The 1,012,857-nt window shown below is 39.3% G+C and overlaps 1 protein-coding gene and 1 non-coding gene across 2 annotated transcripts; one reads left to right on the top strand and one right to left on the bottom strand.

The window, feature by feature from the left end:
* Positions 1 to 153,803: 153,803 nt before the first annotated feature.
* On the top strand, positions 153,804 to 1,010,980 carry GPC6 (glypican 6). The gene is made up of 10 exons (XM_068425473.1): positions 153,804 to 154,140; positions 423,416 to 423,574; positions 618,560 to 618,951; positions 777,474 to 777,639; positions 938,919 to 939,049; positions 946,883 to 947,026; positions 951,581 to 951,610; positions 1,000,608 to 1,000,744; positions 1,010,159 to 1,010,334; positions 1,010,778 to 1,010,980. Exons 1-10 carry the CDS (start codon positions 153,804 to 153,806, stop codon positions 1,010,978 to 1,010,980), a joined length of 1,875 nt encoding a protein of 624 aa, XP_068281574.1.
* On the bottom strand, positions 758,786 to 758,929 carry LOC137660704 (U2 spliceosomal RNA). Its single transcript, XR_011047768.1, has one exon. It is a non-coding gene; the product is annotated as a U2 spliceosomal RNA (small nuclear RNA).
* Positions 1,010,981 to 1,012,857: the final 1,877 nt, after the last annotated feature.

Below are 1,012,857 nucleotides of genomic sequence, written 5' to 3'. Positions count from 1 at the left end.
CTGTACCTAGAACTCTTCCTAGACTGTAAAAAAGTTAATTTTATATGAGACTAATACAAAGAAACATATGTAAATATTTTTATTCCTAAATGCATGTGTTTTAGTCATTAGTACACACACTGTAACATACAGGTAAAGAGGTATAAAATTTAGAAAAGCAAGTGAACATTCCTAATAGCAATTCCATGCCCAGATAAACATCTTTAATAGGCATGTGCGCCAGTGTGTATATTTTACTTGACTTCGTTTTTCTTTTGCAGGTTTTGTAAACCAGTCTTTCAAATTCACTTGTCTTGTTGTCTCAGCATACACTGAAATTATGATTTGGGAATTCAGGGAAAGAAAATCTGATTTCATTCTTTTCCTTTTTCATGACAGTTCAAAACAGTAATCAATCTAGTCTGGCAACATTTTTTTTGAACAAGGACGGGTATCAATCACTTAAAGGAAAACAGAATAAAGCTTTAAATAGGAGATTCAGAAATGAAGAACAAATTCTACCAATACTCATTACTTAGAATTTTATTTATATCCTGAAGAACTTTGTTTCCACTCCTCACTTTCTTGTGTTGTTCAAGACCTCACTGATGGCACCAGGTAGTCAAGGAGATAATAGTTTATTCTATAACACCTTGGAAACAAAGGCCCCATTTTCAAATAATGATAGTAATTAGGTTCTAATTAGGTCCTCTTCAGGTATATGTTAATTACTAATCTGTGTTACTCCTCATTTTTTTCTTGGCCTGTTCCCCTTATCTTCTGCACTGCACCTACACAAAATCATTTCTAAAATTCCTTCTAGAGTGAAAAATTAGGTCTTTCCTTCCCAGACACACATGACCAAACTAGTGGCAATATGAATACAACAGTGGCAGGTCTGGAGATCCCTCACTGGCCGCTTGGCCATGAGACCTCATTCACTCTCCTGTCCCACCTATCTCTAGGCATCACCACACACTCCACATCATTGCATAGACTTATACATCTGCCTGGCTGAGTCACAATTACTTCATCTTTTCTACCATGCTATAAAGAAATATTCTTGTTTCTTAAAGAACTATAAAACATCATTAAAATGGTTCAGAGCAAGGAGAAAAAAGCCAAAGCTCTTTGGCAACCAGTCTCAAGGTTATCCTGCAAGAGAGGTACCCTTGCAAGAAACTGTGGGAACATGGCAGGATGTTGAAATGCAGCTCCAAGTTTAGCAACTGTAAAAAAAAAAAAAAAAAGAAATGTTGCCTGTGTTAAAGCCAACAACAAAATGAGGAATAGCACTGAGCAGAAAAATGTAGAGTATGTTAGAGAAGCCAGGAGGAGAAAAAGAAAAGAAGGCTAAACCAGAGGTCATGACAATACAGTGTAAAAACCTCTGTATTCACATAAAATGCTGGACCATATGCAGTACGTATGTGAGCCAATCTGGGTCAATTGCCTTGGTGTGCAGAAGCTTTTTGCAACAGCAGGTTAAATAGGCAACACAGGGCGGCCACCGAGCTCTCCAGATGACCTGAGAAATGGCACCTAGGTCTAGATTGCTCTGAGTACTTTCATTTGGTTTTATTCAGACATTTTTAATAGTCTAAAACTTTTCCGTATTTCAAAAAACCTTTGTTGAATGATATTTTTGTTTTGTTTTCCTTTATTTTAAATAAATAAGCTTTTTATGTATTACAGCCAATATGGTTTAAAGTAGGAATGCTTTACTCAACGTGTACCATTTTTCAAACAGACAGACATTGAAATGCTGTTTATACTAAAATTGTAACAGGTATCACTATTAAAGTTGTGTAACTGGTCTCAGTACAATTTAAAAAAGCAGTAAGCATAAGGTGAGAGAGATTTGTAGGGACTAGTTTATTAGAGGAAAGTATAGTTACTCGTAAATATTTTAGAAAAATAATAATTCTAAAAATACAACATTTCAAAAATCTATGATATTTTTATTTGGTAAGCTCAAGCTATTCTTCTTGAATGTCCATTTTAATTTTCTTTAGATGTACCTATATGTTCAAATGTACCTTGTACCTCCTAGGAAAAATGCATTGAAGTACTTTTTCTCATAACTGATGTCCTAGCACTTTAAATAAATATTTTAACATGACAACTTTCCTGAGTGTAGGTGGTGAAAGAGAACAAAACACATTTCTTTCCTTTGGAAGCAAATATTACTGTTCCTTTCATGACTAATAAGAGATGAAGCATAACTATAGCCATGTAACAAGTTATCTTTGTCGTTCTCTCTTACTATAGATAGGTAGACGGACATATACAGCATTTATTTCTCTATATCTGTATTTTTATATGTTTACTAAAATAATATTCTTGTTCAGATTATAACAAGGTTTAGATTAACCTACAGAGGATGTCAGATTAACCTTAATATTTCCATAGCATCTTCTCAGGAGAATGAATTAAAAGAAGCGGTTGAAGCTATATCTGCATAGGTGTTTATTAAGTTCAGTTCTACTCTGAAATAATTGTGTAAACATGTATCTTACTCAGCAAATGATGCCTTTTTCTGTGTTCTCTGAGTCACAACTGGTTATAACAGGAATAAAAAAAAAGTTTTTTCTAACTATGTTAGAATAAAAAGTTAATGTAGCTCCAGTGAAACACAGATTCTACTCTTGCAAATCTCAGCAAGTTATTAATAAAGTTCTAACTCCTAATTCTTTCTTCCTGGTGATGCATGAACAAAAAAATGTCTTGACAGATTTTGCCAGACAAAATTTGCATGTCTGGAAGCTGGAAACTTTATCTTTTATTTTATTTTGGAATTATAAATGTGAAATGCTAGAAAATATACCTGATAACCCATGAAGCTCTTTTACCAGCTCACATTTAACAGGAATAACATGCTGAACTTCTGTGGTTGGGAAGACTTGGTCTATGAATCTCAGCACCCCTTACAGTGCAGAGGGCTGTGCTAAGATCACCTGCTGTGCATGCCTAATTTAGGTGTCACAACTATGTCTCTCGAGGTTTGTCAGGCAGTATAAATCAATTGTTAGTCTCTTGAATTTAAGTCACATGGAGAGTTTTCTCAGTGGCAGTTTCTGATTTTCCTGCTTCTCTCAATGTCAATGTCTCTCTCATTTTTGCTGGTACAAGAGTTTACAGGATCATGCAGTGAAACTGGTCAGGATATTTCTGACCCAAAGGATCTCCTTGATCCAGTTCACCTTGTATCTCCACAGACAACGGCACTGGTGCAAAGGACAGGGTGGCCATAGTGCTCGTAGTCACACATTTATAGCAAATGGACATAATGTTAGGTACAACAAAACATTTTAATAGCATAAACACATAAGGCAAAAAATTATTTTCACAGATGCACCTTGTGCAAGGATTCATACTCCAGTATGTAAGGCAGGATATGACCATTAAAAAGATCATAGCAAAGTCTGATTTTATTCATACACATGCCACACATGAGAGACTATAACAGATCTCTTTTGCCAATGGGAAAAAACATACTGCCCAATATATACGTCAGTATACCTTACCCTGAGCCATTTCCCTTTCTTTGTCCCCTGTAGCTGTGTCTGTAGGGGAGATTGGTATTGTATAGTAGGAGAATGTGCTTTCCTATTTACTTGTAGTTTATTTATATATATAGCTAACACCTTTGTGCTGGCTGTTAAAAATATTTTTCATGTCTGTTCATATTCCTGCTTTTTGGCAGACAGAAGTGTTTGTGAAATCATTGTCTTCCACCTTTTTATGTTTAAAAAGATCAGAAGTTTATCCAAGTAAAACAAAATATGGGATATCAGGCCTTCAAAAAGTTAAAAAGCAACACGATACTGATGAATAAACGTTGCTTGTCATGTATATCTTTTGTAAGGTATAAAAAAATACTGTATTTGTAATTTCAGAGCATTGGTAGGACTGGTAACTAGTGCATGGGCCAGGTTCTTCTTTTAAACATTTGTGATACTACTGAGTTCCATGGATATGACTGCAAGCATAGCTTGGCTTTGTATTATTTACATGCAAAACTGAACTGATACATTAATGTAAGAAGATTGTTTTTAGAAAGGCATCACAACATTATAGGTAATAGCAATTTGTATTTCTCTGCTCTATACTAGTTATATGTATACCATGACAAACAAAAATTTAATTTAGCAAATAAAAATTTATATTGTGAACTCTTACCTATATGACTTTAAGGAAAAAATCATGTATTTTCCTATGAAATATGTAACTTGATGTTAAAATTTTCAGCATTTTAGTGATCGAAACAGCAAGGGTAAGAGGAAACTACATGTGTTCAAATATGTAAGTAGACTTGCACACTAATAGCTAGTTAAACGACTATTTTGAAATACTGTCTTAATTTCTTTGATTTCAATCTCTTGCCCTGAAAATCCTGTTTCTCTATAACACTTGAGAAAACCACTAAGACCGAGGACAGCTGTTAACAATGGAATTTCTATGAGAAATGTTGAGGTATACTCTTGATAAGCAAAAAGGTTTCTAAACTGTATCATATTAGTTATGGTGTTCTATGAATAAAAAACACAAAAGATCAGCTTTATGGAAGACTGTAAGTATCCATGCAATTTCAAATCCTAGGAAACACTGCAAACACACTGATTGAAATAAACAACATAAAGCAAAATTTCTTTAGACTGATCTGTTTCGTTAGGCTACTTTTCTTCTCTGCCTAAACTTATGCATCTAGAACTTAAACTCTCACTGACTTACCCTTTTCTGCACCCTGGACTAGTCCAGTTGCTGGAACATAGGTGGCTAGTTTTACACGTGAAGTTTTGTTTACGGACAAAGAGGAAATGTACCATACGTATAAAGACAAGAATGTACTGTTAGTATAACTAAAATCTAAACAATCTAATTCCAGAATCATTGTTAGTCTAGAACTAATCATTACAGAAAAGGAAAGAAAGCATAGTTACCTGGTTAGACTATTTCTACGCAGAAAAATTCTCAATAAAAGTAATAATTCAAATTAATTGTAATACATAAACTACTTAGAATCATAGAAGCATAGAAACATGTTGGTTGGAAAAGACCTTTAAGATCATTGAGTCGAACCGTTAACCTAGAACTGCCAAGTCCGCCACTAAACCGTGTCCCTAACCACTACATCTACACGTCTTTTAAATACCTCCAGGATGGTGACTCAACCACTTCCCTGGGCAGCCTGTGCCAATGCCTGATAACCCTTCTGATGAAGAAATTTTTCCTAATATCCAATCTAAACCTCCCCTGGCACAACTTGAGACCATTTCGTCTTGTCCTATCACTCATTACTTGGGAGAAGAGACCGACACCCACCTCGCTACAACCTCCTTTCAGGTCACTCAATAAAATCAAAGCCAAAAAAAAAAGGAAGATTGAAAAAAAAAGTGAGAAAAAAGAGAGAGAACATGACATTAGTCCAATAGGTAGAAATTTGTGATGGAAGTCCTGAGAAATTTAATTCCTGTTCCCTATGTGGTTTATGTATTTTAAATGTAATTGTGCTCAGATAAAATACTACACAGTCCTGAGAGAAGATGGTAAGATTTCAGACTGTTTGGGAGAAAACCTCAATGTCTGTGAGTTCTGATGATAGAACAGCTTTTTTGTTATGTGCCTCTAAAAGATGTTGTTGTCCTTCTAGAAGGTGTTGTGTCTGTTCCTGAGTTGCTGCAGCTTACAGCCTAGCAATTTGCAGAAACACATTAGGGTCTAAATTGCTGTGGCAAGGACAGACACTCATATCACTGCTGAAAAGGCAGCAATCTCCAGGAGAGAAGAGCCAAGACCAGTAACAGTTTCCCTGGTCCTAATGGAAACTCTCCACTAATGGGAATCAAAATTCTGAGTGCTGCAACTATTCAAGCACCGCTTTCAGCGGAAATGAGAAAAGGGAAATTGTGTGCTAACTTACATTAATACGTATAAACATACATCTGTACATAAACAGGCATGTACTAATATATCAACTAAGGATCACCAGCACTATATTTTCTTTTTTAAAAGAAAGAATTTCTTTTTTTTTTTTTTAACAAATGTGGTTTCTTTTCCTTTAAGTCATAAATCTTTCTGTATTAAAAACAAAGGCAACATACAACTGACTGAACACTCAGGAAAGGCAGACAACATAAATATTCACTTTCACATTTTGATCTCTAAAGAAATAAGCATATTTCACAGCTATCTCTATCAGGTGTCCATGTACCAGTCTTCAGTGAGAAATATTGTTTATCTTTGCACTAAAACATCTGGTTTCAAAGACCATAACTTGACTCTGAAAAGGATCCAATGTTATCAGTACCCATTGTTCTTATTTTTCCTAGTTAAATTTAAACCACACTAGGACAAAGTAGTAATTAACATGCATAACAATGTTACCCTAAATGTTTTCTAAATCCCTGCATAACTATAAACTCTGTCTAATTCTCCGGCTATATAGGTAAAAGCACAGATGTATAACCACTGTCTAGTATGGATATAGTTTATCCCCACAACTGCATAATCATTTTGTTGTCTCTCCCACATTATACCCTATAGCTCCATTTGCATGCTAATTTTTTTTAGTATTTTGTATATTTGTCAATTTTAGCATTTTTTTTTCCTATTCTGACTGTTGATTTGCAGGGCAGATCTGTTTCTTTAGAGGTTTATTCATAGCCTATTGAAGGGGAATGCCAATGTTATTCAGGTCTGTAGAGCCTACTTCAAAAATTTATGCTTAAAAATTATTAATATGATGGATAGTGTCTTTGTTTAGCTCACACCCAGTGCTAAACAATAACAGTTTTTCTCTCACCCCATGTCCCTTCCCCAACTAAGGAAGAAATTGGGAAAAAAAGGGATACTCGTGGGTTAAAATTTAACAGATTTAATAAAACCAAGAAACCGATATCAACAATAACATAAAACACACAAAAGTATACTTAGCTACAGAGTTGCAGCAGGTTGTTCCAGGAATACTAACCACTGGGAACAAGAAAAAAAAGAGGCCAGAGGAGAGCAAAAACAGCCTCACCTCTCAGCACCAAGCCCTCCCTTTTATAGTGAACTTGATTGTTAATGACATAGAATACACCTGTGGGCCAGCCTGGGTCAGCTGCCCTGGATTTAACCGCTAAAGGCCCTGATCACCATGGCTGGCCACAAAATGAAACAAAATCCCAATGAAACCAGGACAGAAAGCCAATCAAGACATCAGGTACAGGATGTCATTGCTGGTATGTAAATTCAGCCTTTGCTTCTAGACACATACTTTTCATCTGGCATCTGTTGGCAATTTTAACAGACTTCAGACCAGAAATTAGAAGAATCCACTAAATTCATAAAACTCTGAATTTCTTGATCAGATTTCCTGATGAAGCAAGTGGAAAAAACAACAAAACCCAAATGCCAAACTTCTTGCTCTTCAGATAGGCCTGGCTATGTTTAGAGAAGTAATTATGTGATTTGTACTGCTTGAGATAGTGGGTAACTGTATTTCATGAATCAAGACGTCCCTCCCAGTCCTGTGTTCACAATTGCTTTTCATTCCATGATGCAGCATCCACTTTGCGATTTCTGATTCTCCTGCAATGACTGCCATAAGATATTTTATTACTCATAAGTGCTAAAAAAACCACAATTAAATAGGTATTGAACTCTTAGGGAAGATCAAGTAATGCTGAGGAATTTCAATGAGTTCAGACACTTTTCAGACTCTGAAAGAAAATAACATTTATTCATCCACTGCTAAGTGGTTAGATAGGTTACACTATCTATCCATCACACATATCTTTATAGACAGTAATGTTTGGCATTTCTGTTTATATACAGTATCTTCTTCATCACAGTCATCTTTTCCACTTTCCCTCTACTTTCACTTATTGGGGTGATAAGACATATCTTATCAGAGACCCTACCATCCAGAAGGACAAATTTGCTTCTATGATATCCCAGCCTTTTCCAGGGAATTTAGCCCAATTATCACAGGAGCTAGATAAGCCAAGGAACTGATAAGGTGCTTATGAGATGTTTCAGGTTTAGACTAGTTGTACAATTTTAGGCAAATTAGCAGCAACACCATTTGCTTTATTTGCTAGCTTTTTGCTGGACTATATTGACGAATACTGCAGTTTTAGGCATGTTGTGAGTAGTACATTTGATTGGAAGTTTCTGCAAAGTGGCTGAGGTTTGAACAAGCAGAAGCTGAACTGCACCAACCTCTATCGCTGATTCTTCCAAAATGGAGCTGAAGACGGTGCTTTGACAGGGCAATGTCAGGAAGCCTGCAGTGCTGCTGCGGGTGTTGTTTGTTCAGTGTCTAGATAAAAGATGTTCGATTCTTGCACTGTCACTCTGACATATTTCAGAAACACAAAAACAGCTTGTAGAAAAGACCCATAAAGCTATCAAATGTTACGGCAAAATTAAATTTACATTTCATGAAGGTTAGTAATTATCATTTCTCAAACATTGCTAGCTGGTTTAAATAAAATGTTCTTGAGGATTTGTGCTCTATGGCGCATTGTATTGAAATAGGTTTACATCAAAGCCTGACACTGGCTTTTCACCAAATTATATCTTTGCTACATGACGTATGTGCACGGAGAGCCTCTCAAATTGTGAGGTTAAAAAACAAAACTCTTGGTTGCAGACCTAGCTCTGCCCTTTATTTCTCTACCCTTGAGGCTGTCTCTCATTTATCCAAAAAGCTTCAAAACAGTGAGTCTCTGAATGTAATTGAATTTACCAAATTCAAATATCCAATCTAAATGTTGCCCTACCCTTTATGACACAATAAGTACACCGCGAGATCTTACATTCTCTCTTTCATAGCAAGAATCAAACAACTTGAAATAGAAAATCCATAGCACAGTATAAGCAATGGCCAGTTTCTTGTGCAGAGAACCTCTAGTAGATAAAAATTCCTAAGAGACGCCATCTTATCCCCTCCAAGAGAAGAAACTACCAGAGGTTCACTCCTTGATGCCATACAGGTTCGTGGCCCAAGTTTAGATGATGAAAAGACTTATTTAGGAAATTACTCCAATCAAGCATCCAGGAGGCCACACAGAATGTTATAGCAGATTTTTTTCCACAGATTGAAAATGGTTGTACCAATAAATTGCAATGTCTTGTATAAGGACCTATTAATTTCAGGAAGTATGTAGTTACTAAAATATTACATGTGGGATCTGGAATTTTACTTAACTGATTAAGTCTTTAGATGTAAATGTGTAATACTTGGTGGTTCCTCCCATGGAAAGATTGAAAATATGTTATTTGTGCCTCTGTGGTGGAGATCATATTTAATCCTTAACACTGCATGCATGTAGTCAGTACTCAGGATATGTACCATACCTCCTGATCTGTTTTATGTTTCACGTTTTAATTAAAACTTTGAAAGTATGCTAAGGCTTCTGTCTACCTTTGCATGTTAATTTACATTTATGTTAGGACATTCTGAGTGAGTGCCCAGTTTAGAATATCAGAATATTCCCATATAAAAAAGAATTTTTTAAAAAACTTTTATCCACTACTTGCTTTGAAAATAGCTTTATAAATAACTTACAGTAACAGGATCAATGTAAGAAGCTTCTGGCTTCCAGGCCTATGTGCAGTAGCTTATACTACTATAAATTTTTCTAGATATTATTAAATCCAGACTTCCTCCAATGCACGAGGTGCAGCTCAGCTCACTCTGAACCTTCTGTCTGTTCTATCAGCAGCGTATACAAACTGTCATAGGTAGTTTCCTTTACGCCCAAAGTTTCCACCGGCACACCTGAAAAATTAATCAGTGAAAAGATCCGTAGTCACAAATAAGAAATGTCAGCTTGAATTATAGCTTTTTTCCAACTTCTCTTCTTTTTCTCAAAGAAGGAGTAATACCTTAGCTAACAGTGAAGATAAGACAACTGTTAATTTTGTGTTCCAAGGGAAAAAAAGAATACCTCAGCCTCTAGGATTGAAGAAATGCCTCATTCTGTGATAACAGGCTCAAAAAATATGGGGCAGGGGGAATTAGGTAAGGGGTTTTAATTCTTCTGGCTAATCTTCATAGTAAAAAGAAAATGGAAAAGGTCTTGAATGAAAGTAAGTCTATGTACCTCCAACTCCATGCAGTAGGAGAATTCTATGAACTGGAGCATGTCACATTGACAAGCAAATCCCTAAGACTATACCAGAAGTGGTGAGGATAGATCTAGGCATTCTACTAGAGAGTTTCTCCAGTTGTTAATCTTAATTTAAAAGATGCAGTCATAATACAGAAGGAATTATCGAATAAAAGACACAAACCAGACAGATACTGATATTCTACTGTAACCTTAAAGACTCACCTACTGCACTTCTGCAAGTGCTGACACCTGTAAGTTCCCACATAAATGATACAGTGATTTATTCTGAATAACACTTCTTCCTCAAGACTATACAGGAAAAGTAGCATCATTTGAGACCAAATCACATATTTTGTCATTGATTCTACAAGTAACAGCAGTCTCTGCTTCTCTTGCAGGGAACTTCTGTTGCAGAGATTCAAGCCTTTGTCATCTGTTCTGTCAAAAAACATCAGCAAGAAAACAAACCTGACTAAATTCTATGAGGTTCTCATCAAAAGACTAAGTAGTATATTGAAATCTATTAGTATCTTGGAAGACAAGTGCCATTCACTGGACAAAAACTTCAAGCTATTGAACAAATTTTTGAGAAATAAATTATAAAAGGAAAAGTCATAATTCTTTTCCACTAAATATCAAAAAAAGGTGGTTTGGACTTTTTTTAGGGTACATGCATGCTCAAAGAAAGCATACAGTTCACAGAAAACTACCACAATAAACTTTGTATTTTGAAATCTTTGAAAGAATACTTATTCAAAAACCTTGCTGAGAATGTAAAATAAATTGGGCTTGTAGGCAGAAGAGATAGAAGTCATCTCACATAGGTTCAGTCTTCTAAAAGAGGTATTTGGTCCAAGCCTGTCCAGACACTCCCTTAGTAATCTGTGAGACATTTGCAGTACATCTTATTTTAATACTAGCTTCTATGACAGGAAGAATGAATTGCCCTCTGGAGATGCATGTCTTCCTCAACTCTATGTAAAAAGAGCTTAGATGACTAAATTACATAAAGTACCTAAGCTTTTAGATAGAAAATAACAAGACTCATACCCATCTCAGGTGTCCAGCAGGAGTGAGAAAAGTCACATTGACTTAATCAACTCTTCCCTTCAACTAAAGGAATTCTAAATACAGTTATAATTACAAAAATCTTTATTAGAAGGAAATTAAATTGATGCTACATACAGATTAAAAATTTCAATGTCTTTTCAAGGTCTGGAGACTAAATAAAAAGCATAGGCTTGACTGCATCTGTTAATACAGTTATTTTTCCAATGTGTTGATTCCAACCAACCAACACTGCAGCTATATCAGCCCCGTGGCAGGAATGAACTGGCAATATGACTTCGGATTTGTTGCATTCATAGGGCCATGATTAGACTAAATTTCTTAGAGAGAATAAAGTATCATAACCTGGCCTTCCATCTAACAATTAGTATTGCTACAAACTCAATTTGGCAGCAGCACACGTAAATTCAGCTTTCTGCTACTAGCTGTAAACTTCAAAAACAACAGTCATTTCCAAGAGATATTAATGGGCAAGATATGGACCTAAAAGGAAAGGTTGGTGCAGTTTAGGTCTTTGCTAATGAAATTAATGAACAAAGCCATAACATCTAATGGATTAAATATTACATTAGCAGTCCATTTCCAAAGGACTGATGAGTTCCTTGCTGTTTCAGATGATATTTAAAACTGACAAGTAAGACTGGCTAGCAATATGAAGATTTGAGCACCTACAATTTTGTTTACCAAAATGCAAATATAAAAAGCACCGAATCCACCACAACCAACAACAACACAACACCAATAATAAAAGGCTTTTGTTGGTAAAACTCTGCTTGAAGACAAGACTACAGAGTAATGCTGCCTCAGGATATGACTCAGTATCACAGATGCCTTATACAAAGGCTAATGAGCCTGTTACGGGTACTAAAAACACTATTTGCCAGTGGCAAAACTAACAGTAAGTCTGTATTTCCACTAATTTGCTGGCTATTTTTCTTCATTCACTAGCTCATAAATTCCAACAGTGTTGCTTCTAGGGAAATATCAATTGCTATGAAAAAGGAATGTAAATATGTCATAACTCTGAGTGGTTTGTGACAGTATTATTAATATTTGCAATCCACATAGATCATTGAAGCTATGAAAGTTAAACTTTTCTGAAATATTGAGTCAACGAAATCTGTTTGCTTGGATTTAGAAATGAACAGTAAAGAGGCCCTAATGACAATAAACAATCCAAGATTGTTGTAATATCTTCAAGTGATTTCTAGTTTAGTTGCTTGAGAGGAAGAAGAGCTAATGGCTTGCCACTTGTAAACATAACAATTTTCCTGAAAATACTGCTATACAAATATCCTCTAATAATGCTCAAAGAGTAAATAAAATATTTATTTCTGTGGTATGTATTTTTGTCAACTATTATTATCTTTATTGATGGAGAAGCCCTCTGAAAAATGAATATAAAAATTAATGGCAGGAAGTTTTGACTATATCGAACAATTGTTGTTTTACTATGACAGACTAGAAATGAGCAAAGGGAGCCTTGTAGCTATTTGCATTAACTTGTGTTTTGTGTTCAAAAAGTTTTCTCTTTGTCCTGGTTTGGCCTAAACCAGGCCAATTTTCCTTTCAGTGATTTTTATATTCAGCTAAGTCTCCTCTAAGTAACTGCACTTTCTGAAACTAACTGCATGTTTTGCAGACAGTGTCTGCTTCCAGGACTGATAACGCTCGAAGTTTGTAGTTATCACTGAGGCACCGGTAGGGATGTTGTGCAGAAAGGCTCTTGCTGTACTTGTTCTTAGAGAAACCAAGGTCACTGCTAAATTCCTCACTGCTTACGAGTGAAGAGTCAAAGGAGGGTCACAGCTGCAGGGGGGAGCGGACAGGACAGGTGACCCAAAACTGACCCACGAGGGTATTCCATCCCATACACGTCATTCTCAGTATAAAGCAGGGGGATCACGAGGGTCTCGCTCTCTTTCTGCTATGGCCGGTGTCCAAGGAGGACTCCGTCTGTTTTCCTACTGCCCCCGATCCCGATCCGTGAATTCCTGAATCCAGCTCTCGACCGTCGCTAGGCCCAGGCTGGGCCTTCCCGGAGCCTGCCCTGCAGTGCCGGTGGTGACGTGGCTGACTTCAGGGGAGCTCAGTCTTGGTTTTGTATATATATATTTGTATATATTTGATTATTTCTATTATTGTTATTATACTCTTTTTCATTATTATAGTTTATTAAAACTGTTTTAACTTTCCAACCCGGAAGTCTCTCTCCCTTTTCCCTTTCCCTTTCCCTTTGGGGGGACGGGGGGGATAACAGAGAGCATCTGCCACAGGTTTAATAGCTGGCCCAGCTTTAAACCGTGACACTCTTAAAACAGTCAAGATCAGCTTAGATAACAAACATGATGTGAATTTAATGATACCTAGTCAGGTATAGATTTTTTTATCAAAACATCTTGTTTTAAGTTTAAATTTAGAGAAGCATCTCTGCTAAAATGTACACTTGACAATTGTCCTGGTTTGGCCTAAACCAGGCCGATTTTCCTTTCAGTGATTTTTCCTTTCAGCTAAGTCTCCTCTAAGTAACTGCACTTTCTGAAACTAACTGCATGTTTTTGCAGACAGTGTCTGTTTCCAGGACTGATAACGCTCGAAGTTTGTAGTTATCGCTGAGGCACCGGTAGGGATGTTGTGCAGTAAGGCTCTTGCTGTACTTAGTCTTAGAGAAACCAAGGTCACTGCGGAATTCCTCACTGCTTATGAGTAAAGAGCCGAAGGGGGGGTCGCAGCTGCAGGGGGGAGCAGACAGGGCAGGTGACCCAAAAATTGACCAACGAGGGTATTCCATCCCATACACGTCATTCTCGGTATAAAGCGGGGGGATCACGAGCGTCTGGCTCTCTTTTTTGCTTCTTGCTCTTTCTGCTATGGCCGGTGTCCAAGGAGGACTCCAACTGTTTTCCTGCTGCCCCCGATCCTGATCTGTGCATCCCTGAATCCAGCTCTCGACTGTCGCTAGGCCCAGCCTGGGCCTTCCCGGAGCCTGCCCTGCAGTGCCGGTGGTGACGTTGCCGACATCGGGGGAGCTCGATCTTGGTTTTGTATATATATTTGTATATATTTGATTATTCCAATATTATTATTATACTCTTTTTCATTATTATAGGTTTATTAAAACTGTTTTAACTTTCCAACCCGTAAGTCTCTCTCCCTTTTCCCTTTCCCTTTCCCTTCGGGTGGGGGGGGGAGGGTTAACAGAGAGAGTCTGCTGCAGGTTTAATAGCCAGCCCAGCTTTAAACCGTGACAGATTTATTGGCGCCCAACGTGGGGCTCGAGAGAAGCTCCAACAGGTTCCTCTGATAAGTCGAATCCCAGCTCCGGCGGGAGGAGACCCGGAGAACTCAGCTGAGAGAGTATCAGATTTCTTCCTTTGAGATTTACGAGGGGTTGGAAATTAAAACAGATAGTGAAGATGCTGATGTCATTTTTGAGTACTGTGTTATCTCGTCTTTTTATAGAGTTTCTTTCACAGTTGAGTATTGCAATGATGCCTTACCTGCCGTGGGCACTGTGTTATTGTTTGCTTCTTATGAATGTTTACATGCAGTTTAGCAGTGGGCGCTGGTCGAAATGTATTGTTTTGGTATGGGGTTTGATATTGATTTATGCTGTGATAAACTGGGCAGTTACTATTCCAATCTCTTATCTCTATGACACAATGATGGGCAGTTTTAATCGCGAATCAGTAGCAGCGACTTCATCTGCACGCTCCAGGCGTCCTTTAGCTGATTCTGTTAATGATTACACTTCCAGTTTTACTGCAGGAAATAGTACCTTCTCCTTTTCTGCCAAGCTGATTCCTCTAGTTTTTGTGAAATTAGGATGGTGCTGTCTAGGTGGCATGTTTTTATTTTCAGTTGTCCTGAATGTGTTTCTGATGTGGGATAAGATTAAATATCAGTGCAGGGACAGTTGTAGGTGTTATGCAGCCACCTCAGATCCTACAGCGTGTGCTGCCGCTACAGCTCGCACCGCAGCTGCTACACCCCCCAAGATGGCCACTGCAGCTACTCAGACTCTAACGAGTCTCAGCACTCCCACGACAGCCACTGCATCTACTCAGACCCCAGCATCTAACGAATCTGTACCAATTGCTCCTGTAACCAGGAAGAAATACCAAAAGAAATCAGCTCGTGAAGAGGAGGATGATGACTCAGAGCCTTCTAAGGCAGAGCCATCACGTGACCCAGGTGAGGGCCCTTCTCAGGCAGAGTCAGGGCCCGACACAGATGGGGGTTCCCTTGATCGTCATTTTAAAGCAGACCCATCACAGAAGAAAGGTCCTTCTAAAGCAGAACTATCACAGGAGGAGGACTCGGATGTAGAGATAACCTACCACTCCTTATCCCTGAAGGACCTGAGAAATATAAGGAAAGATTTCAGCCGTTATGATGGTGAGCCAATTATTACCTGGCTGCTCCGATGCTGGGATAATGGGGCAGATAGCATGCAATTAGACGGTAGAGAAGCCAGACAGTTGGGATCCCTGTCCAGAGATGGTGGTATTGATAAGGTGCTCACAAGAAAGTCAAACACTATCAGTCTCTGGAGGCGACTCTTGTCAGCTGTAAAGAGCAGGTATCCCTATAAAGATGATGTTATGAGCCACCTAAGCAAATGGACCACTATAGAAAAAGGTATTAACTACCTTAGACAACTAGCTGTGCAAGAGATCATTTATAGACACCCACGGGAAATTGTAGATCCTGTAGATCCTGATGAAGTGGAATGCAACCGATCCATGTTCCGGAAGGTTGTGAAGAATGCTCCACCGACATATACCCATACATTGTCAATATTAGTCTGGGGAGAAGATGCTATGGCACGACCTAGTGTGGATGAAATGGCTAACTATATGCGACAGTATGAAGATAGTATTTCTTCCCCACTGCAGACCCTCATCTCAGCTGTGGAAAAAATGACTAAGGAAAACAAGGATTCACTGAAACAACTGTCAGACAAACTGTCCAGGATCGAGAATAAACTTGACTCTCTACCTACACAGGCCCGCGTTGCAGCTGTTAGGAGAAAACGGCCTCCTACAGGACCAGCTCAAAGGAAACGGAACACATCACGAGGTATCCTGTGGTTTGCCCTGCGTGGTTATGGGGAGGACACGAACAGATGGCATGGACAACCTACCAGTACCCTACAGGCACGAGTACGTGAGTTGCAAGCTAAAAGAAATACCAGAGAGAATTTTTCTAGGAGGATGGCTGCTCCAGTTACCAGTGAGCAGGACCCCAGTCAGGGTAGATGGGCCTCAAATTCTTTTTTCCCAAGTGTGAATAGGAGAAATGAAGGTCCAGTCCCCGTGAGCAGCACGAATCCATTTCTTGATTAGGGGGGCCCTGCCTCCAGCCAGGTGGAGGAAAGGGACAACCGAGTTTATTGGACTGTGTGGATTCGATGGCCTGGCACATCAAAACCACAAAGGTATCGAGCCTTGGTAGACACTGGTGCACAGTGCACCCTAATGCCATCGGATCATAAAGGGGCAGAATCTATCAGTATTTCAGGAGTAACAGGAGGATCTCAAGTGTTATCTGTATTGGAGGCCGAAGTGAGCCTAACTAAACACTAAAAGTGTTTTCTTCCTTACCATAAAAGTTACCGTGTCTCCAGGGAAATTTTCTTTGTAGCATGTATTAACAGTTGTTGACAAATGAAAGAGAGGTGGAGGTGGACAGGAGTAGGGGTAGGAAGGAGAGAAAGGAAGATTGAGAGAAAGGATGTGGGGCAGAGGAGAGAGGGAAAGGGAGGTGTCTCCATTTAGCCTGCACCCAGGGCTAAACAATAAGCAGTTCTTCTCTCATCCAATGTCTCTTCCCCGACCAAGGAAGAGAATTGAGAAAAGGAGGGACAGTCATAGGTTAAAATTAAATAGATTTAACAAAATAAAGAAACCAACATCAATGCTAATACAAAACACACAAAATTATACTTAGCCCACAGAGTTGCAGCAAGTCCCTCCAAGGATATCAACCGTTGAGAACAAGAAAAAGGGAAAGGAGGAGAGCAAAAAGAGCCCCCACCCATACCCAGCAAGCTTTCCCATTTACAGTGAACCTGACATTAATCACAGAATCAATCAAGTTGGAAGAGACCTCTGGGATCATCGAGTCCAACCGTTGACCTGACACCACCATGTCAACTAGACCATGGCACTAAGTGCCATGTCCAGCCTTTTTTTAAACACATCCAGAGATGGTGACTCCACCACCTCCCTGGGCAGCCCATTCCAATATCTAATGACCCTTTCTGAGAAGAAATGCTTCCTAATGTCCAACATGAACCTCCCCTGGCAAAGCTTGAGGCTATGTCCTCTTGTCCTATTGCTAGTTGCCTGGGAGAAGAGGCCGACTCCCACTCCGCTACAGCCTCCCTTCAGATAGTTGTAGACTGCAATAAAGTCACCTCTGAGCCTCCTCTTCTCCAGGCTAAACAACCCCAGCTCCCTCAGTCGTTCCTCGTAGGTCAATGTTATAGAATACATCTGTGGGTCAGCCTGGGTCAGCTGTCCTGGATTTAACTGCTAATGGCCTTGATCACCATACCACAGCTGGCCACAAACTGAAACAAAATCTAACAGAAACTTGATTCTATAAATTTTATCCCCATGAAACCAGGACAGGAGGAATGAACAGAAGGAAAGGAGGAGTGAAGGAAGGAAAAAAAAAGGAGAAAAGAAGAGAAGAAACAGAGAGAGAAAAAAGAAAGAAAGAGAAAGAAAAAAGAAAGAAGGGAGGGAAGGAAAAAGATATTTCTCTTGACCATCTATTTCAGAACTCTGAATATTGTTATTCATATAAATGTCTGACTCTGGATTTTGCTAAGATTTTGCCTTGGTGGTATTATGGACAATAAATTCCATTGGTTGATAGTGCATTTGATTAAAATAATTATTTCCTTCACTTTAAAGCTAATGAAATTTTATAGGCAACAGTAACTTCCCTTTTCTTTACATTTTTATACTGCCAGAGAAGGGAGTTAAACCTATTTTCCTTTTTCTACTGCCTTCACAGGCAGGATAAGCCTCTTAATGAACATGTGCTGGCATCTTTTAAGTATTTCCCTTTTGTATCTTCACTGACTGGCTAATGTTGCAAGATGTCAAGTAACGCGGCATTGAGAGAAAATGTCGTAATAAAAAAGGCACTTAAATAATACGAAATAAAGTCTAGCAGTTTGTAAAGAGAGGTTAAGACTATATTTCATATTTTTGAGGGTTAATTTAGCATGTGTATTACAGTTCATATTCCAAACTCCTGTAAAAAGCAACTATAAAATACCACAATTCCCTAATGAAAAGGCAGCACAAAACTGCCAGAAATCACTGCAATAAAAGCATTTATCCCTGGATGATAGGCAAAAAACAACTATATTCACATATTTTCAGGTAAAAGAAAAAATTCTGTTGAGTTGCCCAACACTTTAAACAACTTGTGCTTTGCCTGTTTTCCATTTACTTGAATAATGGTTTTTAAAACCTTTGTAAATTCTTTTGTTTGGATTTCGTGCACGGAATATTCTGACACAAGCAAGCTGTGTTAGATAACATGATGAATCTTATAAGTACCCTCCGTTTCTTGTAACCAAGATGTCTAGAGATTCCTCTAAACAGCAGGCTAAATGAAGATCACTGGTTTGATTGAAAGCATATTGGGGCAAAATGGGCTACCTGGAAATGCATCACAAGTGACACTAGTGAAAAATACTGCTGAAAGCACTTATTTCTCCTGGGTGGCATCAATTTTTCCACTAGTGCTGGTCAGCACACTTCACTACATTCATCCACAGATCTGTGCTTCTTGGAAGAGCCAAGCCGCCATATGGCATATTAAAGATCTTGCTTAATAAATCTAGCTAAGAAGACTTTTCCTTCAAGCTGTATGTTTGTTTTATAATACAGTTTCCTGGTTTTGGAAACATCTGGGTCTGACAATGAGGACAGTGTACATTTTGCAAAGAGATTCTGAATCTCGATTATCTGCATCATTGACTTTCAGTGTTACGAACTATATTTTTCTGCTGATACATATCTGTCTCTATGAGATCCTGAAAAAATGAAATGTAAACCAAAATGTGGTACTGGCAAGTAATTAATGTGTGTAGTGTTTGTTTGCTTTTCTTCCTTTTTTGTTTTAATTTTTTTTTTCAAGTGTCATTCAGAAAGAAAATTCGCATTCTGATTAGAAATCCAGAAGTCAAAAGCAAGCGTCAAATTAAAAGTAAAAGGATTATTAGACAGGATATATACTAAATCTTCCATCAAAACTAAACAGATATACTCAGGATTTACAGGACAGCTGTCCTCTCATATAACATCTGAAAAATCATTTTTTTTATATGACCTCCAATTTGTCATATATCTAAATGATGTCCATGCACCTGTTTCATAAAAACTAAATGGCCTCTAGGCAGTCATATAATGTCCATCTCATGTGGAAAAATTATAGCTCAACACCTTTGTTGCTACAAGTAAACGTTTATTTCTTTGGGATTTAAAAAATAAGTACTATCAATACAATATGCAAAATGAACACTATGTGATTTTATTCTTTAATAGAAGACACAAATCAAGTACAGTAAATAAAATAAAATTTATTTTCAAATAATAATGAAACACAAGGGTCTCAGGTAGTAAGAGTTCATTGCTCTGGTACAAATACTGCCATATACTTGCGTATCTTCATATTCATAGATTTTCCTACACTCTGGTTCTGAATGTCTCTGTTACACTGTAAAAGGAAATCTCTATTCTCTGCCTTTTCTTTTATTGCCCTATCAGAATACAGCAAGGTATATATGTCTGCAGATATTTCTCAGTTTCTGATGCACAAACATGAAAACCTCTAGATTTTTTTTTGTTCCTTTTTTTCTGTAAGGCTTACCTTACTGAATGAGTTCAAGCTGTGTGACACCATCTTTTGTGCTTATCTCTATTTGCAGCCATACCAGTTGTTCCTGGTAACTATCCACCCATCCCACATATACTTCCTCATGTAGTTCTATTACTCTCCAATAAAGCATAACACAAAATATTTTTGTTAAACATGTCGTTCAAAATACATGAACTTCTCGCATTTGCTTTGTTGTTTTAGATCTGTTTTGCTTTTCACCCCATTTGTTGTTTTCTCTTTTCCTTGCCTTACTTGTTCAACGTGATAAAACGTGATCTGCTCTCTCCCTGTCCCTACTGGCAGTGAGGCTTCCCGAGTGCCTCAAGTCCATGTGGGACAGTGCTATACTGAGAGTGCCAACCTGCCCCCATGTCTGTAGCTGCACATTCCCCCTGCATTTCAGCTAACTATGCAATGAGGCAGATCAATCTGTCGATTCTGCTGGAAATTTATCCAGCAAAAGATCAACATTCGTTTTTAGTCTCTATGCCACTTGATCTAGCAGCAACTGCTTGCAGAAGCACCACTTCAGATCAAGAAATGCACAGTATCCCCATCTTAGAAGTGGCTGTAGCTTGAAAATTAGGGTGAAGAGGACACTCTCCCAGATCTTAAAAGATGTGAAATTTAACACTCTTGACCTGCAGAGGTAGGGATCCTTCATTAATCAATCGTTCTAACCACTTCACTATCACGTAAGAGTGAACAAGCCTGCCATTACCACAGGCTGTTTAGTCAGGTGGTGCCCAAAATGCACCTATCATCTGTAGCTCATGAAGAGATAAAAGTGCGCACACACACAAACACGTACACCTACAGTCCTACAGGGTACTGGGATTTCTGATATACCTCTAAGCTCATCATTCCAACCAGGCAGTTCCCTGCACAGTGTGTGGGACCTGAGATCTTCATGTATATTGCATGGGGAAATTAGCTGCTCAAAAAAACCTGCAGTCTTAAATGTCAGGCCTTATAGAGAACTTTTAAATACTTAATTGAATATTTTACTCTCAGATTTAAGAACTTGGTGTTATCTTTGACTTGTTTCATTTATTATTTTTCGTATCAGTTCCTTACTAGAATGTGATACAATTTTCTTTCAGAGTTCCTTCAAAACCTGAGGGAGGAAAACACATCACAGCTAAAGCTCTTGATGATGCTGTAGCTATTTTCTGTCTTAAGAATGGTGATCTTTTCATCAGGATCTATCTTGTGAGGTCTGACATGCTGCCACTAAAATTATCTCCTCTTTTATAATTGGAAACTTGTTTTCTATCTTTCTACAACCTAGTCAATGACTCTCCTAATTTAATATCACATTCACCCTCTTTAAAGCACTCTATTGCTCCACCTTCTCTGCTATCTCTCATTTTGTTTCTTTCTATTAACAGCAGAGAATCTTTCCTCCTGACACAATCTGCCATGCATTTTCTATTAAACAACCCTCTGTGCTTGCAAGAGCAAGCTGATAATCATGTCCTATATGACCTTCTTGTTTGTCAAATTGCTTCCTCAACCCCACTTACACTGTGAGAACTGTTCTCGCCATTAAGTACACTGTTATGGATTTCCATTGTCCATTACCTGCATTCATTGCAAGGAAAGTACCTTAATGGTGTATACAGCAGTACTGTAATGAACATATTTTTTGCATTTCTTGGCTTTCTTCATGGTCACTGAAATCACTATTTTCTCTTTTTTTATTTTTTCCCTCTGGGGATTTCAGTACTTCAACGGGCTTTGAAGTAGGACCCTACATTGAGTTTTCATGAACGGCGACTTTGTCTTTTGGCTATGACATTTGTACTCAATGTGCTTTTAAACACTGGGCATGTCACCAATGTAGTAGGGGTAGATCATCTCAATAAGAGAGAAGGAAAGGGAATTATTCTCTCCACATTTTGAATGAAATCCTGTTAAAGAAATGGCTGAACTTGCAGGAGGTTTGTAAAGGTCTTAGAATATGAAAAAGTGCTGCATGTTAGTAAGAATGATGATAAAATTTAATATCAGGCAAGTTAAAAGCAGCCACTTCAGAAGAGAATAGTTTCTGTAAAAGTTAAGCATCTTCTTGATACACCAGCCTGGTACCACTGGGTCTTTTCAGCTGCTTATTGAAGTGATGCTATTATTTTAAGTGTTGATACTGATGGTATTACTGTAAACGCTACCGTTTGTAACATTACACTATGAAAAAGAGAGGTGTTCATCAGGAGAAGACTGAAAGGAGAAAAAAACAGGAAGGGGAAAAAATAGTTATTTAGTGAAAATGTTAATAAATATTCAATAACTAAATAATTACTTAAATGAGTGATTTAATCATCAACATGATTTTAGCTATAACAATTTCTGCTTACGTCTTCTAGAATTGTCTACAAAATACAGAGGAGTTGTGCCTAGTATCTATTCCTAGCATATGCCCATCAATTTTTAATATTTATAAATTCTTTTAAGTGCATTTTTGGGAAAGGCTTATTCTATATTATGGTTTTGCTTGTTCTCATACACACATTTTAACAAGTCTTGGACTGGCATCTGATAAACCTTCCTTCCTTGAAACCTTTCTTACTAGAATGAGTGCTTATTGGATGTTTTGTCGGAATACAATTTAAAGTAAGCCCCAAAGTAAACTGTACTTAACTTCAGAACAATTTAAGATTAAGCTTAAGCAGTAGGTCAATACTGCAAGACGGTTTCTTCCTCATTTACAACAGCAATCATTTATTTAATTTGAGTCTAAGGTAAAATTTCTTGTAACATGTGTGCCTACAAGCAATCTCTAGTGCATATGATTGTTTATCTAAATCATTGTGTTTTTCTTGCCCATTTTATTTACCATTCCTCTGGAACATTATAGTGGGACAGTTTTCCTGGAGAAAGATCTAGTTAACATTTTATGAGACAGGCAACTTTCAGAATTCCTTTTGAGCTTTGCCACATTGAACGTGTGAAAATAAAGTTGATAGGTGTCAAGAGCAGTGAAGCATTTTGCTAGTCTGGTTTGGAGGATGAAATCACATGGTGCTGTTCTGGGAACACAGATTTTGGTCACTGTGAAGTGCATCATTATTATTCAGTCGGATTGATCATGGGAAGTATTCACTTCATTTAGATCTAGCAAATTCACAACCAAATGTCACCGCTTGATTATTCTGTGTACAGTCATGTGCATGCTGCCTATCTCAAATAAACCAATCTAATACACTTTTCCATTTTGTTACAAAAATAGACTGGTTCCAGCAACTGAGAAGTAGTAAGTAGATGGTAAATAACTTGATGATTGTCAAGCTATATGAGAAGAAGAGAATGAAATAATAAAAAGGAAAGACAACTTTTAAATCTTACAAGTTACATGGAAGGAAGGACATATTTCGGATTATTTTATTTGAAATAGTGTTAGTATCAGATAAATTACAGAATCACAGAATCACAGAATGTTAGGGATTGGAAGGGACCTCGAAAGATCATCTAGTCCAATCCCCCTGCTGGAGCAGGATTGCCTAGACCATATCACACAGGAACGCGTCCAGGCGGGTTTTGAATGTCTCCAGAGAAGGAGACTCCACAACCTCTCTGGGCAGCCTGTTCCAGTGTTCGGTCACCCTCACCGTAAAGAAGTTTTTCCTCATATTTATGTGGAACCTCCTGTGTTCCAGCTTGCACCCATTGCCCCTTGTCCTGTCAAGGGATGTCACTGAGAAGAGCCTGGCTCCATCCTCATGACACTTGCCCTTTCCATATTTATAAACACTAATGAGGTCACCCCTCAGTCTCCTCTTCTCTAAGATAAAGAGACCCAGCTCCCTCAGCCTCTCCTCATAAGGGAGATGTTCCACTCGCTTAATCATCTTCGTGGCTCTGCGCTGGACTCTCTCTAGCAGTTCCCTGTCCTTCCTGAACTGAGGGGCCCAGAACTGGACACAATACTCCAGATGCGGCCTCACCAGGGCAGAGTAGAGGGGGAGGAGAACCTCTCTCGACCTGCTGACCACACCCCTTCTAATACACCCCAGGATGCCATTGGCCTTCTTGGCCACAAGGGCACACTGCTGGCTCATGGTCATCCTGTTGTCCACTAGGACCCCCAGGTCCCTTTCCCCTACGCTGCTCTCCAACAGGTCTGTCCCCAACTTGTACTGGTACATGGGGTTGTTCTTGCCCAGATGCAGGACTCTACACTTCCCTTGTTATATTTCATTAAATTTCTCCCCGCCCAACTCTCCAGACTGTCTAGGTCCCTCTGAATGGCTGCGCAGCCTTCCGGTGTGTCAGCCACTCCTCCCAGTTTTGTGTCATCAGCGAACTTGCTGACAGTGCACTCTATTCCCTCATCCAAGTCATTAATGAATATATTGAATAGAACTGGTCCCAGTACCGACCCTTGAGGGACTCTGCTAGACACAGGCCTCCAACTGGACTCTGTCCCGCTGACCACCACTCTCTGGCTTCTTTCCTTCAGCCAGTTCACAATCCACCTCACTACCCGATCATCCAGACCACACTTCCTCAGTTTAGCTGTGAGGATGCTGTGGGAGACCATGTCAAACGCTTTACTGAAATCGAGATAGACCGCATCCACAGCTTTACCATCATCTATCCACCGGGTTACGTCCTCATAAAAGGCTATCAAGTTGGTTAAGCATGACTTCCCCTTGGTGAAGCCATGCTGAGTGCCCCTAATGATCCCCCTATCCTGATCCGGTGGCCTGTAATAGACACCCACAACAGTATCACCCCTGCCAGCCTGCCCCTTAATTCGCACCCACAAACTCTCAACTCGCTCCTGATCCGCCCCTGGACAGAACTCAATACATTCTAGCTGCTCACTCACATAAAGAGCAACTCCACCACCTCTCCTTAGTGGCCTGTCTTTCCTGAACAGGACATAGCCATCCATGACCACATTCCAGTCATGCGAGGTGTCCCACCAAGTCTCTGTAATTGCCACTAGATCATAGCCCCCCGACCGAACACGGATTTCTAACTCCTCCTGTTTATTCCCCATACTGCGTGCATTGGTGTACAGGCATTTCAAGGAGCGAGCTGAGCACACCGATTTCACCCCAGGGGGATGGGAGGCCTCCTGGTCTACCTCAACACTAGAGCACTGCCCCAGTGGTGCAAGCCCAGCTACTACCCCATCCCCCTTCAAATCTAGTTTAAAGCTCTCCGAATGAGCCCTGATAATTCCTGTCCCAGAACCCTTTTGCCCTTACGACATAAACCTTTCCCATGTATTACCATCACGCCTGGTGTCTTATAAAACCAGCCATTATCAAAGAACCCAAAGCCCTGCCTGTAGCACCAGTCTCGTAGCCAGGCGTTAATAGAGAGAATCCTACTATTCCATCCCACGTCATCACCTGAAAATGGAAGGAGGGAGGAGAAAACAACTTGTGCCCCAGACTCTTTACCAACCGTCCTAGGGCCTTGTAGTCTTTCTTCATCCCCCTCAGACTATGGGATGCAGCTTCTTCCCCACCTGTCTGGAAGATCAGCAGGGGGTAGTAGTCTGTGGTCTTCACCAGGTTGGGGAGTTTCCTGGTGATATCCCTGATTCGGGCTCCAGGCAGACTGCAGACCTCCCTGTGATGGGGGTCAGCTCTGCATATTGGGCCCTCAGATCCCTTTAGGAAGGAGTCTCCAACCACTAAAACTCTTCTCTTCTTCCTTGTGGAGGAGGTAGCTATACGCCTGTCAGGTTTTTCTGACTGTGGTGGGACCTCTGATATAGGTTGCCTCTCCACCACATCCCCATTGGACCGGCTGTATTCCAGTAGGGCTTCATATCTATTGCTCAGAGGCACCTGTGGAGGCAAGGTAGGCAAGGAGGACACTTGCCTTTTGCCACGGCCATAGACTTGCCTCCACTCACTCCTTTCCTCTAGGTTATTGTTTTCTACCTGAGAGGGGCAGAGTACAGGGGTCCCTCGATCCTGGGAGCTCTCCGGCAGGTGCTCCCATTTTTGTTGCAGGGAGGGCAGAGCCTGGCTCCACCAGTCTATCTCCATTTCAGCCTCCCGAATGCTCCTAAGCCTTTCTACTTCTGCTTGAAGCCTTTCAACCTGGCTTTGCAGCTGTGCCGCTCGGCCGAGCAGATCATCTACCTGTTCACAGCGCACACAGCCCCCTGTCACCACAGAGACGCTGTAGCATTCCCTGCAGCCTGCGACCTGCACCATCGCCTCCTTCCGTGGGAGCTCTCTCTGGGTTCCCACATCCATTTTGATCTTCTTCCGCCGGGTAGATACCATTGTTCTTTCACTGAGCTGGGAAATACCTGTTGGTGACACCCCTGGTTCACAGCTCCTTGGCTCCTTCCTCACCTTGTGCACTGGGAGAGAGTCAGCGCCCTGCCCAACGAGCTGCAAACGGCTGTGGCCTCCCCCGCCCTGGGACACACCCAGTTACTGCTGACTCCCCCTGTACCCTCTGGGCAGGGACTAGTCCCTGTCCTCCCAGAGGTTCTTTATCACCCAGTCGACAGGGGGTGGTGCTACCCCCCCTCTTCTCCTGATTCGTTGCCAGGGAACTTCCGGGTCCGGGGTGGGGGGGGAAGAAGCTCGGGGCTGCTGCTCGGGGGACCCAGAGTATGAAAACCGCCCGGTTACAGCCCAATGTCGCCCTCGCCCCCGCACTCACCTCAGTCGCTGCCTCTGCTGCCGCCGCTGTCAGCTGTCATTAGATATACCTTCTGCCAAACTGTTCACTCAGTTTTGGAAGCAGAGGGAATATTTTTATATTTTCAGACCAACTAGGTGATAAATAGGCCATTTGAGCTATTTGTAAACAATTCTAGTTCATTCCATTATTTTATTAGACAACTGTTATGAGACTTAACATGTCGTGTGATTTGGTTTTGGATGTGAAGAGGAAATTTCTGAGCTCCTGGAATGCTGAAACTAGAGACAGTTGAACTTACAAATGTGCTTTTACAAAATTTTTTTCATATATTCTTTAAATTCATTGGCAAGAAAAACACACGTATTCTGAGATCTATAATGCTCTCTCTTTCATGCTTCACAACAAAGTCTAATTTTCATTTACATTATTTAAAACAAGGTTAAAATGTGATGATGCCAGTAAGAAAACTTCACCTGTGTGGTACCAGCACATGCATTTTCTGAACTCTGTTTAAAAATCTAGTTTTGAGCAAAAAGGTTAGAACATAAGTAACACATTATCATTTGTTAAATATTGATGCTATCAATAGTTATGTGTGAAAGAAAACATGATTTATGCTCTAAGAAGTTTACAATCAATGAACTAAACAAGATGATGACCAGAGCCAGTTTCTGAAGAAAGAGAGCACCTCTATAGATCAATGTGAGATTTGATCCCAGACTTTCAACCACCTCTGGTAAGAACAGTATTTGAACTATTCTATCGGATTATGCAGCTTAACATAATGCATTAAATTTCTCTGAAAGTACAGCCAATAAAGAAGGATTAAGGTATACTGGTGAACTTTATAAGATTGGAGAGGTCATTCAAGAACTTTGAGGAGATTACTTTTTCTCCCAAACTTCAGTTTTACTCCACATCATCTAACATCTCTACTATTGAAGTCAAGCAATGGTGGAATTAGGAGTGCAAGATTTATGAGTACAGAATAAAATCCAAATCCAGAAAACAACCGATTCTCACTCAGTATCTTGGTCCTACTCCCAAGGTTGCTACATATTTTACAGTAGACAGTCACTGAAAACTATACAGTTATACCTCAGAAACAAAGAATAAACCTCTGCCTGCCATGTGTGTTCAAGCACATAGGCCCATTTCTCAAAATAATTTCAAGATCCACTACCTGAACATGAAGATTTGGGGATTTTTAGTGGGATTTTGGATTGGAATTTAGTCATTCCAGTGCTGCTGGATCTTATCCTCACTAACAAGGAGGGTCTGGTTGAAGAGGTGAAGGTTGAGGGCAGCCTTGGTTGTAGCGACCATGAGATGGTAGAGTTCAGGATCTCATGTGGCAGGAACAGAATAGCTAGCAGAATCACAACCATGAACTTCAGGAGGGCCAACTTTGGCCTTTTCAAGCAATTGCTAGGGGAAATCCCATGGGACAGGGTACTAGAAGGTAAGGGGGCTCAAGATAGTTGGTTAGCGTTCAAGGACTGCTTCTTCCGAGCTCAAGATCAGAGCATCCCAACAGGTAGGAAGTCAAGGAAGGGTACCAGGAGACCTGCATGGTTGAACAGGGAACTGCTGGGCAAACTCAAGTGGAAGAAGAAGGTGTACAGATCATGGAAGGAGGGGCTGGCCACTTGGGAGGAATATAAGTCTGTTGTCAGAGGATGTAGGGAGGCAACTAGGAAAGCTAAGGCCTCCTTGGAATTAAACCTTGCAAGAGAGGTCAAGGACAACAGAAAGGGCTTCTTCAAATACATTGCAGGTAAAGCCAACACTAGAGGCAATGTAGGCCCACTGATGAATGAGGTGGGGGTCCTGGAGACAGAGGATAAAAAGAAGGCGGAGTTACTGAATGCCTTCTTTGCCTCTGTCTATACTGTTGGAGGCTGTCCTGAGGAGCCCTGGACCCCTGCGGCCTCAGAAGAAGTCAGGATAGAGGAGGAATCTGTCTTGGTAGATGAGGGCTGGGTCAGGGACCAATTAAGCAACCTGGACGTCCATAAATCCATGGGCCCTGATGGGATGCACCCGTGGGTGCTGAGGGAGCTGGCGGAAGTCATTGCTAGGCCACTCTCCATCATCTTTGCTAAGTCGTGGGCAACGGGAGAGGTGCCTGAGGACTGGAGGAAAGCGAATGTCACTCCAGTCTTCAAAAAAGGCAGGAAGGAGGACCCGGGTAACTATAGACCAGTCAGCCTCACCTCCATCCCTGGAAAGGTGATGGAGCAACTTGTTCTTGGTGCTGTCTCTAGGCACATCAAGGAGAGGGGGATCATTAGGGGCACTCAGCATGGCTTCACCAACGGGAAGTCTTGCTCAACCAACTTGATAGCCTTTTATGAGGATGTTACCCGGTGGATAGATGATGGTAAAGCTGTGGATGTGGTCTATGTCGATTTCAGTAAAGCGTTTGACATGGTCTCCCACAGCATCCTCGCAGCTAAACTGAGGAAGTGTGGTCTGGATGATCGGGTAGTGAGGTGGATTGTGAACTGGCTGAAGGAAAGAAGCCAGAGAGTAGAGGTCAGCGGGACAGAGTCCAGTTGGAGGTCTGTGTCTAGCGGAGTCCCTCAAGGGTCGGTTCTGGGACCAGTTCTATTCAATATATTCATTAATGACTTGGATGAGGGATTAGAGTGCGCTGTCAGCAAGTTCGCTGATGACACAAAACTGGGAGGAGTGGCTGACACACCGGAAGGCTGCGCAGCCATTCAGAGAGACCTGGACAGGCTGGAGAGTTGGGCGGGGAGAAACTGAATGAAATATAACAAGGGCAAGTGTAGAGTCCTGCATCTGGGCAAGAACAACCCCATGTACCAGTACAAGTTGGGGACAGACCTGTTGGAGAGCAGCGTAGGGGAAAGGGACCTGGGGGTCCTAGTGGACAGCAGGATGACCATGAGCCAGCAGTGTGCCCTTGTGGCCAAGAAGGCCAATGGCATCCTGGGGTGTATTAGAAGGGGTGTGGTCAGCAGGTCGAGAGAGGTTCTCCTCCCCCTCTACTCTGCCCTGGTGAGGCCGCATCTGGAGTATTGTGTCCAGTTCTGGGCCCCTCAGTTCAGGAAGGACAGGGAACTGCTAGAGAGAGTCCAGCGCAGAGCCACGAAGATGATTAAGGGAGTGGAACATCTCCCTTATGAGGAGAGGCTGAGGGAGCTGGGTCTCTTTAGCTTAGAGAAGAGGAGACTGAGGGGTGACCTCATTAATGTTTATAAATATGGAAAGGGCAAGTGTCAAGAGGATGGAGCCAGGCTCTTCTCAGTGACATCCCTTGACAGGACAAGGGGCAATGGGTGCAAGCTGGAACACAGGAGGTTCCACTTAAATTTGAGGAAAAACTTCTTTACGGTGAGGATGACTGAACACTGGAACAGGCTGCCCAGAGAGGTTGTGGAGTCTCCTTCTCTGGAGACATTCAAAACCCGCCTGGACGCGTTCCTGTGTGATATGGTCTATGGAATCCTGCTCCGGCAGGGGGATTGGACTAGATGATCTTTCGAGGTCCCTTCCAATCCCTAACATTCTGTGATTCTGTGATTCTGTGATTCTGTGATTAAATTTTTAAATTCCTGTATTTCGTTTTAAGCATCTTTGTGAGTGGTAAATTTTCTAAATAATAAAAGACTTCCTGTATGATCCAGCAGTTAAAGTATATACTTCAATGTAGAGGATGAAATGATAATACACAGGCAGCTTTCATTCTAACCATTTGTATCTTCTTGAGTTCTCGGGTTTGTAACTTCCGCATTCTTTTAACACAAACATTAAATATTTGAAGTATGTTTTTGAATGGAAAATAACATTACTAGAATTAAAAAAAAAAAGTAAAATTATTACAGGAAGGGAATCCGAGGGAATACAGGAATCCAAGAGGGATTTATTTGATAAACCCATTTTATAAATAAAGGATGGGTCTCTTTTATCTGTCTATCATATTATCAATTCTCTCATTAGATAGGAATATTAGACAGGGATATTCCAGTCCCCTGCTATTTCTAGCATGGTGGTTCAAAAGAAAACTTCCTAAATAGGTTATTTCTACACAAAGATTAAGGAAAGTGTACTCAATGAAGCAGAGAGATACAGCGAACAATGAGGGCGGCGAAAAGAAGGAAATGATCTAGACCTTATAAGAGGCCTTAAAGGAAAAATTCCTGGGAGATTTCTGATGGCGTTTATGCTTATAGGTGAAATCAGTAACATAACTTACATTTATGAAGGCATATAGGAAGAAACATACACTTTCTTGTGGACATTTAAGGAAAGGAGGGTTTATTTATGCTTCTCTGCTTGGTCTGGAATATCAAGAAAAGAATTCTTACGTTTCCACTGTGAGGAAGATGATGTAGGTTTCACGGGGAATGGATTGGAAGGGGCCAGGAACCAACCTTATAAATACCAGAAGGTGTAGCTGGTTCAAAGTTAACTAGTCCAGGAAAGGACAACCTCATTTATTCCTCCATAAAATGTGGGAAAACTGGGAAGAACAATGCACAGTACTTTATTCCAGTCAGACAGTAAAGCAAAAATCTATAAACAAATGTCCTACTTGAACAATTAGTTCGTGATTAGTCAAGATTAGTCAAGAATAACTGGGTGACTGTTTTTTATCTAGTTGTGATGTAGATGCTACCTTCTCCCAAGATCAGCTGCTGCTTATGATCCATACACATAATTAATTTGTTTCATCTAAGGATGTCCTTTAGTATACCTCATCCCCTACAACTTATCTTAAAACAAAAAAAAACAAACAAAAACCCAAAAACCAAGACAAAAGTGAGTTTATATAACCTATGCAAAAATACCCCAAAATAAGTAGTTCTACAAAAGCCAGCTAAAGATAGACATGGCTTATAAGAGATATTGTTTAAAGATTGACAGTTTTTCCACATTTAACATTTAATTTAATCAAGGTGAATACATAAATGACTTCTTGGATTATTCACATTTTTTTGGTCTTCTGGTATGATGTGACTATCCTTAGATGAAGAGCTTCTCTTAAAGGATTTTTTCATCAGGTTTATCATTCTGAACTTGCTGCTGCAACTGCTAGCACTACCAGTGAACAATGAAATCGAGAACGACACAGCTGATAGGTTTTACCCTTTATCACCTTCATGCTAATTTAATGCAACACAGAATATTATTTGCATTACTTCAAAAGTAAAAAGATGCTTCCTGTGGTATTACATCACTATTAGACATTTCTTACTCTATTGTGTGAGTGAACACCACATTCAAAACGGGATTGTACAAACTTCATTTGTGATAATAAACATAATGAGCAACACTGAGAAACGTCTAAAGAACTGAATTATGGTGACACAGAATTTGCCAAATAGAGATTTGTATTTTTTTTTGTGCATTGCTTCATTAAAGACACACTAGCTTTTTTGGCATGCAATTGAAAATGAAAATAACAATGTGCATTTTAAACACCTGCAATGTTCGGCAATCACTAGAAGGGAAGCAACCTCCAAAACATGTGTAAGATGTAAAATTAGAACACTCAAAATTGTTCCGTATGAAATAATATGGTTACAGTGGTTTTTTATGTTTTTGATTGCCAAATAAGTAAAATTCCCCAGTTCTGCTGTGTGTCATTGATAGGGAAAGGGAGGAGGGATCAATAAACAAGATCTATTTCATTAAGAGATGTAATAATAATAGCCCAGTTTAGTATCAGAGGGAATGGCTGAAAATGATGGTACATTGGCAACGAATCAGGAGAGGAGGGGTGTAGGGCAACGAATCAGGAGAGGAGGGGTGTAGCACCACCCCCTGTTGATCGGGTGATAAGAAGCCTCTGGGAGGACAGGGACTAGTCCCTGCCCTGAGGGTAGAGGGGGGGTAAGCAGTGACTGTGTGTGTCCCAGGGTGGGGGAGGCCACAGCCGTTTGCAGCTCTTTGGACAGGGCGCTGACTCTCTCCCAGTGCACAAGGTGAGGAAGGAGCCAAGGAGCTGTGAACCTTCTGCTGTCAGTCAGCAGCAGTGGCAGCGGTGACTAAGGTGGGTGTGGGCGAGGGTGAGATCGGGCTGTACCAGGCGGGTTCTGTACTAGGGCCACCCAAGCAGCAGCCCCGAGTCCCGTCCCAGGAGAGGAGGGGGCGTAGCCGGAGGCACCGTGGGAGATTTGAAGGGCCCCTGGGGAGCGCTAGCGACCCGGAGCGTGGCGAACAGGAGCGTGCAAACAGGGGTGCGGCAGTTCGCGCAGGCAGGGCGAGCAGAATAGGCAGGCAGGAAGGTATGGTTTCCACTCGGTGGGGCCCTAAGTCCCTTGCGGGTGCCAGAAAAGACATGGCAACCCAAACGGACCTGCTGCGGAAGCATGCAGAGGTGCAGGTGTCAGGCTGCAGGGAGTGCCAGAGCCTGGCCCTGGCACTCAAGGGTAACGGAGACCTCACCTGTGTGAGGTGCGAACATGTCGACGACCTGATCTCCTTGGTGGCCCAACTCAAGGAGGAGGTGGAAAGGTTAAGGAGCACAGGAGCATCCCAGGAAGAGGTTGGCGGGCAGTGCTGTTCCCTGCCTGTCCTGGGGAAAACAGATGGGCCTAATGATCCCCGGGTAGTGGAGGATCCTCTTCCTCCTCCACAAGGAGCAGAAGGAGACCTAGGGGATGGGGGGGAATGGAGGCAGGTCCCTGCTCGGGGTGGCAGGCGAATCCCATCCCGACCTTCCTCCCCTTCCCATCTCCCCCTGAAAAATAGGTATGAGGTGCTGGAGCCTGAGAGTCCTCCTGAGTGTCAGGAAGACATGAATCTAGGTGAAAGACCTTCTACGGGGCTACGTAAACAGAAGCAACCAAGTAAGAGGGTTGCAACCAGTTCCAAAAAGGAGAAAAGAAAAGTAATTGTTATAGGTGACTCCCTGCTAAGGGGAACGGAGGGCCCCATATGCAGGCCAGACCCGACTCACAGGGAAGTCTGCTGCCTCCCTGGGGCTCGGGTAAGGGATGTTGCCAGGAGGCTTCCTGAACTGGTGAGGCCCTCTGACTATTACCCACTCTTAGTATTCCAGGTGGGTAGGGATGAGATTGAAGAGAGAAGTGCCAGGACTATCAAAAGGGCCTTCAGGGCCCTGGGGCGTTTGGTGAAGGGGGTAGGCACGCAGGTGATATTCTCTGCAATTCCCTCGGTGTTTGGTGAAAATAGGGAAAAGACTATAAAAGTACAACAGATTAATATGTGGCTAAGAGACTGGTGCCGTAGGTGGGATTTTGGGTGCGTTGACCACGGGGCGGCTTTCATGACACCGGGCCTGCTTATGCTGGATGGGGAACAGCTGAATCAGAAGGGGAAAAGGGTTATGGCCCAGAAGTTGGCAGGGCTGATCAAGAGGTCTTTAAACTAGGTTCAATGGGAGAGGGGGATAAGACCAGGGCAGCCACAAATGAACCTAGGGGTGACAGGCCTGCGTCGGGGGCAAGGCCCCTAGCCCAGCTGAAGTGTGTTTACACCAATGCACGCAGTATGGGCAACAAACAGGAAGAGCTAGAGGCCACTGTACAGCAGGAAGGTTATGATGTGGTTGCCATCACAGAAACGTGGTGGGATGACTCTCAGGACTGGAGTGCTGCTATGGATGGCTATAAGCTCTTTAAGAGGGACAGGCGAAGCAGGAGAGGCGGTGGGGTAGCGCTGTATGTTAGGGAGTGCTTAGACTGTGTCGAAATTGAGGAAGATGGTGAGGATGACAAGGTTGAATGTTTATGGGTGAAGATCAGGGGGAAGGTCGGCAGGGCGGACATTACGGTGGGAGTCTGTTATAGACCACCCAACCAGGACGAGCAGGCAGACGAGGCATTTTACAAGCGGCTGTCAGAAGCCACCCGGTCACTGGCCCTTGTACTCGTGGGCAACTTCAACTTGCCGGATGTCTGCTGGAAATACAACATGGCAGAGAGGAAGCAATCTAGGAGGTTCCTCGAATGTGTGGAGGACAACTTCCTCATGCAAGTGGTAAATGAGCCCACTAGAGGAGGGGCCCTGCTTGACCTGTTGTTTGTGAACAGAGAAGGACTAGGGGGAGATGTGAGGGTCGGTGGCCGTCTTGGGAGTAGCTACCACGAAATGTTAGAGTTTTCGATAGTGGGGGAAGTAAGGAGGGGCAAGAGTAGAACTTCTGCCTTAGATTTCCGGCAGGCTGACTTTAGCCTGTTTAAGAGGCTGATGGACCGAGTCCCTTGGGAGTCGGTCCTGAAGGGCAAAGGAGTCCAGGAAGGCTGGACATGCTTCAAAAGGGAATTGTTAAATATTCAGGAGCAGGCTGTCCCTGTGTGTAGGAAGACAAGCCGTCGGGGAAAAAGACCGGCCTGGTTAAACAGGGAACTTAGACTAGAACTTAAGGAAAAAAAGAGAGCCTATTTGCTCTGGAAGAAGGGTCAGGTAACTTGGGAGGTCTATAGGGACGTGGCCAGGTTGTGTAGGGAGAAGATTAGAAGGGCCAAAGCTCAATTAGATCTTGATTTGGCTGCTACAGTCAAAGATAACAAAAAAAGCTTTTACAAATACATCAACAGCAAAAGGAGGGTCAAGGAGAGCCTCCACCACTTGCTGAATGAGGAGGGTAATGTAGTGTCAGGGGATGAGGAAAAGGCAGAGGTGCTCAATGCCTTCTTTGCCTCGGTCTTTAATGTCAAGACCGGTTGTCCTCAGGAGACTCGGCCCCCAGAGCCTGAAGTTAGGGACAGGGGGCTGTGTGAACCTCCTGTAATCCAGGAGGAGACGGTTAGTGACCTGCTGTGCCAGTTGCACACCCACAAGGCTATGGGCCCGGATGGGATTCACCCCAGAGTAATGAAGGAACTGGCAAATGAACTTGCCAAACCACTCGCTATTATCTACCGGCAGTCCTGGTTAACTGGAGAAGTTCCAGCTGACTGGAAATTAGCAAATGTAACACCCATCTACAAGAAGGGTCGGAAGGACAATCCAGGGAACTATAGGCCTGTCAGCCTGACCTCGGTGCCAGGCAAGGTGATGGAATAGATCATCCTGAGTGCCATTACACGGCACATGCAGGACAATCGGGGCATCGGGGCCAGCCAACATGGATTCATGAAAGGCAGGTCCTGCTTGACCAACCTGGTCTCCTTCTATGACCAAGTGACCCGCTTAGTAGATGAGGGCAGGGCTGTGGATGTAGTCTATCTAGACTTCAGTAAGGCATTCGACACTGTCTCGCACAACATCCTCCTAGACAAACTGGCTGCCTGGGGCTTGGATGGGTGGACTCTTAAATGGGTTAAAAACTGGCTGGCTGGCCGAGCCCAGAGAGTGGTGGTGAATGGGGCAAAGTCCAGCTGGCGGCCGGTCACTAGCGGTGTTCCCCAGGGCTCAGTTCTGGGGCCGGTACTGTTCAATATCTTTATAGATGATCTAGACGTAGGGATTGAGTGTACCCTCATCAAATTTGCAGATGACACCAAGCTGGGTGGCAGTGTCGATCTGCTGGAGGGTAGGAAGGCCCTACAGAGGGATCTGGACAGGTTAGATAGATGGGCCGAGACCAACAGCATGAGGTTCAACAAGAACAAGTGCTGGGTCTTACACTTGGCCACAACAACCCCATGCAGCGCTACAGGCTGGGGGAAGAGTGGTTAGAAAGCGGCCCGGTGGAAAGAGACCTGGGGGTGCTGACCGACAGTCGGCTAAACATGAGCCAGCAGTGTGCCCAGGTGGCCAAGAAGGCCAATGGCATCCTGGCCTCTATTAGGAATAGTGTAGCCAGCCGGTCTAGGGGAGTGATCGTCCCTCTCTACTCGGCACTGGTGAAGCCTCATCTTGAGTACTGTGTTCAGTTCTGGGCCCCGCACTTCAAGAAAGGTGTTGAGGTGTTGGAGTGAGTCCAGAGGAGGGTGACCAAGCTGGTGAAGGGTCTGGAGGGTCTGACCTCCGAGGAACAGCTGAGGGAGCTGGGGTTGTTTAGCCTGGAGAAGAGGAGGCTCAGAGGTGACCTTATTGCAGTCTACAACTACCTGAAGGGAAGCTGTAGTGGAGTGGGAGTTGGCCTCTTCTCCTGGGCAGCTAGAGGTAGAACAAGAGGACACAGCCTCAAGCTTTGCCAGGGGAGGTTCAGGTTGGACATTAGGAAGAATTTCTTCTCAGAAAGGGTTATTAGCCATTGGACTGGGCTGCCCAGGGAGGTGGTGGAGTCACCATCTCTGGATGTGTTTAAGAAAAGACTGGACATGGCACTTAGTGCCATGGTCTAGTTGACAGAGTGGTGTCAGGGCAACGGTTGGACTCAATGATTCCAGAGGTCTCTTCCAACCTGGTTCATTCTGTGATACTGTGATCAACCGCAGTGAATGACACCTAATTTGGTCATCATATGCAACTACAGCAGAAAACAAAGAAAATGTCTTATAAGTCTTCATACCTGCAGACTGGATTTTGCCCAGTACCCAATAACCCTTCTGGATCCAAACCTAAGGGAGATCCTCTTTATTTGCTAGCTTCCATGTCTAAGAAATTTAGCATCTGGAAGACACCATTCTGAAGAGCTACTCTAAAAGAAACTTACCCCAGGAATGAAACACAACACAAACTTAAAAATAGATTTGCCTGAAAAGAAACATACCACCTTTTGCCCTAAGGATATCTGAATCTTCTATATGGGTTTAACAGTTATGACAAAAGAGGTTCAGGAGACTCTTGCCCTTCCAAAGTGGCATTTCAGCACATGGAGATACTCCAGAGAACTATGAAAAATTGATTTAAACTCTCAAATGTAAAATTATGTAGAAAAGGGGAAGGAAAGAAAGACACAGAGATGCTATATTAATTCTGCTATGGACTACAAGAGTTTTACAATTCATGCTGAAACTGAAGCTGAAAATTTCAAAATATTTTTATTTCTGTTTTTCATAAATTGGAACATACTTTTCTTAAAAAAAAAATCCATTTAATGTTAGTTTTGCAACATAATTTTTTTTGCTTACCATGTCTGACAGTCTTTTTTCTGTCATTTTGATTTCTGTTTTGATATTTATCACCATACTCTCATTGTCCTCATCCTTTTTGGTCCCATTTCTGTCAGTCTTATCTCTATACACGTAACCACATCATCACCTATTCACTCTGAATGAACTAGCCAGCATGGTGGGCGTTGGGCATGACAATAATTCATATTGCACAGCAAAGAGGATTTGAGAAATACTTGTGATCTCTGTAAATCACCTTGAAAACTGATCATATCTAGGATGATAGAGAACTAAATGACCTGTGAAACACTGCATTAGGGGACAGAAAGGTGAGAAGATGGTTTTCCTAGTATGAAAGACAGACATATTTATTTATTTATTTTGTAGAAACGCTGGTACAACTTCACCTGGTATGGCTTTTATTCAATCACTTCCCATGAGCAATATACTGCTATTTCTAAAATAAATTATCCAATTTAAAAACAAAAAAAGATAATATGAAGGACAATTTCAGACTACGTTGTTCATCTGGGATGTTTTTACTAGTTAGGTACATCTTCATTTTTTCTCTTTACACTAGCTTTGCTCCACAGAACTTTGACAAGTTCTTGTCTTTGCTTAAAACAAATTGGTCAGTGTCATGTACAGTGTGCTGAATAAAGAATCCTTGAGTGGGATACACACAAGGTAGTCGTCTCCTACTGAAATATAGCGGAGGGCTGTAGAAGGTATTCAGGCTGTAGAAGGTATTCAATGGGGAAAACTCTAAAGAAGCAGAAGTTGTGAGTTAACGGAGCTGTGATCTGTGTCATCTATAATGATGTTCTACAAAAGCTAGAAAGAATATATGTTATAAAGTAACAATCACAATTGACATTATTAATGGTAATCACAAAAGAAAAGCTAAAAGCTAAGCAGAATGATGGAATAATTTGGAAAGTTTGCTTCTCTGATTCAAGGTTGAGATCTTTTGACAAAAGTCCCTTGTTATTTGTATTGTAAATACCTCTGCCCATGTTATAGTGATGAAGGCCTTGACCTACAAATTCTTCATTTATTTTGTCACCAGTTTCCACCTATGTCAATCAAATACGGGCTATGTCTACACTGTTGTACAAGACAGCTTTTCTGTGGTTGCTGTATCTTGGTTAATGTCCAAGACACATCCCAGCCACGCATTAGGACAAGTTATCAGTATGTAATAGCCCTTTCCTGTACTCACAGTTACACAAGAGTGGACCTTTAGAGCACAGGAGCCATCACTTTTGTTAAATGAGTACAGGTCTGGATGTCTATGATACGAGGCTCAGGAATGCATCAACAACAAGGCTAGTGACAGCCATAGAAAGCTAAAGACAAGGACCAATTCTGATAAAACACAAAGCTTTTTTTTTTTTCAGGATTTCTACACAGACTCTTTGAGTTCATTGCAAGACAGAGTGAGAGCAGGAGCTATTGAGAACTCCAGATTTAATTACATTCAGTCTGAAAATAAACAAGGAATGGAAATATGGTGACAAAGAGCAAAAGTTAATCTACACTACAATATAACAAACAACTGTGGGCCAAAGGTTCTCTAGCTAATAAACTGATAATTTAGAGAGACTGTGTCAAGAATTTCTGTGGTATTTCTGCAGTGCAGATTTCTCTAGTGTAGGTCTCCCAGATGCGTGAAAGTAGAAAATATTCAGAAGCTCTTTGTCAAGTAAGAAACCATTTCAAAGAGGACTCACTGTATGAATGTCACACCTATATCATTAATTTTGCTGTAATGTGGTTAGCTGAAAAATAACTGTGTCCTAGTTCATATTCGTCCTATTCAATGAAGTACAGAAGTCACAGAATCACAGAATGTTAGGGATTGGAAGGGACCTCGAAAGATTATCTAGTCCAATCCCCCTGCCGGAGCAGGATTACCTAGACCATATCACACAGGAACGCGTCCAGGCGGGTTTTGAATGTCTCCAGAGAAGGAGACTCCACAACCTCTCTGGGCAGCCTGTTCCAGTGTTCAGTTACCCTCACCGTAAAGAAGTTTTTCCTCATATTTATGTGGAACCTCCTGTGTTCCAGCTTGCACCCATTGCCCCTTGTCCTGTCAAGGGATGTCACTGAGAAGAGCCTGGCTCCATCCTCATGACACTTGCCCTTTCCATATTTATAAACATTAATGAGGTCACCCCTCAGTCTCCTCTTCTCTAAGCTAAAGAGACCCAGCTCCCTCAGCCTCTCCTCATAAGGGAGATGTTCCACTCCCTTAATCATCTTCGTGGCTCTGCGCTGGACTCTCTCTAGCAGTTCCCTCTCCTTCCTGAACTGAGTGGCCCAGAACTGGACACAATATTCCAGATGCGGCCTCACCAGGGCAGAGTAGAGGGGGAGGAGAACCTTTTTAACCTAATATTTATCAGCTGTTTAACATCAGCTGCCAAAACCCTGCTGTTACGTTTTTGTTCTCATATTCCTTGGATTTTACAGTATTTATATAGAAAAAATTGTAATTTCTCACCACTGCAGGAATCATGGAAGGAAGTTCCTGCTTGTGCCTAACTTATTTTGCTTGTGCCTAACTTATATTTCCATTACACATAACGGTTACTTGGGAAGACAAACGCCATAACTACAAACATCCTCCATTCTTTCTTCTTCCCCCAGATTTTATTGCTGACCGTGACGTCATATGGTATGGGTCATCCCTTTGGTGAGTTGAGGTCAGCTGTCGCAGCTATGTCTTCTTCCAACTTCCTGTGCATCCCCAGCGTGCTCACTGGTGGGGTTGCATGGGAAACAGAGAAGGCCTTGTTGCTGTGTAAGCACTGCTTAGCAATAGCTGAAACATCAGTGTGTTATCAACAGTTTCCATCACAAATCCACAACATAGCACCATACAAGCTGCTATGAAGAAAATTAACACTAGCCAAACTCTATCAGCCAACACGAGTACATCACTGTGCAGTAGTTAATGATAAGCCCTCGCTCTTCAGTAGGGACCATTACAATGCTGCGTTAGCAGAATACATTTTGTGCAGTCTACACTGTGCTTAGGGACTATTGCTATAATCTACCAGGAGCTAAGTATTCCAGGCTATATACAACTTATTAACTTCTTGGTCCATCTTCAAGCCTGGTTAGGGGAAATGTTTGCAAGAATATGTTGTATTGCTCTGCTGCAGTCCACAGAGCTGTTCTGAAAGAGCTATTGCCTGTTTTGATGCTGCATTGTGCTGCTAGGAAAGGCAAAAACGAAAGTTAAAAGAAGCAAGTAGTTATAAATCACTTCTAATTGAGCCTGATCTTTGAAAATGACATGTAAAAAGGTTGTGAACATACAGAAAGTTTAAATCTTGTTTGAAAACACAAATAGGTAATGAAAAAATTTGAAGGGGGAAATGACGATCTATTTCAAATTATTTTCACAGAATCACAGAATCAACCAGGTTGGAAGAGACCTCAGGGATCATCGAGTCCAACTGTTGCCCTTACACCACCCTGTCAACTAGACCATGGCACTAAGTGCCATGTCCAGTCTTTTCTTAAACACATCCAGAGATGGTGACTCCACCACCTCCCTGGGCAGCCCAGTCCAATGGCTAATAACCCTTTCTGAGAAGAAATTCTTCCTAATGTCCAACCTGAACCTCCCCTGGCAAAGCTTGAGGCTGTGCCCTCTTGTTCTACCTCTAGCTGCCCAGGAGAAGAGGCCAACTCCCACTCCACTACAGCTTCCCTTCAGGTAGTTGTAGACTGCAATAAGGTCACCTCTGAGCCTCCTCTTCTCCAGGCTAAACAACCCCAGCTCCCTCAGCCGTTCCTCGGAGGTCAGACCCTCCAGACCCTTCACCAGCTTGGTCACCCTCCTCTGGACTCGCTCCAACACCTCAACATCTTTCTTGAAGTGCAGGGCCCAGAACTGAACACAGTATTCAAGGTGCGGCCTCACCAGTGCCGAGTAGAGAGGGACAATCACTTCCCTATACCGGCTGGCTACACTATTCCTAATAGAGGCCAGGATGCCATTGGCCTTCTTGGCCACCTGGGCACACTGCTGGCTCATGTTTAGCCGACTGTCGATCAGCACCCCCAGGTCTCTTTCCACCGGGCTGCTTTCTAACCACTCTTCCCCCAGCCTGTAGCGCTGCATGGGGTTGTTGTGGCCAAGTGTAAGACCCGGCACTTGTTCTTGTTGAACCTCATGCCGTTGGTCTCGGCCCATCTATCTAACCTGTCCAGATCCCTCTGTAGGGCCTTCCTACCCTCCAGCAGATCGACACTGCCACCCAGCTTGGTGTCATCTGCAAATTTGATGAGGGTACACTCAATCCCTACGTCTAGATCATCTATAAAGATATTGAACAGCACCGGTCCCAGAACTGAGCCCTGGGGAACGCCGCTAGTGACCGGCCACCAGTTGGACTTTGCCCCATTCACCACCACTCTCTGGGCTCGGCCAGCCAGCCAGTTTTTAACCCATTTAAGAGTCCACCCATCCAAGCCCCAGGCAGCCAGTTTGTCTAGGAGGATGCTGTGCGAGACAGTGTTGAGTGCCTTACTGAAGTCTAGATAGACTACATCCACAGCCCTGCCCTCATCTACTAAGCGGGTCACTTGGTCATAGAAGGAGACCAGGTTGGTCAAGCAGGACCTGCCTTTCATGAATCCATGTTGGCTGGCCCCGATGCCCCGATTGTCCTGCATGTGCCGTGTAATGGCACTCAGGATGATCTGTTCCATCACCTTGCCTGGCACCGAGGTCAGGCTGACAAGCCTATAGTTCCCTGGATTGTCCTTCCGACCCTTCTTGTAGATGGGTGTTACATTTGCTAATTTCCAGTCAGCTGGAACTTCTCCAGTTAACCAGGACTGCCGGTAGATAATAGCGAGTGGTTTGGCAAGTTCGTTTTATTTTAAAAGATTATGTCAATAACTCTTGACAAGGTAAGCATTTGAAAGAATCTTACTGATGGTACAAGAAACATCATAACAGAAATTTATTTTTCAAATAACCATAATATCAGAATTTTTATAAGGAGGGTCTCCCCCCAGAAAAACATGTCTCATTTTCTGCTATGAATAAACATCCTTTTCACTGCTATACAAATGGGTTTTTTTAATGTCATTAACATATGTAGAAGTATTTAGAAAATCCTGACATGAATTTTGCAGCCAAAATAAATGACGCTGATGTTTTTCTTTCTTGGCTTTTGTTGAAATAATAATAAAAATTATACCCAGCAATCTTAATACCTCAATTTAGAAGGTGTTTCTTTCCAGCACATCAACTCATTTTTTGGCCCACATAACTATACAAAAACTGAGCTGCACAGTCTCGGTATAATGCAATTCTGGGAAGTCATCCAACTCTGGGAATGCTGTTTTATGATCAGCACATCAAAAATGTATATAACTCATCTCATAGGCAACTAAGAAAAGCATACAACCAAGGAGTTTGAAGCTGAGATTTTGTATTTTATAAAAATGATGCGAGAGACTTTCCTGTTTCCTTACTAAGAGTGCCAGAGTTTGTACTCTTTGAAAGACCCTTTTCCATTTACCGTTGTTTTATTAACAGGCAATATAGTTCAAATAGTCTTTTATGCAGCCAAGATTTCTTCTATGCAAATATTAAAGATTTGCAGACAGAACTACAACACAGAGTGGTGTTGTCTACTGTTTAAAATCTACCATAGCAAAGCCACAATTAAACAATCTCTCATTACTTGCAAAATCTTTCCAGTCTAACAGTCTTTCTGCTTCAGTAGTTTACTGGTTTCCTCACCCTGGAATCTGAAGGTTATTTGAAAAGAAACAGCCAGACAATTTGTCTTTGCAGGCTGAGTAGATTAGAGAAACAGTTTAGAAAGGATGAACTCTGGAAGTAGCAGAGCTGAGTTCTAAAATAATATTGGAAATTGCTTTCCAGTGCTGTTTATGTTCTCTGGCTTCAAGAACATGCAGTGTGGGATGATGAGTGTCAGCTAATAAATATGACAACTCCAAGAGGGAGTCATGAAATGACAGCAAAAACACCTGGTAAGTACAGCAGTACCCAGAAATCCCAGAACTTCAAAATCACAGATTTGTAATGGCTGTGGAAAGTAGCAAGATATTAAATGTGCTGCCATTCTTTCACAGGTCTGTAGCAGGTTACTTGCCATGGGAAATAACCTGCAAGTCAGGTTTTCTTGCTGTTGGGCTTTCCACCTTTGTGATTTTGGGGCTTATATGATACCCAGAACATAGTGTCACATTTCAGGTTACATTAACATTTATGGAGCCTTTATCAATGAATCACCTTAAATAGTATACTTAGTTTTAGGTACAATGCACATTGATTGGCAATGGTTCTCTTAAAATCTTCTCTTTAACCTTTAAGCTATTTCTTGCAACTAAGTGGGTCATTTCAAGAGCAAGGTTCATTATTATATCAGGTGGAAGAAAGTGCTCATTTAATCTTCTCAAGTACAATTTGCTCAGTGCAGATCACCCCAAATGCCATCAAAAGCTCAAATGCACCACAACATTTTTATTATTTTTGCTAGAGATTGAATGATGAAGTCCAGGCTTAATTACAGAGAACAAAGTCCTCCAGAAATGTAAAGGAGTGAAAGTTACAGTCATTTATAGCCAAATATTTTGGAGCAATATGTTGAGCATAATAAGCACACATACAAATAATTCAAAAACCAATAACCTCCAATAAAGATAAAATCAGAAGTCTTTCTTTGGATAAATTTAATAGAATAGTAAAGAACAACCCAGTTGGATTAACTTGATTCAAAACATCCTTCACTCCTTGTCATGGAGTTTAAATTAAATTCAAATCAATTTCTGATCTCGTCTGTCCATCACATTCTGTGCGGACATTTCAAACCTGAGGCTAAAATTGATGAAACCAATAATTTGTAGAACAACTTGCCCTACCTTTAAGAAGGCTTGTGTATATCAAAACAATAAAAAGAAATAAGTCTAGGGCCAGAGGCAGACAGGAGAAAAGAGGCAGCAGAGCAAAAAGCTGCATACTTTGCAGTTCTTCAGGAATGTTTTTATATGAAATTTAATCTCCCAGAAATAAATGAGATTCAAAATATTTAAATGATGTAATTAGAAACTGTGCCAGTTATAGGGCAATGTGACTAGAGCAAAAGAGGTGAGGTGGGGTAAAGCAGGGAAAGGGAAAGGGGAAGGGAAAGGGGAGGGGGAGGGGAAGGGGAAGGGGAAAGGGGAGGGGAGAGGAGGGGAGGGGAGGGGAGGGGAGGGAAGGGAAGGGAAGGGAAGGGAAGGGAAGGGAAGGGAAGGGAAGGGAAGGGAAGGGAAGGGAAGGGAAGGGAAGGGAAGGGAAGGGAAGGGAAGGGAAGGGAAGGGAAGGGAAGGGAAGGGAAGGGAAGGGAAGGGAAGGGAAGGGAAGGGAAGGGAAGGGAAGGGAAGGGAAGGGATGTCTTTTCTGAGAACATCTATTGCTTTCTAATTCTACTTAGGTTGAATTCTGCGCATAACAAGGTACATCTAATGAAACAATTTCATGTGCTATTTGAGACTATACAGGACATTCTGATCTCATTAGAGAGGAAATATCATGACTTAGACATCTATATGGTGAATTACAAGATTGAAGAAAACTGTGGTAGATGCTATACAGCATAACATGAATGGAATATCATTTTATCAATATAATTAAAACTGGAGATACTATAGCCAAAGGGAAAGTTAAGTATGCCAGTTACAATTTGAAAGGGACAGAAAGAAGCTGAACCTGAAGACTTTATTTGCACATTAATTTCTGAGTAGTTATCTCTGCACTGCATGGAGTGTGCATGAATACAGGATTCTGAATCCTGTGTTATGAATCATTGCATGTCCTGATAAGTAAGGTAGAATCACAGAATCACAGAATCACAGAATGTCAGGGATTGGAAGGTAGAGATGGTGACTAATTATTATAAATACATATGTCTTTTTTATTAATGACAGAGGTCATAAAATGCCTACATTAGTGAAAATATAGGTTGTCATGTGGAAGATATATACACCACTACAGATAAATGACAATGAAAGTTACAACACAGAAGGAAAATATGACAAAGTATGTGTATCCTAGAAATACACTGCAAAAATAAATAAGCAAGATAGCAAGTGAACTGAATATGTTAATGGTAAAGAATATAAGTGACATCCCAGCTACTATTTTCATAGAACCATAAAATCATAGAATCATTTCAGTTGTTAACCTATACTGTCAAGACAACCACTAAACGATGTCCCTAAGGAACATATCTGCACATCTCTTAAATACCTCCAGGGATGGTGACTCAACCACTTCCCTGGGCAGCCTGTTGCAATGTTTCATAACCCTTTTGGTGAAGAAATTTTTCCTGATATCCAACCTAAACTTCCCCTGGTGCAACTTGAGGACATTCCTCTTGTCCTATCACTTGTTGTTTGGGAGAAGAGATCTACACCCATCTCACTAAAACCTCCTTTCCTTTTACATCAGAACTCCTTCTTCTTTTCCTATCTCTTCCAAACTTATCTTTATAAAACACTCCTATGTACAGTTGCAAGATGCTGAAAGAGGAGTTTCAAACTTGTCTTCTGGAAAGAACTTCAAGATGCCATTACGGTATTCCAGACTATTAATTTGTGTAAATTAGTCAATATTCCTGAAAAACAAAACGATTTTGTTGTATACTGTGTACTTTGCTGTTCTTCAGGAATGGTGTTTCTATATTAAATTTTATCTTCCAGAAATAAATGTCATTCAAAATATTGAAAAGATGGACAGATAATGAGGAACTGTTCCATTTGAAAGGGCAATATGACTAAAGCAAAAGACATAAGGTCTCTTTTGGCAATTTTGTTTATTTACAGTACCTGATAATCTGATCCTATATGGAAATTTTTGTTTCCTTTCATTTGCATTTACTTGTGCAATGAAGAAGAAAACACGGCAAGCATATGGAAAAAAAAAATACAAGTCCTCCAGACTGTTTTCTCCAGATGTTGCTCAGGAATGCAGAAGAAAAAGAGAAATAAATGATTTGTTAGCAATGAGGAAATAATATACAAATGAAAGTGCCAAAACTGACATTCCTATGCAGCCCTGCTGCAGAAGTTTGGCCTGGATACAAACTTCTGGGTAATCTGAGATTGAACAGTAACTTAGAAAATACAGAAATATACATCAAAGTATACTTGAGGCCATAGTGTTAATCATGATACCAACCTCATTTATATTTGTCTGTTGGAAATCTTTAATGGGACTGAAATTATATTCTAAGAGACATGTTTTAGGGAGCAGATTCAAAAGAAGATGAGTTTGCTAAAGATCACTACAAAAACTGTTTTTTTTTTTTTCTGAAAGCAGTTGGATTCAATGGGTATACTGTTCCCATGCCTTGCAAAGCTTTACAATAACTAGTGCTAGTAGACAGAAGGAAATGTGGTTACAGTCAGAAAAGAAGGCTGAATCACTTCTCTCAGTAGGAGCACTGTCCTAGTTCAGCATAAGCTAGTTGTGAAACCAAACCCTAGGACAAGTAGGGAGAACTGTCTTCTGAAAGTGCTTACATCGGTCTATCAACTATGGAAGGTATGTAAATGTCTAGGTCAAAATTGTCTAATTCAGGTTTCACACAACATTACCTGAGCAAAATTTGGGTTTCAACCTCAAAATCAAGGCTTAAATGGTTCACAACTGAATTGCATTTTTCTCCTTTCTGTCCTATTTCTCTTGTCCTCCATGCCATGATAACTGTTCAAAGAACATTCACAGCCCTGGAAAGAGAAGGATTTAAGACATATTATTCTCATCAATACTTCCTGTTAATTAGTTTGGGCTATACATTTAGCACTCTGGCTGCTGTAAATTTCAGTGCAGGTCATTGATAAAAATGTTCCGCATTTGAAAGCTTTCTTTCTGCTTATAAGAATGGGCTGAGGTGATAAAAACAATGCAGTCCATTTTATGTTCCTAAATTAGGTACTACCGTACTTGAAAAATAGATGTTAGGGTGAGCCAAGGTGATTCTGACAATTTAACTCTGCTGCTTAGGTTCCCCATAGAGTCAATATGCAGAAAATATAGATTTGATCATTGATTATTTTGAGACCCTGAGCACCTAAGTCAGACTGCTCAAATGGAATGACCTGGGTAAACACATCTAGTAAGCTAAAACTCAGAAATCATAAGGTTATTAAAATCACAAACTGAAATGCATTTTGGTAAAAATGGTTTGCTCATTTCTTTATGGTTGGAAAAAAGAATATTTCATATTACTCAGTAGTTAAAGCATCAGTGAGGGACATGATATTCCTTCATCAAAGGACTGCATCTTGCTCTCTTCCTGACACTGAAAGGTTTATATTTTGAGATATACAGTTATGCTGCTTCCATGTATGGCATATAAGGGATAGTCTATTGATTCTGTTGCTCTACAGACTGCTGGTCATGTCATCACCTGAGAAAACCTACAGTGCGGTTGACTTGAGCACTTCTTAAGATGCCCAACAGCAACAAGATAATTTTAAGGCAGACCAGGTTATGTCTGAAGAGGAGACAGTCTGTGTTGTTACTTAGGGCTTAACCTTCTACGTTTGACCTCAATGCAGTCAGAATTAAATTGCGTGGATGTTGCCTACTGGAATTAATCCATTTGATGCTGAAGTAAATGACAATTCAGAATTCTTCTGCTAATCTGGAGTTGCTCTGAACCTTTTCTAAGATCTCCAGCAATTTACAGGGAATCTGATTTGTGTTATTTATCTTTTGAGAAACTGGAAGGATGGGCAAAAGAGTAGTCAATGCCTCATTTTGGCCTGATATTTCTACAAGGTATTGTTTTCTTTATCCAGTACAATAGCAAAGGAAATAAAATTAAAATCTCTCATGTCTCTGAAAGATTCTCCTTACACTGAAGATAGAATCACAGACTCATATAGATCAGAGAAGGTCTCCAGTTGTCATCTAGTCCAATCTCCTGCCCAGAGCACTTCCAGCAGGTTGCTCAAGGCCACATCCAGTTGATTTTTAAATGTCTCTGAAGATGCAGGTTCACAGCCTCTCTGGGCAGCCTGTTACAGTGTTTGACCACCTTTATGGCTTTTTTTTTCTTAAATAGAAGAATTTTATTTCATTTCCTTATGTGTTCCAACATATGTCTGTTACCTCTCACTTTCCACTCTGCACCTCTCAGAAGTTTGGCTCTGTCTTCTCTACTTTCTTGCATAGGTGCTTGTAGGTAGCAATAAGATCCCCCTTAGCCTCTCTTCTCCAGGTTAAACAAGCCCCATTCTTTCAACATTTCCTCACAGAGCATATGGATCAGCGCCCTCAACAATCTTGGTATCCACCTGCTGATCTCGCTCCAAAATGTCTTTCCTTATGCCAGCTCTATGAACAGAACCTGGTATGTACCATTGGCCCATTCTATGTATGCATCTGCAGTTCTCTTTTCTTAATTCAAATAGAAAGAAAATATTCGCTCTTTTCATTCGCATTCTGGATTGTTTTCCAGAAAGATACTCTGCTAACTGCTCCCTCTAACAGAACAGGTCGCATATGCTTGATTATTATACAATCAACAAATGTCATAGAAAACTCTTGGAACAATCACCTCACAGAGTATTTTGAACCAGTTATAATGAGTTAGTAACTTCACTTAATATTGTATACTTTTAATCCTCCAGTTGCTAGTTATATAGAGCAGAATATATTATTCCCTACATACATACTTATAGGGATGTCTTGGTTTTGGCTGGGATAATTTTCTTCCTAGTAGCTGGTAGGTACAATACTGTGTTTTGGACTTAGGATGAGATCAATGTTGATAGCACACTGATGTTTTAGTTGTTGCCAAGCAGTACTTACACTAAGTCAAGGACTTTTCAGCTTCTCATATTGCCCCGCCAGTGAGTAGGCTGGGGGTGCACAAGAAGCTGGGAGGGGACACAGCCAGGACAGCTGATCCAAACTGGCCAAAGGGATATTCCTTACCATATGACATCATGCTGAACATGCTGAACAATAAAACTAGGGGGAGTTGGCCCAGGGAGGGCAGGGCAGCTGCTCAGGGACGGGCAGGGAGGCTGCTCGGGGACTGGCTGGGCATCAGTCAGGGGGTGGTGAGCAATTGCATTGTGCATCACTTGTTTTGTATATTCTTTCATCATTATTATTATTATTTTCCTTTCATTTTCTGTCTTATTAAGCTGTTTTTATCTCATCTCAAGAGTTTTACCTTTTTTCTGATTTTCTCCCCCATCCCACTGAGGGGGGAGTGAGTGAACGGCTTGTGTGGTGTTCAGCTGCCTGCTGGGCTAACCACAACAATGGACGACTTTAATTTGCATTTTCCGTTATTTCCAGCGCAAGTAAGCTAGAATAGCTCAGACTCCTTGGAGCCAGAGTTTAATGAAGGGCTATAACTTAGGCTTTGTTCATTAATTCTAAATTTAGCCCTGGTATTAAACTAAACACTGAAGCAGTGGGGTTTTCTTATAACATCACATCTTAACTCTTACAAAATAAATTATTTGTACTAGTCTACTCAGAATGCAAAACAGAGAACAACTCAAAAAGGCTCCTTTATACAAGTCAGAATTTATTTTAATGACCACATTTCTTTAATTTTGTAAGATTTCTGTATTGTGAATGCTTGGCATATTTAATGAATTATGAGACTTCATAAATTATAGAATGGAATCTTACAATCACAGATTTATTTGGGTTGGAAGGGAACTTAAAAATCATCTAGTCCAACCTCCCTGCCATGGGCAGGGACATCTTTCACTAGACCAAGTTGGTCAAACTCTAGTCCAACCTGACCTTGAATGCTTCCAGGGAGGGGGCATCCACAACTTCTCTGGGTAACCTGTTCCAGTGTCTCACCACCTTCACTGTAAAAAATTTCTTCCTTATATGCAACCTAAATGTACCTTCTTTCAGTCTAAAACCACTGCTCTGTCACTACAGGTCTTGGTAAAAAGTGTCTCTCTGTCTTTCTTATAAGCCCCTTCTAAGTATTGAAAGGCCACAATATCTTCTCCAGGCTGAACAACCCCAACTCTCTCAGCCTGTCTTCATAGGAGAGGTGTTCCATCCCTCTAATCATTTTTGTGGCCCTCTTCTGGTACAACCTGCTCCAACAGGCCTATGTCTTTCTTGTACTGGGGGCCCCGAGCTGGCTGCAGTACTCCAGGTGGGGTCTCACCAGAGCAGAGCGGCAGAATCACCTGCTGGCCACGCTTCCTTTGATGCAGCCCAAGATACAATTGGCTTCTGGGCTCCAAGTGCACATTGCTGGCTCATATCAAATTTTTTGTCCACCACTATCCCCAAGTCCTTCTCTGCAGAGTTGTTCTCAATCAATTAATCCCCCAGTCTCTACTGTTATTGAGGATTGCCTGGACCCAGGTGCAGGACCTTGCACTTGGCCTTGTTGAACTTCATGAGGTTCGCATGGGCCCACTCCTCAAACCTTTCAAGGTCCCTCTGGATGGCATCCCTTCCCTCCAGCGTATCAGCTGCATCATTCAGCTTGGTGTCATCTGCAAATTTGCTGAAGGTGCACTCAATCCTATTATCTATGCAATTGATGAAGATATTAAATATCTCCAGTATGGTCCCTTGAGGGACACTGTTTGTTACTGGTTTCCACTTGGACATTGAGCCATTGACTGTAACTCTTTGGACATGGCCATCCAGCCAATTCTTTATCCAACAGTCCATCCATATCTCTCCAATTTAGCAGCTAGAATGTTGTGTGGGACAGTTTCAAAGGCCTTACAGAGTCCAGGTAGATGACATTTGTAGCTCTTCCTTTGTCCACTGATGCAGTCACTCCATTGTAGAATGCCTGTAGGTAGATTAGGGTACGGCGACCGGAAAATCTCGGGCTGTAACGGAAGGTAGGCGTGGCGAAAGGAGCAGGATGTGTCATTATCGTGCGAGTTCGTACGGGACAAGACAACTATATAAGGCTGTTGCGCAGTTAAATAAACGCCATTTGTTGCATCCTCACATTGGTGTCAGTGCTCAATGGCCCTGGGGTGCGGATAGCCTCAGGCCAGCCAGCAACCGAACGGAGCTTGCTGCAGACAAGCGGCAACAAGTGGTGACCCCGACGTGATTGCTGGGCTGGCGGACCGCAGGCGGTCGGAGTGGGTTCGCGAACCATGGAAACCTTGATAAAGGTGATTTCGTTACTGGGCGGGGAATTTAAGATTTCTGTGAAATCGAAAGACGTAGCCCAGTGTGTGGACCGTCTCGTTAAAGGGGGGGCGGTGGCAGGACCGGCTGATTTTTTACAGCCGAATACCTGGGAGCGGTGCTCGATGCAGCTTGCTGAGCGAGCTATGGCAGCGGGTTCTGCCAAAGAATTAAAAACATGGGGAGTTATCTTGTGGCTGCTACGGGCTGCGCGGGAGGACTGGGCGACATGGGATGCGGCTCGGACGTGTTTACATGGGGTCTACCCTGACCAAGACAGAAGTGGCAGTGGTGAAACTCCTCCAACATATACTCTCTGAGAGAGGAATTAAATATGACAAAGCTGCGTTAAAGCAGTTACTGTTTTGGGCAAAAGATAAAGGACATTTTACAACCTTTAATGATGTCTTTGAAGTGCCTTTATGGGAGAAGATTGGTGACTCTCTCTGGAATGCGGTGTCAAGTGGTGATAAGGAAGCCTTTAAATTGTCTGCTACGTGGAGGCTGGTTAGTGAAGCGTTAAAAGGAATAAAAGCAGAGAGAGAAGTCACACATACAGCTTTTATGGCTTTAGGACCACAGGCGCCTACTACCCCCTCACTGTTTGCGGGACTAACACCTCCCATGGCCCCGGTGGCTGTACCAGTGGCAGCTCCTTTATCACCGTGGGTACGGACAGCTCCGAAAAAAGCTGAGGAGCGGGGAGCGAGAAAAATAGATACAGATCCACTAGAACCGGTAGTGCACCCTAAAACACAAACTCGATTTGAACTAATTGATTCAGACGCTGAACAGGAGACTTGGCAGAAACCCCCTCCGAAACCCTTGGCAGAAACCCTCTCATTGATCTCTCTACGGATGAGGCTGAGCAGGAGGACAAGAAGGAGGGTAAACATGCTTTGTACCCACCTTTACCGGATTCGCCATTTACGGAGTCAGCAGTACCAGAGTCACAAGGACTTAAAGGACTGTTACCATCACGAAATGGACACGAACTTGACATGACAGAGCTTGGTAGATGACTGGAAGGATTAAAGACGGAATTGCAGCAGCATCGTTCAGCCAACGCCTCGGGACACGTGACTATGTCTCCCCCAAAAACCCCCCTCTGTGTTCGGGACAAGTATTAGGGCCACCTCAACCTCCTTTACAACTCCCTTCTCCACCTTTAGATCAGGGCGGGGGGGGAGGTTTGCGTCCATCTGGTAATGTGGGAGGTGAGGGAGAGGGTCAGCTTCCGCCCTCGTATACAGGGGAAGGGGGGGGAGGTGAGGGAGGAGTGAAATGGAAAGAGGTCATTCAAGATGCGTTATTAGAAGGAGTTATAATTCCACAAGCATATCCGGTGATTGTGGGTGCGGGTCCTGAGGGAAGAAATATTTGGCAACTGTTAGATTGGAAAATTGTAAAAGAAGCATTACCACTATAGTTAGCGAAAGACAGCACAGGTGAGGACTGCAGAAAAGTTGTTGCAGGGATGGCAAATCGTAACCCCACCTTAACTGAGCTAATGGATGCTTGTGAGAAAGTAGGAACCACCACATTTCAGATGGAGCATTTAGCAAAAACTTTTGCGGCGGCAGTTAAGGTAGTTCATCGTTGTTATACATGCGAACAGGAAGGTCACTTTAAGAAAAACTGCCTTAAGAAGTTGAAGCTGAGTGGGAGAGATAACTCTGTTTTGATGTGTCATTGCTGTGGGAAGCTAGGGCATTTTGTGAAGCTGTGCAGGTCTCAGTATAATGCTCAAGGTCAGCTGATAACAACCAGCTGCAGAATACAGGGAAACTGGAGAAAGAACGCGGAGGGGGGAACTGTATGCTGACACAAATGAATCTTCCCAACCAGTTCCAGGCCTATGCAGTTAACTCGCAGCCCAAACCGCAGGGAGCGCAGGACTGGTGTTTCCCCGCAGGGTTAACCTGTGCGGCTGCCAAGCCTTGGACCTGTGGCAAACAGGGATAATGCTAATGCTGATTGTCAAAAGATTGTTGAAGCTTTACCTGGAAAAACAGATTTGAATGCTATGATAAAGTCATGTGCAAAAGTGGGTACTGTGGAACATAAGGCTCAAGTTATGGCTGCGGCCGTACTTGGGGCTTACGTCGTCACAATTGCAGTCTCTATTCCAATTATTAGCAGGGGACACAACTTTAACAGCACCACGACACACTACTTCAGAGATACAGCAACTGATTACAGAAATAGAAAGCAGGCTACATTCCAAATTTGTACATCGTATTGATTTGAATCAGGAAATACAAATTATCACTTTGTTTGATAGGCAAATTCCATATGCAATAATTGGTCAACGGAATTCAGAATGATCAGATTCATTACAGAGCTATTGGCACAGATTATTCATCAAAGGACGGATGCGATGTCGGGAGCTTGTGGCCAGAGATCCCTGCATCACTAACCGTTCCTATTGCAGCTCAGTATTTTGAGTGGTGTATGGCTAATAGCTTTGCTTTGCAAACAGCTATGGAGAATTTCTCGGGACAGGTTGTTTACCACTTGCCCTCCCATCCTGTTATAAAATTGAGTGCGGAACTTCCAATTGCCACAGGAGTGTGGTGCGCAGACACTCCTGTGGATGGAACTACCATTTTTACGGATGGATCTGGGAACACAGGCAAGGCGGGCCTTGTCTGGTATTCTGATGGCAAGTGGGAATCTATGGTAGTACAACAAAAGGGTTCACCTCAGTTGGTAGAATTACGAGCTGTATTAAAAATATTTCAGAATTTTCCCATTCCCTTTAATTTGATTGCTGATTCAGCATATGTAGCTGGCATTATAAAGCAATTGGATAGATCTGTTATAGAGCATATATGTAATCAGTGTGTTTTTGAATTGCTGCGAGCTCTGTGGCAAGAAATTCAAATCCGAACTGCATTGTTTTATGTTTTACATGTAAGAAATCATACTTATTTGCCTGGGTTTATTGCAGAAGACAATGCTCGAGTGGACTCTTTGGTTTTTCATCCTAAAACAACACTTTGTACCAGAGTGGAAGCAATAGCACAATTGCTTATCAAAGTACATAAAAGGATTACAGACATTACCGGACTAGACTCAGATGCTATCTATTTACCTATCAGAAAGGAATATCTACAGTGGTTAACAAATCAGTCAACTCTTTTTCAAATGGCCTTACAGGACTTTACTGGACAATTGTTAACACATTTGCCAAGAGATAAAAAGCTACAGTTTATTTGAAAACAGGATTGGGAAGAAAAACCTAATCAGATCAGAAATACCTGTGACTGGACTAACTGTTTTTACTGATGCAGGAAAGCGATCACATTCAGCAGTTATTACCTGACAAAAGGATGGACAATGGAAATATTGTAAATTCTCAGGAATTTACTGAGGACTCATTGCAGACACTTGAATTTTTTGCGATATGTCAGGTTTTTGTAAAATGGAAGGATTTACCTGTAAATATTGTAACAGACTCTCTTTATGCAGCAGGCATTGTAAATCGAATTGAAAGAGCTTTTATACGACCAATAAGAAATATGCGACTTTACACCATTTTGCTACAGTTGCATCAAGCAATAAACCTCAGAGAGATACCTTATTTTGTCACCCACATTCGTAGTCATCAATTTGATCAAGATTTGAGCATTGGAAATAATAAAGCAGACACACTTGTGTCCTATACGCAAATATCACCAAATTTATTTGAACAAGTACACCTATCCCATCAATTCTTTCATCAATCAGCGAAAATGTTAGCGAAACAATTTCACCTCACCATGGCACAAGCACGTGAATTAGTTAGTGTTTGTCCTAGTTGTCAGAAAATTGGCATGGGAATTGGAATAGGGGTAAATCCTCGAGGACTGAGTGCGTTGCAACTGTGGCAAATGGACGTTACTCACATTGCAGAATTTGGAAGGCTCAAATATGTTCATGTATCTGTTGATAGGTTTTCACATATAATATGGGCAACAGCACAAACTGGGGAAACAGGTCGTCATGTCAAATGACATTTACTTGCTTGCTTTACAAGTCTTGGGGTTCCACAACAACTTAAGACTGATAATGGACCAGCATACTGTTCATAAATTTTTCGTCAATTTTGTCAACTATGGGGTATTACACATGTCACCGGGATTCCTCATTCGCCTATGGGTCAGGCGATTGTGGAACGTGCTCATAGTACATTGAAACAGCTTCTGCAAAAACAAAAAGGGGGAGAGGAAACTGAACCTTCTGAGAGACTTGCAAAAGCTGTTTATGTACTTAACCATTTAACTTTAGCAGGAGATAAGGAACGACCCCCAGTTGTAATACATTGGGAGGCAGTTCGACAGGGAGCAAGCTATGTGCAAAACAAAGGCAAAGTGTGGTATAGGGAACCAGGTACTAACGAGTGGTTGGGACCAGGGGAACTATTACTAATGGGTCGAGGTTATGTTTCTGTCTCTACAGGCGCAGGAGTACGGTGGATTGTTTCTAAAAGGATGATTAGCCACATTATTAGAGGGAATAGTTTATATAGTTGTGATTATAATTATCATAGGGATCTGCGTAGGTTGTGTTGAGGCAATCATTGAGAATAGTATATGGAAGTAGTGAGATAATAAATCTAACTACTTCCAAAGGGGGAAATTGATACCGGATGGTTTAGCAACGGTTTAGCAAGAGTAGGCCTCAGAGTAGGCTCTAAAAGGCCTGATCTGTGTTACCTTTAAACAGAATCAGCTTTCCTGTCAGTAATTTTCCTTTCAGCTAGAATAATAGAGAATAACAGTATGTTCTGAAGTAAACTGCATGTTTTGTAGATAGAGTCTGCTTATGGGAATGTTCATAATAGGCATTATCCTACTTGTGTTACCCTGTTTGTTTGCATGTTTGCAGAAAACTGTGCAACGAATGGTCAATACAACCTTTGTGGCTCAACAACAGAGAGCAGGATTTATGGGTAACCAAGGCTGGGATTCTCTGACTGGGATCTGTGAGACACAGGGAACCAGGTTTGAGTAAGAAACAAAAACACAGAATTAAGATTCTTGGGGAGGGGGAAGGATTCCCAGACGTAATTCCTGTCAACTACCAATCTCACATTTTACATCGCCCTCTTTATTCTTTAAATCATTTTGCCCGGGGAGACCAAGAGCGTGCCCCAATTGAGCGACATTGGGGTCCAGGGGTGCCAGAAGTGGGCCCCCCAGTCAAGGTTCGGTTCCCTGGGACAGCGGAGTGGGAAACATGTTGGGAGCTGCTACATCATGGGAGGGGGTATGCCGCCATCAAACGGGATGATGTTATACAGTGGGTCCCTACACGCTGTTTGCGCCCTGATTTAAAACAAAATCCTAACCCGAAGTAGGTTAGGAAGTAGGTCCGAGCTTTATGTTTTGCAGGAGTACCTGTGGGGGAAGCCGAAACAGCACCAGCCTCGACCTTCAGAAGTGAGGAGTCATGACAGTACAGAGAGTCTGGTAAAGCGGCGGGGCGCCAAGAAAGATGAGGAACAGCGGCCGTTGCTGAGTGAAACAAAAGCTTTAAACAATGCGCTTATGATTAGCTTGCTTTTGCTTTGCATCTCAGGAGTTACAGGGGAATCTTACTGGAGAACCTGGGCTCGGGATGTTGTATCCGCCAGCTACGCTTACGCTTTGATGCAAGGCTCCAGAATCAGCGATACGCTTTACTTTGCATGACTTGAAGCATGGGGAGGGGGAAATGTAGGTAGATTAGGGTACGGCGACCGGAAAATCTTGGGCTGTAACGGAAAGTAGGCGTGGCGAAAGGAGCAGGATGTGTCATTATCGTGCGAGTTCGTACGGGACAAGACGACTATGTAAGGCTGTTGCGCAGTTAAATAAACGCCATTTGTTGCATCCTCACATTGGTGTCAGTGCTCAATGGCCCTGGGGTGCGGATAGCCTCAGGCCAGCCAGCAACCGAACGGAGCTTGCTGCAGACAAGCGGCAACAAATGCCACCAGATTAGTCAGACAACATTGGCTGTCTTTAATCACCTCCCTGTCTTCCATATGTTTCCACATGTCTTCCAGGAGGATTTGCTCCATGATCTTACTGGGCACAGCGATGAGTCTGATTGTTTGGTAGTTCCCAAGTCCTCCTTTTTACCTTTTTAAAAGAATGGTTGTGATATTCCTTTTTCTTCAGCCACTGGGGACTTCTGACTGCCATGACTTTTGAAATATGATAGAGAGTTGCTTGAAAACTAGGTCAGCCAGTTCCCTCAGGACCCTGGGATACACCTTGTTTGGTCCAATGGACCTGTGTACATTCAGATTCCACAGGTGGTCTCAAACCTGATCTTCTCCTATGATGGGAGGGACTTCATTCCCCCCTAGTTACTATCTTGAGGTTCAGGGACTTGAGAGATGTGGGAAGAGTGATTACCAGCAAAAACGGAGGCAAAATTTTTTTAGAACCTCAGCCTTCCCTATGTCAGTTGTCACTAGTTCTCCTGTCTTATTTATTGGGGAGGGGCTGTATCTTTTCTTTAATCTTTCTTTTCTGAGCAATGTACCTCTAGAAGCCCTTATTATCATACTTCACAATGCTTGCCAAATTCAGCTCCAGCTGTGCCTTAGCTTTCCTGATCCCATCCCTACACATCTGGGTCGCATCCCTGTGTTCTTCCAAGGATACATGTCCCTGGTTCCACTGCCTGTGCATTTCCTACTTATGCTTTAGTTTGACCAGGAGGTACTTACTCAGCCATGCTGGTCTCCTGCCTTCCTTACCTGATGATAAACATACATGTTATTTTGCAAGAGAGCAACCAGACATTATTCAAAGGAAGAATGCTCATAGGAAAAGAAGTTCAACAAAAAAGGATTCACAAATACAGTTAATACAGCCATCTGTGGGACTGTGATTTTGAATATCAAAAGAGGGAGTATGCCTAAAATGCTCGTATGTTTTAAATGACAGATTATTAATGGAAAGAAAAAGATTGCATCAAGCTCAGGAGACTATGCTTAAATTTATTGTATTTCAACATGTTTATAGGAATAATAAACTGATTTGCTAGGAACTGAGAGGAAATTTTTTGTAGCTCTTATGAGGCCACAAGTTCCATAAAAATCTCTCTAGGTATCCATAAGATTTTTTTTAAGGAAACAGAGTATAGTAAACTCATGTTAAAATGTAATTTTTATTTTCATGACTAAGAATTTGGTTTACACAGAACATTGTATTTCTGTTCCAATGGACATTCTGGTTTGGTTTCAGTTGCTTAAACATAAGCAACTAATGTCACCTGAGGTGCCACAGGTATCCAAGTTTTGGAAGTAGGACTGGCAGCCAGGTCCCTGGACTTCCCAGAGATCTATGCCATGGTGGAAGAGCTGCTGGAGACCAGGCAGGGTGCCTCACAGCCCCTAAAATAGCAGGAGACACCTTGATGACTGAAGCTCATGTCCAGGCTTGTTTTCTATTTGCTCTCTCTTAAATATTTTGTGTCTTCTTTGAAGACATAAAATAAATGAAATTGATTAGCAAAACGCATGGCAGCTTAAGTAATAATGTAAATTGCATTAAAAGTCACTCAGATGTTTAACACATCAGTGCTACAGGCTTCTAACATAGTTACTTCAGTTAAAGACCTTAAAGTAAATGCAACAAATCCAACTCCTGTGTTTCTCTTTGACACACCTCTCTCTCTATTCACCCATCTTTCTCATTGTCTGTTGTTCTTATGACAATTTAAGTGAGCCACATACTTACACACACACCCCTAAACAATCAGTCCTTTCATATAGTCCTCCTGTAGAATTTATATAACATTCCTACGAACAACATCACAGTTACCCATTACTCCAGTAAAATGCAGCAGGAAATTGCGGTTTTTGTAAATATATTTATTGCTGCTTTTTAAAACATAGTTAGACTTTAGACCCTCATAGTCATAATAATACTTGATTTTACTTCTAATGTATAATTTCTGTTGGAAGTTTTTATCTACTATTTGTTGTGATCAATGTGTTATTTTCTCTAAAGTGATGCTTAAAATTTGTTCTGAATTTGCAAGTCTGGTTATTTATGTCTTTTTATTAACTGACGCTACGTCTGTAATTGTGATCTGCATGAAAGTTAAAAAAAAAAAGCATTTTGTTAAAATCTCTTAGCTTCCTTTCAATGTATTAGACGCTGTATCAGGCAATGAAGTAGTATCATCACACCATGAGACTTTCATTGTGTTCTGTATCTCAGAAAATACTCCAGTTTGATCACTGGTTATAATGTAAACTTCTAAGTATTGACTATGAATTAAATTTTGTATTCATAATACTAAATATATCATCTACCATAACAGAAGATCTTCAAATAGTTCAGATAACCATAGAAAATCCAAAAGTTTGATTTAGATCTTAATTTTAGTTGAGAGCAGGTATAAGGTTTTACTCCTCAGTAATAGGGAACTCAAATGATTCATCAGCAAAATGAAATACTAAAAAAAAAAGTTAACAATGCTGAAAACATTGTTTACAGACTACAAAAAAAAGTTGTATCTTTCTACTTGGTCAAGCTTTGAATAATCTATAATGACATCTTTTTTTCCTATGTTATTGTCATGGTTTAACCCCAGCCAGCGACTAAGCACTGCACAGCCACTCACTCACTCCCCTCCTAGCGGAACAGGGGAGAGAATCAGAAGAGTAAAAATGAGAAAACTCGTGGGTTGAGATAAAGTTTAACAGGGAAAGCAAAAGCCAACCATGCAAGCAAAGCAAAACAAGGAACTCATTCACCACTTCCCATCAGCAGGCAGGTGTTCAGCCATCCCCAGGAAAGCAGGGCTCCATCACATGTAATGGCAATTTGGGAAGACAAACACTGTCACTCCAAACATCCCCTCCTTCCTTCTTCTTCCCCCAGCTCTATATGCTGAGCATGACATCCTATGATATGGAATATCCCTTTAGTCAGTTGGGATCATCTGTCCCAGCTGTGTCCCGTCCCAATTTCTTGTCCATCCCCAGCCTCCTCACTGGTGGGATGGTGTGAGAAGCAGAAAAGGCCTTGACTCTGTGCAAGCACCGCTCAGCAGTAATGAAAACGTCTCTGCGTTATCAACACTGTTTTCAGCACAAATACAAAACATAGTACCTACTAGGAAGAAAATTAACCCTATCCCAGCCCAGTTATGTTCTTCACTGGACAGAAACTTGAAGCACTGCCAAGTGATAGCTTGATCATTTTGTACAAATTAAATATCTATCCAGTCATTCCAGATTGATAGGCTGGGATACGTCCCATCCAATTTTGGGCAGATAATCAAGGTGCTCCCTCTGTAGTTGATGACGATTCTTTTTATGACTATACATGAAGGGAGCACAAACCTGATGCTAACAGAAATGTTAACTACCTTTGGCTCTTCTTCAGTGGCCTGGACAGAGAGGTGGACCCCAGAACGCTAAACCCACAACAGTATGATTTGTAGACAAGACTTGGCGAAGAGAGCTCAAGAATGTTCAGTTTCTAGGAAATTAATTTAAAAAAATATGTAAAGCAAAATTAGATGTAATTAATAGAAATTTAGAGACCTGGCACAAGAGCTCAACGGTCTTGGATATCAAAGGACATCTCAGCTCAACTTTTCTTCAAAAAATTTTTTCAAGAGTATAGTTCATATAATAAAAGTATGCATCTTCAAATGTTCTATTTGCTCTTAAGGTCAAAATGAAAAACCTCTAATTCAAAGACAAACACAGTATTTTATGAGACCAAGAAATGAAAGAAGGCATGATAATAAAAAATGGAATCATTTGAATACACATCAGTTTCAAAGCAGTAATTCTCAGATATGAGCCAGAAATCCCTTTGAGAGAAGCAAACCTTTTATTCTTTTTAACACCTGTTTCTTCATCTCAGGTTTAGAAAGGACAGGTCATTAAGTACAGAAGGAAGACATTATATTGCAAATACTGCATAGAGATTATATTGCAGCTGCTCCCACTGGAGAAATATCTAAAGCTAGTTGCACGCTACTAAAGCCCAGTATTTAAAATTTGAAGACCTTAGTTAAATGAAGTCAATGAGGAAGCTGAATGCTTGATATAGCTAAATATTGAGTTACTGAGTCATGGTTGAGAATATATATTTAATTAAATATTGTGCACTACGCATTATGCCTATTAAAACTATTATAACTGTTTCTATGAAGCAGCTTAAATAATTAATATTCATACTGAAATGATCATTTATATATCTAATTACTGATAAAGGATGGCGAAAAAAATCTAAATTAATCAGACTGCATTATTTATGAATAAACTCTTTGTGCCTTTTTTGCTGTAGCTCTGTTTCAGAGATTTCATGGAATTTCAACGCTTTTTGTTTTATTGACAGATGTATTTTGAGATATAAAAGTAAAAAAAAGTCAAGAATAGCATTTAAGACGACTGGTATTTTATGGAATGTTAATTTAATTTTAATATAATTGTCAATTTTAATTAATAAAAATGTTTCTCTATTTTAGATCCCTTTTTTATTCTACAGAAGTTACCATTTCACAATTTGAGGGAAAACATAAGTAGAGAGAGATTAGGACTAAGAAGGAAATCTATAAAAAGTAATTAGGCAAATGAAGTAGTCGTTTGTTTTATACCCATTTCTGTTTCTAGAAATATCTCTGGTTTTCAGAGCATTATATCGCACTGCACTACCTGCTTGCTCTTATTTTGCTCAGTCTTGCAGTGAAGTAATCATATAGGACTGAAATCCTATATATAAGCTCGCTGTCATGGGACTTATTGTAGACTGCTAATAACACTGGTTAAAATGAGTTTTGTGGGAGGAACAAGAAGGCAGCTTCCTTAAGTATCATATAAAAGTAGCATTTTCTCATTTGCAGGGTCTGTATGAGACTCCCTAAGCAAATAAGTGTTTCTTACTTGAATACTGAAAACTTGCTAAATAAATCTCTCTGTAACTTAACACAGTATCCACTGAAAGTTCATAATTTCTGATTAAATTAATTCAAATTACTTCTAGGCTAATACATGTAAATAAGTATGAGTCTGTAGATTCCTTTCGAACAGGCCTTTTTAAGAATTTGATCATCATTGACTTAAGTTTTGACAGGAGTCACTAAAAAATTTTTTTCCCCTTAAATGAACACAACTTATTCATACAAAATTGCTTCCTTTCATACATTGTAAGGTCCATACTAATCTCAGTTTTATGATTATTTGCTGTTGACCCTGCTTGGAGCAGGAGGTTGGGCTAGAAGACCTCCTAGGGTCCCTTCCAACCTGAATTGTTATTTACAACTGTGCATGCTGAGATTAGTCCTATTGATTGCAACTTCTTCTATTTACAGCATGTGACTTAAATACAAGTAAATATATGCAGCAACAATTTTTTTATGCATAAATTCAGTTACAAGTTTAATTCAAAAGTTTTCTTCCATAAAATCTTCCTACCTACAGCTGTTTCCAGGAAACATATATGAAGATGACTGGGAGGTAGCTGATAACGAGACGAGAGGTCAATATAGAACAAGTAATTTGATTAAATGATTAATAAATTAATATATGCATTATATGTTCCTCATGCATTTTCCCAGCTACTATACTGTAAGCATCCAGGAAACTCATCATTCAATCCAATATTTTAAAACATTATTGTTATAGTTACCTTTTGTTGTATGTTTCTGTCTCCAGTTATTGGCAGTTCTTCAATTATTACAAACAGTGTTAAATGAGTGACCTGAACTTTTAATTGTAGCTCCAATTATTCTTACAAGGTATTGTTATTGCATCCATAGTAAGAGACTTAGTTTCATGCAAGAGCTGCCTAAGACACTGATATATTGTTTAAAAGAGAAAAGCTTTACAAATTTAAGGCATTCAATAGCAGGAGCAATCTGTGGTTTTTAAGCAAAATGTCACACATTTGTATATTATTAATATTTCTGTATAGGATCAACCAGATCAAGAGCAGAGGAAATGAGAAAAAATATGACAAATAACTCTGGTAATTGGCTGAAATAATAAGGAAATTATAAAAAAAACCCATAACACAGTAACTTAAAGCAGTTTTAAAAGTAGGATGTATTTTAAATTGCCCTCTAATTTGCAATTCTCTTTTCTAAAGAAGACATTTACAACTATCTAGATCCCCAGCTAAGAAATAAATTTGATACTCATTGTGGAAGTCTTCAGTTAGGAAGCAAAACTGATATTAACATCCAAGTTAAAAAATAATGGGCTTCAAAAACTTACAAAATATACTTGCAGAGGTCAGCAAAAGTTACTAAATATCTTTAGACAAAATGTTTTATTTATGTTCAATAAACTCTTATTCTGTCATCATCTAGTTCATATAATTATAAATATTATAATTATACATAGAATTATGTATGTTATAAGTTACACAGTTTTATATACAAATTAAAAAACAAAGCTTTTTAGTCTGTGCTTTGATTAATTTTCTTTAATTAGCTCTAGGGAAAGGAAATATGTTCTCCCTCGTGAGACTTCTTTTCCCCAAACAACTTCAGAGGAACCATTGTTTACATGAAGAGTCTATGGCCGCTGTGCCAGGATGCTGAAGATCCTTTGCCTGATTTTCAATTAGACAAAAAAAAGCTGGTGCCTCAGCACTGTGGGCAGGACAGTGGGTACCCAAATGTGGCTCAGGGCCCCACAGTGCCTGGCAATTGGCTGTCACCATGGCTGCTCACTGCCTGCCCCTTGGAAGGCTATGACACAGCCAGTTTCAGCTTCATTACACGGGAGTCGTTGGAGGTACAAGGTTGTAACCAGTCCTGGCCCTGCCAAACAGCTGTGCAGTCATAGTTTGCCCTTGGTAAAGCCATATGGCCTGTTCCTGATACCTTCTTGTCCTTCATGTGCCTAGGCAAGGTTTCTCAGAGAATTTAGCCCACAGCCTTCCCAGTGACTGAGATAAGGTGGTGGCCTCCTTCCAGCCCATCTTAAAAAGCAGTGTGAGTGATGTCTCCCTTTTTCAAGTCACCAGAGACCTCCCACAGTTACCGGTTGCTCTTGAAGATGATGACAGCCACCTTGTGATGGCAGCCAGGTCCCTCAGCACCCTCAGGCCCATCCCCTCCAGTCCACTGGTTTGCTGTAATTGTTCCTAACTGGATCATCTTCCACTGTGGGCAACCACACCTTAAAAAATCTGGTAACAACATAGCTATGACAAAACAAAACATTGTTTTATGCCTGTTAAAAGATTAGGGCTATCAGATCTCCAGAAAATTTGGGGTTTGCAATTTTACTTAGAGATCCTGCGACTGGCAGGTAGGAAACCTGAGAATATAAAAAGCAGGAGAAGGAAAACAAACAGTTCTGACTGAGTAAGCAGTCTAGTCATTCAAGCAGCTTATACTGCAGTAAAAAAGAGAAAATAGAAACTTGATTTGCAAGCTTATATTTCTGGTTTACAAGACCCAGCAACCACAGAGGTCATATCTGAGCTATCTGGGAATGTGTATTGGAAGCCCTCAATGCCCTGTATTGATCACTGCTCTAATGTTATAAAGTTCTCCTTTATTAAAACCTTCTAAAAGTTCAGAAGCCATTTCAGATTCTGCAAGAACAAAGCCCTATCAAAAACTGTTTCCAAGCTAAAAAATAATGAAATAAAAAGCTTGATTTCCCTCTCTTTTTTTCCTGCAGTGGATAGTAAAGGTGAAAGGAAAGCCTCTCTCTTGTTTATCTGATGTTACAAAGTCTCCTACAGAATGCTAGTCTTGATGAAACCCTTTTATGCAGAAACTTGTGGAAAACTGCAATAGAAAATCCCTTTCCTCATCCTTCAAGATTAAACACGGATTTGAACTACAATTAAAAATGGAGATAATTCTTAGTAATGAACACCAATAAATTTTTTATTTCATCATTAAAGTCTATGGGTTTCAATAAAGCAGGAATTCCTGACACATTTTGTCTGATCTTCAGAGCTACCATAAAAAGAAAGCCAGTGTTTCAGAAAGTTTCATTCTGTTCTGTGAATCAGCCCTTTGTGGTTACTTAGGAACACATGAACGTAACACAACGGAATTAAATTCTGTCCATTGTATGCCATGGCTAATTAAAAAAAAATGTCTCTAATAATATGCAAAAAAAAAGAGGAAGTATTGTTAAGGAAAGATAATCTTGTCCTACAAGTTATTTTTCCAATGGACATCTGGAATAAAAGCATCAGTTACAATTTGGACATCTGTAGATGCATCAGTACATCAGCTCATTTCAGGGACCCCCTCAGCTCCAGAATGATGCAGTCTAGGAGAAATCTCTGTTCTACATATTTACTTTTTAAGGAGCTGCACTAAAATGTATGTACTTATGTAATAATTTATTATATTTTATAAAGAATTTGCATAATGTATTAAAGGAAACTGAATGCTTTTAAATCTCATATAACTCAGCAATGCACGCATTTATAGATGTAATTTTTGAGAAAGTGGCATTACATACATACTCTTTCTTTTAGCTATATGCTCTATTTTTAATGCATTTCTTCATCTACGTGCCAAGAATATTTAACTTGATTTTACAGAATCACAGAATCATCTTGGTTGGAAAGGACCTTTAAGATCACTGAGTCCAACCATTAACTTAACACTACCAAGTCAACCATTAAACAGTATGCCTAAGCACTACATCTACTCATCTTTTAAATACCTCCAGGGATGGTGACTCCACCACTTCCATGGGCAGCCTGTTCCAATGCTTGATAACCCTTTCCGTGAAGAAATTTTTCCTAATATCCAATCTAAACCTCCCCTGGTGCAACTTGAGGCCGTTTCCTCTCGTTCTGTCGCTTGTTACCCTGGAGAAGAGTAACACCCTCCTCGCTACAACCTCCTTTCAGGTACTTGTATACAGCAATAAGGTCTCCCCTGGGCCTCCTTTTCTCCAGGCTAAACAACCCCAGTTCCCTCAGACACTCCTCATAAGACTTGTGCTCTAGACCCTTCACCAGCTTTGTTGCCCTTCTTTGGACTCGTGCCAGCACCTCAATGTCTTTCTTGTAGTGAGGGGCCCAAAACTGAACACATTATTCAAGGTGCAGCCTCACCAGTGCCGAGTATAGGGGGAAGACCACTTTCCTTGTCCTGATGGTACTTACATCTCAGTGTATTTCAAATATCAAAAAACTTATGTCTCATAGTAACTCCACTGGTAGGTTTTTAATTCTGCACAATTGTTAGGTTAGAAAATAATGTTGGTTTACTTCAGACGAATAGAACATCTCAAATTGGACTTTGAAAGCTAATTAGTATATAAAAATTTTGTGTTTCATAGCTTTCTATGGGATGTTTCCTGGCTTTAGATTCTTCTCTGTACACAGTCCTCTTTACATCTGACACATCCTCCTCTGACACCTCTTGATGTAGTTCCATTTCAGTAGCACACTCTTACGAGAGCTGTTAGCATTCTCGCCAACTTCAGAGATAAGCTTGCATTTACACACCCATCTGTGGTAATGTTATGTCCAGACGTTCTTCCAAAAGGCTTGATTCAGCAAAAATCTTGAATCACATGCATAACTGCAATTATTCACCAGTTCCAGTTCTGGAGCTTGTTTTTTTAAGATTCCCCAACTTTTTCTTTTTCCTTGAAATGCATTTTTGAAAAAAAAATGCACGCTATCCAAGTCACAAACTATCAATAAGTTCATAGCGCTCTTACCAAGCAGAAGCAAGCTATATTCATAGAAGCCCGTTTGCAAAAGAGAATAAACTAAAAGTTGGAGCTCCCTGAAAAGATCATTTATAAGGTATTGTTATTTTTGGCTACAGACCAAACTGCTATTGATCAGTTTCTTTTTTGTTTTACTTGAATTAATTTCATTTATGAACTATGATTGCAGAAGAAGAAAACGTGGATAATGAAGATAAAATAAGGAGCAGGAAAAAGAAGCAAAGGAGAAAACAAAGAGGAACCGAACTTGGAGCCTTTTCTGTTTCTTAAAAGACACTGAGTACAGGTGAAAACTGAGAGAACAGGAAAAAAAACATAATTATGATGCAAGATGAAACTGTTAAATCCCAAACCATATTTCTTGTTGATCTTATTGACTGTTAATATGAGCAGTTGTACCAGCATTAAGTGGACTTCCCACAGTATGCATTATTCTCAGTGTCAAGCATTTATAAGATTGAATACAGAAATTTCAGTTCCAAAATTCAGTTGCAGTTTCACCTTACTGACCTGGTCTGCAGCCACATTTTGGAAATGGCATTATGAAGCAACTATTAATTACAATATTCAATATATAGATAGCATGATAGCATGTGAACTAAAAATGCAGTGGAGGGACACAATGTCAGTCCTAGATTAGACTGTAAAGGGATTGTGATTAATAAAGAATGATGACTATTTTTTGCTGCCTGACACAACACACAGTGGAAGCAACTCACTGAAATTTTTCTTTAAGATTTCTAATTGTCTCATCTCCAAGGAGTTTAAATTTTGAAGAATGTAGAGCATAGACATATAGTACACTATAGATCATTTCTGCCTTGTCTGTTTCATTAAAAATAAATAAAACCTCAAATAAATATAAAGATGGAGGTCGATAGAAAAAAGTCTCACCAGATTCTTAAATTCTTTATATGCTATCTACAGCATACCAGAAATGTGAAGTATGATTCTCCAGTTCGAGGTCTAAACAAAAGAACCCTCTAAAATTTGACTGTTACACACTAAAAGGCAGTGTATTTGAAAGCCTGAAACACTTGTATTTGACAAGTGTTATGCATAAACCCCAATAAACAATGAAATACACCGTTGTGCAATATGGAAGTTGTTGTGTTTCTAAACTCTTTACCGTCTTAAATCAAAGGCTGTCGATTTGAATTCCACCTCTTTCCATTGCCCAACTACATTGTTTATATGTCAAACTCCCAATCGAAAAAACATTGGAGAAGAAAATGGGAACTATATTTAATCTTACTATAAACATTATGGGTTTTTCTTATGCATTTTCACTTCTAATTCTTCACTTTTTTTTGTCCTTTACAGGAAAAGAATTTCAGCTGTGTGTCAGAATTTTCTAATAGCTTTGGACAATAGTTCTCCATTTATTCAAAATAATTTCTTTTAAAGGATCAGCTCTTAAAGGTCTCTAACTTTTAAAAGCATCAAAGTTCTGAAATCTTCTCAGTTTTACTTCTGACTTTTTCTGTGACACATTTAATTTTCTGATAGAACTTAATTTTTAGTTTGAAAAATTAATTTGTTTTTGAACACAAAAAAATTAAAAAAACAAAGCAAGTTTAAGAATCCCAATGACATAAATGAACAATGCAGCCACTTCTTGGTTTGGAGGTTTATCAACAATTTGAGATTTTAATGTTCCATCTTTCATGTCAACAACAAGAGTTTTGGTAACAGACACAGCTGGGTCAGAGAAGAAAGCACAGGGTGCTCAGGGTGAGAGCAACATGCTTGGGAGGCTTGGGAGCAGGAAGGTCAGCAAGAGCCTGTGCTTTAGCTGTGAGGTAGGAGTACTTCGCATGAAGAAATGGCCAGCTCATTTTAAAAAGGGCCTAGGAGGAAAAGAGTTGAAGCAAGGTACCCTGAACCAAATGGCTCAGGGAACAAGGATGTCTCCCTGGGGCACATGATGAAGGTGGCAAAGGTTGTCACAGCTGGTACAACTGTCTGGAAGTAGCCATTTACTTCCCCTTGCCCCAGTCTTCTGAGTGAAAAATGGGAACAGTAATATTGCCCTATCTTAAAGGCTGGAAAAATGCATAATATCTGACAGATACTCAGAAATCATGCAACTATTGTAACAAAAGGAGACATCATTTCTAATGGTGAACAGTATTTCCTTATCCAGGCTGTAAAAGCTATTTAAGTCTTGTACATTAAGTCATTAGAAGTCCCATGTCTCCTTTGCTGTCTGTATGCTTGGTTTCTATCTGAAGAACAGCATGGGACAGTGTACTTTCTCCATTGTTATTTCAATATTCAGTTGGTATATATATGACTACTGACAATGTCAAAGGATTTGGAACCGGGAAGCACTCCCCATTCTGAGAACTTATGATGTGCTTGCTCTTCAGGAACTTGCAACACTCTTGGACCTGTAGTAAGTAATCATATGGCTCAGCTTTGAGATATTTTTGGGAGAAAGTGACAGCCGTAGTAGTGTTGGGCTCCACTATATACTTTTTTTTTTCCCTGCTAGCAAAAAAGAAAGGATAGGAGGCAAGCTTTAAACCACAAGCTTGTGACACCAAGACTTTCAAAGGAATGGTGACAATTGTGATGTGTACTGTGAATACATAACTTGTTTAAATGACTCACTTTCATGGCATGCTGAAAAAATTATTTCCTGTCAGGAAAGATCAAAAAACTACAGAAGACAAATATAAACTGCCTTGTAAAGTAGCATATCAGGGAGTTCCTCTGCCCACACCAGTTAGAAAAGCACAGCAGGAAGCCAGGAAGCAAGCACCTGTTTTTAGGACAAAGCCCATTTTCTTTGGATGATTAAATAATTAAATTAAGTAATAATAATTATGCCATTACAAAAATATCATGTTAGCAGTGTATATTTCACACATACTACACTGACATTTATAAGCAGCAGCTGATGTCTAGGTTAATATAGCATATGCCTACTCAATGACATAAAAGTTCCTTCTTTGCATTTCATAGAAGTACTGTATATTGTGACATCTGAAAGGAATATCATAAATGGAAATAGTCAAAATTTTCATGTGGAATTTTTCAATTTCAAATGTCAAGATTTATTGAAACAATCTCTTAGTAAGAGTGTCACTGAATTTTCTGGGTAAAAATAATTTTATAACTGTCAAAGCTTTTATAGCTTTTTAAATGTATTTTCTGTTCCTCAGAAGAAAAGGACTTTTAATATTAAAATATAAATACATTTATAAAGTTAAAAATAAAAGCCAAAACTGAGGTGAAATTAATTGAAAAACTGAGGTTTTAGAAATTACTGCAGCAGAATGTTTTTATTAATCTTTACAGATGTTTTTCTTTCTTACGTTTTCATTAAGATATATTTCTCATGTATTCGGTGTTTCTTTCCAACTTAGAAAGAAGCAATTTAGTTGCTTAAAAATGGGCAATTAATGCCATTATAGATGATCTACTGTTTTTTCAGATAGTTGCATGGAGCTAACATGTCTGACCAAGAATCATGGCAGGTGAGGGGTAGCAGACGGGTACCTCAAAGAGCCCTCCATGTCTACATTTAGGCAACTGAATCCTGCATTTTGTGGCCCTGCAAGCCAAAATTATTTGGCAAACACAAGTAAACATATCTTCACATTCAATTATGCCATTTATTTTGACTTTTTTTTTGCTATTTGCCAGAAAACAAGTGAAAAACTCCATTCTCCTTAAGTCTAATGCAAAATAAAGAAAGGAATTTGCAAAAAGATTACCTACTTCTACTCTGATCATGTAAGTTACAAGAACGTTTCAGCTGCTTCTTCGTTTTGAATAAGTTCATTTTGTTGATCCCAGGTTTTGATGGGTAGAACTTGCAGCTGGAAAATTTAACATCTCACAGTATAGTTCTTTAAGCATGTAAACAGGAATTAAGGAGAAAAATATTATGTGGTATATATTTCACATGCTAATCAAAAAGAAAGAAACAGCAAAGCTAAACTCTTCTGAAGAGTGTTGCTCTGATTTTGCATTTCATATCTATCCATAATTTGATATTATTAAATACAAATTTTGAATGCACAAGGAAATCAGCTATTGGACATTTCTTTGGTGTTTACAGGGAGAAAAAGCAGCAGAAATATTTACACTAAACCAAGTAAAAACCCCAAATAACTGGCATTTTTGTGTTTAGTGGTTAGTGTTCTGATCCCTGGTTCATAAACAATATTTTCCTTATGAGTATCTGAAACTAAAATAGGGACATTTTTAAAAATTTTGATTTTATGCTTCCATTCATGCTTGCTATAAATCAAGATTGCCTGAGACCAATAGCCATATTTCAGCCATAGCAAAGTAGAACATAACACAAATGCAATATAAACTGTAGAAACTTGTTTTCAGTTTATCCTTAAAGCTATTTTGTTTCTAGTAGCTTACTTTTTTAAGGTTTTGTCTAAATCTAATTCCAAATATATTCTTTCCTTCTTCTTGGATATATACGTGCCTCAAATACAGACATGGATACACATATAGTTTCTAATCTCCATCATGGACTAACCTACAGTTCTGTATCTCAGCTCTTACCAGGTTCAGACAAATGAGGACATAACACAAGTTTGTAGGTATAACTTCCTTTGAAAACTTTGCAATAGTGATATATTCAGCGACCTTCATTAGTTTTGAACTAACAACAAAAAGAAACATGTATTTTCCAAACAAATAAACTTTTTGGCAAATATAGCCCCTTTTCTAGTCAGAGGAACATATTTTCAACCCTACTAGAATTTGTAACAGGTTTTACATATTAATCCTAGCTTCATAATGAAAAATCTTGATTGTGAACAATAAAAGAGTAAATGCTTGACAATATGCACAGTTTTCACAGAATCTCAGAATCACAGAATCAACCAGGTTGGAAGAGACCTCAGGGATCATCGAGTCCAACCGTTGCCCTGACACCACCCTGTCAACTAGACCATTGCACTAAGTGCCATGTCCAGTCTTTTCTTAAACACATCCAGAGATGGTGACTCCACCACCTCCCTGGGCAGCCCAGTCCAATGGCTAATAACCCTTTCTGAGAAGAAATTCTTCCTAATGTCCAACCTGAACCTCCCCTGGTGAAGCTTGAGGCTGTGTCCTCTTGTCCTATCACTAGTTGCCCAGGAGAAGAGGCCAACTCCCACTTCACTACAACCTCCCTTCAGGTAGTTGTAGACTGCAATAAGGTCACCTCTGAGCCTCCTCTTCTCCAGGCTAAACAACCCCAGCTCCCTCAGCCGTTCCTCGGAGGTCAGACCCTCCAGACCCTTCACCAGCTTGGTCGCCCTCCTCTGGACTCGCTCCAACACCTCAACATCTTTCTTGAAGTGCGGGGCCCAGAACTGAACACAGTACTCAAGGTGCAGCCTCACCAGTGCCGAATACAGAGGGACGATCACTTCCCTAGACCGGCTGGCTACACTATTCCTAATAGAGGCCAGGATGCCATTGGCCTTCTTGGCCACCTGGGCACACTGCTGGCTCATGTTTAGCCGACTGTCGATCAGCACCCCCAGGTCTCTTTCCACCAGGCCGCTTTCTAACCACTCTTCCCCCAGCCTGTAACGCTGCATGGGGTTGTTGTGGCCGAAGTGTACGACCTGGCACTTGTTCTTGTTGGACCTCATGCCGTTGGTCTCGGCCCATCTATCTAACCTGTCCAGATCCCTCTGTAGGGCCTTCCTACCCTCCAGCAGATCGACACTGCCACCCAGCTTGGTGTCATCTGCAAATTTACTGAGGGTGCACTCAATCCCTACGTCTAGATCATCTATAAAGATATTGAACAGCACCGGTCCCAGAACTGAGCCCTGGGGAACACTGCTAGTGACCGGCCACCAGTTGGACTTTGCCCCATTCACCACCACTCTCTGGGCTCGGCCAGCCAGCCAGTTTTTAACCCATTTAAGAGTCCACCCATCCAAGCCCCTGGCAGCCAGTTTGTCTAGGAGGATGCTGTGGGAGACAGTGTCGAATGCCTTACTGAAGTCTAGATAGACTACATCCACAGCCCTGCCTTCATCTACTAAGCGGGTCTCTTTGTCATAGAAGAAGACCAGGTTGATCAAGCAGGACCTGTCTTTCATGAATCCATGTTGGCTGGCCCCGATGCCCCAATTGTCCTGCATGTGCCGTGTAATGGCACTCAGGATGATCTGTTCCATCACCTTGCCTGGCACCTGTCTGTAATGACAAACAAATGCTCCTAAAAATCTTGTGTAACTGAACTAACTTGTTGAAGGCTTCAAGATCGGTTTGAGACAAGGTACTTGGTAAATGGAAGAAGTCATGCTGCCCACAGAGCTGCCCTGTCATATGAAGTATTTGCTTCCAGAACTGACTCAAAGACACTTCCTTTCCAACATAATGCATTCTTGATTTGTCTGGAATGTGACACACTCTATTAAAAGTGGATACTGGTAAGTGTCTTCACAGAGCAAGTTCTGCTGGGCAGCTTGCAGAAGTGTCACATTTTGTTAGAGCTGTTACCTTGTCCTCATGTCTCATTATGTGTGGACAACTATACTGGAGGGTATCAGTTAATTAAACTAATGCTGAAAATGAAACAAAACCTGAGATGACTGCATGACAATGCCACAATACATCTGCCCACTTTAGAACATGTTGCAAAGTAAAGATACAGCTCTCACTATTTCAACTGGCCTCATATATTAGAATTGTTTTTTATGTACTTGTAAATCATTTTAAATGGCTGCAGAAGGAACGTATTACTTATGTTGTTTAATTTATGCAAACGTGTTTGAATTTACTGTTCGCCTTTCTCCCTCCCTTATATTACTCTATCTTTTTAACCTCCTATTATGGCTTGTTAGACAAAGATTTCTTCTAGTGTTTGCCTTCCTTAACTTGTCTGTGCTGTCTTGAATAATTTAAGATGCATTGGAACCCACGGGCACTATTCACAATATAATAGGTAACGACAGATAGCAACTAAGAAAATAATGAAAATATAGAGTTTAGGGGTTCATCATATAGTTCTAGTGACACTAATGTTGTTTTACCTGAATATTCTACATGGCTGTTGCAGAGTTTTTCATTCTTGAAAGATGGATCTGTCACTGAGGCACCTGCTAGATCATATCTAAGACAACATTCATGCTGTGTTTAGCAAATAATGCCAGTGTTACTAGAATTCCTGAACAAAGTGGCATCCATCAGCAATAGTTACTCTTTGCAGCGTTTAGGCAAGAATGCGTCCTCCAGCATCTCTAATGCAACAGTGGGATCCTGGAGGAGTATAAGGGAGTCCACGGGTTGCACAAAAGGGGCTGGTTTGTACAGTCTTCCTAAATGGCAATTCCTACTGCTCTTGGAGAAAAACAGTGGGCAAGACGAACCGTTGGTTTGACTTGGGGGGGCATTTCTTGCATTCTTCTGATAGGGCCAAACCCAAATCCCCTCCAACAACTTCCTTCTTCCTCTACCACACCCTCTGTTTAGAAGGTTATATGGAAAGTGAAAGATAAGCATACAGAAGAGTTTCCTGTTGAAAAGTCAGCACTCAACTACTAAGTAGAAGAGATTTACAAGATAAGAGGGATCTTGACTTCACAATCTAGTGCTTAAAGCACTCTATCAGACTGTGGAGTCCTCGATTATGCTCCCTGTTTTGTGTTTTACATTTAAGAGTCATTGATTTTAAAACACCTGTAGTAGTATAAAGGACTGATTCCCATCTGGGTTTCCTAGCCACTAGGATAGTTAATAATGCTTTAGGCCTTTGACTCTGAAGAGAGGCAATGAAGTATTCTGGGACTGTTGTTAAATAACAATATAGATTCTTTAAGTTTTAAACTTAGATCCTACATGGCTCAGTCCTACAGAGATAATAATTTATGATAGTCATAATCTTTGTTATCATCATGCAATTCATTTCATTTTTCCCCTTAGCTCAGCACTCATGATTATAACTTTTATAAAGTAATTTCAGTCAATATTTTACAGTACTTTGATTCACAAGGGCATACAGGGATGGGGAAGAGGATGTAATGTATCACATAAAAAAAACCTCCAGATGTATTTTTCTTGCTATTGTTTTGCTCACTTCCTTTTCTACTCAGTCAAGATATGTATTCTGTTAGATTTTTTTCTTTCATTGTGTCAGGTAAAATGGAAGTCATTTCACAGTGTACAACATATTTTCACCTGTTGTTTCTCAGGTAATGAATAAACTTATGCACATTTGGCATTTATTTAGCCTGCTCATATGTTAAATTGTACGTTCTTGAATAATTCATTATGCTCCTTAAACTCATGTAGACAAATTAACATAGGTAAGGGAGTCTGGGAGAGAGACATGAAACTGTCGAGGAGTTGCTGTCATCTGAGCAGACGTTATGAAACAAATCTGAACCTCTAGCAAACTAAATATATCAAAATGGTGCAGAAATGCAAGATCTTTCCTATAAAAGAAACACATTGACAATCTCACTATATAAAACTTTCAGAATGCAATTGTGTTAACAGAAAGGTAATGAGATTAAAAGATGGCACTACATAAACACTACACTGTCTTTGTTATAGTGCCTCACAACGACAGCCCTTTTTAATCAGAAAGAAATCTACTCTTCTAAAAACACAAAGGTTTTCTTGTGCAATGTTGGCAGAATGGTTTTCATGTACATTCTATTAAAAAAATAAACTAAGCATGGAATGCTCAGTTATTATTTTTGTATTTTCCCATTTTGATTGTTTCCTTGCCTGTATGTGAGCATGTATCATTTCATGAACCACTTGCTCAGATCCTACAGATCACTGATAATCCAGAGATCATGAGTTGAGAAACAGCCTTAGATTTGGCTGCTCCAAGACCTTCTTTGATTAGGCTTTCTACTCAGATGGATTGTCATGAGTAACACTAGATGCTATAAATCTTTAGGAGTTAATCTGGTTTTTGCTAGAAGCTGTCTGATAAAGCAAGGAACCAAGATCAGTGTTCTGTTACATCGTTAATGTATACTGTCCATCTTCACACACATAGATATACACATGCACACATTTTACAATGTTTTCTCTTGAGGTTTGATGGAAGTTGGTTAGTTAAAAAGGTGTTCTCTGTGGCTTGATCCTAAGACATTAATGGTCTCTCTGAAGGTGCTAAGGGCTTAAAAGTTGTAAAACACATTCATATCCCATGACACCTGATCCTGTGCCTAAATGTGTATTTCTGCAGCCATGAAACCTGTGATTTTTCCTGCTGGCTTCACTGGAAACTGGAATGTACCTTTATATTGAAGTAAACAGGGTTAGCAAAGACTGACACTCATATGAATTCATAGATGACTAGAAACTAATAATTATTTCATTCTATACTCAACATATTACAGGATGGAGTTTTGTACTGTTTTAACTAGTATGAAAGAAATGGCATGAGATGAGGGAAATATTCACTGTTAAAATCCCCATGAAACTCATTATGAAGATGAACTGAATACTGAAAAAAGAATGAAAAATTAGACTGTAACCAAAAGTGAATATCACATGGGTTTTGGTCTTATGTTTTAGGGCTTTTTTTAATACGGTCTTGTTTCATTGCATTTTGACATTTTTGTTACTTGGCCATCACTGAAAATTTGTTTGTGGTGCCAGAGAGGATTTGGAAAAGAGCAGAAAGGCTGAAAGAAGTGTAACAGAACTCAATAAGTTGAACTGATATTTTGAGGAAAAATGGATTTTCTTGTTGCTCTTCAGCAAAACTCTTATTTGGTAACTTTAAAAAATATGATCCTTATTGCAGCTACAATGTCAAAGTATGAGGAAAAAAATTACAAAAATAAAATAAAGGTCCTATAGAATTTTCCAAGCACAAAACTAACTCTCAGGTGATAAGGGTGAAGTATTCATAAGCTTTTTTTCTATTTGTAACTTTAGTTACAAAGTCTTGGTCAACTGGCTCTAGGTGACCGTGCTTGAGCAGAGCGGTTGGACCAGACGACATTCAGAGGCCCCTTCCAACCTCAACTATGCGGTATTCTGTGATTCTGTGGTTAAAAACTTTAGCATATGTGTTTCATAGAATCATAGAATCATAGAATGGTTTGGGTTGGAAGGGACCCTAAAGATCATCTAGTTCCAAGACCCCTGCCATGGGCAGGGACACCTTTCCACTAGAACAGGTTGCTCAAAGCCCCATCCACCCTGGCCTTAAACACTGCCAGGGAGGGGGCATCCACAACTTCTCTGGGCAACTGGTGCCAGTGTCTCACTACCCTCACAGTCAAGAATTTCTTCCTAATATCTAATCTAAATCTACCCTCTTGCAGTTTAAATGTTATCCCTCATCCCGCTTTCCTGTAGGCCCCCTTCAGGTACTGGAAGGCTGCTAGGAGGTCTCCCCGGAGCCTTCTCTTCTCCAGGCTGAACAAGCCCAACTGTCTCAGCCTTTCTTCATACGAGAGGTGCTCCAGCCCTCTCATCATCTTCGTGGCTCTCTTCCGGACTCACTCCGACAGCACCATGTCCTTCTTATGTTTGGGGCCCCAGAGCTGGATGCATTACTCTAGGTAGGGTCTCATGAGAGTGGGGTAGAGGGGGAGGATCACCTCCCTCAATCTGCTGGCCACGCTGCTTTTGATGCAGCCCAGGATACAATTGGACTTCTGGGCTGCAAGTGAACATTGCTGGCTCTTGTTGAGCTTCTCATCAAGCATCACCCCCAAGTCCTTCTCCTCAGGGCTGCTCTCAATCCATTCTCCGTCCAGCCTGTATTTGTGCCTGGGATTGCCCCGACCCACATGCAGGACCTTGCACTTGGCCTTGTTGAACTTCACGCATTTCACACAGGCCCACATCTCAGGCTTGTCACAAGGTCCCTCTGGATGGCATCTCTTCCCTCCAGGGTGTCAACCGCACCACGCAGCTTGGTGTTGTTGGCAAACTTGCTGAGGGTGCACTCAATCCCACTGTCCATGTCACTGACAAAGATGTTAAACAGGACCGGTCCCAATACCGACCCCTGAGGAATGCCACTTGTCACTGGTGCCCACTTGGACATTGAGCCGTTGACTGTAACTCTTTGAGTGCGACCATCAAGCCAATTCCTTATCCACTGAGTGGTTCATCCGTCAAGTGCTTGTCTCTCCAATTTAGAGACAAGGATGTCATGCGGCACTGTGTCAAATGCTTTGCACAAGTCCAGGTAGATGACATCAGTCACTCTTCCCCTATCCACCAGCACTGTAACTCCATCATTAAAGGCCACCAAATTTGTCAGACATGATTTGCCCTTAGTGAAGCCACGTTGTCTGTCATCCAATCACCTCCTTGATTTCCATGTGCCTCAGTATAGTTTCCAGGAGGATCTGCTCCATGATCTTGCTAGGCACAGAGATGAGACTGACTGGCTTGTAGTTTCCCGGGTCTTCCTTTTTTTCCGTTCTTGAAAATGGGGGTTATGTTTCCCCTTTTCCAGTCAGTGGGAACTTCACCAGACTGCCACGACTTCTCAAAAATGATGGATAGCAGCTTAGCAAGATTGTTGTTGACTTGTTTAACACAAGTCAATGAATTATAGAATAATTTTTTTAATTTCTCTGTAACTAGAACAATAACTCAGAGGGAAATCAGATTTGTGTCATTCACTGTTTCTTCAGAAAGAAGTGAATACATAGGCAGTGTAGCTGAGCTTATTTTAAAGGCACCTGTCAACTCCATAAGAGATAGAGTTTAGTAGGGTACAAGCATAGTGTTTTCACTTCAGTGGAGTAGTGAAGTATTGTTCAGAAAAGTGAAATGGTATCAGAATCTCCCTGCCCCATTCCTTTGCCTCAAACCCTTGTAATGACTTTACATAAAGAGATTCCCGAATTGCAGCAATGTAGGAGAGATGAAAATCAGTCTTATAATGCTCTATATGATCTTTGGAAGGCAAGCATAACCCTCATCTGCCTTCCTCTAAATTGGTGTCATCTTTTCTAGGCTCAACCAATCCAGACACTGTGTTGCTGTTGTTAACGTAATGATTTCTCAAGCTAATGTGATAGTGAATATTTATAATGTGATAGTGAATATTTATATTTCATATATATATATAACCATTTAATCAACATGTGAAAAAGTTAGAAAATGTTTTGATGCAAATGATGGATTTTCTTCTTATGCAGATTACTTTTTCAAATCAGCTATGGGAATATTTTGCTTAATTTTAAATGATTTATTCATTGCATGTAAAATTGTATTTATGACACTGCATTACAGTTACCTGCTTATGAATGAAGATTTTAATATGCTTATCCATATTTAAGTGTACTTTTTATTTCCTATCAAAATTAATTCCCTATAATTACTAAGGCAAACAATGATAAATAAGATCAGTTCATACTAACATACTAAGAATGTATTTTGTTTCATGTAGTAGTGTATTAACTCTTGTTCTCAATCCAGGTATTGAAAGATTTTATGTAAGTGCAAAACACAAACTCTTAGGATCAGATCCAGTTGACCAAACATAGATCTCAAGTGCCATTTGAGTTGCTTTGGGATATCCTCCTGGTCTACAGATACTTCTTTAAAAGCACATGGGCTATCCATAGATCTCATATCAACTAGCCCTGTGTAGGTAGCTGAAATGTCCATGAGTATCCAAAATGGCACTTGATGCCCATGTACAGGAACTCAGATCTTACTCCAAAGTTTTTATTCATCTAAGTGCCTACCTTCCCACTACAGTCAAATGAGAGCTGGTATCATTTCATCAGTGGATCATTCTGTAGATTCTATTGGCTATAAAGCAGTTGATGATAAGACATTGGTGACTGGCACCATTTGAAATACCATGTTATTCTATTCAGCCCATACCCTTCCAGAAGGTCATGGGACTTCCATAGATCTTGTGTATGACCCGCCAATGTATGACATCTCAAAAGGCACCAAAAGCCTTTGAGTAGGCACCTGAATCAAGTCTAAAATCTTCAATAAATACAGTGGCATCTTGGATAACAGCTTACAAGTAGACACCTAAATGTAGGTGTCTAAATCTGATTTGCAGCTTGTGCACATTGGCAATTGTCTTGCTTTCACCATAAAGGAGAGCACACACAACTGTTTCAAAATTGAGGATAAGACGTTTAATTTCCCTACAGTGCATGGTGGTTTTGTTATTTTTGTGCAGTCATTGGCTAGCAAGACCTTACAAATTGAAAACAGACCATCAGCTGACCTTACACGAAACTCTCTAAAGGACAAAAATCACAGTAATATCAAAAATAAAAGATAATAAAAACTGTTAATAAAAGTACCTCTTTTGCAGAAGAAAGCTTCCTTGTAATACAATCTAAATTGAGATACTGTTGATTACAGATCCAATATTACAAGAAGCATTAAACATAGAGAACTTCTCAGCTACTTTGCATTAAACTTCTCAATTACTTTGCCTTGAAGTCCCTATTTGTAGCTCATGGCATTTGTTCTTAACAATATCTTGTATCTGTTGGATTAAAAGAAAAATGCTTGTTTCCTTTTTTATTTTAAATAATTAAAATATGAAATTCATCATTTCACATTTTAAATTTCTTGTGTAATTGGAAGTAGATAGGAATCTGAAACCTTTTGTTCATTATGCTAGACAGTCACCACTTTATATGCACCACAAAGCGTAAGTATAGTAAGTACCTGCAGCTGTTTTGTAGCAGAGGGCTATAGTCAGCACCTGAATTTTTTTTTTACTGCTATCGCGTACATGGCGCTTGATTCAATATCCCAGCTAAAAAAAAAACAAAAACAAAAGCCCACTGACCATTTTAGAAAATATAATTTGTCTTTTCTCTCCTTTTGCCTTATAATTGCCATATAACTTCATCATACTATTTCCTCAGCTTGGTTAAGATATTTTGGATTTGGTATTTTTCAAGACTCCTGCTCGATAGTTTTTGAATTAACATTGTATGTACCCCCTGCAGACATTCTCTCCTATGAAGGAAACTTATGCTGGTAGTCTTAAGACTTCATTTTGCAGCTTCAAAAAACTTACAAACATTTCAGTCTTGTTTAGAGAGGGGCTGGGAATCGGGAAGGTAATAATCAGGTGAGATTTTTCCAAGCACACTATAAACCTAAAAATTAACCACTTTGTCTGAAATGCCAGAAAATGAGACAAATTAGTCCAAGCTACCCTAGGCAACTTCTAGCCCATTCCTCTTGAAAGGGAGGAGGGACCCAGAGATTATGAGAGGTTGCTCTATAGGTTTCTTAAGCTATAGTTTGTAGTCCACTGCTGATCACTAATCATATTTAAAGAAGATCAGACCAATATTGTCTTTACAATTGCTTTTTTTCCCCAATAAAGTTTGATGCACAGCTGCCTATAAAAGTGTATATATGTATGCACACATACTCAAGTCATTAAAAATCTTTAACTGGACAATAAATAACCCTCCCATTAGACTGTATTTATTAATTTCTAGCTTCATAATGACCCTGATTTTTTATGCTAAAGCTATAGAGGAATATCTTTTTGCTAAGTTCCTTTACTGTTCTTTATACAGGTTCTACACAGTAGGCTCTTCATGGAGAAAACTGCTCAGGTCAGGCACTTTGAATTTCTAAAGCTTTGCAGAAGGTCAGTGATTTCTGCACTGCACTGAAGAAGGAACTGTTGGAGGCTTTGCATTCGTGAGTCATATCAAGTACAAGGAGACAACTACTTCTAAAAAGCTAAGTTCTGCCTCTGTAAATTTTAGGACCTTCATAAGAGCAAAGTCAGTATATCCCAAAGGGACATATTAGTGAAGTCTTCATGGATCTCTGATTAACATAGAGTTTCTGTTAATCAGAATTTAATTAATCAGCTGTCCACTTGATTCTAGAATAATTCATTCTAGGATAAATTGCAAATTATCTAAGAAGTGTCTTAGAAGTATCTTAGAAACCACTCATACTTTGCAGGTTGATTGGTAGGTACACTGGGCAGCCTTAGCTTGCTGTTACCACCCTTGCAAACAGTATTTTCCCTTTCCTATTTACACTTTACAACTTGTTCTAAGGCAGTCTCAGGTTGTGTGAGCATCATGAGAAAGGACAACAAAGAGAGCAACTCCAAATGAAAATTCTGCAGCTGTTTTATTCTAGTCTGTAGCACACAGAAGTAGAGGGTATGATAAACACAGAATTAAAAGTGGAACAAAATCATAAAAGAGAGGAACTCATAAGATCTATAAACCATACTAAATAAAAAATCAGGTGACGTGCTTGCTTTAATACCAGGTATCTTAATTCTATCTCTCTAATTTCAACAGCATCTTTTATAGTAATTTTAAAGTTGTTTGGAGAATTGAGTTATTCCTACGCCCTCACACCCAAGCAGATGAACTAACCTAACATATGGAGAAATCAAGATCAGGATTCCATTACGAAAGCTGCTGTAACATAATGTAGAAAGAGCTACTTTAGAAGACAGTTATCATACTATCACTTGGGAAAACTTGTCCCTGCTTTGAGTGGGGTTTTGAAGAAAATTACTCCAGAGGTCCCTTCCAAGTAAATAATTCTATGAATCTGTGATTCTAAAGCTTGTGTTATATTTTAAGGAGTTTGTGGCTTAACTGAAGACAGATCACAACAGCCCATCCTGGAAAGAAAGCAAGGATCATAGCAAAACAAGACAAACTACCATACTACTATATCATGCAATGGTCCTCACACGCAAATCGGGAGGAATGCTTACAAGCAGAACGAGCTATAAGACTATTTTGTCCAACTGGAAAATTATGTTAATAACTGTCCCCTACTTAATTCAGGGCTTATGCATAGTTGCAAGAAGGCTAGACTTCAGTGCAACATCTTGTGTCAGGACTACTGAGAGCTGTCAGACTTGTTACTTTGCTGGTAAATCCACCCGAACACAAGACTACTGCTTCCAAATATTTAAGTACCCTAGTAGACATCACTGCACTGGCTGTCCTTGGTACAGGTTTTTAGTGCTTTCTTTACAGTTGTGTGGGTTAGAAACTGAGCATGGTAAAGGGAGACTTTCCCTTCTCTTCACACCTTTCTTTTGTCTTCTTTAATCAAAGATAGATGGTTCAAAAATCCTTCAGTCCCAGAAAGTAAGGCCTAAGCTTAGGTTTTAATGTCTCCTTGGAATTTCAAAACATGATGAATGTAATAGAAATATTTTTTTCTTTAAAGTACCTATCATAGTTATGCTGTTCCAATGTAGAGGACATAGTTTACTGCCTTGCACAACAGCACTAAACCACATTGATCTGCTTGCATTGTATCTCCCCATCACTGTCTAGTTAAGAGTATACCGAATAATTTCATTCTGTAGGAACAGACTGTTATTTGAATATGCTTCTCTGAAATTGTTATGGGTTCTTGAGTGATAACTGATTGGATGACCTACCTACACTCTAATAGTGAACAGAATATAGGAAGTAATACAGCATATTAAATTGAGGATATAAATCTCTTTCTATTACTACTGTCTTTCACAACACTAATGGAAAGTTCAGCTTTTTATGGTAGCTTAAATAAGAACTGGAAAATGATGAAGCAGGTAGGATTAATTGAATGCCCAGGGGATATCGCTGTTACTGGTCTGCCTCCTCTCTGTTGGTCTCCTACACTCACCCTACAGTACATCTATGTGTTCACCCTCCATTTAAATTGCATATTTGTGGCAGATTTGGTTTAAGGTATTTTTTTTTGCTTTGTTTGATGAAATTGATTTTCTGCAAACCACAGGGGCTGTTCTTGTGTTGACACTACACGTTTGTGCATAAAACTCAAAATTTCCAGTTAGAATACTTGCCCGCTCTGCAATTACTACAAATCAACGGTGTCAGACCAAAAGCCTTGTTAAAAAGAAAAAAGTTGTGCTGGTTCTGTGTCCAGTACTAAAGTGTGTCTCAGTCATTTCCCTTAACCTCAGATGTGTAAACCCCCTTTGAAACTTAGTGTTCTTGGGTCTACCCTGCATAATATCCCACCTAACATACATATAAATAAAATTAACTCTGTGAAGAAAAACTCAACTTATGAAGTTTAAAAGAAACATCTATATCTGACGTTGACAATTGACTATTTTATAGAAGTCTTGCAGACCTGTTTTTTTTTTTCAGAGTGAATTTGGCTTTGGTAATGAGAAAGAGAGGTTTTTGTTGGCTTATTAAACTCTTCTGTTGAAGTATATTGACTTAGGGTTTAACACTAGTAGTCAAGATAGAAGTTAATTACTATTCAGTACCTTTAAGTGCAAGCTACAGTTCAAATACTTCAGGACAAGGTAAAGCAAATAACACTTGTCACCAGTAATTACAGCCAGTTTTTACCACCTTGACCTCAAAGGCACTGAGCTGCTGCTTTCTTAAGAGGTCACAAAAGATAAATGAGTGAAAAGGAGATCACACTTCTAAAACATCCAAATAACACTTCACTTTGAGAATTCTTTTCTTTATCCTCAAATATTGCTTGTTGTTCACCTTTAACATTGTTTAGACCCAAAAAATGCATTTAATTTCTATTCTTTTGTTTTTAGGCGTTCCAGGATGTCTCCATATCATTTACTTTTGCTTACCGTGTAATACTCACAAGGTCTGAGGTTAGGAATAAGTTGGTGGTTGTGCTTTTTTTTTTTAACAAACTCCCAGAAAGACCTAGTAGGCAAAGCATACCCTTGTAAGAAAAATGTGCAAGAGAAAAATAAACAGAAAGCTCTATAAAAATAACATGGTCAAAGGGAGACTGAAATTGCTTCTAAAATTCACAGATACCTCTTTTTCTCCTATGCAGCATGTATGGAAAACATAAACAAGTAAATGGAAGAAGAAAATTTACATCAAGCTGTTTCTTAATTGAGCTCTAATGGATACCCTTTGAGACCCATCATAACAGAGAAATTCATATGTAGTCTGATTTGCATCTGTGCATTGAGCTGGCTCACAGGTGTTTACCTTTGCTATGTAGCAATAACAGCTAGTTTTTACAACTGACATGTGATCTAAATCCTCCTCCCATCTCTTCTGAGTACATAGCCCAGAGCCTCAAAAATAAGTGTGCTAATAACTCTCTGGGAAACTGTATTTCCCTTAAATATCTGTACCTAAGTAGTACTATTTTTAGCCTTTCCTCACAAAGTTTCTATGATGTATAGGTGAGTTGGATAGTTAAGAGTAGAAGACAGAAAGCATAAAACCAAAAAATGTCTCTGCTAGACATCTCTACCGTCACCATCAGCTTAGGCTGCTTTCTAGTGACTATAAATTGTCACTGACAGAAGTGAGGGGAATGTGTGCTTTCAAGACAGTGTCTAGTGAATTAGCAAGTATATCACAAAATTCCCAAGTGCAATGTATTTGTAATTCTCCCGCGTACGTGGGTGTGCATTCATTGCACACAGAGTAATGTAATCAGTTCTTTGAAATGAATTGATCTGGAAAATGTTTGGCCTGTTGAAAAATTAAATACTGCAAAGAGACGAGTAGAGAGTATGTTGCCATTGAAATGGCTATGGCTAAAGAGAAGACTTTTGTTTCAGGTGTTGAGCTTCACCCAGTGACCACAAACTACGTGAACTGCCTGGAATTATTGGCACCTTCCTATGAGGTTCTTCACTGACTTTATTCAGATCACTCAAGTAAGTTATGGTCTGCTAGGATAAGCTCTAAACTGCTGCTGTACATAAAAGGAATCCTAGCTTTTGGACTGGTGGTAGTGCTCATTCTCCTGGGTTATTTTTCCCTCTAACTTTCATTGGCATCTACTGTTAGGCTGTAGTCAGGAGAAGCTAGCTGCAAACCAGTTCAACGGATGCTTGTTTTCTTCCTGACTGGTATCCAGAGGGAACTCTTCATGAAGCCTGCATATGCTAGCATGTATAAATTTAAGAAGAGTTACAGGACATATTGACAGCTTTAGAATCAAAATGTGCTCTTCTTATATGGGATCTTTTGTGTGCTTTTCTTAAAAGTTCATCATCTAACTTTGTTTTGAGATGATTTAGGTACTTGAGATGTTCAAATGTACAGTTAATACTTTGTTAGAAAAGAACTCATTTCAGTCAGTTTAATAATCCCTATGAAAGTCTTTTTGATACAAATGTCAATTGAATGTTCAGAAGAATTGTTATCTTCAAATTAATTTCATAAAAGTAGAACTAGACTTACAGTGATTTGGAGTTGTGGAGATCATCAGATTAATAAATAAATATACATATGTACATAGGTATGTATATAATCTTATATATGTCACATAAGTATATTTTCTGATTTTATCAAAGTTTCCAATCAAAAAAAAGAAAAATCATGGAGGATTGTCTGGGGACAAATGACCAGGGAAGAACACACATGAAAGTGTGGGGAAAACGGGAAAGTTTGTTTACCTTAATAGGCATTTCAGTTGTGTCATTCTGGGAAAGGTGCAGATGATCAGATGCTTATATGTCAAGCATGAAGTATTCAAGTGAATCAGATTATTGAAACAGTTGCCTTCAAATGAATTGTCAAAGGCAAAAAATAATGTGTTTTAACTTCAGTGGACAATTGACACTCATAGTTTTGTGATATGTCTGAAGAGCCCAAGTATTTAATCCCATGAATAATTTTCATTTAAGTAAAAAGATAATCGCAGAAATTGAGATATAAGGCAGAAGTTCAGGAAGTAAATAAGGTGTCTGCAAGAATTTTGAGGGCATATTTTCATCACAAATAAACGAAGGTGCTTAAGGTGCTAACCCAAAATCCTGATAATCAAAGTAGAACATGTTTTAGATACTGCTAGGGATATATTATAATGCCTCTGCCAATTCACTGCCTAGACAAAGGCTATTAGATTAATTATTTTCTCAGTGAGTAAATAAATTATATATAAAAGACAAATTTCACTTTCAGTAATGTGTACCATGAACGTGTTTTAGAGACCTAAAGGTATCTTACGTCCTTTCTGTTTTCCTGACTTTTCATATAGAGACTATCATGCATAAATTGTCAAGATCGGGACAAATATCAGATTAAGAGAATGAAGAAATCCTTGAAAAATAAAGCAATTTAAGATGGCAAGCCAGTCCAGGACTATGTCTTACTTCTCTTGTATCAGGTTTTACACCCTGCAAGTTTCTGTGCATCGCCTTAGTTGTGTGAGACTCCTCAGCACCCACAGCAGGGTAAAAACTCAGGGTGGCAGTGGCAGTGCATCAAATGTGAGCAGACAACAGGCATCAACAAACCTGAGCTGATGTTTTCATCACTGGTTTGGTTATGCCAAGTGCTTTGTCAGCAGAGCCCCTAGAGCATATGCAGAGCATGGCAGCAGAAAGCACTTTTCTGCCATCAGTCTCACTAAACCTCTGAATGACATAAATTAAGTCTGACAAAGACTCTCCTCTATCAGCATAAATGTCTCTGCATAAGGTATTTTTCTGACATAACAATGTCAGTAAGGGGTGAGATTTTTTCCACACCCTCAGCTATGAAAGCTCTACTGCTAAAAATTTTGAGTGTAATTTAGACTAAGACTTCAAGACTAAGAAATCAGCATTAAAATCCCTAAAAACCCTCTCTCCTTTGTGTCTGTGTGGAGGAAAAGCTGAGATGGCAGGAGCAGGATTTGTGAGCCACAGAAGGATAACATGAGTTTGATGGGGGTGCTGTAAAATTAAGTGTTCATATCACCCTCATTCAAAGATTATGTCAAGGAGTTTGGGGAGAACTAAGCAGTGTTTGTGGGCTGTAGTGATGTTAATCTGTGATGTGGTTATCAACACGCCATTTTCTGTAAAGTTACATACTGGAAAGATGTTTCTAGGAAATAGACCATGTAACGGAGGTTATTTTCCTTTGCTTTCTATAGGATGCTACTGAACCTGTTGCCATTGATCTTAGTCCAATGTCAGTAACAGTGCTCTGTAATATAAACTGAATTTATTACGAATAATGTCAGAAATTGTAATATTTCATACCTTTCCCTTCTCAGTTACCAAAAATGTGCTACTCTAATGGATACATAACAATATAGGCAAATAATGTGCATTATATACCATGCACACAGGTACATACATACCTAGGTATAGTATATACCGCTATATTATATATAGTATATGTAAACATATATATTTTCATATTGCATCTAACCCATGCCTTGAGATGCTAAGTTTTGGCTGATTGTCTAGACTTATTTAGTGAAGCATAAAATGCAATTTTACTGCGAAAGCCCTGATATTCCACTCCCTCCAGTGACAGATTCTGAGGCCATTAGAGATACTCTGAGGTCTGATCCACAAAATTCGTACATGGCAGTGAAAGGTTTGTTCATCATTACCTTTATACCATTATACAGAGTTACATGGTCTTGTACCAATATATTCAAAATAGTACAATTTCTTTATGAAGGCAAGGCCTAAGTTCAGGACAGCTTCTTCTCATCTAACTGTTACATTTAATTCTAAATCTATAAAGTATCCCTGGAATAATTCTAGCAAAGTTCAAGCATTTTGCCCTCATTTTTTGCAATTATAGTTCATAATTAATGGTACTATTAAAAGGCCTTGCTTTATTCATAGCATTCATTCCAAATTTCTATTCTCTCCAGTGTTCGCTTTTGACTTCAGGTGCCTTCTATTAATTATTTGTATTTATTTAATCTGCAATGGCTGCTTTATCTGCAATTCATATACACTTTATTACTGCAACTAGGTAGCTGAACTTATGAACTTGAACTTATCACATAGGCAGTAACAGAAACTTTCTGGCTTGAAAGTTTGTTTCTTTGAATGTTTTCTTCTGGACTGCATATTTATTGCCCAAGTAGTTGTTATCTTCACTGCTATTCTCTTAAGAGTCTTATGATGCTACTGGCAAAGGTTCATTCACATGCAGATCTGGCTTCTGATTCGTGTTCACTAAGCACTCCTCACTTCAGACAGTGCCCAGTTGTAAAGAAGTAATTTTTACTAGTTCTATTTGGATACCGCAGTCAGACCGTGTAACCAGGGCTCCTCCCATTGCTCTCTAGATCAATGTCTCTTGTATTGCTGGTTACAGAAGGAAACACATTTTCCAAAGTGGAAAAGGAATGTTCTTTCTCCAAAATACCCTAATACTTAGGGTATTGCCTTACGATATGAAAGAAAAGACTGAGACTCCTCTAGGGAAAGCTGTTCTTCAAAAGGTGGGAACTTACAATCTTTTGTGAGAGTTATTGCAGACACGTACTCCTATGGGCAGGCCGAATTGTCTGGAGTATGAATGGTGCTTAAGAGACATCTCTGACTTGGGATACTGAATCTGGGACAAGCCTGTGCTCCACCAGTCCTGTGTGTTTGGTGTGGAATGTCCTTCCTCATCTAGAGGAGTTCCAGCATCCTCCGAGGGAGGCTCCCTAGTCTCTCCATGGCCTGTAGATGAGAACCTAAACACCCAACCTCTGAGGTCTGAATCATCACCTAGTGACAGGTTCCTCATGCCTGCATCTGGTTAGATAAATGAATCTCACCTTCGGCTGATAGAATATACTATATAGTGTCATATAATGAGACTTAACTGTAGTATTGATCCTGTTAAATTAATACATTTTTGTCAAGAAATTATTGCCTTTCAGGAAAAAGGTATAGTGGTGAATACACTACCTAGAAGTCTTGGGTAAAATTTTTATTTTACTGTAGCAACTATTCAATCTGTAACTTTCCTTAGATTTTTTTCATGTTGTATCCCTAGATTAAAAGACGTGACTTTATTTTTCTTAGTTCTCATGTGTAACTAATTAGCGTAGTAGTTTAGATAATACTGCTTTTATTGTTAATATATAATTATTTTAATGAAATGCCAATCAAAACTAATTATATTAGCAATGACTCAGCACTTGAACAGCTCAGATCTTCTTCAGGGATGTAAAGGTGCTTTCTTTTTATTAGGTTTATCAAAGATTTTAACATCAGTAAAATTTCAAGTGCACCAAGACTAACATTAAGTTGCTGTAGCCTGCATTCCAGGTCCAGTTTTGAAGTTACAGAAAAAGAAGAGAAGGGTTGAGTTAGTCTTTTCAGAACCTGGGGACAGAAAGAATAGGGAAGGGCTGTTCTCAGATCAGGGGCTCCTGGTGTTTGAATACTGTGGATACTGCTGCTACAGCTTTTAAGTGCATGAGCACAGAGGGCATACATATTACTCGTCTCCTGAAACAGAGCTGAACAGGAAGATCCTCCTGAAGAGCTCCCCACATGTAAGAATCTGCAATTTTTAGTTGGACAGTGCAGCATAATACAATGCCAGGCAAAGGCTAAGTCCCAGCTAGTTCTGAAACTGGAGGCATCCTCATGCTGTGCCTGTACCTGCCAGGGGTTACCTTAGTGTGCTTATGTTGCTTCCAAGGTCTAATGGAGCATAAATCTGCAATTCTAGTATGGTACTGCACTGTGCAGCCACATTGCATCATTTAGAGCTAGCTGAGGTGTTTCTAACAGACTGTGGTATTACTTCTTATAAGCATGTCCTTAAAGCCCTAAGAGCTTGGATTGAAATCAATTCATCTGAGATACTTGACACCTCTATTGGCTACAATGGCTATGTTATGCTATAGTGGTTATGGTATTGCTGAATGCAATTTCTTCCTAGAAAGCAGAAATGGCCGTTCTGTGGATGGACATTGCTCTTTGGTTCCCAAGGGAACATATGCCACATTAAGATGAATCTTCAAAATCAAGGACTGTCAGTGCAAGAGTAGTTTTCAGATTGTGCAACAAGGATTTGAAAAGCAAAGCTCAGCTAATAGCTTCCCTATGACTCAGATCAGGCACATTTTTAAATCCACTTCAGTAATTTCTCAAGAATACGTAGATTGTCTCCTCTTTTTCATGTGCTTGCAGCTCTGAGATGTCCATTCTATCAATGTCTTTTCTATTTCTTAAATCTTAATAACTTTCTTAAACTCAGTTATCTATGTGTTCCATTACATTCTCAGTATTGCAAGAGTATTTTGATCTGTTTCTTCTAATCACAGTTTTCTGGATGGTATCCTTGTTACCATCTCTGTATATGAGACAGTCAATATCGTCTTGAATTGCAAAAATAAAGTTTCAGATAGTTCACTTTCAATACTCTTTCTCAGGCATCATTTCTTATAACAATTTACTTAAAAAAAATAATATTCAGTTCCTAGAGTTGTCTGTGTTTTTTTATTTATTTTCACCCCGATGGACTATTGTTCTTGTTCCCATAGTACTGGAAACATATTTCATAGCTTTTAGCTCCACCAAATGGAATTTCTACATGTAATCTAAGAATGTGATACTGATGATCATGTAATAGATTTTTTGTATGCATAATTTCAGACAATAAATAGTCTGAAATTAATAGCAGCTACTAAAACCTTTATAAAAGTTTCCCAATTGTTCCTTAGAATGCTGTGCAGTACCATTTTTTAACTTAATGTTTTTCAGGAAGCTGAATCTTTTTCATTATGTCTAAACATCAACAACTACTACCATTTGAGACTAGGTGAAACACAGAGTTGGCAGTCAGAAGGATGGAAAGGTAGAGGATGTATAGCAGACCTGTGCCTCTCTGGAGTGGCAATAACAGGCTGGGCAGCATGCTCCAGGATTACAAAAATGCCTCCAGACACCTATCTTCAAGCACCTGAATCAGTCCCTAGTTGAAGTTTTGTCATGCATATAAAATATTTGAATACCTGTAGTTTCAAAACAAGATTTAAAAGTTTAGATCTTTCACAATCTCATACATTCAAAAGCATTATCATAAAAGAATTTTTATGGGCATTTTTTACACATTTAACACTTATTTTTCCTACAGATTTTATTCAAATATGCAGGGCAATGGTTAGTAGGGTCTCATGTGAGTATACATGTTAGCCACTTCATGGAGAAATATGCACAGACTATTTCTGAGAAAAAAAAATACACATCTGAAAAGACACAGAACTGAGGCCCCTTTGAAAATTAGAGGTAAAAATAATGTATCAAACTTAGTAATCATTTAGGTCTGTGCAACTGCACTTCTATAGGGACAACTGAGAATAAAGTCTTTCCTGTGAATATTAGTCACAGAATCACAGAACTGACCAGGTTGGAAGAGACCTCTGGAATCATCGAGTCCAACCTTTGACCTAACGCCACTGTGTCAACTAGACCATGGCACTAAGTGCCACATCCAGTCTTTTCTTAAACAGCTTCAGGGATGGTTACTCCACCGCCTCCCTGGGTAGCCCGTTCCAATGTCTAATAACCCTTTCTGAGAAGAAATTTTTCCTAATGTCTAACCTCAACCTCCCCTGGTGCAGCTTGAGGCTATGTCCTCTAATCCTGTCACTAGTTGCCTGGGAGAAGAGGCCGACCCCCACCCTGCTACAACCTCCTTTCAGGTAGTTGTAGACAGCGATAAGGTCTCCCCTCAGCCTTCTTTTCACCAGGCTAAACAATCCCAGTTCCCTCAGCCGCTCCTCATAGGAAATGCCCTCTAGACCCTTTGCCATCTTTGTCGCCCTACTCTGGACTCACTCCAGCACCTCAATGTCTTTCTTGTAGTGAGGGGCCCAGAACTGGACACAGTATTCGAGGTGTGGCCTCACCAGTGCCAAGTACAGGGGGACAATTACTTCCCTAGTCCTGCTGGCCACACTTCCTGATACACGCCAGGATGCTGTTGGCCTTCTTGGCCACCTGGGCACACTGCTGGCTCATGTTTAGCCGGCTGTCCACCAATACCCCCAGGTCCTTTTCCACCAGGCTGCTTTCCAACCACTCTTCCCCCAGCCTGTAGCACTGCATGGGGTTGTTAAGGCCAAAGTGTAGGACCCTGCACTTGGCCTTGTTGAACTTCATGCCATTGGTCTCATCCCATCTATCTAACCTGTCCAGATCCCTCTGCAGAGCCTTCCGACCCTCAGGCAGATCAACACTCCCACCCAACTTGGTTTCATCCGTGAATTTACTGAGGGAGCACTCGATAGTTGGAAGGTGATGAGACGCGTTATGCATTTCATATTTATAATCAAATTTTTCCATCAATTAAAAAGAAGCCTTCAGAACAAAAAAAAAAAAAAAAGAGAGGATCTTTATTTTCCTTTGCTTTGTTGGCATAAAAGTACAGCTCTCAGCTCCAGCAAGCAGAAATTCCTTGCCACAATGAATTCAGCATTTGATCTTGCTGTCCCAATACTGCACTGAATTAGACTTATGGGTCACTTAGCGCTTCTGAAATGAACACCATTTATACCTGCAACAATGGTCTGTAATTAAACTATTCCGTGATCTCTATTATGTGCCCTACAGAACAGTTCAGGAGAGTAATTAACACTCTTCACTACAGCAAAAAGTGTTATTAACCAACAGTAAAATAAACACGTGGAAACAATTGTAAATGAATGGGTTTGTAAATTAATAGGTTTGCAATGTGAAGATCAGTAAATTTTAACAGCTGTTTGAGAACTTACTGTAAAAACATCAAAGTATTTTTTCGTTCCTAATAGCAAAGGTGAACTTCATCTATCCTGTCTTAGGTAGATATATAAACACTTCCAACCTAAAAATTTCAAGAGAGATATGAACATCGGTTTGAATTTGCTATCTGATTTGATAGCATTTTCTCAGCTGTATCATTTGCTAACACAGAGGATAATTTTTGAACGTTTCTTATCTCTCAGTAGTCACATGGGATTTATAATAATTTTGAACCAACCTGTAGGTATAACTGTAGGTATAATGAGTATATCAGAGTTCAACTTCTGATTTGACATGTTTAATTTCTATTATAAAGTTATATTTTTCAAGATTTTTTTATAAAATCATAACTTCTTTAATCTACAGATTTTTTCCTGAGTTTTTTGCTTGTCTTTTCTTGGAGATTTTATAGAACAAAGGCAGAAGATACCTAATGGCCACTTATTGGTGTTGAGTGCCCTTCCTGTGCTTTAATGCTGCCCTGAGTCCATTGCCTCATACAAGAATATGCCCCATTGTTTCATTAATTGTGTTACTGAGAAAGGTCATGGTTGGCGTCATGGGCCTGAATTCACCCAGGGGCTCTACAGCCCCCCTCCCTCCTGGAGGTCAGGATGCCTGTGCTCAAAGTCAGTGTTGATGTGGTGCAGCCACCTTACTTTGCAACAAATAAAAGGTGATGGAACAGATCATCCTGAGTGCCATTACACAGCACATGCAGGACAATCGGGGCATCGGGGCCAGCCAACATGGATTCATGAAAGGCAGGTCCTGCCTGACCAACCTGATCTCCTTCTATGACAAAGAGACCCGCTTAGTAGATGAAGGCAGGGCTGTGGATGTAGTCTATCTAGACTTCAGTAAGGCATTCGACACTGTCTCCCACAGCATCCTTCTAGACAAACTGACTGCCAGGGGCTTGGATGGGTGGACTCTTAAATGGGTTAAAAACTGGCTGGCTGGCCGAGCCCAGAGAGTGGTGGTGAATGGGGCAAAGTCCAACTGGTGGCCGGTCACTAGCAGTGTTCCCCAGGGCTCAGTTCTGGGACCGGTGCTGTTCAATATCTTTATAGATGATCTAGACATAAGGATTGAGTGCACCCTCAGTAAATTTGCAGATGACACCAAGCTGGGTGGCAGTGTTGATCTGCTGGAGGGTAGGAAGGCCCTACAGAGGGATCTGGACAGGCTAGATAGATGGGCCGAGACCAACGGCATGAAGTTCAACAAGGCCAAGTGCAGGGTCCTACACTTTGGCCTTAACAACCCCATGCAGTGCTACAGGCTGGGGGAAGAGTGGTTAGAAAGTGGCCCGGCGGAAAGAGACTTGGGGGTGCTGATCGACAGCCGGCTAAACATGAGCCAGCAGTGTGCCCAGGTGGCCAAGAAGGCCAATGGCATCCTGGCTTCCATTAAGAATAAGGTAGCCAGCCGGTCTAGGGAAGTGATCGTCCCTCTGTACTTGGCACTGGTGAGGCCGCATCTTGAGTACTGTGTTCAGTTCTGGGCCCCGCACTTCAAGAAAGATGTTGAGGTGTTGGAGCGAGTCCAGAGGAGGGCGACCAAGCTGGTGAAGGGTCTGGAGGGTCTGACCTCCGAGGAACAGCTGAGGGAGCTGGGGTTGTTTAGCCTGGAGAAGAGGAGGCTCAGAGGTAACCTTATTGCAGTCTACAACTACCTGAAGGGAGGTTGTAGTGAAGTGGGAGTCGGCCTCTTCTCCCAGGCAACTAGCAATAGGACAAGAGGACATAGCCTCAAGCTTCCCCAGGGGAGGTTCAGGTTGGACATTAGGAAGAATTTCTTCTCAGAAAGGGTCATTAGACATTGGAATGGGCTACCCAGGGAGGTGGTGGAGTCACCATCTCTGGATGTCTTTAAGAAAAGACTGGATGTGGCACTTAGTGCCATAATCTAGTTGACATGGTGGTGTCGGGGCAATGGTTGGACTCGATGATCCCAGAGATCTCTTCCAACCTGATTGATTCTGTGTGATTCTGTGTGAAACCAGTGGGAGAAGAGCTTGGGTGGCAGAAGGACCTCATGGAGGCCTTGCTGGAGGCCTCTGCACCATCGCTCCAAAGTTGCACTTATGCTCAGATACATAGCCGTGGCCCTTGCTTGAGCTATGCTGTAGGTATGACCACTCCCGACCTGATCCCAACATACTGTCTCAACCTCTTGGCTCCACCTCAGAATTGACTGGCTACTGCAGACTTGCCCAGAGATTGCAGGACTCTTGGCTGACCGTGGTGACCACCACTGGTCCTGCTCTGCTCTTCTTGTTCACTTACTGCAGGGAGGTGCCCTTCCCAACAAAAGCCCACTGCTCTGTCCACCTCGTTGTTGCTTTTGGCACCATGTGGTGGGAGTGGAGACAGTGATGTTTAGAGGGAGCCACCACAGGTGCTGAGCTCCCTCAGGCAGGGCAGCATGGGCTGGATCAGGACTTCTCTCCTAGAGCAAAGGGGTTCCTCAGCTGAAGGCTGGGTACAGGTACAACTGAAACGTTTCACGGACAAAGAACAAGGACAAGGGCTTAAATGCAGCTCCTGAGCAAAGAAATGGGGAGTCCCTGATGGGCTACCTGGCAGGTAGCTTATTCACTATCCAAAACTGGGGACCAACTTCTCTCACCATAATGATTTACCACAGCTACTACTTTTTCTTTTAACCCTTTATTGAAGATCTGTGCTTGTTTTCTCAGCTCAGGATGAAAGAATCAGTTATTATTCTTGATACAGGTTTGTCATCCACTGGCACTCAAAAATCATTTTGAATCACAAGGTAAGTTTAAAACCAGCTCTGTTACTTCTTCTTTTGCCCTCAGTCTTCTCAATTTACTTAGCCAAGCTTTTCTATTTAATATTTTCATATTTTCATGTTTCTTTGCCTCTTTTTAATTAAAAGATCATATTCTTAGGTAATGATACAGAAGTTAGAACATATGTAAACAGTTGATTTTGAGAAGTCTAGTGACTCTGAGCAATGGTTTCATGGACTGTCATCTGAACCAAGGTTGTTGGTATAGTGAGTTTGGAAAAACCCATTTACCTGTAGTTGTACAATGCTTCCCCATCTCCTCTGTCATATTGTTAACATTATGAATGAAAATCTGAGAAACCTTCCAAAATTTTCTTCGAAGGACTTGGCTCTCCTACTCACTGGCATTCAGCTTGCACAATGGTTGGTATTGCAAATGCTTCCTTATGTCACTGCAATTCAGCTGGAGGCCAAATCAGTTGAGTAGACCACATTCAAGTAGACCAGCTGATGATGTTGGTACAACGGAACTTATTTTTGTTTTCAATCTCACCTCATGCATGAGGTAGCATCAGCTCTCCCAGCCAATAGAAATGTCTTGGAAAGGAGTGTAAAACTGGCAGTTTTTACAATAAAAGTTCCCTTAAAAGTGTCCTTCTGTAAGCAAGAAAAGATACACACAGAAATGAGATGTTGAATAGCTTCCATTACATTTCTTTGAGCACACAATGTATCAGTTTTATCTCCCTGGAGCAGTATAAAAAGAAGACATAAAACGGTTTTAAAACTCAGACAAACGCTATAGATATAATCACTCGACTTTGCAAAAGCTATTATTATCCATTATGAACATGTCATCTTGAACAAAGCGTTCACCCCTCTTTTTTGTTTTTTACAATAAAGGCATACAGACAACACATAGGTTCATGTTTCCCTAATTGTGTTTTTATGATCAAATAAATAGTTAAACTTTTACTTGACCGTGAAGAACTAGGAAAATTAATAGGGAAAACAGCATGTCTCACTCAATGTCTAGAAACTTCTCCCTTATCCTAAAAATGTCCAGCAAAGGCAACAGCAACTTTGTTCACTTATGTTTTATTTTTACCAGTACCAGTAATCCAGCATCCTGGACTGCTTCAGGAGAGCTAGGACCAAATGTTCAAGCCACACAAGGGACTCGGAGTTCCACCCCAAGTCCACACTGAGCAGGGACTGGACTGAGAGGAGAACAGAGGAGCTTCCCATTACGATTCTCTGGTGCCATTATGGCCTGTGGCTGCATGAACATGCTCCTATTTTCTCACCCCTGCATTTAGGTCAAGGCTTTATCTCTACTACTGAATACCAGAAATCAGCGCCATATACCAAGTCCCAAAGGACCTATCATTGAGATTCACTGCTGAAAGGGCATAAATGCATGCAGAAAACAAAAAAAAGTCAGTAACTGTAATCCTAAAAAGTAAAGCATTACATATTCATCTGTGCATATTATAAGGATGAAAACAATGTGTTTTTCGCAATTAAAACAATTTAAAATAAAGTATTTAGATTGCCATGCATTCTTTCCATGGTTTTCTATCACTGCAATCTTCTCCAGACAATACCAAATTTCCATACACTGTTCCAGATTGCTGAATTTCCTGACTGGGGTGTTTTGGGTTTTTTTTTAAATTAGAAATATGAGTGTCCTAGCTGGCTGCCTAGGTATCTTTTTCTGAGATGCAAAAGGTATTCCAGCAAAAGCTTGCATCTGTTTAAGGTGCTTTGTTTTCTTTTTTTTTCTTAATCTTTATGGGATATTTTTGTTAGAGGAATGGGTTTCTTTTTAGGTGGGTTGATTCGTTTTGGTTTTTTTTTTGTTGAATGATCCAAAATACCCGAGTATCAGGTTTACTTATGAAATATTGTCTTTTGTTTTTCTTTACAGGAGAATTTTCCATTTTCTACATGACTGTTTTATACTGTATTTTAAAGTTTATTTATTTTTTTGGTAGAAATTACCTAAAAGCAATATAATACTAATGTGGAAGTCCAATTGAGAAAGGATTGGAATTTTTATTTCATATGATTAACGTTGAACTCTTTTTTCCTCAAAACAAGTGAAGTCAATGGTAAGACTGCTAATGAATGTAAATCTGATTTAAATATGATCCAGAAAGTTTCTGACCCTGAGACTTTTAAAGACATAATCTGTACGACCAATATCCCTAGTTTTCTTTGATCTCTTAAATTTATTTTTATTACCAGAAAGGTTGCTTTGATAGAATAAAAAGTTTAGGGATAATTTAATCTCTTATTTTACCTGGAAATCTTTAACAAACGACTCAATTTACTTCCTTACAAATCAGTCAATGACAGTAGATACAAATTAAAATCATTAATCTCTGTAAAATGCACGCTGAGCTTGGACTGTATTCAGAAGTATGTTACTTAAATATACTGGTCAAGATAAAAATCTTTTAAAATTATTCTGATTGCAGTTTGGATACAATAAAATAAGAAGCAGCTGCCCTATTTCTACAAGTTAACAGTAAAGATGCATCTATCTTTCCAGAATCTTCAAGTCTAAATGTAGGTATAAGGATTATATAATTTCAATGTCTTTCCGCTTTGCCCTAAAAATCCTGCTTTTCTATAAAAGGGATGAGTAAACAGTTAAAATAAGTAGCAACATAGATCAAAATGTGTACAGCAGATGCAATAATGTTGCAAATAATCATCATCTGGATGACTGTATTCATACTTCTCTACTTCCTGCCATGCTATTTAAGTCAGTTGAATAGGGCTGCACTTGACTAGGGTTTTAGTTTTTTTTTTTCTTTCTTTTCTGATTTTTTAAAATGTTTTTTCAGGAATTTTTCTCCTAACTCTGTAGATCCATGTAAGATACCTGTTTTCAGATCTGGGATTTCCAGGGTCCTGTGACAGAAATGATCAAGTGTTTCTGACATCAGACATGGCATGTCTGAGTTTTACTCTCCCTTTGCATATGGACGTGCTCACATTTCCGTATGCTGTTCCCCACATGTTTTATACCATCCTCCTGAGAGCAAATGGAGGAGGAGGAGGACAGCATATCAGCTTTGGCAGGGTGCATTGTTAATGCAGTTGGACTGCTTCTGGTGTATGAGGGAGCTCTTTGAAGCTGTATTTTTTCTTGATTCATGGATATTTATCAAGTTAAAATGACTTTGGGGTTTTGTTTTTGTTTCCCTTGCAGCAGTCTAACTCAGACTTACTTCAGGAAATTTATACCTGCACTTACGTCTTTTCTTTCCTAACTAGTATTTTCTTTCTTCCTCCCTCCAAGTTTACTCCTGATAACCTTACAGTTGATTTTTCAGTCAGGAAAAGCCACAATGCCTTTCCACAAGACTTTTCCAGGATACTGATCATTCTTTTGAATGTGAAGGAGTCCTGGAATTTCTGTGAATCAATACCCTTAACTCCTCTCTGCAGCATGACTAGTTCCCTAAATTCGTTGAAAACTGACCACTTCAAACCGAGAACATTTGTTACAGAATTTCTTTTTTTAATAATTAATTTAAATTGAATGTTTTAAGGTTATTTTCTATTAAATCCTTACAAGGATATCCAGATCAGTATATACTTAGCACCACTTCTTGTTGATTCATAATGACTTAGCAAAGAAATCTGCCAGCTGTCACAAATGTGAATAGCTGAGGCTATTCAGTACTAATACCGTTATTAGTCGCATTTGTTCTCCAACACTGTATTTAAGAAGCTAAACACTTTCCTAATGATACCGCTCACAATTCGCCATCTTTTGAATGGTGAAGTCTTTATACACCACTTACAGCAAAATTAATAATGAAGTCTTCTATGATGATTAAAAAATTACTGTTTCTTGAGACATCACAAATGTGTCTTCAGAAAAATAAGAGTAAGAAAACAGCCTAAAACCTTTAAGAAGGTTGTAAACAAATTAAAGAGCACAGCAAAAAAAAATGTAAATCAGGAAATGCTGGTGAAAATGCTAAAACACACAGCCTAAAAAAAAATCAAGAAACCAAGTAGGATTATCCGAAAGCCCAGTCACAGAGAACTAGGAATCAAATTCTTTTAACAGCAAGTTGAAGACTTTAGCTTAACTATGTTAGAAAGAAAAAGAGAGACAGTTAGCTTCCTAAACTAGCTAAAAGACATTTAGGCATTTCAGGAATAACTTTAAGGATTATCTGCATTTAAATTTTTTTGCCCTAACATTTCTTTTGTAATGTTTTCCTTAACATATTGATATTTTTCAGTTTTAATCCCTGTCAGGCAGAGAGCAACTCTGGGGAGATCTGGCAATGATAACTGGATAAATGAAGAATGGTGGCTGGGTAAGCAGTGAACCCATTCTCCAGTAGAGGACTGAGACACTGCTCAAGACTTTTTTCCTAATTCATTTCTTTGTGTGCTTGCAGGCTTACATGAGAAAGGCAGGTTCTAGAGACCTGGCCCATCTGCATACATCTGCAAAGCCTCATTTTTGCGATGGGAACTCACAAATGTCTAAGTTGCGGAGGATTTTGACTGGTGCTGTGACAGGCAAAAAAGAGTATCAAAATGACTGTGGTGTGCATGATTGTCATGTTGGTCATCATATCCAGACCTGGCTCAAGGAAAAAGAGAAGACTCCCCAAAAAAAACAGTAAAATCTTCTTCATTTTTTTTCCTGTTTTGCCCCCAAAAGATTATCCACTATCCACACCTTCCGTGTGCTGATACTTGCATGGCAAGTAGGATTCCTACAAGAGAGTTTCTGATAAAAGAAAAAGAAATATTTAATAGAAGCATCAGTTGGAATGGGTGATAAAGAAGTGTCCATATTTTCCAGAGCTAAATCTTTCAAGATCAAAATTCCTAAATCAAGCTAATTTATCTTCAAGAGATACGTAAAATATAAACCTGTACTTATTTCAAGACTCTGTCTCTGTGTCACACATAGATTTCCCAACCTGCTTTGATAAAGCAATTATCTCAAATTTTGAAGTCAGCTATAAGAGAAAATATTTAAGGATTCTATAGTCTGATGGAGACATCTGGCTGGAAGACAGAAATTAGTGCAATGTTATTGCACTAAGCTAAGATACATTCCAGCCAACAGTCTCAACAAGGCACCTGGTGTTTGTTAAGGCTGAAAATATATTTTAGAAAACAGAATGCCTGTAGATACAGTAGATGTTTAGAACCTAAAAATAAATGAAACTAATAACTTCTTTAGAATTGTCTAAACCATCTTATGTTAGGCAACAAAGCCTCTGAGATGAACTGTTTAGTAGAAGGTAAATATTATTTGTTCATTTTAATTATCTTTTACATGTAAGCAATTGTGTTGCCCTTCATATTTATTAATAGTAGACCAAATTCTATTCATAACGTAGGTGAAAATCCTCATGAAGTATTCAATGATTTTCAGACACCATGGGTGGGATACATCATTCTGGATGACCTCTCTGCATCACTTATGAAAGTAAGCCTTCATATATAGCTTAAAATAAATGCATCATTTTCAGGGGGTTAAAGCTGAGTGAGATGGATTGCACTATTACTGATTAATTTTATATTCGTAAATTTTGCCAGCTTCCCTTTTACATTTCCATTAACATTTCTCAAGCTGATTAAAACAATATAACTTTATTTCTTTATTTCAAAGAAAATTGAATCAAATGATGCCATGTGTAAAAGGTAATTTTCAATTTAACCTGTAACTCCCTTACTTTTAAAAATAAATTTCAAACTGTGCAAAGGCACTAAAAAAAAACCCCAAAAACCCCAAACAAAAAACGACCAGAAGTATATTTCAGAGCAGCAAGTTTATACCCATTTTCTTAACCTGCAGATACACTCATTTGGGAAACGGAAAGGTTTTCCTGTCTTCTTGAATACAGACACGAACCATTGTATCTGAGTGAACGTATGGGAGCGATGAGATTAGTAGATATAACCTGCTAGATTTCCTCTTTACCTTCAGATTTTACATCTTCATCAATCCTTGGCATAATCCTTAAATTATGCACTTTTAACATTAATTTTCCATGTATTTTTAACTTGACCCATTATTTTTCCTACCATAAATGGCTAATAATATAAATGTTATCATTTTTTCCTCTAAATTGTCTAACTCATTTCCCTTCTAAAGCTTCTACTGATACTCAGTGATTGTGATAGGTCTGTACTAGAGGCTTCAGAGAGATTATTTCCTTTGTGTAGTTATCTCTTCAGAAGGAGAATACCTAAATCTTTACTTTTTAATTTAGTGATTAACCGTAGTGTGTTAGATAGTAGTTTTTTTAAAAGGTTAATTCAAAGTTCTGGAGTTTGTTCTGGTTCCAAACCACAATAAATTATTCAGTGACACAGTTCTGACATTGATGGAAATTATTTTTTCTTAATGCAAAAAAATCTATTAATTTAATTAAACATCATAATATTCACAGAATCACGGAATGGTAAGGGTTGGAAGGGACCTCTGGAGATCAGCTAGTCCAACCCCCCGCCAAAGCAGGTTCCCCTAGAGCACATTGCACAGGGTTGTGTCCAGGAGGGTTTTGAATATGTCCAGAGAAGGAGACTCCACAACCTCCCTGGGCAGCCTGTTCCAGTGCTCTGTCACCCTCCAAATAAAGGAGTTTATCCTCATATTCAGATGGAAGTTCACATGTTTCAGTTTGTGCCTGTTGCCCCTTGTTCTGTCACTGGGTACCACTGAGAAGAGTCTGGCCCCATCCTCTTGACACCCACCCCTAAGGCATTTGTAAACATTGATAAGATCCCCCCTCAGTCTTCTCTTCTCCAGGCTAAAAAAACCCAGCTCCCTCAATGTTTCCTCATGAGAGAGATGTTCCAGTCCTCTGATCATCTTTGCAGCCCTCCGCTGGACTCTCTCCAGTAGTTCCTTGTCTTTCTTGAACTGGGCAGCCCAGAACTGGACACAGTACTCCACGTGTGGCCTCACTAGGGCAGTGTAGAGGGGGAGGATAACCTCCCTTGACCTGCTGGCCACACTCTTCCTCATGCACCCCAGGATACCATTGGCCTTCCTGGCCACAAGGGCACATTGCTGGCTCATGGTGAACTTGTTGTTCACCAGAACTCCCAGGTCCTTCTCTGCAGAGCTGCTTTCTAGCAGGTCAACCCCCAGCCTGTACTGGTGCATGGTGTTATTCCTCCCAAGTGCAGAACCCTACACTTGGTTTTGTTGAACTTCATTAGGTTCCTCTTCACCCAACTCTCTAGCCTGCCCAGGTCTCGCTCAATTGCAGTACAGCCTTCTGGTGTATCGGCCACTCCTCCCAGTTTTGTGTCATCAGCAAACTTGCTGAGGGTACACTCTGTCTCTTCATCCAGGTCATTGATGAATAAGCTAAACAAAACAGGCACATTCATAAGGTGCCTGTTTAAAACTTATATTTGATATGGTATGCCAGCTAGGTGATACCAGTATAGTGTGCTTCTTTCTTTCTGCTAACAAATTATTTAATGAACTTTTTCACTGGTACTTTAGATAATCTATTTTTCCTTTGAGCTCCATTTACATAGTCTTTGCTGGCACAAAGAGCAGTTTATGCACAATTAGCTGTCTACTTAGGGCATCTTTGAACTTATCACCTTGCTATCTTAACAAGATTTAATGATAGAATAATAAAAAACTGTCAGTTTTTTTCATGCTGTTCATAACACTGGTAGTAACAAATGAGAGCCGCAGAATGACAACTGTGAAAGAATCCCTGTTTTCAGAAGTGACTGTGTCGATACTGAATCATGATGAATGGGCTTGATTTCTAAAGAGTGTTATGGACATTTAAAATAAATGTTAATCACTTCAGAAAATCCATGCCCTATTATGAAGAATCTAATGTGCTTCCTTGAAATTAAAACTTTTAACTCTCCATTCCTTTAATTTTTTACTGTGTATGTATACTGTGACTTCTATTACTCCAAGTGATTTGGATGCTACTGCCAGGCTGAAAAATACAAATAATCTAATATAATTTGACCTTTTAAAAGGACATTCTATTTAGATTAAGAAGAATTAGGTATTTTCATCAATTGTAGAGGCAGCATGTTATAAACTTCTGACCTTTTGTAACAAAATTGTATTCCTCTGTCTATTGGGAAGACCAAAAATAAAGAACAGTGGCAAGGTGCTCAGGGGCTAGCAAAGTGACATGTGGTTTAAACTAAAACTAGAGGTTTTGACTCCCCAGTAATTTCTAATGAGAAACCTTATCTAAACACTCTGTACTGACATTGTGGTTTAGCATTTATATTTTCACTTCATCTGGCAGCTAAGTTTGGTGTACCTGCTTTGACAATATAAATCGTATATTTGCATTTCTGCAAAGTATGGAACCAGTAAAAAGATAAAAATCTTCCCTCCATTAGCTTTTAGGTATGACAAAAAAAAAAAAGAAAGCAGATAAAGAAATGGTCAAGGAGGTGAAACTAAGAAGGTTTAGTAATATAAGCTTGCTTACATGATTACCTGATCCTGTTGTATGAAAATCCTTTTGCTACTATGACAAAGAAGTGATTGTGAGGGCTAAGACAGCTGACTGAAATTTCCCAGTATATATTGATTCTTTTTTCTGGTAAATGTTTTTTTTTTTCCCCCTTGATTTCTGTAACTTTAAATGATACTCTCCAGTGAAGAGTAGGTGCCTTTTTGTACTGAAAGAATGATTATGTCCAGTGATGATACAAGTGACTGTTACTGTCTACAGGGAGGTAGTATCTCACAGAGTAAGAGGTGAAAAGACAAAAGCTTGAGGTATACATAAATACTGGAATCAGGGGAAGGTTTTGGACAAGACTCTCATGTATTTTACTGTGTTCACTTTTGTTGAAAGGCAAGTCTTCAGGGAGTACCTCAATAGCGCTAACAAAGTCCAGTCCCTTGTATAATTGATTGAGAAAAAGGCAGGATCATCCTCTGGAAGAACCTAACTTTATAGACTAAATTAGCAGCTGTGAAGCCTTTGTCTCTCTCCATTGATTATTAAAGAAGCAAATGAAGATCAGTCTCTCTAAGCACAAATTAATCCTTAAAACGACCTTTCACTTAATTGAATCTTGCCTCTAGATGATGTCACATTGCAGGATGGTTCTTCAATGGTTCTTTAACGCAGGCAGCCCTGTGTGACAGCTGGCTCTAGGGAGAGAGCTGTAAAGGCAGGGAGTAAAGGGAACAGTTGGCAAGCTATATCACGGACAGAAAGCAAGTGAAAAACCCAGATTATTTCAGTGAGGAAGAACAACAGAGTTCTTTGGAACACAGGACTCATTTAGAAACACAGGATTTTCTTGCCCAGATTGTCAAGCCTTTCTGTACTTTAATTCTAGCTGTGCAGAGAGAAGCAGGATTGTGAACATATTTTTTCTAAATAACCAGCATTGTACTGAAGAAAAACTCAATTTCTATTTCAAATTAAATATAAATTAATTGCATAGGCTTATGGCCAATATTTTCAAGATAGCTGATAATCTTAAATTTGTGTTCAATAAGATTTTATGAACTTGCAGTTGTGTGGAGGTAGATTTTGTTTTCCCACGTTTGGAAAATTTAGGAAGCTCTGCTTTGGAGGTTGTTTTCTTCTGAGACAGCTGGAAACAGATGCATTTCTAGTCAGTGATACAGATATTTGGAAATGAACTGAACATGCAATGCATTGCATGGAGAGGTGAAAGCTGCTTTCAGACGGAAGTAGTTTTTCTCCAGTGGCACTCGATTCTGCATTCATATGGAAATACAGGTGTAAATGCTTGATGTCCATAACCAGTCTCCTTGATCATCTGTGTCTCTGAGATGACAGATACAAAACTTAGAACAGACTATTTTAGTTGGAAGGGACCTACGATGATCATCTAGTCCAACTGCCTGACCACTTCACGGCTGATCAGAAGTTAAAGCATGTTATTAAGGGCATTGTCTAACTAACTGCTGCTTAAACACTGACAGGCTCGGGACATCAACCACCTCTCTAGGAAGCCTGTTCCAGTGTTTGACCACCCTCTTGGTAAAGAAATGCTTCCTAATGTCCAGTCTGAACCTCCCCCGGTGCAGATTTGAACATCTCCCTTATGAGGAGAGGCTGAGGGAGCTGGGTCTCTTTAGCTTGGAGGAGACTGAGGGGTGACCTCATTAATGTTTATAAATATGGAAAGGGCAAGTGTCATGAGGATGGAGCCAGGCTCTTCTCAGTGACATCCCTTGACAGGACAAGGGGCAATGGGTGCAAGCTGGAACACAGGAGGTTCCACATAAATATGAGGAAAAACTTCTTTACGGTGAGGGTGACCGAACACTGGAACAGGCTGCCCAGAGAGGTTGTGGAGTCTCCTTCTCAGGAGTCATTCAAAACCTGCCTGGACACATTCCTGTGTGACATGATCTAGGCAATACTGCTCCGGCAGGGGGATTGGTCCCTTCCAATCCCTAATATCCTGTGATTCTGTGATTCCCATGCATCCCATTGCTGGCTACCAGGGAGAAGAGCTCAGCACCTCCCTCTCCAGTTATCCTCCTCAGGAAGCTACAGAGAGCAATGAGGTCACCCATCAGCCTCATTTTCTCCAAACCAGACAAGCCCAAAGTCCTCAGCCACTCCTCAAAGGACACTCCTTCCAGGTCTTTCACTAGCTTTGTTGCCCTCCTCTGGACGCATTCAAGGACCTTCACATCCTTCTTAAATTGTGGGGCCCAGAACTGCACACAATATTCAAGGTGAGGCCGCACCCATGGTGAACACAGCAGGATAATCGCCTCTTTTGACCAGCTGGTTATGCTGTGTTCGATGTCCCCCAGGATGCGGTTTGCCCTCTTGGCTGCCAAGGCACACTGCTCACTCATGCTGAGCCTGCTGTCAACCAGCACCCCTGGATCCCTTTCTGCAGGGCTGCTCTCCAGCCACTACTCTCCCGGTTTATACTTGTGCCCAGCATGACCCTTCAGCAGGACTGGATGACTTTTATAGATATTTTTCTTTTTTAGTATACCCTGTCAAGACATTCACTGATGACTTACTTTCAGAAAATAGGCATTTGACTAACAAACAGCAAGGTCACTTGCATAATTGTCCATAATTGGTTAATCAATGCTACTGGAGGCAAGCTTTTAAGTAAAACAAATTCACCAGATCATTGTATCTAGGATTCACTGGCCAAAATGTCCTGTGGAACTATATCATTACTGGCAAAATTTGGGAAGTTTCATTTGCCAAAGAGATACCCAAAGCAGACAGGTTGTAGTTGGGTGTCCCACCATATCACGCTATGGCTTCTAGCCACCTGCTGTGGGAAGCAGAAGCAAAATGTCAAGCCCACAGCACTTGAGGATCCTGTTTTAGACTCGTGGTTCTGCATCAGCTGGGACTCCTCGCTGCCCAGAAGTGAGCTTCTCTTTCTGACCGGGAACAGGGTTGCAATTTGACATCCTGAAGTGCTCCTGTTGCTCTTTTCTGCTCAGCTGTATTGGCAAGGTAATTCTGTGCCAGGAGAATAAACTCTCGCAATATAAATTGCAGTCACAACTATTTAGAACACATTTATACCTGTTTAAACTCTCAATTGTGCAGGAGATATCTACACTACAAAATGATGATTTATATACTTTTGATATTAATTATCTAACAAAAGAACAAGTAAATCACACTTCAGTCTTAAAATGTGTAAAGGATATGACTAATGGTGCTAAAACTTAATTACAATTATTTCATTGGTGTGGGACTTTTTATATTATGCAGTTATTTATGTTCCTCAATATATCCTTAATTTGCTTCTAGTAGGATGTTTGCAGCTTCAGCAGTAGGAAAAACATTGTAGCAAACTAGAAAATGATGATTTTAAAATGAAAGTTGTGGCTGGAATTCAAAACCAGACACCGTTCTGTTCTAAAACTGATCTTTAAATGGTGTGTGTGTGTGTGTTATTTAGCCCAAGAGTAAACATACTCCTACAACAAATCTCAAGTGAAAATTTCAATTATTAGTAATGCTTATACTTGTGGCAGTATTGTGGACTTTCCTATTAATGTCTCAATTTGACTGGAGTTGATCAGTTAATCCAAGTGTGTAACCATGGATAAAACTGACAAGCCTTGCACATCAAAAAATAATCCCCATCTAAAGATGATTAACTGATTAACTAAGATCAATTAATTGAAATTTAGCACAATGTCATTTTCTGAGTTTATTCATGGACATTCATTTGTTTATCTACTTCACACATCTAATAACCACTCATTTTTTAAGTAATTAAACAGCATTTGAATAAAGAAAGCAATTTTTAGACTCTGAAAAGGAAAACAGTGGGCTAAATTCCCATTTCCTTCATATAGAAGATACTCATTGAAATCTGGATATGTTTGTATGAGTATAACTGGGAAATAATAAGACAATAAGATTAGAAATAATGTATGTAGAAAGAAGGAATATAATGTGATATTTGATTCTTGCCTATTTTATCAGATATATTCCTAAGCCTAAACAAGAGCTGTGACAATGACCATATTAAAAGTAGCAGTCTGTCCCATTTGTAAATTTATCTGTTAACTTTTGTATTACAATCACTTTATTTCTAAATATTAAATGTTTTACAGTATATCTTTAACAAACTTTAAAAAGACTATACACCAAAGATCATTCTGGACTATCTTCCCTTTTCACAGCAGCCACAAGCCACTTTTTAAGAATTTATGAGAACAAAACAAATCATAAAGGTAATAAAACCTAAGCATATCTCAGTGGAGATGAGAAAAAGTTAAGCTAATGCAACAAACATGTCATTGAACTAAGCACAAATTCAAGTGGTTGCATGCTGGAAACACTTGGAAATGCACACGAGAAGTACTTCAGTCATGTTTCAGTCTCTACTGAACTACCCTTGATAATGGCAGAAATACTCCCTTTAGTATTACTGTGGGGTACCAATTCTCATACAGCTGGAGTCAAAATAATCAGGACTATTGCTGATGTGAAGATAAACCATTTGCAAGTAACCTTTTAAACACACATCAAGCAACAGTGTTCTTATAAGGGAAGACAATAATGGCATGAATGTCTCTGTTCACAACTTCAAGCCATGATTCAACTCATGCTAATACAAATGTCAAAACCAGGTGAAGTGAATTCATTCTAAAGTGTCCAGCTTGGACTTAGACATCCAAAATTAGGAAAGATATTTCTCATCCTATGTGATTTTGAAACAAGTTCTGTTTAGGCTTTTCCTGTTGCTGACTATCTAACAACAAGGAAGTTTTCCTCAGTAGTGAAAGTCCTCATGGGTAGGATACATCTCACTTAACTTTTGACATCTACAATTGAACTAGTTTGCAATGCTCCCTTTAGAGTTAATAGAGATCAACAGGCATCTTGAATCAAGCTCATGGTCTATGAAGACAGTCTGGACAAGTAATCAAATGTAGACATCCTAATTCACTTATTTGGATCCTAAAATACATCGACAATGTTTTCAGTGACAACCAAACACATCTCTCTTTTTCCCTTTTCTCTCCCTTCACAATTCTTATTCCTCACTATATTATGAAGATACTTTGCAGTCTTATTAAGAGTGATTAAATACTAGTTTAAGTAGATAATCAATGTCTGCTAAGACAGATCACCTTATTAAAGAGAAATTTAATTTTAGCCCTCTCCAAAAACTAGGACATAGTATATAATAAAAACTCAGGGCAATTCATCAAGGTCAGGTTCAGAAAGAAACATATCAGATCAAGCAGAAGCAGAAATAACTACACACAAACAGTCAAAGTAAAAGTAAAAATCACAGGCGTAGGTGTAATTTATGTCTCAACATAGGCAGAGCAGGACTATGTTTTACGAATCTCTTAAATGACCTCCTGACTTTGCACTTAAATTATCCAGAAAGAAAGAACGTTTACTTCATTATAACAGGGATTTTTCTTGGCTATGCTAATAATAAGGCCTGTACTGAAAAATAATCAGTTTCTTCACTTGTCTGCTTAAATTCCAAGTATTTTCTTCCTTGCTAACTAATGGAGACTTCACTTTTCTTTCTTTTTTTATGACTTCGTATATGATCTGATCTATTTCTTTAATGATGCCAAATTGATGGGATGCTTTGCCACCTCTGATGTACAAGCAGCTCCAGAAGAAAACTTTCTAATCATCCCTAATCTGTATTTAAAAAGCACACACCAAATGATGGATTAGAATTGGTGCACCACAAAACTGGACAAAACCTGAAATTTTCTTCACTCGTAATCCTTGTGAGCATTAATACTACTACCAAGGGAGACCTTGAGCAGATAAAAGGTGGCTCTAGAGGCTAACATGAAAGGTATAGCTGCGCAGACAGTATCCTTCTTGATTCTAATGGCCAAAAGGAAAGGATTGCATCACAGAGGGTGCATCAGAAAGTCAATTCCCTGCTGCTCAGCTGATGGTTTCTGGCAGGTCTTTGTCCTCTCTGACCATTGAGCCCTCTTCAGGGGATTGTCTCTTCTGCAGAGAGAAGAGACAAGATCCACCCAATAAAGGCAGGAGGCAAGATTATCTTTACCAGCAGGACTGCTGACCTAGTAAGAAGGACTTTAAACTAGGCTCAGTGGGGATGGAGGCCAAAAGTATCTCAGACAAATAGAGGAATAGAGATGAGGGAAGCTCACTGGGGAAAGCATGATGGAAAAGGGTCTCCTTGAGAGGGAAAGATGGCTGTGAACTCATCTCAAGTGCCAGTAGCCTATGAAGTAAACAAAATAATCGGAAGCCTGTACACAGCCGCTGAGCTTTGACACCACTGGGATGAGAGGGTTGTGGCAGGATAGCTCCATCACCTGTAGTGCAGCAATAAATAGACATGGACAGGCTCTTACATGAACATAGGTGGAAAAGACATGCAGTGTGGACTGCTCCAGACACAAAGGAGCAACTGTGGAGAACAGACCTCTGCTAGGGAGCAGTCTATTGAGAGCTTATGGTTCAGGATCAAAGAAAAGCCTGCATTGGGTCTGGCAGGGGAGGAGTTAACTTTCTCCATAGTAGCCCTCATAGTGCTGTGCTTCATATTTGTAGCTAGAATGGTGTTGATAATACACTGATATTTTGACTATTTCTGAGCAATGCTCACACAGCATCAAGGCTGTCTCTCCAACAGCCCCACCCCAAAGGCCAGTAGGCTGGGGATGGGCAAGAGGCTTGGAGGGGACACAGCCAGGAGAGCTGACCCAAACTGATTAAAGAGATACTCCATACTGTATGACACCATGCTCAGCAATAAAAGCTAAGAGAAAGGTGTGGGGGTGGGGAGGGGATGACACATTCGTTATTAAGGTGTTTGTCTTCTGGAGCAACTGCTACGCATACTGAGGCCCTGCTTCCCAGGAAGTGGCTGGACATCGCATGCTGGCGGGAAGTAGAGAATAAATCTTTTTGCTTTCTTTGCTTCACTACGTGGCTTTTGCTTTTCTTTATTAAACTGTCTTTATCTCAACCCATAAGTTTTCATCTTATTTTCTCCCCCTGTCCCACTGAGGAGGGTCAGTGGTAGAGTGGCTTGGTGGGCACCTGGCAGCCAACCAAGATTAATCCACCACAGAGCCAAAAGGTAAGACACTGTGGTGGGCATCTCGTGTAGTCTAAGCAAATAAAGAAGAAAAAGTGGGTAACATCATCTTAAACCAGCAGAAAAAATGTCCCATCACAGGCCCTGTTTCTCACAAATGAGGAAAAGTTGCCTGGGCATGTGGTAGTCACTGGAAGCCTTGGCTGTAGTCACCAGGAAATCAGGAGAGGTATCGTTGTGGTGTCACCCAGACATCACCTGAGATTCTCATGCCTGTAAAACTTTGCAAAGAGAAAGTGTTCAGGGGTAGCGGGAGAAGGGAACCTGCTCACAAGGCAGGATGACAAAAATGCTAAACAACTGACTGCCATAGGTTACCTGGAGACCAATACTGCATAAAACTTAGAAATAAGAAGGCTGGTTTTCTACAGACAAGGTATGGCATACATGACCAAAAATTTTAGCCCACAACTTCCCCACATATTTTGGCATAGATCATCACAGCCTCTGACAATTTTAAATTACCTAAGGCAAAGTTACAAAAAAGCCACCTTTTTGTCTCTGACTTTTGTATAAATCAATGGTATCCCAGCACATGGGTATAAACTTTTAAAGGGTGAGAGATGGAAGAGAAATGATTTTTTTGTACCTGGCTGCTGTTCCTATAACTTATTTCTACAGGGACATGTATCCTACCTGTGCTCCCACTTGGAGAACTACTGCCTTCACACAGATTTCCATGATACAGAGCTATGTTAACTGGTAGACCAATTTCCATTCAATATCATGTACAGCTGGGACAAACTTTTCTTTTGTAAGTTTCGTGCTTGGAATAACAGTACCTTATTTGAATTATGCCAGAGTCACAGAATAATGTGGCCACATATGCACTAGAATACTGGCATTTCCTTCTCCCCCTGTCCCTGCCTCCAACATCTCTCTAATTTATCCTTTTATTTCTGTATACTTTATTTATGTTGTTACTAAGAAATAGACTGTGTCTGCTTTTAGTAGGCAAAAGATGGGAGAGGCAGAAAATACTCAATTCCTACAACAATCAGGCACACAGAATGATTTTTCGTAAAGTTACCAAAAGGAAATATTTGAACACATTTTAGTTTCATTTATGAGTAAAAGCATGTTGAGCAATAGACAACTATGGTCTGTTGTCCAACAAGTGAATAAATCGAGGCAGATGGCAATACATTAACTCTAATGTGTTTATTCCAAGGCACCCAGTGCCAGCTGTGCTCACCAGAACTTCCCAATATTAACGTCCTTCTCCTTCATTGTCACATGCCACCTAGTGACTTAAGACTGAATCACAGCTTAAAAGATATTAAGACTGACTGCAAATTACAGGGTATCACGAGGACAGTCTTGTTTCTGAATGCTTAAGGATGTAAAAATGGCCATGGAAACAGCTAAAGGCACAGCACGAAGCATAGCTTTACTTCTGAATGCAATTTCTTTCACAGACCTCCAAGGACAAAGAAGTAAAACAAAAAAATCAGATGTATCTGAATGATCCAAATTTTGTTTTTCATTATTTGTGTCTGTGAAACTGAAACAGTAAAAGAGAGATCAGGTCATTCAGATGTTAAAATAAAAAAAAAAAAAGTAAGACAGTATGTTTGCTAAAAGAGCAAGCAATAAATTCAGTTTAGACATAAAAATAACAAACATACCCTTCCTCTGACTTAGACCTCTTAAACATTTTACTTGACTTTCTTATTTATCTCTGCATATTTTCAACTTTTTAAAAGTCACACTTTTATTCATATGCATTCTAGGCTTTTATGTTTTTATTTTCTAAGAGAACACAGGAAGTGGAAGAGAGCACCTCTTTCTGACTGCAAGCTAAGCCCATGTTACAGAGATGTTTTGATTTTTCAACACAGCATCGCATTTCTTACATAGAATAGCGAGACTATGGTATTCGTCTCAGAAATTAGAGATCTGTAAGACATTATTTTAACAGTTTTAGCTGCAACACCAGCCCTAGAAACTCACCAAATGATGTAATTATAATAACAACTTTAAAATCAAAACTTTTGTGCTTGAGCAGGCACTTCTAAGAAGAATAGATGTGGTGATCTCTAGAGATTCTTCCTTAGAAAACAAAAAAGAACCCAAACAAAACAAAACTATGAGGTACTCTTGATGCTTATCAAAATACTGTGTCTGCTTTCTCTCAAGCGTATTTTGATTGAACACTGTCTGAGAGATTCTTCATTACACAGGCAGTTCAGACATTAGAGATTCAGCATGACTTTATGTAATGCAGACAGAAAGCATTTGATGGCAACTTAATATTTGAAATGTAATGAATAATTCACTCTGTGGATCCAGAACACCATTCTCTAACTTGTTACATTAATAAAATTAAGCTGCAAAGAAGTATCATCTCAAAACAAAACAGGATACCAGACCAAATCAAAATGACATTTATCATACAAGACTGTTAAAAGATCTTGCAAATGAATACTGCAATGTATTTTCCTCTGGGGGAGGGTTATTGCGTGACTGGTAACATAATAATTATGCCATGTTTGCCCATAGTATTTTTTTCATCTGTTAACTCTTGACCTGTTTCCCCAGAAGAAACTTCCCCTAATCTGCATCGGGGAAACTGAAGTCAAAAGAAACAAAGAATCTGTTAATGATTTAGCTGTTGCCTTCTTCACCTGCAACTGTACAATATTCAACATAGCCTGTCTTTCAACAAGGTTTAGGAATTCAAATCTGAAACATATTTTCCTGCTCCATGGATTTTTTTTTTAAAGTTCATACATAGCACGACTCCACAGTTTTAATGGTACAAGGTATTCCCTTGCCCAGCATTTCAATGCTCGCAGAGATTTCAGGCTTCATTCAACGAGCAGCAATATCTATAATCCTGTTCTGTGTAAAGACCAAGTATAACTGCATTTGAGAATTTGATCACTTGGTCTGTCTGCACTGGATAGGACCAACCAAAATTTCTTTCCTTACAGTATTTAAGCTCCAGTATTCCTCACTTATGAAGTCTAAGATTTACAGACATAATTCAGACATGTAATTCTGAGATTAACTGGAAAACTCTCGGATGTCTAAAGAGAGCACATGTTTGTAATGCTGATATTACATGACAACAAACCTGGACTGGTGGTACAGACGTGGGCTGGTGCTTCATCAGTATTTGACAAAAGACAGAGCAGGGGAAAGTCAGTTTTGGGTAGGCTTAGGCGTTGATAGCAAACATTCAAAATGTTCTTTTAATTCTGGGGCTAAGTATTCTTCTACAACTGTTGGTTCTCCTTCAGCCAGTCATGGATATCAGACTTGATAAATGGGAGGATGGGAGTGATTCATCCTTCCTAATGCTGTGCACTACAGCTGACCTCAGTCTCTCCTGAGAGTTCCCAGAGTCCGCTGAATTTATTGGTATAATCTATGGCTCATAACTAAAATTTTGAAAACATTTTTTACTGTAATTTAAATATATTATATATATGTATCTCAGTGAAGTGATAGCAGAGAGGGTAATGAGAGCAATATACACCATGTTGTGAAGGGAATCTGCCTTTGAAAGGCTATGTGTTAATTTGGTGTTTAAAAACTATCTGTTTTACAGGGGAAGAAGGGAGCACACAGTGTAATACACCATAGGCTGTCAGTGCTGTATTTACAAGGACAACGCCAGTCAAATTTTAATGATAACTTGTTCTGGATGAAGCTAGAGAGAACAGCTTCCTCCAGCTTCTTTGCAGATGTGTCTGAGGTCGACAAAGTAATTGAGTTGATAATAATGCCTTCCAGAAACCTTACGGAGTCAAAGAGGAAGAGAGAGGAAGAGAGAAGGAGGAGGAAGAGAAAGAGGAAGAGATAGTCTTTGTGGTTTAATGACCAGGAGAGTAGGATTCTGCGCTCCTTGTAGAATATTCACCTAAACATTGGAGAGTTTTTCCAAATGGTAAAAAAAACGTGGCAACCATTGCTTGGGACAAGTTATTTTTTTGTTCATGACAGTAGCAGTTTGCTGCACTGAATCTGCTGAGCGTTCCCTGTGCATCATGTCTCACTCCCTCAGAGGGATGAATGATAACAATCCCTGTGGTAGTGTGAAAGTGTATGTTAAAGCTATCAATTAATCGCTATGTTGGCCTAAAAGGGTTACAGACCTTTTTACAAATGGGTAGTACGTTAATAGCATGATTTAGGCCAACTATATTCTCCCGACTCTTAAAGAACTGCATGTTGCCTACATTGCAAAACAAAAGAGACTAAGGAGTGAACTGAAGTGCTGGCCCCTAATTATCACATCACATAACTGTAACTCCCCCACTAGCTCACTATTCAACTGTCCCAGCTAGTTTTTTCCAAGATTAAACCAGAGCTGGGTGAGGGATATAGTCAATTCCCAAAAGCATAAGGACAAGACTGTACCAGGACTGCTTTCCTCCACTCTCCGCTTCCTCCAACACAACCCAAGGACATCTTGCAGTCTCAAACATACCTGAAGAGCCTTATCCCTTCCCCAAGGCATGCAACTAACACCCTTAGTTTCACACTAAGACACAATTCTGGTGAGCTGTATCACAGCCCTACATTATGTCAGACACTCCTAATAGAAACAGAAGGGGGGGCAGTGCAGATTGTATGTGTAAACTGTATGTATAGACTGTAGGACCATATCTTATAGGACAGTCCAGTGTTCCCTTTTATAACATTACCCATGTCCGGAGCATTAAAAACAAACAAACATGCCATCAAGCTGCACTTTTGGAAAATGGGCTTGCTTGAGCTATGTTGCAGTTCAGTGATGGAAGTGGAGGAGGAGCCTAAACGACTCTTTAATCTCTGGTAGGGTAAAACTGACTGGCACAAAACAGGATCACATGAAGTCTAGCACAGCCAGGCAGCACAAAAGCCACAAGTGACTCTGCCAGTCATTCAGTAAACAGGGTCAGAGCAGTGTAAGGAAGGCACATCCTAAAGATTTAAACTTTGTTCAGGCAGTAAGCTTGAAGTTAAGGAATAATTCACTCTACCTCTAGTGACCTGCTACATATAACTTGTACATGGAATATTACCAGTCTGTGCGCTAAAGAAAGAATAAATTGAAAATGCGGGTTGTGTACGATCTAGAGAGTATTAAATTAAATTCTTCTAACCTGACTTATTATTAATAATTAATGTTATATCACTACTATGTATCATTCTACATACACATTAGTAATCTAATACTAAACAAAATCAATAACATAAATCAGTTAAGAACTTCAAGTGAAAGCAACATACCTTGATCATGAGTAGTTTTTTTAAATGCAGTAGTTTAATGCAATTCAGCCAGAGGAAATTGAACAGTAAAAAGTAAGCAGAGAAATATGTATTTCTCTGAATATTAACTATGTATTTACAACCTATGATGCTTATTATATCCAATACAACAGATTTCAAAGCGCAGTCCAAGGCTTATACAAATGAACAAATCATTGTGGTTCAACAGCTTCACACACCTCAGCTGATTTGTGGCAGCTGTCTGTATATAGGGTCTTAGCTTGTGGTAAAGTAAGTTGAGCTAGCTTAGACTTCTTTCAGCAACTTCTTACCCTGTGGGAACTTCATCATGTATTTAAACTCTCAGACTAATGCACAACACTGAAACGTCACAGCCAGACTGGTACGAGAGCCTATATGGATTTGAAAATGTGCACGTCATTTTAACCTACAGTGATGGAAAGGAGACTTCACAGGACCACACAATTTTCTTCTTATCTGAAGAACATAATCAAGCCTTACAACAAAGTGAAACATCCAGAAAAACCTGAAAAAAATCCAGATGATTATACTACACATATTTTACCAAACCAAGGGATAGCTTAGTAAGAGCAGCGTTCTCTAACACTATTAAAACAACTCCTTCACCTTATGAAGCTGTCTTCAATGACATATCAGCTCTTAATCATTGTCTGTCTGACTGATCCCTCCATAGTCTTTTGTCAAAAATGACTGAAAACAATAATAAGTTAAACAAAATAATTACATAAAAAATATGCTTAACCTTAAGCGAGGGGGGAAAAAAAACCCTTTTTCTAAATGAATCCAATGCTTCTAGTTTTATTTGTATTAAATATTTCATATTTTTTTTCAATATATTACCTCAAAATAACTGTTATTTCCTGCTCAGCTTATACCATTTTCACAGATGACTTACCTATTTTTTCAAGTTCTACTCCTTTTTTCTGGTTCATGGAAGAACTAGAAACTGTCTCTTCTGAGACCCATTAAAGCTCTTTATTCACAGTTCTGCTCCTCTGTGCTTCATGGTGCAACCAGCTTTGGAAGGATTGAAAGCAGAAAGGTACTTGTTGAGGGAAAATACCCTACTTTGAGACCAATGTGCATACCGGTCTTTATTTTATGAATATGGGTGGGAGATGTGGAGAGAGGGGTATTATTCTCACCTGACTATAGACATCCAAAATGTTATTTAAGTCTGTCATCATCAATTTTTATTGATGGCGGAGAGAAAGAGAGCTCCAAAGAACAATTTAGCTCACCCTAACATAGATATCTACAACAGACTAGATTAATCTGAAGGTGCCTGTCCCTTTCCATCATCATCAAAAAGAATTTAGGATGACTACTTCCGACTTAGATACCTAACTTTCAGACATTGAAACAGTGAAAGAGGCAAATGTTGCCTTTAGAATTATTCAGCCTTACTGAATTGACTAATTTCATGCTGCTGAGCATAATATGCAACCAAGTAAGAACTATTCCTTTCATAAGCATTCTATAATGTATATATTCCCAGTACTTTAACTAGCCCATTGTTTTCATAATTTCTTTAGGCAAGTCACCCAGTTACCTTTTAGACTGATTTCTATAGCTTCCCTTTCTTGACCCATAAATGCAGTCTCTTATTTTTTCTACCAGACTATTACATCTGAAATACTTTTCCGTATATAGCACTCTCCTTTTAGCATTCCCCCAATTAAAATACAATCTGTCTTCATGTCCTATTTTCTCTGCAATAATCTCAAACTGGCATCTATCAACTACCCAAAGAAGTTTGGAATTTTACCATCATAGCTAAACTATTAAAAGATGTCAATCAGCACTAAGTTAGCTATATTTTAAATATGTTTTATTTTAACAATTTCCTTATTGTTTTATTTTAACAATTTCCACTATATTTCAAAGATAATAGTGCTTTAGTGTTACCTCTGTGGAACATTTCTGTAACTATTCCTTTAAGTAAAATGGACACCGACCAAATGGAAATATTTATGTGGAAGCAAGACCTCACAAAAATATATTACATGTGACTAGGAAAGGAAAAATGAGCAGGGCTTGGAAGAATAACAGCAACAAGAGATATCACTATCAGAAATAAAATTAAATGTAGACAGGAACATCAAACAAGAATGTTGCATTATAAATAACCAAGTCCCTAACTGAAACCATAAATCAGACTTTACTTATCTTTAATCTCTCTCCTGAGCATTGTAGATGTAGCTTCAGCTGCCTAACTACAGCCCTGACTGGCATTTGATCCCTGGGACAGTCCAGTCAGCCTTGAAGCAATGCATTCCACCTCCCATTAATCCATGCCCTGGCCCAGATTTAGGCTTCATTTCTACTCTAAGCCATATCTCTTCCCAGGTTGCTTTTAAATGACTTTGCTGGTTCACCTCAAGGAAAATTTTGAGAATATGCATTCTGCACAATTGTCACGCAGCCAGCGTAATGCTCCCTGGCACCGGCCCATTAAGGCTCCAGTCCTGCCTCCGAGGTCCGACCCTGCCTGCATTTCACCTTCAGCTCCCACTTCAGCCCAATTGCCTCTGCTGGGTCCATGAGCCTTGAAGGTCACCTGGTCAATAAAAAGATCAAAAGTGAATATTTTAAGACAGGTAAAAATCACAAAGTCTAAATGTACAAAAAGGCAGTGGAAGACAGCAATACAATTGTACTACCGGAAATAACTGACACAACTTTTGCAAGAGAAGTACAATATCAATTATAGCTAATAAACATATGACTGGCTTTATGACTTACAGATTTCTTATGCACAACGTTTCTAAGTTATGGCCTTTCCTATCCAGCCACAAAAGAAAACAGGTAAACAACTTGATTTTATCTCTCACTTTGATTAATTAACATTCTACCTTGAAAATTGCAATATCAGCCAAAAATATCCATTCAAAATGCTCTTGCAAAGATCATTCTCCTTGTGCTCAGCTTGATCATATTGCCAGCTCCTCTGAGTCCCTTGTCTGACTGCCCATTCTTAGCTCAACTATAAGCTATTTGTCTTTAAAAGGGTTGTATATGTATACTCAACTGCATACTGTGCTTTGGTGAATACCTACCTGTCAATACATTTGGGTGACTTGAACTGAACTTTTTAAGAGATTTTTGTTTGTTTCTTAACATTGTCTAGCTTCAAAGCAGCAGTTAATTATTGTTGAAATACAACCAATTCAAAATGGATAATAAAAATAAAGTAAAATCGGGGGAGTTTAGAGTTTAGAAGACAATAGGGCTAAGGAAAAGTCAAATCCAATGGTTTTAGCTCATGTGGTGCACTACCTATTGCAAAAAAAAAAATGGCATGCCCTTTTTACATGAAAAAAAATTGAATGCTGCACAATCTTTGGTATAAAATTATTTGTACTAATTGCACTAATTGCACATATTACAATCTTAATAGTAACATACCTATAAGTAACCACATTGAAATTACACTGAAATAAATTACGTATGAAAAAATAATTCTGGTTTATAAAGTCTCTAACTAGTGAACTGCTATAAAGTCATAAAATGGAAATAGTGACCAATCTAATAAATAAGAATGAAGTATGTTAGAATTTGAAAGAGAGGAAATCAAGATGAAAAAGGATTAGATGTACTACATCTAAGCTCATTAGTTTTTACTATAATTGATAAATATAATATACATGGATTCGAAAATAATTATTTTCCTCAATAAAACAAAAAATAGTCAGCAAAATCTGGGTGTGAAAAGTATGTACATCTATCATTTTTCAGTGTCTCCTCTCCACTGTCCTGACTGATTTGCAACATCGTTGTGGTAATATAAAATCAAGGTATTGTTTTTTGAGGAGTGCTGTAAGCAGAAGTCATATGAACTGTGTGACATGTTGATGGAAGTATTTGAGTATTTGAGAACGAAACGCAAAGAAGAGTGGCAGTACTCAGAATCTTCAAAGCTTATAATGTTGGGGGTTGAAGAAAACAGGATGTAGAACAACACTTAAAATCTCTTAGTTTTGTCAAGCCAAGTGCTAATGAAAAAAATGCAAACCATGATACATGCATGCTTCAGCTTTATATATCAAGAAAGAAATCTAGCAGCAGGATGACCCTGTGGTTTAGCATGTGCTATGACCTTCAGTGATTCTGTTTAATTTCATTCCAAATTCAAGTCAATCACTTGCTTTCCTAAATAAAGTTGTACTTGTGTTGTATCTTCCACACAACAGAAAACAAGGACACACTTTCTCAGTGTGTTTGATTATTTTTAATAACATTTATTCAGTGATCAGTTTTCTGCAATTTTTACTGAAGTGACGTATTGCTGCCAGCAATTAAGGTACTTCATCACTAGTTAGTTTGAAATAAATAAATGCAAGAATAAGGCTTCCAGAATCAAAGTTGTTGATGCAACTGAATGCCCAGGGTTAGACATCATCTAAAAGTGAACTGGAATAATTATTTCAGGAAACTAAGTGTCTATTAATGACACTTAGACAGCACATATGCGGATGCTTGCTAAATATATAATTAAAATGAATCTTCACTTGTTGCACATGCTGTAAAGCAGATTACTTTGTGCTGAAAGACCGAAGATTACATCAGTCAAAATAAAATGACTGGTCATCTACAGCTATACTCCTATCTTTTGTAAAATATTTTTATGCATAAAGCAGAAGTAGAAAAATATCTTTTTTTAAAAAAACTTAATTTTGTTTTATTAGTGCAAAGTCTTGTATTGCTATTTGAGACAACAGACCTTTGAGCCAAACAAATTGTCACAGCAGAGAACAGCCAGAGAGTTTAACCCCTTCATGGCAAAAGCGTATGAAGAATTAAAGAAAGATTTGCACCAAGTTATTTGACAAGTGAACAGCAGTCGACTCCTGAACTTGTAAATCAAGCATTGTAGTTGCTGTCTGGGCCTTAACATCCATGACTGCTGAGTGCTCATTCAGTTCATTTCAGAAAATTCAGGACAAAAGACTAATTCAGTTCTCTTCTAAGCACTTTTGACAGTTGAATAGATTTTATTCTAACATAGACACTAAAATCAACTTGTAAAATTGAAAAAATGAATGCTTTTGACTGTCATATAGATGACTCTGATGACTCCAATTCTAATTTGCAAATATTCTTATTGCAGACGTTCAGTTTCTTTACCATTTTATTTTGAAGATTAACTAACAACACATATAACAAATGCATAATTAACAAATGCATTGGATTTTATGTGACTGTAGGTACAGAACATGAAACCATAAGTTTATTGTAAATGTTATGGAACAAAAGGGCAAGCATATAATTAAATGTCAAAAATTATTCTCCATGTGCCTCAAGGTAGTTTTAAATGCCTGCGTTTTGTTAATGTGATTAATGTGCTACCTTTGAAAAGATATTCACAGAATAAAAGTGTGGCAATAAATTTGGTTACAAATAACAAGAAATATTTCAGGTTTTGTTCTTGATTTTCATTAAAATAAACGGTAGTTTCTATAAACTCTACCTATAATTCCTGACCAATATATGTTCTTTGAAATTTCCAGAATGGAGATTCTTTAGTCTCCCCAATGTTTAAATTGGCACATTTTAATAATATATAAAATAAATCTTTCCTTTCTGAAAATAAACCCCACATAGTCTGTGTACAACGAACATGGAGAATGTTTTTCTTCACATCTAGCATTCGCAGTTGTACCTTACCGTGTTTTCATTGCATTACAGGAGCATTTCATTATCAGAGCATTATAACTGCAACCTTCTGGGCACTCTCTACCTGGTGTTTATCCACCCTACGTTGCAGATGAAAGCATTTCAGCCAAGACCATACAAGAAGGAACTCTACCCAAAAAAAGCAGAACGAAGTACATCCTGTGCCTTTGAGACAGTGTTCCTATTTACATATCCTGATAACAATAACTATATTTTTTGCAATTGCATGACATTAATTACTGTTGTTTAACTTTGATCCCGATCCTTTTTTTGCACAATACTATCATTCTTATATTTGTGAAGTAGTGAAGTACTTTGCATTTGTGTTTGGAGAATTGCATCCTGTTCAGACTGAGGATCTTCTTCCAGATTATTTATCCAGTTTATCAAGATAATTTTGAATTTTAATATTATCCAACAGTGTGCTTGAAGTATCTCCTAGGTGATAAAGACATATTCTCTTCTATATCATCAAGTGTTTCAAGGTATTTAAATTTAAACACTTAGGATTGAGAATTTATTTTTACAAAATGAAATATTCAGAGAATATTCTCAATAACAAAGGTAGAAATAAATTAAAAAGAACTTTGCTGAACTGATGGATTATTGTGTTGGTGTATGATCATTGTCAGTGCTAGACGACATTTTTTCAAAAAATAATTCGGCAAGAAGTGACATTTTAGAGTAATCAAAATAATTTGCAAATCTAGTGAAGAGTTTAAATAAAAACATTAAAATATGTGTTTTGAGAATTAGTTGTTCTGTCTTCAAAATGAAAAATTATTTCACTTTGATATTTTTAAATTAAACTTTTTAATATATGGTATCTTTTGGATATTTATCTCCATTAAAACCAGAAAGGGCTCAAGAACTTGGAAATGAAACCAGTTATTTTCATATGACAAAAAGAAAGTGTTTGACATTAGTGAGATTGGCAGTTTTCATGTTTCAAAAAGAAAACGGAGGCGTTGTGGTAGTTTCACCCACAAGAAGTGTATTTCCTACAGCTATTTGTGGGAAATATTTAGTACTAAACAAAAATACATATTTTTCCTATCTTATTCATGTTAGATATTCTACTTTCATTCTCAGATCATAGTGTTGAAATCAGAATATTTCCTTTCACATTTTAAAAATACTGATAATTGTAAAATTAGTCTTTTAATAGTTATTTATATACTTATGTTAAAAACACTGTCAGATACTTTAAATAGTATTTTAAATAATACAGTTCAATTCTAGGATCAAAGATTAAAACAAACATAACTAAGCTAAACCTTCATATTTTTCTCCTCAGATCTCCAAATAAATATTCTACCACTGCTACTCCAGAATAAATGTCATTGTTAATCAAATAAATGTATAAGCAATTGTACTACAATAAATTGAAAAAACATAATAAAATCAGCCCAGTGTACAAACACTGCTGCACCTTTTCTGGCAAGTCTTATTTAATTATCGGCTGACTATTCAACTTCAGACAGTGATCAACAACAACCAATTCACCACAGAAGTAGTTAATTCCTCCTCATTAGTTCCTTTCATTCCATTTCCTCTGATCTGAGAACTTAACTGCCTGAACACCCAAGCAACTATCTCTCCTTCCACTATTACTGTTAGATCAGTGAGGGCTCTTTTGGCTGACAAATGACAACAGTGCTTTTCCCTCATCTAATCACAGTCACACCAGTGGCCCAGTCATGTAGCTGCTGTGAGACCCAGGGGTCCAGCATTTTCCAACTGCATGTCTGGGCAAGAATTAGGTGCGTTCATAGTCCCTGGTCCCTATGATTGCTGTTGGAGGACCATCTTTTGCAACCACAGGTGCAAAAAAGAGATTTCAGTGTGTTCTAACAGTTCTTTTGGAGAGAGATCAGGACTGCAAAATGAACTCAGGAAGCTACACTGCCAAACAACTCAAAAGCAATAGCAGACTTTGGAGTTGGTCAATGCATTCATTTATGTATTTTAGTTTTATAATTTCAAGACAGCATTGTGAAATTCCAGCCAAGTTTGTCTACATGTAATAGGTTTCAGACGTTTGCAAGATGACTGCAATGTTTCTCTCTGGTGACAGTGAAGCGAGGAAGGCTGTAGGAGCACCAGCCGGTACTATTGCTATCATCTAGAACTGAAAAATTTACACAATTTGTTTAGAAGAGCAGATGTTTACCAAGATTTTAGGGGACAAGTCCTCACATAAAAGCTGGAGCAAAGGCCTTCACCACAACAACACAGGCTGAGACTTGACCAGAGACTGTACAGTTACTGTATCATAGACAGTAATATATGGTTATTCCCAAGAGGAGCAGTCAGGGATCTTGGAGACACACTGTACCACTGTGTGACAATAATTCATTCAGCTAGTGTCTTGTCTGAGCCGATGTCCTGTTCTTTTTTGAGTACTGCTGATACTGACTGCTTTGAGTTGTTGTCAGGAAAAAGACAAAGGGACACTTATAGTTAACCAGTTATGGAAATGAGCATTGCAAAACCATTAAATTAATTGCTGAATTCCTACATTTCACTTCTCAGATTTCAACAGCACCCTCTTTCAAAGCTACCATGAGCTATGTAAGAATATGTAGCTACCATCAACACATCTTATTCCCATATAAAAGGCAGAACTATCTCCCATTATGATTTCCTCCTGGAAATACTCCCTGCAGGAAGATAAACATATGGTAAATGTGAAAAAGTTAATTGGCTATATATTGGCTGTAAAAGTTAATTAGCTCCATAGTGTTCCATATATTGGTATTTTAACAATTTACCTTCAGATGTCAAAACTGGTCCTTTCATTTTCCTAGGTGTGTTACCTCAAAATTAGCTTTCAAAAAAGTTCAATGCAATAAACAGATCTTTCTGTCCAGAGACTGCGTGTACCTTACAGAGAAGTGTTATACGCTCTTGTTAGTCATCACAGTGAAAAAGAAGTGCACCCTTGGGATTCTTGCCATCTGAATTTGTGAATGGCCAGTCAAAAGCTAACTTGTAAGTTTTAAGCCAAATCAGCTCCCCGAATCAATTCATTGTCTGGCCATACAAGCACAAGGGCTCAAGAAAAGAGGTAGGAAGATAGTGTCAGACATGATTTGTGTGGCCTTAACCTGCCAAGAAACCAAAGTTTAATTCTTCTCATAGTCTGTTGCTATGACTACTCCACTTTTTAGCCTCCTGTGCTCAAGCTTAAATGTCTCTTATTCAGGCTTTGAGCAATCTCCAAAACATGGTGTGTGGGGGAGAGAAGGGAGTTTGAGCTCCAAAGACCCCTTAGGACAGTGCATCAAGGACCTAACTGAGATGTACAGACACCTAGTAATGGCCATAGCCACACTCTGCCTATTTCTACATTTCTCATATTGCCTACAGATGCAACACGTGGCTAATATCAGGCAGAAAAACAGCCACACTTCTTCATTAGAGGCCCAGTAGGACAAACTAGAATTTTTAATTTCTGGGTAGCTGAACAAAAGCTGTCTGCATTACCATGCCCTGTCATAGTCCTGATTTTATGCTCCTGTGAAGAGCTGCTTATGTAGAAAGTTGTGTATTCTACTGAAGATGCCAGACACTTGAAAATCAGGTGTCAAATTATCTAACACTAGGCCTTTTATTGGGTTTAGGCCCTACCATAGTCCAGAGTCTGAATTTTGCTACAAGGATCGCACTTTGAAGTTTGGTATCATGCTGAATGTCACACTGGTCAAAACTCTCGGCACTGCTGACAAACACCTTCAAGACACAACTCAAGACCCAAACCCCTGACCATCCACAGGGCTTACATTTTAACTTATTAACTTGTGTCTGTTATGGGTTCCTTCAGCTAGCTGTTTCCAAGGCAAAGCTGCTATAAAGACAGATAGAGCCAAGCAATCTGAAGGCAAGACAGTCTGCATCACTTGGCTTTAAGGTCCTCTTTAATTATTATAATAACTTATTATAATATATAATAATTACTTGTTTCTCTTTTACTTATTAGAGACTCTGGACCTGACAGCGAGACCACGGAAATCTTCAGGTAGCAAGAACTGGATAGCCTTGAAGAAGCCTAGTAAAATTAGATCAATGGGAAGGTTCTTTACTTCTCTCCCTTTTGGGCAAAGGAAAGGTAGAAAGGGTACTGCCATTAAAAAATGATATTATTTTTGCTTTTATAGAGTTCTTTTTTGCAAGAACCTTACAGCATTTATGAATTTCATGTACTCATGCAAATTCCTCATGAAAGTTCACTTTTCCAGGTGGCTAAGAGCTGAGAAGACAACTAGCTTGTCAGAGGCAGAATATGTACTAGATCACCAAAGACACTCTCCTTGATGCTAGTTAACGAATTATTTCAGAAGGAAAAAAACCACTGGATGGTACAAGTTCTTGATTCGGACTGTGGTCTCAACTTTCATCAAAGCTGGAGCTATATTTGTAATAAAATTTGCAATGTTCATTAGAAATTTACCTCATTATGTCTTCAACTCTTCTTCAACTTCATGTGTATGATTTTTTTATACTATTGATAGATACTTCTGCAATTACTTTTCAAATAAAAACATCCTTCCATCAGAATCTGAATGCTCAAAGACTGAGAATTTTTTCCTGTTCATTAGATGTCTTAGATGTCGTGAAACTGAGAAAAACAAATTACTATAAGTAAATGACTACCAATGACTACCCAGCTCTTCTCACTACTGCCTCTAGTCTGACTTAAGTAACTAGTAATTCCATGATGAATGCTATTCTCAGATTTTAATTCCTTCTTTCTATGCAAATTATTCCCAAAGAAACAGTAGAATTTTCTAAAGCACATTAACTCTGTTTATTACTGCATATTTGAAACAATTCTCATTGGATTTTATATACAATTCCAGTAAGCTTTTAAATCGGGATTTACATAGCCCAGAAAATCTGCCTTTTTATTGCTCCGTTGGCAAAACTGAAGTAGTGTAAAATGATCTTGTGATGGTCAAACAAAGCATTGACCTGTTTGTTCAATCTGTGTCTGTCTTTGACAAAAATCTGAGGTGCTAGATTAGAAAGAGTTGAGTAAAAAGACAAATCTGGACTAGCTTCAAGAAAGGTTTATGCTTCTTAGGTCAGTATAAGGCAAATTTTAAATGCCCAGGTGCAAAACCAACCGATGGCCATCTCTACAAGCATTTACAGTGGGCACTTCTTTGTCTACATCAGACGGTTTCACCATAAAATTTTCTTTGCAGCAGCAGCACTTTAGATCCCTGCAAGCCTGATAAAGTAGGTGTGCTTTAAACACATCTAGTACACAGGCCTTACTAAAAGCAAATTTATTTTTTTTTTAAATACTGAGGATGAATATGCCCACTGTCTTATCAGATAGTTATAGGTGATATAGATTCCTGTCCCTCCTCAGACTAAGGAGCCATAAAACCACATCTTAAGACTACTATTAGAGCATCAAGATAGCAACCAGCTTCCTTTCTATGCGATGAGGCTGTGGCAGTGTGTGTTGAAGAATATAAAGTTCCAGGGGCCAGAAAACAAACAAATCAATGTGTCCACTGGGAGATGAGGTTCCAATTTCATTCTAGCTGAGCAGGGAATAGAATACAGGCTTTTTATTTTGTGGTTGAATGCTTTACTAATTTTGTAAACAAGTCCTGAAAAGCGGAAAGTGTGTCACTGTCATATTCTCCTGATCCTTCATCCGACTGGGCCCTTCGGTGCACAGTCACGTATGTGGTTTCCAGGATCTGGATCCTAAGTGATGAAGGTGTTTGTGGTTTTTTTCTCTTAATATTAGTTTCCTAAGAAACTGATAATTTCCTGGGATTTCAGGTATAGGTAGCCATTGGCCACTTTTATGCCTGCCACTGCTTTAAACATTGAATTTTTTACTTTTTTTTTTTTTTGATGGAGTGGACTTTCTCCTCTCAGCTGTATTAAGGTTCCCCTTCTGAGTTCCTCTCCAGCAGAGAGGAGAGGAGAGAACTGGCCTTCATGGGGTTTGGCCTCTATCTCTGTGAATGATGAGTTCAAGGAATATTCAGTGGTAATACGGTACCTGAAAGTACGACTGACTAATAGTCTTTCTGAATGAAAGGGAACTTCCCTGTAGCCTGTCTCTGTAGCCAATATACGTGTTAAAATCAGCAGGTCAAAGTATGCACATCTGTCCTAGTCTGTGAGATTCGTAACTTCCTCCTAGTCCACTCCAGCTACACCCTGAGCTCATCTCAGATGTGCATGTCATCTCCCTTCTCCACAGCCTGTTTTTTTTTATGCAAAGAAGGAGTTGCGCTGAACTCTGGTGAGTCCCCTGATCAAAGGTCAAAACTGTAATGTGCTCAGGGAGGGCATCTGCCTCACTCTCCCAACATAGACACAAAGTCTGCCAACAAGGAGCCTGGTTAGGACCCTTACAAAACACTGATTACCAAAAAAACAACCCAAAATGCAAGCCCCTATACGCTGAGAATATATACAATGCTGTATGTAAACACAAACCCCCTAACTTTGAGTACAAGCTACCTACTCTACAGATAGGCTGTGAGATCCTGTACATCACTTTCTTGTGAATCACTTCTCAGAAACCTACCTGAAAGAGTCTCTAAAACGCTAAAAGCTGTCCACAATGTTTAGATATCTTATATGTGTCAGTGTTCTCCTGAAGAACCGGGGCTTGATCCTATGCTTCTGGTGAGTGATGTGAAAGGTCTTGCAGGTTTGCCAAGTCAATCTGGCCATCTTCAACACGAAGGAAAGCTCTCTTTCTTTAGCCTGGATGAAGTCCTCAGATACAGTTGTATAGATTTGTGAGTGAAAGGAGGGACTCCAGAGAAGCTTTTTAACACCTCACATGCATTGCTAGATTTTATCAGTCTCTGCAGCTGGTATACATTTACAGAGGGCAGCTGAGCCTCATTACCAAACCACACAGGCAGGCAGGGCAGGCAGCCTCAAGTCTAGCTAACAAGCCCATTATCAAAAATTATAAAGGGCGCTAGGCTGGGCAGTGAGAGAAAGAGATGCAGATCAGAAATGTTGCCTGAAGGGGCCAGAAGCTGTGTCATGAGGGAGTTATTACTAGGCATTTGTACATTGTTTGCTTTCCTGGAACATAACTGAAGTTAGTAATGTTAGATACAGTTGGACTAGTGCTTGGAGACTTTGATACTGTGAACTTCAGAAAGCTGCCAGTGTACTCTGGGTCTGCTATTTCTTTCCTTGCTTGTAAGTCTGAGTATAATGTAGCTATTGATCCTTGCTGATTTTGCTTACTATGGATAAACACGATCTTCTTATAAACTGCAGTATATTTGGCTTAGCTGTAATTCCAGAGTGGAAGCTGATCTTTGCTGTTTAATATCCTTTCACTGTTCATACTTTTATATGCTATGTGCATTGGACAATACAACCACATAGTACTTGAGTTATAGAAAAGTAGTCAAATAGACTCATCCCAAGTCATCCAGCTGTAAATCAGAAAATATAACTTGTATTTATGCTGAGAAACTCTTGTGTATTCTAACATCTGAGAACTTTAATTGCTGAAATATCATTACTTTCTACATTGTCTTTTTAACTCCTATTTTGTCATTTCATTGGCAAACAGTAGTGAAATGGTTAGCAGCATTGAACTTCTGTTCCTTACACTTACATCCCATAATCACTCAAAGAAACATATTTAGATCTAATTCTCTTCTTTATTGCCTTTTTGTATATCACCTCCTTCAAAGCAGCCACATTTTCCAAAGACATATGTAAATATTATGGCACTCGTATTGATCCTCTGTTCCAAATGCTTAAATCCCATAACCATTCTAAGAAACATGTTTAGATACAAAAAGGTGTCTGCCACCCCCAATATGATTTGGAGACAGGTAGTCTGGGATTTTTTTCCCAGTTCAAGATGAAAAAAAAAACCCTGAAATACCAACATTTCATGGTTGTCTAAATAAAACACTCTCTTCTAAAAAAAGAATATGCATATGCAGACTGCACAAAATGAAAGAAAAACATTATTTAAATTCTTGTTAGCTTGACAAACCAAAAATAAGTCACTCTCAAGCTAAAATTGTTTATGTATTAGGGCTAAAATCAATGCAGAACTGTGAGCAGAAAAATGTCCAGAAGCACAGGACCGATTTCTTTTCCAGAGTTGAGGAAAATGGAAAACCGAAATAAGGGGTAGCTTATCAAAGGCACAAAATTGCTTTTAATTTTTTTTTATTTTTCTTTGGTGGAATACACAACTCTTCCACTCTATTTTAAACCTGCTGACCTCAGAAGCTCACAGAATTATTACAGCAGGCTACTTTTTTCATGCACACTTTCTGAAGTAACTTTTTGGACAAAAAAGTGGTATGCACTTAAACTAGGGATGTATTTGGAAACATAAAGCTGTCAGACATAGGACAGAACAACTTCATTGTTGGTATACTGGTTTATCCTTCCTTTTATTTATAGCTAAGTGAAAAATTCTATTTGCTCCTACAAAAATTAAAACAAAATTCCTAGGACACTTCTATGAGACTATACATCTGAGAGGAAGGGGATCAATCTGTGTCTTGTACTTTTCTTGTTTAAGGGTTTTGGAAGTTCTCAGAGTTGGGATCAACACTTTTTCTAAAAACACAGAAATGATACTGGAACTCAAACTGAATTTTGCAAGTAGTTGTGGCAGACTACTGGTGCAAGTTTGGGTAGCAGGTTGATTGCTCACTGTATTAAACAGCTTTTTTCATGCTGATTTTTTTCCAGCTCTTTCAAATCATGGTGTAATATATACTAATTAATCTATTTTACATGAGGATAAAGATAAGTTACCTGCACTCATTTTCTATTATTTTTTCCTTTTTCTTTACCATAGTAAAATGCCATGTTTTTTTTAAGATTCACACTGTACCTACATAGAACTGTGTTCCTATAAATATTGTTGTTTGAAGTTTTTGATGATAGGGCTCAGTTCCCTGAAAATGGAATATTCTGTGATTATAATTCCTCAATATTAACTTATACTATGTACCCATTCAGCTGAAAATTAAATCTTGGAGTCCTGAGCACTCTCAGCACTATAAATAGCTGCCTCTTTAGTCTTACATTCTCACATGCATGCTCATAAATGAGGAATTTGTGGAACAGGTTAACCCCACTGCTGTGTTTGCCTTTGAACACTGAATTCCTCTTTTTTTTACCTTTGTGCTTCTGGATATCTCTATATGCATATTTTCTTCTCCAAAAAGGAGATGCAAGGCTATTTTAAAATTTGTATGAGTGAAAAACATTTGCTCAGTTGAGTGGCTAGCAGGATTTGGTAGATTTAAATCCCTAGATGATTGACAGGTACATTCTTCGCACTCGGCATCATTGTAGTCAATGAGCTAAAGGGTTTCAGAGAGAGTGAAAACAAAGACCATACCCAAAGGATTGCTTCTCCCAGTACCAGCAATAATAACCCTGAGTTTTATCCTTAGGCGACACACAAGAAAAAAGGCGTACATAAATAATTTACAACTATTAAACAATAAAACAGAAAAAATTTTTTTGGAAGGGTATGCTACATCAATAAAATAACAGAAAAGGTAATAACAGCGTACTTTGCTGTACTCTCCTATTGGCATCCAAATTGAAGGAAGGGTGGCAAGGACAGAATTTTCGAAGATTGGCTCTGAGTAGTTACTTGAGTTATACGTGTGGATGTAAATTCATATAACTCATGATGATCAGAGGACTGGAGCATCTCTCTTATAAGGAGAAGCTGAGGGAGCTGGGTCTTTAAACTGAAAGAGGGTAGATTTAGATTAGATATTAGGAAGAAATTCTTTACTGTGAGGGTAGTGAGACACTGGAACAGGTTGCCCAGAGAAGCTGTGGATGTCCCCTCCCTGGCAGTGTTTAAAGCCAGACTGGATGAGGCTTTGAGCAACGTGGTCTAGTGGAACCATGGCAGGAGGGTTGGAACTAGATGATCTTTAAGGTCCCTTCCAACCCAAACCATTCTATGATTCTATGATTATCAATACTTACAAATACCTAAGGGGTGGGTGTCAAGAGGATGGGGCCAGACTCTTCTCAGTGGTCCCCAGTGACAGGACAAGGGGCAATGGGCACAAACTGAAACATGTGAACTTCCATCTGAATATGAGGAAAAAATTCTTTACTTTGAGGGTGGTAGAGCACTGGAATAGGCTGCACAGGGAAGTTGTGGAGTCTCCTTCTCTGGAGATATTGAAAACCCGCCTGGACGTGACCCTGTGCAACGTACTCTAGGGGAACCTGCTTTGGCAGGGGGTTGGACTAGATAATCTCTAAAGGTCCCTTCCAACCCCAACCATTCTGTGAACTCAGTTCTTCTGTTATCTGTGGTATAATTTTTTTCCGTGGGGTACACAGGCCATATCATTTTCTTGTGGGTTTATGGGATCTCTCATCGCTTTCCTGGTATAATACAATTACTATGGCTGAATAAGTAAATTTCCTGATTTTTTGCTATTGCTGTGTGTCATACATATGAAGCAATCATCGTGTTTTCTCACAACGTAGAGATGGAAGAGCTGCACAGGGCTAGCTGCATACTGTAGTATTTGCAGTGGTACCACCTACGCTTCCCTTGGTGTCAAGTTTCCTGCTTTTGCCTAGCAGGATGAAATCTCCCAGTTCCCGTTCTTTTGGGTCAGATCTCATGTACTGTCTCTTGTACTGTACGTCCCTGTGGTTACTATGATGGTCTGAGTCTGGCACCTAGGATTCTGCAAGGATGCTGGAGCAGACTGATGAGGCAACTTTCTCAGTGCCAGTAGCAACAAGGTTTCCTAAGGATGTGAAAATAAGCAAAAAGCTTAAAATATCAAAGTGCATGGCTATCTTATCTTTCCTTAAAGGTGAACTTATTTCTTTAGACAGTGTTCTTTTTTGCCCAAACTAGTTCATGTGGCTTTCTGGGCAATTAGGTGTGAATCTCTTCAGTCTTTGGCTTCTTCTTTACCTTTGAATACTTAAAATGTGTTTTCTTGTATGGCTTTCTTCAAGCTGAAGCTTATAATTCCTGCTGTTTTCCTGAACTTTCTATAGACTCACTCCAATATCATGTGCAGTACCATGGCATTTCAGTCTTGGTCCTTCAGAGCTGCTGCACTCTACTACTTGTTCCCTCTCCCCCCTGTTTCAGCCTGCACTACACAAAAAAGTCACAGCATTTGAAGTCAAAACTTTCATAAAATATTAAGATGAATAGTATATTGTCAAATACCAACAGGGCAGAGTAAGATTCAGCTTCAACAAGATCCATTTTCTCCTGTTCTTTTTAACCATAATTTTAGTCATGCTTTAATTGATTAGAAGCTTTAATTTTTGGTCCTTTTCTACATTATATGCTAAATGAAAGAGCCAAAGGAAAGAACCATACATTTATCACGATTTTTAAATGGTATTATTTGAAAAAACAAACAAAGACCAAACCACCACAGCTCCATGAACTCCTTCAAGGAACTACGAATGTTGTAGTCATGGAGTTTTTGGGGTTTTTTAATGCTAAATTATAATGCTTTCAGAGTTTTTTCTTGGTTTGAGCCTTAAGGTTGATGCAGGATAGTACAGAGCACAGTAACCAAGGCAGGCCAGACCTTCAGTCTGTTCTCTAAAACTCTCCCTGACAATCCTGATGTTGTCAGACATTCCTGGGAACTTGTCGTTATCCATGTCAGTTGGGCTGCAAGTTCTCTCAAGAATGCATATACATTACGCTAGCAAATAACGCTCTGCTTTTAAATGTGGACAGTACAGTCATGACTGCCCCTGAGCAGCAGCTGCAAGGAGAATGACAAGAAGGCTTCGAGATACTGAAATTGCCAGGCATGAAACAGGAACTATGTGGTCTGAAAGCCAGAAAAAATGCTTATAGTCCTTGAATGAGAAGCATGGCCAAAAGTAATAAAGCAAGAATGATGATGTTAATTTTACGTTTTATACTGCCTTAATTTTAATTTCATTTACTTAAAGGAAGAAAAAAGAAGAGAGAAAAGGTCTGAAAATTTCAGATTCAAATGAATTCTATAAAACTTGAGGGCTGCTTAGACCATGAGAAATAAGGCAAACGTAAACCTTTCAAATGTATCTATTAAATACTGTTTTAAAATAAAAAGACAAAAGAAATACTGATCATTTTATTAATATCTTCTAGTCTTAAAATCATGAGGCATCCATTTGTGCTTCATTTACTGATTTCAGTATGATAATTTCATGCATGCAATGCGTGACTTGTACATACACATTTGCTTGGAAATTAGGCAGAAACCATGTTGTCAACTGTTGTTGTCAAGTTATTTCTTACAGCTTGGTATACACTGTGGTGTCTGCAAGTTTGGCAGCCAGAGTGAACCTTGAGCTTTAGAGCAATATCATTGGGGTGTTTGATTTACAAAGTTTGAGAGGCTTTATTTGGTATAATGAGATGATTTAATAATGCATGTTTGTAATTATTAGCATGAAAAAAAGCTCTGTGTTCCCATATTTCCTACCTGTCCCAATGAAAAATCAAGTCCTTGGTTTTACTCACCACAGATCCTGTGTATTTTCACAGAATTTGCATTACGCAAGTAGGTCACTGATAACCTCAAAGTTTCTGTGCTGTTTGAATGCTGTTGTCTGAATGCAAAATAGAATTTCCTTTGAAGTTACGCAATTTGCTAAAGGAGTTTGGAGAAAATTATGAAATTATACTAAACTATTGTGCAGCAATGCATCCTTTCTTTTATGCTCCCTCTCCATTAGCGAAATAAGCTTGAATGGTCAGCATGGTAAATTATCTGAATCAGCAAATATTAAATTTCTGTTAATTAAACTGATTTATAACTTCACCTACTTATTTTTATTAAGGTCAGCTCATATTTTTCAGTATTGTTTGATTAATATTCTATCTCCCCATTTACTAAATCAACTCCGAACTGTTAGTAAGAAGAAGTATTTCAAAGTATTCTGGTTATATCTTTCAAATCCCCCTAGTCTGTTTAGCTGAATCCACAATGTATTTTATGTCAACAACTGACAGTCTTTACAACCTCACAATACAGTCAAGAATAACAAGTTGCATGGATATAAAGCAAATTGATTTGAAATATTGTTCTATTATGGCAAAAAAGAGTTACTGGTGTTTCTCTCAAGGGTTTGCTTCTATACATTGTCATATGCTATTGATGTATTTTTACATTACATACTGCCCAGTGGGTTGTTTTCTTTTCTGTTATCTTTTTACTACCAACTGAAACATAGCAAGGGCTGAGTTAAAATTTTACCATGTCAGACTGGATCAAGTGAGTGAATAGTCTCTTTGTTGTTTTTGTTGTACTGGCCACATATTTGAACCCAAAATAGTAAGAAACAGGATAAAGAAATCACAGTCTCAAAGAATATATTTTTTCAGAATATAGTCTGAAAAAAGTGTGGTCTCAAAAAACAGAGAATCCTAGGCTGACCAGGTCGTTTGAATCTGTCTCTTCTCTGCAGACAAAAGGGAAGTGGTACTGTTTAGGATAACAAGGAGTAGGTGTGGAAGGATGTATATAAAGTTTTCTGATTTGTGATTATTGGTCACCCTAAAAAATCTTTCCTATTAATTTTTAAAACACTGATTATCACACTTCCATTCAGCTACTGAATTTCTGTAAAACTATATTCCGTGAACTGATTAATCTGATAAAATCTATTTTATAAAAGATAAGTACTTGCTCTTTTAACCTAGTATCTTTAACTCTGTAGAGGCTAGTACATTAGTATATGACACATTAATACAATCTGATAGTGCAAGCTGCAGCCACTGAGATTACAGCAGGGACAGATGCTGCCCTGTGGGGCACAGGTTAGGGAGGTAGGGCATCCGTGTCAGGAGCATGCTCCCTTCACCAGACCACCCAGGGCAGCAGAGAGTAATGTGTGCTACAGAGCTTTGGGTGGGAAGAGGAATTATCCCCTATCCCATTATAATGGCTACTGTCTATCATGTTTCCCTTCTGCTTGGCATTTGGTGACAAAAAAGGACCCGGGACCGTTTGCTGGTTGCGTGTGGAAATCCAACCTACATAAGTTATGGTGCATCCACTGCAGTGGAGTGTATGCATGCCCCATATTTTTGTCCAAGGTTTTCTGGATAGAAAAATGGGATACAGCCCCATCCTCTGCTATCTTAATAGCCCTTTTCCTTGCTCCTGCATTGTTGTGTTGCCACCACTTCTTTTTGGAAAGCATGGTCAAAGTTTGGGTCATTTTACATTTGGTTTGTGATATTATGGAACCGGTGAAGGACATCAGTGGAGAGGGCAAGTTCTGCTGGTGACCCACAGAATGGAAAGAGCATAAGAGCAAATGAGGTGGAAGTAATGAAAACTCCCTCTGTTAATCTTCACCTTGAGGTAGAGTGAGCTATATTGTTATATCCCCAGCAAGGATGAAAAAGAGACACTTCAGAAAGATTTAAATATCTAAAAAGCCATATCTAGCAGAGTCTGTCCAAGTTCTCTAAAACGTACACAATATGACAAAAATAAAAACTGCCTCTTCTAAAAGACACTAAAAAGTGGGACATCTCCCAGAATAAACCATACTTGTCTGCCAGGCAAAAATACGAGAAAGGACATTGAACTGGGTTTTTTTTTTGCATAACAATCACTTTGCAGTATGCTGGACTGAACAGGTAAAAAAAAAAATATGTCAAGAGCCTTCGAAACATGCTGGGGGCATGTCTCCAGTCACTGATGCTCCCACCTGCTCACTGTGAGCACATCAGAAGACCTCACTGCCAGGTGGTAAATGCATCAGGGAAAGAAAACAGGTTTACATTCAACGTGATAAATCACGTGTATATGACGAATTATGTTTTCTGCATGTAAAAAGGACTGCTAGGTTCACTGACAGTTTCTGCCCCAGCTCAGTTATATGCAAATGAATCCTTAAAAATAGTCTACACATTCAAATATCAACACCCTGAGCCCAGCTTAACCTCATAACTGCATAAGATCCCACCTAATAATCACTGTATCCAGTCTATAACTTCCAGCGTATTTTTAAACATGTACAACCGATTTAAAGATTTTCAAGTGATAAGGAATTGACCACCTCCCCGTGTAAGCTTCTGAGGATTAAATAACCTCATCATGAAAGAAAATCTACACCCTCTGTTTTAGATTAGTCCAACTTCAGTTCCCTAGCATTACACTTTGTAATGCCTTTGTCTCTTTGAGCAATCAATCTGAAATATTTTCCTATATGGGTATAGGTAGACTGTAATCCAACACTCTTAACTTTCTCTTAGGTAAACTGAAGAAATGGAGCTTCTTAAATCTCTTATTATGAGAGGGTTTTTTTCATGTTCCCCCCCCCTCCTCCCATCCTTTAATGATTCCACAGGTATCCTGATGGGTGGATACCGTAATTGCAGATGGTGTTCCAGCCAGAGTCATTTATTCCAAATAACAGCTGTTGGTAACTCTTACCAGAGCTTCCTTGCATGAGATATGTTTGCAAATGACTGGATCAATCATTGTAATAAATTATCCTGCATGATTAGAAAACACAAAAGTTGTTAACGATGTTTAAAAATTGCAGTCTTGTCTTGCAGTTCTACTAAAGTCTATTCATTTTATGAAAAAGGGCCTTAAAACTTGTGCTGACATACTTTGAGTATATTTCCATCTCCTTTATACATAATGTCTTAGGGTTTGTTTTTTTTTCAATCCATTAAAAATAAGTAGGTACAAGAGAATGCACACAGCGTAGCAAGTGTGGTTTTTGTTTAAATGAAGGATAAGGAATGATTTTCCTGAAAATAGGAATTTTAATTTATGCTTTTAGAATCACCTTCTTCTCCTGTTCTCTGCTGTTTTCAGGGATAGCTTGGAAGACCCTTCAATAATGGTGAAAGCAGGAAGAGTGATGCCACTGTAAGATTTACATACTGTATCTCCTGTATCACAGAAACGGGATGTAATCCTTGAGACTTGTTCCTGTGTTGGAATTCTAAATGCTTTGTAAACTGGGATTCAGTACATTAAACCATCACAGATAAGTAATAAAACTGAGATTATTAAATACTATGTACTTTTGTTGGCTTCTTTAAAAAGGTAAAAGTCTGTCAGTAAAACTCTGTCCTTTTTCGGCATCTGGAGAATCTGTGACTCAAATGGCATTATTCTACCACCCACAGAATGTTTTTGCTCAGAGTTCACAGAGACTGAGATGATAAAAACATATTCTAGTAATGAATGCTTTAGAGGAACATTTCTATTGCAAGGATACTAAAATCTGAATCAAAAGAACATGTACTTAAGCATTTTTTTTTCGAAGTAGATTATTTCCTTCCTTGTTTCCTATAAAGTTCTAGTAAAGAAAAGGATTTATTCATCCTGTATAGTATTATTGTTGTGGAATAAATATTCTTTTTCCCATTTTTCTCCTGTTATCCAAGGTTTTGATCACTTGCTGTGACTTCATTCTATATATTTTCAACTGTAATATCAAAATGAATATTGTTATTACTCTGTCAACATTTCATTCCATCAGCATAATCCTTAGTGAGAACTGGTGTTTTGGGAGAATTCAAACCAGTTAGTTTTATGAGGGCTTTTTTCTTCCAAATATGAGCAGCTACCTTTGTTTTCTTTAAGTTGTTGTGGATGAAAATTGTACAGGTGTGCTCTGCACCTTATGGTTTGTGGCTTTCTTAGAATATCATATATAGGAAAATCAGAAAGGAAAATCTAATATGATGAGGGGTGGCCCCCAGGAAGAATATTAGTTCTACATATATTATGTGCAGTCTTTTCCTTCCCAAAGTAGCAGATGGGATAACTGATACTGGGGGCTTCATAGGTTGGAACAAGATTCAATTTTATATTTTGTGGGATCTTTTAGCTGAAAATGTCTGGCTTCACTCATCAGCTGCAATCACTAACATTCTGGATTTGTCCTTTTGGAGATTAAGATGTATTTAGTGGCTAAACAGATAAGGTAAAGCGGAAATATATAGGGTCACTGAATAGGTCACTAATGTTTTGTTAACAATCATTTAAGCTGAGGTCATCCTCTTTCTATTTAGAGCTTTTGTAAACATCATCCTCCCCTGTTGAGCTTAAATATTCTATTTCCTTTGGAAAGTAACTATCTTGTAAAATTCTCGGGTGCTAATACTTTGGCCAAGATTTGCTAGGTGCAGAACATCTCGCCTACTGCTAAACTAATACCTCCATAAATATGTCCCTGGTACACGTCTGATGGTTATTTTACACTGAGAATATTTTTGCGGTGATCACTGTCAGGAGAGGTAGGGTCTGATTAACACTGGTCACCTTTGCTAGCTGCATCTTTAATCACAGACTCTGCAATAAACAGAGATACATAATCAATAAAATTGCAGATACAAAGGAGAAATATAGATGGGGACTAAAAGTCTATTGACAAAATCTGGTGATTATTTCCCAACAAGACTTTAGGTTGTTCTCTTCTTTACCTGTAACACAACCCAGCAAAACTGAGTGGCCAATTAATAATATTGCCAAGCAAAAAAAAAACACTGAAGAAGTTCCTCTCAGGTTTGTTTCTTAAACCTTACTTTTATTTACTTGATGTATTTTTTTTCTTTAAGAATTCCTTATGTCCTTTACTATGTGATTATTTGGTAGACAAATGATTTATGCACACTAATTTGAAGCTTGAATCATTTCTCACTATAATTTTATTGTAACTTAACCTTTCCAGTAACCACATAACTTAAAGCATTTCTAGAAATATTTTCATTTAACAAAAGGATCACATCTTTGTTTTGCTTTCCAATTAATAGATAAAATTATTGTTATTCTGAATGTTACAGTACATAACCTTTTTTAAAAAAACACAATCTAATTCCCTTATGTTAAGTTCTTAAGCCTAAATTTTCCCTTTTTCCCCTCATTTTTTGTAAAGCTTGGAGGAAGAAAACCCAAAATCCAAACAATAACAACAAAATGAAACAAAATGCCCAAGTGTTAAATGTGATAAATGAGGTTTTGAGTTACAACTCTTTTGTTTCTTTTTGTAGAAGTTGCATGCAACTGTCAAGGATTTTCAGGAAAAGAAAAAGGATATTTGTCTTAAGTTTGACTGCTTTATTAGCCATAAATTTAGTAATAAATCTCTCTATGTAACAAATGCCTAAACTCAGGTCATAATACAAAGTATACGTGCATCATATACAGAATACACGTTTGAAAACCCTAAACCTAAATTATCATTTTAAAGAAGTAAGTTTATCATTCAAATCTCCTTTCAAAGCAAGGAATGGCACTATTGCTCTTGACAGTCAGGGAACAGATCCAATATTTTCTTGATTTTTTGATCAAATAGTATAAAAGTATGATAAATATGTCTACTATCCCATAAATTCATGATAAACTGTCATTCTTCTCCAAAACCAATTTATCATTGATGAATTTAAGATAGCAATTTAAGCATAAACTTCTTGGGGATGAGCCTAGCTTCTATAAAGACACTTATATGCCTATTTGCAGTATTCAATATATTGTTATTAATTATCTTTAAAACAATATCCTATTTTAATGTTCAAAAATCTCACACTATCTCTACAAGCGCAAAGCAGATTTCTTTCTCATGCTGTCAGTGCTTACTTCCACATATACTTTGAAAAATATGAAGTAAGTTGTGGTTTTCAAATTCAGATGATCTGCCGCTTTCATGAGAGCACATAAACATATTTCTAGAATCTTTGCAAAGGTATTTCAGGGCTGAATTTGAGATGACAATGGAGTTAGTGAGTGAAATCTTTCTTATTCACCAAAGCAGAAAATGTACACTGCCCGGTATTCATCCTGCTCTCTTTCACTCCAGTAATCACACTGTATTTCAAAATGTCAATGTAACTTATTACAAACTGACAAAAATGAGGGGATCATGTGATGCATGCATTGCATATGGGGTATGGAAATGTGCTCTTCAGCTAAATATTTGCATGTGCCTTACATGTCCCCTGTGTTAGAACTTAAATTACTGAGTCTCTTGCTTAATCCTTGCATTTTTGCAAGATGTGTGTGGTTTAGTATTCAAGTGGTGTTCAGACTTGTAGATTACAGATATGATGCAGCAAAGCTCTGCCCCAAACTTCTCTGACAAGATCATATGAAGTTTTTAGCTTGCATGCAGATTAAGTCCTTGGGTAGATGCCCAGAGAAGAATCACTAGGACATGGACAAACACAACTTGAGGGGCTCTTTGAAGCTCTTGGGCTGCAGCACTGGGTACTCAGGGCATGACTCTTCTTCCCTACCAGAAACTAGTGTTGCAAATCAGTCAAAAGGCAGCCCTCATCTTAAAAAAATCTGAAAAGGTGCATAGACTTATTAGAAAGAGGAATGTGCAAATTCTAGCAATAGCAAGGAATCTTTTGGGGTTTTCCTTCATTTTTTTTCTTCACATATTTTATTCTACTGTCTGGCTAGATATCTAAGGTGCATTAGTCCATTCTATATCTGTCAGTTGTTCTGGTTGTTAGCATCTATTGTTTGGCAATATGTTTTTGCGTGTTACCAGTGACCTGAGTTGATTTTTCTGGTTATTCGTCTGGAATTTTTCAAAAGCTAGAGTCATGAGACTCCAGTAAATCTAACCTGAAATCCAGACAAAAGGACTCTGCACGTGGATAGACTAGGCATGTTTAAACTCAGTCTACCGCACATAGCTAGACTGACTATACAACACTTAGCATACCCATTTAGACATATGCAATCTGATTACATCTAGTAAGGTACAAGCAAGGACAGTACCTGTGAAGAAATCAATTGCAATAGTTCTACTGAGATTAGAGTAATTTAATGCTTTTTTTTTTTTTAACTCATGGATTTTGGAAGAGCTTGGCTTAGTTTTTTGAGCTTTGCATTTAACAATAAATACATGATGTAGGAAAAGCATCAGGACACTGGTTTTGTAGCTCTTCCCTAAAAAAAGGGGAAATCAGATTTACAAAAGGATCTGCAGAGTGTATGTGCCAAGATACCAAGGCTCACTTAAATTGACATTAAGATACCTGTGGTTTCTAAGAAGGTCTCCAAAGGCACTCTAGGAATTGTGACATTTGTCAGATGTGTATTTTGTAAATGTTTATTGTTATAGGATTTACACATGTTTTAGCTTGAAAACAAGCAGCAGGAAGCCATTTTAGCTGGACAGAAGAACATGCTATTTAAAGAAACATAGAGGGGTATGAGCTAATGCTTATTCTTGAGCAGAGACGAGTCCAGTTGCTACACATGCACTGAAAGACAACAGAAGCCAATTAAAATGTCCCGGAAGAAAAGAATACAGAAGATTGCATTCTAGGCATAGACATTGCAGAGTTGCTATTCTGCTCAGCCTCAAAGAAGTACATTCCAGTTTCAGTCCTTCCAAGACAGCTTAGTTGTTCCATTTTGACAAGCAGCAAGAACAGAGTTGTTGCTGTCAATAACCATGCTCATGACTCCTATAGCTGAGATCTGTCCTATGGAACCACAAAGAAAGATGAAACTTGGTGCTAACTTCTTTTCAGAGATCTTTTTTGTTTTTTCTTTATATAACTTCATTTCTCACCCAAAAATCAGCATATCACGTTGAGGTCAGAGTCTTAGAATAATTTATGTTAGAAGGGACCTCAGAAAGTCACCTGATCCCGCCACTAGTGAAAATAGTGATACTAAGATGTAAGAATTCTAAGTTTTTTTCTAGTAATCACTGAGAACAGTACTTTTACTTTTAAATGACCTTCTGCACAATCTTCCTATACAAAACTCCCACTGGAATTGCAGAAAACACAGAAAAATGTCTTTTACATTTCTTCTGTTTATTCTAAAGGATATCTGACTTGATATTCTGACTCTGCAGAGAAACTTATCTTCAAAGATTTGAGGCTGAAAGTGACTCCTCAGCCACTGATTTCCAGGCTCTCTATTACCTCAGTACCTTCTGTCTTTTAGGGAAGGCAGGGCATAAGCCTGCTCTCTTGGCAAAGACACAACCCTAAGACTTTATCAGATAACAGAAATGTTTTAGCCAATTATCTGTAGCACGCAAGGTTAGGCAAATGGTCTTTCAAAGGCTGCCTGGAAGCAGCTGGCCACCTGCCATGCTGCGTTACATGCCCATGGGGTCATACGCTCCTTTGGTATCACTGAGGAACAAGCCATGCATAAGGAGCAGGTAGACTGCTGCATCCTATACAAATACGCACACCTTTAACTACTGGGTTCCCACAGTCTCTCTACTGTGTTTTATCTGCAGAGGGAAAAAAAAGTGTCCCGCTTATTTTTTTCTTACTTTCTGCAAATAAACTCCTGCCTTTCCCACTCCTAGCACTTTTCTGAAATCCTAACATTAAGACTCTGAGCTTGGGGAAAAAAAAAAAAAAAGAAAAATGGTGATACGGTTATACTAATGATAATTTTGCTGACAGAGGTAAAAACTATCAAAGGAAGATACACTGAAGCATCTTCATGAAGGGTTCATATGGGGGTAATGAAAATACTCTCCAGAGAAAGAGGCATTCTCCTAAAACCTGTGAGCCTGGAAATAAAAATAAAGCATCTGAGCTACTTAACAAATAAACATTTTATAATTAAAGCCAGCTACTCTCTGAAGATTGGAGGGAGGGTGAATACAATACCTAACTTTCACAGAAGAGTTAAAGGTAATGCTGGGAACTACAAAGCAGTACTGAAGCAGTACAGGAAAGCCTACCTGCCGCTAAATTAACCAAAAACGAATTGAATAAGGACTGATCAATATCCATATCTGATTTTTCTGTATCAAAATCGTGAATCCACAGAACTCCCTGAACATGAGTGTTGTTAAGAGAATACAGTTCTTTCTTTTGTAGTAGCTGCAAAAGATGTACTGAAGGAAGTGGGGTAAGCTTCTCATGAAAAAAAACCTTTTTTTTTCCCCCTAAGCTTAGATTTGTAGCTTGCTGAACATGAACATGAGGCTGTAGCAGACAGGTATTTATCTGAACAGTAGGCAGGTAAATATAGAAGAGAGGTTCTGTGAACTTTCCTCTCCCTAGGAGGAGTGACCCTTTTATTCAATTAAATGTGTGGAATTTAGTGTCCTGAGGATAAAAAAAACCTCAGACTTTTACACTGATATTAATAAAATCTTAGCAGTTTTGCCATTTAAAGGTCAAATGGACATGAGCTGTGTTGAATCAAACTAGAAACTACTGCTGGGACTGAAAAAAAATTCCCTCCCATGGAATACCACTCAGTAGCAAGTCAGGGGGACTTACTGAAGGGAGGGATGGGAGGTAGGGACTGTTCTTTTCTGTGAAGCAGAACATATTTTCAGAAGGAAGATACTGTATTTGTCCAGCCAGTGATCTTGTAGAATATGGTAATTTCTGTCAACTACCCTGACTATGGGAAGTGAAAAAAAGTCAGTTTTTGACAATCTCTGTAACACTTGCAGGGTGGGATTCGTAAACCAGAGGTTTATGAGGGATTTACAAGGCATGCACGTTTATGGGTGGGAGTCTGGTATGGCTTCCTGCTGGAGGTTTGAATTCACTGAATGCACTTTAGAAAGTGGTATGTTTTTCCAGACCCAAAGTGATAAGCATTTACTTTATATTTAGGTTATCTTCTGTTCTAGGTACACAAGATCAAAACCAAATTAAGAATATAACATACGAACGGCCATACTGGCTTTGAGCAAAGGCTAGACCTAGCAGGCTGTTCCTTCTCCGACACTGACCCAAAGCATGTGCCGAAGGAAAGTACAGAAAAGGACAACGTTACAGAGATAGTCTGTTATCTTGAGCAACTGGTTGCTCAAGTTATTCCTGAGCCAGAAGTCGACTCTGTGTATTTAGCAATTCTCAGCTAATTTCTTTTCCATTAGCTTGTCTAGTCTCGCCATGAACCCGTGTAAATCTGTATTAAACACCCACAGGAAAGAGACCAAATTATCCGTTGTTTTACATTCTATACAATAATCTATTTTGATTATTAACTATGCCATGCTCGCCTCATGACAAGAAGGCAATGACATTATTCTATTAAAAGTGCGATGAAAAATGAAATTATATAACTGTGCCTGAGGTGTATTTTCCTTTAATACCTCACAAGAGGTTTCTTGCCTACCTTTACCTAAGAACCTGACCTTTCTTTTCTCACCACCTTCTAGTACGTATGTGTGCGCACAGGAACGAACGCATCGTTGAAACCTCCACCTGCACTTCATTTGCTGATATTCCTAAAAGATATTTCGTTTTGGAAAACTAAAACACCCAAGAAAAGCTGACAAGGTGAGTGTGCCAAGAAATGAGAAGAAAATTTACTCTCCAATAAAATCTCAACTATTATCATAATGCATATTCCAAGTCAGATCTAAGATGTCCTGTATTTCTGCTGAATGTATAAGCTGGTGTGATTCTTTAGGCTCCCATTCATTATGAAAATAGACCAGTAAATTACATCTTTTGCAAATGGAATCATTACAGCTGTAATTTACAAGATATATTAAGCCTTTTGATCTTTGTCAGAGAACATATTATATACTTTTAAACACATTCCTCAGAAATGGTAATTTAAAAACTATAAACCTTACATTCACAGCTTTAATGCATATATTAGACTGTACTTTTCTACCAGAAATAATGTCTATGTTCTGTCTATTGCATAACATTGCCTCAACCTTCACCTGAACAGAAAAACATGATACTGCGAACTGATAAGATATGAATGAAAATTGTCACCGATGGACACCTGTTGGCCTTTGTGTTACTCAGGCCTATGATATAAATAAAGCTAGTCTTTCTGGTGATAATCTATTGCATATCAAATATTTTCAAGTATGCAATATTGCTACAATATACCCTGTAGTTTGGTATCTGATACAAGCATGTTTAAAAATAAGTAATATTTCTCAAAAATATTAATCTGCACTCTAAATGTTATTTGGACATTAACATTTTTCTTTGACTTTGTATATCAGGCGCTTTTTTGTTTTAATTGTTACTGTCCAATGATAGTAAGATGGTGCAGGAAAAAAACAATAAAAAGATGCTTAGCCATTTTTAGGAATCTTTAAGACAATCTTCTTGTACAGTTAAGAATCAGAACAGATGTTGCATCTTATCCCTGGATTAACTAGAAAGGAATAGATTCGTAAAAGTGTATGTTTGAATATTAACCTGATTTTGTATATAATTGTCCTTATGAAAAATGGCATTTGCTCTTGAAAGATCTAGTATAATGTCAAAATCTTGCCTGAGCTGGAGACCAGTCACTTAGAAAAAAAGCGTCGTAACAGCACACAAGAAGCAGTACATAATATTTAAAATGCTATTCCTTGGTCAGTGTAAGAGCTACACAAATATATAAATAGACGGATTTTGGAACTTTGCCAACATTTGTTCAAGCTTTAAAAATGTTTTATACTTAAGTGAAATTGAGCATAAGAACAGAATTCATCTATGTACATGCACTTCAGTCTGATGGTTTCACTGTTTATTGTGATGAAAAGTTATGATCTTAAAAATAATTTCTTTTTCCCTTTTTCTTTTTGCAACTGGCATTTCCTAAGGAAATACAGACTGTAGGCATTTTATTTGAGAGAGAACGCAACTTTGGTCCATTGTTTTTATTAAAAATGGGCGGATTAAATGACACTACCTTAAATAAATAAATGGGTGGAAAAATATATTTTCTTTTTAAATGAACAATGTTAAGAACAGCAGCCCTGGATTGTTTGCTATAATCCTCACCTAAAAGGAGCAATGGTTCTGTCCAGCCTTTGTGCACTGTTTCTGCAAAGCCCAGGCATTTCGACTTACCCATTCAGTTGCTATGCATAAACTTCTAGCATTTGTTCATAAAAGGTTTCATAAAAGGAACAGCTAAAATAAAATGCTATTATTTGCCCAAAATAGCATAGCCTGTGGATTTCAAGAGCAACCACTACTGCTTATAATTAATATGATATCACTGATTACCACATATAAACCTTTTTTATGGGAGCCTAAGCCTCCTATATTATGTGTAACTGAGCATATGGAATCTTAGATCATTTTTTTACCTTCTGTCTCTGAAAACTTTCAGAGGAAAGAAAGCTAGTTGCATTTCATTATTCTGTGTATTTAGCAGGTCTGTTTTCTTGGCCATGATTCTGAAAACCTTTTCTAGGAGGACTTATCTAGCAGCTGTGTTGACAATTCTATTTTTGAGTGCAACTTCAAGAGCAAGATGAGTTCTTCACACCTGTGCCTCTAGAACTTACTTTTTGGAAAGACTTGGGCTTTGCATTAATTTTGCAGCAAATACCATACAGTGAAAAGAAGAAAAAAACAAGTTTCCCCTTCTAGCATAGAGTGATAAGGAAGAGCAGTTTGTGCTATGTGGAGGAAGTTTTTCTACGAAGGCTCTAGACACAACATGAAAAACCAGTTAAAAGGGACTTTTTGATGTACAATGTCTGCCTTCATTGAACTGTTCTTTGGAAAGTTTTATTGTGACAAATTCATAGCTCAATTTCATTCACAGAATGTCACCACTTCACCATACAATTAAAAATTTCTGGGCTTTTCAAGAACCGTGTTCTCCTGGAGTAGACATGTAGACCTAGAATAAGAACATTTTTTTCATGTAATTTCTTCATATTTGTCCACACAGTTTTATAGAAAAAGGAGCATGTTCAGAGTTTCCTGTTGGGGCGTACAGCCTGGAGTGTGGGTGACTTGGTCCTCAGTATCAAGGATGTGTTCTGTAGTCTAAAAAAATGCATTGGAAATCTGTGTGCGGATGGATCTCCCCGTAAGATGAAGTCAAGATCCTGCCAGCCCCTCACTGACAGAGCTACAGCTTCTGCAGTGTTTCAGGGCCTGGTGATGCAGAAAGGGGCTAATTGCACAGCAGCAGTCCTCCACCTGCAGAAATTACTGAAACATCAGAGCCACTTCACCAACAATAATTCTATTGGACATGTGAGAATCTCACAGATTATTGCCTCAACCCGCGAAACCTTCTTGCTAGAAATCCATTATCTGAAAGCTGCAAATATACACAGCACATAGATTTAACGGTGAATCTAGAAGTCAGCTTCTTTTTTTTGTGAAGTTGAGTTATAGAGTATTTTGATGTTTGCCAAAGCTTTAATGTCAAGTCAGGTGAAAGATGCTTTTGTCTATGCATTCCCCTTAATACTCATGACATCAATGAGACTTTTTTGATAATGCCTGATAATAAATCAGTGTATCTTTCAACGTAATATCCTTTATCCGGTTTCTAAAGTGAAATAACTCAAAAAAATGAAAAAAAGAGCGAAACTTCCTTGTATGATCTCAGTCTCACACCTATGTACTACACATTATAATGTTCAAAATCCATGATTGTGTGTTTTACCACCATGTCCTTGAATTGTTCAGAGCTCAAGATGATGGCTGCTTGGCAAATGATGCAGCAATTCAATATTTATTTTTGTCATTGTTTAGATATTCCACAGCTCCTTTACTGCACACCATAAAACTGCCTCAGCCATGTGGGGTAGAGTGTTCCAGTGGTTGGAGGAATTAATGCTGGCTGCTGCTCCACTTTCACTGAAGTTTTATTATGATGGGGTGTGAATGATTACTTTTAATCCATTTTTTTATAGAAGTATTTGGAAACAAAGGTTAAAAATCATTTGTCTTCCAGATTTTTTGGCACAACTGTAGGAAGAAGTTTGCAAAAAAATCAATCAGTAGAACTTGATACGAATGAACACCTTCTGTTTGGAATAACTTCCAAAAAAAAAAGCCCGATTGTGGTAAACTTGGCCAGTAGATGCATTGCAAAATCATTCTAAGCAATGATCTATGTTACTACATTGAATGTGTTTGGTGGAGGGGGCTCTCCAAGAGGGTAAATGATTGATTTTCAGTCTGACTGCCAAGCAAGCAAAAATATTAAAAATACATTTTTTTTAAGTGCTATTATTTCTTTCCACAGAAATGCAAAAGAGGCAAAAACGTCCCCTGGTGATTAAAATGTTCCATTTAACTAAAAGAAAATGTTTCATTTTGGTGCTTATGCAAATGAATCGAATTGCTTCCCAAAATTGATGTAGGAAAAGCCATCCTTTTACCCAACAACTTAGAGGTTTGAGCACTCACTGATACACCACAACTCAGAATCAAGTCCATCTCTGCCAGAGGACTCTTTAACCCGGAAGACAGTAATCATCACATCAAGGAGGAGGAAGAAGGACTTTATTTAGATTAGATATTAGGAAGAAATTATTTACTGTGAGGGTAGTGAGACACTGGCACAGGTTGCCCAGAGAAGCTGTGGATGGCTCCTCCCTGGCAGTGTTCAAGGCCAGGTTGGATGAAGCTTTGAGCAACCTGGTCTAGTGGAAGGTGTCCCTGCCCGTGGCAGGGGGGTTGAAACTAGATGATCTTTAAGGTCCCTTGCAACCCAAACTATTCTATGATTCTATGATTCTATGATACACCATCTTATATACATTAATTTTTTTCTAATCCAGCAAACAGTGCCTCCTTCTGAAAGAAAATTAAAGAGGTATTTTCACTAGTTGTGAAACACACTAGTTAGTTACATGTTTTTTTTATAAGGTACAGCTGAAAAAGGATGGGTATGGTGTCACCACCTCAAATAGCCTAATACTGTGGGTCCTGAAATAGGAGAGCTTTTAGCTTCTGCCTATGATGTGCCTGGCAGAAGGTGGTGTGTTTCCAAGGGACTGCTCCAGCCATTGGCTTAGAGCGCGTTCCGAGCGGGGCTTTCTTTGGAGCTCTTCCACTTTGTACAAAATTAATTACATATGTACTGAGAGCACACAATGATTCTCCCGTGTGACGAGTAGGAGATTTGTTGAAGCAGTAGAAATATCTGTGTTTAAATGTGAGCTCTTGGGAGGGTAAAGTGTTCTTTCAACATGCAGGACTGCGATGCAACCGGCAGTCTAGGCCATTTATGTCAGAGGCAGGATTCAAGGGTGGAAATAAGTCTGTTTTTTCCCATACCAGGTTTCCCATGTTATATCAAAGTTATATCATGCTGTCATCACTTTATGTAAAAGTGCTATCATATTACCAATGGTATGAATTCAACTGGTATTTGCAAAAAAATGCAGGGATGAATAAGCCCCATTTTTCCCAGAAAATTTATGATTTTCTTAAAAACCTTTACATAGATGCACTCCTGAGTTCATCACAGAATGTCTTTTGCTATTTTACAATGATTTCTGCACTTCAAACCAGTTTGCTGATTTTCTCATTTGCATCTTTGAATTTGTGTCAAGTAACTTTCTTGTGGGTTGAAGAAATGTTGAAGAAAATTGGATTGCGGGGGAGTCTGTCATGCTTGATATGTGGTAAGCTAATTCTCTGCTTTGACCACAATGCAGAGGAAAGTTTGAGCAATCCGGAAGAAATGAGGTAGGTGTAACATTTGTAACACCCTCCTGATCCTATCTTGGGGTGAACCGTATGTATCTTACATAGAGTGAGATCTTACATACGGATCTGTCAAACTTTTCCACATAGTAAATATATGGACCTCGCCTAACTTTTCATTAGTATGGGGTCACTAACATGTACTAACAGCTTGTTATTTGTAGTGGGCTGGTGACACATGGAGTTCTCTATCTGTGGGTTGCTAAAGCAGCGACTTCCGTCCTGTGCTCCAGGAGAAGAGGCTGGGTGATAGCACTTGACACTGTTACAATGCCTATTCACCAACACCCCCAAAACAAGCACTAGGAAGGATTGTGGTATGTATGTAAACCTTTCAAGCTAGCAAGTCTGTGGAGCTTTAAAGGGCTTGTGGACTTGGAAAAAGGATGGAAATCTCACCCGCATCCCCCAAGCCTTTGCCTTCCAACCTGATCTCACTGGGGTTTGGTACCTGTGCCCCAGAGACATCTCACCTTAAGGGAAGCTGTAGGGACAATGCTAAGCCCATCTTTCTGACCGTATTGCAGGACTCTGATAAAATCCATTGCTCATCCACTCCTTCATGGCCCCCCTTGGCCCTGCATACACAGGAACTTTGCTAGGAAGAGGGAGGACAAGGGCTGCACACACAACAGCTGTTTCTCTGCTGTGTACACGAGCAGTGTCAGAGCATCATCACTCAGCTGGAAGAGGGGAGAAAAGAAGGAATGTCAATGTGGGAGAGGGAAAATGGTAAGGGAGGCTAGGGGAACTGACAACGTCAGGTGGGACCAGGTTGTGTAGCTGTGTACACTGTCCCAGTCCCAAGAGTAACACTGCAGTTACTGTGACACTGCAGCAGTATTGGCACCTAATAATTTCCATCTAATTTGAATGCATCCTGAATTATGACAGTGGCATGATACTGTTCCATGGCTTCTCACTGATAAATGGGTCTCCAGGTTGATAGTCTTTTATCTCTTCTGTTGGCCTTCTTCACTTCATCCTGGATCTGACATGTCTCTCTGCTTACTTCTGACAAAATATCACACTTCTCTACAGTACTCGTAAAAAGCACTGCAATAAATCCTTTCAAACTGTAACTTTGGATTTTACTATCAAATACTAAAGAACAGAGTATTTTTCTTTCTCCCTAAGCAGAGACTGAATTCACCTTGCAGGAATTTTCTTCACTTCCCTCATTCATTTCTTTGCAGATGCTCATTTGCAGAAGAGAATTTATGGCTTTGTCCCCTGCTCTCCTCTCCTAAGGTGGCATGAATTACCTGAGTCAAGGACTACCTTTCTTGTTTCCTTCTCATTCTTCTCTGTCTGATGCACAGAAACATCCTTTCTTCTCTCTCCTTTAGGCTATGAACTCATCCTCGTTCTAGCTGTTCAGCTGGGGCATTTATGTGTGCAACAAATAATAATTAATGGAAAAAAAATATTTATGAGGCCCGCTCCAAACCTGGCATTACAGAGAGCAATACCGCCGGAGAGTATCTTTTTAGACTTCTTGCTAGCAGGCAATTTGTAATTTTGGGGCTAGGAGCGGCTGGATTCGTGGTGAGGAGGAAGTTTTCGGGGCTGTGGGTGCTCTTCCTTCCTTCTGCCAGCAAACAGCGATCCACGCCAGGATTTGCTTTCTGCTCCTGTATTTCGGCGATGCAATGTGTAGCACGTTTCTCTGTGTGTGTATGTGCGTGTGTGTGTGTGGCTCTCCCTCGCTGTGTCTGCCTCCAGGATTTCTCCCTGCCCGGGCTCAGGAGGCTGCTCCAGCGCTGCGCGGAGCAGAGGTTTCCCCGGCTCCCGTAAATACAGGCACACGGATCCAGTGCACCACACGCATGCACACACACGGACACACCACGGACACACACACCCCGACACACAGGCACGCACAGAGCCGCTGGCCAGTCCATCCCCACGCCGGCTGCTTTTCCCACCACCTCCAGCCTCGCAGAGGGGGCGGGCACAGCTCCGCGGCGGATCGCGCTGCCGCTGGCCCGAGGCTCTGCTCGCAGCAACGCGCCCGCGGTTTCAATCTCCACAACCTACAGCCAGATTTTTACCCCTCTTTTTTTTTTTTTTTTTTTTTTTTTTTTTTTTTTTTTTGGCGAGGGGGGCGAGAGCGCTTTGCATTTGCAGACGGAGCCGGGGGGGACGGGGCTGCCGCTCTCCTGCCCCCGCCGTGCGCGCATGTGTGTGTCTGCACGCCCGTCTCCCTCCCGCCTCGCAAAAGTTTGCCTCGGCGGCCGGGGGGCTCCCGGGCCGCCGCCCCCGCAGCCGGGGGGCGCGGCGGCAGCGGCGCGGCGGTGCGGCGGCGCGGGACTTGCGCGCCGCGCCATGCCGGCGGCGCAGAGGGCTGCGCGGCGCTGCGCCCCGGCGGAGCTGCTGCTGGTGCTGCTGCTGCCGCCGCTGCTGCTGCCGCCGGCCGCGGGGGCCGAGGGCAAGGCGCGGAGCTGCGGCGAGGTGCGGCAGGCGTACAGCGCCAAGGGCTTCAGCCTGGCCAGCGTGCCCTACCAGGAGATCGCAGGTAAGGCGCCGGGCGGAGCGGGGCGGGGGGCCGCGGAGCGGCGGGAGCGGCGCCGCCCAGCTGCGCGCATCCCCCTCGGAAGCGGGACGGTAAATCGCCGCGTTGTCTGCGCGGCGCGGGGCGGCTCTGCCGGCCCGGGTGGCACCCGGGGGCTTCCCGGCGGGGCATGTGTGTGTGTGTAAATAAATGATTAAATAAACATAAAAACTAAGGGGGGGGGTGTAAAAAAAGGGGGGGCGCGGGCGAGCCTCCGCCGCGGTTCTGTCCGCCGGCAGAAACTTCTTGAGAGTTGCAGCCGGGCTGCGGGAGGCAGCGGGTGGTTCCGCAGTGGCTGCTGCCCCCGCTGCCGCTGTGTGCGGGGGAAATAACTTTGCCCTCTACCAGCGGGGACAGGGCGTGAGGGAGGCGGCGGAGGAGGAGGAGGGTGGGGAAGGCAGTCCTGCCCCCCCCCCCCCCCGCCCCGGGGAGCGGCGCGCCCCTCCGAGGGGGCCAGCCCAGCCGCGCACCCCCGGGCCTGGCCGCTCGCCCCTTGGAAGCGCAGCCGGGCGCCTCCACTGCAGCCCAAACCGAGCAGAGGCATCGGCTGCTGGGGAGAAGCACCCCCCCGCACACATGCACACCCCGCTCCGCCGCCGAGAGCCCAGGCAGCCTGTTACTTAGCTCTTCCTTCCGCTCAGACATGCCTACAACAGGTTATATCTCAATCTGCCTACGAAGGTGTCTGGGGGTTGATTTTTTGTTGTAATTTTATTTTCCTGCTTTTCCCTACCACCTTAGCCCTATTGCATCCCTAGGACTGAATGAATAAAAATACGTCCGGGACAGATAATCGTTTAGCAGTCAGAGAGCACGAGAAAAAGAGAGAAATGGTACGGGAAGGCATGAGCTCGGGCTGCTTAAATTGGACTGCTTGAGCCCTGAAGAAAGATTTCTGCTTTGCCACTGACACTTTGCTGTTAGGTTCTGCTGTTTGTAGAGTGAATTAGATGCCCCTCGGTTTGCTTGCTTCCTTTTTAGGGTTGGAAGCAGTAGATTTATCTTCCTTGAGGTGAAATAAAGCCACAGTTATTCACTGTGCAGTATTTAGCACTTTACATGGGGAATGATAAATGTGGAAAATCTCAGGACAGCAAGGATGTAGTTCAGAAAAATACGGGGAAGGTTGTTCTGCGCTGCCAATGCAGAGCAGACCAGATCTCTGCATAGCCACGTTGGTTCCTTTGGACACATAGGTCTGACCCACTGATGTGCTTTAGGACAAGGCAGGAGAGTAAAGGGCCTGTGAGTGTGACTGTTCCACAGGCACCTTCGTTGCTCAGGCTCACTGATTCTTTGGTCTTTCTGTGCTCTTTTTTAAAAATTTCTTTTGAGGTTGCTGATGAGTTATATCAAATCATGAAATCTCTCCTGTGAGCCACAGATCCTTTGAATATGCAGTCATGCTTTCCCTTCACTCACTGTTATTCCATCTGCTTTGGGACAGGGTGGTAAGATACGCCTTGTCCCATTTAAAAAAAATAGAATTCCCAGTGAATTTCAGACTTCTAGTAACTTTGGGTAAGCACTTGTTGCTTTCAGCTCACAGAGAAGTTTTATTGTCTCATTTATTTTCTGAACGTACAGTGCAAAGCTGCCATGCAATTTTTAAGTAATCCCAGCATTTGCAAGTTTCTATTAACATATATCAGTACAGAAAGACTCGTGGTAGTTCAATATTTAATAGTAGTTCAATCCAGAATTACTCTTCAGTTTCTTGCTAAGCTTTGTAAGTAATATCTACTTCTGTGGTTAAGAAGTACCTGATTTATGCGGGTATGAGTTATTTTTTCTGAGTTTCCTATTACAAGTTTTTGTTTTCTTTGTGGTTTATCTGACTTGTTACTAGTTGGTGTATCAACTTTGGAGCGGTTCTGTGTGTAGCTATTCAAGTTACTTAGTTATCGGAAGACTAGGATTGCTTTAAGGTGTGTTTCGGAGTATGCTTTTCTTGTACGGTGCTGAGAGGTTGTGTAATAACTGTTCATGCAGTGTGTGCTCTTAATGTGAAAGCTATGTGTTTGCAACCTGGTGCAATGTGGGAAGTTTAATTAAAGCAATCAACCCACAGGTTTCAGAATAATTTTTTTTTCATTCTGTCTTTTTCTACCATACTGACTTGGTTAAGGAAGCAATTTGTTACTGTTACGGAAGGAGTGTAGCCTGTCAAATGCCTCATGTTTTAAAGAGTTCAAAGAACCTTAATTACAGTCATATTTCTGAACAAACATTGTGTTTTTAAAAGATTTTACATCAATGGCTTGATAATGTGATGGCAAATAGTAATATGCAATATGGTTTATGTGTTTTGATTTAACAGTAGTCGTATGATTTCGTTTGCCGTTTGTTGAAAAGCTACTCTCTAGCTAGGACTGTTGAAACTTGATAAACTGAAGAGGTAGTGTGCATGTACTGATGCAAAGAGATGAAGAATCTGTTAGAGAGGTTACAGACGCAGAGGTACCCTTCTGTTGAATGGAGCTGCTAAGCCAGACTTGTTAGATAACTTTTGTAAAATTATTTATACTGGCACTCACTTTTGAATGGAGAAGGCAGAAGTTACAGATTTAAAAAGCTTTCAGTTTTTGCACTGGAAAGGAAGGTGTTCCTACACTATTTTGTTGCACGTGAAATGTGTTGAAGTTGGTAATACTGTGATTACGGTTGTCTGCTATGCTTTTACAGCAATGCTAAATTGTTCAATGTAATTGTATTGTACTTACTTGTAATCAACCTGCTGCGTCTGGCGTCTTGTCTGATCACCAAATTCTGGTGCTGTGACCTACATTGCAGTATGGCATATAAAGTTGTTTGCCAACATAGGTTGACAGAGTAAGTCCTCAGTAAAGGAACTTTGCCTGGGAATGGGGGGAAGAAGAAAATTTGAAGTATACATAATATGCTGCTGTGGGCTTGATTTTGTGCATCAGTCACATGCAGGACGGCTAGCAGTAGCTTGTGGTGTATGCTGGGCTAACCTTGTAAGATCTGCCCTCTCGCAGAGCTGCTGTGGAGTATCCTACATGTGAAGAAGGGTTGGACTGCTGGACTCATGCTGCCGTGACCCAGCATTCACGAGCACTGAGTGGAGCTCAGGACTTTGCAGGAAATGTTTTGTTATAGGAAAATCTGTCACTTGAACGTCAATACAAAAGAGAAAAATCGCAGCACGTATCTGTTAGCACTACTTGTTTAACTCCAACCATGATTTCAATAACTTACAGCACCTTAGGGTAAGCCATGAAAATGAAACATCAAAGTTAAAGGTGAAGTATGTCTTTACCTCAAAGTTTTCTAAATTAAAGTGAATGTCTGACTGTTTAAAAGTGATGGATGCGTCTGATTCGTGCCTTTCCGCTTCCAGTTATCTAGAGATTTTGAAAGGTGAAGGGTGTGGGGTTTTTGTGGTTTGTGGTTTTGTTTGGGTTTCGTGGTGTTTTTTTGTTTGGCTGTTTTTTTTTGTTTGTTTTTTTTTTTTTTTTTTTTAGTAGATGCTGAATATAGTGTATTTAGAGAAAGACTAGAAGTGTTCTGGTAAAGCGTCCAACTGTAAAGAAGTTGAATTCTAAATACTGTGTGAGATAGTCAGTGCTTTGTTCTCCTGTGCAGATGATGAACGAGGTGAGATTCTGGCAACACAGAGACACCGTAGTGAAAGTAACTGAAATGAAAGCTGAAGCAAAGCCTTCATTTTGAAGGTCAGGAGTCACTTGAAATTGTGCTTTGATGAATGGGCTTCATATTGGCATAATACAGAGGTGTTGACTGAAGAAAGCTAGCAAACGTAACACAGTTGCTTGTAGCTCTAAAGTGGTGGTAGTAATAATAATAAAAAAAATAAACTCAGTAGTCACTCATGCAATTGAGCTATTAGTCCATGTCCGGTGTTCCCAAGATACTCTTTCTGAATGTTTTGCTTTCCTTTAAGTAGCTCTAAAATGTAATGATAGATTGACAGGAGAACAGTGGAAAATCCTCCTGACCGAATCTGTATCAAAGCACTTGTTAATTAATGCCTTCTTTTACTGTGTCTCTACTGTTCTCACTGAGAGTTGTATGAACGAAGTGCCAGTAGACAAGGAGGCAAGTGGGGATTCACAGGCACCTTGTGCGGTTGTCTCAGGACTGTAAAATAGGAATAGCCCTACTGCAATCAATAATATAATCGATGCAAATTTGTGAAATCTGAATTGGGCCATTAGAGTTTCATTTACTTCTGATCTCAGTGATGACAGTGAAGACGGACGCAGCATTTCATGTAAACTTTGCCCTCTTCTTGTTTTAGCGCTGTCATAGTAGTATCCTCCACGCTGTGTACGACTGCTCCTCATCTCTGTTTGCAATTTTAGTAACTGCAGCGTCAAGAGACTCTCCGGTCACCCTCCCTTACGGCCTCCCTTATTTTCCCATTGTGAGTGCACGATGCACACTAATAAACCGGTGTGTGCATTTAGCTAGGAGGAGTACAGCTTTTCTAAGACCTGGCTTTGCTGTCACTTTTGTACGTATTTATTGGTTTGTATGTGACTGATGCCATTAAAGGGAACACAACTTATGTATGCACATCTAAACCTAAAAGTGCTGTTTGTAAGTTCAGGGCCTTTGAGAAGAATAGCATGTTTTTAATGCTTATAAATAATTCATTTTTGACTGAGAATTTTAAATCTCAGCATCTGGAGTTTCCCGATGCGACTTTATGGTAGAGTATCTTGGAAAGAGGGACTTTAAAATAGAAAAGGCGATGCTTTAATAATTAGTGTAATGATTAATTTCAGTGTATTTTACTCTTAATTATCTTTTCTCTGTCGTCAGTCTGATTTGTAATCAAAAAGCATACCTAAAGCTATAATATTTTCTACACTTCTAAGTGCTAATGTGTTAAACTGTTCTGATGCTGTGTTAGTACCTATTTCATCATATGCTATTGTGAAATACTCCTGAGATTAGGTGGTGTTCAGACACCAGAGAGGTCAAGCACTATGTTAAAAGCTCTGGCCATTCTTTTTATATTACCGCAATAAAGAATATATTCATTTCATTTATATTACCACTTGGCTCTCATAAAAGGTCAGTTTCAGCTGAATGTACAATTACTTGCAAATGGCAAATCTTGTAACAAGTGATCAACAATAAAAGCTTTTCTGGGTAATTTGTCTTTAAAATTACCACCTGCCATTTCTTTTGAATGACTTGAGCATCTTGCAGTATCACTCAGAGATCTCTGTCTTATTCCCCACGATACATGTAAGAAAACTATGCATACTAATCTTCCTTTCTGCTTAGTAAAGTAAAAATGCATAATTACATTAAAGTTTCTAGTTGAAATAACAAGCTTGGTGCTTAAAACTCCATTATGGTATCAAAGTATCAGCACTCCCATTACTAGCAAAATGAAATTACGTTTCCAGTGAACTATGACTGTATGCTCCCCTTCATACCTGGTTAATGGGTGCTATCTCCCTGGGAAGGGAACCTTCATTCTGTGGTTTTGACTGTTCATACTACCAGGCATGATTATTTTAGCAGCTTAAATATGTGTAAAAGAATTAACACTTCTCCACAAATTCCTAAAAACAGCATATAAAGGTTGGTGTTTAAAGGCAGAATAGTGGTTGTGCTAAAGAGAGAGAATATATTACAAGATGCAAAAGGAATTTAAAATGTGTTGCAGATGGCAGGAAAACATATGCCTGGTAAAATTCTTAGCACTTTATTCTTCTGTATGTAAAAACAGTCTAATACCTACTGAAACTAGCGTTTGCCTTCTTCACTACTTACAGCTACAGAGCTCCTGCACACATCCCAAAATAAGCTTCCTTAATGAGAAATTTTTTAGTTCTGTCTAAAGAACTAAAAGGAGGCTATCACAAAGACTGCCAGCTCTCTCCGATGAGCTGCTTTCGGCTAACGTGACCTTTTCCTTCTAGCAAAGTGGAACGGCGGTACTTTGTTCTGTTGAGCGATCGCAAAACACAGAAGATGCACAGCATTTGCAGGCAGGTGCTGCGAAAGAGGCGCCCGATGGAGCAAGTCTCTGGTGAGCAAAGCCAGGGGTTACGAACAGCTCCAGGAGGGTTCGCATCCCACCAGCCGGCTGTAGAAACCCGGGTGCCCAGGAGGAGGCTGTATAGCTCAGCGCCAGCCTCGGGATGGAGACTGGCCGGCCGCCTGTCCTGGCCTTGGTTTTCAGAGCTCAGGACAGCGGCCGCTTTCGATCGGTCAAAAAGAAGCAGCGAGGGCTGATGCTCCTAATGCAAACAGCAAATTGCTCGCCGTCTCGCCTAGCCTGCGAGGTCTGTCACCTTGCGCTTCTAATGGCCTTTTAACCGCATCTCCAGCTGAGCAGCAGATGTAAAGCGTACAGAGCATCCCGAGCTGTTTTTTTTTTTTTTCTCCTGAAAGAAGCATTTCTACAGGCACTCAACTAACAATGGAGCCTCGTACCTGCTCGTTGACCTGTTGGGTTTAAAATAGCAGGGGAAATCTCCCGAAATAAGTGGAACTTATTCCACTCAACTGCTTTTAACGGGTGTCTTGTAGGGCTGTTACATTAAATTGGGTACAGAATAACATAGTCATATCTGTGCATGTGGATATGTGGGCATGTGGGGGTAAAATCATGGCTTTTACCTGGAGTGGCCTCAAAGTCACATTTAAGCACTGAAAGAGCTAGAGAAGCTGCACATTACCAGGATAGGTATTTGCAAACCAGGTTGAAACTTTGTTTTATGGGCCCCATCTGAAAAACAGATGTGCAAACACACATGAGTGCAAACACGTGCACAATAAAAAACTACACAGGGCTCAGTTCATATATGTCAGAAAGATCAAACGCTAAGTTAGCCACGCTAATCCTACTGTTTGGGGAGTCCAATTAGTTCAAGCTTGATGCTTGACTAAGCAGTGGGTAATACTACCTGCCCTCTAAGTCAAAAGCTAGACCTCTCTGTTCCCAGAAGCAGATCCTTTGTCAGTCTCCGTAGCTGTAGCTCTTGCCACGTCTATGATGGTAGCCATATATTTCTCTGATGTTTTTGGCCATGTCCCTTTGACTTGTGCATTGAGTTTCTAACATGCTAGAGACTACGGGGACACTCATCTGGCTTTTGTCTGAGTTTGTCTTGGGGGGAAGTCAATGCATTAGATGAGGCTTTTGTATATCTTGGTATCAGGCTGTAGTATGGTATAGTGTGAGGATGTACGTGGATACTACTGTGGTTGTGAGACCTATGGAGGTATGCAGAAGTACTCCAGATCTGGCAAAATATAGTCTGTGAATGCCTCACTACAGTTCTCATGTCATATGCGTGGCTTTTGAGTTACGGTATCCCTTATGACCTTGGAGTTTTCCTTCGAGAGCCTATAAGTAGTAATTAATACAGGAAGCTAAAATGGCTTTCTTAAGCAGAATTATTTTTTAAGAAGTGAAACATAACATTAGGGAAAGGATCTTTATGCACAGTTATCCTACCAAAGGTCTGATGATGCTGACTGATGTTCATGGCCAGGGAGGCTCCCGTCAGGCCCTGTGTACATTTACTGTAGGGTTTTTTTCAGTTCAGGATTCAGTTTCCTGTCTCAGGAAATGTTTCTCTTGCAGCTGCTCTTGTCTAAATTTCATTTTTTTGGTGATATCAATCAAGTAGTAGAGGTAACATTTTGTATAAAGTGTTGGTGTTTATGGTTGCAGCGTTTGAATCCAGAACAACCATTTCTCTTGCCCAGTAGATGCCACATTGATCTGTGTTTTGGTTTTGGATAGTCTTTTGTGAAGGTAGCAATGTGTGGCTTTGGAGTTCAAATATGCAGATCTAGATAGAGGTAGTGAGGCTAGCAAAAACCTGACTCAGAGAACTGGGGCGAGAATATAGAGTAGGATGAATTGTTCGAGAAGGGGCTGTTACTGGAACATGAATGGAACATGAATGGGAGTACTTCTTTTTCTCGTTGCTTGAGTCACTTTGCATTCATTGTGTTAGGTATCAAGACCTTTCACACAGTTAGAGCCCTCGGACAAGGGAAAAAGACTGGAAAAGTACTTTCATGGAAAGATTTGGATGAATAGGATGCAAAGAAGAAGGGAAGGAGCAGAGATGCTCCATTCCTTTTTCTTTTCTTTTTTTAGGCCCCTCTTGGTCTTGGTCTGTACAGTCTGTAGATTTCTCCTTTTTCTCACCATCTGAGTGGTTAAACTTGTCATCTTAAACAGGTTGTGGTGATCTGACTGGTGATGCTCCAAAATGGAAAAAGTTCTAATCAAGGTGTATTGGTGTTTCTATTGTTGAACGGTTCCTTCAGAGCTTGTTACTCTGCTAAGTGGGCAGTTCTCAATAATTCAAGCTCAGTATCTAATATGTAATTGTCTACTTGCAGAGAGAACAGTGCAGCTTTTGCGCGGTTTTGTCTCTCATCATAATTTTACGTAACTGCTCCATAACCTGAGAGAGCAGACTATGAATTTCTGGCTTATACTTCCTTTAAACCTAAAAAAAAGTTGTAAAAGGCTTGAGCCCAGACTAATGAAATATGTTTTCATTTACGTCTCACCCCACTGCACAGGAGTTGGCTGTCAGCAAAGTTGTGCTTTCCCTGTTCCTGCCTCTGACTACTTCCCCTGCATCAGGTCTAGCCGTCTGACACGCTGACCTGGACTAGCAAGCTGATCTGATAGTTAAACTACCACAAAAGATCTTGAAGTTACTAAAGAGGGTATGTGGGAACATGTGCCTGAAGTCATGATGAGAAAAGTGGGGCTTACCATTTGATGGTGGCTTTCAGGTAGATGTCTTACAATTATCACGAAACTGCAAGAGGAAGACTGTCCATCTTTTCTAACATGGCAACAAAATGCAATGTGGCAGTAGTAGAGTACTCTTACAGTATAAATGAGAAGAAACTACCAACAGCTGAGTATTCTTGGCTATTATCCCCACTTTTGCACTTGACTTTCTGCCTGCATCACCAAAATTTGACCAGCCATGCTAGCAAAGTCGTCTGTTCTCCAAAACTGAAGGAGCTGAACATCTGCCTGGGATGAAGGATCATACCGAGTGCTTCACTACCTTAGGGAAACTCTCTGCTTGTTATCATGTTGATGTGGTCAGTTTAGTGGGTGTCTGCTGATTTTATTTGATTGAAATTTGGGGTTTATGGAGCAAATGGATTGAATTATTAGACCGCAGTTTTATATACTGCTATTTATTGTTGTTTTCATGTTTTAAATCTTTTCTACACCTGAGGGTACCCGTTCCCATCTGTATGCAGCTTTGACGTATAAAATAAAATTGCGCTCCTAGTAGTGCTGAAATATAAATTGTTAAAAGCAGTGGCAGGGCGCTTCTTTGCATGTCGTAAGTATCTAGTTGTCAGTCAGCAGACTTCAGAAGCTGTTGCACAATTTTTAAATGTCTTTTAATTTCTGAATACCTTCATTTTTAAATGTGTGCTAGTCCCTAAGAAGCTTAAACAATGCAGTGACAAATCAAAGGCAAGGGATGGTGAGCACACAGTGTCCAGTGGCTAAACCTGATGTGTCTTCCATCTTTTCTCTTAAACTAACACAATGTTTCACAGAGAAGGGAGCTGTAAGTACAGTGACTGTGTCTTATTTAGTTAGACAAAATTGATTCACAGCATAAACATGTAATACAAATATTTATTTCTCTGATATTAGCTTTTGGCTTTACAACTTCAACATATAAGATAATACAGCATACGAGCAATTGAGATTCCTTGGATTAAAATAGCTATGTAACATTTTGTCTGTCAGCATTATCTGTGTTTTAGAGAAATATGGAAAATACATCTTGAACAGTTTCTGATTCAGACCATTTTCTCTTTAGCCAGTTAGAGTCATTGCAATTTACAGTATTCTTATCCGGTCCAAAATTTGCGTAACATGCATGTATTTGAAGCAGTTTCAAAAATGCAAAAGAAGATCCCAAAACTTCCTTAATAAAATATTGTTTTTTATTTTGTGAAGTAGTCTATCCTCTGCTAGCAGTCCAGCTGCAAAAAAAAAGAGCAGGGAAGACAGATCGTGCTAATCAAAATTGCAAAACAGGTTTTGTTGACTCAACAGAGATTTAGGTGTTTCTGAGCAGAAAATGAAAATCTAATTTGAAAATGAAGGTGTTTAAAAGAATGGTGCAGGGGAGGTTTATTTTGAATTGGTGAAAAGCCAGCAGCAATATTCCTTGACCACTGTTGTTCCAAGATGGTCTGCCGTGCTGGCTGTGGGCTGGCAATGAGCACTGTTAATTGAATAGCTGGAACATAACTAAAATGCGTTGATTAAATACAAACACCTGTCTTTGCAATGTAGCATGGCTGATACAGTGAAAGGACTCCCAGAAACAGCTTCCTGAAACTGAATGCTGAAATAGTGATTAGCTTATTCTTAAAGCTGATCTTCAGAAGTCCCAGACCGTTCTTCAAATGGCAACTTCAAAGCCTCTTTCTTCTTTTAATTACTGAGACAGCTTACTAAAAGCCATGTATAAACTGACTGTAATCAGATTGGTTGTGTGGCACGTGCATGCTTCTGTTAGTAGTTTTTTGGGTTAAAGACCCCCAAACCTGATTTCTGCCTGTCTGTCTCCACTGAATGCAGCTGATGGCAGAATTTGATTGGGAATTAATTGTAGGGTTTTTTGTACGAAAGCAAGTAAAGCAGTAAACGATCAAAATTCACAATTACAATTTAATTGTGTGAAGCACTGAAGAAATACAAAGAAGGGACAGTCCTGTCTGCAAAGAGCTTCCAATTTATATTTATGCCAGTATTTCTTCATGAGACTTAAGCGATCATAATGTCATAGTTATGTACATGCTGTTTAAACCTTTTTCTATTACATAACCAACAAATAGTACAAATAAATATGCTGCTTAATTTTTTAATTGTCCTTTTAAAGGACACCAGTTTCATATTCCACTGAGATTACTACAATAACTGATGGATCCTTTATGGAAGCATCTTTGTACCTTGTTAATTAGTAATTTAGAGTCTGAGTTTGCTTTTTAAAGCAGCTCCAGCTGGACACTGTAAATAATTGTCTAGAGCACAGTCTATGCTCAGTCCAGAAACTGGCCAAACCACAAACTCTTTGCTCCTTGTATACCAAAATCTGGTTGCTGGTGAATACTTAAACCCATAAATACAGATCATTGCTCAAGTGGAGCGTTTCCATATCTGACAAATGGATTTAAATTGCTCTTCTCTCACGATTTGCCCAAGAGACTAATGCCTTCTTTTCAACTGAGAAGAATGCATAGAGTATTATGTCCACAGTGTGTCGACATATGTACGTACATTCATATACCTGGAAGACCCCTTACATTCAAAAAGTCTGCTGAAATTGTATCACATACGAGACAGCTTTTTTCCAAGGTATATTGTAACACTGTGGATAACTTTTGGATTATAAGTGATATTCAGTTTTTCTTTTAATATTTACTTAGTTTTCCTTTGTTGTTAGTTTTTACTTCTTTGAGTATTCTAGAGTAATTTCCATTATTCTGGCGACAGGATGGTCACTGCCATTACCTTCATGCCTAATGGACTTCTCAAGCTAAATCTGCTTTTGACAGAAGAGGAAACTCTACAGAATTTCCCTGTCCTTTTTAGCTGAAACACCAGCAAAAATCAAACTCAAGATGAAGGAAATTCTGTAGTTAAGTGCAGATTCATCTAGATTTTAGTCTGTAATGCTGAACAAATCTGATGCAGGTCCATAAACTTTAGTTGGGCTAAAGAGTCATACATGTAACTTTGCTATTGATTTATATACTTTTAGGTTATTTTTTATAGTCCTTTCAACATCATTATTACAGTTATTGTACAGCACAGACAATAAACCTTTCTAGAAAGACTAATGGAGTTGGCAAATTAGGATCATAATAATTTTAATGGCTGATACCTAAGTGCTAATCTTTTTGTTCCATTCTGTGGCTTGCCTGATGTTGGGAGCTGATCAAACTGTTGCATGCAATGACCGTTCAGATGAGTCATGCAGAAAAGACTGATGTAGCAGAATAAAACTTATCAAAATGGTACGTAGAGTTTCTATACCTTTGTGTTAATTCCATATAGAGATATAGAGGTACAATCTTAGTTTAAATTGGCAAATACCAAATGAGTTATTTACGATTTTCAACAATAAGCATCTTGGGAAGATGATAGTAACAGCTAGCAGCCACATTTTCTGATTTATAGATATTTGTATTTTTGACACTCTCATATCAAAGGCAAATTTGTAAACATTACTAATATTTATTCCACAAATACTTGTCTCATTTTTATTTCACCCTGCTGTGATCTGCAAGTGCTAATCATTTAGACCCCTTTGGAGCAAAGGTACTTACTAAGTTGTGTTAGATATACCAGGAACTCAATATTCAGACAGATTCTTGTTGAAAAAATGCCTTGGTTGATCTAATTTTACAGGAGAGCTGCATGCATGCCTTTCAATAGTGAGGAGTTAATTTGCAAAGGCAAGCTAAAGAATATTTTCTGAATATTTTCTCAGTTGCTTATGGGGGACTCCTCTTCCTTTTCTTTCTAAACCATTCTTTTCTATTCTGCCCAGAATATTTCATGTTCATGCTACACCGGCACATACATACTTCCACATTTCAAAAGAAGAAAAAATAATAGATAATTCATTTTTAACATTAGTTGTGTTTGCTGGAATACTTATTGCTTCCACAAAGTGTTAGGCCATCACTGTATTTACTGATACAGCCCCATATTTTTAGACAGCTTCCTGCTTTGCAGGATAAAGTTTTCATATAGGTGCTTAGAGCTACAGGATACAATGCACGAGGAGAGTTAGTCACAACTGAGTAATCAGCCAGTGAATCCAACCTAGGAGAAAAGTCCTGTGAGTGATGCTGATGAGTGGGAGTGTTGAGTCCTCACTCCTCGCCTTTTGGGAGAACATCCTCAAGACCCTTTTTGCAGGGAAGCGTGTGATCTTTCCTTTGGAAGTGATTCCACTGTGCATAAATAATAGCATGTTCACTAAGCCGGAGCGGGTGTTTGGTTTTGTGCCTGTTTGTTAGCACATCGGAGGACACTGTTTCCAAAGAGCTGAAACGTTCTCTCTGGCTCCAATCCAACGAATGCATAAATATTCTTGTGTAAGGTAGCTTACACAGACTGAAAACAGACTGAAACCAGCATCCTGGATCTGCAGCCCCTCTGTGAGGGGAGGGCAGGCTGCACTCAGCTAGATAGTTTCTTCACTCTGTTTCTGCCCAAGAAATAATTATTGCATGCAAAGCAAAAGTATTGTAATAGAAAAGACTGAGAGCAGGTTGTCAAAATTACTTTTCTTTGCCAAGGAGAACCTTGTCTATAGTAAATCTATTTAAACATAAGGTAGCTTTGAAGTAGGCTGGCATTGCTATTTGATCTTGAAGCTTTTCTTAATAAAAAACTTAATCAACTTGAAAATTGGTCAGCATAGAATGTTTTTTTCCCCTTATTTTTTCCCTCTTGAGGAATATTTGTACAATTCCAATTTTCCTCCTGTGCTGATAATGTTATTTAAATTATTAGTAATCTGTCCTGGTTTTGGCTGGAATAGAGCTAATTTTCTTCTTAGAAGAATCTTAATCAAATACTAGATTGCAAGCAGTCAGCAGTAATCTAAAAGATGTTTGACAAACGCTTTAGTTTATGGCATAATCTTCCACGGGATTTGATGAGAAACTTATTGCTTGGGCCATTATGACCTAAATTAGACAAAGTACAATGAATTACGTGTTCCTGTCACCTCGTTATGATTTGTCAGTAGTGGTAGCAGGCCTTTTTTCTTTAAGTACTTTAAAGGAACAAACCTCAGTGAAAACAAGCATCTACACCTTGAAATGTGAGGTTCTGTAGGGGCCAGTTTGGACGGTTCCCAGTGCCGGCAGCTTCTGGCCCTTTGGCTCATGGATTCCCAGGTGACCCAATCCCTTTTGATGTATGAGTTTTGCTCCAAGCAAGCGCACGGCCTCAGAAGGTACGTGTTGCCTGTTCCCCCCGGGCAGGATCCTCAAAAAGTGATGCCGAGTCGGCGTGAGAGCCTACGCAGAAATATTTTCTGTTTTCTGCAAGAGTGAGTCTTTTGTGAAAAAGCAGTAGCTGTAACTATTGGAAGTGCACATTAAGAATGTTAGAGGTGGGTTTTGGGTAGGTTGTAGTTGCAAAAATGGGTTGATTCTTCCTCAAACATGTGCACGAAACAGAAGATATTCTTGGAAGATGTTTTTATTTTCCTGTTAGTGGGAGTGGACTGTGGGGCACAGTGGTTCCTCATAGGCCCCTGCCAAAGGGTTTAATGTTTTTCATCCTATAAATATGGGTTTTTTTAAAGAATAATACTATAAAAAATATTCCATGGAGAATCAACAGCAGAAATCTTAGTGTTCTCTGCTGAATATGAAGCTATTCTTCTAAGGTCTTCCACTAAGGTTAAGGTAGAAGAGAGAGGTCTTGAACATCCCGTGGATTCTGTTTGTTTCCGCTAGAAGTTTTATTTGCTTTTTGAGCCTAGATACAAACTCAGCAGTGGGAATAACAGTTGCTTTAAAATTTTCTCCTGGGGAAATTGCTTGACTTCAGAAGCACCTTAGAAGGTTGCAAAGGTATCGCTGGCCAACAGGCACAAAATAATTTGATATAAAACTGAGCTCTAAGTTGCTGTTGGAAACCACCAAGATAATGAGTCAGTTTCAGAAAAAAAAAAGGTTCATTATTTTTTAATTGGGCTGCTTTTCAAGAAATCCAGGGGCTGCTCATCAAAATTCAAGAGGTGTTCCAAATACCATAATGTTTAAGGAAATTAAGTTCTGACGAATGCTATATATACCTGGCATGATGAATCTATTGATTGCACACTGTTGACCTTCACTAGTGAGTTTTCCTACATCTTCAAATGTCTTCTTGTGTGAAAACCAACAGAAACATCAATTTAAGCAGTACTTAAATATGAACTGAAGTAAGTACTTTAAATGAAACTTTAACAAGAGCAAAAACATTTTGGCAAGATTATTTCAGGAAACAGTTAAAATAAATGAGAACAGCTTTCCTTTGTGATTAACACTGTTATATTCTCATTCATTCAGGACATATTCATTCAGGACTTACACAGCAATTTTCAGAGGAGCCTTGTAACAACAAAATGAGAAAAGTAATAAAAGACATAGAACTAATAATACATTTGTTTTTCAGAGAAAGCAGGATAGAAGTGGGCTAGGAGGACTGGGATATGTCTGCATTCAGGTTGCTCCATAACTGTGATGTAGGCAGATGTGGGAACTAAAGCAGCATTTCTCATGGAGTTACTTAGTTATAACCATGACTGAAGAGGTAGATATTTGGTGGAATGCTGATGGGTGGACTTAAAAGGCTTTCTGAGATTGTTTCTTTTGCTTTCACTTTAAGTATGAAATAAAACTAGAATCAAACCTCCCTTGCTAAGAGTTTTGTAGTCATTTGGTAGGAGTTTAGTTAATACTTAACTCAAAAATGAACATGACACATTTATCACCTATCTTTGACTATGTGTTCCTGAGTGACTAAAAACTGCATCAGTCACTTCCCTTAGTCTCGTCCCTTTCCTTTCCTTAAATATCCCATAAGTTTTTGAGATTCTCCACAGCCCCCTTAGCACATCTCAAAATCTGACACAGTCTCTTCCCTCTGCATCCATCCTATAAGAAGTCGTTTACATCTGTAGGCAGTTACCCTGTTTCATGTGCACAGCATTCTGGGGAGTTTCTTTCCTTGACTTATTTTTGGTTTCCTATTATATACAACAGTATCATCAACTGATCATTCTCCTCGGGCAGTCGTAGCAGTAGCTGACTCAGTGTCCTCTGGTTTTCACTGAGCAGGTTACTAGAGTTCCTTCACCTATGCTGTTTCCCTGGTCCTTGCCAAGATTTTGTATTTAATTTGTGTTGCTTTTATAATAAAGATAACCTGACAGTCAATACTCAGTAGCTTCACTCCATGCTGCTTTTTTCCAGTTGCTCAGTCTTTTACTGATTTTTTTAAAAAATTGTCTTAATATTCTGCTTCTTCAACTCCAAACTGTAGTTTTGTCTGCCAAAAGAGGTATAATCGAGTGTGGTCTTCTTACATTGGTGATTTAGCCTTCTTTCAGTGCATTTTCTGTCAACCTCTGTTGGGAGTACTTTTTTACCTTGTCAGGCCCAAGTTTGGTTTTGTCTGTATTTCAGGAATCATCTCTTCATATGAGAATGTGATCCATCATTGCAGCTTTTCCTGACTGGTGGGTACGCTGCTGGTTTTACCAAAGTCTATGTCAAAACTCTGCTGGATTTCAGTAGGGCCAAGACTTGTTTCTTTGCCCAGAATTTTCTTTCCTGGACTGCTTGTTTTGGGAGATTTTAGTTATTTGCTCAATAGTTAAACCAATATGCGAGAAACTTTTTATCCCTGGGAATATGGAGGGAAGAGGAGCTCCTTCAGTCTCTTCCCGGGGAGGTCTCTCTGGAGATATTCAAAACCTGCCTGGACGCAACCCTGTGCAATGTGCTTTGGGTGAACCTGCTTTGGCAGGGGGTTGGACTAGATGATCTCCAGAGGTCCCTTCCAACCCTAACCATTCCGTGATTCTGTGATTTCTGTAATTAGCACCACCCCCCACTGATCGGGTGATAAAGAGCCTCTGGGTGGGCAGGGACTAGTCCCTGCCTAGAAAGGAGAGGGGGAGTCAGCAGTGACTGGGTGTCCCCCAGGGCGGGGGAGGCCACAGCTGTTTGCAGCTCATTGGGGAGGGCGCTGACTCCCTCCCAGTGCACAAGGCGAGGAAGGTGCCAAGGAGCTGTGAAGCAGGGGTGTCACCAGCAGGTATTTCCCAGCTCAGTGAAAGAACAATGGTCTCCACCCAGCGGAAGAAGATCAAAATGGACGTGGGAACCCAGACAGAGCTCCCACGAGGCGATGGTGCAGGTTGCAGGCTGCAGGGAATGTCACAGCGTCTCTGTGGTGACAGGGGGCTGTGTGCGCTGTGAACAGGTAGATGATCTGCTCGGCCGAGCGGCACAGCTGCAAAGCCAGGTTGAAAGGCTTCAAGCCAAAGTAGAAAGGCTTAGGAGCATTCGGGAGGCTGAAATGGAGATAGACTGGTGGAGCTAGGCTCTGCCCTCCCTGCAACAAAAATGGGAGCACCTGCCGGAGAGCTCCCAGGATCGAGGGACCCCTGTACTCTGCCCCTCTCAGGTGGAAAACAATAACCTAGAGGAAAGGAGTGAGTGGAGGCAAGTCTATGGCTGTGGCAAAAGGCGAGTGCCCTCCTTGCCTACCTTGCCTCCACAGGTGCCTCTGAGAAATAGATATGAAACCCTAGTGGAATACAGCTGGTCCAATGAGGATGTGGTGGAGAGGCAACCTATATCAGAGGTCCCACCACAGTCAGAAAAACCTGACAGGCGTATAGCTACCTCCTCCACAAGGAAGAAGAGGAGAGTTTTAGTGGTTGGAGACTCCTTCCTAAAGGGAACTGAGGGCCCAATATGCAGAGCTGACCCCCATCACAGGGAGGTCTGCAGTCTGCCTGGAGCCCGAATCAGGGATATCACCAGGAAACTCCCCAGCCTGGTGAAGGCCACAGACTACTACCCCCTGCTGATCTTCCAGACAGGTGGGGAAGAAGCTGCATCCCGTAGTCTGAGGGGGATGAAGAAAGACTACAAGGCCCTAGGATGGTTGGTGAAAGAGTCTGGGGCACAAGTTGTTTTCTCCTCCCTCCTTCCATTTTCAGGTGATGACGTGGGATGGAATAGTAGGATTCTCTCTATTAATGCCTGGCTACGAGACTGGTGCTACAGGCAGGGCTTTGGGTTCTTTGATAATGGCTGGTTTTATAAGACACCAGGCGTGACGGTAATACATGGGAAAGGTTTATGTCGTAAGGGCAAAAGGGTTCTGGGACAGGAATTATCAGGGCTCATTCGGAGAGCTTTAAACTAGATTTGAAGGGGGATGGGGTAGTATCTGGGCTTGCACCACTGGGGCAATGCTCTAGTGTTGAAGCAGACCAGGAGGCCCCCCATCCCCCTGGGGTGAAATCGGTGTGCTCAGCTCGCTCCCTGAAATGCCTGTACACCAATGCACGCAGCATGGGGAATAAACAGGAGGAGTTAGAAATCCGTGTTCGGTCGGGGGGCTATGATCTAGTGGCAATTACAGAGACTTGGTGGGACACCTCGCATGACTGGAATGTGGTCATGGATGGCTATGTCCTGTTCAGGAAAGACAGGCCACTAAGGAGAGGTGGTGGAGTTGCTCTTTATGTGAGTGAGCAGCTAGAATGTATTGAGTTCTGTCCAGGGGCGGATCAGGAGCGAGTTGAGAGTTTGTGGGTGCGAATTAAGGGGCAGGCTGGCAGGGGTGATACTGTTGTTGGTGTCTATTACAGGCCACCGGATCAGGATGAGGAAGGTGATGAGGCCTTCTACAGGCAGCTGAGAGCAGTCTCGCAATTACAGGGCCTGGTTGTTGTGGGGGATTTCAACTACCCTGATATTTGTTGGGAGGCCTACTCAGCCAGCCATCCTCAGTCCAGAAGGTTCCTCCAGTGCATTGATGATAACTTTCTGATGCAAATGGTGGATGAGCCAAGTAGGAGAGGAGCGCTGCTGGATCTTATCCTCACTAACAAGGAGGGTCTGGTTGAAGAGGTGAAGGTTGAGGGCAGCCTTGGTTGTAGTGACCATGAGATGGTAGAGTTCAGGATCTCATGTGGCAGGAACAGAATAGCTAGCAGAATCACAACCCTGGACTTCAGGAGGGCCAACTTTGGCCTTTTCAAGCAATTGCTAGGGGAAATCCCATGGGACAGGGTACTAGAAGGTAAGGGGGCTCAAGATAGTTGGTTAGCATTCAAGGACTGCTTCTTCCGAGCTCAAGATCAGAGCATCCCAGCAGGTAGGAAGTCAAGGAAGGGTACCAGGAGACCTGCATGGTTGAACAGGGAACTGCTGGGCAAACTCAAGTGGAAGAAGAAGGTGTACAGATCGTGGAAGGAGGGGCTGGCCACTTGGGAGGAATATAAGTCTGTTGTCAGAGGATGTAGGGAGGCAACTAGGAAAGCTAAGGCCTCCTTGGAATTAAACCTTGCAAGAGAGGTCAAGGACAACAGAACGGGCTTCTTCAAATACATTGCAGGTAAAGCCAACACTAGAGGCATTGTAGGCCCACTGATGAATGAGGTGGGGGCCCTGGAGACAGAGGATAAAAAGAAGGCGGAGTTACTGAATGCCTTCTTTGCCTCTGTCTATACTGCTGGAGGCTGTCCTGAGGAGCCCCAGACCCCTGAGGCCCCAGAAGAAGTCAGGATAGAGGAGGAATCTGTCTTGGTAGATGAGGGCTGGGTCAGGGACCAATTAAACAATCTGGACGTCCATAAATCCATGGGCCCTGATGGGATGCACCCGCGGGTGCTGAGGGAGCTGGCGGAAGTCATTGCTAGGCCACTCTCCATCATCTTTGCTAAGTCGTGGGCAACGGGAGAGGTGCCTGAGGACTGGAGGAAAGCGAATGTCACTCCAGTCTTCAAAAAGGGCAAGAAGGAGGACCCGGGTAACTATAGACCGGTCAGCCTCACCTCCATCCCTGGAAAGGTGATGGAACAACTTGTTCTTGGTGCTGTCTCTAGGCACATCAAGGATAGGGGGATTATTAGGGGCACTCAGCATGGCTTCACCAACGGGAAGTCATGCTTAACCAACTTGATAGCCTTTTATGAGGACGTAACCCGGTGGATAGATGATGGTAAAGCTGTGGATGTGGTCTATCCTGATTTCAGTAAAGCGTTTGACACGGTCTCCCACAGCATCCTCTCAGCTAAACTGAGGAAGTGTGGTCTGGATGATCGGGTAGTGAGGTGGATTGTGAACTGGCTGAAGGAAAGAAGCCAGAGAGTGGTGGTCAGCGGGACAGAGTCCAGTTGGAGGCCTGTGTCTAGCGGAGTCCCTCAAGGGTCAGTACTGGGACCAGTACTATTCAATATATTCATTAATGACTTGGATGAGGGATTAGAGTGCGCTGTCAGCAAGTTCGCTGATGACACAAAACTGGGAGGAGTGGCTGACGCGCCGGAAGGCTGCTCAGCCATTCAGAGGGACCTGGACAGGCTGGAGAGTTGGGCGGGGAGAAACTTAATGAAATATAACAAGGGCAAGTGTAGAGTCCTGCATCTGGGCAAGAACAACCCCATGTACCAGTACAAGTTGGGGGCAGAGCTGTTGGAGAGCAGCGTAGGGGAAAGGGACCTGGGGGTCCTAGTGGACAGCAGGATGACCATGAGCCAGCAATGTGCCCTTGTGGCCAAGAAGGCCAATGGCATCCTGGGGTGTATTAGAAGGGGTGTGGTTAGCAGGTCGAGAGAGGTTCTCCTCCCCCTCTACTCTGCCCTGGTGAGGCCGCATCTGGAATATTGTGTCCAGTTCTGGGCCCCTCAGTTCAAGAAGGACAGGGAACTGCTAGAGAGAGTCCAACGCAGAGCCACGAAGATGATTAAGGGGGTGGAACATCTCCCTTATGAGGAGAGGCTGAGGGAGCTGGGTCTCTTTAGCTTAGAGAAGAGGAGACTGAGGGGTGACCTCATTAATGTTTATAAATATGTAAAGGGCAGGTGTCATGAGGATGGAGCCAGGCTCTTCTCAGTGACATCCCTTGACAGGACAAGGGGCAATGGGTGCAAGCTGGAACACAGGAGGTTCCGCATAAATATGAGGAAAAACTTCTTTACGGTGAGGGTGACCAAACACTGGAACAGGCTGCCCAGAGAGGTTGTGGAGTCTCCTTCTCTGGAGACATTCAAAACCCGCCTGGACGCGTTCCTGTGTGATATGGTCTATGTAATTCTGCTCCGGCAGGGGGATTGGACTAGATGATCTTTCGAGGTCCCTTCCAATCCCTAACATTCTGTGATTCTGTGATTCTGTAATTCATGAGCAGATTTTGGTAGAAAAAGATTTACTCTGAACAGAAACAGGTGCAAGAAAAATAGGAGAGAGAAGCCTGTGAATTAGACTGAGGTGATGGTTGAGTTTTTATTTCTCTATGATGCTAGGGACAAGTGAAAGAGGCAGATCCAAAGAGAAATATACTTGAAAGACCGTTGGCAATAGGATCAAAAGGAAAGCAAATGGGAAATAAAGATGACAGGGAAGAAGAGGCACTCCATAACAACGTACAGCAGCACGCAGAGGGAAGTGAAGGTGAAGGAAGTGCCATGTGGTACCTTCCCTTCGGATGTGAGGCTTTAATTTGGTTTTGCTTGTTTTGCATATGAGTTCTGTAGAACTGTACTGCTTCCAAAACCTCATCAGGCACAAGTGCTTGTTGGAGTATTTCTGATGGTGTTCCTAGTCTCTGAACTTCATAGTTGTGATTAGTTCCTTCAACATATCTTCCATGCAGTTGCTTTGATTATCATAATTAATCATTCTCAGTCAATCAAGTACATTTTCCAAAGGCTGAAATTATTAAATATAAATTGTTCATGATCCCATAAAGAAAAGTCTATTTTAAAGGTTTTGATTCTCAGTCTGCTATGAAGAGGACGTGACTACCTGAAAAAGAACAAAAAACCATGTTCCAAGATACTCTGCATTTAAGGATAGGTTAGGGGATTTTTTTTTTTTAATGAATTCTTAAAGTGTTAAGATGCCAGTCAGTTTCTAAGTACTCGCAAAGTCCTGGAATTGACTTATTAAACATAGAATTCTGTATTGTATTTGTGAGGTGCATATATATATGCATAGGTCTGTATAAGTGGTTAAAGCAAAGCTGTTAATTTGCTGACATTTGTGAAACAACACTTTACTATGCATGTGACATCGGAGGGTCTCAGCATGTGAAATGATGTGTGATACTAGCAGACAGAAAAGCAAGCAAAATGAAAAGTGTTGATCCAGCTGGAAATGAATGCTGGAGTTGAGGCTGTATACAAGTGTTTTATTGCATGTAAATCCTGTAGTCCACTTATGCAGGACCTATGCATACGCAGACCTCCTGAATTGTAACTTAAAAGGACTTTATGCAGAATTCAGGTACTAAAAGCTTAGAGAGCAGTTGAGGCAGCTTCTTCTCAAGAACCCCATGACCTCTGTAAAAACATAAAAAGCAGCCCCCCTGCCCCAAATGATTGCATTGTCTGCTTTGGGGCAGACACGTCAACTTGCTAGCCATTAGGCTACTGAGACAGTGGAGTGCTATTCTCCTGTGTATGTTTATCACCTGAAAAGAAGTGTTCGGCACTTTGAATCTCAACTGGATTTAGGCATCTGTTCTAATCAGGTTTATGTGCACTCCTGTGCTTGATGTTTTGGCATATGGATACCCAGCAGTTTCCCTTGGAAGTATATAGATTTCTGTGGTCTGTATGTTTTCTTTTTTCTTTTTATAGTACATGAAAAGAAAATATAAAATATATGTCTTTTTTTTCCATTTGTAGTCAATGAAGAAGGAAAGACTTCTAATTAAGATGTTCTGCATCGTTCCCTGGAAGCATTCAAAAAATGTACCTGCCTTAGCATTTCGGTATGAATTAGAAATGTGCTTTTGAAGTATAGCTCCCCATTGTCTCTACTTAATGTGCTTGGATTCACATCACAGAGCGGTCTTGGAGAACACAAGATGGACTTTTTTTTGGATAACCAGAAGCTGTGCTCCAAACGTTCCCACATATTCAAATCCATAGGCCCAGGTCAGAATAGGTCCAAAGCCTTTAATATGTATAGTGTGGATGTCAGGTTCACATCATCAGTGTTTTACCCTAAGGGTTTGCTCCTATTGCACTGCACTGCTTGCTAATGTAGATACAAGCACAGATTTCTTCTAAGCTTTCTCTCTTTTATCTACAGGGCGAGTCTGGGTCCTCAGCACAGGTGGTCTGAATCACTCTGCTGCAGTGAGGTGCCTAAATTAGAGGCACTGCAATGTTCACATTAGCTGTCTAAAAGTAGGTGTTATAAATACAGTTCATAGTGTTCCTATCATAAAGCAGAGCAAGGCAGTGCAGGCAGCAGCTGTGTATCACTTCAGTCCCCTTCAGCGAGTTGTTCTTCCTGGGGGAGAATGCGATAGGGATTGCACCCCATCTGTGCTAAGCCAGTTCTTGACTGTTGTTTGAGAGAGACATGATAGTATTATAAAAAAATCTGAACCAATAGAAAATAGGCACCCCCCCTCTTTTTTTTGAGACACACACTTCTCTGCACTTGTGTTCAGCTGTTTGTAATTGCTTGGCTAGCGCAAAACAAATAGTTTGATCTTGTCCTAGGACTATTAAGTAAAACATCTAAATTGTTACTAGCGTTAACTCCTGTTTCCTAGCTTGTTCTCTCGAAAGCTATTTGGTAGAACTTGTTTCACTGTCAGTTTAGATATTGTTCCTCCCTCCCAGAAAACTCAGACCTCTCAATTCATTCAAAGAATAGTTTACCAGTACACATTTCTCATGTCAAGGCCATAATAAATCAAGTATGGAATGGTACAAGCTTTAGTGATGTACTTTTCTATAACTTACTGATTCTCATAAGTGTTTGTAGCATGTATTTCTACTTAAAACGCTTAAAAATACTACATCAGCTCATAGGTAGGACCAAAAAAAATAAAAGACAATATGCTAGCGTATTATTAGAAATTTAGAATTGTAACATCAAGCATTAAAAACTTAGAGAATTAAGATTGTTGTAGGAGCTTCTGTTTAGCTCCTTTGTATGTATGAGTAAAGATAGTTCTAGTAGTTTGATCATGCACAAATCCTTGTACATGATTGTCACGGTTTAAAGCTGGGCTGGCGATTAAACCTGCAGCAGACGCTCTCTGTTAACCCTCCCCCCCCACCCGAAGGGAAAGGGAAAGGGAAAAGGGAGAGAGACTTACAGGTTGGAAAGTTAAAACAGTTTTAATAAACCTATAATAATGAAAAAGAGTATAATAATAATATTGGAATAATCAAATATATACAAATATATATACAAAACCAAGATCGAGCTCCCCCGATGTCGGCAACGTCACCACCAGCACTGCAGGGCAGGCTCCGGGAAGGCCCAGGCTGGGCCTAGCGACGGTCGAGAGCTGGATTCAGGGATGCAGATCAGAATCGGGGGCAGCAGGAAAACAGTCGGAGTCCTCCTTGGACACTGGCCATAGCAGAAAGAGCAAGAGGGAGCCAGAGGAGCGAGACCCTCGTGATCCCCCCGCTTTATACCGAGAATGACGTGTATGGGATGGAATACCCTCGTTGGTCAATTTTGGGTCACCTGCCCTGTCTGCTCCCCGCTGCAGCTGCGACCCCCCTTCGGCTTTTCACTTGTAAGCAGTGAGGAATTCAGCGGTGACCTTGGTTTCTCTAAGAAAAAAGTACAGCAAGAGCCTTACTGCACAACATCCCTACCGGTGCCTCAGCGATAACTACAAACTTCGAGCGTTATCAGTCCTGGAAGCAGACACTGTCTGCAAAAACATGCAGTTAGTTTCAGAAAGTGCAGTTATTTAGAGGAGACTTAGCTGAAAGTAAAAATCACTGAAAGGAAAATCGGCCTGGTTTAGGCCAAACCAGGACATTCCACCCCTTATTCCATACCATTCACGTCATACTCAGATCACCACTAACTTTTCATTTTAAAATATATACAGATAACATTAGTTTATGATTCATCTCTATACAGAAAAAAAAAAGTTCATCAAGTTCATTTAGTTCAGGATTGTGGGTTTCCATCTGGCTAGGAGTCTCTCAGGGCAGGAGACATGGTATGAGTTTTGTCACAGTTCATGCCCACGGGTTGCAGGTTAAAGATGTCAGTCTCGAGGAGGTTACTGGACGCCACTTGCAGCTAGCTCTGGTCTCGTCACCACTGTCTTAACCTGAAAGACACTTATGAACACTGTTAGTATTATGCAGCAATTAACATCATGCAGTTCAGAATTAAGTATTCTCACCCAAGATCAGATCACCTTCAGGGACACATCGGACTCCACCATCCTGCAGCATCACCCACCAAGTACATCCAGGTCCTTGAGCAAAAGCAATCCCATGAACGGGTTTACCTTTGCCCGTAGCAGGAAGAACCCAGACAGTTTTTCCCAACAGATTCCTTTCATGCACCACAGGGACTTTATCCCCTTCTACTGTATGTAAAAGGTCTGACTGAGCAGGGCCAGCTCGGTTGATAGATCCCCTGGTGTTAACTAGCCAGGTAGCTTGTGCCAAATGCTTATCCCAGTTTTTAAAGGTTCCACCCCCCATTGCTTTCAGGGTAGTTTTTAACAGCCCATTGTATCGTTCAATTTTCCCAGATGCTGGTGCATGATAGGGGATATGATATACCCACTCGATGCCATGCTCTTTGGCCCAGTTATCTATGAGACTGTTTTTGAAATGAGTCCCATTGTCCGACTCAATTCTCTCTGGCGTGCCATGTCGCCACAAGATTTGCTTTTCAAGGCCCAGAATAGTGTTCCGGGCAGTGGCATGGGGCACAGAGTATGTTTCCAGCCATCCGGTGGTCGCCTCCACCATGGTAAGCACATAACGTTTACCCTGGTGGGTTTGAGGGAGTGTGATATAGTCAATTTGCCAGGCCTCCCCATATTTATATTTCAACCACCGCCCCCCATACCACAAAGGTTTTAACCGTTTGGCTTGCTTAATTGCGGCGCATGTTTCACAATCATGGATAACCTGTGCAATAGAGTCCAAAGTTAAGTCCACCCCTCGGTCACGAGCCCATCTGTATGTTGCATCTCTTCCTTGATGACCTGAAGTGTCATGAGCCCACCGAGCTAAAAATAGTTCACCTTTATGTTCCCAGTCCAAATCTATTTGGAACACTTTAGCAGCCTGATCTGCTTGTTGGTTGTTTCGATGTTCCTCAGTTGCCCGACTTTTAGGTACGTGGGCATCTACATGACGTACCTTCACGACTAGTTTCTCTAGCCGAGTAGCAATATCTTGCCACAGTTCAGCAGCCCAAATAGGTTTACCTTTACGCTGCCAGTTGCTTCGCTTCCACTGCTTTAACCACCCCCACAAGGCATTTGCCACCATCCATGAGTCAGTATAAAGATACAGCCTTGGCCACTTTTCTCGTTCAGCAATGTCTAGAGCCAGCTGGATGGCTTTTACCTCTGCAAATTGACTTGATTCACCTTGTCCTTCTGTGGCTTCTGTGACTCGTCGTATAGGACTCCATACAGCAGCTTTCCACTTCCGATGCTTTCCTACAAGACGGCAGGATCCATCGGTGAACAGGGCATACTGCTTCTCATCCTCTGGTAGTTCATTATATGGTGGGGCTTCTTCAGCACGTGTCACCTCCTTTTCTGGTGGCATTCCGAAGTCTTTGCCTTCTGGCCAGTCCATGATCACTTCTAAGATTCCTGGGCGATTAGGGTTTCCTATTCGAGCCCTCTGTGTAATTAATGCAATCCATTTACTCCATGTAGCATCAGTTGCATGATGGGTAGTGGGAACCTTACCCTTGAACATCCAGCCTAGTACTGGTAATCGAGGTGCCAGGAGAAGTTGTGCTTCAGTACCAATTACCTCTGAAGCAGCTCTAACTCCTTCATATGCTGCCAGTATCTCTTTTTCAGTTGGGGTGTAATTGGCCTCGGAGCCCTTGTATCCTCGACTCCAAAATCCTAGGGGTCGACCTCGAGTCTCCCCTGGTACTTTCTGCCAGAGGCTCCAGGTAGGACCATTGTCCCCAGCTGAGGTGTAGAGCACATTTTTAACATCTTGTCCCGTACGGACTGGTCCAAGGGCTACTGCATGCACAATCTCTTGTTTAATCTGTTCAAAGGCCTGTCGTTGTTCAGGACCCCACTGAAAATCATTCTTCTTTCTGGTCACTTGATAAAGAGGGCGTACAATCTGGCTGTAATCTGGAATATGCATTCTCCAGAAACCCACAACGCCTAAGAAGGCTTGTGTTTCCTTTTTGTTAGTTGGTGGGGACATAGCTGTTATTTTGTTGATCACCTCTATCGGGATCTGGCGACGCCCATCTTGCCATTTAATCCCTAAAAACTGGATCTCCCGGGCAGGTCCCTTGACCTTGCCTCTTTTTATGGCAAAACCAGCTTTCAGAAGAATTTGAATTATTTTCTCCCCTTTGTCAAAAACTTCTGCTGCTGTATCACCCCATACAATGATGTCATCAATGTATTGCAAATGTTCTGGAGATCCACCCTTTTCTAGTGCAGTCTGGATCAGTCCATGGCAAATAGTAGGACTGTGTTTCCACCCCTGGGGCAGTCGATTCCAGGTGTACTGGATACCTCTCCAGGTGAAAGCAAACTGTGGCCTGCACTTTGGTGCCAAAGGAATAGAGAAAAATGCATTAGCAATGTTTATGGTGGCGTACCACTTGGCTGCCTTTGACTCCAGTTCGTATTGAAGTTCTAGCATGTCTGGCACAGCAGCACTCAGTGGTGGCGTAACTTCATTTAGGCCACGATAGTCCACAGTTAATCTCCATTCTCCATCAGACTTTCGCACTGGCCATATAGGACTATTAAAGGGTGAGCGAGTCTTACTAATCACTCCTTGATTTTCTAATTGTCTAATCAGTTTATGAATGGGGATCAGGGAGTCTCGATTGGTGCGATATTGTCGTCGGTGCACCGTGGTAGTAGCAATTGGCACCTGTTGTTCTTCAACCTTCAGCAACCCCACAACAGAAGGATCCTCTGAGAGGCCAGGCAAGGTAGACAGCTGTTTAATGTCCTCAGTCTCTACAGCTGCTATACCAAAGGCCCATCTATACCCTTTTGGGTCCTTAAAATACCCTCTCTTGAGGTAGTCTATGCCAAGGATGCACGGAGCATCTGGGCCAGTCACAATGGGGTGCTTTTTCCATTCATTTTTTGTTAGGCTCACTTCGGCTTCCAATACAGATAACACTTGAGATCCTCCTGTTACTCCTGAAATACTGATAGATTCTGCCCCTTTATGATCCGATGGCATTAGGGTGCACTGTGCACCAGTGTCTACCAAGGCTCGATACCTTTGTGGTTTTGATGTGCCAGGCCATCGAATCCACACAGTCCAATAAACTCTGTTGTCCCTTTCCTCCACCTGGCTGGAGGCAGGGCCCCCCTAATCAAGAAATGGATTCGTGCTGCTCACAGGGACTGGACCTTCATTTCTCCTATTCACACTTTGGAAAAAGGAATTTGAGGCCCATCTACCCTGACTGGGGTCCTGCTCACTGGTAACTGGAGCAGCCATCCTCCTAGAAAAATTCTCTCTGGTATTTCTTTTAGCTTGCAACTCACGTACTCGTGCCTGTAGGGTACTGGTAGGTTGTCCATGCCATCTGTTCATGTCTTCCCCATAACCACACAGGGCAAACCACAGGATACCTCGTGATGTGTTCCGTTTCCTTTGAGCTGGTCCTGTAGGAGGGCGTTTTCTCCTAACAGCTGCAACACGGGCCTGTGTAGGTAGAGAGTCAAGTTTATTCTCTATCCTGGACAGTTTGTATGACAGTTGTTTAAATGAGTCCTTGTTTTCCTTTGTCAGTTTTTCCACAGCCGAGACACGGGCCTGCAGTGGGGAAGAAATACTATCTTCATACTGTCGCATACAGTTAGCCATTTCATCCACACTAGGTCGTGCCATAGCATTTTCTCCCCAGACTAATATTGACAATGTATGGGTATATGTCGGTGGAGCATTCTTCACAACCTTCCGGAACATGGATCGGTTGCATTCCACTTCATCAGGATCTACAGGATCTACAATGTCCCGTGGGTGTCTATAAATGATCTCTTGCACAGCTAGTTGTCTAAGGTAGTTAATACCTTTTTCTATAGTGGTCCATTTGCTTAGGTGGCTCATAACATCATCTTTATAGGGATACCTGCTCTTTACAGCTGACAAGAGTCGCCTCCAGAGACTGATAGTGTTTGACTTTCTTGCAAGCGCCTTATCAATACCACCATCTCTGGACAGGGATCCCAACTGTCTGGCTTCTCTACCGTCTAATTGCATGCTATCTGCCCCATTATCCCAGCATCGGAGCAGCCAGGTAATAATTGGCTCACCATCATAACGGCTGAAATCTTTCCTTATATTTCTCAGGTCCTTCAGGGATAAGGAGTGGTAGGTTATCTCTACATCCAAGTCCTCCTCCTGTGATAGTTCTGCTTTAGAACGACCTTTCTTCTGTGATGGGTCTGCTTTAAAATGACGATCAAGGGAACCCCCATCTGTGTCGGGCCCTGACTCTGCCTGAGAAGGGCCCTCACCTGGGTCATGTGATGGCTCTGCCTTAGAAGGCTCTGAGTCATCATCTTCCTCTTCACGAGCTGATTTCTTTCGGTATTTCTTCCTGGTTACAGGAGCAATTGGTACAGATTCGTTAGATGCTGGACTCTGAGTAGATGCAGTGGCTGTCGTGGGAGTGCTGAGACTCGTTAGAGTCTGAGTAACTGCAGTGGCCATCTTGGGGGGTGTAGCAGCTGCGGTGCGAGCTGTAGCGGCAGCACACGCTGTAGGATCTGAGGTGGCTGCATAACACCTACACCTGTCCCTGCACCGATACTTAATCTTATCCCACATCAGAAACACATTCAGGACAAGCGAAAATAAAAACATGCCACCTAGACAGCACCATCCGAATTTCACAAAATCTAGAGGAATCAGCTTGGCAGAAAAGGAGAAGGTACTATTTCCCAAAGTAAAATTGGAAGTGTAATCATTAACACAATCAGCTAAAGGACGCCCGGAGCCCGCAGATAAAATCGCTGCTACCGCGGTCAGAATAGTAACAGCCCAGTTTATCACGACATAAATCAGTATGAAACGCCATAACAAAACAATGCACATTGACCAGTGCCCAGCAGTGATAAACTGCACATAAACAGTAACAAACAGCGCATACGGCAAGTAAGGTATCATTACACTTAACTCTGTAAAAGGCTTTATAAAGAGATGAGATAACACAGCATTCAAAAATGACATCAGCATCTTCGCTATCTGTTTTAATTTCCAACCCCTCGTAAATCTCAAAGGAAGAAATCTGATACTCTCTCAGCTGAGCTCTCCGGGTCTCCTCCCGCCGGAGCTGGGATTCGACTTATCAGAGGAACCTGTTGGAGCTTCTCTCGAGCCCCACGTTGGGCGCCAATAAATCTGTCACGGTTTAAAGCTGGGCTGGCGATTAAACCTGCAGCAGACGCTCTCTGTTAACCCTCCCCCCCCCACCCGAAGGGAAAGGGAAAGGGAAAAGGGAGAGAGACTTACAGGTTGGAAAGTTAAAACAGTTTTAATAAACCTATAATAATGAAAAAGAGTATAATAATAATATTGGAATAATCAAATATATACAAATATATATACAAAACCAAGATCGAGCTCCCCCGATGTCGGCAACGTCACCACCAGCACTGCAGGGCAGGCTCCGGGAAGGCCCAGGCTGGGCCTAGCGACGGTCGAGAGCTGGATTCAGGGATGCAGATCAGAATCGGGGGCAGCAGGAAAACAGTCGGAGTCCTCCTTGGACACTGGCCATAGCAGAAAGAGCAAGAGGGAGCCAGAGGAGCGAGACCCTCGTGATCCCCCCGCTTTATACCGAGAATGACGTGTATGGGATGGAATACCCTCGTTGGTCAATTTTGGGTCACCTGCCCTGTCTGCTCCCCGCTGCAGCTGCGACCCCCCTTCGGCTTTTCACTTGTAAGCAGTGAGGAATTCAGCGGTGACCTTGGTTTCTCTAAGAAAAAAGTACAGCAAGAGCCTTACTGCACAACATCCCTACCGGTGCCTCAGCGATAACTACAAACTTCGAGCGTTATCAGTCCTGGAAGCAGACACTGTCTGCAAAAACATGCAGTTAGTTTCAGAAAGTGCAGTTATTTAGAGGAGACTTAGCTGAAAGTAAAAATCACTGAAAGGAAAATCGGCCTGGTTTAGGCCAAACCAGGACAATGATCAATGGTGCTTATACAATTAATTATTTTCGTTGTCTTATAGTAGATTTTATTCAAATTTTGTTCTGAAGACAAGACTATAAATATCCTCATAGCCTCTTCTCTTGTAACTACCATATCTGGAAACTTAATTAATCCTCTTTGTTTTCACAATACTTTCGCAATACTTTCTGAGATGTTATTTTCCTTTTTCAGGTGAGAAAGAAACATTTTTAAAGTTTCAGATGCTCAGCTTGTGTTGTAAGATTACTTAGCACTTTAGATTACTTAGCACTATATAGCAGTGTCAGTAACACTGGTTTCAGCTGCGGTCTCCGAGTAGATCTTCTGCATATCAGGCTCCATTGTGTCTGGTTTTGGACACCATAAAGTGATTAATGTAAATGGAGAATCATTTGTGAAAGTTTGGCTGAGATGCAGGAAACTATAGCAAGAAGAATGGTACAATGCAGTTCATCGTGGAAATGCTCTCGCCATCATACTCATGAGATTATCTTTTCTCTAGCTGCAACTCCCATCTCCATTCACTAAACACTTTCCAAGTTCGGCAAAAAAAAAAGACACTTGTCCTACAGACTGCATAATACCCAATCTCCCTCATTCTGAAACCACTTCAGTCCTATACCATTCACCATTGTGATGCATATGCACATGGGACAGAGGGTACAGTTTTATTGTATGAATGTTTAATTTCCTAACTTTCATAATGATCTTTAAACACGGCTCCTTAGATGTGTATAAAAGTTACGGTGAAGGTGCCTGGATTTAGACTTTTTTATTGCCATATAATCTTTCTGTATAAAATTCACTCCACATCTGTCTCCCTGTGGTCTTTGTTCTGCCGAAATCACATCTTGGTTCATTAAAAGAAAAGTCCTTTATAGACCCTTTGTACTGTGATAAATTTCCCCTATATTCATATAGTAGTAGCTTAGCAAGAATTGTATTAAAGTAGACAAGGAATACTTCATTGAAAAATGTGAGATGAGCTGCACGTTTAAGTATTTTGTGACTTTGACCGGTTCATAAAACTGGGAGATTTGCTTCAGATGATACTTAAAACAGCACCACTGGATACAGTATGGTACTCTTGCTTTAGGAAGGTTAGGAGGAACCTTACAAGGACATTCAGGGTGAAAAAAGCTAACAGATGGTATACAATTTGATTCTTTTGAGCATCTGTGTGGGATTCAGGCCCATATATGCAGGAAGAGGGTGGTTTGGAATTGGACTCACAGTTCCTCTTCTTTGTGAAGCCTGTTCTGCTCTGAGACTGTTTGTCACTAGGGGACCAAGCGACAACTAATGAGAAAACAGATTTTGCAAGTGGAGCGTACTTGTCAGCAGGAAGGCTGGGGAAGGCACAGTTGAAGAACGAGTGTTTGGTTTATGCCCGAGCTCTTCCAGAAAGGGGAAAACCACAGTTTGTTCACATCAAGTGGCAGCTGCTGAAGTACTGCTGTAAGTGTATTGAAGTGCCAGGTTCATATGGGACGCAGACTTATTGTAAACACTCCGCAAAAATGAGAATAGTTCTTCAAAGTTGAAAGCTAAAGCACTCATTTATATCAAATGTTTCTAGAATGATTTACTTTTAGTAGACTAGACTCTGTTTACTATTGAGTAGTTTATTATTGTTTCTGTTTCCTTTTGAGAGTTACTTTGGATATTGTGCTGCAAAGTTGAGAACCTCCCTGAAAAGTACATGAGAGAGAGTAGCCTGGCTTATCTCCTCCTCCTCTCTGGTCAGTGAGGTTACAGCTATGATTGAATTACATGAGGTGAGCAAGTTGCAAGGTTTAGAAGACATACCATATTGTGGTACCCCTCATCCAGTGTGTTTCACTTGGTGCAACCCTCTCCTGTGTTACCACTTTTCCCGTTTCACGTATCTGCCATGAGACGTTTGTTTCCTATTATTATTTCAGCCTTGTAAAGATTTTGTTTTCATAGGTCTTGGGAACATTTTTCATTATGCTGGTTTGCAGCACATAATGCAGATTCTATCTGCAGTTCTATGATCTTGTACTAGCCAGCAGTATGGTGTCTGTAAGAGATGTCACTCATTGGCAACAAATGCTCCTCCTCGTCCATAATTTTACCTGTCTCCACAGCAACTGACAGCTCAGATGGATTTCCTAGAAGCAGATCTTTCATGTTGAAGGCTTAATTTCAAGGCTTAATTTTAAATTCTAATTCTAAAATCTGTGCACTACCCACATCTAATTCCATTTGCGCCTTCTCTGTGTGCTGAAAAAATGTGATCTTCTCTCTTCTCCCTCTCCTGTCTTCTGACATAATTGTAGTAGCTGGTGCCCTGGTAGATTTCAAGGAGCATACCAGAGGCAAAAACCCAAACTAACAAAGCAAAACAAAATAAAAAACCACCCTAATATGTTTTTCTCCTATTTAACTTCCATCCTCAATCCCTATAATCACATGTAACTGAATACAGGCAGAGTCTGCATCATCACCCTGAACAGGCAGGACTAAATTGGACAGAACTAGATGGTCTACTCCAAGATGTGCATACAGCAGACAGTATTCCTGAAATAAAATATAAATCTGTTTTTTCAAAATAAATTTTCTTAAGCTATTTGATCTTTTCAGAGATTAAGTACAGAAGCTTTTCCTTATGTTGATTCATTGTGGTCTTCCTTCTCTATACCTTTGCTAAGTATACCATCTTGTTGAAATTGTTGTGCAGATGTTGTGCATGGTAAAGTTATATAGTAAATCATTTGCTATTTAGGTATTGTTTCCTGTTACTAATTCCTAAAATTGCATTTTGTTTTTAACTGCTTCCGGGCATGAAACAATAATCAAAGGGTTTAAATTGACTATTAATACTAATGAAAGTTATAGGAGTCCACAATTGTTTATCTGCAGTTAGGGCTGTCCCTTCTTGCCTTGCATATGCCGTATTTTGCAAATAGTTACTTTGAATTTCAGCTGTCATTTTTTTGCCAAGTGACTCAGTATTGTGAGATCCTTGTACAGCTCTTCAAAGGCAGCTTTAATTCTTCCTGTTCTGGTTAATTTTTTATCATCAGACTTTCTCTTCACTCATCATCCTCTTTTCTCAAATGCTAACGAGGGAAGTTCAGTGGCATGAGAGCCCGAGAGAGGTTGTTCAGAACTCGTCCTTCTCTGTTGTGAATACCGACCATTTATTTCTAAGATGCTTCCTATCTGCTAACCAGTTATTGAGCCAGAAGAGACTCTTCCCTCTCCTCCCATGATAGTCAGGTCTAAGGCCCTTTGAAGGATATCAGAAAGAAGGATTTTGGAAATCCAACTACTCTTTGTAAATTAGTTGCATCTTATACACTCTGTTTATTCTTTCAGAGAACTTAATAATTTGTGAGACATGAATTTTCTTGTTATAATGCATTCAATTTCGTTTGATTCATTAGAAAAACTTCTGTTGATACATCTAATACAGAGGATGGGATTCCTCTTTTGGTGTTTCTTAAATCCTGAGAGAGATGAAAAAACCCCTCTGTTCCAACTGCAGCCTTCCTCTGGTACACAGCTTGATTTAACTGATAAAAACGGGGTGTGTTATGTGCTTTCCCGTGTTCTAGACTAGTTTGGAGTGCAATGCAAGTTATAGGAAAGAGAGAACCAGAGATGCCTGAAAAATTATGAAACCACTGTTTTGTGGACTAACTGAGCATTACCAGAGGTCTCACACAGCAAAAAGAAATTCTTCATTCAGAGCCATCTTAGTTCAAAGAGGAAATTTAACTCATCCTAATAAGGAGTTCTAGAAAGGCATAAGCAATGCAACTCTTTATAGAAAACCCAGAACCATGCAGTAATTGCAGGTTACATAACATAAACAGAAACATAATTTTTAGAAGACCAGTAAGAAGGACGTGTTGTGGGTACCTGAGTTAGCACAAAAGCAGTAAGTGAAGTAGCTATACTGTGTTATCAGAATTTTCAAAGAAAAGCCTCTTTCCTAGAAATGCCAACATTAAGTTCATTCTTAGGGTTACTTCTTTTATTTCAGATCAGAAAAGTTAAGACCTTGGAACATTATTCTTATGACCCGTGAAGAACAGAGAAAGAGAGAGCTTTCTAGAGATACCACTGTAAGATCTGTTTGACTAGAAGTATAACCACAATCTTCAGGCAAACATCTTTTTTGAAGCTAGAAGCACTTATCGATAAGATATGGGATCACATTATTAATTCAGACAAGTACTTGTTATAACTCACATAGCATTCGTTTTCAAAATAAATCCAAATAGCATTCTTCCTTTCAGGTAAGCATCAGAGCTTTTATAACGACACTATCAATCTGAGGCAGAGAAGTCATGACTTCTATTTTGAGATCTATGGGAATGAATGCACGGCTATCAGTACATAAATTTTCCATTTCTGCTACTGGTCATACAAAGTAGAGGAAAATAGAAATTATATATAATATATAAGGTTTGTTTTGAATTTCCATATTTAGAGTATGATCTTGCTTTCCAAGGAAGATAGATCTTTCCAAGCTCATAACTGTGAAAAATCACACAGTAGTTGATTTATGGACCTTAGTGTGATGGAAGGTAGAAAAGTGTAACCGTGCTTACCTGGAGGTTTCCTTTCTTTCAGCGATAAAAGTCCTCAGATCAGAATATTCTAGAAATGTCTAGAAATACGGAGATTTCTTTCATTATGGTGAATTCTTATGCTCTGCAGTACTAGAACTCTTTTTTTCCTTTTTCCTCAGTTCATTTATTTGAAACAGTCTGTTACTTAGGAATGTAACGTTGAATTGACTTGGTTGTGAAAGTTTGCTGATACGGATTGAAACTTCAGGGAACGACATGGGGTATCACTTGTTTGATTTTGCCATCTTGTTGCAGGGACAAATCTGTGCCAGTTTTAACAGATGTGTGATCTTTGTAACAAAAGGAAATTTCAACAGTTTGCTGTGACTTAAGGTCACAAGGATGGGCATTTCTATTCTTTAACCCGTTTATTGAACAAAAACTCTGGTATATATGAGGCTTATTAAATACCCCTAGAATATTCTGTTTTTTTTTTTAAGTGGCTGAAATGTTTGCTCTAGAAGACGTATGAAACTTTCAAATGTACTTAGATCTGCTTTCTCTGTTCCCATTTCCCCTTACCACAGGCCTGCAACTCAGCTGAGGTATTTTATTACGATATCCAATTATGGTGTGTTTGTGTTGTTGAAGTTTTTATGATAGGGTTTGCATATATGGTATTTTTTTCTCTGGACTTCACCTCTGTCCTCACCCCATAATGCAGTATGTTAAGCTATGGATTTTGTTAGCCAACATTAACGGTAGCCTGCTTTCAGTGTGTTTTTTGTGACCGCGTTTGAAGTGCCAATAAAAAGTTATGAATCCCACAAGATGAGGACATAAAAGATGCAAAATTCAATCCTCTACCTCATAGTCTTTGAACCACAATATTATTTGAATCAAGGACACTATCATTATGTGCCATAAACCCCAGTATTTTTATAGAGTGTTTCCCAAAGTAATTCTGACAGATGGGACAGATAAAATCTTTTCACCTGGTCATCACCTACCAGGGGTTTTAAAATTCCTATATATGTTGTAAGAAAATAGTAAAAACAGGACTTACCACTGTAGATAGTAGAACAACTAACATGGTGATCTGGGCTCTAGATGAGTCTTCCTCAGGAGTATTTCAGCACAAACCAGTGGAAAAACTACCGTGCTTACCAGAGATTACTGAAAAGCGATAGCTGTGCCTTGCCTGTATCCTAGTACAACAGTCAGGGATGGGTCTTAGGCTAGCCTGGAAAGATTTATCTTGAAGGAGGCTAGTTAAGGCAGTTTAAAATACTCTTGGAGCAAGATGCTAATTAAGCACTGTGGACTGTTGCAGAATCAGTGCTTGAGCTCATTACATAGCCCTCTATTCTTATTTTTTTCAATATAAATGTTAAATCTCAAATATTTAGGGAACACTGCTAGGTGATTCAGTGGCCCTCATGTCCTTTCCCAAGGTGTCAGCACTGAAAAATATCCTCCTTGCTCAACATTGTGATAATGCTCCCCCTCTCCCCCTGTGACGGTCAGCTGAGCACTCCCTCCCTGGGGAGGAAATCGGTCTCTGGGTTTGTTTTCTGTGGGTATCAGTATTAACTCTTCACTTGCAGTCTCTTCTTTATGAAGAGACTGCCAGTAAATATAACCTTGATCAGCATTCAACCAGCCCATTTCCAATAAGATTTCTCTCAGCTTAGTCCCCAGCAACTTCTTTAATATCAGCTTCTGACAACAGCTCATTGTGCCTTGTTTGTAGTCTAAAATCAGTCTAAAATCACTCTCCAGGCACTGTGAAAGAGTTACCCTAATTTCCCCCATATTGTTAGAGCAAAAAGGGTGTTGGGTTGGGACCAGATATCCCTAGTGAGTGGAAACTACACACTCACCCCCAGATTGTAGGGTCTTGGGACCAGAAGACAGCCCTTGTATAAGCACTTCTCCTGAACCAAAATATCCTAGCCCTAGTCCTAGCCAGCAGGACTGCATAACTCTATGGCTAAGATGCTCCCAACCAGTCTCTGGGGCTCAGACATAGGTATATATGTGTTTGCATATGAATAGATAGATATATCAGATATACGTATACAGATATCTGTCTATACAGATAATAGATGTAGTAGATAGATATACACATATATATCTAAGTACGTACATATACTATAGGTATATACTTCATCAAAGGGTAACGTTTGCACATGGGATGCCTCTGGCCACACATCAAACGCATTAGGAAGGTCCTCCTCACGAGACTGAGAAAATAAATGGCTACGAACCTTTTTATTAAGGTAGGGAAAATGTCCAAGAAATTCCTCATTCTTTCCTGGACCCTCTTTTCCCTAACTAAACTCTCTTATATGGAGGGCTAGTCTGCCCCTTTCTCTGATGCAGGTCCTTTGCAGCTCCTTCAGCAGGCAGTCACAGTTACTTGCTGATTCCCAAAACCTGCAAAGTTCGCTGTAGGATCAAAGCTGGCTGTTTCCCAAACTTTTTGAGGGGCACATGTGCACCGTTGCACTGACCATTACTGAAAGCAAGTTAACTGTGAAGACTGGGCCTTTCTCAGTAATTAAATTGCCGGTTTTCAAGTATATAAATTCTTTGAGAAAAATGGTTTTAATCTGCAGTGTTTTTGTGAGCAACATAATGTTACATGTGATAGGGACTGTGCAGGCAGAGCGAATTTAGCTGATGTGTTGTGCTCTCAGTGGAGCAGCATGGATGCTACAGCTGGTGACTACAGAAAAGTGCGAAATCAAGTGAGATGTTTTGAGTTCCGGTAATGGGACTGAGGTCAGAAAAGTTAAATGTAGTTAGACCATTTATTATGTTGCTTGCTAAAAGGCTGGACAGGATTTAAAATTCTTGGATGGGGGAAAAAAAAAAGAAGCTGTATATGCCTCAGAATTTTATTAGTTTGCTTTGTTTTAATCCCTCTGTCACACGCTATCTTAGTTCTCAAGTGTGCTCGCTACTGCTATGCAATGTGCCGGAGAGTTTTTCCTCGCTATTGCCAGGAAACCATTGGAAAATTGTTTTTCCTTTCCTGTTGTTTGTTGTGCTGATTCTTAAGATATCCCATTCCAAAGAAATATATTTTTTATTCTGTAGATGCTCTAGAAATAGTCCGTTGGGGGCTGGGTGCTTTTAAGTGTTTCGGTACCTGTGTTTAAAGATTTGCCATGTACTTTCATCAGGAATGTCTTTTTGTCTGTCAGGTCATCCAGGCAGTGTTCCCTATTTAAGAGCTAAATAACATGTCTTTAAAACATGGTATCCCTTTAATGGGACCTAAATACAGAATGATACAACAACAGAATTAAGACTGTGCTTAATAATAGTGACTTTCCTTGTCTGCTCCAGCCTCTCTGAAAGGTTTCATCTCTCTTGCTTTTCTGTCAAGACAGGCTCTCCCTCTATTAATTGAAGCTTATCTACAGACTCTTTTTAGTTTGCTTACGCTGAAGAAAATGTCTCCAAGAAAAAGCTAGCACTTTCCTCCTCTGCCATCCCCGAGCTAGAGTGTTCCTGTCTGTTTACTCGTCATGTAAGAAAGGCTTTTTCTTTTTTCCTCTTTGCTGAGCACTCCTGGTGATGACTACTGCTGACACTGAGGAAGAGGTGAAGGGATTACTGTACTTCCTCTCCAAGGTTCTCAGAGTAATGCTTCAGTGACTGCTTACTTCAAAGTAGTGAACAGAGTAGTGCCTGATGGAGACGTGTGTGCTTAATTCGTATGAGAACCATTCCTAAGAAGACTTATAAGGATTTGTCTGGGATCAACGGACTTTATAATATGCCTCTCATTTACAGAAGAGTGAATTTCATGCCTTTACTTTTGTATTAGAAATATGACTCAACAGGTGTTTCAAGCTTTGGACATAATATGTGGGGTTTTTTTTTATGACACTCAGAATATATAGCTTTAGCTTTCATTGTATCTTAGACAACAAAATGTTAAAGCAAGTGCAAAATCTCATACTGGAAAAATAAAAGAGAGCAATGTAACATGAAAAAAAATTCTGAAGCACAACAGGTGTAAAGACTTGTGCAGTGTACATAAATGCAGAAACAATTTTTAATCTTGATGAACTATCAGTGAGGCAGGTATTGTAAGTGCTGTTTTCCGTATCTTATTTCTAAACATCAATAAATCATTTTAGCAATTGGGAACTCTCAGCTTCAGCCACTGTTTTGTTCCTATGTATTGCTTGGGAGAGATTCAGAAAATGAGGTTGTAAAAATTCATCCATTTTTATCTCTGGCAACTCTTCAGAAACAGCGAGTCCACAATCACAAGAATACTTGGGAGTCCCAGATCATTGATCCTACCAATTTAATTCATGTCATAATAAGCCATTTAGGAAACCCACCTTGCATCCTCTGTGTATTTATTTAGGTTAGGCAGATACTGGTACAGTTCAGCTTACCACACTAGGTGCAGAAGAATTACATGACTGCTGTAAAGGTTTTGATTTCAGCCAGTGGGTGTCTAAATGGGAATGTCACCAGACAAGCTATATTAAAACAAAACAAAACAAGCTTCCTTCTCCACCAACAAAAACCCATCTAGGAACATAGATTTCTCACAAAATGGGAGTGATGACCTAATGGTATTTTTTACAACAAGACAGGGGATAAAACATACCCTAGAGATATGTTTAGATCCCTTTCAAAACCACTAGAGAATGTATGTAATTTCAATAGTATTTTCTGCTATCGCTTTTTGTGGGTAGACTGCACTCCTTCTTCTAAATGGGAACAAACTCTGTCCCTTCTTATACATGTGCAGTTCACAAGGAAAGCGATGGCTCTATATAGTGGTTTCTTGAAAAGGTTTTCAGCTGCTAAGAGGCTTAGAAAGAAATAGTTGATGTACCATCACTGGTGACCTAATAGCTGTACTTTCAGGATGGAGTTTTCAAAAGCCGTTATTGAGGGCCTCCATAAAACTCATGGGAACAACCAAAGATAATTCTGTGCTGTTTTGAAAATGTGCCCTAAACATGTGAGCTCTCCAGGTGCTACGTGAGAATGTGAATTGGGCTGTCCTGTCCCGAGGAAGAGCCCCTGCGACCACTATAGATATGCCCTTACTGTCATGGGGGCATTTCTACATTCTGCAGGCAGTGCGGAAGTGGGAGTTGCCATAGCATCCAAGGACCGTCATAAATTAAAAACTCGCAATTGAATTCACGTGGAATCAACTCCATTTTCCTTTATTTAGTTCAGTTGTCTGCTTCTGTCTAACAATAAAATGTGTTATTCCGTCATGAGAATGTATTTCCACTCTAATTCCTTTAATTAAATGGTACTAGATAGGTACTCATATAGGATAAAAACACTGCTAATTTAGACATTCAGGGGCATGCAGACATTCCAAAAAGCCCTGGGCAAAAGTTGAAATTGTGATCTTTTCTAAATTGGGATTTATTATTAGTGTCATCATACAAAAGTTCACTGTGCGACTCAGAATATTGCAAACTGTTTCCTGCTTCCTCAGCGTCATTGCCTGGGCAGCCCCGGGCTATGTTTGTGGAATACTTTTTTTTTTCTTTTTTCTTTTTTTTTTTTTTTTCCTGTTTTAAACTTCTCAGTATCCTCTTTCAAACTTGAAGTGTGGTCATTGCTATAGAGACAGTGGAGTACATAGTGGGATGGTCACTTGTGGCTGGATTTAATAATAACGGGGAGGACAATATGAGGTCCATTTATAAATTATAACAGCTTGAAATGCATTGTGTATAATAGCTTGGGAAATACAGCAGATGTATTGCTGGAGTTCAAGAGCAATTGATTAAAATACTGTCAAGAGAGACATACTTATGAGAGTGCAGTAACTCCGAGTCAGTGCTTAAATTCTGTTTTTCTGACTGCTGGATCCAACTGTTGTCTCTCATTTTCTATACACATCATAAAAGCTACATGAATGTGTTGCAGTTTCTCCCAGTCTGATAAAGCCTCACGCCCTGATCAGTGACACCAGGTTTTATCAGGATACAGATAACAAATGTATTGCACAGTGAAAGGAGCAGTCGGTAACTGTTGCATAGATTTCATAGTGGTGGCATCACTTTCGGTGACTATCAGCTCATTCATTTTGTTGCTAAACTATGTTTCCTACTTATCTTTTAATTCCTTCTCACACTACCTGAAGTCTTTTATCTCCTGCATTATATATTGGGTTTAAAATACTATGTTAATAAGTATTTAAATATTTTATAAAAATAGGAGCTTTACAGTTAATATTGTTCCTGCTGTTTCTGCTAGTTGACACATATTGCTCATTCTTTCTAGGTCTGAGGACAGTCTCAACTCTTAGGATTAGACACATGTGCTCCAGTACTTAAATGAGGTCCACAAAATGCAGAGGAGATACCCTGGAACTTGGTAAATCTGTTGCTTAATCACAAGGAAAATGTACTGGCTGTGGACTTCCCATCAGCACCCATCTCTCACCTATCTATCCTTTCTAAGTGAGGTCAAATTGAGCATGCAGTGAGTTAAGTATGGTAGTTTACAGACCTCAGTGCCTGTAAAAACCCTGTCTGCAGATTCCTCTTTCGGATGCCGTTGTCAAATGTCACTGCTTTTATATCCTTACCACCCCTGCGAATATATATTTCATTCCAAGCCTTCTGCACCTTCCATGACTGCTAATTTTTTCTCTTTTATAATGTTCTTATGTCATCTGTTTCTTTGGATGGCTTTTTTAAGGAGGCTGGAAATAAAGTTGCCTTTGCAGTCATGAGAAGAATTTAAAAAAAAAACCACTAATAAAAATAAGATTTAGCTACTGAATGCTGAGTGTAAGTCACTGACTAAGCTTTAAATGCCAAGACTGAAAATCATGTTAGGCATCTCAGCTCTTTATCTCGTGCATGAGAATAGTACGGGCTGCAAGGGTGAGCACCGGGTGTGAGACAGCATAACTGCTGTGGGGCAAACAGGGAGTCGAGGGTTTCAAACCTGCCTCCGGCGTGGTCTAGTTCCTGTTGTTAACTGATTGCTGAATAAATTTCATAAACACTTATCACAGAAGGAACTGGAGCATACTGCTCTCTCACCTGGCTGCTCTTCCCTTGAAGCTACAGAATTGTGCTCTTTGCTTTTTCTTTCTCCTCTTGACTAAGAAAAAGGCTGAAGGTGGCTTTTTCCCAGCCAGAATAAGATTACTTCTGTAATAATACTGTACAGTGCAAGGAGCTGTGCTGCCAATACCCTATTTCTTACTCAAGTCACATAGCCTGATGCGTTTCATAACCCGCAAGGCAGTGGGAGACAGGGGCTTGAATTGCAGTAGACGAAGAAAGGGGCTGAACTGTCATGTCTTGAAAACATCTTGAGTATATCCTTGACCTGCCGAATCAAGAGTTTGAAATATTTTTTTTTAAATACTATTCTGGCTGAGATGTGTATCTGTAGCAAACGTAAGTCTATTGGTGATAGATGTGCTTCTCTTAGTTATTTGGCAGGGGGTTGGGCTAGATGATCTCCAGAGGTCCCTTCCAACCCTAACCATTCTGTGATTCTGTGATTTTTTTATGGATTACACTGAAATAGTCTGTTCTTGTCTAATGCCTCCAGACTACAAATTGAAAATAGGTAAGCTACGTTCAGCTATAGAAAAGCAGCGAAAGCTAGCGCTTTGTGTTAGATTTTAAAAGTGCTGGTTAACACTGTACTTCAGAGGTGGTTGATCCTGGTCCAGTGTGTCATAAGAACATCTAATGAAGTCAGTTCTTCATGGAAGGTAGGAAGGCGATTATCAACCTGATTTTTATGTTTGGATTTAGCTAAATACTGACTTCTCAGTATTCCCAAACCTGGAGAAAATCTGTGTATATGCTAAAGGTAAATTTTAAGCACCTAGGAACTTTTCAAAACATAGATTCTTTGAGTAAACTTTCATCTGAGTTCATGTCTTCAGGACTGCATTCTTGAATATAGGCATCTCTCTTTTTCCTGAGCCTACTTTAAGTGCCCGATTTCCTTCTTTACTTCTTTTAGGTTTTTCCATCTGGACCAACGTGGATTAACCTTACGGTGTGCCTACAAATGAGTGAGTTAGTACCCAGGCTATGCTGCTAATGACATTGCATTTAGCGCTGAACTAGGAGGGAGAATAGCTACCTTAGTGTCTGGCTGTCTGTGATCTGGCACCAAGTTTAATTGGACAGCAGCAGCAGCTTGAATTAACAAGTCCTACTGGCAGCACACACCTGATTCCCAGCATGAGCAGAGGGGATGCAAGGGAAAAAGATATCTGACACTATGAAGGAAAAAAAAAGAGAGACATTGCTGCAAAAATGAGTGAAAGCAAAGCTCATCTTTTTAGCTTCTTTTCTTTTTTTTTTTTTTGAGAATTAACAGATAGGGATCAAACATCAGTTGTATTTCAGGAACTGCTAGCTGAGATCTAATCTTTTTAGATTTTGAAATTTTTTGGCTGAGCGCTTGGAATTTGTATCTTCTGTCTTGAGAAATCTTGGAAGAGAACAGTCTTATTTATAGTAAATACTGGCAGAATATTGGACATAGAACGAAGAATTATGCTACTTCTTTGAGTAACAAATAACTTGTCATACCACTTCCCCTAGACAAGGCAGACATTTCAACAATGAATCAGTGGCAGTTTTTGAAGTATTTTTGAAACAGGCAAGGAGAAATACAGCATAGATAATTATGGTAGATCATCTCAAACTGATCACCAAAGAGCTGCAAAAATGGGTTTGGTGGGGGAATCCCTGTTCTTTAACCATTATGTTGCTGCTTGGCTGTGGAATATAGGAAATGAAAAGAAAATTATTTTCAGCTTTACCTCATGAATCTGCATGAAAAAGTTGGATTGTTTGACATGTTTAGTTGGTCATAGCTAAAAAGTGAAGCTCACAGTCTCCTGTATGTGTGTTTGTGTGTGCGTGTGTGTGTTTGCGTATAGGACTTCTGAACCTGGTAAAATTGGAAAGGGATTTAAATGTGCCTTAGTACATAGCCTTGGAAGCTGTCCATCCATGTACCATAGTAGCTGATAAACTCTTTATTCCACCTATTTACTCTTCTCTTTTGCTACAGTCTGGATTTTGTATGATTTTGGTTTTCATTTAAACTGTTCCTCCTTTTTGTTTTATTTTTTCCCTCATCAGCCTGGTATCTTGGCTGTCTAGTTAAAGGAGAGAAGAGCTAAAAGAACCAGAAGTGAAGAGGACCAGTTTCTTACGGATTTATGTCTCTTGGTTAATAATTGAATTATAGAGGTCGTCTTTTATCTCTCAATGTGCATATATTCTGGTAATGGTATGCAGGCTGCCACACTTCAGACAGCAGAAATGGACTGATAAGATTGTTAGCACCATGCATGTTACTGCTAGGATCCTGGTCTGTCTTCTATCCAGCAGTTACCGCTTTCAAAATTTATAAGAGCGTAACTATCTTTGAGATTTCTATCTTCTCAGTCACATTTGGTCAAAATTGGGCTACTTAGTTCAAAAATTACAAGGAGAGGACACACAGACTGTATTATATTATTGCGCAGCCTGGTTTCCATAGGAAAAACAGCCTAAAAACAGCCTGATAAAGTCAAGTTTATCTTCTGAAAAAAATAAAAAATCCCCTCCTGGTTTGTACACTATAGACCCATAACATAGTTGAGGGTACTCTGAAGCAATTACTTTTAAGGAAGATAGTATGCCTAAGCACACACGTGGCAATGCCAGATACTCACCTTCTGTTAGAAAGAAGCTTTTCACCTGAGCAGGTATAGATAGGAGTCGTTCAATTACGGAGAACCTTCTCTGCCCAAACCTTCCCATGCTCTCTTCTGTGGATGAGGGTTGACATCTTCTTCCATGCATCTGTGAGGAGAAAAAGTAGATGAAGGAAGGGAAGAGGACTAAGGGAAGGTAAAAAACGTTGTTCCTTCCCCACCTGCTGTTGAAGATCCAGATAAGTCTTGTCTTCTGCCTGCACTCAGCCTCTCTGTTTGAAGCTTTATTTCTCTACAGGTGTGCGGGGAACATTATGAAACTAATTGGAAGCATATTCTGAAAGGAATTGGAGGTATGACCTTCTAGTTGTATATTGCAGCAAGAAGCAGCCTTGCTTGTAGAATTTTAACTGATATATGACAAAGCAAAAGAAAGGATGTTTAGCTAAATCGTGAAAGAACTATCAAAACCTATCATCCTGTAGAGATATATGATTCAGAAAACAGGAATATTTAAGAATAGGTTCACCTGAAAAAAATATTATGTACAAACCACTATTGATCGTTTAATAACATGACTTCACACATCTCAGAAAATATTAAATTGTCAGGAAAAAAAAATACTGCTATTTCAATGATAAAAATGAAACCGGATTAAAAAACAGTCAGAGTGTATTCACCAAGGACAACTAAATCAATAAATAAGAATAGCTTAACTTGAACAGCGCAAAATTTGAAGAATTTTGGCTTGGCAGACCTGTCAGAAACTTGACTAAGTGTTTGCTTATTTGTTCTGTATGCTAAAATATTTAACACATATGACAAGGTAAAATATGTCAACTCTGGACTTTTCATGAATTATAGAGCCTTTGGGGTAAGTACTGGTAGCTCAAGTCTCTCAAAAAAACCATACAGTGTATGTCCAGTACATGTAACAGGCAAGGTATACATAGACCACCTTACTACCTTCACAAATATGTGCAAACTGAAGGCTTAGTCAATAGAAAAAGTCTGTATATTTTTAGAAATCCAAATAATGATTGCTTATATAGTAGTATATTCAGAAGTGTAAAGTTCTGGAAATGACCTAGTACACATAACTGAAAACTCTCTTAAACTGAATGCAACCGTAGCTAATCCATTTATACTAGATGCGCAGAATGCAGTAAGTTGTTTAAGGGTTAAGCATCAAGCCTTAAGTTAGTTACCTCAGCTCCATCTGTAGTCAGTGGAGAGGAAGGGGCATCTCCAGAGTGTGGTTCATCCCATGCTAAGCGTATGACTGGTGTAAAAGTGGTGAAAAATGAAGAAAAGAGATATTCTCCTTCTTAAGATAAGGAGTGTTTAAAAAAATTGTCATTGATCTTAATCAAAGCATGTCGTTCACCTTCAGAGCAGCGCTTCAGACGCATGCTGATTTTTGTTATGGCATTTGCAGCATGTGACATACAAACATGTTAAGACATGTTTAGGCAGGTGAGGATTTTTTTTCTACAGCATTTTGCAGATGGACCAAGGTTATGACAAGATGCAGGTAGCATATATCTTTCTGTCTAGTTTGCTCAGAGATACTTCGATTGGCTGATTGAGTTCTGAAAACCCTTTTTTCTCTATTATTATTTAATCAGGCTCAGTACTAGCAAATATATTCAATAGCAGTTTTACCATTTGAGAAGCAGACTCTGATTGCAGATTCCCAGAGTAATGTATCCAAGATATGATGTTATGACAACCACCATTTTTATTTCATTGATTGCAGACAGTAATGAGGTCAAAATCATACATCTAAAACTGGTTCATTTAAGCCTCTAATGAGCTGTGTGATATGAAAGCTTTTTTCATGTCTTATAGTATAGACACATACTGTGCAGCAGGAAAAATACAGAAAAGCAAAACATCTGAAAGAAGTACATAATTTATAAAGGCTACAGAAATAGCAAGATCATAGTAATATGTTTTGAATTTGTTAATCATTCTAATAACATAAAGGAAATTTATGGTTGGTTAAGGAGTTGCAGCTGCAATGCCATGTTGTGTTGCAGCCAGAAATTGTTTGCTATCGTCACCGGAGGAAGGTATGTACACTGAAACACGTTTATGGAGTTTGATGCTGCCCACAGGTTGCACTGTGTATGGTTAGGGGTCCACTGTGTGAAGACCTGTGGAGATGTGGATGAGGAGAGTGATGCTGATTAGAGTTGTAGTCTAATTTCAGATGCAATTGAAGAGGTAGGAAATACTCCTAGAAGGACAAATGAGAGCAGGAGGCTTCTAGTACCAGACCAACAAAGCCGTGGAAACTAGTTTTGCGCAACAGTCTCATATGCATGTTTTTATTTGATTATTTATGTGTGTTTATGGTGTTCTTATGCCATTTTTTATAATTTTTCAAAGTTTACTGTAAAATCATAGGCACTTACTTGTTTGTATGCATTAAGAGACAAGTGTGTTCACATGCCAAATCCATATGTATGTGACTTCTCGGGTATATCACTTGTCTTTTACAGGTCTGCATTCCTTTGGTTTGCAGTTTCTAATTGGCTTGCATACCAACTATTGATACTGTACTACATACACTTTAGACTGTAATAGTTTGCAGTAGAACCACAGGTGTGCATTACTGTCTTAAAACAACCCTTACTGTGGTACCTTGCTTCAAACCACTGAATGTGTGGGGTGGAAAACAGTCTGAGAAATTAATCATAGCTAAAAGAGTTGCAAATCAGCTTTGTTGTGTAGGCTAAAACCAGAAAATATTTTTTTAAAGACAAAGATATAAATTATTTTCTTTTTTTTTTTTTCATTCTGCATTTATTCATGCAATATAATGGCTACCCAAGAAGTCTAGTCTGCTAGTCCCGACACAGTCATGGTTTCGTTCACATCTTCCAAATGCCATGAACAACAAGACCAGAAATTAATTTTATTTAGTTGAGAGTAGTTTCTCTTTATCTTAAAACTAAGTACTGAACTTCCAGTCTTAATAGTTACAATAAGAATGATTAAAAAAAAAACCAACCCAAAACCCCCAGGCTTGAGACTTCTCCAAGTCATAACACTGTTAATGTCACATCCACCCATATTTGTCTATAATTAAAATTATTTCATATGTTTTTAAACATAGTATTTTGTTCTTTATTATCTTCCTCTTACTGTTTCTCTCTGTCTTCTGGGGAGGTCACAATCTCCTTATTCAATGTTTTTCCTGTCAAGTTGACCTGACATTTTTCTTTCTCAGTAACTCATCTTTATACTTCTTTTAAAAAATGTATTTCAGGTAAATATTTTTATCATACATTGTTTTCCTTTCAAATGACAGTTGTAGTGTGGAGATCAAATTAAAAAACATTTAAATTAATTCATGTTGATAAATGAAGGACAACAACTGTTTCCCTCACCCATTTTCTTCAGATGATGTGCTGTGACACAGGATATGTTAACTGTTTCAGCACTGTGATTCAAAACAATTGCATTACGTTCCCATCCTGAAACCTGTTTTTTACATTTAAAAAAAATCCCATTAAGTCAACACCACGTTGACTTAAATCTTGGATTTAAATCTTCAAAGATGTCTACTGAAAGACTGTCCTCCAGTGTAGAGCCAGACTGTCACTGCTGTTTCTGTTATGCTTGCCTCTCACTGATTTTCATAGGACCACAAGTAATAAGGTACTGGAAGGTTTCTGTCCTTGGGGAGCATACGAGCCATTATTACAGGATCATGCCTATTTATTTCAGCCTCCTCTAGTGGTTTCTTCTCTGAGTCAAGGTTACCAGCCTGACCTGCCACAGAGACCAGGCAGCAGTCATCCCCTCTCCTCAAGAGATGCTGATACAGGGCAAAGGAAAAGGAAGCAGCCAGTACCAATGCGACAGAAAGCTATGAGACGAGAGAAAGCCTTGCAGTTTTGGTGGTGGCTCTCTTTTCCCATTGTCCTTTTCTTTTTTCTTTTTGAAAACTTATCAATATTTTAATTTCATTCTCATCTCTGTCCTTGGTTCTCCATGCCTGGAAGAGGAGAGCGAAAATTAAGACTGTTTTGAGCCAGCTTCCCTCCACGCCTGAGAAGAAGCCCAGGGTGGGTATGGATGAAGACGCATGTGCTGGGTACGGATGCAGATGGATGTGTTGAAGGACCAGAGCTACTCAGGACATTCCCATGCATCAGCTACCTGCTTTCTTTCTGTTTCCTACCTGATGTAAGGCTCTCCATTTCTGCCCAATATGTTTAGTGTTCCTCCTCTTCTTCTACTTCTCTTACCCTGTCTTCCCACTCTTTTTTCTGCCTTTTCCTTAGGTGTGGTTTCCATTAATAAGCTATCCATGTTGGCTCCGCATACCTTACTTCCCTCCTACACCTTTCTGCAGTTTGCCAGGTCTGTATCAGCTTCCCTGTAGACTTTCCACCCCAATATACATCTCATTCCAAGCTGAAAGTGAGGCCCAGCGACAGATACTTGGGTTTTTCTCATAGTGTCGGGCATCGCTCACGTCCCCCACAGGCTGGGCGGTGAGAAGGTGTTCTCCAGGGGATGCCCTGCTTAACCATGGTAGCCTTGAACCAGGCCACATTCAGGCACTGAGGGATTTCTCGGAGCATCTAGTTGCCAAATTAATTTCCACACAGTATGTCAGGAGAGAAGTCTTCCAGAAGAGTTTGTGTTTTGTTCAGAGTCAGTACTTTTTTTCTAGGAACGACAAAAAATCAGCTTTGTTTACACATTTCAGTTTGCTACTCTAGAGCGTGAAGTGACAAGTTATCTGATGAAACTGGAGAAGGAATTCGTAAAGCCTTGGCAAAGCAAATCTTTTCCTGCCTTTCCCTGTCTAATTTCAGTCTGGAATGGAATATCTTAACAATTTCTGCATGCTTAAAAAAACCCAACAAATCTCAACCAGATAACAGGTGAAAGAATTTTTTTGTTGAAAAATTTTTGGCAAAATTGGAAATTCCTGAAAGTAGATAATGTCACAGAAGATTTTGAGCAATACAAGTGCTGAAACTTCCCCTCTTCTGTAAATAGCTTCAAGGTTTTGCTTTTAGCAGTGTCTCTAGAAATAACGAGAAATAGCGCAGAAGATTAATGACAGTGGTGTTATCATAATGCTGATTATAATTGGATACACATTATAATAGCTTCACACTGTGATTAGCTCTTCAGATTAGGATTATTGTAGGTTTAGAGTTTTTTAATTTTACAAAGGTTTACCGTGGTAGTTAGTTGCTTTCTGTGACAGCTTTTTTTATGGCTTTACCAAGATTTAACAAGGAGAAGTGAAACAAAAAATGTTCTTCCTTTATGCAGACTGCTGTTATTTGATGCTCTGTTTATACACTTGTAATAGTGTCAGAGTAGTAGAGCAAGAAAAAAATCTTTTCTATCTTACATTATAAAGACATTTGTAAAATTACTGCATGCCAAATCCCTCTTAATAACACTATGTACAAGGCATAACAAGACTATTACAAGGCTACTGTTAATGAATAGTCCATCTTCCAGCTCCTTTGAACTTGCTTTTTACATGTAGATATGCATATAGATTGGTGCCAGAAGAATCTTTCCTGTTTTCTAAGAATTGCTGGAGAGAGAGAGCGAATGAGGCAGACAGACAGACAGGTGGACAGACAGGTGGCTTTAACATTGCAGTTTGTGTTTGATAGTCACATACCCTCCAGCATAGATCTGGGATATAATTTTTTAATGTATTCAGCATAATACAGAGTAGATGCTGTTTAATACACATGGAAATGCTTTTTATGTCCTTTCCTCAGATGTTTTCTTACAGAATTTTAATTTAGTTATTCATAATCCCCTGAGTTATTTAGAAACCAGTATGTTTTCAGCTATCATTAATCTCTACCAGTTTGTCTTTAGATTCCTGTGTTCTTCAAGTGAAGGCCAAAAACCCAGAATAAAGTTTAACAGCCTCATCGAAAAGCTAGTACTGTACAATACAATTAATTTTAACATAGAGACATCTCCACCAAAGTGATACTTGATGTGAAAAAGTATAATAAGCTGATAATTCTTTAGTGAGAAGACACCATGCTTCTCATACAAAAGCACTTTTAAACGAAAATACAGTCCTTCACAGAGTTTTTGTTGTTAATAGTTTGTTGTAATTTAGAGGAATTTAGGGAATGCGTACAGGGAACGAAGAGAATTTTAATCACTTGCTAAAACCACTGTAATACTAGATTATATCTCCTGAATAATCATGTCCAGTATCTACCACAGTCAGAACATCTTGCAGTCCCTTTTGTGAATATACTCAATTGTATTTAAAAAATAATGAGCACATTTTGCCCACTTACGGTTTTTATCCTTGTTGCTTACCCGATTCACCCATGCACTGTTCCATTTTCACTTCATCTCTCATGGGTATTGGGCAAAAGTATTCCAGACAAGGTGTGTTACGAAATAGCACAGGCCCTTTTCTCTTCCTTTTCTGGATTTCTGCTCCATACACTCTTAGGGTAGTACTGTACTCTCCTTTTTGATTTTTTTTTGGCCTTCATCATCTTTTGTTGGCAGCTCCTAATCTTCTGGGCTGGACTTCATAATGTCTAATCTGAGTCACCTAAAAGGTGAGCATCCAGTCTAAAATAGTTGTTGAAGTAGAGAGAAAAAGACAGGCATCTAGTGTGTGTGATTCATCCCACCTAAGATATCAATTTTAGTTTGATATGAATCATGAGCTAAAGATACTCTCCACTAACCGCAGAGAAATCCTCGATGTCTAGCTTAGACTGGACATCTTTTAGGTGTCTGAACTGGGTAAGTTGAATGTGCTAGTCTGTCATCACTTGTACATAAAGACTTTTTCTTGCTTTTCCTGGTAACAAAGAGATCTCTTGTGCAAGAAGGCAATAGACAGCTCGTGTAAACCATACTGCCAAGGAAAAAGCTATGCAAGAGCCAGAGGATCATTGCCTTTATTCTTACATCTCTCTTCCCTTTTCACAAGGCCATGAGACACCAGCTATGCTGGAATTAAGTGTCAGTCCACTGAAAACACAATTACTGTCGGTTATTGAAGTAGCACACTACTGCTCTAATAGAATGATTTGTTCTATACTATTTCCCTCCAAAATTAGTCTTGGGATAAAGTGGTGGATTTAACCTAAAATGACAGCCTGCAAAGAGCTACGTGGGAGGATCAAATACTGATATCTCAGCAAAACTGAGATAGCAGACTTCTTACTGTGAGAGCTGTGAAGAGATATCAGAAAGAAATTGTATTAGTAAAGTGGAAAGCATAGTTAGAACCCTTCTTGGTATGCACATTCTGAATAACTGAATTTTTTGAGAAGAATCTACGTCTAGAACTCTCCAATGGTTTTCACTTTTTTGAAATTTTTCAGTCTTAGTGATACCTCATGTTGCAGAAACATTGATGAAGTAAAAGCTGAATTTTTCCTCATGCTTTATATAGTATTACCAACCTCAAATATAGTCTTTTAAACTTAAATAATTGTTAGAGTGTTTAAAATAAAGTTTTAACATTGGTAACTATCAAATAAGTTACCTTTTTTTTTTCCCCTCTTGGAGAAGTCATTCTTGTCTTTATGACCCTGGCAGCTTGCTTAAACATTGCCAGATAATTAACTAACTTCCAAATTAATAACAGCATTTGATAGTTAAATGCTGATACTACACTGATAACCAGTTATAACGTGAAATAACCTTGCAGTTTTTACACATAAAACACCTTTCTTTGTACTTGATGATAGCATTATAAAGTATTGCTATTAAAAGCTGGAATGTTTTAGAATCTGGGGGGAAGTAAGAGGTTTTATATTAATATTTGAAACATTCATTAGATGTAACAAGAATTTCTTTAGAATCATCCCCAATCATAAACATTCTTTGTAATATTTAAGGTGTGAAGACTTCACAGACTTTATGATACACACCTACAGCAATTACAGAGGTCAAAGTTGAAGTCAGTGCCTGCTTTTGCATTGTGGGATGTATTATTACAGATAAAAAACTATACGTACTGTAAGATTTGAATATAGAATATTGTTCTTTTGGGTGATATGATGTACAGGTTATCTTAAAGTTGTACACGTACAAACGACTATATCTTAAATATCAGTTAGCCTTAGATAAGCTCATGATAAGGTAACTTTAGACATCAGTAGAATTCTAATTTTTAGCTGGTTTTCTTGTCATTATATTTGTTATCAGTTTTACCGCTTACAAGGGTCATCTTATTTCTTGCATAGCAATCAAAAAAGTCCTATTTATCTTGTGGTAGCAAGAGATAATTATGTGCTGGTATTTCCCTTTAATCTGCGAAATACTGTCATTCCCAGTTTAAAATGGTCTCTTATCTATACTATTCTAAATTTCCACAGGTTTGCAAACAGTTGAAGACAAGCACACAGTTGTAAAGAAGCGAGAGCTATGTTTCTTGAATCTTTTATGCTCAGACGATGGCAGGAGATCAAGACACAAAAGCTTCATGACTGTTGCCTGTCAAATGAGCTATGGGAACTGATGATGACTCTGTAACCATAGCCATCTGCACTTGCGAAGTAAAATGCACAAGCTTAAACCAGGGGCACTCAACCTTTCTAACTGGGTGGACAGTGCTAATTATAGGGCCCCAGTGACTTCTGTCAAGAAGCACCCCTTAGGTGAACAACATCAGTAGAAACTGGGACAGAAGAAGGCTGAAGTGCTGGAGATGTCCTGATAGCCATAAAACATGGTCAGTTTTTTGATGGCCCAAGTGTTTGCTGAATCCCCTTGGAGTAGATGGTGTCAATTTTAGGGTTTCAGTTTGGTACACAAGTAAATTCATTTCTTCTGACTTCCCAGCAGTTTGCAGGTGCCAGCTTCTACTGCCAGACTTTTTTACGTGGTGTCTTTTGCTGTTCACTCAAATAAACATTGAAAAGAGTCATGCAAACCTTAGTCTTACTAGCATTAGGTAAAATGTGATGATGTGAGTTTCAGCGTGTGCTGTGTGAGGCTGGTGAGATCTCTGCCTCCTGGGCTTTCCTGCCAGTGCTGATCTCATGGATACAATTTCTTTACTACTATTGCTACAGGGTCACCTGGATTAAAGCTAACGTGAAGCACTGCTGTAGTGGTTGTAAGTACAGCTGTGTACCCTATATACAAATGCTCTGTTCCCGGTCATCGGTCATCAGCTTGTCTTTCATAGTACTGTGGTGGGGAGAATCATATTAGTACATGGATAGTTGGTATTCATAGGGTGTGATCATAAACTGTTCTCCAGTTTCTGCATCAGAAATGATTTATTTAACCTTTATGCAAGTTTAGAATTTTTCTGTTGTAACTCACCTTTGCCATGTGCAATTAAAAAGCTGGGCCTGTACCTGGGTTTTGTTTTTTTTTTTTTTTTAATTTCTTTTCAAAGTCCTAATTCCTTTTATGCTTAGGAAAAAGAACCGGTATGTTTTATGTACTAGTGATCTTTTTTATTGTTATTATTTTTACTTTAGACCATGTCCTTAACATTTATTATTCAATATTGCTGTTTCATGGAAATGTGAGAGCACTCGTACTTTGAATAATCAGCTACTCCGTCATCACTCATGTTACACACAGTAAAAGAACTTGATTCATTTGACTCTGCTTTTTTTTTCTTAATCCATTTGAGCCCTTGGGAGAAGCTAGAACCTCCGTAAAGATATGTTGCATGTCTTTTTAGAAAGAAGAGTATTTAAGTTCTGTTTGGACTTCTTTTTTTTTAGAGAGAAAAATGTAAATACAACCATGCAAATAGAACCACAAATTTGTTTGCTTAAAAGGCCAAAGTGTTGGGTGTTTTGGATCATCTAGAGTGTCTGCCTGGGTGACAGAGAGTATTCCCAGGAGACCTGTTTGAGACAGTTTAAAAAGATGAAGATGAAAACTGATACAGAAAAATACAGAAACAAACCTATAAAGGAAAGTTCTGGACACTGACATTGGTGTAAATGCACATAGTACTTGTTTGTGCTTTGCTACCAGTGGGTGAGCCTGCAAACTACTGGTAAGTGTCGTATGGAACTGAGGGACACAGGGAGAAATATAAAATAGTGGAGATCATTCAGCATGGCTTTTGTGGAAGGAAGTTACATCATTGTCTGCTAGAAGTCTTCTGAAAGAAGTAAAGGAGCATATGGACCAAGGCTCATCTAGTTAATATAGTCTGCCTGGATTTACAAAAATCTTTCAGCAAAATTCCTTATCAAGTCTTTAATAAGAAATTAAGCTTCTGTGGAATAAGAGGAAAGATCTTTCTATAGTTCTGTGTTTAAAGATAGGAAGAAAAGAATAATAATGAAATTAAAGAATAAAAATGGTCAATATTTGCAGTAGTAGGATAGTGGAATTTCATATCTATTTATCACAATATAGGGAAGTGATAAAGTTTTCTAGTGATACTGAACTATTCAGGGTGGTATACTCAGAAGTGAACCCAGGTTTTAAGATACTGAGTAAGTAGGTGATAAAACAGCAGACGAAATTCAGTAATGGTAAATCCAAAGACAGGCGTGCTGGGGAAAACCAGTCTTACCTATTTGTATATAGAGATTGTCTCTAAACTGGCTGTTATAACTGTGAAAATGCATTTTTAAGCTTTATGGTTCTATAAAACATTGGAGGGGGATGACCGGCTTGATCACTGGGATGGGCCGGTGTCTGGGCAAGGAGATCTGACTAGACAGAGGCTTCAGTAAGAAAAAAGAAGTAACTAAAGATGAATAAGGTAAAAGTGTATGAAATCATACTGGGATTGAGTAGAAAAATGAGTATTCACTTTTTCTTGTAAGTATCATGGATCATTAAATCAAATTATCTGGTAGCAGGTATAAAATGAGGAAAAGGAAATATTTTTCATACAGTGCATAATAAATTCATGGATTTCATCTCCATAGGAAGTTCTGGAGTCCAAAAATACATAGAGGATCAAAGAGTGACTGAACTCATGGAAGAAGATTCCCCCAAGGAGTGTCAGACCCTAAGATGCAAAGTTTACAAAGTCCTGAAATGACACATTTCTGCGAACTGGCACAGATGTTGTGGAAGTGTTGCTGTGGGATTGTTCTGCATTTAGTAGATTTGTGATGATGGTTATATTCATTATACTGTTTCAGACACAGGATACCTTGAAGGATCTTTGTTTTGACCCAGTACTCCTCCGCATACAATCTGACAGCCTCATCTAGCTGCTTGTATTCCATTCTTTTTAAAAAAGTGCGATAACCCTTGTGTACCGGGTCAGACCCAGTGTCCACCTGCCCCAATCTCTTGTGTCAAACAAAGCCCAGCAGGGAGTGCTTAGGAAAGGGTTTAAGGTCTGCACCAGCACGCAGACACTTCCACTCCTATACACTCTATTGCCTGCAGTCTGTGGCTTGAAGATTTTCTAAATAGGAGCTTTTTTTTTTTTTTTTTAAATACTACTGTTGGGTTTTCTTTATCTAAATGCATCTAATTGTTTTTGAACTTACACTTTGGGCATTTATAACCTCCTGTTGCAATAAATTTCAACATTTCTCAGATGCTGTGGGTAGTATCTTCTTTTTCTTGTTGTGGGTGAATGACCTGATAATTTCATTTGCTATCCCTGTACTATGGTGCATAGTTTTTCAGGCACAGTGTTTCCTATTCACCATCTCTATAATGGTATTGATTTTGCATTTTTCTTTTCCATTTGTGTCTTTATTTATCTAATCTTCTCTCAAACAGAAGCTGATCCATAGCTTTGCTTATCTTTGCTGTCTCCATCTTTGCTGTACATTCCCTGTTTCTTCTGTACCTGCAGGGACACTTCAGACAGATCTTATGATGGCTTAATATTAGACAAGTTTTTGCAACACTACTAATGAACAAAGAGAATTCTCACAGTGTGTCTTGTATCACTTGCAGGCAGGCCGATGGACCTCATTGGGAGCTCTTCCAGAGCAAAGTAATGAAGTGATGTAAATTAAGCAATGTAAAAATGCAGGGATGTCTTTCAGTATTCTGGGCAGAGATAAACTGATACATACACAGTACTGTCATCATGCTGAGCTTTGCATCAACAATAACAGAGAGGAATGCAGAAGCAGAATACAAATAGCTTCACTGTCTTCATGAAAACAAATATTTAGAAATAACTTTTTGTTTCAATTTTTGCAGTTACTTCTGGTAATATAATTATCATGACTTGAAATGTAAAATGCACATACAGGTCAGTGGAGACAAGGATCCAAGGAGTGTTCTCTTCTGTCCTCCATGTTGCAGTGTACTGTCCAGCCATGGTTTCAGATTTTAGCGAGCTGCAATATAGCAGGTTTTTTTGGTCCCATAGGCAGAAAAGCAATGGCTTCCAGTGCAGCTGGAGAAGAGATTGATGAAGGAGGCTGCAGAGGTCTTCTGCCCTTCTTCTTGTACCTGCACTGGGGTGGCATGGGGAAGGTTACTGAGATCCCTTCTTCTCCAGTCTATGGCAGAGAAGCTACTGTTTGTTGAAGCAAATCTTGGCAGACCTGAGACCACAAATTTAGTGTTTCTCCGTCTTATGGTAAACCCTGTGTTAGATCTTCTGTCATATCTGAGCTGGAATTAATCTTGGCCAGCCTGAAGGATAATAATGTTCTTGTAGTTCCAGTTCTCATCTGCATTGTTAGCTGTACTTATCTTTATGCAAAAGTATTATGCTTTCCTCATGTTTCCTTCAAAACAGTATCTATCAGGAAAAAAAAAATCTCTCTTTACACTGTGTAGCATCCTTTGCACTTTAAATTATCATCTTCAAATCCATTACAAGATGCATAAAATCCTTCATTGCAACATTAGTCCTTTCATGGTTTCTCTTGTTCTGATTTATTCTTCTTTACATTTTAATATTTTCTTAGATTGTAGATTTTGAGATCTAACAATATAGTCAAAAGTTATAAATCAGAATCCCCTAATTATGAAATTGTACTAAAACCAACCTCAGTGTTTGTAGTCGGTCTTTTTTATATATGTTTCCTAACATTTTTGGTTTTTTTTCCGTACAATAAGAGTGGTTCTTCTTTCAGGTGAAAGTTGAATCTTGAATAATTATGTTTAAATGGATGTATAAGGAAAATGCTAAATAATGTAAGACTTCTGATGACACTGTATAAGCTTAAACCACTGATGATATTTCATGATCTGTTTGAAGTATTTTTTGCATTTGCATTTTGCAAATTTTCCATATTTATATAAGAAGAATAAAAACAATGGATACAAGTGGAAGATTAAGGTTTGCAGACAAGACTCTTCTCTTAATCAAGGTCTTTTTAATTTGAACATTGAGAAGAACTCAGATAATGTAAAGATACGCAGTCACCTGATCAATGAAAAAACGAAAGACCGAACTTCCTCTGTTAGACCATTGTCTCCAGAGCAGATTTCCTGACTGACTTAAAATGTTTGCTTGTGTGTTTTGGCCCTCAAATGCTGGAATGCTTTCTCTTTTCATTTCTATCCTTTGAGGAGGAACGACGTTTATGGTATATAAGGCATAGTGAAAAAAAGTAGACATTTTGATCTGTTAAGGAAAGGGTTAAAGATCTGTTGACCCAAAGGCCAGTGTTTTCGTAAAGACTCCTTCATTCCATATGTGTACTTTTACAATAATAAATAAATTCAGCTTTGATATTATAAAGAGAAGAAGCCAAGATAAGATTTAAAATTTTTGTTATCTTGTTTCATACCATCATCAATTTAGTTTCAAGAAGTTACTGTGAGTATTTTTATATAGTCATAGCCTACTTGCTAAAAATGTACTCTAATTATATGCTAGGCTAAATTTTGGTGGTTTTTTTGCATAAGTAATACTACTTATAGAAAGTGTATTACTATATTACTGTATTTTCTTTTACATTTGATTTACTGCATTTACTCAAACTGACTAGGTACTTTAAACATGTAATTAAATAGTATTTTTTAAAGTGTGCAATTTAAGCAAAAAGCTGGAATGATTGCCAATCCTCTTTGGTAAATGTGTACAAATATTATTTTTTAAAGCATAAATTACAACTCTGAAAAAATAGTTTTTCAAAATATTTCAAACCTGATATTATATAGGTGTTGCTGCTTTAAATAATGTTATCTACAAAAGGTGAACAAGTAAAAAGCAGGAAATCTAGTGTCGACTGATGCCCAATGTTTACATTTTCTGCTATTTTCTATTCAATTATATGAAAGCAAACTGTTCTTGGAGATTGTACTGATTTTCCAGGAATTTAGACTGCATTCTTTAAGAAGCAATTACTCTGCAAGTATCAGCCAATTGCACTGGTCCATCCCTTGCTGACCTTTCTACTTATTTTTACCTTAGACTCAATGTGACCTGAACAACACAAAACAGATTTTATAACATGATTAAGAGGAAATTACATTGGGGGAGGGAGACGATTATATTACCTGGAGTGGTACCAAGGTAAGCACACACACTTCTGATATTTTTTTCATTTTTTTTTCTCCCATTAGCTTTCACTGCTTCATGATTTGAGTCTTACAGTTTCCAAAAAAAAAACCCACCCCACAAAAAAACACCTAAGAAGAACAGCAAAAAAGCCTATAACTGCAAGTTCAATTACTTTCATTGTGTACTACAATAACAGTAGTTACTGGTTATGGTTAATGCTCTTAGGCAGTAGACAGTGATCTGCCAACATCTCTGTTGGTTTGATGCAAGGCTGAGAACACAACTGTTGCTTCAAGTAAGTAGAGGGAAATTAAAAACTTCTCTTTCATAATTTCAGTCACTGTGAACTCTACTGAAGGAATTTAACCTGTAAAGCCCCCTTACTTGGACTCGTTATATAAAAATAAACACTGCTTTTTTTTTGAATTGCTTAAGTTGTTGCAGCTTTCACTTTTCCAAACTGCAGAGAGACATGCTTGTTGAAATGGATATTGGACTTCGTGCACTGGATTTCAAGCTGTCATGCTTAGCAAAATGGTGCAGCAAAATGCAGAGCCAAGTTGATGTCTCCATGGCTGGCTGGTCTGATAAGGTTGGGAAGGCTTCCATGTATAGAAGACACTGAAGCCCACTAGGGGGCTCAAAAAGTGAAGACACTGAATTTTCCTATACTGCCTATTCTTTCCTGCAGGACCTGACAGTGGGCCTGGAAAGCACCTGCTAGCATATGGAATATAAGTGTAGTGAGTATAAGTAGAGAGCTCTCAAATTGTTTTATGGATTACTATAGTCTACAAATTCCCCATACTTTAGTGTATGTACCAAGCCTCTGTAGTGCCGTTGCACAAATGGTGCTCCGTAAGAACCAGATTCTGCACATACTTGTGCATATGTGTGTTTTCATTTGCCAAGAGCAGTTCAGTTTTCTACTCTGCCTCCTAGCACATGACTGAAAATTCAATGAAGATTGGATTCAGCTTCAGAATAAACATCTAACCATCTAAGTGTGAACTGAGGGTCCAGGCTCCCCATATAGACAACTAGTTTTAGACAAACCAGACAATGTGGCCAGGAGCACTGTTGGGCCCACATTAAAGTTAGCACATTGAATATGATTCAGTTGGCTGTAATGGTCCCATTCGAGGTGCCCAGCTGGTTTACAGATGCTATTTTAGAAGGTTACAGGTGTCCTGTCTGCTAGCCCCATTGGAGTGGTTTGGATGTGCTGTAAAACCTCAGATGGTGCAAGGCTCCTGTGCAGGCAGCTAAATTAATCACCTTTGGTCAGCTGAGTAACTCTCAGTTGAGGGTAAGTTACAAATTTCCAGACCATTATGATTAGCAGAATATCTATCTCAGTATGCGTACAGTTTTTTAACTAAAGCCAAAGCAATTTCCAATAATTGATTTCTGCCCCCTATTGCTTACCACAGAGAATAAATTATACGTGTGCTTAATTTAGAAGTATGTTTGGTATAATTCAGTCTTTGTATATTATCAAAGCAAAAATTATTGCTGGTAAGGTGAGAGGTCTGGAGCCCCTTATCCCACCTATGCTGGGCCATCTTCCCCACAGGACCAGGGTGAAGTTTTGGAGAAGACTTCCTATTTCAGTCACGATGGCTATTCATAATACAAGTGCAGTGGGCTCATCAGGACTGGCAATATCCCAGTACCCTTGCATTGTATATTGGCATAGTTTGACACTCTTGACAAAGAGTTTCTTTTTTAACCAGGAAAACCCTATATATCCTTTGAATAACATTATTTTAAAACCAGTAGTACCAGAATAATTCAAGGTCATCAATAATCCTCTGCTTCTATCTGAAAAATTAAATGTGAGTGTTTGGAAAAGCTATAAATGTTGATAAGCATCTAAATCTTGAGAGATATATATAGCATCTCATACAGAAGGTTACTACAATACAAATATCAAAGTGAGACACAATAAGCCATCATCAGTTTGTTCCGACTGATACTAATGATACTGTTTTCATTTTTAAAGCTTTTTTTTACAAGTGGCTGCTGTGTACTTACGGGGAAACACAGCCTGTCATCTTAAATATCTTCTCAACAATTTCCACTTGAGGAAGAAAAGGATTTCCAAGCCCTGAAAAAGCATTTGGAAGCACATAGCTCAAACTAGAATGAAGTCAGGGTAATCCCCTGTCCTTTATTATGCAGCAGGTCAGATTAGAGGATCACAGATCTTTATGGCTTTATAATCTATGATTAACATATTAATTTTTAACTGTGTGCTTTGGTCCAGTTCTTTGCAACAATACGTATAAGCATGTCTTTGTTTGGAGCAGGTGGAGCTGAAGCAAGGGATTAAAATTAGGCAGATGCTGAAGTGCTTTGCAGACTGGAGCTTGAGTCCTAATGTCCTGACATCCTGAGTTCTATACAATTAAGGTTATAGTACTTTTTCTTTGCCTAATGAGACAATTTTATTAATTAAGAAATGCATTTAAATAAGTTTTATTTAGATGCAATAATCTGCTTTTCCCTAGGTTTGTTTTTTTTAAAATTTTACATTTTCAGACAAAATACATACATCACCCATAGAAATGTTTTAAAAGTTCAGTTTTTCTTGTGGAGATACATTAAGATAATGTAAATGATGGAAAATTAATATTATCAACCTGAATTCTGTACTTCAGGATCTAAATTAAATCTGTGAACAGTTGTAACACGACTAAATAATATATCTTACGTTTCTAATAACCTGTTAAAGTTTTGAAAAGTAATAAAACTGAGGATGTTAGTCATATTGATACCATGTGATATCATATTGATATCAATTAATGATATCATATTGATATCAATTAAACATCGACAGTAACATTGAACTGAAATATACTGACCCCTGAAGAATATATCTTTGACAGTAGTAACATGAAGTAGCTGGTTTACAAAGTGTGACTAATTCTCCAAATATATATTTGGGGTCATTACTTCCATTACAAAGTGCCTGTGCCAGCTATAATCAACAAATTCGTAGCAGTGTGGTACACCTTGAAAAGTATCAAGGAGAGAAATAATAAATACATATGCCTATAGTGAAAAGGACCTACATCTTTCAGTAGGAAGGATTAATCTTTCCATCTCTCATCCCTGCTCCCTTTGGTACTGTAGTTTATGTCTTCCCAAATGTTTCGATTACAAGCAGAGTTGCAAATGTAATTCATAGACAATGATATGATCAACAAATTTCTTTCCATTTGTGAAGTTTCTGTCAGGTTTTCTTGTATTGATTTATTATTCATTCACCTAGTACTTCCAATAACACTTTCACATGCTGTTGTCATCAGTCTTCAGGAATCTCAGATGTGTTGGGTTTACCGGTTTGCAGCCAGTTTTCAGCTGCTGTTCTAGGTGCTGCCAGTTTTTCTGTTAGCCAGATGCTATGAGTTTTGCTGATAGGATAGCTGCATCTATTCTGTTTCACTGGTGAAATACACCCTTTCTGCCTGACCTTGTAATTTCTGCCATTCTAGAATTCCCTCACAATTCTTTCTTTCTTCTCCATTGGTCTCCGTTCCTGCCATGCCTTTTCTTTCTCCCCTATTCAGTCCCCTTCTTCCCTTCAGTTGGCACTTCCACTTGCCTCATTCTCTTTCCTGAAACCTCTTTTTCCTTCTTGCTTGTTACATAGTTTCTCTTTTGTGTGCCACTTAGCTCTCTGCTTAATTATCAAGGTCTAAAGTATTTTGCCACAGGGAGCTCTAACTGTTGATCAAAAAAATGGTGACTAAAAACCAAACCAATGGATGACCAGTAAGAGAATGACCAGGATTCATATAAAAGTGCAGGTGATTCCAAATGGCTGGCTGATTTGGAAAATGAACCTGTGAGACTCATAAGACACTATGGTAATAAATGTTTTTTGAGGTCCTGTTTGACCTTGTATGAGCAAGTTCTGGGTTTTGAGTTGGGGAGCTGCATAGTTGTCAACTGACATGTTATTCAGGACTATGTAGGCAGTAACGGGGAAAAGAAAGTGTAAAAGCAGCAAGAGAGTTTGTCCCAGTCTCTGCATGCCTCTACCTTCTGGCAGAGTTGCACTTCTGCAGTCTGCTGGTAATGTTGATTTGCGTTTCTTAGCAAATGTACATTAGCTGTCCAGAAGTCTACACCAGAGTTAGGGTTGCCAAGGGCAATTTCAGCTCTTGAGTTCAATTACTTTAAATTCTCATACAATATAGTAGTGCATTTTAGAACACCAAAAAGTGATGAATTACAGTAATGCTGACTTCAAATTATGAAAAACACTTGCAGGTAAGCCACAGAATACTCTAACACTGCCCTCCTGAATCAGGCGGTAGGTACTGAGAACAGTAATAATTGTACAGTAGTACACCTAAGTAGCAATGGAATTACTTGTGTTGTATGCCAAGTATTTGAGTTTGCAGCATATGCCTTGTTAGTGCTCCATCCTCCATTCATAGTATTAAGTGTAAATGTACTGAATAGTGGGGGATTGGTTGAAGGAGGTTGTCAGTGTCGTGAATGATGCATTAAGACCATAGTAAAAGCCTGAGGCTTCCAGTTATTGTTGCCTAAATATAGGTGTGTGCAAGTGAACTTTGTGAGTAAGAGTGGAACTGGACTCAGTTATCTCAGCTTAGGTGTCTAATGCTCTTTGAGATGTCCTAGCATATCTGAGGCATGCATGTAGGGCTAGTGAATGTGGCCCAGGCCCAGATGGAGATTGGAGCAGTGCAGCCAGGTTCTTCCCTGTGTCTTCAAGAACATCAGGGGCAGAATTTGTTTCCCAAGTGCCATTTGAGGTGGCCTAGTACATCCCACTGATGGGAAAATAAGAAATACTAATGAAGCTTACAGGTCTTCCATAGAGCCTGTGTTGTGTCTGTGTTTTATCATCTCCATGTATGTGTTACAGGTACCTCACAGCTTGTCAAATGACTTTAGATGCCTGTATTGAAGTAATCATTTATATACATAAGTCTCTGTTTACAACAGTGGGAACTTGTTCATATTTAGACACCTAAACGTATATCAATGAAGAACTGAGCATATCTTACTTTCAGTACTAAGATTCTGTATCACTGAGAAAAACAGGGTGGTATTTTGTCATTGTGATGGATAACAGAATAGTAATACGGATGATATAGATCAGTGCAATAACAACATGTAAGTAAAGGCAGTTTAGAAAAAATATTCTTGTACAAGGGAGAAGTGATTAAGTTTGCAAGGGCTGTTTGATGAGTAGTAGATTCAGAGAGTGGAAACCATATTTAAGTGGTTTCCGTTTAACTTGTGCCTAATGCACTCGTCTTGCTTTCACGTAATACTTTATTTTCCCATGATTCTTCTATACTATTCTGTAACATCTCTAGTGGAGATGTTCTGACCCCATTATTAAAGAGGGCAGAGTTGCATTTTATGTTGTTAAATCTTCTTTCTTTGATTTTTTAGCGACTTGAGGATAGTTTAGTTCAGATTGTGGCACTAGCAGGTGACCCTGACTATGCATGAGACGGTGGATTAACCTTGGCCAGCAGCCAGATGCCCACCCTGGCCTCTTGCCACAGAGGCCAACCCTGCAGTCCCCCATGTCTACCAAAACCTTGCCACCTACACCCGATACAGTCAGAAACAGTAACTTTCTTTTTGTGCCAATGAAGGAAATATCCATTCATAGAATCACAGAATCACAGAATTCTTCCCTTCTATTGCCTGTAGTTGTTTGAAGATAGTTCTGCTGGCCAGAATTAACTCTTTTCCTACTTTTTCTTATCTCTACTTATTATTTGACCTTCCTCTTTTGAGGTGAGGAAGTGGTGGGAGTAAGTAGGGTTGATGAGCTAAACAAAAGAGACAGGGAAATTAGAGAGACAGAATGAGATCAGTGGTGAGATACTATCTGCCAGAATGGAGGGAAAAGGAGATCATCATGACACATACATCCCACATGTGCAAACTTACTCTCCTCTGTATATTGTCCTGTGTTGTGCTGGCAGTACTCATCCCTAGGAGTATGTTCACTAGCAATTAGGAAGAGAAAGGGAAATTTGGGGTTCTTTCCTCTAATCACAGAGCAACAAAGGATCTTCACATGATATACTGAAGCAGATGCTGAATTTAAAAGTAATTAAGGAAAAATAGTATCTGTAAAGGAGTTCATTAATGGATGAAACAAAGTCTCTCGTCTCTTTCTTAATATTTGTAGTTCTCCTCTGCTAGAATTCCCAGAAAGCAAAGGCCATTTCAGACCTTTATTCATTGATGAGTCTTAGAAATACAATATTTTTTAAAATCTACTTCTTAATTAAAGCTGTAATAACCATATCGGATTCTAGAAAACATAACAAGGAATATCCCTAATGCAAGTGCTCTTGAGCCCTGCCTGACAGCATCGAGGGGAGTTATAAGTCAGATTCACATTGAGAGAAGAGTATGATGTTGCTCTATCAGTATTGTTACCCATGTGGCACTGGAAAATGATCTATTTTGAAAGAGCTTTACATTTCTGAATTTATAATCTTGAACTTCAATCTTTTGAATTAAAGAAAAACTAAACAAATTTTGAGCTACTTTGCAAAATGTGAACAGCAAAATTAATGTAACATTTCAGTAATGCTGTAAATATGTCTTAATACATCCAAAAGTAATATTTACTGTCTTAGCTGTGGCATCATGCTTGAAGTATGTGTTTAGTTGGTCTTTTATGCTTAATTTTAAGTCCTTCTCAACTTCACTGAATTCCACTGAAATTATTCTTTCATGGGAGTATAATCTGCATTATCTGTTTTGAGATGCAGCCTTGAATTTAAACCTCTGAAATTCATATCGATCTAGATGTTCCTCATTACCAAGGAATCTAAGTTTCCTTTGTAGTTGACCTATTTCTTCATTGCTTTATGTCTCCAGCAACTTTGGATTATCTACAAATGTTTTCTCTACTGATTTTTTAACTAGCAAACACTTGTTCTTATGCAGGAACCACTGGGATGATTTCTGATATTGCACTGGCATGAATACCTAGAAAAAGACTCAAGTTGAGGAAAACAAAAGTAAATTATAGTGAGGTAGAAATAATTTTTTTTCCAAGAAAATAGATTTTCTCCGTTTATGGTGTGTCATTTAGGTGTTTTTCTTTAAAAATATTCCTATATTTATGCAGTGCGGATGTGGGAGTACTTTGTAATTATGTAGAAAATAATTTATGACAAAAAAATTAAAAAACATAAGACAAATCCAGATTTTTTTAATCAGATGTTTAAAATTTGAAATTTCAGATACTTGAATATGCAACACTGTATGAGAATAGTTTGCATGTTTAATCATCTTCTTACTGCATTAAGTTATCTTGCTGAGAACAACAGTATGTTTATGTACATAAGAGAAAAGAGATAAAAAAATTCAATTTAAATCTAGAGAAAAAAAACCACGTGAGTACAGCTATTGTATTTTTGCTGGTTTTGCCTTAAAATATATATTTTTGATTCCATCTTTCAGTAGAGTATTTTAGCATCAGTACATTAGTCATTTATACCAGCTGAGGATATAGCCTGTGTTCTCAGGCAATAGCTGGAATTTTCTCCATACTCTCAGAGATAATACAGGGAACTTCAGCCATTTACTTTTCACACAAGCAGGATTTTCCCATCAGCTTTAAAAGGTTATCTGTTTATAGTCATTCCTCACTTCTTGAACATAATTTTGCTCTTAACGCTAATGTTGAATCTTCTTGTAAGCATTGTCTTCATCTTTTGTTACAGGGGTTTTAAGTAGGGTAATAAAATCTAGTGATGTGGTCATTGTCGTATACTAAAAGCCAATAGTCAGACAACTTCTGCCAGTAGTGAAATTGGAAGCATTATCAATGATGATGTTTTGTAAGATAAGATGGGTTTAATTATGTTTTATAAGCACCGATGAGAAAGAAGTGTACTTGATAACTACCATTTCATCCCATTTATTCACTACACTTCCTCCAGTGTACTGTATACGTTTCACAGGAAGCTCTCCAAAGACAATATTTTGACATTAATTATTGTTATGACTTAGGCTTTTTGCTTTTTTTTTTAAAAAAAAAGCACTGCAGAGAATCCCTCTGTACTTCCCAGAGGCACAGTACTGGGAGGTCTTTTGATGCAAGGAGGGTCACAGGACACTAAGAATACAACTCTTTCCCCTGTTTACAAACCCTATAGGAAGAAGAGGTTCAGTGAAACTATTGCTTAGTCTGGTGGCTGGTCCGTCTGAATTGTGTCCCATTGAGGGTAATTCCTATGCGTCCTTGTCAACAAAGAACAACCGTTTGTTGGATTTGATTTTTGGAAACAATGGTGTGCTTCTTGTTGATGATTGGTTTTTTTTTTTCCCTTTTGCCCCTGAAAACGCAAGGTACATTAGCTGTTGTTTGGTGAATACCCTTGTTACCCTCTTACTTTCTACATGGTAAAGCTTGCAACAAAAGGTCTAAAATCCTTAGATAATATAAAACTTTTTAGTGGGGATAAAAATCCACTGGGGACTAACAATAGACTGAAGCCCTGATTTTTTTCTTTTTATACCTTGATAAGTGGGTTAAATTTTTAATTCTATCTTTCCAAGATACGCCCAATGTGTTAGTTTTTGTACAGTGCTCTTCAGAAGTACACTGCCTTTGCCAGAAGCTCACCTTGCTTTGGCTAAGGTGCAATTGTGACAAAGCAGCAGGGACACAAAAAGCGCTCTTCTCACCTGACTTCACATGTCTGCATCGTAGATGAACAAGGGAGTGACTGTAAATGTCATTTAATGGAAAGAAGTAAACACTTCTCAAAAACTGTTAATCTGTTTAAAAACAGATTAATCTGTTAATCTGTTTAAAAACACTTTTTTAAACACTGTGTTTAAAAAAAGACTGGACATGGCAATTAGTCCATGGTCTAGTTGTTGTGGTGGTGTCAGGGCAATGGTTGGACTCGATGATCCCAGAGGTCTCTTCCAACCTGATTGATTCTGTGATTCTGTGATTCTGTGATCAGCGTTAGGATGAGGTGCCTGCTTCTCTTCAGTGACTAGAAAAAGCGCCTAGGATAAATTCCTCAGAGGTAGATATCTGTGGTATAAACATTGGGACAGATAAATTCCCGTTCAGAACATCTGTCATTTTACACTGATGAAAACGCAACACTTCATTAATGCTAACTGATATTTTGCATAAATAGAGGCAAATATACATACATAACCTGCATTTTTTGGTAGCATTTAAGGAGATATTTTTCTTCTAACTAAAAATTCTATTTGAAGCTGAGTGCTTCTGAAAATCAGTTTTCAGCTTGTTTATGGGAGCATTGATTGAGTTGAGCAGATTCTGCATTTAATGAAAAAATAATGTAAAGTTGTAATATTTTAATTCCAATGTAAGCCTACTTGGTAAAATATTTTAAATATGTTTGTAATGCAGAAGGAAGACATTATTAAATGAAATGGAAATGTTTTAGTGACATAGAAGCACTAGTTACTAAGTGACTAGGTATATTTAGGGAACTAAACCAAGATCCAAGCTGTTTTTCAGGATATGTAAAACATTACAAGCTCTTCATTTTCAAACATTTAGATATTGAGTTAAATGCAGTATGAGTGTAAACAAATCAGCAAAGTTTGTATGACTTGCATCTTCTGAAAACTTAAGGCCATATGTCAAGTATATGCCAAGAAAATGGCGTATTTAACTTTGAATTTGAAAAGATATGTCAGTAGATTGTGATTTTTTAAAAAATCACTTTTCTTTTTCAATACTTCTTTGAGAGAAAGGAGTGTTTTTGATAGGGAATAACTTTAAATTAGAATCTTTGAATCAAGTACAACAAATTACATTCCATTATAGTGTCCGATACTTACAGAAGGGAGTAATAATACTCTTCAAAGAGGGACTATGAACTGAAACATGTTTTAGAAAAGCTATTACTCCTGTTGGTAATGCCATTCGTGTGTAGATAATAGATAGCAAAGAGGTCGTGTTTTTAAAGTAAGTTTAGTTTAATAGACATGTCCAACAATTAGCAATTTCTTCAACAAATTGTTCCATTTAATTTTGTGTTCTGAGTCGACAATTTCCAAGAACAGCAATTTTCAAAATATCTTCTGGGTAAGTATGAAGTTATGTTAAAGCCTCATATATATCAATGATCGAATGGTATTTATAGAATATTTCTAATCTATCAAGAATAATTAGAACCCGTGTTGCAGGAAAAAAATACATAGCTTCTCCCAGGCCTTCCTGGATGTCCAAGATAAACAGGGTATGAACCAAAGGCCATGGAGGTTATCAGAAGGATTCCTCTATGCCTCAGCACCTTGGATTTGGCTTGCTGCCCCTTGACTCATCAGAACTAGCTGCATATTTTAATTAAGGTTTGTTCAATGGCAAGAGGCCTTTCTGTGTGATTAAGAAGAGAAAGTAGCAGCATTACTTCTGCAGCAGGGCCTACTTTGCTACCCAAATCATACTGAGCTGTTCATCTTTCAGGAGCTATTTCCAAGCCAAGCAAAATGGTTGTAGTGCTGACAGAGGCATTGGTTTTCTTGTCAGACTGTGACATGTGTCTGTTTCTGGAAAAAGGGTACAGCAGATGGATGTGGAGTCTTCCTTCTCTACTTCCTTTGGACCTTCCTTGGCCTTCTGGTTGGCAGCTGACTAGGTTCTGGGTTGGAAAGGAGTGTAGGTATCTAGTTCAAACCTGGCATGGGTGGTTCATGTTTGATTTTGTCATTTTAGTAGAATCCCAGATTGCTCCACTTGGTCTCTGTAGACCTGCAGTACTAATCCTTAAAAAAAACTCTGCTACTGACTGATATTTTCCTACCACTTGTTAAAAAGACCGAGACTGCTTTCTAGGGCAGCATTGAGGATCTTTTCACAGAGTCACAGAATCACAGAATAGTGATTTTCCACACCAGAATGTGGAAGCATGGTCCTCCGAAGCCTGTGGTACCCAAGATGACCCAACACAAGTTGGCAGCAGCATACAAGATTTGTGTAGCAGCATGTGGCCATACTACCTTGAATCTAAATCCTTCATTGGGTCAGTTTTGTGCCCCAGCTGGTAAGCATTAACTCTTCATTGTTGTTCTCACCAGGCAAATTGTTGCAGTTCCAGCACTGCAGGAATAAAACCATGCTACTTCTGGCTATGCACCTTGTGTAACTACTGTGGCAGTTGGCTTGCGCTGGCCACTGCGTTTTCCTTGACAGTGGTACCTTTGGCTTCTGTATGTCTAAAACTCTTAGAGAACTCCTAACTTGTGGTATCGTCAAGCATTTATTAATTAATTAATTTATTTATTTATTTCTCTAGCTATTTATTTATTTTATTTTCTGTGTTGCCTTTACTGCTGGTGGATGTATCTTCTAAGGCACAATTACTTTCATTAATAATTATGTACTGTAAACTGGCAATTACATAAATTGTAACAAAATAATCAGTTGCGAAATGTAACTACACATTTTAACTTCCTTTAAACAGCATTAGTGGATAGAAATATTATTGTCTAATTTTAAATGCAATGAGCAGAAGTATAGAAAGATTAAGTGCTTTGTCCAAAGTGACATGACACTGCAGGTCTTCGACAGACCTATATCTAGGATCTAGTTAACCTGGCAAACAGTTATAATGCATCCCAGATAAGTTTTCTGCTCAAGTGAAAGACCAGAGAAAAACTAACAGATTTGTAATCCCTTACAATATATATATTTTAAAGAAGATATAAAACCAAATTGTAGCTAACTATTCCTTTATGACATATGAACTTTGAAATAGGCAATAACATAATAGTCACAATTAGAAAGCTGTACAGGAGAAAACTGATTATTAAGCTTATGTTTACAATAAAAGTGCAGGATTATGATACAGCAAGAGAAAGTCTATAGGGTAAATAATGGTCTCTAACAGTGTGGTTTCATATGATTAATGTGACATTCTGTTGGCTGTAATAACTATATTATGCTCTGTACATTGTTTTGGGGAATATTTGTGGAGAACATGTAAAATGCAAAGCAATAGCGTATGAAAGTAGCTTTGAGAGATTATTCAGGTCCCCTATTACATATTTTGTTTATTTTTGTATGCTTTTATGTATTGCATAAGAATAAATTTACTCACATTTGAAAGTATAGTGGATCATTATACAATCCAAATATTTCTGTAAAATGGATTACAGAATAATAACGAAAATATTAAAAACATTTTTTTGTGTGCTGACTAAACTATGAATAAGATAAAGATCTAGGAAGTGGAAATTATAGGAAAGCTGCATTTAATGCATTGATTAAGTTGCAAATAGAACAATTATTTTAGATTATGAAAAATATCAGTTTTTATCAGTATTGTTTACCTAGAAATCATTGTGGAACAATTATGCCTGCTAAACGTAAAGTTCCCTAAATCCTTAGTACAAATAAAAATCAAATAAAAATATTCAGCCACAAAACTGCATGGGAACTGAAATTAAAAGGCTGGTTCTCTCTGAAAGAGAAATTTATAGAATATTAAATATATGTCGTGTTTTCATTTTCTTTCTTGGTTATGCCATTAATGAAGAAAATACAAATAATATTTTCTTTATGCAGTCTGGGCTAGTGAATGAAAAATGTACCAGCTTAGGGATCTTTCTCACTCCCTCCCCACCCCCAATACCAATAAAAGACTGAACATTTTTCATAGAGTTAGTGTAGTTTTCAGTCAGATGTGCTTCCTAATAATCGATTGCATGTAGCTGTGTATTTTCTCACTTGGTTTGTTTGAAGTTTTCTAGCATGAATCTTGTTCATATATGGCATAAGAATAAATTGGTTTAAGGAAGGAAAGAGGCATCTGATCTCATTGATAAAAGCTTGTTGGTTTTATTAACAGCTGAATACTTCAGCTGCTTCGGATGAATGCTGCCTTAATTCTTGGGCTGTTTTACTGAAATGAACAGCTTTCCTCCTGAAAGAAGACGACAAATATTTTAGAAGGTAGACCTTAATTTTGCCTGATAAGATGAAAATATATCATTTGTTTTATATTATTCCTCTAATTCTCCAAATGTTTTGTGAAACAGCAATAAACCATACATCTTTCAACAGATTTTACTGGTGCATATATATGCTTTGCATGTGTATTTGTGCAGTTAGCTGCTGGCAGTGGGCAGTAAAATGGCTATTACGTACTCTCCATATGGGAATTAATTTCAGAATTAAGCTTATCTTATGGCAGAGGAAATGTGCTTGTCAGCCAGCAGAAGAGTGTCATCTGTACCAATGACTGTCCTTGGGACAGCTGGGGCAGTGGTAGTGCAGGCATCATTGCCCACAGGTGCTGGCGTGGTGGCTAGCAGCAACACCTGGGAAGTGCAGAAATGGTGGCAGGAGGAAAAGGGTAGTCCAGGCAACACAGAAACAGTATTTTTTCCCTTCGAAGTAGTGTGTGTGTGTGAGAGAGAGAACTTAGCATGTTTTTTTTTTTAATTATTATTTATCTTCTGAGATTGCACATGAGAAGAGTTAAAACATACTCAACCCCAAGGAGAAAGGAGAAGAGGGTCCATTTAGTTGACACCAATCAACAAAGGGACTAGAAAATGGACTTTAAGGACTGGGAGCAGAACCTGCCTGCGCGTCTGCATCCAGCCTCTGGTGTTATACAGGTCTCTAGTTCAGTGGCACCTATGAAAACACATTCACTTACCTTCATATTGAGTTAGCCTATATTGTGTATGTCTTGGCTTCCAAAAAGTTTTATGCCTTTTTCTGAAGCTACTCTACACTGGTTTGTCAAAAACAGAGTGCCCCTAATTCATGCCAGTAACACCTAAAAACCTTTCCTCCATCAGGAGGCATCAAGCCACTAACCTCAGCCACTGCTCCCACTAAATTCAATGAACTGCACTGCTATAAATCTTCAGTCTTCTTTTTCTTAGTGGAATGCATTCGGAATAGGAAAATATATGGTTTATATTTTATACTGTTTTAATAGTTTAGCTACTTCTGCAGAAATGCTGCATTTAAAAAAAAACATATCACATATGATGTGATGAACAGATGAGAGAAAGCACATCAGAAATTATGTACAGCTCCAACGATGGGGTAACATAGCCTTGAACAATGAACTCTATGGTGGTGTTATTTTTTTAAATTATGAGTTGAGCGTTTGTGATGACAGAATTACAGAATCACAGAATCAATCAAGCCTGCGAATTAAGGGGCAGGCTGGCAGGGGTGATACTGTTGTGGGTGTCTATTACAGGCCACCGGATCAGGATGAGGAGGGTGATGAGGCCTTCTACAGGCAGCTGAGAGCAGTCTCGCAATTACAGGGCCTGGTTGTCATGGGGGATTTCAACTACCCTGATATTTGCTGGGAGGCCTACTCAGCCAGCCATCCTCAGTCCAGGAGGTTCCTCCAGTGCATTGATGATAACTTTCTGATGCAAATGGTGGATGAGCCAAGTAGGAGAGGAGCGCTGCTGGATCTTATCCTCACTAACAAGGAGGGTCTGGTTGAAGAGGTGAAGGTTGAGGGCAGCCTTGGTTGTAGTGACCATGAGATGGTAGGGTTCAGGATCTCATGTGGCAGGAACAGAATAGCTATCAGAATCACAACCCTGGACTTCAGGAGGGCCAACTTTGGCCTTCTCAAGCAATTACTAGGGGAAATCCCATGGGACAGGGTACTAGAAGGTAAGGGGGCCCAAGATAGTTGGTTAGCATTCAAGGACTGCTTCTTCCGAGCTCAAGATCAGAGCATCCCAGCAGGCAGGAAGTCAAGGAAGGGTACCAGGAGACCTGCATGGTTAAACAGGGAAACTCAAGTGGAAGAAGAGGGTGTACAGATCATGGAAGGAGGGGCTGGCCACTTGGGAGGAATATAAGTCTGTTGTCAGAGGATGTAGGGAGGCAACTAGGAAAGCTAAGGCCTCCTTGGAATTAAACCTTGCAAGAGAGGTCAAGGACAACAGAAAGGGCTTCTTCAAATACATTGCAGGTAAAGCCAACACTAGAGGCAATGTAGGCCCACTGATGAATGAGGTGGGGGCCCTGGAGACAGAGGATAAAAAGAAGGCGGAGTTACTGAATGCCTTCTTTGCCTCTGTCTATACTGCTGGAGGCTGTCCTGAGGAGCCCCGGACCCCTGAGGCCTCAGAAGAAGTCAGGATAGAGGAGGAATCTGTCTTGGTAGATGAGGGCTGGGTCAGGGACCAATTAAGCAATCTGGACGTCCATAAATCCATGGGCCCTGATGGGATGCACCTGCGGGTGCTGAGGGAGCTGGCGGAAGTCATTGCTAGGCCACTCTCCATCATCTTTGCTAAGTCGTGGGCAACGGGAGAGGTACCTGAGGACTGGAGGAAAGCGAATGTCACTCCAGTCTTCAAAAAGGGCAAGAAGGAGAACCCGGGTAACTATAGACCGGTCAGCCTCACCTCCATCCCCGGAAAGGTGATGGAACAACTTGTCCTCGGTGCTGTCTCTAGGCACATCAAGGATAGGGGGATCATTAGGGGCACTCAGCATGGCTTCACCAAGGGGAAGTCATGCTTAACCAACTTGATAGCCTTTTATGAGGATGTAACCCAGTGGACAGATGATGGTAAAGCTGTGGATGTGGTCTGTCCTGATTTCAGTAAAGCGTTTAACATGGTCTCCCACAGCATCCTCGCAGCTAAACTGAGGAAGTGTGGTCTGGATGATCGGGTAGTGAGGTGGATTGTGAACTGGCTGAAGGAAAGAAGCCAGAGAGTGGTGGTGAATGGGACAGAGTCCAGTTGGAGGCCTGTGTGTAGCGGAGTCCCGCAAGGGTCGGTACTGGGACCAGTACTATTCAATATATTCATTAATGACTTGGATGAGGGAATAGAGTGCACTGTCAGCAAGTTCGCTGATGACACAAAACTGGGAGGAGTGGCTGACGCGCCGGAAGGCTGCGCAGCCATTCAGAGAGACCTGAACAGGCTGGAGAGTTGGGCGGGGAGAAATTTAATGAAATATAACAAGGGCAAGTGTAGAGTCCTGCATCTGGGCAAGAACAACCCCATGTATGAGTACAAGTTGGGGGCAGACCTGTTGGAGAGCAGCGTAGGGGAAAGGGACCTGGGGGTCCTAGTGGACAGCAGGATGACCATGAGCCAGCAGTGTGCCCTTGTGGCCAAGAAGGCCAATGGCATCCTGGGGTGTATTAGAAGAGGTGTGGTTAGCAGGTCGAGAGAGGTTCTCCTCCCCCTCTACTCTGCCCTGGTGAGGCCGTATCTGGAATATTGTGTCCAGTTCTGGGCCACTCAGTTCAGGAAGGACAGGGAACTGCTAGAGAGAGTCCAGCGCAGAGCCACGAAGATGATTAAGGGAGTGGAACATCTCTCTTATGAGGAGAGGCTGAGGGAGCTGGGTCTCTTTAGCTTAGAGAAGAGGAGACTGAGGTGACCTCATTAATGTTTATAAATATGGAAAGGGCAAGTGTCATGAGGATGGAGCCAGGCTCTTCTCAGTGACATCCCTTGACAGGACAAGGGGCAATGGGTGCAAGCTGGAACACAGGAGGTTCCACTTAAATATGAGGAAAAACTTCTTTACGGTGAGGGTGACCGAACACTGGAACAGGCTGCCCAGAGAGGTTGTGGAGTCTCCTTCTCTGGAGACATTCAAAACCCACCTGGACGCGTTCCTGTGTGATATGGTCTAGGCAATCCTGCTCCGGCAGGGGGATTGGACTAGATGATCTTTCGAGGTCCCTTCTAATCCCTAACATTCTGTGATTCTGTGATTCTGTGCAATCAGGTTGGAAGAGACCTCTGGGATCATCGAGTCCAACCATTGCCCTGACACCACCATGTCAACTAGACCATGGCACTAAGTGCCATGTCCAGCCTTTTTTTAAACACATCCAGAGATGGTGACTCCACCACCTCCCTGGGCAGCCCATTCCAATGTCTAATAACCCTTTCTGAGAAGAAAAAATATTTGTCAACAGAAATCCTGCTTTGATACATGCAGCCAGACATAAAGCTTAATGGTTCACAGGATTAGAAGTGGGATAAAGAACAGTAAGCTTTGCATTCCTAATTCAGGAATGTCACATTATTAGTACCTATTAATTGGTATCCTAGAATTTAGTGTTTTGGCTAATTTGCAGTAGAAGCTATTTTTTGTAAGCAAATATTCATATCACAACTCAAAAGTTTCTCAGACAGCTGAGTTCATTAAATATGGAAATGTAAAGCTCAAATTGGCTTGAAGAGATCACATAATTTATCCCTTATACTGAAAGCAGGACCAAGTACGTCCATATGTGACATATGCTGGTGTATATTCTGTTCTTAAAGTGAGAAAGCTTTTCCTGAGATCAGACATAAATCTTCTGTGCTGCAAATTAAGATAATCTCTTATCTGCCATGGCCACAGTGAATAACTGATTGCCATGCTTTCCATGCCAACTTCTGCCTACTCTAGTCGAACGCCTCTTCCCTTGCCCCTTTCCGCTGCCACTTCTCAGCTGCACCTTGTGGGCTCCTTTCAGCTTTCCTTCATTAAAATTACATGTTTTGGTCTTTTAGTATCTTCTTGTTTTCATTTGGGCTCTGCAATTTTTGTAGATTAACTTGCCCCAAAACGTTGACAGTTCCCTGGAAGAAGTCTACTAGTGTGAAGTAGAAGAAAGTAAATACTTCCAGTGTCTCATATAAAATATTTGTTAACAAATCTAAAGCAATACTGCTTTTTTTCCCTGCAGACAGTGTCATGTACAGTTGGTGATGGGTCACATATATTTAGGGATCCATTATAAACCCCTGAACCCTTTCTAACACACTGCTGAGTTTCCAGACTGTTGTCATTTTGGTATGATATTTGACTCCCCTTTTTAAGTATCGCACTTAGGATTTTACGTATTGTAGATTTGTAATTATGTTATATCAGTAGATTTCTTGGGTTCGCCAAGTTCACGTGGCATTCTGGTTGTCTGCACATTTATTTAGAAACTTCCCTGGAGTGATGCCATGCCCTGTGAGTGGTGTAAGCAAAGTCTCTTCTGTACCACTCAGCAAAGACTGGATGAAGCTGGATCCAGGTCAAACTTCTGCAGAGTTGCAGTTGCCCATTGTCCCACAGGTTGTTAAAGAAACAACAGTAGCTTTTCGTGTGTTGTTTTTCAACATGTTTTGCACCGTCTAGATGCAAATGTGTCCCGTGTAGGTGTTAGGTCTGTTGGAGATGTCCTCTGTTTCCTGCCTGGCTTCCAGCTGCTAGGTCTCATGGTCCAGCAAGGATGGGGTGCTTCCAAAGGTCTGTGTCGTATCTATGAGCCTTGTGTCAGGAGACTTACTGTGTCTGGATAACTCTCTTCTCTTATTCCCCGTGGCTTTTCAGATGTTACCATAGACTATTGTTTTATTCTTCCTTTTGCCTCTGACCCTATTTCAGAAACAAATCTCTGGTATGACCAGACTTCTGATTTCTCACAGTCTCAAAATATACATAAATATCTAAAATTTTCCTGTAGGCTCTTCTTACTGGATTTCTTCACACGTAGCTGTAGTCTTTCTTCTTTTTTTTTGGCAGATTTGGCAAATGAGCATGTTTTCTTATGTCCCTCAGAAGTGGACGGGTTTCTTTTCTTATGCCTTTTATTAAGATCCATCAGTAAAGATTTTCCAAAGACATTATTGACTTACTTTGTTAGTCACATTAATCCAAAATAAAAAAGATTTGGTCTAGCAATTAGAAATAGACTTTTTATTTTTATCTCCTCAGCTGTAAAGGAAAATCATCACGTCCAAAACATGACAGTAACCTAACTGGAATATTGTTAGACTGCAACGTCAATATGTACAGAGATGTCATGCATAAATAAAATATTGAAATCATTGATATTATATAAGTGTCTATATTTCCAATTTTAATTTTTCTGTACCTCTACAAAGGATCAAGTGCTTTCAGAAGAGATCCTTTCAAACTACATATAAGCCTTGTGTAAAGACAGTCAGCAGAGTTGATAAGGATAATTTTAGAAATGAAGCCGAGTGGCTCAGTTTTTGCTAAGAAAGAGATGTGTAACTTCAATAAAAGAGAACATTTGTATTTGGCTTGTGGGAAGAATAATTTGATTTAGTTGAGGCTGTTGCTGATCTTACAGTTTCATTTTTTAATATAAATTGAAACATTTCCAGTAATGACGTATATGTTGATATTAAACCTTTCACCAAAGATAGTAATCATATTGATGTAAATACATTGCACAAGGATAGTAACACTTGGAAGTAGCATATTTTATGTTAATCCAAAATGGATAGCTAGAAATAAGTTGAAAACCCTTATTGGGTATCATTTTTCAACATTATTTGAAATAATGGGGATTGTTTGAACCTTTTTTATCAGTATGACTCCAGAATATATGCATTCCCTTTGAAGATGATTGCCACAGGAAATTAGTCTTTTATTATTGCATTGGCCTTATGCAGCAGAATAAAGCTTGAAAAAACAAAGTTCAAAAAAGAAAAAAAGTACTTTGCTTACTACTTCTTCATTTTTTTCTCCATTTTTTCCAATGGAAATAATTGGTTAGCTTCTGGTTAAATTACTTCCTTGTCACTTGGCAGTGTTTCTAAATTATGTTTGGGATTAAATGAACTAGCTGTAGTTTGGATAGATACTGCTGAGACATAGAAATTGGATATGGATGCTTTTAAACATTTAAATGAACTCCTATTATTGAATCTGAGAAATCTTTTCAAACACTAGGATTTGCCATCCACATGAAGGAATTTTTACCTTCCCAAATCATTTTCTTTTGCATTCAAGAGTTAAACCTCTGTGTAAGCTAAGAAAAAAAAAATCAGAGGAATATCTGAAGGAAGAAACATGTTTGCTCCTTGATATATTTTAAGCGATGGCTGAATTTTGTTTGTGGTATCTTTATAATTTCTGCTGAAAAATATATGTTTACAGACATTTTAAAGCCCCTGTACAACAGACACATACCAACACATCTAGGTTGCTGTAAATTAGCAAATTCTGAGGACCGTTCCACAATGTTCTGGGGAAGCCTTTGTGAAAAAAAGAGGGAGACCAGATGTAGTTCAAAGGACAACTTCTAGCCTTCAAATCAGGCTCCAGTCCTGATTTGAACTCTCTGAGCTGCAGTGGGAAAGTGTGATTTATGACTGTTGAAAATGGATTAATGCCGCTGTACCCAGAGGTATCCAACAGTCATTTTGTCTGCAGAGATACCGGACTGCACAGTCAGACAGTTGCTGTCGGCAGCAGGGTAGAGAGCCACTGGGACGTGCCTTGTCCTGATGGAGAGTTAAGCAGCCTCACAGGCTGTCTTCAAGTTGCTGGGTCCAACCCCATCCTCGTGTCATTTACTTTGACTTGTGTTCTTTATTCATTTGTTTCTAGTGGTTGGCAAAATCCTTGCAAAATATCTGAAGCTGTATATGGGTGAGGAAAAAAGTAAGTACACCTCATACTTCCAAAAAAAACCCCACTATATCATGGCCTTATAGACCCTTTATTCTGGTTCTAGTGCCAAAGTGAATATTCAGTTTTACAAAGAAAATAAAACATCTTTTTATTACGAAGAAAATAAAACATCTTTTTATAGCAGAAGTAATTACGCATTTTAGGTATGGATGCCTCAGCTATACATCCTTCATGTGAGATTATGCCATAGAGATTGTATTTTAACAAAGATAGTTCAATAGTAGAGTCTCCTTTCTGGTGTTTTACTGTTGGTGTAGGTTTCACATGAAAGTTAGAAAATTAAGTTTCTCTTTGCTATAACAGGAATATTTTTGTGATGAATCTTTAACATACTAGCCTCTGGCAGGTAATGCAGTTGCCTGGAGGAAATTGTAGAAGCTTTTTAAAGTGCGGTGTTATCAGTAGATGGTTTGCAGTATCCCAGTTTCCCTTTTAAGATTGTCTCAGAAAGGTACAATGTTCAGTCATTATGCACAAGAATATGTGCTAGTTTACCTCTAAAGCAAATGAGGTTATATAGAACGAGTTAAGCAAAAAAGTAAAACCGACAACTAGGAACTTTGTCGAAGTTTGAAATGGAGAGGGAAAATGAGAAGAATAAAGAAAGAGAGATCTTCTCGTAATAGAAACAAACTCGATCCTTCTGAAGCTGTTTTCTACAGTGAGCTGCAAATAGTAGTAACAAAAATATCATTAGGTTTACAATTTTAATCCCATTACCTGTGCATTGAAAATTAGAAGTTGATGAATGTGACCTCCCTGTCTGTGGGGATGAGGATGTTTCATGAACCACTATTTGAATTATCCAAAGCATAAATTTTCAGCTGTTGTCCAGCCATCTGCTAGGAGAGCAACATAGTAAGATGTCGAAGTGCTTGCAACAAAACAAGTTAGGCAACATGGTGATGTGGGGCAGGGAAGAGACTGGGGTATTCACTGCCTTCCTTGTGATGGATCTGTTCTGGTGAGGCTTATCTCAGGTCTGTCAGGTGTAGGAGAAAAGTTTTTGGAGAAAGGTACTATCCACCATAAATCGAGATCAAGGTAAGGACTATTCAGACGAGCTGGACAGGCACAAATCCATGGAGGGCAGCTGGCTAATGTTTTGTGAGATCGCTGTATTTTTGAAAGGTTATAGCAGCTGAAGGACATCCTCATGAGAGAAAGACAAATGTTACATCCGTTTAGAAAAATAGAATAGGAAAGAGTATCCAGGGAGCTGTACACCAGGCAGTTTCACCTCAGTCCCTGGAGAAAATAGGGAGCAAGCCATTGTGGAAACCGTTCACAGATACATGAAGACAAGAAGATGATTGGGAGCAGCTGGTGTGGATTTGCCAAGTGAAAATCATATTGGATCAGCCCGATTGCCTTGTGTGATGAAATGGCTGTCTCTGTGTACAAGAAAATAGCAATGGTTGTTGTTTACCTTAACTTCGGCAAGGCTGTCTATGCAGTATCCCATTAGCCAGATCAGGGCAGCGTGGACTGGAGGGGTAGACTTCAGGGTGGGGGGAAAAATCACCTGAACCAACAGGCTGCAAGGGCTGTGTTTAGCAGCACCAAGTCCTCCTGTCTGCTGTCTAAGGGGTGTTTCTCGGGTCTGAGGCTGGGGCTGGTACTGTTTAACATCCTCATTGGTAGCAGTAGGAAGTGCATAGCCTGATGGTGACAGGGACCGATCAATCCCTCTGCTTGACACCGGTCAAACTACATCTATGAAACTGTGTCCAATTTTGGACCCTACTGTAAGAAATACTGGCAAACTGGACAGTGTCCAGCAGAGGGCCATGGAGGCTGTTAGTAGGCTGGAGAATGATGTACAAGGAGAAGCGAAAATAAATGGTTTGTTCAGCCTGGATAAAAAAAAACACTGAGGGCGATCTAATTGCAGTTTGCTGCTGTGTGTAGGACATTATAGAGAAAATGAAGTTAAACTCTTTCAGAAGTGCATAATGAAAGGACAACAAGCAACTGTCACAAACTGCAATACAAACTATTTCAACTGAGTGTAAGGAAAAACAATAATTTAGAGCAAAAGTGGTTTATCGTAAGAAAAGTCTGCCCAGAGAGGTGGTGGAATCAACTTCAACCTCTTCCTTGGAGATTTTCAAAAGTCTGCTGACTTGAAGCCCAGAGCAATCTGATCTGGCTTTGCAATTAGCCTTGCCTTGACGAGAAGCTTGGACTAACTGCCTTCAGAGGTCCCTCCCGACCTCAGTTGCTCAGTGGTTCTATGAAGGCAGCTAGCGGGAAGCCCCTAGAAAAAATGTAGCTGAAAATACAAAGGGGGTTTACTCTCACTTTCTTTAACCTGCTTAGTGAGGACATAAAATGATTTATTACATCAAGGAACAGAAAGTGCAGATCATAATAAAACCAATAAATTAGAAGAGAACAACCTAGTAGGGGTGATGAGTCAGATCTCATTGCAAATAAACCTAAGGGAAAAACATTCACAAGCACTGGCAGTTCCCCCTAGAAATTATATTTAAGGGAGAAGTGCAATACTTGTGAAGCCTAGGAAGTAGCTCCCTTAAGTAAGCCTTGACTTCAGTGGCCTAAAGCCTGGGAAACAAAATCCCTGAGAAAGTGGAAACTAGGTTTCCACCAAACTGGTTTTCCACCAAACTAGTGTAAATGAAGTAGGACTAATATGAAGGGTGACAAAACTGGAAGGGCCAAGACACAGAATTACATATGGCCTAAAAAAGGACATAAAAGGAAACTAAAAGTAATTTTATAAGCACATTAATAATAAGCAAGGGGAAAAAAGGCTGATATGCTATCAAACAGGGAAGGAAAGAAATTGAAAAATGGTATTAAACCTGCAAAATTGTTTAATATCTTTTTCATTTTTCCTTAACGGGAGCTACTGTGTGCAGTTAACACAACTACTAAGCCTAAGAAAGGGCTAAGATGTCAGACTGGATTTATAAAAGACCTGAAAGACCTCTGAAAGAGCACATAGAGAAATCAGATATTTTTAAATGAGCTGGGTTTAATGAAGTTTGTTGTATAGTATTTAAGCAACTAGATGAAGCATTCTCAAGATCTGTTAGCAGTTCTCTGTTATGGAGAATGGAGGAAATTTCAGAAAAGTCCAGAAGAGCTGACTCAGTGCCTGCCTTTATAAAGGAGAGGAAGGAAGAGTTGGGGAATTATAGACCCATCAGCATAATTTAAATTTTGTAAAAAAAAAACGGGAAGAAATAATCGAATCAAATTAACTGTAAGCACCTGCAGAATAGCAGGGAGATGAGTAATAGCCAAAATGAATTTATCAAGGAGAAATTGTGTAATACCAGTCTAATATCCTTTTGTGACAGAATAACAGTTCCTGAGAAGAGGATGAACCAGGAAATGTCATCTGTCTTGACAAATAAAGCTTCTGACATTTTCATAAGAAAGCATTAAAAAAAAAAAATTACACTACTATTCTGTGAGTGTGTAGTTAGTAGGGAAACTATGCAGAGTGTATTGTTCCCTGTCAAGCTGACATGTGTTTTGTAGGAATCTGTTCTTGCACGTTTTTAGTAACGACATGAACAATGGAATAAAGACTAGTCTAATTAAATTTCCACCAAAATGAGTGGGAGGGAGGACGATCTGAATCAGCAAGCAGGATGAGAACTCAAAAATTGATGAGTGAAAAAAAACCACCAAACAACACAATTCTGTGATGAGAAAGGCAAGTTCTTACTTTAGGTGAAAAAAATTCCTGATACGAATACAAGGAGAAACATGTTTAGAATTGAACCTTAGATGACCTGGATTTGTCCTTTACAGTCATTGATGATAATAATTCTTGGTCTCATTTTTTTAAGAGAAGTTTCAAATAATGTAAATGAGATACTTTTACAGTATGTAGTTCGTTATGATGGTAAATATGTGCAAATTTCATGTAGATCTTTCAATATACTTAACTTTGATCTCTTTACAAAGTCGTTGCTAGTAAGAAAGGTAGAGCTTACGGTTCTGAATTTTAGGAAAACATATTTTGCCTCTTTCCAAAACTTAGAACCCAGCACATTTTCATGCTGCCTTCATAACTTCTTGATTTCTAGATAGTAATTATAATTTGTCACATGTTCCTCTGGAACAATTATGCCTTCTTTATAGTCCATGGTCATGAGTTTAGACTACAGTGTCATAACAATATTTCTGGTAACTAATCAAAAAAATCATGCAGCTTTTATGGTGTTTTCAGCCAAGAGTTTGTAGAATATTCCTGAGAAACGTTAAGGGCCCAGTATTTTTATCAAATCCTCATAGATGCTATAGAACGTCTCTCTGGTGGAAGCAAACACAAGTTTTAGGGCATGGATTTTCACCGTTAGTAAAAGACTATAATGATCTTCCATATGAGGTACAAGCTCATTGGAAAAGATTCAGTATTAATGTTGTTAAAATTGTATTTTTATAGGTGTGGTTATTGTAGACTCTTTATTGTTTAGGTTTTTATAAACATTGCCTTATTTTTTCCATTTCTACACAGACAACTTCTTTGCATTTATTTTTTCTAATTTTCATACTATAGCCATCTTCCTCACCATAGGTTAACAAAGTGTGTTTCCAAGAGATGTCTCATATAAAATACAAAAAGGAGAGTAAAAATTACATATTAAGTTCATCTAGACTGAAAAATATGCATCAAATAAAATGACACAATTTATTGGTGCTCTTAAGTTTTATTGAAGCTAAGCTAACCTTACTCTTAGATGAGTAAACTAAGAAAACTTTCAAACTAAGAATTCTGCAATCTCTGCTCAAAATACAAAGGACCTAATGATAAATTTAGAAAAGAGGCGTTATCTCTGGTTCATATTTGTTAGTTAAATACCACCGTGCTCTTTAAGGGGAGAACAAAGACAATGAAGTTCCAAATGCTTTATTTGAGACAAAACATTCGGCTCTCAATGCTCCAGATTCAAAGCTAAGGGGGGGAAAAAAAAGCAAGCTGAGTCAAGACACTCACCTCTTAACTTTCCTATTCCAGAACATACGTACACACAGATAGTTTAATATTTTTAAAGCTTTGAGCAGGATATACAGAGGACCAGGAAGGAAAACAAGAAGCTCACTGCTGAAGTCAAGAAGAATTTTGCCATATTAGTGACATTCAGGTTAGACTCTGGGGCCTGGATTTGCCTCACCTAATTTTAGACATCTAGGTATCACACCTCATTTAAGTCAGGCTGGGTCACTGTCACTGGAAAATACTTAAAGCGCTTCACCTAGATAAGATCCTGTTCTTAATACAGCAACTCTTCAGTCAGCAGTAATCTTATGTCTTGTATTGCATACTTTGTACTGCAGATTATTCATTTCACTACATCATATTGCATAGAAAGTAAAGTGACTTTCAGGTCAATCTGAGATGTGGTTTCGAAGATGCAGCACAGAAAGCAGGCAAAAACCACACAAATACATAAAAATAATAGTAATGCTCTGCAATAACAACTTAATCATTACCAATTCCATTGGAATCTGTTTTAATAACATTAATCATGAGGTACTCATTTGGGATTAATGTGGATGAAGTACTTAAAGGATTTCAGTGTTAATTGACCATTATTTTGAAATGTTCCTACATGAGTTTTGAAGTCGGGAGCATCACACACTGAAGATGACCTGGTTGTAAGGTAGCTGCAGAGATAGATACATATAAGCATATGATTTAGGTCTGGGGATGGTTCTGCATCCTTATTACACAAACTGAAAACTGCATGTAGCATCTTTTGTGATTTGCTTTTGAACTTCATTGAAGTTGCTGAATCATGTAATGCAGACCTATTTAAGTCAGTGAGTACCTATGCATAAAAAGACGGTAAGTTTAACCAGCAGGAATGAAGCATTTACAGCTAAATCGCCTACATTTTGGATAAATTATCAACCACTGGCTTTTGAATGGTGCTTTGTTTTTAATAACTTCATCTTAAAACTAAGCTGCATAACTTCAGTATTGATTTTTGAACCGTTAAAATTGTGCTTTTGATTCAGGACCAGCTTCTTTCATACTGAGCACCTGTCAGTGGGCAGTAGATACAAATCATCTGAAATCAAAAAGAACAATGGTGGTAGAAGCTGCAAGTGGTTATCTTTATGGCTGCAGATTGGTTTTCTATCTACCTCCTTGTTTTTATTATCTCATTCTCACATCTTTCTGAAACTGTCATCTTTTGGACTGCCCAAATTTAGGTCTTCCTGAAAATATGTTTTCGATATCTGTTTTGGAAAATTTTCAGTGAAATTTGAGGTCTTCCTGTGAAGTGACACCTTTGGCTCAGAGATTATCATTCATCTTCTGTCTTTTACAATGTCTACTGTATTGAGAAATGTACGCTTTTGTCTGAATTCAATCCATTTTTATAAGAATAGCTAAAGATAGATTTACACTGAACAGAATACAGAACAAAAGTTGCTAAGCTTAGTCTGACTTGCATCTGCCATGTGTCACAGTGCAGTAATCTACAGAGACACTAGCTGGTGTCCCAAAGTGCATATTAACTGAAACAGTTAAAATAGCTATGCTTTCTAACAGAGGTATTGAAAGAGAAATGAGTTTTCCAGAACTGATATTGAAAAGGGAGAAAAAAGATAAAAAGATTTAACCCCAGAATTCATGCCTGGCAAGTGATTAAGGGGATTGCTGGAGGGTGCTGGAGAACTAAACAGAACAAGTTATCATCAACCATGTTGCCCAGAAGCCAGAAAGGTTATGTGTTGTCTCTCTCCAGTGTCTAAAAGGAGATCTATGGTTTGTGTGTGAGCAGGAATATATATGGTATTCTGTGTTTTGGGGCTGAAGTAACATAATCATGCTTTTGTAAGTGAAAAAGTTGGAAAGCAGACTAAATTAAATCCATAAAGTATTATTGTTGTTTTGTTTGAAAATCTCTTGGTTTTAATCATATCCTTTGTGATTGACAACTGAGAATAAACTTGAGCAAAATTCAGCCCTTGCAATGTTGTAATTAAAAACAAAACCAGGAGCTGAAAATTACACTTTGTCAAGTTTTTATCAGTTGTGAAAGTCCACGGGCAGAGCAGACTGAGCTGTCCATTTTGTCAACAGACAGAACAATAAATACAGATCTAGTCCAGGGTGACTAACTCAAGTTTAGAAATTTTAGACAAATAGTTCAGGTCAGGTATGGTATTAAAAAGAAAATTTCTTATGTTATTTCACTAGAGTGGGAAATATTATTTAGGAAAAGAGAAAACATTTATAGTTTTGCAGACTCCCTACTTTACTCATTTTGCCTAACTCCTCCTCTACTGTAACATGGAGCAGTAACTGTTTCTGGGTAGACTTTTTGAAGAAATGAAGCGATAAATTGCATTATGTTTTGTATTATCTCTGTCTGCCACTAAACAATGCAGCATCAAATTGAGCTTGTATGTACCACAGCTTTTACTAGAAAAAACATCAGTTCTGATAAACTCATTCTGTAAATAGCAAGTTTTCTCCCTCATGCAATCTCAAGTTGTTTTTTTCTGCACTTTTTGAGTGTGCTGCACAGGATTCACTGCTCATCAGTTTTTGAGATCTGCGAAGATACTTCGTTTAGTCCATCAAACCAGTCATGTCCAGTTCCTGGGAGCTGCATGAGATGGGGAGGGAGGATGTTGTGGTCCAGCTGAATCGTGCTGGCTGTGGCACCCCACTGAATGCCCCTCAGCAGCCCATATATACTGTGGGTAGCATACACTCAGTATAGTGTGTATATATCTTATGTATATGTGTATATATGTGTATATATATATATGCTAACACCTCCAGTACTGCATGTACGCTGCAGCCTTGGTCATGTGTCAGGAAAAGGGCTATAACCCACAATCCTCAGCTCCTGCTAAAAAGTTATGTGGCTCTGAAAGTCAAACCAGCTGAACCGAGAGTAAGAGTTTAAGATGCATTAGGTGGGGAATGCTAAGTCACTATCTGGATATTTTGGTAAATTAAGTGGTCTTTCTTCACAAGAAACTGGTCTAAATCTGCGTGGTCACATGCACACAACATGTATTTAATACTTATTGAAGATACACCCTTGGTCAATTGGCTTCATGTCCAATCTAGAAAAAATTTATTTGTTGTGGAAAGAAATGGTATAGAATATCAGACTGCTCAATGATTTCTCTAAGCCCCTGCAAAGGTCGGAGCAATCATAAAGCAATTGTTTGGAGTTACTCCTTTATCTGCCTCTGAGCAGGTCAGGTCAGTCTCTTCTGGAGTTAAGCTACAGTGGTAATACTGATGGCAGTAAAACTTGGAAGACGACCAGGACATACTCTAGGTAAATAAATAAATAAGAGGAGATGGAATTAAATACCTGACTGTGATATACTCTTTAATGCACAGTCTGTTCATGGCGAGTCACAAGTTAGAGCTGACGAATTCCAGTAATCACAGAGTTCATTATTCTTCATTACCACCCATTTAAAGATCATTACAGTGTAAGTAAAAAGCACTTTTGGAAACAAAGAGGGATGAATGAAGCTTAAAATGGTAAGCATCCAGAGGTTTTTATGTTTCTCTGCTGTGTGCCACTTTTTAGTGGCCTTGTGACACTTTATCTTCCATTAAACAAATCGCTTCTAAAAATTTGCTACATATTTCACCTCTAAAAATGAAGATGCAGTGCTCTGTATCTCTTAGTTCACACAAAAATACCTTGAAAGCTTTTTCTTGACAAAATCCCTTTCAACCTGTGGGAGAGGAAGAGTATGAGATGAAAATAAATGTTCTGTGTCATTGGTCTTCTAAGAATTTGAAGGAAGCCTTCCTTTTTCGCTGTCTTTTTGCTGTGAACTTCATTTCCACAACTTCTTTATGCATGTTTTAGTAACTTCTCCGCTTTAACTGTAAGGACTTTGAAGCTGATTTACTTTTATTGTTTGCAGGTAGTTCAAAAATTCTGTGTAAAGAAGCCTGTCAGGGCAAAGAGGTTGGTCAGTCATTGTACAGATATGATTAAAAATTAAATACAGGATTTCAGAAATAAAAACCTTGTAGCAAAATCGTGCTCTGGAAGCTGCAGTACTTGTGTAAAAAAACTCTACTGATGTGAAACACTTTAACTATAAAACAGCTGTGTGCTCTGATGGCTGAAGAAATTCCCATTTTAGTGTAATGGCTCTTACTGTTGAAAAACTCCACTAAAGCTGATGAAAAAAAAAAGAGTAAATGTTTTTTATTATAAAATATGATTAACTTTTCACATGATTGGGCCATATGAAAGAGATGAAAGAGGAAAAGGTAATTTAAAAAATAATTAAAACTGATATTTGCAAAAGGTTTATTACCTTGATTTTTATTAAGGTTTTCTGCTAGCTGCTCTACTCCCTGCTGCTTCAGATCTTTCTGCTAGAAATCAATCATAGATTTTAACGGTAATTCGCCTGTCACCAGGAATTTTAATTGTCATTGTGATCATTTATTAAAAACCAGAGACTGATCTGCCCTCTGCTATGCAGCATGTATTTCCATAGATTCAAATTAAAGCAATTGTGCAAGCATGTGTTATACAACAGAAATAACACCGCAGGAGGAAAAGCTGCTGTGTATAGGCAATTTTCTAGTGCTAATAATGCTGAAGGTGTACATACCACTGAGGGATTTAGTACTATGGGCTATGGTATATGCTAACTTGGAGGAACTTCTTTTGCATCACTGGGGATATCTGAAAAGTCTTTTCACCACAGGATCCTGTGCACTAAGAAAAAGGGACTTCTAGGGAAGCTGCCCTTTATCCCAGCTCTGTTCCAGGCAGCAACGGAGCAGGGGCTGGGTGAGGACAGCTGGTTCTCTCCTGGAGTAATAGATGCTTGGGGTTGGAAATGAAAACACATCATCCTGTCTAAGAGGCCACATGGTTAAATTTACATAGATGCTCATTGATAAAGGCTGGAACTAAGTTATTTTTGCAGTGAGGAAACTAAGGAAGACCCATAATGAATGGTACATCGAGATCTATCTTTCAGGAATCGTGGCTTCTAGTCGTGTTCTTTAACCATGGGAAAATACTGTTTCACCTTTTTATATATGAATTAATATTTAAAATATAGTTTTGGTACCAAACCTACATGCATAAAGAAACATGAGCTCTTAATTGTTAGCAACCCAGGCCATTCTCATCCTTAACTTTACTTCAGGCACCTGTTTGAGGCACTGGAGCTAAAAGGGTAGTTGGCTACAAGCCCTCTACCATTAGAGGAAAGTGTTAAGACTTGAATTGCTCTGAGGAAGAGTGTGTATATCCTTCTTCATTGGCTTCAGAGGGTATTTCAGGTCATTAAGCTTCAAACTTACGTATCTCAGATTTCATAAATGTTGGACATTGTAGCCACATTCAGGGCAGCAGTCTCTGAGGCCCTGGATTGAAACTTGGTCTTCTCTGATGTTCTCCAACTTTCTCTCAGTTTTCCTATTTTACAACAGGTAAGATTCAAGGAACAAGGAAGAGGGAATACCAGAATATAAAGGTGAAATCTTATTTACTGATCTCAAGACTATACATATTTATACATAGTGATGACAATGAAAACTATGCAAGTAGTCCTGAGTGCAAAGTGTCACATTGCTCCTGTATGAATGGAGATTCCAGCATGTACATCCAGCCATATAAAGACTGAGACTGACTGTGAAACTTGTTAATCTGTGTAGATTGCTGGGCCCCCTTTCACATTCTCCTTACAACAGCCTGATTCTGTTAAATCAAATGGAATTTGACTGAAATGAAGCTGCAGCAGCACTTGTACGATCCAGCACAGTCCTTCGAAATCGTGCAAAGGTAGTTACGCAAACAGGTCACTTTTTATTAAACATGCAAATAAATAGGCATCATGATTTAGTGACCAACAATGGCTTGTCTTTTAGCATAGGTCTCTGCACTTGTGGATATGGTAGCTTTCTCTGGAAAAGAGTTTCCTTTCCTTGTGGGCTTGGTGGAGTCCCTCCCATGAGCCTGAAATCGGCACTGTGATAGAAGGAGGATGGTGGATGTAAAGGTTGAAAGCATTGAAAGCACTCCTGACAACTTCTCAGAAACGTGTGTGCCAAAGAGAAATAACCTAGACCAGAATTCATTGCATGCCTACATATTAATATCTGGAAGTGGTAAATTACGGGGACAATGCGATAGTAAAGCAGTGATCTCTTTCAGATCTAGGTATGGGAGAGGGCAAAGCTACAGCCACACCATCAGCTAGGCCAGCTAATATTGGAGGTCTTTCAAGAGGCTGATTACAGAGGAGTTCCACCTGGAACTTCTTTCAGAGGTTTGCTTTCATCAGAGATCTCCCACCTCTAGCAGGGGGATTATCTAGGCACTAAAATATAACTGCTGTATGAAATAGAATAAAACCCATACCCATGTCCTGCATTTACCAGATTTTGGCTAGCAGGATATTTAAACTGGGGAGTTTAAAACATCCTTCCAACAGAGATTTATGTTAGACTGGCAGCATTGATACCCAAATAAAAAATACTACTGTGCAGCATGGTGCCTGGAGTCCACAGAATGCAGCATGAGTTCAAAGAGCTGAGGCTGGAATTTTCTCTTCTCCTCTGGACACTAAGCAGGTTTACATTTCCCTCTCTGTTGGTGGACACTGTTTTCTGTTGTTCTTTTTTATTCTTTTATGATTCATTAAGGTTTTCTTGCAATATTTACTGTGGCCAGGTTCCCACACACTTGGATGACTGCCAAGAATTCAGAATTTCACTTAGCACCAAAAACAATCTAGTTCTGATCAGGAAAAACACTTTATTGATGGAAGTGATAGTCGGGTAAATTCTAAAAGGTAGCGTTTATTAAATCCTCTCCTCTTCGAAAGTTGGTTTTAAATGAAAAACAAAGGATTATGTAATCTATGGACCATTGCTTCAGTTAAAATTAAAAGGAAGTGCTATTAAACTAAGCAGTAGTCTAAGTCATTTTTATGTGACTCCTAGCTCTTAATAAAAAGATAGCTGTTCGTGTAACTCGGTATAACGCTGGATCACAATAAAATGTCTTCCTCATTACAATCAATACCTATGAATAGCAAAGACCTACAGCATGCCACAGCCTTTCTCAACAGGCAGCCTCACTTGGTGGTAAGGAAAATTGCTATTGTCTTGTATGAAACCATTTTAGCATCACCCTGAGCTTAATAGAGCAGTGTTTCATTGCCTGTTAACTAGCTGAGCTATTGCCAGAAAGTGTTTAAACTGACAAATGTTGTCAATAGTCTTTCCTTGTAAAGGTTATTTTTTTGGTGCATTTAGTGTGTTAACATTAGTTTGAATTCTTTCAAAACATATGTTGATTATTTTATTTAACAAACTAATCAGTCCATTAGTTCAGGGTACAGAAAGTCCCTACATAACAATAGCCAGGTATCAGCATACAGGTGATAAGCTGGAGCCCGTGTGTTTGCAGTTAATTTCATTATGATTTCAAGTGTGTGAAAAGGTGTAGCAGATATGAACATTAAGGGCTGTGTTGTGTAGAATAACCTTTTGCTCAGTAGTCATCGTTCCTATGCAATATACAAGACATTGCTGTTGTAGCGACAATCCACATATATCAAATGTGATGGAATGATGAATATCTCGTAAAGGCCAGATGAGCTGACTTTCTACAGGCATTTATAGTCATGTATGTACTTGCAGCTGCATATGATGCATACTGATAATAGCATGCAAAAAAATAGGACAAATTAAGGTACATGATGTTTAGAGGTTTTGGGTAAGGTGAATGGTCATGTGAAGAAATTCAAGAAAAGGATCATTCCATTGCTCTGTATTCTGGGAAGGAAAAGATGAAACCTAAAACTGTCCCAAATTTGTTAACAGGAGAAAAATAAAACATGAAGGCTTTTTGGGAACATACATCAATTTTATTATTTCAGCAGTCGGGAGTGTAATAAAGATGCATTATTTGTGCTGCAGTGACTTTCAAATTACACAAATGGTCAAGCTGGCTTTGACCACCTGCCCTCCATTTTTGTAAAGCTTTCACAGGCAGTTAGAGACAGGAAGAGTCAAGACAACACGCTGAAGAAGGAGATAGGCTAGTGTGCGCTGCTGTTGGCAGCTTCCTTCCTGCTTTATTTTATTGCAACCTCAATTCCATAATTTGCCACAAGGTAACCCCCTTCATCTCTCGTGGCACAAAGCGATGCTGTAGTGTCGTACTTATCCAGCTGCCTACTTTGCCGAGTGCACTTCAGGTAGACCTGGTGGATGATCTGTATTATTTTTTGAGTGTCATAGAACTAGTAGTGGTTTTGCTTGTAAGCCTTACGGTTAGGATTTTACTTTTCAGTAAGGCTGATAAAAGGAAGTGACAGTTTTTACTTTATATGGGAAATGTACTCATTTTATTCTCTGCGCCTCCCTGGGAGCCTGTAGCTTCACCAGATTTTCTAGGCTGTGAGTGGAGTTGGATATGAAGGGGAAGGAAAACAAAATTGTTAGTCTGGTCCCTCTAATTTCAACTGTTTTTCAGGAAATAATTATCAGATTAATTATGTCTCTTGATTTGAGTTGAAACAGTTATTAGGCTCTGTAGATAGACTCTTCTATTTTCATGCAGTCCAGAAATGACCAAAAAGACCCTTGAAATAAATTAAGGATCTTTCATTGAGAGTTATTTTTTCATTACCCTTTCTAGTATAAACTAAGTTGTAGCCTTTCTGTGACATGTGGTTAATGTGTGGGGAAAAGTAATTCTTTAAAGATAATTGTTTTTCTTTATGCTCTAAGGAATGGCTGGAATACTGTTGTGATTAAAAAGGAGGAAAAAGAACTAATTAAATAGCTTTCTTATGCCAGCTGTGTGTTCGAATCCATATTTCTTGCTACTTTCCTCAAGATATGCAGACCTAGAAATAAGGCTTCAGAGCAAGAAAAAAGCTAAACCGTAAAGAGATATAGAATCTCACAAAGAGGGGAATTGTCTTCCTTTCACACTTGAAAAATCACACGAAGTCAAAAGGAGGCCAGAGCAGTGCTATACAGTCCCCTGAGAAACAGTCCTCCTCTATATCCCAGAGAAGGAGGATTGTGCATCAAAATCAGGCTCACGCTACAGCAAGCCTCAATACAAGCACTGTGTTAGTTGAGGCAAGGGGAAAATGAGAGGAGGGAGCAATCAAAAGGGAAAGATACAGGAAACTCCCACTTCATTTAAAACACTTCCAAATTGCTAAGTTCCTCAAATAATGTTTGAGACAACTCTGAAATTGCATGCAGCACAATTATATACAGCAAAATAAGATACAGGTTTTTCAAGAATCTGATCTTCATTTTCCCTTTCCATGACTGTGAAATGCCAGCGATGGTTGAACGTACAGCCCACTAGATCAGGGGCCAAGTTAAATTGAGTGCTGTTACTGCGTAATAACTATATTCTTCTTCATAAAATGTTCATTATATTATGGGCCAAGATTTTCCTGTTTCTCTGACCTATGGGATTTAGCACAGTTGTGTTAGTACTGAGAATTTTATGCAAAACCCAGTAATTTCCAATAGCTATGCTCCTGATATCATAGAGTGTCACGGTTTAAGGCTGGGCTGGCTATTAAACCGGTGGCAGATGCTCTCTATTAACCCTCCTCCCCGCCCCACCTGAAAGGGAAAGGGAAAAGGGGGAGAGACTTATGGGTTGGAAAGTTAAAACAGTTTTAATAAACTATAACAATGAAAAAGAGTATAATAATAATAACGGAAATAATTAAATATATACAAATATATAGAAAACCAAGATCGAGTTCCCCCGATGTCGGTCACGTCACCACCGGCACTGCAGGGCAGGCTCCGGGAAGGCCCAGGCTGGGCCCAGCGACAGACGGGAACTGGATTCAGGGATGCACGGGTCGGGATCAGGGGCAGCAGGAAAACGGACAGAGTCCTCTTTGGACACCGGCCATAGCCGAAGGGGGCGAGACCCTCGTGATCCTCCCGCTTTATACTGAGAATGACGTGTATGGGATGGAATACCTTCGTTGGTCAATTTTGGGTCACCTGCCCTGTCCGCTCCTCCCTGCAGGTGTGACCCTCCTGTGGCTCTTCACTAGTGATTAATGAGGAATTTAGCAGTGACCTTGGTTTCTCTAGGAATAAGTACAGCAAGAGCCTTTCTGCATAACATCCCCACCGGTGCCTCAGTGATAACCATAAACTTTGAGCGTTATCAGTCCTGGAAGCAGACGCTGTCTGCAAAACATGCAGTTAGTTTCAGAAAGCGCAGTTACTTAGAAGAGACTTAGCTGAAAGTAAAAATCACTGAAAGGAAAATTGGCCTGGTTTAGGCCAAACCAGGACATTCCACCCCTTATTCCATACCATTCACGTCATACTCAGATCACCACTACCTTTTCATTTTCAAATACATACAGATATCATTAATTTATGATTCATCTCTATACAAAAAAGTTCATTAAGTTCATTTAGTTCATGATTGTGGGTTTCCATCTGGTATAGCAGTCTCTTAAGGCAGGGGAGTTGGTGTGAGTTTTGTCACAGTTTGTGCCCATGGATCGCGGGTTAAAGATGTCAATCTTGAGGAGTCTCGAGGGGGTTACTGGACACCACTTGATTAAGCTAACTCCGGTCTCATCACCACTGCCTTAACTTGAAAGACACTTATTGAACACTGTTAGTATTATGTAACACTTAACATCATACAGTTCAGAATCAAGTATTCTCGCCCAGAATTAGATCACCAGGAACACATCAGACTTCACCATCCTGCAGCATCACCCACCAAGTACATCCAGGCCCTTGAGCAAAAGCTGTCCCACAAATGGGTTTGCCTTTGCCTGTAGCAGGAAGAACCCAAACTGTTTTCCCCAACAGATTCCATTCATACTGTCGCATACAGTTAGCCATTGTACCCACAGTAGATGGTGCCATATCATCTTCTCCCCAGACCAATATTGACAATGTATGGGTATATGCCAGTGAAGCACTCTGCACAACCTTCTGGAACATGGATCGATTGCATTCCACTCCATCAGGATTTACAGGATCTACAATTTCCCATGGGTATCTATAAATGACCTCTTGCACAGCTAATTCTCTAGGGTAGTTAGTACCTTTTTCTATAGTGGTCCATTTGCTTGGGCAGCTCAGAACACCATCTTCATAGGGATACCTGCTCTTTACGGCTGACGAGTCGCCTCCAGAGACTGATAGCGTTTGACTTTTTCGCAAGCGCCTTATCAATACCACCATCTTTGGACAGGGATCCCAACTGTCTGGCTTCTCTACCATGCAAGTCCATGCTATCCGCCCCATTATCCCAGCATCGGAGCAACCAGGTAATAATTAGCTCACCTTCATGACAGCTGAAGTCTTTCCTTATATTTTGCAGATCCTTCAGGGAAAGTGAGTGGTAGGTTACCTCTGCGTCCGAGTCTTCCTCCTGTGATGATTCTGCTTTAGAAGGACCTTTCTTCTGTGATGGGTCTGCTTTAAAAAGACGACCAAGAAGGCCCTCATCTGTGTCAGGCTCTGACTCTGCCCGAGAAGGGCCCTCATCTGGGTCATGTGATGTCTCTGCCTTAGAAGGCTCTGTGTCATCATCCTTCTCTTCACGAGCTGGTTTCTTTCAGTATTTCTTCCTGGTTGCAGGGGCAATTGGTACTGGCATGGATTGGTCCTCTGGTCCTGAAGTAGGCATAGAGCACTTGCATCTGCACTGAGCACCAGTAGCAGATGGTGGTAGAATCACCGTGGCAGACACCAGGGCTGGTGTAGCTGCGGTGCCCATCGTTGAGCTTAAAGTAACTACAGTGCCTGTTGTCAGCATTGGAGTGACTGCAGAATCTGTCGTTGGAATTGGAGTAGCTGTAGTGCCTGTTGTTGGAGCCTGAGTAGTTTGCCATCATGGGGGCTGCAGTGGATGTGGTGCATGCTGCCAGGGTTTGAGTAGACACAGTGGCTGTCGGGGGGGCGGGGTGCAGTGGCTGTCGGGGGAGTGCTGAGGCTCGCTGGGGTCTGAGTAAATGCAGTGGCCATCTTGGGGGCTGTAGCAGTTGCGGTGCAGGCTGCCAGGGTTTGAGTAGATGCAGCTGCTGTCTTGGAGTGTGCAGTGGCTGTCATGGTAGAGCTGAGGCTCGCAGGAGTCTGAATAGATGCAGTGGCCATCTTGGGGGGGTGCAGCAGCAGTGGTGCCTGCTGCTGGGATTTGAGTAGATGCAGTGGCTGAGGTGGCTATGTAACACCTACACCTGCACCAATAAGTAATTATATACCCCACCTGAAACACATTCAGAAAAAACGAAAATAGGAACATGCCATTTAGATAGCCCCCAACCACATCTGAAATTCTCAAAATCTAGTGGAATCAGTTTGGTAGAAGAGGAGAAGGTACTATTTCCCAAAGTAAAATTGAAAGTGTTGTTATTAACAAAATCAGCTAAAGGGCACCTGGAGATGAAGTCGCTGATACTGATTCGTGATTAAAGCTGCCCATTGTTGCGTCAGAGAAATAAGAGATCGGAATGGTAATGGCCCAGTTTATCACGACATAAATCAATATCAAACCGCATAACAAAACAATGCATTTTGACCAGCGCCCAGAAGTGATAAACTGCACATAAACAACAACAAACAGCGCATATGGCAAGTAAGGTATTTACTTGCACACTTAACTCTGAAAAAAGCTCTATAAAGGTACAAAATAGCACATTGCTGAAAAACGACATGATGTGAGCTGTTTTAATTTCCAATCCCTCGTGAATCTCAAAGGAAGAAATCTGATGCTCTCTCAACTGAGCTCTCCGGGTCTCCTCCTGCCGGAGCTGGGATTTGGACTTATCAGCACCACCTGTCAGAGCACTCTCGAGCCGAGTCGTGCCCCATGTTGGGCACCAATAAATCTGTCACGGTTTAAGGCTGGGCTGGCTATTAAACCGGTGGCAGATGCTCTCTATTAACCCTCCTCCCCGCCCCACCTGAAAGGGAAAGGGAAAGGGAAAAGGGAGAGAGACTTATGGGTTGGAAAGTTAAAACAGTTTTAATAAACTATAACAATGAAAAAGAGTATAATAATAATAACGGAAATAATTAAATATATACAAATATATAGAAAACCAAGATCGAGTTCCCCCGATGTCGGTCACGTCACCACCGGCACTGCAGGGCAGGCTCCGGGAAGGCCCAGGCTGGGCCCAGCGACAGACGGGAACTGGATTCAGGGATGCACGGGTCGGGATCAGGGGCAGCAGGAAAACGGACAGAGTCCTCTTTGGACACCGGCCATAGCCGAAGGGGGCGAGACCCTCGTGATCCTCCCGCTTTATACTGAGAATGACGTGTATGGGATGGAATACCTTCGTTGGTCAATTTTGGGTCACCTGCCCTGTCCGCTCCTCCCTGCAGGTGTGACCCTCCTGTGGCTCTTCACTAGTGATTAATGAGGAATTTAGCAGTGACCTTGGTTTCTCTAGGAATAAGTACAGCAAGAGCCTTTCTGCATAACATCCCCACCGGTGCCTCAGTGATAACCATAAACTTTGAGCGTTATCAGTCCTGGAAGCAGACGCTGTCTGCAAAACATGCAGTTAGTTTCAGAAAGCGCAGTTACTTAGAAGAGACTTAGCTGAAAGTAAAAATCACTGAAAGGAAAATTGGCCTGGTTTAGGCCAAACCAGGACATTCCACCCCTTATTCCATACCATTCACGTCATACTCAGATCACCACTACCTTTTCATTTTCAAATACATACAGATATCATTAATTTATGATTCATCTCTATACAAAAAAGTTCATTAAGTTCATTTAGTTCATGATTGTGGGTTTCCATCTGGTATAGCAGTCTCTTAAGGCAGGGGAGTTGGTGTGAACTGAAAAGAAAATTGGTCTGTTTTACGCCAAGCCAGGACATAGAGATACCAGAAGTTTTAATGAGCTCCTATTCGTGCAGTTTGTGGAGAAAATTTGGGGACACATAATTTGATTTCTAGTTCCTCTTCCTAAGCGGTATTTGAAAGAAACTTTCTGAAATGCCAAACTGATTTGTTCAGTCTCATCACTGGGGATGAGACCAACTTTTTTGTCATCTGGTCCTTATGATTATTTTTTTAAAAAAAGCAAAAAACGTTTATATACAATGTGCCATAAAACAGTTTGGAAGGAGAAATCTTTTCTTCATAATCACGTAATTGTACTTCTGTTCCAAAATATGTTTATCCAAACTCAGAAGTTTTGGAGTCTAGTTTGTTATAAGTTCTGAATTGGACTTACAAACATTTACACTTAGTTTGAGCAGATTCTAATTTTTGGAGAAGATTCTCAGTGCTAAACAGAAGCATTTTAATTGAAGATTGCATCTGCTGTGTAGGAACAGCAAATGAGGGTTAATATCAGTGAAGATATTTGCACATGGGAGCTTTTCTTGGGTTTTTGGTTTTGATGTTTTTTTTTTGTTTTTTTTTTTGTTTGTTTTGTTTTGTTTTGTTTTGTTTTTTTGTTTTGTTTTTGTGAAGGTTGCATAAAGTCTCTGGAACATTTCTCACGTTTATCTTCCTGCACCAATACATTAAAGCCTTTCCAGAACAGCAGGGATGCTTTCTTAGAGTTTGCATTGCGTTCATAAAATTATCATCAAATTCCTTTTATTCAAGTAGATCTCACATGATCTTTCTGAATAGCTGCAGAAAATCAAACAGCTTGCTGGCCATAAAAGGAGAGGATTTGCTGGAAATCTGAGGGTGGCTCTAGCAAAAGACTAGTGCTAGGGAGTCCGAATCCAGATCAAAGAACAATCTTATAAGTGTGGGGAACAGGGACGAACATAGGAGCTCTGTCTTCTGAGAACTGGACTGAATCTCTTTAATAAAGGCTGCCATGCTAATTGCTTAAGAAATCCTTGTTAGATTGCTTTTGGCTGCATGCAGGTGAAACTTCATTATTTCAAAAACCAAAAAAAAGCCCATTGCAGTTTCAAGTACTTTGTGGTCAGTCTGTGGTTTGGGCTGTTTTATGCATTAAGCTATAAGCAGTGTAGTTGGCTGAAGAAAGGGATATGCAAACAATCCTATGGTGTGGAAGCAAATAACTGAAATCTACAACATACATTTATTTCCTGGTTCAGACCTTCAGTCTTTTCTGGAGAAATAATTTAACAATGCAATTACAAGAAAATGTATGCACAACTAATGCTAACCAAGGTAATGCTGAGGTCTGCTAGGAAGGAAGAGGATTTATTTTGAAGTCTGTTTGTAAAAATATGTCCTAATTAATATGTCAGGATTGTGTCTGGCATTTGGTTTCCTGTTTTGACTTCCATTTTCACAGGATCTGCCTGTGTGAGAGCTGAATCTCTCAAAAATGCTGACGTTAATTTTCAGGCACTGAATCCAATTTTGAAGGAACCTTTTACTGTGGGGAGTTGAATTAGGGCCTATAAACTGTATAGTCTTGTGATCACACACCAAAAAGATGCAGTAGGTTTTTCTAATAAGGGCTTGTGTTTTCAAATACTTTTCACTTTTTGAACTTTTATAAATTCAGTCTCTTTTTTTTAGTTGCCCTCTGAATTCTTGCTACCTGATGCAAACCTTGCCTGGACAAACAAAAATTCTGATGCTCTCTCTTCATCTGGAAATATTAAATAGAAACAGAAGCCCATGTTACTCATAGGTGAATGTCCAGGCTTTTGAACAGGTTGCAGGGAGAACTTCAAGGGCCAGCCTTGTGCTGACAGTTTGAATTTAGAGCTGTTCAGGAGAATGCCATCTTGTTGCATGGCATCTAGAAAGGGGTTGAACTAATAAGCCACAAAACCTTCGCTGCTTTTCGGTTCATTTTCATGTAAGGATTGCGTTTCATTGCTATCTCAAAATCTGTAGCTTTCGGTTTTCAAGCAGATTTTGTCCCTTCATATAGTCTGCAGTTTAGCTGTGATAGTAGAAGTGTAATTTATTAATATTAATAGGATTTTGAACAATGGTCATGCTGGAAATACTTGGTGGAACTGTGTGACTACTGGGCTTCTGAATTTGCTGTCTAAAACCAGAAATTCACATCTAGTATCTTCAAGGTCAAACATTTGAAGCAGTTATAGCATTTTGTGTTGATGAAATATTGCAGTAGTAATAATGATGATTAAATGTTATTGACAGTCATTGGTAAATTATTGGCTTGCTTTTGCTGCCACTGCTATAAAACTTCAATTTCTGCAGACTTCTTACAGCACAAGTAAACAATTTTACAGAAAAAATCAGTGATCACATAGGGAACTGCTTACAAATATGTTAACTAACAGTTAAATTGTGTCTCATTTATAAAATATGAAAAGGCAGTATTTTGTGTTGGGAGATTCATCCTTTTTTCTAGGGATTTGTGGAAATGAATTCACAATAGTATCAGATAGTTGGCTAAACATGCCAACAAATACATAATCTTATTTCAAACACAAAAATAAGTCGTCCTTTGTCTTGGAAAACTGCTTAGTCCAAAGCCTATTAAACTCAATGGGAGTCATTTTATAGACTCTTAACAAAATGGACTTTTCCTTCATACCTTTTCAGCTTTCCTCCCCAAACCTTGTGCTTTCCAGGCACTTCATACCTACCATAAATGCACTGCCTGTTACATTATTATGAACAGATTCATATACTACATAATGTAACAAAATATTCTCCATGCCTCTTCTGCCTATCATCCACTCTTTTTTTACACATGCAGTCTCCCAGAATTGTTTTCTGGTATTTTTTAGGTAGGTCACATTTGTTCTGACAGATGTGCTACATCTGTACTACAAGTTGGTGTGTTGAATCCCTTGCATGATTCACTATGTTTCTTAAATGTAGATGATGTCAGGAGAATTAACCAGTCAGAACGGATAGATATGTTCATTAAACCCATGATCATAGAAATGCAGTTGAGCAGATCTTTATCCATCTGTCAAGAAAGAGATCTAAAACCAGCTCCTTGGGAATGCTTTGGATTCCCCAGTGCAAAGATGTGTTTTATAGTCACTGAAAGACATCTCTTCATCCCTCAACCCTATCATTGCAAGCTCTGAAGCTCATCCAGGTGTTTTCTAAGGAGAGAATGGTTTGTTGCACTTTGGATACTCTGGAAATTGTGCCGAAGAGATAAATCACTTGTTAGAACATCACAATACCCACTTATAAATCTGATAATCAGTCCTGGATGAAAAATCCTGGCAATCACCCCTAGCTCAAATCTGTTGAAAATAAAAACGGGGAAAAAAAAAAAAGTTTGTTACCATACTGTCCATTTTGCATGTTGTAAATGTTTCTAAAACCTGATCAATAAGTGAAAGAAAAAAATGCTTTATTTTCTGACATGAAGATTAAAACTGAAAGGTGTCTCTATGTCTGTATGCATTACATAGAGGATTATATTTTCTGTATGCCATTCAGGTTCATTTTGGGAAAGAACTGCTTCTTGGCAGGAGTGTTAGCTTTATAACTAATCTCCTTTCTTGAATGTCAGTAGGACTTTGGATAGATTTACTTGTTCTTCTTCAGTTCTTCCTGACATTAACTTCTACTGTTGTTAGGACTTAGTTTTACTCTTCCTCCAACTGAAATAGCCATTTCCTTAAGGGAGCAAACATAACTTTGATGGGTCGGGCATAAATTCCTGCATTTGATGGTCACCTCTGAGTGAATGAGGTGGGGTGTCACACTGCCCTCCTATCTGATGACCTGCTGAGAAGTATCTCCATCCAACAAACATCCACTTACATCTTGTATCAGTCTATATACTAAAAATACATTTGATGCAAACATGTATAGGGAATAATGAAGGTAGTCATTACTGAGTCATGACTGTTCCTAGACACAGTGGTAGCTAACCACTTTGAGAGGACAAGGAATTTATGTCCGTGTCGATCTCCACCATATTTTTTCTGAATATACCACTTCTGAATCCCATAAGCTAGTAATGAATCTAAAACCTATGAGAAAGGTTCATAACACTGAGGTGTGGGTCAGCACAACATATTGCGCTTTCCATACTGCTAATGTGGATAACTATAATTCAGTCTAAAGGTGTCACAACTGTTTAGACATGAAATAAAGCAATAGTTTAACTTAAGCACTAAGAGCATGAAGATCTCTATAACAAGACAGATGAGGTAGAGTAATGCTGAACGACAGCACTAAATACAGTAAGATTCAGCTGGAGAGTGAAAGAGATTACAGCATCTTTTGTTTCTACTGTCCTTTCTTTCCTTTTTGCCTTTTTCTCTGCCAGCCAGGTAAAACGGGAGCATCCATGTAGTGCACAGTGCAGCCCTGTATTTCCCACCCAGTGGCCCTCCTGCCAGTCAGTCCTGTAGCTGGGTAAATTCTGCCATCCGTAATTGTTCTTTCATGATCTGTTATATGGGAAATGCTGCATTCCAGCCAGTAAGGCATAAAATTCTAGCTAATGACTTTACTGTTTGTGTTGACAGAATTACCCTCAGATTAATATTTTCAGTAGTATAAAAGTTTTACCAAGCCAAAAAGAGATTTTGTATACCCTCATACTCTGAAAATGAAGACTACTTTTAAGTAGAGTTTTCGAGAAGATGGCCCTTAAATTTATTTGGGATGAAATTTTCTCAAATTTTTCATCTGGTTCTTATCCTTTAAAAAAAATTTTCTTGGTTAAGAGACTGTAATTAATGACCTTATATATGATTCTGAATCTTTGTAATGAGCAGAAGGGAACTGATACTTATGTCTGGTAGTAAGTCAAGAACCTTATATTACGCTATTTAAATACATCAGAGAGAAAGTTTTTGGAACTGAAGTCTACTTGAAAATTATTTTCATTGTTTCTCTATGTGATGGATCTGTACCTTGGAATCTTGTGATAAAAAGATGGCTCCAATGACATTGAAAAAGAGGTGGTACGTCAGCAAGGTGACTGAAGAAAGATGAGGCTTCCCTAGTCATCTGGAGAATGGCAAAGTCTTACAGAAGCACAGGAGCTAGATGTGTATGGATTTTTTGAAAGGATATCTATCCTGTTTGAAAAGTTAGATTATAAATGAAACTGCAGGTTTTTTTCAAGGAATGCTATCAAGTACCCATTCCTAAGTAGCAGATGTGAATTTAATTTGGATTGGCTGAGGACAATTTGGTTATTACCTGCAGTCAAATATCATGCCTGACTACAAGTTTGGGAAGATACTCTTTGTCCATTGCTTTGCCCATATATCCTGGGAAGCTGGAAAATGATTGAGCTATCCCAGAACTAGTTGGAAATGTGATTGCTTCAAAATTATACATGAAAAGAGCAAGGAAGGAATAACACTTCTGGTGATCTGAGGGGGAAAAAGTTCACTAAATTCTTAAAGTTAGTTTGAATTCTCATGAATGCCATCAGGTGCCCAAGTACGTAAATTGCATATTTTGAGAAGCCAGTCAATCATATTCCAGCAGTGCTTTCAATCTGTACTTTTCACTTTATGCTGTAAGTAGAGCAATGAAGTTGTACTTAAAGGAAGACTATAAACATTCTGATTGCCTGTAATGGGAGTGATAGATTTTATGTTGTACATCTTTTCAGACAGTTTTCTCAGAGACCCTTCCCCTCCACAGTATTTTAGGATTTTATGGATTGATTACTAAAGCTAAAAAAAAAAAATAAATCTGTTTCAGGACCATTTTTGCTGCATCTTGCTCTTCTGTCAAATTGATATATGGACTTTAGTAAAAGGAACTTCTGAGATATTGAAAAAGGACTGTTCAAACTCTTCCTTTCCTAGTCTAAAATGCATACAATTATTTTAATATCTCTTTGCTTATTATCTAGAAGAGTGTTAGAGAGAAGTGAATAAGCAGGTGAAACAGCATTTATAAAGGATGGAGGAAAAGATGTTGCAGCAATGAAGACACAGGTTCAAAAACTGGGGAATGCACAGGCTGTGTATTTGGATATGTGTCTCTTAAAAAGTTTTCTGAAAGAGTCTGCAAGATGGAGGTATGTGCTTAATATAAGGAACTAGAGCTACCACTGGAGATAAGTCTTAGGTTTTGTGTCTGAGGAGGAGGGTGGAATTATTCACAGACATATAGAAAAGAAAGAGTAAAGAGCTCTCAGGCTGCCATTATTATCTTAAGCCAATAGTTAAGAACTTCTTGAAACATATCAGAGTGTTATGTTAAAGCAAAATTAGAGAAGTTAAGAATAAAAGCAGAAAGGAGTGATCTCAGAAGCTGAAAGATGACTATTTCAAGAAAAATCTTGTGTCAGAAGTATTTGAAAAATAGGAGGGTGAAAATGTAAGTCTTGATTCTGCTTTTGGCTAAGAAAAAGCATAAGGAATCTTTTTGGGAAAGTTATGTTCATGGAATACACAGCATCCTCGCAGCTAAACCGAGGAAGTGTGGTCTGGATGATCAGGTAGTGAGGTGGATTGTGAACTGGCTGAAGGAAAGAAGCTAGAGAGTGGTGGTCAATGGGACAGAGTCCAGTTGGAGGCCTGTGTCTAGCAGAGACCCTCAAGGGTCGATACTGGGACCAGTTCTATTCAATATATTCATTAATGACTTGGATGAGGGAATAGAGTGCACTGTCAGCAAGTTCGCTGATGACACAAAACTGGGAGGAGTGGCTGACACGCCGGAAGGCTGCGCAGCCATTCAGAGGGACCTGGACAGGCTGGAGAGTTGGGCGGGGAGAAATTTAATGAAATATAACAAGGGCAGTGTAGAGTCCTGCATCTGGGCAAGAACAACCCCATGTACCAGTACAAGTTGGGGACAGACCTGTTGGAGAGCAGCGTAGGGGAAAGGGACCTGGGGGTCCTAGTGGACAGCAGGATGACCATGAGCCAGCAGTGTGCCCTTGTGGCCAAGAAGGCCAATGGCATCCTGGGGTGTATTAGAAGAGGTGTGGTTAGCAGGTCGAGAGAGGTTCTCCTCCCCCTCTACTCTGCCCTGGTGAGGCCGCATGTGGAATATTGTGTCCAGTTCTGGGCCCCTCAGTTCAAGAAGGACAGGGAACTGCTAGAGAGAGTCCAGCGCAGAGCCACGAAGATGATTAAGGGGGTGGAACATCTCCCTTATGAGGAGAGGCTGAGGGAGCTGGGTCTCTTTAGCTTAGAGAAGAGGAGACTGAGGGGTGACCTCATTAATGTTTATAAATATGGAAAGGGCAAGTGTCATGAGGATGGAGCCAGGCTCTTCTCAGTGACATCCCTTGACAGGACAAGGGGCAATGGGTACAAGCTGGAACACAGGAGGTTCCACATAAATATGAGGAAAAACTTCTTTACATTGAGGGTGACCAAACACTGGAACAGGCTGCCCAGAGAGGTTGTGGAGTCTCCTTCTCTGGAGACATTCAAAACCCGCCTGGACGCGTTCCTGTGTGATATGGTCTAGGCAATCCTGCTCCAGCAGGGGGATTGGACTAGATGATCTTTTGAGGTCCCTTCCAATCCCTAACATTCTGTGATTCTGTGATTCTGTGATTCTGTGAATACAAGAATAGAAGTCATGCTGAAGCAGAGGAACTGCAGAAACAAAGTATAATTAGAGAAAAATAGGAACTCAGAGATAGCTGTAAGAGAATATTTAAGATGCTTTGTCAGGGAATGTAGGTGGTTGATTATAACTTGTTTCTATTGTGTTTTTTATAAAACAGAAATGACTAAGTGTTTGGACAGCTATGTTCTGCATAAAGAAATTACCATATCTATCTTTTGTCTCATTTCCATTCTAACGCTATAAGGAGGACTAGAAAATAGCTTATGCAAGTCTTAGTTTTCATTATATTAATATTGCAGCTCCAAGGTTCAAAGCAATATTAAATACACTAAGATTTTAAAATCTATATATATCTCTCTCTCCTTATCTGCAATAAGAACATAAGAGTGATAGCTCTGGATCAATCCGAAGAGATGTGTAGTATAATACTGTACATCTGAGCACCACCACTATCAGATGCTAAAGGAAGGGTATGAGATCAAGGGAGCATACAGTGATGTCCCTGACTACTTGCCCAGACTCCAGAAATTTATAGGTCTTGTGTCTTTTTTTTTTTAATACTTCTTCATTTAATTTTCTTCCATGATTTAGGCAACATTGCATTTCACATTACAGTAAATTTGATGATGGGGCATAGCCTGACATAATCCTTTCAATCACTTCTGTATGGAAAAGACAGCTACAGGTAGAAGCTGACATCTACCTCAGTTGTGATCCTACCTAACCGCTTGTTGCAGCAGAGTACTTTCTCTTACAGATGCTTGACTCAGTCTATTTCTCTTTGCATGATTTTCTTGTATAAAGTGCTGTTCTTTTTTACTCACTATGATTTGACATGATGAAAAAAGGCAGGATGGATGACAACGTTTCAAAGGGTGACAAAAGATTAGGATTTCGTGCCTTTGTTTTGTGAAAGGTGAGAAAGTAAGGGATAGTTCTTTTTGGAAAAGATTCTGTCACCATATGTTCTTTTTTTTATTACTTTATAGCTTTGAACTTTAATAACTGTGTGGTTACACAGCTAAATACCTCTCAGATTTCAAGGATTTGGTCTGAGTATCAATATTTTAGTGTTGGACTTTCAAACCTATTCCTCAAATCTCAGGTCTTAGAATAAAACCCCTAAAAAGTTGCATGACATAAGGTACATCATATTGCTCCTGTCTTGAAACGCTATGAATATTTTTTTTAAAGGGATTTTGAGTGTGTCATTGTTAAGTTTTTTTAGTTTTATGTAGTTAGTTTTATTTTTGAAAAATCTGTTAAAACTTAAGCTGTGGCATTTCTCGCGAGTGACTTTCTGAGTGTTTTTTTGAAAAGCAAGCCCATTATTTTTTCTTCAACCAACTGGCTTTCCAAGAATTGTTATTTTACTATATAATATTCTACTATATAATACATCTAATGTGCCTTCTGAGCACATGGTGCTTGAGTATCATGTAACAGCAAATTCTTCCTTCTGTCTTATTTTGGCGCAGTTGATCTTTTTTTTTTTTTGATGGGGATATTCAGTGTATTTCTTTGAAAGTATTATATGGTAAAGACTAGGAGGGGTGAAGAGTAATGCCTCCTTTTGGAAGTCTGCCATGTCATCTTTGCTTAATTGTAACAAATATGTGTCCATTGCCCCCAAAGTCAGGATTTACTGACAGTCTGACTTAGTATCTTAAGGATTGCTTTACATCTTCTGCATTTTGTTGGTGAAGGTTGTAGAGGGCTAAATTAAAAAAAAATAAGTAAGCCCATAAAACCACTCAATCCCTTTTGCGCAAGATGTGACAGAAGCAGCACTAATCCATGTCATTGATAGCAGATATGCCTGTACTTGAGTGAAGTTCAGACATTCATTTTGGTATTGATAAATCTAGTCACGCTAATTATGAAATGTTTTTGAAGCCATATGCTTGCAAGTTTGACTTTGTTCCCACTACTTCAAAGAAGCAGTATGGCTAATGCAGTCAGAAGAAGATTGCTTTGCTTTGGATTTGTTTGGTTTGAACTCCCATAAATACTAATTCGGTCATGGAATAAGAGGGCTGACTTTAGCTGAGTTATATCCACATATACATTATTTGGCCCAAGTTAGCTGATGGAGAGAAACACCATGTTGAACAGTAAATCTGTTTGAAGAATATACCTCTCAACCCGCCAAGGCCCAAATTGCCAGCTGTAATGTGGAACAGGGAATCAGAATGAGAGACACAATTATTACTAAGGCAGAAAATCTTAAAATGCTCTGGGATTCTTTCTTTCGTAAATAAACCAAAACCGTCTTTCTGTAACTTCAGTTTAAGAATCTTTATTTCTGGTACAAATAATTCTTAACTGTAAAAGTAAGACAAAAGCAAATATAGTGGGGCATGCAGATACCTTGGGGACTAAAGATTACTATATGACTAACATGACCTTCTTTAAATGAGCATGAAAAATGCAACTCCCGAATTTTGCACTCACTAGAATGCAAAACAGGCTATGTAGCTGGAAAAATACATTACCAATAGCAGAAGTAAAAATCAGTGCCGCAATCTAATGCAACAGTCATTGCAATGTAATTCTTGAAGCTGTCACAAACAAAGGAAGGATAATTTCTAACGTGCATAAGTTATTTGAAGTGCCTCTAGTAAATGTTTGTACTTACAAGAAAAAATGGAATTTGGGCCCATTTATTTCTATATATCTTAAGTTCATTCTTTGGTGATATTGAATCATTTTGTAGTTTCACTATGTTCAGCCTGTTTTAGGGCATTTTTATGTTAGCTGCCAAAGAACACTTCAGATTAGTTTATGCAAGTTGATAATATTTGGTTGTATTTTATTTAAAGAACATGTTTGATTTATAAATAGCTTTGTTATAAACGCCATGGCAGTTATAGCTTGTCTTTCTGATAATTTTTTCGAGTTATATAAAAATCATTTTGCTGTACTATGTACAGAATCTATAAAATTACTAACCTAGAATTTTATGAAGCCCTGAGATCATTAGGAGACTCTTTCCAGGCATCAGAGAATGTGCCAAAACCAATGAAGAGTCTTACCACACGTGGAAATTGTTTTCTCGAGGCAGGCAGCTTTCCAGTTTGGTGAAAATGATCTGAAACTGTAATTGTGATTTCATGTTTGCTCATGCCCCTTTTGCATTATTTTATAACCCGTGGAAGCTGAAATGGTAGACTGTAGGATACTAAGGCCCCTGGCTCACGTTTGCAGACGTTCTGCAGGATGACTAAAAAAGATCTTTATTTTCTCCTTTGCTGCCATACCTAACACTTGTCTTCACTAATGTAAAGTGCTGTTTTTTTCAGTTTAGAAAACACACAGGGCTGTGAACAGCAGTGGTGCAGGAAGGTTTTCCTTTCTGCTGTTCTTCGCGTAACTTCCAGCAGAGAGAGGAGCGTACAGCCAGGACAGTCACTGCTTCAGTGCTTTCAACACGTCCCATTTGCAAGCCTTCACCGTGCCTGAATCCTAGTTTTTAATGCCCTAAAAGACTGCTATGGTTTTGAAGGATGCTGAATTTTCAGTCTCTCTCTACTCTAGTAAGTGTACGTTGAGGGTCATTCTATGGCACTGAGGCCACTGAGAGAGGAAGACCACGTCCAGGGCATCACAGCCTGGCTCCACAGTCATGCGTGCTCCCAGGGAAGTGGTTGGAAGAATGCTGGCTGGCACAGGTGAAAGCCATGACAGCAGCCATGCTAACCATTTCACAGTACAGACAGTCAAATGATCAGTTATTTGATAATTTCAGAACCTGAGTCTCAGCTAATAGTTATTAGCAATAATTTCTAAACTTTAGCTTTGATTTATATATTACGTGAGTATACTAGTAGAGCAGAAGACGTGCTCCCTATCACCTACTGCATACCTCAGAGTAATGTATGGGGCACTGAGAGCTGGCTTTAAAAGTTGGCGAGCCTGTAAGGGTGAAGTCTTGTTGTCTATCACATTGTTCAGTCACCAGAAATGATTATTTTGTCTTCTTTTTTTTTTTCTTTTTTTTTTTTTTCTTTAGGGAAAATGTGTTTATTTACAAATATATTTGAAGGAACTATTCAAGGTTAAAAACAAAAGAAGAGAAACAAGTCGCACCCAAAAGACATAACAATGAAGTCTTTCCTTGGTTATTTCAGTGTCCTGGCAGGTAACAGGTTAAATAACACTCTGCTTTCTGCCCTGGAGTCCCTGGCTTGAGAGTTTTTAAGGGGCATTTTGTCTGTTTCAGGTGCTAAAATTTGTTCTTGAGTTGCTCAAAGGGGATGCTCTAGTGACTAGGCCTCTCTCTATTCCTAAGTAAGAGCATTTCCTTCCTTCCTTCCTTCCTTCCTTCCTTCCTTCCTTCCTTCCTTCCTTCCTTCCTTCTTTCCTTCCTTCCTCCCTCCCTCCCTCCCTCCCTCTATCTCCCTTTATCATCTCCCTCCCTCCCTCTTCTCTTGTCCCTTTATTTCCTATGAGAGACAGGGAACACTGTTGGTGACTGAGTTGTTTTCTTCTCTCTTACTTACTGATTCTTGATAAACATTTTAATATATATGTATATTTTATACAAACACAACTATATATGTGACATTTCATATGTTTGTATAAATAAACAATATGTATAAACCACAAACATATACACATATATATATAAAGCATTATATGTATAAAATGATGAATAATTATACACAAAAAAGCCCTGACTTCAGGCTTCTTTCCCCTGTAATTCATCTTCTAAAAATGAAATCAACAACATTTTGTATACCCTATCGTGAGGAATATTAAACATTGGAGCTGATTCCTTTGGCTTGCTGTCATGCTTTGTCTGCATGCAGGAGCCAGGGCAGGTATGAAAGAGCAGTTAGGTGTGCAATAAGAAGACACCCTCATCTACACCTGTCTGCTGTTTAGGAGCTCTTTCTGGGGACTCTCTAGGAACTGGAGCAGTCAGACAGACTTGATGAAGACTGTGCTGATTATAGACTGAAGGATAAGATGTAGGACTAGATGGAATCTCCTTCTGTGCCATATGTTCAGACTACCATAATGAGAAGTTTTAAGATACCAGCAGTTCTCCTCTGTTTTCTGGAATTCTTGGAAAACTCACCCCAAATTCCCTCTCTCAAGTAAAAGTACTTAGTCTAAACTTTTTGAAGTTCATGCCACCATAATCATGGATATCAGAAGCAGTGCTTTGTTTCTTTCAATTCATTAATGAATTTTAGCTTTTGAAGTACAAAAAAATCTCCTAAGTGGTGAGTTTAGTTGCTTCTGCAGATTTCCTGAAAAGTGTAAAATCACATTATTAGAGTCACAGAAGTGTTGAAGTGTTAGAAATTACTTATATTTCTATATCCCCATCTTAAAACAGAAGATATGCTTTGAGAAAATTGTCTGCCTTCTTATTGTTTCTGTTTGAAATTATAAGATGTAGCATAAATATGTGGCCATAACAAGGGTGAAGCATTTAAAGCACTGAAAATCTTTCAGTAGGGATCCAGACAAGGCAAACTGTCTTGCAGCCGTAAAAACTTATCAAGTGCTATTAAAACAAATGATCTGAAAAAAATGAAGAAGTAGGGCAGGAGACAAGGCACTGAAATTGTCTTGCGAAGTAACTTACTTGAGTTCTAATTTCCATGAAGAAAACGGAATTATTATTACATTTCTACGTATTCAGGAGTTGGTAAATATGTTAACATATTTTTTCCCAGTGCCATGGAAGAACATCCATTTGAAAAGCACTTTATGCATACCCTCCTGTATGATTTTTTGGATTTAATTGCTTTTTTTTTCTGCTTTGATATCTTTAAGTTGAATTAGTCAGAACTTGGAATGAAAAGCAAAGTAGTTCTGCATTGGATTGTATGGTATAATGACAAGAATAGAAAAAAGAACTTTTATTCCACTCCTAATGTGCTGAAATAAATGTCCAGTTTTACAATATCTGCATATATTCAGAAAATCTGAATATTTAAAAAAAATAATTATTGGAATTGCTATAAAGTATAGTTCCGTACAAGGAAAGGTATCAAAATACAAAGTATTGGTGTAAAAATATTTACAGCAGAGACGAGGATAAGCAAGCCTCTAACATGTCCTCAAAGCATTAGAGTGCCTACAATTTATTCTCGTGTTTGTGGTGCTGTTAAGATTACTTTAGGGACATTGTTAGACATGTTCTTAAATTTTATTTCTCGTAATGCTGCTTTCTGATCTGACATGTACAACACAATCTTAAAAACACTACGAAGATACATGTCTACATGAGAGTACATTTAATGCTTTTCTGCATACACTGTGAAGCAGATGATAGTACTTTCAGTAACTTATTCATGAAGGATATGCTTTGCATCACCACATGGAAGAATTAAGTATCTTCTTTGCTAGTCATATCCTGTTTAAATCTTTTTTCACCCTTTTGTTCTGGGTGTAAGTGTCCAATGGGATAAAATTAATCCCCTCAACTGTATGTGTTGTGCAGCACAGAGATCATCATAAGATTTTTTTACTTTTTCAAAGTAACTTTTGTGATTTTTTTCTGTATATAATTCATGATTTAGAGAGCATATGGTAGTTGAAGTCCTACAACTTTTCTTTTTGACTAGTTTTGAAATTGATGTCATCCTTTTGATCATCAAAAATACGAGGGATTGAGATATTTGAAAATGCCTTATTCCCTAGTAGTGTTTTCAAAAAAAATGCTATAAATTAATTTCACATCTTCTAAACATATCGTTCAAGTGAGTAATACCATAAAGTGAGCTTTATTGCTAACCCTAGTATGTGATATTTAGCAGAAAGAGCAACAGTCTTGTCTAATGTGGACGGCTAAAATAGTAAAGGCTATATAATAGGGCAATTGGAGAAAGGGACACTATCTGGGAGGTTTAGCTAAATATGAACTTATTTCTGTACTTGAACAAAAGTCTCAGAAAACGTAGGTTAGTGCCTTGACCAGGTTGTCCTCTGGTTGTGGAGTCCATTAAGTTGCCTCCCACTGCATGAATGAACCCAAGGATTGGAGCAGTTTGCTACCTACAGATCTCTGCCAGAAGCGGATCTCAGCCTGCAGGACCTATTACCTGCAGCAATAACCTAACATAGTTGTTATCATTTCCAGACAGAAATAACGCGCCCTTTCCAGCTGTTTTATTTGGACTGACAAGTTTCAAGCTCACTGCCATCCTCCCTAATTAGGAGGCCTTGAAGATCTTAGCCTGGAGGTTGTTCAAACAAAAGGTATTCTCCAGCACAAACATGTTTTATCTCGAATACAAGTATGCTTTCGTGGTCTAACTGCAGTTAGTTATTATACAGACATACACATTTAGCTTTGGGCAAACACCGCGAGCAGCATTTGTATTCAAGACAATAGGCACTCATCAGTGTAAATTCCTGTCTACTATGCAAGGTGCATCTTTTGATCTTTCAGAAAGAGCTGGAAAATTGGATGGTATTTGCAAAAGTCTTTCAGCTGAGAAATGTCAATAAAATAATCGTGTTGAGACCAGTACGTGGAATTGACTTCTTGGAAGGGCCACAGGGATGGTTACAGGTGCAGGAATGAATTGTGTAGCTCTTGATTACATGGACCGAAGTTCACAGATGAGAAATTGTGCACAGGCTCAGCACCTCCAGGCTGTACCACAGTCTCTCATTTGACGTGGCGAATTGGAGTGGAAATACCAGGATACAGTTTTTCACACTTTTTTAGTGCAGTGTGTATGGAGATGCTTTGTAAATACTTTACCTTCAGCACATCAGTAAATACGTAAAGGCAACAATCAAGTGTGATTGCACTGTTATGGTTTTTGCATGTTAAAAAATGGGAGTAAATGCATAACTTAATTTCGTACTGAAACATTCTTTCAGAGTCTGGCTTCCCACAAACACTCTTTCTCTGAGGATTTTAGCAAATCTGCAGTGTTTAATGTTTCTCTCTGCAGGTCACTGCTCTCTATCCAGACTACTTCCATAAATAAATAGAAATAATTGCCAGTGGTTTAAAATTATCATCATTCATCTATCGCATGTGTTTGTTGTTAATCCATTAACTTGAAAACATTGCTGTTGGTTTATTTTTATTTTTTTCGAGTAGATCTGGAAGAAGCAATCTAATGAGTATACATAATTCTTTTCTCCTTTTTAGACGTCGCTACTTTGAATGCAATGTTCTTCAAAGTTTATTCTTTTAATAATCCTGTAAAGAAGTCAGGATGTTTGTGAAGGACAAATGCAAGATCAAATTAAGATCTTCAATTTTACTGATTGATATGTGTCTTCTTTGCTGTTCTTGGAGTAGTCAGCACGACGTAAGTATTTAAAACAGTCCTTACTTGAGCTGCGGAGGACCACTTCGAAATAACCCCTCTGTTGTTTGCATGTTGGTACCTTCCTATAATTTTCAGTAAAGTATTTCTCAGGAAAGGTTCCTTAGTCAGTGGCCACAGAGGAGAGGAGCTGATGATGCTACAACACCTGCCTAAGATAAACATATCTAAAGACAACATCTAATGCTTGAGACTGATTTTTTTTTTTTTTTTTTTTTTTAATTCAGGGGATCTTTTTAGCTGTAGGGTGTAGCCACTAGCTCTTTGAGATTTTCACATGTGAGTTCTGGAATAGAAATATTTCATGTTTTTATTGTGGTTTCTGTAAGTATTAAGCAGAGATAATGGTTAAAGAATAGCAAAAACCATAAGATAGATATTGTTTTACAATACTGGGAGGTTTCAAAGCACAAGACAGTGACATAAGAATATATCTAGGGGCATATCAGATTAGGCCAAATGTTCAGCCAATTCCTATCTTGATGAAGATACTTCATGTGTCATTGATACTTTGTACTTTCTGCCCAAGTCACAGAAGGTAAAGGCAGGGACTGGGAGAATGAAGGACTGCTCACTGTAGGAGAAGATCAGGTTAGAGACCATCTAAGGAACCTGAAGGTGCACAAGTCTGAGGGACCTGATGAGGGGCATCCACGGGTCCTGAGGGAACTGGTGGATGAAGTCGCTAAGCCACTATCCATCATTTTTGAGAAGCTGTGGCAGTCCAGTGTAGTCCCCACTGACTGGAAAAGGGGAAACATAACAACCGTTTCCAAAAACGGAAAAAAGGAAGATCCAGGGAACTACAGGCCAGTGAGTCTGACCTCTGTGCCCGGCAAGATCATGGAGCAGATCCTCCTGGAAACTATGCTAAAGTACATGGAAAATAAGGAGGTGATTGGTGACAGCCAGGATGGCTTCACTTAGGGCAAATTGTGGTTGTCTTTTATGACGGGGTTACAGCATTGGTGGATAAGGAAAGAGTGACTGACTTCATCTACCTGGACTTGTGCAAAGCATTTGACACTGTTCCACAAAACATCCTTGTCTCTAAATTGGAGAGACATGGACTTGAAAGATGGACCACTCGGTGGATAAGGAACTGGCTGAATAGTCACACTCAAAGAGTTGCGGTCAATGACTCAATGTCCGATTGGAGACCAGTGACGAGTGACGAGTGGTGTTCCTCAGGGGTCAGTATTGGGCCCAGTGCTGTTTAATATCTTTGTTGGTGACATGGATAGTGGGATTGAGTGCGCCCTCAGCAAGTTTGCTGACGACACCAAGCTGTATGGTGCAGTCGACATGCTGGAGGGAAGGGATGCCATCCAGAGGGACCTTGACAGGCTTGAGAGCTGGGCCTGTGCAAACCGCATGAGTTCAACAAGGCCAAGTGCAAGGTCCTGCATGTGGGTCGGGGCAATCCCAAGCACAAATACAGGCTGGGCAGAGAATGGATTGAGAGCCGCCCTGAGAAGAAGGACTTGGGGGTAATGGTTGATGAGAAGCTCAACATGAGCTGGCAGTGTGTGCTTGCAGCCCATGAAGCCAACCATATCCTGGGACGCATCAAAAGAATCATGGCCAGCAGGTCGAGGGAGACAATTCTGCTCCTCTGCTCCGCTCTTGTGAGACCCCACCTGGAGTACTGCATCCAGATCTGGGGCCCCCAACATGAGAAGGACATGGACCTGCTTGAGCAGGTTCAGAGGAAGACCACGAAGATGATCAGAGGGCTGAAGCACCTCTCCTATGAAGACAGGCTGAGAGAGTTGGGGTTGTTCAGCCTGGAGAAGAGAAGGCTTCGGGGAGACCTTCTAGCGGCCTTCCGGTACCTGAAGGGGGCCTACAAGAAAGCTGGAGAGGGACGCAGGGTAACAGTTTTAAACTGAAAGAGGGTAGATTTAGATAAGATATTAGGAAGAAATTCTTGACTGTGAAGGTGGTGAGACACTGGAACAGATTGCCCAGAGAAGCTGTGAATGCCCCCTCCCTGACAGTGTTCAAGGCCAGATTGGATGGGGCCTTGAGCAACCTGGTCTAGTGAAAGGTGTTCCTGCGCGTGGCGGAGAGGGGTTGGAACTAGATGATCTTTAAGGTTCCTTCCAACCCAAACCATTGTATGATTCTATGATTCTGTGATTCTGAAACAGATTAATAATAGGGTATTGACAGCCTAGGGAAGAGTCTAAGCTGAAAGCAACATTGCACAGAAATTTTCACAGGACTTCCTGAACCATAAGGTAGGTTTGTATTTAAGAATTCCCATATGGGCTTTTTTTCTGTGGATTTATCCAGTCACTTTTGGAACCTTTATAAAAAGTTTACAAAGAGTTCCTTACCTTAAGTTCATGTTATGTGAGACGAGTTATGTCTCCTTTCCTTCCTTCCTTTTTTTGTGTTGGGTTTTTTGTTGTTGTTGTTGTTGTTTATTTTGCTAGTAAGTCATTCCCTTACTCCCTGTATCAGAAAAGAGAATGAACAATCTATATGCACCTTCTTCATACTACTGAAAATGTAATATACCTCTATTACATCTCTCTCCTCTATTTATCTCTCATTCATGCTGAAGCATCCTTGGCTGTTTTGTAGTTCCAGGTACAGAAAACCTGTAAAGAAGTCTGATAAGTTTGATGCAGTTTAATAATAAAAAAGACAAAACTGCGTATTTTAAGCAGCAGAATAGAAAGAGATCTCTGTGGAGTTCTAGAGTTGTCCGAAGCATTAGCTGATTTTGCTTATTTGAAATTTACTCAGTAGTTCGTTGCTCATTTAGGAAGCATATACATCTTTGAGTCTATCCTTTATAATTCTTCCTAGAAATACACATTTGATAATAAAACCAGCAAATCTAAATTATTTAAAGGTGATCTTTGTGGTAATTTAAAACTCAAAAAAATCAGAGTCCCTTAGCTGTGCTCTTTGACATGCACATATCCGAATAGAGCAAGATCACCTTACATACGTTGAAGTTTATTAACTGACATGGTATGCTATTAACAGTGCCACTTACAAACTTGATGTTACTGTCAGGGGCTTTATTACTTAATTCAATTGTTCAGACTTGATTTTTGAAAACTTTTGTCTGAGTTTGTGTGAAAATGTAAATGGAAATTAATGATGAGACTAGAAGGAATGAAAAAAAATTAACTTTATTGGCTTTTAAGGTTTGAGGTTTTTTTGCAAGACAGAGTAAAGCAGAATTAGGGAGATTACATTTGTTGGCAGGTGTCACATAGGATTTGCTGTTTCCCAACTCCTAGCTTTGTGCTGAATCTTGTTAAACAAATACTACTTAGTTCTCAGTTTGCAATTTTGAGCTGGATTTTAAAATACATGGTGGCCAACTCTTTCTATATATGATCTTACAGGTTTATGGATTGTGTGGAAACCCAAACTATGAGAAGGTGAGAAATAAGAGTTAGTCATTCTGCAGTTACCGTCTTGCTGTGATTCCTTACCGCAACACATCCTTCTTGCACGTGCAGTGGAAGAAATAGCATTAACACCCTCCCTCAGCTGTTTGGAGAGCTTAGCCAGAGCCACAGCTTCTCTGAATTATGCTTCTTTGATGCTAAGTAATTGTTGCATGGACAATTATGGATGGAGTACTTGTTTGAAAATAAACACAAACAACTTTGGACCTTGGCATACGATAATACTTGTGTTGGGAATGAAACCACCCAAACAGCTGATCACTGCCTCATGGAAATGAGAGTCTTCATTGCAGGGGTCTTTGCTACAGTATTGTTAGATTGGACTAGTTGACAGGGTGGTGTCAGGGCAACGGTTGGACTTGATGATCCCAGAGGTCTCTTCCAACCTGGTTGATTCTGTGATTCTGTGATTCTGTGGACAAGACTCCCCAAACCACTCTTGTACTGGCTTGTGGTATTACTTGACCACTCCATTGCATGCGTGGTCCATTTTCAGGAGCTATCTTAAATGTCATAGAAAACATCTTCTAACCATCTTAAAAGTATGTGCGAAAGACTGTCCTACATGAACATTTCTGCATCTGCAGCAAGTTTCTACAGGCTATTTTCAAGCGGCTCGCCTGTGTATGATTTGATCAATTCCCCAGTAGGAGCTGACTGGGACACTCTACTCAGGATGTTAATCAAGACATCTAAGCTCACAAATTGAATGAGGCACAGCAGGAGCTGCCTCGGGGAATCTCTACAACTCTCTGAAATTCCCACCTCGAGCGGTCCTGTAACTGTAGCTTCTCAGTCAAATAATTCTTCATGACAGAAAGTGGCTTGAAGTTCAGTCAGTCCTTAGCTTCAAGTGAGTCCCTTGTCTCCAGGCAGTCCATTAGCTCATCCGTGTAGAAGACTGGCCTGGGAAGTCCTGGGCTGCTCAAGGAATTCATTACTGGGTGTGCATATGGGCACAGCCATGATATCCAGCTGCACCATGGTTGCAACTGTGGACAAACTTGAGCTTCATACTTGGAGTTTATCTTCCATAGCCCGTGCCACAGAAGAACAAGAGGGGAGGTGCCTCACCTAGAAGGGACATGGAAAGACAACAATCATGGGCTTTCCTGCTCCCCCAAACTCTGTTACCTCCTGCAAACTGTTACTTAGTATCTGCAACCCACAAACCCAAAATATTTTGTCTTCTTCCACTTACAAATGTGACAGTGTTTCTATTCTTAGCGGCTGTAAAAAGTCTCAACACCCCACCAAATTCTTGCTTTAGGACCCTGTGGCATAAGGAAAAATTCCAGATTCCTGATAATATTTGCACTGGCTTTATTGGAGGTCTATCTTCAGATTTAGGGGATTAATTAGATAATGACCTGTGGTTCTTTTTGCTGAATTACATGAATTTTGCCAGTTATCATCAGTAGTAGGACTGGGCCTAGTGGGTACAGAAAACTGAGTATGAGAAAGAGCAGGGAAGTCTTTTACTGCTATTATGTTGTTAAGAGCACGCCTCCTGGTTTTTCTTTAAAATAAAATCTGGAGTAAAATATCCACACAACATCACTCAGAAAACCTCATAGTATATCTCTCTTACTAGTGAGAGCTGACAGAGACACAGTTCTCAGGTCAATCACCAGTCTGTCTGGTTTGCTTTCATAAATTTAAAATACCCCCAAAGAGCCCTACAACAGTTAGACCTACTCTTCCATGTCCTCTTGTGTTAGTGAGGATACTTCAACCATCAAATGAAGCTTCATTTTGAAACATCTGCCTGGACTGACAGCTTGAATCTAAAATGAAATGTTGTCCCATCAGAGTAAATATTTTTAAAATATATCATACAGTTTGCTAATGTCATGATTTTAAATTTAAAATTTAGGGTCAGCACTGTTTCAGAGAGCTCTTTTTTTTTTTGGCTTTGACTTTTACTGTCCCAGATAGGTTGACACAGTGTCATTATTATACTTTAGCAATAGCACTAGATGTTTCTTTCCCATCTCTACCATTCCTGCAAATATAAAATACAATTAAAAAAATTTCAATTTTATTGAAGTGTTACACATTACTTTGTCCTTGCCTGACAGTCTTTCAGTAGTGCACAAAATGTCAATGTGGCTCCTTTAAAGTTCTCACGGAGGTGGTGCACTTCGAAATACATTCTTCCAGACAATTGTCTCCCTACTGAAATTTGAACCGTGTTCTGTCTGGGATTTTATGAGAACCTCTGAATTCCGATTTCCTCAAGGCTTCTTCTTAAAATGACAGGTTTTTAACTGTTAGATTGGTGACAAGATGCCACAGATGGAATATTTGTTATCTCAAAAAATATTTTGCAAACCTTCTACCCCTCCGGAACGTTAGCTCTTGTTTACTACGCTGAGCTTCAGAAACAGCTAGTTACATGCCACAGCTGAATTATCCTCAGACATGAATGCTGGTTAAGTGTATGCCTTGCTGTCAACAATTTTAGTTGACACAGTAACTTTTTTTTTTTTTTTAATCTGAGCAAAATTTAAGTTTAACATAACCTGGAAAGTTGACCCCTTCCTAATTGGCAGATATGCCTGGGAAATGCTGTCGCTTGTATGCCAGAGAAAGAACAAGATGACTGCCAATGAATATGAATATAAATTGATATGAACTGCCACACGTTTGATTAGATTAAGAATATGTCTGTGATACATTTAAGCAATTAGCTATGTCTCTCAGATTTTGGTCCGAAGGCCTTTATAGATTTGTCTTTTTTGTTTTGCTTTGTGTTGTTTTGTCTGACTAGTCTCTTTCCCTTTTTTTTTTTTTTAATAGGTGATTCCAGTCTTGCTGCTGTGTCACTAATTGGTTTTGTTGCTGAAGTAGCATGATCTAAAAGTAAAACATTCTGTACTTGAAACAAGGACCTCTCACATATGCTTCACTATTTCTGGGGACATACTCTCTTACATTTTTTTAAACCTGTGCAAACCTTTACTTTAATTGACAAAATCTTTTGAATTAGTGCAAAATATATTCACTGGTCTTTAGGGCTTTTTCCATGATTGATTTTTGCGTATGTACTTCTCATGACTTGTGGTGTAGAGTTATTAAATCGTGGTGGCCCAGTTATACAATGTTTTATACGAAATGTTTCTAGAGTGTCACACATTTCATAACTTGGCTCATAACTTTTCATAAGCAGGTTCAAGCTTACTGCCTGCAGCCAGAACTCCTTGCATTCATTTGCTCCCCTCCTCCTCCCCTACTCAGTATCATTGGGGCCCTCATGTGGCATCCTTCTAACTCACCAGTTTTTATCCTGCAGAAGTGCAGCATCTCCTCATTTCCCACGTCTCCCTCCTGCATTGGTGGTGTTTGTTCCTTCACCGAGGCGAGCAGCTCCATGTATGCATTCATCCCCACAGTGCAATTTAAACAACTTCGCTTCGATTTTCACCCTCCCCATCTCTTTTCAGGGGTCTTCTTTACTCCCATATTGGGATGTCCACAAAACTTGAAGGTGACTCCTGTTGGCAGCTTTCCCTGACACAGATTCCTGAGTCTCCATTACCCAGGACATCTGGAAATCTCTTATTCCCCACCTCCCTAGTGGTGGTGGCCATGCAGGGTAGGCTTTCGATGTTCATTCAACAAAAGGATAAAAGCTTTTCTTCAGACAACTCCTTCTTTTCTGTCTCTCTTCCCCTCTTTTGTCCATTGTGAAGAGGAGACCAAAGCCTTTGTTAATGCCTTACTTCTAGTTTTAACTAAGACATGATTTTCCTTACTGAATGGAACTTTTTTCTCTAAGCAAAAATAATTTACAAGACTCACATTATAGATACAAAATTTAAGATATATCTGATTAATCTATACAGTAACTTCTTAAAAGCATGGAAATATCAGAAACGTGAACAAAAATTAGGACTTTATTATCTGGCTATGCATATTTTGGTTAAGCTGTTTTCACTGACTAACATCATATGAGTAATAATATTTGAATTAAATTGCAGATTTCATAAAGAAATGGAGGAAGTCTGGTCTGGATTGAACAGCCATAAGAAGAGACAGTAGATTAAAACTGTATGAAGCAGAAATCCATATAGGGTGATAGGAATTGATCAGACTCTTATTGCCAGAAACATAAACATGAAAATGCCTCCCACAAACACATCTATACTTGCAAATACACCAAAGCAAATATGTCAGCATATAGTACAGAACAAACTTTTCTTGTTTTTAATTGGTGGAAGGGCAGTTGCTCAGAATACAGATTATGTGAAAGTGCAATAAAGACATTTTTCCAAGGCTAATCTAATCTTGCATTGACAGCACTGTACAACTATACTGCATAATGGTAGCCAGTGCAGAAACGCTGAAGCTGGAAACATCTCACACTGAGTCTGGAATCATGGTATATAGCTTACAATTAAGTAATTTAGAAGCAATGCAACTGCACTGGTATGATACCTTATCCAAACTGTATTCCTGCTGAGAAATGTTCTGTCTTAGGTGTAATGTTGCATTTTTGTTAGGACATGTGCATCATGCTGAGCTGCCTCATGCAGACACAGGAGCTTGGTCAGCATTAGCTTTAGGATGTTGGTGATCTGCAGTGTGGTGAAAGGATGCCCTGTGGAGTCCCTTGCTTACACATAAGAAGAGTGCTTTCTCTGACTCTTTAAAAAAAGATGTGTTTATCGAGTGTGTCACTGAGAAGTCTGTGCAATAATGACTTCCCTTCACTTTCATGTTTATGATGGATTATAAGTTATCCATATTCTCAACAATTAATTGCTGTTAAAAGTCTCTGAGTCATCTAAATCTGCAAAGAAACTTATTTTCTGTGCTCCAGCAGAACATTCATCTGTAGTCAGCTACATTTGGGCAAGACCTCTTGAAGATGATAAATGCAGTATTTTTCACTTACAGGACAGTGTCCCAACTGGGAGACATCAGCAACATAAATACTGTACTGGGAAAAAATCAAAATGGAATTGTTGCTCCTCATGTTGATATTAAGCTTTGCATTTGTCTTCTCCCCTCTAATTCTCTCATTCAAATTTCAGTGCCTGTCACCAAGCATACAATCTACAGAATCTTGTAACACAACAAACTGATATGTGAATTGAGATGTGCAGAGATCCAGGCTTTTGTGCTGGGAGAGCTGTTCCTGAAGGACATACCAATTTGTGCATTGTGCTTGTATGTAATTCTGCTGTGACTAGACAGATGGGTGGCTATAAATGAAGTATCTTCCTATTCCCTCTGAGACATATGCGGTAATGTCCTTCTTTGGATGTTCTGTCATGGCAGTGCACACAATTAGCTACAGAGTGTTAGTTACTCTGCAGGATGCAAATCAACATCTTTCTCTAACTGTAATAAAGGCACAAACCTATCAAATGGTATCAAGAAACCAGATTTTTACATATACCCAGCTTGTATTAGTGATTTGGTTGCTCACCAGCTGAGTCAGGAGGAGAGAGCATAATGAATGGACAGTCTTATGTTTGTTTGTAATGAACCACAATTTTATGTTTTCATCTCATGCCCATTTAAATGCAAAAGAGCACATTTCACTTTGTAATGAACCACATACACTGATGTACAACTTCACTGAAATATCAATTTCTTCTAAAGCTTCTCATTGAGATGTAATAGCTTCACAGTGGAGACTGACATTGTGGTTAAACACCAGTAAGGATCTAAGTCAGAAGTAGACTCTTCTTTAATGTCCTTTATATAGAAAAGAGAAAGATATCCTGCTGTTAAATTTAATATTTTTTCAACCTGGAGGATTCCCCTGAAATTCTTTGTGACCTTAGCTACACCAATAGGTGTCTGGCTATCTGTTATGAGCTTGCTGGGTAGATTGCTTTCATTGAACAATAGATGGGTTTGATTAAACACGTTAATCTGATATGTGCATATGAAGAAACACCTGATCTCTGCCAAGGATCATCAATAGACGGAGTATCTATCATTTTGTTCTTAGACATGAAGTCTAACTCATTTCCCTTGCAAAATCCTCCTTTGAATCTGAACGTCCAGTGGACTCCTTGCACCCCTGAGAATCAGGCTCTAAGCTGGGATCTGAAACCTCGGGACATGACATTATTGTGGAAGCACAGAAGGCCTTCAATAGTCTCTAAAATGCCTACCTTTCTCAGTCACTGTGCAAACGTAGCGATTCTGTTCATGCTTATTTTATTGTGAGCCATGTTGTGGAAAGATCTAGATCGCTCTTCTTGCTTCAGTTCTGTCTTGAGCAGTGAGTCATCTTGCATATCTCAGACAGAATAAAATTAATAACCCTCTGGAGGAGCTAGTTTTTCTCTATTGATTATAAGGTAGCATAGGGATGATCGGCTAGACGAAGGTGTCTGAAAGCTTGTGGTGTAAATTAGTGTTTGATAACCTTACCCTTAAACACAGCAAAACCTTTTAATGATTACAGTCTCTGTCTTCATAATCTACTTTCTGTTAGCATTTAATTCAACAGAAAAATACATTTATTCTAACGCTTGGGTATGGCTTTTGGAAGGTCTAAGTCACCAGCAGCTTTTAAATCATAATACAAGTTCATAACTTTCTTTGTTAACATACACTTTTTTTCACTGCATTCAGGCAGTATCCATACCCATAAACAGAACTTCCTCTTGCCTACTCCTAGATGAAAGTTCTGTATCTTCAGATCTGCTTTATTTTAATCTTTCTCTTGATATGTGATGAAGCACCACAAATTTGATCCAAATCTTACAATTTATTACGTTAAGCTCTCTAGAGAAGACAGACAATATTATGTTGTTAACAATCAACTTCTTTCCTATTTCCACAAGAACTTGCTGATTAGCCTTGATGATGCTGTAAAAGTAGGAGAGAGAAAATATATCCATAGCATTTTGAATGAAAAGGCCTTTGAGAAAATGAGTCTTCGGCATGATACGACAAGAACGATCTTGAGTGTTGGCTCAGTATTTCTGGAAAGCCAGAAAACTGATCTCTGTATCAAAGTCAGATAAAGACCTTTTACAGCAATGCAAGCCAAATTTTAAGACACTTCAGGGAGTCTGTGAGTGGATTAAGCAGTTCGTGTAGATATCCCTACTATACTCTCCTGTCACAGTTGGAAATGTTTGGTTGTGTTACTAATGGTAGATTTCAGAGTGACTGTGTTTTCCAAGTGTTTTTTTCACTCATTTACTAACAAGCCTATTAGAGTTGTGGGGGTTTTTGTTTTGTTTTTGTTTATTTATTTGTTTGTTTCATACCTACTTTGCAGCAAACTTGCATTTGTTTAGGAAGAATTTTTTGTTCTGTCATTGTTGAGACAAGTAACCATGTCTTCTGGAGCACAAGTGTTCCTTTCAATGACGGAATTTGTTCTTCTACTTAGGGCAGTATTTATGGTTGTCCAGTGGGGCAACTATCGAAGGGTTAAGGCTTTAGCATTACCCCACTTGAACTCAAGACTGTTATAGTACTGCAGCACTGCAAAATTTCAAACCATCTGTTAAGTTCCTTCTGAGATTTCTGACTCAAGAGAGTTCATGAAAGGGAATAAAGCTCACGCTGGCCCCAAGCTTCTTCCAACATAGATAACACTGAAAACAGTTTAACAACTTAAGCATTACCATCATCTTGTGTTGGATTTTCTTCTCTCAAAAAGAAAAAATAAGAAAAAACACCCTCAAATCCCAACATAGATAACACTGAAAACAGTTTAACAACTTAAGCATTACCATCATCTTGTGTTGGATTTTCTTCTCTCAAAAAGAAAAAATAAGAAAAAACACCCTCAAATCCAGATTTTTATTGTAAAGAACCATTGCCTTCTCATGCTCTTTTTCATTCTTGTGCTGTCTTCTGTAGTACATTTCACAGAATCACAGAATCACAGAATCACAGTTAGGGATTGGAAGGGACCTCGAAAGATCATCTAGTCCAATCCCCCTGCCGGAGCAGGATTACCTAGACCATATCACACAGGAACATGTCCAGGCGGGTTTTGAATGTCTCCAGAGAAGGAGACTCCACAGCCTTTCTGGGCAGCCTGTTCCAGTGTTCAGTTACCCTCACTGTAAAGAAGTTTTTCCTCATATTTATGTGGAACCTCCTGTGTTCCAGCTTGCACCCATTGCCCCTTGTCCTGTCAATGGATGTCACTGAGAAGAGCCTGGCTCCATCCTCATGACACTTGCCCTTTCCATATTTATAAACATTAATGAGGTCACCCCTCAGTCTCCTCTAAGCTAAAGAGACCCAGCTCCCTCAGCCTCTCCTCATAAGGGAGATGTTCCACCCCCTTAATCATCTTCGTGGCTCTGCACTGGACTCTCTCTAGCAGTTCCCTGTCCTTCTTGAACTGAGGGGCCCAGAACGGGACACAATACTCCAGATGCGGCCTCACCAGGGCAGAGTAGAGGGGGAGGAGAACCTCTCTCGACCTGCTAACCACACCCCTTCTAATACACCCCAGGATGCCATTGGCCTTCTTGGCCACAAGGGCACACTGCTGGCTCATGGTCATCCTGTTGTCCACTAGGACCCCCAGGTCCCTTTCCCCTACGCTGCTCTCCAACAGGTCTGTCCCCAACTTGTACTGGTACATGGGGTTGTTCTTGCCCAGATGCAGGACTCTACACTTGCCCTTGTTATATTTCATTAAATTTCTCCCCGCCCAACTCTCCAGCCTGTCTAGGTCCCTCTGAATGGCTGCGCAGCCTTCCGGCGCGTCAGCCACTCCTCCCAGTTTTGTGTCATCAGCGAACTTGCTGACAGTGCCCTCTATTCCCTCAGCCAAGTCATTAATGAATATATTGAATAGTACTGGTCCCAGTACTGACCCTTGAGGGACTCCGCTAGACACAGGCCTCCAACTGGACTCTGTCCCATTGACCACCACTCTCTGGCTTCTTTCCTTCAGCCAGTTCACAATCCACCTCACTACTCAATCATCCAGACCACACTTCCTCAGTTTAGCTGCGAGGATGCTGTGGGAGACTGTGTCAAATGCTTTACTGTTTGTTCAGATCTAGAAAGGTCTCAAAAGCAGGAATGCTGAAACAGAAGCACCTGCAAGAGTTCTCTTCAGGAATGAATTTTCTCTGCTGATAACAGAAGTGGTTTCTCACTCAGTCTGTGCAGAAATTCATGTAAGTATAGCAAACTCACATATGCACTAGTAAGAGTAGAATCATAAAGCTCTTCATTTTTGCAAGAATCCACTGGATCTAGTAATTTTGTACCACCTCAGTGTTCATTTTGTAAGCATGAAGCCAATGTAAATTACAGCTTTGAAACAAATTAGGTTTATTTCCATTCAGTTTGAAGACAGGTAAATAGCCTCACACATTTTTTAAATATGTTGCTTCCAGTATAGCTAGCATACTTTAGCTATGCCTAGGTGTAATAACCAGGTGTCACGGTTTAAAGCTGGGCTGGCTATTAACCCAGTGGCAGACGCTCTTTGTTAACCCTCTCCTCCCCACCACCCTAAGGGAAAGGGAAAAGGGAGAGAGACTTACGGGTTGGAAAGTTAAAACAGTTTTAATAAACTATAGTAATGAAAAAGAGTATAGTAAGAATAATAGAAAATAATAAAATATATACAAATATATACAAAACCAAGATTGAGAGCTTGGAAATCCTCCTCAGGCAGAGTTGCTTCCCCCAGCACAGGCAGAGGGGAAAATGCAGTAGCTCCCCCTGCCATCACACCTGCAGGCTTTTAACTGGAGAATTGGCAAAGCTGGTACCAATCAGTGGGAGACTGCCTGTCCCTCCTGGGCCCCACCTCCAGGAGGCAGTGGGTTAGTGATAAATAGGAAAGTGAGAATGACGTGTATGGGATGGAATACCTCGTTGGTCAATCTTGGGTCACCTGCCCTGTCTGCTCCTCCCTGCAGGTGCGACCCCCCCTTTGGCTCTTCACTCGTAAGCAGTGAGGAATTTAGCAGTGACCTTGGTTTCTCTAAGACTAATTGGCCTGGTTTGGGCCAAACCAGGACACCAGGCTAAAAATAGCAAGTCATCCAGTAATTCTTTGTTTAATTCTTAAAATGCACATAGGCTGGTAGTGGGTATACCACACTGATTTTGTCAGTACAACCTTTGCATTCATTTCTCTTGCCTGACAGCATCTTCATTCTCTTGCTTGGGCTTTGGCCAACTCAAATTAACTACTTACACTGAAGCATGTATTACAAGGATTGTGCCAGATCTGCATAATATTGGAAAGTTTTTGGAGAAAGCCTTGTGCCCCAGAGGTCTAACATGTCTAGACAATTTGGAGTGACTGTTAGGAACCCCATTCCTGTTCCCTACAACCTTTAATTCTGGCCATAATTCAAAAAAAGGTCTTCCTCTGGCAAAATAAACAAAAAAGAATTTTTGCATTGGAGCAGCCTCATATCTCTTCCTTTGAGTGTCAGTATATTATGAATAGATGTCTTAAATATATGAAATCTGTTAAAGTATTATGGCAAGCTCAGTTTTGTATCCAGATGACTGACTTACACTGTATTTGTAAAACATGATTTCTGAGCTTTTAAGTTCAAGTTATAGTTCACTTCCATTAGCAAATTCAGAACAAAAGTTTTACTAGCGTTGGTTATTTAATGGAAAACTTTTTAAATTATGACAGGCAGGCTGCTGGCCATTTCATCAGTTCCTCTGATGCTTTTCTACTGAAGCCTTTGATAACTGCTAATCCATCAAAGGTTTAACGTTGTTTTTAAATTCAGCTTCTCATTTTCTCAAAAACCACCAGATGCTGCTTTGATCCCCTTTTGTATCTCTTGTATTTTAGTCTTATTTAAAATTACTGTGTCCATTTTGGAGTTTTTTGAACATTCTCGCATCTGCTCTTTTGTGGTTCATCAGAAAAACCTGCTCACAATTTTTTCTTCTTAAAAATAAATTCTGTGTCTCCTATCAGCATTTCCCTTTCTTGATGTGAGAAGTTAACTAGTAATTAGAGTCCCGAGGATCCTTTGTGTTGGAGGAGAAAATGACAATGAGGTTGAATCCCCCTTTGTACTTCCTTTGTGAAATAAATAGGGTTGTGTCAAAGTACTGTTCCTGAAGCACAGTATGGTAAGGAGGAGTGCTTTTATTTGCAGATTTAGTTCTTCCACCTGTCTGCTTTTGTTTCCTGCTGCCTCTGCTTTTCACTGCATTTTTTTAATCATCCTGCCTCAAAGATAGACAGGCCTTTGTACAATCCAGTGGAGCTGTCGAAACACTGTTCCCACGTCTCCCTGTCGCCTGCCTTTGGGCAGGGAAGTGTTCTGGGTTTGTTCTGTCCTGAAACTGCCTTTTCAGCAGTCTCTTTCCCTGGAACTGCTCAGAGGCTGTCCCAGCCATCTGGGAAACAGAGCATTAGCAACAGCATCCTGTTTCCAAGTCATTTAACCAAAGCATAACTTGTCTGAGAAACTATGTATGAAAAACAGTTGGGGCTGGGCAAGATGACCTGTGGAGGTCCCTTCCAACCTCAACCAATCTGTGACTGATTCTGTAACTGTGAACAAACTCTGTACAGAAATTCCCGGATGGGAAACGTGGTGGCCCTCAGCTATCCACATAAAAAGTGGAATTAGGTACACATCTTCAGACAATGACCCACTGAAGATCTAATTGCTCTCTGCAAAACACTGCCTTCCTCCTTGCTTACGATAGTGGAAATGTCTCAGCTACCTCTCTGTTAACACTTCACTTAGGTTGTATGACTCTCCTTTGATCTCCAGGTATAGATGTAGGTGTTGGAGTAGAATGGTTTGCATGAATTTGACAGGACATCTGATCTTAAGACATGTGTTTGAAGGATTCCAATTACACTCTGGAATGAAGGACATAGAAACTGTCTGTATTAGTTCATATTATTTGATCTGATGACTAATCATGTCTCCATCCCGTCCTTCATAACTGAACTTTTATCTTTTCTGCTAAAGCAGGTTTTCTGTGGTATTTTGCACATCTTTTGGTATTAAGAAATTGTGTTAATCAGTTTGAGTATTGGAACAAAATAAAAAGCGATTGCTAAAATCTAAACTGTAGAATAAAGATTTGTTCTATCTTTAATAGACAGTTTAGCATACAAATTTATATAGAGTTAGAATGAACATTTGTGGCATTAATTTCTTTTTCATTATACTACTATCTGAAAAATTTGGGAATAGAAAGCAGATTGTAAGTCATATTAATTTTTCTGTATCTGTAGGCAATATTTAAGTCTTGAAAGCAAAGCAAGAAAGGAAACAATTTTTTCACTCTTAAGATGCCTCTGGTATTTCAGAGCTTTTCCCATTAATGTACTGGCATAAAACCAGTGTATTTTGGAATGAAGCAAGAGTACAAAGATGAAGTTATACATCTGAATCAGGGAGAACAGCAGTGTCAGCCTGTCTCTCAGACATCACATATGAGCTTTGTGACCACCTGCCTATTGGATGTAGGTGTATATGTGCTCCCTTCCATAGATGATGAGCATTAATTCCATCTCCTCTAAAAGCAGCACCGTGTTTCTCTGGAAAGCTTCAGTTCCTCAAGCCAATTGAGAAATTATTTTTGTCTGAAAATTCCAACCACCTTCATCTGCAATATTTTGCTTTGAAATACCAGCCTAATTTATCGTAGAAAAATGGAGATCTGTGCTTTCATCTTTTGCTGCTTTTAAATACATTTTAAGTATCAGATTCACATGTTACTACCTGAAAGAAACACAAAAACAAAAGCTTTTTTCTTCAAATTCCCTTTTGTAACTGCTTCTCAGTCTTTCACTATGCTTTTAGTCAGTTGTTCTGTTTCCATGGAGCTATATGAATTAGTAGAGATCTAGTTAGGTAAATGAGGAAAAAAGGCACAAAACTAGAGTGCATATCTTCTCTGACATTTTCAGAGGAAAAACACTGCGATTTCTTTCACTATCAGGAATGTAAAAACGGGCACATTTGCAGTGTTTTGAAAGTTTCAGTTACTCTGCAGGCGGAAGTATCATTACTGGAGCACTTCAGCAAAGCTCTTTGCTCCCTGTTGAATTGTAACCATTCAGTAGGTTCTGGCAGCTGCAATAGGGTTTAGATTTCATCCCTTCTTTTGTTGAGACCAAAATAATTTCCTTTCAGTGAAAATAGCAGTCCTCTATGGGACTTTTATCATAGAATCATAGAATCATAGAAAGGTTTGGGTTGGAAGGGACCTTAAAGATCATCTACTTCCAACCCCCCTGCCATTGGCAGGCACACCTTCCACTAGACCAGGTTGCTCAAAGCCCCATCCAGCCTGGCCTTGAACCCTTCCAGGGAGGGGGCAGCCACAGCTTCTCTGGGCAACCTGTTCCAGTGTCTCACCACCCTCACAGTAAAGAATTTCTTCCTACTATCGAATCTAAATCTATCCTCTTTCAGTTTAAAACTGTTACCCCTCATCCTATCACTACATGCCCTTGTAAAAAGTCCCTCTCCAGCTTTCCTGTAGGACTTCTTCAGGTACTGGAAGGCTGTTATAAGGTCTCCCCAGAGCCTTCTGTTCTCCAGGCTGAACAGCTCCAACTCTCTCAGCCTGTCTTCATAGGATAGATGCTTCAACCCTCTCATCATCTTCGTGGCCCTCCTCTGGACTCGTTCCAACAGCTCTGTCTCCATCTTATGTTGGGGCCCTCAGAGCTGGACGCAGTACTCCAGGTGGTATCTGATGAGAGTGGAGTAGAGGGGAAGAGTCACCTCCCTCAACCTGCTGGCCACGCTTCCTTTGATGCAGCCCAGGATATGGATGGCTTTCTGGGCTGCAAGCACACATTGCTGGCTCATGTTGAGCTTCTCATCAAGCATCACCCCCAAGTCCTTCTCCTCAGGGCTGCTCTCAATCCATTCTCCGCCCAGCCTGTATTTGTGCTTGAGATGGCCCCGACCCACATGCAGGACCTTGCACTTGGCCTTGTTGAACTTCATGTAGTTCACATGGGCGCACCTCTCAAGCCTGTCAAGGTCCCTCTGGGTGGCATCCCTTCCCTCCAGCATGTCGACTACACCACACAGCTTGGTGTCGTCAGCAAACTTGCTGAGGGCGCACTCAATCCCACTATCCATGTCACCAACAAAGATGTTAAACAGCGCTGGGCCCAATACTGACCCCTGAGGAACACCACTCGTCACTGGTCTCCACTTGGACTTCAAGCGGTTGACCGCAACTCTTTGAGTGTGACTATCCAGCCAGTTCCTTATCCACCGAGTGGTCCATCCCTCAAGTCCATGTCTCTCCAATTTAGAGACAAGGATGTTTTGTGGAACAGTGTCAAATGCTTTGCACAAGTCCAGGTAGATGAAGTCAGTCACTCTTTCCTTATCCACCAATGCTGTAACCCTGTCACAGAAGGCCACCAAATTTGTCAGGCACAATTTGCCTTTAGTGAAGCCATGTTGGCTGTCACCAATCACCTCCTTGATTTCCATGTGCCTCAGTATAGTTTCCAGGAGAATCTGCTCCATGATCTTGCCAGGCACAGAGGTGAGACTGACGACTGACTAGCCTGTAGTTCCCCGGATCTTCCATCTTTCCCTTTTTAAAAATGGGTGTTATGTTCCCCCCTTTCCAGTCAGTGGGAAGTTCACTAGACTGCCACGACTTCTCAAAAATGATGGATAGCGGCTTAGCATCTTCATCTACCAGTTCCCTCAGGACCCATGGATGCACCTCATCAGGTCCCATGGACTTGTGCACCTTCAGGCTCCTTAGATGGTCTCTAACCTGATCTCCTACAGTGAGCGGTTCTTCATTCTCCCAGTCCCTGCCTTTACCTTCTGCGACTTGGGTGGTGTGGCTAGAGCACTTGCCGGTGAAGACTGAGGCAAAAAAGTTGTTGAGTAACTCAGCCTTCTCCATATCCCAGGTAACCAGGTCTCCCGTTTCCTTCTGGAGAGGGCCCACATTTTCCCTAGTCTTCCTTTTATCACTGACATACCTATAGAAGCTTTTTTTGTTGCCCTTGACGTCCCTGGCCAGATTTAATTCTATCAGCGTTTTAGCTTTCCTAGCCTGATTCCTGGGTTTTCGGACAATTTCTCTGTATTCCTCCCAGGCTACCTGCCCTTGCTTCCACCCTCTGTAGGCTTCCTTCTTGTGCCTGAGTTTGTCCAGGAACTCCTTGTTTATCCATGCAGGCCTCCTGGCGTTTTTGCCTGCCTTCCTCTTTGTTGGGATGCATCGCTCCTGAGCCTGGAGGAGGTGGTCCTTGAATACTAACCAGCTTTCTTGGACCCCTCTTCCCTCCAGGGCTTTATCCCATGGTACTCTCCCAAGCAGGTCCCTGAAGAGGCCCAAGTCTGCTCTCCTGAAGTCCAGGCCAGTGAGCATGCTCTGCTCCCTCCTCACTGCCCTAAGGATCTTGAACTCCACCATTTTATGGTCGCTGCAGCCAAGGCTGCCCTTGAGCTTCACATTCCCCACCAGCCCCTCCTTGTTGGTGAGGACAAGGTCCAGCATGGCACATCTCCTTGTTGGCTCCTCTGTCACTTGGAGAAGGAAGTTATCATCATCAACACATTCCAGGAACCTCCTGTATTGTTTATGCATTGCTGTGTTGTCCCTCCAACAGATATCAGGGTGGTTGAAGTCCCCCATGAGGACCAGGGCTTGTGAACGTGAGGCTACATCTATCCGTCTGTAGAGAGTCTCGTCCACTCCGTTTTCCTGGTCGGGTGGCCTGTAGCAGACCCCTACTATAATGTCACCTGTCCCTGCCTTCCCTTTAATCCTGACCCATAAGCTCTCCATTGGTTCCTCCTCCATCCCTGACAGACCTCCATGCGCTCGAACTGGTCATTGACATAGAGGGCAACACCCCCTCCTCATCTTCCCTGCCTGTCCTTCCTAAAGAGCTTGCATCCTTCCATTCCAACAGTCCAGTCACAGGAGCCATCCCACCAGGTCTCTGTGATACCAATAAGATCATAGCCCTGCAGGCATGCGCACATCTCTAGCTCCTTTTGTCTACTACCATTTTTTTGTGGTGAAGGACACTGGTTGTAACACAAGATTTTCCTTGTTGTTCAGGTACACTGTGGCATGATCACAGTGAAAAGATTCATCAATCTATCAATCAATCAATCTCTGTATGCCTGTACAATGACTCATCAGTTAATCAGTGTGCGAATTTAATTGATACTTGCCCCTTGCCAGGCTGGTAAAGATGCCATTGTGTTCCCCATAAATTAAAAATAGTATTGTGCTACTGTAATAGCAGTTGCAATTAATTATTCATAAATTCTTATTTATGTGATTATTCTTTTGACTGTGATGTAAATGATATTTAAACCCTAGGCTCTATTTTTGGAAAACTTAATGGCAAAGAAAGAACTGTTGTTTAGTCTGAGATAAACTGAATCTCTAAAGAATAAAGGGAGAAAATAAAAGGAACTGTGATCCACATCCTTTTGTTTTCTTCAGGCCCATGGACCATTAGATAGTGAAAAGGTTAACAATTCGCCTCTAGAATAACAAGCTTCAGATTGTTCTGCTTTAAAAATACATTTATTATTTTCTCAAGTTCTGGAAACTACCTAGTTGACTTTTATATCCTTATAGCCCTAAAATAGTACTGAGACATACACAAAAAGCAAGAAGATGGGAGTTGTACCCATTAAAAATAGTTCAGGACAGAAATAGCTAACTAGAGGTGACAAAGCAAGACTTTCTGTCTGTGGACTTTTGTACTTTGCAGTGATTTTCTGCTGATTCTAGTAGCAGTATCTCTTGTAGCAAGGTAAGGCTCTCCCTGATCACAGCATCACAGAATCACAGAATCAACCAGGTTGGAAGAGACCTCTGGGATCATCGAGTCTAACCTTTGCCCTGACACCACCCTGTCAACTAGACCATGGCACTAAGTGCCATGTCCAGTCTTTTCTTAAACACATCCAGAGATGGTGACTCCACCACCTCCCTGGGCAGCCCGTTCCAATGTCTAATAACCCTTTCTGAAAAGAAATTCTTCCTAATATCTAACCTGAACCTCCCCTGGCGAAGCTTGAGGCTATGTCCTCTTGTGCTATCGCTAGTTGCCTGGGAGAAGAGGCCGACTCCCACTCCACTACAACCTCCCTTCAGGTAGTTGTAGACTGTAATAAGGTCACCTCTGAGCCTCCTCTTCTCCAGGCTAAACAACCCCAGCTCCCTCAGCCGTTCCTCGGAGGTCAGACCCTCCAGACCCTTCACCAGCTTGGTCGCCCTCCTCTGGACTCGCTCCAACACCTCAACATCTTTCTTGAAGTGCAGGGCCCAGAACTGGACACAGTATTCAAGGTGCGGCCTCACCAGTGCCGAGTAGAGAGGGACGATCACTTCCCTAGACCGGCTGGCCACACTATTCCTAATAGAGGCCAGGATGCCATTGGCCTTCTTGGCCACCTGGGCACACTGCTGACTCATGTTTAGCCGGCTGTCGATCAGCACCCCCAGGTCTCTTTCCACCGGGCCACTTTCTAACCACTCTTCCTCCAGCCTGTAGCGCTGCATGGGGTTGTTGTGGCCAAAGTGTAAGACCTGACACACCTACGCTTCCACCCCCAGAGATGCAAAGAGTCTTTGAGGTATTTCATTACTAACATGTATATAAAGGAGGGACACACGATCTCTCTATAATTCTGGGATTTGGGGTAATACCATCTGGCATGCTGGAAGGTACCAGAGTTATTCAGCGTAAGACTGATCAGGATCCTTCATTAGTGTGGACAGTATGGATCATTTCTTGAGCAGCATTAAGGTCCCCTTCAGGCCAGGGCAGGTCCCTTGACCCTGAATTCCAAGCTGTAGTACAGCTCTGCTGTCCAATTCCCTTCTCCTTTTTCATTATATTCCTCAAGGAAAAATGCCCAGATTTTTACCTAAAAATGTTGGGTCAGCCAAAGTGGTGCGTTGTAATTGCACTCATTTCTTTGGTCTCCCTAGTTTCTGAAGAACTGTATCAGAAATCCAGGTTGGTGGAAAGCACAAGGTGCTTCAGCAGAAGTGGTGACGTGATACAAGTAATACAGAAAAATAGATACTAGATACAATAGCCCTAAAAGGAGCTGAACAAAAGAAGATGGCAGAAGATTTCCCTCTGCAACTGAAATTTAGTTTTGCTAACTCTTAAGGTGACTATCCACAGTATTCTCACTACATTAAGATCGGTGAAGACTGCATAGTCTGAACCCCATGAATATAGTTTTTCTAAGAGCTGGCAAATATTCTAACTGACATAATAAAATAGAATATCTTCTGGGGGAATCACCAGACTTAGAACGGGTAAATTATATTTGTGAAGAATTTGCAAAATCCTATTTATTTCTCCTGCTTTCTGTTGCTATGATAAATGCAAGCTTTTTTTTGAAAGAAAATGAGTAATATAGCTGTGTTATAGAAAAAACAGGTTTTCTCTTTTTGATTAAAAACAGTACCTCACGTTTGTCCTGCACTGCCCTGAAGTTCAATTGCAGGCACTTCACACAGTCTTTTTTGGATTAGAAGCACTACATCCCTTCCCATCGGCAACATGAGAACAGCGAAGTTTGCCTTTTTCTCCTTATAACTGTTAAAAAGGAGACTAACTCTTTTCCCCAGCTGCAATTTAAGGGGAAAAAATGAGGGATATGATGTAATTACCAGCATTGGAATCTTGCCAGGATGCTGGACCTTATTTCCCTGGATTCCTCAAAAAAAGTGTCATGGGACCCTGTAATTATAAGCAATTGGTATCACAGTTCCATATCTGACATGAAAGACTCTGCTCCCAGCAACATAGAGCATCCGTCTGGGCATTTGCTCAGTACTGACTCAAAAATGCTGTCTAATGACTCATATTCATATTTTCTGTTGGTTTTTTTTTTTTAATTTTGCTGTGTACCTAGAGCTTGTTGCAGTATCTCAATAACCAACATACGTACATTTTACAACGCTCTGTTCTACAGTCAGTAAAACAAGATCAGCCAGTACATATAATCCAGTCTATACTCCTTAATGCCATTTTGTAAGAGAAGTGTGTGTAAAATGTAGGGCAATATTTTTATCTTTGTTCATGTGATTTCATGTAATAGAAAGTAGGATGGAAACGGTATTTTAATTGCAAGGAGCTTTAAAAACATCCATGTATGATAAAAAGTTACAGATTCAGCAGAAAGTAACTGTAAATTAGAAAGCAGTGTCCCATCATACTATCTTGGCTATAAAATGTGTCAGAGACCCTTGTTTTACAACTCACTGAGAAAAGATATATCCACACTCTAGTGATGAAGCTGATCAGCATCTACCAATGAAAAAAATTACTTCACGTGAAATTGGAATTTCCTCAGAATGTTGATAAAACAAGCCCTGTTACTCTTATGCAGAAAGGATTCACTGATATTTTCAAAGAGGAGGATGATAAAAAAAATGGAAGTGAAAAAGGAAATCGAATGGGCATGCTCTCATGGAATTATTTTTGCAACATATATCAAATAGTTGATGAAGATAAAATAAATGGGTCATGGTTCATGTGCCAGTTTAATGAAATAACTTTGTAAATACCTTGAGTTGAGGTGTCTAGGTGGAAGGAAGTGTGTATGTGTGAAAATCTTCCCATCCTAAACTATGAACAGCTCTAGTTTTTACTTTCAGAAGGAAGAATTGGTAATAGAATATCAATTGTAGAAAGTGTAGAAAATATCTTTATTCACATACAAACTAATTAGAAAAAAAAAATGGAAGTTATTAGAAAGAGCGTATATTTACTTTTTAATTTATCTCATTCCCATTTATATGCAGAGGATGTGGTAAAACAATGATCTTCATGGGTAAATGAAATCAACATCAACATGTTGACTTCATCAAAATGAAAACAAAATCAACATCAGTGCTGCTTAGTGAAGTAGTTTTGGAAATTACTTTGATTTCTCAGGTTGTTTTCCATTTTAGAAATCATGCTACTTAGTCTTTCCTTTTCTAAAATTCCTGTTGAGCTGTTAACTGTATAAAATAGAAGAATCCCAGCTAGAGGATGCCTGGAAAGAAGGAGGTGAGCATCTCCATTGTTTTCCTGTGTGTGCATAAGGAGGTTCCTTTCTTCATATGAGGATTCTGTAATGATTTTAAACCTCTACTTATTCTACCTCATTTACTACTGACTTTAGCTTAAGCCTAGCTTTTCTTTGGTTTACAGTAAGTCAGCTCCTATGCACTGTAAGACAATAACAGCATAAGGTTGTATAATAACCATTTTAAACAAGAGTTGCACCACTTTTGGAAAACTGATTTAAGACAGCTGAGGTAAGAATATTATTGTGTCCAGCAAGATTAAAGGCTGTGTGGTTGCCTTGAATAACTCTTGTTTTTTTGTCTGGTGCTCAGTGCAGTGAGAGCCTTTTTGAAGTGATGTTGAAGTGCAGTGGACATGCACTTAAAAACTGGTCATATAATCTTTGACTTCAGAATTTAAGAGGATCAGGCCCCTAGCTTTGTTACACACAAAGTCCTTTAAAGCTTGCATGTGTGAAAATAGGACAGAATAAGATAGACTTTCATCTGAATTTAATAGCTGTTTTTGGTAGAAATTCACCTGTAGCGATGTGATTATCCAGGCAAATTCTTGTCTGTTTGTATCAACTAATTTTAGATTATATTCCTCTTTGTGGGAATGTCAAGCTGAAAGCAGGTCAGGACAGACATATTCACAGATGTAATTCTTAAATTTTCAGGATATATTTAGGTGGCCTCCTATGAGGGAAACCAAAATGTAACAAGCTAATAACAGATGAGTGGGAAAAGTGGCATTCAACAGAAATGCAACTATGTGTTGTACAAAAATTTTATTATTCTGGAAAAAGAAACCTAAGAGTATTATGTTATAGTAATACCGAGTGCCTTGGTATGCTTACTTCAAGTAAGGGTTGTTGTTATTACTACATTGCTAACTATTAAACAAACAAGGTGTAACCCAGCTCTGGAGCATTACCACAGTGATGGTCCAGGGAATAAAAATGTATTAGCCTGTTAATTGTTAGCGATTTAGTTGTAGCTGTGAGATACCACTTCACTGGATGAGCGGAAGAAAATGGCAAGTGATGAAAGACATGCTTTTACTGGGAGGACCCACCTCCTCATTTAGTCAGTCAAGGGTTGTTATCCCTTTATTACCCTGTAATTTGAGGGCAAGTTCGGTGAACAACTGTGGAGGCCATTAGGAGCTGTCATGGAGAATTTATTTGCCTTTGAATGGAAGGTGGAAGTAGTACGGCAGAGACTGTGCTGCTTCAAAGTGGGTAATTCTTCTTTTGCAAGCTTTTTAATGCTATGTTTATTGTTTCCTAGTGTGTCTCCCTAGACTGTTTTTTGTTGCCTTTGCTGCTCTTGTCAGGAATAAAATTTATAGAAGTGTGGCCCAGGAGAACCAATCTTATTTTGTGTAGTGACTACACTAGCAGCCCACAGCGTGTCTTACTGGAAATTTGCAGAAATAGTAAAATCCACACCTCTTCAGAAGCTAAAGGTCTGGTGACATTTTTTTTTCCTTCACTGCTGTAAAATACAGGTAGTTGTGGTAAAATAGACTCTTTCTTACAGTGTTGTAACTCCAGAACAAATCTCATAGAAGTTTGTAAAAGCAAATTAAGTCAGTTAAGTTGTTACATGCTAGTTTAACAGTGTAAACATGTGACTTGCTATGAAAGCAATTGTTGCTTTTGACATTTCCTGAAGTGTAACACACATCTTGAACGCAAGAGAAAAATCCGGACCTTGCTTTAAATAATGCATTATATGAACTTAAAAGGCATAAGAAGATATGTTAATTTAGAGAAGAGATGGACAGCAGTAAGTTCATCCAGTTGCAAACGTAGGGGACATTTTACCTGGAAGAACTGGTGCTACTCAAGAAGTGGAACCAACAGTTTTGCTCTGACTGTGTTTTGAGGATAAGGATGAGAGAGAGGGAGATCCTTTTTTTAACAGACACTGTATATTACACGTGAAAGATATCTGTAAGTAAAGATAAAATTTCCAAAGGTCGTGTCGCCAGTAGTTTAGGTAATTCACATACCCTGTGGATGTGCTGTGTTACAGGAGTGTTTGAGGAATGTGTTTTATTTATTCTAAGTGAACTCAACCCTTGGGTTTTGAGACACTTTATAGGTGTGCAATTTCCTTACCAGGGTTCCTCTTGCAAATGTCTCAGAGAAATAAAATCAAAAACTATAAATGAATATGAAAGCATCTGAAAAAACTTTTTTTGGATACAAAGTCAGACAGTGGGTTCAAAGACCTTAAGTTCATGGTCACATAGGGCTAAGTTTGAGTCCTGTGTATTTCTGTTCCCCAGTTAATATTGCTTTGGTTAACACTCAGTATTCAAAATTTATGAGATCTTATTTTGGCATTGATACAATTTATTCAAGTAAGTATAAATTGACACCTGCAGTGTGTCTGTGTGGATTTATACTGACTAATTTACCTATTCTTCTTATTACTTTATCAAAATGGGGGTTTTTAAATGAATGCCTGTGCATTCACAAAATCACAGAATCACAGAATGGTTAAGGGTTGGAAGGGACCTCTGGAGATCATCTAGTTCAACCCCCTGCCAAAGCAGGTTCACCCAGAGCACATTGCACAGGGTCATGTCCAGGCGGGTTTTGAATATGTCCAGAGAAGGAGACTCCACAGCCTCCCTGGGCAGCCTGTTCCACTGCTCTGTCACTATTGCTATCAAGCTTACTCTCTGAATGTAAACACTATTTTGTTTCCTGAAAAGTGCAGTGTTGTTGAAATACTGCTGAATTAATCTGAATGTTGTAAAAACTGTAGCTAAACTAAGTCTTCGCTGTCATTCATCTGAAAAAAAAATTTTTATCAGATACACAAAAGTATTCCTGTTCATAGATATATTTGCTGCCCAGTAATGCTCCATAATTATAGTATGAACTCTTAATAATGTTGATATAGCAAGTCTTTTAGTCCAGACAGAAGAACACAGTCCCAAATGCTTTATTAACTGATCAGCTGCATCCAATCAATTACAAAGATTCTAGCACTAGTTATTTTTTCCTCTTAGCTGCTTTGTTAAGAAAAAGTAATGAATATGAATTTTTCAATTGGATATTTCCACAAGGCATGAACTGATTCCTTTTATAAATACCTAGAAATTATTTAAAACATTTCTTTCAACCACTGGCTTCCTTCTTTCATCTGTGGGTTTTAAACAATTTCTAGAGGCACTAGCAGTGTTTTCGTCTGATGTTATTGGTAGCCTAAAGGGCAGTTTATGGAATAGCAATAGTAGGTACAGCCTAAGGTAGAAAAAAAGTTGGAACAAAGTTGAAGATGATAAATATTTTAAAACTGAAATTACATGATCTTCCAAAGGACAAGCAACAGTCATTTGCTAACCGTCAGTTATTGGAGGAAAGGTTGTTGTGTTTTTTTTTAATTCTATCCCAAACTCTCTGTAGCAAACAGCTGCGAAAATGTAGCTCTGTAGCTGTTATCCTCTGTGTTTAGTTCTGGTGAACAGCAATTCCTCAGTGAGCGATGCGCTCGCCTAGTGGTAAATGATTAAATCAGTAATGGGAGAAGAAAAGAGAAACCTGTAAACATATGAACAAGCATTATCTGACGCTCCCAAGTCATCATGAGTCTGGGCTTACCTTTCGCGCACTCATTTATTCAGCTGTTGTCATTTTTAGGCTACATCTACAAGGCTAAAGGCATCGGTTCCCCAAGCGTTCCCCGACCCCTCAGTGGAGTGATGCAGGGTGGTCTGGCCCACGCTGATCACGGCTAGCCTCCACTGAAGGGGAGCGATTGTGTCGCGTGACATGGCGCTTGGCTCTGGAGGGTCCTCAGAGCCCCACGTAGTGCCCGTGCGATCCTGATACTTTACTCTTACTCATGTGTGTACAAGCATGCATGCATGTGGGTGCTGGGGAGTCAAAAGCTCTTTTCAGTTCAAAGTATTATTTTGCATTCCAGTATTCCTATAGCATAGCATAGAAGGTATGCCATGCTCAAAGCCTGGCAACTCTCTCGTTCCCTATGTTGAGAGTAGAATCCAGTTGCCCATGTGTTATTGCCCGTTGTGCAAGAGCTGAGAGTATGCTGTATCCCTGTTACAGGCACAGAGTTGCCTTCATGTTCTTTATGTTTTTAAATAAACGGTACTGGACCTTCACTACTGGTATTCATGCTCATACTTCCCAGTTCGGCTGCTACCCCGAGGGGAGCAGTACTTTGCATCCACTCACTCCTGTCTGGCATGGTTAAGAGGAACAGGAGATGGCACTTCCACAATAACACTGTGAGTGGTGGTAAGAGCTGCAAGGTGAAGCTCATTTCCATCATTACCAACGACCACAATCTTAACTGCTGTGGCCCTATTCCCCTGCCGCTGGCCCCGTCCTTAGCTCTGCAACCCTCTACTACCTTCATGTTTTACAGAACTGCTGGCACACCAGATGTATACTTCCACAATCAGTTCCTGCAGCTTCAGTGGAAAAGGACGCTTCGGATGTGTTGGCAACGTCAAATAAATCAGCTGCTTATTTGTGGAGTGGTAGATACGTTACTGAATTCCTAGGCTAGCCGGTGAAGCAAACTGAAGTGTTTCCTCCCTCCAAGGTGAGCCCAGCTGCAGTTCAGGAGATGCTTCATTCTGAGGACAAAACGTTCCTCAGCCAGGACCATGCTAGGTTTGGTTTCTTCTGCCCTACACAGTCCTCTACGCTATCCCAACGGGCCGTGTACTTTCAAACACACCATATGTTCTGATGCCGTATCCTTCATTCCCTTAGCATCATGCTGTGTACACACCACTCTGCACTGACAGATTGCACGACAGCCTTCCAATTATTTCAGGTATTCGGACTGAAACAACTTTGAAAAAATCAAACAATTATGTCTAACGGCCACAAAGATGCTGCACGAGGGAGTGGGACTGGACTGCGAACCACTGTACTGCCAGTCCAACCAAGAAGGAGGTTATTCACTGCATGGCCTGGGGCTCAGGGATGATTAGCGGTATAGATGTAGTTTTGTCCTTAACTGGCAGATGCAATTAATCTGTCTGCTGCAGGATATTTACTTGCACAGTGTAGCTACGTTAGCAGAATGATGTGAAAAAGCATCTCATGTATCAGAGGTGGAATAATAACCTTACAGTGACTGTCCACATTCCAGTGTAAGTGGCCAGTATCAGAAAGGTCTTCTTAGACCTCCTCACCTCCCTTGTATCAGAGTGAAGAAGTAGGACTTGCAATCGAGACCTGAAAGAATAGCTACTTTGAAGTCATGTTCACACATTACGCCTTTTAATTGCCTGATTTTCGCAGAATGGGTTGCTCTCACATGTCCACAGGGCATACCAGTGTCACTTTATGGTGCATCATAGCTTCATAGTGCACTCAGAGGGAAAACCACTCATTAAAAAGATGAACAGTGCCTGCTTTTCAGCACCTATTACTATCAAGACATGTCTGAAATATGCAATGCACATTCTTAATGGGTACTGACAAAGTACTTTTAAGCACATTGATGTTTTAAATGTATATTTAGACTAATGAACAAGATGTAGCTGAAGATTAACCTTTTGAGTCTATCAAATCAGTGGAATAGCCTCCCCCGCTCCTGAATCTCACTGTTTTCTTTCTTAATGTTTTATCCATACAACGGTACGTTCGGGAGATAGTGAGATTCCAGCTCTCCTTGAAACATCCCGGATCATAGAGAGAAAGAGCGGTAATTTGCCAGGGTAAAGAAGAACCTGCATAGTAATGACATAAAGGACAGAGCACAGTCAAGATTATTGAAAGTATGATTTTGACCTCGGCAATGACTTTGCAAAAATGACACTGTAGACTTACATATTTAATGTGTGTCTCAGATTTTTCAGCTAAAACTTGCTTAGCTGGAGAGTGAAGCAGTGTTGCTCTTTCGGACCTGCCATTCCTACTGACCCTGCCTTAGCTGTAATGTCCCAGCCAAGGTCTCTCTGGTGTAAGCCCCTTTAGCAGTAACGGTGCTTCTACTAATCGCCACCCACCCGTGTGTAACCCTGCACCAAAGGGATTATTTTCTGCAATTCCTGTGAAAGCCCACTGGAAGGCTATGACTGTGCTCTTGCTGAATTCAATGTGAGAACAACAGGTTTTAGTCATGCCATGAGTAGTGCTAGGAGGCTCCAGGAACGTTTAGATTGAGGGGCAGGTAATATTGATGGCAACGCATGACATGAGCAATCTGTCTGGGATTGTTTCCTTCTGCGCAGGCTAGACTGAGGGCACAATTTGATCTGCCCTGCCATGCAACCCATATGCACCCATTTAGTTAGGAGAGAAAACAGAGCTTTGATTACTTGAGAGTAAAAATATGAAGAGATGGATATATTCCTGTTCAATCTGAAGTAGTGTTTGCTGTAACAGTCAATGTAAGAGCTCAGTGTTAGAGTAACTTTGTTTGAACTGGTTGGGGGAAGAATATTCTAGCTCCCTAATTTCTTTCCCCTTTGTTGAATGCTCTGTTGTTTCTGCTGGTTTCTAGGTCCCGCTTTGTGATACAGTTTACACTTTTCTGTACTGCTATGTGTTTGTAAAACATGTCATGATGGGACTTCGAGGCAACAGGTTCTAAGTCCTTGGATCACTTGTCATAAATGCAGGATCACCCACCAAGATAAAATGATGTGGGAGACTCACTAGATCATAAGTGGTATTGAAGTTCAGAATACCTAGAGATAAGCCTTGAAAATATGTGACTTGGTTTACTTACCTTTCTCCTCTATTTATTGTCTTAGTACAATTTTCATCACACCTAGCTTTAGGAATATTCTTCATGTTCCTAACTAGCAGGTTATTTGCCCTAGGCTTCTGTAATAATAGCTGAGGGAGACAGGCATTTCTAACAGACAGATCTTCATGCTTAAGTGTAAACATTAACTCTTGTATTTTCTTTATCACTGCAAAGAAAGGATAAAAGTGGTTTTAGAATATGAATCTATTAAAATGTGTGCCCCAGAGACTCTAATGCTAAGACTCGCAGTGCTGCATCATAGAATCATAGAATGGTTTGGGTTGGAAGGGCCATTAAAGATCAGCTAGTTCCAACCCCCCTGCCACGGGCAGGGACACCTTCCACTAGACCAGGTTGCTCAAGGCCCACCCAACCTGGCCTTGAACACTTCCAGGGAGGGAGCATCCACAACTTCTCTGGGCAACCTGTTCCAGTGTCTCACCACCCTCACAGTATAGAATTTCTTCCTAAGATCTAATCTAAATCTACCCTCTTTCAGTTTAAAACCATTACCCTTCATCCTATCACTACATGCCGTTGTAAAAAGTCCCTCTCCAGCTTTCCTTTAGGCCCCCTTCAGGTACTGGAAGGCTGCTATGAGGTCTCCCCAGAGCCTTCTCTTCTCCAGGCTGAAGAGCCCCAACTCTCTCAGCCTGTCTTCATAGGAGAGGTTCTCCAGCCCTCTGATCATCTTTCTGGCCCTCCTCTGGCCTCATTCCAACAGCTCCATGTCCTTTTTATGTTGGGGCCCCCAGACCTGGATGCAGTACTCCAGGTGGGGTTTCACAAGAGTGGAACAGAGTGGGAGAGTCACCTCCCTCAACCTGCTGGCCATGCTTCTTTTGATGAGGCCCGGGATATGGTTGGCTTTCTGGGCTGCAAGCACACATTGATGGCTCATGTTGAGCTTCTCATCATCTTTGTATTTGAATTCTCAAAGATACAGAAATCTGAGTCTTCTGACGTAGCTAGATCTCTCTGAAATTAGTAAAATAATTCACATCATATGAATGGCTGCTTTAACAATGTAGGTTTTTTACATTCACTGAGATAATAAAGCATAATCATTGTAACTAAATACCTAAACTCACATATACCTATATATGTGATGTTCTTATGCATTCTTTTTTTAAAAGTATGGACACAGTAGGGTTTTCAGTAGCATTGTATATACTGGATGTTTGGAATTTACATTTGCGATATTGGTGTTTATTTCAAAAAAAAGCCTCCCACATCCTTAATGATCAGTTTTCCTTTATGTAAATTTAGTAAGAAGAAAATGTTTATGCCTGCTGGTAATCTCTGTGTTTGTAAGCTTTCCAGATTTCAGCTGAATGTTTCACATGTGACAGCTTGATCTCCTCGTAAGCGGGCTGTTCAGCTCAGATTATTTCTTTCTACCTGAAACTATCTTTCTTTTCTTGTTCTAACTTTCTACTTAGTTACGTGTTGGTTTTCCAAATAGATGTAGTTCCTCAAGAGTGTGGGATTCAGAAGACTAGAAGTAGTGGCAAAGATCTGCTTTTTGGTTGATGCAGAGTTGATAGCTTCCCTGTGACTGGCACGTGTCCTGGGACATTCAATGCTTCAAGATAACCCAGTATGAATTCTTGACAAAACGTTTGTAAGAGGAGTTCAGAAAAAATTTGATTTTCCTAATAAAGTACGGGAGATATAACAGTTTGATTCCAACCCCATTTGCCTTATCTTACACTGTTTAGATAAATAATCAATCTGAAATTTGAATCTTTCAGATTCTTCTCTATTGCATTTTTGAAAAATTGTTGAAATCTGAGGTTCCACTGAAGAGTTTTGTATAACAAATAATCATATTGTATACCACTGCTTCTTAATTGCACAAAGTACCATTTTCTTTTAAACTCACACATATTGGTTACTGGTAAGCTTAATGTAAAGTCCAGATAAATGTCCTATTTCAAACTAGAAGTCTTAGGCACTTTGTTCCTGATAAAAATGATCACTTTACCAGAAATTGGTGTTTATCATTCAAACTCCTAACTTGTGCAGATCTATGTGAAGTTATTTACTATCTTCCATACTTCATTAACTGAAATGATCACCCTGCAGGCTTCAACTATTTAGTCAACTTTCTTTTCCAGTACACTAATGAGTAGATCTACTTAGCATATTGACGTTAACTGCCTCTCTTTCAGAAGAGCAGTCTTTTCTAGAGTGTCTTGAGTTAACATACCACAGGATTTTTATTTATTTATTTATTTATTTATTTATTTGATAAGTGACCCTCTCACAAGGTTGTGATTTTTAATATTCTTTTGCATGCAAGGCCATATTTCTAAAAAGAAGCAGACACTCTGACTGTCTAGTCTACAGTAATCTATATATTGACTGCTATGGAAGAAGGATTTTTTCCCGGTGCTGAACATATAGACCAAAAAGATTTTCAATGAAATAGAGCCATTAACATACGGTATTTGCACAAGTCAAGAAATGTGTTTTTGTTTTGTTTTCATTTGGGGTTTTTTGCGACTTTAAGTGCAAGGACTCCTCTAATTTGGCCCGATGTCCTGTCTCGGGAACTATGGGCAATTGTCCTTTATAGTGACGTTGCTGTTATATTCCTTCCATGATTTGTGTGTTCATGACATAACTGAATCTATAGTGAATAGCCTTTTTACAGAGCTATCCAAGTATCTGATTTGCACTCAGTGATTTGCTGCACTTAGGATTCTCCCTAGAGATTTCAGTTTCTAAGGATCAGTTCCTGAAAAATGTCTTAAGGAGAGCACGGCAACTCCTTTCTCCTTGTTTAAGAGTGACAGAAAACAAGAAAATTAGCCACTGTGCTTGTTAACCATCTTTTTTTTTGGTTAGTATTTCTCCCTTTGAATTTCATTTACCATATTTTCCTGTGTGTATTTAAAAAAAACCCAAACTTGTTTTGCCATTAATTTCCTTTTATTGTTTCTCTTATTAAATACAGTAATGTGTGATGTCCATTTTCTATTATGTCTGTTGCTCTTGATGAAGCTGTATGTCTGCACACTTTTACTTTCTCCTTTCCACTCCAGGGCTCATTAAGAATTTTAGTCTGTTCAGTAAATTTAAGGTGAAGGAGATAGGAAGAGGGGCCAGTTGTGTCAGTGCTCAGCAGCAATCTCCTTATTAAGGCAAGAGCAGAGTAAGGCAGAAGCAAGTGTAGTAGTTGCTGTCATCATACTTCCATCTGTTTCTTAAGTTATCAATTCATTTGGGAAATAATTTCCTCTCGTTGAACAGTACCTTCTCTTACAATGGAAGAAACACTGAATGTATACACATTTTGTTATTATTAACTTGCTAATGAGCACTCAAAACCAGGCATCATCAGAAATCCTTAGATGGAAATTACAAGTCCATTGCACATATGTTATGGAACAAATTCATGTGTGCTTTATTTTACTCACCCCTCCATTTCTTAGTTTGCGTTTTTTATTTAATGTGTCCTAGCTGGGATGGATGAAGGAAGGGAACTGTATGAAAAATACTGGACAGTTTAATGTCTTGCACAGTTATTTCTTTACCTCACCCCAGTACATTGCTAATCTGATCTGAGACATGGTATTTGCATTTATCAAGTTGATGGAAGTACAGTAGGTTGCACTAATGGTTCTGAGGCCCACTGGGAGAGCAGCCTTAAAACCTGCCTGGGATTACACAGGGATCTCACTTAGGCATGTAGGGAAGAGTCAGTACGTTAAACCTTTTCTACCAACTCTGGCTCAGTCTCTTTTTGGGCTTGAACTAGTCAGTAATGGGGCTCATGTGCCTACGCCTTGCGCACTCTCTCTATGAGAACTTTTGACAGAGTTCCTGCTGCCGGGGTCCTTTGTTCTGCTGTCACAGAGATTGAAATCTGCCTATAAATGTGACAGATGTCTCCCAGGCGTAATTCCCCTGACTTCAATAGAGTTACACAAGGGATGTTTTTGGACATTTTCAGCAGTACTTTGTGATTTTAGTACCTGTATGCATACGGTTTGGAGCACGTATTTAATCTGCACAGGCAATTTGATAGCTGTCCCAGAAAGATAAGTCACCTTTTGTCAGAATTATTGCTCTGTATATTCCACAGTTAAGAGAATATTAAATCATTTGCTCTAAAAGCTTAACATTCTCCAACTTTGAGACTTTGCTTTCATCAACGAAATATGTCTAGTCCAGCATAATGTAAATTTTTTTCCTCTTGTTTTTTAGTAAATCCTTGAAGAGCTAAATAATTCATAATTCTATGGTTGGTTTAGGACCTAAGACAAATACATTTTATTAAGCCAAAGACCAGAAACGTGAAAGCTCTTCTTTTTCTCTTGGAGTGCTGCATTTCCAGAGTATTTATTAGACTGTGGCCTGATGTCCACCAGTCTTGTGACTAAAACTAATTGCTGTATCAAGTCCCCTGTATGTGACCAGAGCCAGGAATGAACTAACAATTAAGCAATTAAATGGGTGATGAGAGATCCCATGCTTTAGCTTTCTACTTGCCCTCTTTTAGTTTGCAGTATGGATATACTCAATTATTCAATCACAGAAGCTTTTAAGCTAATTGTATCTGGATACGGTCTGCATTTTTAGGTCTATGAGGCCAAGTCTCAGGTTCAGAAATCCTTTTGGAGGCCCTTTCTAACTATTGTTGAATAGCACAGCCTTAGCTCTGAAAAATAGTGCCTGATGCTTCTTGGTATTCCTAGGGGTTGCAGCTAGGCTTTTGGCACTCTGGAAATCCAGTCTGATTTATTTATTAAAGATGACAGGCAGTAAAATAAGGCTCAGCAAAGACCTACTCGCCAGCACTTTGTCCTTAAAACATTAGACATTTCAAAGTATCCCATATCCTTCTGTTGCTGGCCCTTCAGTGAGTGTGATATTTGGAGTTTGGGCAGAGGTGACTCCTGCCAGCCCTTGCTTTTATAGAGGCCTGTTGGGCAGCCAGCAGTGTTTGGCTTCCTTCAAGCAGAGGACTTGCCTTTACAGAAGATATTCCTCTTTATGTCCAGCAGCTTTAAATTTGGGAATGCTCCAAGCAGTCCTATTCATAATCTTCTCATTCCACTATGCAGCCATCTATATAGCAGGTGCTTTTTTGTTGATTTTTTTCCCAGGAAAGTTTTCGTAGGGGAAGAACAATAGTAGCTTTTAAGCTATTCGATAGCCTTTCCACAAGTAACCAACATGATTTCCAGGGTAGAGAAGACTCTTGAGGTGTTTTCAGGGTTGTGCAGGCCTGTACAGTCACAGTGTCCCAACACTTCTAAACTCAGACCCAAAAGATGTTATAATGCATTTGAGAGATTCTGCTCTGTAACAGTTGTTTCTCTCCATGTCGGTGTTACAGGCTCTAAAGCACTGTGAGCTGGTTGAAAAGTGAGTGTGTTTCATCTGGATACAGGTCGTGACACGTGGTAAAAATTTATTTTTCATTTTGCTTTTAGTTAATTTTTCTTCAAAAACTGCAAAGGAATTGTCCTAGGAACATGAGAAAGCACTTAATGCACCAGATGCTTACAAGAAGGCAAAGCCGACTGAGCAGAAGTAAAGGTTTCGTTACCATTAGCAGCAGCAATGCTAACTATTCATTAGGATTCTCCGGCACACTGGTACACTGCATGAGAACAGTTTATTTTGTATTCTGGGTTTAATTACCGCATTAGACCTTAGACCTCTCAGTGAACGAAAGCTTCCTGCCATTCTGACAGCTTATTTGATAGCAATGATTGTTAACCTTGAAGGCACCTCAAATGACATTTGAATAGTGTTATGGATTTATACTGCACATCATGCTGTTTTGCTCACTCTCCATTAAACCAAACAAGACACCTCCAGAAGGCTGTATTGATTCTTGACCACAGATCCTGGCTCTGCAGGATACCAGTCTATTCTTCAGAAAGGTCATGCTCTCTCAGAAATCTTTAGTGCAGAAAATACACATTTCATTGCAGCCAAGAGCAGTGCAGATGACCACATAACCTAGTTTTAATGAAGGTTACTGTCCTTCTGCTTCTACTACATCAATAGTGCAATACCTTTTGCAAAATATACGCATACACGATTTTTCAAATTCAGCTTTATTAGTCTAACAAGCAGCAGACATATTAAACCTGTTGTTGTTTTGTGTATGCTTCAGTGAGTTCTACCTGAATTTTAGAAATAGAAACGTCTCATTTGCTTTTAATATTTTTCTTCTGTTGCCCTTTATTTCTGCCAGGTAACACCTCCTTCTATGTCTGTAATCTTTTCCTGTTTATGTTCTATTTCTTTGCTCTTGAGAAGAACCACTGGGAGAAGCCACTACTCTGTTCACTTTTGACTCACCTTACAAAGGAGATGAGCCCTAGGTGTACCTTTGTATTTTCTTTTGTACGTCAGAGAGGTTTGAAGAATTTTCTGCTTTTAATGTGCCCTATAGACATTTCCATCTAGCTTCCTTTAGAGTTTTTTTACAATTAGAGGGAAGTCCGTGTTCAAATAAGTGGTTTGCGGAACATGTTTTACCATACAGCAACCTGTAAAAGCAGGCAAGGCAAAAGAAAACAGACAGTCATATTAATGATAAATATCTTCCTGCAAAAAAAGCCTCAGCTTTTGTTTCCTGTAAGAGGTACTGCATCACCCACTCAGACAGCTCCTAATGTATCACATTCAGTATAAAGCTAACCTCTCATTTCCACAAGAGATGTGACTTTGAATTCCATTGTAAACTGTCCGGACCCTTCTGATGGACATTTCAAAAGACAGGTTCATTTTTGGCTTTCTAGACTATACTTACCAGTCAAGAAAATGATTGCAATAAACCAACATAACCTTTTGACCTTCTGTCAACACCAAATTAATATAATTTTCAAAAGAACATACCAGTCCTTGAAGGATTTGTCCCGATTGACTATTCAAGTTGGTGGTGCCAGTTCATTTGTATATATACTCCTGAATATGATTTGCAGTTACTGGAATATTATCTAGAGGATTAGAATTAGTAATCATTACAGGAACATAGTAGTCTGATAACCTCCAAAGACTGGTGAGAAATGGACTGACTTTTGGTTACAACTCCGAGGAGAAAAAAGCCACTGACTCTGCAATGCTGCTTAAAATAGGGTCAGAGAATTAGTAGCAGTACCCAGGACATTAAAGGTTGATCTTGAGAATGACTGCTAGCTCTTGACTTCTGCCAGCACTTTTCACTAGGCATTATCAGTATTTTTAGTTATGATGTTAATTATAATAATAAGCCAATGATTTGCAAAACACTTTATTTTCTTTAGTGAGGTACCAGCAATTTTTCAACTACTAGGCAGCAGTGGGCTACAAGCTGGTCTGTTATATTTTTCTGAAAATTATGAGTGGTCCTTTGCTAAAGCAGTATCTTGAAAAAGCTCTTCTGTGGATGGTGAGGCTTGTTTAATGTGGCATTTTAGAGCCACCAAAGGCATATGCATTTGCAGTTCTCTTCTAGTAATCAATCAGGACCTTTGGGACTTTTTAGTTGTGTTTATGAAGCTAAGTCCTGAAGTTTTGGTGTAAAGCAGCTATTCAGAATGAAGGCAATGAACAGAAGTGTGTGGGTGTTGATGCACAGAAAAAAAAAGTTATATACTTTGTTGTGTAGGCAAAAAAGAAAAAGAAAAGAATTTTCTAGAACATGTTCAGGTTAGTTTTCTTATTTTGATGTTATAGTCAACAGAAAAACTTCAAAAAAAAAAGATGCTTGAACTCTGAATACACAAGTTCATGAAGCGTGATGGAACACAGAGGAAGAAACTAGAAACCTTCTAGGGTTATTTCTTCTTTAAAAAGATATTCCAAAGCAAGTTATTTTTGGACTGCAGTCTTTATCTTTTGCGTCTGCTATCTATTTAAATATGTGTTCATTTGCTTTGATGCTAATGACATCATTTCCCTATTTAGAATAATCTAACATGATAAGCGTAGTGAATCACTGACTTTATTTCCCCAGGCTTTGGAGTCCTTTGTATGTAAACTGAAGTGATTGCTGATATAAACAGAATAATCAAAGCTACTAATCTGAACATCAGGCCTGAATTAAGGCCATTAAGTAAAACAATGACATTAGAGAGCCGAACTATAATTTACTTTAAATTAAATTAAATTGAAAACATTAGCATTATTATACTGTGAGAAATTAAATACTTCTACCTTCTAGACATGCATAAATACTGGTGAATTTTCCTAATTGTTTTTTGTTGCTATCATTTTAGGAAAAATGCAGTGCAACATGAATTATTTTTTGGCTCACTGAGTATAAAGGTTTCAAAAAGCAAACATTAGAAGTGACTTTCTACCAATTGAATAACGATATCATAAAAAGATGTAAAAAATGGGGAATAGTAATAGGTTACAAATTGTTTAAATAAAATATTCTTAGAGGAAAATATAATTGACTGTGTTACTTTTCCACATAGTGCTACTAATTACTGCCTAAAGTTAACCAGAGATCATTAGAAAAGGCACAGGTTTTTTCTTTTAAATTGACATTATCGGGAAATTTTGAAATTACCTATGGAAGAAAATTGGGAGGTATAAAAAGTAAATTGGACATTCTCTTGTGTTTTAGTAGATGTTAAAACATTTCCACTTTTAAAATGTAAAAATATTAAATTCAGTTATTAAATAATTATAAAATATAGGAACATGTTCCTATTTCCTCTAGCAGTTATTTTTCTAACCAAGAATCACAAACATTTTGCAAACAAACACATTTGTCAGAATTTTTAAGAAAATTTTTCAAAATTTTTCAAATTTCTCAGATATTTGTTTCGTTTTTTTTCTACTTTGGGGTAAAACATTAATTTTATTTTTATTAGCTGACTATTTGGAAAAGAAAAATATTTCCATGTCGAATTCAGAACCAGCTGTTTTACTACTAATCTTTCCCAGGTTCTCTCTAGTGATAGTGCCAGGGTAACCAGCCTTTTCCCCCATCACTTCTGTGCTAAGAAAAATCAGTGCAACCTCTGTGTCAAGAAGATTGATCCTTCTGCCTCAGAATTTGGCCATGCTGCAGACAAACTGTTTATGTGAGTTGGGGACAAAAATCTGTGGAGATTGTGTTGAGACAAAGGGACTATTCAGCTGCGACCACAGCCTGCTTCTCCCCTCCCACTGCTTTTCCTGCAGACATATTTATTTGTTTGAGGCATCCAGTGGTTTATAAAATTCCTCTGGTCTCTCCTTGACTCTTCACAGCTCTTTCCAAATACGCATGCAGACTCATCTACACACTGAAGAGATGTCTGAGAATTACAAAATGATATTCACCCCAAAATATCCATATTCAGCAAAAAATCACCTCTGTTCACGGAGTCTGTGGTAGCACACAGAGAGAGGGCTTGCACAATGCTTGGTTGAATGGCAAGTTAGATTGAAGACACATGCATATATATCATAAATGCAGTGGTTATATCCTGAAAGCAGGTAAAGGCAAATTTGCTGAGCTGAAACAGTAGTTCACTGTTAATAAATGCTTTATTGAGTTGAATCTAGGTAAGCCTATTTGCTGCTTTGTGTGAGGAAGGCAATTATAATCAGTAAAGGAAGTATTGACTTGTGATATTGAAGCTACCATGCATTGGGTGTAGTAGGTAATAGGCATAATAGTTAAAATGGTATACATAAGGACTAAGGAATAAGGAATGGAATAAGTGATGACAATAATTGCCTCAAAGAATACTTCATTTATTTATTTATTCAGTGGGCTGTTTATTACTCTTTCAAAGGAGAGAGACAGGCATCGCTTCCATTGTACATGCTGGCTGAGCCCTCGCTCCCCATGCAGGGTCATGGTGCTCCGTGCACGCCCTTCCCGCACACGCCTTGCACACTGAGTGGTCCCAGCTTGTCCCACCCAGAGGTGTTGGACTTCATGTGCAACATTTTTATAGTCCTGCAGATATGACTTGGGCATTTAGGAAAGTCACTGGTGACATTTAGGAAATCCAGCTATTCTGGTATTAGCACCTGGAGGCCATGAGGGGTTGGTTCCCTGGGACATGTTGGATGGCACCAGACACATACATGCAAGCAAGTAAATTGAACACTTGATTAATATTGAGGGAAAAGAAAAGATGCTTGAGGCCTGGGAGTGCTCACCTTGTGGCTGAAACGCTTTGGGCAGGAGGCTGGACTGGAGACCTCTGATGTCTCTTCCAAACTGAATTATCATGGGATCCGATGAAAAGAAGTTAAATTTTGCTTTTGCACTGGTTTCTGATTACAAAGCATCTCTAGGGTGGAGATACTCCTGAGATTTGTGTATTAATGTTGAGTCCAGGTTCCTAGAGGAGACTGTCTTTCAGCCTGACTGTCTTACTTTAGTACTCATGTATATGCGTAAATGAAATTAGTAACTCTGAGATTATGCATGGATTCTACATCGCTTGTATCCCCTCTGCTGGGAAATTGAAAGAAAGGGTTTGTGCTTTTCTGCTGAGATCAGAATTATGTGTTACAGTCCTTCCTGTCACTGTTGGAAGGTCCACACAGGCACCACAGAAAACACTAGTAAGACCCCCTGGTTAGCCATTATGGTTTCCTCCCACTGCTACAGCAAGTTATCTCAGATAAGCAGCTTGCTAACTCAATTTCTTTTGAGTGTCTAGAGGAAGATTGCAGTCAAGCAGCTGAAAAACTACTTGGAATGAAATCACAATAAACTGAATTGAACTGTGTTCCTATCGTGAAAAAACATCCAATATAAGCAGTCAAATATACTTGGATAATTAATCCTCACTTGATGCATGGCATCCTTCTGTTCATTTCTTTTTAGCTGAGCAATAAATTGGTCAATGGAAGATTGATATTTTCAGAAACACAAACCTGAATTTTATAATGCCTGTAATTGAACTTGTAGCTAAAGTGTAAACTTATTTCTGTAAAAAAAATTACCTCATATCACTACAAATAATTGAGCCAATAAAAGCAGCAAGAATGCTGCAACTGTAAAAATTGTTACATGGAGTAGTACATTGTGCAAGAAAGCAGTAAAAAGTCAGCAGAAACAAAGAGCACATACTTAAGTATTTACAGAGTGGAGATATTTCACACTCCTGGTCATTTCTGATGTCAGCAATTCAGCCAAGACATGCACAGAAAGGCTGTGTAGGGATGGCCATGCAAAGATCTCAGGAGGTTGACATGGTGAGCTGGGGTCATTTTAATGCCATGGCTACTGTCTTCAGAGATTGCTTCTCATTGCTAGGGAATGATGGGTTATTAAATAAATAATTTTCATCACCATTAAAAACAAATTTTAAAAGTCTTATGGAAATCTGTGATTAGATGTTGATTATTTGTATAGGAGAATGTCAAGAAAAAAATAAGGTCCAAACCACCGGTTGTTATATTTGAGATTATGCACCTGGATGAAAACATTCTCGTAACTCGAGAGAAAAATTTAATTAAATAGGCTATTTACATTCTCAGCTTTCAAATAATTTAGAGCTGAATATTCCTTTTTATTGAAAATTTTTAAAGGAAATGTTGTAAGAATTTATATTTTCATGGTGGTGCCAGAACTGCCTGTCCAGAATCATACAGGTTTACTACTGTGTGGTAAAAGATTAAGATGGGTGAAATATGATCGTTGTATAATTTTATTTTATTTACTACTGTAGGAAATTTCATGCAATGGTGTTAGACAGATACACTTACAGAAGACACTCCTGTTTGAAGACTCTTAAAAACCTACAGAAAGTAACATACCCATTCTATCAAATATTGACAATTATTATTCATTCGTTATTATTTATCAGACACTTATTGTGCAATTATTTTTTGTTTTATTCTAACAAGTAAGCTTTCTCATTACATTAGTGATAAGGATATGTCTTTTTTAATTTGAAATAATTAACTGTTAATAGAAACCTGTTCTCGTGTGCTTCTGGCTTTTATTATAAAAATATATTGAAATAGAAAACTATTTTAGTAATGGTAAATAGTTACAATGTCTGCAGCTAAGCCAAACTTTTTGAGATGGTTAAATAATCTTTTTGCAATATGCAATTTTGAGCTTAGTGAAAGAATTAATGAATTTGGGGCAAAACCAGTGAACAGTTTTCCCCAAGATATGAATAATATCAAATTTTAAAAAACACTTTTTTCTAAAGACACCTTGAATTTCCATGTCTAAATATTTTGAGCCACTACCTAGCTAGTTTATTTCATTAAAAAATTTTTACACAAAGCTTTTTTAGGGAAATCAATTACAGCAGATGTTGATTGGAAATGAAATATGCGGGAAAGAATTTTAGCTGTGAAACAGAAGAAAAAGCTATCTCCGTGCTGCAATGAAAATGAAACGATGCTTGTTTATTTTTTCCTAGTTTTAGAATCACAACACTTAATAACATTGAGCTCTTATCCAGAATGTTCAATTAGGAGATCTCAAAGCATCTAGAGAGGTTTTAATTGCAGTTATATTAATTCCACCCAAGACCTTCGAAAATAATCAAGTATTAAAAATCTGAAAACACAAAAGAAATCAAGGAAATGTCTAATGAGACATTAGGTCTACCTCCTGAGGGAAATTTCTGTCTGTGACAAGTTTCGTGCAGTTTTTTTCAGAACTCTGAAACGCAAAAAAAAAAAAAAGCAAAGCGTTTTGTCTTTTTAAAACCTATATTATTGGTGTCTTCAGACAAAGGCAGACATCAGATCTGTGATCAGACATTTAGTCTTTAAGGCACTGATCATAAGTTACATATGTAAAGGTAACTGACTGCCCAGGTTGCACTGCTGAACGTTCTCGGTTCTTCTCTGCTGGAGATACTGCACTGGTTTTTTTTTCATGCTTATTATTCATCCTATTTACCAATTACATTTGATGCTTGTAAATAAAAGCTATCATTTACCTAATCACTAATATAGGCACTCTGCTTGACTGTGTGGTCTGTCAGCACACCATGTTGGCAAAGGCAAGAGAGCAAATTGACTCCAAGAGTGTAAGACATAGGAAATATTGCTGTAGGGTTAAAGAAACTTGTAAATTGTGTTCTGTGAGAATAGTTTGGTTAAGCAAACTGTATTTCTGCTTGTAAATGTTGTTTCTAGAGATCTTTCATCCAACTGTCATATAAGGGACAAAACAATTAAATTATCTCCTCTGCTGTCATATTCTGGACTTTGGTAGTGAGTGAAGACTAAGGCAAATAAAGGTAGCAGGAAACGTTTAGTTTATAGTTAATATTTCTTTCTTTTTTGGGCCAATCAAAGGCTAACTTACAGTCAGTTTTTTCTGACCCACATCTTTGAGTAATACGCACAGCACACTATTTAGCTATTCAGGATAACTGTCTGATGTAATTACACCTCAGTTAGCTAATTTCTTCCGTTGTTTCACTACAAATAACAAAAAAATGCAAATCAATATCTAGACAGAGATTCTTTCGCAATATTCTTGGTATATGAGTACCAACATTATTTTTTGTGTATGTTAGAAGCCTCAGATAACCACTTTCAAAAAAACTAACTTGGCCATACATTTGTTGCTTCTTTGTAGTAAAATCATGATGGTTTTGTTTTAAGATAACCTGATTTTAGAAAACTCTGAAAACAGGTTTATGCGATCACACAGTCTTCCCACTTGTGTCTGTTTGGCACCCACTGGCTAATTTCCACACGAGCTTAAAGGACAGTAGAAATCTCACAGACAAATTCACAAACTTGCGGGAAAATCAGTGGTAGAGAATAGGAGAGAAAACAAAATTTATTTTCTTGATGCAATATTCAAGAGAATTCAGCTTGACAATATCCGGCTGTGTAATTTTGTGATCACCGCAGCACCAGTCTTCCTTGCCAGTGGAAATAGAGAGGGAGGTGAAGTTTACTGTGGTGAGGGAAAAAAGAAAAGGACAAATATTCTTTAATTCCTGGGGCTTGCAAACAGCGTGTTGCTCTTCTGCTGCTCTTTTTCGGATGTATCACAGAGGTACAGCTGGCACCTGGCTCTAATATTTATATGGAGTATATCCATTTAAGTGTTAACTATATAATGGGCATAGAGCAGTCCCATTGAAGAATGCAGCTGACAGAAGTTTATTAATTCAGGAGTGGGCAATTCAGGAAGATCGATAGGTTCCTGACCACATCATTGATTGTGGGAGCACCAAAACACTGTGCTCAAATACTATTTTTGTTATCATCTGCCAATTTTAACAGCATCTCTGGGCAGTTGACTGAAAGCCTCTTTAAAAATAATGTATAGGTTACATTCTGCAGGTCTTCCACAGGTGAGCATCAGTTGAAGTCAATAGTAAGGACAGAAATACATTTCCTCCAAGGAAAATGGCTAATGAAGAAATGAGCAAGAAAAATAAGTCTTTGTTTCACGGTGATTTTTTATATGCAATAAAAACTGTGGCGAGTGGGAATGAAACAACTTTCATATACAAATACATCCACAATTGTTCTGATAGCTAGTTCATGTTATTTAATGCACTGGAGAGGTAAGAAAACAATGAAAAAGTGCCTGTGCCTCTGTCGATTAGTGGAGATATACCTGTTGTGCTATTCATAAAGCAAGCATTATTGGTGAAAGAGGTAGTTATATCTTAGGGAGCTCATAGCCTGAAGACCTGGTGTAGAACTGTCATTAAAGTGAATACTAAATGAAGTTCATTCAGCTTAGTTCGTACATGATACCGATGATTGATTTGCACAGTCAGGCCAATAGAACAGTTTTCTTCGGTCTTGCAATTACATTACTGTTAGAGCATTCTTAGTTTTTTTTTCTCAGGTATTATGGTTTTAATAGAACTTTTGAGTCTCTTTTGTTGCTTGTAAACATAGATTTAATTGGATCTTGAAATCTCAGTATTGAAAATTTCTCCTTTTATTCTTTGGAAGAAAAAAGCTTTTTTTGTGTTCCCACCCCCTCAACTGACTGACCTCAAAAGGATAATCAAAGCTTTCATGGTGGCAGATATTTCAAACAGGAAAATGCCTATGTGGCTTAAACTCAGTCATAGTATTTATCAATAGGAATGCTTTATGAAGAAAAAAATAGGATAGTATCTCTCTATCATTTTGAGTGAGAAGTCTGCACGTTTATGCCACAACTTACAATGAGAACATATTTTGTCATGTTATTTAAGTGCACCACAGATATTGAACAAATAGTGTTTGTTTTTAACAGTTTTCCTGAAAAAGCTTTTCTTTTAAATAGTACAGATCAGACTGGTCTCTGACAGAAAGAGAAAAGAGTCCAAACACAAAGAAATCATTACAGACTGACAAAAAATTAGCAGTGGTGCATGTGATGTTGTTAGCTCTGAAAAATCAGACATACGCTAGTGGGAAGAAAAAAGAGCAAGGTCAGTTGTGTTGTATCATCAGGTACACACAGCTGGACAAGTACTTGCATATTTATATACTGAAAAAGTGGCAGAAAAAATTACATTGTTACATTGCTATTTCATATATTGTATTCTTATTAAGACTCAGTCAATGCTGACATTTTTTAATACAAAGTATTAACAGCGAGAGTTCTCAAAGTGATGCATAGTAATTAATTCACTGACATAATATTGAAGTACTATTTTGATTTTTTTTTTCTGCTTCTGCTTGAAGAATGCTTCTAAATGAAATTGGAGGTGTGTGGGTCAATGCATAGGCATAATGAAGCAAAGCCAGATCTAGAGCCACTATCTGTAATGTCACGATCCAAAGCACAATTGGTACACCCTGCATAGTGAAAGAACAGAGTGTCTCCTTTGGAGTCACTTGATCTCTGTGTTTTATAATGCATGAAAGCCAAGAAAATGCTGAATGAGAGGGGAATGTGAGTATGCATTGAAGATAAATTCTTCAAAGTGAATTACAGGCTTGTTTGTGCAAGAAGTACAAATGATCACCGAAGAAAAGATTTTCATATACTAAAGCGAAAGTCTTTTGTGCTTCACGCTATTGACCCTGACACAAATAAGAAGGTAAAAACAAACCAAAACAATAATGTGTTTTACATGGTAATTTTTACAGTAGCTGGAAGTAGCTCCTATTTTCTTTTCAGGTGGTTGGACAGAAATGGATCCCAGGATGATTGTAAGAAGCAGCCATGTAAATACACGGGGGGATAGTTTGTATCATGTAAGTTATGTCCCTGGTGCGAAAGACTAATAATCAGCTGTACATTTGCCAGAAGCAGCAGCATGACCTTTTCAAAAAAGTATTTGGGTCTGCTCCCCAGCTGCTAAATCTCACAAGACCGTCTTCGTGTGTATTTACACATTGTATTTGAAGGTGTTTAAAATTACAAGAAGGTCATTGGTTTGAAAAATAAGGCAAAGGAATTTAATCTTTTAAATGCAAAAAGTTGCATCTGCATGATGCAATTTCAGAAGGCTTAATGTGAATAAAAATATCAAAAGCAAAAAAGTCAATGCAATTTTTTAGTGATTGCGTGTCAATCAAACAGAAATTATTGGGGTTCCTTGTCCAATGATGAGACAGGGCACAGGAGTTCGTCATGAGGGAAAGACCTTATTAGCATGTTTGTATTTTCTTTGAGTTCCTCTATAGCCATCTCTCAACTTCTATAGGTGTCTGCCCCAGGAAGAGATCTCTGTTCTCTAGCCAGGGATACAGAAGCCTTTGTGTGCGTCCTGAGTGTGACCAGGAGGATTGTGTTACTGCTGCAGAAGGAGGAATTGTGCACTGGAACCTGTGTTCTTAGTCATGATGATTGTCGCATGGGTGTTTCTCAAAGTGCCTGAGATAAAGTGAGGGCCGAATTGCAGCCCAGCAAAGCGATATAATTCTTAGCAGGATGGTTGGTGTTGGCTGGCGTGTCTTGGGGTGTGGCCTGAGAAGGGCAGTGGTTTGAGGTCTGATGATATGATGTCGAAGTGCAGTGTATGGAGCAAGGGAGCCAAATCTATACTTCCAATAGGAAGGTCTCCGTCTGAGTGACATACACTAAGGATGTTGTTTGGGTTTTGGTCTCAGAGGAAGTTTGTTAGTTCGCTATAAAAGATAGATAACACATTTAGACTGCTAATTACCACATGACAAGAATCCAAAAGTGAATTGAGTGAAGTTACTTGAGCCAATGGATCCTTACAATGTTTATGACAGCGAGACCACTGTTACTACTAAGTCATAGTTTCACAGGTGATTTGTTGTGAAGCGCTCTAGCACCTGAATCTTTATCTCCTCTCTGTTTCTGTCTCTCTTATCTGATCTGGCAAATTTCCTCGCACCACAGAAGAGAGAAATCTAAGAAGATTTTCTTTATGACAGCTTGGTTTTGCAAACTGATAAGTGCTTTGGGGGTCCAGCAAAAGTTCAAAGAATATTTTTAACATTACATGCATGGTGTGCCATTACAGATTATGCTAATCCCTAAAATATACTCAGATTCAAGTATAGACCATTAGTGCAAGATGTTATTATCAGACTCACCCTAGGGATTTATTATAAACCAATTATATAAAAATAATTTGGGAGGGGTCTGATTGAGATTGAGTGTGTGTATCTGACATTTATGACCAATAAACTTGAAACAACAAAATGGAAATGTGTTTTGTAGTGCAAACTCAGGTTTTTATGTTTCAGGACCATGCAAAATCAGAAGGTAGTCTGAATGTTTTTTAAGGGCTTTGATAAATTTATAGTCAGCAATGACATCTGAAATTATTCCAATTCATGAAAGATTAATAAAAGTTTAATTTGATGCATAGGAGGGAAGCTCCACATAAAACTTTTAGAACATTGCCAACATGCATCCCTGGTTTTGTCATTATATTGAATTGTTAGACCCAGTGATGCTAGGATGCTGTCACTTGACAATGTACAGGTCAGATTCACTTGAGCAAAATACTGTTATCATTAATGTCTGCTGGTTTGCAGCAGAAACAGGAGACATGAGCTTAACAGACTGATCCCAGTCAATAGCCTGTGGAATAAAGAGAAGCCACCTGCTTCCCTCTCCTCTCAGCTGTATCTCTCTCCAGGCATGATGCCTGTTTAGATATTTTTTATGAGACTCAATGTCACTGTTACTTCTGAGAACAGCTGATAGGTGATGGGCAATGAGCTGCTTTGCACTGGTGAGAAATCCTGCTGTGTTGTGACACTGTTGGTGTTTCTGAGCACACTGGACCAGTCGTGGGGTCCAGTTCTGCTCTTATGCTCATGAAAGGCAAGAATTAACTTCACCAGTTTATGTAATTGCATTAACTTTAATTTCAGGCAAGTACATCATAGTCAGGCTTCTGAGTTTTCTCTTAATGCTTTTCTTAACAGTCTTCTTGATGTTCTGGGCATGGACATTTGTGGTTGTAACATTTGAGTATTCTAAAATGAGAGAGTATTTTTATATGCAAGGAAAAAATAGCACTGCAAGAGTTGTAAGAGTTTTCAAGCGATCAGGTGTTGTTTTTTGCAGTATGAGACAGATCACTCATTGATTTGCTGTCAGATACTTTATTATTCTTATGCCTTCACACTGCTATAATATCATTCTCTCCCTTTTAGGATAAATACTGGGTAGAACAGTAAACCAACATTTGAACAACTGAGTGACTTTTTCAAAAATCAGTTAGTAAAATGATCAGACATTGTGTGTAGACAGTCTTTCAGCTACAGGAAATTACATCCTCCTGTCTTCACTAAGAATGGACTGTCATTTGTCAGTACTTTTTCTCTTTTGAGTTTTTAGCAGTTTGATAGCTATAAGAGTTAACATAAGAACTTTTGAGATCAAACTTTATTTCCATTACTGAAACTTTCCATGACCCAGTCTGTTTGTCTGTAAAATGGATTTGTGATTTACCAAACAAGGATAATAGAAATAAATTTACTTTTTTAAGCCTAGTGAAAATAAAATGCATTAGAATATGTAATCAGTCTTTTGAACATTTTCTTACATTGTGTTAATATGCTTGGTTTCCTCTGAAAAACTTCTTCAATGTAATTTGAATGTCCTATGGGTAATTTTGGGTAATCTGGGACCTTTAAACAGTGATTACACCTAAACTGTTTTGCATAAATGATTTTGCATTGGTAAATGCCTGCAAGATGTTTATCACAAGGTATGTGGTCTTCAGTGGATTCATCCTCAAAAAATAAGAAGAAATAAAGGAAAAAAAAAGACAATGTCTGTGCTTCATCAGTGAGCCCAAAGTCTTGGTTCCTTGATATGCAACATCCTTCCACCCCAGCTGTTTTTCATGACAGGAGCTAAGTATTCACTGTCTCCGAATGTACCGTCATTTTCTTGAGAGGCTTGTGGTGCGTGGGCAGTGAGAGAGCCAGGATGTGACCCAAAAATGGGGGGTCAGTGTCTTGGGGAGCGCCCGTGCTGCCCCATGGGGCACAGTGAGCTGGTGAGCACGCGGCACGGGCGTTCATGGCGCAGGGTGGCCTGCACCCGACAGCCTGTGTAACTGCAGACAGGGTATTCACCCGAGTTCATCTGATGCAAATTCTTCAAGAAGACAAAACAGACCTGTAATTTTTGTGTCAGCTGGCTAATGAAGTTAAGCCCTTGGCTTCTGTTGCTCCTTTCCCGTATCAGAAGTTCCTGGCAGAGCTGAACGTGCTCTTCTTGAAATGTTACCGTCCCTTGGCCGCTACGGAGCTTAGGTCCAGTTCTTGGGAGGATCCCGACCATCCTTCCTCCGGGACTGGGGGAAGTGAGATGCCATTGACCACACTGGCAATCGAGACCTCAGTGGAACTTAAAGATTTAAAAAAAAAAATCAAATAAAAGATCAATATAAAAAATTCAAATAAAACATCAATACAAAAAAAGAAAGATGTGGTTCTTTGTGCAGTCCATTGTAACCTGTAAAACTGTTTGCCATAGGCCATTGTGGATACCGAAACTGTACAGGAGTGCAAGGGACAATCCTGAAAATTAATGAAATAAATGCCATCAAGAGCTCCCAAATGCAGAGCTGTCATGCCTGAATCAGGAAATCTGTATGCTGCAGATGTGCAAGGACTGACTGAGCTTACCTTATTCATATACTTTGATTTTGGCCATTGCTGGAAACAGGTTATAGGGCTACATAGAGTGGTTTTATGTTGTTATTGTGCTTAGCAGAGCCAAGGTTTCCTCCTGTGTCTTTTGGTTCTCTGTGTGGAAGTGTCCTGTGTTACCTGTGTTCAGTTTTTGCTGGCTTTAAGAGGAAATTACTTACCTAAATCATCAAGAGGAGGATACCATAATTGTTTAGGAACAAGTGCAAGCCTGATGGCTGGACTAAAAAGGCTATAGAATCCTGAAACTGTATTTCTCAATTTTCACTGGGAAAGGAGGGGTGTTTAAATTAGTCAAAACATGTCTCTGTGGGCACTTAAGGGAGGAGCAGAAGCTTCGAAAGCAACAATTGGTCAGTAACAACTCTCATAAGCCTTTGGGGCACCATTAGTGACAATGTTTTCGCATGAGATAGAAAGTGAGTGATAAGGAGAAGAGAGTTAAAGGGACAGGAATTTTACAGACCATGGAACAAGTCGCAATCTCATTCTTGCTATTGAGTTTCAATAAAAGATGGCTCTATATGTCTTTTGTTTTAAATCAAGTGTTTCAATTACAATGTGAGAAGTACAGGACAACCTTTAACTCCGAATATTTACTAACGAACTTATTCTTTCTATACTTTCATTACAGTAGTAGTTGTAGATTTAAATAGTACTTGTAGTTTTACATAATGATCAATATTGATCACAATGTAAAAATGAAATAAGTTTACAGTAAAGGCAAGTTTGCAGCAATAGACCATTGGAAGGTATTTTTGAAGCCATCCAAAAAGGAAGTTAAGATTAAAAAAAAAATAAGGCAAAGTGCCTTATATCCATGAATGCTCAAATATCCTGAGTAATTATAATTTTCCCTAACACTATGGGAATATTATGAATGCACAGCAAACCTGAAAATCAAGTGTCTTATTGAAGACATATTATTTTTGATTTTTTCAGCAGGAGACACATACAGCTAATTTTTTTTTTTTTTTAATGTGACAGAGCTCACTTCAGGAAGACTGGTGAAATAATTTTGTTCAAAGTTTTCTGTACTAGTTATGCATCTAGATATGTTTTTATAGCTGCAATTGGCCACTACAGCACCAATAAAATAATCATAACAGTAAAGTAGTCCTTATGGTCACGGTACAAACATTTTCAAAAATTGTGATAACAATTGACATTTCATGTGTCCACAATAAAAATATATGGTCTTGATTTTGGAAGGCCTGTTCAAACATGGGAGTTGTGGGAGCTGTGAACATAAATGGATGAAAAAGAGAAAAAGAAACTTTCAGGTTATAATTCTGAGAATGTGTTCCATGCAGTGAAGATTTCTGAGAAAGCTGCTTCACTAGAAACCAGAAGATAGAAGATGAGGGCAACAGATAACAAGATGAATAGATACAATTAGCCACGGATCTGGGGAACAGTAAAGCGAAGTTATATGTGCAGTTCTCAAAGTGTAACAGTAAACATCGAGTAGGCTGTCAGAGGGAGTACATGTTCTGAAAAACGTGAACTGAAAAGGACTGGAACTAACTTTAATCTACTGCCTCACAAAATGAGCTGCTGCTTTGCTTTTAATATTAGGAGGATGTAGTTATAGCTCACTTTAGGTAATGTAGATGTTCTGGTAAGTTAATATAATTATATTGAAGCCTTACCAACATGATAAATTATTGTGCTTTTAAAGCAGCCATTTATTTCTGTATTTAAAAGGAAAACATAAATGTATAAAGGGCAGAAGATTACTGTGTAACTTAAATATAATAGCACATATTTATTAGTGAGAAAACATTAAAAAAAGAAAAAAAAAGAAAAACTAGCTTCTGAGAATACAATTCTAAGTGTAGGTCAGGAAGGCTCATCGCAAGCAACTCTGCCAATCCTTTTAATCCAGTTCCAGTCCTCAACTCTTTTCTAGGAGAAGCTGCATTCTTTTATTTTTCATATTGTTTTTTTGTAAATATGAAAAATGTACATTTGAAAATTAGAAGATAGAGCGTGCAAGAAAAATGCTCTGAGGCAGTGGGACAGAGAACCAAAACTGGCTGTACACTATTTCCTATGCTGTCAAGTTTAGCTGGCCATTGAAGCAATTTATCTAAGGTTGTTTTCAAGTTTCCATTTTACTTTATTTTAAGTAATACAATTTAAAATCCATCCAGATAGTTTTTCTCTGACATCAGAGGAGGAAAAGCTAGGTAATAATTTCATATACCGGAGGCTGATACCATAAATTACCATCTTTAGTAAGGTCCAATAAAACCCCTCATATCCATACTCTTGTTCTGCATCTTCCTTCCAGCACTGCAATGCACATGAGTTTGGAAAGTGCCTGCCTGAAAAATACATAGAAGTTAGTGTATATGAAACGTCCACTTGTTCTCACATCATGTTAATCCCTCTGTTGGTGTCTCCCCAGCTGGGATGTTCAAACTCTGCCTTATGAAGGCTCTGAAGGAGGAAGGTCTCTGTTGGGATGCAAAAAGATCTTCTGGTGCCAATACATTAAAGTGTATGCTTCGCCTTTTCCGTTCCACCTTTGCTTTAGAGCAGTCACCTCTGTTCTTAAAACCTGGCAGTTTGGATATTTTAGGTGAAATTGCTACTCATTTAGTGTTTTAAGGTAGGTAGTGAGGTTTCTTTGCTCATTCAGCAAGCGTTTGTTCAAATGTTTATTCAAAATTGTTGTTTTCTGGAAATTGTTATTCACAGAAGTCCAAGAAACCTTTTTTCCTTCCTGAAAACCTATTGGAAACTTGACCTTGTTCTCTAAGACTATTTAGTATAGTAAATTGTTTTCTGTATTTTCATAGTGTTTATTAGCATGAACTCAACATCATGATCCAATTTTAACTGGTGCTGTAAAAACACAGATGGAAAAAAGAAGGTCCCCAAAATATGCAGAAGATAAGAACTACCAGATGGACAAATTTCAGTTGCGGAATACAAGGAATGAATTAGCCAATGCAAGTACATATTGCTGGCAGCGGTTTCAGTGCTCTCTTCTATTAGACAGTGATTTCAGATGAAAGTTTGTTTCTAATCTGGAAGTGCAGTTGATTGGGTTTTGGTGAGTCTGAGGGTTAGGCCAGTGAATCTGGATGCAATTTTACTGTTCAAAGATTGTGCATATGGGCTGTTTCAAATTTTATGCTTTCTGTGTTCTGGTGGTCTTTCTAATTGTTTGAATGGTTCCCTTGCTCAAGTTTTGTATTCAGTTTACCACGTGGCAGGAATTAGTAGTAAAAAGAATAAGGGTGCAGGTTGCTTGAGTATTCTGAAGGTAAAATGAAGTAGAAAATTAAAGATATTTATCTCCATTATTCTCTTTTAAACTTGTTATTAACAAATCCAAAAATACAGAGAAAATGGTAAATTATTATTCAGACTCTGAAAGCAATATATATTTTAATGGGAGGAAAAATAGCCTGCTGCTTGCATATTGTGCTCCTTTCTTTTCTGGAATAAATGAGGTTGCAACTGTTCTGTGGACATCCTTCCCTATTCCAAGCAGTTGTTAGATTATGTGATGTGCTTTTGTGGCAGACTGTACTGGTTGGTGCCAGTAGAAAGGTCAGCAATAACCAAAGCAGATCACCAGTGACAACAAAACATGAATGGCCTCTCAAGATCAAACTATTAATGGCATTAAATTAACCATGAATGTTTAAATATCAGTAAATGTTAGATAAATTTTGAAGGAAAAAGTCAAAGATACATTAAAAATTACATTCCTGAATAGGTGATGTGTTGGGTGATGTGCTTTTTAGCTTGCATTCGGTGCTGCTTGCCTCATAAGCTTCACTTAGTGAAAAGCTTGTTATCATTTGATTGCCAGCTTTTTCTCTGCCTCAGAAGAAAAGTTATAGACTGCTTCTCTGATGTTTGTATCTTTAAGTCACGTTTGCTGGGTAAGTTTATAAATACATGCTACGGCAGCCAGCATTCCAGACTGTCTCCATACGTCGATGCCCGTGCTGTCCTGGCCAGAGCCCTGGCGATGCCTCCGGTCCCGCAGGGATGTCAGAGGGAGTTGGGTGTTATGGAGGAGTCTCCAGGACATGAAACCAGGCCCCAAATCTCCTTTCTTTCACTTGCTGATTCCTGTTATTAACTGCAGCAGGGTGCAATATGTGGGCGAGTATTTGGTTCTCCGGTAATCCCCAGAAATAAAAAGTTTCCCCTGAAGGATGGTAGTCATGCGGATTAGAAGAGCGTTAAGCTCCCCGGGGCCAGGTAGCCACCTGACTCTTTTCTGTCTCTCTAGGCTGCACACTGCTCAGGAGAGGAACTTGGATCACTAGCGTAAATAACTGGAAAGTAGTGCCATGTTTGACCAGCAGCAATAGTACTACTTTCTCTTAAAAAGAGAATTAGTAGTAGCTGTGCTTAAAATAAACCTTTGTGTTCTCAGTTCGGGCAGCTCAGCTGGCGTACTTTTTTCAGTGATTGCTGTACATCAGCTGCCCAGCTGCAAACAATTTTTTTTTCATCAAAACAACTATAGGAGTAACCTCTAAAAATTGTTTCAGCTCATATGTACCGATTAGATTACTGCATATTGTATTTTTAAACATTCTTTCTTAACCACAGTTGTAATGCTCCATATTAATACTGTAAAAATACTCTAAACAAATTGTCGGTTGTACAGGAACATTGGACTATCAGGTAATCCTGATGGATTAATGTGTTTGCTATAAGTGTAATGAAGTGTATTTTACCTGAAAAGGTTTTAATTAGGCAAGCATCAGAGATTTGTATAACACCAAACCATTAATCTGAAAATGGAATTATAGAAAAACCAGATGAACACACCTCATCAACTAAAAACAAATTTGCTATAATTATAGAAAATGACATAGTCTGTTTAATACATAAATTGCAAGATAATGAAATCAGGGGTCATCTACTTGAATAATAGTGGTTGTTTTTGGAAAAAAGCACACTACCGCACATAATGGAGTGGAAAAGGGGTTATGATAAAAGCTTTTCGAAGTCTCTGCTGATGCTTGTAAGCTGAAAAAGACAGACATGATCTTGAAGAATATTTCTAGAAAGATGGGCATTAAATCAGAATAATTTACAATATACTGTTGTGTTCATAATATGTTATGTTTAAGAAGTTTTGGTAATTCTAAGACAAAGAAGTATTAAAAAAGGTCTCGAAGTTCATATTCCGCAAATTGGTTTGCATTCTTTTCTAACTTCTTTCAGTCATAAAATGTACAATAGAAGGGCAAAAATTTCCCTAATGGGAGGATTAACTTAGAGACAAAAGTACCTCTGTTAGTAACTGACTCTAAAATGAGCAAGGCTCATGTGTTAATGCTAACAGTTAAAAGTCTTTCTGTTCTATGAGCTCAGTATTGTTTACTTATTTAATGAAAACCATGTCTATGAATATCCAACTAGATCACTAAATAGTTACCATTATGTATAACCAAGAGAGTTCAAAAGACCTGAGGTGATTTGTAACTTCATATTATCAAGGCTTAACTGTTCATTAACATTGTTTTGTAGTTTCCATACTTCTTGTAGTGGTTTTGGGAAAGTTGGGGTATTTTTCCCTCTAGCGTAGATCTTTAAAAAGTAATAATGTGTTTTATCACTTTTGCCTCAGCACAGTGACCTAGGTAAGACAAATGATTCAGCTGATGACCTCATACAAGGTTTCAGGACTTAGAGTAATTCCGATGCAGACCCAGAACCTAAGCCACCATTTCCTTTTTGCACTAGCCTAACGTTCAGTGCCCAAATCCAGATGTTCAACACCTTTATATATGTACTGCTAACATAAGCAGGCTTGTATTTTATTTTGGAGGACAAAAGTAACTGTCCCTGTGGACTGACTATTATCAGCATTGCCTAAATTTGGCAGTTTCGCAAAAAAGCTTGGCAAAAAGCAAAGACTTTTGGTAGGTTTTGACCAGGTTCATGACAAATTCTGACTGCAGCTACATCAGCAGCTGGAATCCAGCTACGTGATAAAAAAATGTGCTAAATATTTGAGATCAGTAAATATTATCAAATTCCTTTTGTAAGTCATAAAGTGGTAGTGTAACTAGATATACAGCAAGCAAATAATTGAAAAGAATAAGAATGCCTTGAAAGGCCTAGGTGTCCTTCCTTTCATGTTATGATAGATTGTTGGATCACCTTCTGAAAGTACACGTTGTTCATCAGAAAGAAAAAAAGCAATATGATGTCAGAATTCAATCTTTATGCATTTTTCTCACTTTTAAAATGTGTGTATGTATAGATGTACATGTATACACATGTATATATAATATATATTACATATACATTTCTTACACACTACAGATATGTATAGACACACACATGCTTACCTAAATTAAGAAGACTCATTAAATGGAAGGTGACATGTTTTGTGATCACAATTGACCAGTCAAGTAGAATATAAGCATGAAATCAAGAGACATTAGGAAGTGTTCTTACCTATACAGTCTGGTTTCACAGACATCACAGCAGCTATGCAAACATAGTTACATTAAAATGCCTTGACACAAAAATGCCACCTCAGCTATTACTATTACTTTACAAAAAAGACCTCTTGCCTTATAGTACTGTTACAGAACTGCCGATGCAATATGTTCTTTGAAAATACCTTCCTTTGATATTTTGTATGCCTCAATGATTCATATGTCAAATGAAATTACATGTACATGCTGTAACATAGCATCAAATATTTTGTTCATAGAACTTTTTATGACAATAAATAACAATACTGCTTTTCAAATGCTAAAATTTTTCCTCTTCTTAGTCCATTCAAACCAGTAATTAAAGCTTATTTAATGTGTATAAAATGACTAATGGAAAGGCAAGTTAAAATACTTATATACATGTATAAATATATACCTATTTTAATATGTGTAAAATACATACATATACATATGTATAAAATATACATAATAAGTATAATGTGTGCATGTAAGATAATTTGAATACTGTGGTAAACACATCTCACAACATGCCAGGGTTAGAAATGTCTGGGGTTTGTTTTTCAATGCGAAAATCTCATAAATAAAACTTGTGCACACTGGAAACTGACAGACGTTTCTTGCCTTTGTCTTTGTTAGAGCCAAAATATTATCCCAGTGTTCTGTTGGATTGATAGTCCGAGTTCTAAGCAGTAATCAAGAACTAAGTACTTTTTCCATGACACACAGGAAACACAAACTTGTTTTGTTATGTATCTCTTTTTAAAACGCTGTCTCTTTTTTTTTTTTTTCTGATTTGCTGAAATATTTAGAATGACAGAATTTTCTTCTGACACAATTAATTAGTAAAATCAATACAAATTTGGTTCCAAATTTAATCCTCTCACTGTAGAAATAAGACGAATGTGTTATTGTTGTGGTTTGGCCCCGGTAGGCAGCTGAGCCCCACAGAACCACTTGCTTGCTCCCCTGCAGTGGGATGGGGGAGGAAATTGGAAGGGTAAAGGTGCAAAAACTCATGGGTTGAGATAAAGACAGTTTAACAGGGAAAGCAAAAGCTGTGCGTGCCAACAAAGCAGAACAAGGAATTCATTCACTTCTTCCCAGGAGCAGGCAGGTGTTCAGCCATCTCCAGGAAAGCAGGGCTCCATCACGCGTAATAGTCACTTGGGAAGACAAATGCCATCACGCCATATGTTCCGCCCCTTCCTCCTTCTTCCTCCAGCTTTATATGCTGAGCATGGTGTCATATGGTATGGAATATCCCTCTGGTCAGCTGGGGTCAGCTGTCCCAGCTGTGTCCCCTCCCAACTCCTTGTGCACCCCCAACCTGCTCGCTGGTGGGATGGTGTAAGAAACAGAAAGGCCTTGACGCTGTGCAAGCACTGCTCAGTAATAGCTAAAACATGGGTGTGCTATCAACACTGTTTTAGTCACAAATCCGAATCATAGCCCCATACAAGCTACTATGAAGAAAATTAACTCTATCCCAGCCAAAACCCAATGCAGTTATATAACTTAAATAGTGGCATAAGTGCTATGAAAATAAGTATGTCTTTAAGGTCTCATTGCCCTCACTTTGATGATGACCCAAGGTTGTTCAGATAATATCAGAAAATTGTATGTCTTAATCTTTCTTTTTCAGAGTTAATGTGTTGGAAGTGTTCATCACATGGTTACAAAGCTTAAGTTGCTGGTTTATTTCCAAATATTTTAATAGTAATAGATATCAGCAGTAGAGATCAGTACAAAAAAACATGTTTTCCAGGTACATAAGTGGAGACATTAGTCTCAGGTATAACAATATTAATTCATAGGCCTGTCTCAGTCTTAATGCAGTTGTCTTTTCAAGTCACACTAATATTATTAGTTGAAACCAATATCCAGTTCAAACTACCATCATAGATCTACTATTGTTTTAATTGGCCTTGGTATTGATATATCCATGATACAGGTCATGTACATATCTAAACTTCAGCAGATATATAGGATTACCTACATAAGCTGTCCCAAAATATTATTTCTGCAAGCTGTATTGATAAAATATGTACCACTGAGCAGCATCGTGTGTTCATATCAAAGCAGAAAAAAATATAATGCCCACAAAGGATTCTAGTTTTTCTTCAAGCATGTTCTTTTCCTGTATTGGAAAGAGGATTCAGAGACAGATTACAGCTACTTGTGTAGAGTTGTCTACTTTGGGGTAAGCTGGTCCGCAGTCTCCTCTGAGTATGTTGATGAGTCACTCAACTAAGCAGACAGTAGTCTAATGCCATTTTGATTTCCTGAGGCATCACAGCTGGCCTCCAGATGCCAGTCCAGAAAGTCTTGGTGCTCACATTGCACCTCTGTCATATCTGTGACTGGCTCAGGTACTCCAGGGTCTCTCAAATGGCACTACATGCCTATATTTAGGTAGATGAGTCAAGCACTAGAGTTTGTAAGCTGGAGCTGAATTGCAGCCAAGATGGCACTAATTTGACACACATTGTATTAGTCTTTACCAGGAGCAGATTTGTGGTCAGGCTTTCTGCCTCAGTCAGAGATAAAGTTTTATATTGTGTTTTTTTTTTTGTATAACACAACTTTTCCCACAGTGATATACATGGTGTAAGAACTTAAGCAGGTAAGGAAAGGGAATACAGTTACATCATGCTTGGGAAAACTAGTAAGAAAATTGTGAGGCAGCTAAACTACAGAAATATTGAATAGACACAACTGCTTTGAAAAGGACTGCGGTTTCTTGTTACTGGACACAGTTGGGTTCATTCAGGTTGCCTACTTTAGGCCTGTAGTGATTCTAAGTGTTTTAGATTATTTCATCCCTCTGCACTTCAGTTTTAAACATGAACAGTAATATTGTTTATATTTTTCTACTAACTGCAGCATCTGAGAGAGGTGTTTAGCCTCAACATAATGATTTTGGAGGAATTTTGATTCCTCCAGTCATTACCGGAAGTATCAAGGACCCCCAAAGGACATTGAAAACTGATCCAGAATATCCAGCTGCTGTCTCTTTTTTTTTTGTCTATTCAGGGAAATTGGGTGCCTTTACATAGTGATTCATTTCTCCTGAGTGCCAAAAAATGTGCCAGCTAAGGTCATACAGAATAAAGTTCAAACATATATTGGTAAAGAAAAGGGATAGAAGTAATATTTAAATTATGTGACTTATTATGTGACTGTAAATTATTACATTTTCTAAGAATATTTTTTCTTGCTTTAATAAACATCATAACTATAATAAGAACTCTTAAATGTAGAGAGCTGCTTCAGAACTTCATCGTGTGTGTGTTTGTCCCTAATGCTGCCTGGCCACAGTGTTAATCAAATGAACTAGTGTTTATTGCTGCTTTAGTTTTTTCTCATCTCATTTCTGTAAAGAGGTGTCTGCTGCTCACTTACACAGTCTAGCACCTCTAGGCTAGTGACATGTTTGAGTCACTACAGAGTGTAATAAAACATATGGGTCCACAGCAGCTGTGTCCTCTGCACAGTATTAGACAAATTGATTTTACTATTTTTTTTTCAAATCAGCCAGAGTATATTTATTTTATTATCTTTCCTTGAAAGTTACATCAACAGAGAGATTCTCAGTCTTCAGTCCTGGAAATGGTCTGTCCTTTTATTTTTCATTATTTTGTTTTATTACAGTCTAGAATAAAAAAAAAAAAAGTTGATTTTAAAAAAATCTTTCTTGCTACATGGTAATTCTGTGCCTCTCAGATTATTTTTTTATTATTCCTGTGTACTTAGAATTTTTTTTTTTTATTAGAAGCAGGATTTTAGGTTAACATTAAAGAAGGCTATACATCATGAACTATTCTAAAACCCTTGGGTCATCTTAGTCTTGTCCTTGGCAATGAAGAGCTTAGCACAGGTTGCAAAACTTGACTAAGAAGCAGGTAGACTCTTCATGATGTACTGTGTGTAATCTTGTGTCATCATAGCTAGATTCAAATACAAATGTGAGCTACATCTTGGACTGCAAACAGTGCAGTTATATTTCGTTACTGCTCCATTCAGTTCCATTTTCAACCGTCTGGAATTGTGTGCAAATATCCATTATGAGTTAAAATTTGAAAGACAACATTAACTCTGTTATGAGAAAAGTTTTGTGTACTATGAGCTGTTCCTCAATTAGCCTTCTGTACACCAGTTTCCTCCACTAATTTGTTAAAGGTTTGTGTATGTAAATGCCAGACTCCAGTAAGGTCTACAAAAACACTGCACTGGTCAACTAGATATGCATGCTCAGCCTTTCCTATCGACCAAATCTGGGATAACTGAAACCTCCAAAGTCATGACTGAGTGCTTCATGGATACCAATATTTGTTCATACCCTTCCTACCATGAAGTTAGTTTGTCTTCGCAACAGTAATTGAAAACAAGTCCCAGGAACAGCAGCTAAAAAGAGCATATAATCAAATAGCAACAGTTCAGAGTTTTCTCTCAAACAAGAATATTCTCATGTCTTTAATCTTCTCCAAATGTCTTCCCCACTTTTTCTCTTCATGACAGTTTGTGAAAGAGAACCAGACAAAAAAAAAAGAGAAAGGAATCAGACAAAGTCTACATTCAAGGTCTTCAAATTTAAACCATTTGTGAATCTACATACAGAAAACTTCATAGCAAATCCAGAGGCTATAAAATACAGAACTGGATAATAATTAATATAACTGTTTACAGATATTACAGAAAGTCAGAAATTTATGGTCCATTTGAGGTCATTTTAGAACACACCCTAATTACACAGCACAATTCTTTAAGCAATATAAAATTACACAGTATACATCAAAATGGAATACTCATCATCATTCATATTGTTGTATTCATGGACATGGTTAAAGAAAAAAGAAAAAGAGTTTCTATTGACAAAAAAGGTTTTATTCTTATTTCAGAGAGTAAAATATAAATAACAGCTCCAGCAATTCTCTGAACTTCAAGTCTATTCACATATATGAAGTCTTTACATAACAATGAAATTTCAGAACATTTGTTTATACATAATATAGATTGATTTTATACTAAATACACTAACACTAAGCTATCACTGTTAGAGGAATGTAACATGAGGAAAAATTTCACAGAATGGTTCTGTGTAATATTAATAGTGAAATAAAATTATTCAGAATGAAAGGATAAAGCTGCAAGGTATGAAAATTTTGTGCAGTCTGGTACACAAAAATGTGAGTGTCCATACATTTGCTTTTATTTTTTACCTGATTTTTTTCATTGCAGAACAGTTCCAAGATGCCTGAAGCGGTGTCAAATGTAACTCACAAGATTTGAAAGGATCACCACATGCTATTTTTTTCACCCTATTTCTTGAAACTTCAGAAAATGCTATGGATGTGGGTAGACAATCAGCATAATACTCTTCCATCCTGGAAGAGTATTACAAGCATAGTTACTAACAAGAGTAGACCACATGTAACCACAATGATGCTTTGCTGCCAAAGTGTAAGGGCAAAGGGAGCTGTTGGATACACAGACTTGGCAGTCTTCTGGATATCAGCAGTAGAAATATCTTTCATGATCTACATCAAGCCTTTCAGACTATTCTGAGTATTCCAGATGAACTGAGAAGACATTTGGATTTCACAGTTTCACTGGGAGAGGTATTTTTAGTCTTTTGCTGGCATTTTGTTGAGGCTATTTGTCTACTCACCTGAGCCTGGAGAAGTTCTCAAAGTTGTTACTCATGGGACTCTACTCTGAAGGCATGATTAGATAGCTCTTAGAAATGAAAGATGTAAGCAGTGTCATAAATGACTAGTCTCCTAAGACATCCTCATTTTGCCAGAGGAGAATATTGCAACTGGACAAATGCAGCCTCATTCTTGATTTCAACTGAGATGACTTACAAATATAGGGAACAGGTAAACATGCTGTGTCTTGAGGACACATAAATATGACTTAGTAATAATAAACAGCAAAACTCATTCACTATACCTCAAAAATACAGTTTTTCTTTATAAGAATTCATGGTGAGATAACAAGTGGTAAAATGCCTGTAGCATGCTTAAGGATGATACAGTATTTTCTGTGTTCACATTTTCTGTGTGTGCTAACACAAACTTCTAAAGTTACAGATTTGCTGTGTCCTCAGTAAAAATTAGAGACTATATGACCTGTAAACTCTGATAACTTTTCATTCATTAAATATTTTTTCCTTTCTTTCTTAATTTCTCAAAATTGTCACTTAAGTGACTGTCTTCGTTTAGCCCGCACCCAGGGCTAAATGGTAAGCAGTCGTTCTCTCACCCAATGTCCCTTCCCCAAACGAGAAGGAAAATTGGAAAAAGAAGGGAGACTCATGGGTTAAAATTTAAACAGATTTAATAAAATAAGGAAAAAAAAATTTCTATTCCTAGAAAATCTGTGACCTATCAGAAATACTGACACTAGACTCACTATAGCAGACAGATTCTGAAAACCAGCAGGAAAGATTATTTAACAGGTAGCTTTAAGAAAATGTCTTCTGACGAAATATGAGTAAGAACCAACTCAGCCTTAAGCAACACTAATTTAATTGTATTTGAAAGTTATTTTTGCAGTTGGTATTGTACTTCAGTGGTTCATTTAAAAATCTCAATTTGGTTTCCTGTAGAAATATACCTGAAAACATGAACAACAGAATTGCAGCTTTGTTAAGATTTTTGTAGTCTTGGCTTCATGATGTGAGGGAAGTGTATGAGGTTGAACACTGTGCTATCAGGAAACATTGTATTTTCTAGTCTTATTTTTTAAATTGTAGTTGAATTTAACACTCCTGAATTTGAGTGATTAATGAATAACACAGCCTTGGAATGGTGCTTACAGATCTCCCCATTTGCTTTACCAGTGTTCGCATTACTACTATTCTGAGATGCTTTTGGGTGAAGACTGATTATGGAAGTGTTGTCTGTGGTCTGTGAAACTTTAAGCAATCAGACCACCATCAAATGCATTTTTCCCTTTTTTCTCAAGGCTTAAACTTCTCATCCAGAAGCATGAATCTGGTATTTTCACTCTACGGGTCTCAGTTACAATGTCAGGAGACCATTTAGTGGTGGAGACCCCACTTCCTAGCATCTGGGTCCTCCTGTGGAAGTTGAGGCTTTTTACTGTTTTTAACTCAGCCACAAAAGTAAATGACCAAACTGGTTTCCTGTGCTGAAGGATGGATAGAAAGAGATCTAAGAAGAGCTACACATACATACTGTGCATACAAGTGTCCTCACCTGACAGTTACAGACATCTAAATGTTCTTAGAGTTATCATTTTAGTTGGGAAAAAAAATCACTGTAAATCCCATACAATTGCGTTCAGATTAAGAGATGTCAAATGAGAGAAGCTGGTCAATATATACAAAAGGAAAATTATTCAGGACACTATCAGCTCACAAAAAATGAGCTAGACTTGGCTATTTACACTCTGAAGTCAAGTGTAAGTTTTTTAGCCAGTAGCCTCCAACCCATCTCTTGAACTGAATCACTCAGCAAGATTTTGGGTTGGATGTATTTTGTCTTCCCTGCTTTTCTTATATTATTCTGTACTGAGAATGAAAAAGAACAACTATGGAACAGATACTTTCCATGACACTCAACAGTTGATTTTTGCTCCATTTTCTACTATATTCTCATTTTTCTACTATATTGACCACTACAGTGATATGTAAATAAAAATACTCTCTTCTAGCAAAGCCAGAATTTAAGAAAATGGTAAAAGAACTTTGCTCAAATGAATGATGAAAATGTCCTTTTTGTCTGTAGATTTTAATGCTAAATCTTCTTTCTCATCTTCTTTCTCTGTTCTTTGACATTTAGCTGTTACATTCAATAGCTATCATTAGGACAAAGGTACTATTTCCAAAGAATAATGTGACTCTTACTTTCCTTTTGCCTTAAGATTTGGCACTAGCATTATTTACACTTTTATCCAGTAAAGAGAAGCTTTCTAGATAGTGATTCATGTTCTCTCTGTTTAAAGAATGCAGAGGCATATACTCCATTCAAAGGAAAAAAAAAAAAGATTTTCAGGCCTTTTTTAATGTCATGTCTGTCCTCTTTATATCATTTTAATGTGCCTTCCATTTTTATGGAATGGAGGCTTTATTGACTAGTCAGCCTGAAATACAGTGGTAAATATTATATATGAGCTAAATAAGTTGATTGTTATCTTGCCAACTAGATTTCTTAAAAGTATGAAACTTCCCGTTGTGATCATCTAAAGAGAAAGCTCATTTGGTGTTGTGGTTTAACCCAGCAGGCAGCTAAACACCACACAGCTGTTCACTCACTCTTCCTCAGCGAGATGGGGGAGAGAATTAGTAAAAAAAGGTAAAACTCCTGGATTGAGATAAAGACGGTTTAATGGGACAGAAAAGGAAGGGAAAATAATGATAAAAGAATATACAAGTGATGCACAATGCAATTACTCACCACCTGCTGACCGATGCCCAGCCAGTCCCCAAGCAGCTGCCGCTGCCCCCCAGCCAACTCCCCCCAGTTTTGTTGTTCAGCATGTTCAGCATGACGTCATATGGTATGGAATATCCCTTTGGCCAGTTTGGATCAGCTGTCCTGGCCGTGTCCCCTCCCAGATTCTTGTGCACCCCCAGCCTACTCTACTGGCAGGGCAGTATGAGAAGCTGAAAAGTCACAGAATCACAGAATCACAGAATGCTTAAGGGTTGGAAGGGACCTCTGGAGATCATCTAGTCCTTGACTTAGTGTAAGCACTGCTCAGCAACAACTAAAACTTCAGTGTGTTATCAACATTATTCTCATCGTAAATCCAAAACACAGTATTATAGCAGCTACTGGGAAGAAAATTAACTCTATCCCAGCCAAAACCAGGACATTTGGTCTCTAAAGAAACTATAGCAGTATTACTTCTTGGTTTTCTTTGCATTTGTTGCCAGAAGCGAACTGAAGAAATATAAAAAATTCACATCTGGGGAGAAAAAGCAGTATTTTAGGAAAAATAATTGTTATTTGAATTGAAATAATCGTTCATTCCTTCCATTTTATAAGCAGTTTGTTAGATTACTCTTCCTTCAGTAATCTGAAATAGGCATTGGGCTGCAGAAGGGAAATCCATTCTTCCTTAGTATATATCCTCACGGTATAGCAAGAATTAATATTGACTGTTTGCATGTTGTTTTCCTTCTCCAAAAACACCCCTTAAACTGGCTAGTTACTTGCAAATACTAAGGAAATAAAAACAGCCTCCAGATGCCCAGCATGCTAAGCTTGTTCTAATGCTTGAACTACCATATTTCTGGAGTTGTAACAACTGTAGTTGCCCTTACGGACAGCAAAGTAAGGAAAAGATTTTCCAACTAAGGAGAGGGAACTCATGCTAAAAGGCTAAAGGCTACTGTAAATAAGTTTATTTGCAGATGGAAGTTAGGTGCTCCTTATGTGCAGAAGAATATATTTTGAAGTCTTTGAAGGTCTCACTAGAAGAGTTTACAGCTGCAGTGTTCCAGAGTTGATGAAACTGAACACTTTATTTCTGTCTCCAGAATCAAAATACCAGGCAACCAGTAAGATTTTTAAAAAAGTTTGACTGTTGAGAGAAAATTTCCTTTTTAGGCATTTAAAATTCACGTTATCAATTTTGGTATACAGTTGGGTTGACTGATCTTTTTTTTCAAGGAAAGCTGTAGTGATTATGGAATCATCTGACTTCAGGTGTCAGTGGGTCTAAGGAAAACATTAAATACTATAAAACTGCTGGTAAACCCACAGCAGCGACTGCCCTACAGCTGAGACTGTGAGGCCCAAGTTACATTGCTGCAAATAAGGCTTATCAATCAAAATTATTTCCTGAGCCAGAACATGCCTTATTCTGCTGAAGAAGGAAAATTCACACCCTTTTGCAAGATAATAGGAATGAAGGAAGAGAGAAATGGCCAAAGTTCATGTGAATCACAGTAGGTTATTTAGGAAATTACAGAATATTTGAGGCTGAAAGGCACCTCTGAAGATCATCTAGTCCAACCCAACTCTCAAACCAGGGTCAGCTACAGCAGCTTGCTCATGTCCATGTCCAGTTGGATGTTGAGTATCTCTGAGAATAGAGACTTCAGAACAATCTCTGGGCAACCTGTGACAATGCTCAGTTACCCTCACAGTGGAAAAGTGTTTCCTGATGTTCAGAGGCAACCTCTTGTGTTTCAGTTTGTGCCCATTGCCTCTGGTCCTGTCACAGCATGACTGAAAAGAGGCTGGTTCTGTCCTCTTTGCACCCTTCCTTCAAAGTTTTTTGCACATTGATGAGATCCTTCCCAGGCCTTCTCTTCTCCAGGCTCAACAGTCCCAGCTCTCTCAGCCTTTCCTTACATGAGAGATGCTCCAATCCCATCAACATTTTTGTAGCCCTTTCTGGCGTCGTGGCTTTCAAACTGCTCTTTTTTTCAAGGTTGTATGTACAAATAATACTCAAAGCCACTCTATAAAGCTTACCATAAGAGGAATAAGGTAAAATGCAAACACTTGCTTCCTCAGGAATCAAATGATTCAAAGTTTTAATGTATGGATAGACTTTGGGTGCTATTAACCAGTCTCTTCTCACTTGGAAGGCCAAAAGAATGACAGGGGCAAGTTGGTCTGAGAATCTTTTGTGGGTGGGACGAGGCAAAGCAAAAATGATTAACTCATCTGATTAGCTACAAAAGAAGGTGGGGCCCAGACTTAGCTCTTTTGAAGCTATTTCAAACTATTCATTCCTTCCTTTTCGAGCGGTACTGAGTTTTGGAATGAGTTGTGAAGGGTGCATGGATGGAGGTGTGTAAGACATATTAACGGAAAATTTCGTAGCTTCTTGCATCCTTTAAGGGCCTTGAGACAGGTCAAGTTGAAGAATGACTGTATGTAATGACAACAGGTGCATCTACATTAGCATTTTATTTAGGGTGAAAAGTATTATTTTGAAGAGATATTCTGACCATTCCACCTTTCAATGTTTTCATTACTATCATGGAAACAGTGCTGGAGTGTAGGAAGTGAAGGCTTTTTGGATGAAACTTAACCAGGTGTTTTTCTGCAAATCTCATATGCATCACAAGAATGAACTAGAATGAGTCTGTAGTAAGAACTCCCAAAAACTCATCAGAAAGTGCTTTGTTCTCCAGAACCCCCTGTTACGGTGCACTGCTTGCTAATGTGAAGATAACCCACAGTACAAGCACAGATACAAGCCCAGGAATTGATTTTCTTTGTCGTTCACAGACAGCTAGATCTTTTTGACGTGGAAAGCCCCATCATTTTAAGAGAGAAGTTGACAGCATGATGAATCATTTGTAGTAACAGCTTCTTTGTAGCTGAACCCATGCGAAGTGTTTAGGTGAAGTTTGCAAGTTGGAGTTCAGCCAGCACAGGAGCTAACTTCACAGCATCTGGGCAGACGTTTGATTTCCTTCAATGTTGGCATTGTATGTATGTGGATATGGTTTGTTTTCTTTGCAAATGTTGACACTGTTAAACTAATGATATGAGCAAACTTATATTTATGAGTATGTGTATACATACACACACACATAAACATACACACGCACGCCAAATGTACTGTAGTGTTTGTAAAGCTCTGTACTCTAACTGCCTTCCTTCAAGTTGTTTCTCACAGAAATCTTGCTGAAGGAACTTCTGCTGGTACACAGGTGAAAAAAAAATCAGTGTGTCCTCAAATAGCCATTTCTATGTAAAATACATTAATGCAGTTAATTAATATTGACCTTTTAGAATATTCATCATGTCATTGCTTTATTATCTTGAAAGTTCACTTTAAAGGAGGTATAGCTGGTCCTGCAGGGAAAGGCTGAAAGAAATCTCAGTTGGGTTTTATTTTTATGCTAATGTTACAAAAAAGTAAATGGTTTCTGCTGGGTAGCCTTAATTTGCAACATCATTACACATACCATATTTATTTCATGTTATTGTAAACTTTCTTAGATTGTATTATTCCATCAGATAGTACTTGGGTAGAACATGAAAGTTATTTGTACTGAAATTGCTTAATAATCATGCTTTAGCATATTTTCTTGCAGAAAAAAGTGGTTTTATCCAAATAAGCAAAGCAATAATGATCCCTCAAATATCATTGCAATTCCATTGAAGATTAATAATAGGGAGTAGTATTAAGGATCTTTTAAGACAGTATATGAATGATTTCTTATAAGTCTTCAGTCAGTTTGTGAAGTAAGGGGAAAAAACGGGGGGGGCGCGCTCGCAGGTGCTGGGGAACGGTCCGGAGTAAACTATACATCTCAATGTGAGTATGGAAGCTTCTCGTTTATTAACAAAGAAAGCAGCGGTTATATAGACTATGTATATGTTAATCACGCGCCCCGATCGCACTTGTGATTGGTCCATAGGTTTACATATTCAGAGCCGTGACCGCCCCCCCTCCCGGACGCAGCTCTGCTTCCCGCCGAAGCAGGCACCACAGGGTTCTTTGTTTTGCACCGTTCAAGGGGAGTCCAAGGTCGCTAGCTCTGGGCTTAACCCTTGCTCAAAGCCTGGGTTGCTCAGACTGCTCAGTGGCACAAGATCGTGCCCCTTCTCACTTCTACAAGTTTGTGTAAAGACACAGAAGATTATTGATGTTGTTTACTTGAGTTTCCATGTTTCCTATTAGTATTTTTCTGGAGCTCTACTGTGCAGACTTCATCTGCTGTTTTATGAAGAAACTCAAACGTGATGAACTAATAGTAAGCCTATCAAAAAAAGAGCTGGTGCAGGTCATAGCCATGGCTGGTCATTTTTGTACTCCCCCATTTAGACTTCCCACATGAAGAAGAAATATCTCTTGAGATGTAGTTTCTGTATCTGCAGTATCCAAGTTACAAACACAGGTGCAAAGAGACTTAAAATCTACATGGCTTTTTATACATGCATTCTTTTTTTTCAGAGTTTTCAGAGTGCTGAAATATGCATCCCATTGCATTTGAGGCTTGCACCTTGCAAAATCCTAGTCTGGGTTTCTACAGTTCAGAATTTCTTTAAAATTCCTGCTGCTATGTTGGGTTTATTCCAGTGCTTCTTACTTGACTAGATGGTGGCACTACTAGATTTTCCAGTTTACAAGTTACTACAGTACCTACCAAAGATAAGTTTAGGGGACAGTCACTCCAAAACAGCTGCCATCTCAACAGGGTTAATGCAAGTGTTTGATATTTGTCTCTGAGGTTGTGTAATGAGCTAAATACATATATCTAATTTTCATATAATATCAAGTATATTTGATAATATCCAGGTTGCCATAAAAAATGCATCTGTTTTTATAAATGTAAATGGAGTCACTGAAATTTCTGCTCTAACATTTTCACACAGACTTCACAAATAATTATTCATAAATCAAAGAGATGATTGCAGTTGGTCGGTCAAGTGCAGGAAGCAACACTCTTCTGCCTCATCAGTGCTTGCATCTCTAGAGCAGCAGCAGGACAACCTTCCTTAGGATGGGAGGGCTGTCTAAATCATCTCCCCAGTAAGTCAAAGAGGTAAATAAATTCGGGAATTGAGAAGAGTTGAATGTGTGTGTAACTCCTAGAGAGGACCCAAAGAAGTAATCTATAAAACCCAGTATGTTTCAGTAGAAACAGATGCATTAAGGATGTGCAACAGGAATTCAGGACTGCAGGATTCCTGAGGGTGTCTCTGTGAGCTGGATATGTAGAGAAATCTTTTAGATTTGATGTTTGCACATCTAGTTTAAGTAGAGATTACTACAAACATTTGCAAATGTTTTCTATTTTACGTTTGCTTTAAAGGGCTTTTTTATTCTACCCCAGCTGAGTTAAAGGAAATGTTGAGGTACATCAAAACACTTCTCACCCATTTAGGGAAGAAAGAAGGCTTGAATACAAAACCTGGACTGCTGGAGACACTTTTACAATTGCCTAGCTTTGCAACAAGTTATTTTCAGGCTTGACACATAGACATAACTTGTCCCAGTCTGAAAGTTAGCGTCACAGAAGCCAGGAAAAGGACTTTCCCACTCAAAGATGGGTGACATTTAGGAAGGATCTTTAGTGTGAAAGGAATAGAAAGTTCACATGAACGTCCCATGTCCCACAGGTGCTTACAGGTGTACATACTTGAAGACAGAAACAGCCCTTTACTAAGTGGATTTTCAAAACTCACAGCCCTTTACTAAGTGGATTTTCAAAACTCACCAGAGAGAGGCCACACTTTGTCTGGAGTCTCTGTGTGCTGCTGTTCTGCTGTATAAAACCATTTCTGCTGGATCACGCAAGAGTGAAAGTGGGCGAGTTGGGCAGAGCTAGGCAGGTAATAAATACATGGATGTACGGAGATACTTATGTTGGCCTGGACTAGTTTGTTCTTCAGTGTCTGGCTTAGGTTCCAGGAGCAGGCGTGCAATAAAGCATAATTAAAACACCTAATCTGATTTTACCACTGCTGTTGTTCCTGCTGCTGCCATTCATACTGTCAAAGGACAATTACTGTCATTAACCAAATGAAAGTACTGTTTAGGGGAATGCAAATTCAACGAATCTTACTCAGTGCTTGGCCTGTCATAAAGGTAAGTAATCTCTGACTGTCTGCTAAAACTTTACACTTCCCATGGGCAGTGAAGCAGTGAATTTTTAACCAGTGTCATGCTCCTTTCTGTACCTGATGATTAATGTGCTGGTAAAAACTTTATGCACACTTAATCATTCATAACTAAACATATCTGATTCTGTGCTGCTAAAAGCTTCAGCATTTATAATTAAATGACATCAGCAGAGAGAAACCAGCTAAATCTGGAACTAGACAGTTTGAAAGCTTAATGATAATGTTTAAATCTTCCTCCATGTTACCCTGTGGCATTTAAGGGGGATTTTTTTTGCTTTTTATCATGAGGGAGCAAAGAGATAATAGCAGCTCCTTCACAATGTTTTCTAGGGTACACTCTGTTTTCTTGGCTAGGGTGAAAAAATTTGGGGCACTGCAAGAGCAGCCTAAACATTTTTTACAGGAATATATATTATACAGTATGTTTGAAGCCATGGGCATGAATTTTCAGCCTGTAAGTTTGAAAAAAATACTCAAGACGTTTGTTTGCTGTGAAGATTGTAAAGAGGAGTGGAGGGACGGGCTTGGGATTCTACTTTCTCATCTAGGGACTCTCTTTTACTAAATTAGGGTGTTCATCAGAAATAAATTAATGCCAAAATTACAAGACAGTCCCATCTGCTGTTCTCAACCTGCCTTCCCTCAGAAGAGAAGGAAATTGAACTTCAGTCTCCTAGGCTGTGAGAAGAGGATTGAACCTCTGAAGGACTGGATGAAGGTTGAGGCATTAGCATCTCCTTGTCAGGCTCTGGTTTTAATGGCAAACAAGGACTGCACAGCCAGGGGGGTATGCATGTTCTCAGGTCACACCCTGAGTGCAAGCTCCATTTAGAAATAACACAGTTCATGAATTTTGACTGGATTTAGATTGAACTGTTGTTTCTCATAGAGTAAATTTAAGAATATAGCCTCATAATTTTTCATGTTGTTTCTTCCTATAAATTTTATAATTTTTCATAACTCATCAAATGTAGCATATCTTAGATCAAAGACAAGTATTATCTAAAACACATACGTGTATTTAAGACAAATTACCTGTGGGTATAAGGTGTTTTCTGTTAATGTTTGGAAGTAGACTTTTTGTGTTTTCATGTAAACCACTAAATAAATAAATAAATACATCCACTTTTAAATCCAGGTTATTAAACATACTTTTCACTATTTTTTTTTCAGTTGGGAAGATGTTAAGCAATAGTAAAGGGGAATAAATTACAGGATGGAATGTTTCCACCCTGATTTTTTTTTCTCCTTTTTTTGTGGTCCCCCAAAGCAGGTGTAATAGATGTATCAGTGGTCTAATTTATTAATTCCCTGAAGCTTGAAAGAGATTTCTTAGGGCAAAAGAATGTGGAAGTGATCTGAAGCAATGCAGTATTCAATTATTTATTTGCCTCTCTCCTTAAAGACTGCTTCAGTTCCAGATCTTCCCATTTCTCCTGTATAATTAATGGGAAGTAGAAAATACAGCTCAGAGAAGTTTGGCTGGATTTGAAAGCATGTACGTATGTAATTTCTTTCATTCATCATAGAGAGTACATAGGCATATGCATACCAGTTTCTGCTTATTTGTCCAGTGAATACTTGGCATATGTCATGTGTTTCACTATGTCCTGAAAGTGAAGACACCTGTTTTGCCAGACAGGTTAGTTGTAAGTATAATTTGCAGGATGATATCTGCATAGATGTATAAAATACATTTATAAATTTGTAAGTGGATATATTTATAGTATTTTTTAGGCCTAAACCATTATTTTAACTTAGTAGTACTGAGATAGACCTCAGAAAGCTACGTATTCCTATTCATTTACTCACCATAGATAATGTTTTACAACAGGAACAGAAATCTTCACTCTGAATTACAGAAGTTATGAAGGCATGTTCTTGGGAGGTAAAAGGTTTAGGTATATTATCCTGACTGAGGAGAATGTTGAACCTGGATCTTCCATTTAAAATGTAGGCTTTAAGGTGAGAACCATCACTTCATTCTTCAGCTGCTGCTTTGCTTCTGTTTCTTGAAAAAAAAAATAAGAAAACAACTGATTGCCTCAAATGTGATGTATAAAATCATTGCTGTGTCATTGAGGAGATTCCAAGTTGTTCATCCCAGTCCTTCATAAATCCCCAAATAGATTCCAGATCCTCTTCTGCTTTTGTTCTTTGTTAGCTTGGCATAATCAACCAGTCAACAGATGCCTTATTCCTAGACATTGTCTTTTTCCCACCAAGGGAAATGTCCCAATGGGAACAGATAACTACAAGCTCACACTGCCCATGCTCTCAATCAACTTGGCATCAAACTTGTGAAAGTAAAACTTTCAAAAATCGGGGGCTAGACTTTTGAAAGTATGTATGTGCCAAAGAGTATTTTAACTATCAGGCTTTACACAACTGAGGATCTGAAACTCCACTGTTTCATATCTGTGGAACTTTGGCTCCTTAATACACCGGGGATATTGAAACACATTGCCTTGTGCATCCATTCATTGCAGTAAATTGTAGATAGTTGTTACATTATAATAAAAATAAGCCTGGGTGTCAAGGAAGATTTTCAAAATATAACAAATGCTGGGGTTTTTTAAAGCATTTTTGAGACAGATAAATGTGATAAAGAATATTTATAACATTATAATTAGATTCCTTACTCCTGGCTGTCACATGTACTGTTAGCCATATTGAGGAAAATTGTGTGTGTGTGTATGAAATTTATGAGCTGATTTGTAGACTAAGAATTCTGCAAGAAATATAAAAACTAAGTTATATGGTTGAACACAGGATATGCTTTGTATTTGGTTTCTCTATGTAGTTTCTAGATAAGTAAAATCCAGTAAACATAGCATTTCTCTACTGATGAATTCTTCAGCTTCTAGAAATCACTAATTTCCAGTAACTGAAGATTGGCTGGTCTTGTCAGAGGCACTGACAATTTTTTCCACAAGAGTTATTTTAAAATGTAGTGCATACTTTTTGCTTCTATCTCAAAAGTTATGATATAAAAAACCTGTGCCTATGGATAAATGCATTCTCTTTCAGTGCAGCCCTTTCCCTGGTTTGTTAGACTGATCTGCATAACTCACAAGATTCTCTATAAGGAGACAAATGTTGTACTGAAGTCACAAGCACTATTCTTTTCTTAAAATTCAGATCCTGTTTTACACTCTGATTTACTAATCTGAGCCTTTCAGCGGGAGAAAACAGATGCAAAAATCATACTATTAAGTGTGTTAAATATAGTGATTTATAATTCAGCCCTTACAAGCTTTCTATACAGAGGTTAACAGAATTATTTATTTCTCTGTGTCTGGAGCTGATTTAGGACTAGAAACCCCAAAGTAAATACAGTTTGCCCTTGAACAGTGGTATACTTTAGGAATGTAAGTCAGTTTCTTTATTTTGAAAACTGCGTGAGCTGTGTGAATAACAGGTTTCTTATTTTGCACACATTAAGTAGACCTTTCATGTTGTTTTTAATGTTTAGTTTACAGTAACCCAGGTCATGATGTGTGACACTGGAAGCGGGGTGAATGAAAGAACAACCTTTCTCTCCTGTTTTTGAGAAAGAGGGGGGAGGAGGAGAGTGACTTAACAGCCGTCATTGCCAAAGATTATTTAAAAGCTGTAAAAGCCTTCATTTGCCTTCAGGAGTTGTGACATATGGTCAGAAATGGTTTGAAGATTTATTGTCATCTTTGTTGGATGAGATTCAAAGTGTTCTTTAACAAGGATCTTCTCCCTCATCATCCTTGGAAAAATCCTTCAGAAATTGTAAAGCATACAGAAAGCAGACAGAGAATAACAAGCCTTAGGTTTTTTCTTGATTTTTTTTTTCCTAAGAAAGGCAGTAAGCAGGGGTTCCGGATGAAATAAATAAATATTCATGGTAAAAGTGAACCTTATTTTTTACTTTCAATCCAGTTCTTTACATGACTCCATTTCATCATATGCATCAATGACAGATTGTTCCTTACCCAGTTAATTCAAATTTCATGTTCAAACTGCACACTATGCATCAAAGGGTCATTCAGTAGTGATTTGGAGGTATAAAGTTTCTCCATGCAATTACAGCTATCCATTTTGTCTGAGCCTCCCTCCCCTCATAGTTAGCAAATGTGGATTTCACATTTTGAAGGCATGATGAGACCTTTTCACTCATAAAAGCCCATCAAAACTCGTGAGGCTAAGAAAGCAACAGGCAGGTACCAAATGACAGGCCTCCTGATCAAGCAAAAGAAAGACTAATGGCAAAAGGGAAGATAATTGCCTGAGCATAGAATAGCCTCAACTGTGCGTCTTAAAATGGTAATGGACAAATCTTCTCTAACTTCATTTTCGGAGCTGAAGCTACATGGAACAATACTGTGCCTGCTCTTGCTCCCACTGACTGCTGCACCTGTGGGAACTTAGAATAAAACCCGTCACAATGCATATTGAAAGGCACATTGATCTCAAGGTATATGAGGTACCAGTGAGATACGGCAAAGGGCACCTTTCTTATCCCTCTTAAATTTTGCATAAGTCAGACTGATTTAAGCTTTAGCTGAATAAAATACTCCAATTTTAGCAGGCTTGACAAGAATTTATTTTGTTCCAGTAAGAAAATAACACAGAAACATAATACTCCAATCATATTTTTAAAGGTAGCTTCACAGTATAAAGTTATGGCACTTGCACAGTAGAATTATAGTTACTTTCAGATTCAGTGTCCTTGGTTGTTTCCTGAATAACAATAATATATCACATAAGCGGGAAATTAATAGTCTACATATGTAAAACTTCTCACTGCCTTCTAGCTGGGGTTAGAGCAGAGCTGTCACAACAAAGAGGAGGACAGGAGATGGCTGCTGCATGAGTGTTCCACTGGCTGATAGTGGGAGGTGGCGAAAGGTGCTCTGCAATCATTGTACGCTTTCGTGACGGCCCTGTGAAGACCATGAGGAAAGTGATCCAGTAGTAGTGACTGGCAGAGAAGCTGTGTAAATGCATTTTCACCGATGCTTCTTAGAGCACAAGGAATCAAGTGAAGAGCATTAAGGGGAGGACACACTTGGTCAGGGAGTTCTATCACTCCCTTGACTTTGTTGCTGTTGTCAATGAAATTTTCTGCTCCTTTTGGGAGGAGGAAGAGTATCCAAATAACTCTCTGTTTCCAGGCTGGATGAAAGCTCAGCTAGGATTACGTAAAAATAAAACCACTTGTTTCAGCTTCTGTTTACCATCTGAGACAAAACAGAAACTACTTCATGAAATCTGCTGGAAGGTTCTGGCTACAGAAGTGGTAGCAAACTAGATCTGTCAATAGCTGTCCGTTGGCAGTGTGGCTGGCAGACCTGCCTATTCAGTTCTTTTTACCTCCAGGTGTTGCTCCAGGAGACATGCACAGTGTCTTCTGTTTGCCACTCCTATCTCCATGTTTTCCATACCTGCCACTGCAGGAAGGAAAATGGGCCATAACTCCCCTACTTCAGGATTCTTTTTCTGATAATGTTTTTACCTGTTTTGTTCTTTCCTCAAATGACCCAAACTTTCTACAGAGCTTTATTCCTCCTGGCAGAAGCTTTGTTTTCCTGGCAGCAAGACCTTCCTAACCCTCAGACTGTATTTTTAAGTTTTGATTTGCATAAATTTGCATAAACCCACCAATACAGGGCCTCCCATTTGATTGGACTATTATTGCTGAGTGATAGGAACAACACAAGTGTTCAAAATGGAGCTGCCAAACCTGCGTGAGACACTCTCCTCTCTCACACAGGGGCTGCTGCAGTGCAGCAACTTGAAACCAAACTTCCAGGCGTGAATGTTACCCACTGTGGTGAAAAACACCCCCTTCCAATCTATCCAAGGGTTCAACTGGCAAATGCCATTCCTAGAGGAGCACAGAGCCCATGGGAAGGTTACCTGCGAGGAGAAGCCAAGCAGTGTAGGTCCTCACGGGCTGCCCTGGTACTCCTGGTTGTGCCGGCAGGGAATTCCCTGCTGTCAGAGAGGCACAGCTGTGCCAAATACCTGATCGGCAAGGCAGCCACCACTTCTGTGCCCCTTGAGAAGGCTGTCTTCCTAGTGCCCATCTCCAAGTCAGGACTATGAGATAGAAATAAGGAAAGAGTGCATAAAAAGAGAGATGTCCACTGCAGAGTGGAAGGGGTAGCAGCCTTGATAAGGAGGAAAAAAAATCCTTTTCACTCCACACCTACATATTGAATAACCAAGATGAACTATCCAAGACTATAGTGAAGCAGACTTGGCCTTTTCTGAGAGATGGATCAACACTGGCTTCTGTATGGTGCCTCAGAAATTGCTCCAACAGGGTACACTTCACAGTATTATTCACAGTTTCTGAGATACAGAACTAAGCCCTAACAGTTTTCTGAATCACTTGAGATTTGCTCCTTGTTAATGCTGATTTAATCTTCTTAGAATCATAGAATTGTTTTGGTTGGAAAAGACCTTTAAGACCATCAGGTCCAACCGTTAAGCTAACACTGCCGAGTCCACCACTAAACCATGTCCCTAAGCACCACATCTACTTGTCTTTTAAATACCTCCAGGGACGGTGACTCAACCACTTCCCTGGGCAGCCTGTTCCAATGCTTGACAAACCTTTCAGTGACGAAATTTTTCCTAATATCCAGTCTAAACCTCCCCTGGTGCAACTTGAGGCCATTTTCTCTCGTCCTATCACTTGTTACCTGGGAGAAGAGACTGACACCTACCTCGCTACAACCTCCTTTCAGGTAGTTGTAGAGAGCAATAAGGTCTCAGCCTCCTTTTCTCCAGGCTAAACAACGCCAGTTCCCTCAGCCGCTCCTCATAAGACTTGTGCTCTAGACCCTTCACCAGCTTCATTGTCCTTCTTTGGACTCACTCCAGCACCTCAATGTCTTTCTTGTAGTGAGGGGCCCAAAACTGAACACAGTATTTGAGGTACAGCCTCACCAGTGCTGAGTACAGGGGGACAATCACTTCCCTAGTCCTGCTGGCCACACTATTTCTGATATGAGCCAGGATGCTGTTGGCCTTCTTGTCCACCTGGGCACACTGCTGGCTCATATTCAGCTGGCCATCGATCAACACCCCAGGTCCTTTTCCTCCAGGCAGCTTTCCAGCCACTCTTCCCCAAGCCTATATTTTGCGTGGGATTGTTGTGCCCCAAGTGCAGGACCCGGCACTTAGCCTTGTTGAATCTCATACAATTGACCTTAGCCCATCGATCCAGCCTGTCCAGATCCCTCTGCAGACCCTTCCTCCCCTCAAGCAGACCAACACTCAAGTCCAACTTGGTGTCGTCTGCGAACTTACTGAAGGTGCACTCGATCCCCTCATCCAGGTTGTTGATAAAGATATTAAAGAGAACTGGCCCCAATACTGAGCCCTGGGGAACACCACTTGTGACTGGCCCCTAGCTGGATTTAACTCCATTCACCACAACTCTTTGGGCCCGGACATCCAGCCAGTTTTTTACCCAGCAAAGCGTACACCCGTCCAAGCCATGGGCAGCCAGTTTCCCCAGGAGAATGCTGTGGGAAACACTGTCAAAGGCTTTACTAAAGTCTAGGTAGACAGCATCCACAGCCTTTCCCTCATCCAGTAAGCGAGTCACCTTGTCATAGAAGGACATCAGGTTAGTCAAGCAAGACCTGCCTGTCGTAAACCCATGTTGACTGGGCCTGATCAGCTGGTTGTCCTGTACATGCTGCATGATGGCACTCAAGATGATCTGCTCCATATCCTTCTCTGACACCGAGGTCAGACTGACAGGCCTGTAGTTCCCCAGATCCTCCTTCTGGCCCTTCTTGTAGACAGGTGTCACATTTGCTAACTTCCAGTCACCTGGGACCTCCCGGTTAACTAGAACTGCTGAAAAATGATAGAAGGTCTTTTACGGTAGTAGCCAGATGAAGTTCTAGTTGGGCTTTGGCCCTTCTCATTTTCTCCCTGCACAACCTCATGACATCTTTGTAGTCCTCCTGAGTCACCCGTCCCTTCTTCCAAAGGTCATAAACTCTCCTTTTTTTCCTGAGTTCCAGCCAAAGCTCTCTGTTCAGCCAGGACAGTCTACTTTCCCACCAGCTCATCTCTTGGCACATGGGGATGGCCTGCTCCTGTGCCTTTAACATTTCCTTCTTGAAGAATGTCCAGCCTTCCTGGACTCCTTTGCCCTTCAGAACTGCCTCCCCAGGGACTCTGTCAACCAGGCTGCTAAACAGGCCAAAGTCTGCCCTCCGGAAGTCCAAGGTAGCAATTCTACTCACCCCTCTCCTTACTTCTCCAAGAATCAAAAAACACTATCATTTCATGATCGCTATGCCCAAGACAGCCTCCAACTGTCACATCACCCACAAGTCCTTCCCTGTTCACAAACAACAGGTCCAGCCGGACACCTTCCCTAGTTGACTCTCTCACCAGCTCTGTCAGGAAGTTATCTTCCATACACTTCAGGAACCTCCTAGACTGTTTCCTCTCTGCTGTATTGTATTTCCAGCAGACATCCAGTAAGTTGAAGTCCCCCATGAGAACAAGGGCTAGCAATTGTGAGCCTTCCCGCAGCTGCTTATAGAGTATTTTGTCTGCCCCTTCATCCTGGGTGGGTGGTCTATAACAGACTCCCACCATGATATCTGCCTTGTTGGCCTTCCTTCTGATTCTTACCCATAAACACTCAACCCTATCATCACCATCATTAAGCTCTATACAATCAAAACTCTCCCTAACATACAGGGCCGCCCCACTGCCTCTCCTACCTTGCCGATCCCTTCTGAAGGGCTTATAGCCATCCATTGCACCGCTCCAGTTGTGCGAGTCATCGCACCATGTTTCCGTGATGGCAACTCTGTCATAGTTTTCTTGCTGCACAATGGCTTCCAGCTCCTCCTGTTTGTTGCCCATGCTGCATGCATTGGTATAGATGCACTTCAGTTGGGCTATTGATCCCGCCCCCTTTTTTCGGGGAGAAGCCCTAATTGCTACGTGACCACTCTCAGGCGCTTCCGTGGTTTCTAACACGTCAATAACCCTTGCATCTCTGCTGCCGCATGGCTCTCCATCCACTGACTCCACTGAGATGGCAGGCCGAAGCACCTTGCTAGCAGACCGTCCCACAAGCATTGGCATGCCGCCCCAGGCTTATCTCTAGTGAGCCTGGTTTTATCCCCTTCCCCTTTCAAATCTAGTTTAAAGCTCTTTCAATGAGCCCTGCTAACTCTTCCGCAAGGATCCCTTTCCCCTTTTGAGCCAGGTGCACCCTGCCTGTCGCCAGCAGGCCTGGTGTCATGTAGACTGACCTATGATCAAAAAACCCAAAATTCTGCCAGTGACAACAGGCTCAGAGCCAGGTATTGATCTCCTGGCTCTTCCTGGTTCTTTCCTTATCATTCCCTGCAACTGAAGGGATAAAGGAAAACACTACTTGTGCTCCTGATCCCTTAACCAGTGGACCCCAGGTCATGAAGTCTGTGTTGATTGCCCTCTGACTTCTTGTTGCAACTTCATTGCTGCCTACCTGAAAAATCAATAATGGATAATAATCTGAGGGACTTACCAGGGTGGGAAGCTTTCTTTTCACATCTTTAACCTGAGCCCCAGGGAGGAAGCAGACTTCCCTGTGAAGTGGGTCTGGTCTGCATATCGGGCCTTCTGTTCCCTTCAGAAGGGAGTCTCCTATGACAATGACCCATCTTTTCTTCTTTATGGAAGCAGTTTTGATTCAGGGCTTAGGCCGACTTAACCTCAGTGACATCTCCAAGCTAGATGAACCATCATCCTCACCTCATTATTTTTCGGTTCCACTTACAGAGCCTCATGTCTGTTATGCAAGGGCACCAGGGAAGGTGGGGTAGTCACAGAGGAGACGCGCCTGCTGCGCCTGGCAGGAACTTATCGCCATTGCCCACTGTCCCTTCAGTCACTCTGTTCAGCCAGGCGGAGAGAAGATAGGGAATCCTCTGTATCATGTGCCCTGTCTGCCTGCTGGGCCTGTCCCAGGGAAAGTAGGGTGCGATTCCAGTAGTCTGTCTCTCTCACACTTCCTGATACTCCTCAACCTACTCACCTCCTCCCAGAGCTCTGTCACTAAGCAGAAGAGTTCCTCTACCTGGGCGCACCTCCTAGGGAGGGAGGGAGTTGGTAGCAAATCTGTCACAGGCAGAAAGTCTTTTTTTTTTTTAATTTTTATTTTATTTTTGTTTTTTAAGGAAGGAAAGATTATACTTGGAAGCAAATCTTAGTCATTTTCATTTGATTTTTATGTGAATCACTGAGGTACTGTTCCATGACTTAAATTAACCTTTTTGATACAGTTCTATGGAAACTCACGCTCTCCAGTGGCCTTTAGTTCCTAGTCTTTCTTGAAACACCTGTTTTTTTGAACAAAGAGCCAAGGCATATATATGACATATAATGGTGCAAATATATTCCTAGGAACTTCAAATATCCTGTGCCGTGGATAGTTATTCTCTCATTAAATAACTCGTGAAAAGAAGTTTGAGTTATCCACATTAAACGACAGCTAGGAGACCTACGTAATGAATTTATAAGTTTATCCTAATGAAATGCTGTTTTCCAGATATTATTTCTTGACTGAGCCCTGGGCTAAGGACAGCTCAGTAGGGGGATAATTGTAGTGGTGCTACCAGTATGAAAAATAGCTGCTTTCCCTTATGGGAAAGTTTCCATAGACTACTAGGTCAAGATAATGAAGCACTGTTAGGCAGTCTGGAAAACTGCAAATAACAATTGCTTTTCTTAGAAGTTGATGTAGATGATTTTGATGAAATTTGTGAAATTCTATGAAATACTTCCCAGTGCTTCCAGAGCATAATTCCAGTGAGTAGGACAAACAAGCTACTGTATTTCATTTAAGATATTACATTACAAATGTCAGCATGCATGAGAATAACATATCATGTAGGTGAAGGAACCATTGCTTCTAAAAGGAAATCAATATATAATAATGGCTAATATCAAGCCTCTATTCAATGTAATGGAGGACAACAAAGAGCCTGCAATATGCCTGCAAGGAGCATTCACTTAGCACTCCAAGAATAGGTGCTATAACTGATCTTGCTATTCATGCATCATGATAATGTTTGTCCATTACATTTTTGGGTTTGCACAGTGGGCTGTAACTGTATATACAGAGGAAAATGGAAATTTTTTTGTAGCTGTACAAAAACAGACATTAATTTTACTGTTGTGCATACACTGTAAGAAGGGAGCAGAATAACAGAAACTCTGGATCTAGGGTAATAAGCATGTTGGAGAAACCTGAATTATACTGATTACAGAATATTAGGACAATCAGGCTTTTGGCTTAGGCCTTAACTTCTACGCAGCTATTAGCATGTTGCATACCAAGGTCAGGGAAGATTTTCTCTTACTTCTTTTTCTGGAGTGAAGACATATATTTATGTGGTCTCAGGTCTGGAGGAAAAGGCAAGCAGATCTGTGTTTGAATTCTTAGGTATTGATTAAAGTCTCTGAGGTTGTGTTCTGAAATTTTTTTGCATGTTTTTTTGTTGCCACTGTATCTAGTCTGTTTTAGTTTAGTTAGGGAATAGCTTAATATAGGGCTCTCAGTGAAGCATTTGTTTCCCATTAAACCTTGCCAAAATTTGCAGTATAAAGCGTAAAGTTAATGAAAAATTACTGGTATGTGGTTTTCTACCATCAGCTGCAGTTCATTGTAGTTCTACAACTATGGTGTCTACATGGTGGATGAATGAATGTGCATGGTTTATAATGAGATTAGGTCATATGGATCTTTCTAACATCTTTTATGTCAAAGCTCCACCCTTACCTCTAAGAAATTTAAGAAGTCAGTAAAAAACTGTGGGAAACAGATTAAAATCTGTGCGAAAACAGCATTATCTTCCCAATATGCAAAAAGTGTTGGAATATTCTTTCTTAGTATTGGTTTGGTTCTGATAGAAACATCCATATTTATTTTTTATTACATCTTTTGTCATTAATAACTATTTGTTAGACCAAGTTCTCTAACTTAACCTTTCTAATAGTTATAGATGGCTGGAGAAGTTTTGACTTTCCTTTGCCTAATGAGATGTTGCAAAATTGGGCCTTTGAGATGTATGTGTTTCTATCTCTTTTTACTTCTTTTCAGAGGGTTTAAAGACAAAAAGGCTGATAGAATATAAGGCTGATAAAATATACAGGCTGACATGAAGGGCTTCTTTTCAGAATGCAATAGATAACCTGAAGTGAATATGAGAAAAAAATGCACCAAAAATGGGAAACCACAAAAATACAGTGTATGATATTTGATTACAATCTCAGAATTCCTGTTTTACTTTAAGAATGCTATGAATAGTTATTTTTGCTTCTGTTTTATAAGCAATAAAACATTTGTGATCCTTACTACGGACAGACAAAAACCTCCAAAAAAAATGACTTGTCTAATTATGCATACATAAGTACATATTTTCTACTATGAAGGAAACACAGACAGTGAAGTAACTTACATTAGAGATGAGGATAAAATAAAGAAAGGGTTGGTCTTTGTTTTAGTGTTGTTGAAAGTCTTCCTAGGACTTCACCACACAGCTCTGAGGGTTTCTTTTCTGCAAATTTTAGACCATATGCAATTTTGAAGATCAGATATGGCTCCCTCATCACTGGATTTAAATGTCAGTAAGAGCAGTGGTGACTTAGCATTTGACAGTCTAGTTTAAAGAAATTTAAAGGTAATGAGTGTATGTTTTTGTCCTTGGTGCCCAGGCATAACTGTAATGAGCTTTGGAGATGCTGAGTTTTTAAGCAAACCCATTTCATTTCAAAAGTATGAAAAACAAACTGATGTGCAGGTCTCTACAGCATATGCAAGGTATGAGTAACCCTGTCAGATTTACTCTTTCAGCATTCAGCAGACTACTTAAGGAAAGAGATATTAATTCATTTTTAATGTTAGGAAAATACAGTCATTAAAAAGCAGATAACATAAAATGCCAGAAATGCTTTTAACATTACATGAAGTGCACTACTTGCCTAAATAGCTTGCTACTTTTGGAGATCTAGATATGCTGAGGTATTAAATATTAAAATAGAAGTTGCTTTTTAAAATGCAGCATTTCTTATCAGAAAAACAGTTTGAACAAGCAGTGCTGTTGTATAATGCATGATGTTGCTAATAAGAGAGTCTTGGAAAATCATTTTTCACGCTGTAAGAGTGACTAGTGTTTTGAATAAGAAAGATTCTCTGTTCATGTTCTCTTAACATATATATAGCAGTGCTGTCAAGCTGCATGTGATTATAAATTTGCAATACATTCTGAGTCACATGAGGTTAATTCTGGGCTTTTATCCTATTTTTGTGTATTTACTGGTTATCAACTCTGTTAGCAGGCTATACATAACCTTGATTGGAAAGTCGTTCTGAAAGAGTAGTTATCAGTGCTTCAGTGTTGGTTTAGATGAATGTGTTTGAAGTGTTCTGCGGGATCTGTTCTATGTCTAGTGTTATTTAATATTCATGCTATTGATTTGGATGAGACAATAGGAACAATGCTTATTCAATTTTCCAATGACACAAACCTGTTCACGGTTGAACCTGCAACATTAAAGGAAAAGATTCTGATATGCTGGAGAAACCATTGGGAAGAAATACGGCGAATTTAAATGGAAAAAAATTAATCTGGGAGAAATAGCAGTTTAAGTTTTAAAGAAAAAGGCTTCTATGGCCTCAAGGCATTACAAAGGGAGCAGAAGTAAAAAATGTCACGATATTGCCAAAAAAAACCAAAGTATATAGTGGGATGGATAGGCAGGAGCATTTTCAGAAAGATCTATAAATATACTCTGTGCTGTGAGATGGAGGGGCATTTTGCCCAGATTTGGACACAACTGAGAAAGAACAATTGCACATAGTCCAGCCAGAGCAATAAGAATTATGAGACAATATAACCTCTGAGAAAAGGTGGAGGAAACAAGTTTTTCAGTTAAGAAAAAGTCTTGAAACGTGAAAAAATTAACTATTAAAAAATAAAAAATAAATTATAAGTTCTCTAGATTTATGAAAAAAAAAAAAGAAATAGGTATTTGACATCATAAACTACCTAACACTAAGGCCATTGAAGCACTGCAATGAGAATGGAAGAGCAGATTAGACAAAAATCTTTCAGCAATGGCAAAGTCATTGAGAAGTGGAAGACAGATGAGAGGTGTGTATTTCGTTCTGAGAGAGATTTCCTTGACACAAACAGCAGTTCTTGTCCAGCCCAGATGCCATTCTTCATCCTGCAGAAGACAGTAAACCACCGTCTCACTTCAGAATGGACTTGGGATTGATTAGAGTCTATATGACCTTACAAACCAGTGATATTTAAACTTTGCTATGATTTTTTTCATGGCAGAAGTTATGTGTTGGTAAGAACTAAGTAGTGTAGCTGTGGGGGCTTGGGGGGTCTGAATTTTAATTTCTTTTAAGCAAATTTCCAAGGCATTGGAAAACTTTCAGACCAAATAATTAGGGATGTGAAGCAGATGGGAATAATGCATTTGTTACTGTGTGCTTAAGACTTCATGTGAAAGTCTATTTTTTGTTGTTTGGTTTGGTTTGTCTTGGTGATAGCATGCGTATGGCTTAAGAGCAAGTACAATAACATTTTAACTCAACATTAAGTATTAAATGATCACTATTATGGGAAAGTGAGAGGCTTCAAATAAGGTCCTATGATAACAAGGAGCTAAATGACTTGAGAGGAAGGGACATCAAACTGGAAGAACCTGGATTCAGTTTTTGCCCTTGACTTTGTGAAAATCTCTTTGTCTCTTCCTTCATTTCCCCTTGACCCCACTTGTCTTATGTAAGCTAAGTCTTTGGAAAGGAGTGCAATGCATCTCTCTCACTGTGTGTTTAACAAGGCCACCCTTGTTCCATTGGGTACTTTAGGGAACTATTATTATTTAATAACAAAAACAATGTAAGACAGAAAAGGAAAGGTTGTAAGGTTCATATGCACAGCACACATCTAGTCTGGTTAGACACATGAGGCCTTGCAGTGAGAGATTAGTCATATTCAGCCAGAATCTGCTTTGCTGCTTATTCCCTTTAAAATATTAATATTCATAACTTACTGTGTTATTCACAGCAACAACAATAAAAGGAACAGAGTAAAAAATTTTCGTAATAGTCACTCTAGCAGTCTACATATATTCCTTGTGTAATCCCAATCCTGTTGTCTTTCATCTCTTCTAGTGTTATAAACCTCTTTCTCAATAAGTACTTGAATTAAAAGTTATACTTAATGCTATAAATATTAACGTTGGACATTACATGTAATAGCTCAAAGAACGTAGACATATTATCCCCAGATCATTTTATGCATACAGATTTATATTTAGATCTTGCACGCATTTTTGTTCTGAGTTAGAAGTGTTGATGTGGTAATTTTAAAACCCATTGATTTTAAAGTCTACAATTCATAATAACTGTAAACTTTCCAGTAATCCATTATTTTCAAGCCCTTTAAGTTAAATTTTTGGCTGTCTGCAAAAGGGATTAGGTCCCTTGAGGCAATTTTTGGGTAACGGAGTTCCCTCAGTGTCAGGTAGAATAGCTTTTCTGAATTATTTCAGTAGACTAATGCCTCCAACCTAATCAGTTTTGCTGTTTTAAGTGGTCCACTGTGAAGCCTATTGTGAGTCACAGCCAGGACTTTCAGATTTGACAACACTTAGGACTTTATGAGAATCAAAAATTTTCTGGACTTTGGTGCGTTCTTGACCAGTAGCTTAATTGGAAAACATTAGAATGAAGTATTCAAGAAGAAAATTAAAGCTTAGACTCTAAGAAAAAAGAAAAAAAGGTTTAATTGGATCTGAACTGTAGCAAAAAAAAAAAAGTAAATAAATTGACATCTCTTAGCTTTTATAGCATGTAGCATTTGGGGGGCGCTGGAGGGGAGAGGACTCCAGAAGAATAAACTGTAACTTTCAGTAATTGCTTGTAAATTATTCAGTCTGCTTTCATTTGCTTTGGTCCAAAAATTAGTAATAGTGTTAGCCTGAGATCTTACTGACACTTGATTGAATAATTACTACTGCTAATACCTCAGCATCTGGAAATCTAAAATCCTGTCTAGGCCTAGTTTCTGTTGCAACCTTCAGGCTGCTTATGATTTCTCATCAAGAAGCTAGGGGCTGACCTGCAAGTTTAATTTCAGCCTTAGAGTAACTTTTTTGAATTCAATGAAAAAAGCAGTGACTGAGGAAAACCAGAGGTTTTTGTAGAACAGGCTCACAAAATGTTTTAGCCATTGATAATTTAAATTATTCTTAAACATTTTAATACATTTTTCTTTCTCAGATTTCTTGGTTGCATTTCTCAAGATTAATGTTTACTTTCTGTCATAGCCATGCACCGTAGACTGTTTCAACTTGGTGATTTCACATTCACATCAAGTGTCAGTTGTATGAAGTGTCTTTTGTATCTTGCAGTCGCCATGGATAGCTTTAGACCATAACTTAAGTAACTGAAACTTCAGTATCCAAGCTTGAACTTCCAGCTTCCCTTTACAGTCAAGGAAGAAATATAGGTATTTCCAGAGAGCAATTCAACTCATTCTGAAATATGTATCTACATGGCTCAAACAAATTTCCTTCTGGTGAAGTCTATTTTTCTCCATCATTGTATGTGTCCTAACACTCAGATTTAGACATTTAATTTTTAGATGTCTGAAATTAGAGGAGATAAATCTTATCCGATTAGACAATCAGTACTGCACATTAAAAAAAAAAAAAATTCTTTAGCAGAAAAGTGTTACCTGGAATTTCAAATGTTGTTCTTGGTAAATTTCATAAACCATTGGTTGAATTTCCAATGAGATCTGTTTATATTTGTCAAATACCTTGTACTGAGAGAAGCCTGCAGTATTCAACAGCTGAGAAACATGTTGATTTCCTGCTTTGAAGTATCTGAATTCACTTACTCCCAAGATGATATTATATGCCCGTGTTGGTGAAAATTATACAGATTTTTCACGGCCAGTTTCCGAAGGTGAGAATTTCATACTTTTGTTTCGTAACAACAAAGGAAGTAGGATTTGATTTTGTACTGTCTTTCAATTGGTAATCATTTACATGTGTGCCAACAACAAAACTTCATCAAGTCAAAATAGTTGGCTTTATGTAATTCAGATCTGTCAAATCTCACACGCTGAACACAAGATTCCTGCCCTTCTCCTCTTTTGACTCCTGTCTCATGCTGCTTTACTGCCGCACCTGTATATTTGCCATACAGTGCCACTGTCTCTCTCATACTCCATGAATCGCTGCTCAAGAAGTGCTGCACCACCTGGTCTGGCATCTGCTGACCAGCTGCGTATGTGATATGAAGTCAAGAAATAAATAAAATATCAACAGTGCTGTGCTGCTGCCAGGGCATTTCTTGTAGCCTGGTCTTGCTTCAGAGGACCCATAAGAAGGCATTTTTCTGCTTTGCATCTCTGTGTGCAGTCATGTAGCAGTCATGGTAACATATAGAACATGTAATCAGAAGTTTTCTATAATAGTACCAAAGAAAGCTAAGAAACATGTACATTCGTCTTTACTGCCGAGATGAAAATGGTGACTAAAGGTGTAAGTCTCTTGTGATTTAGATCCAACCAATGTTCTGAGGTTTTATGGCAATACAGATACAAAGCAAATCTGAAACAAAATTCTTTGATTCTCTAGGAAATAGCACATTCAGATATTTTGTCATATGTAAGTAGCAGTACATGGCTAAAAGAGGCAATATGATGTACGACAATATAACAAAAAGAATTTGGTAAAGAGAAATTATTACCCTGTAATCCAAAGTGAAACTACTGCATCATCACCCAAGACCTGAAAGCAAAACTGTGAGAAAGACAAATCAGTGAAGCCACTCTCTTTCAGGGAGTGAAATCTACCCAGAAGCAGCATTTCTTTTCCTGTATGCATGAAAAAGAAAGAAATGTGGTATTCAAATAATGTAAGAATCTGCATATTCATCACTTACACGGAAATGAAATTTGCTATGTGGACATGATAAGAGTTGCATTTCAGTAGCATTGATAAGTGAATGTCAAAGCATACATTTTTAGGAGACAATATCTGGTTACTTTGGCAACTCAAGCATTATTAGTCACTTCTGATAAGGCATCCTTCTTTCATTACCACCTGTGGCCTTTGTTGCTCTGTTTCCTAGTAACATCAAATTGTTTTGATAAAATGTAATTAACATATTCAGTTGTAACAAGACTATATATAAATTTGATCTCTCTTTATTTTTTCTTCTCGAGGCAGCATAACAAAATTTAAAAGTAAGCTTTGTTTCCTTTTCTTCTCTTTTGTTTATTCCTAACCAAGCTTGCAAGAATTAAGCTAAATTACTGAAGCATCTATATATCCAAGCCCATTAAAATAATACAATTAGGTTTAAAAATGCCAGCTAGGATTGCTGCTTTAGATCGGGGAATATTTGATTAACAGGGGAAAAAATAGCCTTGAGTTATAATAAAATAGAAAATTATTATTGTGATAGCTTTGGTAAAATTGCAACAATTCAGAGAAACAGACAATAGTTAAAATCCCTTTCAAAATGTAATTGTGAATGATTTCTGTTGTAAATTACCTTGATTTACTTAACCATGTTTTAAAGTCCTGTTAGTCCTAAGTCAGGAAAAACACTAACTTTTTAAAAGTTTTGTACAAGGAACGTTGTTAGCTTTTATTCATATGATTACTCATGTTAACATATAGAAAAAAAAATGCATTCATATGTATGTGTGTATGCATGTGCTAGGGACTCTGTTTTTCAGGATGTGAGATTCTTTTCTTGCTGATGCACTTAATATGGCATAGAAGTCAAGGCAGGAAAACTATACTACTGGTGGCAGCAGCAATTCCCTGAATGAATTAAATTACTGATTACTTCAATATATTACAGAATTGCAGAATGGTTGAGGTTGGAAGGAGTTTCTGAAGACCATCTAGTGCAAGCCCTCTGCTCAAAGCAGAGTCAACTAGATCAAGTTGCCAAGGATGGAGTCCAGCGGGGTTTTGAATAACTCCAACGTTGGAGTCTGCTCAGCCTCTCTGGGCAACCTCTTGACAGTGTTCAATCACTCTTACAGCAAAAAAGCTTTTTCTTGTGTTTAAATAGAATCCCCTAGTATCAGTTTGTGCCCATTGCCTCTTGTCCTGTACTGGACACCACTGAAAAGTGTCCGTCTCAGTCATCTTTACTCCCATCAAGTACACACTGAGAAGATCACCCTGACCCTTCTCTTCTCCCATTGAACAGTCCTGGCTCTCTCAGCCTGTCCTTATATGAGAGATGCTCTAGTGCCTTAATAATCTCTGTGGCCATTTGCTGGTTTCTCTCCAGTATTTCCATGTCTCTCTTGTACTGTGTAGCCCAGAGCTGGACACAGCACTCCAGGTGTGGCCTTACCAGTGCTGAGCAGAGGGAAAGGATCACCTCCCTCAGCCTGCTGGCAACACTCCTCCTAATGTAGCCGAAGAGGCCGTTGGTTGTTTTTGCTGCAATGGCACATTGCTGGTTCATATTCAAGTTCTTGTCCACCAGGTCCTTGTCTGTGAAGCTGCTTTCTGCTTTATCAGTCCCCAGTCCGTACTAGTGCATGGGGTTATTCCTCCACAGATTCATGACTTCCCATTTCCCTTTGCTGAACTTCATGATAATCCTGTTAGTCCATGTCTCCATCCTGTTGAGATTCCTCTGGATGGCAGGACAACCCTCTGGTGTATCAGCCACTGCTTTCTGCTTTGTATAATCTGCAAATCTTCTGAGGATGCACTCTGTCCCATCATCCAGGTCATGTCCTTACTGAAGTCAAAATAAAATACATCCACTGTTTTTCCCTCATCCACCAAGCTAGTCATTTCACTGTAGAAAGCTATTGGTTTGGTCAAGCATGCTTTCCCCTCCATAAATCCATGCTGACCACACCAAATCATCTTCTTGTCCTTCATATGTTTGGAAATGGCTTTCAGGATTCTTTGCTTTATCACCTTCTGAGGGATTGCGGTGAGGCTGACAGGCCTGTAGTTCCCTGGCTCCTCCTTCTTGCTCTTCTTGAAGATGGAAGTGACATTTGCTTTCTTTCAGGCATCAGAAACTTCCTTGGCTTGCCATGACCTTTCAAAGATATTTGAAAGTGATGTTGCAATGACAGTAGCCAGCTCCCTCAGCACCCATGGGTGCATCCATCCAGGTCCAGATTGTGTATGTCCATTTAGTTTATATATTCCCTAACCTGATCTTCCCACTGAGGTTAAGTCTTCCTTGTTCCAGGCTGTCTCACAGGTGTCAGGACAGGGATTGCTGAAGGCTGGTCTTGCCAGTAAAGATCAAGGTGAGGAAGGTGTTGAGCAACTCAGCCTTTTCCATGTCTTGTGTCACCAGGTCCACACTCCCATTTGGCAGCAGGCCCACACTTCCCCTGGTTTTCCATTTGCTGTCAATATACCTGTAGAAGTCCCTCTTGTTGCCTTTCCTGCCCATTGCCAGATTCAGCTTCAGGTGGGCTTTAGCTTTCCCAGCCAAACATGACCTAATTTTAGACCAGCTAAAATGTTTAGGGGAAAAAATTATGCAAAATATGTTAGTGTACATGTGGGAATGTATTTATGTCTGTGTATTACTGTGTGTATATATATATGTGCCTGTATGTATTTGTCCGTGAATTCTATTGACCATTCAAACAAACTGAAAAGAAATGTGATTCAATTCTGTATATGACACACATTTCAGGGACCTGAAAGAAAAGAAACCCTAAAAATTAGGGCACATAGCAGAACTGAGCATTTGACTGCCTGCCAGATTGCTGGTCTAGCAAGAAGTAACCACTCCTTGTCCTTGAAATGTGACCTTCCTGCTCTTTAAAAATAGGTGTCATAGAGGGAGTTACTCATGGAATTAATTTTAAATTTACATAGGTGTAATTCAAGTTGTAACGTGGAAACAGCAACCTAACAACTGATTAGTCAATACCTTATACAATATTACATACTATACTCATGAAACACACAAAATAATAGAAAATTTGTGTCTATATATGCATGTGAGTTTGCACTCTGGAGTGATGTGTATTAGAGTGTTGGCAGTATCAATCCTATTGATTACAATCTAATAGCAGCAGTAAATAGCAGTTTACAGAGAGATGAAAGGAATAGTTTTTCAATAGCTATAATTGGAGGCAGGGAAATTAGAGAATATTTTTTCAGTTGCAATTCAGATAGATATATTAAATATTTTGAGTTTGTGGGGTTTTTTGTTTAGTGAAAAGTGAGAAATTCTGAATATCTTAATTCACAAAATAAAGCACTCTATTAAAACATTGTCAAAATATTTACCATTTTATGATGTCACATTAATCTTTTTGTTAGCAGTCATTCACATTTGTTTTTCTTTTTTTTTCCGTAGATCTATATAGTTGCTAGAAAGTCCTGCACATTGTGATCATGTCATTTTCTGATTGACCATCCTTTTTTAATTAACACTCTGTGATTTAAATGTCCAGAAATTCTCAGTAAGTTCATACTGAGAATGAGCACTTGCTGAATATTGATAATGATTGCACTGGCATTTTTTGGTATGCAATCTGGTTCTCAAAGATTACAAAGGATTAGAAACCAACTTGGGGTACTCCTGTGAATATTCTACATGAACTTGAGTCCTCTGTGCAGTTCTGTGTAAGACAATGGCACAGGGTAGAGTAAGAGTTGTTACAGAAATTGCCATTGAGTAGTATTCATTGTTAAGTACCATTTATTGTTTCACTTCTATGAGTAGAAGCCTGATTATGAATTTCTGTTACTTTGTACTATTTTTTCTGATCAGCTTTGCAAAAAAACCTCTCCATATTCTTTGGAAGGAATCAGCTCATTTTATGTTATAAAGTAGGAATGAGATGATTTCTTGCCATTATCAGCTTTATTTCATATTTTTAATAACTGGGAATATATTACAATCGTATTTATAATATTTATTTAGGTTTTTTTAAAACAAAAGCAAAAACATTTTCTCTAACTAGATATTTCTCATATTGGTCTATTGCTGCAACTGAACTGGAAAGACGTTTAATGTAAATTGTCAATTGTGTACAAATGTTATTTGCAGAAAATGAAACAGTGCCATTTTCATTTTTTCACAAACTATTCCCTTCACTCATAAAATATAATGTAAAATTCTAGTCAAAATTTGTTCAATTCAGAAATACTAAAATAACAAATAAGTCACAATTTTTTCAGAGCACAAAGAAAAATGTGTTATGAATTTTCTGTTTCTCAGTCTTGACTGTTACCTTTGAGAGGAGTATGAAGTCTTCATGACCAGAGAAAAGGACAAAATTCATCAAATAAATTTTTCATTAAAAATGATTGCCCATCTATAGTAACATCATGGAGAGTAATGGTCTCTTTTTACATTATACTGTTCAGGCCAAACTGAATCCACAAGTGCATTAATATTTGAATTTGATATTCTGAACTAATTGAGTCAGCATTAGGAAGTTTAATGGAAACAACAATTTAAGACCTTGATCTTGCTATCTTGTTCTTAGAAATAGGCTCTTGCGTTGCTCATACTAGATTCTTCCCAGTCTGAGTCACTACAGGAAAGACTGCTGAAAATTCAGAGTAATGTTGAAGCTGTGATAAACATGGGAACAACTTCCTCACAGCAATTGAATCCAAAATTTTACGTCATTTTACACAGTAAAAATCCTTGGTTCAAATATCAAATATTCGAAGGAGGATGGGGTAGTAGCTGGGCTTGCACCACTGGGGCAACGCTCTAGTGTTGAGGTAGACCAGGAGGCCTCCCATCCCCCTGGGGTGAAATCAGTGTGCTCAGCTTGCTCCCTGAAATGCCTGTACACCAATGTGCGCAGCATGGGGAATAAACAGGAGGAGCTGGAAATCCGTGTTCGGTCGGGGGGCTCTGATCTAGTGGCAATTACAGAGACTTGGTGGGACGCCTCGCATGACTGGAATGTGGTCATGGATGGCTATGTCCTGTTCAGGAAAGACAGGCCACTAAGGAGAGGTGGTGGAGTTGCTCTTTATGTGAGTGAGCAGCTAGAATGTATTGAGTTCTGTCCAGGGGCGGATCAGGAGCGAGTTGAGAGTTTGTGGGTGCGAATTAAGGGGCAGGCTGTCAGGGGTGATACTGTTGTGGGTGTCTGTTAGAGGCCACCAGATCAGGATGAGGAGGGTGATGAGGCCTTCTACAGGCAGCTGAGAGCAGTCTCTCAATTACAGGGCCTGGTTGTTGTGGGGGATTTCAACTACCCTGATATTTGCTGGGAGGCCCACTCAGCCAGCCATCCTCAGTCCAGGAGGTTCCTCCAGTGCATTGATGATAACTTTCTGATGCAAATGGTGGATGAGCCAAGTAGGAGAGGAGCGCTGCTGGATCTTATCCTCACTAACAAGGAGGGTCTGGTTGAAGAGGTGAAGGTTGAGGGCAGCCTTGGTTGTAGTGACCATGAGATGGTAGAGTTCAGGATCTCATGTGGCAGGAACAGAATAGCTAGCAGAATCACAACCCTGGACTTCAGGAGGGCCAACTTTGGCCTTTTCAAGCAATTGCTAGGGGAAATCCCATGGGACAGGGTACTAGAAGGTAAGGGGGCCCAAGATAGTTGGTTAGCATTCAAGGACTGCTTCTTCCGAGCTCAAGATCAGAGCATCCCAGCAGGTAGGAAGTCAAGGAAGGGTACCAGGAGACCTGCATGGTTAAACAGGGAACTGCTGGGCAAACTCAAGTGGAAGAAGAGGGTGTACAGATCATGGAAGGAGGGGCTGGCCACTTGGGAGGAATATAAGTCTGTTGTCAGAGGATGTAGGGAGGCAACTAGGAAAGCTAAGGCCTCCTTGGAATTAAACCTTGCAAGAGAGGTCAAGGACAACAGAAAGGGCTTCTTCAAATACATTGCAGGTAAAACCAACACTAGAGGCAATGTTGGCCCACTGATGAATGAGGTGGGGGCCCTGGAGACAGAGGATAAAAAGAAGGCGGAGTTACTGAATGCCTTCTTTGCCTCTGTCTATACTGCTGGAGGCTGTCCTGAGGAGCCCCGGACCCCTGAGGCCCCAGAAGAAGTCAGGATAGAGGAGGAATCTGTCTTGGTAGATGAGGGCTGGGTCAGGAACCAATTAAGCAATCTGGACGTCCATAAATCCATGGGCCCTGATGGGATGCACTAGCGGGTGCTGAGGGAGCTGGCGGAAGTCATTGCTAGGCCACTCTCCATCATCTTTGCTAAGTCGTGGGCAACGGGAGAGGTGCCTGAGGACTGGAGGAAAGCAAATGTCACTCCAGTCTTCAAAAAGGGCAAGAAGGAGGACCCGGGTAACTATAGACCGGTCAGCCTTACCTCCATCCCCGGAAAGGTGATGGAACAACTTGTTCTTGGTGCTGTCTCTAGGCACATCAAGGATAGGGGGATCATTAGGGGCACTCAGCATGGCTTCACCAAGGGGAAGTCATGCTTAACCAACTTGATAGCCTTTTATGAGGATGTTACCCGGTGGATAGATGATGGTAAAGCTGTGGATGTCGTCTATCTTGATTTCAGTAAAGCGTTTGACACGGTCTCCCACAGCATCCTCGCAGCTAAACTGAGGAAGTGTGGTCTGGATGATCGGGTAGTGAGGTGGATTGTGAACTGGCTGAAGGAAAGAAGCCAGAGAGTGGTGGTGAATGGGACAGAGTCCAGTTGGAGGCCTGTGTGTAGCGGAGTCCCTCAAGGGTCGGTACTGGGACCAGTACTATTCAATATATTCATTAATGACTTGGATGAGGGAATAGAGTGCACTGTCAGCAAGTTCGCTGATGACACCAAACTGGGAGGAGTGGCTGACACACCGGAAGGCTGCGCAGCCATTCAGAGAGACCTAGACAGGCTGGAGAGTTGGGCGGGGAGAAACTTAATGAAATATAACAAGGGCAAGTGTAGAGTCCTGCATCTGGGCAAGAACAACCCCATGTACCAGTACAAGTTGGGGGCAGAGCTGTTGGAGAGCAGCGTAGGGGAAAGGGACCTGGGGGTCCTAGTGGACAACAGGATGACCATGAGCCAGCAGTGTGCCCTTGTGGCCAAGAAGGCCAATGGCATCCTGGGGTGTATTAGAAGGGGTGTGGTTAGGAGGTCGAGAGAGGTTCTCCTCCCCCTCTACTCTGCCCTGGTGAGGCCACATGTGGAATATTGTGTCCAGTTCTGGGCCCCTCAGTTCAAGAAGGACAGGGAACTGCTAGAGAGAGTCCAGCGCAGAGCCACAAAGATGATTAAGGGAGTGGAACATCTCCCTTCTGAGGAGAGGCTGAGGGAGCTGGGTCTCTTTAGCTTAGAGAAGAGGAGACTGAGGGGTGACCTCATTAATGTTTATAAATATGTAAAGGGCAAGTGTCATGAGGATGGAGCCAGGCTCTTCTCAGTGACATCCCTTGACAGGACAAGGGGCAATGGGTGCAAGCTGGAACACAGGAGGTTCCACATAAATATGAGGAAAAACTTCTTTACGGTGAGGGTGACCGAACACTGGAACAGGCTGCCCAGAGAGGTTGTGGAGTCTCCTTCTCTGGAGACATTCAAAACCCGCCTGGACGTGTTCCTGTGTGATATGGTCTAGGCAGTCCTGCTCCGGCAGGGGGATTGGACTAGATGATCTTTCGAGGTCCCTTCCAATCCCTAACATTCTGTGATTCTTTGATTCTGTGATCAGTGAGATCAGCAGAGGTCCTTGCTATTTGTCGTGGTGTTGAGCTGGTGCCTGAAGCTGTTGGGAATGATTCAAACACACACTAACATATGTTCAAAAAGACATTTTTTTTCTCAGCTTAGCTAGAAGTGAGCACGATTCATCTCATCTAATTTCTAAGCCATTTAAATTAGTCATTTTGTCTAAGTTGTCAGCTAGGATGTATTTGTAGGTAGGAGGAACAGTCAAGAATTTCTAGAAAGCAGCTAAATTATTTCCATTAACTACAGAGAAATGACAGTGGTGAATGCAAATACATGTATATCTGGTAGAAGAGCAGCAAGAGATGCGATCACAGGTGACTTGGGAGACTGGCAACATTTCTTTCTGTAATGTCATGATCATACTTATTTTACTCAGTGTAGACTTCTCTACATCTGATTAATCCCCTCCAATGTCCCTTATTATCTCCTCTGACTTTGAAAGTACCGTAGCTTAGGTGTAAATGTGGCTAACCCAAATGTACACACATACAGTTTAGAGAGATCACAGAATCACAGAATCACAGAATGTTAGGGATTGGAAGGGACCTCGAAAGATCATCTAGTCCAATCCCCCTGCCGGAGCAGGATTGCCTAGACCATATCACACAGGAACGCGTCCAGGCGGGTTTTGAATGTCTCCAGAGAAGAAGACTCCACAACCTCTCTGGGCAACCTGTTCCAGCGTTTTGTCACCCTCACCGTAAAGAAGTTTTTCCTCATATTTATGCGGAACCTCCTGTGTTCCAGCTTGCACCCATTGCCCCTTGTCCTGTCAAGGGATGTCACTGAGAAGAGCCTGGCTCCATCCTCATGACACTTGCCCTTTACATATTTATAGCCATTAATGAGGTCACCCCTCAGTCTCCTCTTCTCTAAGCTAAAGAGACCCAGCTCCCTCAGCCTCTCCTCAGAAGGGAGATGTTCCACTCCCTTAATCATCTTTGTGGCTCTGCGCTGGACTCTCTCTAGCAGTTCCCTGTCCTTCTTGAACTGAGGGGCCCAGAACTGGACACAATACTCCAGATGCGGCCTCACCAGGTATATAGTTGGAGTAAATAAATCCTACCTTCTTTGTCTCTGAAGTTAAATTATATTTACAAGAAGGGTCATTGATTATGTTATGGTAGAGTGAGTGGGAAGTTTGGTACCAAGTTTCTTTACTGTCTGGTAGAAGGCACTTGACACGAAATCTCTATGACTGTCAGCTCTTTTTTCAGTCTCTGCAAATGACAAGGGACATTTTACTGTGACTTGGACTTTAAAAAGATATCTGTGATTATATTCTTGAGAAATACTTGCTACTTTGGGGACAAAAAAAAAGCCAAAACCTGAATAAATTTTTGCTTAATTCCTGATCCTTTTGCAGCTCTCTCAGTTTTGAATAGTGTAGGAAATGAATTTACTCACTATCTGCTGAAACACTGCAGCCATGTGGAATGAAAAAAGAACTATAAACTTATATGTGAATTTGCATATATATTTATGTCAGAATCTTGATCTGAAAGTCACATATCCAGAGCCAAAGCCTAAATACAAATTATATATACTATAACTGTACTCCCATATAAGATGTATTGAAATTAAAGGGCTGTAAAGATAAGGCAATTTTAGGGATATAATTATGGATGAGGACTTGTAATTGGAAACAAAAATAAAACAAACTTGTCGAGCTCAAGCCAACCCATCTCAGTATTCAAAAGATGCTTCACAGGGAATTCCATACGTTTAGACTGAGAGTTGTTTGAAAAAATCTTTCTCCAACAAATACAGTTTTGTGGCAATAAATTCAGGCATCTTTTAATCTAGAAATTAAGTTACTTGGATAAGGTACTAATTGCAGTGCATCCATTTCCAAGGGGTAAAGGGATGGGAACAGAAATGAATATTTATGTGTGTGAAGGAGAGTGTTATTAATATTCCATAATTTAATTTTGTTCTCTGTAACCTGAAACCTGACTTTGGAGTTATGTCAATGTTAATAATTCCTATTGTTATCAATTTGAACATGATAATTTCTACACGTTTCTACAGTAAGCTGTTTAACTTACCTTGTATCTTTGTAAGTCTTATTTCTTTAAAGGGAGTCCATTCAAATGGCACTGTGTGTTGAAGTGGAGGTTTGATTTAAATGCTACATCTACTAATAGTGTTCGGGTTTTCAGCACTAAAAATGTGTTATCAGAAATAATACTTATGCTTTGAAATTATTTTTTTCTCTGTAACTAGAGTATTTTTCATTTTTTTTTGAAGCTTGTTTAAGTAAGTGAAAGTATTTCAAAGACAATATTTCCACAAAAAGAGCTGAAGACAGTGATTATATCAACATCACAAGAAAACAGTTGCAGTATAGTTAATGCAGCAATATCACCTTGAGATTGGGAAGCTGTATTCAGGGGACAACAGGATATTAGGAAACTTGAGCTATGACTATAAGCAGTTGTTTGGAAAGAATGAGGACTGTGGTAGGAAAACAGATATTCAGCTTTACCCTCCTCTGTGTCTGGGAGTTGATGTAGTAGAACAGAGTACTCTGCTGGGATCAAGGAGAGATGGCATGGCCATCATCAGTAAGATGAGATGCAGCTGACTCAAGAAATTCCCTTTTCAAAGAAATCAGACTTCCAGACTAAGAATAGGAAAATAAATTTGGTAATAGTATAGTGCTGCAAGAACACAATGCTTCTGTTTCATCTGTGGGTATGGTCAAACTCTTTGGTGGCCAGTAAATTTGTTTAGCTCTACTGACCGATAAGCAGGTGGTAGCAGCTTCAGATAGAGGCCCAACAGATGAGAAAGAGCAAGGAAACAAGAAGTAAAAGGTGAATAAGCTTTATGTTTAGAATTGGATATATTATGGTTTTACAGCTTTCTGTTTAGGTTCTGCTTTGGAGTATTCTTATACACAGTTTTGAAAAAGACTCCAGAGGGAAATACAACCAAAAGCGTGAGAGCTCAAATTGCAATTGAGTGGTGACTTATTAAAAAGAAAAAAAAAAAAGAAACAGAATGCAGGTAAAACAGAGCACAGGCAGAAGACCAGCACAGGGCTATATGACTCTCCATTTTTTTAAATTTTACTGTTTTCTTTCTGGGGATGGAGTTGGAAGGAACTGCCTGAAATTTACAAGCCGGCAAAAAGTACTGTTAAAAAATAATAGCAATTGTATACTCTGTTCCTTAAATTTGCTCAGTTTCAGAGTAATGGGAGATGACAACTGCAAAAGGACTGTTTAAAGGTGACCCTAAAAGACTGACAGGAATATAGGCCTGTTAGTTTGACTTCTCTACTGGAAAAGAAGTTGTGAACATATGTATAATTATGACAGAGAAGAGAATTATTCATCTTTTGTTTACAGAAAATTACAGAAAAAGGATTTATAAAGGTGTAAAGTATACTTAATTTTCAAGAAGAAACTTAACTCAGTTTTCCTCACATTTTCTAGGGGAGTAATAACTGTTTAAAGGGTAGGAGACTAAAGTTAGGAATAAATGGTCGGTTTCTCCAAAGGAGAGCGGTTCCACTCGAGCGTGAGATGAAACTTGCTGTCTTTAACCCCTTTATGAATGAACTAAAGAAAAAAAAAGGTAGCAGAGGGGAGATAAAACTGAAGTGTTTAAGTTGTTGATCCTATCAAATTATTAAGGGCAATGAAATTAAAATAAACCTAACTAATCTATATTATAGTTATAGCTGTATGTAATAATAAGTATGTGGGTGCACAATGATGATCCATAGATTTGATACTGCTTTTCAGGAAAGAGATCTCAGAGGACAGTTATTAAATCTCACTTCTCAACAACTGTAAAAAAGACAAATAAAACTTTGGGAATTTTTAAGAAAGGGCAATGAAAAAGAATCCTCATTATACTAACGTCCAAATAAATGTTTTGTCCTCGTGTTGAACATTGCATTCAATTCTGCTCACCTCTCATAAAAAAGATTAGAAGAGCCTGAAAATGTGCAAAGGTAGTCGGAAAAAGGTCATCAGAAATACAGACTTCCATACAATCATAGGAAGGATTGTTAAATTGACTGAGAGTCTTCAACGCTGAAAGGAGATGATTGATTGAGGTCAAAGGGGATGCTGGAGATCTCCATAACATATGGAGAAAATGGCCAGGTCATGATGGGTCACCATGCTTTATTGTACTAGGACAACTTATTGGCATTCAATTAAATTGTCAGGCTGTAAGTTTAAGAGAAACGTAATTAAGTACTTTTCTCACATGACCCACACTTGTGGAACAAGTATGGAACTCACAGGATGTTGCTGTGGCCAGATGTATAAAAGCATTCAAAGAGCAATTGCATAAGTTATCAGCACAGTCTGTTAAAACTGCAGCGAAGCTGTTAAATGCAGTTATATACAGGGGATCTGGTTATCCTTAGACCACAGACTACTGGCACTTGGAAATGTGTCGAAGGAAAATATGACTGTACTATTCCCCTGTTCTTATACTTCTTCTCTAGGTATTTGTTCTAATCATTATATCTGCGATGCTGAATGAAAGAAGTCTGTGGCCCTTAGGGTGTGGAGATTAATAGCTCATGGACTGGCTCCTGTCCATTTTTGCATTAGCCCTTCCAGAGGAGATTGGTTAAATCTGGCTACATAATGCCGAGTCTCTTCTCAGCCCCCTATGGTCTGAAAAAATATATCCATGATACTTCATATTTTCTAAACAATTTCTTTTCTAGATATAAAGCTAGTCTGGTACCTATGCTTAGCATAGCTTTATATCATTTTTTCCCTTATCAACATTCTTTTAAAATATTCTTTCTTTCAAAAATTACTCTAAAACATATACTTTTTTAACATTCATCCTAAGGGAATGTACATTTTTATAAGTCTTGCTTTCTCTTTCTCATAGGTTTTTCATTTGCTAATGTCTAGACATATGAAACCCTGTGCAAGACGCTGATGTTTCTTGCTAGGCAAGTGAGAGCATCACAAAAACCTAGACAGAGAATTACAGAGTATCTTTCTACAAAAAATGGGATTGGACAGGAAGAAATCAGTGGGGCAGCTTGTCCTAAATAACACCAACAAAAGTAGACAAGTTTGCTCCCAGTCAACAGACGTGTCAGATCTGTTGAGGATACTTGGCTTGTTTTCACTTGCCTTGAAAGGCTGAAAACTATCCTATGTCCTTTGAATCTGTGTGATGGATGCACCTGTTTGCCAGATCCCAGAACAGATTTAGGGGAAAGAGGGAATATGAAGGAAAGTGTAGCTTTTCCCATTGATGCCTCCACGTGTGGCATGGTAGTGTGTTATGGTGACAGCTACACAGCTGTAGGGTACAAACTGTGACTGTACCCAGCACAAAGAGATTACAGGTGACAGCTGCCCTCACAGGGCAGTCAGCATCACAGGGGAAGAGAGGTGCTGTATTACAAAACTGTGGTCTGTAGGGATGCCTGGGATCTCTCTCTCAGGCTCAACACCTCCAACTTAACGGGATCTTGATCCATGCTGAGCCAAACTAACTGCATTATTTGGCATCCCATATATAACATGGCTATAGTAGCAAAACCCATGGTGCGGGTGCAGATACACCAGCAATAGCATTTTGTCCTTCATTAAATCAGTCTGAGTTTTACCATTGAATTCAGCAGCTAAATCATGGTGTAGTTTTGAAAAACTCACATGGCATTCAAATATTAACACTTTCATTTTCTGGAATTATTAATCAAGAATCATTAAAAGGTGATAATAAATAGAAAATGTATGAGACAATTGCCTTGACTACCCTTCCCAGATGTCTTTATTCGTTTTCACTTATAAAGAAAGCCAGAAAAAAATATCAAAACATTTCCTTGTGGCTAAAAGAGTGTTATCTTGCTTTCCTTTCAGACAAAATATTAGCTTATAACATTTACATTCAAACAGTGTTCGGATCAGTGAAGTGGAAGTAAAAGTAACAGGGTTGTCAGGTTCTTTTATAATTGTGTGAAAGGAGCAATCACGTCACTTATGAACAGCAAGTTCTTAGGTCAAGGAGCATTCAGAGACAAGCCAAAAAATAAAGAATAATATAGGAGGGTATCAGTAAAATAGTAGAATCAGCACTTCTTACTCTATTTAACTGGAAAAGGATGATGCCTGCCTTGGGAACTAATGCTTCTTAACAGTATTTGGGCAGAGAGCCAAAAAGGAAAATGCATTTCAGAAAGAGAAAGACAGGCTGGTAGTCGGTAGGATAGGTAATCACAGCAAGCCACCCTAAAGCAGCTAAATCCAGGATTTTAAATTGAGCATGAATAAGACTTTCAAGTGCTTGTGGATGAAACTAGGAATCAGCAGTGTATTTATCAGATTACTAGTGAAACAGAAGCTTGAAGTTTAGACATTCACTTACTGTCCAATCCAAAATTGAATTTATGTAAGTAACCTAACTAGTTACATAGAAATGTTTTTATAAAAATACTGGTTGATATTCAGTTAGGTCTACATGGACTTTGCAAGATGTAACTGGAAGATATATTACCTTAAGAGTGTGTCCATCCTTGAATAGTCCTGCAGAGTCCACAAAATCTAGTTTTTCAGTTTGCTACTGCTTCATTTTATTGTGTAGTTTGTTTATTTGAAATTTATTACAAAGGGCAATCGATTCAAATAGTCTAAATGTAAATGCAGATAACTGCCCCTTCATCCTTTTCTTCCTCAAGTTGTTTTCAACCTTAATCCAAGATTATAAGTGCTTTCATAATAAGCAGCAAGCATAACTCTTTTAGGCATATACTAGTGATTTTTTTTTTTTCCGAAAGCAACCACATTCTCAAGTTCAAACAAATCGAAGAGCTGTTGGAACAGAAATCTGTGTTCATGCTGATGAAAATCTTACTATAGTAGCAGTAAGTGCTCTTATGATAAGTAAATAGTAAAGGTAAGACCTGAAAACTCCTGATATTAGAAAGAGTGACAATTAAGGTACAGATAATAGTAGAATATTTATTTCCTTTTAAGAAATATTTGACATCGCTTTTAATTTGACTCCTAAATAGAGTTAGGCATTAATTAACTTTGGCATTAAGACTAATTTTGGTTCTCATATGTTAGTCTTTTTAAATAGAATATGTCTTGTATGTCTTTATGATTATTCATATGTCTATTAGCAGCATACAGAAGAAGAAAACTAAAGGTCTCAAGTCTAAATCCATCCTTAAGGTTAACAACCTGCTAAACATGTTAGCTTTCATACCTTTCTGTCAGCTAACAAGCCTCCCTAATCTGTTGCCCATTTCTCTTCAAAAAGAGTTTAATGAGATTTTAGAAGTATATGATTTTGCTGTTTTGATCTAAAAGATTTTTCCCACCATTTGAAAAACTATGCATTTTTAAGATACGATTTTTAGACATTCCGTTTGTATCCATTTATCTTAAAAACATGTAATTTTCTTCTGTAGAAGAGTCGTAACAGTCCTTCAATCTACTACCAATAGTTCCCCTGTCAGAGAGAGACTCAGAAAAATCTTGAATGCTGCATATCCCCCACAGCACTGTGCTACCTCCTTAAAACTCAAAACTGCATTGTATCTTATGACCTAATGTGTTACCAGACTATGATGGAATTTCTCATTTTGAAGAAGAGAAAAAAAAGCAGCAGTCAGCACTGAAAATTTCACAGCATTTATAATGTTTCTTCAGCATGAAGGTGCAGTTTTCCTTGGCATTGAAAGTGAGCTTGTAACCATAGATGTCACAAATAAATGGAAATAAATAGGCATATCTGTCATCAGTTGGTCTTTAAAGTTGAAAGATTCACAATACTCTCAATTTCTAGTGATGTTTTTAAATATAATAATCATTGAGTTTTGATTTTAGAACTTGTCCTCTGTTCATTTAAATTGACATCCATAGATATAGAAAAAATATATGCAAGCAGACTTTCTTTTTTGAGTAAGTTCTTGTGGATTCATTTTGTTCTTCTATGATAGTAATTTTCATAGCAAATTATATCATCGATTTTAGTCTTTCTGAAACTTACCGAATTCTGAACTGTTCCTTTGATCTCACTCCTGTGTGTAAATCTGCACAAGCACAGGGGGAAGCTAACACGCATCTGTGTCAAATACATGTGGTACATAACTGGGAAACTTATGACTTCTATTTTATAAGTATCTTATGGTTCTCTCTTACAAATGGTGGAGGGATTCACAGAATCACAGAATCACAGAATGTTAGGGATTGGAAGGGACCTCGAAAGATCATCTAGTCCAATCCCCCTGCCGGAGCAGGATTCCCTAGACCATATCACACAGGAACGCGTCCAGGCGGGTTTTGAATGTCTCCAGAGAAGGAGACTCCACAACCTCTCTGGGCAGCCTGTTCCAGTGTTCGGTCACCCTCACCGTAAAGAAGTTTTTCCTCATATTTATGCGGAACCTCCTGTGTTCCAGCTTGCACCCACTGCCCCTTGTCCTGTCAAGGGATGTCACCGAGAAGAGCCTGGCTCCATCCTCATGACACTTGCCCTTTCCATATTTATAAACATTAATGAGGTCACCCCTCAGTCTCCTCTTCTCTAAGCTAAAGAGACCCAGCTCCCTCAGCCTCTCCTCATAAGGGAGATGTTCCACCCCCTTAATCATCTTTGTGGCTCTGCGCTGGACTCTCTCTAGCAGTTCCCTGTCCTTGAACTGAGGGGCCCAGAACGGGACACAATATTCCAGATGAGGCCTCACCAGGGCAGAGTAGAGGGGGAGGAGAACCTCTCTTGACCTGCTAACCACACCCCTTCTAATACACCCCAGGATGCCATTGGCCTTCTTGGCCACAAGGGCACACTGCTGGCTCATGGTCATCCTGTTGTCCACTAGGACCCCCAGGTCCCTTTCCCCTACGCTGCTCTCCAACAGCTCTGCCCCCAACTTGTACTGGTACATGGGGTTGTTCTTGCCCAGATGCAGGACTCTACACTTGCCCTTGTTATATTTCATTAAGTTTCTCCCCGCCCAACTCTCCAGCCTGTCCAGGTCTCTCTGAATGACTGCGCAGCCTTCCGGTGTGTCAGCCACTCCTCCCAGTTTGGTATCATCAGCGAACTTGCTGACAGTGCACTCTATTCCCTCATCCAAGTCATTAATGAATATATTGAATAGTACTGGTCCCAGTACCGACCCTTGCGGGACTCCGCTAGACACAGGCCTCCAACTGGACTCTGTCCCATTGACCACCACTCTCTGGCTTCTTTCCTTCAGCCAGTTCACAATCCACCTCACTACCCGATCATCCAGACCACACTTCCCCAGTTTAGCTGCGAGGATGCTGTGGGAGACCGTGTCAAACGCTTTACTGAAATCAAGATAGACGACATCCACAGCTTTACCATCATCCATCCACCGGGTTACATCCTCATAAAAGGCTATCAAGTTGGTTAAGCATGACTTCCCCTTGGTGAAGCCATGCTGAGTGCCCCTAATGATCCCCCTATCCTTGATGTGCCTAGAGACAGCACCAAGAACAAGTTGCTCCATCACCTTTCCGGGGATGGAGGTGAGGCTGACCGGTCTATAGTTACCCGGGTCCTTCTTCTTGCCCTTTTTGAAGACTGGAGTGACATTCGCTTTCCTCCAGTCCTCAGGCACCTCTCCCATTCCCCACGACTTAGCAAAGATGATGGAGAGTGGCCTAGCAATGACTTCCGCCAGCTCCCTCAGCACCCGCGAGTGCATCCCATCAGGGCCCATGGATTTATGGACGTCCAGATTGCTTAATTGGTCCCTGACCCAGCCCTCATCTACCAAGACAGATTCCTCCTCTATCCTGACTTCTTCTGAGGCCTCAGGGGTCCGGGGCTCCTCAGGACAGCCTCCAGCAGTATAGACAGAGGCAAAGAAGGCATTCAGTAACTCCGCCTTCTTTTTATCCTCTGTCTCCAGGGCCCCCACCTCATTCATCAGTGGGCCTACATTGCCTCTAGTGTTGGTTTTACCTGCAATGTATTTGAAGAAGCCCTTTCTGTTGTCCTTGACCTCTCTTGCAAGGTTTAATTCCAAGGAGGCCTTAGCTTTCCTAGTTGCCTCCCTACATCCTCTGACAACAGACTTATATTCCTCCCAAGTGGCCAGCCCCTCCTTCCATGATCTGTACACCCTCTTCTTCCACTTGAGTTTGCCCAGCAGTTCCCTGTTTAACCATGCAGGTCTCCTGGTACCCTTCCTTGACTTCCTACCTGCTGGGATGCTCTGATCTTGAGCTCGGAAGAAGCAGTCCTTGAATGCTAACCAACTATCTTGGGCCCCCTTACCTTCTAGTACCCTGTCCCATGGGATTTCCCCTAGCAATTGCTTGAAAAGGCCAAAGTTGGCCCTCCTGAAGTCCAGGGTTGTGATTCTGCTAGCTATTCTGTTCCTGCCACATGAGATCCTGAACTCTACCATCTCATGGTCACTACAACCAAGGCTGCCCTCAACCTTCACCTCTTCAACCAGACCCTCCTTGTTAGTGAGGATAAGATCCAGCAGCGCTCCTCTCCTAGTTGGCTCGTCCACCATATGCATCAGAAAGTTATCAGTGCACTGGAGGAACCTCCTGGACTTCCTGGATTGCTCTCTTTGTTTTTTCTACAAGTAATAAAACAAAAAGACTGAGCAAGTACCTGGAAATTTTCAAGTCAGGCACTGACTCTTCTGTGAAGGTTCAACGTGAAAGTAGGGAATTGTCACAGGATCTTTGTCCCTCTCCCCTTGCTAAAAGAATACTGCATATTTTCTAGAGAAATATTGTGAAGGATTGAAATAATTTTTAAGCCCATTATCCTCATATTTACTTTTATTTGTCTCGTGGCTTATAAAGACTAACGAGACTTGAGCAGTGCTTCGTTTTGGGAAAAGTATTAAAAAAGCTGCTAATCCAGTTCTTAAGTAAAGGTCTTAAGGGATAAATGTACTTAGCTCTCCTGATTTATATCATAAGCATGCTATAACCTTTCTGCTGAGATCAGCTCTTCTACAGGTTCATCTTTCATTCTCTTCCTAAGTAAACCACTAATGAAGTAATTGATTATGAGAGATTGTATAAACATAGTTAAATCTTGAACTTTTTTACCACCACTTCAGATGAGCTGTGTATATTATGCTGCTAGATCAACAGTGAAAAAGAACAGGGTTTAACAACCCTTTTCCCCCATTTTATCAAAAAACAATACCAAAATGTGTTATGTGGCTTAATTGCCAATGTTTCTTTTGCTTTTAAATTATTTTAAAGGCTATTCAGTAGGCACAGCAATAGCATGCAAAAATAGTTACGTGTAAAAGGCAGAAATGAATTTCACAGCAGTTTTTTGTATGCACCTGTAGAAGAAACAAAACAATACTTTCAGTATTGAGAGAAAATGGTAAGTGTTGCTCATAAACACTTATTTAAATAAAAGCTCTAATTTTCTAAAATTCTCTAAATATTTTCAAATCAGTAGCCTTTTCCCCATAGAATTGCCTGTGTATTATAAATGCACAGCTGATGATGCAGCACAAATGCTTGCATGCTGACCTTCTAAACTATAGAATCATTCTGTCTTTATCTGTCTTACATAAGATATTTAACATATCTTATATGTATTACATATGTTAAGCTGTTCCGCAGAAAATTGAATAGTTTCAGGAGGAGAAACTGAGCAAGAACCAGCCTTTGGCATTAAATACCCTGCCTGGAATACATCTCATGAAACTTGGTCATCAAGAATAGATTGTTCTTGTAGGTATTGACATCGACAACTAATGACATTCATACAGCTAAATAGAGGTGAGATGTATCCAGACTGGATGATATGAGTACCAGAAGAATTTGGATCAGGTTCCCTCAGGCAGAGGTAGAGAACTGAACTTGATTCTCTTTTGTCTGGAGTAAAGTCTCTATCCAGTGAAATACTGGCAGAGAAGCATGCTGGGCACCACAGCTCTTGCTCTTCCAAATGGTCTCGGTGCCACATAAACCCCAACATCTCTTAAAGCACATACTCACTCTGTCGCTTGTGAAAGATAAATGGAGGAATGCTCAGTTTGTGAGCCTGACAGTGGTTAGATGTGTGCCAGAAGCCTACCTGCTTACTTTGGTCAGTACGCATGCAGTCTGAATGTGCTCAAAAAAGGAGACTTTGGTGCTGGAAACACATCTGTAGTAGTTTAGGTAGCTGAGGAAGTAATATACTGCCAGGTTAGGCAACACTACTTTGTGGGTTTTGAGGAGCTTAATTTTCAATTTAGGCATATGAAAATGGCAACTGAATGCTTATGTCCCATTTGGGAATTTAGTGTAAATGAAATAAATCTGTTCTAGCTCTTTCCTAAGTCAAGTGGGAATACAAAGGCGTTGTTTTGCATATTATTTCTGATTTATTTGGGAGAGATTCTTGCCATACCTTATTGCATTCCCAAAGGATGATCATAAGAAACTATAGGCTTTAGTCCCTAGGAAAAAAAGCTGCTTCTTTTTTTTTTTTTTTTTTTTATTAGGAAGTATATCCAGAGACTATGAGTATATTTAAGTGTGTCCTTAAAAAAGAAACACACAACAGAACAGCTCTTTGCTTTGGCCACTAAAAAAACCAATTGTGTTTCAGTCATTGAAATTGTGTTAAGGTACTTCATATGTGTATACTTCTGTGTACTTTATGCAGTTACCTTTATGCTCTGAGGTATATAAGTATCTCTGCATAGTACAGGAAACCTAAGAAGCTAATTTTGGATGGTGTATTTGAATTAGTCACTGGAAAATTGGAACTCATCAGCTTAACACTTACCTTTGCTTCTCTTATTCTTTAGCCCTCAGTGATGGTGTTTTGGAGAAGGGAGTCTGGGAACGGTCATTTAACATAGATTCTCTATCCTCAAATTTACAGAATGTTATAACAGCCTCATTAATGATCCACACCTTTTCTTCTCCCCTCAAATAAATTCATACCGAGTATTCAGAAAGATAGCAGTTCCCCAGCTGATTCTGATCTATGGTATTAATTTTGGTCTCTGCTGCCAAGCCAAGGACTATTTTCCTTGGCTACAGTTTTCTTTAGTCCTAGACCTTAGTAGCCAATAATAATAAAATGTATGTATGGGAGGTTGAATGATAAAGAACAAAATAGCATACAGAAAACTAATATCTAGTGGAGCAGTTCAGATGTCAATATTTGATGCCATTATCATCTCTCTCAGATCATTAAACAGTTGATGATACTGAAATGGAGCAGAGAACTGCTTTGGCAGTATTTTGTGTATAGCTATTATGCTTCCCTTCCTAGACTATTTGCAGAAGCATTGGGTGGAGTTCTTACTTGCCCCAAGGAAAACTTCCTTTACAATTTCATAAATAGTGGCTGAATTAAGTGCCCTATAATTTTCAAACTTTCTGGATATTTGTGGGCTGAGTCATTCTACTGAAAGCTTTACAAATGTATGTACATTTGAATAAAATACAGCTAGTCCCCTGTTTTTTCCATCTTCTAGAGGAGAGAGTAAATGGGAAGCAACAAATAAGTACTTGATAAACCTGTGTATTTTAACATTAAACTGAGAAATGTGAAAACACTAAAGTAAAATGGTACCAAAGTAACAAGAAAGGTAACACTATGCCTGATAACTGTAATAGTACAATAACTAATAGAAACTCAATTTGTAAAACCATGAACTAATAAATAGAAGTGAAAATATTTTAAAATGGGCTTTCAAAAGAGATCTGAGATATACAATTTAAAGATATTTAGCCACCTGTATGTTCCAGAAGGAAGAAGTGCCTGGAAACCAGAATTATGGCAGGAATTTAAATAAAATGCTAGTGCATTTTGGAGTTGGATTTAAAACCAGTGCCGGGATGAATTTTAAGTATGGAGCAAAGTTTTAGAGTATCAGTATGTGAGGTGAAAGAATGATAGGATTCCTGCCCTATGAATGTGGCGTTGTCATATAAATTTCTCAAACTGTCAGTGGGACTGCAATGTTTGTATTCTCATGTGTCCTTCACATTTACAGTGAATGAGATAAATTCCACCAAATTCTGAAATTCTGCTCATCTCTTTCTCTATCCTGTAAGATACTTCAGAAAATATCAGCTGCTTTGTTTCTAAGAGGCCTTTTATCCCAATGCAAGCCACAGGTGCTGTACTAAACATTCTTCTAAGGCCATACTTACAGCCTTGTGACTGTATCAAACTGATGCTATAAGCAAGAAAGAAAATAAATAATAAACTAAACTACAAGGTAAAATTTGGAGTAGAAAAAAAATCCTTTCAGAATTCAAAACTAACATTATAAAAGTGCAGGTCCTTACTTTACAGCTGTTGGGCTGAAGAGATAAAGATCAAAAGAATCGGGAAAAAAAAAAGTCCTAGAAGGAGCTCCAAAGGTTCATATTCCGCATTTTGATCCAAGACAGAATCCTACACCTACAACACTGCAGATCTAACCTTTTACTGAGGATGACTATTTCACAATTTCCACAATCTATTCCTGTGTTCAGTTAGCTTTATTCTTAGAGAATGTTAGTATTTCTTAACTAAATTTTCCTTGCTGGAATGTAGTACCATTTTTTCTTTTCTTATATACTGAGGGCACAGAAAGCAGCTTATTTCCTTTCTCTTTACAACTGCTTCTTGATATTGGAGACCATTCTTATATTCCAGCTTCAGTAATTTTTCTTCTATGAACAATAAATCAGGCTGTTTCTGTAGGTTATGATTATTAGACATCTGGTTGCTCCCCTGTAGGATCTCTCTAATTGGCCATTTTTTCTTTGAAATGCAAGGCCCAAAACTAGACTCAGTAGACAGTGAAGGCTTTGCCAATCCCAAAGAATTATTCCATGTGGCTTGCAAAAATATTTCTCTTTATACATCTCAGTATGGTAGCCTTTTTCCAGTCACCTGGCATTAACAGCTTACTATTGGCTGAGAATTCAATATATGCCTTAGACTTTTCCCTTTACAGCTGCCACCCTGCCAGTTGTTTCCCACCTAGCATTTTTGCAGCTGATTATTCTGCCTCACTGAAGAACATTGTGGGGTTTTTTTTCCATAATGAGTCCTGTCCTGTTTCTTTCAGAAGACTTTGTCAATTTGTTGGTCCTATTTTCTAAACCATTTTTTTATTTTTCTGTCTGTGGATTCAATAGATATATTCTCTAATCTGTCATCCAGCTTGTCAATGAAGTATGAAGACTATTGATGTATTCCTGGATTTACATCTGTTGATCGTCATATATCCTTCCAGTCTTAGAATGAGCTATTGATAACTACTCCCTGAGAGCAGTTCTTAAACCAGTATTGCACGTGTCTTAGAAAAGTTTTGTCTGTAACATTGCTTTCTTATAAAAATGTCATGAGGCAATGTCAAAAGTATTTTTTAAGTTAGTATATTTCTGCTACTCTGTTTTTCTTAAGGCTTTATTCTTAGAAGGAAGTTGAATTGGGTTTGTTCTTGACAAGTGTATGTTGGCTGCTATTCATCTTCATGTTATCTTTCAAGTTTCTAAAATACTTAATTTCTTCCAGTATTGTTTCAGGAACTGAACATAAGCCGGGTAATTCATAATTCCTTGTCTCTTCCTTTTCCTACTTTCTAGAGATAAATGTTGTGTTTGACCTTTTTAAATCCTCTGAAATGTCATCGTCCTCTCCAAATTCTGAAAGATAACCACGAATGCTTCTGACATTGTTGTAGTCAGTGTTTCATGTACTCTAAGGCAAATTTCCCAAGATTCAGTTGATTTGACAACATCTAATTAAGCCAGATATTCCCTCCTCAGTTCTTTCTCTGTTCTCACCTGATTCCTTGCCTCTCTTAAAAATGTTAGCTGCCTCATACTTACCTGGTAAATGCAGTAACTGCCCTCTGATTTCTCCAGTACTAGTGAGAGGCTTGCGCTTAGGAAATCAATACAGACTGGTCTTCAATGTTCTTGCTGCTTCTTACACCAAATTTGAACCTCTGCTTACAGATACTTTTGATGCTCAGACAGAACTAATTTCTCTCCAGGTAGCCATCACAAAATTTTCTAAAGGCAGGTAGAAATTTCCATATGGTCCCTGATATGAAGTGGTGTTGATTTTGTTGGGTGTTTTTTTTCTCTTTTTTTACAGAAATTCCATTGTCTCTAAATTTTCATTAAAGGTAGGATTTGGACTGTGATTCAGACACCACGGCATAGGGGCTCAATACACCTGCCTAAACATAAATGCTCAGGTCTTTCTGATACATGCTACAATATCCAGAACATCCTTATAACACAGGACTGGCACAGCATGGTCTTCATATGTCTGTTCAGTTCAGGTGTCTGGTACCACCTGAAATGTCCTGCTTGACCTTTAGCTGCAAATTCAGAAGGTCATGCATCTCCCCTATGTCTTCTGCCTTATCTGATAGCTCGTGCAGATATCCCAGGTACACCAGAATGTCTTAGGTGGAGCTTGGCACCTATGCTTAGGCAACTGATTCCCCCTCACCATTATATATATATATATACACACACACACACACAGAGACACACACAGACACACCCCTATACCTTGTAAATTAGATGTCTCATTTACAACTTAAATCCCATCCCAGATTTCAGAATAAAATAATTATTACTGGTTGGAATTAATCCTGCTTCTCATGAAAAGTGCTTCCATGCCCTTTTCTTCAGGAACAGTTCCATGCTCGTATATGTTTTATTCTCTTCCTGTATTCTTTAGTACTAGGGAAATTAAATAAGAACACCCCTCCCCCAGGCTGTTTCCAAGAGTTAATCTTCTTGCTGCTCTTTTGTGTACGGAAGTCATAATCCTCTCTTTGTGACACTGAAACTGGTTGCTGTGGAAATAATTGCACTGTTACCAAACCTGAGTAAGAGTTCAGGTAGAGAAGCAGCTGGAGAAGCAAATTCTTAGAAATAAAGATTCTACTTTAACATAAATATCCTTGGTAATGAATACAGTATTGACGCAAAATTGTTTCTAAACAGAATTGTTTTTTCCAAAGTTCTCCAAGATGTATGACTGTTTTTTCAGCCATCATAAAAATTCTCTTTTTTTTTCCATATTTCTATGTAAATTTCTTTAAAAAGAGAAAAATAAACAACATAGAGAAGATATATAATACAGTGAACAAAAGTGTTTCTAATATATATTCTGAAGTGGCAGAAAAAAATCCCTGAGCTACAGTTGCTGCTGGCATGCATTATTCCTGCTTCTCTTGCTGCAGATTAAAACATCCAAAAGTATTTCTCTCTTAATCCCTTTTTTTCAGGTTACTGACTTTTTTTTTTTTTTTTTTTTTTTGAGAAAGCATATGGTTTTCATTCATGTATGATAAGCCTAAAATTAATCTGGAAAAAAAAGAAGTGAAACAAAGTAAAACTAGATCACTTTAAAAGAAAACTGCAATAGAGAAAAAGATTTCTTAAATAGCATCCCAAAAGCACTGCTTACTTTAGGGTAACATGAGTAATGTCGCCCATTTATCATCATATGTAAATAATATTGGCAAGCCTATCTCTTGTATGCTGAGAGCACCACTAAACATTGTCAGAGGTTTACACTAAAACACTTTGACAGCTTGCAGACATTTTAACCCAGAGACAAGTACCTCTGTGTGACCACTAATGATTCTGATGCATGAAAAGCAGCGACTGAGCTCAAACAATAAGAGAAGGAGCCAAAGATACTAAATTAAATGTAGCTATCAGATACTTGAAAGCATTGCTGATAGTTTCTGTAGTAGGTATACACACCCTAATTGTGAAGTCTGAGATCCAGACTCCTAAGTGCATATGATTTATTTGTACTTAAAAACTAAATAATGTTGATGTTCTGTGCATTACTTTGGCTAAATGAGTAAGTCAAGACGAGATAAAGTCTGAGGTTTTGTTTGATCAGATGTGCTTAGCAAACAAATGTTAGAGAATTAAAGCTGTCAGTAACAATCTTCAACACTTAGCTAACTGGCTGATCAAGTGCAATTAATGTATCTTTTGTCATAGGTGGAATACAGCTTTAAACATACTGCATCCTCTAACGGTAAAGCAGTATTACATTTGTTATTTGAGAGAGAACTATATTCAGCACTCCATGGAACAGCAAAAGGAGTCTGTTCACACCATGGAGGAATTTACATTGCCGTCAGGTTAACTTGTTCCTGTTTCTTTATTCCTTTCAGTTGTCAGTATCTTTGTTCCTCTGTACTGCTGTTACTGTCTCCCACTTCTGTGTCAGTGCCGCTCCAGCTGCAGGAGGTGGTTTGCAGACACGGACAAAGAATGAGTCCCAGGGATGCAAGAATACAAAGAAAAAGCAAAACGTGAAGGCAGGGAAAAGAAACAGAATCTAAAAAGTGTGGAAGAAAGAGGACTGTTATGAACCATCTGTGTTTCATCTGTGCAAATTCATATTCTGGACAAGGCGTTTAAAGACAAACTTCCCAAAATCATAGCAATGCTTAAGCAATGCTAGACTCCCTCCCCTGTTGCTGGCCACACTGTGAGCACCAGGCTGTATTTATAGAATCTACCTGCAACAAAGAGTTTGTGTAGCAGCACCTGATCAATGTAAATCTGCACCCTTAAGCCTGAACTGGCTTAAAATATTTCTCCCAAGTTCCAGTATAAACCACAGGTTTTGTAGATTTATTTAAGAGGAGTGAGCCTCAGCATTCCTACCAATGCAAAATTTCTAATACTTACGAAGCAATAGTGACTAATCTCCCTTCCTCAAAATTTGTAGCAGCACCATAAAAACGTCTCTAATGGTGGCATGGAAAAACTCAAGTTTTAAGATTTCTTTCATGAAATCTGTGTGCAATTGAGTAAAGAAGTTGAAATGTGGAACAAATTTCAGCCTATTGACTGCACTGTCAGTCAATTAATAGTGCCGCACCTTTATTAGGAGCATGTTTTGGCTGTGGAACACTTACAGAGCAGTAATAGTCTGAACCCATTTTGATCTGAAAAGTGTAAAATCATGAGTAAAATCTTGATTTCTCACTTCCTGGTACAATAACGTGAAATTATTAGGTCAAACCTTAACACGTATTAAATTGAATTAAATTGAATTCGTACTGATGAAATAAAATATTTTCTTTTTTAAGTTCTACTCCAAACTTTATTTCAAGCTTAAGAAATGTTTGGTTGTTGCAGCCAGCTTGTTCACACATACTTTAATTGCTCCCTTGGGATCTTGTAGGGTGTCTTTAATTTGTAATTACTGGCGCTGGTAGTCAACGGTGCCTTTTAAGTTTGTGACTTCTAGCATTTCCAAGAGAACATTTATCATTAACTTCCCTATCACTGCTTTCATTTTGAGCCTTCTGTTAGTTTCTCTTTTTTGTTGTTTAATTTTATCAAAGTCAAACCAAAACAGCTCATCGGTGGTTAGGAAGTAAGGGTTGTAGCTGTGTTAGCAAATAGTGCAGTCCAGTAAGAGCGGATCCGTAGAGTAAAATAGCTGCTACTGAGGACCTGATGTCTATATTATATGCATTTCAAGGTGTTTATTTCATTCTATCTGTAATGGTTCTGTGGACTGTATTAGTGTTAGATACTGGAATACCTTAGGTAAAGTCCTGGAGTGCTTCGTTTAACTTGCTGCAGTTTAATTGGAAAGCAATGCAGTTTGTGCCTGCTGTCTGAGACATGACATGAGCCAAAGCACCACAGGTGCAGGCACTGCAAGATTCACTTCAAAAATCCCACTCCTGATCCAAATCTAAATGATAAAGTATCACACCCAAGGATTAAATGCATATAGGACCACTATGCGGCAAAAGTACCTGGGGAAAAACGCTCTTTTTTTTTCAGAAGACAAAATGTCCCATGATTCCTGATCAAACAGTATCAACTCCAAAATGTCCAGCCTGTGTTCAAGGTGCTATTCAGCTATGTGTAGAGGCATGCAACAGCACTGAGAAATTTGCTTAACTCGGTATTTGGTGGATGGTGTTTTGCTATGCCTTGAGGATACTCATGGATGTTTGCTAGGCACCACCAGAAAGCCATCCTGCAAACCAAGCAGCTAGGGAACTCTGAATCTCCAAGATCTCTTGAAACTTAATTCAGCACACTCAGCTTGAAATAGAAAATGACTTTGTGTGGTGCTTGAGAAAAGAGGTACAATAATGTGACAAGCATGGAGTGACCTGTCTACCGGTTTGATTTTCTGATAATCTGCGATCTGGGTACTTTCTGAGCAGGAAATTGTATCTATGTCAATATAGTCTGTAGACATCTTACTTGTCCAATAACTCCTGAACCCATTTATAATTTTACCACGCAAATGGAATATGTGGCAATGAGTCAAACACCAAATATCTACTTTTTAAAGTCACTACTTGATTTGATGCCTTCTGGTTTTTGCAACATGGGATGTGCCTACCTTAGCAAGTAATACAGTACAATGGAGGTGAATTTGTAGAATGAAACGGTTTGTGCTGATGACCTGATACCCTACGATGTGCATTTGAGGGCATTTTACTTCAAGCTAACTGTAATCTGGTTCCATGAACACCTGTTAATGGCTGGATCATTTTAGGTGAGTATCTGGAGTGCGTCTTTCAGTTAACTTTCCTTTTAAAGGAATCTATTTCATGTGCACTGAAGCTGTTCTACAGTGTGAACCAAAGTGGGTATTTGCTTCAAGTGTTCTCCAGATCGAAACAAAACAGTTATGTGGATTCACATTGCTAGTAAGAGCAGGGAGGTCTAAATTCACACATTTCCTTCAGAATTTGGAAGAAAATTTGGTATTCCTCTGCAGATATCTGTCAAATAGACTGGCAAAATAGCATCCTTCTTGAACAATTGGTTCTGTTAGGTTATGTCTACATTCATGGTTTGCTTTGGGGCAGAGCCCCCAAGTAATCCTCACTGCACATCAGAGAGCTGGGTCACAGAGCTGATTGCATTTTCAGAGGAAACAAACAAAACCTTCAAACTGCCCCTGCCCCCCAAAAAAACCCCAGCCAACTCCACTCCAGGTGCAAGCCAAATACACTCCGACCCTTCTTGGAGAGTTAAGGGCCCTTACCAATGACTGGTCCTTTGGACCAATCTGTTCCCACATGCCTGGTGGGGTCAGTCCAGAGGACTAGATTAAATCTTATCTGAGGTAAAGCTTCTGTATCACATATATCATAGCAGGGGCCTCAGTGGCATCTGTTTTGATCTGCTGATCCTCTTCTGTTGCTCCAAATTACTTGCTAACATACATAGCCTACAAAACTAACTGATAATTAGCTGGAACATGTAGTGCGTCTAGCATTTAGTGCAGAGCTCATTATGGTTTCACAAAGCGTTTGTGACATTTACTTTCTTTTGTTTACATAAAGCAAAAAATTTACTTTTTAAAGAGCAGTATGGCCTCACAAGCAAGGTCTGTAAAGGCTGGAAAGCCACATGCTCAAATGTTAGGAAATGTCAGCATTGCGGTTGCAGAAGTGCCCAGCAACCACAACTGCAGGTCAAGTCAATTAGAGAAGAGCTGTGGCTGTATGACATACATTAAGTGTTAATGCTATTAGAACTCAGGTTCTGTGTGGCTTAAAAAAAATGTAGTGTATAATTTGGATCTCTTTCCTTTCTCTTTAACAAAGTGCTCATTACTGTTATTTCTCTAGCACTTTTGGAGCAACTCTTCTGTCAGGGGTGTGTTCATATATTGTGGCATAGACATATGCATATATCTCTGTGAGTTTTACCATCTTAGTCACTGGTAATCTATACCAAATTGCAATCAGAGGATTATTGAATTACAGCCCAACTATTGCAGGACTGAGAATAGTCCTAAATAGGAATCGAGCTGTACCTGCTGTGCTGCTGTGACCATGTCTGCCCTCCAAATGGAGCAGTGCACTGATGCTGGGAGCGCGTTGCTGCTGGGTCACGGTTTTGCCGTTCTTCTGCAGCTCTGGACACAGACTCCTCTGGCACTTCCTATGCCGAGCCTGCCATTTCTGTTTCAGTAAAAACACACCTTTTAGAGGGACTCCTAAACTTTGTTCATTGTGTCCATGCTTAAAAATGTGATCTTCCTTTCAGATGAATTTGTCTAATTTCATATTCTAGATGGGATAAGGGGCAGAGAAGAGAGAAGCGGACATGGATCTGATATTCTCAGATTGTCTCTTATGTCCTGATATTTTTCCCAGCACTAATATTAGCTGAACTGAAAGTATCATCATGTCAAGTTTTCAGTCTGTGTTTACAGACATAACCTGGAATTCTTAATGTTGCCTATCAGTGAGATTAAACGCAGCTAAGTGAGTAAAATGTATTGGCTTGCAATTCTCCTGTTGTCTGTAATTTGCTATTTGCTCTGATGTTCCTGTGACTGACTGTGCTATAGTCGACACAAATTGAAAATTTACACATCCAAATTTAACGAAGTACTTATTTGGCTCTAATGGTTTTTTTGGGTAGTAAAATACAACGTAAGTCAGGTTGTGAAAGGTCTTTTAATGAGAATTTTAAAACAGTACAGAAAGATAATGTGCTTTTTTCAGAGACACTTCTAAAAAGATGTTTAAATAAATCTTTTGTGTAGGTTTTAGCTGTTTATGTAGTTTTGGAACAGAAATATGAATCAAATGATTCTGAATATCTTTGTAAGTCAAGTAAAAGACATGTAAATACTTTTTGTGTGGAGGAGATGCTTTCAAATATCCAAGAAATATCTGCTATCCCATTTTAATTTGCCATAGTAAATTGACTCCTTTGTTATTTGTTTCTGTTTTGCATAATAGTTACTTCTGCTCAAACTGCTCTCCTCTTCTAAGGAGGGTTTGCAGATGGTATAATCACATTGATTTTTTGATGACGTATAAACTGAAGTCCTTTCATAAGAAGGTAACTTAAAGATAACATTGTGGTAAACACACTCATGCTAAAATATCAGGTTTCTTTAGAAGATATAACAATCTTAATTGCCCTGTCATTGTGAATGTTCATCCATAATCATTAAAAAAAACATATTTTGACTTTGGAGGTTTCTTCCCATTTTAATCCACTATGTGAATAAGTTCAACAATCCATGTTGAAAGGAAATCAAATTCATAGAAAAATATATGTGACATCTGTTGGTATAACAATACTTAATCCAAGTGTCAGATTGTATTGTAACAAGATGCTACAAGAAGTTATCTCTAATAGGAAATACTTGGTATGTCATGAGCTACACAAATTCTCTTGAACAACTATTTTCTATCTTTTTTTTTTGTTTCGAAATATTTATTTGTTGCAAAAAAAATCTGATTAAAATTCTTCTATAACATGAAATGTCACTTAAGTCTGCTCTGTTAAAGCACATGCGTTTTTTATTATATGCCTCTGTTCTTCACCTTGTCCTGCCATTTTGTCTTTCACATAAATTTCAAGCCATGCCACCCAGTTTCATCACTGACACCAGTCCTAAAGCCCAGGTGCTCTTCTGTCATGGTTGTCATCTCTTTGCATGCCTCTGCATATGTTCCCAATGAAACACATCAAGTACAGCCATATGCCTCTGCTAACACAACAGGAAAACCTCTCTTGTCTTCTTGTCACTTGAAGCAAATCTCCTACCAGATTGCTCCTTCCTTGTTTGTGCAAAAAGTGAGTTGAAAAGGAACAAAATATCCCCAGGTTATTTCCTCCTAGTGTTTTCCAAGCTTGTCCATTCTTGATCCAAAGATTTCATGTTCCCAGTGTGGATAGTCCTCCTGTCACCAGGGACTAGGCTGCCGCTTGAATAGCAATTTATTATTACAGCGAGTGATTCTGTACTACATGTAATTCTAAATCAACCTCTTAATCTTCACAACAGTTGTATATACAAAAGTTAACCAGCAGGCCCTGATATAGGTGATGTGTACCATCCAAGCCACGTCATATTTTGATGTGCATTGCTTTTTGTCATACTCTTAAAATCAGTAACAACAAATCAATACCAATAAAACAAGTCACGTGCTATTATACTTTGGACAGAATCCCCTGTATTTATGTTGTTGTCCTGGTTTCATTGGAATTTGGTTTCAGTTTGTGGCCAGCCATGGTGATCAAGGCCATTAGCAGCTAAACCCAGGGCAGCTGACCCAGGCTGGCCCACAGGTGTATTCTGTATCATTGACATCAAGCTCACTACAAAAGGCAGGGCTTGGGAGGAAGAGGTGTGGTTCTTTTTGCTCCTTTTCTACTTATTTCTCATTTCTAATGATTGTGATTCCTGGAGCAACTTGCCGGTGCTCTGTAGATAAGTATAGTTTTGTCTCTTTTGTGTTGTCATTTATACTGATCTTTTTATTTCATTAAATCTGGTTAACTTCAACCTACAAGTCTCCCTCTTTTTCCCAATTCCCTTCCTCATTTGGGGAAGGGACATTGGGTGATAGAAAAACTGTTTATTGTTTAGCCCTGGGTGCAGGCTAAATGAGGACAGTTATAAAGATTCAGTAGTCCTCTGGTAGAATTAAGTGAAGGGCTATTATTATTGGAGACTGGCAAATCTCCCCAAAATAGAAAAGCAGGATGTCAAGTTAGGCCCAAACAGGTAGCTATTCAGGAAGACGGTGGTACCCCAGAGCTCAGGAGGTAGACCTCATTTGTTTTCAGAAAAATGGCTATGCAGCATCTGAGAAAAAAAAGTATGTGGTAAGGACGGAGAAAATTTAGATTTGAGGGAGCAGTAGGAGTAGATAGATGTCTTGGAGAAGATCTACAGAGGCCCTAGCTATACTGCTGTCACAGAGACATCCACAGCTGTCACCACTTCAGGATATAGAATAACTCACCATTAGGGACAGACCCCTTCCTTAATGAACACATGTTCACTGTCCAAAAGTGGCAAGTAGAAGAGCAGTATTTGCTGTTGCAGTGCATAAATGTCCACATAAGAGTGACGTGGAGATTAGATCTTTGTCTGCCTTTGAAATCCATGTCTCAAGGGGGCCTGTGTGCAACAGCTGGCTTTGATCCCTACTCTTATAATGGGAAAAATTGCTTGTTATAGTCAGGCTATCATCTTAGATGGATAGATAACGTATTTTGAGAGCTAGGGTATGGCAAAACAGAAGGGGGGTCAATGAAGGGATAGCATGACTTCATCTGATCCAAAGAAGAAAAGTTCATGGTATGATGAAGGAATTATCTCACTGTACAAACCCAACATTAAATACATACTTGCATACATCCTAGGTAACTTCTAGAGTAACCCCTGAAACTATTATTTTTCAAAAAGCAGTGTAGTTTCAAATAAGTAGTTTATTTTTTTATTTTATACACTTTTCAACATTAATCTATTTTATTTATTTCAGTTTCTGATATTTTGTATAGTCAATTATACTACATCTAATTAGTTGTTAAGTTTAAGTGCAAGTAATCAGAGGAGTGGCCCTTTTAATTACAAAGTAATTACGAAGTTATTGTGTTGTACAATTATGTATTCATCCTCATTAAAACTACCACATGGTGTATGCATAAGCAGAATTTCCTTTAAGTTCAGTATTTTCATAATTTCAAAATGTAAAGAGTAATTATAGTTTTCATTGCCTTATGAAAGGACGTGAAACTGTATAGGTGAGTTTCGTTTTGATTTCCTACCGATTCTGTAAGCAGAAAGACCCTTGACACAGCTTCAGGTTTTTTGTCTTTTTAAACTTTTGGGTTTATATAATTATTTAAAAAAGCTCTTCAGGAGGGTCGAGTTTGCAGCAAAACTTCACGCATTGACAACACTCAAAATCATGAAATAGTTCACTGTTATTCTAGCGTTTTATTTAGAAAACAACTTTCTGCAAGACAAAGGGGAGTGATATGTATTTGGTCGTTCACTCCAACTTTGGAAGCATAGCAAAGCAATGCAATTCTCAGAGTAGCTGCAACCGTTGATGCTTCACAGCAGCTTCAAAGAGCAGTGCCAAACCAGCCTGCTAGCAGATGGGCTTGCTGACTTGATTGGCAGAGAAGCGTCAAGTCCCTGCAGTCACATCTTCTTGTTTTGTTCCTACCAACTACTATATTTCATACCATGCTCACAGTTGACAAAAATTTACGGCAAGTGATTAGTGTTGATGAATGTTTCTCATTCCTAATACTTTGCTGCACAGCCTTATTAAATCTCCATTGTGGTGATTCAAGAAAACTTTTTAATTAAAGATTGGAAAGGAAATTATGATTTGGATCGAAATCACCATTTTATAATACATATGAGGTTTGAAACACGCAGGGTTGCAGCTTTGTTCTAAATGTGGGAACAGTGGCAAGTTGGAAGTTTGATGATAGTTGGTGTCTCAAAAATCTAAGATCTAAGCAATAACTAAAAGGATTTCTCAAACTGTAACCCAAATGGCAAAAAAATAGCTGTAATTAGTAATGTTTTTAATTGTCACTGTAATTTACCTCTGATGAAAATCTCAGTTTTATTTTTTACTGCTTTCTTTATTGGTGGCAATTTTCAGAAGAGTAGCCATCAGGTATCATTTTAAAAGAGCATTTTAGTACAGCCTCAGGGAATAGTGGAGGTTTCTTTGCATTCTTTGACTCTTTCAGAGGGAGTTAACATGCTTGACATATTGTGCAAAGAGATAAATCCCCTCATTAAGGAAAATAAACAAAATCACCATATTCCTACTTCTCCATATACCAATACAAACTTCTCATATGGGACCTGTGTTAGTAACCTTATCATTTGCAGATATCTGGAAAAGAGTTAGTGATGAGTTGTTGATCACTGGAAATGAAGAAAAATCTCATTTTCTTAGTGTATGCTCATATGAATGAGATAGATACCTAAAAAAGTGATTACCTAAAAATATTAATGTGACAAGACATCTATATTTCCTGTTTTCTGTGGCAAAGAATGACAAATGAAAGGTTCACAAGTGCCAAAGGGAGCCTATTGAAACTTAGGCTGGATAACAATCTGTCCAACACCTAAATGATGATTATTATTATTATGATTGGTGGTGGTGTTGTCAAACATTTCTTTCAGTAAAAGTATATATGTAGGTCAGTGAAAACTGTGTGACAGCTTTGATCTAACCTGGGAATCATTTATACTGTGAAAAAATTCAGAGTAATAAAATGAAGGAAGGAAAATTATTATTTTTCTTGTTTGACTACCAAATAATAAAATCTGGTGTTCGCACATTAGAGCATGATCCTTAATATAACTGATATTCTTTAGACACTCTGCAGTTAAAATACTAATGGAAAACTCTCAGCAACTTTTCTTTTCCATTTAAATGGAATAAAGGTTGGGAACCTGCCCTGAAGTTTTCTGGTTAACATACTGCTAATGAGAAGTGGAGAGTGGATAGTCTGGCCTTTAACATTTTGCATAACGTGTTTTATTCTTGAGGAAAAAAAATATTTCTTTCAGTAGTCTCACAATGGAAGTTCAAAGAACTAGGAAGGAGAGAAAAAGTGAAAGCAAATCCTTTAAGTGAAAAAAAAAAAAAAGCCTTAACAGAAGTGTTCTGAGTAATTTGCTGGAGCTGTCAGTCAAGAACTATAAAACAAACCAATCATCTGCACTAATTATTTTCCACTGTTTGAAAAATACATTAGTTGGAAAAACCACAAAACTGTAGTAAAAGACACTTCCGGTACCTTGCGAAATCATTTCTTCTGTAAAAAATTGAAAATAAAGGACCTATTTTTTTAATTAGCAAGCACCTCTTCTGCTGTATTTTAGCTGAACTCCTTTTTAAATTTAAAGTAATTGAAGAAACAACCCGAAAGCTTTAATCGATCTTCTGAAAGGTAAGCCCTATTTCAGTAGTATGAAACTTGGGTTTCGCTTAGGCTGACAAAGCCCACTGATAGTTAGAGCTGATAAGTTAAAGAGCAGACTGTCATTCAAATGTTGCATTTTAAGATGACGACTAAAATTCTACCAGTGGAGTTTTCTTTTGGGTAGAGATATAGATTTTCAGTAATGAGCAATAAAGTCCTTTTAAATATAAACATATTTCATTTCATTCTGTTTGTCTCTCGGGTACTTTTGATTCTTCAATACTATTACTAAATCTTTTTGGCAGTCAAAATGCTGTAACTTAAATTGACTTTTGGCAGTATCAATACAGAAAAATAATTGGTAATGTCTGTGAATCCTTCATGGAATTGTATTTTATTCTTTTAGTAGCATGTAAGAAACATATAATAAGCAAGTATTTTTCAGTGTGCTTATTATTGCCCTAATTAAACCTACAAACTTCCAATGGTGGCAATGAGAAATTGATGATACAGTGAACTGATTATCCTCTGGAAGAAGTATTTAATGGACCAGTTTTGCTTCAGTTTTCTCCCTCCTTCTACTAGAACACTTAACTCATTTCAGGCTGCCTTAAACCCCATAATGATAGAATTCCCAGAAACTTACATATGAACTCCTATTTACTTATATAGAATATACACATATACATGTGTACATGCATTCATACAGACACAGGTGCTCACACATGTATATATGTGATCACTGGAAATGAAGAAAGACTACACTGGGGATGAAGAAAGACTACAAGGCCCTAGGACGGTTGGTGAAAGAGTCTGGGGCACAAGTTGTTTTCTCCTCCCTCCTTCCATTTTCAGGTGGTGACGTGGGATGGAATAGTAGGATTCTCTCTATTAATGCCTGGCTACGAGACTGGTGCTACAGGCAGGGCTTTGGGTTCTTTGACAATGGCTGGTTTTATAAGACACCAGGAGTGACGGTAATTCATGGGAAAGGTTTACGTCGTAAGGGCAAAAGGGTTCTGGGACAGGAATTAGCAGGGCTCATTCGGAGAGCTTTAAACTAGATTCGAAGGGGGATGGGGTAGTAGCTGGGCTTGCACCACTGGGGCAACGGTCTAGTGTTGAGGTAGACCAGGAGGCCTCCCATCCCCCTGGGGTGAAATCGGTGTGCTCAGCTCGCTCCCTGAAATGCCTGTACACCAATGTGCGCAGCATCGGGAATAAACAGGAGGAGTTAGAAATCCCTGTTCGATCGGGGGATTATGATCTAGTGGCAATTACAGAGACTTGGTGGGAAACCTCGCATGACTGGAATGTGGTCATGGATGGCTATGTCCTGTTCAGGAAAGACAGGCCGCTAAGGAGAGGTGGTGGAGTTGCTCTTTATGTGAGTGAGCAGCTAGAATGTATTGAGTTCTGTCCAGGGGCGGATCAGGAGCGAGTTGAGAGTTTGTGGGTGCGAATTAAGGGGCAGGCTGTCAGGGGTGATACTGTTGTGGGTGTCTGTTAGAGGCCACCAGATCAGGATGAGGAGGGTGATGAGGCCTTCTACAGGCAGCTGAGAGCAGTCTCTCAATTACAGGGCCTGGTTGTCGTGGGGGATTTCAACTACCCTGATATTTGCTGGGAGGCCCACTCAGTCAGCCATCCTCAGTCCAGGAGGTTCCTCCAGTGCATTGATGATAACTTTCTGATGCAAATGGTGGATGAGCCAAGTAGGAGAGGAGCGCTGCTGGATCTTATCCTCACTAACAAGGAGGGTCTGGTTGAAGAGGTGAAGGTTGAGGGCAGCCTTGGTTGTAGTGACCATGAGATGGTAGAGTTCAGGATCTCATGTGGCAGGAACAGAATAGCTAGCAGAATCACAACCCTGGACTTCAGGAGGGCCAACTTTGGCCTTTTCAAGCAATTGCTAGGGGAAATCCCATGGGACAGGGTACTAGAAGGTAAGGGGGCCCAAGATAGTTGGTTAGCATTCAATGACTGCTTCTTCCGAGCTCAAGATCAGAGCATCCCAGCAGGTAGGAAGTCAAGGAAGGGTAGCAGGAGACCTGCATGGTTAAACAGGGAACTGCTGGGCAAACTCAAGTGGAAGAAGAGGGTGTACAGATCATGGAAGGAGGGGCTGGCCACTTGGGAGGAATATAAGTCTGTTGTCAGAGGATGTAGGGAGGCAACTAGGAAAGCTAAGGCCTCCTTGGAATTAAGCCTTGCAAGAGAGGTCAAGGACAACAGAAAGGACTTCTTCAAATACATTGCAGGTAAAACCAACACTAGAGGCAATGTAGGCCCACTGATGAATGAGGTGGGGGCCCTGGAGACAGAGGATAAAAAGAAGGCGGAGTTACTGAATGCCTTCTTTGCCTCTGTCTATACTGCTGGAGGCTGTCCTGAGGAGCCCCGGACCCCTGAGGCCTCAGAAGAAGTCAGGATAGAGGAGGAATCTGTCTTGGTAGATGAGGGCTGGGTCAGGGACCAATTAAGCAATCTGGACATCCATAAATCCATGGGCCCTGATGGGATGCACTCGCGGGTGCTGAGGGAGCTGGCGGAAGTCATTGCTAGGCCACTCTCCATCATCTTTGCTAAGTCGTGGGGAATGGGAGAGGTGCCTGAGGACTGGAGGAAAGCGAATGTCACTCCAGTCTTCAAAAAGGGCAAGAAGGAGGACCCGGGTAACTATAGACGGGTCAGCCTCACCTCCATCCCTGGAAAGGTGATGGAGCAACTTGTTCTTGGTGCTGTCTCTAGGCACATCAAGGATAGGGGGATCATTAGGGGCACTCAACATGGCTTCACCAAGGGGAAGTCATGCTTAACCAACTTGATAGCCTTTTATGAGGACATAACCCGGTGGATAGATGATGGTAAAGCTGTGGATGTGGTCTATCTTGATTTCAGTAAAGCGTTTGACACGGTCTCCCACAGCATCCTCGCAGCTAAACTGAGGAAGTGTGGTCTGGATGATCGGGTAGTGAGGTGGATTGTGAACTGGCTGAAGGAAAGAAGCCAGAGAGTGGTGGTGAATGGGACAGAGTCCAGTTGGAGGCCTGTGTCTAGCGGAGTCCCGCAAGGGTCAGTACTGGGACCAGTTCTATTCAATATATTCATTAATGACTTGGCTGAGGGAATAGAGTGCACTGTCAGCAAGTTCGCTGATGACACCAAACTGGGAGGAGTGGCTGACACACCGGAAGGCTGCGCAGCCATTCAGAGAGACCTAGACAGGCTGGAGAGTTGGGCGGGGAGAAATTTAATGAAATATAACAAGGGCAAGTGTAGAGTCCTGCATCTGGGCAAGAACAACCCCAGGTATGAGTACAAGTTGGGGGCAGACCTGTTGGAGAGCAGCGTAGGGGAAAGGGACCTGGGGGTCCTAGTGGACAACAGGATGACCATGAGCCAGCAGTGTGCCCTTGTGGCCAAGAAGGCTAATGACATCCTGGGGTGTATTAGAAGGGGTGTGGTCAGCAGGTCGAGAGAGGTTCTCCTCCCCCTCTACTCTGCCCTGGTGAGGCCGTATCTGGAATATTGTGTCCAGTTCTGGGCCCCTCAGTTCAAGAAGGACAGGGAACTGCTAGAGAGAGTCCAGCGCAGAGCCACGAAGATGATTAAGGGGGTGGAACATCTCCCTTCTGAGGAGAGGCTGAGGGAGCTGGGTCTCTTTAGCTTAGAGAAGAGGAGACTGAGGGGTGACCTCATTAATGTTTATAAATATGTAAAGGGCAAGTGTCATGAGGATGGAGCCAGGCTCTTCTCAGTGACATCCCTTGACAGGACAAGGGGCAATGGGTGCAAGCTGGAACACAGGAGGTTCCACATAAATATGAGGAAAAACTTCTTTACGGTGAGGGTGACCGAACACTGGAACAGGCTGCCCAGAGAGGTTGTGGAGTCTTCTTCTCTGGAGACATTCAAAACCCGCCTGGATGCATTCCTGTGTGATATGGTCTAGGTAATCCTGCTCCGGCAGGGGGATTGGACTAGATGATCTTTCGAGGTCCCTTCCAATCCCTAACATTCTGTGATTCTGTGATATGTATGCACTCGCACACCCCTCAACACACACATATATCTGTGATCAAAGGGGAAAAACATGAAGAGTTTAGATTACATCTATGATATTGTAATCAGCTGAAGTTGAAGATTATAATAAAAGACTGGATGTGAAGGAAATAGTGGTTGTAGTATACAAACTGGTTTGACTATTGATGAAAGCAAAATTCCCATTGTTCGGAAGAGCAATTCTTATTGATGGGAAGAGTTAAATGACTGTGCCAATGTATTGCTTTTAGTTCAATGTTCTCAAAGCAGCAAGATGGATCTAGGAAAACTCTCATGGAAAATTTATAAATAAAGGCAAACCAATTAGCTCACAATCTCTTAAATCCGTGAAATCCATATGAGGCATTCAGAATTGAGATTTACTGTATAGTCAAAGCTGGCATAAAGTTTCAACACTGTTAGCTCAACCTCTGCCAAACTCCCCCAAAATCTTAAAGTTCCTCCTCTGCTTGTAAATATCAGTGTGGCAGATAATGATATTGCATAAATAAAGACTGGTCTTTTGCAATGGGGAGTAAATTACACAGAAAAGTGTTGCTATTAACTGAATTTTTAAAAGTTTATAACATTGTCCACGCTCTGTTTGTAGACCAGGCCACAGCGTGTGTGGAGCTCAGATTGAAAACTAGATGAGAATTTCCTGGTTATAAATCAGAACAATAGATCAAGTTGGAAGTCCACTGAATTTGTGTCAGTAGAGAATATACACATCAGAGGTAGTGAGCAATACATGTAAAAATGCATTTGAGCCTGCCTACACATTTCTTGTGGCTCCTTCTTGACCTCTCCAGCCCATAAGTGCTGTGTGTTTTAAAAACAACATTAACAACAGCAAATCCGAACACTTGTGACTTCATGGTTTTCTGAAGAGCAGAGATCAGAGTTAAAGTCTTGCAACTCACCTTCAGTTATCCTGTTCCTGGAGAAATGCTGAAAGCATGAATGAAGCATATTAGAGAAGTATTAGCTGTTCACAGGTCCAACTAATAAGTAGGGAATGGTCTCTGTTAAAGACAGACACTGATTCTGCAATACCATTTTAAGGACATCAGCACAGATAGTGATATTTTTGACAATGCTACTGCTTCTCTGTTTTAACTGCTGCTGGCTGCTTCCCTACCTTTCATAAAAGGCTATGTTTATTTTCTTCAGTTGGAACTATTACTGTGCTTTGTGTGATTAAAAAATTTCTCTGAGTTGATAACTTACATCCTTCAGTATAATGAAAACAAGAAAGGGATAGCTGCACATACCTGCTACTTGCAGGCTTAGCTTTCTCTTGGGGTTAGGGAGGTTATTAAAGTACATCTTGATAAAAACTAAGCACTTCAATGCACTAATCTCAGCTGCTATGGCAATTTTGATATTCTGAGGAAGAGTCATATACGTCTCATTGTTCTCCAAGAATATATATTTAATGAGTCACAATGAAATAGAAAATAATCTGAAGAATCTGTTAAAGTGTAGGTGAGGCTTAATTTGATAATCATACGTACGTATTCTGCATCCTCATTACAGACCATGGAGGAAGCATTGTTCAGGTGTAGTTCTGAGAAGGGAATTTTTAATTTGTCCTTTTTATACATGTACTTAGAACTGGGTCAGGAAAAGAAAAAAATATTTTGCAATTTTTTTTTTTTGTTCTAATGCCCCCATGTAAAATTAATGGCACTATTTACTGACAAGTTCTATTTACAATACAAAATTGGGCGAAGGTGAAATAGAGGGTTCAATTCCGAAGCAAGTAGAACATTGTCTTTTACCTGAAAAATTGAAGCACAAACCTGATAGATGTAAAAATGTGCTTTCTCTATTTATGCTGCATAAAAAGACACTTTTTTTAAGTTAACTTTTTAAAGACAGTGTAGATGCATGATTCATAAAGAGGAAATACCATATTGCGAAGGCAGTATTAAATTTGCAGGTTCCCAGAAACTATTTCTGGGAATGAAACCTGTCAGGCTCAGTGGACAATGGATTGAGAGCAGCCCTGAGGAGAAAGACTTGGGGGGGATGGTTGACAAGAAGCTCAACATGAGCTGGCAATGTGCGCTTGCAGCCCAGAAGGCCAACCGTATCCTCGGCTGCATTAAAAGCAGCGTGACCAGCAGGTCGAGGGAGGCGATTCTGCCCCTCTACTCCGCTCTTGTGAGGCACCACCTGGAGTACTGCGTTCAGCTCTGGGGCCCCCAACATAGGAAGGACATGGACCTGTTGGAGTGAGTCCAGAGGAGGGCCACGAAGATAATGAGAGGGCTGGAGCACCTCTCCTATGAAGAGAGGCTGAGAGAGTTGGGGCTGTTCAGCCTGGAGAAGAGAAGGCTCTGGGGAGGCCTTCTAGCAGCCTTCCAGTACCTGAAGGGGGCCTACAGGAAAGCAGGAGAGAGGCTTTATACAAGGGCAAGTAGTGACAGGACGAGGGGGAACGTTTTAAACTGAAAGAGGGTAGATTTAGATTAGATATTAGGAAGAAATTCTTGACTGTGAGGGTGGTGAGCCACTGGAACAGGTTACCCAGAGAAGTGGTGGATGCCTCCTCCCTGGCAGTGTTTAAGGCCAGGCTGGATGAGGCTTTGAGCAACCTGGTCTAGTGGAAAGGTGTCCCTGCCTGTGGCAGGGGATTTGGAACTAGGTGATCTTTAAGGTCCCTTCCAACACAAACCATTCTATGATTCTATAAGAGAAATATTGTAATCCCCAAAGTAACAACCAATTGCCACTTGATGACATATGTAGTAAAAGGTATAAAATCCCATTTTGTTATATTGTCCAAAGTACTTTTTTTCCTCACCCAATGGAGAATTAGTTTTATCTTTTATTTGACACAGACACATTTGGGAGTGGGGTTTTTTTTTTTTGATTTCTCTGCTCTTAAATCTCACAATCTTTTTTTTACACTGTTTTGTTATATATTGCATTTCATTATTTATTTGTAACTAATAATCAATAATCAGGAACAACACTGTTACATGGTATCTTTGGATAACATGGATGATATTTTATTTCTTGACAGGCAGAGGAGAAAGAGGTTTCAGAAGGTAACTGATAGTTGTATAAAAGTAGTTTCAGAGTGTGTGTATGGTTTTTAATTTTAAAATATTGTTGCAATAACCTTGATATTTCAAAAACTTTTTGGTGACAAGTCCTCTAAATATTCAGAAGTCAATTATACAACTAGTCATAAATTTTCAAAACATTCTGTCAGAAAAAAAAGGCCCTGCAGCATTTTGTAGAAAATGTGGCTATGAAGCTCCATCATCAACATTCAAATCAAAGTCCTAATCTATAACACCATTGATCCATTGGCTTATGTTAGGATAGGACAAATTTGTATATAAGAACATCTAATTTTCGATCCAGTACTGAGTACAGACTGCTCTGCACTGATCTAGCATAAGGAAGTCTTATTATATATAAGGAATACAGTTTTATTTATATATTTAGATAGTATTGACAGTGAGATGTAATAACAAGCAGTGAGTTAGAATTTTAACAGATCATCATGGATACTATTTTAAGCCAGAGCTTAAAAAAAATAAAATTTTACATGGGGCTGCCTTTTCTCTGTACAATACTGTGAGTGCACACTTATAAGTTACCATTTTTTACATAAAATAAGATGAAGCTGTTAAGCTTTTATAACGAAATAACATATTTCATGGGGAAAAAAAATGACCATGTACCAAGAAATTGCAAAATATAAAGAATTTCTATTTGTTCTGAACAGTTGCTTTAAGTTACAATGTAAGTCTTATTGATGTTGGATTCAGTGGCAAAGTACCATTGACTTAACAGAAGTAAACTTGGCTTCACATCTGTAACAGAAATGCAAGTTAATTAGAATAAATTGAACAATATCAATAAGAGATCTGCCTTTGGAGTCATGTTGTACCAAGCAGAAGAACTTTTCCTATAAAAAAAATCAAGGCAAATACAAAAGTGGGTATTTTTTTTTAAATGTAAAATCAGAGAGGTATCCTATCCTGTGAAACCAGAGGAAGGAATATGCTAAGAAAATAAAGGCAACCCAAAGAGAATGATGTAGCACCTTTCAAACAAAGAGAAGGGTATGATCCATAGGTCTAGTTTTAATAAGTTCCTTAAAAGCAGCTGTGGCAGATTATAGTACTGTTCTCTTATAGATGCATGCTAAGAAACTTGTCTTCATATTTCCTTTCAAGCAGTCTGAATTGTGAAAGGTTAGATTAATATTGAAAACTGCAATGTGTTTTGAACCATACATTCTTTATGAGTGATTACACAACATGTATATTTAAAAATGGTGGCAACTGGCAGTAACTATTTCACAATTTGGCATTATCTTTAACTTACACTTGCAGTTACTATTGCAAATACATAGTGTGGTAGACTCCAGTTACTGATCTGGGAGAGAGTATTGTTGTACGCCTGTCAAACAGGAGTATTGTAGTCTGTAATTAAACATATATATTAGAACAGTGTATGAGGGTCCAGTATACCATCACAGTTAGAGCTTTTCCTTCTGCTTTCTGATAAGGGGTAAAACAGATACAGCTACAGATGTAGATATACTATAGCATAAATGTAAGAAATACTGTTTAATACTTATTTCAACAATCTTAACTAACATTTAACTAGCTTAAGTAACTTAACAAAATAAATAAAACTATTTAAAATTATTTATAGAGAAGCTTATAGCAGATGAGTGAAGGCAAATATTCTTCTCAATTTTTTATGTCTATCTAAATATAGTTTCACACAAGTCTCAAGAGGATTTGTTTATGTTTCCATTGAATTAGTACACAGTAACTGGCATCTGCTTAAAATTATTTCCTTGGGAGGAATGAATTTTAGCATTTTTCCCATGTGTCTTAATTTCCTTTCAGCATTTTCATTTATACAATTTATCCTATATTGTCAAAACAGTGAGTACATCCTTCAGGACCAAAATATAAACATGTCAATACAGTGCTATTTATTGCCACAAATGTATATGCCTTATGGTGTTGTCTCTTTTCTCTTTTATCGTCTACAGAATAAATGAATAAATAGAACTTTGGCCTTCACTGTTTCTTTCTATACTCTTAGATGACGAGCCAGCTATGCACCACTGTGCCTAGGAAATGTCAACAGTTTACCACTGATAGAACTTTCTGTTCTTCTGAGAATATCCAGGTTTGCATGTAAACACTTATGAACTGAAAGAAGAGCATATGTAGGTTTCTCCCAGCTGCCAATTCTTTGCATTTGTAGTGCAGATTTACTCACATGAAATTTTGACATTTGTAATTCTGTATTCTTACAATGCCAATATAAATAAATACATGAACAATCACATAATTTCTGAAAAAAAGGAGCATCTCAGGAAATAAATTTTCTTATTTCTGTGTAACTCTAACTGCAAGTCTCTACTTTTCTCTAAGCTCTATATGAAGATTAACACATTTAATTTACAGGGAGAAACAAATGAAAAGAAAAATCTTGCCTAACTTTGAGATTTGTTATGGAACTGGTTGTCAAAATGATAACACAAATGTATTTTTTCTCTGTAGACACTGAGACAAAATTTAGTAGTTATACAGTAACTGGTGATTTAGTAGGATTCCCAAACCACAAAGGGAATGTCAAGGATGCTTTGGGAACTTCCTAAACTGTAGGGAGTTTCTAAAAGCATTCTGCAGTTATACTTAGGGAGATGTTCTTGCTCTTCTTGTAGCGAGCAGAAGTTGCAGCTGTTTGAGTGTATGTTGAGAGTGTTCATAGAGAAAAATTATGATCGAGCATGTCCCAGATTGCATAGGCTCCCAAACCATAGTGAAATGAATTTGTATCCTTCTAAAGTGGTGTATATTCAAGCTGGGCAGTATATGTTTCTTTTGAAATATATTTTAAGTGCAGTAGAACGAATATTACCCCATTAGCTTCCTTGTTGATAGCATGTTTTGTGTTTTTTAAATTTACATTTGAGTATATTTAGGGGCATTTCTTTTCCTACCATTCCTTCCTTCCTGCTTGTTCATCTAACTCCTCCCAATAAAGGAATTTGCAGGAAATATGCAGTAAATAAACTTATTATAATGCATTTAAGTGCCTGGTGTAATTTTTTTTTATTTTACAAAAAAAAAAGCATAATATAAGTACTCATTTTATACACTGTGAACTCAAAATATCTTAGACTTTCTGATTTTTTTTTTTAAATTAAGATTGGACCAGTATTAGCCTGTACTTTCTTTCATTTCCGTCCTTGACATAAATGCTTTAATATAAATCTTTGCACTTTGCTATGCAGAGATGTAAGTCCTCACAGATATAAGTTTATAATTTAAGCCTCTATTCCAGCAAAATGACTAATCTTTTGTCTGCACACTTGTGAGGATTATCTGTCCAATAAATTGAAATCATACAGATCTTCCACTGTGTAATAAATACTATGCTTTATGTGTATAATATGTAAAAACTCCTTTCCAAGTACTATGCACTCTTTTTTTTTCTTTTCAAGGACAGTGAAATAACACAAAAACAGTAAAATTATTTTCAACACCAAAACAAGTTTCTGCATATTTATAAGAGGTGTAACATGGCGAGGGATGAACCCAGTAGACTATCACTTCAATAGACAGCTCATTTTAGTCAGGTGTAAAAAAGTTGAAAAAGAATTGAAAATGGTCAGATCTGCCTATTATTAAAATGTGTTACTTAGACTGAATTAAAGACTGATCTCAAATGAGTATACAAACTGTTCACTGTTTTCTGAAAGAGAAAGGGAAACAGAGCACTAGCAGTCAGAAATGCAGCTTTTCTAAAGTGTCATAAGAAGCAAAATACATATGGAAAATATTTGTGCAGAAGAGGTTATATAACGTTACAGATCTTGAAAACTGGTGAGAGAAAAAATTTTCAGTTTGGTCAGTCATGCCACTTATCGTATCTGCAGTCTGTTCTACAGAATTGAACTGAACAGAAGATACAGACCAGAAAACTCTTTTTTTACTTTCTGTTTGCATTAAATATTACTCAGTAAAAAAGCCAGTGTACTGAGAAGAAAAATATCTTTTTATTTTCTTTCATCAATCCTTGATGAAACTGAAAAGCATCTTTATTTATTTTGTGAGTGAAGCATCCTAGGTAAGTTTGTCCCCTGAAGGCATCTGCAGCAACAAAATACACTCAGCATGTACATCTTTGCATCTTGATAAGACACTATCCTTACCATGGTTTGACAATGAAAACTCTTGTCTTCATTTTAATTTCTTAGAGGTATAAGATTATGATCATGGAAAAACATTTTTAGCTTGCAGTAGTGTTTCAGTGTATTATTTTAAAATGCTGTATGATGAACTGCAGTGTTTTTACCCACAGCTTTTGCAAAGCCCTGGTTGCCCTAGCTGTAGTTTCACAGCTGAGTTGCTTAGGGTTTTTTTTTCAAGTTTCTGTCTAAAATCGAGCTTTAATTAATACTTTTAAAGTTTCAGACTGCTGCCCTTAGATAATTTATGATTTTAAAAGACTGATTGTCCTTGAACCTAGCCCATGTAGTAGATTTCAGTGAGACCAAATAGTCAGTTCTGAAGACTGAAGTCATATATATGTAGGACCATATGAATAAGGAAGACTGTATATATGAAGACCTTATATGTATCATATATCTAAAGCTGTATGTGTTTGTTTTTATTGTTGTGGTGCACTGACAAATAGCAGTATAGTTATAAGTGCAACTTTAAGGCAGGAACATCAGTCAGTAAACTAAAAAGATCTGAATGAGATTGTTTAAACGAATTCTGGAAGTCTGGAATGCTACAGATTACATCTAGAAAAATAGCACCACATTTTTTACTTTTCAGTGTTTCAAAAAAAGGCTAAACTTCGTATGAAGCTCTTCTTCAATGATTTCACTCTGCTTTTTCACACTCCATATGCTTGATACGTCACCCGTACGCAGTTACATGAGCTCCTTGCTGTTATACTCCTTTGGATGGGTTTTGGCATGAAAAAAATATGCTAATCAACTTAACCTCCTCAAAGTTACTGGGGAAAAAAGTGTCCTGTGAAAAAAATATCAAGGTATTGCATTCACAGCAAAGCTATACAGCATTGCGCAAAATCTTGAAAGCAGAACAGAATTAACAGCTGCAGTGTGTGTGTTGCAGAGTGGACCTTCAGGAAGGACAACTGCTGCTTCCTGGAAATCAGCAGCTGTAAAGCTTCCTCTAGAACTGAACCATTCAGTCTGACATTGGATTATCTTGCTTTCTTAAGAACCATGTCTGAATTAGGAAGATGTAGAAGACCTGGAGATTTTTTCTGCTTGCAAGCCTGGCTTAACCAGAAAACTGCTAACGAAAGGGGCTGATTTGTAGCCCCAAAGCATGTGGCGTAGTCAAGCTCATACCCATTACTCTACCTCTTCTAGAACAGAAGCTGCCTACCTGATTCCACCCTTTATATTCCTCAACGTTGATTCTCCTGTGGTCCCATAATAGGGTAAGGCTGTGGCATTACTGGTGCCTTTATTCAGGTGGCATTATTGGTGCATTTATTCAGTTGAAAGTGTCTGAAATAATGTGAGGTTTTGTTCTGTCGAAAGAGCTAGCGTGATTTGTTTTTTTATTCTACTTTAGTTGAGAGCTTATGAAAATTAAAATAGCAATGACACAGTTCTTTCTGGACAAATATTACATTATTTATACCCTCAATTATTAATACTCTTTGTCCATCTCTCTCTCTTTGTTTTCCTTTCTTTCAGTCCCCCTTCTCATATTTCATAAGCATTGGGCCTTTGTTTGGCAATTTAATTACACTATCTAAAATCAAACTGAGAATATCTCAGGGTTGTGTTCCAATGCCGGGTCACAGCTGAGCCTCATAGTTATGCAGACTTATGTATTGAGTAAGCGGGTAAGTAAGGAAAATATGGCAAGTTTGACTGAATTTTCTTTTTGAGATTTATGGGTTCATTCAAACTTGCAAAAGGGCAACTTAGGCAGATCAAAACTGAAGATGATATTAGCTTGACTCCATGAAACGAAATAGGTGAACTTTGTTCAGTTCTGAGCAGCAGAATTGAAGTGCAGAAATGATCATGCAATGATACGGGAGCATTTAATAAAGTAAGGTGTAGTCACTCAGAGACAACATGATTCCATTGTATTTCTTTGATCAATCACACTTTCACCTGTGTGGACATCACTCACTGTATTGCTTCCACCTTTCATCTAATTAATCTGTTCTGATGATACGGCCCCTTGTAAAGGAAATTCTGCAACATTCAGAAATCGCATTTGCTCGTAAAATAACTGACACAATTTCAGTTTGATCATTTTGTACTTTGAATGTGTCTTGTCAAACAAGTCTTAGATGGTGTCTTGACTCTGAATGATGCATCAAAGTAGCATTAAATCACTGCTTGCTGCTTCTCTTTTCAAAGTCTGTATTCAGAGATCTGCAGCTTGACATAAAGTATGCAGTATCTGCCTTTAAAAATGCAGGAATCTCAGTTCATATCTTTACTCTAGAATTCATTCCTGAAGGAGACAGTTTGGCTAAAGCTTTGAATCTCTTTTTGTGTTACTTATTTCAACTTAGAATCATTATTGTGGGATGTTACAAATTTCTGTCATCAGCACACGTGCCTAAGTCGTTGCCTTATATGATTACCAATTTTTAAAACCTTTTAACAGAATTTTATGTTAATAGTAATAGTAATAATAGTTTCAGATTATTATAGGAACTTAAACTCTTTATTGCACAGTATTTCCAGTTTCTTGCACTGGAAGCTTGCCTTAAGTATCACTTAAAAGAAGAGGACAGTGCCGGTGCTTAATTTGGTGTTTTCTTAGATATCTTAGGTACCAGTACATTAAGGTTGTCTCAGCTGAATTTATCACCAGATTACATATAAGTAGTCATTAAGCGTGACCACACATTTATAGGTTATAATAAGGAAAGGCCGAAGCAAGAATTTTGGTAATGTGATACATGAATCATGCTAGTCAATTGTATCCCAAATAAAACTTTACCTAAAAGCCAGTAGGTTTGATTAATTTTAGATCCTGTTTGGCCAAACCTAAGGAGAACAGAGATGGATTCTTGCATGGAGCTCATGATCATCCCCAGAGCTTCCTATATTTTAAAGCGCTATAAAAAAGGGAAATCGATAATTCAGTAATCAATAAATGATCAATAACAACTCAATTATAAATTTAAAACCCAGAGATCAATAAATGTTATGTACTTCAGCAGCTTGTGCTGCTGAATTTTATTTCTGGCAGTATTTATGGATGAGTAACTTCAGGTGTGTAAGTCATCCCATAGAGCTTAGTGGAACTTCCAGGTGCAGAAATTATTGCAGAATTATTATTATTATTATCTTCATCATCATCATCATCATTATTTCAGAAGTTTATTTTGAACATTCTGTGCTGCTTTTCATATTTTAGGAAGTAATGTTAACCTGAGGTAGGTACTTTCCATGTTGTCAGATAATGGTGAATTATTAAATGACGGCAAGGAGTAGCATAGATGGCTGTTTTATGACTTATTTTTAATAGTTTTTATGTAAAGTTTTAGAACTTTGTCATGAGACTGTGCAGTATTAATTTTGGATGATAACTCCATTAAGATACACTTTTAGCTTTAGATACTTTGTTTGTAACCATATTGTGAGAGGCTAAACCTACTCAACCATGCTATGTTGTTTTTAAAAAGCATGCTGTCCAAGTGGAAGGGGATTAAGAGTATTCTTAAAGTGATGCTAAAAGAATGCAAGTAGTAATCTGATTCTCCCTTTAGGACATGAATCTTTTAACAGTAGTATCAGCTAAAATTGGTATTGATAATTCAACCACTCAAGAAGCTAATTTGCATTTGGCAGGAAATGGTTGGAAACATCTGCAACAAGTGCTCAAAACTGTTGTGCTAAATAGATGTAGAAAATAGCCATAAAGTTTCAGAGAATATTCATTAAATACAGTACTTATTAAGCAATTTGTGAATGCCACCAAATTAATTACACTGCTTAGAAGTCACCTCGAAATACAGACTTTTTTTCTTAGACACGGTACACAAGCAAAAACTTCAAAAAAATGCTTTTGTATTTGCTATTAAATGGAAGATATACAGGATTTGCTTTTCCTTTTTCACATGCAGCTTTTAGTGAAGGTAATAGCACCTGCACTATAATGTTCCTCATTATAAACCTATAAATCTCTTTCAAAAACATAAAATGCTGTGAGAGCTATTAACCAGTAGTATATTCTATTTATTAGGATCATGAATCCCTAATTTCTAATTTAGAAAAGCGCCAACTCAGTGAGGAGCTTATTTACAGGCAAGTGTGTACATTTTTGTATATATCTTTTTCATAAGCCACTCTGACTTGTTTTGTTGATGACTGAATCTTAGCTTTTCCAGAACATGATTTGTTGCCTAATCTCATAAATGCATTATAAGCAGACTAATCTTGGTATTTTTCATCACAGAAGCAGCCAAACTTGACTCCAAATTTTCTGAGAATGGCTTTCAGGAGTTTCACAAGAAGAAAGTATATTTTTTCATGCCGTACATTTAATTACATATGTAGTTTTGTGCAAATGTTCGTCATTTGTACATACTATTTCCAGCCTGATTGTTTAAATCACCATCCCAGAATGAAGTTCCATCTCCTGGTATTTCCTTATTGCCCATAAATCAAACCTTGTACAAATCTTTACAGTCATTGAGGTGAAGATCAATTAAAATGAAACTGTATTAAAATAAAATATTGACTTCATTTAACATAATATACCTCCCAAGTTGGGAGTGTGGCTTCCAGACAGAGCAGCAGCAGTGCAAGATGTTGTATTACAGGTTTCTTTCCTTGTAAAATTCACAGAAAATAATAACTTCTGCCTCAAAGAGACCACTCTGATTCTTAGTTCTTATGCCTCCTTTCAAATCTGAAAAAAACCTATTCAGTATTTTGCACATGACTAAAATATATAGGGACTCAAATATTTGTGTTATTGGACAAAACCATACTAGAAGTTTTTCTAAGTAAAATAGCTGATCCTCTTCTGTTCTCTTCTTTCTGCACCCTCACTTGGTCAAAAGATAAAAATACAAATAACTAAAGTGCAATTGCTTCTGTACTGATTTCTAAAGCAATAAAATACCACTCTCAAATTCTTGCAAACTTCAGATTAAGTAGTTTTTTGAGCAGGTCGCTTGTTTTCATGCCTAGCTCTGTCAGTGCTACAGTTTTGTATGGATGGATGTGGAAATGCTGGATGTGGACATATTACAGAGTGCTGGGTTTTGGTTGGTCAGAAATATGCTGACATTCAAGAAATGTGTCACGTTGTGCAGTAACTTTAAAGTCATATAGAAATAGAAGGGCCATTCCTGTGACAGTCAGTGGAGAACTTCCTTTAAGTGATTTACACAGTTTACCAGGTAACTTCAGCTTTTTTTCCTTTCCACCCCCCCACCCCGCCCTGTAATTCCAGACATTGCCTTTATTTGCCAAGGAGACAGTTACCCTGGAAAGACTGGAGAAGATAATTTAATGTTGTTCACACATATAGTTTACTAGATGCATTCCTTAACTGAAACTTATCAGTCATCTTTTATAACTGTATTTGTGTTATACAAGGAAAATAAAATATATATGACCTCCTTTTGATAATCAATAAAGACAGTGATAATGAAAACATAATGTGAGTTTTATTAGGACATTTTCTATTAAAAATAATTTTAATGACAGTAAAAGTCAATACTGTTGATGGAAAATATTAACAATACTAGAATTTAACAATTACTAGTAACTCGTATTTAAAGAAAAACTTCAGGGGTATTGCCTAGTACTATTTTTTTCCTCTTTTCAACTTTTTTTGCCAAGGTGACAAAAGAAAAATATTCCAGGCAAAAGATTTTAGGCATGCATTAGTCCAATATAGCACCAGAAAGTACGGTGATATATTTACTAATGCTGCTGTTGGGCCCAGAGTAGAACTAGGTAACTCCTCCAGAAAAAAAATATCCCAAAATATTATTCTTTCCTAAATATACATGATTCATATTGGAATTATGTGCATATTGACCTAGATCTTATTTTACAGATTTATTCTTGCTGTTTGCAGAGATTGCTATAGGTAACCATAATCATTCCCTCTTACAGGTGTAAGTGATCACCGCTTTAGCTCAGAAAGCACCTTTGGGAAGGGGAGAGCAGCACACTGCACAGCCCTCGCTTAGTAGTGAGAGCCGCAGGGATCCCTCCTGTGAGAGCCTCACAGGAGCAGAGGGAGAGAGGGCAGGAAGGCAAAGCAAATTCAACCCGTTTAGTGCAAGGCACCCAGGGAAGGCGATAGACACTTCCACAAAGAATGAGAAATCCTTAGATTTAGACCTCCAGAGATAACAGCAAGACCTGGAAGCATTATAGCTGCATCTGCAATGCAGACTTGCACATTTTTATGAGTTTTGCAGTTGTTGCTTTTTTACAGTTTTTGGGGTAAGGTGGGCAAAGTCATTTGAGGTTTGCACTGACATGCCCGGAGATTTCTTTAAATTTCCACCTGTCATTAATATGATACATCTTACTGTGGCTCCATCCATGCAGCAGAGGCCAAGGAATGCCTCATTTTGAGCAGTTTCTCAGAGAAGTAACCAAGAGAGAAATGTATTCAAGGGGCTTTGAATTTAGACAGATGTCTTAGAGTCTTCCTTATACTAAAGAGAATAAGCACAAACAACGACATAGTCTTTGCCTACTTTCCTCCCAGCTCCACCTGCTATAGATCTGCAGAGAGTTTCATCCATGAGACAAGTACTCTCTTTGGTTGATGTCTGTCCATATTATGTCAGCTGAAGTACACAGAGTAAATAGGACTAAAGAGAGACTCGTCATCTTCATAGGAAATAGCCTGTTTGGCCATAATGAGGAAGGATTATCAAGTGTCTTCAAGGAAAATACAGTGCCTGTCAGACCCAGAATATAATCTTCTTTCAGTAAATAAATAAAGAAAAAGATTGGTGTTTTGTTTTTTTTTTCCAAAAGTCTGGGATGCAAGCTAATCACAAGCTAACCAGAGGTCACTGCTGAAAGGAGCCAGTCAAAAGCTGTGATGGTACTGGACGAATGTGACAAAAAGGTATATTAATAAGATAACAGTAATTCTCTAAGAGACTGATAGAACCTGTCTAGTTTATTACTGTATCCTTCTGTGTTTAAATGCTTTGATTAAGTCTATGAAAGTACACAGAAGCCTTTTATTTTTGCAGTCAAAAATGCCCATTCAAAACTATCTTTACATAAGAGAAGGCTTCAGACATAGGCAGGGATTTCCTTTCAAGCTGATCTTTAATCATAAAGGTCAATCCTTTAGCATTAAAACACTTGAAGGGCAAGAAACTGTTTCATTCAGTTATTGATTTTGAAGACCCTGACCCTTGCCAAGTGTCACAGGCTATAGAGGGCATTGACAAAAGTCTAGTAGTAAAAATAGATAAAAAACTTGTTCAGTCTTTTTTGCGTCTAAATCCAATATTAAAAAAAAAAAAAAGAAAAAAACACACAAACAAAAAAACCCACTGTGTAGGACTAACAATAGATTCAGATCTCAAGGACTATTGGGAATAGTGGAAATCTGCAATTGTTACGGCTAAGCTACTATTATCTTCTCTAAAAAGCTTTCATTTTCCTTTTGGCAGTGATTATTGTGGCTGGCTGATATTATGGAAGCATAGTTTCTGTTAATTAGAGTGAGCTAAAGGTTTTCTTTTAGAAAATATTGACTTAAAGAAATATCATTATATTGTAAGCAGGTTTTTTTGTTAGACTGCAGGACTGCCTATGCTCCCAAGCTTGCAGCACCAGCAGTTCAGGGCACACCTGCCCTGTGTCCTCCTTCAGGCCAGGAGACCTCTTAAAGTCAAGGACAATGTCATACCTGTTCTGCCAGGCTCCCTGAATCCAAAGTCCTTTGACCTCTGAAGACCCTACTGTAATTTATTGTTAGAATCATAAAATCATTTAGGTTGGAAAAGGCCCTTAAGATCATTGAGACCAACCATTAACCTAACACTGCCAAGTCCACCACTAAACCATGTCCTCTAGTGCCACATCTACACATCTTTTAAATACCTCCAGGGATGGTGACTCTTGAGGCTGTTTTCTCTTGTCCTACCATTTGTTACTTGGGAGAAGAGACCAACACCCACCTCGCTACAACCTCCTTTCAGGTAGCTGTAGAGAGCGATAAGGTCTCCCCTCAGCCTCCTTTTCTCCAGGATAAACAACCCCAGTTCCCTCAGCTGCTCCTCACAGGACTTGTTCTCCAGACCCTTCACCAGCTTCGTTGCCCTTCTTTGGACTCGCTCCAGCACCTCAATGTCTTTCTTGTAGTGAGGGGCCCAAAACTGAACACAGTATTCGAGGCGCGGCCTCACCAGTGTCAAGTACAGGGGGATGATCACTTCCCTAGTCCTGCTGGCCACACTAGTTCTGATATAAGCCAGGATGCTGTTGGCCTTCTTGGCCACCTGGGCACACTGCTGGCTCATATTCAGCCTGCTATTGACCAACACCCCCTGTTCCTTTTCCACCAGGCAGCTTTCCAGCAGCTCTTCCCCAAGCCTATATTTTGCTTGGGGTTGTTGTGCCCCAAGTGCAGGACCCGGCACTTAGCCTTGTTGAATCTCATACAATTGACCTTAGCCCATCAATCCAGCCTGTCCAGATCGCTCTGCAGAGCCATCCTACCCTCAAGCAGACCAACAATCCCTCCTGTCAGGTTCTTTGTTTGAAAAAGGGCTAAGAAATGAGCTCAAGCACTGGACCCAGTTAGGTCCCACCTTGGCTCTTTTTGACTGGTTCAACAACTTTGCTCCCAGATTTATTGCATGAAGAGGGAATTTTCCCTGAGAAACATGGGTGCGATGAACCACATGGATCAGTCGCTGACCTCATTTTGTCTAGTGTTATGCCTTTGGATTCAGATGGAAGGGTACAGAATACTGACAACTTGACCTGAACCAGAAGCTGAGAGGATTTCTATCTCCTGTCATAGAAAGCGTGGAAACCTCAGAGATTTTCAAAACTGGCAAGCTTTGAGAAAGCCTTGGGACTGTAACAGGAAAGAAAACACATATTCCAGACTCAGGAAGCCTTCAAGACTTCCCAACTTCTGCTAAAGAGTGACAGCACTGTTGTTTGAACCACCTTCAGTCCTAACACCTCCAGGCTTCTTGGCAACACACAGCAGCTGCCCCCCTCTTCAGAGGGATGCTCATGAGTCCAACTTGCCTGAAAGATGGGAGAACCTGAACACCCCAGCCCAGGCTCTAGGGCATCTGACAGCTGGTTATTGAAACTGATAATCTGATAGCAGCAGTGAACAAAGGATTTGAAGAATGTCAGTCTGAATTACAGAACCCCAATATTCCTAAGGAAATACAATTTATTTAAAATGTTTCAGAATTTCCTGCTTATTCATCAGAAGTTTGTCTATCCATGGTGTTAGAATGTCTAGTCTCATGCTATAGTTGACAATATCCACAGAGTAGCTTTAGATTCATATTGATAATTAGAAGCCTTCTAATTCAGAATATTTTTATTCATGGGTTTTTATTTTATTGCATGGGGTTTTTTTCAGTTCAGTGAAGTTACATTTGTCATGTAAGTGAATCAAAACAATCTAAAAATAGTATAAGTCAATAGAAAAAAATCTTGTATGAGAGAACTTTCCACTGGCACATTCTCAGTGGAAATCTGTACCCATACTTCTTCCTCCTGTGTCAGCTGGTGTCCCCTGTCACTGAAGGAGAGTCATTTCAGCAGTGTGAATTTTGGTAGGAGTGGGCAGAAAAAGGTCTGAGTTCCTTAACTGCGTAAGGTTTACTGTGGGAAGCCACAGAACATTCTCTTGTGCACGTTTAGGAAAGAACTACATACTTGTTTCTATAGTTCTGAGGCCCTCTCACCTGAAGGAGATGCCACTGACAATGAGCAACTTGCAGAAAAAAGGGCACCCCCCTACTGTGGTATCTTCTCCCACTTGGCCCATCAGGAGGAGCAGCTGGGGAGGTTTTTCCCCTAACCCCTGGGAGTCAACACTCTCTGAGTCACTGCAGAATATGCCCAACTGCAGAATATGTACAAGAGTACAAAGCAATCATTTTCTGGTTACTACACATGATAGATAACTAGGACTAATGAGCTCTAAGGCTAAGCAACAGTATGTTGCCATCAATGATAAGACACATGATAATTCTCAGATAGCCATGCAGTCATCAGTCAGGTCAGGAATGGGCTATCTTCCTTGTTGCTGGGTTGCCACACTCCAGTTCGTCACTTTTTTTCCCATGGGGTTTTATACCTTCCCATGTCAGTAGTTTTCCTCTTGAATCCTTTAACTCCTGTGGTCCTGTCTGCAGTTTTGCTTCCAGTACCTTGTTTGGCTTTAGCATGGACTTTGTCACACTGTAGCAGCAATTGGATCTGTAAAACTGGGCCAAGAACACACAAACTTGCACCAAACTTGGCTCACAGACTGCTGAACTCCTGCACGGGGGTAACAGGACGCTATTTTTTGTATGTTTTGGACCCTCTTGCATTGGGTGATTTCTCTGTGCATTCCACTTGTGGCCATATCCTTAGAATGCTTCTTTGGGGATAAAAAAGGAAGGGTTTTATCCCCCATAAAGTCAAAGACACACGAACTTGGAGAAGGTGCTTTGCTTTTTTTGCCTTATGACTTGTGTTACAGTAAGGTTAATACTTAGAACCAAAAAGAAATGAAAGAAAAAATGCCAGTGTTTCTGGCCCTGAAATTTCATGGGTAGACCTTGAGTCAGTACGATAACAGGACTCTCAGATCTTTATAAATTGTAGCCTCCCTTTTTGTACCATCTTTTCCTTAAGTGACTAGGGAATAAATTAGGCTGAAGAGTAGCTCAATAAATAGCTTATGGCAGAAGCACCAAAATTTTACTACTTTTAGCCTTTGACTTAAGACCAACACGACATACATTGTTGTTGTCTTTGTGAACTGTTTCCATGACTGGCATTGCAGGAAAGTGTGTATTATCAATCAGAAGACAGAAAGGTAGATTTGTCTGTTTAATGGTAGCATGAAAAGGTTTCCTTGGACTAGCTGAAGCCATGTGAATACGAGAAGAGCACTGGGATTAAGGACTTTTAAACATTTGTTGCTAAGTTTAGTATTTTAGAAACACAGATTTTATACACGACAATACAGTGATCAGCAAGGGATCTGCACGGCTTTAAAATATACTTGACAGTGCAATCGAATGGCGTGACCGTAGCTCATGCAGCTTTAACTTTTGCTGCAGGTATATTAGTAATGGTGTAACTAGCTTAAGGACTTGTTTTGGCAGTACAGCGTACCCAGTTAGCCTCAGGCACTAACTCCACTCTGTCCTACTGTGATATTTCTGTGGGTACATGAACTAAGTGGTATAAATCTGTCTCTGATACATCATGTGCTGCAATCACATCTTTGGATTTCAGTTTTATGTGATGCATGTTGATTAAAATCTTTATAAATGCATGAATGTGTACAATCTAATTTTGCAATCTTAATAATGAAATTGCTCCAAGAGCAGCTGAAATACAAAAACTGCTTGCACTGTGTTTTATGGTCATGATAAAGCGATGTGCTGCTTGTATTCTACTTCTCACTATAATGCTATGTAAGATATTTCTGCTATTACAGTAGGGGACATAATAAACAGCAAAAATCAATTGGAGGGGAGGGGAAGCTGCCTGCTGTTCCCTGGTGAAAACATGCTTTGAAATCAGAAAATTGCAGCCATGTAGCCAGCGAGATGATGAAACTATACAGTGCTTTCCACAAGGCACTGAGCACAATACTAGTAATACACCCCCCAAGAGGTAACTAAAGATTCTTCTCACAAACTATGCTATCAAAAACCAATTGTCTGACTGTGTATGCTTGGAAAATGAAATGAACTTGAGTGTTGGAGTAGTGGTACTGCTTCTAGTAGTTTAGTTAGGAAGACTCTAGGGACTTCAGCTCTTTCTTCAGCATCTGTATAGTCCTAGCCTGAACAGGTTTGCCTTGGCCTCCGCTTCTGTAACTTATTACTGAGGGTTTCCCAAGGACAACAGGGTCAGGGCTTCTTGTAAATGAATGTTCCCTGTGGGACCTGTAATGAAGAGACTGTTAACTAATTATCAGTCTGTTTGGAAGGCATTCATTTTTTAATTGACCTCAAAGCACTCAAGGAACAAAAGGAATCTGAGCAAAGATGATTTGGGTCCAAGGCAAACAAATGAGTCATTTTCTTTCAAGGAGTAGTTGCACGGGTTTATTGGAGTCCACTGGACACAGAAGTTTTTCAAGTTTAGTATTCCGCTGATTAAAATTAGGAGAGTTGTGTCTGATGACATGATCTGTATGTTACAAACAGCTTTCCCTCCCTTCCTTCAGCTGTCATTTTCTGTGCAAATATTGCTCCCGTCATCACTTGTCAGGCCAATATTATAAAGGAATTAATTTAAAATCTGTTTCTTTTTAGTTTGAGTGGGAAAGTTAAATTCTGCGACTTGAATGTCAGGTGCAATTTTGCAGAGGCTGCTTGCAGGGCTGTTATACCCTACAGAGAAGATAATTACAAAGCCAGAAGGAGCCTTAGGACTTTTTGGTTAGAGAACAGGTTTTGTCCAACAAAACGATATTTTAATTTTCACTATTTGAATATTGTCTGAAATGATGAAACTTATGTTTCTAATTTAGTTTTAACTGCTAAATAAGTTAATGCAGAAAACATGATACTGCTGTTTGGGTTTTTTTTTTTAAGTTAAAGATGATCGTGAATCAAATTCTTCTACAGCACTGTTTTCTCTTTGCATATATGAGTGACAGAAGGGTGACAGAAGGGTATAAGTGTATTGGAGGAGAATAGTTTTCTATAATAGAAGATTAATAATGTGTTCATGAAGAGTTCTCCCATGCTCCTGATTTCATCAGTAGAGCACTTAAATTGAAAAATTCAAAAAGCAGGTGTTAGGAAACATCATCGCCAATACAGAAAAGATCTGAATCTCAGAACAGTGGGGGTTAAAGCTGAGTAAGGTTTTTGTTTTAACTCTATTAATCATATTTTTAAAATAATTTAAAATAATATTTTAAAATAATTTTAAAAAATACAGAAAATGAGGCTCAAAATGTTAGCACATTCCTACCTCTCAGAGGTAGGAAGCTCTGAAATGCCTAATCGCAGAACCATAGAACAGCCCAGGTTGGAAGGGACCCCGCAGATCGTCTGGTCCAAGGCATTGTGGGAAAGGGAGCCTAGAGGAGGTTAACTAGCACCCTGTCCAATCACATCTTGAAAACCTTCAATAATGAAGACTCCACCACGTCCCTGGGGAGGTTGTTCCAATGAAAAATTTCTTTCTTATGTTGAGATGAAACCTCTCCTGGTGCAACTTCTACCTGTTGACCCTTGTCTTCTCCATGTGGCTGCTTGTGAAGAGAGAGACTTTGTCCTCTTTGTAGATGCCCTTTAAGTACTGGAATACTGTGATGAGGTCCCCCCCTGAGCCTTCTCTTCTCCAGGGAGTAAAGACCTAAATCCTTCAGTCTTTCCCCACAGGGCAGGTTCTCCAGCCCTGTCATCATCTTCCTGGCCCTTCTTTGGACACTCTACAGTCTGTCCACATCTTCCTTGAATTGTAGGGACCAGAACAGGACAAAATACTCCAGGTGCAGCCTGACAAGCACTGAGTAAAGTGAGATGATCATGTCTCTATCTCTGCTAGTAATGCCCCTGCAGATGCAGCCCAGTATCTGATTTGCCTTTGCTGTTGCCACTGTGCACTGCTGACTCATGTTCAGCTTGTTGTCCACCAGGAGCCCAGGTCCTTTTCAGCAAGGCATCTCCTCAGCCACACAGATCTTAGCCTGTACTGAGCTCTTTGGTTATTCCATCCAGGTGCAGGACTTTGCACTTGTCTTTGTTAAACTTCTTACTGTTAATAAATTACACTGCCTTCTCCACAAATGGCTGAATATGAGCAGGTCTGAAGCAGGTATTTCTAATTTTAAAGAACATCATTAATGACAAAGCCTGATCACATTAATCTAACCTGCAGGATGAAGGATGCATGGGGGTGCATACAAGGTGACCAAGTTTGAAAGCACACCTTGAATTTACCCCTTTTATTTATTAACATTTATTCATTGCTGCATTTATGAAGCAGCATGGTGACTGCGTGTTTCTATTCTCACCAGTCATACAGTTAGTCCTACCATCCTGTCAACAGAACAACATCGTTTTTTTTCATTTATGATTAGGATAGAAACTATAAAATATTGACTGCCTCCCTCGGAAAGAATTGTTTCTGAAATTGTTAAACTTGCAACATGACCCATAAAGATTCTGGCTGATGTAAAGTATTTTATGTGATCGTGCTTCCAGTTCTAATAATGTAACCAATGCTTCCATCAGGTGTTCAAAAAGTCTGGCAGTGAAATTGTTAAGGGTAGTGTTATAGTCCATAGAGCTTACTACTCCTTCAGCTTGTATCTTCCACAAGTAGTTACCACGCTCAAATCACTTCTGGCATTTTTGATACACAGTAGAAGCATTTATTCAGCTTGAGAGTTGTAAGTTGCAGTTTTTAAAGACTCTTGTGAGATTTGTAGCATGTTATGGGGACACCAAACTGCAATATATCTGAATATAGAACAAGTGCTTTATAAATTGTTTTATCACACTTCAAAGCAACATGCTAGCAGGATTGCCAAATTCAACTGCAAAACTTGCCAGTTTGGATCATGTGAAGGCAGGTGTGAGATTACAGTTGTAATAAAACTGAAATTGAATACTGGTAGCTGAATTTGTAGTAGGCAATTGATTTGATTTATATAGCATAAGCCACATGAGCAGAGATGTGTAGGTCAGCATCTTCAGCTGGAGATGGTGGTTAGAAGAGTTGTGGTAGGTCACTGGGAACTGCTGAGTTAATACTTGTTTAGTCTGGCAAAATGCTGGTGCACTGTAAATACATTCTGTCAAACTTGTTTGGGGAGACGCCATTTGCAACAAGGAAAAACTAGTCAGTTATATCCAATGCCACTTGTGCCATAAAAATCTTTGCTAAAATTAGCATAAGAATGTAGACCATATGGAGTTTCCTAGGGCAAGAATTGGTGCATTAGCTGTGAGCACATTTTCAGCCTGCAAAATACTTAAGATGTGTAAATACACAAATCAGTGATTAAACTCCTTTTAGAGTAGTAGAACAATATATTACAAAATACAAATGGTAAATGATCCTGTTCAGGGAAAGAGAGGAAGCACAATCAAATATAGCCTATAGAGTTGTTTCCAATCCAAGCAGTCTGTTATGTCACAGATTTGCACAAACTAAGCAAAAAAATCCAAAATAAAGCACGCACCCCTTAATTAATAAAACCAAAAATCCCTACTTTTATTTGAGAAAATCATGTCCCCTTTTTTAGTCCAAGGAGTGAACTAATGACCCGAAGATTCTAACATGAGTTGGAAGTTTAATAAGAGCAAACACAAAGTGGTAATTGTTGATTTTCAAGAGGAAATTAAGATTAAGCATACAGAAATGACTGCTTGTCAGAGAGTTTCCATTCGCCATTCCCAGGAAAGGGCCTTTTTTTGTCCCAGTTTTTGTCCAAATTGGGAGCCTTTGGAAACTGCAGCCAGTCATGGTCAGTACAAACATGCTAGGGCTTATGAGCCACAATTTATAAAGACTTCATCTTTGCAAAGTATTCTTGAACTCTTAGGCCTACAAACACTCCATTGGCACGGAGCAATGGAAGAGACTTTTTCTTTATCTGTAATCTGACCTGAGCCTCCAGTGAAGGAAAGAGGAGGAGGAAAAAAAATCTTGAAACAGAATAGGAAGAGTAGCACAATATTTACGTTATTATTTTTTTCTACCAAAATGCAGGGAGTATGTGACAGGGGAGAAGAACTAGAAATGTTGTTTTAAAAAAGCTGATTTTAGTTTATCAAAGTTTTTGTGATGAAGGCAAGGTGGTTAGTATAGATGATTTAGGAAGATACATTGTTAGAAGAGGAAAACAATGAAGTTGTGAGCATTTCTGATAAATGTGAGTTTCATATTTCAGCAGGCAAGAGCCTCATGAATGAATGAAGATCCACTGAATTAAAAAGAAGAAACTTACTGAAAATACATGTATAAGAAATAAGTGCAGTAGGAATCTGAATTAGTTTGTTGCAGCCAAAATGGGAAGTCATTTTTGTAGCAAAGAGAAAGTAAGACCTTAAATAAATGAGAAAAAAATTAATGTTGCTACAAAAATGACTGCTATACTGAGTTCAGTATGCTTTAATTTGTCATAATACTCAGTATAACATAATGTCTTAAAAATCTAGACCCATGGTTGTTTCTCACAAAGCACAGTGCCTTCTTGATTAGCATTAGTTCAGTTGATAGTCTGTCCGTTATGAAAAACAAACAGAGCCAGATAGAAGAGAAAAAAAGCTTGAAATACACAGAGGAAAGAAAACTGAATTCTACAAAAATTATTGACTGCAACAGCACTAGAGGACATTATTGTTATAGAAAGTATAAACTACCACTGTGGCTGGAACTGAGATAGTAGGTCTACCCAGTGCTTTCCAGTGAGCAGAAACCCCTGGGTTTATCAAGGAAGTGGGTTACAGACATTATGGATGTGGTATATTTGTTATGTAATCGAGCACATGGCACTGCTTCTAATGGCACAATAGCTTTCTTTGTCTTTCTGACATCTAATAAAAACTCAGAGCATTACTGTTACTAAAATAATTCTTATTGTGTCTTATTATGTTACCTCTGCAGTCACATATTACCTGTTGAATAGTTTCAGTTTAATGTGACAGAGATGTAGAGGGTAAGGCAACCATTATTTTGCCACTGTCATCTATGTTTGACAGCAACTGGCTCACCAGTCCCTCTATGTGTTGTTTATGGCTTAGATGTGTGATTTTGAGAACTAATTTATTGTGTTGGGAGGGTGTAGTAGACATGGGAAACAATCCTTAAAATATTTTGATGGTCACAGGGTATCCCTTTTTCCAGGTTTATGCAGTGTTTTATGTCACAGTGCTTTTAGACATGACTGGGACTTGTAGTTAGTACTGCTGAACAGTAACTGATAATAATGAAATAATCCTTCCTGAAGATGTATAGCTGTGAGCTTTTAAAAAGTCTTGAGACTGCTGAAAGAAATCTCATGGCATTATAGTTCATATATTATGAACTCTTGCAGAAAAAAAAGAATTAAGATGGGGTGATGGGTCAGGGTTGAGGAATGACTAAATTTCAAGTTAAAAGACTTCATTCAAACACTGAAACAAAAACTGGAATAAGGTGAGGGCAGACTCAAGACAATGTTTGTTCTAAGCATGTGCAAACCTCTTTTTGATGCTGTTTTCAAAATGATGCAGCAGCTAAATGCATTATACCCCTGGGAAGCATAAACCTTAGGGCCTGATTCTCCTCACAACATAGTAAGAATGGTGAAAAGTAGCCTTAAAGTAGGTATAAATTGCATTTAAATCTTCTTTACGGCTCAGCAGTGGTAGAAAGAAGCCTCGATATGAATGAGAATCAGGTCCCCAGTATTTATTTAACTCTTGGGCTTTGTATATCATTTTATTTTCACCTTTAAGAGATTTGCAGAGGGATTTTTAATCAGAATTCGGTGTACAGAAAGCTAAATGTTTTCATTGCCTTACAAGTAACTTTAATCATAAAGGCAGATCATTCTTTTTATTTCTCAAGAGGGAATGGTAGAATTTCCTGCCTTTATACAAACTGAGCTAAATGTTTCTGACACCCATAGTACAGTGTCAATTGGAAATTCACATTTCATGTAATAACAGACCATTTTAATTTCATGAGCTAAAAAATTGGTTCCCACTTGCAAATTGTACTGAAGAAAGCAATATTGTCAGAAGAACGGGCACAGTGCTTCAAGAGATAAATCTATTGAATTAAATAAGAGGCTTTCATTACCTTTTACATTGCATTTCGGTATAACATAAGCATTAATTAAACTCTTCATTGCTTTCTCCTATTCAGCAGAGCACTTGCTCGGTCTGACAAGAAATGCTGCCCAAGAAAGCACGTGGCACCCAACAGTCATTAAAATACACTTACTGAAGCAGAAGGGAAGAAAGGGTAGAAGGGGAGAATGTTTTGATGCATTTGGGCAAGTGGGATCTATGCACAGAAATACGTAATTTCTGTTTTTCGGGTTTTGACAGCAGGACAGCTCCGATAACTCGTAACAGGTCATCTCACTAAGTATTTCTCCAGGCGTTTTGAATGCAAACAGAAAGCAAGCAATTGTCTTTGAATTTTTAAGTATATGTCTGTTTATGAGGAAGGCTTCTTCAGCGTGAGGAATCACTTTTGGCACAAGACAGTTCTACCTTCTGAAGTATCAAAACAACTCTGCAAAGTGTGTCTCCCCTGCTGTATGAGCAATGCCCAACTATGGCAAAGTTGTTGATGCAGTGTCCCCAACCAAGCAGTCAAGCCTTAAAGGGCTCTTTGGTTAGCCCGCTTTCCGTAACTGAAGAGACATCACGTATAGTTGGTTCTGACACATTTCTATCTGTATTTGAATATTTCTAATTCCTTTTTTCTTGTGATTCCAGGGGAACATTTGAGAATCTGCCCTCAGGAATATACATGTTGCACCTCAGAAATGGAGGACAAGTTAAGCCAACAGAGCAAACTGGAATTTGAAAACTTAGTGGAGGAGACAAGTCACTTTGTACGCACCACTTTTGTATCCCGGCACAAGAAGTTTGACGGTAGGCTGGGTATAATTTACTTATTTTCAAGGTTATGGGATTTAAAAGTGAGTTATCCATAATAAATTCCAATGTTCATTTCTTTACGATTAGATATTGCATTTGCAGCTGTCAGTTTGGCTAAGATAAGGGTTAACTTACAGCTGGTGTGCTTATCAGCCTTGTGAGTATTGCCTTTAATTACAATGACATCAAGAATCAGACTGTTAAGCGCCTGCAGGCTTGGCTAATGTTGAAAAAAGATATTAGATATGCATAGAGAGGTTTATAATTTTTGTCTCCTAGTTTCAAATGCAAGATTTAGGTTTGCAATTATGTTCACTGTTGCAAGACAAACTGTGTATCTCCCATTATTTTTGTCATTGCAAAGCAGGTTTTTTGTAGTCTGCCTTTTTGTAGACTTAAGGCTGTGGTTTTTTCCTGCATGATTTTCTTGTGATGTGCAGAGTAGATTAGAGGGCTTCTGGCTTCCAAACATTAAGGCCTCAGTTGCATTTGAGAGGGATTGTCATGTAAACCGCTTAAGCAGTATCAAATTCATCTTTTATACCTAGAAAAAATTGACAAGGACAGTTTGGGGTTTTTATTTGTTTCTAATCAGTACTCAAATCTATTCTGGTCCTCAGCCTTTGTAAGATCTTTGTAAGATCAAGAGTTCAGTGTGACAATTTGCTAAATGCTTGTCTTTAATAATGAACATTAAGCAGTTTTTATGGTTGTATCCCTATTTACAAGTCACACTGTATTGACCTTTTCTCATAACGTTCAGATTAGCAAGGAGTAAAAGAGCTCCAGAATATTCAGTCACAGCTTTATCTAAATATAAAATCTGCATTTGTGTTGAAATTGTCATTTCTGCATATGTGTAAGTTGGAAAGGGTCTGGCACTAAGAGGTGTAAATTGGCATTGCAAAGAGGATTGTAGGGCTGCATCTTTGCATGTCCACAGAAAGCCTGCAAACGTGCAGTAAAGCTGGCTAACCACAGGTAGTGAGGCATATGCACACATGTAGGAGAATGGTGGAAAGATTATCCCTGAAGTTGGAAGCTTACTTCGAAACTCTGAGGTCGCATTCAGGAAAAAAGTGAAGATGTCTCTAACTCCTTAGGGTAATTCTGTATCATTCTCATTATCCAATTACAGTTTTTTTTTTCCCTAATATTGGTTCTCTCCATATGACACAGAAGGGAAGATGAATTATAAAAGCAGGAAATGGGAAATGTGTAATATGAGGAGGAGCTGGAGAAAACTCCTCAGCAGCAGGTCAGATGCTATTATAATTTAGAAAGTGTCCTTAGTCCTTGGAAGGACTATGGTGCAGATGACTCTGCAGTGCTCTGCATTATGATGGCTTCCCTTTTTAATGGGAAGTTGGAACTTTTTGTGTAGTGGATTTTCAAATTTTACTTGGCTTCAAAGGACCTAAAAAAAAAATCCAGAAGTTGTGTGCAGTATTTCAAGACGAGTATGCAAGCAGAACAGACATTTCAAACCATCTATGGCATGTACAGGGCTTTTCTCTCTTTGTAGAAGGAAACCAGGATGATTACTGGTGTTCAGTCAGTAATGCAGTTTAATGGGATGGGCTCATTGACCACAGAGCTCAGATGGCACCTTACTAATTCTTTGGCAACATTGCTTTTTATATTGCAATAAACTTAAGCACATTCTGGCTTTTTCAGTAACCTGAAATTGTGTATCTTCATATTGATGGTGAGGTATATAGCTAAAAGTTACTGACTTCTTGTAAATATTGGATTCTGGGTTTCTTACAGATGTGCTCCAAAGGAGGTTGGATTAAAAGACTAAGTGGTTTCTTCTGGCTTAACATTGATGTTTTAAAGGGAATTTGCAACATGAAGTCTTATCAAAGAGCGTTTGATCACCTGTTTCCTGTTCCTAGCAATGGACTATAATATAGCAATATGGCTATAAACTATTCAGATGGGATAGGCAAGGAATGAGATGCAGTGGAGTGGCCCTGTATGTTAGGGAGTGTTTTGATTGTCTAGAGCTTAATGATGGTGATGATAGGGTTGAGTGTTTATGGGTAAGAATCAGGGGGAAGGCCAACAAGGCAGATATCATGGTGGGAGTCTGTTATAGACCACCCACCCAGGATGAAGAGGCAGACGAAATACTCTATAAGCAGCTGCGGGAAGGCTCACAATTGCTAGCCCTTGTTCTCATGGGGGACTTCAACTTACTGGATGTCTGCTGGAAATACAATACAGCAGAGAGGAAACAGTCTAGGAGGTTCCTGGAGTGTGTGAAAGATGATAACTTCCTGACAGAGCTGGTGAGAGAGTCAACTAGGGAAGGTGTCCAGCTGGACCTGTTGTTTGCAAACAGGGAAGGACTTGTGGGTGATGTGACAGTTGGAGGCTGTCTTGGGCATAGCAATCATGAAATGATAGTGTTTTTGATTCTTGGAGGAGTAAGGAGAGGGGTGAGTAGAATTGCTACCTTGGACTTCCGGAGGGCAGACTTTGGCCTGTTTAGGAGCCGAAGTTAGTTGAGAGTCCCTTGGGAGGCAATTCTGAAGGGCAAAGGAGTCCAGGAAGGCTGGACATTCTTCAAGAAGGAAACGTTAAAGGAGCAGGCCGTCCCCATGTGCCAAGAGATGAGTTGGCGGGAAAGTAGACTGTCCTGGCTGAACAGAGAGCTTTGTCTGGAACTCAGGAAAAAAAGGAGAGTTTATGACCTTTGGAAGAAAGGGCAGGTGACTCAGGAGGACTACAAAGATGTCATGAGGTTGTGCAGGGAGAAAATGAGAAGGACCAAAGCCCAACTAAAACTTCATCTGGCTACTGCTGTAAAACACAATAATAATTATTTCTATAAATACATTAGCCACAAGAGGAGGGCTAAGGAGAATCTCCATCCTTTATTGGATGAGGGGGGAAACATAGTGGCAAAGGATGAGGAAAAGGTTGAGGTACTTAATGCCGCCTTTGCCTTGGTCTTTAGAAACAGTTGTTCTCTGGGTACCCAGCCCCCAGCCCTGAAAGACAGGCACAGGGAGCAGAATGAAGCCCCCATAATCCAAGGGGAAATGGTTAGAGACCTGCTACACCACTTAGACACACACAAGTCTATGGGGCAAGATGGAATCCACTTAAGGGTACTGAGGGAGCTAGTGGAAGTGCTCACCAAGACACTTCCCATGATTTATCAGCAGTTCTGGCTAACTGGAAAGGTACCAGGTGACTGGAAGTTCGCAAATGTGAGACCTGTCTACAAGAAGGGCCAAAAGGAGGATCCGGGGAACTACAGGCCTGTCAGTCTCACCTCGGTGCCATGAAAGGTTATGGAACAGATCATCTTGAATGCCATCATGCAGCATGTACAGGACAACCAGCTGATCAGGCCCAGTCAGCATGGGTTTAGGAAAGGCAGGTCCTGCTTGACTAACCTGATCTCCTTCTATGACAAGATGACCCTCTTCCTGGATGAGAAAAAGGCTGTGGATGTTGTCTACCTAGACTTCAGTAAAGCCTTTGACAGTGTTTCCCACAGCATTCTCCTGGAGAAACTGACTGCTTATGGCTTGGACAGGAGTATGCTTTGCTGGGTAAAAAAATGGCTGGATGGCTGGGCCCAAAGAGTTGTGGTGAATGGAGTTAAATCCAGTTGTCAGACGGTTACAAGTGGTGTCCCCCAGGGCTCAGTATTGGGGCCAGTTCTCTTTAATATCTTTATCAATGATCTGGATGAGGGGATCGAGTTCACCCTCAATAAGTTCGCAGATGACACCAAGTTGGGCATGTCTGTTGATCTGCTTGAGGGTAGGAAGGCTCTGCAGAGGGGTCGCGACAGGCTGGATTGATGGGACAAGGCCAATTGTATGAGGTTCAACAAGGCTAAGTGCCGGGTCCTGCACTTGGGGCACAACAACCCCATGCAACACTACAGGATTAGGGAAGAGTGGCTGGAAATCTACCTGGCAGAAGAGGACCTGGTCGACAGCAGGCTGAATATGAGCCAGCAGTGTGCCCAGGTGGCCAAGAAGGCCAACAGCATCCTGGCTTATATCAGAACTAGTGTGGCCAGCAGGACTAAGGAAGTGAACATCCCCCTGTACTCGGCACTGGTGAGTCTGCACCTTGAATACTGTGTTCCGTTTTGGGCGCGTCACTACAAGAAAGACATTGAGGTGCTGGAGCGAGTCCAAAGAAGGGCAACAAAGCTGGTGAAGGGTCTGGAGAACAAGTCTTATGAGGAGCGGCTGAGGGAACTGGGGTTGTTTATCCTGGAGAAAAGGAGGCTGAGGGGAGACCTTATCGCTCTCTACAACTACCTGAAAGGAGGTTGTAGCGAGGTGGGTGTTGGTCTCTTCTCCCCAGTAACAAGCGATAGGACGAGAGGAAGCAGCCTCAAGTTGTGCCATGGGAGGTTTAGGTTGGATATTAGGAAAAATTTCTTCACCAAAAGAGCTGTCAAGCATTGAAACAGGCTGCCCACGGAAGTGGTTGAGTCGCCATCCCTGGAGGTATTTCAAAGATGTGCAGATGTGGTGCTTAGGGATATGGTTTAGTGGTGGACTTGGCAGTGCTAGCTTAATGGTTGGACTTGATCTTTAAGGTCGTTTCCCACCAAAACGATTCTATTATTCTATGACAAGCAATCATACTCCTATTCTTGGATGCCCACTGTATACCTCAAAGCAGCTTAAAATATATTATGCTCACAGTGTAGCTATAATAGTATCATCTTATTATCACCGATAATAATGTCTGTTTCACAGACAAGCCCATTTCTTTTAAGCGTTGCTCCATCAGCAGCCAAAACCATCCCTACCGGAAGGTTTTGTCATGAATGTTAATGGGGAGACAAATAGCCGTTTAGTGACATTTTCTCACCAATCCTTGGAATAACTATAGAAAAATCATAGCAAATAATTTTAATTTAAGTTAAATAGATTTGAACCTGATAAAAGAAACCCTGTCTCCTCATTCTCATTAAAAAAAAGTACAGTAGTAGTCTTCGTAATGGTGTTAAAAATGAAGGAATATCTAAGAATAGTTGTCATGAACTTGAATGGGTATGGGTAGCCTTCAGCAGAATGTGTGAGGCATGATGCCATTTAAGGAAAATAACCTGAATAGCGTAAGAACCAATCCACAGCTGCATTGATATATCGTACAGAGTCATCATTCCCCATGCTCCTTTTTTTACAGTCTAGGGGAACAGTGATCCATACCCATTAGTGCTGCTTGTGTTTCTTACAGTCATTACCAGCAGTAGCTGTAAATTACAGGGCAGGAAAGAAAGTTTCAAAGATAATCCTGGAAAACAATATCTGCAAGTATAGCTAGCATCCCAGAAACCCTGTATCCTCTTTTCTTTTCTTGCACAATTTATGAAAGAACTTGGAGAAAAATAGTGTTTATGAATCTTTCCTTGATACTGGAGCTGGCCAAAATGTGTTTTCTGAAGCTACTTTCCAACAAAGCAAGAAATCTTCAGTGAGATGAACTCTTGTAGCCAGGTATAACTATCTCATTAAAATTGGCAAAAAAAAAAAGGCGTAGAAAGTAAAATAAGGGAGATGCTGGAAATGGGAATACACTGAGGTTCAGTTGCGTTGCCCATGCAAGTGTTCTGCCCTCTGCTCCCCCTTCCTCCCAGCCTTGCTGCCCAGCCTGCCAGACCAGCTTGAGCCTCACTTATGCCTAGAGCAGCTCCATGGACTTCTGCAGAGGAGAGGGAGTGCAACAGCACAGGAGCCCACTTGCACACTGGTGCTGTCATGGTTGGTGGGTGAAGGATGGACTTTCAGCAGGGTATTTTTTTCATGCTTTGCTTACTTTGAATGTGAAAGGGCACGGTTTTCACAGGAACATTTTTGGTTTGTTCCTTTGTTTTTTGGAAGGCGGGAGTCAGAAAGGTCCACCTTTTCCACAGAGCTGTTTGGGAGGCAGGAAGCTTCTAAGGAGTGTGGAAAAGTCAAAAAGATAGAGTGTGGTCTGTCAACTTTATGCAATTACTCATATTATTCTAGTGCTGAGATGTCTGCAACAGAACTGTGCCTCTACCATATGAATGCTGATATACCAGATATTTTGGTTTTTAGTTCTGGTGCTGTTTTGTTTTGTTTTCTTTGTTTGTGTTACAAGATTTCAGTGTCTCTTTGCAATGTGTTTCCCATCAAATGCAAAATCCATCGCAGGACAGGTGCGTTTTTAAAACTCCACAACTGTTAGTCTGTAACAGTGCTAGCAGGCTACAGTTTCCATATAATTCATCTACTGTTTTAACACACTACATAACTTCTGCCCTTGCCAAAATACAGGCCTTAGAGCAGTTAGAAGCCTTAAAAAAGGTAACATCTACTGGCTTGTAATATGTAACTGCTGGCAAGCCTTCGTTGGACATCTGGCTCAACTTTCTAAACTTTAAAGGGATAAAAGATCCCTTACCTTATATTTAACAGGAAAAAGTAATTTGAAAATAAAATTTTCTACACCTGATCCGAATCCTTTAAGATTTGATAATAGTCTAAGAGCAATCTCTATTGCCTACAAGTTATTTTATGGTCTAATCCTCTAAGATTTTCACTGAGATTACTGTCAGTTTCACATATTCTGTCAAAATTTGTGAATTACAAAATTTTGAAGATCAAAATAAATTATTTTTTAAAAATTAACCGAAAGAGGAGAGGTGGCAAGGCTACAAAATTTGGAAAGGAAGGATTGGCCCAGTAGTAAGAACAGTTTCCAGTCAGGGATGCAGATTCCTGCAACCTGGTCAAGTCCTGTGCTGAAAAGCGGCGCTGTGGGAAGTGGTGTCTTCTGCACGCTCCCTGCAGCTGGAAACGCACTTTGTGCATTTGGATGGCTTGTTCCTTCCACTCTTCCGCAGTTTCATTTGCTAAGTGCAGCTGGTGAGTGGAGCATGTAATCTTCTAACCAGCTGCATCATGTTTATGAAGCTGCAAAGCAAAGGACAAGCTGCTGCCCCGTGCTGGAACAGGCAGACATGACCCACTCTCAAATGGATCTCATTAGAAGGCGTGCTGTTCAGGTATAGCCAGATCTGAACAGGCTTTGAGAGGGCAGGGATCCCATGTTTTTCCTGTTGAACAGAAAGTAGAATTTGCCTCACTGAATATTAGATGCCCATGGTGCAGGGTACTCCTGTAGGTTCCCTTGGTAGTCGATAGGGAATGATAGGTGCAAGTCATGCTGGTCTAAAGTTTACACCTCAAACAGGTCAGGAAAAATCTCTCCCTGAAGTGCTTATTTCTCTATATTTATTAGAGAGGGCGTTTAATTCAGATATAGATACCTATACTGTGGACTTACACATTTGTTCAGATAAATTCCACCCCAAGGAATGGAATAAAGGAGTGAAACTTCTAAAACACATTTGAGTCTCCCTTTATGCTTTATTTTCCTCTTTTACAAAAATCATCCTCTGTTTTTTTCTGTAGTATTTTATGAGGAAAAAGACATTAAAAATATTGAGGCAAGTAAGCACTATGGCAGTTGGTTATTATCTTATGCTGGTTGAAAAATCCGCTATCCTGTTGAATTCAAATGGCATTTAATCTTCACTGAAGCTCTGAATAGTGTATGTTTTTAATATTTTGTGATGGAAATTGTTTTCTGAACTTAGTGTGCAAGCCTTAAAAATGCTAACCCATAAGTAAAATGACTGATTTACAAATACTGAAAATCCTGCGATTAAAGATGCTTCATATGCATATGGACAAGAATGGGGCTAATAAAGGACCCAGCCACAAGTCCATAACGCTGATGAAAGACATCAGTCTTCCGACAATCAGCCGTCAGAGGCTCTGTTACCCATACCTGGTTCTTACTGTGATGGTGGTATCTGCTCACCTGACACACAGCAAGGACAAAACCATGCTGTAAGAATAAAAAATATGAAATGTATATAAAAGCCAAGCTACAAAACAAGAGTATTCCTACAGTGTCAGCATCCTGGATAATAGGAACTGTAACCTTATCGTTTCTCATTTGTTGTCCTCAACCCTCATTAAATGCAGGAATACTGTTTTTTAGATTGATCTCTTGACTGTAATATAGAGGCATTGTTGTCTTTTTGCTGCCCTTCTTTTCTTAATTCTTTTGCCTGTGTGTCCAAACAACTGGGAAATTAAAAGCAAACTTAAACCCGTATATCATGAAAAAGATCCTGGAATATTTGAAAAATGATTTAGTGAATCTCTGTCTCTGTATTTCTGCTTACCTAAAAGACTTTTTAGAGTTTATTTTAAATTAAAGTTTCCTTTTTTTCCTTTTACCTCTGCTCTGTGTGTTACCACAAAAATAAGGAAGTAGCTCTTGTTCTGGGAGGAGTGTCGTAGGAATGTCACTTTTAGTAGTAAGATAGATCCTTTAGGGAGAGAAGGGAACTATATGCCTGTGTACCGTAAGAATACTTTTAGAGAGAGTTTAAAAACAGGAATATTCAGGTCCGCTTGTGCTATACTTAATGGTAGCTATGAAAAACGCAAATATATATCAGAGCTACCAGATCTTCAGGAAGAACACAGGAATGATGTGGCACATGAGTATTGCTTCTGAAGTCTTCCCCGCTTGCTGTACGTTAGTTCTCATTCTATACCTATAGCTGAGAGGTAAAAATAAACACATGCTGCCTACACTCCCATAGTGCAATCTAGCTGCTTGTCTGTGTAGGTGCTGGTAGAAAGCAGTAGCAGTCGGTCTCTGTGTGGGCAACCTCACGCGGTGCTGGTGAAGGCTGACAAATGGTGCGCGGGCAAGCTGGTTAGTGTAACACGGTGCTTGCAACCCAACTGTCGTTAGACTTGACACCACCATAAGTAGCGCAGTTGCTGTTGGCCAAACTGCTACAGACAAAATAAAAGCAGATCACCAGGATACAAATTCTACCAGATTAGCCATACTGCAGTTTTTTTTACTTGTTGGTACTGTGCATGAACATTCAGGTATCATTTCTGAACTCTTGGGACTTAAAAAAATACATGGCATGACAGATAGAGGCACTTAGATTATTGAAATGTTCCAATTTTCTTAAATATATTGGAACACTAAATTTCATTGACTCTCCATAAATTTTTTTATGGATTCTTTTTTCTGAATATTACTGATACAGTTCCCACTCCTTCACTTCTTGGGATATTTACATAAATTTGGATCTTTATTTTCAACTTTCCCATCTTTTCCAAGTTACACTGAAATGGTTTTGCTTAATGTGTTTATTGTATATGCATCATGTGCTCAGTTTACTCTGGGGTATGTATGGATTCATTTACAAGCTTTATCAGAAATAAACTCTTTCCTTTTCTTCTAGTTGTAAGCTGTGTGCTTTATGCATTCAGAATCATATATCACTGAAACGTCAGCTGAATATTTCAGCAATATTCAGGTCAGTTGCCTATCATTAACAGTACTGATATTTTAAGGGTAATGCACAGAGCAGGAGATCAGCTGGAAAGGGGGAGAGAGAGAGGTAGGACCAAAAATGCTATGCCATGAACTATATAATCATGTAAAGGAAAATATATAGCTTACAGATGGGTAACTTGATGCAGCTTTTGTGGAAGATAGGCTTCATATTAGAGGAGAGACAGATGGAGGACACCATTGCTACTTGAAATGTGCTTTGAAGCTATACTGAGAATTTCAGTAGAATGAGCAACAAACCTTAAAGCCTGAAGTATATATTCTTTAATATATGGAGGGTACCAATTTAACATTCTTAGGTGGAATTATTTACTGTGAATTGATAGGTTTTTGTGGTATCATGGGAGCATCTAGAAGCCATTGCTATTTCTGAATTAGGAAATTCATCAACACACAGCTAAAAGGCTGTTCTTGCTCTTGAAGAGCTACACTCATAGTGAAAACATTAGACATATGTGAGGCAGGAAGGAGGTGAAAACAGCTCATTTCAGTAACGTAGGATATTTTCAGTCAATGAAATCTCAGCAAGATTATGACCAAAAAAAGGGAAAAGAAGGTAGTTGTTGAGTACTAGCTTCAGTGAGTGGGTACAACGTATGTGATTCAATTTTTACTTCGATAAGAGCAACTTGACTACGCAGGTACTAAAACTGCACTGAGGAAATAAACTCTGTTGTTATCTGCTTTTTCATTCTTCTCACATTGAAGCATTTTCATAGGGGTGTGCGGCTTAAGGAAGGCATCAATTTATACATACTTGTTATATAAAAGTTGAATCAAAGTTTGGTAGCACCATGGAGTAACTTCTGGAAGACGAAGTGATCTCTGCTTCATGTGAACTAGTTTTTGGAGCACGTAAAATCTCTAGAGGGGAAAAATATGACAAGCTTTCAAAGCATAACAAGAAATGGGTGCACGTGAAGGAATACAGACTAGGAAATTTACTATTTCTAAGAGAAATTAACTATTAAGGCTAAGCAAATAATGACTGTTTGTGTTTTTTAATTTACAAAAGCTAGAAGCAATTGATTGAAGAAAATGCTTTGTTTCAGGCACCAAAAAAAGCAAGAAGCAACATTTGAAGTTGAAATTTGTATTTCATGTCAACAAAATGCTGTACAGATTTAGCTTTGAATTTCAGTAAATTCCAGTATTTTGAAGGATTTCAAATGAATGCTAAAGGTTATTTTCAACTGAAAAATCCAACATTTGCATTTAAAATTGAGAATGGCGACATTTCACAGGCAAGATGCTGCTAAATCAAAAAACCTTCTTAACTACTCCCCAGTTGCATAGTGTACCCTATACCACACGTGTCATTTTTCTGTGCCAATGTGGAGTTTGAAGTGCCATGTCTGAAAAATCACAGCAGCATGAGAACAGTGTGGAGACAGGGGAGAAGAAATGGAGAGCTGAGTGATGTTAGTAACAGTTGTCCAAATAAGCTGTTGAGGTATACCCAATATCAGACATCTCTGTCTCTAGGATGCTTCCTGGGATTTGTTCTCAAAATGTCGTTAATAAATGGAGTCCTCCAACACTTTCTTCCTTGACCACTCTTCTGATGTTTTGGCGTAGTCATCATTTTATCAATACCAATTATCAAGACATTGTAAAAACTCAACTTCATTCTGTTCATTCTGTTGACTTAAAGTTACTATTTAGCAGATACACAGTTGTACCATATAAGTATCAATCAATCCTTGTCTATGTCACACTCTTGACACTGGGCATACATGTATCTCCAAATGCCAATAAGTGGACTGAAACAAATAAATTAGAATTCTGTGGAAGCTTGTGTCCAAGCTGAATTTATTTTAGTGTATTATGTTTTATTCAGCAGTCCACTGCCAGAGACTAGCTTCTCAAGCAAGTTGTATGGTGACATAATTAAAGATAGGGTTAAAATAAAATGACTTACAGGATAGCAATCCTTACGTGACAGCTTCTCTGTTAAATAAAAATGAGGTGTTAATTATCAAGTGATCATTAAGGAAATTTAAATTAAGAATTTGTACAGCTCTTAGACTGGAAAGTACCCTACAACAGACTTTTTGCCTCACATCTTATAGTCACAGTATCACACTCCTTGGATAACTATGGCCATATCTTTAGTATTTTTAGCAGTTTCAGTGTCATGCAACCTCTGTATAGATGTGATCATTGGATCAGGACCTGCCTTATCAAATCTACATACCCTTGTATAACTACTTCTTTTTATGCCAAAATAAAATACCATGAAAATAAGAGAGGCTTTGGAAAGTGAAACAGAAGAAGTTTTCAAATGGCCCTTTAATAATGCTCCTTGTGGAAGGAAGGTATTGGTGCTCTGAGGAGTCTGAGTGTACCTGAATTATATTTTTTCTCTTACATAGTTCTTGGAAAAAATATTAGTGTTAGTACAAAGTAGTAATTGATCAGTTCTAATGACAGAGCCAGAGAGACAATACTATTCTTGCCAGGATAATATCATGCTTAACTGTTCACAGGGAAGCCTAAAAGCATAGGGATTTATTTGGATTTTCTGGCATCTTACATTCCTACATTCTCTTCCTTAATGTGACTGGTTTTTTTGAACTGCTTTCTTTCATATGCACTGAAATATATGACAGTACATAAAACTAGAAAAATCCCTGTTCAGTTCTTAGCCCAAGGATAAATCTGTGCTGGACCTAAATATACGCAGGCTTGATGCCAGGTCTTTGCATGGGATCAATTGCGTTTACAGCTAATGCATAAAATAAAATGCATCAAGCCAAAGCAATGTTGTGCCTACAATTTTTAAAAAAGCACTTTGAAATAAACTCCTTATCCTCACTGTCACCTGTGCTATGCTCATGATTTATGTAGTTACATTGCTGAGAGATGTGTTTCTCTAGTGTGTTCTGGTTTTCTACTTACGCATCTGTAGGTTGCTTGCTAAAACTTTATCACTGTTGTAGCGGTATGCCTAGGAGGAAATTATTTTGTTCATCTGTTTGTAAAGAGGTACATGGAAGAAGAGCGATGCAGAAGAGGAAAGGAAGATTAGAGGTGAGAGAAGTACAGATGAGAACTGACTACACTTCTATGGTGGCCTTAGTCCCGTGAAAGGATGAATAAGCATTGTAACCTGGTGGCCTGAGGAAGGTCACCTCAGCAAGGGTATCTCACTGTGCAATCCACGGGGCTTTGTTGCTATTGCAGTCAATGGATTTATTTGTCAAATGTTGCAGGATCTGGTAAATCATCTAAAGGTATGAGCAGGAGAAGGCAGCTGTTACCTAACGATTGTTTACCAGCAGGAAGTTTTTGTTGTTGTTGAGTATTATGTAGTATGTAATTCTGCCCTCCTCCTGGCATCTGCTTTTCCAAAGAGACCAGAATGAAGGAGTATCTGTAATTAGGCCTTCAAAAGCACAGCTTGAAAGGAAACAATCTTAGCACAGCATAAAAACAATAGCAGTTTCCTGATTTGACTAAAATTTCTAAACATCTTAATCTCTTTAATTTACTTCTCTAATGCTGCTTTTTACAAATTCCCTAAATGGAAAATGTGTTACTATGCAGACTGGCAATGCCCTTCTCAATAATCTATATTGTATTTATCTATTTTTACTGCTTTAAGCATATTCAGGAAAGTTATAATCCATATTTAAGTTAGAACTAGCAGTGATGTGAGAGGCTTTTTATGTAATTTCTGGAATAAAAACAAATACAGCATTAGGGGGAAAAAGCACAGACCCAGTGACCATTTAAGGAGGCGTTTTGTACATCCCTAATGCAACGCTATAGGTGTGCAAAATAAGGTATCCCTGGACATTCTATTGGTAGGTCTCAAACTGAGACTCAGGTGATAACACTGCTTGTAAGTTTGGGTGGTCCTGTCCATGACAATGTGTAACTAAAAAGTTAATACCATAGCCATGTATAATTTCTTGTTTGTTGCTTGCTCAGTATTTTTGCTTGTGCCTCACAGAAAATTTCTTTCTTTTTTTTTTTTTTTTTTTTTTTTTTACATAAGGAGACGAATACTAATCTTGCATTTTAAGTGTTGTACCATTACTAGACGTACTGGTAGCAAGATAATTTTCTGATGGCTATAGGGTGCCAGATAAAAGGGCAAAACAAAGCATCTTTGTAACAAGTACACTTTTTTAGCTTAAAATATTAAAAAAAAAAACATTTAAAAGAATAAATTGTCAATGGAAAAGGAAAAATTTAAATCACTTCTGCTTGCAAAGATTTAAAAAATACTGCCTGAAGTTACACTTGTTTGAATGAGTGACCTTTGTTTTCCTTGATTACAACTTGTATACAGGACCTCAGTTTTCCTAGATGTGGGTTCTTTCTTTCTGCCTTTTTTGAAATCTTCTTTTGCTACTCAGACCTTACATATCCTTCTCACTTGAAATTTCCTTCATTAATATGAGGAACATGTTTAGGCTGGTTATAGTTAAACTCATATTGTTCAAGAATTTTAGATATCGAAGTTTAGGATCAACCACAAGGTCACCTTACTGCAATGGCCATGCATACCATCAGCCAACTTTAAACCAACTAAACTGGTTTAGCTTGTTAAATCAGCAAAAACATGCTGTGGTTTCTTCAGATAAAAGAAAGGAGAGGAAGGGATAGAAAGAGAGAGAGAGGTCAAAATTCAATGGTCTGGCCATGTAGTATGGTAAGTAAATCTTGGAGATAAGAACAAAATACCATCAAGAGAATAACAAAATTAAGAGGTGGAAATTTTGAGAAGGAAGAACTCGATAACTTAGTGCGTGGCTGTCTGCTTATGTTCAGCTGTGACATAAAAACATCAAAGTACCAATGCAGATGTCAGACTCCTAGGAAAGGGCCAGACCCTGCTCCCACCAGTGCCTTACCACTTAGTCTATTTAAAAGACTTTATTAGACTACCCAGAGAAACAGCACACTATCAAATTCGCTAATAGGCTATCTACGAACAAGTGCAGCAAGTTTTGCAACAACTAAAAGGTTTCTTCTCAGTTTCTGTTTGCAAAACATGTGTGAGTTAATGGAGTATCACATTTATACAGTGCTGGGGCATTGACCTGAGGTCTCTTCAGGAAATAGATCTAGGTTTTACCTAGATGTACAGTGCTTTACAATGGAAACAGCCCACATTTTCTAATAAGATGATAGTGTTATTTGTTCATTAAATAATAAAGGTGGATGACAACTTTTCTGTCCCTGAATCTCTACCATCTATACGTTACTATACTGTTCCTTCTTGGAGAGAAGTTATCTTCCAAATAAGTCTCATTTCTCTGTGTTTGCCAACTTAGATATTGAGCAAACTAGGGCAGTTAAAAGTTTACAGTAACGATCCCAGTTTGTATGACTACAGGAAAGAGAATAATCTGTTTTTGTTTCAAAAGAGGTCAGTGCCATTTGGGAAGGAATTTGGGAAAGCATGATTCTGATATAGTCGCACAGATAATTAATATATAAAACTTTTTCTGATGCTAATGTCAATATATCTGTCGTATTTTAGCTGTTGAACATAGAACATGCTTATGGATTGTCAGTCTTCCCTGGTAATGTTGATATCTTTTCTTAGGTAAGATATGAACAAAGGCTGAAAACAGATTTAGCAATTAGAATTCAGTAGATAAATTAACATGGTCTGAAAAATACTATCACCTACTCTATCCACTACCAGAAAAGACAATTAAGAATTGCATGTTCATTTTCTGAATGACAGGGCTTGTTTTCAAATCTGCAACTGATGCAAACATTTCTGAAATTAGATGCAAGACACTTTGCTGAAATGAAAATGTGTAGTCAGATTTTGCAATATGGTCATATTTTAACCAAATACATAATTCTCTCTAGCCACATTGAAAGACTTCACACATAGTATTCACAGGGGGGTGAACACGCGAAGGATGATTGTCTCAGAATGACAAAGATGGAAATCATAGGTGTTAAACGAGAATGTAAATCACATACCCCTAAACTTTTGAACCACAAGGATGCTAACTCGTTCTTTCAAGCATTTTAACCTATCCACATCTTGACACTTCTTCTGTATGTCAAAGTATCTCAGACATATTTTGGTTTTCACCCCATGTATTTTCATTCTACTATTTATATTTTCTCTTAAATATTTTTAATAATTTAAATCAAGATTGGTTAAAGTCTTGCAACTTCTCTGTGAACTAATAAAGTATTCTTATAATATTCATATACCCATAAAGATGATGAAGAAACTGAGGCACATAAAGGCAACCTGACTGTGCTGAGGTCACACAATTTGGTAGCGACAAAATTGCAAATGAAACAAGGGCTGCTTTTCATCTGCCTTGTCTCAGACCCTTAGATATAAACTCACCTTTCTTGATGTTAATGCCATAAAGTTTTTAGGGAAAGTCACAGTTTTTCTTCATTGATCCAAGCTTTTTCTGTAAGCAAGAATTCTTTTTATCGTCTCTCATAAGTTTAATTTTCTCTCATAGTCACTTTTTGTTAGTTTTTTGTAAATTCCTTTCAGTTCAGGTTTTTAGTGTAGAAGTGTCCAGACTTATACACAACATTCAGTGAGTGCACCATGTTGCCATAGAAGAGTTTCTGGTTTACAATGTCCTTTGCCTTATGAAATGAAACTGATTTTTTTCCTTGATGCAACACCGTGTTACACATTCACATTACATTTATTACCCTCAGGTCATTTTTTCCCAGGTATTTCTGTTGAATTTTTTCTTATTCGTCTTAAATGCATTCACTTGTATTTTACTAGATAGATCCTACTTCACTCTACTGACTGCCAATTTTTATTTTCAGTCACTACAGGCTTTTTGTCTTACCTCTATATTAGTTGTTGCAGCACCTCCCATTTTAGAATCATCTATGAGTTTAATTAATGTGATGTTTACTCCTTTTTCCAGGTGATTAATAGATGTTTCATTTGAAAAGAACACCCATTCTTTATCTGACACAAGCTCTTTGGGATGTACTACTAACATAACTAATAAATCTGCTGAAATTCTGCCGTAACGTCCTCTCATCATTGATCTTTCAAAACAACAGTGCTCTTGTTGCATCAAATTTCTGCTGTGCAACTTCATGCCACTTTCTCACAGCTAAAGTGGATCATTGAACCCCAGTTATTTATTAAGCAAAGCAAGCCTTTTTCTTCAGATGTGTAACCAAATTGCAGTAGTCTTGCAGCCTTCTTAGATTCAGTGTTCATAAAAACATTTAAGGTTGGCTGGTACTAAAATTGTTTCTGTGAGTACTGTTACTGCATCGACCACTCCATTTTCTGTATCTCACTGGGTATTAAGGTGCCTAGTATCTCTCTAAAACATTAAATAACTATCCATCCTTGATTTTCTCAATTTTTCTCCAAAATGAACAAATAAATATATTATTTCACTAGGCCTGGCTGGGTTTTGATTTTATCTAGTAAATTCTGTTCAAGGCACCAAGGCACCATTTTGTAGTGAGCTAACTATAAATCATGAATATTAAACTTCAGCATATTTTGCATCACTTCTTAGCTGTTAAACAGAACCTCCTGACTGTAGACTCTGTAGGTAAGAACTTCAAATACAGTTTTGCTATTAGAAATCTTGTTTCAGTTGACAAATATTTTCTATTTACCATATTTCTATACAGAACTGGAAAACCAATGTTATTTTCATGTCATACCTAAAAACAGTGAACAACAGTTCAGCTCAGTGATACCTAGTTATTCCTCTTCCTGAGACTATGTCTTCTTCATAAAGGCAGGACAATGCTGCCTTTTAGGCTGGAGAGAGGTTTGATACTGCTTTCTTCTGGCATGTGCATGATTTCCAAGAGCCAGCTTTGCTCATAACTTTCAGAAGAGGAAGAAGGGTATTGCTTAACAACACGTGCACCTGAAGTGCAAATTCATTTTGTGGCAGCTTCTGGCTTTTATTATTTATTCCTCCTCTCCAGCTATGCCACATTATTTGTCCCCAGGAATGTGTTCTGATACCACAGGTACTGGAAACTGGCAGCTGTTGCTGAATAATGGTGTTTGAATGATAAGGATACTCTCTGATAGTATTAACTATTACGACCACTGTTTACTTGATGTGATATAAATAGTTGTGACTGCATACCCAGAATGTCAGCATACCTATATAAAACAAACAGACAAACAAGCAAACAAAAATATGTACAGGTAAAAACAATAGAAAAGGAGAAACTAACCATTGCATCTCCTCAGGACTGGAAGTGAGTCCAGAGGCAAAAGCACAGGTGTACCTAGCATAGTCCTATGTACAGAAATATTTAGGAAGAAAAAATAGAAACAACCAGAAAGCTGGAAAAAGAGGTGTACTCTCTGTCTTCAAAACATGACAAGAAGATAGGAAATTTGTTTGCAAATACCACAAATGCACTTAAACATCCATTCTTTCAACTGACAGCATACAATACATGCAATTAGTTTGTTGTCTGGCCTAGCACCTGCCTGTTAAAGCACTTAGCTCTGAGCTATTCAGCATCTTAAAGCTCTTTTCTCAGAGGACTGATGGGAATCAGGATGTCATCTTGAGCCTTTTCTCTTGAAATATTTGTGCAGAGAATACCAAGCTAAATGTTCTTCTAGCTATTGCTTGAAGATAGCTTATTAGTGAAATGATTGATTTATGCTTTGACCTTTACTGTTCAGTAAGTGATCTGTTTGTCTTTGCCTCTGAAAGACAGAAATGCATGTCTTGTAAGGTAGCCCTGCCACGATTTCAAAACGTGCTGTTTTCAGTGGAAACAATGAAACCTGGTATTTGAAAATGCTGCATGTGTAATATTTTAATAGAGATGATGGTATTGACAAAAATACTAACAGTAATTACTGTGAATATACCTTTATATAACCTGGAAACCTGTCTAAGATGTACGTGTATTGTGTATAGCTGTATACCCTTGTGAACATGAATAGATGTTATTTATTCACAGAAGATTGCTGTAAGGAATGCTTTTATTCGGATGTCTCGTAACTAATGTTTAGAACATCTGAATGACTCTGAGAACACTTTCTCTGTTTATTACTCAGTAGTTTCAAGTTAATTTGATTTAGTTTTAAGGCTTGATTTGGGAAATAAAAGACACCCTCAAAGAATGAGATGTGGAGGTGTTTAGGAATTTAATATTTCTATTATTGCTTGTTAATTTGCAAGTATGATCTTACAGAGCGTATTGCCATCCCTAGAAACAGCGCTCTGAAAAAATGAACACAAATCTATGATGTCCTGAAGTGCAGCAGGTGCTGGCTGTGTCATTTCAACATCAGTTTGGGGTTCAACAGCCTTGCAGGACTGAGATTGTGAGTTTGCAGGTGTTAAAATTAAAAGACTGTGAGGCCAGCTGCATTCAGGCACTGCGAGTGTTCACGGTGGGCATTCAAGGGCAAATCACGCTTGAACAACCTGATTGCCTCTCCGACAAAATGAGTGGCTCTGCGGATGAGAGAAGAGCCGTGGAGGTAATATACCTTGACTTTCTCCCACAGTGTTCTCATTTGGTATCTGAGGACACCCTGGCTGCCTAATCTGACTGCTATGTGGGTAGAAAATTGTCTGGGCTGTCAGGCTCAAAGGGCAATGATCAGTGGCTAGATGCCCAGCGGGCAGCTGCTAAAGAGAGGGTACCCAGCACACTAGGTGACTAGTGCTGGGGCCCGTAGCGTTCAGCATCGTCATCTGTGGCCTTGATGGTGACACAGAACAAACTTCTTACATGACACAAAGTTAAGGGAAATGGCTCACGTGAAGAATCTGAACTTTGGTCCAGAAGCTTATCAAAGCAAATCTGAGGACTGAGTCAACAGGAACCGCATGAACCTCAATGAGGAGAAGGCAAAAGGTCTGCACCTAGGGATGACAAGCCACATGCAGGCTGGAAAGCAATTGACTGAGAAGTAGCCCTACTGAAGGGACCTAGGGGTCAATGTGGATGCCAGGCTGAATATGAACAGTTTGATTTTTGCATTATTGAGACAAACACATGTACTGACATACATGAGGAGAAGCATAGCCAGTGAAGAGAAAATATAACCCCCCTTTACTTGGTGCTGCTGAGGCCACATCTAGAATACTTCATCCATTTTAGACTCTCACTTCAAAAGAGTTGTGGAGAAACATGAGAGGGTCCAGTAGAGGGTTACAGAATGGTCAGGGACCTATAGTACATGTTATACAAAGAAAATCAGAGAGAATTTGGTTTGTTTAGTCTGACAAAGAGGAGGAAAAGAGGACCTGGAATAGCTGCCTATAATTCCTTAAAGGATATCTAGTGCCAAACATAATAGAACCAAACTCTCTTCAGAAGTGCCAGATGATATAACAAAGAACAATGGTCATGAATTGCAACTTGAAAGCTTCAAGTGAAAAAAAAAACCTCTATCAGGCAGCATAGCCCTGGTGCAGATTGCCCAGAGAAGCTGTAGGATCTCCATCCTGGAGATTTTCCTGGTCTGGCTAGACAAGGCCCCAGCTGGACATGCTTTGAGTGGGAGGTTGGGTTAAATGACCTCCAGAGGTCCCTTCCAACCACCATTCCTGAGATTCTCTGTTTTTTCTGGTGGCAATATCTGGAGTAGCCAGAACAACAAAAACTTCAGATATTTTAAAGATTAAAAAATCTTAAATAAAAGTAACAAGCAAATGGTGTATATACTAAAAAAGAAAGCAGGATATTCTTAACCAAATATATAGGAGAGCTGTATGGGCTCAGAAGAGTTAGCCTGGTGTAGAAAGCTGGGGAAGTCTCCCTTTCTGTTGTGTTCTAGCTTCAGTGCTCTGTGCACATTTACACCTCTCTTTTCTTGCTTTCCTCAGTCTTGATGATATAGTTGTTCACAGTGTTTTCCTCTCTGCCTTCAGCAATTAAATGTATTAATCACCTTGTTTGGTTCTGAATTATGTCCCAATGTCAATCTGTCTGTATTTTTTTCCACCAGCGTTTCAAACACTGGCCTCTCATTTCCTGTTAATTGAGATATTTATGTTGGTTGCTGTTGTTCCCAGTTCCTGTTGATTCTCCTTCTTCTTTACATAGGACTTAAATATTAAAGGTTAGTCACCCTCCTGATACTAGGCCTTTTCCATTTAGCTTCATTCCTTGTGCTATGCATCTTTGGTACCTCTCCCTCTCCTTCTTCCTTTCTCTCTCCCTCTCTCTCTTTTTTTTGAATGGGGATGTCAGCCAGTGTGTGGATGACTCCATCTGAGCAAATTGTCTCAACTCCCTTGATAGTCAGTGGAAAGAAATAGGAACTCTCAGAGCACAACGTATTTCCTACTTTAGAACAGGTTAGATGTATTCATCTTATATGTAGCTCCTTTTCTCTATCGACTACACAAGAAATGAAGATTAACCCTCTCAAATGCATGTCACAGGTATCTAAAGTTAGATAAGATGATATCACAATAAATCAGAGTGATCACAGCCTGAAAGAATGATGCTGCAACTATCCCACAGTAATAGGAGCTATTCTTTCTTCATGTCTTAAGAACTTGTCATTCCTTCCATGTTCAGTTTCCTCTACCTAAATTTCTGTGCTGGCTTTTGTGTTTCCCCATATTTTTAAGCTTTTTATTTACAGACACAGTGTATGGAGACATTACTCCCCTCCTTTTTGTGCAGCATCTTGTGTGTGCATGTCTCAGAAGGTTTCAGGCACTGAAATAGCTTTTCACACTCACAAAAATGATCAAAGGATCACAATACTGGGTACCTCACTGTTGGATCTGTAGATGCAGATTTCAGCCAACTGAAATGGAATAGATTAAATACTTTTTTTTCTGGTTATTTCCTTTCCATCTTTTACATTCCAGTTAACTTACTGGCCTCTGTTATGCTGAATACAATCACTGTTCCCCAATCCGATAAATATTGTATTGTTACTGGCTGGTACAAAATGCTTCTGCTGTGTTTTAAGTATAGCAATGTACAGCCAATGAGATTTTAATGGCTGTTTATCACAGCTGGACTATAGTAATAAATGCATCAAGACTTCAGACACTTATGTTCTCCTTATATGTGACTGAGGACGTTGAGGAATCCAAATACATGGGAAATATAATTAGAATATTTTGATTTACAATAAAGTAGCCAATGCTGTAGTGCTATTTTGAGTCTCCTCAGATTTAAACTTGGCTCACTTCAGATTTTAATGCACCAGAAAATCAATATTAGGCTAATTTTATAGACATAGCAGCAAACCTCCGAATTTTTTGTTTCCAGATATTCATGAAATCTCTGATGACTCTTACAAGATGAGCTTTTCCAATCACATGCGGTAATGAAGCCATCTGCTTTAAAGATGTAAGATCATCAGGTATCAGATTTCCTACTATTCCAGTTTTCATTAAAACTATGATTTAAAAGAGAAAAGATTGACCTAAAATTTGTTAATTTCCCCTTGAAAGGCAAAATGAAAACTTTCTTGAGCCTGGTCTCTTAGCCCTCACTTTTTTCTTTTCAATATAGAAAAACGGAATTAAAAACAAATCACTACATTGTTTCTGCCTTCAGCCAAAATGCCTTTCCAGCATATTTACCATGCGTAAAGAAGAATTTAGTGTTTTCAAAATATGTACTTGCATGCCAAACTTCTACTGTTAGATAGATCAGACTTTGTTGTGAACATATCCCAGTAACATCTTGCTATGGTCACTCTTAGGCTGCTTTACATGCCTCATTATGACATCACGTGTGATTGTTCTCCTTCAAGAAGAAGGATATGCTGATGAAGAATGAATTAAATTTATAAGAAAGCAAAATCTGCTTAAGGGCAGAGATAATATGTTTACCTATGATTGTATTCAAAATTTATCCCTTTGTGATTATGGGGTTAGAGGAGTTTATTGATTACTTCTCCTCTCTTCTCCAAAAGTAACATAACAAATTTTTGTCATAATAAAATTGGAAACAAGAGTATGCTATTTTAACTCATTTGAGCCTCAAAATCCTTCTTTTGTTTCTAGAAATTGTTATGAATACGTTGGAAATTTAAGTTATTTGGCCTTAAACCAAAATTCTTGTGTTTTTTATGAAAATGTGGATTTAGGAACAATACATTGTAATTACATTGTCTTGTTATCTGCTGTTTTCTGTTATTCTAAATGGTTATCAAAGATAATCAAATATGTTTAAACTATTTTGTTGAGAAAAATGTGCCTGTGTTTAGCTTTTGTTCTTTCGGACTCTCAAGAGTGGTATTTCACCTCCAGATTGCACACACCAAATTACAAGGTGGGGATTCACTCACCTAAAAATAGATGTGTTTGCCATGTGAGATGTTTCAGGATTCAGAAGACACAGGCAGAGGTTTGGCAAATATGATACTGTATGTGTGGGAGACCTGGAGAGGCAGCTGGATGCAAGAAGGACCCATCTCCCAGTGTTCAAAATAATACCATACCCTTATATTTCAGCAACTGATTCACATGCTGAATGTCTGTTTATCAGCATCATTTCCTCCTAAGTACACCTAATGCCCTATGAAATGCCTCCAGTTATCCTGCCTGGCCTTCAGCTGCCCCTTCAAAAGGGCATGGTTGACCCAGAGGTCATATGCCGGCCTTACTAGCTCTGTGAGGACATCTTGGTACCCTAAAACACCTCAAATAGCACCAGACCCCTCTACATGGATAACTGAAGTGAGCCATCAGCTTTTTCAAGTGCAGATTAAGGCTAAGGCAAGGAGATATGGACTGGAAACCTAGAAACTATGAGCTTCTTTAAGAGAAACTGTGTTTCTGTGATCAAATGGCAAAAGAAAAAAAAACAGAGCAGCTCAAAATGCAGTAGTAAGAGTTTGTGACCTGTCTGTGGAGCAGTCAGGTATGTCAGGTCACTTTACCAGTGCATGGCAGGCATAACACAGTAGAAGTTGTTTGACATTTATGTTTTGAATTGGTGGGCGTGAAAGGTGTGATAGTTTTAGCTGATGTCTGCTGAATAATTACGTGAATACCAAGGAGTCCCATGATGAGGATGTTACAGTGAATCAAAGGTGGAGTTGTGTAGGCTACAGTCAAGAGCTAGAGCAGCCAGGGACTTTTTGCCTCCTGCTATATTGTGGAGGATGGTGAGGGGAAAATTAGATACCACTTTTGAATATATAGAAAGTACAATCTCAAAGTCACAAGCCTTAGAGGTCAGGAGGATATATGGCTTGGAGCAATAAGCAATAGTGATAAGGCAGGGGGAAGGTAATGAGAAGACAATTTGGATGTTTTGAGACTTTTTTGCCTGTCAGTTAAAAATAAAAGGCAATAAAATAAATCCTCTTGGGAAGGTGGGGTTGCTCATCGGTAGGAAGCTAATTCATGCTTGATTAGAGCTGACGTTTTTTCTTCCTGAGATTTTTTTTTTTGAAACAATGTTTGGTTTCCTGCTCTTATTTCAAAGAATGCATTTTCACTGAGGTAAAAGTCAGAATCTGCATATAAATGGAAATCCTTCAACACCATCACAGGAAAATTTCATTTTCTTGTGCAAGGATAATATTATTGTATACACTTCTTAGTACTGAATGAAGTGTAAACTAGAATATTTTATTTAAATGTAAATTTTGAAAAATGAATGCAAGGGCATCTAAGTTCATTCAGCATCAAAATGCTGTTATTGGGTAAAATGAATAAACACTTAAACTATACTTCATCTTCTCTGTATATATCTTTTAACATAAAATTTTTGAACGAGTCTAAAAGCAATGCTACTCAAGACATTTTTATTTATGAAAAGTGATTTATGACAGGTAGGACGTAAGTCTGTAGCCCCTTAGTTTGCTTCTGGTTTGTTTGAGGAAAAAAAAAAGGAAGACTTTTCAGTGTCCTTCTCACATAAGATATTTATCAAGGAAATTACTATTCGTGTGGCTGCCAGTATGGTGCAAGGACTCTGCTTGTCTTAATCCAAATTTCCTTCCAATTAAGTATTATTACATGCTTTCCCTATTCTACACATCTCCTGTTCTATACCAGCTGTTAGAGACAGTACTAGACAGAACTAGACAAAACTTTTTTGTTCCATGATTTGTTTTGTGGTTTTTCTCTTATGTTTTTATTTAAAGAAAGAACTGCTCTGGCTTGTTGAATCTGGAAGAGGATTCGCCCAAGAGCAGTAAAAAAGCCCCACTCTCTTTCTTATTTCCTTTTGCCATAAAAAAGCTGATTCAATACTAGTTCTGGTATATCAAAATTAAAGTAAGGCACTGTTTTCAGGACACTCTCTTCTTGCATCCAGAGAAGAGGAATGAAGCTGGTGAAGGGCCTAGCGCACAAGTCCTATGAGGAGAAGCTGAGGGAACTGGGGTTGAACTGGGGTTGTTTATCCTGGAGAAAAGGAGGCTGAGGGGAGACCTTATCACTCTCTACAACTACCTGAAAGGAGGTTGTAGTGAGGTGGGTGTCGGTCTCTTTTCCCAAGTAACAAGCAATAGAACAAGAGGAAACGGCCTCCAGTTGCACCAGGGGAGGTTTAGATTGAATATTAGGAAAAATTTCTTCACCGCAAGAGTTGTCAAGCATTGGAACAGGCTGCCCAGGGAAGTGGTGGAGTCACAGTCCCTGGAGGTATTTAAAAGACATCTAGATATGGTGCTTAGGGACAAGGTTTAGTGGTGGAGTTGGCAATGCAAGGTTAATGGTCGGATTCGATGACCTTAAGGGTCTTTTCCAACCTAAATGATTCTATGATTCTGTTCTTAGTTATGATACACACTCAGTGTGACGGTCACAGTAGTACCTGGCAGTTTCTATCTGCCATTTTTAAATTGAGGTGGTATTTAGTAACTTTATTAATCTCATGACACATCTTTGCTGAAAGAGACTGCTAAGTATTAGTGATACCTTTTCCTGGATTTAGCAATTTAAAAACCACACTTTTTGGTCACTACTGAGAACCGAGTTGCTGAAATGTGATGTTTTACATCTGTAAACAGTAATTATAAATCCGTGACTAGTTGTACATTAACAGGCTAACACTGAAATTTTTAAAAATAGATGTGTCATTAAAACACAGACTGTAGCAATGCAAAATTATAAAATTCATCACTGTTGTAAAATAACAATAACAAAAACCAGCTGCCTTTCAGAGGGATTAGTGTTGATGCCATTACAGCCTTCCATTTTCTCTATTTTGCAGTGACATATGATGGTCCACTCGTAACTCTTCATCTATCTACAGTACTGAAATCTATCATTTACCAAACCTGACTAATGCAAATCCTTTTAATGTAAAATCAATAAATCACCAGGTCAACCATCTGTTCCTGCAAGTAGAGACACATTTTCTTTGCGAAACAGAGCCTTCAATAGGTGTCTTGGAGAGCCTTAGAGTCTGAGAGTATCCTCCTGTTCTTCCGTATTCTTCAAGGGTAGAAGGATCAGCATCTGGCTCCATTAGATACCTGAGAAGGTCCATTCTCCAGGGAGTCCTTATGCAAGAAAGATAAATAAATGTCTCACTGGACCATGGAGGGAGATTTTTACAAAGCCAAAAAAATAAAGTCAGCCAAAGAAAATGCCTGACATGATGAATATTATATGTCAAATATTCATCTTCTTACTAGCAATCTTTTGGAGAACTGCAGTACCGTATCATTCTCTCGTTCCCCCGCCCCCCTCCTTTTCTTTTCTTCCTTACAAAAATCTAAATCAGTGTTTGGACCAAATAGAAAATGTCTATATTTGAATAGCAATATTTGCCTCACTACAGTTTTCAAGTATGAGGTAGCCTTGACATATGGCATTTCTTAGAAGCCTATTTTAACACAAGGAGTGAGCAGCAGTTAACGGAAATAATAAATATGCAGTGAAAAATCATATAAATTTGCAGTAATGGATCTCATTGGGTTTAAGTAGTCTTTTTGTTGAGAACTGAAGTCTGATCTTTTTACAGTCAACAGGAGCCTTTCTGTAGACTGCAGTGAGCTTTGATTTATTTCTTGCTATACAGGTATGAAGAGACAATATTAAGGATACCTGTGCTTAGAAAGGGACCTTTCAAATCCAGAGGTTTTGCTTTCAGGTTATTAGGATAACACAGGTTAATATTTCAGCCAGTTGTAAGCTACTAACAGCATCCATATTATAAAAAGTTCTGCAACTTAGTTTTGAAAAACTCCAAGCTTCATAAGCTCTACTTAGTGAGCTCCTGTTCCCCTGTTTTAAATTACCAACTCCAGTATTATTGCAAATCCAAGTAAACTCCTTGGTGATTACAGATTATAGTCACAAATCCAAAAGGTGCAACACAATATCCTGTTCTTAGCTAAATTATTAGTTATTTCAGTTCTGGGCAACTCAATAGTAAGAACTGAACCACCAGCTGGCTAATATATACAGTCAAAACATTTAGCAGCAGGTTTTTACATTAGTAACAGCAAGAATCCATTTCATGGAAGACAACAGAGAATAAATGATTCTCATTTTAAGAGTCCTTAAGGCTAAAGTGCTTTATCCTCCTTAAATGTTCTGACTAACTAGCTCCACATGATGTCATCAAGATTAGTTTTATGTAGGTAGTTTCTACTGAAGAAATACAGTAGAAATGTGTGCAAGGCTATGGGAAGTAGGGCAGACAGAGCAGAACAATTCATGAAAAACAAAATTGTCCAGTTTCATAACCAAGCCTTACAAGTCTTGGTTCTCTTTAGAGTGTGAGGGAATCTTCTTTTTCCAATTGCTAATGTTGTGATTGTAAGCTCAAAGATGGAATGTACTAAACTCCTCCTTACTCTCAGAAGTTTTCTTTTCCATGAGTCAATGTGTAGGCTAGGCTTTTTTTAGAGACTAATTTGCAAAGAAGTGGTGCCAACATTCTTCTGGAAAGCATGCAAAAGAGTATATCTAGGAATGTGCAATGTTAGTTTGCTATTCAACTAGGCCAGCAAAGATATAGGGAAGGTTAGGTTTTGGCAGGGTTTCCCTAGAAAACACCTTTTATCATGTAGTTTGAGGAAACTACATTAGTTGTTAAAAAACATCTTATTCAACAACACAACCAGTAGTGCTTTAGCTATCTTAACTTCTATTAAAGTCGAAGCAGGCACAAATCAGTTGTGTAAGCATCAGTGTTTAGTTTCATTGGAGAAAGCCCAGAATACCCAAAATGTATCTACCAGAGTAGTAGGTATGACACAAGATTTGTTAGAGACATTGATGAGTCTGCTTTGGTTTATGTTGGTCTTTTTCATGAGAACTTTGATCCAGGCTTGTTGCAATCAACAGGAATTTGTCCATTAATTGCAATGGAAAGATATGACACAGGACATTTTGGAGACCCACGTTCTTCTGGTGTAACAATTTAAGGCCAGGGAGATTACAGTAATGCATTTCAAATGACACTAGATGCCTGTGATAAAGAAGTTGAACTGAGTGATTGCAATGTAGCCAAAATCATCAGTGGATGCTGGCATTTCTTCAGCTAGCCAGTAGGATAAACTGAGTAGCTCTCCAGATTCACTGATTCATTTGCCTAGACATAGATACCTGAACACACATGCAAACTTCAGACTATTATCTAGTTGCTTGTGTCAAATTCTATGTGAGATGTCCTGTGTGTTCCAAAATACATCCCTGAGTATCTCAACAGTGTTAGTTTTTAGCAACTGGTTTTCAGCAATTAAATTGAGACCCATCAGCTTCCCAGATCTTCAGTCAATATAACAGGAGGCTTTCCCATTCCCAGAAGATGTCTCAGATATGTTGGTAAATTTTGAATTAGACACTATATTAGACATTTGCTGTGGAGGCACCTACATTTAGATTTTTTCTGTCTGAAGCTAATGCTTGGTGTGGGCACCAAGAGATGCGTTTGGTGACCTAATCTGAGAAATTAATGCAGGACTTGATGTTCCCTAAAATTCAACATAGCCATTGAGGAAAGTGGAATCTTCTAAAGGGAAGTGCAAACTAGGAGCATTAAATAGATGTTTTTCCTTCCATGTTATGCAGGTAAACTACAGCTAGGATGGGCAGAACCAGTCTTCCATTTGGGCCATTTGAAATTCCATAGATTATCTGCCACATCATCATGAGATTGACAGATACACTGAAAATTCACAGCATTCTGGCATGGCAGGTGGAAGCCAGGCATAATATTTTGAGGCATCTCAAGGTGCTCTAGACAATATGGCTAGGCATCATTTCTTCTTGTATGGGAAAATTCTATTGTGCATAGAGAGACTCAGCAAAGAATGATATACAAAACGTAAGACTGCGAAGCAGTATCTGCTGGCTAATACACACAACAGATGATTGGGACTAATGAGATACTAGACTAAGCATTAATATGATCCCGCAATGAGATACCCAAAACATCTCAGCTGGGTGACAACTCAGCAGTCAGGTGAGGAACAGGCTGATGCTCAACATTGCTGGGTCTCCATTGCTGCTTTTTTCCTTTGGGTTTTATACGTTCTTATGTCAGTGTTGTTCTTGCATCCTTGGTCTGCTAACCAATCGCTAAGCAATTGTTCAGCTTTCTCTGGTTTTGCTTTCCTTATATTGCATGATGTAGCTAATGGACTCTCTCACAGCTTCGTAACAATTTTCTCCGTCAGGCTGAGCCAAACCAGGTTTGGCTCACAGAGAGCAGACTGCCTGGGCTGAGGGCTACAGAACTGAGCACAAGGTCTCCAGAAGACTTGTGTTCTTCTGGGGAGGTAGCTAGAGGCCAGGAAGGATACCACACTGCCTGAAATAGTGCTGCGTTTGGGCACCTAAGTCCTCCACAGGTCAATATTCCTCCATATGCTAGCTCCTTGATAAGTAAGTGCAGTTCTAGTGAAGTCATTAGAATTTTGTCCAGCCTAAAATTGAAATTCTGACAAATTGTGTCTAGAAATCCTAATTTTACAAGACATCGATAAATTAATTGTGCAGTTGTGCTTAATGAAAATAGTTGAAAGAATGATTTAAATTTTTTTGGTTTTGTTTTTATTTTTCTGAAGAACACTATGTATGTTTTAAAACCAAGACACATCACAGTGAGAAGCAGTGACGGGGAAGAGAATGGAAATATTTCTGTGGCACACAAATGCACAGACATCTGGAAGAATATGTTAGAAACACTATTTTCAACATGTAACTCGTGTTTCACATAAGTCACATTCCTCTAACTGTTCATGAAATATCTCTACAGACATTTTTTTCCAGACAGGGGAAGACTCTGCTTTGTCTTTTTCAAGAAAGGGCTGGAAAGATTGCACCAAATGCCAGCATATAAGATTACATTTTTGCTAGGAATAGCAAGAACTGATATATTGTCTGTTCACTTTTTATAAACTTATATGTGTATTACCTGCATATAAGCATATTAAAATATTGCCAGATTAAAAGTTTTCCCACAAGTAACCCACTGGCTATGAAATTATGAGAAATAAGTGCATTAAATAACCTTCTTACAGAAAATTAGAAGACTCTTTCAGAATCTGATAGAAGCAACTTACTAAAATATTTTTCTGGCCTTCTTCTGCTCTTTGATGGCCTGTTTTTCTTTCATCACTGAGAGAGGACATTGTTCCACTCCGTGAAGACTGGAATGAAAATGAGTAGAAATTTCATATTTTAATGTGGTGGAAATTATTTGTAATATTGTCATAATGATGGTGATGATATTATGATCTTTCTTTTTTTTTAATCAATAGATGTAGAATATTTTATATGGACATCCAGATAACTTTCAAAGTTGGGAAAATGAGGATGCTTAGAGATGTTTTGGTTTGCCCAGGGACTAAAAGATCTAGGACAGGATGCACCTGTGTTTGTTTCTTAAGCATGCACTTTTATCTCACTGGAATCACTGGGATATAGAAAGGTGATTAAAGTATTGCTTGCATGCATTCCTTAAAGGCAAAAGATATAATTCTGGTCCTTTTGTGTCCTATCCTAATCAAGTTTATAGTTTTCCTTTTATTTGAAAGTTGATTCAACAAATCAGAATAGATGAGGGGAGGATGTATCAGTTAAATACGCAATATGTTTTCTTCAAATTTTTGATGAATCTGAGAATTGATTGCTTTAGAATGAAATCTTCAATTAAAATTAAACATTTTGTGGAGAATTTGGGTATTTTAGAATGTTTCAAATAGCATTTTAGAGAAATGATAAAGCACAAAATAATCTCAACTTTAAAAAAAATGACACTTCATTTGATTTTTCTAAGTCAACTCAGTTAAATTGTCTGAAATTCACAAAAAGTTTTGTTTTAGATGAACCCTATATTTTTCACAAAAGAAAGCTGAATCCAATCTTTACATTTTGCCACCTTTACACAGGGATATCAAGTAGGCACATGCTGAACTAGTTGCTGACTTGAAGGGGCAATGTTTCAAATATGTCAGGTATTGAATCCCAAAGTCAATTTTCCAAATATATGTGCAAGAAGATATCATGAAGGAAATTCAGAGTTTCACTGGTCAAGATAAAAAAGTTAAAATTAGTATTGTCATTGCATGTAAAATATTTCCAAAAGTTGAAATAGAAGACAGATGAGCACCAGAACAAGCTGGTGCAGAAAATCATAGTAGAAAGAGACTTAAAGCGAGAGAATAACAGTAATTGTATAGTCAATTGTCCAATCATATATGATTTATTTGATATGATTTCTCATTTGCAAATAAATGAGCCATCAGAAATCCTGACTGGAAAGAAAGACATAAAACATTGAAGTATAATTTTAATAGCAAAAATGGTAGTGCCAAATATAAGGATATCTAGCTATTTATATGGAAATTAATATGAATGTTGAAATAATGTAACATAAATTCATCTTTGAATGTAGCATTAGGAATAATGTGTAATTATAAAAATAATTAAAGGTAATCACCTCTTCCAACAAAGATCATAGTTAAGGATTTATTTTTAGTTTATTGTGGTAAGGCAACACCTTAGTGGGGGTTTGAAAAAAACGTATGGAAGGACACCGTGTCTATCCCAAAGCCTGTATGAACAACATCATTATTCTTTAAAAGTGAATTTACAGCCTTTTGTAGAATGGCAGCTCAGGGCTGTTTTTACCTTTAAACACATACAGTGTTGCAAGCAAAATTTTGTTATGATCAAAAAAGGAATACACCTTTTATACAGAGCCAACAATATATTGGAAGTCTAGTACAAATCTTACCAGTCTAACCAAATAATTATTGCTAGTCCAGGTCTAATTACAGAAGAGAACACAGTCATAGAAAAATGTCCCAATAGTAATGCAATTAAAATGTCACAGTCACACTCCCGGTATGTGTACATGTGTAACTGCCTCTTTTCCCTGGGGTTATGCTCACCCTTCCTCTGGTCATGTGAGTCTTATGGCCATCAACACTCATATTCTTGAAGAAGGAGGTGGTGGAGGGGCTGTTGTGGTGAGATCTCAGCATCCCAGCTCTGTGCTAGCAGAAGGCCAGTGCTGATGCTGGGCAATTCTTCCTCCCTGCTCCTGAGTTTGCTTGAGAGGATTTGCTTGCAAATTTACCTAAATCTTCTGTTGAGCCTGCTTACTTGTTCTTCCTTCATTAGTTCCCAAAGCTGTATATGAAGTTCTACATAGTTATGCTTGATCTTTGCTTTTTGTTACCCTTGAACTAAACCCAGCTTTACCCAGCTCCCAAGAGTATATCACTGTAGTGACCAGGAATTGACCACTGGTGATTTATTTGTAGTGTTGAGGCCTCCATTACCATCCTATGTCAGCACTTCCACAGTCTATGCTACCATCCTATGCTTGCACTGCTCTACACGACATTTTTGTTCTAGAGCCAAAGATACTTCATTCTGTGCCATTTTTGTTTTAAAGCCATGGATAATGTTCATTCTATACAGAATTACTGCTTGCTGTTACTATTCTTTAATTACATATATATATACATTAAAAAGTATATATATGTGTGTATAAATCAGAATTACTATAACTATTTGTTTCCCACTACAGAATCTCACAGAGCTAAAGCTAGAACAAACTAAATTATAGCAACCTGGTTGTTAGACCACTGCCATTAGAGATAAATCAAAACAAGGTCCAGGCCAGAATGACAATGCTGTATCAAATGGAGTACACAGCATGATCACTTTGCTAAATGAAGAAACTTAATTTGTAATTTTAATCTAATCCTTGGCTTCCACTTAAATAAGTTAACAGACTGTTGTCCAGTTTTGACTCCTCTGAAGAAGAATTTATCTTATTATTGTACTTTTGGTGTCCGTACAGACAGAAAGAAAAAATTCCACTAACAAACATCAAATCAGCAGATGCTCAAGAGAGAACTAAGAGCAGATGTTGGAAAAAATGCTTTCAGAGATACAGAGAGGTCTGTTTTCAGAGTTGGTCTTTACTAGATCAAGGTGGTGAAGTGAGAGTATGGAGTTAGATTGTTTTAAGGAAGAACTGAAGTAGTATGACAATTTTGCCCACAAATTATCTTACATAAATGCTGAAGATTTGTAGTATGGCTTCTCTCTCCTTCATGTGATTGGAAGCAAGTCTGTTGCATGATGAATATGTCTTTGTTTCTTACTGTCATGTGACATTATATGACACAATAACATGAGGATCACATAGCTTCATACACAAAGTAAAAAAAGAAAATGGAAAATTTTGAGGTAAGGAAAACAAAATGAAAATGTATAGAGTGACTTTTAAAAATGTCACGCAGGCTTGTAGAGAAAAGTTTTTTTCTTAAAAAAAAGAATTGGTTTAAGACAAAATGAAAAAGGCAAAGATTTGTGCTATTTCAGATATTGGATTTTGGTTCTTTTTCCATTACTTAACTCAAGTTTTTCGTTTTTTAAGCTCACATTTTGTCCTGGTTTGGCCTAAACCAGGCCGATTTTCCTTTCAGTGATTTTTACTTTCAGCTAAGTCTCCTCTAAGTAACTGCACTTTCTGAAACTAAATGCATGTTTGCAGACAGTGTCTGCTTCCAGGACTGATAACGCTCGAAGTTTGTAGTTATCGCTGGCTGTACTTTTTCTTAGAGAAACCAAGGTCACTGCTGAATTCCTCACTGCTTACAAGTGAAGAGCCGAAGGGGGGTTGCAGCTGCAGCGGGGAGCAGACAGGGCAGGTGACCCAAAATTGACCAACGAGGGTATTCCATCCCACACACGTCATTCTCGGTATAAAGGGGGGGATCACGAGGGTCTCGCTCTCTTTCTGCTATGGCTGGTGTCCAAGGAGGACTCCGTCTGTTTTCCTGCTGCCCCCGATCCCGATCCGTGCATTCCTGAATCCAGCTCTCGACCGTCGCTAGGCCCAGCCTGGGCCTTCCCGGAGCCTGCCCTGCAGTGCCGGTGGTGACGTGGCTGACTTCAGGGGAGCTCAATCTTGGTTTTGTATATATATTTGTATATATTTGATTATTTCTATTATTGTTATTATACTCTTTTTCATTATTATAGTTTATTAAAACTGTTTTAATTTTCCAACCAAGAAGTCTCTCTCCCTTTTCCCTTTCCCTTTCCCTCTGGGGGGAGAGGGGGGGGATAACAGAGAGCATCTGCCGCAGGTTTAATAGCCAGTCCAGCTTTAAACTGTGACACATTTAAACAGTCTCCCTTTTGGACAGAAGTAGGAGGAGGGCATGGATTTAATACTGAAGAAAGAAATTTCACAAACATACAAAGTTTGCAAAGTAAAATTCCTTAATCTCTTTCAAAGGGCCATAGTACTTTAAACTCCAAGAAATTTGTTTTCTGATAGTTTTGACCTTTTGGTTGTATGTCTACAGAGTGTTACCCCAATGTAATTTGTTTTAAGAAGATTAAAGGAAAATGGGAACCTGGTGCAGTTCAATGAATGGAAGAGTAAAGTCCTGTGCCTGGAGAGGAACAACCCCAGGCACCAGTATAGGCTGGGGGCCAACTGGCTGGAAAGCATTTTTGCAGAAAAGTACCTGGAGGTATAAGACGTGGACGTACTGGAGCAAGTACAGTGAAAAATCACTAAGACGATTAAAGGACTGGAGCACTGGACATGCAGGGAGAAGCAGAGAGAGCTGGGACTGTTTGGCTTGGAGCAGAGAAGGCTGCAGGGGGTGTATATTGTCAATGTGTTCAAATACCTGAAGAGACAGTACAAAGAGGACAGAGCCAGTCTCTCCTCAGGGACAGGAGGCACAAACTGAAGCACGGGAGGTTCCATCTGAACATCAGGAAACACTTTTTGACTGGGAGAGTAACCAAGCACAGGCTGCCCAGAGAGGTTGTGGAGTCTCCATCCTTGGAGATATTCAAAAGCTTTCTGGACATGATCCTGGGCAACCTGCTCTAGGTGGCCCTGCTTGAGCAGGAGGTTTGAACCAGTTGACCTCCAGAGGTCCCTGTCAATCTCAGCCATTCTCTGATCTTGTGAAAAAAAATCATGAGTTTCAATAAAGTTCATGTTGCTTTAATGGTGGTTTGTGCAACTGTCTAAGAATTGAAGAATAATTGAGTGTCATAGTTAAGTGAGTATTTACTGTCAACCAGGGCTTTATGAAAATCTGCAGAGCATCTGCTGATTTCATCTAGTGCTACCTCTGCTATTGTTTCGTAATTTGGGGAGAGTGAAGTTCCTAAGTTGTATACCAAAATAGTAATGAACCAAAAAATAGCTGTATATAGGGGAACCCCTCCCTTCCACAAATAAAGCACTCTTATAATCACGGAACAGTAAATATAAAAATAGGTTCGCTTTAAATACTTTGTAAAGTTGTTGTGAGAATATTATTGTAAATAATGTAAGATAAATGTGTGATTTATTTTCCAGTACAGCAATAAATCTATGTGAAAAACTTCTGACATTGCTGATGCAGCCTCTTATGTCATTTGAGAAAAAGCAGTAAAATTTCTGAAGAGTTTTCACAAGGCTTTGTAAGAAGTCTTTGCCAACTGTAGACACCTGATTTAGAATAAAATTCCCACATCCCGACAAGGAACTGAAAGGTATTTTATGAGATAGCTTTCAATTTAGATACTATTATCTCCACAAGTAAAATTCTTGGCCACTTGTTTACAAAAATGTTCTGTGATTGTGAAAGTAAGAAAAAAAGTTGGTGTAAGAAATCCAAAATTCCAAGTGTAGCTCTACATAGATCGGAGTGTGTAATCATCTAATGGTCTTTCAATACTTAGAAGACCGAATTTGAGTTTCATCAGCATTTTCAATTTAGACAAAAAACTTAGGAAAAGGCAGTTGTGTGGATAGCAATGAAAATTGCTTAGCACTATTTTGTAATACAATTGTCATTTTATACTGTTGTTTTCTATATAGCTGAGATTTTTGTCAGTTCAATTTGAATGAAATAGCTGTTACTGGGTCAGAACAAGCATAGTCAGAAACTGAACCAGGTCACTTCCATCACACTACTAAACAGAAGTATTCTTTTTCATCTTATAATTTAAATTCTTCTGAGAAAAGTTCCAGGGAAGTAAGAAATAGATGTACTTCTATAGAAGTACAAAACAGGTACATTTAACTTTGAATGGCATGCAGCAAAAATGCTTTTCAGTGTATCTTTCAATTCGTGCCAATTTGCATTAGAAAACTAAGTAGTTAACATATTTAAATAAGAGCTTTGAAGAAAAGCTTTATATTCTGCATAAAAGATAGATGTTCAGCAGTGTTTACTGAATTTTTTAAAGCTTTGAGTGTTAAAGAGAGTATCTTTCAAGAAGACAATCTATTTCTTCGCATACGTGCGTGAAGGTTTTTTATGGAGACACTATGCTAAATGTGCAAGTTTGAGTTGATAATTTACAGAGACAATCAAACAGTATGAAAGTAATTTTTTAAAAAGCCTGTGTAATTAAGCTTGTCAAATGCAGCCTCAGTAGTATTTGGGGTTATATTTGTAGCTGTGTTTATTCATTGAAATGTTGCTGAGAAGCCACAAGTATTATAGATTTTAAAATTAAATTATTATTAATCTGAACAGTTGTTGAAAGAATCTCTCTGAAACACCAACTTGAATTTCAAAAATATAATTAGCAGCACCCCATCAATGTATACCAAATATCTGTGTTACAGCATCCACTTCGTATCTAAATACTATTTTGAAGAAAAGCTTGTACACTATGAGTAGATGATATACACATGTTTGATTGTATCCTGTTGACCCCATTTTGACGGGACATTAACTTCCATTATGCAGTTCACTTGTATTTCACCTGATATGTCAGCCACAGTCTATAGTAAAGACTCCAGTCTTCACAGAGTGTTCAGATAATATAGCCAAGATTTGCTGGGAGATCAAGACCAAGTATTTACTCTGAAGCACATAGCAGAATGGTTTTAGTGTAAATAAAGTTGTGCAAGGAAGCATGAAATTGAGAGAGTTCTTGAAGCCTCTGGGAATGGAGGGAGCTAGTGCTTCTGCCACATTTGATACCCTTGGTTGGGTGATTTGTCTTCAAAATGGGGTGAAATGGGATAAGAAATCAGGAAGTGTCCATTATGCAGACCCTTTAATTTCTTAGAAGGTTATAATGCTGGAAGCCAGTAAAATGCATGGCAAAGGGAGAAACTATTCTATCAGTAAAAGGTTATGGTGATATGAAGTGAGTGTATTGAAAACTTTACTGCAGTTTAGTTTTAGCTGTTGTTTTCTTGTTGTGGTTTTTTTTTCTGTAAATAGATTAACTTTTATTCCTAGTAAAATTCTTCACTATTATTAGTGCTGCCTTGCTTTAATTCTTTAAGGCAGTTCAAAAGTAGTACTTATAAATTGTTTCACAGAACTTTGAATGGGTTCCTTGCCTACTAGGCGTATCACTGCAGCTCAGCTAGAGCATGCAAGAAAATTAATTAACCTGTGTTCTCTGAAATAAGCAATTTTAGAGTGTCTGAACAAAATGCGTCTGTGTGGTGATACAAACTAGGAAGTGGGCAGGGTGATAGCTGGAGAGAGCTCATCCAACTGTAGATTTAATCTCAATAGATGTTTACATTGAGGTCCTAATGTTTCATTCAGAATGGATAACCAATGATTGTATATCAATTAATTTATAACAAATTGGAATTTTTGAGACTCTGTTTCTTTTATTTTAATAAACTGAGCTTATATTCTTAAAGTAGTTTTGTTTGAAAGTACAAGATAGAGAAAACATGTCTTTGCTGGTCTTCTCTATGGACTTTCTCTCTTTGGTTTGGAACGTTTGGCTTCTCAGCATTTAGCCATGCATAATTTGGGGGGCGTTTCTAAACTAAAACATCTGTGATAACACTGAAAAATAAATTGTAGATGGCTTAATTATTAAGTACCTGTATATAGTCATCCAGTGCCATTTAAAATGCCGTGGGGTACTGTTTTTGACCTCCAGCTGTCACTTCAGAAAAGCACAGGCCTTGATATATCCCATGACATAATGCCTCATGTCTTGAGTATCCTAGAACATCCTAAATAACACTAGACATCTTTGTTTAGGCACCTGAATTGACACCAAAGTTATATTACGCTCTTGGAGAAGGATATGGTTTCTTAAACATAGATGCTTAATGTCATTCAAGATGCATGGTACTGTATATACAAGGTCACTAGAAACTTATGTTTAGGGAACAGTATTCTTTGGATGGGACTCAGTTTCAAACTCGAATGCTTAAATTTAGTTGTATACTATACAGCTGCTTACAACCAAGCCAAGTGTCTAAAATCCTATCATAGTCAATGAAGGTCTAGTAAATACAGACAACAGAGTGTAACAAACTATTTATTGGTCTCAATTCAATGTCCATGCTTGACATCTCAGAAGGAAGTAGACACTGCTTAGGTAATTGAACCAAGATGAGGGATTAACTCTCAAAGCCCTGACTGAATTGGCCAAGGACACCTTTTGGTGTCACTTCTGCAGTAGAAGCTGAAGGGCAGGCAGGATACCCTAGAGAATTTCAAATGGTGCTAGATACTTAAGTTCAGGCAAATTAATTAAAATTTTGATGCCTGATGATGATAGTGGGAGCAGGGGCATGCAAATAAATGTAGGTATCTTTACCTGAGAGTTGAATCTTATCCTTCATGTCTGTTTTGGGGTTTTTTTGCCCTAATGTAGTTGTCTCTGCCATTTGAGACGCCTGTGGTATTCTGTCTGTCCTCTAGCTGTGAGCCCAGAAGGGCATGAATCTTTCATAGATCTTGCATCACTTTGACCAGGGTCATGCCAATATCTCAGATAAAATAGGGCATAAAATATGTCAAAGGGCCCTAGACACTTTAGGTAGGCAATTGTGGGAAATCCTTAATATATATGTCAATGAGATGATAACACTTCAAGAGCTTCAGAAACTGAAAGTGACCCTGACTTGAAATATAATGGCAAGTAGTTTGTAAGTGTAAGTAAGTTTGTTAAGACCTCAAAGCATTTGGAAACAGGAAGGGAAAAAAATAAAATCAGTCTTACATATCTGTACATTAAAAATAATAATTACAATTTTTAAAGTGTTATCCTTTCAATAAGTTAAATAAGTCAGGTATCCCCTAAGTAAGATTTACTAAGATTTTCACAATGAAAACAGGCATACCATTTAATATATGTGCAATACGCATAGTTGTTTACTATGTGAACATTCCAAGATTTTATGTGATCTGGGAAACAATCAAATCAAAACACTAAGGACTCAAAAGGAAAGAAACTGCAATTCATTACAGAAATGTTACTACTTTAAAGTTGAGTGATAATCTAGAATACTTAAAGAGAGTACTTCTCACCTCAAGGTGAGGAGTGGAAGGACAGGTAATTGTTTTCCTACCAACTGAGGTGTCGAATGCTGCCAGCTTCATTCTTGGCTGTATTAGCTGTAGCATTCTCCATCAAAGTACTTAAGCAAAGACTTGAATCTCCTCTGAGAACATATGCGAAATGCACTGTGACTTTCTTATTAGTGTTGAAAATGAAGAGCATTGATACTAGTAAGTTTTATAGAGAAAATAAAAGAATTTGTGTTTGTACTAGACGTTGACACCCATACATACGTTTTAGTGCACATGTTTTTTCATGTGTTTCCTGCCATACAGTGTGGGCTTTATAGTAGCACTATCAGTGATACCGAGTCAACTAACCAAGAGTAGCTCTTTTTTCTAGTCAGAGAGGGTAAACAAACTGGCAAAGAGGTATTTTTGTCTTTAAAAGTCAAAGTGTAGATAGAGCCTTTGTGAAAGGAGGAAAAAAAAATCAGATGTTGATATGCATAAAAGTAGATTAGAGTACAAGGACGTTGCTCTATTATGGTTCGGAGGTCTACATCTTTTACTTTGCAAGTGCTTGCTGCCACAAAGAATTTCCAAGACGCCACGTCTCTGGCAGCCTGAATTCTAACCTTAGATGCTCTTTTCCTTTTTTGCTTTGTGAAGTTCTTGAGCACAGCCTATCACCCCCACTAAGCCAGACAGTCCTGTCCTATCTGTAGTCCTCGCTGCTGCTTGGAAGAGTCCACGGTTTCATTACATTCCAGCATAGAGCTACTGGAATGTTTTTATAATGCATTCTTTACTCATCATTTCAAATTGCTGCCTATTTCACCGCAATTAACCTGGTACTAAGTGCCTTGGGTTCTCGACAGTCTCTTGCCTTTGCCATATTTGTTGACTTTGATTTGCTAACTTTTTTCTATAATCCCTTGTCCCTGTAGGTTTTGTTTTTATGGGCCTGATGTGTTCTTACGGACTGAATCTGTAGTAATGATTTGGACTTACCTTTACCGTCTGTCCTGAAGTCTCTGGCACTAAGCATTTACCTTGGTGCAAAAGCTTGGTTCCTAACTGCAGCTTCCTCCATTGTACAGATAGGATGCAGTTATGCATAGTTATTTATCTGTAGGTGACTTTAGGCTGACTGACATTCATAATCAACCATAAACTGGAACAGAAAATTGCCTGATCTACAAACTGTACTTCTGTCTTTAGACAGAAGTGTGATTTTTATAATTAGACTACAACTCATACTCTTTACTAATAGCAAAGTTTTGGTTCTACAAATGAGGAAAAATAAATGCTTTATTTGACTACAGAGGGGCTAAAATAAATCCACAGTGTTGGCTCTGATCTGATAATTTTTGGGGGTTTTCATTTTGTTTTGTTTTCATTCCCCTAAATTGGCTCCCTTTAATACTGAATTAATGTGCTGTCTCTCCCTTGGTCCTAATTTCTGCATCACAAATTCTGCTTCTAATGCCACACATTATTGTATTTCCAAACTGCTGCTGTTCTGGGTGATGTGATTTGATACCATGTGTGAAGGACTTGGATCAAAGTAGACTTTTATTTATACAAGGCAGGGAGACTATATCAAGTGAGACTCAGAGGCTTATCCTTATTAATTTATTTTTAGTTAAATAATTATACTTGGATACACATTCTTTGAGATCCTTTATTCTTAAGTGGGAATTTAGAAACTCACACCTAAGCAGCTTTGTGGTATGTACATTTTCTGCTTTTTCTTTAGCTATACTGCTTAGAAACAACCTATAGCCCAGTCACCTATAGCTGTAGTCTCATTGTTTGGAGTCTTCTGCTACATTGCTACGAAAAGACTGATTCGTTTGTCTGCTAGCTTTCTGCTACACAGATTCTCAGGAAGTGCAAGCGTTGATTATTCTTAACCTTTTCGATCTCTTTCAGAGTAGGGAATGACTAAAGAGTATGTGAGCACCATGAGATGTCAAAAACTTGTAACCCCTTCCGGTAGGTTTAACTCCGTGGTAACACAATAGAGCTGCTGCTGAAGAGGGACTGGTGGTCCTCTGCAAGCTCTGTGTTGTTTCATAACTCACCTACACTTGAACGCATGGGTCTTACAATTCCAAGTACATAGGGATATCTATTGTAAGCTGAAATGAACTCCAAAATGTCATCTCTAATCTTTTGCTTTGTTTTGCTTTGCTTTGAATGGTGTTTTTTTAAAATGACGCAGCCTGAATTGTTTGCAAGGTAGAGAGACACAGATGGCTGTGAACTGATCTTGTTAGAGTTTGTTAAAATAAAATGACAGATATACCTTAGAAATTGAATACAGGTGCTGCAAAGAGAAAGTTATTACTTTGTATCTGACTTTGTCTGGAAACAGCTGGTGCTACAACTTTTTTTCATTTTTTTTAATAATGGGGATTCAGGCATTTTATTTGTTCTCATCTGATATGTCACTTTCAAAACATAGTTAAATGGCTCTGAAGATGACTACCAACTGTAATCAATAAAGAAGGACTTGATTCTCACAGTTGCCAAGCATCCACTACTCCCAGTGATTTCAGTGTGTTTTTTCAAATTGAGGCCCTCAATCAAAAAATAAAATGGAAGTGTTTTGTTTCAAGTATTTTTCTGTATTTGCACCTGAGTCCAGGCTAATCGATATAAACATAGTTAGGCATAATGCCTATGTATTTTGCAAAGGAGATGATTTTTGGTACATCAAAATATTGAAAATTAGATAGTTCTGTACTTCCTGCATGATTCTTCATGTCATATCTTCAGCTCCCATTTACTTTTTAGTCTGAACAGAGCTAACTGCAGAATTATAACTTATATTATTAAATCAATCCAGGAAGAATCTGTGAGGCTGTCTGTCCATATATCAGCACAATTTACAAATCAGAAAAAAAAAGGAAAATTAGTGTATTTTGTTAGATTGACTGACTGAGCTGAAGAGAAATAGGGCACTAAAACATATTGTTTAGATATGGACCAGAAAGAGAAAAGCGAAAAGTTAGCTACCGGTTAGAAACAGTTGTGTTTAGTTTCATTTTGCTAATCAGTAAAGCAATTTGAGAGTAAAAGGGTGGCTGGCAGTTGGTGAAAGAAGGGGATGTTAATAAAGCAGAGGTGGGAAGATCATTATTCTGCACGGAGCTGACAGAAGCAGGTGGTGAATGCCTATGAAACGTTCAGGGGTAGTTGGCAGGGTGTCACTGGGAAAAATGGAATGTGTGATATCTTTATTCAGTCCATAACTTTTACTGTCCAGTGTAATAATGGGGTTTAGTTTCCAGGCTCATACGTTGAAGGTATTTTATAGGTCTCACTTGAGGCTCAGGACAGAGAGAACAGTGATAGACTGTTCTGTGAAAAATTATTTCCTCCAGCGACTGGATGTTTCTGGCCTCTGTCAGTTGGCTTTTCTTTCTGAGATGCAGCATTCATTTGGTTTCAACTATATGGCTTCTACAAGGACATTCTGTTCAGTGACTGAGATGTATTACAGCCTGGCATGAAGAGCTATAGAGCATGTAGCTTTTGGTGACTCAGTTGTCCAACTAATTAACCATGGTAGCTTAGGAGATAAATTGAAATGTTTTACTCTATAATGGTCTCATGTCACTGATGATTGTTAATTTTGGAGAATTCTTCCTCTAATAGTGTTAGGTGAAGTTAGAAGATGCTTTCTCGGCTAGGAAAAAGCAGAGTGCCAGGAAATTTTCTTCCGATATATGATCTTCTTTTCTGTGTAGATTGCAACAGGTGAATTACTTTTTGTTTAAATAGATTTCAGAGTAGACTGATATGTAACACTAAAAATGCTCAATTAAGCAAGGTTGGAAGGTCTTTTTTGTGATGGGTCAGTAATGTAATAATACATTGAATTCATCTGTAATTCAGGTCTGTTCTAAGATACGATCCTGTTTTACCAGAGGAGTACTGAATGGAGGTCATCCTTCAGTTATTAAGGTAGCATTCTCTTCAAATCAAATGCTCTTATGTCTGAGAACCTAATTGTATGTCACTTTTTCCCTGTTTTGTCTGGGTGGTTGCTGGTGCTATACATGCATAACACTCTGAGAGAGGATTACAGGCATTCAGCTGGGCATTGAATTTAGGAAAATTTCAAACATCCTACTAATGCTGAAGAAAGACCTCATGACACATACTTAACTTGGAGAACTTAAAATGAAGGCATCTAAAATGATCGGTCCTCTTTGAAACATAACAGCTTGATCATCAATTTACCAGTTTCTTTAGAAATTAATATATAGAAATGCCGTGTGAAATTCTTCTTCACGGTCTAAATTTGCTTATATTTTATTCTTTGGTAGAAATCAACGTCACTTACATTAAAAAATTAAATACCCTTTGTGTGAAATACTAGAAGTTTTAAAATAAGTAGAAAAATATATTCTGATGTACTGATATATCTCTGATAATGATGCTGGCATTTCTGGGCAAAATCATACTTTGTGGATAGTACTGTGAATGACTGGCTATTTTGATTAACCACTGAAATAAGCAGAGCTCTTTGAAGCACCAGTAATGCAATGCCTATATTCGTATAGCCCAATAGATATAAAGGCCCCAGAAATTATATTCAATTTTCTACCTAGATTTTGTGTAAGTGGTACAGGGAAAGAAATATTAGGATGGGAGGGGGCTTATCAGATGCTTAATTTTTTAAAAATCCATAATGATACATTGGTAGTATCCAAAATCTGTAATTGTTAGGCATGGCTTGTGACTTATTATTTAATTTAACTGTATTTTTCTGTCCTAGTTCATATTTTTTATGCTGGGAATAATATTTCTAACTAGAACTATAGACAAAAGTTTGCTTTTAAGCCTGTTACATTAGTCCCTCTGAATATTGTTGATTAGTTCTGCTTTTTGAAGTGATAGCATAAAATCTCTTTCCTGTAAGGATTGTAAGTAAAAGGAGTGAAACTGATTTTTCAGTAGTCTCACATTGTACTTAGTATGTGTCTGAATTACACTGTATCAGCAGCTGAGGACTTGCTCTGCTTCGCACTTGCTGTCATGTTTCCCGTTGGCCACAATTGTTTTAAAGGATTTGAGGCAATGAATGAGTATATTAGTATCAAAAGCATGAAAAGTAGTTTAATTATTAAAAAAATAATAAAAAACCCACCACACATTTGAACTGTAAAATGACCAAAATTAATGCCTCAATATCACAAATCTACTGTGGTGAAGGTGTTGGAAATGAAGAGAGACAATGCAATGTTCAAAAGTACGGAATGAATGAGGAGCTGCAAGGTGAGCTCTAGGAGGTTAAGGGGAGATCATAGAATCATAGAATCATAGAATCATACAATCATACAATCATACAATGGTTTCGGTTGGAAGGGACCTTAAAGATCACCTAGTTCCAACCCCCCTGCCACAGGCAGGGACACCTTCCACTAGTCCAGGTGGCTCAAGGCCCCATCCAATCTGGCCTTGAACACTGCCAGGGAGGGGGCATCCACAACTTGTCTGGGCAATCTAATCTAATCTAATCTAATCTCTGGGCAATCTTATCTAATCTAAATCTACCCTCTTTCAGTTTAAAAATGTTACCCCTTGTCCTATCACTACATGCACTTGTAAAAAGTCCCTCTCCCGCTTTCCTGTAGGCCCCCTTCAAGTACTGGAAGGCTGCTGTAAGGACTCCCTGGAGCCTTCTCTTCTCCAGGCTGAACAGCCCCAACTCTCTCAGCCTCACTTCATAGGAGAGGTGCTCCAGCCCTCTCATCATCTTTGAGGCCCTCCTCTGGACTCGTTCCAACAGGTCCATGTCCTTCTTATGTTGGGGGCCCCAGAGCTGAATGCGGTACTCCAGGTGGGGTCTCACAAGAGCAGAGTAGAGGGGCAGAATCACCTCCCTCAACCTGCTGGCCACGCTTCTTTTGATGCAGCCCAGGATACGGTTGGCCTTCTTGGCTGCAAGCACACATTGCCGGCTCATGTTGAGCTTCTCATCAACCAATACCTCCAAGTCCTTCTCCTCAGGGCTGCTCTCAATCCGTTCTCCACACAGCCTGTATTTGTGCTCGGTGCACACTTAGTAACTAGCAGCCAGGATACTTCAGGCACTGGATGTCTGTAAACGATTAAAGTGGTGATAAAGGCCTGATATAGGCCTTTGAAATGATAATGATAATAATCCTTTATATGCGATAGATAAATGACTAGGGAAAAGGCAGGACTGCGTAAAAAAGTACCTTGCATTTTTGAGTTTGTTCGCTGCGTTCTTACACATATCTGTGATGGCCAGGTAAAATTTTCAGCAATTGAACTGAAGGTCAACAGCACCAATTTAGTCATTCTTGTCCCACGTAATCTTAGCTAATTGGACAGGTATCACACCTTCCCTTCCTCCTTATATATTCTCGTACAAGGGCGGGTTTAACGTTGCATTCTTGCCTCATGAACTGAATTAGAAAAAAGAGATTTCTATACTGGAATAGAGTTGTCCATAGCATTGAGATTACGCTGGTATCATTGTAACAGTTTATATCCATATCTTGTTTTATATGCATGCAACTTTCCTAGCTGGGAAAGTCCCTTAAGTTCCTTAATAACTGAGGCACTTTTGAGACTGTGGCTTCAGGACTCCTGAGGATGCTAGTTCATACAGCTTGATCTGAAGTCCTCTGGAGTTACTGGAAGCCCATTGACTTCAGTGTAATTTCTGTCTAACTTGTATGCAATTAAGATCCCCTCTGTAATGAAATTAGAATAATCAGTTATCTAGCATTTTTGCAAGTGTAATGACCGTTGGCCTACTCAGCTTAGTTATAAGGTAAGATTGCTTTGGTAGAGAGATTTGAGAAAGCCAGATGGACATACTCAGGTATTGGCAAGCAGAAGTGGCCTTGAATGTTATTCTTTTCCTTCTTTAACACAGCAAGAATCATTTATCATCTATTGCTCCGCCTTTCTAAAATATTATACCATGACCTTAATGCTGAAATGCTGTTTGCATATTGTTCCAGACCATAACTGTTGGCAAATCTGTCTTGCTTCTATGGAATTCGAAGATTACTTTGGAGGCAAATATGTCTTTGCTCATACTTTTCAAAGTGTTTTCTTCTTTTTCTTTTCTCTTTTCTTTTCTTTTCTTTTCTTTTCTTTTCTTTTCTTTTCTTTTCTTTTCTTTTCTTTTATTTTATTTTATTTTATTTTTTTGTTTTACCTTTTTCTTCCTCTGCTCTGTTATGCAGAGACAGAATTTTTTTGGTCCCTTCATATTTCATTACTTGTGACAGAGTGTGCCTCAGGAGACTCTGCATCACTCCAGGTAATTTCATCAGTGTCGAAATGGATGTTAGCCAGTGGCCTTGACACTGCAAGTTAGTCTTTTATGGAAGATTTAAACAGACAACAATAAGGTGTACGTCGGTATCTTTAGACTAGACCGTGCAGAACTCAAAATGTCAAAAGCATACAGCATTCTCTTTACTGTTTTTCAAATTTTCTTGAAGGTTTTACATTTGCAACAAGACACATACTTTGAAAAATCAAAGCAGTAGTGGTAATATGCAATGAGTTGTCAAATTTACATTTCAGAATCTCTCTTTCTCTCCTCTTGCTTGGATGTGATAAAATACCATAAAGTCCGACAGTCATCCACACATACTAATATATTAAGCCCCTGTGAAATAAAACCACAAACTTTGGAGTGCTGACTTCTAGCTGCTGCAATTGCTGTGTAGTAATGACACAAACGCAGTATTTTATTTGTACAGTAAAAAAAATTAACTTAGGATATGGAATGTGACAATATTGAAAACAATACTGAGTCTTTAAAATACTTAAACTGAAATGTCATTGAATACTCAGTTTATGTCATTAATACACAGGATAAAAAGACTTATACACCTGAGAAGCTTGTGATGTGTGTTGGAATTTTGTATGTTGTATTTCCCATTTTGTGATAAAAATGTGACTTATTATGTAACAGAACATATTCAGTATTAATCTGATTTTTTTTACATGTACTGATAATTCTTTGGATAAACAAACAAGTCATCTCAAGTTGTATAAAAATATCAGAGAATTTCTTCTACGCCTGAGTAATTTTGTTCCATTTATAAAGCTGGTTTTCCATCATGATTTCCACAAAGTTTATTAATGATAAATGATAAATTATCTGGGTGTGTGAATAAGGAGTTATGCAAGTTGATCTGGTTACAGGCTGAAATCTCAATATTTTTTTTAAAGAAACTCAACGTAGTAGGTTAGTTTGCCTCTCTTTAGGGATCAGTAAATAAGGGGGATGCAGCCCTATCTGATTAGGGCTGCAGATGCAGAAAAAATAAGTTCAAGTAGATTCAGGATAAGATTTTGTTTAAGTAACAGATGCAGATTTTTGGTCTCCAGACTAGGTTCTGTTTGCATAACTGAACATTATATCAAGGACTCGCTAAGATGTAAAATAATAATTATAACTAACAAATAATGGAAAAGAAGTCCAGACAAACAGTATCTTTGTTACTTACACCATTGTATTCCAGGGAGACCTCAGAAGATGCGACAAGATGGTGGCCGAAGGGGCAGTTCTTCCAAATTATCACCTTTTGTATCTGCTCTCTTACTTTATGTTTTGCCAACCTGATTTACTTACTTAAAAATAATTTTCTTGTTATCAGTTTTGATTATGAGACTAACTTTAATTTAGGGTCCCTATTTTTGACGAGTTAATATTCCTCCATGTGTTAGAACTATTAATGTTACATTAGTTGGTTACCATGGAAAAATTGTCTACAGTCTGTCTAGGCTTAAAGAGGGGTATGTACCCATTCTTTATCTGAACAGACCCCTTCTTTGTATTAATTACCCATGGCACTCCATAGCACTTCTGGAAGAATGCTAAGACGTTGTATTTGAATCTTGATTTTGGTTATTTATCCAGTAATTCCATCGTCCCCTGTTACACTTTCATGCACAGTTATGTTATACCTACATTATTACTATTCTTACTGTAATACAACCTTTAGATAATTAGATCGTTGTTAAGTGCATCAATGTCTAATGATGACCATTTCTTGTAAAAGTTTTTTTGTTTTGATGGTCACAGAAGCAGCAAGGGAGATTTAAAATGTGTCACATCTGTATCGAAAAGCAAAACATGCTTGTAGTTAGTCCTTCCAACAACGTGACTCATACCAGAAGTGTGCAAGGATACAGAACGTGACAAGGCAGACTGAAACCCATATCGAACTCATCCGTTGAGCAGTGGAGCTTGTTGACTGACATACGAGTGACAGCAGTGAGCAGAGAGGTTTTGTGTAATCAAGCCATTGCTGGGGCAGTCTTTTCCTTTGTGAGTCTGTTTTATTATTAGATTTGCAAAAAACTATACCAAACAAGATGCTATCGCAAATCTTTCTTTCTTGGAATTATTTATTTCCTAATGTAGGCAGAGGCGTATTACTCATTAATATGTAATATATATGCATTTGAAGGCTGTTTGATGGTTTTATGGATGAAAGACATCCCAGTTATATCCATCTCTGTATGAGTCAGTACAATATCAAGCATATGTTAAAAATAATTAACAAATAATTGAAAACAAGAAAAAGATAAGAAGAAAAAATTAATAATTTCAAACTGTATGAAGATATCTGGAGATTTCCCTCAATATGAAGTTTCCGATTCGGGTATTGCTGGCACCACATAAATGAGAAATGGTTCTACCTTCTCATGAAGAGTTCCAGGCTCATCAAGAGATGGCTATCAAAGAAGGTTTCTCTCTCAAACCCTCTTCGTTTTTTGCATTTCTTATATTGAGCTCTAAACTTTTCATTGTTGTGGTTTATCCTTTTGGCATATTTATGTGTGACAATAGTACTCTCCTCTCTCAGCTACTGGATTTATATATTTGCAATTTATATATATATTGTAATAATGGAAAGAAAGATAACAGCAAAACAGTGTATTTAGAAAGAACAGGAAACATGAATGGGCTTTTCACTTATTTTTAACTTCTCTAAGGAGATATAGGATTCAGTAGCAAAAAACAGAACACTTCCTTATGTTTTTAAACACAGACTCGGGGGGGGGGGGGGGGGGGGGAGAAGGAAACCAGCCTCGAAAAGAGAGATTAATCTGCCCAGCCTTGACACATCCAAAGCATAGATGTGTAAATCTGAGCCAGTTCCCTAGGCTTCTTTTAAAGTCAGTGGAGATAAGAATTCCAGAGAGTAATTCATCTTACTCTTCTTTGATGCCTTTCTTAGCGTGAGATTAATTTCCCTTCATGGATTGTAAAGGGAGCCTAGAATAACTAGTGTAGACTTAAATGCCTGATCTGGAGATGCCTAAACTAAATCTGGAGATGCCTAAACTAGGGCTAACTAATCTGTCCCATCATTTCAAGCAGAAGGCACAGATAGACCAATTATTCTGAATTTCCATATATCACATTTCACTCAGTGGTTGAATCCAGCAAATTCAGCTAAAGCTGACATGAGGTTGAGCTGATATTACGGTCAGCTTTAGCTCATCTATCGCAGAGGCTCTTGTCATCTGAATTTAAAATCTGAATTTAGCAGTAGCAATCTGAATTTAACAACCTATATTGGAACACACGCCTCTTCAAGGAAGTGGATGGGTGGACTCTCAGCCTTCTGTTTTTCTATATCTGATGCCGAGCTATGACAAAATGTCTCCTATGCAAGTGAGCCGGGTTTTCTGATTGTAAATTATGAATACAGAGAATTATTCTATTCCAGCTACTAAGACCCTGTTTCATTCTACTTGATTGTCCTGCCTACCTGTGGCCTGGCTCCAGACATGAAATAATTGTTGCAAATGGTTGCTCTGCTTCAAACAGTTTTTTGTTCATTTCACATTCAGTAACTTTGTTCCCTCACTAGCAATTACTTTCAATATCCTCTCAAAACACCATTTTCATGTATTAGGTGTGAAAAAGTCCCTCTGAATGCTGTGGTTTCCAATCTATTTCTGAGAATCTGGTACTTGTTGTATCTTAAATTTCATTTTCTCACCTTCAAAATATTGCCATATTGAGACTCAGTTAATACCAAATGAAGCAGCTTAAATGCTGTCTGATTCCAGTCGGTCTCATTACACCTGTTCAAAAAATCTCTTTACTAGCTTTCTATAAAATTTCTTATAGACTTAAAAGTGGCTTTTTTCCCCCCTTGCAAACGCTTCCACAATAGTGATCCAGTATTCTGTGGCTCTCTGACCACCTTTTATCACATGCCACTAGCTCTCCATCTAGCTCCATCTAGGCATGTACGCATCAGGCTGTTATTTGAAATGTCCTCATTATCAGCTGTATTGAGTCTTTAGCAGCTGTAGCTCTGACTGCAGAGTTACCCTGTGATCTGAATTCAGCAAACTGACACCATCCTGTCTTTCAAGTCCACATTGAAGGAACACAGGTATGCTGGAGATTTTTAATGAGTTTTTAGCTTGTCAAGCACATTGTGTCTACTGTGAAGAAAGCCCTTGATGTCTGTGATTTTAGTACCGAGGACATCCAGGATTTAATCTATGACGTAATAGTTAGCATTCACCAGAGGAAATCACATGCTGTGTTTTGGGTTGGTTCTTAAAATATGTTCAGTTTCAGTAAATCATTGACTTTGCCTGATTTCTGAGATGAGTGAAATTCAAAAGATTGTCTGGTTATCTAGTATCACTGTCTCAAAATATAGGATAACTTAAAGTATGCAACAGTTGCAATACATCTGGAAGTATTTCTCAGCTTGACAGTTGACAGGCTTCCTATGCCTGAAGATTATCCTTTTTTTTTTTTTTCTCATTGTTTGTCATGTTTTCATGCTGATCTGCAAGTATGGTAGCAAGCTATTTTTCCTATCAAACTAATTTCAGTCAACTTCTGACTCGTCAAACCAGAGTTTCACCGCCAGAATGCGTAAGGGACACAAGCTTCTTGCAGAAATCTATGCAAATCTCAAACAATACACTCTTGCTTTGCATAACTGGGATTTACGTACTCTTGTTTAGCAACCTCCTCCTCTGGCTTGCTCACCTTTCACAGAGCAGCTTAATCTTTCCCAGCCTCATCAACCATCACTATCACATGTATACAAAGTAATACAACGATGTTTACAGCCTTTTCACCCCTGGGTGCTATCCCACTTGATAAATATCAGCAACTAAATACACTTGAGTCACGGGGTTCATCAGGGCTCAGATTTCTGCCAAACTTGAGCACTGCAGATAATATTTATGTATTGCAGGACATGGGAGGGAAACATTTAATGAAGAAAATTAAGACCCAGAGGAGAGCCACGAAGGTGATCAGAGGGCTGGAGCATCTCTCCTATGTAGACAGGCTGAGAGAGTTGGGGCTCTTCAGCCTGGAGAAGAGAAGGCTCCGGGGAGACCTCACAGCAGCCTTCCAGTACCTGAAGGGGGCCTGCAGGAAAGCGGGAGAGGCGCTTTTTACAAGTGACAGGACGAGGGGTAATGGTTTTAAACTGAAAGAGAGTAGATTTAGATTAGATATTAGGAAGAAATTCTTTACTGTGAGGGTGGTGAGACACGGGAACGGGTTGCCCAGAGAGGTTCTGGCTGCCCCCTCCCTGGCAGTGTTTAAGGCCAGATTGGATGAGGCTTTGAGCAACCTGGTCTAGAGGAAAGGTGTCCCTGCCCATGGCAGGGGGCTTGGAACTAGATGATCTTTAAGGTCCCTTCCAACCCAAACCATTTAATGATTCTATGATTCTATGATAAAATCTCCTCCTCTTCAACCTTTGCCATATCTTAATGTTAGTTATTGTTTTTTGGTCTTTCCCTTTTACTCAAGCGCTGGTCTATTTGTTCTGACATAAAATAAGAATTACATCAGTCGATCAGCAGTCACGTTAGCAACCTGTGCCGCAGTGGGAGCGGGGATTTCCCATGGCACCTGGGAGTAGAAAGCTCTTGGCTTGGGCAGCAGCTTGTCCTTACCACTGGCAGTGGCTGGGGAACCAGTGGGAAAAGTAGATACACAGTTGTGGAGAAGAAACAAGGATCTGCATATGACTACATGAGAAATATAGAAGTTTGAATCTACCAGGCCTGTGTACCTTCAGAAGTCTAAGAAGTCCAAATAGCTATATATACAGCAGAATCACAAGTATGTGGGGGAAGGCGGGGGTGGGGGAGTGGGGGTCAAATAGCATATAAATTCAGGTGAGAGTTAGCAGGAGGTTGGCTGTCAGCTGGTCTAGCTAGTTCTTATTTAGCAGGAATACAAGTACCTGGTACAAGTGGAAAGTTTGGTTATCTTTTTGACACTGCAGTTCCCTGTTTCTACCAATCAGTGTATTTTGACTTTCTTTCTAGCTTCATGCATTTGCTATTTATGTACTAATATTCATTCAAAAGACAATGTTTCATACTAACCAATGGGAATGACAATACTAAAATACCTTTTTAAGTATACTTTCAGATGATTCAGTGAGATTTGCTTATGTTCATATCTAGCCAATATAAACATATAAATGAGAGTATAGGTGTATATATACTTTGTGATATATATGTGTTTTACATGTAAATATGCAACCTTTAAAAAAAACTATAGTACAGGACATTATTGAATTTTTACTTAGAATTAGAACTTAGAATACCTAGCATTATGCAATGCTAAAATTAAGGTCTGAACACATGAAAGATGATATAGTCTTTGCTTTTATAGTCACATACATTTTTAACAGAAGCCTTAACCCAATGCCTTGTTCTCTCAGGCTCCATTGAAAGAAAAATGCTATTTGTAGGATGCCTGATTCATTTGTTTCTTGTTTAAGATGTGTAACACCAGAGAGGGAACTGATGGATGCGAAACAGGATGATACCATCATTAATGCAGCCGTGTTAAAAGTAGTAGCTTTATAAGCGGAAAAATGAGACAAGCTTTCGGGAACCTATGCCCTTTTTCCATTCATAAATTGAAGCAGCAGATTTTAAGGTTGGATACCCCTGTTGAGAACAATTGCTTAGATATCTATCAGTTAGACCATCTCTGGTAGGAAGAGGTAGCCTATGGAGCAGAGAGACACAAGAGGAGAAAATGGGAGGTGATAGACTAGTTATTGCCTAGGGGAAAGAGAGAGACAAAGCTGTAAAGCATGGCAGAGTCTGGAAGGAAGGAAAAGGAAATTCCTGGAACCTACACCTGAATTTCAAAAATATATTTTTCGTCTAGTGCATGAAATACTCTTGTAACTATGTTTCTTACTTTCTGAATACATCATGGCAAGTGGGGGGTCAGATTTGCAGAACTGTTGTGTTTCCAACTGTAAATAAAATCAATTAAGACTTCTCTGTATGAGGACAATGTTATAAATTAGTGCATGAAGAAGTCAGGTCTCAAGTGATCAAAACTGCATACCCAAAACATATTAGTACAACTGTGATTAATTTTCAAAGTGAAAAATGGCTGTAATAAATTGAATCTTAGAAATTTGTATTTATGAAGCATTCATTCACTATAGCAAAAACACCATGGAAATGGTGATGAAGAAAATAATTTTACTTTCAATAAAAGTTTTGAATAATGTGTGCTAAATAAGGTACGGGGTCAAACACTGAATAAGAAAAACAACAAAAAAATACCACCTTGAATAACAGTAAACGCAACTAGAAGCTTTGAGGAAGAAATGTAATGAGTCATGTAACTAAAATATTATGACGGATGTGTCAAAGAAGCTATAAAGTTGCATATGCATAGGCAATTTTTCTGACAAACTTCTGAGTGCTTGAATGTGTAACCATGACATTCTGCTCAGAAAGGGGTGTGCATACTCCAGATTAATAGAATTCTGCATATTTCTAACTTCTTAGAAAATAATCTGCCATCTGATCAGCTATAACTGTGTTGGTAATGAATTAGGATCATCAGCATTTTTCCAATCAATGCCACTAACTGCTTCAGCTTCAGGCTGTGGAGTTACAAGCAGCAGTAATAGACTATGCATCATCTATGTACCAGCTGCTATGGATAATGCGACATAAGGAATCCGAAGTATAAAAATATTAAAGACCTTTGAAGCTCAATTACAATTTCTTTAAGGAAATGTACCTTACTGATTAGAGGCACTTCTGCCCATATAGCGCCGGCTAATCTGATCCTCTGTTTCTATATACCCACGTGTCTTTTTTTCTCTATCACAAATCCTATTTCTCATGCTTCTGCAGCATATTCAGGCAATTGCTTCTACTCTCATTTTACATTTATGCCAGGGAGTTATAATAAATAATTTTAGATTAATAGCTGAGCTCCTAGCCATAGCCACTCCTCTCATCATGGAACACAGTCAGGTTGGTCAGACACAACTCACCCTTGGTGAACCTGAGCTGGCTGTTCTCAGACCCCTTCTTGTCCTTCAGGTACTTGGAAATGGCATCCAGGAGGATTTGATCCATAATCTTCCCAAATACTGAATGACGTTGACCAGCCTGTAGTTTGCTTGATCCTCATTGCTCTTTTGAAATCTAGATGTGGCACTTTCTGCCCTGTGGGTACTGCTTCATTCCCACAGACTGGGATACCTGAGAGCAAACCTGGCCAACGGAAACTGAGAAAAAGAAGTCATTGAGTACCTTGACCTTTTCCACATCTTTTGTCACTAGTTTTCCTGCTTCATTGAGCTGTGGACCTTCACTTCCCTTAGCTGCCAATATACATACAGAAACTCTTCTTGTTGCCCTTCACCTCCCTAGTTTGTTTCAACTCCATCTGATCTCTGTCTTTCTTAAAAGCAACCTTTCATGCTTGGGCTGTGCCTTTGTATTCTTCCTGGGTAGCCTATCCCCACTTCCACCTTCTCTGGTTTTGCTTTTGAACTTATTTAGGTGTTCCCTGCCCATCCATGCTGGCCTTCTGCCTTGCTTGCTTGACTTTCTGCACATTGGAATGGACCATTCTTGTGTTCTGAGGAGGCTTCCCTCGAAGATGAACCAGCTGTCCTGAGCCCTTGATCAGATTCCTGAGCAAGACAAATTCTTTTGAAGTTCAGTACTGTAATTGTTTGTCTTGGCCACTCCTGTGAGCATTTTAAGCTTGACAATCTCATGGTTACTGCAATCAAGGCTACCCTGACTGTCCCATCTCCAAACATTTTTTGCTTGCTTTTGAGTAGCAATTCCAATGGACCATCTTCCCTAGTCAAGTTGTCCATCACCTGTGTCAGGAAATAGTCATCAGCACACTTCAGGAGTCTTAAGGGTTTACTTAATGTGCACAACTATTCATTCTATTCTATTCTATTCTATTCTATTCTATTCTATTCTATTCTATTCTATTCTATTCTATTCTATTCTATTCTATTCTATTCTATTCACAGCTATTTGCCCTTACAGCAAATATGAGAGTTGTTATGCACCATAAGTAACAGGGGCTGTTATCATGAGGCTTCTTCCAGCTTTCTAAAGAAAGCTTCATCTGTTTCCTCTGCTCAGTCAGGTGGTCTGTGGCAGAAGCATACCATGGTGTCATCTGTGTCAGTCTGTCCTCTTATTCTTCACTATAAGCTCTGAACTGGCTCATCACCAGTGCCAATGCCAAGCTCTAGGGATCCAGTGCATTCCTTTGCACAGAGCTCACCTCTCCTCCTCACTTTCCCAGCTGGTCTTTCCTGAACAGCCTGTGTCCACCCATTGCAGCTTCCAACCGCTGGTGCAAGCTCCCCTGCCTCACCTCCTCGCCGCACATGGGATCATTTAAATAGTAATTCCAATAAATAACACAGCCTTTTTTAGGTTACTTTTGCAACTCAGTGGCTGTAAGGGTAGCCACCAGATGCAATCATTCCCTTTATGAAATCCTGTAATAGAATCATAGAATCGTTTTGGTTGGGAAAGACCTTTAAGATCACCAAGTCCAACCATTAACCTAACACTGCCAAGTCCACCACTAAACCATGTCCCTAAGCATCACATCTAGATGTCTTTTAAATACCTTCAGGGATGACGACTCCACCACTTCCCTGGGCAGCCTGTTCCTATGCTTGACAACTCTTGCGGTGAAGAAATTTTTCCTAATATCCAATCTAAACCTCCCATGGCACAACTTGAGGCCGTTTCCTCTCGTCCCATCACTTGTTACTTGGGAAAAGAGACCGACACCCACCTCGCTACAACCTCCTTTCAGGTAGTTGTAGAGAGTGATAAGGTCTCCCCTCAGCCTCCTTTTCTCCAGGATAAACAACGCCAGTTCCCTCAGCTGCTCCTCATAAGACTTGTGCTCTAGACCCTTCACCAGCTTCATTGCCCTTCTTTGGACTCGCTCCAGCACCTCAATGTCTTTCTTGTAGTGAGGGGCCCAACACTGAACACAGTATTTGCGGTGCAGCCTCACCAGTGCTCAGTACAGGGGGACAAGCACTTCCATAGTCCTGCTGGCCACACTATTTCTGATACAAACCAGGATGCTGTTGGCCTTCTTGGCCACCTGGGCACACTGCTGGCTCATATTCAGCCAGCTATTGACCAACACCCCCAGATCCTTTTCCGCCAGGCAGCGGAAAAAATCTGTAATGAATTAGCATATCACTGACGGGGCAGAAGACTAGCTATATATATTGGACCTCTGAGGTGTCATAAACCCCCCTAACAAGGAAATTAACAGATATGATTTAAACTGATTATTAGTATTATAAATTATGTTGAGTATTAGCTACTTTGTATGCCTCTTGAATATATATATTCATTCACTTTACTTCAAAAGAGAGGATCTGTCAGTTAAATCACACACTATATTGTAACATGTTGTGAAGGCTGATAATATGTATAATATGAGAAGTTTTCTATTAAAACTTTGCTAATATTATCACATAGTACTATGCATGTCTATGGATTGAGGAAAATCAGAGGAGATAAGATCAAGGATAAATTTGTCTCATCTGATAACTTATGTGTATTCTGGAGATATACCATATAGATTTGGCAAATTTTGTATTAATATTTAATCTTCATGAAAAATAGGGGTGTAAGGTTGTCAGACTCCATCCTAGTAGACACAGGAATTAGGGGTAGTGCAGAAGAAAAAAAATCACAATTTAATATCTTTGTGTAATCACAAATTCTGAAATAAAGAGAAAATAACAATGACAACATTTTCATGACCACTCTGTTACCTTAGGCTTAGCAATATGGTGGTTGTTTAAAGCATGTAAGAAAGTGTGGGGAGAGAAAATTAAGACAGAGTGAAAGCTATGTTCTGAATTTCATGTCATCATGGAAATGTCATGCTGTTTTGGTAATGAGAATAGTGTGTAGGTGGGACAGAGCATAAAAGTATTCCTAAGACTGTAATGGCATGCAGCTGCCCAGTCACCATATATGGCAGTAGTCTTTTATCACCATCACAATTAAAGTTCGTTCATCTTGGTCAGGCAATGAAGATACATTGAATTAGAATGCAATTTAGATCTTTGAAGCACCGTACTTTTTTATCATAGTTTTGTCATTGTTCCAAATGTCATCAGTTCTCAGATGCAGCAGAATATCAACATAAAGACTGTCTCACTGCCAATATATGGTCCATTATACCATATAGAAAAAAAACATTATGCCTTTACCTTGATGTGACACTCTGAAAAGGAACAGTTGAAAGGTGATGCATTGTTCAGTCATCCTATATTTTTCATTCTTCCATACTTCCTCTTTTAAAGAAATAGTTTATAAGTACTCAAAGCAGTATTACAAATTCTTAAGTAATTTTAAAACTACTGCTGATCCTACAGGTTGTGTTGTCCCCATGTATTTCACACCTCTTGTCAACCAAAATCAGATACTTCATTATGTTAATCCTGCTCAAACATCTGGTAGATTAAATTCTCACTCTGAAGTCCTGATCTTTGACTCCCAATTATGTGGTATATTAGAATGTTTCTGTTATTATTTATAAGTCTCGGAACACAGCACATTTTATTTTACATAATATTTGGTACTATCCCATCATCCTGAGAAATCTTTTTTTTCCCCTTTTTAGTCATATAAACCATATCTCTTTTTCCCCTTAATGCAGGAGATAAATATAGGTTCATAAGCATTTTGTTTGGGTTGCTTTATGGGAGGAGGAAGTTGTACTCCATTAAGTCTCTTCCCACTCCCTTTAAATCCAATTTGTATTTGTTTTACTATATGTAAGCAGAGAATTTGTTAACGCATTTATTTTTTTACTTTGTCTGCTGAGCTATATCCACTATATGTTGAAATGTAGGTCACAATGCAGAGACAGAATTTAATTCAGACAATTATTAAATATATCAAGTTGCCTGGAGTAATTTTCAAATCTTTGTCATATTTGAGTTACATCTTCTGAAGTGATGCACTCTTGATTCAAGGAATATTATAAAGAGGGAAAGTAACCAACAGGACTAAGATACCTGGAGGAAATATTACATCAAAATTAAAAAAAAAATAGAGTCACTATTATGTTACAAATCTACTTTTAAATCAACTGTTATGTCTTTCATTAACAAGGCAACACTTGAACATTATTTAAGGGCTGCTTAACTGACTCCTACAATAGATCTGTTTCCGTCATAAGCATGTGGCTTAGCAAAGTGCCACAAATTCCAAAAATCACTGCAACTGTGAGGCAAGAGAGTTGTCTCTAGTATGGAGCAGAGATGTGCTGCTAACAGCAGGCGTGTAAATTTGAGTAAAAAGAGAGGTGGTAACTATTACTAGTTACAGCACAGTTTATCTACTAAAGTATCACAGAGCTTAAGCCCAGATAGAACAATAAAATATCCAATCTGGCTTTTAGGTCTTTGTCTTGGTGATATCTGAGCCTTGTGCAGATCTCAAGACCTCAAATGCAATGCAGATATTCATCTATAAAGCTGTATGTGACAATATAATACCTATGCAAGATATCAGTTAGATGAAACCACTCGAACCTTCAGGAGACTAGACAGCTTGTCAGCAGAAGAGAACAGTGTGCGATCAGAAGTGCAGCAAAGGAAGATGATTATTTAGATGAGATGTGCGAGATTTGAGTGTGGCAAATCTTGCTTTTTGGAAGAAAAGAGCAAAAAAAATCCAATTTGTTTGCCTAAAGAGGGGAAGAAATTCCTTCCAGACTCTAAATTAGCAATCAGTGATCTTGATTTTTTGGGACGTTTATATGAAGGGTTGAGCATCCTAATTATGATGAGCCAGCAATACTGTATTGAAAAACTATTCTTTTGGCAATTGCTGGTAACAGCCACCCAATATTTCCAAAAAGAACCTGAGGCAGCCTCATGATTCCCTCTGTGTATCTAGCACGAGGAATAGGTGGTAGCAAGACGTTCCTGAATGCTATACTGGAATGGAATTTGCAGACATGCGTTAAATGTGCATGCCTGTTCCTGACCTCCCATGCTGCACTCATTTTAGTATACCATTATGTTCTACTGGATGAAATTAGTCGTGTTGGGGACCATAGTTGCTCAATGAGAGAGCAAATTTTAAAAATGAAGGGATTGCTGCTCCAAATTTGAAAGGAACTGTTCAGGGAACTTGTGTGTGGTGGAGAATTGAACAAAGGTTAGAAATGTGATTTAACACAGCTCTTCAGTACCTTTATGAACCTTTTATGATTTCATTTCATTTCAGAACTGTAAAGCTGGCTAAGTCTGATGAGGTTTCAGGAAGGTTTCCAAAACCCTGACATTTACTGCTGTGGTCTCAATCCAGGTGTAAATGTGCTAGTGTATGTTGGCTCGTCTGGACTTTTGGCAATGTCTGGGACTAATTCAGTGCCTCCTCCTATGTGTATTCTGGCAACGCCAGGGGACTGGGCAGCCATATGCTTCTATATTAATTCTGGCAAGGCTAGCGTTGCTTTGGTGCACATTCCACAGCACATTCATAATGTAGAACCTGCTGTTGTCCCAGTGGTGCTGCTGGTGACATTACTTTGAAATCCTAGAGGTAAGGCAATAGAGTTTTTTTGTCATTGGAAGGGGAGGTATGATTTTTTTAATTTTTTTTTTTGATTTTTTTTTTATTTTTTTTTTAGTTTTAAATGTTGCAAGTAAGTGAGGGAAAGATATCACCTGTAAAATTCTCCATATTCCTACAGGACATGAGAACTCGAAGTCTTAGTTTTACCTATGATATGAAACATATGATGAGTCAGTGCAGCTGAAGATAGACCTTGACTGTCTGAGCCAGTTTAGAATAATATTAGTAAATTTCCTGGGGTTTAAGATAAAAATTGCTTAAACCTTTAGTGTTCATTCTTGTTCCTAATAAAGCTAAAACTCTTATTTTGCTTAAACACCCTTCAACACAAAATAGGCTCCTGTCCATGTACTTTTGCTAACTGAAATGAGTCAACTGTTGTTCACATAAAATGATACTAATAAAACAGAAAAAGTGTATTTTGATTTTTCATTATTTTCAATTAAAAAAGGTGTTTGAACAGGTCAGACAGATCAAAATAAAATTTTTGGTTGATGAAAAGCCGATATATCTGATTCAGAAAGATTCCTCATAGAAGAATAATTTTGATTCTTTTGGTAAAATAATAATAATTTATGAAAGCAATCTATATAGCAGAGTGGGGATAAACATAATGGACTTGAAGGTTCTTGTAGATTTCTACTTTTACTCAACAATGCATCATAAAAACAAATTCAGATTGACTGTGGGAACTGTGGTTTATGGCTTCTTGGTCTCTAGGTGTTCATAAAAAGTGTTTTCAGAGAGCACTTTATTTTAAAGGCATTTCATTCTTAGCATGTCTCCTTGCAAGGCCGTTTTTATTTAAATGAGAACTGTCCATTTTATTTTATTGTACATGCAGTTAAGAAAAAGGCAGCATTTTAATGCTGTATGACAAATAACGCTACTGAGAAGCTGAACATATACTTGAAAAAAAACTATAAAAATCTAGTCACTGAAGCATAATCACTGTACCTGTTCTCTTGGCATTTACTCGTATGTGACGAAACCAGCAGTGCATCTTAAAACACTGTGGAGTAGTAAGAGACATTTTAGAAGTTACTCTTCTCTACAGATTCCTACTCTTTGCCAGTGATTATATAACATTAATATAAACATTTTCATGGCTACCTTAGTCACTTCCTTCTCTCTAATTCAAGTTACAGACTGTAGCAATCAACTTGGTCAGTAGTATGACCACTGTGGTAAAAAGTAGACCATGGAGAAGAAGAAACATATACTTTCTGTTGAAGAAAGATATTCAGTTGCATGGTTTAGTATCCATAGCAGTGAATATTTAAAGAAATTTTCTGAAGGTTCAGGAAAAAAAACCCTTCACAATATTTTTTCAGTATTCGTTGTGTATTTCTTCAACACAGAGTATTTGCTTTTAATTTATGCATAATACCATGGAAGGAATTTCACTCATCAGTCTTCCATTGAAGTTGATCCAAATTGTTTGATTCAGGGAATGGCTTGGAGAGGAAAATCTACGTGACATTTGTCTCTGCAAATTAATGCAAGTTTTAGTGTAGTCAGGCAAAATCCAGTTTTCATATATGCCTCATTAAACTAAGAGGAACTGTAGAACTGTATTTTCAAAAGTGTAAAAATGTCAAAGCAAAAGTGTGCAGTTGCTCAGAGGAGAAGAATATATATGTCTATCATCCATGAAAAATATCTGGGGTAAGAATATTATATTAATTTTCCTCCTCCTTCAGAATTTTGCACCACAGACTTCCAGGTGACATTTCCTTGTATTTCTTGTATTTTAAGTTCTTGCTGTTAAATGTATATTCGCTCAGGACCTGTAAGGAATGAGGTTGAGAAGGTCATTGGATCTTCCATTTTGGGCACAACAGCTAGAAGTGTATGGTTAGTCTTGATATATTTCTCCCATTGCATAAGCCCACATCTTTTAGTTGACCGTTTTTGTTTTTCAGCAAGTAGCAATGATAAGGACTAATGGGAAATTCATTTAGATATATGTGCTAGGCTGGGTGAATATTTTCAAGAAAGGCTTTGGAATCACAGCTGAACCAGTAGTTTCCTATTATACTTGAATTTTGATTTATATTATGAAGTAAATCTTGCCACTGAGCATTGAAAATGCGATTGCACAGGAAAATATTTGCTGAGATAAATGTCTATTTTCACAGTAGTAATGAGAGCAAAATCAAGGTAAAACCTGTTCTCCGTGGCTGGGTAGGACTGACCAATCTAAACAGGTTTGCAATTTACAAAGACAATCATGACACTCAGGAATGAGGAAATGTAAAACATATTATCACAAACCAAATGGAGTTCTTCAAAGGAAGGACAGACTCCACAGAATTCTGTGACTTTACAGGGTGGAAAGGCAATGTCTAGGTGACAGTTGCTGATCTGTAATGTTATAGATATTATTCAGTAAGCTAAATCAGAACAGCACTCTGTAAATTGTGCTGAATGTATATCTAGTGTGTAGCTTATGAAGAGCAAAATGCCCCACAGCCAGGTTTCTTTCAAATAATTTAAGGTTATTGTTGAATTGCGTAATTTCTAGACATGAAGGCATTTAAAAGGGAGTATATTAGGTACAACATCATTCCCTTGACATTTTCTTTCTCCTTGATTCTGTCCTTATAATGCTACTATTGACATTCCTTCTTTGATATTTATTTTACTCCCTTCAGTAGTTTTGTAAATCTGTGAGAAATTAACAGATTAACAGATTCCCCCTCTTAGTTTCATTCAGTATTATGTTTTTATTGGCAATACTGCTTATTATTTGGGTGAAAGAAGTTTATCTTGTTTCCTGCCCAGAAATAAGTGTTAGTTAAATGATGGAAACCCAGTGGGATAAGCTAGTCTAATTCTCAAATGTTTATTTTAATCCAAAGAGGTAAATTTCCTTAACTGCAGTGATGCATCCAAAGCCTTAAGTTAGGAAGAGTTTGGACCTTTCTGTAATTAGTAATGACCTTAGAAGTCTTTATGTTTAAAAATAGATTAAAGATAATACACCACTACACTCAGTAAGACAGATTCTGTTCATGACAACTCAGAGTAAAAATGGGGGTGATATATAATACATTTTTCTTTAGTTGGGTTAATAACATTGAACATACAGATTTCACAACTTAATTGGGAGATCTAGAGTAGCACGAGGCCATTTTTATTTCCAGAGGTTTGACTGAACTGGATTACCATTTTTTTTTTTGCTTTAAATTATGTATATGATTATGTATGGACTGCGCTGTGAGCTTTTAAATTTTTAAAATATTTGTTTTTCTGTATTTAATTTTGCTATGGTTTCATCATAACACTGATTTTTTGAAGTCATAATTTTGATTTCCAGACCTCAGCAGACGTCATTGTCTGTTAAATTGTTATGTTTTCCTAGGCATCATATGTAGTTTGATTTTTAAAAGCTTTTTTAGCCCTATGAGTTTTTTGCCTTGTGTGGGCAGTGAAATACTGTTTTCTTATAGAGACAAGAAAGGAAGGGAAGGGAAAGGGAAAAGGAAAAGGAAAGGGAAAGGTAAAGGGAAGGGGAAGGGGAAAGGGAAAAGGAAAGGGAAAGGGAAAGGAAGAAAGAATTTTCAAAGAAAAAAATCCGACAGTTTTCTGGGCTTGGCATCTCATTTCTTTTCCCAAATATTATATAATATTTGGAAGGTCTCACCATTCCTTTAAGAAAAAATACGTCACTTAGTAAATGTACCTCTGTGTATTGTATTTTATGGTTAAGTGCCATCTTAACTCAAAGATAAAGATTCTGAACATAATTTTGAGGAATGTATGTTGGTCAGTATCTACATCCTCCCTATCTCTATAAGCAGTTTTATTCCTATGTAAAAGAATAAGCATTAGCAGTCCCTTTATTGAAGATTTTATTTTCTCTCCTTTTATGTAGAGAAACCTTTACTCAGCTTTCCCAACTGGATCATAAAATTTTGTATTTGAAATTAGGTTCTGAAATGAACTACTACTCTTATGGACTGTAACATACAGATATTCTAGTATTTGAAACAGAGTTCAATAAAATATTTTTTATTTATCTTCATTTTTCTCTATTTCTTAGTACATCAATACATCCATGAAAAGATATTTTTCTCCAGACACCCCAAAAATATAGAAAATTATGCTCCTTTAGCATAATTTCAAAGGAAGATGAGTTATTGGAACATTTATTGAGTATCTTTCTGAGATCTGCCTTGTTAGTATCATAGACACATGGGAGAGCTACCAACCAAATACAGCAAGTATTGGAAGGAAGGAAACTCAGTATCAGTGAACAGAAAGCCTTCTTTCAACTGCCTCCCTAGACTGAAACTGTTTATCTCCCTAAGTTTCTTATAGCCTGTGTAGAGGTAGAACTTTATAGGCACAGATCTCCTCCATATCTACCTAGAACTGCTCCATAAATGCTGTTCAACTCTATGTGTGATGGAGAAACAAAATGTTTTCCAGACACTGTATACTCCTGCCCTTAGAAATTCTCAGAATATATTATTTCAAACACAGATAGGTATGATTGGTGATGTGTAACGTGTGGCAGCACCTTTTATATAACATAATGAAGCTTACCCAGGAATGAGGGTGTCAGAGGGTGTGCAGTACTCAGGAGGGAACAAAAGCTGACTGAGAAGTAGGCTGGGCGTGGAAACTTTCCACTCCTTCTCATAAAGTACTTCTGTTGTTTAAAAAAATTCTTCAAGTGTTACTAAGCTAAAGAAAGAGTATGAAAGGAAACATGAACCTGGAACCCAGTAATTAAGGAATGCGTTTCTAAGATGGCACCTTTAGTGGTACGTGATGCAAGGATTAACTTTTGTACTTTACATAAAACAGTCACAGGAGAAAATATAAAAAGGAATAACCTTTTCTGACTCATTTAAAAGAAAAATAAGTTATCTGAAAGATTTGCCAAAGATGTATTTGTAGACTGGTGGTAGCAAATGAACAAACAGTTTTCCCTAAAGCCCAGAGCCTGATATCTGAGTCCCATACAGGAAAGGATGAGAAAGGATTGCAGAGATGCCTACTGCACAGTGTTTCCTACAGGCTGGCTCAGGCTGAGCTTTAGCATGCTGGTTGGTTTGGATCTCCTTGGCTCTTAATACTCTAGTAACAGGAATTAAACGTCCTAAAATTCTCATCTGGAAATAAGACATAATGGCAGCTAATATATAGATACCAAAATCTTCCATTAGATTGTCATCTTGCCATTGTTTGATACCTAACATTTCCTGGAGCAGGCCACATGTCTAAAAAGTTATGCCTACAGACAGAAGGATTACTTCTTTAATTTCCTTTTGTGGAAGGGTCTCCAAAAATCTGGAGATCAGAGGTTTACAAAAAAATCAAGAAAATACAAAAAATAAGAAATAAATAATGGAATTGGACCATAATCCTGCAGTCAGTTTTTCATGGCTACATAGATCCCCCCCTACAGACGCTGCTGTACAAACAGTGATTTGGTATGGTACAACTGTAAAAGGTGTCAACATATTTTTTAAAGAAACAAAGTTTCTCCTTAGTTAGACAAAGTGATCGAATGTAACAAAATAGATCCTCACACCATTGGAAATGACTGACAGAAAAATTTAACAAAAAATAATAAACGTAGATTGCTATAAAGAGCCTGAAATGTTGCCCAGTTCTTTAAAAAACAGAAGTCAGAAAGACTGTCTATGGGGCATAGGTTCAGTTCCCATAAGAAAAAAATAGTGGTATTTCAACCAGAATAATTGCTATACATTCATTTTGAATCTGATTGTCACCTATATCTGGCCTCTCAAGTACCTCTCAATCCACCAGGTAGGAAAAATATCTTCTTTCCCTGAATTTTGGGGTGGGAGATGTGCTTCTAAACTTGTCTTGCTCTGACAGGTTTCATATGTGGAATTGGTGAGGATGAAGAATTCTTCAAGTGCTTTTTGCTGTTGAAGTGCCTGTGTCATTTCCACATTTATGGGGAATTGAGGTGTCTGTGGCTTGTGGCTTCCTCCATGAGAGGAGAAGGTATTGCAGTAGCAGGAGGGTTGTCAGGGTGAAGATTACCTTGACAAAGGAGAAGCATGGGTGGAGAGTCCTGTCAAATTACTGCCAAGAAGTGGACAAGTAGAAGGGCTATAGCACTCCTCCTAAAAAAAGCAGTTTCTTTTAAAAAGCAACAACAATTTTTTGTGTTAATAAATTGTTGATTAGAAGTTGGATGACTGAGAGGTTACAATAGTGGTATATTATAAAAAGAGACATGTATGACTCTACATTATTCAATACTTTTTACTAACATGAAAGAAAATAAAACAGAAAAAAAAAAAGAGAAAATACAAAAAAATGAGAAAAAATAACCATGGAATGGTCAATTATCTTCAATTACTTAAAACTGCAGTTTCATTTGAGGAGCATCTGCTGTAGTACAGTTAAATATTAAAAAATATTTCTTGAAATTAACATTGAACGTTGTACCTGCTAAATATATCTTCAAGTGCAATGACACTGAAAAAGGATCTTGAGGTCAGGGTTGAACATGAGTTACCAGTGCAGGGCTACAGATAACAAACAGACTGTAACTACTGGAAGTGATTTCCAGTAACGAGGACAATAAATGGGCCTAGGGAAGAAGTATTACTTAGTATGCAGCATCAGTGATATTGTTACTGAAGTGCTACGTTCAGTTCTGGTGATGATGCTTTAAAAGCTGTTGATGGAGATGAGTTACTAGCGGATTAGGAGAATGATTAAATTCAGATTTATTTTTCATATTATGAATTTAAAGTAGTTCTCTAGTTTAACAAGCAGAAAGCGAAGGGTGGCTCATTCTAAGGCTCCAAATGAATAAATGATTTCTGGCAATAAACAGCTCTGTAATATAGCAGAAGTAAAAATAACCCGTACATGGAAACTGAAACTAGATAAAAGATCAGTCTAGAGTATACTTCCATGTGTAGTCACTGGGAAAATGTGTTCAGTGATACGGTAGTTGCTCTGTGACTTTAAATTCAAGCCACCGCATTTCTCTCAGACACATATGATAATCCTAAAAGAAATGAAGGGCTTAATTCCTGAATTATTGCATGACTTTTTATAGCCTGTGTTATGAAAAGACCAGATGACTGTAAGAGTTCCTTCTGGCCTTTAAATCTAAACGTCTGAGAAGAGGCCACTGAAAGAAGAGCTCACTAAAATTGGATCTGACACTGGAATCTAAACCCCGTGAAACAAAGTGAATGAAATATTGGTCCATTGGAGAAGACGAACATTCCCTTGTATTCGCTAATTTCATCCCACATGCCTAAGCTTTTATAGTGCAAATACATGCAAAGACTGATCTTTGCTGATTGTCATAGCGTAGCCATGTGTAATATTGTCGTCTAATTAAATCAGTTTCTAGATCTGCCTTTATTATTCATGTTCATTACAAAAAATATTGGATCTGTACTTGTAAGAAAATACCATAACCAAAATTATCAGATGTTAGATGTGTTATTCTTAAGTTGAATTAAATCATTTTGTGTTGAAAATTTTGTAGGAAGATGAGCTGGGATATTTGAAGGTTTCATCAGGAAGCTGTCGCTGTCTGGTCAGACTTGCACTCTTCCGATGGTTTTGCTACTGAGTCTAACCATGGCTTGTCTAGGAACAATAATTAAATGTTTTAGAATTATGTTGCTCACGATCCATTCAAGCTGAAATTAGATGCTGTGAATTGATAGTACTAGTTCTTATGTAAAAGCAGAGAAGTGCTGTAGTGTTTATTTTGCTAATTTATATATACGATTAAGCTATATAAATACTTAAAGCATTAAGTAAGCCTTATGAAGATGAGCTATAGCTCCTCCGGTAGCATCGTAAGATGGAAACCAAGAAAGAGATTCCCTTTTTATGTTAATTCAAAATCACCTTGACAACTGAAGAAATCCCTTTATAGACTTCTTAGAATTCATTTACATGTAATTAATCAAAATGTTATTTGAGAAGACTTAAATTCATTTCAAGGAAACATAGAAGTGTTATTTCCTGTTTTAAAAGCATGTTTGAAGCATTGTATGAAATGCAAATTTTTTACTAGTGACGCAGGTTTCCAAAATTTCTTTGCTGTGAGCATATGAAAAAACAGTGGGACATTTTTGTCAATGATCTTTTAAAAATCTTGTTAATTAATAGCTATTTTCTCTTTTATGGAATACTCTTAGCATATTTAAGGACAGAACTAAATACACAGGACTGTCCTAAAGATCATCCTATTTAGATGACCACACTTTAAAAGAATAATTAAAAATGTTATTTGTTTCCTACAACAGGAATTGTGTTCTGTGCCACTTGTTCACTTTCCACAAGCCCACAATCCACAAGATTGAAAAATCTATTAAGAGTCACATGTGAGTGAACCCACTAGCCTTTAATGTGCAAGAATAGTCATCAGTCATTTCTCTATCCCTGCTTTGTTCTAGTTTTACTCACCGATGAGAAGTGAGTGCTACATGAGTATTATTGTACATAGGATTACCTTTTTCAGTGGCAGAGCCCCTTAAAGTTAATACTGATATGTGAAAGCTGCGCAGTGCGAACCCTTTTGCAGTTTTGCACGTTCAAAGTAATGTGCGTCCATCCCAGCTTAATTGTTTGTGTGATAATCCAAGAAATTTTCTTAAAGCCTAATTAATTTTATGGTTGGATATAGAATTAGTCTTTTGTTGTTCTGTAGATGCAGTGCACATATCTCTTTATAAGCAAGTCAGGCTTCACTGTCATAACCAGTTTGCAAGTCTTAATCATAAAGGTGTAATATAAACAAATAAGATGAGTCAAGAAAGCAGAACTAAAGCTTGTTGGAGAGAATATAATTTCACGTTCTCATTAATGCGTCAAAAGCTTTAGTGTGTCAAAACATAGAGCTACCTAGCAGTGGTCAATTGGATGTTCAGGGAAGAATATAAGTAGTCTTAAACTCTTTTAGATCAGCTTTTGCAATACATCATATTGCTTTCCAATAATCCTATGATCCATAATCAGGTACTTCATGAAACAGGAGTATTGTCTTTACATTAAGTCCCTTGATGGATTTTCATTTCCATCAATAGGGCCCTTTTTGGCCCTATGCATATGCCGTTCACAGCTTTCAGATGATAGAAAGGTAAAAAGAGGAAAATAAGTTTTAAAGGAGCTAATGAACATCAATTAGTGCAAATGAAGGAGAGGGACTTCCCAAGTGTAGGAAGCAGAATTTAGGAAAAATATATTTACAGTGCTTTGTACGTGTAGCCTTTCTGTTTCTACACAACACTAATGAGTTTTCAAAATAAACTAAACATATAAATATGAAAACTAAGTATAACCGTCTGTCATACCTTTACTGCAATGTGGCTATTCCAGCAGCTCATGTCATCAGTACAAAAGGATTGGCAGGAACTCAGCTGGATTAACACATCAAGCTGCAACCGAGTGCATTTTCAGTTACCAAAGGGTCAATTCTTGTTTTTGTCTATGATACAAGGATTGATGCCTTTAAATGAAAACATGTAGTGTAGTTTTACTAACCAAGCTTGGCCAGGACTGGGATTGTATTTCACACCTGAAATATGATGTCCCCTGCATCACCGTCCTGATGCTGCTTTCTACATCTGACAGGTGTTTTATCAAAACAGAGGAGCAGCCATACAGCCTGAGCGTGGAGGGCTGTCTAGCCCAGAATTTGTCTCTGGCAGTTGCCAGTAATGGATGATTATAAGAGCAGGGCAAATAGTGATCAGTCACTACCTTGTTTAGGTTTTAGCCTACCTCAGAAAATAGCAGTACTGCAGACTAACATGCTGCATTTTGACATATTTTAAAGCTAGCACTTTCTGATATTAGAAACCACGGGTATCACTTCAGCTGTTTTCTTGAGCAGTAGGACTGCTGACAGCAGCTGTACAATGAAACCTGATATAACGATTGTGCATTCCCCGTATTTGTTGAAATGCTAGCTGCTGGTATTTAGGGACTCCTCATTTCTATTTATTTTTTATTCGAACTGCTTTTGTAAGTGGGCTAGGCTGAGTAATTTTTCCCCACAGCTTCTGGTGATAAACACCAGCTGTCAACAGTGAATGCAGTGACATGAGAAGCATACAATGATTTTCAAGACAAGGTCAAATGACAGGTAGTTAAATAATGTAGAAAGGATAATCTTCTGAACAAGCAAAAATCTGAGGTTGGCGCGATGTTTTTCACAAAATTTACAATCAGCAGATGGTAATGCAGAGGTCAAGCTCCCAGACAGAATATATCATGTTCCTGAATAAATAATTTGTGTATAAATGATACACTATGAAAACTAATTTTTGCTATTGACATACCTACCTGACCTTGTAATGTTACTGTTAACACTCTTTAAATTGTTGTCTGAATTGCATTATGAGGTAGTACTTGAAATCATATGTTGCTACTATAATCACATGTATATTGTTATACACATATGTTTAAAGGTCTAATGATTTTGAAGGCATGAAGTTTGGGTTTTCTGTGCTTCATAAGCTGCTATGTATCCTTAAAGTGTCTTATGATGGGAACATGACAGAAATCATATTCTTTGGAATTGAAGCTAAATTTAGCTGTTTCTGGGATTTTGTCTAGCCAGTCTGGTGCTTTTCCTTGCATATTCCTTTTTCACTTATGTCTGTCTTCCTGTGTTTCATAGTGTCTCTTGAGAGGTGTTCCTTTCCATTGTCCAAAAGCCTACCTTTAATTGACATAAAATTAGCAAAGTGTTTTACACTACTTCCAGAGCTTAATTTCAATTCTCCCTTAAGCACAAGGTTCTTTAAATTTCTTTAAATTAATCTTAGAATCATAGAATCATAGAATCGTTTTGGTTGGAAAGGACCTTTAAGATCATTGAGTCCAAACATACCATGTCCCTAAGCACCACATCTACACATCTTTTAAATACCTCCAGGGATGGTGACTCAACCACTTCCCTCAGCAGCCTGTTCCAATGTTTGATAACCCTTTCGGTGAAGAAATTTTTCCTGATATCCAATCACACACACTTATTATGCAAAGGTTTAATGGAACTCATTAAATATCTTCTTACTACCCTTTTAAAACAAAAACAAATTAATGTTTTTCTAAAGTGGACCTCTTATGTACGTTGAAAAAAATGCAGTAAAGCATTTTTAATCGAAAAATCAGTATGTAACCATAGAACCCAGAGTGAGCTGTCACGGACATAATAATATAACACTAGTGAAAGATTTTTTAATGGAAATGTCAAATACAATTGTATTAATAGGAAGTTAGCTCCCTATGAGAATGTAAGTACTATTTCATTGTCAATTGGGAGCTTAAAAGATTTCTTTCCTTTTATATATTATATTTTAATAAAGGAAATGAAAATATCAATCAAAATCTATGCTAAAATCATGTTAAAGGTTTTAAGGAACTAGGCAATGTAGGAAAATTCACAGATAAGGCTGCCACAGTATCCAGAGATTAAAAGCAGTGAAACAACCCCCAGGAATTGCCTGCCTTCCCTGAACTGTCAGTTGATGATGAGCTGATAGCAATGTGAAATATTTCTTCGCAGTGAGCTGAAGGTGTGATATTGACTTTTGAAGGTGCAAAGATAACTTGATTAGATTGAATTTATTCTGAATTTGCTTTCTGGTTTTAAAGAGACAATCTCCCTTTGATTTAACAGAATACTAGTAAGCAGAACCTCATAAGTTATATTGTTTTTAACATCCAGGATATTCTCCAAAAGTAGAGAAGCATTTATGAATTAGTGCAACTACACTGATTTTAAATATCACAAAATCTTATTTGACCATCGTGACACAGAAGACAGTTTTGAAGATGGAGTTTACAGCTACCATACTTACTGTTCTGAAAATAATCTTACAATCTTGGTTTTGAAAAGGAAGTTAATACTGAATTTGAAGAAGTGGGGGATTTTTTCTCAGTAACTGAAAAATAAATGATGCTGCATTCTTTCCCTCTGAAGTCACTTTGTGCTAGTCACATTCCTTCCTTGAGCCAGAAACTGTAAATAAACTGTAGGGTTCATATCCAGCAGAACAGGAAAAAATGTTATTGGCAGCTTGAAGATTATAAAAATTACTGGCTATGTAAGTCAAGCGTTTATGTAACTCAGAGGAAACCTGTTGCTAAATGGCATTGCACTCCAGTTCTAAAAAACTTTTTTGCAATACCACTGTCAGTAGCTACAACGTGTTCAAATGCAATTATTATTTTCCTTTTTATAACTTTCAGATGAGAAGAACAAGATCCATGTCACTGAAATAATAAGGATGAACTCTACTGTAATATTATATACACCAAGAGAAGTATAAAGGATGTCATCAGGTTCTGGCGTTTGAAGATGACCTCCAATGGTTTAGCATATGATATTTTTATGAGCATCTCTAGTTGGAAGCAGAGAAATTTTTTAAATATATGTCTCTCTCTGGCTTAGCTGAGAAGGTTTAGGACTTAGATTAGGTTTTTAGCTTTTTAGTGCACACTTTTATTGTCTTTGAAATGGTTGCACAATACTTACAAGCTGACATTTCAAATAACCTAACAGTGGTATAATAATCATTTGGTACTGGACATGCATTTCCATTGCTACCATCAATGCTTTTGAAGGATTGGTTTATTATCATAGGTTGGAAATTATTGAAAAGACCAAAAATCATAGCTGTTGTAGTGAGAAGAGGGTCTGTCTGCAAGCAAGAGTGTTCCATGTAAATGTTATTCCTCTTGGCATATTTTACCTTTTATGATGCAAAGTTGCTAGCTGACGCAACTTGTGCATCACTGGCAAACCTGAGCTGGTAAAAAGCAATTGAAAAGTGAAAAAAGGGGTTCAAGTTGTGTATTCTGCATCTTGACTTTCTGAATAGTAGGCAGTTTTTAACAACCATATTTCCTCCATTACATAAAATATGTGCACATCATATTTTAAGCTCTAATAGAAGTAAGGAATCATTATCTTTATTTTTTTTCTGAATCCTATGTCTTCGTATCTATTCTCCAACTGAATTTAGCAAAGATTATTGAAACAAAAGATTGGAGATCAGGATGCAGTTGTAGCTACATCAGAAGTGAATTTCACAATGAAATCAATTATTGTGTGAGTATTTTGACCTCATTTACAGATTTTGGTAAACCTGGTGCTCCTGAGACCTTAAGTGATAGTCTTAAACAATGAAGTCTTCTATTTAACTGCAAGATAGTTATAACACAGAAGCAACAAAACATGTGACACATAATGATTGAAAATGTCTCAAAATAACAGAAGCAGGAATTTCTCTTCATTGCAGTACTGGCTAAGAGCAGTGAGAGAAAGCGGTAAGAAGGAATGTTTAATACAACAGCATTTCACGCGTACTGTTGCCAAGTATAAATAGAGTTTGATGCAGAGCTCGCTTTTAAGAGTTGTTAGCTTTTGTAAACCTGCCTTGTATAGAAAAGTGACTATGGAGATACTTAACAGCAATTTTGCAGGTTATGTTTTATACGAGGAACATTTCAGCATCAGATTGTCATAGACATTTAATCAAGTTGGTGGTGAAAGATCAAGAAAAGATTTTGATATGAGATGTCAGGGAACTTTTCCAGTCCCACTGTCTTAAAAATAACCACTAAATGTTGTTAAAGTCTTTCTGTTGCTCCAAAGCAGATTGTCTAATGCTGCCAAGAGTGTAAAATGTAGTGCAGAGGCGTGCCATTAAAGAGAACCATGGTTCTCTTGTCACCCAACTTACCCTTATCTTTCATCTGTTCCACCAGAATTATGTCTTGGCCGATCGTCATTTTATATGATTCCACACCATATTTTTATAATATTTTCTGATCATAATTTTTATCCATATACATTACAATTTGTATTTTTACTGACTTGTCTTCTAATCATGTGTAATCTAGTGTAAAAATAGTGAGGTATATGTTTTACAATGAAAGCACACTGGAGGTGTCAGTCTTTCTCTGTTGACTGAAAATGGAGCCTGCATGATTAGTTTTGGGTGACTACCGCCAGTCATAGAACAAGTATAATTAGCAAAGGTTAATCCAAACCTGTGGTGTTAATCTATATGCAATAACATGTTTCCTTTGAAACTTGAATCAGACATAGAAATGAAGTTTTGAAAGGAGTGATTCATATTGGTATAAACATATCCATTTATGAGATCTTTAGTTATTATATTACAATATTTTACAGCTCTGTTTTTAAGGGTAATTTAATTATAGAGGTTTATCTCGTACTATTTATGATACTATTCATATCTGAGTTTCACTGAGATTCTTTTAAGGTATTTTTTCTGGGGATATTTTTTTTCTTTCATAGAGCTACACATTTAGTTTGGACATAATGGTTCAGTATCGTACCGTATATTGAAGAAATAGCCTTCTACTACTGTTTAAGCGTTCTGAGGTTTTACATCTTGGAAAAAAAAAAAGATGAGTGCTAGAAAAATATTGTACTGTTTCATGATGAGTTTAATAGCTGTGTGACTTCCTGAATGTTTGAAGAACAGAAAAATGTAAGTTCCAACCTGCTATACACAAGAGGAATGTACAAAGAGCTAGGTAATATCCTGTTTCAGAAACAGAAGGTCACAATCAGCTGTGAAATCAGACTGATTAATAAGGCTAAGGGTAACCAAAATAAAAATAGTAGTTTCATATGAGAAATGTCACATGAATCGTGAGTAGGTAGGCAAAAGTTATGCATTTCTAGATGTGCTTATTGGAAAAAATATTCTGCAAAATGAAATTAAAAAAGGAAAATATTTTTATGTTTTTTTGTTTCTTGTTATTGCCACATGTTCAAATGAAAGTGAATATAAATTAACTTGAAAAGTGAAAAACAACAACAAAAACCCCATAAAAACAACATAGCCCAGAATCGAACAGTTTGGAAACAAAAGCACAACATCATTCTGTAATCTAGTAATGCAGCAAAGGTGAATGAACCCAGTGGCATCGTACTGAAGTTTCAGGGGAATGCTCAGTTCAAACTAGAATACAGTAAAATATATGCTGGAGATTATCAGAAAAAGCCATTCACCCTCAGAGAAATGTTCTTTTACCGTTTTCAGAATATGGCTCATGTATGCTCAGTTTATGCTGATTTACAGGATAGGGTTTTTCAGGAATAGCAATCATGCCACAGTGATGATTCAGCTGTCAGAAATGTTTGCACTATGTGGTTGAAGGGATGTGGTCAAGGCTGCACAGAAAAGCAGTGATTAGGAACAAATTTTTTTATTTTCCACAGAAGGAGAAACTATACAGTCAAGCTACAGTCCATCTTCTTGTTCTTCTATGGTAAAATCCTGAAGAAAATGTGTCTACTATTTTACTTTATCTTTCACTCTAGGACTACTATCTGTGACATGGGAGATAGCATGGGGATAGATGTACATAATTTGTGCTGGATATGATTCTGTATTTCAAGATAGGCTGTAAGGAGGCACAAAAGGATGCAAGGAGGAAGTCTCAACTAATTTCATACACGAAGCTCTCTCTTCACATTTCTTCTTCAGAATAAAAAAGGTTTTATCTGCTTATCTACCTATAGCACCAATTAGTAGTTAAAAATGCTAAAATTATAACACATGCATGAGCTCACCTCTGACTGAATATATTCTATTCAGCAAGCTGCCTTCACATCCTCTGCAGTCACATGTTTTCTATGCTTTACGTGTTTTTAGTTGTGCATGGAGAACGTTTATGTACAAAGATATCCTTGTAAAATGGATAGTGCTCTCTTCTATTTTTATTCCTTTAAAACACTCTAAATATAAATATGTAAAAATAGAAGTAAAAAGGCACAAGGAGAAGAGAAAGTGAGTTAAAAATACTTCAGCAGCAAAGAAGATATTCAGTCAGCAAAGTGGAAATTATACTTCTTGTCATACGTCACTTTGAATCTTTGGAGAATACTCAGATACCATCATGATGGGCATTAGCGTAAGAATACCAGTATAATTGCTGTTAAAATGCATCAGTGTGGGCAGGACTCCATTTCACTTACATAAGGAACTATGGAATAACCTATGTGCAGTTTCTCAGTGATAAGGAGGTACAAGAAGAGGAGAAAACCCTGTTTCTATCAGTCAGGATTGGAGTTGTTCTAGGGAATTGGGCAAAGATGTACATTTTGTTCTCATTACCATTTTTAAGTATGTAATTACACATTCTTCATATTGCAGTTGTTGGTGATATCCAAGTAATTAAATAGCATAAGCATCTGAGAAAATACTGGTTAAAGAGAAGAAACTCTTAGGGCACAGATCTAGGATGTGATACAGGTAAAATGTATAATGAAAGAATATAATCATATGCTATGAATACAAAAACATCACACATTTAATTCATAGCTTTCTTCATGTGATTTTTATATGTTCTTATGGATTGCATACAATTAGCGAAAGCCATATACTTTACATGTTGGTTTGAAGGAATGTAATAGTCTGAAATTGAGTCACTGCACCTGGTGTATTTGCGCTTCAAAAAGCAACATTTACAGGAAAAACTACAAACTTTATCTAGGCCGCTGTCAAGAAGTGATGAATGAGGTCAGTGGTGGTGTAACCCCAATTCTTTTCCCATGGGTGCTATTGGCTCCCTTGGAAACATTTGCTGGCTAGTCTCAGAATATGCAAGGTTTTCTACTGAATATCTGTGGACTCATAGCCTTTATGTGGCTTCTGAAATGTTTTCTTGACAATCAGAAGGGAACAGTGTATGCAGTGGAGTACTGCTTTCAACAAGGTGTATAGTACTATATGTCATTAATAGAGGTTGAATAGAGTTGTTTGTTGATGTATGAACATGTATAGATTCACAGCCTCACCTATCAATTTTAAAAACTAGCATTTGCATTACAGTAAATCAGAAAGTCAACACTTGAATAATTTTATGTACTCTGGTATACTACCTCATGACTTCTTGAAATACCAACTTTATGCTGGAATCAATGGAGATATGGTAAAAATCACAGAGTAATTGATATAGAAAATTTGCTGAAATGTTATCCAATGTTCATTTTTCTCAGCTGTGAAAAGTAGCAATTAACTGTCCTTTTTTTCTGTTTGATTTGTGAGTTCCCTTTTGATATCAAGTGGCTATATTTATGCAGTGGTATAAATGGACCAAAGAGTAATGTGAAATTAAAGTTTAGTTTGCGATTTGCCAATAGTTAGCTGGGAGTTTAAAAGAACTAATAAGTGAGATTTTAGGACCTTAGGACCTTCAGTACAACAGTCTTTTGTTGTGTTGATTTCAGATCAGTGTAATTCTCTCAGTGAAATGGGCATCTGTCTCCAGAACAGGCAAGGCCTTAAAGGACTGACAAGTCCTATGCTGGAACAGTGTATTTCTTGTTCATACAAATTACTTCCACATATAATGTCTTTAAAAAGCATCACTAGTACATATAAACATAAGGAAAATACGTGATGTAGATCTACGTTTACGTATAGCAAATAAATCTAAGTTCTTCTGATACTCAACTTTGTATTTACCAATGAATACCAATGCTCGCTGACTGTGCTCTACTGGGAGGAATGTTTTTATCATTGCCAAAACAATGCTTTACAAGAAGAAAACAAATCAGATGATAAAAAATTAATGCATTCATTATAGTGGCCTTTTTTTCTCCCTACTGGAGAAATCCAGCACCTGTTAATAGTACTTAGACAAATAGGAAGAGGGAGAGAAAATGTAATTTCACTGCACTATCCATTAGCAGTAGTTTTTAAATCATCAGCAGAAAGATGATGGTATCCTTTGATTTCCTTCATGCCTATGGAGGAAACATAAGAAGTTTACAGTGAAATCAATATCTCTGATTATATGGTGATAATCTAGTTTGTAAAAAGGAGCCACCCTTATCTTCTTCATTTGAAATAAGAAAAAAAAACCCACCCAACAATACAAACAATACAAACAAAACACAATGTAACGAAATATGGAAGTCAAAAGTGATAACACAAGGACTTATTTTTAATAAGCTGGAAAGGGGCAAAAGTAAATTACTCTAAAGTTATATCAAAAGGCACATGGCATTTTAGCTCCCACCTCACTTTGTAAAAATTTTGCCTTGTAGAAAAGAATGAATTATTAAGAAAGAGGAGAAAGAGGGTAGAGGCCTGGGCTAAGTACTGTGTTTCTGAAGCCCTCTGCTTATTCTGCCCGTTAATGACATACACTCTCTATCCAGATCACAGCTGATCTTCAGCAGCTAATAAAATCTCACACTCTGCTAGTCTCACACTCTGTAATGCATGAGGCAAAGCGTGATCATGCTGTTATCAGTATCAGCAGATTTAGATGTCAAGTGCAAGAAGTACACTGAAGTCTGTTACTTTCCATGGCAGAGTAACAAAAGGTAGAAGCATCCTTTAGTGATGCTCAAAACCACATCTTCCCAGCAACCTCTAGAAAATTCTGCTCTGCTAAGAAGGGCATATTCAAAATCATTAACATCATTTTTCCCCAACTCTCATTCTGCTGGTCTTATTTTCTTTTGTGAAAATGTAGTAATGTGCCCTACACTTTATTTGCAGGAAGTTTTTATATCTTGGCAACATCGAGACATAACCTGGGCGAAGGCACAGAGTGCACTCTCAGCAAGTTTGCTGATGACACAAAACTGGGAGGAGTGGCCAATACACCAGAAGGCTGTGCTGCCATTCAGGGAGACCTGGACAGGCTAGAGAGTTGGGCAGAGAGGAACCTAATTAAATTCAACAAAGGCAAGTATAGGGTCCTGCACCGAGGGAGGAATAACCCCACACACCAGTACAGGCTGGGGGTTGACCTGCTGGAAAGTAGCTCTGTGGAAAAGGACCTGGGAGTTTTAGTGAACAAGAAGTTTACCATGAGCCAACAATGTGCCCTTGAGGCCAAGAAGGCCAATGGTATCCTGGGGTGCCTTAGGAAGAGTGTGGCCAGCAGGTCAAGGGAGGTTTATCCTCTCCCTCTGCCCTGGTGAGGCCACACCTGGAGTAGTGTGTCCAGTTCTGGGCCCACCAGTTCAAGAAAGATGAGGAACTACTGGAGAGAGTCCAGTGGAGGGCTACAAAGATGATCAGAAGACTGGAGCATCTCTCTTAGGAGGAGAGGCTGAGAGAGCTGGGTCTGTTTAGCCTGGAGAAGAGAAGACTGAGAGGGGATCTTATCAATGCTTACAAATACCTTAGGGGCAGGTGTCAAGAGGATGGGACCAGACTCTTCTCAGTGGTGCCCAGTGACAGGACAAGGGGCACTGGGCACAAACTGAAATACGGGAAGTTCCATCTGAATATGAGGAAAAACTTCTTTACTTTGCGGGTGACAGAGCACTGGAACAGGCTGCCCAGGGAGGTAGTGGTGTGTCCTTCTCTGGAGCTATTCAAAACCGTCCTGGACACCACCCTGTACAATGTGCTCTAGGGGAACCTGCTTTGGCAGGGTATTGGACTAGATGATGTCCAGTGGTCCCTTCCAACCCCAACCATTCTGTGATTCTGTGATACTGTGAAGACGCTTTTTTGTTGTTTCCCTCCAAAATGGCATAGGGCTTTGCTTCGTCATCCAGTCCCTTCAAAATTCTATCACAGGGAAACATTTGCCTTTGGTTTCAGCCTCCTCACTTTTTACTCAGTTCTGAGGACATTTAGTAACGCTACATATTGATGGAGAATAGATTCCCTTTTCCCTCTATCAAAAAAAAAAAGATGCTTATGTTCTCAGCTCATGTGCTCTTTTTCCTAAGAGTGTGCCCACTTATTTGTGCTTCTCTGTATAGGCATGTGCATATATACAGTGTACAGTCAGACAGAAAGCACAGAACTAAAAGACCTTGTTCAATCAAATTAGTGCTGAAGATTAATGAAGAACCAAAGGTTCATTTTGATTTGTGTTGTGAAAGATCTTAAAATGAAATACTCTGACAGATTTTTACTTCCATTTTTTATTGCAGATGTGGCCTGATAATTTGAAATCCCCCTTACCATTCTTTTCTTCTATTTTAACTTTCCCTTTTGAATGCATCTCTCTCTTCCTGTACTCAGCCCTTTTGTACCAATAGTCCCCTGAGTCAGAAAGAACCAACATGACCTTGAGCACAGATCAATGCAGATGTAGTAAATTTACATAGTATCATGCAGTTTTCCTTGAACATATATCACCTAGTGGAAAATGGGGACATGTATATGCCTAGACAACATGAAATGAAGGATAGCTTTGACCAAAGGCTTTAGACATATTAAACTGTTCTTTATGAGAAATTACAAACTTGCGCAACTTTTTTCCCCTCTGAAACTCTGAAATTAAAGGCAATGGGATGATATCCTGAAAAAGTGGTGCTGAGTGAGACTTAATCACACAAGGAGGAGCCACAGGGTTTTTGCATGTCTATGTGCTGTTTGGCCTCATGAATTTAAAAATCAAGTGACCTAAAGCAGTCCCTTCTTCCAGTTCCTGCCCCTTTGCCCTTAGTCCAACATGCACACGTCAGCATCCAAAATGTTTTTCACTTTTATTTTCAGGTTCTCTTGAATTAGATGCGACTGTGAGCCTATATTTTTTCCTGATGCCCAAGAACAGCATCAGCAGACTGTCAGCATGAAGTGTGGTGGTGCATACCAGCTGGGTGGTAACAGTCCTTGTGAAAGAAGTTGGGGAAAAAACCTACCTATTTTGTGTGTTAACCCCACTACAGTATTTGCCTTATACGGTAGTCAGTAGCAGGAATCTTTCTGGTGGCAGAGAAATAGGAAGAAAGCAAATCTCTCATGGCTACACATGGTATCCCAGAAGTACCTCTGAAATCCACTTATGTTTTGAGGGTTCAGATCGGTCAAGTTGGCTAAAGTCTAGCTGCTATTAATATTATTAGTAGCAAGTGTCAGGCAATGGAGATTTCCGGCATGGTCTGGTCCCCATATTTCATCAGATGTTTGGAGAGAAGAAGACTTGAGGATGTGTATTGGAAAATCTCACAGGTGGACAAACAGGGTTAGGTGCAGATGAGTCAATTAAATGAGAATGCTAGTTTTGACACAGTGCAATTGTGTATTACATCAATGCGATGAAACAGTCAGTCAAAAGTATAGTTTGCAGAAGATAACAAAATCAAGTGTCTAACTATTTTTTTTATTCATACACTTTGACTATAATTATGAGAAAACAGTAATAGGCAGCTACTCAGTAGCTGAACTGCTTGCATGCAAAACAACAGAGTTAAGCACTGACCTTCATTTTGGATAATTGTCATTTTTCCCCCTGTGGGCTGACTAGAGTCTATCATTTTGCAAAATGGAGTTTCGAAAGTGCTCTTTACATTTCAAGTCTTAAAAAGTGGAAATCTATTATGTTAATGCTATAGGTCAGTGGATGCTGTCAAGATTTGTAAAAGCCAGTACCATTTACAGATGTCTTGCTTCTGTCTTTGCATTGCTCTTCGCTATTGTGTTATACTATATACCTGAAATACTAGGCAACCAAGCATAGTAGAGAGCTCAGACTTTCGGCCAACTGAGTTATATTTGCCTAGCAAGCACATTGAGCTCTAGCTGGGTGTTCCTGCAGGATGCAAGGAAGATAGATAAAAATTAATGTGCTTCTTGAAATAGAGTGGTACAGATGTTTCTATGTTACAGCTACCTTCAAACACCAAATGCCAAACCCCTTTGAAACCAAGAAAAGACACCGTGAAAGTTTAAATAGAATCTCCTCATGGAATACGTTAGATTATTAAATGTTTCCTGACACTTTTACAACGCTTGTTATTGATATTATACATCAAACAAATTGTATAATGATGGAAGTAACATGACAAGAGTCTGGGCAATATTAGCATAAATGAACAAATCATTTCATGTTCCAACATATATGACTATGATATGGTATTGTGCTGGGCAGTTTCTGAAGTGGATTAACTTGGCACAGAAATGCTGGGTTTTTTGAAAGTATCCTCCATACTCTGCTTGTCTTTAACATTTGGAAACTCAGATAGGGGCTATCTGAAAAATCAGAAAAATCTATTTAAAATTTTATGTAGGTTGACATTGAAACACTATTTATTTGAAACAGAGAATGGTGCTGTCTAATCAGGTATGACCTACATATCTGTCATATGTTTATTTTAAACATGTAGTCCTATATTATTTTATAGTGTGGTACTTTAAAATGGTTTGTTGTAGTGACTGTATTGGATTAGTCTTTATTCTTTAAGGATCTGATCCAATGCCCATTGAAGAGTAGGATCAGGTACTAACAGAAAACTGGTTAGCTCCCCTAGGACTCAATTTATATAAGTAGCATCTGAAAAAAATGAACCTGAGTTTATGTTCATTGTTTTGAGAGAAAAAAAAAACTGCTTGGAAATTAAAGAAGGAGTAAAAAAGAAAGATTTAATTTCTGTCTTATTTGAACTCTGTTACAGAAAGAACTTGAAACAAAGATCCCTAACAATTCAAAGATTTTTTTAACTTCATAGAGATATTGGAAATTGCTACTCTTTAGCAGTTTCATGAATTTTTCATGTTAATTAGTCACTGTGCTAGGTTCCTTTTCTGATGAGCTATACCTGCTCTTTACATAACTAATACTCTTTACATAACTATTTTTCTAGTTTATTTATTTGCCAGCTCTTCTTTTTATTACAGGCACAGGCTTCTGAGGAGCTGAACTTCTATGGTAAACTAAGCTGTCATAGAGGCAATGTACTTTTATATTTGTCTTTTTTTTTTTTCTTCTAGTCTAATGCAACTCTCCCCCTAGCATAAGGATTCTCCACAGTTAACTAGATAAACCTTTAAAACAGATTGTGCTGGCCAAAGAGCTGTGGGAGGTTTTTTTGATTTAAAAGAAGAATGGTCATTTAGACAAAAATTATCTTCCTTCTTAGGAAAGGTGTGAAGACAGAGCCCATAGGTTTCTTATGGCAGGGAATGATTGTATTAAAAACTCTGAGCTTCATTGCTGCTAGTAACAGAGGAGAGTAGGAGGAAGAGCAATTCCAGCAGCTTTATTCATTGATTTCCAGCAGTGAATCATATGTTCCCTCACAAGCTGTTTGGAAACATAAGTAATCCTGTACTAATGTCTTCTTAAAGCTGTAAAATGAAAACTAAATGAGAAGTTGGTCAACTTTCAGTCCAAGTCACACTGAGACCCTTATTAATCAGGTTTATGGCCATAATAACAGGCCCAGAACCAGAGCATGATGAATAGTGCACTAGTGAGAAATGACAGGCATGGGCCATCCTGTATTACCCTGTCCTGGGGAAGAGCTAAGTTAGGCCTTACAGACAGGCTAATACTGCTAAATCAAAGAGAACCACTTCTTGTCCCTGAGAGCAAGTGACGTGGACTGCCTCACAGCTATACTGTCTACGACTTCACTACTTTGCCCATCATTCCTCTCTTGAAAAAAATCCGTTTGGAACAGTTCAAAATGGAACCAGAAAGTAAACTAATGACAAGACAATCTGGTGTCTGATGATATGACTTCCTTGACCCTTTATTTATGCCCTTAAACCTAACCTCAGAGGGCCATTGATGTCCACATCAGCAGCCGCAGCTGGCTTATCTTCCTAGGCCTACACAGAACCTCCTCTTCCTTCCAGCTAGTCTCTTTGCCAGTCACATCATTCCACAATGCACATCCCTACCTCAAGTACCTGGACACCTTTCAACAGGTGAAGTCTGGTTATTCCCACCACAATGGCTCGATTCCACACCAACTGCAACTTCAGTTTGTGAGGCTTCGTAGTATGTATATGTGCTTACTATGCATACATGTCCTTGTGTGCATTTACATCTTATGTGCTCATTTTGTGGCTATGATGTCTTAAGGACTAATAGTACAGACCTCTTTATAAAACCCAGAGAAGACTTCATTGGATTAGAAAAACTAGTTGGATTTGGTAACCTATTAAGCCTTTCCTATCTTTAAATTTGTAGTTACAGGTCCTGGTAGATAGTATTTGTTTTCAGTACATTTGTATGCGTTAAAACAATCTGTAGAGCAGACAGTATCCATTCTGCTGTTATTGAACAGTTTGGAAATACTAGTTCTTCATTTTCCAAAGCTGTACTTAGATAAGACATATCTTGGAATGAAAATAAGGAGACCATTCAATGAAAAAGTGAACCAGTGAAGCAGACCTACTAATTTTGTTTAAATTAAAGAGAAAAGAAATCTCATTATTAAAAGGCAAAGTGAAATCTTCACCATTTCCTACAGCTACAAGTATATGTTCTCCTTTGTTGACAATGGGGACCTGTATGAGCACCCTGCTTTGCCTCACAAAAGTTTCTCAATCAATCATCAATGACAAAAATATTATAATAAAAGGTTAGGGCAGAATCAAGAGTTTCCATCTGGAAGAAATCTTGTTACGTAGATCTGTCTGCAAAAGGACCTTCTACAACTTCAGTAGCAGTGCTAGCCTTACTTTATTACCTGCAGCTACATGCATGTAAAGAAAAATTCCCTCCTCTACTACATCTCTTCCTTTGCTACAGGAGATGTTAAGCTTTAAACATTGGCATTCCCCTTTACTCTTTTGTGTTGCTAACATACTTATCATAGCAGTGAATGTACTGTGCTTGGAACAGCATGTGTCCTAGGAAATTTTCGTGCAGGTAGCATCACTTTGTAGCCCTGAATGACACCAAAGCTGCTCGATCTGGCCGAGGTAGACCTATTCAGGGAAATCACAGCTGTGCACTCAGAAAACTGGCCAGCACTCTTCCTGCGTATGCAGTAACGGTAACATGTAGAACACTTTGTATGACCAAAGACAGCCAAGTTTCAAAGTCTTCATCTGAAGACTCTTCAGCTTCATGAGGATTTCTGCAACTTTAGGGTTCAGAGAACACTCTGTTTCTTTTATGGGTACTCTAGCCAATTTGTGTTGGCCAGTAAATCAAGAAACTTCCAACAGTTTTCTCTTATTCCCAGCCATTTTATTTTCCAGCACTGAGCTCATGTACCAGTAAAACCTCTCGTCCACCACAACTGAACAAGTACAGTTGTTTGCTTCGTTTTTTTCCTGAGAGAACTCAGTGAAAATATCCTGAATGTTTTTAGACACACATAATTATCAGTATATGTAGAAATTAATTACATGATCTTTCTGAATAGGATACTAGCAGATTAAAATGTAATTAAGAAGTCAAATATAATTTTCAGTATATAGATCAAGTTTTAATTGCTAGACTAATTACAGAAAGACAAGAGACCTTTGAAATTATTTGACTGAACATTTTATCAAATGTGGGGTTTGTATTTTTTCCTCTGCTTTCACTGTTCCTTTGCAAGTAATATCAGTCTTCATATAGTCATGTAATAGAAGATTTTTATTTAGTCATTTAGAAGTTTATCTTCTTGGGTAAGACCAATGAACCATTGTATTAATATGCTAATTGGTACTTTAAGGGGTCTGGAAATGATTAAAGTCTTAAAATATTTATCGCTGTTTTGCTTTCAGCAATGTATGAAGTGAGAACACAGTTTAAAGATTTGTGGAAAGATTCAAAAATGGAAAGAACTTCTAATAGTATTAAGAAAAATATTTCTGATTTGTATGTTTCAACCCCTTGAATATTTTTGACTGAAATAAGACATTCCCTGTTAGGTATAATTCCATTCTTTTGGGATGTTTTTGCTAATTAAGCCAGCTGAAATGTGAGACAATGTCATTCAGCAGCTCAGACTTTTTCTCCAACTATGAAAAATAATACAGAATCTTAAGGAATGACAGGATCTACTCTAATGACAGACTTTTCCGTCAGTCCGGGAGTGAGGGTCTATGGGGGCTCTGCTACAACTCATGAACATCGTAGTGTATGAATATGAAACATTATACAGAAGGGTTTATAATTAAATTACAGAGATAAGTTTGAACATAAAGTATTTTACAGCTACAGAAAAAGTAGGTGCCTTATGAAAATCAGGATTTAATTGAGTCGAATTTCTTAAAAAAGTGAAAATCAGATTTTATTTTCTGATATTGTATTTTCAATAATTTTTGACTTAATGGTATGTTCTCTAAACCACTAAATAAGTATTTAAAATAGGGACTGTAGGATTAATTTTTATTTTAAGGTACAGTATAAGGTCCACTAATCTGGTTACATAAAACCATCCCTACAGAACTGTGTGCTTTCTGAACCTGTTTGAAATAGTACACATGATATACACAGAGCATGCTGCAGCTCTTTGTGAAGCTGGTTTGCAGCAGGAGAGAGGTGTGGTGAGGAAGAAACAGGTGTGGTGATTTTCAGATTACAAAGAGGGAAATACAAGAGACAGATGTTGACTACGATAGGGAGATGATGATGTATATATGATTAATATATCATTAAGTATATTTTGGGACCGTTCTGTATGACCTCTTTATTCAGATTAAAAGCATGTGCTCTAAGTAACAGTAGGCTTTTAATTTAATCAGCATTTGCCTTTATACTGCTAGGACTCAAATGGAAATGTCATGGGCATTTAGGTTGATGAGACCTTGCAGCTACTATATCATTCTTTGTAAGGACAGTAAATGACTACATATTTGACCTTTCCTGTTACATCCAGTTGCACTGTAGATTGAAAAATTATAGGAACTGTAAATGTTGTCATTATGTGCTTTGCTAATACAGATCAAATCCTATTTTGTGAACATCCACTTCATTGTTATTCTTGAATACTATCATTTCTTGTTCACATGGAATCATAGCCCACCCTGCTTTCCTGAGACTAAATTTAAACGTATATTAAATATTTTGTTTAACTTAAATGCTGCATACCAATTCTGAATGAAGCCATATATTAGAAGTTTGATATCACAATACCAGATTGTTCATAAACCCAGCAGAAATTCCATGCCTTGGAAATTAAATTCCATGCCTGCAGATTAAAGCCTTAAGTTTTATTGAACACAACATAAAAAGAAATCCAAAATATGTGTTTTCCATCAGAGTTCACCTTACCTCAAAGGGCTTATGAGAGCACATAGTACATGACTGCATTTTGGGATATTGTTTTTTCTTATTCAAGGATCATTCAAAAATCTGTCTTGATAAACAGGAAAAGTCCGGTCAGCCTTGTTATATGTTCTGTGAGTTGTATCATATGATATTGATACATAATGCAAGCAAGAAAACTGTTTTTTAGAGGCAAAACATACTTATAGAGCTCTGGTGCTTTAGTGGAAGGCAACAATGTATGCACCTCTATGACAATGCAGCCTGCTTTTAAAAACCTGAATAACAGCTTCTGCGGTCCTGCAATGAAACACTACCCTGGGCTGGATGGAGATGTCTAAAGGTAAATGTGTGGCAATGTGCACTTGCAGCCCATAAAGCCAACCGTATCCTGTCCCAGCCAAAACCAGTACACTCTACTTCAAACATTTTCATAACAGTAGACAACATGTCACTGACCTGATCATTTGTTCTCCACCTCGTGTTATAGAAAACATTATGATTCTCAAAAGAATTGAGTTCACATCAAGTGAAATTTCTGTAAAATGGAAATTTTTTTAATCACTATCAAATTCCTTTGATTAAAAAAAGATACTTATGCAAATCACTTTCACTTTATACCTGCTTTCATTTGTGCGGCTTTCATTTGTCACCCTAATACAGATAAATAAATATTTAAATCATGATGCACTGTTGTGAAATTCCAATAAGAAAAAAAAGTCAAAGGGAATTTAAAGTTGGACCACCGATCACAAGACATTTAGCTACTGAGAATACAAACAGAACGATCACAAAGAGAGAAGAGGGGACAAATCTCTTTTCTCAGCTAAGAGTTTCCCTTTTTCTGATCTAAGAGTTCTCAGAGGTAAGAGCAGAGAGGAGGTTTTCCCCGGCATTTCTGCAAATAAAGATATTACTTTATTTGATAAAACATGCAATTTTAGCACTCAATCTATTTTTCCAAAGTAGAGTCTCCTGGAAGTCTTCTGGGCTTCTTTTTCTCTTGAGATGACATACAAAGTTGCTGTGGATAAAGGGACTGTCAAGTAACTGTGCATCCAATAAATTAAAGTATAGGAAAATAGACTTACTCTTGAAATATCTGAATAAATTTAATGAAGTTTTCAAAAGTGACTAGCAAATGTACTAGAAGTAATTGAAGCCTTTAAACAGTCTTATAATGAAGTTCATGTAGTTCTTAATTATACAAGCCTTCTGTAAGCATTTACACGCTAAATACCTACTACAGTAGCGGGAAGGGCGGGGGGGTGTGTTTTGAATGTAATGACATGTGGAAGAAAAATCTTTTTAATAAAATATAAAAGCATGAGTTTATGAATTTCAATTCATTTCTACTTGTCAAAATTTTTTATGTTGTTTATTCTGAGAAAATAGTCTTCCTAATTGCTCTGATGTATAGACTTTACAGTAGGTTTTAAGAGCACAGACCTCTCTGTAAATCTGCTTATACAGATTGCTCAGTTCAAGTTAAATTTGGAATTGTGTAATATAGAGAAAACTTCATTGGTTTTGTCAAAATTAGATACAGACCTACTGTGAATCATGAAACTATTCTCCAAAAAGACAAAGAATACTATATAAATCTGTATCAGCAGTTTGAATTGAAGCTATTCTTTTTAAAAGGTCTCATTATAACAACGTCTTTCATTTTACTACTGTTTACAAAGTTTAACTTCTCATTTACTGAGAGGAATCTTGTAGCTTCTTTCCTCCCATGCTTTTGAGTTGTGATAGACATGAGCATGAGTATGTGTCCTAGTGAGAAAAAGTTATCTGCATGAATAAGAGATAGGTCAGGCTTAGCACAGTAACGGCTGGCTTGTTTATGTTCTATCTGTATAGATGCAGAGTGCATACATACCCTTACAATTAATGAAGTGAAGAGCAAAGCCAAGTAGCTACTCCCTCTCCCCTTAATCAAACCAAGTCCTTTCCCCCTTCTGTGGCACCATCCTTTCTGATCCTCTATGCTCCATCTATCCACAGCTAAGCTTTCTAGAGCTATACTAGAATTATACCAATTGATGGCTTCATAATAACAGAGGAATTGTTTTTTCTCCCTTTTGGTTAACTTTCTTCAGACAGATCTTGACTCACAGCAATATGAATTTTCTAGCTGAAGAACTTCCAGTTGAAAATGTGTTCTCTCAATCATTTCCAAGATGAAATAAATATGGGAGAAATAAAAGTATAGGACTGCAATGTGCAAGTTTTTAGTTTAAGACCATAGAAAGGTTTGATGAACACGGACTGTATCATCTGAAATATTCATCTGTTGCTAGGTTTCAGTGCAGTGGACTATTTCACTATGCTTGTCACTAAACTTTTTTCTGCCATACAATTAAGTATGGAGCAGGGAACTGCAAAGTAGCAGTGACTTAACTCATTCCACAACTGGAAGCAATATAGTCATGCTAGTATAGAACTGAATCTGAACTCATCATAACTCGTTCTAGGCAGCAATGTTAATTAGGACAACGCTAATAAATTTATACTGGTTTTGGGACCTCAGGTGGTTTTTTGGCCTGCTGCTGAATGAGCTTTATATCATCTGTCTCCTTTAGGGATGTTTTGCATGCTTCTATGCCATGCTCCATTGAAAAATACAGATATGCTAAAGAAAACTGTATGAATTGGGTGCTCACAAATATGTTTGTCATAGATTAGAATATCGACGCATGATTAAATATTGCTTTAAGAAAAGTAACAAGGGCTCCCCCCATTTATTAAATAAGACATTAAATGTTTTTTGGCTGATTTTTGCAGTTCTCTAAAATAAAGTCCAGATGTGTAAATGTATATATGCACAACTTGTGGGTGAATTCATCTAACTGAATGCAGATATCTAAAATATAGATGTCTTCATCTGAGTTAATCATACTTACTTCCACTTATAATCAGTGAACAACAGAACTTCTAGAGTGTGAATCACTGCATCCTAAAATAGACTTCTAAATCTGACTATAGGATTACAGTGCCTGTTTCTCCCCATACTATACAAGGACCCTATGGTGACTAGCACGTATATAAACTACATTGCAGATATCTTAGATCAGAAATCCCATGCTAAATGACCAAAATAAATTCTCTCTTAGCACGTATTACAAGGATCTGAGTTTCCTTGGAAATACCACGATAATGAATATTCAGTGTAGGCATTAAAATACCTAATTACCTCTACAATTATAACTCCCCTACTGTAAGTATGTCAAAAGTGCTTATGAAAATTATAAATACTTTTAACATTTTCTTAAAATACATGATAGGTTTTCTTCAAATTGTATTAAGTAGTTTCAAAGCAAAATGGCTGTACCACATTGTGTCAATGTGGTATTGTGTTCAAACAATTACAGTGGGTCAGCTCAGGTGAATCTGAGTGCCTAGAATGATATATTAGTAATATTACAAAAAAGTAATAATAGATAAAAAAATAGAGGAATTCTTATACAAATGTGTGGTAATTAACTGTGCAATTTTTCTATTTATCTACTAAGTCTCTGGACCAAAGGATGGCTTCTCTGTTAGCAAGAGAGATTTCTGGCTATACTAAAGCAGCCTAGCACTAGGCCATTTCCTATTATTTTTTCAGTTTTTTGTATATCTCACATACCTTTCTAGTGTTAAAGTACTTCATTCAGGGGATCATTATAATGAATATTAGCACATTTTTATCAGAAGAGACCAAGGAAGACTCTTCCCAAATTACCTAATACTGTTTATGAATGTACTGATAATTTTTCCAGTATGCAGAATTATCTGACTTGAAGGTATTGTTCCAAATCCATGGTAGAATGAGGTTTTGGAAGAAAACCTGAGATGTACAGTCTCAATGCCAAACACCTGTTTCTGGTCCTAAATATCATGGTACAGTATATATAAATATATAGGTATACATAAATATAAACTGTCTTGTAAAAAAACATGCTGCATTAGGATGGTAGAGGGCAAGGCAGCCACTGTGTGGGGAGTGTTTAAAGGGTATTGCTTAGACTGAATAGTAGTCACCAACCCTAAAAGATGCCTAAAATTTTGATGTCTGAACTTCAGCTGACTGTAAGTTTTAAGGTAGGTGTCTCTAAAAGCTTTACATCTTTTGGGCTTTTATTTTAGAATAAATTAATTGCCATTTAGATTGATCTATTTGTCTTCAAAGACTATGAGGAGAGTTTAGGTTACTAGTTCAGTTTTAAGTGGTTAGCTTACATGTCCGCATATGTTGGAAATAGCATGCCCAGAGCGGAATTCAGGTGCCTAAAGGACACTCAAATCAGTAGGAGTCATGTCCAGACTCATTTTCAGATGTATTATCCATTTCCTCTCCAAAACTGAGTTGGGCTGTTGCAAAAATTATGCGAAGAGCAACGTGATCAGACCCAGAGCAGTCAGGATTACAAATTAGCCAGAATAGCGCATGGGCTACCCTGTGAAGCAATTGTTGATATTAAAGAGTTTCTTCTGCTCCTCGGTCATAGGATGAAGGCCTTATTGTTTCTTTCTTTTGTTGTGCTGAGTGCACTTATCATCATTTCTTGGGATCCTTTTTATGAAGGAAGACTACATTGCTATTCAGTATACAGTCCAGTAGTGCTTTGTACTCTTGAATTTAAATATCTTGCTATCTTATATCACTGTCTATCATGAGAATTTTTTGGTAGATAAAGCATAAATGAGAATTTTAAATATTGCTCAACATGCTGGTGAAATCATTTACACTGAAAATATAAACAAGCTGTCTTTGTGGTGAATGAAAATCTCAGGGGGGTTGAACTAAAACTACAACATTGCATAAAAGGGAAAGATTATAATAATGATGATAAAAGAAGCATCTGGAATAAACAAGAACTGTAATGTTTTTCATCTCTGATGTTAAGTATTCTCTCAAACCCCCTTTTTAACACTATTTTTCATAAATACTATACACCAGATTGGTGCAGTGAGGCAAGAGAATTTTAAAAAAGAAAAAAACCCTTCCATTGTAACTGATAATGTAATAAACAGTTACAGAGATTGTCTCTTGCTCTTGCCCATTCTCAAGATACAATATTTATATTGTTTAGAGCCCAAGCAATGGACATGTCAGTTCAGTGAATCTTCAGCAGAAATCAACAGCTGCTTATGTACACAGAGGTAAATATAAAGAGGTTACATATAAATGAACTGAGTACTAGGAATTGTATGGTTGCTGGCTGCTTTTATTGTAGACAGAGCTGACACTGGTGCTAAAGCTTCCTATTATAAACAATGTTTTCAGTAGGTTGAGTAGCTGTGAGACATCAACCATTTGGTTTCTGCTAAAGGCAGGTATTTGTCTTTTAAAAGTTTTATTCAGCTTTCTTTATGGCACTTTCTAAGCCTTACATTCTTGAGTTTGAAATATTACTCTGCTTATAAGAAGGTTGGAGGTTTTCTCATTTTATATAGCAGCATAATTCAGTAAGCAGGAAAATTCCTTGTTAGAGGTAGCTATCAAAATATGTGCAGTGTTTACTATGCACTTTCCTACTGCAATACCTAGAAGACTTGCACACTTGATTTCAAAAGAAAAAAAATGTAAAAATATTGTTATAAAGAAATTTATAGTGTCAGAATATTTTGCTGTATATTTTGGTTTATTTCATGAAGATTTATGTAGTAGCATTATTAGGACATTGAATCAAATGGAAAATTTTCACTTTTCTTATGAAAACCACTTACTATACTTTGACCCTCTCTTGCACTCTGTTTTTAAATGCTTATCTTCAGTATATAGATTCTATAGACTTATTTAGATTTTCCTCCATTTATCAAGCTCTATCCTTGCAGCTTGGAAGGATGACTTTGCAAGTGCCATGCTGCATTGCTTCTACCACTCACAGCTTTGGAAACCTCCTTCTCTAATATAGGGTTTTCATTATTTGTTGTAGCTGATATATCACTGCATAATGATACAGTAATAGAAATGCATAAATAGGAAGATCTTTTTGCCTGGCAAGAGGTGGAAATATTGAAAGTAAGGCTTGCCTTTTGTGTTGGAATAAAATACCTTACTGCTTTACAAAAACTCCTGTAATTGTCATATGTGGTAGCATTTGAGGGGTAAAAAGACATTTCATCCAGAAATGTTATCAAAGGGCCTTTGCTGATATTGTAAGTGAAAAGGAAGGGAAAATTACAGTGAAATATTAGAAATGCTAAATTTCTTCTGAGAAGTATAAAATCAGCTTACTCATCTAGTGATACTTGTGGTTAACCTTGGAAAGAGAAATAAATTAACAAATATTAAATTTTTCTGTAAAATGAAATGTCCCAGAAATAAATGATTTCTTGTGGATAGATCTCATTCTTTCAACAGGAAGGGCAAAACAGCTAATTCTGCAGTACAGAGATGCCTTTTCTGCCTAATATTGTGTTCCTCTCATTAACTCTTACCACTGTTCAGACATACTGCCTGCACAAGGCACAGAACATCAGGTAACCTATTTTCCAAATTGTGCTTGTTCTTTTGATGTTGTGATATCCTGCCTGATTTCACTGGTCGTAGTAAATACTGATTTTTTTAGAGAATGAAGGAGAAATCCAACAAAACAGTTTATCTTCTTATACCAACCACAGGCAAGCCAGACTAAAATATGAAGTGGTTTATGGAACACTAAATTGAAACCATCTTGGTTAAAATCCAATCAAATGACAGTGCACAGTCATGCTTTATTTTAGTTCATTTCCAGCCTGTCAGGAAAAATTGGGGATATCAGTCCTCCTCTTTGTTTGATTATTCTATTATCTAAAGAACGGGGAGTGCCAGAAACATACATGTTGATTTAGTGTTGCACTGATGAAACCATTCTGTTTGTGTGATGTGTCATTTTTCATTGCTTTCTTATCAAGGTATTTCAGCTGCACCCAACCCAGGTCTTATAATTGCTTCAGTTGCTTGTGGCAAAGTTATGTCAATGTCAATCGCTAAATAGCTTTTGACTGCTTCATGTTGGATCAGTTGGAAAAGAAAGACTGCAGAATGGACTTTTACACACTGATGGTGTGTCACTCACAGATTGTAAAAGGTGGCTTTCTACCAAAGAATGTGGTTGCTAGTAAATATATTAAATATAAAATATTAAACATGAAACCCTGATATAGGGATTAGAGGAGTGAAAAAATACATTTATATTAAAAAGAACTGTAAAGCCGTGAGGAGATCGGATGACACACTCATAAAATCTCAAGTAGAACTCTAAAGACAAACCGTGTTATCCATACTAGGTAAAGCTCCTGAATTTCAGCAAAAGATATGTCCCCAGCTGAGACTCAGTGAACAAGCAATACTCACCCACAGGCAGAGATAACACCCGTTTGGGTACTATCCACAATCACTCCCGCATTTCATTGAAATGAGGTAGTGGTGCAGTAGGGAAGGGCTGTGCATCAATGGTAATTAGTAGTTACTGGAACGTGGAAGCTTGTTCCTCCTGCTGAGTAGACAGCTGCTGAAGCAGATTCAGGAAGACATCACAATTTTTCCTGATGCCCATTAGGTACAGGGCACGAGTATTTCAGATTCTTATATCAGCCCTATATTATTTTAATATCATATATCAAAATGAAAATGGAGTAAGTCTGGAAACCAAATGTGCCATGTGTCAGACAAATCAATGCAACATAGTATTTCTCTCTTGAAACAGTCATGTTAACTTCTTAACTTACTACATCATATATGTACGTGTAAAATGTGAGAGACAGGCACAATGAGCTGTTTTGCTGTGTTGCAAGTTTGGAACAAGAAGTTGACCATCGATTCTCAAATGACATTTTTCAGTGACTCTATGTTAGAAAACCAACTGGAACATATTTCTAAAAATAATACCACTTTTTTACAACTCTCAATTTTTCATATTTATGACATTCACAAACTGCTATGGTTCAGGTAAGAACATGCTTAGCTTGAAGTGAAGAGGTTTAGGAGCCAAGAAGCTCTGACATGCCAGGAACTGGGATCTCAGGCTGTCTTGAAGACAGATATGGGAAATCTGGGGGCAAAATATACCAAAAAAGGAAGGGGCAATGACAGACTGGTTTTCAGTATCTGTCTTTGCTTTGAAGATATGCTTTGGAAGTACCTTGGATGGTCTGAAGTCAGAAAGAGACCAAGCCAGAAAGAGAAAGAGATTATTGACATGACCACCATTGGTGTGACCATCTAGCATCACTCAGTGACCTTTGCCTGTAACCATCCACACTTTCTGTACATCCTGGTTTTGTCATGCCTTAGGAATGAAAGCCACTCAATCTGTTTCAGAGAACCTGGGGACCATGAAGGGTGAATCACTGAGTTTCCAGGCTGATCTCAGTGCTCCCAGGCCATCTAGGTCCTCTGCCAAAATGACAGCATTGCTTTCTGTATCTCTACTTAGCAGCCCAGTTCTGCCGCATAGAGCAGGACAAATGATCTGATTTCAATTTCGTGACCCCACCAGACACATATCCTTCTTGATTCCCCCAAATCATAGAATCATAGAATGGTTTTGGCTGGAAAGGACCTTAAAGATCATCTGTTCCAACCCACCTGCCATGGGGAGGGACACCTTTCCACTAGACCAGGTTGCTCAAAGCCTCATCCAACCTGGCCTTAAACACTGCCAGGGAGGGGGCAAATCAAGTTAGGCATCTTCCAGAATCCATTAGCTTTTCTGTAACCCCATCCACCTATCTGAACTGTTGTTGCTGTTGTCGTAAATTATTATTGCATATATATTATACGATCCCCTAAAGTAAAATCAGTGGAGCAACTGAAGATACTAACATAAAAGATTTTGATGGTATTCAAGATCCTTGGATTCATGTTTGTGCTCTTTTGAAACAAAAAGGAACCATTCCAACTTCTCCACATTGGAACAACATTAGAGATCCAGTTGCTGTATGAAATAGTGACATTTACTACTTAGATGATTTATATTTGCCAAATAAACATGAAAAGGGCCCAGAGGTTCTATTGCCAACTCGTCGGAAAGTTAATTTAAACTTTAATCACAGGAAGGCATTTTAAAATTGTTTTAAATCTTTGTTAAATTGTTCTGAATGATAGTTTTGTTATTTCATTCCAGATATGTGGTTTTAGAAAGGATATTGTTCAGGTTTTAACTGAATGGAAAATAAGTGTTTCAGACCACCTCCTTTGGCAGGATTTAATTTCTCTTTCTTCATTTAGCATTTCTTTTTAAGTCTTCAAAAGTCTGTCATTTCTGATCCATTAGATGAGTATAGAAACAAAACAAGCTATGTCTAGTTGGATCAAAACTTTCTTGGTTTTCAAAGTTTTTGTTAAATAACTATATTCTTGTAGTCCCAGAGTTACATGATAACCCTACTTTTCAGATTTTAGAGAATTTAACTTACCCATACATTGATAATCTTGGTATATTTCCATTGCTTCCAGACTATTTTTGTGTGCTCTATTTTCTTATGATTGCTTTTGATACTTTACATTCACTTAAGTCCAGTTAATTGCATTGATTTTTTGAGTCAATAATTCTAGACGAACACTTTTCAGTTCTTTGCCTGAATAAACTTTTTTTTCCTGGTGATTTTTAAATCCTACTTTTACTTTGATGTGCAAAAGTTTTTACGCGCTCCAAGATGTTTATAAAGCTGTTGGAGACCAAGAGAAAATAGGAGATGTAAAAAAAATCTCTCTCTAATCTGTATCTACTTCTAAGCTAAAGAAGCTGTCAGGACAATTTAATTAAGCTTACGTTTTGTTTCATAGACACATTTCGCTGTGCAGTATCAATAGCCTACACACAGGCAGTGAAAACACTTAAACATTTTAAAAATGTTGAAAATATTTTATTTTAGTTGCCTGTCTTTTACTTAATATGCACTGCCCAGCTGCTCAGAGTGGTCGCTGTGTTTTTCTGCAGCAGATGACTGGATTCCAATTTCCTTTTCACGGTTACTCCACAGTTCCAGTTCGTCATTATCCTGCTTCTGAGAAGGAGGTGTTTAGAAAGGTGTAAAATGCTGACTACTGTGGACATTGATGTACCTTGAATAACCATAACTGAAAGAATAAAACTTTGTTATAAATTAAATATTAACCCTCATTTATAAGATGGTTAAATGTCAAATATTGTTGTAACTATGTTTATAACACCATATTTTTAAAAGAGGGCTAGCTAATTTTCAGATATTGTGTCTATCACTATGGATTCCATAGGAGAAGGTCTTGTAATTGTTGCAAACAGCAAGACAATGATTGCTAAATATATATTTATAATGCGTATTCTAATGAAGTCTTGAGCAGAACTTTTACACGATTTTACTTCTTATTGGAGTCACACATTATAGCCTTCCATCAAGCTTGGACAGGAGTGATATGTTATGAAAGGAGTCTGTTATGCCAGTGCTATGGATTTATGCTGCTCTCACGAAGGCTGCACCTATACTGTCAGTTTGAGTCACTCAATTTTTCAGTCCAGAAACCTGTTCTTCCTGATTGTTCACACTTCCTGCATGCAAAATCACTCCTGGAATCCTTTTTGGAGTGCACCATGTGTGTCTGCCTGCAGATAAAGAGTCAGGAGGGGCTCTGTGCAGACTGGTCCAAGGATTGCTCCAACAGGCGGGAAGGTTGCCATGCCTTTCGGCACACAGCACATGCTTTCAGCTTCCTGCCATCGAATCAAAAACTTGACAGGCACCAAGGAAGCCATTTAGCTTGTCCATTTCATATAGAAATATTAATTTTTAAAGAATTGTAAAAATGCTGCTACAGGGTTTCATACCTTAAGATTACAGTGACCTCTGTTAAGCCCTTGATGAGAGCTGGTGTCACACAGCGAGATAAATGGTGTGTATGGTGTGCTGAGTATGTTGAAAAGGCTTGGGAAATACCTATTACATCCAAATTATATATAGCCTGAAGATGCATCCAGACTAATTTGGAAAGAGCAGGATGGGCTTGAATCATTCAGGACTCAGTTAAGGGAAGGGTCACTCCCTGGAGCGTATCAGAAAGACCACATAACCCAGATGTGTACATACATCTATATCTATGTATATGCATATAGACAGAAAGGCAAAGTTTGGTTTTGAAAATCTAAAAATGTGGCCTAGTTGCAGGCATGAGGGAGTGAATGTCTCTTTTCTTTCAGTAGCACTGAAGTGTCAGTTTTGCAGACATCTATAAAAGTCGTAATAATGTAAATGTGAATTACGTTCTTAGAGAACTTTTAGACATTTTCCCTTTCACCCATGATTTTGCTGTTAATAGTGTTCATTTGCTTATCAAAGGTAACAGTGGAAGTTACACCAGATTCATTAACTTAATTTATGATGAAAAACTCATTTTATCTATGTAAGCTGGACCAGAACCAGCCCCCAGACATCTAGAGAGAAAATAGTCTTTCTGGGAATGAGAACATTGGACTCATCATTCAATGCAGAATGGCAGGTTTTTGGCAAAAGCTTCAAAATTCATGTAGAAATATACACTTCTTTTAAACTATGTAAAGCTAACCGTAGAGCTCCAGTGAATCGTAGCAGACTTAGTATTGCTCTTTAAAACACAGTGCTAAGCAACTGCACTACGTATCACTTCTGAATAACACAAAACTGTTCTAACATTCAGTATTAACGGTTAAAAACCATTGTATAGAAAAAAAATGAAATTAGGAGGAAAACAATGAGAGGAGGGCTGCATAGACTTTCCTTAAAATGTGCCTAGGACAGTAGCTGCCTAGCTCTGATTGCTGAGGCGATGTTATTTTCAAGTGTCCCTCTTTTGCTTTATATCCTTCTGTTGCTGCATATGTACTTATGCCTAGCTTAGTGCCCTGACTGAAATGACTTATTTATTGCCATTCTTTAAATTTCACTAAAGCATGGGCTCACAAAATAAACATCTTTCTGAGCTGACTAACCGTAACACAGTATATTATTTTTCCTATTTTATATGTATGTAGGTCTTTTCTATGTCAAAAAATATTTCTTCCACGAAATTTTAGATATGGACCTTGTATTTTTTTTTCTGGGAACAGATTAGTGAATCTTAATTAATCACCAGTCAAATAGTTGAAATGCTAATGGAGAGTGAAATTATGAAAAAGATAAACATTGTGCTACAGAGTGCTATCAGTGGTGTCTGGAGAAAATAAAACCAAACGTTCTCTCATTTCTTGTTTAAAAATCTTTAATAGATTAAAGTGGTGGATGAAAAGAAACTTGATGGCATAATCCATTTTCACTTTGAAAGAGACTCCAATGAAGTCCTTCACAAGTGGCAGTTAGCAGTGGGGTGTCAAGGACAAGACTCAGAAGTAAGCTCAGTGATGTCTGACTAGTAATTTAGAAGAAAAATCTCCATATTTGAAGGTGATACAAAATTATTCAGGTTATTCAAGAAAAAAAGAAATGGGTCGAACCTCAAAGAAAGCTACACAGATTAAGAAAATGGGATCATGGTTTCAGATAAGCTTGCTGTTGAGAAATGCTAGGAAATCTATTTAAAGAATATGTGAGGTGTTTAACTGGCTCAAACTTAATTGTGTAGATTCAGGAGAAAGAGGAGACCAAAAAGACTTAATAACTTCTGCGAAGAAAACAGAGAGAATAATGAAATGGGCAAGAGCTGATAGAGCTACCAAAAAAAAAAAAAAAAACAATAAGGCTTCTCACTTGAAACATAAAAATGAAAGGAGGAAAACTCTGCAAAGGGAAGGGAAGAAGGGATAAAGACAGGTAGAATACAGAAAGTTGGTCGGACAGTGTGGACAAGGTACAATGATCTGTCCTATACTTTAGAAGTTGCAAGCAATGAAATAGTAACAGTTGGTACAAGAAAAGGTAAAGATTATATTAATCTATAAGCTAGATAGGTACATTTTCTTTCAAGTTCTCCCGAGGGAGCTGAATTTACAACTGCAAATAATGTGTGCAAATGCTTGCAGAAATCATCACACTGGAAGTGGTTTACCAAAATTCTTCTCTCTGTCTCTTTTTTTAGCCAGCCTGGGAACTGTGGCAGTCTCTTGTGATGTTCATGACCAAACCAAAAGGAAGAACAGCAGATTTTCTCGCATGCCACAGAGCAAAGTTCAGAATTTAGTAGGCAGAGATATATTTTTTTCCATAAATGTCCAAGAACATGATACATCCACATATGTCAGCTTAAAAAGTTGAACTTTATTTGCAGATAAAAGCAAAGTGAAAGAGAAGTTACATTTATTAAATAACTTGGTCATTTTAGATGAAAAGAATGCTCTAACAGTAAATAACCTTCCTAGTATGTATTCACTGAAGTGGCACATGAACTGAAAATATTTTCGTATGAGTTGGAAATCGATAAAATTTCATGCTTCACTATTATGGTTTTTATGTCTGTGCGTTTACTGTATTATTTTCCCCTTTTTCTGTTTCTTTCTTCCCGTGTCCATAGAGGAAGAAAGGCTTGGGCACACCAACAGTAAATGTGGAATGTGGTGATATTTTCCATCCTTATTTTAATAACTGTCAAGAAAAAACATACCAAATGATGGTTGTTGGTTCTTTGAATATTCCCGGCTTTTTTTATCACTTAAAAGAAAATCTTAAAGTATGTACAAGAACACAAGTAGATGTAAAAATATCTAAAATCATATAAAAGGAGTTTGCATAAATCTGTATATCAGTTTATACTCATTGATTTCTTTTAAAGTTTCCACAGGGACTTTAACAATAATAAGGTTAATGAAGAAAGATAGTTAGCTGAGTCCCCAGCTTTGCTTTTTACCCCCTACTTCGCTTGTGCTTGAGTTGAGTTGCTTTATTATTTCTGTTTTAGGAAGGTGTTGCCAGTCTCTGTGTGATTGGTAAAGGGAAAAAGACCTTTTTAAATTTTAAAGAAGGAGTTAGGATAAAGTAGGTTTATTCTGTCTATGAACAGAAAAATGTTTATAGCTATAAATATCTTCATCATGTCATGTTTTAAGTTACTTGTTCCCTTTTCTTTTACACATGAATATGAAAACTGTTACGATGATGCACTTATTCTTTCTGTTGTCTTCCTCGTGAATCAGGATGGCCTATGTGGAGAAAGTACTCACAAAGAAATATCCTCTTCATGGTTTATTACTTGTTTGGAAGCACAGATTTACTTTTCTGTTAAACACCTTGGACCCTGGAGGGAAGGCCTGGTATACAGTTTGCCCTTGTAGCTCCAGGACTGTACACCCATGTCTTTGCTTGAAGTGGCATTTGCGCCCGTTGCTGCTCCCTGACATGTACCATGCACAAGTACAGAGCCAGATGCTGAGGCACTCTGCATCCACCCTGAAGCTGGGTATCATGGGGCCTCAGCTTGGATTTCCACCAGCAGGGAAAACACTTGAATAAATCAGTTTTGTGTGCAAGCACATGCTGCAAGGCTATAGGCAAACTGTAGACACAAGGGAAATTTTTATCAGAAAGGAACCTTTTGTGTGCCTGTCGCGGAGGAGTGTTTAGATAAAAGTGCAACTTAACAGAGTTCAATGGCAAGGTTCACTCTATTACTTACTACATGGAGGAAACATACAGAGGGAAAATTGGGTTAGAATCGATTTAGAATGATTGACACAGGGACTGGAGGTGCAGAAAGGTAAGGGAGACCCTCCCATGAGTCACGAGGTTTAGAATGGACCCCCCTGCTTTCTAAATTACTTCTCAAAGAGGAGTCTAGGTGCAGCTTGATCCAAACTTAGTCCCAGACTTGGTCAATGGATTATGACTAAGGGATAAAAAGGGTAAGGGATTATATGTGTTTATAGCTAAAGGGTTATATGTCCACACCCGATTCTCTATATTACTTAACTAAGATTTCAAAGTTTCATCATGCTTATTTCCACTTCATTTACCTTCCTCTGGGTGTCTGGTGTTAGTTTGCTCTGAAGTTCGAACCCTAGGTTTCCGAAAGCAGACTCTCAGGCATCGGATTTTATAAAATAAATAATTTAATAGAGTGGCAGAGCAGCACGGTCAGCTTGTGTCTCTGGAGAAGGGCCGGAGGGCGAACAAAGAAATCCCTGGACAATTATACTGTTGCAGACTATTCACCTGTCCCTCACACGATGGTCTGGCTTAGTAGTAATATTTGGGTTTGAGGTCTTCTTGTTCCTCATTGGATTCCTTCGCTGTCTTCAGACAGGCCGTTATCTTGTCTAATTACAGCTACTGTTGATGGTTTGTAGCCTTGAAGCTTCTGTATCTTCTGATTTAAGCTGGCTCGGGAGGCCCTGTTTTGACTAAGTAGGTACACGTTTGGTAAACCGAAGTGGAAATTTACAGCTTGCAGCCTAAAGCTTCAGCAAATCTAGCTACTCATGCTAAGTAAAGCTAAGCAAACAGCATACTAAACCACACAACATTATAACTCTGAGTGATTCATTGTATTGAAAACCTACTTATTTAAGCTAAACAACTAATGTCTATTAACATTGAGAGGTGTCCCTGCTAAAGGGGAGAGAATCACAACCCTGGACTTCAGTAGGGCCAACTTTGGCCTTTTCAAGCAATTGCTAGGGGAAATCCCATGGGACAGGGTACTAGAAGGTAAGGGGGCCCAAGATAGTTGGTTAGCATTCAAGGACTGCTTCTTCTGAGCTCAAGATCAGAGCATCCCAACAGGTAGGAAGTCAAGAAAGGGTACCAGGAGACCTGCATGGTTAAAAACGGAACTGCTGGGCAAACTCAAGTGGAAGAAGAGAGTGTACAGATCATGGAAGGAGGGGCTGGCCACTTGGGAGGAATATAAGTCTGTTGTCAGAGGATGTAGGGAGGCAACTAGGAAAGCTAAGGCCTCCTTGGAATTAAACCTTGCAAGAGAGGTCAAGGACAACAGAAAGGGCTTCTTCAAATACATTGCAGATAAAGCCAACACTAGAGGCAATGTAGGCCCACTGATGAATGAGGTGGGGGCCCTGGAGACAGAGGATAAAAAGAAGGCGGAGTTACTGAATGCCTTCTTTGCCTCTGCCTATACTGCTGGAGGCTGTCCTGAGGAGCCCTGGACCCCTGAGGCCCCAGAAGAAGTCAGGATAGAGGAGGAGTCTGTCTTGGTTGATGAGGGCTGGGTCAGGGACCAATTAAGCAATTTGGACGTCCATAAATCCATGGGCCCTGATGGGATGCACCCGCGGGTGCTGAGGGAGCTGGCGGAAGTCATTGCTAGGCCACTCTCCATCATCTTTGCTAAGTCGTGGGGAACAGGAGAGGTGCCTGAGAACTGGAGGAAAGCAAATGTTACTCCAGTCTTCAAAAAGGGCAAGAAGGAGAACCCGGGTAACTATAGACCGGTCAGCCTCACCTCCATCCCCGGAAAGGTAATGGAACAACTTGTTCTTGGTGCTGTCTCTAGACACATCAAGGATAGGGGGATCATTAGGGGCAGTCAACATGGCTTCACCAAGGGGAAGTCATGCTTAACCAACTTGATAGCCTTTTATGAGGACATAACCCGGTGGATGGATGATGGTAAAGCTGTGGATGTGGTCTATCTTGATTTCAGTAAAGCGTTTGACATGGTCTCCCACAGCATCCTCGCAGCTAAACTGAGGAAGTGTGGTCTGGATGATCAGGTAGTGAGGTGGATTGTGAACTGGCTGAAGGAAAGAAGCCAGAGAGTGGTGGTGAATGGGACAGAGTCCAGTTGGAGGCCTGTGTCTAGCAGAGTCCCTCAAGGTTGGTACTGGGACCAGTTCTATTCAATATATTCATTAATGACTTGGATGAGGGAATAGAGTGCACTGTCAGCAAGTTCACTGATGATACCAAACTGGGAGGAGTGGCTGACACACCGGAAGGCTGTGCAGCCATTCAGAGGGACCTAGACAGGCTGGAGAGTTGGGCGGGGAGAAATTTAATGAAATATAACAAGGGCAAGTGTAGAGTCCTGCGTCTGGGCAAGAACAACCCCATGTATGAGTACAAGTTGGGGGCAGACCTGTTGGAGAGCAGCGTAGGGGAAAGGGACCTGGGGGTCCTAGTGGACAACAGGATGACCATGAGCCAGCAGTGTGCCCTTGTGGCCAAGAAGGCCAATGGCATCCTGGGGTGTATTAGAAGGGGTGTGGTTAGCAGGTCGAGAGAGGTTCTCCTCCCCCTCTACTCTGCCCTGATGAGGCCGCATCTGGAGTATTGTGTCCAGTTCTGGGCCCCTCAGTTCAAGAAGGACAGGGAACTGCTAGAGAGAGTCCAGCGCAGAGCCACAAAGATGATTAAGGGGGTGGAACATCTCCCTTATGAGGAGAGGCTGAGGGAGCTGGGTCTCTTTAGCTTGGAGAAGAGGAGACTGAGGGGTAACCTCATTAATGTTTATAAATATGTAAAAGGCAAGTGTCATGAGGATGGAGCCAGGCTCTTCTCAGTGACATCCCTTGACAGGACAAGGGGCAATGGGTGCAAGCTGGAACACAGGAGGTTCCACATAAATATAAGGAAAAAACTTCTTTATGGTGAGGGTAACTGAACACTGGAACAGGCTGCCCAGAGAGATTGTGGAGTCTCCTTCTCTGGAGACATTCAAAACCCACCTGGACGTGTTCCTGTGTGACATGATCTAAGTAATCCTGCTCTGGCATGGGGATTGGACTAGATGATCTTTCGAGGTCCCTTCCAATCCCTAACATTCTGTGATTCTGTGATTCTGTGAGAGTTGCCTGGTGTTCAGTCCAGTTACTGCCCAAGGAGAATTCAAATTGGGCTCATCCAGCGATCTGTCGTTGGTAAAAGATCTCGTTGCCTCAAGGAGCAATCTTGAGGGATGCCCCAGCTCAACGGGAGATCACCACCATGCAGCCACGCTGCCTAGCAGGGTGAGCTCAAAGGCGGCTCACTTAGGCTGTCATATTTATGGGATAGAGTGGTAGGCTTGTAGTCAAATTGCATATAATGGGAGAGGTACGCACGAGACTCCTTGTACCCACAACTTACCGGTGTTTACTGCGTCACTCTGCTTCTTTGTGTGTTTCCTAGAGGAGTTCCTGGCCCAGCTACGGCTCAGGCCTTTGCCTCCTTTGGAGCCTGTACCAAATTGCTGCTTTTTTGGTTAAGGAGGGTTGAGTGCATCCGTCACAGTGCCTTCTTTGTTACCCCTAAAAACACAGTTCTGGGAGCAGACTCCAGCTATGAACTGTAGTGTAACGTGTGATAATAATCTACTAGAGGAATTATGAAGTTTACTATATATAAAGTATATATATGTACTTTCTACGTACATGTGCATGGTGCCCATCACTGTGCTGGGAATTTTTTATTAATACTATAGTAATATGAAGGGATATACAAAAGGAATACATTTTACATACAGAAATAATAATAAGATTACAGTGGTTTGGTATTGTAATGTCTCTCCAGCTAGACTGAAGTTTTATTTAGGAATGTTAATTTTGCATTGTTTCATTGTGGTTTAGGAACTGTAAAACTGGATACAAACTCAGGTGGGTTTTTTTCAGAAAAGTCTGAAGGATGTTTGCATTCTATTAATTTTAGTGGAAGCTGTGTTTAATTTTACGAGGGCTGGATTTGTTTAAAATAAACCTTTATAGATAGGAGGAATGAAAACTGATGTAATATCTGAAGATTTACATGTATTGTTCTCTACATTCATTTTGTAGAAATAACAGAAGACTTCATGTCTCATTGCTTTATATTCTGCAAATTTACCCAACGCACACGCTCCAAGCTTTCAATTTGCTCTTCACTGTAAGGCACAAAGTGGAGAAAAATTCAGAAGAAACTGATAGAGGGATCACTACAAACATCAAAAAGTTAGAGATGTCAAAGGCCAGGTCCACATAAGGAGCAAAAGTGTTTATGAAGAGAGAGAACATTTTTAGGAAAAAAAATGTAATATTTCTGTCTTGGGAAAAATATGGTTGAGAATTGGTAGTTACGCTGTCATAAAATTGCTTTTGTTACCATGGGGCTTGTCTGAACCAAACTTGTGAGAGGTCTAACGCAAAATAATAGCGGTTTTTTTCTTTAGATTTACAGGTAAATGTTAATTACCAGAATAATTTCTCACATAATCCCAGTGAAAAATTCTTCAGTGTTTACCTCCTCTTTAGACTTTGGAAAAGCTAACTATAATCAGAGTGGTTCACTGAATGTGGGACAATGATCCTTCATTATTTTTGTCTATTGTGTTTGTCTTCAAAACTGGACTACGTTTATTTTTTAAAAAAAAAGACAGGTTATCTATGCCTAGGAAACCCTGTCTATTTTTAGTGTTTCCTTTAAATATGCTGAGTGATTCAGCATCTAACATTCTTTTTAACATTAAAATATTTTCATTTCTACTGTATTTTTCCAGGCTTTAAACATGATACAGACTTGTTTGTGAATGACACTACCAGAATTTTATCTCATCAACAATTAAACACCAAACATCTATTTTTCAAGAGTTCATTTGTTAGATAAATATTAATTTACTGGGTCCATCTGCTGTATGCACAGTACAAAACAGTTAAAATTATTTTTAGATTCATTACACAATTATTTTTCTTTAAATTGTAGATATTAGTGTTTTTGTGAACTCTTTTATTGAAATAGGGGGAGTTTAGGAAAAAAGGCTTCTTGTTATTATTAAAATTTATATTCAAAAATGTTAATCTTACGCTGTTAATATTCTAATAGCTGAGGCTGAGGTATTTTTGGCTGTGAAAATGTATTCAAAAGCATGCAGCGGTTTGCTGCTAGGCTTAAGGTAAAAGAGTTTCTGAACATTCTGTAATGAGAATATAATCCAGGAAAATTATTCATTCTTAAGCATAGGTTCTTTAATACAGTTTTGTAACCTCCTGAATACAGTGAGTGTACTTGAAAGGACAAAAATCGTTATTTCCCAGAGATATAAATGTTTCTCTCACTGAGACTGGGAAAACTTTGAGTAATTGGGGATTAATGGAATAGATGGAAAGTCATAAACTTGTCTTTTACACACAGCTTAACTTGCAGAATATGTTTATTAACTACCTGGAATAACTTTGTGGAAAGGACACATTTTAAGAAGTCAAAAGTTTGTATTAGCAGATGACCATTTTACATATGAGCTGGAAGCACAGTATTTATAAATACCCTGATTAAGAAAAATATTCACACTGAGGAAAGCATATGCAAAGATGCTTAAAGTAAAGCTGACTCTAAAGTTCATTTAGAAGTAATTTAACTGGAAGCATGTCAGTAAATTCTTCTCTGTTTTAGCGAAACACGTACACATCAGCTTTACACTCAAATATACCATGAAGTTCTTTCCCAAATAGGATATGTGAGACGTCATGTGTCTAAACCAGGAACTTCTGTCCGTACACACACCATTGTGTAAGACGTTATAGACATCAATTAATTAAATTTATCTTGCTGCTGGTTTTGAGGACTGAAACCATGGATGAAAATGAACACCCAAAAGATGTAAAGTTCTCAGGTGTGACTTTCAACAGGGTAGCACTAAACTCCATTCCAAACCACATTATGCCATCAGAGGCCATATCATGATTTAAGGAGTGTTTCTCTTTTCCTTGAAGAAACTTGTTCCATTTCCCTTTCCAGTCCTGACGGTTGCCAAATGCTTCATGTTCAATTAAGTAATCCTACAAAAAAGGAGTCACTACCTTATGAATTCTGGAAAGTAATTTAACTTTCATAAATTTTTATACCTCCAAATATTGGTCTCAAATGAGTACTCCCAAATATACTCCCAAATAAGTAGCTGTCCTGACAGCCATAGAAGAATTTTGATAGAGATGATGGAACAAGTAATCCTCAGTTAAATCAAAGAGCAGATTTTTTTCTTAGACCAGCTTTGAAGGTTGCTAAATAAACAAATTGTTGAAAGGTGAAAGGCCTGCTTATCAAGCTGGCATGCTCAGAATGTGACATTTTATGTAGCTGATATCATATCCACTGCCTTTGATTGTGCACATCAGCAGGGTTACCCCTTTGCTGATGAGTCAATATGAAGTGGCATTTGGGAGGCTTCTAGATCCATTTCTACTTTGTCATTTCAATGACGATTTGAGTTTAACTGTGCACTGTTTTGAAACTAGCAATCAAGACTTCAACTATGAGGACATAGTAAAAGGTGATTGTTAACATTTAATAGAGAGTATTTAATGTCTCTCAAGTGCCACTACAAAATCTTCTAAAAATTGATCTATCCGTCATTGTATCAGCACTGTAAAACTAGTAAATAAAAACAAAATTTAAGGTATGATTGGAAACAGTTGAGCAGATAATTTGTTTAGAGACTCTGGGGATTGACAGACAACAGGCAGACAGACAGATAGGTAGAGAGATGTGTATACACATGCATACATGTGTAAGCCCATGAATTCTGCTAGGTGTCCACTTTTGTATTTCACTATTGTACTTTGTGCACCTCTCTCACATCCTCTCTGTGTGTCAGGACCTTATGAAGAAATCAACTACATGGACACCACAGAAGCATCGGTATTTCCTGTTAAAAAACAAGTTTTTAAGCTGCTCTTGTCTTGAGAATTTGCAGTTTCTGATTTTTATTAGGATGTATATGCAAAGAGGTCTGTAAGCCTGCTGTGCACAGATCTATGACTGATGGTAATAGAGAAGAGGACTGCTAAAAAAGCAGGTCAGCAATGCTTAAAGCTGAAAATAAAAATGATCTGTAATTTATTATTTCTTCATATATTTTGGACTTCTAATATATTTAGGGTCTTGGTTCTTCATATTTGAAAATATGCAGTCTGTTGTGTTCCACCCGCAAGCTTCTTGTGACAGTGTAAACCAAAATGAGATCTTTTTTTTTTTTTTTCAAAAACGTGCCCCATCTGCTATGATTTTCATTTAACCAAAAAGGAACAGCAGTCTATAATCTCATATCTGTTTCCAAATATTTTAGGATGAAGAACAGGAAAAACATGGATATCAGACACTGATTTAACTAGCCACTTCAAACAGTAAAGACCAAGGATAGGACAGCCACAGTGTGTATAAGAAATAATAAGATCTGATCCAAACCATTGTCTGCTTTTCAAAACATTACAAATGCTAGTGATGGTGCACAGGTGGATCCAGTGTCATTTTCAAGTAAATGGCTTGGTTGCACCCATCATTATTATGTATTCCACAGGTGAGACTCTCACAGGAGAGATAAATTGATTTGGAGAGTCTGATTAATGTTGTGAGTTGATTTATTGGCTTTGCATATGTTTTCCTAAATATCTCTGCCTTTTTATTTCACTCTGTCTTCATGCATCCCATATCTACTTCTTTCTTAGAGAAGTTGTAACTTCTTCCTGCTTCTCTTTTTCATTGAGCCATCAGATTTAGCTGGGTATCCACTTTTGACCTAGGCACCGGCTATGTCTCTGCTGCTTAATAAAGCACTGCCATAGAGTGGGCTTGAGAACTGGAGTGCTGCTCATCCTTAACGCACATTCCTGACATGGTTTTGGCCCATGCCACCTAGTCCTTTCTTAGCAGGAGTGTGCCCAAGAGTTGTTTGTGGGGGCCCTCTGAGGGGCCATTCCCAATATGGGATAGGAAAAGGACTGCACCAGGCCTGGCTCTCTGTAGCCTACACAGTTCCTGAGCCTCACGGCAATGCCAGTAATGCCGTCATGCTGCCCTCATGCTGCCTTCTGGCACTTGCGAAAAAAAGATCCTCAGTTTCATGCTATAAAAATGTCACTCTAGTGGGCTGCACCACAGTGCTATATCAGACAGTTTGAAATTAAAAAACCACACCCTACAAATAGCAGTGATGTATAAGGACCAGCAAGATAACGAGGAGATCCAGAGGAAACCAGTAGCTAAAGCCATGCAGTGTGCCAACATATATGCCACTTGGCCTGAAGGCCAGAGGACTCTCCATGACCTTGTTTTATTCAGCAGTGCAAGTATTGTCTCTTTACACTCAGTCGGGAAAAACATGAACTCCTTAAGTAAAATTAGTCGCAATCTACTGTAAAAGTCTAATTTGGATTAGGTGAATTCTGCTGTAGGAGAAGCTATTAATCAAGTTTAGGTGAGATCAATCGCACCCCCAGTTCCTCCAGTTATGTTGCTATACACTCTTCTGTGTGTTATTTTGTTCTGGTGGGAGGTGGGATTTCTAGGTGCTTTCACGCATAGTCTTTTACAACGGCTAGTTGGATCTCCCCTGTTCAGAGAATTGTGCTGGCTTGGGCGTGTTCCTTCGCAAAGTACATTATATACTGAGAATCTGCTGGTAACTGTTGTATTTCTGTGTTTGTGCAGCAGAAGAGAGTTTGCCCTTGCTTGAGAAAGGGAAATTCAGAAAACAAATTTCAAATTGCACTGCCACAGGTGTTGAGTCTTATCTTATTGGAACAAATGTACAGATAAACCCTTACAGTGTGATCTCAGGTTCAATAAATAGCTTCGTTATTAAGGATAAACAGTGCTCCTGAGAGATATGCTAATGTCCACCTTATTTTTAACAAACATAGTTTAAATGGCTTGCAGTCTGAAGGGACACTGGCTTGAAATGGCTCACATAGGGGTGATTAACAATTGGATCTAGCACTGGAAAGTAAGAGCATCTTTTGAGAAATTATTTTTTGAACATGGTTTATGTAGCAAATATCCTTTAAGCAAATTGTTAAAAATTGACTGCATTTTACTTAGTAATTAAAATATCTTGTGTTTTTTAATTAGTCCAAATAAATACTGAAAAATGTACAGCTTCATTAGCAGTGATTCTTTGCAAGGACTACATTTCTGACCAAAGAAAAAAGTAATTTTTCCTCTAGGATTGAAAATGTAATACAGTTAAATACTGGCATAAGTTCAAAGTATGAACCGAATTAACAGTTAATGTAGTTTAAATAATGCATTGATTTAAAATTGGAAAGATTTAAATACTGTATCTGTTGTAAGAAGTAAAAGGTGTCCTAATACTTCTGCTATGTCAGTGGTGGCATATAAACCCAGAGCAAAGCTATTGCAGCAGGTAAAAGACAAGTATTTAAAAGCTTTTAACGTAATGCTACGGTGTACCTTATTATAGAAAAGATAGCAACACTCTAACAAATATGCATAACTTCAATACTTAAATAGCATTCTTTTGAGTAGTAAATGTTTCTTTAAAATATTCTTGGCTAAAGGGAATGATGTGGCAAATTTTTAATCTCTAATGAAGCAAGTCATTCTTCTGGCCTGGAGAAATGACAGTATAAATCACTGAAGAGCAACCAAATCTTCAATTGTGTAAAGACTGGATATAGGTTGAAAAGTAGTTTGGAAAAACAGCATGAGGGGGTTCAGCAATTGTCATGTCTTACTGTTTTTCTAAATAAATTGGTCTTTTTGCATAAAAAAAAAAAGAGGTGGGTTTGTAATTGTCAGAGCTGCAGAATAACTCCAGGCTCTTAAGGTGAATTAAGGTGACAGGTCATTAAGGTGAACTGTCTTCCTGCCATGCACCTGTTGCTAGAAGGCAGCAGAGCAGTTGCGCAGGTTTAACCAGGGACATATGTTGAAGACAAGTGTTGCTTAGCTGTAAGTTAAGCATCATGTAACTGAAGATTCCCTCTTACTGGAAAGATGGATGGGATGAAAAATATCAGTTTGGTTCTCAGATCACATGGGGACGTATATAACCAGGTAATATGCTGCATTTTCATTTGCAAACTGCGATCTTTGTGCAGAAGGAGAAACCCCAATGTCCAGAAAGCAAGAGAAAGTTCATTTTAAGGTTCAAAACTCTAAAATTTGTGTCCCCAGAAACGGTCTTAAAATCTCAGCGCTCATGCTTGGGAAACATAGTAAAACTGGTTCTCACTTGATGTAAATCAAAGTGACAATATTGAAGTCAACAAAGACAGAAGAATAAACATGAGATTCTACTGTCTTATTTCAACTCATGATCAGCCTTAGGTATTCACTCTTGCAACATGCGTTTTGACCTAAACGATCAGGCTTTTAAGTAGAGGAATTAATTCTGATGATTGTAACATCAGATCGAGGATGCAAGTGAATGAACTGTAGCAGCACTGTTTCCAAATCTGTAAGTGATGCTAACATCACTTTTAGGGGAGCAAGCATCCACCACATGCTATACAAAATATCATGGCTTTGGAACTCTCACAGCAATACAGCCATAAACACTCTGAATCAGAGTTATTTGAGGCTGTAATTCCACACAAAAAGACAAAACTACAAAAAAAACTTGGTCAGATAACTTCATTATCCTGATATTCTGTTTTTTTACATGTATGTTCTCTTACCATATGTATTGCTATTGTACAAGGATGGATATTTCATACAGTTCAACATATTTAGGTTAGTTCTATAGATAATCTCACCATCTCGTTCATTCTGTGACGGTGTGACACTGCAGTTGTGGAAATAAGAAAATATTTGTTAGTAGTAGTAGAGTTTTACTATTCTGATTGTCAGTGTGAAATTTATAGCACGTATTTGTTTCCAAAGCACTTGAATAGTTTATGAATGTAACTAAGTAAATGAAAAGACATATTGAAGCAGCTTGTCTATAAATGATGTTAAATACAAGTAATCAACACAAAGTAAGTAAAGTGAGAATAATCACAGTACAGATTTGTACTTCGCTTATCAGAAGTCTCTTCATGAATCTACCAAGGTAATTCCTTTCTCCTTCCAGTAGAATGAGAACAGTAGATGATACATCTTTTCTGTTTCTTTGCAAACAATCATAATATCAGAGCAGAGCTTTTATTCTTTCTTTTTGCAACAATCAAAAAAGAACAAAGCTTTGGGTGTAAGGATGTGTATTTATGCATGTATGTGTAAAAATAGGGACTGTCTGTATGAATACTGCTTCTTTTTTTAATATCAGAGTCACTGTGAATGGACAGAAAACACATTAGACAGAAAATGCTTTAGACAGAATGCTGGTGTTCTATAATTTATATATAAGGGAAAAGGACCTGTTGCAGCATGTCCAGAGGAGGGCCGTGAAGATGATCAGAGGGCTGGAGGACCTTGCCTATGAAGACAGACTGAGAGTGTTGGGGTTGTTCAGCCTGGAGAAGAGAAGGCTCCGGGGAGACCTCATAGCAGCCTTCCATTAGCTGAAGGGGGCCTACAGGAAAGCTGGAGAGGGGCTTTTTACAAGGGCAAGTAGTGACAGGACAAGGGGTAACAGTTTTAAACTGGAGAAGGGTAGATTTAGATCAGGTATTAGGAAGAAATTCTTCACTGTGAGTGTGGTTAGACACTGGCACAGGTTGCCCAGAGAAGTTGTGGCTGCCCCCTCCCTGGCAGTGTTTAAGGCCAGGTGGGATGAGGCTTTGAGCAACCTGGTCTAGTGGAAAGGTGTCCCTACCTGTGGCAGGGGGGTTGGAAGTAGATGATCTTTAAGGTCCCTTCCAACCCAAACCATTCTATGATTCTATGGAGCAACTATGAATCCTTCCCTTAATTTAAAAAAGGCCAGAATTCTTTCGTAAAATACCATCATCATACAAAAATGTAGAGAATGCAAACTTCCTGCACCTGGCTGGAAAATCTTGGATGCTTTCATAGTGAAGTCAACTGCCTTAATTAGGATTTTTCACAAGAAAATTAGTAAATATTATTCTGTACCAATGTATATAGATTTCCAGTTAGTGACCACTAGAAGATACAGGAAACCTCAATAATCAGAGTTTCCATTAAGCAGAACATTGAAGAAAATGAGGAAGGGAGGAATCAAAAAATAGCTTTTTTGCTAAAATCGGAATAATTTCCTTTTCTTGCCCTATAGACTCACATTTCAGGAATTCAAAATGTTCATCACTATCATCTGATATTTTATTTAATGAATGGGATTTTTTAAAATTAAAAAAATAAATACATATAACCCTGATATACCAAGGTAAAAGAGGCTGATAGCTAAAAAAGCTGCATACGTGTTGGTTCTGATCACAGCTTGTGTCCTGGTTGTGTTTGCAAACTCTGAATTTGTCTAATTTTCGTTGATAATGATCAGTTATTTCCTCTAGGGGGGTATGTGATAATTCTTAGATCTTCTGGCATTTCACTTCAGAGCCTGGCTAATCCTTGAGAAAGCCTTCTTAGCTGCCCAGATTATCCTTATGCTTGTCTTTGACAGTTCTAGAGGAATCAAAGTTTGGCTGCAGATTTTGTCTAAGAGTTTGAAGTGATTTACTTACAATTGTCCAGACCATTTGGTATTCCAAAGTCAGGAAATGAGGCTTTAAACTTTATTTTATAGATGAAATCAGGAAGATATGAGATCTGTTTTATTGTTCTTGAGTAAATGACTGTGCTGGAGACAGGACCTGCCACTTTTTTGTGCTTGGTGGATTTGCTATAGTGACAGAGGCATCCTCTCTAGATAATTTGTGTTGCTGTAGTGCAGTGGAGAGATAATTTCAGAACAATCAGAGGATGTGTGGTCATCATCTACTAAGAATGAAATAGATTCTTCTCATCAATGAAGAGGACATCCTTCATTCATTTTTGAAATATTCTTACCAATGAGTAGTCTAAGAGTTTTCCTAAACTGCGGATCAAGCTGACCATTTGTGGACATGTGTTTTAAAAGAAAGGTAATGATTCTAGAGCTAATTTTTTTCCCTACATCTTTCCTAGGCATATTACTCACAGTATGCATACTTAGCTTTTGTTAATTTAATTCAGTCCTGTAAGAAATGGGGCATGGGGGTGTGGAGAAAGGCTTTAACCTAAAAGTATGTTATATGACTCCTTAATCTAATAAATTATTTATGATGCTTAGCTGTGCACTGGAACAAACCATCCATTTTATTGATGCACCTTTTAAGAATGCTTAAGAACAGCTACAAAATATTTGCAGAAGGAGTACACAGGTTTCAGAACAATATCTTGATATTCTATGCCTTGGGATGCTGAAAAGGACACCTGAGCGAGAAGAGCAGTTAACTACTTCAGGGTAGCAGCCATATTTCTTCCAGATTTATTCTATCAAAGGAGAAGAACACTCATGCACGCAAAGCTTAGAAGAAACACTTGTAGAAGAGATTAATGAAATAAATCAGTCAATATCACTAATTGGAATTTAAAAGAATGAACAGATGGTCTTTATGTGACTGGAAGCATCAAGATAAAAATCATCACATGTGTTTGCTAAGACAGCTCTGCTCCAAGAAAACACACCTGTTTACTTTTCTGATAACAAAAATATTATTAATACAATTTTTATTTACAGTTATCTTTGCAGTTAAATTACTCTGCAGTGTTTTAGTCTCTTTTGTAATCAGACAGATAATCAGCTTTAAATTACTCAAAATTATTCATATAAGTGTTTTTCCCCATGGGTCCAATAACATTAATCATAACATCAATAGCAAGGTGATCTTTCCAGTTTCCTTAATCCTATTTACACCATATGGCAAACACAGTCCTACTAGAAATAGAACAAATGTTGTATCCTCATAAGTGGAAAGTAGAGTTTCTTTCAAGCAGTGACAAATGGAATTCCAGTTTTTGCTGGAATGTATCAATAATAGATCTCCATGTTGCTTATCTTCCTAACTGCATTGGGATCAAAATGTATCTACAACAAACTTTTCCTACATTGCCTAAAAAAGGAATGGGCACTATTTTTCCTTAACTTAGTCAAGACACTAGTGGTGCTGTGACAAAAGGGTGACCCTGTGTCACCATCTGACTGCCCCTTCCTAAAAAGTGTCTGTCATCAAAGGATTTGCTATGGCAAGACCTCAAACCATTTTCTGGAGTTTAGTGGGAAACAAGACCTGGTTCCAAGGATTCCCTGTCTCATTTTGAGTTTCAGAAACTGAAGAGGTGTGGCTGCAACATGGCTTTATTGGGAAACTGAGAAAACATATTGCCTTCTGTGTTCAGATGGCCTTGTATGCTCATTGAACAAGTCTACTAAAAGTGAAAACAAACTTGACTATAAAACAAATACCTAAGTATTTAACTGCTAAGTTTGGAATGCAGTTGTAAAGAGGAAAATAAAAAACATGAATCTTTGTGTGTTCTCGCTGAACTCATTGAAGATCTGCCTTTGCTGCTTTCACATTCCTGATAACTTTGACAGAACTGGAATCTACAGAGGTTTCCGAAACTGCATTTTCTTACTGAAATTTTTCAGGATATAAATCTCCTCTACTGTCTTACTCATGCCTTTTAAGAAATTTCTTCTAGTTCATCTTTATTCTATAATTCAATCAGAATTTAACATTACTAGACCAGACCTCTTAAATAAGTATAATTCAAAGTTTCCCCCAACACTGTCTTCTTTTGGCATTGGTCTTTAAAAGGGAAAATGCAAATGCGTCATTCCCCTCTGACTAGGGAACTTCCTTGAATGTACCATTTTCTTAATTAGCCTTTGAATGCTAAGCTGTGTTCATACTACTCAATACATTTTCAAATGTAATAAACAGCAAATAATAATAAATAAATAATAATAATAAATGTATATTTTCATAAGAGTTGCCATACATATTTCATAATAAAATAAAGTTCTAGTCATTAATGTCTAGAATTAGATGAAGGTGATCTCTTCTAGCCATAGAATTAAACAATTAGGCATTAGAGCATCATAGAATCATAGAATGTTAGGGGTTGGAAGGGACCTCTGGAGATCAGTGAGTCCAACCTCCCTACCAGATCAGGACCAATCTAGGGCAGGTTACACAGGAATGCATCCAGACGGGTCTTGAAAGTCTTCAGAGAAGGAGACTCCACAACCTCTCTGGGAAGCTTGTTCCAGTGCTCTGTAACCCTTACGGTAAAGAAGTTCTTCCTCATGTTGAGGTTGAACTTCCTGTTCTCTAGCTTGCATCCTTTCCCTTTCCCTGCCTTCTTCTATCCCTTTTACCAGTTTTAAAGCTTCTGATGTCATGAGAAACACATTGTGTCTTTTAGTCCAGCTCACATAAATTCAGAGGCAGTGCATCGACTTGCCAAGTGGATAAACACGATAGCATGCTTTCTTAAGATAGCTAGCTCTGCAACTCTACTTTTAGCCTTGATTGTGATGAAGTATCATTAATTATTTGTAAGCTTTCTTTTATATGCCATAATTTAAAGAAAAATACACTTAGTTAAGCACAATGCTTTTTAAAGAAAAAGATGGTGATGTACAGCTTCAGCTTTTAAATTTGCCACAGAGTGAGTGCTGCAGAAGAACAACTGGTACAAGTTCTACATTCAGTAAGATTCTCTGATTCAGGACCAGAGACCTAATTCACGCCAAAACCAAAAATTATGTTCTTTGATCTAAAACTCAGTGGACAGCTCAAGTGATAGGGCTTGTTCTTACATTTTACATTTAAAATGACAGCCTTTGCAGGCACCGTAGCTGGCAATGATGGAAGGGAATGTCACTGAAGGAAAACAATACCTAGTGAACCGTAAGTTGCCCGTGAAATAAAAGGAATCATAGAAACATAGAATCATTTTGGTTGGAAAAGACTTTTAAGATCATCAAGTCCAACCGTAAACCTAACACTGCCAAGTCCACCAAAACATTGTGTAACATTGTTACTAGGTCTGACTTCTACTGAAAGATCTTAAAGAATCTCTGGGTCTCTAAGGTATTTTTGTATTTGGCTTATCAATATTGTATTGAAATTCGATAATTCAATTTATAAAATTCAATAAATAGTGATATTAAAACCTTTTCATGCAGATTAGCTTTTACTACGAAGAACATATCCATGTACCTATAGTCATTTTATTGTATTTATGATTGCATATGAACCATATGAAAATCAAAGCTAATGCTTATATGCAAAAGTAGTGTGGAAATGTCATTTAATATATTTTAAATAGCAATTTAACACTGAGAAATGAAAGAACAAAACAACTGTCTACAGGATGCCCTGTAGACTAGGGTTACAATCCCCACAAGTAGGATGGATTCTTGGTCCAGGTCTGAGCTCTTATATGCATTACAGTGAATGAAAAAAGTTGGGTCCTAATACAAATATTTTTTCTAAGGTTGTGTATATTTCTAAAAATTATGAAAACACAGTCCTTTGCAGCTGCTAGAAATTCTTCAGTAAGAAAACAATTAAAGCTAATTTATAGTTAGATCAGTAGCAGTTAACACAGCAAAACTTCATGATTTCTTGAATAGTTGGTCCCATTTCAGATAAACAGTTCGTAAGTCAGGTCAGAAGCAAATCAAAGATACATGTCATGCCCTCAAGCCAAGAAACATGTTCACTATATCATTTACAAGACCTCATTAAGTTACTTACAAACCATGAGTAGCAAGTTGTAGCAAAAAAAAAGGTAGAATAGAACAAAAGTAATTAGAAGATAATTTAGCCCCACATATGCCCCACAGAGCTTAGCAGTTGGAGATCAGCCCACACTGTGAGTGAATTTCATTTAAGCTTCCTTGTCTTGTTTTGGAAATTAGAGAGTGACAAAAATATACCTTGCTAATAGACATCAGACTACATTTCACCCCACTAAAAATTTTCCTTATAGTGTGCTAAATCTTATTAACCATATGGTTGTCATTTAGGCCACAGCTACTCCATTTATCTTTTATTGTTCTTTAATTTTATCCATAAATAAGAAAATTTCAGAAAACTTAGTTCTTGTCATCTATCACTATATGTAACGAGCATAAAATTAACTAAAGTAAACCGTAGCTTTGCACAGATGGCCAAGTGCTGTCTGATAATGGTTCACATGATGTCTTTCATCACCACCTGGATATATATTGCTGCTTAAGTAAAATATACATACATATACCCCTTCTCATTGAAATGGTTTCATCTGCTGGCATGAAACCTGATTCTAATACCCAGATCAGCTTCTTTTTATTCTTTACCATAGCCCCAGTTCTACAAGGCATGTAAGGCATGGATAAAATTAAGAATGTGAGCATCACTTGACTCTATGGGATTACATATATGCTGGAGGCAAAATATATTCCAAATTAGAAGCTTTCCTTTGAAAGGGTTTGGATCTTAATGATAAAAATGCCCAAGTGTTTTGCTGAGTCAGAGGTGCCAGAGATAAGTTCAGAGGGTAAAGAAGTGGTTTCCTCCATCTTCTAAATTTGATACTGTACCATTCACTTCTACACAGCAATTGTTGTGACGTCTTGCAAGAATTCTTGATAGATAGATAAGCCATTCAATCAATTAAGTAGTTACCATCTCATCACTCTTTGTTTCACTTATGGCTCATTTTAGCGAAGGATTTTGTATTTTCAGTCAGTTTAAATGCTTTTAGAAGTGCTCAAAAGACATTCTTTAGCAATTTCCCATGGGAGTAATTTGTACTTTATGTATTATTTCCATGGTAACTTCAGAGAACAGGAACAGTGTTGTATGCTATGTTACATCCATCTTAATTTAGTTTAGGACATGTTTTTTTTTCCAGGGTCAGTTTTCATTTAACAAAATATTAAATGACCTGTAAAAAGAAGATTGAAAAGGCAAATGTCCTTTAATATAATACTGTACTGAAGTAGTTTTTCACAGTACATTAGTTTTCATCTTTGAATAAGATATCAGGGATCTTTTTATTATTATTGTTTTTAGCAAAGCAGCAACTGAAATGTATTGTTAAATTTTCTGTAGCAGAACTAGAATACAACAATGTGGAATTTATCCTGAATCATTTGGAAACTTGCTCCCTGACCTTTTCTCTGTGCTATTCCTAGTTAATGAAAGTACTAGTCATGGACAGAGGCAACTTTTTTCAAGTGAATCCAAGCAGCTGGTTGGTTTGATATATCCTCAGGAGACATGCTCAGGTGCTTCTGTCTTTGCTTCTTTTTAAATTACAGTGTTGAAGCACTGTTCTCTGTTCCTACCTGGCTCCCCAGCCCACGCATTCTGTCAGTATAATTAACAATTTTTGTGCTCTGTATCCTATTTAAACCAACCAAAGACACTTTGATTGACCACAGTACCTTTATAATCTTTTGGTTCCACATTCTGTAAATAATTACTTACAAATATAAATATATATTAAAAAAATATATATATGTATCACTAAGTCGGACTCCCTATTCAACTTGTGTTGTTACTTAGTATTGTTGCATAGGTATGTAATTCTCTCCAGAGTCAGACTTTTTATTGGTTGTCTTCATATTTATATCCTTTGGCCAAATATGTATTCGTTTCTAAGCAGATTACGTAAGAAGTATTGAGATAATGAGGAATCTGTGAGGAAATGAAGCTACGAGAAATGAAAACAGCAGGTACTACTGTTGGGGATAGTGGCATGCTAGCAAGAGACCTTTATTAAAAGATTATATTTCATTTCTCTGTTTGCATATGTGTCCTCCTAAACATTAATAAATACTATGTAAGACACTGTACAGCTTCATCACGAAGCTGTCAGGGTGCAAAAGCACGCTCTCCAGATCCTGAAATAGACTGACTGGAAGGTATTTTTACAAAATATCAATAGAAAATATACTTCAGGGAACAGTTGTGCTATGTAGAGACAGAATTACATTATAGTCCTCTCCATTAAGATGTCAGCAGTCACCGATTGATTCCATGAAGTCATTTCCTGTTTGCAGTGAGGGGAATAGCAATCAGCTGTGTGATGGAAACAATTGCATTTACTTATACATAATGTTAACTTATCAGCATTTTAATGACAATCGCTGTATCTCAAGTACAACTCTAGAATATTTGCATGTTTACTTCACAGTGGGGCCATTTTTTACACTGGAAAGCCTTGGAGTTTTTAGTATAAAATAACTCTTCATTTTGAAATGTTAAGTGACTGAGACCAGAAATTTTCAAGAAGAGTAAACAGGTGAAAATTGAAACAATGTTTCAACAAAACTTTTCAAAACTGAATGTTTCTATAAGACTCCTCTCGTTTTTCTAATTTCTATAGGGAGACTGACTTGAATTCTTGAATTTCCTGATTTGTTAATTCTTTTTTTTTCTATCTTTGAAATGTTTCTATATGTTTCTCACTCACTTCTGGTTTAGAATGCATTGTTTTGGGCACATGGTTTCAAGTCCATGAAAGAAATTGGGTTCATTAAGTTTTGGTTGAAGCAGAGAAATATGGAGATATGATTTTGTAGGAAGTGTTTTCTGTAGCAAGTGACACCTTCATCTGTAAAGATACTTCTGGCTCTTCTCAGCTCCCTTCTACTCCTCACAGCCTCTTCTCACTTCTTACAGTTGCTCCCACTGTTTGCTCAATTTGGTGCCTAGAAGAGAGCAACGGAAAGGCTTGGGCATATTTTTGCTCATTACATGCCCTTCATTGTGTGTTTCCTTCTCATATTGTATTTGGGATTTTAAGAAGGATAGAAAACCACAGCTGACATTCAGGCTCACTTTCCTATGGAAAAATGATCCCTCATGAGTAGCTTTGAGAGAGGGCATTGGAAGCAGGGTCATTGCATGCCTATAACTGTGATCTCAAAAAATGAGAGGGGAGAATTGAAATATTTGGTTATCAGTGGAGGGACCAAGTTTGTATATTGTGCATATATGGCAAATCCCACAGGACCCACAAGGTTTGGATGTTGTGGTAAAACAAAAATATTAATAGCAAACACTGTAGCAGAATCTCAAGGGATTTTATATCTTTTTCTGAGTCCTTGTGAATAATTTTACTACCTATCCAGAAATAACGTCTTCATTAATTAAAAGAAAACCTCAACATAAGACTGGAATTAACAGAAAGCTAATACTTCGTCCTTTTAAGTATAATGTTTGATTTAGCTATTTCTTTGAAATTTATGTTTTGTTGTTCAAGTGCAGGCAGACAAAGAATCTAAGATAACTTTCCCCAGTTTTGTGAAACACGATTTCTGTTTGTCTTCAGTTTTTTATGAAATTATTGTTAGATAATAATTATTAAATATTAACCAAGGCAACATTAAAGCAAAACGTAGGATCACATTTTGTTTGACGTAAATGCAAGCTGACTACAGACATCTCACAAAGATCACCTCCTTGAAACCATTTAATTTGTCATAATCTTTACCTTTCAAAATGACTGCCTAACTCTTCTTTCAAAAGCTGTTGTATCAGAGGAGGCATCCAATCTCTTGTACCATAGAATCATGGACTCATTTAGGTTGGAAAAGATCCTTAAGATCATCAAGTCCCAACAATCTAACATTTAGGATGTGTGCCAAAAAGTAGCAGACCTGGGTTCTCTTACCTGCTTATTGTACAGGGATTTAATTTCATATTTCCCAGGTTTAGGGTAAATTCTTCTTGAAGCTGGGTTTTTGTATTGCCAGAAATGTAAGGCACGTGAGACCATGAAGTGAAGTCTCAGGAAGCTTTACTTGGTAGCCCTGTATGCAGGTACCAAGATTGCCTTTCGGTCTGTGAACCTTCACAGAAAAGAATAGGAGATGCTTGCAATGCAGATCATAACGTAGCATGCATTTCTCCATGGGACCCTTTCATTCTCATAGCTTATCCTTTTTGGTGCATGGGTTCTTTGAAAAATGGTGTGCTTGCACATTTAATGATTATTGTAACATGTAAAGAGACAAACCTTAACCGGCATGTTACTGCATATCTGAGAACATCAGGCAGAGGAGACCTCTAAATTCAACCTGACCTACCCACAGCAACCCTGAACTTCAGCTGGAGAAAAAGTCCTGAGGAGCTTTGCATTGTACCATGCCATTATAGATAAAATCTTCTGAGAACTTAGGAGTCAAAATCTAAGCATCTGCTGAATGTATGAGAAATGTAATTTTCCAAAACCCCATAATTTTGACTGAATGTGGGTAGATCTGTGTTGGGAGTGATAGAAATTACTCATCGGCACAGAGGCTATGCAGATGACACTCCTTATTCTGCTTGCAATAGGTTGTGGAAGTGGGGTCAGTGTCTCAAGTTTCAACTTTTTCTTCTAACTTTTAAAATTATTTCTGCTCTTGAACATTTTGTGTTCTAAATCAGCTCTTGGGGCCATTCTTGCTTGCAGTGCAGTGACTGTCTGCCAACTCTCATTAAGGTATATTTACTGTCATTTGCCAAAAGTAAAACTAGGCCATTAATCCTCCCTTATAGTGTGACCTCATTGTATATTGAGATGGTGCTGCTGCTGTTGCCAGTATCAGTGCTTTCCTCGTGAAGGTGACAAAATGCCTTGAAGATGCTAATGAAGTAGGAGTCCCAACACCCCTGCAAGATAATTAAGTCACTTTATTCTGCATTATAGATGGAAGCAATTCAGATGCACAGAGGACTGATGATTTTCCTCAACGGGCATAATATTTTGAGACATAATAATTTATAGGACCAGAGTTGAACAAAGGCTTCTGTATAGCACTGTTCACTCCTATCATAAAAAGATATTACAGTGGCATATTTTCAGTGTGAGAATGTTTGCTTTCTGCTTTTCCAAACATCCCCTGCAAATTCAAATGCATTTCAAGATGGGGTTTTGAATTGGCAAAAAAATTAAACCTGCTTCCATAATTCTGCTTGGGTCTAACTTAAACAAAATTATATAAATCTAGGTAGCATCTGTGGAGATTTTCAAAACCAGACTCGATAAAGCCCAGAGCCCAGAACCTCATCTGACTTCATGGCTGACTCTGCTTTGAGCAAGAGATTGGACTAGAGACCTCCTGAATTTTCCTATGTATCAATGTTTTTGTGCTGTTTGCTGCTAGAAACTGCATGCCCATGACAATTACATACATGTATCATTAGCATATTCATGTGTGTAGGAACTGAACATTCAAAACAAGATTAACGGAGAATGCATTCCGTTTATTGTAATATAATACCGTAACACTAGAAATTCTTAGCGTTAAAGGAATCATGGCATCTTGCAGAACCTTTCCTGCATTAAAGAAGCAAATGATTATAACTGATTATAAATGATTATAAAGAAGCAAATAATTAATTATAACTAAAATGTTTCCTGATAGAAACAGACAATAGGCATGAAAACTGGAACTAGAGAATGCAAAATGTAAATGGCTCAGAAAATATTCTGGGTACCTGTAATGCACATTTTCAAGTTGATTTAAAAGATATTAAAAATCTGAAAACAAGTTACGAGTCATCTATTGCTTCCATAATAATTGTAAAATATGTTTTGTCTTTGAAGCTAAAGAAGTTATGCATAACATTTATACAATGAGTGTAAATGAGTTTACATTGAGTATAAATTTATCATCAGCTTGCACCATTCAAACCCTAGAAGCCTAGGGACCACAGCCTAAACACCATATCCTTTCTGCAGATTAATGCATTAATTGGCACACAGTGTACGTAAGCTTGTTTATTTAATGAAGTTCATGATGGTCTCTGTGGGTTAATGCACACATTTAAATACTACAAAGCATGCCTAACACTTTTTCTTCCTTTAATTCCTGGAACTTTTTTGTGTTAATCCTTGGTTATTTTCTAGACTCTTCAAGCTTAAGGCAGAGGTAATTCATAATTAGGGAAATCCAGGGAACCCCTGAAATCAGGGCTGTGCTCTCTGTCTCTCAGCCTGACTTGCACTGTGTCAATATCGAACTGAGAAGAAGTATCATGACGCTCTGTGGAGCTTTGCCAGACAAGAATGCTGCCCTTTGGATTTGAAAGATTACTTCATCTCCTGCCTGTGTAGGCAAACTATCTTAAAAGTCGACTGTCTGAGGGTGAATAACTAGATCCACGCTCCTATGCAAGGTCTTTTCACAGACAGGAAGACAAAGAAAAAGACCTAATGCCCCTGTTTGAATGTGCGGTTCACAGTGCAAAAACTGCAGCCTGTCAATCTAGTGAGAAAATTCTGCCAGTGAAGGTTGCTACAGAGATCAGTACAAAGAGATTTCCAGAAAAGTAACTTACTCAGAAAGTAAAAATGAAGGAAAAGTTACAGAAACAAAAATGTTGTACCAGGACAAGCATTTGTTGCCAGATGCTGTAGCATGTTACTTGTAAAATTTGATCCAGAGGTTGAACCTCTTTAGTGGTGACTGCCTATAGGTAGTGTCAGGATCTCTCCTTCAGTGAATGACTGTAAAGCACAGCATCTACGAAGGTACTAAGGTTAAAATTAGTCTGCCTCTGACATACCTGAACTTTATCATCTCTTCTCAGTTGTCCAAGTAAAACCAAAGAGCATGATCTGATTTTGTTCCTCCAAAGACAATGTGTTTGGAAGAGGTAAAAGAGAATCAGAGAATGCAAAGCAATTGCCTCCTTTCATTGTACTTACATGAAATATTTATAACTTGCATTCACTTTCTGTTTTCCACTCATGTTGAAAGCATACAACTTAATACTTATGTGGAAAGCATACATCTTAATATTTGTCATCTTGCAAATGGACCACAGTAGCAATCTGAAATCTGACCTCCTTTCGTTGTCTGGCTACTTAATTGGAGCTGTTGTGGGACAACTCTGCATACAGAAAAATGTTTGAAGTACTCTATTTTTTGCATGTAATATGTATATTTGATTATCATAATACTGGCAGTGGATAAGCACAGTGCAGATCATGGCCATACAGCTGTGGTCAACTGGAAGCTTCTTTTTCCTAAAGGGAGACATTTGGGTGCTTTAGCTCCCCTGATCAGAGCATGTCCTGTGACAGAAGGGGCACAGTGCTCAGGCAATATGCTGACTGCCCAGCTTGGGTATCCTATCCTGTTCATTAGCTGTTCTCTGAGTACATCTGGACAATATGGATATTAGTCCTGCAAAGAACGCATACATGTTTAACACTTACCAGATTTTCAGGGTCAGGTCCAATTAATATAAAACCATGGCAGCAACTAGCAAGAAACCTGTGCTGGGGCATTGGCCTCCAGCACTGATAACATCAGTGGACCAGGAGTAGAATCAGCAAGGAAGACTAATTTTAAAGAAATGGTCCATAAACATGAACTTGAAGAGGTTTGCTACACAGCGAGACTTACTGATTTTTTAAACTTCTTTTTTTCTCAAGGAAGAACAAGAGGTGAATACAATTAATGACAAAATTAATCTGCAGTGCAGATTCTTTTTCATGTTCCTCCTGCACAGCTGCACCAGCCCAAAAAACCTTTTCTCCTGTCACCACTACTCTTCCCCAACTCCTGGGTACAGCTCTGGCCACTGTGTTCTTCTGCCTTCCCCAGTTTACCTCATTTGCCTTCCCCTGTGTGTGGGGAGCACACATAGCGAGTTGGGTCAGCCTGGCTATCCCCGATTCCTAATTCCTGCAGAAGTGACACTCTTGAAACAAATAATGTAGTGGGTTTTTCTTTCCTATGTGTGATAATGGGGAGCCCTCTGGGTTTGGAATATGCAGCCTGAGCAGCCTCCAGAGTCCTGGTTATTTGCTAGGTCTTCAGAGAGCAAAACAAGAGGGAACAATAGGCAGCAGAAACCTCCAGCCCTCATACTCTCTTCTTACAAGGTATTTGGTCACCACCTCAGTCTTGGTGATTAGATTTTGTCAGGATAACTATGACTTAAATGTCCCTTCATGGATCTGATGCAAAGTCTCTGCAAGCCACACATGGAGATTCTATGGTAGTGCCTGAATCTTTCTTGGATTCTTTCTTTCTGTAGCAGCCAGCACTCTCAATACAGATCAATAAATTTCAATTAGCTACAGAGGCTTAAAATAATCAGGCTTAAAAACTGTAGACCAGCTTTTAGCACGTTTGTTTGTAATTTTTTTATCTTAAAAAAAACTAGTGAAAGTGAGGTAGAGAATAGTAGTATCATGCAGTTAGACCAAAAAATTCTTCATTTGGGTTCTTTCAGTCTTTTTAACCAGTATGCTTTTGATTTAACAAGACACCACTGACTTCCTGTAGAAAAACAGAATGCATCAAGCAAGCTATTCTCTGCAAGCTGTTGGGCTTGGTGGGTGCTTTTCTGTTCTCTATTGGGATTTAACTTGAGGTCAGACTACCTATGGGCTAAGCTGATGCTTCATATACAATACTGTTGGACTTTTTGCTATATCAAATAGAGATGATAGGAAAGGTTTATCAGGAAAATTGTGTATGTGTTTCTGCAAAAAGAGATTTCTGGAGAAAGAGAAAACAAGAAATAACCAAGAAAGTCCAACATTTACTGAGACAATGGGTGACCTAAATTCAAATCTCTTATTCTTGGCTCTTTGGAGCTTGCATTTATATTTCCCTGTATCCTGGTCATACCCCTGGCTTTATGGACATTCTTATAAAAGACTCTGTCCTTCCTCTTTTGGAAATATCTGTATTAATTATGAACTATTTCTTTAAGTACCAACTTCGTAGCTGGGCCTCCTGCTTTTCGTAAGATTTCCCTAACCACATGGATCTGTCTATCTATCTAGAAACTTTAAAAGGAAATAGGTTTCAGCACAATGGAGAAAAAGAACTGGGGCAAGGAGGGGAGAGGAGGGAAAAGGTGTTTTTTCTTTTTTATAGGATGGGAAACTTTTCATTCTCAGGATTTGTCTTCAGTGGGATCTTTCTTCATTGCTGGATATCCCACTTGAATTAGAAAGGCAGAAGCTTAAATAACGTATAGTGACAACACTATACTACTTAATGTTTCCATTCCTACTTTTTCCTCTTGAATGTATTTCAAAGTTCATATAAGATTACCGTATATCTAAGTAAATTTTGGTATATAGAACATTGGATCAGATCCTATCCCTTCCAAGTTTTCATTATGATCCTGTAAATTCAGAAGGATTAGTGGCTTTTGGAATACATGAAAAATAGAGGACAATTTGTCAACAGGGAAGGAGGGTATTATACTGATGAAACTTCCCATATTAGCTGGCATAATTGACGTCAGCAAGTCACACATCCATTCTGATCTCAGGTGGGTGAGGGAATAAGGGTGACATGATGTCCTTTCCTATCCCCATCTGAAATCCATACATCATGTATTTTCAATGTCTGTATCTATTAGTATTTAGTGTTGTTGCACAGTTTCTGTAACATCGGTTTCAGTAACATTGGTTTCAGTTTTTCATAACGCACAGTCAACTGAATCACCAATCTGTCTTCCAGTGCTCCCTTATCTTTGTTAAAAAACATGCACAGTGATGCGTTATTTCTGGCGTACACTAATATGTTGTTTCTCAGATGCTTTGATTTGCCATGCTGGGTGAAGAGCCAGTTGTTTAGAAAACGATCTCTGTCTCCCATTGCAAAAAAACACACATAAAGAACGGCCTGCAGTGTGTGGATACATGGGCAGTGACCAAGCCAGACTGTGCATCAAATGTATATCTCAGGAACTTTACTATTAATAATTTTTACTGTCAACTTTTAATATCAAAGAAGAAAATACAGCACAGTGTTTTAACACACTCCAGAACACTTTATTAAATAGCATAGCAGTATGCTGTTGTAAATTGAGGTCAGGAGGAAAGGTAGCAGTACTTTACAGGCTTAGGAGCTCGATACTCCGGTATAACACTGGGATAAGAGTCTCTCTTCCAAGACTGTTTGCAGCTGACAGTGCTGTCAACAACTCCAGCTCATTAAGACAACAATAACAATAACAGGGTGAAAAAAAAAAGAAGTATCAGAGATATAGGTAAAAGCAATGATTTTGTTTATCTCAAGCAAAAAAAGCAACCAAAAGGGACCCCTGGGACATCTGAGGGAAGAAAACTCTAATGCTAATTGACATGATTTAAAAAGATGACTCTGTTATTGCCAACAGTCTAATTTAGTCATTAGCTCCCCAATGTTGAGGCAATCAAACCTATTGTTATAATTTTAGTAGATGGATAACAAGCTATGCCTCAGTGTACAGACGTATATGCTACAAGGTAGGCTAAAAGAATGTGAAAAGAGCTTTCTAATAAATACATTTTGTATATCTTCTTATGAAACACTACTCCTTAACGTTGTTTATCTACTGAATGGGCTTCATTATATTCTGTGCAGAGGTAGTAGTAATTTGTCATGAGGCCACAGAAAAACAGCAAAACTAAACAAAACTATCTACATCTCCTTAATTTCACCATTTCTCAAATTAAAAGCTTTACATTTTTACATAAAAATAAATATTTGTTAGAGGGAAAATATTTTGGGGGTTTTTTCCTCCCTATAGTCTATGCTTTTTTTTCAGCAGATGTCCCTGTATTACAGAACTCTAATGTTCACCTGGAGATTGTCAAGGATGTAAGAATTAAAAAACAGTTGTACTTACATCCATGACAGATGTAACTGGCTATCTGAGCTCAAAGGTTTGCTGCAATACTGTCCTCACATCTGTTCCATGAGTACACTTCCCACTCTGAAAGTGTCCTATCAGTATCATGCGTTTTTACTAAATGATGTGGCAATGTCCTGTAATGAGTTACACCTGCTCCAACCAGCCTCTTTGCTAAATTGGACGTTGTTCAAATGAAGAGTGGAGGCGGGGGGGAGGGGGGGGGAGTGGAAGACTATATATATGAAAAAGTCCTTTCTAGACCTCCCTGCTGCCCAGAAAACTTTCTCTGCCTCTCATAAAGTCATTGTCCTCTCTCAACTTTTCTCTTTAAACTTGCTATAAACTTTTACCTTTTTCAGTGTTTGCTGCAACAAGAAATGCCTGTTTTCATAAGATTAGGCTTTGAGAGAGGATGCTGACGCTTTGGAATCAAGACTCTGTCTCAATAGCAGGATTGGGTCTGACAAAGAACAAATGTCTGAGTGAGAAGGGGAGTACTCAAAAGCTCCAAAGATAAGGTGTTCTTATGCCATATGGAGATCAGAGATTCAGTCTTTGAGTCAAGTAAGGTATGAACAAATGTATATACAAATGTCCTCATTTCCAAATTCTTTAAATGTAAAATTTTGAAAGGTCTATTTCAAAAGTTCTAAGTGGTCTTTTTAAATTAAAGAAAAAAAAAGTGCAACCCTCAAAAAGTTGAAGTTGAAATTAAATGTTTAACACAAATAACAGGTTATTTTTGCTTACACTTTGTTTTGGGCAGAGCAACATAAAAATACTGAAGATGAGCTTTTGAAAAAAAAAATCCCATTTGCTTAGCTGGTATCTGCCAAGAGTTCTAGCAAATTCAATAGAATTAATGCCCTTCCATGGCATTACTACACTTTACCCCTGGATGGTGTAAATAGGCCTTAGAAAATGACACTGCCAGGTATGGATTAAGAGAATTAACTTGCATAAGGAGTCAAATCTCTGACCTCTACCTTGGTTCACCTCTCATGAGTGCCACAATCCACTGGGAGAAAGATGGAAGTGATAGCCTTTACAGAGCAGAGTAGATGAGTGCTCTTGTACGCAGAAGGGCTTTTGAGGAGTTGGATTGCATGTGGGTCAGTCCAGTCACAATTTACTGCTGTCTGCTGCTAGGGCAATTTGCATAGGGGAGATTTTTGTACAGCTTGTTAAAACAAGTGTGAGGGAATCATTGTCAGACAGGAGACTACACAGTGGGAATATTAACAAGCCAGAAATCTGACATTTGCTGTCTGATTTTTTTTCCCTAATAATATCTTAAATTATAAACTAGTCATAACCTACAATGTACAGAATGGGTAAGTGTCATATGATCCCTCCTTCCACACAAATACCTCCAGCTCAGTTTGGGAATTGAGTAGCCTCCCAGCAAAAAGAAGACAGTATGGCAAAAGCCGTGCCGAAATGGTAGTTCTCCTCTTCACTGAAAAATTTGCCAGTGTGCTTTGCTGGTGCCTCCAAAGGGAGAAGGAGAAGGAGTAAGGACAGGAGGAGCATTCTGCAGTTGTGAGCACAGTTGTGAGTCAGGATTGAATTTCTGTGAGGTTCACAGTTCTGGAGGTGTAAAAACATACATGATGTGAATTAAATCACAGTCATTCTAGCATGAGTTAAAAACAACCACAATTCACACCTGGATGTCAGCAAAGCATTTTTACCCCTTGATGTTAATATGTTTTCTGTAGATGGCGTATGTGTAAGAGAGGGCTGCAAACAATTAAGCATATGCTTTCTGGCATTTGAACCATGCAACACCATGCCTGATAAGGGAAACATGTCTGTACCTCAAGTAGAAGGAGATTTGTAAAGATTTCTCGATTGGCTTTTGTGTAGGGTTGTAATGAATTACATTTTGTTCAGTATTGAGAAGGGATTGAGCTAGGACTTGGATCTAACAGTTCTGAGATTTGTAGTTGTATATCACAACCACAGCTGGATTTTGACTCCAGGGAACAGTTTCTCAATTTATTGAGAATAGACATCTGTGTTGCTGAGAGGAAACGTACATTCCCCGGGCAAGGGAAGCCCTTGGTGGTGCTGCAAGTTACCTGCCAAGTGGACCCTTGATCGCTCTAGAGCTCTACCCTGCTATGGTTTTGATTATACAAGTCCAATGCAGGAAAATGCTGTTGCTTTGGTGAGCTTGTTACTTTATTTCTCTATTCAGAGCAGAGCAATCCTCACGTGTGAGTGCTGTCACTGCTCACTTGTCCCATGACCGGTGTTCCCAGTCCTAACCTCCGACTGATGCAACTCACACCTTGTACTATATAAGTAGCTGCACACACTTCTAAACCTATCAGTTAGCATGTACTATGAATAGCCACAATACAGAAACAAAATACTTCCCACCACCAAAGAAATGTCTAAACTTGTCATTCAAAGCTAAACCGTGTTTGCACATAAACTGTATCTGCTAGTAGCTTTCTTTCACTTATATTGAGTCCCGTAGATCAAAAAGCTTGGGCTTGCTGAGAAAGGAAGGATATAAGACCACATTAACTTGCAACTATGAGCTGTTTGCTACAGCTTTCAGCTTTCTGTTACGGGGTGTACCCTGCCTGTAACCTGTTGAGTATCACACATCTCACCAAGCTCCTAGATCACCAACACAGTTCTGCACTGCTTAGTAGCTTTGTCTTTTCCTAATTGCACTTTGGGATTTAAATATAATGTGCAAACACAGAGAATGGGTCACTCATTCACTTTTCAGAAGTGCTCTAATCCAGTATAGCCACCTTAATGAAATGTCAGGTACACTAGTCCCATTATTGTCATAGAGAGTTGGGTGATTGTATGAAAATATGACCTTCTATAAAAACATTTCTAAATTATCTTTCTGGAGCTTGATATTACTGATGATGAATAAGGCAATGGAGTGTTTTTGAGGCTTATTTTTTCATAAAAGTGCTTAATTGGGAAAGAATTAGAGCTCATGCTTATGTTATTCTTTATTCAGTAAAGCCTGTAGGAAGACACTCACATCCTAGATCATAATTTTGAAGGAGAAAATTTCCACAAAATAGGACTTTTGAAAACAGTTTTTCTGGGACTGCTATTAAACAATAGAAATACATCTTGCCTGTTTTTGATAAGGGGACGTATATTAGCCACTACCGAGAAGACATCAGTGCTTAGTATGATTTAGTCCTCAAAGTCTCCAGTAATTTCCATTTTAGCATTAACATTTGTGTATTTGTATAATGCCTTCAAAGTATATGAGGGGCTGTATAGGCATGCAGTAATGTTTCTGCCTTGGAAACTTAAAAATTGGTCTGGGTGCCAAGAAGTAAGGGACAGAACAATATACTGCACTCAAGGATATATATATTTGTATATATTTTTACATTTTAAATTTACAAAAATTTTAATACACTTCAAAGTTCTGTTGTATATCTCTAAAATATTTTTTAGAGTACATAAGATAATGCAATTTAAGTCTTACAGTTAAAGTACAGGGCTCCTTCTGAAAGAAGTCTAGTTATGACAATGATCTACCCCTTAAATTAGTCTTTTCTCAACTACTAATATTTCAACTGTCATCATTTGTACAGTGCCTAGGACAGTCGGGGCTCCTACTCTGTAGGTCTTTAAGCACTGCAAGAATTAACAACATTAATCGTGATAGTTATAGAAGGTGTATACTTCTTAAGCACGGTGCAACAATTGCACGACATATGATGAGAGGACTGCCAGTGGTAAAGCAGTAAGCAAACAAACGGGGCAACAGCCTTGTTTTAATGTACTACTTTACGAGATGAGAAAGATAAGCCTGAGTGCAAGTAGATAAACAATCCAATACTCCAGTGGGATGTTGTGCATCAGAGACAGAATGCAGTGCAGATCCTTTGAGATAAGAGTCATCTGATCATATTTCTTGACTCTCAGCAGAAAACTGAGAGCAGTACATTTAAGCATGAAGATTGATATGCTGAATTTAGGAACTGGGTTGAATGTTAGTAAGAAATGGGTACGGTAGAAATATGAAAGTAGGGAGAACATGACACTCATGTTCTCCAACCCACATGCATTGAGGTAGAAGAAAGTCTGACCCTATGGCTATATTAATCTGAGAAATGTATTTCTTAAGATAAAATGCAGTCTTCCATATATATGAAAATCCACAAATAATCACAGACCAACTGCACCATTTTAGGGTATTATAGATTAAGCCGTATCTTTCATCATTAGAATTTTCAAACATTTTATTTAAACAATGAATTGTAATACCATTTATGAGATATATTTGGGAAAAAAACCTACCAGTTATACCTTGATAGCCTTTTGAATTTTTAGCTGAATTTTGTTCTAATCCAATACAACTACAGAATATTTTTATGGTTTGAAGTAGTGCAGGGCAAACTGACAAAAGACAGTAATGACATTTCTTCACATTTTCCTTGTCATTTCCTCCATAAAAGGAAATTTGTGACCATTAGCTGTTAAAGTGACCTGCATATCTTTTTAGTACATCATCATATCCATAGGACCTTATACTTATTGCCAGTAAGACACTGCAGATTATTCTCACATAAAAGGTTAATCATGTGCATAAGTGTTTGTAGGAAGAAGCTATTATAATGTGCACTGTACGTGCCCCAGTAGCAAGGCAAACCTTGAAGAAAAATGAGACAGGAAAATTCCATTCTTTAGACCTTACTGCTTATCTGGCAATTTTTAGCCTTCAGCTCACACAGCCACAGTCTGGAGGAACATCAAACAAAGAGAGAGAAATCAGCATTACAATTATTTGGAATATTTCATATCAAAGCTTATAAAACGACTAAGAAGCAATCAGGACCAGCGTCTCACTGCTAATACACAAGTTGGCTCTTCAAGGTTGAATGCCCTTTACTCTCAGTGATACCAGAAACAGGATACTGAATTACCTGCCTTTTGCCGTAGGGTTGGAGAACAGTTGCTGTGCATCAGCTAATACACTGTTAACATTCTTGCATGCTAAAAACTTCAGACACTGCTTTCAGCCCACTGCCCAACAGAAGTGGTCACACAGTCCATTCTCATCTGCAAATAGCAATTTCCTCACCTTAATTTCCCTCCTAACATGTTTTTAGAATCCCCAAATCCAACAAGTAAAATCTCTTTCATTTTCTATTTTGAAATTAAATAGAGAAATTAAAAACCACATGTAGAAGAATGAGCCGCAAAAGCTAGGCACAGATTGCCTTTAATTCTAGTAGGTATGACAAGATTTTATGCAATTATAAGTAGTTTCATTGCTGCTTTTCTTATAATCAGATCATAAGTGGAGGCTGGATCCTACATCCTACATTTCTACCCTTGGAGTTCTCATCTGAGGAATGCCGCGATAGCAGAACACAATAGAGTATGTCAGGCTAAAATGTTCGATTTCTTAATTGCTAGGAAAGATCTGTCTCTCTTGGTACATTGTACACGAAGCATTCCAGCCTTTAAGTATCTTCTGAATGCCTCTGTGTCCTAGTTTTATTGGTTTGTTTGGTCTGGTTTGGCTTGAAACCAGTCTTATGAAATATTTTTTCCAAATTAAGCTATGACTTTATCTCTCCACATCCATACTTGACGAAGGAAGTTGAGCACATTAGTTGATTTATATAATGAAATATCTAGGTAACCCTGTGCAAATCTTTCAAAACACTTCTTTTGAATCTGCATTTGCCAGACAAGGTTTGCTTTCCCTTTGGGTGCACTGCCTGAGCCACCACAAATACGGGAGCATAACTCGACTGCGGACTCCAGGCAGAAACTAGTCTGGGTAAGGCTGCAGGGTCTTAACATAAAAAGACTAAGCCCAGTGCAGCCAGTGGGGATTTTCCTAAGGCATTTACTGTCCTCATCATGCTAATATATTACAGGGCACTGAACAGCATTAGAGGCAGCGCACTTGTTGTTACACAGAGAGCAGAAGTCCCCAGTACAAGAGAAGATGCCATATACTTTCTGATAGCGCGAATGGGCTTAGCATCAAACTTTTTTTACGCAGCTGTGCCCACACAACTCTACAGCTACACACACTTCAGATTCAGATACCAAGACCTGAGTCTATGTGATAAGCTGCCACCATGGAAACCACTTTTTCCCTTTTATTAAACATGCAAAAAAAAGAAAACTAAAAAATCTGAAGGGGCTGAAAATGCACAATATTCAATAAGTCTTGCAATTCTAATGACCTCAGGAGTTTCTAGGAAAAAACTCCTTTCTGTTCCACAGTTTTTAGATAGTAATGCTGATTGATAGTCATTACTGGAAAAGGTTAGCTGAGAATGACTGCAACTTTCACTACTCCGGTTCTGTCTTATTTCCATGAAGACAAAATAAATCAAACAGAATTACAGAATTACAGAATCAGTCAGGTTGGAAGAGACCTCTGGGATCATCGAGTCCAACCATGTCAACTAGACCATGGCACTAAGTGCCATGTCCAGTCTTTTCTTAAACACATCCAGAGATGGTGTCTCCATCACCTCCCTGGGCAGCCTGTTCCAATGTCTAATGACCCTTTCTGAGAAGAAATGCTTCCTAATGTCCAACCTGAACCTCCCCTGGCGAAGCTTGAGGCTGTGTCCTCTTGTCCTACCGCTAGCTGCCCGGGAGAAGAGGCCAACTCCCACTTCACTACAACCTCCCTTCAGGTAGTTGTAGACTGCAATAAGGTCACCTCTGAGCCTCCTCTTCTCCAGGCTAAACAACCCCAGCTCCCTCAGCTGTTCCTCATAGGTCAGACCCTCCAGACCCTTCACCAGCTTGGTCGCCCTCCTTTGGACTCGCTCCAACACCTCAACATCTTTCTTGAAGTGTGGGGCCCAGAAGTGAACACAGTATTCAAGGTGCGGCCTCACCAGTGCCGAGTAGAGAGGGACGATCACTTCCCTAGACCGGCTGGCTACACTATTCTTAATAGAGGCCAGGATGCCATTGGCCTTCTTGGCCACCTGGGCACACTGCTGGCTCATGTTTAGCTGGCTGTCGATCAGCACCCCCAGGTCTCTTTCCACCGGGCCGCTTTCTAACCACTCTTCCCCCAGCCTGTAGCGCTGCATAAACACATGCAGAAGTGAGAAGAACAGATAGCCAGAGCAGAAAATACAGCATCAGTGACAAGGGCTGGATTGCACGTCATTGCTTTTGAAAAAAAGACAGGTATTACACACAATCTGGTCAGCTAATCTGACACTCAGCGAACTGGTGGCAGTGTCAAGCTGTTTGAGATATTATCATTAGCTGCCTTTCCAGTGATAAGCTTATTGCAATCGAACAAAACCAGAATGTTTTGAGCAGCTAAGGCTAGCAGACTTGCAGTGAAAGGGATTAGATGTCATAATCTGCTAAACACATCTGTTTTGACATTCCCTGTTGACAAAGTGTGACCACTCATTGTGTAGCTATGGTAGATGTAAAAGAGGTATTTCAGCCATTAGCAAGAACCAAAACCTAATATGTTGAGTGTTTCTATCCTCCAAGTCCGTGAAGTAGAGCCCCACTCTGGCGTAGAGTTCATCACATTAATAAGTCACTGAGTTGGTGGATGCAGTTGTACAAATACACCTCTGGTGGTCTCTCTCTGCCTTCTTGTTTTACTTGCGCTTAATTTTAGGTCTGTTTTCCAATGCAGTGTTTTTCATGTTGATGGAAAACATGCTGGGATTTGCTGGTGTGGCTCTACAACTGGAAAGGTTTGAAGATAAGAAATATGAGGTGAAGATGAAAAGGATACATGAAAGCCAGGGATGTTAGGAACGTGTGTTACATTTCAAATAAAGCTTGATATCTGACTGAGGCGAGGGAAGGTGATTATATCCTCTATACGCCTTTTTGGGTTTGGTCTGGTTAGGTCATTTCCAAGGGTCAGGATGAGGAAGAGTGGTGTTCAGTTGGGAGAAGGAAAGAGATGAGAACAAACTCCAGGAAGTGGCACAGTCTGTGGGTGATTCTCATTCTATTAGTGCCAGACTATGGATCCTGATGACTGTGACACTCCCTCCTCCTTTTTATTTTGTTCACTATTTAGGTCCCATATTTCATATCAATTTAAAGTAAATAACTTCTGATCCATAGTATGTATGTTTCATAGTTATTACGTCATAGATGTAGAAAATTTAGCTTGGAAATGTTATGGTTTCATATTGTAATTGCTGACTGACTTTATAAATCACTTTATGCAGGTAGATGAATTGGAATTTTTGGTACCTTGGACAACTAAAAGAATAATTTTACAAAAATATGGTGTCCATTAGTTCTCCGCTGTGAATTTGTCTACAGCTTCATTGGAATAAAGTTAGATTAGACACCATTTCCTCTGTAGTCTCTCTGCAAAAAATAAGCTGAAGTTTACCATTAAATAGGTTAATGTAAAATTGACACAAAACCAGCATAATGGCAGCCCCTAGGTATTGAGTTCAAGATGGAGAAGTAGGCCAACAGGAGAATGTCTGGTAAAGCTGAGAGGAAGGGTAGAAGACACCTAGAAGAATATCCTGATTGTACTCCAAGGCACCTAGCCATCAAGTGCTGCAGGAGGTCTTGTTGCCTTGACAGGTGAAAAGGCCAGGAAAAAATATTGCCGTTATAATTTTCCTGCTGAAAACAGCAGGGAATTCTCCTCAAGGAAGGTGAGAGAAGATCCCATGTCAACTGGAGGCAGAGGTAGACTGATGAAAAAGTCTTCAGTTACTTTCTATGATATACATCACTAGACGCTAAGGTGGTTATTTTCAACCAAGTCCAAACAGAGAACTTGCTAAAATGTGGAGAAAGGAGAATACTGTTTCCAGAGAAGAAAAAAGGCTAATAGAAACCTGGAAGAGTTATAAATAAACTATCAGATGGAGAATTGTAATTGTAGTGTAGAAGAAGCAGGTTAATTGCTATTTCCCTCCCACTAATAGGCAATGAGAGAGATGGAAATTGAGCATCAACATGCTTAATTTATTTTTTTAAGTTATTATGGCATCTTGAATTCTTGCTTCTATTACTTGTAAACGTTTTATGAAGTGGGTCTTGGGTATATATTATGCTCCTAGTCATTTTGTTAGTACATTTGATATTAAAAAAAGAAAAGAAAAAAAAAGTCAATTATTTCTGGACAGGATGTTTCATGACCTGTTTAAGAACCTTTTAAGACTAAGAGTCTGCTGGGATTAAATGTGGCTTTTACGTCTTCCCCAAACAGACCTTAGGCCTGTTCTGTTTCAAACCCCCGTTGATCAAATTCCTCTCTAGGCAAGCCTGAGACTTGCTTAGGAATATACTTGATCTTTCTTCTCTCCTTGATACTATATCTCCAACTGCAAGCTGTGTTAAATTCCCTTTTTAAAATCAATAATGATAAAGGAAGCATGCAAAACTATATCAGTCATCCAAGTTTCACTCCATTGAACCATCCTGTCCTTCTATTTTCCTGTACAACGCTGCCTTAAATCTCAACAACTTGAAGTGCCTTGTCATTAAGGTATCTGACTCCTTACCTTTTCTGCAGACATGTAAGATCTGTGAACAAAGAGGTGAGATCTATAAGCAGAGATTTTTTCATGGCGAAGTCAAGAAAACTTTCTACTGACAATGATAAATAAGGATTCCTAACTGTTTAAAAAAATTTAATTGATGGGATTTTGAGAGAGAAAATTATCTCTATTTTAAAAAAAAAAAAAAAGTTTGAGAATCTCCAAGGCTGAAAATTAAAGAGGCAGAACTCAGGTCATCGAGGAAAAGGTTTAGCATTAAAGTAAATAGTAATTCCAAATTTTCTGGTTACTAAGAAATGCATGTAATAATTGAATCCCTGACTCACTACAAGTTTTATTACCCCAGTAAACAGAAAAAAACAGATTTGGGGGGAAAAAAAATTAAAATCAGTAATAGCTTATTCCTACTTCTAGAAGAGCCACTGGAAAAGCTGTCAGTTCTACATCCACTAGTCAATGGAATGTATAATTAATTTGCTCTTTTTGCTTGGAAGGGATCATCTTTTTCGGTGACAGTTTTGATCAGAACAAACCATCAGACCTCTAAACCACCTCCTGCTGTGAATGGTTAACGCTCAGTATTATAATAAAGCAAAAAAAATTATTCAGCATATGTTTTTCATAGCTTTAGCATAGCATACTAGCCTCGGCTTACTCCTTCTGTCATATTAAGGGCTGTATTTTTACATGTATGTGTCTCACAATTGCAACAGAATCATAACAACCATAATGCATAATTTACTTTTCATTGTCAATTTTAAATGCTTTGCAAAGGTGTCAAAGACTTATACCGGGCACTTGTTCAGTGTTATAAATAAATGGAAAATGAACCTCAACATTTTTAATATTTCTGTTATTTCTTTGAAACAATTGCATTGTGCATGATTGGTGTAGAGCAGTATCTTTCTACACATTTCAGTATAAATGCGTAGCTAGTTGTATAAATGCATAGCTACTCATAGCTAACATTATGGCACTCTGCTTGTTTTGTTTTTTTTTTTTGAAGGATAGCATCTTAGTGTTGACTTCATGTCATGAATACCACAACATGGTCCCAGATGGAACAATGTAAAAAAAAGACTCTGTACAACCACTTTTTAAAAAAAAAATATTTTAAATCATACATTTTTAATAGTATTGTATAGTTCATGTATTATGTGTCAGTGATTTAGAAACACTCATGTATTTGTGAATATAAAATTGTTTTCAGCTGGGAGTTAAAATCATCAGATCTATATTATGCTGCTTCACTTTAGCACCTAGATCAGTATTACCTTCTTTAAAATGTAATTAAATGTTGTGGGGCATTAGAAATTACACACATTTTGTCACTGAGATAAACTAAGGCAAACAAATGTTTATTAATGGAAACTGACTCCCAATAGAATCTATACTCATTGTTTCATTAATTGAATAAAGTATTAAGCATTACAAATTCTGATGGATTTTAGAAGCTACCTTAAAATAGAAGTATTATATTGCAAAAGGTGACATCCGTCCTTTGGACTTTATCTAATGTGTGTAATCTCTAATGTCCAAAAACATTTAATTGAATTCAGCTCAGATACCCACACATACAAATTCTGTATTGGCTGAAGGGCTTGCTGGATCAAACCATTGTTTGGATTGAATTACATATCCAAATATTTGTCATTCTGTTGCCAATTTGTTTTCCCCAGTTCCTATCAAAATATACCCCTGAAATAACAACTTTATTTACAGGACTCTTGCCATTTTGCCTATTTCACATAAAATAAAATGTTATTTATGTAAGTTCAAAATATTTACACTCCTTGAAATTGAATTTTATCGTATGATGTGACTTTCTAGAACTGCGTGCAGTGAATAAAATTGTAATGCTCAAAGTTAAGATAGCATACATGACTGTACCCATAGCATCAGGCTTGGTGTTTGTTCTTGTAGGTGAATAACTGTAATTCTGTTTTCTAACTTGTGTTCGAGTCACTGCTGTGACTATCGATAGGGAGCTTGTCTAATTATTCCCTGAATTGACATGAGGCTTGGGTTTCCATTATACAGCTGATGATAGAAATTCACCATGCTAGCATTGTAAAATAGAGGCACTATTTCTAATAATTAGTTCTAATCAGATATTTGTTCCCTAAATCACATATACCTGCTTCTTACAATATAGCATTTCAGTTACTGAAAGACAGAATTCTGTTTGCTTTTTACTTATTTACCTGGTCTCATCATCCTGATTTTTGGAAATATTTGTGAATCAATGGATTCCTTGTTCACAGGCTCTCCTACAGAGCTTGAGTGTAAATCTTCTTATGTGATTCAGGTCTTCTGTAAATTATCACACATTATGATAAGCATGAAGAATTGACTAATGTTCATTTACACTGTAGTCATCTTACATTCTATTAGACATATATTAAAAATCTCACTTGGGTGCTGTTTGAGAAAGTCAAGGCTGTAAGGTCACAGATTTCATGTTAAACAAACCTTGCATTAGTCACAAAAGAGACAGCTTGTAGCTGTGCAAGATCTTGTGGGAGTTTTTTTCAGATCAACCACTAACATACAGTATTTGCATCTTGAAAGTTCATTCTAGAAATGCTATCTTAAGGTTAATCTGTGCTGAAATGGGAGTTTTCTTCAACTAATTGCTATTCAGTGAATGGCCTGGCTTACACTGCTGAAGAATTCATAATCAAGTGTTTTTTTCATTCCAAGTCTTGATGTTGTGAAAAAGAACCCATCAGTTTTGAAAAGGAATTTTAGATAATTTTCTCTCTCTTCTCAGGACCCAGAATAGAAAGACATCTTATTCCCAATCCCATCAAGGAACACGACAGTTACTGGCTAGGTACATGCTAGCAGTGACACAGTTATAGGGGTAATGTTACAGCATGACTGAGCAATGTACTTGTCAAACCTGCTACTGACATTTGTGAATTAATGCTCAAATCAATTCAGCAAACTGCAATACATAACTTGTAACTGGTCTTAATGTTAGAGCGGGAATTGGTCCAGGAGTTGTTTTGTGCATATTAGAAGTGGCCAAGAACTTTCTGACAATGTTTTGTTTGTTTTATATTAGTTGGAAAATCCAATTAATTGAAACAGAACCTCATTATTGGTTTGTGCCTGTATAAGACGACTTGCTGGCAAAGCCTTCTCAGCTCCCTAATGGAGGTCCTGGTCAAAACCAGTAGTGAGAGAGAAACTGGATTTAATGTGTAGGGTTGTGGCCTCCAGCATAAGAGGAGAGTGCCATGATGAACAGGATATTTGTTATTCTGGATTAGCCTTTTCCTGCTGGAGCTGTTCTACTTCATGTGACTAATTATGTATTAATTGATGAATCAGTGTCAGCAATGTCCCAAGTAACACCCCTGACTACTGAATTTACCCTTGATAATTTTATCCAAGGTAGAATTTCTTCAAAAAGGGACGGGCATAATAAATAAGATACAAATCAAGTAACTTCATGAAACAGAGCATCTGTGAATAGGGAAACAAAAATGGACATGAGCCAGCCAGAGCCAACAGGAAACGTTGATATAATTCAGAGCATGTTGCAGGCCGGACATCACATGTCTTCCAGTCATCAAAGCAGTAATGGCAGTAGGACTGAAGCAGAAAAATTAACTCGTGCGGGGATAATACTGTATGATGCCTGAGATAGCAAAGAATTAAACTCAACTCAATCTGACACTATTCAAAATTAGTCCATTTCGTAAGGATCCAGCTAGCCTTCAGCAGTCACCCCTCAACTGAGGATTGCTAGTGCATATTATGCCCCCAACTTTATTTCTCTTCCTTCCTTTCTCAAGATTTTTGGGTGGTTTTTCTGCCACTCATGGATCAAGATTTTTACTCTGCTCTCATGCAACCAAATACAAGAGAACTTGAATTTCTGGGAACGACAGCTCGAGGTAATCCACTAAGTGGGTTTAGCAGAATGACTGCAGGATCCTGGCTGAGCTGCTTCCCCAAATAATGACTATAGATTAGATGTCATAATAACAGCTGTCAACAAGCAGCGTGCAAAAGAGTTTTTTGAAGTCACAATTACTCGACAACCTCTGTTCCCCTCACGTACCAGAAGCATGTTTGATGTGCCGTCTGTTGCCCTCCCACCTAGCATTACCACTGCTTTGGGCACTGTACATGCCTGCTGCTGCTTGCAAGATGAGTCACGCAGCTCAGCAAAGCATATACTTCAACTGTGGAAAATGAATAAAAGTGACACCAGCATGCTGGCTACATAAGATGTACTTAAACTAGTGCCTTTTCAGTTCAGCGGGAAACTGTTTGCCTTTGCCTTTGGGATTGGTGTTGGCAGGAGGTTGGAAGTGACCGCTCCGTGATAGCTTTTGTCTGTAATTGGCTTTTGCTATCCTGACATAGTTGACCTCAGTGGGAATCATTAATCTTTCACCCACTAAGGATATTGACTGGGTAGTTGGATCTTAAAGAGATCAGCTAGAATTGTTCTGAGTCACCAAAAAATTGGCATGGGGAGAAATGGGTTGAGAAAGGATAGAGCTCTTCTACAGTCATGAATGCACGACCACGCAGGGAAAGAAAATAGTGCATTCGTTTGCTTTCCTTACAGAGTAGCTGAACAAAGTGTTTTCTAAGTAACAACCTAAAACGTTGGATTGATTAAGTTCTACTATATGGAGAAAAATACTATTTGCGCTGTTTAGAAAGCAGATATCTAATACTGAAAGGAGAAACATGATTTGCCTGCCTTAAAATTGATAAGATGGTTGCCTAAAAATAGGTTCCCTGTAAGACAATTTTTAAAGAAAAATATACAAAAACTGTTACAGCTCCAGTAACGTCTTCTCTTGCTGTTGCGTCTGTCTGCATTTGAATTCCATCATTTCAAGTCTTTCAAATGGTATATAAATCAAGAAATCCAGTATTCTGAGAATGCCTAATGTGCATGAGGGTACACATTTTGACAGTGCAGTAAGCAATATTGTTTCAGCCAATTTTTCACAAAAAAAAAGTAAGTGCAGGAGGAAAAGTCTCTCAAGCATTGTTTCTTGTGCTCCCAATGTTTCAGTCTTACATGGGGAAAGCCATTTGTGGGTGTGGGAATTACTGTTCTGGGCCCCTGTTACAGCTCCTTATGTGCTGTAAGCAGCCAGAGGCGACTACGAAGAAGAGAAAAGATGGGGGTTTTTTAACCTTTAGCTATTGCTGTATCCCAGGGATGAGGTATACCTACCCCTTCAAGTGTGCTCACAGTGAGTGGCAGATCTTTCCCTCTGCCTGAAAGTCTTAGGGGCATTTGGCAAATCAGAGCTCCCCCCCTTTATCCTGGGTGGATCATGACCCACCATACTGACCATCTTCTGTTAAAATTCTCCTTAACTCTTCATAAGCCTAGCAGGACTTCCATATGGATTTAAATGCATGAGGAAAATTTCAGGAGGTCAAGTCAGAGAACAGTTGACTACTTTCTTATCTTCTAGAATTTGAATGCATACAGAAATCCTCTTTGTGTCTATGGGAATTTAGACAGAAATTTAGTTAAATGTTTTCTAAATCAACCTTCCTGAGTAAATAGGATTTTCCATACACAGAGTTGCAGGACAAGCATCATTACAATAAAAAAAAATATAATTCAGGTTAAGCATACATGGCAGAAAAGGAATTAATTTAGTTCTCTTCTTTGTAGATAATACACCATTAAGTTGACTTAGAAGCCAGGGCTGGTCCTAAACAATGAATTTTCATTTTGAATTGTTTTCAAGTTTCTGTTCCAGCTTATTTTTTATTTAAAATTTCTTTTATTTTTATTAACTGAAAAGTTGGAGTTTTTTTCAAATGAGATCTTTCTTTCAACATGAAATATCTTTTTTTAACTTGATTAAAAATAAATAAAATATTTGGTCCAAATTGATTTTTCATTTTTTCCCATGATTTGTCAGCAAAGCACAAAAATATTGTTTGCTAAGCTCCAGTCACAAAATATTTAGTGCATCATACAGAAATAGTAAAATGTGATTTTTACTTTTTCATAAATTTGGTTCTGAATGCATTAATCTTTGTATTTCCAGGCAAGTAGCTCCAACAGCTTAAGCGCATCTAAAATACAGTTACAAGGAATAGATATTTTTGTCTTTTGTTTCCCTCATTCAAATTTCATGATCGTACTAGCTGCGCTAATGCTATCAAATTACAGGCATTGATAGGATTGGGTTGGTTTGGGTTGGATTGGGTTGGGTTGGGGGGAGGAGGAAAGGTTTGATTCTCAGACCTTAGACGTATACACATTTAATCTTTTTTTATTTTAAACAATTCAATTATTTTTAGTGGAATGATCAAATGGTTAAACCTTCTGCATTAACTCTTTCAACTAGGCAAGCATGGATCAGATATTGGGGTAGTTGCATAGTGGATTCATGTATTTTTTATGTGAAAGCCTTACAGTCTTCATAAAGTAATATATAATCGTAAGAGAGCAGGTAACAACAGATAATTGTAAAAAATTAACTAAAATCATAATGATAAAAGCAAATACAGTGGTATACAGAATTCAGTTATTTCAATTTATAGCATCTTCTTCTACTTTTCTGCGTTCTGATTAATAGAGCTTTTAAAAAATGTTAGACATTTTAAGACTGTTCTTCAACTAAGAAAAGATGTTTTGCTGAGAACTCAGAGTTTGGCCAGATTATCAAGGGTTCAGATAAAGCTCAGGAAAGTGAAACTTTACCTCAGCAATTTTTTTTCAAGTTTTAGCAACACCATTTCTTTACCTTTTTGTCTAAGCTTCCTTAGAGATCTTGTTAAAGTTTCACAACTTTCTCCTTCATCCCTGCTGAGGTTTATTGTTTCTCTGTGAATTTAACAAATAAGGTTTTGAAACTTTGGGATTTGGGATTTCTCTAGGGTATGAATTAAAGTATTCACATTTCTTTCCAAAATCTTCTCCATGGAATTCCAGCAACTTGTTGCTATTGCAGCTTCATATCTTCCTTTACTTTAAATAGCAAAAATTAGAGTTTTATAGCTGCACACTATTAAGGTAAAGAAAAGAATGTGTTGGAAGATGAAAGTTAGAAACAAGATATGTCCTAAGGCCACATCAAAACTATTAAATCTCCATCATAAAACTGATCTTTTGCTATTTTTCCCCTGAAGCAATAGGCTGTGATCTCATTGTGCTTTATAAGCTAAGAAAGGTCAGGCCAGCCTCCTCAGTCTTTGGATAAATGAAATCCTGAGAACTCATCTATGCTTAGGATGATGCTGATAAAGTTAGTGTAGAGACAAACAAGATCTAGCTAGAACAGTTTGAATTTACTCTTCACAGCTGTTTATTGCTGCTTCTCTAGGTAATCATTACAGCCCCCACAGCTGAGGCCCAAGAACAGCCTGTGGGAATCCTCCCACTCTCTTTCAGTGCAAACCAGCTGTATTAATTTAAGTCACTGTGGAAGATGGCTTAGGCTAACTCAAATGGTGACGACTTAGTGCAGCTCAATATGGGGATGATGAGGAACAACTGTTAATACTGAGATCTGAAGCTACTATTGCTGCCTTCAAAGTGAGTACTTCATGGTTCTCTAAACTACACTGCTACAGAAAAGTAATGGTGGGAGGAAGTCCTAAAGCATTACAGGTTGTTTTGGGAGATATTATTCTTATTTTTGAGAGCTTTGGCCCTTTAAAACACCACACTGAAGACTTTCTGTGTAGTTATCAGTGTTCAGTACCAAAGAGGTTCGAATAGTTTCATATTCTTCTTTTTTATCATGAAAACGGTCCTCGCTATCTCTCTCTGGACTTCAAAAAAATCAAATGAAAAAGAAAACATTTTTCAAGTGAAATTAAAATTTATTAATTCATATTATATTGGATTGATTATTTTTTTCTCCATGGAAAGCAATGCTGTTTATTAAAAAGAATGAATGGAGCTCATTTCTTTAAAAGTAATTTAAGTTTCTGTTACATATTTTTGTCCATGACTAATACTAATGCTCGTTTTCTGATCAAATTTGGACTAAAATACAGTTTTGGGGTTTTTTTGTTTAGTTTGGGAAATATCAACTTTATATAAATGGGAAATATTATTTGATATTTCTATTCCACACTACTGCCTACTGTTGATAAATTCTGTTAGGTATAGCCCTCCTGATCAAAGATAACAATGTTGCTAAATAAAAGCAACTTGAGCATTCAACCCCTGTTCATCCATAGCATTTATTTTTTAGGTCAGTCTTTTGATCTGTTTTGGACCTCTCTAATTAGCTCTCTCTGATAGCCCTAAGCATTGTGGATGCAAGCCTCATGAGCAAGAACACGTTTCTTTTTCTTTTCTTTTTGAACACTGATATTTTAGGATAAGTTAACTGACAAAAGTTTTGTAATCAGTTTATTAGACTATTTGTGCGTTGGTTTACTAAAGTTCAACTGTGCCCTGTCCTACAATTTCTAATCATCTTTTTTCCTGAAAATAATCTCTTTCCTGTGCCACCCCTTGCCTCTACATATGAAATTATTACTTACGGAAAACAGAAAGAAGGAGGTAAAGCCTTTGCTTAGATCATTGGTGTAGAATCAGGAACAGATGATAGCTTTTTTGACTCTCACAGATGACTAAGTATATGCAATCCTTGCAATAATATCATTGCTTATTATTTATTATCTGAGAGAGACAACAAGCCTCTGGCAAATGAGGGACTGAGTTGCTGCCAGTACCATCTTCCCGCTGGCAATTGCTGAGGGACACAAGATATTTTCCCCCAGGCTATTTTTGTCACTGCTTCCTATGCAAGGAAACCAGAAAAAGATATCTGATGTTTCTCCCATATGATCTCAAAAAACTCTACAACGAGACCCTTGGAGAGATTCTTATTTCTGTTTATAAAGACTGAATTGCAATTTCTGAATTACTAAATGGTACTTGTACATAGATACCTGTGTGCATATATATATGTGCATACACATATACATATCCACGCATATATCAGAAAAGCTGCACTGATGTCAGGGAAATAAATTTTGTAATAGGCACCGTCGCTTTTCTCTTAAACAAGTTTTAAAGTAACTATCAATAGTAGCGTATGATTAACAAGGCCATTTGATTAATGCTGTAGTTTAGAGATGGGTTTCAACTAAAATTGCATTAATTTATTCTTATTTCTCTCAGACTGGGGAGAGGGCCTGCAACATTCTGTGGATCATTTTGTTACTTCAGTTTAAGGCACTGATGAACAGCAGCTCCAAGATCCACCTGTGTGGAAAGGACCATGCTAATTGTGATTCATAAATATTATCCCCCCATTGTGCAATTTTAGAGCAACACTAAGACCAGGTAATTATGGTCCATTGCCTCTGCTGCAAGCGGACGCTGTATAAATCCCTCAGCTGAGGTGGGCTTGTCAGGCTGAGAATAATGTGCAGGTCATCAGAAAGGATTTATATCCAAGGTCCATTGGGTAGGTGTGTTTTCCAGTTTTTCATTTCTCAGAACTGGCAACAAACTAAACTAGTTGGTTATTCCCCATCAGTGCTGTTCAGGATGATCAATAGTCTGTGATTAATTTAGAGTTACTCATATGTTAGTACTAGGCAGTTTTGACAGCCTTACTTTAAGGATCGATTTCTTGTGTAATTTACAAAAGAGAGGCGTACCAGATATGATGATGCTTTGGAAGTTGTTGTTTGCATCGTTCTTGTAGACAGCCACCCCCATCAGAAAAAGCCCCATGGTATAGAGTTCATTTGAATCAGATAATCTTACCCCTGTTCAGGAACAGTCTTATTTTGTTTCCCCTGTCTTTTATTGATGATGGATTTAAATTCATTTTATAAATAAATAAATAAATCTTTCAGCAGTGTATTAACAAGAGTCTGTCCCAGCGACATAGTGTACTAGTCCCTTGTCACTGCATGTTTTCTGGTTTTACAAGGCCTCACCATCTCAAGGGCTGAGAGGTCAAGGCATGGTTTGCTTTGTTATCCATTCAAACAAAAGCCCTTTTTGGTCAGCATAACTAGGGAAGTACATAATGCCATTTGGCAAAATAAATGCATGTTATGGTCGTATTTTAGAAGTAGTAATGTTTTCTTTTCCTGAGAAAACATATAGTGTTAAATTAAGTTTTATTTTTTAAAAGCACAATTTACATTTAATTCAATTGCATTATTATGGCTCAAAAAAGGTATATTGATAGTATATCAGGGAGTATAGTTGGAAGACATGGAAGCTCATCTGATGGGAATGAAGGATAATAAAAATTGTAATGGATAATCCAGGATTTTTACCCAGTAAAACAACATTTTGGATAATACCTTATATTTGGAAACATCAGACAAACAGTTTGGAAGGTTTAATGAGGCCTAAGGATAATAGCCTTTAGTACATGGTAAAAAATAGTGAGTCAGTTATAACAAGAAAATGTTCCTCTCTGTTAATTGTGATAAATGACTGTTTTAATAGTGGGTTAATCTTCCCTGACATCTTCAAAACCGTGAAGACTTTTTCAGCAAATAGAAAAGATTTGTGGTGAAAATGAAACTAATTCACTTCCCTTTCTTACTAATAAAATCATCAAACTGTAATATATGTTAATCGTTTTGCAAAAAGAATTCCCCCTTGGGAAATTTGCTAAAATATATTTATTTAATTATTCAGTTTCATTTGAATAATGAAATATATGAAGCCAAGTCATAACAAAACAAAAACCCATGTAACATTATATGAAAAAAAAAATGTACACGAGTTTAACTGAAGATCAAACAAATGTCCTGCTGACTATATTAAAAACAATGAGCTCATTTTCTTGGGTTTTTTTTTGGATTGGCAAACTGCCCTGTGGGACACAAAAAGAATACAGAAATAAAGTAGTTTGGTGTTGGTTTGATTGTTTGTTTGTTTGGGTTTTTTTGTCATCAGATATCAAGCCAAATGCATTAGTAACTGTATCCTGCTGTTTTGCTAATATGCATCAAACTAGTTATATTCCATATAGCACAATACACAATATCACACAAACAGCAGGTAAATACGCAGCTGTAAATACAAGATGAAATCAGAATGCAGTATGCAAAGCAGACGTCCAAACCCATCAAGAAAAGAGATGCATTTAATGTGATCTGTAGAGCTGACATTTTCAGCAGGAAAAGTGATGCAGTTTCAGCAAAGATGCAGTATGTGAAAAAATACCCATCTCCTGTTGGCCATATCTTGTGACTGGTTTTGATTAAATTTTCTTTTGCCCACTCTTGACCAAACTGAAGGCATCAACCATTCAGCCTTGGTGAGAAGGACTGCTGCATAGTACAAAGGCTGCTGTATGTTGCTGCAGAAACAGAAAGGTCCCTCTGAAAGCAGCTAGTGGCAGGAGGGTGGTAAAAGAGTTTACAATATAGTTTGTGATTATGGCGCTCTCATGAGTACAGCAGTTTTAATTTTTTCCTAGGTGAGAATTTACCCTCTGCTTTGACAAATGTGCACATCTGGGGTGATCAAGGCTGTGCCTTGTGGCTGTGTGGCACAAAGCAAGCATGCGCTGGAATATTACTCACTTTATTTAAAAATATTGTGACACAAATTCCTGTGTTGTAATCATAAGTAAGGGCATACTTTACCCACATTTTGCTATTCGTTATGTATTATATCAACTCTAACGATTTGATCCCACCACCATTTGCTATCTAACATAGTGATAATGTAAAGCAGCACTGCAAGATATTCCAAACAGTATGGAAACTTTTCGAAGTGCTTGACTTAGGCCATAAATATTTTAGGACTTTACTAATAGGAATCCTTATCCTCTTCATTGATGCACTGAAGCCTAGGTTTATTCCATGTAACTTAGGCATCTGACCAAAATATCTGAGTCGGAAAACATTTTCCCTAGAATCCCACAAAGTCAATGAGGAGAAAGAAGTGCACTTCCAGAGGTTCAGATCTTAAATTTCAATGGATTGCAAAGAACTCCATGTTGTACAAGAAGTCTACAGAAGATACACTCTTCATTTAAACTCCTAAAAGGAAGGTATGTGAATCTGGTACCAGTGTATTCTGATCTATTTTGAAGGCCCATACTTATATCACTTGCAATAACTGAAAGAATTTGTAGGAATTAACCAAATGGGTTGTTATCTCAAATCATATTGAACATAAGATTTATGTCAAAATTCTGAAGAAAGAGCTATATTTCCATGCTCCACAAATTAAACACTTTTACTAACTTACATGTGTGCTCAGTCAAACAATGTATGGTGTATGGCCTTGAAAGTATCACTAGTGAATGAATCACTAACAGAAAAGGCTGCAAAAAAGGTTTAAGTCAAATTTTGCAGAACAAATGGATTAAACTGTCAATGAAGTCGTACTTTATGTTGTAGGGGAGCTCATGCAATTCATGAAGAAATGAGGAACCTGGCTGTTGATTTCCATCACAGACCTGGTATTTTTCTAGTTAGTATCTGATACACTGGCAGCTGCCTATGGCTTTCTTCACAGCCTGCTTCTGACGGTTAGGCAGCTGCATAAGGGATTTGCACAGGCATAGGAAAGGAAGCTAGATCCACAGGGCAGCAAGGAAGGCGCACAGCCAGCTCACCACCCTGGTCTTCAGGAGAGCAGACTTTGGCCTCTCCAGGGACCTGCTTGGGAGAGTCCCTTAGGATAAAGCCCTGGAGGGAAGAGGGGCCCAAGAAAGCTGGTTAGTATTCAAGGACCACCTCCTCCAGGCTCAGGAGCGATGCATCCTGACAAAGAGGAAGGCAGGCGAAAACGCCAGGAGGCCTGCATGGATGAACAAGGAGCTCCTGGATAAACTCAGGCACAAGAAGGAAGCCTACAGAGGGTGGAAGCAAGGGCAGGTCGCCTGGGAGGAATACAGGGAAATTGTCCGAGAAGCCAGGGACCAGGTTAGGAAAGCTAAAGCCCTGGTAGAACTAAATCTGGCCAGGGATGTCAAGGGCAACAAGAAATGCTTCTATAGGTATGTCAGTGATAAAAGGAAGACTAGGGAAAATGTGGACCCTCTCCAGAAGGAAACGGGAGACCTGGTTACCTGGGATATGGAGAAGGCTGAGGTACTCAATGACTTTTTTGCCTCGGTCTTCACCAGCAAGTGCTCTAGCCTCACCACCCAAGTCACAGAAGGCAGAGGCAGGGACTGGAAGGATGAAGAACCACCCACTGTAGGAGAAGATCAGGTTTGAGATCATCTAAGGAACCTGAAGGTGCACAAGTCCATGGGACCTGATGGGGTGCATCCACAGGTCCTGAGGGAACTGGCGGATGAAGTTGCTAAGCCGCTATCCATCATTTTTGAGAAGTCGTGGCAGTCTGGTGAAGTTCCCACTGACTGGAAAGGGGGGAACATAACACCCATTTTTAAAAAGGGAAAGAAGGAAAATTCGGGGAACTACAGGCCAGTTGATCTCACCTCTGTGCCTGGCAAGATCATAGAGCAGACCCTCCTGGAAACTATACTAAGGCACATGGAAATCAAGGAGGTGATTAGTGACAGCCAACATGGCTTCACTAAGGGCAAATCATGCCTGACATATTTGGTGGCCTTCTATGACGGGGTTACAGCATTGGTGGATAAGGGGAGAGAGACTGGTGTCATCCACCTGGACTTGTGCAAAGCATTTGACACTGTCCCGCACGACATCATTGTCTCTAAATTGGAGAGACATGGACTTGTTGGTTGGACCACTTAGTGGCTAAGGAATTGGCTGAATGGTCACACTCAAAGAGTTGCGGTCAACCGCTCGATGTCCACGTGGAGACCAGTGACAAGTGATGTTCCTCAGGGGTCAGTATTGGGACCAGTACTGTTTAACATCTTTGTCAGTGATGTGGACAATGGGATTAAGTGCGCCCTCAGCAAGTTTGCCGACGACACCAAGCTGTGTGGTGCGGTCGACACGCTGGAGGGAAGGGATGCCATCCAGAGGGACCTTGACAGGCTTGAGAGCTGGGCCTGTGTGAACCGCGTGAAGTTCAACAAGGCCAAGTGCAAGGTCCTGCATGTGGGTCAGGGCAATCCCAAGCACAAATACAGGCTGGGCAGAGAATGGATTAAGAGCAGCCCTAAGGAGAAGGACTTGGGTTGATGAGAAGCTCAACATGACCCAACAATGTGCCCAGAAAGGCCAACCGTATCATTAGCTGCATCAAAAGAAGTGTGGCCAGCAGGTCGAGAGAGGTGATTCTGCCCCTCTTCTCCGCTTTCATGAGACTCCACCTGGAGTACTGCGTCCAGCTCTGGGGTCCCCAGCATAAGAAGAGCTGTTGGAAAGAGTCCAGAGGAGGGCCACAAAGATGATGAGAGGGCTGGAACACCTCTCCTATGAAGACAGGCTGAGAGAGTTGGAGCTGTTCAGCCTGGAGAAGAGAAGGCTCCGGGGAGACCTTCTAGCAGCCTTCCAGTAGCTGAAGGGGGCCTACAGGAAAGCTGGAGAGGGACTTTTTACAAGGGCATGTAGTGATAGGATGAGAGTGAACGGTTTTAAACTGAAAGAGGGTAGATTTAGATTAGATCTTAGGAAGAAATTCTTTACTGTGAGGGTGGTGAGACACTGGCACAGGTTGCCCAGAGCAGTTGTGGATGCCCCCTCCCCGGCAGTGTTTAAGGCCAGATTGGATGAGGCTTTGAGCAACTTGGTCTAGTGGAAAGGTGTCCCTGCCTGTGGCAGGGGGGTTGGAACTAGATGATCTTTAAGGTCCCTTCCAACCAAAACCATTCTGTGATTCTATGAAGCTAAGGGTTATGACAGCAATGACCACAACAGCATGAAAATCCCAGGCGGGGAATTTCACTATAATGTTAGGTCATATTTAGTGCTGTTCCAGAATGTTTTTATTTTAGTTATTCCTGCTCTTTTTCATCCTAAAGCAAAAGAAAGCATGGGATTCTGCATTTTGTTTGTTTATTTCTTTCTATGTTTAGTCCGCAGAAAATATAGTTAGTGAAAGGGAAATTACAACATTTAAAAGGAAGATGGGACTGATGGGATGGTTAAGGAAGCTTTTATCTTCAACATGGGTCCAGCAGTCAAGGTACTCATGGGTTAACACATTTACCAGGGTATGCAAGTAGAAGTCCATCTGATGGCCCAGTAATGAAATGACGTGCAATATTCTGTGATTGCCCTCAATTACCCTATGCAAAGCAAGAATTAATTACCAGCATTGAAAAAGTTCACCTTTGTCCCTCATTTCAGGCTCTCATTTGTACTGAATGTTTCTCAGGTGGTATTAATAGAGGTCCAAGTACTTGATAGCTGTTTTTTTTCTCTTTTTTCTTGTAATGGGGATGATCCTTTTACATAATAACTAAAGTCTAATCAATCAATGGCTGGAGTAAGCGTTAAGATATATACAGAGCATTTTAAAAGTGCTGAACCTACCCACGTACCGTCTGGCACTTTGTTGTCCAGAATTGTAGTACACAGGATGGTTAATTTGATGCATTTGTTTTGCAACAAAGACTGCCACCACCAAGTTATTTTAATATAATGCTATAAATCAACTTGAAGGCTGCATAAAAAAATATATAAGCCAAATAAAACCAACCTAGGTATTCATCACATTTTGTTTGTTTTTCCTTGTTGAATCAAGGGATGTGTTTCTAAAAGAAAAACAATGCTATATGATCATTACCTTAGGCTCCCTTCTCAAGTTGTCAATACAGTGTTGTATTGGTGGAATGAACTGGCTGTTTGCATGTGATTTTAAAATACATTTTGTCTGTGCGTATTTAGTACAAGTCTAGACATAAATGCAGATCCAGAACCAGAAATTTAAACAGAAATTACTCAAAAAAAAATCTAAGTTATGAGAATAATCATATTCCCCCATGTCATATTTACTTTACAGTGAGGTTCACCCATTATTCAGGACTAATTTAACAGGTAGAAGTGAAGCTGTAGTAGTAAAAGAGAGTGTAGTGACATAGGAGAATAGACACCGACATCTTTATTTGGTTCTAGACATTTTCTTGCAAATAAAAAAGGCTTAGGACGTGTGTATCCAGACAGTTATGGATGACACTGAGGCGCACTAAGATTTTTTGCGTACACTGGTATAACATTCAGGTGCATACTAAGGCTGAAGACAAGTGCATTAAGGGTAAAGGTAGCGGATGAGAAGTCAGTTCCAGAGACTCAGTAACTTTTAAAATTTCCGCTTCCCCGTGTCAGCTAGGGAGAGCTGGTAGCGAACTGCTAGTGAGGTGACTGCAGCTTCCAAAATCAGTTGTTCGAATTAACCTGCTTGACTCTGCTGTAAAGGGTACCGTAAGTACTCATTCACTCAGGAAAGAGTGGGAGGAAGTTTCAAAAGCCATCTCTCTTCTTTCAGAAAAAGTCCATGGAAGGAGGCACCTCACCTGTGTAGACATCTATAATGTGTTGACAGTATCTGAAGTGGTCATTCAAGCTTCCTTTATAGAAAAAGAATAGGCACTTCTAGAGTGCCATTTCCCTCATTTCTTAGGTAGAGATCTGATACAGACCACTTTAATTGCTCTCTAAAAGTTCCTACTTCTCACTACCACTAAAAAAGGAGAAAGATTTAGAAAACTAAATCTGTTGTAGGTGTCTACAGAGATCTACACATGGATGAGATGAATCTCACCTCCAGTAAGTGACTTATGAGTGCTTCAATCCCATTTGATGCTAAGTCAAAGTGGTCATTTTGAGCGATAACTGAAGATTTAGAAAGCTGATTCTGGCCATTTCCAATAGTTAGCAGATTTCAGTGGAAAAACATTTAAAATAAGCTGTTGACCTTTGCACTGAAAGGGACTGGAATATATCACACACTGGCTATAATCAAGAAATAGTTCAGAAAGCATCTCCCATCGAGAAAGTGGTATTTGACTGTAACAGAGTGGGTGGGCATCTGTGTCAATTTGGCATATTAACCAGCACATTGTGAATCAGTTCAGGATAGACAGCCAAGTCACCTAATCATGTAAATGTATTCTTAATTTTTTTCTAAAGAAACAGTAGCAATAGAGGTGCTCAGGCAACACAGAAACATGATTAGACACTAGTCACAATAAACACTCACTGAAGACTAGCTTCATTTTACATATATACTGCATTTTGTCTGTTCTTCAGCATTTTTTAGTTTGTTGTTAGCAATAGATACCATAAAAGTCTGGCGTTTTTCTTTTTCCAATAACTCAATATTTTCTTCAAACCCTTATCTTCTTCCCACTTTCTTACATTCCAACCAAAGGGACTTTTTTCAAGATATTTTTTTTTTTTGCTCAACTGGATTTTTTTTTTTAAGAAAATTTGAAGTGTATAAAGCCAAAGGATTATAGAAGTTAGGCCACAACTCTGGAGTTCAGGTTGTATTTTCATGGAAAGGAGGATTAAAATCCTTCTCTTTCACACATTACAAATTGAAGTAAGTTTTTAACCTAAACTGAAGCCTTCACAGAAACACGATACAGCTGAGGAAAAAGACAAGCTCAGAAGTTGTGCATGGTTTTTTGTTGTTGTTGTCTCCCCTTGTTTTCTACCTATATTATTATGAAGCTAAATGGAGAAAATATACACCTCAGACTATGTTAGTTGTCTTTCTGAGCTACAATCTCTGCAGTAACTGTACTGACCACCTTCACAGCTAGACACACTAGAAGCTTTGCTGATCTGCAACATTTTTAATGCAAGCACAGGCTCAGAAAAATTAAAAGATTAACAGAAAGAACTTAAATCCTTGGATTTTGTATGCCTGTGACTTAATATCCCCAACACAGTAAATTGTTATTCTGTACAAGAAAGTCATGGGTCCATGTTTTGTTCCTGACTTTAGTTAACAAATAGATAGAAGTTTAGTTGTTATAGCACAGCACTGGGCTTGGTGAGAGAACCAGGCTGGCACACTGGTTAACATAAGGATATGTGTAGGAGTAGTGCTAGCAGAGAGACTTCTACCAGAGGAGATAACAGCAAGTATCAGCAGAGCATCGTGTAAGATCGCTGATGCTGAATGAGTCAAAACCACAGTGCTTTTTCCCTGGACAATACATAGCATTAAAAGCTTCTTGGGTAATCCTTAGAGTCGTGTGACAGAAAGGAGTGAAAGCAACTGCATATATTCACAAAGCATGTGGCTTGGGGTGGTAGGTCAGTGGAAGCCTTTTGGTTGTTCTCTCCCTGCTTCAGAATCCAGCAATGCTGAGGCCAGCGGAGACTTACACAGAAAATCTGACGATGTTAGTGCCTGAATTATTCCTTTTTTTTAAGACCGTATATGCTGGTGGAATGGTAGCAGGCTTTGTAGGATTCAAGTGGGAAATAAGTATTTCCAGAGTTTTGGTTATGACATCATTTGGTTTACACAATAAGGAACGAATTTAAAGTCTGGTCCTGAACTGTAAGCAATAAATGTTTCTCTGCCCTTCAGGATGAGACTTTAAGGAGAAATTAAATGTATCATTAGAACTTTGATAATATCTGACTATATTTCACCTGTAAATGAATGTGTTTCTACATAAACAACTAGTGAAAATAGGAGTTGCTGAAAGAATAGATTTGTTTTCCATAGGTTCTCAGGAGTCTTTATATGCAGTGAAACATCCCTAATGAATGTCCAATCTCAACACAAAACAGTTAAATGAGTAAAAGCTCAGAGCAGTAAATTGGGGGCTACATTGATTTTCTGATCTGTATACACAGTAAATTTTTCACATTGAGGCTACCCACAGAGTGTTTTGTTTTCCACATCTCAGATTTCAGTTTGAAATACTTGAGAGTAAGCTTTCAGAATCTCCTTTCAGAGACATCTTTTGGAGGTGACCTTTGACTTGGAAGAGACAGTTAAAGCAGCTCTTCAAATATTGCAAAATTACATTAATTTCAGGGAGCTTTCACTGTTTGACCTAGTAGCTAAGATGGTGAAAATATAGTATTAAAACCAAAGTTGTCCAGATAATCAGTAATTACTTGGTTTTTAAATTCCTTGGATGACGACTGAAAAAGGAATTAAAAATGCAACCTTCTCACTGAAAAGTCAGGATCCCTCCAGTTAATATGCTTGAGTAGTCTGTCATTGACACAAGGGTTCTGTGCATAAAGGTTTTAGTCAGAACGTAGAGAAGATTGCGACAAAGGAAAAAAACCTGATATCAAGGCAGAAAGCAAAATTTTGTATAAAAGCTTAATTTTTCAAGAGAGGCAGTTACATTCCTTCCAAGATAGCAGTAGTCTTTTTGTGGGATTTTTTTGTTGTTTTGGTTTCGTTTTTTTTCTTTTTAGGGAAGGGACAGAATAATGTGAATAGTGTGATTTTAATGTGATTCCATCCCATTAAAGCTGATAGGAAAATAAGAAGCTTTGTGTTTGATCTTCTACTACAAATAACCAATTTAGATCTAACTACTCAGAGCCAGCTCTTTTCCTGTGTCTGTTTAACTTTTGGTGATGCAATTTGCATCACTGAATTAAGATGCAAGTTTTTACAAAATGACAGGTTTTCAGCATTTTTCAGTCTTCAGTTTTCTTTGTAGGAGACTATACTGCAGGAATTTCTGAGGAAGGTGAGAGAAGGAAAAAATAAAATTAAAATTAAGCATTGAATGCCTTATCTCCATGAGAAAACTCTTTCCTATTCTGAAAAAAATAGTGATTCTTGAGACTTACAGCACATTTTCCATGCATTTACACTCTGGTTTGGTGGGAGCTGACATTTAGGGCTAGTCCGGTAATAAGATTCTTTCTAGCAGAAATTGTAAACATAGTTTAGGGCTTCACTGCCATGGAATAAATACCACATATCATATGCAAAGTATAATATTGAGGTAAAGACAAGCCAGTGTTATTTTATTCGGAACTAAATTAAGTGAGAGCTCTAAATGCCAAATAATCGAAAAGAACAGTAGGTCTATTAGGAATTCAAAATCAGTTAATGAGGAATGGTATGTGAGTATTCCCATGGTGAGGAAAAAAAAAAAAAAAAGACCCTTCTTTTCTCTAGAAGACACGACTAGACCACAATAGAAATTATTTTAGTATTGCTTTTTTTTCTTTAGTCAGGCTGAGCCTACACTGATGCTGATAGCAAAGAACTGCAAGTTTTGCTTAATACTTCATAAAATTTTCCACTGTGTGAGTAAAATTTTCCACTGAATTAAAATCAAAAATACTTCTTGCAGCTATACAAACATTTACTAAAAGAATTCATCTTGTCTTCTCATGGCCACAGGTGTCTTCTCATGGCGACATCCTAAGACAGTCAAAAGCTTGAGGCCTGGGGCCTGACATACAGTCTCCAGCCTTCAGGAAACAGCAATTTCAGGCGCTGCTAGCAGGATGTCCCCTTCCCTTTACCACTTCCAGTTCTGGTGGAACACTCTCGCAAGAGCCTCGCTTCTTGGTTGCATTTAGGAGTAACTGGATTTTTGTTTCCAGATCAACTTACGTCCAGTTGATACTCACCTGGTTTTGCACCAATATGGGACTTTAGCTTAAATATTTCTTTTCCATCCCTCTCTGAAAAGTTATAGAGCCATAAAACTGTATGTATGTTACTTTCTACATTTATATGTATGTGTATATATATTGTACTTACGTGTAGTGTAAAGCACAAAAATGCGTAAAACATTCCAAGGTAGCAAACTATTTTTACATTTGAGAAATCAGGGATTTAAAACCTGTGCAGTATTTGCATTTTTGGGCCTGAATCACAGCTAGAAATTAGTCTGTAGCTAGCAATTAACTGTTAGCTGGTGAAACAGCTTATGCAGAAGGGAATCTTACCTGTACTTGGTGTTCATAGGTGGCACTTCAAAACTACCTATTGTGCAGAAACACAGTATTGCTTTCATCCTGGTTAGCTTCCAAAATGTGCATCTTCTCAGGCTCTGATATGCCTCTGAGCCATTTGGACTAAGTCCAGGTAAAATATTTTCAATTCAGCAAATCAGCATCCTGCTGTGGTACATTGTTAGGAAGTACTGAAAGGTGCTTTCAGATTTGTAAATAACAACAGATCATATAAAAATGATTCTTTTATTATAGTAGTCTTTATGTAAACCAAAGTATTCATTTCAGTCTTTGGATAGGTATGGTGATGTGGGAGAGAGTGCAAACATCTGGACAGCCCTGTTGGAAAGAAATCCTACAGATTATACTGTTAAATGTAATAGTCACTAGATCTTAATTTTTCATTAAATGTTGTCTCAACTCATATGCTGAAAGTGATGTTTCAGGAATACAGATGAGCAGACAAAATATGTATATTAGAGCCATTCCAAAAGAGAACAAAGAGAAGATGCTGGAGTTTGGCAGCAGACTTTTGTCTGACCTAACTCTACTTAATCCCTGTGCTGAAATTTCCACTGACTGTACTACAGATCAAGAGGGTCTCAAAGGCATAAGAAGCTCCATATTTTGATAAAAATGATTACACTCATGAAGAACAGCTATGCCTTCTGAACACTTTCATAATACTGTTTTCCACTAGTCCTTTTTTAAACTGATGGTGTCATATAAAATAACGTGAACAAAAGTGATTTTCTCTTGCGGAGACCAACCCACTGGTGAATGTGTATTAGACCATGATCTTATGCTTACTTACAAAAGATATGAATTGTCACAGCCCTCAGATGAAAAGTACTGATGTTGTTGTTTCAAGCTGCTATTCTATACTTTTTTTTTTTTTTTTAATAGCAGCTTCCAATAAAAGACCTATGTAGGATTTGGTCAGAACTAAAGCATGTACATGCAAAATTGTACTTCTGAAGTTTTGCGTGATTTTCCTGCCCTAGTCTTGGACAAATGGAGCTCCCATCACATGCACCTTACTTTCTGACCTTAAACTTCTGCACTTCCACACCACGCTGGATAGCACACTGTCCCAGACCAAGTCAGAATCACAAAACATAGGTCCTCCTCTGTCCAAATCCCCAGAAGTTTCAGCTGATGGTTATTCCTGGAGCTTGCCTAACACAACCTTTAGGACGGGCTTCCCCCACAAAATGCAATGGTGATTTCTGCTTCCTTTCTTCATATGGGAGGCAGAAGCGGTGGTAGTTACCATAGCAGTGCTATCTGCTGCAGATGTTTGTAGCTGAAGCACTCTCACAGAAGGACCTAGCTTCTCTATCTGCTTTGGTATACACAGGTAGAGCTCTGGATTACTCAGGTGCTGAGGACATTGATGTTTCAAGACGAGGGTACTGATGTTTTTCCTCTTGAAGCTGTGTGGCTGCAAAGGCTCAGAGTCGGAACCTATGTACAGGGAGCCTAAGCCCAAGAAAGGACTGAAATTTCAGCCTCATTTTGGTCCTCAACATTTTCTACAGTAGGAAACATTTGGCTAACAATAGGCTCCTTATGTAATTTTTAGTGCTGTGAGATATCTCACTTGGTCTCCAGAATTCTTGTGCTCTATCTGCTGGACTTGACTCAAATGACAGATGAATATTGACCATTGGATTTGCATTTTGCATGTCATTTTCCAAAAGTGTCACTTCTCCCACTGTGGGTAGCTAGATTTTGGATCTCTATACAAACCTTCCCAGGACCCAGCCCCTGGGTCAGGAAACCCTCTATTCAGTTCAGTCTATATTCCATAGGCCTAAAGAACAGAAGTGCCTATTATGATCAATTTGCCTACATTTGTGATTTTTTAAAGAGGTTTTTTTTTTGAGAAAACGTAGTTACTCCTACTTCATAAGTGTATTTTAAATCTAATTACACTTGGGCCTGAATAGCTGTCATCCTTTTCAAATAAAACGCTAGAAATAAACTTGCTTTGCATTAGAGGAACCTGACCACAGTGTAACAAAAAGTAGTGCTTAGCACCCTTTCTTATCTTTCAAAAATGCTTTACTGTGATAAACATAAAAGAAGTATTCTTTAATTTGGATACTATTCCTGAATATCTCAGTCTGTTGTGGTTTTACATCATATATTTATTAAGAAGTGAAAAGATGTTATTAAAATTAATTTCTCCCTCTCTTATTGACTCTACTGATCAGACTATGAAAATCTCCCTTGACTTGGAGACATTCTGCTGATTGCTTAGATTTTTCAAGGTGGAGGTCACTCCATGTTACTTTTGGTTGTAGATCAAACTAGCTTTGGTGCTAAAAGCTTTTTTATACGTTGACAGTGAATAACCACTTTTAGAGAAGACAGTACAAAGAAATGCTTCCAGGTAAAACAACTTCCTTTTGTTTTTAAGTAGGTTATCTCTTCAAAGTTCATTTCATTGTGCTTCCCAGCCCCCTAAATGTATTTTTTAGGAGATGAATATGAAATGAAGATGCAAACTGAAAAGGCCACTGCCAAGCACTTTCTGTTATCATGCTCTCCTTTAGAACAGTTGTTTTGAACCTTGGAAAGAAGAAATATTGTTCTATGTCTTTACATTTTGACACTATAAATATTTTCTAATGTTGCCATGCATGTTTCAAGAAGGAATATTTAATAATTGTTTGAATACTCTAGGGCAGACAAACACAATGACATCCAAGACTGAACCCATTAAATTAATGTACTTTCAATGTGATATCACATAACATTAATATAATAGAAATGGATGTTGCTCTTGCAGCTTATATCAGTTCTTGTCTGTACAAAGCATCTTGCCTCTACAAACTGCTCTCTGCTGAGACTTGATTCACAGCAGTGAGGAAAACATTCAAATTGATGAGTATCTCCTTAAAACGTCAGCTTGAAGCCATAAACTTTTCTTGGTGATGAGTAAAATACTTTTGCCCACTCAGAAATACCAATGAAACGGCTTAACAGACAATATTTTCATTAAAGATGGACATTCTAATGAGGTCGATAGAAAGGGTAACAAGGATTAGGTCTTAAAGCAGGCTGTGACAGTTTTTCAGTCCTTCCCTCTAAGCTAGCTGGTTGCATTCCCTTTCTCATTGCAACCTTCACTCACAGTTGAAGATTTTTCAGTTTCGCTGGTTAGCGAAGCACAGTTTAAACTGAATAGACCTTTTGGTGTGATCTGCTTTTGCTAGCCCTTCCCATGTCTTCATTGGTGGCTCCCACTTGCCATGCCTTGCACTGCTCACCTCTCCATGAGTTGTCCCTGATGGTGCCTTATGCTGCCCCATCCTCCTTTCCTTGGTGTGCTGGCTGTGCCTTGCTCTGCTTCTCTTGCTCTTCTAACTGCACCAGCAAACCCTGGCAGCTGGGCTAACACTTGCTGTTACAACAGCTCTTTTAAGAGCATATGTAGTGTGAAGATCAGGCAGTTTCTCAGGTTACAGGAACATCTTTAGCAACTTCTGTCTCACCCTTGTTTATCTCTAAACATTGCACTCCAGTGCTAAAAACTGCTGTCTTAGAGTAGGTTGACCACTTACCCCCAGCTGACAAAGACCATACTCTGGTAATTGCAAATTTTTCTCCTTTGTAGTAGTCATCTGTCCATAAGACAAGAGCAAAAGTATATGTTTCACCTCCCTTTTAACAAACATGTTTTTCTGATTCTGTGAAGGAGGTGTACAAAATGACCTCATCCTAGGTCTTTTTTCATTGATCTCTCTTCTCTCCACCAGAAGCTGAGTCCTCGTCTTCTGAGTCTCTTTTCACCCGGGACACTCCTGAGGCAGGGAATGTATGGCTGGATCTCTGCAAAGCGGGGTTTGTCTCAAGTCTTGACCACCCAGCTTATACAAATTTTAGATAACTTGCTACTCCAACAGCATGTAGGGTTTGTAATTTGTGCAGTATTATCACTACTGGTCCAGACCTTCTGTAAATGTGTCTAAAAGAAGGGAGAAAACCTGAGGTTGATGTATTTTGGAGGCCTATATCAAAATGGAGATCATCTTAAGAACAGTGCAGATAGATAAGGTTGGTTTCCAGGTAGAAAATCCTCAAGTAAGAAACCCATAGAATTTAGATTATTTTTTTAAATAACTACTATAGTGTCTTTAGCAAAGGAGGACCACAGAGCACTTGAAAAATAATACCTTATTCCCTACAAAATCCCTTTAACATTAGTAGTACTGCTATCCATGGCTATTGCTCTGTAGTGATCATGACTAAGGGAAACACAGTTTGGGCTTGCTTTTGGGAAAAGAAGGGAAAGGAACACAGTTCATAAACGTTTTATAATACACATCTTCACCGATTTGGGTTTTTTTTCATGTAATAATGATAGCTCTGTGTTTTGTTTGATATGCAGCACAGGTTTACAGAGATGTTTCAGATAACTGAGGTATGACTGATGAAAGGGATTAATTTGACTTAATTGATTACATTAATAATATGAAAATACTAGGGACCATTTTAGGGTCTTAATGAACCTCACACCTGTGACCATCATCTGCTGCTTGAGCTGTAACAGTCTTTACCTGAACTAGAAAGGACCTCCCCTAGGCTAGATCAATTTGAGACAGTTTCAGTATGTTCTTTTGACAGTCTTTGATCCCACACTGTAGGTGTCTGCATTTAGGTATTTAAAAGTAGGTGTCTATATGCAATATTGTATCTATGGCCCCATTTTAGTGAGGAGAGATGGGCCTTGATTCAGTTGCCCTTCTTGGTTATTTGTGCTCATTTGAGGTGCCTTAGGTTATCCACAAGATTGGCAGATGTGACAGAATAGCTAGAGCTACGTATAGGACAGTAGCTGTGACCTACGATGTCCTGCGCAGTGGAAAGGCCAGAGGGAATAGCCCCAGGTGTCATCCATTGCCTGTAACAGGGTTTTGGACCCATAGCTCAGATATAAAAACCTACATGTAGATCTTAATCTGAGAGCTGAATACTGCCCTTCTTATTTAGCTCTCAGGTTTTTATAGGGAAAACAACCTAGTAACAGACATTATTATGCTTGACTGGTGGGGAATTCTGGGCTATAGTAGAGCTTATAAGGAGCCCTGGGAGCCAGTGGCAAATTGTAAGAGCTAGCGTGGGGACAGGAGAGGGGTTCTTGCAAGACCACATGAGAGTTGCAGGATTCCTCTGAGCTGACTGCTTGAGAAATACCAAAAGAGGGGGTAATTTGGTTCACCAAAATGGGGTAGTGGAGATAACCTGTGTAACAGATCACCTTTGTAGACTTATGCAGACTTTGAAATAGTTTGGGAAAATTTTACCATTCCTGTTACTGATTATATTTTTTTGAGTGTAGTCCATTTTAAAATATATTTCTTCAGCAAGAGGAACTGTATTTCCCTGTAGGGGTTAAATCTATGTAGTATGTCCTGAATTATAGTAGTGAGTAAATAGTCTGAGATACTATGTGTTTCAGCTACAGTCATGCATTCTTAAAATAGGGGCAGATAAATAGGAACAGAAAAAATGAAATGATTCCTGATAGAAGGAGAGATTGTCTATGGGTGGCTGTGTCTACAACAGAGCAATAGGAGCAGCACATTTATGCTTCAAGAGTTCTGCAAAAGATGAGATAACAAAACACATGGCATGAAAATTAGTCAGTGTCAAGAGCTACTTGAAGTGTAGCAGAACTAAAGAAAATCTGTATTATTATGTTCCTTGTAATGTACTTTGTTATTTTGTATTTTTGTAAATGTTGTACTCTTATTGCAGGTTATATTTTTAAGAAAACATATAATTTTAACCTTATATCTTACCTTGAGGTGGACTTTTAGTGATTTACCACAACTCAGCATTCTGAGTCTGAACAGTTGCAATCAAAGAAATCAACACTTTTAGTAAAAGAAGAGAACATCTCTGAATACACTGCCATGGGAGCTCATTTCAGGGTAACTTGGTTAGATGGTATGCTACCAAGTTTTGACTGTCATTCAGTGTTTGAGACGGGATATGATGTGCAACTGAGGATTCTTTTGTGCTGCCTGTTTCATAGGATCCTAGTACCAATAGCTAGGAGGGCTTAGTGTCCATTTCACTTCTTTATGTACATGCATTTCAGTAGTATTTGCATTAAAGAAAAAATGTTGAGGGTTTTTTTTTTGCCTTGGTAATTTTGCTGGTTTCCCTTGTTCAGTAAGTCTTGTAGTCAGTGAAAGCAAGAAAACTGGAATTATCAAAAACAATGCATGCTGAGTGGGTTCAGGTACACTGAGGATCTATACTGAGAAGATTTGCATGGAGAAATATTTAGGGCTGTAGAAAGATATGTGATAATTTACATACAAATTGATTTTTTTAAAGGAAAAGGTTAGCTGTCAGGAATTTGAGGGAAGAGGCATAATGCAAATTATATTTTGTTGACTGCTGAACAAGCTCAAAACTTAAGTTATAAAAAACAAAATTATAAAAAAACAAAGACATTTGGAAAGACGTATTTCAGAAAGGGTTATTAGACATTGGACTGGGCTGCCCAGGGAGGTGGTGGAGTCACCATCTCTGGATGTGTTTAAGAAAAGACTGGACATGGCACTTAGTGCCATGGTCTAGTTGACAGGGTGGTTTAAGGGCAACGGTTGGACTTGATGATCCCTGGGGTCTCTTCCAACCTGGTTGATTCTGTGATTCTGTGATTTCCATAAAAGACACAGAAATTAGTTGTTAAAACAATGGGCCTCAAGTTTCAGAACTTTGACGAAACTTCAGAGGCTTTCTTGCCTATGAGTTTGCAGGAACTGGCAGGAAGATGTTTTAATACTGGTGAAATTTGCAATGCGTAGCTTTTTGTTTTCTGTGAAGTTTTAGGATCATTCTTTCTTTTTATAAGACATTATAATGTTTAATACATGTGTTCTGGATATGGTGCCAACTCAAAAACAAAGCACTCAAACTCGGTTTTTTGTTGTTTTTTTTTCAAAACATTTCTATATTTAGGGATGTTGATAGTGTCTCTGTAAAATAACATCTTGTGAAATGCAGAAGATGGGGCAGAGGATATGGTACAGAAAAACAGATATCCCAGCACCAGTCTTCTGTTCCTTGAGAAATAAAGAAGCAATATTCAACAGACTAGCAACCCCTTTTTTTCCTTACTGGTCTTTCCATAGTCTCACTTTAAGAACATGTGCCAAATCATGTTACCTCTTCCTGCACCACGCTGTAGATTTACTATGCTTAAAAGAGCTAAGAAATTTTATGTAACTAAAAAAATAATTTTAAAAAAAAGGACCTCTTACTGCACAGCTAATGTTTCTCAGGCTTAACCACTAGGAAAAGCCTTTTCTCTCCTTCTCTGTCTCTCCTTAGAGCGATCACCTTGTTTCAAAAAGGCAGTGATTAAGGATTTAGCAAATGCTGCATCGCCTGTTGGCCTGGCCAGAAGTTGAGTTCTCAGTGAAGTGTTAAGCGCCTTCAAACGGGCAACGAGCAAATTTTGCTGCTTGATGATCACTGAGAGCAAACGATGGCTTTCCTTGAGGATTTTCTGTCCCACAAGGGAGGGAAGCAGAACTCAGCTCCAGCAAGCGAGGAGCCAGCTGAGTAGCCTCACTGTGGCAGGCTCAGAGAAGATTAGCTACTGGCTGTTGTCGCGAGTGAAATGCACCAGCAAAGCTGCTTCACCAGAGTCATTTCCTCTTTGTGTGAAAGGAGTGAGACAGCCACGAAGTGTCTCATGCCAGTTAGGGAGTTAATGATTAGTTTAAAAGAAATATTTTTAATATTTTGCTGGCCTTTGTTTCTAGGTTTTAAATTCACTGTAATTCTTGCTTCTTCTCATCAATCTCTTTTCCTACACACCATATCACCCTTCCAGTTCTCTCCGGTCTTCTCTTCCACTGTCTCCCTCTCTCCCTCCTTTCTTTTTCTTATCCTTCATATGAAGCCTTCATGGCAAAGGCTTGATGCTTCTGCCTAGTAACTGGAGAACTTGAACAAGCAGCCGAAGTCAGATACTGTAAGGGGAATAGGGGTAGTTTTCCCAGGTAATATCTGCACAAGAAGCCAGCTCCTGCTGCCTTCTGCCACCACCACCCCATCCAGAGAGAGGACATGCTGTTCTTTGCTGCCGCTAGCCCGGATTTCAGTTCTTCACATCAATTTCTGGCCAGCAAGTCCCAGAGAATATAGGGAGCAGTTACACTCCCTAGCTCACCCCTTAAAACTTTACAGTTTCTTTCAGCTTCACAGGAACATTATAAGAATTTATTAGTGAAAACCTGGGACAGGACCTTATCCAGTGTTTATACTCCTAAATCAGAAGGGAGTATTAATATTATGCATATTTAAGATCTAAGATTTAACATTCAACTTGTACTTAACAGGGAATATGCCTGGGATTAGTTACCAGCTCAAACTTTGAAGTGGAAATAGGAATGCCCACTTTATACCAAACATGAGCTGTTCGCAACGCAGTGCTTTTCAGAGGGGTTGGAAAATCCTTACAGGACAGTGATGCTAATTTGGAAAATGACATATTTTAAAACAGATTCACTCAGGAAAGACAGTAGTAAGAATTGCAGAGAAGCACATTTTAACACAGTCCAAAGAAAAAGCTGAGAAAGATATTTTCAGATGGATGGTGACTGGATAAAGGCACCTAGCTCTGTAAACCAAGTGATTTTCTGTGCTTTTTGAGCCCTGTGGTGCTTGAAGAAGCTCCTGCATTTTTGATAAACAGGACTCTTGAAAGAAGCACTAGTCATTACTTCTTTCTTTTGCTGATGCAAACAATCTGCCCCACCTTTGAGTACCAGTTAACCTCCTTTATTAAGAACAAAACATCTAAATAACTGCTTTCAGCTTCTGATTTCTGAGTAGGAGTAAAATGGAAAAAATAAGATTCACTAGCAAGACATGGTTGTTATTTCCCCACAGTAGTTTCAACTAGCATTTCAGAAAATATAGGGCTATATATTCTGTTCTATTCTCCCTCAGTTATCTCACCTGAACCTTGAGATCTGTCTGTTATTATTGTTGCACACTTCTAATTCCAGGCAGGACAGCTTAAATTCCTAATTACCTGTTCAATTCTCAGTTTTCAGTTGCACAAATAGCATGTAACGTTTCCCAGTGTGTAGTCATATAGGTCTTTCTGAACATGACAGGAATGAATACTTACTCAGACTGCTAATCTCAATGACTATGTAGGCAGATCTTATTTCCTCTCCCTCCTTCAAAGCTATGAAGTCTAGAATCTCTATTAAGGATAAGAGGTTTGAGTTTTAAATCCTTTAAAATCAGGTCAAGCAACCAACACCTTGTAAAACCAAGATTAAACAGCAAGTGATAATGTTTAATCCAATTCTGTTAGATTTTGCATCAGAAGAAACACATAAGCAATATAAATTTTGTGCTGCGTTTTACTCCAAGGTCCAAATTTGTTTGCTGTTCCTTCCTAAAGCTATATTAAAAATATTATAGCTTGGCTAAATTAAATATTTGTACAGTACTTAACATTTAGCTTCCTGAAGTATACTTTATTACCTCTGTCATTATGATATGTAAGTACTTCATATATTGGTTAGGTATGTTGTTAAGGCTTTCAAATCCTCTCTGAGGCATGCTGTCTGATTAACCCCATTTTTCTGATGAGAAGCTAAAGCATGAAGTTACATATAGCTCTTTTGCAAGCAGACACCTCACTCTGCTGGACCTACAAATAGCCTCCTCAGTGGGATCTTTAGGAAAAGTTCATGTACTTTGCTTCTACAGCATCTGCTGAACCAGAATGCAGACAGACGTCACTTGTCTCCGCTTGCAGGAGGTTGTGTGCTCATATCTTTAAATAGTCACAACTGCAAAGAAAATCAGAGTGAGAGCTAGGATTTCAGCCTTGAGTACCTACATTTAAGGCTACCACATGAATGTCTAACATACTGTTTTCCTGTGATGTTGATTAAAATGAGACAGAGGTACTTACTCCCTACGGCACATACAGTAGCAATAGCCATTTAGTACTGAGGGGCTGCGATATGAAATGCTGCATATAATGGGATGTCCGTAACTACATGCATTGAAGGAATGAGTTGTGACTTTTCGTGGTCAATACATGATCTGGAAGTGTACAGAAACATCCTTTTCCTGTCCAGTTACTGTGATTTCACTCACTCTTGTAATGCAGCAGAGGAGACAGTGACCCAATGGTAATTGAAATTACGTATGGAATTCCAGCATAAAAGGCCTTTCCATACTTACAGCTTATTTCTCAGACAAAATCACTACTCATCACCATTTCCTTAAATTTTAAACCACCATTGCTTACATGGGCTGCCTGAGTGCTTCTGGTTTTAACCACACAGTCAGAGATCCGGGCTTTTTGGCTTCTCATGATAGTACGTCAGAGACACTTAGCAGTGATAAATAGGTATCTGTAACACGCATCACAAAGCATAAAAATTATTAAAAAAGAGAGAAAATTTGTATAGTGTTAGACATTTCTTGTGCTAAGCTTTGACTTTGTGCTATAGAAGGGAAAAAACCCAAATCTCTGAAAAAATGTAGAATTCAGGAAGTAATATATGTCTCTTTTCCTTCTTGTTCATTGCTATTCTGTCTACATTTTGGTTCTTAGTAGCTTTTGTTTTGGGATGTATTTGTTTGGAAGAACCAGATGTTGCATCACAATTGCTGTTGATTTCTTGTAAGGGTGCACATTGTTGTAAAATCCTAATTACACGTTTTTCACAGTCCCTGGAGCTAAATGATGATTTTTCCTACTGCAACTTCTTTGTGTCTTTCTTTCTTGCATGCTGTGGTAACTTCACTTCTTCAAGAAAAAATGTACTTGAAATATACAAATTTAGTTGCATACCTAAAAATTGTAAAAGACTGTTTTCTTGGCTGAGGTCCCATTACCAGTTGGAGCATATTAGCTGTGCTCACAGAGAGTATCTTCTGGTTTGGTTTAATTTCAAAGGAATCTAGTCTCACAGTCCAAGACCATCCTACCATGTGAAAGGAAGCGTGCTTAAGTGCACCAAAAGTGTATGCCTGAGCCAAACTACAATATCTCATGTAGATTCACCCGTGAAATGTAAAGAATAGTGTCCCCAGACAGACACAAACTTCCTCCTTGTGGAATCTGCTAAATTATTACAAGTATTAACTCTTGTAAGTAATGGTGATTTTGGTTGAATGGAAAAGTAAATGAGATCCCTAGGTCACCTACCAGATATGGATGAGACCACTTGAGTATGCTATTGATATGTTCAGTGTTGTGTCAGAAGGTGGCTCAAGTAAATACTGTAGGGCAGAAAAGGAGGTTCACCTGCAAAAGAGACTAGAAAAAGTTGGTGATGCTGCCTTATTGGAAAACTAATTAGTACTGATAGAGAATATTTTATTAAATGGTAAATTTTCTAAAATATGTTTTCACTCACTTATCCCTAAAAAAATGTAGGATTCTTCCTTGTAAATTATTTTATCTGTAATCCAAGTATGTGAAATAACTTCTGTACAATAAGGACAATTATCAGTGGAAATAACATCCGTACTAACATCATAAGTGACAAGTTAGAAAACTGGCTCCATTTTTTACCATCTCTCTATTTCTTGTTGTCATAGGCAACAAAATCATTTTTTTGATTGATATAAGTATTTAAAGAAACATAAAAAATATTTTTGTGTTATCCATTGCAATTTAACAAATAAAAAAAAATCTACTATCTGGTTTTGTCTGCTAAGGAATCACTGACTTCTACTAACTCAAGGAAAGGTAACCAGATTGCAAAATAGTCTTTCTTTTGTATATGTAAGCTTCTAGTGTTGCCAGTATTTTCAAATCATCAATATATTAATGGATGAGAATAATATTTTTTTAAGACATTTGTAATGGAACATTTTGTATAGATAATATTCATCAACTTTCAATGTGAGTCAAAAGAACATAGGTCTTCCATTTCTACAGCATGAACTTCTCTTCTTAAAAGCCTTTCTCAGCTTTATTGCCCAGTTACTTTTATTGGAAATTTGTTGCAGAAGCTCTCTATTCTATTTAATAGAAATCACCTAATTCCTAGACAAGCTGTATTAATGGCCTTTTGTTCTTTGCCTATTTTATCCATCATCTTAAATAGCTCTCTTTTCTCCCTGGTGTTTAACACTCATATGTACTAGAGAGTAATCATATCTGGCCCCAGCCCAACCTTCATAATGTTGGGTTAAGCATGACAAGCTCTTTTAGTGTCCTGTGTTATGATGAGTTCTCTGTTCGTTTGATTATCCTAATGGTCACGTTAAAATGACCAATGAATCCCTTGTTTATATGCTTAATTTGTTACTATATTTCTTTTCAAAATGCTGAGAAGATAACCAGAAATAAATGAAATCCATTCATTGCACGTTCCTTCCAATGGTCCTTTCTGCCTGTCCTTATTTTAATAGAATTCCCTAACTAGCAAATAAGCCCTAAACACAATTATGACATTCATAAGCTGTGGTTCCAATCAAATGAACATCAGGAGGCAGCTGTGATTCACTAGCTTGTTGTTGCCCACTGGGACTCTTCACTCTTTATCAGCCATCAAATCAGCAACTACTAGAGCGGTTCACACAAATGTAACTCGAGTACACTAAGTTCCACCTTATTTTAAGCCAGCCTCAGCACAATACTTGCTTGACAGTTTGTTTCACAAATTGCTGTCACCCACTATGCTTTTCCAGCTACAGGTCGACAAGGTCTGTTCCCTGGAAAATCCCAAATCTAATAGTTACCCTGAAGTTAGAAATAATCTTTCTGTTCCCTGGAGGGAATGGCTTATGTCATAGAAGTAGACTTGCTGGTCAATCAAACCAATTAGCACGTGCCTACTTGCCTTTCTCGTCTCCCAGGGTTTGCAGTGTGTCCTGTCATCTTTAGACATATTTACCAGGAATGTGATTGTCATCTTTAGAAAAATTTACCAGAATAGTGATTGCCAGAATCAAACTCCAATGGTAATGGCATAAAAACAACATACAGAACTGCCAGAGCTACCGTTTTGGTTTGGGTTGGGTTTTTTTTTCTTCTTTTATAGAAATGGCTCAGAAGCTCCCATAGTTGAAAACAGCTTATAAAGTGCTTTAAGATCTTTGGATGAAGAACAGTAAATAAATGCAAAGTATTAGCTGCTTTTCTTTGGACTAGAATCAAGCATAATAATATTATGCTTTTGTAGGAGGTAGAAGAAGAATTTCAGCACAACATGAAGACTAAATATCTTATAAATACTATGGGACTAATATAGATAATAAGAAATGACAATGTATGGACAAAAATACAGTTTTAGTAGCCTAATATTTCTTTCTATTCTAATTTATATAAATGGCATGAAGCTCCAGAACTCTTTTGGAGGGGAAAATTTGGGAACACTTGGTGCCTTAACACCAAGTTTTACCTGAGCAATCTGGATAGCTCAAGTAATCAAAAGGGCTGAAGAATCTAACTGGCAGATAATTACAAGGTTAACTTTTCAAATACAGAGAGTAAACACTCTGAGTGTGATTCACATGACTATGTACATTGTAGACATCTTCATCTGCACTGGTCACTCTTGGTATTTTTATAGTCAATTAAGAGAAATAATCACTTCAGGGTGCAGTTTATATGTCCTTAATGTGCAATCAACATCTGTATTCTAAGAAGCACTAATCCTATTCACTAGCTAAAAAGGGACCCTACTGTGACCAATTTGGATAAAGATATCAGGATTGACAACATCCCAAGTTAGGTGACATGAATCCAAACTTTTAAATAATTAAGTCACAAATCAAACCTTTTCCCAAACTCACTCTGTACCTTGCAGTATAAACAGACTTGTGAAAGTGAATACTATATTACCTGTGCTTCTGTGTCATCAGTTGTGACAAAATAGTGAGAACAGCATTTCCAGTCCAGTCAGAGAGCAACCATGTCTTTAATGAGCTGTACAAAATTAGCACTAGTTCCACTCACCTTTATACCTTGTCAGTGAAGGGGTGCACGCATGCACACCCATGCACACTTCTCTCCCATGCAGCACAGTTTACACTAGCTGAACATGTCTGGTCATGGGTAAATTATAACATGAAAGAAAAAAAAAATGTTTGTGGGTTTTTTTACTAGTTTTATCAGTTAAAAAAAAATAGTTTTTTACTAGTTTTTACCCCTACTAGATTTATCAGCGTTTTTTTTTTCTTGTTTACAAGGTAGTCATTGTAACCTGGATGCTTTGTAACTGTAATTGATAGCAGCTTAGGGAAATACTCCTCTCTATCACACTCATTAGGTATTTCTCCAGAGACAATTTAGAAGTGCTGTATTAGGGAAATAAACATTTAGAACAAAAAATGAAAAGCAAGTCATAAGAGGTTAAAAACTCAATAAAAATTTAACATTCAGTCACTGACTATAAATATTTAAAGTACTGTCAATGATGATGAATGAAGAAAAATGGCTATGTAGAAATAATGGATCAAATTCTGACTATGTATTTGCAGAAATAAACATTTTCTTGCCAACTAGGCTCTTTTATGGAAAGGAATGTATTTTTTAATTTTTTAGTCTATACAGTTAGAAGAGGCCTACAATGCATGTTATTCCAGGGCGGTGAGTTTAAGTCAAGATTTTTACCATTATTTTTATTGTGTCATGAATAGATTTCCACTTAAAGTTTACAAGTGTGAATCTAAGTAATGGTAGTCTTAAAAGATGGCAACGAATCGGTAATCATGTCTATTTTTAACAGTCATAGGTTTATTACTTTCTGAGATTTTATGAGAAAGATCTAGAAATATTCTGATTGATGCACACTATTTTATGCACACTTACTAAAGATTGCTGTGGCTAATTACATTAGTGTGTATAAAAATGTATAATACTGACTTTAAAAGTTACATCTCTAGCACATACATAAAGATGCACACATGAGAGACAGCATAACATGGAAGGTATATAATAATGTCAGGATGATCAGTAGGTTATTACCTGTTTTCCCCAAAGTTTTAGAGCCACATAGTCTTATGCCACTGGCTTCTTTAAGGGTTCATGTGATATGTCAGAAGTCATGATTAGAAGGAATCAACTGCTTTGATTTCTATGACTCACTCTGAACGGTTCGGGTTGATTTGAGCCTCTTCCTCAGCTCCTGTTTTTTGTTTGTTTGTTTAGGGTATGGGTTGGGGGGAGGGGGGTGTGGAAGGGGTCAGTCACATCCTTATTTAAAAAACTAAGCATGATTCCTCTTACTTGATGGTGATCTTCACTGTTTTAGCCAGTGATGGGTGTAACCTTTCCTTCAAGGTTCCAGACCTCCAGCTCCAAAAGGACTATGTGAATGATCATCTTGCTCCAATTTGGTATAAACATTTGCATTTTATTTTCTTTTTCTTCTGTCTATGCACATCTTGCGTTACAAACGTTTTTAGCAAACTTTCATGGAAAAGAAAACTGTTTGCTCTACTCAAAATTAAGAGAATCGGATTTTTATATCACATTTGAAAGTGATCATGCTAGCAATACAAGCAGTTAAGCACATTTGACAAGAATTGTCTGCTGAAGTATGTGTTTGTTCTCACCGTTCAGACACTCACAGACACTGCCTTTAGAGCTTGCTGGAGCAAGGTTATAATAAATAGGAACAGGGAAGAGAATTATGTTAGTTCAGTGGCCAGCCACGAGTTACTAACACTATCCACCTTTTTTAAAAGGTTATCCAAAGTGTGCATTATTATGTATATTTCATTAAAGGCCAAATTTGAAAACCTAGTAGAACTGCTAAGAAAACTTAAGGTTGTGGATGAATGTATCCAAGTATTGTTTTTTGGTACTTTTTTGATCTCTTTTGATACATGACAGTCTTTTTTAACCATAGGCACAATAAGTTCACCTTTTGGGACAGTTGATTCTCCCCACACTTTTGTTGACCTATCTCTTCAATGCAGAGTCTAATTATATAACAAGAGGGCCAGCCTTCAATATCAACGGCTACATGCCCAACCCATATCTGATCAACCATGCTTGTATTGTTATACTATACGCATATATGAGTTACTATGCTGGCTGTAGCCCTCAGTCTGAAAAACCCATATAATCATAATGTCATTTCTGGTGAAGAAGCATGGGGAACTGAAACTCTGTCTTGGTAGGTATATGGAAAATAAATCTTGGCACAGGTCTATAATGGTTGTTTTGTGTCCACATGGCAAAGTGAAGAGACCACTGAGGTTTTGGATTGTATTGCTGACCTTGTAGCATGTGTGTTAAAGATAACCACACTCAGGCCACAGGACTTCATGTGCAAATGAGAAGCAGAATGAGACAGCAAAAGAGTAAAAGACCTGATAACTTTGAAAGGTAGGAAACATTTCTGGTGCTTCAGAGGACCAGCAGCTTCCTTTTTCCCTCCTCTGATCCTTCAGAGCCTCTCTGTCCTCCCCAAGCTAATCCTGAAGGTACATGAGAGACAGTCTCCCATATCACATCATGAAGACTCACCTCAGGAATTTAAAAGCATGTCATTAGCAGTTTCCTGAAATAGTGGATAAAAAAATAAAATAAAGATCAATTCAACTGCCGAAGTCAATGCCTTATTGGACAAGGTAGGAAAGAAAAGGAAATAGTTTTCTGGATGCTTTTTGGCTTCTTTCAGAGAACGATATGACAGCTTACAATGGTGAAAGCACTGACATAGTTTATTTTCTGAGCTTTTTAAACCTGTGTTTAAAATCCTCTTTAATAACAACTGTGACAATTACTTGTTATCATAATGAATTGTTGCCATTTTTTAGTTCAGTCTAGAATAGACATGTCATTTGAGTGGCAGCAATTTGTCATCAAATCCATGTTTGTTCATTTGTTTGTTTATTTTCGTAATTATGGGTTTAGTAGTTTAAGAAACCTGTATTTGGTTTTTGTTGTTGTTGATGTTACTTGAGCACCCAAAGTTTTATCAGACGTGTGAGCCTAAGGTGATATGTTCCTTAAGCACAAGTTTATCAGCAATATTCGTTGTTCTTCTACAGAACTTTTTCCAGCATTTGCTCAAATGCCTGTGGCCAAACAAAAAAATTGCTGTCAGAATATTGTGCTAACAAAAAGCATTGCCAAATGATAAAATATTAATTCTTTTACTTTATATGCAGATATGAGAGAAGAAGCAATTACCCCTACTTTAATTGTTTCATAGATGAGTACAATTGTGATGTTATTCATTCCATTTGCAGACTGGATGTAAAAAATAACATCCACATCATATAGTCAGAGATTTCATTTTAAAGTAAACCTTACCAATGTTAGATATATTAAAGCAATAAACCAAGAGATTAAACTTTCATAAACAGTAAGAGCTCATTGTTTTGTAAATGGATGTATAATAACGTCTTTGTAGCTCAAATGAAACCATAAAACTGACTGGGTGCTTTAGTATTTCTGCAAACTTTTGATTTATCTTTTTAATCACTTGTTAGCTTTTTTTATGGCAATTAAACATTGAAAATGGGCTCCAGTCTTCTTGCTGCATTATTCTTCTCGTATTGAACTGCTGTCATTTCTTTATGATGACAAGCAATTTAGAGGTGCAAAAAACCAATTAAAGTGTATGTGGATCCCGCTGCTACAGGTGTTTGTTACTAACAAAAGAAGTTATAGCTGTTGTTGGAATGTGAGATTTATCCTTCTTTGTGACTTGTGCAGCAGAGAGTGGATGGGATACCTTTGAAAAGTTGGTATGAACAGTCCACAATCACAGAAAAGCTGTAGCTAGATTTTATATCTGTAATACCAGAGTTAATGTTATGAAAAGGTTAACTAGATTGGTTAATTTGCAATTTTGAAGCTTGCTGTAGCTACAAATAAGAAAATATATTACAACAGGTGTTATGATCCATCCATTACAGGTATCTGCTAATGTTCCACCATTTAAAAAAAAACAACACCTAATACTTAGATATACATCATTAAGAAAATGCAACATAATGCGTGATAAGTACCGTAACTGCTCTAAAAGAATTAAACACACTATAAAACTGCCTGCACATGTACAATGTAACAGCCATTGATAGCAGTAGCTATACCTAAGATTGGGAAGCAGTTTCTGGAAATCCTCAATTATTTCCATGTTCTCCAGCTCTGTCTTAAGATCAAATATCTTCTTTTTTTTTGAGAGACAGAGAGTGTTCATGCCTAACAAAAGTTACTAGGACCCTCTCTGTCCCACTCTGTCATGTTACTGCTTCAGGGCTAAAAGGACTAAAGAGTGCTAAAAACATATTTTGTCATTGAACAAATCTGTTGACTCAAACTGCTATTTTTTTATGTGGTGACTTCTGAGAGTCCAACAGCACCCTAGAGAAAACTGCTCTCCGGAAGAAGAAAAGTAATAACAGCAGAACTTCACTTCTCATTTGCCATTGCAGTCCAGCTACTTGGAAATATTATCCATCTCTGCACCCAGTCTACAACAAGGAGCGAATTGTAACCTGGGAATGTTTCAGTGCTGATAGGATCGATTCTTTTATATTTTTAAATGCTAAATGCCCTCAGTGACTTTTTGTTTCTACCTTTGCTTTTAATTTCCAACATCCTGTCTTCATATTTTTTATTAAAACGTTTACTGAATTTCACATTCATGTATTTAAAATGCATTATTTTAGTCTATTACATCAGTTCCTATCTGCATCCATTAATGATTTTTTTCTGCCAAATATAATCAGCATGGCTCTGCAAATAAGCCTGCCTTAAAAATAAACCAGAGAATTAACATCTAGATACCATGGAAGAAGGCAGTAAATCCTGAAATAACATCTGCATTGAATTCTGCCTTTTTAGATGATTTTCCATCCACAACTCATGTCAGTCAGTCTGTGTGTTGCTAGGGTATCCTTACTGTACGGTATTTATTTAAATACTTTTAGGTGTGCGTTGTTTATGTAGAATGGAATGAACAAAGGAGAATTTCAGGGCTAAGTCTGAGATTTCTGCTTTCGTTTGTTTAAGCTACAGACACTATTTGCATGTAGCTTTTGTGGTGTAATTGTTTGTTTTTAGTTCTGCTGACACTGGTGGGTTAGCAGTGCAGATAATAACAGATGACAGTTCCTTTTGTGGAAGTTAAGAACAGGCTGATTAATTGTTATTATGTTACACTCTAGAGGAAACCTTGTAATTAAACCACAAAAAGCTACATTAACATAATGTTAAGGGTCTGACTTAATCCCACGAAAGCCAGAAAATTCGAAGTTAACGATGGAAGAGCGTGATGTTACGTGTTTTAGGCCAAGTGCTGTTCTTTGGAAAAGAGCTTAGTCTGTCTATTGTGGTTGTTTCTGTGTGTGACTAGGGCAGCTGCATTTAAATCAGATTAAGTCCTTTGACTTTTTGTTGTGTGTGCTTGCAGGTCAGGCTTTATAAAAAAGATTATTGAGCACTCAGCTCAGCAGTTATATTTGGAGCAAGGTCTGATGTTAGATTTCATGCTTCCAGGTACCTAGTCCTGGCTTTAAACAAGATGATGAGCTCCTCAGTAATTCTTTTATTTGCAAGCATATTTCCTGAAAGCCTACCAGACTAGTATTGGTACATTTATGTGGCATATTTTGATTTGCAGTAAAATGCTATTTCTTTACTTGTATAATTTGCAAGAGGAGGTACCTGGTTTATTTGAAGGAGTGCTTTTCTAGAAGCTAAAATCTTCCAAGTTTTAATACCCACTCTGTTCTGGTGATAATTTTAAATTATTTCTGAGTCACACTTCCCTGTATTGCTTCATGTGTCTTCAGCTTTTTTATCTCACCCATATGTACTGACTGAAGATTTCAAACCCTGTAGAAAAGTCTATGCAGACATGCTATTGGGATGAAATGTACCACTAAAATTTGTGTAGTTAAACACTTGAGGTACGATGGTGGTTAGTCTGACAGGCTGATCACAGTGACTGTTTCCCCATCTCTCCTACCTCCCTCCCAGTCCTTGACTCTTGGAGAGTTACAGTGTCTGCCTGCAGCCTGGGTTATTAGTTCTCATACCCTTCTCCACGGCAGCTGATTGGGAGCTTTGATATTCCTGAAAAGTCTTGATGTAGTGCCCTTTTGTGTGAACGATTTAGGTAACACAGACCTTTATTCTCTAGCCTGTATGATCCTGTGGCAATTTTGTAGCCCGTTTTGCATCTATCATGGGTAGAAAATTACACGTAGGTTGATAGAGTTGGCAGTGGGGAAGACAGATGATTATCTGAAAAATTCACATCCTCTAACAAAAAGACTTAACTCCTTAGGTATGGGCATCCTCCCACTTCATATGCCTAAAGATTACTTTCACATACATTTACAGAAAATTAATGTCCAGTGCTTAGTACCGAAACCAGGGGAAGAAACACATAAGTGCACAAGTTCCTGAACTGATTGCAAGATTCATGTGCAGTGAGTTATTTCTTGGCATTTTTGAAAACATGTATCATAAAATTAGTTTCAAGAGCTTCTTACTATAAAGGACAATAATGACAAGTGAACTGTGTATATTAAAACTTCATGAAAACAGAAATAGTTTTTGAAATATTAAGAACTCACTCAATTATGAATTTTAAACAATGTAAATGGACTCCAGAGATATGATTGCAATTCTAGGAATATACTAGTTTGTGAGCTGTCACAGCTAAAACATTCAAAATGATAATACATTTTTCATGTAGTTCTAAGGCTTTTAAAACAGTATAAAGTCTTCATTTTTCAACTTCCAGATTTTAGACTTAGTCCAGTACACATTTTAGGTGCGTATTCCATCAAATCTGGCCTCCTTAGTTATCATGCGAACTCATCAGCCACTGAATTTTAAATATGATGTAGTCATCCTTGTTTTGGGAAGCTAAAAGAATGCAATCTTACCTCCAAAGGGTTTGTTATTCTAAACTCTCACCCCTATAAATATACATGAAGCTAATTCTGTAGAACAAAGACAGGGTTTAATATTTTTGAGCACTTTTTTTTTTTTTTTAAGATTTCTAGAGCATACTCTGTTTCAGTGCTGTCCTGGATCTGAGCATACAACATCCCTCTGACTTTCTCTGAGCTTTCCTGGCTCCTTTTATGTGCACATCTGAAGTGCTTCATTTGTTTTTCATCCCCTCTGACCCTCTCTCTCCTGGAGAGGAGTCCGGCTGCTAGCATCTGTGCACACAAGCCACCTCCTAGCCTCCTGCCTAACTCATGGAAGTGCTGTAGTTTGCATGCAACTGATACACCTGCAGCTTTAGCTGTCTGATTTATATGGGCCTTTTAATTATTTTCATCCTTCTCCTAAATGAAGGCCAGTCATTATACTCACTGGCTTCAATAATATTTGTTCTCTAAGCAGACTAGTTATAATAATTTAATTTTGCTGTATTAAACCACAGAGATAGGTCAATTGGTATTTTTGAATAGGTGCAAGCTACAGCCTTAGAGGTTGCAGGAGATTTTACCTATTTTATCTGCATAGGATCCTAATTGATGTACGTAACACCAAACACCGAAACTGTCATCCATAGGAATCTTCTTTCAGCACCTGTAAGAGCCTTATCTTCATGCCTGCAGATACCTGACTGAAATATTTGATTTGTAAACAGTTTTGCATAGTTGTGCTTGACAAGCACATTAAAAATGGTCTCTCATGAGCTACAAATCTCTTAATTTACAGCTACTGCATATATTGCACAGTTGGCTGTCATGATGCTAGCAAGATTTTTGCTCCATGATCAAACAGGAGTTTAAAATTCAAAGCGTTCAAGATGCTTATCATTATTGTCATTTCTATGCTTTCCTGAAAATGCTCAGAAAAACTTTTCCACAGTCCAAGCACCACCCACCTAAGATGCACTTTTAGCAAAGTTGCCAGCTCCGTGCTGAATGAGTATCTTGCTGTTTTCACTGAAGCTAGACCCTTGCCGAACTCTGCCTGCTGGGGCCCACTTAATTTGCAGTAGTTGGAGCACTGCACAGAAGCCAGACACAGAAGGACACAAAAAACTACATTGGCAAATGGTCTGCCAAGTGACCCATGAACAAAATCGAGATTGAGTTGCCCTTTGAAATAAACCTATTTGAATTGTATTATCTCTAGAGCACCTTGTGTCTCTAATCTTGTGAGAGGTTAGTATTCCATCCATCAGAGCAAGATTAGAGCTCTAGTTGGTGCCTGTGTTTGATGATAACTGAATACAGCACTTGGGGCTGGAGGAAGGAGATTCATTACCATCAGCAGTTCAAAGAAAGATTGGGTAAACAGACGCTCAGGAAAGCAGGTTCACAATATAGACCACATATATTTCAGGTCAGAATAGCAGAAATCAAAGGAGCAGAATGTCAGCAAAGGTCTAAACTTTTTAACAATAATCCAAGCAAAGCAATGTTACCTTATTCCCATCCTTTTATTTCATGTCACAGATTAGCAGACTGAAATGGCTGCCTACGAGGCTGAAATGCTAATCACTTTCTCAGTATATCTATCAAGAAAAAGCTAAGACAGAAGGAATAAATGAGAAAATAATAAAAGAAAAAAATCCAGGACTCATGACCAGGTTAAAGTCCACCTGATATGCATAGACAGAAGAGAAGAATGCAGATTCTGTATTGTTAAAAAATAATGCTCTGCTTTTATTAATTCAGGAGTTCTCCCTCTCCTACCTCAGGTAAAAATCATTTCTCAAGTGTTATGTCTTTTTAAAGTTTACCTGACTTTTTGAAAAAAGCTTTAGTGAACAGGCATCATTTTTCCATGTCCTTGTTTGCCTGAACTTTCTAAATTTTATATTATGCTCTGAATTATATATATGATTAAGTTAATAACAGCAGTGACCTTACTTCTCATTTTAAAAACAGAAATATGATTAAGTTCTTCGTTATTCTGTGGCAATGACAGCTCCAGCCCTATTCATTGCTTCAAGAATATAGGAGTAATCTAAAGGATTAAAATGTGTATATTTTTCCAATCCTTTAGTTCCTCGTGGTGGGTCTGGGTTTGTGCCTCTGGCTTTTCTATCCATCCAGAGCAGACCATGTATTTATGATCTCACCATTTGGCTTTGAAGGATAACAAGAGGCCCTTTGGACCTGATGCCAATATATCAGCCAGCAGCAAAATAACATGAGACTGAATTTTTTATTTGCTGTCAAACTTCATAAAATCACAAAGGCAAAAGAAATGGAGGGTAGGTCTGAGATTTTCCAGAGGCAGAGGTATGTTAAAGCAGTAGAAATGATTATATGCAAAGTAGGAACCTGTTTAGTTCTTAGGTAGTACCTGCAGTGTAATCACACAATCGGAAAAAAAAAACAAAACAAAACACCAAAGTAAAACAATGCCAAAATAAATTCCAATTTGTAATAGATTATACTGGTGCTCGAAGTATAAGAAAACATGACTTTCAGCTAAATCAGATTAAATCAAAGACTATGACAGATTGTACAAAGTTTGATGGCTCCTCGGAATAAGTAAAAATGTTTAGAGGAGGCCAATTTTAAAGCAACAACAGGAAGTAATAACAACAAAATCTGTGGTATTTATGGTGTTATGAAATATTTCTGTACAACTCTTTGATTACAGACACAAATCTGCTGTTTCTGTGTAATCAACAAAAAAGATTTTTCAATACCCTCTGCAGTTACATTTTCAGCTACTTTAACTTTTACTGCATTAAGGGACTAACACTATAAACTCTACATGAGTGTGTAACACTAATTGAAGTGCTTAATGACTAAATACATATTAGGTAGGTTGTATGGCACCTATTGCAATTATTGTGACATTAAACATTAAAATTTCAATTGAAACGTATTATATATACACACATTATGGGCAAGTCTGAGTGAACATGTGGTCCTTACAAGAGAGGAACGTGTGACTAATAAAATAATGCTTCTTCAGTGAAAGTGGGGAATATTTTCTAGGTAATGAGTTGAATAAGCAATGTAATTTAATGCTGAACCCTAATATAAAAGTCAGCTATTGGGAACACATTTTTAATTATACGGTTCGTAAATGCAGAAGCACTTAAAGCATAAGGCCGTCTAGGCTGCATAAAATTATAATGTACTTAAGAAGTTTCTTATTATGGAAAAGGAGCAGTGTAATTAGTGTCACCTAATATGTAACATACCTGATGTTTCCATTTTTCAAAAGTTATTACTGTTTTAGTGTGAGTTTGAAAGTCTTCTCACAATTATTTAGGTCCTCATTCAAGGAAGTATGTTGTCTCAATTAAAAACTAGACGATGTGTTCTCTCTTGTGTCCTTTTCAAAGAAATCCCTATTTTTTCCAGCTGTACTGAGATATCTGCCCTTTATTGTGTCATATGTCTGAATGTTTCTCACAAATAACTGAATATATATGGATTTGAAAACATAAATAAAGAAGTTACTGAATAAAAAAGACTAGAATAATCTTTTACAATAAGTATTTGTTTTACTTCCCTATCACACCCGACTACTAAAAACATTAGTCTTTCAGATAACACAGTAGTGGAAGACCTGAATTTGCCTTATCAAGCAATGATACATATACTTACATGTGTATTAAATGAAAACATTAGCACTGATCCAATGGGGTTGATATGAAGAGACAGGCTCCTGTGGGCTGTGAAGGGGAGCCCCCATTTTAGGGCCCAAGCCAGACTTCTGATCTAAATCATTCTTTCTCTCCCAGTGGCGAACATGAAGGCAGAGCTGGAGCAAGGCTTCACGACGAGGTTCCTCGGTTGCGTATCTGAAGTGAAGCAGTGTGTAGCCTGGACTGCAGGTCCTCCTGCGCTTGCCAAGTTACACCGTTTTCAGGACTCTTGTTCTGCCCATGTATTCACAGGAGATGGTTTTAGTGTTATTGATAGACTGTATCTGAGGAACCTCTAGAAAACTGAAGTGTTACTCGTATCACTTTCTCCTTTTTATTATGTTGCCATTTCCCTGTTTTTCTATCTTCTCTCTGACTATTTTTGTGCTCTCTAGCTTTTGCTTTCCTGATTCACATGTACTGCCTCGTTTGCACTTGTTTATCCTCCCATATTTTAATGTTTCTGCAGTAGTATAGTGCAGGAAAACAAATATAAGGCCTCTAGTCAACATGGGTCACCCTGGACCCTTCACCACCTGCTCCTCAATAAGACTGATCAGCTTTTCAGCTTGTTCCTCAAACCCCTTATCAAAGGGCTGTCACACTCAGCTGGCAAGATTTAATGAGAAGAACAGTTAGTGGAAGTTTCAGCTCAAACCTAACACAACATTAATGTTATGGCCAAAAAAGCTGGAGAAATACCAGAATATTACACAAGGAAATAGTGTCTAGCACTAATTTTAGGCACTGAATGAAAAGACACTGCCACCAAAAGTGACCCAGAATCTCCACTCCACTAGGCTCAGGGGGAAGCATTGGACACCGATGAGGAAAACATGGCCTATGCCTACATTCCCCCATCAACCTGTCAGATAAAAAGCATGTGATGAGAGGAATTACATCCGTCTGAGAGAGAGTGATGAAGACTGTATAGTAAGGAGGGCAGAAAAATGGGTCTCAAGATTGGAGAGAAGATGGAAGAAGCAGTAAATGGCAGAAGGCCTGGAAGTCCAGTGACTTCGCACAAATAAATCCCCAACAAACAGACAAACAAAAAACCCATACAAAAATCCAGAAATAAGTTCTAGATCTCCTAGCTCTTACTGAGCCACACCATTTCATTTCATTTCAGGACCATAGGAAGGAATCAAAGCTGTTGTTTGCTTAGAGAGTCAACAGCTTGTGGGTTCATTAAAATATTCTTGTCAATATGTTCAATAAATTCAGCACCTAATCAGCAGACCAGCACAGAAGCACAAAACTTCGGTATCACTACATGACATGTCTGTTTAGATGGAAACATCATATGCAATACAGCAGCTAATAAATGGGAACAATTACCCAAATAAATTTGTCCTAGGAGTTTTAAGGCCACTCCTGTGTAGTTCAACTAAAGAAAAAGTAGATTCACAGAATCACAAATGGTTGGGGTTGGAAGGGACCTCTGGAGATCATCTAGTCCAACCCCCTGCCAAAGCAGGTTCCCCTAGAGCACGGTGCACAGTGTTGCGTCCAGGCAGGTTTTGAATATCTCCAGAGAAGGAGACCACAACCTCCCTGGGCAGCCTGTTCCAGTGCTCTGGCACTCTCAAAGTAAAGTTTTTCCTCATATTTAGATGGAACATCCCGTGTTTCAGTTTGTGCCCATTGCCTCTTGTTGTGTCTCTGGGCACCACTGAGAACAGTCTAACCCCATCCTCTTGACACCCATCCTTAAGCTATTTGTAAGCATTGATAAGATCCCCTCTCAGTCTTCTCTTCTCCAGGCTAAATAGACCCAGCTCTCTCAGCCTCTCCTCATAAGAGAGATGCTCCAGTCCTCTAATCATATTTGTAGCCCTCCACTGGGCTGTCTCCTGTTTGAAATCTAATGTAGCCCCAAATATATACCAATCTTGCAAAGATCGTTTTCAGGTCATTGTAACGTATCTTATATCTAACTTTCCTTCTGACTGGAAAACTTTTGCAGTAGACACACTCTTAGGAGAAAAAAAGGTTTCTATTGAGGAAGTAGGTCAGATAAAAATCGATCATGCAGCATCCTGATCCAGTGAACTGGTGTCTGCTGGTGAAGATTTGTGTTGACTTTAAAGCTACTCAAATAAAAACTTTGTTTTTTAATCCCTGATCTTTGAAATATCCAGGTAGGAAAGTTTATTGACTTCACAAAGCCCCGCAGGGGACCCAAGGTCTTTCTACCAGCACATGAATGCAGATCCAGTATCTGAAAGACTGTTTTCTTCAAAAGTAATAGATCTTTTCCTACATTTGTACCTTCTTTGAAGACAACTGTATTATCTTTAACTTTAATCCTTAACCTTATCCTTAATCTATTATTTTATGCATGGCCTTGTTTTAAGTCACTGATTGCCCAAATCTGATCTCTGAGACCACTGTTGCTCCTTAACTTTCCTACTATTACCTTAGAAAAAAAATTTCATCCCTCTAACAAACTGAGAACATTTAAGTTGACTTCCTGACATTTAAGTTAACTTAGTTTAATGTCACCAATAAAAAGAAAGTTTGCCGCCTCAGTGAAGTTTGACTGTGTAGCTCAATTTACAAGCAACAAATTCAATCATATCTCTGTATCATTACAGTAACAAATAGTACTGCACGCAGTGTCCAAATAGTCAAGAAACAACTGGGAAACCAGCCTGGATTTAATACTTCTTTGCCTTAATGGTGCATGGGGTTCCTTTGAGTATGAATGTAGGGAAATTGGATAAGCTCAAAAATAAGTAAATTATGTTGGAGGTAGTTTTATCTTTTTTGTTAGTGGTGCTAAACCATAACAGAAGTTATTAGTTGCATTCAGAGGTGTCTGGAAAAACCATCAACATGACTTCACTACCTCTTAAACTGCAGACTTATATACAAAATTGATTTTATGTGTATAATAATTTCAATAGGAAGTCAAACTTCAAACTGCTCTTACAGCATGCTTCTGCCAATTAGCTCAAATAGAAGTCTTTTCATTTATTGCCGTAGTATCTGTCTCATGTCTCACATCTTAGAGGTTTTTTTGATGTAATATACTGATTTCTTTATAAATAATAAAATGAGCTTGTTTCAGAGAGAAAGGAAGGTGAAATGAGATGGAAAGGAAAACTGCAATGGATTTACAGCAGTTACATTAAATAAATATGACTGTGCAAATATGTCTTAGCTCTCTGCACTTGCAGGTGTGATGTGAAAGTAGCTGCAGTTCTTATTTTAAACGTATCGTGATGCACCCGGTCTGAGCTGTTTCCACGCTGGGATTCAGGAGCTGCACTTCCTGCTGGGTACTTCTCCAAATGGATGTGATCCAGAATATGCTTCAGAAAACACCCCCTTCTTGAAGCTGAATAGGGCCCAAGAACCAGTTTTCAAACTCCTCAACAGCAGCTCTTCACAGTAGTCTATTTTGTTTAAAATGGGAGGAAGAAACAAAAAAAGACACTATTCTAAAAGAGGTGAAGCAGCCCTCCTCAGTCCCATATGTGCCTAAATCCAGGTTGAGATTTCTGCCTCCAAAGCCCAGTTCCAAAGTGTCGCTGCTGTCAGGTTGTGGTTAATTACCACATTGTAAATAAAAGTCAATGAAGATTTCATTGTTTTCCTCTGGCCAGCCAGAGTATCCTTCCAGACGAATGACTCCTGCCCTTAGTCAATTCAAGCTGTCTACTCTGAGAATAGGCATGAAAGTGTGCAGTGACTTCAGTGCCACATTCCTCCCCAGCACAACACCTGACCTCTGAACACCGCAGGACTGCATCTAATGATAGCAAATAACCGCCTCTGTTTTGGGACCTGCTTGTCAAAAAAATTGCTTACTTTTTTTTTCTTCTTCAGACAGAACATACAAATTATTCTGGCTTAAATCAGTTTTATCTGGCTTGTAGCAAGGCAATTTGATGTTAATTTTCCTCTGTGTCTTCTGGTCCACCTTACACTTCCCTGTATTAAAAGACAACAAATTTTTAATAAGTTTAAAAGATTGTTGTAGATTATAGGCATGGCAAAGAATTTTCATACAAAATGTTAGGTAGCGAATCTCCTTAACTATTGAACTGGATATTTAATAGCCTTTACTGGTGCCTAGGGAAAAACAGAACAGTCTCTATATTTTAAAACAATTGTTGAGCTGGGTCCCGTAGTTTATATATTGTTAATATCATTTTCATGAAAGCTTTAAGTGTTTTTCAGAAGAACTGTAGTGACTCATGAATTTCATGAGGCTTTGTGCATTTTTATGAACATACAATGTAAACTTCATCATTCTGAAATTCACAGATATCCATGAAATTCTACATGTCTCTCTTTGGTCATGGATATTCATGACAGTACTACTGCTGTAAGCGTTTAAATGCCCATTCATAAATATTTTAGAATGTCGCCTTCTGATGCCATGTAACATTTTGCTTACATTTTATGAGTACTTCACTTGGGCATATTCCACTTGATAATGAAAGTAGAACTTTCAGGCACAGTTATTAGTGTATATAAATTATGTGTAAAGCTATCTTATTGGTTTGGTTTTATTCCTAGAATTTTCTTTCTTGGTTATTACTATAAATTCAATGAATTCTGTGAGGGGATCTTGGGAATTTCAGGTTTCATATTTCTAATATCAAGGATACAACATCAGTGTAAAGTACCAGGTGCAACAGAATATGAACTGGCATTCTAGAGAGTAGTAAAATTTTCAAAAATATGTGTTAATATAAGTGATGTGTTTCACCCAGTTGCAGGATTGTCTGTATAGAATCAACAGCAGGATCAAGTCTCCCTTTTAGATGTACTCAAGTATTAATAAATGACCTTTTACAGAGAAGAAACAGTAAGTTTAGCATATAAATGTTGCACCTGCATCCCCTGAAGTTGATAATTTTCTCATCAACTTCAGTGTTGGAGAATAAAGTCTTATAGACCTTTATCAATGCATGTAATCAGCTCTGAGTAGATGTCAGATACTTTAACTCTATATTAATGTTCATTTGTACAATAAAATCTTTGTACACTAGTGTTAAATAATGCCTTAAATTCTTTGTTGGATTAGGTTCACATTGTGATAAATATCAGCCTAGCTTTTTTTCTATTTGCCTGCACCTGATCTAACCTGTCCATCTCAGCCCATGATAGATGTGTTTGTGTTTCCTCCCCATTGTCATGTCCCTCATTTTAGCGCAGGACAGTGCTGTTTGCATGCTCCACAGTGAGGAGTGGGTGAGGACGGAGCCTCAGTGGTCTCCCCTTCCCCTGAGTCTCCTTCCTTGCAACAGCCTGACCCATAAGGGGGAAGAAGTAATGGACTCTAGACAGGAGACAGGGAAGATCACAGTGAATTATCTTCTATTATCAAGTTTTGCAGTAGTCTGAGAAATGGAGGGATTAAAGAGGGGAGAGAGACCCTCATCTTTACTCACAACCTTTGAGACTGCACTGGCTTCTAAAAAATTTAGTAGCATTGAAAAGATTTCATAATGTCATGATATTTACAGGTATAGGACATTCTAGAAAGCTATGTAGATCCATTAACAGCTAAATCATTTTACCTATAGGTGATTTTGCCCAAAACAAAAATCACCTAGAATTTGTAATTATAGGACACATTTAATTATCTGACTTGTATTTCTTAGCTTTAAATGCAACGTGTATATATTAAAAATGAGTTTAAAAAGGAGAGCAATTTTCAACAGACCTCATCACACTGCAGTTTTTGTTGTTCCTAATGGGAGCTGAAATTCGTTTTCCAGTTGTGACTGTTGAGTGTTTCTAAAGGTCAAAGCTATAAGGGAATTTTAAAATTAGTTATTCAGGCTCACTAAAAAGTAATACCAATGCATTGGTAGCCTTATGCATATGATTTGTTCACACTTGAATATAAATACAAATGTAATGTCAAAAATAGGAAAAAAAAAATATCACTCTGGTGTAAGTATTGTCCTTACAGCACTTTCTTCTCAATTGGGAGAAAATGAGATCTTTTTGTTTTGTAAGATTAGTTATTGTTAGAAGAAAGTCTCTGGAAACCTAAAAGAACAGTTGGAAAATGAAAAAGCATAGAAACCACAGAGGTTAATTTAACTTGAATTTCCTTCAGATAAATCACAACTTTCACTAATTGATACCATTGTGGAATATCTTTAAAAAAAAAAAGAAAGAGAAAGAAAAAACCTTTGCAAGAATCCTGAAAAAGGATGAAGAGTTCACCAAAACATTTTTTTCATGAATGACTTCATGAACAAAGAAAGACAAAAATAGGGCAGTGACAAAAAAAAAAAAGGCTGCCATTGGTGTATGTCATGAATGTAAGTGTCTGTACCTAAAGAACCCCCAGAGAACCTTTCTGTCCAAAAACGTAGTCAGCTTACATGAATGTTGATATCCTTCTTACCATTAGCCTTATCAGGACTCGGAAGTTCAAAGATGTAAATTGAAGTTAAGTACCTAAACTCCACATAGGGTGTAGATGCATGGACATCTTCATCGTAGATGGTAGGTCAATAGAATTTGTATGTCTAAATCCTCAGAGCTCTTTGAAAATCAATGCCCACAAGCAGGAGAACACCACTGTAATGGGGAACTGCCTGTATATTTTGGATGGATGAGATCAGCATGCCACCCTGAGCAGTGTTTTGCATAAAGGCTGAGGTAAAATCAGACATATGTCCCTGTCCAGAACCTCTGAAGAGCTCTGTGCAGCTGTGCTGCTTTTTCTCAGATAGCAGTGAGACTGCATGTCCTGTGTATCAGATGCACCATAGTACCACATTCAGATCTCAAGTTCTGCTAAAAAGGAAAACTGAGCAGAATATATGGTAATTAAATGAAATTTTCTTTTGGTCTTTCTGCTCTTAAAGCTCATGCATATCTTTCTGGCTTTGCAAATCGAACAACAAACTGTTTCTAGCTTCGCATCTTGTCCTGCAGCCAGATGTTGGTTTTGCTTAAATTACAGACGGAAAAGAAAACAAAAGGGAAATTATCAGTCTGGGAATGATCATAGAACATCAGCTCCAACATAATACAGCTTTGTTTATCTAATAATTTCCTCTAGATGGTTGTGATTGTATTTTGTTGAAGGCAGTTATTACATCATGTCATGCTGCAATATTATTCCCAATCCTGATCCACCGACATACACTGACAACTAGTCATCGCTTTGGAATTAGGCTAGCTCCCAGGTTGAATTGCATTATGACACTAGATTACCTATGTTAAAATAAAGTGAGAAAGTCATCTTTCAGTTGACAAGGTAGTGTGAGAGCTAACAAGACCCTATTCTTAATCCGAGAGCGGTACCTACCATTCAGTAAGAGACTAGCAATGCATTTGTGTCCTTTCACTTTGTAACTGAGTTGTCTTATCATAGACAAAACATTTAAAAACAGTTCAGACTTCATTTGCAGAGACTGTTGTTATCAATCTTGCATCCTAAATTTACAAATAATGTTTAAAAATGAAAACCAGCTTAAGTGTTATCTGTTGACTGGAAACCCACCATTTAAGCCTATATAGAGCATGTAATGGTTTGAAATAGCAACCTTCTCACCCTCTTTTCAGTATCTCAGTGTGCCTTAGACCTACCTTATCCTTTCCAACTACCTCATAAGCTGAACTGAATGGGCTTCCTGAGACACTCTGGCTAATAAATGAAAGCTGTATAAAAACATGCTTGCAACATAAGACATACCCAGGACATCTTCTGTCATTTAAATGAATCACTACTTAAAATTAGGAAAAATTATTTCCAGTGTTAACACCGCTCATGACAGCCTATTTTGGCAGCAAAAAATTTCACAAGATATATTTTTTAAAACACTGCGTGGCTCTGTCTTATGTACATTCTGCTCTCCCACCCTAGTACTTGAGTGTCTTCCAGAAGCACATTAAGCAACATGACTAATGTCTGTCTCCTCTTCATTCTTTTACTGTGAGCTGAATTATTACATTATTTTTCAAAAACTACCTGCAAGTTGATGAAATATCATCTTTGCAATGAACATAAAATCTTTAAATTAATGTGAAGACCAGGGAAAAAGTCAACCTTTGCAGAAGCTAGTACAGTTTCTCTTGATGTAACTGGACAAATGCCCAGTTATGCCAGGACACAGTTCCTGTACATAAGCATGGCAAGGCAGACTACCTTCTTGATATATGGAAGATCTGCAGACTAAAAAAAACAAGTGATCATTCACAGCAGCATTCTTTTTGCTGGACAGGAGTTGATTGAGAATTTTTCTAATTAGTACAACAGGGGAGATCTCTTTCTCTCTGGAACTAAAAAGGTATCCAGTTTTGTAGTTGTTGCTGCTTAATTATCCTGATCCTGCATGGAGTTACTGATGCAGATAACTCAAACTAACTGTCTTTTGTATCAAAGTGTACAGAAGACTAATGGTCTAACTTTTTAATGGCATAATAACTTACTCTAAGCAATAACTCTCAAAGACTGGAGACCTATGAGAAGACTAAAAATTAAATAAATGTACTGCTATTTAGAGGATATTAGCTTTCCTACAGAATGCATATGTATGGTGTCACATTTGAAATAGCATGGAATTTAAGCTTGTGGAGTTACTGATAATGTTTGTATCATAGTATAAATAAAGATTGTGACCAGCATGGACCACATATTGTGCTAGATGCTGTACAAGCACTGAATAAATGTCTACCCCTCCCTGAAAAGTTTGGTTGGCTTCCAGCAGCCTGTGAGATTGCTAAATAATACCCCCGCACAAAGAAATAATAGGCTCTCTCAGGCAACAGGAGCTGTCAGCAAAGTCGGTTATGCTTTGCTGTTTCTGAATTATGCAATGGCATGGTCTTCTAAGATAACTAGTGGGATTCCCAGTATAGCTATGGATTGGGAGGAGCCAGCATGTGAATTGCTCACAGCCCCCTGGCATACAGAACCTTATGGGAGGGAAGTCGAGGGGTCTGGATTCACTGCTTTTGTGATTGTCTTTCCCAGCTGTCGTTCAGTTGCACTGATATGAAAGCCTGGCTTCAACCTTAAAAAAAATTTTAATTTGAGCCCCAACTTCTCTGCCATCTTTTTGCCTTCCAGATTGTGTGACTAGAGAGCTACATGTATTCAGCAGTACAGGCAGTATGCATTATTTCTTAGAAGAAGAAATGCTGAACGTATAAAATTGTAATCAGGATGATTCAGACGTCAAGGATACTACCAGGTCAGGGTTAGGGGTGAAAAACAGCTTTGTTTTGCTTTTCTCTAAAACAGCTTTGTCAGAATTCATGGATAATTTGGAAAACCAACAGAGAAGACTGTATATTGTGGGCCTCAAGTTATTCTGTTTGTCAACAAAGAGTAACAAGGGTTTCTCTTTGGTTGTGGGTTTTATGGGTTGGGTTTTTTTTGCTTTTCCCTACATGAACTGTTTGGCAAAAGCATATTCTTTTCCAGATGGAATTTGTTCCATATGAAGAGCTGTGGTTTTAATGACAGTCTGGACGTTTATACATTTATTAGAGTATATTTTGCCTTTAATAAATCTTTGATATAGCAAGTGTGTTATCAATGTTCTGCGTGTACATTTTCATAATAAACCCTTTGCAGTTATCTGGGAGATCAAACACTGCAGCTCTTCACAATTTCTGCCAAAAAGAAGAGGCTCTTTTCTTACTGAGTCCTTGTAGACTGGTCCACAGTGTTTGGTGGATTCTGCTTTCAGCTGATCACAGTTGCAAATCCTCAAATTTAGCGTAGATTTTTTCTTACATAGTCTTAGTTGCCATCCTGTCATTAGCATTGCAGTGGTTCTGCATTTTTATGAGTCACTGTAGCCACAGCAGAGCCCTATGTTAAAGGGGCGTTCACAGTATAGCATTAGCCAAGACTGTAAGAAGTCAGAACGTCCCTGCAGTTAGCACACACAGATGTGTCTATGGGCAATGACCACATATTTAGAATCTGGTATCCTACAGTTGGCTGCATGATGACTCCTGCATCAGTGCAAATCATTTAATCGCAGCAAATATATGTGTTCTGCCAAAGGCCTTGCCATCTGTGCCTTACTGTCTGCAGTGCCCCATTTGCAGGCCACAGCAGTCATTGAACTGTTTTCCAAAGGAGGCTTAAGAAGGTTGACAAGCAGACCCTATAGGAAGATGGGATCTTCTAAATACCAGGCGAAACTATGCCTGCTTTTGTCAGATGTGTTTAAAGAACTACTGTACATGCTGAGTGAATTTCTTGGGAAAATCTAAGCACCGTATGGCAGTTAAAGGATCTTAACGGAAGAGATGATTACATATTTCCACTGTATCCCATGGGCTTGGTTTCCAGTAAGAATAAATTCCACAAGCCAAAATTTAGAAATAGGTTATTTTTTGGGCCTGGGTACATAAAAGGCACAGAAGCAATAAATTCTGAAATCCTTTCAAAAAAAAACATAAGGTCTGCTGTTCCAAAACCAACAACTAGGATAAACTGGAATTAGTAGGCTGGCTGTAGCATGTGGAGGGTTCTAGTACTGTTCTTCAGTAGAGTAGCAAAGTATTGAAAATACTAACATTTTCTTAGTATTACCTAAACGCGTAATACTTTTAAGAGGGATTCTGCTCATTTCCACTCAGGTCTTCTCTTTCAAGTTCTCAAGAATATTTGCAAATAAGTTTTCAGATTTATTTCCATGGTTTTCTTCTATATTATAAGAACTTCAGCCAAATGGAACTTAGCATTATCTAGCTATTCTAGAATCATTAAGTTTTCAGTTAAATCATCATATTAATGATTTTACATTTAGCTTAGAAGATTTAGTATACTGGATATGGAGGGTATTGCAAGGGACGAGGATTGCTATGTTCAAATAGTACATGAAGAAGTACCCTCACTGAAGTGCTTTTAAATGGGTTTTTCGTGTTGAGTGATATAGGTTCTACATCTTTCTACCTTGTTGGGGAATTCAGGTTATACTCTATTTTGCTTTACCTCTAAATAAAACTATTTCCTATCCAGATAGATGAATTTCACTAGTAAAGTGCTGTGGTAACAACATATTAGGACAAACTTTACTAATGGTAACATAGGAATGAAATCAGAAAACCTTTGGTGCCTTACTAATACATCCGTTAACCCCTGATTGTTTTCCCTGCAGAATTTTTCCGAGAACTTCTGGAGAATGCGGAAAGATCCTTAAACAACATGTTTGTCCGGACGTATGGCATGCTGTACATGCAGAACTCAGAGGTGTTCCAGGACCTCTTCACAGAGCTGAAGCGGTATTACACAGGAGGCAACGTGAACTTGGAGGAAATGCTGAACGATTTCTGGGCTCGGCTGCTGGAGCGGATGTTCCAGCTCATAAACCCCCAGTACCATTTCACTGAGGACTACTTGGAGTGTGTAAGCAAGTACACAGACCAGCTGAAGCCATTTGGAGATGTACCCAGGAAGCTGAAGGTTCAAGTGACTAGAGCGTTCATTGCTGCACGGACCTTTGTTCAGGGGCTGACAGTAGGCAGAGAGGTTGCAAACAGAGTATCCAAGGTAATCTAAATTGGGGGTTTTAAGCTTGAATTTGTTTCAAATTTACTAGACAATTGAAATCTGATTGTGTTTTTTAATACAGGGGGGGTTGTTTGGTTGGTTGTTTTTTATGTCTACTGATATACCCATCCTAAGCTTATAAATAGGGGTAACAGTTGTTTTTATTCCTTCTGGAGATATTAAGGCAATACTGACTGGAAAGCATTTATCTGTGCTTCGGACACAATGAAATACCAATATACATCAATGTTATAGCATGGTAGTGATTGCCATTAGGAGTTCAAAGCCAGCTATGTATATAAAAGACAATGATCATGATCAGAATTTAAACGTTTCAAGCAAATTTATGCTGCTGTTGATTAGGGCAGTACAGCCCTCACAACATTCATTCATCATGCAACTGGGTGATGGATTTTTGTTAGAAATGACTAGTCATGTTTTTGATGAGAAAATAGACGAATAGTGACACCTCTGGAGCTTGAGCTTTCCCACAGGATGGTTTGACTCACATTTATTTTAGTTTTAATTATTTATCTATGCAAATATTTAGGACAGTTATAATCCTTGAGGGCTTCACGTAATTAAAGCTGTGTAAGAAAAAAAAATAGACACAAAAATAACCCATCTGGGTACCAGAAATGTGCCTGACTGACTTGCTCTTACACAGTGTTTTAAACTCAGGTATGTTTTTCTGAATTGCTGTTCCTACTAGATACTTGTTCTGTGGTCTGACTATTTCACAGTCCTAGTCTGTACTGTATTTGGACCTTAACTATATTCTGAATTCTGAAGTGCTCTAGTGAGATTCGCTATGACATGCACAGATACTCACTTCTGGACAATAAGTACATGCACGATTTTGACACTTGCCCCTTGCAATGCTTTCCTGCATTTACAAGCCTAAGTCATTCCTCTTCATCAAAAGGACTGGCTCTCTTGCTTCATTTAAATCACAGCCAGAAGGTGAGGTAGAGCTGGTATATTGTACAGAAGACTGCAATTCAAGGGCTCAACAAGATGAGGCTTCTAAACTTTTTTTATCCTGTATGATGTGATATTTTGCAATTACAAATTCAGAACCCATGAAGCTGGAGAGGTAGTCAACAAGTGAGAGCCTGATTTTATGCCTGGGAGACTGCATGGGAGGAAAGAGTCATTTTGTACTTAAAAGTCAGTGAATGAAATACATGATCCTGGTTACCCAGCTGAACCAAGCTCTCTTCCTCCCAAGTACGTTCCTGGGCTACAGGGTTGCCTTCCCTTTTTTTTCTGGCACTGTCAATTCTTGCAGTTCTTCTGAACAGTGGCAGGGCATCAGCATGAAATCCCAGCCCACCTAGTCTAGTTGAGGACAGATATGGCTGTTTAGCCTCTGAGTGTGTAGAATGCATATATCTGCAGACCCAGATTTCCTCTGAAGGGCAGTGATGTCCTCGTGGGTCAGGTTTTAAGTAACAGTGCTGAGCTCTGATGTCACTGTTGTCAGTAGGCATTAGGTCTTGCTGCATCGACGGGATCAGACTGTAAGGAGTAAGCTGTGTAATTTGTGTAATAGATGTGTAATTTGTGAATCCTGAACAGATTAAGGTATGAATTGTCTGCTGAGATGTCACTTCCCCTGTGTATGTACATGACTGTACACAATGTGCAGGTGTCTCCCCTCTTACATACCCAGGAAATGTTTTCATCTTGCCTGCTGGGTTTTGGACACATAAGCCCTTTCAAGAATAGGGCTTATCACAAGATCACTAAATGATCCTATGGTCCTATAATGAGAACTGCTAGCTCTGTAATCATAAAATGAGCCTTTTTTTAGTGTCACTTCGAGATTATAACAATAGCTTAGTAATGCTTCTGTTTTTTTCTTTAAACACTTTCAAATCTTTAAAAGTAGTTGGTGCAAGATACAGTACAGGTTCTTCACTTTATATATACATAAATAGCGATACTCTGTTAAACTACATCTAGAATACTATGTTCAGTTTTGGTGCCTTCCCATACAAGAAAGACATTGGCAAACTGAAGCAAGTTCAGTGGAGGCCACCAGCATGGTCAGGACTGGACTACTAGACCTGTGAGGAGAGGCTGTGGGAGTGGGGTTTGTTCAGCCTGAAGAAGAGGTGACTTCAGGGGCACCTATCAGTAGCTCCTGGTGCCTGTAGAGGGGTCATCAAGGAGATTCAGCAAAGCTCTTCACAGTTGGGCATGGTGAGATATGATGGGCATGAGTTGAAACAAGGGCCACTTCAGACTGGGTATAAGGAAAAATTTTACTGTAAGCATGCTCAAGCGGTGGATCAGTTGCCACTGGCTCCATCCATGAAGGTCCTGATTGTACAAAGCCCTTTGAGATGACCAGATAATGCTAGTCTGAGTTCAGAGCTGACCCTGCTTTGAGAAGAGTTGGACTGGAGATCTCCTGAGCACCCTTCCAACTCAAATTATCCTATGATCCTATTAAAAGATTAATGAAATGAGCATTTTTACTTAAATGTAGAATGTCCTTTGATTGCAAGACTGACTTTGGTATTAAAATCTCAGTGGCTATATTCATACCCACAGCAAACGGTAGACAATTGCTGGTTTTAGGGACTTTGTGTCATATGCAGCCTGGTAAGGCAGATGCGAAGAACCCCAAGTGACATCAAATGTTCAAGAGTAATAAATATCCTGTGGAAAGTCTGTGATTACTTTGAGATCCAAGCTTTTGTGATCATATCATAACTGTGGAATTTTATGCTGGTCTATCAACTGTAGAAAATGACAAATCCTTTTCTTTAAACATCATTTTAAAAGACTGCAGCCATTCCTTAGAGTTAGCACGTAACTTTGCAACCAAAAAAAGAGGCAGGTAAATATTTTTTTTTTCTGTTTTGGAAGTCATCCAGATGCAGCATGGATTTCATTTTCATTGTACTCTACTATTGAGAGATTCTGTGATAGGAATGCCACATCTGGGTAAGTTAAGAGAAAAGAGAAAAAGAGAAAATGAAAAGAAGAACTGTTGCAGTTCTTTTACAGAAATCTTTGTCCATTGTCTGCAGAGTCTGGAAACAGGGGAGGATTTCCTAGCTGCAACATCACGAGATAAAAAAGATTTTTTGCCTCCTGTTTGTAGACCCATTATGTCACTGAACTGCCACTGTCAAAGGCCACTCACATAGAAAAAAGTTGAGTCTACACATTAAACACCTCGAGAAAGAGATTTATTAGTGAGAAAGTTGGTAAACAGCATCTCCTTTGGACCTTTAATTTACTTTCTCAGCCTCTTCTGGCCCATTTCTGTAAAGGAGTTGGTGGGTCACACACTCAGAAGGATTTGTTTCCTATCTAATGTCAGGGATACATCCTTTCTGAAGATTTCAGAGAGGGGGTAATGTTGGTACTGACTGAAAACAATGTAGTCAGTGTATTACTTGCAAAAGAGCTATACTCCTCTGTTTTTCCAATGATGTACGCACTCAAGCACTCTGAAAATAAGCAACACGTATCGCAAACATTTTACCCTTACAATAGTATTTTGCTATTTGCTTATGTCAGTGATGTTATAATTTAGACAAATCCCATTTAGATAAATGGGGAGGGAGGGCAGTTAGGACATATCTTTTTTTTGTAATTTTTTCTAATATTATATTTCAATTGTGAGCAGACATAGTTGGTTCCATCTATCTGAAGTTGTGCAGTTTTACTTGAGCAGTGTTTTCATAATCTCAAAGTCCAGTTGCACTTTTTAATTTTCAGAGATTTTAAAATATTTTTATTTCTTATACTAATGCATTAAAAATTTGTCAGTCTGTGTTTGCTAAGGGCTCGTTAAATCCCCATTCAATACAGTGTATTTCCATGGGCTTGAGCAGACTTCAGATCACTAAATTCTATATATGCTTTGTAAAGCTGCATATGCGTACGAACAAATGTAATTACAGTATTTCTCAAAGTGAGAAAAATGAAAACTGTTTATTCATTAATATGGAAGAATCATAGAATCATAGAATATCTCAAGTTGGAAGGGACCCATAAGGATCATCAAGTCCAACTCCCCACTCCTTGCAGGACTACCTAGAACTAAACCATACGACTAAGAGCATAGTCCAGATGCTCCTTGAACTCTGACAGGCTTGGTGCTGTGACCACTTCCCTGGGGAGCCTGTTCCAGTGATCAATCACCCTTTCAGTGAAGAACCTTTTCCTAATGTCTACTCTGAACTTCCCCTGATGCAGTTTCAATATATAATATTCAATATATAACATAAGAACTGGCATTTTGGGCACAGCAAAGGTCTGTTTAGTTGATTTTTACCTCAACGCCTAGTAGTTTAAAGGTCAGTACAGGAGCAGAGCTTCTCACCTAGTATACTTTCTTAAGCTATAGCTAGTAGATGTTTATGGACTTTCTGAGCTACAGGCTCAGAAATAATGAGTAAAATTTTTTACCACCTATTTTTCTACTAATTTGTCAGATCCTAAAAACCTGTGCAATACGCTTTTCTACTTTGTTACCATTTGGTGGAAAAAAGTGTGCTATTCTTTTCCTTTCCCCCATAAAAATATAGCATATTTAAATGTCAATGTTTTTAAATGCATTTTCTTTTTCTTAACTTACTCCTGGAGAAACAAAGAAACAAACAAACAAAAAGAACAAACCTTCCTGACCAGCTGCGAATTAGTATTTAATGTTAAACTGGAGAAACTACTGAAATTATTTCTGAAGTTGCTGCCAGCTGTGATTTCCAGTAATGTGATAGAAAAGATGTATGCATATTTTTCATGTTCATCTTTTACTGTGTCTGAGCTGTGGATACTTTTCAATAAAACAATACTAAGTTATTCTCTCTGACTCTAAACGACATATTCTCAGTGATCATAATACTCTCCTTGAACTGTCACTGAGTGGTGGAAAATGTAGGCAGAAAAAAAATGGGGAGGATAAAGCCATTAAAATTAAAAAAAGGGAGGGTCTTTATGACTTCCCAGGAGCTTATGATTCCTGAAATACTTTTCCCAAATATATTTATGACTGAATTACAATAATTATAAAGCTTGATGTACTGGAGAATTTTTTTCATTAAATAAGAAAATGTTCTGGACCAAACACAGCATGTAGAAAACAGAACCAGTTTCCAAGAAAAGATTGAGACTGAATCTGAGGGTATTTCAAAAAATAGTCTAAATCCCAAACTGGATGCAAATTTGCCAAAAATACCGTAGTAGTTGATACAGGCAATACTGTTTCCCTAACAGGGTGTTGTCCTATCAGGATAGCATTCCACCCAAAGAAACTTTCGCCTGGAAACTTTTTCTTTCCATATACTTTTCATTGAAAGTTATAGAAAACAGGAGGAAAAAAACCCACATTTTTTTATGTTTCATGAGCATAACTTCTCAAGCCTGACTTGTGCTGATTTCATGTTTTAACCTGGCTAAATTCACATGGAGAACATATGAATTTAGTAGGAAAAAAAAACAAATAACGAAGTATGACTGGTCAGTGCTTTCCAAAAGCACAGTCGTTAGCCAGCTGTCATTTCCCCACTGCTGCTCAGAGCTCTGATTTAATCCCAGTCAGACAGTTACATCTTCATTGGCTCTTGCACTGAATCTGGCTCACTAGGAACAGCAAGTGAATGCAGAGTGCTCCTATTTGCATAGATCTGGGGTTTTGGTTATAGTTTGCTAGTTTTGCTTTTCTCTAAGTTTGGTTATTTTGTGGTTTGTTTATTTTCTGAATTTGGCCACTTTCTTCCCGTTACATACTGGGATAAGGCCAGGAAGAATTGATCTTAGTTTGACTTTGCCTTTCGCACTTGCAAATTCATGCTACTGGCAACCAAAGTAGTTTTTATACCAGGAGTAAAGTGAAGCTTAGCTCAGAGGCATCATTAGGAGCAGTCAGTGATTTTGTTAGTGGCATAAACATCAAAGATTTGTGACCCAGCCACTAAGAACTTCTTTCATTAATGCATTTAAATATTAATTATCATTTATTGCAAAATAAAAAAGGCTCTTACAATACTTTTTGCACTGTATGGCATTGACTATATGTCTCCTTCTTCTTAAACGAATTAAAACCATTCTTCCTCTGAATATTATTAAATTATGTTAATATCAGACCTCTTATTAGGAGTCTGGTGATATATGGGCAAAGTGAAACAAATTCAGTAATACAATTACAAGGTTAAACCCAAGATTAGTAGTGAAAAGCAGTCTCTAGTAATTGCCCCTGATTACTTCTACTCACAGAATGCCAGGCCACTGCTTTTCTAATACACTGAATCAATATTCTTACAAACTCTGTTTTTCATGGTTTATAAATAAACATTCGACAGTTTGTGAGAGCCATAAATAAAGGTCAATATTGAATGTCACACTGATTCAGAATGTAATTATTGCGGGGTGGGGGAGGGAATATGACATGCTGATAAGTCTGGTAATTAAAAGCCAAAACGAATAGTACTTTAATGCTGCAAAATGTGATTTGTGGGGTGTGACACATAAAGAGCTACGTGTCCTGTATATTTTAACTTCATTGACTGAAGAGATTGGGCTTGTTAAAGACACAGAGGGAAAGGACATCTAAAAAGGACTATGGTTTTCACTAAACTTTAACCCTTGGTTCAAATTGCTAGTTTAGGAACAGCCTAGCTGAGCAAGCATAGCTTTTATGATTGGTTCTGTCTGTTGTTTTCAGATTTTTTCAGTCATTCGTTCTTTGAGTTTTGATTGAATTAATATGTTTTTCCAAGAACTGGATCATACTATGCCATGAATGGGCCACATTCTTGTTTCCTCTTCCTGTCCCTTGGTGCTCCTCAGGCAGGGAGTCCAGGGATTATCCAGTCACAGGGATTTCAGGGCTCAGAGATGTCCATGGCATAGAAGCAAGACTGAATGGTATTTCACTGGAGTGCTTTGTAGGAAGTATCCTTTGAACTGAGGTTCTCCAGCTATGCAGGAAATCTTTCCTCCTTTCTTGGAAAGAAAAGCAACATAAACCAATCTAGTTAATTTGCAGGCATTTCATGGGAAAATAAAACAGAGTCCTTCCAGAAGTCCCAGATTTACTTCAGGTGAAGTGATCTATTTTCCACTTTGTGTTCACTGGAACATCAGATGTCCAAGAAGAGCAGCTCAGGAGAAAAGGTCTAAAATGAAACAGCAACTCCAACAAAAGGAAAACGGAGGTAGGAGGTCTGCAAAAGCTGTGGTCCATGTCCTATCTATTAGAATTGTCAGATATAATCCAGTCTGGCCTCTCCATTTCTTAGGTCCTTAAATTTCATTAAGCTAGCTTTGTGTTGACCTTAATAACCTGAGTTTAACTGAGTCATACTGCTCAGTAAGACATTCAGTCTTGCTCAGTATTCCTTAAGTGGGTCTACCAACCTTGTTTATTACTTACTATGTACTACTTCACAGCTCAAATTTTGCAGTATTCCAGTCTTCCTGGATTCTTTGTATCATTCATAATCAAAGATCTTCTGACACACTGATTACAGTGCTTTTGCTCCGTTTGTGCTTTTTTTTTTAAATGCCTATGGCACAGAAAATACCCTTTAGTTCAGCTTTACATGAAACTTCAACCTGTATATTGAGAATCAAAATGGAAGTATTTTAGTTTAACAATGTCATTAAACTCTGTCATGACACATTAGAAAAATAATTATTCAAGTCAAGGTTTTATTTAGGATTGCCAAAAAAGAACATTTTACACACAGTACTTTACAGTTTTCATACCAGTTGTATTTCCCACCTATGAAGGATGTTGATATGGCATCTGCAGAAGCTATGTAAAGAGAAAATGTAGAACTTTTTCAGAGGAATTCCTAGAACAAAGGATGTGTCCTAATGCATGTCATGATACACAGCCAAGTCATGATAAAAATAATGGTGAAGAAGCAAAGCTCACCTAGGAGCTTGCTGACCCTGCTAGATTTAGACCTTCTCTGTAATTAATCTTACAGCAGGTTTTACGTTTTTGCTGTTTTAGCACAGGAGACTAAAAGAAAATTCAGAAGAATCAAATGGAAATACGAAGGAGATTAAAAAGTCTGAAGGTTAAGCAATGCAAGCAGATCTGTATCATCTTGCAACATGCTGACTTTTTAGAATGACTCTTTTTTACAGATTGTCTTCATCGTGTTTTGAAGGCAGCCTATGGAAGCACTGTTTTCCAATCACGATTTGATAAAAGCAATTCACTTTATTTCTCATGTGAGCCAGAAGCACAAAAACTAATAGGTTCTTCTGCCTTCAGGTTTCTACAGAAAACATTAGTCAAGGAAATATCTGATTTACCTAAAACTCATCAGGAATACTAACTGGAATTTAAATGCATATCTGCTTAAGTGTTAGAGTCAACAAAGTCATCAGCAACACATTGAAAAAGTCAATTTCTTTGAGACTTTAAAATAATTAAGTCTGAAATCAACAATGTGGATCTACGTTCAGTTCTCAGTTATTCAGAGGTCAGTGACAGTTGGCTTCATTGCTTAAGTCTTGCATTTCAAAATATATCTCAAACAAAGAAAAGAATGTATGAACATAGGAAAACAAAATGAAGCATTTCCTTGTCAGGAAAATAACAGTTCTGGTCATCTGTAAAATTTTAAACTTATCCCCATCCTCCAGTGTCTGCTTCTTATGGGAGTTTTTTATGCCACAAGTTTGCCAAGTTTTTCCCATAATCTTTTCTGAAGAGAAAAATGTCACTTTTGTTCAGTCCACGTGTCTAAGGCTATCATTGATCTTTCTTCTTTTCTTCCTTTCCTCCTTCTCCTTTTTTTTTAAAGCCCTTAGGAAGAATTCATTTCTTTAGTGAAAACAATGTACCAGACAAAACAGTGGAAAAGTAGAGCTTTAAATAAGATTAGGAGGATTTAGTTAACCTCAGCTATACACATCTGTCACCATTACATGGCCAAGAGCAGAAACTGAGTGTACAGAGAGGGAATTTTAATACAAGAAATGCCTGCATGTCCTTCATAACAGTTTGCCATCCTTTGGCAGCTGGCATGCAAGGTTTTGCCTTTCCCCAACACCTGAGCAAGTTTTAGCCTGCAAACAACTTCTCCATTCTTGAAAATGATTTTGCTTTTAAAACTGTCAGAGATGTTTTCGTGTTCGGGTCATTCCTGGTACTGTGCAAGTTTGCCTTCTGTTCTTTCATTTCAGAAGGTTTATCAATTGTGCATGAATGCACAACTGGAGAAATTACTGGATTTATTCAGGAAGCATGAACAGACTCCCCACTTTACCCCCGCTTACGTGATCTTCAGTATTGCCAAGTAACAGAATTGCATCTACACTTGCCTTTTGTACTTTTCATCCCATGATTCTTTTATTCACGTCCATATGTTGGCATTATGCATGGATCCAAAAGTGAATGTGTATAAGGCAATATCTGGCAAGCTGACAAAGCTAAGCAGGGCTAATACACTTAATTCGCATTTCCTGAGTAAGTGCTCTGTATGCATCAGCGGTTCTCTCCACAACAGAAGACACTGATCTAATTGTTCTATTTCAAATGGAGATTTTATGCATCCAGTTGGTAGAGGGAAGCCTGAGCTACCAAAGATATGGATATGAATTTCACAAAAGTAACCTTCAGCATTTAAGTACAAGAAAGAAAGAAATTACAAACTGCATTCTTCGGCAATTTGCTGGCTCAACAGTACCGCCACTCACTGTCATGTTATGGCACACCAAGGCAGCTGTTATGAACCCTGTTTTTCAGACATGACCTAAAAGAAGTGAATGCATATGGATCTAAGCACTTAGTCTTCTCTGTCTGGGGAATGCAATAATTGACCAGCTTTGGTCAGTGGCATTTAAGCTGCATGAACTCAAACCAGCTGAGGCCTAGGAGCCATGGAAACATAAAAGGAAAAGCTTCTCAGCTCAACCACCATCTTCTTTTAGCTCTATGGTCTTCAGTGTTGATGGAACAGGGAATTAGGTTAGAGCAAGTCTGACCCAGTTCTCACCCATATAGATGTGGCCACCAGTGCCTAACTCTCCCTTTTCACTATGCCAGAAATCAAACCTGTATTACATGACAAACTCCTCCTGTCAATTCCATACCCAACACTGGTAGCCTCTTGTCTTGTTTGCAATTTACCCTATCAGATTGCTATGTTCTTTTTGGATCTTGTCACAACACCTTTTATACTTGCCTATTTCCCAGTGGAAAAGGGAAGTGTTAGAGGCATTTATGCGTCTAATTTCTTCAGGCTAAATCTATTATTTTGTTGTTGTCAGTTTTACCTGATTATATTAATATTAGAGTACCAGTCAATCCATTGTTTATTTGAAAAAAAAAAACTTTGTACACTACAGTGCAAAGAATAGCCTGAATAAAAAAAAAAATGTTTTCTTCCAATCTGAGTGTTAGTTTTGAATTTACACTGACATTTTCTTTGGATAAGTGGTGGCTATTTTAACAGTTAGTTTGAAATCCAGCACAGAAACAGCTCAAGGCACACTGTGGCCTTTAGTCCTGGAGATCTTAAGGTAAACTTAAAGGGGGTAACCTACTACCACATAGAGTGTAGGAAGACAGAACCAGAAGATGTTCAGAAAGCTCCCGGCAATCTATGCATCCTGGCAACCTATCCATCATACGTAAGATGTAGTTTTGTAGGAAGGATAAGCACCTCTGTATCTTTCATCATCACACATCTGTAAAGAACTGTGCACATCTGCTTTTAAAGAAAAACATACAGAAACGAAACCACAGGACAAACTGCTGTCAGAAACTTCCACACTGATCCTCAAAACTGAAGTTCTTTTGGGAGCCCTCAGGATGTTTCCTGGCCATAAGTATGAGGTTAAAGAAATCTCTTAACTCAATACAGCTTTTTTTTTATCGTTACATAATTCATTGTGTGTAGTGTTCAGCATTTAAAAGTACGACAGAATGCAACAACTGGAAATGAATGCAATTCAGGTTTACGCTTAAATCAGAGTTAAAATTTTGTGTGAAGAATGTTTGCAGATTAATTTATGCTCTGGAGTCTCCAAAGCTAAGAAAGGAAGCTGGCTGCCAATCTCAACTACTATACAATTTTTTTTTTCTTCCATTTTATGTTAGTCTTATATATATAGTTACATAATATAAAAAAGTGTCAAAAAGGTGAAAAAGATAATTTATACAGTAAACTTTATTAAAAATAAAAAAAAAGGCAGGGGGGGAGCAGGAGAGGTAAATGTTAAACCCAAAATGGCTCGACTGTCTTACTTTTACCCTGACCCCAAAGAAAGCATCCTATGGCCATATCATATTTTCAGTCTGATTCCCCAAAACTGCTTCTGAGAGAAAAGTCTTCCAGACTTAGCCTAGTACTGAAGCACTGTGAATGTACGTATATCAGTACAGTGCATATTTTTATATGTAAAGGTCGATTCTCTATTCGAGATTCAGTCTGTGCCTCCCTCATCCCCCTCCCACTTTCCCTCCTGAAACAGTAAAAAGTACCTTAGCCATTGACTTCAATCTGAACTTGATTAGGGTCTGATTGTTCAGATCTGTATAAAATCAGGTAGAAAACAAAGTTTATTAAGGCAAAGGCCTTTACAGGGAGACTGAGGAACTTACTGATGGAAACTTATTGCTGAGGAAATTTGGGTGGAATAACAGGTTTTCAGTCAAGAAATGACCGTTTAAAGGCATACGAACGTATTTCTGTTTAAAGGCATTACCTATGAGTTAACATAGGTAAAATGTTTATAGACTATCAGTATATGTAGTTAAGTTCACATAAAATCATCATCAGTGAAATTTCACTCATGTGATTTAGTTTAAGCACACTGTAAAAGTTTAATATGTTTCTGAAGTGTATAGCATCACCTGCCACCAGATAGTGTTCCAAACTGGGGAGCACAGTGTTTACAGTCCCTAAGGGCAATTCCTGTGCCCTGTGGCAATTAATTACAAATAGAAAAGCAGAAGAGATTACATACATGAAGAAGAAGAAGAAAATTCACTTCTCCAGCTGACTTGGTAAATTCTTGCTCATTCTAGTGAGTGAACTGTCTGCCAGGGTTTGTTTGCTACCTAAGGATTGATACAGGCACAACATGTATACAAAACACTGAAAAGGGTATATCTATGAAAATGGTTGAGATCCATCATCTGCTTTTTATCCATCAGTTATTTGTAAGAAAGTTTTTTCTCTGGGAGTTAAAATGTTCTGTAAGCAATTTTTTGAACAATAGCTATAGAGTGACAACACAAAACACTATTCAAAGGGTGTTGGATGAGAAAGCTCTGCTAGAGACTGAACTTTTAAAAGTTTTGAACATTTCTCTTTTATCATCCCACCTGCAGAGATTCAGTGCTACAAGGACGTTCCCTTAGGCAATATCAATACAATGTGGAAGTTTATGAGCCAAGATACACATCAAAAAGAATTTTAATAAGCCTTGACAGATATATTGCATTAATAGTGCTGATGTAGTGAGGTAGGACCTACGCAGTAGGGTGTGTAAAGCACTGAGGTATTCTTCCTGCTGGCTAAGCTATGACATAGAACAGACTGTCACTTGGTGGAAGAAAGAAATGTATTAACTAAATGTATTGAATTCTTTTCTTTTTTCATGATCAAAATCTTTTCCTGGTGACTGTATATTGCTCCTCAGTAGGAGGAGTAAGTACCTATCAAGGAAAGATTAGATCTCCGTAAAGTGAATGAGCTTACTGCTTAATTGAGTGATGATTCACTTCCACACTTTTTTCTCTTGTCCTGTCTTCACACTCATACATGCATGCGTGCACACACACACACACATACAGATTCACAGAGTGACATGTTGGCAACTAAAGTAGTGGGAGAACTCACCATGTTGTATGAGATGAGAATTGGACTATCTTCCTTTGCACAAATTAATAGTTGTTGAGGTCCACTCATCTGTGTTTATGCTCAAATATATTTCAGCATGCAAATAGAAAGAGATTACTAGAGTGTATATATGCGTATGGGCACACAATCTAACTGCAGGTAATAGCATACAAATCTTGCTATTTGAGTTGTTACCATCCAATGGATGTTTATTGCACTACGTGAAATGTTGATATGTATGTACATAGGTGACAGAAAGCATTCTTTGGTCCAGCATCTTTGAAAGCAATCTTAATACAGAGGAAAATATTCAGTCAACGAGTACAGAAAATTACTTTAGGCTTTCTGTACAATGGAGATTTAACTTTTGTAGCTTTAGTTTTGTCTTTTTGGGTCAAAGTTGAAGCAGTCCTGTGAGTCACATTTTCCTGCTCATTTTTATCAGTAAGAACTCGAGTCTGCTATGCTGTCAAGTTGACATCCTTTAAAAACAGTGAGAATAAACAAATGCATTCTAATGGAGCCATTTTTCACTATTATACTTCTACCTACATGTATATGCAGCATGATCCAAAAAGCTTCAGAAGTAAAATGTCTTCTAAATACTCTTAAGATACTCAAATATAATGCAATGTTTAACATGAAAGTGGCAAATGGACAGGCATGAGAAGAAGAATGGAACTTTTGGCAGATGAAAATGCTCAGAAAAGTGTTTATTAGCAAGAAAAGTTAAGAGCTTATAGTGCAGATAATATTAAATCAGTTGAGAAGATGCTAAGCAGCAGAATGTTTGATGTGAAAAAAGTAGAGGAAAGGTGTTCTTGGAAGCTAAGATCAGGAGTGATATTTAATAACAAGAAATTTATATTACCTAGGATAGGCACTTATCTGAGGTAATGAAGTTACAAATAGAGTGACCTGATGCTGTTTCTACAATCCCTGGAGAAAAATAGGCACCTCTAGGGGGAATTCACATCTTGTGCAGGTGGAATCATGTTCTAGAGCTGACAGTCTTTCTCCAGCGAAGGAGAAGGAACAGAAACAACCACCAGTGGCCATTCAATGCATGGACCAGCCTATAACTAGTCCAAGGTAAAACTGCCTGATAATGTGGACATCCCACGAACTTAATGAAACTTCCTCTACACCCAAAGATGGGAGTTACCTAAGGTGTTCTTGCCAACATTTGTAATAAAAGTCTTACATTCTTTTCTTTCCTTTTCGCTCAACTGCAAAAAACACACCCGTGCATTTTGCTTGTAATATTTAATTTTTTAAAAATGAAGTCCTAGTTCACATTTTTAAATGACTCTTTAAGTTGATATTTATTTATCATGGTTAGGGTTTTGTTAGAGAAGTCAGGAATAGTGGTGATGCACTCCTTAAGAGCCCAGAAGGTTACTTTTGTCTCCCATATAGATCTATAGTAGTTATTTCTTACCACAAAAAATCTGATTAAACTCACAATTATAATTTCTACTTGCATAACCTGTATTCATCCAAGTATAATATATCTCAGTGATCAGAAGCTAATTTTGCAGATGATGGATAAAGATTAAAATAAGACAGAATCAACCTTAATTTCCTTTATATGTAAAATACAGTGCTTCATAATTTGTTCTCCTCAAGTCAGACCATAAAAAGTGGGACTGCTGCTGAATTGAAATGGAAAATATCCTCTTTAATCTGTTGCTCCAAGTGTATGTAGATTATTCATTGTTAGAATAAGGAGACCTTGTAAATTAAAGAACAGGTGACATGACAAAAGGGGAGAGGAAGTCTATGGTTTATAGAGTTCAGCTGCTATGCATATGTACAACAGAATTGCAGTTTGATTTTCTTAGCAATCATTAGGGAAAAGAACCTTTAAATTAGTGACGTTACAACATAACTACAAATGTAATAGGTAAGAAACCTACAGCTGTTGGTTAGTACCTTCTGAGACAAGAAATGACTGATTATAGAAATTTCAGTCTGCCTGTTTAAACTTCTGTCAGCATTAATATTATTGACTTACTCTTTTCCCAAGATAGGAATCTATATCCCAATGCAACTAGTTTTGTTCTGATTGCTGTCAAAGGTATTTCCTGATATTTTGGCACAAGGTAAAGGTGAGGATTTTTGAGCAGTTGCCTCAAATGAAATGGTGTCAGAGAGCAATAAGGGGTGGGGGGGGGGGGAAGTGGAAGTATAACTTCCCTGTCCCTTTACTGTCAGCGAAGTGGGTCAGAAATAGACATTGGCAGGTATCAGGCGTAAACCATCCAAGAACTGCTCCTGTCAATATTCAAATAGTAGGGTTTGCTGCCGGTAGGATCTGAAAACAGATGTAATTTCAGGACAATAAAGCTGAGCTATTTGTAAAAGAGGTTTTGGGTTTTTTTTCCTGAGTGTCAGATTATTTAAAGCAAATATCCCCACTAAAAAAAATGTGCAGATAAATGTGTTACTTGAGTATCCATACAGTTCTGCTTTAGTTTTTTGTAGTTCCCAAATAGTTGTGTTCTATTTAGCCAAGTAGATTTGCCTTTGAGTATTATTAATTTGGAGAAGGGGAGTAGTTGTTTTTTACCCTGGGACCATAATTTTCATTAGGGTTTTTTTCTTTTTTTTTTTTTGATAGATTGATAGATTTTAGTTGATAGATTGCTGGCTTTTCCTTTTTGTTACAGAGCATGAAATGAACCTGGCAAAAGAGTTACTGCCTCAGTAAATACAAACAGCCATTTTCGGGATGTGACTGAGCATTTTAATGGGTCTCATCTCAAAGCCTGTGGTTTAGCTAATGAGAGAATTGACTTCAGATTGTTCCATAAATTGTATTCTGGTGTAGTCAGAAAGGTATAAACTGATTTACTGTGAGAGAAATCTCTTTTGCTTCAGGAAGCTGTGGAGATGGTAGGCTGCATAATTTCAGCTCCCTTTTCACGAGATTCAAAGGGGAGCTGTAGTTGGAAGTAACAGCCTACACTAGCCTGGCCACACTGCAAGGGGGAAGGAGCTGTTTGATCATGTAGTCTTTTCTTTGCACCCTACTTCAGTCACCTATCAGTCACCCTACTTCACAATGTGGTGGACTTAAGAGTACTTAAAAAAATTCTGATCAGTCTGATATTGTATATGTCCAGTAATAGAGTTTCAACCATGTACTCAAGAGACTAAAACTTTTCATTGTGTCAAAACTTACTTTCTGAGCTAGAGATTAATTACAGAAATTGAAAGTTTTCTTACCTCTTTGTTTTCATAACAGAGAAAAAAAAAACACATTCCTGTTTCTCTTATACAATTTTTATACTTTTATACAAGTTTTAGTGTGTATTTCTCCTCAGAGGAAAAAAATATCTCAGAAGATTTACTAAGCTAAGAAGTTAAGAATTGTAGATGAAAGCTGACCTTTCCTGACTTATTTATTTTTATAGAGATTTATTCAGAATCACATTTCTCCGAACATGGAGGCCCCTTGGGTTAGCTCAGCTAGTCTGGTTCATTAAGCAAGAGAGTGTTACTTTCTTCAACAGACTTTCAGATGATCCTAACTTTAGGTTAACCAAGGCATGTAGGTTTGGAGTGTATTTGCCATAGGCTTCTTCAATAAACAAGGAAAAGAAATAAGTATCTCCAGAAAGCAGTTCCCATCTCCAGTCACACAAATTAACCTCAGGATGTTGCTGTCTTTCTTTACCAACTGTAAAGGAAAAAATAACTCTTAGAAGTAATATTTTCTTCCTTTAGATTCTTTGGTTACGTGCATTACATTAGGTGGGAAAAAATCCAGCCTGTCAATATTAATATGCAATATAGTATTTTGTAACTATTAAGTTAGAGATTATTAGGATTTTATTATGGATTCTTACATTTAACTACTCCCTCTTAATTAAATAACTTAAATACAACTGGTAATGACATTTTATTCAGTATTTATTAGTTAGTCATTATGGAATTTATTTCTCAAAGGAGAACGGACCAAGATAATGATTTTCTGTAGAAATCAGCTGGTTTAAAGGCAACAAATATACAATTTTAATGCAGTTCAGTGTTCTGATGTATTAGCGGAGTTGCCTGAATAATAAAAAAATAGAACATTGAATATGTTTGAGTAAAAGTAGACCAATTTTCCTTTATTGGAAGGAGTATTTCTGAAAATACTTTGAAATCCTCAGTTTTGTAAATTGTAAATTAATTAATCTCAGTATTTATGCGAGGAACCTGCTGTTAGTTGGTCAGCAGCTGAAGAATTTTGTTTTTCAATAAAGGATCTAAATAGATGGCTAACTAGTCAGGTATACAATTATCCAATTAAAATACACTGTAAATAAGTCAATGGTAAACATAATTTCTTAAATTCTGGTGTGCAAATGCTATTGAATAATGAAGACATCAACAGAAACAGAGATTGATCAGCATTAGAAAAACAACTTGAACCTCATAACCTATACAACTTGCAATGGTATTTCATCAGATATACTGATCAGGGTTATAACATAAAGTGCCTATGTGGTTTTAGCCATGAAACTTGTTGAGTAATATATTTTCTGTTTTTATCATGGTCTGTATCTCACATTCTCCTTGTTGCTCCCCCGCATACCAGATAATTAATTAAACTGCTTTTTTTTTTTTTTTTAAGAAAGGACTTGTTGACCTAACCAAATTTAGATGGCTTATTGACTAGGAGCTCAGTTACTTCCAATCAGCAGTATAGATATAAATCACATGTACCAAGGTTGGGCCAACAGCTGTGGGAAAGTCATGAAATGGATCAAGCTCAAGACATGGGTTTATGCAATACTACTGCAGTACCCCACTTGTTGATCACACTGAAAATGCTTAGATTTTATTCATCTTTACTTCTGATGTGTTCGTGGTTAACGTTCTGCAATTAGCACAGAGATCTCTGTAGCACTTACATTAAAAGCATAACATTAGCATGATTGTTAAATGTCCTGGGAATACAGTTCGTGTCTGTACAACTTAAGAATTTATGTTGCTGGAAAGGTTTTTAAAACACAACTTCAAAGAGTTATATAAAATGTTATGTAAGTACATAAGAGGATACTAACTTTGGTTGGCAGAAAAAGTCATGACCAACAGGAAATGGAAACATGACTAAGGTGTTAATATTGTAGCTGTTGAAGTTGATTTTTTGATACCTAATATCCCATAATCAGTCACAGCATGTGCTTGGACTAACTCAGTTTTCTCAAGGCAAATGTAATATGTGAATTCTGGGCTCTGTTAGTTTAGCTTATCAGTGCTTGAGACAGTTTTCTCCCACAAATGTATGTTGTATGAGCACTTGAAGATTGTTATCTTTGCTGCATATGCTGGACACCTGTGTTCTTCATGGGCTGCCCAGGGTACCTACAGCAGTTCAGTCTCTCTTTGGCAGAGTCAAGTGCCTGAAACCACTGTGTCATCCTCTCTTCTATTGTTCGTGTATCTCACGATTTGGCTTGGGAATTTGGCACTGGTATGCCACTCTCTCAAAAAACAATGCTCTTCATGCAGATGGGATGGCCTTGGCAGTGCAATATACTCTCCCCACCTCAACTCACAGTTGACTGGCAGCTGTGTCCTGGAAAACTGGCATATTACCTTGCAAGGGGCATATTGCCATCCACAGACAATCAGGAACCTCGGTGGCAAAATGATTACAAATGAGTATCAGCTGTTAACGTTCAAGAACTGATTCCAAGTCACTGAGGTTGGCTAGAAGCATGAAGTCTTTATTCTCTTTATTTCTAAATGCAGAAGTCCCTATTGCACACAGCCTGTCGTCTTTCACATAAATAAGTCTAGATTGAAGAAAAAATCCCCATATAATATTTACAGCACAGATATCTGTACTCTTTCATGAATAGATGGAGATATGCAGTTTTCAGGAATATTTTGAATTGAAAAATCAGAAAATTTGTTAAACATATAGAATCATAGAATCACAGAATGGTTTCAGTTGGGGGGGACCTTAAAGATCATCTAGTTCCAAGCCCCCTGCCACAGGCAGGGACACCTTCCACTCGACCAGGTTGCTCAAAGCCTCATCCAGTCTGGCCTTTGGCTTTGATGTCTCATCTTACCCATGCTTCTCAGAAGCAGTCTGTGGTCAGTAGTGAATTAGACTGTTATCAGGGTTAATAAATGAATGTTTCATACTACTGGCTTTTCAGAACAAAAGATAGAACAAACCAAGTGAATGATCTGAGTCTTGCCCATAGTCATGAGTGAAGACCATACCTTCTTAATCAGGAAATCAGATAATGCAGTAAAATAATGCGATAAAAAGCATATGTCAGGCAAACTTAGCTACCATTTAAAAACGTGATTTTGAGCAGAAAAATATGTCTGGAGCCATTTTGAATTCATTTTTCTTCACAGATTTCTTTATCATATTTAGTCCCTTTTAACAGATTTCTTAAAAAAAAAAAGGAACTTTGAATTAGTAAACCTGAATGTTAAAATACGGTCAGTTTGGCTCTTATGAAGATTCACTGAGCCAACGTCCCTACATAGTTGTGTTTTGTCTACAGCTGGATGGGACATTTGTAAGGAGAAGGAGGATGCTGCACTGAACAGTTGTGGAGACCTAGAAGCAAGAACAAAATTGAGTTCGTTCTCCCATAATTCTGTGCAGTTTTTAGTGCTAAGAAAAGTGAAAAATACTGATCTTTGATTTTTCTTACCAGACAAATATGATAGTGGATGCATGTAGCTGTCTAGAATGTTAATAACATGATATTTTTGCATACTGTATTCTCAAACTGGAAATGAGTTTTGATTTATCACAGAGTTTTTAGGACAATTTTATTTGACCTTTGCTAAATACTGCCTCCATTCATCCCTGGGCAGCTGGCAGTCTCTTTTCCCTGTGACATGGTATTTGTTAGAAAATATGAAAGTCAAGGTTGGTTTTAAATTACTGGCCTCTCACATTTAGTTATATAATGAAAAAATTGGGTCAGCCTTAGCCTTGTTAAGCAGACTAATGAACCACCTCCCAAAATTTGTTCCAATATTGTTGGAACATTTTAATTGTCTCTCTAGCACTTTTCCGAGGTCCTTTTAGCCAGTCAGCTCCAGCTACATGGATAAAACAAAGGGACAGGGGACTTAATCCTGGCTTCAAGGTTAAGAAGTGGCACAGATTGACTCATATTTGCATGTCTCTGTCACTACGTAGAGCGAACGGTGCCTTCCACATTCATGCACAAACTAAATTTCTTTTTTCTAACTGGGATGAGTAAGCTTACATCCTGGAAAAAAAAGGGAATGTTATGTGCTGGTTTGCAGCACCTCTCCCTCCTGTCAAGTTTCGGCTGGGCTCTGTGTTGTAATTGCCAGCAGAGTAGTAATACATAATAAGCTGGCTGCCAACTGGGCTGAGAAAACTCACAGCAGGGTGGGCAAGTGCACAAGAACCCCACGTGGAAGGACGTATCCGAAACACGGCTCTCGTCCAGCCGCTCTGAGGATCTCTGGAGCACAGTCTCTCCAGCTGCAGGTTTCTCATAAACACAGTGCAAACAGTATGAAACCTTTGGATGTTCCAGCAAGTGACAAATTTACAAAAAGGAAAGAGTATGCTGTCAGCACTTTGCTCACAGCCCACTGTAAGGTCTTGAGAATTCAGCCTTAAAAAGCGTAGAACTGGCCTTTTTTGAAAATAACTGGAATGTCAGTAGGTGGAGGCGTCCAAGTTTAAGCCCCTTTGTTTTATAAAGTGAGCCCATACTACTAAGCTGATGAGGTGAACTTGCAATGAGAATTAGCATTCACTGTTTGCCAGGTTTTCCGGGCCTTTATTTCAGGGAGTGAGATGTGCAAAATCGCAGGGACGGGGCTGTGCACCCGAGATGACGTGGGACTGATATTGTGTGTGGGTACCTACTCCATATACTAATGGGAAGGTTAAACTTTCTCTGCTCCCATTGTGATAAATCCATGTCTGTCTGGGACACCAAGTCGCTCCTCCAAGAGAAACATCATGCCTGTGAATAATTCTGGCAACATTTTAAAGTGAATTAGAGTTTGGCTTTATGGTGTTTTCCACACTATCCTCTCACAGAAAGGATTGCAGATGTCAATTATTTTATCTTTTAAACAGAGAGATGAGATTTTTCTGTACATTTCTTGATCGACTGCATAGATGGGAATGCTGTTACCATGAGTTTACAAGACCTCTAAGGCTGACTAACTGCACATAAAATAGGAATATGAGAGAGCATCCTGTTAAGAACAAAGAAACTATAAAATGATCCAGATGCAGCTCCATCTCAGAATTACTTCATATGCTGGCTGTTAAACATCTTGCAAATGCTGTTGACTCCTCTTGAATGCAGTTCTTGTTAACTGTACACTGATCCTATTTGTATGCAGTGACTGCGTAAATTTCTTTTTATAAGGGTTTTTTTTCCCTGGCAAATTGGACTTGTATACAAGAGATCTTGATGATGTTATGATTCACAGGAGGAACCAATGATTACACAGAGAGGCATGACAATCAGTGCAAAACAGTATTATGGATCTCAGGTGGATGTTGCAGACCCTCTTTTAGCTTAAAAGAAAGAGAAAAATCTCTTAATAAACTTTTTCTCTGAATATGAAATTCAAAAGCATCTTTTATTGCTCTATCCAATGAGCATTCCATGTTTTTATATTTGCTGTCCAAATATAAAATATATGTTGTAGCATATCTCAGTGTGTTGACTTTGTACATTAATTCTGACCTGGCAAAAGACCTAAAAATGTACTCAGCTTTAAATTTGAGGTAATAATTCAAAACTAAGAACATCACTTAAATAGTTTTCCAAATCAGGGCTGTGAGCTCCACAAATAATACTGAATTTGCAGAGATGTCTTTTTCTCTTTTTAAAGTGAGTAAGATTTGTTATTGTTTTCACACAGTGGTTTTGGATTGTTTAGCTAATATTCATCAGAAAACACGCAGAAAGAATATGCATTTTTTCTACAATCAGTGATTCATGGCTTCTAGCACACCAGTACAAGATGACATCTTTATCAGAATTAATGTTAAATAATTATTGCTGAGAGAGTACTGTCATGCTCATTTTAATGGCAGCATTAGTAGGGAATGAAGATAAAATGTATTTAATTTAAGGTTTTTTAAAAGAAAAAGAAAAAAAGATTGCTAAAGCTAAATCTTTCCTATTTTAAATACAACAATGGTTCTTTTTGAGACTAATATGCTCTAAAATTGGGACTAATATGATATTTACAATAAACTGATTGAAAAAAGATAATTGAATTATGTGGACTGGTGTTTTGCTAAAATGAAATTATTCTAATTTTTGAGAGAAGCCTGAATGTCTCTAATGCAAGTTGTTACTCTTTCATTGCAATCACTAAATTAAGATTCACTTTTGCATATTACATAGATGCCATTAAGGCTAAAAGTTTTAAAAGCAGCCAGAGATTTGGGGAGTTCAGTCTGAGACACCACAGAAGTGGGATTCCCTGAATTCTGAAAGTACTCAGCAGTTTCTAAAAATCTGGATGCTGAAATGTTAATTGTCTGGGCATCTGGATCCCCTAATTACTTTTCAAAATCTTGGTTTAATGTTTAATAGAAAGCAGACACCTCAGAAATTGCTGTAAATTACTAGTTTGAGACAGTGGTGATTTTTTTTCCAGAATATGTTAATCTTACTTCAGGAAACTTCAGGCTATCTAGAGTCCAGGCATGCCTAGATTTCTGATCCGTATTTGTTTCACTAGGTTTTGCAAGCTGACCTGGTAGTTTTGGGAAGTTCTCTTTCTCCTTACTTTAAAAGCATTTCATGTTTACACGTAACAGTCTCAGAGCATTTTTTTTCCAAAGCCGTTTGGTAACATGAGCACCAGCTTGGTGTGTTTTGAGAACCAGCAGCTTGGTGGTTAGAGGGGGAGGATCTTAGAATAAAGCTTGTTTCTACGGATTTTTCCTTTCTGGCTCATTCTTTGTTTTGTTTCTCTTACATCAAACAAAGCTAAAAGCATTGAATTATTATTGCTTAATTATGAATTGTCCTATCTGTAAAAATTGGGCTAGTGGACTTAGAAGAACAGAGTCTGAACAGTAGAAAGTTTATGACACCACAGGTATAGAGCTAGAAACATGGCTTTTCAAAGGGTTATCTGTAAAATACAGGGAAAAATAAGGGAGCATAGGGGGCTTCTTTGAAATATATGAAAAGTGAAGAAATAAGTATTTTATCTTTAAAGAATAGCAGATAGCAACTTCCTGACTCAAAAGGGTTGCACTGGATGAAAAGGATTGAGTATTGACAAATAAACATGAATTGATCATAAAATGAAAGGATAAAACTGCTCAGATGCAAATGACTGTAACTGAGTTGTATTTAGTTCAGTCTGAAAAGGTTTGACCACAGCTTATTTTGAATTGAAAAAGTGTTCCCCATGTCCATGTGTCAACAGTCCAAGAAAGATATTGAAACAGTGAGGAAGACTCAGAGGAATGTCATAATAATATTTAGAAGTAATTAAAATATACCCTGTAGGAAGAGAATGAAGGAGTTAAGACTGTTTCTGTAAGAAAAAAAACAGCATAAAAGGTGATTTAATCATGGCTTGTACACTCATATGTGTGGAACAGCAGTTTGATGATCGAAGAGGCTGGCTTTTAATTGACTAAGATACATGAAGATCCTCTGGCTGGAAGTTGAAACTAGGCAAATTCAGGCTCTATTCAGTACACACATTTTCAGTTGTGAGGGTAATTATCCATAGAAAGAGCTATTCAAAGGTTATGATGGCCTCCCTAGCACTTGAAATTTTTAATATTAAATTGGATACTTTTTGAAATAGCTTTTTCAAAAAGGTTTGCTGTGTTTTTAACCTAGTTATTTGACTTGAAGTAGGACTTCATTCCAAGAAGACTTATTGGCTGTGTTTTGCTAGTCTTTAAACAGATGACTGCGACGGCCCTTTCTGGGCTTAAAATGTTATCAATAAAAAGGGAAAGAACTGAACAGAACTACTTTAATAAGCTTATGTGAAAACTTAGCCTGGTAACACTTATTTCCTAAATATTATGGCTGCACTTTGAGCACCCAGATGAGACAGCACAGAATAGGTTCAGTGAGGGAGACTTGTCTTGAAGTAATTTTTGTAGTATTTTGATCCTGTGCTTAAGGGAACTGAAAGACCCTCACAGAAGAATTTAACAATCTGTAATTTAGTATAAGGTGTCTGACCTATGTGGGCTCCCTGATATTATTATTAATGCTGATAATAATAATAATCTGTAATTTTTATTACAGATAAATTTTTATTACAGGTAAGGGGGCCCAAGATAGTTGGTTAGCATTCAAGGACTGCTTCTTCCAAGCTCAAGATCAGAGCATCCCAGCAGGTAGGAAGTCAAGGAAGGGTACCAGGAGACCTGCATGGTTAAACAGGGAACTGCTGGTCAAACTCAAGTGGAAGAAGAGGGTGTACAGATCATGGAAGGAGGGGCTGGCCACTTGGGAGGAATATAAGTCTGTTGTCAGAGGATGTAGGGAGGCAATTAGGAAAGCTAAGGCCTCCTTGGAATTAAACCTTGCAAGAGAGGTCAAGGACAACAGAAAGGGCTTCTTCAAATACATTGCAGGTAAAACCAACACTAGAGGCAATGTAGGCCCACTGATGAATGAGGTGGGGGCCCTGGAGACAGAGGATAAAAAGAAGGCGGAGTTACTGAATGCCTTCTTTGCCTCTGTCTATACTGCTGGAGGCTGTCCTGAGGAGCCCCGGACCCCTGAGGCCTCAGAAGAAGTCAGGATAGAGGAGGAATCTGTCTTGGTTGATGAGGGCTGGGTCAGGGACCAATTAAGCAATCTGGACGTCTATAAATCCATGGGCCCTGATGGGATGCACTCGCGGGTGCTGAGGGAGCTGGCGGAAGTCATTGCTAGGCCACTCTCCATCATCTTTGCTAAGTCGTGGGGAATGGGAGAGGTGCCTGAGGACTGGAGGAAAGCGAATGTCACTCCAGTCTTCAAAAAGGGCAAGAAGGAGAACCCGGGTAACTATAGACCGGTCAGCCTCACCTCCATCCCCGGAAAGGTGATGGAACAACTTGTTCTTGATGCTGTCTCTAGACACATCAAGGATAGGGGGATCATTAGGGGCACTCAGCATGGCTTCACCAAGGGGAAGTCATGCTCAACCAACTTGATAGCCTTTTATGAGGATGTAACCCGGTGGATAGATGATGGTAAAGCTGTGGATGTTGTCTATCTCGATTTCAGTAAAGTGTTTGACACGGTCTCCCACAGCATCCTCGCAGCTAAACTGAGGAAGTGTGGTCTGGATGATCGGGTAGTGAGGTGGATTGTGAACTGGCTGAAGGAAAGAAGCCAGAGAGTGGTGGTCAATGGGACAGAGTCCAGTTGGAGGCCTGTGTCTAGCGGAGTCCCTCAAGGGTCGGTACTGGGACCAGTACTATTCAATATATTCATTAATGACTTGGATGAGGGATTAGAGAGCGCTGTCAGCAAGTTCGCTGATGACACAAAACTGGGAGGAGTGGCTGACGCGCCGGAAGGCTGCGCAGCCATTCAGAGGGACCTGGACAGGCTGGAGAGTTGGGCGGGGAGAAATTTAATGAAATATAACAAGGGCAAGTGTAGAGTCCTGCATCTGGGCAAGAACAACCCCATGTATGAGTACAAGTTGGGGGCAGACCTGTTGGAGAGTAGTGTAGGGGAAAGGGACCTGGGGGTCCTAGTGGACAACAGGATGACCATGAGCCAGCAGTGTGCCCTTGTGGCCAAGAAGGCCAATGGCATCCTGGGGTGTATTAGAAGGGGTGTGGTTAGCAGGTCGAGAGAAGTTCTCCTCCCCCTCTACTCTGCCCTGGTGAGGCCGCATCTGGAATATTGTGTCCAGTTCTGGGCCCCTCAGTTCAAGAAGGACAGGGAACTGCTAGAGAGAGTCCAGCGCAGAGCCACGAAGATGATTAAGGGAGTGGAACATCTCCCTTATGAGGAGAGGCTGAGGGAGCTGGGTCTCTTTAGCTTGGAGAAGAGGAGACTGAGGGGTGACCTCATTAATGTTTATAAATATGGAAAGGGCAAGTGTCATGAGGATGGAGCCAGGCTCTTCTCAGTGACATCCCTTGACAGGACAAGGGGCAATGGGTGCAAGCTGGAACACAGGAGGTTCCACATAAATATGAGGAAAAACTTCTTTACGGTGAGGGTGACCGAACACTGGAACAGGCTGCCCAGAGAGGTTGTGGAGTCTCCTTCTCTGGAGACATTCAAAACCCGCCTGGACGCGTTCCTGTGTGATATGGTCTAGGCAATCCTGCTCCGGCAGGGGGATTGGACTAGATGATCTTTCGAGGTCCCTTCCAATCCCTAACATTCTGTGGTTCTGTGATTCTGTAATTTTATAGTATATATAACCTTCAGTCCCACACTACAGACCCCATGTGCTGGGTGCTATACAAATGCAGATTTTCCTTTCACGAACTGTGTGTGTGAAGGGACAAATCTCCATCTTGCTTTATCTGTGTAACTATACCAGGACAAACCAAGTCTCTGCAAAGCAAAGCCTATGCCTCATATTGTTTCTAGTTTAGGACTATTGTGTCCCATCCAGGCAAAATGGATTTTATCAGCTGTCTCCAAGGCCCATGAAAGAGAAAATCCCTTCCTACTGCTTTTAATTCCATAATGTAAAATAGATCTTTAGATCATGGAGGGCATGATATCCAAGACCTCATCTCTGGGGTAAGCCTCTTGATAAGATGTAGGGCCTTCCTGTTTACTGAACAGGAGCTGTGGAGCTGTACTGCAGAGTATAACCTATACTAATGCAGCAGAGTATGCTGTTGGGAATTTCAAAGCATACACAATTTTGGAAATAGGATTTGGGGAAGTATGCCATCCAGAATGTGAGGCATGCCTCTGTATTCATAAAGAAAGCATAAGAAAAATAAACACTTTTGACTTTGATATGACCTTTGCTTGAATGAAAAGGTAGGACAACTTCTCCTCTTTCAGTTCAGCTGAACCTTTTCAACAGTTTAGTCAAATGGGAACTGTCTTTATTCAAATTCCTCCCCCTCTTCAAGGGAACTAGTTAATAACCTTTCTTTGGAGAAAATCACCTTGCTACTTTAAAAAACCCTGTGTTATCTAGTGAGGTACACGCATTTCTTGTTCAGTGAGTCAGTTCTTGCAATGTTAGGTACACCAAACTGCATGTTGGACTTAAAAAGATAAAATGATTAGCAAGTGAACTAGGCTAGAAAGATGTCTCCATGCAGTGCAGATTAGTTTAAAAGATATTTTAAATATGCATATAGCATTGGTGACTGGGAAAACATGGATATTTGAATCAGAGGAACAATTTGTTATTTATGAATGTCAGATCACATAAATAATCTGAATATCCTTTATGACACTAAGGTTTAAACAACCATCAATCTAAATGTATGCCCAAAAGTCCTTATGAGCATTTAAATAAATTACATCATCCCTGGTACTTGAAAAAATCAGGTCACTTATTTCAGCACCAATAATGAATAGGAGGTTTGAATGAGGCATTCGTTATTAAAAACCTTGCATAGGATATTAAAATTACTTATGTAAATGGCATTTGCAAATACATCTGGGTATTAAAGCAATGTAATCCATACAGTAACGTGTGATCGTGTATCATGTTGCACATCTTGTTGCATTTGCCTCTGAGTGGGAAGCATGTAAAACTTTTGGTCTTTGCTTATCCTTTTTAGCAGAAAAGATATATCATAATAAACAATGATTGTATTTGGATTGTTTGCTGAAAAGCAGCAGGATTGTTTTCATGTTGAAAGCAAGAGCAAGACAGAGACAAGGCTCTGTGGGAGACTGTAGACACTAAATTATCATATATTTGGAAATACTTAATAATCACTTGTGTGCAGGCTTCTATAAAGCTTTTGTGAATGCTCTAGGTGCGACACAAAACAGCATTTTCAGTCCTCTGCTCATTATAAAAGGGAATAAAAGGTTGAAATTGTTGAAAAATATGAAGCTGGCTTCATAACAGTTACTCTTCAATGCATTTAAAAGCCAAATGTTTGAGATGTCATTAAACATTAGCAAAGTAAAAATTCAGCTGTTCCTTACAGTGCCTTTGTTAAGTAATCCAAAGAGAAACAAGATGAGAAAAAAAGGCAAATAGGTAATTATGTTTAAGAAATCAGATAATGTAATTTCAGAAACATTCATAATTTTTATATATTTATTTATTTGCTTCTGCATTTGTAAGCCTGAAACATAGTGGTACTGAAATAAATGCTAACACAGGGTACATTGCTAAGGGAAGAGACACTGGATGACTTGATGTGAATCCCGCCCCGCAACCAGCTCTCTGTGATAAAGCCTACAATTTTGACCTGTGCTATTCACAGAGCCTGTGCTATTTGAAAGCTCTGGAGGCTCACGTTCAACACTAGCACCTTAAAAGGCAGAATTACAATGTGCTGTCATCTTGGCCGCTGCAGAAAAAGGAAATGGTATCAGATAACCGTTAATACTGCAAGATGTGACTGAACTGTTCCTTAACCGAGGTGCAGGCTGAACTTCTTATATACGCTTGGGACCCTTCACTCCCAAGCTGTCTCTGGACAGGAGCACTGAATTTGTTTCATTACCCTAATATGTAGCTCTGTTTACATCCTGCTTTTGGGCAAAGGTTCAGCTGTGGACTGTGGCCCTACCACGTGGAAACACATCCGAAGTCAGCGGGGAGGCAGATGGCAGCAGATTCTCCAGGTTGTGGCAACCATTAGCAACTGTCACTTTTCACTTCAGACCTGCATATTTTTCTACTTCCATATGGCTTCATTTGAGTTTAGCTCTTATTCTTGATCGCCGAGGTTGCTGGTTTGTTCTCAGGAGTGGTGTGGGAGCCAAGTCTTTGCACAATGGGGCTCAGGTGTCAGCCTGGATGCTGTAAAATTAGTTCCCAGCTGGGACAGGACACTCCTCCTCTTCCTCTGCTTTGTGCCTGGGAGGCCTTTCTGTTTCAGCAACGGTCTCAGATTAGAAATCGTCTCCCATGAACAGAAAGGATGGAAAGAACTCCTGTAGCCACATCCTCTTCTCTGCTGGGAAAGGACAGATGAGAGCTGAGGCTTCCCATCTGCTGTGTGCGTCAGAGCTTGACATGGATGGCAGGCTTGCCTTGATTGCTCCAGAGATTTCAAAATAGATACTTAAGAGCTTAGCAATCAAACAGTGGTGTCCATGCTTAACAAATTAGGACTTAAACCCAAGTTGTGGCCTACTGTAGATACATTATACTGTGGCAAATATTATAAAACTATACACATATATATGAATAATTATCCATATTATAGCACTGCAACAGTCAGATAGTCTTTAGTTCTCAACCAGGACTTTTCTCCCTTACAGCATTATTTTCTTTCTTGCTTGCTACCCTCCCCATCCTTTACATTTTTTCTTCCTCTTACATGAGTTTTATCGGACATTGAATCCTCTAAGTATTCCTTTTCCCTTACCCATCTCATCAACTACACCTCCAGCCTTATCTCCAGCTCTATTTTTTTAACCAGTTTTGTTCATCTGTTATTTTCTCTGCCCCTATATTCTTCTCTCTCAACCTTGACTGCAAACCCTCTGTTTGCAACTGAAGAGTATTTTGGAAGCTAGCTTTGACACTGTGAATAAACTGTCTTAAGAGAATTATTTTTCCTCCATAATGTCCTTTGACACTGGGATTATTTTATATTCCTGGAGTGCTTCCTTGCCCATCCCTCTGGTTCCTTTCTTCTATGATACCATCTCTCATTAATTAAGATTTTAGGTGTTGGTAAAGAAATCTGAAGCAATTGCAATTATCCATACATATACTGTGGACTTCGCTTCTTTGAATTTCATCTGGTCAATCAGCAGTAGATTCTCTTTCCAGAAAACTAGTCCTACTGTCCTCACTGATCATTTTGTACAAGTGTTTTGAGAGGGGCTGTTCTTCGCAGTTCTCCTGTGTTGAAAACCACTGTGCTATTTATCAGTTTCTTTCTACTGCTAAGGTTAACAAAACCGGTGCTACTACATTTCAGTCAGAAGAATAGTGAAGATAGATAATTTTTGTTAACTTCAAGATAAAACTATTTTTACAGTATCACTGTAAGAAAAAGAAGAACACAAAAAAGGAACACTTTTGGTCTCACTTTATCATTTTCTGCCTTTCTTTGCTGGGAGAAAAGGCAAGTGACATAGTATTGCCATCCTGTTATTCCTTCCTCCTACGAAACATCTATTTCTGCTGTAGGTGGCAGTTAACATTGTTTGTCCCACTTTATCTCGATTAAAGCAGTGGGAGGAAATCATGTGTCCTGGGGAGCTGCTATGTGTATAGTCTCTTTCTCTATTAGGCTGGTGAGTGGGTTGTACTTGAAGTTATAACGTGCTTTCTCTCCTTCACTTGAAGGTCAATGGGACTGCCTGATTGTTAGATAATGTCTTTGTCCACTACCGTCATGCAGGTCAAAATCCCACTTCTCAGAAGGAAAGAAAATCAGAGGCAAATTGAGTCAGCTTGTCTTTTTTTTTTTTCAGTCTGTCTTCTTGATGAAGAACAGTAGATTCTTATAGTAAAATTCTACCACTCTTAGTTAAATTATTAGTGCTACTTGCAAAGCAGATTGCCTGAACAGGAATGGCAGAATGTGAAACATTATCTGCAGAATGGGAAATGCATCATGGTCATCATGACTCTGTTAAAACAAACCTTCTATTAAGTAATAATAGATACACAATGAAATCATGAAAGGAACTGCTCAGGTAAATGATTAGAGGGCTGTGGACAGACTTTTTAGCAGGGCCTGTTGCCATAGGACAAAGGGTAATAGTTTTAAACTAAAAGAGGATAGATTCAGACTAGATGTAAGGAAGAAATTTTTTACTATGAGGGTGGTGAAACACTGGAATAGGTTTCCCAGAGAGGTGGTAGATGCCCTATGTCTAGAAATACTCAAGGTCAGGTTGAACGGATTTGAGCAACCTGATCTAGTTGAACATGAGATCATTGCAGGGTCGGCGGGGGGGGGGTTGGACTAGATGGCTATTAAAGGTCCCTTCCAACCCAAAGCATTCTATGATTCTATGATATAAAACTAGAAACCAAAACAGCCATTATCTAACATTTCCAAACAGATCAAAACCTAGCTTGCTAGAAATTATGAATATTAGCCACTCTTCAGATTTTCGAAGTCACTTCAAGATGAAAACAAACATGTTTTTTCTATTCAGTAAAGGTAAGGAAACAAAAATAGTTTGTCCTCCTCTATATGGAGTGGATATTTAGATTTGAAAGTCTGCTTTGTATATTTTATTAACATAGCTACTGAAATATTGATATGAGGTGGCACTGAAGATATCCTCACAAAAATAAACTATTAATTTCCTATTACCTACAGCTTATAAGGTATGTTAAGCATGTGTGTATGTGTATATGTGTATATAAATCCTTGAATTCATACTTTAATCTTCTAATTAGATGTCTATGTAAAATTATCATAGTCCATTAAAATAAGAATTTCCCCTTATTAGTTTTTCAAAATTAAACAATCCTTATTTCATATTCTGTATTGGTGAACTATACCTTCAAAAACAGATTTACAGTAAGGTTAGGAAAGTAAAAAAATACCTATAAAAATAATGTAACTACACTGCAAATAACAGGTAAGGCACAACTTTTCCAACTTCGATATCTAAAGTCAGGAGGAAAATAAAAGCAGTCTTATAAGATAAAGTAAATGTGACTTGATTTTCAGAAGAATTGAAAAGTTGTCACCTCTGATGATCATAGAAGCTGTCAGGACTCAGCATTTCTGAAAAGCAGGACATACTTATTTAGGAATACAAGTAAAAATTTAATGTCTGTCTTTTTCCACCTAAGCAAAGGGTGGAGCCAAAGAGTGGCTCTTGCAGAATCTTATTAAAGTTTCCTGTTTGGTTTTATGCATTTGTGACTGTACCACTCTTCCTCCTGTATAAAGCTAACTTTCACATATTAGGGTTCTGACCCTGGGAATGGCAGAGCAGGTCTTTGGATCTTGAGCTCAGTGGTTATTTTATAAGGCAGTACTTCATTCTCCCAGTCCCTGCCTTTGAATTCTGTGAATTGGGCGGCATGGCTTGAGCACTTGCTGGTGAAGACCAAGGCAAAAAAAAATTGTTGAGTACACACAGTTAATTTCCACAGTGGACATAAACAACTCTAGAGAGAATTTCTTTTAACATATGTGTATTGTCACTCATATTTCTACTCACTGAATGTCAAAATTCTGGAATCTTGGGAGGGGTGGATCTCACTCACCAATTTCTAAAGAATATTTTGCAAATTTTAGTTGAAATAATGTGTTGATTGGATCCTGTGTTATGACATCTGGAACACTAGCCCCAGCTGTCTTTGGAACCAGTGTTCGTGTAGCATCAAAATTAAGCAAAGCAGGCTTACTCATTTACATATTTTGCATATTTATAAACCCACCATTTTCCTGTATCAGTAAAAATCTGGGTGCAGATTGATTTTAAAGGACCTGATATGATTGACACCAGCTGAGATCTTGGACTGCTGTGTTTAGCTGTGGTTTACATTGAATCACATAAAGACAGGAAACATGATGCGGCAAATACGTAGAAGTGTTATAAATCTTCTCTTGAGAAGCTTCTGCACAACCTAATTCCATGAAACTTTACAAGCAAAAGAACTGGGATAAAGATAAAGCAAAAGCAGCAGTCTACCCATGAAATAAGCCTAAAAACTATTTCTAGCAGAGAGTATTGAGACGTAACGAGTAGAAGTTGCCACAGTATCTGAAGTTACGCTGCTGTGGCTACCACATAGGGGGAATGGTACCTCCAAGATACATTTCTGCTGGAATATTATTTCTTGATTTACTTTTCAACTTCCCCTGCAGCTGAAGACTCTCCCTCAGTTTTAATGAAAATAAAAACACAGCTGGGTAGGAACATAATCTCCTGGAAAACAATTAATTCTTCACACTTCATGGAATAACATAAAGAAAATCCACAGTAGGGTATCAAAGATTACACAGAGGAGTCAGTGACTGACAGAAATAAAGGAAGGAGCTCCAGGTAAAAACACAAGCTTGGGGGAAACACAGTCTCAGGGGAGTTTTTTTTGAGGAAGAAGCGGTGGCTCTGAATCAGGTTTCCTGGTGGAGTGTTGAGGTGTATAACTGCAGCTGCACCAACGTGCAGGCTCACGTTGTTCTGGTCACCTGCAAAAGCCATGACACACCTGCAGCATTTGAGAAGGGATTCAGGGATGATAGCTGCTGCTAACCATTAACTAATCCTAATGGACTTTACTGCAGACGTTTTTTTATACACATGTGCATGTGTGTGCATGTATGCATGTATTATATACAAACATGCGCACATGTGCGCATTAAGATTACTGATATGATTAACAGAAATTTAACAGTGTTATGTTAAATAAGTGGAAATACTGTGCTACTGACATGACTGCTTAATATGGTAATAGATTTAAATATTGTTTTTATAAGAGAACGTCATCAACTTCAAATCTCGCTTGCATCTGAAAGTATTTTTGTTGTTTCAAGGCATACATAAAGTTACAATAGCTAAGGTAACAGAGGTTGAAGTATTTCACCTGTTGTTCTGTTTATTTAGCATGTTTGACAGCATTTCACATATGGTGGGTTTCCCCAGCTAGGCAGTGTCACCTTTAGTTGTAGAGATCTTGTTGAAAAGAAAGAGAAAAATCATTCTCAACGGGAAAATTTTTCTGCCTTTCTCTCTTTGCTACCTGTCCGCAATCCAGGAATATTTTTAAACATGGCTTTAAATGTAAGCATGAAAAAAGCTGAGGAAAATTATATTATTTGTATGCTTTAAAAAATAACATTTCTGTAAAGTTCTCTGCTAGATCAGGCCCACGCCAGGGTAATCAATGCGCAGAGGTAGTCCTTGAAACTACTTTTAAGTCATCTCATGAAACTGATTCAATTTTAATTTGATAATTTCCCTTTAATGGGGCTTATTGTACAGCCAGTGCTAGCTAATAGAAATATTCACTTCTTTGCCAGGAAGCAGTTTCATGTATGTTATTTAGTGGATATTTCAGACCTCATGCCACATATTATGGATACCTGAGAATTTATTATTGCCTTCATGCATGCAGTAGTCCTTTGAATAATATCTTTGAAATTTGAAGAAAAGTTGCATTATTTTTCAAATATGTGGAGATATCACAAAAGGAAATAGTGCTATCATTACAGATTTAACAATGCAGCTTACATTTATTCCATTTTTACAGCTGATCCCTGTTCTATGATAGATATCTTCTGATCCTTTTTATGTGACAGAAGGGCATATTTACATTTTATCCATCATGATGAACTAAAAGTAAGCCTCAGGAAATGCTTGCATTTGCTAGAGATGACCTTTAGTTTACACTAGAAAGAAACTGGGGCTTTGGTGCTCCAAAGATGGATTGCCTTTTATAAGTGGAGCTGTCTCCATACAGCTGTGTTTGAGATCTGGTTTAAGCGTGGTAATGATTAAAAAAATGTAGAGGAAAGGAGGCAAGTGATTCTGAGAAGGAAATGGACTGAAGTTTATTTTTTCTTGAAACAGTGTGAGATTTGGCTCTGCTCTGTACCTCCACAACAGAACCTTTATTATACTCTCAGGAATGGCAGTTTTACCGTCAGCTTCCCACACTCAGCTTTTCAGCAACATCTCTTGTTAGTTTTCATCTTCTTTCTTATTTTTAATCACCCTTTAAAAGAAGACTGCCAACACTTTCTAGCCATATTTGAAATGGGCAGGTCAAGGAAATAGAAGAAATAATTTATTTTATTTTCCCCCTAATTTTATCTCTTGTATTGAACTTTTGGCTCAGTTTAGGCAAAGTCTTCCCCAAATGATGGAATATTATACCATTACTTGTAAATGGAGCAATTGCAGTTTGTCAACCAATTAGTTGCAAGCAATTTGTTCAGTAAGATTGTGGGAGGAATGACCATGAAGTGAACGAGCTGCGTGGAAGAGAGCAGTGGCTGTGATGGGAATGGGCTATGAATTATTTTGTTGTGAACAGAAAGGCTTCTGTTAATCTGTTCAGAAAAAAAAAGAGCAAAGCAGTCTGTTTGCCACTTCCTATATGGTTTATTTCCTTTTTTTTTTGAGATGTAGTTCACATCTCAGACACTGTTTGCCCTCTTGGCTTTAGTTAAAATATCTATTTTTCCATTATTTAAATAATTGACAAGTCTCCAGAGTTCTGGATAGTTAGGAAGGAGCTTGAATTGCTTCTTGGTTTCAGTTTGACTTCAAAATAATAATAAAAAAGTGCAGTGTTTTATTAGTTAAATAGCAGTCAAAGTACTGTCAGACAAAATAAGAACTTAGTGTTCCAGGAGCAACTTACCTAAAAAAAAAAAAAAAAAAAGAAAGAAAACAGGAAATACATATTTTATTAATTTGTTATTTAAATAGCACATGTTAAAGGGCTGTTTGCTTCAGCTGGTCCAAAATTTAATTTATACATTATGTTCGCTTTATAGCATTAGGCTGTCTAAAGCAGTAACACCCAACAGCTGAAGTAAAATGTGTTGTCAAGCAAATACTGAAAGAGGGAATTAAAGGGAACACCTGTGTCTTGTTATTAGAAATCATATCCATGCTGGACTTGTAATAGCCTAAATAATACAAATTTAGCTAGAAGTAACAAAGCAGACGGAAACATCTGTATATTGTATGCAGTGACAGTTATTGGATGGTAGAGTATCTGGCCCTGGTTTTCCCCTGAGTAAAAATTATTTGCATAGTAGTTTTCATCCTTTGCATCTTTAAGCCTTGAAAATCTTTGTTGTCTGATGAAGATAGCATAGTTTATATTAGATTAGTACAGGGAGACGGTCTGGTCCTGATATAAATACACAGGTACAGATGTAAGCCATGTAGATGTCCAGTACAGAAGTATAATGAACATGCTGATTGGCATAAGTGGAAAATAAAACATTAAAACTTCCTTGAATGTACCATTTTCTAAGTGAAAAAATCAGAGGAAAAGGTGTTGTGATGCCAGGTATGGCTGAGATAACAAATAACACATCAAATGCAGCTAGATTGCCACATCATTGTAAGTCAAAGCTTAAGTCAAAGGACTTTATCGCTCCCTAACATCAGGTGGAGGTACACTGGAGGTACAGAGCATGCAAGCATGCTGTCCCGTTCTAGTCAGTGCGGTCAAAGGAATGGGGAAACTATTCAGCTGGGCAGGTGTCAGTATCTATTTTAGTGTGAGCTGAATATTTCTGCAGCCTCCCATCAGCTGTATTGACTAGGTCCTCCTCTGGCTGTCATGGGAGCTTGGACATTAACCTCGCTTACAGACCCTTAGGCTGTAAGACATCTTAAGCCAAGTGTCTGAAACCCAAAGATGAATCCCGCTTTTGTAGTTCCCTTACACACAGATTCAGTTCCTAACATCTCAGCATCTGCAGTACTTCAGTCACCCTAACTCTGTCTTAACTTTTAAGAGAACTCTGTTAGATGCTACCTGAGCATAGTGGGAAAAGTTTTTTTCTGCTAGAGTCACACATTTTTGTACATAATGTCTTCTCCAGCCAAGATTTCCTTGGCTAATGGAAAGAAACCCAAAAGCAACAATAAAAACAGATCATGCCATGTGTGAAGTGTACAGGACCTTAAAATGAAACATAACAAAGATGAGTTTGAGTGAAAATTCTGCAAAGGAGAATTCTTAAAATGTGTCCCATTTTTATAAAATACTTAAAAGGTGCAATAAATCTCTTAGATCCAGATTTCCTTTTTCATCCTTCTAAGATGTATCATTGAATATGGTTTCTTCTTTTCAGCTGGAAGGTGTTCTGTACCTTGTCAGCAGGCTGAGATGGTTGCACACTGGGCACGTTGGGCCAGAATAGCAGTAAGATGCTACAATGGCAGATGCTAAACCAAACATGAGGTACATGAAGTTAACAATACATGGGATGACGAAAAAATACTTTTCTGGGAGTGCTTAATGACATGTATTATGCTTTTGGAGACATGAAAGTGTTCCAACTGGATATATTTGGAGTTTGACTAAGAACTCACTTCTTGCCTATATGGACAAGTGAAGCTTCTAAACTGCTGTTGTGCTTCACTCTGTTGTTTACATCTAATGCTTTCAAAGAAAATGTTGCCTAATGCACCTATCATCTGTGGAACTTCCTTCTAACAAAAGAATTTCTTCATCAGACCGTCTATGCGATCCATGATTGCATTCATGTTTCTGAATTCATTTTTGTAACTTTTTGACATAGGTATAACAGCTTTAGATGTTACCACTGTTCAGATAATATACAGAATCCTTTTAAAATTCTCCCAGTGTAGTTGTCTCAATGATTTCTTACAGATGATCTACAGAGGTCTCATTTTGCTTAACTTGATGGTTTTGAGTTGCTTACTGGGGATAGCTATGGCTAAGCACACTCATTGTTAAGAGATTCTTCTGGTGCAAGAACAGTCGTAATTGCAGAAACAGTAATTTATTTTACTCTAGCTTTTCCCTTCATTCCACTGAATTTATTAGTAAGAAAGAGTCATGCACTCTTCTATTCTTCGTCCAGCTATTGAGCATTTTACATAGTAAAAAGGAAATATACTACTAATAAAATTACATTTCTTACTATATTATTCACCAATCTCCAGGGTTTCGATGCTATTTTGTATTTCTAAACACTTACTATATTCATTATTTAACATGCAACAAAAATGCAGATAAACCAGGCCATTTGGGTGGTAGATCAAAAGGCAGAGAATATGAATTAGCCAAGGAATGTCTTTTCATATCAAATCTTATTATGCTCTACCACCAAATTTTCAAAAACACTGCAAAGAGCAAATCTCTGTTTTAAAAAATGCCTTGCAGACTGGCTTTCCCTAAAATAAAATTAATCTGTTGTATTCTCACCTATTTTTCTTCTTCCTCATTTGAAAGGTAGCCATGCCTCTTTCCCATCTTTAAGCTCAGAGACCACCACCCTATTTTCTGACCTTCCTTACTCTGCATTTCCAAGATACTAAACACCTCCCTAGATCTCTTAGTCTCTACTTATTTATCATCCATATATATCAATGACAGTTGTTGTCTTGTTCTGTGGCATAATGCTGCCTGGTGTACTTTGTTGACAGATTCTGCTTTTGAGACTTTGTGTGCTGTTCTTTAAATCCTTGGTGGCAGCCAAGCTGGTAAAGCTGATGAAGGCAGGAAAACTATACAAAAGGGAAAAGAATTAAGAGAAAAAAATAGCAGTGCTTTCTCTAATCCTGTGGAGTTTACTGTTGAAAACCAGAAATTTAATGTCTTCTGTGTTTTGTACCACTTGTGTATGGCAGAACCTACGATTCATACCTCACATACTGCCTAAATGTCTCCAGTAATGACACTGTCCAGTTACCCCTTTTATAGAAACTTGGGGTTTCGCCTAGATCCTGTGCCATTGGTTATGGATAGGCTCGCTTATGGCTTTAATATCCACTTGTTGTATTTCAGTTAGGGTGTAACACTCCTGTAAGGACTTCAGTCTTCTGAAGCTTCCTGATACAATGAGACGTCCATGGTGGCTATTGTCCTAGACACTGGTATGACATTTTTTATTCAGTCAAGACCCAAACCTCCAAGATATTTCTTTATGAAGTCACTATAAAACCTTAAATTCTTTCCACATGAAAACTCTTTCCACATGGGATGGTCTGGCTGAGGCTGTCGTGTTCCTTTGTCTTCAGAAAACGTCAGGGTAGAGTGCCATGCCATTCCTGTATCCTCTTTCTTTCTGCCTCAGCTTGTCCCACCATTATTTGTTCATGTTCTGCTTCCTATAGTGCTCTGAATTATATTTTAGTCCTCTGTGTGCCCTTTCTTGACCTAGGTGTGTTCCCTGAAAATACAGTGGTCATTCATCTGTGTGTCAGAATACTAACTTTCACCTAAAGATAATATATATTTTAACCTGCATAGTTAATGGGAAGGAGGGAGGGGAAACAACCTCAAACCACGAATTGTGGCCCACCTGAACCGCAGAGATTCTGAAACCTGAAGAAAAAGGCTCCAAAGCCATCAGTGTATTACCCAAATGGGAAATTTAAAAAGCTGCTGAATAAAAATGAGCCTGATTTTGGAGGAACAGACTCATGATTGCTGAACACTCCTGCCTGGCAAGACAGTTAGCTTCCTGCCAGCTTTTCCCCATGCAGTGGTAGCAGCAGAACCTACAAATGCTCCACTGGGATTCCTGCTAGGTAAGTGTCAATGCATTTCATTTTGCAGGTGGGGCCCAGAGCAAATCATACTAATAAGGATTCCCAAAATGGGTATTTGGGAAGGACAGCATTAGAGCATAAAGATGGATATTGCAACAGATATATTAATACTTAATTAGATAACCTACTTATAGACATCTCTATAGCACTCATTACCAGAGCAGCTGTGATCTGATTATATCAGCAATTTGAACTTTATCAAATCATTAACTTATGATATTAACAGTTTGGGAAGAGAATCACAACATAAAATGGCTGGCGTTACTGTTATTGTAATTACATGACATAGCACAGCTGCAACTGATAATTACTTATGTGATCAATCCTTATTAAGGTTAATACCTGTATGTTTGTCAACTGTGGAGCATTATAGCTTTAAATAACACAATTATTAGGACATGATACTCTGGCTGAAATATAACCTCTTGGGAAGACACTTTATGACTGTAAGTAGTCTTACACTTTTTCAGAAGCAAAGTGCGGTGCATGTGTTACCATGTACCTTGTGACAAGTTGCACGCTGTACATGAAATAACAGGGCCCCTGTTTGACAATGCCACCTGGAATAAGTGCCAGAAAATATGTGTTTGGTGGTCTGTGAAGGAACTCATGCAAACCAGGAGGGCCTCATGCATTCCTGAAGACAACTAAAACATGTCTGGAACGATGTGGACTGAAAAACACACTTCTTTCACCCTCTGTCAGCCGCTGTGAAGAACACGTGTTTTGCCATGCTGATGGATAGCACCAGACTGGCACATGAGAAGTTCTGGTTAGCACTTACCTGCGTCTGGTCTGGAGGGCAGCACTCATGTTAGGTAGGGCTTAAATCTTGATTCAGTTTGTTTTTCAAAATCAGTTGTGTAGTTATCCAAGAACTTTTTTTTTTCACTCACTAGAACTGAATGGCCTCATTTAGGGTTAAAGATTGAGTCATCTTTCTGCTAACATTCCTTGAGTGAAATGTACTGCTTCTGAAAGGGTGTTAAACTGACAGGAGTAGAAGCTGAAGACATTTGCTTATCCACAAAACAGATTCTGTGGAATCAGTGTCACAACACGTTTGCTAACACATATATCTAGTCGTGGTTTTGTTTTTTCACACTTGGAAAGCACATTGTCTAAAGTGAATGGAGCTTTTCAGCCTCATGACCCATAACCTGCTGGTCATTCAGCTCCCAATCTGCACTACTCTGCACCTGTATTTTTTTTGTGTGAAACAAAAGAAGCTGATTCATTGAACTGAGACCATCGACTCATTTTATGTATGCCCCCAAACAAGCCTTGCTCACAAATATCATGAGAGAACTAACATTGTGAAGGCATAAGTCAAAACATTATCACTTCCTTTCGTCAGATTCGGTATTTTTCATGTTGTTCTGTTTGTAGCCTTTCTAAAAGAAGAATCTGAAAAGGACAGCATGATTGTTAGCATATTCCCAATCTACATCCCGATTCAGCTCTTTTTCATTTCATCTTTAGTATCTGTTCTTTTAATCCAGAAAGATACTGTCTTTCCTATCTGCACTGCCCAAAAGATATTAATTCAAAATCACATTAAGGCAAAGACTCTGAGTCACTCCACAGGAATAAAGGTATAAAATCCCAGTAACTACATTTTCTCTTCCCAGCACTGTTGTCCCCCGTGAAATGGAAATAATAGGACATCTCACTGGGTCCCTTATAAAACCATCCTAACATTACAGAATCCCAAAAGCACAGGAAAATGTGATAAAACCATAAGATAAAATGTATGTTTTATCTGCTCATGAGGAACCCGTAGGTGCCTGGGACACTCAGGCTTTTATGTCGCACTCCAAAATATTTCTCTCCTTGGAATCTAACAGAATGTTTCTGTCCATCGTTTGGACCTCAGTGTCTGACTGAGAAGAAAACTTCCTTAAATATCTCAGACTGGCAGAGCTTGTTTTGTGGGTGACTGTGCAAAAGTCATGTCATTTGTTATTTTCCTATCTGATTTTTTGCATATTAAAGAAAGTCTTAATGGCCCTTATCCAATAAAATGTTAATAGGAGTCTAATAGTAAGAACCAACATTGTGTTACTGATTTCAGTAAGATACTGCAAAGATTCATTGTTTTCTGTATTGAGACTAGAGTGGATTGCTGCATTTGGCATATAGGTTGAACTGAGGTACATTCTCCATACTTAATGTTATTTTTTTAGAAATACTTGTGTACATGTCTGGGGAGTGAAGAACATTTCTAGATGCCTATGCAAACACTTTGTTTTGCCTAAGATATTTTCTAAGAAAGGAAAAAAGATCAAAACTACCACACCCCAAATTAAATTTGTATTTTTCATTCAAAAGATGCAAAAGGATTATTTTAATGTTTTTACCACTAAACTAAAAGCCAAGCCCTCCTCTGCCCTATGAAAACCCACTATCTCCCCATGTGAAGTATGTGACTAAACACATGAAATGTGAGAAAAACTATTTTAAAAGGAAGGAGGGTGGTACATAGCCTGAGAACTAGATTCTTGGTTCCATTCAGCTGCCATAAACACAAAGAGAAAGAATATGGATCCTTAGGCAGAATATCTCTCAGTTTACACTCATAAAACTGAGACCAGGTTCCTCTTAAGATTTCATTTTTATTTAAAAACAGAGAAAGTCATCTTTTAGCACCACTAGGGACAGAGGTTTTTGGTTTTTTTGATGGTGTCCAAATCCAGGCTCAGCCCAGAGAATATTTTGTGCATACTCTTATTCTCATTAGCAGGATTAAACATGCTCTTTAAGTTGACAGGTTTGATACAGAGCTAAGTAATTTATTACTTTGATTCCAAATGAAGAATGTCAGAGGAACTGTTGAGCAGGATATAGCAAAGAAAATTTTGTGGGTGACTTGCCTCCCATACATGTTCATCAAAAGATGGCCCTGAGATCCTTAAGGGACACTGTAGAAGAAGTAAGCATCCTAGGTATGTTTGGGCCTTGATGTGAGAGGCGTGCATGGAAAGTCAACACCCTTCACACCGATCAGCTTCAAATTCACTGTACTTTACAGCTATAATAGAAAGAACGTTCACCTCATACAACCACTGCAACTGACTGACTTAGTTTGTAATCTACTCCAAAGGCGAAAGGAGGTGAATCATCTTCGACTAAAAATGACAGTTGAGGGGGTGAGTTCTCTTTAAAGATGCCAAGATACAAAGAACACTCTGCACCCTTACATTGCAACAGGCTTTGTGGGTTTGTTTTCCTTGTAGCACTTGCATTTGTGTTGTTAGCTTGCCATCCATCCCAGGTGCCACTGCAGAAATGAGCAGTTTGCTTATGAAGAAAAAAGAAAAGTTATCATCAGGGAGATGGCACAGAAATCCAAAAATATGGAATGAAATAAATGGCAAAATCTTCTCTTTGTTTACATGCCAAATTCTAGCTAAGGAAATCAACTGCAGCTTGAAAGGGGTCCTGCCAGAATTTCTCTGCAATCAAATCAAAATTCAAACTTTGTCTTGGAGACCCTATGATTTTATTGCCACTCATGTGCATCCCAATTAAGCCACCAGTGTCTAAACATTCATACACTGAGCAATTTGTCAGATTCTGAAGATGACACCATAATTCCTGTGGCATATTTTTGTACTGAGTAGTGTTTTCTGCACCTTATTCAGTACTGTGTGTTCTGCATAAAAATAAGCTCCCAACATTAAGTGCTTCAGTGAAGTGCTTTTCACTTGATTTGTAAATAACTTCAGAACAATAGGGACAGGTGGGGGTGAGTAAGGGAAAGAGCTTCTGTTTTCGGTAACTAACATATTAAAAATGCAATAATCTCCTGGGTTTCTACAGACAAACAAATTTCCTTTCATGTTCACTGAATGCCAGCTTTGAGCAATACTGGCACTGGGACATTACTCAAGGCAGACCAGAAGGCCCCAAATAGTAGATAGGAGGGGACAGCCCTTCAAAACTCTATAGGAAGTGTTTCCCATATGGAGGAGGAATGGATGCATCTTAAACATCATAGCACTGCTATGTGTTCATTCCTTTGACTGACTCTCAAGCTTTCATTCAGTTGAAATATGGCCTTTAAAACAGCTCAGTGTTCATGTGAACAGAATACAATTAGAGCACATTTCAGAGTCCATTGCAGACATCTTTAGTTTTGGTGGGGGCTTTATATTTCTCAAATTAGGAACCAAGTTTTAGAAATACAAGGAGAGTTTAATGAACATGTCTGGTTTCATAATGACTCTCTCCAACATCCCTTTCAAAGGATGTCATAATTCTGAATTACCTCTGTTAAAATGAAATTATTTAGCTTCATGGCTGACCCACAAGATGGGTCTTTGTGTTTTATTACGTTTCCATCAATTTACCATTCCACCTTGGTGAGCGGCAGTTGCAGGACTCTCACACACCTACTTCCTCCTTCCTTTAAGTAAAGTTGGAATTTTTTCAGGCCATAGAAGTAAATTGAGAAATTATTGTTCTTTCCTGTTGTGGGAATGCTTACCTGCAAGACTACAATAATACTGTAGGAAGGAGTGTCGTCTTCTGAAGTTTACAAAAATGCTTGCTGGAATTGAATGAATTCAGATTTTCCTAAGCAAAATTGTTTTCCTATATTCTAGTATCAGAAACTGTGAGGAGTTTTAGTTGCTAGGAGCATACACATCTACATATAGTATTCCAATGTTATTTTGTGTCTTTAAAAAATGGAACATCCAAATATGGTTAGATACTTTATATGAAACAGCTGGCAACCATCTTAAAACCTTTTGCATTCCCTCAAAAAAATTATGGTAGGTTTTGAAACAACTCTACTCAATACTTTGCACATCTAAGTAGAAATTTAAAGCAGAGTGCTTACAGAAAAACACACAGTGCAAAACTGAAAAATAAAAGGTTAATCTTGTTTCCCTGCAAAAGGGTTAGAAAGTGCTGAAGTTCAGTTGAGCAAAAATATTCCATTTGTGTTAATCTGTATATTTTAACAAAACAACTCCTCCAAGGCCTGCAGTTTGGTAAATTGTAAATAAAACTATTCACGATGAGAATTATTGTAGCATATGTTACTATGGAGATCACTTGAGAAAAGAGGTATAACATTATAGCTTGCTTTCTTTCAGGAATTGAAAATATGATTTTTGAAAACCTTTAAAGGAATTTGTTCAATTGCAATATTTAAAAGAATGAAGTAATGCAAAACATGAATCTACTTATTCACAGAATTTCACAAAGTGAGGAGATCTTGATGACAGTGATGTCTTTGGTGATGGGAAAACTAGGCATCTTTTATTTGTCTAGTTAAAACTGATGGAAGATATTGTTAGTCTGCAGCAGTGAAGTATTAAAGAACAATTCATAGGGAAAGGTTTGCCAATCCGTATAATGCTTATGGGAAATTGTATCTGGGGCTATTTTCAAAGCTCATTTATTTGCTGGATATTTATGACTGCTGTATTTACTCTGAGAAATGATTCTAAATGAAAAACCCCAGTTCAAAGAGGACAGAAGTAGATGAGTATTTTTTTTTAAGAGTGTTCTAAGTAAATAATTTGTAGGCTTAGCTGTCCATATTCAGTGGCATAAGAGGCTGCAAGTAGCGTAAAGTTATGTCATTTTACGTTTTAGTTTTCTCTTTAGGCTTGGTAGAGAAATATCTCACTGTTCACTGGGAATAGAGTGTGGGAACTAGTGAGTAGTGAAACAGAAGGATACACATCTGAAATTAACACATGCCGTTATGAAATGCAAAGGTGCAAGAAGGGAATTTGGAGAAAAAATAAAAGTAAAAAAGAAGAGCGAGAAAAATTTGTAAGATGGAAGAGTGAAAGTAAAAGAAAGCTAAGTAAAAGGAAAAAGAAAATAAAAGATAAAGTTTTTATGAAAGCTATTTCAAGTCTTCACTTGTGCGATGGTCATTTCTAGTCTTCATTTGGCTTTGATGCTTTTTTCAATGGACTTTCTCTGTGCCAGTTCTCTTTCTTGGCTGTTAAAATAGATCAGAGACACTTCTCTCCATTTTTCTTATTCCCTTTTCTACACATTTGTAAACTCTTTCCTGAAGAAAAATTGTGGCTCTGAGGGTATTTCTTCACTTGTTTTTCAGGATTCTGCTAGTGAAAGGGTGGTTTCTTAGAAGTTCTGATAACCAAACCCAATTGTTCTGTGCCACTTTCTTTCCACTCCTTAATGGTCATCTTACTAATTTTGAAGAGAACTTAGGATAAGAGCACCAACCTTCCTTCTCTGGAAGCCACATACTGAAAAAGCTGAAACCCAACTTCTGATTCAGGCATAACTAAAGACCATGGGCACAGCCTGCACGGGGCAGTTAGGGAAGAGAGAGCTCCAGAAGCATTTCAAAGCCAGAGGGGACAGTGGTTCTCATGTCATCATACCGTGACACTGCAGCAGGGGCTGAGGGCTGGGCAGGGGCTATTTGCTTCCCAGGATGACCAACCCATCATTAGAAGCCCTCAATGTCTCGTGTCCTCCCACAGTTGTGAACGACTTTACCGAGCAGCATATAGCATAATGAGAGCATAGGAGTTACGTTTGAACATCTTTGTGAGAAGAGCACATACAAAAGATTTTGTATTTTGGCCGAAGTTTCACCAGTTTAAGATACTTCTTGCCCACTTGGTGGTTCAACTGAGCTTAATTAATTGTTAGTAAAACTGTCATATAGCTTTGTATTTGCTAGGGATCAGGAGTATACACACACACACGCACAGAGAGCGACTCAGCTGAAACAGCAATCTAATTTTCCTTATTTTGAAAGTTATTAAGTTCAACTTTTCCCTTGTCATAAATGGAAACAAATTCAGTTTAAATGAAAAGATACCCATTTAGTGACTTTGGTCACTAAATTTATCCCCGTAGCTTCTTATAATCTTAAACTGGGGTAGCTCAGCTTTCTTTTGAGAACAAAACGCTAGTCAAGGAGAGAATGAATTCTGAGGCACTTGAGAGGGAAATAACTGAAACTAGCTGTTAAAAACATAGAAAAGGAAATGCAGTGCAGATGAGTGTGAGGTACTTTGCATTCAAAGCAGAGATGAAAGCATTGTGAATTTAAATTAGTATAATGACCTACAGAAACTACGGCAAGGTCTCAGGAATTATTCAGCCCTGGCAACCAGAGGTGTTCAGATTTTGTTTTATTTAGAGTTCAAGTTAAGCACAAGCACTGCTAGCAGTCCTTTCACCCTTCACATGGAGGAAGCACTGTGGAGAACTTTGTTTTTCTGAGCAGTGCCTGTTGCAGTGCTCCACATTGTGGTGTTGGAAAATAGTGTTGCTCTATTTTTTCCTCTTTTTTCCTTTTTTTCTTTTTTCCTATTTCTTTTTTCCATTTTTCTCTCCCTTTCCTCTTTCGTCTTTCCTAGAAGAACAGAATCATAGAATCATAGAATCAATCACAGAACAGCACAGCTTGAAAGAGACCCCGACAGATCATCTGGTCCAGGTTTTCATGGGAAAGGGAGCCTAGATGGGATTAACTATTACCCTGTGCAATCACATCTTGAAAACCTTCAGTGATGGGGACTCCACCACATCCCTGGGGAGGTTGTTCCAGTGAATTATTGTTCTCACTGCAAAAAATGTATTTCTTATGTTGAGATGAAACCTCCCCAGTGCAACTTGTGCCTGTTGCCCCTTGCCTTCTCCATGTGCTCCTTGTGAAGAGAGAGACTCCATCTTCTTTGTAGCTGCCCTTTAAATACTGAAATAATGTGATGAGGTCCTGACTGACCCTTCTTCATGGAGAAAAGACCTAACTCCTTCAGTCTTTCCTCATAGGGCAGGTTCTCCAGCCCTTTAATCATCTTCATGGCCTTCCTTCGGACCTTCTTCAGTCTGTGCACATTTTTTTGAATTGTTCTTGAATTGTGGGGACCAGAACAGGACACAGTGCTCCAGGTGCACTCCTATTTCTTCTTTCCTCTTTCCCCTTTCCCTTCATTTTATTACTGAAATAAAGAGCTCTACTTAATTCTCATGCTTAATTTTTAGCTTCTAGTGCTTTTCTTAGCCTCTTTTTTTTTTTCCCCCTCAAAATAAAAGAGCAGAAACTTGAACTTTTAAGGTATCTGAAGGTGGATAACAAGTAAGGCCATCCACTCACTATTTCAGCCGTTTGTTGAAGTCTTGTTAAGAGTCTTGCTTTTTTTTTCATGAGAGTTGTGAGTTTGTGGAGCCTAGTTCACAAAGTGTAAATGGATAAGATTGGCAATGCTGGGAATCAAGCTTTTGAAACATTTCAGAGAGGATGATTCTTCATTTCTTGAGGTCTATCTTTGAAAAGATAAGGTAATTTTTTTTTGTCAAAATAAAGCAAAATGAATCAGACTGTTATGATAATATCATTCTAATTGCTTTCTTTCAAGCCTAAAAAGTGCTAATACATTTTGCATTGAAAACAAAAAAAGACATCACAGCTGGGAAAAAGTTGAGACCTTAGATTTGCTTCTTTCCTGAGAAGATTGTGTCCCTGGATAACCAACCTGTAATTAGCAGCATTAAGGGGCACAGTACCCAAATCAGTACATAAAAGCTGTTTGGAAATGACATCTACACTATTTGTAATGTGATTAAGTTCTGAATTAGCTATAATCTCTCAGGGAAGATAAAAAGGATTTAAATGTCACTGTGGACAGTTCAGTGAAGACATTTGTTCAGTGCACGCATGCAGCCAAAGGGAAAAAGTTATGTGCCTTTCATTTCAGTGGAAACTTTAGACAAGAGAGAATGACAAGAGCAGGCTCAGGGTGCTAAACACCTGCTTGAGATGGCTTGTCTTTGGCCCTGGTAAGAGAGAGAATATAAGACTAAGTGACCCATTGTTTTGTCCCAGTATGACAATTTCTTATGTTCCCATAATTAAAGGAACAAAATCACATGTGCAAGAAAGAACAAAGAGATCTGCAGATAATAGCCAATTAGTGGATCAAAGGCTAATTAGGTAAGTTCTAAAATAAAGTTTTGAAGGTGAAACAGGCAGCTAAGCAGGGAATTGTCATAGGAGAGGATAATGATGCTCTCTATACAGCTCAGGAAAGGACAACCAAAGAGCTCAGTGATGCTTGAAATGGTAAGGAAAAAAATATGCTTAAAAAAAGAAATTCCTTAAATGAGTGGTTCTGGAAGTCACTGGTGGAATTTGGACCAAATGAATGATGAGGCTGATGTATTCTATTTTAAAATAACTCACGTTCTGTTGCTTATTTCTCAGATTTGAGAATAATCAACGAACAGTAGAACATGAGCTATTTTATAAATATAAATATGCAGAGATAGATATGCATGCACAGATACGCACACACACTCACATGCACACCTTGCCTGTAGTTATTCTGAAGTGTATTATTTGAGACTGAAGGCACAAGGCTGAGTTCACTCCTGAATTAATAGTTAAGTGATTGTATAACATTTAGAGAGATGATCTACTCAAACACGAAGGTAACTAGCAGGCTGATTTATTCAACTTTTACAGAATCTTACTAGTTTAATTACAATTTATCTACTGGAGGGTATGAATTTTGAAAGAAAGGAAAGAAAGAGGGATGATTATGCCATGTGCAACTGCAAGCATTGAACATCCAGGCAGGTATAAAAGTTGTTAGAGGCAAGTAGCGCCTAGATTAATAATGCAGCTATGGAAAGGACTCCTGTATCTATGCATTGCCTTCCTTCATCTACATAAGTACACCCTCTCCCAGCAAACACTGGCATGCTTTCTTAGTGAGAACCAGTCCTCACCACACCCCCTGGGCAGCCCTTCTCCCACTCCCTTGAGGCTGGCTGCTTGAAGCCATCAGTCCCCCGCTCCGATCCTGCTGCACACATCTTAGCACTTGTGAGGCTGCAGCGTGGGCCAGAGCAGGGAGCAGATACACTTGAAAACCCACCTTTTCTGAGCTTTTCTGCAGGATTGCTATTCAGATGGAGTAGCTCTGTGGTCATGTAGTCACATCAGCTATGATGCCAGCTCAAAGCAAATGACAGGAATTGGCCACCAAGGAATTGGCCACCAAGGGCTGTTGCAGTCTGCCTGGGTATGAATTGCATTCAGCAAATCATAAAATGTCACCTTTATGTGTTCTTCCTTCTTTACTATCTTAAATTTACAAACGGGTTTCTTTGGCATACTCTGATTCCTTTTTCCTACATGCAGCCAATATTTGGATTTTCATATGGTAATCCCCTTTATAAGAAGCAAATAATGGAATATATAATATTTATGAGTTATTAGAGTCTGGCTCCAAAAGTCACCATGTTAATTAATGTCCTCCCTGGTTCAGTGCTACAGCATAAACTACCAAACAGCTTAGATGCTGACATACATTAGCTTTCCATCAAACTAATAACCAGAGATACCAAGTGAGCTGAATTACATTCAAACATGCTGAATGGTTCCCTCACTGGATATTATCTTTTAAAAACTTTGGGTCTTCTAAAACTTCGCAAAATTGGATTTGTGAATTTTATCTTTGTTGCTGTGTTTTGTGATTCACACCGTTATTAAGTTCATTCCCTATTAAAGAGCGTGTTACATTGCAGAGTGTGTGCAATCACTCTTCTCTCTAGGCAAGGGAAAGACTTAGTAATGTGGTCCTGGGGTCACCGAGGACAGACAGTGCTATTAAGATGTGAGTCCCTGCATCGTGCCTAAAGGTCCTTGTGACTTTCAAAAAGAGCTGCTAAAATATACTATATACATGGATTGTTCCTACATGTGGGGTTTTTTTTCCACATTCAAACATAAGAAAATATTCAGCATTAAGGAAAATATACTGTCTGAGCTCTGTGCTTGTCAAACTTGACATGCTCAGAGATGTATCTATCACTGACACTATGTTTATTTTTATTTACAATACCCAACTTCTATCACAAAGGGCAGGCTTCATCTCACTTAACTGTAGTGATCTAGAAATTAGACATTTAGTAGCTTACGCTGGCTATCTATGCTTGCTGCCTGGGTGATCAGAGCGAGATGGCACCTCCAAAAGCAATTATTTGGTTAATCCTAGTATAGGCATCTAACAAACAGAGGTGGAAAGAGTTGCCCCCTCTGTGTGTCTCATAGAGGGCTTAAATTAAGTGAGATGAAGCACACTGCTCGCAGTTAACTGTCTTTTCATATAAAATGTTCTACTGTCAATGGGAAATAGTAAAAATAGGATTTATTTGGAAAACAAAGGGAAAAAGTGTACTTTTGACAATGAATTAAGATATATTAAATAGAGATAGGACAATACCAATAATGCTGTGTTTCTTTGTTTTTTAAAAAAATTACCAGAATGTTTTTTTACACTTTAATTACAATCTTTGTGTATTTGTTGTATACATATGTTGATTGTTAATTTTTGCAGACCACTGCACAGGTTCCTTAGAGGGACTTTGTGCTCTTTTAAAGGAGACAGATGATACACATTATCTAATTAACTAACATCTCTGTCATTTTCTTTTTTTGCAAAGTATCCTCTGAGCTTATTTCTAGAAAGCAAATACATACTACCAGTAGCTGAAAATGGGTGGGGCTTTGCTTTGGTTAAAATTTGTGCAGGTTCTGCTTTTTAAGTTGGAAAGCTCTAGTTTGCACTTCATATATGTTGTCTTTTAGACAACAATCATAATCACGGCTATGCTTCTTTTTCTTTGTCTATGTTTTCTTTCATTATATTTTACATAGTGTGTCTGGTTTGGGGTTACTTTCTTGAAATCTAGATCCCCAAAACTGCAGCTGAGGAAAAACTGAATGTCATACCAATGTGGGGATTCTTTTCATTAATTTTTATCGTACGAATTGCTCATGCACATTGTAAGTACATATTCAGATGTACATTCAGGTGACATATTCCAATGTATATGAGCAAAGTTATTAATCTAAGATAAAGCCTAAAAGTGTTTAATTCTCTGCATTCTGTATATGCTGAGAAACCCCCTAACATCTGTGTCACGGTTTAAAGCTGGGCTGGCGATTAAACCTGCAGCAGACGCTCTCTGTTAACCCTCCCCCCCCCCCACCCGAAGGGAAAGGGAAAGGGAAAAGGGAGAGAGACTTACGGGTTGGAAAGTTAAAACAGTTTTAATAAACCTATAATAATGAAAAAGAGTATAATAATATTGGAATAATCAAATATATACAAATATATATACAAAACCAAGATCGAGCTCCCCCGATGTCAGCAACGTCACCACCGGCACTGCAGGGCAGGCTCCGGGAAGGCCCAGGCTGGGCCTAGCGACGGTCGAGAGCTGGATTCAGGGATGCACAGATCAGGATCGGGGGCAGCAGGAAAACAGACAGAGTCCTCCTTGGACACCGGCCATAGCAGAAAGAGCAAGAGCGAGCAAGAGAAGAGAGACCCTCGTGATCCCCCCGCTTTATACCGAGAATGACGTGTATGGGATGGAATACCCTCGTTGGTCAATTTTGGGTCACCTGCCCTGTCTGCTCCCCCCTGCAGCTGTCACTTGTAAGCAGTGAGGAATCCAGCGGTGACCTTGGTTTCTCTAAGAAAAAAAAAAAGTACAGCAAGAGCCTTACTGCACAACATCCCTACCGGTGCCTCAGCGATAACTACAAACTTCGAGCGTTATCAGTCCTGGAAGCAGACACTGTCTGCAAAAACATGCAGTTAGTTTCAGAAAGTGCAGTTATTTAGAGGAGACTTAGCTGAAAGTAAAAATCACTGAAAGGAAAATCGGCCTGGTTTAGGCCAAACCAGGACATTCCACCCCTTATTCCATACCATTCACGTCATACTCAGATCACCACTAACTTTTCATTTTAAAATATATACAGATAACATTAGTTTATGATTCATCTCTATACAGAAAAAAAAAAAAGTTCATCAAGTTCATTTAGTTCAGGATTGTGGGTTTCCATCTGGCTAGGAGTCTCTCAGGGCAGGAGACATGGTATGAGTTTTGTCACAGTTCATGCCCACGGGTTGCAGGTTAAAGATGTCAGTCTCGAGGAGGTTACTGGACGCCACTTGCAGCTAGCTCTGGTCTCGTCACCACTGTCTTAACCTGAAAGACACTTATGAACACTGTTAGTATTATGCAGCAATTAACATCATGCAGTTCAGAATTAAGTATTCTCACCCAAGATCAGATCACCTTCAGGGACACATCGGACTCCACCATCCTGCAGCATCACCCACCAAGTACATCCAGGTCCTTGAGCAAAAGCAATCCCATGAATGGGTTTACCTTTGCCCATAGCAGGAAGAACCCAGACAGTTTTTCCCAACAGATTCCTTTCATGCACCACAGGGACTTTATCCCCTTCTACTGTATGTAAAAGGTCTGACTGAGCAGGGCCAGCTCGGTTGATAGATCCCCTGGTGTTAACTAGCCAGGTAGCTTGTGCCAAATGCTTATCCCAGTTTTTAAAGGTTCCACCCCCCATTGCTTTTAGGGTAGTTTTTAACAGCCCATTGTATCGTTCAATTTTCCCAGATGCTGGTGCATGATAGGGGATGTGATATACCCATTCGATGCCATGCTCTTTGGCCCAGTTATCTATGAGACTGTTTTTGAAATGAGTCCCATTGTCCGACTCAATTCTCTCTGGCGTGCCGTGTCGCCACAAGATTTGCTTTTCAAGGCCCAGAATAGTGTTCCGGGCAGTGGCATGGGGCACAGAGTATGTTTCCAGCCATCCGGTGGTTGCCTCCACCATGGTAAGCACATAACGTTTACCCTGGTGGGTTTGAGGGAGTGTGATATAGTCAATTTGCCAGGCCTCCCCATATTTATATTTCAACCACCGCCCCCCATACCACAAAGGTTTTAACCGTTTGGCTTGCTTAATTGCGGCACATGTTTCACAATCATGGATAACCTGTGCAATAGAGTCCATGGTTAAGTCCACCCCTCGGTCACGAGCCCATCTGTATGTTGCATCTCTTCCTTGATGACCTGAAGTGTCATGAGCCCACCGAGCTAAAAATAGTTCACCTTTATGTTCCCAGTCCAAATCTATTTGGAACACTTTAGCAGCCTGATCTGCTTGTTGGTTGTTTCGATGTTCCTCAGTTGCCCGACTTTTAGGTACGTGAGCATCTACATGACGTACCTTCACGACTAGTTTCTCTAGCCGAGTAGCAATATCTTGCCACAGTTCAGCAGCCCAAATAGGTTTACCTTTACGCTGCCAGTTGCTTCGCTTCCACTGCTTTAGCCACCCCCACAAGGCATTTGCCACCATCCATGAGTCAGTATAAAGATACAGCCTTGGCCACTTTTCTCGTTCAGCAATGTCTAGAGCCAGCTGGATGGCTTTTACCTCTGCAAATTGACTTGATTCACCTTGTCCTTCTGTGGCTTCTGTGATTCGTCGTATGGGACTCCATACAGCAGCTTTCCACTTCCGATGCTTTCCTACAAGACGGCAGGATCCATCGGTGAACAGGGCATACTGCTTCTCATCCTCTGGTAGTTCATTATATGGTGGGGCTTCTTCAGCACGTGTCACCTCCTTTTCTGGTGGCATTCCGAAGTCTTTGCCTTCTGGCCAGTCCATGATCACTTCTAAGATTCCTGGGCGATTAGGGTTTCCTATTCGAGCCCTCTGTGTAATTAATGCAATCCATTTACTCCATGTAGCATCAGTTGCATGATGGGTAGTGGGAACCTTACCCTTGAACATCCAGCCTAGTACTGGTAATCGAGGTGCCAGGAGAAGTTGTGCCTCAGTACCAATTACCTCTGAGGCAGCTCTAACTCCTTCATATGCTGCCAGTATCTCTTTTTCAGTTGGGGTGTAATTGGCCTCGGAACCCTTGTATCCTCGACTCCAAAATCCTAGGGGTCGACCTCGAGTCTCCCCTGGTACTTTCTGCCAGAGGCTCCAGGTAGGACCATTGTCCCCAGCTGAGGTGTAGAGCACATTTTTAACATCTTGTCCCGTACGGACTGGTCCAAGGGCTACTGCATGCACAATCTCTTGTTTAATCTGTTCAAAGGCCTGTCGTTGTTCAGGACCCCACTGAAAATCATTCTTCTTTCTGGTCACTTGATAAAGAGGGCGTACAATCTGGCTGTAATCTGGAATATGCATTCTCCAGAAACCCACAACGCCTAAGAAGGCTTGTGTTTCCTTTTTGTTAGTAGGTGGGGACATAGCTGTTATTTTGTTGATCACCTCTATCGGGATCTGGCGACACCCATCTTGCCATTTAATCCCTAAAAACTGGATCTCCCGGGCAGGTCCCTTGACCTTGCCTCTTTTTATGGCAAAACCAGCTTTCAGAAGAATTTGGATTATTTTCTCCCCTTTGTCAAAAACTTCTGCTGCTGTATCACCCCACACAATGATGTCATCAATGTATTGCAAATGTTCTGGAGCTCCACCCTTTTCTAGTGCAGTCTGGATCAGTCCATGGCAAATAGTAGGACTGTGTTTCCACCCCTGGGGCAGTCGATTCCAGGTATACTGGATACCTCTCCAGGTAAAAGCAAACTGTGACCTGCACTTTGGTGCCAAAGGAATAGAGAAAAATGCATTAGCAATGTCTATGGTGGCATACCACCTGGCTGCCTTTGACTCCAGTTCGCATTGAAGTTCCAGCATGTCTGGCACAGCAGCACTCAGTGGTGGCGTAACTTCATTTAGGCCACGATAGTCCACAGTTAATCTCCATTCTCCATCAGACTTTTGCACTGGCCATATAGGACTATTAAAGGGTGAGCGAGTCTTACTAATCACTCCTTGATTTTCTAATTGTCTAATCAGTTTATGAATGGGGATCAGGGAGTCTCGATTGGTGCGATATTGTCGTCGGTGCACTGTGGTAGTAGCAATTGGCACCTGTTGTTCTTCAACCTTCAGCAACCCCACAACAGAAGGATCCTCTGAGAGGCCAGGCAAGGTAGACAGCTGTTTAATGTCCTCAGTCTCTACAGCTGCTACACCAAAGGCCCATCTATACCCTTTTGGGTCCTTAAAATACCCTCTCTTGAGGTAGTCTATGCCAAGGATGCACGGAGCATCTGGGCCAGTCACAATGGGGTGCTTTTTCCATTCATTTTTAGTTAGGCTCACTTCGGCTTCCAATACAGATAACACTTGAGATCCTCCTGTTACTCCTGAAATACTGATAGATTCTGCCCCTTTATGATCCGATGGCATTAGGGTGCACTGTGCACCAGTGTCTACCAAGGCTCGATACCTTTGTGGTTTTGATGTGCCAGGCCATCGAATCCACACAGTCCAATAAACTCTGTTGTCCCTTTCCTCCACCTGGCTGGAGGCAGGGCCCCCCTAATCAAGAAATGGATTTGTGCTGCTCACAGGGACTGGACCTTCATTTCTCCTATTCACACTTTGGAAAAAGGAATTTGAGGCCCATCTACCCTGACTGGGGTCCTGCTCACTGGTAACTGGAGCAGCCATCCTCCTAGAAAAATTCTCTCTGGTATTTCTTTTAGCTTGCAACTCACGTACTCGTGCCTGTAGGGTACTGGTAGGTTGTCCATGCCATCTGTTCATGTCCTCCCCATAACCACGCAGGGCAAACCACAGGATACCTCGTGATGTGTTCCGTTTCCTTTGAGCTGGTCCTGTAGGAGGGCGTTTTCTCTTAACAGCTGCAACGCGTGCCTGTGTAGGTAGAGAGTCAAGTTTATTCTCTATCCTGGACAGTTTGTCTGACAGTTGTTTAAATGAGTCCTTGTTTTCCTTTGTCAGTTTTTCCACAGCCGAGACACGGGCCTGCAGTGGGGAAGAAATACTATCTTCATACTGTCGCATACAGTTAGCCATTTCATCCACACTAGGTCGTGCCATAGCATTTTCTCCCCAGACTAATATTGACAATGTATGGGTATATGTCGGTGGAGCATTCTTCACAACCTTCCGGAACATGGATCGGTTGCATTCCACTTCATCAGGATCTACAGGATCTACAATTTCCCATGGGTGTCTATAAATGATCTCTTGCACAGCTAGTTCTCTAAGGTAGTTAATACCTTTTTCTATAGTGGTCCATTTGCTCAGGTGGCTCATAACATCATCTTTATAGGGATACCTGCTCTTTACAGCTGACAAGAGTCGCCTCCAGAGACTGATAGTGTTTGACTTTCTTGCAAGCGCCTTATCAATACCACCATCTCTGGACAGGGATCCCAACTGTCTGGCTTCTCTGCCATCTAATTGCATGCTATCTGCCCCATTATCCCAGCATCGGAGCAGCCAGGTAATAATTGGCTCACCATCATAACGGCTGAAATCTTTCCTTATATTTCTCAGGTCCTTCAGGGATAAGGAGTGGTAGGTTATCTCTACATCCGAGTCCTCCTCCTGTGATAGTTCTGCTTTAGAACGACCTTTCTTCTGTGATGGGTCTGCTTTAAAATGACGATCAAGGGAACCCCCATCTGTGTCGGGCCCTGACTCTGCCTGAGAAGGGCCCTCACCTGGGTCATGTGATGGCTCTGCCTTAGAAGGCTCTGAGTCATCATCCTCCTCTTCACGAGCTGATTTCTTTCTGTATTTCTTCCTGGTTACAGGAGCAATTGGTACAGATTCGTTAGATGCTGGACTCTGAGTAGATGCAGTGGCTGTCGTGGGAGTGCTGAGACTCGTTAGAGTCTGAGTAGCTGCAGTGGCCATCTTGGGGGGTGTAGCAGCTGTGGTACAGGCTGCCGAGGTTTCAGTGGATTTAGTGGCTGTAGCGGCAGCACACGCTGTAGGATCTGAGGTGGCTGCACAACATCTACAACTGTCCCTGCACCGATATTTAATCTTATCCCACATCAGAAACACATTCAGGACAACCGAAAATAAAAACATGCCACCTAGACAGCACCATCCGAATTTCACAAAATCTAGAGGAATCAGCTTGGCAGAAAAGGAGAAGGTACTATTTCCCGAAGTAAAATTGGAAGTGTAATCATTAACATAATCAGCTAAAGGACGCCTGGAGCGTGCAGATGAAGTCGCTGCTACTGATTCGCGATTAAAACTGCCCATCATTGTGTTATAGAGATAAGAGATCGGAATAGTAACTGCCCAGTTTATCACAGCATAAATCAGTATCAAACCCCATACCAAAACAATACATTTCGACCAGCGCCCACTGCTAAACCGCATGTAAACATTCATAAGAAGCAAACAATAACACAGTGCCCACGGCAGGTAAGGCATCATTGCAATACTCAACTGTGAAAGAAACTCTATAAAAAGACGAGATAACACAGTACTCAAAAATGACATCAGCATCTTCCCTATCTGTTTTAATTTCCAACCCCTCGTAAATCTCAAAGGAAGAAATCTGATACTCTCTCAGCTGAGCTCTCCGGGTCTCCTCCCGCCGGAGCCGGGATTCGACTTATCAGAGGAACCTGTTGGAGCTTCTCTCGTGCCCCACGTTGGGCGCCAATAAATCTGTCACGGTTTAAAGCTGGGCTGGCGATTAAACCTGCAGCAGACGCTCTCTGTTAACCCTCCCCCCCCCCCCCACCCGAAGGGAAAGGGAAAGGGAAAAGGGAGAGAGACTTATGGGTTGGAAAGTTAAAACAGTTTTAATAAACCTATAATAATGAAAAAGAGTATAATAATATTGGAATAATCAAATATATACAAATATATATACAAAACCAAGATCGAGCTCCCCCGATGTCAGCAACGTCACCACCGGCACTGCAGGGCAGGCTCCGGGAAGGCCCAGGCTGGGCCTAGCGACGGTCGAGAGCTGGATTCAGGGATGCACAGATCAGGATCGGGGGCAGCAGGAAAACAGACAGAGTCCTCCTTGGACACCGGCCATAGCAGAAAGAGCAAGAGCGAGCAAGAGAAGAGAGACCCTCGTGATCCCCCCGCTTTATACCGAGAATGACGTGTATGGGATGGAATACCCTCGTTGGTCAATTTTGGGTCACCTGCCCTGTCTGCTCCCCCCTGCAGCTGTCACTTGTAAGCAGTGAGGAATCCAGCGGTGACCTTGGTTTCTCTAAGAAAAAAAAAAGTACAGCAAGAGCCTTACTGCACAACATCCCTACCGGTGCCTCAGCGATAACTACAAACTTCGAGCGTTATCAGTCCTGGAAGCAGACACTGTCTGCAAAAACATGCAGTTAGTTTCAGAAAGTGCAGTTATTTAGAGGAGACTTAGCTGAAAGTAAAAATCACTGAAAGGAAAATCGGCCTGGTTTAGGCCAAACCAGGACAATCTGTTTCAAGCTTTTTAATGCATAATATAACTCCTCCATAATAAGTTCAGATGGTTCTAGCCTCATCCAGTAATGCTACAAATTATTTGCTCACCCCTCTCAGAATAACAACAGCTGCACCTAATGTGTTATCAGTTTTTCAAGGGCCTGGACACTGCACAAACTTTTGAAAGTGAATTTTTGCACTTTTGAAGGTGATGGAACAGTGTGCACCAAGGATATATCATAAAAGATCCATTATCCTGCAAAGTAAGTTAGATGTATTTTCGTGTCGTAAGAAAAAGAGATACATGGCATTCTTAATGTGTTGCTCAATTCCAGTGATTTTATGGAGCATTGCAACTGTTTCAGTGTAGTGCTTTTTCATTCTCAAATATTATTTTATTGTTTATAAATACGCCATTGATGGCCTTTCAACTGCCACCCTCTTTTCTGGATCAGCTGTAATTACACCTCGCTTTTATGGAATGATTACAACTATTACTGAGATGCTTTCATCTTTAAAAGCTGTTTCTCATTTTCTTAACCAAATGTTTAAACCTCCTACCTTTATATGCATTATTCGAGAAAAAATAGGGAAGTGACAACTCGTATTTTAAAAGCAGAGTTTTTTTCCACAGTTCTGGGTTAAGCAGCTTCACCAGAAAAAAAGAGCAGACACACAAACCCTGAAATCAAACTCAACATTTAAGAAGCTTGGGAAATAAGGAAAAACTGAAGAAGTAAAGACATTGCTTCTCTTTCAATCATTAGGTACTAACTGAAATTTTAAAGATATAGTATAATATTATGCTAAACTTACGTATCAAAAAATAGCTTTTAAATTGGTTAAAGGGGTCATGGTTTTCCTTAGTCTTCTACTTTAAAGAAAAATAAAGATGAACTCAAAATTATAATTACTTTTGATGGTTTTTTTCTTTTAAATAAGAGCATAAAGCCTGTTTTAAAGCATTGTTGACAGAGTGCGAAAAGAATAAAAAAGAAAAATGTATTAAATTGTTTTTTAAGACAGAAGACTATTTAACTGAAAGAAAGGAGAACAAGGCAATTTTGAATCTTCATCCTGGAGAAAAATCAATGATGTAGCTGAGGTCAGTACTGAGTCACATATAGGCTAATGATCTGGATGAGAAAGTAGGCAATGAGTCAGATGTTTATTAATAACAGTACTATAAGTTGGTTTACTTAATTAACATGACTGGGCAATTAAAAACCAAAGCTATGCAGATGTAGACACCCCTGTCCCTCATGTCCCCTGTGAAAGTCAACCAAGCTGAGTATAATGCTTATGGGGGAAAATAACTGAAATAACTGATTTCTAAATTTTTTTTTTAATCTGAAAGATGAGAAGTCCTGAGAGGAGAATGGAGAGAATGGCTGTTCTAAATAAAAAGTTTTCCTGTGGGGGTTTTCTGTTTGACATTATTTGTGCTGTTTGTGACAGTTTAGCTAAAAAATAACCCACAGAGGATACTCTCAAATAAGAAAATAAAAAAAGTCAGAAAGCGATAAAGTCATAATGATGACATTGTGAACCTAATAATGCTACTCTCTTGCTTCATTATGTCTTATATCTTTGATCCTATGACTTTAAGGCAAACATTGGTGTGACTGAAACAGCTGTCACACAAAGATGTATATGAAATAAATAGCATCACCCAGGAATGTCCTAGTCTAATGAGGAGCTATTATATAGCTAAAAAAAAAAAAAAAGGCACTCAGAGCTATGGAAAATGAGGGGGGAAATAATGAGTCTTATTTATGTTACTGAGTGAGAGGTGGGGGTGTTACACTAAGGAAAGAACAAGAAACCCTTTGGTAAACTTGACTGGGAAGACTAGGACACACTGAAGGCTACAGAAGGAGACTTGGTGACAGTTTGCCCCAGACTGTCCTCAGAACGTGCACTCATTGATATGAGCTGTTTTGATTTCTGTGAAATCAAGCATTTATGCATGAGCCACTTCAAGATACTTGTTTCCATGTCGGGAAAGAAGAACCAAGTTGAATAAAGAGCATGTGTCTGGCTTTATATATAAGTAATCCTGACTTGATATCCATTACCTCTGTAGTTAAAGAAGCGAAAGCAAAGTCATAATAAAATCTTAAGCTTCAGGGAGATAATCCATCACCTATGGAGGTTGGGAAGGCGTTTTCTCTCCCCTGCGAAGAATATTGCCTTGGGTGCACTAGGCATATTTTGTCTTGCTCAAGAGCATGAGGTATTTGATCATGGCCAGTGGCAGGCAGGGCACTGTGGTAGACCAGTTGTCTGATCCAGTCTGACAAATGCTGTGTTTCTAGGTTTAATTTATTCAGGTTTAAAGTTTGCTTATAAAGTTGATAGCGGCATAGCAACTAGCGACACAATATCATTTAACTTGTCCTGGAGAAACAGTCACAGTTTCGGAACACACAGCCTCTAATTAGAGTAAATTACTCCTGACAGAATAAGCAATCTGAGAAAAGGGAGAAGAAAAAGTGAGTTTAATTTCTAATGCCACAGGGAGGTCTTGACTGTTCAAAAACTGTCTTTAAATCTTAGGAGCTCTGCTTTGAAGTGATAGCTAATAGCACTGGGCAGGAAATAAGCCTGATTTAACATTTTTTTAGTAACTTTGAGCACAAAAGATGTACTTACGACAATAGCCAAGACATCATCTTCAACTGAACTTGGCATTTGTTTAAGAAAAAAAAGTAAATTGAAGCCATTAAAATGACATCAAATAAATTAGGATATTCATTTTGTACATTGCTTATCACTTTCTCATTTAAAAAAATGTGTTTGGAGATCTCCAGATCTAACTAAGGGGGAAGGGTTAACATTGATTTAAATGGGTTATGACACATTTATATACATGTTATTCACCAGTTAATATTGTCATATCACAACAATCTCTGCTGTACTTTAATACAGCCAATCAATCAGCAATATCTACAATAAAAAGGCTGGGAGAGATGTATTAGGTTTATTGCAAACAATTTATATCTATAACCTTAAGGCTTTATTCCACAGGATTGATTTGAATTCTTTTCAATGCATGAAGCAGTAGTTATGATTTTTTTTTGCACTACAGAATAATTCAATGTAAAGCTTAGATGAGCCACATTTTTTTCTTTTTGGATTCTTGTGGTACCAAGAGTAATTGTAATTGGATTTGGAAAGGGAAAGAGGTTTTCTTGTTGCTGTTGATTTGGCTTTTGGTTTTCATATTGTTAATGAAGTATTTCAGAGCAGTTGCTCTTCTGCTTGGATTTTTTGTTGTGGTTGTTCAATATCTGTTAGCTCAGTTTTGTGTGGAACACAGAAGACAGTAACGGAAAGTTCACAATAGTGAAGAGAAACAATATTTGCCCCTGAATACAGAACAAAATAATCCCTTCAAAATCTATAATCAGTATATCCATGTCACCGTTTAAGGCTGGGCAGGCGGTTAAGTGGACGACAGATGCTCTCTATTAACCTTCTCCTTCCCCAGAGGGGAAAGGGAAAAGAGAAAAGGGAGAGAGGCTTATGGGTTGGAAAGTTAAAACAGTTTTAATAAACAATAACAACGAAAAGAAAGAGTATAATAAATAATGGACTATAAACAAAACCACTACTGAGCTCCCCCCGATGACAACTACGTCACCGCTGACGCTGCAGGGCAGGCGCTAAGCAGTCCAGAACTAGATGCGGCAGCAGGAAGGAACCGGGTTCAGGAGCGACAGCAGGAGCGTGGGCAGGGCCCTCCCAGCATGTCGGCCGTATGGGAAGAGAGCGTGACTCACGTGGTCCCTCATCTTTAAACTGAGTATCACGTGGGTGGGATGGAATACCCTGTTGGTCAGGTTTGGGTCACCTGTCCTGTCCACTCCACCCTCCAGGTGTGACACTTTTACGGTCCTTTCCTTTGTGGAACAAAGAGACCCAACAGGGACCGTGGTTTCCACAGCAACAAGCACGTGCGGTCAATTTCAGAAAGTGGTCACTTAAAAGAAACTTAACTGAAAAGTCTGTCCTAGTCCAAACCAGGACAATCCAAACTTTACTTTAAGAATCTATTTTGTAGACTTTTGTAGACAACTCATTTTCCTGTAAAGAAAAAAAAAAAGGAAAAAAATAAAATGAGGAGGTTGAGAAATAGATGGAAAGGAATGTAAGTAAAAACAATGGAGGTAGATGAATGCTAAGGTATTCATCAGTGTGAGGTTTTCTTTTGGGGGGTTGTTTTTTCCCTACTGCTTTACAGTTTCTCTGGTATTTTTGTTGTCACATGGGGTTTGCTCTCAGTTGTTTTCAGTAGGCTGAACATGACTAGCTGGATGCCCCTCAGTGTCCCCAATTCACCTGGCTGCCTGTGGACCATTCCTTTCTGTCTGGAGGAGGCTTCTGAAGGCTGAGTGGCCAGAACAAGGCTGTTGTTGCACTCAGTAACAGGCAGCTATGTACTGATGATAATAGATACGTATTCCTCTTGAACGTGAATTTTGTAATTTTGTAAGTTTTATATTTTATTTTCAGCTTTACGTTATGTACTAGCATATGAACTTCTCCAGGAATTTCTTTCCTCAGACTTATTGTGGCGCAGGTGTGCAATATACTGACTCTGTTCAAGTCCTCCATACCCCAGAGACAGGTTTGTTTAACCTAATTCTCCCATGTTCAAACATGAACTTTCCTAGCCAGATGTTTCAATCATTGGCTTGAAACACCTAGAGGACCTTAGAAACTCTTTTTTTTCTCCAAGCATTAGCATTCCAGGTGGTTTGTAAAAACACTGACTCCTTCTATTTCAAGTAATTAATTATTCAAGTTTCATCCATTTACTTTATATTTCAGTCTAAAGGAGCTTTAATTCCTCAATAAGGAAAGGGACCACAGAAAAACAGAACTGTTGGTATAAACCCAGTATTTTTTAGTACTCAGTGTTGCAATCTGTTCAGAGAAGTGAGTGCAACTGTGCAACCTTCTTCCTCCTAAAAAAAATCAGAAAAAATGCAGTGAGTTAACTGCTGAAATTTAACTTTTTGTGATTCACTGTTTTTCAGCTCTGAAGAAATGATATTCAGAAAGCACATATCTGGGAATATAATCAATGGCTTGTATTGATTGTGTACAGTATATGTATGGTGCCCTAGGCCCAGTGAAAGTTTGTTCTGAGTTCCACAAGGATGCTTTTAAACAAACTTTCCAACTGGTCTCTAGTCTCTGTCAACATCAGTTTTGCTCTTCTATTAAGAATTACCAGTATAAATAAGGATTTGCTCTACTTTCATATATCCTTATTTGAAAGATCAATATAGAGCTGGAAAGCCAATAAAATTGAGTCATTTTGACTTGGTCATGCACTAGAAGTTTATACCTCCAGACATAGACCAAAGACTGTTTACTCAGATGCCTGGTTTTAGATTTAACGTGACATATTGCTGCCTTGCCGAAAACAGCGTGTTCATTCACCAATATGTGAACAGTTTCACCCAGTGCTATATGCAAGAGTGTCTGTATGCAGACTCTAAAAGTTCAAAGTTTATATTAATTTCTTAAAAGGAAATTAATCTTAAATTGTTCTAATGGATATCATCAAATCATGTGGTTTTTATTGTGAAACAAAACAGTGATTGTGTATTCTGTCCTTGTCTGTCTCAGCTGTACTGAGATACTTGAAGGGAATCAAATTTCTCCTTCAGACGCTTCTTCTCTTATCTCCAGATTCTGAAAAATATTTTTCCTCAGAATATTTTGTCTTTTGCTCCCAGCTTAGTAGTAAAGAAAGTCAGACCATGTCTGCAAACAGACTAAGCTGACCCAAAATCCGCAAGAACGCTGGAAGTGTTATATTGTGGGATACCTGCAGCCTAACTTGAGGCTAAAACCTGTCCTGGATGAGATGATAGGGACTAGGTGTACCACAGCAGAAGTGAGGATACAGCCTCTATAGAATTTGGCCCCTGAATTAACATTGCTTATTGCAAAGATGCTTCCTCTCTACCCCTGTTCCAAAAGGATGTGCCATAGACCTCAGTGCAGGCTAATTCACAGATTTCCTTCCCAGATCTCTGTACCCTAGGGCATGAAAATATATATCCATTGAAAGAAAAATATATATTCTATTTTCTATTTTCAGAAGATATCTATTATTACACTATCCTACCCATAAAGGAGGAAACATCCCTCAAAAAAAAGAAAGCATGCAGATGCAAGTTCAGCTTTAAACTGCAGCATGTAAATTCATACCTGGTGATATCACTGAATCAGCGATTCTCTCAACAATTTTAAATGCTCAAACAAGAGGATTCCTATTTGGGAATGTTTGTAGACCCCTTGGATCAAGAATACTGAAAGTCTCTTGCACCAGTCCTAACTTGCAGTTATTCTCTCCAGATCAGACATGACGTGGGGTCAGAGTAGAGTGGAGGGAATGTTTTTTTCTAGCACTTTAGTAAACTAGGAGTTGGATTTGTTTCTGAGCTTGACCTTTCAGAAAAAGGAATTGGCTGTCCTCATTACTGACTGTAGGATTTTGTTAACAGACATGGATCAGTCAGGTCAAAAGGTGAGACATACTGAGCCATATAGAACATGAATGAGAATCAGGTATCATCATTGACTGCTTTTTTCAGTTCTCCTGCCTTGAACAAAGAAATCAGTCAGCAGAGAGTCTCTGCAGTGCACAGAGCTGCCAGATTCTGGGGATATGCCCTTTTTATTAAACCAAGCATGGGAAATATAAGAGAACAGGGAATCCAGAATCACTTTAGTTGCTGTCTTGTTTTTCCATCTCAGATGTAATAGTGTCACCTAATATATGCCTTGAATAGTTTAACCGTTCTATTGTATCTGCGTGGATTGTCTATCACATTCCCAGATAAGTGAATTGCGATTATATTTCCCATATGTCAAAGTCAAGATATCTTCTCTCATGTGTTGTAAATGCAGTCTAGGATTGTGACTGCCCTGTAAATTGTCTGGATTGACTCTTTGGGTAAGGCAATAAAGAGTAAAAGCAGGTGTTAAGTCTGTATCGCACAATGAAGCCTGGAGCAGAGACCTGCAAGCCGGCCTCATCCAAGTTCCTCCAGAGCCAGGAGCAGCACAGATGTAGCTGCGCCCCACTCTAAGGCAATTAACCTGTGGAAAGGAGAGCTCGTTTGAGAGGAAGGCATAGCATCAATTAGGGAAACACTGCTGGTTTTGTTTGTTTCAGTGTCTCATATATACATCATTTTCTACATATATGAAATATTGAAAGGTATCTTTTTTTAACTTAGGCAGACACTACTTTGTTAGTGCTTATGTATGCAGTTCCACAAGGGCTGGAGTTGTTTCCCCATTGTATTCTCTATATCATAGCTCCGATAAAAGGTTTGGGAAAGCTTTTCTGTTCTGTTTGCCTCTCTTGGTGATAATAAGATTGATCTTTTCCTTGCTCTCATTGCATCTCAGACATTAAGTGAGCAGCAGTAAGAGCAGGGAGAGAAAGAGTACAGCCTTAAAGACAAGGATCATTTCCTTCACAGATGCCTATGGACAGACAAGCTTTCTCTTGATGACCTGGAAGGTCTAATTACACCAGAGCACAGTGAAAAAATGCAGAGGACACTAGTCTGCTTTGAAAAAAAAAATAAAGAATTATCCTTAACACCCTCACACATAAAAAAAAATTATCTTGTAATTCAAAACCAGTAGGAGTCTCCATACTAAAAAGTCACTTCACTCTCCAATCACAAGTTAGTAACTGATACACCTTTCAGTGGAAAAGGAGGGTTGACAAATGCAATCTATGGAAGTGAGAGGCAGATTTCAAAGAAATCCAGCAGGAAGACTTCTATAACTGCTGTCAGTAAACTATAACATTACTTTTGTAAGAATCTGTTTATGAAGCAATTTGTTCTTTTGAATGTTTGCACAAGCTTGTGTGGCAGCGAATAAGTGGCATGCATAAATAGCAAAACAATACAAAGATTAAATAATAATAATACTGCTGTATGAGTGGATATTGAGGAGCCTTCCAAAAAGGCTGCTGTTTGCAAGCTTTCATTTGTAAGCCTTAATTCATGGATAACAAAATAAAGAATACAATACCTAATGGGATTTTCGAATTTTAGTTTAGAATATTCCATTTAAATTGCTTGAAGAAAATTTCTTTTCTTTTCTGGATTCATGTTTTTCCTGTGTTTGCCTCTGTCTGTGTGCTCCCCAGTCCATCAGACATTGATACTTCTGTCTCAATAGTGTTTTCTCAATCTCTGTATTTTCTTTTTCTTCCTTTTTGTTTATCCCAAAAGGAAATCTTTGCACTGCAGTGGAGTTTGGATGATCAGATATTTCCTTACTCTTGTTGACACACATCTACTGAGGGGATGCTACTTTTGGTAGAGGTATAAAAGCCAGATCATTTAACGCCCAAGCCAACTGTAACACAAATCCAAGAGAAGCACAAATGCTTTCTTTTCTTCTTCAAGAAACACATGGAGGGGGAATGCCAGATCACTGACATGATCATTGGAAGCTTCTAACTGGTCATTGATCCATCTGTTGAACCCCTTGGTCATGTCAGTGCTGACTGATATGTGTCCAGTAAATGTCACATACTGCCTGATTGATAGGTTGCTCTGGCTGCAATAAAAAAAAAAAAAAAGGAAAACCTTTCATTTCCTCCCTTTCAGGCCAGTACTGATATGATTAGTGGCTAGACCAAGAAGATAAAAATGAAATACTTACAATGCCTTTAAACTGCCCACAAACGTTTCAGAGTGCCAATTTAAAAAATTTAAATAATTTTTTTTTTTACTGTTGTGATTTATCTTCAAATAGAACAAAACCTGTGAGTAGGAGTAAAGTGACTGGATGTACAAGCAGTATTGGGTCTGCAAGATTAGTAGACAGCAAAGAATTTCCACTTATTTTTGAAAATCTTCTTCATGATTAAAAATTGAAATGTATTTCACTTAGGAGAAAAATTTGATTCTGAAAATGCTCATGGTCATATATTCTCTGCCTTGAGCATACAAGGAACAGTAGTTTTCCAGCTGATCAGTTTTTTAATACATGAGTGTTACGACCTGGTCGCAACTAGTTCATAAATCCCTTGGAGTAAATTAAGGTGAAACGATACCAAATAACTGGTATGAAATTAAGAACAATTTATTAATACAGGGAAAGTTGCATGGTTGTAAGTGTCTTGGGTTTCTAAAGGCATTGAGAAAAGAGAGAAAAGGAAAAGAGAAAAGAGAAAGAGGATAGAGACTATGAGAGAGAGAAAGAGAGATCACCACCCTTGGATCCAGCGATGTACGTTGTCTGTAGAGTAGGTAAGTTGCTTGCAGAGTTGCTCCTCTGGTAAATCGCTTGCAGGATCGGTCCTCAGGTGGCGGGCGGGAGCGCGCCAGCATCCCAAGTGAGAAGGTCTAAATACTTTAGGTCATTTTCATGCGAGATAGGAGAGGGTGGTAACATCCCTCTTGTCTCCCCCCCTCTGCTCGCTTCCCATGCTAATTGGGACGCCTGCGCTTTATAGTCTTAGATTGTTCTCAAAATGAGTCAGTGGTCCCCCAAGGGGTGTCTGGTGGTCGTGATCCCCTAGTTGTGGTGTCCGCTGTATGACCCCGCTTCTGCACAAGCGTGGCTGAGGCCTTGCAAAGTTGTTGCACATGTAGGCTGGCCCCAAGGAAAAGATACCATCCTGCCTCCGCAGGACTTATCTCTTCCTCCAGCCAGACTTGTAAATCACAACAATTAAGGCACAGCAGGGGTATTGTTCTGTTCCCAAGACCCTTATCTCTTGCCAGACTTGCAGGCCTCTGTAGTATGCATACTCTCCTCCAGCCAGAGTTGTCAAACAAGTTGTTTAAGGCATACAAACTCTGTCCGTCACAATGAGTGCATAACAATAAATATTTTATTCACTTTTTTATTTGCCTGTTTCCCCCAACTATGGTTATTGATATGATATAGAAGGAGAGGCTGAGAGAACAGTGTTTGTTCTATCTTGAGAACAGAGGTCTTTGCAGGGATCCTATTGCTGTCTACAAATACGTAACGGGAGCTTGCAGGAGGGAGCCAAGCTCTTCTTAAAGGTGCCCAGTAGGACAAGAGGCAACAAACCCCAGTGGCAACATTGGAAATTTTAATTAGATGTCAGGATTTATTTTTTTTCCTAGGAGGGAGGTCAGGCACCAGGATGGGTTGACCATGGAGGCTGTGGACTCTCCATCCTTGGAAATATTCAAAATATAACAAAAATTAAAAAACTTACCTCAACTGAGTAATAATACCCTGAGTAATATCACAGCTACATGTTCAGTTCTCTGGGCAATATTTTATAGCTGTCAGCTACATTTTTTGGCAGTTTGTTCTACGTATGATAGTTAAGGTAGCTGGATTTCAAAATTATAATTAGTTGAGGGGATGTGGAACTGAGCTAACTTAGGTTTTATTTAGAGGTGCTCTGGAAATCAAGTAGTTCACTGATTGCTGTTTGGTGATTATCTTCAGGCCACTGTAAATAAACAAGCAGTACATTGTGATGAAACCATACTTTTTATGCATTATCTCCCTTAAACTAACTTCAGTCCTTAGTTTACAGAAAAGGTGAGGGTCTGTAGCTTGCCAGCAAAATCAGGAGTCACTGAGCATGCTGAACACCGTTGCACACGAGTAACAGAAGACCTAGTGCAATGCAAGGCAGACGTTGTAAGTGGGAAATCTCTAGAGTTATAATGGCAATTTTAAGGAGTCCTCATAACTTGATACACAAGAGGCAGAGAATGCCGATAGCAACTCTGCTCTTCATGTGAAAGTGTACTGAGCTTAAGAGCTGGCATTATTTTTTTGTGTCTGTGACTACTGCCTACTTTAAATATGCACCTGAAGTAACCAAGAAGTTTTTTCTTGTAATATTGGTAGTACTAGTCTCAAACACTTTGCTGAAGTCTATCTCTGAGACTCTAAATCTGCTTGCGGTGGCCAAGCCTTGGCGTGAGCTGATACCAGTGTTTTGCTTGCCCCTCTGCAACTTGCACTGGTTCTGCATCAGTAGTGAGCACAGCGGGGTCTGTAATGAAGCCTTGCAAATCCTTCCTCCTTTTCCCCTGTGCTGTCTGTCTCATCGTGAAGTAGGTGGTTCAAGCAGAAAAACAAACGATGTCATAGAGGTGCCTTGGACTCTCCATTTACTACTCCAGATACTAGCTCCTACACTGGAGACTTCAGAAATGAGGAGCGATGGTCTGGTATTCAAAGGAAATAAATAGATAAATGCTTAATCAACTCTAGAAACAGCAGTCAAATATTATTGTGTGAAGCAGCCTGTTTTGATCCATAAAGCAAACCGAAAAAGGGTTTGAGGGAGAGGACAGAGGCAGGGGAGAATAGAATTAAAACTACAGGAGCAAACGCAAGCTCCACAGACCACATACATAGATAAGAATAAAAAATAAAGTGGAAAAGGACTCAGCTTAGATTTATATTTTACAATGCAGAGAAATACAAGCAGGCTGTTCTGTACAAATCTTTGTAGCTGTCTCATATGTTTTAATCATATCTCATTTTGGAAAATGTTATGTCTTACATCCAAATAAAACCAACATTTTTTTTTAATTAGCTACAATGACTTTAATTGAATGAGAACAGAAAGAACACAAGATGACTGCTAAAATGAGTCAATCCAGCTGAACTTCTCCAGTAAATTGCTGCCGGTGCACTTCAATCCAAAGGCAGTTTGCAGCTAAGCAGAGGCTGCCCCTAGTGACATGGTTTTCGTCTCCACCACAGAAAGCCTGGCAACAATCACCACATTTCAGGCAACTACTGAGAGAAGAGAGCATCAAAAGAATCTGTGCAAATCGTTGTTATTTTCATGTAAAGCAGGCAGAGCAAAAGTGGCCCTTCACTTTCAGCTGCATTTTGGTTGCGGTTCTGGAAGCGTGGGCTCCTGAGTGCCTGTGCCCTGAACTGAAACTGTAAAAGGCACTCCCTGAACACTTAGTCCTTAAGTATCCTCTCATTTTGGTGAGACTCCTTTTCTTGAAATATTCTTTATGCATTATACATCATCAGTACTATTTTTGTTTAGGCACATCAGGAATCATCCCACAGCGATTAAAAATCGTTATTCCATTAGCTTTCATGCCTAAAAAGAATTAATGACTCCATGAATCATAATTAAGGCTTCCACTTCTTTTGGCAAGCAGAAAACCAGGCATTCAGAGACCTTCTTGTTATCTATTTTGGCTGTTCTAATGCTTCATTTTTCATCTTGCTTTCATGCTAACTGCTATCTCCATGCTTTTCCTTCATGTTTCTTTACTGTGCTTGGCTGTAAACTTGTTGAGCAGCAGAGCAAAACTGATGAAGGAAAAGCTGGCGGTATGGATAGGCAAGGTATTTGGGCATTTTTCTAGTATTTTACTGGAAAGCTTAGAATCAAAAGGTGTAGGGCTTTTTTAATTTTATCTCTAAATGTAAGATTGGAAAAGGTTCACTGTATTTTCCTGAATGACAAAACTGATAATTTGTCTCTCTGTTGTCCTACTGGTTTTCCCTGGCAATCAGTGTTTTATCAAATATATTTGTTAGTGAGGTCATAGTTATGAAAGGATGTGCTACCATTTGTGTATGAGCAGGTAAACAGTAGTCTTAAAGCAGTCTTCAAGTTTATTGACTTAAAATATTTGCAGGTATTCATACATTCATCTAAATTAATTATATGAATCATCAACTAAATAGTAATTTATAACTTTCTTGAAAGTGTTTTCAGGAAAATCAGCTATGATACAATGCAGTGACATGCTTTGAAGTTCAGAGGGAAAAGCATGTATATTCTATTAAAAAAAAAAAGTACAAAGATGTTTGTTTTTATCATAACAATCCAAGGAAAAGCATAATAATTATTAACACATATAATTACTTGATTTGCCATAAATCAGATATTCTTGAGAAACAAACTAATGTAACTTGTTGGCTTTCACACAGCTAACCTGTGCAATGATCCTTTCCTCTTGCAGCCTGGCCCTTCTTTCCTTTTCAGTTACAGCTCTGTTTACCTTCTGCATCTTCCTCCTTTTTCTGGTAGCCCTGTGAGCCCAGCCATCTCAGCCTTCTCTAGGGTAATCACTGGTGCAAGTCAAGCACTAATAGCACAACACCTAACACAATGGAGGCTAAGATCTGTAGTTGCATGTAAATAGTAGCGCTGTGCTTCTGAAATAATGGTAATAACCACAGTGCCTGAAACTGAAAGAGCTTCCATGCAGAGGAGGCATCAGGCTGTTACCTGCTCAAGATCAACTTGCAGTTGGAATTCTTGCATTTTTCAGTTGCAATGTAGGGCTTTTTTTTTCTAAAGCAGTATTAATTATAATGCATGAGTATATATAATTAAAATTATGATTATGTAATATTTACACAAAATAATTAGATATAACAAGACACTGGTGATACTGGCAGAGATGGGGGTTCTTCTCTGAAGCATTTTTCCTTGTGGATGGCAGGAATCACTCATTTATCTGAAATACCACCTTCTTACCACCTTTTTTACCCAGTGTAGCAGACGAAGCCTTGCAGCGTGGCAGTGGTATGACACTGCCCTCTGTTTGCTAGTTGTCTGCTTCCCTCTTTTTTTAGCCCTTTTCTTTCAGTATTTGAAAGAAGCTATTCTGAAGGCAGTCCTGCCTTCCTTGATTCATTAGTCAGCTCTGTCTCTCTGCTAGCAAATAATACCACCTGTGTCATAGATCTTCATATCTACAACTTTTTTTTTTTCAAACTAGCAACAGAAAGCATCCTGTGAGGATACTTCCTTCTGCTGAAGAAGGGATTGTAGGTTAGCAGGACCTCTTCTGCTCTGCTGTTACAAATCCTATTTCCACATTAATTCTGAAGGACACTGCTGAAAGTACTGTTTGTTAAACAGTGGTTCTCTTTCATTGTTGTTTTAGTTGGTGGTGATGCAGGCTTTTGTTCTGCAACGGTCTAAGATATGAATACAAATTATTTGTCTTCTTTTTCCCAGATGCCCAATGAATGCACAGTAACAAAGACAATTTGTCTGGTCAACCAGAAATTTACAGACCTACTTTTGTATCACCATCGTGAGAGCTGTCCGTGTCCTGGGTGATGTTCAAAGACGTCCATAATTCTTAAACTCTGGTTGAGGGTTTTTACAGAGACATTCAACACCTCATCCATGAGTCTTAACTCCGGAGTGGCAAAACACATAAAAGAATTTCATTCACTTGCCATCTGACAGTACTTTTTTTTGGCAAGCTAAACAAGCATTTCCAAAATGTAGAAGTGATCAAACCACTCCAGTGTCTGGGTGGAGGTACAATCTGGTCACAATATGGTTTTCCAGAATGTCTGGATTTTGTCCTGTGCGCATTTATCATTGGCATCTATTACCATTTTGGTGGGAAGCTGCCACAAGGTTTGGCATCTTCATCCCTCTTCCTGTTCTTCTCAGACTTATAAAAAATGTTTACAGTGATATTCAATGAAAATTTAGTGCCAAATATTTCTGTACATATAACGAGAGACATCTAGATTTAAACAGAGATAAGAAACAATAGTTTATTAAGTCAAGTGTGGAAGTCAGTTGTTAGCATAGTCAAATATTTTGTTTATCATCTAATGTTGCAACTGAGAGAACTTTTTTCAGCAGTAACTTGAATAAATTTTATGAGCAGCAAGTTGCGGTCTCTTTCCCTTGGGGACAGAAAAATCTTGTAAAGAACCTACCATATGTATTCCTATAAGCTGCTATTCAGAAGGGAACAATACACTCTAAGTTCTTTGGAAGATATAACAATGCCACAAAATAAAAAGGAATAGTAGGACATTGAAAGATCCCTCACCCCCCATCTTTTCTCCCTCCCCCAGTAAAGCAGAACATTTTCTACGTTTCATCACAGCAGCTTTCAGCAGAGATGATTTCTTGCCCAAAGGCACAGGAAGATTAACCAAGTATATCCAACTGCTCAACCAATAACTCATCTGAAAAAGAGTCTAAAGAGCAAATTGTAAGCTTCACAAATGCAATCAGTTTATCAAGGTCAGATAAGGACAAGAGCCTGAATAGATATGATTCAAGATAAAAATTGAATAGATACTGATACTGTATGATTAGAACAAAAATGAGGCCACCTGCTGAATTGCAGGGGTGAAATACCACATTCTGCAAAAAATGTGCTGTCACTAGAGCATACACAGACTGAAATCCCTACTGATGATGAGAAATTAGCTTTGTAGTCAACAAATTTATTGATGCTTTTCTTTTACAGTACAGTGGAATTACTGGTGAGATTAGGAGGAAATTCATAATGCATAAATGCAGCTCATTTTATGAGCATTTTCTATTTTGTCAGTGAAATAACAGCAAGCCTCCGACAATGACCTCGGGTATAATCATCATTAGTGATTGGGCAAGATGGCATCTGCTGAGAGGCTGGCACCTGACAGGTGAAATAATGGGTATATTTTAAGTAATTGAGGGAAACATTTTAATGGAAAAATGCTGCATAAACAAAATAAAGTCAGCAAAACAAATTGCTGTACAACCATGAATGTGTAAAATCGAGAAGGAAGTGGCCTGTTCTCCAGTTGATGTGAGGGAAGAAAGAAAGTCAGAGGGCAGAGGTTCATCCCAGGATGAAACCTGAGAAGAAAGAACATGTTGTGGAAAATGTGCCTTGCGGCAACAGTAGAAACCAACAAACAGGCCAAGGCAAGTTAAAAATATTTCTGATCTTTGCAAATTTTATCAGTAGAAATCAACCACTTCATTTTTGTTGTCACTTTTTAATTTACAACTCACAAGAATGGATGGCCTGGTATTTCCTAAGTAAAAGTCCTTATACTTAGATAATATTTTTGCTTTAGAGTTGATTGTCCCTCAGGATAGTTGTGAATGAGCACTTAGGCTGTCAATTTGATGCTGTGCTGTGCTCATAAATGTGAGTCACTAGGACTTCAGAGGTCAAACTGCACATTTCTTACCATCACAAAAAAATAAAATATCCCTAGGAATCTTCCCCTGAGAGTTTTTTGTTTTCCTGAACATGTGGGTGGATTGTAGAAATGCATGAGAGAAGCTGATGAAACATTTGAGTCAGCATTGTCTTTCTTCCTCCCTGCTGCCTGGGTGGATAACCACCTGTATTCCCCAAAGTGTTTTATGTTTTGGTGGGAGAACACAGCTGAAGTCACCTTTATGTGGTGGCATAAAGGTCTCTTTCTCCAGAGATGAGAGACTTTGATACCACTGAGGCTTTTGGTTAAAGCTTACAGGCTTTTAGAAAGTAGAGGTGAGGTAACTGCTAGCCAGTGCCTCTTACTGTTTCACATTAGCAATGCCCACTCATATATGGACAAAAAATTATCATCTTAAGACTTTTTTAAAATAATGTAATATGTTACTACTTAATCTTGCAAGCCCACAATCATTTTAGATGCCTATGTGAATAGAGTATGATCAACACCTTTTTATTGCTTAGCTACTAAGTTTCCCTAGTTTTCTTAGGCACAACACAATTGATCCCGCTGCCTCATAGTCTTAGGTGTAATATCCTTACGTGAAGAGGAGAGGCAGGTAAAAAATATTAGGAAAAGTTTGTGGAGAAATGGACCAAGGATATAAAAACAAATAATGTAGCTGTTAAGATCTGTGCTTAAGCTGGTGGAAACAAATAATATTTTTAATACTGAAAAGAAATTAAAAGTCCTTGATCCTCTTCCTATGGACAGTGTAGTCAAAGGCAACTCATGGAAGAGCATAAAAGAGAACAATGACCTGAAGCGGGATTTACACAGATCTTTGTGACAGGATTCCTGCCTTAATTTATGCATATAATTGCTCTGTATCTATGTTCCCCTTCAAGTCAATTGAAGCTCCATCCAGAATTTGGTTCATCAACTCTAAGGTAGATCAGATCAATTAGCAAGAAAGAGAGCCTAAGGTAACTCACACTTAGGTGTCTAATTTTTGAGCAGCTGAACCTCACTTTATGCTGCCACTGAAGATCACAGGCTACATGCTTCGCAACTGCCATGCTGAGCTGTTTGCCAATTCTTTTCTGTAACCTCTAATCCCAGTCTAATGATATAGTCCTCATGAGAATGGTTTTTCAGAGCTGAGTTACACTGTAAGGACGTTGTTTTTACCTTCTTCTATCTTTCCCCTCACTTTCAGCACCTCTGTCGTTGTCTTGAAATCTTTTCAATCTCTGCTCCCAGGCCTCTGTTCTTTTCTGATTCTCTGCTTCTTTATTTCCCCTCCAATATACTAGTTTTAGCCGAAGGCCTTCTAGGGTCTGTCCTAGTCCTTCCACTATGTCATACCTAAGGGTAATCTCATCTAACAGCAATCTAATTTACTATTTTTTCTGCTGGGAAGGTATGTACTTTACTGTCAGTACCAATCCTGTTTCCTTCCTCTCAAGCTAAAACTTTGTTTCTCTGATACCTCCAGGTTACCTGTTCTTAAATTTACCTGCAAAATATTTCTCTATTAGCGTTCTCTGTAGCTTTTTAAACAGCAGCACCATCTTTCCTGTCTTGCATGAACTGCAGACATTAGTATCCATTTGACATTTTCTCCAGGTTGCACCTAAGTATTGCAGACTAATTGTACATTATATCAAATACGGATCTTTTTTTCTGCATTTACATGCTTTTAACCAGGCTCCGAGCCTCGTGTGTCATCCTTTTCTGGCCTTGACCAATGCAATCTTGCTTTTGTTCAGGTATCTTGCTAAAGCTTCCAGAATGCTGTAAAGATTGTTCTTCCAACCTGTTGTTTCATTTTTTTTTTTATTTCTCTTTGCAGTGCTCCATTGGATCCTATTTTTTTATTAAATTAAACATAAGCTTTCTGTCACCTTCATAACTTATCTCCTCTTCTCATCAGGTCACTTCAAACATGCAACTCTTTCACAACTGGTTTCCATCATTGGTGTGCCCCTGGTTCTTATTAGGAGTATCCTGGAGTAAACCTCTTTCAAATCTGCTGAAATGATGGCCACAAACTAACAGCAAAATTGGCATCATCAGTCCTATTCATGTGCTACGTATTTCTATTGCCTATTATGTTTTTCAATTTTTATTTCACTTCTTGTGAACAACTGCTTCTCATTTTCCTATTATGTTCAGTCTATATGCTTTCTTCTGTTTTTTTCTCACGGTCTTTTTTTACAACAGGGTCTTGATTTATGGCTAGAGTTCATGATACTAATAGTTACTAAAACAAAGAAAAATAAGGGACAACTTCAGGATTTGACATAATATAAATCAATACACTTAACAGGGAGGGGCTTTTTGTAGGAAGTAGTAATTTGTATTTATTTTGCATAACAGCTTACAATGATGTACTTTGGATGGTCAAGGAATATTTAGATGATACTGCATTATTGTAGATTCATTTTTCTCAATGAAAAAATCTGGTGAAAAATTTTACTGCCAGAAAAAAATAAAATAATGCAAAAATGAGTGTATGGAGATCTATAATCTTGAAAATGAGCATACAAGGTTAGAAGTGATCTTATGTTCCTTTGAACATGGTATTTTGATGAATGTCACAAATTTATCACATCCCTCATAGCTCCTGAAGGGGCCGTATCCACTCAGGCTGGTTGACAGTGGATTCATGATTTTATTCTATACAGCTCGGCTGTATTGATTTATATTATTAGTAACTTTAAGCTTATAGGAGATTTCTGTGTGCATTAATGTATAGTGCAGCAAGAACTCCTTCAGTCACGAAAAGTGTTGTTCCTGAATTACCAGTCTCCAATAACTGAATTCAGCAACCATGCTTGTTAAATCAAAACTTTAGAAAAGAAAGCATAAAACCAATAGTCCAAATAGATTAGAAATATGTTTCTCAAGATTTGAATTGCTCAGATGGGAAAATCAGTGCGAACTATACAATCACTTTTATATTGTGCTTATAAAGGGATTTTCATAACAATATTGTCTTACCAATTGCATGTTTTATTTCTTCAGGATAACAGCACTAGCTAATTTAAAATCATTTGTAGAAGGTGAAGGTATAAATCCAAAAATGTTACATTTTATGACACAGGGAAAGAATGCATAACTGAACCTGCTTTACAGGGATGGGTTACTCCATCATATTAGAGAGGGCTTTTTTTCACCCCTCAAAATTTGGACAGGAAGGTGTCAAACTAGTTTGAAGTTTTGGCACACAAGCCTGTGGGACTTAGATACACAAATCATAGTTTAGTCGTTTCTTGGAATGGACAAACTGTTTTTCACTGCATCTGATTTATAAGCATAATTCAGCTTTCAAATTTTTTTTTCTAATTTGAAACAGGTAGATTCCTTCATATGACATCTCCTTGCTGTATTAGCTTTTGATTAGAATTCCTTCTTTTGCACTACTTTTTTTCACAGATATTTTTAATACCCATGAAAAGCCACTTTGCATTGGAGTCAAGTTGTCAAACAACAGAATTCAGATGGCCTTGAAAGAAGGCAAAACAAGCTAATTCATTCCTTTTACAAACCGTCTATGAACAATAAATCTGGCAGATGCAAACTGAAAAATCTAATGGGCTATGAAGGCAGGCAATTCTCCAAATATAGGAGAAAAGTAGCTGATCTAGTCATGCTCTACATAAAATTTTACAAACTATTTTAACCATTTGTTTTAATAAGTCTTTTTTTATATACTACATTTATGCTATAGACTTGTTTACATAAAGTCATATCTCACAGTCAGAATATTGCGATGTCTAATTCAAAATATTCAAAAAAGAGATGTCAATGAAATAACTTGTCATCTCCTTACTGCACTGTGTGGTAACTACAGCTAAATTCTCTGCTACAATCATTTTGCCTGCCCATTGGAAGATTTCTTTGCACTTATGCCTCTCTGATATGCGAGGATTCTTTAAAAAAACGTGTGCAGCTGCATTCTCTAGAGAACAACTATCAATTTAAAATTCATGTGCTAAAAATTGAAGGTCCTCATTGGTAGCGTGTGTCCAATTTAGGATTCTAGATCACCATTTTTCTAACATATCATTACAAGCACTTTATAGCAATTGCAGTTACTCATCCATGTAAATGTTCATAAGGCACTAGCAACAGAATACAAGGAAACAGTGTGTGCCATAAAGACTATGTTCCTGCAGACAGCCTATTCCAGTGTGCCTGTTTCCTTCCTGCCTCCCCCATCTCCATGTCCTGTCTCCCCACCTGCAGGCTAGTCCAAAAGATGCTCCTCCTGAGAGAAATCACTGTCAGGGAGTTGGGAAGATAGCTGGAGCCACTGAGCTTGTAGAAGATCAATCCCTAAACCTCTTTTGTTTCACAGACCAGAGAGCTCAGGTGACTGCCTTTCTGCTCTTGTAGCACAGCTGATCAGCTTTGCAGGGGCAGGGAACATTTTCAGTAAGTGTGTCATGTCATAAGGCGGAAATGAGGAGAGCAAATGAAGTGTTGAGAATCAGCAGTTTTGTCCTGTTGGTGCATAAATGATTTAAGAGGCTTCACATATACTCTCTATTTTTCTACTTCTGTGGGCCTGAGAAACACAAGGAATATGACCTATCCCTTCAATGACACGTTAGCTCACTGCAAATAGTAACGAGCAAATGCGTTGGGAGGAATATTCAAAGCAAATATAAAAATAGAGATCTTCTTACATTTGGGGTAGGATGTTTGCTTTAGAGAAGCTTCAGATTTAACTAATTCCAATAGCCTGAAAGCAGGCAGGAAATCACAAAACATTGACTTTGGTATGTTTTGTGTGTTTAGTCTGCCTGAGGCTTATGCCTGGGGATTTAAAGATGCATGGAAATGTTAAACCACAAACCAGCAAAAGCAGTGAAAAATTAATTCTAAAGAACATATGTGCTCTGTCGTTTTCTTTCCCAGTGAGAGAGGTGTTTTAAATTGAACTGTCCATATTTGAGTTCTGCAATTCTTAAAATAATAACTAACCACTGCTAACAACACTGAATGTTCAAGGACATTCCTCTACTTTGAGAACTAGGATGGGTAATTTTAAGCCTAGATTGTTCATATTTTATAGAACAAGTGTTACAGAGAAACAAATAAAGTAACCAAACCAAAAGAACAAACACCAGTCTTAATTCAAACTGATTCTTCTTATTAATCCCTTTCAGAGTTATAATTTTTCTTCTTTATAAGGAAAAGTTTTCAATCCAAAATATTTTGGTGTTTTTTTCACTTAATTTAAAATTAGTTCCTAAACAAACAAACAACAGCAACAAAAAAAAAAAAAAGAACAAGCCCTATGCTAAGATACAGAAGGGAGCCCCAAAATTTAGAATTTCCTAAAGTCTTTCCATATTGTACTTGGACTATTGATATTATTTACTAAATTGCATGCATAGAAATTATGAACTTATTGAAAATTATTCACAGACTTACCTCCTAATGAAAAGGTAATTTTTTAAATTTTGTACAAGAGTATAAATGCAAGGAGGCTAATATAATGTTTCTACCAGCTGTCTTGCCCAGGGACCAATCAATCATGGGAAGTGAAATCATTTTAAGGAAGAATTATCACAGTTGCTGTGCGTTCCATAAGAATAAGGACAACTGTCCCTTTCTGCCATTGCCCTGCTGGATGACAGAGTATTTCACAATCCTGAAATGCTGTGACTATTAAACTCTACAATCCTATTCTTACAGGTCACTGAAAACCCTTTGAGATGTTTTGTTATATTTCAGCCACAGACAAATGAAGCAGAAAATGACTGTGTTAGAGAGTTGTCAATTAAAGAAGAAAAAAATCTTCTTTGCCTTTTCTGCCCTTGTTTTGACAGATTTATTTTTGTTTTTCTAACAGAGGATTTTTTTTCAGAAAAGACTGAAGAAAAAAGCTTTTATGTGGAAAAGAAACCCTCAGTTTTGAACAAGGGAATAGAATTGCTGCTTAGTACAAGCATCTGAGATTTGTTAAAATATTTTTTCAGTCCTCTCAGTGGTAGTGTTTTACCTCTAAATTGTGTTGCCCGATGCATTAAGGAGTAAGGTACATGTGCTCTGTGCAGTTGCTTTGAATATTTGACATGCAAGTAAGCATTTTAAAAAATGTACCTTGGGCCAATATCCATCCACTGCTTGTCTTATCGGGACGTGCACAGTACTAAACTACAATCCACACATGAACTGCAATCAAAAAATACTTGTATAGATGGAGAAAGATACTCCTCCCCTCTCCTCTCCTCTCCTCTCCTCTCCTCTCCTCTCCTCTCCTCTCCTCTCCTCTCCTCTCCTCTCCTCTCCTCTCCTCTCCTCTCTCCTCTCCTCTCTCCCTTCCTCTCCTCTCCCTTCCTCTCCTCTTTTTAGTTAAAAACCCCTACAAAACAGATAATGCTTATTCATATCTCCATAGATAACCCATTCTCATGAACTGCACAAGTAGTTCACAGTTCATTATGTTCTCTTGTTAATATGGAAAACTCCTAAGCTTTCCAGCTTTCCAGCTGGGGTGCATGAACTTGGAACTTAGGACCTAATGACTGAGGGTGGGGTAGAGCTTTCTTCCTGATTTTGAGCACGGGTTGAATATTCAAGTTCACTGTTACTTGTCATGTCTAAGGAAGAACATTCCTGGAAGTACTTCTTCTAAGTCATCTTCTTGCTAGATAACACTGCAGTCACAAGTCCATGTGCAAGAAATTTCTTTTCTCTCAAAGGCTTGGGGGATACTAAAAACAGCTGCTGCAAGGTCAAGTTTCCATAGTTTCCTACCTGCTCTCCCTCTATGGTGTGCCCCATGCATCAGTGCACCAAAACTCTGTGTAACAGGAGATTGTAGGATTCATTAAGAGGAAAAAATATTCCTTTCCTTGTCTGATCATGTGTATTTTCTCATATATGTTTGAAGGTACTGTGATACTTTGCAGGATTTAAAGATGAAAGTCTCACTAGAGAAGTTCCACTGAAAACATGAAGTACAAGTGACAGATTTTAATCTGTTTTCAAGTAACAGAAACTAATTGTAAGGGACAATTACATACACAGTCTTCTATCTTTTCTTTCAAAAACCAGAATAGCACAAAGAAACTAAGTTTCTTGCAACAGTCAACTATCTGTTTCTCCTCACTTCAGGCCATTTCTATCCCACTGAGGTTATATGGGTCCATTATCTATAGATATTCTGTATTAAGGTATCTGTGTTCTGCATGTTTTTCTATCAAAGAGTGAGGAAATAATTTAATAATACTGCCTAGAGCTTTCCATTTAAATTTTCATTGCACCTGGGAAAGCTGTTAAGTGAACGAACATCGACTTTCTGAGATAAAAATAAAACTTTAGTACTTTAATTTTTTTGGCAAATAATCAGCATTTCATAATTTCATCCTTTTTGTTTGTTATGGGCTCTAACTCAACTTTAATGATCTGATTCAAAAATCCCAGCTTTGCTTCAGCTTTTTTGCTCTTTAATAGACAGATTTATTGGTTCATATGCAGGTTTTCCCATCAGCAGGTCAGACACTGACAAATTGCTTAGACCAGGGTATGTGTTTGTCACTTGGGTATCAACTTGAGTATCAACTCCTGGGGTACACTGCTATCAGCTTATGTCCACTTCATGCCACCAGTTGCAACCTTTTGAGCCCAGCGGTTCAGCCAATTTTAATCCATCCTGCTCTCCACTTTCTAATCTGTACATCTAATCCAGCCTTTCAAAGGTAATCAAGAGTAGCCTCGCAAAGACATCAGCCAGCTCCTTCAACACCTGTGGGTGCAACCCATCAGGTCCCATGGACTTGTGTATGTCAAGTTTGTTTAAATGTACTCTAACCTGATCGTCCTTTATCGAAGTTAAATTCTTCCTTGCTCCAGACATTCACAGTGGTCTGAAAGGCCTGAGGTTCCTGAAGGCTGCTCTTACCAGTAAAAACCAAGATGAAGAAGGCCTTGACTACCTCAGCCTTTTCCAGGGCTTCTGTCTCCAGGTCCCATGCCTATTCATCAGTGGTCACTCAGATTTTTTTTAGCTGCTGTAGAGATCCTTTCTGTTGCCCTTCACGTCCCTTGCCATGTTTAACTCCAGATGGGCTTTGTCTTTCCTAACCTTCTCCCTGCTCAGAGACGTATGCCTCCATATTCCTCCTGGGTCATCTGTCCCTGCTTCCACTTTTTAAATACTTCCTTTGGGGATTTTTGTATAGTCAGGAGCTCCTTGTTCAGCCATGCAGGCCCTCTGCCACCTTTGCTTGGCTTCCTTCACACGGGGATGAACCACTCTTGAGCTCAGGGATGATGATCCTTGAAAATCAACTAGGTCTCCAGAATCCATCCTCTTTCCAAGCCTACATCCCCTGGGATTCTTCCACGCAGGTCCCTGAACAGGCCAAAGTCTGCTCCACATCTAATTGGGATTTCCTTTCTTGCAACTTGTGTCCATTTTCTCCTGTCTTATCATTATCCATCTCCAAAAAGAGTCTGGTCCATCTTCTCTACAATTCCCAATACGCAGTTGTTGACAGCTTTTTTCTTCTTCGGGCTGAACAAGCTCAGTTTTCTCAGCTCAGCCTTTTCTCATACATCGTATGCTTCAGCCCCCCTTACCTTCTTGGTGGCCCACCCCTGGGCTCATTCCAGTATGTCAATGTCTTTCTTGGAGTGGGGAAGCCCTAACTGGACAGAGCAGTCCAGATGTAGTCTCACAAATGTCAAATAGAGAAGGGAAATCATCTACCTCAACCTGAAGGCTACACAGCCCAGTATGCACTTACCATTCCTTGCTGCAAAGCAAAGTGTGAAGGAAAGTGAAGAGTTACTGGTCCATTTGCCAATATCCTTCATCAGTAACTTCTGCTATAAACAGTGAAATAGGTAAAATACCCAGGCTCCAAGTAGACACAGCTACCCATTTTCTTTATTACTTTTAAACTAAGAGACACATCGTTCCATGAGGGCAACATCAGACAGGCCAAATGCTAAAATCAGGGTAACAACTGTAGTTAATTTGTCATAATGGTCTCTGGATCAGGAGCTGCTCATAGATCTCTGATCAGGAAAGAGTTGTATAAAACAAGAGCAAGGCATCCTGTACTCTGCCAGATCAGATAAGACTGTCATCAGGAAGAGGTTTATGGTGATCTCCAGTGGCCTGCAACATGACTATGCTTTGCCTCTCTGGATGGAGGGTTCCCCAGAGTTTATTTTTCTGGATGCATTCCCCTATTAAGGCAGCTGATAATGAGCAGTGTGATTTGCCAACTTTTAGAGGCTGTCAGATTTGGTGGACATCAGGATGCAAGGGATTTCTCCAACAATGATCAGTTGGAGCTGACTTTGGTAGTCTCTAAGGCACCTCTCTAGGGGCAATTGTGGATATTTCAAACTAATAGGCAAAAATGTGGTTGGTCGGTTGGTTGGTTCATGCCTGGTCCAGACCTTTTTTATACTGTCCTAGTGATTCAGCAATGCTCAGACTTCGTATTAATGTGCATGAAACTATAAAGTTAGCCTCATCAGTGCTTCCCCTGCCCCTCTCCAGTGGGAAAACCAGCTTTCTTGGAGCTCTTGGAGTTAAAAATGTTTGATCCTAATAGATATTTCTCTTTAGGCTTATCACCTTGCTCCACTTATGCTTTTGTCATATAAAGAAACTCTTTTGTACTATGCTGAAGACTAATTCTTCATATGTCAAGAGATCAGATCATACTTGCGTTCCCAAGGGAAAAAAAAGCTATGAAAGAAAAAGCTTAGTGCAACACACTGTAATCTTATAGTCAAGACAGAGAGGGGCTATGTTGCTTCTTTTCTTTCAATGAAGCATGCTATTCCCCTGCTTCACAATATCCTGTTACTAAAAATTTCATAAACAAGGGCTGGAGGGTTTTCCCCTTGGCTTGTAAGTAACCATTCACCAGTGAGGTTGTCTGCAGGAGCAAGGACTGTACATCACTGAGTGTGTTTAATCTTCAGATGATACAGTTAAATCCTAAAATCCATTTTCTGCAGCCAGTGAAAATCATGCATTAGGCCCTTGCGTTCAGCACATGCATTGTCAAAATTAGCAAACATTTTGAGGTAGTTACACAGAGATCAACAGCTTGTGTGCCTAATATCTGTCTTTCATTGAGTGGAATTTCAGCAGGCTGTTCTTTTCTTTTTTCAGAAATAGAATTTCAACACAGAAGTCATAAAGACTCCCTATCTGACAGGTGCAGACACCTGTGCACGTAGGCATGCATGCATATATGCGCTTAACACACACTATGCACACCGCATACAAATTTTTGTCATTCAAATATGAAACAGAAAAGAACATCAGCAGGGATGTCTCTCAATAATTAGCTATTATTGAACACAGCATTAGGCTTTCCCAGAGCTTGCTCATGGACAATTCTCATCTATTTTGCAAGTGTGTGAATTCTCCAGTAATTTACCTCTATGTTTTTGTGCACATACATTCTTTAAAACAGGGGAAGAAACAAGCTTTTAGGGGTCCATTTAACAGATTCATATTTGAGGAATCAAGTGTTTGCAAGTCAGAATGGTTGACAGGTTCAATTTCCATTTCAAATTCAAAGTCAGCTTCATTCTTATTAAATAAGTATTGACTTTCTGCAGAGAAATTCTAATCAGAATGCTCCTGACAAAGGAAAGGAAATTGAGTGTAGAAGAGAGACTGTGTGAAAGAAGATAGGTTATTTAGTGTCTCCTCTTTTTCTGAAAAGGAGTGTGCTTTTTGGAGCTTTGAGCTTGGCGTCCAAGACTTTCTTCAAAGCAAAGTCTGTGAAAATGAATACTGAAATTTTGGACATTTTTCTAGCTATCTAGGTTTTGTAGTAGTGACATACTTCAAACTACAGTGATTATTATAACTGTTGGATTCATGAATGCTTTTATGAAATTTAAGGCCAATCCTTAATCTTACCTTCTTTTTCCAGGAGCTTTGTGTAAGACCTGGAAGATACTGGGAATTCTTGTTTAATACTGGAAGAAGATGTAGGCAATTCACAGAGGTCTGAGTGAGAAGGGACCACTAAGATTAATGGGGTTTGGTCAGGGAGTCAAGCTCTTCTAGAATTTGTACCTTTTGACAAAGTCCTGATCAGCCTCACCTATCTGCTTAGAGCAGGGCGTTATTTCAGATGACTTCCAGAGGTCCCTCTAAACCTAATTTTTTCCTTGATACTATGATAATCAGTGAAAATAAAACTAGAGTACAGAACCCAGCAGCTTCCAATTCAGCACACCTGGTCTGCATCCTGGCTCCATATCAAGGTAAATTTTGGACATGCTTCACTCCTTCCTCCATTTCCTCCCTTTCCAGGTTCCATTTGTAAAGACCTGGTGAAAGCAGCAGTGTGATCCCACAAGTCCCAGCTTGTCAGGAGCTCAGAACTAAAAGGTCTGTTTAGCAGAAACAGCTTTGTCTGTTGACTGTTGTCTTAATGTAATATATTTCATTTTTTCTATCTAAAAAATATGAGAAATCACCTTCTCGGTGGCCGTGGCTACATGGTATTTGTAATCATGGTCAGCAGCAAAGAAGTTAAAAGACCAGAAAAATACAAACTGTCATCCCGCCTCCCCCCTCCACCAGAGGGCTTTATGAATGGACTTTTATGAATGTTGTTAGCTTTCCAGCTACAAGACATTTTAAATGATGGATGAACAAAAGCATCATCTGTGCAAACACTGGGATGTTTGAACCCAAAGGAAGGTTCAATAATTAGTCATGCAGAATATTAGTAACGCCCTTTGGTCATATTCCAAGTTCCTTCTGGATTACAACACAATGTCACAAATCATCAGCTGCTGCAACTGGTATTTTCACAGAGGAAAATCTTCCTGGAGGTAGTACAGAACCTTGGAATAATATTTAACTCTGCTTCTTCCCTAAAAACTGATAGTATACAGTGACCATTTCATTCAGCTAACAGCTTTTTCTGCTTATACTTCTGGAAAATTAACTATTTTTCCTCTTTACTTTTCAATCCTGTCATCGCTACAGAACTGACCATGTTCAGCAATAGAAGGCAGGATAATTTTCTACTGTTGATATTATCAGCATAACTATGAACAGTTAAATATGCAGAGCCCTCTCTGTTACAGCTTCAAATGAATTCTAAGATGCACCTTTCCAGCCCCACTGTGGACCCTAGGCTACATGGAAGGAGGTAAACGAGGGTAGGATTCGAAAGCAATGCTTTGTCTTTCCCAGTTGTACCCGAAGGAAGCATTTGCCCAGCAGAAAGGTTTTCGGATGATATTGTACATGGAAGAAACGGCGTAGTTTAGTTTCCAGACTGACGGAATGTTTGTAGAACAGACACTTAGATAAAAATGACCTTTCAGTCAGAAGCTAAGAAAATTTGATCTGGAAATCATTGGGATATAACAAATGTGGAACTTTATGCTACCATTTTTTTGCAAAAGCACTTTTAAAGTAGAACTGCACTTTAAGTCATTCACTCTCAAATAGAATTGGACTGTAGGGACAGTATGGAGATAAAGACTATGTAAAGAGCAGAAGAAAAAAATAAAATGTCTTTCTCTTCAGCTTTAAGGTTCTCCAGCAGCTAGCAGATTTCACACTTATTGTTATTGACAGCAAAGGCCCATATGGTGTTAAAGATACCAACACAGTGCTGCACATTACTCAAAAAAAAAATCCTATTCATCTAACATTCTACCTTTAAACTGGCTCATTGTGCACTTAGTATCACTTCAAGATAAAAAAAAAAAGCAGTTTGGGCAGACAGGTTTAAAATGGAACTCAGTCAAGCACCCTTTCCTGGATAAATCAGGCTAACTTCAATGCACACATAGCTGAAACCTCCTGTGATTAAATATTGGCTCTGTATGGCAAGGCATTCTGGCTGTGACTTCAATTGTCTGTTTTAAAAAGCAAGCCTCCTGCAGAAAAAAGATTATTTAGTTAGCTAAATAAAGTGCTTGTTGAAAATCCAAAGAAATCATTTGTGTGATAAATAAGGTTGCTTATTACCAAGCTAGGATGATTATAGCTATTTTATGAAATTTTAATTACATTATGTGGCTGCTCAAATATTGGTTTTGAACATTAATCAAGTTACTTGGGAAGCGTTTCACGGAAGGGAAAATAAAAATGAAATGGCTTATTTACTTATCCCAATGTATTAAAAACAAAATTCAGTGGGGAAATCATGAAAAAGCCATCAGGGAGAGAGTACTGCCTAAGAGTGTTCACAGTCAATAGAAGTCTGAAACAAGTTTTCACTTGAATGACTCACCAGCGCTGACTCGGTAGTATCTCTGTGCTCCAGACAACACAGTATACTTAAAAAGCCATGTGTATAATTTTATAGGTAAATGTATAGCCTGAAGCATTCAGATATTTTACATGTTTAGGAAACCATAAGATATTCTCATGTTACTATGTAAACAAGATGTCTACCAATTTTGTTATTCAAAACATAAAGCTATTTATGGGTTCTGAAAAGTCAATAAAAATTCTTGTTCAGAAAGAGAGTTTGCAGTGAGGAAAGGTGAATATAAGTCTACATTAACTAGGCAGATACGGATTGACACTGAACTGATGTGACAGGTCCCATGTTTTGCCATCGCATATGTTTCCCATCTCAGTGATTTATTTCCTGTGATAAATTCCACAGGACAGAGATGTCGCCAGAAGTCTGCTGCATTATTTCATTTTATGTTTTTATTAGCCTTCAGAAACATTCCAGATTTGTATTAACATTGCTGTCTGGAATAGCAATTCCAGGGCATTATCTGTGCATAGTGTGTTACGTACAGATCAGCGCTGATGGTGGCAAAAGCCTCTTGATGGCACTTCATCATTTACATCCGTGAACTCGCAGCTGTATAAAAAGAACCCTTTAAAGGGATGCAGGCAAGCCTCTCTTCTCTACTGCACAGCAAAAGAGAGTACTAAAAGTGACCTAGCTCTAATTTTCCCTTATCCACAGAGCGATGTGGCAAAAAGAAGCCTTTTCCCTTCCTTTTCTCCCTTGTGGAAGCTGAATGAAGGACCAGCAAACTTCTGCCAAGTCAGCCTAGTGACTGCAGCTTACTAGTTTCCTCAGGCCCAGAAGAAAGAGGGAAAGGACAAAAATGAGACAGCAGATGCTATTTTGCATTTCTGTACAGCTGTATGAAAAAAACATGCCTTGCATCTTGAAGGTGGTGCAGTGGTACATATGCTTTTCACTCATAAGGAGCCCCAAAAGCTGTTGCTTTTCTTGGTTACCTTCACACCACACCCTTGGACATCCTTTTGCAGCCGAGGTCTCCATTTAGAAGCTCTCCAGTACGATACTGTTTCTACTAAAGGGATGGGATAACGTGAAATACAGTCAAAAATACAGCTAGTCACTTTACAGTATTTTGATTTTAACTGAAAAACTGGCGTTTAGCTTTCCAGTGTAACTAGCTATGCAAAGGTGATTGGGGGTCACCAAAGATGATGCGAAAAATAATAAAAAGGAAAATATCATAAATTTTCTTGCATGATAACATCTAAACTTTAAGTATATCAAAGTTATTTCTTAAAGCGTGTCTGTAGTTTTATTTCAAACTAGTTGATATTTGTATGCAAATAGTATCCTACAATGAAGAAATTATAGTACCACATTAGACTGTTTGCCAGTGAGAAATCCCCATTATTACAAGCATTCTTCTCAAGCCCTTTAAATGTAATTCAATGTTCTTCCCAAAAGCGCTTTACTTTCATTATACAATGTATACCCTACCAAGGTAAAATATTTGAATTGATTGATAATAATTTCAATACTAACATCTGATATGATTTGTGGTATTTCTTTTCCCTTCTGACAAGACAAAATGTCTGAGAAGAGAAAAAACAAAGTAGAACAATCTGGAGTTCAGATAATCAGATAAAATTTGGAATCTGAATATTTTTCTTGCAGCGAAGGATAAACTAGCATGAAAAACCGAGGGATAACCTAGGTACTCTAAGCGTGCTTTCAACAACGATTGAACCCAGAAAACCCTGGCTATTTAATCTCTGACTAAAGACTGTTTATCTAGATCAAAATATTATTTAGATCACTTCAAAACGACTGCTCAAGGTTCCATTTTCATTAAATATCATCTCAGGCCTTCTCTACTGTTAAAGATAGTGGTATTCAGGATTGGACATTTGTATCACCAAAGCATGAATGCAGTCTAAATATACAGCGGGGATAGTGTATATATGAATCTCCAAAGACATAAATTCATTTTGCATCTAATTTATACAAATTGCCTTAAACTGACTTTGTAAATATTCATCCTTCCTAAGAAGCCTTACCTAGCTTTAGTGACAAAGAAAAAGAAAAATTATTTTGTGCCCATCTATGTAAGTTTGTCTTCTTAGTGGAATTTTAACTCCCAAAGTGAATGTTTGGATTCAGTGAGACCCAATAATAATTTTCTTGCTTTTGTTGGTTTATTTTTAGTCTGAATTGTTTACCGTGTCTAGCAAACTCCCCATACTTACCTGAATTATTAGCATCCAAGATTTTGATTCCAAGAAAGAAAAAGTTTTGAGCTCTTATAAGTGTGTGTGTTTCAGCTTTTCAGCTACCTATTTAGCCAGAATGAAACATAGTAAATCTTACAAGGAACACAGGAAAATAAATTTGCTGAGGACTGCTGAGGGCTATGCAACATTTCATAACTTCTGAAGACACCATTAGAGATAGTACTTGTTCCATTGCATTTCCACCTGGGTGTGTCTTAAATTAACTTTGAATAGTGGAAGACTGAGGGAAAAGAGAGGCTTTCAAAGAAAATTAAATTTTCAATGCAAGGACCATTCAGGTCCAAGGACATCCACATTTCTGTGTTTTGCATTTTTTAAAGTTCAATTGAATAAGAATTGGGTAAGAATATTTTATGTTCATATAATTATGTAATTATTTTGTTTTATAATACCTTTAATTCTAAAGAATCCCATGAAACTTCAATATCACTATGGAGGAACTGGGAGATATTTTGCTGAAGGATACCAGAGTATAGCTGGAGAGCAAATAGCTTTTTGTCAAGTCAAAGTTTCAGGATTTAAAAAACTGTTTCTCCAGTCTTCTTCTCTCATTAGGTTAGAGACTAGTGAACTCGAATGAGAAAGACTCTGTTTGATTCATGTTACGTGTACTTTAGCCTGAGTTGTCTTCATCCCAACAAAATTAATAACCAAATGTTTATTTACTACTCTGGAAGGAAAGGAAAGGAATTTGCAGCCACTCCTGTTGGAACTATTCCATCTTGGATAAGTAATGAAACCTTCCCTTGAAAAGGTACTCAAGCCTTTGCTTCCACTAGTAGCCCAGGACAGGGCTGTAGCTGCTGAGTTAGAATTAATGTATCTTATTCTTTCTCTGCACTATTGAGTGTTTAAATGTACATATTAACTAGAAAAAAAATCAACAAGAGAGAGACTGTCAGAATTCATTGGAAAAGGAAGAATCCCTCACTCCCTTCTCTTGGTCTTACTTCGATATAAAACCTAATCTTTGACTTCAAAATGTTCTTACTATAACTAGTTTATCAGTGTGGTGGGTTGACCCTGGCCAGCGACTAACCACCCACCCAGCTGCTCATCCACTTGTCCCCCACCAGGATGGGGGAGACAGTTCAAAGAGCAAAAGCAAGAAAACTCTTGGGTCAAGATAAAGACAAATTTAATAAGTGAAGGAAAGAGAAAAAACCACAAAGGATGAAAAGACAATCACTCCCCATGCCCACAAGCAGACTGATGCTCAGCCATTCTCTGAATATCTCTAGGTCAGCTGTCCTGGTTGTGTCCCCTCCCAGTCTCTTGCCCACCCCCAGCCTACTCACTGGGGAGGCAGCATGAGAAACAGAGAAAGTCTCAATGCTGTGCAGGCACTGTTCAGCAACAGCTGAAACAGCTGTGTTATCAACACTCTTTTAGTCTCAAATCCAAAACACAGCACCATATGGGCTGCTATGAAGAAAGTTAACTCCATCACAACCAGACACAGTATAATCAATTAAAGCAAGAGGTATCAATTTTGATAAATCAGCCAATGAAAAAACTGGTTTACTGGAAAAATTCCCAGATTCCCAGACAGCTGTATACCAATACATCTGTTCTAAAAAATTCCATGTACATGAGAACAAACCTTGATTTCCTTCCAAGGAAACCACAGAAAGTAAAGTGTGTAGTATTTAACTTATTTACTTCGAAGTGACAAAATTGCTCAGTTGAGTTCACTTAGATTGAAAATCATAGTTCCCTGGAATCTAGGTTTCCAAAATTTGTAGACTATGATACTAAATTATGTCCTTCAGGATGTTTCTTATAGTGTTGTATTCTCAATAAATGGACATGAAAACTAAGGAAAAAATGAGGAAAATATAAAACCATAGGATTATATATTTAGAAGAAATATATTTAAATTAGTAGGTTGCTCAGCTTGCCAGGGTATTTTGATTATTTCCTATCCTTCTGTTATTTGTTGCTATGTTCTTCGCTATATAACTCAGCGTTCTGCAAACCAGGTATGATCAACAAGTCCTTTTAGTAGATATATTACAGAATTTTTTAAAAGAAAACAAAAAAAAGAAAAAAGTCCCTCATGCTCAAAGAGCTCTGGAAGGTTACAAAGGGAATATATTATAAATAAGAAATAAGCAACAGATGTAGAAATGAATTTGGAAACAGCATTTTCAAATAAGTGATTTGGAGCTATGGAAGGACAGATAATGTGCCACAATATCTAAACTGGAATTAAAATTGAAGGAGCTACAGTAACATTCAGATCCAGGAAAGGACACATTTAGAGCTGCTCTTTGGGCTGTGCTTAGAATTTTGGAAGCTAGTAGAGTTACACTCTTGTAAAACTGGTGTGAAAGGGAATCACATTACACAGAATATGTAAGTAATGTAGCATCAATAGCAAAACAGAGCAGGACCCCTGTCCTCCTTAATTTAAAAGCTGGTCTTTTTCCTTCCTCACAAATAGTTTCACTGTGGATCTACTTTCTCCTTCTCTTTCCTTCACCTGGGACATTCCCTATGTTTCATTTGCCTTTCAGAAGAGCCCATGCACTGCACATTTGCTCTGTGCACTTGCTGAAAGACACAACTTGTTTTAGTTGTTCAGATACTTGAATCACAGAGGACCTTTCTATGGCACCTTCAGATCCTACTCTTCATACAGGAGAAACTTCTCTCTGATATTCTTTCTTGTAACATTTGCCTCTTCTTTTTTTTTTTTTTTCTTGAGTCTAATGCAATTGCACTGTTTGCTTTGCCCCCCTCCGGATTTTGAATAAGATCTCCAGACATTCCCAAACAACTTGGTAAGGTCTCAGTTCCATCGAAATTCAGTAGAAAGTAAGCACTTCAGTATCTAAAGGTGTTTTGCAAGTGGTATTCCTTTTTAAGCTATTTTCAAAAATAGTGTGGTATCTCTGAGATGGTAGAGCTGTGAGCCATGGTGACTTGCTTCCTAGGCTAGATTTTTGTCATTAGGCTAATGAAATATACTAGTGCAACAATAAAAGCAGGATAAGTTTTCAAACACTTTTAAGCCCTATATCATAGAGCTAAATAAATTGCTAATCTGAAATAGTGCTTAGCCTAGAGAAGATTCTTCTCTGAGATTTTCTCTCCGTTGGTTTAGACATCCTAGCATCCCACTGATACGTCAAACCTGGACATCTCTGTCTCTTCCATTTCACATTTAGAGGGTCTCAGGTGCCTAAATCAATGTTTTGAATTCTGCTCCAGAATCAGCACATTGGTTTTGCAGAGTGACATTCAAATCACTTCCACTTTGTTCTCATGTGGAGTAGCCTCATTTCCATCTTTAAGTTGCCTACTCTGAGGTATCTATTATCTATTCCAACAACTCCTCCAAGCTGCTTTTCAAGTAGAAGAGTCATTGTATTTCCTTGAACCAATTTTTCAACAGAAATTGCTTTGAAATTATGCTCGATTATTCTGTGAAACTTTGTTGACAAAAAGAAACATTGATGTAACATGCCTAAAACATTTGGCTTTGAAAATATTTTAGCTGAAAATTAACAAATTCGGAGTGAAAGGGAGACATGCAAGGACAGAGGGGATTAATCGAGATTCACATTAAAGTAGGTGTTGTCCTGTTTACTAATTCCATTCCAAATTGTGTTTTTTGAAGAATGTCATTAGTTTTCATCTGTCATTGTATTTACTCCATTTATCTAACAAGAATGTAGAAGGAAATGGAAATAAGAGTATAGCTTATGATAAAGCCGAAAAAAATACAAGACCATTGTGCCTGGTCACATGTTAAAGATTCATATTTGATCCTGCAAGTTAGGTGGACTGTTGACAGCTATTAGACAACCTTATTTCAAGAAAATGGGCAAAGAAGTTGAACAAAATGGTCTTAATTGCTTTTTATGTTACCCTAAGCTTCTAAAAACCTTCCAAATGTTGTATCATGGTGAGTTCTTATGGCTTCAAATTTGAAGAGGCTGCACTTGTTGCCTTTTAAATTTCCTTGCATGACCTAGCAAAAGATGAGGTAGCTACCAGCTCCATACATTGTATTTATTGGAGTAGTGGACATTTTTCCAACCGCACTACTTTATTGGGTCTCTAGTGTGGTAGTCATTCTAGTGAGAAAGAGAGAGAAAGAGAGAGAAAATATGCTGCTCACTCACTGAAATTGAAAGGGAACCTTCTTCATTTAAGTTCTCTAGGTAGCATGGGATGGATACACTCGTTGTAACTTAGTGAGAAAGAGCGAACAGCACAAGTGATTCCATGTATGCTGCTCCTTAATCATGTAACTTATCACTCTTGTAGTAGTAAGATTTTCAACCAGCATCAATTCCTGATCCTCAAAGACAACATGAAGGCTTACCCCTTTAGGTATATCTCTTATATTACATTACTTTGTTGAAAGGATGTCTATTTTCTGTATAAGAATGATGATTTTTTTAGAAAACATGCTTCTTTTTAAATTGAGCTCCTTTATTACATGTGCTTTTGCTTTTGATATACAGTCATTCACTGTATCTCTACTGAGAGCAGTTGATTTAATAAACTTATTTTTATTTTCTGAAGAAAACATCTTATCAAACCAGAGAAAGCAAAGCCCTTGAAACAGTTGCTTAGTTTTCTGCAGCATGTCGTAAAAGGGAAATGCCAGGCCATCTATCACTCCTGTCAACTCTGCTGGATCAAACCATCGTGGGAAAACATTCAATCCTTAGCAGAATCACTTTGGCAGGTACTGAATGGAGCTATTGATACTACTTTTGCTGGGAAATTCCATCTGATCACATAGTATAGGGAGGTAGAAGGTCAGATCGCATGTGGCTATCTCTAGCATTTCAATTTCTTTTATTGTGATGCAATTTAAATCACATGCTTAATTCCATGCTCCTTGTTGTTTCAGTTTTTGATTGTATTCTATGTTGTAACTTGTAGGGTCTTTTACTGATAATAAGGATCTGTTCCATGCAGATTTAATACAAGAATCAATTCAGTATTAGTTAGTCAATTATCAATGAAAAAAGAATTAAAAGAATCTTGGCTTATACAATAACAACTTGCTTATATCTTCTTCCAAAATAAAGTTTTCTGTGAGGACAAAAGGGCAGTTTTTTATGACACTAGAATTTCTACAGAAAACTTAGTGTTTCAGCAGATTTTCCACATCGTAAGGGTTTTCTTTGTTTCCCTACCTTCCCACTTTTTCTGTTACAAGCTCTTTAATTTTGCTTCTATCATAACTTCACTCATCCTTATAGCTCAGTTCAGGGATGTGTTCAGTATTCACAGCTGTATTTCTTATTGTGTGTTAAATTTAAATGTATTTTCTATAAATTACCAAACTTTGTACAGGTTTGTTCAGATTATTTACATTCTTGTCTGGACAGTCTTCTTACTTTTTGCAGGGCTTATGTTTAAGGGGATACGGAAGAGAGGAAAATATATGAACAGACTTTAAAAGATGCTGAGCAGCCAAAGGTCCCACGGCCTTCTACAGGAACTTTGTGCAGGGTCTTCAAAAAATGTGTCAATAGAGTCATAGTTCAATAAGTGTTTTAGTACAAGTTATTTAAAATTTCGAGACTGTACAGGTGTAGCATCTGAATGTTATATTCAGATAAGTGACTTCTGTAGTTTGAGAAGGTGTGTGAAGGAGTACATGTCTTCTGCAACTACGGTAACCACTAGAAATGGAATGGTATTTTATTTATATGAAGTTGGAAGCTGTATGGGTTTTTAGTGTGTATGTGTAAAATAAGTTAGTGTTATTGATAGACCTATTCTTGACATCTTTTAGTTGTTCATGCTGTTTCTCTCCATTTTGTGGCAGCCCTTGACAACCAAAATTGGTTTTACTTCATCCATCCTTCATATCAGAGAAATAAAATAGCGAGTACTGAATGTCCAAGACAAGTTTATCTGTGTGATATCACTTCTCTTTCATTTTGATCTGTCACTTTGTTTTCATTCCACACTCATCTTCACTCCCAATGAAGAGATACACATGATGCAATAGTTCTGCTGACTGAATGCAGAACACTAAGTTTTGTCGTCAGTTAAGCCACACTAACTCGAATGATGAAACATGTTTGAAAACATGATTTGAACTCCAGTTTAATATAATTTTTTTCTCAATGTGTTTCATGTGCTTACTTAAATCATAGAATCTCAATGTGCTTACTTAAATCATAGAATCGTAGAATGGTTTGGGTTGGAAGGGACCTAAAAGATCATCTAGTTCCAACCCCCCCCGCCATGGGCAGGGACACCTTTCCACTAGACCAGGTTTAAAGCACAGGGATTAAATAAAATATTGATGATTATTGTATCAGCATTAGACTACTCCTCTTGGGATTTTTCTATTGGCTGAACTCCTTTTGGCTCTATGGGTGCATTACCTAAGTCACTTACACTACATTTTACCTTCTAAGGAAGGCAAAAGACCAGACACATGATCTAAACATTAGTCAAGTAGAGAAGGTAACTGCCTGTGTGCTTCTGGAATTACTTCATGAGGTCCACTGTGGTAATCTATAATGAGTAGCAGATTGAGTACATGTAAGAAACAAAGCAACATTTATGTCACCTAATGACCATTATTTTTCATTACACTTTGTTTTAAAAGGTCTGGATAAATGGTATAAATGAAAAAAAATAGGTTTAAGCCTCTGCCTGAACATTAGATTGTATTGCTGTTCATTTATTGAATCAATTAAGTTTTAAACAAGAGTGAGGGAGCTATATTCGCAATCAATTCTGCCAGTTTGCCTCTTTAATAATAATCTTTTCATTGTTAATATTTTCATGAATTGCAATGCAAATGTTTCCTTGAGCTTTATTTTGCATTTTTGGAAAATATTGTTGACTTTTTTTTCCATTTTTTTCATTGTAATGTTTGCTTTAGAAAATGCATCAGAGATGTTTTTCTATCACACAAGAACTCTACTGATTAAAATCTTGCATTTGTGTACATTTACTATTGCTGCCAGGATTGGCAAGGAGAACTAGTTTTTTTAAACTGTTTTCTTTAAAATGGAACAAGGACTTCCACATGCATAGTGTTAGAAAAGGGAAAAAAAAAGTCATCTGGATGAGTCCTATAACAGTAGTCATCCTGTAGTCTATTAGTTTGCTGGAGGTGTTCTTGGCAATGCAGAACTATGCATTTTGCCTGTATTTGTTAAAAATACTTTGAAAGAAATGGAAGTACTCTAATCGTTAAAGCCTAATTTCTGCAAGCACCAGGTGTGAGAGACACCATGTGATGAAAAACATATTCCTTATTTCCAAATGTCATGGGCTCCCATGATACAAAGTTCAAGTAATATCATCTGTGACTTTAGCTGATGATAGAAATCCATACAGGAGATTTTGTAGTTGCTACTATCCGGGTGTTTTGATAACACGTCAGGAATTACAGAAATTATATATATGTATGCAAACCCACACACTTGTGTGTGTGTGTAGCTTTTTGTGCTGATGAATTTTATGTTTAGAAAGATGCAAGTTTGCTTTTGGATCATCTCCCTTAAACAGATGGTATCTTTGTGATTGTTTTGACTCTTCATTGTTGCTGCCGGCTGATGACTCACCGAAGGAAAATCCCAGCACACTGAGCAGGAGAAAATAAGGCTGTTTGCTGTTCTTTGCTACATCTAATTTTCTAACAGAATTTCAACAGATGTGACAATTTTGCTGAAATGTTGTCAAAATAACAGGAACAAGTCGACAAATCAAATCTGGCTCATGTTCAGTCCCCTGGTATTATACCGGTTCATCTGCAATAACAAGGGGATTTATATCAGTGTCATCCTTGACAACTTGATCATTTTAGATGTCACATTATCAATATTTTGTCCTTCTCCATGCCTTGCTTTTTGTGCTGTATGCTATTCTTTCTGGTATTTTTTACAAATAAATATTACCACAGGTAAAATAGTGTTCATTGATTCCCAATTGGCAAGAAAAGATAAGGAAATAATAAGCATAGTAATTTTAAATCTGAGGTCAAGATATGAAGGAAACTAAGCTTTACTAGAGAATTTTCCTGGTTTGTGCTGTTCACCAAAGTAAAACTGGGAATAGCAAGACAAAAAATGTGCAACATCTGCAGCACTGGATTCCCACATTTCAAAAATGCCAAATAGAGCTCTTTGGGAATACAGTCTGGCTATGGCATCTAATGAAATATGGTAAATATGCTTTGTGAGAGAAGTTATTTTGCTCACTCCACCAAGCATTCCTGTGTAAAGATATTTTGGTGGCTCCACAATGAGAACTTTTTTATGAAACTTTTTCCTCTCTTTGCTGAATAGAACTGATTTTGGCAAAGATTTTGTTGAAATGACATAAGGGGAGAGATAGAAACCAAAAGGATGGATGATCTCTTTGAAGAATAAGTATAAAGATCCTTGCTGTGTCTGATTCTGAACAGAGAAACACCAAAATTGCACTGGCCACTGTCCGAATAAAGAGATTTGCAGTACATTCACTGCTTATATAGTCTACTTGTAGCTGTTCTGTTTTACATCGGAGATTAAACAGACGTTATTCACAGGCCAAAGAAAAGCACTTACTTCATAAATTGGTGGTCATGCAGAAGAGGGATTTGAACCTTAGGCTTTCAGGCTCTGTCTCTCTGCCTCTCAGGGAGCTCTACAGTATTTTACAGGCTCAGTTATTCTGTGTTGTGCAAGAGTCATAAATGCACTCTGTGAATGTGAAAGTTCACAGCATATAGTATGTTTAAATGACTGAAAGGATATATATTAACCAAAACTCCCCACATAAAGTACTGCTAATTAATCAATAAGACATTTCAAAGTATGAAGTTTGATCCTTATATTGGAAAGAGAACAGAACTTTTCATTTCTTTTTTTCTCTGAATGTGTTTTAAGAAATCTGTGAGAAATTTGTTATTTGTAGGTAAAATAATCCAAACACCAGGCTGAAGCCTGATGTGTTGTCTGGATTCTTTGCCCAATGCAATTTACTTTTTGAAAGACATTGCTGCATTTAGAACAGTATTTTGCAATTTAGTAAACTCAATAAGTATTTATATTAATTCATTCTAGTACACTATAAACTATTCTGCTGTCAGTCCAGGCCTCAGTGCATAGACATCAAGATCAGAAATGACACTAATTGGTACATTTGTTGCCACACTCTGTAGAAAGGTTAAGGGCTAAATAGTCATTCCTATTTCACAATCAAAGCGGTAGCCTGATTTTCAGGGTATTTTGACCGATTCACCATTTTGCAGCAGTGAAAACTGATTGCAAATTTTTAGAGAAAACAGAAAGTAACATTGACAAATCTGAATGAGGCAAAAGGTATGCTATGGAGAGTTTCATGTGAATTTTAATGCCAATGTTCTGCACTCAGATGATATAAGAAGGGAATGTGAAAAAACATAGGCAGGTGGAGAAACTGACAATCCACATCAGAAGTGAGGAGGAGTGTGAAGCTGATCAATATGCAGCATACTTTCTGTAAACAAATAAAAAGCTAGTCCTCACAGCTGACAATTTTTTACTTTATAAAATAACTGTTTTGTATATAAAATACTAATGAAGAATTAAAACACATCCAACACTTACCTTTCTACAGCACACTGGGTAACATCAAAAATATCATTTGCAGTGGTCTGGCACCTGTAAATGTCATTACAGTGTAAAATTTTCTGTATAACATCTTCTGACCAACTGAAGTCAATGGGATCACGACTCTGTCGCATGATGACAGTCAGCTAGGGGTAGCATGCTAACAAAGTTGAGGGGGAAAAGAAATTACTATAAGGATTGAATCAGTAAAAAATAGTCTTCTGAAATAATTGTCCTGATACAAAATAAGGGTTTTAACTTTACATATTCAGCCCCCTTCCTTTCTTTTTAGTATTAATTTGAAAATGTAATGTGAAACATCAGATATACTGATTAAAATATTTATAAATGAAATATTCTTTTATTTAAAAAAAACCATAACAACAAGTTTGGGTTAAAATTAGGTCCTGAACTCAAGTCAGATTAGACTTTTACCACAGTCACAGATGGCACTATGTGCAGCATTGTTACCCCTGTCTCCAAGCACTTCCAAAAGCTGAAAAGAAGAGCAAGTCCAGCACTGGAATCTCATGCTGTTTGTGCAGTCTTTCAGCAGCAGTTCTGTGGAGAATCAAGAAATAGCCTGGTGCTGGTGAAGATGCTCAAACATATTCTGGGCCTTGAATAAGATTTCCAAAAGTGTTTTGGTGAGTTGAAGCTTGATCTATCAAAATTTAATGGGCTTTAGATTTCTAAATTACTTTGAGCCAGAACAGTTAAGCTCCTGAATAGATTTGTAGATTTTCTCATTGGACACTTTCGGACATTTTCTTTTTTTTTTTTTTCTTGCTCATCACCTCCTTTGTCCATGTAGACAGAGAGATCACAGACAAGCCATTAGCAGCAACTTAATAGCAATTGCAGTGAGGGTGTATCTTCACGGGAGTTCAAGGACCAGAACCCCAGCCTTCACAAAGAAACATTTTGTTCATTCCAGTCAGCTGAGAATACTGCTGCAGTAGTTCTGCAAAATGCCTGAAAAATGCCAAACTAAAGGAATTACATGTGCATAGCCTATAGATTGTTACAGAGTTTCTAAAAAAAACTTTGTCTTGGGAGCAATGGTTTTTATATTCTTTAGAGGAAAATAAAGATACGTAGAATGAAAGGCACTTCCTCCCAGCAGGACAGAGTCTCCCTTTTTTTATTTCTGAATTTGATATGGATTAGAGTTGAATTCCTTCTCCCCTTCCTCTCCTGATGCAGATTATCACTTTTTAGATCCCTAGACCCTTACTTCATTCCAGAAGAGCAGATTATCTGATTATGGGTAATTGGAAATAGTGGGGGGGTTCTTCTGTTATGAGGCATCTGAGGAACTGAGTATATTTGTGCAATACAGTACAAGGATTTATTTTCCTTCTCTGTTTTCAAATGACCTTTTCACAAATAATTTTCAAAATCCAGTAATTTACAAAGGGTCTCCCAGTTACCTAGTGTAACAGTGATTTGCACTATATGTAGTTTTATGGTACCTTATGTGAAAGAAATCTTATAAAAACAAATAGTCTAGCATTTTATCTGATAGGTGTATTCTGGCTCAGAATAGTTAGTATAAGAATTCATATATTTCATTGTGCTCCAGTGTAGCTGATACAGTGGTCAAATGCAGTGGATTGTGGCATTTTGAAAGCTTTAATCATTATTAAAAAGAGAGAAAGACTTGTGTGAATCACTGACTCGCAGAACCTGCTGTTCTGATCTCATGAAGCACAGAGGAAGTCTGTGTTGTTTTTCTCTAGGAAAAAACCACTATTTTAACAGCATTCTTTAAAGACCTGCAGGAAACCATCAGGCTTCATGTATCGGTTTTTCCTTTTCCTTTTCCTTTTCCTTTTCCTTTTCCTCTTCATCAGAAAACAACAGTTGCTGCTATATATATATATCCAGGGCTTTTTGAATTACCTTTTTTAACTCCATTTTGTATCTTACTCATGATCATGCTCATTTAATCGCAAGGTGATGCAGTACAGCAGAAGATAGAGAGCGAAGGCAAACATCATTCATGGTCTCTTGAATTTCATTTATCTCAGAAGGAAAATCTTCATAATAGAGAGGATGCTCTGAGACCAGCTGAGGATGCTCTTTGCCTGCACGGTAAAGCTGGGAGAAGGAAACTGGCTGGATCATGACCTCTCCTCCTCGGGGTGCTTACTGTGTGAAATTAGAAGTCTTTCCTTGTTGGCTAATCCTTGAAGTGACTATGATTGCTCAGAACTAAGCAAAATAGGTCAGAGCATTGGTGACATTGAGGGGGGAAATTTGACTGACTCCTGATTGACCTTTGGGCCCCACCACAGACCAGGGCTCGAATCTGATCTTGAGTAGTTCTGTCTTTTGCCATATACCTGAAACACGAAGTTGCTCTGTAAAGGTAACATTTACATTAATAGACATACCAAAGGGATATATTTGCCAAAGCCAGGGGCAGTGAACTTACCTGCCTTTTTCTAGTTCTTTACTAATCTGTATTTATGTAGTCAGTGCGGGCAAATCTTTTGAGACATGCAGACTCATTTACAGGAAAACCACGCCAGCAGCACCGTGTGATGAGTAACCTTCCATCTCAAATCAGAAAAGTTAAGAGAAATACAGATTGAGATACGTTGAAGCAAATATACATAATGCAATTTTTGCACTGATTGAGAGCTTAAAATAAAGCAGGACTTCAACACAGGATGTTAGTTATTATCATTTTTACAGCACTTGTGATATGCTACACACCTTACTGTCCTCACAATAAATCATAATCCCCAGTCCTGTAAAACTTTTAAAACAAATTTCAGCTATTACTCAGTGAAAAGATGGAAGGAATGAAGTAGAGAGAGGCAGGTTGCAGCAGGACAGTAAGGAATGTAAAAGAAAGAAGGATACATCAGTGTGTATTTTTTCCAAAGCCTTAACTTCATATTAGAGGTCCTAAAAAAAAAATTGGACTGATTTTGGAATAGCTGCTTTTAGTGACTCAATATTTCTGTACATAAAACCACTCAGAAAACTGAAGATCTAAAAACAGATGTATCCCAGTTCTACACTGTTTATATTGTAAATGCGTGTAAATGAGCTGCAGGCATATCCTTGACCACGTTATAAATGTACAATATCTTTCAGAATTCTATTTAGCTTAGATGGTAGTACTACACTGCTACCAGATCCAGAGTTTAATTATCTTCCAGATTAAGAGTCTCCGTGTTATGCTTTACTATTTACTTCAAGCATATGCCTAAGCAATCAGCATGCATTAACAAACATAGAATTGCAAGTTCAGTGGATTGCCAAGTCACAGGAGAAGATGCAGCCCTTTGGAGTGCTCAATTCATAAAGAGCTATCCAGGAAGTACTAAAATTAAATTGCTTTAAAGCCAGCTATTAAATTCTGCTCTCCATGAGAAAGCTTAGCTTGGTTATCACTAGTTATGAGTTTTAGATCCAGTAAAGATCAAGCGAACAATTCATGATATATCTCCCTAGATTGATTTCACTAAACATCATGAACCTTTGCAATGGTCTGCATGTTATCCTGAACATGCTGTGAATTTCACCATGTGTTATATTGCCTCTCCTCTTCTATTATTTCTTTCACCACGAAAACATCTGTTTACTTTTCAGCTCTGTATTAAGCTGGCTTGTGTTTAATCTTAAAATGTAATAAAAATTTTCATATTCCTTTATCTTAAAATACAAAGAAGAAAGCAGTAATTTAAAAGTGTGTGAGAAATTAGTCTAACTGGGAAATAAGGTAGGGTTGAGCATGCCAATATTATGATTTGGTTTATTCTACATGTGCCTGGAAAGTGCAAGAATGATCATTTTCAGTCAATAATGACCTTGTTTGAGTGACCTGTAAGACAAACTGATGGGTTATTCAGAGCACCATTTCCATCTCTTTGTCTCTTCTTTTTTCCTCTCTTTTTTTTTTTTTAATTGACATTTCACAACAAAAAGTGACTAAAAGCTGCTTGTGAACCTCCCAGTGCAATAGATCTATAAAATCAGGACACCTTCAAGTGACACCAAATCAGAGGAAACAGCTCATGCAGCACTTGCGCAGTAGCACCTACATTCCCTTTTGAAGACAAACACCAAGCAGAATGTGATATGTCCCCAAAGTCCTGGAAACAGTACCTGGCATGCAAAACCAGGCACTGCTGGCAGTTGCCTGCTGACACCTGGAGTCAGGAGCTCTCACAGACATCCCTCTTCCCCCTCTCACTGCACATGGGCCACCAAGAGGGATGCTCACTGACTACCAGGAGCTGCTACAGATGGCCCCAGCCTGCTCCCTATGGCCAGCACCCCATAGGGCTGGACTCCTGAGTGCCAAGTTTTGTAAAGAAGCAGCCATTTCCCTTCCCGTGCTTGAGCTTAACCCAGGAGATAGTGCAAAATCCCTCAATTTAAGGGTGCAGTGCTGCAGAATTTGTTTCACTGATTGAGGTCAGACCATTCAGGTGATATGCAAAGCTCTAGAAATGCCCTTTTTTCTTCCTAATATTTTGTGAAGGTTATAAACCGAGGAAGCAGACAAGTTGATGATGAGAAAATATGATTTAAGTGAGACTGACTGCATGATAAGACTCAGAGAGCCAGGATCTGGCCATCTGTTGTTATGACTGGTGAAATGTGCACATGATGTCGAAGTGGTGTAAGCAGCTTGTGCAAGTGGTGTGTTTTGAAAACATAATTTCAAAAGAGGTATAGAGGAAGTGGAAGGAACAAATTTGCATTTCATTTGACATTAGTATAAAGATGAGAAAGAACTGGAAAAAGAATAAACTACATAGTTTGAGACAAAAATTCTGACCTTTCACATCTGGAAGCTCTTATAAGGGGACACAATCTGGTGTCATACTGAGTTAGGTAGGATAATTGGTAAAAACACTTTGGAAGTTTTTCATCAAAGTGCCTCATCCATATACAAGTAGTATGCTCTGTTAGACAGTGTCACCTGACCTTGTTATGTCTTATTCATTCCTAATTAGAAATGAGGTATCCAGGTGTGAAAGGTCATTACACTCGTTTCTATGACACCTATCATGGTGTATTTGTGTCACCTAGATTTTTATTAGAAATGCACTGAACAAGCCCAGCTTTCTCTGCCATATGTTTATTGCCATGTTCAAGGACCTGCAGGTAAAAAGAATATTTTGTCTACCCAGATGGTTATTGCCACATTTGGTTTTTAACTTCCACAACATCTCATAGTGCTAATTGGTTCACACTCTGATGCCAGCTTACAGAGATATTATTTTTGGTAATAACACCATTGATAGCAATTCCTCTGTAAGGAATGAAAAAAAAATTTAGGGATCTTCCCAGACAAAAACAGAGGTCAATTTTTTTTTAAATACTAATTCATGTGAAGTGTATTTTGAGCATACCCTTACTTAAAAGTGTAAGTTGTGGGTTTTTTTTTTTCCTTTTTTCCTGTTGTAGCTTTTTGAAAAGTCATTTCATACATGTTTATTTAAGTGCTCAGAAGAAAAAAGCAATAAAATGACAGAAAATGCTCCTTTTAAAAAAATAAATTTGTGCACACAAGAGCATTTATGTTTTAAAAAAACTTCATTTTGTATTTCAGCATATATGAAATGTCTAGTAGCCATCATATTTTTCGTTTTCAGTTATGGAAGGTCACTTATGATGTCCTGTTTAGTCTGATTAGCTTCTTATTTGGCAACTAACACCGTTAAAATCAATTGCACCACTTGCTAGAAAAGGCACCATTCCACCTGAATCCAGGATGACAGAATCTGGCTCAGAATTGATACTGTCAAAAGTGATTAATTGTACTTTTGTCTCAAACACGCTTTAATGCCAAAAAAAAATCTGGGGCTTTTCAAAGTCCTGAAAAATATGCGTATAATGGCTTCATCACTCTCCAGTAATGACATGTGTAAGGGGCATTGTTTGTTAGTTTGGAAGGAAAGAGCTATGATCCAAAACATACACATGGCAGGAGCACCAATACACATCAGCAAGTCAGCAACTTACTTACCAATGTTAATATAAGGGTGTTTTATTACCTACATACTAGAATTAAGTTCTTCCTTTTCCTTGAAAACAAAGATAGACTCTGATATCTGTAAGGATTACCATTTATCCATCTATTTTTCCCAAAGTAACAGAATGTGATTTGTGACTGAATTTTCAGGTAATTTTCAAATACATCTGTTGCATTTTCTTAGGGTTTCAATATGCAATTAAATGATGGTACACGTTAATCTTTATTATGGTACAGCAGAGAATTTCAGTTAAGACATCCAGGCTTTTCACAGAATCACAGAATGGTTGGGCTTGGAAGGGACCTCTGGACATCATCTAGTCCAACCCCCTGCCAAAGCAGGTTCACCTACAGCAGGTTGCACAGGGTCATGTCTAGGCAGTTTTTGAATATCTCCAGAGAAGGAGACTCCACAGCCTCCCTAGGCAGCCTGTTCCAGTGCTCTGTCACCCTCAAAGTAAAGAAGTTTTTCCTCATATTTAGATGGAACTTCCCATGTTTCAGTTTGTGCCCATTGCCCCTTGTCTTGTTGCTGAGCACCACTGAAAAGAGTCTGGCCTCATGCCCTTGACACCTGTCCCTAAGGTATTTGTAAGCATTGATAAGATCCCCCCCCAGTCTTCTCTTCTCCAAGCTAAACAGACCCAGCTCCCTCAGCCTCTCCTCCTAAGAGAGATGCTTCAGTCCGCTAATCATTTTTGTGCCCTCCCCTCCAGAGAGGAGAACTCTCTCCAGGAAGAAAGTTCCTTGCCTTCCTTGAACTGGGGGGCCTAGAACTGGACACAATACTCCAGGTGTGGCCTCACTAGGACAGTATAGAGGGAGAGGATAACCTCCCTTGACCTGCTGGCCACGTTCGTCCTAATGCACCCCATTAGCCTTCTTGGCCACAAGGGCACATTGTAGGCTCATGGTGAACTTCTTGTCCATCAGAACTCCCAGGTCCTTCTCTGCAGAGCTGCTTTCCAGCAGGTCAACCCCCAACCTGTACTGGTGCATGGGGTTATTCCTCCCTAGGTGCAGGACCCTACACTTGCCTTTGTTGAATTTCATTAGGTTCCTCTCCGCCCAGCTCTCCAGCCTGTCCAGGTCTCACTGAATGGCAGCACAGCCTTCTGGTGTATCAGCCACTCCTCCCAGTTTTGTGTCATCAGCAAACTGGCTGAGGGTACACTCTGTCCCTTTGTTCAGGTCATTGATGAATAAGTTAAACAAGACTGAACCCAGTACTGACCCCTGGGAACACCGCTAGCTACAGGCCTCCAAGTAGACTCAGCACTGCTGATCACAACCCTCTGAGCTCTGCCATTCAGCCAGTTCTCAGTCCACCTCACTGTCTAGTCATCTAACGCACACTGCCTGAGCTTTCCTGTGAGGATGTTATGGGAGACAGTGTCAAAAGCCTTGCTGAAGTCAAGGTAGACAACATCCACTGCTCTCGCCTCATCTACCCAGCCAGTCATGCCATCATAGAAGGCCATCAGATTGGTCAAGCATAATTTCCCCTTGATGAATCCATGTTGACTACTCCTGATAACCTTCCTTTCCTCCACATGCTTAGAGATGGCATCCAGAATGAGCTGTTCCATCACCTTTCCAGGGATGGAGGTGAGGCTGATGGGCATGTAGTTGCCTGGGTCCTCGTTCTTGCCCTTTTTGAAGACTGGAGTGACATTGGCCTTCCTCCAGTCCTCAGGCACCTCTTCTGTTCTCCATGACCTTTCAAAGATGATGGAGAGCGGCTTGGCAATAACATCTGCCAGCTCCCTCAGCACTTGTGGGTGCATCCCATCCCATGGATTTGTGGGTGTCCAGTTTGTCTAAATGATCTCTAACTTGATCCTCCTTGACCAAGGAAAGTCTTCCTTTCTCCAGACTTTCTCTCATACCTCCAGGGTCTGGGATTCCTGAAGGCCAGCCTTAGCAGTAAAGACTGAAGCAAAGGCGGCATTCAGTAACTCCGCCTCCTCTGTATCCTCCATCACCAGGACACCCTCCTCATTCAGCAGCAGGCCCACATTTTCCCTAGTCTTCCTTTTGCTACTGATGTACTTGAAGAAGCCCTTCTTGTTGTCCTTGATGTCCCTTGTGAGATTTAATTCCAAGTGGGCCTTGGCCTTCCTTGTCGCATCCCTGCATATTCTGACAGCCTTCCTATATTCCTCCCAAGTGGCCCGTGTCTTTTTCCACATTTCGTATACTTCCTTCTTCCATTTCTGTTTTGCCAGAAGCTCCTTGCTCATTCATGCATGTCTCTTGTCCCCTTTGCTTAATTTCTTACTCATAGGGATGCAGCAATCTTGAGCTTGGAGGAAGTGATGTTTGAATATTGACCAGCTCTCTTGGACCCCTCTACCTTCTAGAGCCCTAACCCGTGATGTGATGGCAAGGCAGAGACTCTCCAGTGTTGTAAATGACTTCTCTACACAACCTTAGCTTATGACTGTTATATGAAAGATGAATAATTTCTTACCCATATAAAGTGAAATTTTAAAATATAAGAATTTCAACCATGCATTTTACTGTTATCAACAGGAGTTGCTCACCCAGGTTCATAAACGCTGACATAAAATATCTCAGTTGTAGACCAGACCTTGTAGTTGTTGATTACCTGCTGTCTCCAAGCCCACCCTTCAAGAAAAACTGGACAGAAAGACTGAAATGCAATTTAGCCTAGATGAAAGTTAATCTTGAGTGAGTGGTTTAAATGAACAGAAGTTACATTAGCTCTTCAAACAATTAAAATTTTCAGGAACATTGTGCTATGTAGTTAGTCTGTGAGAAATTACATTTTACTACAAATGTGAAAAGTAGATCTTTCTCTGAGCACACACTATTTATATTAGTCTAATTTCTGAGTTTGAGGATTTTTCACATTTCTTAGTGTTTATTTTAAACTACTAATTTATTTTTAACAAAAACTGTTTTAAGAAATCTCTCAGATGTTTGAAGAACTTCTGTATAAATTTTAAGTTTTTGACTACAGTAGCTTCAGGGTTTTTTAGTTCATTTTCAAATATCAGTTGGATTTTCTAAGGACATCAAAATGTTGATCATTCTAACTGAAGTTTTCCTTTGCATTTCCTATTCCCTCAGGTTTTGGGGGCAGGGGGGGAAGAAAAAAAAAAGAAAGAAAAAGAAAAACTACTTGAATTTTTATATTACATAGTGAGGTCAGAAGTACCATTATTTGTGGAGACTGCCATAGCACTTCTGTGTAGATGGTGTATTATAACCACAGGTCAATTTTTTGTGGGTCAGATGTGAGTCGGAATTTTGTTATTTAAACATAGTATTAAAAATGAGAAGGGGAAAAGAATTACTGTCTCATTCATTTGCGTGGAGATTGTGAGACAATTGATGAAATAAAAAAAGCAATTACTTTTTTGCTGTCACTAAGTGTATGAGCTATACAGCAGGTATTTCCTGTGATGTAGATCAGTTTGGTCTAAAGCAAATGCTCAGACAGAGTGGAAGATCAGAGGGGCAAGACAGAACAAACTCAGTATTGTTCCAAGATGCATAGCAGCCTGGATTCACTTAAAAAAGGAAATTGCAGTTCCCCTTCTCTCCTTGTTCAGTTCATCTTCGCTTAAAAGAAAGGTGTGTTAGTATTGGAACTGGAACATGATTAAAATACTGGATCCAGAAGCAGCAGGAACACTGGATCTCTGTGTTGGCAAATATGTTACTTGAGCCAGAGGAAATTATTTCTTTTAAAGCAAGTATAACAGCCTCTAAATTATTGTGTTTTGTATAAAATGAACATTTGTACATTTCCTCCAGACTTCAAGGCTGAGACATAAGCACTCATTGCTTTTCCCACCATCCACCTTATCAGTAGCGTTATGACAACAATCAGGGAGAGACTGGTCATGTCAAATGGCACAAGCTTTACCATCTGCTAACTTTGCATAGAGTGAAGTTTGTTATGCCATATACAGAGACCTTAAGGTTTCCAGAAGTCATCACTGTAATTTGTACTCCTTCCTTTTTCAGGCTCCTTGCTCTTAGAAAATAATTGTAGAAAAAGTTTTGCTTGTGTTTTCCATGGGTAGAAGCATGAGTAGTCCTCATTGCTCAAGGAAAATGAGAAGTAGAGCACAAGGCAAGATTTTCTTTTTCGGTCCTGATGTATTAATCTTATGTTTCCACGAATTCAGCTTTTGGATTCTTAGAGTAACTCTTGGAAAGCTCTGTCCAGAATTTATACAAAATCCCATTTCCAATTTTTCTGGGTTTTTTTCAGAAGCAAGTTCTACAGTGGTAGAAATGCTAACACTGAAGCTGATTAAAATCCTTTGTTTTCCATATGTGGGACTAGTACTGCAAAATACTTTGTAAGGGTGGAAAAGACGATACTTAATGTTATGAGATACATCAGATTCTTTGGGCTTTTTATTATTAATCATTATTATTTTTTTGTTATAAATGGTCATATTTTAACTGCAGCTCTAAAAAGAGACAGCTTTCACAATTTGCTCTGTAAATCCTACTCAAGTGACCTGAAAGTGCTATTTTAATACTTCTTAATCCTTTCCTATCAAATCTTTACCAACTTGAAATGAAAAAAATATTGATTGAAATGCATTATAGGAGACTTAGTATGTTCAGCTGCTTTGTAAACTAACTTTGAAAACATTAGCATATGACATAGTGCACCTTCTCTCATTCAAGATTTAGCGAAGTTCGTGCACCTATATGAGGTGGCTAACTCATCATCTGATACCTGGCATAACCACAGGTGGAGGACATTAGAGTCTTCCTGGCAAACAGCTGAGTAAGTGGAATATAGAAATTATTAAAGGAGTGTTGACTGGAAGGCACATATGTTGTAAAAACTTGGCAAGTATTTTGTCTCATTTTCTTTTCTGTTTGCAAGCTGTCCAGTAGTTACAGCAGTCTCAGTTTTTTGTCCGGGTTTAAATGTGAAAAGATAAGATGGGGTGAGAAGGAAGAGGGGGACGGGTGTTTCTCCCATCATTGACCAAATTCTATTTCAGCTGTCTTTGTAAATAAAGTTACAGGATATATAAGATAATTTTAGGATAAGTAGGTCACTGGCATTCAGTGGCATTTCTATTCCATGAGATCTTGATTATCATTACTGGTTGGAAGTCAGATGAAGAATTTGTATTTTGATGGCAGTCACCCACACTGGTTCCATGTTTTCTCAGTGTCCTGGTTTCATTGGGATTTTGTTTCAGTTTGTGGCCAGCCATGGTGATCAAGGCCCTTAGCAATTAAATCCAGGGCAACTGACCCAGGTTGGCCCACAGGTGTATTATATATCATTAAAAATCACGTTCACTATAAAAGGGAGGGCTTACTGGGGAGAGGAGAGCCTGGTTTTGCTCTGCTTTTTTCTTCTTCTTCTTTCTCCTCCCTCCCTTCTTCTTTCTCCTCCCTTCCTTCTTCTTCTCTCTTTGTTCCCAACAATTGGTATTCCTGAAACCTGCTGCAATTCTGTAGCTAAGTATACTTATGTGTGTTTTGTGTTACCATTTATGTTGGTTTCTTTATTTTATTAAATCTGTTTAATTTTAACCCATGAGTCTCCCTCTTTTTCCCAATTTCCTTCCTCAGTTGGGGAAGGGACATGGGCTGAGAGAAAAACTGTTATTATTTAGCCCCCCTTGTGGGCTAAATGAAGACACTCAGAAAGAGTGAGTTACATGAAGTTACATCAGCAAGTTCGCTGATGACACAAAACTGGGAGGAGTGGCTGATGCGCTGGAAGGCTGCGCAGCCATTCAGAGAGACCTGGAGAGTTGGGCGGGGAAAATTTAATGAAATATAACAAGGGCAAGTGTAGAGTCCTGCATCTGGGCAAGAACAACCCCATGTACCAGTACAAGTTGGGGACAGACCTATTGGAGAGCAGCATAGGGGAAAGGGACCTGGGGGTCCTAGTGGACAACAGGATGACCATGAGCCAGCAGTGTGCCCTTGTGGCCAAGAAGGCCAATGGCATCCTGGGGTGTATTAGAAGGGGTGTGGTTAGCAGGTCAAGAGAGGTTCTCCTCCCCCTCTACTCTGCCCTGGTGAGGCCGCATCTGGAATATTGTGTCCAGTTCTGGGCCCCTCAGTTCAAGAAGGACAGGGAACTGCTAGAGAGAGTCCAGCGCAGAGCCACGAAGATGATTAAGGGAGTGGAACATCTCCCTTATGAGGAGAGGCTGAGGGAGCTGGGTCTCTTTAGCTTGGAGAAGAGGAGACTGAGGGGTGACCTCATTAATGTTTATAAATATGGAAAGGGCAAGTGTCATGAGGATGGAGCCAGGCTCTTCTCAGTGACATCCCTTGACAGGACAAGGGGCAATGGGTGCAAGCTGGAACACAGGAGGTTCCACATAAATATGAGGAAAAACTTCTTTACGGTGAGGGTGACCGAACACTGGAACAGGCTGCCCAGAGAGGTTGTGGAGTCTCCTTCTCTGGAGACATTCAGAACCCGCCTGGACGCGTTCCTGTGTGATATGGTCTAGGCAATCCTGCTCTGGCAGGGGGATTGGACTAGATGATCTTTCGAGGTCCCTTCCAATCCCTAACATTCTGTGATTCTGTGATGAAGTTTACCTTGTGATTCACAAAGATTTTTACTAGTGTATGTTCATAAACATTAATGTTTAGCAGTTTTCCCATGGTATGTCCTTCCCCTTTTTACATTTGGAACTGTGCATAGGTATCCATTGCTTGGTAAAATTATCTGCTAACAACAGAATTTGAAAGTATGAGCTTTTGAGCTGATTTGGCAAGTATTTCTATATCACATTCAGTAACTCCGCCTTCTTTTTATTCTCTGTCTCCAGGGCCCCCACCTCATTCATCAGTGGGCCTACATTGCCTCTAGTGTTGGCTTTACCTGCAATGTATTTGAAGAAGCCCTTTCTGTTGTCCTTGACCTCTCTTGCAAGGTTTAATTCCAAGGAGGCCTTAGCTTTCCTAGTTGCCTCCCTACATCCTCTGACAACAGACTTATATTCCTCCCAAGTGGCCAGCCCCTCCTTCCATGATCTGTACACCCTCTTCTTCCACTTGAGTTTGCCCAGCAGTTCCCTGTTTAACCATGCAGGTCTCCTGCTACCCTTCCTTGACTTCCTACCTGCTGGGATGCTCTGATCTTGAGCTCGGAAGAAGCAGTCCTTGAATGCTAACCAACTATCTTGGGCCCCCTTACCTTCTAGTACCCTGTCCCATGGGATTTCCCCTAGCAATTGCTTGAAAAGGCCAAAGTTGGCCCTCCTGAAGTCCAGGGTTGTGATTCTGCTAGCTATTCTGTTCCTGCCACATGAGATCCTGAACTCTACCATCTCATGGTCACTACAACCAAGGCTGCCCTCAACCTTCACCTCTTCAACCAGACCCTCCTTGTTAGTGAGGATAAGATCCAGCAGCGCTCCTCTCCTACTTGGCTCATCCACCATTTGCATCAGAAAGTTATCATCAATGCACTGGAGGAACCTTCTGGACTGAGGATGGCTGGCTGAGGAGGCCTCCCAGCAAATATCAGGGTAGTTGAAATCCCCCACAACAACCAGGCCCTGTAATTGCGAGACTGCTCTCAGCTGCCTGTAGAAGGCCTCATCACCCTCCTCATCCTGATCTGGTGGCCTGTAATAGACACCCACAACAGTATCACCCCTGCCAGCCTGCCCCTTAATTCGCACCCACAAACTCTCAACTCGCTCCTGATCCGCCCCTGGACAGAACTCAATACATTCTAGCTGCTCACTCACATAAAGAGCAACTCCACCACCTCTCCTTAGTGGCCTGTCTTTCCTGAACAGGACATAGCCATCCATGACCACATTCCAGTCATGCGAGGTGTCCCACCAAGTCTCTGTGATTGCCACTAGATCATAGCCCCCCGACCGAACACGGATTTCCAACTCCTCCTGTTTATTCCCCATGCTGCGCGCATTGGTGTACAGGCATTTCAGGGAGCGAGCTGAGCACACCGATTTCACCCCAGGGGGATGGGGGGCCTCCTGGTCTACCTCAACACTAGAGCGTTGCCCCAGTGGTGCAAGCCCAGCTACTACCCCATCCCCCTTCAAATCTAGTTTAAAGCTCTCCGAATGAGCCCTGGTAATTCCTGTCCCAGAACCCTTTTGCCCTTACGACATAAACCTTTCCCATGTATTACCGTCATGCCTGGTGTCTTATAAAACCAGCCATTATCAAAGAACCCAAAGCCCTGCCTGTAGCACCAGTCTCGTAGCCAGGCATTAATAGAGAGAATCCTACCATTCCATCCCACGTCATCACCTGAAAATGGAAGGAGGGAGGAGAAAACAACTTGTGCCCCAGACTCTTTCACCAACCGTCCTAGGGCCTTGTAGTCTTTCTTCATCCCCCTCAGACTACGGGATGCAGCTTCTTCCCCACCTGTCTGGAAGATCAGCAGGGGGTAGTAGTCTGTGGCCTTCACCAGGCTGGGGAGTTGCCTGGTGATATCCCTGATTCAGGCTCCAGGCAGGCTGCAGACCTCCCTGTGATGGGGGTCAGCTCTGCATATTGGGCCCTCAGTTCCCTTTAGGAAGGAGTCTCCAACCACTAAAACTCTTCTCTTCTTCCTTGTGGAGGAGGTAGCTATACGCCTGTCAGGTTTTTCTGACTGTGGTGGGACCTCTGATATAGGTTGCCTCTCCACCACATCCCCATTGGACCGGCTGTATTCCACTAGGGCTTCATATCTATTGCTCAGAGGCACCTGTGGAGGCAAAGTAGGCAAGGAGGGCACTCGTCTATTGCCACGGCCATAGACTTGCCTCCACTCACTCTTCTTCTCTAAGTTATTGTTTTCCACCTGAGAGGGGCAGAGTACAGGGGTCCCTCGATCCTGAGAGCTCTCTGGCAGGTGCTCCCATTTTTGTTGCAGGGAGGGCAGAGCCTGGCTCCACCAGTCTATCTCCATTTCAGCCTCCCGAATGCTCCTAAGCCTTCTACTTCGGCTTGAAGCCTTTCAACCTGGCTTTGCAGCTGTGCCGCTCGGCCGAGCAGATCATCTACCTGCTCACAGCGCACACAGCCCCCTGACACCACAGAGACGGTGTAGCATTCCCTGCAGCCTGCGACCTCCACCATTGCCTCCTTCCGTGGAAGCTCTGTCTGGGTTCCCACATCCATTTTGGTCTTCTTCCACCGGGTAGATACCATTGTTCTTTCACTGAACTGGGAAATACCTGTTGGTGACACCCCTGCTTCACAGCTCCTTGGCACCTTCCTCGCCTTGTGCACTGGGAGGGAGTCAGTGCCCTCCCCAACGAGCTGCAAACAACTGCAGTCTCTCCTGCCTTGGGACACACCCAGTCACTGGGGACACACCCAGTCACTGCTGACTCACACAGTCACTGCTGACTCTGACTCCCCCTCTCCCCTCTGGCCAGGGATTAGTCTCTGCCCTCCAGAGGCTTTTTATCACCCAATCAATCAATCAATCAATCACCCAATCAACAGGGGGTGGTGCGTTTAAATCGCTTAAATCGCCCGCGGTGCCTTTGGCTATGATGATAGATGCTATAGAATTGGGACTGAGATGTTAAGGAGCAATGATTGTTGGTGTGCTATATGGGTAATTATTCCCAGTTATATTCTCATCACATCAGTTTTGATTTAGGACCTTGTTAAATATTAATCTGAATGAATTTGCTCTTAAGTTTCTACCTAGTTTAAGTAATAAGCAGAACTTATTTTTCTTTATGTGCTTAAATTAGCTGATACACATTTATCTATGCAAATAAATTTCATTTCAAATGGGTGTTTTGTGAAATCCTATGAGCAAGTATTAAGAGCAGTATTAGAATCCTGGAGGCTGTGGCAATCTTAATTAGTTTTATAGACTGAATCCAATTATTCTTTATTGGAAGCCATGCTGTGTAATTCCAGTGCTTGGTCTTGGTAAAGAGTCTATTTCACTATTGCAAAAGAGAAAACATTTTTAAGAGGTTATCAAAATATTCTGTATGGAACTGGAGAACTGTTTGCATGAATGTGATGCCTGCCATTTTGATAAAAGACCAGGGATCCCTAGGACTAAAGCCATAAACTGTTACTGTTTGAAAAGAAGAGCCAGGGCCATAACACTGAGGACAGTCAGGCCCTGTATCCCATGCAGACCAACCCACAGCAGCAGCAGTAGCACACACTCTCCAGTAGGTTGTATTTTTGGCTACTCGAGGAGTGTTTCCTCAGCACTTGAGATCTACTGCTCACCTAATCTCAGGTGATGTCCCCCTCAGGAGACTGCCTGAGGGCCAGCACTAGGGCTGAAGCACGGATCTCCAAAGCTAGCAGCACAGGTCACTGCTCTTAGGTATAAAACATGTTGAGGGTAGGAAGGGATGAGGATTAGTATCGACTCCTGTTGAGTAGCAAAACCAGTGGTTTAAACAAATGTTTGCAACTCTAATGAAGAAGTCATGATTACATGTAATTTAACAGAGACCTGATCAGCCTTGTTGTCCCTGGGTAGTGAGAATTCAATCTTTTGCTATTCAAATACTAATTAAAGTCTTCCACTGATTCTAGTGATAATAATTTCACTATATCTCTTTTCTTTACAGGGCTGAATGTCTTAACATTTAATTACTGTTAACAAGACCTTTATGGGCAGAATAGAAAATTTCATGTACTGTAATACCATTAGCATGTTAAATATAATTGTCAGGTAGCCCTCTTAGGATTACTACTCCTGATTGAAGCCTGTTCAGCTTTTTCTTCATTGTCATTTGAACTTCATTAAGTACAGAAATTCATCCCTTTTACTCCTTTCCATTGCAAACTTGCAGTCAAAGTTGTGTAAGCAGGTAATGAATTTTGTTTGATTGCTATAAATTTGATCTGATTGCATTTTGATTTGGAATGGCCTGAAAGGCGAGTTAGATTTTTTCAAAGTCAAAATACTAATAGAAATAGTTGTTCTAAGGTGAAGTAAATAAATTATAAACTATAATCTCTTTTTTTCCCCTTTCAAGGTGTTCGTATTGATAGAAAATTGCCCTTAAATGGCTGGAGTTTAATATGGCTTCAAATTTCTAGTAATCTGCTTGTGTTTTGAAAGGGCAACTCTGATTAGTATAAGGATGCAAATTTTTTAAAAGTCATTCTTAAGGTCATAAAGCACCAAACAAAGTTGATGTTCTACAGCATCAAGGCTCCTGTTATGAAGTGAACACAGTGCAGCCTTCCAAAAGTAGCTTAGTGGTAAATTTCACTGCTTCTCTGGGTAAAAAAGCAAAAATGGATGAGAAACTGTTTTCTTAAAAACAGTGTGTAATATTCCCCATGCTGCAGTACTGTCAAGAAGATTCTGACACTTGGAAGAAGAGAACAAAACATTGATAGCATTGACCTTTATAACAAGAGGTTACTTTTCAGTTGTTCTGCCACTAATTAGGATTAACATCTAAACATTAACCCCATGCATCACTACAGACTTGGGGAAGAGTGGCTGGAAAGCTGCCTGGCAGAAAAGGACCTGGGGGTGTTGGTCGATAGCCGGTTGAATATGAGCCAGCAGTGTGCCCAGGTGGCCAAGAAGGCCAACAGCATCTTGGCTTGTGTCAGTAATAGTGTGGCCAGCAGGACTAGGGAAGTGATCGTTCCCCTGTACTCAGCACTGGAGAGGCTGCACCTTGAATACTGTGTTCAGTTTTGGATCCCTCACTACAAGACAGACATTGAGGTGCTGGAGCAAGTCCAAAGAAGGGCAACAAAGCTGGTGAAGGATCTAGAGCACAAGTCTTATCAGGAGTGGCTGAGGGAAGTGGGGTGGCTTAATCTGGAGAAAAGGAGGCTGAGGGGAGACATTTTTGCACTCTACAAGTACCTGAAAGGAGGTTGTAGCGAGGTGGGTGTTGGCCTCTTCTCCCAAGTAACAAATGATAGGATGAGATGAAATGGTGTGAAGTTGTGCCAGGGGAGGTTTAGATTTAATATCAGGAAAAATTTCTTCCCTGTAAGGGTTGTCAAGCATTGGAAGAGGCTGCCCAGGGAAGTGGTTGAGTCACCATCCCTGGAGGTATTTAAAAGATGCGTAGATGTGGTGCTTAGGGACATGGTTTAGTGGTGGACTTGGCAGTGACAGGTTAATGGTTGGACTTGGTGATCTTAAAGGTCTTTTCCAATGAAAATGATTCAATGATTATTTTGCATTTTTTTAGTTGGCAATTCTACTAAGATCAGGACGTAAAGCAGGTGATGTAGCTATGCATAGATGCTTCGCTATTATTTTTCCCAGTCTCATTTGCTTTGCAGGTTCCCTTGGCCTTGTGATGCAAGCATAGCAACTCACATTTTCAGGTGGCACAACACATACTGGTTTAGAGCAATAAAATATATACATCTTTTTTACATATGATTTGATTTGCACAGTTCATGGTCATAGAATTGTAGAATCATAGAATGGTTTCAGCTGGAAGGGACCTTAAAGATCATCTACTTCCAACCCCCCTGCCACAGGCAGGGACACTTTCCTCTAGACCAGGCTGCTCAAAGCCCCATCCAAAATGTCCTTGAACACTGCCAGGGAGGGGGCATCCACAACTTCCCTGGGCAATCTGTTCCAGTATCTCACCACCCTTGCGGTCAAGAATTTCTTCCTAATATCTAATCTAAATCTACCCTCTTTCAGTTTAAAACTGTAACCCCTTGCCCTTTCACTACATGCCCTTGTAAAAAGTCATCTCCAGCTTTCTTGTAGGCACCCTTCAGGTACTGGAAGGCTGGTAGAAGGTCTCTGTGGAGCCTTCTCTTCTCCAGGCTGAACAGCCCCAACTCTCTCAGCCTGTCCTCATAGGAGAGGTGCTCCAGCCCTCTGGTCATCTTTGTGGCCCTCCTCTGGACTCTCTCCAAGAGGTCCATGTCCTTCTTATGTTGTGGGCCCCAGAGCTGGATGCAGTACTCTCCAGGTGGGGTCTCACAAGAGCGGAGTGGCAGAATCGCTTCCCTCGACCTGCTGGCCACGCTTCTTTTGATGCAGCCCAGGAGACAGTTGGCTTTCTGGGCTGCAAGTGCACATTACCGGTTCATGTGGAGATTCTCATCAACCAATACCTCCAAGTCCTTCTCCTCAGGGCTGCTCTCAATCCATTCTCCGCCCAGCCTGTATTTGTGCTGGGGATTGCCCCGACCCACATGCAGGACCTTGCACTTGGCCTTGTTGAGGTTCATGTGGTTTGCACAGGCCCACATCTCAGGCTTGTCAACGTTCCTCTGGATGGCATCCCTTCCCTCCAGCATGTTGACTGCACCACACAGCTTGGTGTAGTCAGCAAACTTGCTGGGGGTGCGCTCATTTCCACTGTCTATGTCACTGACAAAGATGTTAAACAGGACCGGTCACAATACCGACCCCTCAGGAACGCCTCTCATCACTGGTCTCCACTTGGACATCAAGCCATTGACCGCAACTCTTTGAGTGCGACCATCAAGCCAATTCCTTACCCAGTGAGTGGTCCATCCATCAAGTTCATGTGTCTCCAATTTAGAGACAAGAATGTGCAGGACAGTGTCAAATGCTTTGCACTAGTCCAGGCAGATGACATCAGTCACTCTTTCCTTATCCACCAATGCTGTAACCCCGTCGTAGAAGGCCACCAAATTTGTCAGGCACGATTTGCCCTTAGTGAAGCCATGTTGGCTGTCACCAACCACCTCCTTGTTTTCCATGTGCCTTAGCATACTTACCAGGAGGATCTACTCCATGATCTTGTTAGGCACAGAGGTGAGACTCACTGGCCTGTAGTTCCCTGGGTCTTCCTTTTTTCCCTTTTTAAAAATGGGGGTTATGTTTCCCCTTTTTCAGTCAGTGGGAACTTCACCAGACTGCCATGACTGGTGTATAGCGGCTTAGCAACTTCATCCGCCAGTTCCCTCAGGACCCGTGGATATACCTCATCAGGTCCCATGGACTTTTGCACCTTCAGGCTCCTTAGATGGTCTCTAACCTGATCTTCTCCTACAGTGGGCAGTTCTTCATTCTTCCAGTCCCTGCCTCTGCCTTCTGCAACTTGGGTGGTGAGGCTAGAGCACTTGCAGTGAAGACTGAGGCAAAAAAGTCATTGAGTACCTCAGCCTTCTCCATATCCCAGGTAACCAAGTCTCCCATATCCTTCCGAAGAGGGCCCATGTTTTCCCTAGTCTTCCTTTTATCACTGACATACGTATAGAAGCATTTCTTGTTGCCCTTGACATCCCTGGCCAGATTTAGTTCTCTCAGGGCCTTAGCTTTCCGAACGTGGTCCCTGGCTGCTCAGACAATTTCTCTGTATCCCTCCCAGACTACCTGTCGTTGCTTCCACCCTCTGTAGGCTTCTTTTTTGTGTCTGAGTTTGTCCAGGAGCTCCTTGTTCATCCATGCAGGCTTCCTGGCGTTTTTGCCTGCCTTCCCCTTTCTCAGGATGCATCGCTCCTGAGCCTGGAGGAGGTGGTCCTCGAATACTAACCAGCTTTCTTGGGCCCCTCTTCCCTCCAGGGCTTTATCCCAAGGGACTCTCCCAATCAGGTCCATGAAGAGGCCAAAGTCTGCTCTCCTCAAGTCCAGGATAGTGAGCTTGCTGTGTGCCCTCCTCACTGCCCTAAGGATCTTGAACTCCACCATTTCATGGTCACTGCAGCCAAGGCTACCCTTGAGCTTCACATCCCCCACTAGCCCCTCCTTGTTGGTGAGAACAAGGTCCAGCATGGCACCTCTCCTTATCGGCTCCTCTATCACTTGGAGAAGGAAGTTATCATCCACACATTCCAGGAACCTCCTGGATTGCTTGTGCCTAGCTGTGTTGTCCCTCCAACAGATATCAGGGTGGTTGAATTTCCCAATGAGGACCAGGGCTTGTGAGTGTGAGGCTACTCCTGTCTGTCTATAGAGGGCCTCATCTGCTCAGTCTTACTGGTCAGGTAGCCTGTAGCAGACACCCACTATAATGTCACCTGTCCCTGCCTTCCCTTTAATCCTGACCCATAAGCTCTCGGTCAGCTCCTCCTCCATCCCAGGCAGAGCTCCATGCACTCCAGCTGGTCATTGACTTAGAGGGCGACATCCCCTCCTCATCTCCCCTGCCTGTCCCCTTTAGAGCCTGCATCCATCCATTCCAACACTCCAGTCATAGGAGCCATCCCACCATGTCTCTGTGATGCCAATAAGATCATAGCCCTGCAGGCATGCGCACATCTCTAACTCCTCCTGATGATCCTTAAGGAAGCAGTGAATGGTTCATTTTCAGAAGATGGCAGCTTTGGAGCACAAGGTCATGTTTGTATTAGGGAAGTATTCATATGGGACAGTGATGATGTACCAGCCTGCAGAAGCATTGCATGCACAGCCAGAAGGTCTCAGCTTTAGTGTCATAAAAAGAATGCCCAAGCTGGAGCAACACATGCTATAACTTGTTAAAAATAAAGCTTCCCTTTTTTCCCTTCATTCTTAAGGATCTGTTACTTAAGCTTATTTTGGTTAGTTCTTTTTGTAAAGAAGCCTTTTCTTTCTGCAATTTGATTTGATTTTGTCATTTGTATCTTGGCACTGTAGAGAAGAAACATTTTTTAATCCAAATGTATATATTTGATTGTGCAGGGAGCACCAGCTCGTTATTTTTCCTCTCTTTCTTATTTAAACTTTTCAAGATGTGTCAGTTTGCATAAACATGACAAAGACTTTGATGGATAAAACCAGTTACCTTAATTATATAGAAAGTGTCCTACTCTGATACAATATTGTTGAATAAGAAGGAGACAAAGATTGCCATGAAAACATTAATTTCTTTTATGTGGAGAAGATAGAGGTTATTATTATCTACTTATTTTACATGACATGCCATCAAGGCATCACAGAGCTGTTTCCCTCTCTACACGCTGGTGGCTGTGGCCCAGTCAGGCACTTGTGAACACCAGATGGACCTTTCTTGACAAGCCAGAGTTGGCACCTGAGCCTTGGCATGGACACCACGGTGGATATGACGTTTCACATTTTCATCATCTTCACTAGACTTGGTGAAAGTGGATGAATGAATTAATAATCTGAAACTAACAATTCAGATTCACTCTGCTCTTTTCGCCTAAGCTAAGGGCACTAATCATAAATCATAGAATCATAGAATGGTTTGAGCTGGAAGGGACCTTAAAGATCATCCAGTTCCAACCCCCCTGCCATGGGCAGGGCCACCTTTCCTCTAGACCAGGTTGCTCAAAGCCTCATCCAACCTGGCCTTAAACACTGCCAGGAAGGGGGCATCCACAACTTCTCTGGGCAGCCTGTGCCAGTGTCTCACCACCCTCACAGTAAAGAATTTCTTCCTAATATCTAATCTAAATCTCCCCTCTTTCAGTTTAAAACCATTCCCCCTCGTCCTGTCACTACATGCCCTTGTAAAAAGTCCCTCTCCCGCTTTTCTATAGGCCCCCTTCAGATACTGGAAGGATGCTATGAGGTCTCTGTGGAGCCTTCTCTTCTCCAGGCTGAAGAGCCCCAACTCTGATTCACTGGACCGTAGCCCAACAGCCTTTTTCTTGGAAATATCTAAAGCCTTTTGGGGATTCAGTTTGTCTCTTTTTCCTGCATAGTAAGTGAGTAAAGCTTAGCAAGATGCTTCTGTCTACAGACAAAATGCAAACAACTGCCCTTACCATGACAGCAAAGCAGCAATGACCCAAAATGCCCAAGTCTACTTGGTAAAACAGTCAGATTTGCTCCACCTCTTTCACTGTAGCAGGAAAGGAGGAATTTGCCTATAGGGATCATTCTGGAAACTTCCTCATCTCTGAGCTCCTAAAATCATGCTACCAAGAAATTTTGCTAGGAGGAAATATAAGTAATCAGTGATTAGAAGTTCGAGGGACATGAAAACCACCAATGTAATGTAGCATTCTGCTGAATAAGCACAGGAAAAGGGAGCAGCAAATCCATGTATGAACATTGATGCTTCAGATCAGTATCTTATATTATAAACAGGTAGAGAGAAGCAGAGGACTGGCTCTGTTTTGAATGTGGGCTATAGTTACCAAACGACAAGCATCCATCATATAGTTACAAACATCCAAGCCCAATACATTACTGAAGATGAAAAAATGTTATTTATTAGCTTATAGACATCTTATTTGTGATCAGTTCATAGATTGGAGGTGAAGAAGGGGTGGACCAGAAGACACGAATAGGATAACAAAGTCAGTTCTAATACAAAAGTATTTTTCTAAATTATCTCCGAGACAGAGTTAGCACTGTGTTAGTGAAATCTGTAGGTGTCATAGCCTGGGAGAAAGGCTGAGAAATAATTAAAGGGAATATAAAGAGATTGAAAACATGGGCAAAAAGTCCTTTTCTAAGGGTTCATAAGTAAAATGAACAATTATACACCCAAAGGAAGCAAAGAAATCAAATTCCCAGGGAAAAATGTTGAAATTAGAGTTCTTTAATGAACAATAGAAAGATATAAAGTAACATTTATTAAAGAAAAAAAGAATAAGCTAAATGACCATGACTTTACTAGCTATGTTAGACAGAAATGTCTAATGTGAAGAGCCAAATTTCAAGCAGAAAGAGAAGATATTTTATAATTGTCAAAAGAGTATAAAAACTAGGTAGAAAAATATAATTCAGAAAAGGAAACTTTGCTTCACACATTAACTAAGACTTCATAATAGCTTTGTACTAGCCTTCCAAATGTGCTAAGGAAGTAACTTCTTCCTGCAGGAGAGGGATGGAGGGGATTTGCACTGAGAAAAATCTGAAGAATTTTCAAGAATATGCACTAGGTGACTAAAGTTTTTTCATCTTTAGTTTTAGTAGTTTTCACACAAAAATATATTTTCAATAAAATACCTTAAATATATATTCAGTAAGTTATAATTTGGAAATAGTAGAAAACAGCCATCTATCAATAAATTTCTACTTTACAGAGAAGGTTAATCTGTAGTTTCTTTTCTTTTATTTTACAGTTTTTGTAAAACTATCGAGAAACTTCAAAGCAGGAAAGATTCATTTCACCATCCTAGAATTCTTTGCTATTTTTTTCCCAACAAATTGAGTTGTAAGTCATTTTCAAGTGGTTTCTCCAGTAAGCTTAGGCAAGTGTAATTTCATGCAGTGCAATTCAGACTTACATTCCCACTGTGAAAGAGAGCTCATCAGTCTGTTTTCTGGACAGAAAGACAAAACACTTCAGAATTACTTAGTGTCAGTTATATTTTCTTTGCAATGCAACATAACTCTTTCCTAGGAATGGAATGTACCTTGTGCTTGTTTCCTTTTATGGCCAAGAACAACTAATATATTTTTATCAAAGCTTTTATAAGTATTTAGAGAACTATGTACTTACAAATAGTGCCATATTAATATCACAGAGAATTAAATGTTCTGTTTAGCCAAACAATGAAGGCATCAGTGAAAGTTTTTATCCTTTTTTCTGGAGGTTGGCATGGGTAACAGATCGATTCAGCATCCACAATATGGCTTTTCAGTTTAGTTTGCCAGCAAGAACACCACTTAATGCAAAATATAATGGTGGTGGTGTGATGGACAGAGCTCACTAACTTGTCTCCTTGTCTCACACTAACCACCAAACAGCCATCAGACAGTATGAACAGGAGCCAGGATCCTGCAGTGATCTCTGCATGGAGAGAATACTTTGGAGAACTGGTGCCATATATCCGTTAACAGTCTGCTTTCAGATTGGAGACTGAAAATGAATAGTCTTTATTTTCTTGTCCAAGACAAACATGTCAGGGCTGCTTGAGGGAAGACTTTGTTTCCTGTAAATCATACAAGAATGAGGAAAAAATAAGTTGATCACTTGATTAGTCTTTTAAATGATCAGTGTTTGGAGAATTTTGTCAACCTGATACTCCTATTTTGTTATTGACTAAGAAGTACCAGTCTTTTGTAACTCTTCAAAATGATACAGAGTCAGTTCATTCACATTATTTTCACATTGCTACCTTATTTTTAGTTATTACTTCATCTTTTATTCTAAAATCTCCGCTTTTGGAGGAAGGGCCATAATATCATAGAACTTCAAGGTAGAAGAACAGAATAAGAAATCGTGGCAGAGGCTTTTAATTTTATGTTTCAATGTTATTTTGATTACCACATGACATATATAAAGCAACAAACATATATTTGAAGATTAATTGCCTTTCAGCAGCAAGCCTTGTAAAGACACAAAACTGCCAAAATTTTGAGAGGAAAAAATTGTTGTCATGGGTCAATCATCCTGATTTTGTTCTCCAGCTACTAACAACATCAGAGTGTGTGTTGAGTGAGTTATCATAGATCCTTCCAGTATTGAATTATGAAATGAAATTTCAGTTTATGAAATCTACATTAATATAAGATAACTACCTGTTAAAAAAAATAATTCTTTGAAGTTAAGAAAGTTGATTAAGTGGTTTATTTGCATGAGACATTGGCAGAAATAAGGAAATCCTACAAAGGGTGGGAACAAACATGTGACAAAAGTGAAGAGACAAGGCAAACACAAATAAGACATGCTTAGTAGGAAATATCGTGGCACCAGAGGATGGATTCAAAATATGAAGACTACTATTTGCAATAATTTTGTCATTTGGATTTAATTTCTTTGTGCTCAGGAAAACATTTTTGTACACTTGTTTGAGCTGTTTGAAAACAATTCTAAAAATGCTTGTAGTTCAAGGCAAGTTCTATATGTTTAATTGTTCCCTAGCCCATTTCCTGATGCCTAATGGGCTTACTGCTACCTTAAAAAGTAATGAGCACTAACTTCCCCATCCCCTACCCCAAAACCTCCTTATGCATGTACAAGATGTGTGAAAACAGCAAGGAAAGAGTTATCAAATGAGCATTCAGAAGGTTCAGTTCTGCTACTGCACTTGAAGAGGGCTTTTCACAGGAGATCCTCTTGGCTTCAGGGACTGGGATGGGCAAAAGGGGTGGGGTTCTTTAATTTGGACAAAGACAGTTGAAAGAGGTTCTAGACAAAAACAGCTAACTCTGTAAGTCTGCACACACTGCAGCCAAACTACTCATCCCTACAACTATATAACAAACACTTTCACTTCACAGAATCACAAAATCACAGAATGTTAGGGATTGGAAGGGACCTCGAAAGATCATCTAGTCCAATGCCCCTGCTGGAGCAGGATTACCTAGATCATATCACACAGGAACGCGTCCAGGCGGGTTTTGAATGTCTCCAGAGAAGGAGACTCCACAACCTCTCTGGGCAGCCTGTTCCAGTGTTCGGTCACCCTCACCGTAAAGAAGTTTCTCCTCATATTTAAGTGGAACCTCCTGTGTTCCAGCTTGCACCCATTGCCCCTTGTCCTGTCAAGGGATGTCACTGAGAAGAGCCTGGCTCCATCCTCATGACACTTGCCCTTTCCATATTTATAAACATTAATGAGGTCACCCCTCAGTCTCCTCTTCTCCAAGCTAAAGAGACCCAGCTCCCTCAGCCTCTCCTCATAAGGGAGATGTTCCACTCCCTTAATCATCTTCGTGGCTCTGTGCTGGACTCTCTCTAGCAGTTCCCTCTCCTTCTTGAACTGAGGGGCCCAGAACTGGACACAATATTCCAGATGCGGCCTCACCAGGGCAGAGTAGAGGGGGAGGAGAACCTCTCTTGACCTGCTAACCACACCCCTTCTAATACACCCCAGGATGCCATTGGCCTTCTTGGCCACAAGGGCACACTGCTGGCTCATGGTCATCCTGTTGTCCACTAGGACCCCCAGGTCCCTTTCCCCTATGCTGCTCTCCAATAGGTCTGTCCCCAACTTGTACTCATACATGGGGTTGTTCTTGCCCAGATGCAGGACTCTACACTTGCCCGTGTTACATTTCATTGAGTTTCTCCCTGCCCAACTCTCCAGCCTGTCCAGGTCTCTCTGAATGGCAGCACAGCCTTCTGGTGTGTCAGCCACTCCTCCCAGTTTTGTGTCATCAGCGAACTTGCTGACAGTGCACTCTATTCTCTCATCCAAGTCATTAATGAATATATTGAATAGTACTGGTCCCAGTACCTACCCTTTAGGGACTCCACTAGACACAGGCCTCCAACTGGACTCTGTCCCATTCACCACCACTCTCTGGCTTCTTTCCTTCAGCCAGTTCACAATCCACCTCACTACCCAATCATCCAGACCACATTTCCTCAGTTTCGCTGTGAGGATGCTGTGGGAGACTGTGTCAAATGCTTTACTGAAATCAAGATAGACCACATCCACTGCTTTACCATCATCCATCCACCTGGTTATGTCCTCATAAAAGGCTGTCAGGTTGGTTAAGCATGACTTCCCCTTGGTGAAGCCATGTTGACTGCCCCTAATGGTCCTCTTATCCTTAATATGCCTAGAGACAGCACCAAGGACAAGTTGTTCCATCACCTTTCCAGGGATGGAGGTGAGGCTGACCGGTCTATAGTTACCCAGGTCCTCCTTCTTGCCCTTTTTGAAGACTGGAGTAACATTTACTTTCCTCCAGTCCTCAGGCACCTCTCCCATTCCCCACGACTTAGCAAAGATGATGGAGAGTGGCCTAGCAATGACTTCCGCCAGCTCCCTCAGCACCCGCGGGTGCATCCCATCAGGGCCCATGGATTTATGGATGTCCAGATTGCTTAATTGGTCCCTGACCCAGCCCTCATCTACCAAGACAAACTCCTCCTCTATCCTGACTTCCTCTGAGGCCTCAGGGGTCCAGGGCTCCTCAGGACAGCCTCCAGCAGTATAGACAGAGGCAAAGAAGGCATTCAGTAACTCCGCCTTCTTTTTATCCTCTGTCTCCAGGGCCCCCACCTCATTCATCAGTGGGCCTACATTGCCTCTAGTGTTGGCTTTACCTGCAATGTATTTGAAGAAGCCCTTTCTGTTGTCCTTGACCTCTCTTGCAAGGTTTAATTCCAAGGAGGCCTTAGCTTTCCTAATTGCCTCCCTACATCCTCTGACAACAGACTTATATTCCTCCCAAGTGGCCAGCCCCTCCTTCCATGATCTGTACACTCTCTTCTTCCACTTGAGTTTGCCCAGCAGTTCCCTGTTTAACCATGCAGGTCTCCTGCTACCCTTCCTTGACTTCCTACCTGCTGGGATGCTCTGATCTTGAGCTCAGAAGAAGCAGTCCTTGAATGCTAACCAACTATCTTGGGCCCCCTTACCTTCTAGTACCCTGTCCCATGGGATTTCCCCTAGCAATTGCTTGAAAAGGCCAAAGTTGGCCCTCCTGAAGTCCAGGGTTGTGATTCTGCTAGCTATTCTGGTCCTGCCATGTGAGATCCTGAACTCCACCATCTCATGGTCACTATAACAAGGCTGCCCTCAACCTTCACCGCTTCAACCAGACCCTCCTTGTTAGTGAGGATAAGATCCAGCAGCGCTCCTCTCCTACTTGGCTCATCCACCATTTGCATCAGAAAGTTATCATCAATGCACTGGAGGAACCTCCTGGACTGAGGATGGCTGGCTGAGTAGGCCTTCCAACATATATCAGGGTAGTTGAAATCCCCCACGACAACCAGGCCCTGTAATTGTGAGACTGCTCTCAGCTGCCTGTAGAAGGCCTCATCAACCTTGTCTGCAAGCTAATTTTTACTTCTTGTTGTGTTCCTATACTATTGTTGTTGATCACTTACTTCCTATATATGCAATCACTTCTTCTACTGCTTTATTTCTCTCCTTTTTCAGGGAATTTTTATGAAATTTGTGGCATCACAAATGGTTATATCACTCTCAAAAACACTTTGCCTCTGTGCATTACAGTAGCCTCTATTATATTACAGTTCATTGCACTCTAAAAGCATAAAAGCTTTCAAGGCAGTTGACTCTGTAAAGGTTGCGATTGCCTATTGCACCAGACATTGTACACTTACAGGATAAAGCTGCAGATAAGTATTTAGACTGAAGTGGTCTTCCTCTTTCTCTAACTTTATGTGATACTTCTATTGAATGTTTTCTAAGTTGTCTAGAGGAGTTTCTATGTGTTGTTCTTTGTTGTGATTTTCTTGCACCTTTAAATAATAGTCCTATTTTGAAATTTTATAAAGCATTAGATTTCTTTTTCACTGGATTAAAATTGCTTACTGGAAAATATTGGATTTTTTTCTCTAGTTTGTTTTTTTGTTTAATGATAGAAGCCTGATGATAAGGTCTTAACCCCATATTTAGATTCTTAAGTTTAATCACCTAGTTTTTAGAAGGGCTGGGCAGACAGTCTGTTCCATGCAAGTTAATAGGATTTGTAGATGCCTGATTGTTTTGAAATTACCTAAAGACTCAACTTTCTTACAAGTTCTTAGTTGGGGTTTTTTTTTGAAACCTTGGCCCACATACCTAGCTGAGTTTTTCACATAAATTAGGAGTTGTAATTTTATGGACAGCTTGTAATTTATCATCTGTTTCTTTTAACGCCCACCTTGTGCTCATCATTTACAAATGATAATCAAAAAAAGCACAAAACTTGGCATTGAGTATAAAGAAAACCAAATTCAAATTAAATAACACTAGTGGGAAAATGTTATCGTGCCAGAGAATCCAAAGAAATTGGGTCTGTTAAATGAGACGAACTGAATAAATACAGTAGCACTCTTCAGACAAAGATCAAAATTTGCAAATGCTTTTTCTCTTCTTTGAAATACAAGTGTATTTTGCTTCAACAAAGAAAAGCGCCTTTTTATCTTCTTTATGAGGTGTCATATGTATTGTCTAATGTAAAGGAAAAATTGTACCATGTGGGTTCAAAATTCCTTTTCCTTTCCTGCACATGGCATCTTGGCTTCTGAAATCTAATGCAAATAAATCATGATATCAATGAAAAACAGCAATCATCACAAAAAAAGAAGGGGGAGGGGGATAGGTGGTTAGAACATATATGAGAAAAGGCATCTTCATGACTTTAAGAAACAACAGGTCTGCTGTGTCAAATACTGAGGATCTATTCCTGTTGACTCAGGAGGGACTTCTGCTTTAATTATTTACCTTCAGAGCTCTTTTTTAACAGCTTAGGTGAATTTCCAAATTGAGGCGGCAGTCTGGCCCTTGAGGCCCAGTGATGTCTTCCTATCAAATTTACACGGGTCAGGATTTCATTCCTAGAAGCTGTTTGTTGCTTCTGGTGGCTTCCATCTTCTGTGAGTATGAGGACTTCATGTTACGCTTGTAGCATGCAAATACTGCCAGCAGGGTTGCAGTTCTCTTTCAAAACCCGTGTCTTCTTTTGTTACAACTGTTTCTGTTCTACATGGGATGCTTATGAGATGTGAGCGTTGGTGTGTATAGTATAGATGTTAGTTTAATGACCTGGAAGGTATTGTCACTTGGGAATCTAGTACTTCTAACCCATAAAAGGGCTAGGTCGGTTAACTATTAGGCGTTTTTCTAATTCTTCTCTTAGGATTTCTCAATTATTTTTGCAATTGTTTCCAGGTTGATTTATCTCTGAATCAAGAAATATTACTGGATATCGAAGGTGTGATTTCAGTCAAATCTCTTTTAGCTTTCAAACCTAATGAAGACTTCTGTTTCATTGCCACTCTTGGCATTAATTTCTGTCTATGCTCAACCTCAAGCTTTTGACAATGGCTTGTGCCAATCCTAGAAAATGGGCTCACTGAAAACAGTGGTCCATTGCCACCAAAGCAGACCGTCTGATGATTCTGCCACAATAAGACCGTAGTCAGGGCAGATTGCTCCAAGCATAACTGGTTCAGTCTCAGTGATCTCCCTAAGCACAAATAAAGTATTGACTTGTATTAAGAACTAGCCTCATTTTTCACTTCAGGTGTGGAAAGTCCAGCCTTATCGCTAATCTTCTTGTTTGAGTGTGGCCATCAAATTCATGTCATAAACCTAGAGCAAATCAGACCCTGGCAGCTGTGTATAAAGTGAGCCAGCTGTGCATTTGGGGCATTTCAAAGTCTGGCAGGGTTTGCCCTAGGTTTTCTTTCACAGGCTTGCAGCTTTTTAAAATCTGCTGCTGTCATGGGTTAGCTTGCTTATAAAGCCACTGCATATTCTTCGGAGGGAAATCTCATTAAATAGCTTCCAGGCGTTGTAACTGCACGTTAACTTGCAGGAGAGCTCTCGCTCTCATAAGGGAAGCCAGAGGTACGTAAGCACTGTGAAGAGAGTGGTACATTTATTTCAGTGAACCTGATCTTCAGGCCATACGCAAAAAGACATTGCAGGAAGGAGGCTTTTCAGTTGCTGGAAATTAAGTCCTCCCTTGACGTTTCCTGAAAAAGGACAGACTTACACTGCATTGTCTTCAGTGAGCAGTTCAGTTTTCTATCTGCAGAATTAGGATAATGGAGATAACAATGTGAATTTTAATTTAGAATTTGTGAGGCAGAAGCTATAGGGCTCAATTCCACATAAATGCTTAGATGAAAAATAAAAGCATGTAGCAAAGATAGCACTTATATTTCCATATATGATAATCAGAAAGTTCTTGTAGTCAGGTTTCTGCAGTTCATCTTTTTAAAAATATTTTGCTAGCTGAAAGTTTATAGCAGAAGAATTATTATATGTTTAGAAAAGCTCATTTGACATGAAATCTCATTTTGGAGAATAAATCTCTTCTATAAACTTAAAGTTGAATGTCATGTCAATTTCATAGATTTTTCTATTATGATTATGTACATTTACTTTTCACCGAGTTAGTGTATACATCACAATGGGAAAATAGACTCTGGCACCTATCAGTGGTAGGAGAAATGCACTTACAGGAGACAATAACAAAGATTCATAAGGAACTGCAGCAACACATTTTATACAAATGGCCTTTCCGTAAGTTTGTTGCTTCTTGCTGAATAGCAGTCATTAACTGCAAGACATAGCTGGCTTCATGAAGAGTTCTAGGAAGGTTTGTTCATTGTTGTGAATTTATTAATAAGAAATCGTGAACCTGAATTAACCAACCAATTTAGATAAGACCATCTGTTGTCTAATAAGATGTGACTGTAATTTGAATAGTGGTTTTGTAATAAGTGTATTATGGGATGAAGGACAAGCAGATATTAGAGTTGTCTCATTAGCTTCCAGGAAAAAAAAGTAGTTAGTTTGCCAGTATGGAACATGGAATGTTTTTTTCTTTAATTCTTAGCTCATCCTGTGTACAGGTAGATCCTCTTGTCTATATTCTTCTCTACCATATCAGAATGTCAAAAACTAAAAGAAAATGGGGTACAATGCACCTTTTGGAACACTCTTGTGGTCACTCATTAGTGGCAATAAATCTATTTTGTTCTTGCTTGATTTTCCTTGGTGATACTGGACACGCTGACTGTGGTGCAGATGAAATGGCAGGGACTAGCTTATCAACATTATGTCAATGTTACTTGGTTTTGCTTTGTTTAGTTGCCCTCTCTGGGCTAATACAAGAAGCTAATGTCAGCTAAGTACTGAGAGTGCTGGAAAATGGTCCTTTTTATGTTTGGCAATAAGAAAATGGACAAAGCACATGTAATCCTGACTTGTCAGCTCAAACTCTCCCAACAGCGCTCTCATTTTTTTTATATGGATGTGAAATAATACTGTAGAGTAGATTAAGCTTTACTACTCACTATCATGCTTTTATTAAAACTCTAAAACTGAATTTTGTAGAAGCATTGTCCAGTTAAGTAACAAGGATAAATCTTTTCTTCAGTCATACAAAACCAGGCATTAAACCATATGCATGAAGATTAAGACAGAAATAAGTGCAGATCTGTATGGCAGTAACTTTTCTAAAAACACATTTAGAAGAAGAATGTTGTGTATTTTGTATCAGTTTCTTGTTGAGCTGTTGCCTCATCTAGTGTCTGACTGTCCTTGAACACAGGAAAGCAAAACAAATGGCTAACAAGGAATACAATCCTATTAATTAGAAGATTGTATTAAAAATGCTAATTATGCTGGATGAAACATATCCTTTCAAAAACTTATTCATATGCACTTAGGACTCTGTGTCATTTGGAGTATTCAGTAGATCCTGGCCAGCTGAGTTCCTATTTGCTTAGTTTTGCAAGTTTAAATTTAGAAAATTAATAAATAATGGGTATTGGGAAAATCCACAAAATAAACCAGACTGGAGTTGTACAGTTAGTATGACATTGGCTTTTGTGTGTGATGCTGTGGGTGTTGTTTGATGTCAACACAGCAGTGCACCCTGGAGTGGTCATGGGTACCAACACCTTAGTATCACTAAGTTCTCAACTCTCTTAATAAGTGCTGTTCCTTCATTTATTTATACTAGTATTTATACTTCCAAACTGCCTGAAACAGTAGCACAATATATTACAAGCTAAGGCCGCTATGACAAAAACTCATGAAGGAAGCCTAAACATACAAGATACTTAACTTCCTTTCGCTCCCAAAAACTGAGTTCCTTGCTATGGGTATTATGATGTGAAAAATTATGTCAACACGTTCAGCGCTTTCATGTTTCACAACACATAGGTACAGCAACATAAAACAGCCAACTATTCCAAGCTCTTCAATCTCCCTTTCTCTCTGCTCTGTTGCTGCTGTCTTTACAGTCTGAATGCTGAGCTTCAGGGACTGATGCTGACTCTGAAAACTAGGGCACCTTTTAGGTAAGAAGCTGGCTATCCCATTTCCTAGTCAAAGGCAGAAAACAATCCATACCTTGCTGAAAGCAACCTGGCCAGGTCTGGTACCAGGATCAAGGTGAGCTGTAATATGTAGGATGGGGCCCTCCATGGACCTCAGACTAAGAAGGCAAGGGCACACTGAGCTCTGAAGGCCAGGGTGCTTCTAAGCCTCCAGGAAAGCAAGGAAACTGATTCTTTTAATAAAAAGATCCAGTTATTGTATTGACTTTTTCAGAGAGGAAGGATAATGAGTTTTCTATGCAGCTTAATTAAGTATCACCAGAGAAGAAATTACATTATATGAAATCTTTAGACAGCATTGAAAGAGCACGTTTTGTAGTTCCAGAACAGTAAAGATTCATTGCGGCTTCTCATTTCTTAACAAACTCTGAAGTAAAAATGCTGTCTCTCCATAAATCCCAGTCTATCAGTCTGGACAGGGAGCTGCTTTATGTTTGCATTCATATGGTTTTAAAGCTGTAAAATAGTATCCACAAAATTTTCTGAAGCAATTCATTTTTTAGTAAATCTGTAAAGAGATGTAAGGAGCAGGAAGCCTTTTGTATTTGCAGGAGCACAGTCTCAGACAGCAAATATAATCCAGGCAAAATGAAAATGTGTTGCGAGTGCTGATCGCAGACTTGCAGAAGATCAGAAGGTTCTTTGCACATGAAAAAAAAAACAAAAAGCATCAATAGTAGGCCCAAAAACTTAAAATAATATTACAACAATTTACTCATGTTCCTTTTGTTTTCTTTGTATGTTGTTTTTTCTAAAGCATTTTTGGATTTATGACTAAGATCAAAATACAGTATTTACTTCCAAGGAATCTGCAAGGCTTAAAGTAAAAGGAAATTGTTTTTCAGCAAAGGCTCAGATAAGTTAAACGTGTAACAGTTTTCATTATGTCGTAGAAGACATTTTTGGGCAAGGGTTGTTATACCTGTTATACCTTTTAGAATTGAAGATCATGTCTTGCATATGTGAATTCTGCTGAATATGATTAATCCCCAAAAGCAGCCATTGAAGCCTTTGGAGAGGGGAATTAAAAAAAAAAGCTTCTATTTTAAAGCCAAGGTTATGGTCAAGGTTAATTCAGGGTGTCACAAAAGTGTGACTGTGACAAGATATAGTGACGACGTGAGGGCAAATTAATGCAAGATCAGTGGCCTGACTATTGATTCTTATCATGGGAACCTGCTGAAATGAAGTCATTATTTAATTACACTTTTACTTACACTATAAATTGTTCCCAGAATAGACTGCGCTTGATTTTGATGTCTGCAGCTCCATCTTCACTTTTCTTTTGTGTTCATAAGTGAGTAGGGAATGGGAATAAGCACTCAAGAAAATTTTCATTTATTATACTTCACATGCTGTCATTTTCCCACAAAAAGCAAGCAAACAAATGTTTTCATTCTTCCGTTCAGAATAGTATCTGATCTCAAATAGTTCTGAGTACAGGAAACATGTCTTGAAACCTTTGAAGATTTTCAGATCAAAATTTCTCTAAAATTCATTCAAACAAAGCAATGTTCAGATGTTTTTTGTGCTCTTCTTGAGTGGTTTAAAAAATTTTTTTCACTGTCTCTAGAAGTAGACTCTAAAGTTACTGTTCATACTAAAGCAAGTAACTCAGCTGGGACCGGCAAGAAGTTTATAAGTACTTCATTGGGACTTAAGATACAACAGCAAGGGCTTTGCTGTAGAAATCTATTAGCAAAGATTGATCATCTATAAAATGACACCAACATTCACTGAACAATCAAAATTACATTGTTTTCCTTTTGTATCCTTGCTTCTCTTGATTCTGAATCTGTTTGTCAAATTTGTGACTAATAGAAAGTTATCATTAATTCAGGTTTAATTTGTTTTATGGACCATGTCCCACGTTTTGTCAAATTACACAGATTTTAAGACTCAACAATTAAGAAAATATAACTGGTTGTCATTATAATGTTGTCTGAAAAATAATACGTAAAATGAGCAGAATTCACATTTTAAATGCAGGGTTATGTTTGTTGTTTTAGAACACGGAGGCATCTAATTCTGTGTTTGTATAATGCATAGTACAGTGCAAACATAGTCTTTCTCAGGACAAAAATCTTAAATAAATAATAAGTGTATTGAGGGGAAAAACAACTCAGTGGAACTTAAGTTTCACAAAAAGTTGATGAGAGATTTAGATTCCAATTAATCAAATAAAGGGAGTAAAATTAACTTTTCTGTTTTGGATCGGAGTAATAAGTAAAACCAATCTGCAGAGTTTAATCTGATCCTCATTGTATACCATATTTTTACATTATTATTAAATAAAAAAAAATTAAAACCATATAATTCACAGAGTATAAAAAATAATAAATGCAATGCATGAAATAAACAGAGCCTTCTTCAAGAAAATGTACTGTATTGATAGTGAGGTAGCCAAGTGTTATTTAGTCCACGGTGTGGACTTTTCTCCTGCAAATGTTATTCTCATTTAAAAACTTTTCCTGGGAAAGAGACATAAAAAGTCAGTGTATTAAATGAGTAAGTAATGTAATAGCTTCCTGTAATAACCATCTCTAGTTGCCACTTACTAATCAGACATTTAAAATGCAAACAAATCAAATGCAGTGCATAAGGGGTTTGCTTGCTAGTTCAGTATCGTGTGATTAGCCATTAAATAATAATATAGCAAGATCATTATGTTAAAAAACAGATTAAAGAAATTTCTTTTCTCTCTTGTGCTCCTATGTTCATAAGTAATAGTGTTAAAATTTTCACATCTATTTTCAACTACTACAGAGGGAATATATACTTCTAAATTGGAGAGAGAGTATATAAAAGGTTTTGTTAATGCTTTTCCTCTGAATGGAGAAATCCAACTATAGTGAAATTGTTTCTGGTTCAGGTTGTCTTTCAGTAACCTTGACAATTGTAGGGTTTGAGAGAGAGAGAGGGAGTCTGCTTTCTGTGCGTCAAGATTTCAGTCTTGGCTCAACGTGTTTCTCTTTGTCAAGTCTTTTTTTTTTTTTATTTATTTAACTTTTCCTCATCATAATAGGTGCTCAGCAGTTCTTTTCATCCAATCTCTAGCAGCAGCAATGTCGCTTATCTCACCATTTTGGAAGTGTGTTCACACAGCCAGTCAGAAGGGTGATGGGTAGAAGGGGAAATGGGAACATGGGTTGTAAAATGACGATTATAGTAGGAACCCACTTCCAGGCGTCATTTTGTACAAGGAAATATTTCTGCAGTGTTATTTTGTACTGTGTTATTCCAGTGTTATTTGCCAAAGCTGTCTTTGGGTTTTATAAATGCAGTTATAGCCAAGGGACAGAAGAACAGCAGGATCAACTCTGGTGTTTTGGCACATAGCAAAGGGCAGGCCTAGGCCACCTGATGTATCCTAATCTTGTTACTAAAAACTGACCTTTCTATATTAAGAAAAAAATTGGCCCCCCTCACAGCTCCATTTTCTATTCTTCTTGAAAGCCCAGATGTTCTCCTACACAAGGAGAAAAGGAACAAAGTCTGGGTGAAATATGTTTCTGAGGTTGGAGGATAGTCAACAGCCCACTGACCAAGACAGACAAGAATTATGCAGGAAAAGTGAAGGGAAATATATATAGTGTTTGGTGTCAACATTAAAACAACTCCAAGCTTCTTCATTTGTGTGTTTTATAATAATTTCCTGATTGTTCTAACTAAAATCTGAGACATATATATCAACTTATGTCTAAGATTGACTAAGCCCTGTGCTGGTTTCTCTCCATTATCTCTAAAAGGGTTCCCAATAACTATGTCAGATGTTGATGCCTAAATTGTAGGTTTATACACTTAAGTGAGATTAACCCCACATCTATCTAGCTCAAAACTGATGGTAGAAACGGTCCATTCACCTGCTATGTAACACAGGACCATATCCACAGTGAACGAAGTGTTCTGGTGCATGACCCAACATAATCACTGTTCAGACCATCCCACTTACAAAAGGTGCTTCAAGTGCTGAACATTTTCAGGTTATTTTTGTGACCTAAGGACCAGGCCTCATGATGAGCACATGTAAAGTTCTGTGGCAGATGACACAGTGTCTTTTGCTTTTGAGTTTTTCTTGGGTGTTGTATTTTGTATTCCTCTGTTCTGGCTGCTCTGGTTGCACAAAAGCATCTGAGCATGCTCAGGGCAAAAGGCTTCCAGCACTGGGGGAACAGGGGTGTGGGAGACACTCAGCAAGACAGGGAGGGATGCTGCAAAAACCAAATGGGTGCAATGAGGGAAAGTTTTCCTATGGACTAAGGGGAGACCTTATCACTCCCTACCTGAAAGGAGGTTGTAGCAAGGTGGATGTCAGTCTCTTCTCCCAGGTAACAAGTGATAGGATGAGAGGAAATGGCCTCAAGTTGCACCAGGGGAGGTTTAGATTGGATATTAGGAAAAATTTTTTCACCAAAAGGGTTGTAAAGCATTGGCACAGGCTGCTCAGGGAAGTGATTGAGTCACCATCACTGGAGGTATTTAAAAGACATGTAGATATGGTGCTTAGGGACAGGGTTTAGTGGTGGACTTGGCAGTGCTAGGTTAATGGTTGGTTTTGGTGATCTTAAGGGTCCTTTCCAACCTAAATGATTCTACGATTCTATGACTAGTTGCAACCAATTTTACACTTGCTAGACTAAGTCAGAAAGAAAGTTTACCCTTTCAACTGATAGCAAGCATTCCTTACCTGTGCTCTTTATTCTGGAAGATTTGCTAGCATGAAAAACTTCTAATATGAAGTATTGTTTTATGAGCTCTAAAAACTGAAGTTCACGTCTCTTTTCCTTTAGCCTGCTTCTTTTCTAATTGCACTTATTTAAGGTCCATTGAGACAACAGAACAGTGTCCATCAAACAAAACTTTTGACAAATCTCAGCTTATTTTATCTAATTATTTGTCTGTGGTCTGTTCATGGTATAGGTTTGTGGGACTATGGATTGAGGTGCAGAGAGGTGGTGACAAAATTAGATGTAAAATAAGAAATGACAGCAAAAAAGGACTACTTTTATACAATGATTCTTCCCTGTGAATTGGAAAACTGTCTTTTGATGAGAGAGGAGCAAACTGGATGTACCCAGTTGAAACTGATCTCAGTAAACAATTTTGAGGCCATCCATCAAATGGCATTTTACTGACATGGGGAATCAGCAAGTGATCCCAGTTTGCTTCTTGGGCCAGAGATACTCATGCTGCAGAATCCAGTTACTGTTGGCTTTAATTGGCTGTTATGTTTAAAATATCTTATGTAGGTATTCTGAAAATCAAGTAAGCATAAGCAAATTTACTCTTCCCCTTTCTCTGGAAGCAATCCTTTAAATCCAGGCAGTGGATGGGATGTGCAGGAGACCTTGCACATCTTTGAACCTCACTGCACTTGCCCATGTAAATAAAAACTTGAACCTTGGTGGTTGTCGGTGCAGCATCTATTCCATTCATTCACTCAGCTGCTGTTTAAGAAAGAAAACCAGGTATCTTCTACCCTCTGATTTTTCATTAGAAATGTTTCACAAGCCTTATAAGACATAGATCTTTAAGAACTTAGTATTCTACTTAGGACATTTATTTCTAAAGATACTGTCAGAAAAAATGTACTCTTTGCTGAATGGACAGGCACAGTGAAATTTTACTTTTTTATGATGATTTGTGGTATTTGGACCAAAGTTGTCAGGCTCAGAATCTGTTCCAATATCCACTTTTGATACACAGGACACTATCAAGTTTGTGGCATTTCTCATATCCACTGGAAAATTTGGCCTCTCTGTCAAAGGTTTACAGTAGTGCTAACTTCACAGTGATTCACTAAAGGTGAATATTACTGCACTGATGAGGAAATCTCTCCCAACTCATAAAACACCTTTGTGTTTTGGACATGACTGAGACTTTCCTTGCTTTTAAAAGGTTTGGAAAGAGGTTGTGGTAGTGTAGCTGACAGTTCATCCATACCGGAGATGGTAATGATGAGATATCTTTCAGCAGGCATTATAAATGGATATCTGGCACTGAGAGTACCTTTATGGTTTGAGCATGTTTGTCCTTGTGGTTCTGGAAACCAGACCACTAGGTGGATTATATTGCTGTATATAAATTGTATTCCAGCATGTTTTATAAATCGGGTGGCTTAATCAGATAAAGACAAATGGCAGTGAAATGGCTTAAATACAAATTCACTGCCAGGTAGCCATTATACAGTGCTGTATTTTACTGGGTTTTCTGACTTAGCTGACAGTAAATTCAGTCATTTTACACTTGGAGACATGGGTGAAATTGTCATTCAGTGCGATCTGTGTGGTCTTTTCATGTTTGACATGAATGGGGGGTTTTGCCACCTAGCAAGGACTGACATCTTGTTTAACAAGCTATAGAACATCATTCACTTTGTTAAAGGAGAAATTGGCGTGCTGGGGGACATATACAAAAATCCTTGCCCTGGTCTAGCTGCAGATGTATTCAGGACCGGTTCAGTCCACAGCACAATTAAGTCTGTTCTAACTTATTTTGGAAAGTCTGTGAAAGTCTGTTGGGAAGAGTGAGACCAGCTGTGACACAAGCGGTCACAGTTACGAGCCTTGCCCATATACACTGTGTCTCCAACCCGAGATCTCAGGAATCCTCCATGAAGAGCATAGCTGCAGTGGCTGCATCAGCCCCGTGGAGTACATAGGCTCAGCGGGATGGGTGGTGTTGTGGCCATTGATTTTACCACCAGAAGATCTATGGAAGCACCATGGATCCAGATTCTGCCTAAAAAAAGACCGAAGCATGCAGGGTGGTTTTATGTGCAGATATCACATCCTGACAGGCAGTCATGATGCGGCCACAGTACAGTTTCAGGTTGATGCATGGAGTGGATGGAGGAAGCAGGTACTCCTTCCCATGCCCTCCAAATCCATTTAATATAAAATCTTCAGGCTGAAGATGTATCAGCTATTAAAGTGATACGAAAAGATGATGCATTTGATCTTAGCCAATGGCTGGGAAGGGTGCATCTTGGACAGACAGTGCAGAGCACTTCCATCCTTCTGAGGATGATATAGGATCAGTGATTTCGATGGCTGTTGACAGATCCAAACCATAACACATAAATGAGTAATCTCTGCACTTGAGAAAGCGAGAACTGTAAATCAAGACAATTACAGTGGTTTGTAGTGATAACTGAAATTGTTGAGGTTTAAATTACTATGGCAAAATATCTGAGCAAAAGAAAATAATCTTAGGCTATATTTTTTCCCAGTTTAATATTTTCTTTTAATTTTCACATTTATAGATCTGCTGTCTTTTAGGTCCTAGTCAATCCAACACAGAATGCATTTTCTTGCTCAGTTTTGATCAAGAAAAAAAATTTTAACAGCAGCTTACTTGCTGAGAATTTATGAGGAACAAAATATTTAAAAGGAATGTTTTCATATGCTTGTAGACTCTACTTCTTTTTTTGTATATCAACCTAAAATTCACAGTAGATTAAATGAAGATTTAATAGTAAATTTCACATTTAGTCTATCTCTACATAAAAGCAAAAAGCAAATCTAGTTGCCAGCTGTATTTGTATAGTGTAGGTTTTGATCTGCTTTCTGCAAGCGTGAACAAATAACCAGTTTAAACTCAGCAAATTTTCTTTCATTTGGTTCTTGCTTATTTCAAACCAATGCTGCAATGTCCTTACTTTCCATTAGAATATTTTCCAAAAATTATAGTATTTAAGCTATATTTTTATAATAATAGGTACAATAGAGGCATTTTGCTGCTGCACTTCACCCTTTTGTTAACTATCAGGGAACAAGACTGCATCTAATTTTGCTATATATATATGTACATGATTTTAATTTTGTATGTTTATGTGGACATGAGTGTGAAGGAGGAAGAAAGTTGTATCTTTTACACAGGACTAGTTTGATTTAATACAATCCAATAAAACATTATCAGGGAAATTATATACTTTACTTCATATCATATACTCATCCAGTGCTAGTACTTTGGACCATGTTTTTCTTTAGTGCACAACTCAGAGACAAAACACTGAGAAGAATCCCTGTTCTTACTGTAGAGACATTAATTCCCCTAACTATTCCCAACTTAATCACCTTCCTATGTTCCTCTTATAGTGGCTTGGAAGTAGGACATGCAGACACTAGTGAGGACCCCTCTGTTGTTACATTTTGTGTCTATAGGGAAGGTGTTATCGGGAAGGGATTTAAAAGAAAATAAAGGAAAATAATGCATAAATGATGGATGAAGATGCAAATTTACTTTCTACTACGCAGTTCCAAAAGCTGCAAATGCAATACTCAGCAGAAATGTGGGCACACATCCCATAAACAGGTCATTCGAGACTGTAGTCATCATCCCAAGGTGCACTTGAGCATCTGTTAAATATTTTATATATGGTATTTATATTTACAAGTAGCTTTGTGAAAATCTAACAAGAGCATTTGAAAGACCATAAAAGAGGAAATGTTAACATGGAGCCATAAGGTGATCTCACATGATTCGGGCCCACATAATGCAGTGGGCATTTATGGATCCTATAAATAGATGGTGAGCTATTTATAAAGCATCTCTCTGCTTCTGTGCTACCCTGGTTATATTACCAAGACATTGTGTATTGTATTGAGGAGCATGTATTGAGGTTGATTATTAGAACGCAGCAAAGTATCTGACTAGGTCCTTGCTGGGTTACCTTAAAGATCTGACACTCTTCTTCACTTTAGAAGTCAGGAAAATAGTATAAGATGTTCCCTTTCAATCTCTGTATTTGCATATGATCCACACAGACTTTGTTGTACTGTCTGTTGTGCTCCATCGTGTGCTTCATTCACATCATGAAATGAAACAACAGTATAAGCAAAGCTTTACATTTCGTTGTGTCCAGATAATCAACATCTTGCTTTCTACTGGGCTGGAGAGTCTTCAGCAAACAGTCAATCTTTAAAGCAGGCTTTGCATTCCTTGCTGAAGTGATGACTGTATTTTTGTACACATCTTGTCTCTGACAAGGCGTGACCAGCTTATTGCTAACAATCAGATTTAATGTTTCATTTCAAAACCCAGCACTCTTTCTTATTTAGCCTTTTGAATTTCATGGAGAAGGACCAAGAATATGCGCAACTTGAAAAATCACGTTTTGTTTCTGTGGAGATTCCTTTGCTTTTTTTCCAGATAGCCCAGGGTTACTTATGGGATTTTACCCTTTGAACTCACTTGAAAAAAGTTCAATGTAGGAATATGATGAAGCTTATCAAGTAGGCAAAGCTATCAACCTTGGAGTTGCCTGCTTCGCTATCCCTACAGTTTTATTTCTCTCTCTAGCAGTATACCCTTCTTTTAGTACTAGTCTATCCAGTCCCTACCCTTTAGTCACTGACAATATGCAGCCCAGATAATTCATCAGGGAATTCATGTGGGAAGGCACCTGTAACGAATCTGCATATCCTCACTTGCTGTGTCTAGGAGACTGCCATTGTCAAGAAATTCGGATAGTGATCACCTTACTATAAAGTGTCTTTTGCGTTATGACTCCATCCATGTTTCTTAGAGCAGGGAGGAGATGGAACATGTTGAGTCAATCTGTTGTCACTTGTCACCTCAAATTATTGCATAATTTATCATTGACCAAGACTGCCAATATAATGTATGCATTTTTTTCTTTCTCATCAGGGCTAGTGTGTTCTTGCTGACACCACACAACTAAAACATCCCATGGCCCTCTGCACCACTCTGAGCTTCATGCCCTTTTTAAGTCAGTAAAACAATTCACAGGTCAGTGAACAGCGAACAAGACTTACTTGGGAGTACTTAAGAGTGATCAGAAGAGTTTTGCTGCTCTCTCTCTATTTGAGAGAACTGATTTTCTTCTCAGGTGCTTTTCTGTTTTGCACTGTGAATCATAGATAGGCAATCAGCAAGACTTCTCTCAGTTATGTAGTCTGCGTTTCAGGCTGCTTGGGTGTTCTAAGTAGGACTGACCATTCTTCACATCATTTTCTTGTTCAGATACTCTCGCACAGCACATCTATTTGTTCTATTTGATCATTATCTCGTGCTGTGGCAGTTCTTCTCTTTTTCTGTCTCAACCCTTTTTCAGAGTTTTCCCTCTTGCTTGTCTGGGGGTTTGATTTCCAGATTATGAAGGATCTTCCCTTCTATTTCTGATTTGTACCTAGGCAATACTTAACCTACTTCTCGGCAACATTTTTTCTCCTCCCAGTGAGCACAAAGCCACTTTTACTTGATTATGCAGAGCCTAGTCTGGCATTTTTTCCTCACCATTCTGTCTTAATGTCTCTTTCAACTTATCTCTTCCTCTGACTGCTCTACAAGGCAACTGCACATCATTGCTCAGTAACATTCTCCCACTTTTCCAGTTGGAAAAAAAAACCAGTGGATTCTTCTTGCTTAACTTTAAACATGCACATGAATTAGTCATTATAGCACCACAAGAGAGAGTAATTAACACCTTTTTTAGATGTCTGTTTTTAGGTTGAAGTGAATCTGTTTTGTAAGGGAGCATAGGTCAGATTTTGGTATCTGTGTCTAGTGGAGCAAATCATACTAAGGACCTCTTCTAACATGCTTTATGGATTTTCTTTTTGCTACCCAAAGTATTTGAAGTAGCCAATTTCAGGGGGTTTTCTGACCCTCTTGCTTACAGTCATGTCCTATTCTGTTTTCAGCCCTGGAAAATTTAGTACATGCTTTCCTCATAAACTAAGGCCCTCTTATCTGGTGGAGGCCACAGACATTTCTACACGAGGCTGGAAGAAATGAGCACACTCCCTTTTAAATGAGATGCTGTGGGTCTTTTTCTTTGGGAAGAAAGCAGAGGAACAACTTTTTATTAAGAGAGTGTCTTGAAGTTTATGTTCCAGAAATGATGGTGGGATTTGAAAAGCATAACAGCTGTGAGATTCCTTCCTTATTTCTGTGTAACAGAAAACTTCTCCTCTCCTGGGAGTGAAAGGAAGAAATTATTTCAAAGATTTTTCACCTTAGCTTTGCCCTTGAAATGCTGGGAAAATAATAGGTGGAATCCATACCTCAAATTCTATTTAATGTGGGCTTACTCTAGCAACAGATAAGAAACAAAAATATTTTTCCAGAAACTTTGCAGGGCAGATTTTTCAGCTAAATAATATCTCATAGGATTTAAACCCCCATATCCTGGAGTATTTTCTCAGCTTGCACTATTTTAAGTTTAAGAAATTCTCATTTTAATCATATTTCTAATCAAACAGCATTTTTCCATGCAGTTTGTTTGAAATTGATTATGCCTCTGACAGGTAAAATGGGATTTAAGATGAACATTTTAGTATTTACAACTGAGCATTCAAATATTTTATTTTGTAAAAAAAATTGCTTTAAAGCATCACTCAGAATTGATTCGAGAGATTAAAAAAATAGCTTTGCACAGAATATCCTTGTGACTGCAGCTTTTCAAGTGGTTTTCTAAATTTGGATTTTCTGTATTCAAATAAACTGATAAGTAATTTTCCTAGTTTCCAAAAAATAGGAGAAGCTATTCTTTTCCTCTGTAAACAGAGATTCAGTCTCACCCAAGTAAACATCTGAACATTTTGTTCTTGTGGTTTTTTGCCCTTGACTTCTGTGGAGAAATTGTGAAATTCCACAATTCATTTCTCCAACAATGATTTATTATTTGATGTACAGTCTCCTGATGTAATCACTTAGAGACTTGCAGTCCTTATTTTCCTATAGCCAGTTTCAGAATTACATGTTATGATAACTTAGGCAATTCATAGATGAGAGTGATACTTATGAGCAGAGTTGAAAATTTCTGGTGCATAACTTTTAGGGTTTTATCCATCTAAACATCTTTGAAAATTGCTTGTGATGCTTCATTTTTTTCATCTGTAAAATAGAGAAGCAATGTTTGTCCACCTTACAGAACTATACACATACTGGAACACAGTTACAGACATACTGAGATGACCAAATAAGTGTGAAAAATGCCTCAAATTTTAATAGGTGTTGGAAAGAAATCCAGTTGCCATATTTCTCACTATTTCAAAATCATAGGTAATGGAAAGGGGCATCTCAGTTGGACAAGAACAATGGCTAAATGTTCCTCTTATTTTAGAAAAAAAAAAGCTGTTTCCTCTGGGTTGGAGTGGGGTAAGTGTTTAATGCTACACAGTTTGTATCAGATAGTAAATGTGTAATTTCTTTTTTACATTATAAAACTTTTCTAGGGTTCAACTATGTTGCCCTAAAATTGTTTTTAATAGTTTAATGACCATATTGAACTATAAATTATATATTTTCTAGGAAAATATTTTATTGGATATAAAAATACTAAAATTGAATTTATCATGTTTTATCTCATCATATTCTTCAGATATACTATCCCAGAATTGTGGGAATCTTGCAGCTGTTTAACTGGCTGTAGTGTTTTGCTTTTACTTTGGTATAATTCAAGCACAAAGACAACAACACTAGTACAAAGCTATAGTACTCAAACCAGGACTTCTAACTTTCGGTCATCTGGGATGCTATGAATTGTTAAAAAGATAGCTATTTTTATCTTTAGGAGGTTAGTATTAGACTAGACTTTTGGTTGATATAAGCAAGTATTCTCAAATTGACCTTCTGCAACATAAATTCCCAATTGAGTATGGCTGATGGGGTATTTCCTTTTTTATATCAGGTTGTGCTACAAAAGCAGTGAGCTGAGATCTTAGCATCTAAGAGCCAAACTGAAACAATGAGAAGTGCTTCAGTAAAACATTCAAAAATCTTATGAATATTTCTATGTAGTTCTAATTAGATACACACAGACATATTTTCAGCTGAAATCTGCTGAAAAGAACTTGCTTGATATCTAGATTATTAAATGAAATCAGCAGTAACACAGTGCTCTTGAAAATAGCCTAAATACGGGCAAGGAGAAAAATGAATCACTTGGATCCAACAGCGAGCTAATCTTGTTTGAAGAAAAGAAAGAGCAAAATGAAGAAAAACATCGTTGCAGGCTAAGTTTACCAGCTTTCCCCAGAATTAAACACAAACAATAACAACAAAATTCAATAGGGAGTAATTGTAACATGTTGAGAAGATAGTGTCAAAGATAGATGATGAAAAGTAGCGAGTGATTGGACTGAAGTTTAGTCTTTGTACTGAAGTTAATTAAAGATGAAAGAAAAAAGGACCTGTAGCTCTTAGGATGGGTGATCCAAATGTTTATGGTAATCCTGTGTACCCTATAAAGTGTACTTCATGATATATCTCAGTCTGATCCCAATTACATCACTGTTACAATGGTTTACACCCATTTCATGAGATCAGAAACGATGTTTTTGTGCTTAGGAAAAGTTTCCTCAGTTCTAGCAGGTTGAATGCGATATCAGCAATTCTTAATTAAAGGTTTTTCTTTTTCCTTCTCTTCTGAAATCACAAGCATATACTTCTAATCCTTATGCCCCATTTGATTTTAAATATAATTTTGGATAGAAATACTAGAATTATACTGTCGAGTGTTTTGGACAGGAAGCTCTAGAATTGGACTATGGAATTGTCCACAGATATATTAACTTTTTAGTGGAAGAATGCAGGGGCACTGCTACTCTTAGTGGAGTTTGCATTTCTCTTGGAGTTGGTCGAGACATGTCAATGTATTCAAGATCAAACTCTGACCCAGCCACATATGTAAGCATTTTATTATTATTGCCCTAGTCCTATTTGAAATTCTTGAGATAATTAGGCTATGAACAAAATTATGTTTGGGAAACTTAGCTCATTTTTCCATTATTAAGTTGTAGATGGACTACACAGAGATCCAAAAAGTGATTTAAGGATGTCAGTGCCCCAGTTTCTCAGACGGGGCAACATGCCTGCGCAGGACACACAACATCAGCTTGCTGAGTAGGGAGCTGGATGATTTAACCAACACACAAGTGCTAAGGACAGGGATTCGTTTCAAAACTCTCTCCAATTATGGAACATTTACATGGGATTGCAGGAATATACCTCACCCTCTTGTATAAAACAAAGCATTTAATACCTTGTCTTGAACACTAAATAGGAAGGAAGTAGAAGTTTCCACTTTTATCCAGCAGACTGATTGTTAATGCATTCATAAAGCTTGGGAGAAATAAAATGCAATCCTCTTCTGCTTCCCAGACTGTGGATAGTTCTAATGTAGAGGCATTTTAAAAGAGTATCTACTTCCTGGGCCAGTTGGCCTGAAATTAAGTGATTCCTCCCAGCAGTTTCCCCCCAAGGTCTTCATGCTAAGGAGTGACTCCATGTGATTCCAAGTGGGATCCTTTGGGTGCATAGGAAATGTAGGAAGGAGTTGTCCCCTCTGTTGTGGTCTCTAGGATGGAACTCAGTTTTGATTCATTTTGCTCATATTTGATAGAATTTATTATATGCTGAGAAATGACAGGATCTGGACCTACGTATGGCTTTATGCTGTGGGTTTAGGTACATTCAGTATTCTTTGGAAGAACATCCCTCCTTTATTACCAGACAACATATACCAGCTATTTCGGTAAGAAATCTCCTATAAATACAAGCAGAGAAACTGCACATCAGTGTGTTTGATCCTTCTAAAGGTGACCAGTTGGTTAATCGGTTTATCTGATTTTTTTTTGTATCAGAAAAAAGATTTATGTTTGTGTACCTGACAAAGACAAGGCTTTTGATTATAAAAACAGGTCAAATACATAACAAAGCAGTCTTTGCAAATGCAGTGTTAGAAGAGAGTACCATTTCATGGCTTTTACCCGAAGTTTTCTCCTCAATTATTTATATTTGCAAGTTCACCATTGCAAAAACTGTCTTCTAGATGAACTAATATTCCTCCTAGAATATCTGAAGGGGGAAAACAAGTGTTCAGTAATGAAGCCCTTAAGAACCTTGCTTTTTATTTTTTTTGCATGTATGCAAAAGCATACATTTAGATAAAGCTGAAGCTGTCAGAAAATGTTACAAAATGCAGTAATGTAACATGTCCTACAGCTACGAGGCTCAGTCAAAGCTCAGCAAGGCACTTTTCTGATGTGCTGCATTCCACGTATGCTTATATTAAAATGAAGATGTCCTAGTCAGTCAGGGAGACAGCATGATTGTCACGGTTTAAAGCTGGGCTGGCGATTAAACCTGCGGCAGATGCCCTCTGTTATCCCCCCCCCCTCCCCCCAGAGGGAAAGGGAAAGGGAAAAGGGAGAGAGACTTCTGGGTTGGAAAATTAAAACAGTTTTAATAAACTATAATAATGAAAAAAAAAGTATAATAATAATAATAGAAATAATCAAATATATACAAATATATATACAAAACCAAGATTGAGCTCCCCTGAAGTCAGCCACGTCACCACCGGCACTGCAGGGCAGGCTCCGGGAAGGCCCAGCCTGGGCCTAGCGACGGTCGAGAGCTGGATTCAGGAACGCACGGATCGGGATCGGGGGCAGCAGGAAAACAGACGGAGTCCTCCCTGGACACCGGCCATAGCAGAAAGAGAGCGAGACCCTCGTGATCCCCCCACTTTATACCGAGAATGACGTGTATGGGATGGAATACCCTCGTTGGTCAATTTTGGGTCACCTGCCCTGTCTGCTCCCCACTGCAGCTGCGACCCCCCTTCGGCTCTTCACTCGTAAGCAATGAGGAATTCAGCAGTGACCTTGGTTTCTCTCAAGAATAAGTACAGCAAGAGCCCTTCTGCACAACATCCCTACCGGTGCCTCAGTGATAACTACAAACTTCGAGCGTTATCAGTCCTGGAAGCAGACACTGTCTGCAAAAACATGCAGTTAGTTAGAGGAGACTTAGCCGAAAGTAAAAATCACTGAAAGGAAAATCGGCCTGGTTTAGGCCAAACCAGGACATTCCACCCCTTATTCCATACCATTCACGTCATACTCAGATCACCACTAACTTTTCATTTTAAAATATATACAGATAACATTAGTTTATGATTCATCTCTATACAAAAAAAAAAAGTTCATCAAGTTCATTTAGTTCAGGATTGTGGGTTTCCATCTGGCTAGGAGTCTCCCAGGGTAGGAGAGATGATATGAGCTTTGTCACAGTTCGTGCCCACGGGTTGCAGGTTAAAGATGTCAGTCTCGAGGAGGTTACTGGACGCCACTTGCAGCTAGCTCCGGTCTCATCACCACTGCTTCAACCTGAAAGACACTTATGAACACTGTTAGTATTATGCAGCAATTAACATCATGCAGTTCAGAATTAAGTATTCTCACCCAAGATCAGATCACCTTCAGGGACACATCGGACTCCACCATCCTGCAGCATCACCCACCAAGTACATCCAGGTCCTTGAGCAAAAGCAATCCCATGAATGGGTTTACCTTTGCCCGTAGCAGGAAGAACCCAGACAGTTTTTCCCAACAGATTCCTTTCATGCACCACAGGGACTTTATCCCCTTCTATTGTATGTAAAAGGTCTGACTGAGCAGGGCCAGCTCGGTTGATAGATCCTCTGGTGTTAACTAGCCAGGTAGCTTGTGCCAAATGCTTATCCCAGTTTTTAAAGGTTCCACCCCCCATTGCTTTTAGGGTAGTTTTTAACAGCCCATTATACCGTTCAACTTTCCCAGAGGCTGGTGCATGATAGGGGATGTGATATACCCATTCGATGCCATGCTCTTTGGCCCAGTTGTCTATGAGACTGTTTTTGAAATGAGTACCGTTATCCGACTCAATTCTCTCTGGTGTGCCGTGTCGCCACAAGATTTGCTTTTCGAGGCCCAGGATAGTGTTCCGGGCAGTGGCATGGGGCACAGAGTATGTTTCCAGCCATCCGGTGGTCGCCTCCACCATGGTAAGTACATAACGTTTACCCTGGCGGGTCTGAGGGAGTGTGATGTAGTCAATTTGCCAGGCCTCCCCATATTTATATTTCAACCACCGCCCCCCATACCACAAAGGTTTTAACCGTTTGGCTTGCTTAATTGCGGCGCATGTTTCACAATCATGGATAACCTGTGCAATAGAGTCCATAGTTAAGTCCACCCCTCGGTCACGAGCCCATCTGTATGTTGCATCTCTCCCTTGATGACCTGAAGTGTCATGAGCCCACCGAGCTAAAAATAGTTCACCTTTATGTTCCCAGTCCAAATCTATTTGGAACACTTTAGCAGCCTGATCTGCTTGTTGGTTGTTTCGATGTTCCTCAGTTGCCCGACTTTTAGGTACGTGAGCATCTACATGACGTACCTTCACGACTAGTTTCTCTAGCCGAGCAGCAATATCTTGCCACAGTTCAACAGCCCAAATAGGTTTACCTTTATGCTGCCAGTTGCTTCGCTTCCACTGCTTTAACCACCCCCACAAGGCATTTGCCACCATCCATGAGTCAGTATAAAGATACAGCCTTGGCCACTTTTCTCGTTCAGCAATGTCTAAAGCCAGCTGGATGGCTTTTACCTCTGCAAATTGACTTGATTCACCTTGTCCTTCTGTGGCTTCTGTGACTCGTCGTATGGGACTCCATACAGCAGCTTTCCACTTCCGATGCTTTCCTACAAGACGGCAGGATCCATCGGTGAACAGGGCATACTGCTTCTCATCCTCTGGTAGTTCATTATATGGTGGGGCTTCTTCAGCACGTGTCACCTCCTTTTCTGGTGGCATTCCGAAGTCTTTGCCTTCTGGCCAGTCCATGATCACTTCTAAGATTCCTGGGCGATTAGGGTTTCCTATTCGAGCCCTCTGTGTAATTAATGCAATCCATTTACTCCATGTAGCATCAGTTGCATGATGAGTAGTAGGAACCTTACCCTTGAACATCCAGCCTAGTACTGGTAATCGGGGTGCCAGGAAAAGCTGTGCTTCAGTACCGATTACCTCTGAGGCAGCTCTAACTCCTTCATATGCTGCCAGTATCTCTTTTTCAGTTGGGGTGTAATTGGCCTCAGAGCCCTTGTATCCTCGACTCCAAAATCCTAGGGGTCGACCTCGAGTCTCCCCTGGCACTTTCTGCCAGAGGCTCCAGGTAGGACCATTGTCCCCAGCTGAGGTGTAGAGCACATTTTTAACATCTTGTCCCATACGGACTGGTCCAAGGGCTACTGCATGCACAATTTCTTGTTTAATCTGTTCAAAAGCCTGTTGTTGTTCAGGGCCCCACTGAAAATCATTTTTCTTTCTGGTCACCTGATAAAGAGGGCGTACAATCTGGCTGTAATCTGGAATATGCATTCTCCAGAAACCCACAACGCCTAAGAAGGCTTGTGTTTCCTTTTTGTTAGTTGGTGGGGACATAGCTGTTATTTTGTTGATCACCTCTATCGGGATCTGGCGACGCCCATCTTGCCATTTAATCCCTAAAAACTGGATCTCCCGGGCAGGCCCCTTGACCTTGCCTCTTTTTATGGCAAAACCAGCTTGCAGAAGAATTTGAATTATTTTCTCCCCTTTGTCAAAAACTTCTGCTGCTGTATCACCCCATACAATGATGTCATCAATATATTGCAAATGTTCTGGAGCTCCACCCTCTTCTAGTGCAGTCTGGATCAGTCCGTGGCAAATAGTAGGACTGTGTTTCCACCCCTGGGGCAGTCGATTCCAGGTGTACTGGATACCTCTCCAGGTAAAAGCAAACTGTGGCCTGCACTTTGGTGCCAAAGGAATAGAGAAAAATGCATTAGCAATGTCTATAGTGGCGTACCACTTGGCTGCCTTTGACTCCAGTTCGTATTGAAGTTCTAGCATGTCTGGCACGGCAGCACTCAGAGGTGGTGTAACTTCATTTAGGCCACGATAGTCCACAGTTAATCTCCATTCTCCATTAGACTTTTGCACTGGCCATATAGGACTATTAAAGGGTGAGCGAGTCTTGCTAATCACTCCTTGATTTTCTAATTGTCTAATCAGTTTATGAATGGGGATCAGGGAGTCTCGATTGGTGCGATATTGTCGTCGGTGCACCGTGGCAGTAGCAATTGGCACCTGTTGTTCTTCAACTTTCAGCAACCCCACAACAGAAGGATCCTCTGAGAGGCCAGGCAAGGTAGACAGCTGTTTAATGTCCTCAGTCTCTACAGCTGCTACACCAAAGGCCCATCTATATCCTTTTGGGTCCTTAAAATACCCTTTCTTAAGGTAGTCTATGCCAAGGATGCACGGAGCATCTGGACCAGTCACAATGGGGTGCTTTTTCCATTCATTTTCAGTTAGGCTCACTTCGGCCTCCAATACAGATAACTCTTGAGATCCCCCTGTTATTCCCGAGATACTGACAGATTCTGTCCCTTTATGATTCGATGGCATGAGGGTGCACTGTGCACCAGTGTCTACCAGGGCTCGATACTTTTGTGGTTCTAATGTGCCAGGCCATCGAATCCACACAGTCCAATAAATCCGGTTATCCCTCTCCTCCTCCTGGCTAGAGGCAGGGCCCCTCTAATTAAAGATTGGATTCGTGCTGCTCACGGGGATTGGACCTTCATTTCCTCTATTCACTCTTGGAAAAAAAGGATTTGAGGCCCATCTACCCTGACTGGGGTCCTGCTCATTGGTAACTGGAGCAGCCATCCTCCTAGAAAAATTCTCTCTGGTATTTCTGTTAGCTTGCAACTCACGTACTCGTGCCTGTAGGGTACTGGTAGGTTGTCCATGCCATCTGTTCATGTCCTCCCCATAATCACGCAGGGTAAACCACAGGATACCTCGTGACGTGTTCCGTTTCCTTTGAGCCGGTCCAGTAGGAGGGCGTTGCCTCCTAAAGGCTGCAACGCGGGCCTGTGTAGGTAGAGAGTCAAGTTTATTCTCGATCCTGGACAGTTTGTCTGACAGTTGTTTCAATGAGTCTTTGTTTTCCTTAGTCAGTTTTTCCACAGCCGAGACACGGGCCTGCAGTGGGGAAGAAATACTATCTTCATACTGTCGCATATAGTTAGCCATTTCGCCCACACTAGGTCGTGCCATAGCATCTTCTCCCCAGACTAATATTGACAATGTAGGGGCATGTGTTGGTGGAGCACTCTTCACAACCTTCCGGAACATGGATCGGTTGCATTCCACTTCATCAGGATTTACAGGATCTACAATGTCCTGAGGGTGTTTATAAATGATCTCTTGCACAGCTAGTTCTCTAAGGTAGTTAATACCTTTTTCTATAGTGGTCCATTTGCTTAGGTGGCTCATAACATCATCTTTATAGGGATACCTGCTCTTTACAGCTGACAAGAGTCGCCTCCAGAGACTGATAGTGTTCGACCTTCTTGGAAGCATCTTATCAATACCACCATCTCTGGACAGGGATCCCAACTGTCTGGCTTCTCTACCATCCAATTCTATGCTATCTGCCCCATTATCCCAGCATCGGAGCAACCAGGTAATTATTGGCTCACCGTCATAACGACTAAAATCTTTTCTTATATTTCGCAGTTCTTTCAGGGATAAGGAGTGGTAGGTTATCTCTACTTCCGAGTCCGAGTCCTCCTGTGATTGTTCTGCTTTAGAAGGACCTTTCTTGTCCTTCTTGTGTAATGGGCCTTCTTTAAAAAGACGATCAAGGAAACCCCCCTCTGTGTCAGGCCCTGACTCTGACTGAGAAGGGCCCTCACCTGGGTCCCGTGCTGGCTCTGCCTTAGAAGCCTCTGAGTCATCATCCTTCACTTTACTAGCTGATTTCTTTCGGTGTTTTCTCCTGGTTACAGGGGCAGCATGATACCTCCCGCTGTTGCTGCACTGACATCTAATCACATAGCACACCAGTAATGCATTCAGGACACACGAAAATAATGACATGCCCTGTTCGAATTTTGCAGGAATCAGCTTGGCAAAAAAGGAGCAGATACTATCAAAATCAGTTAAAAGACGCCCGGTGTGCGCAGCTACGGATTCGCGATTAAAGCTGCCCATCATTGTATCATAGAGATAAGAGATCGGAATAATAACTGCCCGGTTTATCATGACATAAATCAGTATCAAAACCCATACCAAAAAGACACATTTCGACCAGCACGCCCTGTTAAACCACATGAAAGCACTAACACACAGCGCATACGGCAAGTAAGGTATCATTACACATAACTCTAAAACAAGCTTTATAAAGAAAAGAGGTAACACAAGGCTCACAAATAACATTATCATCTTAGCTATCTGTTTTAATTTCCAACCCCTCGTAAATCTCAAAGGAAGAAATCTGATACTCTCTTGGCTGAGCTCTCCGGGTCTCCTCCCACGGGAGCTGGGATTCGACTTATCAGAGCAACCTGTCGGAGCTTCTCTCGAGCCCCACGTTGGGCGCCAATAAATCTGTCACGGTTTAAAGCTGGGCTGGCAATTAAACCTGCGGCAGATGCCCTCTGTTATCCCCCCCCCCCTCCCCCCAGAGGGAAAGGGAAAGGGAAAAGGGAGAGAGACTTCTGGGTTGGAAAATTAAAACAGTTTTAATAAACTATAATAATGAAAAAAAAAGTATAATAATAATAATAGAAATAATCAAATATATACAAATATATATACAAAACCAAGATTGAGCTCCCCTGAAGTCAGCCACGTCACCACCGGCACTGCAGGGCAGGCTCCGGGAAGGCCCAGCCTGGGCCTAGCGACGGTCGAGAGCTGGATTCAGGAACGCACGGATCGGGATCGGGGGCAGCAGGAAAACAGACGGAGTCCTCCCTGGACACCGGCCATAGCAGAAAGAGAGCGAGACCCTCGTGATCCCCCCACTTTATACCGAGAATGACGTGTATGGGATGGAATACCCTCGTTGGTCAATTTTGGGTCACCTGCCCTGTCTGCTCCCCACTGCAGCTGCGACCCCCCTTCGGCTCTTCACTCGTAAGCAATGAGGAATTCAGCAGTGACCTTGGTTTCTCTCAAGAATAAGTACAGCAAGAGCCCTTCTGCACAACATCCCTACCGGTGCCTCAGTGATAACTACAAACTTCGAGCGTTATCAGTCCTGGAAGCAGACACTGTCTGCAAAAACATGCAGTTAGTTAGAGGAGACAGCCGAAAGTAAAAATCACTGAAAGGAAAATCGGCCTGGTTTAGGCCAAACCAGGACAATGATGTAATTAATGACTCTTCCATAGCAGTTTGTCATAAAGTGTGATCTCATTGATTGATAATATATGATTTACATAAGGACTAGTTATTTCTAAACTTTGAAGTCTATAGAAATTTCTCTGTTGCAATTAGCATAGAGCCAATTGCAATGTATTTTAAAATACAAATAAGAAAAAAAAACAAGCCGTATCCATCCACAAATGTTAGTTACAGAAAAAACGTTGAAACTCCTGAGCTGAGGAACAGCTGTCCTCAGCAAATTCAGGTTTTGAATACTTCTGAATGAAATAAATATCTGCCTTTTGACTAGTCTGCAGAAAAGTTTTATTAGGTGTGAGAGACACTGAATTTTTTTTTAAGATGAGAATGAGAAACGGGCTTTGAAAATACATTTAATAGAATTTGCCAGCAGCAAGAAATAGCAAGCCAATTACAGGTGTTTGAAAATCAACTTTCTGTGATAATCTCCGGATTTCATGTGTTCATAGGTTTCTGAAATACTCGCACTCTAAGCTGAATATTTTTTATGTTTTTTTTTTTTATCAAGATTTCAGAATGTTAGAGCAAAATTTGATTATTTTTTGTATGAAAGATACTTCAGCTGTTGTTGAGGGAGGAAAAAGACCTGACTCTATTCTCTGAAAATAAAGACCCAGAAAAAACAGCTGAAGCTGAGAAATGAAATTTGGCTGCTCACTGAAAGCTGGATTCACAAAGGCACTTAACTTTTAGCCTTCAGACTTCCAAAGTAGCTGAGTTACTTTAATGTTTCCTTGTGCCACAAGTGGGAAGGGTCAGTGACCTAAAGGTACATCAGTACTGCTAAGTGACAGGGGAGTATGAAGCAAGCTTGAGAATGGGACTCATCATGTGCTCACGTCACAGCTTAATTGTTAGCCCTCCTCCTGGATGTGTTTTGGACCTCTCCATCTGGCTCTCTTCATGCAGTGCCTGTGCACTATTTGGAGGCCAGAGACTGCCTCCAGAAAGCTGCATGGAGGTCCCCTCCCTTCTTTCCAACACCAACACAAGTGTAGTCTAAGCACTATCAAACGTAACCTCCTGTCTCCCTTCAAAACATGCAACATAATATTTAGCTTCCTTTTACTCCCATTGACTGCAGTACTGCCTCCTATTATTCCAAACATTTTGAGCTGAAAAATAACCACACAAAATAACTATTATGTATTTTAGTCACTCTGGCACCAACTGGGACCCAGAGGAGGTGTAGTGCCAAATACTATGTAGTGGTATGGGAGGTAGCCAGCTTGGAGCAGAAGGTGCTCGCAGTAAACAATGTGAATGTAAGCCAGTCCCTGCCACTGGGCCTCAGAGACAGCAACTGATCTGTGCTTGTATTTTAGTTCACCAGTATAGCATCTTCTGAAACAGAGGTCTGCAACATCCAGCTTGATCAGCAAGGAGCTGCTTGTGTTAGTCTTCGTCAGAGGCCAATATAGATATGTCAGAGGCTTCCGTAGAAACTTTCTCCATCTTCTTTCTGCTTGGAATCACAGCTTGGCCTCTTATCTTAAAAACTGTATTACTCCTCATGCTTCAACCTCAATAAAGGCAGTAATAGATCCTCTCTCCTATTCTTCTCCCAGCTATTTTCAACAAATGTGTAGGATCTTAATGTACTGAGACATGAAGTCCTCAGTCAAATTTGATTGAAATTGGCTGACGGTTCAAAAGCTATTGGAAAAGGATGGATAAATATACCTTCATACACACCATCAGAGTGTTGTGCTAGTAAAGTGCATTTCCCTAGGAAACCAAGGCAAAAATCACTTCTGAGCATACTCAGAAGCATCTGCTATCACTCTTAACAGAGCCATTTTCATGTAAAACTGTCCAGTGTAGAGAGTATGTTCTGCATAGTTCTCTAAAAATCAGTGATTTAATATCAGAAAGGGAGAAAGAAATCCAGAGGAAAAGAAGTGCCATTTTAGTATAATCCTGATAATACAAACCACATCAGTCAGTTTAGCACATGCTGTTACAGTGCAAAGTCAGATTCATGCTTTCAGCACAAGTTACCATGAGTGTAGAAAAACAGTTTAATCCCTTCAAATTCATATTGGAAGTGTTGTATTTATTCATAAACCAACAGAATGAGTGAAAGGAGTGCCATTGCTTTGCACTCTCCTGTCCAGGAGTTTTGAAATCACTAAGGAACCTGTAGCCCTTTGTCATTGATCTAGATTGTCACTCCAGTACAAGAAACTTATGCTCCACTGCACCATTAAAGATGCTATTGCAAGTAGTACCTAATGCGCACTTTTAATCCAAGATAGAATTTCTGGCCTGAAAACATACATTGTAGTAGTACATACGATTTTAAAAGTCTGAGGTGAAACAATTAAATATGGAAATGAGAGGGTGAGGGAAATAATATTTACCCAAGGAACTTCACATGGTTGTCAAATATGACAGATTTCTGTGGTTTAAATGTAGATATGGAGGATTCAGTGGACGTCCTCCAGAAGATGATTTATCCTACCCTTCAAGAGGTAGGATAAAGAAACAACCCAAAAAGGACCTATTTCTCTCCACTGAACATGGCAGGCACATTGCTGAATAGATGCCCGGAATTTTAATGACTAAAAAAGATGAGGTGAGGTATCATTAGAAATAATGGGGAAGCCTTATGCAAAAACCTTTCCCTAACATCCATGCTCTGGGAAACCCATACCCTTCTAGTGTAAACTGTAACACATATCCCTAAAACTTTGTATCTACACCCTACTTCCATCTGTCAGCCATGCCTAGTGTTAATGACTTTGACTGGAAATCCTAAACTCATTGGGTGTCTTTCCATTGACCCTGGTGGCTGTTTTAAGTTCACCCTGTGCAGCCATGTTGTTCCATGCTGATATGTAAATTGAAATGCATTAGACTGTTTTCCGTAATACTTTTTGTCACTCGAGATGTTGAAAGCATACAAAAAAAACCCCTGCCTGATCTCTTTATGAAGCTGTCTGAGAAGACAGAAGGGTGTTTTCATCTGAAAACAGAATGATATCCCTTTGTCGTGGTGCAGTTCTGAATAATTTTATAGAAATCATCAAGATTATCCTGGATTTACTGTACTTTTTTAAAGAGGAGAATCTTATCCAGTGACGGTGTGACTGACAGCTCTAGCTTGAGTAGGAAGAGTGTGGGATCTCCTCAGGATCCTCAATGTTAGGAGCAGTCCGTTACTGTCCAGCTGATCCCCTGGATGATTTTCCTTCGCTTTCCAGTAGACTTTGTGTGGGAGGGCTAGGGAGGCAAGCACTGCCATCAGTAGGGACTGTGTTGATTTTTGCATTCCTGAAAATCGCTGCTGGCTGTGCTAAACAAAGATAATTGTCAGGAATCAATTAGTCTCATAGGAGTGTTATTAAGGGTTGAGCTCTTTTCACAAATTGCCCCTTCTGCACTTATTGCTTGGGAGGCATAATCTCAGCAATCCTGAAATTCACAGAACAGGAGATTGATGTCCTCCTTTTTCTTTTTCTTTCCCCCCCTCAAACTCTGCAGGTCAGTCCCACCCCAGGGTGCATCCGAGCGTTAATGAAGATGTTGTACTGCCCTTACTGCAGAGGACTTCCCACTGTGAAACCTTGCAACAACTATTGCCTCAATGTAATGAAGGGCTGCCTAGCAAATCAGGCTGATTTGGATACTGAGTGGAATCTGTTCATAGGTAAGAAGAGTTTAAATATTAGTGGAAAGAAATTCTGGTAAATGCACCTCACTTTCTAATTGAGCTTCCTGGCTTGCAGTAAGAAGTGACTCTTCCCACCCCTGAGCCAGTCACATTTCGTATTTCATATTTCAAAAGGAATGGTGTGGTGCTACAGCTTCTGAGCTAAATTATTACGTGATATGTGAAATGTTGAGAAAGCTTTGGTTGAAGATTTGATAACAAGCTTAACATGGCAGAAATGCTGTGTATTACAACAGAAAACTAGGCTCTTGCAAGCTGAGAAGATAACATTGTATAACATCCAGTCAACATAAATCACAACAGCTGCTGTTCTTAATTCTGGTAGTATATTGGCAAAAAACTTAAAAAATTACATACATGAGAAATTATTAATTCCTTGTTCTTGATCAAAATATGTTAATGTCTCCCTTTCAGTGTGCTGAATAGAAAGTACCAAACATGCAATCAAAATGTTAGAATGGAGCATAGAATATGTATTTAATGAAAACTACTATTACAGTTTTATTCACATAATTCTTCACTCAAGTAAACTAAGAAAAAACAAGAAAGAAATCTCCTTTAAACAGCCATTCAGATACCCTGTAGCAAAAAAAACTCCCAGAAGAGTAACGTTTAACAAGAAATGAGAGCTTCAAGTTGTTTTTGATGACACACAAGATAGGATGTGGAATTAGACAAGGCTAATGATAATATAGAAAGAACAGAAACAGCTAGTTACACCAGTCACTAATGAGCATCATAGCCTAGACTGGATTTCAGGAAAATAGAAGCAGCTGGAAAACATGGGATAAAGCTCTCTTTATTGAAACCAAATAAAGGAAATGTTATTCTCTACTTTTGGAAAGACAAAATATGAGCAATTTCATTTTGCTTAATTTCAAACTCCGCTGACCAATGTGACTTTGAAAATTTGACTCTGACTCATTCATGGATTTTCACTTTACTCAGCACAGAGGTGGTACAAGATGGATAGGGAGAAGAAAACAGGATAAAAAATGAATCAGAGTATGAAAAGTGAAAAACAACTTTGAGTGAGCTATGAAAATTGCATAAGCCAAAAATGCAAACAACAATAATAAACAAATGATGCTTGCAAAACATGCCTTCTCAGTCCCTTGTACTGGTTAAAGGAGCTGAAATCGGAAGCAGCACCGAATGGAGGGATACATGTGGGATTATTAGTGTGAAAAGAAGAGCCAGTTCATCATCAGAAAGCTAAGTAGGAACTGATGAGAAAACAGTGCCGACCCGCTAAAGACATTGCATAAGCTACTTTCCCTTTGTCATTAAAGAGTAAGCAAGAGCCAAATTGTCACTAATTCTGATCAAAGAAAATAATGTAGGCTTTTAGAAAAAAAAATTTAACTAAAATATGCAACAGAGTTTTTATTAAGGCAAGCACCTGTTCAAATCAAAAGATGGAAGGTAAGATTTCAGGTTTTAAGAGATTTCCTATTCTGGTGCTTTAAATTCAGTAAGAGTGCTGGGCAGGGTGAGGTATGCGTTGGAAGGTGTGGAAATGCTTACAGATTCAGTCTTTCAGAGTCTTTGATGCAAAACCCTTGTCTTCATCAATGTCTCTCAGATTTTGGTTGTTGCTGCTTTCAGAAAAGAAAAACTGAATGAAAGCTTGTACATTATGTTAAAACATAGTGCTAATTTATTAAATACTATGTAATACACTGTGTGCTTCCTTGAAGGAAAACAGGCTGCTGTGCAATTATCCCTTCAGGTCAGTGGTGACAAGGCAGTATACAAATACATCAAGACATATTTCCTCTTTCTTCTACCTATACAACTTCCTCTCTACAGCTTGATGGGGAAGGGAATAGAGAAGGAGAGACAGAGATTTTCCTGTGTTTGGAAAAGGTATTCTGTTTTATCCCATTTTTGAGGCCTCTGACAGCTTCGCTGAAGATGAGGGTCCTTAGTCCTTCCTTTATGAAAGATTGAAATGTGGCAAGTTGTCTCTGTCTCTGACAGCTGTCAGAGGCTTTCTAATAGCACATGCAATTCCCTTAGTACTAAACATAACAAAACTTCTACTCACTGAATTAAAACGAAAGGCAGCACTTTACAGCACCGCTGAGCTATGAAAGATTGGAAATTATGCATGAGCAGTTTTTATCCCTGTTCTGATACTAGGAACCATGCACTAGGAAAAAAAAAAGATAATTTTGTGCACTAACCGTCTCTGCGTAGGCAGGAATCCCAAATGTTAGTGCATATTCATACATAACAAGATAGCTTTGCTTAGCTCATAATCTGTGTATTGCAAAGTCGTTTTACCAAAGTTGGTACTAGGAGAAAACTCTCAGATGTGTTTGTCAGTAACTAAGCAAATACTGTAGTTTGGACTGCATGTTCTGGTATTGTGCTGTAGTTACTATAATTGTCCAGCAACACCCAAGATCCACGAGTGAGGAGGAGCAGAGGAAAGTAAATGGGCTCTCTGACAAGAGGATGTGTTACATGTTCCACCTAGTTAATAAATATAAAAGTCAGGACTGAAATCACATTTATATAGCACTAATAAATCTTGCATCTACTTTCAAAGCTAGGGAGAGTGGGACAGCTTCCCCTAAACATCTGGTGCTTTCCAAGATTTTATAGACTGTGAAAATTGGTACGAGGTGAAACAGCTTCAGCAGCATGACACATGGTTTATTACATTTTTCCTGTTTGTGTCACCTTAAGGTCTGTGTCCTTTTTGTGTAACATTTCATTATAGGCTTTTTGTGTTTTGTTGCCTTCATTATTGCACAATAAAAGCCAAATGTAGCACATCTCATTCGAGCAGAATTCCTCTGAAACTCAGAATTTTGCCTGAGAAAGGAAGGCAGTCTTTAATAATTATATTATAATTATAAAACTGTAATAAATAAATGTTTCTTCCAGGTATCTATATAAAATATTTAAGAGGTATTTAAAAGTAAACCAGCCACACTGACTTTGAAAATGTGTATTTTGACAAAGCTTACTTCTGATATTTTGCCCGTTAGTTACCCCTCATAATCTCCTTTGCACCAGTCTCAAGCAAACTTAGCAAATGCAAGATAAAAAGAATGAGTGGAGGAACTGTACTGCTGAGGAAGAATATTGCCTCAGGGGAGGAGCTGACTAATTCTGTGGAATGGGGAAAAGGGGATTTTCTCTGTCTCATGGCCCAACAGATATAGTCAAAATTATGCTTCTCTCCATGGAGCTATACCAATTAACAGCAATAAGGATCAGGGATCCCACTATTCATTCTGTCACTGAAGCACAGAAGGGATGGAGAAAGCTACTCCCACTTACAAAGATTCAAACCTACCTTAGGGAATTACATTCAATTTTAGCAATACAGTTACTCCTCTTTCTCTAGCTACCCTGTATTTCAGTCCTTGTTTCTATCCTGAAGTTCTCTGACTTTCCCTAACATTAGCTTTCTCTACAATTGATCATTTATTTCCCTGTAACTGCTCTTTTTCTCAAGCAGGAATGTCAGTCAAGGAATGAGCTCCCCTTAGTGGGCACCACACTTTCCCTTGGTGCCTTCATTCAGCTTCAGAATCAACACCTGCAAAATGATGATTTCCATGAAAGCAAGCGCATCTCCTTCTGACTACTGCCTTATCCACAGGTTCAGGATGGCAAAGTGGCCATAACCCATTTGTTTTTTTGCAGGATTTCTTTCACAATTAGCAGTGGGGATAACTTTCTTCTGTCTTGAGACAAAAACATATATGATAGCAAATATGAATGTCAAGAAAGATTGTGAGCCAAATATGATAGTCCTTATTTTAATAATTCAGAACAAGAGAAGAGTAAAAATCCAGGTAGTTGCTTTAATCACAGCAATGACTCTACCTGGGCTTTTTCTGTGGATATCTACAGTAAATCATAAATGCTTTGTTGCTGTATTTAGTGACAAAGTGTACGCTAGTATAGTGCCTGTGTACTAATGTAGTCCATGGATTGCTTTGCTGCAATCCATGGAGGTTCGCCACTGCATGGCTATTTATAGCAACAGAAATTACAAGTAATTTTCTTTTCCTAATTATTCAATGGCAAATCAGACACACCTTGACCTTACTCCCATGTTTTAACAGGTGGGAGATTGTGGAAAACACTTCAGAAGTTGTGCAGTAATGGAGATGTGCAAATGACTGTGATTCTGATGGCTTGGGATCACATCCCTGTCTGTGAAAAGGAGCCAAGGGGCTCCTGCACTAATGCATGTCCACAGCCATCCTTCTGCTCAGGCTGGAGAACAAGTGGCTTTGCTAGCAGTGTATTCAATATTTGACAAGCTCTGCAGTATAGCAAGGCAGATCAGCATGTGGTGTGTTCACACAGTAGTATTCAAGGCCAGCAAAACTGGCATCCAGGCTCAGAAAGCCAGTCACCTCTTACTACCACCACCCTGCTGGACTTCAGCCATAGGAGAAAATCATATCTGCAAGGTTTCAGCAGAAGCTTTTCCTTCCAGTCTTGAAGTTATTTCACTTATTGTCATTACAGCAGCTCTGCACTACTAATAAACTTCCTCATTATTGTGCTTTAAGAATCCCTCTTTTTTCTTCCCATCAGTGAGACTCACACTCTTACCCTAGGAGACCTCTTGAGGTAGAGCATACCATGTAGTCTCACTTATAGCAACTCGATCATTTTAAGTAAAACTCCCCATCAAAACCTTAACTACTTACTCCTAATGAAAGCTTTAGAGTGATGAAAATGTGCAATCAGTTTTATTTGCTGCTTACAAAAGCCCTCAGGACTCTCTGTTCTGTGTGCAAGCACAAGGATAAACATTTTGCTTTTAATGCTTCAGGAGACCACCTAGATTTGTCATTTTTAATGGCGTATTATAACTGTGCTCTTTGAGACTCACTTTGGTTCATGGAAAAATCAGTCTATAATTGTAAAAGTAATCCTTTACAATTTTTTTTATTCCTATGTGTACAGCTACTGTAAATAAACACAGCTATAGCTATGTAGGCAACTACATATTAGGTTCATGAAAATGGAGAACCTCTGAAGTGTACTGAGATAACACCCAAAACAGATTGGGATTTTTGCCCCTTCTTTCTCTGAAGTGTACAGCATCTGTCACTTCTATTTACCCTTACACACTCCAGACCAAAGACTGGCAATCTGTTGTAACTCCCAGTAGGCAAAAGTCTTACTCCTGCTTGTTCATGGTAAGCAAGGACTAAAAACAAGGATTTTAGCAACCTTGGTTACCTGGCACTTGTATTTCTTCCCTCTGCCCCCCTCCTCCTTAATCATTATATGAAAGTATGCTGTGATATTTATTATATATTAGCCTCTCATAAGGACTCTGGGAGAAAAAATAAGTTATATTATTCCCTTCATGGAGAGGCACTGCAGAAGGTTTCTGCAGTCCTGGGGTGTCATTACTCCAAATTCAGAGTTTCTGGTAGAGATCCATGAATTTTGGTTTGACGAACATAGATTGGGTACTTAAATGCAAACACTAAAATTTCATAATGTGCGTCTTGTGCTCGTATGAAAACTGATAGCATTCATAGTTAAGGCAGCCTAAAAATCAAAACCTGTATATAAAGCCTTATTTTCAGTTAGTGTCAACTCAGCAAAAGTTTAATTGTTCAGGCTAAAATCATCCTTTCTTGCTTGCTTCCTGAATGAAAGGTATCATGACACCTCTAGTGAAACCATCTTTGCCACCCATCAGAATGAGAATAGGGAAAATTATCTCAACCTAATGCTTTTCATCTTTTCTACCAATTTCTTAGAGAAACTTTAGTGCCTCCACAGTTTGGAGAAGTAATATTTTCTTTAAGTCTCTTGTCTTTACAGACTATAGTAGCTATTATTATACACCAATGTCTGTTCCCTTAGTTGAAGTGGCAGGGTTTGGTGGATGGCTCTAAGGGTTGTGGAGCCCCATCTTGATTATATGTGAAAAAACAGAATTTGTAGTTTAGAAATTTTTTTCCTGCTTTAGCTTGTTTCCCAAAAGCAAGGGAAAATGAGTACTCTGTTGTGTGATACAACTGCAAATTCAGTTGCTCAGAAGTTGAGAACAACCAGATTTGTGGATGTAAATCTAATGCTGTTTATGAAAAAAACCTTTAGCGTGCTTCAGGCTCACCAGTATCCACACTGCATAGGTAGCCTATGCAAAGGAATTTTCAGTGCTATTAGAAAAACAGACTTAGCATCATAAAACAATTATACCAGTTCAGGATAAAAATATGTACTTGCACAAATGAAAAGTGAACTCAACTTGATGACACATAATTAAAATTATTTTTTAAATTCTTTAATAAGCAGTAGCCTCCATGATCCCATATTTTCCCCTTGTTTCCCAGAAATAATAGAATCACTGCCTATAATTTAAATATGATACCAAGACCTGATGGCTTATTCAGAGTATATAGGAGCACCCCTGAAATAAAGGGAACATCATCATTCAGTGTGGTAAATTATGTGTAGAAGAGGGTAACTGTATTTGCTCTTTCCCAGCTGTTTCTCTTCCCTCAGAAGTACAAAGGACGCACAACCTGAGCATGGAATTCCTCAGATGGTAATGAATTCAGACTGAGAGAAGCTCTCTGAAGTTGTGGGACTGCCAGCAGCATACAAATAGCACCAGCACTTGCCTGCTGCTTAAACTCTACTTACCTTGCTTAATCACTGTGCCTCCCGCTGGGGCCATACAGTTTCTTGCAAGCAGCTCACAGCATCCATTGCCCTGTTTTAGGATGTGTCACTGAAGAAGGAGGTTCCCTTCTGTGGGACTATGGGGATCTTCTGCTCCAGTTACTGGCTCAAGAGGGTTGGGACTCCTCTGGCCTGATCTTGCTGTTTGCTGACACCATTGGCAACTCGTTACTAGGAGGACGCATCCTGGAAGGATGCTAATGGCTTCACTCATGGTGACTCTTGAAAACTGCAGCTCCTGAAGAAGGGCTGTGGATTTCTGAAGATGCAGATGCTTAGTTGAATGATAGCAACAAACTTCTTGGGCTCCTGAGCTTTAACATGACTTGCGGAAATGAAGTGTTCTGATTAACTATGCCTTTTTTTGTTAAGGATAGAAAGATATTAGTGCATGTGAAACACATCACCCATCATCATGTCATGTGACAGCTACAAATACAGGATCGAATTCAGCAATTCTAGAATTTTGCCTTTGCCATCCGTACACAATACTCTTGAAATGTATGATTTCTGCATTTGCAGGAAAAAGCCTCTCAATCTTGAAGTGTTATGAGAACCACATACTCAGCATTTTCACCAGGCACAACAGAGCCCTAAGCTGACTGCAGCATTTAGATGCTACAGCATCTTTTGAAAATAACAAGGCTGATCAGCATTGTCAAAAAAGTTTAAAAGATTTTATAATGAAACCATTGGACCCAAATGATGACTTTTTAGTTCCATTTTCATTCCTCATCTCCAACTCCTTCACATCATTTTACATCAAAGTGAAATGACTGTCTAGTACATATGAGCACAAGTTGGAAGTTGCATAGAACAGCAAATTTCTCTGTGTTTACATTCAGGGGAAGTGCTGGGGAAGCTGTTTTGCCACTGCCCTTCAAAATGCTGTGAATGAACACAGGGATGTTACATGAGACATCTCTATAAACAGGAGAATACGTTAATTATTTATTGCTCAAATACTGTGCAAATCAAGCGTTATTATTTTGTACTTTTCCAAGTCCATAGCTATGCTCTCTCAAGGGATTTCTTGCTTCCAGGAGTGCAGTAAACAGTGCTGCTCTTTCTGTCCTAGGTTACCATGTGTATTAACACCTCAGAAGAGTTTTGTCTTCAGTGGAGGTTTTGATCTCTCAATTAATTATGCTTATGTAGGGTTGAATCTCTGTTTACCTGTGGAGGCATCCCTCAGGCATTTCACTGTGCTGATCTCCCTGTTTCACAGCCGAGCAACCAGCTGGAAAATATTGTGCCTCTTACCCTATCTGGTTTCCGTTCTTATTTGGCGTGTTTGGGGCACCTGGTCTCTCTGGTATATGAAATAAGAGTGTGAATGGAGCACACGCCCAGACTCCAGAACTTGGCCATGCTCTTACAGTTCAGTTACCTGAAAGAGCTACTTCCATGCAGTTGTTTTTTTTGGGAGTACATATCCAAATGAAGAAAGTGTGACTTTTTTTTTTTTTCCCAAGCAGAAATAAAAATAAGTCCACTTTAAGAAAAGCTTGATTAACCTCTAATGTGCATTATTTTGAACAACGTAAAGAGATTTCTTTCAAATGTTGTGAGCAGGAGAAGTTAAATATCAGTTTAATTGGTTTGAACTTTGGCTGTATGTAATTGAGGCAATGCTGTACTACACTAGGAAGCGTGAAAATTGTGTTATCTCTATAAACATATCTGCACTTACACCATCATTTGGCTTGGTCAGTATTGATAAACTTCAGATGACCTGAATTTTATGTTTTGCAGACACTCCTGTTTTTAAGGGAAAACATAATGATGCAATAATTTGAATGTTGCCCAGAGGAATACTGAAGGTTATATTTCAGCTTTTGTCTCTGTGTCCATTTTTCTTCATTTCATTTCTGCTTGTATTCAACTGTATTTAAGACCATATATCTGAAAAAAGTATTTTGTTGCACTGTGACATCATTTTATACTTCTAAAATATTTTATCTTGGAATCTGCATCTATTTTAGAAAACTGCATAAATAAGAATCAGTTTTCATACACTGAAAATAGAACTTGAAACTATGTAATATTTTAAATGTTCTGTTCTTTCTGACATTGATTTACCAACTATTTCAGGTTCTCTAAACTTCATATTAGAAACAAATGTCAAATTATGTTCTCCATTATTCAGGTAAATTTAATGGAGAGATGCATGCAACTCAGAGCAAATTTGTTCTACAGCAAGAAACCTCCCTACCTTACTACTATCAAAACACTTGGTTATATCTGAAAATACTTTGCTGAGGTTATTATACAGTATCAATAAAAGGTGATAGGCTCAAATCCCTTACCGCAATGATGTCAAAGCAAAATTGACGTTGATTTGCTTTGTATTATGATTTTGAGCCATTGCCTGATGAAGGCTAATCTGTTTATGATAATGTCTTAGGTAGTATATTATCTTTTTACAATCATGTCCTATGACCTTAAAAAGAGACGTACATATTTCTTTTTGAAATACAGAAACAAAGTAGTGTTGGCAACCAGCCTTAATTTCTCCTTACAAATAAATCCTAATGCTGTAGAGGAACAATACACAAAAGAAGAGATTTTGGGTTGTAAATAATCTGCCAAATTCCATTAATGAGACATTTGGGGGTTTCTTAGCATCATTTCCTTATGTTTTTTTAGTCCTTGAATTTCAGAGCAAGTTTCAATTTGATGTTTCTTGAAGAATAAAAACTCAACCCAAAACTCAGTAAAAGAATTCAAATGTGTAGACAATCTCAGTCTAAATCACTAAATTTTCTTTACTTTTTTACTGCTTATGCAGGTCTTTTTTGAGCCATACATAAATGACCCCATATTGCCAAAAGCTCCAAACCTTATTAGCAATGTGGCAAAACCTACTCAACTATATAATTTTGTACAGGTATTATATTAAGTACATATGTTCCTTAATGTAAACAAAATGTTCTTTTTTTTTTCCTAATGAAGCCACACAGATATGCAAGGGCATAGATTACACTCAGTCAACGTTCTCATTTCAGAAAGACCTTTTAAGGATAAGCTGATAGAAAAGGGTGAAGAGTGACTGACTGAGCGATAAATTCCTCATGACTTGGCAAAGAGACTATGGTAAAGATCCCTATGAAGTACCCCATATCAGTGCCAGATTTAGTGGAGCAAAAACTTGAAACCATTAGAGAGATCAGAATTTTAGTAAGACAAAAGATTCTGGAAATAATTATTTCTCTCCGGTAAGGGACCTATGGGTTCCCTTCTTTCAATATGTCAACACTCCATTTCTTCTTGTAAAGAAATTTTTTTATCAGATGCAGGAATTATTGGGAAAAGTATAGATTTTTCATCCTTTCTCTCTGCCTTACTAACAGAAAGTCTTACCATTTCTATAGTCAAGAAAACTAGTTTGGCCCAGAGTGATATGACAGAGCTGGTATGACCAAAATTCATTGAGCTTTTTTTCAACAGTGAAATCTAACAGTGTTCTGATGTATTTGGGAGATTCTAGTGTGTTTAGAAGGTAATATGAAAAACTCAGCTCTTATATTTCTTATTTCTCTGTGTTACTCAGTGTCACCTGCCCTGTAATATAACATTCAACATCCCTTAATGTACTTTATATTGCAAGTTAACCTATGGGAGTTTAAATTCCCGTGACATATATTTTTAATTTACCCACTAGAAGCACATACTGAACTTTCCATGCCAGTAGGAACTCACCTTCATAATATCACACTTCAGTTTGCAGCAGCAGAAAAGAGCCTTTCTATCTGTCTTGTCTTGTTAACTCTTAAAATACAGATAACTACGTAGGAAAAAATAGCAGCTTGAAAAATAAAGAATGCAATTTTGGTTCCACTGGATATTTGTTGCTGACCTCAAAAGAGAATCCAATTTTTCAACCAAGCTTTGCATCTCACTGTGATGTTGTGAAGTGAGACAAAGGTCAATCTTCACTTTCAGTGTGAAGTTACAGGTTACAACAGCATCTTGCACTTAGCTCAACTGTAGGATGAGATGAAAACCATCACTAAACATAATGATATACCATAGTAAATAGACAGTGCCAAAAAGGCAAGAAGTTATCCTGAGCATGAGCCAATGAAACATGGAGCACTCACAAGATGCTAACAAGAATTTCATAGAATAAACGATAAAGTCTTCTAGCAGATTTCACTCTTCTAATAAAACACAATACCCACTAGCATTTAGTTATACTTCAGCATCCTTATTTTAATATGTTGGTGAAAGGAAGATGATAAACAGGGTATTGACTGTCTCTACTATAGGAACGTAAGAGTGACTGTTCTGGCACACGTATCTATAGTTTGTGATTTGTATTTCATTTATACACTCAAAAGAAAGGGTTTATGTATTTCTTATGACAAACTAAAAATGAATCCATGAATATTTTGTTAGCTCAAGCTTCGCCGGTATCTGCAGTGCTGGAAACATACTCTAAATCTGGTTCTCCTCTTTGTACTGCACTTACTCTTTGATTAGCTTTTCATACCAATTACAAAATCAAATGGTTGTGTTTCCTTTCTACTTTATCCTGGGAGATTTTCTGTGGGAGCCATGAGAGATGGCTGCTCCAACCTATGCTGATGGCTAAAAACACATTTTAGTAATATGGAAATCTTCTATTCCAGAGATTAATGACTGACATTCTCATTTTAGCACGTTGGCTGCACTCAGATAAATCACTTCAAAATTATTAGACAGTTTTGAGTCCTTTCATAATTTTTGACTGTCTTCTCCATTGTTGCAGCATCTTTCAATCTTTTATTGATATAAGTGCATATTATACTTGGTTTCTTCAAATACCGCTGCCAGAAAATACATAGAATAATAGAATTGTTTTGGTTTTAAAGGACCTTTTAGATCATTGAGTCCAACCCTTAACCTAGCACTGCCAAGTCCACCACTAAACCATGTCCCTAAGCACCACATCTACATGTCTCTTAAATACCTCCAAGGATGGTGACTCCACCACTTCCCTGGGCAGCCTCTTCCAATGCTTGACAACCCTTTCGGTGAAGAAATTTTTCCTAATATCCAATCTAAACCTCCCCTGGTGCAACTTGAGGCTGTTTACTCTCATTCTATCAGTTGTGACTTGGGAGAAGAGACTGACACCCACCTCGCTACAACCTCCTTTCAGGTACTTGTAGAGAGCGATAAGGTCTCCCCTCAGCCTCCTTTTCTCCAGACTAAACAAACCCAGTTCCCTCAGTCACTCATAAGACTTGTGCTCTAGTCCCTTCACCGGTTTCACTGCCCTTCTTTGGACTCTCTCCAGCACCTCAATGTCTGTCTTGTAGTGAGGGGTCCAAAACTGAACACAGTATTCAAGGTGCAGCCTCACCAGTGCTGAGTACAGAGTAAACGGTCTCACAGGGAAACAACAGGTTACAAATAGCTTTTTCTGTAGTACATGACACTAAATTATAATTTTTTATTTTCTCCTCATTTTGTGCTCATCTCATTTGGCTCAAATGGTGATAGAGGTCCAAATTGTGTAAAGTCTTGTGACTTTATGGTACTTTGTAAGTGACAAGAATGCAGCGCTTTTCAGGTGATGCCAGTATACGTAGTTTCATTGTTGTTGTTTGGGGGTTTTTCCCGCTTGTGCTCGCCTCTTAGTGTTTTACTGTTCCATGTAAATATGCAAAGCATGTTTCACACAGGAGTCTTGTATTATAGCTTAATCAGCACTGTAGTAAACGTGTTTCTACTCACCACAATTCTTCACTTATTTTTCTAAAAACATTCTATTTTGCTGTAGCTTCCGCCTCTATGGACTTCTGAAACAAATGTTTCAACTGAAGAATAATGCATTTGCTATGGATGAAAATAATACGCATTTATGAAGAAGAATAACCTCTCTTTTCCTTTTTAACTTGGTCACAAAATCTACATGTTATCAGAAGTCTTTTTTGTTCAAATTTTTGAATGCTTGTCCATAAACTTACACAAAGTTTGAGAGATCGGGGAATAACATGCGAAGTAAATAGTTCTGCCTAATATAAGTCTTCATTTATCTCGTGTGATGTTTTAATATTCTAGCTCAGTTTATTTGCAGATGTTACTGTAACATCTTTTTCTTGGAAAATCTGCCTGTCAATATATCCTGCACATATTGTGCTAAGCTGTTGTAAAAGAGATGAAAGACACTCAGATATCTGATTTACTATGTTTCAGGAGTGGATTTTTTGAGGGGAGGAGGGTAGATTTTCTGAAATTTTCCCCTCCAGTTCAGAGTAGAGCTCAGGGTAGACTACAAGAACTTCAGGCATAAAAGTATTATTCCAAGCATTGAAGATCCCTAATGCGAACATGAAAAAATCATTAACTTTTCCTGTAGACCAAATTGCTTTTCAATACTTGTAAAAATATACTCTTTAAAATAAAAAGTAAAAATGATACTGAATTAGTAGTTACTGGATGTGCACTCTCTGCTTTTCATTATGTTTTACTGAAATTCTATTGAAATTAATACAACAAATAGCTATTATATTGCCATAGAACTCCTTGCAGAAGAGTTAGAATTCAAGGCAAATGGGTTAGTTATGAAATACCATTATTTTCAACGGCAGCTGGGTAGCTATTGAATTTCCTTCATTTCAGTCTGAATTCCATAGCTATTCAACAGTAAAGAGGTTTGGTATCTATCAGTCAGATTCCTTTAGTTTAAACAGATACAGATAAGATGATAGAAAATTCCTTTTGTTTGATTTCTGTTTGATTCATAGATATTTTCCTGAAGCATATAAAACAAGCTCACCAAATCCAAGCTATTGCAGGTGACCTCATTAGAGACAAAACTGGAGAAGTTAGGTGATATATGTGAAAGGTAAGAGAAAAGGTATAGAGTTGTGCTATTCCATGCTGTATACATGGATGCATTTTATTTACTGTTCTTATTTAGCAAATGAAAGGGTATGGGAGCTCAGTGAGTTCCCAGGAGTATGTTAAGAGACTTTTAATAAACAAAATTTAAGAATATTAAAATGTTCTTACATTAAAAAGCTGTGTTTAAGTAGAGGCAACAAGCTGCTGCTTGAAGAATAGCAGCTGTAGTTTGTTTATTTGGGGAAAATGGAGCAAATGCCTTCATAGGCTTTAGAGAAGTACCAAGAATATGAATGGGCACCCTCTCAACCAAAATATCTTTTTACAATAGTACTATTTGAAAGAAATAATGATTCAACACTCTGCAAGTGTACGTGTCACCTTTCAGTGGGCTAAACACAGAGAGATTAAAACCAGGCCTTTGGGAATCATAGGTTTTTCTTTACTTGACCATAGGCCAGTGGAACAATGAATTTCTTCCTGTTTTCCTAAAATGTAAACTAGAAAATTTTCACAGCATTCATGGAATCATGTGGATGGTCAGTAGCCCAGATGGAGCATGTGGATTAACACAAACTGTTTTCTAATTATTGCAGTAAATTGTGGGGTGAATTGCTGTCATTTGAGGCACCTAGGAGAACCGTGATGACCTACACATCCTTCCCACTATTTGAACAATTAAGCTTAAGTATCATCATTACATGGAAGACTGTCTGCCTAGTGAGAGCAGCACCTTCTTTTATCAACGCATTTCTGTTCCCACAACAGCTTGCTGGAGTAGGGGAGTTTGTATGGGTTGGAAATTCAGGTCACAACAAAAAAACGTTATTTCTGAATGAGCAGTAAAACACAAATATCGATAAGATGCTGTGCAACAAGTTTTTACTGCAGTTAAGGTGCAACCTGAGCTGTATTTAGTTAGGTACTAATATCTGGTTTACATGCTAATTACAATATAAAATGGCAGCACAGAACTGTTCCTAGGCTTGCTGTCTGTATTTCCCTGAGCTCCCAACTGAGTCTTGTAACCTGTATTGAGCTTGGTGATGGCCCAGTCATGTCTCTTGGTTCCTGTGGAGCTAGAGTGAATATTCCGAGTAGAATACCATCTTCCTTCTTGCTACAGAGACTGAAGGAATGGGTTAATTGCCTTTTTTAAGGAAAAAAATGCACAGGCAGAAAGAGATGTTGAAAAACAGTCTTCATCTGTTTAATTTCCAATATGTACAATTCCTGCACATATAAACCTGAAAAGACATTATCACAGTTTAGGGTTTATGTACTCATAAACTGCTACTAAAGCATCTCAAAAATCCCAGGATGATTCAGACTCTGTCTCTATACCACTGACTTTCAATCTGAAAAGGCCTATTCAATTCCCAGTTTTTAAGGCCATAATTTTTAGATTTGAATGTGCATTCAGATAAGTTATCATGACTATCTGAAATTTCACATAAATGTGGAGAATTGTGCCTTTAGGAAGCTCTAACCTAAGACAGCTGAAATGATTTGTTTCTCTGCAGAGACTCACTGTGTACGTAATATATGTAGCAATGAGCCATAAGAGCATAGGAAGCAAACAGGTTTTTTTGAGCTGTCTCAAGGGCTCTGAGCAGCTGCTGACCAATGCAGATTGCACACAGGTGTTGGAGTAGATGTGCATTTTATGTGCTTTTTATGGAGAATTTTGAATGTTGCCTGAAGGTGTGGCTTCGTTATTAGCTGACCTAAGTTGATCTAAGCCAACACTGCTCAGAACAGAGTGATGCCAGACACATATCCTTGCACTTTTCTGTGTTCTAGTCCCAGCTCTGGGGGCCAGGGAGCTGACCTCTATGAAAACCACTTTTTCTTTCTTTTTTCTTTTCTTTTCTTTTCTTTTCTTTTCTTTTCTTTTCTTTTCTTTTCTTTTCTTTTCTTTTCTTTTCTTTTCTTTTCTCTTTTCTTTTCTTTTCTTTTCTTTTCTTTTCTTCCAATGACTGTGTTTAGCTGAGTTTGTTCTCTGATTTGACTCTCCCTGCGACCCAGTGAATTCTGGCACCATGGCAAGGGAGGGAATGTGTGGTGAGCTGGGAGACCTCAATAAACAATGAAACAACATGCTAAGATGCTCTGCGATCTAATTTCTTTAAATTAGTTATCCTAGTTTATAACCAAAAACCCCCTAGGTTTTTAGTTTAAAACTTTTTAATCCTTTTTTGTCACAACTGCAAAGTGTCTGGCCAGACCCTCCTCAGGGATTCACTAGGGTGAGGTGTAGTCATAGCCCAGTAACCTTTTGACATTCAGGAGTCAACACAATACCCAAAAACTAACAACTGATCTACCTCCTCTTCCTCAGAGGAGACAAGGAAAGCCTGAAAGCCTTCTCCTGTGGGTCCTCCTCTGTGAAGGAGCAAGGATCTGCCACTGCTGTTACTACTGTCTCCTATGGGAGGGGGGACTGGGGCCAGTGTCGTGTTTTCTCCTAAGCATATGGTCTGGCACAGAGTGGGAAGGCGTGACAGAAAACACTTCTAGTCCTATGAAGGCAGCATCTGAGCAAGCTACATTTAAGAATCGCTGTCTGGCCATGATTTCACATTTGGCACCCATCCTGCTTCAGCCAGTTAAGGCAGTCCCCACATGGCAGCCAGCTGTGTGTTTATACCACTGTATCATCAGCAGTCCCCTGATCTTGTGATCCTTCACAGAGACAAACAGCACTGCTGACACAAAGCAGGGACAGGCAGCATGGTGGGAATGAGCCGCTGGGAGAAGAGGGTGGCAAGGAGAGAAACAGAGCTCTCTAGGCCAGTGATGTCAATAGAAATACCAGCCAGGTTGTGATTTAAGAGATTAGTTTGATGTTACAGAGAGATGAAGCTATGGGCAACTGCCGTGAACAGGTCAGTCACATTTGTGTCCTCGCCATGTGTTTCTGCTGTGTCTTTTCCAGCAGCCATGGAGCACTCAGTCTGTGGAGAGCTAACTGGGACCAGAACCATCAGGAAGCTCACCCAGCCACAAAACTGAGATAGGCTTTCTTCTGCCTCAGCTGCCTGAATTAACTAACTCATATGCCACAATGTCACCTTATGGCAGAAGGAAATAATTCAACACAAGAGGTGGAATGCTAACTTCATCTTTATCAGTAGATGTTCAGGTGCATTTAGCTGTAGCATCCTTAAGGTGAAGCGTCCTGAAAAGGTTGAGCCAGTCTCAGAGCTGGAAGCCAACAAAAGCAGAGAACTCATTCCCAGCCGTGTGCTACTTCTGCTTCCCTTCTCCTGACCTTCTTTCAAAGCTTTCTCTGGCCTAGTAACCTGGTAGAAAACGAACCATGAGGGGAAAAATTGTTTGAAATTCTCAGCCAGATTAGTGAGCAACATCAACTCAAGGAGTGGCCATCTCAAGTAGAAATGCAAAACTTAACTTTACATGAGATAGCTGAGGTCACCATTGTTGAAAAGGTGTCTTGTCACTTCTTCTCCATCCCTGTGATCTCGTATGGCTGCATATTTGCACTGATTCCTTTGCACTCACTTTGATGCCGATAGGATGTTTTTGTGAACAGGACCATTGCCCAAGCATGAAATAATCCCTCCACACAATCTTTTCCTTTTTTTTTTTTTTTTAACCAGTTTAGTATTCTGGTTGATTACTAAATTGTCTTGGCTTATTGCCCCGTTGGATCATCATCCAATGCGTGCTAGAGCCATTGCAAAATAAGCTGTGGGTGCTCATAACAAGGAGTGAAGATGAGATGTGAGGTGATTGGGATCTCCCTCTATCCTTTTAATGCTACTAAGTTGGTAAAAGCTCTTACCTGTCACTCCACCTTAAGGGTCTGCTTTCAGTTCTTCATTAGAGTTATACGCAGCACAATGCCAAAAAAACATGCATCTCCTTAAAGAAAACAAACTGTCAATTACTTTATATGCTTGCCATATATGCCAGTTTATTATTCTAGTTTTAATAATTGTTAGATTACTCCTGGTTCACAAGTTCCTTTTTAAAAAGGAGAAAATTAGTTATGTATCATTTTCTACTTTTGCATTTGTGCCATTAGTACTGTTTCATGCTCTAGTATGAAGAAATCCTGATTTTGCTTTATTTTCCTTTTCAAGTAATCTTATAAAAGACATCTCACAGTGCCATACCAATGGATGTGTACAATTGTGATGTATACTGCATCCTCCTATATGCAATGGACCACAATGTTTTAGAGGCTTAAATATGTTTACAAACTGGAAATAATGAAGAAATAGGTGAGAAAAAGAGCAATTAAAATAGTGGAAAAGGGTAAAAAGAATGTTTTCTGGTGTGATTTAGAATAGTGGACTGCTAAGCAGGGGTATCTAGGAAAGCTGACAGAGATAGCAAAAGCTCTATGTAAGAAGGCTCTTGCATAAATAATGGTAACAAAATTAAAAATGACAGAGAAGAAGACAGTATTAGACAGAAGGAGTGGTGAAATATGAAGCACAGACAAAGTCTGGGTGGTACCTTGCGGTAAATGTGTCAGAGTATTGCGAGAGGTCAGCTTTAATCTGGATTCTGAAATTAATGCCATTTTTAATATATTTGTGTTTCACTGTATCCATGAGAAAATACCAAAGTAGTTGTGAATACAGGCCAACAGTGCAGAAAGCTCTGAGAAATACCTCTTCAGCCCATCTCAGAATTGTGTTGACAATCCTCCTCTTTTCTTGTGTTCTTGAGGTGCTTCAGTGAGGAAATCAGAACAGCAATAGCAGGTTTGGGTAATCAGCACTGACAGTAAAACTGAGGGAAGGCATTGCTAAAGTTGCTGAAGATAACAAATGTGATTAAATTCACAAAAACATTATAATTTAGGAAGAAGAAGTCATCTTCATCTTCTGAATTATGACTTTTTCAGGTAATGAAATCTTATTTCCTCATAGCTGTGCTTTAAGTAACTGGGTTGCTTTTTATATAGAAATTAGTGAAAACTAGAACACAATGAGAAGAGTTTGTGCACATCAGGAAATATCACTTTTGATGAAACTTACCCAAGAAGGGTAAAATAAAATTTCTTGTCAAAGTACGCAGTGTGCACTCCTGAGTTGTTAAAATAACTGTCTCTTCAGAGATGGTTAAGCAGGAAACGAGGATTTCCTGTGTTCTTAGGAGTGACCTAGGCTATATTGGTGTCATGTACTTTTTTCCTCTTACTATTAGCATATTTTCCCTTTACATAATAAAGCCATGGTTTCAGCCTGATTTTTAATAGGAAAAAATTTAACATTTCAAGGTTTCATTGAGCTATACATTGTCTTTAAAAGCTTTTTGTGTGGCTGGTATGTTGCTACAGCCTTTTAAATCACAGTAATATCACATTACGTTAACTACATAGAGATTCCCAAATAGATATTTTAGTTAACAGAGTGTTCTATATTATCTCCTAAATAAACATGAGGTTTTCTGTTACCAGAATGTTCAACAGTAGCACAGTTCTGAGATAAGAGTGAGCACATGAGGAGGACTGTAATTACAGCAATTATGGAAAAGTAATTTACTGGTTGTATAAACTGAACAGCTTTGAAAGAGAGTGGATCAACCATAAAAAGAAGTCCAATATTGAAAATAAATATTTTGGGATCTGTGAAATGGTTGTTATGTGGATAAGCAAACTGTAAACATTTTGCTTAAAGTGCATGTATTTTAATTTTCGAGACCCTTATAAGTATAAGTTTGTGTTTTTATAAAAAGACTTAAAGATGTCAGAATTATAGAGAGATATGCAGATCTGTCATTTCCCATCTGGTATATACCCAGAGCTTACTAAAGAAGCAAATAAATACAGCTGAATTTACATGTCTTTGGGGAAAAAGAACAAAATCCAAGCTTTTAGATTTTGAAACAGGTAAAACAATCATTTATTTAAAAGGAAATCAATAGGTTAATGCCAAAGCATGCAATAAAGTATAGAGTTATCTAGAGAGCGAAATTTTATCCAAATACTTCTCCCAAAATGTAGATGCAGCTTTACACTACATTTAGATGGCTCTGAAGCCAAATCTATATGTAAACAGTTATGATCTAGCCCAAGAATATTCAACCTTAAGTTTTCAGTGCTTGGTCAAGAGAACAGCTGGGGTTTGTCAGCTATTTCTGAAGACTCCACAAAACAGGATTAAGGAAAGCAAATCCATGTATCCCATATGAAATTTCTAAAGAGGTTTGCAGCTTCACCACATGGAGTACAGAAATTTTAAGAAGTATATAAATAGAAGGATAAAAATAATGTTCTAGATAAGGTTTTTATCAAATCAGGCCCATTTTTGCAGTGGCAAAAGCTAGGGCCATGCTGTGGGTAGCTGTGCTCTGCAGCACACCCCAGCATCCTGCCCTCCTGACCAAAGTACACTATACATCTCTGTCCCTCCATCCTTCCTATGAAAATCAGAAGTTAGGGAGGAGAGCTTTACACCTCAAATTCATCCCAGATGGAGATGGGATGTGGCCTGGATGCACTCCCAGGCCTGAGGGACGCTCCAGTATCTCATGTTTAAACAAAGCTCAAATGGTTTACCTGCAGTGAGAATAGCAGCAATTAGATCTTGCTTACCTGTCAAGCCAGAGCAGCTCAAAATCTAACATAATTGATTGGATAATGATAATAATCTTTCTTTGATCTGATGCCTGAAAATGGATGGTCTGATTATCAGTTGCCTCTTACCTGCACATTGCAATTTTACATTCACATTCCTGACTGATCGATAGCATCCATTACAAGCACTGGCCATATTCCGCAGTCAGACTAAACCACATGGCAATTGTGTGTTCCACTGCTTTGTAGCAAGTCACAGCATTTAATTGCATTATCACAATACTAAGCCATTGCAAGCAAGTCAGAAGCAAAAAACAAGGCCTGAATAACTATTTACAGTCATTCAAGCTTTGAGGACTGTTACATAAGAAACTGTCACTTATGCTTTGCAGGGGGAAAATTAAGATTTCTGTCTGTGAGTTAAATGCTATTGAAAACTAAAGGGCTGGGCCAAAACCATTATAGAAAATAAACTGCTTTAAAAACAACCCTGCTGCTGTAAATGCTTCTTTTTATATGAAGCATTCGACTTAATTGGATTGCAGTTACTCTTGACTGTATGAAGGAAGGTATCCTTAAACATTTTAAAAAGCTCCACGCTTTGGTGTATTAATTTGGCAGAAAATGGCTTATAAGAAAACCTTGCTTACATGAATGACAAAGCTGAAGAGGTCTGTATGCTAGGGAAAGAATACATCAGTTTGTCAGTGGGAAAGAACACAGGTACCAGTGGGGGCTCATAAAATGAAGAAAGAGTTCGCAAAGGGATGAAATACCATAACCCGTGGTCTTTTATTTTGTAGCATGTCCAGAATTTTTTACTCCTGTTTATAACACGTTTTTAAAATCAGTGAAGCTGAGCAAAAGGGAAAAAAGTAAAAAGGATACCTATTTGTACCTTACTAAAAATTCCCATTCAATACATCTGATTTCTTAATTGCATCTTTCTGAAGCAGTCCTGAAGAACTGAGTAGGTAGGGAAGTACCAGGGCTCTGCAGAAATCTAGCAGATATTTGTATACAATACTGCAAGATCCTACTTAATGAAATCTGCAATATAATGTTGATGGCTTTAACTATCTAGCTTTAACTAGAATAAAATTCTATACTGTGGAAGATATAAATGAGGCTTTAAAATGTATAGGATGGCTCGAAGCATTTATGATTATTCCAGAATAGAAATTCTTGTATTGTCTTTAAGGTATATTTGTCTTCTTTAGATTATTTGCTTTAAAGTAACATCATTCAAATAAAAACTACTCTCCTACAAAGATAGTCTTCTAATTAAACAAAATATAACTCAAATAAAAATATACACCAGGAAGATAAGCCCAACTCTGTAGCAGAAATTATCTTATGCTTTCAGAAAAATACAAAAGCATAAACAAATCTCCTTTTATATCCCAAAATTTTATTATTCTATTCAGAATACCCTCCCCAAGTACTATGAAAAAAACACTGAACTTTTTCCAGATGTCTAGGGGTCAACAGGCCAAAGGTATCCATAATAAAATAGAGCATGAATTCCGTTTGAGGAACCTTAAAAACAATCTAATTATTGGCAGCCTCTTCTAATGTTGACCATGTTTTTTGTTAATAGATTTCTGTGACAGAAGCAAATAAAAAGGATTGCTATGTGTTGCTTTTGAAAACTATGTTCTTGCATAAAATCCTGATGTATTTTAAGTCAACTGAAAAATAAGACAAGTTCTTGCAGTGGAGAATTAGAAAATATGTTATTTCAATTTCCTATTTCTTCTCTGAGCAGGAAGCTCATTCTGTAAAACCGTATTAAAAGAACCATTAAAATAAAGATAATTTTCATGTTTAATTTTTTGTAAAATCTGCAAAGAGTGAGTGATATGCCTTTGTATCATTTTAAATTCAACTTTATCCAAAACATTTGTTTTCTTAACAATGCGGAAAAGTATGTACCAAAAACTGCAGGAAGCTATTGCAGAGTTAGTTTGGAGTGAGTAAACAAGCATTCATTTGTAGGATAAATTATAAGGAATAAATTGAGTCAGGATGTTAGGAGGCATATATGAAGGGGAAAAAATTCTCATGAGGTTTAGAAAGGTATTAAGTTGATGAGATGGAGAAATGCAGAATGCTGTGGTAAATGCTAGCAGGTATAGATGAGGGCATACTCTGAATGCTGGTGTAAAGTGAGAGAAATACAGTCTGATTTAGATAATAGGAGAAAAAACAGAAATTGAAAACAAGCATTTTAGCTTAGTATTGAATAACCTGTCACCATGCTGAACAAATCTTTAAAAGAGTAGCTGTGATTCTGAAGGTGACAGTTCATGTGGGATAAAGGAACTCACTGCTTTGTTTGAAATTAACTCCTCTTATTTATTTCCATCTTTTGTAGGTTGCTTCTACTCTTTCTCCTAGACAGAATTTTGTAAGAGCAAAAAGCCTGCTACTTTCTTTTCACTTAGGAAAGACTTCCAAATGAACTTCCCTTGTCACTCTGTGACACAGACAAGTAACAATACATCAACCAAGAAGCCTAGTGGGGTGTCTTTTTACCTTTGTGTATCTCTATTGTCTTGGGCTGCAATATGGCCCTGAGAGAGTCAACTAGGCGAAGTAGAGCAAGTTCATAAAGAGCAACCTTGACGTAAGCTTGAAACACATTCAAAGACTGGATCCCTGTTTGGTGATAGTGATAATCTTTGTTTTCTTTGTGCAATGCCCTTGTCTGGCACATGGGAAAAGAAGAGAGGAGGTGAGATAAGTGATCGAGTCTATGTCTATTCTGTGAGGAGAGTGAATACACCCGCATCCCACAGCCAGAGGCCCTCGAGCAACCTGAGAGGCAGGTTGGAGCACACGGCTCTGAGGGTGAGAAGGGGACAATGCTGCAAGCCCAGGTTGCATCCCATCACAGTATTAGCAACTAAGTCCCACACCTGGAGATGGAAAGCATTTCCAGTCCAACAATACAGGCATAGCCAAAATGAACAAATAGGGTAAGACATGAAAATTTCAAAATGCGTGTGAGATCAAAGCTTATACAGATTATGTGGATGACCTAAGAAATACAAAGTCCACCTGTGTACTGAAAACAGGAGCAGAATAAGTAGCATGAAGAGGATGACACCCAGGTGATGCAGTAAAGAGGCAAATTAGAGGGAGAATAGTATTTCTGAGCTATTTAAACAGTAAACACATTGGGGATAAGATTGTGCCCTCTAATGGATTTATGAATTATATTCCCTGTCATCAAATTGTCTGATTGGGGAATACAATTGTTACAAAAAATGAATAATAAAAACATCAGCATTTACAAGATGATTAAAACACTCCAGTGGCATATCAACAACCAACCAAAAGTCTTTCTTTCTAAAGAGTCAAGGTAGCAAATTTGAATACAGGTAACTCACAGTGGGTGAAAAGAGATTTCTTATACATTTCAGAATTGGTCAAGTTCATAAGAGTCACGAGAAGTTTTCTCAAGGGCTTATATCTCTCTAATGGAATTTTACTGAAGATTGATTACACTACCTTAATAATTAGAAGGTCTTAATAAGCAGTTTACCTTTGATAAATGCTATTGTTAGAAACTACTGTACTCTTGTTGTAAGCTAATAAGGTTGAAGTGTCAAGTTTTAGAATGCATTTGAATCTTGGTGTTACATGGTAATTAAAGGTAATTAATAATCCAGAAATAATCACTAACAAAAAACTCCAATCCCTTTTCCTTGTTTAAGAAATTCTATACAGAGTATAGATGAGGTATTCATGTAACAGAAAAGTTCATAAAAGGGAAAAGACAGTTTCCCTCATTTGGAATCAGCATGGGGGAAAAAATCTGAACAATAGGACAAGAAGCCATGACCAAGGGCTCAACACAGAAAGCTCTCTGGAGCAGCACATTCTGCAGTGAGATCCAGAGGTAACAGGGCCATGGGCTGAACTGGCACACTCACGCATCTCAGGGCTGTGGTGTAATGAACTACCTCCACATCTACAATGTAGCTGAGCTGCTAACTCATGGGCTTGATGAAACCCCATTCCTGATGTGCAGACTGTGCTACAGATTCTCAGCTTCTTCCTGGGATGATGTGTTTGCCTTTCTAGGAAGGACTTTATTGGATGCAGGGGGAAACATAGTGGCAAAGGATGAGGAAAAGGCTGAGGTACTTAATGCCTTCTTTGCCACAGTCTTTAGTAGTAAGACCAGTTGTTCTTCAGGTACCAAGCCCCCTGAGCTGGAAGACAGGGAAGGGGAGCAGAACGAAGCCCCCATAATCCAAGGGGAAATTATTAGCAACCTGCTACACCACTTAGACACACACAAGTCTGAGGGCCAGATGAGATCCACCCAAGAGTACTGAGGGAGCTGGGAGAAGTACTCACCAAGCCACTTTCCATCATTTATCATTAGTCCTGGCTAACTGCGGAGGTCCCAGTTGACTGTCAGTCTGACCTTGGTGCTGGGGAAGGTTATGGAGTAGATCGTCTTGAGTGCCATCACGTGGCACATATAGGACAACCAGGTGATCAGGCCCAGTCAGCTTGGGTTTATGAAAGGCAGGTCCTGCTTGACTAACCTGATCTCCTTCTATGACAAGGTGCCCCGCTTAGTGGATGAGGAAAAGGCTGTGGATGTTGTCTACCTGGACTTTAGTAAAGCCTTTGACACTGTTTCCCACAGCATTCTCCTGGAGAAACTGGCTGCTCAGGGCTTGGACGGGCGTATGCTTCACTGAGTAAAAAAATGACTGGATGGCCGGGCCCAAAGAGCTGTGGTGAATGGAGTTAAAACCAGTTGGCAGCTGGTCACAAGTGGTGTTCCCCAGGGCTCAGTATTGGGGCCAATTCTCTTTAATATCTTTATCAACAATCTGGATGAGGGGATCGAGTTCATCCTCAGTAAGTTCGCAGACGACACCAAGTTGGGCGGGAGCGTTGATCTGCTTGAGGTTAGAAAGGCTCTGCAGAGGGATCTGGACAGGCTGGATCGATGGGCTGATGCCAGTTGTATGAGGTTCAACAAGGCCAAGTATCAGGTCCTGCACTTGGGTCACAACAAACCCATGCACCGCTACAGGCTTGAGGAAGAGTGGCTGGAAAGCTGCCTGGGGGAAAAGGACCTGGGGTGTTGATCTATGGCCAGCTGAATATGAGCCAGCAGTGTGCCTAGGTGGCCAAGAAGGCCAACAGCATCCTGGCTTGTATCAGAACTAGTGTGGCCAGCAGGACTAGGGAAGTGATCGTCCCCCTGTACTTGACACTGGTGAGGCTGCACCTGGAATATTGTGTTCAGTTTTGAGCCCCTCACTACAAGAAAGGCATTGAGGTGCTGGAGCGAGTCCAAAGAAGTTCAACGAAGCTGGTGAAAGGTCTAGAGCACAAGTCTTATGAGGAGCGTCTGAGGGAACTGGAGTTGTTTAGTCTGGAGAAAAGGAGGCTGAGGGGAGACCTTCTTGCTCTCTACAACTACCTGAAAGGAGGTTGTAGCGAGGTGGGTGTTGATCTCTTCCCCCAGGTAACAAGCAATAGGATGAGAGGAAACGGCCTCAAGTTGCGCCAGGGAAGATTGGGATATCAGGAAAAATTTCTTCACTGGAAGGGTTATCAAGCATTGGAACAGGCTGCCCAGGGCAGTGGTGGAGTCACCATCCCTGGAGGTATTTAAGAGACATGTAGATGTGGTGCTTAGGGACATGGTTTAGTGGTGGACTTGGCAGTGCTAGGTTAACGGGTGGACTTGATGATCTTAAAGGTCCTTTTCAACCAAAACAGTTCTATGATGCTATGATTGTATGACTGTGAACCATCTTTTCTGCCCAGCATTGATCATGTAAGATCACTGCAAAAGAGAATAGACAGACGCTGCTCAGTACTCTGGGATCACCCACATACTGAGTGTGTTTTTTAGGGGATACGTGAACTCTTTCACAAGAACTATTCCAGTTATCGCAAAGGCAGCCCTGAAGCACATAATGTGGAGAGGAGGTGAATTTGGTCTTGATATTGGTCTTGTGTTTGCTTCTGTACACCTCAATTGGTGCAGACAGAGGCATTACTGCAACAGTTGCAGCTTTACCAAAAATCCAAATGTGGGTTGGATTTGGGGAGGGGGGATAAAATTGGAAGCCTGGAACTGGGTTCTTAAGAGTATGTCCACTCCTTAATCAACCTTGCACCTCATTGCCTACTAGTGACAATGTATTTTCAGACATCCTCCGGCTTGAAGTACATGATCTAGGTATCAAATGTTTTTTAGCAGGTAAAAAAAATATTCATCATCCTGTAGCAGTGCGAAATAAAAGTAGTCTCCCTCCTCACAGGAGCACCAGGATTCTTGTGCAGTTCATAAATCAGTTAGTCACCTTTTGCAATAATACAATGTCTTAAATATTAAGCAAGTGAAAAAAGAATCCATCATAGGATAATTAAATATGTTAATTCTCCTCGCTGTCCCAAAGGGATTGATCATTACTCTTAAGTGGGCAAATTTCATTTACTTTATTTAAAAGCAGATGCAGTATAATCAATGTTAAATTTCCTGATTAACCATAAAAACCCTGTTTGAATAAGTGATCCCTGGCATTTTAATAGGTTTTGATATAACTACAGTGTGTCAGCAGGGTTTATTAATACCATAGGACTGGAAGCATAGTGTGATATGGGTAAAATTGGTTCCTGTTTTGTATAAATGTTAATATCCTGTGTAGATGACCTTGCACCTCCTTTCACATATATTTTAGCTTAAGGCAGCAAGTGAAATTTAAAGCCTAACTACAAATAACAGTGTGGCAGAAAAAGTAATTTTGATTTGTGAGGAATCAAAATAGAATTTTCTCTCATTAAGAATATGGGTAAATAATTGTACATCTTAAAAGCTAAACTGTGCAACAAAGATAAGGTAGTGAACATAAAAAGAAATAGACAGCATTATAGTTGCACTAAATATGTGCACTAAATATATGCATAGTGTAACCAAGGCAAAGAGTTCCCTAAATCTTCAGGATTTATGGGCAACCAAGGCAACTCACTTTGCAGGTGGAGGGTCACATAAAAGCAGTTTCAATAACAACATTTTATTTTAAAAGCTTGCTAAATTTTTTTGCTGTGATATACTCTGTGTGGCACGACTGAAATATAATAGCGCATGTTGCTGTAAAAGTTGTTTTGCCACTTGTTTGGGATGACCTGCATAACTCACAAGTGGCGTACTGGCAATAAAACCTTGATAGCACTCTACACGATTCTGATTCTAACTGTATGTTGATACATACACTTATGTATATCATAAAACACAGGCTGTGCATACCGCTTAATAAGACAAATGTCAATGTAACTTAACAATAGCGACAAACTTTACCAACATAAAATCTGTAAACTTAAATTTAACAGTATAAAGCCAGATGGAAGACTGGCTGAGAACAAATACCTAAGATCAGTCTGGCCCTTGCATGGAATGGAAGATTTAGGTAGACTATCTTAAGAAACATTTTATCTCCACTTGCTTCTCTTACAAAGCCTTATGCCATTGCAGATAGATTATTTATTTTAAAATAAAAGATTTCAAATGCTAGCAGTCCTTTTTCCATTCTTATGGCAAAACTGATCCCAGGAAGATCAGGTATTAGGAGTGCTGATCTAAAGCTAGGCTTGTAGAAATACTGAAGAGCAAGGATCTTTGATTATCCATCCTTGCCACAGAAGGGACTGCAGGAAGAAAACTCACCTTCCCCCAGAAAGTGGATCCGCCGTGGGGCAGAACACATGCAACCCCATCTTGTCTATCGTAGCACTCCACAGCCTCATTTATCACTATACACAGTTGAGAATTGGGTGTAAAATTCATACAGCTTGAACAATTTTTTTAATATATATTCAAGGTATGTTAGCTCATCACAACTGAAATCTTTTGTGGGAAGATGTAAGCTTCCATGAAACTCTACCAGTATCTATTCTGATATGGGCACTCACATCAGATGTGGGGGACTGAACTGAAGTCCATCATTTGTAAGAGTCACTTAATAACATGTTGGTTTTGTTCTTTTTCTTTGTTGGTGAAAGGTGACATGCCAGGGCAATCGCAATATGGAGTGATGAAATTTTTGAAATCATTAAAATTTTCCTGTGATGACGGATTAATTTTCTAACTATTTCTAGTAATCTCTCCTTGAATTTTCCCGAGAGGAACTGATTAGTGAGAGTGTAGTTCTCACAGTGAGGGATTTCTTTTCCAGTAGCATGATGGTCATGATGATAAATGTCCTTATTAGTGGATGCATCTTTAATTAAAAGTAAATACGTGAAGGAAGTAACTGTTTCTGGAGAACTTAAAATGGCTTGTTTCAATGCTCGTGTGCTTATACCATAAAGTATAACTTAAGTAGCACAGTGCTGTCACTTGTTACTAATACATACTTAATGAAACAGACAAGCAGAGGAATGTAGCAGCTACAATATGTTTTGTCAAGGTTATCAAGAAAAGTTAGGGAATGGAAACATGACTAGATTAATTGTGCGTCTGTTAACACACTGCAGTTCCAAAGACGCTATGCCTTTCATCTTGTACAAATATTGGTAGAAGAGCATATATCATTACTAAAGGGAAAACAGAGACAGCTAATTTGGAAAGCTGGAGAGCAGCAGTGACCTAGAATACAGCTAGGGTCTTGTTTTGGTTTTCCAACCTTGTTGATTTAAGTCTGTGGTTACGTTAGTGATCTTTTCTGTCCTACTGGTTCAGTCTTAGTTAGACTGTAAAATTTCAAGGCCAGCATGTATTCTAAGTAGAATGTGTCCAACCATGCCACAAACTCATTTTTTTGCTCATTCTGCTAATATGTTATAACTAATGTTTGTGTACAAGTAGTCAGAATCATGTTTTTCAAGAAAATTCAAACACTAAGGAACTGACAAAGTCAATCTTCCAGCTTTACGATTTTGTGCAAACCTGTATTGCAGCTTTGGTCTATGGCATATCTGATGTTCAGTGGGATGTCACAAGAAGGGGTTTAATGGAAAATGTAGATGTCTTATCAGAAGTAAAGGATTGCCGTATTTCCTAGTTGTAGTTGAACCATAAATAACAGTAAAATGAGGCAGTGCATGCCTTAATCTTAGGCACAGAGTTTTTATTTTCAGACAAATAATGCAAATACTTTTCATAAACTGGATGCTAGCATGCCTCCTCTTCCCCATTTCCAACTTCATATCATTCCTTTTAAGTTTAGGTACTGTGGCAGGTTAACCTTGGCCAGCAGCCAGACCCCCACCCAGCTGGTTGCTCATTCCACCTCCTCAGCAGGATGGGGAGAAAATAGGATGAGAAAGCTCGTGGGTCAAGATAAAAACAGGAAGATCGCTTACCAATTACCGTTGTAGGGAAAACAAACTCAACTTGTGGAAAATTAATTTAAGTTATTGACAATTAAAATAGATTTGAATAGTGAGAAACAAAGACAAACATTGAAACAACAATATTTCTTTCCCCCTTTCCCGTGTTCATCTTCACTTCAAACTCCTCTATTCCCCCTGAGCAGTGCAGGAGTGGGGAGGGGTATGGTACATGCAAAACGATTTATCTCTGCCCCTGCTTCCCTCTTACGTGTTTCTCCTGCTCCAGTGTGGGCTCTTCATGGGCTGCAGTCCTTCAAGAAAAATCCTGCTCCAGTGTGGGTCCCCCATGGACTGCAGGGGACTCTCTGCTCCAGCTCCTGGAGCACCTCCTCCCCATCCTCCTTCTCTGGTCTTGGTGTCTGCAGGGCTGTTTCTTACTCTGTTTTTCCCTCCTTCTCTGCCTGTCTGGCATTTTTACCCTTCCTTAAATACGCCTTCCCCAAGGTGCCACCATTGTGGCTGAGAGATTCAGCTGTGCCCTGCAGTGGGTTGGTTGGAGATGGCTGTGCCTGGCACAGGGCAGCACCTGGCCACTCCCCACAAAGGCCACCCCTGCCACGCCCACCAACAACACCACCTTGACATCTACACCCAATATAGGTACAAAGCTGACGAGTCTATTTTAGCTTGTAGTCTTCATAAATGTTCTGTATAAACAATGGAGATAAACGGGCATCTCTGAGGAGTAATTCAAGTCTTGGGGAATCACACACCAGAGACGTCCACGTCTCTCCTGTTTTTCTATAATATTGTAATCATTTCTGTTAAATTGAACAAAGTATATCTCCAGAGTAGAGCACACAGCACCTTCTGAGGTCTATTTATCCCTTGTACATACTTCAGTGAAACTGAAAAGAAAATTATAGACACTGAACTAGATGACACAAATATACCACAAAGCTACCCTAATCAAACATAATTATATCTTTTTATTTGCTTTAAATTTGCCTACAGGTGCAATAAAATAAAAGCATGTATGCAATGGAGGACATTAGTAATACTAGCAGGGATGGCAAGTGGGCTGTAAAAAACATATTATAGTTTTCAAAGCACTGAACCAGATTAGCATGGATTAACACATTTGTTTGAAAACCCATGGCAGGAAGCATTATAAATGCTTGGCACATCATCCCTTATTACATTGCTTATTTTTTTCAGCAGTATGAAATAAGTATCACATGAAAATAAAAACATTTCATTGAATGTTTCAGTTTCCCACAAAAGGAAACCAGTAAACAAGATGACATCATTGTCTGCAATACTGAAAATACAATAGTGACAGGTCCATGGTTTATAGTCCAAACGCTTTTTAACTGGTACGCAATGTAATGCTGCTGTGGTTGAACATAAGAGAGTTTGCATTCACCTTTGTTCTTATTTGAAAAAGAAGCAACTAAATATAAAAACTGTAAAAGACATTTTGCAAGTGACAAAATCAGAAGTATCAGGTAGTAGTTGTCAGAATGTAAGTTATTCATACCACCTGAATTTTCCCACCTTTTTTCATCACATATTTTTCCAAAGCAGTGACTCTTGCTGTTCAGAGGATGAGTGGTGCTCCAGGGAAGAAGGAGATTCTAGGAGCCAATATGTCCAGTGACAGTCTGTAGCAGCCCTGCTTCATTTGCTTTAGCAGTTGGGAAAGGTTCAATGCAAAACTCAGTAAGTAATTTAGAGGAAAGAAACTTTTTGAGTAGGTGTGCTAAATATATTAGTGTTGCAATAGTTGCACTAACTCACAGATTTTGATGCATCAGAGCTGTTCTGAGAGGATTTAACCAGCTAAGTTCAAATGCAGTAACTATGCAGTCATGTGATGGCAGTACCAAAAGCATGACTTGATGCTGAATGAATGTTGATATCTAACATCCAGACCCAAAGTGATCTCATGGTCCCAGATAAAGAGGCACCAAATGACAGAAAACAATAACAGCAAGTAAAAAACTAAGTATATGTTCTAGGTTGATCCCTTTTTAGGTGTTTGTTTCTATCCCAGTAACTTTAGCTGGATGTTCCCTGTGCAAGGTGCCAGAACATCGGATCAAGTTTATGATTTAAAAAAGTTTCAGCACACATGGCTTTCTGGTTAATACAGATTTTGATCTCAGGTTCACTAAGGTCTGTCTCTCCAGTCAGCTCTGTAAACTTACTGAAAATTTTCATTTATCTGCAGGTGACAATTTCCCCATCATCCTGCCCAGAAATCATGTAAACCAGCATTTTTACAGGTTGCCACATTGTGTTCTCACCTCCCAGGGACTTATTTTCATATCTCCAGGGTTTTGCAGAAATAAAGACCAGAACACAAATTCATCTCACCTTACTAGAGACTAAGCCATTGTATGTTATCAAAAAACACCAGGATCAATTCATAGAAGAAAATTAATAGCTATTAAGTAAAAAACCCCACCACTTATAGATCAGGAAGTCCCTGAGTCAGACATCACTTGAGGCTGAAAGATTATCCAGAAAATATTACAATACTTACAAATACGGTGTATTTCTACCACTACAGGCTTGTCCTCACCTCACAGACTTCCCTGTTGGCTCCCCAAGGTCAGAGACAGGATGCTAGCTTACAGTCTGACCTGGTTTGAACATCCTTATGTTCATCACATTTGAAAGAAATGCCTCGTGTCAGAACACATGCCTGGAGTCAGGTGATCCTAAATTATAACCCTTCATTTACCGCTGAGCCCATATGTTGCCCTCGAAAGACTTTGTTTCTCCAGCTGTGAAATACATAATATAATATTGGAGATGAAATGATTGGTCACAGGCTTCCAGGTTCTTGAGTGATGGACTGAAAAGCTTGTAAAAGACTGAATTATAATTTCATAAAAATATTAAACTGCTTCCTGAGGGAATATCTTGAGCATTATTCATTGTGCACATTAGATGAAGCAGGCCTCCTTAGGGAAAAATAATACATGGGCATGGCATTAAAAGTGGTCATACCACATGTGCACAGGGGGCAGCAGTAGATTTAAAGTTTTATGTGTAACCTAAATTATGGCATTTCCTGATTTTCAAGTTCTTGCTTTTGCAGCTTTAATACTTTATAACATAGTTCTACGTAAGCATAAAATAAATACACAGAACCATGCCTTTGGAGAGCTGCAGAGAGATTTTAGAATCAACGCATATAAATGTGAATCCTCTGCAGGAAGGAGAACCTTTTATTTCAGGTGAGATAGGGCAGGTCAGTACATCACAACTTGAGTTGATGGTATACTTTCATTTATCCTTTTCAGCCATTTGTGCTAAAGCTGCAAATATATCTTATATCCTGCAGATGCTTGACACTACCTCTAGAATAAGTAAGGAAAAGTAAATTAAATGATGGTATAAGCAAAAGCTGACTCACATCAGGCTATTTTCTCTGGTGCTACCAGTAAATGACAGACAGTAAAGTGGAAGAAGGACTGCTAATCATAAAGGGGAAGCACTGAGAAGGGATAGACACAGATGTGGGTGGAAGGGCTCAGAAAGAGAGAGGCAAAAGGATTTTGTTACTTGGGGCTGTGCTTCTATGTGATGCAGCTTGAGAAGGACTAAATCCTTCAGATGCTACCACTTTCCTAGGTCCAGTGTAGACCTGAGCAATAAATATAAGAATCCTTCTAGCAAGGTCACAAAGCTGGCCCTTATGTTTAAAACTAAGCAAATGGTTTGTCAGATCAGGTTGCTCTTTTCTTGGAACAGAACCTCTATGGCTCATTTGTCTTCATTCCTTTGGGAAGTTGTAAACCCCACTTTCCAGTACTGCTGGTGTTGCATATCTCCTTTGAATCTCTACTAGTTCTCTACTTACTATCCTTTCCTGAACAGTCACTTTCTCTTTCTTTTTCCCATTTTCACTTTGCTTGCAAATGTTGTATGACTGTCTCCATTTGCCCCTTTCATAACTGTAAAACAAATAAAATTGATTTTTAATACATTTCTGGAAGGGACCACTGACTTATGGAACCACTCTTCTACAATCACTGGCAAACATAGCTCATATTTCCTTTCATAGTCACAGAAATTAAGAGCATTGTCCAAGCTAAGTTCTTGGACTGTCTCGGTATGGAAAAACTGAAGAAAGAAAAGCTTGTTGGTGAAAAATTCCTCCTATCCTTTCTCTGGCTGTAAAACATTCACAGGCTCTAGGTGACCAACTTGGAAAGGTTTCTAATATTTAATTGCTTAAAGACAATCATTGGGATAGAATATCTTAATCAAGGTGGGTCCAAAGAATACTTCCTTCAGTTGCAAACATTTGTATAACGGCTCCACAGATTAAACTGGGTGTTTGTGAACATGCACTAATCAACTTCACTTCAAACTGGAAAATAAAGCTTTACTGTTGGGGGAGGGAGGGCTAATGCTTCTAGGTTTTCTAAAAGCAAACAGTGTTTCTTAGCAAAGTGGCCAGTATGCCAACCAGTAATTTTCCTCAAACAAAATTGTTGCAATGACTGCACACATTATTTTGAAGTGCCATCAGTCATACGTGTTTTCAAATTGATGGAAAAAGCAGGAGTACTGGCAACATCAAAAGTCTATATTGACAAACTGTTGAAATTAAAACCAACGCTCTGGTAACATCTGGTGCTTCATGACTGTCAACTAATACTTGCCAGGGGCCTCCAACCAACATGGAGAAGTTTGTTTAAAAGTACAGTCCAAAATGAAATAAAGTGCTGTGATGTTTATAAAGTTCCTAGCAACATGACACCACCTTATAACACTAGAAACTGTAATACTTATTTTTCCAGTAGGAATAAACTAACCCTAGCACAGAGAGTTGGGCTAAAGGGAATAGAGTTGTTAGGCTACTATAATTGCAACACAGTATAGCTTTGGCAACACTTCTCTTTCCATCCCTGACTCCCTTTTCTCAGTTCTAATACATATTTATCCTTTCACCTGTAAATTAACGCTTTTCAAAGGCATACCATCAGCACTCCATGAACTCTTCCCTATAGAGCTTTAAATAAGTGTTGAAATGCCCATTTTAATTAAAAAGAAGTGGCTTTGCAGATCCAGTATTGCAAATTCTGAATGGTTTGTCAAACTGAACCTAAACTTCTAAAATTCATTTATTGTTCTCAAGATGCAGGAGTTTTAACTGTATTTATTTTACTTTTAGAGTCCTAAAATGTATAGGTCAAATGGTTTGAAAAAACGGCTATCCCTTAAGAAATTTTGTGATTCCATTTGAAAATGTGATTTTCATTTAGTGGATCCATAGTTTAATATTAATGGTGTTGTGGGTCGACCCTGGCCAGCAGCTAACCACCCATACAGCAGCTCGTTCATTAGGGAGACAACTGGAAGAGCAATAGTGAAAAAATTTTTGGGTCAAGTTAAAGGCAGTGAAGGAAAGAGGGAAAAAATCCCACAAGTAATGCAAAGGCATATCCCACAGGCAACCAGTTTCTGAGCAGTGGTCACCTTGGAAGACAAACCCCCCCAGTTTTATTGCTGAACACAATGTCAGATGGTATGGGATATCTCTTTGGGCAATTCAGATCAGCTGTCCCAGCTGTGTCCCCTCCCAGCTTCTTGCCCACCCCCAGCCCCCAGCCTACTCACTGGGAGGCAGACTGAGAATCAGAGAAAGCCTTGACACTGCAGGCACTGTTCAGCAATATCCAAACCACTGGTGTGTTATCAACCCTCTTCTAGTCTCAAATCCAAAACACAGTATCGTACAGACTGCTACGAAGAAAGGTAACACCATCCTAGCCAGACCTAGTACAATCAGCTATTTAAATAAATAAGAAAGAAATACATTTATTACTATTTTCTGGGTACTTTCGCTCCTGCATTTCTTTTTTTCCTTTTGAAAGCTGGCCTGTTCTAAGACAAATTTGTACCAGACTAATTTACTAATTTGCTTAAGCAGTCAAGACAGTGTACCTGCAGTCCAACCTGCAGCCTCAGCAAAGGAAAGGAAATTTGTAGACCATAATATAAATTTATACATCTATATATATGTATATACACACATATGTATGTGCACTGTTGTATATCATTTCATATTCATGCATTAATCACTGCTGTAAAAGACATATCTTTAACAAATTTGGAAAATCATACAATGTTTTAAAGAAATGAGACAACAAAATATTTGGAGGGGTTTTTTTGTAACATGCACTGTTTATACTTACCTATGACTTGCATTAATTGAGGGGAAAAAGGTATACTGGAGCTCTCATTTAAAAATGCAACTTTTTTGGGTCTTTGCTGATGTACTGGTATGGTTGGTGGAAATAAAAAAGAGAACCCAGAAGTACAATAAGAAAAGAGAGAATGCTCAGACTAAGACTAGCAACATGAAAGTACGTGAGGTTTTTTTAAACAACTGAGTAGTCCCATCCTGATTTAGTATAAAATTTTGCAGATTAATTACTGGAGACAAAGTTCCATCACAAAGACTATTTCTATTACTAGTTGTGATCATTTGCCTCTTTTTCATTTTTTTCTTCTAAATTTTGGCAATATTCACAGGAATAGTAAAGAATTCAAGAGGACAAATAGCACTGAGTAGTAGAAAAGTTAAACCAGTTCATATACAATAAGCTACCCCATTTGTTTGCCAGATAAAGCACTTGGATGGATATTTCTTCATTTGGGAGGAACTTAAAGAGCTGAGAAAACAATCTAAGGCACTTATCCTCTGGGAACTCTCTTAGAAATCAGGATATCTAGCATAATTTGCTTGCTTCAGGTTTAGTGAAATCATCTAAATCCATCCTTCATAACAGTTTCAACAGTACTGTGGTGATTGCCAGGCGTCCTGCTTTGCAGTTAAAGCAAACCTACATTTGCAATGGATCCTGGAAGATCTCTCGTCAGGAATGGGGATATTGCCACTCAGCCCATGAAATGTGTTTACTTGGCTACAAAAGTGATGAACAGTGGTGTTGACTGTGACCTAGTTACACAGTCTTCCCAGGTTTCACTTGTGGCAGATTGGCAGATTGTCTTTTTCCTCCACATTCTGAATTACCTACCCATAACCCTTTGGAAGTTATGCAGAATGAACAGAACAAATGCCAGGCACATCTCAAAGAGAATTAGAAAAGTGTCTCATCTTAAGTATATTGATAAAATATTGGACATATGTCCACGTTTTCCTTCTTGGTGGCAAACTTCTTTGTAGGTAAAAAAAAGAAAAACGAAGAAAAGGATGAGGAGAATTTTCAGTGCACACAAAAATACCTCTGAACGACAGGCAATAAGAAAATAAGACCTTTCAATGCAGAACTCCACAAATATTGTCCGGACTAATGGTGTCTAAAATTACTTTGAATATATTGTAACTTTTAATTCATTTTTAAATCACATTCACTATAAAAAATTCTTGGACCATGCAAACTATCCTAAAATGAACACTTTTTCTCTGGTATTTTCCCAGAGAGATTTTTGTCATCAAACAACCTGGAGGTGTTATAAATTCTGACATTCTCCCTATTTTTAATTTTAAGGTTTATATAACACGACAGTCTGACTCACAAGGTGAATATAAAGAGGAATTTAGTTCAGTTCTGGTCTTGTTAAAATATACAAATAAGTGGCCAGATTTTCCACAGTGCTCTGCATGCTATTCTTAATAGTCTCTTTAGGACTTGCTGAGTGCTGGACATGTGAATTGAAATGATATAAATTCTAAAGGTGATGAGTTCATGTGGATGGGAATGCCAGGCAAATTTTGGTGCCTGCTTAGCTACCAGGACATGCATCCAGTACCTGCATCAGCAGCCTGATTTTCAGGAACGACCAACATTCGTGGCTGCTGTCAGGTCTGTCTGACAGCTTCAGACAGCTTGCCACTTCCGTGCATCCCAGCTGTGGCAGCGGGTCAGAGGGGTCCTTCTCTTTTTAATGTCTGTAAGTGGCATATGTTTATCCATTCAAGCTTTTACCTTTTCCTCCCTCCTCCAAATCAAGCAATCATTTTTAACTTGGTCATTTTAACAGGGCTGTGTCTGGGATACAGTTGCTTAATCAATGGACGGATTCTGTTTCTCCTGCCAGACATCAAAGGAGGTATCTCACTGTTCTTAATCCAGACTCCAGCCTGATGAATGAGTACTAGTGCATTTTATTCTTCTCATTACAAAGTATCACTATAGTGCAATCATTGTATAACAGAAGAACAGGAGGAACAAAAGGATACGACCATTGGAAATAAGTTATTTCAGAACAGAGATTTTTAAAGTGTGGCATGCTTTTACTGTAAAAACACTGGATAAAATTTTTCCTTGTTGGATAATCATAGATGAATCAGAATCTGCACTAATTTGTTCTTAAAGATAACATCAAAAAATAAATACATTATTTTAATGCTAGCGGCTGCTTCTGTAAAGGGAGATGCATGACGTTGGTACATGCACACTATTACTAAACTGTCTTGAAAATTCAAGAAGAGGACTCCATATTCAACCCTAATTATACCAAAAGCAGTGTCAATGACACCAGAGTAATCTTGAACAGAACACTCACAAAAAATTGAGGTGTTCTGGGACCTTCTATGGTATTAATAAGGGTTTCATCAAATCAAAATTTCTTATTAAAGAGATGTGCTGTATATATCTTAATGACAGACTATTTAAGAGCTTATCAGGTTCCCAAATGAGAACAGTAATTACCTTAATGGCATGCTGATTCTTTCCAGACATAGGACACTAGCTGTTGGAAGTAGTGTCTGTGTCCTAATTTTTTTACTTACTGTAATATAATAAGAAATGTAATTCCTGTTATAAACAAAAATAATCACTCCTTTAAAGTTTAATCACTGTAGAGCTCAATTAAAATATCTATACTAAACTACTATTTACCTTTTTTATAAAGTCTGGGTTGAGTTTAAATAGAACTTATTGGATGGGATATGCTGCTAAATTGGTAGGGACCAAGGCTATTGCCTCTGTCTGCAGTTTACATCTTGATTCTCTTAGAAGGCCCTTCTACTGAACTCAAGAAAATTCCAGTTTTATCCCAGGAGTCTATTTTTTTTCCAATCATGTATAATATATCTAGTAAAATTTAGGTTATTTGAGGAAATGGCAACTAAATCTGTGATAGAAAGATACTATAAGGGTATTTGCAGAAAAGGATCTGAGAGGAAGAACAGGGAATATGACTTTCTGTGCAGATATCTGTGTGTAAACATCCTTTACTAGCTATCATTCTTCTTGTTCAGGTAGCAGTTGTCTTGATCAAATTGTTTGTTTCACTGATAAGATCCAATCATGAGAATTATGGAAAAAGCGAGAATAACAGCAAGCACCTTGCTTTTTTTTCCCCTCTGACTTGAGCAAAGCTGTATCTGACCTCCATATCAAGCAACTTGCAAAAGAGGAAAGCTGCATGAGTATACCACTGATACTAGACCTCTCCTGGCTCTAGGTGATAGGTCTGCTGCTTCAAAGAAAAGTACTTGCAAAGTTCTCCTAAGAAAGTACCTTTAAAAATGAAAACAGGAGAGATGGAGTTGATCAGCTTTTCCTTGTGGTTTTGACTGAGGCTGTGTTGCTGCTCATTAGGCAACCTCTAACTATTAAAATAGGGACAGAGTTACCTCAGACCCTCGCATCACTGCCAAATAAAAGAAGGCCACATGGCATGGATTGGCTTGGATTTCCCCTGCTGAAGGGTAGCTGTATTCACAGAAGACAGACCTTGTCTGCACGCATGCTATTAGGCTCTGGACTCCATTTGATGCTTCTCTGACCTTAGGATACAAATCATGTGTGTGTGTCTCAATTCAAAGTGTCTGATATGATCTGAGGACTCTGTAAAAACATTGTGATATTTCTATAGCATGAAAAATTATTGCTTTGCATGTCCAATGGCATATCAACTGGCATGTGGGGATGTTTGAGGGCATAAAGCTTGCCAGAGTGGTGTATCGAGGAATCAAAACCTGGTGCAGTTTTGTCTCAAAAAGTATTGACTTTCAGAAGGGATATCAGAATGAAATGTCCTTTGAGTAGTGCTCCAGCAGTGTCTTAGGGGCAGCTGATTGGAGTAATCCAGATCATAGACAGAAAAGTGAACTATCAGTTGAGCAGTATAGGTGATCAAATGGTTCAGATTATCATTGCTGTATGTGTTGTTCTTAACAAAAGGCTTACAAGCTCTTAGAAAATTAAGAGCTGTACATAGCTACACCAGAAATATCATGGCAGCTGCCATCCAGCAGTAGAGGAAGAGAATGTTTTCTGAAATTCAGTTCACTAGTACAATCCCTTCCTTTGATTTATCATTTGTTGAAGTCATTTCAGTCTTCCCAACATTCAAACAGCTTTAAAAAAATCTTTTGCAATCCCATGAATATGCTTGGGACAAATGAGGAAAATGTTATGAATTCTGTTATGACAGTAAGCACACAGTAACTTTGTTAAGACCATTTTTGTCCAAAATATCTTCACATTTAACCTTTAATTCAGAAAAGGTACTGATTTTTCCATTCTTCCTGTTTGTCATTTCTGAAAACCTGAAAATTGGGGAAATGGGCACTAGTGGATGAGAACTTGCAGTGTAAAGCGATGTTTTTGCACTAAATTATCTTCAGCAGCTGGTGACAGATGAGAAGACCAAAAAGAGTTGGAAATTATGTCTTGTATGGAAGACTAGCTTCCTTTATGTAACCCTGCATAACAGTACAATATTTCTTAAAATAGTTGTGATAAGGCTATGAAGCTACTAATTCAAGAATGTGTAAGGTAAAGATGCAGCAGCATTTTAACTGGCTGCAAAAATACCCTCATTTAGTTCAAACCAAACATTAGCAGTCAAGCAATTCATGATTTTTTTTCCCATGTCCATGAAGCTGTTGACCTGTGACATGGTTTTTATTAGAATATCATTTACATTTCATCCTCAAAATTTCATGTAGTCATTACTCATTAAAGTATGAAAGCAAAGATAATGATCAGAAGGAAGAGCTGTCTGTGTGCATGTGTTTCTGATCTAGGTATTGACCAGCTGAAGTGAACTGAGGCTGTTTCCTCCTAATCCCAGTGCTGACTGCTTCTGCAAGGAATCGCTGAATTTCTAAGAGGAGAAAAAAAAAGCAAAATTCCTTTAAAAATTGTCTCTGGCAGAGGAATGTTCAATGTTGCAAAGAAAAGTGCTACTTGCTCAAGGTGGCATTACCTCTGCACTGTTGTCCTTGTGGGACATACTCAAGCGTACTTCTCTCTGCAAGTTGTCACTCAGCCCCAGGAAGTAAAAAATGAGACGATAAAAGTGTGTGTGGTCCCCAGCTTCTTCAGATTCCTCCTTTACACTGCTAGAGCTCTGCTTCCCTCTTCCCTCAACATTTTTCTCAGGATGTTTCATGGATCATATACTTTTTTATCAGTTTCTCATTTGACTTCACTAGCTCTACTGTTTTGTGTTGTGGGGTTTTTTTCTGGAGTCATTGTGCATTTAATCTGAAGTAATGCAGAAAACAATTTGATGTGACCAATTTTCCTTCACTATCTTCTCAGTTAAGGCATGTGTCTATTGATAATGATGGAAAAAATTACTGTTATCTGAGTTGGGGGGTTGGTTGGTTGGTCAGTCCATGTATTTGTTTTTTTAATGCAACAGGCATCTCTGTATTAATGTATTCACAGCGCTGCTCAAGCTTTGTACAGTCAGTAATGCAGGCAAGATTACAGGCTGGATTTTTGCATTCAGATAACCTACTGAGCTAAACACTTATTACTTATCTGCAGGCTAACAGTATTTCAGAAGTGCTGACTTGTTTCTACTGAAGGCTATATTGGAAGTTTTGTGCTCCCTTATTTACTGCACACTCACTGTCTGACAGAGTGACTATTTACACATATTTAACTGGTACTCTTAACCTCATCCTATAAACCTCATGCACCCTTTCATGATCTTTACACATCATGCCCACCTACAGTCTCTTGTTACAGACAGAAGTTTCAAATATACACAGATTTAGAGCAGTCTCTTTCATGACCATCAGATGGGAATGATATTCTTCTAGAAGTTAATATTTTTATTGTTTTTCAGTTATATAACATTTTCTAAATGGGCAGAAGTAATTGGATGAATGGATAATTATCAGTAAAATACTGCCAGCTTGCTCAGACCCTTGGAACGGGTAACTAAACCAGTATTATAATAAAAACATGAAGGGTCTTTCAAGACTCCCTCATCTGACAAGAAGTGTACAAGAAACAATCATTCTGGTCCTGAACTATGATTAATCAAGTCAAAAGAAGAGTTAACCACTAACAAGACATGATAAAAATCTATATGGAATACGTTACTCTTTTTCTGAAAGTATTAGGGCAGGTCTATGCTCAGATTTTGATCAGGTGGATTTGCACAATTTCTGTCCAGAATGGCTGTTCCTCCATCTTCCATGGTTCAGGGGTTTTGGATTATTTTTAACCAAAGCTGTATGTAGGTGATATTTTTGTTTGGTGAAGGCTACCTCAATTTCACACAGATCATATGATATCAACAATCATGTCATTTTTCTTAACAAAGTAGCTGCCATTAAAAGATTCTGAAAGACAAAAAAGAAAACTAACCCGTGGGGTGTTTGATTATTCATCTTTATTTTCACCCATCTTAGGAACTGCTAGAGCTTTTCTGGAGTACATTTTTTGCTTATTTGCAGTGGAGGGTACAATTACAGAGCAATTTTGCTCTTAGGCAGCAGAAAGATATGCAAGCAGAAGGCAACGACAGCTGAAGGTTTTTTATGTGGTTCTGTAATTCCCTAATTAAAAAAGATCGTTCTAGCAAACAAAATTGCCTCTCGAGATAATGCTTAATGAACATTTCAGTGACTGGATACCTTTAAACTCTGGTCAAGATTGCTACAGTTCATAAGATTGCATTCAACAAGACTGCATATTATAGCGCACAAATTAGTTTTAGCTTTCATCAAAGAATTTTGAACTGTTTAGCATATTTTTATCTCTTGTATTTACATTTGCTGAAATAATTGACTCTGTGACAATTATAAGCCTTCACAGCTCTCTTTAACTGTATGTATTGATTGTTACATGACATCAGTTTTACCTCTTATAATAGAGTCTTTTGACATAATGCCTCCATAAAGACAATATTATCATTATTTCGGGAATCATCTGTTTTGGGAGATATATACCCAGGACTCCTTACAGTGTGACATGTACAATGCTGACTGACTGCATCTTAATAAAACCAGCTTTCTGTGAGTGCAGCCTGTGGCTTTGGGAAGACTCCGTGAAGAAAACTCCTGGTAGGGTTTGATGAGGTTAAAAAAAACCTCCTCAGGAGCACTCATGAAGATGACTAAACTTTCTTGATGATCTTCATAGATTCCTCTGTCTCTTGGAGGGGAATTAAGAACAATACACTACCCAAATTAAAAACATAATGATATAAAGCCAGTGGCCATTAATAAGCCAAAGCAGCTGTTGTTCTCATCTGGGATGCAGTCTGGGGCTCAGCAGCTAATTGCTGATATTGCACCACTACCAGAAAGGGCAGGGGATTTCTGTTTGTTCAGGTTATAGAATCCCTATTTAGGGGATTCTATGATATTTAACATTGAGGAGTTGAGGATTTTAATGTATCATGGGCTGGTAGTTGTTGCCACAGTGGAGCCTCACCACGTACTCTGTCTTAACAGACTCTATAGGAAAGTGCATATAGCAAGCCTCCAGTGAAACAATTGTGGTGTGATTTACACTTCTTCAAGGGGGTTGGAAAAAAACAAACCAAGCTTATTAGGTGCAATATATGCAGAAATTTGTCAGATCAGAAGTGACTGAAGATAACTATTACAGAAATAATATGATACTAATGTAGATGTTCTTTCTTTTATTGTCAGGATAATTGAAATACTTTAAAGAAAAAGCAATCTCATGGGTATGGAAGCAATGCTCCAATTTTAACACTCTATTACACTTCATCTCTTTTTCCCCCTTTTTTTTTCTTTTTTCCAGAGCTCCTTATGTCTCTGCCTGGAAGGGTTGATACAAACTTGGTATTCAATCAGGAAAGTAGCACATTCAAGATAATTGCCTTTCTAATTAATTTTTTATTAATTTTCATCATCAAGATTGCCATATTCCTGCAGTTCTTTGGTAATGGTTCTTCCCATTCACAGAAGTTTTGTAATAGAGGACCATATTCACAATGTTTTGGGAACGTAACAGTGAGTCCCACCAAAGCACACAGGCATCAATAAGTTAGGATTCTCAGTGCTTTTCACTTGAGCATGTGGAATTTAAGGTGCACAAATAACTTAAATGCAGCGAGTATCATTATAACGGATTCTCAGGTGTCTGGCTCCCAGGGTACCACTACATATACAGAGTATATAGCAAAAGGCACATGGAATTGTATTACTCATCAGCCAGCATGCCATTAGCTAGATGTTTTAATCGCTTGAGAGAAATTTCTCTCTTTACGGATAGTGCTTCAAGCCCCAGCATTGCATCAGATTTGAGATTCCTCCTCCCTTTGATTTAAATGGACCATTAATTTCAACTGGATACAGGCATCTCAGTATCATTTTTGGATTTAGGCCTAAGCGCAAGACTGTTGTTTCGTACTATGTGTTTCGCTAGATGTAAAGTGATGGCAGTATGAAAACTATTTGTCTCTGGACTTTGGCTTTGACGGTAGTATGGAACTAACATTTGGGTTTGGAGACCCCATTTGTGCTGGTGTTTTTGGTTTGTTTTGTTTTCCTGTCATATCACATCAAATCACACTCTCTGAGCTTTTTCTACTTTTCTGTTTTCTTTATCCACATGCTCTCTACCTTAATCCTGAGGGCTTAATAGTTACAAAAAAATTGCTCATTCTAGGTTTGAAAAAACAAATTTAGGGTAAAGCTTCACATTTTCTTCAGTCTCACATATGCTTTTAATTAATTACTGTTTTAACATGAATCATTTCACCAGAGCTGGAGATTAAATAGAAAAAGTATTAATTTAAATGGTATCAAGTATAAATGTATAATGTTCCCTTATAAAATAAAAAGGCTGAAATAGTAAGGAAAGATAATAATTGGAAATTATTCTAGTGTCTGCCATATGAAATTATGTCCATCTTAATAAAACCTGCATGAAAACAGCAGGAAACTATGTGAAGCAGTGGGCAACACTCACTAAGGAGTTCTGCAAATATGTTTGCACTGTCGAAGTCAGGTGCTGCCCTTTGTTTCTGGCCTTGCAGATTGCATGTTATGTGGGGCAGCAATTTCTTAATTGACTGGGATATTCTGCTTTTCACTCAAGGATGAAGCTGACATTTGAATCAGAGGCTCAACTGAAAAGGGACAGGAGCTGCCCTTATGACTGCCCTTTAGGAGCATGCAGACCCCAATTTTCTGCCTTCCTTCTCGGGCTGACACTTGACACGCGGGCAAAGCAGGTTGAAATCCAATGTGCATCACTTTACAATCTTTCACACTTGCTTTATTTAGCTGTCCATGCATAGATTAGTGGACATTCAGTCCTGTTCTTCACATAACAGGGTGAGTGATAAAAGATCCTGAATGAAGTAAGAAACCTTGCTTGTGTTTTGCTGGCTGGGCTTCAGGTCTGTGTCCCCTGTGCTGCCTCAGAGCATCTCTCCCAGAGCCTCCCCAGGCCAGAAGATTTCCATGGCCATGGCTGGTGGACAATGAGCAACACATGCTACTCTTTTGCCAGAAGCCTCCCTATGGCACTTTTTATTCCTTCTGTGAACCATTTTTAGTTTCCTGCTTTGTTGCTTTATCTTGCTGCCCCAAATGGAATGTTTTCATTTTTAGGTTTTGCTCCCTTTTACAGAGAAGAAGGAGGGGAAAAAAAGTTTTTCTACCTTTAACTGGCCTCCTGAGCACACCTCCTGTGTAGACAGGGTGGTCGTTAAGGTTAATGACTCTCCATTGTGCTTAATCTGGTGAGTGGTACAGAGCTTCTCAGAAAATGACAAAATTCCCCATCCATAGATTGAAATAAAAAAAACACAGACTTTTCACAATAATTTTGTATAGTTGACTAGATCTCATAAATTGTACATTGGTAGAATCCCAGATCATCAAAGCAAAGAAATCTGAAAGTATTTATCCGAGATAAAAGGATGCAAGTGCTTTCTGCACTTCAGTTCTCCAGGAGATTTTGGGTCACTGGCGATTTCCAGTGTTTCCTGTCATTTCTAAACTTTGTGTCTATAAAATTCCATGAAACATATTTTGGGTGCTGAGCATAAAAAGTTGGAGTTAACAGAGTATGCCTAGATTGATTCCCTTTTGTGACAGGGCGCTGAATATAATTATGTACAGTGAACTTGAACTCAACATATATGAAGTAGGAGACTGAAAATTATCTTTGAGATTCAGTTTAAACTTAGATGGTCTAGAGGGAATATACTGAGAAGCACTTGTCAGTCTCACAACATCTGCAGCAAGGATGCCTGAGCAGAAGGGCAAATTACCATATCTTCTGAGAGTGTGAATGTATCTCAGAATAGCCAAAGAAATACAGTGTTAAGAAATGCCTAATAACATTCAATCTAAATTTGTGTAATCTATTAATTGTCATGATTTGAGTTACTTAGGTCAGGATGAGCCTTCAATGTGCTGAAGAGTTTACTGTCTTTGATTTGAAATTAAGATTATGTGCCAGTGATCCAAAAAAAACGTCCTTAGTGAGCAGTGTCTGAAGATAAGTAGTTTGGATTCTGCTTAGAATTTGGCAGCTTTGAAAGTTCACATCCTTCACTATTTGGAACAATACAAAAGAGCTGCCATTTGTGCTTAAAAAAAAATTTCATGAGAGAGAACTGCAGGCACTGCAAGACAGTCAGATCAGTTGCCTACACTTACCAGAGGCATAGTGTGGGGTATCCCTGCCCCGGCTGCTGCTCTGGGGAAATAAGCCAGGAGAAGAGATCGATCTAACACCTCTCCCCAGGAGCTGTGAGTAAGGCAGCTCCTGGTGTGTCTGTGCTGGCCCACGTGTGGGTCAACCCCCACTCAGTGGTCCCACGTTGCGGGACTGCAATGCAAAGTACAGAAGTGACATGGACATACAGAAGCGAGTCCAGCAAAGGGACGCTAAGATGGTGAAGGGACTAGAGCATCTCTCATATGAGGAGAGGCTGAGAGAGAGACGGGACTGTTCAGCCTGGAGAAGGGAAGGCTCAGGGGGGTTCTCACGGATGTATATAAATACCTGATAGGGGAGATTAAAGAAGACAGAGCTAGGCTCTTCTCACTGGTGCCCAGTGAGACAATGAGAGGAAACAGGCACAAACTGAAATACAGGAAGGTCGCTTAAGAATAAGAAAGAACTAATTTGCTGTGAGGATAGTCAAACACTGGTACAGGTTGCGCAGAGAGGCTGTGGAGTCTCCATCCTTAGAGATATATTCAAAACCCAACTGGGCAAGGTGCTGGGCAGCCTGCTGCTGCTGACCCTGCTCTGAGCAGGGGGTTGGATAAGGGGATCTGCACAGGGGCCTGCCCACCTGAGCGATCCTGTGTGATTCGGTGACAGGGGAGCATGCTCCACTTCAAACACGGGTCCTCTGCAGGAGAGCAGCCAGCCTCCCCCCTGTGCTGTGTTGCAGACAGGCTTCAATCAGAGGACAGAATAAGCATGTAGCAGCAAGGAAAGAAAGGTGATGGGTACACAGGCACATATCCCAGGTGCTGCAAGTGGAGCGGTTTGAACTGAGAAGCAAGACCTTGCAGACAGGGTCCGAGACAGCACCGATCTGCTGTTTCCCAGAGAAAGGCTGTTGCTCTTCACAGAACCAATCTGTAAATATTTCATGCTAGGAAGAAAATAGTGAGATGGGATACTCTATTTCCTTCTTTCTAGTCCAAATCTCTGACCCAGAAGAAAAACACTACACGTGTAGACTTTCTGCACATACATACATTTTTCAGGTTGTAAAAAGCAAACACATTTTTGTTACAGCAAGCAGGTAATGGCGAAATCTTTAAGAAACTGCTTCTTAGGGAGATAAATGGCACAGCAGGATCCAGCAAAATCCTAAAAAGATAATTCAGCAATAAACATTCTGGGACATAAGAGTTGTTTAATTTTTAAGATGCTATCACAACTTTTTCTAATGAAAAAAAGCTTTCAGATTTTCAAGCCTGTTAAATAAATCTTTCCATGTCTCAACTATATGGGCTGGAACTGCTTGAGAGATTTTTTTCAAATATTCCTTATAGATTTACCTGTTCCTGATAGAAATCTCAGTGATGGCACGCTGAAACCTTTGCTCACACAAGCTGTCATACCTCTACCAGCAGAGCTATCTGTGTGTCAAAGGCATTGCGCTGGGGTACGGATTTGCAGAACGGGGCCTCCTGAGACCCGTGAAAAGCAATCCTTTCAGAATGATGTACAGAAAACTTCTCTGTAATCTTTATTTTATTGAAATATTTCTGATTTGACATAACCAGGGTAATCTTATCTTCTGAAACAAAATCACTGACAGGATTTTATATGTCACAGGGAAATTACTTGAGCAATGAATAGTTTGGTGCTGTTCCAGGTATGCATGAGGGTAGGAATATGACCCTCTTTCCCAGTTCATGCCACTCTTTACAAAGATATATTCAGTAAGACAAAGGATCCAATGTTATTTCTGAGAATTTATTATTGTTTACAAAGTAATTGTCTTGTGGCATATTGTTTATATAATGAGCAAACTGAGTAAGGAGAATCATTTAAACCACCCACTTTACAACCTCATCCTGACTTTTCAGGCCACTTTTTGACCTTTGCTGTTGGGTCCTCTCATTCACTTGCCAACAATATGAGCCTTCTTCATTCGCCTCTCCTGCATCTACCTTCTTCATGATTTACCCCTTGCTTCTTGCTGCAAAGGAAATGCTGCCCTCTCTGCTCTTTGTACCCCAGGGCAGAATCACATATAACAGCACATAAAAAAGCAGCGTTCATAGATATTTGATAGTGTCATGAAATAATCCGACATCATTTTGCCTACAAATCATGAGTAAAATCCCTGCACTACTGAATCAAAAGAATTTTTTGCATCGACTTCAGCTGAGCCAAGACTGTAACCCAGATACTCCCATATCCATTGGTTAGATTCATTACTCACAGGGAGCCACAACTATTTAAATCCATAAAAATGAGGCATTGACTATTTTGCCAAAGAACAATATGAAATAAATAGCAATGACATCATAGAAAATGTCGATGGAATACTAGACTTTAAGTTCACAACAGTGTTTTTAGACCATTTTCTTGTTTTGTTTGGGGTTTTGTTTGTTAGGTTTGGAGAGGAGGTGTTAAAATAGGCTGGCTTCTGGTAGTCTGATTTCTTTATGCATTTGATTATGCAGGCCTAAATACAGAATGCTATTTGACAATAGGTCTAAAGGTGCCATAAAACAAAAAACAGTGTCTCTTTTACACAGGATGCTTTTCTATAAAAGAATGCATCTTTGTAAAAGGAAAATAATAAGATACTTTCTTTTTATACAGTATGTCAGATCTGTTTAATTTTCTTGTAATTAATCATATTTCTGTTTGGTCTGTGGATTATGAATATCATTAATGAATACAGAAAACCTGTTTTTTTATGATTAATGTTGACTAATCAAAGCAAAAACAGTTCTGGTCAGAAATACCTCAAAGTTAACAAGCAATGGTTTCTCCCCTGCACTCCCCAGCAGCAGAGGAAGTATACTTTTAAGAGTACTATAGTCTAGTTTTAGTATAAATAATAGTGAAATCACTTAGGAAATTAATCACTGTTCTCAATCTTCTTTTAAAGAGCTGCCTTCCTTGTGCCGCAATATACTGTGCTCAATTGCCTGTTGGTTTTGAAGAGGTTTTTTCCTATCAGCTCATATATCCAGTTGGAGAAGCTTAACCATCTCTGTACTCAGAAAGGTTGTTTCATATATTGCATTTTTACTCACCATAAGTAGACCGTTGCAGTGATCTGGCATTTGAATTTGGACAAATTGTGCTGAATAACAAATGTAGCAATTAATCAGAGGCTTCCTTAGGAAGCAAAAAAATGAGGGTAATCAATCTTCAAATGTTCTACCTTACCTTGCAGTTTTGCGCTTTTGATTAACAAATGCACTGCAAACCCCTGTTGTGCCAAGAAAATCTGTATTTCCAAAGATATCCAGAAGAAATGGGACAAAATCTCAAAGATCCAGATTTGTTTATGCAGAATTTGACATCTGTTGAGGCTCCTGAATGGGGAGCCATGAGTCTTTTTATAAAGCGAGTCACCTCTAGACGTAGCTGTGTTTCTAGGCTGACTATGGAAGGTAACTGTATTCCTAAATTTAGTAGGTTCCTACAGACTGGCCACAATTCACTGCATAAATTTATTTGCAATGAATTTCAGACCAACTGTCTTGAATTACATTTGCAAATCCTAGCTAGTCTCTGAGTTTCAGAAAGTCACTTTAAAATTCAAAAACCTGGAGACTGACCCCTGTTGTGACCTATACTCCGTTTCTTCTCTTCCAAGTCTGGAGAGATGCCTTTATCAAAATTTGGGGTAGCTCTCTTAAATCAGACTCAGGCATCCAAAATTGCCACAGCTGGCACTCCTGTTCCCCATTGTAGTTTTTACTTGGAAATGATGTAAACTGAAGATATGTATTTAGGAAAAAATTACATCACGATGTGAAAATTTATCCAAAAAGTCACTTGTGAGACAGAAACTTACAAAGGCATGACATTTCTGTTTTAACTTAATCCCAGCCTTCTCTGAACTTCAAATATACACTTTAAGTTTTATCCTGCATTTAATTTATTAATTCAAATTATACTGGCTTTTTTATTTATCTCTGCCTATAAAATGTTTATGAAATAACTAATTTTTATGTATCCAGTTACTCAAATATGATTCATGCTTTACATTTCCTAATTTACCTGTTACCCTTTTCAAACCAGATTTCTGTTCTAGCAGTTGAATCAGATTCAAAAAAAATATTCAGATTACTGACTTAAGATTTAGCAACCTTATCATTCTTTCCTTTAATTAAAGTACCAAGATAATAATGATTCTCTTGTCAGGCAGCTGTGACCTCAGGTTTTGTTAGCACAGTGTGATTTTGCTGAAATTGGATTGAATCTTTGACAGTAAATAATGACCTTCACTCAAGAACATTCCAAAGTCTTTGTTAATGAGGATCTACAACTTACGCCTTATGTTAATTGTGCAATTTTATGACTTTATTTTCTATCACCCACAGTTTTCTTTCTTGGCGTGTGAGCTATTGCACTTTCTTCATATAAAACTTTTTGGGTTGATTTCTACCACTAGCCTTTGCTCTGTTATCCATGAGATGTAGTTTACAAAAAGACATTTGAAATAAAAGAAAGACACAAAGCAACAACACTTCTATTTTATTTGCTTGGAAAACAGTACATCCAAAAGCTGTATTGACTTTTCATTGCTTCATGCCACGGCAGATGTTTAATGCCAGATATGTCAGTACAACTAAAGACATTAGTATTTGGTAATACACCAAGTCATGATTATTCAGGCTTTTTATGATTATGATTCTTTCCTCTATTTTCAGTATTAGAATTAGGTGGACAATGTTTCTTGTATGCATCTAAAATGTTCTAAAATATAACCTAAAATGTTCTAAAATGCTTCCCATTTTACACTGAAATAAATTTCAGGGTTTTTTACACCATGGATGATGTAATAAGGAATATAAGAAGCTGTGACAGAGAGAGGAGGGCAGAGGAGCAGAACCCAAAATAACCAGGTAGGTCAGGGAGCTAAACCTGGACCTGCCAGAGCCTTTCCAAGTACTGTAATGACCAGGACATTAGCTGTCTTTTCTTTTGGCATTGGAAGAAAAAAAAATAAGCTGCCCTTGACCTAAGAAATCACTTAGAATAGTTTGCTCAAACTGATTTTTCCCAAGAACCTTCTTTGATGAAGCCACATTTTCTGATGAAGTGAAACAGTAAAAAAAAAAAAAAGGGCCTGATTAGTCATGTCATTTAAATGACTGAAGATTTGCTGTAGACCAGTCAACAAACAATTTTCAGATCAGATTAATAAGGATCAAAAGTCACTGCTATTTCATAGATACACAGCACTTTTGCTAAACGTGGCCATGTAAGTTTAGTTCATCCAATGCAGTGATCATTATCACAGAAGCTGGCAAGACAATTGTGAGGCTTCCCAACAGTAGAAGAAGAGGACTGAAGAGCATGATGGCGTGAAGAGAGTGAGTGACTGATGATATTGCAGGAAAAATATGGTGATGTGACCCCCACATTACTTCTGTGGTCTCCAGCTCACATATCTTGTACCAATTTGTCCTGGCTGGATAATAATGGAATCACAGAACCATAGAATGTTTTGAGTCGGAAGGGACCTTCAAAGATCATATAGTCCAAGCCCCTGCCATGGGCAGAAATGTCTTTCACTAGATCAGGTTGCTCAAAGCCTAGTCCAACCTGACCTCGAACACTTCCAATAATGAGGCATCCACAACTTATCTGGGCAACCTGCTACAGAATCACAGAATCACAGAATGTTAGGGATTGGAAGGGACCTCGAAAGATCATCTAGTCCAATCCCCCTGCCGGAGCAGGATTGCCTAGACCATATCACACAGGAACGCGTCCAGGCGGGTTTTGAATGTCTCCAGAGAAGGAGACTCCACAACCTCTCTGGGCAGCCTGTCCCAGTGTTCGGTCACCCTCACCGTAAAGAAGTTTTTCCTCATATTTATGTGGAATGTCCTGTGTTCCAGCTTGCACCCATTGCCCCTTGTCCTGTCAAGGGATGTCACTGAGAAGAGCCTGGCTCCATCCTCATGACACTTGCCCTTTCCATATTTATAAACATTAATGAGGTCACCCCTCAGTCTCCTCTTCTCTAAGCTAAAGAGACCCAGCTCCCTCAGCCTCTCCTCATAAGGGAGATGTTCCACTCCCTTAATCATCTTCGTGGCTCTGCGCTGGACTCTCTCTAGCAGTTCCCTGTCCTTCTTGAACTGAGGGGCCCAGAACTGGACACAATATTCCAGATGAGGCCTCACCAGGGCAGAGTAGAGGGGGAGGAGAACCTCTCTCGACCTGCTGACCACACCCCTTCTAATACACCCCAGGATGCCATTGGCCTTCTTGGCCACAAGGGCACACTGCTGGCTCATGGTCATCCTGCTGTCCACTAGGACCCCCAGGTCCCTTTCCCCTACGTTGGTCTCCAACAGCTCTGCCCCCAACTTGTACTGGTACATGGGGTTGTTCTTGCCCAGATGCAGGACTCTACACTTGCCCTTGTTATATTTCATTAAATTTCTCCCCGCCCAACTCTCCAGCCTGTCCAGGTCTCTCTGAATGGCTGCGCAGCCTTCCGTTGTGTCAGCCACTCCTCCCAGTTTTGTGTCATCAGCGAACTTGCTGACAGTGCACTCTATTCCCTCATCCAAGTCATTAATGAATATATTGAATAGTACTGGTCCCAGTACCGACCCTTGAGGGACTCCGCTAGACACAGGCCTCCAACTGGACTGTTCCAGTGTCTCACCACCCTCGTTGTAAAAAATTTCTTTCTTATGTCCAATCTAAACCTCTCTTTCAGTTTAAAACCATTGCCCCTTGTGCTGTCGCTACAGCCAGGCTGAACAATCCCAGTTCTCTCAGCCTTTGTTCATAGGTCTTCCATCCCTCTGATAATTTTCATGGCCCTCCTCTGGACCCACTCTGACACGTCCATGTCTTTCTCATACTAGGGGCTCCAGAACTGGATGCAGTGCTCCCTATGGGGTCTCACAAGAGCAGAGTAGAGGGGGAGAATCACCTTACTCAACCTGCTAGACACACTTTTGATGCAGCCCAGGATACAATTTTTTTTCCAGGCTGCAAGTGCACAATGCTGGCTCATGTCTAATTTTTCATCCACCAGTATCACAGAATCAGCTAGGTTGGAAGAGACCTCTGGGTTCATCGAGTCCAACCTTTGACCTAACGCCACTGTGTCAACTAGACCATGGCAGTAAGTGCCACATACAGTCTTTCCTTAAACACCTCCAGGGATGGTGACTCCACCACCTCCCTGGGTAGCCCGTTCCAATGCCTAATAACCCTTTCTGTGAAGAAATTTTGCCTAATGTCTAACCTGAACCTGCCCTGGTGCAGCTTGAGGCTATGTCCTCTAGTCCTGTTGCTAGTTGCCTGGGAGAAGAGGCTGACCCCTATCCCACTACAGCCTCCTTTCAGGTAGTTGTAGAGAGCAATAAGATCTCCCCTGAGCCTTCTTTTCTCCAGGCTAAACAATCCCAATTCCTTCAGCCTCTCCTCATAGGACATACCCTCTAGACCCTTCACCAGCTTTGTTGCCCTCCTCTGAACTCGCTCCAGCACCTCAATGTCTTGAAGTGAGGGGCCCAGAACTGGACACAGTACTCAAGATGTGGCCTCACCAGTGCCGAGTACAGGGGGACAATTACTTCCCTAGTCCTGCTGGCCACACTATTCCTGATACAAATCCTTCTCCACAGAGCTGCTCTCAATCCATTCATCCCCAAGTCCGTATCGATATTTGGAATTACCCCGACCCAGGTGCAGGACCTTGCACTTGGCCTTGTTGAATTTCATATGGTTCTCACGGGCCCACTTCTCAAGCCTGTCAAGGTCCCTCTGGATGGTATCCCTTTCCTCAAGCACATTAACTGCACTCCTCAGCTTGGTGTCATCTGCAAACTTGCTTAGAGTGTGCTCAGTCCCACTGTCTATGCCATTGATGAAGATATTAAATAGTATTGGTCCCAGTATGGACCCTTGAGGGACACCTTTCATTACTGATTTCCACTTGGACTTTGAGCCTTTGACTGTAATTCTTTGGATGTAGCCATCCAATTCCTTAGCCATCTAACAGTCCATCCATCAAAACCTTATCTCTCAAATTTAAAGGTAAGAATGTAGTGGGGAACAGTATAAAAGGCCCTACAGAATTCCAGGTAGTTGACATCTGTAGCTCTTCCCTTGTCCACTGATGCAGTCACTCCATCACAGAAGGCCACCAGATTAGTAAGGCACAATTTGACCTTGGTGAAGCCCTGTTGGCTGTCTCTAATCACTTCCATGTCTTCCGTGTTTTGATGTATCTTCCAGGAGGATCTGCTCCATGACTTTACCAGTCACAAAGGTGAGGCTGACTGGTCAGTAGTTCCCAAGGTCCCTCTTTTTACCCTTTTTAAAAAATGTATGTGTTCTTTCCCTTTTTCCAGACAATGAGGACTTCACCTGATTGTCACAACTTTTCAAATATGATGGAAAGTGGCCTGGCAACTACATCGGCCAATTCCCTCAGGACCCTGGAGTGTATCTCATCGGGTCCCATGGACTTACATACATTCAGGTTCCTCAGATGTCTTTGAACCTGATCTTCATTTGCCCAGTCCCTGCCTTGAGGTTCAGGGACTTGAGAGATGTGGGAAGAGAGATTGCCATTGAAAACTGAGGCAAAGAAAATGTTGAGTATCTCAGCTTTCTCCACATTGGTTGTCATTAGTTCTTCTTTATTGGAATGGGGTACATTTTCTTTAATCTTCCTTTGCTGCCCAGCATACCTGTAGAAGCCCATATTATTCTTCACATCCCTTGCCAAATTCAGCTCCAGCTGTGTCTTAGCGTTCCTGATCCCACCCCTACACATCCTATATTCTTCCCAGGAAACATGTCCCTGGTTCCACTGCCTATGCATTTCCTTCTTACACTTTAGTTTGACCAAAAGGTCTTTACTCAGCCATGCTGGTCTCCTGCCTTCCTTTTCTGATTTCCTACATGTGGGAATCAAGAGTTCTTGCACTCTAAGAAAAATGTCCTTAAAGAGCTGCCAGTTTTATTCAGCAACTTTATTCCTGAGGGAAGATTCCCAGGGGGCCCATCTGCTAATTCCTTAAAGAACTGAAAGTTCGCTGTCCTAAAATTCAGCGTCCTGACTCTACTCTTCACCTGGCCTGTATCCCTCAAGATTGTGAATTCCACCAAGGCATGATCACTGCATCCCAGGCTGCCACCAGTCCTGATATCTCTAATTAGTTCAGCCATGTTGGTAAGCAACAGGTTGAGTCCCCAGTGGTAGGCAACTGGTTGCCTCTCCAGTGAAGGCTTAATGGGTCAAAGATGAGACTATCTATCTTTGGACTGAGCACTGAACCCAGGGAAGCATATTAAGGCACCTGGGAATACTTTCTTGTTTGCATCTTGTACATCTGCCCTGGCTACATTGCAAATCCACACCAGGGAACCCTGGTCTCAGGTCTGTGTTGCTGCACCCACTACCAGTGACAGAAAATGGACCTATTTCACATACTAGACATGACACTCAGAATATATTAATGTATCCTTGAATATTTTCAGCTGAGAAGGATTCTTTAATCAGCCTCCTGCACTGTGTGTTTGTCTCCAGTTCTCTTCAACTATCCCTCAGACTCTTCTCATTGGACTCTTACTCACTTCTTTTTTTATCACTTCGCACCCTCTCTGCATCTGAAGTCCACGTGTGTGTACTCTTCTCACACAAGAATGTTTTTAAAAGAAATTAATACTTTCAAAATACCACATTCTGCTGGTGGACTGTATGATTTATCCCTTCCTATCTTCACCAATATTTTCTTTATCAAATTTCTTTAGAGAGTAGTAGCCAAGAAGCCTGGATTGCGCAGTGCAGTGTCGAAGCCCACTGGGGTTCAAATGACTGCCATGATAATATTATTATTAATAACAAAAAACTTTTTAAGTTTTTCATTAGAATGTAATTTTCTTTCCTTTCTTCTTATTACTCATAGTCCCCAAATTTTTTCTTCTGTTTCCATTCAGCTGTGGTTTTGGTTTCTCTTATTCAGTTTGCAAATCAAATTATGTTTGTGTAAGGACTGAATGGTCAGAAGACGGATACTTGAACAGGTTCAAAACTGACAGGACCTGTTCATAGCCCTGTGTCACTGAACATAAATAGAAGAGGCCTGCTGACTTGAAAATAAGGATAAATTATGGAATATTTGGGGATATCTTGAAAATAATGAGATGGCCTAAGAAAATCAATCTTCAAAATAAAAGACATTAAAATGAAGAACTAATATGTCAGCCTATACATCAACATCTGTGTAAGACAAGAAGTAGCAGGCATGGAAAAAATAGTTTTATCACATAAGGAATTAAAGGGCTCTCATGTTTCAGTGGCCATGTGCATTTTACCGAGATCTCAAAGAAACAACTGAAAATAAGGATATAGCATTTGTAGCTCACTCACTCATTTGGATAAATGTCTGTCAGAAATCTGATCCAAGGGAAGCTTTTCCTTCAAGTTGCAAACAAATTAAAAACTATGCAAACAAAATAATAATAATTAATAATAACTTAAAACATTAAAAAAAAACCCTAATCCAAAATTTTCACCTCAAAGGGGACAGAGGCTCTCTTCACAAGGAGCCACCTGGAGAAGACAAGGGGCAGTGGGTAGAAGTTGCACTGGAAGAGTTTTTATCTTGATATAAGAAAAATTTTTTACACTGAGAGCAATCAATCATTAGAACAACCTCACCAGGGACATGGTAGAGTCCCCATCACTAGGGGTTTTCAAGATGCATTCAAAGATGGTGCTAGATAATCTCATCTAGGCTCCCTTTCCCAGGAAGGGCTGGACCAGATGATCTTTCAAGGTCCCTTTCAACCTGGGATGTTCTACGGTTCTGTCGTTCTATGATTTGATTCTGACTTTCTACATTATTTTTTTCTTATATAATTAAAACTTTTAAAAAGCACAAACATTGGATTAACTTATTGATGCCTTATTCCCTTGAGGGTCCTTACTGTTGTATGATCAGATCAGGGTCAGCCCACAGCAGTATTTGGATGGAAAATCCATTGACCAATTTCAACTCAATTCAGCAGACAGGTAGCGGTGGAAAAAGAAGAGAGAGAGAGACTGAGGATGTGAAACACAGCAGCAAGATGCACTGGTGTATAGAGAAACACCAGAAAGTGACTGATAGACACACTGGACCTCATTAGTTCTGTTACTCATAAAACAACTGTTGATAGTTAATATTTTACAGTAATGTATTGCTGTTGAGTTAAAGAGCTGCACAAGAAACTCCTTGTTTATTTGGAATTATATACTGAATTAATGAGTTGCAAATTGTAAACCAATCCAGCTTCAATAAATATCATTATGAGCAGCACTAGGTTTAGCTACACAAATGTTCAAAGCAAAATTATTCTGTGACTACAATAAGATTTAGAGCACAGTTATGCTCCCTAAAATATAAGTACTTAAGGAGAAGCTTACCATATGTTTAAAATTATCTGTAGTTGCATTTATGATCTGTGATAACAGTGCATATATTTTCTGGATTGCAGCACTTTAGAGGTTTTCCATTTTATTTTTATAGTGTTAGTGTACAATTCACCTCTAGCAATTTATAGTACGGCTTTAAAAATTCAAATAATAAAGAGTTTCTTTCTATGGCTGTGAGTAGTAATTTAACTTTACATTAAAATGTTCGCTACAGAGAAGCCAAAAATAGCTACTGATGACAAGTTTAATAAACTGTATTTGCGCTTCAGTGCAATGCCAAATTCCAAGTAGTGAATCCTGTTCTAGGATTATCATTGATGTTATTTTAAAAGGGGGAATTTATGGTAACATGTTTACTCATGTACAGTATGGGACTTTATTTTCTTGTCTGAAATCAACAGAGAAATATAAGGCACTTAATCTGCAGTTTCTAAAAGTGTGTTCCCCTGGGCCTTTGCATAGTCTGGCATGATTCTCCTTTCCCTGGTAACTTTGCACAGAAGTAGGAGGTCAAGGAATGTTTCCACATGAATGACATTAGTTGCAAGCGCTCTTACTCCATGGAAAGACAGCTATTGCCAGAGAGAAAAATGATCTATCTATATAGATATAGCAAGGCTGTGGCTGTATGGAGAACATCCATCAATGCAGGGTGAGAATCCCCAACCCAGTCTGCAAGCCGTCTATCTCATAACACTTATGGGCAGGCAGGCAGTTGCATGCCAAAGATATCCTTGACCAGGCTCCATCAGCATTTGCCATGCTCACTCGGCTGTTCACTGCAACACACTACCTGAGCCATGAAGTTAGAGAAACCTCTCTGTGAGAGAATGCAACTCAGAAAAGTAAACTGTAGTGTACAAACCCAACGACTTAGTATTCAAAAATGAGGTGCAAATTCTCTTTAAGAGATTGGAAAAAAATGATCATGAGTGTCAGTCAGGGCAATGCTCTTTCTCTGGGGATCCAGTACAAAATATTGGATCATTGAGGTGTAGTGTTGTCGGATGCCTGTATTGCTAATTAGCTACTTCACAGTAGTTTGTATTTGCAGATGTTTTGGGAACCAGTCCCAAAGAATGGAAGGAAGCCTTGCAGGCTCTGCTAGAGATCTTTAGTACCAGCTGGTTGTTATAATGGAAAGGAATCATCTTTTGTAACCTATTGGTCTCAAAGGCAGATCATTATGTTCAAAGTAGTCGTTTGTCTTTCCTGTCAATGGAGATAAACAGATAGCTTCAGAGGGTTGTTAAATTCTTCTTGAGATAGAGGTCTGAGATAGGTCTTTTAGGAAATATTTATTTCTTTCTGTCATCAATCATGAAAGAAATCTGAGTTGTGTAACTCACACCTGATACCCAGCACTTACAGATCTAGAAGGCAGAAGAGCTGAATCCCACCTGAGATCTCTGTTGAAGGCAGCAGAAGTTTAGTCACAGTCACTAGTTCACATTAACACATCTACATTGTAGACATGTACATATATATAAATTCCACCTAAGACATCCAAGAGTGTGCCTCAATGGTACAGACTAACAATATACGGAAAAATATCTTCAATGCTAGAGTTGTTTCAGTGAAATTAAGTATTTTAAGATGTCTGTCTTGGTTATCAGCCTGGGTTCCATACTGCCTTGTTCATATCTGCTCGTTTTGTAACCATTCAAGAAAGATTCTGATAATTGAAAAATATGGATATGCAATATTTGGGAATTATAAAACCACTAGATTCTAGATTTGCTATATTTTCTCTTATAGAAAAATACCACTTTCACATGTATTGATAAGAGCTGGATTTTTAAATAATATAGTCTTTTCTGCCTTTGATTCATATGCTGCTAGACTGAAAATGGCACTCTACCTTCTGACTGAAAAGAGAGAAAAGATATTTCCAATAAAACATGAAATGTCTCAAAAATATTCAATTTTTTTCTGTAAAGTATTCATCTGGTAAAGAATATACGATGAATTGATGTGGCGAGAAACTTATATACTTACTTGTTTGAGATGAGTTTACAATGTGCTCCTGAATTCCCCCTTAGGAACTGTGCACCCATTGATAGGCTCATGATAACTGAACAGAGTATGCCTATATTATATGCTATATCACGTAAGTATAGACATTGAGCACAGATACATGCAGATTAGATATGTATTTATGGGCACACCTTAATGTTCAGAGGAAGAGACTTTAATTCTTGTGCCGACAGTCAGGGGTTCTTTCTTCTGTAAGTTAAATAACTTTGTATAAACTAAGAGTGAATTATTTTGTCATTACTAATGAATAAGATAAAAAGACAGCACTGTCCACCCATGGAGCAGTCTGTCTTCTCCGCTTTTTACCATCGTTGAAATTCAGCTCAGCATCCGGCTAGAAACTTTCCCCCAGAGTCTATGATTAGGAAAGACAGTATTCTGCCAAAGCGTTATTTAAATTCTGTTTCAACTTTATTATGTGATATCAGACAACTTCAGAAACCTTTAACATCTAGTTTAACACTTCATAATTGTTCTCTGAGAGTTTGAGCATTTTTGTAGTTCTCTCCACAGGAATTCCTCAGACATCCCAAGGGCCAGATTAACACATGTATTGATGGAAGTCTTCACCTGCCATAGTGTTTAATAGTGCACCATCAAAATCAGAATGTGTAGTGGGATATTTAGGAGACTGTAAATCTTTGTGCCCTTGGGATACAATACTCACTTAATGATTCTTCGACTATAACTGTTAATGTTCCTTCTTTATCTCAACTATCTAATTCCTTCCTGTGAGCAGTGTTTTTTGCTGTTTTGTTGGAACTACACTAACTACAGAATCTTGATGCTCTGGATTTGCAAAACTTTGTTATTGTACTTCAATTCTAACAAATGCATTGGTCTTCTTTTTTCTTTTACTTTCCCGCTTACTTTATTCTTCATTTCGGAGACTGTCACACGTAATAAATTATTCTGGCTGGATGACTTTAATGAAATGAATTTCATGAGAGTGCTTGTGCCTTCCAGCCCCTGTGATAAATCCAAAGTACAGAGAGGCATGTTAGTTTTCTGATGAAGAAATACTATTTTATACAAATAAAATCACAGACTGCTGAAAAAAAAATTAAGCTTCATTCTCAGTCCTATGTGAATCAGAATAGGTATAACTGTTTAACTGTTGTGGAAACAGGGTCCTGATCTTAAGTCACATTAAATTCCTGCTGCTTCAGTGGACTGAGATCTCTGTTAAGGCAGATATTCACACCTCTGTTGGTGTGTGTAACTACTGCATGAACCAGGGTCCTCAACTGGCTGACTAAATAAAGCTAATACTTTCAAAATCAGGTCCAAAGTGACTTGTTCCCCAAAATAAGTGGTAAAATAGGAAGGACCTCCCAGGAGCCCTACCTTAATATGCTCTGTAAAGTTGCTGCTATTGTTTTCCAGGATCTAAATAGTAGACTTTATGTGTTGGTCACCTTTTCTACATCTCTGTACTCTTCTTCCCCAGAGAATATGAAAGCTCAGATATGCTTTCACATTCCTCCCTCACTGAAATTAAGAGACGGTTTGCTGTTAGCTTCAGTGGGACCTGACCTTTGCTTTGTGGCATCCGGATTTAGGTATGCTGCCAGTCTTTGAAACGTGACTCCTTTTCTGCATTGATGATCCTTTTTTTCCCCAGTGCTGATTGCAGGCTGTTTTAGGGACATTTCATTACAGAGTCAGAAGCACATCTCCTCTAAGAGGCTTTTTTTTTCATGTGTGTGTTTATGTTCAAGAGTAGACGGTGTAAAGATAAAGTCACAGCCCACCTTGCCTGAGCCAACACAAGCATCTTCTCAAGCAAAAGAAAGTTCTTAAAACTTTAGGCTGGCACTGATAATGAAAAAAAAAAAAAAATTTCCTGAAGGAGAATGTGAATGTATTAGCATAAAAGTGTATAAAAGGAATGATGCAAACTGGAGCTGTCCATTCGCTTTCAAAAGCAGGCTTAAGTGTTTGGACAGTCACAACAGGTAAAGAGCCTGCTGCAGCAGCTGCTTTTATGGCGCCTACTGCATCAAATGTCTCTGTATCAGCTTTGAGAAGTCACTATGTAAAACTTGCTTCATACTCCTTTTCTACTCCTTTTTCAGCTGAAATGTTGTGCTGACATCTTTTCTATTTACACTTTTTTTAATTTCTACTAAGACAATCAGCTCTGATTTTCTTGAATTTGTTGTCCCAGGCACATGGGTACCTAGACAGAATGCAAGGGACGGGGTTTAATTAGATCACAATATTACTATTTAATTAATTTGCAGACCATCAAGCAATAAATTTTCCAGTGTAGTTCCTTTCTGACTGGCTTCCAGCTGGTGGAGCTCAGCTGTCTGCTCGCAGCCCGCTGCCCTGTGTCCTTTCATAGCTAGCCTGTTCTGAAAATACCTTACCTTACTTCCAATTTTAAGGTTAACAGACTGAGAAAAGAAGATTATATCAGACAATAAGAGCTCATATCCTTTCTTGCCTTCTCTAGGGGATGCATTCTCCCAAATCCACTTCTGCCAGCTAACGAAATCTCTCATATTGAAAGCTGTGCAGACTTGGGTGATGACCTTGAGTTCCCCTATGGCTCATTATAGCTTGTGACTTCTGGTCTCTCCTACTGTATAGATTTATAGATTTATAGTAGGGTGTTTGGAAGGGTTGTGAGATTGTGGTTTGGAAGATGGAGTTGATGTTACAGCGTTGTCTTAATCAGACCTGGGGAGGCACAGGACGACGGGAAAGGATTCAGTGGCCCAAGAAATGCCTTTCCAGCTGAACACACCTCTATCAGATAACTGCCTATCACGAGCAATAAAACAGTCAGGACAACAAGGATCTCAATTTAAGTTACTACAGTTTAGCTGCTCTTCAGTGCTTGTTATAGAGTGATATAATGGAAAAATCTATTCTTTATTATCAGGAAAACCTGTTGTGACCAAGGAAACATTACTGTGACCAGTAATGTCCCTTAGGATAATAAATGCTTCAGTGTAAAGAATAATTTGACACTTGTTAGAGTTTCTCTTCTACCTTAATATCTTGATGCTTATTTGTGTTTTATCAGACACTCTCAGAGAGCTTTTCATGTGGAAAGTCCTATCACTCAAGGTAGAAATATGTCTTAAATCCATCAAATGTCTCTATCAGCTCAGAGCACCTGATCAGCTTCTGCAGATAGAATCACAAGAACACAGAATCATCAAATAATGTCCGTACATGAACTTATACAAATAGTAGTTCCAACAGGGGGACTGTTTTCTAGCAGCTTTGATAGTAATCTCAGATATTCCAATAATGGACCATTTCACTTAATGATTAGTGAACACTTAATATTATTCCTGGGTTTCGCCTTTGGAAAGCAGAAATTATTCACTTAGTCAGAAACAAAACTATGATCTCTCAGAAATCCCCTGGCTGATACATTCCTAGCAAAAGCTGCTTTATTCCAGATGTTACAGACCATATGTATATATGCACAGCACAGAAGGGAATATTTGTGCAATATGTCACAAATTACCAGGGAAGACTTAAAATGTCATTACAGGATATCCTTTGACCTTTCTGATTTCATCAATACATCGTTTTAAGTGTCTACTTTAGAAGGCTTTTGATACAAAGTCAACCCAGGTATTTTATTTTGATTTTATGCATGCACCTCAATATTTTCCAAAAAGTCCATTTTTTTAGATTTATAAATTCTACTATAAATTTTTAAGACTCAGTAGCCTCATGGCATTTAGGCACACTAGGAAAACCATCACACACACTCCAAAAAGGACAGCTATCTGTACTTTTTAGGCACACTTGGCTTCATTTACATCTCACCTTATCATGACACTCTAAAATACCAAAAGCAGCAGTATCATCGAGTAGAACCCCAAACTAGCAAGTAAATCTAACCCTGTTTTTGTTCTTCCCCAGTTACAAATGCCTAGGACATCAGCAATGCTTTGCAACATGATGGAAGGTCAGTCTATCGGTATTTTATACGATACTAAGCAACAGGTGCTTTAGCTAGTACATATAATACAGCATTTTGGACTATAAAAGGTAAGAAAGATTTAGGTGAGCTAACTTTCACTTAGTAACTAAAACTAACTGATCTATTTTCTGAGATATCAGTAGCATTATGAGGAACAGAAATTGTCTTTAAAAACAACAGCTTAAAATGGGAACTACATCCATCTCATTAAGTAAGAGCCAGTATCGTGATCTTCCATGTGTATGCATGATCTTCCAAGAAAATGTAATCACTAACATGAGCCACACATCCTGATCTAAAGATGAGGTTACAGAGCATACTGAGGTACACTTGTGGACAGGGAATGTAGTGTGTACTGTCTAAAAATGCTAGGTAATTTAAGTTGTAAGCAATGACAAAAGTTTAGAAATAGTCATGAGTTAAATCTATTTTTACTCCGTTTTTTTTCTGTGTTTTGTTTTGTTTTGTTTTTGTTTTGTTTTCTGTGTGTTTTTCTTTTAAAGCCTAACTACATGAACATAACTGTACCTTTACAGGCTTCACTCATGTCAGAGCTCTGTTTGCAGTCTCTTTGTGATCATGGCAGCACCTAGATAGAGTTAATGATTTTGGATCTGGTTCTCTGGCCCAAAAATCACAGGAATGTTTTATTACCTACAAGCCTGCATATGTAATTCTGCAGTCCTAACACTTTTTGGCTAGGTTTCCAATCCCATTCACCATCTGTGTTAAATGGCCCAACTGTGCAGACACCTATAAGCCCTTTCCCCTAGGGATCAACAGCTAATTAAAATAGCGACCGAAACAAACAAACAAAACAGTATGTGATTTTGAAAGGGAATTTTTTATACACATAACAGTGACCCTTCCCCCCTCCAACCATAATAGGTGTATTTGTAATGCAGAGAAGCCCAGCTTCCTCCAGCATCTTCTCATTTTGTCTGTCCTTGCCAATCAACTTCCAATGACAGCAATTGTGTTGTTCCCTGGTCACTGTAGTAAGTTTAAGTTTAGCATGTCCTAATCATTTCTAAGAGTGATTAATTTTTAACCAGATGAAAGTAAATACAGAGTTTTCCCAATTAACAGCAAAATCTTTATACTTTTTCTTCAAACCAGAATTCCATTGTTGTTATTTTCTTACTTGTTCTTTTAGCAAACACTATGATCTGAGTGTAGGCATTCATGCTAGAAGGTATAGCATAGATAAACTGGAACAGTTATGACATGTATCTTTAAAAATACATCCCTATTCTATATGTTTATAGAGATTAGAAAAAAGGAAATCCAGACATATAAGACTGGTTATTTTATTTTATACTTTTCTGATTTTGTAAATTAGTTTAATAGTTTGTGAACCTATTCCTTGAATATTAGCAAATGAAAGTTATAGTGTATTTCTGGGTCTGATTTTCATCCCATTTTTATGGGCAAGAAGTGAGTGTACTGAAGTCACTGAAGTGTCACAAAAGGAAAGCTAGTGCAGATGAAATCAGTTTAGTTTTCCTCGCCAGTTCTCCACATTCACTTTAGAATCAGTTCATGCTAAATTACATCAGTAATCTCCACAAGATAAAACTTTAAATTTAAGAAAAAGAAGCTTCACATCAATAACATTTGGAAATGTTTAACGACTCCTTGAATCTGAATGAAAAAGTAAAGGTTCATATAAAGCAGTTTAGCTCAGCTGAGCTGACTTGTTGCTTAAGCTTTCTGAGTGAAGCACATTATTCTACAAGCATGAAGTTGAAAGTGTTTCCCCTAACCATGGCATATATTGACAGCTACTGTGAACTATATTGGCCCCTGCCACTGTCCAAACATCTTAATATTTACATTTAAGGCTTTTCCCCTTGTAATTGTACAGAAATTACTCTAAATTAAATTTTATGGAGCAGGCTCTAAATTGTATACACACTGAATGTGACTTTCTTGGAGCAGCTACCTTTACTGACATATGGAAGAAATTGGCTTAATTTTGGCAATTAAACCAGTCATATTTCAAATATGGTTACTGGCCATTAGCACAAATTACCTTGGACTGGGTACATTTACATAATACGTTTTTGCCAGGAAAATTCATTACAAGAAACATCTTGTTTACTAGGTTATTTAGGGTATAAAAAGCAGCATCAAAATGTTACTTTATATAAAATAAATTAAGTTTCGTTAATATAACTGTGATGACCATTCTGTGATGACCAATAAAGCAATAGACTAGTAATGTGCGGATGAGTCACAATTCCAGTCTGAACCCAGTTGTTGCAGCAAGCTGAGTGATTACTCTGTAAATGGAAGATGATTTGAAAATTGTCCACTGAAGCTGAAGAGGTCAATAAGAAAGAGCATGCTCTGAAATTTGATTTGTTAGCAGATTGTTCTAGATTTATATCTGCAGTGCAAATATCTTTTAAAGACTATTGTATTATTAGGCTTCAAGTAATGCTGTTTCTCCAGGTCTTTAATAAAGCTTTCTAGTAATGACAGAATTTTGATAAGCAAACCTAATGCAGATAAAAAGGCACGAGTCTTAACAAAGGACTTCTCAAATCATGCCAAACAAAATGCCCTAACAAATGATACGAACAGTGGAACTGCTCCAGTATCAGTCAGAGCCACTGGGAACATTTCCAGTCAATTTAGTGGGTGTTGGATCAAGCTCATTTGCAATTTGGGAGCAATGTTAGACAGTAGCAATGTTAAATCAGTCAAGGCAGTTAACAAATTTTAATTAAACCAGTCAGGCCTCTGGGACGATAGGAAAAGTTTCAACAACAAACAAGAAAAAAAAGACATTGAAACATAGATCTAATTGCTGATCTCAGTGTGCCTCTATTTTCATGTGAAAATTTTATTTCATTCACATCTCAAAATACTTATAAATTCACACTTTATTCAAGAAACTAAATGGACTTAGTTAATCTTTCCTACAGAGACATTTCAGGGTTTCATTCACTTTTTAGTTCTGATGCAACATAGAGCATGAAATGCTTGACCTGACCCTTTTGCTTTTTTCTTGTCTAGAATATTATATGTTATACGGCATCAAGTTGTCTTTGTTCCTGTATGATTAAGTAACATAATTTGAGATACTTAGAGGTCATGACACGTCATTGCTGGAAAGATTAAGATACAACATTATAAATGAATAACATAACCATAAAAATAGCTTAGTTTTACTCAATTTTTTAGACCAAAACTATAAATCATAACATTTTGGCACAGCTAGCATAGCTATACAATTTAATTAGTAATTGCTGTATTTCAATTATCCTTGTGAAGAGAGATATGTAACAAAATTAGAAGTGTTTCCCTTCCATGAATGATGGAATGGTATTAGAGCATAACAACTTCCTTCTTGTAACTAATCAATTTTATGAAAATTTATAGACTTAATGTAATAAAAGGCCAAAGGTAAGAAAAAGGATCATAAACTAATGAAACTAATAATATTAACAAAGTATTAAAGCAATCAATTATTAAAGAGACATAAAGGTTAACTGTCCATGAAATGAACATACTAATTCAATGTTATTTCATGATGTACTCGTAATTAGTTTCTAAATTTACTTGAGTGGCTCAGGAGAAAATCTACTTACTCTTACTTGTGTTACGTTAAAAAATACCCACCTACAGGTCGGATTTATGGTGAGCATATACACCAGTGATTCTGACAGCACTCTCAGTTTGTCAGGGTAGAAGTCCATCCATATTACTACCTCAAGGTCTGAGCTGCTTCCCTCTCCTTTTGATATCCAGGCAGCCCAAGTCAATTTTGCTCTTAATTAGGTACCTAGCTTTGTGTGAGGTCGATCCAGGCCCAAGCTCTAAAAGCTTCAAACACCTCCACCTAAGAGCTGTGCTCAAGGAGAGTTGATCACCTTTCCCACAGCGATGAATAGACTGAGATACCTTGTAAATATAACAAAAGGGTCCTTAAGTAAACTTATTCTCCTGGGTGAAAAATGAAATTACTTACAGAAAAATTCACCCAGGTTAATCTTTCTGTTTGGGACAAGAATACTGACATACTTTATTGGCTGATTGTGGTTTCGTCATTTTCACTTGAGATGCTGTTGTCTTAGCTTTATGAAGACTGATGCAAAGAGAGGTAGTGACAATACATACTAAAATTGGAAAGCAGAAATTATAAAATATCCTTGCCAAAGTAATGAGGTATTGAAAGATATGAACAACTCTACTGTCAGGAGACCTCAGGAGGTCTAGTCCAACCTCCTGCTCAAATCATGGTCAGCTGTGAGATTACCAGATTGATTAGGGCTTTAGAGGGCTCCCTTGTATGTGTGCAATGTATCAAACATATTTCTGTCTCTCAAATACACTTCAGCTGTGAATTACCCTTTTTAAAATGAAAACTGTGTTATAAGTATGTTATGGATTAATGAAGAAAAATAAGATGTGCATTTTTATGTAATTAGCATACATGTAATAGACAGACAGATATACGCAATATATGCTAAATCAATGCAGCGGCAGTTTGTGGTTTAGATTTTGATCAGTAGTCAGCTGCCCTCGTCCTGGAGCCTGGCCTTGCACATCACATTTTTCCACTGAGGAAAAGAGCCTGTTCTTGGGGGGGGTACACATTTAATGAACCATGGCAGGCGAAAGAATGCAAAAAGGCAGGAACAGCTGCTAAATTCAGTGTGAAAGGTAAGACTTATCCCTGACCAAGGGAAATGTTTACTTGCTGCATCTTCTCTGTTATCTGTGGTTGTTTAGCTGGGCACTTAAGAAAATCAAGGCTTCCTACATCCGTTTTCCCCAAAGATCTATGGTGCTACATTTTTGATAGCTTCCATCCAATCTTTTCTTTCTCAAAAATGAGATGAATACTGCCAAGGTTGGTGCTTAGAGAGGGCCCAAGTGACTGGTGTACCTTTGCCATATAATAAACTAAATGAGTGCTTTGGCTTGCCTGGGGTTTTTTAGGTACTTGAGAATAGAAAAGCAATGAGCGCTTGTGTCTTGGGGCTGAGTGGAGAGAAAACACTACAGATTAGTGACAACTCTGGGAGGCTCATAATTGCAAGCGGACTTAGTTTTTGAGTATCATCCATTAACAGCAACGCACATAGATACTGCTGGTTTCATTTGCTATTTCATTACAGGCGGTGGCGAAGAAGTGCACCCTCGCAATGGCTGTGGGTCTGGCAGCATAACTGTTTTTCATTACTTTTGTCTCACTCTGGGTTTCACAAAGTGGTACAAATTTCCAGCTTGTACCAGCTTTCCTGTTTCTGTTCTTGCTCTGATTCCTCTCCCTCCACAACGGAGGGAGCTGCTGCCATCTCCCTCAGGAGATGTCCAGGTGGCATTTCTTTTTTTCTTTCTCTCTCCCTTCTTATTGAGAGGAACTGGACCTAGAAACGATCTCATGTCTCAGCTCATTCATCACTGTGCTTCCTGATTTGTAAGCATTTTATCACTTGGGTCTGGCAGTAAGAGACATTTGTTCAGCTGAGGGAGAGGCACAGCGTATCGCTGCACCACTCCTGGAGTGTAATGGCAGGGCATTCACCCCAGAGTGAATTTTCCCCTCATCACCTCTCTGTTGTGAGAAATCACTCCATCTGTATCCCCTCACAGAGTAACTTTACTACTACAAGCTATTTACCACCCCTTCAGTATCATTTTGTTTCCTGAGGGGATTATCACAGGAGGTGCTTCTGCCTTCACCTCTCCCTGCCCAGCTCTCTTTATTCCTTTGGTCCAAACCACATCCCTGAGTTGCACTTCCTGACCAGGGGGAAGAAAAACACAAACCAAAAAGATGAGTTACTTATGTGAAATAAGGATAATCTAGTTTCTGGCAGGAACTAGCATCTTTTTCAACCTTACTCCCTTGTGCTGCTGTCTGAGCTGTAGACAGCCTGCACTAATGCCTGCATAATTCCCTTCCTACTGAGTAAGTGCAGAAACCACTACGACTTTGCAAGCTGATACAGAGCAATTTGCAAGACTTCATATTCAGCCAGTTGCCTCCTTATTGGTCAGTATTTGCAAATAGATTTACAAATCTGATGATGCCCTTTCTCAGTTTACAATAGCAGGAGACCAGAACCGGATCTTTGCTCTCTAAATCTTTTAGGTCCTCACCTAAAGCAGAACTTGCAGGTTCTCTCTTGCAAGCACACACGAGAACAACAGTGAGTGCTTCTCTTCCTTGCAAACTCTTGCAACCTTACTTTCTCATGACTGAACTATGTAAGATTTTTTTAGTGTACCAGTAGACCTGTTGGAGCCAGAGAAACAGTCAACTCAATTAGTACTTTTCATCAGATGTTGCATTTCCAATGCAAGAGGTTCTAAGTCTGGTAGTTTTTCCCTTTATCCTTTTTTTTACAGCAGAGACAGGTGGCTTGTAAAGGCACAGATGTCTGGCATCTGGCTTTAAATGTGCTCATCTATTCACATCTGAGTGAGCAATGTATCCCGATGAATTGGATTCAAAAAGAGCAACACTAAATGGAAAGATTGAAATTTTGTCGTATTTCATACTGCCACCATCTACTGCCAAGATCACTGATTTGTACCTAACACCAAGGAAGTGGCAAAGACAGGTTCTGGATGGTGGAGTTTGGAGCTACAGCCTCCTAACCAAGACCTGTGGGAGAGAAAAGCAGTGAGTCTTTCCAGGCTCCCAAATCAGCAAAACCAGAAAAATAAGTTAATGCCAAGAGAATGGATCCTTCGAAAGGCAGAGCATCTCTTAGCCCCTGCCTAACAAATCTCTAATATAATCTGGCATAGGACCTCTGAAAGATTGTCAGCTGTCAGTCTTCTTGGGTTAGCTGTGGAAATTGCACACTTTTTCCAATAGTTTAGAGGATTGGTTGTTTTGGGGGTTTTTATGTACTAAGGAAAGCCTTTTCATTTGAAGTCAGGGGATTCTATAAAAAGCCTGAAATTCATTTTTTCTCAACAAGTTTTTGACCTATTCAATCAAAAAGCCCCTGAATGACAAGTAAAATCTTGATCAAAATGAAGGCATTTCTACTGTCATTGAAATGTCTTAGAGGGAGAAAAATAAAACTTACCCACATCTCTTTTGTTTGTTTACTTCAGACAGAATGTTTAAACCTTCCCATGGGGTTTTTCTTCAGGAAAGTATGGCATAGGCCCTTTGTAGACATTTCAGAAATAAATGCACAAAGTTGTCTACTTAATTTCCAGCTGATACAAAGGTATACTTGCTATTACAGTGGAGAATGACTGCAAAGCCTGAAGTGAAAGCTATTTCGCAATGGTCAGCAAGTATTAGTTTACATTTCATAGCAGTATTTTTTTAATCCAACAAAGAAGTGAGGAAAATGTCTAATGTAGTTCCCTCTGCAGAACAAAATTAATACAAGCTGGTAGTTTCTAGGTATCACAGGCAGAGTTGGTTAATTTCACAGATCAGTCACAGTATATTTCCTAGGAAACTCATAAGAAGGGATTCAGACTAATTCTGTGAAAAAGCACACAGACACAGACACTGCAGCTGCACAGTGTTTATGAAAGAGAATATTAGCTTTGAGATGGTGTATAGCATCTTCTGACAGCAACTGCGTAGCCATCCGATCGTCTGACTTCTGTTCCAGACCAGGAACTGGGACAATAAATACCCTAAGAGGAGGAGCTTTGCCCTTTATCTCACCCACTGTTTGAATAGCAGATTCTAGTTCTCCATCCTTTGCCTCAGAGCTGAACAAAGGCTAGCACGGCCTAGAGAAGGATTCATCTCCTTAAACTTCTTCAGTCATCTAAAATCTGGGCACCTAGTCTAAGGTGGCCACCTGGGATGCCTTCATAATAAGTGGAGACACACAGGTGCGTAAGACTGGTGAGATGAATCATCCTCTGGAAGTGCCTGCTCCTCTGCTGCTTCATTTTCTGCAGAGAGTGAGCTTAAATTATGCATTTGTACTAGACACAACTTTTAGAAAATTAAAGTTAATATTACCAGAAAGAGTGAACCATTAATATGCACAGCACCAAATAGGCAGTTGTTATAACCAAGATTCTTTTTTCGTATTGCATTATCAGATTGCCCTAAAAAGCCTTCCTCAATAGCCTTTGCAGTTGGAGCCAGGGGGGGTTACGTGACAGTATGTTCTGTATTTTCCTGTAATAAGAAGAGTTTGTACCTGCCAATATTCTAATGAAGAAAATGGTAGAAATTCAAAGTGTCCATAAAACCATCTGTACATGTGCTGCCAATCTGGTCTATACTGTACATGCACAGATCATCCCTTGTCTGTAAGTCCCAGATGAGGCTAGTTTTCATGTGGGTTGTGTTTGATTTGCTGCACACAGAACATGAAGTTACTTTGAGTGCAGATAGTGACTACTTTTTTTTACATTCCTGGATGACCAGAAATCCAGTGCATCGCACAGTCAGAAATCTGGTAGGTTGCTGCTGAAAGTCATCAGATGGTACATTATTGCTAAATGTAATAAAACTGACAGTATATGTGGAAGATAAATTTCTACCATCAAACAAGAGAACTGTTTGAGTAAAAAAATTGTGAAGAGCAACTACTTTTCAGGAGTAGGGTACTGAAAAAAGTTCAGCTGTGTACTGAAAGTATATGCAGTCTTGGAAGAGCTGCAAGGACTGGCGTCCACCTGAGGTGCATGAGGAATAGGGACACTGAACCTTGATGGGCTTTTATGAATCCAGGTGGAATAAATGCACAATATGAGCCAGGAGGTATAAAAAACTTTGAGGAAAAGCTGAGTGGAGTTTAGTTGCTGACTAGGAACAGAAGAGAAAAGCTACATGTATTCTGGCATTTTGGAAAATAATTACTTCCTGTTAAGCCAGTACAAGTCCAGCATATCAAAACCAAATTAAGGTCACTCCCTAGCACTGCATGAAATGCTCAGTGCCTACATCAGTACATGGTCTCCTTTCTCAAATACACCGATTTCAATAGCTAACACCAGTTCAATACATAGTAAATCCCAGGAGTCGTGACTTGTCCTAAAACAATTACTTTAAATTGCTTGGTGGTCACTGCTGGGATTCACCAGCTGACTGCAGCCATCTGAGGCAATTCATATTACTGAGATGGGAAAGCATATTGAATGGGGAAGCAAAGAAATACTCATGCAGTGCAGTTCAGTGTGCTAGCCTGCTACCCACCTGCCCAACGTGTCACATGAAGCAGGTTAGGAGTGGAAAGCAGATGGCACAGGAAGCTACAGCGCAGTGGACCTCTGCACTCAACAGATGGCATCAACAGGATGCAAGAAAATCGTCAGTGTCCTTGTGGACTTGGGAGCACAACAGGAAGATTTCTGAGATAGCTACTGGGGGTTGTGCCACCGTATTAATAGCCAGCACATGTCATGGCAATTCAGCACCAGCTGAATAACTTTCAGAAATGAGTTCTGTATACATTCCTCCTTTATTTGATCTAAACCTTTAAGCACAAATGTCCCTGTTCTTTCACAAAGTTGGATCCAGATCCAAATTTACAGCTTAAGATGATCTTCACAAGCTGTTCCCTTGTCTTTTTGCAGCTTGCTACAAATGGTATGTCAGTATTCCTAGCTGTAGAATAATTTTTTTTCATATAGTTCCTATTCACTTCCTGGCAAGATCTTAATTTGTTCCTGTTTATCTACAGTTATCCTCAACTCTAACTGCAATAGTTGCTTTTTCATTTATGAAAGCTAATTTTTGTCATGTCCTGACAAAAACAAAATCCGTGGGGGTCACACTGTTGAAGAGTGAGATTGGTATGTTTTCACTAATGTTATATTCACATAGAGGCATACCCAAGATGTTCTGGATGGTTTGTAGGCCAATGGTGCTCAACTGGTTTCAAGTGAAGAAGCAGTTAATCTTTTCTGAGAACATATTCTAAGATCATCTCACTGTGATTCGTGGGAGGGAGTGAAAGGAGAGATAATAAATAAAATAATAAAAAATTAACTAAATGCAAATTATTTTGTAAAAACATAGTGGTACTGTTCTAATTACAAAGATTTTAATTGCAAGTATGGATAATAAGAAAAATAATTAGTGATGGAATTATGCCTGAGGATAGATACCAAAAGCAGTCAGAAGTTATCTCATGATGCTATCAGTTCACAAGGTAGGACTTAAGATAAATATTGGATGTTCAGCGATTGTTATATTTTCTCCCTTTTTGCTTTCCCTGCCTGGAATGTGTTAAAGCAACTATATTTGTAGTCAGACTATATAACATCTACTGATGCGATTTGATATGCCGATTGAGAGGATAAAGATACAATCCCTGCCTCAATTAATATAAGATCTATATTCCAGTCATGTAGCAAGTAGAAGGGTATGAGGCTTTGTGTGCTTGATAAATACCTTGAAATTACCTTTTGGGCACAATATTATCTGCATAACAGATTTATGAAATGATTTTTCATAGATACATACTCACAGCTCCTCCCGTCTAAAACTAGTTCAGTAGGTCGTGTGGGTGTTCTTGGTGTAAGAAGTTTGGATGTTTGCATTGTAATCACTGGACAAATAAATTTTATTTAGATTTTGAGGTTCTTATGACAAAGGTTATTTATCACAATGTGCTCATAAGTCACTTAGCAAAGCAGTGCTCCAGTCTTACGTTGAACCCATATTTACAACTATAATATCAGAAATAATTTATGCAGATAGTCAAATATTTACTGTTCAATGAAAATTTTCAGAGTTTGATCCACACTTCTAGCTTTGACTTTTGTTTCTCACCATTAGCTATATTCATGTTCTTTACTATGTGCTTGGTTGGACCAGACTTAGGACCAGTATCTCTGGAGATACTTGCCTCTCCGCATGGTTAGGGAATTCGGCAATCTGCAAACTGGAACATTCTTGTAAGATTATATTTTACTAAATTTATGCTAATCCATAGCTGGATTAGAACCACTGAGGCTAAAATTATGAAGTTTTCAGAAACACAGTATCTTAAAAACTACAGTGATTTCATCAGTCTTTAAAATTACCACATAAAATGTTTTTATCATATTTGATGGCTGAAGTGTTAGAGCCTCAGTGTGTATTTTTGCCAAATACACCAAAGGCCAGATATATTTCACCTAATTAGAGGCTCCTGAGTCAAGAGCAATTGCCTTTGGTTCTCACTAAAGCAAACCCAGCAAGAAGAGCTGTAAAAATGAGTTTCTTGGGAAGTCTAGGAGTCATAACTCTGCTCTTGGAAGTCCCTGTCTCTCTCTCACTCAAAGACCAGTTTCAGGTGGATAATGTCAGTGTGGGATAAACCTAAGCTTTTCTATATTTCTTGTCTCTGTTAACTACTGACCTTCGTGCAACCACCATTTTTGGTTAGTAGTTTGGTGTTTTTTTTAATAAATAGTAAGAGTAATAAGTAAGGAATGAGAGTAAAACCAAAGTTGTCTTCAACACAGCATGAAAAAATGTTGAAGTACCTAATCAAAGATCAAAAAGAAGGAAGAATATAAGGTTTCATGGTTGATACAGACATCTATGAATATGGAGCATCCTCAGTCCTTCCATGGCATTGGGAGGTACCACTCCAGTCACTACTAGCGCTTTTAACACTAAGTCACTTGAGACCTGCAAGTCAGGTTGTTAGCAGTGGTCTGGCATTCAAAGGGGAAAGCAGAATGGTCATATGCTGGTTTTAGTAACCTGTGCATGGGTCTTGTTTTTCTCTGGAGTTCATTCTAAGATGCAAGACGCATCATAAGGTTTATGATTTTTACAACATCTGCCTTGACAAAAATATGGCTGAAATGAGAATAATATGGTCATGGTGCCGGAACAGTGAGAACAGTAATAATGATAGCCTCTTTGTTTATTATTATCATCATTTTATTCTCACTATTGCACCAAGCGGTATAATTTATTGCAGTAATATGACCTGGCTATGAGTGATGATACAAATACATATTTCATATTGTTCAGGGGTTTTACATATTCATGCTTTCCTGATGAAAATATATTATGTACCAACAAGAAGAAGGTCTTAGATGAAAAAGAAAGAAAATTCCCTCTACTTGGCAGCTATCCATTTGAGATCCAAGCAGGGTATGAGAAATGCATGCAAATGTGACACCTGCCTGTTGATACTAAAATTTCTAAGGATCATCTATTAAAGCAGCATTTTGTTATTGTCTTCTGCATCCTGATCCTGAACTATGTGAATTTTACTTAATAACAGACGAATCTAGCTTTAAAATACATCCAGCTGCTCAAGATAGAAAATAATCCCTCGGGTAATACACCTCAAATAATCTCTGATTTCAGAGTAAAAAGAACCTGTGTTCATTTACCATCTAAATAGGCTTTAAAGCACTGATCCTTAATGGTATTTCTTAGAGCTTTGGGATTTCCTTTCTATAAAGAAAAATAGCCATTAAAAAAAGAAAACCTACAAAAAATTAAATTTGTAGCTGAAATATGTCTTCATATAGCAATCTCTGTTTGATCTCCATTTCACAAAAGATGGACCTGATCCTGAGAATATTTTAGCATACAAGTAATTCTATTCATATCAAAACTGTCTGCAGTACTCAGTAATTCTACTCATGTAAGTCAGAAGCAAGCTTTTTCACTTGATCAAGCACTTACAAGATCAAAGTGTCTAAATTGCAAAATACCTTAATATAGTATAGATTTTCAATATGTCTTTTGGAATAAGTCAATTCTGGTATTGTTTTGTAGACCAGATTTTTACAAATTAATTTTACATCTAAGAAAACAAATTTAAAGGGAGCTAATAAGCTTTGCAGAGCCTTTATAGCAATCTATTGTGAGATCATTTTTTATAAGGAAGAATAAGGTACATGGTGACCTCAGTCATAATTCATATTAATGTAGTACATATTCTAAGCTCCTCAAAGACATGAAACATTAAATTTCTTAGACTAAAAGGGTCTGACATCCAAAGGGCAGATTTTAAATATTTTTGAAATCTATTTATAATGTAGTTATATCTGACACAAATGTATCAATATATTGTAAGTAAAGTTTGGAAGGCTGCAGTAAGACAGTTATAAATTAAAAGCAAACTACCAAAGTTAAAAATGTTAAGCATGCTTCTAAGTAAATATTAAGCTTAAACCAGAGCTAATGTTTTATATATATGTGACTGCTGAATTTTGCTTGATGAGTTTCACACTTACATCTGTCACTCTAGCAAGGCATGTGTATGTCTTTCCTAAGGTAAAACTGTTAGTTGGATATTTTGTTGGGTTTTTTTTCAAATCCTGAGAATAAAATTATGAGCTTCTGGCAAATAATACAGCTTTGCTGCACGCATAATTTTCAGGCGTACTCAGTCAGCTGTAATCTGACCGTGCTCTCATTGTTGGCAATTGTAAAGCTTTCACTGCAGCAGCGCAGTGCTAGTCCTGAGAACTTTTGAAATATCACCTGAGAGCTGTTGTCTGCTGAAAAGGCAAAAGATTAGTCTCTAAGTAATGAAAGAAAAAGAAACCAGCTGTTTTCATAGTCCACCTGAAATCCTTCATGAGGCTCCGGTAAGAAAAGAAGAACAAGATGTGGCCCATACATTAACTGATTAATACCTTTCTCTCAATTATGCTGATTTCATACACATTTCTGGACTGATGCATATGCAAATTATGTCAGTTTGCCAGTAGCATGGTTTTTGTGGTGTGATTTTGACTGAAATGCAAAGTGCACCTTTTCCATAAGGCAGATGTACATCACACATCAGCTGATGGTGTGTGCTTCCCGACCTGGCTCTGGGAGGACCAGAGTCTCTACAGCAGCAACGGTGCCCAAAATCACAGCAGTGTGAGGGCGAGCAGTGCTGCTCCCAGGGCATCTGATCCCTGCAGAGTATCCTGCCACCGAGGCACACAGCAGGCCAAGGCCATGCAGTTTGGCTTTCCAGAGGTCAAAACCTTTCTTTGCCCCCATAGAGAACAAAAGATAGTTTAACACATCTTTTATTATATTGTAAAGTTGAACCGAAGTGTTTACAGTAACAGTCATGTCTCTAATAGTGATTCTCTGCTGCGCTTTCAGTCACAACTGTCTTACAACATCCCTGACAAAATGTTTTTTATTACACAGAATCACAGAATCACAGAATATTAGGGACTGGAAGGGACCTCGAAAGATCATCTAGTCCAATCCCCCTGCCGGAGCAGGATTCCCTAGACCATATCACACAGGAACGCGTCCAGGCGGGTTTTGAATGTCTCCAGAGAAGGAGACTCCACAACCTCTCTGGGCAGCCTGTTCCAGTGTTCGGTCACCCTCACCGTAAAGAAGTTTTTCCTCATATTTATGTGGAATGTCCTGTGTTCCAGCTTGCACCCATTGCCCCTTGTCCTGTCAAGGGATGTCACTGAGAAGAGCCTGGCTCCATCCTCATGACACTTGCCCTTTCCATATTTATAAACATTAATGAGGTCACCCCTCAGTCTCCTCTTCTCTAAGCTAAAGAGACCCAGCTCCCTCAGCCTCTCCTCAGAAGGGAGATGTTCCACTCCCTTAATCATCTTCGTGGCTCTGCGCTGGACTCTCTCTAGCAGTTCCCTGTCCTTCTTGAACTGAGGGGCCCAGTATTCCAGATGAGACCTCACCAGGGCAGAGTAGAGGGGGAGGAGAACCTCTCTCGACCTGCTGACCACACCCCTTCTAATACACCCCAGGATGCCATTGGCCTTCTTGGCCACAAGGGCACACTGCTGGCTCATGGTCATCCTGTTGTCCACTAGGACCCCCAGGTCCCTTTCCCCTACGTTGGTCTCCAACAGCTCTGCCCCCAACTTGTACTGGTACATGGGGTTATTCTTGCCCAGATGCAGGACTCTACACTTGCCCTTGTTATATTTCATTAAATTTCTCCCCGCCCAACTCTCCAGCCTGTCCAGGTCTCTCTGAATGGCTGCGCAGCCTTCCATTGTGTCAGCCACTCCTCCCAGTTTTGTGTCATCAGCGAACTTGCTGACAGTGCACTCTATTCCCTCATCCAAGTCATTAATGAATATATTGAATAGTACTGGTCCCAGTACCGACCCTTGAGGGACTCCGCTAGACGCAGGCCTCCAACTGGACTCTGTCCCATTGACCACCACTCTCTGGCTTCTTTCCTTCAGCCAGTTCACAATCCACCTCACTACCCGATCAACCAGACCTCACTTCCTCAGTTTAGCTGCGAGGATGCTGTGGGAGACCGTGTCAAACGCTTTACTGAAATCGAGATAGACCACATCCACAGCTTTACCATCATCTATCCACCTGGTTACATCCTCATAAAAGGCTATCAAGTTGGTTAAGCATGACTTCCCCTTGGTGAAGCCATGCTGGGTGCCCCTAATGATCCCCCTATCCTTGATGTGCATAGAGACAGCATCAAGAACAAGTTGTTCCATCACCTTTCCGGGGATGGAGGTGAGGCTGACCGGTCTATAGTTACCCGGGTTCTCCTTCTTGCCCTTTTTGAAGACTGGAGTGACATTCGCTTTCCTCCAGTCCTCAGGCACCTCTCCCATTCCCCACATCTTTGCAAAGATGATGGAGAGTGGCCTAGCAATGACTTCCGCCAGCTCCCTCAGCACCCGCTAGTGCATCCCATCAGGGCCCATGGATTTATGGATGTCCAGATTGCTTAATTGGTCCCTGACCCAGCCCTCATCTACCAAGACAGATTCCTCCTCTATCCTGACTTCTTCTGGGGCCTCAGGGGTCCAAGGCTCCCCGGACAGCCTCCAGCAGTATAGACAGAGGCAAAGAAGGCATTCAGTAACTCCGCCTTCTTTTTATCCTCTGTCTCCAGGGCCCCCACCTCATTCATCAGTGGGCCTACATTGCCTCTAGTGTTGGCTTTACCTGCAATGTATTTGAAGAAGCCCTTTCTGCTGTCCTTGACCTCTCTTGCAAGGTTTAATTCCAAGGAGGCCTTAGCTTTCCTAATTGCCTCCCTACATCCTCTGACAACAGACTTCTATTCCTCCCAAGTGGCCAGCCCCTCCTTCCATGATCTGTACACCCTCTTCTTTCACTTGAGTTTGCCCAGCAGTTCCCTGTTTAACCATGCAGGTCTCCTGCTACCCTTCCTTGACTTCCTACCTGCTGGGATGCTCTGATCTTGAGCTCGGAAGAAGCAGTCCTTGAATGCTAACCAACTATCTTGGGCCCCCTTACCTTCTAGTACCCTGTCCCATGGGATTTCCCCTAGCAATTGCTTGAAAAGGCCAAAGTTGGCCCTCCTGAAGTCCAGGGTTGTGATTCTGCTAGCTATTCTGTTCCTGCCACATGAGATCCTGAACTCTACCATCTCATGGTCACTACAACCAAGGCTGCCCTCAACCTTCACCTCTTCAACCAGACCCTCCTTGTTAGTGAGGATAAGATCCAGCAGCGCTCCTCTCCTACTTGGCTCATCCACCATTTGCATCAGAAAGTTATCATCAACGCACTGGAGGAACCTCCTGGACTGGGGATGGCTGGCTGAGTAGGCCTCCCAGCAAATATCAGGGTAGTTGAAATCCCCCATGACAACCAGGCCCTGTAATTGCAAGACTGCTCTCAGCTGCCTGTAGAAGGCCTCATCACCCTCCTCACCCTGATCTGGTGGCCTGTAATAGACACCCACAACAGTATCACCCCTGCCAGCCTGCCCCTTAATTCGCACCCACAAACTCTCAACTCGCTCCTGATCCGCCCCTGGACAGAACTCAATACATTCTAGCTGCTCACTCACATAAAGAGCAACTCCACCACCTCTCCTTAGCGGCCTGTCTTTCCTGAACAGGACATAGCCATCCATGACCACATTCCAGTCATGCGAGGCGTCCCACCAAGTCTCTGTGATTGCCACTAAATCATAGCCCCCTGACCGAACACGGATTTCTAACTCCTCCTGTTTATTCCACATGCTGCGCGCATTGGTGTACAGGCATTTCAGGGAGCGAGCTGAGCACACCGATTTGACCCCAGGGGGATGGGAGGCCTCCTGGTCTACCTCAACACTAGAGCGTTGCCCCAGTGGTGCAAGCCCAGCTACTACCCCATCCCCCTTCGAATCTAGTTTAAAGCTCTCCGAATGAGCCCTGCTAATTCCTGTCCCAGAACCCTTTTGCCCCTACGACATAAACCTTTCCCATGTATTACCGTCACGCCTGGTGTCTTATAAAACCAGCCATTATCAAAGAACCCAAAGCCCTGCCTGTAGCACCAGTCTCGTAGCCAGGCATTAATAGAGAGAATCCTACTATTCCATCCCACGTCACCACCTGAAAATGGAAGGAGGGAGGAGAAAACAACTTGTGCCCCAGACTCTTTCACCAACCGTCCTAGGGCCTTGTAGTCTTCCTTCATCCCCCTCAGACTACGGGATGCAGCTTCTTCCCCACCTGTCTGGAAGATCAGCAGGGGGTAGTAGTCTGTGGCCTTCACCAGGTTGGGGAGTTGCCTGGTGATATCCCTGATTCGGGCTCCAGGCAGGCTGCAGACCTCCCTGTGATGGGGGTCAGCTCTGCATATTGGGCCCTCAGATCCCTTTAGGAAGGAGTCTCCAACCACTAAAACTCTTCTCTTCTTCCTTGTGGAGGAGGTAGCTATATGCCCGTCAGGTTTTTCTGACTGTGGTGGGACCTCTGATATAGGTTGCCTCTCCACCACATCCCCATTGGACCGGCTGTATTCCACTAGGGCTTCATATCTATTGCTCAGAGGCACCTGTGGAGGCAAGGTAGGCAAGGAGGGCACTCGCCTTTTGCCACGGCCATAGACTTGCCTCCACTCACTCTTCTCCTCTAAGTTATTGTTTTCCACCTGAGAGGGGCAGAGTACAGGGGCCCCTTGATCCTGGGAGCTCTCCGGCAGGTGCTCCCATTTTTGTTGCAGGGAAGGCAGAGCCTGGCTCCACCAGTCTATCTCCATTTCAGCCTCCTGAATGCTCCTAAGCCTTTCTACTTCAGCTTGAAGCCTTTCAACCTGGCTTTGCAGCTGTGCCGCTCGGCCGAGCGGATCATCTACTTGCTCACAGCGCACACAGCCCCCTGACACCACAGAGACGGTGTAGCATTCCCTGCAGCCTGCGACCTGCACCATTGCCTCCTTCCGTGGGAGCTCTCTCTGGGTTCCCACATCCATTTTGGTCTTCTTCCACTGGGTAGATACCATTGTTCTTCCACTGAACTGGGAAATACCTGTTGGTGACACCCCTGGTTCACAGCTCCTTGGCACCTTCCTCCCCTTGTGCACTGGGAGAGAGTCAGCACCCTCCCCAACGAGCTGCAAACTGCTGCGGCCTCTCCTGCCCTGGGACACACCCAGTCACAGCTGAGTCTCCCTCTCCCTTCTGGCCACGGACTAGTCCCTGCCCTCCAGGAGGCTTTTTATCACCCGACCACAGCGGGTGGTGCGTTTAAATCGCTTAAATCGCCCGCGGTGCCTCCGGCTACGCCCCCTCCTCTCCTGATTCGTTGCCGGGAACCTCCGGGTCGGGGGTGGGGGGGGAAGCAGGGGAAGCAGCTTGGGGCTGATGCTCGCGGGGGGCTCGGGGGGGGGGCCCAGAGTACGAAAACCGCCCAGTTAAGCCCGATGTCGCCCTCGCCCCCGCACTAACCTCAAGTCGCTGCCGCCGCTGTCTCTGCTGCCGCCGCTGTCAGCTGTTTGTTCTGGTTTCACCACGTTTAAATCGCCCGCGGTGTCTCCGGCTACGCCCCCTCCTCTCCTGATTCGTTGCCGGGAACCTCCGGGTCCGGGGTGGGGGGTGAAGCAGGGGAAGCAGCTCGGGGCTGATGCTCGCGGGGGGCTCGGGGGGGGCCCAGATTGGTGAGCATGTTCCCTGACAAATTCCTAAACACTGAAAAGGAAATAATGACAGTAGCAATTTAGAAAGAAAAGAATGACAGACAAATTAATTGATAGCTCTTTGGCTTTGAATAGTCAAAGATAGTTCCAACTGCAATTTCCATCAGGTCTCCTTTTGGTCTTTAAGTTTCTGTAATTTATTGACTTAGTTTAAAATAATAGCAAAAGTATTATGAGATATAGAACATTATTGGTTGTGTTGAGATTAAAGGAAAATTGGCAAATACAAGAATCTGAGAAAAAATGGCATTCCACAATGCTTTCTCATTAAAGGTGTTGTGGGGGTTTTTTGAGAAGCTATGCATACAGCTGAGAAAACAAACTACCACATGCTTAACACTGGTCTTAAGTGCTGATATTCACATAAATTGGGCTTTGCTGATTTAGAGTCATAGTCCTTATTTCTGTGTTAATCACACAATTGCAAATATCAGAAGATCAACAAACACAGAGGTAATGTTCTGCCATAAACTCTTATATGTGTCCATTACACTCTTTAGAAAATATCTACATTCAAAACTGATTAGGCTGTTCCCATAGAGGAAAGCTATACATCCTTCATTCCCTTCTTTTTTTTTCACCAGCACAGCACTAACAAGGTATTCATTCTAATTACTCTTCTTTAGGGAACAGAAGTCACGAAAGGAAAAAAAATATTCCAGCCTCCAAAGAGATGTAGGGGAGTACACCAATATCTTTCCAGGAATCAAACCTCTCAGAGCCTGTTTCTCTTCTGCAAAATGGTGACAACAATGCTTTTGTCAGAAGCAAAATTCACAGGCAAAATGGACAGTTTAAGATACTTACAGCCTCATGTTTCTACCAAACAAGGAAGACAAGCAGGTGGCTTGAGATGCATTATGGTCTGACAAAATTATCGTAGGACTGGGACCCTGAAGGATATACCACAGATGGGTACAGAGCTGGTTGTGATTCGGAACCCAAATAAAAGCTCAAAGTACTATCTTTCAACTAAAACAAATTGCTTTTCAACAAACAGAGCTTGAGTTTTTCACTCTGATTCATTTTTTTCCTGTGGCTTTCTGGGACATTTTCATTTTATCCTTCTTACTAAATTGCAGGCAAAAAAAAATTTGACAATGTTAATACCATACATGCTAATAACAAATGTGGAGGCAAATGGCTTTTATCCACTTCAGTGTTCTTTTCATGTATTTGTCCCATGGGCTGGAGAGTGGATCTGTCTTGCAGATGCCAACTTTTTTGGTTTTGGGTCACTGATAACTCCAGTCCTGATCAGGTATAGGGTTTTCTAAGTGAGAGTTGTGAAACACGAATAAGTTTCATTCAATCTAGGGCTTTTAGGACCTCTTCCTGTGGGTTTACACCCTAGCTGTGCTGGTGAGGAGGAAAAATCATTTTCTCTTTCTGCTTCTTGGCTCTCAGTGAAAGAAAAGGCTCTCTGGGTGACAGAGCAGGTCCCTTAGCCTTGTGGGGCCAAGACTGTGGGAAGTGCCAGAGCACATCCTGCCCTGCAGCTCTTACTTGCTTGGGTGACAAATCCCAAATTCCTGCGTCTGGGAGTTAGCCTCTTCCCTTTTTATCACTCCCCCTGTCCCTGGGTCTTCCTCACACAATACCAGTAACAATTTTACCACTTCTTACAGATCTTGGATAAGTACATGATGTATCCGAGTGCCAAGAACCAGTCCCTGAGGGAGTTCACTGAAAGAATTTGATGATTAACAGGAACGATTTCAATTTACAATGACATTTTGAGACCTATCAGTTAGCCATCTTTAATCACTTTAAAATATCCCTTGCAGAGCTTTAAAAAAATTTTAATTTGTTAACTGAAGTGCCATGTAACATCAAGTCAAATGCCTTCTGTAAGTTTAAGTCAACACTTTTATCATCTCCACTGATCTTATGACTCATAAAGAAACTATTTCAATTTTATCTCCATAAACTTGGACTGACTGAACAATTACAGTTCCATCTTTTAGCTTTTTACTTACGAGATCTGTAGCACCCACATCATTATTTTGCCTGAAATATTTCTTAAACTAGCTTTCTTCAAATACATTGCAGGTAAAGCCAACACTAGAGGCAATGTAGGCCCACTGATGAATGAGGTGGGGGCCCTGGAGACAGAGGATAAAAAGAAGGCGGAGTTACTGAATACCTTCTTTGCCTCTGTCTATACTGCTGGAGGCTGTCCTGAGGAGCCCTGGACCCCTGCGGCCCCAGAAGAAGTCAGGATAGAGGAGGAATCTGTCTTGGTAGATGAGGGCTGGGTCAGGGACCAATTAAGCAATCTGGACGTCCATAAATCCATGGGCCCTGATGGGATGCACCCGCGGGTGCTGAGGGAGCTGGCGGAAGTCATTGCTAGGCCACTCTCCATCATCTTTGCAAAGACATGAGGAATGGCAGAGGTGCCTGAGGACTGGAGGAAAGCGAATGTCACTCCAGTCTTCAAAAAGGGCAAGAAGGAGAACCCGGGTAACTATAGACCGGTCAGCCTCACCTCCATCCCCGGAAAGGTGATGGAACAACTTGTTCTTGATGCTGTCTCTATGCACATCAAGGATAGGGGGATCATTAGGGGCACCCAGCATGGCTTCACCAAGGGGAAGTCATGCTTAACCAACTTGATAGCCTTTTATGAGGACGTAACCAGGTGGATAGATGATGGTAAAGCTGTGGATGTGGTCTATCTCGATTTCAGTAAAGCGTTTGACACGGTCTCCCACAGCATCCTCGCAGCTAAACTGAGGAAGTGAGGTCTGGATGATCGGGTAGTGAGGTGGATTGTGAACTGGCTGAAGGAAAGAAGCCAGAGAGTGGTGGTCAATGGGACAGAGTCCAGTTGGAGGCCTGTGTCTAGCGGAGTCCCTCAAGGGTCGGTACTGGGACCAGTACTATTCAATATATTCATTAATGACTTGGATGAGGGAATAGAGTGCACTGTCAGCAAGTTCGCTGATGACACAAAACTGGGAGGAGTGGCTGACACAATGGAAGGCTGCGCAGCCATTCAGAGAGACCTGGACAGGCTGGAGAGTTGGGCGGGGAGAAATTTAATGAAATATAACAAGGGCAAGTGTAGAGTCCTGCATCTGGGCAAGAATAACCCCATGTACCAGTACAAGTTGGGGGCAGAGCTGTTGGAGACCAGCGTAGGGGAAAGGGACCTGGGGGTCCTAGTGGACAACAGGATGACCATGAGCCAGCAGTGTGCCCTTGTGGCCAAGAAGGCCAATGGCATCCTGGGGTGTATTAGAAGGGGTGTGGTCAGCAGGTCGAGAGAGGTTCTCCTCCCCCTCTACTCTGCCCTGGTGAGGCCTCATCTGGAATATTGTGTCCAGTTCTGGGCCCCTCAGTTCAAGAAGGACAGGGAACTGCTAGAGAGAGTCCAGCGCAGAGCCACGAAGATGATTAAGGGAGTGGAACATCTCCCTTCTGAGGAGAGGCTGAGGGAGCTGGGTCTCTTTAGCTTAGAGAAGAGGAGACTGAGGGGTGACCTCATTAATGTTTATAAATATGGAAAGGGCAAGTGTCATGAGGATGGAGCCAGGCTCTTCTCAGTGACATCCCTTGACAGGACAAGGGGCAATGGGTGCAAGCTGGAACACAGGAGGTTCCACTTAAATATGAGGAAAAACTTCTTTACGGTGAGGGTGACCGAACACTGGAACAGGCTGCCCAGAGAGGTTGTGGAGTCTCCTTCTCTGGAGACATTCAAAACCCGCCTGGACGCGTTCCTGTGTGATATGGTCTAGGGAATCCTGCTCCGGCAGGGGGATTGGACTAGATGATCTTTCGAGGTCCCTTCCAATCCCTAACATTCTGTGATTCTGTGATTCTGTGATTCATATGTTTCATCTTAAAAACTGCTTAAATTTAACTAGAAGTGTCAATTACTGAACTGCTTCTCTACTTCTTTCCCTCTTCCTTTATTATCCTCTTGTATAGCATTATTTATTTTACATTCCTAGTTTAAATGTTTTTAATTTCTTAACAAAATTTTCATGTAAAGTATCTATAAAATTAGGCGAACCATATTATAGCATTATGATTATTAAATGTCAGTTGTGAAGACTACAGACGTTTTCTAGTTAGAAGTTGGAAAAGCAAAATTTTACAACTTTTCAGATCAGTTGTGATCCTTGTGATAAATGTACATAAGCAATTGCTCTTTTTTTAAAAAAGTAACTGGACTGAAAAATCTTAAAACAAGGCTTTATAGTAGAGAAATGAAATTATGTCTGCACTGGATAATTTTTTGGCACAGGAGGTAGTTGAATTACATGGATTGTTAAGAGTGCAACAAAACCTATTCATTGCCAACAAAGCACAGTTTTGCAAGAAACATCTGGACTTACCTTTGGCACCAAGTCTTTTATTTTTAAAAAGTTGAAGCTCTTCAAATCTCCAACTTTGTAATGTAATTTATGATGTGCTGTCTTTTCCCTTCTTGGATAGAGATCATAACTGAACTTTTGTCTTGGAACACCTGCATTTTAAATCTGGAGATTAATATATTGCATGAAGAATTAAAAAAAAAAAATCAGCTGTAGGGATATGTACTCTCATCTATGTTTAATTTATAGCTATGATTAGCAGTAATAGGAGCTTGATTTTCATACTGAAAATAGAACAAACCACGTGCTTTCAGTTCTGACTGGGGTGTAAATAGAAAATAACAAATTATCGTAGCATAGTAGATAATGAATATCATTAAGAATGAAAAAAAACCCCAAAACCAACTCTTTTACATCCTAGTTAATTTTACACTTAAACCAGTATGGTGATTGCTATACTGTTTTGGTGTTTAATTTTAGTGTTAAAAAATCTCGACTTAAAACATCTGGTGTACAGCAACATAAACCTTTCAACTGTCAAGTGAATGAAAGTTTCATAGCAGGAGTAAGTTTCAGCATTTCATAAAATGATTTCTCTATCACTGTCATCCCCAGATGACTTACATGCACCAACTTTAACATTACATGTCATGTGATTACACATTTTGAAAAAACATCAGGTTAGGATTTGTCATAGTACTTCTGAGGAAGAAAAAAAATGTTTAAGAAGTGGCATAAGAAATTTCAGAGGATGTTACAATGGAATGCACAAAAAAAATCAACTTATAATGGAAAAGTAGCTCTATTATTATTTGTAAAATGATTGCCCATGATTCTGTAGCTGAATGGTGTGAGAAAGTGGGGTAGATTTTCAGAAGGTATCTTAGAAGATAGGAGCACAGACAGGGTGCAGAAATGCTCTTTCAGATCAGCTATTTAAACTGTAGATAAAAGATCATTTATCAGTGTCAGCTCAACAGAAGTCTTAACATATGCTTAGATATTCTACTAATAATAAGAAGAAATTTTTGTAGATTGTGTTCTCTTCTATTAAAGCATTAGCAAATTCCGTTTTAGGACTTGAGACATACTGAAAAAAATCCAGTATTAAGAGAGGCAGACTTAATCTTATTGCTAGACTTACCAATAGACCTCTTAACATACCAAGGCTAGGCAAATCAGTTTCTCTCCCTTTCAGATGAAGGTTTGTTGTAATTTACTCAAGTCTTTAAAGGCTATTAATTAAAAGACATCAGCTTCAATGCCTATACTCTGAAATTGATTTGTTCCGCCTAAATTTAGATGCCTAAGTGAATAGCCTAACCACTCAATGCATACCCATTCCAATGGGCAGTCCAGACCTTGGCTTGGCTAAACGGTCTTCTGGAGTACCTATTTCTCTGCACTGACAAATTCAGTTGCCTCTGTTGACTACACCCCTAAATGAATCCAGGTCTAAACCCCAGCCTACTAAAATTGATGGAAAGACAGACAAGTGCTTGCATCTTTGAAAATTTTTATCTGCAAGTGTTTTCCCAATAACACATCCTGGTCAGGATGGGGAGCAGGTGATGGCAACCTGCCGAGGTGCTCCTAGTCATGCTCAGACACCCTGGGGCTGCAGCAGCACGCTGCTCCCTGAGGACAGTCTGACTGACACTCCAGTGTTGGAAAAGGAATTTAAAAGACTGTTTGGAGGTGAGGAGAGAGGATACAAGCTGAGGAAAAGGTGGAAATGAGAATATTGATAATTTCACTGCATCATCTTGGTCTCAGTTGCATAATTATTAACACTTAGCATGAGCTGATCGCTTTAGCTGAATTTGTGTGGCTTTGCTTGTATACAGCTACTGTAATTGCATATTGCTTAGACATAACTTTGACGATGTCTGAAGACTTTTGTAAAACAGGGAGCTTTAGAGGCACAGTCCTAATAGCATTGAGCAAATGAGAGTTCTTTTGCTAATCAGCAGATATACTCTTGTGGACACCTTGCTACCATTGGGTTAATTAGAAAACAGCTGGCACTGGCTGGGGGGAAGAGGGAGGTGTAGGGAGATGGAGTTTGCCGAATCCCTATAATGTTTTATTATCTTTCTCTAACCTTTTAGCCTTAATTGCCATTTTAGGAAGTCTAACACGACTTAATGAGATGCATCTTCTCAGAGCTATACCCCTCAAGTGGTAGGAAGTGGGTTTTCTTGGGTGTGTTTAATCCTCTGGGTTTTCCTGAGAACTGTTCAATTTAATTGGATTACACCAGGGGTCTGTCTGGGTGTGACAAGGGCCCTCTTCACAGGCCCTTGATTGCTTCATATTGTGTTCATCCTCTTTTACTTTGACCTGGTGGGTTGTAAAATGCAAAAGACTCTATGTCTTAAGACTTAGTAAAACACAAAGTTTACAACTAGGGCAGGATGTGCTGATTTCTGAGGGAAGATAGTTAAGGAGAAATACAAATACATACAGTATCTGCAACATTAACTGAAGTATCTGACGGCAGTATATTTTTTTGAGCTTATGAACTGAGTTACCACATTAGAACCTGGTGTTCAGAACAAGTGCTTTTTAGCAAGGATATCTGGAAAAGATGAGCACAGCCATAATAAGATGAAGAGCACCTGGGTTTAGAGCTGGTAAGACAGGACAGCGTAAGAGAAAAAGAGGGAAGATGCTGAGGAATGAAGAGCTTCATAGATGCCAAGCCACACAGAGAAACTTTCAACCACCTGTCAAACTGGTGGTGGAAGATGAGCTCCTTGGGGAGAGAAATCTGAAGAGGTGAAGAATTAAAGCCTTCTAGAAACAACCACAAGTGGAACATTATGTGGATCATGAAGTCATGCAATAAATGTATGCAAGGTGGGGTTTTTTTAGTCTAACTCACATGCAATCATAAGAGATTTAAATGTTTTAGAACATGGTGCAGAAACAGCTGCACTGAGGCACTGGGAACATGAATGGGGGGAGCTGATAGATGCTGTGGTATGGGCAGATGATATACCACAATTCTGGGAGCAGGATTTCATGGAGGAAGTCATACATGCATCATATTCCTTTCTTCCCTCTCCACCTCTCAACACCACCCCACCTTCCTGTAGGAGGTCATTGCACAAGTAGCCATAGTCACACACACACAGACCCCAGTGCTATTGCAGCAGTTGCTAAAGAGAAATAAAGACAACAAGGCTGTCACTGGAAAGAAAATATATTAATATTTTACACTGCTGGACTGGATTGGATTTTGAAATGAATAGGCTACAAGATTTCAAACCATTCCCAGTATTTTCTGGGAATGCAGTGAAGTTTCAGGTGAATAGTTTTGAAGTCACTACACCATTACCTGTAAGGTTAAAGGTAGTGTCCAACAGATGAAGGCAATCTCACCTTTTATCTCAGGATCTGTGGGTCTTGGTGGCTGGAAAGCAATTTGAAGAAAAATGCAATAGGATAATTTTCTAAGAAATAGAATAATTTTCTGAACACACAGTCATAAACATGATGCAGATATGAAATCATAAAATCTTGAGTCTCTTTAAATGCTTTCTGGTCCTCAAAAATATTATAAGTGAGAGAACTGACAACTCAGTAGCTTAAATGCGTTAGCCAGAAATAACAGTAGGAAGGAGCTGAACAGCAAGAAGGAGAGTATGCTTGTGGAAACCATCTACTGTAAGCAAGGGAAAATTGCTTAAACGAGGAGGCAGAAACAAATACAAAGACAAAACAATGTGGGAGGTTTTTTGCTGTTGCCACACATAAGTTCTCGTAGAAGCATCAAATATTTGGGTCTACCTACTCCTACTATACAAGTGACTGCAACTTGAATATTCATTACCCTAAAGCTGTACAATAGCCTAGTACATTCCTGAACAATTTTAATTTTGTCCTGTATGTGGCAATTACAGTGATATTATCACCATGACAAAGACTGTCGGGCACATACAAATAAAAAAGATGTATGAAAGAAATAAATCAAATTGATCAGATGAATGCTGTGAAAGTCTACAAAGGATTGATACAAAAATCAGAGATAAATTAGAAGGTCAGAGGAGGAGGACAGGAGAAAAATTTCATGCATATGTTATTTGGAACAAAGAGTAAATTTTGAATAACAATTCAAGACAATTTTTTTTAAAAAAAAAAACAGAAATTTGAAAAGGAGGATAGAGTTGTAACCTTTTTCTTAAAAAAAGTGTAAGTGTAGTTTATATTTGAAAATGTGACAGTAGAGGTCATTTATCATGTTTTGAAATGAGACTAGAGCAAAAGAAAAAAAAAGAAACATAAACAAATTGATAGCCTCCAGATTCAAAAACATATAGCAACATATAGAAGTGGTAAACACAAAATTACATGAGAAGAGATGAGTAATCTAAAGCAAATTGTTAAAGTTCTGAATTAGTAAATTTAGGCTCATTACATAAGAGAAATAAATCAAGAGATTTATTAGTTCTGTGGTTAAGGCACAGAATTATATTATATATCCAGTAGGGGAAAAGGAAGAATTTAGAGAAAAAAAAAATCAATCTTTGGCTAGGTCTGTGTGTGGTAAATACAACGGGATTGTAGATGTGAGTAGGGCTCTTTGCAGTTGTGTTCATAACCTAATTAGGGTGGTAATTAGGACACAGGTAAAACCACAAAAGAAAAAAAAAAAGGATGTTAAATTTCAAAGAGTGAGTTTTGGAAGAATGTAAAAGCACAGGATGAAATCAAGTAGGATAAATCAATAGAGATAAAGGACACAGAGGGAAATGGAAAACATTCAAAGATAAATTAATGTATGCCCAAGGGTTATGCGTGTAATCTAGCTAAAAATACACCAGAAATAAAGGCTAATGTTGATGAACAAAGAAGCACAAACCTGAAAATATACACTCTAGCTGTATCCAAGGGAGTGTGTAAAATGAATACAGCTGAAAAACAAAAGGTCAGAGATGAAGCTAATAGTGCATTTGACAAATAGCAAGAATACATTTTTCATGAAAAAAATTAAAAAATTTCTCAAGGCATAAACTAAAATATTCTTGAATGTGGAAATAATCAGACGATAAAGACGAAAATACAGAGAGTGTGATATTAACTGTAAGATGCTGAAAGAAATAACAAAAACTGTCAAAGATATTTTGGACTCAGAGCAAAAACTGTTGTACAAGAGGACTGCAACTCTGATATTTACTTTTTGCAATACTTCATTAGCATACTGCAAGGGACTATATGAAAATCCTAAAATTAGTTCTAAATGTCTCTTGTAAATTGAGCCATTTAAACAGCCAACTTATGGGTGCTTTTATAGGTAATGTACATTAGTATAATATTAGGAGATTGACCTTTTGTTATCATTGATTTCTGTCCTGGTTTTGGATCCAACACCTCCTTAGAAAAATAGTAATTGCAAATTACAAATAGAACAAATCCTCAGAGATACACTGCATACCTGCTGTGTATGTAACTCTGACTAGTATCAGGAGAAGTTATGAAAGCTCAAAGTCTTCCAAAGTTTCAAGCTAGCAGATTGAGAAAAACTTGAGAAAAATTTAAACTACATTTCAAGCAAGTGTGTTAAAGGAACACAGTGCCAGATTTGCCAAAACCATACTGGAGTTCAAAACAGTGAATCGGTTACCTCTCTGTGTGGTAACGAGCACGGCCAAAACCCAGCCTGCCTGATTCAAGTTTTTCAGTGAGGCCACTTAAGATCTTCATTTTTCCTGGGAGCTCTTTTCTCCTTCCACCAAATATAAAGGGAGTATCTGTACCAGAAAGGCTAAAAAGGATCACAACTCACACACTTAAAAGAGGTGCCTAAAGTTGTGGGAGGGTAAATCAGGTCCAAATATAGTTTATTACCATAATTACAAAAACAATTGCTCTCTATACATCATAATGAAATGAGAAAATTGAATGAGTAACTGCCTGAATTAAGTTGATAAATGCACTACAATATAGTAGGTAGAATGGATCCAGTGAGATAGCTGGTTGAAAATGAGTAATTGATAATCATTTTACACCAGTAGGTCTTACTTGCTACAGCCCATAAACTGTCTTTCTGTAATTTTCCCAAGTATATGACCCTCTTTTTTTTTTTTTAACCAAGTAAGAAAATATCTTGGCTTGGCAGAAATTCTGTTCATCCTTGATAAAAAGTAATTAAAAAGCTAAAATATAGGGCAAGAAAGCTTCATGTGCCAGGAAGCAAGGGTTCAGAAATCTCTTTAGCTGGAGGAAGAAGGAGAGGGAATTAAGTTTATGTTTCCATTTTGAACCTGATCCTCTTGGTTCTTGCACTTTTTTTGCCATTTCATGTTAATGTGTCAAAAAAAATAAATTTCTTTTCAGGTCTGAAAAGAAACTGAATTAAACTTATAAAATTATCTAATGAAACTCAGAAAAAAGTAACATGGAAATGGAGGGTATTTAGTAAACCCTTCCCAGATGACAAAAGAATCCAAAACAAGTATTCATATCACCTAACATTAAGAGCACCTAACATTAGGTTGAGATGAACTCTGCCTTAGCATGCCTGTTTCCCTCTATAGGCTAAGGGCAAAAAGGATGACAAAATAAATGTGTGTTTTGTCAGAGGTATCTCAACTGTAAATATTGTGAGATGATGTACCCAAGCCAATTTCTTCTGGACAGGGCAAGTGTTCAGACCCGCTGACTGAGCAACCATGTTTCATCTTGTTATCCATAACAGCCACATGATGGTTTTCCCTTTATTGTAAGGTTTGTATTATCCACACTAACCTTAACATTTTTCACAAAATTTGACATAGTTGAAAATTTGAAGCATGCAGTTTAAGAGTTCATACTTTACCCTCCCCAAGGTACCACTGATGCTTTGTAGACATGAATCCTGACCTTACTGTACAGGTCTTTAAAAAAAATGTGAGAAAGTGCAAATGCTTTCCTTGAATAATGTGTGCCGTTATAATATGCAATAATAGTAAATTATGATTTTATTTTTTTAGTAGTGTGAACACACCTCTCATGACATAGACAATCAACATTTTCCTTTTCTTTGAGCTGTGCTGGTGAGAGAAGAATTGGTTAGTGAGTGTTATTCACAGTCACAGGATGAAGCAATCATAAACTTAGTGTACTTAAAAGTGTGATCCATTAGCACAATAAAAAAGAAAACTACATCCTGGGGTGCACCAGTAGAAATATTTTCATTAGGAAAAAAAAAATAATCAAACCAATAAAAGGCAGCTTGTAGTCAGGAAAAAGAGTCCACAATGGAACTGGTAGGGAATGGTTGTGAGTAGGCTCCAGCTCTAAGAGCTACAAAAAAGAAGAATGGAAGAGAGCAAGAAAACATTATTGTTGTGGGTGGTGGGTTGACCCTGGCCAGCAGCTAAGTACCTCCCCAGTCACTCACTCATTCTCTCCCAGAAGGATGGGGGAGAGAATTGGAAGAGCGAAAGCTGAAAACTGGGGGGTGGACGTAAAGAAAGTTTAATAGGTGAATCAAAGCTGTGTGTGAAGCAAAGCAAAATAAGGTATTCATCCACTACCTCCCATCGGCAGGCAGATGGTTAGCCATTTCCAGGAAAACAGAGCCTCAACACGTGTAAGGGTTACTTGTGAAGACAAACACCATAACCATGAACATCAGTCCCTTCCTTCTCCTTTCCTTGAGGTTTATTGCTGAGCATGATATCATATGGTGTGGGATATCCCTTTAGTCAGTTAGGGTCAGCTGTCCCAGCTGTGTCCCCTATCAGCCTCTTGCCCACCTCCAGCCTGCTCACTGGCGGGGCAGCGTGAGAAACAGAAAGCCTCAATGCTGTGCAGGCACTGTTCAGCAACAACCGAAACACTGGTGTCTTATCAACACTGTTTGAGTCCCAAATCCAAGACACAGCACTATAGGGGCTGCTGTGAAGAAAATTAACTCCATCCCAGTACACTATGTGGGAAACGAGCATAAGGAAAGAAAAGAGAAATTTAAGTTAAAGGATGATGGCACAAGAATATTCTTTTTCTGAGAATTAAAGAAAGGCTTTGCAAAATTAGAGCACTGAGATTCTGGAATTGCTTTTCATTCAAGTAGTGAGGACAAAATTAATTGCTTTTAAGGTGCAGCCTGATAATTTTATGAAAAGCATTATATCATAAGAGTCTTGAAACATCAAATCTCAGTGACCCACATCTCTTCCAGTCCTTTGTTTTTTGTTGTTTGGAGAAGTTTTTTAAAAAGAAATATATTAACATCCAAAAATTGCTTTTACTCCCTTTTCTCTTCAAGGATGATAGACAAACAGTACAATGTCTGCAGGTGGTTTGGAATTAACTAGTCTACTTTATATCTGTTATCTCAGACACTGGTAGCTGTTTAGCTGAGGTGGCGCGGCTCTGAATGGTGTGGGTAAAGCCACCCGTCAAGAAAAGTAAAATATTCTGTCAGCTAGCATGCACTGGGCTCCCTGCTGCTGCAGTCTGCCAAAAATTTAACATGTGTTCAGGTATATTTGCAAGGACTGAAGGTCGGATATCATCTAAAGGCAAAAGAGCAAAGGAACTTCCTTCCCAGCCAGTGTGTGAGCAAAGTCCACTTCCAGGCAGTTGATGCGTAAATAGCACGGAGCAAGATGCTCCTTGAGATAGTCCAACCAGTCACATCTCCTCATGGACTTCCCAGCTCAAAGCAGGGATGGAAACCAGCTTCTTTTATCTTCTGAAGAGTGCAGTTTGTCTCCAGTGGTTCTAGACAACTCCATTCTGTGCACTCAGTCTGTTTACAGTAGTTGAAACAGGCTGAAGCAATTTAGAGTCTCTTCTGTGGATGATGGAAATACCTACTCCTCACTGCACAGAGACACTTCTAAACTACTCCTTAAGCTCTCTGGTAGTGTCATCCCTCCTCATTGACTCCCTTCCATCTTTTCAAAGGGAGGGGGTGAAGCATATGATTTATAAGCTGTTCTAAATTGGGTATCACACTGTTTTTAAGAGGACATTTGGAGGAAGAAAAATCGTTAGGGCTGTTTTGTGAGCAAAATCTGACAGCCAAACTGAACTAACTGCACAAATGGGGGGGTGTCCATACTTTTCATGTTTTCTACATTTTTAGAAAGCAAAATTTTAAAAAATACTTTGCAAAGTTAAAAAAGGCTGTATATATCTTCATCCTCTTGTTTTTGAGAGTTGAATTGAAGTGAGGTGGGAATTTCCTATGAAGCCTGGCTTCTGTCGAAGGACTTCATTAATATGCCTCAGATAAAGCTTACTGCTGCTTCTTTAGAAAAGGACATTGTAATACCAAGAGAAAATGTATTCCTATCATATGCAAAAACAGGACAATAAGATTGTCACTGATTGAAACTGAATACAACAGTCTTTGCCCTGGGATTCTTTTTTGCCTGATAAGCACTCACAAGAAATATTTGTAAAAAAAAAAAAAGCTATATGAAAATCTGTCTGAGTTAAATTATCCTAGTAGCTTTCCCCGTATTTATACTTCTCTCTGCTCTGAAGTGCTACATATCTTCACAGCTCTGGAAAAATCTGTGTGGGAAGGAATGAGAGATACTGGAATTTGCACCCTGACACTCTTCCAGAGATGTTGGTGCCCCCCTTTGCAGAGCACAAAGACTGGCTGAAGCTTCAGAAAAAAGAATCAATCCATCTTTCTCTTCATTGAGAGTACCTTGAGCAGATGTTCCCTTTGATTTTGCTACTTCTTCACAATCAGCGTGAGGATTACATGTTAAGAGGAGAACATGCTTTATTTGTTGACAGCTGGAAGAACAAGGCTGAAAAATCAGTCACAAAGGCATTTCTTAATTTTCGATTTCCCCTGAATCTCCTTTTCTCAAAAACAGATAATTCCAGAAACCTGAAATAATCAAGAGTGGATAATGCTTCTAGAATTCTTTCCTTTACACTAGGATGCATCAGTTTCAAGGGGTATAAGTTTTACTCCAAAGAAAAGTTAAGATATACCCACAACAAAGGAAAAAGCCTGCTATACATATGAATGAATGCAGTAGAAACTTTCCTCAAAAAAAAATGAAAAATAAGATATCCTATTAAAGATGGATATTTTCTAAGGTCACATGTGGTACAAAGAGACATAATGTCATGCAGCACAGTTTAGATCTCAGATCTCTCAAGAAATCTGTAGAGAGATCACTGTTGCATACAGAAATACCTAAAATTCATCATTATAGGATCAGATTCCCAAAGATTCATGTTCCCCTGCATATGCATGTGATAGATACTCCAGCTTCTATTACAGTAAAAAACATTTAAATTCAGGGTAGACTTTGTTTCATACTTTTCCCTTCAAGCATGTCATTTATCTTTCTCAGCAACTTATGTAGGACCCATCATTCATTGACTGCACCTTTGGAAACCTAGTTTTGAATAAACTGGTGTTAATGCTCTTTCAATGTTTCAGCACCCAGAAGAACCTATCAGAAAACAGAAAATATTAGAAAAATGAGACATGAGAACAAGTTTCCCAACACAAAAGCTCAAGAAGTCCGCTCAAGAGCTAAGCCAGATCCCTGGCCCAATTAAATGCTGTTATCAAATTCAGAGTTAACATACTCATGGCTGTTGTTGTGGAGTTTGATAAAAGGGTTTCATGCAATAAGATGTAATCTTTAAGATTTTTTTCAAGTACATGCAGTAAATAATCTAGTTTGTCTTTGGTTCCTGTACTTCTAAACAGGCAATAATGCTCATTGGTAGTCAAGAGAGCACCAGGTTATATCCTGCTTTCTCTGGGGCTGCTCTGGTGTTGCAGACTGCTTTCTGATGTTGAAGGAGGCTGGACGGAGCTCAGGCACTGATTGGTTTTCTCAGTCTATGCCTGCTCGTTCTGAGGAACGTCGCGGAGTTGTTACTTCGCCGCAGTGGTCGTGAATGCTGCTGCTGCTCCAGAACTGTTAGCAGACCCCCTCTCCTTGAGCCTGGACACATTTTATCTCTTGATTGCTGGGTGTGTCATCACGTCTCTTGATTGCTCTGGCACAGCTGTGTGGCATCATCTGAGTCAGCAAGAGCAGCAAGTAGCTTCAGCTGTTCCTCTTGGCTCTTGCTCTGCCATAATAGGCTTCCCACATTTCCCCCTTTTTTATTTATTATCCAAGGAGCCGGAGAGGAGTGACCAAAGGAACCATAACTGATTTAATGAGACATTCACAGTTTCACTGTACGGCCCATGTTTACTTAGATAGGCATGGCTTAAGCTGAGACAAGCATATGCTACTGGCAGGATCAACCAGGTAAGTATTGAAAAGCAGTTTTACTTTACATTGCTCTTCTTGTACCCCCCCACTTTTTTTTTTGATAATTTTTTGATAATTTTTTTGATAATTTTTTACGATCATTGACTATCATGAGCTCCAGATATTTCATTTCTTCAAGATTCCACAAGATACTGCTCTCTTCTCCTCAGCCACTGTAGTCCAGACTGAAAGGACCATTCAGAACTAGATTCAGTCTCAAGGTCCTGCAACTGCTTGGAAGCTTGTGTTCCATAAGTTCTTTGGATGATATGTGGAATACTCATATTCTTTTATCATTCAGCCTTGTATCGGTGGCTGAGGCCAGATCCAACCCGCTGGCAACGTGTTCTGAGGCTGTTCATTTGTCGGGTTCTTGGATTGAGTATGTACACAACAGACCCTTGCGCCCCTCTTCTGGTTTCCCTGTATGGGGTTTCCATCTTTATCAAATTTCGATCAACATTGATTGCTCCAGTGATAGCCCTTTTTACACCTAGGACATACTCTTTTGGGTGTTTTAGGTCTTCTCTGCTCATCTGTAGTACGGGGAAAACCGGGGGAGGCGCGCTCGCGGGTGCTGGGGAACGGTCTGGAGTAAACTTCACGATCTCAATGTGAGTATGGAAGCTTCTCGTTTATTAACAAAGAAAGCAGTGGTTATATAGACTATGCATATGTTAATCGCGCGCCCCGATCGCACTTGTGATTGGTCCATAGGTTTACATATTCAGAGCCGTGACCGCCCCCTCCCCTCCCGGATGTAGTTTTGCTTCCCGCGAAGCAGGCACCACGAGGTTCTTTGTTCTGCTCCGTGCAAGGGGAGTGCAAGGTCGCTAGCTCTGGGCTTAACCCTTGCTCAAAGCCTGGGTTGCTCAGACTGCTCGGTGACTGACACAGGATCGTGCCCCTTCTCACTCAACCAAACCTCCACAATTCCCCCTTCTTGTTTGTGAGCAAGCCAGGCCTGATTCACAAGTTTCATTAACGTTTTCTGCAAACAAGAAAATAAACATGGTAACATTAACAATATAACTGCAATCACAAGAACTCCTGTAAGAACCATTTTTACCAGTTCCATCACCCATCCGATCTCTCGGGGAGGTGTGGTTTTACTGATCGGCTCAGCACCCAAAGTGATCCCTGGTCGGTGGCCACGCACATATATCCCCGGCCACTAAGGATCACTGGCACCGGTCCTTTCCACTCCCCTGTAGCAGGTTCCCGATAAATCACCTGTAACTGAGGTATAATGGTGTTGTTATTAAATTTCAACTGCTGGTGATGTACAACAGCCGGTGGTTCTTCTCGGTCCCCTGTTAAACACAGAAAATTCAAAGTAAACAACACTTTATGCAACCGCGATGTTGGATCAGTATCTACCTCCTTCTGTCTCCTTAAATATTCCTTTATGGTTCTATGGGTGCGTTCGATGATCCCTTGACCTGTCGGGGAGTGTGGTATACCAGTAACATGTTTCACTCCCCAGCGTGTTAAAAATACACGAAACTTTTGGCTGGTGTATGCTGGCCCATTATCTGTTTTGATCTGTTCTGGCACCCCCATAATGGCAAAACACGCCAACAAATGTTTACAAACCTGTTGCGCCTTTTCTCCGGACATCGCAGATGCCCAGATTAACCTCGAGAAGGTATCTACTGTGACATGTACATATTTTTGTCTCCCAAACTCTGGAATATGTGTTACATCCATCTGCCATAGCTCAAGTGCTGCCAAGCCCTTCGGGTTTACACCAATACCAATGCCTGGTCCCTGAGCCCCACACCTCGGACATGCTTGAACAATAGATTTTGCTTCATTTTCTGTTATTCCAAATTGTCTCTGTATTCCTTTTGCATTTTGATGGAAATGCTCATGACTTTGTCTAGCTTGTTGAAATTTGTCTAAAGGAGGAATATGGCAAGCAGGGCTAACTAGAGAGTCTGCCACCTGATTGCCCTTCCCCAGACCAAGATCCCATTGATGACTCCGCACATGTATTATGCAACAAGGCGCACTGCGTTGTCGCATAATAGACCGTAATTGCAAGAATAACTGCCCAAGGCGGGGATTTTGTGTGTTTCGGAGCAATGCCTCCTCCAATCGTGGGATGACACCTGCTACGTACATAGAATCTGTGACTATATTTATAGCCACATCCAGCCAATTTGTCAAGGCCCAGCCTACGGCAGATAGTTCCAGAGTCTGTAATGTATCATTGGTCTGACCATACAGCATGTGGTGTACCCAATTCCCTTTTTCCTGCCACACACACACCGCTTTGCGCTGTTTCTTTCCCGCATCTGTATAGACCGTTAACCCTTCCACTACTGGTGTTTTCTGTACTTTAGATTTTTCTATCCATTGATTTTTCTGTAATATCTGCCATAATTTACCTTTCGGTTGCTGTGAATGGACTCTTCCTTCGTACCCCAAAAACGCCTCCTGAATGGGTCGAGAATTGCGGAACCACCATTCTAGGTCTACAGCATTAACAGGAATACTAATGTCCGCTGGATCCAGTCCTGTTAATTCTACAGTCCTAGATCTACCCTTTCTCACTAGTTCCCCTATGGCTTCTGGTCTAGTCTGTATGCTTGTCTTTGGTTGTACACTAAGAAATACCCATTCCAACACCCAAAAAGCTTCATCTTTATCGTGGCATTTGTAGTGGCATTGGTTGTAACCCTGGGGGAGTTCCCCCTTTTTGTTTTGCCACTGACAAATGACACCACAAACCATATTTTCACTGTTAATTACAAGCAGAGACACAGGTAGTTCACGAATGCGTCGCGACGACCATGCAGTTTGTAATTTGGCGGTGATTGACCGCAACGCGCTTTGTTGAGTCTCAGACAGCTGTATGGTGTCAGCAGGGTGTGATCGTCGCAGCAGTTCGGTGAGGGGGGCAATCTCGGTGTTCGAGATACCGACACAGTTACGGACCCACTGAATATCTCCGAGAAGTGTTTGTACATCCTTCAGGTTCTTCAAATCTGTATGTAGCTCCACCTTTTGAGGCCGGATTTGAGCATCCGAAATTGTCCATCCTAAGTATTTCCAGGGATCAGTTCGTTGAATCTTTTCTGGTGCAATCACGAGACCTTTCTCCGCCAACGTTGTTGTTAGTTTGTGGAGACTTTCTTCTGAAAAAGGATCGGTCTGACATAACAAAATATCATCCATGTAATGATAGATGATAGTCTGTGGCCATAGCTGGCGCAATGGTTTCAGTGCCCATGCCACATAAAGCTGACATAACGTAGGTGAATTTTTCATGCCCTGCAGCAGAACTACCCATTCATACCTTTGAGCTGGTTCCGCTTTGTTGATAACAGGAACAGAAAAGGCAAACCTCATGGTGTCCTGAGGATGTAAAGATATGGTGAAAAAACAGTCCTTCAAGTCTACAATCAATATATGCCATCCTGCTGGTAACATGTTAGGTGACGGAATACCTGGTTGCAATGCTCCCATTGCTTGCATTTGCTCATTAATTTTCTGTAAATCATGTAATAATCTCCACTTTCCACTTTTCTTGGGGATGACAAAAATGGGTGTATTCCAAGGACTAACTGAGGGTTTGATATGTCCTGCTTTTAACTGTTCCTCTACCAGTCCCTTAGTAACCTGCAGTCACTCTTCAGTCATAGGCCACCTCAAAGCAGTTGTAACATTAGGTTGGTCAATTTAAATACTGTGTCTCCCTGTTGGATATACACACTCTTTACACCCAAACATTAATGCATACAAAGCAACAAGGCATTGTTGCATAAATCAGCAACAAGTTAATTAATGCAACTTAGGCCCTATAACCAATTACACATGACTAAAATTACTTCCCACATTCACATCCACAGTACTCCTCCACCATTTAACATCTCAACCAAAACCTTACACATGTAAAACATTCACTAACAGGCAAAAAAAGTACTAAACCTGTATATTTGGTATTGCTACAGCGTCTGATTTTACTCCATACTGTGTAGCTGCAGCTTTTGTTTGTTAAAGAATTTTCCAATCACGTGATTCCCATGCCGGGAATCGAACCCGGGCCGCCGGGGTGAAAACCGAGACACCTAGCAGTTAGACCACTTTCACAACGGCGCTTGGCGATGTTGATTGACAGGGTGAAGGCGGGAGGGGCGGGTACTCCGGCGGCGCAGAGGGGATGAGCCCGCCCGCCTCTCCGCCGGCCAGCCGCGCAGCGTCCGGAGGGGCTGACCACCCCTCCCCCTCCTGTTTCCGCTCCCTTTGCCACGCGGTCCTAGGAGCGCCACGTGGTTCTTTGTTCGCAGCCTCCTCCTCTAAATTCTTACCGCGCCATTTCTCCCGGGAGCTCGCCGCTTCTACCGCCGTACGGGCCTCAGCCACGGATGGCTTTATGTTTGCCGACATGCCCTTAACCGCCGGTAACCCGAAGAAACGAGCCAGAACCCCAGGTTTTTCTGTTTTAGCGGGGGGGTTGGGCTCCGGCGGCGCCGGCCGCATCTCAGCAGCCGCGCGGGTGACCTCTCCTTCTGCCCTCATAGTTTTTAAAGTCTCTATCACGTTTTGCCAGAGTTCACGCACCTCCTTAATTTCTTTTTCCTCGGGGTCCCTCTCAACAGTCTTTTCCCACATAATGTCTCCCACTTCTTTCCATTCCTCCACAGAAAATACAAGCACTGTGTCTTTAAAATGTCCCCAGCGCTGGCCCAACTTTATCAGCTTAATTAGCTGTTTCTCCACTGTCTTGCTCCTTCTCTTAGAGAAGATATATGCAATCAGCACGACTGCAGCCTCTATTTCCATGGCTGCCCTTTTTCCAGTGTCTGCTCTGCCCTTTTGACCTGAACAGCACCTGAACCCTGGGAGCTGGGTGGCCAACCCTTCCAGTGTCTGTTCTGCCCTATTTGACCCGAACATCACCGCTCCCAGCCGTCTTTTTCCCAACACCTCCTTTTCACTGCTTACCGCAGTCTCGGAGAGAGCACGCCGAAGGGAACCATCCTCTGCTACCAGTTGTAGTACGGGGAAAACCGGGGGAGGCGCGCTCGCGGGTGCTGGGGAACGGTCTGGAGTAAACTTCACGATCTCAATGTGAGTATGGAAGCTTCTCGTTTATTAACAAAGAAAGCAGTGGTTATATAGACTATGCATATGTTAATCGCGCGCCCCGATCGCACTTGTGATTGGTCCATAGGTTTACATATTCAGAGCCGTGACCGCCCCCTCCCCTCCCGGATGTAGTTTTGCTTCCCGCGAAGCAGGCACCACGAGGTTCTTTGTTCTGCTCCGTGCAAGGGGGAGTGCAAGGTCGCTAGCTCTGGGCTTAACCCTTGCTCAAAGCCTGGGTTGCTCAGACTGCTCGGTGACTGACACAGGATCGTGCCCCTTCTCACTCAACCAAACCTCTACACTCATCCTCTCAGATTTGGACAGTTCCTTCTAATATGTCCCATTTGGTTACATTCAAAACATTTTACTTCTGCTCGTCCCACGAGTTGCTGAGCTAGGGCATTTGCAATTCAAGTAGCCCTATGCTCTTCAGTGCCTGTGTTCTGACAGGCTTTGATAAATTCTGCTATACTTCTATAAGCGTTTCTTAGAGGGGCTAAAATTTTTTGGCAATCTGCATTTGCTTTTTCATATACCAGTTGTAATAACAGCGTTTCTGATACATTTTCATCATCCATCTGTCTGCTTAATGCAGTTTGTAAGTGGTCAATGAATGTGACATAGGGTTCTTGGACTCCTTGTCTAACGGCCGCGAAAGAGGGTTGGTGTTTCCTTACCTCCGGAACGCATTTCAAACACTTTACAGCTAATGCAGAGGTCTGTTGTAGTTGGTGTTGAGGTAGTGTTGCCTATACTTCTGGTGTTGAAAAGTGATTAATTCCCAAATATTCATCTAAGTCATCCATATTTTCCAAACTGTCCATAGAAGCAGCCTCCTGGTACTCTGCCTGCCACACGGAATATTGTGCAGGCGTTAAAATCATTCGTAAGAGTGATTTCCAATCATGTGGAGTCATAGTATATGTCACCAATAACTGTTGTTAAATTTAAAGTATAATTACAATGCAAGCCATAATCTCTTACCGCCTTTTGTACTTCCTTAATCATCTCATAGATGAGGCACTGATATTCAGGGGAATGATTTGAGCAGTATATTACCGGCGTTGCCGTCAACATGGCAAGATCTCCATTACAAGCAGCCTCCTCTCTGCATCTTTCTGCTAGCGTTTTGTATTTCATTGTATGAGACTGGTATCTTTTCAGATTTCATTACGTGAGACTCTGGTGGGTTTTTTGAGAAACCAGTAGGTGGCTTGGCAGACACGAGATACAGAGGAGCTGTCGTTGCTCTGGCCATAGTCACTGCCGCTACTGCTGCTGGCTGTGAGATCTTTTGCACTGGAAGGATGGCAGGAGCTGTTTCTTTTGCTGATGTTAATCCTGTGAAGTCTGGATTATAAGGATCATTTGATTCTCCAGGGATTGTTTCATATGCAGGCTCCTTTTGCTCTTTCATGTTCACCAAGGTATTAATAGGTGTGGATGCCCGAGATTTCAAGCACTCCTCCGCAGGCTGAAGTGCAGAGAGTGCTGTGAAAACAACCCTCCATGTTCTTCCTAGTTTTTTTATTTCATCCCCCACTTTCGCCTAAATCTTTGCATCATAGGTCCCTGATGCAAGGAACCAGGTACATTTATCTTTATTCCATACCAACAATTGCTTTAATTCCACTAGTTGAACCTTATAGCCTTGTTCTCGTAGTAAATGCTGTAATATCTCAGTATGGAGCTTATGCTCTTGGGCACCAGCCTGTCCCATGTTTATTGCCATTGTGGAACTCACGGGTTCCTGGGAACTAGCAGCCTGTCCCATCTTTACTGTTATCGGGGAACTCACTGGTTCCTGGGGTTCTCACTGGTCCTGTGGGACTTTGCTCACAAAGTAGGTCCCTTGTTCGGGCACCAAATGTTGCAGACTGCTTTCCGATATTGAAGCGTGCTGGACAGAGCTCAGGCACTGATTGGCTTTCACAATCTATGCCTGCTCGTTCTGAGGAACATCACGGAGTTGTTACTTTGCCGCAGTGGTTGTGAATAATAATGATGATGCTGCTGCTGCTCTAGAACTGTTAGCAGACCCCCTCTCCTTGAGCCTGGAGACGTTTTATCTCTTGATTGCTGGGTGTGTCATCACGTCTCTTGATTGCTCTGGCACAGCTGTGTGGCATCATCTGAGTCAGCAAGAGCAGCAAGTAGCTTCAGCTGTTCCTCGTGGCTCTTGCTCTGGCATAATAGGCTTCCCACACTTGCTCTGGCATAATAGGCTTCCCACACGCTGGTACCACCCTTTCATCTCTAGAAACAGCATAAAGTAAGGACCTCCTGTCATATGGTCCTCTTCAAAACCATTTTAAGCTCATTGTTGAAAAAGAACAGTATAATTTAGCGATATTTCAATGGCTCTTGAGCAGCCTTGCTGTACAGCATATTTGGGATGGGGGAATGCAGACTGCCCGCTATGGAGCTGGGGATCAGGAGGCTCCCTTTGTAGAGACTCTAGACCAGTAATGACTAGCTCCCCTGGAAGCCAGATATTTTATGTAACCCTATGCTAGGCAAATGTTCCCAGGCAAGAAACGTCATCGTCTTCAGCTTTAAGTCTGGATCCCTTTGGTCTGTGCTAACAAGCACTCTCCCATTCAATTCCCTGGCATGATTTGGCTGATAAACTCCAGAAACTTTTCCCAATTTGCATGCAACCACAAAGGAAAGCCTTGATGCAGCCTGTACTCTGCTGGCTGGTCCCACTGCCTAGTTACATATAGATGTTGTTTCAATGTCCTGACAGGTGGACCTTTAGCAAGTATCTGGCATTCTCAGTACCTCCTGTCTCTCACATATTAAGTCAGGAGTCCAGGAGTTTGGGGAAAATCAGGCCCTTAGGTTCTTCCAGGCAGGCACCTGCTACACAGTCAAAAGTGCTAGCTGGAGGTACCAGCCTCTTTAATCCTTTAGGCGAGCATCTCCTGTGGGGATGACTGCTGCAGTGCCCAGCTCCAGAGGGATAGGCAGGTCTGAGCAGTGCCTGCAAGCAAGCACCCACTCTAATTCATTTAGGAGGAAAATCAAAGTGACCTGTCTCTCCACAACAATTTCTTTTTCAAAATGATGTTTCTTTAGGAAATTTCCACAGTTGAAAACAGAAGAAGGGCTAAAACATTTCTGCATGACATGCCTGTCATTGTTTAAGAGGTATTTGGACAATGCTCTTATTATATGCTTTAACTTTTGGTCAGCCCTGAAGTGGTTGGGCAGTTGGTCTAGATGATCATTGTAGGTCCCTTCCAACTGAAATAACAGTCTATTCTGTTCTGTTCTGTTCTATTCTATTCTATTCTAAATCAGATGGAATGAAAATTTCTAACACGATTAAAAGCAGTTTTAAGAAAAATTAAATGCTCTTGTTATTCTTATACCAGAAGGATACTTCCATAGAGCAAATATACATATTTTAACCAGAAATTAGGTTTTTCACTGAGAAAAAGCATTTCTTTCCCAAACATTAGTCGATAAGTATCCCCAAAACCCAGCCTTGTTTTTGAAAGTAATTTAGGAGCAACTGGCCACAGGTAAGGAGGACGGGGATACCTGACATATCCAAAAGAACCGAACAGGCATGAGACAAAGACAGTCGATGACCAGCATGGCTGGCAGAGTCAACAAGGCAGATAGACCCCAGCTGACTTCAGCAGAGCCATTCAGTTGTCTCTGTCCCAGACTCTGGCTCTAGCAGTGTGTATCAGCTTGGGCACACCACCAGACCCATGCTGGCTCTGTATATTAGTTCCATTCTGCCTCTTAGCAATAATCCCTTGTGACACAGCTTAAAGCTGGTCTGGCTATTAAACCAGTGGCAGACTCTCTCTATTAACTCCTTCCCCCCCACCCCAAAGGGGAAGGAAAAGAGGGAAGGGAGAGAGACTTACGGGTTGGAAAGTTAAAACAGTTTTAATAAATTATAACAATGAAAAAGAGTGTAATAATAATAACAGAAATAATTAAATATATACAAATATATACAAAACCAAGATCGAGCTCCCCCGATGTCGGTCACATCACCACCAGCACTGCAGGGCAGGATCTGGGAAGGCCCAGGCTGGGCCCAGCGACGGACGGGAACTGGATTCAGGGATGCACGGATCGGGATTGGGGGCAGCAGGAAAACAGACAGAGTCCTCTTTGTACACCCACCATAGCAGACAGCGGCGAGACCCTCGTGATGCCCCCGCTTTATACTGAGAATGACGTGTATGGGATGGAATACCTTCGTTGGTCAATTTTGGGTCACCTGCCCTGTCTGCTCCTCCCTGGAGGTGTGACTTCCCCTTCGGCTCTTCACTCGTAATTAGTGAGGAATCTGGCAGTGACCTTGGTTTCTCTAGGAATAAGTACAGCAAGAGTCTTTCTGCATAACATCCCCACCGGTGCCTCAGTGATAACTCCAAACTTTGAACATTATCAGTCCTGGAAGCAGACACTGTCTGCAAAACATGCAGTTGGTTTCAGAAAGCGCAGTTACTTAGAAGAGACAGCTGAAAGTAAAAATCACTGAAAGGAAAATTGGTCTGGTTTAGGCCAAACCAGGACACCTTGGAAGAGCAGCACTGCTGGAAAACAGTGCAGAGACTTGGAGAAAGAAAGCTCTATGAGCTATCATGCAATGCAAATCAAACTCTTTACCTCCTCTCCAAGCCAGCTGTGCCAGACTTGGACTAGCTCCATGCAGAGCCGTTTGCTTGACTCTGCATGGTGCAGGGACACCAAGAGGTATCAGTTTAGGCTCTGTAAAGTGTGTGAGCTGCTTCTGGGCCAACTTGACCCTGGAAACTATAGACCCACCTTTCCACAGCGCTGTATATTAGCATACAAGCCCTGCCAGACCTGGCTCTGCAAAGAACCAGCTCAGTGTCCCTGCATTTGCAGTTCAGCTAACCCACAACTTGTAAAACACCCACAAATAATTGAAAGATAACAGGGTAGAATTCATTTCATCCATGTAAATTCTCATTAATCTGCAATTTCTAAGCAGGAAACTGTGGGGAGGGAGGGAGGGTAAAGGACATTTTACTGAAGTGAATCCAAGTGAAACATTAGGAAAGTCTTTACATTAAATTGCAGGAATAATACATGAAGCGGGATGGTTTTGGAAATTAAACAAGCCTCTGTTCTCATAGGCTGTGGTATGAATTATATCTGGTCATTTTCTGTGTGGCTTCTTCGCTTGGGATAAGTGGAAGAAACTTACTGCAAGGAGTGGAACAAAGTGGATTCCTTATCACAACTGTCAAACCAAAAATAATCTGGCCAAATTCTGCCACTCATTTAACAACAGAAGTTCTGAAAATAATTCCTGAATTTATTATTGAACAGCCTTCTCTGCTCAGCAGAGCTGCTTTACACACTCAGTTATGTCGTTTTTGCACATATATGAAAATAACCGTTCAGTCTTCCGTGTTTTTATTATACATCCTCAATAGTGTATTTACGTGCTTTGCAGTGTCTTTCATCTTAGAACAGGGAACATACGTACTTTTCATAGTACCCACTGGCAAGCCCTACTTGGTGTGGCATAACTAGCCAACTGATTTTTAAGAGGTGGTGGTTGGGCAACTGTCCTCAAAAACACTCAGTAAAGGGCAGTGTAATTCCTGTTTCCATGGGGATATGGCACCGAAATAAAAACATTATCTTATATGTGTCAGGCAACAGACCTCAAAGGGAACAGAACTCCTGGGATGTTAAGATGTAGAAAAGGATTGACTGGAAAGGCAAAGCTGCTAATTATAAATAAGAAAAAAATGCTTAGGTTTGCTGATCCTTTATGAGAAATAGCTCAGCTGCTAAGAATATATCTGACATTTCATAGGGGCTTGGTCTGTTTATTCAGCATAAAAGGGAATAGATATGTTGTTTATACTTTAAAGCATCCAAATGGCAACACCTTTGTGCCCTAAAGAAAATCTGGAGAAAGCTAAAGAAAACAAATATATTCCTTTTCTCATTTTGCCATGCTACTTAAAAATGTCTGTCCTGAAAAGAAGTGGTAAAGTTGCAGTAGCAACAAGCATTCAATTGCATTAAATTCATGGACAGTATCCATTCTAACAACAAGCCACTGTTATCGGGGGGAGAGGAGTTGGGTGTACTCTTATCCCAGCAAGGTGTTGTCCTATGAAGGTGCCAATAAAAAGGGGAAAAAAAAATCTAAATAGAGCTTTGTCAGAACTTATGGTATAACGTTGAAAAGCAGCCTCCAAAGTTTGTTTTAGAAGTATCTGCAGGACACAGATTGCTTATGATAAAGTAAATCCTATCTGTAAGAGGTCACCTAAAAATAAATTACTGATTTTTGTTCCAGTAATTCTATTCCCAGTGAAGTCAATGGTCATATTCATTCATTGGCAGCAGATAATATGAGCATATTTATGGAGAAAAAGTAGAAAAAGTAGGTATTTTAGAAGTATCTATAGAAATAGCTACAGAACTAGAGATACCTGCCATGATATCTCTGAATGGATGAAACCTCCTGCTGTGGATTATTTGTGGGGCACTCATTTTCCTCTCTGTCCCGAAGGAAGTCTCCTGACATAGGGCTTGAGTGCTAATGAGTTCCTGCAATTCCCATAACTGGTATAACAGATGCAAACCCCCATCCGAATCAAACATTTGGCTACAGGAGTAGCAGGAGGAAGCATCTGGTTTTTGGCAAATGAAGCACTGCTCAGCATTTCAGTGCAGGAGGGGAAAAAAACACAGTGAAACCCAGTATTAATGTACAAAAGATGTCGTTATTTTAAAGCAGCAATGAGCAAGCAAAGCCATATCTCTTAAGAAATACGACTCAAAGCAACTGTGAAAATCCTCTTTCTCATACCTGCTGACACTAAAACCTTTGGATTCTATGTAGAAGACAGCAGCATGATGCAGCTTTGTGTTTAGACAATGCTGCTACTGGCTGGGAACATTCCTGTGAAAACATACAAAATTAGGTGAAGAGGTAATCAGAAAAAGCTAGTTTGACTCACTGGACAATTATTTTTTGCTTTGCATATGACAAGAAGGAAGGGGACATTTTTTAGCCTAGCAGTTCCTCTAGCAAAGGTGTCATGACTTTCATATGAGCTCTGGGAAATGTATCATTTATGTATAGTTCTTGGCACTTTTTCACTCACTGGCAATACTGTTACTGATATCCTGGTGATATGGAAGAACAGAACACCATGTAACCCTGAAATACTATAAATTCAGTTCTGACGAGTGGCTTTACTAACTTATAACACTTTACAACATGTTCCTTGCCATTGTGGAGTTTTACTTGATCAGAAGAACTGTCAGTGCTTGAAAGGAGGCATATGAACTAAGTGTCTTAAAGAGCTCTTTGGTTTGCATTAGGAGAAAGGATTTGAAAAAAGAAAGGTGTATTTGCAGCCTTAATATTTGATTTGTAAGAACTTCTACCTACTTCTTGAAGAGTTTTCCTAAACCCTTATTGAGTTCAGCTGCTGTTATTTTTTCCAAAATCCTTTGGGCTCTTGAATGCCTACTGCTTCAAACAGAAACTTGAATTATTCTCAGTTCAGACTGGATATTAATTTTGCCATTTACTATCCATTTCTAAAGACGCTGCTTTTAATAGGTCATCCTTTGTAATCTATTTTCTAAAGGAAACAATTTAATTTAATCTTCTGTGAATTCTTGATACTGGCTTAAATTGAACAGAAACTATAACAGAAGGCAGTAGAAACTGGGGGTGGGGAACAGGGGACGTATTTTCTTCCTTGGTTCTAAACCATCCTCTCATTCTCTATAAAATATCTTCTGTTTCAGTTTAATTTTCATCTTTTATTTTTCTGTATTTGAATTTGCCTGTACTTCAGGATCATTATTCAGGAATTCATCTCTCAGCCCTTCTACAGTGATGCCATCCCAGGATCTGATGATTACTCCAGCTCACAGCATGATGGAGGCCTGGTCTCACATCCTATCCTCACAGGACAGAAAAAATATATATTCTTAAATATAGCCTAAAATAATGTGGAGATGAGATAAAAGTTTAGAGGGGTCCCACATTTTTTAAACACAGCATAATTAGCTGTCTCCCCACCATCTTGACAGGTTATCCAAAGCTCATCTTCAGCCTGACAGCTCCATGGCCCTTGTCCTTCTCAGCACCTCAACCCAGGACCCCACATCCACACACTTCTTTCATTTTTCCTCACTTCTCCAGACCAGGAAACCAACCTTGTTTCTGTTTTCCCCTCTGCTTCCACCTCTAGCTCCTCCCTGTACTCCAAACTCCATTCCCACACTCCCCAGCATTGCACCATGCACTTGCCAGCAGGTGAGGCAAGGTCGCTCCCCAATCCAAGAGCTGCCAGATCCTTGACAGCCACTGATAATTGCTGTCTGCAGATTCTGTTCATGACACTGTCACTGTAAATACACAATTTCCAGCCCCAGAAAGACTGGTTCTCAGGCAGGTCCTTTCCCTGCCTGGCCAAGATTTGCTCCTCTTCCTGTTACTCTAGGTATCACCTGTGCAGACAGCAGTGCTGCCTTTGTGTTCATGGAAGAGAAATAAACACTTCAGGGGTCTGATGCATCATATCCTAACATTGGTATCTAAAATAGATGAGCTGGCAGTCCTGTGCAACCAGGACACCTTTAATAACCTTCACAGTGTGCACATTCCTTTGTAATGGGGGTCACTGGCTCTAGCATAGCACGGTTCTTCTCTGCCTACAGCATCTAATCAGCTTAAAGCTGTAACTGTTCAAACGGCTTCTTATGAGCTAAAAGGAGAGGGGAAATGATGCATACAGACATCTACTACTATTTGGTGTCTTTATTTTACTCTTCTGAAAGGTGCAGTTACAAGGTTCAGTTGTCTTAATGAAGGCCAAATCCTTTTGGTTTGATTTGTTTGCTGGCGATATTACCTGCCCTAGTAAACCCATGCCTAACTGCCCTAATTTTCACTTCAGAATATATAGTGGAAAGCAAGGGCTGAAATGAACCACTCTACCATATAGAATAAAGATCTGACTGTATCTATACCCACCAGCTTGGCTATAGTTTTGATGATACTGCAAAAATGTTTCCTGCTCCTGAATTATATATATCAATGTTGCTTTTGCAGCATTTTTGCAACCCTATTCTGACTATTTGGCATAATTTCAAATTGTCCATAATATATATAATAGAAAGTACATGTTTGTGTGTCTATTTTATTTTTTTCCAACAATAAAGACTTGTGAATGAGTACAGGCAGTAGTTCAAGGGCACATATTATTACAATGCAGAAGGAGGGAACTGAGAAATGACATTTCATTAGTTAATTAATCCAGTCAGTGATTTTATGCTTACAATGTCCGTAATTTCTTTGAGGCTGTTCCAGCTATGCAACTAAGCCACAATTCCTCATTCTTGCCTGTTCTTTCACTTGCAATGCAGTCGTCTTCTATGAAATAAAGATCAAATATAGCTATAGTAGTCAGGGTGGTTTAAAACTGGGCTGGGGACATCCAGAACAGAGAGCATATCTGTCTATAACCCGAGCTTTTAGCTATCTCTAGCTACTGATTGTCAATTAGGCATGATTGAGCACCCATAACACCCATTGCTCAGTAGATTATTTTAGCAAAACGATCAAAAAAAAGACTGTAGCCTCTCTTGTCATCAGATTTCTTTAGAGAAGAAATCTCTTCTCTTTTTTGTCTCTTTTTTGTCTCTTTTTTCTTTGAAGAGTAGAACTGCAAAAAATAAATATATTATCTCATTGAATCAAACTTAAGTATTTTACTAAACTATGCCAAGGAAATAATTAATGAGTTGTTGGGTTTCACTCTAGGTAGTGTACATACATGCTTCCTCTCCTTCTTTCTCGTATTGAATGCTACCTATTAAATGAAGGACTGCAGAATATTGTTGCTAACAGCAATGTTATTGCTATTGCACCACATTTTGTAATGTTTGCAGATGCAAGGAGTTTTTTACATTTTTAGGAAAAAAATTTCACAAAGAGGAAGGTCAAACACTGGAACAGGTGGCTTAGAGAGGCTATGGACTCTCCATTCTTGGAGATACTCAGAACTCAACTGGACTTGGCCCTAAGCAACCTAAGCTACGTTTGAAGTTGAAACTATCCTCAAAGTTAGCCCTATTGACCTCCAGAGGTCCCTTCAAATCTAATTATCATTAGGGCTAACAGGTGATAGTCTTAATCTAATATATGTAGCTTGTGCCTTAAGCAATTTCCTCTGGAGCGTTGGTTCACTAAAACTCTCAAATTTGAGGGAAAGCCAGGCTGTTTAGGATGATTCTTAGACTTACTGTGCTTGGGTGTGTTTTGGGTTTATGTTTTTTTTAAATATAATCTGTAGGTTGTAACTTTTAGTGCAATTAATGGTGAGCTGCTGCTGAAGGAGACTTGAAAATCTCTTGATCTTACCTGTTCCTTTATGTAGTTCCTTCAAGAATGTAACTTGTGGTCTTTTGTACTCCTTAAACTTTGTTTTAAGGAGGGGAATTAATCAAACTAAATATGGATTACTACATATCTTAGCTGGGAATCTTAGGCTTATTTTTAATATTTATGTTAAAATGTAGATTACCTGATTCTGGTAGAGATGGCTGAAATAAGTCAAATGAATTGTACTTTCAAAGTGTCTGTTTCTGCTAAATGACAACAGAAGTTGCCTGGATCAATTGGTTAGCTCAGCTCTAAACACACCACAGATGCCTGAAGTTAGATGAGATGGATTCCATCTAGGATTTTGGGTAGTTTAGAATCATGTGGCTTAGAAAAATGTGTATTCTGTGGACACTTCTAAGCCTCTATTGCTTAGTTTTCTGTAACTGCGGAGTGATTCATTCTCAGTTCAGGAAGTCTTTGGTCAAAGGCCATAGAAGATCATGTCCAGGAGCAATTTTGCTAAAAAATTCTATTTCCTGTTCTTTCCCCTGGGGCACAAGGACTGTTGCATGTTTTAGGAAAAAGTCTTATTTTAGAGGTGCTGAAGACTGACCACACTACTGAAGAATAGAGTTAGAGATTTCTTTTTTTAAATGAAAAATATTCTGGACTCTGCATTCCAAGCTTCTGATTTAGCTTTTCAGCAGGAATTAAAGGATTCTGCTTTTGACCTGCTTTATTCATTATGTCTGTTATCTGCTGGAAAAGCAAGATGTCCAGGTATGGACTGCCTGGTCATCATGCATGTAGTTGTGAGAGTCCTTAGACAACTTTAACGTGGCAGAGAAAGGCTTAGAATCTGTCTGTCTTCCAAAACGATACTGTCCCTGGCTTGTCTTTGATTGCATCATCAGATACATCCACTGGCTTTTCCACTATCAGCCTTAGATTGTTGTTGTTATTTCTGTAAATGTGAATACAGTCAAACCTCTGAATGCAGGAAAGCTGGGAGTGTAGCTCAAGGTCTTGCTGTCTTTTGGGGAGGTGGAAAGGTACTTAGTTCGTATGCAGAGAGTTGTTTCTTCATTGTAGCTTTGCTTCCCTTTTAGAAGATATCATTATGTGCCTCTTCCGTTTCTTTGCTTTTTCTCTGCTGCCAGGACTGAAGCTGTGTAAATTCTTCATTGTAAAATGAAGAAATAAATGAAATTTTTCTCACCTCACATTTCCTTACATAACTGAAAATTGAACCCAGATGAATCAAACGTAATGAATCTCCCTTCTCAGTAAGGATTTAGGTTGAAAATCATGTGGAGAGCAACAGTATACTTGTGAAAAGGAACTAAATTTGTTCCTTTCACTCAGGTCAATATTAAAAGAGAAATTTGTGGGATGCTTCTGTTCAGGAATGCAGAATGAAACAAAACAACTGTCTAACTTACTGGAAACTGAATCCACTGAGTAGTAGAATGCTCTACTAGTCATCCCTCTTCCTTTCAACTGCTCACCAATTTTATGTTTTTACAAAGAAACATGTAAACAGCAGAAAAGAAACATTTCATTTAGAATTTTCAATGCTAAATAAATTTGCATTTACTTCACTTCTTAACTTTTTGTCTCACTTCAATTTTCTCTCTGCTGTAACAGTAACAGCAGTAACATTAATACATAATTAGATGGGTAAGAATGTGCTTGGAGTCAATAGCTTGTAATAGCTCCTTTGGAGCCATAATGAAGTATCTTCTATAGCAAATACATGGTTATGGACTTGTTAAAACAGACATTAGTTACCCAGTAGTCCATTATGGCTCCCTATAGTCTACAATTTGAGTAGATCTATATTTAGAGTCATATTGATCAGTAATTAAGAGATAGCATGGTGGCAAAATGGAAATATATCATAAACAATTTTAAAGAAGTAGTTTATAGAAATGGTAAAAACATCAGGAACTAGCAAATGTCTTTTGAGCTATTTTTGCTTTCATGTAGAAACCAATAAATTCAGTAAAATTATAACTGATGTTATGAGATTCCCATGTGTAGGCTGAGAAGCTTACTTCATCCAGAATTAATTTTTAAAACAGAGCTATTAAAACTAGGAAGAAGTCAAGCAAGTCACCACCGTGTATACAGTCTTCATCTACTCATTGTGAAAAACAACTTTACCAGTGGTGAAAGTAAGCACTGGTAAAGGGAATTCAGCCACTTTTAATTTGAGCCATCTGGAGCTTTCCCATCTCTCATTAGTCTATAATACCACACAGGTGAGTTTATCCACTTTTCTATTTTACTATATTCACTGAAATACAATTGTAATAATCAATTAATCACAAATAGTTAAAAGTCTCTATTAGAATGCACCTAGAAAAGATGCTCAGGCATGATAATCTTTTAACCTATTCGAAGTGTCACAGTCGTACTAATCCCATATGATTTTCATATGGTACTCAAGATGTTAGGACATGATTAAATGTAAACCCGGAAAGAACAGCTATTCCTCACTTGGTTTACATTTCCCTCCACAAGGGGACTGTGATATTATTACTTGTGTTGTGTGTAATGGAATGGTTTAATTCACAATAGCACTTGCAAATGTAAAGATTTAGTTACCACGCTTGTAGTCACTGAGTAAAAGAGGGATGTTCTGCTGTAAGCCTATTCTTCTAATTGTTCCAGTCTCTGTATTAACATTAATTAGCAAATTCAGCTTTCAGTCTCTCCCACATGGGGCATGTTCAGTCAGGGTTGGGTCAGTAGGGAATTTAATTAATTTATCAGCAAATTGGATTTTTCATTAGGTGTCCTTGCTTTGTTTTTTCTTTTTTTTTCCCCCCCAAATTTTTGGTGATTTATATAACTACAGGGTTTTTTCATCCACAATTCTCTAATGCAGAGGTTGTTAATGGAATGATATTGAACAGAAATACCTCATTAATAAAGAGTATCAAAAGAGAGGTTCAGTCTGTCTCACTGGTCATTTGTAAGCAGGTTTCTGTTAGTGGGAACTTTTTGCTGTGTAGGCTTGCAGTCTAGTGGGAATATTACTTTACAGTAAACCTGTCAATAGCTGAATGTATAAATGCCCTATATTTATGGGTTAAGTACAAAGGGTATCGGTGTGTGAGAATTCAATTCAACGAGGCTAATCTCAAATGCAATTAATGTTCACATCTTTTATGTGCCCCTATGGTAGTCTGTTTGCCCAAGGAATTTATTGGAAGTGATACATTTAATTAAACTTCTTGAAGCACTTGGGCAATGATGTCATTTAGGTGATAAGGCATCACTTTTGGAAAGTAGAAAGAGGAACAGCACAACTGTTGTATTCATTCTGTACTGCTTTACCTTTAACGGACGGTACGTGTGATTCTGTGGAGGGTGCATGTCAAGTGCTGCTCAGAAAAGGTGATTTCCCCATGTTCTACCAAGCTGCTAAATAAAAGTCAAATGTTTTGATCTTGTGTCAATCTCGATTTAGCTTCAGTAAAGTAGTTGCTATATGTACTGTGTGAACAAATGTGAATAAGCAAGAAAATTTGCTAAACTGCTCATAGAAAAAAAAAATGTGGCTTGCTGTATTTCATTGGGGATTATTACTTTGCTAATAGAAATCTTTTTTTTTTGTTTGGCATCCATTCTTTATAACTTGTTAACCATATAACTTTAATTAAAGAGATATCCCCTTCCTTGCTGTCAAGGCATCTTCCATCTGGTGTTAAAAATGTGTGTTTTTACAGAAATGACAACATGAATTCTTATAGAAATTTTCTTGTGCTTTTTTTGGTAAAGCCAGGCTGTGCTACACTCACTCTGTGCTAATTCTGCTCAAGACTGATATTCTAAGATAAATTATACAATGCATGAAATTATTGTCAATGTTTGTCTTTAACAGCCCTGTTTTCTCAGTGTTCTCCAAACAGCTCAGCACTACAAGGGAAATCAGTGAAGGCTGGCTGGGTGACTGAGCAAAAATATCCTTTGTGTGCTCTATGTCTAAGAGGGAATTAAGGAAGATAGCCAATAAGATTTTAAATCCCCATAGCCTGGGTTTTGGATACCACTGTTTAAAAATTACTCTTTGCAGGAGAAAGTGAACATAAAAATATGCATGTAGGTGGGTCTCAGTAGGGCAAGAAAGGTGAGAGGAATTTTGGTTAATTGCTTGCATAGAATCAGTTACATTGGAAAAGACCTTTAAGATCATCAAGTCCAACTGTTAACCTAACACTGCCAAGTCCACCACTGAACCATGTCCCTAAGCACCACATCTACTCGTCTTTTAAATACCTCCAGGGATGGTGACTCAACCACTTCCCTGGGCAGCCTGTTCCAACTCTTGATAACCCTTTCAGTGAAGAAATTTTCCTCGTATCCAATCTAAACCTCCCCTGGTACAATTTGAGGCCGTTTCTTCTCGGCCTAACATCTGTTACTTGGGAAAAGAGACCAACACCCACCTTGCTACAACCTCCTTTCAGGTAGTTGTAGAGAGCAAGAAGGTCTCCCCGCAGCTTCCTTTTCTCCAGACTAAACAACCCCAGTTCCCTCAGCCACTCCTCATAAGACTTGTTCTTCAGACCCTTCACCAGCTTCGTTTCCCTTCTTTGGACTCGCTCCAGCATCTCAGTGTCTGTATTGTAGTGAGGACCCCAAAACTGAACACAGTATTCGAGGTGTGGCTTCACCAGTGCTGAGTACAGGGGGACCATCACTTCCCTAGTCCTGCTGGCCACACTCTTTCTGATCCAAGCCAGGATGCTGTTGGCCCTCTTGGCCACCTGGGCACACTGCTGGCTCATATTCAGCTGGCCGTTGATCAATACCCCCAGGTCCTTTTCCACCAGGCAGCTTTCCAGCCATTGTTCCCCAAGCCTGTAGGGGTGCATGAGGTTGTTGTGACCCAAGTGCAGGACTTGGCGTTGTTGAACCTCATACAATTGGCCTCAGCCCATCGACCCAGCCTATACAGATCCCTCTGCAGAGCCTTCCTACCCCCAAGAAGATCAACATTCCCGCCCGACTTGGTGTCATCTGCGAACGTACTGAGGGTGCACTCGATCCCCTCATCCAGATCACTGATAAAGTTATTGAACAGAACTGGCCCCAGTACTGAGCCCTGGGGAACACCACTTGTGACCAGATGCCAACTGGGTTTAACTCCATTCACCACAACTCTTTGGGACTGGCCATCCAGCCAGTTTTTTACTCAGTGAAGCATACACCCATCCAAGCCCTGAGCAGCCAGTTTCTCCAGGAGAATGCTGTGGGAAATGGTGTCAAAGGCTTTACTAAAGTCTAGGTAGACAACATCCACAGCCTTTCCCTTATCCAGTAAGTGGGTGAACTTGTCATAGAAGGAGATCAGGTTGGTCAAACAGGAACTGCCTTTCCTAAACTCATGTTGACTGCGCCTGATCACCTGGTTCTCCTGTATATGCTGTGTGATGGCACTCAAGACTATCATCTACTCCATGGACCTTACAGATTCTGAATTATTTCAGAAATTTTCTACAACTACACAAATATACGAGAAATATCTGGTGAGATGACTAAGAAAGTTTGCTTTGAGCCTATAACCCCAAGTATAAATTCAATTCATATTTCAATATTATCTTCACAATGAAAATTCCTCTTGAAGTCTCTTAAAAAAAAAAAAAAAACAAAACCAAAAAACCTCAAAACGTTAATGATGAGATTCACAAGCACAGTTCCAAGACAGGCAATAAATTCTGCAGTGACGCCAGTGTCCTAGACATGCTTATTGTTTCGGAAAATGGAAGCATAAGAATTGTGATATGTTGGTTTCATTTTTGTTATAGAAACATTTAGATTAGACTTTTCAAATACAGATAAAGATACAGTCCTAAAATATTAACCATTAGTTGTGCTTCAGTAAGAATCATGAAAAAGCTTAACCTCCTGAGAAAACATAATCATTCTCCACCATCTTGTGTGTATGTGTCTGTGTCTCATTCAAAGAAACATAAAAAATATTCAATATATTTAATGAAAAAAATCTGCTGATTTTATATGTATATATATCAGGAAAAATCTGAGTAAGTACGTTTTTTTCCTAGGGTACTCTAGAGTGAACTTTTATAATAAGCAAAGGAATCCCTTCAAATGGCAAAAGGGATAAACAAAGAATACTTAAGTAGTGCTGAACATGTGATACTTTCATGTCTCTTCAAATCTGTCCAGGCTCAGTTGGAGAAGAAGGTAGATGCTTCCTGAATAACATGAATACTTTCTCTTCTTTTGCTTACGTACTGACACTCTTCCCATGATACAGAATACCATGGAAAGCTTATTTGTGTTTTAGAAATGCCATATTTCTCCAGAATTTAAACACAGGTTACAGTTGGGGGCTTATTGTCATCTGTAGGGAAATAAACAGAGAGAAAATTTTCATCTTTGAGAAAGTCTTCTAATACTTGATTAAAAAAAAATAAGGAAAGGGCGTTAAAAAGACAATAAGGAATGAGAATGTATGTGCTAATTGCAACCCAGCATGAGTCCACGCATTTTACCAGGTGTGAGTGTGCCAGTCTTCAATCAATTTGCAGAGCTTCACTGACAGTAAGGTTATAAGGTATCCTTCAGTCTCATTAGTTAGACTGTGTGCTCATCATGCGGAGATGTTGAATGATGAATTCAGATGAAAGATTTCAGACATCCCAGTAGGGATCTGCTGAAATTACTTTGACAGCGTTTTGGTCTTAAGTATTATTTTCATCTATGCAAAGTCCTGAAAATTTGCAAAATAACATGCAGTCAGTCAGATTTACCATTCCTTGTTTTTCAAGGAGCCAGAGCACAGGTTGGACCTGCACTCGGACAACCGTTGGGTCTTCTTAATTGCACTTCTAGCCCAAGTGCAATTCAGAGCTATTTAAGACTCCTAAACATTCCACAAATTCTGTCTGATTTCTGCAGGCACAGGACAGAGAAAATTTCTCTCTCACTGACTTGATGAGGACTTTTCATTTAATGTAGGGTCTTTGGAGGGACAGGGATATTAACATTATCTTCTACTACAGTACTGGAGAGTTGTTTAAATCCACTTGTTCAACCTGCATAGTCACTGGAATGGTAAAAGAGGGCTATATTACATGAAATAGCCAAGTCTGAAAAGTTTTATTGTTCTTTCTTTTTTCTTAAATAAATACAGATACATTTCACTGCTTCTTAGACATTCATGAAAAAAAACAATATCACTTACTTATTGCAGACTGGTAATGAAGCTTAGCATTTGCTTCTATGGTGAAATGTAGAGGCATAATTATACTGCCATTGTAGGAAGAGCATAACTCACTAAGCAGGAGAAATTCAGATATTACTCAGAAATAAGAGCATCCATGCAAAGAAATGTATTGGTAAAATTATCCTAGTAAATATCATCAGAATGACAAGTCATCCTGTCATGGAGGCAGGAATCTCAATTTCAGGAGAGTAACCTGATAATTTGGAGGTAAACTTGAATCAAGCCCTAGGATTCAAATACTCATGAACACAATCCAACTGAGACCAGCATCTGAATATTGCACTTCACAATGGCCTCTACTTGGAAGGTGGAACAACATATATAAAAGTAATGACTAGTTCTTAAAAAGGGAGTGAGAAACAGCTATTATGAGAGTTAAATTATACTGGTAGATAAACTAGAGGAACACGAGTTTATAGTCTGACTTTTCTGCAGCTGTATGTTAAGAAAAAGTAGATGGATGCTCAATTTAAGTAAATAAATTGGTAATGTGAAGCATTTGAATCTGAGGAACTTGGGCGGTAAATCAGTCTCAGTTAATCATAATTGTATCTGATACCACTGAACATCATTTAATGGTATTTTAAGGTTCATTTTATATAAATAATAAATAGGAAAGTAAGGTGCACATGCATATTGAAACAATTTTACTTTAAAAATTCAGTGCCACTTTTTTATTATATGACAATTTTGGAGTAGAACCTCTAATCCAGACCTCCACTTTTTTTTTTTTAAAAAACAGGTATGAGAATCAAATCTATTCCTCATTGCTATTGTTAGTCTAACACCAGTTATAGAAATGTTAGTAAAAATAGTTGCTAATGGCTTCTTCGATCAGTCAGTTCAATGCCTGGAACACTGGTCACCTCAGCTGTGGCCCGCATCCTCCCTGTTCCTTCTCCCTGTACAAGCAAGCTGACCATCTTCTGTGCTTTAATTGTTCCTGCATTCTCTGGCACTCTCGGATCAGCTGAAAAAATTAGGGACATGTCCTGAGCACTGATACCACTCTCTGGTGTTTAAATTGAGGGTCTTTCAGTCTAAATGGTCTAACTGTTCTCACGGTTATACTAGCCCCAAGGAGACAGAGGGCATACAACGTGTTGACAGGGATACACGGTGTTGAAACATGTATAAATCAAAATCAGTTTGAGCAGAAAGCCCCTGTAACTGTCGAGAAAGTGGTGTAATTCACCACCACCTGGTGAATATCACTCCCGTAGAATGAAAGATCATTTAAATTTATATGGAAGAGGTGAACCTATTTTTATTAAACCCAGATAATTTTGTGTTTTGTTCTTCTCCAATGCAGTCTCAAGTTGAGGTGTTACAGGTGAGATGAGACAGGCTCTCTGGACAAAAGAAAGCTTAAGGTGAAACATAAAGTAGCATATCACTTGCAAAACAATCCCTCAGCATCCCATTGGAGAAAATAGGGCTGACATATGCCACAAGAAGTTATTTGTTCAAATTGTCCATATTCTTGCTGTCTCTGTAGTAGTATAATCACTGAGATCCTTTAGAGCATTCAGGCTAACTGTCCCTAGAGTTAAACATCAGACAGAATTAGATATAGTTGTGTTTTTATCACACTTATTACCCTTTCACATTCAAGGATGACCCAAAAATGAGGTTTGTGTTTTCCAATGTCACATGAGAGATCTTCTGAAAATATATGAGTAATGGCCATACGTTTCCTGAACAAGTCTGTCATGTCCTTTTTATGAACCTGGGTAACAGAACATCTTTTCAGAGTATAAACAGCCAGTGTTAAGATTTGTTCCACACAGGAGAAAATCTTTTGGGTAATATGAGGTTAAATAAAACATCAACAGTATAAAATATGGAACCACACTTAAGGTGTGATGTGTTTTATGAAACCTATAATTCACCACACAGGCAGCAAAAATCTTTAGATGCAACCTTCAGCTACTCACATAAGCTGGCCCTAAGGTCTATAATGCTACCAAAATACAAGAAATAGTTACACTATGTCTCTACACTATGCTAAAGCAGATACTTGTTCAGAAGCCTGTATGTTATCACTCAGCTCTACATCTAAACTGTACTGTTAGCTGATGCTAAATACTCTATGAAGCTTTGGCTTCTCCATCTTGAAAAAGCTTGAGCAAAACTAAATATGATGCAGACAGAGCAAAGAGGATGAACAAAGAAACAGAAATTCTTCTGTGCTGGGAATGCCTCTGTGGACCAGTACTCTTCAGCTTAGAATAGAGACACCTCCAGGGAGACATTGCAGTGACCTATGAAACCTTAAGAAGCAAGAGGAATGTGCAGAAAGAATTTATTTCTTGTCTCTCATAGTACAAGGGGTGAGAAATATCTGATTGAATCAACAGATAGCAGGTTGCAAATCAGCAGAAGGAAGTGCTTTTCCACACGTGGCATGGTTAAGCCTCAGATTTTAGTGCCAGATGGTGGTGTGGTTGCCAGAGAAGTTTACATGGATGTAGAAAAGGGGTTAAGCGAACACATAAAAGAAAAATCAGATAAGGGCTTTCAAATACAAAGATGCTCCAGTACAGTGCTTCCGGGTGTTTCAGTATGTGCCTGACCTGCTCTTCCATGCTTTCCTAGGCATCTGCTACTAGCCACTGTCAGAGAATCGTGAATTATGTGAACCTTGGTCTGACCTGATACAGCCATTTACAGCTCCTAAAACTACCTTAAGCATCCACAAAACTAAAACCACCTACTTATTTATTTAATGCTACATAAATCAGTGTAGCAGTTGTCCATGTGTTGTATATAGTGACAAACAGTATTTCTGTGTCAGCTTTCACTTTCTTGAAACTTAGTAACTCTCTTCCATTATATCCCATCCTGTTTTCTATTTCTATATTATTTGAATGGATGTGGCTTCTTCCATTAATAATAGTGGGAAACAAGGATGTAAATCCTTATGTACATGTACAGAAGAATAGGCCCCCACAGCCTATTATTGTGAAGAACAATATGGCATTACCAAACTGTGAAGTAAAGCTATAAAATATTAATTACAGATTGATTTAGTCTGGTTGGAATTCAGCATTAATGGCTTCACTTAGTGTTATCTAGTTTTTCAAAATTATGGCAGAAGGAGAGAATAGGGGAAGTCACAAATGGAGCTGTGGACTGTGCTTTAACTCTTCACCTCTAGAAACCTGAGTTCAAATTCCAGTTGTCCCACACAGACATGGCTTAGCAGTGTCAACATGTGCACTAGTGAATGTTAGTGCGGATCATAAAACTACTACACAAACTTGATGGAAAGGGTGAATGCTGCAGGTCAAAAGTCCAGTGCACCAAGGAGAGCTTTTAAACTCTCTATTTTAACAGTGTTTTTCAAATGAATCTGAAAACTGAGAGCTTCTCAAAGTGATAAAAATTAGGTGAAACACAGCCAACTTCATCAGCATCCCATGTTGGTATACTAGAGAATTACCAAAGGAAGTAAGTAATACAGAACTTCATATACTTCTGTTTCTTATTTCTTGCTGGACTTTGTGCCATGAAATGCAGAGCCATGTTAATATGACAACATAGTATTCTGTTAGCAACCATTGAAATAAATTAGACCCCCAAGTCCTATTTTCTAGGTATTTGGCTGAAATACCTTTTGTAGAATAGCTGTTCTACCTTGTTCTCTGTAAGGATGTTCTTGGTAGTTTCATTGGCATGCACACACACTGGGCAGCTCTACAGGAGCTTCACATTGTGGATCAGCTCTTGAACAAATCCATACCGTACCAGTGCAAACGGATGTCTCGGATCTTTTGTCATCCAGATTAGGGACCTTTGGGAATGCACCATGGCTCTCAGTTGACCACATCCTTCATTTCCTTTCCATGTAAACCAGGGAATAGAGGAGGACCAAATGCAAGTCTGAGGTTTGTCCTGGTGTACAGCCATGGAATGCTAGGTCCCAAAATTACAGAAGCAAGATACAGAACCTAAGAAACATTTTGGTTTCAGGCTAGGCTTACTTTTCAATCATAAGAATTTGAGGTATTTTTAAAAATGGTAGATATGTCTCTGGAAAGGAGCCAGGAGGCACAAGCATATACCTCGGTGAGGAAGAAGTACAAAACAAATTGTGAAATGATTTGGCTGAGCAGAACCTATGCAAGAAGAAGCCACCTGTAGGCATGCCTACCCTGACAGGTGCAGACTGACCAGAACGCTCGCCCATCCAGGAGCTGCATGCCTATGTTAACATGGCTCTGCACAGAGCTGGTGTATCCTGTCTTCATTTTGTAGTTCTGGCAGAGGGAGCTTGGGTCTGCCCAAGTCAGACTTGTGAGGGTGCCTTAGATCTCCTTCTAAACAAAACTACATGACCTTCATCTTTGTAGGCACCGGGAATGAAAAACTTCTTATTTTTTCGTATTCCTGTGTAAGTTAAACAGGATTTTTTTTTTTTTTTGCTTATTTGGCAATGTCTTTATACACATGTAAAGACAACATTGTGATTGTCAGTATAAATTTCAACACTTTACACAGGATCTGGGCTGAGAAGTGAGGAAAGAGACTAAATAGTTATAAATCTTACATTATGAAATTCATATGTCAGTTCCTTCTGCAGATCTTGTTCTTTGTTGTTTTAGTTCATCGGTTTTACTATGTATCTAAAGCACTTGGTTTTCTTTCTAATGCTGGCAACATTATTTCTTTTTTTTCAGTACAGAAATAAAGTGCTCTAGGAAAATACATCTGATTTATAGCCAACGGAAGAAACATTAATGCTTTTCTCCATTCCCCAACTGAAGTCAATGTATTAAAGTTTTGCCAAGGTCAAAAAGACTGGCTTTATAATAAAGTTAAAGCATTTACATAGAAGGAAAACTTGATGAGAAGTTTGTGGGTCCAAATTATCTCAAGATTTCCAGTAGGAAATCAAGCTGTGTAACAATGAAGAAAGAATTTTTAAAATGCTCATATTTTATCTGCCATTTAACATGACATCTGCAAGGAAAAATTGAAAGAGAAGTTATCTGAGGTAGCCAAGCAGACTGATATTAGAATGTGAGTTATTTCCCCAAATAAAATATACCTTTACCTTATATAAAAGTTTAGTTTAGCCAGTCTATCTATGACATTTATTGGACGTTTAACTTTCAATTACCTAGATACTATTAAAATCAAATTTGTTGTCTTGACTTCTTCTATAATTAGGATCGGTCTCCTCTGAATGTAACAATTATCTTCCAGTCAAATATGAAGTAGCTAATCATTTAGGCAGGTAGCTTCAACAGGAATTGAGTGGGTAGACTGAGACTTTGAAAATGTGTATGTTTTACTTGATAGTTTAAGAGACAGGGAAAAAAGATTTCAAAGAAAACCAATTTTTAAAAGTAGTAAAGTAGAAATTCTCTGTTTCAGTTTTGCCATTAAAAAAGAATATTTTCAGAAAGCTTTTAAGGCCACATCTGGAAAGCATTATATGAAAGTATTATTGGTTTAATATATATGAGTCTATAGAATCATAGAATGGTTTCAGTTAGAAAGGACCTTAAAGATCATCTAGTACCCCCCTGCCACAGGCAGGGACACATTTCCTCTAGACCAGGCTGCTCAAAGCCTCATCCATCCTGGCCTTGAACATCGCCAGGGAGGGGGCATCCACAGCTACTCTGGGCAACCTGTCTCACCACCCTCACAGTCAATAATTTCTTCCTAATATCTAATCTAAGTCTACCCTCTTTCAGTATAAAACAAAACCATTACCCCTCATCCTATCACTACAATGTTCATCCTTTCTCCTAAAATGTTTGTTGGGGATTTTTTTAGGTCATAGAAAAAATACTGTGGAATGAAATGATAGTAGCAATACATTTTAGACCTATTAGATGCAACACATTTTTTAATCTTACTTTTTGATTTGTTTTTATTATGAACTTTCTATTAAAAGAAACAAAGGACAGTTTAAAAGACATTAGGTAATTAAAAAACTGTACTCAGTGTCATTATTTATCTTTGGTTTTTGCTTATATTGCTCTTATAAAATGCATACTGTTATGTTACTTAACATTTATAGTGAAAGGTTTTTTAAATGGCTTGTGATAATTAAACTGCAAGATAAACAAAATAACAATATATGATTTAATTATTTTAACTAGTAGTTTTTAATATCATAAACCAAGCAGGAGCTACAGGATAAAGAACATTTTTGTTTACTCTTTTTTTATCATATTTTACGTTATCTTAGATTGTCTGGCATACAACCCAGGATCACAAAATAAATAAAAATAGTCCTGTGTGGTTAATTGTGATATATGGATAACAGTCTCTTACTCTTATTACATACCTATATTAGCCAGCATTGAAAAACTGGCTTTCTTGAAATCAACAAGAGTTTAGCTATTCATTTCAGCAGAGGCAGATTTCATTCTGGGAGTGTATCTGCAGTTGCAGCTGCTGATTTTTGATGTAAATGTAAATGTACAGCAGGTTAGAGCTCCCACCCCTGAAAACTTTGTTTTTCTGTTCTTGCTTTACACAATCTTGCTTTTTCTCACAATCAAAAGTAACTCTCACCAAATCCCTCCTCAGAATTGTTTTCCTTGTTTTCAGACCTTACCAAATCCCATTCAAGCTATCTTAACTGCTCACTTGCTCCATACCCAATAGTAGTAATCTCTTTTCATACAATCTTCCCAAAATTATTACATTTTCTCTTCTTCTGCTCCAGCCATGCAGAATAGCCCTTTGTTTCACCGCCTTTATAGCTTGTTTCTGATATTAGTTCAAAACTTGTCTCTTCTCCTGTGTTCTTGGTGTTCTCCCATTATGCTACTTGTCATTTTAACTCTTTATAAGAAATCCTCTATGCCAAACAAAGTAACGCTATTTATTATTATTAATTCACTGTGACTGCTTCAAGTAAAGTTGGCCAGTCCTTTTCATAAAGTGCTGGTTCTAATAAGTCCTTGCTAGCTCCTTTTCATTAAAAAAGAACCTTTAAAAGTGTTTTTCAAAGTGAAAGAGTCAAAACCATTTGCACGCAAATATTTCAGTAGAAAAACATGATGGCATGCTTATACAAATTACTATTTTTGCTTATGAGTGAGTTCACAGAGAAGCAGAGAGCCAAGCAGTTCAAATAAGCTTATGCAGAAGAGCTTCAAGCAGCATCGTTTTAAAAACAGAAAAATATTTCTAGTGCACGCAGATTCCTTTGGTTGGATAGACCAGCTTTTTTCAAATTAGCCTCTTTTTTAGAGAGGACTGACTACTCCATTCATTCTTGAAAAACCTCTTTCATAAGACAATGTTTAATTTAGACCTCAATTTAAGTTATAACAGGAACCAGCAGAATTTCTCCCTATTTGTTTCCTTGCATTCCAACTAAAATAAAATAAGTTTCCAACCCCAGTGTTGTACATGCACACATATGTCACCAATTCCTATCACGTCATCCAACATATATGTTCATTTACAATCTCCCTCCCAGAAGTCAATGTTGTGAGTCTCTAACTACATTGGCATTGACACTAAGGTTAACAACAGGACTTTTTTTCCAGCAGCAGTGGCCTGAGAGAGCTTGAGTGACACAAAAATCCATATTTTGCAGATAAATTGCCCTGTCTTTAGAAGTTCTATGCACTCCTAGCTTGTAAAAGCCTGAGAAACACTAGTGCAATGTAATGTATTCAAATAGCATGAAATGAATCGGATTCAAAACACTGCAAGCACTACATGTTTTTTGCATTTAAAAAGCAAATTTAAAGTGCTTACAGGTTGCTTTTTTATCAGAAAGACTTTGTTTTAATTATGAAATAAAATATGAACATAATAACATATAACCACCTATTTTAAAGGTTAGAATCTTAAGTTCGAAAAACGCTTCTGCCTAAGACTCTGAAAGATGACTTGCAGCCAGATTAAACTGTGGTCTCAGCTGTTTGATATGTGTATGGTCAGCACTGTTGTAAATTGTCAACAGCATGTCTAAATCAAAATCTGAAATAGCTACCATAGATACTTTAAAAATCTGGACTGAGTCTTGATATATATTGTCAAACAAACAAAGAGTATTGGCAATGTGCACTCTGCCAGCTCAATAGATAACATTAGTTCCCTGGTTTTAGGAGGAGTTACAATAGTAACTAACTACAATAGTAGCATCCCATACATTTTTCCCCATTAAAAGAGAAAACCCACTTCCATTTAAAAAGCCAACAAGAGTTAAAAAAACTTCTTTCACCCAAAAGTTTAAAAGGATTAAAAAGGAGTTGATTCAGTTTCTAATGTTATACTCAAATACTCAAAATACTCCATTTGAAAAGGCTGTTTCCATTTGTCTCTGAGCTGAAATAAGGATATGGTGAGAAGCTTTTTGTTTAAAAGAACAATGTTCATCCTTTCCCTGAATCAGCTCATGTTGCTGATGGACTTCTGCAGAGTCAGTTGATGGAAAATTCAAATTTGAGTAACATTTGAATTGACAATGGAGTAAAAACTGACTTAATTTGTTACAGTGATGATTTCTTGTTATGTGCCCTACTTTCAGAGGCGCCTCTCTGACAGTGAATTGTCAAACTTCTCCAGGGCTTTAGGGGAACATCCAGTTGGTATTGCATAGGGAAAAGAGAGACTGCATTAGCCTCAGGGTAGCTCCTCATATTAGAACCAACAAAGAGATACACTTACTGTTTATAAAGAAAAGAAAAAGGTCTTTGATCATTTATTACCTTAGACCATATTTTATTGAAATGCCAGGAGCTTAAAAGCTGGCTTGCAAGCCCCCATCATTCTCTGATAGAAGTAGGAGCAACACAGATCTGCACTCCTAAGATTCACCAACTTGAAAGACCTTTCAATATGCAGAATGAAAGGTCACCATCTCTTGATGAACAGGCTGGGGAAGAGAAAGATAATGTCCCTTTCAACAGATATTTATTCTCTTTAATCATGTATAAACACCATTAGGCTGCACACCGTTTTCTTCTTGCAAGGCTTCCCTGGTTAAGTACAGTTATCAACCTGGGCTGTGTGTAGGTAACTCACTTCAATACATAGAGGTAAGTCCTACAGCTTTGAATGCCCACTTTGATGTTAATAGAATTATTTTATGAGCATAAGTTAGGGAATAATATGATCCATTCTGTTTCATCTTCTGCCTTTTTAATGGATAGCAACTTTATCAGACCATCTGTTTTCCATAAAATATTTATACATACATTAAGAAAGAGAGAGACCTAGAGAGAGAGAAGTAGGACACTACAGAAAGAGAGAGTATCTGAGGACGACTTTAAAAATGCAACATATGTAAAACTTTTTGGATAAAACATAAGTATAAATCAAGAGTCAGATCTTAAACCCTTTGAAAAGGGTTTTATTTTATGACCATCGATACATGCTAAAGGAAGTTCTAGTTCGTGACTTTTTCCTTGAGAAAGGAGAAGAACTCTAGTAATATTGATCTGTTGTACACTTAAAAGTTAGGGGGCAAATCAACATATTAATATTTTTAAGAAAATGATCAATCTACATGTCTGCTCAAAATAATTAATTGATTAAAGAGAGTTCAAAAGCAGGCTCGCCAGCACTCAGTCAGTAAGGAAGCTGAACTCTACTTCATTACAACTTGCACCCAAACTTTAGGTATTGATTCAGCTCCTGGCATAAACAATTGTTTTTCTTATCTAAACAGTGAAGAAGGTGGCTATGAAAACCTCCAAGGAGAAATCTTGTCAGACTGGTTATGGTGCCTGGGATGAGGTAGACAGGGATTTCCTTCTGGTGGCCTCTGCTGCCACCTCTCCCCATTGACTAAAGAAGAAATTATGCGTACATTAGCCAGAAGTGTGGACCCATAGGGGAAGATGTGCAAAGCAAACAAGATGGTGCTGAAGACCTAACATTTACACCATATGCATTTCAGAGCTCTACCCTGGTCCTGAGCACTGATGCCCGGTGACGCTGGGAATGCAATGGATGTGATCCTGAAGTACATCTTCCCATGGAGCTTCCACTCAAAGGGATCCAGTTTGTGTGCCCTGAGCCCACGCTGCAAAGTGAACCAAAGCACACTAAGTGAGGACAGAGAAGGAATGCACTGAGATCAAGAGTAATCTTGATCTGAACTAAAATGCTAATATAAATGCACCCACTGTAGTTGGACTGTTTCATTGGACAGCTAAACTTTCTGTGCAAGCTGGGTACCTAACTTAGCATGGCATGTCATTTACATGTTCAAAACTGAAAATGTTGTGGTTTAATTTTCAAAAAGAACTAAAGAGATTGGGCTTCTCCTTCTCATTAATATTTTTTTTCCTAGAATAAAATCTTCTTTTTGTAGTATTTTTCAGATGCCCTTATTTCATTGTTTAAGGAATGGAGTATCAAAATTGCATGTAGTGTCTCATCAAGCAAAATTACGTCAGTCAGCATTGGAACAATTCCCACACCCATTTTACAGCAACTAAAATGAATTACAAAACTTGCTGTTCTACAGATGCATGTTCTAGAGCTTTGTTCTTGGGTACCTTGGGTAAAGCCCTTACAGCCCCAACTATCTCTCTCCTCTGTATTTCAGTGTGGAGTAAATTTAATACTCTTCAAAAGGCTACTGAGTGGTTTTATGATTTTTTTTAGAAATTATCTCCTACATTTTGCCGTATACCTATTTTGAAAGGAAGCATGCTTGTACTATATTATCCTTATAATCCCTCTATTTCTTCTAGTCAAAGCCTCTGCTCCTTATATCCTCCTTCAGAAACAATCATTCTAATAACATGTCCAAGAAAGGCCAATTTTGCTCTTTTAAAGATAATCATATATGATGTTCATCCTCTTGCTGGGGACAACACCAAAAAAAAAGCCAGAAGCTTTATCTCTTTCAAAGAGCTTCAGGAAGCAGCTGAAACTACAGCAGAAAAGCAAGGTGGAATGTGGCAAATTAGTTTGCAACATTTTCTTTCTTCTCTACCTAGCCTCTGTTTAATTAACAAATCATATAAGGAGAGAAAAAGGAAGGAGAGAGTTAAACCTGAAATTATTAGAAACCCAGAGGCTGCAGCTCTTCCACAGAAGCAGCTGTTCCTTCTGAAAAAAATTCTGTAGTTTCTTTGAAGAAGGAACTAACCTGATGGAAGAAGGAGGGCACTTATTACTTTCAAACTGGGATCTCACTTGACAATTTGCAGAACAGATTAGGCGATGAGTAAAGATGTGATTTAACAGGAAAAATCAAGAAGGCAGTTGACTTTCTGCTTGCCACTGCCTTGCTGAGCAGCCCATTCTCACAGCATTCTCACTGTACTTCTCTCTAGCTAACTTAGCTCAAATAGGCATAGCACTTGGTTTGTTTGTACAGTCAGGCATGAGCACTAAATGATGACCACTAAAATAAAAGGAAAATAGCTTCACACAGTCATTGCTGTCAGTGATTTTTCTAATGCATATGGTGATTTAGTTCAGCTTCAAACCCGGGTACTTCAGTTCAGTGACTAAGTTTAAGCAGGATAAATCAAAGCAGAACAGAAAACCATATATGAGACGGGGAGGAGGAGGAAGAAGGTATAACGGGTCTGGACTCAGCTGGGGTTTGTGGGGAGGCACCACGTGTCAGCTATCTGTACAGGACTTGTGACTTGCAGAGCCTCCCGCTGACCTCTCCACGCAGTGAGTGGGCGATTGCCCCGGGGCCGCTGTAAAGCTGCGATGCTGTGCCCAGCCCTCCGCGAGAGCCACGGCGGCCAGGCACCGCTCACAGCCCCGATGCACACGGGAAGGCCAATGAGGGAAAGGAGGGCATGAAGAAATGCCCAATGTTAAGCACTTTGCCCACTTGATGCCCAAGAAAGCCACTTGCTTTTCAGGTCAGTGGGCAGCATTAGTCAGAGGTAGCTAATGCCCAGGGCTCCTGGCTTTTTGGATGCCCCTTCTGGAGCTGGGCTCCTAGGGTGGTGTATCAGAGAAACATCCAGCAGCAGTTTGTACTGGCCCAAGATATTAATTCTCATTTAATTACTAAAGAAAGTCTACTTACACTGTGCCTACACCATCATAGCATTGGAAGAAAATACATATTTATTTCATATTAGTGACTTTAAAGTGAAAATAGAAGACATCTCATATTACCAATGGATCAGTTTGACATTTGTGTTGGTGACACTGATCTCCTTGTGACTTCCTTCCCATTGTACATGGATCGCAATTTCAGCTTCTGCTCACATTGTCTTCTGCCTGCAGTTTCCTGCCTGCAGTTAATGATGTGCCTAGTTGGAAAAGTGTAGAGGAGTGGTCATTTAATTCATTTTGATCAAAGTCTGCACCTTGTATCTTCAATCAGAGTGAAAGTACTTATCCAGATGCAGTGTTCAGTAATCAGCAGGGATAATGCACAAGCAATCCATCAGTGCTTGAAACTATTCTGTATGGGCCCTCTCAGGGCCCTAAATTGCTTATCATAGGCAGAATTGATGCATTACATTTTGTCCCCAGCTTTTCTAAAAAACTTGTTGAGTCATTTCTGGAATTATTCCAATATACCAGACCTGTAACTAGTTTTGAATCAAGGTCATATTGTATAGTTAGGGTACTGATATTTTGCTATCACATAAAAGAACTGCTGCATTCCCTCTGCAGCCTTGGTTGGAGACAAATGTGCGTCCGTCCATCCAAGGTTCTGCATGCACTGGTACACACCAGAGCTCAGCCGCAAGGGCTATCATTGCTCAACTCAAAACTTACATTACAGCATTTTTTTCATTGAAACCTCACTGAAGAAGAAAAAATGCAGAACTCTGATTCCTGAAAACCTCTGTGAGCAGAAGTTAGGTGAGGACTACTTACTTCCCTGCCAGTGTGCCTACTGATTAAAATCCACAAGGACTAAATGAGTGACTTAATTTTTATGCTCATTTAGACATGGTGTTTCAAGATCTATGTGTTGGGCAGCAGAGTTAATCAGCTTCTGTTCAGGGCCCCACTGAAAATCATTTTTCTTTCTGGTCACCTGATAAAGAGGGCGTACAATCTGGCTGTAATCTGGAATATGCATTCTCCAGAAACCCACAACGCCTAAGAAGGCTTGTGTTTCCTTTTTATTAGTTGGTGGGGACATAGCTGTTATCTTGTTGATCACCTCTATCGGGATCTGGCGACGCCCATCTTGCCATTTAATCCCTAAAAACTGGATCTCCCGGGCAGGCCCCTTGACCTTGCCTCTTTTTATGGCAAAACCAGCCTGCAGAAGAATTTGAATTATTTTCTCCCCTTTGTCAAAAACTTCTGCTGCTGTATCACCCCATACAATGATGTCATCAATATATTGCAAATGTTCTGGAGCTCCACCCTCTTCTAGTGCAGTCTGGATCAGTCCATGGCAAATAGTAGGACTGTGTTTCCACCCCTGGGGCAGTCGATTCCAGGTGTACTGGATACCTCTCCAGGTAAAAGCAAATTGTGGCCTGCACTTTGGTGCCAAGGGAATAGAGAAAAATGCATTAGCAACGTCTATAGTGGCGTACCACTTGGCTGCCTTTGACTCCAGTTCGTATTGAAGTTCTAGCATGTCTGGCACGGCAGCACTCAACGGTGGCGTAACTTCATTTAGGCCACGATAGTCCACAGTTAATCTCCATTCTCCATTAGACTTTTGCACTGGCCATATAGGACTATTAAAGGGTGAGCGAGTCTTGCTAATCACTCCTTGATTTTCTAATTGTCTAATCAGTTTATGAATGGGGATCAGGGAGTCTCGATTGGTGCGATATTGTCGTCGGTGCACCGTGGCAGTAGCAATTGGCACCTGTTGTTCTTCAACTTTCAGCAACCCCACAACAGAAGGATCCTCTGAGAGGCCAGGCAAGGTAGACAGCTGTTTAATGTCCTCAGTCTCTACAGCTGCTACACCAAAGGCCCATCTATATCCTTTTGGGTCCTTAAAATACCCTTTCTTAAGGTAGTCTATGCCAAGGATGCACGGAGCATCTGGACCAGTCACAATGGGGTGCTTTTTCCATTCATTTTCAGTTAGGCTCACTTCGGCCTCCAATACAGATAACTCTTGAGATCCCCCTGTTATTCCCGAGATACTGACAGATTCTGTCCCTTTATGATTCGATGGCATGAGGGTGCACTGTGCACCAGTGTCTACCAGGGCTCGATACTTTTGTGGTTCTAATGTGCCAGGCCATCGAATCCACACAGTCCAATAAATCCGGTTATCCCTCTCCTCCTCCTGGCTAGAGGCAGGGCCCCTCTAATTAAATACTGGATTCGTGCAGCTCACGGGGATTGGACCTTCATTTCCCCTATTCACTCTTGGAAAAAAGGGATTTGAGGCCCATCTACCCTGACTGGGGTCCTGCTCATTGGTAACTGGAGCAGCCATCCTCCTAGGAAAATTCTCTCTGGTATTTCTGTTAGCTTGCAACTCACGTACTCGTGCCTGTAGGGTACTGGTAGGTTGTCCATGCCATCTGTTCATGTCCTCCCCATAATCACGCAGGGTAAACCACAGGATACCTCGTGACGTGTTCCGTTTCCTTTGAGCCGGTCCAGTAGGAGGGCGTTGCCTCCTAAAGGCTGCAACGCGAGCCTGTGTAGGTAGAGAGTCAAGTTTATTCTCGATCCTGGACAGTTTGTCTGACAGTTGTTTAAATGAGTCTTTGTTTTCCTTAGTCAGTTTTTCCACAGCCGAGACACGGGCCTGCAGTGGGGAAGAAATACTATCTTCATACTGTCGCATATAGTTAGCCATTTCGCCCACACTAGGTCGTGCCATAGCATTTTCTCCCCAGACTAATATTGACAATGTATGGGCATGTGTTGGTGGAGCACTCTTCACAACCTTCCGGAACATGGATCGGTTGCATTCCACTTCATCAGGATTTACAGGATCTACAGTGTCCTGAGGGTGTTTATAAATGATCTCTTGCACAGCTAGTTCTCTAAGGTAGTTAATACCTTTTTCTATAGTGGTCCATCTGCTTAGGTGGCTCATAACATCATCTTTATAGGGATACCTGCTCTTTACAGCTGACAAGAGTCGCCTCCAGAGACTGATAGTGTTCGACCTTCTTGGAAGCATCTTATCAATACCACCATCTCTGGACAGGGATCCCAACTGTCTGGCTTCTCTACCATCCAATTCTATGCTATCTGCCCCATTATCCCAGCATCGGAGCAACCAGGTAATAATTGGCTCACCGTCATAACGACTAAAATCTTTTCTTATATTTCGCAGTTCTTTCAGGGATAAGGAGTGGTAGGTTATCTCTACTTCCGAGTCCGAGTCCTCCTGTGATTGTTCTGCTTTAGAAGGACCTTTCTTGTCCTTCTTGTGTAATGGGCCTTCTTTAAAAAGACGATCAAGGAAACCCCCCTCTGTGTCAGGCCCTGACTCTGACTGAGAAGGGCCCTCACCTGGGTCCCGTGCTGGCTCTGCCTTAGAAGCCTCTGAGTCATCATCCTTCACTTTACTAGCTGATTTCTTTCGGTGTTTTCTCCTGGTTACAGGGGCAGCATGATACCTCCCGCTGTTGCTGCACCGACATCTAATCACATAGCACACCAGTAACACATTCAGGACACCCAAAAATAACAACATGCCCTGTTCGAATTTTGCAGGAATCAACTTGGCAAAAAAGGAGCAGATACTATCAAAATCAGTTAAAAGACGCCCGGTGTGCGCAGCTACCGATTCGCGATTAAAGCTGCCCATCATTGTATCATAGAGATAAGAGATCGGAATAATGACTGCCCAGTTTATCACGACATAAATCAGTATCACAACCCATACCGAAACGACACATTTTGACCAGCACGCCCTGTTAAACCACACGTAAGCACTAACACACAGCGCATACGGCAAGTAAGGTATCATTACACATAACTGTAAAACAAGCTTTATAAAGAGAAGAGGTAACACAAGGCTCACAAATGACATTACCATCTTAGCTATCTGTTTTAATTTCCAACCCCTTGTAAATCTCAAAGGCAGAAATCTGATACTCTCTTGGCTGAGCTCTCCGGGTCTCCTCCCACTGGAGCTGGGATTCGACTTATCAGAGCAACCTGTCGGAGCTTCTCTCGAGCCCCACGTTGGGCGCCAATAAATCTGTCACGGTTTAAAGCTGGGCTGGCGATTAAACCTGCGGCAGATGCCCTCTGTTATCCCCCCCCCCTCCCCCCAGAGGGAAAGGGAAAGGGAAAAGGGAGAGAGACTTCTGGGTTGGAAAATTAAAACAGTTTTAATAAACTATAATAATGAAAAAAAAGGTATAATAATAATAATAAAAATAATCAAATATATACAAATATATATACAAAACCAAGATTGAGCTCCCCTGAAGTCAGCCACGTCACCACCGGCACTGCAGGGCAGGCTCCGGGAAGGCCCAGGCTGGGCCTAGCGATGGTCGAGAGCTGGATTCAGGAACGCACGGATCGGGATCGGGGGCAGCAGGAAAACAGACGGAGTCCTCCTTGGACACCGGCCATAGCAGAAAGAGAGCGAGACCCTTGTGATCCCCCCACTTTATACCGAGAATGACGTGTATGGGATGGAATACCCTCGTTGGTCAATTTTAGGTCACCTGCCCTGTCCGCTCCCCTCTGCAGCTGCGACCCCCCCTTCGGCTCTTCACTCGTAAGCAATGAGGAATTCAGCAGTGACCTTGGTTTCTCTCAAGAAGAAGTACAGCAAGAGCCTTTCTGCACAACATCCCTACCGGTGCCTCAGTGATAACTACAAACTTCGAGCGTTATCAGTCCTGGAAGCAGACACTGTCTGCAAAAACATGCAGTTACTTAGAGGAGACTTAGCTGAAAGTAAAAATCACTGAAAGGAAAATCGGCCTGGTTTAGGCCAAACCAGGACAGCTTCCAACTAGACTGAGTCACAAAAGTGCTGACAAAAAGGGCTTCTATGGAAAACAGTAGTTTGTCAAAAAAAAAAAAACCACATTATTCAGATGTTTCACATCATTTCATCTTAATTTTAAAGTTTTACCCATTTGGATATAGATGCACATGTATTTCATTCTGTGGGGCTCTGCTTTATGTGTGCAGGACTGTGTTCATACACATACACACATACATATATGCACACACATACACATGCACATTTGCCAGCCTGCACATAAATCTCATATGGCTTATCTGGCTCAGCCCTGCCATGCAGGCTACCCACATGGAGATCCCCGCACTCCGGCAGCTCCTCCTCCATACTCAGGACCAAACACCTCAGGATGTCCCAGCTCTAAGCAGGTGGTTGACAAGGTATTACAGCTTCTCTGTCATGCGCAGGGGATGTCCTGCCACCCGTCTGGAGAGATTTCCCACTGCCCTGTCCTCTAACGTGTGGAGTCCCCAGGAACTGGAGCAGATAATTGCTCCATTTTACAAACTATGAAGCTGAAATCATTAAATAATTTATCTCGTTATTTTCTGTAGTGTTTTACCCTTTATGTGGATAGTAGTTGTAAATCATAATAATGCACAAGCAAAAAATGCATTGCAAAATGCTTGAGTTTTCCAGGGATGGAAACATTGTCTTTTGCCCAGCTCTCTGCCCAGTTTCTTTACTGGACTCATATGCTGGTCAGTTTTAAGCAGTGTACATAGTCAGGCCCTGTAAATGCGCAGAATATGCCAATAACATTTCACGTGGGTGAAACTGTCTTCTGCTGTCTTTCATTCCTGAAGCCATCCAGTATCTATTATAAATTTAGCAAAAGAATGGAGGAATAAATTTCATTAGATTTCCTTTGTTAAACGGATCCAAGCCAAAAAGTCACCAAGTGGCTTTTTGGGCCTGTATTTTTACAGGGCTGGAAGTTTCTTCTAAAATTCATAAATGTATGGTAGCTTTTGAGTTTATCTGCCACAACTTGGTACTACCAACCAGCAGACAGATACTGTGTTTGCACCAGATATGCATCTATGTGTCTAAAAGGTTTATTTACTTGCACTTTCAGTTATGAAATTTGTATGCATGCTGGTGGATGTACGTGTGTGTGTGCACAGTCACACACACATAAAGCACAGCCCTACAAAATACAAGTGCATCTACATCCAAATGGGTAAAACTCCAATCTTCTCTGTAGAAATATTTAGTACAAATAGCCAAATCCTCAGTAATCTAAACAATAAAAACAGAGCTCACCAAAGTCAATATAAAGAAGGAATTATTTTATCACCCTTCACTGCACATTTCAACATTAATAATAGATAAATCAGAGCAGACTTTGCAATTAAAATTCTTTGATCTCTTTCTTTAAAACAAATAACGACAGCTGGAGGAAGGATCTCATCACATGTGCCGTTAATAGTGCATTGGGGACAGCATGAAACACAAAATAAGAAAAGCATTTAAAGGCATGAAGTTTTTTAAAACTGTTACAAGGAGATAGATGGATCATTACTTGGGTGAAGCCCTCTGCTCTGCAGCTCTGTGCTACAGGATTCATCAGCTCTGGCTAGAGAGATGCCTTACTCAAAAGCTGCAAGACATTTATCCCCATAACATAGCCCTACTTCATGTTCTCATTCCTAGTCTGATGTATGTGGTCTGCCCCATTTTCCAGCAGAATCCTGGCTCCTCTGCTGGCAATACTAACAGCAGTAGAATGAATCTTTTCCATGAGGTGAAGCTGATGTGAGGGACTTTGGGCAGCCCTCCCTTTCTTGGATGTACTTTTCTCCTGGTTTGGCTGCAATAGAGAAAGATTTGTCATCCACATGCCTTGTCGTGCACTGTAGAGAGGCCTTTTGTAGAAAGCTTAAGGGGTGGAAGACACCTGTCTCTTCTGACAATTTGGTATGAAAACAAACACATTACCCTAGAAATTCAAAAACCTTGGATGTGTGGTCTCTTGTACTTCTCCACTATCTGGAATAAACAAAGTGTCTATTTATTCTCTTACTTCAAACTCAGTTAAACTGTTGGTAAATAAAATGTCTTTCTGGTGACTACATCCAATTTGTGCATGATATGTAGGGGAAAATGGGATGTGAAGGAAATTACAGTTAATTTTCTAATAAAATTAAACGCATTGTAAACCTTCCAGTGATATCTAGGAATTTTTTCAATGCATGATCCAAGAGGAAAAAATGCAAGTACCATCAGAGACTTTTCTTTCCCCTAAACTACGCTTGCACTATCTTCTGCTTGCTGCAGGAAACCAGTAGGAACTGACAAGGTGCTGTACGTTTCAGATTGGGCTGTCATTATCTTATTTCCCATGCCACCAAACGGTGTTTTGGATAAGATGGGATTGGAGATATCCGTACACAATACTGTCCACTTTTGAGAGAAAGGAAATACAAAGCATGCAAAGACCCATGGTTTTTAATTGGGGACTGATCTAAGAGTTCACGGAGAATGTGAGCAAGTGGGGTGTGAAACAACCAAGCTGAACGTGAACAAGGGCATTTTACCTGATTGTCAAGAATATGCACAACACAGTGCAATCTCTTTTGTAAGCAAATTGGTAAAACTACTAATCAAAGATGATGTGTAATGGTAAAGGGACAAATAACAGCATAATGACAGTATTTATCTGAGAGAGAAGATTCTTTCAAACAACATGAAGGTCTACAAAGCAACCACACTTCAGAAACCCTTAGATGTATCATAAAATACAATAAAAATAAAAATCCATCTTTAAATGAACAAAAAAAAGTTCAAAACAAATGTGACTTTAGTGGCCTCTGTCCCCGTGAATAATTGTTTTGTTCTTCAGTGTGGAAAGGATTGAGATTCCCCCAATCCTCCCCTGTATTGCAGATTTTTTTTTCTAGTCAGCCAGAAGAACCCATCAATCTGCTATCACAACCTGCTCACCATTTTCTCAGCACACAAAGTCTGGTGGGGAGCTGGAATGAACACAAGCTGGTATGTAATTCGTTACACCCTTCCTGATCAGCATTTATTGTTACATCTTCCTGCTTCTCCACAAAATGTAAAGGACTAAAAAACATTTACCGTTTAAAACAAGATTGATTTATGGGCACTTCTTTGTTTTAGGAACAATTAATTTTTACATCAGGCATTCACTGAAAGGCATATATATCTTGGAGTATCAAGAGGTCATTTTACTGTTGATATTTTCTTTTTAATTTATTCTGTGGAGGCATTCAAAACTTCCTAAGCACTTTCCAAGCACATGGTGGTTACTGTAGAATAACAAAGGTCTAAGAACAACAGCAGATGCAGGAAAGGAGCCCAACTGAGGAGCAGAAATTGGGCAGCACTTCATTGTTGACTGTTTTCACAGTGCCCTGGTGCCATTCTGCCAAACCTTTGCTGTGGCCCATCTTTTGCTGCTGATTCACATCACTGTAACAGTTTTGGCTTTGGCTACAGTTTCCAGCACCGCGGCAGTCCCCTATTCCAACTTCAGCAAAGCAGCCTCTCCCTGATATGCTGTTCCCACTCCATCCTTCTGGAAATATTTTTCCCTGCAGTGTGACCATCCCGTTCTGGAGCTGCTCTCGCTGCTATGGAGGAGGTCTGGTACCTCCTCTCCATGGTCACAACCTTCCAACCCACACAGCGTGCCTCTGGGTGCACTCATCGTCTAGCCCTGCAGTCACCTCTTCCTTCAAACACTTGGGATGGTGGGCACCAATTGAGAACCTGAAGCAGATGACAGCACCAGTTTGAGAACCTGTAAAAGCCACCCTAATGCAAGCTGCTTTTTGAAAGGCAACCTCCTTCCCATTCGCATCATCTTTTTGGCTGCTCTGTAGTAGGTCACCGCTCTGCTGAAAATGAACCTGCTTCAAAAAAGGATTCCATTTCCAACCAGCTCCATCCCTCCCTGCAGCTGTCTCTGCACTCCCTCAGCACCAGTGCTGGCACAGAGCAGGATGAAATTTTGTCCTCAGTTGCATGGAGGAGAAGTCGTCACTTTTTCAGTTGTCTTAAACAGGTTGTGTGACTGCACCCTGAGCTGGACAGGCACAGTTGGGCAGTCTTCTGCCACTGCTTTCTCATTTCTAGCCTGTCTTTTGGAAGTTATCTATCTCCTCCATGCATAACATCCAAGTCCTCTTTTTCACTACTCTGTGTGTAGATTTCGAGTCTGTATCATGCATCCAGGATAGCAGGAGGGCAGGAGAAAATGCCTGAGGAGACACTTGAACACTGTTGTGTCCCTCGTTGTTCCTTCAGGCAGCCATCCAGAAGCATGCAATCATGCCATAACTGCAGTCATTATTCACTACATTTCAAAGAACAGTTTTTAGAAACATAAATGGATTTTCAGTTCTACTGAACCATTTATACTAAAGGAAACCACAAGTATGAATTACAGACAATCTGGTATGCATTTTTTTGTAAGTGACCTCTCAGTTCACAGCAAATGGATTTCCAGTCCTTGATTAGATATTCTAGCCTTCCCATGGGAAAGAAGAAAGGAAAAGCTTTGTAGTAAGAGAAATAATAGAGGTATGGAAATATTTCATATTCTTTCCTTGCCAGATCCTCTTTCATTTCAAATTAGTGAAATTCCTTCTAATCAAAGGAAAGAGAAAAAATAAGAATTGCCTTTTCACATATTGTCTTTTTACATCTAAGTGACTGATGTTTTAGTGAAACTTTTCTGTGTCGTATTTCTGTCAAGAAATTGTGGGCTGGGTCATATGACAAGGCTGAACAAACTCGTCTGAAACACAGACACAATAATTTGTTCATGAATAAAAAGTCTTCTACAGATATTTGTGTAAACTAACACCAAGTGCACAAATATTTGCAGAAAAATAAACAAGTAAAAAAACTTAAGCAATATGGTCAGCACAAGGGGTGAGTTGAATTTAATGGCTGATATGTTTCCGTATATATATAGAGAGAGAAATGTTTGAAATAATCAAAATAAACATTTCTATTCCATGGTTTGAGTGAACATCACCAAAAGGACAGAACTGATCCGGTTCCATTTGTGCAACTCACCTTTGAAAGAGCAAGTTGTCTAACTTGCTTTTCTAAAAGAAAATATAGATGGTATCTACGTGCTTTAGGAGAAAGGGTGTTGCTAGGCTGATACAAGTATTATCAAAGTGTTTTGGTATTCTTTCCTAGTTGGGAGAGGAATGTTATCAAGTTAATCATTATTTATATTATTAACTGTTGTCTTTCTGTATAGAGCTTGCGGGAAACAATGAAGACAAAAAACGTATCTTAAATTTTCCTTTTACTGAAGTGTAACCTATTTGACATGTCTTTGGAGGCCTTTTTTAGTTACTGAATGTCGGCAACATTAAATGCCTGTGATAAGTTTTCCCCCCGTAGCAGATAGGATCCAGTCTCCAGTGCAGCATATCAGTGTTAGATGATGTCATTGTTCCTATTTTTTTTCCTGGAAAAAATGTATGACAACTGTAAGCAGCACTTTAAGAAATTAGACATTGCTGTACCAATTTTTAGAAAACTGTTTGCTGTTCTTTTTCTTCCTCCTCACTTTTGCTCTCTTTAGAAAACACGAAAAACAATTTCCCCCATAGATGTTGTCCTATTCCATTTGACAAACACTGATTTTTCTCCCCCATGTTTTGAGTGGAGCCAAAACTGGCATGGCTTATTTTGTTCAATAGGTTTTTTGACGATTGCTAAACCGATGTTATGAGAGTATGAAAAGCCTGGTTTTGAGTGACAATAGTAATCTCAGAGCCCTTCATTGCCTAAAAAATGTTAGAATTTCTCTTTTTTTCTTATACTCATCACTTGATTCCATTTTACTGCTCAATCATTCAGTATCACGAGGTCCTTCTCAGATTTTCTTGGACAGTCTTCATCTTTACTCCCCCGAATAGTAACACCAGTGTGCTTTTTCACCTCACTATTTACCCCTATTCTCAGATCATTTACGAAAAGGTTGCAACATGGTCCTGTCATGCCAAAACATGCTTATTTCTGTATAGCACTGTCCACAGATATCAGTACAACACCATGAATAATAGTTGTTCATTTGCTGCCACACGCTCAACCAAGGGGAAACAAAATTGGATCTTTTCTGCAAAACCTAAGAATAGGAATTAGAAGCCTCCTCCAAACTGAATTGTTGAAAAGATGCTTTGTGACTATATTAGGCCTTGGATCACGTCCCATTTGCTTGGCAGATATAAGTATTAACAATAATCTTAATGTCTTCATTAAAAGGTATTAACTTTAAAGATTATATCTTTGTTTTTACACTTTTACATTCAGAAAATCTGAAATCAGTGCTGTTTTTGATAGCAATAAACCATGGGTACAATTGCATAGGATAGAGTCTAACATTTCTTCTTCCCTGTTCTTGCTTATGCCTGTAGGGATCTGGAAGAACTGCAATGAAATCAGTGTTAGTATCCCAGAGCTATAGCCAGGTTGGTGATAGCAGAATTTCACCAACATTTGTTATTCTGGTAAACAGAGGAGCTAGATTAAATGGATGTGCATAAAGTTTAGGAATTGCACAAAAACTGGCCTCTAGCACAGGTCAGTGGCAGAGGAGGAGCTCAGGTGGGTAAGGAGGGTGGGACAGAGCTGTGCAGAGGCTTGAATGCAGAGGCACAAACCTGATGCTCTTGGGGCGGCTGCTAAAGAGTGGACCCAAAGGGAATAAATTCACAACGAACTTAATCCCTAAATAAACTGGGTGGTTGGGATCTCTCTCCGGAGGTCTCCAGAGCTGACTACATCTCCTCATTCCGTGGACAGGGAATCAGGAAGGACTCTTCCACTAAGTGCTTAGAATTGTAGGAAGAGGTTAAAACTCAAAGATACAGAGAACTGATCCCGAAATATCCCCATACTTACCTAGATTTCCTAGTCTGTTTTTCTGACATTCAGCAGTTTTATGAGGAAATATATGTAATTCATATTCATAAATCTCTCTTGGATGAAACTGGAGCTGATTGGATGAATTTTTTGCTGTTGGAAAATGCTCATTTTAGAAAATAAAAAAATTTTAAGGGAGAATTAATATGATGGTTCCCTGGCCACTGGCCTGGAAGCCCTGCCAATGTGCAGCCAGCTAGCAATCTTTCTGTGAAAAATGTTCCATTTTTAAATTTTTCACCCTCAGTTAAAACAATTTTTTTCCTGCTGTTAAAGTTTTAGTGGGAACAGATCTTCTATCTTCTGGCCAACACTGTCTGTGTGTTGTTATTAATATTTATGATGATTACAACATATCGGGCAAGTGGCCTTGTGCGATGAACATTAGCTTTCTGTATTACTTTGACCTTCTCTAGACTGGATGAACATTTTTACTCTTGATCTCCCAATCGTTTCAAAAATCAGGATACAGATAATTTATAAGAATTAAAGAGCTCAAGTGTAGGATTTTGTAGTGTTGTCCCTATCCTATTGATTAGTTCTGTTTCATCCCCATAATATAGTTAGTGCAGCTAGGCAAAAATAGAGAAATTGCTCTTTCCTTTCAAGAGGAATGTCAAAACAATAAATAGATTAGTCATACCAGCTGTACTGAGTTGTGACAACCTTGATGTACACAATCGTTTGAGAATCAAACATTTATCTGAGGGGGAAACCACACACACACCCCATTTTTATTTGCTGTATTGAGGCTCACTGGGAGAAAATGCTGTTAGGCATCTCAAAATTCTCTGCTTAGTGGCAGGCTTTTAAAGGCAATGAGATATCTGCAGTACATTTCCATATTAATCAATAAGATGGAAGACAAAAATCAATTTAGTCTGTGCAACTGTATGTGACACCTCCCTAAGAGCCATACCATTGGGATGGATTCATGCCAGCAAAGCTGGCCATAGGTTGATTGTTTATTTATGGTAAGGAAAGGCATAAAGTCAGCTTAGTGACAAAGTAGCAGGAAAGACGTTACTCATAGGATGTCTATTCAAAAATCTGGCATTGGTACCCAGGAAATATGTATTTCAGATCTTAATAGCAATTGTAGTTTCCTGCATAAAACGGACAAAAATTTTCTTTGATTCAGAAGAAAAAAAGGCTGAATTTACCAAAGGAACTGAGAGGCATCCAGATGTTCTCTGATAGTAATGGCAACACTAAGGAATTTGCCACATAGTCTTGGGATTAGCGAGGTATCGTTATTGTAACATTAAGAAACTAATAAAATATGATCCTCTAGTTTCGTATTCTATGTCCCCCTTCCTGTACTGGAATAGGCAATGAAACTTAACTCATCCCCATGTCCCCCACAGTTTGGCTGGCCTCTATTACATCCTTCTGTAATTCTTCTAATTCAAGATTGTGGAATGTTACTTGTGTCATATTTGAAAGCTTACATTTATAACTACTTCTGCAATGCAGTATCCAAGATGTTATTTCACTGTAGACTTATTCATAAATATAAACATGGTTTCTTTGGTGTTCCCAGTTATTTCCAATATTCATTGTGGGGTTTTTTGACGATTGCTAAACCGATGTTATAAGAGTATGAAAAGCCTGGTTTTGAGTGACAATAGTAATCTCAGAGCCCTTCATTGCCTAAAAAATGTTAGAATTTCTTTCTTTTTTCTTATACTCATCACTTGATTCCATTTTACTGCTCAGTCATTCAGTATCACGAGGTCCTTCTCAGATTTTCTTGGACAGTCTTCATCTTTACTCCCCTGAACAGTAACACCAGTGTGCTTTTTCACCTCACTATTTACCCCCATTCTCAGATCATTTATGAAAGGTTGTAACAGCAAAGTCTTAAGCATAGAGTCCTGTGGAGTCTGTTAAAAATGTCTTTGGAGCAAAAGTTATCCTAATCTCAGCTGTCTACAGCTGACTCAGATTGTATGCCTAACTTCTAGATAAGTGTAATGAATCGAAGCCCAACCACAGAATCACAGGAAAAGACTGGGTTAGGAAGGGACCTGTGGAGAGCCACTAGTGTCCAACCTTCAGGTGAAGGCAGGGCCTTAGATTAGGTTTTTCAGGACTTTGCCAAGCAAAGTCTGAATATTTTCAGCGAGATTCCACCACAGCCCTGGCCGATCTGTTTCAAGGTTTAATTTTTCACGTGGTGATTTTTTTTTCTTATAGCCAAACAGAAACCTGTCCCCATTGTGTCTTGTCCTGCCACCCTACATCCATGTGAAGACAGTTTCCCCATCTTCTCTATACCTACCCTTTAGGCATTGAAGACTGATGAGATCTCCCCCGAGCCTGCTCTTTGTAGGCTGAACAAAGCCAGTTCATTCAGCCTTTCTTTATTTGCCAAGTTCTCCTACCCTCTCATCCTCTAGGTGGCCATCCACTGGACCCTTCTAACCCAGAAAATGGCTAAAAATTCGTTGATAATTTTAGTGGAAGAACATAAGTAAGCTATTTTAAAATTGGGCTGGACAGATCACTACTTAATGTGTACCATGGGTAGTAACTCTGCACGGGCAGTGGAATGGCTGAAAAGATCTTTGACGTTCTAACATCTGTACTGTACCAAGGTAATGCGACCTATATACTCAGGAGATTTTTGCTGAGGAAAGGATACATTAAATATGAAATTTCAGGCTATGATTTGCTGTCTTCAACCATTTGAGCATATCTCATCAAAGAAGAGTCAGAAAGATAGAGTTTTTGCAATGTTCCAAACACCACGCATATTATTAATCGATTCATGTCAAACATTCAGATAGAATCATCAACAGCATTTGGCAATAACGTTTACTAAAAGTCCAGTTCAGAAGAACATCTTGCATTCAGCTCCCATAGGGTAGTAGAAGAATAATAATTGTAGACAAGTATTACCATTTTGCCTAGTCTTTGCTACCTTCTTTTTGCATACATGAACAAAAATAAGATATAATCTAATAACAGTGCACTAAATTATTTAGAATTGCTCAAAGTTATAGAAAGACAAAGAAGCAAAATCATTTTACTATGGTCATTTTTTTCAATATATGGAAGAAAAATGTATGCTATGTGAAATGCTCAAAAAAATCTAGTGAACCTGCAGTTCACACTATGAAATTCATTTTGTTGCTATCAGCTGCAGTAAGATGACAACTGCATGTCAATAACTTTTTCATACATATGTTGTACATGATATTAAACTGATTTTTTGAGCTGCTCTATGTAAAAGAGACAGTTAGAAACAAACCCAGGGAGTGATAAAAAATTCTTCATTATTACAGAATTGAGTATGGAAAACTTTAGCTTATTCATACTGTTGACAATTCTTTTTTTCATTTTTTTGAGGGAAGAGTAAGTGATATTGTCATCAATCAACATGGCTACATAGCTGATCAGAAATACCAAAAACTACATTATAATTCTTAAATCTGCAAATTCTTATAACTGCAATTGAACATAGATAATAAAAAACTAGATCTGATTATCTACACACATTTTTAAAGTTTGACTTTTTAAGTAATTGGTAATTAACCTGGCAGGGACAATTCTGGATTCCAGTCCCTCCTGCAAGAACTTATGATGTACTTTTCATTACATCAGTCTCTGGACATCAGCCCTATAAGCATAAGCCAGAAAACTGGATTCAACCCTTCATAACTGTGTAACTTAAATGCTAAGATAGAGACCAATCTTTCTGTCCGGGTGAATGGCTAAGTGTTCCATAGAAACAGCTTTGAAAGGAGAGCTACCAGACACATAAGAATAGCAGAGGTGGTTAAGGTGTTTTTCCAGCAGATAAAATTCCTCACAGCAGGCAAAAAGAAATGAAATGGAGTCTCCCACATCTTGGTTGTACTGTGTAAAGGTAGGCACCTTCAGGACCACGTTCTTCTTCACTACTCCTTTGAAGAACTCCATGCTGTAGGAAGAGCTACAGAAACAATCGGCTCAGAAGGGCTGAGAGGGTGAATGGACTGTCAGACTGTCGTGAAGTGTTGTTAAGCTTTAGAAAGCATTTAAGACTGACCTGAAGTTTGTATAGGGTCTGACTTTTGCCTTGGGCATTGCCAATGTTTTCTCAGAAAACAGGTGTGCCACACAGATCAGGATGGGATTCTGGCCGCTGTGGCAGTTCACTAGGGGAACACATGCAGACCCCTTTATTCACACACGCACACACATCTTGAACCAGCTCCTTTGAACCATAGCCTGGACCTCAAGACTATCCCGACTCTACACTCAGACCTAGACTCTTCACCAACCATACAGCTTACACCTTGGGTCTTTCCAGTGGCTGGTCTTCTCTTACTTGCCAGGTAGTCCAGCTTGAAGTTTGCCAGCATGACAGCATGCACACACACACAGACAACACACTGCACACCCACACTATTATTCTCAACCAGAAAAATGGTTAGGAATATAGAGCAGACTGCAGTGATGAGGCAGCCAACAAGTTTGCTGACCAGCAGTTCTTCCACGTGATGGCCTCTTTCGTATGTCCTCTTCTCCCCATTTTCCCATGGTTGTTCCCCAGCTCACTCTAATGCATCTATTGCTTTGCCCTTGTTTTCTCCCCTGTAAACAACCCACCCCAACTCTTTCCCCATTGCTCCCTGTTTTGCTAACCGTCTGTGAAATCCTGCCACTCTTCATGGCGCTAACTGTGACTTTTGTTCAGCTACCTACTCTGTTACTTGTTACCTCCAGGAAATCTCATGCCACGTCCAGCATTTTCTCATGTTTTGCTCATTTACCTAAACCTCAGGCAAGGACTAGTCATTTGCCTGCATACCTTAACAGGTAAGCCTAACTGGATATTGATAACTGAATATCCAAATAAGGAATATTGAGATCCCATTTACACAGGTGCAAACATGAGTTTTAAGAAAATTACCTTCCCCCCCCAAAAAAAAAAAGAGCAGGATGTAAAGAATTATAATGTTATTATGCCAATACATATGTGGAGCTTAATGATAGTCGGAGAGGAAATCTGTCAATTAAGCCTCAACAGAACAGAACCGTAGAGTGTTCTTATATGAATAATAATGTAAAAAGCAGACTGTGGACTCTAAGAAAAACAGCAGTTTGGGCATCACTGCCATGCCTTACTCTGTGATTTCCTGAGAAAAGAGTTCTTAGCACCTCATTAAATGTGAGGTAGAGTTTTACTTTCCTCTTCCTGAATTTTTTTAGTAAATCACAATCTAGCAGTAAAAGTTTTGGCAGAGTATTACAGGAATGTATTTCCACTGTTATTATATTTCTAAAAAGTCAATATGTACCCATATTTCACTTTTCAATTTTTATTTTTTATTTTGTTTCATTAATTTACCGTGTAACACTCTAAAGATTTTATGACCAATATTTATATTTAGTGTCATGATGGAAAACTCGCTGATTTTTGCCTACATGACGTAGTAAATACAACCCAAACTCCTGAGTCCCCTTGCCCTTGGTCAGAAGGTTGGGAAGCTACCAAACAAGCACTGCTTTGCAGTCCAGAATATTAACAGTTATATCCTTTTCCAAAACAGTCATTGCTGCTGTCACGGTTTAAAGCTGGGCTGGCGATTAAACCTGCGGCAGATGCTCTCTGTTATCTGCCCCCCCTCCCCCCAGAGGGAAAGGGAAAGGGAAAAGGGAGAGAGACTTCTGGGTTGGAAAGTTAAAACAGTTTTAATAAACTATAATAATGAAAAAGAGTATAATAACAATAATACAAATAATCAAATATATATAAATATATATACAAAACCAAGATTGAGCTCCCCTGAAATCAGCCACGTCACCACCGGCACTGCAGGGCAGGCTCCGGGAAGGCCCAGGCTGGGCCTAGCGACGGTCGAGAGCTGGATTCAGGGATGCACGGATCGGGATCGGGGGCAGCAGGAAAACAGACGGAGTCCTCCTTGGACACCGGCCATAGCAGAAAGAGAGCGAGACCCTCATGATCCCCCCGCTTTATACTGAGAATGACGTGTATGGGATGGAATACCCTCATTGGTCAATTTTGGGTCACCTGCCCTGTCCGCTCCCCCCTGCAGCTGCGACCCCCCTTCGACAAGTTGGGGGCAGACCTGTTGGAGACCAGCATAGGGGAAAGGGACCTGGGGGTCCTCGTGGACAACAGGATGACCATGAGCCAGCAGTGTGCCCTTGTGGCCAAGAAGGCCAATGGCATCCTGGGGTGTATTAGAAGGGGTGTGGTCAGCAGGTCGAGAGAGGTTCTCCTCCCCCTCTACTCTGCCCTGGTGAGGCCGCATCTGGAATATTGTGTCCAGTTCTGGGCCCCTCAGTTCAAGAAGGACAGGGAACTGCTAGAGAGAGTCCAGCACAGAGCCATGAAGATGATTAAGGGAGTAGAACATCTCCCTTATGAGGAGAGGCTGAGGGAGCTGGGTCTCTTTAGCTTAGAGAAGAGGAGACTGAGGGGTGACCTCATTAATGTTTATAAATATGGAAAGGGCAAGTGTCAAGAGGATGGAGCCAGGCTCTTCTCAGTGACATCCCTTGACAGGACAAGGGGCAATGGGTGCAAGCTGGAGCACAGGAGGTTCCACTTAAATTTGAGGAAAAACTTCTTTACTGTAAGGGTGACTGAACACTGGAACAGGCTGCCCAGAGAGGTTGTGGAGTCTCCTTCTCTGGAGACATTCAAAACCCGCCTGGACGCGTTCCTGTGTGATATGGTCTAGGCAATCCTGCCCCGGCAGGGGGATTGGACTAGATGATCTTTCGAGGTCCCTTCCAATCCCTAACATTCTGTGGTTCTGTGATTCTGTGGATGGCTTTTACCTCTGCGAATTGACTTGATTCACCTTGTCCTTCTGTGGCTTCTGTGACTCGTCGTATAGGACTCCATACAGCAGCTTTCCACTTCCGATGCTCTCCTACAAGACGGCAGGATCCATCGGTGAACAGGACATACTGCTTTTCATCCTCTGGTAGTTCATTATACGGTGGGGCTTCTTCAGCACGTGTCACCTCCTTTTCTGGTGGCATTCCGAAGTCTTTGCCTTCTGGCCAGTCCATAATCACTTCTAAGATTCCTGGGCGATTAGGGTTTCCTATTCGAGCCCTCTGTGTAATTAATGCAATCCATTTACTCCATGTAGCATCAGTTGCATGATGAGTAGTAGGAACCTTACCCTTGAACATCCAGCCTAGTACTGGTAATCGGGGTGCCAGGAGAAGCTGTGCTTCAGTACCGATTACCTCTGAGGCAGCTCTAACTCCTTCATATGCTGCCAGTATCTCTTTTTCAGTTGGAGTGTAATTGGCCTCAGAGCCCTTGTATCCTCAACTCCAAAATCCTAGGGGTCGACCTCGAGTCTCCCCTGGCACTTTCTGCCAGAGGCTCCAGGTAGGACCATTGTCCCCAGCTGCGGTGTAGAGCACATTTTTAACATCTTGTCCCATACGGACTGGTCCAAGGGCTACTGCATGCACAATTTCTTGTTTAATCTGTTCAAAAGCCTGTTGTTGTTCAGGGCCCCACTGAAAATCATTTTTCTTTCTGGTCACCTGATAAAGAGGGCGTACAATCTGGCTGTAATCTGGAATATGCATTCTCCAGAAACCCACAACGCCTAAGAAGGCTTGTGTTTCCTTTTTGTTAGTTGGTGGGGACATAGCTGTTATTTTGTTGATCACCTCTGTCGGGATCTGGCGACACCCATCTTGCCATTTAATCCCTAAAAACTGGATCTCCCGGGCAGGCCTCTTGACCTTGCCTCTTTTTATGGCAAAACCAGCTTGCAGAAGAATTTGAATTATTTTCTCCCCTTTGTCAAAAACTTCTGCTGCTGTATCACCCCATACAATGATGTCATCAATATATTGCAAATGTTCTGGAGCTCCACCCTCTTCTAGTGCAGTCTGGATCAGTCCGTGGCAAATAGTAGGACTGTGTTTCCACCCCTGGGGCAGTCGATTCCAGGTGTACTGGATACCTCTCCAGGTAAAAGCAAATTGTGGCCTGCACTTTGGTGCCAAGGGAATAGAGAAAAATTCATTAGCAATGTCTATAGTGGCGTACCACTTGGCTGCCTTTGACTCCAGTTCGTATTGAAGTTCTAGCATGTCTGGCACGGCAGCACTCAGAGGTGGTGTAACTTCATTTAGGCCACGATAGTCCACAGTTAATCTCCATTCTCCATTAGACTTTTGCACTGGCCATATAGGACTATTAAAGGGTGAGCGAGTCTTGCTAATCACTCCTTGATTTTCTAATTGTCTAATCAGTTTATGAATGGGGATCAGGGAGTCTCGATTGGTGCGATATTGTCGTCGGTGCACCGTGGCAGTAGCAATTGGCACCTGTTGTTCTTCAACTTTCAGTAACCCCTCAACAAAAGGATCCTCTGAGAGGCCAGGCAAGGTAGACAGCTGTTTAATGTCCTCAGTCTCTACAGCTGCTACACCAAAGGCCCATCTATATCCTTTTGGGTCCTTAAAATACCCTTTCTTAAGGTAGTCTATGCCAAGGATGCACGGAGCATCTGGACCAGTCACAATGGGGTGCTTTTTCCATTCATTTTCAGTTAGGCTCACTTCGGCCTCCAATACAGATAACTCTTGAGATCCCCCTGTTATTCCCGAGATACTGACAGATTCTGTCCCTTTATGATTCGATGGCATGAGGGTGCACTGTGCACCAGTGTCTACCAGGGCTCGATACTTTTGTGGTTCTAATGTGCCAGGCCATCGAATCCACACAGTCCAATAAATCCGGTTATCCCTCTCCTCCTCCTGGCTGGAGGCAGGGCCCCTCTAATTAAAGATTGGATTCGTGCAGCTCACGGGGATTGGACCTTCATTTCCCCTATTCACTCTTGGAAAAAAAAGATTTGAGGCCCATCTACCCTGACTGGGGTCCTGCTCATTGGTAACTGGAGCAGCCATCCTCCTAGGAAAATTCTCTCTGGTATTTCTGTTAGCTTGCAACTCACGTACTCGTGCCTGTAGGGTACTGGTAGGTTGTCCATGCCATCTGTTCATGTCCTCCCCATAATCACGCAGGGTAAACCACAAGATACCTCGTGACGTGTTCCATTTCCTTTGAGCTGGTCCAGTAGGAGGGCGTTTCCTCCTAAAGGCTGCAACGCGGGCCTGTGTAGGTAGAGATTCAAGTTTATTCTCGATCCTGGACAGTTTGTCTGACAGTTGTTTAAATGAGTCCTTGTTCTCCTTAGTCAGTTTTTCCACAGCCGAGACACGGGCCTGCAGTGGGGAAGAAATACTATCTTCATACTGTCGCATATAGTTAGCCATTTCGCCCACACTAGGTCGTGCCATAGCATCTTCTCCCCAGACTAATATTGACAATGTATGGGTATGTGTTGGTGGAGCACTCTTCACAACCTTCCGGAACATGGATCGGTTGCATTCCACTTCATCAGGATCTACAATGTCCCGTGAGTGTCTATAAATGATCTCTTGCACCGCTAGTTCTCTAAGGTAGTTAATACCTTTTTCTATAGTGGTCCATTTGCTTAGGTGGCTCATAACATCATCTTTATAGGGATACCTGCTCTTTACAGCTGACAAGAGTCGCCTCCAGAGACTGATAGTGTTCGACCTTCTTGGAAGCATCTTATCAATACCACCATCTCTGGACAGGGATCCCAACTGTCTGGCTTCTCTACCATCCAATTCTATGCTATCTGCCCCATTATCCCAGCATCGGAGCAACCAGGTAATAATTGGCTCACAAATAACATTACCATCTTAGCTATCTGTTTTGATTTCCAACCCCTCGTAAATCTCAAAGGAAGAAATCTGATACTCTCTTGGCTGAGCTCTCCGGATCTCCTCCCACTGGAGCTGGGATTCGACTTATCAGAGCAACCTGTCAGAGCTTCTCTCGAGCCCCACGTTGGGCGCCAATAAATCTGTCACGGTTTAAAGCTGGGCCGGCTATTAAACCTGCGGCAGATGCTCTCTGTTATCCTCCCCCCTCTCCCCAGAGGGAAAGGGAAAGGGGAAAGGGAGAGAGACTTCTGGGTTGGAAAATTAAAACAGTTTTAATAAACTATAATAATGAAAAAGAGTATAATAACAATAATAGAAATAATCAAATATATACAAATATATATACAAAACCAAGATTGAGCTCCCCTGAAGTCAGCCACGTCACCACCGGCACTGCAGGGCAGGCTCCGGGAAGGCCCAGGCTGGGCCTAGCGACGGTCGAGAGCTGGATTCAGGGATGCACGGATCGGGATCGGGGGCAGCAGGAAAACAGACGGAGTCCTCCTTGGACACCGGCCATAGCAGAAAGAGAGCGAGACCCTCATGATCCCCCCGCTTTATACTGAGAATGACGTGTATGGGATGGAATACCCTCGTTGGTCAATTTTGGGTCACCTGCCCTGTCCGCTCCCCCCTGCAGCTGCAACCCCCCTTCGGCTCTTCACTCGTAAGCAGTGAGGAATCTGGCAGTGACCTTGGTTTCTCTCAAGAACAAGTACAGCAAGAGCCTTTCTGCACAACATCCCTACCGGTGCCTCAGCGATAACTACAAACTTCGAGCGTTATCAGTCCTGGAAGCAGACACTGTCTGCAAAAACATGCAGTTAGTTTCAGAAAGTGCAGTTACTTAGAGGAGACTTAGCTGAAAGTAAAAATCACTGAAAGGAAAATCGGCCTGGTTTAGGTCACAGTCAACTACAATAAGTTGCTCGGTCTGTTTACAACTGATTCATCTCTCTTCTTCTGCAATCCGTGGACTTGTCCATAGACTAATCCTTTGAAGCTTCCCAAATAAAAATTTATCCTTATGTTCTTTCACAAGCAGCTGTGTGAACAAGCACTTCACAGTTATTCATAAATAAGTGTTAGACCACATATATGGAACTAGAAAAAGTAGAAACCTCTTGATAGGAAATTTAAGATAAGATCTTCCTCCCTTTTTTCCCAAAACAAAACACCTTAAGATTTTGTGAAGGACATGCAATTTAGTATTTTACCATTCTTTGTCTCCCTGAAGAAACAACATTTTTAGAGACTTCATCCATAGATGCTTTCTGAATTTCCCTGGGGAAAGCTCAGCCACTGCTGGAATCTCACTGGTAATTTAAAAGTAGAAGAACAACAAAGTGTACATGAAAGGAAAAGCTGATGTCACATACAAACTAACACAGACCCAAAAAATGCTTTCCCTTATCAGCTCTCTGGGTCTTCCCTATCAGACCCTCCTCGCATTTTCTTGATGATAGAAAGGTGGCAAGAAAAAGGAGGCACCGATTGTTTTTACAGAAACTTTGCATTTCGGTCTAGGTTTTGGGTTTTTTCACTTGTCAGATGTCTCAGTGTCCTTGTCCCTGCTCCTTTTGTTTCAGTCTGGGATTTACTAGGAAGTTTTCTGGAAACCTGTCCTGAAGGAAATGTAACATAAACAGGAAGATATCACTTTTGTATCAAGTTAAGTCAAAAAGACAGTGACTTGTTGCAGTTCCTAGGAAACAGAAGCAGATTCTTGTCTATTTATATTATTAGTCCACCCATTATTTTGCCTGGAGATGCTCAGGGTTCACAAACCATCATCATATCTTGAAATTCACACATGGCCTTCTGAATTTTTAAGTTATACAATAAATCACGTAGCATGGTGATCAGTTTTGTCCTGTGCTTCTCATTAAAATGGCACCTATAAAACTGTTTAAAAAAAAATCTGTGAAGTAAACAAACAAATTCTGCAGGATCTCTTCCTTGTATATTGCTTAAAATGAAACAATGTCCTTCTAAGAGCCACTGTCAAATACCTATGGTGTTTCTTTGTGTGGACAAGGGAATACAAAGCAGTCAGAGCTGCTGTGCCTAGCCAGTAGAGACATTTCGGGGCCCCTGGGACTACACCCTGGGATGTCAGTAGGCTTGGGGTTTTTTTTACTGCATGAGGAAGGTCCCCATTCCTGTTTTGAGCAACACGTATCTAGCAGGAGAGGTCAAGAGCAGTGGCACTGACAGTGAATCTAGTGTGCTGTATGCTCTGCACTTTCTCAGGACTGTTTTGCAAGCCCACGTCCTCAAGTGAGCAATTAGTCATGTTTATTGTTTCCGAGTCACCTACAAACCTGCAACACAAGAATGACTTACCTAAACTGAGCTCCTGATCCACTCACCCGGTAACTAGATGCCAGCTTTTTGCCAAGTGCTGGAGTATATGAAGAGGGAAGACGTCCTCAGCTTAAGGAAAGTAGATTTTGAAAAATGCAAAAGAGGTAAAAATAAAGAACATGTGTAATTGAACAATACAGCCCAAGTGTATTAACAACCTGAAAAATAGGTAGTCAATTAATCAATCAGTTTTCGGATTTTTATAGCACAAACAATAATTAAGCTCCCAATATCTACTATTTGAGCTGATCGGGAAATTATTAAACCGACACAGAGTCCCACTGAACAGAATTAGGCTTTCTTTGAGTTCAAAGGTCTGTTCTTGAGAACTAAGATTTCAAGACTGAGGCTTATACATTTTCTTAACTTCATTTTGAAATCTTTCCAGCTTCTCCTATAATAATATTCATAACATTTTTAGGAGAAAAAAAGAGACTTGGGACAACAGTGTTGCATTTTTTGTTACATGATTATAGATTTGAAGAGCTACAGTCTGGGAAGGACCCTTACATCATTTTGACTGTCCCATCATAAATCTCAGATCATTAAATTTCATCTGATTTTCACTATATTCAACCTAACAGCTTTTATCTCATTCAATTGCATAGGATACCTGGTGTGTATGTATTGTATGTGTTCATATAGAATTGTTCAAGTGAATAAGATTTAGCACTGGAGTGAGGGTTAGGGTTGGCAAACAAGAGGATGCAACCTAATGAGCTGAATAAATATTTTCCAAGGGAGGAATTTACCTTAAGACAACACTGTGTGGGGTTTTTTTTCCTAGAGATCAATCCAATCAAGGATAGGAAATTCAGTCTGAATTTTAAACTGAGGGCTAACTCAAAAAATCAGGAGATAGAAGCTAGTTAACTATAGTAGTGATTATGTTCCCAAGGGGCCTGCACACTCTTAAGAATATGACTGTCTTGGTCTTCAAGGCTTCTCTCAGTCTAGGGATGTCAGATATCATCTGGATAGGTTTGACTTAATATCAGGAACAACATGATGGTTTGAGAAAGTGTAGAAGGAAGAACTCAGTCAGACAGAGACTAAGAAAATAATTTGGAGTTCATAGAAGTGGCACTTTCTCATACTCTTTTGCTCAACTGATCTTATAGTACTCTTACCAGAAGGAGACAGGAGTAACCCAGCAGTCCAGTCACTGCTAAATCAGCCATGGCCCCACACACCTGCTGAAACCGAAGAAGATAAAATGAGTCCTCAAACAACATTAGTTTTCTGTTTGTACAAGAACTCATCTAAACTGTGTAATTGTCCAAGACTTCTAGCCTGAGCTGAGCCCTAAAATGAGACTTAACTGGAAGCGCAACTTGTGTCAACCTCAGAAATAATGTTGCAGGAGGAACCTGTTTTACCTTAGCCCTTCAAGCATCTCTCATCCCAGCATTTAATCCATTTCTCAGACTCTGCCTCCTCCAATATATCCCTGTATAGGCCTCTAGTTTAACACTAGTCCTGTCGCGTTCTAGCGCACATTCTAGATCCAAAACAAAAATACAGATTGCTGATATAAAGATGTACCTGTCATCAATAAAGGTGTGGATATTTCAAATTAAACATTTTCTTTAACTCATTGGTCCCTAGCCATGTCCCTATAGTGCTAGCTAAATAAAAGATTGCAGGGCTCCAGTGTCAAGTGATGCTGTTGGCTCACAGCCTCATTGCTTCAGGCCAGCTTCTCCACACATTTGTGTTGTGATTAGCTGCCTGTAGTGGTCCAGAATCATTCCAAGCCAGAGAAGGAGATAGTAATCAAAGAATATGGACAACCTGGGATCTACTGCTTGTTTTTGCTCTCTATTCTTTATTTTTTCTTCTCTTTAACTTTTTTTTTTTTTTTAGCATAAAGCTATAGCCCATGCGGTTGAAACATAAACTGGACTCTAACCTTAACTTGAGCCCAAGCTCTCAAACTCACCATCAGACCTATACTATACTATATCAAACAAGGAAGCTCAACATAGCAAAAAGCTCACAAAGACCTTTTGACAGCCGGGAATTACCCACATTTCTCAGCCTTTGCCCACTTCCAGTACAAAGACTAAGGAAAGACTAAGTCTATGAATAGGGTTAAGGTTCATAAAATAGAAGCTGATGAACTAAAGGATGTTTTTTCTAAAGATACAAATTGTCTAAGCCAGGAACAGGTCTTTAGTTTGCATCTCCTAGAACTATTAATTTTGAAGCTGAAAGCACTTTGCTTGAAGAAAGGCTGTTCTTACAATTAAAGCTGTGGTTCTTGTTAAGAATGATGCACTTTTCTATCACGTAGCTGAGATTCCACTTCAAGATTTAATTCAGAACTAGTGCCCCATGCCATCAGAAGACACAGCAAGTAGACTCAGGCCACCACCCATTCTCATGAAGTGTTTCCAGCAACTACCTATTTACTGAACTCTACTTCAACACAGTCCCTCATCCAAAACATGTACCTGAGCTTAGCACTAGACTTGTCCAAAGTGGTAGTTCCCAAACTAAAGTGTGCTTGTACAAAGAGGCACCTGTCCTTAACTTAAGCTGTGGACTACTCCTACCAAAAAAAAAAATGAAGCCTTGTGACTGTTTTATGCATTAACCCTAATCCTGAACTAAAGCAACTACCAAGACCTGTGCCCTAACAATGCCTAGTACCAATTGTGGCAGCTAGGATTTTTCTCACAAAGTGCTAAAGCATAAATATTTTATACAAGTCATTCTGAACATGTGATGAAGAAAATCCTTCATACTAGTCCACACTTACAAATTCACTTTGCATGTAGAAAAATTGCTGCCTTATTGCAGGAATATTTAAGTGTGTGCATGTGCGTGTGTATATGTGTGTGTGTAACTGTGTGTATGAAAACTATTTTGTTTACTCTGTCAGAGCTAGGCGCTGTTTTCACTGGGTTTACTACTGTAAAGACTTTAAACTAAAGAATTTTAAAATAATGTACAACCAAAATAACACCTCTGCTTGAAACCAAATTCCTGTCATCTCACCATTTCTCACAGTTAGCAACAAGTGCTATACACCCCATTCCAAATAACAGGCATTACGCTCTTTCCAGCCTAAAAGTACTGTGAAATATTAGACCCGAATTTGCAAAAGTGCTCAGGTACTACACACCAAGTAATTTCAGCTTCAGTGAGATTTTTATGCGTGCATTGACTGCATTTAAACAACATATTGTAGCCCTCGGGTGCTGTGCATGGGATTCTGTGTCTCAGCTGCTAGGGTGAGATGCCGGCCTCTTCTTCCCATACGTTCACGCACATGTGCTCCTGTGGGGAGGGAGAAGATGGCCATGCAGGCTAGAAAGAAGCCCTGGGACTCCGCAGCCAAGTGCGGAGCTAACAAACACTGCTGTTGGGGCTACGGGGTGCTCCATACTTTCTCCACATAGCTGCCATGGGACTGGTGCCTACAACAGCAAAGCACGCATGGCGTCTCTTTTGGAAGGAAGTCTGGTTAGTACTTTTTGGAGCCTAAGTCTGAGGGATAAAGAAGAGAGCAGGTGAAGATTTTTGTTTATCATGTTAAAATTGCAGGTGGCATCTGTTTAAAGCTAATTAGATGCTGAAAATTTAAAATGCTAACATATAAGACAAGGATCGAATATGATGTTCAAAGGTATAGTATAACTCCAGTTTATTGCATGGCTATTGCCACAGAAAATGTGATTAATCTGTGCCTGTGCATAAAGAAATGGGGTGTATGGCAAAACCTTTCTTACTATTGTTAATTTCTGTTCTGTTGCTTGTTCATTACTTCTTAATGAACACAAAAAGATAAAACTATTTTGGAGAGGGGCTCTAATGTAAATTAAGCAAAGAATAGTTTTTACAGTCCAAAACATGCAAAGAATATATGTTTCTGCATACAACTTCCAACGATGTTTTGAAAATGTAGCAAGGCAAACATGGTTTATACCTATACGCTATGGCAGAAATCCAGTATTCATCTGCTGTTCATATTGCAAGAAAATGAGATCATTAAGGTCAGAAAGAACAGCTGCTTTAATTATAACACCCTGATATATCATATCAAGGTTTTCATCATCTCACACAAACTCTAAGAACATACCCCAGGGATTCATTTCTATCATCCTGCTTTTTCTAGGGAAGGAGACTACATAAGTATGCTCCCGAGCACTGGCTGCTTCAAGTGGTGCAATGCTGTGTAAAATAATTTTACCCCAAGCTCAATAATGCTATGGCAACTATTGTTAATCTAACTTTTATGGTCTTTATTCCTCTTTCTGTGGTGGCAGCAGTAAGGGAAGATATTTTTGACAGCTGGGAAGCTGCCCCGCAGGCTTCACAGTCCCACTGCCACACATCCTTCCGGCTCCTGCTCGGGAGCGCTCGGTACCCATGCCTCCGGCTGGTGATGCTGGTTTGCCTGAGGCACCTGAAGGTACCTCTTCTTTAAGGGAATGGCTGCTTTGTGTTTTAACAGATGCTATGCTTCTGGTAGCGGAGAGATTAGAGGGACCATTCAACATTGAATCAGTTATGGATCCTATTGATGTCAAGATTTCTGAAGCCATCATGAACATGCAAGAAAACAGCCTGCAGGTGTCGGCAAAGGTACTGTGTGAGTCACGCCTTCTCTGTTGTTGAATGTCACAAGCAGGGGGAAAAACATCTCCACCATTTTCTGTCCAGACTTTAAGAAAGATTGTCCAGTCCACTAGAAATTGCTTTTGCTCATTCGACAGTTCACCAGATTGCCTTTGAATCCTTCATCTAGTTAAACAAGCTCGAAGTTTTCAAAAGGGTGTGGCAGGGAGAAAGGTACCATTTAGTAAACTCCAAATTAATAGCTGTAAGAGATTTAAGGGAAACAGAGTGCTGAAAAGTAGCAGTGACTCTGTAAGCAGTATCCTGCGGAGCACGCTTGGTAACTTCTGCTCGTGTCTCATCTGTGATTCTCCGTATTAACTTCCAAACACATTTTGATCTGTCTAGGTCAGACTGAAGTACAATGTGTTTGAGGTGAATACACAGTGTTCCGTTTAACCTCCTTTAATAGCCACTCAAGGGAAATATCATTACATTGTACAGTCTCTGATTACCAGACCTCAGTTTGGTAGAGTTTTGCCTGGATTCTGACATGATAAACAGAGTTAATGATACCAGCTTCCTCCTTTCTATTTTTAGTGTGTGTGCCTATACACAGGTCACCACCACCTCTGAACCTCATGTTAATAAGATCCTTTGAATTCAGTAGCGGGTGCTGTTGAGCCAATAGTCGACAATTAATGGCTTTTCCTTAATATTCATCAGTGCACTGTGGCTCAGAATCTAAAGTCAACAGTTTGCCAGGTTCTCTGCATTAGCAGTTTCTGCCTCCCATTGATCTCCCAGTAGTCAGGTAGGTGCTGGCTAGACTGCCATCCGAGCCAGTGAATTTCCATTGCTTGGAAGGAAGCTGCCATAGCTGGGAAAAATGTGGGGACAAAAGGCAGGAGGCTGAGATTAGTATTCTTCCTGCCAACCCAAAATCAGATGCTTTTTATGGCCCCAGTACTTCAGGTTGCTAAGGATTTCCTTCAAGATGCTTTTCGTTTTCAACCTACATGAAGTTACTCAGATTTTAAAAGCAGCCTACATCCTGCGCAATGAGACTTTGTTCTGGCAGCAGTGATCAAGGCGTTTAACAGCCAAATCCTCTCAAATATTTTGGGAATTAAAGGCTAGCTTCAGCAAACTCAGCCATTACCTCAGAAAAATAAAAAATATTTTCACTGAAAACTCACCCAATATTCAGGTGTATTTCATTTTCCTTTTTACTTGCTCAGTTCTCACAGTTTTTGCATTAGTCAGGAAGCTGCATCCCCTGCCAGAGTCCAATGACATCTTGGCACAAGCTCATCATCTCACAACTCGTTTTTAGCAGAGCAGATTGTTTCTCCTGTCCCTTAGAAATATTTTATTTGCTGTAAAGATTAATAAGGCACAGCAATTCTATGTGCAATGTGAAGTTTTTCTTCTAAGAGAAACCTTAGCCAATATTTTTTAAAATCTTGAGAAACAGAAACCAAATTGTATCAGCAAAATTTATTTTATTGTATTTTCATAGATAACAGAGCTGTCTATCCTTGAGGGTCCTTTGTATATTTCTATGTAGATATTATTCTCCTGAAATGTGATTTCCTTGTTTTCCTAGATTATAGCCGTCTTTTTTCAGGTCCTAACACATGGAAATGCTTTATTCTTAAAGAAAAGTATAAGAAAGCAAAGGCTTTGGGTTTATTGCTATGTTCTCCTGTCATGTCAGATCTGTAGCGATGATATATGAGCGGACTTCGAATCAGTCATCTGTTGTCTAATTTTTCCCCCTTATACATACTGACCACTTAGAGCTTCAGTGAAAGTGACAGATACCTTGCTAGATGTAATGGGGTGCATAGAATGCAATTGCAGACCTAATGTGGGAGAAAAGCCATGCTTGTCAATTATTCTGAGATGCCGCTCAGAAAGCTTCAGGCAAGGTGTCGAAATCACACTATTTTCTCTTTCTTCAAACAATTTTGTACCTTGCATTTGACTGTACCAACTGAAAATGTGGTGACTAGGAATCACAGCTATTTTTCCACAAGTCAGTCAGCGCATTTTTACAATGGGAAAATGATGATGTACTAATAATGTTATGCCTGTAACACCCACATACACATAGATTATTATTCACCACTGATACGGAGCTTTTTCTGCCTGAAAAACTGGTTGATGTCTGGGAGGAGGTTTTATGTGGTATTCAGTAATTCAGAATTTTGGGCCATTTTCTATAATTTGTTTCTCTCTTAAAAGGCATGGAACAAATGAAAACAAGCAGTTTCTTCCTCAAGGACCTCTCACTAATCTCATTCTCTTTGCAGGCAGAAGATCCAGAGTTCATTTAATCCAAAATCCATTCCTCTCCTGTTTCAAATATTTATATAAAATTGCACTATTCCAAAAGTCATTCACATTAAATTGCACTATCAGTTTGTCTTTGTATCACAAAATTATGTTTTGCATTATACCAGCTGCAATTATATATTGAAATTGATTTAAGAAAAATAGAAGTATGTTTGATATAACACATTGACTGTACATTACTGTGCATATGGAGGCAAAATTAAGTGAGCAACAGTGTACACTTTTCAACATAAGTGTATAAAAATAAGGATGAATGCTGTTATGTGAATGATGAAGTCTTCAATTTTAGACATCACCAGAAATAGACATCATGAACTTTTTAAATCTCCATTTTTATGGTTTGTCCCTCTGTTCTTCACTTGATGTAGTACTGAAGGTTTTGTCCAATATCTTTTTCCTATAAATACGCACCTCCTATTCAGCACTTTTCTTCTAAGAAATAGTCTTCATGGTTACAGTTATACTAATAAATAAAAGGGGGACAAGGACCAGTGCCTGATCTTGAGGCCAAAGTGTCACAGCCTGATTCATTTCTATACTGCTGAGAGCTACCTTCTCTGGAACTGTTTCATTCTGCCAAGAGCAAGTTAGAGCAGTCCAAGAAAAAGCCAATGAGTTAACAATTAATCAGTGCAGACAGTCAGGGCTTATTGCTTGAGTTCACGCCTTGTCTTTCATTTCCTTAGAAGACACAAACCCTCTGTCTTCCAGTCCTGATGGGTGCACATCAATATCAAGACAGAGAATTATAAAGGTGCCACATATGCCTCTTCTATCTTTGTACTTCCGACCAAGGACATACAGACTCGTCCACATCCCAGGACCTGTCACTGTATAAAATGGAGCATCTCTGTTCCTAGGCCATTAACTTTTCTTGTTTGTGTGCTGATTGTGATTGATTCTTAGCACTGTTCACATTAACCAGATACTAGTATTATGTTAAGATCCTCCAATTCATCCTGAGGCTGCAATATTTCTCTATTTTCATGGTATTTCTCTGCAGTCTATATTCAGCACTGGCTGTCCAGGAAGTCTGGCCAGAAATCTCTAGGCTTGATAGGCTGCTCACCTTGGGTGACTGTCGTGTCCCTGAATGACAGCCACACGAGGTCCTTATTTTGTCTCAGGGAAAGTCCCATTCCTGACAGCTGCAATATCTCGAGATGCTTTTCAAAAAGGAGCAATGGTCTGGAAAGTCAGACCCCAAGGCCTTTCTGCTAGAGGAATCTACATGCTCTGAATCAGACCCGAGTTTCACTTCTCCAAAAAAAGACAAGGACTGAAGATCATCAAAGCCAGTTTCCATAGCTTCATCATCTAACACCTGCAACCATTCTGACAGAGCACCTTCTGCAAACCAAACCACACAGCATGCAAAAAGAATCAGTCTGGGCTGATGCCTCCCAAGACATCGTCACTTGAGTAGGCTTTGCAATCCAGGTCTACCCAGACTTCAGTGGTGGTCTCTAAAAGTTTCCTATGGTAGAAGTCAGGTTGCAACAGATTTACTTTGGGTTTGTCCTGATAATGTCTGATACACATTATCTTCATTATTGAAATCTCTTTGTTATTCGACAGTGACACCTCTTTGGTATTTGAACATTATAGTGCCAAACTCAGTGATCAGCAACAGCTTGATTATTTCTCAGGTAAAGGTTTCATATTCTATATACTGTTTCCCACGTCTCAGTTTATACCCAAGACTTAGTCGTAGCATACATTTACCTTATTCCTATTCTCCTTCTCCCTGAGGTAATTCAGGGAGTCGTATTCAGAGAGTCGTAACATATAAATGCTCATTTCAATCTTGGCCAAAACAAATGTGCTTTGGGGGCCTTCACAATCTTCCCGTAAGGCTGTCAGTACCATTACCTTTGATTCCTGCTGCAAGTCAAAGAGTAAATCCTACATCTGTTCCATTTTAACAATATGAATGTTTACTAGTTAACTTCTGCAGAGATTGCTTGTTCACAAGAAGTGGAAGAAAACTCAAAAACAGCAGAAAAAATGTTATAATATCCATTTTTCTTCAAAATGGAGAAAATTCCTGATCTGGTTGCATCAGCATAATTGTGTCTTCATCACTACTCAAAACACGACATACTGGACTATTTTCTGCATTTTAAACAGTCTGGTTCTATACACATATGTTTGGCTGCTCTAAGTGTCATTTGGCTGCCATGCCAAGATTTTTCGATTTTCATAAAGGTTATCCCTTAGTAAGTCTTAAATCTACTTTTATCTGAGCTGATGGATGTGCCATTTTAACCTATAGATATATGTCCCTTTTTGGCAATTACTTCAGCTAAAAGGATGAAGAGCTTCATGACATAGCAGACTACCTATGCATTATTCATAAGGAGGAAATCTTCATAAAACTACATCCAAGGTTCTTCTTCAAATAGCCCCTGAGTTTCATATTAACAAAATCTCTTTATTCTTCTATGTTCTTTCCAGAGCTCTGTGTAGGAAAAATATAATGGCATTTCAGGAAAAAATCAATGCTATTCTATCTGAAGATGAGAGAGTCAATGGAGCAAAGTCATGTAGAGACACTCAACAGGAAACACTGAGCACTAGCACATGTCTAAATAACAGTATGACTCAAGGCTTCATAGAGAACAATCTCTGTCTGCCGGGATTCAAAACTTTGAGTTCTCCTGGGAAAAGGTCTCTTTTTTACAGTATCTACATCCTAGTCCTGAAGTAGGTATCTCCATTTAGTCAGGTTGATAGATGTAATTCTTCACTGGCTCTGTTGACTTGATCTCATGGCTTGATTCATATCCCTGACCATAGAGGTCTGGTGCTCTTTGTGACACCCTAGGATATCCCATTTGAGCTTTAGCTGCAGTTCAATGGGTAATGGTCTGGTGTTAAGACAGTCTTAACAGATGTCTCAGATATCCCAGGACATCGCAAACTATTACAGATGCTGATGTGAGAGCAACTGAAGGGAGCTTTTGATCTCCACTGTCTAAAATAGAAGCTTAGATGTTTAGCTTAAGTGTAGACACCTACATGTACACACCTGAATTTAGTCTTCTTAATTTCAAATGGAATCTCTTCTCTAAATTCAGATGAAATGGGCTGCACCAATTATATATAAAATGCAATTTTTAAAAGAGAGTGGATTTATGCTGCCAATTCACAGCATGCATAATGAAATAGGTGAATATTTTTCCTGAAACTGCTCAGTATCTCTGGCTAGCATTGTGAAGAAAGTATTTCATGTGCTGCTTCTTAGGAAGCATTTGTTAATTTCAGGTACCAACTTACATTTTCTGTTCTGTCAGTTAATACCTGGACTCAAATTAGAAATGTCTCTTTTGCACTCAAATTAAGTTACTGAATATTGTATCCTTAATGCATTTCTGTCAGGTCACGTAAAAAGTAAATTATTTCTTCTTCTGTGATATAAAAATTGATATCTAATTTCCATCTTTATTATTGTCTGGCTGTGTGTAAATTTGTTCGTATAAAACTACTTGCTACAACTATTTGTATGAAGTTAAATGTCACAAAGTCTACGTTGTTTTTTTTTCAGTATGTCGTAAGAAAAATTAAATATAAGCTATGTAGACTCACAGTTACTCCACATGGTCATACAAGTAGCCTAACAGTCACACTCTGGGAAATTTAAGAAGATTCAGTGCCCTCACTTTCCTTTCCTCTGAGAGTCCAGTTGCATGTTTTGGATAATTGTCACTTGTCTTTCTAAGCAAATACCTGATTGTTCAATTGACTAAACGGGATTTCATAGATATCAAATAAACGGTTATGTTTTCTGTGCATAAGTTATCTTCAGTCAGAAGAAATATGAGTAACCTTTTGTAAGTATAATTGATGCCTCCAAGACATATATTTGGCCCTTTAAAATACACAGTATCATACACAATCATGTATAAATCCTGAACATTAATGTTAGTTGAATTTTCTTGAGATTAAAAATAAGATTCTTTCCTGCTGAAAAATTTAGAACTTTACAAGCTGAAATCATCTTTCCTTGTTGATTAAATGACTTTATTGTCCAATAGTCCTCATGGCTAGGGAGGCTAGAAACTCTTATAAAAATCTTACAGATATTCTCAAACCAAACAAAGCAGTATTTCACCCATAAATTAAAAATCCCAATGACCATACAACAGCTGACTTGCTGGACCTTGAGCCAAAACAGACCTAATTATTGGACATAAATTTCGTATGAATCAGTTTCTTTCATCAAATTTTGAATCATTTGGGGTCTCTAAATTAACATCAGGAAACCTAACTGAGGGCCAATTGTAACGTATCCTGAAAGCAACAAAAGTCATGCCATCCATGGCTACTTCAGGACAGAACCACTCAAGGCGGAAAATCTAAGTCTAAAAGTGAAACGTGAGTCTTTTTGATCACTGGCTCACAACATAGCTTGTGAGTTTGTTATGTTATTTGCCACACAAAAAGGATTAATCTGGTGTTACAAACAAAACACAGCACCTGCATAGGAGTTTTCACCTCCACAAAGCTCATTCAGACAGATAGTTTGTGTCTGGCATTAGGGTAAAATTGTAAAATACATCTTACAAGACATTTTGACATTTGATTTTTTTTTTTATTCTGAATGGAGGCAAAATGTTGAAAAGCCAAAATACAATGGTCACAAAAAAGAAAGATGATTCCAGAACTGAAAAAGTTGGTATGAAAGTAAACACTAGGATCCTACTTCTTGAGTGCACTTGAAAAACTTAACTCTGTGAATATTCAACTTCCTTTCAGCAGAGCAACTTCTGTGAGAGTTCCTCTGGGATATATACTTGATATCCAGTAGTCAAAAGTGTCCTCTGTCCCCTTTAGTATCCACCAGATATATGCTACTGAAACTTTTTTCCAAATGGAAGTATATGAAAAAATTCGTAACCCTGAACATTATTTTTTATATGTAAAAAACAAACACACTAGCAGAAAATAATTCTCACTATTGCCCTCTCAATATGCCTCACTCCACTTCTAGGGAGAGATTGGTAGGGAATAAGAAAGTTACCCAGTTATAAGACTATTTCATCATTGACCTTTTCTCCGATACTACAAACAAAATTACAAGGTAGGAAGAGCTGTGGGTAGGGATTATGAATGAGCTGTGATTCTGGGTAAACACCACATTTTAACAAAAACTAAACCAATTATCAACTCAGTCCTGCCACAAAGGACTTCCTTTTGCTCATTCCTCTTCTTAGAAAGACAGCAATTGGAATGCTTTCAGATGTTAACTTCTTGCAATAGTCACCTTCCTAAATTAAGGGCTTTTTAAGGTCCCTATATGTTTTTACACCTTCACCAAGTAATTAATAATGCTTAATTATTAACCTGAGTTTTAATGCAGAGCAAGTGCTTAATTCAGTATTATCAAAATGCTAATCAAAGCTGGTTTCAAATACATGAAAGAGAGAATAAAGAGCCTGTAAAATAGCAGCTTCCCTTTTTTTATGATTTTCATATAACCTACAATGTCTTTTTCAGGTTTTCCAAGGATGTGGCCAACCTAAACCAGCGCCTGCCCTGAGGTCTTCCCGTTCTGTCCCTGAAAACTTCAATACTCGGTTTAGACCATATAACCCAGAGGAGCGACCTACAACTGCTGCTGGCACAAGTTTGGATAGGCTGGTAAGGCAAAATATATTCCATTTTCTAATTATTAGAAATGGCTTGGTAATATAGTAGACAGGTGTCAATATTGTGACATTTTTTTTTAATAATTTCATAATCACTCTATATGGTTTCTACGCTGGCTGTTCCAGCATTCAGTAGATCTTTTTTTCTCCATTGGAAATGGTACAGAATTGCATTGTAGGAGAACATGACTCAGTTTTTATGTATTAGAAATGTTAGAAGAGAATAAGCTCTTTCCTGGAGCCCAAAAAACAGATGAGCCGTGGCAGGTACTTTGCAGTATAAATTCTCTTTGAAAAGTGATCTACAGCAATATTTTGTATTTTTTTATTTTATTAAAAATGTTTTTTATGTATTAAAGCAATTTTTAGCAGCTAGTTCTTTAACATATACACTTGCAAAGGCACATTGCTTTGTTCTACTTCTTTACTTAATTATGAAATTACCACTGCTTTATTTCCATCCATCTCAAAAATTGACTTTTATCAGCTAAATCTTCAGTGGTCATTAATCTGACTTTATTTATTCAATCATTTTGAAAACAAGACTTTAACATAAGATTATTCTCCTTACTAACAGTCATTGGATTCACATTTGAGACTTCGATGTTCCTGCTATTTATACACCTATAGATTTTTAGCGGGCTAATTGTTATAGCTGTTAATACTGTCTCAGCAATCATGTCAAGGTAAAGCCAATGAGCAAAATTAGGGAGCTGCAAAGCGTCTGAACCAAAACAGACTCTATTGCATACCCTCCGCTTGCCGACCTTGTTGCCGAACACTTGCACAGCATTGGTCTGTTTTGCTGAAGAGAGTCGTGCTCAGGGCTGTAGCAAGAGTGAGGGGAGAGGACCACCCAGCTGGAAACAGCCACCGTTAGTTGGGGGTATGACGCTTTGGTGATCTGCACTGCTGCTGGGTGCCCAGCAGGTGCTGGCTGTGCTAGGGCACCAAAATGTCTTGCTATGGTTCTGATCACAAGCCTAAAATGTCTAGAGGTTTCTCCAACATGCAGCTTACATCGCTGAGCAGGAACCCAAATATACTAATTCAGATAAGGACCTGCTTATCTTCTTGACACCATCATTCAGCAAATTGCTTTGACAACTACAGTAGTCTTCCACAGTGCCAAGTCTTTCCAATCGCCTCTATCTATGCTGTATTCTATCTGTCATCTGCTGTATTTTGTCAATCTTCGAGGCAATTCAACTGGAAAATAACATGGCATTTCTAGTCAAGACATGGGATTACCCTGCAGCAAAAAGCAACATTTGTTAGTTCTCTGCTCTTCTGGAAATGGTGTAGCCTGGTTATCTTGAAAGGAGAAGCAGAAAAGAAGATGTTTACCTCCATTGTAGACTTACGTCTTTCTACCACAGCAGCTTCATAACCCAGTGTAGCATCTCAGGCTAAAAATCTGGCTGGCAATACTCAATCCCTATTTGACGGGGTCTTAATTTTACCCTTTCACTTTAGATTCAGAGAACCAGCCCTTGTGTATTGCTCAGTGCAGGGGCCTGGATCTTAATCTAGAATTGGCCAAGGTGAAGTGAAAGGCCACCAAAGCCTGTAGGTTTCAATCAAGCTCCGTCAAAGCTAAAGGTTGCAAACAGAGGAAGTGGGAGGAAGAGCATGAAAAGGAAGGCTGGTAGCACAGTTCAACTTGGATTACTCTTACGTTGTAAGAATTGTTCAAGCATTTTTGCAATGAAAAAGACAGGTTTAAGAGACATTCCCTATTGACTTAAGGAGAATACTTCTAAATACATTAATATCCCTTTTAAACTATAAGTTTCCAAAATACTAAGCAGCATCCTGAATAAAGCAGAGATGTGTCATATACTGCCAGCCTTTAAAGGCTGTAACTAATGAAAATTGCCAATGCAGATAATCCTTTATAACTCCTAATAACTTGCAGACTTTTAAAGGGGAACTTATCTCCATATGATTTAACTAGGTTTGTTCGTGCATTATTTCAGAAAAAACAAAGAGCTTATCATTGCTGCTGTTACTTTAAAAAGTGTTCAAGCCAAATATCTATTTGTTTTTCCTTCTGGTGATATTTAAAATAATACCTATTTATGATCTGTTAGTGGTAAGTGTTGGTATTAAATCCGTCTCCAAATGGCAGTGATGCACGTATTATCTCCTTTTGGGCTGAGACCAACTATCCCTTGATATAGAGATGGCCACTGACCTCAGCTGGATCCATTTATGTGGATCAGAGCAGAAGGCTTTGTTTCAGAGCCGTAATCCCTCAGCAGCACTTGGGGAAGTCACTGCATGCATCTTACACCAACTTGGGTAATATTATCCAGAAGGATATAAATGCTGCACTTCTGCCTCACAGGAACACCATTCAACCTGCCTACATCAGATCTTTAGCATTTAATGTGCTGAATCATTCCCTGAATCATGTATCTCTCTTCATTAACTATAGACAGAGCCTGAAGGACCAGCTTCAATTAGATCCTCCTAACCCTTGCATTGCTAACAGGATGTAAGGAGAGTCTCACTCACAGTAGTTTTCCAGTCCGCACACTGATCATTTTCTGTTGCTTGCTTAACACAAACATACAGCAATATTAGTATTTTGATAGTAGTGTCAAACAGTTAAAGCCCCTTTTGATTATTATAGGTATAAGAAACAAATCTTTCCTTGTGAGTCAGCTGACTGTTCAGTGTTGCATTAATGCTTTTAGAAGTCTGTTCTGGAGTTTGTATTCATAAAACACTGTCAGACCACTTAACTTTAGACTGTAATAGCAAAGTCCAAACATGCAGCTGTGTAAACTTCAAAAGAAGTGACAATTCTGATTTCATCTGTCTTTGACAGCATGTGCTCAGAAGAGACCAAGTTTAGAAAATATTTTTTCTGCATCTCAATCTTATACAAACAGGTAGCATGTCTGAACCAATTTTTTTTTTTACTCCTTCTCATATCCCCTTTTATAAGCTTAATTCAGTTGAGCATATTTTATCAGGTATGTTGCACAAAGCAGCCCTCATAAGAAGCCTGCACTGAAATCACCAGGTACTGAACCCATCTGAGAAAGCACTCCTTCATCCTTGCCTGAACTTGTGTGATTAATCCAGCTATTCTATTCCAAGAGGAGGGAAAACAGTTTCCCTGAGTTATTGTCATATGTATAACCAGTAAGGCTTAATAAATAAGAAATAGATCAAAATAAATTGTGAGAAATGTGAAAAAAATTAAATATCCCCCAAAAGCTGTGGTATAACTGGTTTAAAATTCATCAGATGTATTTAGGAAGTTATGTAGAGCTTGAGAGAGCTGTCTAAGCATGGATATGAAGCACCATCTGAGACATCCTGGAGTATCTGAAACATGGGACCAGCAGATATGGCACAGGACTAGAGGAGACCAATATACTTCTGGAGCAGCAGTGGGGAGCTGGGTAGAATATGCTGCAGCATCTCAAGCAATTCAAGATACCTGTGCTCAGGCAATTCAATCACATCTTCACAGCACAGGGCCTAAAAGTCTGGCTCTTTCTGAAGTCAATGGAGAGAGACACACATCTCTGGAGAGTGATTCACCCCATCTGTCACAGACACCTCTCACAGACTGGGAAATGAAAGGCTCAGCTGAGATATCCCCATGCGGATATGCAACACTGAGATGCCTCAGAGTATCTAAGACATCTAATTGAGCTGGCAGATAGGACACTAATTTGGGATGCTCATGCCCTCCTGGACTGGCAGTTGAAGGCCAGGTAGAACACCCTAGACGATGTCTACTATGTGTCATCAAAGTGGGAGAACAGAACTGAGCCCCAGGTGTTCCCTACAGGTCCCTCTGGCTGGAATTCAGCTACATAAACATAGTCACCTAATGCTATTTGAGATGCCTATGGTCTTCAAGATGTCCAAATGTGAAAGCAAAGTTACAGGAGACCTAGCTGGAAGTAAGCTGGAGTACCTCAGAGCTACTAAATTCACTTGCTATGCCTATAGTTAGGTAACTGGGTTCCACCTTCTTTCTCCACTGACTGTAACAAAGCAAAAATGAGGACTTTTCTGATCCAATATAGAGATCCATAGTGTAGATACCTCTAACCAGCTATCTAGATTTGAAGTCTAGATGACTGTATTTTTTACTGTTAACGGAGAGAAATAAAGGTCTTCGTTCAGTGGTCTAAACATAGGTTTAGACAACTTAATTGAGATCAAATATTTCTAAAGCACAATTCGTCTCATCCTAAAGTACATGTTTAAACAGCTCAGAGAAATCATTCCATATCGCTCTATTACAAAGTGCCAAAAAGTGACAACCTTAGTCTAGGCATCTAGCAATTACATCTGAAGTTCAGTAAGATAAATACTGTCAGAAATCAAATAATTTTAACCACTGAGCTCAGCTGCTTCTGTAGAGCATGATCTAAAATTTCTCATTTAAAATCAGCTGCTTATAAATACTCGTTATCTTCTCTGTGGTTGCCTGTTTGGTATAACCTGTGGTTTATTTTGTTTTGTTTTGTTTTGTTTTTCTGTTCCCTGAATCTGTTTCCCTCTTGCTTCCCAGAGGACTGTCTGGAGGACAATGCAACATGGTGTAAGCTTTGGTATTCTTATTATTCACCTCCATTCCCATTTGTCTTTGTACAATGCTGGGCAAAACACTTCTTTAAGTTTCATCTTCACCACCTTTACTTTGTGTGTGTTTGTAGGCTAAAATGCTAGCAGTTCTTTCTGTAATTTTGCATTCTGGCTGATCTAATTCTGCCCAGTGCCCAGAGTTGCTGGTTCTTTCCAGTATTTTTCTCCCACTTCAAGCATGATGCCTCACCCCCAGAAAGGAGCATATGTACTCCCTCAGTGAGCTAAATCTGGCGTAAGCGTCCCCACAGTCTCTGACCCCACGTATGCACATGCAGCAATGCAGACACTGCGGTGGCATTCACCTCTGAGTCCTGTGCCTTGAGATAGCACTGGAGCAATGGAAACAAGCTCCCAGGCCTTCCTGGGCTCTTTCCCTAGAATTGACCCTGTCTTGCTGTCCAATCTTGGGCAAACCACTGAGCTTCTCTGCGGGAGTTTGATAAAGTAGATTCCCTTATGCTTTGTGAGTGTGAGAGGTCCCTGGTTTCAGACAGAAGGCCTCCTCAGCAGGGTTCAGCACAGTCCAAGGGGAAGGCAGGAGCACAGCACCATGCAGATGTGCATCCTCTCACTTGTGAAGTACCCCAAAGCATTTGGCTTGGACTACTCTATCCTGCTCCTTAGCAGGACTAATTAGTCTACAGAGAGAACCATGCTGATATAATCATACTACCACCTGCGTTTGAGCTGCCTCAAGTACCTCTGTATCCACTGCATCACCGTACAGCACAGGGCTGCCTTAATTCAGCTGGAATTCCTCCCAAGAATATACTGCAGCCTGACCTAGCTGGATGTGTATAAAATAATTCCACATTTTCTTTCAGGAGGATGTGGAAGCTTTCTTGACTTTCCACAAGGGAGCTGATGCACTATTAACCATATAATACATAATGCACATGCATACTATGGAGTTAGGCAACAGAGAAATTGGCCATGGCATTTTAAGAGTGATTTACATTCAAGTACAGTATAGTGGCTGCATAGGTAAGCGAATGAGCATGCACCCAGTCTGAAAAATAAAACCTTTCATGCTCTTTACCCTGGGGAGGGGAATATATTGTGTCACACTTTGTAGGAAAATGTTCTTTTATCTTCCCTTCTGCTTTTCTTAAAATAAAAGTAAATAAAGTCTCAATTTCCATGAGCAAAAGACCCCGAATCCTTTTTTTTTTTTTAGGAATAAAATGGGATATATTTTAAGTGTCCATTCAGTCATATTTTTAAATTTTTTTTATTCTATTGTGTAATGATTTTTGTTACAATAAAAATATGCAATAGTAACCTAACAAGTCTATTGTGAATAATTACTTTCCAGTGCTCCAAAACTACATGAAGTAGAAAATATTATTCAAAAAAAAATTAATCTGCTTTTCATTTTAGCTATAAAAGACTAAAATTAACAGGACAGTATACTATGAAGACATTGATCTGAATTACCCAGGGAATCCTCTGGGGCACTCCTGAAAGTGGAGTTTATGTTTCAGTTTTTCAGAATTCATTTAGTCCAGAGTCTAGAAATGTTAACTATATGCAATGATAGCACAATTTTCCTGAGATAGGATGTTTATTCTCAACATTTTATTTCCTAAGAGGCCCTAGAATAAAATCCAATAGGTATAAATCTTAAGAGGGTTTAAAACACTGATTTTAATTTTTCAAACACCTTCTGTGCACAGAGGCCATAGGGAAAGATGCAAACAATGAACCTGTAAAAGACTTCATAGATAGGAGGGTGAAGATGACAGGCTCATGCGGGTGTTCTAGAAGCCCACTGACTTCCCACAGGCTACTCTCCCCGCAACCCTTAGATGCTGTGCTGTTGGACGTACCATTTCACCCTGTGTGATGTTAATCAGCAGAAAACTCCTGTAAAGCATAAGGTGTACAGCTCCTCCAGTTTTAGGTTTTGTGTGTTTAAACAGAGCCCTCTGGATACAATACGCACCATGAATAAATATGTTTTATAGCATTTGTTGTGGTCATTTGGTGTCAGATTTAGGATCTGCTCAGTTCTCCAAAAATAGGTGTTTGCTTAGTGTCAGGTTTTGTTTATTCTCAGTTTCTCTGTCACAGCAATATCTAAGTAAGTTTAAGTCTGTGCGATCACTTTTTCCTTCATGGTTAATACCTGTTTCAGGTGGCAAAGGTGGATGAATGATGGTGGCTGTCAGAACCCTCCTGGGAAACCTGCCAGAGTCCTGTTTTTAAAAATGGCAATATTATTCCATGCCCCAGCTGAATGGTTCTGCATGCTGCTGTATCTGATGCATTGCGTTCCTAATGCACGTGAGGCAGTTACTAAGAGCTTTATTACAGGGATTGATTCTGTCTTCAGGTGGAATGTGTCTGCCTGCTGTTTGGACCCTGCTTAGTATGAGCAAGGAAAGATCGTCTTCCAACAGTAAGAGAAAAGACAGATCTCTACCTTAATTAGTTGTCAAAAAAAATGCACAATATTGATTACCGTGTAGTGTCTGCCTTGCCTGAAGAGTGATACGTTGCTTGTTTCATTGAACACAGTGACTGCTTGAACATCTTCTAAAAATGTACTTGTTAGTACTAGTTGAACTTCCTTTACCTGATGGGTCTGAAGACCCACTGAGAGTCATCATCTCATTTCCAGGAAAGTCTTAGAGGTGTGAATGGTATTATGTATCCCTATTACAGAGATGGGGAATACAAAACCTGTAGGCAGAATCCACTTCTGATCACTAGACTTTTCTGCACACAGTAAGACAAAGAAGTGGCATAGTCACGGGTCTTCAGTTGTTGCACATTGAGAAATTATGTGATTCTTGAGCTTGGCTGTTAGGGTAAAGAAAAGCAAGATATATAGGCTAAAGTTTGCACATCTGTGCCATATCAAACCAGACTAACACAAAGTGGGATTGATTTGCCCTAGTTTTTCATGTTTCCGATGTTGCTATCAAAGTCTGAGCTATCACCTCATTCCTTTACTAATCAATGGAGAGAATTAGGCGCCTCCAGACCTTGTTTAAGATACTCATTTGGAGATGACAAGAATCTGAATTACCCTCTGAATTGCCCATTTCTCCCCACTGAGTATTAAGAAAATATGGATGATTAGCTCAGACATCCTATTTATACATGTCTAAATGTAACCATAATGCTGGGCTTTGGAGTTAGGCTTTATGAATCAAATGTACACAAAGGAGATTTTGGTCTATATACTAAATTGATAGATAGTTCCAATCATAATTCTAATCATACTCATCGTGATGGTATCATCAGGTACCTAGAAGGATGGCCAGTCTCCAACAAAAATAGTTCATTCAGAGGGTGCACAAGTTTATTCAAAGGCAATTCCCCCTTGTAAATCTGGATTAAAATCCACTTTATTCCATTTGATGTTTTAGCCTTTGCTCAATAAAGAATAAGGAGTTTTTTTTCCAATATACAGAAAGTTTGTATTATCAGCCTCTGGAAGATGAATCTAAGCAGGCAATACATCAACACTGCTCTTTCAGCTGAAAGATAGATCATGTTTCATTTCACATGCCTGTGCATGAATCTGTGCAAAAGGAAAAGTGAATTCTTAATGTTCTTGTTAATGCTAAAGAAAGATAGTGACTATATAAGCATCCTCTGCACATTAGCATTTTGACATGATATTAAAAGAAAAAATATGGTTTAAAAATTAGTAGCAGGGCTTGTGCCCCTACTTGCAGTGCATAAACCATGCTCATTTAGGTGTTTCCAAGTAACATGACAGCAACAACAATGACTGACGACTTGCCCAAAAGGTGTTACACTGTGATGAATCCTTGCATTGTTAATATGAGTACAACCAACAAGTTCTCAGTTTTCATAAAAAATTGATTTTGTAATATATCATTGGTTCATTTACCACTAGAGAATCAGAGGGTCCTTTTGTGCAAGTGACTACAGACCATAAAATGTTTTTTCAGCAACTAAGTTGTGCACAAATGTAGATGCCAACAGAGAAACTAAAGCTTTGATAATTTCTGAATTAATTGCAAATAGTGATTCTCACTCTCCAAAGAAAAATATGTGTTGTATTTTACTGGCAATTAGTTCTTTCCATCCTTTTGCAGCTATTTTTATTTTGCTATACTGCAGCGCACAGATATATTGTGGACTCATAACAGGAGTGTGCAATGCCAGACTCCACTTACAACAAATAGGAGGTTACAGCAGACTGAAAACTGATTTCCCAAGCCAAACATCTCATACATTTTTCTTTGGTTGTAACAGACAGAAATTGACACTTTATGGCCTTTTATGTGTATTACTAGCGGTGAGAGGGGAGGTGAAATACAAGGACTAAAAAGGTTTACCTTCATACAGATAGTGACCCTTTTGTGAACTTTCCTTAGTTAAAAACAAATAATTTACATTAGGAAAGATTTCCTGTATTTTCCTCCTGCGTTTATCTCCCATCCCTCAGTCATATCAATGTATCAGTCTAGGTTGTTGGGACAGCAATACAGGGTGCTTCTATAAAGCAGCTGCCTGTAAACAGCAAAGCTTGAGTATCTAGTTACAGATACTCATTGATGGGAAAGCCAAGACCTCTAATAATATGGGGGAAGGGGGAAGGAAAGGATTCATCGTACCTAATTTTATCCATCATCAGCTAAGGACTAGTCCAAGGTTATGCATCTGTTAGCAGACCCAGAAGCACTTTTTGGATCCTCAGTCTGGGTGCAGGTCCTAGCAGCATCACAGCTTTACACTAGGGCAAAATGCATAGCCCCCATATTATCAGTCCAAGTACTTAGTCACCATGGAAAGTAGGAGAATACCTGCAAGATACTTCAGCAGATCCCACTCTGGACACTGGCATGTGCTGAGGTATGTGGTAATATAAAACTCCAGCTACAGGATTAGGACTTAGTAGCATGGACTCCATCCACAGTTGGTTTGAAAACAGGCATTTTCAGAGCATAATTCCCAGTCTAATGTAGACATCTGGCAGAGATTGTATGAATAACTCCCTGGAAGTGGCAATGTCTCATGTCAGAATCTGGTGGCAGCAATCATAAATGACCATTGTGTACATGTGTTTGTTGGTTTTCTTGGCTTTTGCTTTTTCTGCACTGAATGTATGTCATGTACATGTCATTTCTGGTACATAAGAAACGGAATTCACTGTCTCTTAGTCAATGTCTATAATACAGGTGTTATGTGGAACTGGGTTTGTTCATCTCCCATGGTAGCAATGGAGAGCTAGTCAAGGTGGCCAATAACAGGCACAATTCACTTGCTGAGTGCCTTATGCTAACTGAGATGCCCTGAACTATCCAGGCATCTGCAAGGAGCTAACAGATGTAATAAGAGCCTTACAGGAGTTCTTCAGTCTTCTGGATGCTGCAGAGGACTCCAAAATGGTATTAGATTAATTTATTTCTGTATTAAATGAGGGATCTAGGAGCTACTCATAAGATCCTAAATTAGACCAAAATGAGTCAGCTGGCTACTTGAATAACTCCCTAGACACCACTGACTAAGAGGTCAATAGGCTGTCCAGAGAGAGGCATCTAGGGCCTTCACATGAGGGTCTAGGGTATGGTGTAGGACCTATTGGAGACCTGTGCTGGCATGTGGAGGATAGAGAAGGCCTCCAAAGGCAGTGGACACCTGTGTGCGGGCAACTGAATCCCACTCCAAGTCTCCACTGTCTGTGGTGGGATTTTGACACCCAGCGCACATGATAACACCCACACTGAGAGATTTTAAATTCAGGCAAGACTAACTCACTGCCAGAGCCTCATGGACAACTGACATATTGCTATTCATTTGTATGGGAGCAAACCACATTGCTGATACGCAATCAGCTCTTAACAGTCCCTAGTGTAATTGCATTCACTTTGAAGAGATGGGAATTTTACTTTCCTGTTATATATTTGGGCAGCATGAATACTATATAGGAACCCAAATGAAAACTGACTGGAATGAAAGTTGGTTTTCTCCTTAAACATTCAAGCCCATAAAAACTTCCAGTACATAATAATAACTGTGTTACCTAAGTAACTGCTACAGTGACTAAAGTAAAAAGCTAATTGCTTGAAGTGCATTGCCTTTTTTAATATAACATACCTACAGTGCTCTTATATTAGAAGCATGACATATATGCAGGAATTTGAGAAACACATTTCTTCTGCTGAAAAAAGCAGCAATCACTTGTAGAAAAAAATTCACTGCATAATAAATGAACCTGAAAGAAAATTCCTTTTTCTATGATCTCACAATGAATGTTAATGGGCTTAACAGTCAGAGAACATTTATAGTCTTAGAAATAATATGTACATAAAAGTCCTTTCAACAGTTATTCATTCATTCAGATGAAACCCAGTTGACCAAATGGAGGTATCTAACCCTAGAGCTAGCCAAATAATATATCCTTTACTGTCAGCTGAGAGAAATAGGTTCTTTCAGGGCACAGTTGATCGGAGCTACTTTAAAAATCTCTATTGGATTAAGACACACTTGCACCCTTCAGCTCCTGTTTCTCACCATTGACTGCAGAAGAGTTCGTAGCTCAGATGTGGACACTGGTGTCCTGTGAGATTAATTTCATTCTCAGACTCTGTCTTATGGAGCTCACGGTCTACAAACCCAGATAGACTGTGAAATTACTATCACACACCTTGACGGTATTTCTACTTCATTTGTTTTGGCAAGAAGGGGTGACCCTGTGCTAGGCATTAAACACTTATTAAAAATATGTTCCTGTCTTGAACACCTTAATGGGATCTTCCTTTCAGGTGTTCCTTTCTTCTGAAGTAAAAGATGCAGGGTTCCCAGTCATCAGTTATTGTCTCTGTACAATTTTCTAACCGTCTATTTATGCTATGGGAATGGAGTGATTCAGAAGAATTAATCAGCTGCTTCTGTAAAGCATGATCTTCATAATTTCCAAGTTAACAAGTATGAATTGGTAACCTCAGTTTGCCCCATGAGGGAAAGAGAAGAAAGTTGACATAGTCTTCCCCTTGCCACTTATTCTCAGGCAATTCAGTTCAGATTACACGTCCAAATGCAGAGTAGTAGAGAAGCAATGCTGTCCAGAATACAGGACTCCTGGAGACTGTGAATACCCTCCTCTTTGTCAGGTACAGAGCACTTTTTCAAGCAGTAACAGGGCTGGGAAACCATGGCTGGCTTTATTTGCAACCCATTTCTCCCAGATTGCAATGCCCACATTATTGGGAAAGAAGAGGACAGCTCCTGTCTCAAACCCACCCGGCTATCACAAAGGTCACTCACATAATAGCACATCTCCTAGCCAGCCAGAGTTCACCCAGTAAAGTCCTTTGTTGTTAGATGGAAAATAGTGAACTCAGCTCCTCTCTGCCTGCAGAGAGAGGCCCAGCTTCATCACACTTTTCATCAAGTCACCTCTTGCTTGATAAAAATTAGTGTGACAAAAATGAGTCTGTTAAAAATCACTTTTATCATGAAATCAGCTGGATGTAGACAGATAGGAGAGTGGTTGATTGGAGAAAAACTGCTGCCTGTGAAATGTGCAGGAATGTGACCAGCTGCAAATTGACTTGATAATGTCCTGAGGCAAAACCCCTGGAATTCTCAAGCTAGTTGTGGAAGCACTTTTAAAAAATCTTATTTCCCACAGGTTGTAATGCTGATTTATTTCTGTGCTAAAATGTGAAATAACATGGCTGGCAAACACTGTTTCAGAAATCTAGAAAATAGTTAATGATATATAAGGACATATTCTTCAATGTCATTTGTTCCTTAATGTCTCCCCATGGCAAAGGCAACATAATCACTTCAAGGCCACTCATACCCATGCTAAAACACTCTCTTGCCTCTTTCAGCCACTCACTTTATCAGAGAGAAAACAGAGATTGAAAGGGCATCACTGTAAGAAAGAAGATGTGACCAGGATATTTCCGCATCTTATAACCACCTAAAGATTTAACTCTGGCCTCCTGGACCAAATGACCAAGGCTTCCCTCTCACTCCAGGATATGAGCCATACTCTGCCAGTACTCAGTGGATGCTAAGGACATGAGCAAGCTGCTAAACTTTGCACCCTGACAGCTGCCCACATGCACTCATTGCAGCCACTCTGGAAGCTCTCCAGCAAAAGCAAGTGAATTTCCAGGCTTTCAGGAAGGGCTCAGCTACTGCATGTTGACCACACAGCTGAGTTTAGACCCAGACCAACGTATTTTTTCCCCATTTGAAGCATTAGAGTGTCTGACACTTAGAAAATCCAGATTTGCTTTGCACTTGTTCAGGTAGCCATGTCCTAAACCAGCCAAGAATGTTTTGTCATTTTTCACTATCAATATTGATAAATAACAGGATTAACACTAAGGTTCTCTTTAGGATTTATTGCACTTCTGAATGCAATGTTATCTGGTTCTGAGACCTTACTCTGCTAGCTGTTGGCTTGCTGAAGTGTTTTCTAACAAAGAAAGAAATACATCATAATCCAGGATAATGACAAACTTCCATCAAGGAGTCCAAGGCTCAGCCTTCGTCTGCACAATTCACCATTTAATTTTAATGGATTAAATTGCATAGTCAGGGGAAATGTGCACTGGTAAGAACATACCTGTGAATGTTTCATTCTCTCTGCACTGGTGGAAGTTGCCATAGTAACTTATCAGGATAAGTTAATCGAGCTTTGCCTGTTATCAGAAACCAGACAGAGCAAAGAATCCACACTATGGATCTTTAGGCAGCTGCTAAAAGTCAGATTGAAGTTCAACTAGAGGTAAATAGGAAAAGGGTCTGTCAGACAGAAATCATAGATGTAATATTTTGGTATGAAGGAATTACAGAGGAAAAGGGGGAGATGAGGCAGAGCAAGAAGTGTTTTAAATTTTTATTGATAATATTTAAATGTTTTTCTGGTTTAGAAAGTGTTTTATTTAAATAAGATTCTGATATTCCATATGGTCTGCTCCATTCCTTATGTGACTACCGTATCATATTTGCTCAGTCAAAGCAATTTTTCTTCTCTACTCAGTCTTATGGGGGTCAGCCCAGCATAGGAAAATTGAATTGTCCTAATTCTCTTTCATATGCCGTCACTTATAACCTCCAGGAACCTACACTCATTTTCTTTTACAGTAGCTGTCTATGGCTGGATGGTCATCTGTGAAGGAGAAAGGCAGCATGATTTTCATGGGCCAATGTGGGGATCCATGCTACACTAGCAAAAAAACTTGTTTGATGGAGTATGACAGCAACCAAGAAAGTGATGCAGAGAAAGGTGCTGGATTTTCCACCAAGGGTGCCCTGGAGTACAGGTAGAAGGGGAACAGTACAGAGAGGCCTGAACAGGTTTCCCCATCTTGCGAATATGCAGGCACGGAGGTTCGAGGTGGCCAGGAATTTTCATTCTGGGAATTGGCTGCATGCTTAAATGCAGGTTCAGGGACACATCAAAGCTCTTGAGGCCTTTGCTTGGGAATGCAAAGTGTGTTCTTGTCTTCTTCTATCCCCAGCAGCCAAAGAGGGCAAGCAGTAAAGTTTTTACTTTTTCCTGTACGTACAGTTTTTAATTTACCTGTAGGCTTTGGGTGTGAAAGGCCATGACGATATGGCCAGTGCAAAAAGGTGCCTAGTGCCCTACACCTACTGGCCTATATGATAAGGGATGGCAGCATAGTGCTGCAGCCTGGTGAAGATATCCTACAGCTTCGAGTGCAGAGCACACCAAGCTGGCTGCCACCACAGGAGTAAGTTGCTACTCTGCACTGCAAATTCAGGGGAGGGAGGCCAAAATCATGAGCCTTGGGTAGCCGACTTATGAATATACAAGGAAAGCCAAGAGATGCTTTTCACTCACACAATCACCAGCTTTTAGCCTTTGGGGTGCATCATAAAAGACAGCTTAAGCTAACTTTGCTTTTCATCAGAAGAGGTACTAATCCTGAAAGGATCCATGGGCATCAAATATATTTGAATTTCAACAAGCTAATCAGAAAGCCTAAGGTTAGCCTGGCTTGGAAAGGTGCTAAGCATCCATCTAGTTTCCATGAAGAGCACTCATACGCACATTTTTCTTTTGATATTGTGCCAGGTTTTCCTAAGTAGGAAAATAAAATGAGATAAAATTGCTAAAAACACCTTGAAAAGAAGTATAAACATTGCAGAGATTTGGCTTGCATAGTACATTTCTTAAAGGGCTGGAAGCCACCTGTGGGATAATGTTAGGCAAGTTATATCTTCTGAAAATAACTGAGCCCAAGAAGCATGTCAACATAAAAGGAGGATGGGTAAGCCAGTTCAGATAAAATAAAAAGTTACTATCTTTTCTCCCACACCTGACTGATTTCAAACGTCTTGTGCATTGAAAAAATCATTGGACTTTTTTCTTATTTATTTTTATGGATACGATCCTTTTTAGGGTTCCTGACAAGATGAAGGATCTATTAATCTAAGAACTGTACAAACACATAGCTTTTGCACCAAGAACTTGAGTCAGAAATTAATTCAGATCCTGACCACCTCAGCCCTTGGCCATCAAATCATATTTCATTTGAAAAGCAGGCAGGAGATATGAATAAGGAAGATAATTCGTGTATGTTGCTGCTTCTTCTGGTTTTGCTCAGGACTAGAAACAGAAATAAGCAAATAAATGAAGTACAGTAAGTTTCTGACCTAGTCTGCTATTCAGGTCGAAGCAGAATTGCAGCTGTGTTTTACAGATTTCAAAGGTTCAGAAAAATGAAGTACTCCAGTTTCGGGGTGGTTCTGAACTGCATTCTGAAGTGGAGCTTTAAAAAAAAAAATCATAGCTGGGTATCTCCTTGCTTTGATGCATAACACTGCAGAAGCTGAAACACATCTGTAGGTCTGCATAGTCCAGTCAAGAGTCCTGGAGAACGTCGCTCCCAGTTAGAGACAAACTTGCAGAAGGATTGCTCTGAGAGCAGTCTACTGATTGCTGTGGTGCTTTGCACCTTTTCAGTTCTTCTCTGCTTTCGGCTTGTCTGCTTGCATATTGTAAGCCAAATCTTAAAGAAGTTATAGTCACAATGGTAAAGTTCTCCTGTATTTTAATTACGTAACGTGTGGTTTCCTTTTTTTTTTTCTTTTTGTAACTCTCTTGGCACAGCTTTACCTTCCTCTTGAACCCGCAGTGGAGTTCTAACCCTTTGCTTTTTCCATCACTGGCTGTAGCTATGCATACGGTACCTGAGTTATAAATTCAGCTTCATGAGCAGCTGTACTGTAGAATAAAATAAGACAGGCAGAGCATCTGTAAGAAACAAAACTTGTTTAGATGTAAGTGCCTTTGATCAGCAAGTGTGGCAAGGGCATGGGGAAAATAAATAGGCTTATCTTAAAATAAGACATAGTTTAAAGTCATTCCCAGTGTGAAAGTATTCTCTTTGCACAGCTGAAACATAAATTATGTAGGATCAATGTTAGATGTTGGCTAGGCTATTCTAAAAGGGAGCCTGTAGAAACTACGCTAACTGATCACTGCCAATGAGTTTACTTGCTGTATGCCTCAAGACAGAGAAATTGAAAGAGCATGTAAAACTAGGAGCAAGTTGATGAAGAAATTAAACTACAAAATGACAGGAAGAAGACAGGAAATGTAATGACCAGTATAGGGTGGTTCGAATGTAGTTTGAATTAAAATTATTATATATGCAGCCTCAGGAAATAAAAGCTTCCATTCCCTTCAACATAGTTTATAAAGTTTTGCTGCAGTAATGAAAAATGGAAATGAGCCTCTCTAATGAATTATAGCAATTATCTCTCTGCTGGGGCAAGGCAACTCTGATTCTTGTCATATTCCCCCAAGAAAGCAGCACTGTGTGCTATTGTTCACCACACACCTCGAGAAATTCAACATTTTCTTATTTTTGTTTCTCTGAAGCACGAGAGTGCTCAACGGCCAGCCCATGGCACTTCTGGATTTCACGCTGTGAGTAGCCTTCAACTTCACTGGGGTGTGTTTGCACAGGGAGCTCTCTGTGTACGAGCAGCTGGTTGCCACAGAATTAGATTGATTTCTTACACTGTTACAAGGCAGTAGTTAATTCAAGGATTATGAATCCGGTTAAAATAAAATACAAGTTGCTTCTTACTTACAGAACTCAGCTGATTTGTGGAGAAGGAAACTGGTGCAAATCATATTTAAAAAAAAACGTTTCTTTTCTATGCCACCTGTCCTGGAATGTAAGAAAAGTAATGCTAGTGTTTCCTTGTTAGTAAGACTTTATCTAGATTTACCGGTTGTTGTTATACAGATGGCATAAGTGATGTGTCAAGGTGAAAGGACTAGTGCTAAGATTAAATCCATCTATACTCATTCCTCTACAGATAGGAAAGCTGAATTCTTCATTGTACATACATACATGTACATTGTTTCACACACAAAACATTTACATTAAAACTAGCTCAAGTGCATTTTTGTTCAAAACAATTAGGTAAAAATTGAGGCATTTTCACATTAAATTATACTTGAACTGAGCAAAAAGTGAACTAGTGTGGGTAAACAGCATTCATTGCGGGTCAAAAAGTCTGTTATCTCTTGGACTTTTTTCCAAAGAAAAAGCATATTTAATGTGTCCCCCCTTGCAAAATTACGTTGATATCTACCTGTATTAATAAAAACTGAAATATGTTGTCTGGGAGATCGCTGTTGAGAGATTAATACAAGCTCTTCATTTGTGATGCAACACAGCTATGCTGGAGCATTATTTTTATGCAATATGTTATGTTAAACAAAAGGCATTTGGAGCATCTGGGATGTCTTTATCTAAATGTTTTCATGTGATAAAAGTATACATTTATTTGTATATTTGTGTCATACAGATATATCACATATACATACAGCTGAGTTTTTCAGACTTGCAGACTCAAAACTTTGCAGTCTAAACAGAGATGTTTTGAGCACACAGGAAAGAAAATTTTGAACATCCCATGTCTGTAACTCTGTTCAACAGAGAACAACCTCTACAATTAACTGTTTAAAATGGACAGAGCCTGTTTTCTCTCTTTCTTTTGACAGTGATAAATTCTTTGCATCATGAACAGCCCTAGCCATAGATCTCACTTAAGGCCAAAGCTGTGTATCATCTCATTGTCACTATTCAGCCACACCACCCTGCCCTCACGGGCTCCAAGCTCGAATCCCAGGATTCATAGTCACTCATAAAAATTGCATCAGGAGCTTTTATCTTGACACACCAGGATGACCCTGATTTCTGAAGGCAAGGCAGGCTTCATCCTTCAGGGTGCACGTTCCCAAATGGTGGCTGGGGGAGCTGCCCTCTGGGAACCACGGTGTGCCGGTGGCCACCAGCTAATCAAGAGGCTTATAACTGCCAGGGAGCAAAAAACAAGCAGCAGAAGAGTTGTATGCCTCGAGAGTTCATTGTACTGTGAAACAGGGAGAGCTGAGAAGAAAGAATGAGACTGGCTAATTTCCAGTTCATTTCCATGATACCTTATTGAAATGAAAATATGCGTAAAAGCTGCACAGTGTAAAAGAGGGGCAGACCCCTGAGGCTTTCATATGAGGAAAGTGGAGTCTTTGTAGGACAAGACTTCATCCTGTGGCCATTGTTTTATCCCTGTGGGTCTACTTGTTATTACTACCCGCAAGTAACCTAGTGGCAAGTTGCCATCTCTTTCAGGTCTCTTTTTTTTTCCCTCCCCTTATGCAAAGTCTTTAGTGGTTTCTGATCACTCGAGGAGATATCACTGCTCTTTTCCCTCCAGTTTTGAACTTTACAATTAAAAACGTGTCATGGGTCAGCTCTGTGCTCTGCAGTAACACAGACTAAAAAGTCAGAAGCGAGCTCTGAGTGAGCTGGTGTATCTATCTCTGCCACCCAGCACTGTGCCACACTGTGGGAAGTTGCCAGCTTGGATCCTGGAGGCAATGAAGGTATTTTAGCACCGTTCTGCACCTCTTGACCTGCCTCTCCACAGGACCAACTGGTTCAATTAAAATGCTACTGCCATCCAGCCACCAGGTTTGTAATGAGCTTGGCTAGGGTTAGCTTAAGGATCTCTGATCACCATGGCATAGCTGTGCCCCTTGTCCATCCTCTTCCCCATTCATTCCTCTCCAAATAGCAGAAGGCTTTCTGTGTCAATTCTTTCTCATTTATAGCTTTTGTCTCTCCTAGAGGGACGTGTTTCATGATGTTGAAGTTGCCTGTTAGTGGGCAGTTCTGCACCCAAATCTGTATTGTCCAGGGCCTGGTTTTGATGTGTCTAGTTTGATGTCTAAATTACAAATGAACTCACGTAACTTCAGCAGCCTAAAACATAAAGAGGAGCCCAAGCTGGACATCTAGGCTCCCTGTAAAGTCATCAAAGGCAATCCCACTGCCATCCAGTCCATGTACTTTCTCAAGATAGGTTGAACTGGCCTCTAGAAATGATTACAGTGGGAGTCCAGACAACTAGGCTAGCCTAAATTTTTACTTTTCAAGTGACGACACTTAGGTGAGAGGAACGCTGCTTGTAGCAAACAGCAATAGCATACAACAAGTATAGGTTCTTTAAATGCCTAGTTCTCTAAACAGTTCCTTTAGAAGTAGTATGGTTTTGGTTATGTTGCTATCTTAATCACAGCTGGGCCTCTTCCCTGGTGCTGCAGCCAGATGCCTCCACTTGCCATGTTGTGGGCATCACCAACAGGCTAGCTCTTTCCATAGTCTGAGATAGGATCACAGAGCTGCTAACTCAGGAAAAGCCCTGTAGAAATGTAATGAACTGAGAACTTGGAGCAACCATGGTGCTAAACCTCTTTTCTTCCCAAGCTTGGTGGCCTCGTAAAAACTGGCTTTGGGCATGGTGCCTGGCCCAAATTCGTGAACCATGCCAGAAAATTGGTCTCAGGAGATGGCCTATGCCAAAACTTTTCCCAAGACTGATCTCACAGTTTAGCTGTATGGACAATCAATTTCCAGTGGGTCCAGGAGTGTTACTGGTACTCTTAACTTATTGAAGAAAAACTAATAGGCTAGGCCACAGAATGTAGGTGTGGAGAAGTGTGCTGTTGGATCCCTCATGCTTCAGTGATGCTTTTTCTGTCCCATGTTTCTTCTTCTTAAAAAAAAAAAGACCAAACGAGCAAGCAAAAAAACCCAACAAAACAACCCTTTGTAGATGAAGGCAGTATCCAGGGATCTTAATCCACAGGTGCAGTGAAATGGGGAGAAAACAGCAATGATCTCTCTAGTGTGAATAGTGTAGAAGCCACTAGAAAAATAAAATTGCAGAGGGACAGATGTCTGGTGATTTTGAAAATATAGATTTAGCTCACTGGAGAGCATATAATAGGTCATCAGATAAAGAGGGAATGTACTGGGAGCTTGTGAAAATCTTGAAGAATTTTCTCCCAAGGTAGACAACTAAGAGTTTTGACTGCTAAAATCAAAAATAAAATGAAATTATTTCTGAATATATGGCTCAATTATGTAAATCAAAAGAGCATTGACATGGACAAGAAAATAAAATTACAACATTAAGCATATAAAATGAGGCAATCCAAAATAGTTATTGACATATGCTTATTTGACATTAAAATATTCACTAGAAGTTACTGCACCACTAGAAGTCATTTCTAAAAAAGAAGTACAGCAACAGTGTGATGCCATTTCAGCAACAGAGTTACTTCCATAGTCAGAATCCCTATACAGAACTTATGGTTCAAGGACAATCTTGTAGAAAATGCAAAAATCTTGTTCAGGCCACTGCAAAAACATGCACATGAAGGCAACAGTTTGCAGGTGACAACACAGAACATCTCTGACTGCTATTTTTTTCACAGAGGTAATCAGTCAGTTTAGTAATGTAGCTTAGTAACACGCCCCTGTTATTTGAAGTGACAATACTCAACGTTCTGCTTTAAAATCTTCCTCTATAAAACATGGAGAAAACCTATATTAAAAACATAAAGAATGCAGACAGATTTTTAAAGATATCTAGGCACTCCCTGTTCTTTAATTTCCAAAGGAAGTATCTGGCCTTACTAACTGGCTGACTCAGCAAATAGAGGGAGTCACCATCAAAATGTTATGTTTCCATACAACTGTGGTCCTCTAAATAACCGTATCTTCCTGTGGGACTCTGTGCATACCAGTGATAGGTCTTGCAGCATTCAGTGTTTTTGCTGGCAGAGTTCAGTATGAGTTTTGCAGGTAGCACAGACTGGTCACATAATAAATATTTAATAGAATAGGACAGCCCAAGAGGGTGATCTAAGTCACTTATGATTTTAGTCCATTTAGATAGAACATGTTTTGATGGAGTCAGATACAAGGTCATGTCTCTGGGAACAATGACTACCTGCCAGACCTAAAAAATGTGAGACTACCCTGCAAAAGAAAGACTTAAGAGAACTGCAGAGATAGCAGGAAAAGACAAGGTAGAGACTTTCAGCTGCTGTGGCAAAAAAGGTTAGCCATCACACATGCAGTGGTGAGGAGCACTAAGGTTTTATGCCATTGTCTGAATATGGAACTGGTAGGTCCACTTACATCACTGAATAAGAAAGGGCTGGAATGTGATCAAGGGCTGGACCGTCGATTGCCCATACTGCTTGCATGTTAATTCATTCCCCCTCACAGTTTTGGCCCACACTGATAAATACCCTCCAAGACATGGAGACAGTTTGAAGGGTATCAGGAACCATTCCCAAAAGCCAGCATCTGGGGCACAAAGCCAACCCACTTTTGGTCTCCTCAATCCACCACATTCCTCCAACACTATCTCAGCATCTGCTATCCCAATATCACCCTCAGAATACTTTGCCCAGATACCTGGCACACCTCAGGATATGTAACACATGGGCCACAGGAAACCCTGGACCAAGTGCTGTGTAGAACAGATGCAGAGATTTTCTGCCACTTGGCATCAGAGCCAAACTCTTGAGATCCTTTCTAGACAGAGGCATGTATTTTTTAAATGCAGACTTTAACAAGGATGGTGAAAAGTCAGAACAGTATGAACCATACATAAAGGCTAGAAAAATGTCTTGCAACGAAAGACTTAAAACTTCTCCTCTTAAGTTATCAGAAAAGATCAAGAAGTGACTTGGTGGTTGTGTGTATGTGCCTCCAAATGGAAAAAATCCAAGTACTAAAAAACTTAATCTAAACAAGAAATAATAAGTGCCAACGGCTGGATGGGAAAGTTAGAAAAATGTACCTTTGAAATAAGGTATTTGGTTTAACAATGAGGATGACTAACCACATGAGCAGACTCCAGCAGGGAATAGTGAGTTCTCCCTCCATCACTTTCTGGTCATTTTCCGTCTTTAGTAAAATTCAGGGGCAATGGGTGAAAGTCCTTTTGCAAGAGGTTAAGTATGTGTTCTGTCTGTCTGCAACATCCACAAATCTAGGGCTGTTAATTCAGAAGATAAAGAGTTAACTGGGAATATTCTTTCCAGCAGAATGGATAAAACTTTAAATAGATCTTGATAAAAGGTTCACTGCTTATATATTAGTACAGTAGATCCTAAAGCAATGTGTGTTGCGTTCTTGGCATAGCATACAGCTTAGTAAGCAATGAAGCAGTGGCTATATTCTGTGCTTACTCTATTTTCCAGGTGAATTCAGTAGGTCACTCCAGACAGAGTTTATTACAGTAATCCAGTCCTGAGTTGGCAAAGGTATGTGGCAAGGTTTTATTGGAGTGAAGAGGTTGCGTTTGCCTTTTCAGGCATAGATGGAAATATTATTTGGGGCTATAATTGCAAGCTAGGCATGCAGGAGATTCTTAAGATCTTATAACACACTGGAGTGGCCACCTGCCACTTCTCAGAGTTCGGTCTCACTCTCTCAATTTTGATGCTGATAGAATATGTGATAGCATTCAAACCTTCTTTCCCAGTTCACCCAGATTGTCTCAGGTGATCTGTAATACACCTGCAGAGAGCTAATTGTCTTCCAGCTATTTCACTCACAGGGGTACTCAGTTGGCTCATTGCACCAGCTGGAACCAATGGGACAAGTTTCACCATTATGCTGTGTGCAGGCCTCCCCATGCCATCTACTGACTCCCCCAGTTCCATTTTGAGCTAGCTCAGTTGTTTCTTTATTGTGCATGTAATGCAATTCATTCGGAGCTGGAAATAATCCCCAAACTAGAAATAAAGTGCTTGACTTTCATATTTCAAGCAAGGGCTGCTAATTAGGTAAAAATCTCACACCATTTTATTTATATAGAAAGCAAATTTGATGTTGAAACCACTGAAAAGCAATAACCACAGAACTTTATGATGTCACTGTTAAAGAGATCTTTTCCAGGCTTTATTTATGGCCTAATTTTATATGAACCACCTGCAGTGTTGTGGGCATATAGGAATACCAACTAAGTGCAGGGAAATCAAATGCCATCTGAAAAAGTAATCTGCTCTGTGGTCATCAAGGGCTGGTTCCGATAGAGGACTCAGGTACTTGCAAGTTATGTCACACAACACCAAACTCTCAAGCAGTTGGATCCCAGTGTATAGTCCAAAAAATTGAGGAAAATGGATTGGCATAGGAAGCCAAAGAAGCTCAGAAGTATGATTTAAACTACGTGTGCTGAGTAGGTGGTGAAAGTGCATTGACAGGTAATAGAAAATTTAAGTACTGGAGTGTGTCCAAGCCTACCTTGTTTTTGGAGCCAAGCTGCCTTCTGAGGGCAGAAATATACATCAAGGCTCACTGTTTCTGCTCCATATACAAGTGCCACCTTGCCGTAGCGACCACATACCTCAGTATATAAAAATACACTAAAAATGGTCCAATCACTGCCTTGCAGAGTGGGGACATACCCACTGTGCCCACATTCCTGGTTGGCTAGGTTTAGGTGGCTCCAGCTTCCACAGATGGGATTTTAGGATAGCCTTTGAGACACACATGAATTTCCTTGCTGATTTGTGCACTGCAATCACGGCATCTCAGTCTAGCTCTCTCACTCACCTTCTGGGGCCAGGCATCTAACAGGGTTTGTAATGTTACACTGGGAATGGCAAAGCAACCACACCAATTCTCATCCAGATGCCCGCAGAAGTTCCTTCTGAGGTGATTATGCCTCTTTTTAAGTAGGCCTTGAATTATTTCTGAATAGTGGTACTAAACAATAGAAGAGAGATTAGTATCTTGCTGAAGATTATTCTCCCTCACATCCCAACTCCAGGCCCAGGACCCACTTTTCATTCAGTCATTAGCAGCTGAAGGGATGTAAATGCAGCACATATAGCTCTGCAGGGTGGTTGTACTGTATCTCACAGCTTATTTTGGCCATCAGTAGCCTCCTGTCACACATATCCCACACAAAGTCAGCCTTCCTCTGTGTAAAGTCTCAAACAGTCTGGGCAATGAGGTAAATTTCTCCTACTTACAGCATGCTGGAATACCTTGGAACCATCCAAAGCCACCTTTTGATTTTTAAGGGCTTTACTTTTGAAGCTATTTAGGTTATTTGGACCCTGAAAGGTAGACACTGTCTCCAGACACTTCTCTTCTGGCAACGCTTAGAATTCCTTGTCCCAGCAGGAGAACAAACCATCCCCCCCATTCCCACCTGGAGCAACGTTCAAAAGTTTTATTTATAACTTTTATATCAGCTTAAATCTCAGTTTCAAGTGGTATGACCTAGCTGCAAAACCTGACAACTCCCAGATGTTCTTTGTCTCCTGCTGTATACTTATCTCTCAGAAGACTACCCTGGGTCAGGGGATGCCACTGATGACCCATATTTCTTTCCCACGTTCAAAGCAATCATTTTAAAGCTGCACGGTCTTTCTCACAAGCCCTTGTCTGGGTCTTGTCTAGGTCATATATTACTACTCAGTATGAAAACTGCAGAGTCTTGCTAGATTGACTATAAAATATCCGCAGGTTGCTGCAGGTTTTTGATTTGTTGCACAGTACTAGATGAAAATCCTTTCAACTAAATATGAATGAAGACTCAGGGTTTATATAGCAGCCATCCAAGAAGAGAAGGTCATCATAACTCCACCCTCTAAAAAGAAAATGAGGGATAAAGGAGTGTAATTAACAATTTCTTCTGCAAGTAGTAGGACAGCATTTAGTAAGGTCTGTATTTGAACAGTTTAGGGTAGTAATGGCAACCACTGACACTTATGTCACGTTTGCTGCTGACAGGTATTTGAGGCTGGTCCCAGCAGTAATCAGCCCCACTGTTTTTCAGAAATAAATTTGTCACCCGCTGACAAAAACGGTGCACTATTAGTGCTTTAGGAGAAAGGGAATAGCTTACAAATATTTATCTTTATAAACCTGAGAGACTCTGTGCTCTTCTTTCTGAGGATTTACCATCAGAACCAAACACAATGCTTAATGACTATATTGTGAAAAACACCAAGCAACGTAGGAAGAACCATCACGTTGGTAACACGCACAGGTAACTAGGGCAAAGCTACTCCTTCCTGGTCCAACTGGCAGCATGCTTCAGAAAAGGCAGGAAGACTCCTATCCACCTGTGGTCCGACTGCCCCCGTGCAGAGAGTGGAGGGTTTCTGGAGGCTCCTGCCTGAGCTGCTCCTCAGGACCCATGGCACCGAGGCTTCTGTGTGGGCACACGGACTTCTTCTACCAGAGAAAATTTTTCCGGTTCTTTACCCCTCACCTTGTCCCAGCACTGTTCTTACACATCCAGACAATCTCAGATACATCACAGAAGAATACATGTTGCAGATTTGGGCTGGATTTATTTTTTTATAGCTGCTGCCACCAGCTATGTTTGCTGTACAATCTGCTGGCCGCAACCACTACCCTGCTGAGCTATCTCTACCCAGCAACTCCCCCGCAGGGCTTCAGTTCTCTTAGAACGGGATCATTAGCAACAGGATTTTCATATAAGCTTCACAATAAAAGAGAATTTTCCTTTGCCCTTCTTAACAAAAATAAAATAGCTACAAACTCTGAACCTTTCTAACAATGACTGTCTCATCCTACCGATTAATGCACGATAGGGCAGATATTAAGGTGCATTTGGCTTGGTTTGGCTGCCAATATTTTTCTAAATGCATGGACTGCAGCTCTGTTTCTTCCCCTAAATACTTCAATTGCCACTAAAGCGTTAACACAGCTTGTCTACTCTAGTCAGAAGCCTACAGGCCCACTAACAGTTTCCAGGGAGCTCTGTCCCATCCCTGCAAGAAATGCTGCCACCCAGACTCTTCGCTCTCCCAAGGCTTCCAAAAAATAGCTCACACAGAGAGGAGAACATAGCCAACTTCTCATGTTTATATTCTCCCAAGGGCATTACCTGAACATATGAAATTCATTTCATTCACGGATCTAGTTGAAAAATAGAGAATAAGTTAGATTTTTTTTTTCTTTTCAGATTTAATTTCTAGGGGGGGCAAAAGACAAGATGATGATTATTATAGTAGTATTATTATTCCCACATCAGAGAAAACTAAGACATGATATCAGTCCGTGTGAGCACGTAAAGCCTCTACACACTCTTTCCATACCATATTATTTATCACCACAGTGGCTACATACGGATACAGGAAGTATAAGTACCACTTAAACATTATAATCTTCTAGAAAGAAATTGAGCAATTGGACTGCTTTGGAAACAAATATGACTGGTTAGTGCATTTTCAAGTTTCTATTTCAGATTACCAATTGCTCATGGCCAAATGTAAATTCATTAAGTATGACAAATTAACAGAGTTCAGTGATAAAGAGCCTTAGGAGATCAGTCAATAAAATCATCACAATCACATAGAAAGCTGTTGGCGAGATCTTCATGCCAAACAGCTTTGAATGTCTTCAAGCTACAGTATTCAGACATCATCAGAAGTGTAGGTGACAATGAAGAAATGCCCTTGCCAACAGCAAATCTTTTCAGCGAGCAGTCAGACAGTTCCTACTGCATGTTAAAAACTCCGCCTCGTTTTTAGGAGGATTCTATGTCTATGAGAAAAATTAAGTCAGGCAGTGTACGATCATGCTGGCGACGACAGAAAACTCTTCACTCTCTGATTTCTCTTTGACTCTCATAGAATCATAGAATTGTTTGGGTTGGAAGGGACCTTAAAGATCATCTAGTTCCAACACCCCTGCCACGGGCAGGGACACCTTCCGCTAGACCAGGTTGCTCAAAGCCTCACCCAACCTGGCCTTAAACACTGCCAGGGAGGGGGCATCCACAGCTTCTCTGGGCAACCTGTTCCAGTGTCTCACAACCCTCACAGTAAAGCCTCATACATTAACATGAAAATGTCAGGAAATGCAGGAGATAGATGGTCTTTAAAGGTTATCCAGCTCTTCTGGCATTGCAAAGTCACGTACTGGACCTCCTTTTTGTCAGAATCCCTCCAGAATTTTGTCAGAAAAAATTGTCAAAAAATTTGTCAAAAATTTCTGAGATACAGCTTTCATTCCTTGCACTTTCACTCCATAGTAAGTATGCTTGCATCAAATTTTAGCAAGCAATATCAAGTAATAGCTATTCCTTTAATTTTCCTATGCCCTTTTTAAGTTTCTCACATGGAGAGTGTGGTCTTTTCTCCAAAAATGATATAACTGAACTATATCTTTCTCATCTGTCCCCGTTACCCATCCTGTCCAATTTCCTTCTCCTCAGGAAGAAAGAAGAGAGGAGGACATTTTACATTTCAGACACTAAGTACTTTGATTCACTGTTTGAGATTCAGATTTGTCACTAAGTAATTCTTCTGCTAGGTCCTGGAGTTTAGTTTGGAGCTCTTGACCTCAAAGGTGCACATTTTCAGATAGATATAAATGCTTTTGGTATTATTTATGTAGACATCTGCACTTGTGTCTGCTGGTGCTTGTGGCCCGCCTGTATTTCACAATACTTGGAACTGGTTTAGCATTTAAAAGGGTCCATATGAGGAGCATTAGCAATCAATAAACAGACTCTTTCAAACTTTCCCTCATGGTAAATGAAAAGTGTGTAAAACTCTAAAAGGCATTGTAGCAAAGCTTAATCCTTGGACACTATGAATATATTAACCTCTACAAATTCTTAAATGTCACCAGCCTCTTTTCTGTTTCTTCTGGGTCATATAACATCACACACAACATGAGAATTGACCTTTATTGTTTGCAGGCATGCCTAAGGATATTTACATCACCCAGACACAGCCCAGAGATGCCAGTCTGTGTTCCTTAAAAGATATAAACAACTCACAGTGGATGGAAAGCAGAATTGCATACTCATAGAATAATTTAGATTAGAAGGAACTTCTGAAAGTCATCTGGTCCACCCCCCACTTCCCCTTCATATTCCCGTTCAGTTCAAAGCAGGGACAATTTCAAAGACAGGTCTATCTTCAAGATAGATCAGGTTGCTCAGCATCTTGCCTCAGTCAAGTTCAGAATATCTCCAAAGGTGGAGATACCACAAACTGTCTCAATCAGTCTGTTCTGATATTCAGCCACCTTCATTGTGCAAAATATTTTCCTAACATCTAGTTAGGTTTTCCTATATTGCTGCTTGTCCACTGCCTTTCATTCTTAAGCTGCAGACCTTCAAGAGTCTGGCTTCATCTTCTTCGTAACGTCCCATTAGGCAGTTGAAGGCATCAATAAGATCCCCTCTTTGCTTTCTCTTCTTCAGTCTGAACAATGCAGTTCTCCTCTCCTTGTACATCATGTGCTCCAACCCCCTAACTATCTTGTAGTTAGAAATAATTAGAGGTTTGTATAGGAACTCCCTTCTTCCTTCCCATGCCAGTGAAAACAGCAGTCAATGAATGGATTGCTACTAGGATAGAGAACCCATTTGGCTGGGCATGTGAAAGAGACCACGAATTCCCCAAGAGTCATTGTCCCACAACAGCATTTCAGTATCTGGAGCAAGCAGATTTCCCTCATCCATCAAAATCAGCCCTTACCTTAACTCTGGGCAGCATGGGAATAGCATATTCATAGACAAAAGCAAAAGCAAAAAACAGTCTCCTTAGTTTTGCCCCAAAGCCAATGCTTTGATAACAGCATATGCACTGTAAGAGCACTCTATCAGTGGTGCACATGCTGCTCATGGAGAATACCAGCTGGAAATCTCCACAAGCATTTTCTCCACAGATTGTGAATGGGAGCTCTGAAGTTTGACTATTCTGTTCGTTTTTCAGAAATGGGGCTGTCTAGCCGTGAACCCGTCTGTAGGCAGCACAAGCAAGATGTGTCAAATTTTGCTCAAGGGACATCAGAGCCAGAACACCTTATTAATGCACTGTCAGGTCAATTAATGTCTGCATCCCCAGTGGTTTCCGCACTGCTGAGATCTCTGCGGAAAATCAAATGGGAGAGAACAACGAGTTCCCTCAGTATGGAACTCAAAACCATCTTGCCCACAAAGTGCCTGACCTCTCAGTGGGTCCTGTGGGGTCCCAAAGTATGACTTCTCTGCTTCCAAATGGATATGCAGGACAGCCAACTCCCATTCAAATTAATTGTTTCTCGCTTAAAACAAGAGGAACATGAAACGCGCTTCACTTACTGCTATTCGTACGTCACTACTGCTGTGGCTCTCCCCTGCCAAGCAGGCACTGCTGGGGAAGGGTCTCCAGTGAGTAAGTGCATGCACACCCCCACATGCAGAGCAAAACACATACAGAGATAAGGCATGTCAAAGACCTCCAATTACTGAACAGGTAAGTAACTTTCCTCTTAGCACAACGCATGATTGAGTCCTAATTGAGCATCACATTCCTCCTGGATGCAAAAGCAAACCATTATGGACAAATGAGTCAAAAAGCCAAAATAAAAATCAGTCAGATAGCTCAAGCATGCCTGACAGAGCTATTTAAAGGATTCTGACCATTAGCTATCACTTCAATTATATCACTTTTCATACTGATAAGAAAGGTGGCAGAGGAGCTATTTTCTCAGTCTCTTGCTTCTTCGCAAAAGAAGACAAACATCAGGCACAAAATATTCAGAAAACTGTTAGCTGTCTTTGTCACCATCAGATCTTCATCTGTCTCTAGTGTTGGGTTTGGGAGTGGGAAGGCTACATGTCTGAACAGCCAAATACTATTTTTAAGACTTTCAAAGAATAGTCTGTGTATGAAAAAGATGTGTCTACATATGGATGATTACACTGATTTTTAATGTGTGGATCCCATACAGATTTTGCTGATGCAATAAAAAGACTTAGACTCAGGTATTTAAATGTACATATTGCATCTTTCCAGTGTTTGGGTTTTGATACTGTTGCCAGCAAGATTGTGGTCGGCATAGGTTTTCTTCCTTTGCCGTTCTCAAAAAAAAGAGCTGCTTCTCAAACCAATGGTATCCAGTGTAGTTTGATGCCTAGTTTTACAAAAAGGTAGAGAACACAATTTGAGGCTTATTTTGTTTAAAATTAAGCCATTCCTCAGCATATCTTGTTATTTGAGTTTTCCTTTACACACACACACAAAAAAAAAAGTCTTCACAGCAGCACCTTTCCTTTTAACTAAAAAGAGGGCAAATACAAATAGCAAGTCTTAAAACCAAATCACTTCTCTTATTTGACTCTTGGCTGAAATTCCTCCTTTACTGAGGTTATATCCTCTCTCTCCCAGTTTATATTCTTTCTTTTCCTCTCAAACAATGAGGTATTGAAGTCTTCTGTTATGAAAAGTAAATGTTTATCCTTTTTGTAATTTAGCTTATCAGTACTGTTCAATGGAAACACCAGTGATACAAATTTGAATGACAGTTTGGGGCTATGTGTATCTGTCTCCATTAGGATATGGCCCAGTGTCAACAGCAATCTTACCACTGCTGTCAGTGAATTTTGGATCAGGTCTTTTAGGGCTAAATGCAAAAAGAATGGACGCATTGAGCGAGCCCAGAGCTCAATCCAAACCTTTGAGTCAGGCACTTAGCACTACTTATACCATATCTGGGGACAGTTTTGTGCCCTATTGTGAGATGCAAAACAAATTCCAGAACTTAAATCAACAGTCTGCAGGCTTGGTCTTGGAAACATATAAAACAGTGCTATTTATAGTGTTTTCAGTAAAGTGTTTCAAAGGAGGCAAAGTTACCCAGGGGAAATTTTAAAATTTAGCAGTGATTTTTTGGCCAAAAGGGTTTGGGAGCCACTAGCCTAGAGATAGCTAGTCACTGCTTAGGACAGGCTAACATTTTAGATCCTGACTTTCTTGACATGTTCGATAATTTGCTCATCAGTACTAGGAAGCACCACCACATATAGCTTGGATCATATATATACATATGTTTGGCATAGCTATCACCTTGAACCACCTAGCAGAGGTCATCTTCCAAAATGGACATCAAGCATTACAGAGCTCATTATCACAGCATTCACTGGCACATGAAAAGTCTGGGTTTAATTCCTTCCCCTGGCTGAAGAGACTCCAACCTCCCACCTTCCTAGAAAGGGCCTTCTCCATCACCTGTTGTCCATCCTGGCACAAGAACATCCTCCCGGCTGAACTTGGTAGCATGCAGGAAAGATGTATGTTGAAATGTCTTAGGGCAGAGTGTGGGAGTGTGACTGAGCCTGGCTGTGAAGTGCAGTGATTAGAAATCTCACAGCTCTCTGAGTACCTGTTAGTGTGTCACTGAGGTGACTTCTCGTTTCAATTTACCACTGTACATTGGTTGTTGTTCTCTGTGCCAACAGCTTTGCACATGAAGTAAGAACTGATGGCTGTTAGGGGCAGATTACACATACTTTACTACCACCGCTTTTAGATGCAGCATGGAAAAATACAGTACAGCAAGAGAGACAAATCTGAATGCTGAGTTTTACCGAAGAGTTTCAGAGGCAACAAGAACCCTGAAACAGAAATTGTTCCTCTCTTTGAACCTTCCCTAGTGAGTCTTACCTCGGGGTATCTGGGCAGCTGTTCTTCTGCACTGAAGGTTTACTTGTATTTTTTTTCTTCCACATCCCTGGGTAAAGAACCTTTCCATCTCACATGGCAAATCCTCCTTTGATTGTCAACATGGCAGTCTTTTACTTTTCATTGGTGGAACATTGATCGTTTCAGTGCTGCAATTAAAGGATATTAAATCTTGCCTATAAAGTTTCTTATCTGTTTGTGCTTGGAGGGAAGCTGAAATATGTTACTAAATTGTGAATGCATCATCAGTGTTGTCTATTCTATTAGAACTAACGATAGGTAGAAAAGACACAGAAGTGTAGCATAAAAATTACATTTTTGACAAATTGTAATTTTATGATACCTGTTATTTTGGAATGCCTTCAGTTTTGACGAACACTAAGATGAGGTCGTTTAGACTGTTATTGATTCTGCCATTATGGCATCACTCATAAGTATTTAAAGCATTTAACCCTCCATGAGGAGCTTTGAATTATAAATGGCTTTCTGTAATAAGGACAGCCTGGTGTTTTCTGGAGGTGACACCAGATGTGTGGTCTCTTTTACGACAGCCTCTAATGATGCAGTAACTTCTCTGGTTCTCATGTTGCTTGGAATAGTACTTTCCTTGAAGACAATGAAACTATACTCACGTTAGAGGTATAGCAAGCATCTTTTTTTGTCTGTATACTTGAAATCTTTTCAGCTAGATTGGATTGTCTTTTCTGGAGTGTCAGCTGAGTTTGGAATCACAGTAAGCAAACTAACAGTCTTGTGCCAGGTGAACAGGAAGTACAGAATAAGTATTAATACAAGACATCATGTTCCTTTACTAGAGCCCACAATTAGGCTAATAACACCATGCTGAGCTTTTTCAGCAAGTGGCCTTGTTTTTCAGAAGGTCTGAGCACCCAGGCTGTTCCAGTGACTTTGCAGGAAGTATCTACTCGTTCCTTGGAAGAGCGCAAATGTGGACACAGAAGACTAACTCAGATACCCTCTTAAAACAAACCTGGGCATAATGTTCACAAATTAAACTGTATATAGAAAAGAAAATCTAGAGCCTAATATGAAGTCCAGTGAAGTCAATGCGAAAATTTCTGTTCATTTTGTTAGGTCTTGGGTGAAAGTCACAAGGCAGATTCTGCAGGTATTGAGAGGATAAAGTCACAGCTTAGAACTAGTTCTGGTCTAAATGTGAACCCCCAAAGCACAAACAAAAATAATAAATGCATTCAGTTCACAGATAGGTTTTTTCCTACCACTAGCCCTTTCAATTTAAAATATACCAGCAATTAAATTTTCATCCAATTTTGTCTCAAGTAGGCATGATTTTTGCACCATTTAAAATTTCCAACTCTCTGTGAGGCTTTCCATGGAGTTCACTCCATGGCTGCCTGGGGATACAGCTCTCCTAAGTGTGCCCCATCTGTAGTCTGTATCCAGCCTGTAGACCATCTCTTCTGAGTTACTGGAAGCGAAGCACCTCCCAGATGCTGTTCATCAATGTCACATGAGCATGAGATACCTAAGTTCAATTCTTCTTTGAACTACAAAGGGATGTTCTAGCATTGAGTATGCACCTAGTATTTTAGCTGTCAGAGCTCAATGCATTTGCTTAGATACGGTACCAACTGCCATTTGAAATGATGTAGGTGATGTGAGGCATCTTCATGGGGCTATCACATGTGACACAAGACACATGTCACAGCAGTGCTTCAGCATGATAGCAGGCATGCACCCTTCTGAAACAACAGCTGAAAGACAGGTAGCATTCTTCAGGGCATCTCCAACATCAACAGCAGCCTACATTTGGGCAACTGGACCATATCCATCGAGTTAGGCAAAGGAGTTTCCACATGTATTGGAAATGCCAACCTGGCCTATAAGGGTACATTGATACCACTAAATAGGAAGACAGCTATGATATGATCCTAGCATCTTGAGGCTATACTGTGCCTTGTTCACGTTGCTGAGGACTAGCTTCCACAGAAGCAAACTGCCTGCATCCACAGACGACACCACTTGGTCTTGGATCTCCTGTGGGTTGCACATTGTGTTGCTGTAGTCTTAGAAAATACTGTTTCTGTGTGTGTGTGTTTCCAGTTCAAACAATCTGAAATCAGGTGAGAGCTGTGCTGCAGTCCGTCAGTGTGGTAGCATGAAACTGAGCATATATGTCATGCGCCCTTGAACATGGCATACAGGTATATGGTTGTGCAAGAGAAGGCAAAGCCTGCCAGGATGTCATTAAAGAGCTGCAGAGGGCAGAGGGTATCACAAATATTCAGTCTCATGTGCATTGCCTGCTGGGAGCTGTCCCTGCAATGAACTCGTCTCCAAGCCACGCCAGGACATTGTGGTGTAGAAAGCACTTGGAGTGGTCCAACACAGTGCCAGGGAACAAGTTAACAATTTAGCACAATTTAGCACCATGGACCATTAGAGGTCCCATGTTTGTGCCTTTAGCCACTTTTATTTAGCAATGTGGATCTACCTTCAGTGTCTAGCGGTTAGTATTATTGATGCTAGGGTTAAAAATGTATGCCTTTACAAATATACTTACCTTTATAAATTTTCAAATATAGGAGAAATATAAATTAGAGTGTGCTTGAAAATTTGATGTTATTTTGTGCTAGAATGACTGTGTCCGGCTTGGACAAAAGGACTTGGATGAGCGATTCTGCTCAGTCTTCCTGGAACTTTGCATGCCAGCTCCCTTAGCACACCATACGAAACACCACATTCAATAGCATTCCTGCCTAAGACGTGTGAGATCAGCATATTCATTGATGTAACCTACATCCCACAGAGAGTAGATGGTGTGTGGATAATGTGCGTGCCCCCAAAAACGAGAGTCAATGAGAATTAAGCACTTAATACTGTCTAAAATCTGCTCCTGGCTACAATAAAGCTAATCCAAATCAGTACTGCAATGCACTACTACTTTAAGTTTCAGTGGCTTTCCTGTTGTGGGGAGTGAGAGGACTCTGGGGAAGCAAATGATCAGAACATTGATTTAGTATCCGTTCTGATTTAAGTTTCTTGCAACGAAGTGGGTTATGCTGACTCTCAGCCTGTGTATGTTGTTATTTGGATTCTAGATAAACAAAACAATGGTTCGTTAGAAAGACATCAGTGCTTTTGTTTTGATTTCTCAGGGCAGGAGGAGGGGGAAACATGCCTTACATTTGCTGTTATTTTTAAAATTTTGAAACATTGAAAATCATAGATAATTTATATATGATGTACTTCCATATCAGCTCAAAATACACCTCATGAATATTGCTGTTGGTAGAGGAGCCATGCTTTCATATGGCTTTGCTGTTCATAAACAAGTTTTCTTTTTACAAGTGGACACACAGATCATTTTGTGACTACTGGACTGCAAGCTCCCGTCAGCAAACCTGAGTATTTGTGGCTTTCACAGTAGCATTACTTTTGCATGTGAAGCATTTCATACAGAAATGTCTGCACGATTTCAGTCTGCATTGTGAGTACCTTGCACATGTTATGAGGAAATATCTCCTGGATTTTCTAGGATGCTTCAGTTCCCAAGTATGGATGATTATTTTTGTTCAGTAGTACTTTTTCTTTGCTGAGGTAAACACATAGAAATCATCCGTCTGTTGAGAGAAAGTAGGTTAGCTTGCTGTTGCTAAGGATGACAACCAGAGCTATCTGGTCCCGGTACTGTATTGGCAAAATTCTGTTATGATGAAAATACAGTTGGTCAGAGCTGTAATTCAGGCTACCGCTCACCATGTTCGAGCAAGACCAGCTCTTGGTGTTTGGAGTCAAATTAATGTGAGGAGGAGTCATTTCAGCATGTGAACTTAGTCTGCACAAAATAATTTTGTTATTCATTTTATAGGAATACATGTGTCCATTGCACATTCATCAAAAGGAAATTTTAGTTCTATTCCTAGAGTTATCAGGATGTCAGTCTTTCTACAATTAAATTTATTTTCAGTTTGCCTACTGGGCTCACTTGACTTGTCCCTGTGCATTGTTTGTCCCCTCTCCGTTATTATAACCTCTTGTTTCTCTTTCTGGTAAGAATAATTTGTAGATTTTTCATAAATCTGTGCTATCCTTAGGGGGTTTTTTTCAGTGTGATTTTCTAGGATTTTTTTGATGCTTTCTACCTACTGAATTCCTTTTGAATTTCAGAGAAAAATAAGATCCTAACACTGATATCTGCTGTTGTCTGATTTTGAAGGAAAAATGAAATAATCTACAAACTGTCCCTAGAATCTGAATTCAGCCTAGGCAGCATCACCAAATCTAACTTGTCAGGTCTCTAAAAAAGGTGAAATTGTAGAGGTTGCATTTGGCTTTGTTTTGCAATGAAGATATTTTTCAGAAAGTTATTCCAAAGCAGCAGCTGTGACAACCATGGTGTTTTGGAAAACCAGTTAACAGAAATATCACCGAGATTACATTGCTCTGAATTTCTTGTTCGACTGTTTTTTTATGAATACAGCATGATCATCCAATGGACTGATGTGAGAAGAGACACTTAAAAATGTATTTTGTGCACAAAGGTTTATGCTGCTCCTGAAACAGTTTAAAAGTAGGATTTTTCAGTGCCTGTATCTTCAAGCCATATTCAAGGGCACCTTGATTTAAACTGTAACCAGTGCCCCAGTGTATAGTCACAGGGTTATTTCTGTTCTTAGGGGAGAAAATCAGGCTGCTAGTGCACATGTCCTTCATGGCAGAATATCTGTCTAGAGAGAGGAAAGCAGATGTATGTATAAAGCTAAAAATCCCAAATATAGCCTCTAATAGGTGTGATAATTATTTTTGGGAAAAAGTGATAAGATGCAGTTTAAATCCATGGGGCACATTTTTCCAATGAATGTGTAGTGCATTTATTAGGGTACTCATAGGATTTATAGCTGCTCCAAAGAAGTACATCTGCTCTATGACTACAGGCAACATTAGTTTCTAGGGAAAGTTTCTTGAAACCTTTTTTAATATGCTTTAACCTCTTGCATGCTGACTTGATATACCTAAAAGTTAGTTGCTCCACTTAAGTCTTCACCAGCAAAGGCTAGGTGAGAGCTTCCGGCTGCTCTGGATGCTCAGGCTGGGGTAACTCCTCTGGCTTGAGTCCCAGCTCCAGACTGTCAAGACTCAAGTACACACCACCCAAAGCTTGTGTAGTTCCTGGTTTCTGGGAAAGGAAATCCGGGTATAGAGACTGGATGGGAATCATAGGTCTCCTGTAGTACCTGATTCAGACAACGAGGGGTTGCAGCACACATGATGGCATGCAGCAGCAGTTAAGTGTCGGGGGGTATATGTCTATGTACATATATAGAATGACCTGTTGGTCCTGAGAAATGGATACGCTAAAAGAATAGCCCAACAAAAGCCCGTGTCTGCATTGCACGCTTGGCTTAGCCCTATATGCACTCAGTGCTTTCACCAAACAAATCTCCTACCCCATAGCCATGCTCACACTGGCAGGCTCAGAGCTTGAAGGTGCCAAGGAAGAGTCTCTTAAACCACTTCCCATCTCTGCGTGTGCCTGCGTGAGTTCACTGTCAGTCAGGTATTGAGCCAACCTGTCTAGCATCTTGCAGGGAGAGGGGAGTACACGCAGGTGGCTGGGTACAAGCAGGAGGCAGCACCCGCCGGCTGAAGGGTAGCTGGTGGAAGCGGTTCCTGTTCCCACCTCTCGTGCGCGGTTTCAGTGCAGGGCACTGTCCTCCAAACTCACAGAGCGTAGAAGGCTGTCAAGTCTCACCCAATGGGGCTGGCTCCCATGCAAGTGTTTACAGACCAAAGCTGGAGATACCATAACCCTGGGAGATGGTTAGCAAGCTGGACCACAACCTCAGCATATCCCAGCCATGCAGGACAGACAGAGCCAACTCTGAGATAGCTGAAGAGCAACATTCTGTTCTGCAAAAAGGAAAAAGGAAAGGGGAGAGAAATAAAATAGAAAAAAGGAAAAAAAAAACCACAACAAACCAGAAAAAATCCCAATGAAATGAGAAGGAATGTTATTACTGCTGTGACAAAGAAAGTTGAACCTCAGCACCCTTCCCTGTAGCTGCTGAATTCATATGACAAATGCTCCATGACTGTTCCTCCTCATATGTGCCCATTTGCGGCTGAAGATGTGAATTAGAGAGAATGTAACTACTTGCTTGATATTTAGGGCAGAGTAGTCAACAACTGTTAGTTCTGCTGGCAAACAACCAGTAGGTCAGGCCGTTACTCAGAAATATCACAGGACGATGTTGCCATTCAGAGTGCTGACTAAGGGAGAGGAGGATGCCAAATGAATGAGCAATCATCATGGTGTTTTGCTTAGGATGGAAATCTCAATTAGGATTCTACACTTCTCCTGCTTCTTGTTCTTCCTTGTGGCAATCTTTTTACACAACAGCAAGATGTTAACAGTGCAGAATAAAAGGCATGCTAATAAGTATAACTTTTTTTTTCCTTGAACACTGTATTTGCTTCATGTTCTTTCTTCCATTGTACATAGGAATTAAATAAAGAAAAAATGGTGCTGGGCTGTTTCTTTCCACAGGGCTTTTAATCTTTTTCAAGCCACCCCTCTCTGAGCATTTGTACATTAGAGAGCAATGGTACATTTTCTCCCTTTCCTCCACAAACACTAGGTCCCCTCTAGGAATGTGCTGTTCTTATATGCAAAGGTTTAAGAGCAGTGGATAGCAGCAGAATAGTCTGTCTGAAACACATTCTCATCTTTTTTTTTTTTTATCCCAAGCATTATCTCACTCATTATAAAAGACTTCTGTTCCTCTACTACTTTTTTTTTTTACTTTTTTTTTTTCCCCAAAAATTCCCTGTGTCTACTGTTATTGGCTTTGATGGACAGATGAAGTGTGATAGCCTGAGACACACTTGACAGACTATGACTTTGGCCTGCATAAATTACTGTCAAGGAATTTTCAGGGAAGTACTGAAGTAAATTTGCAGTGACTGAAAAATGAGTTATAAATTACAGCCTCGTCACTGCTGCTGAACAATTTGATGGGGAAAACAATTAACTGAGTTTAGACTTTAGGTGAGTCCTTATAATTTTTCCTTCTAGTTTAACTTCTCAAAATGCTCTGAGCCCTTTGGAGGAAAAGATTTTAGAAGGGGCATTTTCCCACTCCCTTGCCAAAAATCGTATTTCTTTTCTGTCAGCCTTGTGTCTTTCACAGGTAATTCAGAGATGGCAGGTTTTGATCTTTCCACACATACCCACACCTGCTCCTATGAGGGGGTAGCTACAACACTTCCACCCTGTGCCAATACCTTCCTGGCCCTTTTCTACTCCATGTCACCAAATCCCAGGCTTTTCAAATTACATTCTCGAAACAATTAGCAGGATAAGAAATTAAAGAGTTTGTGAAGCTCAGGATCCTTATGGGATGCTCCTGAAAATATACTTCAGGCAGTGGCCTATATTTTATGCATTCAGTATCACTGTAGCTTTGACTCAGTGAGGGTAATCTCTTCTGTCTGGTGAAAAACTCTAGACTGGAAAATATCACTGTTTCTATAGCTAAAATAGACAGAAAATGTGAATGTTTCTATTATTATCTTTACCTCATTTGTGACACTACCCTTTGCGGGGTTGTATTTTTTCCATTTTGAGTCTTTTCTACTCTGTAAAGAAGTATGGGTTTAGTTTTTATAGACAAAACTGCAAATTTTCTAGATTTTTCACCCCGTATCTTGTGAAACTGCTTTTCTTAAAATCTGCAGTCTTCACTACTATGGTAAAACAAATCCAATTTTCCAGCCTTTGTGACTATTACTAAATCCTCCAAAGCATGAATTCTAAAGCTTCTAGATTTTGGAGGCAAATAAACTGCAGCACTTGTTACTTTTATAATGTCATTATTTTCAGGATAGACTGACGACCGTGGGAACACAGCTCGTGATCGCTGAACGCCTAGCGTGGCCTTGCATGAATCCTTGCTGAAACGCAGCAGCAGGCTAGGGTGGGAAAGGCACTGTGAAAAAGAAACAAGTAAATAACCAGTGTGCAGCTGCCTCAGTCCTGAGGGTGCTGGCACAGAGGCTAGGCTGCTTTTAAGCTGCCTGTGCGCAAGGAGCAAGTATCGATCTTCTGTCCAGCTACTCGCTTCCATCAAGAGGGGTGGCTATAGGCAGCTCTGCAGCTGGCAGCGCTCGGTTATACCTGTTTGTGCTCCCAGGCAGCTGTGAAGAGCAGGCAAAAGGATTGCCTGGGCTTTGAGGGAAGAATGAGACACGAATATTTTACTGTTCTTTGTGAAGCAACTCCCTAGATATCCATTGCCGCTTGATTGCTTCGGGTGCTGAAGCTTTGCTTTCACCACCCACCCTGCCCTCACCAGCCCACACCAGAAGATGCAGAGCACCTTCCCGCACAGCGGTTGGGCCTCGCATGCCCTGGTGACAGCATCCTTGTCACCGCAGAGCCATGCAGCCCGCCCTCCCTCTGTAGCCTCTGTGATGCAGGGGCCTCCTGCATTAGCACTGAGGGTAAGGGAAGGGGCAGGCACAGCAAGATGGTCGGTGCCTGTTGCCGCTTGTGCCTGTAGCAGAAGGCAGGCTTGATGTCGCTGCTGCCACCACCCAGCACATGCGGGGCAGCAGACAGAGCTGCTTCCCCTTTCCCAGGCCATCAGAAGCAGGGGCCACAGCTTCACCTCCTCCTGCTCTGCCCAGCTCCATCTCGCTTACCTTCCCATCCAGCCCTAGGCTGGTGCTTGCCCTTCGCTCCTGCGAGACAAAATCAACTTTACGCCCACAGTTGCCCGACTCGGGCCTTTTCACTCAACAGCATCCAGAAAGTGGTGTGTCCCCCTCTCAGCAATTCAGTGACATAGAGTGCCCGGATGCCAGCAGCATGCTTGCAGTGGCAGGGAGATGGATGGCAACCTACAAAGCCTGCCGAAGAGCCACAATAAATACTCGAGCAGTAACACCAAGTCTAGTTGCATGCTGTATTTACCTGCTTGATTTTTTTGAGCCAACAGTGTGCCCTGGCAGCCAAGAGGGCCAACCGTGTCCTGGGGTGCATCAAGCATAGTATCGCTAGCCAGCCAAGGGAGGTGATTGTCCCGCTCTACTCTGCACTGGTGCAGCCTCACCTTGAGTACTGTGTGCAGTTTTGGGCGCCACAGTGTAAAAAGGATATGAAGATACTAAAGAGTGTCCAGAAGAGAGCCACAAAGACGGTGAAGGGTTTAGAGGGGAAGCAGTACAAGAAGCGGCTGAAGTCACTAGGTGTGTTCAGCTTGGAGAAGAGAAGACTGAGGGGAGACCTCATTGCGGTCTACAACTTCCTCACAAGGCGAAGTGGAGGAGTAGGCGTTGACCTCTTCACCCTGGCAACCAGTGACAGAACTCGAGGGAATGGCAGGAAGATATGCCAGGGGAGGTTTAGGTTGGGTATTATGAAAAGGTTCTTCACCCAGAGGGTGGTGGAGCACTGGAACAGGCTCCCCAGGGAAGCAGTCATGGCGCCAAGCCTGACAGCATTCAAGAAGCATTTGGACAATGCCCTCAGACACGTGGTGGGAATTCTGGGGTTGTCCTATGCTGGGACAAGAATTGGACTCGATGATCGTTGTGGGTCCCTTCCAACTCAGGACATTCTATGATTCTATGAATATACTTGAACTATGCTATATTGTCATGACTGCTAGGCAGACATATCCTTGGAGGAGTGGTGAGGCTTATTACCTAAAGCAATACCCAAGGAGGGAAAATAAACTTTTCATTATAAAGAAGGTGCTAGAGATGTAGGAGTAATGCTTTGCTTATCCAGTGACTGCCTGTTTGATTTCAAGTAATTTTCTTTGCATATAGTTATGTTTCATATATATATAAAGAGAGAGAGACCAGGGGTATTCTTTTCTGCTCTCTCTTTTTCTATTTGGAACGAAAACTCTCTGGGACAGACACATGCTCATTTAGATTCACCCAGTATGCCTCAAGTGCTTGCTTCTGTGCCCATTCTTATTCATACAAAATTTCTCTGTCGGTGTTTGCTCTTTAAATTGTCCAGATTAGATTCCACAAAGGGTCTTGCAGAGTGTATTGAATTTATGGCAGAGGTGAGCAGTGCACCTTGAATTCATGCTGCTCACCGAGTCACGAGGCTCAGACTCCAGATTCCAGATATATGCATGTCCTAGCACTTTTAGTTTCAAAGCGAACCAAAAAATAGAAGTGATTTAGGAATAGATTGAACACCAATCTTGCAAGAATAACTAAATTCATGACTTTCTACCCAGCCATGGCAGAAAACAGGAAATCAATTAGTCTCATTAGATTCTTGCTGCTTTAGGATAAAATCTTATGAGAACACCTCATTACTTTGCTTTACTTCAAACTGGACTTAAAATTTTATCCCTCTTTTGGAGTGATCCTTAAGCACTAGCGATAGCTGGACCCATACACAATCTCTGTGTCTCCTGCCTACGTCTGCCTGAGTCTCCAGCAGCCCTGAGGAAGCTGTGTGCAGTTGTTCTGTTAGGATCCAGTAACTGGAGCACTTAAACCTATCATGAAAGGACAAGAGAGTGCAACTCCCCATCAGCAGAAGATAACCCACCCTCTCCTCAGTAGGAAGGCAATGGAAGTCATTACTATATTGACATAGTAGATTTACAGTACAAGGCTCTCTTTGACTCAGATTTTTTTCCTGATAAGCACTTTTCCTGCTGAGCCTCCTTGCCTTGCCAGAAAAATCCTTTGATAAACCTTTCTGCCTCTGAAAATATTACTGTTTTCATTCTAAATACTTTGTGATTTTTATTTTGGACTTAGACATTTTAGCAAATTTTATTTGCATGTGATATAACACCAATTTGTTGAATCCTCTCTCATCTCTGAAGCAACTCTGACAATGAAATTGTGCATCTTCCTTGGACAGTCTGGAAAGAAAATTTGACAAAAAAATAAATACAGGACTCCACATCTCCACAATCAGCACACGCAATGCCACAAAGCCTCTACACTGACTTGTGATTCTTTCCCAACTATATGTATTCATCACTTGTAATATTTAGATTTTGATACTTGGATTAAAATAATCCAGAATGCAAATACCCAGGCCATTGGAATCAAGCTCTAGTTTCAGTTAAGCTGAATGACTGGCAACCAGAACCACTCAGGGAGGGAAACCCGCCAAACATTCATCCAGGATGAAATGAAAACATAATATTGGAGGAAGCAGGAGTTTGCATCCTGTGACTGTGAGCGTGGGGTGTTCCGGTTAAACAACACCACAGGTTACCATGCGGAGAACAGCATTTTGCCAGCACGAATTTCTTACTCCTCGTAACTGCCCTCCCTGGGGCTGAGCCTGCGGGGCCTGACCTTCCCCCCCACATGATGAGAGGGTTTGAATACCGGCATGGATGCCGGGCCGGGCAGTCCCAGCCTGCCTGCCTGCCTTCCTTCCTTCCTCGCTCTCTCCCTCCCTTCTTTCCTTCCTCCCTCCCTTCTTTCCTTGTTTCCTTCCTCCCTCCCTCCCTCCCTGCCTTCTTTCCTTCCTTCCTTCTTTCCTTCCTCCCTCCCTTCCCTCTTTCCTTTCTTTCTTCCTTCCCTCCCTCCCTTCCTTCCATCCTCCCTTCCTTCTTCCTCCCTTCTTTCCTTCCTTCCTCCTTCCTCCTTCTTTCCTTGTTTCCTTCTTCCCTCCCTTCTTTCCTTCCTTCCTCCATCCCTGCCTTCTTTCCTCCCTCCCTTCCTTCCTCCCTCCCTTCTTTCCTTGTTTTCTTCCTCCCTCCCTTCCTTCCTTCCTCCCTCCCTGCCTTCTTTCCTTCCTTCCTTCCTTCCTTCCTTTCTCCCTTCCTTCCTCCCTCCCTCCCTCCCTCCCTTCCTCCCTCCCTGCCGCTCCCGCCGCCGCGGCCCGCGCCTCCCCACGCACCGCCCCCACGCAGCCCCTTCTCACCCCGGACCTTGGCTCATCGCCCCCCTTTCCCCCTCACCCCCTTTCCGTCCCTTTTTAAGGCGGAGAAGACGCCGACACCTTCTGACGAGCCTGCAAAACTGCACCCGCGGAGGGGTGGGATCGCTCGGTACCTGCCCGGTGCCCCGGCCCTGCCCGCCGTCCCACCGCCCAGCCCTCCGCGCTCGGGGGAGGCGGGGGTTCACACCGCCGGCTGCACAAGCCGTGCTCTGAGGGACCGAGATCTGTGTACGGCTCTCTCCTAGGAGCGCGTGTGGAAAAAAAAGAGGGAACAGATTTCCAATAACCTTAAAATTAGGGTTTAATGGGCTGAGAAAGGTTCTATAGTCTGATTAACTAATTAATTAATCACTTTGCAGCATACGAACGCCAGACATGGAAGAGCGGGTGCTTTTACACCTAAATTCCCTCAAAAACAAGGTAATCGGACTTTGAAAAACGGACAATGCCAAAAGATTCCTGAAGTCCATAGGAAAACTGTACTGGTTTTAACACTGTGTGGAAGGCATCTCAAGTATTTTATGACAGTGTACAGTAACTTCAGCATTTTAGGGTGGATCCTTCATCAAAGCTCTCACTTGCATACGCTGGCTTTACATATTTCTCTGCTTTCTGTATTTTTGGCCACCTCAGCACAGCCTTTTCTCCGTGGCTCTATCTACTCTGGGTAAACAGCTGGATGTGCCGCTCGTGGTTGAAGGAGAGGAAGGTCAGAAGCCCCAGAAACAGCTGCCAGGGTAGCTGGCATGTTATTGCTGAATCTTGAGCTATTTCAAGGCATTGAGTGTTCACTGAGAGCTTCTTCAGTTGGGAAGGCAGTGGAGCTGTGTCAAGAAGTAACCACTAGAAGAAATGAAGTTAAATATAAGGCTACTTCAAGTATGAAGTACAATTATCCTTCTTGTTCTGTTGTGAAAGGATGTATCCCAGCTCTTGCCGCCCTTAGAAGTCATGCGCTTCTCACAGCTGTTGGGAGGCTTGAACTACTTGTCTGTTATAACACACGCAGCTCCCGGTAAACCCTTGAATTTTAAGAGAAGAAACAGCCACTTCATTACGTACCAGATGAACACTTTCAGGACAAATAAAAGTCTGTATAAGATTGGAATAGTCTATCAGTAATTGTTTACATTAGCGATTAACGTTTTTGCTTGGAGAGATGAAGGACTGTTCGCAAAGAATCAGTGCTTAAGGGCTAAGCCTTGCCACAGAAAAGCCTCTGGCATCTTATCTTCAAGATTCTGCATATTTCTAGTGCTACTTTTATACTTATCTGCAATAAAAAGCTGATTCCTCCCAGTACTTTGGATTTCCTTGAATCAGATTTATAGACCAGCTTTTTAGCACTGCTCCCAGGTATTACAGGAAAGGGGAAAGAGTCTTCAAGTTCCTACAGATTTCCATTTCAGGGCACTGATGTTGCCAGTAGCTTCCACTTTCCAAAAGCAATGTTTTTATTTACCGGGGACGCAAGTGCAGTGAACTTGGCCTGACATACCTACTTAAGGAGGCGGACTGGTTGAGCAAATCAAGCCAAGAGCAAGGGCGAGGGTAAATGGGCACATTTATGGAAAGGAGTAGAAGTTCAGCTCAGGTTGCTCCACCATTTGACAGGCTCTTCCCCTTCCACTCTCCCCAGCCAAAATGAATGTTGAATGTGGGATGAGTTTGGTGTCAGGCTCTACCTGCCTGTAAGCAATAATGTTGGTGTTTTTATTAAAAAAAAGAGTCTCCATTTGATGATGTGAGGCAGCGTTAAGCTATCTGCAGAGCTGTGGAGACTGCTGGAGGTAGGGTCTCCAGGTGAGCGTTAAGATACAAACAGCAGTGCCACAAGGCACATGCTCACTTTGCTTGTATCACTTTTGAGCACGGGGCTGTCAGCTCTGAGCCGTGACACTATAGCCCCTCACACGAGCAATGGCACCTGCCCCTGGAGCCAGTTAACATGCCATGTGCCACAAGCATTGCCAGGTCACAGATGGCAAGGAGGCTTCTGCAAGCGCAAGTCAGCATTCATGCAGACCTGTAAATTATTTTCCTTTAAAAACATGCAATAGGCAACCTGGATTGCTTTAAAATGTGTGTCTTAGATCAAAGCTGAATGAAACAAAATGCCACTAGGTCATCCCAGACAGTACACCAGGCGGTCGCACATAACTCACAATGTATGGGAGACTTGCCCAGGTCACTGCGGGCATCTCAAATGGCACTAGAAACTTAAGTGAGGCAATGGCAAGTTGCTGTGGACTATACTACGATCGTATATACATAAGTGTAGGAGTATTAATATGGGAGCTGAGTCCACCCTAACTCTCTAAAGTTATATATCTGTTAGTCTGAGAATTCAGTAGGGCTAATAGTCATTCTTTACTGTTATTAAAGGTCTTAACTTTTTTCTTGTCAAAGATGTGGATAGCCCTTAGAGACAATGAGAGCAAAAAATGCTTTCATTTTGCTTTAAAATACCCTGGTGAGAAAAGTCTTGCTTTGGAAAGTTGCCTAGCTCATTTGTTTTATTTCACAAATTACCCAAGCGCCCATTTGTGCTTTATAACTGGGATTAGGCGTTAGTTCTTGATTAAAAGATCTGTCATCTGCTTTTCTGTGCAGAAACATGAATCATGACCAGGCAGTTATTGGTAAAGCTCTGGACCATTAAAAGTCACAAAGTCAAATTTAGAAAAAAAAAAGGTGAAAAAACAAAAAGCATTTGTTGCACGAGAAGGCCCAGGTGAAATTCTCAGAACTTATCTGCTCTGAGAAAGTATCAATAACTGTAAAATTTCACAGCCCCCTTCTATAGAACCGCAGCCTTAACGTTTTGTAGGGGAAATAAAGCTTTGGTTAACCTTGGCACTGGCAGACCTCGTTAAAATAACAGCCTGTCACTTTGGAGTTTAAAATAACAGGGTTGTCACTTTTATATTCAGTGGAACAATCTACGGTCTTATTCTCTGGGAAACACGGCGGGTGCGCGACGGAGGCGCTGGCAGCAGCGCAAAGCCTGAGCAACACTGCCATCTCCAGGCCCCCCCAGATCCGGGGTGCTCCCCGGCAGTTGGGGCGACGCGAAGCTCAAGGTCCCGCCGAACCCGTGCCCTAGGCACCTCGCTTTCTAAAAGGCTGGAAAATAATCCGTGATAAAGCACGTGGCGGTTCGGCAGCAGCTCGGCATTTAAGTTTGTTTTTTGAGGAAGTGTGGAAATATATAGTGTATGAAAAAGTAATCTCCATATAGAGCAAATAAAGTTCTGCTTCGCTTCTTCTGAATCAAAGCAGGTCATCCTCGCTGAGGTACCTTGTGTGCATTGACATTTTGGGCACCTAATGAGCTGTTCTAAACAAAAATATGCACCTAAGCTCCCTATAGCTAATCAGTGCAGAAATAAAGGTGCCTTAAAAAAACCTCTGAGAGAGAAATCCTCATTAGCTAAATTCAAACACCTGGGTGAGATAGAGGAAGCCCAGTTCAGTTACTTATACATAAGTTTGTAGTGCCTCTGAAACATCTATATGAAGCTGGCAGATGTAGCAAAGGACATACAGGAGACACGTCTTTCTTGAGAGGCAGCCCCTAAAACTTAGGGGTTCAAGTTAACTGCTTTTCATTAAACCCAGTTTACAAGGAAAACTCTGTGTCGATTAAAATATCCTGCTGTCCTGTACTAACCTGCCTGTGATGTGTGATTCTTGCCCTGATTGTGACACCCACATGTAGCAGAGACATAAACATACCAACCAGCTAGAAACAGTATATAATATGTGCTTGCTGACCTAGTCCTTTTAAACAAATTGTTGGCCATTAGTCTTAGAATGCTTTCAGATTATACCCCTAATGGACATAAATACTGACTGACGTATGGAAGTCCGGCGCAGTTTTCTGCTGGTACGGCATAACACAAATCAGATGGTAATGATCTGTTTGTTCTTCCCACCTGGCCATGCCTGTGATGAAGGGCATGCTCTTCACCATCCCACACGCGGCTCAGGTAGTCATGAGCCCTATGCATAAATCTGTTATCAAGCTGCCCATCATTATGTGAACTCTACATCATTTTTAATAAAGACTGCAAGGGTGCTGGGTGCATGGCTGGGTATATTAAGCACATCTAGGGCAAAGCAAGCAGCAGACAGTAGAAAACTGTCTGTTTTTTCACCTGGAAATAATGTAGCATGAAGAAGTGGCATTAGTTAAATGTTGCTTGTGAATTAAAGAGCAAAGGAGTATGTGACTAAAGAAACTATACAGACACAAATGTGGCTTGTGATGGCCTCTTTCATGTCTTTCCTCTAAGACATGCCAGGCTTCTTTCTACTCGCTGTCTGTAGCTGTTCTGTTAGTGCAACACACCAGTAGGATACATACATATCCAGCCTGAAGTCCCTGAAATTACAGCGCCTCGTGACAAGCATCCACTCGAAACATCTTCCAAGTGGCTACGCCGCCACATACCAACCCACGGTACGTCATCCAGAGTGGCATCCTGATACATCAGACAAGCAATATCCGGTGAGCAGCCAGAAACATTTGTACATTTTTCCAAGGCATAAAGGCTTAACTCTCAATGGGACTTTGCACTGAGGTGTTTCTGAGCATCCCCAGGGAGAAGGTATCGACAGAAAGGCAAGCTGAATATTCTGCTTGCATTTCAAAAGGAAAATCTTCCCAAATTTCAGAATAAACAAGGAAAAAATGCAATGCAAAAACATCAGGAAGAAGAAAGGAAGGTTAATGAGAGCCATTTCCTCTTAACACAAGCAAGACTCCATATTATTTCATTTGTTGCATTGAACCTGAGTCAGTTTTGGATGCATTCCACCATCTTTGAACAGTATTTTAGCATCTTCTGATGTTCCTCTATCTGCGAGAGCTGGGATTATATTGGTGGGGATGACAAATCTGGAAGGACTATGAGATGGACTTACCAGGAGAGGATTTGGCAAGGGAGGGGGAGGAGAAAGGGGAATTTGCTTTTAAAAATTTTTTTTAGGGCCCTCACTTTTAAAATTTGGTTTTTGGTCCCCATTGCTTCTAAGCGCACATTATCCCCCTGCCAAAGAAACATGTTTCCATCAGAAATTAAACCAAAGTGGATTCCATAGGCAACTGGCTGCCCACTTCACAAGCAAGTGCTGGGATCTTTCATGCCTTGTAAAATGTAGTCATCTCACTTTTAGTTTTGCGTGGTATTTTCAATGTTTTTTTGAATTATCCTGGTGAGTCTTTCGATTTATCCAGATGTCCTGAATTACAACAAGGAATGCTAAGGTCTGATTCCTGCTAAAATGATGGGCTTGCTTTTTAGCTCGCTTCTTTACTTTGGAGTGCAAGGTGAGTAAAGAAGACAGAAATGTGGGTCAGCTTTATTTACCTGCTTATAACTGAGGCCACGCTGGTAGGACTGGAACTGAACTCATGGGTGCTGTTCCAAGCTCTGCTGAGGAACTGTGTGACATACATGACTGCCTCGGTCACATAAGAAGTCAGTGGCAGAAATAATAAATGAACTGTATTTCTCAATGTAGGGCGTGTAACTATACCATTTCCATCACTCTGGATATGAATTTCTCTTTGCAAATGATGCAAATATTTAACTTTTCTCACCTACATAGTAATGCCGTTCTTCTATTAGCAATTATAGATGAAGGCCAGATTATTTTAATATCCATTTCTATATATCCTCCAATAAATTAAAAATGTAACTTTTTGCATGCCTTTTGCTATTTCCTTTTTCTTATGAGAGAGAAAGTATTGCAATTTGAGACAAATTTAGTACCTTCAAAGCAGCTGAAAAAAGTAGTTCAATATAATATCAGGGGCTACGTCAGGAAGATATCTAGGGAAAGTCAGGCTCACTACAGCCAAAGAGATCCAGCTGTCTTAATCTGAATAAATCTCTGCTAGAGAAAGTGGAAAGGAAATATGTAAAACATCAAAATTGCATACGTCTTGTGTTTAAATGTTTCTACAGAAGTCTAACCCAGCTTGAAATTTAATCTTTAATTCAAAGAATAGGAAATACCAAGAAATCATTTACAAGGCCACAGGTCCCTAGGGGGATACAGTAGTCTGACTTCGTAAATCACAAGCAAGCAATGTTAACTGAATCCTTAGTGGCTTTTATCTAGTTTTCAAGGGACTGTACATCTGTTGTATATCTTTTAAATGCCGGCAGTGATCAAAACGCTGTACAGAGGAACATGCGTAACCATGGGGACTAATAAGAGACTTTCTGTGGTCATCCTTGAGGAGATCCCAGAACTGAAGCCACCAAAACCCACAGGCAAAAGTTTTACATGTCATGGCAGGCATTTCATCACCTAATTCTATTCTGCATTTAAAGTTACATTAAAAGTACTCCAAAGTCATTGCCTACCCGAATGTTCATCATGCAGAAGTGAATGTGGCCATCAGGCTACTCCCTGAAAGAGGAGGTCAGTCAATTGGTGTGCATAATTCCTCTTTCAAGGCCATGAGAAACCACACTGCACTTCCAGAAAACCAGTCTCAGAGTGAGGTTCAAGGACCTGTTTAGGCAGATGTGTAAACTCCACTTCCAAAAGCTGAGAGGGTTAACAGAGGTCCGGTCACACAGTGGGGAAGAGCAAGACTTTGCAGGCTGAGTCCACAAGTTGTTTAAATCTCGATGGTGGAATAACGCAATGGGGAGGGGAAGACAGCTGTGAAGGGAGATATCTGAGAGGCATGAAAAGTATTAAAATGCATCTGCATTGGAGGCGTCTGGAGAGGGCTGCAAATGGTAACCTGTCCCTAATCTGTATTGATTTTTGCTATTGCTCCTTTTTGTGAGTCATGTAAATGTCTTCCTCCCTGCCAGGTTCTAAAATGGGAATGACACCTCTGGGGAATGTCTGTGAGATTTAATTAGCTGTCATTTACCAACAAGCCTAGGTAAAGTAAGACCAGCTTACTTTACCAGGTGCACTTCTGAAATGCAAAAAAAAAAATGTTTATTGTTAGGAAATTTAATTATTTGTTGTCTGTGTGCAGTACACATATAGAGTATGTAAATATCAATTAATATCTTCAGAAGTGACTGGGGAATGGGAGTCCTCGTTTTGATTTTCAGGGAGTATCTGGAGAGCCTATACAGCATGTGAGCTGTAAGAACCTCTCTCCATTCTTTTGCTGACTATGAAAATACAAGGTTTGTACTCCAAATTACAGCCCTTACAAGGGGTGTTGACTCACTTGTGGTTCAAAACAGAAGTCTGTAGTCCTTGAGCACCAGCTGTAATTTGATTATGGTAGAAATCTGAATATAACTCTAAACATCTGAGTTTTGAATAGCTTAAAATAACGTCCAGATAGCAAGAAAGTTACTGCTCTGAAAACCAATTATTCATCACCGATATCAATCAGATTGCTTGTATATATAGTTATCCAGGCACAAGCAATAAATGAGAAAATCTGTCGCTTTGACTCTCGTGTTCCCCTAGCTTATATGAATGGACCCTCCTCCCTATAAACTCTCCCTCCTGCATTTTCTATAGGATTTGGTGGATTGAGAGCTGGCTGAATGGCAGAGCTCAGAGGGTCGTGATCAGCGGTGCTGAGTCTACTTGAGGCCTGTAGCTAGCAGTGTTCCCCAGGGATCAGTACTGGGTCCAGTCTTGTTCAACTTATTCACCAATAACCTGGACGAAGGGCCAGAGTGTACCCTCAGCCGGTTTGCTGATGACACAAAACTGGAAGGAGTGACCGATACACCAGAAGGCTGTGCTGCCATTCAGGGAGACCTGGACAGGCTAGAGAGTGGACCTGATGAAGTTCAACAAAGGCAAGTGTAGGGTCCTGTGCCTAGGGAGGAATAACCCCATGCACCGGTACAGGCTGGGAGTTGACCTGCTGGAAAGCAGCTCTGTGGAAAAGGACCTGGGACAACAAGTTCACCATGAGCCAACAATGTGCCCTTGAGGCCAAGAAGGCCAATGGTATCCTCGGGTGCCTTAGGAAGAGTGTGGCCAGCAGGTCGAGGGAAGTTATCCTCCCCCTCTACACATCCCTAGTGAGGCCATATCTGGAGTACTGTGTCCAATTCTTGGCCCCCCAGTTCAAGAAAGACAAGGAACTACTGGAGAGAGTCCAGCGGAGGGCTACAAAGATGATTAGAGGACTGGAACATCTCTCTTATGAGGAGAGGCTGAGGGAGCTGGGTCTGTTTAGCCTGGAGAAGAGAAGATGGAGAAAGGATCTTATCAATACTTACAAATACCTTAAGGGTGGGTGTCAAGAGAATGGGACCAGACTCTTCTCAGTGGTGCCCAGCGACAGGACAAGGGCCAATGGGCACAAACTGAAACATGGGAAGTTCCATCTCAATATGAGGAAAAACTTCTTTACTTTGAGGGTGACAGAGCACTGGAACAGGCTGCTCAGGGAGGTTGTGGAGTCTCCTTCTCTGGAGATATTCAAAACCCACCTGGATGCGACCCTGTGCAACCTGCTGTAGGTGAACCTGTTTTGGCAGGGGGTTGGACTAGATGATCTCCAGAGGTCCCTTCCAACCCCAACCATTCTGTGATTCTGTGATTTCTCTATCTGATTTACTGCACAGTGGCCTAACAGGAGTTTACACACCTCTCCATGAACACCGGACAGTTTAACTGACTTTCTTGAGCTGGTTAGCTGTACCAGTACGGACCCTGGGGTTTTTACCCTCAGCGTGGGTGGAAGGGGAAGAGGAGAGGCTGCTATCTGCCCAAAGACCATGGTCCCATGGACCAAAGACATCAGAAAGAGCAGGCATCCTGAGACCATTCCCACTTCTGCTGAAGTCTTGCCCATGGACTGTAAACTGGAATTTAATTTTTGGCTTGACATGGCTCCCCTATTGAGACTTTTAAGGCTTGCAAATGCTGCTAGTATCTCATATGAAAACAAAGCAACTAGGGCTTGGCAAGGGGTGTGGTGGAGATTTATAAGGTGTCTGTCATGGCAAGAAACACTGTCAACAACTCATGCAACTAAATGCTGTCCTACTTACTTCTTACAGATGAAAATGCAGACGGTGCTTCTGAAATGACATCCTTGGCTGTTTCTATCTCCTGGCTTATAAAGTGACATTCCACAGAGTTTAAGCACAGCAAAGCAGTGTGGACCATTTGCTCGGAGAGCTATCATTCATGTCTTCAGAACACAAGATAAAAGAGATAAATAGCCAAGTACAATATTGTACCTCAACAACCTAAAAGCCAATCTCAAAACTGAATGGAAGAATGGAGAGCTTTTTTATTCTTGTTTTTTTTTAAAGAATAAAGCTTGGCGATTTCCTTTGAAAGCTATTCAACAAGCTCCCCTAAATCCTATTACAACTTAATGTGAAATGCATCTGTTTCCATAAGAACAACAGTGGCACCATTCATCCTTTGTAGTCTGTGTTTTCTATCTGTTCTTGTAGATTTTTCCACTCTAGTAAACCAAACGCAAAACAAGAACTGATAACATTTTAGCCATTTATTTATTAAGTTGATGCTGGAGATTCAGTTTGTTCCTGCTTGCTGCCTGAATCATGCCAAATTAAATTATTGTTCAAGGAGTTTATAATGTAAAGAAACTGTTTTTATACTGTCGCAACATTTCTTCAACGTGAAGTCTGTATCCAGCTACAGATATTTATCTACACCTAACAGCAAAGATGGATATATAGTCTCTGCATGCATGTATGTACATAAACTTCTCTTTGTTACTGAGATCCAAATGTACTGCAATGTATTCAGCCTGTGTATCTTAAATCAGTTCAACATCAGCTCAGCTCTGCATAATTTTTTTAAAACCTGCGCATGTAGCTCTAAATATAATATTTATCTAAGCCATGACCAAGTTTGTGGGTGAGACATTTTATCTGATGTACACGGTTTAACTGAATTTACTTCCAGCAGACTGTGAGGCATATTAATTCTTAGAAAGTTGTATATTTAGAAAACCTTAGACAAATGGAGACTAGAAAGAGCAAGATGTAACATGCTTTTTATTAATGTCTTGCCTATGGAAAAAAGTGACTGAATATTTGTACTCTCCAAGCCCAAATGCTGAGTGCCTTGCTCGTAAATACAGGAATTTAAGTTTTAGCACCTTCAGGCCTTTTAACCTCCACCATCATCACCATTATGGAATTAAACAACATAGTATTTAAGACAATAGTTAGCATGGCTGATGTTTTTAACCTGTTCTCCCTCTCGTTGTCTCTTAATCAGGTAACAGATATTAAAGAAAAGCTAAAGCTCTCTAAAAAGTTCTGGTCGACATTACCCTACACAATCTGCAAGGATGAGCGAGTGACAGCCGGTCCGTCAGTCGAGGAGGACTGCTGGAACGGCCACACCAAGGCAAGGTGAGGTGGACCCCTCTGTGCTGCACCCGGTCCAAATCCCCACCCGGCCCGGAGCAGTCACGAAACTGAGGGCATTTCACAACACTGTTTATAGGAGCGAAACAGAAATGGGGAGAACAAGCAGTCGTCCACAGGCAGCTTGTAGCCGAGATTACTTATTGTCAAGGTGCCATTAAAGCCGGAGTGTGAGTCAGGGTAAATGTGCACAGCATGTCAGCATGTGAACACAGAAAATGTTCATTGGTTCGGCTCCAGAAGAGTAATTTATACTGAGGTTTCAAAGAGCTCTTTAGCTCCATTTAGCATCCCTGTGTTGGGACTGACAGGTTGTGAAGCAATTGCACTCTCGGGATATCATACTGGGATGAAACAGAAATTGGAATTTCAACTCTATTTGCTATTGGCTGGCAAAGCTTAGGGCTATTTGCTGGGGAAAAAAAACCTGAAAAATAGCCAGCAGGGAATAAATGTAACACTCCTACTTATCTTGTGTAGAAGGCTTGACTTTATGTTACTTCATCAGAGATACTGTGGTCATCTGCCCTTGTTTGTGATCAGTTTTCTGTGAGTTTTAATTTTGAGGTTTGTTTGGCTCTGGCTGTGGCAGGGCTGGAGCGGGCAGATGAGCAGGAGTCTCCGAAGGTCCCAGTGTGGATTCACCAGCTGACAGAGAAGAGGATCTGATTATCCCTGCTGAGAAAGAGGGAGGGGAATTGGCTGAAGGACCATGCCAGGGGCAGCCAGGTTTCAAGTCTGCAGCGGTAGCCTGTGCTTTTGGGGAGGAGTGGTTTGAGCTTCTGGTGAGCACTGAATCTGGAGAGTAGTGATACTTCCTGCCATTCAGGGACTGGAATCTTTATTGTCCTTTTACCTGATGATACAAATGAAGCCAGAATACAAAGATGAGCCAATAACAAAAAAACCCACAACAACAACAAAAAGAAACCACAACAAAAAAGTGAGACAAGCACATAAAATATAAAAGTTCAGTGAAAATAAATCACCATACAAAAAAAATTCACAAACCTGTTAAATGCCATTTTGCATGGATGGATGGATGGACAGATACATAGCTAGATTGCATCCACCCCATCATCTAACCATTTTTATAAGGAGCACGCTTTACAGGGGGAGGTTTTGCACTGAACACACACCCTAACCTTACTACGTAATGCTCAAAATAATTCATTTTACAGATGAGAGCAGAGGCTCTTTGGGATGCTGCTAGTCCATTGAACCCACTTTGAGATGCACATGAACAAATCTGTCCAAACGCATGGGTCATTGCTCAGTTCCTAAGCCCCAGATCCAGAGAAAGCCCGTGGGGACTCTGAGAAAGACACCTAGGAGGAGTGTCTGGCTATTACAGGACTCATCACAAAGGAACAGTGTGAAGAGAGAAATAAAAATGTGGTTTCATCTTCCTCTATAATGTCTGGTTCTGTCGGTTTGGGCTTTGCAAGTTATGACCCCAGGCCAGTGTGCTGCAGCAGTTAAATGGAGTGTCCAGGCCTCCCAGCTGGATGCCATGCGTCACATCAGGATGCATGCATTAATAAGAGATATATGTTACTTTTTCTACAAAAGAGCTTTCAGACAAACCTGCTAATTTCCCTCACAGTTTCCGTGACTGACGCTAGTGTTTGTGCCACATCTCACCAATACTTTTGAGCTCTCTTCTGCTCCTGTACTGAAGGGTCTGGCACAACTTCCACATTTGTTGGGAGTTATGGAGGTGCATTTTATGCATGTAGTTTTTCACCCTCCTTTTGCAGTATTTCTCTTGTGAGAAGCCTGGTTATTTTCATGATGCCTTCTGAGATTAATGTTCTGGAGCCATTCAGAAAAGCTGTCCTCTGCTGATAATCTCCTAGATTAATTTAACACAGACATTTCACTGGATGTGGAATCACAGCTTTAAAGTATTACCTGAAAATATGGTTTCAGCAAGCCCAGCCACTGCTCCTCTATCCAGTTTCTATTTCACATCCATTCATAGAGGAAATGTATAGTCATAGTCTTAATAACAGAATTCAATAAATACTTCAGATGGAGAAAACAGTAATAAATTACAGAGATACCACAGAATGCCATGGCCTGTATATGAAATTATATTGAAAATAATATTGAAACTAACTAGCTTTAGACGCAAAATCACCTCTTGGCTGGTGAACAAGGACACTTACTGCAGCATAAAGAAAAACCATAAATGTTTCCTTGATCATACTGATTAGTATCTGATATCAAATGCTAGTTTGCAAGAACAAGGGTGGCAAAATCTGGCCAATATTCACTGTGTCACCCAGCATAAGCACCCCTGTGCTATATGAAGAGTTGAATTTTGAATTCCAGAGAATATGACAACAGCCCACAATAGAAAAAAGGAAATTTAGCCATGTCTTGTTGTCCTAGACATTAATCCTGCAACTAAGAAGACAACATGGTGTTGGCTGCTGTTGGGAAAGGAGATTGTTGCTCGTTTTTGATCATATCCTGTGGTGGTATAAAGAATTAGAAACTTTGAATTGACAGATAGACATTACATCTCATGTTTCATTTTACACATCACCTTTCGATGTTGCTTTTGCAGGGGAAAAGAGTTACGAACCTGAGATCACAGAAAATGAAAGTTAGGCTTTCTTCTGAGAGAGGCATTACACCAAGGTCACTTGTGGTTATTACACTCCCCAGATATCACTTTGCTACCATGATTAATTTACAGTGACACTGGGTCACCAAATGAAGGTCGCCAATTCACGAATAATCATGGGGTAACAGAGTCATCCATTTGGCGTTCTGGAAGGGTACACTTGGCTCATTGCTGATCCTGTCAGAAGAATGATTTTAATCAGGCCACATCAGGTAGAAACCAAGTGCTGTGGAAATGGGAAAACATTTATATGGTGGATGAATCCCTTTATTTGAAAAGTCCATATTAAAAAAAAAAAATATCTACTTCAGACAAAGTGCCTTTTAGAGAGATGCCCAACAGGACTTCCCGATCATATCTGTATTCACAAAAGAACTTGAACATGATTTTATGTTTAAAGAATTAATCTCTTATGCGAGCTACACAGAGACAGATTTTTTAAACATATTTAAGATCTAAAAACATCATTAAGAACAAACTTTAAAAGTTTAGCTCCTTCCCTATATGCAGATAAATTCTTAACAAAAGCTGATAACCTCTTAACTAATAGATGTTCTCCAGAAGTTAAGGAATTTTTCCCAAGAATGGTGGAATTCAGCCTTTAGGACAAACCAAATCCAAGGTATTAGCCCATGAATAAGTGACTTTTATTGAAGTGAGAATAGTAACCAAATCTGCAACCACTCTGATGGCCAGAAGAACCTTGAATTGCTCCAACCAACTCAGCCAACTCATTTCAACCAACCCATGTGAGACATTGTGCTCATGCACTATCATCCTGGTGTTCATGCTCAGAAGGACTATAGACCTACTAATATGTTTTAGGTCTGAAAGGCTGTAATCTATGGAAGAGGTGAGACCTGTGTTCCTTTCCATGAGGAACCCATCACTCTTCCAAGTACAACGAAGAAGAAATAGAATTATATATGAGACAGACAGTAATTATAACAGAGAAAAAAGTAGAGAAAGGTAAGGAATAAAAGGAAAAATGAACACAGTAATTTTCAATGTCTAGCTCAAAACTACGAGGTATTTCACCAAAACGAACACAGCATAGAGTCTCAGCTGGCCTGAAATTTTCTTCTCCTGCCATAGGTAGGTGAGTGCCTACTTTCCCAGCAGAGAGCCTTTAATTCCTGGTGAAATTCAGGTGGGAAGAAAGACTTATCAGATCAGTACCTGTCTTGGGAAAGTTGCTCATTGCTGACCAGCAAGGCTTGCAATGAGAATGAGTTGAATGTCCTTTACCTGGAGGTAGGCAAAGATAACCATTTAGCACCACTAGTGAAAGTGTGAATAAAACACTTCTTGGTAAGTGCGAAAACTACCTATTCTTAACTGATGTCTCTAGTTCATTTTTCCAGCTTCTTCCTTCCAACAAACTGGCAGATGAGCCATTTTCTCCCTCTCCTTCTGTCTGCTTGAGCTTTCCCCCAAGATGGAGGGGAAAAAAAAACACAAACTGAAAATATCCTATGGGGATTACCTCCTGAGCAAACAGGATCAGATGAGGTGATCTAGTTAGCCAAACAACCCAATTTTCCACTGCACTTATCTTTCTGGACCAGATGTGACTGCCTACCACCAGCCCAGCCTGAGTAAGCCTGTGCTGTATTTTGTACTCTATTGCCTACAATTCTGTGCACCTGGAAAAATACCGGTACTGCCCAGGTGGGATGCTCCAGTCATACTGTAAGCAGCTGCTACGGCAGCAAAATATGGAGAACACTGGCTGCCCTTTAAGGCAGATGTCTTTTAAAAAAAAACAAACAGAAGATTCCTCCTTTTATGCTGTTTTTTCATAGCTACAGCCTTTATATAAATGACCTGAAAGATTCATCAGTCATATTTAGACTTGAAAAGGAAGCAGACACTCTGGAACATTAACTGGATACTAACAAAAAAAAAAAAAGCAGTTTTAAATAGGCTTTGTGGTGCTTGGCGGTGATGTGCCAAAAGACATCTTTGTTGTGTCTGCAGAGACAAGCAAGAACTGTGGAAAGGCTAAGAGGAACACAAAGCATTAATATTTCAGAAAACAATGTAAATTACACTAAAATCCTGATATAGCTGAGGAGGAGCAAACAGCAGAAAACAAACAGTATTGTTCAGCTTCTCTATACTCAAAGGGCTAAGAAAGCTAATTTTTTTTTTTTGCTAAGAGGTTGCAAAGAACAGACACTGATTCAGGTTGGCATTTGTCGTCTTTTCATTTATAATGGGCATACACTTCTTGTAATGGCCAGGCGTACAAAGAGATCATTAACAAGAGCAGAAGCAGCAGCAAAGCTTAAAATTCACAAGGGTGGCTCCACTTACAGAACTGCAGCAAAAGCAGCTGTGTTCAACAACTTTGCCCAGCCAGCAACAAATCTTCTGTCAAAAAGTGGTCCCAAGACATGGCTTCCTATTCGATGTGACTTAACCCTACCCCACACACATCAAAATGCTTTTGTCAGAACATGTGCCGGGCTGCCTCTTAGAGGCTGTCGTTCACGAAACACCCCGGGCTGTGTGTTCCCATATCTGTACCAGTCCTTTCAAGAAAGGAAAAGAATTCAAAGATATTTACATTCTATATAGGCTTTTCTGCCTTCTTTTTTTCCCCTGAGGAAACAGGTGAACTAGTTCTGTAATGAGGGCAGAATCCATCTTCACATTCAGACATGTAAATTCATGCATTTAAATATAGATGCCTGTGGGTGAGACAATAAGGAGTCATTTGTGTTGCCCAAGCGAGAGTAGTGTCATTTGAGACTCTCCAGCATGTCTGAGATGAGTATGACACAGGACACTACCTCCTATCTGGACCAGAGCCTTGGCAAGAACTGCTAGAGCATTTTAAAAATCACCAATGTTCAGGTGCCTGAAGAGAGCCCCAAAATCCTGTCAGTGTAGTCAATGAGGCAGTTTTCAACTGCCCAGACACACTTATCTACTGATATGTGAGATGGTCTGAATAGTCAAGACACCTTCATGGAGCTGGCAAGTACGACACTGGACCTATGGGATATTCAAACCCTACTGGAGTGGCAGCAGGACACCGAGCAGCATATCCCCCGGTGGCTAAAGTGACACTCAAGACTCAATTCAGCTGCCTAAAGAAAGACATCCAATATAATTTTAGATGCCCCAGATGTACAAGATCTCCCCCTCAAGCCTGTAGATATGGAGCAGGACCTATGGGAAAGCCACACCTCTCAGGGCTAGTAACGAGAAGAGGAGGAATAACCAAGAGCATTCAAATAGCACCAGATGTCTATGTTTGTGCAACTAAACCCCAGCAGATGAAATCTAATGAACTAGTCATCTGGCCAAAGGCACATGGGACTCCAACAGCTGTCCCCGCTCCGCTGACGAATAAACCCCTGACTAGTCTTGACTAGATCTTGTGTTGACTAGGTCCGGCAAGAGTGGGACTCTGCTCATATGTAGACACTTGCATTTAGACATACAAGTTTTGGTATCTCTATAAACCTAAAGATGAATCCTCAGTCTCTGTGATTCTTTTGCTCTTACGCCTTAAATGCCAAGAGGCCTGGGAATTTAAGTATCCATGTAAACTTTAGGCTGTCATAAGGTAATGGATTTTATTGTGACTCACATCCAGTATGGCTCCCTAACACATCTAGGTGAGGTGCACTGGACTGTTCTCCTGCAAGGTTAACCTCTCAATTACCACAAATGCTTTGGGGAACACCAGATCCTGAGGCAGATACTAGGGAGTGTGTGACAGGTTAACTGATTGAATCACTTCCTACGACTGAATGGGCTGACCCATTTAAAGCTAGATGGTCTTCAGAAGGACATCAGATCCACACTGATCACAGTGCAGAATATGAACTTGGATAAAAAGCACACACCAGAGCACTCTCTAACTGCTTTAAGTCTCCAAACTAACTCATATTCTCTCTATATGAAAAGCTTACTAAGAAGTCAGAACATTTTTCTTTTATTATTGACGATAAGACAAAATGAAATCAAACATAAATCAGTCAAAAAAAGCCTATGAACTGCCATTCAGAGCTAGCCATAGCTTCTCATGGATGGCTTGCAATAAAGAGCAGCTAACCCTTCATAAACAAGGAAAGCAATCCACATGAACACTCAGTGATTTCAAATCACTTCTTGCTGATAACAGCTATGGCCATTGTCATGGACAAGATACTGGGCAAGATGAACATCCTCTCTGAGCTGGTAGGACAATTCTTACATTCTTACTTTTTTTAATCAACTGCACCTTGAAATAACTGAGTTAATTCTAGGCTAAGTAGTTTATCTACAGCAGCCATTTCATTTGTAGAGACATGAGACAGATGGAGGTGCTGTTCCTTTGCAGCCTAGAGCTTCCCTGCTTGCCAAGGTCTCCATCCTGCTGCCTCCAGGCAGCTCTGCAGAATTATTTCCAATTTCTGCCTTTGGTGGTTCAGAACACTGCAGTCTGCAGTCCTCCATACTAGGAGAGGTGGCTCTATATTCTCACCATAGTTAATCCTGTACCACAGGAGTCTGGATGGGATCCCTACAGCATTGTTATTTGTCGTTACGGTACTAGTGAAACAACAGGACATACATTTTGAGGCTGGGTATTTTTGGCAGTCATGTTTTGTACTTATATGTTCACACTCCCCCAGGATTATTCTCATGTAAGCTTTCAAGTCCACTGATGACAAATGAGTCTCATCTTGGAAAGCACATACCTATTATGTTGAGACTAAACCCTTCCCTGTGTAGCAAAGCAGTCATTGTTTTGTGAACCTCCAGAAGCAATACAAAACTTATTTTCCCTTAACCATGACTTCAGCAGAGAAAGTTCTTTCTTCTCCTTTACTTTCACATTTATTTTTAAGGAGTATATTTATTTTCCAGACCATTATGAACATAACACTAGCACCAGTGCCAAATTTGAATATGGATAGAAAAGTGTGCTGGTACAAGTGAGAGTAAAGTAAAATACTCTTAAACTATATTTGGTACCAGGCATCATGAAAGTTTGCCATTAGTAAGCTAGACTGTGCTATCATTACTGGCTGAGCGCATACCCACACAAGGAGTCCCGCAAACATCAGTAGGATAGCCTGGTATGCAAACTAATTACAAAATAAATCATATCTTGATAAAGAACATGAACAAAGGGTAGACCTTCCCCAAATCCTTTGCAGTCTAAATATGAGACAAAGATAGTGGGTAGATAAAGACAGATGAGAGAGAACAGGGAAGCAGTGATGCGCTATTTTCTCAGGATACCATGCCAGCACAGAGAAATAATGTCAGCCTCGCAGCTGTAAAACACAGATAATTTTTAGCAGAGATTCGAAGTAAAAAAAAAAAAGATTAAGGAGAGTTTCCCCAAGGACAAAGAGCAGCAGGGGACAAAGTGTGCATATTTAACAAAAGATGATGAAGACTTTTACCATAAGGTGATTGGAGGCATGGGCTGACTTTTGTAGGAGAGAGATACCTGCAAAAGCACACTTACTGCCTGTGAGCAGCCCAAGACTGCATTTGCCAAGGTCAGAGAAGTAACCAAGATTTCTTCTTCTACTGCAATAATCAAGAAATGATAAGCTGAGAGCCTAAATAAAAAATTCAGGTGTGTGGATGGATAGGTGTCTTCATTTAGCCCACACCTGGGGCTAAACAATAACAGTTTTTCTCTCAGCCCGTGTCCCTTCCCCAACCAAGGAAGGAAATTGGGAAAAAGAGGGAGACTTGTGGGTTAAAATTGAACAGATTTAATAAAATAAAGAAACCAATATCAATGATAACACAAAACACACAAACATATACTTAGCTACAGAGTTGCAGCAGGTTGTTCCAGGAATACCAATCATTGGGAATGAGGGGGGGAAAAAAAAGGATGCTATAAAAGAAGAGAGCAAAACCAGCCCCACCTCTCCCCAGAAAGCCCTCCTTTTTATAGTGAACTTGATGTTAATAATATAGAATACACCTGTGGGCCAGCCTAGGTCAACTGCCCTGGATTTAACTGCTAAGGGCCTTGATCACCATGGCTGGCCACAAACTGAAACCAAATCCCAATGAAACCACGACAATAGGAAATGCCATACCTTAAATATGTTATGCACAAAGCACATGGGAAATGCAAGTATAGCCCATTTGAAAGGAATAAAGACCAAATCAAAGAGAATACTGGAGTTTGGTAAACTCTCAATGCCGTTTATGGGCCTGGATGTCAGATAGGCTAGAGCTGTTGTTCACAGTGGTCAAAAAAAGAAGAACTGGAGAAGAAAATTATTTAAGTTCTTCCTTTAAACAAGGAGAGCAATAATGACTCAAGATAGCCTTCTAAACTATCTCAGAACAACAAATATGCTATATATAACAAAGGAGTTCATAATTTTTAAGCAGAAAGAAATAAAAACAGAAGAATGCACTGTTAGATGCTTAATTTGGTGTGCAACCATTCATACCAGTAGAGGATCTGAACATGCAGTGACTTACTGCTGGCTGGTGAACGTCTTCCATAGTTCGCAGAGCCAGTGAACGTGCTGGGAGGAATGTGAAGAGTTAGGAGGTTGGAGAGCTTAAATCCTTTCTGCTTTCCATGAAGCTGAGCTACTAAAAAGAGCCTTTAGAGTCTGTAAAATTAAAAACCGTATTTTTAGAACGGTTTCACTGGAGCTGTTTAAGCACTGTGTAATCGTTATCAGTGTCAAATTGCTTAGCACAGCATTTACTGTACAGTCTTTTATTTCTGAAACTTATTGCATTTTAAACTAATCATTCGTCCTGCTATATAGATACTTGCCTGAGATTATGAACGATGGCTTGACCAACCAGATCAACAATCCAGAAGTAGATGTGGACATCACAAGGCCAGACACCTTCATTCGACAACAAATCATGGCCTTACGTGTCATGACTAACAAACTGAAGAACGCGTATAATGGAAATGATGTCAACTTCCAGGATACAAGTAAGAAACCATTAACTGTCATTAAATAAGTATATTTTTGGAACACATTTATAAATTGGTTCCGTTGGAATGGCTTTCCTTGGTCTTTGTGCTTTGTGCTTCTGACAACATAAAAAACAGTCTGTATCTGTCCCATGAAATTCCAGTTATGTATTTGTTTCTTTTGCTTCTCTTGCTTATCTCATGTCAAACACATCAAGGCACCGAGGGCTTTCCATAATGCCAGCAGTCTAGTCCTTTTTCAGAAGGGCCTTTAAGCACCTAATTAAATCATGGCGGCTTTCATTTCCGTGCTTTACTGAATGAAGATTAGCAGCACCCACACTTTCCCATTCCCAAGGTGTTCATTCTCATCAGGGTGCCGGGTGGAACGGGAATGAAGAAAAGGGATGAATGCTGTAACCTGTGGCCCTCATGTTGTTTCCCTCACTCCCTTTTGCCAGGTGATGAAACCAGCGGCTCGGGCAGCGGCAGCGGCTGTACAGATGACATCTGTCCCACTGAGTTTGATTTCATCACCACTGAAGCACCACCAGTCGACTCCGACAGGAGAGAGGTGGAGTCTTCAGCCACGCAGCCTGGCCGGTCACTGCAGACATTGCTCGTCATCTTCTTCAGTCTCGTACTGCAGAGACAGTGGAGATAATCCTGGATCTGGTCAGAGAAACTGTTTTAGCTACAGAAACAGCCAACTTGCTTCTTTTCTAATACTCTTGGACAACGGACCACGCCACAAACTCTTGCAGTTTTCTACGAGAAGCGACCAGTACTGCAACCTGCTTCCCTTTTTTTGTTTTCCCAAAGAGTACCAGGTGCCAGACTGAACTGCTTCCTGCTTTTTTCAGATATCTCTGAAGACAGTATCAACTCTCGAGAGAATTCTTTCTCACACCTTTATTACAGGAGACTTTCTGAGCTTCATTTCCTTTTATGCTGCAAAAGTAAAAGGATCTTACAGTGTGTATTTTTCCCTAACAAGAAAAAAGAAGGGGGGGAGAAACCAAGAAAACAGTTTTCTTTCTGAATCAGGCCTGACTCAAGGCTGCTATATTTCAACTGAGTATCAACGGAACAAAAAAAGACAAGAAAGGAACAAAAAAAAAATGCAACCGTTCTTCACTGACAGCCAGGTTTCCTTTAGGAACTTCTGTAGGGTGATTCAGGTCATCAGAATGATCATTGCTATAGGGAGGAAGTCTGGATTTTTTTTCCAACACAAAAGTATGTCTCAACGGTGAACGTCTAGCACTCCATCTGCCAACTACATCAGATTGGTATAAAGGTAGAGAAGGTGAAAAATAAGTTTTTCTTTTAGTAGGATAGTAACTCCACTAGCTTCAGAATTTCACGTTACAGTTGTTTAGGATTTAAATCTTAATGCCCTGTAAAAAATTAAGTAGTAGCACGATTTCACCTAGCTTATTTTAGTATTTATCCATGTTATACAATTGGCACAGATTTCCACTTAGCTCACCATCAGCCGTGGTGGTAATGCTAAACAACGCTCCTGACAAATCTCCCCTCAAGGGTTCGGACAGAAAATAATCTCTTGTGATATGATCTCTTTCCTTTTGTCACTGTTCTGACATCGATAAGGACTTTCTGCTACTATGTTCATTATCCTACCAAGACAGCAATTCTCTAATGGACTAACAGTGACTGGATCAATAGTGTGTTTCACATCTAACTACATCTTTCGTATCAGTTAATTTCAGTATCACAAGGATTTCTTCTACAAAATTTCAGAACAAACAAATATATAGTACTGACATGGAGATTTCTTTCACTTTTTTAGTCTTAGTATGATCATCTATTTTTATATATATAAATATATATAAATCACAGATTTTAACTTCTTAATTACAAGCTCAGGGTTGACACTTCTTTGTAAGAAAAAATGTTTGGTCAACCAGCTCTTCTTTTTTTGTGCTGCTCTGAAAAGTAACCCTTTAATGACTAGTGAGCATGAAAATCAAAGAAGAGAAGTTTTTACATATCCAATTGTCCATTTCTTAACAGGTTTGCAGGGTGGGGGAGAAAACCTCTCTCATATGTGTGTATTTGGGGGGGGCATGTGAGTTTGTGTGATAGGCCTAGAGAGTTTGTGTGATAGGCCTGTGTGTACATGGCAATTGTACTCTCAGATTCTTCAAGGATACATTGCTTTAACAATCATTGCCGAAATGACCATGGTCCTGGATAGATTTTCCCTAATTTGCATCTGGTCGTAAGACCCAGGATGGAAGCTGTTTGAATCCTGGACAAATGAGTGTCAACAATTAGACATCAAAAACTTCCCTCCTTCATTAGCCACAGACAAAGGTCTTCTGGGACAGTTCTGTGTGGTGTTGAAATGATTTGCCAGAAATTTATTTCCTGATTCTTATGGTGACTCTGGAAATGGTATAGACAAATTGTGGAAACACTGTAAAGCCAGCCAGCCGCATTACAATTTAACAGCAGAGCAGGTAGATCATATCCATTGCAATCTCTTTTTCTTGTCAAATTATAATTAGCTATCGA

This window comes from Nyctibius grandis, chromosome 2 (assembly GCF_013368605.1).
Source record: "Nyctibius grandis isolate bNycGra1 chromosome 2, bNycGra1.pri, whole genome shotgun sequence".
In the NCBI taxonomy this organism is placed as follows: Eukaryota; Metazoa; Chordata; class Aves; order Nyctibiiformes; family Nyctibiidae; genus Nyctibius; species Nyctibius grandis.
This window is presented reverse-complemented; position numbering and strand designations above follow the sequence as displayed.

What these genes read in the sequence shown, in the direction of transcription:
- GPC6 (XM_068425473.1), top strand. Translation starts at nt 153,804, where the DNA reads ATGTGTGTGTCTGCACGCCCGTCTCCCTCCCGCCTCGCAAAAGTTTGC. An exon ending in TGAGTGGAATCTGTTCATAG is followed by an intron (nt 777,640 to 938,918) that starts GTAAGAAGAGTT and finishes GTGTTTTAACAG; the next exon opens with ATGCTATGCTTCTGGTAGCG. An exon ending in GCACAAGTTTGGATAGGCTG is followed by an intron (nt 947,027 to 951,580) that starts GTAAGGCAAAAT and finishes CTTGCTTCCCAG; the next exon opens with AGGACTGTCTGGAGGACAAT.